We start from the raw sequence: 1,153,433 nt of genomic DNA, 5'->3' as shown, positions 1-1,153,433 counted from the left end.
GGAGGGACGATATGTGAAATAATGTGTGGAGTCTGATTAAATTACAATATTTTTAGATTGGAGGAAATGAGGAGATCAGCCCAGTTGGAATGGAAGACTTGTATGTGGCAGGTAAGTTTAGAAAGTCCTATTGAGAAGATATTATAGAAGACTTTTATTTTTATTATTTTATTTTATTTTTTGTCAGGAAGATTGGCCTTGAGCTAACACCTGTTGCCAATCTTCCTTTTTCTACTTGAGGAAGATTGTCATTGAGCTAACATCTGTTTCCAATCCTCCTCTTTTTGCTTGAGGAAAATTGTCACTGAGCTAACATCTGTGCCAATCTTCCTCTACTTTATGTGGGATGCTGTCACAGTGTGGCCTGACGAGTAGTGCTATGTCTGTGCCCAAGATCTGAACCCGAGAACCCTCGGCTGCAAAAGCAGAGCGCATGAATTTACCCACTGCGCCACCAGGCTGGCCTCTATAGAAGACTTTTAAGAAAGGCCAGGGTGAGTCTGCCCTGAGGGCCTAGTGGTTAAAGTTCCGTGCTGTCACTGCTTCCGTTACCCAGGTTCGCTGCCTGGTCACGGAAACATACCACCTGTTCATCAGTCTCCATGCTGTGGTGGTGGCTCACATAAAACAAATAGAAGGACTTATAACTAGGATGTACAACCATGCTGGGGCTTTGGGGAGAAAGAAAAAGGCCAAGGTAAGGAATTAGGAATGGAAATGATATCATTCATCCGTTTATTCAGTTAGCCACCTGATCAATCAACTGCCCAACCAATGAGTGTTATTCAGCTGCTGCATGCCATGTACTGTGTTGGGAGCTAAGTATAAAATGATGAATAATACAGTATCTCATCCTATAAGTTATTTAGTGCAAGAGCCAAGTAAACAATTGGGATTATACCACAGTATGTCCTATCATAAAAGCTGCAATTTTTTGAGTAATAATTGTTTCCCAGGTACTAGGCAGGTAATTTATATGTTATACATTTTATTTTAAAAGTAAAAATATGTTTTAGAGATGAGAAAACTGAGGCTCAGAAAGATGAAGATTTTTTCTGCATCTCTTCTCAACACCTAATTAAAAACGGATTCTATTCTTTAGGATATATGCTTGATTATACAAATTGTGCAAATTCACAATCATAAAATAATGAAAAATCCTGGAGAATGATTTTGCAACTTCTTTAAAATAACCAAGAAACTTGTTGTATCTTAGTATTATGAAAAATACACTGAGTGATGAAGTTTTAATCAGTTAATATACCTCAACGCTACAAATTCTCTGGGACAGAGTTTGGCTAAAGTTATTTTGAAAACTTCGCTGAGGCATGGCAAACAAATAATGTAACTTGTTCTCTGTAGTAAGTTATTAACATGTATCACCAGTTGTATTAAATTACAGCCACGCAATAATAGATGGAGAGACCGATTTACCCTCAGTTTAGTGAAAGCTGTGGTGTGGATCCCAGATCCCTTCCAGTACCATTTGAGGCAGAAACGTTCCTTCCCCAGCTGCTGGTGGCACAAGAACTGACAGCTCTCAGCTGGTCTCAGCTCTCTCTGGGGTGGTCCTCCTATGACATGAGCTGCCTCACCTGAGATTATATCCCCTTCCCACGGGCAGGCCACATCCAATGACTAGTCCATGAGGGCTATGAAGGCCTATCACCCTTGTTCCAATTTAGGACAGCTCTGAAGGGTCATCTTCTCTGTAGGATAACTGAATTCATTTCAACGTCTCCATGGTAGGCAGAAGAATGCCTCTTTACCTTTCCAAAAGATATCCATGTCCTAATCCCCTGAACCTGTGAATATCCTAGGTTAACAAGAAAAGAGGAATTAAGATTGTGCGTGGAATTTAGGTTGCTAATCAGCTGATTTCAAGATAGGGAGATTATCCTGGGTTATCTGAGTGAATTCAATGTAATCCCAAGCGTCCTTGAATGTGGAAGAGGGAAACAAAACAGGAGATTAGAGTGATGCAATGTGAGAAAGACTCAAGCTTTCATTGCTGGATTTGAAAACGGAGGAAGGAGGCAGGAAACAAAGAATATAGGCGGTTTCTAGAAGCTGGAAAAGGCAAGGAAATGGATTTCCCCTAGAGCTTCCAGAGGGAAACATCCTGGAAGACATCTTGGTTTCAGCCCAGTGAGACCTATGTCAGACTTCTGTGGAACTGTAAGATGATACATTTGTGTTGTTTTAATCCACAAAGTTTGTGGCAATTTGTTAACGGCAGCAAATGAATACATTTCTCTGTCTGATCAATTCTGCTTCCTTCCCTCCCTCAGGGGTGTTACTCTGAAAGCGTTTCCCAGTCAACTTCCTGCAGCAAATCTCTGTCTCGAAGTCTGCTTCCCATGGGCGTGACCTATGACACTAACAAGTATTTGACACTTTCATATTTTTTCTACTTGAAATACAAATCTCATGTTCCCCTAATCACTGGTGGCATTGCTGAGACTATTATCTCAGCTCAGAGGCATGAAACAGCACAGTTTTATTTGCAAATTGGTAGCTTGGATAGACGAGGTCAGCCTGTGAGGGCCCGCGGTCAAGAATGTGACCGGACAGGAGGCGGCTGGCATATACTGAATAAGGTGGATCAAAGGCCTAGTTCAACTGTCAGGGAGGCACAGGCAAGCAATATAGTCTGTGTCAGCTGGGGTCACACTGTGGAAAATATCTAAATCAGGCTTTTGGAACCCAGTCCAGAAGACCGGTAGTCAGAAAATTAAGAACCAAAGGGGCTGGTCATCAGATTTCCTGTGTGAAGATACTGAGGTTGGCATGCAAAAGGCAATTAATAAATGCAAGCTCCCTATTCCTGTTCCCACGTGGATATCTCAGAAACTCCCCAATGCTTGGGAATCTTCTCCAGAGCACAATTTCCTCAAAGCAGCAGGAAAAAGTACTTTCTGTTTGTGGGTACTTTAGAGCAAATAAAGCTATTACAGAGGATAAAAGGAAAAAAAAAAATAAAACTACTGTCTCCTTTGTAATTTAAAAACAAAAGCAGAATAACAAGGCCCAGATGTATGTTTAAATGTAACTGAAGGGAACACAAAATGTGCTCAGCATTATCACCTGTCAACGCAATGTATGGTGTACAATGGAAGAGGGGATAAAAGCCACCATTAGTGTCACTGAGAGTGCACTGGGGACCTGTGAGACATAGGAAATGCATTAGGCACAAAATGTGTTCATTTGAGCACTTTTCTTAAGATGTCATGAGCTTTTTCACGTTAGTCAGTGTTGAGACTCACAGCTTTCTAAGCTACCTTGAACAGAATCCCCCGATACCAAATGGACTATGGTGAAGACCTAACTAACTTCATTCATGTTGTGAATTCATCTCAAGGTTCAAATTATCACAGCCCCGGGGATCCAGAGAAAGCTGTCTGATGCATCTTGGGCTTTCTCTATCCATGCTGTCTAATACAGCACTTCTCACTCTCTGTTGTGTATCATGCTTGTGGTGTATATGGGCATTATCCAACAGACTGAAAACACCTTAACATGAAGGTCTGAGTTTGATGATTTTATTTTTTTAATTAAATTTTCTATGCCATCTTTCATGGCAGATGCCTATTGAGTGAAACATAACCAGCTAAGAGGAACAGCAGATTGGGTAGAAAATGGTCCACATAATTGCTAAAAGGAATGGTTGGCCCAACGGTGGTCTATACACGAGACAAGGTGGATTCGATGAGCCCGAGACAACATGCCCCATCTTGGTTCCATGGGAACTTCCTACTAGGCCATTATCACCTCCTACCCCATGGGCAAGCCTTTGCCTTGTGGTCCTGAGAGTGAACCTGGCAGCCTTTAATCAAGGAAGGAGGGGAAGGTAGCTGCTGGCCCCAGTTCCCTTCTTTCTAGCCCAGAGAAGTTTCAGGATCTCTGACCTTCAAGTTCAGCAACAGAGATTTTCAGTTATCTGTTCCATCATGGGGGAGAATGGTCTAAACCTGGCTCCTTGCAACTGTTGGTGTTCCCTGGTGCCTGCACAATTCAGGCTACAATGATTTTGGATGACTTTTTTATGAGTTTGTCCTATATTATTCAAAAATGTACACATTCCCACTTGAATAGAAGTCTTAGCAAAAAGCGTCGGAACTATGGTGTACTATAGAATTTTCAATTTAGTTGCTAATATCTGTATTAGTTAGCTTGGGTTGCCATATCAAAACATCATAGACTGAGTGGTTTAAACAACAGAAAATTATTTTCTCACGTCTGGAGGCTGGAAAATCCAAGATCAAAGTTTCGGCAGGGCTGGTTTCTGGCAAGGCTGCTCTTCCTGGCTTGTAGACAAGTGCCTTCTCTCTGTGTCCTCACATGCTGGAGGGGTCCTGAGAGAGAGAGAGAAGAAAGAGAGCTCTCTAGTGTCTCTTCTTATAAGGACAATAATCCTATTGAATCAGTGCCACACTCTTATGACTTCCTTTAACCTTAATTACTTCTTTAGAGACCCCATCTCCAAATGTAGCCACACTAGGCTTTCGGGCTTCTACCTATGAATTTTAGCGAGGCACAAACGTTCATTCCATAACAATATCTATCAGACTGATTTGGAAATATTGATTTGTTGATAATTAAAAAGAATGCAGGATTCTGAATATTTTATAATGCACAGAATTTCAAAACAATTAATAGCTATGACTCTTTGGCTGTTGTTACAGATAGCCAAAAAAATATTATTTCACATTTTTATTGTGCTTTTCAGTTTCCAAAACACTTCCTTATATATTAATGATCACAACCATCCAATAAGTATTTTAAATTTTACTTCATGGATCAAATAGTTTAAGACAAAGAAAGAGTGACATGAAGAAAAATTAGCCCCAGACGATAGGTAACACATAATTTTATATAAACTGATAATCACAGTAAAAGTTACAGCAAAATGGTACATCCTTATGTTTTACCAAAAAAAATGTTGTCAAGCTTATCTTCATCATTTCCTTCTGTTTATGTTAGGTATAATTTACTTCTTTTTTTCTCTAGCTTCTTAACGTGGATTATTGAATTGAGATATTACTGGCCCCATTGTGTAATGGTTAACACTCTGGACTCTGATTTGAGATACTTCTTTTATTCCAACATAGGCATTTAATGCTATTGATTTCCTTCAAGCACTGCTTTACCTACTTTTCACAAATTTAGGTATATTATGTTTTCATTTTCATTAATTTAAAAACATTTCCTTATTTTTCTTTTAATTTCTTTGACTCATGGATTATTTAGAAAGATATTATTTAATTTCCAATTATTTGGAAGTTTTCAGATATCCTTCTGTTGCTAATTTCTAGTTTATTTCTGTTTTGTTCAGAAAACATATTTTGTATGATTTCTGTCTTCTGAGACTTCTTCAAATGTCCAGAATAGAATCTCTAATTGAATATTCCATAAGCACTTGAAAAGAATTAGCCTGGGTTCATTTTGTTGACCATTTATCCTTTCTGATTTCCTCTTGACTTGTTCTATTAATTATGAAGAGAGCGGCGTTGAAATTTCCAAGTAGAGTTGTAGATTGCTCTACTTTGGTTTTGTTTTATTTCACATATTTTGAAGCTTTATTATTGTCTGCATACGTATTTAGGATTGTGATGTGCTCTTGATGAATTTACTCATTTCTTATTATAAAACATCTTATTTTTTATCTAATAATATTCCTTGTTCTGAAACCAACTTTGATATTAATATAGACACTGCTGCTTTTCTATGGTTAGTGTTTGCCTGGTATATATGTTCCCAGACCCCCTTTTTTTTTTTAATTATCTATGTCTTTACTGGGTTTCTTGAAAAAAAAGTATATGTTTAAGCATTGCTTTTTATCCAATATGACAGATCTCTGTCATATCTCAATTCTCTTTTCTACGTCATATATCCAGTCTCTTCACTGGAGTGTTTAAACCATTTCTGTTGGTGTAATTATTGATATGGTGGGTTTTAAATCTACCATCTTGTGATTTGTTTTCATGGCTTTTGTTGTTTTTGTTCTTTTTTCCCTCTGTTTCTGTCATCTCATCATTTAATTGAATCTTTTTATGATCCTCTTTACCTCCACTGTTGGCCTATTAGGCATACCTCTTTATTTTATTTTTTTATTTTTTTAAAGATTGGCACCTGTGCTAACAACTGTTGCCAATCTTCTTTTTTTTTTTGCTCTTTTTTTCTCCCCAAATCCCCCCACTATAAAATTGTATATTTTTTAGTTGTGAGTCCTTTTAGCTGTGGCATATGGGACGCCGCCTCAGCGTGGCCTGACGAGCGGTGCCATGTCCGCGCCCAGGATCCGAACCGACGAAATCCTGGCCCATCTAAGCAGAGCATGCGAACTTAACCACTCGGCCATGGGGCCGGCCCCTCTTTATTTTGTTTTTAGTGATTGTTCTAAGATTTAAAAAACATATTTTTAACTTATCAAAGCCTACCTTCGAAAACATTATACAACTTTAAGCTGCTTCACAGCCTACTTCCATTTACCTTTCTCGAGCTTTGTGCTACTGTTTTCAATGATCTTACTTCTACATTTCATTTCATTAACAAACTCTACAAAACTTGGTTATTATATTTTGCTTTAACTGGTCTTATCTTTTAAAGAAATTGAAAAGTAAGAAGTATAAGATAAAATATATCTTTCATATTTATCCAAATATTTTCCATCCAAATATTTCCCTACTTCTTTGTAAGTCAGGCCACTTTTAATTGAACTCTGCACAGTGTGAACTTTACACTGTTGCATGCTAGATTTTCTTGTGCCTTTAAAGAGTGTCAGACTTTGTTCTTACAGACAGTTATTTGCAGGCAGTTATTTGTCATCAGCTTGATCCTTTGAAGGCCTACTTTTAGGCTTTGTTAGGGAGATCCAGAACTGTCTTTAGTCTAGGGCTAATTTAGCCCCACTATTAACGTAATTCTCTTCTGAGAACTCTGTCAAATATCTCGATATTTTGAAATCTTTGCACTCTTGCTGGTAGGAAAAGAACTATTTGCAGTCCTGTGGGAGGCCTGTGAATTGTCGAGACTACTGCTTTCTGTTGGTTCTTTGCTCAGCCTCACATCTGAACCAAAATCTCTCTCCCTGTCTATCTGTCTGTCTCTCTCTGTATCTCTCTCTCATTCTCTCTGTAGCTCCCTCTTTTCTCGTACTTGGCCCTGAAAATCCTATTTTCCTTGGGCTCTCTCAGTTCTAATCTCTGTCTCTTAATTCACTGAGGATGCTGGTCTGTGTCTGGGTTCCACTGCTCTGCTCTCTAGCTTGGGAACTGCCTTTAGATATGTTTTGGGGAAATCCTAGTGCTTATCATTTCTTTCACTTATCTCAGGAATCACAGTCCCACACTACTACTTCATAACCATAATTTAATATTCAGTCAGGTATTATAGTTATCTCCAGCTATCAACACTTTGACATCTTAATACTTTCAGAAACGATGGGAGAACACAAAGTCCCTCTTGATACGTCCTCCTGGCCAATACTTGTTGAAAGGGCATTGATGTTAGAATCACAGTAACATGGTGTTGAATCCTATCTCTATCACTAATTAGATCTTTGACCTTGAACAAGTTGCATGACCTCTTTGAACTTAAATGTCCTTTTCCTTAAAATGAGAATCATACTATTTGCCTCATTTATGCTTAAATAAGATCATATAGGTCAAATGCTTAGCACTGTGCCAGCAATGGGACCTCAATCAATTAGTTACATGTTCCTTAAGGAATTAAAAAGAAAATTAGTACTAAAGTCTGTTTACATGGTACATAGGTGGAAAAATAAGACTCTGGCCAATTAGATTGGCTTTGATACATAATGGGCCAAGGTATACAAACATATTTCACATAGACAAGTTCCTGGGCTAAAAGGTTTGATTGAAGATATTTATCTAAAGAAAGAGTGGGTCATTCAGAAAAGGGTATTGGTCAGCCACAAAGCAGAGATAAAGAAGAGTCTCTGTGGCATGCTTGAGCAGTGCTCACACAAGTTTTGTTCTGGATAGAAGGTGGCTGAGTCCAAGTCCACACTGAGGAGATGTGGGCATCTGACTTTATTGTCCTGATGCTACTAAATAGATAAATTATAAAACTAATCCCCCTGTTCTATTCCACAGTACGAGACAATGTTTGGGTAATAATTTGACTCTCCTTGTAGCTTGTTGATAGGGGGAGAATGTGTTGCTTGGAGCATGCAAGTGTTTGGCCCTTGTGATCAATAATATTTCTATTTTTAGTTTAAATAAATTGGATTTCTGAGTAATACATCAATGTTGTATGAGCTAGTCAGCATGGAGCAGTAGATCAGTGTCTCTTGTTCCAGTTGCTCTGGGGCACACACAAAATCAAAATTCTGAGACTCTAAGAGAAAGAGATTAGAACAAGCAAATTCAATGCTAGCTAACCTCTCCAGAGGATGCCAAGTCTTGGGAATATAGCTCGTTCTACTCAACGGAGGAAAATATATATTTACCTGTAAATCAAGTTCCATACAATGAAGTAGACTTTAGTAATACTCTACAAGTGTTTAATACTACTGAGAGGAAGTGAGGAGCAGAGAAAGGAGAGAATTTGACACAGTGGATATTAAAATTTCAATTCCCATTTTGAAGTAACTTTATCAGTCAGTTATCCTTATCAGCTGATAAAACGCTAAGTCAATGTGTTCTGCATTTCAGACTGTGAAAATTAGGATATTCCCATTCCATGAAGGATGAACCTATAAGTGTTGTTTAGCAGGGATGATGAAAGATAGGAGAAAGGTTTCAGCTGAGTAGTTCATGGCTCTGAATATGATGGCATTGATATTAATAATATTTACTAAAATGTCCTGGAGATATTAAAAACAGTTAAGTCCTCGTCATATTGAATTTCTATCAATCTACTCCATGTGAAGCATACTTTTGTTGGTTCAGATCACAAGCCTTGTTTACAAACTGATAGATAGTGAAGATAAACCTTGCATGAAACATCTTGATGTCATTCGTGCTCCCTTACAACAGCAATATAATGGAAGGCAACTGGACACTTGTTGGTTACCTGTGAAATTTCCTTTTCTTTGTCCCTCTTTTTAAAGGCTCCCAATTTTCTTTTGGGGATTCATGAGTTTCTGGAGAAGCTGTACCCACTCACCATTCTGCAGGCATGGAACAAATGATGTAGGATTAGCCAAGCAGTGTATCTCATTATTCTGGCTACAGTGATTGATGCAAAGGTGAACGTGTGATTCAATTCAGTTGAACTGGAGTGAATCTCAAACTATCGCTTAAGAATTGTGGGACGACACAGGCACATTACTCTCATCCAAATGATATAGGGTATAGATATGAGGCCTGGGACTGTAGCAGCCATTTTTGGTAACATCAACAGAAAGAAACAAGAGACTTAGAAAGACACAGAAACAAAGCCTCAATGACACCATAATCCTAAAGATCAAGCCATGTCTAACGATGGATCTACATCTGCACATCTCAGTTATATAAGCTAATACATTCTTATCTATTTTGTAGGTCAAGTGAGTTATTTTTTTGTTTGTGTGCAACATAACGTATCCATGCTAATACAGAAACACACTGTATACTTTTGTGGGGACCTGAAATTGGCCACCCCAAGATACGTCTCTTTGGCATCAGGATTATTTGAGGCTGATTGCTTTTGATAAACTGGGACAGGGAAGGAGGCTCTGAGGAATGGAACTTGCCCTTTGTTAGGACACATTTACATTTGTAAGGTAAATCTCTATCTGTAAAAGGTGCCTCCCTCTCTGTACCAGGAAGAAGAAAGGGGATGACCTTCTCTCTAGAAACTCTTAATCAATACCAAAGGCAAGGACTTAAAATCTGCATTTTATTGTGCTAGTCTGGTAACCTCCTGTAACTGACTTCCCTCCCCCTCCCAACTTTGGCATTTCTTTAAGGATTAAGCATCTTTCCTTAGGCTAGGAACTGATTGCTGAGCTCACCTGTGACCACCCAGCTCCAGACAATCGACTTGCCTCCGGCTATGCCCTCTGAGACAGCAGACCATTACCTGCTGTGTCCATCAAACACTGTGCTGACAGGGCAATCTTGTGACTATTGTGGGAGGGACATTTCAATCACATGTGAAACACCCTGTTTGGGGGTATATAACCACTATGTGCACCCCACTTCTTCGGTGCCCTTTCTTCCTTCGGGAAGAAAGGCCCCGGGCCATGGTTCCTCATAAAGCTTTAATTTTCTCTTGCTATTCTGTCTCATGTGAATTTAATTCGTTCTCCGGCCAGACGAACCCACATTTGGGGAGAGAAAATGTCCTCCTCCACTACACTGTACTTAATAGTACTTTATTATGAACAATTTATTTTCTCAAATTCTTTAATAAAAACACTGAGAGGTGAACAGAAATGTCTAAGCCCATATCAATTTTTAGTGTTATAATTTCACTGTAAACAATGTTTCTGGGAAAGATGCACAGTCTTAGAACAGTTTTTTAATACCACAAGTGCTTACGTATCTATAGCATCGGATCAATACAATCTTGGCACTAAAATTTCGGTTTATACAGTTTAATGTTAAATCACTGTGAAGAGCACCTGAAGGAAATAACAGAATGTTCTTGGGCATAAATAGAATTCTTAAAAGCACAAAGTTGCCAGATAAGCTCTCAAGAAAGAAAAAGAAAAACCAAAACTCAACTCATCAGAGAAAGTAGGATGAGAGGAAGCCTAATTGCATTTGGTGTTATGCAAATTTAGTCGAGCCCCTTCTGCATTTCCCATATGGATTGAACATTGTAGATCTTTGAGAATGAAGGCAGCACTCTAAAACGTTTCATGTAAAGGTGAAAGTGTCAATGAAAACGTAATTGTATCCTGAAGGGGTTCAGAAGAGGCCTCCCCAAAATATGTCACTTTGGCATGTGGAATATTTTGAGCTGAAGGCAGTCAAGACCCTGCGAGCTCAAGAGAAACTTTTACCCCTCCCTTAAAGATTTTAAATTGGGGGCTGTGGGGACCTGGAAATGGCCACCCCAAGATATGTCTCTTTGGCATGAGGATTATTTGAGGCTGGTTTCTTTGCATACAGGAAAGCCACTGAAAAGTAGAATTTACTTACCCTTTGTAAGAGACATTTACGTTGTAAAAGAACTCTCCATCTGTAAAGATATCTCTAGAAATTCTTAATCAATGGGGAAGGCAAGGACTTAAATCTGCATTTTATTGTGCTTGTCTGGTAACCTCCTGTAACTGACTTCCCTCCCCCTCCCAACTTTGGCATTTCTTTAAGGATTAAGCATCTTTCCTTAGGCTAGGAACTGATTGCTGCACTCACCTGTGACCACCCAGCTCAAGACAATAGACTTGCCTCCTGCTGTGGCCACTGAGATAGCAGACCCACAACCTGCTGTGTCCATCAAGCGCTGTGCTGACAGGGCAATCTTGTGACTATTGTGGGAGGGACATTTCAATCATATGTGAAACACCCTGTTTGGGGGTATATAACCACTCTGTGCACCCCACTTCTTCGGTGCCCTTTCTTCCTTTGGGAAGAAAGGCCCCGGGCCATGGTTCCTCATAAAGCTTTGTTTAATTTTCTCTTGCTATTCTGTCTCATGCGAATTTAATTCGTTCTCCGGCCAGACAAACCCACTTTGGATAGAGGAAATGTCTTCCTCCCCTACAGGGGCCTTGTCCATACTAAGAGTTATTACCAGAAATAACATTTTATGGCCTATCTGTATGGCAAGGCAAACCTCTAATTAGTGAACATCTGCTTTTCTTATCTTCCTGTGAATTGCCCTCCTCCCCTCTGGAGCCTCAGGTGCCCATCCCATTCCTTAGCTCAAGAGGCATATACACCTCATTTTACCTTATCTCTGGATCTCTCATGTATGTGGGGTCTCTGACTCTCTCATGTATATGAGGTTCCTGTACATATGAAATTAAATTTGATTTTCTCCTGTTAATCTCTCTGATGCCAATTTAATTCTTAGACCAGCCAGAAGAACCTAGAAGGGTAGAGGAAAATTTCTTCTTCCTCTACAATCTTAAGATGCTACGTGAACTTTTTTACTCTGTAACACCAGTCATACCACACTTTCATTATTCACAAACTTATTTATGAAAGTTCAACTTTTGAAGACTGGGTCAAATCCATACCCCCTAGGATTTTGGTTATCTCTTTTCTATAGGATTTAGAATTGTGGTATCAGCATCATTTAGGGGTTTTTTTCACAAACAGCAGAAATTAGTTCTAACTTAAGGAACAAGGATTTGTTTGTGAGAAAGGATATTAGGGTGTATGTGTGTGTGATCCCATGTGTGGGGTCTCAGAATTGATATGAAGTTAACAGGGTTGGAAACAGGAAGTAGTGACGGGAGAATCAAAGGGACACACACATGCTTACAACAGGAAACAGGCAGCACAATCTCCCTCTCTAAACAGTAACAGCCTGGACAGGAATCCCGGCCCCCTACAAGAGGGATGAAACACATCCACCGTTTCCTCTCACCACCTCGCTTGGTCAAGATGCAAACTTCCAGGAGATATGGATCATATGGTCAAATGGAGGCAACATGCAGGGGAAGAAAGGATCTATTCTCTTCAGCTTGTGCTTCTGCGATGAGAAGCGCAAGAGTAACTCTCCCCCAAAGAAATTGGGGTACTATTAGGAAGGGGCATGGACTCTATCTAGACAAAATGGCACACTGGCATCTGCAGCACTTCTTAGCTCTTCGGATAGCCAGGCTACAAAAGGAGTAAACAGTATGATTACTATGATTTTGTTTTGTTATTTTAAACTGGTCAGAGAATTAAAATGTTTCTAGAAATATACATCTCAAAGGTAAAATGCCACTACCCTGGTACGACAATTTGGGGGAAGGAATTACTTAGAGACAATATTTGTGATCATGCTACATGACTCTTTGAAATGTCATAGAAGGGAAAAGCTAAAGATTGCAAGTCTGCAAGCTATGTTCTGCCACTTGAAGAGACTGGGCCCCCTAAGTCCCCTGCAGATAATAAAGAGCAGTCTTCCTAAGAGACAAGGGCTGACTTCGTGATGATTTCACCTTTAAGGAGGAAATAGCAGATGAAGTCAGTTAATTCATGAGAAATACTTTTATTGGCAATATTACACTGAGCAAGAAAATAAGGTAGTGGATTTATGTCAAGTCTTTGTCCTCTGAGTTTCTAGTAAGCAGTGTGGTTTCTTCTTCTCTTCTATAGAATCTGGCACAATGAACCTGATTTCCAAATGCCTGTCCTTTGCTATATTAGATTATTTGAAGCTGGTTGAAGAAGAGAAAGTTCATCCCTAGACTAAAAGCCGGTGGATAAAAGTCTTTGAGTTTGCTTCATCGTAGCTAAGCAACACAAAAGAGATGGTAGGACGAGGAAAAGGAAAATGCATCATTGTTCTTTAACTAGCAGCCCAGTTCCTTAACACTCAGAAGAACAGCCGTAGAAGAGCAATCACACTTTCCTATAATGCAGCCTTTTGTAAATGTAATTCACTAGTGCAATATCTAAATACTTGGTGGCTTCTGACAGTTCCATCCATCACAATACAGCCTGCACTATGTCATTGCCTCAGAGGAATGGATTCAAAATGACAGTCATTCAACTAGCCAACTAGAAAAAGCCAGGGGAAAATAGAATGTGAAGTCATTTAGACCTTTTGCTATAGCTTTGCAATATGTATCTTTTCCCTCATCTTTTGTTATGTGTACACGTACAAGCCAGCATGATTACACACTTTGCGCAAATTTATACAACAAAACTAATTTCCCTAAAATAGAAAAAAATATAAATTTAGAAAAGGCTATAGCTACATTAAAATTGATTCAGATTCTGCTGTGACCTAAGCAGGATTAAAGATTCAGATTAAAAGATTAGTGTCACCTCTTCACTCTGTCTTTTTTATATTGGTTTTGAGGAGCACAGTCTAAAATTTGTAGGCGAGTAGAGTATAAAAATAAAACTCAATTATGGCATTTATTTTAATTTTTTTCTTTTATGCAATAGTTTTACAAAAATATTGGCTACATTTATATGTACATTAAAGGAAAGTATTTATAGATTCACCGTGAGACGAGTTTTAATAATATGGATATATCTATACCTATAATTAAATATAAAAAAATAAATTGAAAGTGCCTCCTCTCCCTTTCTTTTCCTATGTTTATTTTTAAATAAATTGCACTGTGTATGTCAGTATGTAGTAAGATCAAGTGTCGACTTCATAATACATCTAACTTTTGATCCAGATCTCTTATTGCAGAATATCACACAAATGTATGGAATCTCAAATAAACACATTTTTATTTACCATATCACTGAGGAAGATGGTTTGAATGGCATAATAGAAATCACACCAGTTATAGAGTAAGAAGACAGCTCTGGTCTCAAATTCTTCTCTTATAGCTCACAAGGCTAGTTAACAACTAGGTTTCAAAATATAATTTCTATATTCCATTGCAAATTTAAATATGGATTTTTAAAAATAATATTAAAATTTACACTATCAAAAATCTTTATGGATATCATTTCATTCATTCAACAAATATTTACTCAGGCTAGTTCACTCTTAGGCACTTGGAAAACACCAATGAACAAGACAAAGACCACGACCTCTGGAGCTTCAGTTCTAATGGGGAAGGCAAAAGGCAACAGGAAACAAGTGATATTATTTGTGATAGAAAAATAAAGCAAGCTAAGGGGAGAGCGAATGCCATTATGAGCGCATAGCCAGGGGAGGCTTCTCTGAGGAGAGGGAGTTTGTTTGTTTTTTTTGTTTTGGTTTTTTTTTTTGAGGAAGATTAGCCCTGAGCTAACTGCTGCCAATCCTCCTCTTTTTGCTGAGGAAGACTGGCCCTAAGCTAACATCCATGCCTATCTTCCTCTACTCTATATGTGGGGCGCCTATCACAGCATGGCTTTGCCATGCGGTGCCATGTCCACACCCGGGATCCGAACCGGTGAACCCCGGGCTGCTACAGTGGAACGTGGGAACTTAACTGCTGCCCCACTGGGCTGGCCCCAGGAGAGGGAGTTTGAAAGAGAAAGAGTTAGATGATTTCAGGTAGAATGGGGAAAGTTCTGGAAGACACTTCTATCTTGGAACAATACAATAATTTAACAAGACTCAGAAGTGTCTGTGAACTTCATAAAGAGATGCCACTGGGCCCAAACTAAGTGAATCCCCAACTCAACTTCCCCGTAGGCCAGCATCTCCTCTCACATCACCTTACACAAAGGGAAAGGTGACAGAGCGGAAGTACGAACGCAGGAGAATTCTAAACCGATTATGGTTTAAAACATCTGCCTTATACCACTTGTATGGAAACATGTGGGCCCTCCCAATACCTTGAAAGGGGCTTGTATGGTGCAGGGCCCTCAGCTTAAGCTTCATTAGTTTTATGGTAAATCCTCGTTTAGTCAAAGGTCACAGTTTGTTATTTTCATCTTTTTCTTAGATGAGGAATAAATCAATACTTAAATATATGGTAAGTACAAAGGGTCTTTAGTCCTAATGCAGGGAATTCTGACCAAAGGTCTCCTGGGACTTAAGGAGGAGCCAGTGTTAAAAATGACATATTCTGTTTTGGACATGTTAAGTTCCATGTGTCATATTAGATAACCAAGTGGAGATGCCACAACTCTAGAAATCGTTAAAGATGTTTGTTTGAGAGTCATCAACCTATGCACAGTCTTCGAAACCAAACAACAGGGTGAAATCACTTTAAGGCTTGAGGGTAGTAGGAGAAGAGAAGGGGTCCACGACTGAACTTTGTTTATTTGCCCATGAGAGGAGTAACTGTATTGTTTTTGTATACTAATACAAACACACTAAAGAGAAAAATAATGAGGACACAGGGAGATGGGTCATGACTGTAGGAGCAGTGGGCCTGAACTAGGTGACAGGGAACAAGATCCACAGAAAAGTAGGGGAGCTGACCTTGGACCAGGACTGGGGCCGTTTACCCATTCTAACAGGTGGGAAAGAGGGGTGTGCAAGCCAGACACAGGATTATAGTGAAGTGAAGGGAAGTGTTGAAACATCAGAAAACCCCTGCTGCTTCCGCCTGTTCCAGTTCCCACTAGGCCACGTGCATGTTGCTCCATAAGACTAATAAGATTCTCATCGCTCTTTCTCTAGCTATTGATCGATCATCTTCTGTTTTCCATAGTTGAATACAGAAGTTCTTTGAAGGCAAGAGTTATCCATTAACAAACATTCCTCCAAACACACATACACACAATATCTGTGAGTGTGCTTTGCACATAGTAGGTGCCCAATGAATTTAGCATAAATGCAGGAACAAGTTAGTTCCTTAATTAATAAAAATAAACCATGTTTGGCTACAATCGAAGGTATGCTCTATGAGGGCAGGGACTTCGACTCTTTTGTGGACTCCTCTATTCCCAACATGAAGAAGAGAGCCCAGCTCATTACATATTAGTTGTGTGCAAATATTGTGATTGAGTCTAAAGACTGGATATATAGACTTTGAGGACCATTGTGTACCAGGTCCCCCCGAAGGGTAGGAGGAAAAGATGACTCCTGTGAGGGAGAGGATAAAGCTAAAGGATTTTAAAGGGAAAGAAAATTAGAAAATTAGAAACATGAACTCAGTTTAACTACCTTAGGAATGGTTGATATGTCTAAAAGAAATACTGATTTCACAGAAATCAGTCAGTCCTAGCTAGGGTGGGGAGGTGTGGGTGTGGGCTTGATAAGAACCTTGTGGGAAAGTCTGAAAGCCAGGGTGCATTTGCCCACCTCCCTTTGTGCATTTTGCAGTGAGGGCCAGGGCTACAATTTGTACAAACCACAGACAGCAAACATGGCAGCCCAGTGTGTCTGGGTAGGAAGGGGGGTGGTTAGTGCTCCTCAGCCATCTGGGATTTTCTGTAGCACAGAAGTAACCAGAAATTACGGTTTCCTGTGGGGTAAGGGATGGTTACAAGAGCTGGGGAGCCTCAGAGGGGCTTATTTTGGCACCGGCCAAGTGACCCTGGATCCAAGGGCTGAGGCGCAGGATTGTCAGGACTCACACAGTGACTTTGGCAGGTGAATTGTACTAGTCAGAGCTGGACAGGAATGTGCTCAGCAGCACGGGGTGCTGGGGGCTCCCCAGGAGCATGGCCTGGCTGAGCACACACACTGGGAGGTACACCAGCCAGGGCTTGAGCAGAAACCCAGGCAGGACTCCGTAGCTAAGACTGGATCCACCCTGTCTCAGCAGAGACCAGCCAGAGGACAGCCAGGACCAACGAGTTGGTGCAGGGGGACCAGTGCAAGACCTCACATGAGGCCAGGGACCCTTCCCCCATCCTGACATCAGGAGGATGGGAAGCTTCCCCTACAGCCAGCAACCATCTGGGGAAGCAGCAGAGGAGGGAGGGGAGGAACAGGTCTGTTAGGAGTGGAACTACATCGATGGACTATTTACCCAGTAGAGACGACACAGAGACTGCGGGACTGCTGAGTTTACATCTCCCCATCCTTTGTCCCAGTCTATGGAAGTGGAGGCTGGTGAGGAGGAGTAAGTGAGCTGGAGGTAGTAAAAAGTTGCCACTTGATTTGTTTTTATGACCCCAATGTATTAAATTGCAATCTGTCAACTGGGACGTCCAGGGACTGTGAGAAGAGCAGCTTCAGCCGGAAGCCAAGTTCAGAGAGAAAAGGGCATCACCATCTTCAATGGTCATAATCACTCAAGGAGAGTGGAGCCTGACTGGGAAGGGGTGGAGAGAGAAACAGCGGAAGCTCCAGCTCACAGCATGAGCTTGCTGACCCAGGGAGGAAAGCTAAGTGACCTGGAAGAGTGTGGTTCTGCAACCCCTTTGAACTGTGGATGTTTATCTCACCTAATTTGCTTCTACTGAGTATTTTGAAATCCCTAAAACGGTGGTGGGATTACACTGTGCACTCGACACCAAGCTGTGCTGTACTGTTCGCAGTGGGTTTTCAATTGGAGGATGGGAGGGGAAAGGCCAACAAAAGGAAAATCTCTCGATGCCCAGAAGGTTACTATGAAAAAGTTTCCCAAGAAGGCAGTGACCGTGTGGACTCCGGGCTGCTGTTGAGAAGCCCTCGTTACTCCCGCAGCATCACTTTACCGGGACTGAGGAATGTGGATCTGAAGGGTGTGAGAGAAGGCTTAAGGAAAGGAGCTCTCCAGCGTTTGCTGAAGGCTCTGCCACTTTTCATTCCCTCATAAAATCCCCATATCCAGAACTGTGTTGAAGTCTAACCCTTTAGTCTGTAAATGCCCTTGATAACTTTCCTTTGTGAGTTAATGTTTCATTAATCATCTTTTGCCCTTTAGTTTTCGTTTGGAAGATCTGATGTGCATGTGATCCTCCTTGAGCAGCCTTGTTTTCTCACTGGAAAGTCCAAGTTTAAGGCTACACTATGATCTTAGTTCTAGTTCGGCATCTTGATGGAATGAATGAAAAGCAATAAGAAAAGTTAACATATATTGAAGTATATGAGGAAGAGATTTGGCTTAAAACTAATTCAGCCTGACCTTGTTTTTCCAGAATGGCCTGACGTGGCCTGTCCAGCGTGCATTGGACACCTGCTTTAAACATTTACAATATCCCAGAGCGAAGATGCTGCCTTTAAACATAGGGATGCATGCCTTCCCCACAGCAGCATTTCTTTAAAGATGAGCAGTTCTTCCCAGAAACTAGGGTCAAATTGACCTGCTGGGTACATCTTGTGACCACTGACGTCCTACACATAGCAGAACATCTTGTGACTGTTGTAAAGAGAAGAAAGGTATTCCTGTCAAATTTGATGTATGTTCCTTGCTCCAAAATGGTAAACGACCATGCTGTGCACCTCCCTCTCTGCAGCGCTTTCTTTTCTGGTGGAGGTTGCTCCTCCCGAGCTATAGTCCTCAGACTGGTTCATATAATAAATGCACCCCAATTTTGATTTGTAGATTGGATATTGGTTATTCGTGTCAACAATCTCTACAAATATGGCCAAATCACTGGTCTTCATTTTCTTTAGAAAGATTTTTTTAAAAAGTGAATTTTCATTTTTAAACGTGCCCTTCAGGTGTGGATACCTCCTCACTATTTATAGACTTAATTATAGATTATAAAACTAATTATAATCTCTGTGGTGTTGCCCTCTGAAATTGCTCTAGATATTCCAAATTAATCTTCACTACCTCTTTGTGAGATGTGGCCATAAGATCAATTATTTCCTTTAACAGAAAGAAGAGAGGAGTGGTTTGCCCAAGGTTACTCAGCAAATTAGTGCTGGGACCGTGCATAAAGCCCAGGACCCATGATTCCTGCTCCTGTGCTCAGTCCAGGAAACTTGTTGCCCCTAAACCATGACACCATTTCAGGAGTGGCTCCAGTTCAGCTAAGCAGGCAGACCTCCCCCTGAGGCGTTGGGCTAGCCAGAGAGGATGCAGCCCACGGCACAGCCAGGTCTAGTCTTACCCTTAGACCAGAAAGCAGCATAGACTAAAGAGATTACAGGGCGACAAAGAAGCAACCTCCCACCTCCACCCAGAGCAGCAGACCATGCTTGAGCCCCTCAGTCTCATAAGCCCTTTGTCGTCACAACAACAGCAATAGCCCAGGTACAATGTACCTATCAGTTACATTAATCTACTAAATAATTGAGAGTTGAATACATGCAAGACCCTAAGGTATTTCTCATGTATCATCCCATTTAATACTTACAAAACATTGTGAGGTACGTATGATCACCCAAACACATAGCCGGTAAGTGCCAGAGCCAGGATCTGAACTCAGGTCTAACTTCAACCTCTTTGTTAGAGCTGAGGCAGCATGAAAGTGAGTCCTTACACAGTGAGTCCTAACAAAGTGGGTCATTGCTGCTCATGGGGACGGGAGAGATAAACCTGAATAAATCACTCTTGGAAGTCAGCTCAGTAGGCACGAGGAGATGGAGTTAAATGAGTGTCCTTCATGTTACCTCTTGGCTGTGGTACTAATTTAACTTTGTGAGCTTGGCATGGTCAAGCTTAGTGTCAAAGTGATTGCACAGAGATATGAATGATATTTAAATAAAACAGATGCAGGAGGAATGAAATAATGATAAATATCCTTATGGAGGAAGGACACATGGATGCCTGTCTCTCCAGTAAGCTAGGCCTCTTAAGTTTTAGCTGTGTTTCAGGGCATCACTGCTCTTTTTTCAAGACATTGAACCATCACTGCTCTCCAGATATGCTCGAGCATAAATGCTCAGTATATTCTGACATTTAAAAATATGCCCATCCACACTGGGACAGGTTGGAATAAAAGTGTGGCCAATAGGGATAAGGAAGCAAAATGAATGGGTAATATGTCATTTTCTGAAGTGTAGAAGGAATGGTTCACCAGCCAATCATTGCATGGTGAGTGTATCAGCTGTTTCTGTGCAGCAAGGTACCCCCAAACAACCATTTAATTAGCTTATGATCTGTGAGTCAGCAAACGGGTCTGGGCTCAGCTGACTGATTCTTCCGTTAGTCTCATCTGGGCTCTCTGATCCATGTATCTTCAGTAGCTGCCTGTCAGCTAGGTGGCTCAGTTTCTAGGAATTCATGGGGCTGGCTGTTCAGCTGTGGGGAAGGTAATGGGACCATACGTTTCTTTTCATTTATTTATTTATTCATTATTTATTGCAGTAACATTGGTTTATAAACATATAAATTTCAGGTGTACACTGTAATATATTTCGAATTCTGTGTAGATGCCATCATGTTCGCCACCCAAAGACTAATTACAATCCATACCACACACATGTGCCTAATCAACCCTTTCACCCTCTTCCCTCCACTCTTCGCCTCTAGTAACCAGGAATCCAATCTCTGTCTCTATGTGATTGTTCGTCATTGTTTTTATTTTCTACTTATGAGTTGAGATAGTATGGTACTTGACTTTCTCCCTCTGACTTATTTCACTTAGCGTAATACCCTGTGGTCCATCCCTGTTGTCACAAATGGCTGGATTTCATCATTTCTTATGGCTGAATAGTATTCCATTGTGTATATTTACCACATCTTCTTTATCCATTTGTCCCTTGAGGACCGTATGTTTCTGATTATCCAGTTGGCTAGCTCAGACTTCTTCACATAGTCCCAAAAGCAGCAAGAGAGGAATCCCCAATGCACTCGTACTTTTCAATCTTCTGCTTGCATCATCTTTACTTCAAGTAGCCAAAGCAAATCACAAGGCCAATCTAGACTCATAGAAGTGGAGGAACATTCTAACTTTGATGGGAGGAGCTACAGAGCAGTGTGCATATTTTTGCAATTTACCTCTGCCTCCTGGCCACAGTAACTTACATTATTCCTCACACGCAAAATATGTCCCTCATCTCAGATCCCTCAAAAGTCTTAAATGATTAGGCTGTCATATTTGAAGTCCAGGATGTCAGCATTTCCTTGGACATGAGTCTTCTATAACCAGAGACCAGTGAACTAAGACGAGATATATGCCCTCCATCACACTTACTCCTACATCCATGCCATAGAGACACACCATACCATACCATGGTGTGCCATGCCATATAGATAAACATCCCATAGTAAACATTCCCAATCAAAAAAGACATTCACTGGTTTATAAGAATTCTGAAACCCTGCAGGACAAGTATGTCAGATCTCTCGCTTTATAAGCAGAGGACACTCCTTGATTAGACCTTGGCTATTCTCTCTGGGAGTGGCTCCTAGCCCATTTCCTTTACTGTACCCTGGGAATGATTTTCTGACCCATTGCTCTCCAGAACTGTTCGCTCTATCTTTTGGGCTTTTTTTCCTTCTCTGAAATGTCCTTTCTTTCTCATGAAAAAAATGGCCATTTTGCATGTGAACAGCTGTCTCAACATGCTCTCTGCTAGTGGAATTTTGGGAGTTCAGAGGCCTTCCTGCAATCTGAACAATCTCAGTTCCTTTAAGTTGAAGCTGGCAGCTCTTTTGCTGGGATAAAACCTTTAAAACATGTGTTTAAGTTTCTTGGGAGCCCTTTTATCTGGTTAAAAGGAGTTTCTAGGCACTGCCCTAAATCTTCTATAGATTTTAACAATTGATTTTACAGCCACACTCTTGATTTGATCTTTACCATTAACAATTTTTTTACTGTATGGAGAGGTGGAATGTGAGAAAGTTACTGGATCCTGAGCTTTCTAAATTCCTTCGAAACTGTGCTTTAAAACTAAATAATTCTTTCTTTAACTTACCTCCCTTTTCCCGTGCCTAATCACTAAAGAAATGAAAGGATACTTAAGATGCTGTCTGGTGATCTCCTTAGCAAATTCGAAAGTTCATTAGGTACTTCCTCTTTTCCAAGTGGTCTCAGGTATTAGTTTGGTCACTGGTTGTCCTCCTATATACAACTCAGATCATTTTTCTAAATTCGCAAACCCCTTCTTCACTGTTTCCCCAGCTTCTGCCTGCTGCCTATTTTCAAAGCCAACGCCACAGTTTTTCTTCTGGCAGAACTCCATATCTAGCTTTTAATTTTGTAATCAGTTATCTCTTACATCATGAAAACTACCCCAAAACTCAGTTGCTTAAAACAATCCCCATTCATTGACTTATAATTTTGTGGATCAGCAATTTGGGCTGGGCTCTGCCAAATGGTGTTTTGATTTTGCTCATCTCAGTTGCATTCCCTTATGGGTCTGAATGGCATTCAGCTGGGGACCTCTGCTTCTGGGGTTAACTGGCTGGGCCTGTTAACTGGGTGCATGACTGGGCCATGTGTTTTCCATCAGCCAGCAGGCAAGCTCGGACTTTTCCACACAGTGGGGATGGCAGGGGTCCCAGGAGTGGTAACTAAGAAGCTGTAATACACAACTTCTTTTAAGCCTCTGCTTTTGTCACTTTTGCTACTGTTTCATTATCCTAAGACGGTCCCAGGCTAGTCCAGAGTCAAGGGGGGTGGAGAAAGCTTTTCTGTATTATTTGCTATCTTCTGCTTCCTGTAGTCCATGAGTTACTCTTTTTCTTTTCCATTTTCACTCTGCTTTTTTTTTTTAGCCGCAGCCTTTTAAGAAATGGTGGGGTTTTTTTTGAGAACTTTCTTGTTTGAAAACGTCCTTATTTTGCTCTGGCTTGAGTCACAGTTTGGCTTGGTAAATAATCTAAGGAAGAAATATTTTTCCTGCCAAACTTTGAAGACATCCCTTCACTGTCGTCTGTCTTTCACTGTGACTGTTGAGAAATCTGACAAGATTCTAAATTTTGACCCTTTGTATTTGATCTGTCTCTCTTAAGTTATGAAACTGTGACTTGGTTTCTTTCTGTCAAAATAGGTACAATAAGCCTACCTTTCTCAACATGCTATGTGCAATCACGTAAGAGGGTACTGTGTGTAAAGTTGGTGGCAGAGGCCTGGCATATAGGAGTCGCCTCCTGGAATGTAAGCGATTCTTCACACGCTACCTCCTCCACTAACATAATTATAAATGAGGAACAAGGGCTTGGCATGTACCAGGCCTCTCCTCATTACCCCATCTTACCAACCTCTTCAAAACATCCGCAGAAAGATTTTGCAGATAGACTGAAAAAGAAAAAAGATGGCTCTGGAGCTTTATTTTTGGCTTGTTATTTTTGGATAAGAAGTTATCCTTTATCAGTCTTTGGCAATACCGTGGTTCAGCATCTGCCCTGGCAGTGCTTTAGAATAAGCTGCAGGATCAAAAGTGAGAGGAGAGCTTTTGGATCACATGCCAACCAAGCTAATGCTGACTTCTGTTAAGAGAAAGTTCTGATGATTATTCTTATCATCGAAGGCCCAAACTTCTACTACAGAGGTGATCTCATTAAAAAAAAAATAAAAAGGATGAGATGACATTATTGAGCTGCCACGAAAATCTGAAAATTGTCATAAAATATTCATTCCAGACCTTCCATGAGGAAGATGGTTGTCTGCCACTGCTAATTAGGGCCAAATATTGGAGGATTAGGGAAGCTGATCCCATATGAGATTGAAAATTCCTTACTCTTTTTTATCCCTTAGCTCTTTTCCTTCAGCAATTGAGATGATAAAGAGGTGTTTAAAAATGACATAGCATCTCTTTATCACGCAAATATGAATATAAAATGTGAATAAAAATTAAACCACAAGTTATAAATTAAAGAAAAATAAAAAACATTAAAGTCATTCTGAAAAGCCCACTTTTCCCAGAGGAAATTAACCTTGCAAATGTGTTCCCTTTTCTTTTCAGAAAAGAATTTATTTTTTGCAGGTGCAGATGAGAAATCAGAAAATATGTTCAAATAAATTTTGATTTTAAACATATACATCTTATTGTTTAGCATAGATATTCTGTGAGTTTGAAGAAGAGTGAAGTCTCAGTTAATATCCTGCAAAAATATAAAGCAGAAAGAGACACGGCAAAGGAGAATTCTTCATTTAAAGAAAACGTTGTTTCAGTCGATCATCATTGTTACTTATGCTCACACCAAGTTTTTGTTATCTAAACACATAATTATTAAATCAGTAAAAATATAAGACCAGGAGTGATATTGTGTGTCCTCTTGACGAGAGCCAAGAAATAAAATGCCAACAAAGCTGTCAGGTGTCAGATCACACTTCCAATAGCTAATGTGGGGCTCAATAGCTACCCGCCGTATGCCAATATTTAAGGAAATCTCTTTCTGTTTTATTGCTTTGTGGCCTTATAAGTGAATTAAGGCCCACTCAGTCATGCCTCAACTTTGAACAACTTACTGTATTTTACGAAAGAGTGACAGAAAAACAGAAAGACGCAAATGCCCACAGCTAATTGTAATAAAAGGTTGGCTATTATCAGTGCTGTAACAGAAGTGTAAACACTGTAGTTATAGGGCCATTCAATGCTTCTGCTTTAACCTAGGCTCAGACATTTGATGAGATTATGAAATTATGAACCTGGTAATAAGATGTAGAATGATGCAAAAGAGGACAAAGACGAATTAGAATGTCATTCCTCTATAGGCCAGAGGTGAAGAGCACCTGAATCTGGGAATATAACTGGAGTAAGAAAGGATTGGGTATGAGGAATGTTGTGAGAGAAAGCTGAGGTTTGAGTAGCAGATTTGTTACCATTCTAAGGAAAACAATTGAGATGAAGGAAAGAATCATAAAATGAATCTAAAAATTTTTACTTCTGTGGTCTTAAGGGTAATCAGATTTTGGAAATTTGACCAAAATATAACCTTGTTCAGCCTTAAGAAGGACACCATCTTCTGTGAAAACTCCAAATTGAGTGACTCCTGTAGGCTGCTCCTTGCTCAGGAGATCGGGCATCTCCAGTGAACCCACATTTAATAGAAGTCCACTCTGTACCGGTTACAGGCTTAGGTACTCAGGAGAAACACAAATTCAAAGCAAAACTATTTGCTATCATGGAGTTCCTGCAATGTCAAAACTGATGGGGGCTATGCTCTGGTGGCGCTGTGGAGCCCAGTGAGAGGCAGCATCCCTGCCCCAGGGGGTCCGGAGCAGCAGGCTCAAAGGTGCCAAGCAGGCTGCATTTGAAATCCTCACCGAGGCCACATGCTCTCTGTAATCAAATCCATGGACACTTCTCTTCCTCTGGAGCAGTTAGGAGTGACAGAAATGGCGGAATGACAGAAAAACGACTCTAACTGACTTAAACAAAGAGAAGATATTTATTGGCTCCCAAAATGTAACAGTCTCAGGCTTCCAGCTCTTCAGCAGTTGTTCCAGTGAAGTTCCTGGCATGGACTCCCATTGACCTGGTTGACTCACAGGCCATCCCTGTGCTCAGGGAGGTCACACACTGATTGTTCGTGCCTGGAAACCACTGTGTGGGGTTCCCTCAACCAAAACCAAATGAGGCAAGAGTAGGAGAGGCATGGTTCCCACGGGAAAACTGAAGTCATTACCAGAAGCACAGGGAGTCCGTATACATCTGCTTCAGGGTTTACTGTATACGACTTGACAGAAACATTATACACGCTCTTCCCTTCCCATCTTTGACATCATTCTGCTTTCTTCCACTTCTCCAACTTCCCAGCTTCCTCACAGGAGGTTCCAGACCCACTTTCATTTCTCACTTTCAAGAATTTGTTCTGTATTTTCAAAATTCTTTCAACCTTCCAACTTCTTGCCTTGATTGCTAGCTAAGTGAGACTAGAAATCGAGTCTTTCCCAGTGAGACTCACATCATTTCATCATTTACAAAACGCCATTCCCTTCCATGAGGGCCACATCTCTTGACAGCACCATCTGTCTCAGGCTCTCCTGAGGGTTGGGCTTTGGCAAAGCCCACATTGTGCACATTGTGGAGAAAGTATTAGAAATTCTAGTACTGAGACTTGAGCAAAACAGACCCACAGAGGCTTTTGCTTCCTAAATGGCTGCCTGAAGGGCTGGTTGACACAAGCAAGAAATGTAGGAAAGTTAATGTACTGGGAGGCTGAGTGATTAATGAGAGGCAGGACATGAGAAGGAGCTAGAAGATAAACTGCATGCCCTTTCCCTGCCTGAGAGCCTATTTCAAAGGCAGTGTTTACACGGGGTGTCTGGAGATTGCATGACTGAACACCAGGCTGCGTTTTCTTGTGAGGCTGTGACCAGTAAGATAATGCACGACCGTGTTTTTGTGTTCCTGCCTGTCCTACTTCACTCCTAGTTTTCTCTTATTCTTTCTGCCCCGCTATGGTGCCCCCACAGCTCTCCAGTGAAGTGTTAGCATGGAGCCTCGCTTTGGCTTTGCTTCTTAGGGAACCTGGGCTAAGACACAGGACCATCCTTCTCAGGGCTCCTCCTAGGTCATTTCCCTTCTCCGAATACACGTTCTTCTGGGGAGACATCACCCACACCCAAGGTTTTTGTAAAATATATATATTTAAAACATATATCTAATTATACAAATAATACATATTATATGAGTAATATATATATTACTATATACAAATTACAATCTGTAATCTGATGACTCCCAGATCCTCACCTCTATCCGGGCCCCTCTCCCGAGCTCCAGCTCCATGGCTCCAGCTCTTACTGGGCATCTCTCCTTGGAAGGCTCTTGGAGATTTCCAACTCAACAAGCCCCAAACTCATCCACCTGCCAGCCGCAAACTGCTCTTCCCTTGACATTTCCTCTTAGTGAATGACACCATCGTGTACCCAGTTGCCTAAATCAGAAACCTGGAATCACCTTCATCCCCGACTCTCTCTTGCTCCTCATCATTCACATCCCATCTCTCACCAGGCCTTAGCAATTCTATCTTCTAAATACACTTTAGCCTCATCGTTAATCTGTCTCCACTGCTATTACCTCTCCAAGCCATCCTCCTACCTCTCTTGCATTCTGCCAGCACATTCTTTAGAGAGTGATCCTTGTAAAACATGTACCTCAAAGGCTTTTTTGTTGACCTTACGTCAATATTCCTTACGTTATGAAGTCTGCATTTTATGCCCTATCATCTACCTATATTTTCAGGTTCATTTTTTGCCTCTCAACAATCTAGAGGGTTTAGGTTCCAGCCCTATTAAACTTCTATTTCTTTGGGGACCCATGATCTTTCTCTGTCTTCACATAAGCTATTTCCTCTGCTTTTTTCCCTCTCCTCTTCACCTTGCTAAATTCTACTGACCCTTCGGGTCTCAGTCTAGATGTCACTTCCTCCAGGAAGCCCTCCTGGATCCCCATGTCTTCCCCAGTTCAGGTCAGGGTTTCTGTTATGGTTCCCACTGCACCTGTACATGTGCTCTCATTGCGCTAGAGCACTTAATCAGAGGGAGTGTTTAGTTGCCCTTCTCCTTTCTGTAGAGAGGCGGGGACTCGGACCTTCTTTATAACTGCCTTCCCCAAAATTGGCACTGTGATTGACTTAAAAATATGTCTAATGTATGAACCCATTTGTCAGTGGTTTTCTCCTCTCACATTTTGTCAAGTCCAGAGCATCTAGTTTTCTTCCCCAAGAATTTCAGAAAACTGGTGTGTGCTATCTCGCCTTTGCAGATTCCTTTAAAAACCTTCTTTAAGGAATTATGTGAGATAGTATTCTAACAACTTTTATGGCACTAAGCTTTTAGCTAGATTATATCATCAGCTACTAAGAAACATTACCACAAAAATTGTGAATGAAATCATTACTTGTCAAAGTTTGTTCGCTTTCTCTTTTACATTCTGGCTTTGCTGAAATACAGAGCTTAAAAACTAGCTTTTAAGAAATGATTTCACTGCAACTGAGTAAATGAAACACTCATCCTTATTGCCTGTCACTTGTGCACAGAGAGCCTGGGACAGAAGTCACATTTTTATATATTTATTTTACAATTTTATGCATGTTTGTCTTTCTTGGACTTTTTATTTTGTGATCGCCCTAACCATTAGGTTAGGATATTAATTTACCCTTACTTAATTTAAGGGTATTAATATACCCTTAAAAGCTTTGTTTATGTAATTTTTTTTAGCAAGATAATTATTTTCTGCAGTGGTTTGAACCTGTTGTTTAAAAGTGGTCAAAAGACATTTAAAAATGTTTCTAAACATACTTTCTCACTTAAAATAAGCAAGTCATCAGACTTTTAAAAAACATTCATGACACTATTACCAGATATATTTAAAAAATTTCAACACATAAATGTTCACTGTCATATAACACACTGCTTAGCACTAAGATTAATTTCCTTTTAATAATATATTGTTAATATAGATTATTAATTTGTAGAGTCCTGAAAAGTTATTTAATATGAATAGGTAAGGGAATTAAAAGAGAGCATAATTCAGCTTTAAAACTGGTTTTAGATTTGATTTCCCTAAGCAGAAGTTGTAAAATTTCTTATACCAATCTGTGCTAAAATTTCCATTTCAACTTTGATATATAAACGTAACTCAATTTTTTAATCAATAGAGGCTACATTTGGCCAAAACTAAACTACAGCTTGTCTCCCAGATTCCCCAAGCCTATTTCTAAAAGTCTCCTAGAAAGAAGTAGAGAAACAAGGCAAATGAGTTTTGTTTTTTGAAAGAAAAGGGAGGCAGGAGGAAAGAATCAAAAAACTTTAATTTTAAACTTCATTTTTTTAATGATCATATATCTAAAATCAGTTTAAAATGTTAGTTTTCAAAGTAGGGCAGCATCCTGAAGGCTAGCAGGCATTACTCTTAAGATTGACTTTCAGTCTCATAGGGAAACTAAGGTCATCGTTAGAAAGTTATCAGCAAGTTATACAAATTCTATTGTCACTAACAGCAGCCAGATTGCCCTCATGAAGGCAGGATTAAGAGTAGATAGAAATGGAAGTTATTAATGAAGGAAATAAAAGGCCTGTAAACAGAGAAATTTAAATTGTCAAAGAAAGTAGTTTAATGAACCAAAAACTTAAATGAAGAAGAATAGGCAGCCATGAAAAAATCTAGTCAATCAAATGGAGAATTCTTCCACTTAAAATAGTGCCTAAATTTGGTATGAATAAAACTTGGTAGGCTCAAGGAAATGCACAAACAATTATGAAATAGCCACTTAGGAAATGTAATGCAGAAGTCTAATTATCATATTGTAAAAATATTAAATATTGATCACTGATTTATTAACATTATGAGTTACAAAGTCTTCTCTGGGTATTTGATAGTAAATAATCAAACTCTGGGCCAAAACCTATTTTTGAATCTGTGCACTTTCCACTAGAACATATAAGTCTGTTGTTATTAGAGGACATAGGCCAGCAAAAGCCTTTTGAGTCCACACCAAAATCATTTATCCAAGTGAGAAAAGTCTTCTGTTTCTAAAAGATGGTGGATGAAACAGCATCATCAGAAAGTCTGGTTTTATATGCTCCATCAGTTTTAGAAAAGTTTTTCTTTATTGGGTCATATAGGACAGTCAACTGATTCTTGAAAGCGATGAAATTTTTAGTTGATAATATGAATTGGCAGGACAAAATTCTACATATTATAAAAGAGGATTTTTCTATGTTGGGGAAATATAATTAACAGCAAAATCTTTTCCCAAACCAAAAAATCCTCTCCACAAATGGAGTAGAGACAGAAAACAGTTTTATAACTTAATAAGCATTAAAGCAGAATGTGATGCTCATCACAGGCCATCTGCTAAAGGACTGCAAAGAGAGAAAGAAATCTCACCCTTCTGTGAAGCCAAGCAGATAAAATCCACAACATACGTGTTCTCAAGATAAACCATAACTAGTTCTCAAATCAGAGGACTTTTAATTACACATAATTTGTCCTAAATTCAGCTGATAATTGCAGTGACCATCCATCTGTGTTTGTTAATTGGTTTTATAATGAGGAAAATAAATGTGACTGGGGGCAAGGCACCCACTGAAGTTAGGCTCTTACCCTCCCAGAGAAACCAGAAGATAGGGGTGCAAACTCCCTTGATGGTTGCATTTCAAAGAGATGGCTCCCAGGTCCTTGAGAAAGACATTCCTGGGCCCTAATGCTGGCAAAAGGCTTATTTAGCTTCTGAAAAGATTGTATACATTTCAAAAACTTAAAGAAAGTACTACAAGTTTTCTAAAGAAAATGCTCTAATAAAAGGGAGGGCGGAGAAATCTCTCCCCTTATTTTCAACAGGGAGAATTAAGCTTTTTAATTTTCATCTTTGTTTGACTTACAGCTACCTCCACTTAAATTTTTTGGTAACAACTGTGGACATTTTTAGATGAAACCCATTTACATATTCATTCAATGAACTAATATGTACTTAATACTTAAAGAAACCTTCCTACCCCAATATGGAATTACGAAATTTCAAGAAATACAGATTTTCCTGAGGGCCCTAATGCTAGTCTCTCTGGTGTTAGTGTCAACCTACTGACTAACAGTGTGAGGGAAAAGGAAAAGCTAAAGAATTTTGCTGAAATAAATATTCTCTTGACCCTTTCAATGAAATTGTCTTTAGTGCTTTTTGCATTTAGTATAGTCATGCATCTCTTAGCAGGGGTACATTCTGAGAAATGCATCGCTAGGTGATTTGGCATTGTGGGAACATCATAGAGTGTAGTTACACAAACCTAGTTGTTATAGCGTACTACACACCAAGGCTATATCGTAGTAATCTTAAGGGAGCACCGTTGTATATGCCGTCAGTAGTTGCCCGAACCATCATTACGCAGTGTATGACTATAGTGTGATCTTAGACTACACTGATTTAAAACATGCCTTATCTAAATCTTTGAAAACTACCTTACTTACTGGTCAGTAATCCTCAATGTGGTCCAAGGATTATTTGCATCAGAATTGCCTAGGGCAGTGGTTCTCAAACTTTTTAACGTGAATAAGCCTGACTTGCAAAGTTGGCTAAAATCCTGGTTGCTGAACCCATCCCTAGAGCTCCCATCCAGTAGGTCTGGCACCACCGAGCTCAGCAATTTGCATTTCCAACAAGTTCCCATGTGCTACTGCTGCTGCTGATTGGAATGACACTGACAACTACTGACTAGGGTATCTGGCAAGCACACATACTCCTGGGCCCCATGCTGGCACCAGACTTTCTGGAACTGAAGTCTCAAGATCCTCATTCGAATGAGCATCCAGGTAACAGTTTGAAAATCACAATCTGAGAAGCACTTTGACAATTCGCCAGGTTAACTATCATTGATCAGTGAATCAGATGCCACATGTCATCCACAAGGATGGAAGAGTTGGGTCCCAGTTCAGGCCACCCCAAAATATCCCACAATGGCATAGTGATTATTTTGAATGAAATTTACTTGAGAAACAAAAGTATTTTCTTCTCTCTGTTCCCTCTGAAAGCAGGAAATAAATCTACTATGTGAAAGGTGCTCTCCCTACAGCCTTATCAACAGAGATGGGGGATCCAGGGCAGAGAAGCCTATATAAAAAACTTTGTTAATTTATTACCTCAAGCCTAAACTCCATTTAAATTCCTCACTATTTATGTACCTCAGACCTACGTTGATTTGTCCTGTCATTCCTCACAAATTTATTGTTTCTTAGGGTAAAAGATACATATACTGCCTGCTTTGTTCACTCTCCAAGCATCATTTTTCTATGATTTCCAATACATACATATTAAATTAGTATTTTCACCATTAATCTGGTCTTATGTCAATTTTAGTAGTCCAGCCATAAGAACACAGAAGGGTAGAAGGGGAAATTTCCCCCCCCCACAGAAATAATGCTAAACGACTAACCCCAAGCCTGGCATGGCGAAAAAAATGCAGAAGGCTTCAAATGTGAATAGAATAACAATAAAAACTTATATTTATTGACCACCTACTCTGGACCAGGTAGTGTTCTAAGAGCCATATATATGAGCCCATTTGATCCTAGTACACATCCTGTGAGGTGGGTGGAATTATTATCTTTAATTTACAGAAGAGACAATGGGGGCACAGAGAGTCCAAGCAAATTACACCAGGCTGTTGATCACACGTTAAATTCTTGTGTGTAAATTTTAAGATTTCTTAGATGTCTACCAGAAACTATGTGCACTTACAGTATAAAAATGTACAAATAAATTGGTATCCACATTAATGTAAAGAGTTGTTCACAAAATCGATCTGAGTTCCTTAAGTTTTGGTAGATGTTACTGTCATGAAAAGAATAAATTTAATAGATAAGTATTGGTGAGTGTTTTTATGACATAGAGAGCATAGAGAGAATACTCTATGATCAGTCACTAAAATGAACATCTTTTCTCAAATATGCCACCCAAAGTGGTCACAATTTTGAGAAGTTTGGGCAAATAAACAAAAATCTTTCAGTTCTTTAAAATTAGCAACAAGATAAACATATAAGGGATTTTTCATTTTTAACTTTAAAGATAATCTTATACATTTGTTATCATGTACTTGGATACTCTTGCTAAATCCAATGAGAATTGAAATTTTAATTTTTTTCCAAAAAATTTAAACAGAAGATCACAAAAATTAGAATGAAATGTTTGTGAATGTACTTTGGAAGACCATCTTAAATGAATATCCAAGTTTATTATTATCCACTGGCAAAACTGATCACTCAAAGATAGTAAAAATTAGCAAATTCAGTTTATTATTCATAAATTATTTAGTCTTTTATTTACTTATTTTTAATTTTTTTTTTTTTTTGCCTGAGAAAGATTGGCCCTGAGCTAACATCTTTGCCCATCTTCCTCTATTTTTGTGTGTGACACTACACAGCATGGCTTGATGAGTGGTGCATAGGTCCATGCCCAAGATCTGAACCTGTGAACCCTGGGCCACCAAAGCAGAGCATGTGAACTTAACCACTACACCACTGGATCGGCTCTATCTAATCTCTTAATTTCTGACTTTTTAAAGTTTTTTAAAGCACTCAATATTTCCTAATGTTTTCAATTAATTTTTATCAAAATCCTGCATTCAAGCTATTTTGTCAGTATAACTAATGGCTACATTAGATACTAAAAAAGGATTTTAAAATTGCTTTATACTAGTTATGAAAGACACAAATAAGTTCTCACCTCTCAACATGATGAGAATGAAAAGAACCATAATTATGTAGTTGGAAAGAGTTCTAATTAATCAATTATAAATGCCATTTAGGAATTTCTGAGAGTGACAATAAGAGGCACTGATGTAAGAAAAGCATTAAAATCACACTAACGTAAGAAATAGCATTAAATTTACTACTTATTACTCGTAGCTGATGATGGGTAAGTTTGGGTCAAAACATTTGAAAAGGTATGCTTACGGAATGCTATTAATATTTGAGTAAATAGCAGAGAATGGACCTCACGATGTGTTAAGCATATTTAGAAAAGGGGCACAAGGACTAAGTAAACATCATTCGTTCTAGTAAAAGAATAACCACTAATTAGAGCCAAGCGTATAACATAGTCCAGGCCCAAGAAGATTTCAACATGTGATTTTATTGGCGCATTTTATGATAAGTGGCATTCTTATTCTACCTTTTTCTGGAAGAAATACTGCTAATTATAAATAATCACAGTGAAATTTTTATTAGACAGAAATAGAGTGTATAGGGGTGAGTTTGGTTCATTTACGTCACACTGCAATTCAAAGATACATCTTGAGTTTAAACACATGCTGACCACTGATATTTCTTTCTAGAATTTTCATTAAGGCAAATCTGTTTAGCATCATGCACATTTTACTTAACATGGGGCAGTGTAGTTTTAGTAAGTTTAACTGCTTTCTCAGTGACTGCCACAGACAGCTGGTTAGAGAGAGGCAACAAAATCTCTCATCTTGACCACTGTTTTAAAATACAGTGTTTTGTGTATATATATGTGTGTGTGTGTGTGTGTGTACACATACAAATATCCCATATCAGAAACACATTGTAACATACTTCATTGCTTCTGCTAACGCTTCAGTTTACAGCCATTCCTACAAAAGATTTCTAATACGGGGTTTTTGCTTAGAAAGACTTGCTCACTGGGACCCAGTGCCCTCTTAAAAGACACTGAGGTCCTTTTCAGCGTAGTATTAGACACTCTACCTTTGTTTTTTCATGAGTTTCTTTCAAGAGTTTCTTAAGTTTGCTTTTGGATCTTTATTTTTGTTTGCTTATTTCTTTTGGGAGATTCTCAGGTGAGGGAGGTTGATACCTATGTGAATTACCACATGGCTGAAGGTGATCAGTGAGATATTCTAACTCGTACATAGCTGTAGCATTTGTGTAGTGAAAAACTGCAAAATCAGAACAGCACCAGGACCCCCACAGGAGGATCATAGTTACATTTCTAGTACCAAAGGGTTCTGGGTAGAGAACCTTGGATTAAATGGTATTTTTGCAAAAAAGGGATACAAGTTTCTTTTTCAGGGGATCTCTGGAATCCCCTGCTTCTACATTTAGGATTCCCAGGCATCTCCCCAGCGCTAAGTCTTCAGCAGTGGAAACAGGAGATGTTCATTTTAACCACATCAACAAATCTCAAGGCTTCTTTGCACATCCTTCTCCTCTGCTCATGCAGCCCTGCTTTACCTAGTGTTTAAATCTTCTCCCAGAGTAAATGGGTTCTTCAGGGTCATAGTTTACAAGCAGCCATCTCAAATTGTCCGGTATGATTTCAATATCATCCTCTACTCTCATAAACCAAACAGTATGTTCTAGATAACGATCATGAATATACTGAAAGGACCTTAACTGTTTTCCAGGACAGATGGTCTCTGCCTTCTTTGGTGTTTACTCTCACAGCAGGGAAGTCTTTATTTTCTTCCGAGCTTATAAACAACACTTTATTACAATGCTGGGTCCGTGCAGCTCTGACGTATATGTCAATACGTCAGAGCTGCATGGGTTCTGTCATAACCCAGCAAAGAATTTTCACCTTCTGATGGAGGTTTTCCGTGACATCTGTGTTCTCATGTTTATTTACTAGCATCTGCATTCAACTTCAACACCCCTTCTACATGATTCTGTCCAGTATCATCTGAATGTATTGAATGAAGATAATTATTCAGAATATTAGGCTTGATATCACCTTGTTTCTTCAGCAAAATACTAAATAGATGAGAACATTAGAGAAAAAAAATGTCTGATTGCTGATCCAGAGATGAAGGTTAAACAATGTAGTCAAGAATTCGAGGCCATGTCCTAAGCGTATTTCTGACATCCATGGCTGTTTTCTTCCACTCCTGCGAGGTTGGGAGGAACAAGATGGTTGGACCCACCTGAGCAGTGGTCCTGGCAGTGGCAGCAGTGGAAACCGCCCAGTCGCTCTTTCCCATGAGCTCCACCCTCAGGTATTATTTTTAATGATCAGTTTGGGTGTGCGCGCATGTATGTGGGATTCTGTGTTACTTTATATGAGCATAGACATCATTTTCGTTACATTTGTTGCTCTCTAACAACTGTGAAAACTGTCAAGTTTATCATCTGTTGAATCAAAGTTGCTGATGGCAATTTTTAGGGTTATTTAAGTGTAATAATATGGGCTCAGATCATAAATGAGAATTTGAAAAATGGAATGGATTTCCAAAAATCAACTTAAAAAATACAGATAAGTCTGTTAAGAATGGATATTCCAATGACTTTTAATAAATATCAGAAATATGTAAATTAACTTTTCTTCACAGTTTTATGTTCAGAAAAAGCTATTATAGGCTTAATGAGGACATTTTTATGTTGAAGCATATTATCTTCTAAACATTTTTTTTGGATTACATCTCTGAAAATGATTTCTAAGTCTTCAGTTATTTAAATGTGTGAATTGAGTTGATTATGGGGTGAGAGAAGGGTGATAAAAGTTAAAGACCTTTCCTATAAGTAGGATTTGCCACATCATCCCTCTCCGGGTGTTATTTTAATCTACCTAGTGAGACAATGCAAGAAAGGTCATATTTTTCAGAGGTAGTAAAGGTAAGAATGGCCTGCCTGCATACACAGCTATAGAACTGACTGTGGAGATTGCGTAACTAATTAATTCTGCAAACAAATTAATCAGCCAGCAGTTATTAATCATCTATTCTGCACCTAGCAGTGTGCTAGGTAGTGTGAATGGTGCACATAATGGCCTTCCAAATACACATTAATTTCTCAGGAATGTTTGGGGAGAAGAAATAACGAAAGCTATTCGGAATAAAAGGCAATCTTGAACTCAATGTTCAGCCATTATCTAGTTTTCTTTATTTCAAAAACAACTGCTCTATGGTTGTGACGTTGTGAGGTGAACCCTTGATTCACTGAACTTTATAAACAGCCCTAAAATCAGGAATGTGACTCTCTAGTAACCTTGGGCTGATTGAATGAAATTCCGATAGACAGAAAGACAGATAAACAGTGGTCTGTCCTTCTGGCTGTCTAAGAATGCTATTTGGAAGGAGTTGGCTGTCTTATATACTTCTTTAAAAATAAAACGAACAATACAATGCAACAACAAACTAGCTATACTCCTTAATGAGAATGTTGTGCTCTAAGTTCCTTTTTAAACATTAGGATATCAAAGTTTGGAATTTGGATCAGTGGGGATCCCAAGAGGAAAGAGATGGCAGGTTCAAATTAGGACATTTCGCGGCTTTTATTTACCAAGGATAAACAGGACCACAGGGGACAGAGCAGGAATCCAGCAGCCGTTGAGGTGTCACCCCTCCCAGCTCTCAAAGGTGGAATCGCAGATGCTAACAGAGAGCAAGGAAGTTACGCAAGCACAATTTGGAGAAGAGACACCAAGCAGAATGCACTTGTGACTATCATCTCTCCTTCTTCCTAGGATGCTTTAAACATTTGAAGGTTGTTTTTCTTAGTCTTTTCCCAGTAGATGAACTGGTGTTTGAAGAGTTGACAAAGAGGATAAAGAAATAATTAACGTAACCTTGACTTCTTCCAGCATTGCACCACTGCAACTGTTCTTTCCAAGGCCCCCAGTAATCCTGACACTAGACCAATCCACTGGACACCTTTTCCGCTTTGTAGTTATCAGGAATCTCTCAGGTACAAGTGATAGAAATCAAGCTAAACTTAGGAAAAAGTGAGCATTTGGATCATATAATTGAAAAATTGGGTTTATAGCTTTTTCCTAATTTTTCCTGCAAAAGTTATGAAATGACCTGGATAGGTGATATGTCATCCTTGTGACCATGGAGATGAATTTCTGATGATATGTGTCTGGGTCACATTCTAATTCTGGGGCCATTAGGTGGACTTAACTCAATCCGGTGCAAATGAGCCGAGAGTAGAGGAAGCACGGGTCCCCACAGGAAAGTTAACGTGTCTTTGCCAGAAGAGACAATCCATTAAAATCCACTACAGTTCTTATCCTATTTGACTTGTCAGAAATATTTGGCATAGATGACCGCTTTATGAAACACTTTTCCTCTCCTTCTTTGGCATTATTTAACTTTCATCCACCTTGGGCCATTTCTATCAGGCTTCCTTACAGGAGATACCCTTCACCGTTCACACACTCGTGCCCAGATTTGCTCAGGCTCACCTCTCTCCTCAGTCTTGGCAGCTTATCCTGAGCTGAGGCTAGATAAACCAGTGGTGGCTTGCATCATTCCAGCAGTTGTCAAGTCCTGGCTGCCTCTACCATTGCTTTACCTCTTGTCACATACTCTTGTCTCTGCCTCCAGTGGAGACGAGGGCCTGACTTAAGCATAGCCTGTATGGTGTCTCCCTTGGGGGAGCTGTAGCAGCTCCAGCACCCACATTTAAGGTAGAACCTCTAGGGTCTCAGGCTTTCCCAGCAGCTGCTTGAGAGGACAGGGTAATGGAACCCGGAAATGCAGGGGCAAACGTTGATTAATAAGAGGCAGGAAATGAGAATAACCTAGCAGATAAATTGCTTGCCCTTTCTTACAGTGAAAAAAATTGTTTCACAGGCTTCATATGGCTTTTCTGGAGGTGGCCTGTGTGAATAAGCACTTCGTGTGTTATCCTGTGAGGCTGTGGCTAGTCTGGCAATGCATCGCTTTCTATTTGCTTTCCTTTCTTGTTTTATTCACTTGTGTTTTCATCCTCATTGAACTTGCCCAGGCAAGGCACTCCAAAGGAAGTGTCAGCACTCAGCTTTGTCTCAAGCTTTCCTTCCTAAGGAACTTGGCATAAGATACAGACTGTCTTTCTTTGCCCATCACTCAAATTTGGTATCCCTGGGGCACTTCCCAGGTCCTCTTCTTTTCTCCCAACCGGCATTCGTATGAGAGACCTCATCCACTCTCATGATTTGAGTTATTGAGGACTCCCAGGTCTCCATCCTGAGCTCAAGAACCACGGATCCAGATCTTAGCGGACATCACTACTTGGATGCTCCATAGATATTCAAACTCAACATGTTCAAAATTTAAGCAATAGTAATCTCCCCCTTGCCACATCAAATTGTTTGTGCTTCCACATTTCCTATCTTGTGACTGGCATCATTGTGCAGTCAGTTTGCCGAAATCAGAGATCTGAGAGCCATCCTGCCTCTTTGTTCTCTTTTACTTCCCACTCTGCACGTTCAGTCTCTCCCCAGGCCTGGCAGTTCCATCTCCTGAGTGGGCCTCAGTCTCATCCAACTTCATTCCATCTCCACTGTCACAGCCTATGCAAGCCATTCTCATCTCTCTCCTGCATTCCTCCAGCCCATTCTTTAGAGAGTGATCCTTGTAAAACACACGTCTTAAAGGCTTTCTTTCGTTCTTAAATATTCCTTAATGTTATATAATCTGGATCTATTCCTTTACTCTTACATATCTTTCCAGCTATATTTCCCATCGTCATGAAATCTAGGCTCCAACCTTATTGAATTTTTCCCTCTTAGCTCCATAGTCTTTCTCACCTCTAAGTCTTCAAATAAGGCGTTTTCTTTGCTTGAAACAGTGTTCCCTCTCCTTTTCCCTTTGTTGACTTCTACTCATCCTTCAGGTCTCAGCCTAGATATCACTTCCTCCAGGAAGCACTCCTGGCTCTCCCTCTTTCCCAGTTGAGGAGAGGGGTTCTTGCTATGGTCCTCATTGCCACCTATACATCTGCTCTCGTTGCACTAGAGCACTTAGTCAGAGGGTTTGTTTAGTTGTCCTCCTTTCTGTCTAGGGGTGAGGCCTCTGTCTACCTTTGCTTTCCTCCAAACCTGGCATAGTGACTGACACATAGTAATTGCTTAGATATGTGTTAGAAAACAAAAGCAAAGCCAACACCAAAACCTTACTTAAAGTCCTTTTTCTGATAGCAGGTCCCCAGAATTTCAGAAAACTATTGTGGATAGTCTTGCCTTTTTAGATTGTTTTAGCAGTTCTCTTTAAAGAACTACAGGAGATGGCATTTTAATGACTTTGAAGACAATGCGCTCTAAGGTAGAACATATTATCACTGATGCTAAGAAATAACACCACTGAGATGTGAAAGCAATTACTATTACATATTTCAAAGTACTGGATTTGACAAAATAGAGAGTTTAAAACTCATCATTTTAAAGAAGTTTTCAAGAATGGGTTTCACAGCAAGTGAGGGATTGAAGTGCTATTGTCCTTTTGAAAAGTTTTTGAGTGTCATTCTTTTTGTTGATTTTGTTTTTATGCTTCTTTGTTACTTTATGTGGGCACAGGCATTGTTTCCATTTTATATGGTACTGTATTTACAATTTATCCTACTTTGAATAGAAATTAATGATGGCAATTTGTATATGGTTATAAAATGAACAGTAGGTTCATAAAAATGAGAATTTAAAAATGTAATAAATTTCCAAAGAAATCAAAATAATAAAATCTAAATATGTTGAAAATGATACAGTATTGTATAGTCATTGTACTATAACTTTAAACTATAAATGTTAGAAATCTATGAATTCGCCTTCAGCGTGGTGCACAGTAGGGGCTGGAGGTGGCCCAGGGAGTGGTCTGCCTAGACATGGACTTTGACTTTTCAGTTCTAAGCAGGCTCTATATACCCAGCAAGGACTCTCAAATATCTAAGCATATTATCTCTTAGAATTGGTTTCTCTTTAGTATTTAAATGGCCCAAGTGGCAATTTTGGAACTGAATGGGAAAAAAAGAGGCCAAGGCACCATAAGACAGATACAACACCCAATCCTGTGCACCGTTTTGCAGTTTTAAATGTAAATAGTTGTCTCATATATTATGAAGAAAGTCGGTTTAAGTCTCCGGAAATTATCTTCTAAGCTGTATTTTATTTGTGCCTCTAAATTAAGTTGGGTTAGAGGTTAAACTGTCTAGGAGACATATGAACAAAAGAGTCCTGTCACCCAATTTCTACGTTACTTTCCGTACAGGATGAGAAGATAGCTGTGGATTTTAGGCCACTGCAGCTATATATAGCTCTGTTGATAGAGCTCTCTTTGAAGAATAATTCAGATTAGTGTCGTCTTCAATCTCAAGATTAACTCTCCTTTGATATACAGCTCAATTCTTGTGCCTCCTATGAGCCTGCGCCATGTCACCTCCCTAGGCAGATGCAGCTCCACAGAGCTGCTCCTATGGCTCTTGGAAACCATGTCATAGCCTCTTACAGCATCCCCACACCTATCTCCCGCATCTGGACTCGCAGTACTGCCAGGGTCGGAGACCCTATTTTGCTCCTCTTTGTAGCCCCAAGTTGAGCACAGTGCCATGCACTTTACAGATAATCAATAAATATATGCTGAGTGGTAGATGACAATCAAAAAGGCCTTTCCTAGAGACTGTTTACTAGGAAACCAAAGACTGAGATGACTAGGATGCTATATTAACGTATATTTTAAAGTGTAAACTACCATCAAGCCAAGGCTTCATTATTTTATCCATGTTGTGGTTAGTTTTGATTTTTTGAAATATGTCTAACAGGTAAGATGATCTTTTACTTCCTTCCAAAGTAATAATTTTCAAGAATTAATTATAAAACAAGGAAAAGCTTTAGAGAACAATAACATGTCGGGAAAGTATACTCTTAGGAAAATAATGTTAATTTCTTGTGTATGTATAAATGGATTTTAGTTTAGATGGGAAATGTGAATTTGAAAATTGTTTTGGTGCAGAACCTTCATATTTAAAATTTGAGTTAAAGGTTATTTGCATCACAAAATTGGTCTTAAGGCCCCAAAATGGAAGTACAGAGTGGAATTTCCAACAGATCCCTAATTGTCTAAACTAAAGCAAGATGCAGCAGCAGTAATGCACTTTACATTAGACTCCAGAGCATATCCACTTAAGAAAAGGAGATCTTTGAGCTTCTAGAGAATTGAGCTCTTAGTATCACTTTCATGTTTAGCAAACACTCAAAATCAGTATTTTTTTTACATTCAATCTGGCAAGGTATTTGAAAAATTGAGATCTAAAAGTATTCCGTGTGTGCATGTGTGTGCATTCAAGTATGTGTATGGGTGTAGACAATATCTTTACCTTGTCATTACTTTAAGTATCCTCTTTCATATTTAAATAAGATCCCATTCAGAAAAAACAAGTTTTCTTTTTACTGTTACTGTCTTCTATTTAAAAATCAACATGATTTCATTATATTTATCAAATGTAGATGAATAAACGGTGTCATTCATATATTATTTGATAGAATTTAGCTTGATTTCCCTCTCCCTGAAATGATGCAAGAAAAGATGTGATAGTTTTTTTTTTTTCCTGAGGAAGATTAGCCCTGAGCTAACATCTGTGCCAATCTTCCTCCACTTTATATATGGGTCACTGCCACAGCATGGCTGGCGAGTGGTATAGGTCTGCACCCAGAATCCAAACCCATGAACCCAGGCCACTGAAATGAAGTGGACCAAACTTAACCACTATGCCACAGGGCTGGCCCCAGTAATAGTTTTCAGTAAATGCAAGGATCTAGGTTGAGATCTTACTAAGCACACAGCATACAAAATCCTTAAAAAATTGCCTCTTTTCCCTAGAATTATCCTTGATCCTTTGATTCCTAACCTTGTGATTAAAATGATTAGAGGGTGACATGATATTGGTAGTGGTTACCCCAGTTCTATTCTTATATTGATCAGCTTCCACCTGTCAACTGCTCCTCATCAGCATTGGGAGCAAGCAAGATTCCGCTATGATTTGACTTAGTGAATATATCATAATCAAACAAAGTCATGCGGACCCTTTCTATGAGTAGTATTTGCGACATAATCCCTCTCTGGATGTTATTTTAATCTATTTAGTGAGAAATTTTTAAAAATCAGATTTTTAAAGATATTAAAGCTATGAATGGCAGGCTGCACATACAACTACACAATTGTATACAAACAATTGTGTATCATTATGGCAACAAATCAATTGCCTTCTCCCTAACATTATGCTAGGTGCTTTGGACAGTGCAGAGCAAAGACCTTTAAAATTTATATTGATTTCTGGGAAACTATTTTAAAGAAACATCATAAAATCATTCAGATAAAAGGCAAGATCAATATTTAAAATCGATACGTAGCCATCATTTAGCTTTTAGTAATGACGGACATTGCTCCTTTATAGTTGCTCTTTCCAATGCCCTGACTATCAGGGGAATGTCTAATTCACTTACTCTTTCAAAGACTCTGAAGGCCATAGACTTGAATGTCTAGGAACTGGGATAGAGTCTGAGAGACAGAGAGATGCCTGTCTAGGAACGTCATTTTGAAGGATTTAGTTGTTGAATGGCCTACTTTCCAAACAAGGAAATAAACACAAAACATTTTTATGTCCTACCTGAAGACTGATAGGCCTCAGTATTCCCTGATAGAGATAATGATATAAAACCTTGACATTTGTATCCATCAGGGTCCCACGAGGAAATAGATGGCTCTCTGAAATGAGGACATGATGGAGAAGTTTCATTGACAAAGGAAATAATAACAAAGGTAGGGAGAGGGTGTCGGGACCATGCAGGTTAGTCCAAAAGACGAAATAGTAGCGAAAATGTTACCATTGTTAGGTATGAAAGAGGGAGAGATTATTGACATGCAGGAGGGAGTCCTTCAGTAAAGGTCAGATCAAGAAAAGCAGTGATCTTTGGGAGACACTCAGCCAGCCGGAGGTGAACTCACAGGAGCTAGGCATGAGAATAAATCCTCTGTCCTCACTCTCCTTCTCTTTGTTCTATTGCCAGCACCCTATTGGCCAAATCTCACCTGAAGCCTGAGAACAAGTGAGACCTTCTGTGTCCTTAAAATTTGGGGTGGACATGTATGGGTGGAGAAGCATGGAGAGGGGGCCCGGAAGGGAAAATGGAGGCTATCCAGCACAATGTCAAAACAAATTGCTCTTTTACGTCATTGTGATTATTCCACCAGAATGAGAAGAGATCTAGTGACTTCATACCTTCTATGGCAGGAATAGTTCTTTCTCAATAGATGGGAGGCTACGGTATACATGTTTGAAGTATTGACTGGGAAGTTTCCTATAGGTGAGTGTCAAGCTCTAAGGGCCAGTGACCTAACAAGGTAGACAATGGGCATTATAAATGGAGCAGGCTTGCAGGACCCTCTCTCCACTGCTTTCTGGACAGCATATGGGGATCTAACAAGGCCAAACATCAGACTCAAGGAGGGAACCCCAGCCTTTGGACAATAGGGCTCTTAAGATCTATGACTGGGGCAGCACCAATCTGTCCACTGACACCATCAGGAACTGGGTCCAAGCTTTGGTGCTTCAGCTCATACGATTTGTTCCTGTGGTGTAACATGCCATCTCAACATCCTACAAGGCTTAATTACAATGAAGGTTCGGATATAGACAGCTTCCTGGGAGACCAGCCAAGAGAACTGGCCTTACCTCTGTGGGTAAGGTTTTCTGTGGTAACTTCCCAGCTGGTCAGTACATTCTATTTCTATGAAATCAAGAGTTCTTTAAGCAACGTTGGAGTTCTCTGGAGGTTGTGAGTTCTAGGAGTCAAACACACTAAGTCATAGGTTCTAGTCTCAGGACTGACTCTAATTAGATGAGCTTGGTCAAGTTGTTTCCTCTTTCTGGCTTTTTTTCTCAAACAAAGTAAAAGTTGGGGAGGGAGGTGGGAGCTGGATTAGGTTATCTCAAGTGATTCTTTCTGTTCTAATATCCTGTGGTTGTACCCTTATAATTGATATGACTGTCTACTCTTTATCTCTAGAACATAGAAGAATTCTCTTCAAATTATGACTTGAAAAAACTTCTGAAGATGATCTCTTTGTCTTTAATGCTTTGTAAAGGGTAGATAGTACTGGGAGAATTTTGAATGAATTACATAATATGACAGAAAATTTATGCCTCCTTTTGTGTTTGCTAACAAACTTTTGTGCTTAGAACTGGTTTCTCTATGAACTACTTAAGAAAAATGGTAATAGCAGGACTTATAAAACAGCTCCAAATATCAGAAAAGGTAGATGGGGGATATGCATGTTTAGAGAATGTTCAGTTCTGGTTGATCTGAACTCTACATGATTTTGATGAAATAATTTGCCTATTTCCTCTGTACTTAAAGAGAGTAAGACAGAAAGAAGCTAAAAGATGAAATAGAATAACAAAATTGGATGTTTTTTAAGTTGTAAACCTTGTAGTGAATATATTTTGATTCTTTCAAATAATACTGATAACTAGTTTCCATATCAATATATTAAATATGTTTGTCTCTGAGGAATTCTATTTTTGCATGATCATTCTTCATAATTGTCTGAATTTCTGAATTTTTAATAGCGAATTTGAATTACTTTTATTTCAAAAAGTTACCATTTTCTTCACAGTACAGAGTGGTTGCACGCTTATGGTGACAGAGTGCCCCCTACACATCCTTACACATAAACACTGAGCCTCTTCTGGCCACGAGCAGTAAGGACCTGCCCTGCGGCTGCCAAACATTTCCACATATGGAACTAAAAACATAGAGGAGATTGCTTGACATCAAGCTTAGAATAACATGTCGTAACATTAAGTGGAAAATAGTTTTTTAGAGAACAGTCTCTGAAGAAGTTTGTGAGATTTGTGGCATAGAGGAAGGCTATATCTGAAAATTTCTAGTTATTAGTCCTCAAGTATTTTCATGGACATGATTCTGTGAGTTCCATATTTAAAAGGGATCGCTTCTTGGATTTGCACCTTACTCCATCCTAGAAACATTTCCCTGTGCTTTGGAACTTAGTAGCAAGATTAGCCTTTAAATGACATTGAGGCAGTTTTCCTGAATGCCCGCTGTCCTTGGACTGGGTGGTTCATGGCCAATCTCTTAGCTACAAAGATCCATCCACGTGAGTGAGTGCAGCTTCTTTTACCCAAGGTTCAGCAGGCCTGACAATTACTTTAATAACCTTCCATTTTCGTAGATCAGTATTTACCTAGCAGAAATGCAGCAGTACTGTATGAACATTAGTCAAAAAAAATCATTAAATATTTCAAGTATTTTCTAAAATCGTTAGCGTAATTGCATGATCTCATTTGGAAACCTTTTTTCATCTAGAAAGTAAAGCTCTTCTTTTCAATTCCTAGAGCAAAGCCTATGGCTTTTTTTTAATCATATTGTTGAGAGTTAGAAAAGAATTTGAAACGCTGTGATATAACATTCAAAGGAAGTAAACTAGAAACACATAACGACCAGGATGCTTCCTCATGCTCCAGACCAGGTCTGATGAGCAGAAAACATATCTAACTTGGACCTGCCTCAGGGATCTTCAGAAGGGACCCGTTGGATTCCTTTGGTGACACAGGTGTTCATGGCATTATCAAAGCCCACCATCTGAGTATGTGCACAGAGAGGTGACAACCAATTCATACAAACATCTACATTAATAAGATACAGAGAACAAGGAAGAACTGTTAGAAACATTTCCTGAAGTGTTTCATTCGGTTTATTCAATCTTAAATCCCATAAATGTTTATGAGCGCAATGTTTACGGGCTGGGACCCTGTAGTGTGCTCTGGAAAAGAGATTAAGAACTGTCGTCATCCTGCCTTTGAAGAACTTGTAATCAATTTGGTAAGACATGATTTTCACACAGGAAATGGTTAATAGTATTATATAGAAGATGACAAAGATCAAATTAGAGAAAAAGGCTACTTTTTTATTCCAAATTTCAGATTGACACAAAGTGTAACCAAACAATACTATTACTATTCCCTAGCAAGTTATTTTATAACTTCTTTTCTCTGTTAAAACTCTCCAAACACCTCTCTCACTCTCAGGTGTTGACATCATTGCATTCATTGTTGAGAATACGAAAGCAACCGGAAGAAAATCGCTGCATCTCCCCATCAGCAGGTCTAATTCCCTATGCCCCCTGCACCCATGGTTTCTTCCTTCCCTCTTTTTAAACATCTCTGTGCCTAAGTCAAATCCCTCAACTCTAGTTTCTCAAGACCTCTCTCTGCAATTATCCCCTCTTTCTTGGAAAAACAACTTTTCTGCCAATTAGATCATTTCCATTGACATACAGATATGCTTTAATACTTTCTATATTTCAATGAACAAAAACAAAAATCCAATGCATCCTTGAATCTTTATCCTCCCTCGATCACTACTTCATTTTTCCATTTACTTTGGTAACACAACTGGGAACATTTGTCATCATGGTCTCCAAGTCCCCCTTTCCATTCTTCCTTCCATACAGTGTTAGGGAGCTTCCCACCTCCCCATGACAGTGTGAACATTAATAAAAGGAAACCTCATTTAAAACGGAGTCAGGAGGCCAGAAAGGGGAGCTCCCACCAGTACCGTTAGAGGTCAATTACAGGGAAGATAGTCAGCTACAGACCCCAACAGAAAGTTGTGAAAGGAAGATAGTCAATTACAGCTACAGACCCCAACGGAAATAGTCAACAGGAAAGTATAGTTAATTACAGAAACAGAAATTGACTACCTCAGCAACTCAGCCAGTAGGAAACCATCACCACCTTGCTTTTACCCAATAGACTTTCATTGAAAACAATCTCTCCTAATTTCTTCCTTTTTCTCTATAAAATAACATTCCTCTCTCCTGTTTGTTAGATTTGCCTATGGTCTGCCATAGCATGCATATCCCAAATTGTAATTTTTTGGCTATTCCTAAATAAACTTGTTTTGCTGGTAAAATAACTGTTTTATTTTTAAGGTTGACAACAGGATTCTTATTGAAGACAGCAGAGATTTCTGTTCTGTCAAAACCCATGACCAAGTTTCCCTCTATATCTTCTTAGAATTCTCAGTAGAATTTGGCCTCGTTCACCAAGGCCTCTCCTTCTGGAATCATTTTCTTCCCTTTCGCGACATCACCCTCCTGGTTTTTCTCATGCTTCCCTGTTGCAAACTCTTTTTCAGATCCTTTGGTGGCTTCCCTCTCTCTGATCGGCCTTCACATGTTAGAATTCCCAGGCCCAGCCTCGATCTTTTTCTCTTTTCTCTCTATCCTCAAGCCCCAGTGATCTCATCCTGTCCCTTGGCTTTAAATACCATCTTAAATAGGATTGTGCGGAAATCTGACTGAGAATTGTTTTGTGCCTCTGGAGGTGACAGAATAATGCAGAAATTTCGGCTGAGAAAGCACGCTGATACAATGTTGTTAACTTCTCCAGGGAAATTTCTAACCAAGCCCAGTTGTGGTGTGAGATTTTTCCATGCTACAGGACCAAGAGAGTTGGAGCCACTTACGCATCAGGAGATTTGGAAGGAGAAGTAAGAATGAGGGAGAAAGAAGCTGACTGTGAGGGGAATGTGGGGATAAGGGGACCCCCAAGCTCCTTCATATGAATTTATGGGAATCTGAACCACTGGCCACTGATTTTCTCTGTCTGAAAAGTGGTTCTGTTTTAGGTAAAACAGCCAGATAGCATTTGATGGTGGAGTGAGGGTAGAATCAGCAGCATTTGACAAGCAGCCTGCTGTGGAACCATTAAAATTGGGCTGTTTTTTGTTATAATTATTTACTTGGGGCTGGCTTGAGAAAAAGAAACAGTAGCAGAAACATTAATAGGTATTGCTGTTTGTGGCAATCAGAGCCTGGCCCCCCACACACTACAGCTCTGCTCTGCCTATTAAATCTACTGCTCTGGGGTTTAGCCTGGCGCTCTTACCTGTGAATCAGAGGATCCTGTCAGGCAACTTAAAGGGTGACCAATCTGCACTGCAGAAGCTTTTAGGTGGGACGTAATTGACATTTTGATGACAAATCTCACAGCCTATCTCAGACTCTGTCTGACTCGATGTGTCTCTCACTTTTAGTTACCACCCCTTACCTCCAGCCTCTGGAAGGCAGGTATGGAAGACCTGAGTATATAATCACGGACTCATTGGGAGAATGGAGGAGAAAAGTGCTCTTTAAAATTATAAATGTGTGAAAATATTTCAATAGATTTTGTTTTCTTTGTTTTAGTAAAATCCTTCCCTCCGCCACTCATCATTATTTTGTAAAACTCAGTGTGAACTTTTTCTTTCCTAGGATTTTAGCTCCTTTTAGGATGGGTCAATCGCCCAACGTTTTTCTAGGTTCCTTGACAAATACTAAAGTCAAGCACTATGATTCTATGCTTATCTGAAGGAAAATATATTTCTGAGATTTTACATAATTTTGAAAATGTAGAACTTATTACTCTTCTATGTGGTGTCTTAGCATTTTAAAAATATTATAGTATCACCAGTAGTTAGTGAAATGTACTGGCAATTCCCTTTGGACTGAGTAAAAGTTGCCCTAAGTACATTTCTGTGGTTCAAGGATGGCTTTTATAATGTGTCACATGCTGAGGGGTCAACATAATAAGATTGGTCATTTTTCAACTTGACCCTTAGATTCCACTGTTAATTCTAGTTCCTTGCTCCCCCGTTTTGGTTTTCATCGTCGTCCCCAAGACAGAAAGACCTCAATCCCAGGCCCCAGTGTGACTCCCTCAAACCTTGGGGTTCAGCCTCTAGGAGGCTTCCTTGTGTCCTATTATTTGCACTTTCATTATGCATCTTGACCCCCTAGAATGAGTTCACCAGGGACTCTCAGCAATTATAGGATTCTCCCTTTGTAGCAATAGGAAGACCTGGAAGTCCACTTAGGCTCAAATATCGAGCATTCAAGGGACAAGAAGGGTGGACATGGAGGATTCCTTTTGATGGACCACTAAATGTGGCTGTGAAGACCACCTCTGGTGGGGTCTGCTACTTGATTGATCTCGTTATTTCCTTTCTATGCAGGAAACTCCAGACTTCATTTCCATTGCTCAGCAGTGATCTTATTAGTGTCTTCCTACTGGGGCAGGATGTGGGCAGAAATCACCTGGTCTAGCTGGGTTGGCTGAGATGGGAAGTTCATTTTCATGCACATCCTACTGCAAAAGATGCCAGGCATCTCTCATCTCTCTAAAGCTTGCTTGTCACATATAGCAAAGCGGTGGCAATTGCTAGGAACCTTGAACAGCCTCAAAGTTTCAAAGACTCTTGCTTGTGAAAGAGGAAAATATTTTATGTCTGGTTTTGTTTGCTATTAATTTCTGTCTTTAAAATATTTGTCACTAGAATAATAGACTTTATACATTTTCCCAATAAAATACTGAAATTTATTTAATTTTAAAAAGGAAGTTGCTTTCTATTGCTATGTACATGAAATAAGAAATTCTAAATTTTTTATGAAACAAAAGAAAGAATATACTTCATTACAAATAAATCAAATATTTTTAAAATTGAGATAATATTGTTTTAATTTTCAGCTGCTCTAATGCAGCAATGAGATTTGCTAACAGTTGTGCAATTTACCAACAATAATTACTATCATTCTACTGTATGAATTTAAGATTAATTGAATATACTTAATTCTCCCATACAGTCCTTTGTAGCAGAATTTGTGCCATGACATAGTTTCCTCTTATTTAGAAAATCAATGCACTGAAAAATGTATAATTAACATATTTCTTTGGCACTTGTCAACCATACTTTTATAAGGGCAATCTAACGTATGAGAAAGGTCCTGGAGGAGATAAAAGATTCAATCAGTGTCAATGGGTTTACTGAAGGACACCAACCAAAATGCTGTCACATGGGTAGCTATAATTTACATACATTCAAATGAGCTTTAAATTTACGAATACTCAATTTATATATAATATTTACATATATTCAATTCAGTTACTTTTAAATTTAGTCGTAAAAAGAGCCTATATTTACCCTGAGACTTTTTTCTTAGAATTCTTAAGGACATGACTTCAAAATTTCTGAGAGATTTGTATTTTAAAAGCTGGTGTTTACTACTGCATGTTTCATCTTTTGAGGGCAGAAAGATATTCACTCTGGTTCTACTTGGCAGAGAAGGAGAGTGTCATAATGGGTAAGGTAAATGTGCGGTTGTAGGTGTGTGTTGGTGTATGTGCATGTGTATTCTTGTGTCACTTTCAATGATAAATTACTTGAGTCTGGAATCCTTGAAATATGTAAGTCTTGTATTTCTATTTCTTGAGATTATCTCAAGAAATCTTCGTGATGACAGACTCATATAAAATATTTGGGGGATAGTTAAGTCACAGATTGAGAAATGGGCACTAGAGATAAGTTAATTATTGAAAGAATTGAAAACTTGGCATTCCCAATCACAACTCCTCAGACCCAAACTATTTTTTTTGTTTGTTTTTTGCTAAGGAGGAAAACAATTAGTGATGCTTTTATTATTACTTTTATTTCCTATCTCTTTCCATTGTAGTTACCCTTTCCAATCTGAGAAAAACTTCTCATTCTTCAGTCATCCCATTCACTCATTTATGTAGCTACTATTTATTGACCGCCTACCAGATGTCATGCATTGTGCTCAGGCTGTATGGATAGAGATGAAAACAACAGAATTCCTATTCCCAAGGCACTCACAGCTGATTTAAATTGTCCAAGGGCAGAGGGCAAATGGAAAATAGCAAAGCTAGACATGATGCGAGGGTCCACTTAGTTTTTATTGATGACGAGAAATTCAAGCATTGCTACTTGGCCCGTTGCAAGAAATATGGGACTTCAGAGAAAAGTCAGGGCTATGGATTTGATTTGATTTTTTTATGCTTGGAACCCCCATCCAAAAATGTGAAGTTTCCAACATAGAAGGTCTAAAGTTGATTAGGGAGTTCATTTCCCCGAAATGGTGAGAAGTGAAACTGGTAGTAGAAACGGATGAAATAATCAAAGAGATAATTACATGGAGAATAAGAGGAGTAGGAATGTACATCCTCAAAAAAGATTTGCCCATTTCTAAAATGTTGTAGAATAAGAACAACAAAGATTTACTGTGTAATAAATTTTATCCTTCCGCTAATACCTACAACAATCCTGTCAGGTTTGAACTAGTTTTTACAGAAGCAGAAACTGAAGCTCAGCGAAGTTAGGTAACTGCTCAGTCACCCAGCTATTAGGCGACAGAATGAGGATTTGAAGCAGGGGTAGCAGGCTCCAGAGCCCGCTCTTAGCCTACGCTTTGCAGCCTTCATGCATATCATCTGAGAACCCTGTGGGAGCTGTCCTGCTCTGGCACTGTAGCTGAGGGCCATTCTGTCTGAGGTCCTTGGCCTCCCACTGCAGAATGAGATAGAGAAGGAACATTTTCCCCCAGGATGCAAAACCGACAGGGATGTGTTTTAATTAAATTTGAGTAAAATTTCCATTCCAATAAGGACATGAATGTATTCTCTCTTTCGTAATCCTTCAGGGCCATTTAAGTTCTATCTCCTAATGAAAGATTTTGTGCCAAAATTGTATTAGCAGATGCTTCCCTCTTCAAATTCTATTTCAACTAACAGAATATATTTTCAAACCTACAGAACTGAAAATAGTAAAACACTTTAAAATTCAAGTTGATATACTCAAAAGGAAGCTTGGTGTTTTCATTTTAAACCCTGGCTCAGCATTTCACTATGTATTTTGGGGGGACATTAGTGTTTCCTAAGAGTTCGTTGGTAATAGGAATTTCATTAGAAAAAAAAATGTTAAAAATATACTAAAATGTATAGACATACATGTGTATAAACATATGTATATATAAAAGGCAAAGACTACTAAACAAATTTACATTTAAAAAATTTAGATGATGGCTTGTGCTTAAGAAAAGGGGTATTGTGCCTCAGAAAAGGAGCATCATCTGAAAGATCCTCTGATGAAGAAGTCTCAATGCCCTGGGCGAGAAGTCTAAGTAGTCTTTCCAGTATGTTCTAAGAGTGACACTCTGCTTGTGTTTTCAGTGTTCTGTGCTTCCATATCCATGATTATGAAACTGTGTTATACATTTGATGGATAATTTTAAGATGTGATTGTGATTTTTGATTTCTTCTCTGTGTCAATCCCTTGATATGTCCCAGGATTGTAAAGACAAATAGGACATTGAGTCTGCCTGCAGAGGCCTAGCAGCTGCTCAGAGACGGCAAGCCAACCCGCACTGGAGCACAGCATCATCAGTGCTGACACACAGGTAAGCACAGGAAAAGTGCCTGAGTGGGATTTGGAAGGTTAAGAAATTAGGCTCGGAAGAGGCTATCTCTATCTACTATATCTAAATAAGGCTATCTCTAAATAAGCCATCATCTCCTCTCTGAAATTCCTTCTTTTTCGCATTATGGCTACTCTAAATTTTTAAGGAAAGAATAAACAACAAAAGTATATCATTTAACCAATTAGTCTCCAAAGCCAGGTTTGTGTAAAGACTTTTAGAATACTTTTCTATTTGTAATAATTTGGAATATATTTATTGCTTTTAGGGTCTAAAAAGGTTTAAGGGAATGGAAATCCAGTTTTGTTAGCTGTCATTGTAGATGCTTGGTATTATATTATTAAGTTTATTTGGAAAAATTGAATGAAGTTGCCAACTGCCATTCCAAAATGATCCTAAGTTTTTGCCTAATATAACATGAATATGCCAGTAACATACAATCTGGGATCTGTTATCATAAGCTCTACAAGGGACAATAAAAATGGCAGCTGAGACCATTTAGAACTGAATTTGTCAGTCTTCAAAGTAGTGTTTTAAAAGTAGACCAAAAATCCCCAGTCCATTCATCTGCATCTTGAATTTTTGTTTTGTCTGTCCACTTACCTGTGTGTGTAATTCTTCTCGTACAGTGCCATGTCAACTCTGACGATTCAGTTTAAACAAATAATTGTGTCTTTTTGCAATAGCAAAAAAACCAATCTTGAGTAGAGTCAGGATAATGGTGGAATAATAATTTCTATTCACAAACTACTTCAATGTTTGACTTCTACCACCAAATCTACCGTTTTACACTTAACTCTTGAAAATTGAGATCACAGATAAATAGTAACTTATTAAATAGTCTTCATTCTTTTCCCTTTTGAGAAAATATTTAGATGAAAAGAATGATTGAAACAAATCCTCAGAGTTGACATTAAACTGTAAGACAGAAGAAGCTATAAATGTTACTCTTCAGATATATTTTATTGCTAAACAAAAAGGACATGTTGCCTTGTTTCTCATGTGGAAAACAAAACTTCAACTTGTATTTTAAATGATGACTATTGGCATATGTACTTTCAGTGTAGGAATTACAATAATTGCCCTGGTTTACAAGGTTTAAACTTTCTAGGAAATATTGAAATATAACAAATTAATATAAACACTGAGAATAAATTTAGAAATATGTACCAAGTTTATTTTTTCTAAAGCACAGAGAGATGATCAAACACAGATTGCACCCTCATTGCATTTGAATTACAGAAACTTTCTCCCACAAATGTTCTTTGACAGCCATCCTTCTGGGAAGTAAACTGGTGCAGCCACTATGGAAAACGATATGGAGATTCTTCAAAACATTAAGAATAGAACCATATCATCCAGCTATTCCACTTCTGAGTATTTGTCCAAAGAGCATGAACGTGTAGATATTTGCACACCTACGTTCCTTGCAGTATTATTCACAATAGCCAAGACGTGGAAACAACCTAAGTGCCCATCAGTAGATGAATGGATAAAGAAGATGTGGTGTGTATATATATATATTTACATATATATATACAATGGAAGCCATAAAAAAAGATGAAATCTTGCCATTTGTGAGAACATGGATCTACCTTGAGGGTATTATGTTAAGCAAAATGTCAGACAGAGAAAGTCAAATACCATATGATTACACTCATAAGTGGAAGATAAAAACAACAGCAACAAGCAAACACATAGATACAGAGATTAGATTGGCAGTTACCAGGGGAAGGGAGGAGTGGGGAGAGCACAAGGAGTAATAGGCACGTGTGTACGGTGATGGATGGTAATTAGTCTCAGGCAGTGAACATGATGTAACCTTCACAGAAATTGAAATATAATCATGTACACCTAAATTTTTTTTTTTTAAAAGAAACCTATTTCCAAATAAGGTCATATTCTAAAGTACTGAGGGGTCAGGACTTCAACATATCTTTTAGAGAACACAATGCAACTCATAATATCCATTGATCATTTTCTTCTTAAAAAATTATTTTTTATATTAAAATAGTTTTAGATATATAAAGTTTCAAAGGTTGCACAGAGGATTCTCATACCCTTCATCCAGCTTCTACTAATGTTAACAACTTTTGTAACCACGGCACATGCCTTAAAACTAAAAAATTAACAGTGGTAAAATTCTATTAACTAAGTTAGAGAGTTTATTTGTATTTCACTAACACCTATGTGTAATCTTTTTTTTTCTGTTCCAAAGGTCCAACCTAGGATACCAAGCTTCATTTAGTCAACTTAGTTGCATCTCCAACCTGTAACAGTTTTTTAGTCTTCACTTGATTTTTATGAACTTGGTATAGAGACTTTTGAAGAATACTGGATAAATATTTTCTAGAATGTCTTTCATTTGGGTTTTTCTGATGTTTCCTCATAATTAGACTAGGATTATGAATTTTGGGGAAGGATATCACAGAGACGCAGTGCCCTACTCATCATGTCATATCAGGGGGTACATTATACCAACATGGCTTATTCTTGGTGATACTAATCTTGATTATTTGGGTAAGGTGCCATCAGACAGGTTTCTCCACAGTAAAGTTAGCATTTTTCCCTTTCCATGCTCTATTCTTTGGAAGAAAGCCACACTGAAGGGAAGGAAAATTAAGTCTCACTTCCTGGAGGGGAGGAGACTATCAAAGAATTTGTGGACATAGGTTAAAACCAACACAGTAATTAGTAAATATTTGGAGGACTTTGAGATTATGAAGATAACCTGTTTCTGCTTAAAGTTTTGCTCATTAATTTTATCATTCATCAGTAGATCTTGCCTGCAGCAATTATTATTGTGGTATCCAAAGGTAATTTTCTACTTTGCTCATACCATATTCTTTTGAAAAGCAACTTGTTAGTGCTGTGGAGTTGATGCTGACTCCTAGTGACCCACCGGACAGGAGAGTGGAACCCTGCCGGGTCGCTTTGTGCCATCCTCTCACCTTCCAGTGCTTTATCAGACAATGCTTCTCCGCTATTCATAGAGCTTTCATGGCTCTTTTTTTCAGAAGTGGGTAGCCAGGTCCTTCTTCCTAGTCTGTCTTGTCTGGAAGCTCTTCTGAAACCTGTCCACCAAGGGTGACCCTACTGGTATTTGAAATACCAGTGGCATAGCTTTCAGCATCACAGCAACACGCAGCCACCAGAGCAAAGCAACTGAAAAATAAGAACGCTGGTGCAGGCTTAAAGTAATTATATCTATCATGATGGCTTAGGACTAAATAAAAAGTATTCACAGCGTTTTCTTTGAAATAACATCAGTTCTAGGGAATAAAAGCCCATCACCATGCTTTCTCACGGACAAGTGCTCATTTGCATACACACATTTAGTCCCAGCAGGAGATGTGCATTCAGGGGTCTCCCAGGGCAGAAATACAGACATTCTCAGGTAAAAGCAGTTCTTTGCTAAACTTTATAACCTCATTCCAAACTCCAGGTGTCAATTAACTGCTTTCTAGATTGACGTCGTAAATCAAGAAAATGTCACACGTGTACAGTAACTGGCCTAATCTTTTCTGTAAATTGCTGCCTGTGGTTTTCAAAAACATAGTAAATTGCTGGCAATTGACAATGTGTCTCCCTGCATGACTAACTTCACTTCTGCACACTTAACAAATCAGTGTTAAATTATTCATCAGATCACCCAATGTCTAGGCTTTGATTGACAGCCATGGATTTTAGGGATCTGTAATTCTATCTTTTATACTGAGGCAAAATTTTCCACCTGATTGTTTCCATTCTCTTCAAATGTAAAATTAAAACTGTAAGCAGGAAAAATAACTACGTACACCTGCTGTCTCAGTATCTCAGTTAATAGTGAGCACAATTCATTACTCAGTTAGGGCTTCTGCTGTCCTATGTTGCGCTGAAGTAGGACAGGCTGTTTTCTCAGACTAATAGACTTAATGCCCCCTAATATTTCAAATACAGAGGAGGTTTTCTCCATTAATTTTATAATTATAGGACAACAGTAGAATGTTAATTATATGTACAAACTAAAGCATCAGATGGCCCGTTAAGAAATGGTACTATTACATCATTGCGCACTGTTCTGCCAACAGGGCTGGATCATCTCAAACAACTTAAACAAATAGAATTTTGCTTCTAAAATAAGTGTAGGAATATAGTACTTTGTTATGAAGAGATTTCTTAACACCATTTTTTTTTCCCAGCAGCATATTCTCTTAAGGGGATTTTTCTAGAAGCATATTTATACTTCCTTGAAACACTTTTTGAATCAGAACTAGCTCTAAGCTAATAACACACTTGGGCCATGAAGGAGTCTTGAACTAGAGAAGCATGTTTGTCTATATCTGCTCAGGAAAATTAATTTCAGGCTACTTTAAAAGAAAGCCCAGAGAGAAGGCTTGTGATGGTTGCCCTGGCTATCACAGGTAGCTCAGCAGTTTTGTGTACAGTGTGTCTCTATAAGACTACCTTCCAAGGGCAGTGATCCCCATTCTCCATGATGGTGTGAAATCGCAAATATGAACTACAGGAAAAAGAAGAGTCTGGAAAAAGAGTGTGGGATGGAGACGAACAGATCAACACAAATCCATCACACGGATAGAAAAACAAACTGCTTTTCTCACATGTGATCGGTCATGAACATTGTCCTCAGGTGTGGACATCAGCATTAAATATTAAGTATTAAGGCTGTATTCTCCTGGTTCTTAAACACAGTAATGCATAAACCCATCATGTTTTCCTCAGGGAGACCTTCGCTCATCCTGCTTGTATTTAACACTTCTGCTTATGTACTCAGAATTCTAAGAAAAGTCCCTTATTATAACAGTTTCCCATTCTATTATTATTATTTATCAAATTGTCTGTGTTTCTCATTATATAGAAAATCTGATGAGAACAGAAGCTGACTATCTGGTATATTCCTATGCTCTCATTGCCATGCTCTTAAGTTCTTCATTAAAATATGTGTGTATTGCTTTGTGTTAGGTTGGGTTGTATACTACAGAAAAGCTCCAAAATGATGGCTTAAAAGATATTCTCTCATATAAAAGAAGTCCAAAAGTAGGCAGTCCAGAGATGACATAACAGCTCCACAAAGAAACACGTGCGAGGCTCTCCTATCTTTCTGTTCTATTACTCCGATCAATGACTTGTCTGCTGAAGGTTATCTTATGGTTCAAGCTGACTATCCAGGCTCCAGCCAATCCTTTTCCCCATCTTTCCCTACATAATTGGTTTGATTTCCTCATCACTCTGCTTAACCTGTATTGTCAGCCTTACTGTTTTGAGTGAGGGATCTGGGACACTTGCAGGTATCCTGTGACTGCCATACGAGTCAAATCACAAATTAAATGTACAGGTACTCTGGTGCCTCTCATATTCAAGGCCACTCCAAAGCCTTTACCCACAATTTCTCATGTATCAACAACAAGCTTTCTCTGTGCAAAGAGAAATTTTTAGAGACGCCCATAAGATAAGCGTGATTCTTGTCAAATGAGTTACAGAGGTAAACTTGTACAATGATTCTGTGATCCTTTCTTTTTCCCTTACAAAACCTCAAAAGGCAGAGTTGCATAATCATATCGTAAGCTTTCTTCCTGCAGGGCCGTTCAGCTAAATGTTCCTCAGTTATCATTTAATTTTGTGGTAGTATTCTTTATTATTGTATAAAACTACTCGAAGGCATAAATTGCTATTGCTGAAGAAAAATAAGCAACATGCAAATAAACATGTTTATCAAGATTTCTTTTATAATCTCATGAACCATTGCAAATGTTACCTAAAATAGTTCATTTGGATTTTCCTCTTAATTGAAGTTTCTCAACTGTGAGATTGTATCCATTAAAAACACGAATTAACATCACAGCAAGAGAATCCACAATCTTAATGGCATTTGCCGGTGTTCTCTCTGTTCTGCACATTGTTATTATAGAATGACCTTAGGTTCAATTTGCTCCATCAAGAATTCCACCTGTATGTTTGAATTTCCTTTAAAAAATCACAGCAACACATTGCACTAGATGCTATTAAAGTTGTTTTCTCTGGAAGACAAGACTGCTTTCATTGAAGTTTAGCAGCCATAGCCTACTCTCAATGGTTTAATTTTTGCAAATGGTGCCCTAACTCCTATACATTGAAATAATTATAGGTTTATTAAGAAAGAAATGTTGCTTCTATTGAGGCATGTGAGTGAAGTGGATAAATTTGGAGACCATCACATCAGCAGGGCCCCAGGGACATTAGAGAAGCTGAGTGGGAGCAGGATCACCTCACAGCCTCCTTCCAGCTTTAGTCTGGCTGGTAAGATAAGCGCCACACTCCATCCTGTGCCTGCCCAGGTGGCAGAGTCTGGGAGAGCAAGTGTAGGGAGGGGAGGAAACCCTCAAGCCACAAGCCATGAGTGTGGTTTGCTTGACCAGGGGAGGAGACATATGAGCAAGTTTTAACAACCAAGTTTTAACAGCTAAAGTTGGTACAGAATCTATGCACGATGTGTTAAGGAATTGGAAATGGGGCTTTGACACAGAAGACGTATGGAGGAAGTTATTGGAGAAAATAAAGTCATTTCATACTTATACTCCCAAATTGAAATTATGAAACAAACTAATTACACAGATAAAAAATTTACTTTTACTTAAAAAATTGTTCATTCTCATATGTTAACAGAGGGAGACTATAATATAAAATAAAAACTGCAGAGACAATGCATTTTAGTGTAGTTGTTCAATTCTATTTGCACAGACCTGTTCAAAACAGTGACTCTAACACAGAGCAACAAATGCAGCTACTGTTGATAGAAAATTAACCCAATTGCTTTTTTTTTCTTGCTGAGGAAGATTCACTCTGAACCAACATCCATTGTCAATCCTTCTCTTCTTTTGCTTGAGAAAGATTAGCCCTGAGCTAACATCCATGCTAATCTTCCTCTATTTTGTATGTTGGTTGCTGCCACAGCATAACCGATGAGTGGTGTAGGTCTGTGCCCAGGATCTGAACCTGCAAACCTGTGTTGTCAAAGCAGAGTGTATGAACTCAACCACTAGGCCATGGGGCCAGTCCCCCAGTTACTTTAAAAAAAAAAAAAAATAAAACCTACTTGCAACCACTAAAGAGATACATATCAATGTTACATAAATTTCTGATTAATAGCAATTAATACGACCCAACCCACAGTGGTTGCTTAAAAGTTTAGATAGTTTCAGTTTGTCAGTAGACTATGTAACCTAGCAGTAAATTAAATTTCTTAGTTCTCTCCTGAGAAAAGATTCCCCAAATTTTTGTATTTGCATTAAACATCAGGATAAAATACAATACAGACTTCAACTTGCATATAACTTTCCTTCATTGCGGAAAAGTTACAGAGGGAAAAATTAGCTCACCATATCAATGAAGGAATATTAGAACTTTATTCTTCAGAAATTATGGTCACTTATAACTTTAAGGTCTTTTTGAAATAAGAAACATAACTATATGTAAGCTGACTTGCCCTGTTTTCTCAAATGTAATTGAATCTCCTGGAAAAGTATTGTGAAGCAATAAAAATAAAAATCAAGATCTATGGGTCTATAGGCTTCCTTAGAATTAAAGTCCAGAGGCAGTTTTAACTACAAAGATTCTAAAAACCTGGACAGACATCTATCCCCATCATCGCTCTCTGTCACTCCCCTCTCCCATTAATGTTTGAGAATAAAAATGGAAAAGCATGATATATATAATAGTATATATCACACTGACATAAAAAAAATCCTGGGGGCCGGCCCCAGTGCTGACTGGTTAAAGTTCAGTGCGCTCTGCTTTGGCTGCCCGGGTTTGCAGGTTAGGATCTCGGGTGTGGACCTACTCCACTCATCAGCCATATGTGGCAGAGTCCCACACATGAGAAAATAGAGGAAGATTGCAATAGATGTTAGCTCAGGGCAATCTTCCTGACGCACACACACACACAAAATTCTGATGATCTAACAGTGTTTATGCATTTAAAAAAATCACTGCTTGACACAAATATTAGAATATTAAGGAAGATATGACTGTTGTAGCTTCCAAAGAAGGTGTAGCCTTTGCTGGGTTTCTAGAATTCTTGTTCTATAAAGGCTTCTAGATCATTTCCTTGAGATACTATTCTTGAACATAGGTATTAACAGTCTCTTGACTTCCATAAATATCATTTTTCAAGGTTTATTTTGATAGTTGCCCAGGTAGGAAGAAATCATGCATAGAAAAAGCTAAAAGTAAGTTTAAAATCTATTACTAGATTAAATAAATTATATCTATTTAAATTATAAAGTTAAATATACAAAGCAGAATTGCCTAAGTTTAGTAGTCTGAAAATAAAAAAGAACCCATGGGGCAAAAAAATATTTAGAAAGTTTATTAAATACAAAATAAATCAATCATAGCCACTTGGAGGAAACTGGGATTTTGGTTTCCTATGTTTAGACTCCTGTTTGGCTCTCTCAAATATTTCCAATTCAGAACACCACGTCCAACAGAAAAAGGAAGCAACCTTGAAAGTTAAAAAGAAATTGAATCTTGAGAAAGGCAAAATGCTTTCCCAGCAATGCTCAGAGGAATAATGTAAGTTAGGTGATAAGAATGACTTGAAAAATAAGAATCATATCATTGACCCTGCCTAGCTTCTCAGGTGAAATACACAAGTGAAGTCTTTCACGGGAGAAGAGAGGGTCTCATGGGCAATGGTGTCAAGTCAAAATAGGAAAGTCAGATCCTATGATTGCTACTTTGAAAGATTGTTTAAGTTTTTTAAACAATCAAAATATTAGTGAATCAGGCCACTATAGAGAAAGGTCACAAACATTGTGCATAACAAAAATAAAACAAGTACACACTCAACAACCTGTATTTGCCAAAACGTATCATTTGTGGACTAAATATGTGTGGATGGTCATGGTATTAGGCACAAATCTTCTGGTCCTCAAGACCTAGAGCTAAAGCCACCTTCCCATTTCCTACATGTGTCTTCTTGTTGTTTTTAGAAGGCTTCTGATCAAATTTCATGATTAACATAAATCTATAGAATTTCTTTTGACCTGTCTTATTTCTATGTCTAAATGTGTTTATGTATAATTATATATACTTTGAGAACTTGACACATTGAAAACTCTCTTGGATCACTTAGGGAAAGTTCCACATTTCTCAAGAAAACAAATAATAGGAAAATTAGCCTATAAGTTTAGTCATCATCAAGATGGAGCTACAATGTCAGGCTAATTCCTTCAGAAAATAAAAGTATGATTTAAATTTTCAATATAGTTCTTGGTATCTTAAACACGCCAGACAAAACAAGATTTCATATTTACATGCTATATGAATGGGAAGAAAAATGATTCCAAGTCACGTAATTTCCAAGGAAGTAGCAATTACTTAATTGCGCCCCATTGATGTTGAAGTGTGGCATGAAAAACAGCCCTGGAGACTTCCAAAGATGCCCAAAGTACTCCTAGGGGGAGCAGAATAGACACCAGGAGAATCTGGCCACAAATGTATTTCAAAAATGCTATTTACATGTTAAGGGACAGGATTTAATTAATACTGTTACAGCTGTGAAGTTAATGTGCAGATCTGAGATCCTATCACAAGGGACCATTATGTATAATTAACGTGCCACTATTCCTACAATTTCCCCTTTTATAGTAAGGCATGGTAATGAATACACATTCCAAAGTATTGGATGAGTGTTGTGATGGCTGTTAATAATAACAGTAAAAATGAACATGATGGTAGCTGCCATTTATTGAATGCTCAAAATATGCTGAATCCTTTCTTTACTAAGCACTTTCTATGCATCTCATTTAACTCTCTCAACAACCCAATTAAATTGATGCTATCATTATCTCTATCTTGAAGAAAAGGAAACTAAGCCTTGAGTAGATTGAGCAAATTGCTATGGAGGGTACTTTTGGTTAAATAACCCATTGTCACTCCTTACTGTGGCCCATAAACTTATTCCTTGCCAAAGAACATCAGTTTTTTTTCAAGCATGAAAATGTCTGGAGAGGTTGGGTCCTTCTCCAGCTCCGGGGACTAGAAATTGAGCTGTCTCATTCTAGCACAGTCTTTCCATCCCCCTTGGGATTGATTGAGAAGTGACCTTGGACATATATCTCCAAAAGAACTGTAAGGGTTATTTTTGCTGCATGACTTGTGGAAAATTTTATCACATTTTAAAAGAAGCAACAAAAGCAATGTTCTATCTTCTGGACTTTGGATGTTGTGAGAATGTAAGACCTAGATGCGCCTTCAGCATCTTGACACTACAAGACGAATGAATCTGAAGACAAAGCCCATAAGCCATCCCCACTCGCCCCCGCCCCCCACTACCAATTCCTCTTACCCTGCTTTATTTTTTCCCATAGAACTCATCACTTTTTAGCATACTATGTGATTTCCTTTTATTGTATCCTTGCTTACATGTGTTACTAGGTATTGTTATGTTCCTTGTTTATACAGATTGTCATATATTATTATTATACTCATTGTTTCGAGGCTCCTCAGCCTGGCAACAGTGCAAGTTCCATGAGAGCAGGGGCTTTATATTTGTTTGTTTCACTAATGTATCCTGAGCACCTAGAACAGTGCCTGCCACAGGGAGGGCTCTGCTAAAGACGGAAGAGTAGGAACAGTAGAAAGAACCTGGACCACTGAGCTGCTGAATTAACCAACCATCTTACCACTAGACTTCTTGTTTGGTGAATACGTTCCCTTGAAATGAGAGTTATTTAGAGTTGGACGCTGTTTGCTCAGAGTCAAAAAACAGCAAAAGTAATACACATCAAGTTGCTCTCCTGGAAAATATCAGATATAAGATTGCATGTATGCCTGGCGCTCGAGACCACATTCCTCAACCAGCATGCTATACTGCACAATGGACTGGGAGATGCTATGAGATCACCTTGAAGTTGGAGGAGAAGGTAGTGATGAAGTAATCATTCCACAAACTGTTGACTACTACGTGTTAGGCACTGGGATCGACACTAGGAACGCAAGGGAACGTGGAACCTGCTTTTCATCCTAAGAATCCAATTAAATTCCAATTAAAAATCCTAATTAAATTCATCTGCTCAAACAATATGGAATTTATCATGTCATATAATAAGCAATTGGGGGAGTTGGTGGTTTGGAATTTGTTTAATTCAGAGATACGATAAATGTTATTAAGGACACAGATTCTATCTTCCTGCTCTATCACCCTTAACTGGCTGTTTTCCCCATTGTCTAAGTAGCTCCAGCCATCACATCTTCCCTCATATCAATGTCAAGTAGCAGGAAAAAAATAATGAGCTTTCCTTTCTATTTTTTCAGGTTTACTGAGGTAAAATTGACAGATGAAATTGTAAGATATTTAAATTATACAACATGATGATTTGATATACATATAAATTGTGAAAGAATTCCATCACCACACACATTTACCTTTTGTGTTTTGGTGGGAACATTTAAGTTCTACTTTTTTAGCAAATTTTAGTTATACAATATGTACTATGATCTATAGTCACCACGTTATACATTAGATCCTCAGAACTTATTCATCTTGTAATCGAGAGTTTATACCTTTTACCAACCTCTCCCTATTTCCTCCACCCCTAGCCGTTGGCAACCACCTTTCTACTCTGTTTGGATGACTTTGACTTTCTTCTTGCTTTCTTTTTTTACTCCCTCTCTATTTCTTTAAGATTCAAGATATAAGTGATAACACACAGTATTTGTCTTTCTCTGTCTGGCTTATTTCACTTAGCATAATGCCTTCCAGTTTCGTCCATGTTGTCAGAAATGACAAGATTTTCTTCTTCTTTAAGGCTGAATAATATGCCATTGTGTGCGTGTATATATATATATATATATATATATACATATTTTTTTTTTCCTTTAGCCATTCATCTGTCAACTGACAGGTTGTTTCCAAACCTTGGCAATTGTGAATAATGATGCAGTGAACGTGAGAGTACAGATATCTCTTTGAGATAATGATTTTGTTTCCTTTGAATTTATGCCCAGAAGTAGGATTGCTGGATTATGTGGTAAAACTATTTGTAATTTTTTGAGGAACTTCCATATTATTTTTCACAGTGGTCATACCAGTTTACATCCCTACCAACAGCGTACACGAATCTTCTTTTTTCCACATCCTCACCAGCATTTGTTATCCTATCTTTTGGATAATAGCCATCCTAACATGTGTGAGGTGATATCTCATTGTGGTTTTGATTTGCATTTCCCTGATGATTAGTGATGTTGAGCATCTTTTCATGCACCTGTTGGCCATCTGTATGTCTTCTTTGGGAAAACGTCTATTCAGATCCTCTGCCCATTTTTTAATCAAATTGTTTGTTTTCTTTGCTATTGCAAAGTTTTCTTTTAGGAATTTTATGGTTTCAGGTCTTGTGTTCAAGTCTTTGATCCATTTTGCATTGATTTTTGGGTATAGTGCTATATAGGGGTGCAGTTTCACTCTTTTGCATGTGGCTGCCCCATTTTCCTGCCTCATTGAATATTCTTGGCTCCTCTGTCATAGATTAATTGACCATATATGTGTGGGTTTATTTCTTAGGCTTTATTCCATTCCATTGATCTATGTGTCTGTGTTGATGCCAATACCATACTGTTTTAATTACTACAGCTTTGTAATATAGTTTGAAATCAGGAATGTGATGCCTCCAGATTTGATCTTCTTTCTCAAGATTGCTTTGTCTACTCAAGGTCTTTTGTGATTCCATACAAATTTTAGGATTTTTTGTTCTATTTCTGTGAAAAATGCCATTGGAATTTTGATAGCAATTTCCTTAAATTTGTAGGAAATTTCCTTTGGGTAGTATGGATATTTTAACAACATTAGTTCTTCTAATCTATGAGCACAGAGTATCCTTCAATTAATTTGTGTCTTTTTCAAATTCTTTTATCAATGTCATCTTTTTCAGGGTACAAACCTTTCATCTCCTTGATTAAATTTGTTCCTAGGTATTTTATTCTTTTTGATTTTTGTATACTGATTTTCATACATTGATTTTGTATCTTGCAACTTTACTGAATTTATTTATTAGTTCTAACAGTTTTTTTGGTGGAGTCTTCAGGGTTTTCTACATATAATATCAGGCCATCTGCAAATAGAGATAGTTTTACCTTTTCCTTTCCAATTTGGATGCCTTTTGTTTCTTTGTCTTGCCTAATTGCTTTGACTAGGACTTCCAATATTATGTTAAATAAAAGTAGCAAGAGTGAGCATCCTTGTTTTATTCCTGAGTTTAGAGGAAAAGCTTTCAGCATTTTACCAGTGAGTATGATGTTAGCTGTGGGCTTGTCATATATGGCCTTTATTATGTTGAAGTACGTTTCCTAAATACCTCGTTTGTTGAGAGTTTTTATCATAAAAAGATATTGAATTTTGTCACATGCTTTTTCTGCATCTATTGAGATGATCCTATGATTTTTTATCCTTCATTTTCTTAATGTGATGTATCACATTTATTCATTTGAATATGTTGAACCATCCTGGCATTCCTGGAATAAATCCACTTGATCATGGTGTATGATTCTTTCGATGTATTGTTATGTAAGTGATTTACCCACCACCACTACAACATTAGAACATTCTGAATTTATATATTTACCTATACCAGTGAGTCTTATAATTTCATGTGTTTTCCTGTTACTAATTAGAATCCTTTCATTTCAGCTTGAAAAACTCCCTTTAACATTTATTGTAAGGCTAGTCTAGTGGTGATGAACTCCTTCAGCTTTTGCTTGTCTGGAAATTATTTATCATTCCTTCAATTCTGAAGGATAACTTTGCTGGGTAGAGTTTTCTCGTTTGGCAGTTTTTTCTTTCAGCACTTCAAATATATAATCCAACTGCCTTCTGGCCTGCAAAATTTCTATTAAAAAATCTGTTGATAGTCAAGTGGGGGGTTCCTTGTGTGTAACAATTTGCTTTTCTCCTGATTCTTTTAAGATTCCTTGTATTTAACTCCTAATAATTTAATTATAAAATGTTTCATTGTAAGTCTCTTTGGATTTTTCATTTTGGAATTTTTTGAGCTTTCTAGATCTGGATGTCTGTTTCTTTCTCCAGGCTGAAGTTTTCAGCCATTATTTCCTTGAATAAATTTTCTGCCCTTTTCTCTCTCTTCTCCTGTAATGAAGACATTGGTTCACTAGATGGTGACCCATAAGTCTTTTAAGCTACCTTCACTCTTTTTCATTCTGTTTTCTTTTTGCTCCTCTGATTGGATGAAGTCCACCACACTGTCTTCAAGTTCACGGATCCTTTTTTCCATTTGATTTAGTCTGTGGTTTAACTCTTTTATTGAAATATCAGTTCAGGTATTGCATTTTTCAGCTCTGAGATTTCTGTTTGGTACTGTTTTATATTTTCTGTTTTATTTTTGAAAGTCTCACTTTTCCCATGCATTGCTCTCCTGACCTAAGTGTGCATCTTTATGCCTGTTATTATGAGTTTCCATCAGATCAATCACTTTTCTCTGTTTCATTTATCTGTTTCTCCAATTTTTTTTCTTTTGTTTGGAATAGGTTCCTCTGTTTCTTCATTTTCCTTGACTCTCTGTGTTGGTTTCTGCACATTAGATAAAAGAGACACCTTTCCTAGTCTTGACAGACTGGTCTTGTGTAGGCAATGAACCTCATCAATCAGCCAAGCCTGAGCTCCTAGCTGTTCCTTAAACTTTTGTGATTGCCCAAGCCTTCTTCTTTGTTCTTAGTGGCTCCCAGTAGTTGAGACCCACCAGTGTCCCAAAGGGGAAGATCACAGTCAGCACCTCGATGCAGGCTTATTAGAAGCTGGACTCTTAGGCAGCAGCTGGGAAAGTATATTGTTAATCTCCTTTCAGGGGGAAATTGGGAGACGGGAATTTTTGCCTGCTTCCTCTGCACTGAGCCCTGGGGGGAGAGCCTGCCAACAACAGCTTCTTCATTTGCTACAGTCTTGTGGGACTCATGAATGGAAGTCTTGTTGGTTATCAGAGCCAGCTGGTCTGGGGACCCATGCCACAGGCAGCAGCTATAAAAGCCAAGGCACAGACTTGTGTATAAGCTCCTTCCAGGGAGATACAGATGACTTGGAGTGGGCTGCTTTGATGTGGGTATTTTCTCTTTTGCCTATGTGTGGCATTTGCTCAGCTAGTTTCTAGATCTCTTTCAGAGAGAATTACTTCATCTGTAGCTGTACATTTGATGTGTCCATGGGAGGAGGGGAACTCAGGAGCCTCCTTTGTTACTCTCTGGGCCAATCACCCTTCTTTTTGTTTATATGAGCTAAGAAAACTCTGTAAAAGCTTCTCTAGGCAAACTTAACACTGTATCTGATTGGCTAGATTTGGATATACGTCCATTCCTAAACCAGGCAAAGGGAATATAATGACCATGATTAACTTGAACAAAGACCAATTCATACCCCAATCTGCAGAGGTTTACCAGGGGTGTGCACTTTATGTAGAACAAGGTCACACAGCAGAGGGTGAGAGCTGAAAAAAATCTGAGTACCCTTAGTAAGGAAGAAAAGGAGAATGGCTATTGAGTGGACGTCAACAGTGTTTGTGACTTTGGTTTAGTTCTCAAGTCATATAATTTTCCATGGGCATTTGACAAAGTTGTTCAAATCATTTTTGTGAAGTTCTGTGAAACAATTTTCTGTCAATAATTTCCTAATTAGCGTAAAAATTAAATACAATGAACACCAAACAATATCAATAGGATATTGTTTTGGGTATTATGACTATATAAAAAACCACCCAAAACTTAGTTGTTTAAAATAATAGCAACATTTAGTTCCTTCTAAACCTGCAATCTGGGCAAGGCTCAATGTGAATAACTTGTCTCTGGTCCACTGGGTGCCGGCTAGAAAGGTTTGAAAGCTGGGGGCTGGGATCACTTGTGACTTACGTATGTTGCAGTTGTGCTTGGAAGACTCAAACAACTGATGCTCTTTGAGCTTCTCCCTCCTTCTCTACAGAGTCTCTCCATGTGATCTCTCAAGCTGTGGGCTCAGGGATTCCAAGTTGTGTCTGCTGAGAGAGAGCGAAGGAGAGAGAGAGAGAGAAAGATAGCTAATAAGAAGATTTATCGGCTTTAAACTTGGTCTCAAAGTTTACATAGCATTGCTTCTACCATAGTCACAGCACCTCCCAACACCCCCTGTCCCCCACACAAGAGAAGGGAACATAGAATTCAGCTCTCTATGGAGGAGTGTCAACATCATATGAAAAGAACACGTGGAATGGGACATACTGGAGCACAGATATTATATGTACTTTTAGAATATTATTGACAATATTATTCTAAAGTTTATGTGGAAAAGCAAATAGGAAACATTATTATAGAAAGTTCAGCAGAATAGATATATAGACAGATAAAATCTGTGAAATATTAAAGGACTTACAAAATTAAAATGATACTGGTGGCATAATAGATGCAAATATCAATGAAATCAAATAGATATATTATAAAAAGGCCTTAAAAGGACTTAGTATATCATTTAGAAAGTATGATAAATCAGTGGAAAGACTGCTAAGTAAATATTGTTCATACAATTGTTTAACTGTTAGCAGAGAGTATCTACAGTCATGCCCCACATAAGGACATTTCGGTCAATGACGGACAGCATGTACAACAGTGATCCCACAAGACCTTCCAGTGGGACAAGATGTGGAGGTGAAAGACAGCAATATTGATGATCCTGAATCTGTGTAGGCCTAGGCTAATGTGTGTGTTTGTGTCTTAGTTTTTAACAAAAATGTTTAAAAGGAAAAAAAAAAGAAAAAAGCTTATAGAATGAGGATATAAAGAAAGTCTTTTTGTACAGCTGTACAATGTATTTGTGTTTTAAGCTAAGTGTTATTACAAAAAAGCCCAAAAGTTAAAAAGTTTATAAAGTAAAAAAGTTATAGTAAGCCAAGGTTAATTTATTATTGAAGAAAGAAATTTGATAAATTTAGTGTCGGCTAAGTATACAGTGTGTATAAAGTCCATGGCGGTGTCTAGTAATATCCTGGGCCTTCACATTCACTCACCACTCACTCACGGACTCACCCAGAGAAAATTCCAGTCCTGCAGCCTCCATTCATGGTGAGCGCCTTATACAGGTGTAGCATTTTTTATCTTTTATAGCGTATTTTTACTGTACCTTTTCAATGTTTAGATATGCAAACACTTACCATTGTGTTACAGTCACCTACAGTATACAGCAACATGCTATACAGGTTTATAGCCCAGGGGCAATGGGCCGTACCAAACAGTCTAGGTGTGTAGTAGGCTATGCCATCTAGGTTTGCGTAAGTACACTATGATGCTCGTACAACAATGAAATTGCCTAATGATGCATTTCTCAGAACGGATCCCCATCATTAAGTGACACATGACTGTATTTGGTTCTTTATCTTACAAAATTTTGCAAAATTAAACTCCAGAGGAATAAAGCAAAAACACACAAAATATTATATTACCTAAATGTAAAATGGTAAAAATACATAAACAATTAGCAAATATTAAAAAATGAACTGTTCACTTAGTATGTAAGAAGATATTGAATTGTATGCATAACCAAAGAAATCCCCAGCTCTGCAAAAAAACAAAAACGTTTTTTTCACTCCCAAAGTAGCAAAGGTAAGAAATGACATTAGATAATGTTAATGATAGTGTAGCTATATACATTCTTGTGATGTCATTTATATTAATTATCGATTATTATCCTAGCAAATTATGCCTAAAGTTAGTGGCTTAAAACAGCTATTAGCATTATGTCAACATTTTCTGTGGGTCAGGACATTAGGGGAAGATCAGCTAGTTAAAGATCTCTCATGAGATTCTAGTCAGGATATTGGTTACGGATGCTTAAAAGCTTTTTAGGGTTGGGGAATTTATTTCCAAGATGGCGCATTCCTATGACTGCCTTAGTTTCTCATGGTGTGGACTTCTTTACAGGGTGGCTTGAGGGTACTCACAACATGGTGTCTGGCTTTCCCCAGGGTGAGTAATCTAAAGTGGAAGCAGTAAGGCCTTTTATGAATTAAACTTGGAAGTCACACTCGGTCATTTTCATAATATGCTATTCATTAAAAGCAAGTCAGTAAGTCCAGCCAATATTCAAAGGAGAGTATCAAACACTTTGTAAACATATTTTTAAACTATCAAACTATATTTTTGAGGATTTAGAAAAGTATATGAGGAACCTTTTAAATACACAGTCTATTTAAGTTCATAATTTTAGTTCTGGAATTCTAATAGATAAAATGAATTTAAACAAGGAAAACTAATGATTTTCGCTATATTATTAATTATAATAGTAATTTTTGAAACAATATAATTGTTGAAAAATAGTGAAATAGTTAAGAAAATTATGTGTCTTCTTGATTAGTATTAAGTAATGATTAAAATATTTTGAGTTTATAAAAATGAGAAATGTTTGCATTGTGTAAAATGAAAAAAAACAGTATATAAATTTTCCCTATAATTTAATCACGGTAATATAAAAACTTAAAGGTGCGCATTTCTGGCCATGACATGTTAACTGGTACTGGAATTGTCCTTTTCATAAAAATAACAGTAAACCTGGAAAAAAAGTACTAAGTAACTATTTTCAGGCACTGAACGTCAGGCAGCTCAGGAATGTGATTCTTGAAAGAAGCAAAATACACAATGCGATAGTCAAAAATAGATCACCCTGCTTTTTGGAGTGGAGATACTTTCCTGCTATGGACCAGTGTTCTTAGTGAATGGAGGAAGAAGATTGGTATTTTGTGTTGAAATGTTGGAAATTTCTGTGGCTGTACCTGAGAAAAGGGAAGGGAGATATATGGTGGAAGGGAGGACAGAAGTTCTCGTGGGGATCCACTGCAGGTCAGTGGCTAAGAGTTACAAGGCACATGTGCAAGATGATTCACCCTGACATCTGGTGAAGATCATCTGCTTTGGGGCTGAGAGGTCAAGTGGGACTGGAAGATTTAAGGCTCTGATTTCACCAGGATTGAGAGACTTAACTATCTGGGACATTCATTTGAAATTCTAGAAAAGGTGTGTCTTAGAAATAGGAAGCAAGCCCTAGAAGAAGGGCCGAGTCCCAGGACTAATTTGAAGACTGAAATAGCTCTGCTCTAGCCAATAATTAAACCAAGCTTTACAGAAACAGAAGGATAAAAGGATTCTCTAGCAACTGCCTGCCCAAACAAAACTCAACTCCATATAAAGGAAGGTAGCATAATCTAAACTCCCTGCAATGTATCATCGAGACTGTCCTACACACAATAAAAGGCTTCCATGACCAAGTGGAAAAATATGACCCATATCAAGAAAAAAAAGAACTCGAGATAACCCTGATGTTAAAATTAGCAGACCAGGACTTTAAAAGTCTATTATAAACATGAAATCAGGTACATCTTGAGACATGCTGAAGGAGGGCAACTAAAATGGTCATGAATGTGATCCTTCAAGGAAAAAAATGGCCGATGATAAATTTCCTGTGAAGAGATGGTCAAGGATTATTGATGTCCAATGTTGAAGATGAGTTCTTACTCATAATGTGCTATTCTGTCATCTGTTTGTTATCACAAGTCTTCAATAAGTGTGTGCTATGCACAACAGTCCTGTGTTTTGGTTTTTGAGGGAACAGAGGAAGCAAGTGGAAGAGGGACAACATCTAAAGTGACAAGGAGAAACTTAATCACAGCAGAAAAACAGGCTACATGTTGCCAGTTCCACAAGACATACTTTCTCTAATCCAATCGACAGTCTATCTCAAGTCAGTTTAAAAAGAAGTAAGTAAAGCAAATTCAAATTACAAGATGCAAAATGGGTGGAATTAAAGCATAAGACTTAATGTACATAATTTCTTATTCATAAAATCTGAATTATTTTATAATCTGCATATGATAGAAGACAATTATTGAAATAATAACACTTTATTAAAGAGAAATATTAATTTACAGATACTGAATTTAGTGTAGGAAATACACTCTATGGTTTATTAACACATTCATTGACATGAGAAATGGTGACACGTTCTAACAACACAGTGATTATAATGTCGAACAAATAGAAATCACCTTCAGGGGTTTCAAAGGAAATCCTATGGGGATGTCTTACTGCTTGACCAAATCAAGGCCCTTTGTTACCAAATGGGCCTCAGTGGAGTCTGTTAGATGAAGAGTGTGTGCTGATCAAGGCAGCTTTCTAAGATCTAAACCACAAGGACAAGCAGAGCCCCTTCATGGTACTCAGAATGCTTCGAAAGTGACTTGAAAAAACACCAGACATTTGAAGACTATAGTTGGAAATGAGAAGTTTAAAAAAATAGAAGTGGCTTTTGATTTAATCATACTATTTAGTTTCTGCTTTATAATGACAAATTATGCTGTATACAAGAGAATATTTAAATCACTTAATTAAAAATTGAGCATAAGCTGCCCTTTTATTTGGATGGCAATCAAATACTGCTTCTGCCAGGAATTGTGAAAGTCCTGTGCTCTGCTGACATTTGTGCTAGACAGACTGACATCACAGTTGTATAAGGGTGCATCTGGGCAACTCTCTAATATCTGATTCAGAATTAGAAATCTGAATCACCACAATGCAACGTTCAGTTGTTTGTAAATAAATGTTCTGCTTAGACAAGCAGAGACACCATCCTTCGTAATATATATACTTTTCAGAATTTACTCAAACTGTGATACCAGTTTGCTATGCATATTGTTGCATTAACATTCTTAGTCAATCCTTTTTCCAGCTTTAATAACAGGAATGTTTAAAAGAATAATTCACATACTCATTTGGAGGTGAGTTCATGCCAATATTATTCATTTAAAAATGTACACAAAGATACATTGGAAGCCAAGTTCCACTTCAGCAAGAAAAACTAAAACATAAGGCTACTGTTTTGAAGTTTTATTATATTTACATATTTCCAGAGTCATTATTTACTATTTAAATCAACATTTCATTTATAATATTATCTCGATTGTTACATTAATAACATGTCATAATTTGTAAGTGTACTTTTTTCATACCAATAGTATGATAACAGTAAGATAAACAGCATGATAAACTTACCATAGTTGATAAGAATAGATAATAAACACATTCCGAGTGACTCAAAGGGCAGTTCACACTGTACACAAGACAAAAAGAAAATAGAAGGAGAGAGAAGAAAAATGTGGAGATGAAAGGCATATGTATAAAATAAGTCAATAATAAAAATGTCAATAGGTTTAAACCTTCTGGGAAGAAAGACAAGGAGCACTCGGAAAAGTGTGCTCCATATAAGGTCCACTAAGATCTTTCAAACTCAAAGTCCAATAGTTTCTACCACTTTCAGTATCTGTCAGTAAAATTAGATTTATTTTCAATGTGTTTTGCTGGCCTGAAAATACAACTTCATCCTGAATGCTGACTTGATTACTGTTTTCTGAGTATTCTCATTTTGTAACAAAAAACATTATGCAAATTTACTGTGAGGCGACCCATAATATCAAAATAAATTATACTAATAAACTGTCAGGACTAGACATAGTAAATGACAACGTTTTCATTGTCCTGATACAAAGCTAGTCCTAAAAACAGATATTTGGACTTAAGTAAGTGGAGCTTATTTTCCTGGCCCTGGATTATCTGAAAAAACATTAACTAAAAAAGGCTGTGGAACTTTAATGAATAGAATTAGGATAAATAAGTTAACAGCACATTTCCATAATGGAAGATAACCTTCCAGTCAAACCCAGCAACCTGTAAATCTGTTGACCTCAAAGATTAATAGGTTTATATTAATGACTCTTTTTGTATTAGAAAATATCTTAATTACTAGAAAGCGTTGATTATCTCTAACTTAACTGGTTAGCCCTAAATGGAGATCTTAGAGCTCATCCGCCACTGTTAGACTCAGATAAAGAAACTCTGCCCCAAAGAACTTAATTTCTAGAGCAGCTTGGATGACTGAGAATGGTAATTTCCTTGGAAAAAAGTCACCACATTAAATACAATAGTTTTCCCATTCATACTTTATCAAAAAAGTCCATGAATTCTTGCTTTCCTTAATTTTCATTATATAGGCACACTAGTTATGTTACTGTTTTCTGTCAGTTATGATAATAAATGATTTTAAGTGATGTAAAATTATAAGGAATGTTATATTTGTTTTACTCCGCTCATTCTTTTATTTTATACTCTACCGTTATTAGAATTATGCATTGTGGGTATGCCTATGAATCGTTACAGTCATTCTTAGAAGCGGTATCAGAGGCTCAGCCATTGTCACAAGAGTTAATTCACATTCCCTGGGCTTTTTGTCATTTATGATTTTTATTTATTTATTTATTTTATTTTATTATTATTATTTTTTTTGAGGAAGATTAGCCCTGAGCTAACATCTGCTGCTAATCCTCCTCTTTTTGCTGAGGAAGCCTGGCCCTAAGCAAACATCTGTGCCCATCTTCCTCTACTTTATATGTGGGATGCCTGCCACAGCATGGCTTGATGAGCAGTGCCATGTCCATACTCAGGATCTGAACTAGAGAACCCCAGGCCGCCGAAGCGGAACGTGGGACCATGAACTGGTAGGAACACTTACATGGTGATTTCGATGAAGTGTTGGGGGCTGAGTGTGGGCCAGCATGACAGTGAGAAACTCCATATGGCCACAGTTTTAGGGAGCTCCCATACTTCCACAGACTTTTCTTCCAGAAAATCCACCAGGTTCTCATGTGAACATCTGAGAATGGTCCCCTTACGGCTTTGTAGGGGGGTGGGGAGTGGGGAAGAGGAACCCCTGTGAAATATGCCCAGAGCCTTCTCCATAAAACCTACTCTAGGGGAAAGGACTTTGTTAAATGTCAGAAGTTCTCCAGGCAGAAGGAAAATGGTATAGATTAGAAACATGGATTTGCAGAAAGGAAGGAAAGTTTATATATAGAGAAAGAATAAATGAAGGTAAAAAGAAAAACTTTTATTTTTTAATTCTTAAATGATCTATAAGATAACTATTTAAAGGTGTAATAGTAACAAAATAATTAGTATATGGATAAGTGAATGAACATCAGCAATGTCACAAGGGACAGGAAGGGGAAATTGGGAATACTCTCTTTTATAGTACTGTACTGCATGTGAAGCTGTATAGTGTATTTGAAGGTGGACTTAGATTAATTAAAAATGTATGTTTTAGACTAGGTAAAGCCACTAAAATATTTTTAAAATAACTGTGATATGCTAAGTGAAGATAAATTGAAATCATAAAAAATGCTCAATTAAATCCATGAAAGGCAGAAAATGAGGAGTAAAAAGAAACAAAAAAACCAACTGCAATAAATAGAAAGCAGTTACAAACATGGTAGATATTAATTCACCTGTATCTATAATTACTTTAAATACGATTGGTTTAAATATACGAATTAAAAGACAGAGTTTGTCAGAGTGGATAATAAGACCCAATTATGTTTTCTAAAAGAAACTCATTTTAAACACAAAAACACAGATAGGTTCCGTGTGAAGGGACAGAGAAGTATGTACCACGGTAACACCAATGGAAAGAGAGCTGGTGTAGCTATGTTTATTTCAGGCAAAGCTGTCTTCAGAACAAGGAAGATTATCAGGAATAAAGAGGAGCACTACATGACAGCAAAGGGGTCAATGCTTCAGGAACACATAGCAAAAGTAAATGTGTGTGCAACCAAGAAAAGAGCATCAAAATTCATGAGGCAAAACCTGATGGAACTGAAAGGAGCAGTGGATGAATACGCTTTTATAGTTGGAGTTTTCAACACCTCTTTGTCAGTAATAGGTAAATCAAGAAGGCTGAAAATATCTAAGGATGTAGATAGCTTGAACAATATTATCAAATCAACTTGATCTAATTAACATTTCCAGAATACTCCAACAATAGAATAAACATTTTCCCCAAGCTTGCACAGAACATTCACCAAAACAGTCTACATTCTGGACAACAAAACACACTTAATTTTAAATAAACAGAAGTCAACATAATGTGCTTTTCTTTCCAATTAGTTTTTTTATTCAGTCCATAATAGTTCACATCAACGTGAGATTTCAGTTGTACATTATTTCTTGACTGTCACCACATAAGTGCTCCCCTTCACCCCCTTTTCCTACCCCCACCCCCCTTCCCCTGGTAACCACTGAACTGTTTTCTTTATCCCAGTGCTTGTTTATATTCCACATATGAGTGAAATCGTCTGGTGTTTGTCTTTCTCAGACTGGCTTATTTCGCTTAGCATAATTCCCTCTAAGTTCTTCCATGTTATTGCAAATGGGATGAATTTGTCTTTTCCTCTGGCTGAGTAGTATCCCATTGTATATGTATACCACATCTTCTTTATCTAATCATCGGTTTGATGGGCACTTGGGTTGCTTCCATGTCTTGGCTATTGTGAATAGTGCTGCAATGAACATAGGGGTGCATATGTTACTTTGGATTGTTTATTTCAAATTGTTTGAGTAGATACCCATTAGAGGGATAGCTGGGTCATATGGTGGTTCTATTTTTAGTTTTTTGAGGAATCTCCATACTGTTTTCCATAGTGGCTGCACAAGTTTGCATTCCCACCAGCGATGTATGATGGTTTCCTTCTCTCCACACCCTCTCCAACATTTTTTATTTTTAGTCTTAGTGATTATAGCCATTTTAACAGGCTCTAGGTGGTATCATAGTGTAGTTTTGATTTGCATCTCCCTGATGATTAGTGACGTTGAACATCTTTTCATGTGTTTATAGGCCATCTGTATATCTTCTTTGGAAAAATGTCTGTGCATCTCTGCCCACTTTTTGATTGGGATGTAGGCTTTCTTGTTCTTCAGTTGTGTGAGTTCCTTATATATTATGGAGATTAACCCCTTGTCAGATATATGATTTGCAAATGTTTTCTCCCAATTGGTGGGTTGTCTCTTTGTTTTGATCCTAGTTTCTTTTCCATTGTAGAAGCTCTTTAGTCTGATGAATTCCCACTTGTTTTTCTTCTGTTTCCCTTGTTTGAGAGGACATAGTATTTGAAAAGATCCTTTTTAGTTTGATGTCAGAGTGTACTACCGATATTATCTTCCAGGAATTTTATAGTTTCAGGATGTATCTTCAAGTCTTTGATCCATTTTGAGTTTATTTTTGTGTATGGCATGAGATAGTGGTCTGCCTTCATTCTTTTGCATGTGGCTGTCCAGTTTTCCCAACACCATTTATTGAAGAGACTATCTTTTCTCCATTGTATGTTCTTGGCACCTTTGTCAAAGATTAGTTGTCCATGGATGTGTGGTTTTATTTCTGGGCTTTCAGTTCTATTCCATTGTGTACCTGTTTTTGTACCAGTACCATGCTGTTTTGATCACGATGGCTTTGTAGTACATTTTGAAGTGAGGGATTGTGATATCTCCAGCTTTGTTCCTTTTTCTCAGGATTGCCTTAGCATTTTGGGGTCTTTGATTGCCCTGTATGAATTTTAGGATTCTTTGCTCAATTTCTCTGAAGAATGTCATTGGGATTCTGATACAGATTGCATTGAATCCGTAGATTGCTTTGTGTAGTATTGACATTTTAACTATGTTTATTCTTCCAATCCACGAGCAAGGAATCTCTTTCCATCTCTTTAATTCATTAGCAATTTCTTTCAGTAATGTCTTATAGTTTTCATTGTATAAGTCCTTCACCTCCTTGGTTAAATTTATTCCTAGATACTTTATTCTTTTAGTTGCGATTGCAAATGGAATTGTATTCTTGAGTTCTCTTTCTGTAAGTTCGTTATTGGAGGATAGAAGAGCAACTGATTTTTGTAAGTTGATTCTGTACTCTGCAACTTTACTGTAGTTGTTAATTATTTCTATTCGTTTTCTGATGGAGTTTTTGGGGGTTTCTATACATAAGATCATGTTGTCTGAAAACAGCGAGAGTTTTACTTCTTCACTCCCTATTTGGATTCCTTTTATCTCTTTCTCTTGCCTAATTGCTTTGTCCAAAACCTCCAGTACTATGTTGAATAAGAGTGGTGAGAGTGGGCACCCTTGTCTTGTTCCTGTTCTCAAGGGGATGGTGCTCAGTTTTTCCCCATTGAGAATGATGTTGGCTGTGAGTTTGTCATATATGGCCTTTATCATGTTGAGGTAATTTCCTTCTATCCCCATTTTGTTCAGAGTTTTTATCATAAATGGCTTTTGGATCTTGTCACACACTTTCTCTGCATCTATTGAGATGATCATGTGCTTTTTATTCCTCAATTTGTTGATGTGGTGTATCGTGTTGATTGATTTGTGGATGTTGAACCATCCCTGTGTCCCTGGTATGAATCCCACTTGATCATGATGTATCATCCTTTTGATGTATTGCTGAATTCGGGTTGCCAAAATTTTGTTGAGAATTTTTGCATCTATGTTCATGAGCGATATTGGCCTGTAGTTCTCCTTTTTTGTGCTGTCCTTGTCAGGCTTTGGTATCAGAGTGATGTTGGCCTCGTAGAATGTGTTAGGAAGTGCTCCATCTTCCCTAATGTTTTGCAATAGCTTGAAAAGGGTAGGTATTAAATCCTCTCTGAAAGTTTGGTAAAATTCCCCAGGAAAGCCATCTGGTCCTGGGGTTTTATTCTTTGGGGTGCTTTTGATTGCTGTTTCAATCTCTTTCCTTGTGATTGGTCTATTCAGATTGTCTGTTTCTTCTTGACTCAGCTTTGGGAGGTTGTAAGAGTCTAAGAATTTGTCCATTTCCTCTAGGTTCTCCATTTTGTTGGCATATTGTTTTTTGTAGTCTCTTATAATCCATTGTATTTCTGAGGAGTCTGTTGCTATTTCTCCTCTTTCATTTCTGATTTTGTTTATTTGAGCTTTCTCTCTTTTTTTTCTTTGTAAGTCTGGCTAGGGGTTTGTCAATTTTATTTATCTTCTCAAAGAACCAGCTCTTTGTTTCATTGATCCTTTCTACTGCCTTTTTTGTTTAAATAGCATTTATTTCTACGCTGATTTCTATTATTCCTCTCCTTCTGCTGACTTTGGGTTTTGTTGGTTCTTCTTTTTCTAATTCAGTTAGGTGTAATTTGAGATTGGTTATTTGGGATTTTTCTTGTTTGTTAAGGTGAGCCTGTATTGTGATGAATTTCCTTCTTAATACAGCTTTTGCTGCATCCCATATGAACTGGTATGATATGTTATCATTTTCATTTGTCTCCAGATATTTTTTGATTTCTCCTTTAATTTCTTCAATGATCCATTGTTTGTTCAATAGCATGTTGTTTAGTCTCCACATCCCTTTCTCAACTTTTTTCTTGTAATTAATTTCTAGCTTTATAGCATTATGATTGGAAAAGATGCTTGTCATTATTTCATTTTTTAAAAATTTAGAAGCTTGTCTTGTTTCCCAACATATAGTCTATCCTTGAGAATGTTCCATGTGCACTTGAGAAGAATGTGTATTCTGCTGCTTTTGGATGGAGTGTTCTATATATGTCTATTAAGTCCAACTAGTTTAGCTTTTCATTTATTTCCACTGTTTCCTTGTTGATTTTGCATCTGGATGATCTATTCATTGATGTGGGGGGGGGGGGTGTTGAGGTCCCCTACTATTATTGTGTTATTTTTAATATCTTCTTTTAAGTTTTTTTAATAGTTGCTTTATGAACTTTGGTGCTCTTGTGTTGGGTGCATAGATATTTATAAGTATTTCTTCTTCTTGATGGAATGTCTCTTTGATCATTATATACTGCCCCGCTTTGTCTCTTTACTTGCCTTATCTTGAAGTCTACTTTGTCTGATATAACTATTGCCACACCTGCTTTCTTTTGTTTGCCGTTAGCTTGGAGTATTGTCTTCCAACCCTTCACTCTGAGCCTGTGTTTTTCATTGGAGCTGAGATGTGTTTCCTGGAGGAAGCAAATTGTTGGATTTTGTTCTTTAATTCATCTTGTCACTCTGTGTCTTTTTATTGGAGAGTTCAATCTGTTTACATTGAGGGTGATTATTGATGTATGAGGGCTTAATGCTGTCATTATATCACTCATTTTCCGGTTTTTCTGCATTTCCTTTGATTCTCGTCTTGTGTGTTTTGGTCTACCCATTGAATTATGTAGTTTTTTATGACGTGTTTCTTTGTTTTTTCCTTGTTTATTTTTTTATGTCTCTGTTCTGCTTTTTAGTTTAGTGGCTACCCTGAAGTTTGTATTCAGAATTTCGTATATAACATAGTCCATTTTCTGATGGTCTCTTATTTCCTTAGTCTAAACTGATTCACTCCCTTTCCTCCTCCCCTCCTAAGTTGTTTTTCTCATATCTTATTCCAACTTGTATTGTGAGTTTGTGGTTAAAGTGACAAGATTGTCTTTGTTTTTGGTGTTTTTCTTCCCTTTAACCTAATGCTACAGTTGAATATTTCCTATCCTATTCTGATTCTGTCTAAGTATTTAGCTCCTTACTCTGTGTTTTGTGACCCCTTTCTCCCTTATTTTCATTTTTCAGGTACGAGGGCCTTCTAATGAGGATGTCTTGTAGGGGGCATCTCGTGGCTACAAAGTCCCTTAGCTTTTGTTTATCAGGGAAAGATTTAACTTCTCCATAACATCTGAAGGATATTTTTTGCTGGATAGAGTATTCTTGGCTGAAGATTCTTGTCTTTTAAAGTTTTGAATATGTCGTTCCATTCTCTCCTAGTTTGTAAGGTTTCTGCAGAGAAATCTCGCAAGGGGTTCCCTTGTAGGTTATTTTCTTCTGCCTTGCCGCCCTGACTATTTTTTCTTTCTCACTCATTTTTGCCAGTTTTACTACTATATGCCTTGCAGTAGGTCTTTTTACATTGACAAATCTAGGAGATCTGGAAGTTTCCTCCACACATATTTCCCTCTCTTTCCCTAGATTTGGGAAGTTCTCTGCTATCATTTCTTTGAACACGCTTTATGTTCCATTCTCCTTCTCTTCACCTTCTTGAATACCTATAATCCTTATGTTGCATTTCCTCATTGAGTCAGATATTTCTCAGAGACTTTCTTCATTTCTTTTTAGTCTTAGTTCTCTTTCCTCCTCTGTCTGGAGCATTTCAGCATGTCTGTCTTCGATTATGCTGATTTGCTCCTCTATGATGTCCACATGAACATCCAGGGAATCCATATTTTGTTTTATCTCTTCCATTGTGTCTTTCATCTCTAATATTTCTGATTGATTCTTCTTTGTAGTTTCAATCTCTTTTGTGAAGTAGCTCCTGAACTTGTTGAATTGTTTCTCTATATTCTCTTTTACCTCATTGAGTTTTTTGATGATAGCTATTTTGAATTCATTGTCATTTAGCTTACATATTTTTGTGTCCTCAGGACTGAGTTCTGGGTGCTTGTCGTTTTTTCTCTGGTCAGGAGATTTGATGTAGTGTCTGATGTTGGAAGTTTCAGGTCTTTCTCATTCTGATATTAGGTTGCAGTTACAGCCTATCACCACTGGGTGGGCGTCGAGAGCCCGTGTATTCTGAGCCCTCCACCTTTGGCTGAGATAGTGCACGTGGATTGGGGGAGGAGAGCCTTCTCCTGCATTCAGTCTGGGATTTCTCTATCAGCTCTCACTATCTGGTCTCCTGGGGTCTTGGCTAGATGAGGTCACCCTGTGGCAAAAGCTTTTGCCCCTTAGAGGGCTTCCCTCTAGGCTGCAAGGGTCCTAGGGAGTGCTGGGTGATCCTGAAGATGCACAACCCCTCCCCAACTCCTTCCCTCACAGATCCTCCTGTGGCATTGACTGCAGCCTTTTGGGGAGGGAGCGAAGTCCTGTCTTACCCTGTTCCAGCTCCTCCAAGGGGGGCTCCAGCCTCTCCACCCTCCTTTGTGTGGCTGCGTGTCTCTGAGATTTTTGCATTCTTAGGATATCTTCTGTTGGAGTATGGTTGCCCCTTTTTGTTGTATGTTGGAGGGGAGAGAGTCCTGGGCAAGTTCACTGCCATGATGCTGACGTCGCTCCCAACATAATGTGTTTTTAAACTACAATGGAATTAAACCAGAAAGTAATAATAGAAAGGTAGCTGAAAAATCTTCCAATATTTGGAAATTAAAGAACTGTTAAAAAATAAACTGAACCACAGTAAAATTTTCAAGAGTTTATCTGAGCATACATTGATTCCAATCAGCAGCAACAAACCAAAAACTGTCAAGAGAACCTCACCAACAGGAGCTAGGAAAGAGACTTTTATAGAGATGAGGAAGCAAAGCACGGAAATTATTTGATTGGCTATAGCTTGAGCAATTACCTTATTTGAGAAAGCCTAGCTGGCTGTTTGTGATTGGTTGTTCTTAAGTTTCGCTTTCTGAGGTTCCAGTACATTGACTCTGGCTTAGGTTTCAGTTTTTTTGTGTAGGCTTCCAAGGTGTTAGAGCCACCTCGATCTAATGACCTCCTTGTTTAATTACTTTAGCACACTTCTAGATAGCACCATAGTCAAGCATAAGTCTCAAGAAAAACTTAAAATGTTTTGAACTAATTAAAAATAAAAATAAAACATCAAAATTTGTGGGATACAGCAAAAGCAATCCTTAAAAGGAAATTTATAGCATTAAATGTATGTATTGGAAAAGAAGAAAGATCTAAATCCAGTAACCTAATTTCCCTCCTAGGAAACTAGAGAAATAAGAGCAAATAAAAGTTAAAGCAAGCAGAAGAAAGGAAACAATAATTTAAAAAATACACTGTGAATCAATGATATTGGAAAAAAAGGCAATAATATAGAACAATCAATGAAGCCAAAAGCTGGTTCTTTGAAAAGATGAATACAATTAGTCAATCTTTTGTCAGGCTTACAGAGCAAAAAGAAAGAGGACACAAATTATCTGCTGTTACCTCCTCATCCTTGTTAGGCCTTGAAATCCCAGCACAACTGTCACTAGCTCTTCCTCCAGGAGAGCTCTTCACCCAGCTCCTGCCTCCCTAATTTGGATAACTAACTACAATGTAGAGAGTAGGGTCTCTATATTTCATATTCCTTTCTATTTCTCCAGAACCAGCACTGTATAGTAGGTCCTCAATTGAATGAATGAAAACTACCAGCTATTGACATCATACTTCTTGCTATGTGGTAGAATCAAGCCTGTAAATTCTTCCTTCCCAGATCCTTCTTGCCAAGGTTGAATTCTCCCATGGGCATTCTCCCATCCTTTTTGCACAATGTGCTGCTTTGTGACACATGTCATGGTTGCGATTTAATATTTATGGGAGGGATTATTCGGTGGAAGTATGTCACCCGCCACTAGTTTATAGGCCTAATGGAAGATTGGTTTTTTTACTCGTGAGCATATTCAAGAGTCTAGTACAGTGCCTAGCACATAGCAAGACCAAAATACATATTTCTAGAATGAGTAAATAAAAGAAGGAAGGAAGAGATAGAGGAAGAGAGGAAGGTGGGGGAAGGAGGAGGAAAGAGGGAGAAAGAAGAATGAAGAATGGTGTGAGAAGAATTTGGTCATGTAGGTGGGCCAGGAAAGAGTATTGTGGGCTATATTTTTACTTCATCCTGCTAACAATAAGGGGCCAACAGGGAATTTCAGGCAAAAGAATAACGTGGTTTAGGAAATAATGCAAAAGATGAATTGTTGGGGAGAAAGAGCTGAGAACAAACAGCAAATCACAGTCTAGGAAAGAAATGATAGGAGCAAAAATCAAGGCAGTAGTTGTATGAAAATTGTGAAGGGCCGGTATCTAGAGGGTAAAAGCAACAGGACTGAAAACAGTACTATCATGTAGGTTCTCTATCTGTTGGAAGCAATTGGTTTCAGCGCCATCTGGCATTTGGTGACTGAACAGAAGCCCAGCAGTGTAAAATAAAACGTCATTGATAAGTAAAAGTGCTTTATGTTCCCAGAACAAACTACAAAAGTCAGAATTCAATAATAGTTTGACATTCTGAAAGGCATCATCATGCCACCCACTCCAATAGCATGGCACACATTTTTAGCAGATTATGCAGAAGATTGCAAAGAATAGCTTTTGCAGAATTAAAAATAAGGCAGAACTTGCTTAACCCAGGAAACCAGCCAGCTCATATCAAAGTCCTCAGTGTGCCCCACGGCAGGCATTTTGAGCACAGAGACTATTCTGTGGTCCCAGTTATTTTCACCTCTGTGATGTGATAGGAAATAAAGTCTCTTTTGAGTTTCAGAGAAGGAAGTTGCTGCTTTGGGGGAATTATTTGTAGTTTTGTTTTTTAGACAGATAGGGATAAATTTAAGTCAGCCGTGAACACTGGCATGTTTTGGGGAGAAAAAAATGTTCTACAAGACCATGGTATGGCTGAGGAAAACACTCAGTAATTCTATAACCAAGCTGAGTTCTATATGTTTAAATAGTTTCATTGAGAATTTTCTTTATATTTACCTACAGAACTTGCTATTTTGCACATTTTTTTTGCACAAGTAATCTTAAATATTATCTTCATAGAAAGTGAAATTAAATACAATAACTTTTTAGATTGTGGCTCATAGTATACGGCCTTTATCTTGGCCTAGAGTAGAGTATGTATCAATCACGTTTGGGAGAGTTAGAATATGGAGTTTTTGTCTTTTCTTTTTTCCCCCAAAATTAACTTAGTGATTTGGAGAAATATTCAATAATATATAAGATGAAATTTATTATAGATGTGTCAAAAATAAATTTTGTATATGTGTTTGTAATTTACTAAATTCATCATAATTACATTGTTATTTTCAGTATTCAAACAGGAATGATTTTAAATTAGTTTTCAGGGTTTTTACATTTATAATTTACATTCTGATAAACACCATGTTCATTTCTTTTTGCATGGCCAAAATCTGTCCTCTGATTCTGGTCAGACTCCATTTTAAATTCGATGGGGAAACCCTCAATTCAGATATGTTGTGAGACAAACCACTTTATGTTCGGTGTCCTGTTATTTTGTTCTCATTGTAAAATATTTAATATGTGCAAGCCATTGTTATCCTCCTGGCAGACAATCTTTTCTTAATAAAATTTAATATTTGAGCTTTAGAACAATAATTCCATAATACCATGTCCAAGTGAATAACACATTATTTCATTCATCCTCTTGTAACAATTTGGTAGTGTTATTATGAAAAGCCATGATAAAAATAAGACACTTCCAACTACTATGTGTTAAGAACTATACTGACTGGTTCTGAAAAAACCCACACAGCAACTATGATATGCAGAAAATTACTGATAATAGCAGCCCAGTGGAAGTCAAGGAAATCAAAGATATGCCTCTTAAAGAGGCTGAAAGTTTCAAATAAAAAAACAGCACGACAATCTAGTAGTGTTTAATTTATGAACACTCATACTATTTTGATATTTTTTTCATGGTTAATGTAGCAGATTACAGTCTCCAAAAATGACCACAGAGCATTTCTTCTCCCACATGCTCTTCTAGAAACTTGCCACTCTTTCTTCGAGAGGTAGAGTCAATTTCCCCTTCCCATGAAGCCATGGCTGCCTTGACAAGGAGAACGTGACACAGTGGTGCTTCGAGTACTCCGCGGCTAGGTCATTGCAGGTACATTAACTTCCACGTGGCTCCTCCCAGTCTTTGAATGTCCACCCTTGAACCCAGCCGCAATGTTGTGAAGAAGTCAAGGCTACACAGTGAGACCTATTATAGGAGTTCTGATTGATAGCACCAGCTAAGGTCTCGGCTAACAGCCTGCATCAGCTGTCAGACGTGTGCATGAGCGAGCCTTCAGATGGCCTGTTTCCAGCCTTTGAGTCTTCCAGCTGAGACCCCAGACATCATGGAGCAGAGGCAAGCCATCTCGAAGGGGCCCTGATTAAATGTCTTACAACCAAATTTGTGAGCATAATAAATGGTTGCTTAAGCCCCTAAATTTCACAATCATAATAACCAGAACAGCTAGCGAGGTCTGCATATTTGGTTTCAGATTATGGCATCATAATAATAGATATTTTTCACCAATTTCATAAACTATTTGATGCAACTTCTCTCAGAATGTGCCAAGAATCTTGTGAGGATTATGATTTCAAGAATAAAATAGATGTTGAAGCTATCTGGAGAAATAAGTACTTAAGTTATTGTCCACATTAGTAAAATCTGAGAAGATATGATTTAAATTTCCTACTATGCTTGATAAAATGATTGGCTTCTCATACTTTCTGAACACTAACTTCAGGCATACAATAACAGAGCTAATGCTCTGTGGAGGAAATTATTTCACTATTGTCTATGTGCAAACACGCAGTCTTTGCTTTTCTTTTATTCTCAGAAGAATGGCAATTTTGATGAGAACTAACCGTTATTAAAAACAAAGCTTCTCTATGACTTACTGTGTCCTCTAGCCTTCGTGTAAACTGTAGGAAAGCCATCCCTTTGAAGCACATTTTGTGGAGACTTAACCCTCACAAGAAAATTTCTCTTAAATTAATTAAAACTCTTTTGGAAGAGTCAAATGAAAATGACAGAGCCATGAGAGTTTTCGAGCATGTCAGTGCTAGTTCATTTTCATTATATATCTGCCATTGTTAAGCAATTGTGAAATGTACTAAAATATGCATTTATGTAATTTATGATGATGCAATTGAATTTCATCAAGTTCAATGACTATCAAGATCATTATCAGGTATAAATGAATTTTATATTCTGTATCTATAATTTTTACAATCCCCTCTGCTGTATTGGGATACTATCTGGCATATCTGAGGCATTTTTCCCCCCGAGATTTACACTGATGAAATAATAATTCCAACAAAATGAACCAATGATTAGTTATACTGATAGTACTAGGAGCAAGAGGTTAGAAGTGAAAATGGCACCTGAATTATATTATTAGACATGCATGACAGGTGTTTGGATTGAAGAGTTTTCATCTTCTTTGACAAAAGAAATGTCCTGCATCCAGTAAGCTGAAGCACATTGGTTCAGATTCCCCCTCAGTCAGGTGTGGAGGAGAAGAGATAAGAGCAAGCGCCTGAAGACAAGCACACCAGAACCGCAGTCGTGTCCTGAGTATCTCCTAATTATTAAGTGACTTGTCACCATCTCCTGCATCCACATATTGAAAGATGTATAGAAAGGACCAAAAAGCAAAACAGTCAGAGTAACGTAAATAAAAGGACAGCCTTCCAATTCCCTGTTTGTCTCTGCTGGGGACACTAACTCCGGGAACAATCCACTAAAAACACAGCTATTTGTTTCTCAATCCGTGTGTGGCATGAAGGTACAAACATAAGTGCTGCTCTCAGGAAAAAACATCCCCAAAGAGTAGCTTCAGGAAATACTTCTGAAAAAGCAATACTATTTTAAAGCTGTCATGTAGGACAAAACACTCAAGGTAAAACTTTCAAACAGATTAAAACACCATTTCCTATCAGAAAATGCATGGATAACATTCCACTTGATGATATTAGACAAAAAGTACCTAATGAAAGGGACTCTAAATAATGACATCTATTAGGAAATCTGTATTTTTTACTGAGGAAGACTATCTTTCTATTTTTCTATCTTTCAATCTATTCCATGAATACCTCAAAAATACGTTTGAGGTGGCATGAAATAAGAACACAAATATAAGGTTACCTTAGATAATTCATGTGTAATAAGAGACAAAACAATAGGAAATGAAAGGAGTAAATCATATCAAGAAGCAGCCTAGCTGAAGAAAACCTTTAATAATGGATGCTATAAAATCTGTCAAAAGCATATTTGGGTACCATACCTTAAGAAGCACGCTACCAACAGCAAAAAAACTGAAATCTTTTGGGCTATTTAGTCAAGTAGTTTTCCAGCAAGTTTTCTATACTTCAAAACCTGTCTAAAGACACCATTTTATTATGCTGGATTAAAAAAAAATATTCCTCTTGCATTGTCGGCTTGGAAGGAGTTTGAAATATATGTTGGAAATATTTTTGTTAAATAGGTATAATAAAAAGTGGAGTTAATGAGTAAGCTTAACTCACTGTCAAAATGAACTTGTTTATCAACTGATTACATATTATCAATGAATAAATACAGATTTCTTATTCTATAAATTCCCTAGCAACAAATAAACATTTAACATAAACATGTATTTTCAAACTCTGACACAATATCACCAGAAAAGTACAGAATATAAGAAGAGGATATGAACTGAAATAAAATTTTGCAAGTTTAAGCCCACATCGTGGGTGTTTTTTAATATACTAGCTAAGTATATAGATGTATATATTTATACATATGTATACATCTATGTATACATATTTATATACACATATCTACATTTATCTATATATTTATAAGTCTTATAATCATCATTGAAAGGAAGAAGAATTTCTAAACCTTCGAAATGGAGGGGCCTGAGGTACAAATGTTCCTCCAACTTTGAAATAGACAATATTTCCTGGGTCTTGAATTTTCTTGTGTGAGAAACTAAGGCAATAGTTGAAACTCAGAGGAAAAAAACAAAGTTTGAAAAAGGAATTGAAGGTTAGTTACAAATTTTGTACTGACAAACGCTAGAATAAAATTAAAACATTCATGCAATTTACAGAGAAACCCATTTCCCAGAGTCATGAGTATTTTATGTTACACATAGATAGCAAAACCACTTTTCCTGAAATCCGGCTTAGCACAACTTGGAAGCCAACACAGACACACCAAGGCTGTTATAAGCATATTGCTACTTATTCAGGAAAAAAATAATCCCCAGATTCCACAACATAAATTAAAGACTAGTAATCAGTAACTTCCAGACGTTTTATCTCTTGAGTCTTTGAGTTGCAATTCTATTCGGATCCACAGGAGAGAAGTAAAAATTGGAGTTTAGCATTTATGACATGCTCATTCTGTATCTCCATCTCTGCAGTATATTCATTCAAGATTGTAGATTACAGAACAGTTCAGAATGAGTTTGATAGAGTCTTATGGTTTTGAAATGATCTTAAAAGGGGTGATACTTTTGGAGGACAAAACAGATTTTGTAATTTATAAGCTATTAATAAGATACCATTATTTTACCCATTATATTGGGTTCCAAAAGATATCCAAAGATATCTCATAAATTAGAAGGTATGGAAGCAGGCATTAATACACAAATCATACCAGAATGAACCTCGAAGAACATTCTTCATCTCAAAAATACAAATAAGAGTTTCCAGGTCAATATTCAAATTGAGAACAGGTATTTGTAACCTATCCTTCCATGGTACTCTCCAAAACTTTGTGTAGAAATTGAAAAGGTATACATTGATCACAATGAAGAGAATAATAGAGGTGCTCATTTGTGGCTGAAAAATTTCACCACATAACTGGAAAATAAAAAGCAGATAGAAGTTGGCTAACAGATGATAAGAACTGACCAAAGGAATCCTGAAGAGTCCCAGACTCAAAACAGCGAGTACCACACTGAGGCTGGTCATGAAAAGCCCGCCTGAAGATAGGAGAAATTAACAGTTTGTAAATAAAAAGTCTCCCAGTATCTCACCCTGCATGCAGAATCCAGCAGCCAGACCACCTTTACCTACCTTCCCTGTTTATTTCTCTGTCTCTGTCTGTCTTTCTGTCTATTTTCTTTTCTCTCTCTCTCTCTTTCACACACACACACACACACACACACACACGAGTACTATTCTCTGAAGAAACTGAATGAACTATATGATGAGAGCTGTAGTGGCTAGTATGGATGGTGGCATCCTAGGAGAAAATTCCCCATGTTTAAACATTTGAGTCCCCCACAGTAATGACCAGATCCTTGCACGCTCAGCTCCAAGCCATGTGCCAGGGGACAAAGTCTGCCCACATGAACTGAGTTCCCAGTCTGTTTCCCGCTTGTCCCATTATGTAGTGATAAGCAAATAGTCAAGGCTTACTTGTCAACAGAGGAAAGCTAGGGGCACAGAAGAGTAAGACCAAGTACATGGAGAGAAAAATAAATCTGGAGAAAGCAGAGAATTCATGAAAAGTCACTTTTTACAGGATGTCTATATGTTCAGAGAGTTCTAGAAAGATATTTCAGCCACGTAAGAATAATAAGGTGGTACAAAAAAAGAGTTGGAGAATATAAAGGACTCTTGGGCACCAGAAATGTGATGAAATAAACAATTTAAATATTTCGGAGTTATTATTGTGTGAATTATTCTGAACCCAGATAAAGATTAAAATTTTGAGATAGCTGATGGAACAATATAAAACAACAAAGGATTCGATTTTTTTCTAATAGAAGCTCCAAAAGATAAAAGAAAAAAATAAAGGAGAGCAAATTATCAAATAATTAAAATAAGAGATTTTCTAGAATTTTCATTCTAGGAATGGAAAGGATACTAGTCTTTAAATTTAAATGTCCTACTGAATGGAGAGTAGTCTGAATAAAAATGATGCCCATGTAGACACATCATTGTGTTATTACAGAACTCCTACAGTAAAACGAAGATTATAAAAATTTCCAAGAGGAAAAAAACCCCAGGTTACTCATAAAGATCTCAATTTAGACCAACGTTACTCTTCTCTTCAACAACATGAGTGTCAGAATAAAATGGAGTGATGCCATCAGAGTTCTGGGAAAAAATTATATTGAATATTCAATGTTATATTCAGTTAGGATTCAACACTTAGCTAACCTACCAATCAAATAATGAACAAAAAATGAAGATATTTCAGACAAGTAAGGAATCAAAAAAACACTAATACTCTTTTATTGATTAATTACCTGATGATACAGAAAACTGAGGGAGTAAATCAGGAAAGATGAAAATATGAGCTCTAAAAATAGTGGGTCTGACCCAGGACAGCAGTAAAAGTCAGTCACTGGCTAATAGTAATTAAATGTAGTAGGAAGCAACAAGTCTAGTTTAGAGCAGTAGAATCAAGGGATCTTAGGGGCAGACGCTAGATTCCACACAAATAAGAGAACGAACTATTGGCTAAACCTGTCTCATCAACTGTTTTTGTAAATAATGTTTAATTGAAGCAAGCCACACTCATTCATTTACGTATTGTTGATGGCACCTTTTGTGCTACAGTGGCAGAACTGAGTCACTGCAACAGAGACAGAATGGAGTGCAAAGGCTAAAATTATTTACTATCTGCCCTCTTCACAGGAAAAGTTTGCTTTCCTCTGATGCATACAATTGAATAACTCGAGGATACAATGAAGTTACAGAATTCAGTAAAAAAAGAATGGCAATTACACACTCCAGGAAATCAGAAAGCTGAATATGAAGCAATCAGTCAACCAGTCTGAATGGGAAGCAGGACCCTGAGGAACAGTAGAATAATCTCTATGTGATATGCAAAATGCACAGCAGCCAGAAGTTATTAAGGATATGGTAAAGAAGATGTATGTCTTATTTTCCCAAGATAAAAATATGAAAGGAAATCAGATATTACCAAAAAAGAAAGAAAGGAAGGAAAGGCTAAATAAAGGAAACAAAACCAACTGTTACTTGAAAGATATGGTTCACAGAAAGAGAATACTAAAATGGCGATAATTTTTAGTGTAAGAATGCAAAGTACATGAACGAATGAGTTGTGATGTTGAAACTGAAGAGGAGAAATATGATCTCAGCTTATTATTTGGTTTCATATTAAATATATTTATATGTTATTATAAAATAAATGTCATTTATTGGTTTATAAATTTAGAATCAACCTATAGATAAAGCATGAAAAACTTCATTACAGTTCTAGACTAGAATGTAAGCGTAAGCATATTCAACAATGTTTAAGTATATTAAACAAAAGGCGTGAGGTGCTGGGAGTTCTGACATGTATCATGCACGTTATGGCAAAGGGAAGGTGTTTTTAACCTCTTTTTACAATGTCAGGCATTTCTTCACCTGGCATGAAAGCGAAAATCACTCTCCTCACTGGACATCGATATATTTGCCATCACGTCAATCACTAAACTTCTCCCTTCTCCCTTCTCTCGTACCTCCAGAGATGGACCTACTTTGCCATGTTATGCCCAAGTCATACACACACACAAGAACTCCTAAAAGTAGTCATTTTATTGATCTCTGCATTGCCTAAAATGCCTAATATGATACCTGTGCATAATAAGCATTATGTCTATATTTACTAAATTCAGTTTTTCCTTACATAGATACTTACAAAAACTTTAGATAACAGAGCATGTTCCTGGACATTTACCTATGCTGAAGCTATAGAATGAGATTTTCCCAAATTAAAATTGGATAAGAATGCTGTTTCTTAAGAACTGAGCACCCTACCCTGGGAAACTCAGCATCACCATAAGTAAAGTGAGCTGCCTTTTATTCCTATTTTTCCTGATAACTAGAGGCAGAAAGAATAAAATGATTGTAACCCAGGGATCAGTACAGGCCCTCTCACAGCTGTGTAGACGGTCGTGAATCAAACTGTGAAGTTTAAGCACATTGTGTAAAATGACACTCTCTTCTAAACAACCTCTATTTAATAGTTTAGGAATTCATGTCCAAAATTGTTTTATAATCACTGCTATATGAAGTATATACTCTTTAAAATGAGAATTTAAAAGCTCTAATTAGAATTCAGATGAAACTGATAATTTCCCAGAAAATTTCAAATAACAGTCTTGAGTTACTAAGGTAGCATATCTTTATTCCTGGTAAGTCTTTGTAGCCCACAAATCCATCACCACCACCACTGCTCACTCTGTCTTTTTGTGCTCTAACATTTCCACAAAGCCACCCACTCCACAAAAGACTTTTCACGTTTGGAGCTGATGATTCCTGGCTTCTATGCATAGTCAAGTTCTAGAACAATTTATAATCTTATATTTCAAGACATCCTCTCTGAATATTGCTTGTGGCTCTGAGAAGTTAGTAGATACAATGGCTCTTCTATCACAGACTTACTTCATAGAGATTTGCTGCTAATAGTCCTAATGCCTTGGAGATTATTTATTTGGAGATGCTGAAGTAAGTCCAAATCTGGAGAACATTCTATGCAAAGTGTCTACATAGATTTCTTTGGGTATCCAGGTGCTCTGTTTGGGCTTCTTAGAATTTTTTCATACAATAAAAGTAGTGATGGTGTTAAGGACCTGGCAGATTCTATGATTTTATATTCCTTTGCTTTGACTTAATTGCAAAAGTTATGTCACTGAAATAGGAACCAAACATCAGATGAAATCAAGTAAAGTAGATAAAGGGCAAAATAATTTAATGTTTTCCTTCTTTTTTCTTGTTATTTGACTTTAAGTATGAACTTCAGTGGCCTGAATGACCATTAGTACTTATGCAGAGCTTAAGAGTGAGGTGGAACTATAAATACATGAAGGAGGTAACTTTTTAAAATGTCAAATATAGTCACATAAATTGTTATTCAAAATAGCATTACTAAATGAAGTAGCTATCTTAGAATATTTGAGAAGGGTTCTTGTAAGTTCTCTCTACAAATTGAATCCATATACCTTAAGGAAGTTGAATTTACTCAACGGCTTATAACAGATGTGTGAACTGCATGATCCTGGTAACAATTTTGGAAACTGGAGAAAAGTTGCATGACGTATTGCAAATTTTGTCTCTTTGGAAATAGGAATTTGGAATAATATAGTAAAGCAGTTTTCCGTTGAAAGCACATACTTCATTGTGAATGGACAAATTTGTGGAGGTTGAATAGCTGAAAGAGTGCACATGAATGGCATCTACATACTACAAATGCACTCGGGATAGATCTTAAGAGCATCCTGTGCACTGACTCAGCAATCAACCGGCAGAGTGATAATGAAATCATAGGAAACAGGTGACAGCTATTTCACTGATTTCTCAATATGTCAGGAAGTAGGCCAAAGTATTAAAGAAATGCCTAAAAAGCTGAAAGAATAGCAATACTATGGATAAAAACTTACTTAACACTTTAATTTTTTCACATCTGTTAATGTCATATGATGCTTATAAAAGTAGGGAATATGTTATTATTTCTATTGGATATATGAGAATCAAGAACCATCAGATAATTAGCAGCAGAGCTAAGAATATAAATTTCCTCTCTTGATCCTATTTTATTTCTATCATACAACCCCACCCTGAAATCAGGCAGCAAAAAACTCTTTAAGAGAGTGAATTCCAAAATAAACTTTATCACCGAAGTTAGAAATAACACAGGAGGTATGATGGAAATTGTCCTTATTCGATCCTGTCTACTTCCCCATTTTAACCCTTAGTGCCTAAGAGGGGCAATGCAAATCTTGCTATCCTTCAGAAGAGTAAAATGGCATTTTTTAGCAACTTATTACCTGTGTAAGCTTGGTCAAGTAACAACCTCTGAGCTTCAGTTCCTTTGTCAAATGTATATAACAGTAATCCTTGCCCTGCAGGTGGTTACTGGCAATTGAATGCCTGTAAAACGCTTAGATAACTGTCAATAAGTGAAAGATGTTATCTACTGCCTGCTCAACCTAGAGATCCCTCTTGGATGGTACTGATGGAGACATGCATATGACCACAATCTAGAGGCCAAAACTCAGAAAACACCTTTCCCTGAGCAGGCCCATATTAGCCCTTGTAAAATCTGTATCCTCCCTACTCTTCTCTCAACTTCAAAAATCTGTGTCTGAGTTGACATTGTTACCTGTCCCAGTTGCAATTGTCACCAATCCAGTATCGAGGAGACTAGCACTTCACGGAATCTACCTACACCTAAGCCATTCTTGTTTAAAGGAATCATTGTTTGTTAAAAATTTCATTGATATAGCACTTTTCTGCAAAATTGGTAATATACTAATATCAACATTTGACATAAATATAGACCTGACTTCACAAAATATAAAGCTCTAACAACAGGACTTAAATGAAAGGAAAGACAAGTGTTTCCAGCTCACCACGTCTTCTAGTAATACACTTTTTAAAATGTCAATATTGTGAATAAGTCCTTACACTTTGCTGAGAGAAAATTGCTTTCATGCCAGTAATGAAGAGAATCACTTGCGTTATGCTGAGTGATTTTTAATGATCAATAACAATACTTAGCACTTATGTAGTAGTTTTCATCTTCAAACCACTTTACTGGCATTAAACAAATTCAACATGCTGTCATTTTATCACAAGAAAATTCATGGGATGAAAAGTTCTCATTCCAGTTTCCAGGATGTGAATGGTATAGGCATGTATTCCACAGAAATCATGCGGTGATGGCTCATTTTAGGCAGTTAATGACAATTATGTCAATTGTAAACTTTATTATTTGTAAAAGTAATAGATGTTTTTATTGTCAAAAATGTGAGAAGACAAAGAAGTGACAAGAAGAAAATAAAAATCACATAAATCGCTCCCCATCCCATTACACATAAATAGACACTATTAATACATTAGTGCAGTTTCTTCCGATTTACATGCATATGTATCACATGTATATAGCATGTAAGTTTATTTTTGTAAAATGCGTATTCTTTGTAAATGTGACCATAATGATTATCTAGTTTGTTGCCCTGGTTTCTCACTAATAAACTTGAACATTTGAAAAAAAACACAAACTTTTCAAAAATGATTCTTAATGCCCATATGCATTCAGGTTATATGAATGTACAAAATTTCTTTTGCCATTTTCACTCAGACCTATAATTAGTTTTCCTTTCTTTTTTGTTACTATATATAATAGTTAGGGTTATTTTCCTGCCTTATTTACTAATGATTTATGAATACCAATGTATCTGTTACAATGTCTTCTCTCCCTATTCCCCCAACTGCCCTCCCCATCTCGATTTGTGTTCGGTGTTAGGAACTGCCAGATTATGAATTGCAGTTTGAAAAACATAGGTACTGGCACATGATTCTGGAAAAATGTTTTGGTGGCTGACTCTGGAGAGTACTGTGGGCTTTAGTAGAGAGTTTTGGAGGTATAGTCCCAGGGAAGAAACTGCTAAAGGTCTTTAAATAAGGAGGTGTCAAGATCAGAATCACGCTTTAGAAAAAATCACTCTTACAGCCATATGAAAGGGTTTCATTTTTAGGGAGGAGGGTTTGCACTTGAAATAGGGAAATGCTGGCAACTATTGTAATCATACAGGAGAGAAGATGAGAGCAGGGCTGTACAGAGTATCGAACACGGAAACCAGTGATGGACATTCTCTATCCTTTGTTTAAGGATGAATGAAGCCTCACGTGGACGGTCCACTTGTGGACACTTGATAGTGTCCAGAGCTGGTAGCTTTGTGCTTCCTCATTCTGCTCAGTACAAGTCCTGCTCCTCCCCTGCTTTCAATGTGTGCAGAGAGAGATTGAGTGCATTTCAATCTTTTTCTCAGTCAGACATAAATAGAAAGATTTAAATAAATATTCACAAGTGGACATGAAAGATCATACCAGGAAATTTAAAGTGCAGATTTGGGATTTAGGATTTTGGATTATTCACAGTTTGAGATTATTTTAACCAGTACTCCTCTAATATTACAGCTTCCTTAATTCAATATACAGAGGTTCAAACTGGTAATTTAAATTATAGGAAATCAGTTTCCCTAAGTAAGTAAACTCTTAAAATCATTTACTTTGGCAATATTCTTACTTTAAGTCATATTATACAAGAAAAAAGTCCTGAATTTTAGCAATAGCTACTTTGTAAGTGGAAAGGTTTAGTGCTAGTTTTCTAAATAATTTAAGGTGGAATTAAAATTGTTGCTATAGACATGAAACTCATCAAGCCATGATTGAATAAGGGGTGAATATTGGCGTTTCTTCATACCTAACAAGGGATTAATATTCTTGGCAAGAGTCTCACAGGAAATGTTCCAAAGGAAAATTTGTTATTTGCTTGAAGACGTCTTTTAACACACTGATGAATAATAAGATACTCCTATTATTTGTTTCTGTAGTTTTATGATTAATACAGTAATCTAAGCCTCATACGTATGTAAGATACTTTCGCATATATTCCCAAATTCGATGTCACATTTACACTGAAGGAAACCATTCGTCCTTTGTCTTTACTCAATCATCACCATTGCTATGTTACTCGGAATCCATCCCTCCATAGCAATGCCCATGGGCCTAGTAGTGCAGTTGCAATTGTGTGTCAGATTTTATCTAACTCTTCTACTGTCAACCAGGAATCCATTTTTTTTGCTTTGCTTTCAAAGTCACATTTCAAAGGCTGTGTTGCTGTCTTCTGGAGAACACCACATAGAGGGCAGAGGTGGGATTTTGAAGGAAAAATACCATCATCGCAGAGGCAATCTTAGGGCCAGAACTATTGCATCTGTTTTGTTTTTGTTTCTGGTAAGAGTCGAGATCTAGCTAGCAACTAAAAGTGCTGATACTGTAAACAGCAATAACCGAGACCCCAGCATAGTAAGTAATATGTAATAGAAGCAGGAGAAGCATTAGGATTAGTGAGGATACAATGTAATGAGAATAGACTTACCACTTAGTCATTGAATGGGAAGTACAAATAACAACAAAAATGGGTGTAAATTTCATATTGAGAGTAGACTTTCTTCCAAATCTATAGCTCTACTAAGAGGAATTCCAAAAAGTAAGATGAGTTTAGAGGCTGCACAGTATGGAAGATTTCCAGAACACAAAGTTTTAAACTGTTCAGAAAAAATATTATTATATCTGTGTTGTTAACAGCTGAAAATATGACTAGTTCTTTTACAATGAAAATCTAGATACACGTGTACTATAATAATTATTTTTAATTGAGATAAATTTCCATAACTTCAAATTCATCACTTTAGCCATTTTAAAGTGTGCAATTTAGTGGGTTTCAGTATATTCACGATGTTGTGCAACTATCACCACAATCTAATTCCAGAACGTTTTCATCACTCCTAAAAAGAAACCCTGTACCAATTAGTATTCACTTCCAATTACCTCTTCTCCACAGGCTCTGGAAACCACTATTTTCTGTTTCTATGGATTTATCCATTTGGGAAACTTCATATAAATGGAATTTTACAATATGTGGCTTTTTGTGTATGGATTCTTTCATTTAACAAGTTTTCCAGGTTCATCCATGTTATAAAAGGTATCAGTACTTCATTCTTTTTTATGGTTGAATGATATTCCATTGTATGGATATACCATATTTTGTTTACTCATCAATCAGTCGATTGACAATTTGGGTTGTTTCCATGTTTTGGTGATTACAAACAATGCTGCTAGGAACACTCCTGTACAAGTTTTTGTATATACATATGATTTTACCTCTCTTGGTTACATGTGTAGGAGTGGAATTGCTGGGCCATGTGGTAACTCTGTCTTTAACTGTTTTAAGAACTGCAAAATGGTTTTTCACAGACACTGAACCAACTGTTAATCTGATTGTGAGCATCTTTTACATGTGATGAGTTGCTTCTCTTTTGCTGCTTTCAAGATTATTTGTTCTTGGCTTTTGATTGTTTGATAATGATGTGTCTTGGTGTAGATCACTTTGAGTTTATTCTACTTGGATTTACTGAATTTTTTTGACATATGCATTAACGTTTTCATCAAATTTGATGAGTTTTCAGCCATTATTTCTTCAAATAGTCTTTTATTTCTTTCTCTGTCTTCTTCTTCTGGGATTCCCATTATGCTTATGTTGGTATAGTTGATGGTGTCCCACAGGTCCCTTAGGCTTTGTTTATTTTTCCTCATTCTTTTTTCTTTCTGTTCCTCAGATAGGATAATGTCAACTGACCTATTTTCAAGTTTGCTAATTCCTTTTTCTGCCACTTCAAATCTGTTATTGAGCCCTTCTAGTGAATTTCTCATTTCAGTCATTGTACTTTTCAACTCCAGAATTTCTATTTGCTTAGCTTTTATAACTTCTACCTCTTTGTTAATATTCTATTCTATTTGCTGAAACATTGTTCATTGCTTTACTTTAGTTCCTGAAACCAAAATCATTTGCTTTAGCTCTTTAAATGTGTTTGCAAAGAGCCGATTTGGAGTCTTTGTTGACTAAGTCCAATATTTGGGATTCCTCAGAAACAGTTTCTATTGTTTGTGATTTTTCCAGTACATGGGCCATACTTTTCTTGTTTCTTTGCCTGCTTGTAATTTTTTGTTGAAAACTGGAAATTTTTTATATTATGATATGGCAACTCTGGAAATAGAAATCCCTTCTCTCTCTGCTCCTCAGGGTTTGTTGTTGCTTGTTATAGTAGTTATTGTTTGTTTGTTTAGTAATTTTTGAACTGATTCTATAAAATCTGCTTTCTTTGCCATGTGTGGCCGCTGATGTTTCTGTTTCATTACCTTAGTGGTCAGCTAATGATAAAGATTTTCAAGAGATTTCTTTAAACCAAAAAAAAATCTATTTTTTCAGATGGCTTCTATTTTTGTTGGGGTGTGACATTAACATTCAAGCAAGCAGTTTACGACTTTGCCTTTGCCTTCACATCCTGCTTGACCAGTGCTCCAAGGTCGGTTAGAGGTGAGAATTTAGGGTCTTCTTAGGTCTTTCCTGATCCTATGCACAACCTGGGGTATGCATGTGGCTTCTAGATTCCTGGAAATATATCAGGACTTTTCAAAGCACTTATTCCCAAGGTATCTCACATCTTAGTCTTTCCACTCAAGATTTTGTTAAGTCTATTGTTTGACCAACAGTTATCCATTGTCTCAGAAAGCAGCAACTAAAGCATTTTCCTGTAAATGTTTTCAGCAAATGCGCCTGGGTAGCGGCTTAGCAAAGAAAAGTTACAGTCAAGTGAGATAAAGACACACCTTTTGACTGGGTCTTCCAGGAAACCGCTAGACGGATAAACTAACAGGAACTTGAAGATGAGATCTGTTCTACTATGACAAAGGCAGTTTGTTAATTTCAAGCCTTCCGCTGAAGTGGGCAGTGGGAGTTTACAGTAAGTTAAAACATTGAAAGCTCACTATTCTTGCAAAAGTTTTGTTGAGAATCCCCCATTACATTTCTGCAAGCTTGTCCTTATTCTCCAGAGCTGTAAAAAAGTTAATTCTGGTAGGTTTTTTTTTTTTGCCAGTTTTTTCTTGGTTTTTATGGAGCAAAGGGTTTAGAAATTCCTTACTCCACCATTTTTGCTGATGCATTCTTGTACTATTAATTTGGAGAATGACTAAGATAATTAAAATAAATATTCATGTAAATAAATAAGAAATAGGAAGTAGAAAATATGAACATTACAAGTGTTCTTGATTTGTAAATGCTGCCCAAACTAATATCACCTTATATTAACAAGGTCCTTGCTTTGTGTTTGCCGAACAATTATATATGTCTTGCAGTTCAATATTTATAATGTGTGTATGATAAAATTGCATCATAAGTGAATATATTTTATCCTGAATCAAGGCATAAGGAACAAGTGGAAAGAAAATAATGTCCTCAACCATGTTGATATTACAAACATTACTTATTGGCACATATAAAGGGTTTTCAGAATATGCACCTCTAGGTAAATTTGACATAAAAAGGCATTTTTTTCCTACCCTAATTAAAGTAAAGGAATAATAAGTATTTCCAGAAAGAGATTCATCAAACTCAATAAGCAAAACAATAAAAATGTACTTGGCCAGATATATCTCTGATAGCAAGATTCTTTGCTAAGCTTCAGGGAATAATCTTTTTTTTGGTCTGACTTTAGAACCTAAAATATTTTCCTGAAACTACTTGTAAAGTGACTAGTAGTGTCAGTTGTTTTTGTAATGATGTAACCGTGTTTCCTGTGAATCAAGTTATAAACACATATCACAGAGGTCAAAAAAACCACTCTTCAAAGGCAATAGCTTTCAGTCCTCTCTGACACGTGTGGACAGGATCAAAATTTTACTAGTAACAGTTTATCCTATTCCAGTAACAAATTTTCAAAGAACAATTTTACTGATGTTTTAAATGTTTAAGATGCATTTTTATTTTTCCTTTTTATTATAATTACTAAGGCATAGATCATTATGATGTACAAAACTCTTTATTGTGTTTCAATTGCATTGGATATTTCAAGCTAAACATTTTTAAACCTGCGGGGCTATCACCAATATTTTCACCTTTTTATAAACCTTCTCACCTTACTTCAAACATATTGCTACAGATCTAATTCAGTTCCTTAATGCCCTGTTGTTTAGCATCCTCAGACATTTGAGATATATACATATATTCTTTCTGATATATTAATTGAATATATCTCAGATTAGGTAGATTAGTTGGTTAAAAAAACGTAACTGTAAAACTCTGGTACAAAATAGATCTAAGAAATGTGGTGTAAATTAAACTCATTGAACTGAACTGAGGTGAGGTTAGAAACCCTGGAGTTCTCCATATTTGCTGTTTCTTCTTCACTGCCTCCCCTCCGCCCCCACTGCCCAGCGCATCCATGTTCCCTAGAGAGCCGTGAAGCACCTCAATTAGTAACACCTGAGGTAGATTAAATACACTTCTTCCTTCCATAACTTTATTCATTTTTGTATCTTTTATATAAACAATTCATTATTCATTACCTCTACTTTATTGGGGCCAGAGTTTACCTAGAACTCACCGTCAAGCTGAGGATATGGATAAATCAAGCATCCTTAACAACTTTGTGCTGCAGAGAAAAGCTGAGGGCTACAGACGCCTTCCTGGAAGGTGACCAACAGTTCTAATGATCGTCTAGGTCGTTAGAAACAGTATAGCCCATCCTCATTATTTTAAGATTCTGTATTTGTGAATTTTTCTACTTGTTAAATTTTATTTGTAACTCCAAATAATACTCAGCAGTGATTTTGTGGTCATACATGGACATGTGCAGAGTGGCAAAAAATTTGAGTCACCCAACATGCATGTACAGTAAATGTGTTCTTTTGGTGGTCTATTTGGCGAGACATTTTTCACAAATTGTCATTTTTGTTGATGATTTTTCTGTTTAAAATGGCCCCCAAGAGTGCTATCTAGAGTTTGTAAGTTTAAGAAAGTTGTGATGTGCCTTACGGAGAGCTTATTATATAAGCTCTGTTCAGGCAAAGCTATAATGCTATTGGTCCTGAGTTCAACGATAAATAGTCAACAATAGATATTAAATCAAATGTCTTTAAACGGAAGCAATCATAAAACAAGGTTATGTATTGCTCAGTTGACGAGAATGTGACCAGAGTCTGGCAGGTACCTAAGCCTATATTTCCATTAGGAACAATGGTTCAATATTCACTAATTTAGTGTTTGTGGTGACTTTACAGAATGTAACTACTAAGAATAATGAGAATTGACCACATTTAATGATATATAAGAAATTTACATTATTTTCTTTGTGCCTATCAAAAATTTTTTTAACCTGTTCCTCATGCATATATTTTTTTCCCTTCCCCATCTTCTCTACAAAGCAGAGCTTGCTCTAAGATTCTCTAAAATATCTTAGAGTGTACACACATCTAAATTTGTAGAAGCTGATCCAATGCATGGTCTTTTTATTTGTACAAATATACACTATTCTTTTCTTGCTTCCAAAGTTTTAGTAAATATGACCTTTTTCTTAAGACAGTTAATGTAATGAAAATAATTTTTACTCTCTGTTAAAATTAAATTTACTTTAAAATATTTTTTTTTAAAGATTGGCACCTCAGCTAACAACTGTTGCAAATCTTCTTTATTTTTTCTTCTCCCCAAAGCCCCCCAGTATGTAGTTGTGTATTCTAGTTGTGAGTGCCTCTGGTTGTGCAAATTTAAATATTTTAAAGTCTCATCTCACTGTAACTAGAGATAATTCCAGATTCAATAATGTCCTAAGGACTAATCTAGTCACTGCCAGAGATTTAAAAACTGAGAAACATCATCATTGTTCTAATGGGGCTTAGAAATCTAATGGTGGTGAAGAGTTAAGTTCTTCCACAGTTAATACAAATTAGAAAAACAAATGACATTAGAATAGTGTAAATCAAATGATTCCATGGACAAAGAAGAAGACGGAGTTAAAATTTCTCAATATTTTTAATATTTTTCAAATGAAAAGGGGAACTGAGAGGAAAATATAAGGAGATCTCCTTTCAGCAAAACAGAGGAAAGAGAAATACTGGCAAGGGACAAGGGGGTGAAGACATTAGCAAAGGGCAATCAACATGGACATCGAATACTATTGTAAGAGTTTTCAAATATTTACTGCATTCATTCATGATTTCGCTTATTTATTCAGTAAATATTTTTTAGAACCTATTTAGTGTCCAGTGTTATTCAAGTTCTTAGGGGTACAGGGATGAGCAAATAGAGACTTGCCCTTTGTTCTCATGAAATGTGTATCTCTCAAATTAACAGAAAATTGTACAACATACATGTGCAAATGTATATATTTTATATGTATATATATATATATAATTTCTCAAATATTTGAATAAACATTAATTCTAGCATATTTGCTTATAAGTACAGATTATATAGGATAGGTGAGAGAGAGAAAGATATTAGGAGATAAACCTCCCAGAATCTGAGAAGAGAATCTAAAATCTCAGAGAAAGAGTTGGTCCTCTGCCATCACAGTGTTTATAGTCAAACTATTTCAATAAATACCCATGGTATCAAGTCCTCAAGAACTTGCTAAATGAAATTTTAAAACATAAATAATTTCTATTGTTTCAAACAATATATTCTTAATGAATGTTCTCAAATATTTAAATTTCAGCAAAATATAAAATATTCTGTAAACATTAAAATATTGAGTATAATCTTCAGATTACACATTAAAACTCAATTTAAACTTTATCTGTTTCCTTTGTGAACTCTTGAGTAGCAAAATGATAGGGCAGGAAAACCTCTTAGGCACATTTTGGTCTGTATAGAAATTGAGTTTCTGTCCGCTTGGTATGGTTCTAGAACTTTACCTCTCTGCTAAGGAGCCAGAAAGTTTCAGGAAGTGGACTATTTCTACCGAAATGGATATTGCAAGGCATGACAAAATAACATAGGTTTTTCTCATATACTTAAACAAATTAAATCTTTAAAAATATATCTTTTAAAAGTAAATTGTTTTAAACATATACTGCTTATATTGAGTTCTGCCAACCATTTCTATGTAGAAACCGTTGAATTGCTATGTAATATTGCTATGTAATAGCAATTCAGTAAAAAATGTATGACTGATGAGTTGATTTCCTTATATTTAAGACCAATCGTGAATGTATAAGAGAGAATTATACACTTAATTTTCCATTCTCATTTTCTAAGTCAAACTACACCAATCCTTACCAGATGATTAACTAATCAATTCCTACCAACCCATCTATGGAAATTCTATTTTTTCAATGTTTACAATACTTTTTAATATCTGAAAGTCCAAATATTTCTCTTTTTTTATTGCAGTAACATTGGTTTATAACATTATATAAATTTCAGGTGTACATCAATATATTTTAATTCCTGTGTAGATTACACAATGTTCACCACCCAAAGACTGATTACAGTCCATCACCATATACATGGGCCTAATTACCCTTTTCTCCCTCCTCCTTCTCCCCTTCCCCCGTAACTACCAATCCAATCTCTGTCTCTATGCAATTGTTTGTTGTTGTTTTTCTCTTCTACTTACGAATGAGATCATACGGTATTTGACTTTCTCCCTCTGACTTATTTCACTCAGCATACTACCCTCAAGGTCCATCCTTGTTGTCACAAATGGCCAGATTTCATCATTTCTTATGGCTGAGTAGTATTCCATTGTGTATATAGACCACATCTTCTTTATCTGTTCGTCCCTTGATGAGCACCTTTGTTGCTTCCACGTCTTGGCTATTGTGAATAATGCTGCAATGAACATCCTGGATCTTTTCCTGTATCTCTACGTATGCATGTTTTCATGTTGTTTGATAAATACACAGCAGTAGAATAGCTGGATTGTATGGTAGTTCTATTCTTAATTTTTTGAGGAAACTCCATACTATTTTCCATAGTGGTTGCGCTCCCACCAGCAGTGTATGAGAGTTCCCTTCTCTACACATCCTCTCCAACACTTGTTTCCTGTCTTGTTAATTATAGCCATTCTGACTGGAGTGAGGTGATATCTCATTGTAGTTTTGATTTGCATTTCCCTGATAGTTAATGATGTTGAACATCTTTTCAAGTGCCTGCTGACCATCTGTATACCATCTTTGGAGAAATGTTTGTTCAGATCTTTTGCCCATTTTTTTAATTCAGTTTTTAATTTTTTTGTTATTGTGATGTATGAGTTCTTTGTATATTTTGGATATTAACCCCTTATCAGATATATGGCTTGCAAACATCTTCTCCCAATCCTTAGGTTGTCTTTTTAGTTTTGTTGATGGTTTCCTTTGCTGTTCAGAAGCTTTAAATTCTTTTTTTATTGGACTTCTTAATATTTAAGGTATGTGCTTGTTTGTTCACCAAGTCCTCTTGATTCCATTTCTCAAGTTCCTCTTGAATCCATTCGCTTCTCTCCATCTCTACAGCCGCCATCTTGAAAGCATCACTAGCATTTCACATCTGGACTGTTGCAAAGCCTTCAAACTGATTTTCTCCCACTTCTACTTCACTTTGCTTACATTTTCCACAAAGAAAGTTGAGAAATATCTTTTGTTTTGGGGTTTTTTTGGTGAGGAAGATTGGCCTTGAGCTAACATCAGTTGCCAATCTTCCTCCTTTTTTTTTTTGCTTGAGGAAGATTGTTCCCGAGCTAACGTTTGTGCTAATCTTCCTCAATTTTGCATATGGGATGCTGCCACAGCATGGTTTGACAAGCAGTGTGCAGGTCCACGCCCAGGATCTGAACCCCCTAACCTGGGCTGCCGAAGTGGAGCGCATGAACTCAACCACTAGGCCACCGGGTCAGCCCAAGGAAATATCTTTAATATATTATCTCATGACATCACTCCTCTGTTTAAAAGTCTTTAATGCCTACTCACTTATTTTAGTATAAAGTTTAACAGGACTTAGAGGCTACATTGAACTCTCAGTAGTATTGTCTCTCTCACTGCTGGGTATTCACCCATACTGGTTCCTCCTCTTTGAAAGCTTTTCTTCCTTCTGTCCCATAGTTACAGTATTTTCTAGTCTCAAATCAAAAGTAACATTTATGATATGACTTCCTGATTCTTTCTTTAAAACTAAGTTTTAAAGAAAGGTACACTTTAAAACTTTGTTTTTTGCACCTTCTGTTTAGAGTCACAGTAGAATATCACTTCTACCCTAACAACCAGGAAACAACAGGATAATTTACAAAACCACAAATTTTCTTGAGTGCATCAGAGAGCTGAGGTTGCAATGTTGTCAGTGAAATGAATTCCAAATAGTTACAATCCCTCCAAGGAGAGACAGAACATATGAACTGTTTCCCCTTGGTGAACATAGCAAAAAGCGATAGCTACCAAAAAATGGATAATAAGAATTCAGTTAAAATTTCAATGAATTCTGAAAGACTAAGCATAGGCTAGCATGACAGTTTAGAACAACTGGAGCCACAGACACAAGGGAAATCTGTATTGACTTAAAACCTCTCTTCCATAGGTCTCCACTGAGTCCTTGTATGAAATACTGAGGGCTGGGCAAAAGACCAGAGTGCTCTCTTCAGTGGGTTAGGCGTGCAAGTCGTGATTGGTTATCTCTGGGATTACCCACTTCCTGTACACTTGTCTAATAAGAAGCAAAAGACATGAAGCACTGGAGGAGGGAACCAGAGACCAGGAAAGGATGCTAGGAGGAACAGAAGCAAAAGTTTTCCTCCTCTGAGAGAGAGATGGGGAATCTTCTTAGATCCAGTTACTGCATAGCTACAAAGCAGATGTCTGATACTACTGAAGGAGGGGCAAGAAACTCTCAAGATCTATCATAGAGTTAGCTATGGTGAAGGAGGTTTAGTTTAGATTCAAATATGTGCTCCACGTAAAATCTGGTTTATAGTTATCATAAATTTAGCTTCAAAAATGTATATAAAGGCAAAAGATAACTGTTTCAATTTATTTTAAAGAATGACATGGGGGTAAAAATAAAGAAAAAAATAACTAAAACAACAGGCATTACAGAATTATGAGATTATAACAAAGTTATAGAATACATACTACCTGATACTTTAAACTAGATTATCACATTTCTTTTCTCTAATTCCAGGTTTATAGCATCCAGAAACTATAATGACTTTTCTGAGACAATGGTACAATTACCTCTACGTCTGCAAGACCTGCTTTGGATAGACATACACACAAAACCTGCATGGCAGCCACACCAAAAGTCCAGGCTGACATATCTATCCTACTTTTCCACTAGCAAATTTGTCTTTAAAACCAAAGAAGTAGTTCTCAGCTTAAAAGGTTCCAGGGGCGATCTCTCAGTAATTGGCAAAGCACAGAAAGGCATTATTCCTCTGGACCACTGATTCCAAATAGCTTTGGAATTGTGGGTTGTAACCCAGCAACAAAAGCATCACCTGGGAGCTTGTTAGAACTGTAGAAGTTTGGACTCTCCCTCAGAGCTAATAAATGAGAATCTGCCTTTTAACAGGATCCCAAGTGATTTGTATACATATTAAAATTTTAAATGTACCATCTTGGAAGACTCCTTCATTTCCATTCTGGGCCACATTGTCCGGCAATTAATGAAGCAACTCATGACTCACTCTGCAGTCTGAAGCCCAACAGAGCTGAGGCCATCATAGGATTTTGATTGCTGGTAATCTGAGTACCATATTTATTCCATTTTAGACCATCATTGAGCTAGTGCTTGGGGGGCATTTTAAGTAATACTAATGGAAATTCTTCAAATATTTTAAAATGGAATCAAACACTAGAATGTTCCTAGTCAGTAAGGTCAAGGAATATAGACTTGTATTTCTCCTTGTGATCAGAGCACCAGGCTCTGACTCCATCTTGGCCACGTATAGGCTACGTGCTTGACCAGGAATGAGTGAGCAAGCAAGGCAAGAAGGCTCTGCCTATCCACTGAAGCCTCCAGAAGTTGAAACTTTACTTTCATTAAATGTGAATGATATTCTTCTTTGAACAAATATTCTTTTAATTAAATTGAAATTACAATTTTGCTGTTGAGAAACTCATGAAGGAGAATCATCTGTGTGTGTATACATATATATACATATTTACATATACACACATATGAACACATATATTTTGTATATTATGTATTATATGCTATAAAGATGTGGACAGCATAATCCTTTAATAACTGATCAGAAGGTAGAAATGAAGCTCTTATAATGGAGACCACCCCAGGGACAGGAATGAAAACACCATGCTACTAATGCTACTAATCCAGGCATCCAGGCAGCCCACATAAAATGCAGATCATTACGGACACTAGCAAGTCATTCAAAATGCAGTTGATTGTAGCAATTTCTGGTGCCATTTTTGGGCACAGCTGCAACTCATTAACAACCTCATCCTTGTCTGCCTTCTTCAAGCGAGTCCCTCAATCCATCTTTATGCTTTAGACACCTTAGACAGACGGGTAGTCTGTGACATAGGCTCAGCTGCATCAGGCCTCTACAAAGCTGCTTCCTCCCTGGCATCACATCAGATAATAGAATATTCATTGTTCACATAAAACCGTATGCTGCATTGGCACACATCCCATCATTCAATATTTATAGCTATACTGGCTCCTGCGATACTCCCCTGTCAGAATTCTGGGGTTGGAATGCTAAGCGTACACCAAGTCTTAAATATCTGAAATGGTATTTTCTTCTCTTACTGTTTCCCAACATGCTTAAAATTTACACTTAAATGGAAGGAAAATGACACCTATTTTACTTGAATAAACAACTCGAAGAATTCTGGTCTCCAATGGCAACTGGCGTGAAATTATGTAACTAGATGAAAAACACAATTGGTGGCCTACATGGGCTCCTTGCTCAGAGACAAACCAAGCATGAATGTTTGAAGGTGGTTTCTAAAAATCCCACCCAAACACTGCTCAGTCGCTGCTCCTAAGTTCAGACACGAGTTCAACGACAGAACTGACTTTGACTTTTGGAGGCAGCCAACATTCTGTGTTAGCCTTTTCCAGCCCATCTCTGTTCAGATTACAATGGCCAGAAAAACCTGGGATTGACAATGGACTCGGAGAAAGCTCTTGAATTTTTATTTGTGAGTTATAAGGTCTCACAACTAATTTATTAACGGCAGAGGTATGGCCAAGACAGTTCTGGAAGCAATGCATTTTGGGGAATGTATTTTTCGTGTACTATTCACCCCTTCAGACAACCAGGCAGTGGGTTTTTATTAGGGGTCAGGAAAATATGGCTCACAGGCCAAATCCATATGGGCATATGGCCATATATAAACATTCGTTTATATATCATCTATAGTTGCTTTGAGCTATAATGCAGAATTGAGTACTTGCAACAGAGACTGATGTGTATGCAAATGAAACACTATGAAACAGCTTCTAGTTAATGATAGTGATTGAGCACACTGGTTTATCTAAATTCCTGATTGAAAACCCACTAAAATAAAAATATTTTAGGGGTTAATAAAGGCATAAATCCCCCAACACAGAGAAAATACAAGTGAAGATGATAGCAACCAAATTTTGTAAGCTGGAAAACAGGACAAGCAGCAACTGATATAATGGATCCAAGAAAACTGGAATCGAAGCGGTGAGTGGAGAAAGACAAGAAGTAACCTGACTTGGACTGCAGAATCTCAGGTGTCTCTGGAGGACGTGGGGCGTGGTGGAGCACCAAGAGGGAGGCAAAAAATATTGGAAAAATTTCTGACAACACCAAGCATTGTCAAGGTCTTGACACAAAGGGGCAAAGGAATATTTATACACTGTTAATGGCAGGGTACATTGATGCAACTACTTTGGAAAACAATTGGGTGATATCTAGTAAAGGTGAAGATGCATATACTTCATGATCTAGAAATTCTATTCCTAAGTATATAACCCAGACGAACTGTAAAATGTACACACCTGAAGACATGAATAGAAATATTTACCATAGTGCCGTTTGTAAATAAATAAGTAAATGCAACTGTCTATCGAGAGCAAAATGGATAAAAACATGGGATGTTATACAAAAGGATAATATGAACGCTTAGAGCTATACGTATAGATTATTCTCAAAAAATAATGTTGATTAAAGAGTCCCATGTTTAAACAAGAAGGAGACATTTTATGTGGCTTGGGTATACACACACAGTAAAAGTATGAAGTGGAAACATGAATTTGCCAGTTTTGAGGTAAAAATGGTTAATTATTAGAAATTCTATAAATTGTTTCTTCTGGAGAGCAGGAATTAGGAGTAGATGTGATCCAAGGACTGCTATTTGTCATAAGTATTGCTAAAGTGATTAATTGTGGGGATACATAAATGTATTTCTTTGATAAAAAGTTTAGAAATCAATTAAATACTATAAACTCCTCAAGAGTATATTACTACTCCTCACAAGGTAAAGCTGACTCAATATTCACAAACAGAAAATGTGGCACTTCATAGATCTTTGATTGTCTTTATTTTGAATGTGATTGACTGACTGAACTAGACATACTGGAATGTCTCCTCCTGAGAGAAGTGGGAAGACAGACAGTGTGTGCAGACAACGTCAGTGATTCAGTCAGAAATCACTTTTTCAGTTTTTTATCATCTGTGCAGCACGTGGCTCAGGTTTTCGTGATTTTTAGTGACAGTCTATGACAGATGGCCAATTTCATATTGCAGAGGACCTGAAATAAATCACCACCCTTGTTTCTGCCAGTTTACAGTTTTACCTTTCAGATAGTTAAGGTGTATCTATTTCGATGCTAAAATTTTAACTTCATGTTTTTGATTCTAAACCAAATATTTAATATTTATATTTTATAGTTCCTGTAAATTTCCCCATGATGATTCAATTATTCAAACAGGTAATTAATCCTCATACTGTCATTTGTAATGTGGTCTTGCTAATTTTCCTTCCTACATGAAAGGAATTGGTGATCAGTCAGGATAGTTCAAAAACCATTGTGAGAATGACGCACATATTTAATGTCAAAGATAGTGGAATTAGTGTGTAGAGTGTATCAGATTTAAAAACCAAGAGAACTAGATGCCACACCAATCTTGCTCATTCCTTCAACAAATATCTATTACATGCCTCCTCTGTTTCTGGCACTGCTTTAGATGCTAGAGGAGAATGATAAAAACCCCCATTTTGATGGAGGTTATACTAAGTGTGTAGTATGTCAGGTGGAATAAAGTATAACGTGGGGGAAAGTAATGCTATCTTATATTTCAATGACCCCTTAAATGCATTTTAATATGTTCCTTTTTCCCCTCTTCCTTCTTCTCCTTTTTCTTTTCCTTTTTATTCTTGGTTCAAATTCTAAAAACTGGTAAACGTAGAATTTCACCAGACAACAAGGTATTATAAAGAGTTTGTATGGAAGAATATGAATGACAAAGGATAGAGAAATCATCATTAACTTTAACTGAATGCCCAGGGTTGAAATCATATTCAGTGCTATAAATTAATTGAAATTAGTCAGTAGTAGAGAAATCTTATAATGCCACAATGCAGAAACCCAATGAGAATCACTACCGTGGCTGAAATTCATGTGAATTTTATGGCAATAACATTCGTTCTGAAACTGCTTCTTTCCTGAACATCTATTCGCAATCTATTTTGGGGAAAACAAAATAAGAAAGGAAAGAGAAAAATATACAACCTATCTTGCGGCAAGGACAATTATTGCAAAGTATGTGTTTACAGGTCAAGTCAGAACTATTGTTTTCTGAAGCTCCTCAGGGCTGATTTCACTCCCTTCTCCCTGTACTCAGACATCTGCTTTCTGTCAGGGGAAACAGCTCCTGGCAGAGATGCTGATCTCTGGGGAGGCTGGGCTGTAATCACAGTTGCCATCGCTACGAGGCGCGGCATGAAGACCATAACTGATCTGGACAAAATCCTCGGGCTCAGTCTGCCTCCTTTTATTCATAATAGTGACAGCAAAGAGTGGCTTGGAGGAATCTTTTATACCCTGATGCTCTCCATCAATATCCCCAGCTGTCTCACATGGAGGAAAATAAACATCTATAAACATAATTTATATTATTTCATACATTTAATATTATTTATATTCTGTATAAATATATATTTATAATCATATTCTATAAAGTATAGAAAAAGTATCTTTAGAAAACTTTGCTGGTATACCCTAAGTAAAGGCAATACATTTATTTCAGAAGTCACTCAACATCGCCTTCCAAACACATTGTTCTTTCCAAGCCTCACCCATATAGAAATTCTGGAGCGACCCTGGCTTAAATGGCAGCTAATTTACAAAGGTAGTTCTTCCTAACTCCTAGTATTTTGCCATGATTGGAAATGTGCCCTTACCCAGAGTTCATTCCAAAGAAAAGTCAAAAGTAAAAGACTTAATTTTCTCTTTTCTGAGGTACTGTTCTACGTACCATAAAAATTTAACGCTAAACAATGCAGTGCCATGTCCGTCAGTAATTTTATGCCTGTCTGTTGGTTCCCTCCCTCTGAATGTAACATGAGGACAACAGAGGTTCTTGGTGATGCTGAACAGAAGGAACAGTTCATGCTCATCTTGGTATGAGATTCTGGTAGGCATCAGAAGTTAGGCGAGAGGATTTTGTTTGCATTTTAGGTAACAAGGGCTCCTGAACCGAGGTCTAATGCCATCACAGCCAACATCAATATAAAGAGAAGCTGGGCAAGTTGCTGGACTGAAATGTAACTGCCTCCTTTGCCAAATGAATACAATCCAGATGACAAAAAGAAATGGGAAATATTTCAGAAGAGATGACACATTGTTCTGGAGAGATCTTTACGGCTATAGAAGCTTTTTCTGGATAAATGTTTTTCCAGCTCTCCCTAGGATTGTGTCCAGAGCGCCTTAGAAGCCAGAACACTAGCGAGAAAATTGAGGGAAAATAGACCTTACTGGTTTACTATTCCCTTATCCAATTTTTACAAAAAATACAGCCAAAGCAAATATCATCCTGTAAGTTCTCTTTACTAGGTTCTATCACTTGCAATATGGAGATAGCTGTTTGAGAGAAGGGACTTCATATAACCAGCAATTTTAAGTCAGTGCATAGCAGGTATCTTGTACACACTATTTAATAAATGTTGTTGGATGTTTATGCCATTGACATATTTTTCCAAAACCAAGAGAGAAGCAGTGGGGGTATGCTACACCTCTCTACTTGGGCTAACGGCCTCTCATCATGACAGCTTGTCAGGCCTAATCTTTGAAGGTAATAAAACCAAAATTCTAATTTTAAATGAGTCTTTATAAATTACTGCAAAATTACTTAAGGTCAGTTTTTTTTAACGCTAAAAAATAGTTTCCATCAACTTTAATCTTTGCACTAGGAAACGTAAATGTCAAAAAACAAAAAGTAGAGACATCATATACACTTCAGAGTTTGTGGATTCCACTCAGTCCTTATCTGTCAGTTCTACTAATTCTGGATGCGACAGAGAAATCATTTAGTGACTGAATGGTGAGAATGATTCCATGAAGGGGCCCTACTCACCATTTTATAAATAACATTGCTCATATGCAAAGTGTGCACACAAATGAAATTGAAATCCAACATGTATACATATGCAGTGGGTAGAGTTGTTTTTCCTACATAGTTTCACAAGTAGCTGTTTATTAATTCTTCTTTTGGAACTAACTGTGTTACTTTTAGATAATTAAAAAATCCGTGAAGAGAGATAAACAAATGGGATGTTATTAAAAGTCCTCCATAAAGAAAAATGCCCTTTTCCAGACAGGAAGTGGCAGAGCCCTCCTTCTGAAACCTTACACCCATGGAAAAGAGGGATAAGCTCTTAGATATTAGTTCCAAAGAAAGGAAGCTACAATTTACAGTTCACATGAGGGGTTTATCCCACTTTGGTAAGCGGGTGAATAATCTCATATTTAATTGTAATCAAAATTACAGCAAATGGAAAGGGATGGATGGTCATCCTCTCATCATTCTGGCACAGCTAGACAGAATGGAGGAGGAACATTAAAAACTGCAGAAAGACTCTCCTGTCTCTTAGCATCCATCATGTGGTATTTCCTTCTGATATTTCTAGACTGTGTTTTAAAGAAATCGACTTAATCATGCCCACATTGTGCCCGGTGTTTAGTGCAGACTCAAAGGTCTGGTCTTTGCTCTTATTGGTGCTGGATTGACACTGATCTACTCTTTGAGCCAGCTCTTATTTCATGACCATAACCAGCAACACAGAGAAGTAGGGAAAACTCTCCATATTTAAGGATGGCTCCAGATTTGTGGAGAAACCTTCTCAAATACCAGTAGCCTGCTGAAGCTCAACTCATCTTTCCCATTTTCATGAAGCTGCTGTGGCAATGATGGATCAGAAATGAGGGACAATCACCGCTCAGGGACTTCCAGGGCCCTCTTGCACCATCCATGGCCTTGCAGGATCCTACATTCTCCAGTGTGCTCCAATCCTCAACCTGCTGCCTTTCTTTCCTATCCAACAGCTTGCAAGTCTAGATGATATTGCATAGTAACCATTAGCACCACCCTGTTTTCCATAATTCCATAGTGGAGGAGTTCTACTTACTCAGAGTCCAGAGAGAAAGACTTAAATGAATTCAGATATAATTTACATTCCTATGAAGAAAATATGAACCTCTGGTTTATTCTCAGTAACTTTCCGTCTTTATCTAGCTAAAGAATTCTAGGAAACTGAGAGTAGTTTTAGATATTAGAATTACACAGCTACAGGGGCTGGCCCAGTGACACAGCAATTGAATTCACGTGCTCCACTTTGGCAGCCTGGGTTCACCAGTTCGGATCCCAGGCACAGACCTATGCACCGCTTATCAAGCCATGGTGTGGCAGGCATCTCACATACAAAATAGGGGAAGGTGGGCATGGATGTTAGCTCAGGGCCAGTATTCCTCAGCAAAAAGAGGAGGATTGGAGGTGGATGTTAGCTCAGGGCTAATTTTCATTGGAAAAAAAGAAAAGGATTACACAGCTACACCATCCACAAAGGAAAAAAAAAAAAATCAGTGGAGTTAAGGGGAGAAATTTTAGTGAGATCCCAAGTGAGAGTAATTCTTCCTTTAACCTCTAGTATATGGTTCCTAAGGAGAATCCCCCCATTCAAGCATCATGAAAGTTTGTTTGCAGAGGTAGGAGGATGGGGGCTAAGCTTGTCGTAGATCAAACCATGAAACAGTTTAAGTTTCACAGTTACACTTATCATCTCTAATTGTGTGAGTCTAATCAAGTCTTCCATCCTATTCTATGTCACTTTGCTCTCCAAGAAGATGTTAAAAGCTAAAAACTATTCATGCTTTATTAGAATGTGTTTAAATTCCTTTTTTAGTGAAGATAACTGCATTTTATCAGGACAATCTTTCAATTGTCACAATCTCATTGGAACCTTCCCTGACAAACAATTTGCAATGAAGCGTGGCACTCCAAGCTCCCTCTCTTCAATATGACTCTTCCCTCCTATTTTTGATAGTACTGTGTAAAACCTTTGTATTTTATGCATTTACTTGATTTGTTGTCTGCCTGCCCCTCAAAGAATGTAGGCTCCGAGAAAGTAGTGATTTTTTTCTCTTTTGTAAACTGCTGTATCGCAGGGATTTGAAATGTGCCTGTCAAGTTGAGGCATTTATATATATAAATGGGTGAGTTTGTCTTACTTAGTCCCCCAAACCAACCACCTCATTCAACTAGTAAATATCATCTGGAATGGGGAGAAGGACAGAGACATCGATGGGGAATATTCCATGGGTTGACTCTACTTTATGAAAATTACATAGAGTGGAATCACATGGCAGAGCTTGGCCACAAAACAACAGCTTTATTTTTATTTTGCTTTAATATGGGTATCAAGAGGGTAATCAAAGTATAGTACACTGTTAAGCTTTATATTGCCAAAATGCTGATACAAAGAAATACCCTGCAAAACTGTGTATCATCACAAAAACAAATGCAAAATGCAGAGCCTCTGTACCAGGGACACAAATTTTTAAAAGATGAAGTTCTATGGAAACATGGATAATTATAGCATCACATTCACTAAGCTTTAGCTAATGGTAAAGGACATATTCATTATGATGCTGTTTTCCCCTTGGGTCTTGAGTACAAATATAGATGTTGTCTTTTGAGCTGAATCACGAATTAAAAAGCCTTATCCCAGGTGAGACAGTGGGAGAAGCTGAGTGATACCGGATCACAGCCTTGGCAATGACGAAGGACTCTGCCTTCCCAGGCCAGGCCCTCAAGTTTTCACTTGTTTCAGCTGGTACCATAAGGCCATCTTTCTTCTTCAAGCAACCAGCCATGATCAGTGTGGCCACATAGTACATCTTAATTGATTATCTTATTTAACACAGATGCTCTTGATAAATACTAACTTACCAGAGTGTCAAGCCATTCCTAACCCAAGAGTGTAGATGACAAGATCAGTCCTACAGAACATGTCTGTTGGGGCTCAAAAGATAGCTCTTAGTGACAATGTAATTTCCTAGACATGTCAAGCTTTAGTATAATAATCCCAAGCTTCTTTACTGTCATCTGAGGGAACTAGGCAGTTATGGTGACATTCTGCAGGAAGCTGTGTGCATAGAGTTTTTGCACCTGAGGGGTAGAATTCATACTAAGGTGGTAGGCGGTGGTGCTGCACAACCATATGGAAGATCTGGTTATTTTACCTAAACTTAATTCTTCATCTCCAAGTGGACATCAGAACTAGGCTGATCATTGCAGCATTCTGGGAGAACCAACCATCAGATTATCGTCACTCAGTCATCTACTTCAGACCATCTCTGAGTCCTTTACATTGTAAAGTACATTATAAATAGAATCATCACTTTCTTTTTTGTTCAACACACAGTATCACCCATCAATAGGATAAATACTGTACTGAAGATACAAATAAAAGAGACATCCTGATCTTTATCCTCAGTAGGTCACAGTCTAGTTGAGAGAAAAGATGTATAAACAGCATCCTTACACTGAAAGGCAAGGGGTGTTGTAAATGTGAGCAAAACACATCATCTGGGGTAATAAAAAGGGGAAAATTAAAGATATTTCAGTCTCGAGGAAGAAATTAAGTAAAATTTTAAAATAGAATTGATGTAAACTATTTACAAGGATAAATAATATCTTTATACAAAGATTAGAGGAGGAATACATTTTGGTCTGTAAGGCACACACAAAAGCACAGTAAAATGGAAGCACGGCATGTCTGGGAGCATCAGCTGAGGATGAGGAAGATGGGAGGAATTGAAGTGGGAAAGTTATAATCATGACCAAACACACACAAAATATATAATTTCATTCAGCAAAAATTTAGTGAGCACATACTCTATGCCAGGTAGGGAATTTATGTTTGTTCAGTGCCCCTACTATGTTTAGCACCCCTCTGTGGAAGGCCAACGTTATACATCAGCTTTCATTTAAAATGAAAGGACTGGAAGAAAACAAGGGCACTTACCACCATTTAACAAAATTTTGAAAGTTTTGGCCAGTACCACAGGGAAAGAAAAATAAGTAAATAATAGAGTAAAAGAAATATTAATCTGAACTATATTATTATAAGTTAATTTGATAACTATCATTCTCAGGGCAACCACAAAGAAAATAACTCAAAAATATATAGTAAAAGAAATGACATAGGAATTAAATTGACGCACTAGAAAACATCTATTTAAAACAAAAGAAAAGAGTAATGGAGGAATTGAAAGGGAAAAAAAGGTATGACGTATAGAAAATATACAGCAAAAAGGCAGAAGTAATTCTTTCTTATCAGTAATTAGACTAAATGTAAATCTATGAAACTGTCTATTTAAAAGTCAGAGATTGGCAGAATGGATTTCAAAACAATATCCAACTATATGCTATCTACAACTGTCTCACTTTACATTCAAAGACACAAAGAGTTTAAAGTAAAAGGATGGAAAAAGGAATTCCATGCAAACAGTAACCAAATGAGAGCCGGAGTGACTATGCTAATATCAGACAAAATAGACTTTAAGACAAAAATTGTTATAAAAGACAAAGAAGGACATTGCATAATGAAAAGAGTCAACACTTCAAGAAAACATCACAAGTATAAATATACATGCACTTAACATCAGAGTCCCAAAATATATGAAGCATAGCTGACACCATTGAAAGAAAGGACAATTCAGCAACACTAGTTGGAAACTTTAATATCCCATTTCCATTAATATATAGAAAATCAACAAGAAAATAGCAAACTGAACAACATTATACAGCAAGACCTAACACACATCTACAGATCACTTCAGACAATAATAGCAGAATACACATTCTTATAAAGTGTGCATGAAACATTCTCCAAGATAAACCACACATTAGGTCACAAAATAGTTTTGATAAATTTAAAATGATTGAAATAATTCACAGTACGTTTTCTAATCACAAGGGGAGGAAATTAGAAATCAACAACAGAATAAAATTTGGAAAATTAACAAATGCTAAATAACCAATGGGATGAAGAAGAAATCAGAAGGGAAATTAGGAAATATTCTGAGATGAATGAAAATAACAATATACCAAAACTTATGGAACACAGAAAAAGCAATGCTCAACTAGAAATTAATAGCTGTTAAAGCCTACATTAAAACAATTTCAAGCAATAACCTAAACTTTCACCTTAAGAAACTAGAAAAAGAACAACTAAGCCCAAGCAAGCAGATGGAAGGAAATAATAGAGACTAGAGCATAAATAAACAGAATAAGAACAGAAAATCAATAGAACCAACAAAACCAAAAGTAGTTCTTTGAAAAAGAAGGGATCCCCAAAATGATAGGAGTAATTCTTTCTCATTCCTGACTTTAGTAATTTGAGTCTTCTCTCTTTTTTTTTTCTTTTCTAGTCTGGTAAATGGTTTGTCAATTTTGTTTTCACATTGAGATATAGATCTTTGGCATTTTAGGAAATCATTACATTCCTCCCAAATAAAACCTGACCTATGAGGTCTGGTGAAGCTGATTAGAACAATGCTCTCAAACAATCTATGGTGAAGGATTAATTAAAAAATGTTTTTTTCCTAATATGTTGTGGATCAGTACTTCTGTAAAATACAATAAAAACAAATTACTGGAAAAATGAAATAAAAAGCATTGAAATACTACCTAATTTTTTATTATTCTATTCCACAGACATAGAATTACTCTTTGAAATTTCTATAAAAGTTCTTAAACACTTACTCTCAATTTCTTATCTCATTGTGGACCAGAACACAACACAGTCCACAGGCCAGCACTTTGGGATGCACTGGTCTAGTAGCATTCTCATTTTTCCCCACAGATCCATACCTTTTGAGTGATCCAGTCAGAGAATAGATAGCATCACCTTTCACACTAATGCTGAACACCAGCTTTAAGAGAACTATCCTATTCTCCCTTATCTGGAGCAAGCGAGGAGTTGAAGGTTTTAATTCCAAAGCTGAATATAGAGTAGTAGTAAGTAGAAAAAAGAACTGCATTAAAAATAAACAGAGTTGGTGGCAGTCAGTCTAATGAAAATAAGGTTTCAGTTGTTTTACTCTGAGCATATAATTAAAAATTTACTGCCAATAATATTTTCTAATCATGTCACACTACAGTTGATTTAAAGTCTTTTCTATAAATCCAATGCCTGGACTTCCTCAAGGATGGTTTCTGTCAATTTCTTTCTTTCCTGTGAATTGGCCATACTTTCTTGTTTCTTTGTATGCCTTGTAATTTTTTGTTGAAAAGTGAACATCTGAATATTGTAATGTGGTAACTCTGTAAATCAGATTCTCCCCCCATCAAAGGTTTGCTCTTGTTGATTGTTAAGGGATGGAGTTATCCATTTGTTTAGTACTTTTCCAAACAATTATTGCAAAGACTGTGTTCCTAGTCATGTGTGGTCACAGAAGTCTCTGTTCTGTTATCTCAGTGGTCAGCCAGTAACTTGACAGCTGACAGAGATTTCCTTAATGCCTGGAGTCAAGAGAAAACAAAAACAAAGACAAACTGATCTTCCTCAACACACACACACACACACACACACACACACACACACACACACACACACACCCCTCCCCCTATCTTTGCAGATTGGTTCTGAGCTGGAGCACTCCTTCAACACTAAGCCAGGCTGCATATAACTCTGCCTTTTGCTTTACTTCTTACTTGCATGAAGCCCACAGATTAGCCAGAGGTGCAAGCCTGTGGCCCTCTCAGTTGTTTTCTGAACATAGAGCATACATCTGGCCCTGGCCCTTTGTGCCAGTCCCTCACAGAACTGCCAGTTAGGTCAAAATTCACAAGCATGGTTTTTTGAGAACCAAGTCTGTATTGCCTCCTTGGCATCAGCAATTCTCACTGGTAACGTGAGCCTCTGTCCAGACAGCCACCACTAAGCTGGAGAATGAAGGATGGTAGGCAGGTGAGCAAAAATGCTACAAAGCTTTCTTATTGAAATTTATAGTCTTTTTCTTCATTAAGCACTCACTTGGTTGCTGTAAGCTTTTTTAGATTTCAGAGTTCTAAAATAGTTGATTCTATCAGTTTTTACCAGCTTAATGATTGGTTCAGTTGAGGCACTAATTACTTGAGCTTTCAACTTCTTCATTTTCCATGACATCTTAGTGCAATTTAATGGAAGAATAGATTTTTCAATAAATGGTGCTGAGAAACTGGTTGTCCACATGCAAAAGAACAAAGGTGGATCCTTATCTCACATCACGTACAGCTCGGAATTGAAAGAAAACCTAATGTAATAACTAAAGCTATGAAATCTGGGAAGAAAATATGGGAGTAAATCTTTGTGACCCTGGATTTGGCAATGTATTCTTACCATGACATGAAAAGCACAAGCAACAACAACAAAAAATAGATGAATGTGGCTTCATAAAAATGGAACACTTTTGTGTTTCAATGGATACTATCACAAAAGAAAAGATAACCCACAGAATGGGAGAAGATATTTACAAATCATATATCTGATGAGGGATTTGTCTGTAGAATATGTAAGGAATTCTTACAACTTAGTAATTAAAAAGACAAATAATACAATTATAAAACAGATCAGGAACCTGAACAGACAGTTCTCCAAAGAAAATATACAAATGGCCTACAAGCACATAAAAGATGCTCAACATTATTAGTCATTAGGGAAATGCAAATCAAAACCAGAATGAGATACCATGCCATACCAACTAAAATGATTATAATCAAACTAGGAATAGCAACTGCTAGCAAGAATGTGGAGAAATTGGAACCCTCATACATTGCTGGTGCAGTGCAAAATGGTAGAGCCACTTTGGAAAATGATCTGGCAGTTCCTCAAAAAGTTAAACATACACCTATCATTAGACTCATCAATTCTACTCCTAGGTATATACTCAAGAGAACTGAAAACATATGTCCACAAAAAAATTTGTGTACAAGTGTCTTTAGTGGCCTTATTCATGGTAGCCAAAAGGTGAAAATAATCTAAATTTCCATCAGCGATGAGTGGATAAACAAAATATGGTATTCTACACAACAGAATATTTTTGACTATAAACAAGAATAATATATTGATATATACTATAACATAGACGAATCTTTAAAACATTACACTAAGTGAAGTAAGCCAGCCACAAAAATACTACATATTATATTGTCCCACTTATACAAAATGTCTAGAATAGGCAAATGTGTAGAGATGGAAAGTAGATCAGTGGTTGCCAAGCCTGAATAAGATGAAGAGTTTTAGAGATAATAACTAAAGTGTACAGGTCTTTCCTCATTTTCTGGTGAGGAAAGTATTCAAAAATTAATTGTGGTTATGGCTTCACAATTCTGTGACTATACTAAAAGTCATTAAATTCTGTACTTTAAGTGCGTAGATTATATGCCAAATGAATGATATTTCAATAAAGTTAGTAAAAAAATAGATTATAAACCCTTGAATAAATTAGGGAACCATGAGTCCATACTGATGTACGTGAAAGAATGGATAAATTGACACTTTGATGCGCAATAGGGCACTTTTAAATTTCAAAGTACCTCCATAGAATCAATCTAGAAAACTCATCCTCAAGATTCTCTTCTGCCTAAACCATTCCCAGTACCAAAATCTTTATGAGTCAGATAAGTCAGGGTTCTACAGAGAGACAGAACCAAAAGGATTATAAATAGATGAAAAATATAAATTTTACATACAATTAATTAATTATTAATATGTTCTACAAAGATACTAAGATTTATTTCAAGGGATTGGCTCATGTGATTGAGGGGCTGGCAAGTCCAAAATACATAGGACAGCCCAGCTGGCTGGAAAATCAGGTAGGAGATGATGCTGCTGTCTTGAGGCAGATGTTTTTCTTCTTCAGCTGTTGCTCTTAAGGCCTTTCTACTGATTGAATGGGTCCCACCTTCGTTATCTAGGGTAATCTCCTTTAATTAAAATCAAATAATTTTAGAGGTTAAATAATCTACAAAATATCTTTACAGCAACACCTAGATTAGTATTTGATTAAATAAATGAGTATTATAGTCCAGCCAAATTGACACATAAAACTATCTCCTTACAAAAGGCTTATAAACTATAAAGGGATTAACTTACAGTGGACCCTGCCAGGCACGACCTCAATGAAGTAATTGAGGTGAACATCGTCGGTAATGGTACGCACAAAAAATGTGTGCCACCTGATAGAATAGAATGGGAAAATTACTTCACAATATTTCTGCAATATCCCTATTGAAGATGAACAAACTGAAAATAGTCAGGAAAAACGTAGTAAAACTCCAGTTGAGGGAGATTCCACAAGATAAATGGCCTTTGTCTTTCTAGAGTCAAAGTCATGAAAGTGAAGTGCTATGTGTCTGACTCCCCAGTGTGATTTGGCAAGTCTATGTCTATAGAACTGATCAATAGAAGAAATATCATTGCGATCAGTTAAGTAGATTGTAGGGAATCTTATTCTTTCAGGACGACAGTTCAGATTTCTATTTGGGAAGGAGACATAGATGATTGGCAGTCACAGTTTGACTCTTAAAAAGGTAGAGAATTACTTCAACCAAAAGTCATCATGTAGAGAGCGCTCTGGGTCACCAGCAATGCCCTTAGAAGTTAAGGTTTTCCACTCCCATGTAGCACAAATGCTACTTATTGATGGCTCCATAATTTTTAACCTCATATCCTGTTCTATTAATCATGACATACTCATTGGCCATAAGATGTATTTTATTTCTAATACTAGTTAAATTTTAAATTGTGAAAGCTTGAAATTCTAGTACAGCAAATTCAAGAATGAATCTATGATGAAATTACTATTTGCCACTTGTGTTTCCAGGTACCCTTTTGAGATACAAAGGAAATGGTGTGGCGTTACAGTTGACATGCCAGGGGTTGATTTCAGCTCTGGGCACCCAAAAGTAGAAACGTGTTGCATTTAAAAATCATCTTCCATGGATATTGCCACAGAGAAAATGTTGGGAACTATCTAACTTAGAAAAAATCCATTTACCTAAAGGATCTTAAAACTGACTACTTATTCAGGTTAAACTGAATGACAAACAAGACTAAATTATTAACAGAGAATATATGGGCTGAACAAATAAATAAGACAAAAAGGTTTTGGAATGACTTATATGCCAAATAGCTATCAGAACACTATCAAATTTTAAAGTTTCTAATGCAAATAACTCAGACTAATTCCAGAACATTTTGCGCTCTTAAGGGAAGCAAGAGAGGAGAAAGAGATGCTTGCCCGTGGAATGCCTTCACAGGTTACCAGGAGCAAGGACTCCTTCTGACGTTGTCCTTCCCTCTAGTTATACAACTGCCTCTTCTACTGTGTTCTCTTCTACCTCCTCCTACTCCCCAATTATTTTGTAATTTCAATTTTTTGAACAGTTACAATTCGCCATTAAGTATGGTTCCCTGAGTAAGCATTTGAAAAAAATGTAAACAGTTCAGGTTAGGAGGTTTTGTGGAAGGACTCTTGGTACACAACTTCCCATTAAAGCTAATCTGAGTATAGTTGATGGCTCACAGCGAGCATAATAAAGTTGTTGCTGATTTTTAAAAGAATGTATATGAGTTTATTTACCCTTTATCAGTTGATCCCCTTGCCAACCTCCCAAGAGGTGCTTCTGCAAAGGGTAAGGTGAAAGAGCAATAAATGATCATGTACGAGCTCTTTTTGATAGAGCGTCAGAGTTCATCCTCATGTGCAATTAATACATCTTTAACATGACCCTATATATCACTAGATGAGAACAGCTGTTAAACCCGAGTAAATTTTACTTTCTCTTTAGGCTTGTATTCATTCTCAAAATGTCAAGATGTACTCAGTTGTGAACACAGAGTAACTAAGCTTCGAGTGAATTGGAAGAGTGCTCTTAAGAATAGAGAGTCTAGATGTAGAAGAGTTTAAATATCACAGTTGTCCTGATTAAAATCTTTGCAAAGAAAAGAAGACAAACTTGAAAAGTTCTGGATAACTATATAAGTATATAAATGTTATCAGTTAAGAATGCCATTAAAAATTATTAACATCAGTGGGATAAAGTTAATGGTGAATTGAAGGCAAATAGTAAGTGAAATTTGCTTTCATTTTCATTTTCTGATCCTCAATACAGAATTAGTTACCATGGACAATTTCTCTTCATGAATATTCAGTTTGTCAAATTCATTTCTAAATAAATCCAATCATTAATTCATAATTAGACCAAACGGCAGCATAAATCTTCATAATAGAAAATCTTGGAGATGACACTGGGGATATTTACAGATCAGGATTACGGTATGTTTGTCTTTCTTAAACAAACATATCATATCCCTAATAGACTATCAAATCTTAATTGCCCTTAAATCATTCAGTAGTGAAAGTAAATTGACTAGAATTTTATTTGGATGAATGCAGTCTGGTAAATTTAAGTGTTTTGCAATTCCTTTTTTTTTCATCTGTACAAAGGTACTGTTAAAGATTAGTAGGTTTTTCAACATTGCTAATATAAAATGTCTTGTCTTAATCTGGGTATGTTATACCAAGTTTACAAAAAAAGTCCATGAACTTAAAAGATTAAAATAGACCTTTAAGACTCTATCATCACTCTTAGTTATTAAAGCTACGCAGGAGAAATTCCTTGAAGTTACCGTAATGTCTCATGCACCAGAAAGTAAGCCAGCCAAATTTCTACTTCCACTTCCAGTCTGAAGGGTTTGATACAGTCTCAGCCTTTAGGTCAGTGCTGTTGGTATTGAACTCAAAATCCCTGCATCTGGTTTTGTTCCACGCCATCCATGTGAATATAATTAAACCTACACAAAAGGTCAAACATGCAAAGCCGTTGTTGGAACTTCATCCCTTCCCCTCTTCCAACGTTTAGAAGGCTGATGTCCTTGGGACTACAAGGTGTCGTGGCACTCTGCAGAATCAGGATGTGTCCTCATCAAAACTGAGCATGTCACACACACACACAAACACGCACACCAGGAGTATATGAAAAGGTTTCTCTCTTACCTAATGAGGGTTTCTGAGAAGAGCAAGGCAGGCTGCTTAAGGTGGTGTTAGATTGGCTTGAGAGAGCAGGGGTTTTTATTTGGTTAGTGGGTGGGGCTGGTGCGAGGATTCCTGCACGTGTGTGAGCAGGGACTCGTGTAGTTTGACTCTCCCATGGGTGCTTAGGGAGGGAGCACCTGAGCTTTCTTATCAACTTTCACAGATGTGGTGCATGATATGAAAGAAGAGGGGTGAGGCTTAAGTTAGCTGTTAAAGATAAAAATAAGGAGTCAGACCCTTTATGACCTATAGAGACTGCAGCATCTCCTCCGTGGTGTCCTGGGGCACTCCTGTGGTGTGGACATTTCTATTCCTTTTCTCTGCACAAGCAAACTTTTCCCCATGCAGATCTCTGCTGGATAACAGTGGACAGTAGTGGGATATTTAACTATTCTGTATTAGGGAGTTGGCTAGCTGTTCCTTTCCCACCCACTCACTTTACCATGTTTTATGGATTTAGTTAAATCATTAAGAACTATTGTGAATGATAAGACATTGAGGCACTGCGTCAGGTGAGCAAAAAGCAATTTTGGTTCAAGCAGTAGCAGTTGCCCTATCCTCTACCAATATTTAAATACTTGTTACATTTAATGCATATGATGAGGCATAATGCTACTTATCTTAACTCTTTGTGACCAAGATAGCTTTCCAAATTATTTCTTCTAGTCAGTTTCACCTCCACCAAGTGGAACGGTTTCAGTTTAGACTACGAGCTTGAGTGCTATTGCTATCATTGCTTTCTAATGTCTGACTGGTTCAAGGAGCCCATGTCTAACCTAAACTAATACAGCGAGGTCTTCTTGTTCCGTATTTCATGCATTTTAAATCAATCAGCTTTTTAGAATTGACATTTCTTTAGCATTATAAATAGAGTGAATTAGGAAAAACATCTATAATCATATTCTGTAATAAAAATGTACATTATATCAATTTTGGAATCACTCTTTCTAGAATTCATCTCCCATAAGTACTTTGCATTAATCCATCTCCTGAGACAAATTTAAAATGAGGGAGTAAAGACCCAAATGCTGCAACCCAGGTGCTGATTTAAGATGCTCTTTTTCTGTCCACAATTCAGGCACGCTATAGATATTTGCAACCATTTGCAAATAATCATCATTTGTGAGGTCCATGGGCTCACCCTCTGCATTTAATTGAACATGGATGTATCCTTAGCCTTAGGAGTTCTCTACAGGCTGTTTAAATGTATGCTTGTGTGCTCCTCAAAGATAGACGTAGAATTTAATGCCTATTAAATATGATCACAGTTGTTTCCACAGGAGACAATTTTCCTACCAGGCAGTTTTCCCACTTCTATAGTGAAGATCTTACTCATTTATCAGCAAATTTCCAAGGCAACAAAGAGAGAAAGAAAAGAATCAAGAAATTCTATAGCATTAGACATGTAATCACACAGATCAATAGTTCTTCCAAGAACAACATTTAAAAACAGCTGGCATGTGGCCTCTCCACCCCTGGGTTATCTGAGAATCATAGAATCAGAGCAGGAGGAAACCTTGAGAGAACATTGATGCATCCCTCGGTCCTTCAGGAAGCCTGAACTAAATCATCCCAATATTGTATTTTTGTGCCCTACCCTGTAGTGTCAACCCAGGTCCCCTGTATATTCCAAGGAGAGGGACTTCTGCATGTTACTTTATTTTTTACTCTTTTTGTCTCCTTAGGAATCTCCTAGAGTGTGTTTTTCATGGCACCAGACACATGTCAGGTGAATCCCTCTGTGATTGCATGCATGAATAATGGATATGTTCTCATAGATTCTAATCTGCAGAGAAAATAAAATGTGAAGTGCCAGGCAGCTCCTCGTTGGGGTGAAGATTTTGTTTTGTCTTGTTTTTAATGGCAGCATTATTTTAAGGATCAGGAAACTGCATCTGACCCTATTGAAAGGACACTGCACCAGAGGAATAAAACAGGAGGTATAAAATTTCTGCTCTAGTTCTGTTGATGAATCCTCCTGAGAACTTCAGCAAGTCAACTGACCTCTTGTCTCTTCCTAGACATTTTGTGATACTAGAGCTTTTTGACTTTATCTGTTTGTAATGTAAGTCTGTAAAGGCTTTAACCTCATAGGTATGAAAGACTCTTCAGGGGCATAAATTTTGTCTTCTACTTGAAAAAAGGTTTCGTTTGCATGCAAAAATCATAGTTTGTACGACCTATTCTGGAACAACGAACAGTCTCTTTGAAATATTATGATTTACTCTAGAAGGAAAATTTTTCACCTCACTCTTTGAGATAGTCATTAAATATGAGAATTGGAGGCTGTAAAGAATCCTAGAGCTGACCTAGTTATGTCTCAGCAGAGCTGTGGTCCAGCCTTATTAGGCCATTTCCAAATCCCAAACTAATGAGCATCAGGAACTAAGGCAGGAAGCCCAGAAGCCCGGTTCTGACTGCTTAAAAGTTTGAAAGTAATTTTGAAAATTGGTCTGGTTATAAAAATATTAGCAACTAGTGCTGCTAAAAACTACTTAAGTGTTAATTTGTGGATTAGAGCTGAGAACGGACCCATAATCAGAAGCGAACACAGGATATGAGATTTAGCATTAGCTAAGATTATGTAGGCTGACTTTCATGGAAAAAGCAAATACGGAGCTAAAACTTTTTAAAGTTTAATTTTCTCTTTCTGCTTTTAATTGTGAACTTCATATAGTGGCATTTAAAAAAATTGAGGTAAAATGCACATATAGTAAAATGCACAGATTTCAAGTGTGTGGCGATGTTTTGATGAATTTATACACCAGAGTAACCACCTCCCCTGTGAAGCTATAGAACATTTCAATCACCCCAAAATGTTTCTTTATGCTGTCTTCCCCAAAATCTCCATTCCCCGAGGGTAGCAACTGTTTTAATTTCAATCATCGTCAGTTAATTAATTTTTCCTGTTCTTGAGTTTCACATAAATGAAATCATACACTGTGAATTCTACGTCTGGATTTTTCATGCAATGTAATGTTTTGGGAGTTTATCCTTATTTGTGTGTATCATATATTTCATTATTCATTGTTGAATAGACACCAAAGTGAATACACCACAATCTGTCTACCCATTCTCAGGATAATAGACATTTGGTTACTATTGTCTATGATCTATATCAAATTAAAAAAATTACTTTGATATAATTTCACTGTTTATAGAAAATTGGAAAATAGCATGAGGAACACCAGTGTACTTTCTAATCAAATTCAGGAATTATTTTACTTCTTGCTTCAATTCTTATTTTTCCTTTCGTAATTTATGAGAAATTTGTGAAGAAATGATTTGATATTAAGCAAATATATTGGTCCTCATCAAACTTTTACCTATAATTTTAGTACTTATCAATGATTTTCTAACTCCATCATCCATTCTAAATTTATTAGTTGGAATTCTATAAGGAAGAATTTTCTCTTCTATGCATTTATGTATTTATAACAATATGGATTCATTTTGAAAATCTGATAGTTTGTAATTTATTACTACCATTACTTATTTTGATACTCAACTTACCCTAAATTTGAATAGTGGAGGATTTTCAAGGTAAATCTCACCCAATGGGGTTCTCTTCTTTCAAAGTTAGAGTCCTCTAGAGTTTCTGCCTACTTTTACTGGTTCTTCCATGGTTTCGAAGACTTGTTTTATATTTTTTCCAGAGTCTGAAATTGGCATATCTGGTGGGTTAGTTGATATGAACTACTTTGTTATTACTGGAATAGAGCTTCAATATTGTGTGTTATTTTATATATCAGCTTTATTAGAGTCTCATTTACATACAATAACATTCTCCATTTTTAAGTTACAATTTGATGCATTTTGGGAAATGTATTTCCACACACCACCACAATCATGATACACAATGGTTTTATCATGGTAAAAGTTCGTATGATGCACTTTCTAGTCAATTCCCAGATCCCTACCATCAGTCCTTGAAACCACTTATTTCATTATCTCTATAGTTTTGCATCTCCTAGAATTTCTTTTTTTCAGGTGCATATCATTATATTTTGATTCCTGTGTAGATTACATGAGGTTCACCACCCAAAGACTAATTACAATCCATCACCACACACATGTGCCAAATCAACCCTTTCACCCTCCTCCCGACCCCCTCCCCCTCTGGTAACTACCAATCCAATCTCTGTTTCTCTGTGTTTATTTGTTGTTGTTTTTATCTTCTACTTATGAGTGAGATCATATGGTATTTGACTTTCTCCCTCTGACTTATTTCTCTTAGCATAATACCCTCAAGATCCAACCATATTGTCACAAATGGCCAGGTTTCATTGTTTCTCATGGCTGAGTAGTATTCTATTGTGTACATAGACCACATCTTCTTTATCTGTTCATCCTTTGATTGGCACCTAGATTGCTTCCAAGCCTTGGCTTTGGTGAATAATATTGCAATGAACACAGGGGTGCCTGAATCTTTATGCATTTGTGTTTTCATGTTCTTTGGCTAAATACCAAGCTGGTGAATACCTGGATTGTACAGTAGTTCTATTCTTAATTTTTGAGGAATCTCCATACTGTTTTCCATAGTGGTTGTACCAGTTTGCACTCCCACCAGCAGTGTATGAGGGTTCCCTTCTCTCCACATCCTCTCCAATATTTGTTGTTTCCCGTCTTGTTAATTATAGCCGTTCTGACAGGCGTGAGGTGATAACTCATTGTAGCTTTTTTTTTTAAAGATTGGCACCTGGGCTAACAACTGTTGTCAATCTTCCTTTTTTCTTTTTTTTTTCAAAGATTGGCACCTGGGCTAACAACTGTTGCCAATCTTTTTTTTTTTTTCTCTGCTTTTATCTCCCCCAACCCCCCCTGTACACAGTTGTATATCCTACTTGCATGTCCTTCTAGTTGTGGGATGTGGGATGCCGCCTCAACGCGGCCTGATAAGCAGTGCCATGTCTGCACCCAGGATCCGAACCCTGGGCCGCCGCAGCTGAGCGCGCGAACTTAACCACTCCGCCACAGAGCCAGCCCCTCATTGTAGTTTTGATTTGCATTTCCCTGATAGTTAAGGGTGTTGAACATCTTTTCATGTGCCTCGTGGCCATCCTTATATCTTCTTTGGAGAAATGATTGTTCAGGTCTTTTGCCCATTTTTGAATTGGGTTGTTAGTTTTTTTTGTTGTTGAGATGTATAGTTCTTTGTATATTTTGGATATTAATCCCTTATCAGGTGCATGGTTTGCAAATATTTTCTCCAAATTCTTAGGTTGTCTTTTCATTTTGTTGATGATTTCCTTTGCTGTGCAGAAGACTTTTAGTGTGATGATGTCCCACTTGTTTATTTTTTCTATTGTTTCCCTTGCCCGGTCAGAAATGATACCAAAAATGTGCTGCTAAGACTGATGTCAAAGAGCATACTGCCTATGTTTTCTTCTAGAAGTTTCATGGCTTCAAGTCTTACATTCAAGTCTTTAATCCATTTTGAGTTAATTTTCATGTATGGTGTAAGGTAATTGTCTACTGTCGTTCTTTTGCATGTGGCTGTCCCGTTTTCCCAACACCATTTATTAAAGAGACTTTCCTTTCTCCACTGTATGTTCTTGTCACCCTTGTCAAAAATTAGCTGTCCATAAATGTGTGGGTTTATTTCTGGGCTCCTGATTCTGTTCCGTTGATCTGTGTGTCTGTTTTTGTGCCAGTACCATGCTATTTTGGTTACTATAGCTTTATAGCATATTTTAAATCAGGGAGTGTGATACCTTGAGCTTTGTTCTTTTCTCTCAGGATTTCTTTGGTTATTCAGGATCTTTTGTTGTTCTAAAGAAATTTAGGATTCTTTGCTCTATTTCTGTGAAAAATGTCATTGGGACTTTCATATGGACTGCATTGAATCTTTAGATTGCTTTAGGAAGTATGGACGTTTTAACTATTCTTCTAATCCAAGAGTATGGAATATCTTTCCATTTCTTTGTGTCTTCTTCAATTTCTTTAAAAAATGTTTTATAGTTTTCAGTGTACAGATCTTTAGTCTCTTTGGTTAAATTTACTCCTAAGTATTTTATTATTTTTGTAGCAATTGTGAATGGGATTATTTTCTTAATTTCTCTTTCTTCTACTTAGTTGTTAGTGTATGGAAATGCAACTGATTTTTTATGTTGATTTTGTATCCTGCCACTTTACTGTATTCATTATTTCTGATAGTTTTTCGGTGGATTCTTTAGGATATTCTGTATATAAAATCATGTTATCTTCGAAGGGTGACGGTTTCATATCTTCATTTGCAATTTGGATCCTTTTTATTTATTTTTCTTGCCTGATTGCTCTGGCTAGGTCTTCCAATACTATGTTGAATAAGAGTGGTGGAAGTTGGCATCCTTGTCTGGTCCCTGTTCTTAGAGGGGTAGCTTTCAGTTTTTCTCCATTGAGAATGATGTTAGCTGTGGGTGTGTCATAGAAGGCCTTTTTTATGTTAAGGTACTTTCCTTCTATACCCATTTCATTCAGAGTTTTTATCAGAAATGGATTCTGTGTCTTGTTGAATTATTTCTCTGCATCTATTGCGATGACCGTGTGATTTTTATCCTTCATTTTGTTAATGTGGTTTATCACATTGATTGATTTGTGGATGGTCAACCATTCCTGCATTCCTTGAATAAATTGCACTTGACCATGGTGTATGATCTATTTAATGTATTGTTGTATTTGATTTGCTAGTATTTTGTTGAGGATTTTTGCATTGATGTTCATCAGTGATATTGGCCTGTAATTTTCATTTTTTGTGTTGTCCTTGTTTGGTTTTTGTATCAGGATAATTTTGGCTTTCTAGAATGAGTTAGGAAACCTCCCCTCCTCTTCAATTTTTTGAAAGAGTTTGGCGAAGGATAGGTATTAAGTCTTTGAATGTTTGCTAAAATTCACCAGGGACGATGCTGTCTGGTCCTGGACTTTTATTTTTGGGAGGTTTTTGATTACTGTTTTGAACTTCTTACTGATGATTGGTCTATTCAAATTCTCTATTTATTGTTGATTCAGTTTTGGAAGGTTGTATGATGCTAAGAATTTATCCATTTCTTCTAGATTATCGAATTTGTTGGCGTATAGGTTTTCATAGTATTCTCTTATTATCTTTTGTATTTCTGAGGTGTCCACTGTACTTTCTCCTCTTTCATTTCTGATTTTATTTATTTGACTCTTCTCTCTTTTTTTCTTGGTGAGTGTAGCTAAGGTTTGTCAATTTTGCTTATCTTTCAAAGAACCAGCTCTGGGTTTCATTGATTTTATCTATTGATTTTTAAGCCACTATTTCATTTATTTCTGCTCTGATTTTTTTTTTATTTCCTTCCTTCTACTGATTTTGGGCTTCGTTTGTTCTTTTTTCCAGTTCCTGTAGATGCACTGGTAGAGATTGCTTATTTGAGATTTTGCTCATTTGTTGAGGTAGGCCTGAATTGCTATAAATTTCCCTCTTAGAATCACTTTTTCTGTATCCCACAGATTTTGGCATGTAGTATTTTGATTTGTCTCCAGGTATTTTTTGATTTCTTCATTGACCCAATCGTTGTTCAGTAGCATTTAGTTTACTCTCCACCTATTTGTGGCTTTTTTTATGTTTTTCCTGTATTTGATGTCTAGGTTCATACTTTTGTAGTCAGAAGATATGCTTGATATTATTTCAGTCTTATTAAACTTATTGAGACTTGTTTTGTAGCCTAATATGTGATCAGTCCTGGAGAATGTTCCATATGCATTTGAAAAGAATGGATATTCTGTGGTTTTGGGATGGAATGTTCTGTATATATCTACCAAGTCCATCTGGTCTAATGAGTCATTTAAGGCCAATGTTTCCTTATTGATCTTCTGTTTGGATGATCTATCCATTGGTGTAAGTGCAGTGTTAAAGTCCCCTACTATTATCGTGTTACTATTTCTCTTTTTGTGTCTGTTAATATATACTTTATATATTTAGGTGCTCCTATGTTGGGTACATAGATATTTACAAGTGTTGTATCCTCTTGTTTAATTATTCTCTTTATGATTGTGTAGGGCCCTTCTTTGTATTTGGTTACAGTTTTTGTTTTAAAGTCTATTTTCCCTGATATATGTATTGTTACCTGAGCTTTGTTTTCATTGCCATTTGAATGGAGTATCTTTTACCATCCCTTCACTTTCAGTTTGTGAGTGTCTTTAGGTCTGAAGTGTGGTTCTTGTACACAGCATATGTATGGGTCTTGGTTTTTATTCATTTGGCCACTCTATTGGAGCATTTATTGATTGGAGCATCTAGTCCATTGACATTTGAAGTAGCTATTGGTAAGTATGTACTTATTGCCATTTTGTTACGTTTATTCTGGGTGTTTTAGTAGTTCTTCTCTGTTCCTTTTTTCTTCTCTTGCTCTCTTTCTTTGTGATTTGATGGCTTTCTTAAGTGTTACATTTGAGTTCCTTTGGGTGGGCCTCTTACTTTTTTGTGTATTTATTATAGGTTTCTGGTTTGTGATTACCATGAGGTTCATATATAATAACTTACATATATGGCAATCTATATTATGTTACTGGTCTCTTTAGTTTGACCTCTTTCTAAAATCTCTGCTCTTTTACTCCTCTCCTCCCACATTTTATGTTTTTGATATCATATCTAACCTCCTTTTTGTGTGTGTTATCCATTACCCTCTTATCACTGAAATAGGTAATTTTAGTACTTTGGTCTTTTGACCTTCATACTATCTTCATAGATGGTTGACCTGCTACCTTACTATATTTTGGCCTTTACCAGTGATTTTATTGCATTTTGGGGAGGAGGGTAATTTCCTTATTCCTATTTGTAGTCCTCATCTTTCCCACTTAAATAAGTCCCTTTAGCGTTTCTTGTGAAACCAGATTCTTGGGGATAAACGCCTTTAATTTTTGTTGATCTGAGAAACTCTATCTCTCCCTTGTTCTGAATAACCTTGCTGGGTAGAGTATTCTTGGTTGTAGGTGTTTTTCCTTTTGGCACTTTAAATATAACATGCCCCTCCCTCCTAACCTGTAAGGTTTCTGTTGAGAAATCAGCTGACAACCTTATGGAGTTTCCTTTGTATGTTACCGATTGCCTTTCTCTTGTGGCTTTTAGGATTCTCTCTTCATCTTTAATTTTGACATTTTAATTATAATGTGTCTTGGTATGGGCCTCTTAGGGTTTATCTTATTTTGTTCTCTCTGTGTTTACTGTACCTGGATGTCTGTTTCCTTCCTTACGTTAGGAAAGTTTTCAGCTATTCTTTCTTTTTTGTTTTTTTCTGCTTTATCTCCCCAAACCCCCCCTGTTCACAGCTGCATATCTTAGTTGCAGGTCCTTCTAGTTGTGGGATGTGGGACACCGCCTCAATGTGGCCTGATGAGTGGTGCCATGTCTGCGCCCAGGATCTGAACCCTGGGCCGCCACAGCAGAGCAAGTGAACTTAACCACTCAGCCATGGAGCCGGCCCCCTATTATTTCTTCAAATAGAGTCTCTGCCCATTTCTCTCTCTTGTCTCCTTCTGGGACATCTATAATACAAATGTTAGTGTGCTTGATGTTGTCCCAGAGGTCTGTTAGACTTTTCTCACTTTTTAATTCTTTTTTATTTTGTCTGTTCAACTTGGGTCATTTCCTCTAGTTTTTAATCCAGTTTGCTGATCTGTATCATCTACTCTGTTATTGAGTACCTCTAGTGAATTTTTCACTTCCAGTATTTTATTCTTCATTTCTGATTGGTTCTGCCCCATGTGTGTGTCGTAGCCCCCTGAAGCAGACCCAGTTGCCCCACTGCAGAGGCCCCACACACTCCACCTGCTTCTCCAACATGCCCTGCCCTTCAGAGGCAGATCCACTTGCCCAGACTGCTGAGGATCCAGGCATCTAACCTATCCAGGCCCATAAGTTGCCTGAGGGCTTACTGTTGGTTGAGGCCAGACCCTAGGGCAGGCTACCTGCTCTGGCTCGGCTGGATTAAATCAGTGCTCTAGTGCGTGGGGCAGATGCTGAGCTAGCAAGCCTGGGGAAGAACTCCAATGACGTCTGCCAGTGTCTTTGTCAGCACACCTGTACTAGGTTGCAATAATGGCTGCCACCAAGGTCTCAGTCCCTGGAGAAGTCTCACCTCTCACTGAGATGCACTCAGACCCTATCAGGTGAGTCTCTTTTCACCAAAAGACTGTTCACCTTTCTTTCTGGTGATTTTAGGTTGCTTTCTGACAGGGGGTGAATTTTGGGGTGGGCCCTTTAAGAGCCAGCTGTTTTTTTCTTCCCTTATGTCCAATAGCTTTTCTGGGGGTATTCCCCATTGCTGTTAGTAGCCAGCAAAGCTTGATATTATGAGACTTGTTTCAGTTGTACCAAGTCCAAAGGATGCTTATAGCAGAAATGCTCCCCTTCTTAGGTCCCCACTGTTCCAGGGAAGGCTGCATAACTTAGGATTGCTCCCAGCTGGCCATGTAGCACCGTGACTTGCAAAGGTGGCTTTTCCCCTCTGCAGAAAGTAATTTCTGTCTCTTCCACCTCAGTCAGGACCATCCCTTGTTGCAGGGGTTCTTTTTATCCAGTTTTCAGTTCTCTCTCAGGGGTAGTTCTTCCCAGAGTAGTTGTAAATTGGTTGTGTCCATGGGAGGAAGTGAATTCAGAATCTGCCTAAGCTGCCATCTTGACACCTGTCTAGAAATTCTTAGAAATGAAATAAACTGTATGTAATGTTTTATATTTGGCATCTTTCTCAAAGAATAATGCTTTTGAGATACATTCATGTTGTTTGTGTCAGTAATGTTATTTTTAAATTGAAAGGTTGTATTCTATTTCATGGAAATACCACAGTCTGTTCACTAGATTGATGGAAATTTGAGTTCCCTGTTATGAATAAAGTTTCAATGAACATTAGCATGGTACTTTTTGTGTAGACACATGTTTTTATTTCTTTTGCATAAATCTGTAGAAATGAGATTGCTGGGTTATAATATATGATTAATTTGTATAAAAGTGCCAAACTCTTTTCCAATGTGTCGAACCATTTTGTACCAAATGTTACACATACTATCCAGCAATTAGTATTGTTAGTTTTTAAAAATTTTATCTATTCTAGTTAGTATGTAGGTACATCTCCCTGTAGTTTTACTTTGCATTTTCCTAATGACTAAACATGCTAAACAACCTTTTTATTCACTTATTTGACATTCCTGCATTCTCTTTGGTGAAGTGTCTGTTCAAATCTTTTACTTATTTTTTAAATTGTGTGTTTTGCCTTCTGTTATTCAATTGTGAGAGTTACACATTCCTTGTTTATTGTAGATACAATCTGTTATCACCTATATTTTTTGCAAATGTTTTTTCCCAGTTTATATCTTTTCTTTTCTTTGTATTAGCAGTGACTTTTAAAGAGCAATAGCTTAAAATTACAAAATACAATTTATCATGTTTTTTGTGGTTAATACTTTTTGTGTTTTATCTAAGAGATCTTTGGCTAACCCAGGGTCACAAGGATTTTTATAAGTTTTGTAGTTTTAGCTTTACATTTAATTCCATGATTTTTTCAAATTACTTTCTGTGTATGTTGTGAGGTATGGATCAGATTTTTATATTTTTTTCAATGGGGATACAATTTTTCAGGTGGATATACAATTATTCCAATACTCTTTCTTGAAAAGATCCTCCTATCTCTATTGAATGAACTTAGCACTTTTGTCAAAAATTATTTGACCGTATACATGTGAGACAATTTCTGTACTATTTATCCTGTTCCATGGATCTATATATTTATCTGAAGTATTATGGTATATTTATAGTGACACTTGACATTAAGTAGTGTATACTTTCCAAAATTGTCATTATTTTTTTTAATAATTTTGGTTCTTCGAGGTCTAAAGTGGTTCCATATAAATTTTTCTCAAGTTCATCACCAAAAAAAGGCCTTCTCAGATTTTTATCAGAATTGCATTTATAAATGAATTTGAGAGCAATAGTACATTTGTTCATTTATTTAGGTCATCTTTAATTTCCATCAGCAATGTTTTGTTAAATTGATTCTAAGGTATTTTATATTACATATCCTATTAAAAGTGGCATTTTTAACATCAACTTCCAATTTGTTATTAATTGTCTGCCCCTTCAGTTCCCCAATGCCCCAATACAGGCTAATTGGAAGCCCAATCTTCAGGTAGCAGCTGGGAAATTCAAGACATTAGACATGCAATCTAGACCCTATCAGGGACAAAACCACAACTGGGAATTTTTGTCTACTCACTCTGTGCCGAGCCAGAGGATATAGTTGCTGGGAATGCTTTTGCACCCAAATAGAACTGCCCCTTTGTTTTGTGTGGTCCTGGGTGACACATGAATGCCGAGCTCCATCAACACCCAAAGCTAGACGATTTAGGTGCCAGTCACTCAGATGGCAACTGTAACAGTTTGGGTGCTAGATGTGTGGACAATCTCCTTCTATGGAGAAGCTGGAGATTTGATCTTATTGCTGTAACAAACACAAGGGAGAGGGCGGAGGAAGTGCCCACTGTCCCTCTTGAGCTCCAGGCAGGATCCCAGTTAGGTCTAAAATGCAGGCTGATTATAAGCTGGAACCTCAGACAGCAGCTAGGAAAATTTGAAGTTATCAGCTTTATTGAAATGTGATTCACATATCATACAAATCACCCATTTAAAGTATACATTTCAATGGTTTTCAGTATATTCAGGCTTGTGCAACCATCACCAGAGTCAATTTTACATTTTCGTCACCTCAAAAAGAAACCTTGTACCCTTTAGCTTTTATCCTCCTATCCTTCCATCATCCCTTATTTAAGCAACTATTAATCTACTTTTTTGTCTCTATAGATTTGCCTATTCTGAATAGTTTGCATAAGTTAATCATAAAATTGTCATGTTTTGTGACTGGCTTCTTTCACTAGGCATACTGCTTTCAGGGTCCTTCCATATAAGCAAACAACGTTCCACTGTATGAATGCACCACATCTTGTTTACCCATTAAGAAGCTGATGAACATTTGGATTGTGGTCACCTTTTGGCTAACACAAATAATGCTGCTATAAATATTTATGCACAAGTTTTTGTGTGGGCATATGTTTTCATTGCCCCTGGGTATGTTCCTACGAGTGGAATTGCTGGGTCATATTTAATTCTACGTTTGCAATTTGAAAATCTGCCAGATTCTTTTTCAAAGTGACTGCACCATTTCACATTCTGACCAACAATGTATGACAGTTCTGACTTCTCCACTTTCTCATCAAAATTTGTAATTATCTCTCTTTGATTATAGCCATTCTAGTGGTGGTGATGTCATAGCTTATTGTAATTTTGATTTGCATTTGCATTTGTAAGAGTTCTTTATATATTCAAGATACAAATCCCTCATCAGATGTGTGATTTGCAAGTATTTTCTCCTATATTGTTGGTTAGCTTTTCACTTTCTTAGTAATGTCTTTTGAAGCACAAAAGCTTTAAACTTTGATGAAGTCTAATTTATCTATTTTTTTCTTTTGTCATCCATGCTTTAGTGTCATATCTAAGAATCTATTGCTAAATCTGAGTTCATGTGGATTTAATCCTGTGCTTTCTTCTAAGAGTTTTATAGTTTTATCTGTTACATTTAGGTATTTAATCCATTTTAAGTTTTTTTTTTTGGTGTATGTTGTGAGATAAGGGTCCAACTTCATTATTTTTCATATGGATATCCATTTGTCCCAGCATTATTTTGTTAAAAGTCAAGAATTATTATCGTGTATAATAATAAATAGATATGATTTGCTAACATGGTTATGGTTGGTTATGGAGTTTTGCATCTATGTTCTTGAAAGATGCTATCTATAGTTTTATTTTCTTGTAATGGCTCAGTGCTCTGATATCAAGATAAAGCTGTCCTCTTAAAATGAATTAGAAAGAGTTTTTCTATTTGTTTTGAAAGATTTTGTGTATAATTGGTATTATTTCTTCTTTCTTGGAAAAATTCACTAAGAAATCTCTCTGGTCCTGAAATTTTCTGTATAGGAATGTTTATAATTATGAATTCATTAAGTAATAAATATTTGCCTATTCATATTTTTCTATTTCATCATCCATGGGCTTGAAAATTTGCAACTTTCTAAAATTTATTTATTTCATTTAAGGTGTTGAATTTAATGGAATAAAATTTAGTTTATAATGTTTCTTTATAACTCTTTTAATGTTTAGGATCTATGGCAATGTCTTCTCTTTTATTCCTGATATTAATAATTCTTATCTTCTTTCTAGGTGACCTAAGTTTTAAGACCTATATGAGGAGCATTGACTTTATGCCTAATGTATGTTTAAAGGATTTTTGTTCTATTTTATTTTATTTTCTGTACCACATGGAGATTTGGGGACTAGATTAGGGTAAGCAGCTAGGCAATCATTTACCTATGCTCCTACTTAGGTCCAAGATTGAAATCTCTCTTTCCTGAAGGAACTTTAACAAGAGTACAATCCCAGAGATCTCCTTTACGTGGCTGGTTTTGTACATGACGGTCTCTGAGCTCTGAGAAGCACTTCCACCAGCACAATGCTTCCCACGTTCACATTTATCTCTGAAATTACACATGTTAGCATCTGTTAAACCATAAAAATCTGAGGAGGCAAGATCTGCAATGAATTAGACCACTGGCCACATACACCTGTACTAGGACTGAATTCATTAGATCCTTTCCTGAGAGCAGGTTCGTGCAGAGGAATAATGGGGCAGAGAGACAGGGGCTGAGCAAAAGTCCTAGTTGGGGCAGGAACAAACCCTGGGTAAAGAAAAGAAAACGATCTTAGACGAGAGCAGAGAAACCTCATCTACAGCACAATTTTCCTAGGACTGTTCCTGCCAGAAGAACTTAGGCTATTTTCACTTAGGGTAAAACATGAATATATTATCTGTGATGGGTAAAATAATAGCTGCTTGAAGACATGCAAGTGCTAATCTCCGCAACCTGTGACTACGTTATGTTACATGACAAAGGGGAATTAAGGTTTGCCAATCAGCTGACCTTAGGATGGGGACACTATCTTTGCTTACACTGTTAGACCCAATGTAATCACAAGAGTCCTTTGAAGTGGAAGAGGGACGCACAAGAAGAGGCCTGAGTAATGTGATATGACAAAGACTCAACTACTGTTGTTGGCGGTGGGCCATAAGCCAAGGAATGTGGGCATCCTCTAGAAGTTGGAAAAAGCAAGAAAACAGATTATCTTAAATCCTCCAGAAGGAACACACCCCTATTGACTCCTTGATTTTAGTGCAGTGAAGATTCACTTTGGACATCTGATGGCCTAAACTGTTAATAAATTTGTGTGTTTTAAGCCACTAATTTTGTGATAATTCGTTACAGTAACAATAGGAAATAAATACACTACTCAAAGTAGTTTAAAGAACAGCTGGACTATTATTTCTCTACAGTTAAATAGTTGGTTATTATCGAAATGACTGCAAACTCATATTTGTCCTTATTTTGATAATGAACTATCTAAAAACACAGGAAGAAGAATAATCTATTACTGAAACTATTTTAACCCAGTAAGTTGTTGAATTTCACTTTTCTTTCTAAGATACGCTATTGAATGCCTGCATTGTGTGTGCATGATTTAAAATAGAATTATGTTAATCAAGTACTTAATATTTTTATTTTAATTATCATATTTATTTTACCCCAGTCATGCATTTCCATATCAAGGCATCTCTCACGTGAAATATGGAATGTACTGCCCAGTTAAAGTGATGATTATATTCAGGTTACTGCAGTAGGAAAAATATTCATTAATGCAGAATGTCTCAAAGAAGAAGGAGAAAACTTGGGGTCTTATGGAACCAGTTAAACAAGACGATCATGATCATGAAGAAGGATGAGCAATAAGTCTTACAGGAGTCACGAGGTGGGGCAGAGGTGGGGCTTATCTCTGAATAAAGGAGGGCAGGCTGGTTCTTTCTGACTAGTTGTTTCCCAAACATGAAGGGGTTGAGAGATTTCTTAACCATTTCTGCTTTCTAATAGCACCAGGCCCAGACAGGGTTCAATATTTCACACACAAGATAGGATAGCTCAAGGAACAGGAGTTGGTAGCACTGTCAACAAGTAATTAGCAAAGAGTAGTAAACAATGCAATTAATTAATAGAGTAAGAGAAGTACAAATGATAATCACTAATGCTACCAGACCTCCTATTTCACCTTAATTTACTCCATAAAAATATTTATGCATAATTAAAAATCAATCACTCAAGTTATTGTTCATGATGGGTTAAAATTTACCAGTGAATCAATACGAAGCATTTTAATTAATTAAAAATTTATTAAATCCCCATTTGATGCCTAGGTATATAGGATACAAAGATATTTGCCCTCCTAGAGCTCAGATTTTAATGGATATACTATGCACAACAATTTAATTTGCTAATACAGATGGATCTATAAGACAGAATGAATATAAGTGTTAGCCTAATTGAGTAGACCTGGCTCTACTCATCCTCACTATACAAGTAAATGATCTGAGAAATCGCGGGAGGAAACTTAGTGAAAATTTAGCTATATTCTAATAAAGGAAATGCAATATCTTAAAAATAGAAAAGATAAATTCAGATGGATGTACACCAAGTCTTCTAGTCACAAGTGCACTAACGATAATTCACTTTAAATGTAAATGTTCTCATTTCCTCCTTCTTGTAAGTTTGATGCTATGTGAGCTGATGTGATAGAATGTGGTTTTGTAGACGTGTAAAAGAAATCTGCTTTATGATTGATGGCAATAAATTACTTAGTTATTTCTCTTAGGGAGAAATGAGGCATCTATTTATCATAATGCATTATAAGTATTTATAGAAGGCTACACAACAGCGCTTTGCTCATGTGTACCAAAGCTTTGACAAGAAAAGATTATTTTCTCCCAATAATTGTTTTGGAAAGGAGATATGATATCCAAATCAGTTTCATTTAACATTTTTTATTTTTCCGTAATGACATTCGTAATGTCAATAGGAACCAATGGTGTGATAAAGCCATTTTCACAATGATATTTTATACACCTTGCTGCCATAACTTTTTAAAAAGTTACTTATTTCTAAATAATTGCCGGTAGTGTACTGTGTGTTCGGAGAAAGTGACAATGAAGATGATGATAAATAGAAGTTTTCCTGATGAGTAAAAGAAAGTCAGGATAAGGTTACAACCAAGAATTAACCTAAACTTAAACGTGTGATTACACAAATAGACTCCACGGGAGAGAGCTACGTTTATAATTGAAACAACAGCTCAAATACAAAAATTATGACTGAATGCACAGGCTCTTTACTGCAAAATAAAGACGATTTTCCTGTAGAAACAACTCTGGCACACTCTTGCAGTTTAGGATCTAAGTCAATATTATTGCTTGGAATTGCCTTCTTCCCTATGGTTTCTAGACACAAAAACTAAATAAGCATAATAGTGCAATTTCAAAATAATGGATGAGATTGAGAAGATTAAAAGGCAAAATTAAGTAATAGCCTTGTTTCAATTATCTGTTGTTGTATGACCACTACATAATATAGTGACTTTTAAAACAGCATCAAGAGGCTGGCCAGGTGATGCAGCGGTTAAGTGCGCACATTCTGCTTCTCGGCAGCCTGGGGTTCGCCAGTTCGGATTCCGGGTGCAGACAAGGCACCGCTTGGCACGCCGTGCTGTGGTGGGCATCCCACATATATATTATAGAAGAAGAGGGGCATGGATGTTAGCTCAGGGCCAGGCTTTCTCAGCAAAAAGAGGAGGACTGGCAGTAGTTAGCTCAGGGTTAATCTTCCTCAAAACAAAACAAAACAAAACAAACAAACAGAACCAATAAAACATCAAGTTATAATTTCTCAGGATTTTACGGTTGCATGGACTCAGCTGTATAGTTCTTCAGGTTTCATAGAGTAACGTCATTCTGCCTGCAGAAGGGAAATCATCTAAGGCTAGAAAATGCAATATGGTGTCTTAGTCTCACATCCTCCATGTGGTGGCCAATGACTAGTTCACATAAACTCTATGACAATCCCACAAGGAAAATGTTTCTAGAGCTCCCAATCCAGGGATAGGGACTGTTGCTTGTTAGGGCTAAGTTCTGGTCCCTGGCTTCAGAATTCCACAATTCTTGAATCCTCCCTCTGGGCTGTTGGGTCCACTCTTAGACTCATCATTCCTTTCCATTGAAAAAAGTGTAGTATTTTCAGATAAACAATAATATCAGTGTGTTTCCAACTCTTAGAAACGTCAGGGTTCATAAGCCTCCTTTTATTTTGAACTTCCCATCTTCCTTTTAGTCCAATTTGATAAATTTCCATTAAAATTGTTTTGGCAGCTGTGGATCAAATTTTTTTAATTACAAAAGTCTTGCGCCTTATATAAAAATTAATACAAAATACATCATAGACTTAAATGTAAAATAACTAGAAATATTTTAGAAAAGAACATAGGAGAAATTATTTGAGATATAGTACTAGGCAAAAAGTTCTTAGGAGAGTGACACCAGCATCATGGCAGAGTGAGTAGTACCCTTTGTCTCACCTCTCTAAGTTACAACCAAATGAACATGCATTGACCAAAAGAGGATTGCCTACACAGCACAACAGGATGCCTGAGAAATCCATGCAACTATACATCTGAAGGTGGGTGGACTGGACCCCTGGGAAGCAGTGGAACTAGGGGAGTATCCTGTTCTGCCTGCCCTGGTGGCAGCAATCCAGGGTGCAGATTCTCATGCACGCTTGCATGCTTGCATGCTTGCATGACTGTGAGTGGAGGCAAGGGTGGCTTGGTCTGCATGCTACTTCCTGTGGAGCAGCAGTGGCAGCAACCCAAACTGTGGAACTGTCTGCAGAGCAGCAGTAGCCCAACCCACACAACTGTGAGCAATGATGAGGGGACAGAAAAAGCAGCCCCCAGGCCCTCATCCAGAGGCAGAGGGTGAAACCTGCAACCAGAGGCATCAGGAACCATGCCAGAAGTGGTGACCCAGCCTCTTAGTGGTAGAACTCCCAGCACCAGCTCTACCAACAGTGGAGGCTGCATACAAGTCCCAAGGTACCCTGGTCGCAGGCAGAGAAAGCAATACCTGTGAACACAGAACCTCTGGCAGGAGTGCAGTCAGCACCCCCAGACAACACAGAAGAGCAATGCAAGTGGTGCATGGGGCAGCAGCATCTGAGCTCATGGAGAGCCAGTGGAGGAACATAAGACCCTGGTGACCCTGGAAGCAGCAGAAGTGCTCACAGCCTGGTGATCCCAGTGGCATCCCTGAGACTGAAGTAACATCATAAGCAGCAAGACTCCAGCAATCCCAGAGGAACAAGTGGGATTGTTGTTCCTCTGGGACTGATGGCACTGATGATGCCTCCGGCAGTGGCAGTGGAGTCTGGAAAGTTCAGGCTCTCAAATACAATCAGAAGTAGCTCAGAACCAAAGCAACCAAAGCTGTATCCAAATAAGAAAAGGCAGTTACTACTACAAATGCACTGGCAGAGGATCAATTCATCAAACACCAAACACCAATTCATCAATCATTCAAACACCATGAAGAACTACAGTAACATGGCAGAAGAGAAGGAAAATGACAACTTGAGAAACTAAACCTGAAGTCACAGAAGATTATAATCTAACTAACAGAGAATTCAAAATAGCTGTCATAAAGAAACTCAACAAGTTACAAGAAAACTCAAGAAGACAGTTCAATGAGCTCAAGAATGAAATTAATAAACAGAAGGAATGCCTCACCACAGAGATAGAAGCTCTAAAAATAAACACAGAAATTCTGGAGATGAAGAACACAATGAATGAAATTAAAAAATAATGTAGAAAGCATTAAAAATAGAGCAGAACTTAGAGTGGAGAGAATCAGTGAGCTCAAAGATAGAAGCGTAGATATGATTCAGGTGGCGGAGGAGAGAGAACTAAGGTTTTAAAAAATGAAGAAATTCTTTGAGAAATATCCAACTCAATTAGGAAATGTAACACAAGGATTATAGATATCCCAAAGAGAAAAGGAAGGGAGAAAGGAGCAGAGAGATTTTTCAAAGAAATAATAGCTGAGAACTTCCCAAACCTGGAGAAAGAACTGGAAATACAAGTACTTGAAGTTAATAGAACTCCTAATTACATCAATGCAAAGAGGCCTTCTCCAAGGAATATAATATTAATACTGTCAAAAGTCAATGACAAAGAAAAACTATGAAGGGAAATAAGAGAGAAGAAAATAACCTACAAAGGAACCCTCATCACATTTTCAGCAGATTTCTCAGCAGAAACCCTACAGGCTAGGAGAGAGTGGAATGACATATTCAAAATACTGAAAGACAACAACAATCAGCCAAGAATATTCTATCCAGGGAAATTATCCTTCAGATATGATGGAGAAATAAAATCTTTCCCAGACAAATGAAAGCCAAGGGAGTTCATTGCCACTAGACCTAAAAACCCAGAAAATTGCAGTTCTATATCAGAATGGGTGAGCAAACACTTAATTATAACATAAACTATAAAAGGAAGTAAAGAATCAAAAATAACTATAACTATTTCAATTTGTTCAGAAACTCATAACACAAAAAAAGAGTAATTTGTGACAACAAAAACATAGAGAGGGATGAGAAAAGGGATGGAACTTGCATAAGCTAATGGAGATGAAAGGTTATCAGAAAAAGGACTATCTCATCTATGAAATCTTGTATACAAACCTCATGGTAACTACAAAACAAAACATCAGAGCAGAATCGCAAATCATAAATAAAGAGAAAACTGAGAAAAACACCACAGAAAACCACCAAGTTGAAAAGGCAGACAGAATATACAAGGAAAAAGAAACAATGGAAATATAGAACAACCAGAAAACAATAGACAAAATGGCAGTATTAAACCCTCATATATCAATAATCACTCTAAATGTGAGTGGATTCAATTCACCAACCAAAAGACACAGAATGTCTGGATGGATTAAAAAACAAGAGTCAACAGTATGCTGCCTCCAGAAAACATATCTCAGCTCTAAAGATAAATATAGGCTCAAAGTAAAAGGATGGAAGATGATACTCCAAGCAAATGGCAAGCAAAAGAAAGTGGATATAGCCTTATTTATATCAGACAAAGCACACTTCAAGATTAAAAAGATAATAAAAGACAAAAATGAGCATTATATAATGATAAAAGGAGATTCCACTGAGAAGATATAATACATTAATATATATGGACCTAACACAGGAGCAACGAAGTATATAAAGCAACTATTAACAAACCTAAAGGGTGAAATTGACAACAACGTAATAATAGTAGGGGACCTTAACACTCTGCTTATGTCAATGGATAGATGATCTGGACAGAGAATCAGAATCAATAAGAAGACAGTGGCCTTAAATGACACACTATAGCAGACGGACTTAATATATATATATATAGAATATTCCATTCAAAGAGAGCAGAATACACATTCTTCTCAAGTACACATGGAAAATTCTCAAAGACAGACCATATGTTGAGAAACAAAGCAAGTCTCAATAAATTTAAGATTAAAATCATATCAATGAACTTTTCTGACCAAAGTGCTATGAAACTAGAAATGAACTACAAGAAAAAAGCTGGAAAAGTGACAAATATGTGGAGACTAAACAATATGATAAAAAACAGCTACTGCATCAATGGAGAAATAAAAAAATACCTGAAGACAAATGAAAATGAAAACACAACATACCAAAACCTATGGGATGCAGCAAAAGTGGTACTAAGAGGGAAAGTTTTTAGCAATATAGGCCTAACTCAAGGAAAAAGAAACATCTCAAATAAACAAGCTTACACTATACCTAAAAGAACTAGAAAAAGAACAAAGAAAGCCCAGAGTCAGTAGAAGAAATTATAAAAATCAAAGCAGGTATAAATTAAATAGAGACTAAAAAAAAAAAAATAGAAAGGATCAATGAAACTAAGAGATAGTTCTTTGAGAAGGTAAACCAAACTGGCAAACCCTTAGCCAGACTCACTAAGAAAAAAGAGAGAGACTCAAATAAATAAAATTAGAAATTAAAGCAGAGAAGTTACAATGGTTGTGACAGAAATACAAAGGATTATAAAAGAATACTATGCAAATCTATTTACCAACAAACTTGATAACCTAGAAGAAATGGATAAATTCTTAGAATCGTACTACCTCCAGAACTGCATAGAGAAGAAATAGAGAATCTGAATAGACTAGTCACAAGCAAAGAGAATGAAACAGTAATCAAAAATCTGCCTCAAAACAGAAGTTCAGGACCAGAGGACTTCTCTGGTGAATGCAACCAAACATTCAAAGAAGACTTAATTCCTATCCTTCTCAAACTATTCCAAAAAGTTGAAGAGGATGGGATGCTTCCTAACTTATTTTTGGGGGGCCATTGTTACCCTGATACTGAAGCCAGACAAGGACATCAAAAAGGAAAATCAGAGGCAAATATTGCTGAGGAACATAGATGGAAAAATCCTCAACAAAATATTAGTAAAACAAGTACAACAACATACTAAAAGGATCATACAGCATGATCAAGTGGGATTTATTCCAGGGATTTAAGGATGGCTCAGCATCTATAAATCAATGTGATTTACCACATTAACTAAACAAAGAATAAAAAACACATGATCATATCAATGGTTGCAGAGAAAGCACTTGACAAGATCCAACATCTACTTACGATAAAAACTCTAAAAAACGGGTACATAAGGAAAGCACCTCAATGTAATGAAGACCATATATGACAAACTCACAGCCAACATCATACTCAACAGTGAAGAACTGAAAGCCACTCTTCTGAGAAGAGGAACAAGACAAGAGTGCCCACTCTTGCCATGCTTATTCAACACAGTACTGGAAGTTTCGGCCAGAGCAATTAGTCAAGAAAAAGAAATAAAAGGGATCCAAACTGGAAAGGAAGAAGTAAACTCTCACTATTTGTGGATGACATGATAGTACATATAGAAAACCCTAAAGAATCCATAAAAAAAACTATTAGAAATAATCTACAAATACAGTAAAGTTGCAGAGTACAAATACAATATACAAAAATCAGTTGCACTTCTATACACTAATAATGAACTAGCAGAAAGAGAAGTCCAGAATACAATCCCATTTACAATCACAACGAAAAGAATAAAATATCTAGGAACAAATTTAAACAATGAGGTGAAAGATTATTCACTGAAAACTATAAGATATTATTGAAAGAAATCAAAGAAGACATAAAGAAATGGAAAGATAATCCTTGCTCATGGATTGGAAGAATTAACATAGTTAAAATGTCTGTATTACCTAAAGCAGTCTACAGATTTAATACAATACCAATCAGAATCCCAATGGCATTCTTCATGGAAATAGAAGAAAGAATCTTAAAATTTATATGGAACAAAAAGACCCTGAATAGCCAAAACAATTCTGAGAAAAAAAGAATAAAGTTGGAGGTATCACACTCCCTGAATTCAAATTGTACTACAAAGCTATATAATCAAAACAGCATGGTACTGGCAGAAAAACAGGCACACAGATCAATGGAACAGAATTGAGAGCCTGGAAATAAAACGACACATTTATGGACAGCTAATCTTTGACAAAGGAACCAATAATATACAGCTGAGGAAGTAAAGTCTCTTAAATAAATGGTGCTGGGAAAACTGGATAGCCACATGAAAAAGAATGAAAGTAGACCATTATCTTGCACTATACACAGAAATTAACTCAAAATGGATTAAAAACTTGAATGTAAGACCTGAAGCCACAAAACTCTTAGAAGAAAATACAAGCAGAACACTCTTTGACATCGGTCTTGGCAATATCTTTTTGAGTACCATGTCTAATAAGTCAAGGGAAACAAAAGAAGAAATAAATAGGACTACATCAGAATAAATTTCTTCTGCAAAGCAAAGGAAACCATGAACAAAATGAAAAGACAACCCATCAACCAGGAGAAAATATTTGCAAACTGTATATCTGACAGGGTGTTAATTTCCAAAATATATAAAGAACAGACACAATTCAACAAGAGAAAAATGAACAACCTGATCATAAAATAGGAAGAAGGTATGAACAGACATTTTTCCAAAGAAGATATATACATGGGCAACAGCACATGAAAAGATGTTCAACGTCACTAATTATTAGGGAAAAGCAAAGCAAAACTACAATGAGATATCACCTCACACCTGTCAGAATAGACGTTTTTCCAAAGAAGATATATACATGGCCAACAGCACATGAAAAGATGTCCAACATCACTAATTATTAGAGAAAAGCAAAGCAAAACTACAATGAGATATCACCTCACACCTGTCAGAATAGCTACAATTAACAAGACATGAAACAACAAGTGTTGGGGAACCGTCATACACTGCTGGTGGAAGTGCAAACTAGTGCAGCCACTATGGAAAACATATGGAGATTTCTCAAAAAATTAAACATAGAAATACCATATGATCCAGCTATTCCACTACTGGATATTTATCCAAAGAACATGAAATCAACAATTCAAAAAGATTTATGCACCCCTGTGTTCATCACAGCTTTATTCGCAATAGCCAACATGTGGAAGCAGACCAAGCACCCCTCAATGGATGAATGGATAAAGAAGATGTGGCATATATACACAATGGAATACTACTCAGCTGTAAAAAGACAAAATCATGCCATTTACAACAGCATGGATGATCCTTGAGGATATTGTGCTAAGTGAAATGTCAGACAGAGAAGGGCAAATGCCATATGATTTCACTAACGTGGAAGATAAACACATACATAAGGAGAACAGATTAGTGGTTACCAGAGAAGAAAGGGGTTGGGGATGGCAAAGGGGCAAATATATATGATTATGGATTAAAACTAGACTTTTGGTGGTGAACATTATGCAGTCTATACAGAAACTGAAATATAACAACATACACCTGAAATTTACACAATTTAATAAGCCAATATGACCTCAATAAAAAATAATTAAGTTCTTAGACCTAATATGAAAACCACAGTTTTAAAAAAATTGATAAACTAGACAGTTGAAATTAAAACAAATACATTTCTCTGTGAAAGACGTAGCAGAGAGGAAGGAAAGACGAGATGCAGACTGAGAGAAAGTATTTGAAAACTACATCTCTGTCACAGGACTATTATCCTGAGTATATGAAGACTTCTCAAAACTCAACAGCAAAAATAACCATGAAATCCAATTAGAAAATGGGCAAAAGACATGAACAGATATTTTATCAAAGAGGATATAAAGATGGCAAATAAGTACATAAAAAGAATTTCAACATGGCCCAGCCTGGTGGCATAGTGGTTAAATTTGCATGCTCCACTTTGGTGCCCAGGGTTTGCGGGTTTGGATCCCAGGTGCGGACACACACATTGCTCACCAAGCCATGCTGTGGTGGAGTCTAACATATAAAATAGAGGAAGATTGGTACAGATGTTAGCTCAGGGACAATCTACCTCACACACACAAAAAAGAATTTCAACATAATTAGCCATTAGGGAAATGCAAATTAAACGGACAATGAGGTATCACTACACATCCATCAGAATGGCTAAAATAAAAAATAGTGATAATGCCAAATGCTGTCAAGGATGCAAAGGAACTAGATCAGTCATGCTTTGCTCTTGTGAATATAAAATGGTACAGCCACTCTGCAAAGGAGTTTGACACTTTCTTACAAAGCTAAGCGTAAACTACCGTATAACCCAGAAAATTCACACGAAGACCTCTACGCAAGTATTCATAGCAACTTAGTCCCAAAGTGGAAACAACCCATATGTGCTTCAATGGGTAAATTGTTAACCAAATGTGGTATGTCCATTCTGTGGAGTATTACTTGGCCATAAAAAGGAACAAACCATTGAGAGACGAAACAACTTGGATGAATCTTTAGAGAGCTAGGCTTAGTGAAAAAATTCAACACCTGAAGTTTCCATGTTGTATAATTTCATTTATGTAACATGAAATGATAAAATTTTAGAATCAGATCCTAGATTAGTGTTTGACAGGGGTTATAGAAGCAGTTGTGTGGGTAGGAGAACAGAGGTGAATGTGGTTACAAAAGGACAAGCTGAGGAATCCTGTGTTGATGGAACTGTTCTGTGTCTTGACTGCAACATCAGTATACTGATTGTGATATTCTACTACAGTTTTGCAAGATATCATTATCATTGGGGAAACTGGGTAAAGGGAATGCAGGATCTCTCCCTATTATTTCTTACAACTTCATGTGAACTACAATTATCTCAAAATAAAAAGAAAAACATTTTTCAAAGAAAAAGTGTCTTTAAGGCAGGTCCTTCTCTGTTGTGGACTAAGCTGGAGTGCTGTAGGAGGATGCTCTAGCATTCTTATATCTCTAAAAGCAGGAGTGCAAGTTTAAATGTTTAACAAGCAGTTCTCTGTGAGGGGAGCATGGGGACTGATTTAAAGTTTTACCCATTTCTGTGGTATAAATAGTCCCACCACGTCTGGTTTAAAGGTACTAACATGAAGTCATGGAATGCTAGTTGGGAAGCGATGCACATAGTCAGCTCTCATGAGCTAATATGAGCCAGCATCAGCACACCACTGGCTGAGAGGGTCTATGAGGCACCATCTTATAATATTTTGGCATCTTAACAAAAGACCTCACAGCATTGCCTTGATCTGATCTTGACCCAGAGGCAACATTTTGGATTTGATCTTTACCCTGAGGACACTTCTTTTTTCTTCTCGTTCTTCCTCCTCTTCTTCTTCTTCTTTTTGTGAGGAAGATTGTTGCTGAGCTAACATCTGTGCCGATCTTCCTCTGTGTGTGGGACATGTCCACAGCATGGCTTGATGAGTGATGTGTAGGTCCACACCCAGGATCTGAACCCATGAACTCCAGGCTGCTGAAGCAGAGGGCACAAATTTAACCACTATACCACAGGGCTGGCCTCTACCCTGAGGACATTTCTTAATTGGAGAATCTTTCGCTGGCAGGAGAGGTTGGTAATGAAAACAACTTTAATTTCCAAACCAAGAAATTCCGTGTTAAAAATATATTTTGTAAATTCTGCTTGAAAACTGCCTATTTATTTATTATTTTTCTCATTTCTCTGTTACAGTACTTCATAGTATGTAAGAAGCCAATTGACACTTTGAATATTCTGCTGAGAAATTTCTTTAGCCAGATCCACAAAGTCGTTTTCTATCTTTCGTTTTACTGTAGGTGGAAGGCTAGTTAATTGCTCCACCAATGCAAGAATGAATCCCCCTTTCTCTAGCCTACAGCAGCAATTTTCAAAACACTCTTCAACTCTTCCCATTGTTTTCGTCATTGCCAATGTTCCAAAGCCATCGCCACATGTTTTTAGTTTTTGTTACAGTAACTTCTTATTCCCAGATATCAACCTGGACTCAATTGGGAAGCACATCAACTATGTATTATGAGGGATAAGGTTTTCACTATAGGAATTAAATCTTACGTAATGGTGGAAAGAGAGATCTGAAATGCAGAGTTGGAGGATCAGAGTGGTCACCAACCAGTCAAAGTGACCATTCACTCATGACCAGCTGATGAAGAAGTAGAAGGATGCTGGTCTAAATTCCAGGAGAAGCTGTTGCTCCTGTGGGTCTGTAGCCAAATGTTTGGTGAATGGCCTGGAAGTGCAGAGACAGCATTTGGGAGGAATTGCTGGACACAAAATGAAGGAGAATGAGAAGAAGCTGAAACCTACTGACATCAGGGAGTGATGGCTACTGCTTAACTTCTGCCTCCCAAATTTTACACTAATTTCTCAGTGGCAAATGCAAACTTGGAGACATATAAACAGGAGGAACCCAGGGAATACGGTTCTGGTTTAACCAAGACGACACAGTGCAAACTAAGTCAAACTAGATAAGAGAAGAGGAAAAAAGAAACCAAATCGCTTAAAATCTGAAGAAAATTATTCTTTAATTCAATGATTCACCATTAACTTTTATAACTTTCATGTGTAAGTATTGTGTAAAGTCCTGAATTTCACTGAATAAAATAGAAACTCCAACCATTTATTGATTAATTTTATTTATAAATTTTCAAAACAAATATTATGTTTATCAACACGTAATAGATGCCACTAGCTGTGGGAGACACTGTGAATACAAAGATGGGCAAATGTAGATATGATGCTACTTTTATGGTATACTGCTAAAGAGGAAAAGATATTAATCAAATGATCACACAAACAAGTGGACCATCTCAAAGACAAGCACACTGGAAGAATGGGACCAGTCTCTGTGAAAACGTATAACTGAAATGTTAAGGAATGCTCTTAGCAAGTGATCCCTGAGCTGTGATCATATGGCTGAGGGGTGATCATATAGATGAGTTTATTTGGTGAAGGTGGAGAAAGGAATGAGCATTTGTAAAGACCCCATGTCAGCAGGAAAAAATTTTGGGAAAATGAAAGAAAGTCCATGGGATTGTGAAACAAGGATCAAGAGGGAGCAGATGTGAGATGAGTTTGGAGAGGGAAGCCCAGGCCTGGCCCTATCAGGCTCCTTGGTCTTTATCCTAAGAATAACAGGAAAGCTGAAAGATTTTAAGTAAGTGGTCATCTAATCCATTACAGCATCAAGAAAAGTTTGTAGGATGGCCAAAATTGATGCAAAGAGATTATTAAAAGGTTATTGCAGTGATTTTCATGGGAGATAAAGGAAAGATAGAGAGAGATCACAGTAGATTTGAAAAGACGTTGTCTCTAAAAGAATGACTGGAGTGAGAAAATAAGAGTATCAGATAGCAGAGAGGAAAAGAATCAACACTAGAAAATGGAAGAGCATCCTGACAGGAGGGGCACTTGAACCACAGCCTGAACGAGAATGAATTTACTAGACAAAGAAGGGGAAGGGAATCATATCCAGGTAGAGAGGGAATAGCATGAGTGAAGGCCAGAGGTGTGAAATGGATTGGAGGGACTCCAAAAGCAGAAATGAGTATCAAGGTAGAAGAAGTTTGAGGTTTGTGCTAGAGACTTAGGAGCAATAGAGCAGTAAACCTATATAAGACAGCATATGACTTTCATTTGGAAAAGTGAGAAGGGGCAAGGACTTGGGTCAGAACCAGGAACGTTGACATTTTTGTGAAGAGCAGGAAAAGAGCACCAGCAAAATATGTTAAGAAGGAACACCTAAAGAGGAAGGAGGAAAAAGAGGTGACACAAGTAGCTTAATGAAGAAGAGCGCAAAGAGAGAGCTTAAGAAGGAAGGTGAGTCAATGGGGTCAAATGTCACAAAGAGGTGAGGTATGTGCAGGGCTGAAACGTGTCCATTGGATTGAACAATGCAGATCGGTCCCAAAATACTTCTCCTAAGTTTTCACCCAAGGTATCTCTGAAAACATTGGAAACCCAAAGGAAGTGTAGCCAGACACTGTCAGTTGCCTATCAGATTACCTACCCAATGCCATGGCCTCTTTTATTTTCCTGATTCTGCTTTTTCTTGGGGAAACAACAATGCTTCAGAGAAGGAATCAGAACGGCGCTTGTCATTTCCATTCCTCCTTCCCTGGGGTCTAGACCTGAATTCACAGTTCAGTTCAAAGAGATGAAATACAAGGGGGAAGCTCAAGGATAAGTGACAATGTGGTAAGGATGTAAGAGCGGAAGGATGGAAATGGCCTAGATCCTCCACGACAGGCCTGAGCCAAGGAACTCATCCTGAGCCATTCTATCTTCAGGCTTCCTGTAAATATACTATAAATGTTTTTATGTTTAAGCCACTGTTTAGGTGAGTTTCCTGTTAATTATAACTAAAAGTATTCCTAACTCATAATCTATTTACTGTTCCCTCTACAAAGTCCATTGTAGGTCCATCTTTCCCTTTATGCACACTCTGTCTGCCCAGAGTGTTCTTCCCCTTAAACTTCACATATCCCAAATCAAAGCAATATTAAAAGGCTTATTTTAAATGTCAATCCCATTGTAAAGTTTTCCCTTCTCCATCCAGTCCAAAAGAATTTATTCCTCTTTTGAACATCCATCCCTCTTCTGTGTAAATCTTTAAAAAAAAGACATTTATGTAAACATCCTGATTTCTATTGTTAGACAGTAGGACAAATGAAAGCAGAATCTGCGTATAAATTATGTCCCTATTTCCAGTGTCTAATACAATGTTTTGCCTGTAGCAGTTTCTCCATAAATACTGGTTTAGAGAATAACTAAAATGCCCAAGATGATATGTCTTGAAATGTCCCTATATGAGCAAGGCTAGTAATAGAATAAAAATAGATAATATAATCCTTAGTAAAACTGCAACAAGCAAGAAATTACTATAAAAATAACCAAAGTCAGAAGAACCAGGTAAATCTACCTAACATATTTTTGCAATTGTGGGCTCAGGTCTCCTGGTGACCTGGTGATTACATTATGCTTCTGTTGCTTGGATGCTGGAAGTGCTTAGATATGAAACTGCAACCAATGCTGCATTTTACTAAGAGTCCATTAGTCAAAAATACCAAACACAAGACTATTTCTGTGCAAAGAGGGACCTACAATATAGACCAGAAAGAAAGGTAGCATATGGAACACAGCACTAGTGAAAGTGACAGGTGAAGAAAGTGAGGAATAAGGACCACAATCTCGATGAATGGAAGCCTTCCCCTGGACAGATGGTGTCATGTGTCCTCAAGTTTATCTCAGTGAGGTGAAGCAGAACTTGAGGCATAAGAGACAAAGGGAAAAGTACAATAAAAAGAGAGATGTCTCAATGAATGTCTTTCTCCTAATTTCAATGTTGTGGCAACATCATTCCTCCCTCAGGTTAAATAGGAGTCCTACAACACCAGGAGAGCCCCGAAGCACCAAAAAGGGGATCGTCAGAGCCTTGCTAACAATAAACATCAGGGAAAACACTCCACTCTCCCAGTCAGTGGGAAATATGGGGATGGAGCCGGCAGCAGTAGCAAGAGGATTTTACTTCAACAAATCCTCAGACCAGGGAGGCTTCTCAGTACCTGTGGGCCAGACTTGAGACCTGAGACTCCTTCCCCCACAGAGAGATACTGGGCTCCCTGGCCTAGGGGAACCCCTTCCATCCCCTCAGTCAGCACCAGCAAGGGAGCCTCAGCGACACCAGATAATCCAAGTAGACTGCGATAGCACCACAAAGTTTCTGAAAATTAAATTGCCATTGGAACTATAATCCACAAAAAGAGTTCTAAACCCAAATATGAAGTCTAACAGGGTGACTTCTTGCTAAAATAAAAGATTTAAATAGAACTCAGAATCTTCTAACATAACAGGCAAAATATCCAAGATACAAGAGAAAATCACTCATCATAATAAGAATCTATAAAATTAAATTTATATGAGAAAAGAATCTACTGATGCCAACACCGAGATGAATCATATATTGGAATTACCTGACAAGAATTTTAAAGCAAACCATCATCAAAATTGTCGAGCAATCAATTACAAATTTTCTTAAAACAAATGAAAAGGAGAAAATCTCAAAAAAGAAATAAAAGTTATAAAAAAGAGCTGAATAGAAAGTATAAAACTAAAAAGTACAATACCTGAAATTAAAACAAAAAACAAACTTACTGGATGGGTTCCATAGTAAAGTGGAGATGACACAGAATAGAATGAGAGAACTTGAAGTCAATTTAATAGAATTTAGCCAATCTGAACAACAGGAAAAAAAAGAAACCCAGCCCTCTCTCCCTCAAAATTAACAGGGTCTCAGGGCTCTGTAGGACAATAACAGAAGATCTCACATCATTATCACAATCCCAGAAAAGAGGAAAAATAAAGTGAGTCAGGCTGAAAGAATGTTCAAAGAAATAATCACCAAAAACATCCAAACTTGGCAAAAGACACAAACCTACAGATTCAAGAAACTGAGTGATCCCCCAAAAGCATAAATCCAAAGAAATTTATGTCAAGACACATCATAATTAAACTTTTAAAAACCAGGACAAAGAAACAATCTTGAATGCAGCCATAGAGAAATGGCACATTACCGGTGGGGGACACCAATTCAAACGATAGTGGATTTCTCTTATGAAACCATGCAGGCCAGAGGGAAGTGACATATTTTCAAGTACTGAGAAAAGAACTGTCAACAGTGAATTCTATATATGAAAAAACTATCGTTAAGAAATGAAAGGGAAAAAAAGACTTTGTCAGACTGAGAAAAACTAAAAAGATTTATTTTTACTAAAAAAAATATATTTACTTGTACTTTTACTATCAAGTTACCAGCAGACTTATCTTCAAACTGCCCACAGGAACTTCTTCAAACAGAAAGAATCTTCAAAAGGAAAGAATTTTGAAGCTTAAGGAAGGTGGAAGAAACAATGGAAAGAGCAGAACTGAGTACACACAGTAGACTATCCTTTTGTTCAGGAGTTTTATAAATCAATTTGACAACTGAAACAAAAATTCTAACACCATCTTATATTCAAGATAATAATATTTAAATGTGGGGATGGTAAAGAGAACTAAATGGAAGTAAGATTTGCACATTTCACTATGAGTGGTAAAATATTGATACTAGTACAAAGTGATGTCACGTATTATATTGCATTATCCAGTGTAACCAATATAAAAACTATACAGAGACACACTCAAAACATTAAAAGTAAATGAAGATGGAATCCTAAAAAAATATTCAAGTAATCCACAGACAAGAAAAAAGAAACAGAAGAAGAACCAGAGGAAAATAACAGAAAACATATAACGAAATGGCAGACTTAAGTTCAAACATATCAATAATTATCTTAAATATGTCTATATATATAATATGTATATAAATATGATGTATATACACCTATAAAAAGACAGAGATTGACAGAATGGATAAAAAACATGGCATTGACTATACACTGTTTACAAGAAGTTCATTTCAAATTCAACAGCATAGGCAAGTTGAAAGTGAAAGAATGAAAAAAGATGGATGGTGATGAGAGTTTCTGTGGTGAGCATGATGTAGGCTACAAAGAAACTGAAATCTAATGATGTACACTTGAAATTTATGTTACAAACCAAGGTTACCTCATTAAAAAAATGTCCTGGTTTTCCCCTTTTATCTTTATTTTACTTGCTTTATTGATACCCACCCTGATATCAGTTTCCCCACATTAAACCCAGCATATACGGGGTTAAAACCAAAACATTCATTCCCTGCTTACTCTCTGGCTTCCTGGCTCCAGAATCCACTATCCTCCATGGAGACAGACACCGTCAAGGACAAGCACCTGGACTATCTCCTCCCGCAAAGAGATACGGGCTGGTGGGAAAGCTGCAGACCAGCAAGGTCACAGGCTCCCTCCTCTCCTCCTCTCTGCAAGTGTCTCAAAGCCAAAGACAGGCTGGTGGGAAAGCTCTGACCAGCAAGGCCATATGCCCTCCCTCCCCTACCTAAAACCCCAAATAAAATCCTTTCCTTTTAGCTTCTCGGAGAGTTTGGGATTTCAGCATTGGCTGCCCTCTCTTCTTGCTCAGCGCTGTGCAAAAATAAAATTCCTACTTTCTTCCACCACACGCGGTGTCAGAGATTGGGTTGCTGAGCAACGGGTGAGCGAACTCACTTCAGGTTCGATATCATTATTGTATTGTTATTTCTACTTCCAATGGGCTCAGCTTGTGGTGAAGAAAGACTCCCATATGCCTATCAACAATATAAGAAAGAAAGGAAAAAATAAAACACTTGAGATACAAGCAACATGTTACATGAACCCTGAGGAAGAAGTGTTTGAGTCCAACTGGAATTTATTAGGGGAAAAGAGACCTTGTGAAGGGAGAAAAAGTATTGAGTGGACTTCATTGAACTTCTCTAGAGGGCAGTTAGTCATCTAACCTAGCTAGAGCAGAGAGTTCATAAAGGGTAGTAGGAGGATATGAAACTGAAAAGACAACTAGGAATCAGACTGAGAAGGACTGTGACTGCTAGATTGAAAAGTGTGGTCATTATACTTCAGCTGATTAGGAGCCACTGGAGCAACTTGAGGGAAAATGTAAAGGCATTGTAGCTGTTCCTTAGGAAAATACCTTAAATGGCAGTATGAAGGGTGATTTGGAGGAATAGGAGACTGAAAGCAGAATAAGCAATTGGAAAATTTTGCAGTAATCTAAGTTGTAGATAATAAGGGCCAATATAGAGAAAGATAGTATGGATTCAAGGAAAAATGAAAAAAAAATAGAATTGACTTGACCACTGATGGGATGTGAAGATGGATAATGAGAAGAAATTGCTGTAGGATTGTAACAATGCTAATAAAGGATATAGTTTTCCAATAAGAGAAAGAGATATTGAAGAGAAGATATTAACACAGAATATCTTCTAGGTATTAAGTGCCACCATATTTCAGATAGTGTGTTAGATATTTAATCCTCACTGTAACTCTGTAAAATTGAGTGCTCTTCCCCAAAATTACAGCAGTATATACCATTTAAGTGTTCTTTCCATAGGCACACAGAGAATAAATGACCAATGCAAACTTTTAAGTCAGGTTTGTCCAAGGCCGTGTTCTGTGCACTATTCTTCATTGTCCATTTTCATTTCGAACAAGTAGAATTTAGGGAGAAGTGAAATATGACTGTCCAGCAAATGGCTGCAAATGTTGGAGTGGTGTCTAAGAGAAGAGCCAGGCTGGAAATACAGAATGGGTATCATCTGAAAGGAGGTGAAGGTTGAAACTAAGTGGTGGCTGAAATCACTAGGGAGAGCATGTGAGAGAAGACTGAGGACGTAACCTTGAGAAAGCTACACCTAAAAGGCAGGTGGAGGAAAAGAGGTCATAAAGGAGGCTATTAAGTAGTAGAATGAGAATAAGGAGATTAAAAAGAAGCAATATGTCAAGAAGGAATGACTGATCAGCAACACCAAATACAGCTGAAAGTTACATGAGGGTGAGATCCAGCAAGAGGCACCTGGATCTTACAAGTAGGGATTCATTAAAGGCTCTGAAAGAGCAGCGTCATTCAGGGATCAGAAATTGTTCCACTCAAAAACCAGCCTTCAGAGTACTCAAAGGTGAAGATGCAGTAAAGAACTGAAGCCTTTTTATTTGTAACTTTTGGCAGTCATCAAAAAATAGAGATAGAAAAGAGGCTGGAAGTAAGGCACAACATGAAGAGGTTTTCATTGTAGTTCATTGTTTTGGTTTTTGTTTTCTTTTTTATTAACTATAATGAAGACTTCTTGAAGTGCGAGAAGGCAGTGGTGAGGATGATATCAAAAAGAGGAGAAAGAGAGAGAGAGAAAGTGAGGGATGATGTATTACTCTGTGCTCTAACTACATGGCCTTGGACATGGTGGGATGCAGACCAGAGCTGTGTGGCAGCTGATCAACAAACTCAGCAAATTGGAACAACATTAACCCTCTTTGACTTAAACATCATGCATAATTAAGTTTTCTGGCATATGAAATGCATCCACTCTGAAAAATGATGTATCTCAAACATGACTCACCTTTTAGCATATTTATATTATGAAGAAATTAAATTAAAGATGTTTCCTCAAGCAGATGACAGTATTATGCACACGTATAATAGAGCTTCTTTGGATATCAAAGAGTAGAAACAGGTAGTTTATGTTTGCCCCAGAAATCTCCATATTTCACTTTTTAAATAAGTGATCATTAACAAATATCTCAGGATCCAAAAAGAATCAAGGACCTACAAGAAGACTATCTGTAGGGGTCATGGGTTTTTGGTCTAGTTGATGGCAAGTGGCACACACAATAGCAGTAATGCACATTTTGCATAATGCTTAGACATACAGAGAGAGAAGAATTTCCCCTTTTGAAAGAAGAGCTATGACAACTGAGTAATCAGCAACTTTGAAATCATGAGAAATGAGGAGAACAGGAAAAGACATGAGTAAATAGAAAGGCTAGTAATTTGGGGGGAAATTGAAAAGCAATTAAAAGATAGCAAAACAAACATGGCATCCCCAAAGAGAAGCCCCAAAGGAATAAAACCATTATTGCATCCTAGATGAAAGATAGCAAAGGATTCCTAGGAAAGGCTTGCTGTCTCTTATGGTATGTGTTTCACTTCCTAAGAGACTGCAAACTGTTTCCTAAAGTGATTGAAGCCTTTTGTATTCCCACCAGCAATGTAGGAGAGCTCCATTCATTCTGCGATGACCCTCGCCAGACCTCACCAGCCTTGGGATATTCAGGATTTTTAAAATTTAGCCACTCTGCTATGTAAGTGTATTCAATATTTTTAATATTTTACTTATAATTCTGGGTGATTTGGAGATAATGAAAGATAAAACAGAAAGGATTTATTCTTCACAATTTCACAATTATAATCTAGTTTGAAATAAAAGAAAACTCGTGGCATTTGTTTATTGGTATTAATTAGCAGCGTAAAAGAACAACTCATATTTTTATTTAGAAGGTTACTACTGAGTTCATGGTTAATTTTTCTCATAATTAACTGCAGTGTTTACCTTCCCGTTACCTTATCATTAGTTTAGATATAGCAAACCATAATTCCTCCCTTGTGATGGTATACAAGTCACATCCAGGACGCTCATTCTGCTCCAGTCATATTCTCTGAACTCATTTCTGTTTATAACTGCAATTCCAAGTACTAGGAGGTAATAGACGACAACAAATGCAGGCTGGGCACATGAAAAAGCATGCATTGTCTCATCACTTAGGTAGATTGAGTTATTGGACCACATTCTTCACCCCTCCCTGGATCCATCTTTTGCAGTTCTGCCTAAAAATATCAGAGTATACCTTTCCATCTCTTCAACTTTGGCTTGGCCATGTCACTTACTTTGGGCAATGTGTTATTTGTATTTGTGACAAAAGTAGAGGCTTGAAATGAATTTGCACAGTGGTGCTTGCTCCCTTGTACTTTTGCCATTTTTACGAGAAAAATATGCCAGCTAGCCTGATGCTCCCAGGACCAGGATGAGAAACTGTGGAAATGACCTGCTCCAGCGATTATTGACTGAAGTTCAGTCACTCCTGCCAATTCACTACTTTAGGAAGGAAAAACCAATGCTTATCATTGTGTCCTACTGAAGTTTTGAGATTATTTGTTATGTAGCAGTAACTGACAGATGCCGTACTCATACAGGATAAAGTTGACTGTGAAAACTGATGAGACATTTAGAAGGAATATAATGAAGTCTGAGAGCTTTGATTCTGTGTGTGTGTGTGTGTGTGTGTGTGTGTGTATGGTGTGTGTTGGAAAATTCAGAATAGGGCAAAAGCAGAGTAATTGAGAATACTCTGTTGAAAAGTTTGTATTTCAATGTGGGACTCTGTGGAGAAAAAGAATGAAATAATAGAAATATTGGTTTAAAATGGAGTTGAGTAAGATGACGTCAGAAACTAGAGGCTGCAGAAATAAAATATTTTTCAAAGAATACTTCAGCGCTCAAGAAAAAGGATTGTAATTCACTATATTTCTTTAGCAAAGCCCAGAGGTCCTGGATTATGGCATGTATTCCATGTATTATTCTAAAAATGACCCTGGCTAAAAGTTATTCTCATTCAATTACTCCGAAAGCCTAAAGACTGTCCAACATCCCCTAATAGTTGTGATAGCTACAATCATCATCAGTACAGATCTATTAAATAGCACACTGAGTGTCTGGCACCATTGTGAAAACTAAGTAAAAGTAACCAAGCAACAACGGAGAATTTGAGTTGACTGTGCCAAATATAAGGCATGAGCCATTTAGCATGTTAATCATGCAACTGCTTCAAGCAGTATGCCCCAAAGGAGTTATCAAGGGGCATAATAAGCCCAAGCTGGCTGAGAACCTAGACAGATCAGAAGTCCAAAGATGTCAGAATAAAGTCCTGAGTCCACTGTAGGAGCCAGCTAGACTTAGCTCAAACTCAAATTCAACTCTCCGAGTATCTTGATAGGAATGATTTTGCCTGGAATAGATATTTAGGATCCTCTACAAATTGTAACAGGTGTCTTAGAATAGGAAGACAATTCCTGGAGATAAAACTCTCATTGAAAACAGATCTGGAACTACACAGAGTCTTGGAGGTAGGAAGTGAATTTAGTGAATTAGCAGACGAGATTTTTCCCATAGTGGGAATCTATTCTAATCAGGCTGCTTGAAGGACTGGATTCAGACCTCTGCAATCTCTGTGAGGTGCTTGAGAAGAAAACTCAGAGTGTACTTGTGGTACCTGCCAAGTAGCATGCATTCCACTGAGCATCATTTTGAAGGGGTTGCTTCAATTCTCTCTATTTCTCAAACAGAAAATAAATATAATGAGCTTTTTTATGATTATTAATATTCTAGCCTACATTGAAAATAGAATTCCTATGTGTATTGGTTCATTCTTTAAAAATTGTGACGTTTTTCTTCCTCAAATTATATTTTATTAATAATTAAAAGATGAATCCATACACTGGTATGTATCTATGTCCACTATAATATATACTATTTATCATAGTGGATATAGATATATCTTATTATTGATATAATTCAATATGTGAAATGGCTATTTGACAACCATTACACAAACTGCTATATATGTTTATATATGTCTAGATATAGATTTAACTTCCTAGATCTGTGTCATATATATTATACTGTCCTATATTTAGTATTTTATATAGATGTATACACACACATGCATACACACATATATAGTAATTTTCTGTGAAGGTGGTCAAACAGCATTTCACATTTTGAATTATCTCAAGGTCAGGAAGAAATAGGAATAAATTAATGTCTTTGAACTTTAAATTAGAAGAAACGTGAAATTAGAAAATCCTACATGGATTACTAACTCAGATGGCTGGGCTAGGATTAGGAAAACGTCTCTTCTCTATAAGATCTTGAATTTCAATGCCATCTTAATTGTGAAACTCTGTGTTCAGGAATGACATTATTTTATAAAGCTCATGCCCATTAAGCAAGACACAGCCACCGCATTGCAGTTATTAAGATACCTGGAAACACTGTCCTGGAAAAGAGGCTGGTAAATGAGGAACTATTAAACAAAAATAAAACATTTCAGACCAGGAAACCAATTATATAAAACAATGTAGAAAAATGAAGCTTCTACCTCTAGAAAGAGGAGGAGTTAAAGTTAGTCTAATCTGCTCTAATTATGTTACTCAACACATTCTAACTCTGCCTCTTTGAAAGGGGGTCTCTAGCAGTCTTTCAGAACTCTTCCCATATTTCCTGCCACAATCGCAACCTACCAATGATATGGGCTCAACCATGATGACAAATTGAATGCATAAATGAATGAATTAATGAATAGTCCTAGCTTAGAATGTGGAAGGCTAGAGAGGCTTCCTGCCAAGCTCATTGCCAGCATTTTAAGTATTAACCAGAATCACAGGGTAGGAAGACAGTGAACGGCACTCTTTCCCTCACAGATCTGGCTCTTTCTGCAGGAGCCTTTTCAGTCTCTCGTGAGCTCATAACGACTCTCTGGCCGGTTCCTTGATACTCTGTGCTCTCAACATCCTTTAGATAGAAACAGGAACTGGTATCATTGGAGTTATTAAGCATGATTTCCCCTGGCCTCCTCCCAATCTGTTTATGCTACATTATGAATGTTGGCTGTTTTTCATTCTGATTAGACTTCAAAGTCGTCTAGCTTAACATAGTTTATTTCATCAGGTACTGTTTCATGATTTTCTGCCTTTCCATTTATGTTTACATTTGTAAACAGTAAGCATATTATTATAAGCTGTTAAATTAATCGGGCATGATGATCTTAATAAAAGCATATAATCATACCTTACAACCTGCACATAAAGGCCACCTAAATGTCTCCATCCAATTCCTAGGCTCCAGATTCCCAACTTAGGGGGTTTGAGAGGCCCAGGCACCAGCTGCCAGGGCTGTGGAGTGAGCCCTAGTCTGAGAGTCGACAGAGCTGGGCCCTAGCACTGATGAGAATCACAGCCCTTTGACATTGGATAAATTACTTAACCTTAGTGAATTTCTGTTACCTTATCCATTAACTGGAACTCTTATTTCATAGAATTGTTAAGAGCATTAAATAAGATAATGTGTGTAAATGACTTAAGACAACACAAAATAAGTGATTAATAGATGCTATTAAAATAGTATGGATGAGTTGACCCGCTCTGTATTTCAATATTTTCATTTATAAAATAAACAAGTTAGACTGAAAAATAAGTTTAGGTCCTTCTAATCCTCCAAGTCTATAAATTTGATATACTTCCTACGAGAATGTACACCAAGAGTAGAGACATCTCTACTTTTGTCTTTTTATCAGGGATAGCGTTGACTGAATGAATTTTTTAACAAACAAAAAATGTTTTTAATTGTTCACTGTCAAGAATATGTGCCTGAGTGATTGTTGTCACTCTCAGAGACAAATCTTATGAATTCCAAGACAGTGGTATTTTTAATATGCAGCTCATGTTCTGCTGTCCTTCAGCTATATATTTCCTTTTCTTTTGTGGGGATCATGTCCATGTTGTTGTTTATAGGAGCTGCTCTTTCATGCTCATATCATAGTAATTACCTATTCCTCCAGAATAATATATTCTTGATTATTAATTCAAGAAACATTTAATAAGATCCCCATATCTTAGATGGAAGTGGGCACAGGGGAGTGAAAAAGCAAAATTCCATGGCAGCATCAAGCAGACAATTTTAGCTACAGCTGCTTTAGCTAGAGGGGATTCTGTATAAAGAGAAACACAAACTAAGATAGAGTAAGAGATTTCTGAGTAATGGAGAAAAGATGTTTTTCTCTTCCCTCCAAAACTGCTACCAAAAAAAGTCAATAAAAGTATTCTCTGGCACCAAAATACAACTACAAAAGGCATAATTTCAAATTGGTAGAACCTTGTATTTAGGATGTTTTCACAGATTCATAAAATAACAAATTAGAATACTTGAAAATCTAGAACAATGTAATTATAATTGATGTGTATTTATTTATTTAGCCATGTGATCGAGTTTGGCTGGCACCATTGTTGCAGAGATGACTGGTCCAGCTGAGCCCTGATAAAAGTGCCATTCTACAGAATCACATTGTCTTGTGAGAGCTGGAACTAATCATCTTGGTACCATAGGAAGGGGCGGCTAAAAATGATGAGTCTACACCCTGTGAATGTAGAGATAAAAAGGGAAGATTCTGGATCCTTAGTGACATCATTGAGTCACTGGATTTACCAAACCTGAATACTGACATTTGGGTGAATTGGCTCCAATTGTTTTCTTCTGTATTGGCATTATTTTAGTCATATTTCAAAATCACAGGAGACAGAGTCCACTAGGTTTGCTTTAGGGCACATGTTCACACCTGGGCTCACGGAATGTAGGCCATCTCAATGGACACTACCACCAGGTGGCATTACTTCTTTTGTCTTTAAAATAAGTAATTCCTCAAAAAGAACATGGCAGTGAAGATGCTTTAGCACAAGACAGGAGTATGGAAGCTTTGTAGTTAGAAAACCAAGTGTTTACTATATGAACAGGAAAGTCTAATTTTTCCTCAAATATATAGCTTTATACAACTAGGCATTCTGCATTAGCCTTCATAAATTTAAATTTTAACTTAAATTAAAATTATGTTTTTAGGCAAAGATTTTAAATATGCAACATGGTATATCCAGAAAATTACTTATGTTCTATCTAGATTGTTTCTTAAACATACATGATTATCTTCATACAAATCTTAATTTGAAAATATGAGTGTATTTTTCACCAGTTATATAACTTGAGTAAAACTCTACTATCCAAGTTCAAGGATGATGTTTTTGAATGGCATTCCTAATATTATCATAAATACATTCCAATTAAAGTAAGTCCACAAGGGACTCTGCTAAGAACATATAAAATCAAAGTTTTCAGATTTAAAGTGGCTAGTTTGAGACAAAAAGGGAGATGTGGCTCTTTTTCTTCCATTATTTCCAATACACACAACTAATATTAGATAGTAACTGAAAAGTGGTGAAAAATACAAGCAATAGTAATGAGGAAGTCTACATGGTCAGGGATGAGGGCAATAGATTTATAATACATTATTCTACCAGTTTGAGGAACTTAATCTGAAATACTATTCCTCGGACATTGAACATGTATTTGTGGCAAAATAGGCAGGGAACATATGATTGATGATAACAGAAAATGATGAGCTCTGCTAAAGAAGCTTGGTGATCTGTGCAGTTTCTGGGTAAGAAGTACAATCAATGAGGAAAAAGGTAGTGCACTGAGATTTCCCAGTTCCAAGGGATTAACAAGCAGCTATATTCAGAGACTGCTTACTATAGGTTAAGCACTATACGTGACTACGTGCATTATCTCCTTTGATTCTCATAGCCTTCCATAAGATAAATATTATTATCCTCAATTTACTTAAAAAGATGTTGAGGCTCAGCAAGGACATAGGGCCAATGATAATTCACCAAAGCAGGATTCCTACCCACGCCTGCCTGGCTTCAAGCTCTTGCTCTTTCCACAACAAAATGCTGCCTCTATCAAGACACCAGCACTGTGACTTGATTGGCAGACTGACCCTCCCTTCAGCTTCTAGGAGCACCTCTTAAACATTACAAACATCTCTTATTTAGTGATTAAGCCCAGCACCACATAACTGAACTGCTGACTGTTGCTTATTTTTATTATCTTCCCTTGCAGTCCTTCTCACGGTAACTTTTCAGGGAGATTTCTATTAGCTATTCATAACATATATCTCATCCTGCTTTTACCTGGGTTTTCCATCATTGCTTTCTCTACATAGAAGATAAATGTGCAAAATTTAATAGTATTTTTATTATTATTTTTAATCTTTAACACAACTCTGAGGTCATCGGAAGAATGTTGATTATGCCCAATTTACAGGAGAAGACATGACAATCTGGTGGCATAGATATCCAGGGTCACCGAGTTAGACAACGATGACGTTGGTATTTGATCCACATCTGCTTTTGCTGCCACCTCCTGATGGAGATCACGGCATTAATTATTCACTCACGGCACTGGGTAGTATTCACAAAGCAGAGATGCTGAAGCTTCCATTTGCAGTGTGTCTCAGACCATACTTTTGAGCCCATTTGAAATTTAGTGAATTATGCCTTTGGTTTAGTGACTGCTTTTTTAATTTCTTTTGTGAAAAAGACATAATTAAAATATCCTACCACCTTGCAACACTTTAAAGAAGACTAAGTGCTTCCTTATTATTTTTCCGACTTGCTGTTCCTTACAATCTATCTGTAGTTAGATTTGGATTCTTTATCTCTATTTTCCGGTTAACAAAAATAGGGCAAAGTGTGCCCAGTCACAAAAACCATTATAGACCATTAGAGTTTTGGTTTAGCCCATTGCTCCTGCTCATATCTCTCTCAATGTAATATCTGAGATGGCGTTGATATATTACTACAACTCCAAGGTTTTCGTTATTTAGAATACTTCAGAATATATTTTTAATTTCATGGTCCTGTATACACACATTAATTTAAGCCTTGGACATGCATATTTATCTTGAAAACTCAAAAGATCAAAAATTGGTTGGAAGGTAAAATCATACATAAAAATAATAATGACAATAGCGACAGTTTAGCACATGCATGTCCTAGGCACTTTGACAAGCACTTCATATGATATTTATCTTATTAGTCACCCCCTGCTATGGTCTGAATGTTTGTGTCCCCCCCAAATTCACATGTTAGAATACTACCGTGCAACCTGATGGTGTTAGAAGGAGGGGACTTTGGGAAGTGCTCGAGTCGTAAGGGTGGAGTCCTCCTGAATGGGATTAGTTCTCTTATTAAAGAGGCTCTCACAGAGCTCCCTAGCCCTTTCTGCCATGTGAGAAGACAGCAGGAAGTCTGCAACCCGAGAGACAGCTCTCACCTGACCATGGTGCATTCTGATCTCAGACACCCAGCCTCCAGAACTGTGAGAAATAAATTTCTCTTGTTTGTAGGCCATTAAATCTGTGGTATTTATCCCAAAAGGTCTAAGATGATCCTAAAACTTTAGGTGGTTGGTTTTATAGAAGAAGAAACTGAGACTTAGAGAGGTTAAAATTTAGCTTTGCTGGTCAGTGGCAAAGCCACAGTTTAAACAAAGGATTTCATTGACTTCATGGTCAACGTTCTTAGCCTCACCGGCCATGCTACCTCTCTGATCAATGCTGCCTTACATATACTTCTTAAACACTCAAGTTCTACAGAGATCCTATCCTGCTCACGGTAGCCTACTGTTCTTCAGTGCCACTAGCAGAAGTCCTTTCAACTATTCTTGTATCTTTTTACCTATTCAATTTCTTCCGTTGTTAATAGTCTAAGAATTTCTCCCCAAAGCTCTCCATGAAATTTCAAAGAGAACAGAACACCTAGTAAATATCGTTATTAAGTCACTAACTCACATATCAATTCACTTCTAACAATCATTATTGACTTAATGTGCTAAACTCAGGTAAGCACTGGGGATACGAAGATGAATAAGAAGGAATCTCTACTCTCAAAGAACTTGATGTCTGCAGATTGTGTACTGGGGAGTAGACAATTACGTAAAATGATAAACAAGTTTTATAATAAAGGCACACACACATGCTGGGAGATTGGAGGCAGGTGTTAGAGAATAATAATGCTTGAGGGAATAGAAAGACTCCTTTCTTCTCTGGATAGGTGTTATCTGAGCTTATCCTTTTAGGATGGAGTAGAATTGGGCTGAATAATGATGGAGTAACTTCAAAGCACGTGAAAGACTATGCATTCTGAACAGTAGACGCTCTCTGTATATGAAGGGAAGAAAGACAACAGTATGTGGTGAGGTTTTTAGATGACTTAGAGGTGATGTCTTTGGACTCTGGAGAGCTTGGGCTTACACATGGATGGGTTATTGCCAGATTATGACATCACTGTATTCTATTCCAGCCAAAATGCTTTAAATTTTATAAAGTTCCAATTTAAAGGTGCAATGGTTAGTCATAAAAGTAAAAATGAAAATTATCATAAAACATTTCTAAGAATGAAATGGAGCAACGAATCCCTCAGTAATCCAGTTGCTTCCTAGAAATCTAATAAGCTACAAAAGTGAAGTTGTCACATTTATTAACATTACCAAGACCCTCAAGAGATTTACTGTTTTTTTTGTTGTTATTCTCCTAGCTTACTCCTCACCTCTCTTCTCATGGGTAGTCTGTGGCTGGTGATCAAGAACTATGTAGGGGTTAAGTGCAGCTTTCATAGATAGCGATGTGCTACACATATCAAGGGAATGTCATTGGTTTACAAGATGTATGGTAATAACAGGTTTGAGAATGGTACACACATTAATAGCTTTAGATTAAGCCACATCTCCCTAGCTCTTTGTAAATTAGTAAGTTATAAACGTATTTTTTTGTCATCACATTTGAAAATGCAGATTTCCCATCTTCCTGAGAAAAAGTCAACTTTAATGAGGGTAGCAGCAAAACATTAAAGTAACAATGTAGCCATTAAGCCACATGTTAATTTTGCCATGATTCCCCATATTTCTGATATTATTTTGAATTACAACAGAAAATGCTGTTGCATACTCTAAAAGTATATAACATCTTAAAAGTTTTTTTTTTTTTTCTGAGGAAGATTGTTCCTAACATCTGTTGCCAATCTTACTCCTTTTGCTCAAGGAAGATTGTTGCTGAGCTAACGTCTGTGCCAATCTTCCTCTATTTTATGTGGCATGCTGCCACAGTGTGGCTTGACGAGGGGTGCTAAGTCTGTGCCTGGGATCCGAATCTGCTGAAGCAGAACACACGAACTTAATCACTATGCCACTGGACCAGCCCCATCTCAAAAGTTTTTAAAAAGATAAATATACTTTGTAGAAATGTCCCTTAAAGAAAAGAATGAAACCATTGTACATCGGATATGCTGTTTCAGCGTGTACCACCTCATCAAGTCTTTTCCCCTCTTGTTATCCCTAAGTGGCCCTTTATCCCCTGAGCTGACCCTCATAGTTCTGCATTTGTGCTGGTTAAGAAAAGGGTAGACCTTTTCAATTCCTTAGCACATTCTGTGTCACCTTGGCGACTAAATTTGTTTATCAGAAATCCCACTCTCCAGCCTCAAGCTCATCAAATGCTAAGCCCTGCCCCAATTGTAGCACCCATCGCCAAGTGCTTGTCTGAAATGCAGGTGAGTTTTCAGTGTAATGAGGATAATTATTATCTTTTAAGGTATTTTAAACAGATAGGCTCTTATTATAACTAATTACAGAGAATTCTCTTATGTGGCAGGGCCAGGGAATGCGGTATTCTGGTTAACGATTCAATTGAAAGAGAGAGAATGTAAAAGATGTTGATGTTCCTGAGATTCACTCTGGGTCTATGAGGTGAGTGGATTTTGCCAGAGTGCTCTCCCTCATTCAGAAGACCATCACATTGCAACGTCGGATATCTAAACAGCAGCAAAAGAATTTTCAGAATTATAATCAACCCTGGTTTAAACGATACTCCACATTCATTCCCTTTTTTAATTTATAGCCTTTCCTCGGAGAAAGGATGTGGGAATGAGGTTCTTGCCAGTCACCATTTACTGAGCCTTGAGACAACGTGAAGCAGTCATAGGAATAGCAGAGTGTCTAGCCCGGGAAGATTAATAATGTCTTTCTCACTTTTTCATTCATGAGGTCTAGGAAGTTTTCTCTTTGTGTATTTGTCAAACTGTCATAAAGAATATTGCTTTTTCTCGTTGGCTTAAGTCAAGGATTCCACGTCAAAAATTAAATGAAAGTGATCAAGATGCCCCATTCTGGTTAGTAGCGCAAGAGATAAAGCTTGCTCCCAAGTTTAATTTGAACAATATTTCAACTTCCCCTGGTCCCCTGTTCCAAATATCTATATATTGTTTGAGCAGCATTTTTTTTAAGATTAACGCATCTGCAAAGAGCCTTTAAAAACGTAGTTTAAGAAACACTTCCGCCCTGAGCTAAGAAAGCAATGAATTGCCTTCCTTACATGAGAGTGTCATGGAGCAAGGTACCAACCTAGCGAAGCCCATTTTCCTCTTGATCCTGTTGACCACCTCCATTTCTTGAAACCTCTCCCATCGCCTCCACTGTACCACCCTCACATACTTGTCCACCTGTCTCACCTTCTCAATTTCCTTTGCTTGCTCATTTTCTTCATCTTGCCTCCTAAATATTGTTGTCCCTAGGACTTTGTCCTCTGCTCTTTCCTGTTTCCATTCTGCTCTTGACTTGTATGACATACTCCTTCCATATAGCTTCAATTATAGACCAAAAAATTCTCAAATCGAATATGATCTCTATGCCTCATCTCTCTCTTTAGCAAGAGTCCCAAATGTAATCACATACTTTAGCAAAACAGCATAGAAAATGAGGTTATTGCTACCCTCCATGTTGCCCCTTCTCTTATATTTCATCTATCTGCTTACATTTCATTATAATCACCTGGTCATTTGAATTAGAAACGTCTCCATACACTTCAAAACTGATTTGTTATTAAGTCTTGTCAGATCATCCTCCAAAATGTATTTGGAACCCATTCCTTCTCTTGCTTTCTGATGATTGTTACTCTGGCTTAGGTTTTGGTTTCTACATCCCGAGTTTATGCTAAAAGCTGAAGCATAAACTGAGCTTGCTGACTCCTATCTGTTCTCTGTCCTGCCCATTCTAAGTGCTCGTTCCAGGAACATCTTTATGACACAAGATGTTATGTCTGTCCCCTGAGATATTGGTTTCGCAGCTTCAGGGAATAAAGTCCAAAATTTTTGGTGCAATATGAAAAATCATTTAAAACCTGAGCCTAAAATATGCGCCCAATCTCCACCTATCCTATGGTAAAAACAAATTACAGGAACTTAACCCATTTGACAGCCTATCTATAGACTCCATTCAGCTTCCCAATGTCTCCTAAAAGATAAACTTTAAAAGACTGGTTTAGAGTTAATTGAGTCCTCACTACCACCATTAGCAATATCTCTCTCTAGGGTTTTTATTATCACTCCAATCTCTGACAAGACAACAAGCAAGATGGAGGTACCTGGGTTGCACACACACCACAGACACGGGATTCAACCTGGAAGCAGTCAGGGATTTGCCCACTCCTTGGAATTTATATCCAGTAAAAGTATCCTTCAAAGTTGGTGATGAAATAAAGAAATTTGCGGAGAGAAAAACTGAGATAATTGATAGCCCACAGATCTGCCATGCAAGAAAGACTACAAGAATATCCTTAGGCTGAAGAGAGATGATATCTTGTGTCTACGGGGAGGAATGAGGAATAGCAAAAAAGGAAAAATAGTTCTATAAACATAAAAGGCCTATTTTTAATGCCGTAGGTTTTTTCATTTTTTATAATTTATTTAAAAGATTCTTGGGGAGTGATGTCAGCATGGTGGCAGAACGGGAGGTCCTGGCCCTAATCCCCATCTTGCCTTCAACCACCCCTCCCAACCCCCCCAGAATCACCAATTTAACAACCATCCCTGGATGAAAACAGCTTTATGAGAGCTCCAGATCCCAAGTGAGAGATTACAGCACCCCTGTGGAGCACAGAAAGGAGAAAAGATGACTTGAAAAGATTAAGAACAATTTCACTTTACACATGCCACCCCTCTCTAACCAGCACAGCACAGCACTGAGACAGATCCTCTTGGCCAGAAAGTTCTCCCATGCCTTACACACAGGGAAGAGAGCTCATTATTTTTTCGCAGAGTAGGATTCCATGGTTTGAATGCATCACTGTCTGTTTAAACACTCACCCTTTGAAGGACATCAGGGCTCTTTCCAGTTTGGAGCTGTTATGAATAAAGCTGGTATAACCATTTGTACACAGGTTTTTTGCATGAACATACCTTTTAATTTCTGTGAAATAAATGCTTAAGAGTGCATTTTCTAGGTCATATGGTAATTACATGTTAATTTTACTTTAATTAATTAATTAATTAATTTTATTTATTTTTTTTTGCTGAGGAAGATTCACCCTGAGCTAACATCTGTGCCAGTCTTCCTCTATTTTGTATGTGGGTAGCTGCCGCAGCATGGCTGCCGCTGAGTAACATAGATCCATGCCCAGGAATCAAGCCCAGGCTGCTGAAGTGGAGCACACCAATCTTAATCACTAGGTCATGGGCCCAGCCCCCTTCATGTTAATTTTAAAAGAAAAGGCCAAGTCATTTTCCATGTAGCGGTACTGTTTTGCATTCATACCAGCAATGTACGACTGATCTAGTTTCTCTGCATCCTTGCAAGCAATTGGTGCTGGTGTTGGCACTACTTTTTCTTTTAGCCATTATGACAGGTGTATAGTGATATTTCATTGTGGTTTTAATTTGCTTTTCCCTCTTCACTAATTATGTTAAACATCTTTTCATGTGCTTAGTCTCTATGTGTATGTCCTCTTCAGTGAAATGTATCTTCATGTCATTTGCCCATTTCATAATTGAAGTGTATGGAGTTTTTCACAAAGTTTTTGTTTGTTTTTGAGGAAGATTAGCCCTGAGCTAACATCGGTGCTAATCTTTCTCTTTTCGCTGAGGAAGATTGGCCCTGAGCTAACATCTGTACCCATCTTCCTCTACTTTATATGTGAGATGCCTGCCTCAGCATGGCTTGATAAGCAGTGTGTAGGTCCATGCCCAGGATCCAAACCAGTGAACCCCAGGCTGCTGAAGCAGAGTGTGTGAACTTAACCAATATGCCACTGGGCCAGCCCCATTTTTGAAAGTTTCTTATATATACTAGATACTAATCTTTTATCAGATATGTGGTTTCCAAATATTTTCTCTCACTCTGTGGCTTTTCTTTTCATCCTCTTCATAGGATATTTTGCAAAGCAAAATATTTTAATTTTAATGAAGCCCAAGTTATTATTTTTCCTTTTAGGATCATGCTTTTTGTGTCAAATCAAAGAACTCCTTGCTTCACCCTAGAGCACTAAGATTTTCCACTATTTTTTTTTAAAAAGTTGTGTAGTTTTATATTTTACATTTAAATCTATGATCTATTTCAAGTTATTTTTGTATAAGGTGTGAAGTTTAGGTTGAAGTTCATTTTTTTTTTACAACAGATTGTCCAATTGCTCCAGCTTTTGCACTTTATCATGAACCATGTGGCTCAATTTCTGGGTTCTTTATTGAGCATTATCTCAGCATCTTTATTGAGCTCTTCCTTTATTGAGCAATATGTCTATACTTCCACCAATACACATTGTCTTAAGTACTGTAATTACCTATTAAAACTTAATATCAAATAGAGTGATGCCTCTGATTTTTTTCTTCCTTGTCAAGATTGTTTCAGCTGTTCTAAGGCCTATGAATTTTCATATAAATTTTAGAATAAGTTTGTCCGAGTCTATTAAAAACTTGCTGGAATTCAATAGGAATTGCATTAAACCCATGAATCAGTTTTGGGAGGATTAACATCCTTGCTATGTCTTCCAATCCATGAACACAATATACATCTCCGTTTATTTACGTCTTCTTTGATTTCTTTCATCAGCTTTTCTTAACTGTCAGCATACAGATCCTGTACACATTTTGTTAGATTTATATCCAAATATTTCATATTGGAGGTAGCAATCATAAATGGTGATGTGTTTTTAATTTCACTTTCCATATGTTTATTTTGAATATATAAAAATGTGTTTGATTTGGTACATTGCTCTTGTGTCTTGTGACCTGGTAAAATGACTTTTAGTTCTTTGACTGCTTTATTGTTGTTTTTGTTTTAAGAATTTTCAAGATATTCCACATAGAAATAGTGTCATCTGAAAAGAGCGGAACTTTTATTTCTGTCTTTCTAATCTGCATGCCTTTTGTTTCCTTTTCTTGCCTCATTGCAATGGCTTGAACTTCCGGCAGTATGTGGAATAAGAGTGATGAGAGTGGAGATCCTTGCCTTGTTCCACTGTGAACTGCATTATGTCCCTGCAAATTCGTATGTTGAAGCCCTAACTCCCAATGTGACTGTTTCTGGAGATAAGGTCTTTAGGAGGTAATTAAGGTTAAATGAGGCTATCCAAACTTAAGGTGTTAAGATATTAACATTATCTTCTCTTTTCAATTAAGTAATTAGCTTATTTATTTACTTATTTATAATTTTATTGAGATATAATTCACATACCATAGGATTTACCCATTTAAAGTGTACAAGTCAATGATGTTTCGTATATTCACAGACATATGAAACCATCATGGCAATCAATTTTAGAACATTTTCATCACCTCAGAAAGAAGTCCCATATTCTTAAGCCATCACCCCTTCACCTCCCACTCCTTCCCTCAGCCGTAAGCAAACACTATCTACTTTCTGTCTCCATATATTCTCTTACTCTGGACTTTGATATGCATGAAATCATATAGTATGTGGTCTTTTGTGACTGAGTTTTTTCACTTAGTGTAATGTTTTCAAGGTTTGCCTGTGTTCTAGCATGTATCATGACTTCATTCTTTTTTATGACCAAATACTATTTCATTGTATGGACATACCACAAGTTTTTATCCATTTGTCTATTGATGGACATTTGGGTTATTTCCATCTTTTGACTATAATGCATAATGGTGCTAGAAATATTTGTATACAAGGTTTTGTGTGGGCATATGTTTTCATCTTTCTTGGGTATATACCTAAGGGGGGAATTGTTGCACGAAATGGTAACTCTATGTTTAACACTTTGAGAAATGACCAAATTGTTTTCTTAAATGATTCCACCTTTTTATATTTCCACCAGCACGTACAAGGGTCCCAATTTCTCTACATCCTTGTCAAAACTTGCTATCATCTGACTATTTGAGTCTAGCCATTCTAATGGGTAAAGTAGTGTCTCCTTGTGGTTTTTATTTCTATTTCCCTGAAAATTCATGATATTGACAACCTTTTCATGTGCTCATTGGTCACTTTTATATCTTCCTTGAAGAAATGTCTATTCTGACATTTTTTTCGTTGATACAATTTATTACCCTGGTCTTAGTCCGCCCTTTCAGTTACTACATCTAATGTGATCTCATTTTTGCCTAGTTTTTTCCTCAAAAGACACATAACATGTACACATATTTTGTGAGCTATTCCTTCCCCAATCTTCTTTCCTGTACAGCAATTTCTCTTGCCAGCCCCAAGAGAATCTCAGATATAATAAGATGTTACATCCCAAAAGCCAGATAATTCTTCATCTCTTGTCATATTATATCACACATAAACTAAAATGAAACATAGACTCTCCTTTTACCATTTCTTCTTGTCAGTGTGCATATTCCTCTGTAAGTGCAGCACATAATGGTGGTATTTTATAGTTTTCCTCTTTAGAACTTTCTGTTAAAATAAAAAATGATCACGTTTTTCTTTTATTCCTCATAAATGCTAGTTCATTTCCCTAGATTGGATTCATGTTAGGCAAACAAAAGCAATAGCTTTTTTCTGGTCATTCCTCAACTTCTGGTCATTGCTCCTTCCCCTGATCCCACATGCCATTTCTCTTATTTTCCAATTTTTGGACTACCCTTAAGTTGTTTTATAATTTTCCCCCTTTGTATATATTAATCAGATGTCACAAATATTCTTCATGCTTCTCCACCGAGTTCCTGAATTCCGTTTACTCATCTCCAATTCCCCAATTCCTTCTGGTTCTCTGTGGTGCTTCCTGAAACCTGAAAGAAACACCCCAAGATGCTCTTCTGAAGCTCTCACTGTTGCATAGGAGGCCTACATCCTTGTCTGCATGTAAGGCTGCTTCTAAAACCCAAAATGCTAGAGTGTTGGGAGTGTGAAAATGATAGCCTTAAAATACCATCCTCACGGAAACTTTCCTCAGCTTATGGCCAGCAAGTGAGCCACAGTGCCCTTGGAGAACAAAGAAATCAGTCCAAGTGCCGGTGGCAGGACCCGGTCTGAGGTTCTTCACCTTCAGAAGCCCACAGGAAAGTCATAGCACATGATGAGACAGGGCAAAATGAAGTGCTCGGGGCAAACCATCAGAGCCTAATTTATGGGAACCGTGAAAATAACAGCCTGCGCTGCTCTTTCCCTCAGCAGTGGCCCACACAGACAGCCCATGGCTCTCCATTCATCCCATTTACCAGATTAACATTTCTCACTGCCAGGGGAGCACGGATGTGCCGGGATGCTGTCCTTGTCAGAGGACCCTGAAAATGTGTGTGCGTTTGTGTGCATGCATGTGTGCACGAGTGGGCCTGGGTGAGTGTGTAGATCTTTGCCCATCCTTGGCCTTGTGCCAGCCCTGGCAAGGACCTGTACTCTTACCTGGCTCAGCTGCTGCGTATTTCCCCACTTGACTGATGCTCTGACATTTTAACCAGCTGTTTCTTCCCCACCTCTCTGCAGGAACATTTCTCCCACTGAGTTTTCCCTCTGCCCAGGAGATCTGTAAGTTTTCTCTGCTCTTGGACTTTTCCTATGCTCCACCTCAATCGAAGCTGTCTCTGCATTTTGCAGTCGAACCACAGATGTTTCCATCCTAAAGCACTAAGGCAAGTATTCCCTTGCCTTTCATTTTCTCCTTTATAGCTGTATCAATTTAGTTTAAAAGTCCCCATGATCCCTTTAGAATGATAGAGAAAAGTTGTATATTATTTATGAAAGAGGTGAAAGGAGTTGAGGACAAAGAGAGGACAGTAACATATAAATTACCAAAAAGAAAATATGGGGAAAGTGTATGGAGACAAGTATTTCATGTAGTTTTAGAACTACTGGAGAAACATACAACTACTGTACAAATGTGAACACTCATAGCAATACTTAAACCACCAAAATACACAAGTCATTCGTTTCTTCCACCACATAAGTCTTCCAATGTGCGGACTTCTCTCTTCTAAATCCCATGTGAAAGAAAAAGTAAGTCACTTTCTTTGATACTTCCTGTGCTTTCATAAATCAATTTCACAGTGGCCCAATATTCTAATGAAATAAATATCGTTCTACTGGTTCTAAAATTTAAACCTTCTTATTGATCCTGAAATGGAGCAGCAAAATGCTTTAAGTTGGAGCTAATGTGAGTCTAACTGGCAAATTCATAACTGTAATCTACAGTGATAATAATAACAAATGTTTATGGAGTGCTTACCATGTGCCAGGCACATTTCTAAGCATATTACTTATTTTGCTTCATTTAAGTCTCATTTCAGCCTCGTAAGTATGTAAGGTGACAACTGAGTAAATCGAGGCACAGAAGTTTGAGTAATTTGTCCAAGTTCCTCAGTAAGACATAGGGCAGAACCATGACTTGCCTGCAAGAAGCCAAGCCACAGAGCTATTACTCTTACCCACACCTTTATGCAACTCTTTAATAAGCTACACTATCTACTGATACTCTTTAGGATGCATTTTCTATTTAAATCAACCTGAGTTTACTCAGGGCAGACATGTTGTACAACACTAGGGGGTGCCACACACATAAATACAATGTGAATTGTGTGCCTTGGAGATGGGTGGCAATAGGGTCTTCAGTGAACCATGAAATTTCTGTGGGATTGTTCTCATCATCATAATACTTCCGAACTTCCGAAGTCTAATAAACAGGTAAAAGGAAAGGAAATTTTGGTTAGAAGAGAAGGGTTGATGTAGTTCTTCGATTCTGGTGAAACATGCAGATTTCTGGGCTCAGCTCCATGTTCAGTGTCAGTGGGAAGGTTAACAAGGATTTACAGTACTGCTGACACAGGCAGTACCCTGAATGTATAAGAAATGCTGCGGTTTGTGGGGAGAGGACAGGAGAGGAGAGTGGTAAGCAGCGGTAGTATTGTCACCTCTAGTATTATTTCCCTCTTCTTTGTCGACTCCATCATTATGAAGCTTAAAAATGTGTTCTGTAGTCCATCCTTGATCAGCCCTAGTCACTGGCTCCTGCAATACGGGCAGAAAGTAAATCAACAATTTCATCCCCATCAACTTAGCTGCCAACCAGCCTCCGTGTTTGTATGCTTAGGTGGGCTCCACAGTTGATTGTTTCCTTGATGTTTTGGGTTGGTCCATGTCACAGGACTGGGCTGAGGTGTTGATCCCCTCTTAGCCAGCATTCTTTTAGATTATTCTCCCCCCACGACTTTGGGGCCATGACCTCAATTCTATGTGGTACCCTGACCAGCTGTGCTGATGTGGCTGAGCTTCTTGTTTCCTGCCACCCTCCTCCCTATCTATCACAGGAGACCTCCCAGACCAAGCGAGTTCCTGCTGATTCTCTTGCTTTATGCTTTGCCTGAACTATCAGGCTCACCATCCCTTCTGGTCACCAGCTCTCCCTCTGATCACTGTGCCTGGATCTGGTTTCTCTAGAAGGTGGCCAGACTCTGGAGCTAGTATCTCTGACACCCAGTGTGCCCAGAAGAGACTTAAATAACACAGAGAATAAAATAAGATTTTATCTTAGATTGCAATTTGTCATATTTTTTTGACAGACTATTGAGTTGGACTACCCATGGATAGATACAGAACCCAAGGAAATATTAAAGGACTTGGGGAAAAATTTTTTAAAGACAGTGCCTTGTAGAAAATGTCTTCTGGGGGCTAGCCCTGTGGCCGAGTGGTTGAGTTCACGTGCTCTACTTCGGCAGCCCAGGGTTTTGCCAGTTCAGATCCTGGGCGTGGACACGGCATCACTCATCAGGCCATGCTAAGGTGGTGTCCCACATAGCACAACCGGAAGGACCTACACTAGAATATACAACTATGTCCTGGGAGGCTTTGTGAAGAAGAAAGAAAGGAAAAGAAGATTGGCAACAGATGTTAGCTCAGGTGCCAATCTTTAAAAAAAAAGAAAATATCTTCTAACTCTAGAGGGAAAGATGGCTTCTAGAACAATAAGATTGTTTTCTCACTCACCTATGAAAAATAAAACAGTATACTCCAAAGAGAAGATGTGATGTCTATTCTCAATAAGCTGATAAGGCTGCCTGAGGATATGGGCAGCCTTATCAATTTTCAACCAAACTTGCTTGAAAATAAGAGGTGAGAAGTGACAAGCACAGATGCTAAGCATCACAGGATTTCAAAGGATTTGAAAAAGAAAAAAACAATGGTAAGTCCAGAAAGGATTCAGAAAGGAGATAAAAATTGCATTGAGTTGCAAAGGATGAAAATAATTTTGGGGAAAAAAATCCCAAGATATCCTATTTAATTGTGATGTAATTATATAGGAAAGTAGGAAGAAAAATGATGAGAGAAATCTATCTGCCAAGTTAAAAAAACTGTTGAGGTTCTTAAACGCCAGCATAAATATAAAAATAATGAACTTTATTTTACTGTCAAAGGGCAATAAAAGACTTTTTCAGTAAATTCTTCAAAGCTGACCCTTTTGAAGGTATCAGTAAGAATAAGAATAAATTTTATGCTATAGATCTTCCTTAGAGAAGTCCTATCAGATTTTATAGAGGCGTTTGCTTCAGTAAGATCCAATTTTTCTTTTCCTTTTATGCAGCTAAAAGAGTGACGATGCCACCATAAGGAGTATGAAACATAAAGTTTTCTATTATCTATTAGATAACTTAAAATCTAAAGGGTACAGAAATTGTAAATGCTAAGCAAAAGACGTTTAAGCAAGTCTCTGTATTTCTTCAGTATGCAATTACAAATCCTCCTTTCAGTCTTCTCAGATATTCAGACTAATTAACTGCTTTGCCAGGGGGAAGATGTGGCAACAAGATTCACAGTTTCTGAATGGCTGCAAGGTATTTAATTTGAACAATGGGAGAGTTGAAGGGCAGCCGTTAGCAAGCGTATCAGCAGATCGAGTATACTGTCTAAATAGTTCTTATTCAATTTCAAAATTGAATTGCCTGAAGATTTATATTGAATTTTTTTTTTTCACATTAAGAAGGCCTCACACTGCAAATACCAGCAAGGGAAGCCATTACTCTGTAATTCTGCATTGGAAAAGCTAATGTACTGTTTCTAGTCTGTAGTGACAGGTGAGTGGGGATGGGTGGTTTATGGCTTCAGGATCTCAACAGCCAAGCTTCTGCTAAGCCTATGTAACTGAAGCAAATCATAACACAGGCCCACCTGCAAACAAGTACCTTTAAAAATTGAGGACTATGTTCAGGATCTAAGTACCCCTGCCACTACTTATCAACTCTGCGCTCCATCCTCACCCCCTGATCTCAGAATAAGCAACTCATTTTGAGTTTTTCTTGAATCTCTTCTGAGTTAGAGTTCCCCAGAGAAAATGAACCAACAAAGAGATATATATCTATATATGTACATCCATCTATATATATATATATATATGGAGAGAGAGCCAGAGACAGACAGAGACAGAGAGAGACAGAAACAGAGACATACAAAGAGAGATAGAGATGTGGAGAGAGAGAGAGAGATTTGTTTTAAGGAATTGGCTTATGCAATTGTAGAAGCCAGCAATTCCAAAATGCAATGTAAGTGGTAGGCTGGAGACCCAGGGAAGAGTTGATATTGCAACTCAAGTCTGAAGGCCATCTGGAGGCAGAATTCCCTCTTCTTCCAGGGAGGTCAAACTTTTTTTATTCAGGTCTTCAACTGATTGGATAAGGCCCACCTACATTATGAAGGGTGGTCTGCTTTACTCAAAGTCCACTGATTTAAATGTTAATCTCATCTAAAAAGTACCTTTACAGAAACATCTAGATTAATGTTTGACAAAATATCTGGATTCGGTGGCCTAGACAAGTTAACACAGAAAATTAACAATCATACCTTCTGAGAGCGAGCTTCAGAGAAAGACTCAGCACTGGCCCATTCCTTCCCCACCTCATTTCCAATTTTATTGTCTTTATAATTGAGGAGGAACCCAACTTCCATTGTGATGCCAAGATCTTTACAAGTTATTTCATTGAATCCACATGATATATTTTGAACGAAGAAACTGAGTCCCAGAATATTTCAAACCTGGTTCATCCAACTCCAAGCCAATTGCATCAGGGTCTCACCTCATGACACAGCCTCCTCGAACTGCTGTGTGCTTTTTGGTAGATCTGTTCTGATTTTCTTTGTATCTTATCCCTGGCTTGTTTTTGATTTCCTGTAGAGTTAAAGACATCGATAGCTTCCTTCTTACCTGAGTGGAGTGCAGCCTATAACCTAGTCCAGCTAATCCTGGAAATGAGATGAATTGTTGTTGGCAGGACCTGTGGGTCTCAGTTCTCTGATCATGGGGATTCCTGTGTGCTGCTTCAGTCCCAATTCCAGCTACCAGAGAATCGAAGTAGAAAGTGCTTGCATTAGTTTGCTGTGGCTGCTGTAACAATCTACCACAAAATGGGTGACTTAAAACAGTAGAAACAATCTCTCACAATTCTAGAGGCTAGAATCCCAATATCAAGGCACGGACAGGGCCATGCTCCCTCCATAGGCACTAGAGAAGAATCTTTCCTTGACTCTTCCTACCTTCTGGTGGTTGCTAGCCATCCTTGGTCTTCCTTGACTTGTGGCTGCATCCCTCCAATTTCTGCCTCTGTCTTCATGCAGCCATCTTCCCTCTGTGTATGTGTATCCTTTTCTTTTATAAGGACAGCAGATATTGGATTTAGGATCCATCCTAATCCAGTATGACCTCATCTTAATTTAACTAATTACATCTGTAAGGATCCTATTTCCGAATAAAGTCACATTCTGGGGTTCTAAGTAGACATAAATTTGGGGCGGACACTTTTCAACCCAAACAACACTGTTTAGTTTCTTAACTTTGTGAACTCTACTGATACAGGTCATTTTTCCCATGGCTGTGTTTTTCTTAAAAACTTATATCTAACTTCTTTCAATGAGACAATTAGATATATGCATGTAATGAATCCTTTCATCTGTGACTCTAATGCACTTAGAAGATATTTGGATTTTCTTGTTCTGAAGAGCATTCTAAACCTGTTCATGGAATTTAAGATTGCTTTGTAAATTATGAGAGTTTTCAAGAAAAGTATGGGAAACAATAAAACAGACACCTATATAACTATCACCAAGACTGAACAGACAACACTCTTACTTGTTTGTTTTTAAGTAGTTTTAAAGAAGAAAAGGTAAAGCTACAGTAAAGCCTTACTCTGTCCCTTTCCACTCCCTCGCTAGCCAGAGGTGACACCAGCCTGAAGCGAGAATGAATCATGCCTATGCACATTTTGCCCCTCTTCAATAAAAAACGTATCCCTAAAAAATTAGTATTATAAAAATTTAGGCCAATTGTATCCTACCGTGCCCATTCTTTCCTAATTTTTTCTTTTTCTTTTTCTTGGTGTCTGCTCTAGTGAAACTAGTTGTGCATAATATCTGTACAGGAATTTTTACCACAGTGGAAAAAATTGTAAACAAGCTAATCATCCCACGATAGGGTTAAAATAAATAAAAATGTTTTGTCAATTATAGCAAATGAAATACTGTCTAGCAGTCAAAATAAATGGATAAGATCTACAGAACTTAAGATTCTTTTTTTAAAAAATACTTAAACCAAAATAGCAATGTATGTAAAATTATTTATTAAAATTCTCTATTTTTTAAAGATCACTTCTTTGATAATATAAAATGGTGAATAACCTCACTCAAAAAAACTCCTGGTGCTATTACCATTTTCTCTATATGAATATATGCAAATCCGTCAGTACATGTGTTAAATCTTCTATTAGTCAGCTGAAGGATGCAGGATCTCGATATTTCAAGTCAACATGTTAACAAAATCTTATTCAGCCCTGTCATTGACTCTACCAAGAAAAGTAAAGATAAAAGAAGAACTTTTCTTTTTAATTTCCAAGAATGGTTTCCATATGCTATAGCTGTGAACAGTAATCAGATCAGTGATGCTGTTTAGAAGCTTGGTCTCTCTCAGCATCAGATTGATCCATATATCAACTTAGTTCTGCAAAGGCTTCAGATAACTCATTGTGTGCATTTCCAAATCGGCAGCTCTAACGATTACAGCATCCAAACTGCCATACATAGGCAACAGTACATTACTCTCACTATTACCTCCAGACTATTAAAGCTATAGTGGTGTGAGAATAATGCATGCGTGCATCTTGCTACTGTCAGTAGGTACGCAATCAATAAAACAGTATTGCTCAGTATTTCAACACAGCAGAGATCTGAAAAGTTAATGGTAGCTTGAAATATGTTAATGAGTAAATATTCAATAAAACCTTACAGGGGGAAGCAAATACCTGCGTAAGTGAGAGAGTAAGTAGCGTGCCCTCCAATTCAGGGATGAGGCATGGCAGCCATTCCCAGCCCTGTCGGCACAGGCCAGGTTGGCCTCACTGTATGCTATGCTCTTCCTTGATGGAGCTCACCATGGCAGCAGTTACCTAATTTGTATAATTACTGGATTAAGGTTTTTCTCACCTACTAGAAACTCAGCTGGATGAGGTCAGGGACCATGTTCAGCATTTCCAAGATGTCAGAAAAGAGAGGCGAGGGGAATACATTTGCTAAAATAATTCAAACCAAGGGTGTCAACAAATATGCATAACATCAGATAAATTTTCATTATTTGCAGAGTTTGTCTCTGTACAGTGAGAAATTACGCAAAAAGAGTGAAGACGCTTAGAAGAGTCATTGAGAACCATAATCTTGTACAGCAATGACCAATACATGGCACTTGGGCTACTTCTCAGTGCCGTGACTTTGGCCAACCTCGCTGAGTGATCTGGGCATTCTAACTTGGTGAGCCCATAGATGGCCTCAAGGACATCCTCATCACAGTGCAGAGGTTTCAACCAATCAGATTTGACACACAAGAGAGGACCGACTTGCCATCCCTGGTCTAAATCAACCACTCTGTTTTTAAATGAGAAAAGCAAGCCCTCAACAAGCAAAAGCTGTTTCCTCCTAAAATCATGGAGCCAGTTTGCTCACCTCCTCCAATTAGTATATTTCCCTTCTCTCATTTATGGTCTTCCTTTCCATTTCTGTGTTTATTCAATTAACTTAATTGCTAGAAGCTATCTCAAGTACAGGTAAGAAAAATGTCAGTGTCTAACAATGTATAAAGATAATTTTCCTGAAGTCTCATTACTGGTTGTTAGCAAGTGAAGACTCTCATCAAACACAAAGTAGCTGTACTTGTGATTTTGAATAAATTACCCATATAAACAAATGTGAACAGGAAACTGTTGGGTTAGTTTCGTTTTTAAAAATGCTTCTCAACGGGAAAAACACAACACTTGAGCATCTTCACTATCTTTCATTGATGCCAAGAAAACCACTGCAAATGAAGACCAAATTCCAGCTACCATCAGCAGCTTTCTAGAGAGATCTGGACATTCCAGATCATTTTTGCCAAACTCTTATAAATTTGAAGCAATAAAAATAATAGTTGGTTAATGTTAAATACTGATTTTAACTTCCTGATTGAATTTGGTTTAGATTTATTACAGAGAAAATTGTATTTTTATACCAGGTACTTAATTTATATATTGATTCAACAAGCAGTTGCAATTTTGTAGTATTTCAACATACATTAAAATGCTGATAGGTGTTTATAGTGGATATGTCTTTGCTTTTATAACATTTTTAGTCATGACTGTGATTTATTTGCTAAGAAATTCTTGATCATAACTGCTTCAATTATTTTCCAATGGAAAAAATGTGATCTGTTTGTGATATCATTTCTAGATATATATGGAAGTTGTGCAAGGAACGTGCTGCCTCAGTCTCTGATCTGTGTGGGGCTTGGGAATGGGGAAGCAAGAGCCAGCCCTCCAGGCAGAGGGAAGAAAGCAAGGACAAAGTCCCCAAGGCAAGAAGGAGTTTGGCATCTTTTGGAATAAACAAGTTTGCCCTGGCTGTAGCCATGGACACAGGAAAGGTGGTGCGGTCAGAGAGCTAGAGCAGCCCAATCATGGAAGGTTGTCCAGGCCGAGGCTAGGAATTTAGATTTCAATATAAATTCATTGGGAAGACACAGTTGAGTTTTAAGCAGTGAACTGACACGATCTGATTTATCTTTTAAAAGGATCATATCCTTTTTAACTTTGAATTATCATTATTTTGATAAATAACTTCCTTGTAGACTAGCTGGTAAGCATCTCAAGGTCAGGAACAGCTTTTGATTAATCTCTGACTCTTCCATTCATAACTACTTGTGGTGGTTAATTTTATGTGTCAACTTGACTGGGCCATGGGGTTGCCCAGATATCTCTGGGAGTGTCTGTGAGGATATATCTGGATAAGACTAATATTTGAATCGGTGGACTGAGTAAAGCAGATTCCCTTCCCCACTGTGGGTGGTCCTCATCCAATCCTTTGAAAGTCTGAATAGACTAAAAGGCTGGGTAAGAAAGAATTCTTCCTCTCTGCCTGTCTTGTAGCTGGGACATTGGTTTTCTACTGCTTTTGGACTCGGTTTAGGGCTGGAACTTACATCATCGGCTCTCCTGGTTCTCAGGCCTTCAGACTTGGACTGGAGCCATTGGATCTCTTGGGTGTGGACTTCTTAGCCTCCATAATCACAAGAGCCAATTCCTTTATATATATATATATATATATATTTATAAAGCAGTGACTCACACTGGGCCTGAAGCCTGCACTGATTCTGGTCCTATTATATATATATATATGATTGATTCTGTTTCTCTGGAAAAACCCTCACTAGTACACTACTCATAACAGAATTATGACCAGGAGCAAACATTCATCAAATGTATGAAAGAATGAAGAATGAATGGATTACTAAATAAATAACTGAATATGAAAACGGAAGTATTAATATGGGCAAGATTAAAACTGCATATTGGACCAATTCTGGCCACATCTAAAATCTGAATCGAAAGGAACAGTTCTTTACATTAGCATGCATTTATGATTTATTGTTGGAGATGTAATTAGTCCCTAAAATTATCCTTCTCCAGATGTTTGTTTGGTCTCTATTTCTTGTGTTAATTTTCTTGTTATCCTTAAGTAATCTCTTGCTGATTAGCAGGCATTTAAATAGCCAGGATAATTGGTTAAATTACATCTTTATAGAGAGGTTAAATTATTATAATTATACTTTTGTAACATACAATTATAAAATAAATATGATGATATTATATGAATAACAGTACATAGGATAGTGGCAATTTAAGAAGATATAAAATTGGAGTATTAAGTACTATCGATTTAAAATCAAATATTCTCAAAAATAAAAGCTACAGAATAATAACTCTCATTTAACTCTTTGAATATGCTCTATTTTATCTGTTTAGATGTTTTCCAAATGAGTACAATGCAATTTAAAAGATTAAAAAAGAAGCCAAAAATTTCCTTTAAATGATAAAGTCAGTATATTAAAATATTCTCATAGCATTTCCAAATGTGAATGATAGCCTCAGACATGTTTGCAAATTTTGATTCTCACTCTTCAATAGTGTTGTGATAGATAATTCACAAATATATCTCTGTTACCATGTGGCAATAATTAATTTGTGGTTTTAGGCATGTAAACTGCGGTCAAATGCATTTTTTCAAAAGTGGCTTCACCCCACATGCTCTCCTGCAGTGTGGCCTGGCCACTCCCTATCAAGAGGTGGAATCTGTTCCTCCTTCCCCTTGAACCTGGGCAGGCCTGTGACGGTGTGGACCAACAGAATATGGAGGACATGGTGTTATGCATCAGAAAATGGCATTGACTTCTTCTTACCTGGTAACTTCTGCTTCCTACTTTTTGCAATACTCACCCTTGGAATCTATTCTCTTACTTGGAGTTATTTTCTCCATAGTGCTTGTGTTTGCCTTACAGATTACATATTTAATCAATTATATATTTATTTAATGTTTGGCTCCCTCCAAAAGAATGCAGTCTGTTTTTCACTGCCAACACCCTGAAACACAGTAAGTACTCAATAAATATTTGCTGAATCAATAAAATAATCCTTGGAAGGGAAAAATCTCACCTGGCCTGAAATCATGGCCTGTCTGAAGGACCAGCATCTGTTCAGCCTTCAGGCCCAGTCTGAGCCACTGGTTTCCTGCAGCAGAGATCTCTAATCTTAGATGACACTGAGACTCTCAAAGACCAGCTAACTTTCAAAGGATGGAGTCAGTTAGGACTCAACTTCCTTCCCTTTCCATTCAATAGAGAGAAGGAGCTGAGGCCCAGACCGAGGGATTTTTTTTTTCTCTGCAGTTGAATATGCATGAAATCCTGACAGATTCAAACAACATAACATTAATTAGAAGTAGGAGTTGGTTAGTTTCTACAAAAATGCAAACTTAGCTACGTTGCCAACTTAATAAGTTCATGAACATTAAGGTAACAAGCTCTACCTTTGAACAAGGGACATGACATAAAAATATTTTCTAAATACAACAGAAAATCAAACTTCCATTTTGGCCATGATGGAATAAGTGGGACAAGACTTACCTTCCTACTATAAACAACTATTAAACTCTACTAAATATATGAAGCAACGGTTTTCAACTTTGGACAGCTGGCAGCACAGGACTGTGATTCATGAGAGAAGGGAAACCCATGGGGTGAAAGCTACATCTGCCTTGGCTTTCTGCCTGGGAGTGCTGTATAGATCCCAGTGTAGGGAGATGGAAACTGGAGAAACATGGTCCCACGGGGCTGATGACCCAGAGATTCAAGTCTAGCGGTGCCCAGGAGGCTTCAATGTAGGTACTAGGTCTGAGGGAGCGAGTTGTATCCTATTTATGAGCTAGACTGGGAGTCATGAGTGTCATTTCTGGCACAGTCAGAGGCCCACCCGATCCTAAGGAAGGGAACCTAGCACCCATCTCTTGGTGAAAGAAATGCTAATGGCACATTGTAGGAAGAGCTTGTGAAATGGGGGAATTTGTTGCAGCCTTAAAATTTGCCATAATATTAGTAATTATTTTCCATGGAAATGGACTAAACATTTTGTCTCATGTCTGGTTCCCCAGGAAATTTTACATAAAAATCAAGGAACACTTAATAAACATTTGTCTTGTTTGAGACATTGATTTCATCCCTACAGTTCAAAGAGTTCACTGAGAGAGGCAGAAAGTAAGAGAAGGAATGGAACTTTTTCTCCTCCATGGTCCAGTGTTCCCTTGTGAGGGGCCCCAATAGTCCACACTCAACATGTGGGAGAGCCCATGGGTCTTCATCTAAATTGACAAGTGCTGCACTTTGATCTCCTCGTCTTCCAGAAGCTTCATAAATTAGACTCCTGTGTTTCAAGATGAAACTGTGAGTAGCCAGTGTTGCTGCTAACCTCAGTACCACCTCAGCTGACAGTTCCTTATTTTATAATTATTCATTACTATGATATTCTTTTTTTGTGTGTCATGAAGTTGGCTTTACCTTATCCGGTAGGATTAAATTTTCTTCTTTATATCTTTTTGCCTTTGGACACAAATATTACCTAAAAGCAAGATTGTTTACTTGCATTAGGCTTGTCATTTGTTCTCTTTAATCATTATACTTAACCTTTAATGACAGTTCCCTTTAATAATTATACTTAATTTTCAGAGAGTTGCATTTTTCATGTCCTTGGAGTAAAAATGTGTGAAAAGGAAAGAGCCTGCATTATTTAAGTCACAAAAGGCCTTTGTTCACTTATTTGTTCATATCTTCCGATATAATTGGCATTTTCCTGGATATTTAACTAGAAAGGCCAGAAAGTATAGATATTGTAAATATCATATAACTGTTAGTTTAATATTTAAATCGTAGCATTTGATATACAAAGAAGACAAGAGCAGAGGAGTAATATTCGGATTTTAGCTTGGCACCTAGTAGCCATGACACTCTGGGCTGGTCACACCATCTCCCTGAGCCCCTAACTGCTTATATGTAATATGCATGTGTCAGACCAAATCATTTCTAATGTCTGCATTTCTAATGACAAGCTGTAGACTACCATAATTCTTTAGTAATATTAGGCTGAATTTTATATAACTTCAAAGCCTTCTAAAAAATATATATACACAAGGCTTTTTTCAGTTTGCAACTAGATTCTTCAGTCTATATGATTTTTCATAGGTGTCCATAAAAATAGATCTTTTGTTCTGCTAGGCCCAAATTTGATTTAACTGCACTTTATAGAGAATGTTTTAAAATATAAAGTGATGCTTTATGGGCCAAATCCAGCCAGCTTCCTGTTTTTGTCAATAAATCTTTATTGGAACACAGCCACACCCATTGTTTATATACTGTCTATGGCGGCTATTGTGCTACAGTAGCAGAGGTGAGTGGTTGAGACAGAAACTATAATGCTACAAGGCCTAAAATAGTTACTTTCCGGCCCTTTACAGAAAAAATTTGCAGTTCCCTGCTTTAGGACAAAAAAAGTCAAACTCAAAAATGAAAGTCAAAATCTTCAGAAATTCTCTTTTGTTTGAAATACCTCTAGTTGAATCTAGGTACCTCAAGAGACTTCCCAAATCCTTAAGCAGTTTTCAAAAAAAGTATTTTAATCTACATTGGTATATATTTTTAAGGTATGTCATAGTAATGTGAATGAGTATGGAGCCCTCGGATGCACATTTAGTTTGTCCCTAACTTTAAATGGCACTTTCTGGTGATTTATTGGGGTTATCCAGACAGTTTGTCTTTATCGCATCATTTTTCTTATGCTCCTGCTAATCCACACATTACTCTTGCATAAGTGGTAAAAACTAGCGAGGGCCTTCAATGCCCACCAACATCTTCAATGGCTCAAATTAATCACAGTAACAACAAAAAAAGAACTTTCTTCAAATTGAGGGCAGTAACACTATATTACATAACTTCCCTAGTTACTTTGATTCATTAAGAAAGTGACTTTATAGATTAAATGAATTTTTTTAGATTGCAAATTACTACATTATCCTAATATCATTCCATAGCTTTAGTTTTTGATTTGAAAAACCATGACATTCTTTAGGAGTTACCAAATTCTGTTGGAGGAGAGGAAGGGTGAGACGTAACTAGAAGTGAAGGACTGGAAAATATAGATACCAAAAGCAGGATATAATTGCTACATGAAACATCACATAGACACAAAAACTCACCAGAAATCTAAATGCAAAGAACATTAAAATTACATGATTTTTATCTCCAAAAGAGCCTGTTTTAAAAGACTTTTATCCCCACTCATTTCCTTTTTCAGATGCCATCAGCCAGTCATGTGAATGCAAGATTGACATGTAGCAGTTTCGGCATGGAAGGACCACACGGACAGTGATGATAACTTTACTTGTGGTCCACGCAGAAAATGAATAATCTTAATGTAGCTCATTAGAAGTTTGAATAAACACAAGTTTAGTGCATTCTGAAAACACAGCAAGACACACTATCAGCAAGAATTAAATGGGCTTGGAAGTGGGGGGTAATGTGAAGGTAATTTTCTCCCTTAAACGACAAATATATTTTCTAGGTATTTTTACTACTTAAAAAATTTCTCCTGTGGAGAACATAATCTGCCACTCTAAATCATTTGCACATGACCTGAAGGATAGACAATAAAGGGAACTTTAGTAGGTATCAAAGTTTATTGTTACTTTTATGATACAACTAAATGAATATAAGAAAGCAGCAGTGTAGCTATAGCTAACACAAATGGGCACTTCTGACCTAAAAGCCATAGCACAGGGCTGTGTGTGCGAAATAGATCATCCTGATTGTCCTAAGTGCTCCATGGGTTTTAAATATTTTATACCTTCCCTATTTGTTAACGTTTCCAGGTAAACAGATAAATTGGAATAAAGCAGGTTGACTGGAGCAGTGCTTTAGGGAATCAGGCAAGTATTTAATGGACTATGGATAAAGTAAGCTTAGTTTCTAAATTTGGTTTTCACCCACCTATTTTTCAAACACGTATCTTTTTAAATTTTAATACCTTTATTGTTTTGGCCAAAATGAATCTATCCTCATTATGGAAATTCAAACATGACGGAAAAATGTAAAATACATAAAGCAAAAAGTGTAACTGTAAAAGTCCCTTCGATTGCCCACCTCTGTCTCCCAATAAGAAAATCAATTGTTAACAATTTGGTATTTAGTGTTACAGATTTTTTATATCTATATACTGAATAAATATAAACAGAAACAAATTAATATGTATCCTTATGTAAGTCACTGTGTGTGTATATATATACACATACACATGTGCACTTTTTAAAATAATAGACTTTGCTTTTAAAAAATTTTTTAGTGAGGAAGATTGTCCCTGAGCTAACATCTGTACCAGTCTTCCACGATTTTGTATGTGGGTTGCTGCCATGGCATGGCTCGATGAATGGTGTAGGTCCATGTCTGGGCTCTGAACCTGTGAACCCCAGGACACCAAAGCAGAGCATGTGAACTTAACTACTACGCCACCTAGCCCCTAGACTTTAATTTTTAGAGCAGCCTTAAGTTCACAGCAAAACTGAGGGGAAGATACAGAGACTTCCCATATACAGCCTGTCCCAAGATGTGCATGCTGTGTCTCCCATAGTCAACATCCTTCAGCAGAGAAGTACATTTGTTACAGTTGATGAACTTGCACTGACACATCATTTTCACCCAGAGTCCCTGCTTTACATCAGGGTTCATTCTTGGTATTGTAGATTCTATGAATTTGGACAAATGTATGATGACATTTATCTACCAAAGTAGTATCATGTAGAATAATTTCACTGTCCTAAAAATCCTGTGTCCTGCCTATCTCTCCCTCCCTCCTTTCTAGCCTCTGACAACCACTGATTTTTTTTACTCTCTCCATAGATTTGCCTCTTCCAGAATGTCATATAGTTAGAATCATACAGTATGTAGCCTTTTCAGATTGGCTTCTTTTTTTTCATTTTATTCAGTATAATTTTTTTTTATTGTAGTAACAGTGGATTATAACATTATATAGCTTTCAGATGTACATCGTAATATATTTTGAATTCAGTGTAGATTACATCATGTTCACCACCTAAAAACTAATTATAGTGCATCAACACACATGTGAGCCTAATCACCCCTGTTGCCCTCTCCCCTCACCCCTTCCCCTATGGTAATCACCAATCCAATCTCTGTTGCTATGTACTTGTTTGTTGTTGTTTTTATCTTCTACTTATGAGTGAGATCATATGGTACTTGACTTTCTCCCTCTGACTTATTTCACTTAGCATAATACCCTCAAGGTCCATCCAAGTTGTCACAAATGGCCATATTTCATGACTTCTTATGGCTGAATAGTATTCCATTGTGTATATACACCACATTTTCTTTATCCATTCGTCCCTTGATGGGCACCTAGGTTGCTTCCAACTCTTGGCTACTGTGAATAATGTTGCAATGAATACAGGGGTGCATGTATCTTTATGCATTTGTGTTTTCAAGTTCTTTGGATAAATACTCAGCAGTGGAATAGCTGGATCATATGGTAGATCTATCCTTAATTTTCTGAGGTTACTCCACACTGCTTTCCATAGTGGCTGCACCAGTTTGCACTTCCACCAGCAGTGTATGAGGGTTCCTTCTCTCCACGTCCTCTCCAACACTTGTTGTTTCCTGTCCTGTTAATTATAGCCATTCTGACTAGAATGAGATGATATCTCATTGTAGTTTTGATTTTCGTTTCCCTGATAGCTAATGACGTTGAACATTTTTTCCTATGTCTGTTGGCCATCCATACATCTTCTTTGGAGAAATCTCTGTTCAGATCTTTTCCCCATTTTTTAATTGGGTTGGGTTTTTTTGTTGAGCTATATTAGTTCTTTGTATATTTTGGATATTAACCCCTTATCTGATATAGGGTTTGCCAACAACTTCTCCCAGTTGTTAGATTGTCTTTTCGTTTTGTTGATGGTTTCTTCTGCTGTGCAGAAGTTTTAAGTTTGATGTAGTCCCATTTGTTCATTTTTTCTTTTGTTTCCCTTGCCCAGTCAGACATGGCACTTGAAAATATGCTGCTAAGACCAATGTCAAAGAGCGTACTGCCTATGTTTTCTTCTAGAAGTTTCATGGTTTCAGGTCTTACATTCAAGTCTTCAATCCATTTTGACTTGGTTTTTGTGCATGGTGTAAGATAATGGTTTACTTTCATTCTTCTGCATGTGGCTGTCCAGTTTTCCCAACACCATTTATCAAAGAGACTCTCCTTTCTCCATTGTATGCTCTTGGCTCACTTGCTGAATATTAGCTGCCCATAAATGTGTGGGTTTATCTCTGGGTTCTTGATTCTTTTCCATTGATCTGTGTGTCTGTTTTCATGCCAGTACCATGCTGCTCTGGTTACTATGACTTTGTAGTATATTTTGAACTCAGGGATTGCGATACCTCCAGCTTTGTTCTTTTTTTTGTTTCCTCACAGCTGTGCCATGTTGGACATGTTGTCATACCTTACAATTTTTGCTAGTCAGATAGGTGAGACTAGTATCTCCATGTTGTTTTAACTTACATCTTTTTCAAAGTGCATTTGAAAACTTTGTTCATATGTTTAAGGCCACTTTTAACGATTTTTCATTTCCTATTTATATCTAGTTTTAGGACCATTTTTATACCATTCATTGTAAATTTTGTTTCTCATTTTCCTGTAGGGTTATTGATTCTATATACTTTAATTTTTAAGAGGTTGTACTAACATACATTAAGAATATCAGTCTCCTCTCTTGCGTATATTGAAAGTAATTTTTCCCAGGTTGTCAGCTATTCTTTGATTATGTTAAAAAATATTTATGTACCCAAATCTATCGATCTTTTATTTAATTAATTCTAGATAATCAGTCTTGATAGAAAGGTTTTCTCTACTCAAGGTTAAAGAAGAATTCAGATATTATCTTCTATTACTTAATAGGTTCATTTTACCATGGTAGAGTTATCAAAATTAAATATGTATGTATATTGGTTCAATAGTATTAACTAAAGTACAGATTTTATATTCAGATTTCACCAGTTTTTCCACTCATATCTTTTTTCCATTCCAAGATATAATGTGGATATTGCATTGCATTTAATCATCCTGTCTTCTTAGTCTACTCCTGACTGACAATTTCTCCATCTTTTCTTTTTTTTTCTAGACTTTCCTGAACTGTTTTGAAGAGTATTGGCCAGGTATTTTGTGGAATATTCTTCCATTTACATTTATCTGATGATTTCTCATGCTAGATTGGGGCTACGGGTTTTGGGGAATAATGCCAAAAGGTGAAGTACCCTTTTTGTTTCATTATAGTGCCAGGTATATGATATCAACATGACATATCACTAGTGGTGTTAACCTTGATTACTTGGTTAAGGTGGTGTCTGCCAGGATTCTCCAGGACAAATTCTATATTTTTCCTTTTGAATACTCTAATTTTTGGAACTGAGTGATTAAGTAAAATCCACACTTAAAGTTAGGAGAATTAAGTTCCATTTTCTGGAAGGAAGGAGAGCATCTACATATATTGCTACAAAATATTCTGTAAGAAAGATTAGTCCCTTCTTTGTGGTATAATCCCATACTACTATCATCATTTACTTTGTTGCTCAAAGCATTCCAGCTTTGCCCATGGGGACTCTTTCAGGTTACATCTATAACCTATGTCTTTTTGACCAGTCCCTGTCTTTTTTTTTTTAACAATTCCTTACTTTTTGGTACTGAAAGTTTTTTTTAGAGAATGGTATTTAGAAATTAATGTCCGGGTGTTGGTGTGCTCATTGTTACTGGCTGTCACTGCCTTGGCTCGCTCAGCAGGCAGAGCTAGGAAATGCATGTATCTGTACTAATCTATGTATACACACATAGTTATAATTAGTTATATATATATATATACACATCTGTATATACTAAGCTAAACATACATTCATACTGATATCTCTAACTCTAATCTAGCAACACAGGGTTTGTTTTAGCCTCCTCTCTTGCTTACCTTTCTCTGATAGTCAGAAAACTTCCTTTCACTATCTACAATTTATTGATTTATTTTGTCAATTTTAACGTATATGTAAACTAGCTTTAGAACTGCTAACCTCTATCTCTATGAGAAAAAAACTCATCAACTAAATTACAGTAAATTTGCATAGTTCTTTTGTCTTTAGGCTTACAACAACCAGTAAAAACACCACATTCCACAGTAATTTATGTCAGCCCTTTTTTCTCCACTCCCTTCATTGAGCTTGTGTCACACATTTGTAATACAGTTAGATTCATTTATCACAGTTTGCACTCCATTCTAGGATCCTGATACCTTGGTTGATTTATTTTAAATTTATTTACAGTAATATTCACATTGTGTGAAACTCATACAAATTCATAGAGTCATGTAGCCACTGGCCCAGTATCATACAGGATAGTTTCCATTATCCTAAAAACTCCTCTGTGTAGCCCCTTTTTAGTCAACTACTTCCTCTCCACAGCCCTGGCAACCACCCATATGTTTTCTATACCTGTAGTTAAGCTTTTCCTAGAATACCATAAATAGACTCATATAATATATAGCTTTTGGGGTCTGGCTTCTTTCACTTAGCAAAATGTATTTAAGATTAATCCATATTGTTGCATGAATCAACAGTCTACTTCTTTTTATTGCTGAATAATATTTCATTGAGTGGATATGCCACTATTTGTTTATCCATTCATCTGTTGAAGGACACAGGACTGTTTCCATTTTTTTTCTGGCTAAAGCTGCTAAATAAATATAGGCCTATAGGCTTTTGCGTGAACTGAAATTTTCAATTCACTTGGGTAAATACCTAGGAGCAGGATTGCTAGATTATATGGTAAGTAGATGTTTGATTTTTTCAAAAAATACCAAAGCATCTTCCAGAGTGTTCAGGAACTATTCCAGGAATACTTTGTTTTCCCACCAGCAATGAGTGAGAGTTCGTGTTGCCCTACATTGTCCCCAGTAGATGGCATTATTATTTTTTTATTATTACTTTTATCAATTCTAATAGGCATGTGGTGATATTTCTTTGTAGTTTTAATTTTCATTTCTCTAATGACAAATGATGTTGAGCATTTTTTCATAAATTTATCTTTATATATTATGAAGTGTCTGTTCAGATAGCTTGCACATTTTTTATTTGGTTGTTCATTTAATATTGTTGGGTTTTTAAGAGTTCTTTATATATCCTGGGTGCAGATCCTTCATCACAGACATGTGATGTACAAGTATTTTCTCCTAGTCTGTGGCTTGTTTTAAATCTCTTAACAATATCTTTCAAAAAGCAAAAGCTCTTACTTTTGATGATGTACAATTTAGCAATTTTTTCTTTTATGGATAGAGCTTTTATTGTACCTAAAATCTCACTGCCAAACTCAAAGTCATGAGCATATTTTTCCTACGCTTTCTTCTAGAAGTATCATAGTTTTGCTTGGCATTTAGGTCTATGGTCTGTTTTGAGTGAGTTTTTGTATAAGATGTGAGATATGTGTCAAGGTGTACATTTTTTGCATGTGGACATCCAATGGTTCCAGCATCATTTTTTGAAAAGACAATAATTTCTTCATTGAATTGTCTTTGCACCCTTGTCAATAAGAAGTTGACAATATTTGCGTGGGTCTGTTTTTGAGCTCTGTGTTCTGTTTCATTGATCTATGTGTCTATTCTTTTGCCAATATGACACCATCTTGATTACTGCAGATTTATGGTAAGTTTTGAAATTGGATAATGTAAGTCCTCTAGCTGTATTCTTCCTTTTCAGATTTATTTCAATTATTCTAGTTTATTTGCCTTTCCACATAGTTTTGGAATCACAATATCTCCAAAACTCTTTTAGGGATTTTGATAGATTGTGGTAAGTCTATAGATCAAACCATGAAAAACTGACATCGTAACAATATTGAATCTTCCAATCCATGAACATGGAATAGCTCTTCATTTATTTAGATCTTTGAATTCTTTCATCAGTGTTTTATAGTTTTGAGCATATAGATATGCACGTATTTTGTCATAATTATACACAGTTACTTCATTATCTTTTGGTACTAGTTTAAAGGATTTTTTTAAAGACAATTCCATTTATTTATAGTTTGTATGTAGAAAGAAAATTGACTTTCATTTGTTTGTTTTTTGACATTCCGAAAGCTGAGCATATTTAATGTATGAAACTTGGAGTTTGGAGGTAAGTGTACACCTGTTAAACCATCATCAAAATCAAAGTTTATGGATAAACCTCCGTAAATTCCAAACTTTCTTTCTGCCCCTTTTATCGATTTTTTAAACATTTCTTTTTCTTTTACGCTAGAAGCACTGAACATAAGATCTATCCTCATAGCTGTAAAGATGGACAAAATTGACAAACACTTAGATACACTAAGCAAGAAAAAAAGAGAATACCCAAATAAATAAAATCAGAAATGAAAGAGTAGGCATTACAACCCATGCCACAGAAATAAAAAGGACCATAAGGAACTATTATGAACAATTATATGCCAACAAGTTGAACAACCTAGAAGGAATGGAGAAATTCCTAGAAACATACAACTTACTGAGACTAAATCAAGAAGAAATAGCCTGAACAGACTGGAACACTTCCAAACTCATTCTATAAGACCAGCATCATCCTAATACCAAAGCCCGACAAAGACAACACATGTGAAGAAAACTATAGGTCTATATCCCTGATGAGCACAAATTTAAAAAATCCTTCAACAAAATAGTAGCAAACCGAGGGGACAGCCAGGTGGTGTAGCAGTTAAGTTTGCACGTTCCACTTTGGCAGCCTAAGGTTCACCAATTTGGATCCCTGGCGCAGACCTACACACCAGTTACTAAGCCATGCTGTTGCAGGTGTCCTACATATAAAAAAAAATAGAAGAAGATGGCCACAGATATTAGCTCAAGGCCAATCTTCCTCAGCAAAAGGAGGAAGAATGGTGGTGGATGTTAGCTCAGGGCTAATCTTCCTAAAAAGAAAAAGAAAAAAAAATAGTAGCAAAACAAATTTGTATGTAGATTCCACACACACACACACAAAACCTGTTAGAACTAATAAACAAATTTAGTAAAGTTGCACAATACAGAATAAATATACAAAAATCAGTTGCGTTTATATACACTAACAATGACGTACCCAAAAAGGTAATTAAGAAAACAGTCCCATTTACAATAACATCAAAGAGAATAAAATATTTGAGAATAAACAATTGAATTTTGTATCTTAACTCTGTAATCTATGACCTTAATAAACTCACTTATTTATTCTAGAATTTTGTATTGGTTTGTTTTCTTTTTTGTAGATTCTATGAGTTTTCATCTCAGGCCATATCATCTGAAGATAAAGGCAGTTTTATTGGTTCCTTTATAATCTGTCTTTCTCTTCCTTCTTTCCTCCCTTACTTCTTTCCTCTCTCCTTCTCTTTTTTCCTCTTCTCTTCTCTTTTTCACCTATTCTTTCCTCTCCTTTCCTCTTCCCTTATTTCCTCTTCCATTTTATTTTCTTCTATTTTGCTTTATTTCATTGGCTAGGACTCCTTGTAGTACGTTGAGTAGGAATGACGAGAGAGAACATCCTTGCCTTGTTCCTGATCTTTGGGGTATAATATTCACCATTAGGTATGAAATCTATTTACTTTTAACATTATCGATATTGTTTAATATACCTCTACCATTTTACTATTTGTTTTCTCTATATCTCATATTTTTCTTGTTCTTCTGTTCCTCCTTTCTTTTGTGTTAGTTATTTTCTGGTGTACCATTTCAAATTTTTGTTGTTTTATTCACATATTTTTGAGTTATTTTCTTTATGTTCAAAAGAGTCTAATATACACTTTAATTTAGCATAATCTATTTCAGATTAATAACAACAATTCCATAAAAATATGGAAATTGGCTCAACATAACTCTATTTCTTCCCCCACTTTTGTGCTATTAGTGGCATATTATTACTTCTTCATATGTTGTAAGTGCATCAAGACAATCTTATAAATATTGCTTTATGTAATTCTCTTTTAAATAAATTAAGAAAATAAAAAGCAAAATATATACTGTATACTTATGTAATTACCTTTACTGTGTATTTTATTTCTGTGTGTGGATTTAAGTTATCATCCAGTGTCAATTCCTTTCAGCCTGAAAGATATCTTTTAACATTTCTTGTAAGGCAGGTCTATTAGCAATGCATTCCCTCTCTTTGTTCATCTGGGAATGTCTTTATTTCATCTTCCTCTTTGAAATGAAGTGTTGTTGAATACAAAAATTTTGACAGACTTTTTTTTTCTTTTAGCACGTTTAATATGTCACTCTATTAGCTTCTGACCTTCAGTGTTTCTGATGAGAAGTCAGCTAACAGTCTTATTGTGGTTCCCTTGCACGTGTTCACTTGCTTTTTCCTTGTTTCTTCCAAGGTTTTTCCCTTGACCTTGTCTTTCAAAAGTTTGACTATGACTATTCTTTTACTTAGAGTTTCTTGTACTTCTTGGATGTGTAGATTAAGGCTTTTCTTTAAATTTAGGAAATTTTCTGTTGTTTCCTTAGAGAGTTTTTCCGCCCTTTTCTCTCTCTCTCTTCTCTTCTTAGGACACCCATTATATATGCACTGGTATGCTTAATGGTTTCCAACGTCTCCAAAACTCTGTTCGTTTTTCTTCATTAATTTTTTCCTTTCTGTTTTTCAAAGTGGATAGTCTCTATTAGTCTATCTTCAAGTTTAGTGGGGTTTTTTTCCTCCTGCTTGTTCATATCTGCTGTTGAGCTGCTCTAACATATTTTTCATTTTAGGTGTTTTGCTGAATGTCCATTTGATTTCTATGTGTGCATGTGTGGTGTATACATATATGTATATTTATATGTATATGTAATTTCTATCTTTTCATTGATCCTCTCTATTTGATGAGTCATTGTCATTACATTTTCCTTTAATTTTTAAAAATATACTTTGCTTTAGTTCTTTGAAAATATTAATAATAGATGTTTTGAAGTCTTTGTCTACTAAATCTAACATCTGAGATCCTTCAAAAATAATTTCTACTTACACTGCTTTTCTTTTTCCTCTCTATGGACCATACTTCCTTATTTCTTTGCATGTCTCATAATTTTTTGATGAAAATCAGACATGACATTTTAGATAGTGTATTGCAGCAATACAAGGTTCTGATCCCCACCCCCTAAGTTTATTTTTGTTGCTATTTTTGTTTGTTTGTTTCTTTCTTATTTAAAAACTTGCCTGGACTAATTCTCTAGAGTCTGTCTCCCTAGTCAGCCATATCTCTACCAACTTATTTTTTCTGTTTTAAAACTTAGATTTCTAGACATTACCCTTGGGTTAGTATAGCTTAGTGGGTAGCCAATGATCAATCAGAATTTGCACTTAAACACTTTGAGCCAGTAAGAATTGCACCTTTTGCTTATTGCTTTGTGTGTGGATGGGGAACATGTTGAAAGTTCAAGCAGTTACAAGTCTGCCCCAGCTTTTACCTCCTGCTTATGCAAGGCCTCATGTTGAGCCCGGGGTGAGTAGATAGCTGGGTCCCTCTCTGGTCTCTCCTGAGCACGCACACTGTCTTGGGCAAACACATAGCATTCCAAACCACCAGGAGTATCTTGACGCTTATCAAGTCTCACTATGGATGTCTTGTCCCGCAATTCTTCCTATTTCATTTCTGACTGCTATTTTCTTTGCCTTAACCAATATTGAGGCCTCAGGCAGCTGCAATGTTGAACTTCCTCATTTTTTTGCCATGAAAATTGTTATTGTTTTTGGCAACATGCCTAGATATGTGGTTTTCCCTCACTCCTCTTCAAATCAAGCTGGGCTTCTCAGCAGCAGAACTGCTTCTTCTCACAGTTTGTTCTAGCTTGGTAGAGCTACTAGCCCACAGAGCTCAGAAGGAGGATGGGAACTGCCCAGGGCAAATCACCACAGATCCTGTTATACTGATAAAAGTCTGGTAGTTTTTCTTGAATAAACACCTCTTAAATTGGTATATTTCTTTGGCATTTTTCAGAGCCCCAGAATGGTTGATTTTGACTTTTTAAAATAATTTTTCAATTGTTTTTGGGGAGAGAATTTTCAATGCTCCTCATTCTGACATTCCAGAGGCCTTACTTCATGGGTTTTAAAAAAATTTCTCATTAGCTTTCGTTTTCAACAATTTACTCTGATTTGTCAAGGCGTGATTTCCATTATATTTATTCCACTTGGGTTTTGCTGAGCATTTTTGGTATGCATGTTAATGCCAATCATCTATGTTGGTCATTTTCAGAAAATTCTCCTTCCCTCTTTTCTAGATAATTTATCTCCAAGTTTACTGATTTCCTTTTTTTTTTTTTTTTTTTTTTTGCAGTGTAAAATCTGTTGTTAAGTCTCTTGGACAAATTCTTTATTTCAGATATTGTCTTTTTCAATACTATAATTTTTCTGCTGAAATTCCTTTTAATTTCATGCTATTGGTATAATATTTTTCTTAAGTTTTAAAATATAATTTAAAGTAATTATTGTAACGTTCTTTCCTGTTAAAAGTAATACTTGGTTCTACTCCTCATAACAATCTTTTCCTTTATTTTTGCTCATAGTTTTCTGATTTTCGTGTTTTTTTTTAAATTTTTGCATGTCATATAATGTCTTATTGAATCTTCTGTATAAAAAAATAGGCAGGAAATCATGACACTTTGATTTCTGAACAGAAAATGCCACTTCCCTTATGAGGTCTGATCTAAGCTTTATTGAACTGGATCTGCTACAGGTTGGAATTTTTGTTCTTTTGAGTTCACTTTTGGCTTCAAATGTTTTGGGGGTAAGATCAGAACTCTGCATTTCAGAAGGACTTGAGATCTAAGGACTGTGAGGTTCACAGGATTTTTTTGTGCTTTACAGGCAGCTTTTGGGGCCGCTGGTGAGTTCTCCAACCACACCCTGTTCAACATTATGCACCTCAGGAGATGATGCACTGATTTCCTGTTTTGGCCCCAGCATTTAGCATGTTTCCATACATTTGGAGCCCTTACAGGAAAGAGTTTGTGGATGGTTGAAGAAGTCTTTGCTTCTGGGGCTTTTGGGAATCTAATCCATCTTGCCATCTCTCATTTTACATTAGAAATTTAGAAATTTAGGTGGTTTCCTCTTAAACATCCCTTGCTTATAGAAGGTTTTATCCTCTGTTCACTCTGCCTCCAGGCATAAAAGTAACCAGCAATTTCTTTTTTTCTAGGAAGTATTCATTTCTTTCTAGAGTTTACTTCATTTAAAATTCTTTCTATCCTCAGATTTCTAATGGCTTGAAAAAATTCTATGACTATTTTTTAACATCCAAAGTTTTTTTGTTATTATAGTGAGAGTTATGGCCTTTTGTGACCCTTTAAATACTAACACAAAGTAGAAGTTAGTTGACTCCAGTTCTCTTGATGGGAAAAATAAAAGAAAAAGATAATTCCTCACTTGGTGAGGAATTGGGGGGCATCAAGGGGGGAAATTATATATATATATACTTAATCTGATAATCTGAGAAGTAAATATTTATATCAGATTAAATGCAAAAAAAAAAAAAAAGCCACTGTTGGAATAAAAGTATTTTTAGTGCTGTAAAGGAAAACTTCTTCCTCAATGCAGGTATATTCCCAGATCTCAAAAACAAACACAAATTGTTTCTCTGTTGATTGCACCTCATTTCCAGTGGCAATGATTGTCCTATGCAAATTTACTGAGGAAATGGTGGCAAGAAAATGTCTGATAACTTCTGTCTGAAAATAAGCATTTGATATTTGAATTGATGTGGGTTAGAAGAAGTGTCAAGATTTCTGAGTCAATGAAAGAGTGTGGAGACTGCCCAGTCCGGCACAGCCTGTATAATATGCGGGAGATACAATCTGTGTGCAGAACATTTTTCCCCTCAGGACGAATGCTACGTGCAAACCTTTGAGGGAAATGTTCTTCAGCCATGCAGTGGTGCTTGTATTTTCACTTGGACTCTTTATTTTATGCTCAAACATTGCTAAGTTTGGTCTTTCTATGAAATGAAGGGGAAGGCTGAACGGAGTCAAAAATACTATTCACAAAGAAGATGGAGTTGCACGGTAATCGTCCTGATAGTCTTGCAAAATGCACCTCCTCTGTCATTGCCGGGTTTATGAATAGTACATTGCATATAAGTGAGCTTTCCTTGTGGAAAGAAAATACATTTTAGAAAACAGTGAGGCTTGGATAAAAATTTGTATATCCTTTGCCAGTCAGGTGACTTTAACCATATGCACATTAACATATATCACTTTTTTTTTTTAAAGTTAAAGCCTTTCCGGAATTTCATAATAAGAATCCTTAACATGTTCTCCAAGATTGTACCTCCCGCTCCAGTCTAAGTTGGGCTATACAACAGGTATTGGTCTTCTTTCAATTCCCCAAATCTCAGTACTTCTCTAGCTTCTAAGGATAGGAAATCTTGGAAACATCAGGTAGCAATACTCAGAGAACAGATTTTGGCATCCTGCAATGGTCATAGTCATCTTTGGCAGTGGAAGGATTCCTGACACTGGTTTTGTAGCAAACTGAGTTAGTGTGAGACATGGAGCAGAGGGAAAACATAGTAGGTGTCTTCAGGTGATTCTGACTGACACATCATTCTAGGAGCTCAGGGAATTTCAAATAACTTATGTGCTTATGCACGTGAAAGGAATGAGAGGGGTGCTCATAGAACTATAATTTGACATAAGTATTAATGTTACTCTTCCTGAGATGACAGGTGATAGTCAATAAACACCTAGATTCCAAGTATAAAAAATTGTTAAAAGTTAATGTAAAATAGATTATTGGTTTCTATTCTTACATGTAAAGATCTTGGAAGTCATCACTTGTATCTTTAAATGAGAAAAAGCTGAACAAGGACAGCCTGGTGGTGTAGTGGTTAAGTTCCCTCACTCTGCTTCTGTGGCCCTGGTTTTGTGGGTTCGGATCCTGGCCATGGACATGGCACCACTCATCAAGCCATGCTGTGGTGGCGTCCCACATACAAAATAGAGGAGGATTAGCATGGATGTTAGCTCAGGGCCAATCTTCCTCACCAAAAAAAAAAAAAAAAAAAAAAAAGGCTGAACAAACTGAAGATCAATGACTTTTCTTAGAGCCATCAGAAGACTGAGGTTTCAGGCAGTTCATCACCCTCAAATCTGAGAGAGCTGAATATAGAGAGTCACAACTGAGATCTGCCTGCCTGGAGCAGAAGCCGCTGGAACCGTAAACCAGTAGGTACCTTTAAATGGCAACTTTGATGAATTGACGGTGGCTCAGTGAGAACTAGCTTGAGAGTGAGAAACTTCTGGTGTCCCCATTCTTAGAGACATCCCCGCAATTTTGTGGGTTTTAGCTTCAGGAAACCAACAAGTTCTCAGGGTGAAGTGCCAAGAAAGACTTCCTCTTGACTCTGGCAGCAAGAGGGAAAGAGTAAGCATTGTAAAATACGACCACAACATTCTCACAAAGAGCAACTCTTCAGGGTAAAAATCTTTACCAGATCATTATCCCGCCTGAGAGAAAGGCATTTCTCTGATTCCAGTGCCTTCTAGCTTTCTTCTCTTGCTAAAAAGGAGTGCGAAAGCTAAGAAACAGTTGTGAAGGTCACATCCCAGGGACACAGTTGCACTAAGAGACTGACATTTATTCATAAGACTATAGAATGCTTCCTTTCCCAGAGCTTACCACCACATCGACTGGGCTTCAGTATAATAACGGTGGATAACAGCTGAAAGAGCTGCAAGATGCAAACGCCATCTAAAAGGAGCTCATAGGCAGGCCCAAAGGCAACAAGGATACAAAAACTAAAGGAAGGGAAGCCTCTGGCAGCACATGCTACAGGTAGTTTAATGTTGCCTGCCTCTGCAGATTTCTGGAGCTTTCCTCTGCATAGCTCCCTCCTCTCCAACACTCTGTGTTTAAAATTTCGGCTCCTAGGGCCTCATCAAAATGCAACCTCTGTCTCCTCAATTCAGCGAAATCTCCACGGTCAGCTCTATACTCTGATTCTGAAAGTGCCTCCATGAAAAACCTCAGGGCGACTTCTAAGCTTCTTGGTTTATTTTCATTTTCTCCGGGATCACAGTCCATGGTGTCTGCAGTCCCATGTGTAAAATCAGCCATTATGTGTACAGCGTCAAGTTGTTTTCCTAGTTGTGTATACCAGGAGGCAAAATTTGACACTGGTTACTCCAACATGGCTTACTGTGATTTTGCAGCTTTTCTGGCTTATTCTCATTGTTACAATCAGAAGAACGGTCTCCTGAGTCTTTTTGCCTTCTAGCTAGATGTAGAAATCAGGACTACAATATTTGCTAAACGTTTGCAAATATAAAAGATTCTATGAAATTATAAATTAAGTATTATTCCACTTTGTATTTACCACTCTGCTGTACCAGTGGTCAGTGGTTTCTCGTGTGTCTCCGAGTGAGAGGGATTCAATTCCCCAGTTCAACATGTACCATGTCACCCATTGAGACGTAGGGCAGAGAGTAGTGCTTAATACTGAGCCCTGATCAAATATGAAAGCACTGTGGAGATAAGAGTGCAGAGGAAGTCTAAAAGCCTTGCAGTCTTCCAGATGGCAATGTTAAGGGACACACTGTTCCTTATTTCTTAGGTTCATTGCTGCATTTTCATGTTGAGACAATCTAATCTTTGGTGATGATACAAAATCGATATTCAAAACACATGGTCTGGGTCAAGCAGGTAATTTTAAGTGAGGCTATTCTCCATGAAAAGATTAGAGACATCATGGCAAAACATAAGGCATAAAAGAGCATGCTAATGTACCGTGTCTTTCCCAGGTTACTCTGAAGCATATGCCCCTAATTCACATCAGTGTCACAGAGAGAATTTTGAGTGACAACTCTTTCATCTTACATAGTAGTTTGCTAAAATAATTCTATAGTAATGGATATTATTTTTGAAAAACTACTCCCAAATTTCTTGTTTAAAGACCTCAAAATGATTGACGAGGACTTAGGCTGAGTTTTTTTCTCTACCAGGAAGGTAAGACCGAGCTGAGAAATTAAATGAAATGTCTAGAGGGATACTTATCCAGTAGTTTGTGATGATTTCTGACTTGAAAATCACTATCATAATGATCCTGTTTTCCCTGAGCATCTTTGCAAGGTCAGAGGCCTCTGTGCGCGTTCCTGTGGTTTATTTGGGGCCTCTTGAGTATCTTCTGAGCAGGAATAATTTAAGGGGAAAATAAAGAGAATTTATCAAACTAGAGGATATACCTTTTAAGGAAAACAGGCAAGGTACCTGTTGGGTTTTAAAATGTTTTTTAGTGCTCATTTCTTCCTCTTGCATAAATTATATATCGAACAACCTATGGTGAATTAACAATATTTTCTTTGTACTTTAATTGGTGGGTATAGTCCTTAGAACAAGATAATTAACTTTCCTTTTGACAAGCCTCTCTTTCAGTTGACCCTCTCAGAGGACCTCAAGAAGATAATTAAACACTCTCTAAGGTATTTTCACAGTCTTTATTATCTTTGATTGCTAATACGACAGCAGAAAGTAATTTACTTTTTTTTCAGGTTAATAGAATATTTTTTGAAAAGTCTTTGTTAATTTTGAGTATGATGAACTCAATTACTACAGCAATAATGCTTTTCAGACGCAACTTGGAGTCAGGGCAAGCACAAAGATGCCATTTGTTTCCTGTGGTCATATTTGAATCTGTCAATAGGTTTACGTACATGACATTAAGAGTGTTTCTTCACCATTCACTATTCAGAACTCACAAGTTCAGATACATACTAGTTACTATAAGTTTTATGTCTCAATAAATAAAGCACAAATCAATTCAGTCTGAGCTCCAGGCATGTAAAAGAATATGATTGCCACAGAACAAAAGTGTTCTTAATATTTTTATTTTGAATTATGCACAAGCTACATTTAACTGCAGGAATGCACTATTTGATGCATTTATATTGATTCATGCTCTTGTATCTAATGAGCATTCAAGCTGATTGAATAAAAATGTCAGCATATTTAGAGGAAATTTTTATAATCAGGAACCACAAAAACATTTAGAGAAAGTAGAACATGCCCCTTTAGCTGTCTCGAAACCAAGTCAATCTTCATTTTTTTTCTTATTTAACCTGGCAATCGCTATACTTGAATGCAAGCAATCATTCATTCATTTAACAGACACTTGTCTAGAGTAATCTAGCCCTTCCTGGGAAAATTTGATAAAGAAAGTGACACACGTCAGGGGAAGCCTCTGCTCCAGCCTTTAAAATCTATATGTCGGAAGCAGAAAGTATGCTTTCCAATCTGAAGAAGAGACGTGAAGCAAACAGCTAGAGAAGTACTCCGCACAAAGTCAAGGTCCTGACACACGCCATATGGTGGGTGCGCCACACTGCTTCACACCATCATGCTTCTGCCCGACTGCTCCTCCACTTGGAAGGCCCTTGTCGGTCTCTCTGCACTATGTCACATCAGCCTGGCAAGCACAGTCACTGTTCAAAACTGAGTTCAAGCTCACCTCATTCATCAAGTCCTCCCTGGACATCCCCTAATCTCAGTCCAACTGACCTTTCTTTCTTTCTTTTTTTTTTTTTTTTTTTTTGATATGCATAGTAAAAGCACGGCATGTGTCTTTGACTAGTCAAATAAATTCTGCTATTTTCATTTATATAAATATATACATCAGGCAGAAATGTAAATTCTCGCTCATCACCACTCTTTTCTGCAGCCACGTTACTTAGTGGTGAAGAGTGCACCTTCTGGGTTGGACCAGCTTCCTTTGAATTTCAGTTTCATCACTTTCTAGTTGCAGAATGTACAAGTTATAAATTATTTAACCCCCTGGTGCCTCAGTTTTCCCATTTAGAAATTGGGGATAGTGGTAGCTATTTTGGAACTGGGGATGATGGTAGCCAAGTTATAAGGTAATTATAAACATTAAGTTGTGTAAATATAAATCACATTGTAAGCATTTGATATGCTTTAGCTGTTAAGTAGAGAAATTCTACAGATCTGTATCCACAAGCCAATTCAGAGAAAGGAAAATGCACCCACGGAGAGAAAGTCCTTTGGGAGCTCTGTTAGTTGCTGCAGAAAATTAAACTCTGCCTCGAAGCAGACGGAGCAATGTTACCCACACAGGCTGCTTTTCAAAGAGCGAAGCCATGGGGCTTCAGATTCTTTTCTGGCACCAAGGCAGCAAAACACATTTAAAGTTCAATTAAGTAATTGGTGTTTCGGAGGGAACAAGGAAACAGGGCCCTTCATAACACTAATAAGAGTATAAATTGGTACAAACATTTCAGATGATAGCTTGACAATACGTATATCCTTGAAGATTTGCATACATTTTACCAGGAAATTGTCCTCTTAGAAATATATGCTGATAAAATGATCAGTCATACATACAAATATATATGTGAAAGAATACTAGAGTTTTATAAAGTAAAACCATACAATGTTCAACAGTAAGGTCAATGTGTAAGTTTTCCAACAATAGGCTTATTTTCTTTCTGTAAAACAGAATATTACATAATCAATAAAATTATATTGTAGAACAATATATAATAACGTAAAGGATGTTCATAAAGTATTATGGTATAGTAATATTTTACATTTATTTCATATACATAAGGTAGAAAAGAACTAAAGATTTATTTATCCACCTAGATCATAAATTTATACACACACGCACCTCAAAGGGGTCTGAACAGATCTGTACCAAAACCCAGTATTGACAATGGTTATCAGCAGGTAGGCTCATTATGCTTATCAATATTCTCTAAATTTTCTACAGTGAATTTCTATGAGCTTCATGAGGAAAACAATTGAGTAATACTTGAAATATGCTTCTTTTCTTTTCAGTAATGCTGTTTAAGTCAGGCTCCTAATACTTTTCAAGAGGTTCACACCATTTATTCCTCAAGCCTCATTAAGGGGTGACCCTGGCTGTATCAGGGAGAGAATTTAATCTTTCAGTGGAATTTCCTGTGTGTAAGTCCTTTGTGGAGTAGGAATCAAGGATCCTGAGGGAGTTAGTCTTACAAGAATAGTCACCTCTCCTCTTGCAAATACTGACCTGGGGTAGGTGGCTGCCAGGAGAGTTTCCATAGGCACAAACAAATTGACAGTGGCCTGCCTGGTACCAGGGAGCTGGGAGAAAAGGTCCAGTTTGGGGGACAGATAATTCTTGGCCACCTGGCTGCTTTGGGTTACGACCTCTACCTCTCTGTGGTCAATTTGCTAGCAATAGAGGCTGGGAGGATGCCTGAACAAGCAAAGTGGATCATTCGCCACCATGTTTTAGGCTTGGGCCTACAGTCAAAAGCGAATTGTTTAAAAAAGTATTTAACTCTGAGTATAAACCAAAGAGAATATCAGCATTTTCTAACACATGAACAAAGGGAAAACTTTCTACTCTAAAAAGTCTCACATCTATAAAACTCTAGAGGTAAATAAAACCCAACATATCCATCTGATGAAGTAGTAAAATTTGCCCTTTGATTTTATACTTCTGTAGAACAAAAAAGGTCACTGCACAAAATAACATCATAGCAGATTTTTATTAAAGACTTCAGTGTAAATTGTATCAATTAGAAAGTAAAAATATAAATGATTAATATAGTATTAACTATCACTTATTGATTATCTACTTGTTTCAGATGCTTTATATGATATTCATTCCTACAGGGATATATTGAACATCTGCTGAGACAATGCCATTAATAATACAGAAATGACCCCTGCTTTCATAAGCAGACTAATGAGGGAGAGAGACATTAAATAATAATCACAATTAATTAATTTCCATTGTGGGCAAATGATAAAGAATATGTTCAAGTGATAGGGGAAGACTTTATTCAAGAAGTGATATTAAAACTGTGAACTACCAGATTCCAGTTGAAGTGGTAACGAAGGACAGAGACAGTCCAGGTAAAGAATATGGCGTATGGTACATTGCACATACCTTTGCATTCCTTCCTCACCGTTGTGCCAGGAAAGTCTTGTATCTCAACATATTTAAAGATAGACCAACCCTCAGTCCAAGTTTTAGTCATAAATTCATGTAAACTTTCAAGTGCACTCACTAATACATTGAATCCAAAATTTCTAGTAAGTGCACTCATATCAGTAATTTTGCTCTGATCCACACTAATATTGTGTTGTCCTTTGTCTGATACCCTGGAATCAGTTCCCAAGCATATTTTCTTGTGTTTTTGCAATGCCTTTGTTATGTTATTTATTTCCTTCTGATTTAGACTCTTTACTTGTTCTTCTGGGGCATGTTGACACAGACACCAGCATCAGCCCAACACGATCCTTTCTTTAGTTGTTAGGGTTCCCAAATATAGATCTCCATCTCCAAGCTCAGAAACACCAGAACCTGCCAAACGGAGTCAACTCCCTTCCAGAGGTTTCAGCTTGGTGGGGCTCATTTCTCAAGCTTCTAAGTTTTAATGATTTCAACTTTCCCCTTGATTTACTTTTCTCTATGACAGTAGATACTTCCTATATATTGGTGTAGATATATAATGTATCTAATAGAGGATATATTGCCATGATATCTAAATGAGCTTTTTTTTGCATTTTGTTACCTATTCAATAATTCTGTATATTGAGTTAACAAGTCTTCAAATTAAATTCTCTGTTAAAAATATCTGCTGCAATTTCTGTCTCCCGAGTAGACACTGACTGATATAGAAGTTTTTATCAGGAGTGGTCCAAAGAAATGGTCCCTCAATGATGGGATTTGGAAGTTGCCTTGCTTCTGTATCAGAGCATGAGTACAGTACTAGACTCCTTGCCACTGGGAAATGGGATGCTAGTTAGTCAAAGGATGCTGCAGAATTTTGAGTAATCACCTATGGTTGATTTTGATGAAGTGCTTTCTCAAGCAAGTGTCTTGGGAACTACAGGTTTCTGCACCTAACCTTACCGTAATTTTAACTACAAAAATAGCGACATGGAATTAGCGTGGGGCTGGTGAATATTTAGCAAGTAATTCTCAAAAACATCTTATTTTCAGTCATGGCCAATTTTCTTGGTGTAAATATTCCCACCATGGCCAATAGCAAACTATGAATGTGGTGTCACTGAACATGGACTTGAGAAGAGACACACGCATCATCTTCTGCTAGGTGCTATGAGCCAGCTCCAACACATGGCTGCACGGGATTGATTCTTTGGACCGCACTGGAGTGCTTATAAAAACAATGACAAACTCAAGTCTGTAAACTCTCAGACAAAGTCATGATCAGAGAACCAAAGAGCTTCCAAAGTAGTCCTAGAAGAATCTTTCATTTAGGAAGCCACAGGGATAATTTTTCTGAAAAACAAACATAAGAATTTACGTGTTAAGGTTGCAGAGCTACAACATAAGATGGATTCACAATCTCGTCAAACTCTTCATGTAAAAGTGAGGATTACATTTGGGAAAGTGTGAGACCCTGAGACTCAGAACAGGGACATCCAGGTAGACTAGATAAAACTGAGAGCCCCTAGTCACTCTAAGACTCCTTTCCAGTGAGAACAATCTACACTTCAGTTTCTGAGAAAATTAGCATGTACTTGTTTGAATATCTTGTCTTGAGTAAAAAATCATCATTTTTGTGTCTTTGGAGTTTTTTGCCTTTCACCAACATACTTCTTGGAACATGATAGTAGTGTGACTTGAAGTAGCTGATTTTTCTCTTTAGGAGACAGAATGCTTTACACATTGGTTCTCAAAGTATGTTTCTAGCAACAGCAGCATCTGAATCACCAGAAAACTTGTTAGAAATTCAAATTATTGGGTCTTACCCTGGGCCTATTGAATCAGAAACTCTGGGGATGGCTCAATAATTTGTTTAACAACCTCTCCAGGAGATTCTGATTCATGCGAAAGTTTGGAAATCACTGCTTAAATTCTGCCTTGAGCAACGTACAATTTTATTTCCATAGATTAGGGAAAAAAATCTTTAGCATCAATCAACTGTTACGTTTTTTAAAAAGTTACATAGAGCTCTTCTTCTTAAGAACTCGCTGACACAGTTAATACATTACAGGCAAATGCAAATTTTAGTGAGGACTATCAGTCTCCCTTTTATGGTATAAAAATATACATAATGAAGTTATTTACATATTTGCCATATCAGCCAACAAATGCTTATTGAATACCTTGTATGTACCCACTCAAGTGCTAGGCACTAAGGGACAGAGTAAGGGTAAATATATCTTCCCTAAGAAAAGGCATCAGAATAACATTTCATTTATCATTTGCGGTGATAAATCTTCTTTAGCTATCCTCTAGCAAGCTCCATTGATTGACGCTCTCACGCTCTTACTGAGGCAATGAGGCTTATAAAGTAGAAACAATTAGTAATTAGTACAAAATAATTTCCAGTCAAGTGACATCTTGGATTGTATAAATTATTAATGCTTCATTTGTTAGAGTAGAGGAATTACTGTGAGTTAGAGTAGGAAGGCATTATTGGAAACACTTGAAATGAGCCTTAAACATGAACAAAATTGTATTAGGTAGAGAGGAGAGGATGGAGGGGTTAGCTGGGGAAGAGCATTTAATGGCATGAAGATGGAGATGATCATATGGGCAAGACAACAAGACGGATATTTAGAGTAGTTGAAAAATAGTTAATCTAAATAAGAGCTTAATTATATTAAACATTAATATAATCTAGGCATACTCATATTAGCACTTAACCCATATTAACATTGTAGAGCCCATGAATCATGGAGGATTTGCAAATGTGACCTGAAATGAATGGACATATGCTAATTGACCTGAGGCTGGTGAAGGGCTGTGGAGTCTAACCACGAAAATGGAGTGAGACAAGAGAAAGTATTGGGGTCATTGTGGACAAATGTACCATCTGTTTCTTGATTTGACCAACAAGATATAAATCTAAAGCATGAGAATAGCTTTAGGAAAGAAGAAAACAGTGTGGCAAAATCACATACTGCTGGGACAAGACAAAATATATCCCTGTATTATCATTCCATACATTTTTTCCATTTGTCCATCAGTAAGGAAGCTGGCCTTCCCTGCTCAGATTTTTTTTCCCCTTACCTACCATATTCACCTTTTTGAATTTTATGTTGCAGATTGAAAGCCAGAAGGGGAGAGTAGAAAAAAAAAGAGGTGAGTAGTATTGGAGAGGGGAAGATGTTTGGGGGGTGGTAGATATAAGCCATGAGGTATAAGGGATTTATGTGAAAAAGAAAGGGAAGAAAGCTGAGTATTGCCGTGGACTGCATATACTGTTCACTGCAGGTGAAAAATACAAAGAATACTTGAGTTATTTTCTGGTTGCTAGTAGTCGTCAGTCTGTGTGTTCTTTGCTGAGACTGGAGCACAAGATTCATGATGTCAGTTTAGTTATAGTGAGCATCAAGTTTATACTGTGATAGCCACTACAAGAAAAATATTGCATCTCTTAAGTTCATCCTGAGTTAAAAGACGAATCAATGTCACTCTTCAGCTTGTTCATACCTCTAATCTCCGAAAAGGATCAACATTCTCCACAACTTCCAAAGCTTCACCCACTGTTTTCTCAATTACTCTACCCTCAAAATGTCTCTGTATTGAGAAGGGAGAAGAAACTAAGATAGGGCAGAAATGTCTCTGAACCATTGGAGAAAAATCTAGAACAGCTTCTGGATAAAACCCCCTATTATGACTCATCTCATCCTGACAGGGACCCTGAATAAATCACAGTAACTTCAATTACCTCTTATGTTACCATTTTGTAGGAAATACAGATATGTTCTCTGAAGGATAAAAACATTTTTCTTTATGGAATACCCCGCAAATCACCAATAGTTTCCTCTGAGTAGATAATTATATCAATAATAACAATTAATGTTTATTGAGTGCTTACTATGTGCCAAGAACTGTTCTAAGGGCTTTGCAGGTTTTACATGTAAAACAGTCCTCACGAGAAAGGTTCTACTATTATCATCACTAACCCCAGCTAGTGAATGGCATAGGCAGGATTACCATCAGGACATCTGCAGCAGATTTCTTACTCTAAATATTAAAATAAATGTTCATTGATGAATGTTAGATCTGAAAAGATTCTGACAAAAACACCTGCAAACAATTCATGCAGAAAAGATGGTTCAAATCTTACTTGAAAGTTTTAAGAATATAATGTAATATTACTTCCTTTGATAATATTAATTAATTAATATTTTCAACATTATTACAAATGAAACATCATTTTCTATATCTAATCCAATGGTTCTCAACCAGGGAAGATTTTATCCCCTGGGGACATTTGGCAACGTCTGGAGACATTGCCGGTTGTCAAAATTAAGGGGTACTACTGGTATCTAGTGGGTTGGGGCCAGGATGCTGCTAAACATTCTACAGAGCACTGGACAGTCTCCCACAACAAACAATTATTTAGATCAAAATGTCACTAGGGCTGAGGTTGAGAAACCATGATGTAATCCAGGACTGTTCTCTTTGCATTATTCTTGAAATAAGAGAATTAATTTCAATAAGTATTTACTGATTTCTCTTTCTTTGACCTTCTGCATTTACATTGTCATATGGCTTCAGGACTCTATTTCTCAAATTAAATCCAGAATCCTGTCAATTATCACTCTAAACCTAGGTCGAGCAGTCATCATTTCTGCTTCCATTTTTGTTCCTTCTACATTTCATTAGTAGCAGTGCAATTTTTCTAAGGCCTATAGGAACATGGCCCTCCTCTGCTCCATATCCCCCAGTGGCTTCTTTTATGATTTAAAATCAAATCCAAACTGCAACTATGACTTGCAATACGCCATGCGATTTGGCTGCTGCCTAAGCTCAGTTCTTATTCCCCATGATGCTTATTTTTCACTATTTTTCAGGGACTGGTCTTTTCATTGTCCCACGAGTATGCCAAGCTCATCCCCATCTCAGGGCTCTGCACTTACATTTCCTCTGACTAGCATGTTCTTTCTCCTGAGTTTGGCATGGCTTTTTTTTTTTTTTCATTTTTTAGGACTCAGCTCAAATGAAACTTTCTCCAAGAGGCCTTATCCTTGACCCAGGATTGATTTTCCTCATAGTACTTATCACTTTTTGAAATGATAACGTGTCTTTATGTCTTAGTTGTCTATATTAATTACAATAATGTAAGCCCCAGGGGGAAAGGACTTTGTCTTCCACTGCTGTTGCATCCCTCATGTCTAGAGCAATGCCCGACATCTGATAGATAGCAATAAATATTTATTGAATAATTAGTGAATGATTGAAAGAATGAATGAAATCTAAAGGCTGGAATTTGCTTAATGCTATGGAGTCACAAGGTAAACACAATACCTATCCTCCAGTCTTAGGATATGGTTACTTTCTTCTCAGGGAAGTAAAGTGTTAAATGATACTCAGAACAGGAATGAGTTATCCAGATGGAGAGGCAGAAAAGAGCTTTCAGTATAAAAGGACTATGAAACACTGAGACTCAGAGGTAAGAGGGAGCTGAGCCTTCTTAAGGCACTGAAAGAGGAGAAGATGGATGTTCTGTAGACAGGAGGGACCAGAGCCGTGGCTGGAGGTTAGAAAGCAGATCACAAGAGCCATATAGACTTTGTTAAGAGTGTGGCCTTTATCATGAAAGACTGGATAGTTCTAGAAGGGTTTTAAATCAGTAGGTAATGCTATCATATTACATCGTGATCAAAATATAGAACCTGAATTAATGAAGGCTGAAAGTAAGCCATATTTGCGTAAACAGTGAGAGCGTAATTTGGGTGAGTAGAAGAGTTAGGGAAGAATGGACGGTTCCTGCTAATGTTTATAACCCAACATTCAGGACTCACACTGGATGAATGACAAAATGGCTCAGTGCCAGTCAAATCCTGGATCAAATGACACTCTTTCTTCCGCAGTATATTAAACATTTCACAAATTGCAGAAGACGTTTTTTGACTAGCGAGATTACTTCAGTTGTGAGCTCTTCCAGAATTTTCAATTTTAAAAAGATTGATTTAATTTTTCCTCTTCTATTCATGTGCAGATCTGCTAAATTATGTTTCACAAAAAGTAAAGTGGTCAGATTCAATCACAGCATTCATTCATACCAGCCAGGGCTCTCTGTAATTACTTTTCATCTCAGACAATTTTCATTTGCCTTCCATTTACATAATGAAATCATTTTGTATCACTCTACCAGGATCTCAGGAGGAGTATTTCTAATTATCAATATTCAGTATTCATTAATTGTTTATTTCATTTGTTGAGTAATATTTATGTATATTCTACTATGTGCCAGGTGCTGGTGCTGTAAGCACATCAGCAGAAAGATCGTGATTATTTGTAAGACACAAAGTTAAACAGTGATTTGGATGTCTATGAGAAAATAACCCAGATAATTCAGGGTCCAATGGGAATTTTAGGGGGAATGTGTAAGCAGGTTTGACCACCTTCACAAAAATATTAATAAATCATTTGTTTTAATTCGTAGACTAAAGTTAATGAAAAGTATTTGCACATGTATGGTTTAGAAAATGGTTTAAACTTCATCCATGAGTTCCTGTAGCTGTAATTGTTTTGTAATCAGAAACTGAATCTTACTTATGTTTATATTCTTTGTATCTAGTGCAATGCTGGGCACAGAGTAGAGATGCAAAATATACACTTGTTAAGTGGAACAGAGTGAGAATAATTTGTCTTTTCTTCCTGCAAATTATTTGGTTGTTAAATTTGATAATTGGACGATTTATTTAAACGTCTATGAAATCTCATATTGAAAACTGATTCCACATTAATTATGTCCTCACTCCAGTTACCAACATTTGGCACTTATAAAATCAGGCTTGCTGTCCTTTTTCCCCTTGCATATGTACCCTTTTCCATCATTTTTGTCACATGGACACTTTTGATTTCTCAAAGATTAGCTTTTGTAAAAACTCAAATGCTTTGTTTGTACACGTATAATTTATATTCACATCTTATTCTATCTATCAGTTTTACTGACATTGAAATATAGACATTTTAGAGCATATCATTATTGATATTAATGTTCAAGTAAGATAGAAGTTTGTTTTGCATTAATGAAGTCCTTATGCAAACTATTTTTCCATTATCAAATTAGTAATGCAGAAATGTAAATATCATTCTCCAAGGATTTATGAACTTGAATACATGGTAAGACCAGCATTTTAATAGCTGATAAAACAAAAACTTCTGCTGGAAATATATACAATCGTGCATTGCTTAATGACAAGGATACGTTCTGAGAAATGCATAGTTAGGCTATTTCATCTTTGTGCGAACATCATACAGTGTACTGTGGGGGAACAAAATTTGCCACCCCAAAATGTGTCTCTTTAACATGAGGACTATTTCAGACTGATTATTTTTAAGAAACAAAAGACCAAAATATTTCTTGTTACCTCCTCCTTAACTGCCTAAAAGAATTCAGATTAAAAAAAAACCTCTCTCAGGAAGCCAGCTATCACTTTAGCATAACGTGAACTGGTGGTAGACAGGGAGGAACCTAGAAAAGCCTGTTTGTTGGACTCCCGTCTGTTCTTGTGTTTCTGGGGGCCAAACAATCACTTGTTTTCCAAACGTTTGCTGCTTTTCACCTACCTGTGAATTGCCTTCCTTCCTTTTGAAGTACCTCATTCTCCCCACCCTCAACGTCATTTTTTGTCTTTAGCTGAGGATGGTATTTAAGGTGAGGGCTTTGGGTATTTTGGTGAGTTGCTCAGCTTTCCTGGGTTTCTCCCATGTTTACGCGTTGTTGAACTTTTGTTTGTTTTTTCCTCTTAATCTCTCTCATGTCAATTTAATTCTTAGACCAGCCAGAAGAACCTAGAAGGGTATAAGAAAACTTCTCTTTCTCCCCACGGTTCTTACACAAACCTAGATGGTATAGCCTACTACACACCTAAGCTATATGGTAGAAACTTATGCAACCACTGTGGTATATGAGGTCCATGGTTGACCAAAATGTCATTATGTGGTACAAGACTGTCTTTACCAAATTTTTAAACACTGAGGTAATATTTATATTTTAGGCTAAGCAGATGTGAGAAATAAATCAGTCAGATTGAAAGAGAACAAAATAAAATGAAACTTCCAAAATTCCAAACTCAATAAAATGCTTATGTATTGTCTTCATTTATTTCTCTAAATAATTGAATAAGAAATAACTTATTTGAAGCTGTATCTAAAGAACTATACCATGAGGATATTAACAAGACAACAGCCATGATAGCTATTTAAAATTTATTGGATTTATTATACTATATCATATATAAGATAATATATAATATAATAAACTATTTATTATTTAGGATTGATATTGAATTTCATAAAGAAATTTACAAAAATAATGAACTTTCAAGTCTGATTTTTCTCAGCACCCAAAATACGTGTGCAAAATAATTCATATATACAAAAAGGCACATAAGGTAGTGATACATCTCATGATTGTGTTAAACTAACAAAATTTTAGGTACTCTTTCAAATTTGGTGGCAAAATGTTAGAGCCATGAGAATTTTTTTGTTGTATTTTTTAAACTTTAATTTATAAACAGAAGAGTGCCAAAATGACATATGTAATTGAAGCAAACATCAAAATATGTGCTGATAGTTTGAAATGAATCTTTTTCTTTGTTAATCATCCACACTCTTCTTAATATTTAACTTATTGATTTTCCAATTTGAATTGGCCCCTTGTCTCTCTTTTATATTCTCCATTTCTTTGACCCCCCCTATATATTTAAAACTTTTTTACTGGCTCTTAGTACTTTCCACTTTGAGTTCTCCTTGAAATCTGGGTGATTTCATTGTTGATGGAATGACTCATTCTGTGCTGTACCTCCATCTTCCAGCTCTGGACTAACCACCCAATTTCCTTCTCCACACCTGGGGAAAGCCAACACAACTGTAGATCAATGCCTCTATGTTCCCAGTCCTCATGTAGAATGCAGATATTTCTTGGCAATTCTATTATACTTCCCAGTTTACTCTCCTCCTAAATTCCTATCATAATTATATATATATTCAGCATAAGATATTTTTTATATGCACTACCAGAACCTCCTGTTGGCTCCACTTCTAAAAAATTTCTGTAATTTATCCACTTTCTATCTCAATCCACAGCTAAGCCATTGTTGTGTCTTGTCTTATATGGCAATGACCTCTAAACTGGCCTTTCTGGTTTCATTCTTGCCCCATTCTTCACAAAATAGAGCAACTCTTTAATAGATTAGATTAGATCACATTTCTCCTCTGGTCAACCCATTCCAATAGTTTTCTTATTTTATTTAGAATAAAATATAAACCCTGGCCTTGACTGCCTTTCTTTATTTCCTCTTTATTCAGGACACTCTGGTCACACAGGCCTTCATTATTTTCTCTTTTTTTTCAGCTTTATCAAGGTATATTTGAGAAATAGCAATTGTATATACTTAAGGTATATAACTTGGATGATTTGATATATGCATAGATTGTGAAATGATCACCACAATCAAGCTAATTAATATATCCATCTCTTCACATTTACCATTTCTTTTCTTTTTCTTCCTTTATTTCTCTCTTTCTTATTTTCTTTCTTTCTTGCCTGCTTTATTCCTTTCTTTTGTGATGAGAGCATTTAAGATCTACCCCTTTTATGTTCTTCTAACTCATGAGGCTCATTTAGTTGTGGGTGTCCCTTGCTTGGCAGGTAACTTCTTCAAATAAGCACATGGTGTCCCAGCAGTAATTAGAACACTTGCGTAAATACTATATTTTAATTTAAAAACCAAAGATAAATTGAAGAATCTGAATTAAGAAAAGAAAATTATGAAATTTCTGGATTTAGAAAAATCTAGGTTTGAATTCATGCTCAGCCACTTTTCAGATTGAAACTACCCTTAACACTTCTGAATTTCAGTTTCCTCATCTGTAAAATTTGGATAATAATTTCTGCTTTAAAGGCAACACATATTAAGTACATACTACTGAAGGCTTAACATATATAGTAGCACTTAATGAGTAGCAGCTATTAATATAATAAAAAGGAACAAAGGGACAAGTGTGATTTTATGTATATATATACATATATATAAATATACACACATACATATAAAGGTGAAATGATTATTTACATTCAGATATATGCTGTTGGAGTTTTCATTGACAACAGGTACTCCTTTGAGAGGTTTTAACCTTGGGGGAGGTTCTCTTTATGAATTGTAATCCATAGTGTTCTCTTTCAATGTAAGCATTCCTTAGCTCAATATACACTATTAATTCTCTGTCCTCTAACAATTTTAGTCTGTCATTTTTGCATATTAGACAGAATAGAGGCAGCAGGAAGGTTAGCTTATATTTTCACTAAATCTATCCTTCTCTTTATTTAAATTAAATCTGCAAAATCTTTTTACTGCACATTATTTGCGTAATTGTATAGGCCAATTAACATAGCATTCCATGTTCAACTGACAATATTTGTATTCTAAATATATAGAGTGCAGCCAAATTAGATTCAGGGTAACTTCACTCAAATGTAAGCCCCCCAGCCTTTGGCTTCCTCAGGCTCTTCATTCAGGGCCCACAGTGAGAGGATTCTGAAGGCAGAACTCAGCAAATCAGCACAGAAGTTCAGGTATGACAGGTATGGCTACCTGAGCAACCAACGGATGGTACCCAGAGGGAGCATCTTGACACCTTTGACATCCTCATAATCAGATCTCGTATGACTCTTAAAATGATGAAAGAAAATCTAACAACGGCCCATAGAGGTACTTTTATTTCCAAAGAGCATCAGTAACATTTTCAGGAAAAGCATAAAGATAGCAAGAGTGCCATTCCACAAGAAAACTAACCAAATGTATGCAAGGTGGTAATATTTTGAAATTTAACTGATTTTTTTTTTACTGCTGTTTTGAGTAGTTTTTCTCCCCTTGTGGCCTTGCCATAGTTAAAATTAGATCTTAAAGCCTTATGATCTCAGAGGAGCTGAAAATACAAAATAAAACATGAAAATTTGGTTCTTTACCTATAAAATAGATCTTAAAAACCATATCAGATAAAATGTAAAGCATCGATTTTACTAGCTTAATAATTAAGCTTTTCTTTCGGAGAAACATTTTTGAAACCCCAAAATGCTAAAGGCATGAAGAAATGCAAACATACGTTTGAGAAGAATGCATGATGATATAAGAATGAATATTTCTGCAGAGGAGATGAAGCTCCAGGGAAGAGAAATTGAGCTCAGGAGAGCAAGAGTTAGTGCTTCATTCCCCCTCCTCTGGGCAAAGCCCTAGTGGGTGGATATGAGAATAAAAGGGCCCTTAGATGTATTTTAGAGGTGGAGGGAAGTTTAAAAGCGAACGGGACCTGGATCCCATTTCCTTAGTGACGACTAAAATTGCACTGGAAGAGGGAAGTAGCAGACAAACGAAGGGTGGCCAGACAAGGTCAGGCAGAAGGGGCATGTGCCAGTCTCCTCAATCCCCTGGGTGCACAGAAAATAAAGAAAGGGCCTAGGAAAGTCTCTCATGACTGCAGGGATTTAAGTGTGACATCGACCTAGTGAATTGTCTTCAGCAGTAGGTTCAACAGAGAAAAGGTCAGCACGTGCTAAGAATGTCTTAGTGCAGTGGTCTTCAAAATGTGGTCCCTACACATGCAGAATTGCATGAGCTGGTGCCTTGTGAGGAAGGGAGATTCTCAGATCCCGCTCCAGACCTACTGAATCAGAAACTCTGGGAGCAGAGGTGGCCGTGTGTATTCTAACAAGCCCTCCAGGGGACTTTGATGCAGATTCAAGTGTGAGGACCACTGCAAGTGGATGCCTGCAGAGGAGAGAGGGTTGCCGGGAACTGGGGACCAGGAACCAGGGACACTCTGAGAGATAAGTCGGCAGGTGGGCTGGCTGGGCAAAACTTTACATTGGTTGGGTTTAAAACTGAATTGACTGAGAAATTACTGAATCTGAGAAAGTCAATCTATGATTGATTAGATTAAGTTTTCTGCATCAGAAAAAAAGGAGACTTCGGGGCCGGCCGGGTGGCGCAGCAGTTAAGTTCGCACGTTCGGCTTCGGCGGCCTGGGGTTCACTGGTTCGGATCCCAAGTGCGGACATGGCACTGCTTGGCAAGCCATGCTGTGGTAGGCATCCCACATATAAAGTAGAGGAAGATGGGCATGGACGTTAGCTCAGGGCCAGTCTTCCTCAGCAAAAAGAGGAGGATTGGCAGCAGGTGTTAGCTCAGGGCTAATCTTCCTCAAAAAAAAAAAAAAAAAAGAAAAGAAAAAAGAAAGAAGGAGACTTTGATCTCTTTAACAAAAAGATTTAAAATTTTGCATTTCTTGCATATCCTAAGGGTGACTTTGGAAATCCATACATACCACACATACGATGTATTTATCTCAAGCCTTTGGATTCTTTATTAGTGTTCATATGAAATATATACATGTATAATGTATATAGATATTATGTGAGATAAATTATGTACAATATATACATATTATATATGGATTCTATGCACATAAATGCACATATTTGAATTTTTACCACTATCTATATAACATTTGTATATTGATAATATCTATATCTATATTGTTTATATACGTGTAATATCTATGTAATATCTATTTACATGTTTACATGCCTTCCTTCCTTCCTTTCATTCATTTGAGCTTCCCAAGTTTCTAAACACTTTTAAAAGTTATATGAATCTGTTCTGAAAATTATAAATAATTACTGACTCTTCTGGTTCATTCTTCTGAGTGTGTGTCTGGTTCTGTGTGTGTGTATGTGAATATGTTCATGTGCGTACTTTCTTGAATACACAAAGGCCTTAATACTTAGCTGTTTGTCTACTCACTGTGAGATACTTTAGTTAGTCAGAGCACAGCCACTGGTCATTTATGACCTCTGTAATCACTAATTTTGTATAGATTTTTTTTACGAACTTTCATGATACATACAAAAATTGGAAATCATAAACTCCGTAACTATTATTAAAATAGTAAAATCACATTAGGAAAGAAATTTTTTCCTAGCCAAAAATAAACACAGAAAGACAGATGTGAGAGATGGAGAGAAGGAGAGAGAGAAAGGAGGGAGGAAGGAAAAGAAGGAAAGCAGGAAGAAGACTCCTAACTCAAATAGCTCACAATAAGGTAAATAATTGGCCTTAAATTCCACCTGTGGAATATTAAATTATATTTCAGACATTTTGGTTCCTCAGGAAACAGTGAGAGTGCATTCCTGGGATGTCTCTGATTGGCTAATACCATTTATCACACAAGCACAGCCTCTATGAAACAACACATAGGATTCTGCACTTTAAAGGTTTCTTTCCATCCTTCTTGTTCGCTTACCTTCCTGCTGATCCACCAACACCCCTGCACTGGCTGTCAGGATGAAGATGGGTGTAACTTGTATTCTCTGTGGCTGCAGTCCAGAGCCCACAGTGCTGAATATGAATCAACTCTCATAACTTCAGTTCCTAGAATTTATTAGCAGTATTGTTGAAGAAGGTGGTTACAAAATTTTAATTTCATTCTAATCAGCATCATTTAAAGAATGCAACCACAGGTGAATTACAATGGATGAAATGGAAAGGCAGTTGCAAAAAACATGCTACTTCTCCATTCATCCTGACAGACAGATACAGAACTTGACAGTTAATCTCCTTAGGTTTTTTTTGTTTGTTTCCCACTCCTCTATCTACCCTAGTCCTGGCTGTCCAATTAATTTTCATAGCACACTGGACTCTCATTTAATGGTTCAATAAATATAACACATTTGTGGTTTTCACTGCATAATTGAAGTGATCCAGTAAGTAAAATAACTTTTGAAGTTCATACATGCAGAGGCTCCCAAAATGATACAAACATTTCACATTTCCTTTAATATTATTATTAAAATTGCATTCTAAATTCTCTACGTAAACTTGTAGTCTAGCTGCAAAAATGAGCTTTAATGCACTAAATGAATTTCCTTGATAATGTATGCACTTTAAAAAAGGTATAAAATTTCAGTTACAAGATGAATAAGGTCTGAGGATCTAATATACAACACGTGACTTTAGTTGATAACACTGTCTTGTACAATTGATATTTGCTAATAGTGTAGAACTTAAATGTTCTCACCTGAAAAAAGGGGGACAAATATTTGAGGTGATGGATGTGTTAATTAACTCAGTGGGGGGAATCCTTTCACAGTATATACGTGTATCAATTCATCATATTGTGCACTCTAAATATCCTACAATTTTATTTGTCAATTATACCTCAGTAAAGCGATTTAATTTTTTTTAAAGATTATACAATTGGCAATGCTCACAATGAGGAATAAATCTATTTCTCTGTTTAAATTACGTATTTATTTCATTTAAAATTTAACTCAGATTAAAGATATCCAGTAAAAACAACATTATTAAAACTATAGATGTTCTACAAAGCTTCTCAAGGCCTTAGTGCTTTAAAATATTGAGATATTATGTCAGGTTCCTATTCTAAAACAATAATTTACTTTCTCCAAAATAATTTGTAGAGTTTCAGTTATTAAATCTTTCTCAGTTTGTCTATTAAGTGCTTTATTTAAATACAAAGAAAAGGTTATAAATTAGTGATTTAAACATGTATTATAGCAGTTGGCCAGAATAAGCTAGGTAACAATTTTACTATAATAGAAAGTTTATTGAAAACATATTTGGAACAAATCTTTTTGTCACTGTATACATTTCCCAATTGAATCTAGCATTTTTTAAAATTCTATTGGTAAGTTTTTAGAAATAATAAATCACTTTCTGAGGCTGTTATGATAATTAGAAATGCTACATGACATACACCTCCCACAGCGTTCACTAAATATCTGCCATTTTTATTAGAGTACTCCAAACTTTTCCACGCACTTTCTTTTCACATTCCTTTCCAAAGAAGAGAACTATCAAATTAAGGATTGAGACAATTGTGTCTCCATCATAAAAATGAAGGGAAGGTCAAAGGTCATGGCGACAGAAGTAAAAGTGTTTTAAACTGCCAGGTTTGCCTAGGCAGATCAGCAAAGACATTTCCAAGACTTGGGGATGACGTTATTGCTGCCACCACAGAGTGATGAACCAGAGAAGACATCAGCCGGATCAGCTGGTGGTGCAGGTAGGGCAAGGCTGCAGTGGGCTTTTAGCTTTTGCTTCAGAAACTCTTTCTGTCGGTGCCTCAGAGATGATCAAGCTAAAGTAGGAGGATTCACAGTGAACCAAAGCACAAGACACCAATGTATGAATCAGGCTACCAAGTTATTTAAGTTTACAATTAGAATTAAAATGATCAAAGAGTTCAGAGCATTTCCATCTCTTGCTACCTGTTCTTACCTGTAGGGTAAACTATAAGGAATTTGAAATATGAAAATAGTAGGGAAGACCTCTAATTGGCTTGTGTTATTAATGTCAAGCTTTTAAATTGTTTGTACAGATGGCGAATTTATCCGTTTTCTTTTGACTTTTCCTACTTCCATTCTCAAAATTAGGAAAACGCCTTACTGTTTTTCTTAAATACTGATTATCATCAGTAACACAGGAACTCCAAGGACTGGTTTACCCCCAGGAAACATAGAAAGTGACTTCTAGTCAGTATATGTGTATGTATGTGCTTGTGTGTGTATGCATGCATGTGTGAAACCAGTTTGAGTAGCAAATAAAATGTCCTAGCCAACACATGGGCTCATATTCACAGTGTCATTTAACTCTGGAGTTAGAGGGTATGTCATATTTTATATTTTCCATGCTAAAGTGGGGAACTATAACCCAAAGTTGACATGTTTTCTCTTTTTAAAAAATTATTTTTCCACATCTGTTTAGAAATACTATTTTCACGTGTTTTCTTTCTTATCCATAGGGTTTCATAGCTTTTCCTTTTATTCCTTTTTTAATGTTTTTTCTTCTTCCCTTATTATATTCAAATAAATTGTCTTCACATTTAAATTCCTTCTTCCTATGCTTATTTCTTTGTTCTCATTTTCTCCTGTTCTCCTATTTCAGGTAACCCCTTAATATTACCCCATCTCTGGGACTCTTACTTGTTTCACAGCTTGGATTATATCCTTATTTCCATCACCAAGTTGGTGATTTCATTGAGCTCCTTTCCTAAGGACTGTGTAAATGAGCCATCCTTCTGTCCACTGATATCTTCAGCCAATACACCTTAAACACTCAGAGGGGACAGAACATCCAAATTGGCCTCCGCAGAACAGCCCAAGAAAGTTATCAGAAAGCCAGGGCTCTAGGTGGCACTCCTAGAGGTGGTGGCAATGATTCTCCCCGTCTGTCCTCAAAAGTGAAAAGGCATATGGAACTGGGCAGTTAACTATTGCCCTCAGAATGCTCATCCCTACTGGAGCTATAAAGGCAAAGACTCTTCTCAGACTAAACTCAATGTCCATTTTACTCAGAGAAAAAGTGTTTGAAAATAAATATTAAGTTTCTAAGATAGAAATTACTACATTTTTTTAAATGATCCCCAAGGGGTCTGAAAACTTGATTGTATTCCCTGCAATTATGAAATTGTGTCAGGAAGCAACTGAATAAACAAGATATTCTTCTCTTCGGAAGCACAAAGATATTGCATAACTTTCCTTTGTTACTCATATCAGGCAAGCCTATATCTATTCAAGGAACGCGGATATAAAAAGTACTTATCATCTCCCTCTTTTTCAGAAAACAGGTCAGCCATGCCACAGCTTCTCCACTTACATCTAAGTGGGTAAATTCAGTTCAGATGTATCTTGGGAGGCCAACTGGAGCCTTTTTCCTGGCTTTATCAGACAGCCCTGTACTTCGTGGACTTGGGGAACTTCTCTGGCCCATTAATAAAACTGAGAAGCTGGCTTCACACTTGGCCACAGAGTTCTTTGCTAACAAGTGACTGGACCACTTTAAGTCCAACACGGTCATATGGCAGATAAAATAAGGCACATACTTTAGGTACAGAGAGAGCTGGGTCGAAGCCCAATTCAGAGACTACCTAACCGAAAAATTGAGAAATTTATTTAATCCACTGAACCCTGGTTTCTTAATTTTGTTAGGATAACTTAACTACAATAATGATTTGAAAATTATAGGTAATAATTGTAGAGAGCCTAGAATAACACCTTGTGAGCAATACATACATACAGGGTTTGATAAAAGCAATTGATTAGGTGTGAATAAAAATTAGTCTTCTTATTTGTGTTGGTCTTTTTGTGATCACTTAGCATATTCATTACTGCTTGAATAGTCAGGGAAGAAGCATTATAAAGAAAAATTTACTTGGAAAAAGAGTCTAAAATTTCCAAATCATGGAATATATCCTGGCTTCAAATGAAATCTTCAACTACCTAAAGATGGAGACAGTCTAAATGTCTAAAAAGAATTGCAGCTTTTATGTATCAAAGATAAAAATTATTATTCTGTAAATGCACTTTCAATTTTCCTAAGTGACTCATAGGAAAAAACTTCAGCATTTTCATTTTTCATTTGGAAACATTATTGAAGTTTAGTAAAGATGTTACATTTTTTTTCTAGTACCAAACCTGTGCAAAAAAGTCTATAGCTCTTAGAAAATATGTAGGGAAAACTAATTAACATTTCAGAATTCTGTGCTCACAGGTAGTAATTTCCTCGATTAAATAATAGGGTATGTGAGCTAAATATACCATGATGAACAGTGTGGTCTTGGGAGGATTTCTGAAAAGTGATTTTCATTTCTATAAAAGAGAAAAAATTTTGTCACCAGCTATTTACCTAGGCAACAGAAACCTTAAAAATTGAGCAATTTGCTTTTTCCTCACACAAAACGCTTTTGGTTTTTTGTGAAAGCACCCCCCACTGACTCAGGCTCACCTCAAATGCCAGGCATCTTAGGGATCCCAGCAGGTGCACTTCCTGGGGAGCCCCAGCCTCCAGCCTGCCTCCTCAGTCTTTGTAGGATGATGTCAGCAGCCCCCACAAGCCCACCCAAGGTGCTAAGCTCTTGGCTAAGCTCTTTTCATGTGGTTGGAGGAGGTCATCGAGAGGACGTGACTTCTGGTTGACCCACGAGGAACAGGAGGTTCTTCACTCCCCACGCTGTCCATGAAATCTAAGTTCCATTCCTGCACCAGGAGCCATTTCAAGGATGCAGTCTTGAGAGAGCAATGCGTTGTTGAGACCATCTTGATGGTATACATGGCTGAACCCTGTTAAGGTCTCTATATAGCTTTTAAGATTCTGGCAAGTGGGTATGGAGCGCCTCTCATCTTGTATGTAAGTTCCCTTGCTGATTAAACCTGCCACCTACCAGTCTGGGGTGGTCTGCCTCTGTCTTTGGTGTCTCCTTGCCCTTGGGCCAGCTTTGAATTTCATCTGGGGAACTCCTGAGGTTGCAAACCAACACATTTTATTGTATTTAATCCTCATGTACATTTTAGGATATTGAGTATATCTTTGCCCCATTTCATAGCCAAGAGACTTGGAGCTTAGCGAGGTTAAATCACCTGCCCAAGGCTGTAGGGTTGAAGCGGCAGGGCCAGGGTGCAGACCCAGATCAGTCTGTCCCTAGAGCCACCATTTGTGGCCACCTGGACAAGTGCTGTCTCCATTACTGAGGACCTTGGAAAACTTGGACACTGCCTTTCACTCCAACAGAATGATCGACCTCAACTTCTTGATCAAAAGATTGCACAGTAGGTTTGCATGAGGATATTTAAAGTGGAAGCTTAGATCATTGATTTGATATCTTCATTTTTTCTGATATAAATTTTGTGATGTTTTCCCCATAAGTGCTTATTTAGTTGCATCCCACAAATTTTGAAATGTTGTTTTCATTTTCAATTAAAAATGCTTTGTAATTTCCTTCTCTGAATGCACATCTCATTGCTCAAGAAGCCTGTTTCGAAAATCCTTTCCTTTCTTCATTGCATTGTTTTGGTGTTGTAGAAATTGTAGAAAATTGTTAGTGAGCTGTATAAGGGTGGACGTATTTCTGGGAACTCTATTATGTTGTATTGATCTATTCTTTATCTTTATGCTGGTACCACACTTTCTTGTTCATTTTATCTTTATAGTAGTTCTCAAAATCTGTTAATGTAGATCCTTTACTATTTTTCTTCCTAAATAAAAATTTTATTTAGAATATTCTAGGTTATTTGCATTTTCTTATGAATTTTAACCTCAGTTTACCAATTTTTTTTTTTGAGGAAGATTAGCCCTGAGCTAACACCTGCTGCCAATCCTCCTCTTTCTCCTGAGGAAGACTGGCCCTGAGCTAAAATTCATGCCCCATCTTCCTCTACTTTATATGTGGGATGCCTACCACAGCATGGCTTGCCAAGCGGTGCCATGCCTGCACCCAGGATCCGAACTGGTGAACCCTGGGCCGCAGAAGCAGAACGTGCGCACTTAACCGCTGCACCACCAGGCTGGCCACTAAACTCAGTTTATCAATTCTTAATAGAAGAAGAAGGAACTAGAGGAGGAGGAGGGGGAGGGGGAGGAGAAAGTGAAAACAAAGAAGCCAAAAGCTTTCTGGGGTTTTATTGAATTTATAAACCAATTTGGAGAAAATTGACGTAATGATACTGAGTCTTTCAATCCATAAACAGGGGATCTCCCCATTTATTTAGGTCTTCTTTAATTCACCTCAGCAAAATTTTGTACTTTTCATTATATAGACTTACATGATTTCTGCTAAATATATAATTATTTCATGCTGTCGATGGGATTATAAATCACTTTTCTTAAATTTCATTTTCTAAAGCTTTGCTACTGATAAAGAGTCTCCCCTTGACCAAACTCTACTCAGCGTACCCTGAATTTTTCAACTAGGTCTTGACTTTTGGATTTCTGTGTTCATTTCTGTGTTGTCCAATTTTGGCAAGAATCCTGCTAGATTAGGTTAGCTAGAATCCCTCATCCTCCGTATCTGATCACCCTTGATATTTCGTCAGGTTCCTCATCCTCAACCATCCCCCAGATGATGTCTGGTCTCCCTGGCATGCCTTCAGCAAGAATCCTGTTGGGTCAGTTTAGCCAAAATCCCCCTTCCCACTGATGTTTCCTCTTAGTAATTTTGGATCCAATGACTGCCACACTAATCCTTGGCTATAAATTTTCACTCGTCCGTACTGTATTCAGAGTTGAGGTCAATCTCTCTTTCCTACTGCAAGACCCCGTTGCAGTGGTCCCTATGCCTTATCACCATTGGCCTCCCTTGAATAAACTCTTTCTTACAGTGCTTTAACAATTGTCACTGAATAACTTTTTCTTTAATAGTTGGCATGAATATTTTTTTCTTTAAGACTGCTAGTCCACAGAAAATAGAATTGAGTTTTATGTATTGACCTAATAACCTCTGATCTTGCTAAATTCACTTAGTTCTTGTCACTCTGCTATGCATTCTTTTAGATTTTCAATATTTAAAAGAATATTGCAAAATGTGCCATGGATAGAATTTAATTTTTCACTTTTGATCTTTAAGCATTTTAATTTTCTTCCCTTGTCTCACCGACTAGGATCTTTTGTACAATAATAGAAATGATGAGTTTGGACATCATTGCCCTGTCCTAATTTCAGGAGGAAAAACTTTGGTATTTCAACATAAAATATGACGTGAGCTATAGGTTTTTCATAGATGCACTTTGTCAAATTTTGGAAATGTCTATTCCTAGTTTTACGAGAGATTTTATCATGAATGGGTATTGAATTTTGACAAATGATTCTGCTGAATCTATTGAAATGATAAACCATAAAGAAAGAAAAAATAATACTTCTTCACTTTTATTTTGTAGGTAGGGTTTATATTGTTTATCTGTTGAACCAATCTTCCTCCTTGGCATAATCATATTTAGTTTTATGGCATTATCCTTTTCATATATTTCTAGAGTTTATTTGCTAATTTCTGTTAAAGATACATGTGCCTCTGTTCATGAGGAATATTCGTCTGTAATTTTCTTATTTTGTAACCTTCTTCTTAGGTTTGGTTATTAGGGATAAGCTGGCCTCATAAGATGATTAGGAAAGTGTTCACTCTTTTTCTATTTCTAGAAGAATTTCTATATGGTTTGCATCATTTCTTCTTTAAATATTTGAAGAATTTACTGGCAAAAACATCTGAGCTTGGGGTTTTTCTTCTGAGTATGGTTTGATCCTGATTCCAATTTATCATGTGTGAATATGTTCATATTATTTTCATTTCATCTAGTGTCATATTTGGTTTGATTTTAAATGAATTTGTCCCTTTCATCTAAGTTACTATATTTGTTGTCATAAAAGTTATAATATATACAGCATTTTATGGTCTATAGTTTGTCTATGCTGTTTTGTGGAGGGCTAGCCTAATAGGAGCAAGTTCTGGAAGCCATTATTGATTTGATTTGATGATAGCAATCGTACATGTCATACGTCTAGAAGAATTGAAAATGTAAATAATAACTGTCAAGAATGCTAAAAATGTGTCTTTTTTGATTTACTAATCTCTGAGAAGAAAATATATTCTCTTCAGAATAATTCTAAATCCTTTAAAGACTACTTATTTGATGAAATACAGATGACACAATGTTTTCTCTCTCATAATTAGCTATGTAAAATCTTAAATATCCTGTTGTGTACTGCAAGTATAGTCATTTTCAAGATTCTATTTCTTTCTCATTTTCAAGTGACAAAATTATATTCATATGACAAAAGTTTAATTTTAGTTATTTTGCTTCCCTTTGTAAACATTTGCATGTTTTAATGTTATCTTTCTAATCCCATGTTTCCTATCTTTGTTGCTGTGCTTATGCTGGTCCTTATATCTAGAATTTCATGTCCTCATGTTTACCTTTCTCTGCATGTCTGAATCATGCTCGTCTTTGAGGTCCTAATCAAAGATGCTTCCTCCATGCAGATTACTCTGATATCCCTCCGTCACAGATATTTCTCACTGTACATCTGCAGACTTATTTATTACCCACATTGTGGCCAAATACTTCGAATCTTGCATTTAAATTATTCCTGTATATGCCTCAGTTCTCCACATTAGGAAGACTGGTATTCTATTCAGTTCTGTGGCTTTCATTTATATTCCAGCCCAGTAAATTTTGAAGTTAGTGTATAAGAGTTGAAAGAAATGACTGCTTTTATTTTGTTAGACACATTTGGATTTGGGATTGAGATATTTTGATGGTTGTTTTGTGTTTATCCATCACACTTGCATTTTAGAGGCCTGTGTTCATTAGTTGTTTGTTAATTCAATAATTTATTAAATAAAAAACGTTACATTCCATGGTCCTACATGAGGAAAATTATTTATTGGCAAAAGGCAACATTTGAAATAATAATGTTTTCTTCTTATAAAAGATAATTCACACTTCATATATTGACTAGTTCTGTTTTTCTCTCTCTGTCACTCTTCTAACACACACACCAACACACACACAGTCTTATTTTTAATATTCCGTATTTCACAAGATTCGCTTCGCTTATGATTCTCTACTACAGTAAAGCATTTTAGCGAATTCCAGATATAATGAATGCCACTCATTTTGATTCTACTATTCTTTCTTCCTATAACCAATTATAGTATCAAGAATGTTTTCTATTACCTAAAAAACTAAACTAAACTAATTACGAATAATTTACCAGGAAATATCCCTTGATCCTCTTTTTATTTTCTTTCTAAGGAAGTAGTAAGTAGATTATAGCAGTAGAAAGAGGAAAGATGTAGTAAATTGCTGAAAATCACTAGGAGAAAATCATAAACATTACAAAATAATGCAATTTTTATGTTACTTCTGAAGATTTTTTTAGGGACTAGAATGAATACTAAAACTCCTTTCCAAATTGAATTTTTAATAATGTTCCATCACACTGTTCCCTTGGAACAATAAAAGAGAACTAGTAAATGCAAACAACTCTCTTTTGTGTGATAAAGGGGAAATAAAAAAATACGTAAAATTATATGATATTTTTTATTAAAGACATTCTTTTCTTCTAAATTTGTGTCACAAAATATGTTCAAAATACCTGTATAACTTAGGGTTATTTTTAATTCTAATATATGGGAAATAAGTCCCATGTTTGCCTGAGTAGAAGATTATTTCAACTCACTTCACATTTTTCTAGTGCAACCAGTTGTATACCCAGATATACCAATTTTCTCTCAAAGCTAAGCATCACATGGCAAAGATTTGGTAAAAAAGAATGTTTACAATTTTAGTAAAGCTAGAGAACCTCTTTGCGGAATTGTCAGTTGAGACATTGTTTCTCATATTTTATTCCTTCATATACTCTCTTGTTGATTTTAGCCAGAGGCCCATGTCACACCAGGGGCACACCTGTGATTCACGCTGTCTCTATCGATGAATCAACACAACACTGCTTCCTTTAGTCATCCTCTAAGCAATAGCATCAGTAAAATTGTGTATTCGTTACTAGTTACAAATATATGAGGCATAAAAGTAAATAAATTTTAAGCGCCTCTGTCTGATATCTATAATTGGCTGATGTGCCCACAGTGGTTTGTTTACCTCCTTTGAGGAAACACTGACCACAGTGACAGTGTGGCCACTTCCTCCCTACCTTCCAGATCCTGACCAGACCGCATCCTGAATGAAACTGGCCATTAGTGCCAAGTCTTCTCACAATTACAGGTTCAGTGCAGGCCTGACATCTCTCTCTGGTCCAGAGTATTTCTGCCTGCACGCCTTACCCAGTCAATCACTGAAATTGCTACTGAAGTCACACATCTCGTTTTTTTTAACTTTTAAAAAATATCATTTCCTTTTTTCTCTCTCCCTTCCACGGTGAAGTTTCTGATTCTTATTTCCTACACTTTTTGCAAGAGACTGCCCATCATCTGACTTTCTCTTTCTGTAACAGACACTTCTCTGACATTTGGAAACATAGTGCCTCCTTTATCCTCTTCTAACCTTTTAGTGGTTTGTTTGGTGATGACTTTGCCCTCCAATTACTAATATTCTTTCATTCATTATACCAACACTCCAAAAAACTCTCCTGCCTCTATAAAGCCTCAGATTGTTCAGAAAAGACCAGGTGGCTATTCCTGCTTGATACTATCTGGAAAAATCTGATTTCCTCACTGACTGCTTGAATCAATCCTGCTTTGAATGAATACATTTAACAGTTTTGTGTACATAATGCCAAAATTTTCCTCTATTAAGCATTGAATTACAGATTTTACTCTGTAACTCCACAATTTCAGATTAAAATTATATATATTTTTAAATTGTTATATAAGAGCTTTATTAAGATATAATTCTCATAGCCTAAAATTCACACATTTAAAGTGTACAATTCAATGGTTTTGAGTATATTCACACAGTAGTACAACTATCAACATAATCAATTTTAGAACATTTCCATCACCCCATTAATGTTACCCATTAACAGTCACTGCCTCTTCTCCTCTAACTACCTGCTCGAGGCAACAGTGAATCTACTTTCCATCTCTATAGATTTGCCTTTTCTGGACATTTCATATAAATGGAATCATATAATATATTGTCTTTGTGATTTGCTTCTTTTACTTAGCATAATGTTCTAGAAAGTCGTTTATATTTATCATGTATCAATATTTTATTTCTTTAATTGCTGAATAACATTCCATTGTTGGATATACCACATTTTATTTATCCGTACATCAGTTGATAGACATTTGGGTTACTTCCACATTTTATCATTATGAATAATACTTCTATGAATATTTTTGCATAAGGTTTCGTGTGGACATACATTTTCATTTCTCTTGGATATGTGTCTACAAGTGGAATTACTGGGTCATATAGTAAGTCTGTTTCTAATATTTTAAGGAACTTCCAGACTATTTTCCTGCATGACCTCACTGTTGTACGTTCCCACCAGCTGTCTATGAGGGTTTTCATTTCTCCACATCCTCGCCAACACTTGCTATTATCTGTCTCTTTTATTATAGCCAACCTAGTGGGTCTTAGTGGGTGATATAATATCTCTTTGAGGATTTGATTTGCATTTTCCTCATGGCTAATGATGTTGAGCATCTTTTCGTGTGCTGATTGGCTTTTCGTATATCTTCTTTGGACAGATGTCTATTCCAATTCTTTGCCTATTTTTAATTGGTTTATTTGGTTTATTATGGATTGGCTAAGATCTCTTTATATGTTTTATACAAGTGTCTTATCAAATACATGATTTATACATATTTTTTCCCGTTCTGTTGGTTGTCTTTTCCATTTCTTGATGGTATCCTTTAAAACACAAAAGTTAGTAATTTCTATGAAGTCCTATTTTTCAAGCTTCTCTTTTTCTACTTCTGCTTTGATGTCATATCTAAGAAGTCATTGCCTAGTTCAATGTCATGAAAATTTACTCTTGTTTTATAGTTTTAGCTTTTACATTTAGGTGTATGATGCACTTTCCATTAATTTTTGTGTATGATGTAAAGTAGGGGTCCAAATTCATTCTTTTGCCTGTAGATATCCAGTTGTCAGCACTATTTGTTAAAAAGACTATTTTTTCCTCATTGAATTTTTTGGCCCCTTTGTCTAAAACCTTAGAGTTTATTTCTGGATTCTTAATTCTATTTCATTGATCTGTATTGTATTTCATTGATCACATTGTCTTGACTACTGTAGCTCTGTAGTAAGCATTAAAACCAAGAGGTATGAGTTGAACTTCTTGAAATGCGTTTAACTCAGTACAACTTTGTTCTTCTTTTTCAAAAATTTTTGATTAATCTGGGTCTCTTGAATTTTCTTATAAATTTTAGGGACAGAGTGTTGATTTCTTCAAAGAATCAACTGTGTTTTTGATAGGAATTGTATTGAATCTCTAGATCAATTTGAGGAATATTGCCATCTTAAGAATATCCATGAACATGAGATATGTTCTAATTTACATAATTCTTAAATTTTTTCCACAATATGTTGTACCTTTCAGGGTGTAAATTTCAGAATACTTTTCTTAAATTTTTAAGTATTTTATTCTTTTTGATGCTATTGTAAATGGAACTATTTTTTAAATTTTATTTTCCAATTGTTTATTGCAGGTGGGTAAAAACACAACGGATTTTTGTATGTTGATGTTATTTCTTACAACATTGCTCAATTTATATATTAGTTCAAATTCTTTTTAGTGAATTCCTCAGGACTTTATATATGTAAGGTCATGTCATCTGCAAAGAGAGATGGTTTTACTTCTCCCTGTCCAATCTGAATGCCTTTTATCTTATTTTCTTGTCTGTGTCCTTTGGCTAGGAAATCCAATATAACGTTGGATAGAAGTAGTACGAGTGGACACACTGTCTTGTTTCTCATGTTAGGAGAAGGATTTAAGTCTTTCACCACTAAGTGTGATGTTAGGTACGGGATTTCGGTAGATGCCCTTTATGAGGTTGAGAAGTTTCCTTCTATTCCTAGTTCCTAGAGGGTTTTTATCAGGAAGAGGTGTTATTTTGTTGAATACTTTTTCTGTGTCCATTGAGATGATGATGTGTTTTTGTCCTTTATTCTATTGATATGGTGTATTACATTTTTTATTTTCAGGTCTTAAAACTAACCCTACGTTTCCAAGACAAATCTCACTTTGTCATAGTGTGTAATCCCTTTTATATGTTGCTAGATTTGGTTTGCTAGTATTTTTTGAGGATGTTTGCATTTATATTCGTAAGAGATATTGGTCTGTTGTTTTCTTTTCTTTTGATTTCTTTGTTTGGTTTTAGTATCAAGCTGATATAATATTGATCTGAAAAATGACTTGGAATGTGTTCATTTCTATTTTTGGAAAAGTTTGCAAAAGATTGGTGTTAATTTTTCTTTAAAAATTTGGTAGAATTCTAAATGAAGCCATCTGGGACTGGATTTTTCTTGCTGGAAAGTTTTTTTTATTATTAATTTAATCTCTTGTTACAAGTCTATTCAAATTTTCTACTTCTTCTTAGGTCAGTTTTGACAGCTTGTGTCTTTGTATGAATTTGTCCATTTCACCTAAATTATCCTTAGAATCTTTTTTATTTTTTGTAAGCTCAGCAGTAATGTGTCCTCTTTCATTCCTAATTTTAGTAATTTGCATCTTCTGCCTTTTGTCCTGATCAGTGTAGCTAAAGATTTGCCAATTTGATCTTTCAAAGAATCAACTGTCTGTTTTATTGATTTTTCCCATGTTTTTATTGTCTAGTTCATTAATTTGCACTCTAATTTTCATTATTTTCTTTCTTCTGATTACTTCAGATTTAGTTTCCTCTCCTTTTTTCAGTATGTTAAGGTGGAAATTTAGGTCATTAATTTGAGATATTTCTTCTTTTTTAATAGAGTTATTTAGAGGTATAAATTTCCTTCTGAGCAAGCTTTTGCTGCATTCCATGAGTTTCATCATCTTGTGTTTTCATTTTAATTCATCTCATAGTATTTTCTAATTTACTTTGTGATCTCTTTTTTGTCCATTGATTATTTAGAAGTGTGTTGTTTCATTTCCACATTTGTAAATTTCCCAAATTAATTGCTGTTATTGATTTATAATTTTACCTCATTGTTTTGGAGAACATACATTTTATGATTTCAATTCTTTTAAATTTATTGAGGCTTTTTTATTGCCTATTAAATGTTCTATCCTGGAGACAGTTCCATGTACAACTGAAAGAATGTGTATTCGGTCTTATTGACTCTTTTATTATTATGAAATGTCCCTACTTATTTCTAGCAACTTTTTTTTGTTTGTTTTCTAATCTATTTCTGTCTGGAATTAGTATAACTGTATTTTTCATATTTTCCATATGTAAGTATATCTTTTTATATTCTTTTACTTTAAAACTGTTTGTACCTTTGACTCTAAAATGTGTCTTCTGTAGACACCATATAAAGGAATCTATTTTTTTAATTTAATATGATTTTTTTAACCATTTGTTAAATCCATTCATTTTTAATTTTATTATTGATATAGGTAGATTTACATCTGCCTTTTTACAGTTTGTTTTCTATATGTCTCATGTCCTTTTTTATTCCTCTGTACCTTCTTTACTCTTTTCTTTTGCATTAAATGAATATTTTGCATTCAGTTAATTTTAAATTTTTAAAAATTAAGTTTAAATTTTTAATTTTATTTATTTATTTGTTTGGTGAGGAATATTGGCCCTGAGCTAATATCTGTTGCATCTTCCTCTTTTTGGTTGAGGAAGATTGTCCCTGAGCTAACATCTGTGCCAATCCTCCTCTATTTTGTGTGTGGGACACTGCCACAGCACGGCTCAATGAGCGGTGCTAGGTCCACACCTGGCATCTGAACCCCTGATCCCTGGGCCACTGAAGCAGGGTGTGCAAACTTAACCACTACACTACCAGGCCAGCCTCCACATTTGAATTTTTAAAATAATTCTCACCGGAATTGTAGTTGGGTCCACAGTGCTTGCTCTGGTGCTTGTCATATATCCCTTAACTTATCAGAATCACTTCCAGTTTATACCAGTTTCCCATTATTAGTGATCTCATTTCCAGTAAGATATAGGAATGTTGCTCTCATGTAGCTCTGTTGCCCTTCCTGCATGCTGTGCTGTTACTGTTACGCATCTTTATATATATTAAAAACCTTACAATACATTGTTATAATTGTTACTTTATATAATATTGTCTTTTAAAGAAGCTGAGAAAAGAAAGGAGGGCAAGTATCTATTTATAAAGTTTGTTATATTAACTTTCTTATTTAATATTCTTGGTTCTCTTCATTTCTTCCTGTGAATTAGAGTTACCATCTCCTGTCATTTCCTTATTCCAATACAGATTTTTCTCCCACCTACCTTCATTGTGCTGTTACTGTCAGATATATTACATTGCTATGTGTTATAGGTCCAACAATAAAATTATGTACATTATTTTTATAATTTTGCTTTTGAAAATCAGTTAAGAGAAGAATTATGCAATTACACTCTGTTTTATAATTGCATAACTACATTTTTGGTGGTTATCTTTTTTCTGTGTGGATTGTATTATTGTCTAGAGTTACTTGCTTTCAGCTGGAAAAACTTTCTTTAACATTTCCTGTAAGGTTGGTCAGCCAGCAATAAATTCTCTCAGTTTTTGTCTATCTTTGAATATTTTAAATTTGCCTTGATTTTTGGAAGATACTGCTTATGGATATACAATTCTTGTTTAACAGTTGTTTTTTCTTCCTGGACTTTTAATACATCATTCCAATGCCTTCTCTTCTCTATTGGTCTTAATGAAAAGTCCTCTGTTAGTCTTTTTGGCTTTTTTTTTCTTTACACATGACCAATTGTTTTTCTCCTGAATCTTTCAAATTTTGTCTTTGTCTTTTAATATCTTTCCTATTATGTGGCTGATTGTGAATCTTTTGACATTAATTCTGTTTGGAAATTGAGGTATTTTGAGAAGTTATTTTGAGCTTCCTGGATGTGTAGATTAAGGCTTTTCATTAATTTTTGGAAGTTTTTAGTCATTATTAATTTGATTATATTTTATGCCCCTTTCTCTCTCCTCATGCTGCTACTCCCATTGCACATCTTTGGGTGTTCCTAATTAATCTTGATCCACATTTCTCTGAGGCTCTATTCATTTTTCTTTGTTCTTTTTTCTCTTTTCTTTTTGCATTGAATAATCTGAGTTAATCTATTTTCAAGCTTGCTAATTCTCTCTCCTGACTCTTCACATCTACTATTGAGCCTCTATAGTGAATTTTTCATTTCAGATATTGAAATTTTTGACTACAGAATTTCCATTTGCTTCCTTTAAAAATAAGTTCTCTCTCTTCAGTGATATTCTCAAGTTGAGGAGAAACTGTCACCATGTATTCCCTTATTTCTTTAACAGTGGTTTCCTTTAGTGGTTTTGTTTTGTTTTGTTTTTTGCTGAGGAAGATTCTCCCTGAGCTAACATCTGTTGCCAGTCTTCCTCTGTTTTGTATGTGGGTTGCCACCACAGCATGGCTGCCAACAAGTGATGTAGCTCTGTGCCCAGGAACTGAACCCAGGCTGCCAAAGTGGAACGTGCTGAACTTGACCATTAGGCCATGGGGCTAGGCCCTCCTTTAGTGTTTTGAACATATTTTTCAGGTTGCTTTGAAGTTTGCCCATGAACTTTAATATCTGGGTCCTCTCAAATGTAGCTTTTGTTGCCTGCCTTTTTCCCCCTGTGTATAAGTCCACTTTCCTGTTTCTCTGCATATCTCTTATTTTTTTATAATCGGATATTCTAGATAGTACCTTGTAGCAACTCTGATTCATCTCCCTGCTTCCTGGGCCTGTTGTTGTTTGCTTATTTATTTCTTTAGTGACTTGGCTGGACTATTTTAGTGGTCTATTTCCCTTACAGTGTGAAGTTTCTGATGTTGCTCCTCAGAGGGTGCAGCCTTAGGATTTCACAGAGTCATCTTTGGATGAGAGTGGTTTCAGCAGGTCTCTCTCTCTGACTCTCTCTTTCCCTCACTTATGTTACACTGTCTTCTTCTGTTGGTATTATACGCAGCTCTTAGGCTGCACTAATTGCTCGATGATTTCACTATTGTTTTAGACAGTGCCCATGGAGCATAAATCGCCTCACAGTCTGAACCTATTAAGTTTGGGTCCCTTTGCAGAAATAGTTTGTTTTGTTCTGACTTCAAGTGGGCTCTTCATATCTTTCTATGTCTCTGGTCATCTCTGGTAAACTAGCTGTCTTTCAATTTAGCCTTTTGTTCCAGTGGAGCTACCAGCCTCCTGTTAAGTGTTTACCACCATAATATCAATCATTTTTTAGAAGGACTTTAGATTTAAAATTCTGCATACTCTATTCTAAATAAAGTCAGTTCTTTTGACAAGAGCTTCAGAGCTCTCTGTTCCTAAGGCTTTCTTCTCCCCCTAAGCCATATCTCCGAGTCAGTGCTCCTTAGCTGGGGGTGGGGACAGTTTCCCTCTTGGCTTGGAATAAATCCCCTGCTTCATGCTCAGGGAGCTGAGTGAAGGCAGCATCTGGTCTTCACATCTTTCCTCTTCCATAGTGGAACCTCCGTCCTATGAACGAGCTTAAGTGAAGGTAATTGAGGCCTCACTCTTCTTGGCTTGCTACACCTGGAATATAGGCTTGGTCTTGTGAATGAGGGATCGTTAGAGGAAGGGAGCCCTAACTTCTCAGTCACACCCACCTGGAATTAAGTCTATGCCACCTGGAGCTGGGGGAGAGTGAGAAATGCTGGCAGCTGCTCCTCCTGCAGAGCTACCCTATCTCTTGCCTGGGAGCTGGGAGAGAAGGAGCCCTGTCTTATTGACAACACTATCTGTAGTGGAGCTTCCATCACACTGAGCTGGGAGATGGGAGGCAGGAGGATCTGGGTCATGGTTTAAGTGCCACAGACTGTTCTTACTGAAATTAAGTAGAATTTCTTGAATAAATATTTCCTCATCTACTATATGTCCTTAGGACAACTTGCAGATATTTTAAATGATTTTTTAATAATGATTTTCACCTGTTATTTTTCTTTCCCTGGGAAGTGAGTTCATAAAGCTCCTCGTGCTACCATTCCTGAAGTCAAAGCACAAATGTTTATTTTACAATTTCTCTCTGCAAGGCACTATATGACCTTCTGGATGTACTGTATACTGGATAAAAAAAAATTGTCCTCAATAACTTAATAGAAGAGGCAGAAACATCCACAATTAGCTATTAGGTACAGCACATGTGGTAAGAACTAGAGCAAAAGTGTGAGAAGCTGTCAGAGCTCAGGGCAAAAGCTCCATTGTATTTGAAGAGCCTAAAATGGTTTCTTAGAAAAGTAGGAGTGGAGATGACTTTGAGAGACAAAGGTGGAGGAAAATGCAAGAGGCAGGGAAGGTCAAGATGCAAAAAAACAGCGGTGAAGAATCCAATGTGTTGGCAGTAGAGGGTGCAAGCCTCAGACACTGGGAGATAAATCTGCAAATTAGGCCAAGGACACTTTGTAGAGATTATTTTATTTCATACTAGGACTGATTTATACCATTTGAACCTAAAAAAATATTTTTTCAGTAAAAAGTAGCTAGATAATATTAAATATCAGAGTAGTACTTGGGACTCTGAAGAAGAGTGAAACACTCAGGAAGTAACCATCCTAGTGGTGAACTACATAACTACTGGTAAAGCTGAGCCTTATCCGGATGAAAAAGAGTGCAAAGAGAAGATAAACAGAAACTCTCAGTTTAATGATATTTCTTCATAGATCAGCATATATTTATTGAGCATATATGCATAGAAAGTATTGGACTGGTTTCAGACAAAGGTGAGTTAGATCTTGTCTTTTTATAGTTTACTGTTTATGAGTAAATTAAGCCATGCAGACAAATAAATATAATTCACAGTTGAAAGTATTAAGTGGCGTAAAAGAAATATAGTAAAAATATTATGAGAATGCCAAAGATGACAAAACTCCTTCTGGACAAGGGAAGTATGGAAGACATCATGGAAAAGAGTGACATTTCATCCAAGACTTGAATTTAGGAGAACTTTGGTTATGCTCAGTGAAGGAAAGTGAATTTCAGCTGTGGCAGGAGTAACATAAGCAAATGCAAAGATTTTGGAAAGCTTGGGGTGTGTTTGGAGAAAAGCAGATAATTCAGATTGAAAATACTATCAGTTCCATAAAGGACCCTCACTGCAAGGGCACATTGACAAGTTGGACACTTTGCTTATTCAAATAATTGTTAATGAGTAAATGATTCTTTTTTTTAAGCTCTGATCATCCTTTTATTCATATTTCACTTACAGCAATTTTACAAGTGAGATAGACAATGGAGGTGAAAGGACTAGAGAATCAAAACTTAACTGTATTATAGTTGAATTTAGGGACACACACACACACACACACACACACACACAGAGTCCTCACAATCTCTTCCTTATGTTTCCAACCTTGGTCAGAGTTGATGGTTATGCTGAGATTGGAAAACTTGAGCTATAGTTGCAAGGTCTAATTGAAAAGGTGCTGCTCTTGGCCATTCCTTGGCTTTCAGTCTATCTAAGTCAGCTCTGAATGGAAGTCCACCTCCAGCCACCTGCTCTAGCAGCTCTGTCAGTCTATAAGTATAACTATGTGTGGTGTCAGGCAGTGGATGTTTAGTACTTTTTTTGTATTTCTCAGGAAGTTCCTATAAAGAAGGAGCATTTGCTTCTTCTCCTGTTTCTACCAATACCTGCTCTCTTTAATAGATGTAGAATTAGTAGTAGAATTTAATGAGGGTAATAAAGCTCTTAGAATCAATGTTTATGCAATTCCCAATTACAAATCATACTTATGGTAGCATGTCATTTGGAAGATGGGATAAAATAAATTTCTGGCTTCTAAACGATACTTTCTATGTACTAATTATCAAGAATAAGAAGAAAATACACACCACTCTTTTGGGATTCAGCACTCTAAGGTCTGCATTGAGGGTGTGATGTCAGCAAGATAACTCAGTTAAACATCTCTTGCTCACATTCCCCCCTCAACAATGATAATTTGGTATCCAGCCATGAACAAAAGTGCCTTTGTGGGAGCTGCAGGATTCAAGGTGGGAGATTGTGAAACTTTCATACAGTCCCAAAATAAGAACTACTGTAAGAAAACAAGACCGCACCCAGGCAGTTAGCTCACCCACTATGGTCCTGGCTATAGACCCAAAAACAGCTCCATACCCATGAGGACTCAACTACAGCCCCATTTGGCTTTGGTTCTGTACCAACACCATATGCCAAGGGACCCAGGAGAAGTCATGCCCACCTATGCAATTGGGTAATAGGTATACAGACCTTGGTCCTGGCTGTGGACCTTAAATGGCCTATGATCTGGCTCCAGCTCCTCTTAGCCATGGTCCAGGATCCCCTGGAGAAAACTGATTTAGATAATCACTCACAGATGAGATAGCCTTTGTGGAAGTCCAGGTGTCCAGCAGAGAAGTTGCAGCATACTATTAGAGCAAAAAAATCCAATTGGGTGCTTTGAAGAATGCGAAAAGAACAGTTTGATTTACGTGCATCAGCCCTCCCCCGAGGCAGCACAGCTCAGTGCCAAGAGAGCCCTTCTCACTTTGTGATTTCTCCTGCAGGGGAAAAATGAGAGCATGTGAGTGTGTGCTTGGCTTCCCTATCTGTGCAGGATGCTGCCAAACATGCCTATTTCTTTCTTGCCTCTTATAGAGTACTGAGTCATGAGCTGCACATCTCAGGGGCAGTGAGCAGCTGGGAGAAAGAGCCAAGGCTCAGAATGGAAGATATTAAAGGGATGCAGATCCTGCTAACTGAGTTATGGACTCCATTGGGAGGCCTGCTCATGAGCTTCTTGGGATGCCTTGTCTGTGAATTCCCCCAGTTGGCCCACAGAAACCCCTAGTGCTCTGCATGCTTCACCTACATAACCTCTAACCGCATGACTAACTCCCTATGCTTGCTATCAATGACTGTGAAAGTGAGCTTTTGCAGATGGCTAGTGGCCAACACCACCCTAGGTAAAGCAGAAGCTGTCAACACCTGGCCTGGTTTTGCAGGATCAAGTGAAGGCATACAAGCTGAAGAATTCTGCTACAAGAGGGAGCAGGAAGTGTGGAGCAAGCATATCCATGGAAGACCTGAGAAAGTTTCAGAATCCCTAGTAGAGCTGATGGAAGATATTTCTCTCCTGAAGTCACTCAGTAAAGACTGGAAGACAGCAACACAAGACTCCAAGGAACATGAACAATCAAGAAACCATGACACCACCAAACGAGCACAATAATTTATTGCTTATTTTTAATAAACAATAAAATACTGCTATATGTCAATTATGTCTCAATAAACCTGGTGGGGGGGTGGGCAATGAAATAGGAATAAATTTAACCAAGGAGGTTAAGGTAAGATCACTACATTGGAAATTATAAAACTTTGATGAAACAAACTGAAGAAGACACAAATAAATGGAAAGATATCCCATGTTCATGGATTGGAAGAATTAATATTGTTAGAAAGTCCATGCTACACAAAGTTATGTACAGATTCAATACAATCCAGGTCAAAATTCTAGTGGCATTTTCTGCAGAAATAGAAAAACTATCCTAAAATTTGCACCGAACCACAAAAGACCCCAAATAGCCAAAGTAATCCTGAGAAAGAAGAACGAAACTAGAGGCATCACACTTTTTGATTTCAAACTATATTCCAAACGTATAGTAAACAAAACAGTATGGTACTGGCATAAAGACAGACACAAAGACAAATGGAACAGAATTGAATGTTCAGAAATAAGCCCTCACATATACAGTCAACTAATACTTGACAAGGGAGCCAAGAATGCACAATGGGGAAAGGCTAGCCTCTTCAATAAATGGCGTCAAGAAAACTGGATATAATCACAAACAAAAGAATGGAATTGGACCCCTGTCTTACACCTGTTACAAAAATTAATTCAAAATAGATTAAAGACTTAACCATAAGACCTGAAACCATAAAGCTCCTAGAAGTAAATACAAGGGAAAACCTCCTTGACATTGGTTTGGCAATGACTTTTTGGATTTGACACCAAAATCACAAGAAAGCAAAGCAAAAATCAACAAGTGGGACTATATCAAACTAAAATCTTCTGCATAGCAAAAAGAAACAATCAACAAAATGAAAAGATAACCTGAGGAATGGGAGACAATATTTGTAAACCTTCTATCTGATAAGGGATCAATAGCAAAAATACATAAGAAACTTATGCAATTCAATAGCAAAAAGAAAAACAATCTGGTTTAAAAATGGGCAGAGGATCTGAATAGACATTTTCCCAAAGAAGACATATAAATGGCCAAGAGGTACATCAAAAAATGCTCAAAACCACTAATCATCAGGGAAATGCAAATCAAATGCAATATATACATAGAATAGACTAGAATTCAGCCATGACAAAAAGGAACATTTGCAACAACGTGGATGGACCTTGATAGTATTATGCTAAGTGAAATAAGCCAGACAGAGAAAGACAAGTATTGTGTGATCTCCTTTATACATGGAATCTAAAAAAGCCACATTCATAGAAACAGAGTACGATGGTGGTTGCCAGGAGCTAGCGGGTGGGGGAATGGGGAGATGTTATTCAGAGTGTACAAATTTCTAGTTATAAGATGAATAAGTTCTTTGGATCCGAGATACAGAAAAAAAAGAAGAAAATGTATATTAATGTGAACGTAACCTTGTAAGTAAGCCTAGTGTCTCTAGAACAACAATTTTTGAAGCGTTTTCCATAAGATGTTAACAGGTATTCGTTCTAAAAATAATTCTACAACAATAGAAGTGCTGAGGCAAATGAAATTCAGTAGGTTTCTTCACTGCAGAACTTTTCAGTGCTCATCCTAAGCTAATATGCCTTGTGAAGCTTCAAAAGCGGATGATAGTATTCATTGTTGCCAAGACATGTTTGAGTATAGACCCTTCTCCTCTCAAAAGAATTGACCAGGCTTCCATTCACAGACAGACTTTGGGAAGCAGTGCCAGATATTATGAAGGAAATGACCAGGGTTCAGATGAAAGGTTCCACCTTTCCCTGCTCAGTATATTTTCTGGACCCTGCTTTCCTATTGGGAAAATGAAAGTAATCACAGCCATCCAATAGCTTGTGTGGAGGCCTGTTGGGCCAGTCAGGTTCACATAGCACGTGGGAACATTATACACAAAATAAAAATATATTATCTGATAAATATCTTACATATTATGAATTATTTTCACTCCTCATAATTTTATAAAATTAAAAATAAAAGACCAAGTTTTCAAAGTGGTGCTTTTCATTTGAGTACTTAAAAATTTTGGTAATAGTAACCATAGATTTCTACTAAGTCCAGTGAGAACAATTGTGTGTGTCCAATAAAATGGAAGAATACTTTAAAATGCACTCAAAATATCTAGTCTCTAGAAATCTTTTAAAAATGATCTTATACATGTCTACATCCCTAGTGATTGGAGAAGAGTCCTCAGAAAGCTATTTAAACACTTACCTGCAGACCCAAGAAAAGAATCTCAGATATTGTTACAGGAATCAGACTTTGAAGCCCCACACATGTCAAGATCTAAAAGCAGAAAGTAACCCATTTTCAACTGAATATCCCACTTATAGTTTGCTCAGTGGACTCTGCCAATGTGTAGAGAAGATGTTGATAGAGGATTTAAACAATTTCAAGTTCATAAATATAAGAGAACATAAGCACGTGTAAATGTTAGCAAGCAGCAAATTTAAGATCACTAATTAACAAACACTGCCATTTACGTGCTATAAAAAACACATTTATTGGCAATTGTTTTGGAATCAAAGTTTTTTTAGAAGTAAAAGAAGCGTATTTTTTTTTTAAAGTTCAAGTTATTAAGACGGTGGAGAATGATGTCTACTGACCATCTACCAAAGCAAATAGCTTGTTTTTTAAAACTTTAGAGCTTGTTAATCTAAAATATCAATTTGTGTTCCCCACAGAAGACTTACATCGTGGGGGCTGGTCATCCTCATGCTACAAGTTTCCTGGTCTTCGTGTTACTCTGATAGCTGTTCTTTGAGTCATATGAGACACTGATATTCAGTAATATAAATATGTTAGTAAATACAAATATAATGATAGAAATGCCATGTATTATTTTCCACATTGATTATAGATGGCTTAAGCAATAATTATTTTCCACATTGAAAAATAATGTAGATCTTTAATATTTATAACCTAAAAAGGTTTTATGTATGATAAAGAGCTGTATAAAAAATATATTATAAACCGTAAGTAAATCTATCCTACTTTTCTGATGTTAATAATCCCTTCTGAATTAATCATTGGGAATTTAGGTTTAGTAATTCTTTTTCATAAAAAGCAAATATATTTGAATTTCATTAAAAATAATCTTCTAGCGTCAAAAAATCTTTTTCTTCCCCAGGAGTAAAAGAATAATAAAAAAGGCCTAAGAACTCTTTAACCAGGCTTGCCATTTCTCTTTATATTGTAACATTTTCTCATAAAAAATCATTTAATTTCTTTAGAATCCAGGTTGGTGCTTATTTTTCAAGCAAGCAGCCCACGATTGTTTACAGATCAGATATGGATTATAAGTAGAGCAGAACATTTTGAATAATTCCCGCTCAAGGTACATGAAAATGATATTTAAGTAACTCCTGATATTTCTCCAGAGATTTAGTTTAAAAGTTTAAAAATAATCAGATATGTTGCAGTTCTAAAGCTGTTAAAAACACGGAAGTTTTTATTGTGCGCGTTTTGCGTCCAGACATTTCCCTCTTTAAGAAATCTTAACTACGCTTCATTTGGCTGTTACCATCATCAACAATATTTGGCAACTAAATGCCAGGAAGAAGTTTCCAAACCGTGTCTCCTCTGGATTGTAATTTTAGCTCATTTCTTAGTGACTTCCTCAGCCATGTTTGCACATATTTGAGGGTTTTTTTTTTTAAGTCTGGTCTATTTAAACTACTTTAAATTAAACGAATTGGAGAAGAAAAGATGAAGTGAATCTGCAGATGAGTTGTTAGAGTCCACATCATTTGACCTACTCTTTGTCGAATATTCCAATTCATGGTAGAGGTTCAGCAGTTTTGCTGAGCTAAGAACTGTGAATACCAACACAGCTCTGGAGAGTAATCGCCAAACAGCTATGATCCTTTGCTGGTGAAGAAGGACCTCTTTACGTGATCCCCAAGGAGACAGCAGCAGACCCTCCTGACCAAGAACCAGAGCACTGAATGCATCGAGCATAGCTGCTTTCAGTAAGCCGACAGTTCTCAAAGGTTAATCGGTAAATTCTAGGTCCAAAAAAGGGCATTTCATCATCAAATGTTGGCAATGCTGAAGTTGAGTAAAAGCAGTGAAAGTGAAACAAGGGCTGAAATAGTTACCTGAGAAACAGCACAAGGAAGAAGTTGTACAAAAAGTTGGAAATGTTCAAGTCGGTCATGCTAAATAACATCAAATTTAGGTCCATGCCACACTGGGTACATTAGCATCGACAACTGGAGATCGAACAGTAATCCATGTTATGAGTTTGTGCCCTGGGTGGGGAAATTCCTTCTGGATAATGGCAGTATTTGTGAGATTCTCAGTGCACGCGTGTGTAGTGATGTGATTGAGAGAACAGAGTCTAGCCCTGTTTGAAATTCTCTGCATTCTTCTTGCTCCAGTCTCTTTGCTGTTGGCTCACCAATTTGGAGACTGAGTGATCCACGTTCACTTTCTCTGTGGAAGCTGGATGAGGAGTGCTTCTGTTGCCACTAGAAATGGTACCATGATCTTGTCTAACTGACGAAACAAAGAATGGGAAAAGTGCCCAGGCTGCTGGGCAACTGGACAGAACATACCACCATTTCCATTACGTTAAATATCACATGACGTTATGCAGCCTGTTGATACTTCTCAAAGTAGTTTCTGGGAAGCAACTTATAGTAAAGTGAGTGGTTTTCGTTTTGTTTTACAGGCCCTAAAGTTCTGAGCTTAAACCTCAGTACTGTCTCTTTGATTTATTTGGGATCCAGATAATATTATAATAAATGGGATTGAGAAACATTTTGATAAAGAGAGACTGGATAATGTTTTAACAAAAAGGGATGTGCTGACTAAAAACCATCTTAGATAGACTAATATAGTGGATAAAGTCCTGTGGAGCTAGACCGAACTGGATCAGAATCCTGGCTCTGCCACTTTCTGCGAGAATGTACTTGTGCAACCCAACTTAACTTGGCTTCAAATTATCCCTAAAAATAGGGATAATGATATTTAATGGGCTTGTTTTGAGAACAGAAGAGGATGGTGAACTTAAAACTCACTATAATGCTTTAAAATGCCTTAAAAGTCACTATAATGACATGTAGTCTTTACCCAATGGTAGTTGTTGCTGTCATTACTCCTTTATGGAACAGAAAAATCCAGAAAGGTTTGGGATGTTTTTCAATTTCCTAGGGTTAATCACAAAGCTTGTATGTGGCCTTAGCACAGAGCAGAGGCCAGTCTAGAGTAGGTCCGTGATCACAAAACCAAGTCCCACATAGAGATACCCAGGCAAGAAAGAGGTATTGTCATAAAACGAGTTATTAGTAATTATGAGGCCTGAGAAGGAGGTATTTTAGAAAAAGTTCCAGACAGACTGAGAAAATCATTTCAACAAAGCTAGAGATCAATGTTTTAACTGATGCATTTGGTTTCCTGAATTATAAATAATTTGAACTCTATATGGTTATTATAATAGCCATTTTTGAGTAATTTGTGTATATTTCTCTCCCAAATCCTGTAACAACATTTTAAGACAAATATTATTAACCTCTTTTCAAACATTAAGACACCAAGGACTAGGGCTGCCCCCAGGGCGTAGTGGTTAAGTTTGGCACTCTGTTTCAGCAGCCCAGGTTTTGAACTCACTCAGCAGCCAAAAAAAAAAAGATACTGAGGATCAAAATGATTAGGGAACATACTCAAGATCAGAAGCCAGAAATGGCGGAGCCCAGACTAGAACTCAGATCTGTCTAACTCTAGAACCTTGCCTTTTCACTCTCCCTCAGCCATGGATTCCCAGCAAATATTAAAACCATACTTGATGGGAGCCCCAGTGTTTGTGGCAGGCACTCTCAGGACTCTTGGCTGCAGTTTCGCTGGCGCATTTATTTGCAGTCCTAATTCTCTAAGATCAGTTCAGAAACGCTGTCTTGGTGACCACAGATTGCAACAGCACTTGCTCTGGCTCAGCTTTGGGACTGTGGAAAAGGAAAGTGTGCTAGGACTACCCTACCTAATAAGTACCTGAAACTGGTTGGCTTAGAGCAACAGAAGCCTGACATCAAGTTGTCAGCAGGATCACACTTTCTCTGAAACCTATAGGGGAATCCTTCCTTGCCTCTTCCTAGCTCCTAATGGTTCGCTGGCATCTTTGGCGCTCCTTGGCTTGCGGCTGCATCACTGTCATCTCCACCTTCCTCATCACATGGTGTTCTCCCTGCATGTCTCTGTCTTCACCTGGTCATCTTCTACAAAAACATCAGTCACATTGGATTAGGGGCACATCTTTCTCCAGTGTGACTCCATCTTAACTAATTAATTACATCTACAATGATGCTATTTCCAAATAAAGCTACATTCTGAGGTATGGAGGGTTAGGATGTCAACATACGTTTTTTGAGAGGACACAATTCAACTCATTACAGAGAGAAACTTGCTTCTTTCATTTTCCTGTTCCTTCTTCCTAAAACTTGGCTTAATCTGTAGTCGTGGTCTTGGTTTAGAACTTGACCAGAAATATTTTCTTTATAGAATACAACAGAATTTCAGAGCCAGAAAAAATATCATGTTCATATTTAAGCCATCCTTATGGAATATCCCTATTGGCTTCTTCCTAAGAATCATTGCTTATGCTGGAAATAGGATGAGAAGTTAATAAAAATTGTGTGCCTGAGGTACTTAGATATAGTGGAAATTAAGCCACACCTCTTCCATGTCTTTTCTTTGTCGTTGGAATGGAGTGTGGTGTTTTTATAGTTAGGTCATTGCTGCATTAATTTTTTCCAGGAAAGTTTCTCAGCCTTTATCACTCCTCAGCAGAGCAATAGTCAGTCTTTGAGACCACATGACAACGTTAGAAATTGAATCAGAACCTGCATTGCAATCTCGTTTATGATCAAACATTTGGGAGAGAGCCCATAGCCAATGCGGATGACCAGAGAAGAGCAGATGGAATGAATGAGTGGCTACAGCAGCCACCTGCAAAGTTGTGCTGCCACAGGCATAGCAACTCACTGTGCAGCCATAGACATTGCCATCATGAAATGCATCAAGCAGGAATCAACCTCAGCTGCAGCTGCCATGAGGGCGGTTGACTGGGGTGACTCTGAGACTTGGACCTCAAACAGAAAAGGATTCTTCCCACTAAAAAGAGCTCAAAAGGCTTGTTAATTCCACATCATCTAGAAAATTAGTGGGAGCAGAAAGATACTATCCAGAAAAATTTTTTAAAAGGTCAAAGAGCCTTCTGATTGTAAAGATGGCATCAGAACCAAGCAAACAGAGGAGGTCATTCATAGGATGGTAAATTAATACAACAATAAAAATCAATGGTAAGGATTTCCCTTGATGCCATCTCTGAGCACTTGCAGATGGAAAGGCTAAGAATGAAGTCTGCACATTGTAGGAAAGGCCCTAATGGGGCCGAGAGAAGAGGTAAGCTTTGTGTCCAAAGTAATGCTGCATAATGTTAGTCCAACTATTATAACTAACTTTTTGCCTCCAAGAGTCCTACATTAAAATATTTCTACATATGGGTATTATCTGAACTCCTTTCCTGAAAATGTAGGGGTGCTGGGCACTGTGTATCCCAGGAATTTGGTCAGGTTCAATGTGAAATGGGTGTATGTGAAGGGGGTGAGTTCTCGATGGGCGACACTATGTGCAACCCAAGGGGTCATCCAAGGAGGAGGTTCATGGGGAAGAATTTCAAATGAAAATCAGGCAGACCATCCAACCGATCTATTTGTCAGAGAGAGCTAGATAGAGAGGGAGGATCCAGGAATGAGGTAGAAAATTAGGCAAATGAACGATAACAAGTGTGAGCAGTGGAAGTTCAGAGAACTTGGAGGAATGTGCTAAACCTGAGAAAGGAGCTTATTATAGAGGAATCTTGGGCCTCAGGCAGTGGGGCAGGAGAAGACGTGGAGTAAACTTGGACCACAAGCTTATTTCTTTATGCATCAACTATTACCTAGACAGTTCCAATTCTTCCTTCTTTGGCTTGTCTGACCCATGTTTAGCCCTTCAAGCATGGCATCATGAAACAAAATAGAGGAAACAGAGCCAGCTGCACTCCTTTTTGAGTGGTAACAACTGACCAGATACCATCTTCTCAACTATGAACCACCAGGTCTTGTAACAGTAAAATCTCATAGTGTTACAAATAGCGTGTCTTTGTGAAGGTAAAAAGAGCTTAGGAAATATATGCCAGTGGCACCAAGGAAACATATATGGATTTTTTTTTCCAACATTAAAACTCTGATTACGATAATTTAAATAGCTTTCTATTTCCACAGCACTGAATTCTGAAAAACTTAAAGTTTTCTGGGCTTCTTTAATGAATCCTTGTAATATTTTCCTGAGGCAGCTGGAGAACAAACACCTTCCTTATGGGTGCTCAGACAATCCATTGTACTGAATTATATTGAGAAGCACCGTGTACATTTCTTGATCTACATGTGCACTCACGTACCCTGCTCTGATGGTGCTCAGATGATCCATTGTACTGAATTATATTGAGGAGCACTGTGTACATTTCTTGATCTGCACGTGCACTCACGTACCCTGCTCTGATGTCGGGATGGTCCTACGTGGGTGCCCATGTCCTATGAAACAGTGACTGAATTTTCCACGGCCTTTCAGAACATCTGCCAGTGCCACCCAAACAAATCCTGGTGTAATTAGGCAGTTCTAATGTAAATGTTTAATAGAGGCAGGGGATTCTCATCCGATTAGTTTGCTGCTACAGAGAAATAGGACCTAATTTAACATTAAGCCTGTAATTAGCAGATAGAGCTCTTTTGCTAGGGCTAACTCAATCCCTTGCATTTTGACAATAACTTGCACTCAAAATTTAAATTTAAGTAACCTAGATAGTCATAGCCCTAATTTGAACACACTAACCCCGTCAATCTCATTTAAGTTGCTCTCAAAAGGTAAAGTCAAATCACTATTTTTTAAGTAGATTTTACTAGGAGCTGTCTTTGTTTGTCTGTTTGTTTTGGCAACATGGGAATCTTCTCTTTCCATCACCCTTCTGTTTCTTTTCTTTTGATTCAGTACTTGCAGAGTGCATGTCTGTGTATTAGAAAGTTTATGGATTTTATAGTTCATGTTAAAAAGCACAAATGTAAGTGGTACAAATAGTCTTCATACACATCTTTGGTTACCTCTATTAAGAGCAAAAGATGCCCCGTCACTCCAACTTTTATGTTTCAATAGGAGACGTAGTTTGGTCCAGTCTGAATTCTCAATGTCTTAAGGTGATCAGCCCTGGCTGTTGTTGAACAAGTTTCTGTTGGTGACAAGGGCAGCTGATTGCCCTTATACTTAGTGACACAGATTGGGATCTGAATAGAGGCTGCCATTTTGTTCTATAGTTATTGGTTATGATAAGATCCTGGGTATGGCCATAAAAGTGAGTGTCTTAGAAAATTAGGTGGATAAGATCATTGCGGAGAGGAAATCAAGCAATGGAGAGGCCAGAATGTGAGAAGGATTAGCTACATGTATACTGAAATTGCCAAGAATTAAAGCAGGAGAAAGCCTCCAGTTTCATAAAAAGGAATGATAGGAGCTAGGATCTAGGGTCAATAGAAATGAATGAAAATAAGAAGGCTGAAAAAAAGAGTTATAAAAAGAATTATCTGATATATGAGATTGAAAGTTCGAGGGCTCTATTTATTTTTTTTTTGAGGAAGATTAGCCCTGGGCTAACATCTGCTGCCAATCCTCCGCTTTTTGCTGAGTAAGACTGGCCCTGAGCTAACATCCGTGCCCATCTTTCTCTACTTTATGTGGGACACCTACCACAGCATGGCTTGCCAAGCAGTGCCATGTCCACACCCAGGATCTCAATGGCGAAACCCCCGCCGCCCAAGCGGAACATGCACACTTAACCGCTGAGTCACCGGGCTGGCCCCTTGAGGGGTCTTTAGAAGGAAGGGAAGAAGAATAGTTTGAAAATAGCAAGGAGGAGCAAGTCAACCACCTGCCCAACCTTCCACCAGCACAACTTACAAGGCAGAAGAAACATAGACACCATTTGAGAGGCTTAAGAGGAAGCAAGGTTCTTAGGAGAGAGCCAGGTTATGTTACACCAAGAATGCAAAAGGTTGGGGCTGGCCTGGTGGTGTAGTGGTTAGGTTTGCATGCTCCACTTTGACGCCTAGGGTTTGCAGGTTTGGATCCCAGGCATGGACCTACACACTGCTCATCAAGCCATGCTATGGCAGCGTGCCACATACAAAATAGAGGAAGATTGGCACAGATGTTAGCTCAGCGGCGACAGTCTTCCTCAAACAAAAAGAGAAAGATCAGGGTCAATCTTCCTCATCAAAAAAAAAAGAAAGGAATGCAAACGGAATGTTTAGATAAGAGGCTAAGAATCCAGGAGGTTTTCCTGATGATAGAAGGTGAGTCCAAGAGGCACAGTGGAAGAGTTTCAGAAGTTAGAGAGAGATGTAAAAAGGGGACAGAAAAGGGAAAGGATGGAGCCTTTTGGGGATAAATGACTGGAGGGTGACTGATGTCCTATGTCTGGGGCTCCTTGTGGTGACTGAAGACAGAAGAATCAAGCTTAACAAAGTTAGTTCCTATTGCTGAAAGCAGGTAGTGCTAGAAAGACTGAGATAGTTGAGGAGTAGAGAAGAGTCGCTCCTTGGGGCTCTCTCCACCTCCAGTAAGGGTGTAGACGCTCTGGAGGCATCACTATTGTTAGTCCCAGCATGCTGGTCAACTTGTGATCCCTGCTGTGAAGGAGGAAGTGCCCCTGGAGACTGAGCGCTTTGGTTGTACCCTCACCGATGAAATGACTTTTGAATAAACCTGGTGTTACACCAAACGAGCAGGCTCAATTTTTACTCCAGGTGATGAGAGTGTAGGTAGGCATAACCTCAGTCCCAGTGCCCTGGTCCACTCCAGACACTGTGACACTATTCAGTCCTGCCTTAATTCTCCAGAATATCGGGAATTCCTCAAATTCTTCAATGGTCTGTACCTCAAATACATTATTGAGAAATGAGGGACCTGAGAGATATTCAAGTTCAACCCAAATCATTTTACACATGGGAAAATTGAGACAGAAAAGGATCAAGTCTCGGATAATGCCTTGCTGAAAGTTAATGGACAAGCCAGAATTATAACTCAGATATTTCAATTCCTAATCTTTCACTTTTAGGTTTCAAGTGCCCTCTGTTGGCTTCTAAATTCTTATGGCTTTAATCCACTTAAAAAATAGCTTTATGCCAGAAAATATGCAGATTATTTAATTCATGAACTAAAGCTTTTAAAGTGGTAGTGTTTTGATAGCAGGAATATAGAATTTATCCATATTTCAAGCATTTTTCACAAAATAGTTAATACTATTGCCTAAACAATACTAACATGTGGTCAAGGTGATGTTTTGGGGTAACTCAAGGCTGAATAAGGAGTGTAAAATTGGGGTTACCATAGGAACTGTGCTTGAAGAAAGTCTCCTGAACTCTCTCCTCCAACCTTCCTGGCAGTAAGGACCACACTGGGGAGCCAGCCCTCCTGCACTGGAAATTGCATTTCTTTAGACAGCAGGTTTTGAACTTCTTTTATGAAGGATTTTTCTCAGGGTGACATTGGACACTAGTCCATATATTTAAAATGACACACATAAACCCTTTGACTGGCATGAGATTATACCCCTGAGGCATCAAGGTGATTGCATTGTTAAAGTCCACTATTTGTTGTTGTTTCCTTGTGGCAGAAATTCCATCTTTTCATTGATAGGATATATTTTGTAACATATTACATTTTTTGTTGGTCTTTCTGGGGTTTTTTGGTGGCAGAATTCATATATAGAAGGTAAACAGTATAATTTGGAAACAGATAAAAGAGCTATGAATTAAGTAGAATAATTTATATTATTACATTAGTGACGTGTGATTTTTAGTTTTTCTATAATGAAAAACAAAAGATACTATTTAGATTGAATTTTGTCCTCAAATACACAACTTTCAAGCTAGAGTAGTGAGCAAATTCAATCCAACTCAGCTTTATAAATGATTAAAAGCATGAATATACCATTTCTAATATTACTCTGTCCCCTGGATCTCCTTGGTGATTTAAGCAGTTAAAGGTCAAGATACCAATAAAAAATAAATAAAAGGTATCTGATTCATCAGATAATTATTTTGTAAGTCTTCAGTATTAAAATATAATTTTTCTGTGTTGTTAATTTTCTGTAAAGAATTTCAGTTTCTAGAAAAAGCAGCTTTTAGAAACTGTCATGCTATTCTGAATCAGTTGCTTGATAACTTCATATTAATATATAGCTAATGTTGAGGAATGATAGAAAGTCCCCTTTTCTGTGTTCTGTTCTTCTGCCTTTATATTTCCTATTCTCTATAAGTTTAAGTAGGGGAAAAACAGATAAATTCAATATAAACAACTTATGTATTGACTGACAATATTTTCTTCCCATTCTGAACACTTCTTTTCATCTACAGAGATATCCTTGTGAATATTTCAAATACCAATGGAATTAATGTTTCATTGGGATCTGTCATTCAAATTCTTTTATCTTTGTTTCAAAAGATTGTGTATTGCGACGTATCAAACATTGTGTTATTTACAGCCCAGAAAAACACTGCTTGTCCCATGGAAATCACTGCCATTCAGATATTAAGATTCTTGGCCCAAAAGCTCAACATATTTTTAGTGGCATCATAGTAATTACAGAAAAGAAGTCACCAGGAACTCTCTGACCCTTAATTCATGCTTAAAATATGCGAGTAACACAGGGTCATCACATTGACGATTAAAACTACATAACTGAATCAGAACTTCCTGGAGGTATGTGATTCTGCTCTGAGCAGAAGGAAAATATTAGTAATTAAACCATTCCAAATCCCAGGGAAATGAAATTGCAGTGTCACTATTCAAATTTTTCTCACCAGTTCCTTACAACAATATCTGCTATTTCATTTTCTTGCAGATACATTGGTCAGGTCTTTCTGAATGATTAGATAATCAGCTTATGTGGGGCTTTCTTCACATGACTTATGTTAAAATCGTTTAACTATAACACAGGCTGTATTTTCTTTCTGAATTGTAGCCAGTTTGTGTATGGAAATGTAAATTATCTCGTAGCAAAGGGTATAAAAGCAAAAGTTTAGAGAAAAGCTTAAACTTACTATATTTGCCTGAAGCTTAAACTTACTATATTTGCCTGAAATTTCACAGGAAATCAAGAATGAGAAATGTCAAATTGAAATTAAGAAATGACTCTCTACGTAACTCTAATTTCCTTGAATGTTTCTTTTGATAATCATCTCACTTCATATTGCTCATATTTTACAAACAAAATTGAGAAAAATAAGTCTCCTATTCTTCCCCTTTTCTCAAAATTCTATAATTTTTTCACTGCAACGTAATACACAGAAAGTTTTGTTTTGAGTTAAGGCAGAATAAGTCATTCAGATAACACGACATCTAAGAACCAGAGAAGATGTACAAAATTTTTTAAAAATACTTTGAATGATATCAAAGAGCTATAATGCCTCTTGGAGAATCAAGGGACCAGAAACTAAGAAGACAAAAATACCCAAGAGGTGATTCTGGCTTTTGGGAGGAACCAATTTTCTTTTAGATCCTGATAGTCTAAAAGGTTGGGACATACTCACAATCATAGTAGAAGTTAAGTATTTATGAAAATTTGTTACACCTTGGGCAACTTTTCAAAGGACTCATAAACAATTTATTATTTGATCACAAAGAGTTAATCAGAAAATTGCCATTATTTGGATATTAAGCAACATATCCCTAACTCTTGAATTAAAGAGGAATCATAATGTAAATTAAAAATGTAAATGAACTAAATGTAAACTAAATGTAAACTAAACTAAACTAATTCTTCATTATGAGATTTGTAGAATGTAGTTAAATTCATGCTCTGCAAGATATTTACAGCTGTAAATAAATATTTTACAAATAGTAGAAAGGCCTAAATATATGAGCTGAGTATTCTCAAGAAAACAGGAAGTTTTTTACAGAAGGATTAAAAACAGCAGGGTTAAACCAAAGAAATAAGAAGGAAGGGAATAAAATAAAGAGCAGAAATTGGTGGTATGGAAAACAAACATAGATTAGAGAAGACCAAAATAGCCAAAAACTGTTCATATGAAAATATTAATAGAATGTTTCTATGAAAATACTAATAAAATAAAAGCTTTTCTAAGCTTATCAAGAACAAAAAGAAAGAAGACACAAATAACCAATTCTGGAGTGAAAGGAGATATTATTGTGTACCTCAAAGAAAACAAAAACATGATACAACAACATCAGGGATAACTTCATGCCAGTTAAGTAACAGTAAACAGAAAGTATAACTTCCTATGACAATACTATTTACCAAACCTGATTTAAGACAATATAGAAAAATCTGAATAGTTCTATAACTATTCTTTCCACAAGGAAAGTTCTACAGCCAGAATACATCAATGAAAAAAATCTACCAAATATTACGCTAGAAATAATGCTTTTATTATACAAGCTCTTCCTGGAATAGAAAAGCAAGAACATGTCAAAATTAATTTTATAAGTTCAAATTCTTTGAAACTAAAATATGTCAAGGGCAATAGTAAAGTGGAAATTATAAGTCTATACATCTTGTGATTTAAATGTAAATATTCTTTAAAAAGTCTAGAAAGGCACATCCAGTGATATTTATAAAAGTTAATACATCTTAAACAAGTTGGACTTATTTCAGGAATTTAAATTTATGTAACATTAGAAAATCAAGTAATATCATGCATTTCTTTTATAGAATATAAGGAGAATAATTATATGAGCAATGCAGTACATGTAGGAAAACATTTTTGATAAAATTCATCACTTATTTGTAATTTTAAAAAGCCTTTATCCACCTAGAAAGAGAAAGAAACTGCTTTAATCTGATATAAATAATTATCTGAAAGTAATCTAATAATTAAGTGATCTAATAACTGCATAATGTTTTTAGATGTCAGTAAAGAGCACACTTATTAATGGACTATTGAATGCTCTACCTCTAAGATTAGGAGTAGCATAAGAATGTCCACTATAACCATTTCTATTCTAGAGAATAAAAGGTCTTAGCCAATGCATTAGGGCAAGAAAAATATATAAAATGCACAAATATTGGAAACAAACAAACAAAATTGGTGTTATTCAAAGATAATTTAATTTTATATTAAGATAATTTATATATATTTACAGATAACTGATTAGAATTAATTAATAAGTTTAGCAATGTTGCTGGATAAAAACTCAGAAATTATACAAAAATCATTTGCATTTCAACCTGTCATCAATAAATCATAAAAAATGAAATAAAATTATCCTTTATAATTGCAAAAGCATCAAATATCCTATCTAAAAATCCATGTGGAAAACCATGGATCCATATATCACCCCATTTATGGAAAAAAATTCTGAGTGGGTGTAAACATGAAATATAAAACAAACAAACAAAAAACTTTTTGTGAGATAATAAAGATGGAGAAGAACAGGAACTTTCATTCATTGCTAGTGGGAAAACAACATGGTGCAGCCACTTTGGAAGACCGTTTGGCAGTCTTATGCCAAGTTTACACATTCTTACCATGTGATTGAGCAAACATGCTTTTTACTATTTACCCAATTGACCTGAAAACCCAAGTCCACACAAAAACCTGCACATAGCAGCTTTGAGGGTAATCTCCAAAGACTGGAAGCAACCAAGATGTCCATTAATAACTGAATGGATGAACTGTGGTTCATCCATACATTGGAATATTACTCAGCAATGTAAAGAAATGAGCTACAAAGCCACAAAAAACAGATAGACAAATCTCAAATGCCTATTGCTAAGTGGAAAAAGAAAACCAGTTATATGACATTCTGGAAAAGGTAAAACTATAAAGGCAGTTAAAATATTAGTAGTCACCAAGGATATGAGGGAATAAGAGAGTGAGATAAATAGATCAAGCACAGGGAAATTTTAGGGGAATAAAGTTATTCTTTATGCTATTGTAATTGTGAATATAAGACATTAGGCATTTGTCAAAACTCATAGAACTGTAGAGCACAAAAGGCAAACCTTAATGGATGCAAATAAAAAAAAATATCATTTAGGGGATTGGAGTATCAAGGAAGAAATACAGGCTGTGACAAGGAAGTCTATATTACAAATTCATAAAGGAATCTCACTGAAGGGGTTGGGGAAAGTACTAAGTATTGTTGGAAATGAGTGGCATCTGTAGGACTAAAGATATAAGGAGCTGCCCATCAGCACTGTACTCTCATTGATAAAGTTGTTCCCACAGTGTTACAGGTTAACAAATCTGACACTGCTATACATCTATCCTGGAACGGAATAGCTAAGTTAGTGGATGATGGATAGTGGAAACTAGATTTCTCACTGTTGGACTGGGAATTTACAAATAAGGGGAAGGGGCTAGAAACATTCATGTGGCAATAGATTAGTGGGACACATCACATGAATTCATGTTTTGCTTAATATAGATATAGATGTTGCATATAGAAATATTTATACATATATTTAATACATAGGTTAGTCAAACATATATATTTTTTGCTTTTCAGCTGAAAAGGCCTAAAAGAAATGACATTGCTGTAGCAACATGCACATCTAGCATCCAGATTTTGGTTTCTAACACCATTCTCCAATAAAAGGAACCAGTGCTCCTCGGTGAAAGGCTGATTCTAGGCCTGGGTCAGAAAATACAGAGGATGAGTTCAGAGCATCTGTAGAGTCAGAAAACAAGAAAGTTCCAAAAACAAAAAAAACCCAACAAACCCACACATCGATAAGAGTATGTCAAATGAACATAGAGGCCAACTGAAAGAGCTCCCAATGGCCAAAGTTGGAACACTTTGAGCATGAAAATAAATCAGTAGTATTGGACTATTATCAAAAATATAAAATAAATATCATGTATTTATAGATACATACATAAAATATTTAATAAATTAATACATGCACAAGAAGAGAGAAATCTCTCACACAGAAGATTTCAAATAATTTACACTGATACTCCCTACTCAAGGAGAAGGAGCATAAATCCCATTCATTAGCTGTGTGTTGCACATAGTGACTTCCTTCCAAACCATATAGTAATGGGGGGGTATAATTTTACAATGGAGAAGCCTGGCAGACACAACCTCAGCCAGGTGATTAAAGTCAGTGTCAACAAGTCATAAACCACACTGATAGTATGTATGCTTGATACAATGTGATGATACTGGCCCTTTACCTCTGTGACCTTCTTCCCAATACTCATAATCCCAATCTAATCATGAGAAAAACATCAGACAAATTCCAACAGAAGGGCATTCTACAAAATACCTGACAAGTACTCATCAAAACTGCCAAGGTCACTAAAAACACAGAAAGTCAGAGAAACGGTCATAGCTAAGAGGAGCCTAGAAAGACGTGACACCTAAATTTAATGTGGTATCCTGGATTGGAGCCTGAAACAGAAAAAGGACATTAGGTAAAACCTAAGGAAATTTAAATAAACTGTATTCTTTAGTTAATAGTAATATATCTCTATCAGTTCATTAATTTTAACAAATGTATCATAATAATGTAAGACCTTAATAGTAGGAGAAACTGGGGACCTGGCCCAGTGATGTAATGGTTGGGTTCCTACGCTCCACTTTGGCAGCCCATGGTTTACCAGTTCAGATCCTGGGCACAGACCTACACACCACTCATCAAGCCGTGCTGTGGCAGCATCCCACATACAAAATAGAGGAAGACTGGCACAGGTGTTAGCTCAGCAACAATCTTCCTCACCAAATAAATAAATATAGGAGAAACTTGATGTGGAGTACATAGAAATTCCGTACTAGCCTCTCAATTTTTCTATAAATCTAAAGCTGTTATAAAATAAATTCTATTAAAATTAATATTAACTAAAAATAAATTAACTAAATTAGTCAACGAACATGTTAATAGCAGATTAGATACAACTGAAGAGAGAATCAATGAGGGTCAGAAAATCAAGATAGATCAGAAGAAATCATTCAGAATAAAGGATAAGGACACAAAAAGATGTAAAATAGAGAACAGGTTAAGAAGCTAACAAAAGAGAGTGACGAGATCTAAACATGAGTTCCTGAAGCAGAGAAAAGAGTGAATGGGATAGAAGCAATATTTCAAAAGGTAATGGCTTATAGCGTTCCAGAACTGATGAAAGATCTCAATCCTCACATTCAAAATCCCAGTGAACCCCAAGCAAGTTAAATAAAAGGAAACACGTACCAAGAACCATCATAGAGAAACTGCAGAAAATCAAAGAAAAAAAAATCAAAGTAGCAGCTTTTAGACTGCCAAGTGACTTCTCTAGAGCATAAATGACGGCCAGAAGACAGAAGAATATCTCAGATGTGCTAAAAGAAAATGACTGGTAACCTTGAATTTAATGTCTAGAGAAATTTCCTCTCAAGAATCAAGCCAAAATGAACACTATTTTCAGATAACAAAACCCGAAAATGCCTCCTCTTTTAGGCCTGTTCACTTTTGCATCAGTTAAATTGCACAATTAAATGGAGATGTGAGAGATATTACCACCCCTAAATCTTGTAAACTGTGGTGCGTACCCTTCTCCCTCCTCTTTCCACTAAGAGGATTCCTTGCTGAGATTATGACGCGCCGCATGGTAGGAGAGGGCTCCGGAGACTCACTTGGCCCCATCATCTCAGCTGATGAGGGAGGCAGCAGTGTGGGGATGCTGCCTGCTTCCACAGATGTCCATTCGAACTATGCACTCAGGAACTGCTAAAAAGACCATCAAATGGGATTGAAGTCCTTTATGTTTCCAGGACGCTAATGTGGAAACTCCACTGTCTTCCTGTTGCCCACAAACCCCGAATAAGCCTGGGGGTATGCAGCAGTGTTTTGAGTTCCCAGGAATTAGCTCTAAGAGAGTGCCTGATAGTCCTTGAAAGGTTTGGTATTTCTGTTGCTTTAAAGAATTACCCTGGTAAGTAGCTTTAGTACCCTTTGATTATGGTTAGGAAAATTTTCCCGGAGTATACTTAATGGATACATTGCAAGCTTCACTTTGAAGTCCACCTTGCCTTTCTTCATTCAAGGAGCTCTGTCTGTGAACTGTGTCAAGACTGGGTATTAAGAAAAGACCAAACCTATGTATTAAGGTGGCTCACGACAGACTTTTGTACCCCAGATCTGAACTTCTATTTTTATTTGCTTCCAGGAAATTCATGTTCAGTTGACCATGGCAATATCGTGAGTCAAGTGTGTTTATTGTGCCAGTCCTGCTGCTTCTTTTGATGACCACGTTTGCCTCAGAGAGTGGTGCGGCTTGGCATTTGTCACCCTGGGGTCTGGAATATCTCTTATTCGCCATGGCAGAAGCAGCACAATCTCCCAAAGTCTTGCCATAAATAGGAATTTGATTTTGGATGAGCACAGGTGGTAATTTAATTAAATAATCCAGCCATTTCATTCCATGGAGCGCTATACAGTAGTCCCCCATTATCCATGGGGGACACATTCCAAGACCCCCAGTAGCTGCCTGAAACCCTAGATAGCACCAAACCCTATAATATATACTATGCTTTTTTCTATACATGCATACTTATGATGAAGTTTAATTTATAAATTAGGTACCGTAAGAGACTAGCAACCATAAGTAATAGTAAAATAGAACAATTATAACAATACCCTGTAATAAAAGCTACTGTAGAGTTTAGCAACTTCAGCATATGCTTTTTTCTTTCCTTATTAAGTAGAGAATTTTCACCTTTTCACTTAAAGGGAGCACTTGATGGCTTCTCTTCGGCATATTTGAATTGCTAACATAAATACTCTTGCACTTCGGGGCCATTATAAGTAAAATAAAGGTTACTTGAACACAAGCACTGCAATACAGCGACAGTTTATCTGGTAACCCAAAGAGCTACTAAGTGACTAACGAGTGGGTAGTATATACCGTGTGGATACACTGCACAAAGGGATGATTCACATCCCAGGTAGGATGAAGTGGGATGGCTCAAGATTCCATCACACTACTCAGAATGGCATGCAATTTAAAACTTATGAGTTGTTTACTTCTGGAATTTTCCATTTAACATTTATCAGACTGTGGTTGACCATAGGTAACTGAAACCAAGGAAAGCAAAACCGTGGATAAGGTGGGACTACTGTATTCCTCTCTGGGTTTATGGATGAGAACTGTTACTGCCGGCTGCCTTATTTTGCCTGGAACTACTTCCAGCTTTTGCTTGTTAACTGTAATGTTGCTAACCTGGGTTAATCAGGGCTTTTGCAAGCAACAGAAACCAATATTAAACAATTAGGGAGATTTATCTGAATACTATTGGAGGAGCTCATAAAATGGTTAGGTTGCTGGCCGCATATTTGGAAAGCAGACAGGAATCAAGGAACTCCTGAGAAGTGAGTAAAAGGGTTGCAGTTAAGCGGATTCGGGGACAGGGGGATCTGAGTCACCATAGTTTACAATGTGAGAGTTAGTATTCAGCCAAAAATTATCTTTATCATGTATGTTTCTTCTTTAATCTTTGCAAACTTAACACAGTAAAAGTTCAAATATATATACATGCATCATTTGCAATTGCACCATCCAAAATTTTGCTGTTTTATTGTGTTTATTTTGACATCTCTAAAAGCACTTTTTTACTATATTATTTAAACATTATTATTGATATTTCTATCAATACACTAAGAGACAAGAGAACAAACGGTTAAGACAATGAGAATTGTGTCATTTTAAGGCCAATAATAATTAGGCTACCTCTAAGCGTGACCTTGTTTAATCATCTTATAAACATTTCTAACATAAGGAATTGAGTGGTAATTGGAATATTAGCTACTCAGACTTCTGTTGAAAAATCAACTTGGGAGGTTACATATTGTCAAAAGTATCTTAGAATGCCTTGGGGACAATTTCCTGGTTTAGGAAGCAAATATGTTTATTAGTTTGGTAATAGGAAGCACAGTTGAATTATCCAAGATCTAAAGGTAAGCAATCACCATTGGGAAAACTTTTATAAACTGACTGAGTCTAGGACAAAAGGAAGTGTAAAAATTCATAAGTGAGAAAATTAAATAATGTCAATTTGGGGTATTATAACAAGTTTAGTATGTCAGGGCGAAGGAGATCAGAAGAGCTGGATGTTTCAGATCTTCAGAAAAATAAGCAAACAATTCACAATTCTCCTCTTCTTTATCTGCCAAGAACATAACACCAGAAGTTGCGGATAAGAATTAACCCCTGCCTGGTAACTTCATTTGGTGAGGCACCTCGTTCAAAGCTTCAGAGGGCTTCTGCTATAAGAAGAGACTTCCCCTATCAGAGAAATGAGGGAAAAACTTGAACCGGTTGAATCATAGGAGCTATATTTAGAAATTGTCTTGAAAACAGCTGGATAATTACTAAGATTGCCTCAGTTCATAAAAGTCAGACAACTCTAAACTCGGTCTGGATAAATACAGAACAAATTCTTTGGCCCTTTCTGCTGTGCCCGTTGCACGGCTTGAACTTGCCTCCCAACCTCAGAGCAGACAAGGAGTGCACCCGTGTCCCAGACACAGTAGGGCTGAGGGAGGGGTGAAGACAGGGATTAAACGCCAAGGAGAGTCTTCCCACGGTTGTGAAATAGATTCACGGCCAGGGGAGTGGGTGCCAAGACTGAAATGCAGCTCCATAAACTGATCCAGACTAACTCTGTGATCCTAAAAACAGTAAGGCGCAGGTTTCCCTTCTATCAAATGAAGGTGTTAATCTCCGAGCTCCTTCTGGGTTGATGCTTCTGTGCTAGGCATTTACTCACTAAAGATAAATTATTTTATAATAAAAAAATTATTGTTGTGTATTTCTTTTTAAACTTTCTTTTTTGGTCTAATGCTGTCAGACTCCACACTTATTTGCTGTTAACACTAGGGGTCAGGCTAAGAATAGTCCTGTTTTCTATACCATTATGAGCCCCTTAGATATTTAGATTTTTTTTGTTATGTCTTCTGATTTTCCATTTTATATTGTTAGGTTACTCATTCACACTTTCTCAACAACAAAGATAATAAACTAAATAAGAGCTTTTCCCTATAAACTAAAAAATTGAGGAAATAACTACACTTTTAATGTTTCCAATGCCAATATTACAAATGCAAGTCTAATGATATTTTGAAAGTAAATCTTAAAACCAAATGCATAATACTTAGCAATCTACACTATCTTTACCTAAATATACCATTGCTATGTACATTTTCCTAAACTTCCCTGTTTCTTTCTTCTCCCCTGTGGAATTACAAGTACTACGACAAAAGGAACAATTTGTCACAAACAAAATAACCTTGAAAATCAAACAAGTGCAATCATTAAGGTGGGAAATTAATAGCATCCACTTCAAGGTTATTTTCTCATGGATTTTAACATCTTAAAGTCTCCAGGTATTTATGTTTGTTAATTTACTAAGAGTACAGGTGCATCTTATACACAACCAGTCACACACAAGAGCACACAGAAATAGACGCAATACGATTTTACATAGAATTAGTGAATTATGTCACCTCACATTGACAATTCAAAGTACAGCAGGAAAGGCTGTGAAGATGTAGTTAAAACTCAAAAGAGAAGGTCAGAAAACATTAAGCTAGGGCTTCCTGGGCCTTAAAAGGAGAGCTAGTCTCTAAGAAAATATAAACAGGTAAATTGCTTTCCATGAATAGAACCTCTAGCCTACAGAAAAATAAAAAGCATCGTGGGTGTGTATTGGATCCATTCATTTAGTTCACACGTGCCTAGATAGTAGCAACTGTCTTTTTATTTTAGTCAGTATAAGATCGTGCCTGTGGATCTTTAAGACATTTGTACCCCCAAAAGAGGAGGTTCTTCAAGAAATTCTTCTCTTTTGAAAGAACCAATGTGGTCAACCATCCCCATGTGACAGTTTTTACCTGAAGAATGATTTGATAAAAATCAAAGTCAAGACACTATGTAGAGGACAGGGAAGATTTTCCTAAGTGAGGTCTTGCGGTTGAGACAAATATTCTGAGCTCAAGGAAGAAGAACCCTTCCTTTTCCCTGTCAGTCATTTCAAGCGCGCCCTGACCCAGGGTGCTTTGTAACCGCCTCTACGCTCTGCCAGTGCGGGTGAGTCAGCAAGCTTCTGGCTGTAGACTGTTTGGGTCAATTGATCTTTTATGTTTTTTATTGTTTCCGCTGACCTTTCAATTCCCCAGCAGTGTTTCGTTTTCTCCAGACATCTTTTCAGACCTGGATAGGTAAGTTGCCTCTTCATGTACACAAATGAAGACTGCTCACAGGATGGAGCTTGGAGATGAAGGGCTAAGAACAGAGCAGACAGTCCCTCCCTCTTTCTGACACTGCTGATAGAACAGGGAAAACGCCTCCATTCCCTTGAATTTTTTTGCTGAAGGCCTCCGCTTACTCGCCTAATGGCAAGGTTACAATAGTACCAGAATTAAAAAAAAAAAGTCAAGAGTACGTGTCTCAGAACCACTTTCACCTTTATTCAGCAACCACAGAATAACCAGGTGAGGCACTTTTCTGTTATTCTTGTCCTCTCGATCCTGAGCGGCTCCTCCACCAGGCTTTCTAAACGATGGGATGGTTATGGTCTTCTTTCTAGATCTGAACAGCCTGGTCCATCGAGCCCTGAGGAAGGAGAACCTCATCCTGCCCTGATATTCAGTCACCTGGAGGGAGAAGCAGACCCTAGCACGACAGACAGGCTTTTTTTCTCTGTATTGCACATGCACAACAGGATTAGGTTTGAGATACTTTGGAAAATACCAAGTCAGCTTGTCGTTGACATTAATATTTTTTAGTGTTATACAAATACAAGGAAAGGAAGAAGGCAAGTTAAATATCTCCTTTGCCTGTTCTCCAGCTGATTATAATCTAGAATTACAGTGTATACACTGATACAGATAAATAAAAGTTCAACTGCTTTACATTATTAAGAATGACTGACATTATATAAATGTGATATGTATGTTCTTCATGTATATAAATCTTAATTGCTTGGTTCTCTTTTTATTTATATGCGTTCATTAAAAGTCTTTTGGGAATTACTTAGTAAGAAAAAGTAAGTGTACTACAGTGACTTACGACTTACGATGTTGCTATGCATCCATTTAGTGAAGTGATTAATCCTTACTAAATTATTTATTCAATTTATTTGCATCAGTATGTGGGTTTTGATACATTTGTATAACATGAATTACACATATACATGGAGTATTTTGTGTTAATAAGAAAGATGAGTTTTAAAAAAGGTAGTTTATTGGGGCTGGCCTGGTGGCACAGCAGTTAAGTTTGCACATTCTGCTTCTGCAGCCCAGGGTTTGCTGGTTTGGATCCCGGGTGCAGACCTATGCACCGCTGATCAAGCCATGCTGTGGCAGGCATCCCACATATAAAGTAGAGGAAGATCAGCATGGATGTTAGCTCAGGGCCACTCTTCCTCAGCAAAAAGAGGAGGATTTGCAGCAGATGTTAGCTCAGGATTAATCTTCCTCAAAGAAAAAAAAAAGGTAGTTTATTGACTGCTGTCATATACCAGGCACTAGGTCAAGCATATCATCTCATTCACTTTTCACAACAAAGCAAAAAGAAGGTTCTCGTATGATCCTCACTTCATAGGTAGTGGAACTGAAGTTAGAAAGGTTAAATTATTCACTCACTTCACATACTGAGTACTAGGCAGAGCTGGGACTCAGAAACTACGTCCACTTGACCCTAGAAGCCCATGCTTGAAACCATGGCTCTTCCTCTCCTTTGAAGAGAAGCCTTTTCAAAATGATAATGGCAGTAGTTGCTATGTGGAGAAAGACCTCAGCCCCTCACCTTCCCTGAGACCCTAGGAGCACATATTTAACCCAAGGATGATAAAACAAGGTAAACTGCTTATTGGCAACATAAAAGGACACCCAGGGTATTTTTGAAATTTTCTTTTCCAATTAGTAAAGCAGAACATGTGAATTTATGATAATTTGGGTAAGGGGAAGGGTGAAAAGTCACCAAAAATATTGCTGTCAACAGTTTTATTTTTAAGTCTTTATTTCAAAACTAGTTGACTTCTTTTCTGCATAGATACAGTCATGGTTTTAAAATTGCGTTCTTCCACGTTCATGTATAGGAAGGCTTGACGCTGTCAAGATGTAAATTTTTCCCAAATTGATCTATATATTCAATGAAATCCCAATCAAAATTCCAGCAAATTATGTTGTGGATACCAACAAACTGATTCTAAAGTTTATATGGAGACTATATAATAGTCCAGAATAGCCAATTCAATATTTAAGAAGAACGAAGTTGGAGGAGTGACACTACTCAACTTCAAGATTTACTCTAAGGCCATGGTAATCAAGACAGTGTGGTATTGGTGAAAGAATAGGCATGACATTGATGGAACAGAGCAGAGAGCCCAGAAATAGACTCACACAAATGTAGTCGACTTGTCCTTGACAAAGAGGCAAAGGCAATACTATGGAGCAAAGATAATCTTCTCAACAAACGGTATTGAATTTCCCCATGCAAAAAAAAAAAAAAAGAATCTTGACACAGACCTTACTGCTTTCACAAAAATTAACTCAAAATGGGTCACAAACCTAAATGTGAATTCAAAACTGTAAACTTCCTAGAAGATAACATAGGGGAAAACCTCGATGACCTTGAGCATGGTGATAACTTTTTAGATTCACCAAAGACATGATCCATGAAAGAAATAATTGATAAGCTGAATTTCATTAAAATTAAAAACTTCTGGTTTACAAAAGACAACGCCAAGAGAATGAGAAGGCAAGCCACAGAATGGGAGAAAATATTTGCAAAAGACGTATCTGATAAAGGGCTGGTTTCCAAAATATACAAATACTTAAAACTCAACAATAAGAAAGCAAACAACCCATTTAAAAAGTAAACTAAAGATCTTAACAGCCAACTCACTCAAGAAGATACACAGATGACAAATAAGCATATGAAAAGATATTCAACATCTCAAGTCATCAGGAAAACTGAAATTAAAACAACAATGAGATGACGTGACATACTAATTAGAATGGCCAAAATTTGGAACACTGACAACAACAAATGCTGGCAAGGATGTGAAGCAGCTGGAACTCTCATTCATTGCTGAAGGGAATAGAAAATGGTACAGCTGCTTTGGAAGACATTTTGGCAGTTTCTTATGAAACTAAACATCCTCTCACCTTATGATTCAGCAGTCGTTCTCCTTGGTGTATACCCAAATGAAGTGAAAATTTGTGTTTACACAAAAACCTGCACACAGATGTTTATAGCAGCTTTTCTCATAATTGCCAAAACTTGGAAGCAACCATAATCTTCTTCAGTATGCAAATGGATGAATAAACTGTGGTACATACAGAAAATGGAATATTATTCCATGTTAAAAAGAAATGAGCTATCAAGCCAAGAAAAGACATGGAGGAATATTAAGTGCATATTATCAAGTGAAAGAAGCCAATGTGAAAAAGCTACATACTAAATAATTCCAACTATATGACATTCTGGAAAAGGCAAAACTATGGAGACAGTAAAAAATCAGTGGTTGCCATAGGTTGGGGAGGGGAGGGAAATAATGAATAGCAGAGGGATTTTAGGGCAAGGAGAATACTCTGTGATCCCATGGATATGTGTCATTATACATATGTCCAAACCTGTAAGATGTAACACCCCAAGAGTGAATCGTAGTGTAAACTATGGGCTTTGGGTGATTATGATGTGTCAATATAGGTTCATCAGTTGCAACAAATATACTGTTCTTGTGGGGTGCTGATAATGGGGACTATGTCTTCCTCATCCCATCAGCTTCAGTCACTCCCTCTAGGCTGCCATGGATGGCTCCCTGTCCTGCCCCACCAAAGAGCTTTTGATGATTCAATTTAAAAGGAAGGAGAAGGGAGGAGGTAGATGAAGAGGAAGAAGAAAAGGAAGAGGAAGTAGAAAAGTTATTTCATTTCTTTTCATTCTTTACTTTTTATTGCTGTTATGGTTTCAGTCTCCTAATTTTCTTCTGGTTACTGGTTTGAATATATATAGGATGTAGTGTGTTATCATTATTTTAAGATATATTTTCAGTTTGTATTATCTTTAATCAAGAAGATTATTTCGAGTTGTTTAATAGAAGATTTTTAAGTTTTTTTATTTCCTGTAGTTTCTGCTGTATAAAGATAGTAGTATATCATTTATTTGGTGTACACATTCATAACTGTTACATCTTTATTAAGAATTGTGGCTTTTATCATTAGAAGTGTCCTCTTCTGTCACACTTAACATTTTTTGGGGTTTTTTTGGCTTGACTTGGCTTTGCCTATCAGGATCATAAATCCTACTTTCTTGTTGTTTACATTTGACCAATATGTCTCTGAACTTTCTTTTATTTTAGCCTTTTGAATCAGCTTATTTTAGGTATATTATTGTAGACAGAATCATAGCTTGGCAGTGCTTTATGAGTAAAATTTAAAGCCATCTTTTAATAGCTGAGTTAAGCCCATCCACATTTATTGATATGATTGATGTGATAGCTCATATTTTATAGCTTTTATAAATTTATATAAGCATAATTTCATAATTATTGTATGGACTTTGTCATATTTGGTTTGTTTCTTTCTGCATTGGTTTTCGTTTTTAAATTGTATTAATATTTAGAATAGTTTATATTTTCTTCTAGTGATTAACTTTTTACTTAAACTTTTCTAATTCTCTCAGTATCTTGATTTCTTATATAAACATTTATTATTTAGTTTATTGACTTATTGCCTGTACAAAACCAGTGAGCTTATTTTGTTTCCCTTTTGCTCTTCTTTCTTCCGTTATTTTAGTTGCATTATTTTTACTTTGTCAGAACACATAACGTTTATTCACCATTCTTCCGCCTTCCTCCACACCATAACCTCGATCTTAGTCCTACACTTCAATAGACTAAATGCTTATCATGATTCCTTTTGCTGAAGATTCCTCCAGTTATCTCTTGGTTGGTCCATCCTCTAGAAGATTCTTCGAGGACAACTTGAGAGTGCGGTATAACCTGGGTTCTTGAATGTTTAAAACCATTTTTCTATAGACTTGATAGTTAAAAGACATTTTTCTGAATAAAAAACCTTTGATTCACATTTTTTCATTGAAAATGCCACTTTGTTGTTGTCTTGCTTTTTATGTTGCTTTTAAGAAATCTAATGTCAGTCTCATTCTCTTGTCCTTTTAAATTATTAATCTTTTTGCCTGTAAGTCAAAAGGACTTGCCTGTAAGTCCTAAAGATTTTTTTAATCATTAAAGTTTTATAGATTTATTAACATACATCTTGGAGCTGACCATTGTTAAGGTGCAACGGAGCCAGCTCTAGCTGTTAAATATATCAAATTTCAAAACACACCTCACCGCTTTGAGTGAATATAAGTAATTCAAACAGTCATTACTCACTCAGCCAAGGGCAACGTGAGGGGAGTCCCTGGCTGGGACCCTTTTATCTCCAGGCCTAGGGAGAGAGACCAGAGGTCTTGGTTATATGTACATGACTGGAACCCACCAATGATTTTTAAAACATCTTGCAGTGGACAGATTTCTAGCATAGTCGTAGTGTGGGAGAAGGTGAATAAAGTGGAGCCATAGTGAGCCGTGCTGAGGTGTCTGATATGCACCCCAGTAGGTTAACAATTTAGCCAAGTGTTATTTTGTTGTGAGTAGCTTATTTCTTCCAACTTTATTTTTCTACAGTCATTTCAAGAAAAGGAGTCAGGTACCTGGTGGGTGTCTTCCATATTTAGAAGGAGTTCTTATTTTATTTCTAAGCATTTTTATATTAAATAATTAAATACTCGTTTTGTTTTATTTGTTTTTCATTGTCAGAGACGCCATATTATATGGTTTTTTTAATATTTGCCTATTTTCTGTTTTAACCATTTTCCTTCTCACCCTTTTTACTTCTTATTTTAATTCATTTTCATTCTCTTGGTTGTCTTCCTACCTTTCTCCAAAGTTTCCTATTAAATGTCAGCCTATTTCCCCTGGGGTACCTTGGAATTTAGTCATCACTGCTGTTAGAATTTTCCCTTCTTCCTCTTCTATTTCTTCTTCTCTGAGTTCAGTCAATTTTCACTTGATTTCTTTCTGAATACACACATTTCTTCTTCTGGCTATATGTTCGTAAATGCTTGTCTGAAGATATTTAATTTAGTTTGGAACACTCTGTTAGAGTTTTCTTCTGCTTTGTGGTTGGTTTTCTGAGAGAGAATTTTCTTTGGTAAAATGTTTGCTGCTCACCTTGTTTTCCTCCTGTGGTAGTGGTGTAGACGTAGTGTGTAGATGAAGACAGCTTACATCCATGCAGTTTGCAGACAGGATGCCAGTGGGATGGGTCACCCGTTTCCTTGTGCGTTTCAAGAATAGGAAATTCTTAGTGTTTGGATTGTTTACTTGGTTAATGAAAAGAGAGAGTATGTTTTTGTTTTGTTTTTATTCTCTTTTTTTCTAGCAGGGTCACAGTTTTTCTCCTCTTGCTCCTTTTATCCCTTCAGCTTCTAGTCTCCAAAGAACGCCACTCTCTTTCTTGTATCCTCATCCTTCAGAAACAGTACCTCTCAATCTTGTCACTGTGAGCCCCGCCACACTATTATGTTCCTTCTCTGCTGTCAGTGCTTTGATTTATCCGTAATGTTTTTCAGTATTTTTACACTTACCGTGGACTTTCTCTTTCTAGGGAGATTTTAAATCACTCGTGGTCCTTTCCTCTCCTGTTCCCTCTTCCTCAGCAGTTTTTACAAGCCATCCTCCCCCAGCCCTCCTGCATCTGTCTGCAAAACTTGAGAGATGGCTCTGCTGAAAATTAGCATGTACTTTTGTACTTACAGGTAATTTGAAGTTTGTTGTGTTCTCTGAATTCTAGTTACGTCATTTTGCTGGTTTTATTTGTTATATTGAGCAAGAGATACTATGAAGGGGTGGCCAGTGGGGAGAATGTAGTGTCACGAAGCCAAAGGATAAAAATTTCTCAAGAACAATGGAGTGATCAATGTGACAAGCGCTGCTGGGAGGTTGAGTAGGATGAAGACTGAAAACTAACCATTGGTTTAGAGTCATTAATGGCCTTGAAAAAGAGTCCTGCTGTTGAGCAGTGGGTATAAAAGACCAATGGAAATGAGTTCTACAAAGAAAACAGTGAGAAGTGGATACAGTAAATGCAGCAAGTATAGAACTCATTTCAGAAGGCTTATTATAAGAGATCATTACATGTGTGGTAGTTGAGAGCACATGAGATCAAGTTTTTTTTTAACTTTTAAGCATATGCTTACAAAATGTGCACATGTAAATATAGCTCTTGATGAATTTTCAGAAACTCAACAGCCTGCAGATCAAAGAACAGAATATTACCACTTTCCTAGAATGCCCCAGTGCTCCAGGCAGTCACTAATTATACCCCAAAGGGCAACACCTATACTAATGTCTGACATACAGTGCTGGCTACTCTTTTGTAACCGACTTCTTTTGCTGTGCATTACGCTTGTGAGAATTATTCACTTGGTTACAGGTAGTTGGTTATAGGGAGGGCTTTCATTCTCATTTCTGTTTAATTTTCTATTATCTGAATACACTACAATTTATTTATTTATTACAGTGTTGAAGGGAATTTGAGAAGTTTATAGTTTGGAACTTTTATGAATAGTGCTGCTATGTAGTAGTCATAATTTTCTGATTTCTGGTCACGTATTTTTGAGTACATGAGTTTTGGTGAACATATGTATGAATTTACCTAAGAATGAATTGATAGATCATAGAAAACACACATATTAAGTAATTATAGCCAAACAATTCTACACAACGCTTTTTCTTAAAACACTGTATAAGAGTACCAGTTGCTGAATAATTTTGCTAATGCTAACTTGCTTTTTTACAATTTCATCTTATCAATTGTAATATAGTTTTAATTTGCATTTCACTGAAGACCAGTGAATCATATTTACTGGCCATTTGGACACCGCCTTTGAGAAGTGTCAGCTCAAGTATTTTGCCCATTTTTCTCTTTGGTTAGCTCCATTTTCCTCATTGATTTCTAGATATTGTTTTTATATTCTGGATATGAGTAATATCCTGGTTGAAGGCTATCGTAAGATATGGGGAATATTAAAGTACATTTGTATACTGGTAGGGATAATTTAGTGATTCAAGATGCAGAACAAAAATTACAAGAGAGAAACCTTGAGTGAGCAGTAGGGGTGGGACCATCTAGAAGGAGGAGTTGGCAATTGTGGCTATGGGGTACTCAAACTTTTGTTTATAGTTAAATGTTTCTGATATTTTATTGTTATAAAGTGATGAATATTTTATTTAAATAAAATTGTTCCATACATTGGCTCATTTTCACTTTCTGAAAAGAGAAAATCTTAATTTAAAAAAAGAGACAATTAAGCCTTTTGCACATTTATAAAGGAAAGCTTTTGTCCTGCACTCACTGGCTTTCTGTTTTGAGGACATATGCCACTGCACCACGATATTAAATCTTAGACTAGTATTACTGCATCACTCAACTTTTTCTTTTTGCTCTATTTGCTTTAACCCAGTCTTTCAAATAATATTCCTTTTGCATTATTTTACCTGATTATATTCTTTCCTTTTAAACTTTTACCACTTTTAATATATGTTCTAACATATATTTTTAACTACTCACTTGAAATTGTCTTAGTTTTTTTTTAAGTTTTATTCCTTGTGTTTATTTTAGCAAATGTTGAATTTTTTTGAATTTTTTAAATTTTTTTACCTTATTTTCTTTATTGTCTTTAATTTCTTTCATATTTTTATTTTTGCTAAATTTATGTTTAGCTTTTCTTAATTTGACTAGTAGAAAATATATCAGGAACAGGTACATAAATAATTCATGCCCTGGTTAGAACATTTTTATTGCTTCATTTGACCTTCAGGGGAGTTTTGGCCTCTCACAACCCTTTTTGTAGCAAAATACATAATCTAAAATATATGGTTTTTCTTGCGCAATCACGACTCATAAAGCAAATCATGCAATATGTAGCTGTTTAACAGAGCAGAGAGGTTGGCTGGTAATTCTACTCCAGGAAGGTGCCTCCCTCTTGGATTAATTTAATCAAACGATAAGTGTGCATGAGATTTTAAGGATTTCTTTTATGCTGCTACATGCTAAGAAGAGGTTGGCTAGGGCCAAGATTCTTCGCTATATAATTTTGGAATGAAGACAATTTCTCCTTTGTGGGATCACCTAAGAAACGAAAAACAATCCCCCCAAAAAGGAACATGACCTTGTCTGATATTTCAGGATGAAAAGAATCCTGGCCTCAACTCTTCCTTTAACCCTCAGTGGTCCTAAAAGAAGGGAGACTTCTTAACAGTTATGCTTGTGACTTTAGAGACAACAATATTTTTTCAAGACCTCTGTCTTTGCAAAGTTAGCAGAAAGCTTGAGGGAGTTAGTCCCAGCAACCTATCATTGATAACTGAACATATTATCATCTCATTCCAGGCCCTGCTTTAAGGGAAATATCTCTCCCTCAGTTAGTTATGCCCAGCTTCCTCCCTCATTACAGGAAGATATTTTCCACTCTGCCTCACAATATAATTGCCCCTCCAAATCCCCTCTCTCCTGCAGGATTATAGACCCTTAGTTATCTGCATTGTTCATTATCAGTCAGCCAAATGTGAGAGCTGTAAATGATAATTCTCCTCAGCTGACTGGCTTCTCAGTTCGCCGTGCATCTCCACATAAAACCTAGTGTAGAAGCTGAGGGACTTTTCCACCAAAAAGAATTAGTTAAACATGAGATATCTTAACCTTCTTTAAGCCTGCCATATCCAGTGAGTAGAGATGTCTATCAAGCCACAGTTACATATTTTCACTTTCCAAACATCTCTAAAGCAAAGCATAGATGACTTTTATACTAGAAAGCCTCCCAGACTTTACTTCTCGATGACTAACATTATAAATGTAGTAATTCAGATCTGTTACCTTTCCTCTTTGATTCTAATTTTTTCTCCCTCACATGCCTAGATTTTAAAAAATAAATCTCCTTTCTTTAGACTTTTGGCTCTTTCTTCTCTGGCTTTACAGGAAAAAAATATAATAGAGATAAGAGACCTGGCCATCTAAATCCTCATTAACGGCTGGTGGGGGGGGCAGATTATCACTGACCTCACAGGCTCGGGTAAACATTTTATATTTTTTCCACTTTGATTGTGACACTCCATTGGGAGAGAGAGCACGCCTCATCATTTATAGGCCTTCTGCCAAAATTGTCTAGTATCTTGCTTTTATAAGGAAAGCTTCTGTCCATGGTATCATCTATATCCTGACAAACTGGCATAATTATTTCCCAAGATCAGAGCAGCAGACTTGGTAATGGCATTATTAAAGACTTATGGTCGGTCAGTCTAGACTTGTAAGGTTGTTTCTGATAGACTGCTCATTTCCTTATAGCTTGTGACTCCAGGGGAAACACATCTGACCAAATAGACCAATTGGGTTTAATCAATAATGTCAGAGAAAGAAGTTATTACTCAAAATCTAAATCTGAAAGGTGCAGTGGTTGCTTATGAGACAAAGAAAAATTGTGCTTGCAGGATGCAATCTCTCTGAATAAAGCAATTGCCGATCTTATACAGGGTTTGGAGAAGCAGGGAGATTGGGATTGGTGAGGTACAGAAGTAACATCTTTTAGTGATGAATTGATCTTTAGCTGTGGAGGGTTGGTTGTGTGGAGGTTGGAATGTAGCTGTTGCTGATGCTTTCAGAAATATGGATCTGTCACAAAATGCCTGGCATCCAGAAATATGATTACTGATTCAAAGTTGTCATTGATCAATTGGGATTAATACCAGATCTGGGAGTTACTTGTTACTATGGACAAAGAACAATCAGTCTTTTTCTAGGAAAGTTAAAATGGTTTTGTTCTCATGGAACTTTTTTTCCTTGGTGAGGAAGATTGTCCCTGAGCTAACGTCTGTACCAATCTTCCTCTATTTTGTATGTGGGACACCACCACAGCATGGCTTGATGAGTGGTGTATAAGTCTGTGCTCAGGATCAGAACTGGCAAATCCTGGGCTCCCGAAGTGGAGCACGCTAACTTAACTACTATGCCACTGGGCCAGCCCCTCATGGAATATTTGTACATACTACTTTGTATTAGAATTATACATGCCCGTGTTTCATTTACTTGACTATATTTAAGCTCCTCGAGGGGCCCTCTCTTACAAAATTATATGCCCATTCCCCATAGCACCCTGCATAGTGCCTTACAATAGCAAGTCCTCCGTGGATTGAGAGAAGCAATGTGAACAACCTCTTCAGAAGCTGAGCAATAGTGCTACCAGAGAAAAGAGGCAGAGAATCCCTTTAATGAGTTCAAAGAAACATGAATGGAGATATAAACAAAAAATTCAGACAGAAGTGGCTATAGTTACATCAGACATCAAATTCCTTATTACATAGTAAGGAAAGGAAAAGCTGGGATATAAGCCAAAAGTAGAACCAAAAGGCACACTATTTTACCAGCACATTTTTGATTCTCTGGCTCCTCAAACCCTCCTTCATCTAAGATCTCACCTGCAAGTCCAAGTCTGGCCCAGGTCTCTGCCAATATTGACCCTCCTCATTTTTCCCTGCCCCACGTTCCCCAAGGGCAGCAGAGCTTCAACATAGTTAAGATCTAAAACCTAGTTGAGATGGGATCTTTTCCAGAACACGGGGCTCTCTTTTCCTCTCCATGAGTCACATAGGGTTCAGCACTATGAACTCATAGCCCTTGAGTCCAGTACCCCTTTTCTGCCCATTGATGCTAGTTTGAAAGATTAGGTTCTCTGCCAGGGCTCCAGGCCTCCCTCTCAGTCCAGAGACTCATCTTAAGATTCTCTACTCTAGTCTCCAAAGGCTCATCTTGAGCTCCAGAAATAGGGCTGAGATTGTTGAGGCCCCTTGAATATCTGAGAATGCCCAGTTGTTGGCTCTGAGACAAGCCTCTAAGACCAAATCAGCTCTCCTCAGATCTTCAACTCCAGGAAGAGGATCTCCATGGGTCCTGGGTTTGCTTTCATCATGCTGACTCTGCATTTTTGAGCATTCTTCTAATCTCCAACTCAAGCACTCACAAGGTATAAGTAACAAGATATAATTTAATATTAAAATGGTTGACTGATGAGAAAAGGATGCAAAAGCAGTTTTGGGTGTTAGGAGGCTTGCTATGGTGACACAATTTATAGTGCCATGTAACCATGTGATCATTGCTATTCGGAACATCTGTTATAAATTGAATAATGAATAAGGTAACTTTGGCAAATTAACACAATTGCTGGTTAATGTCAAAGTGAAAACAAGTGGGAAGAAGACTTGATAGATATTGTCAAATATTTATAATCCATATGAAATATATAAAGATGGTATTAATAGTGCGGTTTTAGACTAGAGCGTAAGAAGGGGATGTACATTTTCCTTTGGGCTCACTCACACTTTGTGGCAGATGAAGACTAATGAAAAGCAAAACCTAAAGTCAATTAGAGCAATAAAGCACTGCCAGTTACACACTAATGACCCTGGAAAACCCACAGGAATTCCAAGCTGTAGGAGCACACCAGAAACGCAGCAACCTTCCAGGACTCCCCAGAGTGAATAGCTATTTCTTGGATGAACAAAAGAATGAACAAATGGAAGATCTTCTAAGACATGTTTCTTTTTGATAGTAAAAGAAGACGAATATGGCAAACTGTGGGCATGATGCAGAAGAGGCTCGTATCAGGGAAATTTGCAAGTAGAAAAGAAATTAGTAAGGAAAGGTTACTTTGAATAGATGTATTTAATGAAGATGAGAAGATCAGTAAAAAGAAGAGAGAGATGGAGTCACTGCAGGTCTAAAATTCTGAGAGTTTATAAACCAAATACAGTTGCTTAGGAAAGATGGATGAGAGTCTTTGGGCTAAGGGTAGGGACCTTTAATGGAGTAAAGGGAGATGTGGTCAAAACAATGAATTGTGCATATAAGCGCATTCCTAGGACACAAAATTTTTAGTTTACTTTTACCAGTATCTCAGGTTACGTACTGGGTGCTTATTAACCCATAGTTTATACTGGGACTAAGCCCAAAGTAAGGCTGTAATGTTTGAGATGGAAAACAAACATGGAAGTTATAAGGACTTGGCTATAGGGTTGAACAGCAAGAAAATGAATGTGGGTAAGGGAAACTATAGTGGTAAGGTCAGGAAAGTATAGTGAGACAGGCTCTCACATCCATTAATGGTGGGAGAGGAAATTGTTAAAAATTTTCTGCAAAATTAACTTATGGAATAAACTAAGTGTTAATTTGACCTAGTGATTCCATTTGTAAGTATCAATTCTAAAAAGATAAACTGAGATGAGAATTTAAATAGAAACAATAGGACACATGGTGTGAAAATACTTATCTTTGCTAATACAAAGTTGAAAACTAGAGGTAAATTAAATAATGATGTTAAATACATAGAATGGACTATTATACTCCTACTGAGTTATGTTTTTGAAGTAATTTTAGTAATATTGCTCAATGACTAATATATGAAGCTAAAAGAAAATATAAATATACTATACTGTTGATGTATATAAACATATTCATAGAAACTTATATATCTAGAAAATAAAACCAAGGAGACACACCAAAGTGTTATATTGCTTATTTCTGTAGGGATAAACTTTATCTTCTTCCTTTTACTTATTATTTTCTGAAATGTCTACAATAAGCTTAATCTATGTATTATAATTTAAGGAAATGTAGCAGTAGGATTGAATGGCAGCCTGAGGGAAGAAGAGAAATAGACAGAGATATGTCCATGATCCGGCCCTCCAAAAGTAGACTGACTATATTTTTCTTTCTGATAATGAAACAGAGCTTCTAGGCTCAGATATGACTGTTGATATTTACATATTATAATCAGAAGTCCAAAATTTCAGTATATCCCACAAGTTGCTAAGCAAACATTTTAATATCCCTAGAGACAGCATAACTAACCCAGACTGGAAGAAAAATAATATTATCACCGAAAATAATAGAAAAAATGAATACGTGGAAGCATTAGGTGATGGAAATACTTTGTAAATATGGTTCATGTAGGGAAGGCAGGAGGAAAGGAGCTGAGATTCACGTAGTCTCTGATCCAGGCCAACCAGTGTACCAGGTACTTTATCTGAATCATAGAATGTTTATTCACTGGTAACAGGCAAAGGGTTTCTTAACTGAACCAGAACTGAGACTCTGAAAGTCAGTATATATGACAGGCAACAGTGTCCACAAGAGAGAAAAAGGAGTCTTACCTACCACTGGGGTTGAGATACGTAATGACAATGTACAGATATGTCTGGCAGACCTGATGGTGAGGAGGGTACCTGGATGGGAAAGAAGATTAGCATCAAGAGTCATATTGTGGTGTAAGCCTCCAAAGGTTTGTAGAAACTTTCATCTGTTGAATATTGGCTGGACCTATGGGAGTGGGCACAAACTGCGAAAATATATGTGTCACACATTAGTACTTATCTGAGAGTATCCTCTGTAGAAGAGGCACTAAATATTCCAGTTGAATTAGATGACTCATCTGGTAGATGTCAGGCAGCCTATGTAAACAGCCACCCAGTATCTGAACAATGGGCTCCAGAATGGAGTAGCCATTTTGGCAGAAGATGGAGGTGATAACTGTGGTAACAGCATGACGTCCCTCTCACCAGAGCAGATCTAGCTGCTATACAGCTGCTATAGCTAAAACACAACCTACTAGAGTATAGTAGTCAGTCTATGGATCTAACATCATTTATTTAGTTTACCTCAATTTTTGATCAATTATGATAAATATTTTTGAACAGTGTATCCTATTATTTATACTGAAATTAAGATCTAAATTTATCTTTAGAATTGATCTGAGAAATGGAATTACTAGGTCAAATGGCATTGATACTTGGTTTATTCTACAAATCAATTTTTCAGAAAATTTATAACAATGTTCTTTTCCACCATTAGTGGATAGGAGAGCCTGTCTCACCATACCTTCTCCTGATCTTATCACCATAACGTCTCTTACCCACATTCACTTTCTTGCTCTTCAACTCTGTAGCCAAATCCTTATAACTTCCATGCTTATTTTCCATCTCAAGCATTACAGCCTTTGTTTGAGAAACCACTGCTGAGCAGAAGTATAACTCGTAAATGAATCAAGTCAACAACTTGATAGCAAGTTGGTTATAACTGACATCCTCCACATTTTAACAGGCAGTTTTTCATTCTGCTAAGATTGATACCAATTCTGGGACTGGTTTTGCTTTTCTTGTCTGCAGTACCTCAGCCAGAACCACTATCCAAGGATTCATAAAATATCTGATTGCTAACATGGCTTCCTACACATCACCATGGATCACCACAGGGACCCATTTTACAGCAAAGAAAATACAGTAACGGGTGCATGATTATGGTAGCCTCTGGTTCCACATATACTGCACAACAGAAAAACTGTTTAACGTACTATAACACTCTTGAAGTTGCAACCGAGGTGCCAGCTTGGAAATGGTATGCCATTTGTCAGTGTGTTTTACACATCTTGAATCAATGGTCAGTATACGGCACGTTATCCACTTGTGGAATACACTGGCTAGAAAATCAAAATGGAGTAGTTAGGGTGGCCTAATCACTGTCACTTGCAGTGATCTACTTGGTGAATTTTTGCCACAATTTTAAATTCTGCGTATCTGGAAATACTGGTTTCCAGAGGAGGGTGTATAGTGAGGGTCCCACTCAACAATAAAAGGTATGAATGCTGCTAATCACTTTGTATTTCAATAAATCTCTTCATCCAGGCTCTGCTTCTGGGAACTCTGATGTCAGAAAGGATGAACCTTACATTCATCAGGGTGGGTCTTTCAGTTGGGGCAGAAAGACAGCAGTCCTGACACAGGACTCACTGCCTGCACAAGAGGTATGACTATCAGAAGCCCCAGCAAGTAAAAACTTTCAATGTTTTTAGAGTGACAATGACATGGAAGAAATTCCCAGGGACAATAGTTGTAGGAACCCAATAATGTGGAGAAGGGTGTTGGAAATTGTTGATCATATGGATTCAGGGACATTCTCAAATGTCCTATAGGCAAGCCAGGCTCAAAAGCCCCAAAACTAGCATTAATTATTTTATGAATTAGTTTAAGAAATACTACATCATCCACACTGTTGATGACAAAGAATGGTATCATGTAGAAAAGAATGCAGAAATAGAAAACTGTGAGTAACAACATTATTCAGTAGAGCTGCACACTGAATGTGAAGAAGTTTTAGGGCTCTTTAACAAATTCACTCCACTTATTTTTTTAAATGCATTCACAAATGGAGTCTATGATAAAAATCTGTCTTTTCAGATGGAAAAGTATTATTTTAAGAAGGATAAAATAAAAATTATGTGATAAACACTTTGTTATGTGCAAATCTCAGCTTATTTTCTTGCTCAGTGGTATATTAAATAATGATATAACCTACAATCAATTGCATCACATATTTAATGAAATAAAATAATAACTACATCAGTTAGAATTTCATTCCCCCACAAGTATCAGAAAACCTGTCCAACAGTGGCTTAAATAAGGATGTTTATTATGTCCTTAGCAAGAAGTCTCATGACTGATTTAGAAACTCAACAAAGTCTCCAATGATGCAAATCTTCCTTCCTTTCTCTCTGTCATCCTCGGTGTATTGACTTTTCACGTTGCAAGATGGCTGCTGCAGCTTCAGGCACCACATCTATATTCAAGGTAGAAAGAAGGGAAAAGAGCAGCTTAAGAAATCTCTTCTTGAAGGAAACAAATTATCTTTCCTAACTTGAAGAGCCCTAGTGGTCTAGTGATTAAGATTTGGGGCTCTCACTGCCACAGTCTGGGTTCATTTCTCAGCCGGGGAACCACACCACCCAGCTGTTGGTTGTCATACTGTGGCTGCTGTCATGCATGAAAGCCATGCCACTGGTATTTCAAATACCAGCAGGGTCACCCATGGTGGACAGGTTTCAGCAGGGCTTCCAGACTAAGACAGACTAGAAAGAAAGACTCGGCCATCCACTTCAACAAAAAATTGGACATGAAAATTCTATAAATAGCAGCAGGGCATTGTCTGATATAGCACCAGAAGGTGAGACGATGGCGCAAAAAGATGGGGCAGGGTTCTGCTCTGCTGTATGAAGCATTGCTAGGAGTCAGAATCAATGCAACGGCACTAACAACAAACTAATTTGAGGAGATTTTGTATGTGTTCTTGGCAAAAACTGTTTAATACGGCCAACCACAGCTGCTAGAGAGGCTGAGAAAGTGAGTATTGAGGAGTCACTCTTGTTAAAAAAAAAGTAAAACTTTTTATTTTTAAGTTTGTATATTATTGAACAGCCTGAATAACCATACACAGCTGGAGCTGGGAAAGGTGAGGAGGCAGGTGGATGAGTCCTTTGGGGGAACTGAGTGATACAGGACACAATCAATTTCTAGAAGGAGGATTGGACAGAAACAAGAGAGGAGGGGTGAGGGCAACTGGAGCATTGTCTCTGGAGTTTAACCAGCAGCATACATCATAATGTTTTGGACAACTTCTATCCAACTTATTGGCCAATATCCTACCATTCCAATGGGGATTTTATTGGAACTTTGGGCAGTGACATTTTCGTGGGGTTGCTGACACCTCACCTACTGTTACTGGTTTTAGTCTCAGATGGGCCTCTAATTTTCTTAGTTGGAGTAATTTGATTCTCACTTGCCCTTCCTCTCAAATGTACACTCTAGTATCTTCCGGGTTCTAAAAGCTTTGTGAAGTAGCTAGGTTTCAGGATATAACCAATTTTGCTGCAACTTGCACAGAGACCTTGGTAAGATGTTTTCCAGTAACTGGATTCTTGCTTTATTCCTTTGTCTTTGTCCAGTATTCTAGTATATTCAGGAATTGGTTTCTTGCTTCTTAAACTTAGGGAGCCTCTTAACTATGTTCCAAAATCCTATAGTCAGTCAAACCTATCAAAATACTAGCAATCATTATTTTCTTTTCTGCATTAGTTATTTCAGTTTTTGTCTGCTCCTTTCTACCCTATTATGAGTCTCTGGAGCAAAAGAACAGTGTATACTTATTTGTATCCCTAACAGAGCCTTGCACTGAACTTGCATAGTCAGGTAATACACTAAATATTGCTGAATGAATAGATATAATGAATTAAGTAAAAATTTTTAGCAGGTGTCAGAAAACCTCTGAGAGAAGTCTGACTCTTAGGAAAAAGGTCAGTAATTCTTTAGGATCTGAATTTCTGAAGACCACCTAATCCATTCCTCAAATTTGTCCAGGACCATGGCCACTGCAAATTTCTTACAAAGATAGATACACATAAATTTTAATGTACCAATATTCGTTACTCATATGGTCCACCAAAGATCTAACAGTCCTCAGCTATTTGCTTATGTGGATTATGAATCTATAATAGTTCCTGGTTGCCTTGCGGTCATTGTGGCCTCTCACTAAAGGTCAATTGTTATTCTCAATTCCCAAAGCTTCTATCTTTGATGCAGTCACTGCTTCCACTGATGTAAATATATGCATTCCACTCAGATTTCTAAGTTCTTCCTAACTCAGTTTCTTAGGGGGCTGTGCCAATTATCTCCTACAGCAAAACTAATTACTTCAGAATATAATGGTTTGAAACAAAAAGGGTTTCTTTATATCTCATGGTTTTGTGGATCAGAAATTTGGAAGTCTTGGCTGGGTGGTTCTTCCCTATTTGACATTGAATGGCATCTCTCAGTGATATTCAGCTGGAATGTTTGGAAGGTCCATGTAGCTTCATTCATATACCTGGCACTTGGAAGAGGATGTCTGGAAAGCTGATCTCAGCTGGGCTCCTCACCTTCTCTGTGTAGTCTTAGGTCTTCTCCATGTGGTATCTCTACCTGGGAAATCAGATTTTTAAATGGTGGCTCAGAACTTTAAGAGATCAAGGCAGAAGTCTTAAAGTCTAGGCTTGGTGCTGGCAGAGCATCATTCCATCCCACCACATCATAATGTTCAAAAGAATCTCAGTCCAATGTAGATTCAATAGGAAGGGAAATAGATCTGACCCCTCAAAGCGAGAAACATCAAAGAATTTGCAGATATTGTTACTCTGCTACCATCTTTCCCACTGCCACAAGTTATTTACAGTTCTCTCACATGCAAATGCATACACTCCTCACTCCCTGCAAGATGACCAAAGTCTTATCCCATTATGGCATCTTCTCAAAGTCCAGAATCTTGTTATCTATGTCAGGACCAGGCTTGGATTAGGCTCCTTAAGAGTGGTTCTTTGAGTATGGTATCTTTTAATTTGAAGACCTGTGAACTAAAGAGGCAAGTAATCTGCACACCCCACACTCAATATACAATATGAAACAGAGTTAGGGCAACCACAATAGACACTCACCTTCAAAACATGGGGAAATAATCTGACACCAATTCATAGAGACTCTGCAACTGGCCAGGTACATGTTGCCAGTTCCTTGATTAGGGTTCTGTCCTGATTTTGGGAAATATTCTCAGTGGCATTTGGATCCACCCTTCGTGAATTTGAGTCATCCTTCATTTTGCATAAGAAATGTACCACATTTGCAGCTGTGTAGTCTTCTCGGCCTACTTCCTGTCCATAACAGTTAGGAGACCAAATACCAAAGTTTTCTTTATTTCATTTTGTACTGTGTCTATTTTAATGCACAGTCTTTCAGCTAGTACAAATCTCCTAAAATTCCGTAGATGTCTAATATATCAGATTATATTCCACCTCATGAGGCAAAAGCCATGCTCATATTACTTCCCAAGACAGCCACTTACCTGCCTTGGGAAACCTGTGAGACTGTTGGTGAAAAAAAAATTATTAAAATTCTAAAAAATACTATTGCCTAACAAAAAGGGATCTGTGAGACATACCTTTATATCTTTCTGAAGAATTAAACAAGGGGTGTTACACTCTTATCCTGAATTCAACCTTTCCCAGAGACTTAGTCATACTGCCTTGGGTTTGAATTTTGCCCTAATACCATTTCTTACTTTAGGAAACTTTTGCTGGCTGGAAAGACTGTCCTGGACACTCTATATGTTCTTTAAATTCTACTGAAGCCCTGAATAATTTCCACTTTTCTTTTTATATTTCGTAATAGAATAGACTATTTTATCATAGCTAGAATAATCAACATTTCAGCATTCTACCTGGAAAACCCCTCAGCTAGATGAACAAATTCATTAGTTATGTACATTTCATATCTTGTACATCACTGAAGATCATCAGTGTTGCCCAACTTTCTGGCACTACATTCCATTTTCTTCAGTTCCAATAATGCTCTCCTCATTGTCTTTCAAATGTTCATGAACAACTTCCCCAAGGCTCTGCCAGCTTTCACTAACAGTCTCCTTGAAGCCAATCTAGCTTCTTTTTGCCTGGTCTCAATGCCACTGGTTTTAGACTTTTGTATTGCAACACTTCACTCCTTGCAAGAAATACTGTTCTAGTTATCTGTTGCTCAATGCCCAAAAGGCTTACATCCCAAGGTCCTGGCAGCCTCAGTTTTAGAAGATTTCACATCCAGTATATAAGCATTTTTGTAGAGAACAAATTTCGTACCATCTCATGCTTTTCTATCCTCCATAATCAGTCTATCTTTTTCTCATATGTAACCCATGTTTTTCTTTTCCTCTTCCCACTTTACCCTGGCTAATTTAAGAAAATCTACTCAACTGTCTCTCCTTCTTTTCTTCTTTTTCTTCTTTTCTCTTTTGTCTACATGCTAAGAAAATATTCTGCTTAATACTCTTCAAAGTGTCCTCATTGCTTTTTTGTCTGCACTTCAGCCCCATCTCATGCAACTTTCCCGTTTGCTCTCAGAATTCTTGCCACACCTTTTTGCACTTCACAGTCCCCTCCTGCCTAAAATACGTGTGCACGTTTGAAACAATCTTCTGTTCTGATTATCTTGTCACTACGTCTCTTCTAGTGGCTTATAAAATGCGTGAATAAAAGGGTTTATCTTTTTGATCACTATTATATGCCAGCAGCCAGCACAGTGCCTGGATATCTTTTTGTTCAATAAACAAACGGGAATATGAACACCATCAAAGTTAAGTGAAAAATTAGCAATAATGATATGCTATACACTGGGGGAAAAAAGTCAAAAGTGTTAATGAAATTACAAATGGTACTCAGTGTCACACCAAGTAACAAAGCCTATGAAAATGCCCAGAAATTTTTTGCGATATTTCTACGTAAATGTCCTTCTACCTCCTTCAATTCCAATATTCAAGATGAAGAAATGGAACACAAGGCATCAATTTCCAATTCATTTATTTTTTTATTGTTAAGATTAAAGCAGCATTGCTTTTATTCACTGGGCTAAATCACCTTTTAGAGGCTAAGCAGGCAAATAAATCAATGTTGTTCATTTCCCGAAGCCCAAAATTCGGAGAAACAACTACACTCAATGGAGAACTACCTAAATAATCTATGAGTATGCAAAATAAACAGGTTATATGCCATTTAAAAATAGCATGGTACAATCCTGCAGAGCCATTTATATCTTCAGTTTCTTTTATACTGTGAATGCAGGGGCAGCATTTTGGAAGGTTTCTAACCCCTCTCCTGTTTACTGAATGTAGACAGTAAATGAAAGTATTTTTGGAAGAATTTCTCCATTCTCGTTGCATGAGTTTTAAGTGATGCATTAAAAATTTAGGTTTTCTCCCTAAGATTGTAGCACTACTGCCACATTTGCAATCCGTAAAACTTGCCAAATATCTTCAATAGCAGTATTAACCGTATTGGTTAAGTATACTACAAATGCTTATCGTTGCCTCTAGAATATTTTGTGTTTGCTTTCCTCACATACTGATAAGATATAATTTTTCTCAACACAGATCATTGATTTTAAAGGATGAATCACAGAATGTCAGCCCTATAAAGGACTTCAGGAAGTCATCTATTCCATATCCTTGCCTTCGTATGGGTCCACCCTAGCCCATACTGGGTAATGTTCATTGATTCCACTTTTAAAGTCCTTTGCAAGAAGAGGGTCCTTCAATTTTCTTCTATAGCACATTTCAGTGTTTAATAACCCATAGGGCTCTCAGGAAATTCTTCCTTATATCCATCCTAAATTACCAATGGCACACGGATTTAGAGTTCAATCCTAAGTAACTGGAATAAATTACCTGTGCTATGGAAACAGACATCCACTCTGAATTTGAAAAAGTGTTGTCTGTGTGAAATAAACTGAAAATATTACTTCTCAGGGATGGGGTAAGTGCTTTTCAATCAAGTGCCCCCGACTCCACAAAGTGCTTGTGCTGCAGTTAGCTGGATGATTGTCATCAAACTGTCTTCGCAAAGCCCTCCAGGACAGTTTTGAGCAATATAAACACCAGGGCCAAAACTGAAAGCTAACGATGAACCATGACAAGGAGTCAGACAAATTGAGGACAAGCCTATGGGTGATAAGTTATGTACACAGACAGGCATTCCAAGCTGATCTCAGCAAACACACTATGTCTGAGCAGATGAAGCCAAGCTGAGCCAAGGTTCCTGGGCATCTTTGCGTCTTGTGAGCAAAAGGGGACTCCACCAACAGATACTCTTTCCAGGAGGTTTTATTTTTTCCTCTCATAATACCATTGTAATATCTGTGATTATACAACTTAAGTATTCCCAGGTGAAGGTATTCTTTTTTGCTTGCCCTCTAAATTCTTTTCTTTTAATGTTTCTCCTTCACATTTCTGATAAGTTCTGATGATGGAAGGTCAAGAGTTTATGTGAACGGGCGGCATTCTTTATGGACTGAAGAAGATGCTTGTTAAAAAATAAGCTACTGGAGTTGGCTAGTCATGGATCAGAGTCCTTACTAGTTGAGAAAATTTGAGTAAATCATTTAACCATTTTAAAGCTAAATTTCTTCAACAGTAAAACAGAGATAACCAGACTCACATGACAAGTTTGCATGAGGATTAAGTGACATAATTCATGAGAAATGTTTAGCACTCTTAGCTGCTATCTCTGGCAGTTAATGTATGCAGGAGTGAACATGCTAACATTAAAGTGATTTTATTTATTTTTAATTCAGTAAGCATTTGTTTATCACCTACATAAGTATAAGATCCTGGTTCAGACCCTTTGCAGGAATCAAGAATGAATTAGAGAAAGTTCCCAATTTCAATCATTTGAAGAAGATATGTGAGGCCTACATCTAGCACAATATAGGTACCCAATACATATTTGTCGATCAACATTGAGCTCAGAAAATGAAAAAACTCATTATGATGCAATTATAGAGAACTTGGTTCTAAGAAAAGTGGAGATAAAGGGTCGTACAGTTTGGGAGGAAAAGGAGGAAGTAGACAATTTCCAGATGTGTAGATCAGGAAAGTATGATGAAAGGGAACTTTGAAATGGAACATTTATGTGGTTTTTGGACTAGCACAGACGTCATTTGTCCCATTTGCCTTCTGAACAACCCACATTATTAGCACGTCTCAATATTTTATTTTGCTGGTTCAGCTGTCCACCTAAAATGTTATTGACACCAAGCCTTACTATGTTTATACATCTGTACAGATAAATAATAGAATTATCAATCTCCATTGAGGAGGTTTTCTCTCTTCTATTCAAGGATACTTTCATCCATGCTCAACTTGTGTTCCCTTCCATCTGATAATCCGTCAGATTCTTCCTCTTCTCTATTTGCAACCTCTCCCCTCTGTTGATTCTTTCTATGCAGCTTGAGTCTCTACCACTGAATGAATAAAATCCCTTGATCATTCATCTTTATTACATTCTTTCACACCTAAACTATGCTGCTTAAAAAAGTAGTTTGTGATTTTTATGGATTCTGGTTCAGTATGTAAGTAGCTTAAAAGTCACCACTTCATCTTAAACAAAAAAGAAAGAAAAAGCTGAACAACTCTTAGACCCAGAAACGAAGTGAGGTCACAGGTCAAATTGATATCCTAGATGAAGTGGACCAATTCCTTGAAAGACAGAATCTGCCAAAAGTCACACCAGAAGAAACAGACAATCTGAATAGGCCTATATTTAGTAAAGAAATTGAATCGATAATCAGTAACCTTCCAAAACAGGAAGCACCAGTCCCAGATGAGTTCACTGGTGAATTCTACCAAACATTTCAGGTGGAAATTATTACAATTCCCGTCTCAAAGTGGAGAAAGTGGGAGGAATAAAGCAGTTGCTATTCCCAAGCAATTTTGAGATCAACTTTTGAGATAGGAACTTCCATAAGTTTCCAGGCCTGAGAAAAGCCCTCTGTGGCTGCTGGCTCCCTCTACTTGGCTCATGGATTCACCCTCCAGGACTGAGGTTCAGCTCTCTTGGTGCCTATTTGTGCCCTCTGAGTCATTATTCCTTTTTAACGAAGAATAACATATATTTGTAGTTGAGAAGATTTTTCATTCTGTTTCCTGTCTATAGAATCCAATAGCCTTCTTTAATTTCCTCCTCTCTGTCCCTTTCAGTCCAAACTAGCAGTGCTTCTCCTGATACAACACTTGCAAAAACCTTGTGGGTTTCCCACATATGTTTTAGGTGTTCACTACACTAGACAAAGGCTCATTCAAAGGTCTTTTCTGGATAATCTCATATCTATTCCTGTTTTTGCTGATATGGCTGACAGAATCCATGCCTCTTATGCCTAATCTCTTATAGAGTCCTCTGTGTAACTGAATACTTTGATCTTTTGATTCCTCCCAGGAATAACAAAAAGTTGTCCAGATACACCCTTGGCTTTATCTCCAGAGCATTCTTTCCTGACAGTGAATCTCCTAATTTTAGCATCTTTTGCAATCCTGGTAGGCTGAGAATTCCCCAACTCGTCAAATCCTGGTTCCTTTTTGCTTAATAGTACTTCCCTCAATTTATCTCTTTTCTCTTAAATTTGACCATAATCAACATGAAGAGACCAGGCCATACCTTCAAAACTTTGGAAGGCAAATATCCAAGTTCACTCCTTACATGTTCTGCTTCCCATGTAACTCTATGGAACAATTCAGCTAACATTTCTGCTGTGATATAACAAGGATTTTCTTTTCTCCAATTTCCAATAACACGTTCCATATTTCCTCTGAGTTCCCACCAGCAGCAGCTTTAATGTTCATATTTTTACCAAATTCTGCTTATGATGCTTTATGTGTTTGTTATAGTACACCCCACTTCTGGTACTAAAATGTGTATTAGCTTCCTATTGCTGCTGTAACAAATTACCACAAACTTAATGGCTTCAAACAACACATATTTATTCTCTTACGTTTGTGGAGGTCAGAGGATAAAAATCAGTTTTACTGGGCTAATGTCAAGGAATCATCAGAGCTAGTTCCTTCTGGAGGCTCTCTGGGAGAGTCCATTCCTTGCTTCTTCCTGCTTCTAGAGGCTGTGGGATTCTTTGGCTCCTGGCTGATTTACTCTAGTTTCTGCTGCCATCATCACATTGCCTTATAGTTACTAAATCAGCCAAATGTTAGCATATATGCTTTGATTTTGATGTCTCTTTGCTAGGGAACCTGAGCAAAAGCAATCATTGTTACTTGAAAAGCTTCTGGAGAAATCAGAAAAGAAAAAAGAAAACCTTGAATTATTCTTCCTTGTACGCTTCATTGTTATTCTTTTCTCAAAGTTCAGGTAGTTAAAGAAGTGGTGTTAAGAAGGTCAAACTTCCTTATACAAAGTCAAGTTAGAAAGGGTGATAAACTTTTCTACTGAGTTTGTGTGTTATCCTAAAATGCAGTTAGTTACCTAAAGTTTTGGCTTAAAATGTAGATACAGGAAAAACCTCTGTAGGGAAAATCCTGTAAACTTAACCCTTTTTAATATATGAAAAATTAAAGCATCAGAAGCTTTGCTCCATGAAGTTAGATGGTTCTTAACTTGCCATTTAAATCTTGTGGCCTTAATGATATTTCTGAGGAATGGTATGTTAGGAATAGGCATTAGAAAATAGAAGAGAAAATTGAAGACAGTCAGCAAGCTATGACATAGGCTAAGAAACATGACTAAACTTGTGGGTGGTAGAGAAATGGGGGGAAGAAGTGACATTGACTTGTTGGAGTGTTCTTCAGAGTTTAATGAAGATTAGAATAGGATGTATACTAGTCGCAATATTAGATGTGTGAGGAACAGAAGAAGAAGAAGATGCCTGAAGAAGAGAAGAAATCAAAGTCTAAAGAGATGATGACAATAGAATGGAGACATTTTTTGTGCGGTGAGCTATTTCAGTATTATCAGGATGAAGCGGGAGAATATAGGCACGGGAAGTGGAGAGTTGGAAGAGCGAAAAACAATGACAGGTTACATAGGTTTTTGTACTAACAGATATGCCTTACAGATGCATTCTAGAAGGAGGCAGAGGAGGATAGGACAACGAGAAGGAAAAGGAAAAAGGGAAAGAGAGGAGAAGGACAGCAGCAGCAGCAATGGCAATGACAACAAGAAAGAGCTGATAAGCTGAGCTGCTTTGATTGCATGGCTTTGGAGAAATTGAATAGATAGAAGACTCTAAGGCATCCGACTGGCTAGCACAGCAGAAACTGAGAAGTAGCTGGTGGTAAGGGCTTCCCCTGGAGGCAGGTGGCCTTCCAGTAATGCTCCACACTTGAAGAAACCTTAATCTCTGCTAGGCACTGTACTAGGGGTTATACATGCATTAAATCATTTAATAGCTATAACAATATTATGAGATGGGAACAATTGTTATCCTTAATTTACCAGTGAAGAAACTGAAGAACAAAGAGATTTAAGTAACATGCTCAAGCTAGAAGTGCCAGAGCTGGGATTTAAATCAAGGCCATCACATTCCAGAATCCATGATCTTAACTACCATGTTGTATTGTCTCTCATACATACTGTCTCTCTCAAATTAGAACAGGGAGCTTTTTTTTTTTTCTTTTGAGGAAGATTAGCCCTAAGCTAACTACTGCCAATCTTCCTCTTCTTGCTGAGGAAGACTGGCCCTGAGCTAGAATCCATGCCTATCTTCCTCTATTTTATGTGGGACACCTGCCACAGCATAGCTTGACAAGCAGCGTGTAGGTCCGCACCCAGGATCTGAACCAGCAAATCTTGGGCTGCCGAAGCAGAATGTACAGCAAACTTAACCACTGTGCCACTGGGCCAACCCCAGCACAGGGAATATTTTTTTAATGGAAGTCCTAATTAGTGTCCACTCAAGTCACTGACCTCTGGCCAAGTGAGCAGGGTGGGGACAGATCAATGCAGCTCATTTATAGGCACAGCCGTCAGGGCTGATCAAATTCAGCGGGAAAAAAATAACAGCAAGAATCTTAAAGAGTCATTTTCAATCTGATAAAAAACAAATGGTAATGTCTTATATTTGTTTAGCAATATATACCACCTCATTTAATTTTCACCAACATCCTAACACTGAGTAGGAATTATTACACTCGTTTTACAGATGAAAAATAAAAACTAAGTTTCAGTGAGGTTGGAAGTTGCTCAGGGATATTATTTCTAAAAAGTAAAGGAGAAGTTCTCAACAACAGGTTTCTCATCAAATCACTTTCTCTTTCAATTTCTACCATGTTGGAAATTAACATCTTCTGAAAAAAACTTTCAAGGAGCACATACGGAATTTCCTACATCAGAGATAAATATAATAAATTGAACTGCAAAAGCCACTGATTAGAGACCACGGAGGAGGCTCTTTGCCAGGGGCGTTCTTCCCTTCTCGCCCTCTTGGAGACCGGTTGTCCTTCTTGTAGCAGCAGAGACTTGGGGCCACAGATAATTTCACTGGCTTTTCGCTTACTTAAACCTGTGATCTAGAAACATTTAAAACAAAAGGAAGTGGGACTCCTTAGTTCTCCCAACCCCTCTTCATTGTCAAAATCCTCTGGCTCTACTGAAGAAATTCACTGTTCTGTGATTTCAGGAGTGATATTCAAAATTTTGAACAGGTGGTATGGCTCAGGCACCCACCGCAACACAGAAGTGGGCAGGGGAGCAGGGAGTCACTCCTTCAATTGTTGGGTCATGGTGAGTGCAGGGAAGGGACCATGGATCCAGGGGACGGATGCATTGGAGGGGAGAATCCTTGAATGGCTTTGGACAATGGCCACTTAATTACTAGAAAAAATATTTCAATATTTTAACACCAGTATGGGACTATCAGTATGAACCACCTAAATATTTACACCTGTTGGGTTCCTTGGAAGCAGAAACTATGTTGCATTTTTCGTGAAACACCACAGGTCTACAAGCCTTTATCTAAAATTCTGAAATCTAAAAATCTGTAAGAAATAAAAACTGTCCTTTAACTCATTTGTCTGCAAAACCTTTGTCTATCTTGATGTGAAACCATTTATAAACTACATTATTCCTAAGTGAATAGTTACGATTTTCACTGCTGACCCTTTAGTGTGTTTGATTGTAGGACACTGCTCAGGATTCCCCTGGGAGTATTTTGAAATAGAAGATGCATTCACTGGTTTACTTTCCTCAAATTTGGAAAATTCTGCATTCAGAAACACATCTGGTCCCAAGGGTTTGAATAAAGGGCTGTATACAGACACTATCTAGCATGGTGTATGTTCTGGGACAAAGTGACTTTCAACAACAAATTCTACATTGTTGAATGAATGTAGCTGTGTGGCTTTCAAAATTTTGCTTTGAAGAGGAAAAATGGTAAAGGAAATAGAAAAACCACTTTCTTCCCAGACTTAGTTTTGAACACCTACTTTATCTAAAGTCAGGATCAATAATATCAATGTAATTTATATCACCCCATTGGTTTTTCTAAAAAGAGCAGGACCAATTATTCACATATGGACCATTTCCAAACATAGATCTTAAACAGCAGACCCATGTGACTAAGTCTGCATTTATACAATTTCTTTGGGTCATATGTAGAACTTCACATATAGAAGATATTCACAACCCTTTACATTAGTGATAATGTTAAGAGGAAGATCAATGTCAATTTAGGGAACAATGCACTTCACTTTGCCCAGAAATGTTTCCAGTGTTCAAAAATACTTTGACAACACATTGTGAATAGTGAAAGTGTCTTTTATATGCTTAAAGCGATTAAAAATATATAAAATGTTAGCCTTTAAAAGGACCAGAAATTGGGGCTGGCCCCGTGGCCGAGTGGTTAAGTTCGCGCGCTCCGCAGCCGGCGGCCCAGTGTTTCGTTAGTTCGAGTCCTGGGCGCGGACATGGCACTGCTCGTCAGACCACGCTGAGGCGGCGTCCCACATGCCACAACTAGAAGAACCCACAACGAAGAATACACAACTATGTACCGGGGGGCTTTGGGGAGAAAAAGAAAAAATAAAATCTTAAAAAAAAAAAAAAAAAAAAAAAAAAGGACCAGAAATTGTCTCATGGAAATAATGTGAAAGAAATATCATGAAAGATCAAAGAAAGAGAGATGAGAAATCTCAGTATTTTAAAAACAGATTCACATGAATATTTCTCCAAGATGAATTAGCTTGAACCCAATGGAAACTCATCAAGTTTTATCAATGAAGGGTTCTCATCAAATCACAATCACATAACTTGGATGGGAAGTGGCACAAAGCCCAGAATAATAGGATGATGGGAAAGACAAAGGAGGCCAAACTCAGATGGCCTTGAAATCTAAAGAGACTGAAAGCAGAATGGTGGGCAAAGGATATTCCCCATGGTTGGGAGGGTGGGTGAGAGTGTGGCAGAGAGGGTCAAGAATCCAAAAAGCTTGGAAACCCTGGGCAATGAGAGAGCAGAGTGTAAATCTGAATCACTATCTGGAATACATAAAGAATGGATTCAGAAGCAAGACATAAGAAGCAGGCAAATCAGATGGAAGACCATTGCAGCAAGTCAGCTTAGGCGTGATGAGAAACTGAACCAGGGCAGTGATAGTGAGCGTGGAAGAATGTAAGATGAAAATATAGAATATATTCAATTTCTTCTGTTGCCCTTCTATTTAGATCTTAGAATCACGCTAATGGGTGAATAACTCTGGGCTGAGGGCCTAGAGGCTGATACACCTTGCCTCTTTTAGCATATTTCTACGTTTTTATAGAGAAGCAAAACTGAAGATTAATGAGTATATGCACAGCAATGGTTAGAAACGTTTTGTGAATGTTTCATGAGGAACTGAAGACATATAGCAGTCCTTGCACAATTGTCATAATCTGATGTACTTTACCATTGCTCTCTGTCATGTTTATGGGGAAAAGAGTAAAAGAAAGATGTGCTGGCCTGCCCTTGGCGAGGTCTGACTACAGCAGTGGTGATGTTCCTTTTTTAATCAAAGCATCATTATTCTTCATGATAAACCCGGAGAGTAATGGAAACTACACTGAGGAAGGGAGACAACAATTACACCAGGTCCCTTTTTGCCATCCTGAAAACAAGTAAAAGGTAACATTTCATAGAAATCACTTGCACTATACCGTAATCTATCAGGCTATGAAACATTTCTTTGAGGATAAAATTCTAATGTTATTAATCTATATAAAACCAAGTCCTTCAGCCTTGAGGAAAGCTTGGGAAATTTCCCAAGGGAATTTCTACTCTTCTCTAAGCCTGAAGAAAAGGACCAATTTAGATTTTTATCAATAAACTTTTAAATAAGATAATGTGTATTCTTTTTTAAATGAACACCTCTCCAATTAGTTTATTTATTCTATCTCTGCTGGGAAGCGCTTATTAGAGCTTTTGTGATTTGAATAATTTAATGAAACATCAAGAACTGAATAAATACCTGTCTACCTGTCCACTTAAAATTTCCCTTGTTATCTGCTATAATGTATTGATATTGAGAAGTATTCCTCTGTTACATTTATTGTGAGTTTTGTAAATACCTTAATATAGCTATGTTTTTTACTCTTATTGATAACATAAAAATAAAAGGCATTGTTTCTTGATGTGTATCTTGTGAAAAATGAGTTTGCGTATTTGATTATTGAGTGAATTTATTGCTCAGAGTAGTATGGGAGCTAGCTTGATGTGTGACTTTGGGCTCTTGTCTTTATATCTAGGCCTCAGTTTTTATATCAGTAAAATTAAGAACAAATCAAAGTGACCTCTGACCTCCAGGTATACAATATACATTCTAGGAAAATTAATTCTTTCCACCATAATTAAAATATCAGTACTAAAACCTATTGTTAGGAATACTAATGCAGCCATTTATGATATATTGCAGACAATTAGTAAATATGTTCTAAAGAGTATTCTTTTATGAATTTTTCTGAGGCTTACTCCCAATAAACTGGCTATGCACTATTACTTAAATCCTCCTGGACAAAGACAATGAATAAAATCTAATCACAAAGCATCAAGACGGTGATATCTTTTACAACTGAAAACCCCAGCATCACAGATACGTGTATTTTCTAATAGGCTAAGAAGTGATTCTGGAAATGAAGGCAAATTTTCAGTTAGGTTTCTTTTAGAGTCTCTATTAACAATTCCGCTGAGCCTCATGATTCAATGATAAAAATGTGAACTCAAGATTTCACTGTCCACACTGAATCATGAAGTTTTGACCACTGGGAAACACAGCTGGGGAAGCTTATCCAAGGAAGAAATAGTTCAGCAATGTACTTTGGAAGATCGTCTTTACACATATTCTAAATGGAATTTAAACCAGTCATTGAAATGTCTCCTTCATATCTACTGTTAATCTTTTGAGATGAAAGAAACTTATGAAGTATGTATGTGTGAGCAGATCTACTGTATTATACTTGTTTTAATTTCAAGTTAGAGAAATCACAGATTTTCTGACTCTTCTCTGATAAGTCTTTTCTTAACTCTAATCTTCATCACCACTGGGATTTCTTTGAAAAATAAAGAATAGTAACTCCAGTCTGCCTATGCCTTCTTAGGCCTTCAGTATTTGTTGAGCTATATATATATATATTGTCTTATCATATCCACTCCCCTTATTTAAAAAACATTTATTTGCCCCTACATATTTTCGGATCACACTTCATGCTTCCTGAAGCATATTGGATTTTTCAGAACTTAAACACCTTTTGGGGATCTCCGCATCTTACAACTTTTTAGCTTTTTCAAGCAATAATATTCTACTTTGGATATAGGACCACCTTTATGGGTTAGTATCAATTCAATTCAACATTTATTTAGTGAGGATCTTGTCTAAATCCAGTATTGTGTTAGGCTCTGTATGAGACCAAAAAAAGAAGAAAAAGTCTGGGTCTCCTCACAAGTATGAGACCAGGATGTATTCCCTTGTCAGTTTCCTTTCACTCACCTGATGTCAAAGATGTCCTCTGTCTGCATCTTCTCTCCTCCCCAAGTCGCAAGCCAGATTTCACATTTGCAGCAAGAGTATCAATAACCACTCAGGGAACCCAATCCTACTATTAAACCATGTTTCTCCAACATCAGATTCAAAGGTCTGATCACATTGGCTTGGTTCCCATACACTGCACAAAATATGTCATCATTAATCAGAGGCAAGAATGAAGCAGAAGTGACACCATGTACTTTCGTGGTCTTTGAATCAAAACACCATCTCCTTCCCAGGCTGACTAATTACACTGAAGTAATTAGGCTTAGTGTGCCTGGTAATCTAAGTAAATAAATTGTCTAGTATAATGATCCCCCTTGCCTTTACCCCTGTGTACTACAACTTCTGCTAGGTAAGTTCTCATTATCAGTCTTCCTTTCAGTTTAGATAGTTTTTCCATTTTCCAAACCCAATGCAAGAAACATTCGCCTGATTCCAACCACCTATCTGTGACCTATTATGTTGATTTGAGTCACAGAAATTACTTTCTTTATCTTCTTCCTGGGATTGGAACTTCTTTTCCCAATGATCCCTGGAATCACACTCTTTAAATTCTGCACGTTGAGTTATCTGCTGGTTCTCAATGGAGATTAATAACTTTAGAGTTTTGTTTAACACAGGGAGAAAAAATTATTTTTCAAAGCTGAAATCAAACCCACGAACCAGCGCTAATTCCTGAGGCAGTGTTGTGAGGGTGTGAGTTCCTTATTTTCAAACACCATTTTCCTTTACAAATCAGTCTGTCCTCCCAACAAATGTCATCTTTTAATAACATCATCATTCTTCCAGGCACCCAGACTTCGAACTTTAAAGTCATCTTTGGCTCATCTTATTCTTTCCTGTCCTATATCCACTTATTTTCCAAGATCTAATTTTCTATGCTTGTCATTCCCACTGCATAATTATTATGTAGCTTCCCTCACCTTATATGTCATGTGTCATTCTTTTAATTGCTCATTTGAACTCCATGTTTCCTGCTTCAATCCATCTTGCATACACCACAGCCAATCTTTATCAAGGATTACTTTAAGAATATCAATTTTCTGTTCAAAAGTTTCCAATGGCTTTATATTTCTCCACAGAATTAAGATTAACCTAGTTTTAGATATTGTGACCTTGATGATCAGGCCTCAATCTATGTATTCTACCTTATTTCTCACTTATTCAAATTATACCGTCTTATTCCAGTCCAGCTGACCTCCTCATCATCCCATTAACACACTAGATTCACCCTCACTTATGAGTCTCCAGCCATCATGTTAGTTAGGGTCCCTGCATGAAATGGATGGCAAATTCAAAATGGATAATTTGAAATATTTTAATAAAGGAATACTTATAGAAGTGTGGACAGAAGTGAGGAAACTACCAATGATAGTGTAATTTCCTAGGGCTAGAATCAGTGGGAATTGTTGCCATCTGTAGATTAAAAGAGGTCAGAAGATATAAATTCTGAATAAATTTGAATAAATTTCATCCAAACAACATTCTGTGATCATTAAATTAGAAGTTAATTTTTAGGGAGGGTACAAAGTCCCTACAACCAGAATTTTAAAACTTCCTTCTAAACATCTCTTGCGTCAAAGGGACAAAACAAATCAAAATTGAAGGATTTATTTTAGAATGATTAAAACCATACAAAAGAGAATCTACAGGATACAGTTAAAACAATGTTCAGAGGATGTTCATGGCTCTTAATACAAATAATAAAAATGGGAGAGGGGATCCACTCATTGAGTAAGGAAAAGAATAAAATAAATATGAAGAAAGCAGAAAGAGTAAAATGCTAAAGATAAAAGCAGAAATTAACAAATTACAACATAGGAAAATATAACTGATATATAAATAAACAAGCTGGTGTTTTGAAGTAATCAACTGAACAGACAAACCACTAGCTAAGATAATCAAGTAAAAAGGAAGGAAACACAAATACACAAAATAAAAAACGACAGGGAAAAGAACTTTTGAAATTATAAAAATTTAAATAAATTCCTAACAGAAGACTTTACACAATTCTTTCTAAACTAGTTTGAATACTTAGATGAAAAAGATAAATTTCTAGGAAAATCAAATTTGCCAAAACCAACCCCAAGAAGAAGAGAAACTTCGAATTTGAATGTCCTTAGAAGAAATTTAAAAAACTGTATCAACGTGCTACACCTTCAAAAAGGACTTCACTTATAAGTTTTCACAGGGACTTCTATCAAAACTTCAAAGAACAAATAATGCTATTGCTATTTTAAATGAATCTGAGGCTTACAAAATAAGGAAAACTTCTGAATTAATTTCGTGAAGGGAATGTAACAGTAATCCCCAAACCTGAAAATGATTGCAACACACACAAACAACCAAATTGCAAACTAATCTCACCTACAGATAGTGATGAAAAGTTATAAATAAATCATTAGCAAATAGAATCCAACAATACAATATAAAAGATTCATCTTGAGTAAGTGGGGTTTATTTCAGGAAAATGAAGACAAATTGACTTCAGCATCTTAATCAATAAGGAAACATCTTTCCATTCTCACTAAATTCATGAACAAGGCCAGAATTACTGTTATATCCACTACTACTTATTATTATATTGGAGAAATTAGCCAATCCTTCAAAGAAAATCAACAACTTGGGGCATAACAATTAAAAGGAAGGAAGAAAAATTATTTTCATTTTTAGATTATACAATAGTATACTTTGAAAACTAAAGACAATCAGTGAAAAAATTAATATAAACAACAAGAGAATCAGTAATTTAGCAGGTTATAAAAGTTAAAATACGAAAATCAATGACCCTTTTATAGACCAAAAATAACAATGTGTAAAATATGTTAGAAGAGAAAAACACCACTTATTATAGCAAGAACAATAGCAACAAATATCCAGAAATATATATATATATATATAGTCGGGGGGAGGTGAGGAAGATTGGCCCTGAGCCAACATCTTGCTAATCTTCTTCTTTTTTGCTTGAGGAAGGTTGTCGCTGAGCTAACATCTGTGCCACTCTTCCTCTATTTTGTATGTAGGATGCCACCACTGCACGGCTTGATGAGCAGTGTATAGGTCCATGCCCAGGATCTGAACCTGCAAACCCCAGGCTGCCAAAGCAGAGCGTACAAACTTAACCTCTATGCCACTGGGCTGGCTTCCAGAAATATTTTTGATAAGACGCATGCAAAGTCTACATGAGGAAAAATCTAAAATACCCCTGAAAAGCAGAGAAAGTAGGCTTGGTCAAATGGACAGAACTTCTATGATTTTTGAATAGAACAGCTCAATCAAAAGATGTCAGTACTTCCCAAGGTAATGTATAAATTTAATGTGGTAACACAATCCAACAAGTTTAATTTTATTTTGTTGTCTGAAGCTACACGAGCTAATTCTAATATTAATAAACTTAAAAAATAAACAAGAACTGTCTAGAAAACCTTGAAAAATTAGAATAATTGAGTTCCAGGATGCTAACTGCTTAAAAACATAATATAAACCCTCTATAATTAAAAGAGTATAAGCTAATAAATAGATTGGTATACCAATAAAACAGAATGGAATCTGAAAACAACTAAAATATATGTGGAAAATTTTAAATGACAAAGGTGCAATTTTAAGTTCTTAAGAAAGATGGAATTTTTAATAATTAATCTGGAAGACCTAAATAGCAATTTAGAACAAGGTAATTTAGAAACTATATCCCATACAACCCACTCTGATAAACTAAAAATGACTGCAGATCTAAATGTAAATATTAAATCATACAAGTACTAGGGGAAAAAGAGTGAATGATTTTATGACATGGGAGTGGAGAATGCTTTTTCAACGAAGATTCAAAATCTAAAGTAATGAGAAAATAATTAAGTAATCTACATACAATTTCATTTTAAAATTTCATGCCAAAATAATGCACCACATGTGGTGCAAAAATACGAATAACGAACGGGAGGAAAATACTTGCAACTAATATCGCAGACAGAGATGTCAATTCTGTAATGTGTTAACGGGTCTAAAAAATCAAGAAAAGAGATGACTTCCAGAATGGCAGTGTGAGGACCTCCACAGACCTGTTCCCGAGCAATACAACCATAACTGACCAATATTAATTAAAAAAAAAATTAAAGTCTCTGGAAAGTGTGCTAAGTGTTTACAGGAAATGAAGAAATATTTCCTGAAAAAAATCTACTAAATCTTGGTGAGAAAAGAGTCTGTGCCACTTGACCATGACCTGCTCCTTCTCTGCCCAGCCCACTCTGCGTGATGGCAGCTCCACTCCCCAGGGGGATGTGGTTAGGAAATAGGGATCCTTGTCCACACAGCTCCTAGTCAAGGCATATGATATCTTTCTAGGACAAACAGGCAGCCAGAATTTCTCATCATCTCCCAGCTCCTTCTTGCAGAGGCTAAATTTCAAGTAAGCTAAGATGTTAGGGCTCTTTTCTCAGCCCCTACTTAAGGCAGAGTCTCTACTCTAGGTCGTAATCACCTTCTCCCTAGGTCACTCACACCATATGTGGAGGTTCAAAACTGAGAAAGCCAAGCTGAGAAGATCTGAGTCTGCTGCCTGCACCCAGCATCCTGCTCCTAAATCGGGAGGGTCACTCTGAAAGAAGGGGGCCACTGCCCCACCCCCAGCTAAAGAGCAGTGGCTCAGAGATTTTGCTCAGAGAGAGAAGCAGGTCAGAACTTCGATCTTTCCCCAAAGAAACTGACTTTATTTGGAACTGAGTGTGGATATGTGCAAGCCTAAGGTGGCTTTCAGAAACAATGGAGATTTTTGTGGAAAACTATTAAGAGGAGGTTGGTAGCTCCATGAGAACAGCAAGCTAAACTGAAAGCTAGCTACTTTACCAGAGACAACCAGAGAAAAAGAAAAGAAAACGTCTTCTCAGGGTCAGAACAAAACTCAACTTCTGACCTCAAAAAATATCCCTGCCAAGGATGTTAGACCTTGGAGAAATTTATGCCCCAGGGCATTATTGAAAACAAGAGAGTGATTATTAGTCAGCTATTAGCGCAGCCTAAAAGCTACAGACGATGCAATCAGAGGTAGACAGCTTAACAGAGAGATGAGAGAAAGAGACAAAGAGAACCCCGCTAATCCAACTGGCATCCCCAGATGACCATGTGCATGCCCTAGGGTGCCCTCTCTGAGGAGTGAAGACAGGGCTTTTAAACTCTAGCTGAGCAGTGTTTCCTGGTATAAGGTGACACTCATGAGGAACAGACCAAGAGGATCTGCAGACACTGGCCCTGGCACCACAGCACCGCTGGAGCAAAGCCAGCAGGCACCTGCAAGCAGACTTCTTGACACGTGAGAAAAATAACCTCATGCAACTTGCTGCCGTCCAAACACGGAGATTAATACAAAGTGCAGGGTTTTTTCTCCAAACATCCTAAGACTCAGTTGGTAAGTCATGTGCTGGTGGAGGGGGAGGTGGGAGTGGAGCTTGTTTAAAAGTATAGAGACCAGGAGTCCACTCTAGGACATTCTGATTCAGTGGTCCTGGATGAGGTCCAGAAACCGGTATTTTTAATAAGCATTCCAGAGATTTTCCAGAAAATGGCACTTCACTGTCAGTGTTTAGTTTCAAACATTATAAGAACTACTTTATATTAGTCTAATTCTCTTCTTCTAAACTCTTTAGTTTTCACTGGATTCATCTTTGTTGAGAAAACTTTTAGTTTTTCAGGGATATAGCTATGCCCAGAATCTCAGGATTATGTCTATGTGAAAAGATAATTTAAAATAGTTTAATTAATGGATTCATTTTAACCATATTTCAAAGGAAATTTTGCAATATATAAAAAATGAATTCCTTTTACTCACATTCTGCAATGAGCACTCTAAATGAAAGCTATTCAACTCAGTAGCATAATAAAAAAAATGCTGCCTCAATTTTGGATTACTTGTGGGCACGCAATAAGATGTCAATTCCACTCCCTGTTCCTACCTGTCAATCCACTCCTTTTAAGCTGAAGCTCCTCTTCTGTCTATTCGAAATAAGTAAGGATTAGTAAATACTCTTTTACTGTCTTCACAAATGGTTTCTGAGTTCTCTTTAACCTCCATGGCCTTTCGAGTGCAACAAAAACATCCTTCACTCTCAAGAGCTTGAAGCCAAAGCCGCCCATTCAAAGAACTCATTGACGTCATTTGCTTCTGGAACAGGCAAGAAAATAGCACGTAGAAAAAGATAACTTCTTGGATGACACACAAGTCCGGTTTGCATTCTTCAGACTTGAACAAACAAAGGAGATATTCCTGAATTCGGGAACTACTGAATTTCAACTTTTTATTTTTGACTGCTATATTACTAAATAAGTCTCTTTCAATCTATTTTCCTTTGTTTAGAAAAATGAGGGCAATATCACATGTTTCAAAGGCATGGCTATGGAATATAGAAGATTTCAGTAAATAATTTGGGACTGGAAACTGCTAAGTGCTAAGTATTATTTTAACTGCTGTGCCGCAGAGAGCATCCGTCAGCATCGCACTCGGGGTCTGGGAGTTCTGTGAAGGCTAGTCATCCCATTTAGCTTCTTCATGACTCATTGATCTAAGCTTTTAGACACTGCTTGAACTTCATGTTTCTTAGAAAGTAGTTAGAGCTAGTAGCAGACTGCTCACTGGGGACAACTTGGAGTGCCCCAAAGCAATATTAATGATAGCTTGAACTGGGTAGTAAGGGAATCTGAAAGGTGAAAAATTATAGGCCTATAAGGGATGTTCCCTTCGATGCTTCCAATTTTGCTCTGGGGGTGGATTTTCTCTAAAAATAAGTTATCTGAGTGACTGGAAAATTCCAGGAGCAATAACTCGTCAGGCTGTGACTGTGGGTTTTCAGCATCTCTGCCAATTTTTATCAAGAAGATTCTGCAAAGCACTAGAAATCTGAAATCTGGCATATACCCCAGACTCAAATTGCTCTTGGACTCTAAATAATAAATATTCCTTATCCAATGTTCAGTCCAGCTACCCGTCTGGCTGGAGTGAGTGCATTTTCCATAAAGCAGAAAACATGAAGATTTTGTGTGCTTTAGTTTGGTTTCCTCTGAAAGGAGAGCTTGAAAAGGGGTTTCAGGGCAGGTAATTTGTCTGAGAGATGATCTTAGAAAACAGAAGTGAGAAAGGGAGGGAGACAGAAAGACACAGAAGGAGGGAAAGCCAATATATATAAGTAGGCATTATTGTTTCCACTGCCGTAGACAATTGGGCAATTCATCCAGAACCTCTGAGAAATGAACAGAATACTTCCCAGAAGTGTCTTCATGAAACACAGGACGCTGAAGCTTTTATCTACTGACACTTATCTCCCATTGGTTAAAAGTCACTGCCAAGTGTATTAGCTTCAGGCTGTGCCCACAAGCAGGCCAAGCAAGTTCTGTTGGCATCTCAGAAAGCCCTGGAGCACGATGCATTGAGTCAGGCTATGCTTGTCTGAGGTACAGCAAGGTGAGTCATGGTCCATATGCCACTGTCCACTGTAGGTGAGGATACAAATGAGATGAGCCAAGTGGCCTCTGCTATAGTCCAGCCTATCGTACTCTTCAGACTGTGTTATGTCCCTCACTAAATCCATCCTGTCACTACATTTTCAAGATGGGGACTGACTGCAGTTTCCATCAAAAAGCTTTACGCAGGCAGGTTTAGGAGAACAAGCTATAGTCCTGCCAGCTGCAACTGGTATCAGGACCACAGTTGGAATTTATCATCTCCCTCTGTAACCACACCTTCTAGAATTCCCTCACCCTCATCCAGCACTGCCACAGAACTAAATTGCTTACCTGGTAGAGTGACACAGACCTTCATCTCAGAGGCCCTGTGTTCTTGATTGCCTTGCCCTTTTTGTGCAATGCTTGTTACAATTGTCTGTTCTGTGATCATCAGGCATAGGAGCACCAAAGCACCCCAGGGGATCCCCAAGTTGCAGCCATACTCCTCTCTTAGTTCCTGATGGTTATCAGAATCTACACTCAAAAATGCAATAACTCCTTTTTATGCCGAAATATGGAGTCCAAAACAACTAATCAGAGCTCCAGCTTCAGGGGAAACTGTCCCTTGGTGCAATGTTTTGTTTTTTTTTGGTATTCTTTTCCCCTGGACCTCTGACCCAGTGGGGCCTGAGGTCTCTATAGCACACATTCTGCAGGGGTGTTGCCGGAAGTGATGGGGAGTGAGGCAATTCTACTCATACACTTGTTTGATGCAGATGTCTAACAGTCCCCATCCCAGGCCTCCAGGTGCATTACTTCCTATGAGTGCCCTGCTTTAGCAGAGGATACATCTCAAGATTACACATTCAGTCTCCACCGAGTGCCCATCCTTATAATTTAATCCAGGCTGCATTTTTAGCACATTTTGCCCTATGGCAGCAGGAGATATTTAAGCATTGCCGTGAGTCCTTCTGGATGTCACAGCATGACCTGGGTAGATAGTTGACTAACCTGAGCCTATATTCTCTTTTTTGTTCAAGGCTTCTTAGGCAGTTAGGAAAAGTCAGCCAACTCCACAACCTCCCTATTTACCATTGCCCCACACGGTTCAAGTGCTGGAGCTGTGGCATCACCCAGTACTCACCCTGCTCTTCTGTCCACCCCAATCACCTCTCACATGATTTAGTAATTGTGATGCTAGGGACTCCAGAGACTATTGCCCCCTCTAATAATCAGAAATGGAGTGATGATCTGTGATAGACCAGTTCCAGAATCCCATCCTGAGTACTTTCTAGAACCACTTCGTGTACCAAATGTCTTAGTTTAAGTTCCCCTAGTAGGAAAGCCTGTGACAAGGGTGAGAGTGCAGCTATTTTTTGAGAGATGACCACAGGAGAAGGAGGAAGCAGAGAAATTGAGGTAGGGAAAGACGAAAAGCCATTATAAGGGCACGTTTTCTAGGATGCTTCTATAATCAACAGCAGCTCAATTCTACTGTGTCTGCTAAGCGGCAGAGAGAATGCCCCCAGAATTATCAAATGGCTCCCTTCCCCTGATGAAGCTGCTAAATTTTCTGCACTTTTAGGCTGCATATGAGCATAGGCTGAAATGGGATCCCACTAAGTTGGATAAGATCTTTCAAGAGAATAACAAAAGATGCAAAGTGCTTGATTAGTTGGGATGCTGGTAGCACAAAAGCAGGCTGAGCTTCATTGGAACTGTCTACCATGGTTAAAACTAAAATAAAAAGTGGTCCAAGTTGTTGTGAAAAGAGCACGTGATATGTCTGCTACGATGTGGCATTAGGGGGACGGAGGAATCTCTTCGCCTGACCTAACCCTCCCCCTCTCCATGTGGAACCTTGTCCTGCTAGCCCCAATGTCCAGATACGACTCCATCAATGAGGTATCTGTGTTAGTGCTTGGAGAGCAGGCAGAGACTCACAGCACATTCTCCTGCATTCTCATGGATGACCTTGCAGATGACACTGGTTACACGTAAAAGAGGACTGCAGGTCTTTTTGCAAACTGTGACCTCGCATTGTACAGAGAGGACCCTTGTCTCCCACCACTGCTCACGGTGCATATTGAAGTCTAGCTAAACTGAACTTGAAATCCTTCCCCAAAGACAGGAGGCAGGGGTTGTGGTTAGCACAGGGCTGGAAGGTGATAGACTTGGGTTTAGATCCTGGCTCTTAACCAACGGTGTATCCTTTGTCAAGTTAAACAAACTGCCCATGCTTTGGCTTCCTCATCCTTAACAAGGGGAAAGCATCTCTTTCCCGAGCGTATCTGAAGGATGACATTTTGGTTTTATGTGTTGATATACATATCGCATGCAATGTGTCTTATACACTGTCTGGTGCATAGTGAATGTTCTGAAAGTTTCCCAGGGGATGGCAGCTTGTAGTCCACTGGGTCTTTGCCCAGCCTTCTCCATCTTCCCTGATGCCCCCTCCCATGCATCCTTCACAGACACTCTCTGAAGTGTCCTTTGGTGGGCTCAGTCACAGTTAGTCACAGTGCTCACTAACATTCACAGACCAAATGTAGTCATATGTGAGACATTGCCAGATGCCATGGGAAAATCAAATTATGTTCTGTATTTTTCCCCATGTGTCACTCCAGGAACCCTGTTGAAAAAGAAAATCATTTAAATCCTCCATGACTTACAGTTAGAAAATCCATGCTATGCTTTTGTAACTCTAAACAAGCATTTGGATAAATCACTCTCATCCCTTCCATAGGTACAATCTGTAGCTTGTAGGATCAAAGACTGGTGGCCCTCTCCGTTTTGTAGATACAAGCTCAGGCTAGTTCAAGTCCTCAAAGAAGCAGTCACCAGGAAAGGTTAGACACACAGGCAATTTATTGGGGAAAATGCCACAAAGGATAAAGACAGAGGGAGCAAGAGTAGGAGAAAAGAGCCTTTAGACTGTCGTGGTTGTGGCACCTGTGAGAGGAGAAGGGAATTGAAGAATTGAGTAGGAAGGGCAATTCTGAGATAGTCTCACCAAGCTGATAGGAAGTCCCCAAACAAAGACAGCCTCTTAGAGGAGTCCCAGATCAGCCATATGTGCCTGAACTCAGTCATTGATGGGAGCAGCAGGGGGAAGCACGGCCTCAGCATGCGAAACAGAGCACTCAGAAGTGCAGCAGCTGGAGGCTGCTGGTCCTCTGCAGGAGGTTCTCTTGATGGGAGATATCAGCTGGAGCATCTCCATGGTTGCCACAAACCTCTCTCTTTTCAAAGCAGCACTATCTCCTTTTGAATATTTGAGCATATATGACTTCTGGCCAAATTCTCTCAATAGCTTGGAGTAAAATTTGTCAAGACCAGCAGACTCGGACTCATTTAGAGCTAAGTGTATAAGCCTACACATCCTGATCCCATGCAAAGTCCCAAATGCTCTGAACAAGGCTTAATCTGCAAGGAAGTTTTGAGCCAAGCAGGAAGAAATGGTTGTCCTGCTATTCAGCACTCATCGATCCCATGAATGGCATTTAGCTCAGCCCCTTCCGTCTTGCTCTGCCCCATGTGTCTAGGATTGTAAATGAATAGTTAGCTAAATTTTAATGCTAGTGGTAAATGTTGATTTAACACGAGCAACCCAGTGCTAAATGTTGATCTCTTCTGAGCCGCTGATTGCAGATGTTTTTGCTGCATCATTGGGCTTTGGCATATAACCAACTCCAGGCATTTCAGGCAATGCCTTTGACTGATCTGGAGCTTTCTGTCTCATTCAGTGAATCATTCCTTCATTTTTCCACCCCCTGCACATTTCTTGTTAAGAGATGTTCGTGTTCGCTGCAGTTGGCAGGTTGAGTGGAGAGCCTCAGACTGCTCTTTTAACAGAGAGTTTCGTTTCTGTCCTGTGGTTTATCAAACAGCTTCACTGGTGCTATAATCAGTTTGCCAAGCTCATCTTTTGTCTCTACTGATGGGCATTTGGCTGCAATTTTTTTTTTTCCAGGAGGGAGTCTTCCTCTGTCTACAGATCAATTTGGACTTGACGTTTAAAGCTAAGACTTCCTTCTATTTCTGAGCAGTTTTGTTGATATCACTTTCTACACTCTGTCAGTTCCAATGCTATTTAGTATCTTTTCTAATTTAGTATTAAGAGTGTTGCAGAAAATATAAACAACCTGGCACTTTTGAGACTTCCGACACTCTGGGGTTAGTTGCAATTTGTCTCTTTTTTTCTTTTTGATAACCAAGGAGCCAGACAGGTTTTATCTTTTCAACATCCTATGCCAGGGCAGACTGAATGCCATGAGTTTTCTCTTCCAGGTGGAGTGACAGAGTTAACTCATTTTTAATTTTTGGTATGAGGATGCACAAACGACTCTTGATTTTATCTCCCAAGAGAAAGCTGAGAGTGGCAGCTTCGATCTCATAGGGAAATCAAGTACTCAGTGTCTGAGGGTTGCTGTGGACAACTCTTCGCTGCTTCCCAAGAGATGAGGTGCAGGTATTAGAATATCATGCCGGCCCAGGCAACGGGAGACGTCCAGAGATGATGTCACTGGATAAAACCGGTCCAGCTCTGAAAAGAATACTTCTTCCTTTGACCATCATCTGCCTTCCGATTACAATCATTATTTAAGGATATAAGTGCTTTACAAACAGCAGTTCATTGTTTCTCAAATCAATTTGTGAGGTAGAAAAGGAAATGGAAGCTTAAAGGCATAATCTCTACAAGGTCTGAGGTGGTGATTTAAAGCAATCGTTGGTGCCCCTCAACTTCCTTCAGAGAAATTTGATCATTTCGCTTAATGTTTGTTTTCACCTTTCTTTTTACACAGTCTTATTTTTAATTAGGTACCAGTAGCCTGGCATACGGAATCAAAGAGAAGTGTATCACTGCAAAAATACAGGGATAATGAATCACACAGTACAGAAGGCCTTCCATTGTGTGCACACTTTTCTTCTGCTGGCGATTTTATTCTGTTTATTTATAACAAGGGGAAAGTGCTTTTTCCATTTCCTTTGGATACATTATATATTTGTTCTCCTATTTTTTTTTCAGGTAAAATTGGTTTATAAAATTATATAAATTTCAGGTTACATCATTATATTTCGACTTCTGTATAGACAACATTGTATTCACCACCAGAAGTCTAGTTGCCATCTGTCACTATACACATGTGCCCATTACTCCTTTTGCTCTCCCCCCCATTTAGCCTCTGATTTGAAAAGATATCTGTACCCCTATGTTCGCTGCAGCATTATTCACAAGAGTCAAGACTCGGACACAACCAAAGTGTCCATTAACGGAAGAATGAATAAAGAAGATGCGGTATATATGATATATTTGTTCCATTGCATGTTCTGCCTGCTTTTCCTGGGGACGATGTTTGCTGTTTATGTCTTTGTTTCTTGCCTTCCTTCAGTGTGGCCACTTAGCACACTGCCACATTTCAGGACAGGAGGAAACAAAAAGGCAGTCTTTCTCTTCTCCTTGACCTTGAGGTTTGATAATTAAGGGAGCTTCTTGTGCTGTGTCCCCACATGGCAACAAGAGCGCTATGAATACCTAGAACCACTTTCAGTTCAATTCCATTAAGTAAAAATTTATGGAAAGTAGTTCCATGGAGTTATAGGGACATGCTTTTTTATGATTATTATTATTGATTGTAATAGGTTTCAGTAGCATTCTAAACCTGGTATCTACAGTCCATTGTGAGGATGGAGAAGATACCTGCAACCTTGAACATAGCTATTAGTTTTCCTATCATTTGTCCTTGAAGTATGAGCCTTGGGAAGTCTCTTCTAACTATTTTATGTGCACTGAAGTAGATTTTAATTTTTCACGGTGGTTTTACCTCCTAAAAGCTATAGTTTAATTTTTTAGGATTATATCTTCTTTAGGTTATATTCTCAATGCCCTAGAGATTAAAGTGGGAACAGGTTTGAATAGCATACACCAAATTCTGACAACATAGGTCAGACAAAGAGCTGCAGGAAAAGAATTTTCAGGCTGGAGGTTTTTATAAAAACATTCCATAAGAAGAGAGGAAATAATCAGAATTTATCTATGAGCATTTATTCTTTACTCTCCCAGTTTAATATAGAATACCTTTTTTAGATCAAAACCAAATTAATATAGAATACTTTTTGTAGATCAAAAATGGCAATAATGCTTTTGGGAAGACAAACATTCTTTGATGTAATCCCTTGCAATAGACTAAACTACTGAATTAGAACAATCAGGAAATAATAACTGATGTCCCACAATATCCCCAAAGAGGAAAATTAGTGTAACTGGGTTCTCTTAACTGACACATTACACTAATGAGAATACCTATTTGCCAGGGGCCACTCAGGATCTGTCAGCAGTGGTTTCAGAGAGCACAAGGGAGAACAGTAGCTGCAGCAGCAAGGTAGAAAATGAGTGTGGAGCCGAAGTGCCAGACCACGAAACGGAGTCTTCCAGGTCTGCACCTGCTTCAGGGGCTGTTGACAGAGCCCCTGATGGATGTGTGGAGGAGTAGGTTCTGCCACTGGGTGACCTGTGTCAGAGTGGGAAGTCCTAGGAGGTGGAAAAGAGCATCATGCCTGGGCTGGTGAGGCTCACGAAGAGGCAAAAATGGAGAAATCACCTCTACTGGCTCCATTCTCCATACTGCTGGCGGTCTGGGACCTTAAGCCCCGCTGTGATTCCAGGATGAAGTCAGCCTAATTCACAGGGTTCCGTATGTTACTTCTTTTGCAGGTGTAACTGGAAGAAAGGAAGTGTGAAATCAACAAGACGAAGAGAGAGTTTCACACTTCAATCCTCAAATCCTCGGCCTCTATACCACATAATGCCTCTGGGTCAAATCTCAGCAAACTGATAAATTGCCTTCCTTACTTCCATGACTGGGCACCACTCTGTCCCTGCTCTTCTCATTCAACTACATACCACCTAATAAGGAGATGGGGAATAAGCAAGGGGCCACCAGGAGGGTTCATAGTAGGAGAGGAAAGGAGAATTAGACAGTGGTGCAGAGAAGTGGCTGTGACCCTGAAGGTAATGACAGACCACTATTTTCCCTGATTCCTACCTTGCACGAACCTTTCCATGAGGATGTGTGTATTGTTTATATATATTTTTAATTTTCTGTATATCATAATGTTTCTGCATTTTAAAACCTTTCTGGCTAGGGAGAGACTGCCCCTTCTGTAGCTAAAGGACCGAGCCCAAAGCATGCCTTTGATTTGCAAATTAACCAATCTGAATTTGGATTTGGAACCAATCAAATTAACCAATATCAGCCCCGTGCACTCCAGGAGGCAATATGCCTTTGCCTTAATCATCCCAGGGCCAGGTACCAGGCAACTAGGGACCACCCATACAGCTGGGAGCCCACTGAAATCATTCAAACTAGTCAGTCCTAAACTCTTTACCCTGCCACGCCTTGCCTTTCCCTTGGAACCCCCAATAAAGGGTCTAGCCTCAGCTTTCCCATCACTCTGCTCCTGCTTTCTGCCTCCTCACTACCCTGAGTCTTCCCCAGGTGGCTCCGTATTGTGTGCCAGGGACCTGTGAGTATAATAAACTTTGTTTTCCCAAATCTCTCCTGTGTCTCCTCTTGTGGCCACACCTGACTGACCATCACATAAAAGAACACAGAACAGCATGAAATGTTTTAAGTGTGCTCTGGACTATTCAGAAATATCCAGAGAATCAATGACAAGGGACACAAAAGTGGATTTTCTTTTAATATGGGGATTTTTCAGCTGTCCTTTTCATTTTATTGAACTCACATACCTGTCCAAGCACTGTCCTTGGCCCTTGGGGATACAGGAATGGAGAAGTCATGGCTCTATCCTTTAAGGAGCACACAGTCAACTGGATAAGATACTTAGAAACAAATAAACACCCTTTGGGCATCTGGTGCTGTATGAGAGGTGGAGAATGTTGGGGGCCCAAGAAGGGAGAGGTCATGTCCCCTTGAGCATCAGAGAAGGTTGTGTGAAAGAAAGCATTCTTGTTTAGTCACCAAGTACTTTACCTTTTAAACCATTTGTATTGACGAATGTCAAAGATAAGAGGCTATATGTATGAATTTCCAGGAAAAGTCAAGCATTTTGAAGAAGTTTCCTGAAGAAACGTTTTCTCAAGCTAAAGGATTTCAGAACTGATATGCTCAGGTAGTAAACCTGGGTGCTGAATAAAAGGCTTTAAAACCCCTATATTCTCAATGGACATAAAACTTAAGAAATTTCAGATCTCTTATTATAGATCATATTTTTAAGTTTTACTCTACTCCTGCAAAAAATATTCAACCTAATGAAGAAAAAATTATTATCCTTATCTGTACACAATAATTTCATTCACTTTATAATATAAATTCTGATTTATGTTTGTATAGTTTAAAAAAAGAGGGAGAGGGGCCAGCCCCGTGGCCAAGTGGTTAAAGCTCCACATTCTGCTTGGGAGGCCTGGGGTTTGCGGGTTTGAATCCCAGGCACAGACCTACTCCACTCATCAGCCATGCTGTGGAGGCATCCCACATACGAAATAGAGGAAGACTGGCACAGATGTTAGCTCAGCAACAACCTTCCTCAAGGAAAAAAATAAAAAAGAAGAGGATTGGCAATGGTTGTTAGCTCAGGGCAATCTTCCTCACCAAAAGAAAAACAGAAAGAAAGAAAGAAAAGAAAAGAGGGAGGATGAGAGAATCAGGAATTGCCAACCATATTAGAAGAAAAAGGATTAGCAAATATACTCTTGATCAGTGAGTCCCTGGTAGCATCAAAGACATCTATTATTGATCTTGTAATTTTAAAACATGTAACATGCACAGAATATGAGACTGTTTTTTATTACGTGATTCATGAAAATTAAGCTCATTGTTTTATGATTCCTACAAATAAAAAGTCAGGTAATGAATCTTTTCTAACTCCATCTCCTAGGAAAGTGCTTGTGGGCAGCATAGACTGGGAGAGGTGGGCATTGCTGCTTAGCCAAACTCATCTTGCAAAGAACACAGCATGTGTGTGCCATCTGTACCAAGAGATGGTGCACAGCCTGGCTAAACAACTCCTTCATTTAATTCTCTTTCCTTTTCATCCATCTGTAAGACAATAAAGGAAATTAAAATCAGTGATGGATTGTGTTTGAGTGCATTATCATCAAGACTGAATATACAAACAATGCACCAAATGAGAAGCTATTTAATCACATTCTTTTTTTCTGTGTATCTCACTCGGTATATCATGGGCCAACTGACTGACATTTATTTTATTCAAAATAGGAAAAGAAATTCATTTACCCCATTTGAGTGTTTCTCCTATGTTAAAAGAACATTCTATTTTCTTTGAAAATTTATATTTAGGAAAATATAAGAAAATCTTTATTTAGTAAATGGAAAGCATTATCATATAACCCCTTTGATAACACCACTACTTCAGTTTTTTTCCTTTAACTGTTTATTATTAGTTTATTGATTTTAGTTCATAGAAATCTTGGGTGTAAATTCTGACATTTCAAAAATGGCAGGAAATTAATTTTCTGCATTAGAAAGGGCATAAAGGTGCTATTTCTTTTATTGAATCAGATTATCTTAGTGCCTTAGATTTTATTTGGGAATTAGTTTGGTACTCCTAAAATAGAAAAAAAAAGTGATCCAAAGTCTTTTAACGATCGAATTTCATTCCAAGGATAAGCTTATGCCCTGGGATAATTGGTTCATCTATTGCCTTTTATTTGGGTAGTTACTCATGTGATCATAAAAATATTTGCTATTTCTAAAAGGGTTATAGTACCCACAGTGAATAAAAGGAGCTGATCTTATACAGCAGGTGGGTGTACAAATTGCAAGATGAATCTGCAGGAAAATTTGAGATTGTTTTATAAAAATGGTCTTCTCTGCCTCCTTTGAGTATTTGTGACTTGATACTGAAATGCTATTGATTTATTCAGTTAATAGGAATTTACAGATTGATTGATTTCAGGGAAGGGAGAACTCCAACTTCTCAGCGTATGCAGTTTCTCTAAGGTGGGTTATGGTTACTCATGAAAGACAGTGATATACTGATGCAACAGCATTTCCCGGAATCCATAGCACTGTCACTTTTCTAACCATCTACCTAACAGCTTTGTGTGAGAAGAGAGTGCTGTGACAGGGCTAGAGCTGTGGATTTTGGTCAGTACTCAAGTATGTTACACTATCCCAAGTCAGAGAAGAGTGAAAAGTAGGATTTAAACACTGCCACTGCCTTACACTCAGAATGCTACCCTGGGCAAGTTATTTAGCCTGCCTGGGCTCCAGTTTTCCAATCTATGGAATAAGAATAATATGCCTTCAGCCTTTACACAACTTCAGCCCTGTAGTCATATGTTACGGGAAATACTGCTCCAATGCTGGTGGAGTGCCTTCTACTCAGGGCTGACAATCCCACCCTGATAGTTTAAATTGATGGGTGAGGGTGACATATTTGATCAAAATGCCAAATGAGGCATCCTTATTGTCCAAGAATTTACACACTCCGAGAAAGTTAAGCAGAGCCACCTGGATGCACAGCAACACAGGGTGTAACACCTTGATTTATGGATTCATAGATATTTTAGTATCATGTTACTTTACTGAGCAGACTGTCCACAGGTGGACTCTAACAAATTTATATCCTGTGAGAGTCTCGCTGGAGGAGAGAGACATACAGTTTTCCAAAAGTGGGTGTGGCTTGAGTCAAAAAGTTGGAGTGATTTCATTAGGTAAATTACTGTGGCAATGCATTTCCTTCAGGGCAAAATTGATATTAAGTAGGAGGACCTGAACAGGCCTGGTGCTATGTTCTGAATGTTTGTGTCCCCTCCAAATTCATATGTTGAAATCCTAAAGCCCAATGTCACGGTATTAGGAGATGGGGCCTTTCGGAGGTGCTCAGGTCATGAGGGTGGAGCTCTCAGGAATGGGATTAGGGATTACTCTTCTTATAAAAGAAGCTCCAGAGAGATCTCTTGCCTCTTCCACCATGTGAGGACTCAGCGAGAAGACGGCAGTCTATGAACAAGGAAGTGGGTTGGGCCTTCAACCAGCCACACACCCGGATCTGCCCGCACTGTGATCCTGGACTTTCAGCCTCCAGATCTGTGAGAAATAAGTTTCTGTTGCTTATAAGCTACACAGTCTGAGTATTTTGTTACAGCAGCCCAAACAGACCATGGCAGTTGAAAAACTTGTATCTGCCTTCTTTGGACTCTTCTAGGATGAAGAATGGGTGCCAATAAAGGATACGAAGGACAATAAGAAGCAACACCAAGAGCCTCTAAGTTCAGTACTTTCCTGACTACTGGTGTGTTTGGCATGTGCATACGTTTCTGGGAGGCAAAGCCTGGGTCTGTGTATGAAAAATATTTAAGCCTCTAAGACCAAAATAAATAAAAGGGTTTTTTTTAAGAAGAAAAATCTACGTGTTAGTTTCCATATATTGCAAATTAAAATAATACGCACTGATATTAGGATAAGCAAATATAAGATAATATAAAAAGATAACATAAAAATGAAAAAAGCTCCTGCGTTAAATTTGTTAAAATCATTCTTCCCATCTTCTAATTTTTCTTTATTAAAACACTCAAAGTAAATATTTAGCATTTTTGCTTCAGATCCTTCATTTATAAGAAATAAATCTTACAAATATAATTGAACTCCTATTCCCATCCCATTTCCCAAATATCCCAATGTTTGTGTGTGTCCAGGTATGTGTGTAGCTGTAAACAATCTGTTACTACATGTGCTTTTTTTTTTTAAGATTTAATTTTTTTCCTTTTTCTCCCCAAAGCCCCCTGGTACATAGTTGTATATTCTTTGTTGTGGGTCCTTCTAGTTGTGGCATGTGGGACGCTGCCTTAGCGTGGTTTGATGAGCAGTGCCATGTCCGCGCCCAGGATTCGAACCAAGGAAACACTGGGCCGCCTGCAGCGGAGCGCGGGAACTTAACCACTTGGCCACGGGGCCAGCCCCACTACATGTGCTTTTACATTTCTTATAAATTATATCATTTTTTAGATTTTTTTTGACATTTGCTGTTGTCACTCAACATTGTTTTTCCAGATTCAACATTGTTTTTCCAGATTCATCCATGTTGATTCATATATATTCAGATAATTAATTTTAACTAATATATAGTTTTACATTCTATGCACATATCACAATTTACTTTTCCATTTTCCTAGTAATAGGCTTTTAAATTATTTCTGATTTTTAGCTATTACCAATAATGATCCAACCAACCTCCTTGGACATACCTTTTTTTTTGTACATGGGTGTGGATTTCTCTAGGAAGATTTACCTGGTGGACTTTCTGGTTGCTATTATACATATTATATATATGTATACATATATTTTGTATTTTTATATACATATACATATATTTTATGTTTTTTTAACCTTATCATTTACTGCCAAATTACTCTCCAAAGTGGCAGATTTAAATTCCTCTTAGCAGTACATGAGTTCCTGCCATAGTTTTGTATTTTCACACTGGCAAAGGTCACAGTTTTATAGTTGTTAAATTGCACCTTGCTATTTTAAACTGTATTTCCATAATAATTCACCATTCATTTCTATCATCTTTTGTGAATATTGTGTCAGAGTCTTTAACCAATTTTTTCTATTGAATTATCTCATTGATTTGTAGGGATCTTTGGTATAAAACGGATACTAAATTTTGCAGTTTCATATTTTGTAAAGATTGCATTCAGTTTTCTGGCTGTATTTAACCTTTACTTAGGATGTCTATAATTTTTAATTTCCATGTAGTCTAATTTATCAGTCTTTTCTTTTGGTCTTCATATTTTCTTGTGTTTGTTTAATAAATCCTTCCTTACACCAAAGTTATTAGTTTCCTATCTGCACTTTTAAATGTTTTAAAGATTTATTTTTCATATTTAAGTCTTTAACCAAAATGGATTTGTGTGATACGATATAAAATACAGATTTTATTTATATATGGATAGTCAGTCATCCCAGCATTGTTTACTAAACAGCACGATTTTTCCACTTATTTGTCATATTTCATCTCTCATTACAAGCCCAAAATATTCAGCATATCCATGGATCTATTTCTTGATGCTCCATTTTTTTCCCCATTGATTTATTAGTGTATCATTAAGTCAAAGCAAGCAATTTTAATTATAAAAGTTTTAATATCTGATAGGGTATTATATTTCAAAATAAACTTGGCTCTTCCTTTCCACTGATTTTTCAATATGCCTTTTAAGGTCAAGTTCTAAGAAAAATGCTAGTGGAGTATTTATTGGAATAACCGTAAATTTATAAATTGCTATCTTTATGATTCTATGCCTTTCTATCCATGAACAGGGTATCTTCATGTTTTATTTTTAATTTAGGTATATATAGGTATTTATGCCAGTAAATAAAATTAAGTGAAAGATCGTATACGTGTTTTCTGGATTAATTTTTAGGTACATTAATGTTTTATGCTGTTATAAATGTTATACCTCTAAAATAATATTTTCTAATTGGTTGCTGCTGTTTTATTACAATATTATGATTTTTTTTTACTTTGACTTTATATCTAAAAATTTTATTGATTTGAACAGTGTTGACTACAGATTTTCTATGGGTAATTTTAACATCTTCAAACAATGGCAATTTGTGTTTTTTTCCTGTTTCTAATTTTATGACATTTCTTTGTCCTGTCTTACTGCACTGGCCGAGATCTCTAGGACAATGATAAACATAAGCAGTGTCAGCAGACGTCTCTTTCCTTTTCCTAGCTTTGATAGAAAATATTGATTAGGTTTCAACATTAAATATGATAGTGTTGATGGTTTTGTTATAAATAAACATATCAAATTAAGAAAGTTGTCTTCTAGTCCTAGTTTGGTATAAAGTTTTAATATAAATGGATATTGGATTTTAGCATGTTTTTTCTTGCATCTTCTGAAATAATCCTACTTTCCCTCCTTCAGTCGTTAACGTGGTAAATGACATTAAAAGACTTTCTATTGTTAAAGCATTCCTGCATCACTAGATAAAACCAATGCCATTATTCTGCATTACTGATGATTTTTTTTTAATATATGGGTTAACTTAGTTTTCTGATATTTTCAGAATTTTGCATCTATACTCTTAAGGAAATTGGCATATCATTTCTGTCATCTGCCTATGGGAGGAACTGGCTGAAAATCACACAGCTAGAGGAGAGAAGTGACTCTCTTCCTGCTTCCAGAATCTGAAGCTATCTCCGGTGGTAGCTGCAGTGATAATAAAGCTGCAATGGCAACAGTTCTGGAAGTAGTAAAAATATTGATTTCAGCAGCAGCAGCAGCATTGAGGAATCCCCATAATGGAGGCTACAGGGGTAGCACTGGGAATAATTCAGGAAGTAATGACAATATTCACTACAGCTGTAGCAGCTGAAGTGCGAGTCCTCATGGTGGCAGCTTCAAAGACAGCAGTAATGACTCAGCCCCAGAAATGCAACTTCCTAGGCTCCTGCTTAAGAAGCTGAACTTGGCATCTGAAGCCTTGAGGCACCAGCCACTGACCTCTGAGCAACATTTTCACCTTACCAACTTAGAAGAAGCAGAGATTTCTTGCAATTACTAATTTTTGCAAACCTGATCTTCAATCGTTTGAGCCACAGACGCTTGTAACTGATTTCTCTATGAAATATGATAATTATAACTTGTTTTGTTAGCCCACGGAGAGTCTTAATTTTTTCATTAATTGCAATTGTGGGAAAATTGGGAGAGATCACATAAAAATCCAATTTTCAGCCTTCTCTTGACAATCTTTAGGGCTGGCAATGCTGATTCAGCTCCTTGCAAGGCAACAATTGGCCAATGCTGAGTAATTGCTGCTCCCTTTAAACAAGACTGTCCTCCCAGTTCACCACATTCCCCATCCAATCTGCTTCCATTATCATACCTCCTGCCAGCCTTGCACACATTTACATTTGCCACATCTACTATAAATGGTCAAAACATAACAAAATTTCAGAAATATTTATTTTCTTCACTTACCAAAGCAAGATGTATTTTATAAGTTACATAAAGATAATTGACTTAAACTTGAGTAGTAATATTTAGAGTCAACTGTATCTATTAAATGACAAATAAATAGACATCAAATAAACATAGTTTTCAAATTAATTGTTTGGAAATAGCAAGATTTTGTTTTGTTTTTGTTTTAAGCTTCAAGAAAAAAATGGCATTATTTGTGCCAGATTCTCAACCCTTTGTAGTTTTGGATTTTTTTTTTCCTTCATGGATATGAATCCTTTGAAGTCAACCAGGGCTGACTGCAGAGGACTCTTTGTGCAATCCAATCAGGCTAATTTCAATTTTAAGTGCAGGAGACAGGCCTGCTTTTCATCGCCTCCTTTGTGAAGCCTTGATGGATTGGCTCGTGTTGAGTTAGTAAGATTTCCAGGAAAGGACAGTACAAATGCTGCCCTAAGCAGCCTGTTAATAAATAGACCTCAAGTCTTAAAATCTTCCACTTGCTATTTTATTTTAAGAGTGGAGTAAAGCTCCACTAAAGCGCAGAATACATTTCACTTAGCAGTTTCATCTGAAAAGCTGCCAGTATTTACATTCCCACATGATTCTAATAAGAAGTGCAAGTAAGGAATCCCTGTCTAAAATAATACACAGACTTGTAAAAGCAAGAACTGGTGAGAAAAAAGAAGTAGAGTTTTGTGCTAATTTAAACATACTGTCTAAATATATTCTTATTTTGCTTTACCCATCTAAAAAAACTTTATAGAAATCTTTTTCGAGGATTATGGATAGAATATGATGAGATAAGCTCTTAAATAACTACTTAAAATTACTTTCAAATAATTATTAAATATACGTTTGTGTGTGTGTTCTTAGGTGTAAAAAAAATAAATCATAATTTGAAAAGAAGCATGGGCTATATTAACCTTAGAGAAAATTAATGTGTTTCTTAATAATTTCCTTTTTACTGCTTGAATTCTCCCAAAAGAAAGAGAAAAACAAACGTATAAAATAGTGAACAAAAACCAAAAGAAAAAAATCAATTATGTAAATTCAACATTAATTTTCAATTAAAATCAAGAGAATTTAAAAAATCGGTACTAATCAAAATAATACCTGCCTCTTACTGCACACTCTATTGGTCTGGGGAAGTTCCGAAGGCTTTATATTAATGTACTCATCTAATTTTCATAACACTTCTGGGTTAAATACCTTTTCATGATCCTCATTTTACAGAGAAGGAAATGGAAGCAATGAAAGCTTCTCAATGCCTTGGAGCTAATCCCCTGGAGAACAGGATTCAGGCCGACATAATCAGGGTCTAGAGGTTTTACCACATGTTGCTGGCTGTCGTTGGCCAGATATATGTGTTTCATGTAGATTTACAATGAAACTTTGCCAGTGTCTTCTCCATTACACATGGACAGTAGACATGTCTTTAGGAGTCTCAGGGCACATCAATTCTATCTAATTTCATCCAATTCTGCCCCTCCAGGTCACCTTCAGTTTGACTGAAGTGCTCTGGGAACTTTTTGGCCTGAAGGAGGAGTTAGTTTGGTGAAGCTTGGGGAGGGAAAGAGCAGTTTGATACGACTTTATAGAGCAGTGGACATTTCAGTTGATGCTTGAATTTGATTATGAATTCCTCAGGTGAAGGTGGATAGGACGTGAGCATCATGCTCATCTGGAGCCCAATTGTGGAGGGGGGAATGTTGTTGGACATTTAGTTATGCCAGGGAGAAAGACTACAAGATGAAGATGGATGATAAAGAGCTCTGTAAACCATCTTAAGACCTCAGCCCACACCTGGACCACAGTTCAGCAAACTGTGCTGGAACAACACCTTTCCACATGCTATGAGATACTCAGTGTGCCACAAAGAGGAAAGTCTTGTACACACCAGTTGCTGATAACACCTGAGACTTGAAGCCAATTCTAGCTTTAAGATAATGTTAATATCAAATTTAGGAACCTCTCCTGGCTGGTGAATTCTTTCCATTCTTCTTATCTTGAGCCCAAACCAAAAGTCAGGCCTCTCTGTCCACTTCTTGTGGTTCTACTCTTCTACCCTTTGACTCATTCTCAAGCACTGTTTCCTATTTATTCTGTACCCTTTAGACTGTGCCCAGCGGAATCCAACAGTATTGTAAGTAAGTTCTTCTAGATTTTAACCATCTTCATAGTACTCTCCTACCACATCCTTGCACTCCCAAGAGAATAAAGTTTTCCTGGAAGGTGAGAGCTGCTCCCTCCCCCATATAATTGCCGATTTCTGAACCTAGAGCAATCACTCAAACAATTACTGTTCCATTCTTAAATAAAAATGTACTGAAGCTCATGGCATCAGGTTATAATACCACCATTCTGCCCACTTCCATATGATCTTCAGCTTCTGGGTCACTCTTCTGCATTTAGGAAGAACTTTAGTGCTTGATTCATGGACTTTTTTTCCAATCCCAGTTTCTGCCATTTTCAGGGAGGTAGAATTCTTTGACCAATTGATTTCTAACTATTTTCACTTCCCATCAGTTTTAGCCACTTCCTCTCATGGTAGTGACCTAGACCTTTATATTAGCCAGAATTCCTTCATCTTTGAAATCACAAACTCCTACAGTCTACTCTCTGAATCTAGTACTTGATAAAAATAGTTCTTGATAAGGATGCTCTCTAACCTTCCTCAGACTGAAATATTGGCCTTTCTGTCTCATTTTATGCTACCACCATGTCCCTCCTTTCCGAAAGACTCCTTCTGTGGTCTCTCTGACTCCACTGGTCAAGGATGGTAGTCTTGTTTCCTATAAAGACCCCAGAAGACAGTGAAGGGTTTCATGATGCAATCACTAATAGAAATTGCACACCAGAAGATAAATACCTGGCAAATCTGCCAATAGGAAAATAGGTTAGGATGGTGACTTCATCAAGCACGTATTATGGAAGTAACAACTGGTGAAATTCCAGGGCCCTGCTCTGGTTAGACTATATTAAAATTTTTACCCAATGATATGTTTATTTTGGCTTAATAATCAATTGAACATAAAAAACATCATTGAATTGTCTATATAAACTCATCATAATCTGTCCTTGTGTGCCCAGCTGAAAAAAAATTTTCCTGATAAAACAAGGTTTTGTTTTACATATATTTCTCTTTAAAGACACTTCATTTAGTATATACTGCTGGTTCATTAACCTTGAACTCACAGTCAAAAGCCCTATAATTCAGGCTGGACCAAAGCTTATCTAACACATATCTTCTCCGTAAGGTACATCACAGCCTTCTTGCTCTTAGGAACACTAGATAGTCCTTTAGCACTATGCTTGGGGTCCGTTTAAAACAGAAAACTCCCCAAGAAAAAACACAAAAATGCAAAAAATATGGCCCTAAATGAATTGTGAAAAGGACACGTTTACAGTAGGGGAACTGAAACTAGAAGGCGAAGCATGACCTTGTTCGACTGCAGCAAGGAACCTGTGCGTCAGGCACACAGATATTTCCCCCTGCTCTGCACTTGTCTGCAAACGACTGCAAAAGTGCTATGAGCATTGACTTGGAAGCTGCAAATAAATTGAAGCTAGTAGGTGAATTTGTAAATACAGATTCTGTGAATAATGGGGATTGATTTTGTGGGGTGGGTATATATATTCATTGGTGTATTCTCAATTTTTTTTTTTACTGATAATGGTGCCTAATAAAACAAGTTTAGATAGAACTGACCTACAGAATAAAGCTCAAGCTACTCAGGCAGGCCTTCTAGAACTTTAATAACCTAGTCTCTAATTGTCTCTTACTAGTATACTACTACTGCTGCTGCTGCTACATTACGTACATGTTATGAGGTTTGCAATGATGTCTTTGTAATCTCATTTCTCCTTCCAGACAGCAAACTCTTTAATGGTGGGACAAGGTTTTATTTCCCAATGCCTATTACAGCACTTGGTTCATTGTAGAGTCTTAATAAATATTTGACCTACTATTGTTGTCATTACATTCTTTTTAAGAAAACTGCATTGGATCATACAAGAAAAGAATACTCAGACAGATGGGAGAAGAAAAGACCAGCGAAGAAGGTTAACAGTAGATTCAGAAGAAAGAAGGACTAAGGAAAAGCAATAGGATTTGAAGATGGTCATAGCTATTATTCAGGGGGCCCCCTCCCAACGAGTCTGTGAAGAGGGCAGTCAGACTCAGCCGGGTCTGTTTGCAAAGCTCCTGTTCTCTGCCCTCAGGTCATATGTCTCCATCTCAGAAAGAGGCAATGGAAGGAGAGGAAGCCAGATTTACAGTAGCTTTTGGAGGTCATATTAGGAAAGAGCGGTAGTTAAGTTTGGATAAGCGGCCCGAACGAGCCTGTGAAAGGCCTTGGATCCCAAAGGAGGTCCAGAAGACAATGTTGTTTCTAATTTCCTGTAGGGAAGGCAAAATACCACCAGCCTGCTCTGGTGAAACTTGCATCCCTGGGCTGAGGACGAGCTGACATCTTTGGCCTAGGGAGAAGAACGCAGGCCCTCTTTAGCCAAACGCTTTAGAAACAGACTGTCTCCTGGGCAGAGCTGCTGGACACCATTAGCCAAGCTTTTGCTCCAGGCATTAAAAGATAAGGAACAGTAAGATTCAGGCCAAACTTGTAGTTAGAACCTGGCTTGGAGTGCCCAGAGCTTTCCTTTCTCATTCAAGATCAAAATTAGTATCATCGTGTGCTTTTTTAATATGACTAAGCCATCTGCATTTACTTTTTTGATTGTCTAACGATGTTTATGCTTAAAATGATTGTGCTGTGCTATAGAATTTGTTGTATTTACTTTACCCTCATCCTATGACTTAGACTCAAGAGTAATGAGAGGAAGTTTTGCCTGAATTCCTGTGCCTTAGACCAAGCATTAATGAGAGAAAAAAATTGCCTGTCTTCTTTTGGTTAAGCTCAGAGGATCCACTCCTATTTTTTGTAGAATAAGTTAAATTTACACAGATTACTAGCAGGTTCCTATGTTGGTTATGATAAGAAGACTGCTTTCTTCTGCACCATCCTTTTGCAAAGCATTTAGATAAAACTCTTCCTATCAGTTTGCTTACAAATACTTCACCCCTTAGTCATTTTACATAAAACTGCTTCAATTTCAATGAAGAATGTTATTTCCTAGCATGAGATATAAACATAAATGAATTTAAAGTTACATTATTTTTATATCAATATTTTAAAGGATATATTTAAAATAGGATTTTCTAAAAATACTGATGATACTACAAAATACTTAATGACGTCCACACAAAATATAACCTCAGACAAAAATCTTCTGAAGCTCCTGTATCAGAGTCAGCCAGCACCTGAGGAAGGGACAGGCTGATCTAGAAGACTTATCTGCATGGGCATCTCAAGAAGCCCCAGGCAATGAATGGGAGCCTGAGACCCTCCTTGGATATGGATAAAGGGAAAAAGTTTCTGGCATGTGTTTCTTTAACCACATGCACAGCTTTTTGGATTAGCATCCTCAATGATTCTCATTTGTACTCAGCAGAAATCTTCCCTCCCCTCCACTGTCCATTTGCCCATCCATTCACTCAACAAACATTTATAAAATTAGGAACTATGCTAGGAGCAGGGCAAGCACAAAGAATGAGCCAGGACTGCTGCCTCTGACAAATTCTAAAGGAGTCCTGGAGTATTCTGACATAAAATGCTTGTCCTTTGGGATTATAACTCTATTTGAAATGAAGGTTACTGTCAACTATTTAAAGAAAAAGTCTTCTATCTCCCTACTTAATGTGATTCATGGATGTGACAAATTTCTCAATGTTCTTATGACTATCTCGTCTTCCTTTTATACCATGATGGGAAGAAACAAGCTATAGTATTTATAGAGTTAAATATAATTCTTCTCATTACACCTTCCCTACTCTGCCAAAGAAATAGTAAAAGTCAAATACTTTTGTCACTTACTGAACCATAGCATCTAAGAAGCGCTATCATGGAGTTGACTTCTTTCGTGCCTATTGCATATCCTCAAATCATGAACAGAGAACACATATCACTGGAGAAATATTATGTGGTGACATTAGTAGACCTAAAAAAGAGGCTTTAAAAAATCACTTAAGCATGTTAAAAAAGAGCCAACAATAGCATCCTATAAGCCAGGCATGTAGGGAAAAATACCTTATCGTACATGAAATAGGAATTATGCTATTCACAGTTAGCCACATCTCTTATTACTAGAATTTATGCAGAACATACTTATTTTACCTTTAAAACCTATTACCTAAGGATTAGAGAGAATAAACTGATCACATAAAATTTGGTAATCTGGCCCATTTTAATACAGTGGAAAACAATGAATTCAGGTTGAAAGAAAAAAAATACACCAACCTACATGAGACTATGAGTAGGCTCAGACAGCGCTCCTGCCCACATTGAGGTTGGAAGTGAGCAGTCTTCACTTCTAGCTTCTTCTGCCTCCCAGATCCCCCACTGCAGCTGGGCTCCTGTTCAGCTGCCACCTGGAAACTTCTGGGATCCTGTCTGAAGTCATGTTTCCTGGTGTGGGATTGGGGAAATGGCTGACAACAAAAATAAAGTCTTTACAGATGACCTGTCCCACAGGCTTCAATATTAGGTTTTTCTTTTATCGAGTAGGAGACTAGTGTGTACAACAGTTTGCAAATGTGGCTGGCAAGCATCCAAAATCACCCTGGGGTTTCTAAGCCCCATCCTGACCAATTATAAAAGAATCAGGTGTGAGAGTTTATAAGCTTTTGCTTCAGCAAGACTCTGTAACAAGCATTGCTAAAAAGCTCAGTGGCTTACACACACTTATTTCTTCCTCACAGGCATGCAAGTTGGTTGTGGCTCAGCTGGGCCGGGCTGGGCTTGGGTTCAGGTCTGCTCCACATGTGTGTCATTCTAGAGCATAGACTGAGGGAATAGCAGCCATCTGGGTCCTGCTCTTTGCATGGCAGTTGGCAGGAGCATAAGATGAATGAAAACACGTGATGGCCCTTAAAGCCTGTGTTTGGAACTGACCCACCCTCACTTCTGCCCACCTTCTACTGGTCAAAGCAAGACACATGACCAAGCCCAAGGTCAGTGAGGTTGGGAAGTATACTCTACCCTAAGGAGGAAGGGAGGAGGAATGATCACTTGGGGGTTGGTGCTAGGGACAAGGTTTAATAAACTCTACAGCTGATTCTTATGAAGTCAGCCATGCACCCCTTAGAAGATTGCTATTTTGGTGCCACTAGAGAATATAAAAGGAAAGGTGGGCTCCATTCTTTCAGTAGCTCAAAAAATATGTATTGTTACCATTATGCACTGTCTAAAGACAGAAAATGTTAATAAAGCTCATATAATTCAATAATAGAGGATAATTAAGAGTGAAAGTACATAAGAAAAGGGGTACCTTATACAATTTGAGGATGGGGATGAATGAGTACATCAGGGAAGGCTTCTCAGAGGAGGCAACATCTGAGCTCAGCTACTATGATGGGTGAACCTTTTCTAGAAAAGGGAAGTACATGAAAGGAAGGGAGTATTCTAGGTAGAGGAGATTACAGGACAAAATGGAGAGTTTAGAAACAGCATACTGTATTTCGCAGAGAGTCCCATGGGTTTTCCAAATCCTGCTTCTCTTTCTTCTTGGTCCCAGAGCTAGATTACCTTTTCCAGCCTCCCTTGCACTTGGGTGTGGCCATGTGGCTGAGTGTTGGCCAGAGAATAAGCCCAGAAATGATGCATTCCTTTCCAGGTCTAGCCCTTTAAAACCTCCCACATGCAAATCTGCATTCTCTCACCCTTTCCCCTTCAATCAGCTGAATGGGAGGAGGATGAAGCCACAAGACTGAAGGAGCTGTGTCACTGGATGATCACATGGAAGATCTTCCCCAGCAACTAGGGACATTTGTGTGAGGGACAGAGAATGTTTTATTGTGTAAAGTCACTAAGATTTAGGATTTGTTCGTTACAGCAGGTAATAATACTTGTTTTAACTAATACAGTTTACATGCATTTTGCTGATGGTAAGCAAAGGCTATGAGGCGGAAAAAGATATAGCAGCCACTGAGTAGCTGTGTTTGTCACTTATTCTAGATACCTCTGTCGTTATTTTGAGAACCAAGTGAATTAAAAGATATAATAGCACGTTAGAACTATAAATCTGGGCAAAGCATTAATGTTGACATGTACTCATGCCCAGTGTAAGGGGTGGCTCCTCCTGCAGAGACTGTCTGCCAAGTGCAATCATTTATAGTATGCATTTATGGCAGAAAAACCCTGACAGCATTGTTCTTTTGGCAGCTTTTCTATTTCTAATGTGCTTTGATGTGTGTCCCCATAGATTCAAGTTTATCTCTAGCTGAGATGGACCTCTCTCTCCATCTTTCAACCTTGGAAGTGTCTGTTATCCAATGAGACTTAAGGGAGAAAACCCAGCCCCATTAATCAGTGTGTCATCACATGACTGGAATTAAAAAGTAAAGCCGTAAAGCCTGAATCGAAACGACAGCAAGTATCACAGGTGTATGTGTCCGCTTCCATTTCAAAGTAAGACACCATCTGGAAGTTGTTCTTTCTGCCAAAAGGGGTAGAGACATAAAAGCTCCCCTTTCCTTTTCAAAATGAGGACTCAGCGAACTGAGCTCTGCTTCATAGGGAAATAAGCCCTCCCTGGAGATACAGGGAGATACAAGGGACTCATCAGAGAGACAAGCAGGAAAAAACCCTTGTCAGAAGCAACTTTTTTTCTGAACATAAGAAATGATAACTTGTGTTATTTTTAAGTATTTATTTAAAAAGAAATCATGTTTCCCACTTGTACTTAAGCACTATCTTTTCCACAGCTGAATATTTGCGAGATTTGTGTTGGGCCTTCTGTTGCAAAACAATAAAAACGGGACACAGAAAAGAAAGAGATGATAGCTTTGTATTGAAAATAGGTTTTGAGGTACACACAAGCAGAGACTGAGAATATGTGGTGTATAATTAGACTAAGAGTCTTGACACAAAGAAGGGCAAGATGACTTCATTGGAGATCATCACGATACAGAAAATCTACAAGTAGGCTTGGCAGAACCGATCAATGCTGGAAGAAAAATACATACCAAAACAGAGAGTTGATTTTTCTAGTCACCTCTTGCTAAGTGTTCCTAATCCTTAGTGAGGAGGAAACAGGAAATTCATGTCAGCACGCCCATGGTGTAAAATTTCCAATATGTATGCAGTATATCGTGATGTTTGGGTTAGCGATCAGGAATTGTGTACGGTTCTGATCCTACGTTGTGGGTTAAGTCCTTTTCTGCTAATCTTTTTCTTACCTTTATAAAATCTGGATTTAAAGAATCCTTCAAGTTGTTTTCATGTACAAATAAATGGGATTGAATCCTACAGATTCTTTATTCAAGATGCTGGTGCCAAGAATGGAAGACCAGGTGAGTGTGGCATGTCTTTGGGATTTTAGAGAAGCAGACTCTTAGACAAGAATTCACATGCAAGCCATTTGTTTGGGAGATTAGCCCAGGAAAACACTGAAGAGGATTATCTGAAACCAAGAAGGGGAAGGACCAATGAAAGGTGGATTATGAAACAAATTACCCCCGTGGGCCACCGAAGCTGGGGAACTCTGGAAACGATACAGAATATGCACCTCTGAGTCATGCTGAGGTATTTATACACCAACTCCCATCACTTGGGGCTCCAGGGTTGCTCCTCGGAGGTGGTAATTCTTCACACCTGCAGCCTCTCCTGCAGGTGAAATACAGGTGCTGCCAGGAGGAAGTTGGCCCCAAGAGCACTAAAATGGTGAGGGCAAAGACTGGATATGCCTCTTGGGAAAATTACTCTTGTGCATTTCCCCTTCTGTCCCAGCACCAGTGATTTGGCTCCACACCTGAAGACCTGTTTGCAAGTACTCAGGGTTGTTTGTAACCAAAAATTGAATTTCGTGACTTTTACTTTTTTATTGTAATCAATTTGTTTATACATGACTTACATTAAAAACTGAGCTATATTTACAAACTGTATTTGAAATCTGTCCATTCCTTACACTGTGGAAAACATGTTAGGCAAACCTAAGATGCGAAGACACTGTGTAATAAAATGTGCTCTCTGTGGTGAGTTGCATCTGCTTCAGGTGAGACCATAGCCTTACCAAGGGTATGTCTGGGATCTAGTAAATGCCAAAGGAATCTATGCCATTTGGCCTTGATGCCACTTCTACTTTTCAAGACTGCTTCAGAATATCGCAGTGATTTTACTAATGATTACTCGTTTTCTCTCACTACCAATTTTATCTTATTTTCCCATTCAAAATATAAAGGGAAATTATGTGATTGTACTATCCTTAATTTGTTTTTTTAAATTCTCCAACATTCTGGAATAAAAATGCATGGGAAAAAATAATTTTCGGGAGTTTTATATGCATGTTAAAATACCATGGACAAATAAAAGATCCATCATTCATATATTACTGAAAAATAGTTCCCTCTGTATTAGCCTGAGCTAATGAACTTTACGTTAGGTTTTGTGTTTCTGATGGGCAGTCTGTTCAGTATTGCATACTCCTGCTGTGTAAGTGTAACACATTTTATGACTGTTTCTTATTTTTAACTATTTATTTTGAAATAATCTTAGACTTACAAAAAAAGGTGCCAGAGTAAATCACAAAGATCCCATGTCCCTTCCTCCATGTTAAAATCTCACAGAAGCATCATCCTATACTAGAGGACTGGTCCTTGAACCAGGTGGATGTGAGGAAGTCTGCTGCAGAGGTTCATCACCTTACAGAAATATTCTCTCATAGATGGTACTGGAAAGGATAAAAATATTTTTTTAATTTCCTTGGTTTAAAAATGAGGGGAAAAAAAGAAAAAAGTCTTCTCATTGGAACACTTAATGTAATCCAATAAGTACATGGGTAAATAAATACATGTGTGCATACATACAAAACACATGTTGGGTGGTATCAGGACTCACTAAGACTTTGTATTAATGTTTTCTTTTTACTTTTAGTTATGCTACCTTCTCTCTTCCTTTGTTACTGCCAATTGTTAGGGGGTCTAGATAAACCACTATGCTGAGGAGTCTGATCTGATCTTCTGGAACTTTGAGAAAAGCAGACAGCAGGGGAGAAAATTTTAATGGTAGTAAGGAAGTGTTCGAGTCTCCGATATGAGGACTCTGACACAGGAGGTAAGCAGTAACGTTTGTTGCATAGAAATCCCTAACGGTTGCCAATACTCGGCGATAAATTACCTGGAGAGAAATGCTTGAACTTGTTGGTGTCAGTCGGGGCTGCTCAGTGAATGACATTAGAAAAACTCTAAATGTACATCATTGCAATACTAATTATGATAATAGCAACAACAAGATCAGTGTTGTCAGACCACTGAAGAGTATGATATGTAAATATTAATTGAGGCTTATTTTTCATCCCAAACAGAAACCAGAAAGGTGGTGCTTGGCTACCCCTTTCAAATTATAAAACTGGTTATTACTAACATTTCTTGAAGCAAAATACACCAAAGGAATCTCCTTATTCTTTCTCTCTTCGTAGTTCTCACAAACCTCCAGGCTTTCCAGTGTCCTCAAAAACACTCCCACACCACATATCCATCTCCTACTTCTTTCTCACCTCACCTCCCAAAAAAAAACAGCCCTATGACATAAAGTGCTTATAATAAATAGCTAGAAGTATCTCTCTTCTTAGGGAGTAAGAAAATATTGAAATTATAACTGCCATGTCTTCCCCTGCCTCCAACATTCTGGGACCTTCATTGCTATGCATAACAAGTGGATCAATTCTAACTAGACGGATGGTCTCAACAGGCATTGGGCAGCACATTAATGTACCACAGCCTTCCAGCCATGCTTCAAATTCTCCACATGTGTGTCTCCCAATTTTGCTCCAGTGGAAACCTTTTCTTTGCTCCAACTGAGGAGCCATGCTGTTATTACAATGTGTGACAGATAATCCTGAAGTCAAGCCAGTTGTAGGAGGAGGCGTAGAGGATTATAATTTGCTTGCTCCAAGAAGGGGCCAAGGAGGGGCCCAACATCAAGCAGGCACCAGAGAAAAGGCACATATGTAGTGGCACATTTAGGTACTTTTCTCGAAGGGGATAGAAGAATGCTTGATCAGACGGTACACTATTTCACTCAAACAATAATGCTGAACTGGAAGGCTTCAAAAAAGAAAAGAACAGTGAAATAATTAAAGAGAAACTATAATTCCTTCAAGCTGGTGTCTCAAATCCTGGTATTTGAAAGTTCTGTGAAATAGAAACCTGCTTTTCCAGGTCTGGTCTCTAGGTGTGCTCTCTTCCACCCAGTTATCTTATTCTTGGTGTAGACAATTGGCTTCTCTCAACTTTAGGGAGACAGAATTGGAGTTTCTCAAAAGGAATCTTACAAAAAAAGCTGAGAAATAAAAAATATAGAAGAAAGAAAAAATATAGACTTAAATGTCAATAGAGTACGGGTGCATTTGTATAAATATATGCTTACTACTTACATTTACTACATGTATACTACATACACGTAATACTGCATAGATGTGTGTATACGTACATATGCAACATTATGTGTGAAGCATTATGCTAAAAACGTGCACACATTATCTTTTTTCATTCAACAAATATTGAGTCTAACTATTGTTAAAAGCACTGGAGAAAGCATTGTTTTTGATGGAGGAGACAGAAAATTACAAAGTAAACAAATGAATGTTTTGAATGAAAATACAGTAGAGTGACTGGGGTGTGATTTCAGAGGGCATGGTCAGTGAAGGCCTTTATGAGAAGTGACATGAGGCTGAGACCTGCATGAGGCAAGGCTGTAAGAGCCATGCAGATGGGGGATAAAGAACAAATGTCAGGCTTAGTCCTATGGGACAAGTCATGTCATCATACCCACTTTGCATAGCAAAAAACTTGGACTCACAGGGAAGAAAAGTGACTTGTCCAAGATTCTGCAGCTAGGAAGAGGCATAACCACTCATACATTGGATTGGCTGTTCTGCTTAGAGTATTATTTCCTCCTCAATCGATTTTTCCAAACTCCTCTCTAGGTTGCACCCTTCCCATTGCTCTGTCATTTTCTACTCTTTTCTCCTCTCCTCTCCCCAAGAGACAGGTAAGGCCTCTTTTAAACCTTCCCTCACCCTCACAAGAAGAAAACTCAGTGACAGCACTTGGTGCCAACCTCCTTCTGAGTGGCTTCTGCTTCACTAACACATCTCTCTCTTTCCATTCCAAGCCCTTGAGGGGAGGGCAGGCAGTACTATCATTGACCTTTGCAAACCTGGCAACTAGCATAGCCCTTGACATATTAAGCTATTAAGAAATGAAGCAAGTAAGAAATATTTGAGGGCATGATGGAGGAAGGAAGGAAACAAAGAAGGAAGGGAGGAAGGTTTTTAGCTCAGGATGCAGGTCAATTTAGAAAATGACAATAACAGACTTCAGAGACAAATAAAAGTAGCTTCTCACAATTTCTAGACTTGTTACTAGCATTGTGTTATCTTTGCTTCTCTCTTCCTCTCTTTGAAAGTCAAATGCGTTTTCAATTGTCTTAAATTATACAAGGAAGAAATTCCAATCTGGGTGGATCAGCAGAGAGGGCAGTGGGAAAGGGAAAGGTACAGGAGGACACCCCTGGACCCCTGAAATCATACCACATGGGTGGCACTGACTCTGGAGGCCAGATCGATGCAAATTACTATGGCTACTTCCCAGCAAGCACTTAGCTCCAGTGTAGGCGTTACCTGTGTCCTAAATTTCAGAGGCAGCATGGTGAATGTATAATCAAGGAGCTCTTGAGGCAGATTACCCAGCTTTGCATTCCTCTTCATCCGTTTAGTAGCCATGGGACTTGCTGTTCCCATTTCCACATCTTTTCAGTGGGGATGCTCATGGTACCCATCTTATAGGCTGTTGTGAGGAATAAATAAGTAAATATACATAAAGCTGTTAGACTGGTGCCTGGCAAGGACCCAATGCATGTTAGCTGCAAATTTGGTACTTACTAAATAAATAAATAAATAAAGTGATGAAAAAAGGATATTGGGGTAAACATGTAATTTGGAGGGAAGGAAGGGTCATTATGTTTTTCATCATCATTCATCACAATCTCTGGAGATAAAAAAGCTACAATAATTCCTCAAAATTGCAGAAAGACTTGTTCATGTCTTCTTTCTCTTCAGCTGCCTCCTACAGCTTTTGGAAGGGTCGATGGCCTGAAATTTTCTGCATTGTCCTTTTCTATATACTAAATTATTTGTCGGGGTCCATTTTTTTCCTCTTGTTTTCATTCATCATGAATGGTGATAGTTATGCTTATTTTTCGAAAAAGAAGCATACCTTCATAATCCTTGATCATTGATGTCTTACAGGATGGGTTAAAAAAAAGCTTCTGATTCCATTTTTTCCCTTCTCTAAGACAATGGACAGAGGTGGAGCAGAAACAATAAATGTTCTGGAGCCTTTTATTGACCCAAATCCTGAGGTTATTCGTGTGACCCTACTAGGATTTCAAAAACATCAGGCAAGGATTTTCCTGGGAACTATAACTGTTTCAAGTTATAAACTTAGGTCCTGAAGAAATGGCTCAGAATGAGCCAGTTAGTTGCAAAACAAATTAAAAAAAAGAATTCCCTTTAATCCCTGAAGAAACGGCTAGAGCAGAGTTTCCACGTATGGAGAGAATGTTTTAAAAAAGCAAAAATTTCTCTCCTGCCTTTTCTTTTTTACTAACCTACCATAAGGACCCAGGAGGGCAGCAGTGGGTGAGAAACGGGGTTTCTGTGCCAAGTTCTGAAGAAAGCCTCTTCGGAGACAATTGGCTGGTAGCCTTGTCCCTGCTCTTGTAGGCAGCTCGAGCTACTCGCGCACGTAGTTCCACTAGGTACAACAAATGTGCCCATGAAAACTGACATCGAGCGCTGATGAAATTTAACCCTCGGCAGATCTCCTCCACTATTCTACTAGGTGAGAGGGAGCAAGAGAGTGTCCTTGGGATTCACGGAGAGTTAGCCGGGATTTAACTAGCCGGGACAAGGTATTTCCAAGTCCTGCTCAAACAATTTAAGTCTCTCTGGGAAGAAATCTTATTTATCCTCATCCCGGAAACATTCCCCATTCCTAGAAAAAGCCACACATCCTCTTCTTTCTCGCCTTCTCTTCTTTCGCGTCTGGTGACAATTTCAAAGAGCCTTGAGGTCGAGAAACCTAAGCCAGGTCTCCTTGAGGCGTCCCGGTTTATCTCCGCGCTCCGAGCCGGCGCATCATTTCAGCGCCGCCGCATCGCCCCGCGCCAAACCAACTCGGTCTAACTTTCCCTCCCAGACTCCAGCAGGGGCGCCCTCTGGGCCACCGACTGCGGCAGGCTGGAGCGACCCCGGTCCCGAGACCCCAGAGCTGCGCGCTCAGCGCCGGGGGGAGCGGACTCGCCGCGCGGCGCCACCGACTCCTCTCCCGCCCCCCACGCTCGCAGCCCCGCGCTCTCGGAGCTCGGCCTGGCGCTCCGCCGCGCCCGCCCGCCCGCGGCTTCTCGCCTCCACACCCTTCGTCCCCGGACACCAAGCCCTCTCAACTCCCATCCTCTCCACCTCGGGGGCCGCTCAGCAAAACCCTGTTCCCTCCTTTGCACACGCCTCCAAACACCCTCCCAACACCCAGCACAGCCCCCAGAGAAAGGCCAGCCCGGATCTCTCCAGTTAAACTGGCCGCCGAGGATCTCCATCACCACCAGCCGCCCTAATTCACGTTCATTCATATTCATTCTTATTCTCATTCTCATTCTCTCTCCCTCTTCCTATTTCTCCAAAGACTCTTAACAAGCCAGGCCGATCCTCCTCAGCGGCACTCCTTTTCATTCATCCCCTCCCACCACACACACACACTCCAACCCAGACAGCCCACTCCACTTTTCAGACGCCCACCTCCTACATACTCCCCTCCCCTAAACAGACTTCCACCCACTCACCATCTGTAGCCTCCCTTCCGCCCCCAGCCCCGCCCGCCCGGCTCCCCCTCCCCAAGAAGCAGACCTGCACAGTGGGAGGCAGGGACCCCCGCCAGACGCTCGGGTCGTGCGCGCCGTTCTGACCTCTGCCCGCCCGGGAAACTAACAAAGGCGCTGCGCGAGCCCGGACCCCGAGAGGGCCGAGCGGCGGGCGGCGGCCGCGGGGCGGGCGAGCTCGGGCCGGGCCGGGCAAGCGCCGGGCGGGGGCTGCTCCGGAGTCGGGAGGCAGCGGCGCCGGAGGACGCGGATCTCTCGCCGCGCGCGCCGCTCGGACGCCGCCGGCACCATGGGCTGCTGCACCGGGCGCTGCTCGCTCATCTGCCTCTGCGCACTGCAGCTGGTGAGTGCCCCGCGCGCCCCGGCCCGGGACCGGCCCCTGCCCTGGGACTGGCCTCCCCGGGTCCCTCCGCAGATCCGCAGCTCCTGGCGGGGGGCGGGCGCTCCCGCCGGCCCCCACCCTCCCCGCCTCCCCGACTTGCGCTGCCCTCCCTCGCGGACAATCACTAGGTCGCCCCTGCCCTGCGGGAGGGCGCGGTCTCCCTCTTGCCTCCCCCCGCTGGGGTTCCCTGGACCCTTGCCGGGTGTCGCTACAAGGTCCAGGGGTGGCAGGCGAGGCGCCGGGGGAGTGAGAGATTTCCCCGCCCCTCGGTCGGACAGCTGGCTTTAGCACCCTCCGCATCCCTGCTGAAGTTTCACAGGAGCTTGTGGGCTCTTTCTTCTTGCGATGATTTCCAGTGAGGTGGTTTAGTTACAAGAATGGGAATGGCCAGGTTCTGAGGAGACAGAGCAGCTTAAACTCTCAGTTAAGAGTGAGGTGGTTCTTACCTTCAGCAGGTTGCAAGGTGGTTGTTGAGGAGTCTTGGAGCTCCAGCAAGGAGGTCTGGCTGTGTTTTTAAACAGTATTCCAACCCCTACCCTTCCAGTTTCTCTTTAAATTTTGTTGAAATGCTCCACGTTTAGATAGCGACAGACTGACGGCTTTCATCGGGGAGAGAACGTTCTGAAAGGCTCCGTTGGCGCGGTAGCTTGCCGAGGGAGTGCCTGTAATGGGAAGTTCAGAGTGGAATGGGAAGAGATCAGAGTGGACAGTAAAAGGGCTTTCGGTGTGGAGCGAATGCTTCTCTTACCATATGTCCTATTGGGACCTAGACTGGCCCTGTGGTCTAATCCATAGTCACTTGAGGTCAAGGCCGTAGACCTTTTGTGTCAGACTTTTGTGTGTGAGAGATTAATAAACTCCCTTTTATTACACTTAAGACAGATTCTGTAGATGCTTTGCCAAGCTTTTTTCTGTGTTGTTTGTTTTCTAAAGTCACGAACATTAACTAGCGTATTTTAACTAGCAAGAGGAAAAGGCTTTTCAGTGAGCTTTACTGGGTGTCAACCCTTGCAAGACTCCTTAACTGAGGGATGAAATAATGCTCTTTCTTTGGTAGTTAGTCCTTGTTCCCATGAATGTTTTAAAAGGTTTCACTTTTCACTTGCCACAGTGTTCCCTTCTCCCATAAAAACCTCACTTTAGATGTGCTCTTCATTCTTAACGTGTCCATAATTTATGTATTTATAGATTTTAAATCAGTGGCTACTTTTCTTTAGATCTATGGGACAGTCCCTTCTGTCCTTTTAAATAGGACATATTTTATAGAGTTGTCTTGAAAAATAATTTAAAAATTCACTTGAGCATGAATGTTTTCTTTCACTAAGGAAAGAAAGCCAAAGGATAATCTACAATTTTGCTTATTAGAAATGGCTTATAAATTGGAAAAACTAAATATTTAGTCAACCCTCGAATATGCAAGATTGTAGATAGGCACACCGGATTGTATAAACTATAATGGCATAATTCTTTCTGTTTTACATGGAAATAATGTGTAGGGGTTTTTGATGCAGCAGCTAGTTGGTATTATAATATTTGTGATGATAATGTGTTTGGTGTTTCATCTGTCCACTTTTCACATACACCTTCTCAATTGATACGAATGTAACTTACTTTCCAAAGCTTAACCCCAAATTCCATCTTTACGGAGTCTTCCCTGATGCTCCAAGTAAAATCACGTGCTTCTTTTCCTTTAATTTCATAGCACTTTCCTTTTTCCTGTTATAACACATTTCGTGTTCTTAGATCATTTTAAGTTATTTACACTTACCTTTATCACTGGACTGAAAGCTACCTGAGGATCAGGATCAAACATTGTTCATCTTTCCAAACCCTGCACGTCCTTAGGAGAGCTCATATTAGGAGCTGAAACATATTTGCTGAATTTATGAACATTAACTTTTGAAATCCCTACAGGGTTTTTGCATAAAGATTATTTTAATTTACCCCTAAAATTATCCTCTGAGGAAGGCACCCATTTCACTAGTTTGCAGATGAGGAAGGCAATACTTGTAAACAATTTTTTGAGTCAATAGTTTCTGGATGGTAGAAAAGTGGGGTGGCGGTAAACACTTAATAATTGGATCTCAGACAAAACATATCTTATGAAGCGGCTCCCACTGTGGGAACGGTGGGCGGAAATTACATGTCAAGGACAGGGGAGGGGGTGACATGCCTCCAGTTGTCCTGCTCCAGCTTGAGGGTCAGCTGGGTCACAACCTCTCAATGACCTCCTCCAACCCATGGCAGATTCTTTGCTGAAATGGGTAACAGTTTTCAAATACTGGAAAATTACTTCCTCAGTTTTTTCATGCTGTTGCCAATGTAATGGCATGACACATGACAATGTAATGACGTGTATAAGTCTACTCTAGCATACCACTGGATTGGACTCCCAGATCTAGTGTTTTTTCCACGGAAGCCAACTGTCTTCTTTTCTCTTTCATGTTTTTTCTGCTCCCACCAACTGTTGGAAGATGGAGGTTATGAAGCAGTAAATAAGGGTGGCTGTTGAGAGGGGAATGGTATCTGGAGGACACGTTTGCTGAAGAGATTCTGTGTGCTGAGGCCTAGAAGCAACTGCGTAGGTCATTAAAAGATGGCACATTGATTCCTTCTAAAAGTTAAAGAAATAAATGAAGGGTTTTTATTATCTCATTCGCATTTCCTATAAACCACTCTCCAGAGTAGAACATCAGATTGGGAAGGTAACGGGAGAGAATTTATCAATTTTAGGCTAGTGTATTTGGATGAGCTTTGGTTTGCAAAATTTCAGTCTTCTTTCTGCTCTCTTCATTCCCCTGCTCTGGCCATCTCCCATGGTTGCTTTCTCTCTAGTTTCTACTCTAGTACAAGCAAATTTGTTTGTTTGCCCCAGATTTTGCATTCGTGTTCTTAATTCTGCTAGATGAATTTAATGAGAAAATGAAAAGCATGAATACATGCCCAGAGAAAACTGTGCAAAGTGAATCTTTTCTGAAAAAGCAATTCATCCCTGTGTAACAGATTCATCAAGTTGTCCAAAAACTTTTAACTATGTTTTTGTAAGGAGGCCTTTGGTTTAGCTTGTGTTAAAATAATGTGTATTCTATTATCATATATGTGTAATCTTGAAATAAATGAAAACACCTGATCATATGCTTTTAGTAAATTATTTTTAGTTGCCACATTTAAATGTGTCTTAATTGCATGTCTTTAAAGTCTAGAATTTACTCCACATGTCATTTCAGAGCCTTCTTCTTATACTGGTCTCAGAGAAGTGTTGAACTTAGGTTGGCAGGAACCGTTCCCACAGAGCATTAGATGTTTTCTTGACTTCACAGAGGTCAGACTCTAAGACGTGTTCAACAAAAGTTTGTCCCTGGATGTTATTACCAGGGAAGATTTATTGCACCTTGTATCATTTTATGGAAAGGTGACAGCTGGATTCCTATTGGGCCTAATAATCAGTGGAACAAAATTCAAAACTCTCGCTTTACATATCTACAGTAACAGAAACTTTTAGAAGATTTATAGAAAACAGGCAGTTTTTAACACCTCTATGGGATGTATGTTTTTATTTTAGAGAACATCCTCTCAAATTAAAGACAACTAACAGTTCTTTTTCTCACGGTGAAAACCAAGTTAACTTTCCCTCACACATTCAAACCGTCTTGTGACCACCTGGGACGCTATAATGCTGAGATAAAATGTGTTGAGAGGTGTCTGAATGACGGTGCTGTAGTTGAGGTGATGTGTTTTTAAACTAAGTTTTATGAAATGCAGCATTCACCTGTCATAGATATTTGGCAATGGATGCAGAAATACGTTTATGTTATTATGTAGATATATTGATACTTTTGCTTTAACGTGTTTTAAATTTTAATAGCTCTTTCTCTTCTCCTATGAAATATAATTCTTAATCATTTAGTTTTCATTCTTTTTCTATATTAAATACGCTGGTTCATCTCATGAAACTCAGAAAAGCTAAGTGAAATTAAAATTGTGGCTAGTAAGAGATGTTAGGTATAATGTAATTGGTATTGAAATCATTACAATATTCTGCTTTAGCCAATTTTCTACAAATTTGGATCCATTTACAGATCTCTTCTCTTGTTGTTATGTGTACATTCAGGGTATTGAATTTACTCGGGAAATATTGTATTATGGTCTTGTTATGGGTTGTATGATGCCCCTGCCAAATTCTTATGTTAAAGTCCTAACCCCCAGTAACTCACAATCTGCTCTTATTTGGAAAAAAAGGGTCATTGCAGATGTAATTAGTTAGGTTAAGATGGGACCCACCCTACTCCAATATGATTGGTGTCCTTATGTTAAGGGGAAATTTGGACACAGGCACGCACACAGGAAGAATACCATGTGAAGATGAAGGCAGAGATCATGATGATCCTTCTATAAGCCAAGGAATGCCAAAGATTGCCAGCAAACCACCAGAAACTAGGTGAGAAGCATGGAACAGATTCTCTTTCACAGCCCTCAGAAGGAAACAACCCTGCCGACGCCTTGATATTAGACTTCTAGCCTCTAGAATTGTGAGACAATAAATTTCTGAGGTTTAAGCCACTCTGTATGTGGTACTTTGTTACGGCAGCCCTAGAAAACTAATATAAGTCTTTATTTTTTATTTTCATAGGACAATAATCACATATTTCTTTGTATTTGTTTCTTTGTGTACATGTTATTTCTTTTACTGGATTTTAAGTCTACGTGGGACAAAGACTTTGATTTACTCACAGAGGCTTCCAGTACACCCTGCAAAGGGTAAGGACTCAGTAAATATTTGGAGAATACATTAATGTATAAATAAATGAGTAGCCACACTTTATTGGGCATTTTTATGTGCCAGGCATTGTTCTAGGTACTTTATATCTATGAAATCATGTAGTTCTCACAACCACTCCTTTTAGAGATTCAGAAATTGAGGCAAAAAGAGTTTAAGTAACATGCCCGAGATCATATAGCTGGTAAATGAGAGAACCAGGGTTCGGATGTGAGTCTGCACTCTCTTTATTCTGTTCTGTGCTTCCTGTCCTTTAAATAATCAAGAACATTCAACAAATATGCATAAAGTCCCTAAGCACTGGATGTACAAGTGTAAACTATTCAGATGTAGACCTGTTCTTAAGGGGTTTTTTCTATCTGAGGGCAGAAGGGCTATCAATAAATATATAAACAAAGATTACCTAATTACAATTCTGTTCAGTGCCATAAAGGAGATGATAAATGTTATATACACGGAGAAGGAGGGTGAGATCTTCTTAGATGATGTGGTCAGGAAGACTTCCCAGAAATTGAAAGCTGAGTATGAAAGAATGACCAGGAGTCAGTCATGCAAACAGGGGGGAACCATTCTAAGCAGAGGAAACCAAATGTGCAAAGCCTCCAGTTTTGAAAGAGCATGGTGAGCTCCTAGATATGAGAGGAGTCTGGTGTGGCTGGGTGCGTATGGGAGAAAGTACACGTAGGGAGATGGCATTAGACACATGCTGTGGCGCCAGATTTCATTGAAAGAGAAATGTGAATCCACTGAAGCATTTTAAACAGCGTCATGGTATCATCTGACTTGTGTTTCAAAATACTTTCATTGCTGAGTAGAGAATAATTAGAGGGAAACAGAGGAAGTGGGAGACAGGATGCTCTTCTGTTATTCTGAGCAAGAGACAATGCGAGTCAGACACATGTAATAACAGAGCAGATAAGGGAAAGGATGGACTTGAGATGATTTTGGAGTAGAAAGCCTAGGAGTTGCTGAGGGGTTGACCTACACATCTTGTGTAACAGAATGTAATTGTGCTGCTTTTTACTAAAAGTGGAAACTTTGGCTGTTGTAGGTGTGGAGGTGGAGCAGGAGTGTTTGTTTGGAGATATGAGGGTCATGTTTTAGACACTTTAACATTCTGATACCTAAGGCCAAGGAGGTGTCAGGTATAGGAGCTTGGAACTCAGAGGACACGATTGGACTGAATATTCAGAATCGGGAATCAGGAGCAACATTGGGATTTCAGGCCCTGGATTGACATCACCTCAAGACAGAGACTGTAAAGATAGATGAGAAGAGAACCAAAAGCAAGACTCGAAGTTGTAAAACTAAGAAAACAGAAATGAACAAAGTTCACTGAAATGGAAATATTTACATATGCTTGTGTTATTTTGTTCTTCATAATATATCAAGTGCTATTGAGTTTTGAAAATCGTCCCCAATTCTAATCAAATCACTTTTATTCTGATCATTTCCATGTGGATTTTTGTTTTGTCTAGTTTCCCCCCTCCCCCACCACGAAGATAATCCTTATCATAAGATTTTGTGAAATAAATTACTTTCTATCGCCAGAATGTCGATAGTACCTTCTATTTGAAAAAAATGAGCTGCTTTATCCATGTTCTTTCACCTTTCTCTCACAAATTTTACAATATACATTTTAGGTCTCCAGGAAAGATTTGAACAATTATCCAGATTATATAAGGGAAAAATTTCAAATAACTTAAACGTAAGAAATTTTGAGTCAGTGTTAAGTTTTGGCAGCAACAAAATGCACATTAACATAAACTTGGCATATTTTCTTTGCAAGAGTTTGGATGAGTGAGCAGAAAAAAGAACAGATCTATACAGATATATTTTTACTATTTTCATAAGCATTTGTTTTCATCAGGTCAAGTGTGTCTTGCTTAAAAAAGCAGGATTTCAAGTGCTTAATAAAAATTACTCATTGAAGATAAAAATGAAAATCAGAATGGAAAACAAAATTTGAGGGCTTTCAGAACAAAATGACAAACAGTGGAAGCATCTACCTTCCCTTCTTCCTAAGGTCCCCGTCTTAATAGGAGGTTGGGTGCCGTCTCCACTGCCCTGAGGTGTTCTGTGTTGGGCTAGAATCCAGCACTTGTTCTTGCCACAAGGGGCGCCCTGGCAGGGAGCTGGAGGATTGGCTGCCTCTTAGTTTTGCATTTTGAGAGTTAGCTGCCTAATAGCATTGTGAAGGTGACATGGAATAGGACTATAAATATAGTCATCATTTTGAAAGTAAAGCTGATTAATATGTAAGTTAAGATATATAGTAGTTTAGGTAACAACAAGAAAATTAAGAAGAAAAGCACAAATTATTTTTTAACTGCTTGTTTTCATTTTCTTGTAATGCTTTTTATGTTGTAATTTAAAGTAATTTTAACATTCACTTGGGGGAGAGAATGGGAAGATGGCGCCGTGAGTAGTCCTCTTTGTCTCTCGCCCTTCGAGTCTACAATTATTTGGACACTTATCGCTTGACAAAGGATATCCAGACAGCATCTCAGGACGTCTGAGACACCCACGCGACTATACATTGGAAGGCGGATGGACTTTCCTCCGGGAGGATGTGGAAATAGGTGAAAACTCTCCGACCCCGACGGGCAGCCTAGTACCCGCAAGCGGCTTTCTTCCAACGGACGCCCCCAGAGGATCCACACACATCTAGGGCAGGAGTGAGAACACAACAGAGGAGCGACGGTGGAAACAGGTGACCAGAACCCTAGCTAAACCCCCTGCAATTACTCCTAAACGCAGAGGGAAACTTTGGAGTTGCACACCTGAGCCCGCGGGGAGAGTCTCTCCCCGCCATTGGCGGGGAGACCCAGCCTGGTGCTCGGGGCGCCCGCAGGGTCCCAGAGAGAGACACGGAGGGCACGGAGGTCTCCCAGCTGCCGTTGCCCGCCCCGTGGGACTAGGGATTGCCGGAGATCTCGGAGAGGACCGGGGCTGGGGGAACTTTCAAAGGCCAGTTCGGCGACCCGGAGGGGAAGCGCCGGAGCTCCGCCCGGGCAGCAGACAAAACTCTCTGTCTGCCGTTAGCAGAGGGGCCACGCTGAGCATTCAGGGCTCCCAGCAGAGGCCCGGAGAGAATCCCAGAGGGCGGGGCGACCCCCAGCTGCCGTTGCCCGCCCGTGGGGCTAGGGATTGCCAGAGATCTCGGAGAGGATCGGAGAGGACCGGGGCGGGGGAACTTTCAAAGGCCGGTTCGGCGACCCGGAGGGGAAGCGCTGGAGCTCCGCCAGGGCAGCAGACAAAACTCTCTGTCTGCCGTTAGCAGAGGGGCCACGCTGAGCACTCACGGCTCCGGGAGAGGCCCGGAGAGAATCCCAGAGGGCGGGGCGACCCCCAGCTGCCGTTGCCCGCCCCGTGGTGCTAGGGATTGCCAGAGATCTCAGAGAGGACCGGGGCAGGGGAACTTTCAAAGGCCGGTTCGGCGACCCGGAGGGGAAGCACCGGAGCTCCGCCAGGCAGCAGACAAAACTCTCTGTCTGCCATTAGCAGAGGGGCCACGCCCAGCCTTCAGGGCTCCCGGCAGAGGCCCGGAGAGAAGCCCAGAGGGCAGGGCGACCCCCAGCTGCCGTTGCCCGCCCCGTGGGGCTAGGGATTGCCGGAGATCTCGGAGAGGATCGGAGAGGACCGGGGCGGGGGAACTTTCAAAGGCTGGTTCGGCGACCCGGAGGGGAAGCGCCGGAGCTCCGCCAGGCAGCAGACAAAACTCTCTGTCTGCCATTAGCAGAGGGGCCACGCCCAGCATTCAGGGCTCCCAGCAGAGGCCCGGAGAGAATCCCAGAGGGCGGGGCGACCCCCAGCTGCCGTTGCCCGCCCCGTGGGACTAGGGATTGCCGGAGATCTCGGAGAGGACTGGGGCTGGAGAGAGTTCCAGAGACCCAGCTTAGTAGCCTAGGGGGAAACCCTACAGGCTCACAGCAGCCTTAGGGAAAGCCTCTGCACAGCACCAGTAGAAGGCACCCAGCCGCCAGCCACAAGGCTGGAAGACCCCAGGGCAAAAGCAGCATAGCTAGGTGTACTAACCACAGACTGTAGAAGATGCCAATAGCTCTCCTGCGACACATAGAAGACAAGTGAGATTTGGTGGGTGCCGACAGCAACAGAGCGACAAATATAAGTGATCCCACCCCTGGCCGCTGGAAAAGCCCATAACACCGTTGCAGACCCCAAGGAGAGAGCGCATCTAGGTGGGCAACAACAGTAGGCACCTGCAGCCTGAAGCCCCCCTGTGACGGCCCCCACGGCAGAGGAGGGAATCCAAAGGGCCACTGTGGCTACGAAGAGGGGCCCAGGCCCAGTTAGCAACTACGGACAGGGTTCCTGGTTGGTGAAGTATAAACAGCTGCTCCCCCCACTGCAGCAGCTGAAACAAGTGAAAGAAGCAACTAAACTCTATCTCCATGCGGAGGCACAAATCAACATCATGAAGCAATATGAAAAAATACATTAAATCTCCAGAACAGAAAGAAAGTAACAAATACACAGAAAACAATCCCAAAGAAAATGAGATATATAACCTAAATGATGATGACTTCAAAACAGCCATCATTAGGATTCTCAATGAGTTAAGAGAGAATTCTGACCGACAACTCAACGAGTTCAGGAGCTATGTCACAAAAGAGTTTGATACAATAAAGAAGAACCAAACAGAAATATTGGAAATGAAGAACACAATAGAGGAGATTAAGAAAAATCTAGATGCTCTGAACAGTAGGGCCGATAATATGGAGGAAAGAATTAGCAATTTGGAAGATGGCAATATAGAATTGTTGCAGGCAGAGGAGGAGAGAGAAGCAAGACTTAAAAGAAATGAAGAAACTCTCCGAGAATTATCAGACACAATTAGGAGATGCAACGTAAGGATTATAGGTATACCAGAGGGAGAAGAGAAGGAGAAAGGGGCAGAAAACCTATTCAAAGAAATAATGGCTGAGAACTTCCCAAATCTGGTGAGGGAGATGGATCTTCAGGTGACAGAAGCCAATAGATCTCCAAACTTTATCAATGCAAGAAGACCAACTCCACGGCATATAGTAGTGAAGCTAGCAAAAGTCAACGACAAGGAGAAAATATTAAGGACAGCCAGGCAAAAGAAACTAACCTACAAAGGAACCCCCATCAGGCTATCAGCAGATTTCTCAGCAGAAACTTTACAGGCTAGAAGAGAGTGGAATGATATATTCAAAAATCTGAAGGACAAAAATCTACAGCCGAGAATTCTCTACCCAGCGAAAATATCCTTCAAATACGATGGAGAAATAAAAACTTTCCCAGATAAACAAAAATTAAGGGAGTTCATTGCCACAAAACCTCCTCTTCAGGAAATCCTCAGGAAAACCCTCATTCCTGAAAAATCCAAAAAAGGAAAGGGGCTACAAAACCAAGAGCAGAGGAGATAAGTAGAAGGACAACAACAGAGAGTAGCAGCTCTACATCAGAACAGATTAAACCATGGGACGAGAAACAAAGGAAACTGAAGAAAACCGGAAAACAAGACACAAAATGGTAGTGGTAGGCCCCCACATCTCAATAATCACTCTAAATGTAAATGGATTGAACTCCCCAATCAAAAGACACAGAGTGGCAGGATGGATCAAAGAACAAGATCCAACAATATGCTGCCTCCAGGAAACACACCTCAGCCCCAAAGACAAACACAGACTCAGAGTGAAGGGATGGAGAACAATGCTCCAAGCTAATAATGAACAAAAGAAAGCAGGTGTCGCTATACTAATATCAGACAAGGTAGATTTCAAAACAAAACAGATAAAGAAAGATAAAGAGGGACAGTATATAATGATAAAAGGGACTCTCCACCAAGAAGACATAACACTTATAAATATATACGCACCCAACACAGGAGCACCAAAATTTGTAAAGCAACTCTTAATAGAACTAAAAGAAGACATCAACAACAATACAATAATAGTAGGGGACCTCAACACACCATTAACACCAATGGACAGAACATCCAGACAGAAAATCAACAAGGAAATAATAGAATTAAATGAAAAATTAGACCAGATGGACTTAATAGATATATATAGAACACTTCATCCAAAAACAGCAGGTTACACATTCTTCTCAAGTGCACATGGAACATTCTCAAGGATTGACCATATTTTGGGAACCAAAGCAAACATCAATAAATACAAGAGAGTTGAAATAATATCAAGCATCTTTTCTGATCATAACGCTATTAAACTAGAAATCAACTACAAGAAAAAAGCAGAGAAAGGTGCAAAAATGTGGAGACTAAACAACACGCTTCTCAACAAACAATGGATCATTGAAGAAATTAAAGAAGAAATCAAATATTATCTGGAGACAAATGAAAATGAGAACACGACATACCAAATCATTTGGGATGCAGCAAAAGCAGTCCTAAGAGGGAAATTCATCGCAATACAGGCTCACCTCACTAAACAAGAAAAAGTTCACGTAAGCACCCTCAAACGGCACCTAACAGAACTAGAAAAAGAAGAACAAACAAAGCCCAGAGTCAGTAGAAGGAGGGAAATAATAAAAATAAGAGCAGAAATAAACGATATTGAAACAAAAAAGACAATAGAAAGGATCAACGAAACAAAGAGTTGGTTCTTCGAAAGAATTAACAAAATTGACAAACCCCTAGCCAGACTCACCAAGAAAAGAAGAGAGAAATCGCAAATTAATAAAATCAGGAATGACAGAGGAGAAATCACAACAGATACCAATGAAATACAAGAGATCATAAGAGAATACTATGAAAAACTATATGCCAACAAATTGAACAACCTGGAAGAAATGGACAAATTCCTAGACTCCTACAATCTCCCCAAACTGAATCAGGAAGAAATGGAGAATCTGAATAGACCAATCACAAGTAAGGAAATAGAAACGGTAATCAAAAACCTCCCCAAAAACAAGAGTCCAGGACCAGACGGCTTCTCTGGAGAATTCTACCAAACATTCAAAGAAGACTTAATACCTATTCTCCTCAAACTGTTCCAGAAAATTGAGAAAGATGGAGAACTCCCTAACACATTCTATGAAGCCAACATCACTCTGATCCCCAAACCTGACAAGGACAACACAAAGAAGGAGAACTACAGGCCGATATCACTGATGAACATAGATGCAAAAATCCTCAACAAAATTTTGGCAAACCGATTACAGCAATACATCAAAAAGATTATACACCATGATCAAGTGGGATTTATACCAGGGACACAGGGATGGTTCAACATCCGCAAGTCAATCAACGTGATACACTACATCAACAAAATGAAAAACAAAAACCACATGATCATCTCAGTAGATGCAGAGAAAGCATTCGACAAGATCCAACACCCATTTATGATAAAAACCCTCAGTAAAATGGGTATAGAAGGAAAGTACCTCAACATAATAAAGGCCATATATGATAGACCCACAGCCAACATCATACTCAATGGACAAAAGCTGAAAGCCATCCCTCTGAGGACAGGAACAAGACAAGGGTGCCCACTTTCACCACTCCTATTCAACATAGTACTGGAGGTGCTGGCCAGAGCAATTCGGCAGGAAAAAGAAATAAAAGGAATCCAAATAGGTAACGAAGAAGTAAAACTCTTGTTGTTTGCAGACGACATGATCTTATACATAGAAAACCCCAAAGAATCCACAGAAAAACTATTAGAAATAATCAACAACTACAGCAAAGTAGCAGGGTATAAAATTAACGTGCATAAATCAGTAGCATTTCTATACACTAACAATAAACTAACAGAAAAAGAACTCAAGAACTCTATCCCATTCACAATCGCAACGAAAAGAATAAAATACCTTGGGATAAACTTAACCAAGGAAGTGAAGGATCTATACAATGAAAACTACAAGACTTTCTTGAAAGAAATAGGCGATGACATAAAGAGATGGAAAAACATTCCTTGTACATGGATTGGAAGAATAAACATAGTTAAAATGTCCATACTACCTAAAGCAATATACAGATTCAATGCTATCCCAATCAGAATCCCAAGAACATTCTTCACAGAAATTGAACAAACAATCCTAAAATTCCTATGGGGGAACAAAAGACCGCGAATTGCTAAAGCAATCCTTAGCAAGAAAAACAAAGCCGGCGGAATCACAATCCCCGATTCAAAACATACTACAAAGCTACAGTGATCAAAACAGCATGGTACTGGTACAAAAACAGGTCCACAGATCAATGGAACAGAATTGAAAGCCCAGAGATAAAACCACACATCTATGGACAGCTAATCTTCGACAAAGGAGCAGAGGGCCTACAATGGAGAAAAGAAAGTCTCTTCAACAAATGGTGCTGGGAAAACTGGACAGCCACATGCAAAAGATTGAAAATTGACCATTCTTTTTCACCACACACCAAAATAAACTCAAAATGGATCAAAGACCTAAAGATTAGGCCTGAGACAATAAGTCTTTTGGAAGAGAATATAGGCAGTACACTCTTTGACATCAGTTTCAAAAGAATCTTTTCGGACACTATAACTCCTCAGCTGAGGGAAACAATAGAAAGAATAAACAAATGGGACTTCATCAGACTAAAGAGCTTCTTCAAGGCAAGGGAAAACAGAATTGAAACAAAAAAACAGCTCACTAATTGGGAAAAAATATTTACAAGCCACTTATCCGACAAAGGGTTAATCTCCATAATATACAAAGAACTCACACTGCTTAACAACAAAAAAACAAACAACCCGATCAAAAAATGGGCAGAGGACATGAACAGACATTTCTCAAAAGAAGATATGAATATGGCCAATAGACACATGAAAAGATGTTCATCATCGCTAATCATCAGGGAAATGCAAGTCAAAACTACACTAAGATATCACCTTACCCCCGTTAGATTGGCAAAAACATCCAAAACCAAGAACGACAAATGTTGGAGAGGTTGTGGAGAAAGAGGAACCCTCATACACTGTTGGTGGGAATGCAAACTGGTACAGCCACTATGGAAAACAGTATGGAGATTTCTCAAAAAGTTAAAAATAGAAATACCCTATGACCCAGCCATCCCATTACTGGGTATCTATCCTAAGAACCTGATAACAGATATCTCAAGAGTCCGTTGCACCCCTATGTTCATCGCAGAATTATTTACAATAGCAAAGACGTGGAAACAGCCTACATGCCCAGAAACTGATGACTGGATAAAGAAGATGTGGTATATATACACAATGGAATACTACTCAGCCATAAAAAAAGACGAAATTGGCCCATTCACAACAACGTGGATGGACCTCGAGGGCATTATGTTAAGCGAAATAAGTCAGTCAGAGAAAGACGATCTCTATATGACTCCACTCATAGGTGGAAATTAGTATATTGAGAAGGAGATCTGATCGGTGGTTACCAGGGAAAAGGGGGGGTGGGGGGAGGGTACGAAGGGGGAAGTGGTGTACCCACAACATGACTAACAAAAATGTACAACTGAAATCTCACAAGCTTGTAATCTATCATAACATTAATAAAAAAAAAAAAAAAAAAACACACTTGGAAAAAAAGGAGAGATTTTTCAAACCATTTTGAAGACATTTCAAATGTCAATTTTAGAAAGACTATTTGCCAAATACTTGATAAGGTTAAAGTGGGCCTTCTTTCTTAGGTGCATCAAAATCCGTGCTGTTAATCCCCATTAACGCTAATTGGTGTTATTGTGTGTAAATCTTCATACATTTACAACAGAATATGACATTAGACTAAAAGATAACACTTCATCAATGGTTAGTATTCAAAATGCCAGTTAAATGGTAGTGCAAGCAAATGACCCATAGCACAAACTATGTAATTTACATTTTTAATTTGATATATTTTGCAAAGATATTAAAATAAAATAGGAGATAGGCCCTAAATGCCTTAATGCAACATTCTTATTTTAGGTCCAGGTGGAGTACTGTAGAACAGATTTTTTTTTTTTTTAAAGATTTTAGTTTTTTCCTTTTTCTCCCCAAAGCCCCCCGGTACATAGTTGTATATTCTTCGTTGTGGGTCCTTCTAGTTGTGGCATGTGGGACGCTGCCTCAGCGTGGCTTGATGTGCCGTGCCATGTCCGCGCCCAGGATTTGAACCAACGAAACACTGGGCCGCCTGCAGTGGAGTGCGCGGACTTAACCACTCGGCCACAGGGCCAGCCCCTGTAGAACAGATATTTTAAGATGGGCATACTGAAAAAAAATCTAGTAAAAGCATTCAATCTTACTCAGTGACATAAGTTACGGAAGGTGAAACCCTTGGACTAGCTGATTATATTCTCTTTGATGTTGGTGAGAGAATTCCTACTTCCTTTGATTTGGAGGAGAAGCATCTGTCTATTGGGAAAAGGAGATTGGGGGTGAAGGTCAGTGGGCAACAGGGGTGGGGGTTATGACAAGGGCTTTAATTGCAAGAATTAGATAGTCCCTTGTTAAGGGAAGCAGGGGCAAGATGATGGTGGTGTTAATGAACTTGTTCTTTTTTTCAGTTTCTTTTTTTCACTTCTGCATAGAGGACCACACTGTAGAATGGTTTTCCTGACGAATTGTATTCCTGAATTATTGAGTAGAATTAAATGTTTGAGTTTCTTCTCTCCACTCCCTCCACAGGTACTTGCATTACGAATGGTTTCATACAGATGCCCAGTTCCTTTATTAACAAGAGGTAGTGGAATGGGATTTTAGCTATCAGATTCTCATAAGAGATATGAGCTCAATGGATGTGATGATAAGTCGTAAATATATTTCTGATGGTTTCTCTCTATTCCAGTATTTAGAGACATGGTTATACTTTGGTATTGATTAATACAGAGTATAATAAGTGCTTGCAAGTGGGAAGTTCCAGGCTATAGATGTTGATTGGTTAAATCGGTTAATTAAGGTATAAAGAGGAATGCTCTACACGCAAGTTATGTTTCCTCTACTGATAACTAGCTGTAACTGATCATAATTAAGATAATGGAAAATATAAAATTCTCATTAATGGCAATTCTTTATCAATTTGTACTTAAAATATAAATTTTTGATGAGGGAGCTCTTTCAAATTATACTTTGTGAAAGGTAACATATCTTAGATTTGAGGAGTCCTCAGGAAATTGTCTAGAGCTGTCTTTAGCACCATGATAGGACCGTGCATGATTGTTTAATACTGAAGACTCTCCTGTTGATTCTTAAATAGCTCCGAGAATGGAAATCTCTACTGTTAGCAAAGTTCTCCTTATATTTAAATTGAACTTCTCATTCTTCAATTTCTATCCTATCTTCTACACATGTGCCTTTCATCTGGATTATGAGTAGCGGATGGAGGCAGTGACGTACTGGAGACGGCTCATACCAAATGGGGAGAGTTTACTGTTACATTTCCAGAAATTCTGCAAGCCAGTTGTTAAACACAGATGTTATTAAAAATTAATTATATAATTTTAAATGATATTAAAAACAAAGGTAATAAATATCCAAAATTCAACCCTTCCTAATTATTTTACTGAATTGTACTGTTATCTATGCTCCAGGGGTGATTTTACATCTATTGTGTCTGTATGGTAGAAATTCTATATAACAGTATGCTATTGAGCATCTCTTTCCGACTCTGCATCTAGTGACATCATATTGGTAGCTAAAAATCTATTATGGTGGAAGTATTCATATCATGAAAATACACAAATCCCACAAATCAAGTCCTCTTCCCACCTCTCCGAGCCAGTTATTAAACATTTACTAGCATGCTGCTGGGTAGGGAGTTTCATCAGAAGAAAGATTATTTTCTTCCTTGTACAAGTAGAAACTGATTTATAAGCCCTTAATGTAACAATTATGAATAAACAGTGCATTTCCTAACCTAAAGATTTTATGTATTGTTTTGGGTATATCTGTAAAATTGTTTAAACATAATGGAGAAGTTTTGATTTTCAAAAGTACCAGCATTAACTCCTTTTATACAATAGCTTTCGGATCTCCCTAAACATTGCAGTTGATAACTGATTTGTGACAGAATGATCCAGAATTGATCCTGGTTCATAGGTTTTGTTTCTAGTGACTGACTAGACTCTAGAGTCCCTCACTATGAAGGAAAGTCATTTCTACCTAACGGCTGTTGATTGATTCCCGTGAGTGAAGGCGAACTTAATCCAACTCCTCCATCTGTCCATGTTATTGGTTGTAATTAACTCCTTCTACATGGATGTCAAGTAATCAATAGCAAAAAGATCAAAATACCTTCTTACACCACACCTGGTACTTCCAGGCTTAGAATGAGCTTGAATTTTCCATCGTCCCCACACTGAAATACTAAATATACAATCTTGAAGGAGGCTATGAGAAGGTGATTTATTTGAGAACACCCTAAAAGATATTTGGCTCATAAAATTTATTTTCTGAATTTTAAAACGTAATCATTGTTACAATATGGAACAAAATTCTATTGTACCTCAGTTCCCTTGTTTCATTCTGATAACACCTCTATAAGGCAGATATTAATATATTCCTATTTACAGATGAGAAAACTGAAGAGTAGAGAAATTGAGCAGAATATTGAAATCGTATGTTATGGCTTAAGCCATCAGAAATGTGGAAATATGGATAGCAAAATTTTGTGTGTGTTACCCTGTGACTGGATTAAAAGAAAAAGTTGTTTCTCTGGGCTCAGGCCAAACCTGTTGGAAAGAGTATTTAAGCAAGCAATTTATTTACATAAAATGTGATTTTTAAGATGAGATCCAGGTGACTTGAGTAATTAGAAGAAACATTGTAACTCTTTGAAAGGGCAATTTTTTTCTTCCATTTCTGTCAGTAGAAGGTAGTTTTCCTCAAGATTGGTATCCATGTTTAGAGTCCCTCAGGAGGCACCCCAATTTATCCTGAAACAGGTGAATGAAATGCAAGCTTTCTGCAGACCAAATATTTTTGCAGTTTTTGCATGCTCTATTTTCTTCAACAGATGAACCACTTCTGACAATGCTTTCACTGTCCACATGTGATCTTCTAATACCATCCAGACCTCTGCTCACAAGTATCCTCTCTCTCCATAAGAGTTTAAGCCACAGATTATTTGTGCTCTCTGATGGGAAGCTCTTTCTTGGCCTTGGAGTGTATGATTGTTAAAGATCTGAATGTTGCAGCCACATCATTGACTGAGCATCTTAAATGTGGGGCCAATTAGAGGAAAGCATTAGATGAAGCCACTGACCCATTGGGAAGCCTGCAAAGAGCCCCTAACAGTCTTTTCATCTAAAAGAGAGCTGTGGTTGGAAATACGCAGATGGAGCTGTCCTCAGGGATCTGTCCTTCACGCACGTGGTTCTGTTGAAGCATTTCGCAAGTAGCAGACTTAACGTTTTGTAGCATTTCACAGACAACATCAGACAGGGGAGCATTGGTCATCTATTATTAATGTGTTTGTTTGACTAGTCCAAAAGTGTCTTTATACATACTTTTTAACTCCTTCAATACCAATGATACTTTTATTGGAGGGCAGAGGTTTGGGGGAGTTTAAAATATAAGTAACAGCTTGATTTTCTTTCAAGACAGCATAAAGTAGAGAATGTTGATTTTCTTAGTATATTTTAACTTATTGATGACAAACTGGTTTGGTAGTTAAAAAAATTCTTCATGGATTCTAATTCAAGTTTCTCTACTTTTCCCGCATTATATTGAAGAAATAATATTATTTTCGTATTTAGAGGACCATACCAAAGCTGAAGAGCTTGTTATATTTAAACATATTTTCAGACATTTAAACTTTATAGTTACTATATTTTTAGTTATTGTAACATTTAATTTGATTTTGAAGTGTTGATTAATGGCCGTTCTACCAATGGAAGGTTTAAAATGCTCTTAGGAGAATGGTAGTTAAAGCTCTTTTTATAAATAGAAATACAATTCTTTAGTCAATATGTATTTTGCATTATATTTAATTAAGAGGTAGTCTAAAATTTAGATTTGGGTCGTGTCACTTGCAATGGCCACCTGCTTTCCATGACCCAAAATGAAGGAAAAGCAATGGTGAATTATCATCCCACAGGCAATAGAATTAGTGGATGGTTAGCTACTGTGTACCACGATTTTCTCCAAGATGCTCAAGGAGTACTGGAGGCTGACCTCATAGGGGGAATCACAGCTAGATGGCATGATTAGCAGTATAAGGACAACATTTCACATCGTATAACTTAACCAAAGATAGCAGTAGAAAATCAGGTGACATTAGAAGTAGGTTGTCCTGTGTGAACTAAATGTGAGTGAAAAGAGAATGCAGTAAATCATGGCAAATTTTATATACTTCATCTGTAATCCTAAGGAATAAAATCATTGAACAGTTTTGGGAGTTCCTGACATTTGGACTTATTTTTTTCTGTTACATTTAAGTATAAGAGAAATGGTGTTTTGGGCAGGATTAAATTACATATTCATGTATAAACCCCATTATGTACAATGATAACAATTGCAAGAAAGTCCTGGAGGTAAAGGTGTGAACAGTAATAAACTACAGGCAAAAGATAATCAGCAGTGTAATATTCTTTAAGCAGCAAATATTGGAATGCATGAATATAAGCATGATATGTAGCAATCCACTCATCAGTGTTGATCAGATACATTTAAACAAAGGAACATGATAGTTTCCTATTCTCATAGTGACGTATTTTGTGAAATATGCAGTCAAACTTAAAGAGAATACTAATTTGGAAATAATTCAGAAGGAAAAATGAAGAAATTCAGATTATTTAACCTAATGGTGGATTATTAGTTTCACAAGGTGCTGTCTCAGAATGTTGAAAGGAAAATATCCTCCCTCCTTCCCCGGCCTGGACCCTGCTTCGGTCCCTGTTTTCTTCATCCCAGGAATCATTGTCCCACTCTTCATGTTCTGACCCACTCCAGTTACTGATCCAATATTGACAGAGTCAGGAGAGCACGTATATCATTATCTTCAGTTCTCCAATTGATTGCCATTAAGACCTTAAATCATATGCTGAAAGCTTTATTTCTCAGAGGTGGAAAGAATGAAAGACAGCAGCACATCAAGGTGGCTGACTAGAGACACTTGGACATCTTACAAAAGTGATCGCTTGTGACTCCTTACCTACTTGGTTCCAAGCTTTCTTGGTGGTTCCCAAGGTCTGACAACTGCTAACTTGTGCTTCTACCCTACGTTATTGGAGTAAGGTGTAGATGTACATGTTACTGTACTGTCTCATACAGTGAGATGCAGTTGATGTCAACTTAGCACTATATTTAGCTACATCTGTTTCTTGGGGTTCCTGCATCAGTCTTTTACTACTGAGAGAGATGCAGACACTGAGGTTTATATTATATCCCGATTTTCATTATAGGGCACCCTTACCCTACAAACCCCAGCTGCAGGTTGATCTGCTCAGCGGTCCATTGCAATGGTAGAATTACAACATAAGTGTGCTTGTGCCGCTGCTCCTGTGACCACCGCCTGCCTGTCACGCCAGGAATTCTCTCCTCAGTTGTATTTCTGTGAGTGTGACACTCTTCTGGAGACTCTCAGAGGCCACCTGGAGCAGTGTTTTATGATATTGGCTTTTCCACCCAGATGGCTGAGAAGGAGCCATGTGACATTTCCAGTATGGCTAATTCCTTCCAATAGGAGAAAAGTGATATCAGAAACCTGCAGCTTCTGGCAGCAAACGGTGGATAAAACAGGTGCATAAAAGGTGCCATTACAGAAAGTGAGTTTGACGTTAATTTAGGTGTGTAAGTGATCAGTTCTTAACTGTCTACTTCCCAAATCATTGTTTAAAGTTACTCCCTGCGCTTGAGAGCACATGCGTGTTTCTTTCTACTACTCCTTTTGCTCTTCTGTCCATAGGAAAGCCACGGCAGTGACTGCTCTATATTCTCCTCCACAAAATGGTAGGCATGATCAAATTCTGTAAAAACTTTTATCTGAACAAGATGTATTGTGAAGGTTATGAAGAAGATTTTGGAAAATATTTCTGTGAAGATTTGAAGAATAGAATAGACTGGGGCTACTTTTGTTCAAAAGGATAGATACAGTCTGTGTTAGTGTTCTCCAGAGAAACAGAACCAATATGATACAAATGAATATCCTATCATATGTATATATGAGGAGATTTATTATAGGAATTGGTTTACATGATAACAGAGGCCGAGAAGTCCCATTATTAGCCATCTGCAGGCTAGAGACCCAGGGAAGCTGGTGGTGTAATTGAGCCTGAGTCTGAAGGTCTAAGAACCAGGAGGGCTGATGTCCAAGGGCAGGAGAAGATGGATGTCCCAGCTCTAACAGAGAGAGCAAATTCTTCCTTCTTCTGCCTTTTTGTTCTATTCCAGCCCTCAAAGGATTCCATGATGCCCACAAGCATTCCTCAGGACCATCTTTTCTACTCAGTCTACTGATTCAAATGCTAATGTCTTCCCAGAGACCCCTCACAGACACATCTAGAAATATTGTTTTATCAACGATCTGGGCAGCCCTTAGCCCAGTCAAGTTGATGCTTGAAATTAACCATCACACAGCCATTATTTGAGGCAGAGAAATAAACCACGCAGATTTCAGTAAATGTTTACAGACATACAATAAGTACATGCCACTTGCAAAGCAAACATTTTTTTAAATTGTAAATTTGAATGTAATTTCATTTAAATATGATATACAGCGTATTTTATATTTTAATCATGTCTTTGTGCCAATTCCCTTCTCTTTTTATTTTCACTTAAATTTTTAACACTCTAAATTAGAGTCTCTGAGAAGCTCTACATTCGTGAAACTTCTTTGGTTTTCTTTTATCCATACACATTTTCATTTATGTATATAGCATCAAAACTGTAATCAGGTGACTTCAGATTTGGAGACACAAGGGAATTTAAAACAATTCCAAACTTTTAGTATCTCAGGATACCTTCCCAATCAGTTTGGTTTGAGATTTTAAGTATCTGAAAGTCAGTGGATTCAAATATGCAATGTAATTCCTACATTTACCATATATGACCACAGTGAAAATATATAACACCCAGAGACATCTTTCTCAGGCTGTTCCATGCCCCATAAAACTGATTTAAATTAAGTTCTCCTTTAATTCAAGGGAGTTCCTCCTTTCTTTCCCTCCCACCTCCCCTCTCTCTCCTTTCTTAATTCACTCTTTTCTCTCTCTCTCTTTCCTCCTGCCTTTCCTGTGTTATGTTACCTTCTATTAACTTGTAGAGAAAAGTGAGTTTGAAAGATTAATAATATATTGTACAATAGCACATATATTTCCTGAGTGCTAAGTCATTTTTGAACATTATTTTTCCTGTTTGAGATACTTGCATCACTTAAAATTAATTCATTTCCACCAACATGATTGTTTGTGAGGCTGTTTAGCACCTCATCTATGGAATCACAACAAGGAATTGTGATTAGATAGATCTGAACTAAATTTCGGAAGCCATTGTATTCATTCATTCATTTATTCATGAATTCATTCAGGGATACTTACTGAGGGCTAACCATGTGTCCTGCACAATACTAGACACTGGCTGGCCAGGGCACACCTAGCCCTCCCCTCATGGAGTGTGGTGTGTATGATAACAAAACGTGGTTTAGTTACAGTAAATGTCGGAAGCACAGAGGATTATACCATGAGTAACTATTATATCATATTGTAGGAGTTTTTTGGCTAATTCTTGTAGTAGGATTGTGGTTAATATTGACATTAGCTAACAAAATGTTTGAAATAATTTTTCTTTACTGCTTTCCATACTTCATTTATGACTATCTATGAGATGAAGTAAAAATCATCCTTGTCCTGAGGAGTTTATAGTCTTGCGACTAGAGACAATTAAGTAAATGGATAATGTCAATGTAATGTGCTATGATGGAGAACTAAGCCTGGGGAACCCTGGGGTCCTAAGTGGGCGCCTGACCCTGCCTGAGAGAAGGGGATTCTCAAGGCTCCCAGGAAGAGGTCATGGCGAACAAAGTGCGAAGGTGATGGCCCAGTGTCAGCCAACTTGGATAAGATGAACTGATCAATATAATTGTGGGTAAATAATTTATGCACAGTACAATTGTGAACAAAGTAGAAGGTCAAACCACATAGAACATTAGCAATATCTAAAATAATGAGAAATATCAATGAGAAATGGCATTTCCGTGTGACAAAACAATCTACCTTACCTCTTTCAGGAAAGGGAGTAAGAGGTGTGAGCTTTAAGAAATATGCCCTCGCACCAGTGTGCTCCTTCACACATATAGTAAAATGTCATACGGGGTCCTAGAATCCCAGAAAGTGCCTCTTGGCTGCTCAGAGGGGAGCAAGGAGGGAGTCCCCAGCAAGGGGCCCCACACTCCACTCCTCGTCTTATTGTGGACGCCATTCCTGATCTTATACGTAGGAAATTGAAGGCTCAGAGCATTTTAAGCAGAGCAGTTAAGATTCTCTGTTTTATAAAATACTGAAGTCTAAATAAGACTTCATTTGGGAAAGGGGTTCTACTGCTGAAACGAATCTTAAAATCATGAGTTTAGTAAGTGTGAAGTGGTTCTAGATTTATTAAAATCTAGATTATTTATTTCTGTTTATTATAATTTTAAAATTTTGTTTATTAAAATTCTTGCTAGGAATTTTCCATATTTAAAAAATTAAGATTTCTCTCTTCACGTGCATACCTTCTTGTTAAATGATGTCAAATCTCTTTAGAAATATACACATATATGAAATAAAAATGGGTATTTTAAATAGATATTAGCAAAACTTCAGACATGTTCAAAGGAGAACAGAGCACGAAAGAGTTAACCTTACCTAGTGTGTCCTTTAAGGAGCCTTTTGAGAATTGTAACACATATTCCATTGAAGAGCTGAAGTGGGCTGCACCCATCATTGCCATTGTACAATAATTATATGTAAGGCAAACGTATATTCACTGTATTGTATTATTTTCAAAAGTATAATAGCTCTGGTTTCTGAACTATAACAAATAATACATAGACCTTTCTCATTGTAATCGTAGCAATATAGCAAGTCATTCAATTCCCAGTTTCCTGCGTAGTATTTTTCCTGACATGGAAAACTTATCCGTTTGTTTCCTTTTTAATAGATTGCTAACTCAGTGAAGCCTGGTGAAATTTCAATGAAATTTTAGTGTTTTGAGGTCAAATATTGGCAGTTTCTTATGTTTTTCCCTATTTACCTGTCATGATTCTATCAGCAGATAATAAGCAACATTCACCTGAATATGTTTTCTGTTTGAAGATGCTTATCTTTGAATTATTACTCTGTGCCAATGTCCCATATAGTTAGCATTTTGAGTTTATCTTGTTATTATTAGTATATGTTTCCTCTCTGTTGTAAGGATGGAAAGTTCCTGCCCTGCTGGTTTTTGTATTCCCCAGGGTGCCTGTACCTGACTTACAAGAAGAGTGGCTCAGTAGATATATATTGAATTCTGGGTAAATGAGTTATGATGTTTGCTGTATCATCAGGATGCTTTTGGTTGCAAGAAGCAAAGCGTGCAGGTAAAAGTTGGTTCAACCAGTGCTACTCAAAGTATGACCCATAGACCGGTGTCAGCACACAAACTCTATTTCTGATCTGCAAGGAGCTAAGGAAGGAAGGAAACATTTAGAAACATTTACAGCAATTTGAATTCATCATGGCATTCAAGTGTCTGACCATTATCCTAGGAATTTGTTCTTATTGTATTTTACAAAAGTTTTTATCCTCAACTGATTGAAAATTTAAAAAAACGCAGTTCCATTATTACAGTGTTTGAGAAGCACAGGTTCAGACACTGTGTCTATTAATAAATGGATTACCAGTTCAGCAATGGTAGGGCTCTGGGTTGGTGTTTCTGGGATTCTCTTGGTCTTCTACCCTGGTTATAATATGCCTTCAACAGTTCCAGGCGTCCTGTTTTCAAATGAAAATATTCAACTCAGGAAGGAAAAGAGCGGATAGAAAAGAGACTTTCCTCTCTCATAGCTCTCTTTTCATCCGGAAAGAAAATCTTTTTCTGGATTTCTCCCTCTATTTGTTGGTCACGTGCCCTCCCTGGACCAATCCTGTAAAACTGTCAAGGCCTAGCCCAGCATGACTCATCCTCTGGGGACGCCTCACTGCATGAGCAGAGCCAGGCTTCTCTCAGTAAGAAGGACTAGAGAACGGCTGTTCTGCACGTTTCTCTAAAGACCTAAACTTATCAGAAATTGACATAACCATTGACAATGTTTCAGTAAGCAGGGAGGTATAGTAGTAGCTCAACTTTATAACTTTCATCTAGATATTTTATGTAATTCTTCATATTTTGTATAGCTCCCCTACACTTAGCCAATGTTATCCCTCTTTTACAGATAGGAAAAATGAGACAGAGAGAGGTTAAGTATCTTGGCCAAGGTCACATCACTGGGAGGTAAAGCAGAGCTGGGATTGGACTTAATATGTAGACAGATGTATTCTCTGTCAAAGAAGACCATTGCTCAATAAAACACCTGTGCATGGTGGATAAGTATAGCCTGAAACTTTACTAATATGGCAGTACTATGTCTCAGCAGCACTGTGGCTTACCTAGGTTTTCGAAAAACAGTGTTAGCCCAAAAGAGTGCCACACAACCAACTTTCAAACATTTCTTTGCAACAAGGCTCTTTGGTAAACTGAAAATTGCCCAGTTTATGGAATTCTCTCTCGACCTTATAGTTTCTTGTATTCCAATTCCCTAGAAAATTGCTTTTGAGAAAGGTTAGACAATATATCTCTGGAGCAGTCCATTATTTTTTCATTCTACTGCCGAGATGGGCATACAATCCTAATTATCTTTGACCGTGTTCCTTTCTGCAGGTGATCTTCTGTTCTAGTTAATCATGCAGCATAGAAAAGTTAAGAGGGCTGTGAAAATAAGTGCCCAAATATGTGGGTTATTTTATTATCACATTTTTGAAGATTTTAGCACTTCTCAAGCTATGTGGGTCCATCTGAAGATATGTTTCCTGTCACAGCCATATATTGTCAGTTACACTCAGTTGTAAGTTACTTCAGGTCAGCAACTTTGACTTGTGTGGCATTTGGTAATACTCATTAATGTTGCTGACACTGCCTTTGGGTGGAAAACTGGGCATGTGCATAATGCATAATTAAACATTTTCAGCAGATTCACCATTTCGTAAGTCATAAAGACAATACTTGGGCAAAATAAGTCCATCTGTCTTCTAAAAATTTCCATGTACTCTAGGTTAAGTAAAATAAAAGTAATAATTTATGTCAAAGTATGAATAATGCAAAACAGTTTAATTATTTTAGGTCATGTAGAGGTCTTCATGCTTTTTTCTATTGTTTGGTAACCCAAATATTGAATTTTTATTTTGAGAACATATTACAGTATTGGTATTGCAATATCAAAAGGGTGGCTACATTGAAGCGTAGGGTGTCTTGTGAAATAGTTTACTCTTTTATTGTTCTTTTGAAAATTTGTGAAAGGATTAAAAGTGGTGTTAAAATATAACTAATATTTTTAGGTGTCCCTCATAAGAACATACGTATTCCCTCTATTTTCTTGGCATCGATCATGTAACACGTTCAGAGTGTTCTCTCTGAAAATTTTTTCAAAGTATTTACAGGCTGCTTAGTTTTAGTTAGAAACAGTACAGAGGGTCGAAGACTTAAATTATAAATCTGAGTGGATCTGTTTCTGTCAGAATTGGAATGCAGCATGAATAAGATTTACTGTGACCCAGACTTCCAACAAAATAGTTCATGACTGCAAGAAAGGGCCACAAGTGAGGGTTTTTATTGCAATCCACTCTTTGATTTGTCTTTTCTTACTATTGTCTTTCAGCCCAGCATTCCTGACAGGTCTCAAAATTGGGGATTTTAGAAAGAAAGCTTTACATGGGACCGACTCAGGGAGAGAATTGAGACTAGCTTGGTTTGGTTGTCTGTGATAAAGTGTCAGGGTGTGACTCAGAGCTGAGGTATTTAAATAAACCCCAACTCTGGACTGGTAGTATTACCTGAGAATTTCAATTATACTTTATCAAGCCAATAATGTAATGCTTTCTTAATGCTATATTTTCCATATAGTAAAGAGTACGAAGAGTTATATTTTAATTTTTTCAGGATATTAAGGGTTCCATTGGTGTGACAGCCCTGGAAAACACTTAGGATCTTTTCCTTTTTTTTAATTTATGCTTTAGAGATCATCTATCACAATCCCCTTCTTCTGAGAAGAGAGAATTAATTTCAGCTCTCACGTTTCTTCAAAGGGTGTGCTACCATGCTGAAATTCTGTGGTTCTTTAGCTTTGTTCTCCGCAATACTTAGGGAAAGTCTTCAAGGATCTATGGAGAGCCAGAGGCAGCCTGCCTACCCGCTGTGGTTAGAGGCAGGGCTGCTGGATGGAAGTGTTGCTCACTGGCGTAGCTCAGCTGACCAATTCATAAAAAGATGTGGCTAATAACAGAGGCAGTAACGGGTGGTTAAACTATAGGGAAAAAGTCTGCCCTCCAGCCAGTCTCAAATGAAACGGTAGGATCATAGTGTCTTGTATGTAAGAGGTGCTCCATAAATGTTTGTTATACACGTGAATAAATGAGGGACTTTTGGGGTAGAAGTGAATCCTAGATTCAGGTCATTCAGTAATTTTCCTTTGGAATTCCAAAAACATATTATTTCATCTTCATTCTTAACCCAAGGCAGTATTGCACCCTCCCCTCACCTAGGACATTTGCACCTGTGTGAGAACATTTTGGTTATCACAATGATGGGAGTGGTGGGGTTTATAAGGTGCTACTGCACTTAGGTTCTCAAAGGGCAGAGATGGTAATGCCCTTCAATGAGCAGGCAGTCCTGCCCAATGAGAACTTCTTGCCTAAAATAATAAATAGCGTCTCAGTGAGAAACATGGAGTCTCCATCTGAGCTCTCTGATAGGAAGGTTAGAGACACAAAAGTCATCATTTTCTCAAGTAACCTTGTTGGACATATAACATTCAGAAAAAGATTTCCTTATGTTGAGCCAAAATCTTGAAAATTGTACCCATTGACATCAGTTCTGTTTTCCAAAGTAATAGAGACCTGCCAGCTTCCTTTAATATTACTCTTACGACTCCTTTACTGACCTTACCCATCCTGGTTACTTTCCTCAGGGTGTTGTTTAGGTTTTCTTTGTCCCTGTTAAGGTGAGGGAGGCATTTGGAACTTGACCCAGTACTCCAGCTATTGCTTGACTTTGCAGCACAAAGAGCACCGATAGCTTTGTTAATTATGACTAACTTACTACTTAGTTATAGTTGTAAGTACTGTTATTTCTATTAATGCAACCTAATATTGCATTAATCTTTTTTTGTTTTTTATCAACTTACTGTCAATGAAATTCAAATCTTCTTTACATAAGCTGTTACCAATCTAAGTTTACATCATTCTCTACCAGGGGTTAGCGAACTTTTTTGGTAAAGAGCCAGATAATAAATACTTTAGGCTTTGCAGGCCCTTTGGTCTCTGTTGCAGCTACTCAGCTCTGCCATTGTAGCATGAAAGCAGCTATAGACGAGACATAAATGGATGAGCGTGGTTGTGTTTCAATTAAATTTTATTCTCGAAAACAGATGGATAGATTTGGTTTGTGGGCCACAGTTTGCCAGCCCCTGTTCTAGAATTATTAGATTAAAATTATTAATAAGAATTATTAGATTAAAATCCAAAGGCAGTATGTTTTTGTTATATCTATTCATATTATTGTATTGATTTCAGTCAATCATCCCATCTAGCTGAGAACTTTTTGAATTCTAATTATTCCAATCCTGTTATCCAATAAAAAATGACTCTTTTTCACTTTGTGTCACCTAATACGTGACTTCTATGCTCTTATCTAGTTATTCTCCATAACGAAATAGAAACACCTTGAACAGAATAAAGCGTAAAAAAGACCCCACACTACTAAAGTAGTTTTTTAGTTTAAGATGTTTAGTGGTTTGAGTGATAAACAAATTTAGCTCCTATAGTTTAACCATTAATTAATTCATGAAACTACACCAAACTTCTATTATGCAGCACAATTACTCCTTTTCTTTACTAGAATCATGAGGGGATTGTCTGTATTTTCTTTCTGAAATCAAGATGTGTGTCTATGACAAGTTCCTGTCTTGCCACTCTGTTAATGCCAGCAAAATTCATATTGCTCATGTAAAACTGACTTCTAGTAAGTCGTCTGGTTAGTCATATATTCTTGCAATTTGCTGAGAAGAGATGTAAATCTTATCAACCTGGCCCCCGCACTTGCCCCTTTTGAAATATTTGCCCACCTGGGGTTTTGATGCCATGGTTCACGCTGTGGTTCTGAGATCATAGCTATGGATCCATTAGTGTCCTATGTGAGAAGGAAAGGGTTAGCAGTGGTCTTAGTTCCCTCCTGCCCCTCTCAAGCACATCTTGGGCCGTGCTGATGTCCATCAGACATCCTGTAAACATTCTAAGGAGATTTAGTAACAGAAAGTTCATAAGAACTTCATATCTGAGAATGTTTTTAACAGGGAATTCTTTTTTTTGGTGAGAAAGATTGGTCCTGAGCTAACACCTGTTGCCAATCTTCCACTTTTCGCTTGAGGAAGATTGTCCCTGAGGTAAAATCTGCGTCAGTCTTCCTCTATTTTATATGTGGGATCCTGCCACAGCATGGCTTGATGACTGACATGTAGGTCTGTTCCTGGGATCCAATGCCACTAACCCCAGGCCACTGAAACACTGAAGAGTGAGCAAAATTAACCACTACACCCGTGGGCCAGCCTGACAGGAATTCTTGTTCTATCTCGATTAACTATTATAAATAAACCTGGAATTTTTGTGATTCAGGTGGCTGGAGACCAACAGTTAGTCATAAGAGCTCTATATCTGACAAATGAATTATAAAAACTAAGAAGCCCTAAACTTTTTTTTCTGATATAACTTGCAAACATACACATGGTTAGCACTCGTCCGTTACTCTGAAACCGAATTGCGTCTCATTTTAAAAAAGGAATTTTTTGGAAATTGTGATGGATCAGAGCTCTTCATTATTGCAAGTGTGCCTATGGTTACTGTACTGTCAAAGATAGACAAAGTCCAACAGTAGTTTAAGTGATGAGAGCAGATTTTAATTGGTAATAACTATTCCAATAGAGAAAAGACTCCAGTGTACACTGAACTCCACTTCAATTTGTACCGAGGTGATGGGGCATTTTAAAGGGAGAATGAGGGAATAGGGAGGGGAGTCAGGGGGGCTCTGTAGAGTCAGGGAAATGAACTATTACAAAAATTGGAAACAGTTTGTTGGTCTGTGTGAAACCCGTCCAGGTTTGCTAACTGGCACTTATGGAAATTCAGCTCCAGTCCTCCCACAGAGACTGGGAGACACCCATCTTCAGGTGTTGGCTATACCAGACAGTAAACTCTTGGCAGCCTTGAGTTTTCTCAGGCAGGTACTTTAAGGGGGCTAGGGTCATCCTAGGGATGCAGCTTTGAGCTGTTAGAAACTGTTAGTGTTTGTTCAAGGCTTTACAGGCCACAGCTGATGGGCCTATTCAAGAAGCAGGCTCTTAGGATGCTGGCTAGAGTTTTCAGAGAGAGATGCTTTGTCAGTATCCTTTGCTAATCGTTAGTGAAGTTGGGTGCTATCTACCATCCATGATTTCTGTAAGTCTGCTGTGATCCTATAACTTTTTGGGATTGGGCATTATGATAAAATTCACTTGGGCCTGAGACTTTCTTTAAGTTTTCTCTGCCATTTTCCCTAAGTTTTAAGTCTGTTACTTCTATTGTCACATACTTAGTTCAAATTCTTTTTTTTAACCATAGAAATCCCGCCTTTTCCAGATTAGAGACCAGTTTTGATGAAGAACTACGAGAGGAAATCTAAGTGCTGTGAAGCATGGTCAAATATTATTTATATTAAAGGAATAAGAGAACTTTTTGCAATTTATATTTAAAATATTAATTAGTATAATTTAGTGAATCAGAATATACTTTTTTTGTAATATATAATTTTTCTAATATAATTCTATTATTAGAAAATTATTTCTAGGAATATTACCATAATGTGAGCCTTATAATTGTTTTAATATTGAAGTGGATATAATAATCGAATGATATTCACTCTTCTGAATTTGAAGCTTACCATTCATTTTCTTCTTGGAATTTCCCACGACTTTTTAGATGCTGAAGAAAGATGAACTATCTGAGGCTATACGTTAGCTGTGTAGAAACTCAGAGTACCTTTTTCTTGGGTTTAAATAAGACCTGATATGTTGGGAATGTAGGAAAAAAATTCAGATTTGAGAGCACAGTAGTTTACTAGTACAGGCCTATTATGTCAGTTCTAATTTTTATTTTTTAAATTAGTAATTGAAGAGAAGTATTTTAGAGTGGTGACAAGGTTCTGCATTGCTAGGCAACTGGACTTAAGAAGAGAAAACTAGAAATAAGGCACTTATAGTACTTCTAATGACCTCAAGCTCTGTTCTAATGATCAGTTATAAAAATGAGAGATGATGTGCTATAAAGTATGCATATGCTTCATATTAATTTTGAATTTACCTACATATTCAGTTTTATCTATTAAAATCACTTTTCTTTATTAGGTTGGCAAATTTCATAATTTATTAGTTCATTTATTCCTTTCAGGCAATATTCAGTAGAGTGCTAAGAAAGGTTAAAATTAAAAGGCCAAGAATGTGTAATTACTAGTAATCATGCTTAAATTAATGAGAATGGTAATTTTCAATGCTTTTTTCAGTAGGAATAGTTTCAATTTGTTCAAGTCAATCATCACAATAAAATAATTATTTTGACTTCTTTTAGAATTCAACTTATATTTCTATGCTTTATTTTCAATGATGGATAAAATGCGTATTCTCATTTTCTGAATTTTATTTTTCTTTATACTCCATACTTTTACTATATAAGATTCTATTCTTTTCACTTTTGACTTGTATAATGTTTTCTTTTGATTTGTATAATTTAATTATTTTTTAATAATAGTTAAATTTTATTGATCACTGAATTTCACTGTTAGTAATGATGTATAGAATGCCCTTTTCAGAAAATGTCTGAAAACTAACTACTTTTGAAAGTCAAAGATAAGTTATATTGAATATGTTTGTTATTGAAAAACAAGTGTATTTCAGCTAAGTTTTTAATGAACCTGTCAAAAGAGTTATTGGATATAAAATTATATAAACAATATGCCTTTTTGTTAGGATATTTTCTGAATCTATGTAATTAATACTTTGTAATTGGACAGAAAGTTTGTATTTTTGAGTGCCTGGTTTTCTCCACAATTAAACTTAGACTGGGGCAGGTTTGTGAGGATGTGCGGGGGTTTATTGATGACTCCTAGGTCATTCGCTTACGCTCCTGACCCCTCTGGGCTGCCCAGTGTTGCAAACTGTCTTGTGGGCTCTGGGCCATGGGTGGTAAATGATCTCTCATTGGGAGAGAAGATGAGTCATTATCCTTTATGTGACATAGCTTATGTGGTGTTAAAATTTATCATCTTCTCTGAAACTGTCTAATGTATAGTCATCTTTAAAGTTAAGAAGAAATTTATTAATATAAAGCTATTTTCCCAATTAGAAATTCAAAACAAGGGGATTTAAATTTTTTTATTTTATGAAAAAGATTAGGGTAAGTTAACATGGATTTAGGCTATGTCCTTGAATAAAATTCACTTTATTTTTAAAATCCGCCTTTAATTATCTATAGACTTCTACTTCCAACACATGAAGTAAGTAGTATTGAATTTACTCTTTTGACATAGACAACTATAAAACTGGACAAAATAGGTGAGGCAATGGTTTTTAGTCACTGGCCAACAGGCAGTGCCATGCTATACCTTGAGAGAGGGGAGACAGTACAGGGTACTTTCTGAACATGAATCAGGGATTGGAACCTACACAGAGAGCGGTGGTCACCCTGCCATGAAGAGGCACGTGTTGGAGGTTAAGACTGAAATTTGCAGTGGGTAACACAGAGAGGATGTTGTACAGCAGGGAATAAAGAGTCTGTGTGGTTATGTCTCAAGACATTGGCTGTGGGCTGGGTCACACATGCTCAAAGCGAGACTCTGTGAAGCCCAGCATAGAATGACTGCTGCAGGACTCAGAGATGAACATAGAGACAGAGGTTGTGCAGTCCTGGGAGCCACTGGATTTCCAGTGGAGCAGAGTGAAGAGGCCTTTCTGAACACCCCTCAGGCAATTGATATTACAAAAAGCTATGCTCAGGAGTAAGAGGCATTACACCCTAGAGTAAGGGTCCCAAGCTAGAATTAAGGAATAAAACAAAACAGATCTTCTATATAAAGCATAAAACCATGCTTGGCAGCATACAGAGATCTTGCCATTAGTGTGACTGGCTGCTGGAACAAATACTAATGCCCTTTAAAGGAGGGCAACATAATTCAGACTACACATGACTCCACTCCATGATGTCCAGAGTAAAATAAAAAAGATTATTAGATATTCAAAGAACCAACACAGAAACAAAAAAAATGTTCCATAATTTGGAGGAAATGTAGTCAATAGAAGCAGATTTCAAGATGATCAAAATATTGGAATGAACAGTCAAGGACTTTAAAAACACTGTTATAAATATGTTCAGGGATTTAAAAGGAAACATGTAAGTGATGCATGAATAGAGAGGGGAACTCAGCAGAGAAATTGAAAGTGAAAAAACAATGAAAAAGAAATTCCAAAACTTAAAAGTACTATATCAGAAATGAAAAATTTCTTTAATGCACTTACCAGCAGAATGAGCACTGAAGAGAAAAGAGCCAATGAACTTAAAGACAAATCAATAAAAAAAAATGTAAAACCTTAAGAAAAGAGAGAAAATGTTGAAAAAACATTGAACAGAATCTTAGTGATCTGTTGAGCAATATGAAATGGATAGAGGGAAGAGAATGGGAAAGAAATAATATTTGAAGAAACAATGGCAGAAAATTTCCCAATGTCATGAAGAAAAATCAACTTACAAATTCAAGAAATCAGTAAACCCAAAGTAGGATAAGTACAAAGAAAACAACATCCTGTAATCAAACTGCTCATTGCCTAAGATAAAGTCTTCAAAGGAGTCAAAAAATAGTAGACGCATTACAGATAGGGAAACAGCAATATGAATTATGGCAAACATTTCATCAGTGACAATGGAGGCCAGAAGGACAATGGATGTCATCTTTAAATTTTTGGATGGAAAAAGAAGAAACATGTAATTTAACATGCTATACCAAGTTAAAAATGTCTTTGAAAGGTCATGATAAAAGAAGCACAATTTTCAGATTAACAAAATCTAAAGGACTCTGTTGTTAGCAGAACTGTACTACAAGAAATGTTAAAGGAAACCTTTCATGCTAGAGAAAAGCAACAACAGAAAATAAGATCCACAAATAGCAAAGAATAGAATCAGAAGTTATAAATATTTGGATAAATACTTTATTTCTTTAAGAGACAACATAACTATAATAACATTGTATTATGGGTGTAATATCACACATAGATGTAAAATATGAAAAAGAGATGGGATGAATAAATGGAGTTATATTGCTGTAAGATTCTTATATTTTACATTAAGTAGTGCAATATTAATTTCTAAGTAAACTGTGATAATTAAAGGATGCATATTGTATTCCTCACAGAAAACAAAAGATAATTCAGAGGTGTAACTTTGAAGCCAGCAGAGAAAATAAAACAAAATAATGATAATGACCCTAAAGAAAGCAAGAGGGGAGGAACAATGATGTAAAAATCATAATTGAGAAATTAACAAATGTACCATGATGCTATGGAAAATCACAAACAAATCAATAATTGCATCAAATATAAATTGATTAAACACTCCAAGTAAAAGATGTGTATTGTCAGAATGGATTAAAAAATCAAAACCTTGATATATGCTGTTAAAGATCAAAGATGGAGATACTACACCAACCACAAACATCAAAAGGCTAGTGTACTTTATGAATATTAGACAAAATGAAAATCAGAAAAGGGTATTGGCAGGTACAAAGGGGAAAATTGTTTATTGTGATCAATTCAAAAAAATCCTAATGTGCATCCAACTATTAACAGAGTTTCAAAATATATTAAGCAAACTGACACAAGTAGGGAGAAAAATAGATAAATTCACAATCAGCAATTTTAACAACTTGATAATTAATCAGAAAATCAGACAAAAAGAAAATCAGTATGGATGTAAAAGATTTAAACCACACTTTGAACCAAATTGACACGACTGATATTTATAAAACAGTACATTCAAACTATGCAGACTATAGATTCAACACGATCTCAACCAAAAATCTTAAAATTTTTTCTTTATGTATTGACAAGTTAATTCTGAAATGTATGGAATGTAAAGAACCCAGAATATCCAAAGTGATCTTGGTAAAGAAGAGCAAAGTTGGAGGACTCATACTACCTAATTTCAAGATTTACTGTAAACTGACAGTAATTAAGGCAGTGTGGCTTGGGATAAAGATAGACACACAGAATAAAGGAGTATAAAGAGTGCACCAATAGACTCACAAATAGTGGCCTAATAATTTTTAACAAAGTCACCAAGGAAATTCAAGGGACTAAAGAAACTCTTTTCAGCTGATAGACATATGAAAAAATATGCATTTTGACTCCTCTTGCATTCACTTCACAAAAAGTAATTTGAGGTGGAGCATAGACATAAAAACTAGACTCATAACTTTCTGGAAGAAAATATAGAATGTCTTCGTGACCTTGGAACAGGAAAAGACAGGATATGAAAGCATAAACCATGAAAGAAACAAATGAGAACACTTCATCAAAAAAACTTCTGTTCATCAAAATACAAACTTTGCAAATGAAAAGACAAACACACAGTGCAGAAAATATTTGCATTATACCTTCCTGACAAGGGATTTCTGATTACAATATTTTAAAAACTAATATAAACCAATAATTAAAAGACAAATAGCCCAATTAATAAATAGACAAAGGACTTGAAGAGGTACTCACACAAGAACATATACAAATGAGAGCATATGAAAAATATTCTCACTGTTATTGTTCATCAGGAAAATGCAAGTTAAAATTGGAATGAAATACTATTTCTTACCCTTTAGAATAGCTAACATTAAAGGACTGACAACACAAATGGTGGTGAGGACGTGGAGCACCTGGAACACTCAGACATTCTCAGTAGAATGTAAAATGGCACAAACACTGAACAGCTGTTTCGCAATTTCTCAGAAATTTAAACATCTACTTACTGTGTCACCTAGAATTCCACTCCTAGCTATTGACACAAAAAATGAAAATATATGTCAAAACCAAAACTTGTACACAATTCTTATAGTAGCTTTATTCATAATATCCCCAAACTGGAAACAACCCAAATGTTGATCAATGGAAGAATGGATAAACAAACTGTGGTACTGCTCACCAAAGAGAGAGAATGAACTAGTATAAACAATAACATGAGTGAGTTTCAAAAATATTATATTGAGAGAAAGAAGCCAGATGTAATCTTCTAGAAGAAAACATGGAAGTTCTTACTGTATGAAATTACCTATTTCCATGATAAGAAGGTAATACACACACACAGACAAAAAAGAGGTTAGATATGGTATTAAAAATATAAAATGTTGGAGGAGGGGAGTAAAAGAGTAGAGCTTTTAGAAAGAAGTCAAAATAAAGAGACCATCAACTTAATATAGATTGCTGTGTATGTAGCTTATTGTGTATGAACCTCATGGTAATCACAAACCAGAAACCTAGAATAAATACACAAAAGATTAAGAGAAAGGAACCCAAACATAACGCTAAAGACAACCATCAAACCACAAGGGAAGAGAGCAAGAGAAGAAGAAAGGAACAGAGAACAAGTACTAAAACACCCGGAAAAAGTAACAAAATGGCATTAAGTACACACTTATCAATAGCTGCTTTAAATGTCAATGGACTAAATGCTCCAATCAAAAGGCGTAGGGTAGCCGATTGGATAAAAAAAAGACCCATATATATACTGCATACAAGAGATACACTTCAGACCTAAAGACACTCACAAACTGAAAATGAAGGGATGGAAAAAGATATTCCATGCAAATGACAATGAAAAGAAAGCTGGGGTAGCAATGCTTGTATCAGACAAAATAGACTTTAAAACAAAAACTGTAACAAGAGACAAAGAAGGGCACTACAGATGATAAAGGGAAAAATCCAACAAAAGGATATAACACTTGTAAATATCTATGCACCCAACATAGGAACACCTAAATATATAAAGTGATTATTAACAGACATAAAAGGAGAAATAGACAGTAACACAATAATAGTAGGGGACTTTGATACTGCACTTACATCAATGGACAGATCATCCAAACAAAAGATCAATAAGGAAACATTGGCCTTAAATGGCATGTTAGATCAGATGGATTTAGTAGATATATACAGAACATTCCATCCAAAAACCACAGAATACACATTCTTTCTAATGCATATGGAACATTCTCCAGGATTGATCACATATTAGGCCACAAAACAAGTCTCTCTTAATTTAAGAAGATTGAAATAATATGAAGCATCTTTTCTGACCACAATGGTATGAAACTAGAAATCAACTACAGGAAGAAAATCAGAAAAGCCACAAATACGTGGAGATTAAACAAAATGCTACTGAACAACGATTGGGTCAATGAAGTTCAAGAACTTCTATTGTGATAGAAATCAGAATGGTTGTTCCTTATGGGTGGGGAGGGGAGGAAGAAGAATTGACTGGCAGGTGGCAAGTGGGAACTTTCTGGAATGGTGGGAGTGTTCTGCATTTCCATTAGGTGGTTGGCTAAAGAGATGTATACATCTGTCAAAGTTCATTGAATTGGATAAATAAGATCTTTGCATTTTACTATGTGTAACTATTTCCTCAGTCAAAGATATTTTTAAGTATTCAGTTGTAGATTCCCTTTCAATACTCTAAAGGTTTGAAGTTTTTTGATGTTTCACATTTAATAAAAATTCTTTTTACATGTTGCAGAGTTACCTGCTAATTGGCTTTCCTTGTGCCTCATTTTGATGGCTACAGACATTACGCTGCCAGTAATCTTAAGTCAGATCTGCATTTTGTCCTTTCATTAAAAGACGTGTTAGTGCAGAGACTGCTTCTTCCATCTTCTTCACCATTATGTCCATTCGCTGTAATGACCAATTGACTGTTAATAAATTTCTCACGGACTTGTGGAAAACAGGTAATTAGACTATTTTCCCGTTCACGGTCTGATTTTCCTTTTCTTTTGATCTGAGGATCCTGTTCTGAGGATTACTGGCTATGGGGAACACACACACATAGCCCTTGTTAGAGTTTCAGATACTTTGTTTATTAGGCAAATTGTTTGACAGAATAGCCATGGACACAGACCTGCTTTAGGAAGATGCCTGGGGTGCCTTAATGGCTCTGTAGGTTGCGAGAATTGGAGGAGAACTGATGGAGGCACACCAACTAGAGCTGCTGAAATCATACCAAATAGAAGACACACTCATTACATACCTTCCTAAAACCCATAATCTGGAATGCTTTTGTTTACTAAATTTGCAAATAAACTGACAATATTTATGTTTAACGCTCCCAAGCTTGGTAATAGATCGGAAAGTACTTAATTTTAAGCTGTGACTTATAATAATCTACAGATTCAGTACATATTTACTCCCTGTATGCAAGGTATTTGCTAGATACTTTTGGGAACACCAAAATGAGGGTGACATGGTCTCCATAACCATAGGAGAGTTTACAATTTAGTGAGGGACATAACTGTGTGAAGACGAATCAAGACGGTGGCAAGTGCTATGAGGTTAGTAAGAGGAAGAAATTCATTCATACTAGGATTGAAGGAGGCTTTCTGGGAAAAACTGCATTTGAGCAAAAGTCTTTCTTTTTTAGGAACAGCCTTTTTTCCCCCTGATTATAAAGGTAACTCAAACTGGTGGAAAATTGGAAAAATAAAGGCAAGTATAAAGACATATATAAAAACAATTGCAATCTTATCCAGAGTGGTTACCTAGTTAATATTTTAGATTATGTCTTTTTGATCATTATATTATATTTGTTTTTTAGGTATGTTAGGTGTGTGCGTTTATACATATATATATAAGTGTGTGTGTGTGTGTGTATGTGTGTGTGTAATCCAGGTATATCACCTTGTAAGTTCACACTTCCTTTTAATATTGAACACATATCCAAATTGAATGCAGAAAGTACAGGTATTTTTTGAGTTCCCATGACAAAGATCAGAGGAAAGGGCAAGAAAAATGTGTGCATGTTTCATGCACTTCTCTTGTTCTGTCACTGCCACCTCACTTAACTCCTCTGTTCTCCTGCATGTTATCTCTTGCTGACTCGAGACCGTCTTCCCTTAGCTAACTATTTTGTGGGATCCCCTGAAGACATTTGCCTGAATGGCAAGCACAAGACCCGTTCTTCATTTCCCTGAAGTGGTCATAGAGACTGGGTTGTTCCATGGAATAAAATGTTGGTCAAGGGTCACAGATAACAAGGAAATTGCACAGAAAAAATTTCAACTGAATCCTTGGTTTAGTCCACAGACTCAAGTCTTTACACAGGATCCCTTATTGGGCAGCTCTGTAGTCTCTGGCTTGGCCCAAGGTGGCTGTTTTAAATTATATGTAAACCATTATATTTTTTACCTGATTATTGAAGGTATATAGGATGTCATCAGGTTTTTAAGTTTCTTGTATATGTCATCTTTGATTGAATAGTGTTTCAGGAGATTTTCTTACTTTTTAAAATAGTATCAGCTGCAAATCTTGACCACTGTTCTTCCGTCCTCTTCTTTGTACAGTGTGGCACAGCATTTCTGTGTTTTCCAGAGCGTAGTTCTCAGGTTCTTTTAGGTGATACATGGACAAACAGTTTATTTTAACAATTTTGTATTTTATGTACTTCAGAAATAAAAGCCTATGAAACTCTTTGATTCCTTTGGGGATACTTTACTTTTAATAATGTGATTTAAAATGAAATCATACAATAGGACAGCACAAAATGAGCAAGAATTATGAAAGTGATATGTGAAAATTAAAGTTTGTAAATGCTATTCTTATACGTAAAAACCTGAAATGTCTCCCTGCCTGCTTCTACTTTTCCTTTCTTCAATCTTGAGTCTCCCCAGTCCAGAACACGACTTACCTCCTCTACTTCTAGGTGTGTTCTACACAGGAAAGGGTATCTCTGAAAGGATGAAGGAAGAAAGTCTCTGCTGGGGTGGGGTGGGCCAACACCGCAACTGTACTGGCTGGCTCAGAAAATTCTATTTGTGGACCTCTAGGAAGTTGTCTATTTACTGGTCATTGTAACCCCTGTGACTACCTCTTAGAGGAAGACAATGGTGGCCATTCCAGCTTTTTCTACTTTCTTTGGTGCCATCCTTGCAGTTCTGATTAAGATGGTAGGCTGCGTGTTGCTCAGTTTCAGAGCATGTGGCTCATTCAAGATCCAGCCATAATGAAGCACAATGGGTAGAATTTCAACAGAGAAAAGGGGTAAAACATGAACATGGTATAAATGATATGCAAAAATAAACTCTGAAACTGGACCATCTGACATATGTAATTACCTAAATATAAGCCAATAAGAATTACTGAATAAGTGTGGTACAGATGGCTTCGGAGACATCACAGTTTGGGGGTTTAGACATGCATCTGTGAGCAAACTGGCCGAAAAACTGACTTTTTACTTTTCAGATTCTTTTTGTGAAAAGTGGTAAAGTAGTATTTTAAAGTCTTGGTCAAGGAGTGCAGTAGAATGACTTTATACTTTCAAGTGTATTACTGTTTCTGGAAAGGGTCCTAGGACCCTTCAATACTCATCATAAGACCTCTGCTTTAATCTTTCCCGTGATATATCCCAGGCTTCACAAATGCTAAAACCCTCAAAATATAGGTCTTCACTGGAGAAGAAAAAATGACTGTAAAATCAAGAATGTACGCCTTCTAAGCCATCGATCTGGAGTTGCCAGCTATAAGATCTTGGCAAAATAATGTGCTGCTGAGTTGTGTATTTTATAATGGAGAAAAGTTGAGAGAATACACAAATGTATATTGTGCTCACCTACAAAGATAGCATTTGCTTCTTTTTGGAAATTCTGGCTTTGGTGTATCTCATTGTCAGGAGGTATGATGTTCTTTTAAGGTGTCCCTGGAATGAGAATTACAGTTTAAGAGGCTCAACCTAAAACTAGCGGAGACAGGAGCGGATTATGTGGAGGCATTCATCAGAGATTCCCTGAGTGCTGTCCTGGGCTTTGCCATGGGTTCGGGTCTCTCCTCTCCTGTCCCTGGCCAGACTCGGCATTAGGATTTCCCGTTCCTCTCAGAGTGGCTTTCAAAGCTCTCTGCTTGGGCACAACTACTATTGCCCCCACTGCCCATTCTTGATGCCACCTCCTGAATTTTGGATAAAACTTGATGCCCAGCGCCTTCATATTCCATCCCTGTCCAGTCCCTTTTTCCCCATGAGTTGATAGACCAGTGTAACACTCATTCCTACAGAAATATTTGGAACAGGAAGCTTGAAGGCAATTGCAGCTTCTTCACTTAGGATTTTGCATGATTTATCTATTCAATTTTCTATACTTGTATATTGAAAAAACCCAAAAGGCTAAATTAGTCACAACTTTTCTCCTAGAAAATTGAATCTATGTATTATGCATGTGGGCGTGTTTATTTATGATGTACATTCTTTCATTTACTGGACTTGTGGTAGCTTACATTCTTTTTGAAGTGCAAGATAAGATACGTATTTATATCTCCATCCCAAATGTCTAGCCAAGTGCTTAGTATATTGTAGATACTCAGTAAATGTTTGTCAAGTCAAACTGAATTTAAAATAGAGCAAAGATGGTTTCAAGGAAGGAAGTGATCATACTGACATCTGAATGCAACAGAATATTATCATTGGGCCATTCCATTGACTCTGAGCTTCCTACATTCAGCACACTATTCCCTTTGTCATAAATTGTTCAGGATTTAGTTTCTGACAAAACAGAATATAAACTTTACCTTGGAAGTAAAACATGTAAAATTTATCTTAGCAGGCCTCACATAAAGAAGTAGTGAAATATAGTGGTCGGTACTCTTGACTTTTTTTTATTTGTATAAAAGAAGGTGAAGAAATATTTTTTAAATGAACAGTTCTTATATCCCCGCTCTCAAAGGTAGGAGGCACAATACTATGCCATATTTCAATGATGAGATTCTCTGTGGACCAGAGATAAGGCTGTCTAGGAATCCTCTGTTTGTATTTCAATTTAATATAATACGACTTGTATAATTTAAATGAATAGATTCCTATTAAACAATCACTTTCAAATATTAGTGTTCCTGGCAAGTTCCCAGTACGAATAAATTCATAATTCTCTAACAAGGGCCTGTAGTCCAGCTAGCTAGTCATGGTGTTTGATTAAAGAAACAATCTCGATGTGAAGAGACAACGTTGTGTTCACTGGTGGGTGGGTTAGGAGCCTGACTTGTGCTCTTACTTGGACAGAAGCCAGTTCGTTCAGTCCAAGATTGAGACTCAGGGAGCTTTTGTGAGGAAGCTAGTGGAAACACGTCAATGGCATTTGTCTGCTCTTGGAATATAGATGCATGGAAATATGTTTTCCATTATTGTTTGCTTTTCTTCTAGAAAATTTATTGTAGAGTATTTCTAAATTCCTCATGGACCTCTTTTCAGAAAATATCTTATATGAAAGAAAGAGAAGGCAGGCTCAATGTTTTTCAAGTGGAATACAGAAATTGCTGGATTATTCCCTCATGACAGACTATTAAAAATCTTTTGGCAGCTCTCCAGAGCCTAAAGAACAAGTCCAAATGCCTAGCACAGTCCTTCTCCAGTCTGATTCTAACCTTGCCATCTCTGTCTCCCTTTACCCACCCTCCCTTCAACTATCTCCATCCCTACTTCCTCTCTTGGAGCACATACACCTCATGCCTGCTGTTTTTGTTCCGGCCACCTAGGCTTGCTCAGCCTTGGCATAACCTGTACTTTCTAGGCTCCATGCATTTTCTTACCTAATGTCTTCTTTTCTTCCCATCCTCACCTGTCAGTAGCCTATCAAGACGTCCAGTCCCAGTTTACATAGCTCCTCCACCATGAAACCTTCTCTAATCTGCCTAGTAAAATAAATCTTTCTGCTTGCTTTGTGCTTCCACTGTGCCTCTGGTAGTATCATATTCTCTCTGGAGGTGTATATTATTGTCCTACACACAAACTGTAAACTCCATGAGAACAATATTTTAATCAGCTTTCATCATATATAATCCAGTTCCTTGCCCATATTAGACATTTGGAAAATATTTATTGAGGTGAATTTATTTGAAGGGCTTTGATAGAAATGATCTTTCCTTCATATTCAGCATTTCTAACTGAATTACACAAAATATAGTATAATAAAAATTTTATGAACATTTAGCTCAGTTCATTTACAGATATGTCTTTTCTGTTCTAAAGTTCTCCTACAGAAATTGAGTCAAAATAATCTATTAAATGCATAGTTTAGATTCTAGAGAGGACCCAAGCTTCTAACTCCCCAAAACATACAACACACACCTCTTTGGGTGTTTTTTTTCCTTTTAGGTTTTGTTTCAATGTTTGTGTCGTGTTGTCAAGAGTGAACTTTTAAATGGATCCTTGCATCACTTTGCTCTTCTGGAAATCCATGCAGTGCTTCCCTCATCACTTTAGGAAGAATGAGACTAGGAGCAAGACTAGGGTTGGTTTGAAGGGAAAGGAGGCAAAGACTTAAGTAGAATGGTTTCTTCCTTGACTTCGTATTTGGTGTGCCTCATCTCTCAGTATCAAAGTGGCAGACCAAATCAGGACATAGATATGGAAGAACGCCCCCTCTTCTGGGATGCAGGGGTTATAATAGATCTCTTGTTCATATGAGGTCATGTAAATGTAAGAGTAAGATTAGTTTGTGACCCTTATTTGTATAAGGTTTGAGCTCTACTGTAAAGCATAAATGTGTTAGCAAAGCTCATAGGTGTGTCAGGCAATCATCCTAATGATTGTAGACTCAATGTCATTTCATGGCAATAATATGTGCTTTGGAGTTAGAGGGACCTGGGTTGGAATCCTGGTTCACTGACTAACTGTGTGACCTAGGACAACATAATTACTTCTGAGCTTCAGTTTTGTGATTTATAAAAGCAAGAATATTGACACACATTTTGATGACTATTCATAAACATATAGAACATATGTTTCTAATTCACAGCTTCTTTAGACATTTTTGAATGCTTCTTCCAATAAAATTTAAGATCACTTTATGCCCCCCCCCCAAAAAAAATCCTGGTTGCTGGATTCTAATAAAAATTGGATTAAATTTATGTATTAGACTTAGAAGATTTAATGTATGTGTGTGATATTAAATCTTCCTGTCCAAGAAAAAGTTATATCTTTCTATTGGTTCCCAGCAATAATATTTTCATTTTTTCATAGAAGTCCTATGTCTTTCGTATTAAATATATTCCTTAACATTTTGTAGTGTTTTTCTATTTTTAACAGTTGAGAATGGAGTATATTCTGATTTAAATTTCTAAGTGTATATTGTTGAAATAGAGAAAAACTATTGATTTTGGTACATTTATTTTGTATTCCACCACCTTACCCAAATTGCATACTAATTCTGTCAGTTACTTCATCCTAGAATATCTTATATTTTATAATCCTATCAGCAAAAGATGTAGTTTCATATTTTCTTTTTTTTGCATTTATATAGGTTACTTCACTTTCATCTTTTACTATGTTCCCTAGAACCTAAGGCAGTGTAAACTAACAATGGAATAGTGATCGTGGCTCTCAAATCTCTGATTTCAAATGAGATAAAGAATAATATTGAGTTAAAATTGAGGATAATATATTCTGTTGGTTTTTGCTAATTTTCTTCTCTTCCTATTTTACTTAGTGGTTTCATTAGGATTAAATGCTAATTTGATCTTTTCAAATGCCTTTTAGCATTTGAAAAACATGATATGACATGAGTTTCCCTTCTTGAATTTGTAGACAGAATGGATTTTAGTGGCAGACTTTTTGGTTGCTTACCCAACAGCCATTTCTGCTACCTTTTGCTCTTACTAACTTAACTCTAACTTATACCTTGATCTGGAGAAATGTGGCCTCTCCCATTCCCACAGATGGTGAGTATTACCCCTGGGTAGTTGGCATAATAGGCATCCCATTCCTTTTGTCAGTGTTTAGTCTAAATCCAGACATCTGACTTAGTCTAGTCAATGAGACCTAAGAAGGATCCTTTTCTGGATTAAGAAAAGACAGATCCTCAGGAAAAGAAAGCTTTCATATTTCCACCTTCGTTCCTACTTGGGGCTCTTGTGTGAGAACATGATTCCAGGACCTGCCACAATCGGGTTCCAAATATGAGGCAACAAGCTTGAGAAGGAAGAGTCTTTGCCCTAAGAATGGTAGAAAAGAGGAGTAGGAAACGGCTTGATGGAGATTCTGGGCAACTGAACCAATGTAGCTGCCTACCATATGACTCCTTGTTCTGTAAGAAAATGTTCTATTTGTTCAAAATCCAAAATCCTGCATCATTTGGTCCCTGGCTTCTCTCCCATCTTATTGCCTTTCCCCATTGTCACTCTGCTCCAGCCACACTGGGCTTCTTGCTGTCCCTAAAGTGCAGCAAGAATAGTCCCAATTCAGAATGTTTACTCTCATGTTTCCTTCTGCCTTGTTGCCCTTTCCAAGATATGTCTGGCTTGCTCCCTCACTCTGTTTAGGTCTCTGCTCTATTGCTGCTTCGACAGAGTATTTAAAATAGTGTCTGCTATCATGTTCTATTTCCTTATTGAGTTTTATTTTTCTTCTACATTTATTACTATATGAAAATACATTATGTATATATCTTATTTATCACCTTTCCTCAATATAGTAAAAGCTCCATGATGGCAAAAACCTTTATGGCTTCATTTATTGTTCTATCTTGGAGTACTGGGAAAAGTACCTTGCACACAGTAGGCATCCAGTACATATTTGTTGAATAAATGAAAATATGTTTGTTATAAAATTATCTTTCCTTCCACCTGCTCTCTTCATGAGATCATTTGAATTCCTTTTACTTTTCCATTTTTTTCTACTTCTGTGTACACTAGCATTCCTACCCTCAACAATTCCAAGGTGTACTGAAATGGGTTAAGACTTTTAATTCTAGTCTATGTTAGACTTTCCCTTGCAGCGTATCTCCTCAATTTCAAGGTTCCTTATTAAGCCTTTTTATTACCAATTTACCAGTCAGCTTATCTTTATCATTTTTCTATAGGACTAAGTTCATTGCTCACCGCTGTTTCCTCTCCTCTTTATCATCAATATCAGTGTCCTTCAGCTGAAGACCACTATGAGTATACCTGTAGTTGAGCAAGTTGAATTTATTGCTTGTTACAAGGAGGCAGAACACAAACCTGAGAAACCATGGAACACCTTACTTAGTAAGAGAGTGCGAGAAAGAGCTTGCAGAATTTGGGCTTATGTCCAATGATCGGGAGGACGGTTTAAGCCTGTGGGTTGGCTGCTGCAAGGAGTGGGTGTAATTCTATGACTGAACATCTTAATAAATCTTATCTACAGGAAGGGCAGACTAGAGTGAAGCTGTAGCTATAATTGGTAAAGGAGCACCAGGCATTTATTTTGACTGAGAGAGGTAGATAACTTTTTTTTGTGGTTCGGACACTGTATTTTTGTCTGACTTCGGACATGGTTACAGAGTGGTCTTGTTTTCGTCTTGATCATCAGAGTAGCCTTGTCTGATGTTGATGTGCCGTGAAATTTTTATGTTCAGTAGGAGAGCACCAAGGCCTGGCTCTGAGTGCCAGGCCACCTACCAGATGCCGGGGGCTGCTTTTCTCTTTCTATTCTCCCATCTCTACACCTCTGTCCTGTTTCATTTGTTGGTCATTTGAATTGATTTATATATTTTTCTCCCGTAAAGAACATAGATGGTGTGCTATGTCAATTTTGCATATTTTCAAATATCTTCCTTTCACTCTGACCGATAAATGGTATGGGATTTCGATTTTCATTCCCTCCTCTCAGTAGATAGTAAATGGTATTCCGCTGACTTCTGGACTCTATAGTCAAAAAACACAGTTGGATAAGACTGATGCTTTCTCCTTTGTAGGTAACTTGTTCTTTCTGCCTGGAACATTGTAAAATTTTCCCAATTTTTGAAGTTTAAAAATTTTTCTACCAGAATTTCCTCTATCTCTATTCTCTTGCTTACTTTTCTTTTTCAGATTAAGAAATTGAATTTCAATTATTTGTTTCATTATTGTAGTTCTTCCAACTGTTTCTTTTTTTCCTTCTGAAACTATATTTTTCCATCTTAGATCTTTTGTATCTATTCTCTAGTCTCTTATCCTTTCATATATATGTGCATGTAATATATATATAGAGAGAGAGAGAGAAATGTGTTTAAGTAGCGTGTCTTTAGCTTTTTTTAAGTGCTGTGTATTTTTTGCAGTTGATCTGTGGGTCGCTAATATCAGCCTCAAAAGTAACAATACTCTCCTTATGTTCATCTGCTAGATGTCTAGTTAGAAAATCATCTCTGTTAGCTCAGGGACATCCTTGTGGTGCTAAATTTGAATCTTTTTAGTGCTCTTTCAGTTTTAGATTCAGGTTGTCTGTCTTCTCCAGCGATGCTAATTTACTGTGCATGTGTTCCTATTTTGGCCACTGGACCCCCTTACATGGGTTATTTTTGTGTGTTTGTGCTCATTGTCCACATATCCCAGGTATTGGTTTCCTGTAAGTGAAGACAGAGAAAATGCAGAAACAGATCATCTGTTCTCTCCTTCTTGGAATGAAAGTTCCTGTTCCTCATCTCCCCGGTCTCCTTGAAATCTTATTGCTTCAGGGGTCAAGGGCACGCAGCTGACTGGTCCAGCTACTTCCTGCTCTTTGGAATGCCGGGGAGATCTGATCCTCTTGTGTGGAGCTGATGTCGCTCTTCCCTAGGGATCTACAGGTTTCCGTGGGCCAAACTCATGCTTCTAGATGTTACTCTTTGCCTGAGAACGGGAAAAAAGATTTGCGTTGGTCATTTCCACAGACCTTGGAACAGACTAAGGCTTCTCTTTCTCCCAGCTGCCCACAGACCTAGAGACCATGTGACTCTGGAGGAGCTGCCATATTGGAGTTGGGAGTGGAGGGTAAGAGAGCTGCACTTAATTTCCATGTTCCCAGAATTCTCTGTGTAAGGTTCTTCAGAGCAAATCCCATCTTTTTAGCTACCCTTTTTGGTTAGGAATTCTACTATATAAAGTAAAATTTCTCACATGTAGTTTTTATGCTTGTTTGCCAGGATTTATTCAATTAATTATATTTATTTGTTTATGTATTGAACAATATTTATTGAGTAGCAACTTTGGGACATCAAACTTCTGTGTGCTGGGGATACAGCAATGAACAAGACGGGCAAGTCAACGCTTTCATGGAATTACATTTCTAGTAATGTCACACCCAAATGTAAATGTTCTGTTTTAGCCAAGACCAGCTTGCACTTTGGAGGGTTAAGCTGGGACATATTTTTGGTTGATCTGCAAGACTATATCAGATCATTTCAAAATCAGATCATTTGACTGGAGCAAATTCACTCTGTCTTAGTGTTTCCTATGATTTGTGTAATTCCATTTGGGGCTAAAATATTTTCGTGTCTGGAGAAAAGAAGACTTTCTATGGAGATACAAGGATATATGAAGGCTCTTTCATGGAGGAATTGAAGAAGATACTGAAAAGCTTGCTGTTATTTCCTGCTGGGATACAATTAAAGGTGGAAAAAGGTGAAAAATAAGAAGAGTCTGAATAACTTACATGAGGAGGCCGTGTGAACGTGAGTGCTGGAAAAGAGCTGGACTAACTAAACTAAATGTATGAGAGTGGCCTATCTGCAACTGTTCCATCATGACCTGCCTCTAATTTGTAAGGGGGGTGACTGTGATAGGAACTTTGAAAGTGCCATCCAAATAAGCATCTAGAAGACATTCCATGTGCCCGTGCTTCCAAATCTTTGAGTTCTTTATCTCATATTCAAAGATGGATGTAGCATATTTACTGGAGTAAAAAAATAAGAGGTATTCTAAAGTTACTGCAATTAACATCATCAAAAGAGAAAGAAAGGACAAGATTTATTTCAAGTGATGGACAACTTGAATTTTCATAGGTTAGTGTTAGAGAAACTGTGTTAGACTTGTAAATTGCAGTCTGCGGAGAGAGGAGAGAAAATAAATGTGTTCCTTTGGCGTCCAATTGCTGTTCAAGGGGTATGTATCAATTACGTGAACTAGATTGTATTTGAATATGTGTGATTTGTTATAATAACATCATATGTTTAAAAACACAAAGGCTTTAGTATACCTTTTTGTCTTTCTAGATTGAATTTGTACTTCAGTGACATCAAGACTCCTTGTCAACATTCTGAAGTAAAATGACGGTAGTGGATTTACTCCTGTTCAGTCACAAGACTTCTCCCACCTTTCTATTATAATAAAAGTGTTAACCTTCCCACGCACTAATCTGTCTCATATCTCAAACAGTATTTGATGTAACAAAATTAAATACTATTTACCACTATAAAATAGTGGAACAAAATAGCTACAAAATCCTTTAAAGTTTATTAAAATGCTTTTTGAAGATATTCCTGAATTAAAAAAATAAGCTAATAATCATCATCTTACATTTTCAACATTGTCCATCTTTTATTTTCATAGAGAAAAACCCAACCAGAGTGTATTATATTTAAGTATGATAATTAGGAAAAAATATTTTTTTCAGCATTGTGAGTACCCCTTACCTAGATAGACTCTGAAAAATGCTTAATCTCTTCTCTTTTTTATTGAAAATGTGAAATTGCTTAGAATGTAACACAAGGGCCTAGTTAATAATGACTTTTTGTTCACTTTTCTAACTCCTCGAATCTTAGGAAATAGTAATCTTTATAGAATTTCCTCAACTTGAAAAATATGTTCTAAAAACCGTACGTGTCCTGAGAACGCATTCTTCTGGAAGATGCCTGATGTTGCCTGTCAGGCTTCAGCACTTTTATAGATCTATTTTTCAAATACTGGGGAGGGCGGGGCTATTATTCTATTAGACCCAGTGAGTTTTATCTTTTTTCTTGTACAAGTGTTTTTTGTTTTTTTGTATTTGTTTTTTAAGGAGATGGGAATAAATCACAATTGGAAGATAAGAAATATTAAATTAAGTTTTTAAGTTTTTATTTACTTATTACCACTTTAGTCAAAATTCATCAATGGATATCTTTTCCTTTATGTGAGTGTAAACTGATACTGATACTAAAGATTTATTAAGAAAATTGAAGATAGTTTTAAGGGTCATATTTGGCTCAAAATATATTTAGAGAGTTATTTAAGGCAAGTTTTCCCCTTCTTTTCTTTTAATTAAATCTAGCTCTATGTAAAATAGAATAGAGCACTATGAAATTAACCCAGAGAGCTAGTATGCATAGGCCAGGAGAGCAGACCTTGGTTTAATTGTGGAGCACAAGATAATCTCGCTGGCCAACCTAGATCATGCATCAAGTATAAAGTAGATCTCAGGAGTATGTCTAGTGAGTTTTTCAGGTAGCTTTTCTAAGACTGTTAATTCACCTGTGCTCAGTGGATACAGGAAAAACAAAATCTAACTCAGTCCTTTGCATTCAGTTTTTAAATTAGTTCTACAAGGAAGGTACTGCTATGTGCCGCATCTTACAGAGGGGACAACGAGGGCTCCTGGGGAATCTGTAGCTTGTCCAAGCCAAGGAGAGGCTGTTTGACTCCCAAGTCCTAGCTCTCCACTGAGCACTGTCCTGGCTTCCATGCCCTGAACCACTGCTCTGCGCTCTTCATTTCCATTTAGTTATGTGGATATAGAGGCCTGGGAAGGAAGAAGACCCACGTTAACCACGTGTGTCCAGATGTGCAGAAACATGCAGACTGCAGACTTCTTGAGCTCAGGACCTGGAATTCTTTGTCTTTGAATCCTCAGAGCCTGGTGCCCTGTGAGGCTCATCATAAGCTCTCAGAAAACCTGAGCATTGCACAGATTTCATCGTCGCCACCTTCTTCTCTTTTGTCTACTGGAAACTTGTTTTTTGAACTTTCCTGTTTAGCTACTAGTTTACTGATTTTCTGTAATATTCACTTAAAATTCTCATATTGTTCAAGTGGGACCCTTTAAGTTCCTAAGAGATACTGAGTTTATAAATAAAGGCGATTGCCTGGGTATTCTGAAAGTCGTTAGTATCTTCTATCATTTTTCTTTGCTAGCAGGAGTTCTTGTCAGACTGAGTTGAGGCCCAAGCACATTTACGAATTCTAGAATTTTAAAAGTATGTACGAGAAGCTGTCTAATCCAGTCCTCTCATTTTAGAGATTAGGAACGTGAAGATCAAAGAAGTTATCCAAGATCAGACAGCCAGTTAATATCACAGACCAAATCTAGGGCTTTATTCTTTATCTTAGTGCAGCCTTACTTAATCAGTGACTGTATCTAAATATATTTATCTTTCACTAAATTCTGTATTTGTCCATCAATGATTCATTGAACACTTGATACGCTTCAGGTACTTTGCTGGCCGGGCTGTGTTCGTAAGTGTGTGACTTGTGTGGCTGCACAAGGCACTGTGCTTTGAAGGGCCTTGCACTTACTTCAATGCTCTACAATTATCATTTTGAAATTTTTAACAGTTTTTTTAACAAGGGGCCCACATTTTTATTCAGCACTGGGTCCTGAAAATTATGTAGCTGGTCCTGTCTCCTGGGCATTTGTGAAACAGGTGACCAGACACCATCTTCTTTGAGGAACTCACTGTCTAATGGGGAGCTGGACACATCAAAGTGCTAAGACTGCCAATGAGGGAATAAATTAACTTTGCTTAGAAGGAGAAAGGGAATTCTTGGAGGAAACAAAGAGTAAACTAAAGGGCATAGAACCAAGCCAGTGCCACACTGAGCAGTTCTAATGGGTGTGGCTAGTAAAGTAGCGGATCTAGGAAAGATGTCAAGAACAGAGAGCCTGGAGGCCAGAAAACTGAAAGTTACTGCAGTTGTCTATTCCAGCGATGATGAGGGCCTGAACAAGGTCAATGACCATGGGTCTGGAGAGTCTGGAGTTTGAAAGTGTAGGGTTGATGAGCAGTTGAAAGTACATGCAGAAGGAGAGCAAAGGATGAGCCCAAGCATTCATGCCCGATGCCTGGATGAGGGATAAATGCTGTTAATTTACAGAGGAAACCAAGTATACAAGTGCTGCTATAAATTTCTTATCACCAATTTCACCACAATATTCAATCTTTCCATGAATTCCTAAACTGCCATGACTTCCACATGTTGTCCACATTCTTCAAACCTTCTAGTCTTTTATATTTCATCCTTCTGCCCCACCTCCCATCCTCACACATCCCCTACTCTTACTGAGTGAGTAAACAGATGTCATTAAGTAGGCCCACTCTTATCTCCCCACCATAATCGCTGTATTTTCTCCTTCCCACCTATTAGCTCACCTTTCTAAGCCTGGCTCATCTACTCTTGATCTCATAGCTTCTGGTTTCTTAGGTGGGCATGTTTTCTCTCCCTTGAATTTTCTCCCTTTTTACTGCATCATTCCTCTTAATGCACAAATATACCTTTTATCTCCCATCTAAAAAAAAAGCACACTGTACTATGTTCTACCTTATAAGAATATTTTTAGGATAGTCTTATAAACAACTTATCTCTATGTATATTTTACACCTTATCTTCACTTTCCTCCACTTAACCCTTCAGCCCACATCCATATGGTTTCTGCTCCTGATACTCTATTGAAATGGCTCTTGCTTGTGGCTTTTTTATAGCTTAACCTAATATCCACCTTTCATTCTTAACTTCCTTCATCTTTCAGCAGCATTTCCTACACTCGACCACTTTCCTTGAACACCCTGTTTTATTAACTTCTGTAATGCTATTTTATACTCCTTCTCCTTACAAGATCTCTACATGCAGTGTCCATGTGTTATCACATGGCAAGGAACTCGGCCAGGAGACAGCCTTCTCTTTTTCTCTGTCTCTTGCTCAGGGCAGTTTCACCCACTCTCCCCTCTTCAAATGCCATCTACACACCAGTAGATCCTCAATTCATATCTCCAGCCCAGACTTCCTTCTGTGCTCCTGAAGAAGTTGCTTTCTTCCTCACTGGCCTTCCTAATGTAAGAATTCCAAAGTGTAACACTTGATCCTCTCCCTCTCACCCATTGCAGTATCTTGAGCCGTTTTGCCACCTATGGCAGCTGTTTCTATCCAGTGCTTCATCATAGAAACCTGAGAATCTCACACTCTTCCTCATCTCTCCTACCTGATCCATCACCAAGTCTGTTAGGTTCTATCCCCAAATAGCTCTTGAATGTATTTGCTTTTTGCCATTGCCGCTACTGCTAGCCTGCAGGAAGCCACCACCTCATGCTAGATCACTGCAATCACCTGTTGAATAGACTAATAGACTGCTCTACCTCCTCTCATTTTCCACTTGGTGGCCATGGTGATCTTTCAAAGAATATCTCAGATCAGACTCTGACGTGCTCCAGTATCAATTCTGCCAGCAACCTCTTACCTGCATTACGATGCTGAGTCCCAGTGGGCAACCCAGACTGTCTGACCTCTGCCTTCCTCTCTAGCCTGACTTCCTGCTGGCCTCACCTCCCTTTGTCTACTTTGCTGCAGCTACACTGGCCTTTTTGTGTCCTCCAAAGTCCCTTGCTCTTTCTACCCAGAGCCTTCCTACATGCTCCTCCTCCCAAGTAAACTATGAGGGTCTCCCTACCCTTTTCTTTTAGGGATCAATGTAATGTCACCTTTGCTAAAGAAGCCTTCTCTTACTGTCCAACCTAAATCTGTCCCTCCAATTCTCACCCTTATTTTTGTCCTTCATGGCATTTATCATAACTTGTAGCCACATATTTATTTAGTGTGTTGTATGTACCTCCAAGACCATGAGGAACCCATGTGCACAGGGGACCATCTCTGCTTTCTTGCTGCAATGTTGCTGTCACTCACAGAGTCCCTGAGAGATGGTAGGTGCTCAGTAAGTGTTTGTCGAATGAATGAGTAAATAAGGGAAGTTTGGAGTTGAGAAGATAATGTTTTCCCTGTATTTCTAAGACATCGCTTCTCTGAGTTGAGGAACCCATGCTGTCTCATCTAGCTAAGCAGCCAGTGTTTGTGTACCCACGTTAAGTTCCTAACAAGGTTGAATATGTGTTTTGGTTAGGTCGTTTCTCTCTTGCTAATAAAACGTTTTTATATTGTCAAAGATATTTTGCTGTTCTATCATTTTTCATCTTTTTATGCACTAGTGTTTTTTGTTGTTGTGTTTTGTGTTTGGAATTGGTGCCGAGCACTCTATGTAAGGAGAAAAACCTCTCTTCTCTCCCACAGTCACTCTCATTGCCTCCGTGTTTCTGTGGAGCAGTGGCTTTAGTGTGATGGGTGCTCAGATGAGCGCACTGTCATGGGCCTGTTTTACAGTAAACAGAGCCATGATGCATTGGTTTGGTGGCCTGTGTCAGAAAGATAGGCCCTGACGACGAGCTTGGAAACCTTTCCAACACTCACACAGGCCTGCCTCCCAGGGAGACTGAGTGTCCTGTCATCTTGTGAGAATAAAGGCTCCTCAAACGGAGAACTCAGGATTGAAAGTGCAGTTCCTTTAAGGTTCTCCGCCCCTCCCGCCCCCACAGAAAGGTGTACCTTAAATGAATTGTACTTTATCACTACACTTTTTCGTGCATAGAGAAGATCTATATTCAAGATAGTTTGAGAGAAGGAAACATTAGGTTGTGAATTTGGGAGTAGATAATAATCGAGAGAAGGGACATCTCTGTGTATTACCCTGAGTCCTCTTGCTTTCTTTATTTAACAGACTTTATGGCAATGTTCATATGTGGGATATTAAAAGAAGTTTTTTTTAGTTACTCTTAGAACTATTATATCAATTGAACAACGTGTGGATGTAGAAAGGCTTTATTTATATTGCTTTTGCCACATTTTCCTCATTTAAAAAGAAACATTGTATTTTGTTATCAATTTTTTGGTGTGTTCCTTGGAACTTTAGTGTTAATCAGGAAATTTTAAATTAGAAATTGGAGGAATGGTCATGTTTAAAATCATAATCAGAAAAAGAATCATTTCCCTTTCATTGGGAGGCTCTGAGGGGCTCAAATATTTTCACATCTTGTAGCAGCTGTAACATGTTGATGCTGTTGACTGGGAGCGACATTTGGATCATCCAGGTGGATCCTAGTCTGTATGTGTGGTGGTGGTGGTGGTGTCTATGTGTATGTGAGTCTATGGGGGTGGAGAAGGCTCTCCTGAGAGGTGGCCATGGGGTAAAAATGAAAAAAAAAGTTATAATAACCTGAAACATAATTGTATTATTGTTATTCAAAATAGACAAGAAGAACCCTTTTGGAACAGATGTAGAAACAAAATTAAATTAAAAGAGAAGCAACAAATGAAATTATAGCCATACTGATATGTCACTTATCTTTATCTGGGGAACATAATTAGATAAAGGTAGGTATGGATTGTAATGAGATTATCCACTCAAATGGAAAAGCAGAGAGAGACTCTAGTAAAAACTTCAATTTCTAACTATAAAAAATAAAAATTAGGGCCCAATTTTACCCTATTATTACCCTATATATTATAAATATATAGTTTTAGTAATTAAAAATAAATTAAAGTCATGAAATGAAAATATTACATGTGGGATAAATGGACAGTTTAAAAGGTATCCTATTCAGTTAAAATAATTCTCTTTATTATAATCTCTAGAGTTTATCTTAAATTTTAATGCTTGACATCAAATGGGAAAAATGACAAAATGCATTTTTTATATAAATAGTTTAAAAAGTTTAGAGAAGTCACAGTCAGCTAGCAAGAAACATTTTTGGTAGAGTAGGGAAAATGCAACGGGAGCAGAAAGTATTCTGAGCATTTTTGGTCATTGAATCACTTATATGTTCCTTAAATGTATACTTTCTTTTCTCTTCAGCCAGATTTTACAGTTTCTTTAGTATAGGAACCATTATGAAGTATAAATTATAATGAAAAAGAGAGTGTATTATAAGAAAATAAAATCTATATTATAATAGTAGTAAAATTAGCAGAAATTGTGTAGGCCTACAAACAGAAGACTACCAAACCTCCTAAGAAATAAAGATTTTAGTACTCAAAGAGACTGGTCATTGCTCTATTTTGCAAATATTCAATGTATAAAAGTATGAATTCTCTGCAATCTAATTCATTTGTTTAGTGAAATTAAATCAAAATCTAAAGAAGAAATTCTGTAAATTCAAAGAAAATATTCTAAAGTTCACTTGAAGTAAACAGTAATAAAAAAATTAAAAATTTAAAATGATATTTAAGAGGGACAGCTCTACAGCTAGTATAGACCTATTAAAAAGCTAATTAATTTTAAAATGGATTTTTCTGACTTGAGCACAAAAATAGACCTCAAACGGAACAGATTTCCTAGAAATATTTCCTTTTATTTTGGAATTTAAGAAGTATTGAAGGAAGCATTACAAAACAATGAAGATAGAGGAGGATTCCTTAGTAAGTAGTACTGTAATGCTGATTAGAAGTTTAGGAAAGATGAGTATAAAACCTCAGTTTAGCTATCAGTTTCTGCAGGAGGATAATTCTCTATTTTTTAAGTTGGGAAATCACAAAACAAATGGTCTATGTTTACATGAAGAGTAAAATTGTGTGGCAGAAATGAAAAAGGCAAACAAAAGACGAAGGAATCATTTGCAACAAATAATAAAGGTATTTTTATAATGAATTCATAAAATTAATAAGCAAATTATTAAAACCCAATAAATTAATGCCAAAAGCAGTTCAGCATGACATTCCTTAAAAAATGCAAGTAAGGCAGCTATCCAACAATTAGGGGATATTCAAATGAATTATAGAATATCTTCTTGATAGAAAAATAGGTAGCATTTTAGAATAATGGTAAAGAAAACTAGGTAGCCACAAAGGGAAATGTTTCATGCACAGTGATGAATGAGAAGGCAAGACACAAATTGTATGCACTCTTATTATAATGAGGTAAAAAGATATCTAGAAACACAAGAAAGGAATATATACACATTATAAAAGTTGAATAAGGACAACAGGATGTTGTATTTTTACTCTATGTGAAAAACTTTCTTTGTCTTCATCTTATATTTTCTCAAATTAACAATAAGCTTAGAAAGTTTAAAAATTAGAATTTGAAAAAGTTTGTGTAAGCAAAAGTCATAGGCAAATAATAAAATTTTTATAGTTATTCTAAAAGGTTTTATTGTACACATAAATATATTATTTCCCATCTGAATATCATGTTAAATATCAATTTGGAATAAATTTTTTTGTTATGCAAGAAAATGCTATTGATGTCTTAAGGAATGGATGATGTTAGTTAAATATATTTTTATCACGAAGAGGATAATTATTTTGTTTTTCATTTGAACTAATATTCTATGGTTTTTTATAGATGGATTATTTTATTTAGGATTTTCTTAGAGAGTGCCATTGGTGTAAAATCTGGTACTGTATGTGTCCCTATTTGGCCTTCTTTTTGCATCCGTAGCATGCTCCTCTCCAACCCAGCTTCCAGTGTGGACCCTTCTAATTATGCTCCTGTGAGAGGACCAATCCCACAATCTGCTTTTTGCTTTCTTGTGCACTGTCCTGTATCTTCAGTGTTCAGCTTATCTGAACAGAAGAGAATCTTAGAAATGAAATCTGGCTCCACCTATTCTCCCTCTTTCCTCCTCTTCATGTTTTCCACATGTCATGGGATCCCTGTGGGTGCTGGGTAACAGGTGCTGGATGGTGTTTCTAGGGCCAAGGAGTTGGGCTGAGCTTTTTGGAATTCAAATCACTCCACAAACTAAGTAAGGGAGCCTGAATTCCAGAGTGGCAAGTCAGGGGGAGGCTAAATCCAGCAGGGAGTTTGAGAGGTAGAGAGGAAGACAGAATTCAGATTAGAGAGCTGGGACAAAAGATTATGTAAAAACAGATACTAATCCAACGGGAGGAGCACAGGGATAGGGGCTCTGAAGGCAAAATAAACAATGAATTCATGGTTTGATTCATTTCACAAGTATTTACTGATTGTCTACTTGGGGCACACCCAAGACCCTACTGGAGATAGGGTGGTGATCCCAGAGTGATAGAGAGAGAGCCTGAAAAGGGTTTGTGCTTTGAGTGGACAAGTGGTTAAATGACCTGCTTTAGATGGGTTCTGTGCTTATGGTCAATGGGCTTGGTCATGTGTGTGTTGTGATTGGCTCTCCCTTTCAAGAAGGATTAAGAGTTAAGACAGCACTAAAAATATATATCGTGATTCGAGAATGGGGAAGAAGATTTCTTACCATAAATAAGAATCTGGATCTTGTTTTGCTTTGGGAGATATATGTTAGGAATCTACATAAGTTAATGATATAATAATTGCCATTATTTTCTGATAGTGTTCAATGTACTGGAATGTACGCATTTGTATATACATTATTTCAAATGGACCTTTTCAATTGCCAACTTTCAAGGAATTTTTTCCCTTTCTTTTATTTTGGTGAGGAAAATTGGCCCTGAGCTAACATCTGTTGCCAGTCTTCCTTTTTGCTTGAGGAAGATTGTCACTGAGCTAACATCTGTGCCGATCTTCCTCTATTTTATGTGGGATGCGGCCACAGCACGGCAAGTGGTGCTAGGTCTGCGCCTGAGATCCTTACCTATGAACCCCGAGCCACTGAGGCGGAGCACACAAATTTAACCACTACGCCACGAGGCCGGCCTCCCTTATCTTTGAATAGACATTTCCTAAGAAAGAAGTGATATGTGTCAAAAGTACTTTCCTGTAGCATATTTTGTAATGAGATATGCCAATCAAATAGGGAAGAGAGTGGTGATTCATGATTCTTGGCATTGATTACATCTATGTCCAATGACAGATTGACCAAAACAATACAGATTGAAAGGGAAAATTTGAAATCACAAGCTCACACTGAAATACCAGTTTAAAGAGATGAACTGGCTATTGAGTTGGATAAAAGCTTTGATGTTCCATATCAGTTAGACTTTTGAGTCTTAAGGGGTATGAAATTAGGCTACTACTGTTCTTCATTCTTGGTGACTCAGCCATTTAAAATACTCACTGGTGCACTTGGGGAATAATTAAGAATTATAGCTTCTTAAAGTCCTGCCATTTTGATACTGTTCTCCTTGTCCCACTGCCTGTCCTAGTGAGTTAGTGTGAGCCCTGTCTCTATCTGACTATGGTCAAGATTTATGGTTTTTCTTTTAAATGCATTAGCTATAACTCCAGGCTCTGCCTAGCACTGATGACAATGATAATGGTGACAACAATAACTACAGTCACATTTCTGGACGACTTATTTCTCCAGTAGGGGCATTTCAGCTTTACCTTCCTGTCACTTTTCCACTGAGAGTAGAAGCGGATGGATGGCCTGAGGCTTGCACTTTAGGAACAGTGTGTAAATTGTGGAAGAAATAAGTTTTATTGCTTGATATGTATGGTAAGTTAGAACTTACTGAGAGATCCCTACGGGGAACAAGCATCAGGGCCATCAGGGCTGACTGCCCTGGTCCTCATCACAGTTCTTCTCATCGGAAACCCTGGGAGGTTTGAGTTCTTATTTTATGAAGGAGGCCAAAGATAGCCCTCTCCAGGGACTAACTCTACTTGTGTTGGTTATCTTGGCTCTTAACCACATCCTGAAGTTGCTGGGAACTGCCTAATCTCTGAAGTTTTATACGTACTCTGTTTGCTCAACCTCAACTCCCAATACTCTTCCTTCTCATCCTCATTGAGATATCCATGTCAAATTCCTCATCACCTTCTTTTTCTTCCAATTTATTTACTCATCTTGGAACGTCTTCCTTTTCTACATTTCCTGTGAATTCATAATTCAATTATTCTTTTGTCAGTCATTTCAATTCCCTTTATCAGTCTGCTACAGCTACTCTACAAATTATTAACCCTGAATCAGTCTAGCCTTCCACCTGCATTTGAGTTTTTGCACGATGTGAAGAAAATAGTGCTGTTGTATAGTTTGCTCCTGATACACATTTGAGGTCTACAATTTAGCTTGACCCATAAAACTTTCGGGGGAATTATTTTCTTGTTCCGAAGAGTATGCATTCCCATTCCTCAGGGTGATTATCCCAAATTTTAATGAATCGCTTTAAGTCCTTATGTCACTAACAGCTTCTCACATACTGAATAAAAGACAGACCTGAAATACCTTAACTGCTTACTCTCAAACCTCCAGATGCATCTATATTCATAGTCCTTCTCACCTCCTCGCTGGTAGGGCTGTAGTGATGCCTCATTGTTATTTTAATGTGCCTTTCCCTAATTATTAGTGTGGTAAAGCACCTTCTCATATACCTGTTGGCCATTTGAATTTTCCCTTGTATGATGCCTGTTCAAACTCTTTACCAATTTTTCTATTGTTTTAAGTTAATTATCAGAGATTCTTTATTGATTCTGGATACAAACCTATTGGCATTTATATAGGCTACAAGTATTTATCCCCATGTGTGGCTTACATTTTTACTCCTTAAGTTTCTCTCTCATATTTTCAACCTCTTACTTTTGCCACTGGCTCCTTCACCTGATTCCTTCCAGCTTTTAAGCTATGTTTTCTTAAAATCTGTCTCCCCTTGCCATCTCTTCTTCCTCCACTCTAATTTACTTCTCAAATAAATGCAGTCTTCTTTCACCCCTTCCTTCTTCTACCTGGCTTAATAAAGGCTTCCTTACTGACAAATGCTATAGATACTTTTTCCTTTTTTCTTTTGGTTTGATTTGAACTTCCTGGAGCATTTTACACTGCTGATCTCCCAGTCATACTTGACCTCTTTTGTGTCATTGACTTTGGTCTTCTGACTCATCTCATATTTACTCAACATTTATTGAATAGCTGTTTTGATCCAGGTGCATGGAACTTAACCCCATGGAGTCTTTGGTCAAGTGGTAAAGATTGACCCTAGAGAAGTGGAATATGGTTCAGGATGCAAAGGAGAAATATCAAGGCTTTGTGGGAGTAAGGGGACCCAGCCTGGTTTGGAGGGTTGTAGGGGATGAGGAAGTCTTCTTCAAGGAAGTGATGTTTATACTGAGACCTGAAGGGAGGATGGTATGGCCATAATCAATCTACCATACTTTGTAAGACTACAGAGTTATAAATTGTAAATCTGTTTCCTGTGTAGTAATGGGGGCTCATTGAAGATAGTGTGGCTTATTCTTTATTGCACTGCTCATCCCTGGTGCTATGACTCACGAAGTGGGTAAGAGTAATAAATCAGTAAATAAGCAAACTAGTACATAAATGATGCGTATTTTGAATCATACTAGATATATATACTGCTCGTCTCTTTAATCCTGAGCCATATGAAATTTTGTATGACCTTAGTATCTGCAAAGTACTTTTGAAGGAGCACAGGCAAAGAAGGCTGCAAAGATAAACACCACCCTCTAATTCTTGTAGTGATGTCCACTGCAATTTTTTCTACACAGCACATGGCTTTAATCTTCCCCATGTAAAAGTGATTTAGTGGGTTACTACCCTTTGGCTTTAGAGCCTGGTCCTTTGGTTTAGGTCAGTAAAAGTCCTCGTGCCGCTGGACCATGGAGACTCAGACATAAAGCATGTTTCCCCAGACATATTTCTTCCCCATTGTCCTCAAGCATCTTATAAGCAATAACCTTTACACATTATGTGCCTTCTATGTGCCAGACACTGTACAAGGTGTTTTGTTAATGTTATCTATTCTAAGACCTCAAGTAATTCTATAAGATAGTCATTTTATAGATTAGTAAAATGAGACACAGAGAAGTTAAGTAAATAGTACCATATCACATAGCTAGTGGTGGTGGGAAATTTGAGCTGGTGTGTCCCTGATGTCATAGCCTTATACGTGCCTTTTCAAACTCTGCACTGCTCTTTTCTCTGCAGTGAGCTTACCTGCTCTCTAAGGTTTCATTTGCTCTTTGGGTAACTGAAGTGTTCAAGAGGAGCTAAATTTGATTTCATCTTTGTTCATTCATTCCACAAAATGTTTTGTGTGTCATGTGTAGCTATGTGTGCCATCTGTCATGCCGTCTATTGAGGTTATACAAAGATGAATATCATACAGTCCCCATCTTCAGTGGACTCCCAGGTGATAGGGAAGAAGAGCCAATAAACAAGTTGTTGGATTCAAGGAGAGAAGGACTATCACAGAGACATATACAGGGTGGAGTGGAGCACCAGCAGTGAGCAGGAATTATTTTGGGTTAGTAGGCATTTAGTAGTTCCTCATAGTTACTATAGTTACTATAATTAGCAGTCCAGGGACCTCTAATTATGATCCCCACATGCTGGAATATACCGCTAGACTTGTCAAACAGAAAGGCAACTGGCTTTAGCGCCAAGGTGGTATAGCTCAGCCCTCAGGGATTATAACTCTTAGAGCCTCACCATATGGATTTATGATTCTGGCTTCCCACACTGGTAGGATGAACAGAGAGGCCAACTTTTGGCTGGAAAGGACTCTTCTAGCATGCTGTGAAGTGCACACTGCTGCTGGTCCTCTCTTTTCTCTATCCTTTTCCTAGTGTTTGGGCACATGTCCACCAACCAGAGCCAAGCTGGGAGTGGCATGAATGCTGCCCTCGTGAACACACCCACATCATTTGATAGCTGTCTGATTGCCTTTCCCAGGAGATCTAGGGCTTCCTGCAATTTACCACCTTTCAATAAGTTCCTGGGGGAAAGAGCAGAATCAGGATTTAGTCACCTCGTTAGACCTTACATGCCTCAGCTGCACTTGAAGTAGAATTGAAGCTGTTCAACTTGGGCAGGGAAATGAGAACATACCCAGATTTTTCTATTTCAGACCAATTCCACTTCACTCTCTCTCTTCTTTCTTTCTCTCTCTCTCTCTCTCTCTGTCCCTCTCTCCCTCCCCCCCATCTCACACACACACACACACACACACACACACACACACACAAACACACAAGCTTTGTGTTTGCTATTGGCCTTAATATGGCCAAAACAGAAACGGAAGTCCAAAATTAGTCCTTCCAATTTGATTCGATCTTTTAGGGTAGCGTATAAAAGAACAACAGAAATAAGTATGACTGTTTCTTTGCTCATAACCCAAGTTGACATCAAACCAGGGAGGTCAATAGGGGCTTAAACTCTAGATTTCATCTTGACAAGCGCTACTGAGTGCTATCTTATCTCCTGTATCTTTTGGAAAATTCTTTGTTTTCAGCAGCTGTCCCCACAGTCTATCCTAAAAATAGTCTGAATGCCACTCCTTACTCAATCTGAGTGTTCTCACTTGCCTAATTACCCTACAAGGCTTCCAAGATGAATAAAAATATGTTCTTCTAGAACTGCCCCCTTGACATGCTCAGAATTCTCAAGTGAAGCTATTCATTGAGGCATGACTTGGCAGTGTTTTCTATTTCAGATTTGCCAAATGGGTAAACCAAGGGCATTCATGTGGGTTACCTATTCATTAGGAAGAAAGCACTTCTCTATTCTTGCTCATTAGTCTTTTCTACTTCCCTAAACCACATGAATAAAAGGCATCCTTTCTTCTTACCTCAGCTGGGTTCCCAACTTCTTTTGCAGTCCGTTTTATCAAAGCGAAACCTGCAGGTCAGTGTTTCAAAGAGTAGGCATTATTTCTAGGTGCTGTACAGAAAAGTAATTAAAATTTATTACACAAAAGCTGTGTTTCCCTTTAGCTTCTCTGTAGAAGCTGTATCAATAACAAGGAAAATTAACATTAATTTAGAAATATAATTTTAATTAACCTTATGCTTTATTGTAGTGACAGACCAGCCCAAGTTAGTGACCACAGGGGATGTCAATATGTCCATTGGAGGTTGGATGACAATTTCTGGCTTTTGTCATAGCGCCAGGCAAAAGAAGATACTCAGTGCATATTCACTGCATAAATATGTAAATCCTATCTTCTACTTTGTTTCGGAGGTGAGGAAAGCTAACAGTAAATCTCCAGAGAGCATGTTATGGAGTTTATTTTCTTCTTAGTAAACAAACATGTAAGTGAAAAATAATGATGGTAGGGTTTAATCTGATGATAATAAAATATTATTTGGGGCATCTCTGTTAAAAGATTTGTGTTTTGTGTTTGCTCACCTCCCCAGAGGTCTCTTTTAAAAGGGAGGTTTGAGCTGTTAACTCCTTCCGCTTGTGCCTCTTAAGAACACAGTGGTATCATGACAAATTCATGTTGCAAATAACTTGAGCTGAGTGCCTGAACTCTAATGGGTGGAGTGAGGGTAGAATGAATAAGTTTTGTTCCCTGGTCATGGTTTTGGACTCCTTGGGACTACTAAAAACGAGGCATAGAATTCAAACAGAGCAGGGACAATTGGGAAAAGATGTTCTCCAGGGGTTGATTTACCGTTTCTTTTGAAAACGGCTGTTCTCTTTGGTCACTAATTCTGTGACAATTAAAATGAAGTGCGTGAAACTGTTGAATGATCCCTGGGTGAGCCTAATAACCCTGGAAGTGCTCCACTGTGTGAGCCAAAGCTCCCTGTTCTAATTTGCAGAAGTTAACACAGGACTCTTGAAAAACAGCCAGTGACTGAGGATCCACTTTCTAGGCCATTCATTTCCTACCTCATGCATTTTTTATCAGATATTCCCCCAAAAAGGTGTTTGCTAACACCTATCTATACTTCAAGGTACCCAAGTGAGCCGTATGCGGACCAAACAATGCTAATTGCAGAATAGATTGCCTTAAAATGAGGACGTTTTTGGAAATTGTAGCTTAATGTGGTGAAGGGATTTGCATACATGATTTGGAAGCTGTGAGAGAATATAGTTGACTTATCAGAGAACAGCACTGACAGGCACTCTACTTTATTGCTTTCTCTCAAATTGAATATAATACATTGTAGGTAGGAATCAATTTATTTTTTGGAAGTTTTAACTTAAAAAATAAGATAATTTCAATTCCGAGTTGTTGGAATTATAGAATCTTTATAAATACATATTGAAAATATTGCCTGATTAATAAAATAAATACAGCACTTAAAACTCAAAACCTAATGTCTTAATTTTAGTATTATAGGGCTATAAATGCATAGAATAAAAATAACAATATACATTGCAAAAGTTGTTACAGTACTATAGGTTGAATTTCCAAGGGAGTATTTATTAGTCTTCTATTTCTAATTTCATTTTTTTTAAATAAAATGTGATTAGAGTTATCTTTTTAAGAAGTTGCCAGGAGCAGGGAAATAGAAAATAGAGCAGACTTCATCTTGTCCCTAACCAGCCACAGGATCGTAGGCAATATTTTTCATATTTAAATTGGAATAGGACAAGCATAGTCATCTACAGAAATACCTCCTAGGAGATGGTGTGAAAGGCATTGCTGAGGAGCTGTGTACCTGTCCAAATCCGTCTGCTTAAGCATGTTGTCCTGCAGAAAGGGAACTGATGTAAGAAGTTATCAGCCCTCTGCCAGACCCAATCAAGGGACAGAGGAAGGTAGTGTGGCTTGATGGAAGTGTTCCTTGTGGAGGTCCAATTTACTCTGCTCTAATACCATGCCTAAGAAGCTGTTTTCTAGTGCATAATTCAATCCTCAAAGATGATTTACCTAACACGGGTAGACATTTAACTCATATTTGCTGAAATGTAAATATGCAAATAGAATGAAGAAAGACCAAGCAATTAAGAGCCAGCAGATATAAGAGACTAGTCTCAGTCTGTTGTTTACTGACCTGTGTCCCGGACTGGTTACTTAAACACTCCAGGACTAATATTCTATAATTTAATTGTTTCACGTATCAGGAGTTTAAGTACCACTGGATGCCATAGGAAAGCATCTGCCTCTGTTCTATCTTGACTAGAGTGACAGCATCCTGCTGTGATTGTGTCCTTGGCACATGGATGTCCAGGGTAAAAGTTCATAGGTCAGCAGAAGTGACTCCAAAATCACAGGAAAATCCATTTTTGGATGGATCAAACCTTGCTTTGGACACAGTTATAGAGAAAAGAGCAAGAGATATTGGAGGAAAATGTGATCAAATCTCAGTAGTAAACCTGCCTCGTTAGCTATATGACCTTGGGTTAGTAAGTTACCTTAGGGAGAATAATTATGAGTTGTTTCAAGGACCAGAAGGAGTAAAGGAAATAGCATGTCGCCTGGCACAGAACAGCTTCTCCCAAAACAGTGATTGTTCTTAACGTTATATTTACCATAACAAATTGCTTACTCTTGATTATACAAAACTTAAGTATTTTCTCATCTTTCAATCCTCAGAGTTACACATACACTTTTACTGCTATATAAATTATTAATAACTGTTTTGAAAACAGATATTTTCATTAAGTATGACCTTAAAGCTGTAGTGGTTACAGATCATTCAGCAGAAATTGGGTTTTAAGAGAAAATAGAATTTGAGTTAGAAAATTCCATAATGTACAGAAATATGATTCTGACAAGAGGATATTGGGAAAACTGCAACAACCTTAAAAACTTATCTTAATGCAGAATTTTGTCATTAGTTTGCATAAATATGTACCAGTAAACTTCACAAAAAGTGCCCTCTGACTGTTGTTTCTCCTTGACAGATGCTCTCCTAGAGGCCACCATTTTTTAAGGGGCAAGTTTTGACTTCCTTTCTAGAGACAATGGAAGCCAGTCCTTTCCCTCCATGTCCCTTAAAAATGCCCATCCAGCATCCTGTAAATTTCCCCCGGGTCTAAGCATGATTAGTTGCCAGGCCCTCCTTTTCCATCCATGGGCACTAATGTATGGTGATGGATGAAAAGGAATGAAAGGCTAGTCTCTCCTCGTCATCTTTATCTGGGTTTTGAGAATTTATGGTCCTTGGATTTGTTTGTAGTTTTGAGGAACTTGATTCATGCTTGACCGTCGAGTTGGCAAATGGGAAATTTGGCATCTGAGCTGTCAGCTGTCTGTACTCTGCTGTCTAATGTCCCAGACATTTCTCTGAGTTCTAGTGAAGTGGGTTGGATGGCGCTCAGAGTAACACATAAGAACATAACGGAGGATGGTGATGCTTCCTAACCGAGCATGTTCAATGTATTCATCTTTCTCTAACTATTAATATCTCTTTTGGAATTTTAATCTATAATCAAATATTTTGATTGAACGTCCTTATCATTTATTAGTTTTAAACTGTTTCTACCTACCGTTAATTAAGTTCTGCCTATATTTGTATTTGTTGAATTTATTACTATTTTAAGTGCTAGTAATTATTTTCTTACTATTTGTATTACTGAATTTTAGTATTTGGGGAGAGAACTAAATTTTATAATTTTTTTGTCATGGATTTCTTTTTTGATTGAGGTATAATTGATATATAACATTATGTTAGTTTCAGGTATACAACATAATGATTTGATATATGTATATATTGTGAAATGATCACTACAATGTCTAGTTAACATGCATCACCACACATAGTTACATTTTTTTTTCTTGTGATGAGAACTTGTAAGATCTGCTCTCTTAGCAACTTTCAAGTATACAATACAGTATTGTTAACTAGTCATCATGCTGTTCATTACATCCCAGGACTTATTTGTTTTATAACTGGAAGATTGTACCTTTCGACCACCTTCAAAGTTCTTAAGGAGTTCTTGAAAGGAGGACTTTTTTGCCTTATACTGTATATGACAGGTGGGTAATATTAGATATCTCTCAAAATTTAGAATTAAGAATAATAAAAGAGCTCAGGAAGTTAAACTATTAAAGCAGAATGAAATAAGTAAGAGCAGAGCTGTAAAACCTTAATGTCTCCCAGCCAGAGAAACACTGACTAAATATATTCATGAGATAGAGAAAGGATGTGTCAATCATTAGAAGACAGTGTGTATGTGTGGGAAGGGGGAGGGAGTGGAAGTACGTATTGACTGGCAATAGAACATAGAAAAGGAAGAGTTAGAATGTCAAATTTTGACATTGATCATTCAACAAATGATAATTTTAGTGGAGAGAGAGAGGTTTGGCCAAAGAACCAGGTAATAGAATTCCCTGTTCAGGATGAATGGCCACTGAGCAGATAGACACCACAAACCATCCTAGCCTAATGCTATTACCCTTTCAAATCATGTAACAAACTTGCCTGGTTCTGATCCCAACGCTCACCAAGAAATATTAACCTTAATATTTGACACTCCATGCAGGTGTGACCACAGGGAGAATGTGCGCTGGTCATGACCTCATTAGTTCTGCAACAGTTTTATTTCTCCATATACATTAGAAGAGTCAGGTTGCATTCTAATTCTACCACTTCGATTTTTGTGAGCTTGGTAATTTGAATAGCCTCCTGAGAGATGATTCACTGCTGTAGCTTGCTCACATTTCTGAGCCTGTGGAGCTGAGGGGCCTGTCCTTGTCAATCTGCTGCTACCCCATGGGATTTTGGTAGCCAAGCAGCTGGCTTCTGGTGACACACTGACCACCCCACATGTGATTCCATTTTAAATGCCATCTTACCTAACCATTTTAAAAGAAACAAACAACTCTTTTTTCCTTATGGTTTAATTCACTCACTTCTATTAAAAATGCTGCAGAATTGCTTTGTTGTTCTGAAATTCAGTGGAGACCAACAAGCCAAATTTTATGGATAAACATTCTCTCTCTCCTCTTTCTCTTTTCCTCTTTTTCTTCCTTTCTTTCCCTTCCTTCCTTCCTTTCCCTCTCTCTCCCTCTTTATTTTTTCTTTCTTTATTTCTCTCTCTCTCTCATTCTTTCCTTATTTATTTTTCTTCTTTCCTTCCTTCCACATGCATTTTTTGAGCACCACCGTGTGCCAGACCGTACTAAGTACTAGGGATACAAAAAACCTTATAATCTTGTAGGAAATGTGGGAAATCTTATGTGTACGATGTGGATTGTACAATTTGTTATTGTAGGCAAGAAGAGAGCACTTCTAGCTGAAGTATTCTGGGGGGAGGTGAGTGGTATTAGGTTGTGCAATAGGAGTGTATGAACTGAATTTAATTCCAATGGAGAGTTAAATCAGGGGACGGGGTTGAGGTAGGGTTGTGGGGAAGACAGAGTAAGGCAAACAGAGCTGGTCAGAGCTAATTGAGGTGCTGAGACGTAGTGATAACGTTCCCTCAAGCATAGAACAGTACACATGTAACAGGTCAGGAGAACAAAGCATTGAACCGGGAACTGTGATCTAGGATGAGAAGACGGGGCAGGCTTGGCTGGATAGCCAGGAAGAAACCAGAGCCAAAGGTAGTTTCCTCAGATAGCTGTGGGAAAAGTTATTCTGAGGGGCTGGCCCCGTGGCCGAGCGGTTAAGTTCGCGCGCTCCGCTGCAGGCGGCCCAGTGCTTCGTTGGTTCGAATCCTGGGCGCGGACATGGCACTGCTCATCAGACCACGCTGAGGCAGCGCCCCACATGCCACAACTAGAAGGACCCACAACGAAGAATACACAACTATGTACCGGGGGGCTTTGGGGAGAAAAAGGAAATAATAAAAATCTTTAAAAAAAAAAGTTATTCTGAAAGTCATTTAAAGAAAATTATGCCTTTTTAATTTTAATGTTGTTTTGTTTTTTCCTGGAGATAGCCTTGAGTGGTCTAGTAAGCTATACCTCAGGATCTTGTTCACCTGACAGCGTTCTCAGCCGTCCAGCTATTCTCACTCTCCATGTCTGAGGAGAATATGGTAATTTCAGGACTTGACGTTTGTGAGGAATGATAAGTACTTCATTCAAGCTAGTGCATAGGGTAAGTGTAGTTGCTAAGATAGCTGAGTCAGGGACGAATGAGAGCTTTAATTCAAGTTAAAGAATTGAGAGTGAATTTGTATGGCAATGTGAAGAGTTTGAAGTTTGTCAGGGTAAGCCATGATCAAGAGCTGTATTTTGGTTATTCTGCCAAAAGCAAATCTGGGTACAGGAGGACGTTTCTGGATCAATTGCAACATCTTTGGAAGAGACCAACTAGAATAATTTTACTCTGCATGAATGGTCATCCTCGTGGGTCATGGTGGAAATAAAATCAACAGAACTTGGCAGTCAATTGAATGTGGGTAACATATGAAAAGCAAGAGTCAGCTAATTCACTGAGCTTGAGTCTAGGGGATAAGCCAATTTCTGTGAAAAGAAAGGTACTGTTAGCAGAAATGGGGACATAAGCAAGTACATGAGGATATTTGGAAACAGAGCTTTAAGATCCACTGAGAAATCTTGCATTTCACAACTGAAAGTCTACCTGTACAGCCCATTGACAAATGGGAGGAGGTACTTTGTTTACCTTCAAAATAAAGTATACATTATTTTGCCTCACTCTTGGAAAGTCCATCATCTACTCAACCATGTATTGGAATTTGAAAGAGCATTTTTTATTTGCACCAAGTTATCTTGAAAGTTAGTGAGATTCAGACTGGATAGAAAACATCCTGTGTCTTATCTAAAGAAAAAATTGCATAATTTTATTTTATTTATTTATTTATTTTTCCTTAAAGATTGGCACCTGAGCTAACAACTGTGGCCAATCTCCTTTTTTTTTTTTTTTTCTGCTTGATCTCCCTAAATCCCCCCAGTACATAGCTGTACACCTTAGTTGCAGGTCCTCCTAGTTGTGGCATGTGGGATGCCACCTCAATGTGGCCTGATGAGCGGCGCCATGTCCGCGCCCAGGATCTGAACCAGTGAATCCCTGGGCCACCGCAGTGGAGCACACGAACTTAACCACTGGGCCACGGGGCCAGCCCCTGCATAACGTTAAAACTCAAAATTTCCATTTATTAAGAACCTGTGGTCAATCTATATACCTAAAGTTGCTTTGTTTTATGAAAATAGTTTTCATTTTAGTTTGGAGTTTGAATTTTAAAAATAGTAGGATTTGCATATGTGTTATATGTCCAAATTAAAACAAATTTAGTTAATCATGATTCAAGAAGTTGCAAACGCAACATTTAAAAAAGATTAAAATTGCTGAAAAAAATTTCATTTGAGTTTTTAAATCATGTATGCCTATAAGAAGCACCTTTTGTTTATTGAAAAGGCAACCTGCCCTGAGTACTTCCTATTTTGGTAATGTACGTACAAAGAACATTCAGAAGGGTTTGAAAAGCAAGGAGCTGCAAATCTACTAAATTCTAATCCAACTAATGGCAGAAGATAAAACCATCACTCACCTTGGTCAGGGCATGTTTCATGAATTTGGTAGTTAACAGGTCCTAAGTTACATTTCAAGAGAAAAATACCATACTTGTTTGCAATATGAATGCTGTTCCTGGACCAGTTTTTCCCAAATCCTTGAGTCTATTACCTTCAGAGAACTCAATAATGGGACTCCAGACCCTTCTAGGCATGTATTTGTATGATTTTCAGTTGAATGTAGATAAGTATGATCATTGAGATTTTTCGAATTGTCTGAAATAGGAAATATGTTCGGCATCATAATGTAGAAGGAAGGCAAGAAGGACTCTTAGTTCTTTGAAGCATCCTCAGTTGTTTGTAGTGAAACTTTTGACATATCAGTAGATCTCCAAAAGTCTCAAGCAGTGCTTAAGCTACACACCCTAAAATAGACAGGGTGAAATATCCCTGAAATTTGTCTATCACACAATTCTTCATGGAACTATGTATCCTGCATTAAATCTCAATTATAAGTTATTTCATAAACCTTGATACATGAAGAAAAATTTTAAAGGTGATATTCTGTAAAATAGAAAATAATTAATGATACAGTGTCAGCCTAATGACCTAGTAGTGTAACTTGTTTGTTGCATTCATAAAATAAAATAGGATATACTTCTTTTCAAATTATCTTCTTTGTACTGAGTCTTGTAAAATGCCTTTCTGTGAGAGACTAAAAGAGAAGGGAAACTTTAAGTGAGAGTTGAACTAAAATAAAATTGTACTTAAAGGCTTAACAAAGACAGTAGATGGGGTTGGATTCATTACCATATAAGTGGAAAGCAAGTTTCTGCTATTTTTGAAAGTATGGAAACTCAGCATGATCTTTCAAAACCATTCGGTTAGGAAGAGAGCAAAAGGACAGGGAAAACACCAATGTTTAAAACATTACAAAGCGAATTGTAGCTGTTAATTCTAAAATGGTGGACAAGAACAATTTTATATGGGGTTTAGTATGTTTAGAAACTATTTAGAAAGTATTTCCACAGAATAAATATTCCCACATTATGGAAGGTGCTAGAGTACATGGGACTTTCTCCTTTTTTTAAAAAAAAAAATTATTTATTAGCTTGTAAGTGATTAGTCTATATGATTCTGAGGGTCGAATGAAGTAAAAGTGGGTATTGCCATGATTTGGAGTATCTGATCAAGCACTGAATAAGCAGAGGAACTACTTTCGTTTGCCCATCCTTGGGAGTTGTGTAATCAGATCTACACAGACCTAGAGTCTGCTGTCTTCTGAGATGGAACTAAGCTGTATGTATGAGACCCAACATCAACCCGGGAAGTGATCCCTCTACTGCAGACTTTGCCAAGAAGCTAGGAGGGGGTGTGGGCAATGGTGGTGACTCTAGGATCATGCTGAGGATTGAGACCATTCCCCTCCGGGCCTGGAGGACTTCAGCAGTCACTCCAGAGTCATAATCAAGGCCACCTAACATGCAGATTGCTTTAGGAACCACCAATACTGTACAATTCCTGCGCTGTAGGGAGGCTTTCTCTTCCTTCCACTCCATCTCCCCACTGAGTTCTACCTGAAATCTCAGCCCTTGAAGAATCATGCTTAGCTGCAGGCTGTAATAACTGGTTTTAAAAACCTACCCAAACCAAATCAAACAAAACACAACAAAAAAAACAATGTAAACATGTGGAAAATGCAACATTTACATTGTTTTCTGCCATTTTATATTTTAGCTTTAAGGTAGATTTGGTTAAAATATGTATATTTTGGTAAGGAGATGGGAGATGAGCAGAGAGGGATGGTGGATAACCTGTGGGGAAGGATAGAAAGGGGCAACAGAAACAAATGTGTTGTGTGTGCTGTGCTAGGTACTTCAAAACGCAAGGCCTCATTTAATCCTCACAAAAGGCAGATGTATTAGCCCCATTTCTAAGGTGAGGAAACTGGGGCCTGGAGATGTAAGTAGTTTGGCCAAGTTCATTCTGATAATAGGTGGCAGATTATGATTTCAACTCTTGTCTGTCTGACTGCCAACTGCGCGATCATTTCAGTACCTGAGACTGCATTCAAGTGGGAGGTCAGGCAGTGGGCTAGGAGCCCATGACTTCATGAGGCCATCTTGATGACTTATGGACTAATGGGGCAAGAGGGCATAAATGTGGGAGCCAGGCCTAAGAAGTTACACTCATCTAGCCACCTTTCTATGCAGAGCATTTTCCAGACTGGCTCAAGTCCATGTGAGATTCTTGATGCCAATGAACTTTTAGCTTAGTGGTTTTTAGACTAGAATGTGCATGCCACTCAGGGCACATGAAGACTGCCCAACATGTCCCTGTGCATGGAGACTTTTGGGAGGGTCAGTTTCAAGATCCTTGACTTTCATGTACTCTTCTGTAATATTGATCTGCATGAAATATGCCTGTGGTTGAAAAGGTCTCCCTTACCCATGCCCCCCATTCTCAAATTACATTTCCCCACTCTGCAAAATGAAGGCTTATCTCTCTCCCACATGTAATTTTACTGTGGTCAGTGATTTCAAGGAGTAAAACCAGGAGAACACCAAAGAAAGGAGCTTTTAAAGTACTGATGTTAGTTTTGAGAGAGAAATGACACATAGCGACAAAAGATAAAAATCTTAATTATTGACAGATTTTTACAAAGTAGGATAGTTTGAACAAAAGTTTTCAGAAAAAAATATTTATACATGAGAATGAAGTTCTTTGGGGGATGTGAAACGTGAATATGAGTTCAAGGAGAGAAAGAAGCTACGTAAAATTTCTGATGCTTAAGGACGAGATTTTTCATGTTTTTTGAAATAGATGTTTCATTTTAAAATGTATTTAGTTATAGTACAATGGAATTACATCTTTTGGAACTACTTAATCTTTTTGGATGACAGATACATAAAAATGTATGAGGGTTTGAGGGAAAAACATTAGGGGTATATAAACAAAAAATGTTGGTGAGTACTGTAGATTCTGGGTGTCTGGATTGAATAAACCATTTCACCGGAATCTTCTTTATCACCAAGCTAGATAGGATCAACTTTAGGAAGGAGAGAGGAGGCAAATATACAAGGACCCCCCCCCCCACCCACTTCCCCAACATTGCTTTTACGTATGCACTTTAAAAGGCCCAGGGGGTTGTGGGGGGTTGGGGAGTGGGTGATGTTCTGGGTTTATAATCTCAAGGACTATGATCCCCAAGGAACTGCTAAAAGAAATCTGAGGATTCGAAGCTGAATATTCAAGTGTTTTTCCTAATGAACTGTCATACATGTGTCTGCCTCCAATTTTCAGAAGGAGAGAATAGTTGATAGCATAAGGAGGGACGTATGAAAATATGTCTCAGGTGAGTTGTAAGCTTACATGGGACCCGATTGAGTTTAAATTAGTGATTACTATCCCCCCACCCCATTACCAACTATTGTTTCCGGCAAACAAAAAAGAACCACTTACTTTTTGTCTCTATTACAAGCTAATTATGGATGTGTGGATTTAATTCATGAAATTGTTGGAAAACACTAGTATGTGTAAACTCTCTCAAGTTTTCCATATTATTAAATAGATAATTGAGACTTCTTCAGGAAATCAGTTCTGCAGATTGAATGAAGTTACCTTATTGCTCTAAGTCATTTAAGCAATGAAAGTTATGTTTTGGAAATACCAATACATTTATTTTTTTTTTGCAGAATTTTATTTAGCATTCTGATTTTTTTCCCCTTTATTCTAAAAGCTGGAGAAAAATGATAGGACAGGTATTGATACACAGCTGGCATATAAACTTCCCTGTGATGTAAGTCAAAGTGTTTCTTTGGAAGAACACGTGCTCAGGACATAAATGTAAACAATTTTGAGAAAGCTGGTATTAATTATAAGTAACTGAAGGTAAAATAGTAGATATTTGTGATGAGAATAATGGACACAAAGAGCTGAATGCATAAAAAGTTTTGGTTCTATTTGGGGGAGTTTCTACATATTTCACTTACAGGTTCAGAAAAGCATGAAAGTCTATCCTTTCAGAAACTGTGTTATAAGAATTCTTGCACCTTTTGTAAAAGGATATAAACATTAGCACAACTGTTCACCATGCACTAAGCCTACAGTCAGACCGAAGGTCAAGCTACTTATGGTTCTCAATTTTCCCACTCTCTCATTCATTTATTTATTCATTCAAAAAACATTTATTGGGGATACTATGTACAAAGCACTGGAAATGTTGCTGTCAATAAGATAAACCCCGTTCGTGGCGGAGAGTAGGGACACAACAGTGTTTACAGTTAAGAGAACTGCAATAAAATATATGCATGCATTTTTATCAGAGTTGCTTCTGTTAATTATCTCTTTATGTTAGACTAATTTTAAATATCCTTTAGTGGGTAAATTTATCTTCTAAAAAACTATCTCTCTCTCAAGTTTCTACTCAAGTTATGGCACTCAGAATAAGGCCATAAGTTAAGGCAAGATTTAAAATATTTTGCATAATGTTGAATTAAGTGTATAAAGCATAACTGGATGAAGATTTTAAAATTTCTAAATTACTAGGCAAATTGTAGGTCTTTCAGTATTCAATAGCATCCCAGGAAATGCTCTCGCTGTATTAAACTGTCATTCTGCTGACATGATCCAGAGTGACAGTCTGGCTGTGGTGGCAGTCAGTGTAACTTCGATGTGCCGCTATCCAAGCCTTCAATTGGGTCTTACTGTTCCCATCATACTGAGCAAGGCCTCCGTCTTGCTATAATGAGAGCCCCAAGACTGGTGAAGAGAGCAGACTCCTGTCCTTGACTTTGGATTACTGGTTCCCCAGGAGGTAGCCCTATCTCTGTTGATAGGAAGCTGATCTTTCCTTGTGAAGGGAATTCTCTTTTCAGTGATCTTTACCTAGCTTCAGTAGCAATGCTAGCCTATACCACATACTTCTTCCTCCTCGGCAGCAGTGGAATCTAAGCGTTAGCCCCCCCTCACTTGTGTTACATTAGGATTTAAAACTTTCTTTGATAGGCAATCTTTAGTTAAGTTTAGTTTAGGCAATCCTGTCCATTCAAGATGCCCCTATGATGCCTATGCCGATAATCAAGACCCTGCTCCTCTGCGGCAGATATTTTTAATATGCATTTTATACTGTATTTAATGCTCGAAACCTCTTATGTGACAAGGATCTATAATCATGAACACTGAACTCTAAATTCTCTTGCGAAGAAAACATCTTTTTTTTACGAGGTTGAATCTTGAGAGCTCTCACTCTTGTGAGTTGCAGGTGAGATGATTCGCCTAGCTTGCTTGTTTTCACTAGCTGTGCTCGCTGGTAGGACTTTACTCCGGATAGAACAGCCTGGTGTTTGGTGTAAATAGATCACAACGGAAGACTTAATAGATTTTTAAGACACAGTCATCAGATAAGACACAATTCCTTTTTCTGAGGAGGACAGCAAATCTGTTTTAGCATGTTGTCTAGGCAACAACTACTGCTTAACTGTACTTACAGTTGTTTAAAAAAGAAACTAGAAAGGAAAATACCATTGAAAGTGAAATTCATAGAAAGCTCTTACATAGTCAATTTCCAGAGATCAACTGCAAACACACATTGTAATGTAAACATAATGCCCTGAGTAGTACAATTTCATAGGTTTCTGTTACCCTCATTCAGAGAACTTTCAGCTCAGGACCCATCTATTAAATGTCTTGAGCTCAATTTCCAGGGTAGCCTCAGGGATTCTTCAGGATTCGTTGCAAATGCTAAGGATGGGTGATCTTTAATTCTGTTAGCCAGTTGTCCATAACACTTCACTGGGGTTGATTTAGCGCGGGAAATATTTTTCAGAGTCAATCTTCAACAGTTGGAAGGAGAGGGTGGCCCTGCTTCCAATATCTAAAATGTAAATGTACCTGAAAGAAGCAGGCATAATTAGCTGGCGGAGGGGCAGCAGTCCGCGATGTGGCCATCTTGGTCTAGTGCAGCAATGAAGTGGTATAAATCTTTTTACACTGGTGGCTGGGGTCCAGTTAGAAAAAGATGAGTTTTCTTATTCAAAATGCAAGTATCTCTGAAACAAGCTGCAGTCTTGAAAGCAGATTGATATATTTTCATCAAGTTTCTCTCTGTTACAACAAACTCAATTTTTAGAGGGTGAATGTAAATATATGAGCATTTCTTCTCAATGATTACTGCAGAATATTTGAAAATGTGCTTGCACAAAATAATTTTTTTCATGCAAACCCATATTATAGTGGGAAAGCACTTTAAATAGGCATCTTCAAACCCTTGCTAAAGAAATACTATATAAGGCACCTATTCGAGGTTTTGAAGATCATATAAAGGTGAATGAGAAAATTAGTTAAGCTATTAAAAATGGATCATACCATAGATGGGGAGAAAATGTTTGCAAAAGCTATATCTGATGAAGGATTGGTATCCAAAACATAAAAATAACTCTTAAAACTCAACAATAAGAAAACAACCCAATTAAAAATTGGGCAAAAGATCTGAACAGACATCTCACCAAAGATGTTATACAGATGGCCAATAAGCATATGAAAAGATGCTCAGCATCATACCTCATTAGGGAATTGCAAATTAAAACTACATGCCTGTTAGAATGGCTAATATCCAAAACACTGACAAAAGGAAATGCTGGTGAGGATGTGGAACAGCAAGAACTCTCATTCACTGCTGGTGGGAATGCAAAATGGTACGGCCACTTTGGAAGACAGTTTGGCGGTTTCTTACAAAACGAAACATAGCTCTTATTGTATGACTTGGCAGTTACGCTCTTTGGTATTTAACCAAGTGACTTAAAAACTTATGTCCACACAAAAACCTGCACAAGAATGTTTGTAGCAGCTTTATTCATAATGGACAAAACTTAAAGTAACAAAGGTGTCCTTCAGTAGGTGAATGGATAAACAAACTTGGCACATCCAGACAGTGGAATATTACTCAGCAACAAAAATAAGTGAGCTATCAAGCCACTACAAGACATGGAGGAACCTTAAATACATATCGCTGAGTGAAAGAAGCCAATTTGAAACAGCTACAAACTATGTGATTCCAACCATATGGCATTCTGGACAAGGCAGAACTAGAGACACGGTGAAAAGATCAGTGGTTTCCAGAGTTTGGGGCATGAGGAAGGAGGGAGGGCAGTGAAACTATTTTGTATGATACTATAATGTCTTAATACACTTGTCAAAACTCACAGAATGTGCATCAAGCGTGAACTCTAATGTAAACTATGGACTTTAGTTAACAATAAAGTATCAATATAGACCATCAATTGTAACAAGCATACCGCACTAATGCAAGATGTTAATAATAACTTAGGGGGGGATATATGAGAACTCTGTAATTTTTGCTTCCATTTCTGTAAACCTAAAATACTCCAAAAAATAAAGTCTATTAAAAAAGAGAGACCATAAACCTTTATTAAACAGGTTCAGCTGGGTGTCTAAATAGCAACTTATACATTCTAAACTTATATAATCTAAAAAATATACTTGTGAATAAGAAAATTACATTTAAAATGTCTTATTCGAAAATCCCCTTCTTTTAGTAATTCAAACTGACCTTTCTACCAGAAATTCAAACCTGAGATTGATTTGATAATAATGTGTTGAATTAGTAACATGTATATTGGAGATAGCTGTTTTATCAATTGTTACGTAATGCATATTTTTTCAGAAAACATTCATTACAAAAGAGAGCCAAAACTTTAAGTACCAGTCTCCTTTAAATGGCCTTAAGTAAAAAAAAAAAAATCTGAGGAAAAGCAGAAAGAAAGCACTAAATTCCTAACAAGTCAACAGAACAAGAAGGCACATTTAAACCATTTTGACTGCTGCTAGTAAAGGAATGGGATCTTTGAAGATTAACAGTTTGATAAGTGGCAGCATCCCACCCATGAAAATGAAATGTAGCTTTCTATTTTGCTGATAGTCCAAAGGAGTAAATTGGTTATTCTCGCTCTTGGCTGCAAGCTTGGACATCTTGGACCTTTACGTCCTATACTGATCTAGAAAAAAAAGATACAGTATAAAAAGAAATGTCATCTTATAGTGTTTCTTCCCACCTCCAATTCTCTAGTTACTAAATATATAGAATATAATGGGTATTTTCAATTTTCCCATGAACATGAATTCAGGTGGAGTTGGTTCAAAGATACTAAATGTATGTATTTTAATATCTTGAAAAAGATTGCTACCACATAACTCATTCTGTATAATGTAGCCTCTAAATAATTTGCCCTTCATTACACATCTATTTTCTGAATACAAAATGTAGTTTATTAAATATAACATCACAGTGTTATCTATGCACTTACCTCTGTAGGACAGCTTGTGGGAATTTCAGTCTTCACCTTATGATAACTACAAGTTGGGTAAAAACTAATGTAAACTTTCTGAGAACCAGCACATTGCAGGTGTTGAATAAATGCTTGTAATTTTAGATGTACAGAAAAGTTGCAAAAATAGTACAGAGAGTTCCCTGTGTATCCTTTAATCAGATTCCCCTAATGTTATCATTTCACATAATAATGGTGTATTTGTCAAAACTAAGAAATTAACATTGGTACAATAATATTAACTAAACTATGGACTTCACTCTTTTTTTATGGTTGAATAATATTCCATTACATTTATATACCACATTTTATTTATCCATTCATCCATTGATGAACACTTAGGTTGTTTCCATATCTTGGCTATTGTACATAATACTGCAATGAACATAAGGGTGCATATATCTTTTTAAGTTAGTGTTTTCGCTTTCTTTAGATAAATACCCAGAAGTGGAATAGCTGGATCATATGGTAGTTATATTTTTAATTTATTAAGCATTATTTTTTATGTTAATTAAAATTTTTATTTTGAGATGATTGTAGATTCACATGCAGTTGTAAGAAATAATAGAGAGAGATCCCTCGTAGTTTTCCTAGTTTCCTCGCATGGTAACATCTTCCAAAACTATAATACAATATCACAACCTGGATATTGACCTTGATGAGAGTCAAGATGCAGACACTTCTATCACCATACAGATCACTCCTGTTGCCTTTGTTTCTTTATTTATAGCTATTTTTTCCAATTTTTTAATGTGATAAAATACACATAAAATGAAATTTTCTTTCTTCCTAATTTTTAGGTTTATAGTTCAGTGGTATTATATACATTTATCTTGTTGTGCAACCGTCACCACAATCCATCCCCATAATTCTATCCATTTTAGAAAATTGAAACTCTATACCCACTAAACAATGTCTCCACTTTCCCCACCCCACCCCCGAGCCCTTGGAAACTACCATTCTGCTTTTTGTCTCTATGATTTTGACTACTCTAGGTACCTTTGTAAGTGGAATAATGCAGTATTTGTTTTTTTTATGACTGGCTTATTTCGCTTAGCGTAATGTCGTCAAGTTTCATCCATGTAGTAGCATATGTCAGAATTTCCTTTCTTTTTAAGGCTGGTTAATATTCTGTTGTATGTATATACCACATTTTGCTTATTTATTCATCTGTTGGTGAACACTAGAGTTGCTTTCACGTTTTAGCTGTTGTGAATAATGCTGCTCTGAACATATCTGTACAAATATTTTTTGAGACCTGGCTTTCCATTGTTTGGGGTAAATACCCCGAGGTGGAATTGCTGGATCATATGGTAAATCTATTTTAATTTTTTGAGGAGCTGTCATGCTGTTTACCACGTGGCTATACCATTTATGTTCCCACCAAGAGTCCACAGGGTTCCAATTTTTCCACATCTTGGCCAACACCTGTTATTTTCTGGGGGGTTTTTTGATGGTAGCCATCCTAATGGGTGTGAAGTGATATCTCTTTGTGGTTTTGATTTACGTTTCCCTAATGATGAGTGAAGTTGAGTATCTTTTCATGTGCTTATTGGCCTTTGTATATCCTTTTTTGAGAAGGGTCTGTTCGAATTCTTTGCTCATTTTGAATTGGGTTGTTTGGTTTTTGTTGTTGGCTTTTAGGAGTTCTCTACAATTCTAGATATTAATCTCTTATCAGATATTTGGTTTGCAAATATTGTCTCCCATTTTATGGGTTACTTTTTCACTCTGTTGACAGTGTCTTTTGAGGCACAAATGTTTTGAATTTTCATGAAGCCCGATTTGTCTGCTTTTTTTTCAGTTGCCTATGTCTTTGGTGTTGTATCTAAGAAATCACTGCCAAATCCAGTGTCATGAAGCTTTTCCCCTTTGTCTTCTTCTAAGAGTTTTATAGTTTTAGCACTGTTTACATTTAGGTGTTTGATCCATTTTGAGTTAATTTTTGTATGTAGTTTTAGGTAAGGGTCCTACTTCATTCTTTTGCATGTGGAGATCCAGTTTTGCCAGCACCATTTGTAGAAAAGACTGCCTTTTCCTCCACTGAATGGGCATCGCACCCTTACTGAAAATAATTTGACCATACATGTGAGGGTTTATTTCTGGACTGTCCATTCCATCTATTGGTCTATATGTCTGTCTTTATGCCAGTACCACACTGTTTTGATTCCTGTCGCTTTGTAGTAATTTTTGAATTCAGGAATTGTGAGTTTTCCAACTTCATTCTATTTCAAGGTTGTTTTGGCTATTCAAGGTCCGCTGAGATTCCAAATAAATTTTACTATAGATTTTTCTCTTTCTGCAAAAAATGTCATTGGGATTTTGATAGGGATTGCACTGAATCTGTAGATCACTTTGGGTAGTATTGACATTTTAACAATTTTAAGTCTTCTTTTCCATGAACATGGAATGTCTTTTCATTTATTTATGTTTTCTTTAATTTCTTTCAACAATGTTTTGTAGTTTTCCTTGTCCAGCTTTCTTTTTTAAATGTTGTTATTTTAAAGCAATTACCTTAATAATGATTTTTTTCTTATTGGTTCAGTTCTTAGCACATTACCATTATATTACAATGTTGCATCATGTATTGACCTATTTATTATGCCAGCTTATTTTATTTATAGACAGATAGAGAAATGCTTATTAATTGTACATATGGGCTAAAGATTTGTTAGAACAGTGAGATGACATTTAATACAGTATAGTTAGAAGATAGTGTCAATAGACAAGACTGTTATTATAATTTAGCTTTTGAATTACACCTCACTAAGCCCAGCATTATATTCTACAGAATTCATAAGTCCAATGAATGGTAAAATAGTTTAATATCCTTTGCATTGTGTATGGTACTCATTTTCTTGCTTAATGGACCTGCTATTTCAGACATTGTTTTTCTTTACCTTTTAATCAACTTAAATGTATCAAAATACCTATAATGAGACAAGTCCTGTTACAAGTAAAACATGAGAATCAATGGGTAGCAATATTTTCATTTTCTTTTCAAGATGTAGAGAGATGATGTGGATATTATCTCACAGAGCTTTCCTGCCGGCTCAGCCTTCAGATGCCATAAAACCAATTCTAATTGTATCAGATGTTTATGCAAAAGAAAACTGATATCCTAGAGATTATGGTATTCTCTTTTTTAGAAGAAAAATATATTAAAAAGATAAAAAGTCCATCTTTTACACCTCTGCATTCTCCAGTAATTAGCCCTAAACTTTGCATAAACTTATTTACCTTTACTCATTTGTTATTCATTCTCGGCTATCTGTTAGTACCTCTTACGAGCTAACTGCACTGCTATGAGGTGAAGACTGTGAGATCCAGCCTCCAAGATCGCCCCCAGTGGTTCCTGCCTCCAGCTCCTCACACCTTTGTGTAGTCCCCTCCCACATTATACCAGGGTTGGTCTGTGTGACCAATAGAACATTGCAGAAATTATGGCATGTCACTTCTGAGATTAAGTAGTAAAAGTCTGTGGCTTCCATCTTGGGCTTTTTATCTCTTGGATCCCTGCCTCCAGGGAAACCAGGTCATCAGCAGCTCCATGGAGTGGTCCATGTGGGGAGGAACCGTCGCCTCCTGCCAAAAGCCATATACCTGAGCTGTGAAGTGGACCCTCTCAACCCAGGCAAGTTTCAACCTGGCTGACACCTTGGTTGCAGCCTCATGACCGGCCCTGTGCCAGACCCACCTAGAAAATCTGCTCTAGAATTCCTAACTCTGAGAAACTGTGAGATCATAAATATTTTTCTTTTACTCTAATACATATTGGAGAACTTTTTACAAAGCAATAGATAAACTAATACAGAGGCACATGGATGAACAAGACATTGTCTCTGCCTTCAAGAAGTTTCCAGTTCAGAAAAATCGGCAACATGCTGATTTACTGCTAAGCCAAAGGTAGGTACAGTGAGAGCCCAGAGAAGCAGCGCCTCTCTGTCTTGGAGGCCAGGAACAGCTGAAGAAATGATGCCTAAGGTGAGGCTCAAAGGATGAGGATGAGGATGTAGCCAGAGGAAAGCTTGGAGCAGGAGAGGCACAGTGTTCCAGATAGAAGAAGGAGGGTGAGCAAGGGCCCAGGGCAGGGAGAAGCAGTACAGTAGTTCCCAGGGATAGGGTTCATGTGAGCAGCGGGAAGTGATGAAAAAATGAGCGTGAAAAGGGAACAGTACTGAAGGAACACGGATGCTATAGGGAGGAGTTTGATTTTTGTCCTGAAGTTCTAGGACAGGCACTGAAGATCTTTAGGCAGGAACATGGCTACAGTTCAGAGTACAAGGCAGGGTAAGTCCAGAGACCAGGAGGTGTTGGCCCAGTAATGGGAAACTGTGGTGGGAGCTTGATAGAGGGGAGTGCAGGGGACAAGAGGAGGTTGGATTTGAGGCATGTTAAGAGGTTAGAATTGGCAGAATTTGACGCTGACATTTATAATCAGACATGTTCCTCTTTCACTTTCTATGCGAAGAGAACCCAGGAAACCTAATTCACACCTGTTCCTCCTGTAGTACAGCTGTCTCAGTGATTCACATCTCTGATGACTCAGTTGCTCAAGATGGAAATCTGGAAATCGTTGGAAACAGCTCCCTTTTCTTTGCAAGTGCATTCTATTAGTAACTAGATTTTCTTTCTTTCTAATGTCTGAAATATGCCTTTTTACTTTGTCCCTTCCCTTCTTTCCCACTAAAGTGGTGTTAACTAAATGCTTATACCTCTTTCCCTGGTTATTGTCATGGCTTCCTAATGGTTCTAGTCCTAACCACATACCTTCTTTAATTTTCTTTACCCCTTCCAGGGCCATTAAAAACAACAACACACTAATGTGAGCACTCCTCACCCTGCTCAGACAAGCTCCACTGGGTCCCTAGATCACTGAGGTCGCAGTCCAGTCTCTCGTTAGACACAAATCCCTTTGCTCCTTCTCTAGCCTCCTCTTGTCGCCCTCTCTGCCCCCTTCCAAAGCCTTATGAACGGCCACATTAAACTACTGGGATCCTTTATGCCCCTTCAGACCTGCTCTCCTCTCTGACTGGATCCTCTTCCCTCCTGGATCCAGCTAACTCTTCATATTTATGAAGACCCAGCTTATGTGTCACCTCTGCTTGGACACGTAAACTGCTATCTCTGATTCCCATCTATGCTAGCTCTCATCCCACTGTAAAATAATTTGTGATTCACATGACAATCTCTCCTACTGGGTGGTGATCTGTTTGAAGGCAGGAACCATCCCTCATGTGCCTGTTACCATCAACACAGTAACTGGCATGAAATAGACAGTAAATGCTGTGAGATGGCTGAATGGCTAGAAGGAGCATTGTGTTCATACATTCCACTTCTTTTTCTGAAGAATACAATCCAAAGAAGAAAGAAGTGAGCATAAGCCTTTGTTCTTCTTTAAGAGCTGGGGAAGCTTGAATAATTCTGTCTTAGCAGCTGTAGGAAGGAGTTTGATTTTTATCCTGGGTGAACTGGAAAGTGAATTAATGGGCATTAGAGACAAACATCTCCCAACTGAACATTTTTTTTTTTTTTTCTTTTTAAAGATTTTATTTTTTTCCGTTTTCTTCCCAAAGCCCCCCAGTACATAGTTGTATATTCTTTTTTTGTTGTGGGTCCTTCTAGTTGTGGCATGTGGGACGCTGCCTCAGCGTGGTCTGATGAGCAGTGCCATGTCCGCGCCCAGGATTCGAACCAACAAAACACTGGGTCGCCTGCAGTGGAGCGCGCGAACTTAACCACTCGGCCACGGGGCCAGCCCCCCAACTGAACATTTTTTAAATTTTTTTTTGGTGAGGAAGATTGCCATGAGCTAACATCTGTTGCCTATCTTCCTCTTTTTGCTTGTGGAAGATTGGCCCTGAGCTAACATCTGTGCCAATCTTCCTCTATTTTGTATGTGGGATGCTGCCATAGCATGGCTTGATGAGCGATGTGTGGGTCTGCGCCCGGGATCCAGACCTGTGAACCCCAGGCTGCTGAAGCAGAGCATGTGAACCTAACCATTGTGACACTGGGCCAGCCCCTCTCAACTGAACTTTGAACAACTAACTTATAGTTCCAGGACCAGTGGGTTATTGTGTATCTTTGTCTTTGTTTGTGAAAGACCAGTTAAACAGTGCTTTGGAAAAGGACTTTTAGAATGATAAAAAAAAATTCCTTTTTTTTTAATGTTTAACTCTGTCTTCAAATATGATTCAGCCGATGTCTTCTCTGAGCAGGGATTTCTTTGAAGTCAGGGGGAACTCCCCAGCTGGATGACCTGGGCAGAAATGTGCTCTGACTGATCATGATGTGAATTTGAAGGGAACAATTAAGGAGCTATTTCCATTTTGATTCTAATAGCAAGCCTTTTTACTTGTATGCCCTTCAACCTGTCTACATTCCAGCTGGAACTTCAGTGGAGTGTTATGTCAGAGCTGTTAAAAGGACTTTGAAAAGGGAACGTGTGAAATCATAAATGCTTCAGAAATAAGAAAATGTTTCTCGGTCCGTTACATTCTTAACTCCTTGTTTCTGCTTAGCAGAGTTTGTTAAAGGTCAGTGAGAGTGTTTTAACAGCATATGCTTTAGACTTCCAGGAGAACGTATTGTTTCTATTCTAAATATCCACTGTTAATAAGTGACTGGTTTGGTATATTCTGAGTTTATATTTTGAGTAAAATAAAAACTCATCATCAGAAAAAATTAAGCAGAGACCAAACTGAAACCTAAATTTCAAATTCTCAAGTTAGAATGTACATGAAAATTTGTAGTTTGGGGTGACTTTCCCAGTTAGACTAATGAATAATATAACACCTGCCTAATGCTTTGCAGTTTAGAATGAAACTTTCTGTACATTTTTCTCACTTTTCATTATGATGATTCAGTGTCATAGGTAATAATATGATTTCACTCTCTATGTAAGGAGGCTGAAGTCTGAGAAGATTGAGTGACTTATGTTACCCTGTTAAGCTATGAATGAGCTGCTGTGTGAACCTAGGTCCACAGTCGCAAACCTCTGCTCCTTCTATTCAGTACGATACAGTATTTCTGGTTTTGTTTTTATTAGTTTCTTTATAAAAAGTTTTCTAGCACAGTTTACAAGATGGCTTTGAAAATGTGGAAGCTAATACTCAAGCAAATATTTTCAGGTTTCCCATTATGCTAGTAAAGAAATGTGTTATTTACTATCAACTTTTCCCCTAAGAAATTAATTTTTTTAATGTGTGGAAAAGCTAGAGTTACCTATCTCTAAAGGATATCTGCTTCAAGTACTCACTGGCATTTTCGAAGTTGTGCCTCATTTCACCTTTTTATGACTCCAAAATTAAATGCTTCTTGGCTGTACATCAAAAGATTATCATGTAGTTACTATTTATTTTTATAGCTCAGATGAATCTGGTACTAGCTCATTATAGTGCATGTCCCTTTGGCCAAATGAATACAATCTGGAAACATGACATGCATTTTTAATAATAGTAAGGCGGTAATTCTGAATTCTGCATGGTGTACTAGGAGCTACTTAAGTGAGGTTTAATATCAATTAAGATTTATTGCAATTGCCTTACTGTGAAATCCTGTGATGGTCACATTTATCTGGTCTTTTCCTGAAGCCTAGTGTATAGAACCACTTTGGAAGAGGATTTACTAAGCATTAACTTGATGTATCATTTTTCTTAACTATGCATATTATCAAATATTAAAAATAAGCTGCAAGAACTTTTCTCCTGCTTTTAGAGTGATAGGCATTCTGAAGTATTGATAGAGACACAAATGTCCATCATGAAATGTTTTACCTGTGGCTTTGGGCCTGAGTATCATTATCTGGAAGTATTTAGAACGAGTAACTAAGAGCCACAGAAAATTTCCAAATTGCATTTTAGAGAATAATTATAGTTTTCCATCACCAAACTGCTGGCAAGTGATCGCATTGCCTCATTGGATTTCATCCCTTTTTATGGCTCAGGGCCCCTCCTCAGGTGTAAGGTCTATAGGCCATTAAGTGGCTTTGAAGGGCCAGGAATACTCCAGCCCTGTGACTTCAAGAATCAGCACAAAAAAAGAGCATTGGCACAATATGGAGAACAGCCTAAATGTTTGGAATGTATATGTGCCAGGCCAGGTAAAGATTATTACCCAGTATTGATAATATTCCAAAAGATGTGTTGTATGTTATCAGTAGTGTTCCTAATAGACATACACATTCTACTCTATGCCACCTGCTGTAGGAGACTACATTAGAAACCAGGGCTGCAGCAGCAAAGTACCATAAACCAGATGTCTTAAAATAACAGAAACTTGTTCTCTCACAGTTCTGGAGACTAAAAGTCCAAAATCAAGATGTTGGTAGGGCCATGCTCTCCCTGAAGGCTCTACAGAGGATCCTTCTTTGCTTCTCGTGGCTGCCAGCAATCCTTTGCATCCCCTGGCTTACGATGCATCACTCCACTGTCTGCCTCCACCTTCACACAGCCTTCTTCCCTGTGTGTCTGTGTCCAAATTTCCCTCTTTCTTCTTAGTAGGGCACCAGTCATTGGATTAGAGCCCACCCTAATCCAGTATGACTTCACCTAAATTTGATTGTATCTGCAAAGACCCTATTTCAGAATAAAGTCAGATTCACGAGTTCTGGGAGTTAGCACTTCAACAGGTCTTTTTGGGAGACACAGTTGAACTCATAACAGAGACCATGCATTTCCAAACTCAATGACTTTGGAGATTAGGTATATTGAAAATACAATTGTGTACTTTTAGTACCAGTAGGAAGTGTATGTTTATTATCTGTTGCTGTATAACAAATTACCCCAAAACTTAATGCCTTCAAGCTACAACCATTTCATTTTATCTTAGGATTTTGTAAGTCAAAACTTGGGCATGGTCTGACTGGACAATTCTTCTCCATGTTGTATGCACAGCAGTATCCAGTTAGTGGCTTTATTGGAGAGTCAGAGATGGCTTCATTCTTAGCTAAAGGCTGTGGATTCATGACCTTTCCACATGCTCTCCTGAGCAGACCAGTTAGAGGGCTTATTTGACAGTTTAGGGTTCCAAGAGTAAGTAACCCAAGAGACAGGAACTAGAAACTTTCACTCTCTTAAGCACCAAGCCCGAGAATTGGCCCGGTAAATCTTCCACCATATTCTATTGGTCAGTATAGTCATGGAGCACCCTTAGGTTTAAGGAGAAAGGGATGACTCTCTATGGAAGGACTGTTGGTCACCTTCTGGCCACAGAATACTTACATTCCTGAAATTAAAAAATTTCACGTCCTTGCAACATTGCCTTGAATTTCAAAAGCTGCTGATTAAATCAAAGTCATGTATGGATGAAGGTCCTTCGGTATGATTCCTCTTAATCTGAAGCACTGTGAACTATTGGGAGAGTTTATCTGCTCTCCTCCCAGTATATAATGGTCAGACAGGGACAGGGTAACCACAGATCCTCCTCTTCAAAAGGGCAAAAATGAGAGGTACATAGCAGTTGCTGTTGCACACTAATTCTGATCCAACCAAATACAGGTCACCACATCCTTGATAACGGTCTGGTCCTCTTCCCTAGAAATGACTGCTATGGCTCTTAGTTCTGCTTTCTGTGTCATCCCTCCTTTTCCATATAAACTTTATAGAATACCTGTGTATCAAATCATCATCCAGTCCACCAAATAAAAGACGTGTACATATTTGTTTCTGACTTAGTTGTTTTTCTCCTTTGAGCTGAAATTTAGGGTATTCTGGGAAATGTATACAAAAAAGCTTTCTAGTCTAGTTGAAAGAGTTTTCCAAGTGTATCTTAAGATTCATAGAGGCCCTCTTTTCTGGCAGAGAGGGTCTGAGATGTACAGCCCTTAATGTTCTTAGAAGCCCTCTTAGGCTTTCCCTCTAATCTTTTTGAGGTCTCAGTAGAGGAGCTTGAAACCTGGACACTGTTTACCCCATGGCCCACTTTACAAGTAGTAGCCCAGATTTAACCTTTGTCTTGAGGACATTTCTGACTTTGTGAGTCTATTGGTGGGAGAGACTGTGGTGAGAAACAGTTTTATTTTCATATCCAGCCTGCCCTGGCTCCTTCATAGTTCCTCTAAATCCTGCTGACAAACTCACCAGTTCCTTCTTTAGTTCATCTCTCTTCTCATATTTTACCCTTGGCAGCTAGAAGCCAGTTGGCACTTTCTCTGTTCTGCCTGTTAATCTTCTCTGCAAAATCCACAAATTCATTAGGTTCTTTTCCATTTTGTTCATTATCACATGCAACACTAATACTAAACTTTCTGCCAGTACAGAGAGAGTATCCCATATTCTCTAGCTTCCAATAGCATATTTTCACTTTCTTTCAAGGCTACACCAACAGTCTTTTCAAGGCTCTTGCAGCTTTTATTAACAATATCTTGAAAGTCCTCCTTGCCACTAACAGTCTCCAAGAGGCCCTTCCAGCTTCTGTCCACTGTCTAATTCCAAAGCCATTGATACATGTCACAATTTTTATACAACACCCACCCCACACTTCCAGGTGACGAATTACCTTCCACTTTTCTGCTGTTGCATAAAAATGTATCCTAAAACAAATGGCTTAGAACAACAACCATTTTATTATAGTTCATGATTTTTGTGGGATAGAAATATAGGTAGAGTGGTTGTATTCTAATAAAATTTTATTTACAAAATCAGGTGGCTGCCTGTGGGCCATAATTTACCAGCAGTTGGTCTATAAGCCCCAAGAAGGTTTCACACAAATAGCTTTTACTTTCATGAAGATGGCTAGAAGGGTGGGCTCAGCAGGGCATCTCTCCCCCTCTAGGTAGTTACAGGGCCCCTCTCCTTGGTTCTTCCAGCAAGGTAGTCCAACTTCTCACTTGGAAGCTCAGGCTGCAAGAGTGAGTGAGTGTTTCAGGAGACAGGAAGTGGAAGCTGCCAGCCTCATAAGTTTTAGGTCAGGAAACACACACCACACGTCATCATTTCTGCCATTTTCATTGGTCAATAGAATCATAGACTTCCCCTCCCAGATTGAAAGGGAAAAGGCATGACCCTTAATGGAGATTCTTAATGGAAAGAGTGTCAGATAACTTGCGGCCATCTTTAATCCAACATAATGCATGGCCTTAATTCAATTCACTGATGAATAAGACATCTTCCTACTCTCAAGGAGCTTACGTTATAGTTGGAAACATATATGAAAACAATTCTAAAATACAAGGCAGAATGAAACGTATGAAGGACAGGAATAAATCAACTGTGTGAGTACTGTAGAGGAGGAAAATTTTCTTTGACCCTCTCAGAGTCCCTGGCTGGGTGTGCAAATTAAATTGACAAAGACAGATTAACAGGAGAAAGGCTTACAAATTTATTTAAGTTTTACGTGACACAGGAGCCTTCATAACGAAATGAAGAACTGAAGAAGCACTTAGACCTGAGTGTTTTATGTTAGGTTTAGTGAAGAGTAGGCATTCACGTAGAAATATGAGAGGTCAGAGAGTATGAAGATTGTATAGTAGGCTGGGAAATTCAGTAAGTCCTGTTTGTTAGGATAAGGGCACTCCTTTCCCCTGGGTGTAGGGAGGGCACCTCTCACAATAAGGACCTGTTTCAGGAGAGAAGAGTAGAGGGAAGGTCGGAATGACCTTTCTGCTTCTGCTATTTTTGCAAACTCCTTCAGCTTAATATGCCAAGGTGCCATATTTTGGGGTAGCTTGTACTGAACTCCATTAACGTCCTTATAGGAGGATAACAAATCTGGATATATGCATGTGTTTTACAAGTAGTCATCTGCTCTAGTTTCTGTCTCTTGCTGACAAGTATAGGGGTTTTCAACTGCAACCTATGATTTACATTATGATCCAGAATAAGGATACACAACACACACACACACACACACACATGCACACACACACATTCAAACACATAACTAAAGCATTTCTTCAAATTGCATTTACCCTAAATCTGGTCAATATTCTTTGATATTTTCCATTCTTTTCTATTTTTTCTATTGTATTTAATTTTTAGAAATTCTGGTCATTGTCCACTGAATTGATTTCACAACTGTAGTTTGATTTCATAAACTGCAGTTTGAAAAATAATTGTCTAGAAAAGGCAGAGGACAAATAGTCTTGTGGGTTATGGTTGCCTAATAACTTATTGTTAAAACTTATTCTTTTCAGGAAGATCTGGGAAGTGACCTAATAGGGGAGTATGAAAGAACTTTTCACACCAATTCTTTGCCCTGTGGCTTCTCTGACAAAACATGTGCCCAATATCTTTTGGTTCTGTTATTTGATTATTTGGCAATGATATATGTGCTAAGTTTGAGCTGCTCTAATAAGACGTTAGTTTGAAGGAGCCATACAACTTTGTTAACGTGGATAGGTTGTGAAAATACCATTATGTCCTTATAGAAATCATCACATTTTATGATAAGAAAAGTTTATAATTTTTCTAGTTTATGTAGAAACACTAGATTGATGCTGAGGATTTTAAGTAGGAAAAGGCATGGGAAAATGACTATGAAATAAATCTGATTATAGTGTTACTATGCAGCGATAAAATTTAGAGTCACCCTTTAGTTATCTGCGAAACAAGGGTTTACCTTGTGCTTGAAATACAGCAGTAAACAGGACAACACAAATCTGCCATCACGGAACTTACATTTTGCAATGACGCATAGAAGAAAAGAAGTCAACGAAACAGTTACGAGTTCTGATGAATGCTGGGAAAGGACAAAACATGAGCTGAAATAGAAAATATTGGGATCAGCTCTTGACAGAGTGGTCAGGGAGGGCCTGTCTGAGCAGGTGGCAATTAAGAAGAGACTAAAGAAGAGCTGCCTGTGATTAGACCAGAAGAAAGAACATTCCAGAGAGTTGGTACAGGTTCCAGGGTCAGGATATGGTTGCTGTGTTTGGGGAACTGAAACCCCAGAGTGAGGGAAGTCTAGTGAGTTAGGCTAGGGAGTTGTATGAGATGAGAAGGTGGACAGGAGTCCATCTATCATGGCTTTACAGGCCACAGTAAGGAGTGTGGATTTTTTTTCCTTAACCCAAAAGGAAGCTTTCAGGAGTTTGGGCAGGAGATGGCAAGGTCAAATTTATGTTTTAAGAAGCTCAGTTTAACTGCTGTGTGGAGATTCAGCTGGAGTGGAGCAGAATTGGAAGTGAGAACACTAACGTTATTTCTTTGAACTGTGGGGGAGTAAAAATAATTTCCCTTTTACTTTTTTAGGTTCTTGGCTGAGACGCCACCTGTAATAAAAGACAGATTAACAGGAGGAAAACAAACAAGTTTAATAACGTATATACTTCCTGTGTACATGGGAGATACCAGGGAAAACTGAGAAACTCTCTGAAATGGCCCAAGCCATCACCTTAAATAGTGTCTTCAGCTAAAGACAAAAGAAAGATGTTCAGAGTGGGGAGAGCCAGTTATGGGAGGTTTTCAGGCAAAGTACAGTAAGAGAGGCTGTGGTTGTTATGCAGAATTAAGGCCCTGCCTGGCCTGTTAATAAGCATTTCTAAAGATTTTATCATTCTCTTATTCCTGGTACAGAGAGGGAAACACCCCTACAAATGGAGATTTTCCTTATAAATATAACTGTCTTGTAAAAGTGTAACTTCTACTTGATTTTCAGAGCTTCTCCGGTGTCTACTGTTTCTTAAAAATAATTAACCTAAAATAATCCTTATGCCAAAGAGGCATATTTTGGGGTGACAAATTCTGCTCCCTTTCAATCTCACCTTTAAAACTTGGGAGAGGTTTAACAGCTCAGAAGCTGAGTTGCTCCATCTCGCTGAAGCAGTATCTCAGTCCTGAGAATAGGTCAGTTCAGTCAAACAGCTATATCTCATTTCAGGAGGTAGTGATGCAGGTGGGCTCCCAAAGTTAAGCCTATATGTTGCAAACAATAACGTTTTCAATAAGAAGCATTTCTATTGAAATAAAAAAATCCCCACAAAGGTTAATGGTTTAGAGCAGATTATAAAGCCTGTCTGAGTCCTCAGGTCAGCCAGATAAAGATATCTAGATTTCTAGATCTCGAGGTCAAAGCAAATTTTGCAATTTGAATGTCTCTGATGATGTTATTGGGTGTTTAGGTAAACTTTCTAAATAGCCCACAAAGTAACAAGCATGAAGATTGTCTACACATAAGCTATTGTTGTGGCGATTTTTCTGAAGTTTATATCAAGTCATTCACATTCAGTTTGCAGGGTTCCAGGGGGAAAAGGAAAGTTTTTGTTCATAGTGATTCCAAGTACAAAGAGTGGGAGAAAATTGGAAATGTTAGTTTGGAGAGTTTTAGCCAGATTATTTGAGGAAACTAGAATTCAGGATCAAGTCCAGTTACAGGTAAATAACAAAACATCAAAGACAATGAACAGGACTAGAATCAGTCCACAAAGGTATATTATAGTTTCTACTAAAACTGAAATTTCTCTCTGTAATAACCCCTATTTCTACCAAAGATAATTACAATAAGACTAATTGTTTGCAAACTAAATCTAACATCAATAAATTTGACCTGATTATTTACATAAGTTCAGCAAGAATAGTGATTGATCATGTAGCCTCTTATAAAACTGCTTTTCTGGAACTTCTCCTAAGGAATCTCAGATTAGAATTTTACAAGCCTTGAGGCTAGGAAGCAAAGCAAAGCACTTGCCATCATACTTCACCTGCAATACCAATAGATTTGGGTAAATTTTTCTCTTCTCTAGGTCCCCAAAATATTCTGAACTTCCTGAGCCAGGAAGTGACCTTCCTTACTTACCTGGTTAGGCTGCCAGGAACTCTGTAAGCAAGATACAAGGCTGTTTTTCTAACGGGCTTTATTGGCTCCAAAGAATCAACCCTAGTTCCTTAAAGCTGTCTTGACACATTTGAGCCTATGCTTATCATTCTCAAATATGACATTCCTGTAAGCCTTTGTAACAGAACCAATGTTTCCAACTGTTATAAGAAAAATAGATTCTTTTTGAACTTATGCAACTATATTGCCATGATAATAAGAATACTTAATAGTGTTTCCAAATTCTGGGGGATCATTTAGGGGAAATAATTGTTTCATCTTTGTTTGTAAAGATATACTTTACTAAATTCCTGTAAGTCATAGATAGCTCAAGAGAAAGGATTTCCGTAAATCTGGAAAAACAAAACATTAAAGAACCAGCAATGTTTCAAACACAAAGTCATAAACATTATGATCATCCTCATTAGTTCATTTAGTGCCATGTAATTAATTCTTGATCTTGATCTTGTTAGCAATTTTATGAATCTAGTTTTTCTTTAGAGTTCTGTAAAGTCCTACCCAGTTTAATGCTATGATCTTAAAGTTATCAGAAACCTATGCATGTCAGAGTCCTTTCCATGAATCTTTCTGAAGATGAAACACATTTGCAAAAGATCAGGGTAAAAAAATAACTTCTGTAGTTGACAAAATGACTTAGAAATGGCCATGATTGAAAGTCTGATGAGAGTTCATTATAATGCCATTGACAAGGAAATTTGGTTATTTCTGTAATACGCAACATTTTAAGATAATAACTATAATCACAAGTGATAATATTGTACCAGGACATATCAGATTTCTAGGAATCTTATACAATTTCTGAAACACATATTAACATCTATGTGTACAATGCAACATAAAGATGGCTTAGTATTAGTTCTTATTTGATACTACTTCCCAATGTAATTTAACATATCAAAGAAGCCTAATTAGTTTAGTACCTGTCTTTTATAAGGAGAGAGAAAAAATCTTTTAAGAAGTTCTGGGGGACCTCTGGAAAATCCTAGAGTTACTTCCAGATCAAAATGACTTCACTTGGGCCTGGCCCCATGGCTGAGTGGTTAAAGTTCCATGTGTTCTGCTTTGTTGGCCAGGGTTTGTGGGTTGGGATTCCAGGAACAGACCTACTCTACTCACCAGCCACACTGTGCAGGTGTCCCCCATACAAAAAAATAGAGGAGCATTGGCACAGATGTTAGCTCAGGGCTCATCTTCCTCAAGCAAAAAAGAGGAGGATATGGACCAGGCCTGGTGGCATAGTGGTTAAGTTCGCGCACACCAGTTTGGCAGCCTGGGGTTTGCAGGTTTGGATCTGAGTTCAGATCTAGCACCACTTGTCAAGCCACTCTGTGGCAGCATCCCGCATAAAAAATAGAGGAAGACTGGCAGAAATGTTAGCTAAGGACAGTCTCCCTCAAGCAAAAAGAGGAAGACTGACAACAGATGTTAGCTCAAGGCTAATCTTCCTCACACACACACACAAAGAGGAGGATAGGTAGCAGATGTTAGCTCAGGGTGAGTCTTCTCCAGCAAAAAAAAAGAAAAAGCTTCACTTAAAATATGATTTTGGGAAATTTGTAAAAAGTATAAAATATTTTGGACACATAAATAAGATCACAGATCATTATGAAACAATATTTAATTATCTATTTAAATAAAGTGCAAAAGATTTTAAGAGCAATTGCAGAAGGTTTTATGTGTGAGCAAAGCTTAGCTCTTATAATATTGAGAAGACTCAGGGTTTTTTTTTAAGTAATCGAAGAATTGATAAAACGACGTGAAATGTGGAAAATTATTTTGATAAAACAGAAAATCTTTTCTTTCTAGGAAGATTACTTAAAAGATAAAAAACAATCTTTGACACTCTCTTATCAGGATTAGACCAATAGTCCAATAAAAGTAAAACTTTGTCCTTTTAATAAATGAAAGAAAATTAAGCTCTAGTTTTCTGTAAGTGCACTATTGATATTAAAGCTTATTTTTAAAACCTTTATATAACAACCCAATTTTAGCCAGCTTGATTACACAAGGTAAAATTCTCTCTCTCTTCCCAACTTTCTCTACCATTTTCTCCTTTCCCATTCGGAAATAACCAATTTTACTTTAGGACACAATTACTGTCTTTTCCCTTAACAAAAATGCATCTCCATACTTTATACATTTTCTTAGTCAAAAACAAACCCTACTTTCCTTGCATACAGTATTAGTTCCCTTATTATTTCTAGTAGCTTTAATTAAATATATTAATTGGAATTCTTAACCCTTGGAAACCTTAATTTCTAGTGAAAAACCAAGAAACAAGCAAGTGTGAACTGTCTATCATACCAGTATTTAGATAGGCAAATTTATGAATACATTTCATAATTTCTAGAAGCATACACCTCCTCATAGTATACAATCATGTACCACATAATGGCATTTTGGTCAACAAAGGACATATACAATGGTGGTCCCATAAACCTAGTACCATGTAGCCTGGGTGTATGGTAGGGTATACCATCTAGGTTTGTGGAAGAATATTCTATGATGTTCACACAATGACAAAATCACCTAACAGTGCATTTTTTAGAGTGTATCCCTGTCATTGAGTGATGCGTAACTATAGTTTTTCAATATGGCAGAAGATGTGCTTACCAACAGACCCAAATGTCTTAAGTTCCTCTGTAGTAGGAAGCCAAAAGTAGATAAAACTACATTCAATAGTGTTCAATATTTCGTCTTATTTGGAAATTATCTAGATATTCAATGAATTTCCCATCCTTTAACTTAGCAAAACTCAACAGTTTCAGGTTACCAAGGAGATTTGGGAAAGCTATTTTTAAGTAAGCATATCATAAAACATAATTATTGCTGAAAAGTTCACCTAAAAACTCTTATCCTTCTCACGTCTATCTAAATTACTTGCTCTCAACCATTGTGTTTAGAATACTCATGAAAACATCATGAGATATTAGACAAAATCAGCCATCATGCCAAGCTGTTTTTCTTGCTGACAAATTTTGTAACAGAGATAACGTGAACTTATGACTTATAAAACCAGGTGGAATAAAAGTTGTATATCTGCATTCTATTTTATTCTGAACACACACCTATTTTAATTAAACCAACCAACAAACTAGCTTTTACCTACCAAAGATAATCTCAGATCACATTAACTTGAAAAGCATGTGGGTTAATATCTATATATCTGAGAGCTTGAGGATACCCAATCTGTGTCCTTCCAATGAACCAAATAGAGCTCTTTTAAAAATTAATTTTTGCCATACCATCTGGAGGTAGAAAAATATCACAAATCTACAATACACACATAATAAACACATGTAAACATATAGACAGACACAGTGATCTTATAGCATTCGTTCTAAAATTTTAGCCAAGAGTCAGGTACAATAATACAAAACTCACAGTTTATAAAAGAACAGTTGGATCCAAATTGTGTTTCTGGCAGTTGGAAAAAGTTAAGTTTACCTGCTCAGATGGCTAAAGCTTTTTTACTAATATTTGTGGAGAAGATTGAAGATTTTTCCATTTGCCTAGTTTCAAAATGCTTCATTTTTTTCATTCTGATGAAAATCATTTCCTTTTTTAAAAAATTATTTTATTGAGGTCATAATAGTTTATAACATTGTGAAGTTTCAGGTGTACATTATTCTTTGTCAGTCACCACATATATGTGCCCTTTTACCCCTTATACCACACCCAACTGTCTTTCCCTATGGGAACCACTAATCTGTTCTCTTTGTCCATGTGTTTGTTTAACATCCACATGTGAGTGAAATCATACGATGTTTGTCTTTCTCTCTCTGGCTTATTTTGCTTAATGTAATACCATTAAGGTCCATCCATGTCATTGCAAATGGGATGATTTTGTCTTTTTTTATGGCTGAGTCGTATTTAATTGTACATATAGATACCACATCTTCTTTATCCATTCATCAGTTGATGGGCAAATGGGTTGCTTCCTCATCTTGGCTATTGTGAATAATGCTGCAATGAACATAGGGGTGCATAAGTCCCTTGGAATTGTTGATTTCAAGTTCTTTACATAAATACCAAGTAGTGGGATAGCTGGGTCATGTGGTATTTCTATTTTGAATTTTTTGGGAAATCTCCATAGAGTTTTCCATAGTGGCCACAGTAGTTTGCATTCCCATAAGCAGTATATGAGGGTTCCCTCTTTACCACATCCTCTCCAACATTTGTTATTTTTTGTCTAGCTATATTTATAGCTATTCTAACAGGTGTAAGGTGATATCTCATTGTACTTTTGATTTGCATTTCCCTAGTGATTAGTGATGTTGAACATCTTTTCATGTGCCTATTGGCCATCAGTATATCTTCTTTGGAAAAATGTCTGTGTATCCTTTGCCTGTTTTTTTAATCATGTAGTTTGTTTTGTTGTTGGTGAGTTGTATGAGTTTTTTAATGTATTTTGGAGGATAACCCCTTGTTGCATATGTGATTTCCAAATAGTTTCTCCCAGTTGGTGGGTTCTCTTTTCATTTTATTCCTTGTTTCCTTCGGCTTGCAGAAGCTCTCTAGTCTGATGTAGTCCCATTTGTTAATTTTTTCTTTTGTTTCCCATGTATAAGTAGATATGGTATTTGAAAAGATTCTGCTGAGACTGATGTCAAAGAGGATATGGCCTATACTTTTTTCTAGGAGTTTTATGGTTTCAGGTCTTACCTTCAAGTCTTTGATCCGTTTTGAGTTAATTTTTTGTATGGTATAAGATAATGGTCTACTTTCATTCTTTTGCATGTGGCTCTCCAGTTTCTTTATGGCTCACTTGCCAGATTATAAATAAACTATATTCTGCAATGCTTTCCAATACCAAGCTCACAATAGCAGCTCAAGTGAATATATCAAGTGAATGAATAAACCTAACTTCTGGTTTTTGGAGGCACAATCTCAATTGAGAACTTAGAAAACCTGAAAAAACAGAAAGCCACTGCACCTCCATCAAAGTGCCTCTTATATTGCTAAGGGGAGTGTGAATTTGTGCAGTCACTTTGGAAAAAATTTTGTATTCCCATTGAAGCTAGATATGTTTGTGCCTAGTGGTTCCACTCCTGAGTTTGTAGCCAGGAGAGATGAATGCATATGTCCACCAAAGACCTGTACTATTATGTTCTTAGCAGCTTTTAATAGCCAAAAACTGAAAGTGGTCCAAATGTCCATCAAGAGTAGAATAGAGAAATAAATGTGTTTTGTTCATACAATGGAAGTCCCACAGCAGAAAGAAAGAAGGAACTGCTGATACATTCAAGGACATGGTTGAATTTCATGGACATGATGTTGACTGAAGGAGGGCAAACCCAACAGAGTGCATACCATATGATTCCATTTCTATGGAGTTCTGAGAAAGGCAGGACTGATCTGTGGTGATGAAGTTGGAATAGTGAGGATGGGTAATGACGAGGGGAGGTTGTCACTGGAGGTGGGAATTATGTGGTGTTGGAAAACCACGTAATTTCTTCTAAACCACAAACCTTTATTCTATATGAAGAAAATTGGAGTTGCAGCGTTTTTCAAATTTATCTTTTCCCAGCTCATTCATTTTGGAGTTGACATGAGTCTTAAAAGATGCATTTCTTAAGAAAACTAAGTGTGGAGAGGATAAGCAATCTTTTGCTTGTGTAATTAAAATAATTGAGACACTGTGCAAAACTAGGAGGAAAAGAACCTTGGTCAAAGACCTAATTTCCTCCCTTAAATTAGCTTGTGGTGCCATTTGATGCTGTTGGAAGGAACCAAACAAAACTCTCAGTTTCCTAATAATGACTCTAAAGAAATCATTAGTCCTATTAGAAGAAATGATGTGAATGAAGCCCACTCTTACTGCAGGGCCACCTTGAAGGAGGGTGGCAGAAATACGTTGAGAAGTTAACTAAAATCTGCAATTTGCAGGAAAACTTTTTCTTTTAAACATCAAGCTCCCGTTTTCTTTTCTGTGTTTATTTCTTAGTTGTGCATTCATTAGCCATGTGTTCCTTTATGCTGGTTTGTCTACTCCTAAAGAGCAAGGCTTTATTGTAAGTTATGGGAAAGAGACAAGAGTTCTGCAAGGAAGACCAGGAGAGGGGAATGGTCAACTGTAGGTGGCAGAGGGTGTCCTGCCTGCTCCAGGACTGGAGGGAAACTGGCCAAGAGCCCCTGTCTACTGTCCGGAGGACTCTGACCACAGGGACAGAGGATTAAGGGGCCCAAACAGCAAGGCTGCTCCTCACTGTGCCCCCTGCAGAGGCAGGGCTGCTTGGAGTGGACCTGGGGACAGACTCACCCCCTAAAGACACCTTGCTGGAAGTGGTGCTGACCCTCAGCTGGAAGGAAGGTGTCTCTTCCTGAGAGTGCCCCTGGGGATGTGACTTGAGGAAGGGGCAATAGTGCCTTCAAACCCAGGGTTCTTGCTAGTGCTGGGTCCTGTGGTCACCATGGGGGTGCTCTGGGGAACGGGACCCCAGGTGTTCGGACCCGAACTGCCGCCATAGTGTTGTGTTGTGCTCAGGGCCCTGCTTGTCTGTGTTGTAATGCTAAGTACTCCAAAGAAACAGATCAGATCTGAGACGGTCTTTCTCCTCCCAAAGCTGTTAGGTACAACCAAGTCCTGCAAGCTGAAGGGTGCTCGGCATTTGCTGCCAAATGTTGTCTGTTGCTGCCTAATGCTGGGTCCAGCATCGGTTACAGTGCTCTTTGTGTTCATGGCAGCTACAAAGCCAGAGGCGTGGATGTGCCAGAGGGGAATACAGCTGGGGTGGCAGTAAAGGCTGGCCTGCTGCTGGTATGAGTGCCCAAGATGGAAGGTGTGGGTAATGAACTCCAAAAAGCTACCTGTGTGGTGGGCCCAAACCTGGCCAGCCTGGAACAGAGATTGGGGCCAAGGCTGGGAGTGGATCTGCCAGGGATCCATCCTGGAGTGAGCTGTGTAAGGTGGTGGCTCCATGCTTCTGCCCATGAGGGGCTCCAGATAAGGGCTTGGCAGTGACTCCAGGGTTATCGGGAAGTTTAGGAGTCTGAGTGAGGCTACAGAACCTCATTGCAGACAGGCTGGCAGTGACTGAGGCCATGCTGTCAGTGGGGGACAACTGAAGGGCCTGGGCAGATAGGAAGATGCTTCCACTGGAGCCAGGGGGAGACTCAAAGAGGAGAGGCTGGGGAGGTGGCATGGTGTCCCATGGGGGTGACCTCGGGGTCAGAAGCTGGCTGGGGAGCCAGGCCTGCAGATGTGCTAGTTGAGGGGCTGGAACTGGCAGCAGAAGTGATTGGCAGGCTGGTGGAGGGAGGGGCACTAGGATCAGTGATGGGAGGGGGCTTGGTGAGTGGAGACAGGAGAGTCTATGCATATGGGTGAGGGGACTTCCTTCTGGAGGTGCTGGGAGCTGCAGGGAGAGCAGAACTGGCATCTGCTGCAGCTGACACTGTGGCTGTGGATTTCAAATGTCCTTCTCCCCCACCATTCAGAGGGCCCCCCCAGGTAGACGTCAACATGAAGTGGGGAGGGGATGCTGCAGCAGCTGCAGGGGCAGGCCAGTCAGATGGTGGACTTCTGATTGCTGGCTCAGTGCCTGGTGCAGGACGGGAGCAGGGAGGGAGGGGTTTGGGGTGTAGGGGACAGGTCAGCCCTGTCTGATCCTGGGGAGGAAGTAGGGGTCAGCAAGGTGAGCAGGGCTGAGGGCAGTGATTGTGAAGACGAGCCTGGAAGGGGCTCTGACAGGGAGTAGAGGGGACCTGGTGAATGTGCTTCCTCCGAGAAAAGGATGCCCAGAGGTGGCCACTCCAGCAGTTTCCAGTATGGCCACTGGGCCCAGGGTGACCTGGATCTTCCTGATTCTCCAGCTGTGGAGTCCTGCTGGGGGCTGGAGGGTCAGCTGGTGGAGGAGCAGTCCCTGCAGCAGGCAGGGGACAGAACAGGAAGGCCGTGTGGCACCACGGTCCCAGATGGCCTCAGTCTCGCCCCGCAGGGCACTGTTGATGGTCCGCAGTGCTGCTTCCTTCTCTGAGTCTAGGTCTTCCACGGTGACTCGAAAACCCACCTTGGGGGGGTGGTGGCAGCCTCAGAGGGGCCCTTGACCTGTGTGGCAGCAGAGGAATCCTATGTTGTCCAGACCAGCACCTGTCGGGTGTGGGTGAGCAGTGCCTTCGGGTTTGTGTCTGCCCTGCTGTTTCCTCTGCATCCTTCCCATGCTAGGTGTTCCTCTGGGAAAGCCCTGAGGCTGCAGAGGGAGACCCACGGCCCTCCTCACTCACTTTCTTGGAGGACCTCTAGGGCATCCGGGTATTGGACGCTCCTCTGCACTGCCGGGAACCCTCGGGTGGAGCTATATGAGCTCGTGACGGCGTTTCGTTTGGGGCGGGAGCACATATCTGAGGTCTGGGATTTCTGGATGGATCTGTCTTCTGTGCTTGTTGTGTGGAGGTTTCTCTGCAGAGACCCAGGCCTGGGCATGAAGGAACAGAAGCCTCCCTGGACCCCCAGGGGCCTAAATGCAGACTATGCCTCCCCAGGGTTGTCAGGGCCCCTTCCCTGATTGTCCTGTCTCTCTGTGACTGGGGGGCGTCCTCCTCTTCCTTGGCCATCTCTTCCCTGCTCTCTCCCAGGGTCCTCAACACCATTTTCTCTGTGTTGGGGTCTTGGAGATACCTGGTTGTTGTGGGTGGCATTGGGATGACTTTTCCCACTGCAGATGCTGAGCTGCAGGACTTCTCGGAGGTGAGAGCAGATAGCATGGCCTTGCTCTGATGGCCAGGCCTGCACATGGAGGTGAAGACCCTCAGAAAGGAGCACAGGGACTTCAGGACCATGGCACATCGCCTGGGAGTTGCTATGAGAAATCATGGGTGTAGACCCTGGATTCTTGTAGGATGTACTGCGAGTGGATGCCGGGCCTTGGACAGCTGGGTGACCCCATCTGGCTAAGGGAAGTCAGTGGGCATGGTGTGGGGGCTGGAGGCAGCCAAGCCCTCTTGGCAGGTTCTGGCCCCACAGTGCTTGGGGCGAGGGTGCAGGCCACAGCCTGCCCGGGGTACTTCCCACAGCGCACATGGGTGAGGTCTGTCCCTCAATAGAGACCTAAGCACTGAGTTTTCTCCTTCCGGTGACAACTAGGCCAAAGCTGAAGTGGGCACTGTTTGGCCTGTTGCTAGGATGCAGCTTTGGAAGGTGTGAGGGAAGAATGGATGTGCACGTAGATTCTGGAGGGAAGGGCACTTGTACAGAGGATCGTTGAGAACCTGGGACAGGACGTACTTAACATATTACCCAAAAAAGCCACTCCTAGGCAGTTACCCAAGAGAAATCAACTTATTTTCTCACAGAAACCTGTGTGTGGTAAATGTTTTCGCTGCCTTATTCAAATTTCCTCATATAGGACTATTGAGGTTTTTCCAATTTTCTTGAGTAAGTTTGTGATGATTTTTAGTTGTCCTGGGAATAACACTATGTGTACAAATTGTTTCACAGTCTAATTGGACATAACATTTTACCAGTGAAATAAAATGTAGCAGACTTACAGCCCAATGCATTCTCTACCTTCCACTGTGTCATAGTTGTCATATGGGTCACCTTTATAAGACTTGAATACCACCCTCTGAGACTGTGGGGCCCTTTTTTCATTCAAGGTCATACATACATTAAAAAATTTAAGAGGAGAAAAATAGGCCACCACATATTTCCAGAGACAACCATTTATGTTGCTCTCCTTTGTTCTTGAAGTTCCCAGCTTCTCTCTTGGGTCATTTCTCCTCAGCCTGAGGAAGTTCCTCTCACAGAGTATTTTACAGCCAGTTGTCTGGTGATGAATTCTCTTGGTTTTCTCTTGTTTCCATCAGCCTTAGTTTTGGTTTTGATTTGTTTGGCTTCCGATCCTTAAGGACGTCTTGCTCCCTATCATGTCCTGGGTTCATGTTTTCTTTCAGCACTTTAAAGACGTGGTTCCATCTCTTCTGCCTCTATGTTTTTTAAGGAGTGATCACAGCCCTTCAAACGTGTACTCTTCTATATGACCTGTCATTTTCCCTGACTGCTTTCAAGATTTTCCTTCGTCTTTGCCTTTTTTTTTAATTGAGGTCATAATAGTTTATAGCATTATAAAGTTTCAGTTGTACATAATTATTTGTCAGTCACCATATAAATGCACCCCTTCACCCCTTGTGCCCAACCCCCAAACCCCTTCCCCCTGGTAACCATTAAACAGGTCTCTTTGTCCATGTGTTTGTTTATCTTCCACATATGAGTGAAATCATATAGTGTTTGTCTTTCTCTGTCTGGCTTATTTTGCTTAACATAGTACCCTCAGGGTCCATCTGTGTTGTTGCTAATGGGATGGTTTTGTCGTTTTTTATGGCTGAATAGTATTGCGTTCTATATATATATCAGATCTTCCTTATCCACTCGTCAGTTGATGGGCACTTGGGTTGCTTCTGCATCTTGGCTATGGTGTATAATGGTGAAATGAACGTAGGGGTGCATAAATCTATTGGAATTGTTGATTTTAAGTTCTTTGGATAAATGCCCAGCAGTAGGGTAACTAGGTCATATGGTATTTCTATTTTTAATTTTATGAGAAATCTCCATACTGTTTTCCACAGTGGCTGCACCAATTTGTATTTTCACTATCTGTGTATGAGGGTTCCCTTTTCTCCACAACCTCCAATGTTTGTTATTTTTTGTTAGTGATTCCAGCCATTCCAATGGGTGTAAGGTGATATCTTAGTGTAGTCTTGATTTGCATTTCCCTGTTGATTCATGGTGTTGAACATCTTTTCATCTGCCTATTGGTCATCTGTATATCTTCTTTGGAAAATGTCTGTTCGTATCCTCTGCCCATTTTTTGATTGGGTTGTTTGAGTTTTTGTTGTTAAGTTGTGTGAGTTCTTTATATATTATGGAGATTAACCTGTTATTGGATATATGATTTGCAAATGTTTTATCCCAGTTGGTGGATTGTATTTTTGTTTTGATCCTGCTTTCCTTTGCCTTGCAGAAGCTCTTTAGTCTGATAAAGTCCCACTTATTTATTTTTTCTTTTGTTTCGCTTGTCCAAGTAGACATGGTATTCGAAAAGATCCTTCTAGGACCGTTGTCAAAGAGTGTACTGCCTGTATTTTCTTCTAGGAGTTTTATGGTTTCAGGTCTTACCTTCAAGCCTTTCGTCCATTTTGAGTTAATTTTTGTGTAGGGCAAAAGATAATGTTCTACTTTCATTCTTTTGCATGTGGCTGTGCAGTTTTCCCAACCCCGTTTATTGAAGAGTTTTCCTTTTTCCATTTTATGTTCTTTTCTCTTTTGTTCAACATTAGCTCTCTGTAGATGTGTGATTTTATTTCTGGGCTTTCAGTTCTGTTCCATTGATCTATGTGTCTCTTTTTGTATCAGTACCATGCTGTTTTGATTACCATAGCTTTGTAGTATATTTTGAAGTCAGAAATTGTGATGCCTCCAGCTTTCTGCTTTATTCTCAGGATTGCTGTAGCTATTCGGGGTCTTTTGTTGTCCCATGTGAATTTCAGGATTCTTTGTTCTATTTCCATGAAGAATGTCATTGGGATTCTGATTGGGATTGCATTGAATCTGTAGATTGCTTTAGGTAGTATGGACATTTTTACTATGTTTATTCTCCTAATCCATGTGCCTGGAATATATTTCCATTTCTTTATGTCATCATTGATTTCTTTCAGTAATGTCTTATACTTTTCATTGTATACTTCTTTCACTTCCTTAGCTAAATTTATTCCAAGATATTTTATTCTTTTTGTTGTGATTGTAACTGGGATTATAGTTTTCAATTCTCTATCTGTTAGTTTGTTATTTAGGTATAGAAATGCAACTGATTTTTGTAAGTTGATTTTGTACCCTGCAACTTTGCTATAGTTATTGATTATTTTTAATATTTTTCCAATGGATTCTTAGGTGTTTTCTATATATAAAATCATGTCATCTGCAAACAGCATGAATTTCTCTTCTTCATTGCCTATTTGGATTCCTTTTATTTATTTAATTTTTTTTTTTAAGATTGGCCCTGAGCTAACATCTGTTGCCAATCTTCCTCTTTTTTTTCCCTTCTTCTCCCCAAAGGCCCAGTATACTGTTGTGTATCCTAGTTGGAGGTCATTCTAGTTCCTCTATGTGAGATGCCACCACAGCATGTCTTGATGATCAGTGCATAGGTCTGTGCCCAGGATCTGAACTGGTTTATAATTCAACCTTAGACCAGTTCGCCTTAGGGGGAAAACCTTTGCTGTTGCTTCTTTCAGCCCCTAAATATTGGCCTTCAGCTGATTCATTTCCTGATCATTTTTAAGAGGGTCTGGGAGAAATTCTGGTCATCTGCTTCCTTTGTGAGGGAGGTTTTCCCCACGAGCTGTATGGCTTGTCTGATAACTGCAGTATAATCATGTGTGGGAAGAACACTCCTTAGCAGCCAGTTGAGGTCCTGTAAGCAGGGATTGAATGGCCACTGATCTTTCTCCCTCTTCTCTAAATTTGGTAGGGTCTCCTGAAAGTGGAGGGAAAAAAAGGCTTTGTAATTTCATCTTGTTAAGGGAGTCCTTAAAGGTAACCACCATACTCCTTTGTGCCCACTTTTCAGTTTGATCTTTCCATGAGTATCAATAAGGCAATTGGTTAGCATGAGAGCTCTCTAAATTTGTTTTCTCAATGTAGAAGTGGTTCCAATTCAAAGGATCCATCATCTGGCCATTGATGTGTAGGATCTTCATTTCAATAGTAACTCAAACCACTAACCTTTTTATGGCTTAACTGTGGGTGCAAAAGGCATCCCAAAAGAGGGTACGGAAGAAGCAGACCTCACAAGATCCAGAAAGTTTACTTCCAAGGTTAGCCTAAGAAAGCATAGACCTTCATTGTCACAGGGTGTAAGTATGGTGTAGTGAAAACAGTGTCTCCAGTTTCCCTCAAGAAAATGAGATGCCTCTAATCACTGCTAATCTGACACCACCAGCCACTACTGGAAGGAGACCTTTCCAGCACTAACAGGCAACAGAGATTGAAATGACAAAGGCCCCTTATGGACCAGGATCCCTTGTGACAGACTCCCCTGAGAGCTGGCATGGTTGAATAAAGAGAATGCTACTTCTTGGATCCACCGCCTATTCCGCTGTCTGCTAGATGCATGCTGATACAGGCATCCTGCAGCTGGCAGAGACCAGAGAGAATATTCTCACTGGTCACAAAGCCAACTTCTCAACACATGGATAAAGGAAACCCTCATCAGATCTATAGTTCTCCTCCTTATGACAAATAACACAAGAGACAGAGACAAAGGACAATGACTATCTCTGAGAGGAACAGGATCCATAGAAACAAGCGTACACATAGCAGAGATCTGTACCAATATCTTTAGACCCAAGAAACTTGTTACACAAATACTTTCTCCTCCTAATCTAAATTTAGAAAGGAAGGGACAAAGTGAAATTTTACCATCCTCTCATGACTGGACACTATAGAGAGAGATCCAGGAGAGGTGACTTTGGTAAGAATTCTTACCCTTCACTGGCTTCTTCCAGTTTTCCAGAATCCCTTCTGTAGGCTCTAGAGTGAGTATGGTATCTCAGAAAGGCCCATCAGAGGTCAGCAAACTGGGGAGTTAAAAATAATTTTCCCTCTGCCCTTCTAGCTTCTTCACTGGGACACCTCCTGTAATAAAAGCCAGATTAACAGAAGAAAAACAAACAGAAGTTCAGTATGTATGCCTCTCATATATGTGGAAGATATGCAGGAAAACTGAGCAAATCCTCAAAATGACCCAAGCCATCACCTTAAATACTATCTTCAACTAAAGACAAAAGAAAGAAGTTGGGAGTAGAGAAAGCCAGTTATGGGAGATTTTCAGGCAAACATAGTAAACAAGGTTATGGTTGTTATGCAAATTTAAGTCCCTGGCTTCTCCATTGATAAGAGTTTCTAAAGACTTAGTCATTCTTCTCTTCCTGGTACAGACAGAGACACCCATACAAATGGTGATTTCTCTTATAAATGTAAATGTCTCTTATAAAAGGGTAACTTCTATTTGGTTTTCAGAGCTTCTCCTGTGTCTGCTGTTTCTTAAAAATAATCAGCTTAAAATAATCCTATGCCACAGAGGCATATTTTGGGTGACAAATTATGGTTCCTTTCAGAACGTTGAGGGATAAATGTTTAGTTTCTGCGTTGACTATTTTCTATATAATTTTTTGCTCTTAGAAGTTAAATCATATATGTAAATATGGAAACATTTTAAATTTAAATTAAAAAGAACAAGTTTTTGGGGGCCCGCCTGGTGGCGCAGTGGTTAAGTTTGCACACTCCACTTCTGCCACCTGGGGTTTGCTGGTTTGGATCCTGGGGCACAGACCTATGCACCACTCATTAAGCCATTCTGTGGCAGGTGTCCCACATATAAAGTAGAGGAAGAAGGGCACAAATGTTAGCTCAGGGCTAACCTTCCTTGGGGAAAAGAAAACAAATTTTTGTTTTATTTTGCCTAAGCTATCCTATAAATAGTAGTCAATTTGCAAAATAATATTTATATCTTTTATTTTTATTTAAAAACATCTAGCTTCCTTTGAATTTAAATACAATTTCTTCTATACAAATGATAATACTTCCTAAGAGGTGTCAGAGAGCTACATGTGTTTGTTGCTCCTATCCAAGTGAAAAAAAACATATATTTTCCTTAAGAAAGGATTTTAAAAATTTAGAACTGAGATCATATGCATTCATTCTTTAAAACAGTCTTGAGATATAGGTGCTCCAATAATACGATAGATTGATGGTTATATTTTGTGTGCCGCTGTAGGGGAGGAAAAATAATTTCCCCTCTATCCTTCTCGGTTCTTGGCTGGTACTCCCCTGTAATAAAAGACACATTACCAGGAGAAAAGCAAACAGAAGTTTAATAACTAATATACCTCCTATATACAGGGAAGATACCCAGGAAAATTGAGTAACTCTCTGAAATGGCCTCCAGCCACCACCTTAAATAACATCTCCAGCTAAAGACAAAAGATGTTGTAGGAAAGCGAGGCCAGTTATGGGAGGTTACCAGGAAAAGCACAGCAGACACGAGTAAGGTTAGTATGCCATTTTAAGTGGTTGCCTTCTCCATTGTTAAGACTTTATAGAAATTTAGAATCATCCTTCTCCTAGTCCAGGGAGGGAAACATCCTTACAGAGAGATTTGCCTTACTAATGTAAATGTCTCTTACAAAAGGGTAACTTGTACTCAGTTTTCAGAGCTTCTTCTGTGTCTACTGCTTCTTAAAAACAACCGGCTTAAAATAATCAGTATGCCAAAGAGGCGTATTTTGGGGGGTCATATTCTGCTCCCCTTCATGACCCATTATAGTAGTTACATTTTTATTTATCTAGAAATTACAGCCTGAACTTTGGTGCTATTTGATTACCCTTGGAACTGCTATGGGCTACAGCAAGATTTCTGTGTTTACTTTAGAATTCACAGGACATACAAATAACTCACTTGGTAGCCGTTAATCTGAGCCTTTTAAAGACAAGGTATAAAAATGGCATTGGGGACTTTGAAATATTTGTTTTCACTTATTAATTCAACAGGCATTGTTTTTCAGCTACTCCGGTAGACCTGTCTCTTACTTAAAGTATATAACTTGGTTTCAGTACATGTTTAATGTTAATTTTATGACAAAAAGGAGGTGATGGGAATCCCTAATCTGTGGGCATCTGAGCTTGGCTGATGTGTTAACAATAATAGAAAGTCTAAATGAAATTAATCTTAGAAATAATCGACCTTGTGAGTTAGAAGGACCCTTGGAGTTCATCTAATTAAAATCCCTATTTTACCGACTAAGAGGCAAGAGAGCTCACAGAGCTACATGGTGACTCCTTCCATCAAAGTAGAGCATCAAAAGCAATTTACTGGAACTACAGTGGATTAATTCTCCAAAGAAATTACCCTTACTCAAATATAATTCAATAAAATACCTTTAACCTTTATCCAGAGCTTTCGCATTTTCTAAAGAATCTAACTTGATGCCTTTTTTATACAAAGATCCACAAGAAAACATCCTTTCTAGAATTTAGAGCCAGGAAATAAAACAAAACAAAGTAAAACAAAACTATGTTTTTAATCAAAAATTGATGGACTTGCCTTTAGTGATAGTGACACCCATGAAGTTCATCATGTTTCCCTTTTTTACTTTGTGTCCAGGACACTCAGTTAGATCAAATGAGTTAAGCAAATTTTCTCCCTTTTTCCTCTATGTTGTTTCTGATTTCCCCTTTCCCTCTCTTATATCCTTTTGTATGCAAGTTTTTATTGCAAGTCACTCCACAAATCCCTTTTGAAAGCTATTGAACTATAAATTATTCAGAAGTAAATGCTTAGGGACAAAGTCAAGACTACAAGTCAGGTCCTCCAACTCTCAATCCAAATTCCCGTCCATTCTGTTATTATTGGAAAGTACTCATATCTCTGTTTTTTCCCAAAAGAGAAAAATACTTGTTTCAATATTTGTGTAAAAGGAGGATATGAAGCAAAAGATGTGTCAGCCTCCTTCTGGAGCTTTGGCTTGAATTTCAAATCTTAATAATCACACCTCTCAACCCTCGAGCACAAAAAAGAAAAGGAAATGTTTCCCTCTGTTTGTTTGTTTTATTTTGTTTGCTTTGTGTTTGGAAATATTAATAAATAAAATTGGCACTGAGAACTGTTCACAGTCTTATATAAATGACTATATATTCACGATGAAGTTAGGGACAGATTTGGATTTTCTTTTGAACACAGACCATATCCACAAAGGCCAATGCATAGAAATGTTTTAAATCAAGCTTTTCCTCTGCAACAAAACTGTTTGGTTTCTGACTTCCTGAAAGCATGAATGCATTTTGAACATCACCTGCTCACATACTGCTGGGCATCAGGTTGCCTGCCCAATGGAGTAGCCTGAGACTTCTGCACAAAGGGACTCTCAGAACTCCTGATGTTGCTCATCTGTGGACACTGAGCTACAGGGCTGCTCTTTCATTGATGTGCTGAGTGGAAGAAGGGTTATCACAGCAGCCACAGCCAGCGTGGCACAGCTGCCCTCACTCTTTATAATGTTCTCTGAAAAGAATGTATTCATGTCAAAATTTGGGTTAAGCCATCAGTCACAGGAAGAGCTGCCCTTGAGAGGTTAAGATTTGCTTTCTTAGAATTCAGTAGGAGTCATTGTAGATGTTAGAAAAATGGAGCAAAGCATACTTTAATATAACTGTTAATGTTGCAATAATAGGTATTTGGAGGAGAAACTGAGAATCCATTTATAGGAAGCACATCTGATGAGAGGAACTCAGAGTAGAAAATACAAGCACGGAATGCTATTTTCGATTTCTAGCTATCATATTTTCTTTCTTATCATTATTATTGCAGAGTACAAACAGATAACATTGGTTATTATCATTAATCTTTTAGAAAGTCATTTTGTGCAGCCTGCATAAGGGTCCATAGTCCAGAGTCCTACCAACTGCATCAGCATCCTGGTTTTGTGTCGTAACTTCTGGGCTACTCTGGGCAGTTTACATAACCTCGCTTTGCCTCATCGCTTCATCTGCAAAATGAGGATAATAGTGGTACCTACTGTACAGGATTGTTGTGAGGATTAATGGAGCTAGTGTTTGTAAATTACATAGAACACTGCCTGGCGTAGTCAGCATTATTTGAGTAGTTATTATTTTTACATAAATTCTCCTATTTACTTAGATGACAATTCTTTCATTAATATACATAAAACTACTGTCACAAAACTTCTCTTTTTCCTCCTGGTGCCCAAGTCCTTCCAGCTCCCTCTTCTGCCCTGAGAGCCATCCAGGGCCACCCAGGAACAGGCTGCATCAGTAATGGCTGGTCAGAAGTCCAGACACGTGGGTCCTAGCACTTCCCAGCTTATCCTCTCACTTTTCTCTTTGAGCAAAACCCCTTCCCCTAGGCTCAGAAGGTAGGAGCCTCTCCAGCTATCTGCTCCCTTCCACATCATCTAACCCAGAGTTTCTGGACCTTTTTCGTCCAAGTACTACTTTGGCAATGTGTTGAAGCCAATGAATTTCTTCTCAGAATAGTATTTTTAAATGCATAAAGTGAAACAATGGATTACAAAGGAAATCAAAGATATTGAAATGCAATTATCAAAGTGTTTTTAAAATGTGGTATAGGAATATATGTGCTGCTTTATTATAAACAGCAAGATCTGTCAGAGGGTCTACCAACTTCCATTATTTTCAAAGTAATGATGGGCATGAATGATGTTTGAGATATCTGCAATAACTACACTATGAAGTAGAATTAAAATATCTGTGACTTTTATTGTTTTGTATGTTTGTTTGTTTTTTGTTTTTATTTTGAGGAACATTAGCCCTGAGCTAACTACTGCCAATCCTCCTCTTTTTGTTGAGGAAGCCTGGCCCTGAGCTAACATCCATGCCCATCTTCCTCTACTTTGTATGTGGAATGCCCACCATAGCATGGCTTGACATGGCACCCTGGATCTGAACTGGCGAACCCGGGGCTGCCTAAGTGGAACATGAGCACTTAACCACTGTGCCACCGGGCCAGCCCCATGTGACTTTTATTGTTAACAAAGTCACAGGTACTGCTCATACTACTATAGTTTATTGCCTACATTTAATAATTGGGATAATGATAAATTTCAATGTTGGTGAAAATAAAAATATATTATTTTCCCATCTAATTCCCAGATTCCCAGTCCCAAGACTCTTCGGTGGACCCCAAGTTAAGACCCCTGTTCTAATACCAGATTGAACTAATACTCATCCCCTTCTGGTGTTGGAGAAGGAAGGAAAGAAGAGCTTCCTAAATCTGCACCTTGAGCAAGCCTGCCCCGTACCTGTATCGACATAGGGTCCTTGAGCCTCGTCACCCCAGGATCCTACCCCTACTTTTTCACTGTAGGCTATTTTCTAGAACCTTCGCTTCCTACCTCCCAGCAGTTTTATTCTTTCTTTCTTTTTTTATTAAGATATAAAAAACTGTGTTTAAGGTATAAAATATGTTGACTTGATATACTTACATATTACAATATGATTACCATTATAACATTACCTAACACCTCTCTCACATCACATCACATATTATCATTTCTTTATTGTGATGAGAACATTTGAGATCTAGTCTCTTAGCAACTTGAAAGTATATATACAGTATGGGTAACTATAATCACAATGCTGTGCCTTTGATCCTCAGAACGTATTCATCTTCTAACTGTAAGTTTGTAACCTTCAACCAACATCTCTCCATTTCCCCTACCTCCTAGCCCCTGGTAACCACCATTCTACTCTCTGTTTCTACGAGTTCATTTTTTTAGATTTCACATATAAGTGATATCATACACTGTTTGGCTTTCTCTGTCTGACTTATCTTGCTTAGCATAATGCCCTTAAGGTCCATCTATGTTGTTGCAAATGGCAGTATTTCCTTCTTTCTCATGGCTGAATAATAGTCTATTGTAGGAATATACACCAATTGTCTTTAATCCATTCATCCATTGTCAGACGTTTAGGTTATTTCCATATCTTAGCTATTGTGAAGAATGCTGTAGTAAATATGGGAGTGCAGGTATCTTCTTGATATCTCGTTTTCGTTTTCTTTGGATATATACCCAGAAGTTGGATCGCTTTATCATATACTAGTTCTATTTTTAACTTTTTGAGGAATTTGCATACTGTTTTCCATAGTGGCTGCACCAGTTTACATTCCCACAAAAGAGATTCTTGAATCCTATTTCAATGTGTGTGTATGGAGGCTTCCTCACACCGACAAGCAGTTCTCAGACACCAACAGGGTGTGTGAGAATTCAGCTCAATTTTGACACAAGCTACCCAGAGATGAAATCAGATTCCATAGGTAAAGGCTCAGTCCCACAAGATCGCCCTCCACTTCGGACACCAGCCGCAAGCCCAGGTTGTTACCTGTGCTTCTCACCGACCAGCTGTAAATCAAACGTTCCCACACCCCCTCCTTGGGTTTGATTAATTTGTTTGACAAGCTCACAGAATTTAGGGAAACACTTACTTACATTTACCACTTTATTAAAGGGTATGATAAAGGATATAGATGAACTTCCAGATGGGAGAGGTGCATAGGGCAAGCTGTGAGGGAAGGGGCGTGGAGCTTCCATGCCCTCCGCAGGCGCACCACTCTCCCAGTTCCTCCATGTGTTCACCAACCCTGAAGCTCTTGGAAAGAGAAAGGGCCAAGGAGCAGTCCTCTTGGGTTTTTGTGGGGGCCTCATTACGTAGGTATGATCAGCTAAGTCACTGGCCATTGACAATTTAGTCAACCTCAAGCCTCCCTCCCCTCCCCAGAAATCAAGGGGTGGGGCTGAAAGTTCCAGTCCTCTGATCACACGGCTGGTTCTCCTGGCAACCAGCCCCCACCCTTGGGTGGCTTCAAAAGTCACCTTCATTAACATAACAAATAATTCCTTAGGAGCTGTGAGCCAGGAACTGTGGGCAAAGACCACATATATATTTCTTATAAATCACAATATCACAGGTCCCTTTTCTCTACATCCTCACCAACCTATTCTAACAGGTGTGAGGTGATATCTCATTGTGCTTTTGATTTGCAATTGTGGTGATTAGTGGCGTTAAACATCTTTTCATGTACCTGTTGGCCACTTGGATATCTTCTTTGGAAAAATGTCCAGTTCCTCTGCTCATTTTTTAATCAAGTTTTTTGTTATCTTTATTGAGTTATATGAGTTTTTTGTATATTTTGGATATTAATCTGCTATCAGATATATGGTTTGCAAATATTTTGTCCTATTCTATAGCCAATACCAGACTGTTTTGATTACTATAGCTTTGTCATGTAGTTTAAAATCAAGAAGTGTATGCCTCCAGCTTTCTTCTTCTTTCTCAGGATTGCTTTGGCTACTCAGGAGGTTTTGTGCTTCAGTGTACCGATCTTTTCACCTCCTTAGTTAAATTTATTCCTGAGCATTTTATTGTTTTTTCCCCCAGTTTTATTGAGAAATAATTGACATATAAATGTATTTTATTGTTTATGATACTATTGCAAATGGGATTGTTCTCTTTATTTCTTTGGATTTTCGTCTTCATTTCTTTTTTACATGTTTTGTTGTTAGTGTATGGAAACACAGCTGACTTCTGTATGTTGGTTTTGTATCCTGCAACTTTACTGAATTCATTTACTAATTCTAACGGTTTTTGGGTGATCTTTAGGATTTTCTATATGTCATATTATATAACATGCAAACAGAGGCAATTTTACTTTTTCCTTTCCAATTTGGATGCCCTTTATTACTTTTTCTTGCCTAATTGCTCTAGTCAGGACATCCGGTACTATGTTGAATAGGAATGGTGAGAGTAGGCATCCTTGTCTTGTTCCTAATCCTAGAGGAAAAGCTTTCAACCTTTCACTGTTAAATATGATGTTAGCTATGGGCTTGTCATATATGTTCTTTATTATACTGAGGTACATTCCTTCTATAGGCAACTTGTTAAGAGTTTTTATCATAAAAGGATATTTAATTTTGTCAAAAGCTTTCTCTGCCTCTACTAAGATGATAATTTAATATTTATCTTTCATTTTATTAATGTGGTGTATCACATTGATTGATATGTGTATGTTGGATCATCCTGTGGCTCAGGGATAAATCCCACTTGATCATGGTGTATGCTCCTCTTAATGTACTGTAGAATTTGATTTGCTAGTATTTTGTTGAGAATTTTTGCGTCTATATTCATCAGGGGTATTGGCCTGTAGTTATCTTTTCTTATAATGTCTTTGGTATCAGGGTAATGCTGGCATCATAAAATGAGTTTGGAAATGTTCCCTCCTTTTCAATTTTTTGGAAGATTTTGAGAAAGATTGGAGTTAATTCTTCTTTAAATATTTGATCAACTTCATCTGTGAAACCACGTGGACCTTGGCTCTTTTTGGTTGGGAGGTTTTTGATTACTGCTTCATCATCTTCTTACTCATTATTGGTCTGGTTGGATTTTCTATTTCTTCATGATTCAGTCTTGGTAAGTTGTATGTTTCTAGGAATTTCTCTATTTCTTCTAGGTTGTTCAATTTGTTGGCATATAACTGTTCATAGTAATCTCTTTTGATCCTTTGCATTTCTGTGGTATCACTTGTAAAGTTTCCTGTTTTGTTTTTGATTTTATTTCAGTCTTCTCTTTTTTTTCTTAGCTAGTCTAGCTAAAAGTTTGTAAATTTTGCTTATCTTTTCAAATAACCAGCTCTTAGTTTTGTTGATTTTTTTCTATTGTTTTCTGGTCTTTATTTCATTTGTTTCCACTCTAATCTGTTATTTCCTTCCTTCTTCTAAATTTAGACATAGTTTGTTCTTTTCTGTCTAGTTCCTTGAGGTCTAAAGTTAGGTGGTTTATTTGAGATCTTACTTTTTTTCTTAACATATGCATTTATTGCTATAAACTTCCCTCTAAGAACTGCTTTTGCAGCATCCCATAGCTTTTTGTATGTTGTATTTCCATTTTCATTTGTTAGGAAAAAAATTTTTTTTCACTTTGGTCCTGGAATTGATTTTTTTTTATTGAGGTAACAGTGGTTTATAACATTATATAAATTTCAGGTGTACATCATTATATTTCAATTTCTGTGTAGACTACGTCATGTTCACCACCCAAAGACTGATGACCATCCATCACCCATGTGCCCAGTCACCCCTTTCACCCTCCTCCCTCCCCACTTTCCCTCTGGTAACCACCAATCTAATCTCTGTATCTATGTGTTTGTTTGTTGCTGTTATTGTTTTCTACTTATGAGTGAGATCATATAGTATTTGACTTTCTCCATCTGACTTATTTCACTTAGCATAATACCCTCAAGTTTCATCCATGTTGAAGCAAGTGGCAAGATTCATTTATTTTTATAGCTGAGTAGTATTCCATTGTGTATATATACTGCATCTTCTTTATGCATTCATCACTTGATGGGCATTTAAGTTATTTCCAAGTCTTGGCTACTGGGAATAATGCTGCAAAGAAGATAGGAGTGCATGTATATTTACGTGTTTGTGTTTTCTTGTTCTTTGTCTAAATACCCAGCCGTGGAACAGCTGGATCATATGGTAGTTCTATTCTTAAGTTTTTGAGGAATCTCCATACTGTTTTCCATAGTGACTGCAACGTACAGTTTACATTCACACCAGAGCATATGAGAGTTCCTTTTTCTCCACATTCTCTCCAACACTTGTTATTTCTTGCCTTGTTAATTATAACCTTTATGATGGGTCTGAGGTGATATCTCATTTTAGTTTTGATTTACATTTCCCAAATAGTTAGTGATGTTGAACATCTTTTCATGTGACTGATGGCCATCTGTAGGTCTTCTTTGGAAAAATGTCTGTTCAGATGATTTGACGATTTTTTAATTGGGTTGTCTCTTTGTTGTTGAGTTATATGAGTTCTTTATGTATTTTGGGTATTAACCCCCATCAGATATTTGGTTTGCAAATATCTTCTCTCTGTTGTTTTGTTGTCTTTTCATTTTGTTGATGATTTCCTTGTTTTACTGTGCAGAAGCTTTTTAGTGTGATATAGTCCCATTCATTTATTTTTTCTCTTGGTTCCCTTGCATGGACAGACATGGTATTTGAAAAGATGCTGCTAGGACCAATGTTGAAGAGCATACTGCCTATGTTTTCTTCTATAAGTTTTATGTACCCCTAGCCCCCGCACAAGCGTAGCCTCACTCATTATCAACATCACTCATCATAATGGTACATTTTTTACCAAGGATAAAACTACATTGATGCGTCATAATCACCCAAAGTCTGTAGTTTACCTTAGGGCTTACTCTTGGTGTTGTTCATTCTATGGGCTTGGACAAATGTATAATAACATGTCTCCACCATTATAATATCGTACAGAGTAGTTATGCCCTAAAATTCCTGTGTACTCTGCCTATTCATCTCTCTCCCCTCTGGCAACCACTGATCTTTTTATTGTCTGCCTAATTTTGCCTTTTCCAGAATGTCATATGGTTGAATCATACAGTATGTAGCCTTCTCAGATTGGCTTTTTTCACTTAGCAATATGCATTTAAGTTTCCTCCATGTCTTCTCATGGCTTGATAGTGCATTTCTTTTTAGAATATCATTTATATTAGAATCATCATAAAATATCAAAATATATTGCCTCAGAGGGTAATGAGCTTTTCATCACTGACAGTGATCAAGTAGAGGCAGGATATATAGAGATAGAGAGATAGAGATAAAGACAGATGTAGAAACAGAGATAGAGATTTTTTGAGAAGTATCTTATAGCTAGAGGGACTGGAGGTGGAATCCTGGCTCAGTCACTTACCAGCTGTGTGACTTTGGGTAAGCTATACCATTTTTCTCCTCAGATATCTGATTTATAAAATATAGTTCCAAGTTGAAGAGCTGTTAGAACAACCAAATAATATGATAAATATGCCGTTTCCCAGAATAGTTTCTGTGGTTTACCAAATGCCCATTAATTGTTCATTTCTATTAGCCTTAACATACTGAAAAGTATCCTTCAACCCATCAGAATTTATGATTCTAAGAGGAAGTAGCATCACCAAAAAGTAATAATATTTTCATTATGAGATACTGTCCAGGTAATCCGGACAACCATGGAAGAAGCAGAGTTGCAAAAGTCATATTCCAGCATGGAGACAGAGATGTTCCTCCTGGGCTGAGTCAGTACAAGTTATGGATGAATAAATAGGGATGAAGTTGGTGAATTGGTAAAAGACCAGGCGTGAAGGCTGGCAACACTTATCAGACAAAAGAATCAGCTAAGAATTTGAGAGAGGACATGCTAGGAAGAGAGAATTATGCTACTGGAACAAGTCAGACTTCTCATCAGAGGAGGGATGTTTAAGGAAGTCAGGTAAGGGTGGGCTGTAGGTGCTATGATACCTCTGTTTCATACCTTAAATTGCTGAGCTTCGGCTCATGTTTCTCCTCTCCTTGCCTTCACAGTGAGCACTCTTCTGCTCTGATCAAGATCTTCTCTAAGGTCTTTCCAACAACCCTTGGTAGAAATGACAACTCCCTTCTGCATCCTACAGACATTTCTCTCATAACACAGGGGCCATTTTATTCACTTATACTGATTCCAACCTATTTATTAAAAATTAAGTGCTTTGTAGGGAGAGGCAATGTCTTCTCTGCCTCCTCAGGAGTTATGGAGGAAATGAATTAAATAACAAACATGAGCAGATAGGGAGGCTGAAAATGGACGATCCAGTCAGGTGTTCTGGAGGATTCTTTGAGGGAAAAGAATTAAGCTGAGCATCATCTTCTTAAATGGCCCCACTCCTTCCAACATTAAGGATAACTGACATTTCCTCTAGATCTTGAAGAATCAGATAGAAAACAGTTACTTCTTCTCTCTTGGCATGACTTAATCTCATACTGTCTGACCCTTATCTGAACTCCCAACCACCATGAGGAAATGTCACATCACCTTCCAGTTCCTGGTGAGCATACCTTTCTCCATTCTGCACTATAGGTTCCTCAGGTCTGTGAAGAGATGTTCATCCTCTCCGCATTCCTGTTACTTTCCTTGCTAGACAGTGGCTCCCATGTTATAGGCACCGCATTAGTAATTGTAAAGTGAATGAATTAATGATGAAAATCTCAAGGATTTAGTCCCTTAGAAACAACTACTGCATTATAATAACTCTATTGTAACTTCAGGAAACTAAACTTTCCATTCTCAGTACACTCAGGCAGATTAATGACTTGGGAGTCTACCAATAAGAGGAACAAGAGTTCATCTGCCCTCTTATTATTTGATCAGCAGTCAAATCAAATCTACAGCCTAATTCCCGGATGTAGTGTAGTCCATGTCTTTAAGATCAAAACCTACAAAGCTTCAGTGTGCAGCCCAGCCCCAGGTGAGCTTGTGGCATCAGGATAAGAGATCTGTGACAAGGCTTAGTTGTACCTTGTTGTAGATCCTCAGGTGACCCTTTGCTTTTTTACACAAGGAAAAAAATAGTCAACCCTAAGACAGGGGTAGTTTAAGTGTAGTTGAATAGTTTCTATGTGCATTCTAAGTAAGAAGTATTAGCCTAGGGATTTTAATGCAATTAGAATTTAAACTCTACTTTCTGCAAAGAAATGAGTTTTCATTAGCACTACTGATCTGAAATGGTTTCAGAAATCCCCAGGCTGCCATGGCATATTTTTGATGCATAGCCTGGATTCTCTTCAGTTTGCATAGTTATATTTATTCATTCAATATTCATGTATTCATTCATTCAGCTATTATTCAAAAATTTTTGTTAAGTACAAATGGTATATTATCTGTTTTCTAAGAAAATTCAGGCTATAAGATATATCACTAGATTATAGACTCCTCTATTTTATTGGACATTTTAGGAAGGCAGTATTCATGTTTTATTAATTTTTATATCAAAGCATCTGTTATAGTTCTGGCACATAGTAGGAACTCAATAAATATTTATTAATGAGTAGATAAATTTCCTACTCTTATAAGGAAATTTTTGTCAAATATGAGAGAGTACTTTTTCTTTTCAAAGGTGGAGAGTAAAATTTACTGTGGCTAACATTGTTGGAATTGAAACAGCAACAAAGGCAAAATTTAGGTATAAAATAGACCAGCTGGTTTCGGAGGTATGATGTGAAGAGACATTTTCAGGTGCTCGGAGAACCTTCAAAACTAAAGCTGTAATTGAATGACTTCTTACAGGAAATGAGTGTGCCTGAGGGATTGGAGAGGAGATTGATTACAGCTCAATCCAGGACGTTTAAGAGCTGAAGTTTTAACTGAGTAGAGCAGGTCGTGTTTTGAAAAGTAAATGGAAAGCATTCAGGGTTTTGTTGTTTTTTGGTTTTTGGGTTTTTTTTTTTCAGGAAAGAGGGAACATGTTAAACACAAAGTGTTAGATATGTGGAATTCTTTTGGAAAAACAACTTGAAGCTTTAAGAATTATTAAACAATAAAAATGTAAACACCATATTTGCCACGTTTATTTATATTCCTAATATAAATTATATATACTCAACGAGCTGGAAAGAGAACTAGGTTTATCTAGCCCAAGCTTTTTTTATTCTACACAAGTAAAGATGGAATGGAGAGAATTTCAAGAAGTCTGAAGGGTCTGAGATTTCACCGTACTTGCAAACTAGCAAGTGAGCTTGTCACAGTTTCATGGATGCTGGTAGAAGACCCAAGACTCCTGGGTCAGAGGTGAAAGGCAGTTTATTATACACAGGAATAGCAGTAGCCAGCATATCAGCATGTGTGCACCCATCCTTCAGCCCCAGTTCCCACAGGAGGCCTTGGAGAAGGCCATCTGATGTGCACATGCAGTGGGTTGCTCTATAGGAGAAGAAGTCTGACCTTAGGGACTATGAATCTTTTCAAGTGGGCAGAAAGCATTTCTGCCCTTGCTTCTGCAAGGAGATTTATCGTTATTATACTGGGGAGTAAATATGCCTCCCTTTTCTCTGGAGAGAGATATTGTGTCCATCTTCCAAGGCCATTTGCTATCCAAACACCTTTGAAAACGTTGTCTAGAATAAAGGGCAGTCAATGCCTCACTGTCAAGATGTGCAGAAATGTGAGAGATCCATGGAGATTTGTTTCCGAAAAGAGACGAGTCACTTGTAGAAGATGACACAGTTGTCTTCGAGCCTAGGGCTCTTCTCACGGCACCATACTATTTCCCTGGAAACACCCAAGTCATAGCACATACAGCTTTTCATTTTTTAGAAGCCTTGTTCCTCCCAATGTCAGAAGCAAAGTTTGAAGTCTTCATAAGGTCTGGACAGTCAGTACCATACATATCATCCCTAATTCGACCTTACTGCCTCCCTTGCTTCCAAGGTCAGCATTGGCTTCCCAGTTTCGGCTGATCAGGTGTCTCTTTGAGTCAGTCGAAACAGTGTTGGAAGGGAAGAATGGGACAGGATCCAAATGTCAGATAAGCCTGAATGGAAGGCAGTGCAGCTTAAAGGATGATTCTCCCATTTTCAATAAGAAGAACTAAGATTTTTAGCCAGTCTAAATGTATAACTCTTAGAGATGCAGGTGAGAGTCTACAGCTTATTTATAATACTTAATTTATAATTTTCATTACTCATAGATACTTCAAATCAGACATACTTCAAATATATGCAACTACATGGTATATTAGTAAAACTGCTTTTTCTCTCATTTCCTGTAACAATGTCCTTCACATTCTTCTCAAGTATCTTCCACAGTGAGAGCCATTTAGTGATCATCTAATGCCCTTTTTTAGGACCATCAATCCTACATTCATATAATTCCTTTAAAGTGTGATGTTTTTTGTTTCTGTGTATGCTGTTGCCGCTACAAATTTTGTCTTAAACTGTAAATCTTTAAGGAAAATTCTTTTTACATCTATGTTGTAGGTGTATCATGATCTGTGAAATGTAACAATGTAGTCGATGGCTTTTCAAAGCAATATTTTAACACTTTGAGTTCTGTAACTTCCAGCAGTGGCAGGTATGAGGACGTAACCCTAAGAATTAATCCTAAATCCAGGTTATATTTCTTGCCCCCAACTTTCTATCAATTTATTCAGCTGAGCTCCAAAAGCATCTCAGCTAGAATAGGTTGAAAACATTTCAGGCTAACACAGTTTCTTCAAAAGACAGTCAGGGGGCTGGCCCTTTGGCATAGTGGCTAAGTTCGGTACGCTCCACTTCGGTGGCCCAGGTTTGTAGGTTTGGATCCCAGGTGCAGATCTATAGCACTCATCAGCTGTGCTATGGTGGTGACCCACACATAAAGTGAAGGAAGATTGCCTCAGATGTTAGCTGAGGGCTAATCTTCTTCAGGAAAAAGAAAAAACGGCAGTCACTTATACAGTGCTCTGAACTATGAGAGATTTTCTGAAAACTTGAATATAGGAAAATATTTACTTTACTGAGGGATGATTTTTTTTTTTTTGAGGAAGATTAGCCCTGAGCTAACTGCTGCCAATCCTCCTCTTTTTACTGAGGAAGACTGACTGTGAGCTAACATCCATGCCCATCTTCCTCTACTTTATATGTGGGACACCTACCAAGCAGTGCCATGTCCGCACCTGGGATCCAAACTGGCGAACCCCGGGCTGCCAAGTAGCAGAACATGCGAACTTAACCACTGCATCACCAGGCCGGCCCCTACTGAGAGATGATTTAAGAGGTGGAGGGGAATCCTCACCTTATTATACTTGGGATATTAGCTTACTTTAGTTGAGTAATTTAAAATTCTGATCAAGTTTTTCTCATCATTAAATAAGAAAAACTATGTATACCACTTATGTCTTAGAGTTGTGATGAGTGTTGGATAAAATAACGAGTGTGAAAGAACTTTGTAAACCATAATTTACAAGTGTTTGTGTATTTGCTTATGAGGTCCCTTCTCATTATTCTCTATCTTGATTATTGGCACCCATATTCAACCAGTCACCTAAACTTCAAATTTGGGAGGCATCTTTAATCTACTTCTTTATCAAACTAGTTGCCAAGTTCTACCAAATTTTTCTCTTAGATGTATCCTAGTCTTTATGCTTCTGTTTGCCTAAATACTGCTTCCTGCATTCTGACCTTAATCATCTTGTCTTGGCAGAATCCACTCTAACCTTGCAGCCTCTTTTCACACAGCCATTGGAGTAATCTTTCTTAAATGCAAATCAAACCGTGTCGTGTCACTCCTAAGATTAAAATCTATAAATGTCTCCCATTTGTCTAAACATATCTAAGTGCATTTGTGAAACTAAGTTCTATAAAATAATATTCTCTTAAAAAAGCATTTGATGGTAAAAGGAAAATTAGAAATTCTGTAGAGTATATTCAAAATTCCTGTTGCTGAAAAATGTTTATTTGCATATTAAAGGCTCTTAGAAGTCCTGGAATGAAGTCATCTCTTTGTCTTCCCAAATTATGTTACATTCCCAAATTATTTGATAATAAAATTCGTTTAGCACAACATCTGTTACTGCTTTAAGAAAGGCACATAGGACAATGCAAGCCTGTAAAATAAAGCCCAAACTCCGAAACATGGTCTAGGGCCTGATGCTCTCTCCATCCTTACCTGTCACCTGTCCTGTTTCCCTTGACCCTCAAACTCTAGGAACTGTCAGCAGAGCTTACAAGAAAGAGAGGGATTTGATTTCCTCTGAAATTGGGGTATTGTCTACACTCTTAAAATGCTATTAATTGTATTATTTGTTAGTTCTACTATATTTTTAAAATTGTTCTTAGATGATAAAGTATCACACAGTCTTTTTCTTTGATGTATATAGACACATCAGGTTATTTGTTCTTTGGAGGTAGCACATATATTTTAAAGGATTAACTAAATACCAGGTTTCTTATTGTGGTTGATATTTTAAGAGTAAACATAATTAGAACACATTACAGACTCATACTATGGAGATAACGAGTGGAAAAGCAGCATAAGGTATATCTAATACATGAAGCCCAGGTGTTGTTAATATCTCAGGCACATGCATGGAGGAAAGGGTGGAATTATGTCACTGAGAGTTCCCCAAGAAGTACGTAAGTTCATCATTTTGAGAGTTGAAGCTAATTAATGTTCTTTGACCTTTTTTTTTTTTTTAATACTCAAAGGACCTGAAGTTAGTAGTTTGATAATTAGGCTGTTCTTCATTTTCAGACAGAAATTAGACATGATTAGGAATGCTGAAGTACTGGGCAGGTCAATTGTGCATCATTATTAGAGTCTTTTAATGCATTTTAATGGTGGTTGATAAGGTACAAAATGCTATGTAAGCCAAAAGAAGAAGTTTTATTCCATTATATGTTAAGTGTAGATATAAATGAGCTCACATTTGCATTTTTCATGCTTTGGTTCAAAAAATTAAACATTTTCTCTTAGATGTGAGTAGTAGAATATGTAATTTGTGAGAGATGAGCACTGCTGAGGCCAGCACCTCTTCACAAAGTACACCTCAGCATCCTCAGATAAAAATCGTCCTTTAACAGACTTAAGAAGAAGATGTCTTCGGCATTTGCATTGCTGAAGAATCAAGCTTTCAGTTATAACTCAATTGCTTGTGTATATAGCTTATTCCACTTATTTTCTCATGTTTATCAATAAATGTAAAATAATAACTTACACGTTACTGTCTTATTTACATCAAGCTTACAGATTTCACTGATTTATGAAGATAAAAAGAACAAACAAACAAGCACAAACCATAGTGTGAAGATAATTCCTCGGGGAGAGTCCATTTTCTTAGCCATGTTTCTAAAATCTTGTACTAATTCCTACAGTCTTTAGATAAGATCCTTACGTTTTAAAATTATTTTTCTTAATGAACTAAGTGTTGGGATTGGGGGAGATTAATAAATATCATTCTTTCTATCCTTTCTATTTATCTGGTTTGGAAACAGTTGAGACATAGGCACAGACAGATGGAGCTCATAATAGCACTTTTTGGTTTTTAGCTGATAAAGAGCTAGTGGAGCTTGTAGCTTATATCTGTTGGCAAGTGACATGGACGTACTAACACTTCCTGATCTCCAGGCTGGACTGTGGACCACTGCATCAGGGGAGGATGTGTGTCTGCAGAGCAGAGACACTTACCCAGGATTGCTACCTCTCTTTGGTCTAGGGGAGGAGGACAGATAGAGACCAGATTCTCCATGCTCCACTCAATGGAGAGGACCAATGGCTGTCATCCACCACCTGGCTGCTCCACAACTCCACAACTGTGGCGAGCAGTAAGGATGAGGCAGGCACAAGTCTTCTCTTAGGGTCAGTCTTCTCTTAGAAACCAGAGGAGTGCAACAAGCATCTTTCCAGCTTAAGAAGTCTCAGTAATACTCCTCATGTGGGTAACGCATGTGTTTGTGGGAGGAGAACATGCACTGCAGACTCTTCTCTGAAGCTGCCACTGCCCTGCATTGTCTTAAGGGAAGCAATGGGAAATCCAACTATGCCTTCATTCTGTTTCCTTGTGTAAATGGTAAATGCAGCTTTGTGGTAACATTCCTGGTTGAAGGGACAGAGGTTTATTCCAAAGTTATTATGACACAAATGGCAAAGGGGGAACACCCCAATGTCAAGCTCCTCAACATCCAGTAACATTGGCTGTGACATCTGTCTATAACCTGCACTCCTACTCAAGGCTGCCCACATCAGAAAACTCACCTGAGCATAATCAGTCTCACTGCAAATGAGCTTGCCCTGGAGCCCTTTCCAGGTTCCACACTATGTAGCAACCCAGGGGAGAGGCTGCAGGAAGGAAGGGAGGCAGTGTCTGTCCAGATTCTGGGTTGCAAGGTAACTATCACACTGAACAGCTGTGGTTGGTCGTGTGGGTGAATGTGTGTCTATGCGTCAAATCTCCACATGGACAGGTCGATGACTGGTGTAGGTTCCCAAGCAGCTTGTGCTTAACCCCCTGATTTCTTAATATCAAAGAAAATGGCTGTCAGGACATAACCAGGCAAGGTGGTTCAAAAGAAAACCAGCTTTTTACCATTTGGAGCAGTTAATATCTCTTTCATGGTAACTTTTGAGGGCATAGGAAGGGCAGAGGAACCTCACAGTGGTTCTGAACAGCAAGGGCCTAATTCTCTTAATGAATTATGGTGCAGGGAGCTAACATGTTTAGAACAGGCCAGGCACTGTTCTAAAAGCTTAACATGTTCTGAGAGCTCATTTAATGTGAATTAACTCATATTAAGCCTCAAAACAACCCAACAAGTTTGTACTAACATTATTATAATTTTTATCTTTGTGTTATAAAAAAAGGAATGAGATTTTTATAAGGTTAAATAACCTGCTGAAATTCATCCAGGTAGACAAAATAGCAGAAGGAGGATTGAGTCTGTCTCTACAGCCAGACCACATCTTCCCTAAAGATGCCGCTTCTCACCAATGTGCCATAATCGTTTGTTATCCTTAATAAACTGAGTTCAATTCTAGAAAGTGAATCTGCGACTTGTGGTCATTTAGTAAGTTGTAAAGGAAATATAACTAATGCCATTTATTAGAAAGAATTTTTAGTGTTTAGTTTGATTTCAACAGCATTTTTAGTAAAGGAATGTTTTTATGTGACTTGGTCTTCTGTTTATGGATCATTTGCTCTGCTTTGCCTGTAATGTTTATATTTGTAGTGCTACATGATTATTTAGTTGTTTACTTGTTTTAGTGTTGGCCTTTCCTTCCCTCCATGAGCACAGTGAAGGTCATGAGAGAAGCGCTCAGCAATAGTAGGAACTCATTAAACATTTGTACAATGAATGAATGAATGAATGAATGAAGTTAAAAAGTTATCTATATAGCCTATAGTGGCCCGTTTTCTTTCTCACTCTAGTTTTAAACAGAGAATAACAACTCAAAATTGTTAGGGAGTTGAGACAGATGAATTATTGAAAATTTTTGCAGGTCCATGATTTTATTCAGTGTTGTACTTAATGACTCATATTCCTAATACAAGTATGTGCTTAATGATTCATATTCTTAACATAAGTATGCACTTATTTATTTTTAATTGATGTAAAATGAAATGAGCAGTGAAGAGTTAAGTGTTTGAAAATAAAATTTCCTCTGCCGTTCCCGGCAGCTGCAGTAATGAGCCATCTTGTGCATGTTTCTTTTTGCCTCTAGACTGTGTCCCTGTGGTTTCCTCTACCTATAATGCTCACTTCCTCCCCTTTCACCTTGTTAACTCATGTTTCTTCCTCCAGGAAGCATTTTTAGGTCCTACTACATGGACCAAATATGAGTTCTGTACTACCTGCTTTGGCCCCTTTCATAGTGCCCTGGAACTTACTAGTCTTTCCCCAAATTAGACCATACAGTTTTTGAGGCTTGAGATTCTCTCTACAATCCAGTGCAGTGTCTGATACAGCAGTGTATTTCAATAACTATTGAATGAGTGAATGAATGAATGAGTGAAGACCAAGGGCTGAGCAGGTGGTCATGCTAGAAGAATTACTGTCAAGTAGCTAGATGTGAATTTGGAAAGCAGACTAGGAGCAGAAGGCAGGAAACAGAGGGACAAACTCAGACTGTTCAGCATAACTCAGGTGGCCATAGTGGTTTGTGGATTTCGAAGAGCTGGGCATGTATCTGTCACTCATGCCAGGTAATTCCCACACTTTGATGTAAATTCCACAAGCGAGGAGAATGGAAAATGGCACCAGGAAAAGTAAGCACAGACAACAGCTGGTGAGGAAACAGCAGCTGCGGACAGAGCAGTGTGTGTCAAAAGCGGGGACAATTTCCCAGTTGGGTGGAGAACCCCAAGAGGCATTGGAAACTCCTGCACAGCAGGCATGATAAACCGCAGAACAGAACAGAAACCAAACAACACCAGAACAACAACAAAAAAAGTGAAGGACATCCTGAGGTAGAGTCAGATAAAGGAATCATGTAGGAGGGCAGGAAAGAAAAAGTGTGGATAAAAATATGCAGAGGGCAGTAGAACTCTGAAAGAAACAGTTATAACTGAGCTCTGTTCTAAAGAGAGCTGGATGAGTGCCCTGCAGCACGTGCTTGGTGATGCTGTACCCCTTCATCTCTCAGGACAGCCTCTGTGCACACCTAAGGCATCTTCTGGACTTTTGATTCTCTTGATGATGAATCAGCATGATGAAGGCCAGTCTTATCACTGGAGATCACTTTCTGGAATGCATCTTCCTCTAGCTTTGTCATCCACAGTTTGGATTTCATTTTGCCTGAGCCCATATGGTGGGAACAGTGGACGGCTACCTAACCATCTGGAACCAGGAACATTCAGCCCGTCTCCTCCACACATGGGAGCTTGATGTTGTCCTTGTAGCTGTCCATGAAGAGTTGGATGAAGCTGCAGTACTTCCCCGTCAAACGAACATATCATCAGCTATGTGACGATATATTCTACAGTGCTACCCAAATGTTAATGATTATTATTGGGGTAGATAAAATAGATTATTCAAAAATTATAATACAGAACTATAGGTTATAACTGCCTTAAATTGTCACAGAAAAGAAAATGATTTCTGCCTGGAGTGATCAAACAAAAATGCCGGGGATTAGAGGAAAATATTTTGTGTCTGCCCCATAGGCTAACCCCTGGGCAGGCCAACATTTATCATAAATACTATTGGTGAATTTACTATCTCAAAAACTAGTTCAATTTGAAAGAAATCAAAAGTTTCTTTTTTCAAGCAGAAGAAATGAATTTCTAGTGTGATGTTAGAAAGATGTTTAATCAGTTCTCATTTTCTTTCTCTTTTTTAGTATAGATTAGAAATAATAAAATAAAACCTATGTAGAATGATGCAGTGTACCATAATAATGGGGACTAGTTTCCTAGAGGATATTTCTCATTTGATTTTCCTTCTCTGTCTAGAGATTTATGTGTTTAAAATTTTTCAGGTAGCGTTTTCTTTAAAACCTTCTGGAGTATGGGGAAAAGTGAATGTTTATTAGGCATGTTAATGAGTGAATGAATAGTTTTCTATATGTACTCTGTTCTAGTTCCATTAAATGGAAGCACTAAAACAAATTAGGGCATTACTTAATGTGTATATTAATAGATTCAAGTCTATTAACATACAAAAAAGTCAATTAGCAAATCAAGACTTATAGCAATGCCTTAAAGGTGATTGTAAAACTTTTGTTAAAGTTTTTTTTCCACCCAAATCATTTAACTTCTCTAACATAGAAAGCTTATGAAATTATGGAATGTGATCATGAAGAATTTACTATACTTGCTAGCCCTGCGTGTAGCCTCTTGTAATTTCAGGCAGTGAATGGCATCCAGAGTTTGGATTTTATTTATTTATTTATTTATTTATTTATTTTTTTTTTTAAAGATTTTATTTTTTCCTTTTTCTCCCCAAAGCCCCCCGGTACATAGTTGTATATTCTTCGTTGTGGGTCCTTCTAGTTGTGGCATGTGGGACGCTGCCTCAGCGTGGTTTGATGAGCAGTGCCATGTCCACGCCCAGGATTATTCGAACCAACGAAACACTGGGCCGCCTGCAGCGGAGCGCGCGAACTTAACCGCTCGGCCACGGGGCCAGCCCCGGATTTTATTTATTTTTAAGGGTAGCAGCTTACGTGATAGACTCCAACATTTTTACCTAGTGGTTCCTCTCCTCCATGGAGTTTAAAATTATTACAAGACATTCTATTTTATTCTTCCCATTCTAACCGGTTTTATTATCTGTGGGACCTATCAATTCCGTAGTTCATTGAAGTTTTTCTTGCTTCAATCGATTAAAATATACATGTGTTAAAAACCTTTATTTGCAGAACTGTTATCCAAGCTGACCTTCAAGATCAATCAGTAGAGCTTAAAGGTGATTTGTTAAAAGATCAGATCTAACAGGGAACTGGTTGTAACTCTCTAAAGATATCAGAGGGTGAAAAATCAAAATAGATAGCATCTAAAGAGCAGTCAAAATCTAGAAACTTTGTTTTTCAAACCAATTTAAAGATTTTTTAGTGTGTTATTATTTTGATACATTTTGAGCATATAGAAAATTATGGAGAAAAAACACAAACGTGTGTATCTCTTGCTGATCCCGTCCTCTCCCATCCTCCACATGGCAGCATTTGGTGTTTATTTTTCCCAATAATCTTTTTATATTTATGGACCTATAAAAATATGATATTGTTTTGCGTATTTGTTTTATTTTAAATATTAGTACATAGAATTTAAATATATGCAGCATAACACCATATTGCTTTTTCTCCTAAACCTAATGTTTTTGAGATTTATCCATATTGACACATGAAACTCTGGTTCACTTTCTATACAGTATTCTGTACAGTAGCGTGGACATTGATATTGTTTCCATTTTTGTTCTTACAAACTGTCACAATGAGCCATTTTATGTATATATGTCCTTGTATACATGCTACAAGAATGTTTCTAAGCTTATAGGAGTGAAATGGATAAATCATAGCATAAATAAATATCTTCAACTTTACCAAATCCTAATGTCACAATGTGCACTCCCCACTGCAGGATACCGGAGTACGTATTGCTGTACCATCACTGAGTACTTTCTGACTATAAATTTTTGCTTATCTTTCAAATGTGAAGTGGTATCTCATTGTTGATTTAATTTGCATTTATCTGAGTAGTGCAAGCTTGAGCATCTGCATATTTGCTTTACATATTTTTCAAAAATGTTCGATTAAAGTGTACTCATTAAAAAATTGGAAAAAGAAAACTCAGGAAGAAAGAGATTGCCCATAGCTTTATTACTTATGGATAACTACTATTAGCATTTGGCATTTTAATGCATTTCCTTACTGTCTTGTTTTTCTTTGAATATTGTTATTCATGGTATGACTGTACATTGTATATTGATTTTAAACAGAATTTTAGTCTTCATTTTAAAAGAAAAGGACAAATGCCATTTAATAGGCTTCAGATTTGAAAAATAAATATTCCTTAAGTACTGTGACAATGTTGATTATTGTAACAACTTGGCTTTTATGAAAGGAAAAAAGAGCCTTTTGGATTAGTAATTCTCCTATCATCATGTTCAATATTGTTAGTTAAGGAGTATTACCAAGGTTGGAACATCCAGCACGTTCTATTGTATCAAATAATCATTAAAATTGCAAAATATTCTCTTTGAATCATGAGCAAAAATGTGGTTTAAGGAACTCATTTCCTTTGACTGGTTGTAGAACAGACCCAGGAAAGAAACTGTAGGAATTCTGCAGAGTCCAGCTGCCGTAGGCTGCACAAAACACCATGGAATTATTTCCTTTGAGATTTAAAGAAGAGACAGTAATGGTAGACCCTCCAGTCCAGTCTTATCTGAGCCCTGAGTTGTAAATTTGTTTCCTTTCCATATTGACTGTAGGAAACCTTAAAGAACATTTATAATCAAGAGCACAGGAATGTGATATGTCCTGAGCACATCGTGGTTTACCCTTCTGTTGAATACTCCAATAACAATGGGGCTGACGTCTCACCATGCCGTCTTACCATGCCATCTTATCCACAAAGCCCTGTCCACATTGTGTTTCTGTCCTCCTGAATTGAATGCCCCAGAAAAGCCATATCCAGACAACATATTTTGTTGTTGTTATTGTTGTTGTTTTTATATTGAAGGCAGCTGTTTTCTTAATTCTCTCTCTCTCTTTTCCTCTCTCTCTCTCTCTCCTTCCATCCCTCCTCTGTGTCTTTCATTTATTTTACTTCCTTTGTCCTTTCAAGATCCATCTACATACAGGTCACTTTCTGCTGTTTTTCAACTGGAATGAAATTAGTGATTTTATGCATAGTACATTTTTTAAAATCTTGAATAAATTTTTAATTCCATTTTCTTTTATTATGCTTTCTACTTCAGTTATTGCTTCTTTGTCAGGAACAACTACAACCCATAGGTTAGATCACTGTTTTCTGCCCTCCATACTTATCATGGTTTTCTTGTTTTAATATCTTTGGCTTTTCTTCTGAAATCTGGGAGAGTCTTCCATGAGCTGCAAGTCCTTAGTTTTATTTTCTGCAGTGTAAATTCTGCACTGTCAATTTCTGCTCTCCGATGTGGATTTTAATTCTGCTTTTGTATTTGGTGGCAATTTATTACACTTGAATTCATTTCTATTTCACACATCTCCATTTTATTGCATGCTGTTGTTACTTTCAGCCTATTCTGCTTTCTGTGCACTAGTGAGAATGCTAAAGAAGTTTCTAACATTTCCTCCTGATTCGTGTGGTAAATTATTTTCAGTGATTTACCCCTCCTTCATTCCTTGCAGACTAGGCTCCCCTTTGGTTTTTTGACAAGGGATTATCAAAATGTTATTCCTTTTCTGTTTTACTTTCTTCTTATTTTCTCATATTTGATGATAGAAACATGTATCGGAGATATAACTTAGTCCTGGTTTAACCAATTAACATTAAATGGCTTTAGTTCTAATTAGATTTTCTGGAATTGACAAATGCCATATTGATTAGCTGTGGGACTCGGGGTTATAACAAGGAATTTATGAAGACTGTAGATTTGTCTGGGAATCTTTTGCCTCTATGTATATGACTGCTTAAAAAATAAAAAAGTAAAAAATGTTTAGGTTACTCACACATATATACTTTAGATAATATTTAGCTATATACACAAGACACATGATTAATTTCTATTATTTCCCTAAGAAAACATAAAATATCATAAATGGATGTATCTTGCTTTAATGGTGTTCTTTTTAAATGGGTAGAGGCTTAGTTCACTGTTTTCTCTTAACTTTGAAACTAATATATTTCCCTTTCATGTTTCTAACAAAATATATGATTTTCTGCTTAAAGGAGGAGAAAGCTGTCCCCTGAATGAATATCTTTAGATATTGGTCTGGTTGTGGATGTTCACGTCACACTTTTTGTGTCAAAATTAAGTACCCGGAGCAATAGATGTTGTTTACCTGGGGATAGACTTTCTTATGGTTTTGAGAGATATAATTTGAGTTTTATATGCTTGTTGGGATGCTGGCCTCATCCTAAAGTGGTATTGCTTTCAATTTATTTTTATTTAATGTTTCCAGGTTGTTTTACAAAGATGGCAACCAATTACAATCTCATAAAATCACAATTTTATGCAGTATTTACAAAAGAGCAGATCACACATAAAGGCAGACATAGGTCACTTTTTGTAACACTCTCTCTAATGTGAGCTATAGTTAATATTTTATTAAATTCAATTTGCAAGAAGACATTTATTTTTCAAAAAATACCTGGCACTTACTTTCATCATAGCTCTATGACAAAATTTTCAATAGTAAGGAGAAACTGACAGGGACTCTTACCCATCTCCTCTCTGTGAAAGAAACAAGCTGCATGTGTTTGCCTAGATGTAAGGGAAAAATCAAACATCTTTCCATTTACCTATGCCTGATTTTTTAATGATGTAATAATAGGTTCAGATAGGCTCTTTATTGGGAACATGTGCACGTATTTGAAGAAAAATAGGCTTTGACTGTGAAATTGATGGCAACCTTTGAAAGAAGTGATGCTACCTTTAAGTTCACAGTGACAAGAGAATGAAATAAAAGCCACAGTCAGAAGACTAAAAGAAATTCAGAATATAGATAAGAATAATCTCAAGACCAGAGGCTCTAGAAGGGAACAAAGCTTAAGAATGATTCAAAGATCTAAAAATGGAAATTTTGACTATATAACCTTAACTTTTTTTAATGAAGAAAAAATGAAGTATATAAAGTTGTGGTTTTATAGCCCAAATATCTTTCAATTTTGGAATGGATAAATCAATGGTGGTATGTCCATACAATGGAATACTATTTAGCCATATAAAGGAATGAACTACTGATATGCACAATATGGACGAATCTCAAATATACTATGCTAAGTAAAGAAGCTTGACTCAAAAGGCTACATACTATATTTATATGATATTCTGGAAAAGGCAAAACTATAGGAAAAGTGGTTGCCAGGGGACAGGAGGGAGGGGTTATTACAAAGGAGTAAAAGAGAATTTTGTGGGGTAATGGAAGTGTTCTATATCTTGATTGTGTGGAGATTAACTGATTCTATGCATTTATCACAAGTTGCAGAACTGTCCACTAAAATGAGTAAATTTTACCGTTATGATAATTAGGCCTTAAATTTTAAAAAGGGAAAGTATGTGGCTTCAACATAGAAGTCAAATTAACAAAAAGGCCGATACAAAAATAAAAGAGTATGTCGATTTGTTGTATCTGTAGTCTTGGTATAAAAATAAATATTGAATTAAGAGCATCTGTGTGTTTGTGTGAGTGTGTGTGTAATCATTTTAAAACTTGTTGCTAATAAATCAGATTGAATCGCATTGAGTATATCCTGGAACTTAAATTTCCTTCCACTTTCAGTCCATCTAAACCCTAGCAGGACAGAGCTATAGAATCTAATCAATGACTGTCAGGAAGAGATGATCTAGTATTAGAAACTAGGAGTAGACTTTGCTGGCATGAGGCTTCAGTGGAGGATGGTTGACTGGGCATTGACTGGATCTGGTTTGACATGACCCAGTCAGGAAATTCTCGTGGCAGTTCTGATAAGCGAAAATGAAGATGCTAAATCTCAGAAACTGCTCAAGTTGCATTCTCAGCTGTGCTGCATTGCCCCTGACATCTGTCACCAAGGCCTTTTGTTTTTCTAACGTGGTAAAGTTGCAGTTTGAGTACAAATAAATTTTCTTAGACTATCAAAACAATTTTTACTAATGGAGTTAAAATATAGAAAACTCACGGTCCTATGTGGTATGATGTTGCTGTTTCCTTACTCCTGATGGACTGTTCGTACCTACTAGACCTAAGACCTGACTGCTGCTGTCCTGAGCACCTGGAAAGGCAATGCTGCTTCTAAACTTGCCCAAAGTAGGCAAAGGGAGAATTTCACGATATGTATTGTGTTCTTTCCTTTTCCCTCTATATTTTGCATGTAATTTCTTTTCTCACAAATCTTTCAATAAGCAGGCATAACTCAATTACTTGAAAGGTGTTTTCATGTAACTTGCAACTGACTTTTGGGTTTCTGAGTAAGTACCTAAATATTTTAGTGGTGTGTGACCTAAAAGTTCTGTTGGATATGAGTCTGTTGAGGAATCCTGGAGAATGGCTGGCATGTGGTAGAGCATTTCATTGAATTTTTATCTTTATTTAGATGACTTACCATCACTTTCTTTACGATTAAAAGGAAGACAAAATAGATAAAATTCTGAAGCAGAAGGATAAAATGGTAACTATGACCTCTTGTTTCATTTCTACCCTTGTTGTCTTTCACCTTATGATCTTAAAAATCAATCTTTCAACAGTTCCCTTTCCCACTTTTTGAAGAGACTTTTGAGAATTATATTTCCTATTGTTGGTTTTTGTTTAGGAAAATAAGCATTCTTATACCTATTGTTAGGACAAGCAAATTCTGGAAAGCAATTTAGCAAAACATTTTTTAAAAATTGTAGAATTTGTTCGTTTCCTTTGACTCAGAAATTCTGTGTCTAGAAAATTAAGAAAATAACCCTGGGTTGTTCTAAAATATCACTAGATAGAGAGTTGGTATGGAGCTACTTATGATACTTAGATGCCAGCATCTGTGTGAGGTGCTATGTTTCATCCCAAACATTATCTCTTTTTGGTCCAGATAAGTAGAAGTTACTCTAAAGGACTGTCAAATTTTAGATGAATTTTGAAAAAAGCGTTTTATGTTGAGTGTTCTATCATTAAATAAATAAAATATGGGTCAGAAAATTTTCCTGGCCAGATTTAAGATTCCCACATTGAGATTCTAACTTGGTTTTAAAAGTCAATATAATTTTATAAAAGCTAAAGAGTTCTTAGAGTAAATATCAGAAATCGTTCCTACCTACCCATATTTTTGGGTCCCCTTCTTCTCCCCAAGAGAGGAGAGATTATACTAATCTCTTTTACTCCCATGTCTTGTATTCTGCCAGTTTGGAAACTTAGAACCCTTCTAAACCAAGACTTTGGGGATGTTACTTCAGAGTTAGAATTTAGTTCCCTTGAAGTACCTTTACAAATGATATGATGGATCATTTGATGTAAGGTTGCAAAGCAAGCAGAGCAAATCAAAAACTTACATGAAGATTTGCTACATCTTATTGCACTGAGGAAACAAGTTGTCATTAACTGCAGCAGTCTATCTCCAAAGGCACTTTCTTGTCGCAAAGGTGTTCATTGTCACTTCAGTGAGTTATAGACTTGACTCCCAATGCCCTCTGTAGAAATTATACTTCTTGACCTCAGAAAGCCACCCTTAACATACTCTTAAACAAGAATACTATTAGTGGCCGTCTTTGGAATAAAATCACTTTTGGCTAGTCCTACCCACTAAAAATTCCATTTAAAATATTTTCCATTACTAGAACACAGACATTTCACAGCGTCCGAGTGTAATTCACTAGTGGTGGCAATTGCAGCCCAACTCTAGTTAGCCTAAATTGTCAGAACAAGTAAAAATGACTCTTTGGTTTCTCCAGAGTGATGCGATACCTCAGGTGCCTGAGGATTCAGGAGTCCACGCTGAGAAGGATTGCTTGGCAGGTTTAAGGACAATAAGTGTTTTCTCCCCTAGGAAGGTTGCTGCTGGTTTTCAGCTGTGAGTTTGAACCATGAAATGAGGGCTTCTTAGTGGCAAATTGCACACTGATGCAGTCCATTTTCATGGTTTTACTTTGTAGCTTCACAGTTTCAGCGAGTAAAGGAAATCTTGGCAAATTAAGCAATCCTAGGGGGTGGGGAGTAGGATTGGAGAGTTGAAAGGAATCTGGCAAAGCCCAAGGCAGTGGAACTTCATGTAAATATGTGTTAAAACGAGAAGTTTGCACCTGACTTTGGTCGGCAGTGTTACAGCATTTTTATCTGCCTATTGAATTTACTTGGAATGAAGTGGATCATTTGAATACAAAACATTGAACTTCAGGAAAATTAATCTCAACTAAAATTCACATGCACGTGAAGAGAGGGGCATAGTTTTTTGGCATCATTTGTGCAATTTTTGCTTCCTTTTTTTGTGGGTTTGTCAATCCTGTGCATATTCCATTTTCATTGTTTCTTATGTGTAAATGCTCTGTGCCTCCCACCCCAAATAAAGCAATCTGTGCTTTTTTAATCAAGATGCATTATTTGAAATAAAGTGATGATTGTCAATGTTGAATTCAAAGTCGATCTTACACGTTTTGAATTAACCAGACTGACTTTTTCGTCAACCAGTTGCTTGATCCTAAGCAAGTCATTTCAGCTCAGAAATTCAAATCTGTCACCTATAAAATGGGAGCAATGTGATCAGGCCTGTGTTTCTTACATGGTGTGAAGATCAATTCTTTCAGGTCTATGAACACTGTGAAGTACAGTACAAATGCTATGTGTTAATATTGATAAGCGCTCCGGGTTTCCCCTTTGAAAACGTGTGAAACCCATAGCTGGCACACCCTGGAAATAAATCTATGGGAACCACACACCATGACAGTGATTCCAGGTGGCGTGCTGTGGAAAGAACTCAGACTTGGGAGTCAGAGCGATTCTGACATTGTCTAGGCTACTTGGTAGCTATGAGCCCACAAGTCATTTATTTAGCCATTCTGAGCTCCAGTTGCTTTTTGATTCATACGAGTAGATAGTAGTGCTATATATAGGACTGTCAAATGTCAATCCTACTAGCTCATTTACCAATTAGAGAGACCAAGAATGAAATTGCATAAGCAAAGTAGATAAAGAACATATCCTACTGCCTGGACAGGCTTCTTGGGATAAAGGCCAACCAGTTCCAGACAGAGTCTTTAATAATGTTAAAATGCTTAACTCACATGCACTCTTAAAACTCTAATTGAAAAAGAAGGATATTTAACAGTAATAAATTCTCAGGATTTGTTTTCTGTCAAAACTTCAGTCCATGTACCTTGTTGCTGTTGTTCTGGGCCATTTGTCTGCAGTATTTGCCCTGTCCTTTCTTTGACATCATGTTTGCCTGAGTCCACGCACAGAGTCTGCTTCCGCTTGGGCACTATGTTAGGTGCTGGAGCACAACAAAGAGCATAACAGACACAGTCCTGCCCTGACAGTGCTTACATTCAGCCACTAATGAAAACCGCTCAAATAAAATGCAAAATGTGGAACTGTGATTGTGTTGAGAGCTATGAGGGAGCAGTGCCCTAGGCTATGAGAACTTTCCTATCCAAGGAAAGTCACCCCAGAAGGAGGAAACTTCTTTCACTCTTCCTCACTCCTGAATCTCTTCCTCACTCCTGAATCTAAGTGTTCCACATTCACAGACACTCAATGCGTGTGAAGTGCTGTGAAGTATGAATGGGACTTCAACAACAAACATCTAATATGAAATTTAAAATTCGTTCATCTCTGCAGAAAGGCCTTCCCTGACCACCAACTCTTTAGCCTCCTTTCTTGCCTTACCCCTGAACTTGTCCTTTTCATGGTGGCTCCCAAAGGGCCCAGGCCCAAGCTGCACATCTCCATCTGCTCCGTTCCTGGCTTGTCACCGCTTAGTGATATCTCCAGTCCACTAGTGTTCCCAGCCTCTGTAACTCAACCCTGGAAAGTCAGTTTTCCTGCGATAGAGACTCCCAAGTGATACCTTTCTAATCTGCAGGTGCCTGCCATTGTCTGAGACCACCCCACATCTTGGCCCATCTCTTGTGCTTCCTCTGGCATTTTCCCTGTGGAGTGATCTAGATGCAGACTCTTGATTCCAAATATAAAGCTATGAAAACTGCCTCTAAGTCCTACTTCTATACTCCGACGTCCAGCCTAGGATCCACCTTGATGGACTTCCTAGAAGGGCCCACATTCCCTGCACTGTCATGTTGCACTGCTAATCCAAGCCTGGTTGTGACAAAACTTACTTCCTGAATAGTTGGTACAGCAGTGGATATTAAGAGGTTCAGATGGCCAGGTTTATGAGGGAGGTGATATTGGCGTTCATCCTTAAAAACAGATTGAAATGAAATGGGCAGAGACAAAGGAAAAAGGCCTTTTCTGGTTGATAAAATCTTGTTGAGGGAAAAATGCACAAGCTGTGCTGGAGAATAGCGAATAAACCTGTGTGACCTGTCTGGTTCCAGACACATTTGCCGAGTACTAAGCACGTACAAGCTCCTGCTCACTGTTGGGAGTAGAAAGATGACAACAACTCTCGGTTCTTCAGAAGCTGACAGAGAAGTCAGGAGTTCTTTCTGGAAGGATAAGAGGGATCATATTATGGCACTTTCAAATGCTAATATGTTTAGACTTTATTCTTTAAGTAGAAGGGCATTTTTGATGTGGTTCTAGGATAATTTAAATAGAAAATATGCAACTTTTTTTCTCTAGAGCTACTGGTAAATTCATATCTAGTCTTATTCTCTTATATAAAATGGTGTTGTGGAAGATACTAACAAGTCACAGCCACTTTTTTCTTAATTATTTTATGAATATTTTGTTTTTTTCTCTATAGAGCGTGAGATAATAACCCTCTAGGAAGATGTGCATTTTATGCAGATAAAGTAGTCTAAACTTGTTTTATGAAGTTCCATCATTAGAAAGCTCCAGTATATAAACATAAGTTTTGATGAGAAGGTTAATGTAATGGAAAATTAACAGTAGAATAAAAACACATTTTACTACCAAATTAGCATTTAATTAGGACTGAATTTTCATTTCTACTATGAAAAAATGTTAATTGGTGAAAACATGTACATTCTTCTTCATTTTTCTTTTCCTGAGGAAGAGTCGCCCTGAGCTAACATCCGTTGCCAATCCTACTCTTTTTTTTTTTCTGCTTGAGCTAACATCCATGCCAGTCCTCCCCTATTTTTTCGTATGTGGGATATCTCTACAGCATGGCTGGTGAGTGGAGTAGGTCTGCGCCCAGCATCCAAACCCATGAAACTGGGCCGCTGAAGCAGAGCACATGGAATTTTAACCACTTTGCCACGGGGCTGGGCCCTCTTCTTCTTTTTAAAAAATTCCTCCCTATCTCTTTATCTCTTTCTCTGTCTCTCATACTCACACACACAAACACAAATGTATATTTTCATACATATAAACCCAACTTTCTTCTCTATTCTTTATTCTTCCTTCCAAATAAACCTCCCAGATTCCCTTATTTAGGCTTCTAAAAATTATTGAAGACTTATGTTTTTTAAATGCTTCATTTCTCAGAATCCTTTTCAGTGTAACAGCTGTTTCTTTTAAAAATTTTGTTCAATTATTAAGCACATTGCAGTTTGAATGTTTAGTGGGCTGTGTACATACATATCCAGTATAAGGGATCAGGAAAGAGAAGGCTGAAAATGGTGGCCTTTTTCAAGTACACAAAGGGTGTTAATGAGCTATTGTCTATTCTTGCCTTTATGGAGTAGAAAGTATAAAATGATGGACTTTGACTGTAGCACGGGTAGAGGTAGCCTGGATTTCTTTTGGTACAGATTCTCCACCAGCAATTCTTATGTAGCTTATCTCCTCAAGCTGGCATTCCCATGTTACGAATGAGGATAACGAGACTCAGGCTGGGCTCATCAGTTGGCAGAGCTAGGACTTGAGTCTGTATAGATCTCCTTGGCATTATATCTCACTGTCTGAGGCAATTAACTGTGTTTAGGGAAAATTGTCTTGGCACCTAAAGTTGTTAAATAGTAAAATGGATTAGTAAAGGAGTTTGGTAACTAGTATGTTCACATGGTTTATTTTTTTATTTTATTTACTTTTTTGAGGAAGATTAGCCCTGAGCTAACATCTGCCACCAATCCTCTTTTTGCTGAGGAAGACTGGCCCTGAGCCAACGTCCGTGCCCATCTTTCTCTGCTTTATGTGGGATGCCTACCACAGCATGGCTTGCCAAGCGGTGCCATGTCTGCATCCGGCATCTGAACCAGTGAACCCCGGGCCGCCGAAGCGGAACGTGGGAGCTTAGCCGCTGCGCCACTGGGCCGGCCCATGTTCACATGGTTTAAAAACATGATAAAATACTTTTGTTTGAAATGGCTTAGGTAGACTCTGCCTGAAGAATGAAAAATAGACAACTTAGCCTTTAATACAAGCTAGGATATCATGAGAAGATTTTTTAAATTAATAAAAACTTTGAACTTTCAGAAGACAAATGAACTCACTCTCCTGCTTCAGTAGGATGACCAAGATGACCCCTCGGACCTCTAGACTTTCACTGGTGTCATAAGTGTAGTTGTTCCTCTTGGTAACTACTTTCATGTAATGAGCTTTTCCTTCTCTTTCTGCTATCAGATGACAGTGGGAATATGGGCCAGAGCCTTCCAGGGATAGCAATGCTTTTGGGCTTATTGGACAAAATCCAGCAGGTGGATGCCCCACCTGCCAGCACTAGTCATAAGCACCCAAGGCCCTAACAACTCCAGCTGCTGAGCACGTGCCTGTGTTGTGCCTTTGACAAAGGTGACAGTGAACAGGGCTGCGTTGCTCCTGTGCTGGTCTGGGAAAGCCTTGTCACAAGAAGTAGGGAAAGTAGTCTACAGTCTGTGGGAATAGCGAGCTTCCATTAGCAACTCCCAAGTTCTCGATCTTGAGTAATTTCTGTTTAACATTCAAGTGAGATAAAGTGAGAGCAAAACAAAGGAAAAGCTCCCTCAATTATTTTAAAACATTATAAAAGCCTTGGTTTTGGCAATCTACAGCTGCTACTGAAAAGGTGGGCACTTAAAGCAGAGCACAACAGGTGAGCTCAATCAAACGTTCATGTGTGAAATATAAGCTCAGTTGTGAGCCATTCTGGAGAACTATTATGCCAATAAAGAGCAAATGGTAATGGATTTTTTTTTTTCCTGTGCAGCACAAATGGAGACTTTGTAATTTACTTCTTATGGGGCCTATTGAAAAACCCATAGTGATCTACCTTTGAGTATCCTTGTTTTTTAAAATATCAATTACTTGGTTTTGCAATTAAAAACATAAATTAACTATGCTTTATTCCATATTACATTTTCTAGCATCATAAATGTGAGTAAAGTACTATTTCGATACTTTCCAAGACCGTTTATCATTTCTAGATATTTGGAACTTTAATTAGTTTGCTTTTTCTCCCCTTTGGCATTGACGGTTATTTCCATAGTTAAGATTTTTACCTGCTTTTTCTTTGTATGGGGACCTTTAAGAATACTGAGAATTAGTTTTCTTCCCCATTCACCAAGACATTTTTATCTTGCCAATCACATTCAAGCGAAAATTTTACTCTTTGCCTAAAGCTTCAAGCATGCATGAAACAACTTTATACAAGGATGCCCTTTTACTGTTTCCTTCACTACCCCCAGGAGTCAAACTTCTAATCCTTTAGGTTTAGAAAGTACTGTTTGGCAAGGATAGTGCTTTATCTAAATTAAGGAAAAAATTTGTAAGTGAAATAGAACAAGGAAATGAGGTGTTGCTTGGCAATATAAAGGTGCATCCTTTCTCCACGCCTGCCCTATTGTAGGTAAAATGGTCACTTATATAAATAGTTGAATTAATTGGACTCAGTCCAGTCTAGGTCTCTGATAGATGTAATGGAGAGATTTTGATCTGCAGTCAGGACTAGAGCCCAGTTCTCCTTACTCCCAGCTTAGTGCTCTTTCTAATATATGATAGTTGGTTAATATCAATAAATATATACATATTCATGAGCTCTCCCTCAGACATGAATATTTTCATAAAATTCTTACCAATCTGCGTCTGCAGGTTGATCTTTCCCTCTTCTAACTTCTAGTTAAACTCTATCAGCTCTAAGCTAAGAAAATCCCCTCCTTGCCCTCACCAGTGAAGGATCGCCCTCTCTCTCGGGACTATTCCGCATTCAGGTGTGTGCTAGCACATTGTTTAGTGTTTTGAGCATTAACTATCCAAAGATTCAATGACTTTAGATAATTTACTTGATTCTAAGAATTTGATGAAGGCAAGGAAACCAAAATAATATAAATAGCTTTTGCTGCAAAGTCATAATCATAGTTGCAAAGACTCCATAATTCCACAAATCTTTAGGGTTCAGAGCCCACAGATCGCAAAGTATGACCCCAGAGGTAACAAGTAGGTTTACAGGGGGTCCTCCTAAATCAAGGATAAGTCAAAGATCTATAAGATATCCTTGTAGTTTGTTGTTAGAGATCTTTTAGAAATTATAAATGTAATAGCTACATAGAACACTTATGTGACAGTATTTTGTGTATAGTAGATGCCTAATATATATCTGCTGAATTTATTCATCTTGGAAGCCTCCATTTGTTGAAACTCTCATTAGCCATGGGGTGCAGGGTCTTTTAGGAGGGCATATGACACAATGTATCTTCAGAATCAGAACTCTGAGAATACTACCAGTTTTGTAGAGGCATAAATTATCCCCAAATAGTGTTCCTCTAATGATGAAAATGATCATCATCATCATTGCCCTTTATTGAGTACTTACCTTGTGCCAGGCCCTCGACAGACATTATCTCATTCAACTCTCAGCCATAACTTTGTACAGTATTACTTGCCTCATTTCACAGATGAAGCATGTAAGCCTAAGATGGGTATTATTGTTTTCATTTATATATTATAAACTGACACTCAGAGACATTATATTTACTTAAATCACTCAGATAGTAAAGTGGAGATCCAGAATGTAAATAATCCAGGACCTTCTAATTTCAACTTCACCAGCTCAGCATGATTCCTCAGTTAACATAGAGGAAGAGAGAGTATTTTTTAAATTTTGTTTTAGTTTACATGAAATATAATTCACTCCTTTTGGTTACAGTTCTATGAATTTTGACAAATGCATAGTGTCATATAGCCACAACCCTGATTAATATATAGAATAGTTCCATTACCCGCCAAATTCCCTTGTGTTGTCCCTTTGTAAGTCAAACTCTCTCCTATGCCTAACTTCTGGCAACTACCGACATGTTTTCTGTCTCTATACTTTTGCCTTCTCCAGAATGGCATTTAAATGAAATTTATAGTGTGCATCCTTTTTTGGTCTGGCTTCTTTCACTTAGCATAATACATTTGAGATTCATACAGGCTGCTGTGTTTGTCACCATGGATGAAATGGATTTGTACAACTCCCATAGTTTGTTTATTCATTTAATATTCCAGGGTGGCCTCGTCCTAGGACTAGTGGTCACCAGGCTATCAGCCAGTGAGCATCAGTTCTCCACATGACTCTCCAATAGTAGCTTGAGCTCACTCACATAGAGTTCTCAGTGTTCCAAATTCAGTGGATGGAATAGTGCTTGTGCCCTGGGTCTTCTTTCTCTTGCTTGCATAAGCATTTCTCCATCCTCTGCTGGCATCTAACTTGCTACAATTCTATGGACCAAAGAAGGTCACTTGACCAAGCTCCAGAGTTATGATGTGGAGGAATAGACTCCCCGTTTTGAAAGGACATGTGACAAAATCACATTGCAAGTTGTGTAAAATCAGATGACTTGCTTATTACTTGCTCCAAATCTCAATTTACTCATTTATAAAGTAGTTAGAATAATATCCACCTGATAGGATTGTTTGAAAATTAAAAAATTTTTAAAAATGGGAAGCTACTAATAAGGCAATGTCACTGATAGCTGTGATTATCCCTGGCGTATCTGGAAAGGTACTGTTAGGCAAAACACAGTAGGATGTAAAGGACATGATCTCTCCCACAAGGAGTGCTTGTTTCTGATACAGCTACCGTCTCAATGCATGATTTTAAGTTAATTATTTGATTTATGTCTAATTTTTAAATAAATGATAAATATGAATAATAAAAATAATAAACAAATGAATGAATTTATGTATGATAACTCTTGCTTTCTGACCTAACGTGCTTACTGGGGGACAAGTTGAGAGTTTTGTTACGTGTACAGTCTTGTTAGAATGACTGACACGGTAAGGCGGCTTGATATAGTTGAATGCCTGTTGATCCGAGAAGACCAGGATTTGAGCAGCAGCTCTGCTATTTACTCAGTGGCCTTGGGCAAGTTCCTTAAGCTTCCTAAGTCTCAGTTCTCCCATCTGTAAAATCTGACTTATGAAACTCATGTAACGCACCTCACATGTTGTGGTGAGGACCAAGTGAAATAGTGTGCTTGGAAACTCCAAATCAATACCTGAGAAGGAGAGGAAGAGAGGCAAGAAATCACGCAGCCCATGGACATGATAACAGATTATCCTTCTCTAAGATTTGTGATGTACCTGAAAGGTCATCCCACTTACAGGAAAGTATTAATTTATAATTTATATGATTGTCTTCATAGATGGTCACAAGTACTCACCAGGCCAGGCTGGCAGGTAACATAATTGAATTAAGCGTCACACAACAGAAAATGGGGGATTCTGTAGTAAATGGAGGAGTTCTTCTCTCATCAAGAGCAGACAATCATCAACCACTACTTAGTTCTAGATGAATGTTGCCACATAGGACCGTGGGTCACATGGTATAAGGGCCCATGTGATTTTTCAAAAAGCCAGAATACTAGTTTTTTTGTGTGTGTGTGAGAGAGATTTGTGTCCCAAACATAGAGCTGATCAAATAAAAGTATGCTTACGGTAGATTCAACATGAAGGCTGCCATTTTTATTTATTTATTTTGGGGTGAGGAAGATTGGCCCTGAGCTAACGTCTGTTTCCAATCTTCCTCTTTTTGCTTGAGGAAGATTGTCACTGAGCTAACGTCTGTGCCAGTCTTTCTCTGTTCTATGTGGGATGCCACTGCAGCATGGCTTGATGAGCTGTGCTAGGTCCTCTCCCAGGGTCTGGGCCTGTGAACCCTGGGCTGCAAAGTGGAGCAGCCCAACTTAACCACTATGCCACCTGGCTGGCCCCTGGGCTGCCATTTTTGACTGCTGATTGAGTAAGCTGCTGTTGGCTTATTTCTGCAGTGTTTATTAAAGCTATCATATGAAGCAAGTGCAACACTTCATCTTACCTTCAACATTGGTACTTACATTCAGAAACGACTCATTATTCCATGGAGGACACATATGAACAAATAGATCACATTTGCTCATCATCGCCTCTGTTCCTCTTAGCATGATCCTACTCCCAATTTGGAGGAGAAAAATGCAAAAGCTTGTCTGTTGTGATAATATTCCTCCAGTTTGGCATATGTTTTACTGCTGCTGTGGCACTGTGGGAAAGTCACTTAACCACTTCCTTATCTATAAAATGAAGGCATTGGACTAGATTACATCTACAGTGACTTTCACCTCTAACGTTCCTTGTGTCTATAGGAAGAGTGGTAATAATTATAATTTTAAGCATACTATTCAATGTGCGTTTCTGTTTTATCTTAAGAAAGGAGAAGCAACAACTCTGCTTTTGGCTTACTTGTTGCCTAGATAAATATTGATAACAAAAAATTTCTCTTTTATGTGAATAAAACAATTATTTTCCAAAAGTCTTCCCATAGGCCATGGTGATTTTAGCTTGGGTATGTTTAACTCGTATGCCTTACTATTTAATGACGTTGTAGGGTATCTGAGTAAATTATTACCTATTACCATAAAATACTGACTTTTTACAATATTGAATAATTTCCCAAAATGTTTCTTTTTAAATAGTTACCGATCTTAATTTACTAATTTGGCACTGAAACAATGTGTAATATAAGCTTCTTGTGAATCAACATTTATGTTATAAACGTTATTGTGATGGTTTTATATGTTGGATGAAATGCCTTGGTTTTTATAAATTTTATTTTGGGACCCCAAAAGTATTTTTTCCCCAGATTAATAACTTATATTGTTTATTCCTAACATATAAAACCTGTTAGAGTGCCTGATCTTTGTTCATTTATAAATACAGTCACCTCAAATTTAATAGTTGAACATAATATGTGGGGCATGGATTTATTTCATGATTTTGAGAAAAACTCTAAGAAAAAATTTATTTGTAATACAAAAGTAATATATGGTAACAAAAAAACCCTCAAGTGTTTGGGAAAATCTTTAAATGTAAGTGGATGAATTATAGTTCATGCCTAGTTAGCTACTTTTATCAAACCTAGGCTATAGCATCACACACCAAATTCTACTTCAGGCACTTTGCAATCATTATCTAAATTAATTTTTAAAGCAACCATCAAAGTTGCATTATACTAATTTTAAAATAAAGAAACCAGAGCTCAGTGAAGTTGTACAACTTTCCCAATTACGTCATCTCCAAGTTGGGATTTAAGCCAGATCTGACTGCTGTCAGGTCTCTGGGCTTCCATTATGCTGTTGGGCATAAGGCGTGTCATCCCTTTTCAAGTCCTTGTCCTTCCAGTGGTAACCTAATCTTTAGTTAACCAAAAACTCTGTAGTCAAGCAAAGAATTGGATTATCAGCTTTCTTAATAGGCCAGCATAGCAGTGCCTAATACCCTGAAGACACAGACTTCTTTGGTAAAACTGGACAGAAAACTAGAGCAGGCCCTCCAGGTACAGCAGATATTGGCCTCACCTGCTTAGCTGCAGGTAGAGAAACTGTGAAGGGCAGACACCCTGCCTGAAAGGATATTCTAGCCAGTGGGAGGGAGGGTTGCTACGTGGAAACTGGAGACATGATGCCCCAACTGGAGCACAGTTTCACCCACAGAAGAATAACATCCACTATATCATAACACGCACGAGTCCTGCCCTTTAACACCTTACCTCCACCCATTAGAGCAATATGGCCCAAGGAATGTAGGCTCCCACCTGACATTTGATTCCTTTTCCTGTGGAGAAGAGAAACAGTGAGAAATGAAGGTAGAGACACCCTCCCAGCACTTCACTGAGGAAAAGAGGTGCTGGTAGAAATGACTTGCACATCAAGGCAAAGGAGGGAAGTGAGAAGCCTAGCAATAGCAACTGTCTCTCGCCATCGCAGGACAGCTTCTGCCATGCCAAGCTGAGGGAATTCTCTGGGTTCCTCTCTTTTCAGGGTACAGCAAGGCTTTACTATCACTGAATATGTATCTCATTCCTCTTCTTGACATCTTATAATTAACACATTTGCAGAAAAGAGAAACTCTGAGTAAATTTGTGTAGCATATCTGGTTATAGGAATATGTACAGAGAGGTATCAAGGAGAGATGAAGCAAAGAAGGCAGAGTAACTGTTCATTATGTAGCTTCCTGATACATACAGTTTAGTATTCGAGGGGAATGCAATTAAGTTTTTAGGCCACTTGCGTGTCATTTATTGGGCAGTAGTAGTACCGACTTATCTTAGATAATGTTACTTTGCCTAGCTTATTTTGTTTGTTTGAAAACAATGGAATTCAGTTGAATCAAAGGAGAGCCTGATTTGCCTTCATGGCCTCTTTGGGAGTAAACAGTCCTGGAATCAGCAGTCGCCTGTACACAGCGTACGCAGTCTTCTGTTGGTCCCTGAGAGCTTTCCTCGACTGTTCTGTGGAGGCCACAGCTCTGTCACAGCCTCAGCAGTCAAAGAGGTGGCTTTATTTAAAACAGCCCTTTAGAAGGGACTTCAATGAAATGGCAGTCATTTGGTTGATGGAAATAAAGATCAATTTCAGGCTGTGAAATAATGTCAAAACCACGAGACAACATTAAATAGGAAGGATTAGCATTAAGATTGTACCTGGAGCGAGAGAACAGATGAAGGAGGAGAGCTAAAGAAATCGGAAGGTGGCCTTTAAACATGCAGAAAAATAATTTGGACACAGTGAAGGAAAAAGAGAAAAAGTACACTGAGATGGCATAAAATGGGAAAGTTAGGGATCCTATGGGTAAAAAGCAAAATGCATATAAAGTATGACTTTCAAGTAGATTTTAGTGAAAATACAGGAACATGAAAATAAATGAAAATAAGAGCAAGTGCCAATCTTTTAGACATAATTTGCAGATTACAATGTGGAATATGAAATATTAGGCAAAATTTTAAAACCTCGTATTGTTTAATGCAGTCTGAAGATGAGTGTGTGTGTGTAAAATATTAAATGCATTTGTGAAAATTATGTAATGTCAAAAATGTCATGAACATTTTCTCATATTTCACAGACTGAAATTATTTCCGTGCTCATTCTGTCCCAACTGAGATAATTTCTTTTTGACCCTTAATCTCTGACCCTCTCTTGGTAACAACAACAACAACAATAAAAAGTTCACTAGACAACTTGACAGAATTCTACTTAAAGCCCTAAAAAACTAGTTAGTAGAAAAAAATTAAGATTGATAAAATGTCAGAGCTGCCAAATATTTCAACATTCTAATAGAATAAGCCTATGAAAAACTTTGTAGGACGTGTCTATACGTTTGAGAATTGTTATTACTGAATATTTTTACTCTGAACAGTAAAGTTTATTGGCAATTACCTGATTTCAGAGTAATTCAAAACTAAATAAGCATGTAACAGAGAAATAAGTTTATTATTGCAGCATCATAAAGAGCATTTTGCTAACTATAACTTTTTAAAAATGTGTATAGTTTGAAGAATGTTTTTATAATAAAGTGAAGCTCACTTTTAGAGCTAGTTTGCAAGGTTAAGGATAGAATTTAGATGTTGGACTATTAATTGTGATGGGAATTGTTTTGGGAACCTCTAGCTGTATAAACTTCAAAAAGTTATCTTGCTTACTTCCCCACTTCATTATGCAAAGAAAAGCACAAATGTATTATATTCATTGAACCATTAAATGGGAGTCCAATGAGCCATTAAAATTAATAGGTCGTCCAGGAACAGGATAGATATAGCACAAAAAAAATAAAACTTATGTTGATTCACTCTCAAAGTGTTGCTTTGAGAAGCAACAATTTTGGGTAATTCTGTTTCCATTTTCATCATCCTAATTTATATGTGTTGTCACCTTTAAAAGCTGTAGATTAGTTTTAAATAAAAATATTCTAACTACTCTCTTCAAAAGTGCTAGAAAAAAAAATATGACTTGGAGATAAGTAACTTGATTTCATATTCAGCCCTATCAGTCTCCTGAGCTGTAACAGCAACACTAATCTTCGTGTTGACACCGTGTTTGTTTATTGGCATAAAAGGTTAAGTAAAAAGATAAGAAAGGTTTTCAGAGTGCAGGACTCCATACTCTGTTTTAGTAGAATCTGTATTCATAGTTCATAGAAAACATAAATTAAGCTTTATTAGCTAAGAAGTGACACTAGAGTAATGCACACTCGCTATTTTCTTGAAGGAACCAAAATGTTTTCATCTGTAATATCACTTAATATTCCATCATTCGTGTTTGAGGAAATTCTTTGCCTCATCTGGAATTCTTTCAAAATGGTATAATTTCGTGTTATAAATAGTTTTGGGTAAGAAAACGTTCTTTTAAATTAGATATTACTGTTTTTGGTAATTTTCTTTCCATTTTTTACTAATGCTAAGGAATTCAAAGATTCAAACTTTACTAGTATCATAGAGGCTTGTAAAAAAAGATATTATAAAAGTTACTAATTATGGAAAGTCATTAAAAACATTAACAATGCCTCACTGATGATATATGCCACAGTCACTAGACCAGCACAGTAGTGTAAACACACACACATATGCACACGCAGCCTAACAACAGAATGGGGCAGAATAGTCTTTAATTTCTTACAATTTTTATAATATAATGTAAAACTATTAAAAGTATATAGCAGTTAAGGACTATTACTCCAGAAGACTGGAAAAATACTGATAAAATATATTGGTAATATTCTACTAAAGCTGCCAAACTTTATTCCTTCTTTAATGTGGATGAAAAGATGTTATATTCCAGATCTTATAAAAATTATAGATGAATACCTAATCTAGGAGCAGTAAAGAATTCATAAACTGGAGATAAAGACAATATATATGTAGTAGTCACAGATTCAAGTGGCCAAGGATGCACCATTATTTTTTTAAAATGTTAAACTTCAGAATTCAAGTCGCTATTCCCTTTGATGCAGACAATTTGATTTATTTATCAGAAGTTTAATTACTTCTGAGTAAGACTGGCAAGTTCAGCAATTTTCCATCAATTCTAGGTTTAAACTCAACCAGTTCTGAGTTCTTATCCCCTGCTACCACCCTCCCCCCACCCCACACACATAAATACTTCTTCCTCCAATGGCGTCTGAATTCCAATGCGGAGTTAAGAGACTTGAAACTGGATCATGGCCTTTGGGAAGAGGGACATCTGGTCTGTGGTCATTCTCCATCCTCTTCTGACATTCAGAATGGTATTTTGGAGCTGCTTATCTTTGCTAATCTATGTCTATCTTTATTGCATCCGCTGCTGGAGACAGCTCATGGAATCCAGACACATCTACACACCTGTTGGAGTCATGGACACTTCCCTACATTCTCTGAGACTACGGAAAGTTTGGAAGATTGTTTTAGGTCCTCTCTGCCTGGACATGTCTGGCCATTTCTTCTGTTATACTGGTGCTTCACTATTCTGCTTTTGGAGTCTTTCCTAGGAAGCTTGCTGTTTTAGTCTTCACCCAGAAATCAAACATAGGTCTCATCACCCATCAGACACTTCTTCTGCAAAAGGAAAATCTATGTAGGGCTCCTTTAAATGCCTACCATACACTGGGACATTTCCCAGAGGAGTGATAAGAGGTCCCTCCTCAAAAGTCTCCGCCATTAACTAAATCTCCTGCCTGCCTATACTCAGCTGCCTGCTTGTATCAGTTATCTGTTTCTGTGTAACAAACCATCCCAAAGTAGTGGCTCAAAACAACCACCATTTATTTGCCTATAATTAAGCCATCTGGGCTTGTTTTCTGCTGGCCTTACCTGAGGTTATTTAAGTGACTCTGGTTATCTGTAGCCTCAAGCAGGCTGGCTGACCCAAGATGACTTTACTAACGCATCTGGTGCCTCAGTTGGGGTGTCTGGAACAGCTCAGGCTGGGCTATATCTCTCTCTCACACACTCCCCAGCAGTGTAGCTCAGCTGCTTTTCATGGCCACTCGGGGATCCAAAAGAGTGAAAACTGAAGCTTCTAGGCCATTTACAAAGCACTGTGTAGCAATCTACAAGCAAGCCATAAAATGAGCTCAGATTCAGGAGAGGGGAAATGGCATCCGCCTCTTGATGTGAGGAGGGGAATGAACTTACAGGGAGGAGAAAAACTGATACAGACTACCCCGCTGCTGGCAGAGCTTTATCTCCTTCTGAGCAAGAAAAGAGGTTCTTATGTCAACATGCATTCTCAACCACCCTAAGACCTTCATGTTCTTAATATTTTGGAGATTCAAAATATTGAATTTTATTTCTGGGTCTTGAGACTTACTTTACATCAAAAGTTAAAATTTGCTTGCATTTGCATTCTCTGAGGAACTACTCCTTATTATCACGGTCTAATTTGAATAGTAAAAGGGCCTTGGGAATAAGAGGGGGCAAATTTTATAAACAAAGTTAAATAAATTTTCTGTTAATATTTTAAAATACTACTCCACTTACCTATTTTGGGTTAATTTCTTTATGATGTGGTACATTTACCATCTTCCTGTTCTTAATAAAATGCTTACTTTAGAAAAAAGATGCATTAATTGAAAGATTGCTAGAATTTCACTTGTCACTGCAAGAGCCATCTTTGAAACTTTAGATTATAAGAGAAGTCAAAATGTGTAATGATGTCCCTGTTAGAGAAGATTCCTCTGTGATTCCAGCAGCAGATCTCTGGTTACCAGAAAGCCCACTCACATTTGCTCAGCCCCACATTGACTGCGGCTCCTGCTATGGGTTTCATTTTGGATGAAGAGCCTGAAGAAGCTTGAGGCAGCAGGTGGTGTATCTGAAGGAAATCACAGAGACTCTAATTTCATTGCACTCTCCATACTTAGAGTGTAAGCATTTTGAATTGAGCAACTGACACATGCAAGCTACACACATAATCTGAAATAATATCACTACAGATTAAGCTAATTTACCTGCTCTCTCCTTTCTTTCTAATGGAGGAGAATGATTGGAATTAAATCTGTATGTAATAGAGAACTAATAGTGTGATGTGTGGTAGGGAGAGGAAATACGCTTATACTGAAAAAGGTAAAATTCCATGGAATAAGACTGTGCTGTCCAATGTAGTTGCCACTAGCTGCACGTGGCTATGAGCCCTTGAAATGTAACTAGTGAGACAGAGGGACTGAATTTTTAATTTTGCCTGATCTTAATTATCTTAATTTAAATTTAAAAACAACCAGTATAAAATATTTTTCCATTAAGCATAATTTTAGTGTTTTGGTTGGACTATATCTCGCTTTAATAAGTGAAAATTTAGTACCCAAATTGAGATAAAATGCATACCAGAATTTAAAGACTTGATGTGAAAAAAAGAATGGAAACTAACCCATTAGTAATTTTTATGCTGATTACATATTGAAATGGTAAGATTTTGGAAATACTGAGTTAAATAAAGTATATTATTAAAATTTTCACCTGTTTCTTTTTACTGTTTAATGTTCCTTTGAGGAAATTTAAAATGACATATGTGGCTCACCTTGTATTTCTGTCGAACAGCACTAGTTAAAACTCCAACGACATTTATTTGTCCTGGATATAAATTATGCTTTAAAAATAGAAATCTCACTTTTTGTTTTATTATCTTAGGGTATAAATTATATTTTGATTTGATATTAGGAACAACTTATTGAGAACCTACTTAATATCAAGTCCTCTGGGAAGTGTTGGAAATGTGTTACCTCTGTCAGATAAATTTTATCATTCCAATTTTACAGATGAGGAAAGTGTTGGTCATACACATCAAGAAAGATTTCATTGCAATAAAAGGGAGAGCACAGATTCAAACCAAGGTTTGTCTGACTCCAGAATTTGCCAGACTTGCTTTTCTTGGTTACAATTCTTCAATTAATCCATAGTGTGTACATTTAGCACAGTATTCATTCAACGCTGTGCTGGATGCTCTTGGTAAAACCATGTGCAGATTTGAAGGACTGGTATTCCAGGCAGAGGTAACAGATAATGCAAAGGTGCTGAAGCTCCCATGGGTGAACTGGGTTGAAGGAAGAGGAAGACGGCCAGTGGCTCAAGAATTTTGAGCAAAGGGAAGTGAAGTTGGCAGGGACTTGATTATGTAAGGCCAAGGCTGTATTTAATTCTAAATGACCCATGTCCTTGAGGGGTGTTGACCAGAGGAATGACATAACGGATCTTCATTTTTAAATGACTGCTCTGGTTTGTTTATAAAGAATCAGTATAAAGAATCAATATGGGAGTCAGAAAGCCCAGTTAGGAGGTGTTTTTGACATTGTCAGGTGTGAGCTTGAGGACGAAATAGTAGCTTAAGAATGCGTTTTGGAAGTAAAATAAACAGAATCTGCTAATGATAATTATTAAACAATTTTATATTGTTTTTTTTAAAGTGTCTTTCTGAAAATTTAATTCCTGGTCTTATTGGATTGGGCATTTCAATGTCTATTTCTAAAGGCTACATGATGTGTATAGTATATAGAATTAAGGACACATGAGAGATACAGGAATATGTCAGATGCTTTGGCAAGAAATCTCAACAAAATAAAAAAACTATTAGGAATCTGGGCTGGATCTGGGATGAAGATATGGAGTCCAAAGATGTACCATCAATCATTCACCAATTATTATTTTGGATATACCATGCCAGACGCTGAGCCAGGAATGCAAATGCAATGGTGAATAAGAAAACAAAGAGAGTTCCTTCTGTCATGGAATATTTAGTCTGCAGTTTGGGGTGACTTCAGGGAATTCTGTGTCTGGTGCACATAGGGCTCTCTTGGATTTTGTATTTTCTTATCTACTTGTTGAGATGGGGCAGCGGCTGATGGTGGGTAGGAATCCTCCAGTTTCATAATGCAGGCCAGTGTTCTCTCCTGGTTTAGATGTTTCTGAATTAGTCCTCTGCTTGCTTAGTAGAATAGCAGGAAAGGAAGTGTTGGTGGTGACTCTTACCACTTCCTACAGTGAGACGGGGCCAGTGTAACATCAACAGTTAACCCAGTGAAATCTTGCATTTACTCAGTCAATAGATGAATTAGTGTTAGTTTTTGCACGTAGTGATTCCTTGGTTAATTTTTTGTTATAATTTTGCTTGCACATGTTTTAATAAAAGGATAGTTTAACAAATAGATATTTTAACATCCACCTTCAAACTGTGTATTTATTTCCTCTTTTCATATTACTCACTTGAGTTGTAGAATTATCAAATTTTTTTATATCTTTCCTGAAGTATAACTGATGATAATCTTCTATTGTAAGTGTACAGTTCAATTTCTTTGGGATATCTATACAGTTGTGCAACCATCCTGGCGATCAAGATTTGGAACTCTTCCATTACACCAAAAAGTTTCCTTCTGACTCTTTCCAGTTAATACCCACACATACCTCAGGCCTCAGCAACCACTGATCTGCTTGTTTTCTCTATAGCTCAGCATTTTCTAGACATTCCTACAAATAAGTCATTATAGGATATAGTCTTTTACGTGCAGCTTATTTCCTTTAGCATGATATTTTGGAGATTCATTCATGTTGTAGGTACAGTAAGTCATTATTTTTGAGTAATGAGTGTTATTCCGCTGTATGGATATACCATTTTGTTTCTCTGTTCACCCCATGATGGACATTTGGGCTGTTTCCTGTTTGGAGCTGTTATGAATGATGCTACTGTATTTATTCACATTTAAGTCTTTATGTGATCATTCATTTTCATATCTCATCAATAGACACCTAAGGAGTGGAATTTCTCAGTTATATGGTAAGTGAATGGTTAACTTTTTTTAAAAAAACTGCTAAACTGCGTTACCAATTGGCTGTACCAACCAGCAGGTATGTGAGGTTTCCACATCATCTCATGTAATTTCCCTAATGCAAATGATGTTGAGTATTTTTCATGTTTGTTTTGAATCCATGTATCTTCATTTGTGAAGTGTTCAAATATTTTGTGCATTTTTTAAATTGATTTGTTTGTCTTATTATTAGTTTTAAGAGTTTTTTTTGTATTCTGGATATAAGCCCTTTGTCAAATGTATGTTTTGCAAATATTTTCTCCCAATATTTGGCTTGCCTTTTCATTTTATTAATGGAGTAATTTGATGACCAAAATATTTTAGTGTAATTTTAATAAAGTCTAATTTTCAGGGTTTATATTTTATGGTTGGTGCTTTTTATTTCTCATATTTTAAAAATTGACTAACTAGAGGTTATTAAGGTTTTCTCCTAACTTTTCTTCTAAACTTTTTTCAGTTTTCACTCTTATAGTTGGGTTGATAATCAATTTTGTATTGCTTTTTGTGCATAGTATGAGCAAAGGGTCAAATTTCGTTTTTTTTAAGGAGATATCCAGGGATTTAATACCACTTATTAAACAGACAATCTTTACACTATTGAATTTCCTTGGCATCTTTGTTGGAAATCAGCTTACAATATAATAATTGTGGGTATATATCCGAATTCACAATTATTTTCCATTGTTCTGTGTGTCTGTTTTTGTACCAGTCCCATACTTTCTTCATTAATGTGTTTTTATTATAAATCTTCAATATCAGCTAATTTGACTTTTTGTTTTTTTAATTTATTTTAAAAATTATTGGGGCTACTCTAGGTCCCTTGCCTTTTAATTCAAATACTGGAATTAGCTTGTCAAATTCTTTTGTAAAGACTGCTAGGATTTTTATCCTGACTGCGTTGAATTTATAGTTTAATTTTAGAAGAATTGATCTCTTAACAACAGTGAATTTTCATGAAAATGGTATATATCTCCATTTAGATATATCTTCTTTAATTTCTTTCAGCTATGTTTTGTACTTTTCACTTCACAGGCATTGCACAACTTGGTTAAATTAATTCCTAAGAATTTTACTTTTTATGGAGTTTGGTGTCATGAATCAAACTTTTATTTCATTTTCAGGTTGTTCATTGCTAGTGTAAAAAAATAAAGTTGATTTTTGCATTTTGATCTTGTATCCTGAGACTTTATCAAACTCGTTAGTTTTAGTAGCTTTTTAAATGGATTACTTAGGATAGTCTACATGCATTCTACATACACACCATGGCATATGCAAATGAATACATTGTAGTTTCTTCTATTGTAACCAGTCTATCTTTCGTTTGTTTATTTTTTCCTTTGCTATACTGGCTAGAAGTGGAGAAGGGGGACATCATTGTCTTTTTCCCAATTTCAGGAGAAAGCTTTCTGGTTTTCACTGTTGAATATGATGTCAGCTCCGTGTGTATCGTAGATATCCTTTATCAGGTTGAAGAAGTTTCCTTCTGTCCCTAATTTGCTGAGAATTATTCTTATCGTGAATGGTGTTGAATCTTGTGAAATGCTTTTTCTTCTATTAAAATGATCATACAGTTTTCCCCTTTGTTATATTTAGATGATGTAGTATATTAATCAACCTTTGGATTTAAACCAACTTTGTGTCCCAGGGAAAAATTTACACTTGTCTTTGGTGAGTTATCATTTATATATGTGTCTGTTTGTGTATATATACATATATTTGGACTTATAAATATATATATGTTTATATATATTATATATATATTTGGACTTAAATGTGGTGAATTCTAGAACATCATGTTTAATTATAATACAGATATTCATCCAAAATTCTGGATACACATACTTTTGATAGAACACTATGCATAAATTAGTGCTTACCGAAAAACCTTAATAATCTTTCAGTGTACTATTATTATTTCTCTTTTAGAAGCTGAGAAAACTGAGCTTAGAGAAGTGCCAACTGCCCAGTTCTTATATGACTAAGCCATAACCTGGTCCCTAGACCTGTTCTCTCCTTATATGGATCAATGTTGTTCAAGACAATTCAATGAAAAGCTTGAGTTTTCCTTAAAAAGACAATTTGCATTGGAATATGAATGAATTTAAAGGAATTAATTCTCAGACATCCCTCTGCTTAAAGGACAGGGTATTTCCTGGGCACCTCTTAGTTTAAGATATTAACGTGTTTATTATACAATTTCCAATTCACTTATTTGCTTAAGCAGTGGTGGCTCCCACTTTATATCAGAATACATTTGATATGTATCAGATTTCTACTATCTAATCTTCTATTTTAGCCCTGCTTACTCTATTCTGCAAGAAACTAAGCCAAATTAGTTTACACTTTACTGCCAGAGCCAGTCCTTGATTCATTTTGTCCCTGTGACTTTTCTTGTGTTGATTATCATTAAGAAAATATCTATCTACCACTTCAGAGAACCTTCTTAACGTGACCTTGTTTCCTGGGCACCAGGTTAGAGTGATTTTCTTTGGCATTTTTTATGCTGAGTGATGGTGATGTTTAAACAGCTTTAACCTTGGTTTATCATTCAGACAGAGAGGATGGAGCCCTTGAAAAGGCAGTGATATATATACGTATGTATGTGCACACAGTTTTTAGCTATCAGATGGTGTGCACGACAGATGTCCACTAAATATTATTTGGGGCATTGAAATTTTTGGCGTATTCTTTGGGGTATTCTAGAGGAATCATCATCTTAAAACTCCCAGCTCAGAAATGACATTTCTATTACCAGTGATTTCCTTCCCAATCTTTAAAGATTTTAGAGTTTCATAGGGACGCCATTGGCCTTGCTGCTCTAAAGATACTGATCTTTGCTACCATCCTCATGTTTAATTAGAGTAGAAAATAAAATTTATCATCCCATCTGTACCTTTAATTGCCTATTTTCTTTAAAAAAGAGCTTCTAAAATTCACATTTTGTTGTTTTTCAGAGCAAAGATATGATAGTATTGGAGTTATTTTGTTTAAGTTAAAGCATTTCTATCTTGAAGTATGTGCTGCTTGTTTCCTCAGGAGCATAAACCACTCTGCAGGCAATAACTCATTTAGATCTTCAAATTCTGCAGAGGGTTGTAGGTGATAAGTAGTATATCCAATTTACAGGGAGGACAATTGAAATAGAGCGATGTGGCGAATTGCTCTGAGTCACAGAGCGCAGCTATAATGGGACTCAGAATGGAATCCAGGTCTCTTGACTCCCAATTAGTTCTCTGTCCACTGCATCACTCTACCTGCCCCTTCAGTCCTTGGAAAATAGATGATAAATTTTATATAAAGCTAACTCTCAGTTACCTACAGTTTATAGTAGACATCTACAGATCCTGGTTTACATTCATATCGTTGCTCTCTAGTTGGTTATGAGGTGTCTACCAGCATCCTTTGGGTCAGCTGTCTCATTGCTGCTATGGCAAAGGCAGAAAAAAAGGCACAAAGGAGTGATGGGAGTAAAAAGATCTTACATGTGGGAAACACATAACCTAAACAGTTTTGGGAAACAATGATATGTGGAGTTGGATGGTGAGGATTACACTGCCCTCTATTTGTGCAGATGGATGCAAATTGAAATGGCATTCCATACTTACATATCGTTTTCCGCATATGACCCTGGAAATTAAGTAAACATAAGGTCAAATCTAAACCCCAGAATAAGCAAGAGATGTTTGCAGCTGGAGCTTTCACAGCTCTGCAGGGTTACTGCCCTTCCAAATGAACAGGCAGATTTCATGTGAACTTTTGAATCTCTAATATCAAGGTTATGACAAAACTGAGGGTATATGATAGTAAATTAAAGATTTCCAGAAAAGAATGGTGACAATTAAAACAAATATATCAAAACGTTCAATAGGGAGATTATTTCAAATGCTTAAATTTCACATAAGTAGTAATTTGGTCATGGTGCCTTGGAAAAATAAACTGAAGTGTGTTCACGATTAGCAGAATGAGCTGTTGCTATTCTGTCTTTATTATTATCTTTATTTTGATTTCTTAGTGATTTCTAATGTATCTTCTTGAATATCAGAGTTGATTGTGCTGTTTAAGAAATTATAGTCACAACTTATATGGGATAAAGCTACTAAATTTTATTTTTATTAATTTATATGGGGGGGGGAAGATTAGCCCTGAGCTAACATCTGCCGCCAATCCTCTGCTTTTTGTTGAGGAAGATTGGCCCTCAGCTAACATCTGTGCCCATCTTCCTCTACTTTATGTGTGGGACGCCTGCCACAGCATGGCTTAACAAGCTGTGCATAGGTCTGTGCCTGGGATCCAACCGGTAAACCCCAGACCACCAAAGTGGAGCGAGCCAACTTAACTGCTACACCACCAGGCCGGCCCCTAAGCTTTATTTTTTTGTTACTATTACTGGAGATATTTCAATTATTTTTTTCAAAAATTAAGATAAACTTATGATATGAAATATATTCATTTCTGAGATTTATTTAGACAAGTGATAATTGTATGCAAAGGACAAAATAGAGAGTATGGTAAGTCTTGAAGAAAATGTAAATAACTTATGTCATCTCTGACATGGCCTTCTCCTAAGATTCTTGATGCTTGGGAATGTGCGAGTCTCATTAACTGCTGTTCCCCAGCATCTCGTACAGCGTCTTGTGCATAGTCAGCTCTCAGTCAATATCTGCTGACTGTCCAAATGAATGACATAGAAAATCTGGATTTCAGTAGCTTGAAGAATGCAAGGGAGGTGAAGAAATGGAAGGACTAGGCATAGAAGATGCTTCAAATACAGAGGAAATCAGAACTGTCTCATAGATGAAAGAATTTTTTATAGCATGATTAAAAGCTGCGAGAAAGTGGAGCCAGGGATGAAACAAGAGACAGAAGAATGATAAATAAGACAAGGCTGCTGAACAGATAAGAGGGGATGGGGCACAAAGCAGAAGCAGTGAGTTAGTCTCGCTGAGAGAAGGAACTCCTGTTCATTCAGGAGTGAAGGGAAAAGGGGAGATCGTAATTAAGGCTGGTCAGTTGAGAGAGTTCCTGTATGGCGGCTGCTGTATCTTCTACAAATTGCTCTTCTGCAGAGAGTGACTGGAAGTCAGAAGGCCCAGGAGTGGAGAAGATCGAGGAGTGGGTCCAGAGATGGCTCACGGAACCACCACATCAAGGGGGTCATTCCACAGTCACTGAAATCGCCAAGGTGATGGCAAGACTTGAGTGGAGAGGGAGGCTAGAGACTGGTAGTAGAGTTGTCAGTAAATGTGGAAAATGACAGGGCGTGTATACAACAGAGATGAGGAGAGTGGTATAGCCATGTGGCATAATTATATGCAAACTCAAACACATTAAATAGTTGATAAGATCAGATCATAAACCAACAAAAACACAAACTAAACTAACAACTGTAATAAACCTGGCTTTACATTTTCTTAATTGTAAATATTTGTCTTTTTAGTCTACTTCTTCTTATATAAGGGTAAGTATGCGAGAAAAATATACCACAGGAATATTTCTAAATGTGCAATAGTTTGCTCTCAAATTAGAAAGGGCATATAAGCTATAGTTATTTGCACAAATCTGAAATAAAGATTTTTAAAAGTATAGATTTGTTAATGTAAGCACCAACTATATTTCTGTTTATGTGGCATTTATACTAAATAAACTATTTTACGCATGTACCTTGAATGTTGTACCAGAATTCACATTTCATTGTTTATCTAAAGCCCTTTATGAAATGCAATAACACATCTTAATATTGAAAGCCATTTTGGTACTCTTTTTAATAACTGTGATATTATCTTGGTAAATATAGATTCAAGTTGATTATTTCTCTTTCAACTATTTAGGGAAATAAATGAAGAAAAAATCATAGACATTTTCTGTATTTTCAAGTGTGATGTAATTAATTCTCAGAGCTACTAAACTAGAAATAGAAGAAATTACTTCAAAGTTTACAAATCTGCTAGGTCAGTAGAGTCAACAAAAGTTTTACAGGAATCCCAGAAATACCTACATTCCACTGAACTCAAGTTCTTGAATCCTTAGAGAACCATATTTGCATTTTTGCATTGCTAATTTTGATAATGTGAAAATATTTTGCATTGATAAGGACTTTTATTAATGCAAAACAGACTTCTGCCCTAGTTTGAGGTGGCTTTAATATTAATAACAATATGCCTGAGATTATGCCACATTTCAGTGTCAGTAAAATTGGTGGGTGGAACAAAATGTGAATAAATTATTCACATACAAACAAGAACATCCTTGTTTTTCAAAAGCTGGTCATTGGGGAATCACAGCTATAGGTGAGATAAAAGACTGAACAAGATACAGCTGCAAAAGGAAAAGGACATCAATGTTAATTTTGCCAGTATTGCACATTGCTAACTTGTATGTGGGCATCATTAATATGGAATCAGTTTGCAAAGTTAAATTTCATAGACTTGTAAATAAATGAATTACAAGTAGTAAAGCCTAACATCCAAATGTCAATTTCATCCCCCTCTATTCTATTGAGTAAATGTTCAGCCATTTCCTACTACATGCAGGTGCTGTGCAAAGTGCTGATGGTATAAAGGAGTGCAGGACCCTGCTGATGGCTACAGGGGAAAGAGCTTATGGCTGACTTCTACTCCCTAAGATACAGTCTCATTACCTTTCAGCAAACTTGGTTTACAAAACTGACTATGAAGAAAAGAATCCAATTATTTGATCAGTATCCTTGTAAAGATGGGCAAAAATGGTTACAAATACATTCCAAAAATTTAAGTTGTCTGAATCAATTGTTTACAGATTCTCAAATCTTAGTTTTGATTTTATTTTGAAATAATCATGCTCTCACTGCTTGATATGCCTATGACCACAGCACCTTTCACCTAGTAGGATTTCTGTGAATATTTTTGAATCAGGAAAAAAAGTGAAGAATGGAGTGACATTATATATTTATATTCCAAAATGTTCAGCTCAGAGAAATACATGTTGTATTGGAAAAGAATACAAAGTAAAAATATGAAAAAATAAAAATATGCAAGAATAAAAGATAAGTCCTGAAAATCCTGCTAGAAGGACTGAATGGTCTGAAAGAGTCATGCCAGGGTTCTTTTCTGAAATACAATTTAGCACGTCTGAATTACATTCCCCCTGAATAAAAGGGTAAAAATAATACTGAATACTTTCCATAGAGGCAAAATATAAAAATTAGGACTAATTCATAATTGAAATAGTCTTATCAGCAAAAAAAAATGTATTTCTAAGCTTTATGAAAAGAAATGAAAGAAAAAACACATATAAGGAAAGATTTCCATTTAATTTGCCACTCACTTCTCTCACAGCATTGAGTCACTATATCATTCATTCAGGGGAGTGATATACTGTGAGTCTTGAACATACACTTCTGTACATTCACAGGAACCCCCCACTCATCACTAACCCTTTCTACCCCTAACCCATAGCATCATTCATGAGGTTACATTTTCAATGTTCATTAAAATGTAGTTGAATTGCAACTGGGTGAATTCAAGTTCCAAGCTTTTGTCGCTACTATAATACCACTTCCCTATTTAAAACCTGTCTAGTGCTCTCTGTTCCCTCAAGATATACTTCTAACAAGGGTTATATGGCCCTGGGTGATGTGCCCTCCAGCATCGAATCTGATTTCTCTGTGTCTAGCCCCAAAACAGCCAGGCTGCTGCCCCTCTTTCAATGCCTCCAACAGGCTCAGCTCCCTCTTACTTCTGGGCCTTGATGTTTCATAGTCCATCTTCATAGACAACATTCCCCCACTCTCCATCCAGCTGATTCCATCTGCTCTTCTTGTTTCAGTTTACACTTTACTTTCTTAGGGAGAAAATAAGAAGATCCTGAGATGTGAGGGCAGGTATGATATCTTTCTTATTTACTTTGGAATCCCCAGCAGTCACATTCTTACTAGCCAATATTAGTTATTCATTCATTCATGCATTCACTTATTCATTCAACAAATGTATATGGAGCATCTCCTAAAAGTTAGACATTGCTGTAGGCATGGGGAACACAGTAGTAATTTACATAAAGTCCCTTCTTCATGGATGTAGGAAGGAAGGTAAACAGTCAAGACATAAGATAATGTCAGAAAGTGATAAATGTTGTCAAGAAAATAAATCAAGAAGGCGATAAGATGCTCACAGGCTTTAATTTGAGTTGATATTGAAATATGTAAAGAAGATAGCCATGTGATGCTCTGAAGACAGAGCATTCTGGTAAGAGGTAATAACATGTGTAAAGGGCCTGAGACAGATAGCTAAGCATAGTCAAAGGACAAAAGCAAGGCTAGAATCAGAGTGACTGAAGTGTGGAATGACAGGTCATGAGGACTGTGAGTGGGCAGGAGTCAGTTCAAGTGGGATGTTGTAGGTCATGGTACAGTGTTTTGATTTCATATGTATTGCTTTCATAAACCCATGGAGAATTTTGAGCATGATCTGCTTTATGCTTTAATAAAATCACTCTTGTATTACTTAGAGAATGAAAAATAGGGAGATAAAAGTGGAAGCAGAGAAGCTGGGAAGAAGGCTCCTATAGGCAAGAGACAATGAGAGTATTGGAGTAGGGTTTAGTAACAAGAAATGACTGCATTCAGGATCTCTCTGGGGAGAGAAAGTTGGAAAGACTTTCTAACAGACTGAAGGGGAAGGGTGATAGAAAAAAGGATTCTATAAATACTTGTTTAATTGGATTTTGTTTTTTGAATTGAAGAGTCATGCAAAAAGAAAAACTTCTGTTTTAGAACTTTGCAAAGATATTTCACTGGCAATAGTTATATTTGCAATAATTATAAGAGAGATGTTAATGCTTGAAACTTTCAAGCACACATGATATAAATGTCTCCTAAAACCTACTAGTATACAGCTCTGCCTGTGGGAATCTCTCCAGAATTATCATCAATCAATAAGTATTTATTAGTATTTATTAAGAATAAAGACTCTGAAATTAAACTGCCTAGGTTTGTAACCTGGCTTTGCCCCTTAATAGTTTTGTAAAGTTAGGCAAATTATATAACATCTCTTTGCCTCTTCCCTCATCTCTAAAATGGAGATAATAGTAGAAACTTTTTCCATACATTACTGTAAAAATCAAATGAGTTCATATGTGTAAATCACTTAGAACCCTGGCGTATAATTAGTGTCAAAATGTTAGTTATTTTATTATTGTCTACCCTGGGCAGAACACTGGTGACTTGTAGTGAGCTTATGAAAAAATAAATCTTTTCTACCTTCAAGTCAATGTCTCTACTGCTTATCAAATGTTGGTACCATAAGAGCAGGTGACATTGCCAGACTTTTACATCAAGATCTGTGTCACAGGTAGGAGATCTTCTCCCAGCAGCTGCTCTAGTCCTGTCTCCTAATTCTTCGGCAGCTGTCCTAAATATCTTCATTCCCCTTACTCTTCAACATGGAGATAGCCCTAGAATGGAGTGGATAGAGAAAGCAACTTTAGAATGGCTCCAAAAATGTGCCCTTGAGAAAATGGAAACTCTGTGAAACTCCTTGAAGTGTAGGGTCATAAAGAAACCAAACAGAGGCATTAATTAGTCATAACTTTACTTTAAGCAAATACCACCGTGAAAATGAGAGGATGTATTCTTTTACTCTATTGACGTCATAAGCCATGTGGTCTCATGTCAGAGAAGTGCCCTTGATGAAAATTATGTAGCCCAACCACCAAAAGCAAATGACAAAATAGCAAATATTTGGGTTTTTTAAGAAAATGTTTCCTTTTTGTTCTCATTTAAGTTGTTTTCACCTCACACTTCATATCTCTCCCCTTAATTACCTCTTCAGAATAAACTTCTTCCCCAGTCTGTTTTTGTATGCTTCTTGTTCTTTATTCCCTTACTCTTTCTTCTTGATTCTGAACACAAACTTCAAGAGAATAATTCCAGTAGTGGTTGAACTTTTCTTAGAAGTTGTGAAAGGAGAAGAAACTAAAGTCATGTTCCTTTTTCGTGGACAAGAAGAGAGAAAGGCAAGGAAAAGTAATATGTAAATTTATTATTTATTTGTTGCTTCTGTAACCACTATTACCCCAAAACTTAGTGGCTTAAAACAACACACATTTATGATCTCAAATGGTGGGTCAGGAATCTTTCATTGTCTTTCACTAGGCTGCAAACATGATGTCACCCAGGGCTAAGGTCTCATCTGAAGGCTTACAAGAGGCAGATCTATTTCCAAACTCATGTGGCTGTTGGCAGAGTTTCAGTTTCTCAAGGGCTGTTGGACTCTGGGACTCAGTTCCTAATTGACTCTTGGCTCGAGGCCACCGTCAGATCCTTGCCATGTGGGCCTTCCCAACATAGCAGCTTTCTTCATCAATACTATCAAGGGAGAATCTTCTAGGAAGACAGAAGTCTCAGTCTTCTGTATCCTAATCGCAGAAGTGATAACCCATCACTTTTGCCTTATTCTTTTGGTTAGAAGCAAGTTGCTAGGCTAGCCCACAGTCAAGGAGAGAGGATTATGCAAATCTATGAATCCCAGGAGGCTGGGATCTTTGGGGGCCATCTTAGAGTCTGAATGCCACAATGAATAATTTTTGTTTGGTCACAGAAGTATAAGAATTCTCCAATTTCTTTTTTCTTTCCTAAAAGTACTCTCAAACCTTAGATTTGGCTTTCTTTCTTTATTACATGTGGTATATATGTCTGCTATGGCCTCAGTTATTTCTCTGTTTCATTTCTGGCCGGGTTGTCTGCTGATTTTTTCTATCCCCATGTTAATTAGCTCATGGCTGCTCCCAGGCTACATTTGCATATTCCCTCATGCCTCTAAAGTACTAATATAAATCAGATTACTAATAGGCATTTGGCTAAAAGATGCTAATAAAATGATATATTTTAATCTTTTAAAACTCTTTCACCTGTTATTCTGAATTGCAGAGCACCCAACTTTACCTTCCACATATCCAGGCCGCTCCCATCTCTCTGCCATTTCTCTTGTGCTTGTCCCCAGCTGTATCTTCCGCTCTTTCCTCCCTGCCTTAATCTTGCTTATGTTTTAAGTCTAAATTCAAGTGTTCTTGATGAGTCTTTGTACTTTAATAAGCTCACTTATTTCTCCCTTCTTTTAACTAAGTATTAATAATTTATACCATACAAATTATCACTTGACTATAAATTATTTTGAACCAGTATCCCATTGTTTGAAATTTATGCGTCTCCTTTCTCCAATAAGTTCTTTAATCGATATTGCTCACTACAGCATACCCAAGGATGATTTATCTTAGTCACCACTAATGTTTAATGAAATATTCTTCCAAAGTCATTCTTAGGGAAGTCATGCCTCATACTTAATCTCTATCCTCAATGCCTACCCCTTGGCTGAGTACATTGAAGTATGCAATGAATGCTTTTTGACCTGATATGGGCAACTATTAAATATTTAAAGACATGTAAATAACTTCATTGAAAATATTTTCAACATCTTAAAATGGAGAAAGCTGCACCTCAGTAGAATTAATGTCTGCTGTAATATGTGAACCATGTGTGAGCTCTTAAGAGGAACCCTACATAAATTTAAGAAATACATGAAATTTATATGATGCTTAGGATTTGTTTTCCAAACACAGAAAAACAAGGTATAAGGTATAAAGCTAAAGCTTTCTCTCCCATAAAAAGAAAAGTAGGATACTTTAGTCACTCTTACTTTAAAATAATATCAATTTACATTCTTAGGCTATTGTTCCCTAATTTCTGGGCTCTAAACTTTGCTGAAACGCTGGCCTTATGATAGAACCTGTAGTTATGATGTTAAAGCATTATATTAAAAATATCATATTTACACACATTGAGATGCCATTTGTAGCATTTTTATTTAGATTTAAGAAAATATTTTAGTGAATTTCCACTGATTTAGACAAAGATCTCTAAGCACATAAGTATTTAAAAATTTTCTTCTTCCTACTATTTATTTCTGTCTCTGCTTCTACGTCTGAAAAGGAGAATTGTATTCTTCTCAAATTTATATGTAATCATGCAAATAATATAGACTATTTTATTGTTCCATATGTATTTTTCTGGGAAAACCTTAATGAAAAATATTCATTTAGAATAAATTCTGAGTGATATTCCAATAATTTTTAGTTGTGAATAAGATTCATTTTCCTTTATCATACTTCAGTGAATCACATTGCTGATGCTGTAATCACTGACTGTCTTAGTCCATTCAGGCTACTATAGCAAAAATACCACAAACTAGGTAGCTTATAAACCACAGAAATTTATTTCTCAAAGTTCTAGAGGCTGGAAGTCCAAGATCAAGCTGCTGGCAGATTGCGTGTCTGGTGAGAGCCCACTTCCTGTTTCATAGACTGCACTTTTTCTCTGTGCCCTCATATGGTGGAAGAGGGTAGCAAACTCAGTGGGGTCTCTTTTATAAGAGCACTAACCCTATGCATGAGGGCCTCCACCCTCATAATTTAAGTACCTCACAAGGGCCTCACCTCCTAATGCCATCACTTTGGGGGTTAGGATTTCAACCATATGAATTTTGGGGGCACAAATTCAGACCGTAGCATTGACTAAGTTAGAATATTTATAATAAACCAGACATTTGACGATGAATAATTTGCAACAATTTTTCTGTGCAGGATACCATTGGAAAGAAGATTTTTAAATATTTATTTTTACTGATTTTCCAAATAGTACATGAATATTGTAGAAACTAGGAAATAATAGGAGACATTAATAGAGAAGAAATAAAAAGCACCAATAGTATCCCCACTCAGAGATAAATATATTAATATTTTTGTATATTACTCCCTTTTTCTATACACAAATACAAGTGTGCCTTTTCTACTTTCAGATAACTTGGGATCACAGTATATACAAAATTTTTTTTTATTAACTTAGCATCACCTTGAATTTATTATCTAACAATAGATAGTTTTCAAAAATATAATGTGTAGTGGGTACATTATAGTCTGTCATATTTATGTACCATAGGCTATCATCTTTTAAAAATATTTTGATTGTTTCCCATTTTTTTATATAATGAAACTTTGAACACAAGATTTTGAAGATAATTGTAGGTATACGTCATATTGAATTGACACTTCAAATATTTTCTTAGCTATTCTTACTTATTTCTTCTCCTAGATTTGTTTGGTCAGATTTTTTAACAGCCAATTTACTTTTGAGTGGGATTGTATTAAAATGTTAAGCTAACTTTGGAAGAGTTGGTTGATTTGTACTGTTCCACCTTTTTGTTTACAAGCATGGGGTCTATACTGTATTCGAATCTTCTTTAATGTCTTAGTAAAGTCTTGTAGCTTTTTAAATGTAAATCAAGCATTTTTCTTTCACAGTAATTTTTAATATTTTACATTTTTATTACTATTGGAATGAAATCTTTCTTCCAATGTAGCTGTAGCAGGAAACGCTATAGGTTATTATGCATCCGTCTTTCACATGACACTTTACTGAACTGTCATGTTCATTGAAATAGTTTCTCAATCAATTGTCTTGATTACACATTCTGTCTTTCCCTTTAAAGAAACTAGATCTCTTAATTCTGCTACATGCCTTAAAACATTGGCCAGAACTCCCAAAAAAGTGATAAATAGTTACGGCAATACCCATCCTACAAACTTTGCCCTTAGTTTTGATGGGAATCTCTTAATATTTCACAGATTTCTGTGTGCCATCCTCAGAGTTCTGAGTCAGTAGATCTGGTGGGTATAAAAGGTGGTGAAAAGGAACTAAATAATGTAGAAATGAAAAACCTATTGGCTTGATCAGTCACTCTAATTAACTAAGTAGTGTTTATAAATCTAAAAATAAAATTTTTTTATCACTTTTGGAGCAAAAGTTTCCGTCCTCCCCTCAACAAAAGTATAAAACTGGAAAGTCTTTAGCATGGCATTTTGACAATGCAAAGACAAGAAGAATGAGAAGTTTTGCTAAGCTGTATTAAAATTAAAGATGTATTTAACATTTGGAATTAGAATTTACAGGGTGGCTATGTTTCAGTTTATGGAAGTTGATGAGCAGGTAGTTTTATTCAAAGGACATTGTACATTTCAGATACACAGTGTATCTCTATATATCTTCAAAACCAGGAAAATATGGTATGGAAAAAGAATTTTCTGTGTTTAAATATGTATATTTTATAATAAACTTGATTCGAATGATCTTTTTATTCACACTCTGAAAAATTATTCATACAAAGATTTAAACTATAAAAAATTAAAATGCTCATGACTCTCTTTCCTGGTTATACTGAGTTAAATAAGCTCTAAAGTGTTGCTATCATTCCACTAGTAGTGAGGATCCAGCTATCGCTCAGTCTTAAATGTGTGAGTGTTTTTCATATCAAGAGAGTATCCATAGATCAATGAATTCCACAGCATCGTTTTAAAACTTTGTTCCTTCAATTAAATTTTAGTCAACAAGAGCTAAATAAATTGAAACTAATGCTGAAACTTGATTTTTCTAATCCCTAAACACATTGAAGGAGAAATCTAAAGTATAAAGTTTAAATCAAGACTGTTCAAAGAGTTTTGGCTATGCTTATTTTCTTAATGAAATAAAATATGCAGTTATCTCAGAGTAAATGTGCATTTTATTAAGTGGAAATATGCCATACTAGAGCAATCGCTTCCTATTACTTTGGCATACTTACTTTAAACACTAAAATAGGAGATGGTGTAATAACCTATGAATTATTAATGTTGTAACTTCTTATTCTAATAAACTTAGAAATCGTTTGTTTTAAGTATATAGAGAAAAGCTTATTTTCTGTCACTGAGTAAATCAGCAATGACCAAAATCTGAAATAAATATTGATAAAACTTGGGAGTATCTTTTTGTACTTGAATTTGCTTATAGATGTCTCTCGTTTGGGACTTCTTATAAAATTAAGCGAACTGAATCCTGTTTAGGATGAATAAAGACACTCTTCATTTCCCAGGCCTCCCTCCCCAACGATTCCTGACTTCACGGCAGACCATGTTTGGAATATATTGCTTTATTTTGAACTACAGCAAGATTTTCTTTTTAAATATATTACTTCTGTTTCAGTGGACTTTTGTGCATTTTGTGTGAATAGAATCAGTTGCATTGTTAATGAAGCAAATATAGTATGTCGTTTTTAAGACACTTTAAATGAAGCTTTGATTTAGTTTTCTGATAGTTTGTCATTTAAATTGACGAACGCGGAGGGTGGAGAAAAATTATTCGGTGATAGTATTCTTATGATGCTTTGTTCCAGGGTATAATCGCTTCTTAACAAAATGTGTGGTATGACTATTAGCAGCAATTCTGCTAAGAATTCATGCTAAGAGTTCATGAAAGGAACTCTTAAGATTTGATAAGAGTAGTTAAAGAAACATGAACAATGATTCAATTCTTCTAGTTATTTTCAGCAAACTAGATTCAATTAAGCACAATAAATACTTCTTCAACTGGTCTTACAAAAGTCTTCGCATGATGTGGACATAGCTAAAAAGAACTGTATTTCATGAAATCTCTGATCCTTTCTTTTGGCTGAGGTCCTTAGCCAGCAGTCAGTATTCAGCCATGACGTATGAAATGTTATCTGCTTTCAGTTAGAGGTAACGTGAAAAAAGCAGAGAATGTTAGGAAACAAGTTATAGATGAGTAATATTTTAGCATTAATGACTTGTATATGTTATCAGAGTGGAAATTTGAAGACTCACGAGGAGTTTACCCAGAACACTTTGAAGCCAACCATGGCAGTGAGCAGTGTTTGTATATAGTGTAGTTGTTAGGATCAGCTGTTTTGGATCTCGCAGATTGTCAACTGAAACTCACACAAATATCTGACCTCTCTAGAGCCCAGTTTACTGATCTGTGAATTAGGAATTATTTAGAAATACCTATTTCTGCCTCTTAGCCTTGTGAAGCTTGAGATGATGGATAGATGTGTGTGTGTGTGTGTGTGTGTTTATGGGAGAGAGAGAGAGATCAGAAGAGTCTGGACCATTAATAGCACTAAACAAATGGCATTTCTTCATGGTTATCATCACCATCAACATGGTTAACTTTATACAGTTAAAAAGGAGTTGAACATCTTCGCCAGGCTTGTTTTTATTTTGTAACGTAGTGATTAATGATACATAAAGCGCTAATACAATATTCTAATATTAACTCTATCCAGAGTCTACTCTTCCAACACCTTTCATTTTTTATTGTAGGTTATATCACAGATGATTCAAACCTCAGTTTTGCAGTGAGGCATTTGTTGACGTTTATGTATATTCTTCAAAGACATTTCGATTATAATCTCTAAAATATGGAATCTCCCTTCCTTTTACTGGTACAAATGTCTCCGTATAATAATTTTATTAAGAATTATTCTTTTTTGTACCCTTGAGGAGGTGAGTCCCCTTTCCTCCATCCCCTTGTTGCTGCATCTCAGACCTTGATCTTCTGATGGAGCTGCTTTCTAGGAGCAGTCTGGAGCTCATATAGCCTTCTGCTTGACTCTTCACCCTCCAGAAAGCCACAATTCATGCCCACCAGGGATTCGCTAGCTGTGTTGAGACCGTGTTCCTTGGTCTCTATAAACTCACGATTGCTTCTCTCTCATTTTGTGAGGGTGAGGGGGCCTTAGATGCTTTCTCTTGCATCACTGTCTTCTTCCATTTCTTAGGCTTTCCCTTTCTTTTATCCTCCAAAGGTATTTTTTCTCTTTTTTCTCTAGGTGGTCCTCCAATGTGCCTCCCTTTGGACATTTTCCTTTTATAAGAATTGTCAGCCTTTTCTTCCCAGAAAGCAGAGCTTGACAAAAAGGGCTGATGGCTAATATTTTATTAGAGGAAACAATTCAGAAAGAATGAATGAAGAAGAGGGGGAGGGAAGGAGAGAAGGAGAGAGAGCCAGTAGGGATCTGATTTTGTGTTTACTTAAAATTATATTTTGTTCATCAGTGATTTTTTTCATTAATTCGGAGTTTTGTTTAAAAATTGCCTTGACATATTCTTTATATTTGGTACCGAGATTTTGAGGTCCCCTCAAATTTTTTATCCAAAGCAAGTTACTCACCCACCTCACCCCAGTTCCAGCCCCGTGTGTGAGCTGCATTATCAAGCTGGCTGCCAACAATTGAAACTGTCTGATCTGGGAACTATCTTCCTCAAGATGTACAGACTGAATTTTTGGACCATCCACCACTGAGGAGTAAGGAGGAAGAACGTATCAATCATCTTCCATTTCCATTTGTTTATATTTTATTCCATGGATTATTATCTCCTCTGCACTTCAAGGTTGTACATGTTTGAGCATGGGAGGTGAGAGACACATACCTGGGAAGAAGATGAGGCATGGTCTAGTTATGCCTACATGAAGACGATCAGAAGTCATACAAGCTGGAACAAGGGGCAGGTGAGGCAGAGAAGATGTGAAATGGTGATGAAGACGTATCTGATGCAATCTCTCCTTGGCACCATTCAGCCTCTTAAGTCCCCTTCATTGTATCTGTTCTCATAATGTAATGAGAAAAAGTAAATGGCCCTCGGTTCTCTCCCAAAAGAGAAGGAATAAGTCCAATCAGTCAAAGAATTTTCTTTAAGCTAGTACCAAATGCACCATCGGAAAAGTTTAATGTAAGTGGGCTAGTGAAATTAGCTATAGTCTCTGTTTCCATAGCTGATCATGACGCTGTAATTGACATTTATTATCTTCCTTCTCCACCACACTTTGGAGATTTCCCTCACTCTTAAACATCACTTTGGCTGGTCCAGGCAACTTGCTTGGTGGGACGATCTAAATCTTCATCTCAGAGTTGTCAAATGTCCCTTCTTCTTTCTGCTGCTTCCGTTTCTTTGGTATTTGGAGGTCATAGTTACTACATTCTCTAATTTACTCTCAAACCTAGACATGGAAGTTTCAAGAGATGTCCTATTGAGTCTCTTGAGTATCAGACTTACTCCTCCCTGCTCCCCTTGTACCCTGACTCTTTCCGATAATTGTGAATGTTTACCTCCACCAGTGCAGCTACTCCTTTATTTGCTGCAGATCCACTGGCACCAAGAGCACTGTGTGAACCAGGGGAGGTTGCAGCTTTGAGTTCAATGGTACCTTTAATATGTTCCCTTGCAGAAACATTTGCCTACTGGGATTTACAATCTCTAACCCTGCATAGCCTAAGGCTGCAAGGATGGGGAGTATGTGGTCTATAAGTGGGTTACTGGGAGTGACGGTAAAAGCGCCAATCCTACTCAGTCTCTTGGCTTCAGGACCCAGGTTTAGCTAATGGGGACATACAAGTATATAATAACCATTGATTCAGTAAATGTACTGCATCCTGGAGGTCAGCGCATTGACCCCACAAGGTATTGGTTTTAAGCTTGTACTATAGTTGAGACTTTGTCCGGCCATTCCACCAGTCTCTTAAGCTAACTGCTTCTAGGTAACTGGGTACATGAATCCCATGTGCATGCCATGATTGGTACACTTCCTTCTTTTTAAAATGGGTCCCATCAAACGAGGCAATGCTTTGTGCAATACCACATTGACAGTTCATGTACATATTTGGAAAGTTCTGCTACCAGAGGCTGTACACCCAGGAAGGACTGGAAGAGTTGTTACAAATCACCACTCTCCAGGGTGGAAGAGGTCTGATATAACTGATCTGCCAATAAATGGTCATGTGGTATTCCCAACTAATGGTGTTAAAGAGAGGCCTTAGTGTAAGTTCTGGCTGCTAATAGATTGGGCATTTAGCAGTGGCAGTCTAGATCAGTCTTGTAGGGAGAGAGTCTGTGCTATTATGTTTATTTATACCCATGATTGATAGGCATCTGCATTAAGTTTTTAGAGATATTGCTAATTTCCTAGTCAAAGAATATGATGAAGTCATCATTCTAGTCTTATGCAGATAATAAAGAACTACAGAAAACTAAGATATGTGAAGTACTTTTGTTTTGGGGCGAAATGTTATATGGTAAGCCTGTATATTCTGTTTACTTTAATGTTGAATGAAATACATCATTAAATATTTAAGGAAATAAGATTTTTAAAAATGTCCTTTTATGGTAAGAATTCTTTCTCAACTCTGTGCTGTCTTTCCTAGCAAAACAATGTGGTTTAAATGAACAACACTTTAATTAATTTTTAAGATCATGAGTCTTTCCCTTGGTATGACTATGAAACATCATAACAAATTTGGAATGTAAAAAGTATTCTGAATGCAAGGTCAAGTAAATGAAGTCCCAAGTAACTCTGAGAAGAGTTTAAGAACATAATATTAGCTATCCAGATTTAGTTGACATTTTGGCAAAGTCGTACTGTTTTTTTGTTTTGTTTTATTTTGTTTCAGTGAGGAAGATTGGCCCTGGGCTAACATCTGTTGCCAATCTTCCTCTTTTTGCTGAGGAAGATTGTTGCTAAGCTAACATCTGTGCCAATCTTCCTCTACTTTGTATGTGGGATGCCACCACAGCATGGCTTGACCAACCATGTTAAGGTACGTGCCCAGGATCCAAACCTGTGAACCCTGAGCCACCAAAGCGGAGCATGCAAAATTAACCAGTACACCACCAGGCCAGCCCCACCAAAGTCTTACTTCATTTTGAGTATCCTATTTTAATAACCTAGAAAATCACAAAGGGCAAACACGTGGCACATGGCCCATCATTCCCATTTTGCACTCATGTGAGACATCACTAATCAATCACACACTCTTTCTCATTGAAACTGAATGTTATCTCAGAACTGTTTTCAACACAAGGCTTGAGGCAACACTTAAAGTTAACTGTAGTTAGTAGAGGTATTAAATTATTTTACATCTCTGACATAGGCAATTCACTACCAACTCTATCATGGGTAGATATATGCTTAAAAATGAAATATTTATTAACTTTGTTTTATATATTGTGCTAGACGATGAAAATAGAGCAACTAAAAAATTGAGATTGTTTTTCGTTCAGAATAGGTAAACTGCCGTTAGAAACAATCCCTGAATCTCAATGACTTCAGCAAATAAAAATTTGTCACTTCTGCAAAGCCCATTGCAGATATTACTGATTGGTTGGCTGAGTGACCCAAGAACACTGTCTCCTTCAGACTTGTGGCTCTTCCATCTCCAGGCTTGCTGAGATGAGAATAAGAGAGCACGTAGGATATTTAACCGTGTCACCCTGGAAGTGACACAAATCACTTACATTTATATCTGTTAGCTAGAAAAAGTCACATGACCCCAGCTAAATGCAAAGAGGCTAGAAAATGTAGTCATTGACTGGACTTCCTCTTCCCAAAGGACATTGAAGGACAGCCTGAATGTTTTAAGATTGTCAACTCTGTGAAAAATAGGCATGGTCCTTTATTTATAGGATTTACCTTTACTGTAAGTTTTATTTCCCATCTGCACTCAGTTTCAAATTCTTCATCTCCAGCAGCATATGTGTCCTTTTAAAAATCTTAGGTCATCTATAAATATATTTATGTAACATTCACATTATAGATATAGATATGCATACATATATGTATATATATACACCCAAATATACACACACACACTTCTCTATATGTAGTATCTAAATTTGAAGCTATTCATCTTTCTCAAATAAACACGAACTTTTTTGCGTCTCTATTCTATCATTGATATTCTTATTCTTCATAGCTTTACCACCATAGAGTTATCTTCCTCTTCCTCATACTCTCCCTACTTAACCAGGTCTAGCCATCCTAGGAATAAATGTTGAGATTATTTTTCAGCAGTGATTTTTTTTAATGCTTTATTTTAATTCCTCCAACTCTCTGTCAATTTGACATGAGCATGTCTTCTCTCAAGAGAACTTCCCATTTCCAGCCAATTCACGTATTTTTCACAACTAGCAAATTTAGCTCTCCATGACTTTATCTAACATACATTTTTATATTAAAAATTCCATTTTTATACTAAAAATTTTCCTTACTCATTCAATAAATACCCACACCGTCTCCGCTTGTGAAGACATGCAGTAGCATGGTGCATTCTATGTCATTGTGCCTATGTGAACACTGGCTTTGTGGGAGCAGTTCTCCAGCTTTTGTTTCTTGTCTTCTGTTCTTTTGAATAGAATCCACACCCTCCACATCCTACACATGAGTTTTCAGGGCTACAGCAGAGGATTCCCTTCTCAAAGTTCAAGTTCTGTAACAAAACCTCTCAGGAAGAGAAACATTACTCTAGACCTGCTCTGTTTAATATGATAAATGTGAGCCACATGTGGCTATTGAACACTTTAAATGTGGAAAGTCTGAATTAAGTTGAGCTGTAATTATCAAATTCAGACCAGATTTCAAAGACTTGGCGCAAAAAAAGAATGTAAAATGTCTCATACCTCCTTAAAATTTTTATATTTCTTTTTAGTGTTGAAATGATAATATTTTGGATACATTGGGTTAAGTAAAGTATATTATTAAAGTTGAGTTCATTTTTTAAATACAGCTAATAGAAAATGTAAAAATTACATATGCAACTTATATTATATTGGATTACGTCACATTTTAGACAGAATCTTTTGAAAATATGAATGAATGTGTTTAATTCTATGGGCTTTGTGGTTAAATAAGAGTCGAGCTGTATGTAGTTAAATAAGACATGTTATAAGTCTGTTATTGATTTGGTTTGGAGTCAACAAAAGGGATATATTCTATTTTCTCGATTTTTTGTTGTTGTTCCTGATGAGTTTAATAATGAAAACAAACCTGTAAATATTCTGTGTGTAGTTAATTTGGTCTGAAAAAGAATGATGAATTAATGTACTAGGTGTCTTACAAGGTATGCTGGCTTTCTTTAAAATACAAGTCTTGGTATTCAATGGGATCTTTAGTGTCAAGCACTTGCTTCCTTGAGTAGCTTGCTTTGCTCTGGTATCTTCTGCCTCAATGTTACATGTCTGTTTTACTTACACAATATTATCTGAAAATCTACTGTTATATTCCACAATTTCATAGACTTGGGTACTCAGATATCTTAATTTTATGAGAAATTAGGATAGGTTTCAGAATAGAAAATAGCATTTAACATCCGATCTACTTTAATGGGTTGATTGATTGACCCTAACAGCTTTGTCAAAAGGTTTTCACATTCTCCAAAAATTTACTTATATCATTATGAGAAATCACCAAGTGCATTTAATCAGATTGGAAATGTCAGGTAAATATCTGTTCAAGTCTTTGGGGTCTAAAATAAAAGACTTGTCCATCTAGAAAGGATAATGACAAGAACAGGGAATCCACCATTGGTGATACACAGTGAGTTAATTACCCTAGTTTCTGATTTCATGAGGATAAAATGTATACATGGAAAATTTGATCATGGACATTTGTTAATAAATCTTTGTTAACTTCTCTAAGTGAACCTTACTAAAAAAACTCCACTAATATATGAGCAGACATTTTTCCGAAGAAGGTATACACATGACCAATAGGCACATGAATAGGTGCTCACCATCACTGATCATCAGTGAAAGGCAAATCAAAACTACACTAAGATAGCACCTTACACCTGTTAGAATGGCCATAATCACCAAGACAGAAAACAACAAATGTTGGAGAGGTTGTGGAGAAAAGGGAGCCCTCATACACTTCTGATGGGAATGCAAACTGGTACAGCCACTATGGGAAACAGTATGGAAAGTCCTCAAAAAACTAAAAATAGAAATACCATATGACCCAGCTATCCCACTACTGGCTATCTACCCAAAGAACTTGAAATCAAGAATTCAGAGAGACTTATGCACCCTTATGTTCATTGCAGCATTATTCACAATAGCCAAAACATGGAAGCAACCTAAGAGCCCATTGACTGATAACTGGATAAAGAAGATATGGTATATATATACAGTGGAGTACTACTTAGCCATAAAACATGACAAAATCGTCCCGTTAGCAACAACATAGATGGACCTTGAGTGTATTATGTGAAGTGAAATAAGCCAGAGAAAGAAAAACAGTGTATGATTTCACTCATATGTGGGAGATAAACAAACACATGGACAAAGAGAACTATTTAGTGGGTACCAGGGGGAAGGAGAGAGGTGGGTGTGCACAAGGAGTGAAGTGGTGCACCTATATGGTGACTGACAAATAGCAATGTACAACTGAAATTTCACAATGTTATAAACTATCATAACTTCAATAAAAAAGCCTCCACTAATGTATGAGGTAAAGTATAATTTTTAAAAAGCTAATTATTTCACAATATGAATTTAGAATGAGAATCTACTTCTTTGATGGTCAAGCAACATAATTTTAAACTGATGGGGTATTTATGAAAATTCAGTAGTGGCTAGTAACCATTGCCAAGGAGATAAAAACATCTAACTGTAAGGTGGCCTTTTGCAGATGAGAATATTAACTTTTAAAAGCACATTTCCTGTGCAATACAGCACTTCTGATTGGCCATTTGCTATTGAGAGAGTTTGTGTACCTGCAGTACTTTCCCAGACTTGCTGCATTTTCTCCTTGATTCTTTGTATATGGTTGAGTGGTGTGTATTTTATTAGTTAAGAGCTTTAGTAAAACAGCCTCAAGTGAATATTTCATAGAGATGTTCCATAGAAGCAATGCTGAAGAAGTTTCTGACTTTAGTTGTCCTTGGTTTGCTTTCCAGTTTATTTGGTTTTTTATTCTGTTCTTTATTAAATGGATCCATGTTGATATGTTATCTCAGAAGCTGCTGACTTAGGTAAGAAAAAAATATGTTCTGCTCATGTCAGTTAGCTTGGCCACTATGTAGATAAGGTGGAAGCATGGGTAATAAATACCATACTGGATCCTCATAAAACACCTGTATATCTTAAGGATGCTCCTGAGCTTGAGACTTTTGTATAAGATGCTCGGTATAGAGAGGACATCACCCTTGTGTTTGATGCGGTCTACTGGCAGTATTGCTGTCAATCAATGAAGGGGGGTCAAGATAGCCAAATAGCCCAATTATTAATCTAGGGAAGCTGTAAATAGAGGCTTTTGATACTATCTGCAAATGAGGTTGTTTTCATGTCAAAATTATTAGTATATTAAATGTAAGTTTAACTATATCACAACTTTTGGAAATCTGTTTTGTTGACATTAAACAAAATATTCTTAGATCCTCAAAAACTAGAAATGTCCTAGACCTCTCCAGATTTCTACAAGGCACTGCTGTCAACCAGTGGAAGAGTCACTGAAAGACACTAAGGCTTTCAGGCAAAAGCTTCTGAGGCTGTAATGTGGACTCAGATCCTCGCTCTACTCATTGCTGGCTGGGGCAAATCCCTTGTCATCTGTCACTTTCAGTTTTCTCATCTGAAGTGTAGATAATAATACTTTAAAGAATTTTCTGAAGAAGAATTGAGGTAATGTGTATCACGATACTGATAATTACTAGATACAAAATAATCATTAGCTAATAATGTCATTAATAACAGAGATGATTTATCAGTAACTATTTCTATGCACAGAAAATGTCTGTGTACAGAGCTTGCTGCTTTTGGTTCTCCCTCTAAGAGTCATATAGCCATGTCTTTTCTAAGAAGAACCCTTTCATCGTTGAAAATGTACCTTTGGCCACCTTTGTTAAGACACCACTGCAGAGTGAAGGCCTTGATGTTTCATGTTGGCATGGCATTTGCTCCAGTCTGTGTGCTGTGGCTACACTGGGAACTGATCCATTCTTTACATGTCCTTAAAAGAAGTCAAGATAGAAACTTTGCATTTGAGAGTGGGTATTTTCTGAAGTAAGAGGGGAGATTAATGAAATTGTATTATATTAGAAATAGGAGAATAGGGCCATAAATGGGTTATTATGAAAATCAACTTGAAACAGCAAATGCACATGCGGTAGAGTTATGAGTAAATTCCCCCTGTTGTAGTACAAGAAGTAAGTATGTACGAAGATGGCAGCCTCTGAGTAGGGGGCACCTCTGTATGAAAATGGGCAGCCGGAAAGAACCATGGAAGGGATAGAAGCACATGTGGATAGTGAATAATTGGTAGGGTTTTTGTTGATCCTGAAGTGGCAAGTAAGCACCACAGGCATAGGGCATAAAATGAGTACAGATGGCATGAACCTGGTTTACTGAGAAATGATACAATGATATGATATAGGAGAAAGGTTGTGTTAGAAACATAGGGGGATAGAGCACTCAACATTTTACAAATATTTTTACAACTTTGCATTTTATATTAATGTCACTTAGAAACCATTCTTCCTTCCATTAGGTACGTTTTCTTGTGTCACACCCAAAGACAATCTGAATCAGAGAGTGATTCCTAGTTGGGTTACCTTAATTCTAGCCATTAATTAGGCTGTATCCTTTGAAAGTGGGTGTTCTGAAAACATGAAAACGAATTCTCTAAATGTATTTAACAAAGAGCATAAAGAACTAAGATGCATCTGATGCTTTTTTCACTTTTAGGTTAAATATAGCTTACATTCAAAATAAACATATTAATAGCATTTCCTTTCTGTCAACTATATCTTTTATTTGCCCTGAGCTCTGGCTGGACTGATTTGTGTTAAATTGACTAAGATATATGACCAAGAATAAACTAATATTGTATTTGAAATTGCAAGTTCAGAAAAGTGAATAGTGGGGAAACAATCATAATTTCAGGTAAAGGCTTCTTTTAACAAATGGATTAAACTATCACAAAATGAAACAAATAACATCTTTGTGTTTGTTCTTGCCAAGGCTTGTAGGTGAAAAGCATTATTGGTGTAGCAATTGATTTTCTTGTATTCTAAAATAACAAAGGATTTTTTTTAATGTTTTCAGGTAACCAAAAAAAAAGGTGGTTTATTTTCTGCTAAGACTTGTTAGCAATCGATGATAACAAGGACTGTAAAAGTGCCTTAGAGAATGCTTAATTATCTGCTTGAGATGCTCTAAGAACAGCCAAAAGAAAGGCGTATAATAAAGGAAAAAGTTAATTAATTTACTCTAAGAACTTTATCCACCCAATTAAACTTATAACTGACATGTAGTTATACATATCATAGCCTTTTAGATATTTAAGTAGACGAGTGAGAATCATCTTAGCAAAGGAAATAAAATAAGTAATAGGAAAGAAATGGAGAACCAAACAGTTGACTATGTGGGTTGATCCTCAAAAGCTTCTAATTGGATCATTCCTCTTTTAGTCCTCTCAATTTTCTTGTTCCTAAAAGATAGCCAAATCACTCAAAATAACCCATAGAAATGTACAAAGAATGTCTCTGATGTTGTAAAAATACTAAGGAAAAATGGGATCATTATGATGGTTCTTACTAAGTCTGAAATCATGAGAAACTAGAAATCCCCGCAGAAGTGGTTTTATTTAATTTCCCAGCTGAGTACTGCCTTTCCAGTCAAGGGAAAACTTAGCCTAAGAGCTCTTTTATCACTTGGAGGAACTTCAAGAAATAGGGCAATTATTTCTTTAGAACTAGACGGTTATTTTAATGAACTACTTCTATGGTAGAAGAGAGGACTGTAGAATAGTTTAGATTTGTGACCTAGAAAATCCTCTATGATATTGATGTGACTTAAGGGCTTATGCATCAAATTAGTCTGTGACAGAAACTGTACATTCGCATGATATTTGATGTCTGTCATCATATCACACACTGTCTTTTTTCAGGCTGTCTTTGATCTTTCTTGAGGGCTGTGTCAAGGGAAATAGCCTATCCAAAGTATAATGCGTTATTGAAGAGAGAATGCCTCCCAGATTAAACCCCTTAGCCTGGACCATGTGAATTGAGTTTTGAATATAGATTTCATATTTACTTCAAACATTTGCTTATCTCTCAACCTGAGCATGCAGTAATGAGTGTAAGAACACAAGACTGTTTTGTCCCTTAGAATCTGACTTGTTTAGAAGATCACCATGCATTTCACACCACCTCAGTCTTATTGACCTCAGGGCAGTGCTTTCGTGTTTGATCAGTGCTCAACAGTATCCGTTACACCGGAGCTCCAATGTCTCCTCCAGTGACTTGGTATATTCTAAACTAGGGAAATGACTCTGTCTCATTCTAAAGCATGGGACAGCCCACTAACCACTCAGTAATTTGTTTCCTTCTCAATACTCAATGAATAATCCTTAATTAATTACTTTGACAGAGCATTTTCTGTTTTTGCAAGTTAAAATGTTGTGGCTCTTTTAAAGTAATTTAACTATTTTGGCACTTCTTTTCCTTTTTTTTTTTTTTTTTCCTGAGGAAGATTCGCCCTGAGCTAATATCCCTGCTGATCTTCTTCTATGTTTCAGCATATGGGCCATCAGTGCAGCATAGCTGCTAACAGAGCACTGTAGGTCTGCGCCCGGGAACCAAACTCAGGCTGCCGAAGCGGAGTGTGCTAAACTTAACCACTAGGCCACTGGGGCTGGACCAGCTCTTCTTTATTCAAATAAAATTTTAATTATTTCAGTTCATACAACTGAAAATGTAGTATCATTAAGGGCATTTCCTGCTAAGTTTCAAATTGTAAGTTTGTGGGCCATCTCTACGCAGAAGTATCAATTCCTACTAAATATTCAATTTATTAGCTCAGGTTATTGACAGTGTCTTGGTACGAGGTGGGGAACAGGAATGATCAGCTCATAGAATTTGGTTAAGAAAGGGAAAAAAGGAATAGGTTTATTGATAATAGACGTACTATTCTGGTAGGAAATGCTGATATGGGGGTGGCTATGCATGTGTGAGGGCAAGGAATATATGGGAAATCTCTGTACATTCCTCTCAATTTTGCTGGTCTAAAAAATTAAAGACTTAAAAATGCAAAGGACAAAGTAGTTACGGATATTAGTAAAATAAAAATACAATCTCAAGTATCCATCTTTTAAATTACTAGGAAAAAATACAGGTAAATATACAGCAAATACAGTCTTCACAGATTTAAGTAACTTTATTTCCATTTTATAGTGATTTCTTCAAGCCCTATGTCCAATGAAACCATTTTAAAAAGCTCTATAGAAATGGAAATTTAGATATGTATTACACTTTTTCTTTAAATGTTGACAGGGATTTTTCTCTAAGTCAGTCCCAATTTTAGGAGTTATTACTTTAAATTTCACTTGACATTAAATTTAATTAATTAAATTAACTAGATTAAGAGAAGTTAAAAATTTCCTTGGCAGAAATATCGATAGCTTCTGCTTTTTGTAGCTTTTGAAACTAAGTTTTTAATGAATCTGAAATCCAAGTAAGGGCTTGAGTCAATCAGTCCATTCATATTTTGTCAGCCTTTTGTGCTTTTGATTTTCAGCCTTCAATCCATTCATCCGCTTCATCTGTTTTGAGTACTTACTAAGTGAGAGAGTCAATGCTGAGTCCTGGGAATGCAGATATGAGCAAGGCAGGTACACTGTTTGTCCTCATGGAGCTTAGAGTCTGTGCGAGCTTGATACTGAGCATACAAAGGTGAATAGAACAAGATCGAGTGAAAGAACTGCACATAAAATGCATACTTACAGCCTGGGGTAAGTACGCTGAGATTGTATTGACTTTATAGGAGAAGAGCTCTACTCTTCTTAAGAAAGTCAGAGAAGTTGTCCTTCAGAAGGTAACACTTGAACTGAGTCTCAAAGTTGAGCAGGATTTAGACCCTGTTGCTATCATTGAGTCATGAATGTCTCAACTTCATTTCTTCTCATTTTTTATTCACTCAACAAAACTTAAGGGGAATCCAAGATGTGAGAGACATTTTGCAGGATGCTGAGGGTGCTACTGAGGTAAGTCAGTCAGGGTCCTTGCTCTCAAACTTCACAAGGTGAGAGAGAGAATGATGAAACAAGGAAGAAAGTGATGGGCAACATGTGGGATGAAAAGGCAAAAGGTGGAAGTTTACTTGTGTTTGGGGCGATCAGGGAATAATTCCTGGGTGCAATGACGTTGGAGGTAGCTAGAAATGTGGCAGCAAGCTTTTCAGCCCCGAGTAGGTCCTGTTGGGTAGTAAGAGTTCTGCTTTATCAGAACAAACGTTTATCTTAAGATAGAGACCCAATAATGTATAATTGAGGAAAATTTTAGGAAAGCACAACTTCTCCCCCAAGTCTCTGCCCCTATACCTGATACAGGTAATGAAAGAAATTATGATCAAGTCATTCCTTTCCATAAAGGCTTTGAAATCAACCTAAAAGAAAATACCACTGGATTTAGGCTAAGGTTTTCAAAATTGTCTCTTGAAAAGCATGAGTCCTAGATAGTAAAAGGGTTGTGTGATTAAAAGGGTTTCATGATGGGGCTGGCTGGTGGTGTGGTGATTGGGTTCGTGCACTCCACTTCAGCGGCCCAGGCATCATGGTTCAGATCCCCAGTGAGGACCTAGCTCTACTCCTCTAGCCACACTGTGGTGGCATCCCACATAAAATAGAGGAAGATTGGCACAGTATTAGCTCAGGGCCAATCTTCCTCACACACACAGAAAGTGTTTTGCGATAATTAAATTTGGGAAGTATTTTAATCTATAAACCTCTCTTGAAAATTAACTATACATATATGTATTCAGCCTAGAACTCCTGTGGTTAAAAAATAAATGAGCTGACCATTGAACATCCCTCTCTTCCCTAGTTTTTCACAGAACATCTATTGACCTGGAAGCAGCTTTAGATGCATTGATCATTCCTACACCAAAATCAGCTCCCTTTCACAATAGCAAACATCAGCCAGGAGAGCACTTGAAGACACTGAGCTCTGAGCAGTAGATGGAAGGATGGAGGATCGGGACAGGGAGGAGGCGGGGAGAGGAAAAGGGGATGAAAGTAAAGTGGAGATTTCTGATAAACTGACGATTTTCCGGTTATCCCTAACACATCTAGCTGCTGAGGTAAGACAGTGCAGGCTCTGAAACGCTGCCCTTGGGTTTGCTGTCTTTTGTGGTCACCTTCATCTCCTGGAAGTGTGAGGACTTTATTGGCCTCAGGGCTGGGCTCTCTGATGGTTAACGACAATTCTTCCTGGGGACCTAATAACCAGTTTCTGATCCACAGCAACATCAGATGCTGGCAACTAAAGATTGTAGAGACAATAAAATCTCTCCGGTACAAACTTTCTTTATTTTTACTCTTCCCCAAAATTACACACTGACAGAGTTAAAATGTGAGGGGCATGGGGATTGGATTCCTGGGCAAATGGATCACACAAAAAATAAAAATAGTCAACTTAAGTAGACATATGAAGTCAAAAAATAATTTTAATCCCTTAAAAACTCCATTGAAAGGGAGTTTTGCTAAAAATAACTGCTAATTACTAATTAGTTGTGTCCGTGTATATAAGTACATACAAGTGGCCCAAAGATAAAGCTCACCTATTTTAAGCCACGTAAAATGCTTAGAAATTAATATGGATTGTTGTCAAAGACTGCAAAGTAATATATGTTCATTAGAAATTTATAAAAAATAAAAAATATTTGGAATATAAAAATCATCTCTCTGGTCATAAATAGTGTATTTTACTGTATATCATTTTAGGAATTTTTTCTAAGATATACATCTAAGCAAGTTTAAGGTTTTTTTAAACTTCACATTATACTACAAAAACTGTAACGATGGTCATTTCCCTAGTCATGAAGTGCTCTATATAGTATGCCTTTATAGGAACATGCTATAATTCTCTAACATGTAGTTGCCCCCTATATTATAAAGAAACACTGAGATAAATGTTCTGACATGTAAATCCTTTTGCTTACCCTTGATTTTTCTTCAAGGTAAATTCCTAAAGGCAATTGCTGGGTCGGAGTATATGAACATTTTCAAACTATAATGTAACAGATTGTCGAATTGCCCTTCAGATATGCATCTCACAGGTCGGCCAGAGGGTCTGTGGAAGAGCCAGCATCTGCCCGTCCGCACTAGTGAATCGACATTTTCAAGTGCCAAAAAGAGTTCTTTAAAAGTCCTCTTTCACCCATATCTCACCTCACATCTTACTTGCTGTATTCTGATTAAGGCAATTAGGTAACATTTTTCTTGCTGCTCTGTTGAGTTGAATTCAGGGCTAAGAATTTTACATAAATGTATTTTCTGAAAAGAGTCTATACAGACATCTTAGTATTTAATATGGAGATTTTGAATGAGGCCGAATAAAGCCATTACATTCTTTCTTGTCAGATTAAATGGTTGTAAAACAGCTGTGAGCACCAGCTTCATGAATATAGACATTTTACTTAACTATCGATAGATTCCAGTCTTCAGCTTTTTTGTTATTAATTGTTAAATACACAACAAAGCAATTTTATTGACACACAGAAATTGGAGACAGTCTCCTTTTTCTCAGAAATCTTAGTTTTGTTCACTTAGTTAGAAGTTCTTACATGTTGACCAGTTTCCTTGAATAACAATGATATAAATTTCAAATAGCTTTTCATATAAATACTGCAGAATTAGAAATCCACCTTGTTGCACAATGAATGGTGATATCACAGGCTACTGAACAGATGCCATTTGACTTGGCAGTTAGCATTTTTCACGTTTCTCAAAAGTACAAGACTTTGAACAAACAGAATTAAGGATTTAAGGTCCTTGCAAAGTGAAAAATATGTATATAATTTTGATGTGTTGGACACACCAAAAGGAGGGCTGCATATTACAATGAATTAATAATTATATTTAAATCTAAATAAAATGTACCAAAGTGAATTAAAAATTGTTTTAGATTCTTCAATATATTGTTTTCCTAATCACTTTGTCATTTCATGAGGTTAAAATAGAGGCAAATGAGTTAGAAAGGAGAGATGTATGATTACAAATTGCTATTGTTGGATGTGAGATTTTCAAGATTATTAGTATGGACAGAAGTAGAATAGCCTTCTTTTGACAGAGAGAGACTAAAAGCACATGAAAAAACGTGAGACCATTAATGACCTATAATATCACCCAAAACAACCACTGAAACAAGGAAATAGGTATGACTAACTTATCTGAACTTCCCTCAAGGAATCATCATAAAATTTCTCCGGAGTGGAAACAAAGCTTTAACACTCTTAGTTAAAGAAAGACAAGTTAAATTTGCTTTGCGAAATAAACTCCCCCAGGCTTACAGATAAACACAGATAGCGGAATATTGTGAGGTTTTATTTATACACAGTCTCCATTTTATATGTGAATGTGGGCAGCCTGAAGTGTTGACTGATGATGACTGGGCAGTGCTTTTCTGTCACTTCTGGAAATCATTTAAAATGACTTATAGGTGTTTCAAGGGAAGTTCTTCTGACTTCCTGTGCAAGGAAGGATCTGTAAGATTCTAAGTTATGGGGCCACTGAGAGCAGTAAAGACAACATTTTGGAAGTCCTCAGGTAATGCTTAGAACTTGTGAACTTCCAAATGTATGATGGCAAAAATAATTGCCACAGTGGGTATTTATATATGTAAAAAACCGGAAGGTACTTTAACAGCCAAGTAGGGAACTTGAGTAAATATATGATGAGCCATCTTTCCGATGGAATCAGTACAGTTATTGAAATCGAAGTTTAGGAAGAATTTATGATAGCTTGGGAAACTGCTGTAAAAGAAATTATCAACTATGTAAAAAACTAAAAATAATTCTAAAAACTGCATATGTCAAAAAAGCCTGGAAGAAAATGCAGCAGAGGTTTCATGTTATTTGGTTTACTGTGCATGGGCTTTGGGTCATTCTTTTTTATCTTCCTATGTTTCTAATCTTCCAAATTTTCTCTAATAAACATGTATTAAATATTTTTATAATATAATGCTCCCTTATTTGAAAATATATTGTGGATCCCATGAGCAGGTGCGTGGTGGAGGGAATTCAGTGATCCTTACAGGAGAAGTAGCTGCTCTGGGCTCCATGCCACTCCTTTCTGCTCCTCTGTAGTCCCTGCCCCCCTCTCCTCTCATCTTTCCAGCCCCCTTCTCTGTGCTGCTTTTGGCAAGTCTCACATTTTTCTTGTATATCTTTCCACAGGTAATGGTCCTGTCTTTATTTGGAGGAAAGAATAAAATCAATTTTCGTTCTCCCTTTCTTTAGCTACCCTTTGTTTGGGGAATCAGTGTGCTAAAATCAAATACAAACTGTGTTCATCAATTGAGGAACATTTACATGAGGGCCCGATTACAATTGCTATGAGTTCCCCTCCCCCCTTCTTGCTTTCTGTGGTTTATGAGTGCAACAGTGAGTCTCTTAGCTCACCGATTAGTCTGTCACCCGGAATCACCTCAGATTATCTACCAGATGATCTCTCTCCTTGGTTCACAACTTATCAAAGATGCCCTTGAGACCAGTGTCAGGAGCAGCCAGTATGAAAATGCCAGTGTCTGTCCTCAAGACTGCCGATATCCCCAAAGCTGTTGATGCTCCGTGCCAGAGCAGTGCTGGTGCTGGGGAATGAAGAAGCATAGACAGCAAGCAGGGGCATGGGACAAGTTTAGACTGGAGAGATAGGCAAGGACAGTCACGCAGCACCTTCTAGGCCAAGTTACTTAAGGATGTTAGGCTTTATCCAAGGGTCACTAGGTAGCTCTTGAAAGATTTTAAACAGGAGAGAGTGATGTCACCTGAGGTGAAAAGTAAATGATGATTCTGGCTATGGTCCACATTTGTAGAGCTGGAGATGCCCCAGGGCGAGAGCCCGGCTCCTCTGGATTGTGAAATATGGACCCTTTCCATGACTGCAAAGAAGGCTCTGATAAGTACAACTTGCAGTTCACCAACTGTAAGGGAGGGGCCTATTTTAAGAGACTGTTAGGACAATTACCATGCAGCTCCAGCTTCTCTGTTAGTATAATTTTGATCCCAACAAGCCCATACTTTTCAGTTCTTAAAAAGATCAAACTTAGCAGGTGTTTGAGCCTGGAAGCAAGAAAGCAAATTAAAAATACCACCATGATTTGGCTAACAAATAGATTTCCTTCAAGTGTCTCTGCACTTCAGCGTTCATCCTGAGTAAAAAAAATATATCCAGCACGCAGATTGTTCCCCCTCGCGTTACTCTTGGTGTCAGATTTGGCAGTCTCAATACTCCATCCAATCTAACGCGGAATCATTAACATTTGTACTTAGCCACATGGATTCAAATGCTGAGTGTTCTGAACATTTGCAGGCAGATGTTATCAAAGATGTTCTTTTTTCACAGTTTCCTCAGTTCATTTGCATAGAACAGCCATTGCCACCGAACATGAGGTTCAGTCAACAGAGAAACTGATTTTACTTATTTGTCTACCGTTAAGTTATGAGCACGAGTTTGTGTTGGGGAGCATTTTACTTCACTGCGTCAAAGTGACTCTTGTCCCAACAATGGTTTATTGTTGTTGTTTTACTTATGTTTTTGGGAAACTGATAGTAATCGGAAGAGAACTGCTTTTTTGTTTGCATTTGGATGTCGATTTTAATGGAAAGACATTCAGGACCCACTGTTAGATTGAATTTTGTCTTCTTCTTTGTACCCAAGATTGGATGCTCTGCCTTTACTAAAATGTGCATTTTATTTACTCTTTTATGTAATTCCAAGGTCAGGGCAGTTCTTGAATTAGGAAAACATCATTATCTCTAATATTGATTTGTCAGTCTTCTTATTTACCTTCCTTCAGAACACTGAAAGGACCCAGAAGATAAATACTGGAACAAAATCCAACTCAAACTAAAGATGCCCTTCATGTGTGAATTTTATGACTTCTTTGGTCTTGTTCAGAAATTAATGTCAAAGGATCCTTGTCCAACCTTCAGTGGGGATGAAAAACTGGTCAAGATTCAGACAAAATTTGCAGCTGACAAGACAGCATTTTTGTTGTAGGTATAGGAGGACTCAGTTTAGCCAAGATATTGACAAGTGCGTCACTTTCATTCAGTCGTAGAAAATGAGGTTCACTCCTCCAGTGCTCGGCCGTGTCTCTACTGCTCTTCATCCATTCTGTTACCATCTCCTTTCATTGTCATGTCTCCTTCATCTGCAAATGTTTTCTACTGGCTAGTTTCCCTGCAACCTACATACATATTCATGCTGAAGTTTTTGTTAAGTTATGTATGTATAATCTCTCCTGCTCTTCAATAATTCTCTAATGACTATACTCTCTCTGCCTTTCTTGGTTATGTTAAGAGAGAGAGAAGGACTGTGAAATAAAGATGACAATGAAAGATCTTTACCCTCAGCCATTTTTATTTTCCTGACATGCGGTGTTCCAGAAAGATTAATCTGGCGACAGGGTCCCAGGCGCAACAGATCATTATTTTTGGCTATTTCAAGAGTTTATTAAGTGTACGACAATGAATGTTTGCACAAAACTTCTGTTCCAAATATCCTGACTTGGCAAAATTCGCTTTTAAAATCAACCTCAATGCTGAGCCTGTCTCACGCTGTCATATATCCTCTTTCATTTCTAAGGCTTCATCTGGTGGTAATTAGTCAACACACTCAGCTTGGTTTGTTTTATATTCTATTTTCTTTTTACCTCCTGCTTGTCATTACATCTACAGTTTTGTAGATGTAGATTTTCATCTAAGTTTACATCTCATTGGTTCAAGCAAAGGGCTAAGCTTTTTATTCTTTCTTAGGAAGTAGCAGATAATGTTACTGATTTTAAGAGACAATTAGCTTCCATTATATTTTTACTACTATAGCAGTGGTATTTTGTTTTATTTTATTTTGTTTCTTCAGTATGTCTTCATATCTGATGATGAATCATTTCCCCCAAGTCTTTGTTATAAATGTGTTTGAGAAAAAGTGGCATCTTTACAATGTCAAGTCACCTGTCAGTGAGCAGAGTGTAACCCTCCATTTAATCATGTCTTTTATATCTGTTAGTAGAGTTAAGGTTTTAAAATCTAAAATTTTCTCTATAATGTCCTTATGCGTTCTTTATACAACTATTGCAATAATTCCTAGATATTTATTGTCTCTTTTTTTAGTTTGAATAATATTTTATTTTCTGTTTGGTTATTCCTGGTGTAGAAGAAGTTTTGAAAGTTAATCTTGTATTGGGACATTTTCCAGAACTATCTTATTATTTCCAAGAATTTGCCTATTAACTCTCCTGGGTTTTCCTTATAGAGGAACATATACTGGTAAATAGTGACTGTTTATTTTTTCCTTTTCTAATTCTTATACCTCTTTTTATTTTATTTTTTCTTATTGCATTTTACGAGATCTTCAATACCATATAGAAATAATAAAATAAAGTAAAAAGCATTGATAAGGAACATCTTCGTCTCATTTTCTCTTTTAAGATATATGCACCAAAGTCACCCCATTATGTTTGTGTGGGGTTTTTTTTGTATATTGATTTTATCAATTAAGGAATTTCCTTTTATTTTTCTCAAAATGTTTACTATGATGTTGAATTTCATCACTCTTTTTCATCTAAGACAATTCTATCTTTTTACCATTAATTCATTATTTGATGAATTATATTGATAGATATTCTGATATTAAAATATTCTTGTACAGCCAGCTCTGATGGCCTAGTGGCTAAAGTTTGGCACACTCTGCTTCAGCAGCCCGGGTTTGGTTCCCAGACGTGGAACCACGCCACTCATCTGTCAGTAGCCATGCTATGGCAGTGGCTCACTTAGAAGAACTAGAAGGACTTACAACTAGAATATACAACTATGTACTAGGGCTTTAGGGAGGAAAAGAAAGAGAGAGAGGAAGATTGGCAACAGACGTTAACTCAGGGTGAAACTTTCCCAACAACAACAACAAAAAATTAGTGAGAAACCTGTCACTTGAGGCATTTAAAAAAACAAAACAAACAAAAACCATTTCTGTATTCCTAAATTAAATCCTATTTGGATGTAGTGTGTTATTTTTGTTAAATTGTTGTTAAAGGAGCTAGTTTAATTAATTTAGATTTTCTTTTCCCACCTGAGAAATGTCCGTACAATTTTTTTTTTCATTTTTCAATTTGGATTATACGTCCTTGAAAGTTTGATAGAATTTTTTGTAAAACAGTCTGGACTTTGGGTACTTTTTTGGTGGAAAAGGTAATGTTTGATTCATGGTTTAATTTGTAATGGTCATTCATTAAACCTCTATTGCCAATTTTGACATTTTATATTTTTCTAGAAATGGATCATTTTTTTAGATTTCCAAACTTATTGGTATATGGATACACAAAGTATTATTTTAAGCTCTCATATCTGGAGATATTTCTCTTCTTACCTTCTATAATTTGTTTATTTAGATCTTTTCACCTCCCACCCACACTTTTTTAAAAAAGTAAGCATTAACAGCAGTTTGTCTAACTTTTAGTATTTTCAGATAATCAGTTTTGGTTTGTTCATCTTTTTGAATTGTTAGTGTTTCTTTTTTATTTCACTCGTTGCTTCCTTTAATTTTGTTTCCACTTTATTTTTTATTTTTTGGCTTAGTATCTATTCCCTTTTTTGTTTCTTATCTAGATTGTTTTTAATCACTCTTGTTTTATGATAAATCCATTTAAAGCTATAATTTTTGTATAGGTCTCCTGTTAGCTATGTCCTACAATTGTTGATATGTAGTTTTTTGAATTGTCCTTTAGCTCTAAACTGTTCTTAATTTCCCGTGCTATTACCATTTTATTTAGAAGTCTTTTAGTTTACAGATATATACAATTTTTTAGTTATCTTTTTTGTTGATTACAAATTATTTTGCATATGGTCAGTGAATATAATATTTATGATATCAGTTCCTTGAAGTCAATTGAGGTTTCCTTTGAGAGTTAATTCATCATTGACTTTCATGTTCCATGTATACTTAAAATGTCTATTCTGGTTTGTGGTGTAAAAGTATGTCTATATCTGCTAATTTAAGCTTGTAAATCATCTTATTCAAAAGTTCTAGATGTTTTCTTATTTTTTTATCTTTATCAGTTTCTGAAAGTGTTGTTTTATAAGTCTCAATCACAATCTTAATCTATGTTTAATCTATTTTTCCTATAAATGTGAAAATTAATGCATTTTTTATTTCAGGAATAGATCAATGCATTCATATTTATGATTATTATGACTGTTTCACCTATTATTGCTTTTACTAATACATGTCTTCATTGTTGCTTTTCATTTACTTTTTGTCTTAAATTCTATTTGTCTGGTATTTTAATTTCCATCACAATTGTCAACTAGTTTACTTTATTATTTTATAATTTTCCTTCTCTCCTCACTTAATTTGTAATTTTTTCTATATCTTTTTGTGACGAATGTATCTCTCTCATAAGTAATATAATATTGTTGAATCAATTTTTAAACATCCTATTTGAGTCACTAATTATTAGTTTTATCTATTTATATTTATTATAATTAGAGTTATGTTAATTTATTTGTGCCATCTTATATCAGATTTTTTATTTCATACAAAATTGTTTTTCTTGGGACTGCCATGGTGGTGCAGCGGTTAAGTTTGCACATTCTGCTTCGGCAGCCTGGGGTTCAGCGGTTCAGATCCTGGGTGCAGACTTATGCACCACTTGTTGAGCCATGCCATGGCAGGTATCCCACAAGTGAATTAGAGGAAGATGGGCGTGGATGTTAGCTCAGGGCCAGTCTTCCTCAGAATAAAAGAGGAAGATTGGCAGTAGTTAGCCCAGGGCTAATCTTCCTCAAAAAACAAAACAAAACAAAAACAAGAAAAGATAGAAGCTTTTTTATAGTAGAAATTATATATTTGATTTTTGCCTTTGTTTATTAGCCTTAATATAATGTATTAATGGTTCTTTTTTCATATCAGTGTCTTGAGTATATCAATATCTCCATCTTCCCCCTGAATAAGATATGTACCCTGAGATACTCTCCCTAGCTCAGTTCACCCGGCTTTCCCAGTTCTCACCGTGAATCACCATGTTGCATATCATTTACAATAGCACCATTGAACAGAACTTTCTGTGATGATGGAAACATTCGATAACCGTGCTGCCCAATACTGTAGCCACTATCTACATGTCTATTGAGCACTTGAACTATGGCTCCTGTGATTTACTGAGGAACTGATGTTTTTTATTTAATTTAAATTAATTTAAATTTTAATTTTAATATCCAGATGTGGACATTCGCTAATGTATTGAATAAGAAAGACTAAAGAAGTTATTGTGGGGTATTTATAGATATAATTTTTTTCTTCGTACTAGGGCAAATTTTTATTTAGACAACAATAAACTTTACTTATTCATTCATCCTTCCTTTTCATAGCTTCTAGTACCTTTTCCAGTTTATTGCTCTTCTTGTTGGTTTACCTTCTTCAAGATTGTTTTCAAAGAGCTTGTTGTGGGAGAAATTCTCAGATTTGGTACACTTGAGAATGTACCCCTTGAGAATTTGTCTCCCCTCCATTCATTTTTTCTCTTATTTTCAGACTGTTTTCTACAGTCTGGACGTAGGTATTTTCTCCTCCACGGCCCTTTTTTTTCCCTTCTCTGACTCCCGATGCTGTCTTTACAATTCAATCACCTGAGCATTTTCAGCTGTGTTCACTTGACCATCAAACCCATCAAATTAGGTCTTTGCTTTGACTATTACGTTTTCATCCCTGGTATCTCCAGTTAGTTCTTCTTTTAAATTGTTTATTCCTGACTCATGTTTTCATTATCCTTCTATATATCTTTGAGGATATTTCTTGTGATTATTAAAAATTATTTCCTCTCATCTCTGTTATTTCTGCTTCCTCCAGTTAAGGTTGTTTTCTTTCTTATTGGTGTTTGCAGTTCACAGAGATACTTTTTCATCAGATACTATTTGATAAGCATTGGGCTAATTATTTTAATGCACACAAAAATCTTACAAGATAAATATTCAAAGTATTTCTGTCCTGCCTATTAGGAAATTCTGCAACGAGAGTAAGTAGCTTGCCCAAATTCATGCAGCTAAATAAGTTGTGGAATTTGGATTAGAACGCAAGCGTTCTGACTCTGCGAACGCTCTCAAATGCTATTCTATTAACCACTGTAACACATTTCGAGGGATTAAGCAGATGTATTCCTCTCAATGGCCATGTACAGGTAAATATAATATTAATGGGAATAGTAAAGAGTGACTAATGAAGGCTTATACCTAATTACTGAATTATTTGGAATAGTTTCCAGAGAAACTGGAGTTTGAGTTGTTATTTTTCATGAATACAGGGTATGGGATGACCACGTGGTAGAAGAAATCATGTTCATAAATATAGTTAATAATACTTGATTTCTTCCAATACACCTAAGCATGTTACATATACCCTCTGAAGTAGGTGCTGTTATATCCACCTCTTTTATAAGGAAATTAAGCCCCAGAGAGGTTAAAGAAATTAGTAGTAAGTCACATAGTAAGTGTTATGGCTGAGATTTGAACTGGAGTCTGGTTCCCAAGCGCACACTCCGGACTGTGTTTGCCTTATCCAGTTATACAGAGCTCAGAAGATGCAATATAAGCTGGGGAGGCACCAAGAAATCAAGGAATGAAATAGAGGAGGCGATTTAGGAACAGAGGCTAGAGATGGCATAGTCTGTTTGATCTTGGCCCTCCCCGTCTTTGGCCCATGCTCTTCTCTCCTCTATTCTTCCATATGGTTTTCTCTCACCCCAGTAAAAATCTGCTCTCAAAATGGGATCTGAAACATCCATTCACACTGAAGCGTGGGGCCTGGTGAGTTAGTTCTTTCTACTGGGCCTAATGGTAAGAGACCATAGTAGAAGAAGATTATAGATTTGAGGATATTTCAGGCATATGGATGTGCTTGATAATCAAGAAACTGAAAATCATAGGTTACAAATGGTGCATTTAAAGAGATGCGTAAAGGAAATGTGGCAGCAACTCAGTGACAAGATATTGCAATAGCAAGGGGTGACGTATTATAGATACGAACAACTAAATAACCTGAAAACATTTTCTGTTCTGGCTTCGGTTAAAATGCCCATTTATTCACTATGATTGCCGGTGTCAGGATTCAACTCTAAGTGAAAGAAGTTTAAGTGAAACTAAGAAATGCGTTTAATAGTTGCTGAATCAGCTGGTGAAGTTAAAGTGGTTGTAAAGTCTCCCTCAATAACAGCATAAAGAAGAGATCTTAGGCATGTGATCATAGACATGATTATGACACTTGAGACAGAGCTCCAATTGTCAAAATTCCTTGTGCGCCAGTAAGACACATGGTTAACTTTTACTTATTTTCAATGAGAACATCTGTAATAAATTATTAAAACGTCAAAATTAATAAAACTTGTTTTGTGAGTATTTTTAATACATGCTTCTTTTTTATTACGGTAAAATGTACATGATATAAAATTTACCATTTTAACTGTTTTTAAATGTACCTGCCAGTGGCATTAAATACATTCGCATTATTGTTCAACCATCATGATTATCCCACTCTAGAACTTTTTCATTGTCCCAAACTGGAACTCTGTACCCTTTAAACAATACTCCCTATTCCTCTCCCCACCAGCCGCTGGGAACCTCTGCTCCACTCTACTCCACTTTCTATCTCTGTGAACCTACTACTTTAGATACCTCATATGTGTCCTATTGTATCTGTTTTTTTTCACTTAGCATTTTTTCATTATTAAGGATTAAGGTTCATCCATGTTGTAGCATGTGTCAGAATTTTCTTCCTCTTTAAGGCTGAATAGTATTCCATTGTGTGTATATACTGCATTTGTTTATTGACGGACATTTGGATTTTTTCTACCTTTTGGCTATCGTTAATAATGCTACTATGAACATTGGTGTACATGCCTTCATTTTTTTAGGCATATGATTTGGGTATCTAAAAAATATATATTTTAGGCATTAATGCAAATTGGCAAGCCATGAGAAATCTAATGCTTGGTGTTACTGACGTGTCATTCCTGGTGAAATTTTTGAAGTATTTTGTGAATATTTGTAGTTAAAATGATGATATAATGTATCATCCAAATGAGGACACTTTTGACAATAAAAAGTAGTATGATTAATATTTACCCAGAGAAAATAGGCATAAATCAGGACCGTCTCAAGTAAACCAGACCATGTGGACCCTTTATCCTTTAAAGGGTATTGAATGAAAACAATCTGTAGTTTATCGTAACTGAAAACTGTGAAATGGAAATATTTTACTTAATCTCATTGGAAAGTGGGGTCTGTTTCTCAATTTAGGAAGTATATTAGTAAATTTAAACCATTAGGATCTTTTCTTTAGTTGTGGTAGCATTGATTTATAACATTATGTAAATTTCAGGTTTATGTCATATTTCAGTTCCTGTGTAGATTACATCATGTTCACCCTACAAAGACTAATTATAGTCCATCACCACGCACTTGTGCCTAATCACCCCTTTTGCTCTCCTCCCTCTCCCCTTCTTCCCTGGGAACCACCAATACAATCTCTTTCTCTATGTGATTGTTGGTGGCGGTTTTTATCTTCTACTATGAGTAAGATCATATGGTATTTGACTTTCTGCCTCTGACGTATTTCACTTAACATAATACCCTGAAGGTCCATCCATGTTGTCACAAATGACCAGATTTCATCATTTCTTATGACTGACCAGTATGCCTTTGTGTATATATACCACATCTTCTTTATCCATTCATTCCTTGATGGACACCTAGATTGCTTCCAAGTCTTGGCTATTGTGAATAATACTGTGATGAACATAGGGATGCATGTATCCTTACTCATTCATGTTTTCATGTTCTTTGGATAAAAACCCAGCAGTGGAATAGCTGGATCATATGGTAGTTCTATTCTTAATTTTTTGAGGAATCTACATACTGTTTTCCATAGTGGCTGCACCAGTTTGTACTCCCACCAGTAGTGTATGAGAGTTCCTTCTCTTCCCATCCTCTCAAATACTTTTTGTTTCCTGTCTGTTAATTATAGCCTTTCTGATAGGCATGAGGTGATATCTCATTGTAGTTTTGATTTGCATTTCCCCGATACTTGATGATGTTGAACATCCTTTCATGTGCCTGTTGGCCATCTGTATATCATCTTTAGAGAAATGTCTGTTCAGATCTTTTGTCCATTTTTCAATTGGGTTGTTAGTATTTTTGTTGTTGAGAGTATGAGTTCTTTATATATTTTAGATCTTAACCCCTTATCAGATATATAATTTCCAAATATCTTCTCCCAATTGTTAGGTTGTCTTTTCGTTTTGTTGATGGTTTCCTTTGCTGTGCAGAAGATTTTTAGTTTAATATAGTCCCATTTGTTTATTTTTTCTATTGTTTCCCTTGCCCAGTCAGACATGATACTTGAAAATATGCTGCGGATATTACAGATGTCGAAGAGCATACTGCCTATGTTTTCTTCTAGAAGTTTCATGGTTTTAGGTCTTACATTCACGTCTTTAATCCATTTTGAGTTAGTTTTTGTGTATGGTATAAGAAAATGATCTACTTTCATTCTTTTACATGTGTCTGTCCAGTCCTCCCAACACCATTTATTGAAGAGACTTTCCTTTTTCCATTGTATGTTCTTTGCTCCTTTGTCGAAAATTAGGTGTCTGTAGATGTGTGGGTTTATTTCTGGGCTCTCAATTCAGTTCCATTGATCTTTGTGTCTGTTTTTGTGCCAGTACCATGCTGTTTTGGTTAATATAGCTTTGTAGTCTATTTTGAAATCAGAGAGTATGATAACTCCTGCTTTGTTCTTTTTTCTCAGGGTTCCTTTAACTATTCGGAGTCTTTTGTTGTTCCATATAAATTTTAGGATTCTTTGTTCTATTTCTGTGAAAAATGTTGTTGGAACTTTGATAGGGATTGCATTGAATCTGTAAATTGCCTTAGGAAGTATGGATATTTTAACCATGGTAATTCTTCTAGTCCATGAGCATGGAATATCTTTCCATTTCTTTGTGTCTTCTTCAATTTCTTTAAATGACGTTTTATAGTTTTCAGTGTACAAATCTTTCACCTCTTTGGTTAAGTTTATTACTAGATATTTTATTCTTTTTGTTGGAGTTGTAAACAGGGTTGTATTCTTAATTTCTCTTTCTGCTACTTTGCTGTTAGTGTAGAGAAACACAACTGATTTTTTGTATGTTGATTTTGTATCCTGCAACATTTATTATTTTTAAAAGTTTTTTAGTGGATTCTTTAGGGCTTTCTATATAAAAAACTATGTCATCTGCTAAACCATTAGGATTCTATGTAGTGAAATGTATTCAAGTCCATCTATTTCTCCTGAGTTAACCACTTAACATAGTCCTTTGATGTTATTTGAGGACATGGTGATTATTAATAGAGTTGACACCAAACAGATTTGTCTAGATGGGCCTATTATTGTCCATTGCTAACACTTTTGTCAGTAGTCAACCCAATACTCCATGAAATAATTGATCACAATAAAAAGGAATTCTGTACTTTTGGTTCTTCTCATTCTCTGACATGAAAACAACCAACCAATGCGTATAGTAAAGGTATACTAATCACTTCTAAAATTAATGAATTATGTCTGGCTCTCATAGCTCTCACCAGTCATCAGAAACAGAAATTCAGACATTCCTGTGACCCATCGATTCTTCTAGCTATTTTTGCCCCTTTTTGGATATCTAAAATACAGGGGTGCAACAACTATATGTGATAAATTTTCCAAAGTCAAATGGAAATATAAAAATCAAGTCCAACCATTTTAATTTCGTGGTGGATGGTGAAGATAGATGGGAAAGTGTCTCATAGGGGTGGAATATTATTTGAAATGTAAAGTCTTTATTTGTACTCTGGATTATGACTTGTTTGTTTGTTGAGGGCACAGAGAATATTAGGTGTCATTATTCCTAAGTAACAGAAATAATCTTGATAAGTTAACATAAGGGAGAAAGTCAGCCTGGATTTCTAAAAATTCTAAATTTCAGAATCTAATCAAGACATGAAATTCTATAAATTGTATTCTATATAGAAACCATTATTGGGTAAAGAGAGGAGAAAGTTGTGAATTACTTCTTTGAAACTATTAGTAATTGGGTATAATTTATAATTAACAAGTTGTTATTATATATATGAGTTTACTGTCTTCGAGATATGCCACATTTTTGTCTAAGATGAGTTTTTTCATAAAACTATTCCTTCAGAAAAGCAAGGGACCCCATATAGTTGAGTTTTGCTGTCTGTCATATTACAAGATGAATTGCTACTAACATTATTTTTAACACACTAGTGTAAGCAGCTTTCCTACTATTAATCAAGTAAACATTTGTGTATTATGGTCACTTTATATTGGGACATACACAATATTTTTAACTTTCTTAGAAAATTTTACTTTATAGGTAGTTCAAGCCGTTGTTTGACCTCCTCCCCCAAATTATCCCTTTTTAAATAAATTGTCCCGTGAATTCAGGAGGCTCTACTGATAAAGGAAGAAAATGTGCATACGTAAATGCTTTCCTCACTTTTTTCTTCACTTAAAACTTTCTAGGAAATTAGGTAGTGAACTCACTCTGAGTATCTTTGTCTCTCTCTCTTTAGATACAGATATGTTACGTATATTACATATAACATGTTTATAATGTATATATCAAACCATTTCTCAATATCTAAATCATACTTGAAGGGGAAAAAACAACATTTGTATATATATATTGATAAGAATTTGACTCCTGAAAAAGACAAGTGAAGGAAATAGAACAGTTTAAAAAATTCACTTGTAAATAAATGACTGAGGTCTACAAGGATCCAGCTACACATGCAGACACATAAAATGAGATTGTTTTTCCCAAAACTGGTGATGTCTTTCAAGTTCAACTTAATAAATATAATATTATTAAAGACTAACCAGCCCTAAAAGTATGATGTGTAAAATAAAACAAGTTGTCATCTAAAAGTAAAATTTCATGTAGCTTACTTTCCATGAGTTACCAGACACTATGTTGGAAAATCAAAACTAGAGGGAACCATATATTCATTGACTGCCTATGTTAGATTTTTGTGAAGATGCGTATAATTATTTCCACTTTCGAGATGAAGCATGGCTCAGAGAGGTCAAGTAACTTCCTCAAGGTTGGGATCTCCTAAGAGGAGGAGGCAGAAATTGATCATTGTCAGTTTGACCTCAGAATCCACAGTATTTACTCTACCTTGTACTGCCTGCTTCGAGGGATGGAAAAAGTTTAAAAACCGAACGACTTTTCTTTTAAAAGCTTTTGTCCAAGGTCTTGATGCAGGATGGTATACTGGAAACACACACACACATTATTATTATTGGAATCAGAAGAGCTGGTCTAATTTGAAGTTTGTCTGTTATCAGCAGGATAGATGACTTTACCTCTCTGAGCATTAGGACTTAGCAGTAGTAGTGCTTGTCCAGCCTCCATAGGTTAATCTCATATAAGTAAGCATCAGATAAGATAATGTCCAATTATAACATTTTCAAAATTATAAGCACTTTCAAAGGTAAGGAGTTAGTGGATCTTATTGCCAATAGAACTTATTACAACATTAACAAAAGAATGGTTGTTGGTTCTTCCTTGCTATGATCTATTTAATCATGGAATAAAATGTCTGCTAGGTCAGATCTGAACTTTCAATCGTACTGGATCATGATCATCTCATATATAGTGTTTACACCTCGTGGAAGATCATATTCAGATTTTTCACTTTATTAGAGATGCACAGTTCCTCATCCAAAATTCTTAGGGCCAGATGTATTTCAGAATTCAGAACTTTTCAGGTTTTAGAAATGCAATATGAAACATACCTGTAAATTCTGTAAAAACCCCAGTGGAGTCTGGGACAGAATTCTATAATCAAACTCTTTAGTATTTCTGTAGGGGAATAGATCAGAATTGTCACAAGGAGAATAAAGGCTATAAATAATTTCTTGCTTATGTCAGGTCAGATTGTGCTGCCAAATGATGGAGGACTAAAATTAGGAAAAACTCAGTTTTCAGAGATTTTGGATTTTAGGTATGTGGATAAAAGATTAAAGGCCTGTAATAATGTTTACTTTTAGAATTATAAAAGTAATGCCAAAACATTTAGAAGTTTTAGAAAATGCAGAAAAATGCTGAGAAGACAAGAAAAGCCACACACATTTGGGAGAATGTCTTCTATATCCTTTTATACAACTGAGATTGTATAGTACATACAATCTTATAGTTTGCTTTATTCTGTTAATATCATGGATATTCTCAAGAGTATTTTTGAACCAAACACATTAGAAAAACTGAAGAAAAAAGACAGCAGAACTAGAAGAGGCAGCTCTGCACATCATGACAGAAAATATAGAAGGCAATTGTAAGAATCTCAGTTTTTTGTAAAGAACCATTGAACTTGAGTCTAGATCAATTTTTAAGGTTATAAAGGATATGATGTAGTATGGAATTTTAAAATGCACCGAAAATTCTCAAACTCCATTTTAATCAGTCTTTCCAGCTTTCTTTCTTCTTTGCTGCTATTGCCCATGGGAACTCAGTTTCTTGTTCTAGCTTACGTTGTCTTATCCAGTGTCCGTTGAGGGAGCAGGTGTTATCTTAGGATTTCCAAGCTATGTTGCTTGTCTGTCTTCCTTTATACGGTTTATACTTGCTAACTCAATGGTTTGCCACATGAAGATGTGTGTAATGCGATCTTTGAAAGAAACTGAATATTTAAAGCTCACCAGAAATCTCAAAATGCTTTTCTTATCTGGGGTTAGACAGCTTCATTTAAGTGAAAAACAACTGGCCTTTAGAAGCAGTACTTAAAAAGTTATGGGATCCACTATTCTGCATACTTTGCCAGCAGTACAAACCTAAGTTTAGAAGCTAGGCTTACTCTGTCTATAGTTTCTTAAATCTGTGTCTGACTTCTGGACCATCAACCTGCTGTATTCCACTTTATATCTGTATTTGACTGGAAGCATTAACAAATGGAGAAAACATAAAATATTTAGAACACGTGAAGCACTCAGGACTGTCAAAATGATCTATTTCACATGCATGGCCCTATGCTGGGGCTTTTAGGACAGATTTGTCCATTTATGTCAAATATGGCTACCGTTGCTGCTCTTTATTTCATTGCATTCTATCATAAAACTAACAATAAGCTTTGAAAAGCACTTGACATTCCATGTCTTTTTTCTTTCTTTTCCAGCTTTTGGGTCATGTATACATGATTGAAAGAGGTAGGATATGTCTTCAGAATGAGTGGGTTTTAAGTATTAAAATATGGTATGTTTATGGTATGGTATGTATGAAATGTATGTTTATGGTTTAGAAAGAGAACAACCCCTGAGTGTTGCCCACTTCCTCACTTTACTTCTTGGTAAATTTATGCCTTATTGAGTTGTCAGGAAAACTTGTCTTTATTTAAACCACGTTAAAACATCACGTAGCATAGACCACAAGGAAAGCTGCCACATGTGGTCCTTCCTCACTGGGTTTTCTATCTGTCAATAGCAGATATAAATGACTTTTTTTTTTTAATTGCAGTAGCATTGGGTAATAAGAGTATATAGCTTTCAGATGTACATTGTAATATATTTCGAATTCTGTGTAGATTACATCATGTTCACCACCCCAAAACTAATTTTAGTCCATCCCCTCACATGTGAGCCTAATCACCCCTTTTGCCCTCCCCTCCTTCCCCTATGGTAACCACCAATCCAACCTCCATTGCTATGTGTTTTTTCTCATTGTTTTTATCTTCTACGTATGAGTGAGATCATACGGTATTTAACTTTCTCCGTCTGACTTATTTCACTCAGCATAATACCCTCAAGGACCATCCATGTTGTCACAAATGGCCAGATTTCATCATTTCTTATGGCTAAGTAGTATTCCATTGTGTGTATATACCACATCTTTTTTATCCATTTGTCCCTTAATGGGCACCTCAGTTGCTTCCAAGTCTTGGCTATTGTGTATAATGATATACAGATGGCCAACAGGCATATGAAAAGATGCTCAACATCATTAGCTATCAGGGAAATGCAAATCAAAACTACAATGAGGTGTCACCTCACTCCTGTCAGAATGGCTGTAATTAACAAGACAGGAAGCAACAAGTGTCGGAGAGGATGTGGCGAGAAGGGAACCCTTGTACACTGCTGGTAGGAGTGCAAACTGGTGCAGTCACTATGGAAAGCAGTATGGAGTATCCTCAGAAAATTAGGAATAGATCTACCATATGATCCAGCTATTCCACTGCTGGGTATTTATCCAAAGAACTTGAAAACACAAAGGCATAAAGATACATGCACCCCTATGTTCATTGCAGTAAATGGCTTTGACTGAAGTGAATCCTAGGGAGAAGATAAATGTGCATTCACAAAACCTAAGACCAGGGCCTCAAGAAGAAGCAAAATAATATACTTTTGATTTCAGTATTCTTTATATTCGGGTTACTATGTTTTAATGCTTATTTTTTTGTTCCCTGTACCTTTGCTGGGGAGGATAATTGTAGTGTGCTTTTGGTGACTGCTTTGTTGTTTTCAGTCTTTATTTCAGTCATTTCCTGCCCTCTACCTTGCCATCCTTTGTTAATTCATGAAGAATGTTGTAACTTTACAAATCAAAAACCAGGGCTAAAACTTACTCTAATGTATCAAATTTTACTTTAAAAACTCATCTAAATCTGTAAAGTCACTGTCTCCATAAATCAGATGACCAAGGTATAAGTTCTTATTGCAGTCTTTAGCTTGACCAAAGATCTTTTTACTGCTCTTATGATTGAGTGAGCTAATGAGGGATCTAGCTTGCCTTCACTATTTGCTAGAACCTTATTTAAAGACTGGCAAGAACCCAAGAAAAAAGAAATTCATCTAGATTTATTAAAATCATCTGAATGAGGGCCAGTCCCAGTGGCCTAGTGGTTAAATTCAGCACACTCCGCTTCGACAGCCAGAGTTTGGTTCCTGAGTGCAGACCTACACTGCTCTGTTTAGTGGCCATACTGTGCTGGTGGACCACATACTGAAAAATAGAGGAAGATTGGCATGGATGTTAGCTCAGAGCGAATCTTCCTCAGGAAAAAAAATCATCTGAATGGCATTTGAGGGGTATGATGTTTGAATTAACCTGGATCTTAATCTCCAACATTCAAAGCAGGTGGCTACTTATTTTTCATATGGTCTTAACATCTACATTATTTCAAAAGCACTCATTAATGAGAACTGAGGATGATATTTGGTGTCAGGGTACAGGCAAGGTAGGAAGGGCCAAAAGTATGGCTTCTCCAGATTCATAAAGATTAGAGGGCCAAGTGCTGGAATCCTGCCTCCAGTGACACCTCAAACCTGTTAAATCTTCTACAACAGGCCAATAGTGGCTGTAGGCGTGCTTCTCCAAAGCAAATGACACTTAATCAATACAGTGATAATAATTATTATCTATATAGGGGCTTGCTATATGTCAGGCACTGCATTAAGCACTTTCAATAATGACTCGTTTCACCCTTAAAACAACCAAAGGGGGAAATGGTGTTATTATCCACACTTTACAGGTGAAAAACTGAGGCTCAGAAAGGTTGAGTAGCCTGTCCAAGTCCCATAGTAGGTTGACTGCAGAGCCAGGAGATGGAGCCCAGGCAGTGTGGCTCCAAAGTCTTGGCTACTAATCTCTGCCACGCTGTCTTCTCGTCTATCTATGACATATTCCTAGATTAGAAACTAGAACCGCTAATCCCTGCAGAAGAAATTTTGATCCACTTCCTAAATAATTAAAGCTATTTGGAAGAATGTTTTATATTACTTTGGCATGATAAACTTTGAAAGCTCATCACTACAATTTTGTATAGGAATGAGGTAGAGCTGATTAATTGACTTTGTAGGTAAGGAAATACGTTCAGTGAACAGTGAGACATATAGTGATTTTTTTTCCCCTAAGGTCATATAGATGGTATTTATGTAATGTAGAGTGGCTAAGTTATGTTTTAACATCAATTTTGAAAATATTAACTAGAACTATGACTATCTTTTCCTTTAAATTAGTTTTGACTACATTTGTTTGGAGAAGAGGCAGCTGTCATTCATGACTATGGTTATAGTAATTTTCAAGCAGCATATACTTACCATAAAATAAATTAACTAAAAATCAAGAGCTCACCAGTGAATCACCTTTTCTTCTCCCTTGAAAACAGTCCTAGGTGCTGAAAAGTCTGTTTAGCTTAAAAGTCCAGTGGCCATTCTAACATGGATATCAAAGAAAGCAAGTGATGAGCTTCAAAGGATTGCCCAAATCAATGTGTAACTATTTACATGATTATTCAAAGTATGCATAATGTATGGATATAGATTTATAGATTAGATAGATAACTTACATAGAAATTAGGCAGGAATTCTCAGAAGTATGTGCTTTCTTAAGAAATTTATAGAAGACAAGCAAACCAAAATTTGCAACACATTTTCTAAATAATATCTATATTGATACTGAGGAAAATAAATATTTCTAAATAGTATTTGAAAAAGACATAGAGTTCAGTGTATTTCTCTCACCAATCTCATCCTGAGCACATTATACACTCTTTCTCTCTCTCTCTTCTCTCTCTCTCTCTGTCTCATATACACTTCCAGAACCAGAATGACATTTGCAATTCCCTCTTTCTCCAAAGTGGTAGGTATTCCAACTGACCTCTGGCCAGCTAGTTCACTACCTATGTCTGATAATTTACAAAGAAAGGTAAAATCACATGAGGCTAGGCAAGAAGTTAAGCAGAAGTTACTGAATTTGCAAAACAAAAATTGAGTTCAAACAAATGTCAAAGTGATGCATGATAAAACCCCAACATCCATGTCATCTGCCGTTTGTCTGCATTGATTATTACTCTCAGAACATTTCAAGCAGCAGTTAACGTAGCTAGCTGGACAACAGCTCATCCAGAAAGTGCAAAGTGGTAATAAGCGCCATGTGAGCAATCTGTTTCTAGACTCAGCTATTTGGTGGAAATTTGATGAGAAGATCTCTTCTAAAATCTGCCATAAAAGCATTTTGTAGAATGACAAGAACTGAATGTTTCAAACAGTGGGAATAGATTACTTAACATCATTCACAGTCAAGTATTCTTGAGACCTTTAAAAATTTGTAATTTTTATATTTTGGTTAGTCTCCTAATTACCAAAGGGTTTCTTTTCCATACCTTGTGGAGATGGTGATAGGAGCTTAATCTAAACTTAAACCATATTCAGATTAATAGGACATTAAAGCTTGAAGAAACTTAGAGAGCTTCAGAAATGACCTCTCATTTGCTATTCAAAATGTAAAGGTCAGAAAAGTTAAAGGGGCACAAAGATGACAAAGCTGCTTAGTAGAACACTACCTATTATGCACACTACTTCTTGCCTACTTTATTCATTTTCCAGAATGCCTCAATTAGTAGTTAAGAATGTTTGAACACCACAACATGGTCCGTTCAGTAGAATAATGGAACTTATTCACCATGCTCAGGAAAATACAGCAAAAACACACAAAAGATGACATCTGTCTAGCAGGATGAAGTTGGAGGAAATTCTGGGAGATGTCTCTAGGGAATATGATTATACATTCAGTACTCTTTATATTCCTTTAAAATTGCTATCTTGTTAGCAGCAAATAATTTAATTTGAGGTTTTCATTTTGGCTGTTCTTTATTATTTTTAACATATGGAGAGTCTTAAGAAAGGGAAGTGCAGGGGCCGGCGCCATGGCACAGCAGTTAAGTTTGCACATTCCCCTTTGGTGGCCTGGGGTTCACCGGTTCAGATCCCGGGTATGGACCTACCCACTGCTTGGCAAGCCATGCTGTGGTAGGCATCCCACATATAAATTAGAGGAAGATGGGCATGGATGTTAGCTCAGAGCCAGTCTTCCTCAGCAAAAAGAGGAGAATAATCTTCGTCAAAAAAAAAAAAAAAAAAAAGAGTGCAGCAGGCCTTTCTCTAACTACATGGGGACCCTTTTCCTGATATGCACACTGGTCATCTGAATTAGCCACTAACTAATTGAACTAGGGGGCTTCCTTTGGAATTTTCCCTCAGGACATTTTGCACTCTCACCTGGGGCAGCAGGTATAGTTACAGGCATGAGCTATGTACCAAACTGATCTGCATACCAAATTTCTGGTTTACCTCAGCCTTCGCATGAGTATTTTCCACTCTGCGATGTGACTTCTGAGTTATCACAATCTTGGTCAAATTCAAAGAGTCATGGGTTGGATCAAGGAAATCAATCACCCTAATGTACCTCGCCTTCATTAAAACAATTCCTAGAGTTTTACGTAGGGATCTAGGTTATTCTTTTTAAGAATTGAAGAGTGCTCATCACCTTCCCCTTGGTGCTCATTATATTTTTAATTATCTTGCTTAAGGCCTTTGCCTTTCTTAGTAGACTTAAAGCTCCGTGAGTGCAGGTGCTGTGTCATTCTATCCATCAGCACGTCCCCAGTGCCTGGCGTGTAGCGGGTGCTCAGTTAATATGTATTAAATGAATAAAGATGGGAACTAAAATGATAAAAGTTGGAGAAATCATGCACATGGGAAGTGGCTGAATTGAGACTGTTTATGGAAACAGGACTACATTAGGGAGAGATATGAAAGTCATCTTCAAATATTTGGAAGGTCCTTGGATGGAACAGGTATTGTTTATTTTGCATACCTCCAGGGGGCGATAGGGAGATCTGGTGCTGAGTTAAAGCTACCGATAATTGTTTTGGTTGAGGAGGACTTATTAAATTAGAATGTTTCCACCTGAGCAGAGGGGGACTCTTCTCTGTCTTGACAGAACTCTGTCAAGTTCTCTGCCACTAGTAGTGTTCAGAACAAGATAATCCACTTTCAGTGATGGGTGATAAAGCAGATTCTTTCCATCTGTTCCAGGGTGGCATGTGGACTTTGACATCCTCTCCAACTCTGACTGTGTGACTTTTTTGGGATGGTTGGTCTGACCCTTTTTTTTAATTTCAGCTTTATTGAGGTATTGGGTTGTGTCTTTAATGTAATTGAGTGCACAATGATTTCCACTTGTGGTTTGTAACTCTTTTCAAGACACTTCCTAACTTCATTTGAAAATCTATTTTCTCATTTTTGTAAGTGTGCGTTCTTTTTTCTAGGTAGATAATGATTGATAAAAAATATTGAGTAAAGCATGATTTAAGCACAGTTTACCATCGATTTAAATTTACATCAATGGTTCTTAGTATATTAAATTAGGCATCTGTGGATATAATCAGAGACAATCTTGGTCTGTCATTTACTGCATTTTGTTTTTCTTATCATGGCCATTAGCACCTGCTTATACTCAATTTTTATTCAGGGTGGATTTATTCAAGTTTTTTTCAGGTGGATAAAATAGGCATGTGGACAAAATTACCTAAACCACTACACTGTAATAGGCCCACTATTGATTACCTATAGATTTTCTGTCTCTTTTGTTTGGATCGTATGGGTAGGGAGGTCCCTGGGGGGAATGGTTAGTGTATTAGTCCAGTTTTATCTGGTCTTCAGTGCTCTAGTTTTACATGAAACAGAAATAACAGCACTACAACGGACACCTCAAAGCATTTCATCCTCCTCCTGTCTGAGCATCTGTGAGTCTGGCTCTGTCAAGATTAATCTTTGTGTGTTCTTCAGCTGCTTCGTTGAGGCTGCTGCTTCTGAAAGCCCTTAACTTCGGCCCTTTGACTTGATTGCTTACTCCTAGTGCTATCTCTGCAAAAACTTATTTGCCAAACCTAAGGAGTAAGAAAAATTATAGAGAGGGAGTGCGTGTAAATGATCGTGTTAGGTGGATGAATGTTTATAAAAAAGGACTAGGCCTTTTAAAAATACAAACGTGTCAAAACACATCTGCTCATAGCAACCAGACTGGAGCGTGAGGTTTGGGTAGACTTGGAGGTCATCAACCCAGCCGTTCTAGGATGTGAATACTGGCTGTTGGTAATTTAGCTCTGGACCCTGAATCAGCTATCACTGTGAAGGACAGAAAGAAAGCATGACCTGCTAGTCATCTGGATTTGGAAAAGTAGCTGAGGCAGATGGTTTTCCAAGTCTTTACCTTTGTAAAACAATATTCATTTGTCAGATGGAAGGTCTTTCTGATGCTTCTAAAACATTGTCCATCCATTTGAAAACTAGCCTCTTCATGCTCCACATATGCGCTTCATAGGCTGGCTTTGCAAACCTTGCTTCACACCATTTTCTTTTCATAGAATGACCTTCTCTCATATTACTGAGTGCTCAAAACATTCCAGTCATCCCCATAGTCTAAAGGCTGCTTCTCCCAGCCACGTGTGTTCTCAAAGATTTGTGGGTTCAAATCTTACAGCACTTTTCAGATTCAGCCTTTTATTAAGTCTTGTTTATTCTGCCTTCTGTCTCTCTTTTTATATTTTGAGCTCCTTAAAGGGAGGGCTGACATTTTTATTCGTCTTGGTAATTCTACTCAGAGCTAATACGTGTTTCTCTATAAGCGGGAACAACAAAATTTGCAATGAAAGTAAGTTTAGTCCATTAAAATTCAGTTTAATAGAATCCAGAAAATTTTGAATATATTTTAGGCACAGTACAAGGCTCAGTAGCAATTAACATTGATGTTACCTTAGAAAATGTTGGAAATCAATGTAATTCATCTTGCAATGCGTAGCCACTTTGCAGAAGCACCAAATTCCTGTTATGTTCTGCATTACAATATTGTTAACTCAGTGCTTTTTAAGTCCAGTTATAGAAACTAGAAGATGTATCCTAAAATGTGCCAAGGGTCTGTTGAATGTAAATTTGTTATTAAAACTTATGCCCTTGGACTTGATTTTGTGGTATCTAAAAACTACGTCATGGGACCAGCCCGGTGGTGTAGTGCTTCAGTTTGGGTGCTCTGCTTCAGTGGCCTGGGGTTCCCAAGATTGGCTCCTGGGTGCAGACCTACACATTGCTCATCAAGCTGTGCTGTGGTGGCCACCCACATGCAAAATAGAGGAAGATTGGCACAGATCTTAGCTCAGGGACAATCTTCCTCAAGCATAAAGGGGAAGATTGGCAACAGATGTTAGCTCAGGGCCAATCCTCCTCACTAAAATAAATTTAAAAAAAAAAACCATGTCACAACATGGAAGACCGTATTAACTCGTGGCGAATTATTCATTCTCCTTGCCCCTAAGACTTAATTTTTGTCCTTAAATGCTTTCATTTTATATGTAATCTTTCCCTTGCTTTGTGTGTATTTGTACATCTATATCCCTCTATGTCTACATTTAATTATCTATCTGTCTTCTATCTAATCTTCGTATCCCAGGACAAAAAATAAGATGTTGACAATGGCGGAAACTGGGTGAGGGGTATACAAGAACTCTCTGAGCTATCTTTGCAACCTTTCTGTAAGTCTTCAATTATTCCAAAATAAAGTGTTTTTCAAAAATAAATAAATGGAAGGTGCAGTGTTTAGAAGGTATTCTTAAATTAAAACTCAGAAACCTGGTGGCTCGTGGTTTCCCTTAGACCATGAAGTGGGTAGAATTACTCTTGATAACAGCATATTTTATCAAAAAATTATTAATGTATAATCTCTCCAGGCATAAATATACATTTATGTCTGTATGTGGATTCACATCGAAGGAAGTTGAAAAGGAAGTAATTAAAATTATTTGCTTCATCAAAGAACGTTTAAAAAACAATCAGTCAATATGTAGACTTTCCTTTTTTCTTGTTTTTCTTCAGTGACATTTTGATGCTTGTTTGAAGGGTAATACTAAAGAGTATATTTTAAATGCTAGTCAGAATGTCCTACTCGAAGATGCTCACAGATAGATCCTAACGATATTCTAAATCTTCTAATATAAGAAGAGTCCTCCTAATGGGTCAGGAGGAGCTTCAGGTTTAACTATTTTTGGAAACCAAAATAGTTGTTTATTGTCCAGTAAACTTTCCAGTTATTCAGTGCAGATCTGAAAAGTGTCAGTCTTTCTTCATATTAATGACATTTCCCATGCCTAAATATATAATTTAGTTATTTGCACCTTGAAACCGAGATCTACCTGTGAATTATTTATCGTGCAACTATTTAATAATGCAACTTACAATTTGTTTGCAAAAGTGCCTGAGACTATAATTCATATGTGAAGATGGAATGGGTATTTCAACATACTGGGTTTAGCATATAGAAGGAATTTCTGTTTTCTAATCCAGTTTCCTAAATGGCTGTCTGCCTATTTGGAAAACATTTTAAAGATGGAGATAGTATAGCACTTTCAATTATTAAATGGGAAGGTATCTATTTACATTTTTGTTTGGAATATTCAAATTCAAACATTTTTATAGACTAAATGGATTGCTTAAGTCAATAGCATCTAGAAATGTAAGTTTACAACATCTTTCTTATATTACCATTATCATATGCGTTGCAAGTAATATATCATCATGAGATTTATACTCTAATTGCAGGTTGAAAATGTATAATTACTAGAATTTAACCTTCCCAAATTGATGTAGTTCACACCTAATTATCCTGGCTACCTAAATGCATGCTAATAAGCAAGAAAATACTTAAATAAAACAAGAATGTTAATACAACAACAAAGATAGAATACACAAACTTTTGAAAAGGAAAAAAGTCAGGCACTAATTACATCTCCAACAATAAATCATAAATGCATACTATTTTAAAGTCTTTTTCCTGTCCACTCAGACTTAAATGTGGCCCAAATTGTATGTGTTTTGAACTCTATCTGCATTAACAGTTCTTTTCTTATATTCATTTCTTCATTCAGTAAGTCATTCATCTCTTATTCATTTAGTAAACATTAATTCTGGGCCTGTTGTGAATTGGACAATGTGGAGGTGTCAGAGATGAATCAGAAACAGTCCTTGTCCTGAGTCTAGTTAAGATTCTTAGGTAAATAACACTAATTAAAAGAGAAAAGACGTCATCATTTTAAAAGGTTAATCAAATCATGCATTTACCTGCTTACGTCCCTCAAATTACTTCTCATGGGGCTTAAATTCGAATCCAATTCCTATAGCCTACAAGACCATACATGACTTGGTTCTGAGCTCTCCCCTCGATTATTTCCCTGCTCTCCAGGTCTACTGTGCAGCACCCACAGGAAGTGCATTTTTATTCCTAAAAGGTGCCTAATCCATTCCTGCCTCAGGGCCTTTGCTCTTGCCCCCTCACCCCCAGCCCCACACAAGTCAGAGATTCTAAGCAGTGCTTTCTTCATGTTATGTGCTTGTATTTCTTAGAGTATCAAAACAAATAGATCATATACTTCTTAAGAAAAGAAAGAATTAGAAATGGCGGACCAAGGATTTTACAGCAAAGAAATCACAGCCATGATCAGTAATCTTATGAAAACAAAGGTGCAAACACTCTAACCTCCTGTAAGCACTTTAAATTATCCCCAATTGGTGCTGCTTCTTGATCTGTGTATGTAATAAATACCTCATACAAAAATATAGTTGTCTCTGTCATAACTTTACCTGAAGTCAATAAGGAGGCTATAATAAAACGTTACCCGTTTCATTAACTATTATTTTTACTGTTTAGAATTTACAAGACTTTGAGGGAAGATAATTGGCGTAGTCCAGATGGATCTCTCTCAAAAGCTGTTCAAGTAGGCTGTGTTCAGGTCTTCTTTTTCTCTTCAGGACTTTCTTTCATCAAGGAGAGTCATTTTGATGCTCAAATATTATGTGTCTTCCTTTGAAAAGACTTTTTATTTTTGACTTTACTCAACATTTTTCCCATTGGCCTTTTCTTACATGGTCAGTGGATTCAGCCATAAGTACTTAGCATGAACTCAGTCATGTGACTTCAAGAAAGACCGTTTAATTAATTAATTTATTTAGTATCTGATGTTTTGTCTAAAAGCGTTTGGTGTAACAATAATGTTAATTGACTAGAAATAGTGATAGAAATGAGGATCATGGAAAGAGGAGGGGAAATATACTAACCAGGAGAGGCGCAGTAGCTGGCTCTGAGATTTTAAGAGGAAGGTGGTTTTGCCTCATTAGCCCTCAGCTTTCTCATTTAAATACTAAGGGATTAATCTAGCTCAGGGAAGGCAAGTAGGTCCTCTCTTTTGTGCCAAACCAGTTTGGTTAGAAGAGGCTACGACACTGTATTAAAAAGTGTCTGGCCCCAGCTGGCCCCGTGGCAGAGTGGTTAAGTTCGCGCGCTCTGCTGCAGGCGGCCCAGTGTTTCGTTGGTTTGAATCCTGGGCGCGGACATGGCACTGCTTATCAGACCACGCTGAGGCAGCGTCCCACATGCCACAACTAGAAGGACCCACAGCGAAGAATATACAACTATGTACTGGGGGGCTTTGGGGAGAAAAAGGAAAAAAATAAAATCTTTAAAAAAAAAAAGTGTCTTGAGGCCATATACGGGCTCGCCAGGGAAGAATGCAGGATTATCCCTTGAGGTCACCCAAGGACACGGAATTCGAAAATGGCAGCAGATATGCCAGGTAATGGCAATTTCCGGACAAGATTTCTGTTGTCAGTGATTAGTTTTAAGTTTCTTCAATGTTTTTGCACAATTCCTATGTGGTGAAAACTGTTTGCCAAAAGTGAAAAATAATCTAAATCCACTGTTTATCCACATTCATTTCTATTTTGTTGTGATTTAATTTCAGTAAAAGTATAACAAATGTATGGCCATCATTCCCCTTTTCTGATGTCCTTAAAAGTTTAGTTCTGCTTTGTGTCATATTTATGTCATTGGATAAGCCTTCCTACAGGAATTGGCACTACCAGAAGGAATTGGTCAGCTCCTGACTTGTTTCCTCTCTCTGTGCCAGCTTCTTAAGTTGGTTTCAACTAATTCTGAGTAAGGTAACCCTACTCCCAACACCTGCTGGAGATCCGTTGGATTTCTGCATTCTTCCCAATAATCAAACTTACGCTCATCTAACCCAGTGTCCTGTTGCTTGTCCTCAACCCCTGATTGCTTACACCTTTGTCACCCTCCCCCAGCCCATAACCCGTCTGTTAGCCTGGACCATGAATCTGGGTTGTTCTCTGAAATATCTTAGTGGTTCCATCTGAGACTTCACATCCCTCGGGCTGGAAGCCCATCCTAAATGAGTACCTGTGGCTGGAGCTTGTGTCATGCCCTCTTATTACTTATCAACCCTCATCCCCTGGGAATAGATTCTAATCTATTAGAATAATAATGGTAATAATAGAAATCATGTTTTGAGCAAGTACTATATGTTTAGCAATACCTGGATTATCTCATCCATAAAAACAATGTATGAAACCATTATGTGTTTTACAGATGGGAAAGTGGAGGCTTAGGAAAATTAAGTAACTTGCTCAAAGTCACACAGCAGGTCAATAATGCAGTTGAATATGAACCAGGTGGTCTGAATCCCGACCTGGGCTCTGAACTCCACTCTGTTTCTTCCCTGGAATTACTGACTTACTGCTCCTGCCATGTTGGTCACGGATGAGGCGGAGACACAGAGAAGACCTGCCTTTCAGGACTGGTGCCCGATAGGACCTCTCCATTGGGAATCTCCCCCTCATCCCTTTAACTACTTTTATGACTCTGTTATTAAATGTGTTGAAGGAGCTTTGCTTGACAGTGGGGACATGTAACAGAGAGGACAGGCACAGTCCCTTCCATCCAGCTTAGCATCTGGCAGAAGAAAGAAAATCACATAATTTTACAAAGAATAGCATGCTTAATATTGTGAAAAATTCACTAAGGAAGATTGCAATGCATAATAGAAGCATACAATGGGACAGCCTGACATATTCTAACAGGTCAGAGAATTGCTGCTTTGTCTCACCAACTCAACTGGATGACTCCATATTTGCTGTCTGACTCACACATCACTTCCTTTCCTAGTTCAACCACAACAAAGTTTCTTCAGCAGAATTCCAGCTCTGAGCTACACAGGTCCCAGCATGCTTTACAACTCTCCCAGTTCACAGCAGCCTCGTCTTCACTAATAGAAGTTTACTAAATATATTTATTAACATATTTCAAGCCACCATTACCTTATCAGACCTCTGCTTTGCTGAAATATGGAGCAATATTGTTTTATTGATTGGGTACCTACTGACGGTAGCAATATGCACACATGCATTATTCTCAGACTGCTATAGCTTTAATAGTCTGGAGGTAATACTGAAAGTAATTTACTGTCTTCTATATATGGCAGTTCGAATGCTGTGGTAGTTAGAGCTGCCAATTTGGAAATTCTGGTCTGCATACAAATGAGTTATCTAAAGTCTTTTCAGAACTAACTTGATAAGACCAGATAGCAAGAAAGACCAAGCCTCTGAAAGCATCACTGATCTGATAGCCATACAGAAATATAGTAAATGGGAAGAATTTCTTAAGAATGAGAGATATATCTTCCTTTATCCTTAGTTTTTTAGTGGAGTCAATGACAGGAACAGAATGAGAGTTTGCCAACATGTTGACTTAATTTAGTGTCAAATCCTGCATCTTTCCACTATCTGCGGTGCAGGATTCAACACACGAGCTGAAGATAAAGCAGAGGTTTAGATCCAGAAAATACTGAAACACTGTTTTTCTTTCTCCCCAGTATAACCCTAAGAATTTTTATGTACTAAATCATTCAATATTTAATGTTATCAAGGGATCAGTCTTCAAAAGAAGCAAACAGAAACCTACTATTGTAAAATCTTACTTTGTATTCATTGCTTTCCTTGGCCTAAATCTATTTTAAAGAAAAAGAACTTAAGTTCTATAAATATGGGTAGATCTTGTTGATCCATTTTAACTGCTGGATAGCACTGATAGCATTCCATTCCATAAATGACATTTATGTAAACATTACACAAGAGAGGAACAATTAGATTGTTTTCATTTTTTGTTTTACTAGCCTACAGTGATTCAATGAAAATCCTTGTACGTATCTTTTTGAGCTCATCTAGTTTCTCTAGGATAGACACCCATAAAAAGTGAAAGGAAGACAAGTTGTGAAAAGGTATGTGGCGTTGGATTCCAATTATATAAATCTTTAAAACTCAAAAACATATTCTGTATGGATGAATTTATTCATATTGTGGAAGTTCTAAAACATGCATGGAAATGATCCACACCAACTTCAGGAGAATGGACACTTCTAGAGAGAAAAGGGCAAGGGATGGAAGGAGCATTTTTGCAATATTTATAACATTCTGTTTCTTTAAAAAAAATGACCTAAATTGCAACACGTTAACATCTGTTCAGTCTAGGTGATAATTATGTAGATGTTGTATTTTTCTCGTACTTTTAAATAAATTTGGAATGTTTCATGAGTTCTGTTAAAATTAAGTTCTATGAAGAGTTGCAGGATATTATTTAGAAGAGGAAAAGCTTGTGTGTACCATAAACGCATTAGAGTTATTGGTAAAAAAATCTTACTTGCATACAGTTAGCCGCCTCCTGTGGGAGGAGGTACATATGAGTTGCAACAGTAGCTGTGAAAAATGATCAAATCTCCACATAGCAGAAGGATTCACAGGGCTATGAACCTAAATAGCACTTTCTACTTTAACTCACAGGAGCTAAGGGCTGGAACTAGAGGAAATGCCTAGAAATCTTGGGCGTTCAGAGAGCTGAATCTCATGTGTCCTGATAAGGACAACTCAGCTTCACTCCTGGGATGAGCGGACTCAGTTACAGATAGGACTCAGCCTTGGGTGGGAAGAAAATTATAGGGACCTTTAATTCCACGTGAAATGAGAATTGAATCATAGATAAGCTACAAAGAAAACTGGAGCTGAAGAATAAGGCAAAGTCTGTGTAGTGAGACTGTGTGGTGAGATGGGAGCCAAGGCGGTTGGAGTCAGCCCACCTGGCTTTGAGTGATGGGCAAGATAGTAAAGCTTTCTGAGACTTAGTTTCTTGATCTTGAAAATAGGAGTAACCCTACCCTGGAGATATTCTTATAAGAATTAAAAGAAATTACACCAAGAGAAAGCTCTTGGCACCTCAAAAAAAGTTTTTTTCCTCTCCACTCATTAAGGTAAGTGTAATTGGGCGTGAAATAGGGAGGAGAGAGAGAGAAGCAGCCAGAAGACTTCAGCTGAAGTTATCTAAAGTGCTGTCTCAGAAGGGATCTAAGAAAAAAAGCCCATCTCTGCCACTTCTCAAACCTGGGAGCAGGATTAGGGTGAAGGATTAGATCGTGTTGTGGCTGAAAACAGCTGGAAATCAGGGGTTGGCTGGTGGCGTAGCAGTTAAGTTTGCACTCTCCGATTAGGTGGACTGGGTTTCGTTGGTTCAGATCCCGGCTGTGGACCTATACACTGCTTATCATGCCATGCTATGACAGGCGTCCCACATATGAAATAGAGGAAGATGGGCACAGATATTAGCAGGGCCAATCTTCCTCAGCAAAACGATGAGGATTGGCAGCAGATGTTAGCTCAGGGCTAATCTTCCTCAAAAAAAAATAAAAACAGCTAGAAATCAATGTCAAGGGTACCTATTAGATTATGTATATATTCCTCAAATTAGGATACAGCAGTCACTTGATCCAGCTATGCATGTTAGCTTCGCTGTTTTGACCACGGTGTTCTGACCATGATGCCAAGCACTGAGCATCCTGGTTCATGTTCTGACCACTAGTCAGAAGAGCAGGAGAGGTTCTCAAGGAGGCATCTTAGTCTCTGCCGGGAGAGCTGCACCAACAAAACTCGGAGTCACGCTCTGTCACTGCTATCTGCTATCTCATGCTTTAGACCGTTGGTCCCAATATAAATTTCCAGTGGACAATTTTGAAATCAAATAAGAATCTTTAATGTAGGCATTCTCTATCTGCTACCACTCTTGCTCACTGCTGCTTTTTAATTCTCCTTTTATTCAAACTAAATACCTTGCAGTCATTCAGAAACTGTGCCTTATGTTGCCACATCTTCCCACTGTCAGAGCAGTTAATTAGCTCTTGGCAGGTCTGAGATTCTGAAGCGCTTGAAAGAATGATTTGTCATTGTGCACTGCAGTACAGCAAGTTTCTTCTAATAAACATGGTTAAAAGTCTATTGTTTGGCATTTGTCGATTTCTACATGATGTAGATTTTCATTTGTTTGGCAGAAATAGAAAATCTTATTTATTTCACATTTCTGAAGGTAGAGCCATCATCATTCCTTATACCTGAACAAAGGAAGACTGTAAAAACCTAAGGAAAAACATAAAAAGGAAAATGGGATCTTATTGTAGCAAAAAGCCCTATAAAATCTGGAAAGTGCTTTGCTATGGATGACCTATACCATAAAATTGATTCTTATTGCTACTTTTACCTTTAAAGAGGTCAAAAATGAAAGACTTACAGAGAATCTTTCTTATTCATCTTTGCCAGCAAAATAGAGTCCGTTCTTCTTAGATTGGCATTCAGAATCCTCAGGGGTTTTGAACTTAACACATTTCTCTGATCATTTCTCTCACTACTTATCTGTAGACACATTATGTGGGAATTTTTGAACATCTCAGTCCTTCCTTAACAGGCGGAGTCCACCTTTACTTGCTTCCAAAACCTTTTTCCCTGCCAGTGGTCCCTCTCTCCTAGGCAAAAATTTAGGAAAAATACAGGATGTCCAGTTAAATCTGAATTTTACATAAACAAGGAATATTTTTCAATATAATTACATCTGATGCAATATTTTGGATATACTTTTACTAAAAATTTATTCCTCGTATATCTGGAATTCAGGTTTAACTGGATGTCCTGTATTGTATCTGGCAACCCTACTTTCTCCTCTGAACTCTTGGGAGATTGATTGTCTTTATCATTCACTTATCACTTGGCATATCCAACCTAGTTCTGTTGTATGTGTTCAGAAAGGAGTTCCAATTCCAGTTTGGATACAGAAGAATGTGCAAGATCTTTGTTCATGCAATAAAAATCAGAAATCACCAAGCAAACATGCAAATGAAAACGATCATAATTTCTCTTAAAGACATTGAAGAATTGTGGGCACAAAGAAATTTTAAAGAAATAACACCAGAGGGAGAAGCTGATGGAAGTGAGACCAGTTTCTGAGGCTGTGGTCAGGGAACACGGAGGAGGCCACAAGCCAGAGAAGGACTGCCTTTGCTATGACCAGCAGAAACCATCAAACGCTGGGCAAATCTATGGGCAGGATGTTATATTTGAATCTCATGGCACCCGAACACAAAGGTAATCCTCTCTGCCTAGTAATTTCCTCTGGTAGGAATTCTGCTGAGTAAGCAGAGGCTGGGCGCTGAGATGGAAAGTGGAAGAAGACCCCATGATCTTGCAGCCAGAAAAAAAAGACCAATACCTACAAGGGAATAATAATAAATATGACATTATAAGAAACAGTGGAGGCAAAAATAGAACAAAACTTTTGAGGTGCTAAAACACGAAAACTAAACCATACCTGTCAACCTAGAATTCTATAGACTGTAAAAATATATTTCAAAAATTATGGTTAAATAAAAGTATTTTCAGATAAACAAAAGATGAGAGAAATGGTTGCCAGCAGATTCACACTAAATAATGCTAAGGAGAGTTTTTTTAGGCTGAAGGGAGATGGCACCGGATGGAAATTCAGACCTACAATACGGAAAAAAGAACCTTGATAAGAGTAAATATAAAATGTTATTTTTCTCTTAAATTTTTTAAAAGTCAATTAAAATGTCTTACATTATATGTGAAAACATAAAATATTACTTCAAAGTTGATCATGGTAAATTAAGAATGCATATTGTAATTCCTAGAGCAATTGTAAAAATAATTTTAAAAAGCATAGCTAAAAAGCCAGTAAAGAAGATACTAAAACATACTTATTTACACCATCCCCCTTCAGGAAAAAAGAAAAAAAGGAAGAAGGAACAAAGGATAGAAAGGACCAAAAAGAAGATGGAGACAATGTAGTCCCTCTGTAAATATCTAGCTTTGTCATAAACTACTTTAATTTGGTGAAGTGAATGAGCAAATCCCAACACTTCCAGCACGGAGAAATGATCCATTAAACCCTAATCATTGTGGGGCCTCTATGGATGTATTGTCAGAGGGACTTGCCTGGAAGCCTGTGCCCTCTATAGTCATTTCTGCTCATGATTTTTTTCCCAACAGCTTTATTGAGATACAATTTATATAACATACAGTTCACCCATTTAAAGGATACACTTCAATGTTTTTAAATATATTTACAGAGTTTTGCAACCATCACCATAACCTAATTTAAAAATATTTCATCATCCCCAAAGAAACCTTGTACCCATCAGTGCTTTTCTTCTAGCCACTCTGTTAAAACTTTGGAATCCTGGGATCTACCCTAAACTCACTGAAACCAAATGCCTGCTGGGAGACTGGAACATGTGTGTGTGTGTGTGTGTGTGTGTGTGTGTGTGTGTGTGTGCAACAAGCTCCCACAGGTGATTTTAGAGAACACTAAAGCTTGACAGCCATATCATAATCCTGCCCTCTTCTCACCAAATCCATTTCACCTGCCTCTCCCTTAAATCTTGGCAGTTCAAAGAGATCTCATTATTCAATGGTGAAAAGAATCTCATTGAAATGAATGGTACACCTGAGTTCCTGGCATTGCCCAACTCTATAGGCAGACCTTACACTGCGTTGTTTGTGATGGGCTTCCTGATTTGACACAATCTGAGGGCCCTGTGAAAACTCATGTAGATTTAAAATGAAAAATTCTTGCTGAAGAATATGAAGAAACATTTGAACTAGTTAATATAAAGCATAGTAGAGAGTAGTGGTTAAGAGCAAGAGCATGAAGTGTGTTGAAGTCACATCATGGGTTTCTATCTTTGTGAACTTGAGCAAGTTACTCAAACTCATGGAACCTCACGTCCCCTCTCTGTAATAACACAGTCTTCTTGAAGTTGTGAGGAGAATAAAATGAAACAAAAGATGTCAATTATCTGGAAAAATACCTGGTACAGGGTAAGTGCTCAGCAGATGTTAATTATTGAATCATTATAGTTTATGGCTAAGAATCAGGTTAGGGTTATACTAGGACTAATTTGAAGCATTTTGCTACTCCATTCCACAATCAAGTAAGAGGTTTAGAATTTTATAACCACAGCTCTTATTTCATAGGCATGTTGTCACTGAGAAATAGATATATGAAACCCAGAGGGAGGTGTCAGGGCTGTAAATTTTTCATCTTATTCAGATGGAATTTAGAAAAGTTGAGTCTGCACAGTTTTGAAACTCTTATTGTGGAAGCATAGAATACAACCAGGTATTGTTTGCTGTTAAAGGGTTGTTATGTGGATGTTGTATAGTTAGTATCTGTTTGTTTCTTCAGTAATTCAAAAGCCATTGTACCCTCCCCCACATACAACTTTTTGGCGTAATCTTTTTTTCACTTCTATCTGTTCCCTTTCTCTTGTTTTATAAATAATATACTGCTTGTCTCTGACACTCTAAAGTGTTACAAGAATTTTAAAATGGATTGCTACATCAAGACAAGGGGAAATGAGAGAAGAGGGAATATGCTGTGACTTTAGCATGGAAAGCTATGTGGCTTGACTGCAGATGCGGAGGTGGCTTTGATTGGGGAAAACATAGGAAAGGTACAGCAGCAATCAGAGGAAACTCTTACAGATCTCCTGCGCAGAGGACAAGTCAGGGCAGGAAATGTTCATGCGGGGAGGAAACAGCTGGTTAAAAACGTTAGAGTATCAGTCATGTGAGGAAATATCCATGGAGCTGAGCTGCAGGAGAGTGCAGGCTCCTTGCCAGGTCTGGAATGAGGGCAAGGATGGGCTTAGATTTACAGACTTATCCACACACAGACACGCACATGCACCCACACGCGCATGCACTCACACGCCAGCATCTTTTGGAACCTTTTGCCAAGGACAGTGACAACAGCATGTCCTTTTTCCAGTGGCAGTGAGAAACGGGTACCCTGTGGTGGGATGAATGGAGAGCCATGGGCTGACTCCGTGCTGGCCACTGCAGAGGCAACTGGAGGAAGCAGCACAGGCTGTTATTTTCATGGATTTCATGGCTCTCCGAGGGCCCTGCTGCTCTCACCTAGCCACAGAGCCCAGGAAACAATTCTTTCACCAGGATGCTTTCCTATGGCTATCCCTTTTATGCTTGCATATATTCAGCTTCCTTGGGTAAGAGAAATAATATTTCTAGGAGATAAGATGCTTAATTGTGTGAAGGGGGCAGCTGGGAGGTGTATATTTTAGGACCGGGAAAGTCCCACAGAGAAAGGAAATGGAAAAGAGGGATTCAGCAGGAAAACAGAAACAATCGTGGTGATTCCCACTGAAATATAATCAACAAGGCAAGAAAGCGTGTGTGTGCAGGCCAGACGTGGAGAAAAAGAGAAATGACTTTCTAAGAACCAGGGCAGAAAAATAGGCCCACCCATAAAATACAGGAGATTAAAGATATCAGAAAAAAATTTATTAACTAGTTTCCAGAACCAGCTTTGTACCTAGAAACAAACTGACTTCTCATGAGCTAAAATTTCTACATAAATAACAGATTATTTTTAAATAGAGGCATGTAAAACAGAAAACACTTAAAAAAACTCAACGTCATACTTTTTGTTGCCCTGACAAAATCTGAAAATTGATAAGCAGAAAAGGTAAATGAACAAATGTCCTGTGTTTTATTGTACTTTGTAGGTATAATAATAAGGAAAGGATGGGAAATAACCAGGTTTTGTGGTCCTCTTATCTTATACCTAAGATGCTCCTGAGACCTGAAACAAAAATAGTTCCATAGGAAAATGATGGGCAAATAGATAGCTCCTAAAATGAATCTATATGTGCTTTGGGGGAAGCAAAAAAAAATGCCTGTGTAAAAAGTAAAGCACAAGAGAGACAGAAGGTCAAAGTGTAGAAACATCAGAATAAGAAGCACCCACAAAGAAAGAAAATGCCTCTTCAAATAAAAGACAAAAAACTCCTGAGATGTTTGAAAAGAGAGTTGCAGATTTCAGCCTATAAATAAATCAATTAAAGGTGCAAACACGTCTAAGCCAGATATTTAAAGTCTTAGAGAGTCTCTCATACAGGAAAATATAACCACTGAAGAAGAAAATGTGAATCAGACATCAAGATTATAGAAACATTGGGTTTTTGAGTGTGTAATTGTACTATCTTTAGCACTGTATAATATCAAATTAAATGGAATAAAATCTGCTTAGAGTGCTTGATATTGGCCTGGGGGAGAGTGATTTTTTTCTCATGATAAGCAGCCAGTTTTATGGCCTATAAAGAGTAATTCAGAAATGAAAGCAGGATATAAAAACTAGGAAAATGGTTAAGTTGCACAAGATGTCTGGTCAGGATGGACCCTATCTTAATCAATGATGCCTTCACACTAAAGAAAAGCTGCATTTGAAGTTGTGAAGCAAAACGTCGGTCGGCATATCCACTGACCCTAAATGAACTGTCGTTACTGTGAAAATTATGAAATCTAGAGGGGTGACCTAATTCTCCAGAGAATTATGAGCTCTAAAAGCTCTCATGTATGGAAGGGTAAATGAAAAGCGCATTGGATTAATTAGAAGGACAAGTCAAAAATGGGAAATTAGTTTGTACCTAACGCTTCTAAAAACTGGGGGAGTTTTTTCAGGAAAAGGAGGAAGCCGAGGCCATATTTTTGCCTCTGTTATCTCTGTCCTCGGGTTGCTCGCCTGTCCAAGGGTATCTGTTTTTAACACTAGCTTCATCCTCACCATTATGGTTAGAAAGTCATTATATGCTTGTCAGTTTTTCACGTTATGGATTTTTCACAATGTTTTTACTCTTAAGAGAAAGAAAAATCATACATAGTCCTATTATCCTAACACTTTTCGAGAATGTGTTTTTACTTTTTTCCTTCTATTCTTTGTTCATAAGCTTACATATCCTGACACAATAATAATGATAGCATAGCTTTTTAACAAAATGTATCCTTCCTACAACCTGAGGCCCTGAGTCTCGAGACTAAAGCTGTAGTCTGGAGTCCTTGTACTCATCCCTGCAGCATCCTCTCTCTTGCCCGGCAAGCCCCGGTTTCCATTAGCTGCCACTTCAACTCTCCAGATGTTTCAAATTTTAAGGAAACTTACAGCTGTCCTTTTCTCTCTGGCTTTATGATTGGAATCTTTTATGTACAATCCCCCTGAACGGTATCTTACCTCCTAAATGTTCTTGAAGGGGATGTTATTGCCATTTTGGGGCAGTTCTCTGAGTAGAACATGAAATGACCTTTTCACTCACTACATATGAGTAGGGCTCCCCTCTTCCTTGTGACAAATAAAATGCCCCCACACATTCCAAAATTCTCTTTAGATGGTAGTACCACCTCCAGTGAGAATTACTAACACATGTGATTCACTGTGTGTGCTAAAGATTCAGAACTGAATTGCCACAAACATAGCATGTTCCTAGAACTATGTTAAAGAACTAACCATGTGAAAGTGTCTCCCCTGGCAGGCTTCCACGATTCCTGAAATTCCCACCATTAGTCATTGCCTCAATTAGGTATATAGTAATAATAAACAATACTTATATAGCTCTTACCATAGGCCAGACACTGTTCTAAGCACTGTACATGTATAGTAATTTCATCCTCTACAAAGAACTCTGTAAGTTACTATTTTATTATTATTATTATTTTGTATTATATTTCACTGATGAGGAAACTGAGGAACAGAGAGGTTAAGCAAATGGTAACCAGTAGAGCTAGGTATTCAGTTGGTTAGTGGTTGGGCCAGTATTTGAACCAGGGCTATCCAGGTCCAGAGTCCATGCATGACCACCACCCTGTGATGCCTTTATACAAGGCCAAGATGACAGGCTCCAGTGACCACGGCTGAAATGACTGAACATTACCTTGGAAGAAAGTAAAGTCATGCAGTGTGCTAATTTTCAGCAATATGTGGATGGCCGATCAAATATAAAATAAAACAAGACACATGGTTCTGATTAAAAGTACAAGGGTTGAAGTCATTCAGACATAGCTTTCTATCCTGAATCCACCATCGACAAATTGTGTAACCATGCACTTGGCATAGAAAGCAGCGTGAAGTAAACTTTCAATATATATTAGTGTTAGTGTTATCCTCATTATTATTAATCATCTTGTTATTAATATAAGTAAAGAAGCACTTTTCCAGTGCTTCTCAACCTAATAGTCCTTTAAAATCAACTGAAAAGATTTTTTTAAATATTTATTTTTCTGGGCCATACACCATGCCAGAATACCAAGGGTGGAGGGGTTAGGGGCAGGGGGCTGCTTATCAAGATTTTGGTAAAGGTCCCCAAATAATTCTAAAGTGCAGCCAGTATTAAGAATACAGTTGGCCAACTAATATCATATGAGCTGCAAGCCAGCATGCTGGGTGTGGTAGCATGCTGGGTGTGGTAGTATGCTGGGTGTGGCAGCGTGCTGGGCACCTTGCTAGGCACTGAAGAGGTTTTCACGAAACTGATCCCCCTGCCATGTAGAGCACAGAGCATAGAGACTTACTGCATGGACCCCAGAATCAAGAAGGTCTGGCCTCAGACAAGGTCTCCACCACTTCGTCTTCTAACCCACTGTGTCTCTTTTCTTACTGTGCATGTAATGTGGCTACAGGTGCTAGTCTCTGGGGTCATAAGAGACAATAAGATTCAGTGTTGATATGTAACTTAGGTTGATCATTCACCGAGCTTGAGGAACCTAATAATTAATTCCTGCATGTGAATTTTCACAAGAATTGACTTAAATATTTATGAGTTAATTTTGTTACTATTATCAGCATTATTAAAACTACAATTTATTAAGAGTCTGTTCCATCCCAGGTTCTACATATATTGTCTCATTAATCCATAAAACAACCATGCAAGATAGGTGCTATTATCCAAATTCTACAGGTGAAGAAAGTGATGCAGAGAGAAGTCAAGTTGCCCAGGCTCATATAAGTGGTAAGTCAGAATCTGAACCCAGATCCTACCTCCAGAGCCCCCGCTTTCTCCACTATGTTCCTATTGTCTTGACTAAGGCTGCCTGAGTCACTGTTAAGATCGTAAGCAGCATCTTGTTGGATCTGGACTCATCCCAAACTGTCCTTCATCTTGAGAATAATAGATTAATTTTGGTTCCTGAGGGGAACCAAGTAGGGACGAAGACGATTCTGGAAACACTGGATGCATCCAACAGGAACCTTATTCAAAGATGAGGGAGGAGACGAAAGGTGTCTGTTGTCTCTCTGATCTGAGGAGTTACGACTCTTTAGAGAAGAGAGAAAATAAGGATTATTCCAACCCGCAGGGGCCAGGAGTAAACTTCCAGAAGTAAATCAACCTTAGAAATGTTATTTAACAAGCTTCATTTGGTACAATGTTGGTCAGCATATTTCTGTCCCCCTGCCTGCAGTGGAATTCTAAACAAGAAGGAAACAAGGAAAAGGTAAAGGAATGGAATGAAGAAAGACAATAAGAAAGACCCTGGCATCTTCCTAGAATATTCCAGAATTTAGGTTGATTTTATTTTGAATCAGAGTTTTACAAAAAAGCAACACTTGGTTTTTATGTAATATCTCTCTTCACAGGAATTTAAATGAGAATTCAATCACTCATAGTTTGCCATGTTATAGTATTTGTTTTCAAGGATAAAGTTGGGGAAGAAGTAATTAAATTATCATTCCTGTTTGGACATAGAACTTAGAGGGCAGAGAGTTGAGATTTCCCAAAGTCCCCAAAAGAGAGAAAGTCAGCCCGAGACACTTTCAAATCAGTCCTAGAGGAAGGATGCCTCAGGGCTTGCTGAGAAAAGCCTTGGGTTTCTATTTAAAGGACAGCCCTGAACTGTGCCCAGAAAAAAGCCTTTCTTGAATGACTTTGGGGCTTTCTTTGAAGCGAGACACCAAAGTCATGGACTTATGGAGTCCGCAGAATAGTCATGAGCAATAGGCTCCCGAGGGGGAAGAAACGAGGGCAGGGGGTGCAGCTTCTCAGTGTCCACAGAGTGCAGAATTTACAGAGACAAAACTGAGAAATGATCAGGATGGATTCATTCTCCAGGGATCTGAAAAGAGGCAGGAGAGAGGATCCTGACAGAAAATTCACTAATCCCAAAAAGAAATGAGCAGCCCCGCCTTCCTGGACTGATAGTTCCTGTAAGATCGGAATGGCTGGGCATAGTCATTTAAAAACCCGACTTATCTTGTGCTTTTCACATTTACAATCATGATATCATTGTCATTTCATATTTAGTGACTGGTTTTGTGACAGGAAATGCTAAATTCTCCCTTGATTTAGGTATTCATGTTCACTTTTAATTGCTTCTAACCTAGATGATGTTAATAATTGCTCAAAATATCCTCTGCTGCCATCCCCTTCTCTTACTTGATGCTCCAGCAACACCTAATTGCTTGTAATTCCTTGTATATACCACACTACTTCTGACTACAGGCTCTCTACCTTTTCCTCCTCCCTTTGTCTAGCCTTCTCTTACTCATCCATTAAGACACCTCTCAGGTGGCACTTTCTCTAAGAAGGCCCCAGGCTAGATGCTGTGTCCATCCCACATAGATGTAAAAATCCCTCTGTATGATTCTGTCATTTGACTTAACCCATTATATAATAACTAACTATTTCCGTCACCCTAACTAGAACTGTGAGCTGTTTGAAAGCCATGACTAGACCTTGCCCATCTTTAAATCCCCATCAACTAGCTCAGAGGCAGTTCCATGGTAGCTTTGTAAATGTCCATTGATTTAATAACTGATAGAATAAAAAAAGAATGAAAATTTATAGGAGAACTTTATTACAGATCACCTAGAAATGTATAGAAATAACCAAAGCTGAAAACCTTATGCATTGTCTCCTTATGACTTGGCAGAATACAAGACAATAGGTCTACTAACCAGAGAAATATTTGAGATAGAATTAAATGTTGAGTGTGATAAAATCCTATATTAAAGCAAGAATTCTTCACTTGTGAACAAATTAGATTCCATTCAATTGAAAATCTCATTTATTTGAACCTGAGAATGTATTTACTGAATGAATCTGTGCTGTGAATGTGGTTAGGTGCTCGCACTAGGCCACCAGCCCATAAAATCCTAGGTAATCTTTTTCTGACTCTTTCTCCCCTGAGAATACTTCTCTGCTTGTTTCTCTTCACCCCGACATATTACGAATCCCAGAGGCCTTGTCGAGATTCTCCTGTCTCCCCATTGTCACTTTCAGAATGATAATTTCCGTTCCTACACAAAACCCTTCTGTCTCCATTGCAACTATCTATCCTCTTCTTTTTCACTCCTTTTCACACATTTCTATCTTAGTGTCTTAGACAGCCCAGGCTGCTGTAACAGAATACCAGAGACTCAATGGCTTAAACAACAAACATTTGTTTCTCACAGTTCTGGAGTCTGGGAAGTCCACGATCAAGGTGCTGGCAGATTCAGTGTCTGGTGAGGGTCCCCTTCCTGATTTGCAGACTGCATCTTCTCATTATGTCCTCACGTGGCCTTTCCTTTCTACGTGCATGTGGAGAGAGTGAAAGATCTCATATGTCTTCCTCTTTTTATAAGGGCATTAATACCATCATGAGGACTCCATTCTCATGATCTAATCTAACCCAATTACCTCCCAAAGACCCCACCTCCAAATACCACCACATTGGGGGATAGGGCTTCAACATATTAACTGGGGCGGGGAGTGGGCGGGACACAAGCATTCAGTCCATAGCACTAGGTTCTGGCTTCTTAACTCTTACAGTTGTCCTCTTCTCTCCATCCCGGTAACTAATACTTGAATCAGGCAGATACGTTCTCAGAGTACTGTATACTGATTGGTCTCTGTGTTTCAATTCTTACCCACCACAATGCATCCTTCACTTGCAGACAGAGTTACTAGCACAAAGACCTGTTAATAGACACACAAAGTGAAGGAATGATAGAGGAACATATTGACACGGCTACAGCGGATGGTCAAATCCATAGGTGTTGCTTCCCTATTTACAGCCCTTTGTTGGCTACTTGTGCACTCGGGTAAAGTCTCCCTTTCTTAGAAAATGTCTACTCATTTTCCACAATTATTCAGCTTGAAGGTCTTCTCAATGTAGCTTTTCCTGACTCATTCCTCATTCACCACCAGTTGAGTTGATCCTGCCTTCTGCTGCGTGGGCTCTTTGACCTATACAGATCTCTGTGATAAATCTGTTATGATTTTTAATAGAGTCAGCATAGCACTTACTCTGAGCTGCTTCTGATTCCAAATCCCAAATTTCCACTCACAGGCTTTGCAATTCAGGACAATTTGCTTAACCCAAAACTAAGAACATTTTAGGCTATATGTATGATGAGTGGAAAAATGTACTCCAGCTTATCCCTCAGGGTAAATGGGAATCTATTCCCTTTCTTCTTGCTTTGTATGAAATTTTCTCTCCTCTCAGAATTAGACAGGGACCCAGCATGGGGAAACCTTGGTCTTCAGCCACTGCTTCCTCGTGCAACCATAGCTGCATCACAGCGGGGGCCACTATGGGGCCTCTAGTCATAGCGAGCCAGGCACAGCCTTTGGTTAGGCAGCATCAGCTATGGCCCTGGAGGGGACTCCATTCAGGTGTAGGCAGGCATTCACTGGACTGTGGACCTAGAGACAGCAGCCTTCCTATCCAGCCAGGAGAAATAAATCCTGTGAACAACTCTAATATTAAACTTGCCATATCATATATTAATTATCTATTTATTTCTGTCAACCCAACAGGAAATGAACAGTACTTGCTAGGCAGAGCCCCTGGGCCAGAGGGAGACATGGCCATGACTGCTCCAGGCCTGGGTCCTTTGTTATAGCGTGTCCACAGCCCAGGCAACTCCTGCTTGCTTGTTCTGTCCTCACAGTGTCGGAATGGGGACAAAAGCCCTAGAGAGAAGCATTGGTAACTGTGGGAGTGAGCATCCACGGGTCAACTCTGAGGTGTATTTTCTTAAAATCCCTTCCTAAGAGGCTTTGGAAAGCTACATGGGGTCTGTATATGTAATTTCAGCTCAGATGTATTCCATTATTTTTATTTGTTTTCACCACATTGAGAGGAAAATAACATTTTTATAGCACAAATATGCTAAATCCTTTTAAAAAATCATTTATTTAATTGTTCATTCAATATTCATTGTGGCTCGCTATGTTTGTTGTCTACTGAACTAGAAAGTAGGTAATAGAGATTAAGTTATAAATATTGGGGTCAACTTTTAAGGATCTTTTGCTTCTATGCCAAGAAGTTTGAGCTTTATTCTGTAAGAATGTGGAGCCAAGAACACATGGACTGCTGGGAACGTAACTCTGTGTCATATAGAGCAGCAGTACTGAGGATGGGTTAGAGGGACCAGAGTGGGGAGCTAGGGGCATCGGTTAAGAGACTGTAGCATTCATTCAGGGAGAAGAGACTAAGATCTAAACAGGGCAATGACCCTGGAAAAGAGAAGAGAGGATGGATTTGAGAGTGGTTCTGGAGGTCAACTTTAGAGATTTAATGACAGATAAGATAAGAAGCCTGAAGGGAAGTGACTTAGCTTGAGTGAGCAGGGGATTGATAATGCCTTAACTGGTTTATGAAATATGGGCTGGGGGTAGGACTGAGTGGTGACAATAAATCCATGTTAATTAGTAATAGTCTTAGGCTTTTTAGTTGAAAATACACAGTGCAAATGAGGTTGTCAGCTTAGGAATAGCATCAGGGCTGGAGATGAAAGAAAATTTGGGAAACTCTTCATATGTTAAGGCTGTGAGAGAGGATTAAATCACACAAGACACGCAAAGCAGAAAGAGAAATGCTGAGGACAGCGTCCTAGGGGCACCAACGTTTGAGGGGCAAAACAAAATAAGCCAGCAAAGACTGTGAAAGTCAGACAAGTGGAGAATCAGATGAGACTGATAGTGATGCTGTGAGAATTTCAAGAAAGAGAGGTAGACATTGAAGTCAAGAAGAAAGGGGAATTTCAAGAGAGGGAGGTAGACATTGAAGTCTAGAAGAAAGGGAACCTCGGATAAGTCGGCATCTATTTATCTCAAAGATGAAAAGTCATATAAGTAGTTAATTCATTGCATGCTTAGCTCTGAGTCATAGGGCTTTTTCTTCTTCTTTTTTTTTTTTTTTGTAAATTCTTTCATCTGAATATTTGGTGCTCAAACAGTTAACGTAGTAGATATTTGGAACATCTCCTCACGGTAATTTGAAATATTGCTCAAATTAAGCTTAGGAGCAAGTTTCATCTCTGGTACAGCTAACCACAATCTGAATGGGATGTCTTGTTCACTTGCATTTGATTTTTGATGTGGGATCTTTGACCTAAGGCAATGTGAAAAAGTAATATCCTTTATTACAGTTTCACAATCACACATAGAGAAAACTTCTGACACACACCATGGATTGGAAAGTGAGAAAGATGTTATTAATCCCCAGGGCAGTTTCCTACTAGTCTTATTACTGCTTGTGATTGTCTTAAGACTCAATAAATGGTGACTGGCAACAACTTTATTCCACATGCTTTTTCTGAGGAAAGTCTGCAAAGTGGAAGAATGAAAGGAGTAGGGAAGGGGGACCATTTAAAATAGAGTAGATAACAGTTTTGGAAGTTTCCTTGCTGCTGTTTAGATATCTGATGGTTCAACGAAATGGAGGCGAGGAGGCTGACAAAGTCCACCACCTCATGCAGACCCAGCCTGAATCTCACAAGCGATAACATCTGTCACACCTTTACCTTCTCTTTTTTCCAACTGGGCCATCAGCTGGAATACCCAATTCCCAGACCATGCCAGATCAGGGAGTTCACCGTAATCAAAATAAAGCCCTAAACATTGAAAATATCACAAAAGGAACTAATTAGCCCCACTTGCACTTCCCACGCAGCTCACACAATCATTGGTCATGGTACAATTGAGGAACTTAAGAGGCGAGCAGGTTTTCTGACATGCCAGGTGTGGTTTCCAAAATGGCACAGGTTGTGCTAAGGGACTGGAAGAATCTGTGCTTCCTTTGTAATCATCAAAAAGTCGGAACTATGGGGTCACTCAGTGGATAAAGGACAGCAATGCACTGCTCATAGATGGCAGTTTGGAAAAGCCTTGAGGAAAAACTGAGACTAAGACATAAAGTGAATGTGGACATGGACATTTTGGGGAGGACTGGTTTTTAAAATGAAAATTCACTCTTCTTTTTTTATATAAATCTCAAGGAAATGGTATAATTTTAGAGGTGAAGACAGCATTTCTTGTTGTAATTCAGGTAGTGACGTTATCGTGGAGAGACAGGATTGACTTTCCGTGTTGGCTCAATGGCTACTTTACCACTTTAATGTTTTAGTGATTCCCTCGTTTGAACATTTTTTTTCAAGAGTCTTGAATATCTGCGTTGTCAAATATGATCATAAAATACACATGACAATCCAGCAAATTATGACCAGGTAGAAGGGGATTATTCTGAAGCTATTAATAATAGTGTCATTCGATCCTGTTATCATTACACATCTTGTAAATCTCTCACATCCTCTTGGTACATGCCCATTGTCATTCTTTATAACAGCTGCATTTAGACTAGTTCCATTGCCAGCTACAAATTACATGCGGGAATAGAGTTCAGGGGAGTAAACCAGAAAAATGACAAATATCTTTAAATCTCTCCAGGGGTCTTGATATTGTCAATAAATGTGAGAATATCAGTTCTGTAGCTTATTAAATTTCTAGGAAGGCAGCTGGACCACTGGGGGATTTATTGGTCCACTGCATTGTCAGCAATGTTTTACCTTAATATCTAATTTTTATTTTTATGAGCTTAAGAATTGCATCTTTAAACTGAAATTTATAAAGTTAGATCACTTTGGCTTAATGGAATCCACTGCTGCAAAAGATCTGGCAATAACCCACCCAAGTTTTCGCCCAACCTCCTCCCATCCCAAAGATACCACCTCCTCTCCTGTTTTTGCTTGTTCACTTACAGAGACATCTCAGTGTCCTGGAAACATTTCAGACTCTACCTTCTTTTGGTGCCACTGCACATACTGTTCTTTTTACTTTGAAGACTTTCTTTCCTTCCTCCTCCTAATTCTGACCTATTCTTCAAGGATGAGCTAAGTGTCAACTTCCCTGTGATTTCATAGCACCTGTATGCCTCTTTATCATGACACTTGACTTATGGATTTCTATAACTGTCCCATTGCCCCACTCCAATAGACAACAAATTCTTTGAGAGTCAAAATTCTTTCTTTTCCATCTCTACCATTTCCTAGTTGAATGGGGAGCACATCATCTCAGTAAATATTTATTATGAATGAATGAATGAACTAATTAATAAGTGAGGTAGTGACTGATGTCTGTTGGTATTCACTGGGAGTCCTGTTCTCCTTCTCATTCCATGAAAGGCTTATGGTAAAAGGTATCAGCGTATAGGATTCTTCTTAGCCTGGAATAATGGAATCAGTAGACGTAGGTAAGGATACCTGAAGGAGCTTCTACTACAGAAGAAAAAGAAAAATAGACTACTGTGAGCAAAACAAAACCTTTGTAAAGCTTGAGATTTTGAGAAATATCTGTGTGTAAGGCTGTCTTAATCAGGAAGATAGCTACTGGGCTGAGAACTGAGGGCCTGGAGTTAGACAGACCATGGTTCAGACTGTGGCTCTGCCACTTAACAGCTGTGGATCCTCAACCTCCCTCGTAACTCTAAAGTTTGATGGAAAGATTAAAGGATATTTTACATTAAAGTATTCTAGCAAAATGGCAGGCATGCCATTCAATAAATGTTAGCTATTATTATTCTTATATTTATTATATGAAAATCATCAACTGATTTGAAATCTTAAAGGTTAAATGTATACTTGTCTGTCTTGAATTATGCACTCATAACATTAAATTAAAAATAGGGGGCCAGTGCCATGGCCGAGTGGTTAAGTTTGCGCGCTCCGCTGCGGCACCCCAGGGTTTTGCTGGTTCGGATCCTGGGTGTGGACATGGCACCACTCACCAGGCCACGCTGAGACGGCATCCCACGTGCCACAACTAGATGGACCCACAACTGAAATATGCAACTATGTACTGGGGGGATTTGGGGAGGGAAAAAAGCAGAAAGAAAAAAAAAAGATTGGCAACAGTTGTTAGCTCAGGTGCCAATCTTTAAAAGAAAATAAAAAAGATCCTGAAGTCTTTAAAATTGTAGAAACACCTTAACCTCATCAAGTCAATGTTACATGTTATATAGGAAGGTGCCCGATAGTGAATGAAAACCGAGGTCTCTGAAGGTCCTTGTAGACCTGGGCTCCCTTGAGCCTTGCTTTCAATGTCTGACAAAGGGCGATTAAAAAAATAAACCTCGGGGGCCAGCCCCGGGGCCGAGTGGTTAGGTTCGCAGGCTCTGCTTCGCTGCCCAGGGTTTCACTGGTTCGGATCCTGGGCACCGCGGACATGGCACCGCTCATCAGGCCATCTTGAGACCGTCTCCCACAAGCACAACCAGAGGCACTCACAACTAGAATATACAACTGTGTAGTGGAGGGCTTTGGGGAGAAGAAGGAAAAAAACAAAGAGAAAAAGGAAGAAGATTGGCAACAGATGTTAGCTCAGGTGCCAATCTTAAAAACAAAAAAAACTCAAATTCTACCTATAGGTAGGTTCTAAGAAATAATAAATTTGAAAAATGGTGACAAAACATTTAGCAGATTCATATGATAAATTTTAATTTTATTTAATTTAAATTTGAATGATTATTTTAGTTGAATTTTATTTTATTTGAAAATCATATTTGCATTTTATTTTAATTATGTTCTCATAATTGCTCATAACAAATATCAATGAGGCAATTAATAAACCAAGTACATGATACACTGAATTTAAAATAACTTGTAAGAGTTGTCTGAGACAGAACTTTCCTACCTTGCAAATCGAAATTCTAACATGATCCCATCATTAAAATTGTCTGGTGCCTTTGATGAATAATTAGAGCAGTGACCTACATCAGGGTGTGCTGCCAAGAGTATCCCATGACCCCAAAGGTCTGCCTTCAAGTCCTCTTCCATCATTTTCTTATGTGTGACCATAGATAAATTCGAGTTATGTGAACCCAGACTCTGGGGCCGAGTGGTTAAGTTCTCACACTCCACTTCAGCTGCCCAGGGTTTTGCCGGTTTGGATCCCGGGTGTGGACATGGCACCACTCATCAGGCCAGGCTGAGGCAGCATCCCACATAGCACAACCAGAGGCATTCACAACTAGAATATACAACTATGCACTGGGGGACTTTGGGGAAAAGAGGAAAAAGAGAAAAAAAAAAAAAAAGATTGGCAACAGATTTTAGCTCAGGGCCAATCTTAAAAAAAAAATATTCAAGTTATCTAACTCTGTTTTTTTTTTTTTTATAAATTGGGCACAATAAGCCCGAATCCAATTTTCTCAGAGATATTTTGAGGGTCAGATGTTAAATAATTTGAAAACGTAGAGTATAATAAACATTATTTATTCATATTAAAAGCAGTAATAATAGCTGTGATATTCTTTTTGATGTGTCAGTTTGGGTAGATACAGTCTCTAGTTATGGGAACACTAATCTGGGTGTTGCTGTGATGACGTTTTGTAGATGTGATTAAAGCCCATGATCGGCTGACTTTAAGTAAGGGAGATTATCCTGATTTAGTGAGTTAAAAATCCTTAAACACAGAGCTAGGCTTTCCTGCAAGGAGAAATTCCACTTGTGCCCCTGCCATGGAGTCTGACCTGCCCTTCCTGATGGCCTATGTTCAGATTTGCTTAGCTGGGCCCCACCATTGTATAAACCACTTCCTTGCATGAAATCTCTTAATATATATATCTCCTATTAGTTCTACTTCTCTGGCTGATACAATAGCAATTTCCATAACTAATCTTATTGGGAGGAAGGCCCCCTGACATTACTTTCTAATGTAAATATGGGATAATAATACTTTTCTCTCAGGGATGTTATAAGAATCAAAAGATAATGCATGAGTAGAGTCAGCATAAAATAAATAATAAATAGTAGTTAATAGCACTCCCTCGGGACTGTGGATACTCAACACTCGACTCTTTGTCATTTTCTGAACTTCTTACTAGAATCAACATTGATGGACAAGTGTCCTTAGTGGGTAATTGTTTACTGTTTAAGAGCACTCACATATTCCCTACCTATTGTACCACAAGAAAGAAGGAATACTAAATGTCCAAAGAGAAGTCATCAGATCATACTTCCTAAATTGTGCAGAAAGATTTATTATAAATCTCTCCATACTTCTCCTAAGAAATGGACCCCTTAGCATATCCACTGGCAATATACACTTTTCTCCACATCATTACCAGACAGTTGAAATTGCAGGCACATCACAGATAGATCCTACAGGCCAATGGTCAACTATTGGTCTAGGCTTTGTCCATATGATCTCCTTCATTATTATGCCTAGATCACCTTTTTATGCCTACCTATTTATAAGTTACATGTTTTGGAGGTAACTGAGTATAGGGGCTTCCCTTGCTCTCTATCAAACTAACCACTACATCTAAATTGTCTTTGAAAGACTTATTATAGACTTTTCTTTTTTTCTTTCTTTCATTTTTTTTTTGGTGAGGAAGATTGGCCCTGAGCTAACATCTGTTGCCAATATTCCTCTTTTTGCTTGAGGACGATTGTCCCTGAGCTAACGTCTGTGCTGATCTTCCTCCAGTTCGTGTGTAGGATACCTCCACAGCATAGCTTGAAAAGCGATGTGCAGGTCTGTGCCCAGGATCAGAATCCATGAACATAGGGCCACCAAAGCAGAGTACACAAACTTAACCACTACGCCACGCGGCCAGCCCCCTTTTTCTACTTCTTGATAGAGGCAAACACAAATAATGGTCTCTAGGGATTTAATGACAGACAGATATGAGCAGTTTGCTGCAGCCTAGATAAAATCTAAAAAGCATTGACAATCATATAAATAGAGGAGAAAGAGTAGGTGCCATGTGAGGGAGGGTGAGGATGGTGGAGATACTTCCACCTTGGATATTAAATCCTATTTGTGTGATTGTAGGTAATAAAAGTCTAGGCTAATGAAAATTGTCTGAGTGCTATCACCATATCCTTTATTAGTTAGGAAAAGCATCTAGAGTGGGAAGAGAGGGGGACTGAGAATAGAACCCTGGAGACACCAAATGTTAAGCTCCAGGAAAAGAAGGAGAAGCCTGTGGAGGAAGACAAAAGAAGAGATAAAAAATGTGGCTGTTTTAAAGAGGGTGTAGTCAATAATGTCAGTTATTTCCAAAAAAATTGGGGTCTGAACGCTCATTAGATTTACTTATTAAGGAGGTCACAAATGAGCTTAATGAAAACAGTTTAAGTGGAATTGTGAGTATAGAAGATGGATTGCAATAGCTTGAGTCAAGAATGTTCGGTGAGGCGAGGACATAGAAAATTGTAGAAAGCTTTCCCAAGAAGTTCAGCTAAGAAGACAAGATTGAAGAGAGGGCCATCTCGGGGCCTTGAGTAGATCTTAGTGGTGTGTGATGGTGTTCAACAAAAAATGTGATGCAGTTACTTCTCTCCAGAAGTGAAGAGTATAGTGTTTGTTTAGTAGGTATAATGTTGGGATTCGGTACCATTTGGTATTGGCACTATCCTTGCATTACTTGAGAAACTTTGTATACACAGATGCTGAAGCCCCACCTCAAATCTGTGAACCCATATTTCGGGGATGGAGATTTGGTCTTGGTTTTTCTTCTTATCTTACCAAGTGCTGTGTAGAAGGCCCATGCCCTACTGTTGGATTGTTTTCTTCTTTATAGCAGAGCTAACATACTCATTTCAAGATGTTACCCAACTCTATCTGCAATTGCTCAAATTTCAGTCTGAACACATACCTTCCAACTATTGTTCCATTATAGTAGCTAGTTCAAATATTCTGACTTGTTACTTCACAAATCTGTGAAAATGTCGGAAGTACAATTTTCTACCAATTTTGCAATTATGCTTTTTGCAGCTGCATGTGAATAACAGAAAGTGCTATCAGTAATTTAATTGGTAGCAATTTTGGAGGGAAAGAGCAATGTCTGGTCTAAGGTCTACTTGGAAATCTCTCCTTCCATCATCAGAAACCCTTTATTCTATGGTTACTTCCTATCTCTTACTATCCATTATCATATTTTGCTACAGCAGCTGTAGTTAAAACTGTTGGCTTGCTGCGCTGCAGTTTTGCTGTAACTGTTTAATGCCCAATTACATGTAAGTTATGCAAATCCTTATTAAATATTTTTGAATCAAAAATTGAGAACAGATTTGGATAAGGGATTGAAATTAATATAATACCATGGTTATATAGTCAGTAAAATAGACACTTTGCTAGCAAAAGGAAAGGAAATCTATAGCTGAGAACTAGAAATAAATAAATAAATGAGTGCAGAACATGAATTAAATGTTAAAACTCAGCACTATGTTTCAGAATTACACAGGTACATCTCTTCCGTGCTAAGCTGGCTTTTTTCAACAAATTCATTTGATCAATGATGCAAGTGTTATGGGGGATACAAAAATAAAACTGCTGTCTGTTCTTGGGGAACAATTAAACAGGGAATATATGAAAATATATTAAAAATATACTCTTACAGGACAAGGAAGGTCTTAGAATCTTTTCTTAATAAAAGAAAAATAAGAAAGAAAACAGAACAGCAGAGTTAACTGAAGCACCCAAAGTAGAGATATTTTTAACTATCAATTATTGACATCTTGTACTATGCTAAGCCGTCTACCCTCATTACCTAATCTAATATCTCAGTGGCTCTATGAACTAAGAGTCCTAACTTATGGATAAGAGAACTGAGATTCATAGGGTTAGGTAACTTGGTCAAGGTCACACAGCTAATAAGTTAACTCAAAGGCTGACTTGTAAGCCTGCCGCTTTCCACCGGAAAGCTCTTTACTAAGGGAGCCCCAGCTGTGCTGACTCCAACCCAGGGTTCACGCCACAGCATAGTTAAGTCAAAGCTTCCCAGTAAATTGGTCTAAGCAAGGAATTTTAGTCGAGTAATTGGACATTAAGTTTTGGGGCGCCTTTTATGTGTAAGTGTAATTTGTGGTTAAATGCTTTATTAAAATTATCATGCCCTATTAATTTAACAGCTTTTAATGATGTGCTTACTGTTTATAATATGTAAATATAAAAGGAAAGGCAGAAAGTTATAAACACACACAAGAATAAATAAGCTATTTTAAACTAGACTACTAATGAGGTGCCTCTTATACTGCCTCCCAGTAGGCATAAAAACCTGAGATAGCCAGCATTCTTACCGTAGCTTCACCATATGGGGAAAAAATTCTCATGTTTCAATAACTCCAATGAGTTCCTGGTCTTTACCTTAGGCCTGTCTAAATGATGTTGAGAGCGCTGGCTATCAAGTCTTGTCCAGAGTGTTCCTGCTGGATTATCAGAGATGGACAGAGGTCCTGTGAAAGGAGCAGTACTGTAGAGAAAGGAATTGCATGGAGCACCATTTTGCCCACTGATTCCAGTTGACACAAAGAACTGCCAAAATGAATTTAGTAGGAAGTCCCTCTAGCGTTGCTTGTTCAAAGCTTAGACTCTTCCATTCGTTCATTTACTCATTCATGCATTTATTCAGCACACTTAGGGATAGGAACAATCTGAAGAGTAGTTTTCAGTGGTGTCAGGGACTGTGGGAAGAGTTCTAAAAGGTACGAGAGACTCCCTTTCAAAGAAGCAGAACTACACTGGATTGTATGACATGATTAGAGTAGATTGGACTGACTTTAGCTCCTCTTTTTGGGAGCAGAAGTTTCATTTGCTCTGTATTGTTTATGCAATTAGTTTCTTAATGAGAATGCTTACATTTTGGTCTGTGGCCTCCTATTTTCCTGCCTCCATCCCGGTGCAGTGGTTCCCTAGTATCTTAGTAACTACAATGGGTATGCTCTGCTTAATGGGTATGAGCATTAGAGAATAATGTCATTTCTGAGCACTTAATGAGTTTCACAATTAAGAAGGCATTGAAGTTCAAGGTCTTAAAAAAAACCATCTTTTTCCTGATGATACAGCTGCCAACTAAAGACTTCCTAATCTGAAAAAGAAGTTGTTACTTCTGCTTTAAGGTTAAAAATAATTCTTTATTTCTTACCTTGACAAAATACAAAGTGTTTGGAATGCTTTTTGACTACGATTACAAAAAAGAAAAAACTACTAAATACATAATTCAATAGTTTTTAGTTATAAAAATCTAGAATTTGAGGGAAAGAAAGAGAATGACAAATTATAGAAAAATGAACTACTAAACATAAAATGTCTGTCTTAGCTGTAGACTTGAAAACTAAGTAATAGAGAAATAGGATATATATTCAGTTTTAGCAATAAAAGTAAATAATGATAATTGAAGCAATATTCTCTGGAATGCAAGATGCGTGGGCAGTGACTTCTAGAAATACTCTGAAATTTCTCATCCAGCTCTTGGCATAAGTGGGAAAGGTGTCTATTGCCTTGCAGGCAGTTGAATTTATAATAAACTTTTACTTTGGGGATAGAAAATGGTGTGCTAATCCTACAATTCACTTCCTACCTCCAAGTGCCTGCTGGTTCCAAACCTGTTTTCAATGGAGACGCACTGGAGACTTTCATCCTGTCTCAGAAAGGCCAATTCCAATTAGGCAAGGACCCTAAGTATGTACTAGATGCCCCTAGCGCCGCGGATAAAATGTACTGAGAACCAAATTTGAACTTGATGCTGAGGTCCAGGAGTCCTGTACTATGCAGTCGGGGCTTTGATTATGATGCCTTTGGATGTTTATCACCCTCTGGGTTCCCAGCCTTAGGGAATTCAGTTTATTAATTTCTGCAGCTTAAGTTTTTGGCATTGCCAGCTTGGGATTATTAGCTACAAAGATCTTAGGTTTGACGTCAGTAAGCCTGCTGACACCTACCACTGAAGTGACTGAGTGGTTAAGAGGACGGTGGCTAAGCTACTTTACTTAGCATTCAGGAATTCAAATCCTCTCTTGTTGCTTAGTTCCTTTTATTTGGTTTTTAGAATGTTGCCAGATGTGTGTGTGTATTTAACAAAGGTACACTGATTATGATTTTATACCACCATCAGAAGTAAGGAAGGTTGGTAATCACCAAACCTTTGGGTTGGATTGAGAATAATAGTTAGCAAGGGTTGTTATATAACACGTGAAACAGTGTCTCTGGTTGTACATAAAGATAGCAGATTACAACCCTTGTCATTGAGCAGGGCAGAATTGTTCTGAAGAATGCCTTATTTTTGTAGCATCTAGTTTCTGGTTTATCTTACTCAACTCCATTGTAAACATTCTATAGCGTAATTGCTTTTCTCCTCAGAAGACTCCCTATTGAAATGTGAACTTTTAAATTTGACTGTGAAGACTTCCCTCAACTGTTTTCTCCACACCTCATTCCTATTTCCACCTCCACTCTCAAACACATACAGCATTAACTGCTTCAAGTTTGTTACATTGCTCTGTTCAGCTGCCTCTTCAGCTCTCACACTCTGCTGTCATATGCACTCTGCTGTGTATTCCTTGTGGTGTTGGCAGAAGCACGAGGGACAAGGCAAGCACATTTCAAGCTTCTACTTGGATCACCTCTTCTATAATTTCATTGGCCAAAGCCAATCGCATGGCCCAGTCCAAAATCAATGAGTGTGTCTTAGGCTGCTTGGGCTGCCATAACAAAATACTGTAGACTTGGTACCTTAAACAACAGACATTTATTTCTCACAGTTCTGGAGGCTGGCAAGTCCAAGATCAAAGTGTGGGCAGATTCGGTTCCTGGTGACAGCCCTCTTCCTGGCTTGTAGATAGCTGCCTCCTCACTGTGAGATCACAGGGCCTTTCCTCCATGCTTGAGCCCGGAGAGATGTCTCTCTTCCTTTTCTTCAAAGGGCAGTAATCATCACGAGAGTCCCATCCTTATGTTCCAATCTAAGCCTAACTACTTCCCTAAAGTCCTGCTTCCAAATATCATCACATGGGGAGACAGGGTATCAATTTATGAATTTGGGGTGTGGGGGGGGGCACACAAACATTCAGTCTGTAACAGAGTGATAAAGAACGCTTTACCATTTTAGGGAGGAACTGAGAAGTTACATTTCAAAAGTCCTAGATACATAATGAATAATTAGGCCAATAATTCGAGCTACTAAGTGATACACGTCTTTTCCTTCCTCCAACTCATATTATCATATACTAGGAGTTGGGATTATGGCTATAAGCAAGGCAGAGTCTCAGAGTTGATGGGTCTTACAATATAGTGGGGACGACTGACATGGAGCAAGCAAAGTACAGGTGTGATAATTATTGTGATAAGACTTTCCTTGCCATACACTGTTCTTTTTTTCTGGACTGTCCCTCCCCCTTAATACCATATATTTTTATCTAATAACAGTTTCAAGACTGATTCAAATGTCACCTTCTGTAGGAAGTTGATTTCCAACTGTAATCCTTTGGATTCTATATTCTCCTATTTTTATCAATTCAGATTTTCTAGTGCCACAAAGGGGTTTCTCGTTGATACGTAGTTCTATATAGTTGTCAGATTGTGCCATGTGATTGTCCTAAACATAACTAAGGTGGAGATAATAGTGGCACCTACATAAAGGACTGCTGTGAGTATGAAAATGTGTTCCCTGGCCCATGGTGAGACCTCGGTGAAAGTTAGCTGCAAGTGTCACACGTTTTGATGATAGAAACTGTATTTTCTGTTCTTTTTGCTGCCCGTCTAGGACAGAATGCCACTGAATGATTCCCAAATCCAACCTTGCAATACTTATGGTATCTGAGATTTATTTGAGAGATGTTTCATTGAAAGTCTCCAAGCAAAATTAAATTTTATTTGTGTTAATTTAGATGAAAATTATGTTTCGTGCACCACTGTGGAAGGGAAATAAAGTGGCAAAGGATATAGCATCATGCCTCCCAAGGGGTTGAAAGTCACTGTAAACAGGTGCTTTAATCAAGCTTAGTTAATGACAAGATTAGGACTTGTATATTTCCCTTCATTAACAACTGAGGCAGTATATTTTTGAGGCTGTAAGCTGGCCATCCCACTAATAAAACCTTGAAACCTGAGATAAACAGGGACTTCAAAAGAATGCAGTAGCCAGGGGTTTTTTCTCTCTCTCTTTTTTTCTTTTTGTGTCCTTGTCACTCCAAGGATTTTCTGGTTCACCAATTAATCTTCCTTTTTATTATGTCTTGTCATGGTTGAGGCATCTTCTAAGAACTGATAACAGGAGGGGAGAACTGATGATTTATTTCAAGAGGAAGATCAGACCTAACATTTTAAGATTGACACCAACTCCAGTGAACACTCCACGTTAGTGTGTTTGGGTGGCTCTGAGTGTGTGTACCGCTTATCACTGAGCAAGGTCATATGGCATTGGGATTGCAGAAAACTAGAGAACTCTATCATCCTCAACCCCGGTATTTTGCATATCAGTAATGTGAGGCCCAGAGAAGTTAATGTCCCATTTTAAAGCACACGGGAATTGGTGTCAAACCTTGTATTTGAACCCAAATATTCTGTCTCTAATCCTGTGCTCTTTGAATCTTGTCAGCTTTCTTGGAGATTTATTTCAGCAATCTAAAGCCTTAGATAATGGCATTTATCATGTCTTCCTTAATCAAGGACAAAATGCTACATGGGTTTATGTCCCAGAAGAAAAATGTCAGACTTTATTCTAAAAGTAAGAAATGATCAGAAGACAATTAGATGTTACCTCTGCGGCACCACATGGCAGAGGGAAGGACTGAAGAGAGGGGCACAGCAGCTGGGGAGGATTGGCCAAGGACATTGCAGTTGGACCTTGAAGAAGAGGCTGTATTTGATGTGAGGGCGGAGGTTGATGGGTGGAATATTGCTGGGAGGGAAAGGGAGATCACAGGGAGAGCCAGAGAAGGCAGAAGGCCCAAAGGCCCTAGGAAGGGAATGTGGCCCCATCAGTGTTCATCCTGGGATGACTCATACTCTGTCCGTCATCAGGGAGGAAGTGGGGTGCTATGCCGATGTAATTGCTAAACAAGAGCAGAACATTTCAGTTTTTCAGAAAATTTGATAATATATCAATTATTCTTTTGTTAAGGTAAATATATGCACATAAACATATTCTTACACATGTTCCTATTTTCTAGCTATTCCATTTATGTTATTATTTTTTTACTGTTTCCAAGTAGATTGAATTGTGTATTTTGAGAAGGCAAAGATCATTTATAACATAAGTGTATTAACCCAAATATCCTGGTATTGCTATATGAAAACATATTGAATACGTGGATGCTGAGGAAGAAATCATACCGACTCTCCATGGGGAGTGACTATTGGAGGTCCCATCCCCCACCCCCATAAACATACCAAATCTTCCTGTCTTTTCTCTCTCTTTTTAAAATTGTGCCTCTAGGACAGGGTAATCTAGGATGCAACACTGATTTTGTTCCTTTTGGGCTTTCTCTTCAGGGCTAGCATGCATCTATTGCAGTCTTTCATTTCCTTCCTCATTTCCCTCCAAGTTACAAAGCTTTCTATTTACTCACGTCTTTTCCGAGTCTCCTTTCTCATATTTGTTGCTGATCCCAAAGCTTTTGTGGCTCTTGTAGCTTTCCTTTTGGAGCCAAACTCTATCCTTCGCTCTCCACCCTTTATGTCGAGCCATTATGAAAAATGTGCATTATTTACTATTGTGTATTCTGTATGACATTGGGCTAGACCTTTGCAGATAGTCTTCCTATGGTACTCCAAATATTTGTTTTATGATTGCTCACTTAAAAATCAATTTCTGTAGCAAACGTAAGCCATTGGACTTACACTTACTGCGTGTAAGCATTCAGAGCAGTGCTATTATATGCATGCAAAGTAAAATCATAAAGTTGAGTGACTATCCGTAGTATTTACTAACAATATAACTATGCTAAGTGGTGAGTCATGTCTGGGATACAGCATTTTTCTCAGTGGATGAATTTTAAATGCCAATATAACTTAGTGGGATATTATGTTTGAGTTACAGAGGGTTTAAGTGGTCCCACTTTTCTCGATGTGCCATGGCACTGCCCAGAGCTCTGTCTGCAGAACATCCTGTAGCAACACATGTGGTCACAGCAGATGGCCATCTAAGGGATGTGGCCCAGCACTAATGTAACATCACTTGCACTGCCACCAAATAGTCTATCAAGACAGTGAGGAAAATCTCTTTGTCATGTATTCATTCTCTTTCCTCTCCACTGCCTTCTTATACCCAAACAAGCCTTCCAATAGACTTTAAAATATGCATTAAAAAATACCTTATCTTAAATTCTTGGACTCCTACAATCTCCCAAAGCTCACTCAAGAAGAAGCAGACAATTTGAACAGACCAATCACAAGGAAAGAGATTGAAACAGCAATCAAAAACATCCCAAAGAATAAAACCCCAGGACCAGATGGCTTCCCTGGGGAATCTACCAAACTTTCGGAGAGGATTTAACACCTATCCTTTTCAAGCTATTCCAAAAAATTAGAGGTATAGAACACTTCCTAACACATCCTATGAGGCCAACATCACGCTGATACCAAAGCCCGACAAGGACACCATGAAAAAAGAGAACTACAGGCCAATATCACTGATGAACATAGATGCAAAAATTCTAAACAAAATTTTGGCCACCAGAATTCAGCAATTCATGAAAAGGATCATACATCATGATCAAGTGGGATTCATACCAGGGACACAGGGATGGTTCAACATCCGCAAATCAATCAACGTGATACACCACATCAACAAACTGAGGAATAAAAACCATATGATCATCTCAATAGATGCAGAGAAAGCATTTGACAAGATCCAACAGCCATTTATGATAAAAGCTCTGAACAAAACGGGCATAGAAGGGAACTACCTCAAGATAATAAAGGCCATATACGACAAACCCACAGCCAACATCATACTCAATGGGCAAAAACTGAGCGCCATCCTCCTGAAAACAGGAATGAGACAAGGATGCCCTCTATCACCACTCTTATTTAACATAGTACTGGAGGTCCTGGCCGGAGCAATCAGGCAAGAAAAAGGAATAAAAGGAATCCAAATAGGGAGGGAAGAAGTGAAACTCTCTATGTTTGCAGACAACATGATCTTATATATAGAAAACCCCAAAGAATCCATTGGAAAACTGTTAGAAGTAATCAACAACTACAGCAAAGTTGCAGGGTATAAAATCAATTTGCATAAATCAGTAGCATTTCTATATTCTAATAACAAACTAACAGAAAAAGAACTCAAGAACACAATACCATTCACAATAGCAACAAAAAGAATAAAATACCTCGGGGTAAATTTAACTAAGGAAGTGAAGGACCTATATAATGAAAATTACAAGGCCTTTCTGAGAGAATTGGATGACGACATAAAGAGATGGAAAGACATTCCGTGTACATGGATTGGAAGAGTAAACATGGTTAAAATGTCTGTTCTACCTGAAGCAATCTACAGATTCAATGCTATCCCAATCAGAATCCCAATGACATTCTTTACAGAATTAGAACAAAGAATCCTAAAATTTATATGGGGCAAAAAAAGATCCCGAATTGCTAAAGCAATTCTGAGAAAAAAGAGCAAAACGGGAGGCATCACAATCCCTGACTTCAAAACTTACTACAAAGCTACAGTACAGCATGGTACTGGTACAAAAACAAGTGCACAGATCAATGGAACACAATTGAAAGCCCAGAAATAAAACCACACATCTATGGACAGCTTATCTTCGACAAAGGAGCTGAGAGCATACGATGGAGAAAAGAAAGTCTTTTCAACAAATGGTGCTGGGAAAACTGGAAAGCCATATGTAAAAGAATGAAAATTGACCATTCTTTTTCACCATTCACCAAAATAAACTCAAAATGGATCAAAGACCTAAACATAAGACCTGAAACACTAAGGCTTCTAGAAGAAAATATAGGCAGTACACTCTTTGACATCAGTATCAAAAAGATCTTTTCGGACACCATGTCTTCTCAGAGAAGGGAAACAATAGAAAGAATAAACAAATGGGACTTCATCAGACTAAAGAGCTTCTTCAAGGCAAATGAAAACAGGATTGAAACAAAAAAACAACCCACTAACTGGGAAAAAAATATTTGCAAGTCATATATCTGACAAAGGCTTAATATCCATAATATATGAAGAACTCTCACAACTCAACAACAAAAAATCAAACAACCCGATCAAAAAAATGGGCTGGAGACATGAACAGACATTTCTCCAAGGAAGATATATGGATGGCCAATAGGCACATGAAAAGATGCTCATCATTGCTGATCATCAGGGAAATGCAAATCAAAACTACACTAAGATATCACCTTACACCCATTAGAATGACAAAAATATCTGAATCTAATAGTAACAAATGTTGGAGAGGTTGTGGAGAGAATGGAACCCTCATACACTGCTGATGGGAATGCAAACTGGTGCAGCCACTATGGAAAACAGTATGGAGATTCCTCAAAAAATTAAAAATAGAACTACCATACGATCCAGCCATTGCACTACTGGGTATCTATCCAAAGAGCTTGAAGTCAGCAATTCCAAAAGTCCTATGCACCCCAATCTTCATTGCAGCATTATTTACAATAGCCAAGACATGGAAGCAACCTAAGTGCCCATCAACAGATGAATGGATAAAGAAGTTGTGGTATATGTATACAATGGAATACTACTCAGCTGCAAAACAGAACAAAATCATCCCATTTGCAACAACATGGATGGACCTTGAGGGAATTATGTTAAGTGAAATAAGCCAGGTAGAGAAGGGTAATCTCTGTATGACTCCACTCATATGAGGAATTTAAAAATGTGGACAAAGAGAATAGATTAGTGGCTACCAGGGGAAAGGTGGGGTGGGGGTGGGCACAAAGGGTGAAGTGGTGCACCTACAACACGAATGACAAACATTAATGTACAACTGAAATCACACAAAATTGTAACCTATCATTAACTCAATAAAAAAAAATACCTTATCTTTTTTCTCCTCATCCGTACATCCTCTGTCCTGTCTCTAGTCTTCCTGTCATTGCTAAATGTTATGAAGAACAGGATGCATTTCTTCACCACTCCTTCCACCCAACCCTGCAGTCTTGCTCCTGGACTCTGCCAATATGTGATGATTGACACCGTGCTGCCCTTTCAGAGTCCCTAATGAATTTCTTATCAGAAAGTCTGGATGCTCCTTCCTAGTTCTCACCCTCATGTAATTTTTCTGTTTTATTCCAGCTGGGCATCCACTTCTTCTTGACATGCCCCCTCTTGACTTCTGTGACACTATGCTTCTTCTCATTCTATTTCTGTTTCCCTTCCAACTTCTCTTTCTCCATTTACCTTTTGAGTATAACATTCTTGGTCTTCTCTGTTCCCATGTGTCTCTCTAAAAGATCTCAGATGCCTCCCCAGCCATCATTTACCATCAGATGATTTGAAATCTGTGTGCAACAATTATGCTCCTAGGCACTGCATGCACATTTGCAACAGCTTGCTGGGCAGGGCTGTTCTGGCTTTCCAAATTCAATGTGTCCAAAATGAAATTGGACTGTGAAGAACAGCATAAAGAGCATGACCTTTGTAGTTGAACACACCAGGGTTAGATTTCTGGCTCTTAATTGCTGCAGGAGTTTAGAGAAGCTACTGAAACTTTTCATGCAGCTGTAAGATGAAGGCTATGAAACCTACTTTGTAGAACAACTATGAATATAAAATATTTGAAATAAAACCTGGCAAACGGTTGTCATTCAATACTTAGGAGATATTCTGCCTTATTACCTTGTCTTCAGTGCCTCTTTCTTCTATTGTATGCCTATTGCTTTTAATCACGATGTGGTCATCTCATAGTCATTTTCTCTTCCCTTCTATCCCAATCCTCACATCCAATCACTGGTCATGTCATGTTGATTTCACTCCTTTAGGTTCCTTTGAATTTATCTCCAGCTGTCTATGTTTTGGTCCTTATTGTTTGTTCCCTGGATTATTGAAATAATGTTCAAATTGATTTCTCTGTTTTTAGTTTCTAATTTCTCCAAACCATCCATTGTATTCTCATCAGGGTTTACTTTAGTTTTGTTTTCCTGAAACACAGCAATAAACAGGTTAGTCTCAAAGCCCTGCAGTAGCTCCTTGTTGCCTATCGTATAATGCCATGATTCCTTAGCTTAGCTCTTTGTCCTTCACAGTGTTACTCCTACTGTCCTTTCCACATTCTTCTCCCACTACTTTATGCTCTAGCAACCCTAGATTATTCACTGTCCCTCAAACAAGCTATCTGTGTTAATGACATCCCTTCATTTTGGAATGCCCTTCTTCCCTGGACAAAATGCCAGCTACTTTTAGCCACTTCTTCCTTTTGGTTTCTGTAACACTTGAATATCTGTTTAACACTTTTTCATTCTATTTTAGTTAGTATGTAAGTGGTTTATTTCCCCCTACAAGCTAAGTCCTTTGAGAGCAGACAAGACAAATGGAATAAAGCTATAAAAAATAAAAATGATAAAGGAAGAACCAAGGAAAGCAATGCCAATAAGATCAATATGGCAATAAGGACAATACTCTAGCTTTGTACATGACCTAGCTCTGAACCTTTTATCAGCCAAGATTTAGTCATTAGTTCATTTGCTTCACAAATAATTTTGGGTGAATCCCTCATGCCTAGCAGTAGGTTTTTGAAAGGCAGCTAAGAGCAAGACAGATCGACTCCTACTCAAAGAATTTACAGGAATAAGTTACATATGTGAAATGATCTTAGAGGAATATATACAACAGTTCATCATGAAGAGAAAAATTTCTCTGGGTTCTAAATGTTGATGGTAATTTCCCATTTGGAACATTACACAGGGTATATTGAGTGAAATGACCGATAAGGCCCTTAGCAATGATTTCATAATAAAAATAGAAGCATAGCTTTATATGACTGTTAATTTAGGCATAATATTGAAAAGCAATTAATATCCCCTGTGATATAGTAGAGACTTGCTAAATGGTTGTTGAAATCAAGCACTGTGTTTTATTTAAGATTTTGGTACTCAAGAAAACCTTATCTGCTAGCCCATATGTAATGATTTCTAATTGCTGCTGTAACAAATTACCACAAAATAAGTGGCTTAAAACAATCAAATTTATTATCTTGTAGTTCTGTAAGCTAGAAGTACCCTATACTTCTCACTGGGCTAAAATCCAGGCTGTGGCAGGGCTGGGTTCCTTTATGGAGGCTCCAGGACAGAATCTGTTCCATTGTCTTTTCCAGCTTCTAGAGGGCACCCACATTCCTTGGCTTGTGCCCTTATCTTTAAAGCCGGTGACATTGTTTACCTCTGGTCATTATTACCTAGTCATATCTCCCTCTGACTACAGCCAAAAACATCCTCTTCTTTTAAGGACTCTTCTGATTAGATTGGCACACCTGGATAATCCAGAATAATCCCCTCATTTTAAGGTCTTTCATTTAATCACATTTGTAAAGTCCCTTTTGTCCTGTAAGGTAAAATATCCAACAGATCCTGGGGATTAGTATGATGACATTGAAGAGGAGCCTTATTCCGCTTGCCCTACCATTTTACTGGCATGTTCTAATTTACAATGGAGATAATGACTTCCCAACTACCTGTTCAGAAGAGCAAATTTTATGATGCAGTTCTGCACCCCTTCCATAAAACAAGAAAAGTTACATTTCCTTAGCATCCATGGTTAATTGTGTAGGGTTATATGTGCATGTGTGACTTAGGTTGTATACTTTTTATTCTGCTTTTGTAAAGTTATAAATTAGAAGACACTGTCTGGGGTGACCATGTCTGAATCTGTTTCCTTTACAGGGAACATTGGAGGTCTCTCCCCTCCTCCTCCATCTCTTTCTAATGCTTTGCATTTCCCTGCTCTACACCTGATGTAGAATTGATAATGGGTTAAAAGCATCTATTACATTTCTTTGACAGAAGCAAAATGAAGCAATAAAAATATCTACCAACCCTCCTGGGAAGCTCTTGCATAATGACTGGTGTTTATTGCTAATATAAAATGTTTTTGATGGTGAACATGCTGCTTATGTGATCTTCTGAATAAAGATAATTTTGCACTGTGTGAATAATTTCCCGTTGTTCTCCAAAGTGTGTGAGTGGTTAGAAAAAAATATTTCTATTATGTGTTTGTCGGTTTCACTTTACAAAATTGAAACAATCTTGGATATTGTGGATACAACCAGATGGATGAAGATTTCTGATTTGAATCTGGAATGTGAACAAAGCATAAAATGCTGCTTGTAGATTATGAGGTACTCACAAGGATTTATCTAAGTCCAATGAAATCAGTATCTCTCCACCTATCTATTTCTACACACGGTAGACACCCAAGATATACTTATTTGAACAAGAGAATCATGTTTCACTATTTCCCCTTAGTCATTAGTTGTTTGACTGTATTCTTCCCAGTCAATCTAATTTGAATGAGGTAGAAATGATTGACATTCCTGTTGGATTAGTGCCTCATACTACAGTTGTTCACACATACCTCAAGTTGATGCCAATTCCTTACGAGGCTTTTCGCTGAATGCTATCACCTTCTCAGAAATGTTAAAATTATACTCTGCTGGTTGAGAATCACAAAGTTCTCATCATTTCTTTCTTTCTCTGTCTCTCTTTTTAAAAGTAGCATCCCAGGATGAATGGATAGAGGAGACATTATTAATGTGACTCTCTCTTCCTTTGTATTACAAACCTGCTTTCACATTCTACAGTTGGAACTGATTATTCAGCACATTACAAGCTGTTCCATGTGGGATCTATAAAAGTAACCATGCCTGTACCAGGCAGTCCAGTGCTGGGGCCCGTGATAGAAGAAGGGCTTACAGAAAGGACATGTAAAAGAGATGGGGCTGAGATTGTATAAGGGGACCTTTGGAGAGACTCTGCTAGCTCAAGCATTGGTGCCTGAAAGTGCCGTGCTCTAGCTGCACAGCATAAAAGGGGCTGGAAACCATTTTCGTGTGTTTCTTCTCAGGCTCAGCTAAAACAGACACCTGTCATAACTTAGTGACTGGGCTTCCATAGAATTCCTTTTTATGCCTCATTTCCTAGAGAGTCACTGAAAGTTGTGCTCTGGGCTTGGGAGAAAGCAGATCTGTGAAAACCTGGGGAGATTTTGATTAGAGAGCAGTGAGGCATTCCCACAAATGCAAAGAGGAAGCACAAGGAAGAGGAAAGTAATCCTTTCAGATGGTAAACTGGAATCATTCTAGGCCAAGTCTTCACAACCAAAGAAAATATTTTGCTCCCTTATAGCACATTCCTTGTTTTCAATGCTTTGCTTTAGACCCATTTATTTTTGTGAGGAAGATAAGCCCTGAGCTAAAATCTATTGCCAATCTTCCTCTTTTTGCCTGAGGAAGATTGTTGCTGAGCTAACATCTGTGCCAATCTTCCTCTATTTTACGTGGGATGCCGCCACTGTGTGGCTTGACGAGCGGTGCTGGATCTGCGCCGGGATCTGAACCTGTGAACCCAAGACCACCAAAGCCGAGCATGCAAACGTAACCACTACACCGCCAGGCTGGCCCCAAGACCTATTTTTGCCCTCCCTCCCTCCACCTGGGACATCACTTTTTGGATCTTCCATTACTTAGTAGCTCACTCAGGCCGAGTCACAACCACTGGTTTCCCTTTGCTGCACATCTCAAAGGTCCTGTCTGTTGTCACATTGTGTCACAATGTCCTGCAACTACAGTTGGAGCCACATGCCAAGCCCCTCACATGCTGGGGACCTGTTGGACAACCTACTTCATGTGTTTCAGAATGCTTGGCCAGCTCCACAGCATTTTTCAAAGATGACATAGTCAATAATCTACAACGATGATGACTTAGTCCCTCGCTATCCTCACCTCTCAGCCAGACTCTTGTATTAATGTGAATTTTATTTTGGATTTTCTTTCAGAATAGAGATATTTCAGCATGACATTTTCAATAAGTTTTTCTAAGTTAAAATTTTATTTAAGTATAACATACATACAGATTGTATACCAATTGTGGGTGTATAATGGAGTGAATTTTCACAAAGTAGATATACCCATGTAAGAAACGCTCAGAAAAAAGAAAGAGAGCATTATCATTATCAGTACTCTAATGCTCCCCTCATGCTCCTTCCTAATTCAATAGGTTTTTAAACAAGGGTCTTTTTAGAATTCAGTCACTACTTCTCTCCACAGTCATGTATGGTTCCACAGAGTATGCACCGTTCTGTACTAACTTTAGTGAGGAAGTGGCTTTCTCTATGGGGTCTAGTTTCTAGCCTTGTTGGGAGAGCAAACATACCAAGAATGAGGAAAAGAAAACTAAAGGACTGGCTGAAATGTGTGGTAGATCAGCATGAACTATAGCTGAGAGGACCAAGGGAGCAGGAGAGGGGAGTGCAGGGGGCATTTTTGTCAAGAAAGGCCTTGTTTGTCAAAGGCTGAGAAAGGCATTTAGAGACACATCCCTTCTTCTTATCCCTCACCTCACTTTATAGTTTGCACCTCAGACCCAGTTTTACTGTCTTAGAATAACTTTGGCCACCCACTGTGCCATCTGTCTGGGTGAAGTGTCCCATCCAGTGAGATTTGTGGCCCTTGTTCTTCACATCCTTTATCTGTCACTTTCACTTATGTCTGTGCTCCATATGCTCCCTTCCTTTATTGCCAATGTTGCGTGTCCCTGCTTTAACAAAGACAGCCTTGGTTTGTTATTCCTGATCTATGGGCTATTAATGAAATGCAGCAGTGGTTGCATTCTTATCACTAAGCACCACAAGCATCCAAGTGCCAGAAGTGTACTACGATCACTAAATTGCCATAAGATACAGGTCCACAATTCCAGTAGCATGTCATTTGCCATGATGTTGTGTCTGAAATTGCTATTAACTCTTTTCTCTGACTTTGGTTATTCCACTAGAAATTTTCTTTCTTATCATTACTCTCCTAAATGTTATATCGCCCACGTATTTCTAATATTAGCTTCATTTACATCAAGACTTTTTAGATATTTTATTAAGTCACTCAATTTGTTAAGTACCTTCTATGGACAAAACGTTGTATTAGGTGCTGGGAAATTAAAGTAGTTTAGCCAGGGATCTTGCCCTTAAGCAAATTAAAGTCTAGCGGTGGACATAGGACATGTGAATAGATACCTATATTTTAAGTGGTCAAAGAGATTTACAGAAAGGGAAATAGATAATTAAGGGATGGAAACAGGGGAGTAATTCTTTAGGACTAGGAGAAAGAAAACCATATGATGGAAGTGACACTTAAAAGGTCCTTGAAAGTTGGGTTGATTTAGGATATATGAAGATTGAGTAAAGAATCTCTTGGCAGAGGAATAGAATGAATAAAAGGAAGAGTGAACACAAAGACCAGTGAATAATTAGGTGTTATATCTGTTAGAAATGCTTTCAGGTGGAACAGACAACACACCCCGCTAAGCTAGCTTCAACTGAAAGGACATTAAGGATTTATTCTACAAGAAGTCTGGAGGTAGTTGGTCCCAGGATCTGTTCAGGGCCAGCTGGGTCATCAAGGACCTGGCCTTCACTTCTTTCACTCCATCATCCTTAGCATGTTGGCTCTTTTTGCTGCTTTGCCCTGGCAACTCATGTCAGTACTGAGTCTCACATCCACCTCTAGGCCAATCATGGGAAAGGCATGGATTTGCTATGATTATCTTAGACCAATTGTGATTGAGTTCCTTAAAAAAAAAAAAAAAAAAAAAAAGGTTTGTTAGCAAGAATGAGGAGGAAGAAGAAGAGGAAGAAGAAGAAAAAGGAAGGAAGAGGTGGAAGAGAATAAGAAGAAAAAGAAGAATGAGGAAGAGGAGGAGAGGAAAATGGCATAAAAGTTGAGTTTTAGTAGCATAATGAGAGACAGTTTGGATAATGTTTGGGAACCATATTATGGATAAACCCCATGTTGCTAGCGTCCATAGTTAGCTTTTAGTCTTCTCACTGACCTTTTCTAGGTGTTTGACCCTGTTGACTCACCTTCCTTCTCTGTGTTACCCTTTCTCCTGTGTTTCCTTTCTACAACACTGGCTGCTGCTTCTTAATGTATTTTCCTGGTGCCTGTTTTCTGTTTCCTACATAAATGGCAGTGTTCCAAGGTCTCTGTCCAGTTTCTCTCCTCATCTCATCCCTCCTAAAATAATCTGTATAAATTCACCAGCTTTATATTTATTGATCACAACCTCCAGGACAGACTTGACTGTTCATTCTGCCCTTGCTCTGGCTCCCCACAGCATCTCAGCCTCTTTGTCTCCCCTCATGGTTTTTGCATGCCCTGGAATACCACGTCCTCTCCTTGGTTTTATTCAACAAATAATTCCTCATTCATGACTTCATTTAAGAGGCATTTCTTTCAGGATGTTTTCCTGCAGTCTAATTCCTGTGACTCTCCTCTGGGGTCCCTGTTGCCTCATCCCACTTTTATAGTGCTTCTCTCACTGGATTTAGTCATCGATTCAGTGACCAATGACTCTCTAAGTCTCCTCAAGGCCTCTGTAACCTGCCCACTCCAGGCCACCATCAGCTCCCACCCAGATCACTGGAAAAGTCTTCTTATTAATCTCCTTGCATCTCTCTGGCTATTCTCCAAACTGTGCTTATTGCTGCAGCAAAATGATTTTTTCCAAATAAAAATGATGTGATGACTGTTCTCTGCTCAAAATCTTTCAAAGGTGTCTTGTTATTCTCAGGAGATAGACACAGGCTCTTACATTTTATACAAATCCCTACAAGGGTCCTCTGTCTTCAACCCTGGTACACATTTGTCTCCCACTTGCTCTCTCTACCAAAATCCCACAGACTTCTTTCATCTACTCAAAAATGCCATGCTGTCTTTTTCCTTCACAGGATCTTTACAAATGAGCTTTCCTTTGCTTGGAATGCTATCTTCTCCACCTTCACCAAACTAACTCCTGTTCATCAATCTAATGATGGCTCAAGAACCGCTTCCTTGGGCAAGCATTGCTTAACATTCAGGTCCACATCTTCAGAGAGCTGAGTCCCACTCATTCATTGTACTTATCTTTATTTGTGACCATGGAGTTGTTTTTATGATTATTTAACTAGTATCTCTTTCCCCATCTAAATAGTAATCTCTGTGAAAATATCAGTTGGGTCTATTTTGCTCACACTCACATTCCCAGTGTCTTGCATGGTACCTAGTATGTAGTAGATGCTCAATAAATATATTTCTCTTAGCAAAAATGAATGAGTGATTTGACTTTCTGTTTTATTTTATTTTTTTGCTGAAGAAGATTCACCTTGAACTCACATCTGTTGCCAATCTTCCTCTTTTTGTATGTGAGCCGATGCCACAGCGTGGCCTTCAACAGACATGTGGTATAGCTCCGTGCCTGGATACTGAACCAAGGCCACCCAAGCGGAATGTGCCGAACTTAACCACTAGGCCCCTGGGGCTGGCCCAACTTTCTATTTTATACCATGAAATTCTGGAGAACTGACACAATCCTGATTTAACACAATATTTCCAGGACCTTGAAGGGTTCTTATCCATGAAAGTTACTAAAATTACCAATGGATGATTGACTTAATAAAAGAATGATTGTGAATATCAAGCTAATGAATCTGTGACTACGGATGGAAGATTCTGGATTTGTAAGGAGTTTATTGCCCAACTAACACTTGTTTTCAATGCTCCTAACTCATTTCTTTTACCCCAGTCTTCTTTTTTAAAAAAATTAATGAGGATCTGGAAACATGTTCTCATTTCTGCTTCCTATCATGGCCTGATCAGAGGAAACAGGACCCCTCCAATATGTGACCATGTTTTCCCTGGTTTTAAAGGATTTGGTGTTTTAGATCCCTCTGACTTGTCTTCCAACTTTATAGTCAGTTCTGTTTCAGGTTGATATTTGTTTCATTTTTTTAATCCTCTGAACCACCTCCCTTGATCTCATATTCCACTCTTATACTTGGTCACTTTTCCATCTAGAAGCTACACTGGCGAATGGGCACTTTGCAGGACTCCCACAGACCCAAGTTCTAAAGGGCAGTGTCCACACCGCAGTTCCTGAAGCTGGGAAATCTTCATTTGCAATGAACAAACTGCAAATTGGTCAGACTGTTCGTATCTGAGCTGCTGCTACAAATAAATCCATGCCTCTCACCCAGGGAGTCTATTTATGTAACGGGCGTTTAAGTTCAGGTAAATCCTCAGTTTCAGCCTCATCTTGGCTGTCGTTTATGATCAAGATAACTTTTATTTCTCATGTTTATCATTTTCTCTGAACAGATGGTACATTACCAGCAAGCGACAAATAACTAGCTTCCCAACAAGTATTTAGAAACAAATAAAATTAACCACAAAAAAATATGGCATCAGGGTGTATGGGAAACTCACTAAGTAAATGAGTTTATCACACCGTTTGCTTTCCTACTGGCATCATAAGATCTATTTTTTAAAAACATAAAAAATGTCAAAAGAAATCGAGTTGGACAGCTCAGTTAGCATTATGTACATTTCCTTTGGAACAAAATTATTGGGAAAAATAATCTTGTCTTGTCAAAGCATTTGCTTTCCTAGAAGACAGAGATCCTATTTAGCTTTGTGTATGTAAATAATGGTAATGCATTATGATAAATAGATGTCTCATACGTTGCCAGAAAAAAAAAATACTAAGGCCATTTACTGCAATGAAGTGTAATGCATGGTTCAGACAACACATCTACAAAGCTGAATTCTGTCACATCAGCTCATGCTCAGCATCAGATTCTCCACTCAGATTTTCCAGAGTTGAGACACAAGAATAGTTATGACCAGGATAATGCAGTACACATCCATTTGTATTTCTGAATTCCAAATTTCTAAGTATTACTTTTCTAAACCAAATTTCCCTTTTGGAATATAGCTATGCTACACATAGGCTTCTCTACATTTCATCAAAAATTGTGTTTGTGTAGTGAGCATATGTGGAATCAGGTCTGCTCCATTGGGTTAAGTATAACTTAAATTATATGCCAGGTCATAGATTTAACAATAATAGCAGCTAGTGTTTTGTTTTGTTTTGTTTTTACATAGAGTATCCTTGAATTATATCCTTGAATATGAATATAGCATTGCTATATTATTTTTGTCTGGGAATATTTTCAAGAAAACAAAATTATGCTAAATTTAAAGAAAAAGAAATTATGCCAAAGGGTCATTCTGCTTCTTAACATTATTTTTCTATTCAACACTGTTTTTAAAATATATACAAGTTACTGTATGTACCTATGATGTATTTCTAAGTTCCACAGCAGAAATCTTGCACATTTTACGTCCTTTCTCCTGAATTGCCTCTATCTCTTCCATGCCATAAACAACACTATGGTGAGTGCCCTTATGTGTATTCTCTTTTGTCATGAGAAAAATGTAATATACATATATATCTCCATCCAGGAGCAGATCTGTTGTCATAGGTTACATGGATAATCAATTGCACTAAATACTGCCAGATTGCTTTCCAGAAACGCTGTATTAATTTATACTCTCACCAAAACTCCACTTGGGTTTCTGTTTCCCCACTTCTTCACCAACGCTTGATATTATTTAGCCTTTCTCATTTTTATCAATCTTATGGAAGTGAAGTCATACCTTGTTTTAATTTGCATTTATTAGATTGCTAATGAGGTTCAACAGTTCTTCATATACATGTTAGCTATTTGGATTTCACTGTGAATTGCCTATTTATATCATTTGCTTGCTTTTCTATTGGGTTTCCTATCTTCTTGATTTGTACAAATTTCTTTACATTTTTAAGATATTACCCCTCATTTGTTTTAGATATTGTAAATCTTTCACAGTCTATGATTTGTTTGTCAACTTTGGCTAAGGTGACTTCTGTTGAACAAAAAATCAAAATCTAGAGGTACTCAGGTTCTTTGATTTTTTGGACATACAGTTTGTATATTTGGAAGTCTCCCAATGTTCTCCTATATATTCTTGTATTAACCTTATTGTTCCATCTGTCACAATTCATTTCTAATCGCAGTCAGCTTTCTAATCCACCTTGATCCCCTCTCTTGGTGGTATAAGGTTAGAATTCAGAGGAATTTTTTTCTTTAATTGACAAGCAAGTTTTCTCGCAATATCTTCTGCTGCACAGTCTGCCATTTCACCATTGATTACTGGTGCCATCATGATCATATATCAAGCTAACATAGCTATGCAGTATTTTTGAAGTTCTCTACCTTGCACCAGCACCATACCTCTGTTCTTACTAGGACTTTAAAATGTGCCTTCGTTCATGATAAAGCAAGATACTGGGGCTGGCCTGGTGGCATAGTGATTAAGTTTGTGCGCTCTGCTTCAGCGGCCCAATGATCACCGGTATGGATCCTGGGCGCAAACCTACATACCACTCATCAAGCCGTGCTGTGGTGGCATCCCACATAGAAGAATTAGAAGGACTTACAACTAGGATATACAACTATATACTGAGGCACTGTGGAGGAAAAAAAAAGAGGGACATGGGCAACAGGTCTTAGCTCAGGGCCAATTTTCTCATCAAAAAAAAGCACACCTTAAAAAAACAAAGTTACTTATTTTTTGCTCTTCTTTGTCAAAATAACCTAAGCTTCACATTACTCCTAAGTAAGGTTTCGAAGGTCCTCAAAAAGCTTCTCCACAAATTTAATTGGCATGATATCAAATTTATAGATAAACGAGAAAAATGAAGATATTTAAAGTGGGAAACCATCCATCCATTAACAAAGTATTTTTCTCCTTTTATTTACATATAGTTGATGTCCTCTAACAGTTTTAAAAATATACTCTGTGCAGATCTTATGGGTTCTCGTTTCAGTTAATTCCTAGACACTAATTTTATTGCAGTTATAAATATATATCAGTAATCCAAGTCTTTCTTTTGAGAATCAGCCCTGTATCTGTATCAAACTGCCAATTCGATATTTCCATTTTGGAAATCTCTTATTGTCTAAAACTTTATGTGTACTTAACTGAGAATTTGATCTAAATGCCTCCTCCTTCAGTCTTCTACATTTTAGTAGTGGGTACCACTTTCAGCAACTTCCAGACATCTCATCATAAATCCTTTACTGATTTCCTACCTACCCCAGCCTCTTCTTCACCATCTCATTTACTCTATCACTAAGTTCTATTTTAATGCCAAAATTATTTATGTGTTTTTTCAAAATTAGTACATAAATATTGACTGAATGAATGAGTGAATTGTTGTAGTCATTTCTTTCCTGTGATTGCACAGTTTGGTAATGATGTTTAGATGTGGCAGTAATATTTTTCCTGCTTAAAGATAGAATAAAATAATGCTTTGGCACAGGGACAATTATTTTTCTAATAAGCTTGCTCTCAAAAACTGCAGTCAGTATTAATTAACAATAATCTAAGCTATACTGTAGTAGCAAATATCCCAAAATTCTGAAGGTTTATTCTTTATTAAGCAAAGTCTGCTACCGTTCTAGGCAATTCTTTAAGACAGTTGTTCTCCACACAGTTTGTAGTGATACAGGCACCTGGAGGCTTCACCATCCTGTGGCTGCATAATCTGGAACTCACAACTTTTTATTAACATTGCAGGGAAAGAGAATGCTGTATGACCTTTCGTCAGTAATTAGAAGCTTGAGTGGAAGTGATACATTTAATTTCTACTCATCGACCATTGTCTGTAACTGGAACCTAACTACAAAGAGGCAGGGAAGTTTTAATCCCCCATAAAGAGTGGGATGTGAGCAAGCAGTGGTATTTTCCACCACACAATGTGAATGACCAGGAGAGGGAAAGTAAATATTTTCATCTGTAACCTGATGGCCTCCATGTTTCCTTCAAGCATTAGCATCTTGTGAGTTACACACTTTGTTCTCTCAGGACTATGGATTTTAAGTTCCCCTGAGATACTGTGGTCAACAGTTTGTTTACAGTGGATCTATTTTTAATGTTTGCTTTTCAGAACTTCATTAGAAAGGACACCTATCCAAGAGAAATATATCTTTATCTATATCCACATCTATACCTTTATCTCTATCTATATCAGTATCTATTTCTCCAGCTTCAAATGGCACAGGAATCACAGCATGAGCTCCCCTGAGCCAAGTGAGTTGATATGAGAGCAGATGTTGAAGACTCAAGAGAAACTCGGCACCTGCAGATGCCCAATTGATTCCATCATTGAAATAGATTAATGTTTGATTTTGGGCTATTTAGGTTACCTCTCTATGTATCAGTTGCCTCATTGCAAAGCATTAATAGTGGCGCCATCATGATCATATATCAAGCTAACATAGTTATGCAGTATTTTCAGAGTTCTCTACCTTGCACCAGCACCATACCTCTGTAGATAGTGCCTATCTTCTGGGATTTTGGAGGATTAAATGAGATAATGCATATGAAGTGTTTGGGATGGTTCTTGGCACATAGTCAATGCTCTCTAAGTGATGCAGGATATAAAGGAGATATGATTTCATCATGTAGTTAACATTTAGTTTTAACTTTGGGCATCAAGAACATTAGGCATCAAAAGATTAAAAATTGTTTTTCTAAAAACACAGTAAAAATTACTTTTTTGTACCATCACTTTTTAAATTCAAAAGGAGAGACCAAAAAGTGGACTTTGAAATATTTTGTCTGTGTATTTGCATTGTTCATGAATGATCACTTACGTAATCTCAGCTGTTGAGAAGACAGCATAAGGAAGCAAATCTTTCTGTGACCTGGATTCTAGCTGCAGTTTTCTGCTAACTAGCTATAGGATTTGAAAGTGCCATTAATGCCTGGGTCCCAGCTTTGTCTGTTCTTCCATGACGGGATTTACTAGGCAATCTCTCACAGTCATTTTAGCATTCAAATTCTAACATTTAATAGCTTTAACAATGTTTGAGGTGGACATATTTTCCCCAAGGGTGAAAAAAAAGATTCTCTGCAATATTTCATGTAGACCTTTGTACCAGATCACATACACAGCAGGACTTAGGACACTCAAAAGACACAGTCCCTGCCCTCAGGGAGCTTCTAATGTCAGTGTGGTTAAATTCCGGGCATGTTAGCATATTAAAAACAAATGTAATAACAAGAAATTGGTATTTTAATATGTCAAGGAAAAGTTGGAGTGGAAAGTTGACTTGCTAAAATTCTCTCGATGATTCATTAAAAGATCTGGAAGCAGAAATGTCATGTCTTCTATTTTCATCCTCCTGGGTGCTTCTCTGTCAGAACAGGCCAGATTCACTTTCCTGACCCTTAAAACGGTGCTGTCATGAATACATGTCACATCAAAGAAAAGCTGCCGGTCATTACACGTTTTACATTCTTAGAAGATCGGAATCCGTGAGAACGTATACAATATTAATGCCTGCAATCACAGGGGCTACACACATAGTGTGTTCTTTTGCTGTCATTAAAAGACACCTGAAGGGGATTTCAAGAAGAAATAAAAAGAAGCTTTTAACTTAAGGTGATATAAGTGAACGCCGACCTGCCAAAATTAACATTCTGTGGGCATCTCTGCATGATCATCTCTCCTCCTAGACAGAGTCGGGTCTAGAAATGGGCCCCTTCTCAGCTCTAATCTATGAGGTAACACTTTAAAAAAGCATTTCCAAGTTGTAATGCTGCTAATATTATCATATTCATTGCATTCAAAATAGCTTCCTAACTTTTCAAATTGCGACGACCTCTTATCTCTCTGAATTAGACCTTTGAATACAAGTCTCAAACCACAAACTTGTGCACACACATCACACCATATGTAGCCTGGAATAGCCCTCTGCAGAGAGGCCAGTCCCAGGTCCTTCCAGACCAGCCAGACAGACTGAAGATGTTTTTTTTCCTTTTCAGCATTTTCAATTTTTTGCCAGATTCCCACTTCACATCTATCATATGCAAATTCTGAAACAAATAAAGAATCAAAAAACAAGAAAAACCTCTTAAAATTAACTTGTTTATGTGGATTAGATGTATGTCCCTGGGCCTTAGATTTGTCACTAGCTGGAGTTCTGAGACCGTGTAGACGACCTAAATCTTCTTCCCTGGGCTGCTTCTAATCACCACCTTGCGGCACAACATTTAAAATCTTGCTCTTCTGACTCTCTTCCTTTCCTCTCAACCTTTCAATCCTATGTCAGATTTATGATGCTTATGAGGGGAAATATAACAAGAGATAGCACTCTCATTAAGGAATTTTTTTCATGATTATGATTAGTTACATTAAAAATAGTAAAAAAAAAGAAGAAAAAATTAAAATTAATTTTGATAATATATTTTATTTAACCCAGTGTCTTAGTCAGCTCTAGCTGCCGTAACAAACTGCCATAGACTAGGTGACTTAAACAGCAGACATTTATTCCTCTCAGTTCTGGAGGCCAGAAGTCTGAGATCAGGGTGCTGGCTGGCATGGTTGGCTCTACCCTCAGGATCTAATTTTCTCTCAGAGGCCCCACCTCCAAATCCCATCACATTGGGGATTAGGGCTTCGACATGAATTTTTTTAGGGAAGAATGCAAACCTTCAGTGCATAGCATCCAATATACCCAACATATTATAATTTCAACGTGTAATCAACATAAAAATATTAGAGATATGTAAATTCTTTGTTTTATATTGTCTTCAAAATCCTTTTGTGGATTATACACTGTAAGACATCTCAAAGTGAGTGCTAAATTTTCATCAGCAATACTTGAACATTATTTATATGTCATAAAATTTACATTTCAAAAAAGTAGATTCATAAACCCAATTTGTTCCAAACATATTTAAAGTCTTCCAAACACTGTAGAAAATAGCAGTCTTTAGATCTAAACTTAAGTAAAACTAAATAAAATTAAAAATTGAGTTTCTCAGTCACATGAGCCACATTTCAAGTACGTATGAGTCCAGTGGCTACCATACTGGACAGCACAGAGACTTTATTTTACCCAGATCTGGTTAGACTTTACTGGAAAATCATGTTTCAGTCTAGACTTAAGAGTTAAGAAGAAATAGAGATAACTTTGAGAAACAAGTGAATGCCAAAAAAATTATTTTAATATTTTAAAAGTGTTGAGAAAATATGACCCACAAGAAAGGAGCCAACTTCTGTTTGTGTAGAAAGAGTGCGTGGTGCAGGAATTGTTAGAGATGCCCTCTCCTGCCTAAACAACAGCCAGATACAATGAATAGACTTCAGCTCTAAAGGGAGAGATTGTTTAGCTGTAAGAAAGGACCTCTATTCAGAATAGGACGTTGTGAGAGCTCTGTGCCTGGAGCTCATGAAAATGAGGGCAAATGTGCGTCTGTCTGGGATGATTTAGTTGCAGGCTTCCTGAAGGACCGAGGGATTGCGTCAATGTTCTCTCAAGGTCTCTTCCTGCTCTGATTCTGTGATTCTGGGATAACCTGTGGGTAGAGAGGCCACGTGCCAGCTGTTTGGGAATGTTGTTGCTGGAAGAAGTATTAATCTTCGTGATTACCTGACTGGATCTATAGAGTTTCTAACTTTTTTTCTTGTCTGGAAATGTGTTGATAATTGAGCTAGTGCTTAGCTATGAAGGTAGGGATGTTCTGGAATGGTGGAGGAGACCTTTCCATGGCCATAAGTGTGATCATGGTCAATGGGTAGTGAATCCCATGTGTATCTCTGAAGGGAATACATATATCCCATTTACATGATCTGCAGAATACTGCTGAGGCCAGGGACACATCCATGTTGAATTAAATGCAGACAGTCCTCCCATTGACTCCACTTTCACATAATTTTGAGCTGCTTTAATTGTTGGCAATGTAGCTGAATCATGGCCAAAATGAGCATCTTGGATCTGGACCTGGATTGCAGCATCTGATTCTCTATAAAATTAGTTCCACTTAATCTCAGATAACTCATTAACACAGAGTACTTAGAGGTTGTCAATTTAAGAAAGAACAATTCTAGAAACTGGAAAACATCCCTGGCTGATGTCATCAAAATCTTTATTCCTATATAAGATTTAGTTAAGATTTTCTAGAAATCCTTTTATTTCTTAGTATGGGGAAGTCTGAATTCTTAAACGCTGTAATTTCTTTTAATACATTTTGAATGTGAGACTGGAAGTTCTCGATGTTGTGGTTGAGATTAGACATGGGTTCTCTGGACCAATAGTTGTTAGGAAGCAGTGGTGGCAATGACATTCAAGTTGCATAGCTACCCTAGTCCTCTCATGAGGCTGAGAGTGAAGAGGAAGCAAAGATCCCCAAAAGGCAGCAGTCTAGGATTTGCTCTGATGTGAGATCTCTTCATATTCACATGTGAAACGTGTATCCATTTAAATACTGTGTTTGGTGAGAAAGGGCTGAAGAATGCTGGCCCTTGGACCATAACAACACAGTGACCAAGTTTCTCAGTATTGACCACATTCCTCCATATTCGTGAGACTTACCTAAACAGATACAAAGTGGTAAGGCAGTTCAGTGAGAAGGGAACAGCTAGATAAACTTGTGTGAGGGACTAATTAAATAGCTCCCAGGCATTCACTGTTGCATACTAGAAATCAAAATGTTTAGGACTGGGAGATATTTTCCTGGTACAGGGAAAGGAAACAGAAAGGTCCGCACTATAGGGATGCACAGCATTCCCATGAGATCTCAAAATGGAGGATCTCTGGGTCTTCTTAACAACCACAAAAGCACCAGGGTTCTGAATTTTGGAAGAAGGTAGGGAGGCAATGCATCAATAGTAAGTTTGTTTCAAACTTACCTGTATGGTCAACTGTACTTAGGCATGTGCAGTGGAGCAAGGATAAGAAGGACTAATGAATTCTGACTGTGATGCCAATACCACTATGCTGGAGGCCAGGACTTCTCCAAGCCTCACAGAGAGGAGACTGAGTTAGAAATCTAGTTGGCTTATCCAGCCTTATTATTTTATAGTCCATTGTTTTACAGAGTTTTAGCATAGTGACAAGGAATTTCTCTTGTGTGGCTTTGGACCTTGAGGATGATGATCTGACTTTAAAGTAACAATACTTGTTTTCATATAATATTCCCTGTAACCTAGAGCTGGTGACAAGACTTTTTATGTCTACAGCATTGATAAATCTACTACTCTAGAATAGTTATCATGTATATATGTGAAAAACAAGGAAAGATGCAAAAGAGAAGTGTTAAGTTCATCATAATAAGCTCATGAAAAAAAAATCTAGCTAATGTATCTTGACCGAGATATTAAGCCAAGATTCAATTGGTTTTAAGAATAACAATCATGCTGTGTCTCCAATTTGTCTAAAGATTCACATTGTCATTTCGAAAGTTTTCCACTACAAAGATTTATGCCGTCATTGGAGCTAATTCTGAATTAGTGATTGATTCATTTAGGGAATAACTCAACCAAATGGCAGTGAATTGAAAAATGAGCAGAGCTTGAGGGACACATTGGCAGTGATAAGTAATTCTGTCTGCTGATGGGAATCGCATAGGTCATTCAGAAAATAGCCCTGGACAGAACAAATTATTCACCTTCAATCCACAGTGAGTAGTTTCTCAGCCTTACACTACTGACATCAATTAACCCTCATGGCATTCTTCAATTATTTGAAATCTCCAGGCACACCCTATCCTTCTAACGTAGCTGTCCAGGACTTTTCAAATTTGTTTTGCTTTCTTTGGAAAGGTTTTAAACTGAACAGTTGTGCTATTTTCACTCTTTATTCTTAAGTGCATGCTGTCCAGGTAACATGGTGGTTACTTGTTTACTCTCACTACTGAATATGTCTTGAGATTTTATAAAATGAATGCAGGTCTTCAGAGAATTCTTGAGATACTCTGGTTTAACAGCTACATTAGTTTGGTGATGTACATGGTCATATTAAAGATGTATTAATTACACATAAAGATTGATTTTACTGAAGGATCCATAAGAAAGACCCCATACAGAATCATCTGTTGCTTTGTCACTTCATCCTTTGTAGAGGCTACTATTGGTCGGGGCGGTGTGGAGAGACCCTCAAAAGATAAATGATTCCATATAAATTTCTTCAATTGCCAGCAGCCTTATAATTCCTGCTGTGACCCATCAGCTACACTCAGATTACTTTAATGGGGAGCTGTGTATCAAGAATTCTGCCATAGAAACCCCTAATGAGAGCTGATTACATTTTTTAAATGCTTACTCAGAGATGCATACTTAAGAGTGAATTGTAACCTTTTCAAAGTTGACATTTCAAAAGAAACAAATATTGAGCAGTGGGAGGAGGAGGAGGCAGCCCAAGAGGCAATTTCATGACTAGAGGAAAGGAAGGAACTCTTGTTCCTGGTAAACCTGTGAAGGCAGCCCATGGGGTAAGCACTTCTTTCTCTTCTGTTTTGTACACCACATTCTTGCTCCTCTGTGGAATGGATAGAATTTGGTGCTAATCAGAGGAGTTTATATCAAAAGTTTCATTGGAAGAGTTCCTCCTATCTTTGACCATATAAATAATTGAAAGGTGTATTTAATCTAATTTATTTTTACAGCCCATAAAAAATTTAATTACATTTATTTTACCATTAAACTTGACCTGAGTGAATGATTTCAAGTCTCTTTAAGTAAATCCCTATATTTAAGTTAGGTCAGTTCTTAATGTTTTAGATTGTGCATGGAGGATGGTTTCCCATGGTAAACTTGCTTCTGCTATGAGTGTGACTACACTAATCATGATTAACAATCTTCTGTGTTTCTTTCTCAAATAGAAATCTAGCAATGCTGGCTTTTTCTATTTGTCAGAGCTGCAGAAGTAGACTTTGCTGAAGTACATATTGACTATACTGACTCGGGAGTCAGGAAGAATGAATGAATTTTACTCAGAGCTGAGAGGAAGAAATGAAGGATGAATAAATAAAAGAAGTAGACATGTTGCACACGGTGGAGTGGAGGAAGGTAGAGGATAACAGGAACTTGAGGCTTCTCTGTTCTCTGTGAAGTGGGGCTAAGATTGGGGGTCTAGGATTGTGGGACTAAGATTAGGTAAATCAATGAGGAAGAGATAACGGTGTTCTGAGAATGAGATGAAAGAACCGCAAGCAATCGTGGTTGTACAAGAATGGAGGAGGAATCCCACAGACAATGCAAAAGAAGAATCGATTACCTTTCATGACTAAATATGGAGGATGAAGGAGTGAAAGAGTCAAAGATGATGCTAATATTTCCTGAACTTCTTAGGGAAGTGGATTGTATCTACCTTATTTTGTATTCCTAGCATTGAGCATAGGGTACATATTAAATCTAGTCACTTAACATGCATGCTAAACAATCTATTAGTCACACTTGAAATGAGACTGAGAAAAACTTCAAATTTCTGTATTAAGTAATAATATTTTATAGGTGACATTGTGAGGAGACTGATGGAGATTATAGAGGTGGGAGCTTCCTTCCCCAACATCCTACCATTAATAATAATAATGAGTAATTACTTTCATCATGAAAAATAATCAATAAAACACTTTTGATGGGATATCAAAAAAGAGGAGGCTATTTTGTGAGAAAGATGATGGATTTTATTTTAGAGTTGGAGTCAGTTATAGGTCATTTAACTGGAAATGTCCCCAGGGTAGTTTAAAAAGCAAGACCAGAGCTTCAGATCGAGATTGTGCTCAAAGCTGGTGATAGACATATATTGACTCACTTTTTCTTTGTTTCATTCACTCATTTATTCTTACACAGCTCAAGCTTCATTCCAAAAGAGATTTGATCACACAAATACTATCACTACATGAAATGAATTCATTGGAAAGTTTGGTTGGAGAGAGGATATGAGTAGGAAAAGAAAAGAGTGCCTAGCACAAGTTTATTCTGCCGTTCTGTTTTGCACTGTTGCCAATGGCACTGTTTGCCAAGGTCACACGCTGGGTTGTGTGGTCAAAGCTCCTGTGGGCGAAGTAAAGAGGAAAATATCAACAATTATAAAATGTACAGAGTATGGAGGATAAAATAAAACCAGATGTCGAGAAGTACAGCTTTCCTACAGACCCCACAAAGGAATCTTTCCCGTAGCATCTACAAAGGAGCCGTGGTGTAATACCGTGGACAGCAATTGCAGGGGCATTTCTCCCTGTAAGAACTATGGTGGAGAATTTCACAAAACCTTTTCTTATAATGTTCCTCAGTGTATACATTTGACCAAATAGTTCCTTGGAGTTTGGACTTACCTTTTTAAATTATTATCTGTTGTCTCCTTAAACTAATTCATAGGTTTATTAGATATTCTAGGCATTTTACTTTTTGTTCCACAAGAGGAAAATTTTATCTTATCTTCATACACAACTGTATCTTTTCTTTTTGAACATAAATATAACTATTGGGAGAGCAATTTGGAAATACCTACAGAGTTGAATACATGTTATGATCTAACTTCACAAGTCTATTTTGAAGGATAGACCCTATGAACACTCTCACACATAGACCAAGGAGCTGTGTGTAAGGTTATTCATTGCAGCTTTCGTTGTAATAGTGAAAAATTGTATACAATTGATTGACCTTTCCATAAGAGGTTTGCTAATTAAACTGACTAATTATTTAGAGATTTCCCATAGCTACATCAAAATGAATGAGCTAGATGTACATATATCAACATGAATAAGACTAGAAATATAATGCTGAATAAAGAGGAAAGCTGCAAAATGATACATGCAGCATGATATCATTTGTGTAGATATTTAAAACACAAAGCAGCATTATCTATGGTTTATACATACACAAACATATGGTAAAAGTATAAAAATACACATGGGAATGACAGACGCCAACTTCACATTATGTACTTCCAGAAAGGACAAACAGGGAAGGGATTATGAAAGAGACATTAGCTGCAGGCACAATGCTTTATGTCTCAAAAAAAAAAAAAAAAGGAAATTCTGGTATAAATACAGTAGTGTCTACCTTATATGTATTTGAAATAATTCATAATTAAAATAAAAATAGAGAAAATGAGATGAGATCATCTAGATGTTAATAACTTTTCTCAAAATATTCATATTTAGATTTTTATCAGACAGTCTCATGAAGGTTAAATCAACTACATAAAGTTACTGAAGCAATTAAAATTTATATTGAGACTTCTGTAGATGTTCGAAGATTTTTGCTATTCGTCTTCCTATCTAAAGTTTGGAAAATCTGAGTTACTTATTTGATAGACCCATAGTTACATGATCTTTTCTATGAATTTAGAGATGTCCAAGGAATATGACTCTGGGCTGACACCAGGTGAGGGCATGCTGATTATCTATAATTAGTGAAATGTATGTGTCTCATATTAAACTTTTGGATAGGAAGCAAACAGCGGTTCACATTAAATAACTGAGGATTAGAGGCAGGCCCGGTGGTGTAGCAGTTAAGTTCACATGCTCTGATTCAGTGGCCTGGGATTTGCAGGTTCAGATCCCAGGTGTGGACCTACACACCAATTGTCAAGCCATGCTGTGCTGGCATCCCACATACAAAACAGAGGAAGATTGGCGCAGGTGTTAGCTCAGTGACAGTCTTCCTCAAGCAACAAAGAGGAAGATAGGCAACATATGTTAGCTCAGGACCAATCTTCCTCACCAAAAAAAGGAAAAAAAGACTGAGGATTTTAACAGGTCATAAGTTACAATGTGGCTTTTAAAAGACATAATATACCCCAGTTTTATGCTCAATTTGTAGGTTATACCCAAGTTTATGGAGCTATATCCCATCTGGAAGATTGTGTCTAGCACGTCTTATGGGAGGCATTGATCATTTAGAGTGGATCAGAGCGGGCAGCCTGTGGGGTCAAAGGCCTGGGAGCTGTGGAATGAGAGAAGGGCTGAAGGAGTAAGAACTGAGTGAACGAGGAAGGGAAGAGCTAAGGGGGGCATAAATGACAATAACATCATCCAAAGTACAGTACAGATGTAAATATGAGGAGGATGACTACACAGGGCAGAGGAGCAAAAAATGTTTGGATTCAACAGAGAAGCAGAGTTCAGCTCAAATATATATGTACCTTCTAACATAGAGGACTCCAAAAGTGGAATGAGCCCCCCTGTAGCAAATTTTCCATTATAGTAAGAAGCCAGCTGTTGCTTAATTAAGAGCATTTTGGAGCGGAATTCTGCCTTGGAGTAGAGGTTGAACTGGATTTCCTCTGCATATTATATATCTGTTCATATAGAAGGCAACATTTTGAATAATGGATTGTTTAATTTCTTGGTTATGCTTGATACACACTTCCCAGAAACCAGATCAGCTTCTACGATAGGCACATAGGAGCGTTTACCATGATAAGCAATCCCAAAACCTTACTTGATCAGGAAAACAAAACTCACATGATCCTGTGTACCTATAAAACCACAGAACATTAGATCTAAAAGGGACTTCATTTGAGAAATGAGGAGTAAAGGCTCAGAGAATTTGCAGCCCTTCCCAGGGCTTTGTGGTTAGTAATGGGTGAATCACCATCCTTAGTAACCACTCCAGGGTTCTTTCCACCCACTTGTTGAGGCTTAGCTCACAGTAATCTGTGTATTTCAACAACAATAACAGCGCTGAAAGTCCCTGAAACCACCTTCCTGCTCCCACCCTCTATCTACACTATCCCTGACAGGCCCTCCGTAAATGCAGCAGCGTTGGGATGGTTGTAACATCAGTGTGGTCACATCAGTGTCTCAAAGAGGTAAACTTCAGCCTTTCTGGTCCCCAGACTGGAATCCCATTATGGTCCTCAAAGCAGAGAGAGAGGAGCTCACGACTGGATACTGACAAACCCACCCAACCAGCCTCCCATCCTGGGCTGAGGTAGCGACCAGAATCCCCCGTCTCAGTTTCAGCCAAATGACTCAGCACTCAAATGACGGGACTCTTGACTGAAGTTAAACCAGACTTCGGCAGTCACATCCACTTTATTGAGCATTCCTGTGAGGTTTACTGTTTCTTCTATTGTTGGAAATGAAAAAGTGAGTTACCTTACTTACAGTCTAAGAGCTGACATATATTAACTCACTGTTAGCTGAAATTCCAGGCCAATCAAACCTTTTCCCTCAGTAAGAACAAACCAGGAACTATATATTTACAAAACAGTAATAGGGATAGAGCATCCCATTTGAAATAGCAAGGTAAGATTTTTGAATTTGTGACGCTTTGGAAGTTTCAAGACACAAAATCTCTATATAATTAGCAGAGCATTTACTGTCTGTTTGGGAGTTAATTCACTGTCCTCATTTTTTCCCCTATACTTCAGATGTGAAGAATATTTGCTCTTTAGTTAATGCTAAGGACAGGTTACAAACCAATGTTTTAGAAAATGTATTAGTATGCGTGCCTCTCTGATCCAGCCAGGATCCAATAATAAATACTAATCAGAAGTGTTCATGCTTTATGTATACAACTATTTCAGAAATGTCAAGAGTATAATGGATCCTCAGGATTTTTTCTAGGTCTGAGTTTTGACTTGATAATATCAATATGAAATCAGGTGCTTATGAAGGATTTAATAAAGGGATTTTTGATGTCGTTGGTGTGTGTCCGAGTTTTAGTGAGGAAAACATATCTAGTTATTTCTTGGCCATTATATCTATATATGTGATTCTATGAAAAGAAGAAAACAACTGATGAATTCTAAAGAGAAGATAAACACTATCCTTGACTCCCATACTTCCAGTCCAAGAGGTGATGGGGCTGTGTCAGAGTGGGTGGACACTGATCTGTGGTTTCTTTCTATTCTCTATTAGAGTAAACTCTTCTCTTTAAATATATATATATGAAATGTATTAATAAATATGACGTAAAATGTTTCCATAAGGACTTTAAGATGCTAGTTTGTTACTGTGGTGGACTTTATGGTTACCTCCGGGCATTTAATCTAACCTACACTCTCCCTCTATGTAGCATCCATAGTGTGTGAGTGACATTGACACTGGACATTGTTGATAAATAGTAATCTCTCTCTATCTCTCTCAGTTTCTCTCTCTCTCTCTCTGAAGCTCATACTCCTGAAAGCTGTAGATAGCCATCTTGTAATAGGAGGGCAGTTAGGCTCTGTTCAAAGCAGAGTTGAAGAGTAAAAACCACAGATTCTTGGTGATCCTCTTAACCAGTAGATCAAAGCATCCCTGAAACCTGACCTACATAATCTTTCAATTATGGGGATAATACATTCCATGTGGCTTATGCCAGTTTGAGCTGATTTTTCTGTTATTTGCAACCAAAAGCTTCCTAACTTGTATAGTGAGTATTCAGAACACTTGGGGAAGGAAGAGGAAGTAAGTCATACATCAAGTGCCCACACTTTATCATTTTATCCCACTAAATGGCAGATACCACTTTCCCAATTTTACAGATAAGAAAACCAAGGTTTGTAGAAGCTAAGTGATTTGACCGAAGTCACAGTGGCAGAAGCAGAATTATAATCAGGACTGTCTGACACCAAGGCCCATTTTCATTCTGCTAGACCAGCATTTCTCAAGCAATTTCTCCTTTATCATACATAGCAGATGAGATACACGTACTAAACACACTCCCACGGGCATACCGAGAGTTGAGTGTAATTCCTGGCCTCTCCCATAATTCAAACTTTTTCCCTGCTATCCAAAAAAAAACCAAATAGGATGTGAGTTTGACTGTCATTCTTATATGATAACCTTGAAGTTTCTTTAATTTAAAAAGGAAAAGAATTATCCAAAACCCACTAAGGCCTTCTGTAGTTTAACTTTGAATTGTTTTTGACAAATCTTACTGACACCTTGCTCTTTCTGCCTCCCACTAGGCTAACTAAGTAGACGTGTCCTCTTGCACTTTCCATGCATGCTGGAGGGCTGACGAGTTGTGACCCATGTTCAGAGTGAATGCTAGACATCAGATATGTCAACTGAGCTCTGGTTTTTGGTTGTTTGTTTTGTTTTGGGCTCACTGAAATCCTGAGACCTGAAAGCTGAGCTTTGATATCTTAATGTGAAGTGAAAAAACCCCACAATATCTTTGGTCGAGGGCCTAGAGGCTTCCTCTGCTAGTTCTATCACCAGCCAGTCCAGATATCCCTCAGTGTGGCTGTCTGCACTGCTCCATTGACATTGCCCTGACTAGTTTGCTTTTATTACATTTACTCACCACATTCAAATAGATTTGAGACAGCTTACAATAAAGTCATAGAAATTGTCATGGAAAACCAATGGAACAACAGTAGAAAGTTAAGAATTGAGCTGTGAAATGAGGCGAGGGGATCTTAGGTACCTTGAAGAGAATCACTTAACTCCAGGACAGGAAGTGACTCTAAATGTGACTTAAACACTAGACCCACTTTCTGTTTCCACCTCATAGTCCCAAACTCTTTAGCGAGTTGCTGTAGTAAATCTATTTCATATACAGCCTCCATTCCATAGGCTGGAGAACCTAAGCTCAATCACAACCCATACTCAAGCAACATTTGCAACTTAGGTCTTTATCCTATGACGTTAAGAGCTATCTTGGCAGTTGTTTGCAGACCTGTGTGAATTCAGACCAGAACATGATGCTATTCATGGATTCTGCTGCTGTTAGTTCTTGGATTAAAAGCACTTATTATTGAAACAACTTAGAAAATCATTTGCCTCTGCAAATAAATTCTCTTCAGATGTCAGAAAATGCTAACAATATTGCATTCTGCTTTTTCCTCAACTGGCATTTTCTTCCGGTTTTGAGTTTTTGCTAAAATTCAATCTATCACCACCTAGGCCAGTCCATTCACTTTAATAAGGAACCGCACTTCAAGAATCTTGATTTGCTTCTCGTTCACGTGTTCTGTCTCTCTGCCACATTGGCCTTCCTCACTGATGGTGTGGGTATGAGGACCAGAGTCAGGGGGCCAGAGACAAAAAGTTCCTGAGCCTGAAACGCGTGTGTTTCTCTTTGGGGGACACAGTAGCAAAACCTCCTGGCCACATCCACAGCTCACCAGAGACCTGATGGTGCGGCATGACTTTTTAGTAAGTCATGAATATCAGGTGATTATGAACATTAGGATCCTCTTGTTCGTTCTATGCCTTTCTATCTGTATTCAGCACACCATGCTCTACTAAATCTTTGCCTCATATGTCTCATAGGTTGGTAACTTACTTATCTATCCTTAAGTATCATGTGCATTCTGCCTGTGTTTCACAGGCCATTTCCTTCTATACTTATAAAGTATTAGTTGCTGCCTCCTGTACTCTCAGCCCACTGGGACTCTTTTTTTAATCACAGTGACAGCACTCTCAGCGTGCATTGCAAGGATCTAATCATATGTCAGTTTTCCCTACTAGAATGTGCTTTTCAAGGACAGGATCACGATCTCTTTTGTATTCCCAGCCCACTGTCTGATGCCTAGTAGGTGGCTTATACTTTTTTTCTGAGTAAAGGAATAAAGGAATAAATCGATGTAGTTTAAGATGCATCGATGTAGGTGGTCGAATGCATCTTATGTATGGTCTGAAGTAAATAACCGGCTGCTGTTTTTTTCCTCCCAACACCCTGCTCACATGGTACCTGGTCTGATTGGAGATGAACAGACAGATTGAAGGGGAAAGAACCAGACTCTCTATACTGCTGAGCATCTGTACTACTGCCTACCTTCCTGGTGTGAATGCTGGTCTCAGCTGCACACAATCACACTCCCTCCGGGGGAAAGAGAATTCTGAGTCATCTCCATGTGCTAAGCTGCCTGCCAAGTGTTATCATGACTGCCCAGTTCCCCCAGATGACACTAATGAATCAGGGACTTAATTCACCTCACCTCAGCACGTCTAGGGAAACACATTGTCATTTAGACTATCATTGTGAGTCCAAACAAACGTTCTTTTGACTAACTTTAGCATCTGTTCTTTGGTTAAAGCTCCCAGTCTGATGCTTTCTTTCTTGAACACAGCTCAGTTTGGCCAGGGGCTCTATTGAACTGTTTGTTGTTTGTCAGTGGTGTCCGTGAGAAGTGAGATGATCATCTAACATGGACCATGTCATCGCACTGATCATGACTGATAGCTTAAGGTTAAGGCCAGCCTCACGGTGCCAGGAGATGTCATCAAGGCCGGGAAGACAGAGAAAGCCACTCACCAAGGCTGTGATCTGGTTCCACTGAGCATACCCTGCTCAAGCCCCCACGCTGAGGCTTCACGCCTTCATGATCCAGTCCAAACTATAACATCTATATTTGTACCGAAGCCCCAAGGCGGGGGGAACTGCCTTATAATGAATGTGTGCCTTGCTAGCTACAGCATAATAAACATGATGCTGTAATTACCCATGTTTTCATAGAGCTAGGAAGCTAATCTCTTTAAGAATTAGTGTCCCTGGCAGACAGGCTCAGCATTTTGCATTTGTTTTGTGATGATACATAGCTTTGTAGTGTGTTTGTGTCAGCATTTCAGCAATATCTGGATGAATACCATAATGGAAATACTTTTGTATGTGAGTCTGATTAGAAGTCAGTATGGTAGTAATTGCTTTGTGATCCAGCACTGCCTTTCAATTTCATTCTATGAGAAAGTTTATTAATGTAGGCTGAGACCGGGGCAGCTCTCCCACGCAGTTTCTGGAGTCTCCTCCTTATTCTAGGTAGAGTGTACAAATTGATTGAGGTAGTGAGATTTGAAGGACTATGTATGAAAAGTTCTACTTCACATCCCGTATCGTTGTTGGCCTTGATGCTTTTCCTTCCACTATTGGTGAGTCAACATTTTGGATCTAGAAGATATTGTCTCCTAAAATATTCTTTTATTCATTTGTTGGACAAATCTTTCAGTGTCTCCTCTATGTCACTCACTTTCTGGGCACTGTGGATACAACTGTTGGCCAAGCAAAATCTCTGACATACTAGTTGGGGGAGAGAGAAAACAAATCAAATAAATACCTAAAATATATAATTTTGGAATGGTGATATGTGCCATAGAGGGAAAAGAAAACAGGAAATAAATAGGGAGTTTGGGAAGGCAGCTGTGATTTATAGTTTGATCAGGAAAGACTCTGCTGAAAATATGACTTTAAGAATGTACTCTGTTAAAGTGTGATTGTCTCAAGGGAAAAAATGTAAAAAGGTGGAATTTTAACTAATAATAACTAAAACTGTTAACAGTTGGTACCTTCTGGGAGATTATCTTAAGCATGACCTGGCTGTAATGGGACAAGTTGGAGAAATTAGATTGTGACTCCATATGGTGACACCGAAAAAGAATTCTTCTATTTTATAATTTGGCTTGAAGCCACCTTAGCCCCATGGCTGGGGGGCCCTGATGTGGTCATCTTCCGATCCTATCTCCCAAACCAGCATTTCAGGATGCTTGAGAGGGAGAAACATTCTTTGAGGAACATGAAATACATTTGGGAGACAGTTCATTTCACTTTGAAACCCCAGTAAAGGTCTCCTCCTTACCCCTGCTGCTTCTTTCCTTTGTAGATGGTTTTTAGAAGCATCTTAAGCTTTTAAAATTGTGCTCCCTTTTCCTTGAGTCCTTGATCCTTAATTGTATAGAGAAGTAATGCCCATATGTATAAATTGGTAGTTCATATTATATTCATAGGAATGGTCATTATGCCTGGATTTTTTAAGTCTTTTTTCTCCAGACTCTGAGTAAATAGAACTCCTCCACTATGGATTTATGGAAAATGAAGTTGTGATCATAGTTATTCTGCAATGTCATTCAAACTTGCACGCTGTTACACATGAAAGAAAGGCAGCAGATTGAAATTGAGAACTGGAGCACACTGGAGAATGTGGGGCTCCCAGAGGGCCGTGCAGGTCTCTGAGCAGTGATTGTCCCTGACTTCAGATGCATCCTCATCACCACAGCAACTTCATGAAAGTGAGAAGGGTGGGCTGAGCTTTGCCCAGCTACTCAGTTTTCTGAGGCTGTCTCTAATTCTCTGATGATTTTCTTGCCTTGCATCTGCCATTCTTTATTAAGCAGCATGGTCATGAAATGAAAGCTCTTCCCCTGAGTAGGCTGGTTCCAATATGTGGGTTCCAGTGAGTGTGCACAGGAAGGCTGACTCTGAGATAAACAGCAACCATATGTGAGAAGAGTGGAGTTACTTCCTTGGAATGCTAGTGAGAACCAGGCTAGGTGGGATGGAACACCGAGACCTGTCTGAAGAAAATACCAGCCAGCAGGGGCGCTGATAAGTAAAACAGCACCCCTCTGGGCTGACTCTGTAGTACAAATTCTCTTCTGCATTGCAGATATTGCTGAATTATGAAATTATACCCCCGTACATGTCATTCGGTAGCTGAAAATTATGTACATTTGATCATAATTAAATGTATTTTTCACCCCCAAAATCCAGCATCGTATGAGTCTCACACGGTAACTGTAAAAGTCACCAGCTGTTTCTTGTCATTGATAGCTAAACACAGTGGTTTTCACACTTTAGCATGCATCAGAATTACCTGGAGGGCTTTCTAAAACAGTGTGCTGGGTCCCACCCCTAGACTTCTCTTTTATAAATCTGGAACGGGGCCCAGGCATTTCTATTTCTAATATAATTTGAAGAATTTGCCTTTGTTGGTGCTGCTGCTCCTAGACCACACTTTGAGAACCTAGTCTAACAGATATCTCTACTTTTCCACATGACTGTCTCTCCCTGTCAGGGAAATGCTTCTTTCTTCATGGCAGAAATGTAATACCATTCCATTTACTGTTTTTTTCTTTATATATTTTCTGATTTTCTGAAAGTACCACAAAATGGTCCCAAAGGAAGTGTTCATAAGCAGCTTCTTGTGAAACACAGCTAGACAAATAACACTCTACCCACTGCAGAATATATTGGAATTCAAATTGATTTGTGTGCATGCTTTGTTTATGAGTAGCATTATGTATAAAACTTGGAATTTGACTGTCTTTATGGAGTCATTACCCCCATTCAGTTCAACAGTCAGTGATTTCTTTTTGCATCCAGAATTGAGAGAGCTAACAGATGAGCACTGAGTTGAATCCATATACTGTTCATTTTATTCAAGCACTAGCAGCATATGTCACAGTACATGTCCTGCTTCAGTCATATACATGTCATATGATATATTTCATATAATATGCATATATAGCTATATATAAACAGACATATATATATGAATCTTTGATATTATATATATATATACATACACATATATATACACATAACTCTTTAAGTTCCCTTGGTCATGCATTAAAAACTTCAGGGAAATGACCCTAAGTATTTTTGGAGCATTACTATAAGTGGAGCCCTTTGAGACATGAATAAAGAATGTTTATAAAATTTTTAAGAGTATAATTCATTTAAGAATAAATTTATCTGGGCTGGCCCCGTGACCGAGTGGTTAAGTTGGCACGCTCCACTGCAGGCGGTCCAGTGTTTCGTTGGTTCAAATCCTGGGTGCAGACATGGCACTGCTTATCAAACCATGCTGAGGCGGCATCCCACGTGCCACAACTAGAAGGACCCACAACAAAGAATGTACAACTATGTACCGGGGGGCTTTGGGGAGAAAAAGGAAAAAAATAAAATCTTTTAAAAAAAAAGAATAAATTTATCATAATAATGCCTTCAGAAAGCAAGGCCACAAAAACTTCCATGATTCAGACCTCTAGCTGAAGAAGAGAAGGACAGCATGACCCAGTTGCTTTCTCTAATAGATCTGGAAAAAAGTATTTTTAAGGCATAAACATAAGAACAGTTACTAAACACTTACTCTGTGCATGTCAGGCGTTAATTTAACAACGATGTTAATATATGTCCTTTTTCTGCAAGGGAGATAGAACCTAATCACTTGGATATACTGAGTTGCATTTGCTTTTAGTATATTCTCTGTAGAAACTGGCTAAGTAAACCAGTAGAACAGCAGTGGGTGTTTCCCGGATGTTCCTTTAGGTGGATCCATGGACACATCTAGGAAGGCCTAGAGAAACGTGACAGGAACAGTTCTGTGCCCATGAAACTGTCTCTGGAAGAACCTATAAACCCTCTTGGAACAGTTGCTACTTTTTCTTCTCTCCTGAATTGAATGCTTTTGACAAAGAAAGCAGTTAGAGCTGAGAAAGTTTACTTGCTCAGATTCCCTTAAGTTATACTGGCTACTGGCAATAAACTTCCATTCATTTCTTCTAAACTGGAATACATTTTATATACAGACCAAACCATCTTCAGCCTACATTCCAACAATATTCCCAACATGCGTGGAGGGAGAATTGTGATTTTTCAACCTAGTGCAGTATCACTGAACTCTGCCTTCCCAGCAGGAGAGAAAAGATCCAAAAGACAGCAGTAATCATCAGAACTAAGGTCCATCTCATTAGGGAGCAAGGACATGCATACATGGCAACACATATTCCAATGCTAGTTTTTGCAATAAGCACTATAGCATTTCAGGAAAGAGACAGAAAAGATGACTAGTTACCCTATGCCTTTACTTTGGAATAAATTCTAGGTAGGGCACATTTCGAATGAGAACAAAATGCTAATAGATCTGGCAATCAGACTTAGAAAGAATGCATTATGTAGTTGATTGTTGTTTCTCCAAGAAGGGGCTACTCCAGAATTTCTAAATATAGTTGGGGCGCAGGAACAAAAATCTAGTTTGAAGGAGTTGCTAAGGGGCTTGTTTTGAAGCTGGCATTTGCCAAGTAAATGGACTGATTTTACTTGGGAAGTACCAGCAAAGTTTTTTAAAAGACGCCTTTGTTTATATTTTATATATGTTTCTTCTTATGTAGTTCTCTGTTTATGGTGGCTGAGAGAGAAAACCAATAGAAGTTCTTGGAGTTCTAAAGCATCTCAGCGTTGGTGCTGCAACTGTTGTAAAGTGCTCAGCATCTTTTTAAGGTGCCACAAGTGATAAAATGGCTTCAATTAGAAACAAATTCTCCTGTCTCTCCTCCCAGGAAGATTATCCTTCTTTTAGTTTGACTTCATTACTCCTGGCCGCTTCTCCCTGATTGTGTCGTTCTATCTAGTTACGCTCTAATTGATTTCCCTTTTTTGTCTTTCTATTTTTCATCCAACAGCTCTCAATGAGTAATTCTTTGAGCATTAATGTGTAGTTTTATAGAGATTAGTTATGATTCCTTTAGGAATCTCAGAAAATAAATCCTGTCTGAAAACATGCAACAGCCTAGTCATGTACAAAGGAGCTGGTGACTTTCCAAAGTGACTTCTGCTGTCTGGGCCACTTTGATCAGGTCGCTTTTGAAAGACACTCCTGCTCAACGCTGCATTTGCAGAAGCTTGTGCAGGATAATTTTTCACTTTTTGACACAACCTCAGAGAAGCTGAATTCAAAGATAGAGCAGTGTCTTTGTGTCATGCCTCATAGTGATGGCAACTGTAATTACAGCCCAACTTCCCTGAGACCAGCGTCTCTGCCAGGAGCTGCTTCCCCTGACAGAAAGCAGGTGTCTGAGCACAGGGAGAAGGAGCAGGAAAACAGAGCCCTGAGGAACTTCGGGAAATTGTAGCTCTGGCTTGATCTCTAAACGCGTCATTTGGAAAGGATGTTCTTATTACAAAGCAGCTTTACAGTTGTCTTTTTTTTTTCTACGAAATAAACCTGAAACAGAGTTCCAAAAGAAAAATGGTTTCAGAGAGTTTATTGCCATAAAATTGGCAGTTAGTTAACTTCAGCCACAAAACTTATTCTTGTTGGAGTTCATTGTTATAAGAGGATTTTTCTACCAGTGACAAAGTTCAGATATTCCATAGCATTGAATATACTTTCAGCTTCTGTGGTCTCAGTTGGAATTACTGTTGATTTCTGCATTCTTGTGCCATCGATATGTTTTCCTACATTATGTAGCACTTTTTCTACAAAGAGTTTTTCCTACTATTGTGAATCCTAGTGGATCTCTACTTATAGTAATTTCAAGAAGTTTAACTCATGCAAGTTCAATGAAGCAGTTAATGAAATATACAATAGCCTCTCCCTTACCACTTTCTCCCGTCACCCTCTTTCATTTTCCTCTATAGTGTCCTACAAGTTAAATATTTGTTTGTTTATCTACTCTCGCCGTCCTCCAACCACCTAGAATAGTGAGGGGCACATGGGAGGCATTCAGTGGGTGTTTGGCAAATGAATAAACAATATTGATAGGGCTCCAAGTTCTCTTCTTTTCAAGCCTTCTTTCTGAAATAAACATTCTAATGTATGTTGTATATAATCAATCACATTCAAAACAAAATCAACAAATAGTCTATGCATTTCTTCATTTTAATTATATTAATTAATTAATTAATTAATTATATTAGTTAATATTGTGTCAGCTCTCAGTCAAGGATAGCTATAAAACTCTTGGTGACTATTATGGCATTTTATTATTTTTAATTTTTACCAGTTATACATTCATATATTTAACAATCAACTAGTTCAACAATCATGAAAAATATCTGTCTCTTGCCTGCCCTTCATTCCTAATTCCTGATCTCAAAAGGAAACAGTTTACAATTCTTCTAGATGTTTCTTTTGATATTTACCTCCAAATCATTCCATAACGTGCTTAATCTGCTGCTTCCTGAATTTTTAGCTTGATACAATTAGCAATTAAATGCCCACCCTGAAAAAAGGAGATTTAGCATTTTTTATCATCTTCCACAACTCTCAATCCCACCCCCATAATTACCTCCCACCATTTACCCAGTATAAATAAATCATAATTTTCTGATAGATCAATATTCGGTGTTTATAACTGACTGTTCATAACGGAGCCATGCAGTATACTACAATTAGTTTTCCATTCTTATAATCTTATCTTTCTGTTTATTAGTTTTCTATATATTTGTCTCTAAGTAACTCCCAACCCCCCTCCATAGTGTGAATCTGTCAATGTGGTCAAACACATTGGTTATTCTATCAATTTTATCTTCTTGGAGACATCTCTCTCAGAACCCTCCAGCTTGAGTGCTCTCTGGGCCTACTCTTCAGCTGTCATCTGAAGAACCCCCTCAGCCATCATTTTGGGTGTTTAGGATGTCTTGTCTTTCTTCTATAGACTCTCCTATCGTCTAGATCTCTCTTAACGTTTTTGGTTTACTCTTTATTATGGTAGAGAATCTCCTCCAGTAGATTCCTGAGAAACAGGGTGAAAAAAGCAACTTTTTGAGACTTTACTTTATAAAAATATTTTATTCCATCCTAACATTCAGTTAAGAGTTTTAACAGATATAGAATTCTGGGTTCAAAATTATTTTCCCTTCAAATTTTGAAGGCATTCATCCCTTGCTCTTTAGCTTCCAGTGTTGGGTCAAGAAGTCCAATACCATTCTTTTTTTCCTCCAGCTTTGTTGAGGTATAGTTGACATAAAAATTATATGTATTTGGTGTACATATAGATGCTTCGATACATGCATACATTGTGAAATAATCACCACAATTAAGTTAAGTAACATATCCATCACCTCACATAGTTATCTTTTTTTTTTAATAGCGAGAACACTTAAGATCTACAATACAGAAATTAGTACAGCTATTTTGGAAAACAGTATAGAGGTTCCTCAAAAAATTAAAAATAAAATTATCTTATGAGCCAGCAATTCCACTTCTATGTATATACCCAAAGGACATCAAAATCAAACTCTTGAAGCAATATATATGCACACCCATTTTTGTAACAACGTTATTCACAATAGCCAAGATATGGAAACCAACTAAATGTCTATCAGTGGGTGAATGGACAAACATTCATATGGACAGTGGGTGAATGGACAAACATGGCATATCCTCATAGATATATATAATATACTTGTATGATAGAATACCTTTCATCCTTAAAAAGAAAGAATTGCTACCATTTGTGACAACAGGAATGAACCTATAGTCCAAAGCGATTGTGATTCTAAATCCTTTGGATGTGTATATAATGCTCCCCCCCCTCCCAAAAAAAAGAAAAAAAAAAGAATAGAATCTTCGTTTGTGTAGCCAGTGTTCTAAAATGTCATAATGATGTAGCTTGTTAGGGTAATTTCCATCCATTTTGCTCGGTCCTTGGTTGAGGAAGAGGCTATTTTATCTGGAAACTTTTGTTCTTGAACTCTGAGAAATTTTATGAAATTCTTTGTTTTTCTGATGTTTCTTTGGGAACTCCTATTATTTAGATATTGTATCTCTCATCGTTTGTCTCCTATTGTCTTATTTTTAATTCTATTTTCTGAGATATTCTCTCAAATTTATCTTACTAAATGTTTTCTATTACTGCTATATTTTAATTTCCAAGAGTTCTTTTATGTGTTCGTAGTGTTGCTTTATAGCATCCTAGTCTTGCTTTATAAATCTTCCCCTATATCTCTAAGAATATAAATGGTAGATTTTGAGTTGTTTCATATTGTGATTGTGGAATTTTCTTCTCTCTGCTCAGTCTCTTTCTTCGGAGTCGCTTTTTAAATTTTTTTGATGGCTTTTATGTTAAAGATGTGTTATGACTCTTGACTGTCTGTTCATATTTAAGGGTGAGCTAATACAAAGCTCTGTGCATGTGGGTGGGGCTTGCTGCCTGCAGGCTTTACTGTAAAGTAATCATGCCAGGTTGTTTCAGTGGGGGAAGACCCAATTGGCATCATGGCTAGATCTTTTCTCTTGCTCTGGTCAAATCCTTCACAAAGGCTCTTACCTGGAGAGTGAAAACTCAACTCCACGGAGCCTCCAGTTGGGAAAGGAGCTGATGAAGTGGTAGTTCATAGCATTACATTTGTAGATTTGCAGCCCACCTTCTGGTTTTCTTTGTAGGAGGCTTGCCCCTAATTAGACTTTGTGTTGCCCAGTCTATAGTCTCTCTGTATCACCATCTCCAGAGGATAAATATTTCATCTTCTGCCAGAATTGAGAGGTGACAGTCATTCTGCTGCATGGAGTGAGGGAGAGGATCTAAGGTCTAACTGCTTTAATTTTTAATTATTTTTGCAATATTTAAAGCACATGGAAATACACACCACAAAAAATGATATTGTATATGTCCATATACCCTCAAATTGCTATCCTGGACTTAATTCCCGTCCTGTTTTGACGTATTTTCTATTTTAGGTGTTTGGTAATGCATAACTGTTTTGGCCTACATCTCCCAGAGTTTAGAAGGTTTTCATTTATTTTTTGATTTTATTTTTTATCAATGCAAAGGTATAACTTAAGAGAAATTTTTTTTATTGAGGTAAAATTGGTTTATAATATTATATAAATTTCAGATGTACATCATTGTATTTCTATTTTTGTGTAGACTACACCATGTTCACTGCCCCAGAAATAATTGCCATCTGTCACCATACACATATGCCCTGTCACTGCTTTCACCATCTCCCTCCCCTTCCCTTCTGGTAACCACTCACCTATTCTCTATGTCTATGGTTGTCGTTGTTGTTGTTATTGTTATCTTCTACTTATGAGTTAAATCATGTGGTATTTGACTTTCTCCACGTGACTTATTTTGCTTAGCATGATACTCTTAAGGTCCGTCCATGTTGTCACAAATGGCAAGATTTCATCATTTTGTATAGCTGAGCAATATTCCATTGTGTATACACACCACATCTTCTTTATCCATTCATCCCTTCATGGGAACCTGCGTTGTGTCCAGGTCTTAGCTATTGCAGATAATGTTGCAATGAACATAGGGCTGCAAATATCTTTATGCATTCATGTTTTCATGTTCTTTGGATAAATGCCCAGAAGTGCAATAGCTGGATCATAGGGTATTACTATTCTTAATTTTTTGGGGAATCTCCATACTGTTTTCCCTAGTGGCTGTACCAGTTTACATTCCCACCAGCAGTGTATGAGGGTTCCCTTTTCTCCATATCCTCTGCAATAGGTGTTATTTCTTGTCTTATTAATCATAGCCATTCCAATGGGCATGAGGTGATATCTCATTGTAGTTTTGATTTGCATTTCCCTAATAATTAGTGATGTTGAACATCTTTTTATGTGCCTGTTGGCCATCTGTATATCTTCTTTGAAAAAATGTCAGTTCAGATCTTTTGCCCATTTTTTAACTGAGTTTGTTTCTTTGTTCTTGAGTTGTGTGAGTTCTTTATGCATTTGGGATATTAACTCCTTATCAGATATATACTTTGCAAATATCTTCTACCAATTGTTAGGTTGTCTTTTCATTTTGTTGATGATTTCCTTTGCTATGCTGAAGCTTTTTAGTTTGATGTAGTCTCATTTGTTTATTTTTTTCTTTTGTTTCTCTTGCCTGGTCAGACATGGTATTCAAAAAGATGCTGATAAGACCAATGTCAAAGACTATGCTGTCTGTATTTTCTTCTATAAGTTTTATGGTTTCAAGTCTTACATTCAAGTCTTTAATTATTTTGAGTTAATTTTTATATATGGTGTAAGATTGTGGTCTACTTTCATTCTTTTGCATGTGGCCATCCAGTTTTCTCAACATCATTTATCGAAGAGACTTTCCTTTCTCCATTGTATGTTCTTGGCTCCCTTGTCAAAAATCAGCTGTCCAGAGATGTGTGGGTTTGTTTCTGTGCTCTCCATTCTGTTCCATTTATCTCTGTGTCTGTTTTTCTGCCAGTACTATGCTGTTTTGGTTACTACAGTTTTGTAGTATATTTTGAAATCAGGGAGTGTGATACCTCCAGCTTTGTTCTTTTTTCTCAGGATTCCTTTGGCTATTTGAGGTCTTTTGTTGTTCCATATAAATTTTAGAATTCCATGTTCTTTTTCTGTGAAAAATGTCATTGGGACTTTGATAGGGATTGCATTGAATCTGTGGATTGCTTTAGGAAGTATGGAAATTTTAACTCTGTTAATTCTTTCAATCCTAGAGCACAAAATATCATTCCATTTCTTTGCATCTTCTTCAATTTATTTCACTAATGTTTTATAGTTTTCAGAGTACAGGTCTTTTACCTCTTTGATTAAATTTATGCCTAGGTATTTTATTCTTTTGCTTGTGATTTTAAATGTGATTGTATTCTTAATTTTTCTTTCTGCTATTTGATTGTTAGTGTATAGAAACACAACTGATTTTTGTATGCTTATTTTGTATCCTGAAACTTTACTGTACTAATTTATTATTTCTAATAGTTTTTCTGGTGTGTTCTTTAGGGTTCTCTATAGATAAAATCATGTCATATGCAAATAGTTACAGTTTTACTTCTTCCTTTCCAACCAGGATCCCTTTGATTTCTTTTTCTTGCCTGTTTGCTCTGGCTAGGACTTCCAATACTATGTTAAATAAGAGTGGGGAAAGTGGGCATCCATGTCTGGTTCCTGTTCTTTAAAGGATAACTTTCAGTTTTCCACCATTCAGTATGATATTGGCTGTGGGTATGTCATACATTGCCTTTATTATGTTGAGGTACTTTTCTTCTATACCCATTTATTCAGAGTCTTTATCATAAATGGATGCTGTATCTTGTCAAATACTTGCTCTACATCTATTGAGATGATCATGTGATTTTTATTCTTCATTTTGTTAACGTGGTGTATCACATTGATTGATTTCTGGGTGTTGAACCATCCCTGCATCCTTGGAATTAAGGTCACTTGATCATGGCATATGACCTTTTCAATGTATTCTTGTATTTGATTTGCTAGTATTTTGTTGATGATTTTTGTGTCGATGTTCATCAGTGATATTGGCCTGTAATTTTCTTTTTTTATGTTGTTCTTTTCTGGTTTTGGTATCAGGGTAATGTTGGCCTCATAGAATGAGTTAGGAAGCTTCCCTCCCGTTCAGTTTTTTGAAAGCATTTGAAAAGGATATGTATTAAGTTTTCTTTGAATGTTTGGTAGAATTCACTGGGGAAACCATCTGGTCCTGGACTTTTGTTTTTAGGGAGGTTTTTGATTACTGTTTCGATCTCCTTACTGGTGATTGGTCTATTCAAATTCTCTATTTCTTCTTGATTCAGTTTTGGTAGGTTGTATGATTCTAAGAGTTTATCCATTTTTTTGGAGATTATATAATTTGTTGGTGTAGAGTTTTTCATAGTATTCTCTTGTAATTTTTTGTATGTCTGAGGTATCTGTTGTGATTTCTCCTCTTTCATTTCTGATTTTATTTATTTGAGCCTTCTTCCTTTTTCTTGGTGAGTCTAGTTAAAGGTTTACCAATTTTGTTTATCTTTTCAAAGAACTAGCTCTTAGTTTCATTGATTTTTTCTATTGTTTTTAGTCGCTATTTCATTTATTTCTGCTCTGATTTTTATTATTTCCTTCCATCTACTGATTTAGGGCTTTGTTTGTTCTTCTTTTTCTAGTTCCTTTAGGTGTAGTGTTAAATTGTTTATTTGATATTTTTCTGGTTTGTTGAGGTAGATCTTTATTGCTATAAAATTCCCTCTTAGTACCACTTTTGCTGTATCCCATAAATTTGGGATTTCTTATTTTCATTTTCATTTGTCCCCAGGTATTTTTTTATTTCTCCTTTGACTTTTTCATTCACCAAATCTTTGTTCAGTAGCATTTTATTTAATCTCCACATTTTTGTGGTTTTTCCAGTTTTCTTCTCATAGTTGATTTCTAGTTTCATGCTGTTGTAGTCAGAAAAGATGCTTGGTCTTATTTCAATCTTCTTAAATTTATTGAGACTTGTTTTATTGCCTAATATGTAATCTATCCTGGAGAATGTTCCTTGTGCATTTGAAAAGACTGTGTATTCTACAGTTTAGGAATGGAATGTTCTGTATATATCTATGAAGTCCATCTGGTCTAATGTGTCATTTAAGGGCAATGTTTCCTTATTGATCTTCTGTTTGGATGATCTATCCATTGGTGTAAGTGAAGCATTAAAGTTCCCTACTATTATTGTGTTACTGTCTATTTCTCCTTTTATGTCTATTAACAATTGCTTTATATATTTACATGCTCCTATGTTGGGTGCATAGCTATTTAAAAATATTATGTCATCTTATTGGATTGTTCCCTTATTTATTCTGCAGTTCTCTCCTTTGTCTCTTGTTACAGTTTTGTTTTAAAGTCTATTTTGCCTGATATAAGTTTTGTTACCCCAGCCTTCTTTTCATTGCAATTTGCACAGAGTATCTTTTTCCATCCCTTCACTTTCAGCCTGTGAGTGTCTTTAGGTCTGATGTGTGTCTCTTGTATGCAGCATATATGTGGGTCTTGCTTTTATAATCTATTCAGCCACCTCTGTCTTTTGATTGGAGCTTTTAGTCCATTGACATCTAAATTAGCTATTGATAAGTATGCACTCACTGCCATTTTGTTACTTGTATTCTGGGTGTTTTAGTAGTTCTTAGTAGTTCTTCCCTGTTCCTTTCTTCTTCTCTTGCTCTTGTCCCTTTTGACTTGATGGTTTTCTTTAGTATTTTGTTTGGGCTCCTTCCTCTTAATTTTTTCTGTGTTTATTATAGATTTCTGGTGTGAGATTACCATAAGTTTCATATATAATAACCTATGTAAATAGAAATCTATATTAAGATTGATGTTCTCTTAAGTTTGACCTTCTACTAAAAGCCCTACACTTTTACTCCCCTCCAGCCAAAGTTTATGTTTTTGATACCGTATTTAACCTCTTTTTTGTGTGTGTATATCCCTTAATATCTTATCGTGGAGATAGATATTTTTAGTACTTTTGTCTTTTTACCTTCATATTAGCTTTGTAGATGTTTAATCTGCTACCTTTACTGTATATTTGCCTTTACCAGTGATTTATTTTTATTGATAATTTTCTTATTCCTATTTGTTGTCTTTTCTTCTCCACTTAAATAGGTCCCTTTAACGTTTCTTGTAAAGCCAATTTAGTAGCGATGAGTTCCTTTAGTTTTTGCTTGTTTAGAAAACTGTGTATCTCTCCTTCCTTTCTGAGTGATAACCTTGCTGAGTGGAGAATTCTTGGCTATAGGTTTTTTCCTTTCAGCACTTTGAAAATATCATGCCATTCCCTTCTAGCCTGTAAGGTTTCTGCTGAGATGTCTGTTGATAGCATTGTGGGGTTTCCTTTTATGTAACTTTTCGCCTTTCTCTTGCAGCTTTTCAGATTCTCTCTTTATCTTTAATTATAATGTACCTTGGTTTGGGCCTCTTTGAGTTCATCTTGTTTGGTGCTCTCTATGCTTCCTGTACCTGGATGTCTGTTTCTTTCCTTAGAATAGGAAATTTTTCAGCCTTTATTTCTTCAAATAAATTCTCTGCCCCTTTGTGTCTCTCTTTTCTTTCTGGGACACCTATAGTATGGATGTTAGTATGCTTCAGGTTGTCCTAGAGGTCCATTCTGTCCTCATTCTTTTTAATACTTTTTTTTCTTTTTTCTGTTCAGCTTGGGTGATTTCCTCTAGTCTTTCATCCAGCTCACTGATCCATTCTTCTGTGTTAAGTACTCTGCTGTTGATTCCCTCTACTGAATTTTTCATTTCCATGATTGTATTCTTCAATTCTGATTGGTTCTTTTTATATTTTCAAGTCTTTGTTGAACTTCTTGCTGTGTTCACCTGTTCTTCTCCCAAGATCAGTAAGTATCCTTTTGAATATTAGTATGTACTCTTTATCAAGTAGATTATTTATCTCTGTTTCATTTAGTTCTTTTTCTGAGAATTTGTCCTGTTCCCTTATTTGGAACATAGTCCTTTGTATCCTCATTTTGACTACTTCTCTGTGCTTATGTCTATGTATTGGGTAGATTAGCTACATCTCTCGATCATAGAAGTATGGCCTTATGTAAGAGATGCCTTACAGCACCCAGCAATGTGCTTCTCTCTTGTTACCAGTTTCAAATGTTCAAGGATTGTCCACTGTGTAGGCTATGCATCCCCTTCTGTTTTGCCAGATTTTCTCTTGCTGTGGGCACACAGGTAGGCTAGGCTGTGCCCCGAGCTGTCTGGTTGTAAGGCTCAGCTGTGTGTGGCTACTAAGGTCACATTAGTCACTTTATTGGGTGGGGCAAGCCCCAGCATGTCTGGCTGCAAGGTCTAATAGCACATACGTGTTGTTGCTTTGCTCTTTAAATGAGTAGGCCCCCAGTGTGGCATGTTGCTAGGTCAGCAGGTCACAATTGCTCTAGGTTTGGGGCCTGTAAGGCTGTTGTTAGCTCTCTTAGGAGCACAGCTGGGTGGGGCTGGCCCCAGGCATTGCAGCACACAGTTGTTTCATGTGATGGAAGGTGGGGCAAATATCCTGGGTGGATATGTGAAATGGCCAGTGTCACAATTCAGCTGCAGCTGACATGCCTCACTGCCCTGCCTGCGGGCCCACACACCCCACCAACACATTCCTGTCCTGTGCACATACCCCACCCTGCCAATGTAGACCCACTTTCCCTGCTACAGAGGTCCGACACATCCTGCCTAAGAGGGCCCAGAAGTTCCATGTGGGCTTACTGGGGGCAAGGCTAGTTCCAAGGATGGGCTGCTTGCCTTGCCTGAGCTCCACTAAATCATTGATCTAGTCGAGGGGCAGACCTCGGTGCTAGCAGGCAGAGGAAGAAATCCAATGGCATCTGCCAGCATCTGTGTCAGCACACCTGTACTAGGTCACAATAATGGCTGTCACCACTGTCTCAGTCCCTGGAGAGGTGGGCCCAGCCACCTGCTGCCTCTCTGAGATGTGGTCAGAGCTTATCAAGCAAGTCTCTTTTACAAAAGAACTATCCACTTTTCTTTCTGGTGATTTTGTGTCAGTTTCCAGAATGGGTGAATCTGTGCATGGGCCCTTTAAAAGAAGACTTTTATTTCTCTTATGTTGAATAGCTTTTCTGGGAGCTGTTCCTCATTGGTTTTAACAGCCAGCAAAGCCAGGTATTATGGCACTTATGTCAGTTGGGCTGAATTAAAAGGCTGCTTATTGTGACATAGCTCTCCTACTCAGATCCCCAACTCCTCCAGGAAAAGCTTCATACCTTAAAATTGCTCCCAGCCATGAAGCATCATGGCTAGAACATGGGTATTTTTCCTCAGCAGAGTGATATTTCTGCCTCTTCCACCTCTGTCAGTGTTGTCCTTTGTTGTGGGCCTTCTTTTTATCCAGTTTCCAGTTCTCTCTCAGAGGTAATTTTTCCACAGGTAGTTGTAGATTTGTTGTGTCCATGGGAGGAGGTGAGTTCAGAGTCTGCCATGTTCCTGGTAATCTAGAAAAGTTTTTAAATGCAGTGAAATAGAAGAAACACCAAAAAAATTATCCACCGTGTCATTAACCAAGGGGAATTGCTGTTAGTATTTCTGTCCTTTTTTGAATTATTTTTTCTTTACTATGATGGTAAAAACAAAATTGACATGCTAAATTTAAAAGATAATTATTATTATTTTTGTAATTACTATGATAATATGTGTTCCTATAGAGAATTAGGAAAATACAGAAATATATAAGAAATTTAAACCCAGAATCTGATTATTAAGATCTGAACATTTTAAACTTTGTACTTATATATTTCTTTAAGGCCTAGTTTTTTTAAAGTTTTTAGTCTCAAAAGTAATAAATGTTCATTTAGAAAATATAAATAATACAGAGTTATAGAGCATAAATAAGATTTTCTTTTAAGATCTATTCCCTAAAATTCTTCAAAATTTAGCTTCTTTAAACTTTGTTGTCTATTTTCCTAGACCTCTATCTATGCATTTACAGTATTTACAATGATGATAAAACATATATTTCCTAAGGTCTAAAGATACCTTGTATATTATACACACTAACACATTCCAACACACAAAATCTTGTGTTTTTTTAGGAAGATTAGCCCTGAGCTAACATCCTCAGCCAATCCTCCTCTTTTTTGCTGAGGAAAAGTGGCCCCAAGCTAACATCTGTACCCATCTTCCTCTATTTTATATGTGTGATGCCTGCCACAGCATGGCTTGATAAGTGGTGTATAGGTCTGTGCCCAGGATTGGAATCTGCGAGCTGCTGGCCACTGAAGTGGAGCACACAAACTTAACCGCTATACCAACAGGTCAGCCCTGTGCACACCAACTTTTAATCTTCCTTACATAAATAAAATTTTAACACACATACTATTCTATAACTGGCTTTTTAAATTTGGTGATTTACAATGAACACATCTTCTATATCAGTGCATAAAAACCTAACTAATTCTTTCTAATGACTACATGAAATTATTATGAAATAATTTATGCAGAAATTCCCCTATTGATAGACACAACATTGTTTCCAGCTTTTTACTATTACACATAACATTGCTGTGTGTATCTTTGAACACGAACCGTTTTACATATGTCTGCAAAATGTCTTTTTAGTCAGATAGATTTCTAGAATTAGAATTATTCAATCAAGGGATATGTGAATATTTAATATTAATGGAAGGTCCAATTATTTTCCATAAGGGCTAGGTACACCAAAAATATATGAATCTTTCTTCACACTTCACCAGTAGAGAATGTTGTCCATCTTTTAATGTTTTGCCAATCTGAGCAGGACGAAAATACCAATTTTCATTTTAATATATATTTCCTGGAGGTTGAGTCTTCATTTAAACCTGATGTTTTGCAAGAAGACAGGTGGTGTTCTGCTAGCTGTCTGATACTCTGTGTAGAAAAACTACATTTCCCAGCATGCACTGCTCCCAGAGCTTGTCCTGTTCCTACTTCTGTCTATAGTAGGCTAATGCGTTACTTGCATGCCCACATCCATCTCAGAAATAGAGGATAAGATTCAAGAGACCTTCATCAGACCACTCATATTGCAATCCCAGTCATTTTCGGGGCATCGTAGTTGGAATGGATATAGGAAAAAGCACTTATAGGGGCAAAGCTGATACTTTACATTGGCTACCTAAAAAAGCAAAAACTGGTTTCAGAGTTGTGGTGACTCTTGCATTTCTGGTCTAAGGAGCACATAATGGGATAGATACTGAAGTGATGGGGAGGGGTGGCATCTAGGCATCTATATTCATAATTGCAGGCTTGCTTGGTTTCCATATAATGAAGAACAAATGGCTACTGGTTGTGCTTTTTGGCCCAATTATATCAGTGATTATTTCTCCCCGATTCTGCAGTTGGCCCTTTGTGTTCCACCTCTCTGAATTTTCACTATTTTGGTGTCTTTATCATTATCACTGTGTGAATTTGGAAAGGCCATGTCATGAGTATGAATCAGACACTATTTTAAATCAGAAGCCTTTAGATAGCCTCTGGATGAAGTATTTTATGTAATTTCATTCTATTTAAAGATAAACTTATAAAATGTTGGAAAATGTAACAAAAGAAAATAGAGTAGTAGATGCTTAAGTCTTGCCATTACACTGGCATGCTGTCCCTAGGGTTCTGACAGAAGCTGTCAAGGGACCCACCACAGCTTTAAATATTGAATGATGGGATTCATGCCAATGTAGCATATGGTCTTATGTGAACAATGAATATTCTATTATATGATGTGTGATGCCAGGGAAGAAAGTGGATTTGTGAAGACCTAGAACAGCTGAGCCTACATCAGAGGCAACTCTTTTCATCATTGTTGTCTAGTCTAAAGATGGATTGAGGGACTCACTTGAAGAAGTCAGACAAGGATGAGGTTGTTATTGAGTTACCATTGTGCCCACATATAGCCCCAGCAGTTGCTACAATCAAATACGTTTTGAATGACTTGATAGTGTCCCTAGTGATCTGCACTTGATCCAAGCTGCCTGAATTTTCTTATGTTAGTAGCATGGTGATTTCATCCTTGTCCTTAAAGAAGTCTCCATTGGTACATCTCCCTCTTTTAGCTCCTGACCAGTTATAAATGCAGTACCATATCTCCTCCTCTCCAGCCCTCAGAGGTTCAATTTTCTCCTGTATGGGTTTGCCAAAAGAGAAGGTAACTAATAGAACATTGTGTAAGGAGGAATGTCATTAATAAGTAGTAAAAATAAGGTCCTGGCTTATGATGGGTTCAGTTGACTCTCAGGGGCTTTTTCCTATTTATTCATTTCAGATCAAAAGGGAAAACTCAGAGGCCAGTAGGCTGATGGTGAGGAGAAAGAGAAGTCTATATTTCCATGACTTTAGTGATTACATTCGCATTGATGAATCTACTTTAAAATGCTTGTAGAATTTCAAGGCCACTCCTTAAAATGGCACCTGGCCATTAGCTCAGTGATGGTCTAAACGTGTGATAAAATTGTTCCTCCGATGGCCGGCAAGCAAAGACCGTACGATGGGTCAACAATTACTGACCTTCAGGCTGAGAGGAGAGTCCTGGGGTGACTGTTCCCATTGGATTGCCTCATGGATTGGCACACACCATGGCTTGCAGTGGTGATGAAGGTGTCCTCTAAGGCACTACTTCTCAAATTTGTATATGCATACAAGTCTTCTGAGGATCGTGTTAAAATGCAGGTTCTGATCCTGTAGTTCTCAGTGGGGCCTAGGATTTTGTATTTCTTACAAGCTCCCAGGTGCCGCTGATGCTGCAGATCTGCAATCCACACTTTGAGTATAAGAAGTCTTATGCTCTAAATCTTTTCATTATAGCTAAGGATATAAACACAACCTCTGTTGGTTTGTGATCCCTTGAGCTGTTCATCTTGTGGGACCTATCTACTCCCATGCCCTTACCTGGACATAAGTGAACAGAAATTCAATTTCTGCAATCACAAATAAGTGATTAATGTATTTTTTCTGATAATCCCTTCATTCCTTATGATGTCACAAAGTAAACTACCTAAACTTACATTTGAGCTTTAATAAATGAACTGAAAATATATTCAGTATTTTACTGTTTTAAACATATTTTACATTTTGTTGAACTATAAATACAGCAGTTGGGAACATTTGTTAAGAATGATAATGTTGAAGAAACGGTGTTTGACAGTTTCAAATCTGTTGCTTTCTTGTCAGGACTCAGTTCCGCCCTTCCCTCCAGCCTGGGATTATTGCCCTCATAGCACTATGGCGCCCCTCGGGGTGGGATCTCACACTGCTCCAAGGATCACCCCCACATCCTGTTTGTCCTTGTGTCCACATAGAGGATCTGGTACCTGCAAGCGCTCAATGAATGTTAGTGAAAAAAATCTTAATTGGCATAAATATGGCATGTCAATCTGGTGGAATAGAATGTACCTCAGGAAATGATAATTGTGACAACTCTAACAACGTGAAAATTTTATAATATTAAGTGAAGAAAAGCTGGAGGTAGCTGTGTGTTTTTTGTGTGTTTGCAATTTTTAATAGATATAAATGATGAATAAATAGCAAAAAGAAATGTGGGAAATTGAAAACAGTAGGCTAGTCAAAGTATAGATTATGGATGATTTGACTCTTCTTAAAAGTGTGTATTCCTTTATAATCTTACAGTTTACAATAAATTATATATAAAAAGAAACCACAATTAATAATATTTTACCATCATTAGACATCATTCTTGCTTCCCTCCACATACTTAATTGCAAAAGCCCACTCTACCTAAGACTCCCTTTAGAGAAATTAAAGACAGATTTTGTAAACATTTAATTACCTCTAAGAATGAATGGATTTTTATACATTATGTTAATGCTTTTGTTTTACTTGTAAATTCTATAGTATCCCTTAAAATTTAATGAATCTCACAGGGCCCTTAAGGAAGAGCTCTTGTCCTCTTCCTTTTATTTTGTTCTCATCAGGACACTCAGTAAAATGTAATAGGCTGTTAGGAATTCATCTTATCCAATGGAGCGTATAAAAACTCCCACATCTTTAAATCTGATTGGATTTATTTTCCCCACTGCACTTCTTTTCTTTTGGCCTCTGCACTACTTGAGTTATTTATTTCTAATTTAAAATCATATCTTTCTTGTCATCCTTTGTAAAATCGAGCCTCAGTTACAGGTATGTTTCTTCATCTTTCAAATTTGAAAATGTATTATCAGGTAAAACCAGCTAGCAGCTGATAAGGTCACTTTAACTTTTTGCATTTTTGCTGAGAAGTGAAAATTCTGTTTAGAAATTTGACAACACAAGTCCTTGTTGAAATAGTCTGACAATAGTGGAAGACAAATTCTCTTTTTCTTATTCTAGCCTATTGATTCCTTTCCCTTCTCCAGGTGGACACTCTTCTTGTCTCTCGCCCAGTCTTCCCCCTATCAGCTTCTCTCTCTTTCTTTATCTCTGATTCCATTTTCTCCCTTAAACGATCTGCACTTCTGGATAAATGTTTTGGAATTAAGTTTTATTCAAATATTTGAGAGGTTATATTCACCTGTGTAGATGTATGAATACACTCACACGTGCATGTGTCTGGTGTGGCATCCTCTCATGTTTTCAGAGGTGCAAGACTCATGAGACAAAAAAGGAAGATGAGTCTCCCTTTGCTCACCTTGTACCTCTAAAGCCTAACAGATCACTTGATATAAATTTATTGAAAGAGTAAATATGTGAATTAAAGAATGAATGAATCCTGTTACTAGTGAGGTCAGAACTAGTGTTGAAGACCACAAAGTTATTAGAAACTCTTACAATTATAGTTTGCATATCCACCCTGACTGCCCCTTTGCTAGTATCGTGAATCATGTCACTTTTGTGGGTAAATATTTCTTGTTCTCCTTTGCTTCACTACTTTCTGTCAAAATAGTCAAAAAAAGTGTTCATCTTTTTATTTTCATACCAACTCCCCATTTTCCTTTGAAATATATGGGCAACACCCAAGAAACTGTAATTCCATCTCCTCCTTTGAACTAGGACAGCGTTTGGTTTACCTCTTTCTTATGTCATTTATCTCTTTCTACTTTGTCATATGGGAGCCTCACTTATACTCCTACTAGATTATAACCCCTTTGAGGAAAATAATGATTTATCTCCATTTTTCTTTTTAAATCTCTGGTATTGCCTACATTGATTCCTAGCACATCATTGACATTGGCTTAATTGAACCTAGAATCTGAGACATTCTCTACAAATAATGAGACACAGTTACTTTAAACAATGTTTACCTAGAGATGGAGAATAGAAATGATTTTAAAAGAGTAAGGTTCTCAAGGAAAAAGTTATATTTATTAAACTTCTCTGAGGCAAAAAATGAGCATTGCATTTTATACAAGTAAAACGACTTTGGTGCATTTAATGCGTTCCTATAAAATTAGATATGCTATACATTGTAAGGGATTTTTACAGATTCTTAGAATGGGATCTCCTTTGTATAGGAGATGGGGAGGGGAGTGAGTATATACAAGAAGAACAGGGCAAATATATCTTTGGCTGGTGAAGGAGAACAATGTACATTCCTTATTTTATTATAAATCCTGACTCTGGTGTCCCAGAAGCACTTTGGAGCTACTGATTATCTGCTGGGAGGTCCTGATGTCATCTCTGCCACTCTCTTACTCCTCCCCTTCACTGTTCTGCAATGTTTATGTGACTTATTTATTTGCCTATCTCCTCAACTTGACTGTGGGCTTTGGGTAGACTCTGGCCCCATACTTAATCCTTGACACAGAGTAGAGGACAAAACATTTTTATATTAGATTGTTTATGCAAAGTCCTACAGTGAATAATGATTTGAAGAAGAGAAAATGTTTATCAGCTGCTATTCTGGAATGTGTCAATATAATTTCATCATCTACTTTAGTATTTTTCAAATGATGCTCCTTCCTAGTAGATAGGGGGGGAATGGGGCAGAGTGGTAGAAGGAAAGGGCAGAAATTGAGTCTCTAGGCTCCTTATCTTTGCTTCTGTTCAGTATCTTTTTTGATAAGACTTCTGTAAATTTAACAGAGAGTTATATGGCCATGGAATTTTTGTGTTGTTGTTGTTTAACTATGGACTAGTTTAGTTTGAAATATCAGTGCAATTGAACAACAACAAAGAGGGAAATCGAAGAAGCTGCAGGAATGATGCCTATCTGTGCCTTAGTAATTATTACAAAAGAGAAAAATAAGGAAGAATCTTAAAAATTGAGAGAAATTAGTATTGCATTGTTTGAGTGTTTGGTGCTTGTATAATAGGGCTTGCTCCTGACTTACATACTTTTAACTCAGCCTACAAAGGTCAGAGAGGACGAAAAGCTATTATGTTTGAACAGGTGTTTTGAGACCTTTGGAAATGAGTTTGTAATTTCAGCTGCATTCAGAGACAATGGGGGTGCATCATTGGAAAAACCAACCACTTTGCTAATAGTTTCAGCAAGAAGACTTGTGGATGCATAAGTCAGATGGGAAATGTGCAAAACATGCTTATTCTCCAAATATTGGTAGATAAACCTTGATAGCAGAGATATTGCTGGCCGTGTACATTTTATTTGGTCCTGCGACTTTAGCTTGAGTAACCTCTTTTTGGAAACATTTGCTGCACCTTTACTCTTTGGTGGAAAAACTATCTTTTTGATCACATTTCTTTGCACGTGTTTTCAATTAAGTCTTACTATGTGCAAAATAACAAAGTATTTGAGGATGTGTCTTTTCATTGAGTTCCTTATGCCTTGATCTGGGACATAATTCATTTACTCAACATACAACTGTTGAATTAAACATCTTCTAAATATTGTAGTCCAACAGATATATAATTATTGGGGAAATACAGAGTGAGGACCTTGTTAAACACTGTTTGAGCTACATTTATATATTATAATTGGTTTTAATATTTCCTGTGTTTTACTTTCTAAAGCTATAGCTTTGGCTGAGGAGTTATTTATTTGGCCTTTCATTTGTAAATAAAACTGTATTCCTTTCCCTTCAAGGAGTATTTAGGCCAGTTATTAATTAAAGAATACTGACGTTTGGCTTTCTTTTCTCATTTATTTGAAGATTTATTCTGATTATCTTAGTAGATATTAGAATAAAAATAGTCTGCTGACTCCAGGTATCCACTGGAAAAATACCAGTTCATAATTTTGCCAAGCTGTTCACAACATGAATCATACAATCCCTTGATGGAGAGTTTAATTTCTTTGCATTGGCAATCTGTCGTAATTCAAAGCCTGCAAGCTCTTCTTAGTTGAACCATAAAGATGAAAGAATGTCCAATATCAATAATCAGTTCGTTCACATTTTCTCTTGTTATGGATGTCACTATTCAGTGACTGAAGAAGCATCCAGTTCTCATTAAACTGTATCCTGAATGGCACTATGTGGAACTAATGAAAAAGAAACGTGCTATTTCTGAACTTGATGCCAATTCTCCTGCTTCTCTTTTGTCTGGTTTGATATGTTGAAATCTCAGTTAATGCTGCTGACAAGTATGTATACTTTCGGTTGTCAGCCAGATCTTAACTTTCACAAAAGAACTGCTGGAGAAGTTCTGGCTCTGAGATGGCTGCTGGGATAAAAGCCACCTTTCACTAAAAGACACCACCTCTGCCCTATGTGTGGTCTGCCCTAAAATGCAGCAACACAGCCACTGGAAGGTGACTCTGAAAGCAAAGGTAGAAAGAGAAAATTGCTGTATTCATGGTTGTCAGTACAAGGTTACATAAAGTTGGCCATACAATTGCAATCATGCTGGTAAATCAATATGTGTTGCCATGGAGAGATGGCTATAAGAGGAAAAACAGATGGTGGTAGTTGTGGTGAAGACAAAGAAATAAAAGCCCCAAATCTCCTTCCACGTACAAGTTATGCAGGATTCCACAATTCAGGGAAGGATGTTATATGTATACGTGCAAGGCTTATATTGCCATTTTTTATCACATTGGTGCAGAAATCTACTTTTAAAATCATCACATTATTCATCTACTTATTTCCAAGGTCAGGAGTTACCTCTCCCACTTCTCTTGCCAAACCATTCTCCTTATTTCATCTAACTTATGTAAATACTCATTTTATTTACTAGATCTATCATGATTTAAAGCAAGATCGTCCACCAAATATCTTCATTGCAAGTTATCTCAACAACAGTTATCGTCTCTTTCTCTGAAGAAAAGAGAATGTTGCTTGAGTCTATGTATTATACAGCCACAATAGGCAAAGCACTGCTTTATTCCCTGTGTGTATGTGATCTGATAAAAATATAATTTGACCCGAGCCATGGATTATTTAAATCTTATATCTCATGCCACAGTTTTGCTCTCTAATGTTTACATGATGAGAATGAGCATTCAGTAGTTTTTCTACTTAACATAATCTGATCCATGAGTTTCCAAAAATGCACAATTTAATAATTAAAAATCAGATTTGAATCACTACTATAAAAGAAGATGCCTACTTTTATTTGTTTCATGTTTAGCATTAAATAATAATATCACTTGATGGAGAACTAGATGAGCCCAATTTCTCAATTTGTCTCAAAATATAGAGATGACCTATGTCAGTAGTTTCCTAATAAAACACATTAGTGAATTTTTGTTTTCTTGAAATGAGACATTTTTCTTTGTAATTCTGTAAGAGGAACATGTAATAAAGGCAATATTTATTTAGTTAGTTTTATTTTATTTATTTTATTTATTTATTGAGGAAGATTAGCCCTGAGCTAACAAGCTGCCAATCCTCCTCTTTTTGCTAGGGAAGACTGGCCCTGAGCTAACATCCAGGCCCATCTTCCTCTACTTTATACGCAGGACACCTGCCACAGCATGGCTTGCTAAGTGGTGCCATGTCTGCACGTGGGATCCCAACCAGTGAAGCCTGGGCCGCTAAAGTAGAACATGCACACTTAACTGCTGCACCATTGTGCCGGACCCTAGAGGCAATATATTACTTGAGATCAGAAATATCTTTGGAAGATGTATTTCTGGCCGTGTGGTAGAATAATTTCCCTAAACAACACTGTTGTTAAAAACAATTGTAAGTGTCAGATTTAAAAAACTTTTTAATTGCATCAATGAGCTAATAAGAGACTACATTCTTCTGAACTTGAGCTTCAGTTTCTAAGATTCAAAGAATGGGGAAGAAAAGACAAACCCCAAAGGAACACCCAAGCTAGGAGTCTACTAGAAGAATCTTTACATAAAGCTGGAACCCCAAACATCTCCAGCCTCAAAGTGAAGGTGAGAACTAGACCCAAACCCATCCCCACAAAACAAGTAAAATTGTGCACCTCCAACCTTGGTACTAGATGCAGAAAAATAAAAATTTCTCCTGAATATTCATAAAAGTAGATTGGTCCCCACATGGATTTGTAAACTAAATTCACACCACCTGTGTGATCCAGAAAATCTATAAGCGAAGAATTTAATTTAAAGTGGTAGTAGGCTACTAGCATCTTAAGGCTCTTGGCAAATACAAATGGAAATTCAAAGCAAATAAAAATTCTATTGGAGGTTATCTCTTTCGAAACAAATCATAAAATTTCCCAAAGATGAAATTTCAAGGAACTAGACTCGCAATCAACAATTCAGAATATACAAGAAACCAAGGTACCAAACCTCTAAAGCAATAGAAAAAATAAACAGCTGATTAAAACCACAAAGATGTCAGACACAGAGTTTGAGATAAGTATAAATTAATATGCTCAAAGAAATAAAAGAGAGATTTGAGATAATGAAAGAGCAAAATGACCAAGCAAATTTGAACAAGAACCATATAGAATTCAGAAATAAAGATATATAATATCAATTTTTAAAAACTCAATGGATGGGTTTAGCAGATTCAGAAAAACGGGGAAAATAATGAATGAGAAAATATTCCCTGAGGATATTATACAGAATGCCGTACAGAAAACCAAGAGTTAGAAAGCATAGAAGATTAAGAGACAGGAAGATGGAATAAGAAATTCTATTCCATTCCTGAATGGAGTTCTAACAGGAAAAGACAGAATAGGAAAGGTGTAAGTATTCAAAGAGAATTTTAGCTGAGAATTTTCCAGAACTGATGAAAAGCACCATGAGATACTGGAAGGCCAAAAATTACCAAGAAAGATAGATTAAAAGACATCCACACAAAGGTACATTATAGCCAATCTTCAAAATATCAAGAACATAGATTTTAAAATCTATTGGAGGGAATGGAAAGGAGACTTTCCTTCAGAGGAAACATAATTAAACAATAGATCATCTCTTATTAATATCATTCTGATCCAGCACATTTTTTTAATGTGAAGAAAGTAAAATATAGTTAATGGAAAATGTTTTTAAGTTTTTGAATGAAATAAAGATATGTTCCAATGAAGAAAAATGGAAAGAGTTTGCTACCAAGAGACCCTCACTTAGCAAGTTTGAAAGTATATTCTTCAGGAAGAAAGAAGTTTTCCCAAAGAGAAAGTCTGAAAGACAGGAAGAAATAGTGAGCAACAAAGTGGTATATATGTTCCTAAATCAGATACAAACATTGACTGAATAAAACAACAACAATAATAATGTCAAGATAGAAATTATACAAAAAATATACCTATTTGGGAAATTATAGTGTCCAAAGGCCATTGTCTTGTTTGGGAAGAAGGGAAAGATAATGACTAACTTCAGCATTGATAACTTATGTACGTATGCTAGCAAGTCTAGAGTAGTTATTTAAATAAAAGAAATAAAGACTATATACTTGAAACTCATAAGGGTAGCAAATGGAAAGAGGAAAACACTGATCATTTCAAAAGAAGGAAAAAGAGTAGAAGCAGGCCTAGAAACTGCAAGAAGAAGAAAGACAAAACTAGGATAATAGAAACAAATCCAAACATATCATTTATCATCATAAATCCATTTGGACAAAATGCTTGACTTAAAAGACAAAGATTCTCAGGCTGAATCGAAAAAATAAGTCTAGTCACATGCTTATATCATGTATTTGAAGTGGATTTCTTATAGATAGCACACAAATGGATCATGGTTTTTACTACTCTGCCTATTTCTGTCTTTTAATTGGTATATTTAGACCATTTACATTTAATGTGATCTTGACATATTAAGAATTAAAATTCTAACATTTTATTTTGTATTTTCTGTTTGGTCTTTTTTCATATCTCTATTTTCTTTTCCTGCCTTCCTGTGGGGTACTTGGACATTTTTAAGAATTCCTTTTTGATTTATCTATAGTGTTTTTGAGTATATCTCTATCTATAGCTTTTTTAGTGGTTTCTCTTTTGGTCACGTATCTTATCAGAGTCTATTGGTGTCCTCTGTGCCCTCTTTTCTATTGTTGAGCCCATCCACTGAGCTTTTAATTTCAGTTATTGTATTTTGAGTCCTAAAATTTCCATTTGGTTCTTCTTTATATCTCCTATTTCTTTGCTGAAAATTCTTATTGTAGTTGTTGAGGTTTTCTAATTTCTTATTTGTTTCAAGTATGCTTGTAGTTGCTTGTTGAATCATTTTTATCATGCCTGCTTTAAAAGCTTTGTCAGATAATTTTAGCATCTCTCTCCTGTTGGTGCTGACATCTTTTGCTTGTCTTTTTTCATTTAGTTTGAGATCTTCCTGGTTCTTGGTATGACGAGTGATTTTGATTGAAGCTTGGACATATTTGCATTTTGTTAGGAGACTCTGGATCTTATCTAAACCTTCTGTGTTAACTGTGTTTTTTCTGACACTGCCCCAGCAAGAGAAGAGAGTGAGGCACCTTGTTATTGCTAGGTGGAGGTAGAAGTACAGATTTCTCATTCAGACTGCACTGATACCTAAGGCAGGGAGCTCATCGGTACTGCTGGGTGTGAAGTGGAGTTTCATCTCCCCAGATGGTCTCCACTGACACCAAGGTGGGTATAGCTTCACAGCCTCTGGGTGATGGTGGAAGTTCTAACTCTCCATTAGTCTTCATCTAACACCACCCCAGTGGTGAAAGGGAGGGATGCCTCATTACCGCCAGGTAAGAGTGGAAGTTCTGGCTTCCCACATGGTCTCCACTGTTGCCATGGGGGGGGAGGGGGACTCATTATTGGCTGGCAGGGATCAAAGTCTCAGCTCCCTATTTGGACTTCTCTGACACCATTCTTGCCTTGTTACATCCTAATTAGGTTAGTTCTAAGCTCCCCACTCCGCCTTTCTTGGCATCAGTAAGGGAGTGTGCTACAGGTTTTTTCTATGTGTGGTATTTGACTAGAGTGGAGTGGTTATTGCTTAAAAGTTTTCTCTCTTTCTAGGCTGCCCTTTTCCTGGTCATTTGGCTAGAGAGAGTAGATTTGGGGGAACTTTTTTTTGTCTGTACCCATTGGCATTTCTGAGTTACCAGTTTCATCAGTTCAAAGTCTGGAGTATATGCCGCAAAAAGAAAACCTGGGGAAATCACCACCTCCTCATTTCTCAGGCTGATAGCTGCTCTGCTTCCTTCTCTATCCATTTCAGAGTCTTCTTGTGTTTGTTTTACACATGATGTCTGAGGTTGTTAGATGTATTTAGCAAGAGGAACACAGAAAAGTATGTCTGATCTATCTTCCTGAAGGTGAAAGTCTTCTCTATGTTTTGTTGAATTTATTCCCTAAATGACTAAATTTATTTCTGTAAACTTGCTACCACAGAGCAGAAAATAAATCCATGAACGAGTCACAAATAAAGATGTCTGTGAAAGCACTTTATAAGCTGTACATATATTTTAATAAACTATTTAGGCAATGTAGGAATTAATTTAAACCTTCAGGGAAAGGCAATACTGTAGTGTAAAAAATATGGACTCTGGAGCCTGACTGATGTAAGTTCTCATGCTGATTCTAATACTAGTTGTGTTTCTTGAGTATGTTAGATACCTCTTAATTCTCTTTAAAATGAGGGTAAAACATCTCTTCATAGGGTTTCTTATTAGGATTTCACGAGAAACCATACATAATGCAGTCCACGCAGTACGTGATGGGCAAATACAAAACTAGGATATGTGCCTTATCCGCAGGGGATGTGTTCTAAGACCCCTAGTGGATGCCTGAAATCAGGGACAGTAGTGAACCCTCTGTAGTCTATGTTTTTTCCTATACTTACATACCTATGATAAAGTTTAATTTATAAATTGGGCACCATAAGAGATTAACAACAATAACTTCTCTTTGGCATATCCCAATTGCCAGCATCACTACTCTTGCACTTTGGGGATATTATTAAGTAAAATAAGGGTTACTTGAACACTAGCACTGTGATATCAAGACATTTGATCGGATAACCAAGATGGCTGCTAAGTGACTAACAGGCTGGAAACATATACGGTGTGAAAACATTGGAGGAAGGGATGATTCATATCCCGGGTGGGACGGAGAGGGATCGTGTGAGATTCTGTCATGATACTCAGAAAGAAAATCGGAACCATGGATAAGGGAGGACTACTGTATTAGCTCCCTCTTTTTCCCTAACTTTATCAGAAAAGGAAACAGATTTGTAAAAATATTAGTTCTTTTACTTTAAAATAGAGGCTCTCTGAAATACAGGTGCCATATTGTGATTTACAATAAGAAGATGTATTTGGTCTTCATTCCTGTTTCTGACACAGAGCTCCTAAAACCCTTGGAATTTTCTAATTGAAGAGAGCGATAAATGTCTTTTGTTATGTTAATGAGGTAACTTTTGGATCATACCTAAGAATGAGGGCTGGTTGCCAGGGGATCCAACCATGTAATTAGAGGGTTGGAGCTTTCACTCCTTCATTCCCTGACCTCTAGGAAGGGGAGAGGGGCTGGAGGTTGAGTTCAATCACGAATAGCCAATGGTTTAATCAATTGTGCCTTTGTCATGAAGCCTCCATTAAAACCCAAAATGTTGCCCTGTGCATCTCTTCCATCTGGCTGTTCCTGAGTTATGTCCTTTTAGAATAAAGCAGTAATCTAGTAAGCAAAATGATTCTCTGAGTTCTGTGAGACACTGTAGTAAATTAATCAAACCTGAGCGGGGGCGGGTCTTGGGAACCTCTGAATTATAGCCAGTCAGTCAGAAGGACGGGTAGCAACTTGGACTTGAGACTGGCATCTGAAGTTGGGCAGGGGGCAGTCTTATAGGACTGAACCTTTAATCTGTGGAATCTCCCGCTATCTCCGGGTAGATAGTGTCAGAAGTGAGTTGAATTGTGGAACACTCAGCTGGTGTCCTGAGAATAGCTTGTTGGTGTGGGGAAGACACCCCACACACACATTGGAACTGGTACAAGAACCTATTTAATAGGTCAAAATATCATAAATATGTTCTTCTGTAACATTAACATCACTTTAGGCTGCAGTATGGAACAGTAATTATACTCATCGCATATAAAATTACAGGAAAAAAGCATTATCCCTAGAAAGAAATGTATAAATATGGATCTTCACTACAAGCGAAGGAATGAGCGTGGCTGAGATAAAAACTCAGGATGTTGGCAGTGTATCTCTGTATGATCAGCGTTGCTGCAACAGAGCTCATAAAATTAACACTTAGTCAACCTCTGTGACTAGAAAAAGACCCAGAAGACAGATTGTATGATATGTTCTCTTTTCTTTACTCTGTTTGTATACTGATAATCTAAAAAGCTGGTAACTAAGAAGCTGGTCAAACTTCACTGCACCTTTGGGAAACAGTTTAATGTCCAAAAAGTCTGAACATGATTAAAAAGTGATTAATTCAGTTTGTCCCCTGAGACTGAAGATTAAAGCCATTCAAATCAAGTTGATGAAGACCATTTCACCAAATTAGGTCAAATTAGTGACAACTTTGAAGAAGAAAATAAAATGCAAGTTGCACCAGAAACACCTCAGTCATCATCTAAGGTTTTCACTAGTTCTGCAATCAGAGACGTGTTCCATTGTAGTGTTTTGCTGCATTACCTACAATCTTCTCAGGATATGGACAGCAACAGGACACTCAAGCAGCTGCTACATAGTGAACTTAGGTGGCAAGTGAGAGGCAAAAAGAACCATCAAAAGAAACATCAACAGTCGATGGTGTTAACCTACTTGAATACCATCAACTGTTTATTACTTGTTTATTGTGCATTCTAATATTCAAGTAAGAATGGCTTCTCTATAGCATAAATACTTTGACATGTTCAAGTTTATTTCTACATTATTTTCTATAAAAGAAACATTTAATTTCATTCCCAAATGAAAAAAATCTAGTTCTTGCTGAAAATGTGTCCTTTAAAGGGATTCTTTAAAGAAGGAATTCTTGCAGGTGGTCTCTACTACAAATGAAAATGCGAAAAGGCCCTTAAAGAAACTTTTGGCCCATAACCCTCTCTTCTGTCTTCCCATGCTGGGTTGCCATTTAAGTAAAACCTCCATGGGCGTCTTAAATGCCACAGCAGGCATGTGCCTGCCGGCTGTTTGTGAGATTGTATAGGTCATGCAGCCTAGGGGTTCAACGTTAGTGTTCTTGGATCCATTAAGGCTCCACTGGAGGGTTGAAATTCAATCTTCAATCACTGTTCTGTAACAAATTGGCACTTTGGGCTTTTGCTAAAAGAGTTGCTTTATTCCTGGTTTGAGCTATTCGTGGACTGGAGCTGAAGTTTTTAAGGTCAGCTTCTGCTTGGCAAAGTTGGAGGAGTTAGGCTGTGGGATTGTTTCTGGCAGGGGAAGAATACTTAGAAGCTGAATCAAATGATGTTGAGAGATCAAGGCACGTCCTCAAACAAACAATAACGGATTATTCCCTTCTGCCTAATTTTTGTGAAATTCTTACCCAGAGTATTATTCACTTAGTGTAAAAGAAGGAATGAGAGTATTCCTCCCCGACTCGTTCCTTTATGGCCTGGTTTGTCTTATGTCTGTATCAGTATCTGCGCTGCTAGAAAACAAGTACGAACACCCCTCTCTTGATAAGAACCTACTGGTAAAGTGTAAGAATCTTCAAAAACTGTGTGCTGCCACAGGAAATATTTTAAACGTTTAGTTACTCAGAAGAATCTCATTCCTACAATTAACCCCGCAGCTTGAAATTTTGTATATTTAGTTAAGCTAACTGGGTTGATATAAGAGTAGTGATTAAAATAATGCCTAACAGTGAGTAACCCAAAAGTTATTTTTAGTGGGGTTTAGGTTTCCTTAAAAGATGTTTGTTGCCTAGTCTTTACCTATTATTTCCATTATTCTAATTATATTTGGTTTAACCTAAATTGGAAAGCGCTTGACTGTTTGTGCACATATTGACAGATGGAGAGGAGAGGCCTTCTGTACCTGGAATGAGCCCAGCGGGGAAGTTCACAGCTCCTTGCTCTGAGGCATTATCAAAGTGCACAATCAACAGGTAGACCATCCACATTAGACTGTACTTTGCCTTAAAAAAAAAAAAAGGATAGGGAAAGCCCACAATTGGAATATGTAATCTGATACTATGTAAGATCTTCTCCAAGGGTTTTAAACACACTAGCTTCAAGCCTGTAATTTTCCTCCTCACTTTCAATGATTGCAACAGTATCCACCCAGTGAGTCAGAGTGAACAGGTGAGCCGAATGGACCTGCCTTATCCTTCACCTCTCACATATCTTGGCCATTAGATTCTAATTCTTGAATGTTTCAACACCACCTCGGTTCTCATTTTCCCTGGCCACTGTCTTAGGTCAGGCTCCATCTGCTCTCATGCGATGATTGCAATAGTTTGCACACGTGCCCTACCTTCAGTCCGAGTCCTATCCTTACCCGCGTTACCTCTCTACTCCCATTACATTCAAGATCAGAAGACTTGTAAACCTCCAATAGAGGAGTTTTCTAAAGCATGATACTGTTTATGAAACTCCTTTAATGGCTTCCTAACACCTGCAAGGTAAATCTCAAACTCTAACCAGCCACACCTTGCTCTTCATCTTCCCCTTACAAAGCATCTTCCCTGGCATATTCTCCATACCCATGTTTTGCAAACTACAGTTCTTGACCCTCTGTTAGGTTGGAAATCAACTTAGTTGGTCTTGGCTCACGCTGTTAGTGAAATACAATAGAACAGACCAGATGATCACACACATAGTAAGATTGTGTCAGAATGTATGTTGTAGAAGATGTAAAATGTATTTCCTACTGTGGATTGAGGTAAAACACACACATACACAGAGGGAGAAAGTACAAATCTTTTGCTTAACATAAGTAACCCATGTTTGTTAACTAAAATTTTTAGAAAAATTAGAATAGCAATAATTTTTAAACAACTAAAATTCCACTATTCACATACAATGTAGATAGATAAATTTAGTGTTGTATGTTTCTACACACACAAATATTCCTGATTTATATGCATAACTACGCAAGTACTTCATACACCTAGAAATGTCTCAAAATATTTGTTGATTGAATGAATAGATATAAATTTCTTGTTATCAATGGAATTCCATTATGCATATACATAATTTTGTCCTACATAATATATTTTGATCATTTTTTTATATCAATACATATTGATCTATATTATTTTGTATGGGTATGTAGTATTTCATTTTATGGATATATCAACAAACAGCTTTAATAGGTACATGTTTAGTTTAGTTTCCAATTGCTTCTCATTATGAACATCATTTTTGTGAACATCCTTATGTAAGAGCAAACATGCATATGTATGTGTGTATATATGTTATATATATATATATGTATATATATGTGCATGTGTGTGTCAGGTGCAGATTTAAGTGCCTTATATTAACTCATTTAGCCTGCAAAACAACACAGTAGAATAGGTTCTGTCATTTTACAGATGAGGAGCCAAGGCAGAGAGAATTTAAGGCTGTTGCCCAGGGTCATGTGTTAGCAAGTGGCAGAGCCAGGATTTGAAACCAGCCAGTTTGGCCCAACAATCTATGTGCCTAACATTACTCAGTGTTGCCTCTGCAGTTGTCCAACTAGGATAAAGTCCTGAAAGTGGGCTTAAATTCAGTGGAACTAAAATTGAATATATTTAAAGCATTTGTCCCAGACGCACATGAGGCATTTCCTCACACTTTGAAGGGCTCTGCTCTGCCTTTTGCTTTAATAGTTCTGCCCTAACCCTTCTTTGCTTGAAAACCTTTGACCCTTCTTTGAGAACCTCGTTCAATAGCCACATCTTTTGTAAAGGTTTTTAAACATGCTAGTCATGCCAGGCAGAGGTTAAGACACTTTCCTCTGTGCTGCTATAGCTCTTCGAACACTCCTGTACCACAGTATATGTAATATTTTATTATAATTATTTGATCTATGTCTTTCTTCCCCACTAGAGTATGGACTAGTTCCTTCAGACCAAGAATTCTACCATTTATCTTAGTGCCCCCAGAGCCTACCTCATAGCAATTGTTAAATGGTACACGTTGAAAAAATGAATAAATTAAGAAAAGAGAAAAAATAAAAGGTTTTAGGTTCATAAAACTGAAACTGAAAAGAAATCACTAATGACATTCTAATGATTGAATTAAAAGCACTTTAAAACTATTTTATGCTTGCCTCTCTAGTCTTTCCACATTACATTCATTAATCATTACTTTATGCACACATACACATGCATACATACTTACATACATACATACATACATACATACACACAGTATTTTACTTCCTAAAGTGATCTGGTATCATGTGATTTTGTGATGCCTGCCACTCAAAGCATATTCTGGACTCTGGAGAGGCCAACAACTACAAATTCTCTTTCAATGAGTTCTTCTTGGAAAAGTCAGAGTATCTTGAATTTAGTTAATATCAGTAGAGTGACATGAAAATAAAAATTGCTGCGTAAGTGCTGAGTATTGCTATTGATGATTAAGTTTCACTAGACATAGCCCAAGTGATTTTCCTCATTATTGACATGAAAGTGATTTTATTTAAGCAAAGAAATAAGGACTTATTCACAATATTTTCACTTCAAATAGGGTATTACTAGGATATGTGATAAATACCCTAGTATATATACTGGAAATATTTATCTTTTCCTTTCCATTCTGCCTTGTTGACAGAGCTTTATAGGTACTTTTGTAGAGTTAAAGCTATATTTATTTACATCGAAATCCCAATACCCATATCACAAACTTTGAGTTATAATACTACTTCCATGAATTTTTCTGGAAAGAAACCTTCCTATGGGTGCAGGAAGGTTTGAGAGAAGTCCTGGTCACCTCAGTAATGGGGTTGGTCACAGCAGGAGCTGAAATAAATATTGACACTATCTCAGATATTTTTCTGCAGCTGAGATAGGGTTACAGATGGCTGTGGGCTCTTTCTGGACTGGTCAGGGCCTGGCTGAGACATGTACAAATCTCCACCACAGGACAGGGTACCATCCCTGAGAGAGCTCTAAATCAAGAGGGCAGGAAATGACAACTTGTGGTAGGAAGAATATTAGCCCCCAAAGATTTCCACATAATCACTGGAACCTGTCAATACACTTCCTGGCATGGCAGAGGGAAATTTAGGTCATAGATGGAATTAAGTATGGAGCTAATGTTAGAATGGAGAGATCTTCCTGGATTATCCAGGAAAACCCAATGTAATCACAAAGGTCTTTATAAATGGAAGAAGGAGGTAAATGAGAGGGAACTAGAGTGATAGGAGCATGAAGATTCAAGCTACTGTTGCTGGCTATGAAGTTGAAGGAGGGCAGAGGGATGTGGGCAGCTTCTAGGAAAAGTCAAGGAAAGATTCCTCTAGAGACCCAAAAGGAATGCAGCCCTGCAGCCCTTGATTTTAGCACAGCAAGACCCATTTTGGACTTCTGAACTACAGAAAATAGTATACTTCTGTAAGTTTGTAGCAATTTGTTAGAGCATTAGAAGAGCAATAGGACACTAATACACAACTGTTGGCACTTATTGATTGCCATCTAAGTGCTTGACACACACATCCTAATATTTATCTGTGAGATGACTATATCTACGTTTGATGAAGAAACTGAACTTTGACTAAGGTAACACAACTGGTAAGTTTCTGAAAGGTGCAACTTGCTGCTTCTGAAGGACAGAGGGAGGGATTGCCCCACGTAGAGATGGGTGGAGAGGAGGAAAGAGGACTAAATCATGAAACACTCCACTATGCTTCCTATGTTATTTCTATCTCTTGTGATAAAGCGTATTTCAGAATTTAACCTCATTAAACAGGTACATTTTATTGCATGATTTCAGAGTAATATGAAAGAAAGAATATAGGGTCAGGACATAAAGATGCCAGTCTCATCTCTGATGCTAATTAGCTGATTGTTCTGACTTTCTTCATATATCCATTGGGGATAATAACATTTATCCTATTTTGTTAGCATCAGATTAGATTAAAACAGAAAAATTACAGTGATATATATTGTCATATTCATAGTATTACTGTTCTTTCAGGCTTTAGAGCACTTTTTAAATACATTTTCTTATTCTCTGACATATTGAGAACTTGGTGAAATAGTTGTCACTCTACTAGCTGATGTGCTGAGTCAATGTAGAAAATATACTACAGAACTTTCCTGAGTGAATTTGTGGTACATAAATGCCCTTCACATGCACTTTTTCAGCTCCTCAGCCTCCATAAATCTGTCAATTTGCAGTGTAATATCTGTTCCTTTTTTTAGCAGGAAACGTTCCTTGATATGTTACTCACAGTTCGTTATTTTTCAAAAAGTAGATTTACAGCACAACATGTAGCTGTTTTCTGATTTCCAATCTTATTTGCTTGACCAAGTAGTTGACATCTTCATTATTGGATTGTAAGAGTAGGACATGCCCATTTCACTTCCTTGAAATATAGGGACTCACAGTGTATGGACAGAATTAAGGAAGCCTTTTCAGATATTCTGAAGACCAATGTCTCCTACAGCTAATTCAAGGAACAACTTAGACAATCACACTTGGCATTAAGAAAAAGCCTCCTCCTTTAACATTCTTGTTCCACCTCACCTAGCTGCATGTGCACTAGTGTCACTCAGGCCACTGGAGGTGGTAGTGAAAATCAAGCAACAGGAAAAGAAGGTCATATATTAAACTTGATTTGATTTGGTTCATTTCACTAAATGATTGGCTTCTGGTTTCATTGGAATAGCCTTTCCCACTTAACGTCTGCCAAAAATAATACAAAGCCATTCAGAAACTGTGAAACCCTCCATGCAATTTCTGTCTGTATTGGATGAACCAAATAATGAATAGCCCATATCTAGAATTCCCAGATCCATTGAAGTCTGTGTACACCCTAAGACTTGGTTACTTGTCTACAGACACATAGAAACTTCTCCAAAATAGCACCTGCTTTAACATGGTGATAAATCTCCAGGTTATTAGGACTCTTTGTGGCATGCCTCTATGAAGTAGGATCATGATGCAAATGCTATTATCCATTTCTTTTTTTTCAGAGCAATGAAAAAATATTTACAAATTATAGCTTGAAATATAAGGTCATAATCTGGCCTCAGCCAGGTCTGTGAACACAGAAGTTGGACATCATCAATGTCAAGCATGAAAAGTCTGTTAGGAGTTGAGTTGCTATGAGATTTTACAGCAAAGAAAGCAAGGATGATGGTTGTGGAGCTGAGGGCTCCATGGACTTTCCAGACATAAAGAAACCTGCTCTAGTAATCCAAAACTTATTTGAAATGGCCTGGGATATATCATTTTAGCTAATGGGAATGTTAATTAGAGCTTTTAAATTCCCACTTCAAGGAAAGATTTGATCCTTCATGGTTGTGAAATACTTACCTCATGAATTCCTAGACTACAGGTTATACAGAAGAATAAGTCATACAATATGCTCTAACTTCACAGTCCTTTATGAAATGATGGTTTGATCAAATGCTTTCTTATGATTCTGCCAAGATGAGGAGCCCTGTTTTGATCCTTTTTATTGTGTCTGCCTCTAGTGAGCAGGGGAAAGTCCAAGGGGAATGGGAGTAAAAGGCAGCTCACGTTTCTTACTGTGAAGTTGAATCTCCCAGGGTACTCCCTCCTTAAGAATGAACATTCTTATGCAGGTTTTGTTTGGGTAGAAGCTTACTGTGTGGATCCAGCCTAGGTAAATGCCTGGGAAAATGTGTGGTTACATGGAGTTTTTATTGCTCTTTAATTAAGTGTAAATTAATTTTTACAATTAGTAGTAATTATGAGCAATTATGTAAACTACCATATGAAGCATTAAACATAGTAAGTGGACCAACAGAAAAGTTGGCCAATCATTTAGTGAAATCAATCAAATCAAATCAAGTTTAATATATGACCTCCTTTTCCTGTTGCTTGGTTTTCACTACCACCTCCAGTGGCCTGAGTGACACTAGTGCACATGCAGCTAGGTGAAGTGGAACCATGAATGCTCAGAGGAGGAGGATTTTTCTTAATGCCAAGTGTGTCCTGTATTTTTCTTTTTTTTTTTTTGAGAAAGATTAGCCCTGAGCTAACTACTGCCAATCCTCCTCTTTTTGCTGAGGAAGACTGGCCCTGAGCTAACATCTGTGCCCATCTTCCTCCACTTTATATGTGGGACGCCTGCCTCAGCATGGCTGGACAAGTGGTGCCATGTCCGCACCCGGGATCTGAACTGGCGAATCCCAGGCCGCCAAAGAAGAATGTGTGCACTTAACCACCGCGCCACCGGGCCAGCCCCTGTCCTGTATTTTAAAGGTGTTCCTATTTGTCTCTATATATATTGCTTGGACATAAAATAAAGAAATAGGGACACTTCTTGAGCTATGGGAGTATGTGTGGTTAATGTGGGGTGTGGTTAATGGTTCATAGATTTATAGGAAATGTTTTCATCTTGGAGCCTGATAAAGGAAATGCCTGACCTTGCAGGAAGAATTTTCAAACACATCTTCTTCCCCTTCCCACACACACAGAGTTTTGACAGAATATTCCACCTCTCCCAACCTCTGTTACATGTACTTTATATGGTCAGATTACACTTACATTTTGTTCCATAACCATAATGAGGACTTTGATGCTTTCTGTAATTTGATTCTGAAAGTTACAATCCAATAAGCAACATTTACATTATGAGTGTGCAATATTTTTCATGCAGCCCCAAGTATGATCTAGGGTTACATTTCTCTCCTGTAGTTCCAATGTTGCCATCCCTGTGACACTCAAGGACACTGTTTCAATGCCTTCTCCATATTTACTTTCAAAATCACACCTGATTTTAGTTGTCTTGGTATTTTCGAACCATGCTTTCCTCACGTTGCTGATTTGGTGCCCTTTGTTTCTTCCTTCCTTCCTTCCTCCCTTCCTTCCTCCCTTCCTTCCTTTCTTCCTTCTTTTCCTTCCTTCTCTCCTTTTTATTGAGATTCTGATTACCTTTATTTTTCAACTTGTTTCAAAAAGAAACATATTCTTTTTCGTCTTATAGCTACTGGAGTTTTATCTACTTTACTTTCATTTAGAAAGGATTCCATTGTTGTTTAGGTCACTGCTTTCTGTTCTATTTTAAACTGATGGTTTCACTTTCTCTGGAGTGTCTTGTAGATTTTCCTGAATCCTACCTTTATTTAAAGCTCAAGGCCTGGGGCCGGCTCCGTGGCCAAGTGGTTAAGTTCGCGCGCTCTGCTGCGGCGGCACAGGGTTCGGATCCTGGGCACGGACATGGCACCACTCGTCAGGCCATGTTGAGGCAGTGTCCCACATTCCACAACTAGAGGGATGTGCAACTACGATATACAACTGTGTACAGGGGGGGTTCGGGGAGATAAAGCAGAAAAAGAAAAAAGAGATTGGCAACAGTTGTTAGCCCAGGAGCCAATCTTTAAAAAAAAAAAAAAAAAGCTCAAGGCCTTCAGATGTCTCAATCCTTCTCTTCTTTGCTGTGGCATCTCTGCAGATGTCCTCTGAGCCCTCCATCCCTGCTCTCATTTGGACTGGCTGCTATTGAGGCTACATTGCCCATTTGATCACTTCCTTTCAGAGCTCTCCTGAATTCTGAATACAGCTATTTTCTAGGTGCCATATTCAGCGGTGTGCAGGTTAATGTTTAGCAATAGGCTCTCCTAACAAATAAACAAAACACTGATTTGTAGCATTTTCTGATGTCTGTGTTATAAATATAATGACCAATGTCAAGTTTTGAACTTGAGATCACAGACCATGGAGTTAGAAAGAGATGCACCCAATCCGCGCTCCCAGGTCTCTGCCAGCAGCTTCAGCACACCATTGATGAGAACCATTCTGACAGAGATATTTCTAAAAAATATTCATACTTTTTCTGAGTTAACAAAGCAACCTGGGCATCATTTAATTTTATTGAGTGGCTCTGGGTCATTATTATTAATGTCAAGCTCTAAGGCAAAAAGTGGTGTCTCTACAGATTATAACATTTAGAGAGAAGATATTTGCCTGTAAACTAAATGACTAAATAGTTTAACATGGAAATTAGATGAGCTAATTAAGTAAAAAATTCAGCGGTATTTTGTTTATTTTTGAGGGGCTCGTTGTTATCGTTAGTTAACTTTTTAAATGACAGTACTAGAATCTAGTTTTCATGGTTTGTGTAGTTGTTATCTCTGACTGTCACCTGATCCTTGATATGATCTCGTTCCTGTCTTTTTTTAAGGCCTTTTATTTATGCTCTTATTTCAAACCACTGTAAATGCATTTATTAGTAAGTTATCAGAGAATAAATATTAGTAAATAGTGTCTTCAATAACGCATGCAGATTTTCCAATAAGTGATGTTAGTTTGCTTCTCTTTCATTAAGTGTGTTTTCTTTAACATCATAAAAGAGAATGCTATCCATGCATCTTCTGGCAGAAAAGAAAAATAGGTTTTCCTCTGTTTGAAAAGTTCACTTTAAAGGTTTTTGTGATGCGCGACAGCTTTAAAATAGGGTTGCTTTTTAGAATGAATTGCCTGCAGCTGCTCTTAGAGTTTCTTTTTTTTCTGAGCACATCCATCCTACTTGGACATAAAAAAGCCTGCATATTTAAACATCACTGATGGGCCAATAAATAAAATGCTGCATTTTTAGGGGAAGGTTCCTGAGAACTAATGAGTCGCAAGCAGAGAGGGAGGATGGAAGCGTGGTTCTACTGCATGCCTTGCTCCAATTACTTTGTGTTTTAGCCATCTCTGTGCATCTCCCCACTTGTGAAGGCAGGGGATGGTGACAAATCACTTGATGATCGGAAATACCCATGAAATGAATGTGGTTCTGGTGTGGTTGTCTTTAAGCATTTGCTCCTTTCTCTTCTCCTCCACAGCTTGCTGAAGGTGAATCTTAACCAAGGTAAATTTGGATGGAGGACATTTCTTTATGTCTAAGGAAATTAAAGCTATTCAGGCATACACCTGCCACATAACTAGAAAAATATCTAGGGTACCATTTTCATTTCAAATCTGCAGTTTCTAGTGCCATCAGTATGGCTAATCACTGGATTGTTTTATTAGAATTACTATTTTATCAAAGTAAATCTAGAAAAATGCTTGAAATGTGTAAGATTAGTGTCCAAATACAGAAGGTGGAATTATAAAATTTATAGATATAAAATACAATAAATATCATTTGTGCATGATAATGGCATTCTTGGCATTCACTGGACTATATGAAATTCATCTGTTTCATCATAAATGGTTTAACTGTATATTTTAATACATTTTAGAATTGCTTAAAAATGTTGTATGTAATGCAGATATAATAAACCGTGACATGTCTAAAATTGTCATGGCCACATAATTTTTATTTGAGTATTCAGAAAGGATTTTACCTAATCTAAGATGAATTTTCATGTAGGTATATGATCTCAATAAAATATGATTCAAAAGGACTATTAAACTCTAGCTTTACACTGGGGACTTGAGCCCAGAGTAAGTAAATAAGTAAGTTTCATTTTGAAAAAGTGGTTAGTCATTATCATCAATGAAAGTCGAAAGAAAAAAAACACAAAGATTTGATAATTTATATTTCACACAGGCAGGTAGGGATGGGTAGGAGGATCTTTTTCCCAAAATGATACTAGTTCTAGCATTGCAAGCCTGGAGTTATTGTTTCAAGAATATTATACTAAGCCAATCATTTTATTAAAACTAATGATAAATTAATATCATAAAATATGATATAAAATACCTGCCTGGAATTGTTAACATAGAAAATGACTTAAGGAGTATATCTCTAGCTCTCCAGACAGATTTAAAATGTACTTATACTTGAAGTCATAATACTGAAAGTTATCTTAGTGTATTTTCTGAGAGCAGTTGCGTAAAACAGTACACGAAATAGGTATCACTATTCTAGTGATGTGATGTCCATAGGTGTGATTGAAGTTGAATACGCAGACTTCTCTAGCTGTGAAATGAAGATTAAAATGGTGTGATTCTGCTTGGATTGGAGCTAATGGACTCTCCTTGCTTTGTTATAGCTCTCAGCGTTAGAGAGGCAGATCTTTGACTTCCTTGGCTTCCAGTGGGCGCCTATTCTTGGAAACTTTCTACATATAATAGTCGTCATATTGGGTTTGTTTGGAACCATTCAGTACAGACCTCGATATATCGTGGTGGTAAGTCTTATTTTGACCATGTCTCTTCGTATAAACACTACAAAATTGCTATGAGAAGATGAATAAAATGATTTAAGAGTTCCTTCTGATATATTGTGGTATTGCTGTTCTAGCCTTCATGCACTGAATTCTAAGACATGATTATCTGTGGAAAAGAAGGCTCAATGGATGTCAACAATGAGAGAAAAGCAATGTGACTGTTAAGTGTGACATGCATAGTGTCACTCAGTGCAACTGAATTCAAGTTTCACAAGGAAATTTAAAATGAGGTTTGGATAGAGTAGGGGGACTGATTGTGGTCTTGATGTTATGATGAGATGTAAATATGCATTAACTGCCATTTCAATGACATATGTCACTAACCCTAAAAAGCAAAGCTACCTAGCCATAAATGTTTACCTAACTGATAACAATACTATAATTTAATATTAATTGATTTAAGACATTACAAATGCATGTGCTGAAGGTTGTTTAGTACTCATCCTTAATGTATTTCATACTGTATATCATTGAACATTTCTCCATTTTGTTAAAATAAATTTGAAACATCAATCCATACATTGACTGTGCCAACCATGATCAGCAGACCCTCCACTGTAGGATAATTTAATGAGGTATATGCTGTACTCCACAATCCAATGGAAGTTGCTCACAGTAATTAGTAATTACTTAGTTCACAGTAATTAGTAATTAGTTCACAGTAATTAGTTTTCTTTTCTATAAAAAGAAGGCAATATTTTAGGCTACATGTACTATAAGAAGGTTGTGAGAAATAACAGGGATATATAAGTAATTGGAAATAGGAGTAACATACTCTAAAATGCTCATTGAGCCTGAATAAATATACACTGTTCAGTAGGATTAGTGAACATTTTCTTGCAATGCAATGACTGCCTCACTAGAAGAAAACCGTAGACTTGAAAATGTCATCTTTCCATTTTGATTTAATCCAATCACACCTATGAAAAAGAATCAATGTAGGATTTTTTTTCTGGAAATGCCTCAATTCTCTATTTTGAATCTCAAAATTGGCTTTTTGGTGTCTTTCACCATATCGCAGTGGTGAGGGGAACTGGCCCACGGCACAGACTGCACTGAAAATGGCTGCAGGAGCATTTGCTGTCGCTCAGTAAACAATCCCTGGGTTGGCTTTTCTTCTCTGTTAGACAGCCTCTGCTAAGCCACTGTATAATCTACTAGAAAGGGACTTCATGGAGTTGAACTTGCAGCGTAAGATGCTTTAATATGCGTAATATCAAACTATTGCTGGATTCTGTGCTCAATTTGTTGCTATGAACACAGAGCACCTTTACTCACTGTGGAATTTTGATATTACGATGTTGGTGTTCTACTGAAGCACCAAATGCCAGATAGCTATGAAACCAATGGCTTCTGTGGGATGAGGCTGTTGGTGTACGTTAGTGACATTCTCTAATACTATTGCTTTTACCCTCTAAATATTAGCTCTACATGCTCTTCACAAAACGACTGCCTTGGTTGAAGTTTCTGCTGTCAATTTCCCATATATGAACAGTTTGCTTGCTTTCGGCCTTCCTCCCTTCCAGTGTGCCCTTTGTGCTTTTCCTAAATCGCTGGCTGAAAACCCTTCACTAACTCTTAGCAGGATAAAATCTAATATTTTTGGCTGACCCCCCTGACCAAACTCAGTTCTCACAATCCTTCCTTGCTTCCTATCTTCTGCGCTCCCTTTCTTCCTTCTTCCTTTCTTTCTTTCTTAACTTCCTTCCTTCCAGTTTTCATTTGCTTATTCATTCAAACCCTATGTATTGGGTTTATACTATGTATCTGGCATTGTGTTAGGCGTGGGGCACATTGGGAAGCAAACACAGACGCAAATTCTCTGCCCTCCTGGGTACTTACCTTACAGTTAAGTGAGGGGAAATGTGCCTTTATCAAATAATCATCCAGATAAACGTGAAGTTGCGACTGTGACAAGTGTGACAAAGGAGCACATTGTGCCATGAAGTATATAATGGGGACATTCATCTGACCCTGCAGGAGTGGTTGCAGAGCTGAGATCTGTGGAGTGAGTGTGAGTTCACTAGGGAAGAAGGGACCGAATGAGGTTCTGGACAGGAAGCCCTGTGGTGCACACAGGAAGGATGTTAATAGCACGAGTTCCCATTCACTTATTAAGCATTTACTGAGGACCTACTATACTGTGCTAGGTCTGGGGAAATGGAAAAGAATGTATATTCTGCATTCCTGCTCTCCAGGAACTCATTATATAAGGAGGGAGGAGGACTTTCTGCAGGTGATGAATGACAGTGAAAGGGGAATGGGAAGAGCACTGGGGAGGAGTCTGGGGACAGCAGGAACCAGCTTTAGAGAAAGGAAAGAGCAGAGTTTGTGCATTTCAGTGTCATGTACCCTCTACTCTCACCTGCTTCTGCAGCCTCTCGCTCTTGTAGCCCTGCTGGTGTTTGTGCCCTAGTTCCAGCATCATTTTCTCAGTCCCTCATGCACACCTCCTTCCATGCACTTTAACAGTTAACCACTCCCTGCTCCTTTGCCTCTGTGTCTTGAGCATGTTTTATAACTTGTTCACATTTATATCTTCCCTACTAGGCAAAGAGTTCTTTGAGAGCATGGAATGTAATGGGTGCTCAATAAATACTTATTCACTGTTTTTTATCTAGTTTCATACCAGTTCAGAGTCCACTCATGATAGGACTGGTGTCACTTCTTTCTCTGTATCATCTTTTCCTTCACTTCCTTCTCTCCCTTCTCCCTCCTGTGTGTAGAAGGAGGCAGATTTAGGTCTTTCAGAGCCTTCGAAGAAAAACATCTACAAGACAAACAATCCGTGTTTTCACATGTCTTAATTTTGTCTTTTAATGCATATACCAACCAAAACTCTATTGTTTTATTTGCTATCTTTTTCAAGACCTTCTTTCAGGAAGGGGAAAAGGAAAAAAAAAAAAATGAATTGTCAGGAAAGCTCTCCATGCCAAACATGTCATTTGGTTTAATCTTCACAAATATCCTATGGGTATGTATTAGCATCCTTAACTTGGCAGACAAGGAAAGGTTTAGGGAAAGGTTAAATGACTTTCCCAAGGACCCCAGATAGGAAGAGGCAGGACTGGATGTGTATCCACCTCACCTTTGTTATTGTTAGGTTTATGAAGTTGCTTTATCATGATCTGTGCTTTGCTTCCACCACCATGTTCCAGATGACATGGTGCCATTGTCAGTATAAGTTTTCGTATTGGAAATGATCCTTCGCTACCTCCTCAGTTGGTCATAGAATATCAGTATCTGTGTAGAATTCCAGATTACCTCTTCTTCTAACATGGGTATAAATTGTCTGTTTGGGAGAAACGCCTAAAGAAGACTGAGAATGAATATGACATAGGTCGCATTGATCAAAGTCTGCCTCAAAGGCATCAACTTTTCAATGGCAGTGAGAGAAGACCTGGATGGGAAATCCATATGGACTTTTCTCTGATCAGGGAAAGAGCTCTTTGACTGCAGATTTTCTCTCATACTCGCCAGTGGTGTTCTTAGTATTGGCCTCCTTTATTGGCTGAAACAGTCACCAGTAAGGCCAATTAAATTTAACCCATTTCAAAGTAACAGACTTTTTGGAGCACCAAAGCACAAATTGTAATCCAGTCCCATTTCTGACAGTAAACAGGGTTCATCACAGTTGAATTTAAAGAATTAATCACCTTAATGAAAATGGTTAAGGTAAAGGACCATGCAGGACAAGCTCTCCAATGCCTATAGGCAAACTTGGAACTCCTTAGGGTGGAAGTCAAAGCTTATGAAAACTGCTTCTTACTTAGCTGTCCTGTAGTCTTGCCTTTCCTGCTCTCCTCTAGCCTGTCAGCCATGCTGAATGATTTGTGTTTCCTAAAGGCCACGTGCTGTCACATCCTGCCTCCTCAGTTTTCACACATTCCCCTATTTGCCTTACCCACTTGGAAAACTCTTAATAATCCTTCAACAGAATGGTCCCCTTTGAGAGCCTTCCCTGACCTCCCCACTCCAGGATAAGTGCCTCTCTCTCTCTGCTCCCGTAGATGCCGCTGACTCTTCTCTTCTACCTCTCTACACGGTTGCCCTCCTTGCTTCCAGGCCCATCTCACCTCATTCAACAGTGTTCTCCTAGTAGGCAGACCATGCCTATCTGTTGCTGTATTCTAGGTTTATCCCAGTATGCATGGGCCTTTAAAGAAGCTTAATACTTGATTGAACAAGTAATAAATGAATTAAAGGTTATTGGATGAAGGGATTTTACTTTACCGGATGGACTAGGCAGTGATTTCTTATCTCAGAACATGTCAACAATAGTTCAGCAAGAGAAACTGGCCTTCCTGCCTTGCTTATCTCAATCTGAACTCGGGGATTTACATGATAAAATAGTGTGTGCTGCTCTGCCTGCACCTACCGCTAGCCGACTTCCTCCTCAACTTAATTTTTTCTAAGAAATATAATGTCTTGGGCTCCTTCCACTGTAATTGAGGAGGTATCGCTGCAAAGACTATTAGAAAAGTTCACCCAAATCACAAAAAGAAAGAGCACTAATTCCCCTTGGGATGCCATCACTCCTGATAAAGTACCATTTACTATTTCTATATGGTTAGAACGCAAAAGCAACATTATCATATGGGACTCTTTTACTGATTAAAATTTATTTTAGCTAAAGTACAAGATGGGATATGTACATTAGGGCATACGTAGTTTAGTCATAGAGTTTGAATAAACCTTTTGTGTTTCTTTGCCTGTAGACAAAATGAAGCAGAGTGTGGGCAGTGAAATCATATTTAGCAGTCATAAAGTACTGTTCTAGAATCAGTACTTTCTCTTGTCTGTTTACTCCTGCATCAAATATTTAAAAATCTTACTTGTGAATTCCAAAATGAGATTCTGCCCTAGAATTATTTAAATCTTTATTATCTTATGGCTAATAAATTAATTTAATCAAGCAGTTTTAAATCGATTTAATGCAGAAGTATTAGCTAATTTAGCATTTTTTGAATAGAGATTAATTTTGGAATTAAAATTAACTCAAAAGCACCTGTAAAAATTTTTTTAAAAGCCAAGTAAATTTTCTAGGTCTACAATTTTATTATTTGGACTTTTATGCAAATACTCATGTGCAAAGAACCACAACTTGCTTTCCTTTGAATTGTCATACACGAAAATTTCCCTACTATGTCGTCATAAATCTCCTTCCTGAGCCACTTCTCAACGTGACAGTTAAGAGTGTCAGGGTTCCAGTTAGCTGGTCCCAGATTTAAATCCCCCTCCACCAAATATTGGCTGTGAAGACTTGGGACGTTTATTTACTTTCTTCGTACCACAGTGACTTCATTTGTAAAAACCTGACTCATAGATTGCTTTTAAGAATTATATTATCTAATGTATGTGACTGACTTAGCATAACTTAACACAGAATAACTGCTTGATAAATGATGGAGCTGTTTAATGGCTTTTTTTTTCACTTTCACTCTGCTTTCCTTGCTATTAAAACAAAGGGATGGTACATTGCTCTTAAAGTTACTCTGGACATGAATACTAACCTGCAGAAAATATTGGAACAAGGAGTGGGCAAGGAACCTAAGTATTTTTATAAATCTAACATATCGTGCATAATATTGTATCCAATTGATACACATGTGAATGAATGAATAAGTAAGTGGCCTTTCTGGTAATTGGAAAACAAGCTCAGAAAGTAAAAATAATTCATGTTATAGACTAATTGCTCTATGAGAAAGAAATAGACTGGAAGACTTCTAAAGTTCATTTCAATTAAAAAATGCTAAAATATCCTCATAAAACTAGGAAGCATTCAGGAAGCCACATAGAACACATGAATTTTTTTTTCATCTTTATAGGCATTGTCTATGTAAATTAAGATTTAAAATATGTGTACTGGATATAAGCAAAGTAGGATAAATAAATAGGTAGATAGATAGACAGATAATTATACAACGTGATTTTTTTACATTAGGAAGTGAAGTCTTTTATGTTGCAGATATATCTATGTGACTACATGAATGTGTAGGTATGCTCCATAATAATCAAAGGGAGGTTGTTAAAAATGGAGTGAATCTCTTTGTTTATTCTAATTTAAACTGAATTATAATTAAAATAACCCAAGTCAAAAAGAAGACAAGGAGGATAGCCAGTCTCTTATACCATATGTTGTTCTAACACTTCCTGCCTAGGTAAATTCCTATGGATGTATTGTGTGTATTGCTAGAAAATCCTTTTTTTTCATCTCTCTATGCAGACTTGTGTCTCAGGTGCATATTAAGGCATATAGTTTACATCTCATAACAATCCAAAATTCAATCATACAAATATTCTTTGTTCTCAACAAACCAGTGTATTAAAGAAACTTATGATATTGCTTAAAAAAAGAAAAACCCAATGTTTATATAATGCATGACACATCAATTGCAAACACAAAAGAAACCAGCATTCCAAAAACATTGCCAGTTATAGAATATATGTGAATGAAATAAGCTTTTGGTAAACTGATAATTTGGTGAATTGGTCATTTGGTGAATTGTAAAATTTGGGGAAGTGTTGACTCACGAATTAATCTGTCGGTCCTTTTTCTAAGGTCTTTGAAGATAAAGCCTATCGTGTAACACTGAAGCACACCAGCTCTGCAGTCACGCTGTCAGAGTTCTCATCCTAACTCTCACACTAACTAACTAGGTGATCCAGTGATTATCTCCCTGCCTTGGTTTTTGTGTGATGACTGAATGCCTTAAAACCATGTAAAATGCTTAGGACAGTACCAGGAACATAGAAAGCAGCAGACTAATAACTCATGTTTTTGTTGAGAATTTAGGAGCTGACATTTGAAGTCTACTCAGCCTGGTAATTTTATCTTTGAAAGTTCAGAAGTGGCATCAGTGGTACAACTTGTGAGAGATCCTAATATACTTCAGTCACTAAGTTTGTGCTATGATTTTGAAATAGATTTGTTTTATTTTGCATTCGTTATAGCTATGAGTTGATTGATTCTTCTAACAGAATACTTATGGGTTTAGGTTTGCAGGCCTAATAATTAAGAATCATGGTTTTGCAATTAGTTCAGTTCATGTCCTTACTTTAGTCTTGCTTTATTTTATGTGCTTTCCTTAACCTTCATCCGTGGCTTATTTCTCATGACTTAGTGCTCTGCACTGCTCTCTCATTCTAATATACTCATCATTAGATTAAGAATGAAAAATATCAGATACCAGATGCCATCTTTATTAGCAACAGCTTTAAAATTTGTTGTAGTTGTTGTGACTTCATCAGCTGGCAAAAAGTTTGCATTGAGGATGTGGGTTAGCTATTTTCAATATTCATGGGAATATTTTGTGGTTCAGAAAAGTGTGTTTCAGTGCATTTGACACATTTTTAAAAACAGTCTAGTCCACCCATACCAGAAGACCTGACTAACAGGAGATAGCAGCAACATAAACACTATCAGCAAATACAAAAGCTTCAATCTATATTTTAACTTTTGTTAACGTTTTAACATATTTGCCACCTTCTCTAAATTTCCAGTGACTGTGGAGCCTTCCTCATTATTAAAATTGTATTATTTTTAAAAAACAAAAAGGAAGGGGCTGGCCCCATGGCTGAGTGGTTAAGTTCGCGTGCTCCGCTGCAGGCGGCCCAGTGTTTCGTCAGTTCTAATCCTGGGCGCGGACATGGCACTGCTCATCAAACCACGCTGAGGCAGCGTCCCACATGCCACAACTAGAAGGACCCACAACTAAGAATATGCAACTATGTACCTGGGGGCTTTGGGGAGAAAAAGGAAAAAAAATAAAATCTTAAAAAAGAAAACAAAAAGGAAAACCTCTTCTCCAAAAAGAAAAGATATATGATGTGACATTACATGTAACCAATTATAGGACTACACAACTACATGAGATATTTTGAAAGCCTTTAAAAAATCATAAGTGACAGAAAGATACAAAATGTAAATTAAATTTTGCAAATAGTTAAAAGCTTCTGATAAGGTTTCTAATAGGAACATGGCTATTTTACACAATGTTTCAAATTCATAATTCCATGATTTGATGAGCATAGAATAAGCTAATAAAATGATTTTAATATTTATTTTAATTTATCAATAACATGTAACAATTATAATCACTGATAGCAATAATTTAATTAGTATGCCTATGTGAGAAACTAAGAATTCATAGATTTTTGTGGTTAAGTAAAATGACTGAGCAAGCCATTGTATTTCATTTGTTAATTGTGTTCCTATTGTAAGTATCATCCTTGGTCATCCAAGCTGTTCTATATATTGATTTTCTGGGCCTCAGTTTCTTCATCTACGTGAGAAAATGACTGGATGAGTTGAGTCCTAAGACCCTCTCCACTGATGAGTCTTGATCTGAGGCTATTTTAATTCAGGCTGATTAATTCTCTCTAGGAAAGCATTTCCTAATACATAATACACTAATAAAACCAATTAATCAGTAAGGCTAGCTTATTTAGAGTTTATTGGATGTGATTGAAAGGTATTTTCCCAGTATGGAACTCTGTTGTTCATTTGCTTATTCTTAATCCTATTTATTAAATTTCATGCTTTTAAAAAAATATTCTTGTATGGTTGTCTTAGGGGCACACTCTCCACTCTTTACTCTTTATAGAATAGTCCAACAGATGAAAGTTTGTTAATTTTACTGTAAATATCCATTTTCAAATGTGGTCCTCACACAGGGATATGGAAGTGCTGGGTTTTGACTAACATTCCTAAACATTTGACAATTTAAATTATAATTAAAGATAGATAGCCCACAGAAAATTTTCATAATTGCATTCCCTGGAAAAGCTAATGCTCAGAAAACAGAAATCAAGTCGTCACTTGGATTTGACTTTGACTTGTATCTGCAAGCCAGCACAGCACTTTAAAAATAACTCTAGCTTTATTGGCTTCTACTGAAAACAGTCGAAACTATTGGATTTTTAATTTCTGGAGATCTTAGGGGACCTCATAAGGAACACTCTTTCCTGGCGCTCCCCGTTTCTTCCCAGAAGACTTAGACTTATTGACATTTTTATTATTGATTTATTTAGTATACATGCCTTCATCTCCATGTTTTTTTTTCTCTTTCTTTCCCCTCTCCCCCCTTTCTCTTTAGTACACAGTATGGACTGCCCTCTGGGTCACCTGGAATGTGTTCATTATCTGCTTTTATTTGGAAGTAGGTGGGCTTTCTAAGGTAAGTTTATCATGCTTTTAAAGTGCACTTTAAAAAGTACTTCTGTATATATGTAATCTAAGTAACATTACAAATGGAATACTAATCAAAAATTAGTTTGGATACTATTCAGGAAAGAATGATCTTGGGAGTATGTTAATACAATGGAGTTCCAAAACAAAAGCCTTATGGTTTAGTTTGTTAAGCTGTAGTGGAACTCAGCTTCCAGTGTATCCTCATGTCCAGTTTAAAAAGGCGTACAGTGACCACAGCCCCAAATGTTAAGTGAAAAATGGTTTTGAACATTCTTGTGTTTAAAGTGGGAACAGGAATTAATTAAGATGTTACTGTAACAAAGTTGAATAGCAAGTTGCTATTTTTGCTTGAATATTAATACTGAAAAAACTGACGAATGAAATCCTTATACATGTAAGTGGAGCATACGTTTACTAACGACTAAGTACATCAGAGTGGTGATTCTTATCTTGAAATTCTGATCACACAGAAGAGAGTTGTCTTAATGCAACATGATACAAATGTTATTTCTGTCTGTTGAACTAATGTCAGCAAGGCACGTGATTTTCATTATGACTCCTGTAGAACCGTCTTTTGATTGCCACCAAAATGTAAGAGCATCTTGGATTAAGTTTCTAGTTGTGTTTTGTAAACATTGTTCTCATTAACCAGTGCAATTTTCACTTGAAGAAATCGTAGAGAAGAAGCTTAACAGTATAATTACAGAAAGAATAAGAAAGCAGTAATTATATTTTTAGATTTCTCATTATCAACTATATTTGTGCTAACTTACTCTATTGTTGCACGATAATCTCAGATTTTCTAAGTAACGTAATGGTATTCTACATTTGTGGTTTGTATTTAAGAAAATTTGCCTTGACCAGCACAGAGACTTTTAGAATTGTTAGGCTCCACTGAGATCCATAAGGTAACAAAGAATGTTTGATTCAGCCAAGCAGCAAAAATCCCTGAAGGATTTTCTCCAGAACCTCCAGAGGTGGTTACTCTTTGTTCTACACTATAATAAACTTTATAATTAGAACTTGTCATCATTTTCTCACATTGGAAAATGTATTCAGGAACCAGAAATGCCACTTCTAATACTGAGTTCCACACAAATGCGGTAACGCCTACCTTTAATATTTGTGCTATTAATCACATTCACCACTGATTTCTGAGACAGAACAAAGTACTTAAATCAGCGCCCAGTTATCTTCTGTAACATGCAGATTATAAAGTAATTTTCAGATGCAAATTTTATGAATAAAATAATTGTGAATATTAAGCGTAGCATTTTTCACCCCATAGTGTTCTGTATCTTGTGATTTGAATGGTCATTTTAAATCATATTTTCATTTCACTGGGTGGAAGTTATCTTTTATTCTCTTCCATAAAAATTGAATTTGAAATAAATTAGACCAGAGGAAATCTGTACTGTGGAATCAACATCATATTGTGTTGAAGGAAGGATGAATTTCAAATCATAAGTCTCATTCAAATCTTGTCTTTAGCACTTATTAACTATGGGCCCTTAGGCTAATCATTTAACCTGAATGTGTCTCTGTGAAATATAAAAACATGGCGAGCTTTGACAATAATAGTAGTAATCAGTGCTTGTTTGGCATCTATCATTGTTTTAAGCATATCATGTATGGTAATTTAGGTAAGCTTCAAAATAGCCCTGTGAAGTAATAAAAAAAAATAGTAATAGCAGTCATTTGTTCCACACAAGCCCAATTTCCCTCTACTGCCCAAGGTTACTTTTGTAACTGCTTTTTGTAACTGCTTTTCTAATATCAATATGCATGTCAAGGTTTGGGGTTTTTTTTCTAATTTCTTTGGGTGCAAGTTTAAAAAAATGGATATCGTAGTCCCAGTTACTCATTTTATTACCCATTCAAATACCATTAAGCAGTCAACCAAGTATTCTAGATCATTAAAAGGATAGATGACACCGAAAGGAGCATCCTAAAGATTTTCTGTTGGTCTCCTATTTACTGCCTCCAAGGCTGCTAACATCTCCCTGATTAGTCATAGTTTAGCCTCATTTCCAATCTGTAGGAAATCTATTCTGAAAACTAGAGAGAGTTAAGGCTCCTGGAGAAACCCGAGCACCTCTGACACCCTTCCAGGTTAGACTGCATTTCAGAAGAAATTCCTTGTCCATATGTGCTGGTTTATGTACAGAACTCTCCATCTCCTTTAGTTCCTGAAGGTATTTCTAGGAATTACCCACTTCGATAGATTAATACAAGCCTCCTATACCTTGATTTTTTGCCCCCAAAAATACAAAAATTCTAAAATAGTGAATCTTTCTCTAAAAACTGAATTCAAGTGAATTTCCATAACATCTCGCTGGATTTGGGTGCTATTCTAGCAATAGGCACCTACCTAACCATTCTTATTGACTAGTAGTGTACATCCTCACGGGCGTGAACTATCATACATCTGGCCTATTATGGGGATTCTTGATCACAGCCTCCAGATTTCCTTTGGCTGTTATCTCATCTGCCAAGCAGCTCTGCATCATACACATATCACTGTGGTCTTGAGGGTTCTGATTCTCCCCAGGCCTTGCAGAACTTTAAGGAAATGGATATACTGTTTTAAGGAATGAGTACATGTATGTTGAGGTTCGAGATGACTGTGGGTAAGTAACCGGAAGTGTCTGCACTTATATAATCTACTGGAGCCTCAGTTTCCTTTTCTGCAAAATGAAGAAAACCACAAGAGTAACTTTATTGTTAGGTGAAAGAATTAAATGAGATAATGCATATAAAGGACTTAGAAAGGATCTTGGCATATTATGAGGATTCAGTAAATAGTGGTTCTTATAATTGTCATTAACATCATCATCTTTATTATATTACTGAAGAAATTAACAGACATCGTGATCCTCATCCTGAAAACCTTTTGGTGGTTTATTTATTACTATGCAAGAACTGTAAAAGGGAAGAAATATAGGACTGAGTGACTTATTTAAAAAATATGTAACAATCCCTTGTGATAGGACCTCAGATCTGCATATTAACTTCACAGCTATAACACTATTAATTAAATTCTTTCTTTCAACAAGTAAATAGCTTTTGTGAAATACTTCTGCTGCTGGATTCTCCTGGTGTCCCTACTTCTCCCAGTGGGAGAACTTTATGCATCTTTAAAAGTCTCTAAGACTGTTTTTCATGCTGCACTTAAGAACACCAAGGGCACAATTAATAAGTTATTGCTGCTTCTTTGGAAGTTACAAGGCTTGAAATCATTTTTTCCTCCCTAGGAATACATTCAGAATGTAAATATGAAAACCCAACTCATTTGCTACATTTAAAGCTACTGAAAAATAAGTTATGTTGAGAACTCATGTTGTACTTTTTAAAACTTCCATAGAAATTAAGCTGATGTCTTATGGCATCTTTTTGATTACTCCAAATTGTAGAAACTGTAGGCTAATATTTCTTCTGATTGACTTTTCTTGAAAGATATGTGGAACTTATGCGTTAGTGATACAAGAGAATTTTCAGTGTGGCACATATTCATAGAATTCAGAATGTGCATGATTCTGCATGAGCGTAATTTAGACATAAAAAATAACGGTAAGGAAATTCTGTGAAGATTTATCTTGTATTAAATTATGAGCTTTGATCATGGGCCTTCTAAAAATTTATAGGCAGGGCCGGAGGAGGGAGATAGACTAACCCTTAGCAATTCCTACTTTGCACAGGTGTTTTACATTGCCTTCACACAGAAGGAAAACCTACCTTTATTTTTTCTCTATATCATGTTTTAATGACTGCACTTTTTCCATTTGTGGGTATCTTGATTCCTAAAGAAAGTTAAGTCATTTCTCCCAATGGCACCAATATCACTTTCTTGTCCTCTTTTGACTTATCCTATCATCGTTCAGTCATGAAAGCCCTCTCCTCTTGTGAGATTCTTCAGTTGAGTATTTCACCTAAGTAGCCAGACAGGGTCAATGAGATAATTGTTCTTTTTTCAGGGCTCCTTCTTATTATCTAGCCTGAATTTTTCCTCTGTACTTACTGGAAAATTTCTCTTTCTTAATCAAGATTCATTTTCCTTCAAGTTTGGATTCATCCACTAACTTTGGCTTAGGGCAGGCACTTAAAACTTTTAGACAGTCAATCAAAGTTCTGTGTAGGAGCAACTGCATAGGAAACAGAAGTTCCATTCAGGTGCTTACAATCCACCCATTATTTTTAATAAATATTCTAAATATTTTTGTGTCTCAAAGAATTCTTTTTCTGATGTCAGTTTCAAACTAAATCAATGATGTATAGTATAATTCTATTTATTTAAATAAATACAACTTACTCAATCTAGTGTGAGTATTAAACTTACATTTATCTTCTCCTTTTGATGATTTCTGCCTACCTGGACATTTTTCAAAAGGAATCTTGAAATGTGATGTTTACAGAGGGCTGAAGCTAGGGTACAAAATATCTTTATTCAAGAATAATGTATCAATAGATGATACAGAAATAGCATTCTAGAAATCCAGGAAAACTATGCATGGTTTTGGAACTAGAAGAATGATACTCTGTTTATTATATCATGAAATAGATGACATGTCTATATTAATGAGACACTTTGGAAAAATGCATAAACAATTTCAGTTCACTAGAATAACAAAACATTTCAGGTTCTCAACTAACATATTTGTGCATACGTATCCTGCTGTCCTGAAGGAATTTTTTTTTCTTTCTTTCTTTTGCTTTTTTTTTTTTGGTGAGAAAGACTGGCCCTGAGCTAACATCTGTTGCCAATCTTCCTCTTTTTGCTTGAGGAAGATTGTCCCTGAACTAACATCTATACCAATCTTTCTCCATTTTGTATGTGAGATCCCACCACAGCATGGTTTAATGAGCAGTATGTGGGTTTGCCCTCAGGATCTGAACCCACAAACCCTGGGCGGTTGAAGTGGAGTATGTGAATTTAACCACTATGCCGCCAGGCCAGCACTTGAAAGAATGTTTTTGTCTATAATATTGACTGTGGGGGATGGAAGTGGTGGTGGATATCTGTCCAGCTATTAAGGATTTATAAAGGAAGAAGCGTCACAATCTGCTTCCAGGAATTAAATCAAAAGGAAACCCAAAGACTTGAAAGTGTTTATCATTATATTCATTTCCTACACAATCCTTTTCCAAAATGATGCAATTATGTTCTTTAAAAAAAATAGCAATGCAGTGTAGATATAGTCATGCATTTCTTATTTCAAAGGCCTGAAACTATACCTTTTCCTTTGACATGGGTCTAAGTAGACATAACTTCCAAAAATAGCATCTTCAGTGTGTTTCTTTGTAAGATAATTGTTTCCCACTGTAGTTTCTTTCCCACAATAAAGAACACTATAAACAAGCTTAAACTTAGTATTATATTTTTCGTAAATTTCATCAAGTATAAATATTTTGAAAACCTTTGGTCTAAAAATCCAATTTGCCGCTACATTATAGTCCAATGACAAATAGAAACCACAATAAACCACTAAGTAATTGCTGCCACTGGGATTGTGTTAGGAGTTTGTAATCAGAAATTTGTATGATAATCTTATGGCCTTCTGTAGAAGTTCAAACAGTTTTTTCAAAAGAGCTGATGGATATATTATTCTATCAATAGTAGCTCTATTTATTGCTGTATAATTAGAGTCACTGTGTTGAACAAGGCCCATGTAAATGTAACTGAATAACTACACAGAAATGTGCTGTATCTGCTATTTGTATTTTATAGTTCATTCTTCTTCTACCGAAAATATGTCTGAGATCAATTTTTAAAGAAAGGTAAACATTTTACCTGTGTATCCAGTTTGTTGTCTCAACTCGTTGGATTACAAGTATGAAAAGATTTTATTTCATTGAATAATTCATCTCCCATCTATTTTGTCTCATTGTCTTTCTTTACTACATTATGTACAGATTCTGTAACAACTTTGGTCATTAAAACTTAGTCTTGGGGCCAGCCCGGTGGCACAGTGGTAAAATTCGCACGTTTCACTTCGGCAGCCCAGGGCTTGCCAGTTCGGATCCCGGGTGTGGACCTACGCACCACTTGTCAAGCCATGCTGTGGCAGGCGTCCCACATATAAAGTAGAGGAAGATGGGCACAGATGTTAGCTCAGGGACAGTCTTCCTCAGCAAAAAGAGGAGGATTGGTGGCAGATGTTAGCTCACGGCTAATCATCCATAAAAAAAAAAATAGTCTTATGTCAAATTTAACTCTATTCTCCTCTCACCAAAGCTGACCATGCTTAAGGCCTTAACACATCTCTCTCTCCTCCCTTCTCTTGACTCCGCTCTGGGAGAGGAGACAGGACGTGATTAGCTTCTTATATATCCATCCTTAAGCTGATGGTGGATGTTGCAGGAATCCTGACCTCACGCTGGCCTTAGTCTTCAGCTGCTGCTAGTGGCCTCTACTGATGTGACAGTCTCCAGATATGGCTCATTCTTCCACTAAATTCCACAAAACATATATTTTTAATAAATTTACAATTATTCCAATAGGTGTAAGTTTGTTAAGCCACTGGTTATATAATGTTAAGCCATTTTGTGTGGAACAGAGCTGCTGAATTTCCATGTAAGCATCATTTTCAAGAAAGTTTTGGTACTGCAGAGAAACAATGGTTTATAGCTTATTTTCAAATGCTTTGCTGTATTTTTAAAGACAATTTAAAGATCCTACTGCAGAATTTTTGATGCAGGCGGTTGAACATAAGAGCATTTTAGAAGAGCAAAGTGTAGAACGAATAGAACGTGAGTAAATGCCATTAAGATTTTGGATTTTCTAGTTGTGATGTTAATTAGTTTGTTCTGAAGACACAGTCCCTTTGTTGCGAAACATCAGTTAAAAGTACAATCCTGGTGATGAAGAATTTCAAGTGACATTTGCAATGCTTCCGAACATTATAAAAAAGAGCCTGATAAACATGTTTAGTTGCATTTACGTACTTTTAAAACTAGAATGGCAGCATATATCACTGAGTAGTCTTATAAAATAGCACCACACAATCAAATTATAACTGATGAACATTAAGCTGAAGGGCTCTGCAGGAACAGAGGAGCCTGCAATAGCAATTACTCAACACTACTCTCAGAGGCAAGCACAAGTCATTTCAGTGCTTTGTATCAAATTTTCCTGTGGGGAGCGGAAATCACCGATAACAGTAATCATATTGAAAAAGTTCACTGTGTACAGAGAAAGTTTCTCTCTGAGCCACTGTGCTGTGATGGCATAAGGAATTATGGGCCTGAAGCTTCAGACTGATTTGGGTTAGAGTCTTGAACGTAGATGGCCCTCAAAGTGTCTGTGCCTCTGATTTGTGGTTTGGAAGGTTATGGCTACCAATGGAAGCCCAATGCTGTGCCTCCAGCTGCCTTAGCACAAGAGTTCTGGGTCTCTGACTCGGAAAGGATAAGTTTGAGAATGCAAGGCAAGCAGAAGGATGAGGAAGTCAAACCAGATTTATAGGGGGAGATGTGAAAAATGAAAACCATTGGCCAGAAGTTTAGTGTCAGAGATGAGAAGTGGGAAGGGAGATATGTTTTGCTTTCTCTTGACTCAGGAAAATGCTAACAGAAAGACAAGTCAGAAATCCTTGTAATGAGATGTCCTTTGGTATGAAGCTCTTTTCAAGTCATGTCTGCCCACCAGCAGGGCTGACTGTGTTGCTGGCTCCAGCGTGGACCTGCCTAGGGAAGAGAGTCAGGAAACATGAGTGATTTCAGCCATCCATGCCCTATCTGAGGACTGAGGACCGACAGAGAGGAAAACGGAGAAAAAGTACCAGAGCAAAGGTTGCCCAGAAGATAAGGCAAAACTGTCTGGCTTCAGCCCAGACTATTGAACAGAGGTACAGGGTGATAGAATTAGAAGGGAGAGGATGCAGGAAACATCCATGGTCCAGGATTCAGGGATGAGCTTGTATCTCCTCTGCCCTTCGGAAGCCCTCAACATCGATCCTGTTTTTGACTCAGGAGTAGCAGGAGAAGTACAGCAACAACACAACGTTCAGTTGTGTTTACAGGAATTGTCAATGTGTTTGTCTGTTAAAATCAGCACACTAAAGCATCCAGTGGTCTAGACTCCCTGAAAGGTTGGCTTTTTCCCGAGAACTTTCAGCCCGCTACAGAAAACAGATGAAATGTCTCACGATCAAGTAATAACTGAAGCCTGAAAAACAAATGAAGGCATTAAAAATGTAATTCTACTTTATTCTTGTAGAAGCTGGTTTGACTCAAGGTCTCTGAAAACTTCTTTCTGGAATCTGAATATCAATAGTTCTTAGTGATCTAAAAGTATAGAAACTTTAAAAACATACATTTCTAAGATTAAAATTAGATGGGGAGAGGACAAAATGAATGAAATTTAGCTAATTTAAAAGAAAAAGGAAGGATATCCATTTGTTACATTCATTTACAAGTGGGAAATATAACTGTCTATGAAAGTCATAGCACTTTCCTAATCTTCTAGGTGTTCAACTACATCCATTTAATCATTCTTTCATTAAGCAAATGGTGGCAGAAGTTTCTAGTTATCTTTCATTATCTATTCCCCCTTCTTCTGGTCAAGAGTCATGGAAAACTCTGCTTTGCCTCTATATGAGGAGTAGGGATTGTCTAAGTTATGGACATTGAGATATAAGCAGAAGAATTGTGAAGGACTTCCAAAAAGGCTACTTAAGAGCTAACTCAGTTTAGAAGCAGACCCACACATGGTGACTTACAGAAAACAACTCTTACACTTAAAAGAAGACAAATCTTACACTCCTTCTGTAGGTCAGAAATCCTACATGAGTCTCAATGGCTAAAATCAAGATGTCAGATTGCCACTATGGAAAACAGGATGGAGGGTCCTCAAAAAACTAAAAATAGAACTACTGTATGATCTAGCGATTCTACTTGTGAGTATTTAGCTGAAGGAAATGAAGTCACCATCTTGAACAGAGAGCTGCACCCCGGGTTTGTTGCTGCATGTTTATAATCGCCAAGACATGGAGAGGACCCAAGTGTCTCTCAGTGGGTGAATGGATAAAGAAGATGTGGTAATCCACACATAATGGGATATAATTCATCCATGAGAAAGAAGGAAATGCTGTCATTTGTGACAACATGGGTGGGCCTTGAGAGCATTATGCTAAGTGAAGTAAGTCAGACAGAAAAAGAGCAGTACTGTATGATATCACTTACATGTGGAATGTAAAAAAACCAAACTCATAGATACAGAGAACAGATTGGTTCTTGCCATAGGTGGGGGGTAAAGGGGGTCAAAACGTACAAAGTTACACTTATAAGATGAATAAGTCATGGGGACGTTAATGTACAACATGGTGACTATAGTTAACAATACTGTATTGTATATCTGAAAGTTGCTTAGAGAGTAGATCTTAAAAGTTCTCATTACAAAAAAAAATTGTAACTATGTGAGGAGATGAGTGTTAACCAAACTTATTGTGGTGATCATTTTGTGATATATACATATATCAAATCATTATGTTGTATACTTTAAACTTATATAGTGTTATATGTCATTTCTCTCTCAATAAAACTGGAAAAAACATAAAATAAAATCGAAGTGTCAGCAGGACTGTATTCCTTTCTGGAGGTGCTGGGGGGAGAATCTGGGTGTTTTCCCCCCTTTTCTAGATTTTAGAGGCGGCCTGCATTCCTTCCTTGTCTTCAAAGCCAGCAATGGCAGCACAAATCCTTATGCTGCCATCTCTCTGATTTTCTGCAGCCAGGAAGGCTTCTCTGCTTTTGAGGACTCATGTGATTAGATTAGGCCCACCTGAATAATATAGCCTAATCTCAGCAGGTCAAGGTCCTTCACTGGCCTGACATCTGCAAAGCCCCTTTACCACGGGGCACCATCTTCACAGGTTCTGAGCATTAGGACGTGAACATCTTTGGGGGCCATTATTGTGCTACCACAGTGGTGGCAGCCATCTTGGGCCATGAGGTGACCTTGAGGATGCCAACCATGCATGAGAATAAAAGAGTAAAAAGAAAAAACGAGCCTGGGACCTAATAACTCTGTGGAGCTTTCACATCAGCCTTGACCTTCCCACAACAGATTTCTTTTATGTTAGAAAATGTGTTTAACCAGTGTTTTGGGGCTTGAAATATGCAGCTGAAAATAATACCTAACTAATCATGTATAATTCTACAGACAATTTTACTTAGCTTTTACTTGTTTTGAAGCACTGTTCTGGGCTATGTCCAGTTCCTCAGAAAATGTTCTGTATCATAGGAAAGACAGACATTAAATGAGTAATAAGAAGAAAATGTAACCAGTGTTGTAATAATGAAGGATAAAGAACTCTGATACCGTAAAGCAGGGAGCATAGTCTTCACAGGGGTCAGGGGAGCCTCCCTAGGGAAGATGGGATTGTACGCACTGAGTAAAGGACAGCATTATAAGTACCACGCTGACCTTCAGAAACACAGGTGCTGTTATTGACCTACCAGCTGTGAAAAAAGTGCTGTGAGTTGCTACTTTTTTTTTAATCCCCTATAATGAATTTTTGTTGATCTGCCCGCCTCCATCCCACACTCTTCCCATACTGTCTTCTGGCCAGCATACACTGGAGAGAGAACTCCAGGTGGTTACATGCATCAGAGCCAAGGTCACTACCCTTGGGCAGTGGTCATGTAGGGACATGCTCTAAACAAGGGAGCTTTCGAGTTACAGCCCATGACTACCAGTGGCCTGGAAATATCTGCTCAGGCACGGTTAGGAGAAAATGTCAGAATGCTGGGGGTCCTTTGGAGATGATCTGGAGTTAATTTCCCTGAGCATAACTAGACTAATGAGCTCCTCAAATATAAGACTATTTCACTGCACAGCTGCACTGTTTAGCCAGTACTGATTCAAAAAGTATTTCAAGGAAAGGTAAATATGCTTTCTGCAAAATCCGCTGTATGCTGCTGAAAGAAAAATGGTGTTGAGTTGAGAAGTCCTTTCGGAACAAGCGCTGTATCCCCACACTTATTTTAGCAACAAAATTCAATTTGGTTGAGCTGTCTGGGGAGTTGATTTGACCCTGTTTCCAGAACAATATGCAATGGTTTGATGGCATCATTTCCAAATGGGCCGTCTGATGTTTCAGTTTGTACATACAATTCATCATTTTATTCTTGTCCTTAATTATAGAATTAATAGAGAAAACACTTCCTCTGTGTATTTGAAGTATCGGGGGCATTAAGGCTATTTTAAGTATTAGTCTGAGAAAGTATTCTGTCCTCCTTTAGGGCAGCATAGGAGAGAAGGAGCACTAATTGTGCAGTGAGTTGTGCTCACCATTAACTGAGATACTGAGACAAAAAGTGTAGTTATTATTTCCTACCTATGATTAATTTTACATGCCGAGGGCATGGTATGAATTTTGCTTCAGTGTAAAAGGCAGACAGGCTACTGGTCCCTGAAATCAATGACAGTCAGAAGAGCCTAGACACTGGGTGATCTGATGAATAATTTAACACTGATTTGTTAACTGTGCAGAAGTGAAGTTAGCCACGCAGGGAGACACATTGTCAATTGCCAGCAATTTACTATGTTTTTGAAAACCACAGGCAGCAATTTACAGAAAAGATTAGGCCAGTTACTGTACACGTGTGACATTCTCTTGATTTAAGATGTCATCCTGAAAGCTGTTAACTGACAACTGGAGTTTGGAATGAGGTTATAAAGTTTAGCGAGGAGCTGCTTTTACCTGAGAATGTCTTTATTTCTGCCCTCAGAGACCCTGAACGCACACCTCCTGCTGGGACTCAACGTGTGTATGCAAATGAGCACTGTCAGAGAAGGGGGATGCACCTTCTCTGGGAACCATTAAACACCTTCGTAGTACTCAGTGCTCTGATACACTGGTCCATGGGAAAGCATGGTGATGGGCTTTATTTCTTGGAGAAGAAATCACTAACCATGTATTTCTTTAGTCCCGTGCCGTCTGGGGGGTATAATCACTTTCATCCTGCACCAGGAGTTTACTTTTCAGTTCCTCATAAGAAGCTGATTAAAGAAAAATCCCTTTTTTATTAGTGTAATTTCTTTCCACTTCTTTTCCCTATTGGAATTAAGTCAGTAACAGTAATGTCTTCATATTTGAATTTGTAAAAAAGTGAAGTGAGGGTAGTCTTAGCCCCTAGTGGAATTTGAAACCCTAGGTCGTCCTGAAGGGTGACTTTCATAGGAAGAATAGACAGGAAACACAGCAGCTCATAATTTAAACACGACAAAGTCTAACCTATGATTGACCATTTCTGGAGCTCTACCAAAAAATGGACTTTTGGTATACTTTGAAGTTTATTCTCAATGTTTACATTAATTTACCCACTTCTCCAAAGATTCCCAGTAAGTTTAAATCTTGCAAATCAGCGTTGTAATGGTAATTCTTATTCTGAAATCATAGATGCCAGTGGTAACTTTTTTTAAATGACTTTGGCTTTCCATATGAGAAACAAGTTAAGACTTCCTATGTGTGCCATCGTTAGCAAGAAAATGATTCTGAAAACTAAGACAAATGCCTTCTCTCCACCCTTTCTCTATTTGCCCATCTTCCTGGGTCTATAAACTGCTTTACAAATTGATGCCAGCTCTTGTGTTTTGCTTTAATTGTTTTTTCCCGTATGTTTTTTTTTTTCTTGAAAGGAGAAAAAAATGATTATTAGATAAACTAGTTTTTTATTTTCTATGTTAAGTATTAAAGACAAAATATAAAATTCTAGAAATGTGTCATAAGCAAAAGTTGAACTCTTTAATAGAGATTAGTATTAGACCATAACTCTAGCTTTACCAGAGAAGTTTTTTTTTTTAATATAAAAATAATCAGAGGCCCATCCAGTGGTGTAGTGGTTAAGTTTGCATGCTCTGCTTCAGTGGCCCGGGGTTCACAGGTTCAGATCCTGGGTGCGGACTTATGCACCACTCATCAGGCCATGCTGTGGTGGTGTTCCACATACAAAATAGAGGAAGATTGGCATAAATGTTAGCTCAACAACAATCTTCCTCAAGCAAAAAGAGGAAGATTGGCAACAGATGTTAGCTCAGAGCCAATCTTCCTCACACACACACACAAAATCAATAAATGAAGGTCCTCATGAATGGATTACTTTTAAACCATCACATTGAAGACACACAGCTCTGACGTGGCTCAGCCGACTTACTGTTTTGCCACCTCAGACAGTAGGGAAACATTCTTGCAAATGTTTTCTTTTATCTTAGAAGCATAGTTTTCCAGGAATAGATTTGAAATGGCAATAGACAACCGCATTTAACTCTTTCAAAATACTTTGCTTTATGTAACATAAACATTTATAATTAAGGCATGTACACTTAGAATCTAATTTCCTTCAAACTTCTTATCATAAAAGCAACAAATGTATTCATAATTATTACAGAAAGAAAGTTTTCAATTACTTATACATTTTTGGCTTTTGGTGGGTTTAACCAATTAAATCATATAGTTTTACTATTCATTCTTTGTCTATAGTATTTTTTTATTTATTTTTTTTAATTGCAGTGACATTGGATTATAACATTATATAGCTTTTGGATGTACATCATAAAATATTTCGAATTCTGTGTGGATTACATCATGTTCACCACCCAAAAACTAATTATAGTCCATCCCCTCACATGTGAGCCTAATCACCCCTTTTGCCCTTTCCCCCTTCCCCCTTGGTAACTACCAATCCATTCTCCATTGCTATGTGTTTGTTTGTCATTGTTCTTATCTTCTACTTATGAGTGAGATCATACAGTATTTGACTTTCTCCCTCTGACTTATTTCACCAGCATAATACTCTCAAGGTCCATCCATGTTGTCACAAATGGCCGGATTTCATCATTTCTTATGGCTGAGTAGTATTCCATCGTATATAAATGCCACATCTTCTTTATCCATTTGTCCCTTTTTGGGCACCTAGGTTGCTTCCAAGTCTTGGCTATTGTGTATAATGCTGCAGTGAACATAGGGGTGCAGGTACCTTTGCGCCTTTGCATTTTCAAGTTCTTTGGATAAATAACCAGCAGTGGAATAGCTGGATCATATGGTAGGTCTATTCTTAATTTTCTGAGGATACTCCATACTGCTTTCCATAGTGGCTGCACTAGTTTACACTCCCACCAGCAGTGTACAAGGGTTTCGATCTCTCCACATCCTCTCCAACATTTGTTGTTTCCTGTCTTGTTAATTATAGCCATTCTGACCAGAGTGAGGTGACACCTCATTGTAGTTTTGATTTGCATTTCCCTGATAGCTAATGATGTTGAGCATCTTTTCATATGCCTGTTGGCCATCTATATATCTTTTTTGGAGAAATCTCTGTTCAGATCCTTTGCCCATTTTTTAATTGGGTTGTTGGGGATTTTTGTTGTTGAGCTGTATGAATTATTTGTATGTTTTTGATATTAACCCCTTATCTGATATATGGTTTGCAAATATCTTCTCCCAATTGTTAGATTGTCCTTTCATTTTGTTGATGGTTTCCTTTGCTGCACAGAAGCTTTTTAGTTTGATGTAGTCCCATTTGTTCATTTTTTCTTTTGTTTCCCTTGCCCAGTCAGACAATGTACTTGAAAATATGCTGCTAAGACCAATGTCAAAGAGCGTACTGCCTATGTTTTCTTCTGGAAGTTTCATGGTTTCGGGTCTTACATCCAAGTCTTTAATCCATTTTGAGTTTATTTTTGTGCGTGGTGTAAGGGAAAGGTCTACTTTCATTCTTTTGCATGTGGCTGTCCAGTTTCCCAACACCATTTATTGAAGAGACTCTCCTTTCTCCATCGTATGCTCTTGGCTCCCTTGTCGAATATTAGCTGTCCATAAATGTGTGGGTTTATTTCTGGGCTCTCAATTTTGTTCCATTGATCTGTGTGTCTGCTTTTGTGTCAGTACCATGCTGTTTTGGTTACTATGGCTTTGTAGTATATTTTGAAATCAGGGAGTGTGATCCCTGCAGCTTTGTTCTTTTTTCTCAGGAATCCTTTGGCTATTCTGGGTCTTTTGTTTTTCCACATAAATTTCAGGATTCTTTGTTCTATTTCTGTGAAAAATGTCATTGGAACTTTGATAGGGATTGCATTGAATCTATAGTTTGCTTTAGGAAGTATGGACATTTTAACGATGTTAATTCTTCCAATGCAAGAGCACAGAATATCTTTCCATTTCTTTGTGTCTTCTTGGATTTCTTTCAACAATGTTTTACAGGTTTTGGTGTACAGATCTTTCACCTCTTTGGTTAAGTTTATTCCTAGGTATTTTATTCTTTTTGTTGCAATTGTAAACGGGATTTTATTCTTAAGTATTTTTAATGTTAAAAAATAGATACTTCTGGAAGGGAAAAAATGTTGGCCTATTTAGAGATAGCTATACTGTAGACAATAAAATCAGGTGTTCATCTGTTTGACTACCGATTAGATTGGGGTACAAGAATAGTGGCAGCCTACCCGGAGGCCTTGAATGTAGGAGGTTTGCACTATTGTTGAAAACATCTGGAAGTGAATTTCTAAGGTTTAAATAGTGATAGATGTGTACACTAAGGCCGCTTGCTGCTTGGATCAGACTATAATGATTTTGACTTGATCTATTTCTTTACCTTTAGAAACTCTCTACTTTATTTTTTGCTAAATCAATGAAAGCCTCATGCACTTTAACATGAGTGCCAAACAGAGAGGTGCTTTGTTATTAGTTTGCATTTATATTGTATTTTCCTTCAAATATTGTATTTTCCTCAAGGGGCTTTACAAAACATGACAGCAGTTATCAAAACACTTTGTCAGGTATGTAAGGCAAAAAATAATGCTTGTATAAATGTTCCAAAGGCATAATGCTTATTGGAAAATGTTGATTTTCTTAAGTTTTTAGAAGTAATCTTTTTAGAGATTTTCTTTAAAATAAGGTCCAACTTTCTTAAACATTTTCTTTTCTCAGCTTTGGACTCTGACACTTTAATTCAACAAATTCATTGAGCATCTACTCTATCCCAAGTATTTTTGTAGGGGCTGAGAATGCTACTCAGGGATGAAAGGAATTTGCTCCCATAGAGCTTTCATTCTAGTAGAAGAGACATGATATATAAACAGATAAATATATGACATAATATCATGTTGTATTAAGTGCTATCAAGAAAAAAAAAGGCAGGGGCTGGCCCCGTGGCCGAGTGGTTAAGTTCGCGCGCTCCGCTGCAGGCGGCCCAGTGTTTCGTTGGTTCGAATCCTGGGCGCGGACATGGCACTGCTCGTCAGACCACGCTGAGGCAGCGTCCCACATGCCACAACTAGAGGAACCCACAACGAAGAATACACAACTATGTACCGGGGGGCTTTGGGGAGAAAAAGGAAAAAATAAAAAATCTTTAAAAAAAAAAAAGGCAGGATAAGGAGCTAGAGAGTGATTTCATGGGAATGGATGGAGTTAGGAGACCCAAGTGGTAGAAGGGAGCAAGCCATATAAAGATATGAAGGAATGCCAGGTCCCCAAGATAGGAGCATGCTTGGCAGGCAGGAGAAACAGCAAGAATGCTGTGTGGTGTTGCTCACATGCCAAGAACAGGGTGAGGAGGGCAGGCCATGACTTTGGATAGCTAGGCAGTGGCAAAATCCTGTAGGAACCTATTGGCCATGGTAAGGATTTGGATTGAGTCTAAATGTAATGGGAACCCAATGGAAGGTTGAGCATAGAGGAATGACAGGATCAAAAATCAGTGTGACTGCTGTGTAGGGGACAAGAGTGGAAGCAAGCAGACCCATAGAGCTGACTGTGGTGGTCCAGGTAAGAAATAAAGGTGGCTTGGACTAGGTTGGTGGCAGTGGCAGAGAGGAGGGTAATCATATTTGAAATGCAGTTGGGAAACAGAGCTGCCAGAATATGCTAGTGTATCAGAGGCTGTGTATGAGAGAGCTTTAAATTCTGTCTCCGCCACACATGCTTTTGCCTCAGAGCTATGGTGTTCTCACCTGTGAGAGAAACAACAGAAACAACTTGTACATCAGAGTGGCTGAGAGGACTGAGGCCTCCAGTAAACACAGAGTGGGCTTTCGACACGTTGAAACTGTCCCCTCCCTCCTGCTTCTCAACTAGCCCTTGTCTTTCTTACTTTCTATCCTCTTTAACTTCACGTTCACTTTTCTTCCCGTTTTGGTTCTTGCTCCTCTGGTGTATATGGTCCTTGCCCTCCGAATGCCTTATTTGAGGATGCCCAGATGTTGCCAGCTGGTCCATCTTTGAACACATAAGGGGTCTGCCCAAGTGAGGAGTCTTCAGCCCAACTTTCTTAGCTTCCTGACAAATCCACTCTGCATTTTTAGACTCTTATCAAAATCTTTGACTTAACAGTTGATGTACTTCTAATAGATACATCCAAAACTGTAGTGGAAAAAAAACAAAAAAGATGTGGAGTATTTGCTTCCTCTCTTAACCGGAGACAGCCGTTAGCATTGAGAGTAAAAAAAGGAAACTGAGAGTCAATTAGAAAGTACTTTTTTCTACCAAGTTATATATATTTACCGTGAAATTCTTCTAATTACAGTGGATCAGTTATATTTAAACCCACATTTTGGTCCTTTGGGAAATTCTAATTGTGTGCTTTTTTTTCTGACACCAATCAATTCTCTAATTCTTCACCATCAACTGGGAGTCCAACTATTCAATTCAAATCTAACGCTGACTGCCCAGAGTCAGCACAGACTCCACAGGTGAAGAGCTCAGTCCCACAAGACTGCCCCACTTCACAGACCAGCTGCAAAGGGGATCCCCAGGCTACTCACACTTCTGCCCAGACGATTACAAATTCAGGGGTTCCCACAATCCCCCCTAGCATTCATGAAAGCATTTTACTTGTGATTATTGGTTTATTATGAAGAATACAACTCAGCAACAACCAAATGGAAGAGATGCATAGGGCAAGGTATGGGGATGGAGGATGGGATGTGCAGCTTCCATGCCCTCTCCAGGTGTGCCACCCTCCTAGCACCTCGATGTGCTGATGTGTTCACCAACCCAGAAGCTCCCCAAGCCAGATTGTTCAAGAATTTTTAAGGAGGTTTCATTAAGTGGGCATGATTGATTAAATCATTGGCCATTAGTAACTGACTCAATGTTCAGCACCCTCCCCGTCCCGAGGGAGTGGGGCTGGAAGTCCAACCCTGTAATCATGTGGTTGGTTCCTTTGGCAACCATCTCCCATCCTGAAGCTATCTAGGGGCCCCACCCCCTAAAAGTCATCTCATTAGCATAAACTCATACAAGGTCCAAAGGGGCTCCTTATGAATAGGAAAACATACTCATATCACTCAGGAAATCCCAAGGGTTTTAGATGCTCTGTGCCAGAAACCAACAAACACCAAATATATATTTTTTATTTTACTACCCTAATCATGGCCTCTTTGATTGCTATCCTAGTGAGAAAAGAACGTTTGGAAGGACCCTGACACTAGGTGCTGAGGTTTAACCAGAATGAAAAAGACACTGTCTCTGAGTGCAAAGGGCTTAAAGCAGGTAGAAAGGAGCACAGAGGTGAGTGCTTGACGGTCTCCTGCATCCAAGGCAAGTTCACAGAAGGAGCTCATTTCACCTGACATCAATCTCCCAAAGAAAGTGGCCTTTCCCCTTACATAGATGAGAAAATGGAAGTTTTACGGAAGGTAAATAATTTATCCCTGGTAAGCCAACTGATATCTGGCAAATGTAATTTTTAATCCTGGACTGCTCTCTCCAAGACTAAGATCATATCTCTTATTGACAGTTGCCTCTAGTATGTAAGAGAAACACAAAATGGAAGAAAAAAGAAAAAACAGGGCAAACATATTTGGTATTCTTACCTTCTTCTTCCTCCTCCTCCCCCACCACTGAGGAGCGTTCTGTCTTATCTAAGCAGCCTGAAAGCTTGAGACATGGGTGATCTATGAATAAACAAAAATGTGTCCAAGTAGCTGACACCACAGCCACCTAACGCAAAACGATAAGAAGACAGCATAGTAATCTTATGAATTCAAAGACTGTAAATCAACTTTTGTATTTTCAGATTGCAGAAAGGCATTGGCCCTGAATTATCTAAAAGATTATGTTCTCACAGCCCTGTAATTAGAATCTGAAATTAGGATCTGCCTCACCTGCTGCCTTTACTGGTGATCTTCATCGTAACATCTGCAATGCAAGGTAGCCATTTACAGCAGCTCTACCCTCGTTGCCCCATTCAGTCCTGCCCTACATCGTCCGTCATCCCATTCTGCACATGAGGAAATCATGTCTCCAAGAAGTCAAAATCTCTAGTCAACACACACAAAACAAGTGGCTAAAGGGAGAGTCAAACTTAGAATATTAGACCCAAGTCCATAATGTTTTTAGGGATATGATTCAGGTTTGAGGTTGGAAGCATCTAACTGACTCATCAGGATCCAGTGTCTACCTCTGCAGTCAACCCAGCCAAGAGCGAGGAAAGGAGGGTGTATCTTAAAGCTGAGTTGGTTCAAAGCTCCTGTCCCATGCAACTGTGTCTGAAAACAGCTGTAGTTTGTTCTGATTGCCTCTCGTGCAATGGACAATTAGTTGTAGTGGCTTTCCTTGTTTATTTTTTTCCATTTATTTATATTGCTTCCCCTTCATAAAAAAAGAAAGAAATAAAATAGATATCCTACACTTTTTTCTGCAGTGGTGCTGTTGAGTTAATAAGCATTCCAGTTTGGTTCTAATGTTTGTTAGACCTCAGGTCTCAACTTGGAGAGATCCTGTACTAAGTCAAGCAGTAAAATGTAACCAGTGATTTCATGTGAAGATGACGCCTAGTAGACAGATGTACAGACTCATCCTTACCCCTTCATTACAGTGAATTCATATGAGGCAAGTATTTATTTACCTTAGTGGAAGTCAACTTGTCAATTTCCATACTGGGTCACATATATTTTCAAGGGAATGGAAGCATTCAAACTTGAAGCAGCCAATATTATCTTGGTAAAATCTACTGAAAGAACATGCCAGTGGTTTTAAGGACCTTCCTAACCATTGACAAGTTAGTAAATGCTTGTTAAGATGTAGAAAAAAAACACAGTCAACAACATCTTTGAGGAAAAAAAAAAAGAATCAATCAAGAGCTAACACTGAATGGAAGAGCTACAAGGATATGTTATATACAAATGTGTATTAGCAATGTCCTTTCTGGACAATTTAAGGGATGCCAGGGGTAATTGGGAATATATTATACTTGAGTTTTACCTTATGTGCTGACTTTAGACCCTTATCTCCCTATAAGAGGCAACTGCATTTTGCCTAAAAGTGTCAATTCTTAGAATCCTGCTAGCCACCATTTATGCTACACCTAATGCAAGAAGAAAAGTAGAGAGGAAAGACCTCTAATTTTCTTGTAGAGATGAAATTGAAGTTATATTCATCCCCCTCCCCTTTAGCCTCTTGCTACTTTCTTTACCTATCAGGTGTGTTTCTCAGCAAAAGAAGATGTTAATGATCATATTAACATATTAAACAATGGCATAGGGAAGGCTGACATTTCCCAAAGCTTTTGGTCCATGATTAAAGTAATGAAAGTTGCTGGTTATTCAGACCAAGCCTATAAAGGCCTTAAATTCACTCACTACCTGAAAGGTCAGGTAAATTAAAGGAAAATATAGGGCTGGCCATGAACAGTCTGCATGTGGTGATCCTGAGTGCTCTTAAAAGTGGCTGAAACTAAAAGGCTTGGCATTAATTCTAGCCAGCTTCCTGGTATTGATTAAGAAGCAATCGCAAGTGCTCATTTGTGGGCAAATTAAGAGATAAGTCCTTTTCAGAAGGTCATTTACATGTCTTCTTTTTAATTAATATCACTGACTTGAAGATTTGCAGTTAAATTAGCCCATTAATTATAAAAGTCATCTGTTTGGAGAGTAGGAAAGGATAATTTATTTAATATCAGATCCAGGTTTTCAATAAATTGCCATTTCTTCTGATATCCTACTAGAAAGGCCTGAAGTTTTGAAGTATGAGTTGAATGGATGGTCATGGCCTGAGCTGTTTTGTTTTATTGTTGCTTATTATAAATGTAATATATAAAACTTTAAAAACCCTGAAAAATATATTGAATTATAATGAAGAAAAAAAGATCTATCTCCTCCCCCTTCTATGACTCATTGTACTTTAATATTACCATTTGTTAAGCTCAGCATGTGTATAGATGTTGTGAATGTGTGTATGCACACACATATATATATAGTATATACATAGCTCAGCATGTGTATAGATATATGCACTCTAAATTTGCCATTACTTAAAATATAGTTTCATATTTTGCTTTTTCACGTATTATAATAAAAGCATTTTCCTATGTAACAAATATCTTATTTTTTTGCTGAGGAAGATTAGCCCTGAGCTAACATCTGTGCCAATCTTCCTCCACTTTATATGTGGGTTGCCACCACAGCATGGCTGACAAGTGGTATAGGTCCAGGATCTGAACCTACAAACTCAGGATGCCAAAGCGGAGCACGCCAAACTTTAACCACTATGCCACAGTGCCAGCCCCCAAATATCTTTTGAAAACTATGTTTTAATTAAACTTTTATTTGAGACAATTATAGATTCACATTCGGTTGTAAAAAATAATGCAGAGACAGCCTTTATCCCCTTTGCCCAACTGGCCCCAAGGGTAGCATCTTGTAAAACTGTAGTACAATATCACAACCAGGATATTCACATTAATACACTCAAGATATAGAACATTTCCATCACCACAGGATCCCTCATGTTACCCTTTTATAGACACACATAATTACCTCTTGTCCTTAACCCCTGGAAATCACCAAACTGTTCTCCATTTCTATAATTTTGTCATTTAAAGGACGTTATATAAATGGAATCATATAGTATATAGCTTTTAGGGATTAGCTCTTTTCACTCAGCATAATTCTCTGGGGATTCATCCAAGTTGTTACATGTATCAATAGTTCATTCCTTCTTATGGCTGAGCAGTATTTATTCCATGATATGGATGTGTTACAGTTTAACCATTCACTCATTGAAAGAAATCTGGGTTGTTTCCAACTTTTGGCTCTTATGAAGGAAGCTACCAGGAACATTTGTTTTACTGCACAAAATTGGAGTTCACTTGCCTAATGCACATAAATGGCCAATTAATTACAGCAGCACCCTCTGGGAAAAGAGGTCAGCTTTATTGTGCAAGACTGACCTGCAGTGAGACGGGGTGTGTGCCCTTAGATCTGTCTCCCCAATTCAGGATTTGGGGTGAAATTTAAGAGGTTAGGGAGAACAGGCAGGCATGTGGAAACACTGGTGGGACCGGTTTTCTTTGGGGGTCTTCAAGCATTTATGGTTTTAAACATTTATGATGAGGTTCTAAACTTTTATTATAGTGTTCTAAACATTTTTGATGAGGTGGGGAAGGATTTTAATGCCGGATCTTCCTGATTGAAGGACCCCTCGCTTCTATTAAGAGTCCAGCTTTCAAGTTCCAGTCATGTCCTGGTCCTTGGATTCCATGGGAAGAAGGATCTTTGGTTCTGCGGTCATTTCAGGTCATGATTTTTTCTTTTGCACTTCACCTGGCTACGTGACTCTGCGGTTTTTCTGAAAGACAATCCTTAACCACTTTGTTGATAAGAGATAGGGTCTGTTTGAACTGGCTTTAAATGGGCCCGAGGTTACATTTGTGTACAGGTTTTGTGTGAATGTAAGTTTTCATTTCTCTGAGATACATGCCCAAGTGTGTAATTGCTGGATCATTTGGTGGTTGCATTCTAGTTTCATGGAAAACTGCCAAAGTATTTTCTAGAGTGACTCTACCATTTTATATCCTAACTTTCAGTGCATGAATCTAGTTTCTCTGCATCCTCGCCAGCATTTGGTGATGTCACTGTTACTTATTTTAGACATTCTGATAGGTGTATAGTGATATCTCATTATGGCTTTAATTTGCATTTTCTTAATGGCTAATGATTTTGAATATCTTTTCGTTTGCTTATTTCCAGTAGTCAAATGTCTCTTCATGTCTTTTGCCCATTTTGTAATTCGATATATTGGGTTTATTAATGTCGAGTTTTGAGACTTCTTTATATATTCTAGATACTAATCCTTGATCAGATATGTGGTTGCAAATATTTTCTCCCAGTCTGTAGATTGTCTTTTTATCCTCTTAACAGACTCTGTAACAGAGCAAATATTTTTAAATTTGTTGAGATCCAATTTGTTGATTTTTCTTTTTATGGATAATATTTTTGATGTCAAGTCTAAGAACTCTTTGTCTAGCTCTAGATCCTGAAGATTTTCCTATTTTTAAAATGTTTTATAGTTTTATGTTTTGTATTTAAGTCTGTGATCTATTTTGAGTTAATTAATTTAGCTGTAATTTTATTCCTTATATAGGATTGAATTAATATGTTCACAGTGGGAGAACTTTTTCTTTTTTTGAGCATTAAACCAAGAAATTCACTGATGAAGTGAAGCTAGGATAAAAGAGGCATAATTGGATATTAATTGAAGATAAACTGCAGTCCGTTTGAACCAGCTTAAGACACGGGATTTCAAACTGACGCCCCTTCCTGGCAGTCTGCTTTTTCCAGGTCTCCAAAGGTCTAGTCCAAAATGCACGTTGATCACTCCGCTCCTCCCCTCTCATCCCTACTGGGGAGCTATTGAAGTCTTTGATCCACCAAACCCACTTGTCTTCCTCTTCTTTGTTTTCACTTGTTATTTCTCTTTCTCGTTATAAAGAATATCAACATAGTGCTAACATTGGCAACTGCATTAAAATATTATCAAACAATCTAAAATCAGGAAACTCTTCCTTAGAAGTTAAATTTGCATATTTCATTGCAAAATTGCATAGGAATTGCAATTTTGCATAGGAAATATAAAATAATCTTAAATAAAACAATATACATATATTTGTTTATAATCCAGATAGATGTAATACAAATGTCTAGATTAGGAGGCAGATAATAATCCCTAAGAATGCCATTTAGGTTGGCAAGCTATGAACCAGGATCAAAGGCTCAAGAGATGACAGAAAGATGTCAGACAGAGCACATCCTGGAGAAGAGAAATGAGGAAAATTCATGGATCTAGGTTCACAGGATTTATAAGCATACTTGTTTTAACTCTCTCTCCATATTGATGTTATAGCTGGAATTATCAATGTATTTTGGGGCCAATGGAAATGTCTCAGAGTCAATATTTATTTTTTTAAACAGAACATATAAAGTACAATGATGAAAATAGAGGAAACGTTCTTGTTGGCTGTGAGTTATGCAAAGGGCCTAAAGGCTCCAGGGGAGAGGGAAAAATAAAGAAGAAAAAAAAAATCTGTCTCTCTGAAGATAGAGAGATAGAAGGAAGACAAATTCAGTACCTGAGACCGTTGGCATATTTCTATCTGGACAGTAGCAATGGAATGCTTCTCAAAACCATCAGCAAAAAGGGAACCTTCTGGGCAGAAGCCAGGTCATGAGGTGCCCCTTTTGTCTCAGGCCTGGCAGATGACTCAGGATGTTCTTGTGCTCCTGTGAGATCAATGATGCCAGAAAAAACTTTTCACACCACTTTAAATTTATATGGATAATCAACTTATGCCAAATGACAGGGTACTTACTTGAAGAACAATAGTCGTAATAAAAATGTTATGGAGTATAAATGGTTGATGGTAGATTTTTCAGTAACATAATGAATAGGTGCTTTTAGATAATGTAATGTGAGTGCAAATGGATATTATGATTAGGAAAAAAAATCATGCACTTGTACAGACATTGTTTAAGTACCTAGAAATGTTAATCAATTGATATAGCCATTTATAAAGTTTATAGCTATGTTTAACTTTTATATTTGTATGATTTCTCCTACCATCATTACTTTATGCGTAAAATGTCCAGTAGAGAATATATTTATATTAAAATAACAACACTAACCATGGTCTGAACAACTGATACATAACATTTCTTTGACGTGATATTTCAGGGCATAATATTCTCAGCCCAACTTAATCCTTCATGTCTCATTCATCTAATTCATTCATTCATTCATTCATCAGTACCCATGACACACTGAACATTGTGCTGGAGATATAAAGCTGTGAGCAAGGTCTAGAAGTGGTATATAATTCTAAGAAAAACTTCAATTAATTAAGTTCCTCTTGGTTCTCTGCAAGTGCTGTCTCATTTAATTCTTACAAGGGTCCCTAGAGATAGACACCATTGTCCACATTTAACAGATAAAGAATCTAGACTTTGCCCAAGGTCATATGGCTAATAAATACTGAAACCTGGACTCCCACTCAGATTTTTCTGACTCAAAAGCTAATTAAGCGCTGCGCTACACTGAGTTATGTAAAGCTGCTGATGCTATTTCGGCTCCACTTGAGTCCTTTCTCCACTTCAGAACCACTTACCAACTCTGTGACTCAGGCAAATTGCTTAACATCGAAGCCCAGTTTCCTCATCTGAAAATGGGGACCGTAATAGTTCCTGCCCCATCAGGTTCTGATAAATGTGTCAATTGCTTTGAGAAATAAACAAAGCATGTGAATTGCAGGAGAAGGAGCACTTCAGTTTGCCTAAGGAATTGAGAAGGGCTCCTAAGAAAAGGTGACGTATGACAAGGGAGTTGAAGGGTGAGAAGAAATTGGAAATTGCCATATCCTCCCTAAGTCATCTTTTATGGGTCTCTTTTGAGTCGTAATCACTATTTCTCCCTCTTCCTATTACCCATTCAGAAGAGTCACGAGCAAAGAGAAATCACAATTATTGAAAACTCACTACATTAATGTCAAACATTGTTACAAACTTCACATATGTTAATACAACATAATCCAAATAGCAACCCTATGTAAGGAAACTAAGGTGCCAAGAGTTTAAATAATTTGCACAAGAAAACAGCTTGTGAGTCCTATACTTGTGGTATGCTTAATTTTTGAGAAGGGTAATTTTTTAGCTCTCTAGCCCTTGAGATATTTCTGTGTTCATTAGTTCCCAATCCCACCCTCCCTACTAGGGTATAGGCACCTCCTGGAGTTTCTTCCCTTCCACTAGAATAAGTAGGAGGGGCACCCAATGATTCTACTATGAGCAAGTCGCAGGCAGGTCCTTCAGAACCACTCAACTTTCATTGATTTCTGTGGAGAAAAGCCTTATTCAGATGGGAATGCAGAGATAGATTTATTTGTTTCTGATATAAAGTCATGTTTCATGCTGGGCTCAATCATTCCAACGAGTGAGGAGGTTGAATTCAGATCAATGACGATTCCAGAGATTGTTCTTACTGAGAAAATACATTAAGTGGCCTGTTGGGCACAGATACTGAAAAAGCATCAGAAGCACAAGGTCCTGATTGTCTTCAGACTATGTGAACATAGCTGCCAGGACACCCATTCAGCACTAAGCTCAGCAGCATTCCCCAGGGTGAAGGAGGGAGATGCACAGAAGGCACTGGGGCATCAGGTCTAAATACAGGGCTCTGGGGACACAGTCTGGGCGTTTGCATCTCAGCTACACCTGCTACCTCTCAGGGAAGTTACCTAACTGTCCCGTGGTGTTGTCATCTATAAAATGCACATGGCAATTGCAAATTCATCATAATATGTATGGTTGTCATGCACATTAAATAAGATAGTGTAAGCAAAGCACCCAAAATAGTACCCATCACACATTAAATGAAACAATGAAAAAATAATGCACTGCTGCTCAAAGCATCTTGCCACAAGGCTTAAGTACCAATTTCAGAGAGTAAGTCATCCACTCTTGCCTCTAAGTTGCCAAATGTAACAATTAACTCTGTTCAACATGTCATTGAAATACAGGAGAATATTTAGCAAGTTTTTGAAGCTGGTTGCCAAAGTGCTATCTGCATGATTTGTACATGCCGTGCCTCAAAGGAAGGATATGCTGGTGGCCAGAACTAAGAAAAAGCCAAGGAAGAAGATTATCCTCCTCAAAAAAACCCAATGCCTGTGAGCAACTGTGAGAGAGAATGGACAGAATGTGCATCGTGAATGAGAAGTTCTGCATTCAAGCTGTGACTCTGCCACTTAGCAGCAGAATGACTCTCTGCCAATTACTCTCTCTAAAATTTAGTTTCCCTATTTGAGAAATATGAATAACAGGACCTCACGAAACTAAATATGCTTTCAATATCTTTGTCAGCAATCGTGCCCTGTGTAAATGCTAGCTATTATTACCACATTGCTTCAGTGGCTAAAATGCCTATGTCCTTGGAGGGTTGGGCTGGTCTAACAGTTATTCGTAGGCTCTTGTGAATTACTTCAAGATGCAGTCAGGCTGCTTTCCACTTATATGTGGCTAGGACCAAGGATGCCGGATGTTGGGAGCTTTCTCTGTGCTGTGGAAAGAGTGATGTGAAAAGTAATATTCCTTAGAACATGGAGTACTCAGGAGCAGGGATGGGAAGGGATCCAGAGAGAAAGATGGTAGAATTCTGCTAATTTCACATGCTTTGAAGTGAGACTGATGCAGGCCCTAATATAAGATGACGATCATCAAGATGATGATATGATAACGATTGCAGTAATTACAACTTGCCTTTTCATAACCCATTTCAAGTTTAAAAAGCTCCTTATCTCCTGAAAAAGTCACAATTCTCTGGCAAAATAGACAACTGGAAAGAGTGCATCTTTCGTCATCTTTAGCTTGCTGATTTCATGGAAGTTTGAAGGAAAGGCCAATTTCTTGGGAGGTAGCAGGACCTGGAGGACAGGAAGCAGATTCTGGAGGCAGAAAGGTCTTTCCTGGTTCTACCCCTCACGAGACATATACACATAGACAAGCTCTTGAATCCCATGAAGACACAGTTTCCTCATCCCTAAGAACAATAACACCTACTTCACAGGCCATGATAGGAATAAATAAGATCCTGCAAACAACATGCCTTCTACAGGTCACTCAATAAACAGGGCCCATTATTATTATAGCTGCACGCATCTGTAAGAGCATCTTGCACTCTGAAACACTGTGGGAGATCTATAAGTGCTAGTCATTGTTTCCTTCATTCTGAGTTAGATCATTACCCTGCTTCACAGATGGGGATGCTGAAGCCCACAAAGGTCGAAGACCTTCATCGAGACTATAAGGTTCTCTTGCACATCAGCTTTGGGAAACATCTCACAAGCCATGGGGCCTGGAGGGGAGACTGGGACTATATCCAAGCTTATGTCAGTGAGATACAAAAATGTTATTATCTCAACGTGGAATTAAGTGCTTGTATATGTTGCCGCACAACAAAATACATTATTGATGCGCTAATGTTTTCCCTGCTGGGTTTATACGTGGTTTGCATAGCAAATTTTGCACATTCTGTCATCACCTGTATTTGAAAGTAGGATGTTTCGTGACAAATTATCCCATTATCTAACCAATTTTATCATTACCAGTTTTTTCATTTCCAATCTAAATGTTTCATTTTTGGATTGCATAATGTTATTTCTTATTATGCAATGCTAAATCATTTTAAGTAATTCTAGCCTGTTCTGTTATTCTCTTCCAAATATTACTAAGTAGTTACCCTTTCTTCTCAGGATTATTTATCTCTAATCTATGCATAAGCTATGTTCTTAATGTTTTCGCGTAGGTCATATTCTTAATCACTGTTAGCACTTTAGGGTGTGTTCTAGTTCATCAAGAAGTTTTTATAGATTTTGTATCCATAAGTCATGTTTTTAGACAACCTCCGATTCCACACTATAAAAACAGACATGTATTGGTGTCTCTCTCTGTCCCCAGGTGGCAACTTCTATGAGGGCAGGGACTGTCTTTTTCTTAACTTTTTTTTCCCAAAAACTCAGCAGAGTACCTGGAATGTAGTAGTCCTTGATACATATTTGTTGGGTGAATATTGAATATATGGCTTAAATTTATTTTATTTTTAACAAAATAAATAATTCATTAAGCTCTCAAAAATATCTATTTGAAAACATTTTCTCCCTTCAACATATTTGTGTGCTACCTAATTTATGCAAGACACTGGCCCAGGGGTAGAGAAATGAATAAGCCCTCGCCTGATCATGAAGGCAAGACACAAACGTAAACAGATAATGTTGGCAAATCCCCTGGACGGTGTTACTATGTGCCAGGCCCTGTTCTAACATCTCACCTATGAATGTATTTCATCCTCACCACTACTCTTTTTCAAGTCCTTTTCTTATAGTTGCTCATATAGTTTGTACCACAACCTTAGGGAGTAAGGCAAGTTATTTAACATCTCTGTGGCTCAATTTTCTCATTGGTCAAATGAAGTTTTATTGATGGAATAAATACATTTTGCACTGCTAGTGTGTGCCAGACACTGTTGTAGGCAGTAGGGAAATAGCAGCAAACACAATGGGAAAATATCCTCGCCTTTGTAATCTTGCATTGATAATAGTACCTACCTCATCAGATTGCTAGGAGTATTAAATGAAATGATACTAGTAAAATCACCTAGAACAATGCTGGCACATAGTAGGCACTCAGTAAATGTTAGACATTATTATTATGCAACAACATACGTAGACTAAGTAGATAAATATATGTTTCCCATTGATTAGGAGGGAATTGCAAGAGAACAAATAGTTCAATATAAATTCATCACCAGTCAGTAAGAGAAATTCTAAGTGTTGGATGGCGATAGATTCAGGAATGTGGGGGCAACGTTTACTCTAAGCAAAGTATTTCAAATTCACTCCTTTTCATGAGACATGAGTTTATGAAGTTTATATATGGATCTATACTCAAGAGTTTAATTCATTTTGGATTTTTAAGAGGTGCATGCTAATAATTTTAATGTAATTACATTAGAAAGTTGTTTAAGCAAAAGGCAGAGTCTGAACTGTAAAAACATACTGTAGAATGGAACCTTCCTTCCAAATGAATATAAATGATGTTCTGCAGTGAAAGAAGTGTAAGCCATAATGCAGACAGTTATAATGAAATTTGACCTAATTAGTCTTAGAGAGCTGAGACTCTTCATTAAAAGCAGCACTTCAAAATCATGTAATAATGAAGCTTTGGTTCTTAAAGGCTGATGGGAGCTATGACCCTAAAAAAACAAGTTTTCTAGATTTTCCAAGTATATTCAGCAAGTCACCAAAACTGTAGCAAAACTGTGATGAGGTACATGTAGAATATTGTACATCCTCCGTCTCAGTGCTTCCACCTCCGTTACCTTGCTCAAGTCTCTGACCCGACCCTCATCACCACCTAGCTCTGCAGGCAGTGTTGCTTGTTATTTCAAAGTGGAAGTAGAGGCAAGCATTTGTAACTTCCCACAGCTTGCCTTCTGTCTTTCTCTAAGCTCTTCTTCTCTCTGACTCGGAGAAAGAGATGCACTTCCACCCAACACCTCCTACTTCCTCCTGAAATCTCATCTTTCTTTCGTGTGTTTTTATTCTTCCCCCACTGATGGATCTTTCCTTTTTCATATAAACAAGCCTTCAGCCTCCCCTCCAACACTAGGAGACGGGCAACTTTCCTCCACATCCCGCCCTGTACCTCCCTGTTCACAGCCAAGTCTCTAGAAAGACAAATCTGTTCTCACAGTCTCCACTTCCAAACCTCCCAATACTCCCCAGAAGGAGGGGCCCTTGCCATTCCTGTGGAACTGCTCTCTCTCAGAGGTCACTAATGACCTCTCCCTGCCAATTCAAGACAGCACTGTTTGGGTCTCTTTTTACTAGAATTTTCTGTAGCATTAGAAACTTTTGACCACACTCTCTTCAAAATCCATGTCTCCACAGGGACGTCTTTCCTGACCTCCACACAGGTATCTCTGCCTGTTCCTGGACATTTCCTCCTCAACGGCAGCTCTGTGATGTCTCACCTTGCGTTCCCCTCCCCCCATCCTGCTCCTTCTCTGATATTCCTTAAGTTTGTGAGGGATGCCAACCTTCACCCAAAACCTAATCCAGGGTCATGAAAAATTCTTCTATACCTTCCGCATACTCCCATGCCTATAACGTCCTGAAGCCAGAATAATTTTCCTAAAATCAAAACCTGATCATGTCACTCCTGTATTTGTAAGCTTTCAGTGGTTTTTCACAGCTTTCAGAAGAAAAGCCAAAACATTAAACGAGATGCTCTGAGTCCCTCATGAACTGACCTTGGCTGAATTTTGCACCTACTCTCTTGATCTTCCCTCACAGGTATTTTTCATTCCATCTGTTCCAAACTAATTTTACTTCCCAGAGACTTCTCTGTACTCTCACATCTCTGGAACACTCCTACTCCCTCTGATGCCTAGCTAACCCCTTATCCTCAAGATCCAGTTTCAGCACCACCTCCCCTGAGGTCCTGTCTACAGAAGATTTCTCTCTTCCTGTGACCTCCCAGGGCCAGTCTCCCTTCTGCCGTCTTCACATTTGTGCATTAAATGTGCATGGTTGACTTGAAAGTCTCTCTGAGTAGGTTTCAAGTCACATAAGGGTGGGTACAATGTCTTACTGATGGTCTTAATCATGGTACCTATCTCAATGTCTGGCACAGATTAGGTATCGAATATTACCACATGTTGAAATTGTAACACAATGTCAATGGCCACGTGGACACTGAAAAGACAAGCCCAGCGCCACTTGTAGTTGCTGAAATGCTGCTGATGCGTCACACCTGGGGAAGCCTAGTGCTCACCTGTGTGGGGCGGTCTCTTGGTGGCCTGCCGCCGCCTTTTCTCAGCTGTGACACTCTCTTTCTTATATGTAGATGACCCCATAATTAAGGGCAACCATTTGCATTGGTTTAGTAGTTTTTCACATCAATCTATTTTTTAATATAACACATATGTTTTTAATATGATCTGCTAACATGAATTTATTTTTAATTGAAATACCTATAACCCTATAACCCTTCAGGAATATAACTGAGAAATGCTAAACCAGGGTATAAAATGAAAATACCAGGCACCTTTGATAAATATTAACATAAACTTTCAATTATTCTCTCCTTTCAATTCTGAGTAGGAAACTGAGTTTCTGTGGGGTTGAAGTAGAAAAGGTGTTTGAATAGTCAGTTTCTGTAACAGCTGATTTACAAATATCTCTAAGTAGGAGTTAGGTTTAAATGGCCCTGAAGGGTTGTATATTTCATAGAACGCAAGAATAAATTCACATCCTGATTACTCCAAGGAAATTTAATAAAAATGTCCCTCTAACGGATTTATCCTACCAAGGGGCAATGCAATGCTTCGTCTCTATCTTCTTCTGCAGTGGTTGCCCCAGGAAGGGAGTCAGGATGGCAGGCAGAATGGCCCTGGGCTGCAGGGGTAGAGCGGGGCGGCTCTGTGGTTCTATTTGGGATGTGTGGAGGCTGCAAAGTGTAAGATAAGAGAAGGGCCTGGGAACTTACTACTCTTGCCCCCAAATCCTCACTCAGCCTCCTGATAGCTGGGTGACTGAGCAAGTTACCTAACCTCTCTGAGCTCCGTTTCTGCATCTTGTAAAACTGGGTAAAACTAATTCAAATCCCACAGGCTATTTTGAGCATTTTTATTTCAGAATATTTTGAAAGCATGAAGTATTTATGGGGACGCATCTTCTTCCTCTCTTTATTTTCCATATGACTATTACTTTTGTGTCACGTTGATAACTCCATCCCCCGCCACAGCAGGGTCCTGAACTTCCCAATCATTACAACACCTACTATCTCAGTAGTCTTGTGACCATGGGTGGGGCTTTCATGTCTATATCTGTAATCCTGAATTCTATCTCTCATCCTGTGTTTCTTGCAATGGGAAAGACCCACTGGGTAAAAAAACACAATAATAACAACAGAGGTCATTAAGTGAATGTCAGGCCTTTGCATATGTTATTTCTAATCTGTACAACAGCCCCACAGGGTAGGTGTCAGTGGCCCACAGTAGAGAGAGGCACTGCAGATAATAAAGAGGGATGGTGTGCCAGAGGGAAGTCCATAAAATGCCTGATGTGGTCAAGTCCGCTGCTCCTTGTGAACAAAAAGGCCAAAAGTACAGCTTGTCTTTATGTACAGCTGCCACACTTTCTGCCACATAACCCTCCAATTTCAGCCATATGACTGGAGGCAGATGTGCTTGGCCCAGAAGGGCAACCAACCAGGGGAGCACTGGCAGGAACCTTGCCTGGTGGAAACCAGATAAAACCTGCACTTAGCTAATCTGAATGAGAGAGGATATGCAGAGGGCATGCACGTTACCTCCCTCCTCTGTCCCTCAGCATCTCGGAGAGTGCAAATAATGCAGGCAGTAAGGATCAGGAGTCCTGAGTATTTACTTACTGAGTTGGAACTCTTCCTCCTCTCTCCTCTCTCCTCTCAAAGAAGAAGAAAATAAACATAGGGTGGACGTAGGAGTGTATGCTCAACTTAATTGAAGCCATGAAATTAGAAGCGTAATTACATAGAGAAGTGCTCTTCTTTCCTACAAGTAATGTCCAAAGAAAATAGTGGCTGTATCTCTCAGAGATGGGAAGAGGTGGTCCCTGGTCGGGATACTCCAGGGACAGTTGGGAGGGAAGGGACAGAGCTATAAAGGAACAAGGATATGTCAGCAAAGACTCAGCGTAAAAGTTCCTAAAAGTGCCTTTAAAGAAAGGAGAAAAAAGGGAGAGGGAGCGAATGGAGGTGCTTGTTTGGGCTAAACCAAACAAGAATGGAAGTGCTGCTGTAACTGGCCTGGGGACAGTGTGATGGACATGTAGGGAGGAAAGAGAGGAGGAAGAGGTGGAGGGAAGGAGGAAAAAGGGAAGAGTAGAAAGAAGGAAGAAAGAAGAAACCCAAGTTGCTGGTTTAGGTAGGAGTCTCAGCTCAGAGAAGCAAAAGACAAAAAGTTGAGAATTGAGATGGGACAGGAGAGAATCTGGGGATTCTCTTACCTGGTGGGTCAAGTGGCACTGTCTCCACCACAGGAATCTGGGGGTAAGGAAGGAAAACCCAAAGAGATGTAACACCTTCTCCAGAGACCTTAGGCATTGAAGGCATCATGAGACAGTTTAGATTGTATCTAAAAGATTAAATTAATTAATTAATTAAAGATAAAATCAAACAATAAAGCGAAAGGAGAAAACATCTGAAAATATTTTTAAATGCTTTTAATATGCACCCACTTATATGAGATTGTGTCCCATTATGATTCCCCTTTCAATCATATATTTTTTATTCTGAGCTTCCCACAAATTAACGTATGAAACATTCATGCATGTGAAGAGATCCTGAAAATATGGTTATAAAAAAATTGATTTGTAAAGTTTGAGATGAAAACCCCAAAGTTAGGGCTGGTGGTTCTTGAAGGAGGGTCTCCTCTTCCCCGAGATGGTGGCCACAGGAACTTCCCTCTGGGCGGCACATGTGGAGAGATTTATATTTGGGGACTGTCTAAGAAAGTTGCGTCATATTCTCACCTTATAATCTTTTAGTGATAACAATCAGTGATAGAATGTTAGCAGAAACCATACTGTAACTTGGGAAAATGCAAGAGAAAATATCGAGAGATGACTGTCCCATCTACACAGAATAGGCCAGCACCCAAACCATCTACAGACTCAAGGGGTCTGCACCAAGATATGAATCCAGATTTGTTATACGGAACTAAAGTCAAAGTGGTGCAAGTTGAAGACAATTCTAGGTGGCAATAAGGAAAAAACGAAACACACTTATGACTGATTTTATTCCTTCTGACAGCTTCAGAAATAGATTGAAGTTGAGAATTGTGGTTTGGGAAGGCCAGATTTCCAGTCCAATTTGTAATTAACTTATTTACAATATTTATTTCCTAATCTGTGATGCAATCCTCAAAATATTCTATATCAGTGTCTCGTGGTGAATGATTCAAGAAAGAGAAATTTTCATTTTTTACAGCTTCCAAAAATTATAGAAATGGTTTAGCCTTATGAAGAGATACATACACACACACACACACACACTTACATACACACACATACACATATATATGATATATCATATATAGCAATAGCTCCTGTCAGAATTTTTCTTGTGCACTTTATTCATAGTAGTTTGAAATGGACACTAAAGTAAGTGTCCCTTTGTACCTCTAAAAGATGAAATTTACCATAGTAAATAGCGTTTTTTAAAATACAAATCTCTAAACAATCTTGAGCTTGAAAATTCATGTCCATGGCAATTCCAAGGAAAAAATTCTCAATCTGAACATGAAGTTCTCACTTTGAGACTACTCGTTAGTTTGTGAATTGCAGCTCTATCTAGGATAGCATTTTAGAGGGCGTAATTTCATTGATGAAAACTTTATCTCTATTTAGGACTTTCCTCATAATTAGAGAACTGAATTAATTATACTGATAGCCTAAACAAAAGGAAATCATGTCACTGGTATAAATTTTACTACAAAGGACCTCATTAGAGAACTCAGAAATCCCCATTAATCTTATGTTCATACTCCATAATGATGGTAATTAGTGATGATAAATTGATATTTGAAAATATATGATAGTTAGCAATTTTCATTTCATCATGACGAATTCTAAACAACACTCTCCTACTTATGCTGTTTAAAAGTTGGATTTTTTGTTTCTTTGGAGCGAATTAACTTCCTTATTTTACATAAAAGCAAAATTTTTCATTTTGCAAATGTTTCAACAGCTATCAGCTTTCTCTAAAAAATGTGAATTTAGTATGTTTGGGAAAAGTATGATTTTTAAGTTTATGACTGTAGTACAAAAATTTTTTAAATAACAAAAGTTAATACCGGACAAAACCAGGCATGAAACAAATGTTTTCTTCTAATTATTAAAGTTCAGTATTTAACTGAAAGTCCTTTTCTTCCTTTTCCTTGCCTGGAGTCTTTGAAGAGCACCGCTGAGGCTGCTCAGAGAGTTCACAGCAATATTCCTTTGTTACAAGGACCAAGCGAGCTGTGGAAGAAACACAGCACCTGCGCAGTAGCACGCGCATGCAAATAAGCTTCCTTTACTGCGGATCCTACTGGACCAGGTGATTTCTACTCTTATCCTGCCCCACAGGAAAACTCCACTAGAAAGACACTCATCAGATTACTGCTGAGAAATGAGAAGCACTCCCAGCCTGGAGTTTCCTGCACAGAAATAAAATAATGAAACTAAGCAAGTAGCAGGCTTCTCGAGGAAATGTTCTTCTTATCTGCAGTTAGTGTCCCATCTCAAGGAATCCTCAGTGCTTTGGAACCACTATTAGATGAGCCTAAATGGACTTCCAGGCCAACTTTATGCCTCAAGGGAAGTACTGTAAGTCCTGGGCATTTGTTGTTGGTTCATTCTAGAGAATCAGATGCATAATGCCAGCACAAATAGTATAGCAGAAAGAGGCCCCCAAGCAGTTGGCTGCACACCTCCAGTGTCAGGGGAGTCTGGGGGCGAGGTCCTTCTGTCTTGCACTTGCCAGAGAGTGAGGGCCAGCAAAGGGAGATGAGGAACAAGAACACACAGGAAAATGTAAGGGTCAGGTTTCTATGAGGTGAAATATGCCACTCATTTTATGTTGACATTGTAAACGCCATCCAGGAAAGACACATAACTATAATTATGGCAGTTCTTTATTCAGTTCGAAAGAAATAGCCAGTAGATTTGCTTCCTTTAGGGGTTTCAATTAATATTCTAAAGCTGGGACAGTCACTCACCATACGCTAATAACATGTTCTAACATATGGAAATATGTAAAGATCTTGGAAATATGACTTTATCAAAATATGAGTGTTTCTAGAGTGTTTGACTCCTAGTCAAAGACCTTACAAAATAGTGAATGGTCCACCCATCCTAGGAAGACCTGCAACCTCCTTAGAAAAATTTTTTAAAACAGTGATGGTAAGAGGAAGACAGATTTTGAATAAAAACTCATCTCCACTATTTTCCTCACAATTATCATTTAAAAAAAAAAAACACTTTTCTCCACTCTTCCTGTTAATCCTTTTCCATGGACCAGATATTCCATATCTGAAAGTTACATGCTACAAATCAGAGGCTGGTGGTAGGAAGACTTATTGGAAATGAGAGACACAGAGAGGCAAGCAAAACCAGAGACAGAATATGATACTTGTCATCAACATATGACATATCCACCTTTCAATGTCTTCTGTAGCCATGTTGGCCATCCCCTAAGTTGCCAAGATGACCTGATGACCTGAAGGTCTATTGCCCTGGGAAGAGTAGATTTAAGGAGCAGACTAACTATTACACAGGTGCACAACAACAGATTGTATTTGGGTTTCCTCCTCCCCAAATGCCAAAAAAGGCAACACGTATTAATATGGCTGATACTGTTTCTTTTTCTAAAGACTTAATTTAATAGTCTTGCCCCAATTTAATGCTCAGAACAAAAGCCAGCTCATTCCTGATTTTTGATTCAACCCTAATCTCACAACCATATACTATCTTTTCCTTCCGTGAACCCCAATACAGCTTCGTATACCTCAACTACCAGCATTCTATAAGTGCAGGGGTGGATGGTTCATACAATTCCAAAGATACAAGATACAGACACAAATGAAGGAGGCTGGGTGTTCCACAAACTTTGGGCTCCTCCCGAAGGGAACTTCTGCCTCATTCTTTCTTCTTACCAGGTAGCTTTTAATGCTAAACTTTACTAAATCAGTTTAGACTCTCTTGTCTCTAGGTTTCTTTAGAAGATGGCCCTGGTGAAGGGGGTAGCTTTGTTCTCTACAATGTGCTCTATTAACACCTCAGAATTACAAGAAAAAAATCTCAAAACAGAACACTATGCTCTTTAAATCGACTTAAAGTCATGGAACTGAGTGAAATCCTTGTAGTTTGACAGTAGATACAGAAGAAAACGTGACCAAGGTTTGAGCCTGGGAATTCCAAAATTTAGAGGTTGCATGAGGAAGAAGCTTCCAGTGAGACATAAGGGAAACTAATACAGTGTTAATACGGAGGCCAAAAGAAGAATGTGCCTCCAGAAGAAGAGAGATGGTCAACCATGTCAAACGCTCCTAGGAGTTCCAGTGAGATAAGGACAGGAAATAGGCCACCAGATTTGGCAAAATAAAACCCATGTTGATAGGCAGAGAAGAAATGAAGCTCACTTACAGGATTTGAAAGGGAGGAACCCCACTCACAATGTGTGGATGAGGAAAAAGTGTAGAACTCACTTTGAAAAGTTGTACTGAAGGTGAGGAGAAAAATGAGGTAGTGACCAGAAGACAGAATATCAACGGAATTTTTGTTTTTGTTTTTAGTCTAGGCAATATTAAGGCATATGCGAAAGTCAATGGTAATGATTCTAGTTAAGAGGAAGAAATTGATCTTGCACAAGAGAGGGGAAATCGCTAAACAAGATCCTTGATTGGAGTAGAGGTGATAAAACTAGGGAGCTTGGGCATAGGCAGGAAGAGGAACATGCAAAAAGAGGAAAGGGGGAGAATATGGGTACAGGGTGTATACATTTGAGTTGATTTGGTGATGGGGAGGTGAAGTGGTTCTTTTCTGAGAACTTCCCTTTTTATCAAAAAAAGAATGAGGGAGGACACAACTGAGAATAAGGAAGAAGGCTTTGGACATGAGGACAGAAAACTACGTCAGTAATCCTGGAGAATGAGAACACAGCTGTACTAGGGGATTACAGTAGGATTCCTAGGCTTCAGCAAGTATCCACTGGAAATTTGTAGTCATAAATTTAGCCCTTATCTCTAATTTGGCATTTAGCATACACTGCATCATGTTATTAGTAACCATTTTGCATGTGAAAGTCATATTTTCCCAAATTGTTTGCAAGTTTCTCAAAAGTGGAATCCCAAGGTTGTATTACTTGGTATCTTTTATGGTGTATACATTAGTGTCCTGGCAAGTAGGTACTTCATAAACATTTGTGGAATTTAAGATTGAATAAGCTGAATGAAACACTTCAGGGAATGTTTATAGCACCCTTCCCTTTGCCCTGTACCTTATTAACATAGAGGTATATATAAATCATTACTATCTCTCCTCTGTGCACAGCCTGGCAAACCAGGGTCTGGCTTAGCCCTCATAGTGCTAAGGGATCCAATGGAACCCTCCCTGAGCAACCCAGAGTGGGTCCAAGTTCCACAGCCATTTAGACATGTCCTCTGCTTATCAGCCTTGTCTAGAACCAGAGGAAGTCCCAGTGTGAGACATCTGTTTCTAGTGTCTCTCTTTGCAGCTGGAAACTGGGGCCAGTTCCTTTTAGGCACCTTCTGGTGCTCAAATTCTTTAACCTCAGCATTACAGTACCAGAAGTCACAGACTGTGTCCTGGAAATAGAAGAGAAATGCCTAATTCACTTTTCTAGACCCTTGCTTCTCCAAATGTGCCCCTTGCACCAGCATGTTAGCATTACCAGAGAGCTTATTAGAAATTCAGGGTCTCGGGCTCACCCCAGACCTGTGGAATCAGAATCTGCACTTTAACGAGGTGCTCAGGTGATTTACAAGCCACCAAAATTCCATAAGCATGCTAATGCACGATAAGAGAACCTCCCAAATAAGGTTATATAATTGTGCTAAAAGAAAGCTTTGAAAAATATATGAAAATTTAAATAATTGCTTTAATTTTTTCATAAATAAAGGCACACTGTATTGCTATATTTCTGGTGGGTAAATACAAACCTAAGGAACAGAAAGGTTATTTGGTAATTGTCAGGAACTATGTTTAATAGTTCATGTAAATTGCAGCTAAGAAATTGGACATGAAATACCCAATCACGATAACAAAAAATGTTCTCAAGAATCTACTAATGCTTTGTAGCATATTCGCTCTTTGTAGGCTTTTCGTAAGTAGTGGGGAGGACAACTGACATACAGAGAAACTGCATCAGTGTTATTCAAAAACCTAATCCTGATCAGGCCCTAATTTCCTAAAGCCAGGGAAATTTTTCTTGGGCAGTAAAATACTACTTAGCAGGTTAAATACTTCATTGATAAAGCAAGATGCAAGTCCAGGAAGGGGTTAGCCTGCTTTTGAATATGTAAATCAGCAGACTATTTTTGTGAAAACCTGTATGAGGATGAATAATTGTAAAATTTAGGTACAGCTTTCTTCTATGCTACAAATCTGATAAGTCCTTTCAAAGTCTTCTTTCTGTGGAGTTATTTCTGCTTAATGCTATGATGCCTTTGGCTAAAATAATTTCAGAAATTCTATTTGTATTTTTAATCTCAAGTGGAACTGAATAGCAGCGATAGAGGAGGCCCTTAGTGAATGTCCAGAAGAATGGCGGGTCACCAGGTCATGTGTCCTGATGATGTTAGGATAAACTGTGCCAGGAGAGATGGATAAACAAACAACCCCATTGTCCTCTGGGGAGAAATGATGCCTTTGTTATAATAAAGCTAATAGGTGTTGATTTTTGAAAGTTTAGAAATTGTGAAAATCATAAAGAAAATTATTCATATAACCATCTACCCTGAGATAACCACTTTAAACATAATTATTGAAATAGAAACCAGTTTGTCACTAGTAAACTTGATGTTCCAACATGTGGTCCATATTACATGATGGAGCAGAACTGTCATTGAAACCTCAGTGAGAATTCTGTTTCTCAACCAAACGTATCCCTGTAGGATGCTAGTGGGTCCAGTCCATTAGACAAGGACAATATCATTTTCAATATTATCATAACAATTCTCACACTTCTAGAGTAGTTATTTTAGAAAATATTGCTTTTGACGCTTCCATTTTTATTTCAAGTTGGATAATGTTGGTGCTGAACTCAGACTTCTGGGTTCTCAAAGGACAGCCTCAGCTTTATAATTTGATTTCCTCTTTCTTGTTTTATGGTATAATGCTAAACAATATAATGCACAATGTAAATAAAGTAGATAGTGAATTTACACCCCTTGGCTTTTTTTCTGAAGCAAATATATCCCACTGAATTCACACCTTAATAATTATCTTAAAAAAATGTTAATCTCTTATCTTTAATAGCTTTCCCCTTAGTCCCTTTTCCTGCAAAGAAAGTAGGCAGTTTAGTTTGTCAAAATTTATGTTAAATATAAATCAAATAGTGATGAGCTTTCTGTGGATACATGCCTCCCTCCTTGTCTATATTCTCCCTACATGAGGCTGATTTGGAAGCTCCATATCACCGTTTTCCTCAATTGGTTCATAGGCTAACATATTATAAACACAAAGATTTGTTGTGAATACAAAAAGAGGCATGCATTTTCTATAATAAAAGGATAGATTAAGATAAAAAATTCTTGCCGCTATCTGAAATTTATATGTTTTTAAGCACAAAATGGTCACCTTCAGAAGTTATGTTCAGGTCAGAGTTTTAAGAACATTCTTCTATGTTCCACAGATAAATGGAAATGACCAAAGAGTGTTGGTGCTGAAAGAATCCTTTGAGATCATCTTATTCAGCTCCTCGTCTTTGTTTAAGGTAGCTTAGCACCAGAAAAATGAAATAACTTAACCGCGTTCATTCACTTAGAGTCAGTACAAGATTTCTAAAATCCTAGTATATCCAATATGATTATACAAAGCTAAAATACCACTTTAAAGCTTTGATGTGGAAAGAATAGAAATCATATATGATCAGCTAGGAAGTTAACACACAAAAACATTACCTACATAGGTGAGGGTTAACTCATCCAAGACTGATTTCCTGGAGGCTGGTCTCCCAGAGGAGGAGTTGCATCCTGCAAGGTTCTAAGGAAACTGGCTACAGCTGAGTGTCCAAGGCAATCAATCCTTGCAGAATTCGGACCTGGGGAAGTGGGCCAAAGGACCACTGTATCATAGGAGCTGCAAGAGTCAAGCTTAGACCCTGCCACTGGCTATGCTAGGAAAGGAGCTGTTGGCTTCCCAACTGTGCATCTTTATAACCCAAAACCCAAGGCCAGGGTCACCTCCCCATATCTGGTGGCACTGTGGATCTCTAGTGCATTGGACAAAAGGAGACCTGCACAGCTGCTCCCCAAATCAACAGGGCTTCGGAAGACCCATTGTGTGTGCCATGGGGTTATTTGCCTTTGTTGCTCAACAACCCCCTATGGAATTTTTTTCATCACGTTCCAAACATTGCTAAACATATCTTTGTATCTATCTGGAAAGACGTTTTCCTGTCTTTATGCATAAGTTGTTAGATCTCTTATTATTCTAATGGTGATGCAAAATTTCTTTCAATGTAATGCCAGATATCTTCCATTTGACCTTCTAGTCACATGGTACACCCTTCTCCTTCCCATAAATGCCAGGACTACATGTGTATTTTAGTAAGAGATTTTAGTGCTCTCTGGGTTCCAGTTGGTTTTGGCAAATGAAGAGAGTCAGTAGGTAATGGAAGGGAGAAGGAGAGTGAAGTCAGGGATTTTCATCGTCTGGCCTCCTCCCTGTGAGACCATCTCAGGCTGGCTATGTCCCTTCACTTCACGCTGTTATTCTACATGGCTCTTTCCCTCTGGCCAGCCTCTAACCCCTCTATTCTCTTCAGGTGTGGGAGGGGCAACACCTCCATTGGTCTTTCTGGGGCTGGGTTCCTGCACTGTCTTCTGTTGTTCCTTGTCACTGTCTTTGTAATTATTTCTTTGCAAATAAAGACCTCCTAAAAATATCCTGATTTAAGTGTGCCCACTCTTTCGTTTGGGGAGCCTGATTGATACAAATGTCAAACTTTTATATCCTTATCTCTAGCAACATACTGTTTAAGGAGTATACCTACATTTTTTTATTGAAAGAAGTCTAGGAGACAGAAAAATCCTTCAAAATGACATTTTTAGACAACCAGAAGAATAAGTTCCAATTTAATCTGTTTATCCTTATATATGTTTATATACCTATATCCCAAATTTCCTACAGATTCAGAATTATGACTTTTGGGAAGCTTTTTAAAATTAAGTGAATCCAATCTTCACATAATGAAGTTGTAGAAAGGACAACTATAATTCAGTTATTTTGGGTTATGACTGAAAGCTAAGTAATGGCTACATATTGATTTTGGCATTTTCTTTCTGAATATTTTTGGTTGTTAAATGGTTTTTCAGAGAATTAATATGCATTTAGAAGGTCTTTATCATTCATAGCACCGAGCGCAAACAGATGAGTAATAACTGATTGCTGATTAATTTGTTTACATAGGTAATTGTTTATGCAGTTATCTACATTCAGCTCTGTAGTTTTGTGTGCAGGCAGACCATCCATAGCTATGCCATTTCTGGAAGACATGAATTTTGTTGCATTTTCTCATTAGGTAGGTCAGAGGAACAGCCAGAGGGAGATGATGTAACAAACGTTACTTGTAGGAGGGTCCTTAACTTTGCTTGATTAGGTTATCGTTCACCTAAGTTGAATCACGGTAGTCTCTTGATGGCTGTTTCCAGTGTTAATTACGAGCCATGGGCAGTGGCAACCACGGGTATAAGAATGGAGCTTGGCTGAGTACTTAAAAGTGAGCCACTGCTCAGTGGTTTCAGGTCACAGGGTTGGCTGGCACAAAAATAAGGACAATTCTGGGATGAAACTGGATCTACAGTTCTTTGAAAATATTTCATGTTCATACTTTTGATAATTTAACTCAAAACTTTCCATTTACCTCACATTTGACTCTGTGTTTTCTGTTTATAAGGCGAGAAAAGTCCTGCCAGATAATATATGAATGATGGTGTTTACTTATCACCTTATGATAAATGTCACGAAGTCATACTGCTTTTGGAAAGGGGTAAGAGTAGGGAGGGTACTTGGTTTTTCTGAGGTTTTATTTAAATATGAATCAGCATAAATATTCTTAAAATAATCAAGATGCAAAGAGATTGTCTACACAACCACAAATACAACTTTTTAAATCTTCCTCTCCCCCTTTTTAATCAAATATCACACTGGATTGAAGATAAAAGAATTAACCAAATTTATATGAAGAAATGGATTCTCTGAAAGCTCAAAGTCCAGTATTTCTAAAGGAGAAATTTGGGGGGTGTTATGTATGGGGCATCATTACTGCTGAGCACCAGCTTTTCTTTAGACAAAGATATTCTAGGGTTTCCATTTTCAACTAGTGCTCTTGTCATTAGTTCAATTTCGTGATGCAAATCATGTAAGGCTCAAGTTCTCGACTGTTTAGCCCTCAAAACAATTTTCAAAAGCATTTCCTAGTTAATCTGAGCACCCATTTACGAAATTAATATTCTACTTTCCAAAAATATTACTGTTCTCAAAAGCTATTTTCTGTTTTATAATTGAATCTTGAAACTTATTACTTTGAAATGCATACCAAAAACTTTTGAGATAAAGCATCTGAGAGAGATGGATACATATCTCAGTTACAGTGCCTTAAAAATCAAAGGTAGGGGCCGGGCCCTGTGGTAGAGTGGTTAAGTTGGCGCACTCCGCTTCGGCGGCCCAGGGTTTCACCGATTCCGATCCTGGGCGCGGACATGGCACCGCTCATCAGGCCATGCTGAGGCAGTGTCCCACATGCCACAGCTAGAAGGACCACAACTAAAATATGCAACTATGTACTGGGGGGACTTGGGGAGAAGAAGGAAAAATAAAAAATAAAATCTTTCAAAAAGCAAAGATATTTTTCTCATTCCGTTAGGAAAGGAGACGCAGACATGTTGAATGGCTAGATATGGTTGATCACATGTCTACTAGACAGCTTTATTCTCCCAACGCCTATCCTGAACTCAATTCACAGGTTTAAATAAAACCAGGCTTAGCAGGTGGATTTTTAGAGACCTAATCCACTCTGACTAATAATGTATGAAGCGTGATCCAGTTATGAACGAGACTGCACAACAGAGCAGTGTTACATTTTGAATCTGTGCTTGTGTAGCCTTTTCATTCATTCGCCCAACTCTAAATAAGTTATTTAAGATGGTAAAGAAAACTAGTGCAGAAAATAATATGCTTAGACCAAAAAATGTCCTTACTGAGCCTGTAATACCTGGTTCTGAACATAAAACTCCAAAGTGGAGGTTAATGTATGTGTTCCTAATGTTTATCATAAGCCATTGTATCTACCCATTTTGAACAGGCTTAGCTTTTACATAAAGTTGATTTCTTTGGAAATCTATTCCATTTAAAAAGTCCCACTTATGAGCCCATATTACATTTTATAACCCTAAAAATTGCCATCAGCAACTTTTATTCAACAAATGGTAAACTGCAAACAGAGCAAAAAGTATAATGGAAACAATGCACATGATGATAAACAGTAGCAGAGAATAAAAGAAAAACACACGAGTAAAAATTATGATAATCAAAAAATATTTTTAAAGGTACCATAAGTTAGGCCAGTCACAAAATAAGAGCTCCAAGGTAGAAAGACATGGGAGAAAAACAGCAATGAATCTCGGCTCAAAGATGCATAAATGAATAAAAAGGTCACTTATAACCCAGCTCCCTGCACATGGTCGCTGGCAAGCAATGCTGATGAGTACTTAACTTATTCACTTGCTATGAAATCAGTTATTAAAGACTGGGTTTTTTAACTCTGTAAGACAGAAAGGAGACAAACTGAAATATATAATAACAACTGCATTCACATCTATGTGGCATTCTTTCTTTCTTTTTTTCTTTCTTATTTTTTTTTTGAGGAAGATTAGCCCTGAGCTAACTGCTGCCAATCCTCCTCTTTTTGCTGAGGAAGACTGGCCCTGAGCAAACATCCATGCCCATCTTCCTCTACTTTGTATGTGGGACACCCACCACAGCATGGCTTTTGCCAAGCTGTGCTATGTCCGCAGTGGAGATCTGAACCATCGAAATCCAGGCTGCTGAGTAGCAGAACGTGTGAACTTAACCAGCTGCACCACCAAGCCAGCCCCGGCATTATTTCTTAGAACTAGTCAATGATATATATTCTACCTTAGAGCGCGTGGGTTGAAAGTCTCTCTAATACCATAACTTGTGATTCTGTACTAAAAGCTGTTTAAAAAAGTCTGTAAAGGCAAGACTGCATACAACAGTTGTCTAAAATTCTGGGGAGAAAATGCTTGCTGTTCTGGGTCTTGATGCAAAACAAAAATCGAGGTGGAAAACTACTTATGAAGGTATTTATACATTAGGAGTATTTTTAAACCAGTCGCTGTGCCAGGTTGTGAGGAAAGCAATTGGGAGTGAGGTAGACAGAAGACCTGCCCCTGTGTAGAAAGGAGAAGGATTAAATGGAATGTCTGACTCAGCACTGTGAGTGCTGTGGGAGCTTCAGCAGTAGGCGCTGACCTGGACTGGGGAAGAGGGTGGAGATGACGAAGGGCTTCCTGGAGGAAGCAGTATCTAGGCTGAGATCTGAAGGATGAGTAAACGTTAGCTAGATTAAGAGGGGAGGGAAGACTGTTTTAAGTAGAGAAGATAACTTATGTGAGGACTCAGAGGTGAGAGAGAACATGGAGCCATGAGAAAATAAAACTGTCATCGGGCTGAAGCCTAAATCTCCTAGATTGCTGAGAGGTGAGAAATGAACTCAGAGGAAAAGGTAGAGTGTAGGGCGTAAAGGTCAGAGTAAGCCTCGTTAAGGAAGTTCTACCTGAAATAGCAGAAAGCCTTTGAGATTGATATTTTAAAGGATCTCAAAGACAGCTCATAGTCATTTTATAACTGGAAGTTTGTATTGTTTGACCATGTTCCCATTTCTCCCACTCTCTAGACCTTGGTAGTCTTTGTAATATACGTGTATCAAATCAACACACTGTACACCTTAGACTCACACAATGTTATATGTCATTTATATCTCAATAAAGCTGGAAAAAATAAAAGTAAACATCAATAAAGGGACTACTCTATAGACAATGGACTGGAGGAATGCAGGCAAGGTAGGAAGATGACTTGGAGAGGTTATGGCGGTGGAGATGGAATGAAATTGATGTGGCTGAGGTGTATTTAGAAGATAGAGTTGTCAAGGCCTGGTTAGAGATTGGGTGTGAATAGTGAGTTGTAAAAAGAGTGAAGCATCAAGGATTCCAGGTTTCTGATTTAGGCAACTGGATGTGTCGTCGTGTCATTCACTAAGAGGAATTGTCAAGGGAAGAGCAGTTTCGGGTTGGCAGGTGCATGAGTTTGGGGCTTGTTGAGTTGGCGATCCCTGTGAGCCTTCTAAGGAGAGATGTCCAGTAAGAGTTGAATCTGTGGAGCTGGAGCTCAGGAGAGGAGCCTGGATGGAGGTGGAGATCTGGGTGTTATCTGATTACAGTTGGTGATTGAAATCCTGGGAGTGGGTGATGCCTCGCTGAAGAATGTGTGCTATGAGAAGTGAAGTGACCGAGGAAGAACCCTAATGAGCACCATAAATGTGCATTCATCAGAGAAAGATGGTATTATGTCTTAGCCCAGGTTTCCTCAGAAGCAAAGCCTGAAATAAAGCTACATGCTAATTCTTCATTGTGGGAGAGGGTGCCATGGTAGTGCATTAAGAATAAGAGAAAAATAGGAGTGAGGTAGACAAGGAGGGAAAGCAAACACATGATAGTACATTACCTAGTCACCTTCACAGGAAACAGCCTGGTGCTTAATCACAGAAGATATCTCCAGAGACACCCGATGGAACTACTCCCCTTGCCATACATCTGTGAAGCTGAGAAAGAGCATGCAGTCTCTCTTCCAGCCCTTTTGATTTCTTGCCTATCATTGATCAAAATTTGCCTCTTACAGTGTTGCTTCCCCCAGCCCTTCTCAGCAGCCCTGGGGAAGCCAGAGCCTCCATGGGTTTAGCCCAGTGAAGCCTCAGTGCTGGAGCATCTAGCGCTCTCCCAGGAATGGAGGTGATGGAGGCTTGGCCACAGCTCAATCAGTACCCCTGGGAGAGGCTGACACAAGGAGTTGTATTAGGAGATGAGGCAATGGCATTAGCAGCTAGAATTTTATAAATGACAGAGAGGTGTGATTCTCAATGGATTCACTTTAGCTAGGAATCAGAGCAAGCAGCTGATGGCCTGAATGATTTGGGATAGTGCATAAACTGGGTCAGGTGTATCCTGCAAAGAAGCCTGAGAAGGAGTAGCAAAGTGCGAGAAAACAAATAATGTCAAAGATAGCAGCAAAAGGCGATATTTCAAGAATCGGTCATCAGATAAAATAAATGCTGAAGTGGAAATGTATGGATTCCCTGTGCTTCTGGAAATTACTTTAGTTTCCCTGTAGGAACCATGCCTTCCCTACTCTTGGTTCATTTGGTTTGGATGGAGTGAACGCACCCAGTTGTTCCCAGGTGCAAACAATCAGTGTGTGACCTCCTTGAGCACAGGGATGGCCTGAGAGTCAACCAGGACTCCATGCCAGGGACTCACTGGAACAACTGGGGAAGAGCTGGAAGCCTAGGACTTTTACATTTTGTGAGCAATAAATATTTTGTCTTTTTTTATTAAGTCAATTTGAGTTGCCTTTCTGTCATTTGTAACCAAAAGACACTTGATTACTACAGAAGCAGAACAGTATCCATTAGATTTAGTGACAAAGATTGTTGGCACCTTCAGTGAGAATGGTTTCAGTGGAGCGGTACAGGCAGAAGTCGGGGACATTCTTACTGCCTCTTCATCTTTTTTCCTGTACCCTTAGAATGCAGTTTCACCTACGTGTGAAAGGACTGAGAAAGTCAAACCACATGTTTAGAGACCACATGGGAAACTGCAGAAATGACACCTGCAAACAGTCTTGGCATCTTGGAGCCACGTTGCTCTGGACTTCTAGGGAACAGGCGTGCTGCATCACGCCAGGCAACTCAGTGTTGCCAGAGCCCAGGCAGACCTCTGCATTTTAAACTGTTGTAAAGACTCCATGATAATAGATAGATTTTATCTTAATTTCTATTTTCCCCAAGTACTTAACCTTGAGCCAGGTACAAAGTGGACTGTCATTAAATATAGTTCCATTTAAGATGCCAGATTTACCTGAGCAAGAAGCAACCCACAGGAGTCACTCAATCTGGAGTTTTACAGAAGACAACATCCTTCTGTCCTTCCGATGGCTGAGTAAAATTACATTTTGATTCTGAGGTCTGGTCATTCTAGTGACTGAGGAAGTAGAAATATTTATATCAATTCTATGTAATTCTTTACTGTACCACAACACTTATCTTTCCATGAACTTGTAAAAAGTCTGTCACGAAGGGTCAATTTTCTTTCACAATCTTTCTCATACCCACTCTTCTTTCCTATTAAAAATATATTACAAAATTCAGATACTCACTACCTCTGGCTTAGAATAGAATAACACCCTCATTGATCTTTGTGCTTCCTGCCAACGTTTGCTCCAATACCTCATCACATACCCTACTACCAGGTGAATAATCCCAAAGTTAATTAAATAAGTCGTGCAGTGAAAGACCACATTCCTAATAGCTACAGGGAATTTCTTTCTTTCTTTTTTTTTAGGGCACACAGTCTGCTTTTATCACTGTTAGTTGAATATGTTTCTGTCTTTTTATCTCCTATTCTCCCTGACTTGATTATGAATTCTCTGAGGTTGGGATGTCTTTTAGTGGGTCTCATCTCATGAGTAAGGCAAATTAAATGAAGAGATATTTCCTGTAACTAATTACACACCAATGTACACATGTGCATATTGAGTTCTGTGTTTCCAATTATCACCAGTTAAGGACCAGAGTATGTTATGTGGACACTGACCATCGGCCACGGTCACATGCTGCCATTGCTTTCCTTATTCTTCTCATTATCTCCTGGAAATCAAGGTCAGTCCTGGTGCCACAGGTTTTTAACATATTTTTAGACATATAGAAAATGTAAGATTTTTTATGAGCACCACTGAGGATGTTATAAAAAAATAATACTTAGTGATTTTATACTGGCTGAAACAATATTTTCCTTATATGAAAAATCTTCATTGGCTTTCCATCGCAACAAGATTTTCTAACAGACATGCTGTTTGTTAACATCTTTAATATAGGTTTTTTAAAATTGAGGTATAATTGGTGTATAACATTATATTAGTTTCAGGTGTACAAAATAATGTTTTGATATTTGTATGCACAGCCAAACGATTACCACAATAAGTCTAGTTACCATCTATCACCATATATAGTTAAAAAATTTTTTTCTTGTAGTGAGAACTTTTAAAATTTACTCTGTTAGTAACTTTCAAATATATAATACAATACTGTTAACTATAGTCACCATGATATACATTACATCCCCATGACTTATTTATTTTATAACTGTGTCTATAAAACCTTTTGACTCCCTTCACCCATTTTGCCCACCCTCACCTGCTGTCTCCTTTGGCAACCACCACTCTGTTCTCTGTACCTACATACTTGGCTTGTTTGTTTTATTTTATTTTGTTTTGTTTTGATTTGATTTTTGTTTTTTTATATTTCACATATAGTTGAAATTATATGGCATTTGTCATTATCTGACTTATTTCGCTTAGCTTAATGCTCTCAAGGTTCATCCACGTTGTCACAAATGGCAAGATTCCATCCTTTTTATGACTAAATAGTGTTCCATTGAATATACATACCACATTTTCTTTATCCCTTTATCTATTCATGGACACAGGTTGTTTCCATATTTTGGCTATTGTAAATAATTCTGCAGTGAACATGGGGGTGAGTATATCTTTCTGAATTAGTGTTTTCATTTTCTTCAGCTAAATACCCAGTAGTGGAATTGCTGGATCATATGATAGTTCTATCTTTAGTTTTGTGAGGACCTCTACCGTTTTCAATAGTAGCTGCACCGATTACATTCCCACCAACATTGTATAAAGGTTCTCTTTTCTCCGCATCCTCCCCAACACTTATTTCTTGTCTTTTTGATAATAGCCATTCTAACAGGTATGAGGTGATATCTCATTATGGTTGTGATTTGCATTTCCCTGGTGATTAGTGATGCTGAGCACTTTTTCATGTATCTGTTGGCCATCTATTTGTCTTCTTTGGAAAAATGTCTGTTCAGGTCCTTTGCCCATTATTTAATCAGATTGTTTGTTCTGCTATTGAGTTGTATGAGTTCTTTATGTATTTTGGATGTTAAACTCCTCATCAGATTTATGGTTTGCAAATATTTTCTCCCATTCTGTAGGTTCTCTTTTCATTTTTGTTGATGATTTCCTTTCCTGTGCAGAAGCTTTTTAGTTTAATGTAGTCCCACTTGATTATTTTTGCTTTTGTTGCCTTTGCTTTTAAAGTCAGATCTAAAAAATCATTGCCAAGACCAATGTCAAGGAACTTACCATCGATGTTTTCTTCTAGGAGTTTTATGGTTTCAGGTCTTACATTAAAGTCTTTAGTCCATTTTGAGTTAATTCTTGTGTATGGTGTAAGATAGTAGTCTAGTGTCATTCTTTGGCATTTGGCTGTCCAGTTTTTCCAACACCGTTTACTGAAGAGACTGTCCTTTTTCCATTGTATATTCTCACCTCATTTGTCATAGATTAATTGACCATATCTGCATGGGTTTCTTTCTGGGCTGTCTGTTCTGTTCCATTGATCTATGTGTCTGTTTTATGCCAATACCATACTGTTTTCATTCCAATAACTTTTTAATATGGCTTGAAATGACGGAGCATGAAGCTTCCAGCTTTTTTCTTCTTTTTCAAGATTGCTTTGGCTATTTGGAATTTTTTGTGGTTCCATACAAATTTTACGATTGTTCTGTTTCTGTGAAAAATGCCTCTGGAATTTTGATAAGATCACATTGAATCTGTAGATTGTTTTTAGTAGTATAGACATTTTAGCAATATTAATTCTCCCAATCCATTAGCATAGAATATCTTTCTATTTATTTGTGTCTTCCATTTCTTTCAGCAATGTCTTATATCTTTCAGGATACTGATGTTTCAGTGCCTTGGTTGAATTTATTCCTAGGTTTTTTTTTTTTTTGATGCAATTGTTAATGGGATTGTCTTCTTAATTTTTCTTTCTGATAGTTCATTATTAGTGTATAGAAATGCAACAGATTTTTGTATATTGATTTTATATCCTGCAACTTTGTTGAATTCATTTGTTAGTTCTAACAGTTTTTTGGTGGAGTCTAGGGTTTTCTGTATATAAAGTCATGTCATCCACAAATAGTGACAGTTTCATTTCTCTCTTTTTAATTTGGATTCCTTTTCTTTCTTTTCCTTGCCATTTTGCTCTGACTAGGACTTCCAATACTATGTTGAATAAAAGTGGCAAGAGTGGACATCTTGTCTTGTTTCCTGATTTTGGAGGAAAAGCAGAAAGCTTTTCACTGTTGGGTATGATGTTAGCTATGGGCTTGTCATATATGGCTTTCATTATGTTCAGGTACATTCCCTCTATACCCACTTTGTTGATAGTTTTTATCATAAGTGAATGTTGAATTTTGTTAAATGCTTTTTCTGTATCTACTGAGATGATCATATAATTTTTATCTTTCATTTTGTTAATGTGGTATATCAGGTTGATTATTTGAAGATGTTGAGCCATCTCTGCATCCCTGAAATAAAGCTCACTTGATCATTGTGTGTGATCCTTTTAATGTATTATTGAATTTAGTTTGCTAACATTTTGTCAAGGATTTTTGCATTCATGTTCACCAGGGATATCGGGCCGTAATTCTCTTTTCTTGTGGTCTCCTTGTCTGGTTTTGATATCAGGGTAATGCTGGCTATGTAAAATGAGTTTGGAAGCATTCCCTCTTCTTAAAATTTTGGAAGAGTTCGAAGAGGATTGATAACAATTCTTTGAATGTGTTGTAGAAGTCACCAGGGAAGCTGTCTGGTCCTCACAGGAATGCTTTTGTTTTCTCTTTTGAAGGATCTTAATTAAACTTTTCCAAGTGTTTTAAAAATTCAGAGAATGCCTAAAAGATGTGTATTTTTAATGAGTCTTCATTTAAATATAATTTTGATTTTCCACTAGTACCTACAAAAAGAAAAACATCTTTTTTGAAAGGAAAAAATAATGCAGGATGATTCCCCTTGAGAAAAGTAGATTTTCTTTTTTCAGAATAACACTGATACATTTTCTTTTTCTTCAACTTATAATTTATAATTTTACTTTTATTCACATTTTATATTCATAGTTGCATGATAAGAAAAGGTACCACATCTTTTTTTAAGTACCTCTTTATGGTTTGAATTGCTAGAGAGAGACATCCAAAGAATCAAAGAGGAATAACAATTTTCAAGTCTCATGTTGGAGCAATTTGCATAACTCTCTAATATTCACCTCATTAAATCTCATTGGCAAATGATTGTCTCCCTTGTGGAAGGTTTGGGGGGAATATTACTTGGCAATTTTCACGGCAGCTCAATAACGTCATTCAATACTTTATATGGCATTATCTCCATCTAGAACTTTTGGCCTTTAATCTTAAAGAAATCATTCAAATTGTCTCCTAAGAGAAGTTAGAATTTGTGTTATCAAACCAGGTTCATTTTTGCCGGCTGCCCAGAAAGCCAAACCCCGAGACGATGAGATTGCAGCAGAAAGAGAGTTTACTCACAAGGCAGCCATGCACAGAGGCGAGAGCATGATTCTCCAGTTCACTTCCCTGAAAACAGGGGCTCAGGGATATTAATGGGGTAGGAGGATCAGGTGGTCTGAAATGTGAAGATAGATGACTGGAGGTGAGGAGAAGTGAAGTAATTAATGATCTGCGAAAGTGTAGTGAGACTTTATGCTTCTTCATAGGACACATTCACAAAATGGCGGCATTAGCATGATCTAAGGGTGGAGTTTTAGGCTCTTGATGTCAAAAGGTCGCCTATCAGTAATCTGCGTGGGCCCAGTTGATGAGCTGGTGGTCTCAACCACCCTGAAGTGGACAAGGAATTCCAATTCCTGAAAAACAGCTCACATACCCATTACCATGGTGACCCGGGTTCCAGGAAGATGTTATCTATAGGAGCCTAGTGGGAGTCAGATAGCATATTGCCTAAATAGTGCAGCTAACAGTGGGTGGGTTCAACAGTTAAAAGCTATAATCAGTAATTGCAAAAAGGAAAAAAACTTTAGTTCCTAGCTACTTAGTCTTCAACAGCTAACTCTCTGCCAGTTTCATTTGGACCAGTTAACATACTACCCAAAGGCTCTCCTCGCATTAGCCATCCTACAGGCTAGCTGAAGTACTGTCAGACAAGTGGAACAAATCATTTACTCTCGGAAGAAAGATAACATTTTTTAGAAGAGTAAGCAAAGTTTCTCATTCTCAAAATGTTAGGACAAAAACAAAGTGTGAAAAATATCTAGCCTCTTTTTCAGTCAGACAATTAGCAAAAATGTTTCTGAAGAGGTTTTAAAAAGGCAGATTATTTGGGGTAAATCAGGAATAGTCTGACACATTCCAATTCACTGGTCATTGGTTAGAATTCCCGTGGTGTAATGGTGTGAGCAGTTCAGTGTTACAAATACTATTTTTTGAGAAAATAATTTTTGCCAGAACTCTTCTAAGCACTGAACCTTTAATTCTCCAAACAACTCTTTGAGGTAGATACACTCATTGCTCCCCTTTTACAGAGAAGGAAACAACCACAAATAAATTAAGAATTTGCTCCTGGTCCTACCACTAGTAAGTGTCAGAGTCAGGTCAAAATTCAGGAATGATACTGAAACCAGGCTCTGAACTACTATGCATTTATAAAGAATGCTAAAAGGAACAGAACCTAGGAAAGCAGGAATATGATATTCTTCTTTTTGGCACATTGAACCAAATTTCCTTTTGCCATTAGGAATTTGTTTCCAGGGTAGTAGCCACCATCTTGATTTATTCAGGATTGTTATGGGATTCATTTCTGTGTTAGGTACTATATTAGTCAGCTCTGGCTGCCATAACAAAATGCCGTATTCTGGGTGAGTTAAACAACAGAAATGTATTTTCTCACAGTTCTGGAGGCTGGAAGTCTGAGATCAGGGTTCCTACATGGTCCAGTTCTGATGAGGGCCTCTTTCTGGCTTACAGACAGCCTTCTTGCTCTGCCCTCAACATGACAGAGAAAGAGAGAGACAGCAAGCTCGCTGGTATCTATTCTTATAAGGGCACTAATGCCATCATGAGGCCCCCATGTTTTGACCCCATCTAAACCTGATTATCTCCCAAAGGCCCCATCTCCAAATACTATTACATTGAGGGCTTAGGGCTTTAATGTATGAATTTGGGGGGGGGACATAATTCAGTCCATAGCAAGTACTAATCCAAGTATGGGAGTTTAAAAGTTGAAAAAGATATAGCTCTTTACTTGAAGGAAATAAAAATCTAAGGGGATACATAAGCAAGTTATTGCAACCTGATAGGTTCTAAAGTAAAGTAAGATACAAAGTGTCCTGAAAGCCTCAAAGAGGAGGCAATTAATTTTGTCCAGGTCTACGGGGCAGGATGACATCAAAGCAGGTTTTATAGAGGAGGGGACTTTGTATCGACTCTGGAAGTGTGTCTGGTTGGCTAGAGCACAGAGGGCTCCACCAGCCCTGCTGCTCCATTGGAGTAGGATGGGGTCTGATTCATTGCCTATATGATCAAAATGTACACTGAGTTCAGTGTTCTTTTATGGGAAAAGAAACCTGATGATCTTCCAGGCTGAGAACACATTTAAACCAAATCACTCAACAGAGAAGCTCAAAATTGACAAGCCCTTCCTATGGACTCAATGGTTCTAATTATTCTTTTAATCTCTCACTCTTAATCATGAACAGATATCCAAGGGTTACAATACCTAAAGAAAGCCTGTAAAATGAAGGATAGTGACCAAAACAAAGCAGAAATAAAACAAACAGAGAAATATAGACTGTGCCAAAAAAATAAAAACTAGAGAAAAGGGAGAAAACACTCTATCATTTAAATATACCAAGAGAAATAAGAAAAGATTTTTACAACGCCAAAACAAGAACAAGTTTAAAATATTGCAGAAAACAAAACTGAATTCTTGGAAATTAAAAATATTATAGCAGAAATAAAGAACCCGATAAGAGTTGATAAAATTTCTTTCCCATAAAGAATGGAAGGTGAAGGAAAAGAAAATAGAAAAGTTAAGAAAGTTAGAAGACTAGTTAAGAAAGTCCATCTCCAACAGCCAACTAATAGGGGTTCTAGAAAAAGGGGAGTGGAAAATCAATGAAACAATTCAAGAAAGTTTCCTAGGAGAGTAGGACGTGAGTTGTAGGACTGAAAAGCTCCAGTGGCCTAAATAAATCCACAATAAGGCACATCACTGTGAAATTTCAGAGCGATTTGGACAATTAAAAGATGCTACAGGATTTAGGGGAAAAAAAAGCTCAGGTGAAATACAAAAGATCAAAAATTAGAAAGTCTGTATTTCTTCACGCACAGTGAAGCTAGAGGACAATGGAGAAAAAAGCTCCTGAAATTGAAAATTAGAGGGAAAATTATTTCCTATTTACAATATAGACCAACCCAAACTATCAATCAAGTGAGGATATAATAAGGACATTTTAAGACAAATAAGGTATGCAAAAATTTATCTCACACACACACTCACTCACTCACTTTTCCTCATGAAACACTGGAGGCCTTGTTCCACCAAACAAGAGAACAAACAAAAAACAGACAAACAAAACCAAAAAAAAAGCACTCGAAAGAAACAGGAAGTCTCAACCAGGAGAGAGGTAATGGTAATCCCATGAGTTATGAAGGGAGATCCCAGGATTTTTGCTGCTCATAGGCATAGTCCAGATTGAAGCAAGAACAAAAGCGAATGACCAGGGACAGCTATGTTCTGTACTATAGTCATAGTCACTCTTTTCTTCGAAGTTCAGATACGGCACAAATAAACTTGGAGATGCAGGTGTTGGCGGTAGGGAGAGAGGATAAGAATCAGTATGAGGAGGTAAACAGAGAGATGTAAGGCTATGATGACATATCAACTGTTTTCAAACTCTGTGAGGAGGGTGGGGAGGAAGTGGGGTTCAGTCTAAGACATAAAGGGTCCAGGGATCACCTCCTCTGCTTCTACCAGAACAAGTCCACTTACACCTCTTGGATATACTTTAAATAGAGAAGAATGAACTTTTGCTGGCAAAAATATTGAAAATCCATTACTCTATATCATAGGTTCTCACTGAAGTATTTTAGGTAGAAGTGTGACCTAATCAGATTTGAATTTTAGAACTATAACTTTGGCTTCGGGGTGAGGAATAGATTAGAGGGAAATAAGACTAGAAGAAAAGACACCATTTAGGAGGAGACCATTTAGACAACTGTGCTGGTGGTAATCTGTCTGCCGAAGTACAAAGAAAATGCAGGAGAAAGAGCAGATTGGTAGAGGAAGAGGAAGATGTCCATTTTGGCCACGAAGCATCCAGGTGAAGTTGTCCAGTAGACTGTAGGATATATGGATGTGGAACCGAGGAGGGAGATGGGATGGATATTTTGGCATCCTAAACAATAGGCGATTGTAAACATGGGAACAGAAGAGATCCCCAATGAAGAATATATAAAGTGAGAAGAACAAAGGGAAATGAAGTTATGGTGGATCACAAGCAAATATTGGGCATGGACGTTAGGAACACTGAAATAATTGCTGTGTTGGAAATAAAATAAGCCCCTTTTCCTTTGACTCTGCAAATAAAATTAAACAAAAGTCATCTGCTCTGGCCAAACCTCATAGCTTTGACTCCCAGAGAGACCAGAGAGATGGCTCTAGGAGGGGAACCTCAGGGAGAAGGTGGCAGCTGAGAGAAGAACTGACTGAGGCTGCCTTCCTTGAGCAGTGGCCTCGCCGTCATGAAAAGCAGCAGTACCTGTCTGGAGCTGATTTCGCTGTTGTTCTGAACCATGGCTACAATTGATTCCCCATTACACTCCCTGTGTTCCAGTTTAGAAAATCTGATCCAGCAACCTGTTCTGATGTCAGCCTTGAAAAATCAGGACATAGATTTTTAAGTTTGAGACTATTTTTGTGGCTTGCAGAATTTCAGCCGCTATTATTTCATGCATCGGGAAACATTTAGCAAACTAAAGAAACAAAATGAGCGAGGTGCATAGAATTATAGAATCCTATGTTTGGGGTTCTTCTGTGGCTTAGGGCAACCAGCCTCATAAATTAGAACCTTACTTTGTAAACTGTATTTATATTGAAAAATTGTTCTTCCCCACAGTGTGTTACCTTAGGCTTTGAATTTGTGAAGTGGAATAAGTGTTTTTCATGGTTACTCCAAAATGTCTAGTCCCAACCACTCCTCTAATCCCCAAACTAAATAGAGTTCTCATTCTTCCTATCAGCAATTTTGTAAGCACGGCCAGCACCAATTTTTTTCTTATTTTCAGGAGAAGCCTGTAACAGTGTTCTGTATTTCTGAGGTTGCCTCCAGCCAAGACTGTTCAGGGCGGATAAAGAAACCTACAAACAAGGAAAGGCAGTAGAAGTGACGAGTAAATTAACATTACCAAATAACTGAAGATTTTATTAAAAATTTCTTTGTGTAAATGAATCCTTTTTAAATAAACGGATATTCTTTATATTTTATAAACTCAAGCATTAGAAAGATCAATTTCTAGTTTATGAAGCTGTATTGTAGTTTATTCTGTTTATAAATTTCATTATTTTGTTCAGGTTAGAAACATTTCAACTTTCATACTGTTTAGAAAATCTGCCTATCCATGAAATTCTGTCTTTCCCAATAGCGTTCTAAGCACGTCTGAAATTTGCTATTATTTGTCAGCTGCCCAGAACGGTTTTGTAAATATTTCCTAGATGAACAATAAAACCTCCTGAGATAGAATCCATTTTAGAAATTGAAATAATGTAATATCACATATATTCAATAATATTCACTTTAATAGACTGGTTGGTCAGTATCCTACATTCCATTATATTCATTTGGATCCATTTTACATATGCCGTATATAAGAAGAAAGCATGTCCTGTTTTGTGTCCACAGACAAGTCTCAGTAACAGGAAACTAGGACTCTCACAAATAGGCAAGTAATCCTTTTTCTTATCATCTTTTGGGTTCAAAGTCAATCACCTAATTGTTAATTTCTCTTATGGCTGAGAGCTGAAAGAAGAAAAAGAATAAACCTTCATGATGGGCATGTTGTGTTATCAGTCCCTTGGTATCATGGCGGCAGGATCTTTCTGTTGTTCGTCAGTCTATCTGCGGCACCTAAAACCCTGCAGGCAGTGAGCGCTCGGTAGGTACTTGTTGAATGAGCGAGTGGTGCCAACTATTGGTGCATTCAGTAAAATATGCCAAGGAGGTGGGAGAGTAGAAAAAGCCCTGCGTGAGGAAACAGAAGCGCTGAAATCTGTTTTTTTTCCTGCCCCTTCTGGGGTGACCTTGGCCAAGTCTGCATCTCAGGGTGTGAGGTTCCTCATTTGAGGAATGGGGATAAAACTTTCTATCCTGTCCCTCAGCAGGCATTACGTGGTACAAATGGAGGAAGCTCTGTAAACACCCGAAGAACCAAAAGGACAAAAGAAAACAGAATGACTGACGCGAAGGCTGATCTCTTGGTTTATCTCAGCAGTCCATGTGCCCCTCTATTTACAGTCAGCTTTTAATTATTTGCACTAATGAAGGGCAGCCAAGGCATAAATAATCCAAGCACTTATGTTTGGCTTTGGAATTAAATTTGAATGTGCTCTGGGTAGCATTCTGAGAGTGTGTTCTCACAAAATCATGAGATCCCACCGCAAAGATCCAGTTCCATGGCACTGGCTTGGGGGTAAACGTGATGCTCTATCTTCCTGTGCATTCACGGGTGCTTATTGGATGCCCAGCCCTGTGACAGCTGTGAGGTTAGCATCGTAAACGTGACACACCATCCTTTGTCAAAAATTTAATCTGATAGTGAGGTTGCAGTGCAAGAGTCTTCAGTAAACTTTGGAAACAGTCATTTCTGGGAAATTAGTTGACTTTATCATTGGGGAACTGAGGCACTGTATATTGCGAGTTCTAATTTATCACTGCTTGGCATATTATATGTAAATGAGGCTTACCCATTCACATAATTTGATGGTGCACTTTTGAATAAATGAATGTATCACCCTGAAGATACTGAGTCATATATTGAGTCTTTAAAATAAGTACAGTATTCGTAGCTTCCCTTCCACTCAGTGATTTATCATCGATGAAACATGGGTTTTTGAAATACTGTTGAAATAATTTATTTGTTTTCTAGTCTATGTGTTTGTTGATTTGGTTAGTAATTTTATCCTCCCTATGCGGTGATTGGCTGGTAAACTATTCCTTGTAACTTCAGGAGGTGAAGAATTACCTACTCATTTCTCTCCCTTCTGCCTGCAGGCTAGACTGTAATTCTAACCTGTCCTACTTTGCTATGGACATATTTTTAAGTGTCAGAATGTTCTGCATATTTACACTGGACTGTATATCTGGAAAGCAGGAGTTATTTGAGATGCTTAAAATGGAGCAGTGATGAGGAGAAAAGAGTGATAAAAAGTGAGAGGTCCAGCCCACTCGAGAGGCATGTCCCTGTAACCCCTTGTCCACGTGGAATTCATCATTTTCCCGTTTCCAAGTGTCCATTCAGTCAGAAATCATTCCTATCTCCATGGAATCACTTTGACATTGGGCTTGACTATGCCAAGGTCACAAAGTTAAATTAGTACCACAGCCAAGAGATGACATGAGGGACTCTCACTCTACTTTCTGTCTCCTCGTTCCTACTGAGCCGGCTTCTGAGATGATTTACTCGTCTTTGTCTCTCCTGTCCTCATGAGTAGCAATGACACTCTGTAAGGACTCGCCTTCATGCTGCCTCCTGCTCTAACAGGGAGGCTGAAGTTAGACCTGAGTTCAGATCCTGGCTCTGGCACTTACCAACTATGTGTTTGGGTAATTATACATACCTCACAATGTTTTGCGAAGATTAAATGGGATGATACATGAGAAATACCTTAGGCCCTTGCGTGTAATAAAGTCTCAATTTTTTAGTAGATTAATGTGACTGACGGGTACATTGCACCTCTGCTATTGCTGACAAAGGGTTTATGAGACTGAGGGGCTCCAGCATGGTCTGTTGCACTGGGTGGAGATGGGAGGCTGCTTCTTTGTTGCCCTCTATTCTCTTTAGTCTATGCTGCTTTCTGGTCTAAGGGTAAGACTAGACCTGGCTGTGCCGTGGGCTGCATCCTCTCTGGCTAGCCCAACGCCTCAGGGGGAGGTCTGCCTGCTTAGCTGAACTGGAGCCACTCCTGAAACGATGTCATGGTTTGGGGCAACAAGGTTTCCTGGACTGAGTACAGGAGCAGGAGTCATGGGACCTGGGCTTTATGAGGGGTCCCAGCACTAATTTGCTGAGTAACCTTGGGCAAACCACTTCCCTTCTCTTCTTTCTGTTAAAAGGAAATCATTGATCTTATGGCCACATCTCACAAAGAGGTAGTGAAGATTAATGTAGACTATCTGGAGTGGATTCAGGAGGAAACACCACAAAACACATAATTAGTTTTACAATCTATAATTAAGTATATAGATAGTGAAGAGGTAGCCACATGTAAATTATACATTTAAAAAATAGACCTTGCTTTTTTTTTTTTTTTTCCTTTCCAAGAAAAGTAAAGATCCTAATTATCTTGGTCTTACATTAGTAGAGATGATGACCTGGATGGCATTATGGAAACTTTAATGTATCAGGTTAGTATGTAGTCAAACGACTAGTGACATGATTAAAAGTAGATCAGATAGTCCAGGGCTAAAGGCACAGTGTGATCAGCTGCTCTTGATTCACAAAGAAAAGGAATCTATCAAAGGTAGTTAGAGAGTAAGAGCTCAGGGTCTCAACCCAGTTCTGGATGTGGGCATGTTATGGGCAGTAGTGAAGAGTCATTCAAACACCACAGAACCAATCTCTTGAAGTTTTTCTCCATGTCCTCCATGCCCCCATCCCTCAGCCAAAGAAGGAAAGAGATGACTGCTGGAGTGAGAGCAACTGCCTAGTCCAGTTGGCTCTGGCCCCTCTGGACATCAGGAGAATTTCCTCTCCCTGCTTCTGGCGATGGAACACCCTTATTGAACACTTCAGAACGGCATGGGTTGACGTACACAAAGTGTTTCTACCATCATCCTAGTGCATCTCCAGATACTCAGCACAGGCAGTTTAGGAGAGTTAGAGCTCCATAACAGAATTCTCACAGAAACACACATGATTCAGTTAGTTGCAAGCAGATTTGAAGCACGGATACCATTCTTCCAGGTCACTTAGCTTTCCTCCCTGGGTCAGCAAGCTCAAGCTGTGAGCTGGATCTTCCACTGTTTCTCTCTCCATCCCTTCCCAGTCAAGCTTGGCTCTCCTTGAGCCATTATGACCCTTTCTGTCTGAGCGGCAGGCCACCACTTGGTTTCCAGCTGAAGCTGCTCTTTCCCACAGCCCCTGGACCTCCAAGTTGCCAGATTGCAGTTGAACACACTGGGGTCATGAAAACAAATTAAATGGCACTTTTTCTTTTTCTCTAGCTGACCTACTCCTCCTCACCAGTCCCTGCTTCCTTGGGCTGGGACAAAGGATGGGGAGATGTAAATTTAGCAGTCCCGCAGTCTCTGTGTCGTCTCTACTGGGTAAATAGTCCCTTGATGTAGTTCCACTCCTAACAGACCTGTTCCTCCCCTCCCTCCTCTGCTGCTTCCCCAGTTGGTTGCTGGCTGTAGGGGAAGCTTCCTGTCCTCCTAATGTCAAGATGGAGGAAGGGGTCCTTGCCTTAAGCTGGCCTTAAGCTGGTCTCCCTGCACTGACTTGTTGGTCCTGGCTGTCCTCTAGCTGGTCTCTGCTGAGAGGAGGTGGATCCAGTCTTAACTATGGAGTCCTGCCTGGGTTTCTGCTCAAGCCCAGGCTGATGTACGTCCCAGTGTGTTTGCACAGCCAGGCCATGCTCCTGGGGAGCCCAGCACCCCCTGCTGCTGAGCAGGTCCCTGTCCAGCTCTGAGTGGTACAGTTCACCTGCCAAAGTCATTGTGTTAGTCCTGATAAGCCTGTGCATCAGCCCTTGGATTCAGGGTCACTTAGCCTGTGCCAAAATGAGCCCCTCCAAGCCTCCCCAGCTTTCCTGACTATCCCTGACCCCAAGAGAAACAGTAATTTCTGGTCCCTTCTGTGCTATACAAGAGCCTAGGCTGGCCGAGGAGCACTAACCCAGCCCCCTTCCTGCCCAGATGCACTGAGCTGGCATATTTACTTGCTGTGGTTTCTGCAGTTTGCAGCCTTGCTCAGGCTCTCCAGGCAGGCCAAAATAGGGGTGAACACAGGCATCTCAACTTAGATTTTCTGTCAACATGCTCATCGTGCCTGTAACCCCCTCCCAGCCAGGGATGGTGTCCACAGCATCTTTCTCAGCTTCTTTTGAAAGTGTATTTCTCCTGGACATACCAATCATTGCTAATCCAGCTGTGAATGACTCCACAGTTCTGGGGGTGTTTTTCCCCCTTTCGTTTGGAAGTTATTTTCGTTTTATTACTTTTCTCACTGGAGTTATTTTTTTCCCCTTAACCATCACATAGGCCTATATACATTGATCCTTAGAACCTTTTAATCATTGATACAACAAATTTTTATTGAATCAAGATTTGTTATTTGTGCTGTGAATAAAGCAGTTAATAAAATGGTCTGATCTTGTTGCACTTACAATCTGGCGAATGGCCCAAAGTTGTTTTTATTTCACTTTCTCTGAAATACTTAAGAAATTAGTTGGTTGATGCGTTCCTGAAAAAATTTTTGGACACCTACTGTGTAGAAAGCACTTTGAGGGACACTGTGTGAATGTGCTTGGGGGACCATTCAGTGATGAATAAATACTGTCCCCCTCTGCAAGGAGTTGATAGTCAAATATGGGAAATAAACATGGGAAAGCATGTAGCTACCACAGAGGATGTAAGTCAGTACTGTAATGCTGTGCAAGCTAACTTCTGTGGAGATGGAGACAAAGGAGCAAGTCATTGTGACTTGAAATATCCCAGAAGGCTTTGCCAAGAATATAGAATTTTTGATGAATCCCTGAAACAGTTTGAAAGGCCAAGATAAGGGTATATTACATTTCAGATTTGGAAAACAGAATAGGAGAAGTGAAGAAGGCATGAAAGTGCATGAGGAGGCAGAAGAAAGAGCACGAGGGGTAGGTAGCTCTGGGTGGCTCCAGCAGAGGGTGAGTCGACGGACGGAAGAAGGAATGAAGACAAAGATGTCAGATTTGGAGGCTCCAAATGTCCCATTGAATTCAGGCTTTCTGTAAATGGCAATTTTTGAGAAGGAAAGTGGTGGATCTGACCTGTGATTTAGGAAACGGAGTAAGGAATGGTTTGAAGCAGCAGAGACCAACTGGTTGGCTATCACAGAAATTCACGCAGTCAGTTCTAAGGGGCTGAGACGCAGAGGAAGGTGTAGAAATGAAAATGAAGGGTTAGGCACAAGAGACCTTGATCAGTCTTGCCAGTATAGGATAGGATAGTTTGGTAGGTAGCTGAATGAAGGGTCGAGGGTATCCAAGAGTTTCCTAACCAGAGTGTCTGGGAGTTAGATGGTGCTGGGGCACGAAGAGATTATGAGATATACGACTACCTCCAAATATCCAATTTACGTAATATCATATACTCCTGACAATTCCAGGGTTTCCCAACAATACAGGGAAGGGTTTAGTACAGTTCCACGATACCAGAACTTGGGCTCCCACATCTTAATCCTAACCAGTCCTTTCTATGTGATGTTATCTGCCCACTCTTTTCCAATAAACTCACAAAACAGCCCCCATGAGTGTGGTGAGACATCAATAGCAGAGGAAAAAAGGTTCCATGGACAAATCCAGTCAACCCTGTGAAACAACAACGTTTGACACTCAGACTGCTGGTCCTCCATGAGTGTTTGCTGAGTGAATGAATTGAAACAATACGAAAGAATTTTTGTAGCTGTATGAAGCTGCAGACATGGCCCTAAAAAGTATTGTAGAGGGTGGAAAAATTATATCTTTGTGAGGATATCTGTCCTTTGCTGATAATTTCTCTAATTCTCTTCATATATCCAGCCCTACACCTGAGCCTATATAGTCCCCTCTTGTTTCATGTTCCATGCGCTTCTATAAAGCCAACTCTTTGCCTCCTCATAGCTCCTATCCCCTTTATTCCAGCAGAAGCTTTTACCCCTAAGATTGTCACTTCTCACTTCAAAATCTTCCATTTTTCCTCTCACTGGATCATTTTGGTTAGCATACAAAAAAAGCTGCAATAGCTCTCATCTTTTAACAAAAAATTTTCCCAACCTCTTCCCTTTTGGGGCAAGCTAGAGCTCATTTTTCCACTCTTTACAAAAAACGTGTTTATGCTCACCATCTAAACTTCCTCACTTGACATTCTCTCCTGAACCCACTCGAATCAAACCTTCTATCTCTCGTTCTCTGAAATGGCTCTTGTCAAGGTCAACACAGCCTGTCTTGTGGGAAGAGAGAATAGTAATCAATAACCAGCCCTCATTTTATTTGATCTCTTAACAACTTTTATACGTAGCTCCCCTTAGCCACAGGAAATATGTTCCAAGGTCCCCACTGGATGCCTGAAACTGCAGGTAGTCCAGAACCCTATATATGTGCTATGTTTTTTCCTATACATACATGCCTATGATGAAGTTTAATTTGTAAATTAGGCACAGGAGATTAGCAATAATAGCTAATAATAAAATAGAACACATAACAATATACCGTAATAAAAGTTATGTGAATGTGATTTCTCTCTCTCTCAAAATATTGCACAAATTTAATGCCTTTTCCATCTTAACTAAGCACTTATGCACTGTGGCTGTAATTTTTGCAGTTTGAGGTACAACAGTAAAACTAGCACAAATTTCTCTTTCCTTCTTCAAAATTTCACAGATAGAATATTAGTTCTTACAATAGATCTTAGCAACCTTGGCATATGATATTTTCTTTCCTTATTATGTCAAGAACTTTCACCTTTTCACTTAAAGGAAGCATTCTACAGCTTCTCTTCGGCATATCTGAATTGCCAGCATCAATAATCCTGCACTTTGGGGCCATTATTAAGTAAAATAAGGGTTATTTGAACACAAGCACGGCAGTGCCACGACAGTCGATCGGATAACCAAGACAGCTACTAATTGACTAACAGGCAGGTAGCATTTACAGTGTGGATCCCCTGGACAAAGGGGTGATTAACGCCTCAGCAAGATGGAGCAGGATGGTGCGAGATTTCATCACACTACTCAGAACAGTGTGCAATTTATAACTTATGGATTTTTTATTTCTGTAATTTTCCCTTTAATATTTTTGGACCATGGTTGACCGCAGGTATCTGAGACTACAGAAAACAAAACCTCAGATAAGGAGGGACTACTGTATAGTTGATCACTTTCTTATTCTTGATACATTTTTCTTACTGAATTTCCAGGAAGCCCTAGGCTCCTGATATTACTCTAACCTCCCAGCCAGTCATTCTCAGTCTACCATGATGAATCATTTCTCTTTTGCTGTATTTTGCTATATTTTAAATCAGCCTTTCTCAACCAGAGCTCCCCAGAGTGCAAAGCCCTAAGATCCAAAGGCATCCATTGATGTCACTTCCCCCTTATACGTCTAGACTGGATTAGGTAAGTGCCATCCTTGGATGGAGAAAATCATCATGCAAATCATTTTCTGAGATCTGTGGTTTAGATGAAGAGCTCCAGTTGAGAAAGCCTGCTCTAACTGTCAGTGTGTCCTTTTCTCATCTTTGACTACCCTTAATGCTTAGATGATTCCATGCTGATGACACTCAAAATCTCCGTGTCTAAGCCCAAACTCTGGAGCTTAATTCTGGAGACTTGAAATCACCACGCAAATTACTACTACAAAGATCTCATGACTCAAAATATTATCTTAATACTGGCACTGGGAATACTCAGGAACTTAGAAATGCACTCAGGCTCTGTCCCAGTACTAGTCAGTCAAAATCTGCATGTTAACGAGACACCCAGGATCCACAGGTGCAACATTTAAAGCCTAACATGCCCTAAAAACAGGTCATTTATTTTCCCCTTGCTCCTCTTCAAATGTGCTCAGAGATTCTTGAACAAATTTCCCTTCTATGAGTCTGAAGCTCTTTTACAGCTTACCACTTATTTAGTTATTATTTTCTCTCTCACCAAGTTAAAAAAAAAAAAAAAAGATACACCAAATTGTGACTCTTAACTAAAAGAAAAGTTAAGAAATAAAGCTGAGGTTTCAGGGCCCCTCACTGCACAGGCCCCATCCCAGGTGCTGAGAGAGGGCCCGGGTATGCGTTCACACAATCATGTTTTAGTAAAATTTGCCAAGGTAGTTCATTCAAACTGTTTAAGAGTACTGTCTTTTTTCACTTCCAGTTTTGTCACATTCCTGGGTGACAGGATGGCGATAGAGTACACATGGACATTTTGGACATTTGACTACAGGGAAATTGAGAATACATTCAGTTTTAGTTTAATAGGGTATATTTATGCGTTTCATGGATCATTCTTTGTGTAGCCTTCTCAGTGTGGGAATGGCTTTCAAGAATATGCAGATGGCTCCCTGTCGTCTCCCCCAGGATCCTGACACAAAGGGGCAGGGCCAGCACTGTATCCTGGTGCAAAGGTGTCTATGTGCCTGGCACTAAATTTCCATGAGTAGAGGAAAAGGAATAACGCTTGAAGCGTACAGAACCAGGAGTTAGTCTTTCAAAAGTATTTCAATCATTAAACCATAGTGGTTTTTTTTTTTTACAAAAATGATGCAAAATAGATTTAATCAGAATTCTGTGTTCGTAGGGCATAATTCTCCAAACAGTGAATACATCTGTGTGAGAAGACACGTTACGCATCCCAACTATAAATTTTTTTAAAAAGTTTCATCAACCATGCCAGCATGTAAACCGAATTATGTTTATGTATTCTCCATTCAAAAATTACCTAATTTTTGTTTTGTGTTAAAGCAATCAAAGTCTATGCAACCAGGAAAAAGTAAGGACAAATTGATACAGAAGGGTGTCAGATGATTAATTTACCAAAAAAAAAAACAAAGGATATTTGTGTGTATTATGTGATGTTTGTGGTTTTATCAGCTTTAAATAGTTATCATTTTATGATTTTTTTCTCATACTAAATAATTTCTCATTCTAATTTTTATATTTGTAATTATTTGTTCCTTACCTTGAAGAAGGGCTCCTTAGTTCTTTAAGCTTCAGGTCACAAAGAAGCTGGTTCTGTCTCTGTCTAGGCTATTATTCTGAAGGAAGTCCTGCCACTCTCTCTATCTGCCTTTCTCAGACAGGCAACTTTTACATTATGGTACCAAATGGAACTCGTAAAGCTGCCAAGTTCCTGTGAGAAACTATCTAAAAATTGTGCTAGCTTGTGTTTTCATATTATACCAAAGAACGGAAACGGGCTTACTCATACGAAACCCACAGAATGAGGTGTGGGATTTGATTGGGTGTCATCACTGCCAACCATTTCTATCCTAAGAGGGGTTAAAGGGAGCATCAGAAAGCCCCTTCTCTGATGAAGATGCCCAATTATGGTCTAAATCTCCTCTGTCTACCTCCCCAAAAGAGGATCCAGTCATATATAAAAAAGTTTAATTCAGATCAAAAGTCAATTGCTGTATTGTTAGTGAGTAGAGAATAAAGTAGTGAGAGAAAAATAAAGGACAGCATACCCCTTTGCATATCTTGAAATTACCACTCATTGCTTATGTTAATAGAATCAAAAATTAAGCCTAATCTACAGAAGGCAATTGCCCCTGATTTTTGGCAAATGCCTGACACCAGATTTGAGCTGCACACTTTACATAGTAGCTCAGATTGGGAGTCGTTCTTGATCCCTCTCTTATCCTCGCACTGTACATGTAATCCATCAGCAATTCAAGACAACTCTACCTTCAAAATGTTTGGTGAAACAAACCAGTTACCACCCTCACTGTCTAAGCCATCTCATCTCTCAACTGGGCTATTTCATTAGCTTCCAGCTTCCATTCTTGCCATCCTACGGGTGTTTTCCCCATAGCAGCCAGAGTGGTCTTTCCAAAAGATATGTCAGATCAGGTCATTATGCTGAAAACATCTGGGACTTCCCTTCAGGCTTAGAATGAACCTCAAACTCCTTGCCTTGTCTTTACTATCCTTCAAGATCTGCCCTCCCTTTTCTACCCCACCTCTCCAACCAGCCTCTTTCACAATGATCCATCCACACTTACCTTCAAGGGGTTCCTCCAAGAAGCTCAGCTCATTCCTGCCCCGGAGTTTTACCCTTGCTGTTCCTTCTGCTCCCACATCTTCTGTGTCTTTCCCTACACGTAATCTAGATCTCTATTCCAACATCTTCTCCATTAGAAGAAGATGACCTTGACCACCCTATCTAAAATCTAAGCCTCCACCCCCTCACATACACCTACACAATCATACTGGCAGTTTCACTTATTTCTATCACAAATTGTATTTGTGTTTTCTTGATGATTATTTGTCTCCCCGACTAGAACATAAACCACAAGAGGGCATGACCCTTGCTTTGTATCCCTGATGCCTAGGAGTGTGCTTAGCCTGGGTTCTGCCCTCAGTAAATACTTGGTGAATGAATGGAGGGATATTCTTAAAGACTTTCAAAACCTTTTGGTATTGTCTACTATAATACTGATAAAATAAAATCCACAATGGAATTTTTAATAGAAAGTAAATTATGTTTTAATTTACTTAGAAACTTAGAATTTAGATATTAATTGTAAAAGGAGAAAATTCAAGACCAGAGCTGAAGTCTTCTCACATCTTGCCAATGTTATTTCCCTTACAATATGCATGCTGTCTTCCCAGATGATGTGTTAAGTGAAAATATGTTTATTCAAGATTTCACACATTAGTTTAATAATCTATAGTAAGACTTATGGTACAAAAATTACTAAGTCATATAATACTGACTATTGATATACTTAAGCAATTTTCTTAATAATAAACCTGTAAAGGGGCCGGCCCCATGGCCGAGTGGTTAAGTTCACACGCTCCTCTTCGGTGGCCCAGGGTTTTGCCGGTTCGAATCCTGGGTGTGGACATGGCACAGCTCATCAAGCCACGCTGAGGTGGTGTCCCACATGCCACAACTAGAAGGACCCACAACTAAAATATACAACTATGTACAGGGGAGATTTGGGGAAAAAAAAGGAAAAAATAAAATCTGTAAAAGAAATAATAAACCTGTAAAAAGGAAAGGTGAGGAAAGGAAAGACTGTCAATTTATACTTTTAAATTTTTTATATATCTGTATTCCTTGATTCTTTGAAATGTTTGCTATGGGCTGAATGTCTGTGTCCCCCACAAATTCATATGTTGAAGCCTAAAACGCCAATGTGATGGTATTTGGAGGTGGTGCCTTTGGGAGGTAATTAGGTGATGAGAGTGGAGCCCTCATGGGTGAGATTAGTGTTCTTATAAGAAACAATGAGCCCTCTCTGCTCTTGGCCATGTGAGGATACAAGGAGAAGACGACCCTCTGCAAACCAGGAAGAGTGTCCTCACCAGACACAGGATCTGCTGGCATCTTGATCTTGGACTTCCCAGCCTCCAGGACTGTGAGAAGTAAATGTTTGTTGTTTAAGGTGCCCAGTCTGTAGTATTCTGTTACAGCAACCCAAACTAAGGCAATGTTTTTGTAATTTTTAATTGGTTTACAATAAATCCATAAATGCTTCCTTTGATAGAATAGTTGTTATAATTAATTATTTTCACTCTCCCTGCCTTCACTAGAAATTGAGGACTGTGTCCTTGATAGTAGTCATAAAATTGACCAAGTCGATAGGTGATACTTACTCTTTAACTTCAATCACTGGAACTAAACCTGTATCTATTTCTAGAATAACCGTTTCCTATTCTATGGCAGCCAGGAAGGTCTCCTTTCAAGAAAGCACTCGCTGTTTATCTGCAAGGAGCACTATAAGCTGACAGTCTCCTGCAAGATTTGTTTCATCTTTAGAGCCAGGGTCTTATTCACCCCAGACAGGCCCCAGCCGATGATGAGCATGATGGGGATACTAGCATTGGCCATCTCTGCCTAATGCAAAACTCCAGTGGGAAGTTCTTCCTTTAGAGCTCCCCATTCAGTTGGCCCAGACTGTATGAGATCTACATTTCAGTCTGAAGCCTTTCCCTGCTCAATCCTGCTTCCTCCCTCTTTTATCTTCACAGACCTTACCTCCTAATAAACCTCTTACACTCCTAACTTTATCTCAGGGTCTGCCTCTAAGAGAACCAAAGTGATACATTTTCAAAACTCCTTTTTTCTTCCACCTTAGGGAAATGTCTTTCACCAGATGAAATTGCACATAGTATATAATCATGCTGGCACGTACAATCATGGCTACACAACAAAAGAAAAAGGAGAGCAAAGGGCATGCTTTGCAAAGTTATGTCAAAGGACCTAAGTGGCTTTATAATCTGGTCGCCTTTCCTTCCCTTTGGCTCGTTAGAATGACTGTGCTGTGGTGACGTGGTGAGAGTTGTATTGTGATGGATGGGACTGTCAGAAACTCACAGAGTAGACATTGCATTAATGTGTTACATTTGCAAATAGCTGCGCTAAAGGAAAGAGTGATTGCCTCTTCTGTATGTTCTTCTGCATGTTAGGGAAGTCAGCTACTGGGGAGTCACTTGGTACAAAGCAATGATATGTTTGCCTTTCCTCTTCTTAGGGTCAGTTTGATGCTACTCCACTATAATGGAAGCAAACTCCCGAAGCTTTTGTCTGCAAAAGTTTTAGTCTACAAATAAAATCTGTGTTTTTCAGCTAGCCTGGATTCAAACTAGCAAAAGCAGCACAATTAGAATCAGGTTCTACACTATACACTAAAGGAAAAAACCACCTTTGCTGAGGAGACACATAGAGACTGAGGACTTGCAGAAACACTCTACCCCATTTCTTGCTCAAGGATTAGAGAAGGCCACCCCTGTCTCTTAGGAGAGCCATTCTTTATTGTGTGTGTGTGATTTTAGGGGCTCACTCTCTTTAAACGGCAGAACAACAGGACCGGCATGCACAGGCATTCTCCTCCATCTACAATGTAAACAATATCTCACCATAGACTTTTCCTCGAAGGAATGCTTCTGTTCAATCTGTGTGCCTTGAAGAGTGTTGTTATTTTATCCTAGAGATACGGTTCTCTAGACCCAATGCCTTAGACCCGTGACACAAAGCAGAAAGCAGTTACCATGCTGTTACCTCCTTTGGCATTCTGGGTCTATCTGAGGGAAGGAACTTGTCTCCGGATCCCTGGATCTGTAGATGCTGTAATGAAAATGTGTGTTGCTTTGGTTGGCCAGGAGTTAACCCTTCCTAATAGTGCCCCAGTTCTATTTTGGAAATGGACCTTTCCACCATTGTGTGTGGTCCTGTTGGGAGGGCAGTTCCAGGTGATCGCTACACACTAGACAAGCTAAAGAGACCAGATCTTTCCTTTCCTGGCCAAGCATGTGGCCAAAAGGAATTCTCTTCTGAGACTTTAAAACAAGCAAGTTAAGTCTTGATGAGAGGAATGGTGGCAGATTTTTTAATCCCAGTGGTGTAAGCTTGGACAGGTTAAAATAAGGGAACTGTTCTTGTTCCCTAGTCTTTGTCCCTCTGTAGCTTCCTTGGCTTCCACCTATTTCTAAAACTGGTCCTCAGATCCCCACCATTTCTGTGAGGCCCCACATTTGCTTGTGCACATACGTGTACTAATATCCTTCCAAATAAATCTTATTTACTCAAGTATGTAGAGTTGCTTTCTCTTGCTTATAACCAATAATCTTAATTATATTGATGCCATGATTCTGAAGCTTACATTCAAAAAAAGCAGATAAGCAAAACCCCAGTGAAGTGTGTATTTGTCCCAGTCCTCAAAAGTTGAACATTTACAATTACTTGTGTGAAGGAAGAGTGGCATGATAGATGTTGTCATGTAAAAAAGGAGCTATATCTAGTGGCTTTCAATAAATTCATGTTGTTTTTTCCTAGACTCTTATCTTTTTTTGAATGTTTTAGTATGCTGTCTTCATTCTCACACACTTGAAACTTTTAAGTTTATGTGGGAGACAGATCACCCAGGATGAGACCAGATGAGAACGCATCCTACTTCTCTTGATGAGTTGAGATTTTTGAGAGCCTGCCTGACAAATTTTTACTTTAAGAAATCTATTCTTACCCAAGAACATTCTGTTATATCCTTCAGGTTCTCTTGACAATAGTTTAAGATTTAGCTGCTTAAACGTGAAAATTTAGTGCCAAGATTTTATTGACTTGAGAATACAGATAAGTAAGCACCATAAACAACTCTTCCTAATGACATCAGAAAGTTAAGTGTAGTAGAGTCATTTTGAAAGAATGTAACTGTGAATTTTTCTGTGAAATATTAATAGTAGGAAGCTATTTGGCTTATAATTTTATGTGTTCTTTTTAGGATTTCATTTTTTAAATTGAGAAAATAAAAATTATTTATGCTGATGCTCTAGTTTACTTTTCTATGTTATGGTCCTAAGTAACATAAAATTCAACTCAACTGTCCTAAATAAGAAGAAAGAATTCATTGGCTTATATAACTGAGATGTCACACACAAGTCAGGCTTCAGGCACAGTTTGATTCTTGGGACTATGATATTGCTGGGGTTCTGGCTCTGCTTCTTTAAATTTTCTTAGTTTTTTCCTTCCTACCAAGGAAATTTCTTTGGGCCAGTTTCCCTCATGGTTGGAACAGAATGGCTGCAGCAGTCCCTGGCCTGAAAGCCATACCCCATATCACGTAAAGGAAAGTAACATATATTTGTCTTGCAGTTCCAAGGAGAAGACCCAGGATTCAGTTTGACTCAACTGGATTAGAGCACATGCCCATGGCAACTCAATCACTGTAGCTGGAGTCATGGAATGTTCTGATTGGTCTGTCTAGGTCATGTGTTACATCCCAGAGCAATGGTGGGCTCAGCCTCTCTGAAACCACATAAATCCCCAAAAGAGGCCACTGGGAAGGGGGAAATGGAGAAAAGACACAGCACAAGCAACCAACAAGTGTCCAGTTATCCTTCCTTGTATTGCCATTATAAACTAAGAATAAGAACTTCATATAGAGGTACGATGTAAGATTATTCACACCATCCATCACTTTGTACCAAGGCTTTGGGGTGTGAAGCAATACAAAAGTGCTTCATAATGGGATGGACTGCACACTGTGGCATGGACCTGAACATCTCAGAATGTTGGACTTGTGAGTGTCCTAGAGGTTTTGGATAAGGAAACACTAATCCACACTAATAGAACTCATAAGATTCCAAACTCAAAAAGCCAGTTTATCCAATAAAATGAAAAAATCATTTTTTCAAAGTGACTAGATACTTGCCTATAAGCAAGCAATAGGAAAAGTCAAATTATTATCAGAAGGATGTCAAATATATATGGAACCAGACGAGGCATGATTAGTTTTGTAATTCAGGTGTTTAGTGGCATCAGGCCGTGCCTGCACCTCCTGCAAAAAATCTGGGTTTTGATCCCATATCCATGTAAATGACATTCTTTACTACTCTTTTATAGAATTTATTAATTTAATATTGTAGATGAAAATAATACTTGTTGAGTGTCTACTATATGCTGGTCATTTCATATGCCCTAGGTTATCTTATTTATACATTGTAATAGCCATGTGATACAGGTGCCATAAGTCTAATTTTATAGAAAAGACACTAAACTTCAAAGAGATCTAGCAATATTCTCAAGGTCAACCAATCAGTAAATGATGAAGTAGAATTCAACTCTATATTTGTCTGACTCCAACATCAATGGCTTTTACACATGTAACTGCTAATGGGAGAATATTAAGATAGACTTTGTATTTCCCCCATTCGTTATTAACTTCACTATAAAACTGTTAGAAAAGCAAAATTCTTTATATCTAGAGACAATGAAAATTCTTAATTCATTATTTCAAATTGTATTGAAAATTATTAATATATCTATAAACTATTAATTTATTTTATTTACTCTGTGCCTGTAGAGCAGAATGTGTAGTAATGTATAGCGATGACCAAGACACCATCTTTATTTGCAATTAGGCCAGTTATGCATGAGTATTAATAACAATGTGATCTGACAGCATGTTAGATGATGGTTATAGAGAAGATATTAGAAAGTTATAAATGTGTGTTAAGAGGAGACTATGAAATCTGGAAGGAGATTTGGCAGTCAAGGAAGGCTTCATAGAAGAGGTGTCATATGAGCCAAACTTGGAAGAAACATGGGAGAGATTTTTGTAAACACAGACTAGAAAAATGTCTTCTAGTAGGAAGAAAAAAAAAATGAGCAAAGAAAAAAAGTAAAGAGGATGTTAAGGAATACAAAACAGTACCATTGCACTGAGGTGAAGATTCCTGATGTCAGACTGAGAAGTTTACAAAATTCAATTAACAATCGGGAGCCACTGAAAGTTTCTGAGTGGAGCAACGATATGCTCAAATGTACAGTTTAAGAAGATTAGTGTGTATGTATGATACATTTGACTTGGCTGCAGAGAAACTAGAAGTATAGGGACTCACCAGCTAGGTGCACTGAAATATATCAAGTAAAATATAATGAAGTGCTAAACTAGGACACAATAATGAAAACAGAGAATAGAGAAGAGGTTCAGGAAAGCTACAGGCACAATCTCTGTGACGTGCCAAGTATGAAAAATGGAAGGACCAAAGAAATGGAAGAGCCAAATTAATTCTCCCTGGAATATCTACATAGGGTCTTGCTCCCCTCAGATAACCTTCATGGTGGCAGTGGGGGGACCAGTTATCTGAGTGTGTCATTCTCTTTCTTAAAACTTAAAATCACCTGTGAATCACCTCTAGCACTATAAATACTAGTTAATTCCAAGGCTTCAGTGGCAGGATTTAGTCAATCTCTTGTGTATGGGAGGGGAGGTGTGGAGAGGTGGCTTTGTTATTTATTAAAAGCTCTCCATGTGATTCTCTTGTGAAGTCGTGCTGGTCACTGGTCTACAGAATAACTTCCACCCTACTTAGTAAACACGTTCCTATGATCTGATCCCTTACTGTCTCTCTGGCTTCATCCAGACCTCTGGAAGAATCCAAAACTCCCCAAACGTGCCAGGCTCTTTCAGGCCTGTGCCTCGGCTCAGGCTCTCTCTTCACCCAGAATTCCCTCTGCTGCCTGACTGTCTAGTGAACATAGATGCAGGAACCAGCTCAGGCTTCCCTCCTTTGGGAAGTCATGGCTTATTTCATCAGAAGCAGATGTAACTATTACCTTCTTTATAGGCTCACTACCCTTTTTGTAGCCATCTACCTTTTGGTTCTTATTCGTCCACATATCAACCTCCCTCTATTAATGAAACTCCTTGTGCCTAGGACTGCCCCAATTAGCATTAATTAAATTAATATCTCCAAATGTTTGGGCTTGTGGGCAATACAATGGTATCACTGTCACCAGAAACACATAAGGTAACAGACAACAAGGAAGCAAAGAATTAACTATTTTAATTGCAATTAGTCTGATGCCTTGCTATTAAGTTGCTTAACATATAGAAGGGTAGATTTTGATGGGGATGATAACTAATTTCATTTGGACATGATCAGTTTTAAGCAGCAGCCAGACATCCAGGTGGAGATGCTCAGCAGGCAACTATTAATGGGAAATGTCTTCAGCTGTGGAAGCTATCCCGATGAGAGACTATGTGACGGGAAGAGGCAATAGGATTGTTAGCATCCTTTAGCATTGTTACCTCAGAGTAGAACAAATGTTCTTGCTGTGCCTTTCATGAGAGCATGGCCAATTACAAACCTCCAGATAAGGACAATTGAAAGTAGGGGGAACAGATCTGGCATCTGGTTCTCCCCTCGGTATTCTCCTTCCCAAATGTTAGTCTAGGCAGGTTCCACACAGCTTCTGTACGGGCTTCCTGGAAGTGCCAAGGAGAAGTGTAGTCTTTGCCCAGCTTTTGTCTGGGAGTGAAGAAGTTAATTTTATTTCCTGTTAACGTTTCTGAGTTTTACTTGTTGATCTGCAAAATGAGGTTAAGAATACGTAACCTACCTATCTTAAACAATTATCATGAACATTAATATATGCATAAAAGCTTTGTAACCTGCATGGTGCTGTAAAAGTGAGAAGTGATTTTTTTTTCTATCTGTAGCAAGATCTTATCTTGTCTCTAGTCTATTAAACTTCTCAGTCTATTAAACATGCCCTGTATGTTGCCAAGTATCACTGAATTTAGCTCTCTTTTTCATGATCAATATACTCATATTTCCAAATCACCTTGATAGATATTCACAAAAATAATTGATTTATTACAAATCAAAGTTAATATTTTTTCTTACAGCCTTTTTATTTTGGAAGAGTATATGGATTTTTCTTCTGACTAAGGCCTGAGAAATCCATCCAAAATTCATGGTGATCACATTTATTCAGGGAATAGAAATATCAGGGGCTGGGTTGGCTTTCCTTCCCTGAAGAGCAGCCAGGTTTAAACCACCCTCACCAGTGGTGTGCCAGACACCCCTGGAAGTTCTGTGTGGACTTTGAGGGTCAGGGATTCTAAGATCTCAATATGAGCTAGAAGAAAGGATACCCGGCCAGCAGCTATTGTCCTCTCCTTCACTCATCAAAAGCTGCCAGGGTCACCTCAGGGCTACCAGGCAAAAGCATGCTGGTGGAGCAGGAGGTGACACTGGTAAGTAGTAGACTGGCCTGGTAGGAAGTTCCCATGGAAGCAGGAGGGTATGTCAACTTGGGCTCATCAAATCCTCCTGGCATGGTACCTAGACCGTGGTTAGGCCAACCATGCCTTCTAGTAATAACATATGGATGCTGTTACCTTGAGTTTGTTTTTAAATTAGAAAAGACAGGATTTATTTGGCGTTGTTTTTCCTTTTACCCCGCGTATTAGCTTTCTTTATTCACAGTACCTGCCCACAAAGAGTACATTTCCTGCTATTCTATTGCAGTTATCCTCTGAAGAAGACTACAAGCAAGAGAGGGGTTTCAGTTACCCTCAGGGGAACCGGAAGAGGAGCTAACATTCATAAATTGCCTCTTCCACACCAGGCAGAGCACTAGGGTTTTTGCATGGAGGATCTTTAATTTAATCTTCATGACAATATTGTAAGGTAGCTGGGTAACATAGATCCCCACTTTCCAGAATCTCAGAGGGAGTAAGTCACTTGTTCAGGGCTGTATAGTTAATAAGTGGAACGACAGGAATTTATACCCAGGTCTGTCTGACTCCAAAGAACATGCCAGTTAGATTAGAATAGAACGGATATTTAAAAGTACACAGTCTTGTGGGTCCAATTAAATTACCAGAGGTTTTAAAAACTAGAAATGTCTCTAACTTGATGGCTGACTTGTACATGGTTTATATATCTGTAACCTAACTGTAGGACAGTTCAGTGTGAAATAGCCTTTAAATAGGGTGCACAGATGGACAAATTCTGGGGCTTTTGTATTTTAGTTTTCCTGGTTTGTTGTCTGATTTATTTTTGTATTTTTCAAAGATTCAGTAAGTAGGATTCCCCAGGAAATAGACCCTGAGATGGTCATTACCTGCTGGAGGACCATGGCGGTGTTCTCTCAGTGACAGCACCTGTAGGAAAGGGAGGGAAGCAGGATTAGCAGAGGACGTTGAGAGGCCTCGCACCATTCCAGGGTGAACTCTGAAGTGGGCATGAGCCTTAAGAAGAGCTCATCGAGGCAAGGAGCCTGGGCCTTTGTACTCCAGAGGGACCACTGGATATGAGGAGAGAGCATAAGTGTGGGTGATGCTACCTCCTTCCAGAGAGAGCAATTCCTGGAAAAGGACTGAGAGCCATCTGGTCCAGCAAAGACAACCAGAGTGCCCTGCTCATTAAGGGGAGACCTGGGCAGCACACTGCAGCATGCAGTATAGTCCCCTTCTGTGTCCTTAGGGTCCATTGGTTCATATAAATTTACCCAATACGAGGCCAGCTTCTCCAGGATTCTGAATAGTCTCATTTCCTGGGATAGTTTATAAAAGAAAGATTAGTGAGGCAAATTGCAGCCCCCGTGGCTGTGCTGGTCTCGAGGCCACAGATACTAATTATTCTCCATTCTAAATTACTCTCAGCCTCAGCGAGCACTTCTGCTCCTCTAGGTGGCTTACCATTAATGTGCCCAGATGTGCATCTCTGAGGACTCAGACTCCTTCTCAAGCCATGGAACTATACTTGGAGATGTACCACTAACACTGGACACAACCACAAGACAATAAATCTTCCCAGGCTTCACCTGGGCTTAAATTCTCAGAGATTTGTTTTCCTCCCTCCACCCACTGCCAAGGTTGAAACATGCAAGATGCTCTTCTCTTTCTTTCTGTGTGGTGGATTTTTTTCTGGATTATATCTACACTGAGGGTACAATCCTTGTCTGCATTTTATGTTGGGGGTTCTTCTAGTAGACTGCCCAGGAATCCATGGCAATCAATGGATTCATAGATTCCATGAGATATTCCCCCCTCTATTAGGCTGAATGATATTCTCATAGATACCAGGTTCTATTCCCTGGAAACTTTAAGTGTTTCCTTACATGGTAAAGTCTTTGTATATGTGATTGAGTTAAGGACTTTGAGATGGGACATTATCCTGGATTATCCAGGCATGCCTTAAATGCCATGACAAGCGTCATTAAAAAAGACAGGCAGGGGCTGGCCCCATGGCACAGTGGTTAAGTTCAGCATGCTCTGCTTTGGTGGCCTAGATTCTTGAGTTTGGATCCCTGGCATGGACCTACACCACTCATCAGCCATGGTGTGGTGGTGACCCACATATGAGGTAGAGGAAGATTGGCATAGATCTAAGCTCAGGGCTAATCTTCCTCAAGCAAAAAAAAAAAAAAGACAGGCAGGGGAAATTAGACACATAGAGAGCAGAAGGCAATGTAAAAACAGAGCTCAGAAAAATTTGAAGATTGGAGTGAAGTGGCCATAAGCCACGGAATGTTAGAAGCCACCAGAAGCTGGAAGAAGCAAGGAATGGGTCATCCCCTAGGGCCTCTGGAGGGAAATAACTTGCTGACACCTTGGTTTCAGACATCTGCCTTCTGGAACTGTGAGAGAATAAATTCCTGTTGTTTTAAGCCCCCTAAATTGTGGTTACTTGTTATAGCAACCGTAAGAAACAAATGCACCCACAGTGCTACTCCCAAGACTCGGTTCTCCATTGACTCCATTTCCTTTGACATTTTCATATGAAACTTCTGGAGCTGGAGGCCATATAGTAAAAGTAGAGGTCTGACACCAGCTCTGGAATCAGACAGCCTGGGTTTAAATATTGGCTCGATCAATTTCTAGCTATGTGACCTCAGACACATGACTTAACCTTTTTAAACCTCAATTTCCTGATCTGCAAAATGGGAGTCATAATCACATCACGTAGGCATACTATGAGGATTAAATTAGATGAGCACATAAAGTGTTAAAGCGTCAGGTACAATGTGGTGCACATTAGTATTAGCTATTACTATTATCATATCTTTTTTTTTTTTTTTTTAAGGATTGGCATCTGGGCTAACAACTGTTGCCAATCTTGTTTTTTTTTTTTTTTTCTGCTTTATCTCCCCAAACCCCACCCCGGTACATAGTTGTATATCTTAGTTGCAGGTCCTTCCGGATCCTCGGCGCGGACATGGCACTGCTCATCAGACCACGTTGAGACATGGGATGTGGGACGCCATCTCAACGTGGTCTGATGAGCAGTGCCATGTCGGCGCCGAGGATCCGAACCCTGGGCCACCGCAGCTGAGTGCGTGATCTTAACCACTTGGCCACGGAGCCGGCCCCATCATATCTTTTAATCAAATTATATATGCCAAAAATATATAGTTTGATTAAAATAATTTGATTAAAATATGTGCTAATAGTATATACCAATAAATACAAATAATTATGTTCTCTATATGTTTATTAAGGACTTACTAGGTCTCAGGCAACTCTCTGTGCCTCAGTTTCTCTATCTAAAACATAAGGAAAATAATAGTACTGACTTTAAGGAGATATTATGAGGATTAAGTGGGGACAGTTCACAATAAGCACTTAGCACACTGCAGGGCATATAAGAAGCATGAGCTGTTGTAAGTACATCTATGCAGTATCTCACTTAATCCTCACCACAGCTCTATGAAATTGATACCATTGTCACCCACATTTTATACACAAGAGTTGGAATAATTGTTCAAGTGCACAGAACTAGTATTGTCTGTGCCAGGATTCAAGCCCATGCCTGTAGGAGATTAGAGTCTGAGAGCTCCATCATTTCCACCTGTCAATGGAAAATAGCTTCTACCACTTTAGACTTTATTCTTTCAGCGCAGATTCTAAGTGTACTCTCTACCATATAGAAGATCTCCAAGTGATCTCTCAACCATAGAGGAATGTCTTCTTGAGAATAATAAAGGAACATGTTAGCAATTCTCGTGATAGAAGTTTTCAGGCAGTAGGAAACATTTGTAGGTAATTACCTTGCTATTCTATCTCTCAAACTTCAGTATCATCAAGAAACCTTTCAAATGTCCCTGTTTCATAAGAATTAATTGTGGAGAATGCTATATCTTCCTACATGTCAACTGGTAAGCATTTTTGGAAAGTTAATGACTTTGTGTTTATCTAGTGTTCTCCATACAATTACCTAGGAACCTGGAAATATGAGAATACTATGCCTGCAAATACTTTGGAAGCATTTTTCTGGTTTATGGAAGTGATTATGAATCACCAAATCAAGCTATTTTTTGTATAAAGACATTAACATTATTCCCTAAATTTTCAGTTTTATTCATTCATTTGTTTATTCAACATTTGTTGGGTGAGTGCCTAGGACATAATGGACATTGTCCTGGCCGATGGGCTCTCAGTAATGAAAAAGACTTATCAAGGTCTCTCAAATAAAGCCTACTTTCTGGTGTTGAAAGATTCATTTAATCAACCAGCCAACTAGAAAATATCAAATAGTAAATGAATGTTCTGGAGAGAAATAAAACAGGGAGGGACCAGATGACAAGAATGCATTCATTAAACCATTACTGATCATTCGTTAAGTAACCATCATGAGGACATAACATGAAAAAAATTATGTACTCTTCCCCCAAGGAGTTTGAAGGCTAGGTTTAGCTGTACTGGGAGACAAGGTGAGATGTGATATAGGAAAAGTACGGAAAAAGTTAAAATGGGTCCAATGTGAACAAAAATCACTTCCAGATAGGAGGACAAGGTAAGGAGCTTTATAGGAGCTTAAAAGGTGAATCTTTAAGGATGGATGAGTTTCTGCATGTAGGAAGTGATAGGAAGAAAAACAGACCCAAAATAGAGTAAATGTGAGCAGAGCAGGAAAGCAGTAAATCACAAGTGGTCTAGCTGGGATGGAGGAGAGGGATTGTGTAGAGAACTAGAGGGAAATATAGGAGGGCCATGGGTTTAATCAGATCACAGAGCCCTTGATGGCCAGCGTAAGGATCAGACTGTATTCAGGAAAAATGAAATAGTTTTGATGCAGTGAGTGACATGTTCAGTGTTGTGCTGTGAGGAGTTTGAAGACAGTGAGGAGTTTTGGAGAGGTAAAACTCTAAAGACAAGGACACCACTTGGGAGGCTATTGCAGTAGACCAGGCATAAGGGATGGGTGTTTATCTGGGATGATGATGGTGGGAATGGAAAGAAGAGAGTGGCCAACATTTTTTCTGCTATAGATAGATAAGATTTTGTGACTCCATGTGTGCAGGATGGGAGGGGAGAGGAGATGGTGGATAAGACTAGGTAATAGAGACCAGGATGAGAAAAATGTGGATGAGAATGACCTAGTGGACAGAGGTCTAAATGATGGAGGTAAAAGCTGTAACATTAGGACCTTCACTATCTCTCTGCTTTGGTTCACATTTCTTCATTTGATAGACTGCTGGATTCACCCTCTTTCCACGTCCAAATATATCAAAATTCAAATCAAATGAGAGGCTCAATACATTCAGTAATATTTATTAAATGCCTATCCTAGGCTATATATATATATTTCTTGATTCAGAGTTTCTTGATAGTTTCTTGATAGTAGAGTCTATATATGTTTCTTGATAGTAGAGGCCTTTTGTTTCCTCTTCTCAGTTTCTTTAATGCTTCATCTGTGCCTTTGCTAGAGCATTTGTTACTTTCTACCTTGAATTCCAGGAATCGAGGTACCGGCTATCTCCTCTAATAGGCTGTCAGTGCCTTGAAGGAAGAGTCCATGTTTGTCTCATTTGTATTGCAGTGAATTGCACTCAATAGACATAAAATAAATATTTGTAATTTGAGCTTATGAAGTTACATAATACTTGAAATAGCTTAGTAAGCGTTTTGATAGTAACTACTCAATTCTACCCAATACCCACAGTTGGCTCTCAGCTGCAGAACAACCAATTGCCAAGTAGCTTATTAGATTACTACGGTATTTATACTGTTCATTTATTAAAGTGACTCAAATTACCAAGAGAAGTATTTTACAGTCCAGTCATTTCAGGTATATTAACAATATCACCTAAGTAACTACATCATAATTCAATAATTTATCAAAAATGTCTGGAAAATAGTTGATCCAGGCTGTATAAACTTTTTTCTATTAACCCAGATATACGGATTTTTGAAAAGTAATTTTGAGTTTGTTTTGTCATTTATCACATAATACATGGGTACTAGCTTAATCCATAGCTAAGAAATGTGTCATATTTCTAGCGAACAAATGCTGGAACACAAAGAGGACATTTTAGTAACATTCTATAACAAGGGATAACTCATAATAAATATTAAAAAATGAGGGGCCAGCCCGGGGGCACAGCGGTTAAGTGCACACGTTCCACTTCTGGGCGGCCCAGGGTTCGCCGGTTCGGATCCCTGGTGCGGACGTGGCACCGCTTGACAAAAAAAAAAAGCCGTGCTGTGGTAGGCATCCCACATATAAAGCAGAGGAAGATGGGCATGGATGTTAGCTCAGGGCCAGGCTTCCTCAGCAAAAAGAGGAGGACTGGCAGTAGTTAGCTCAGGGCTAATCTTCCTCAAAAAAAATGAGAACAACAGTGCCTCATGGTGAAGGATGAATAACTCGGGCCAGAACCAGAGAAGTTATGGAAAGACTTGAGACCTTCCATAAAGACGTAGTTGGAGACCCCAGGTTAGGACTGACAAGTTTGGAAGCCATGCCGACCAACAAGGATAGGGCAGAGGACAGATAAAATCAGATATTCCGACATCCAGGCAACTAGCAGAGAAGAGACCATCTGTCAGAATTGAAGGAGCAGCCTAAAGTGGCATAAGTGTGGATGTGAGGGTTTGGTAAGAGTGGGGATCTTGGAAATAGGCCATTTCTGAGAAGAATCATTGTATGCTTCCTAGACAGAAGCAAGCAAAGGCTAGGGGATATATCCCGAGTCTTCAGGGGGATATTAAAGGATGCATCTGGTAGGAGCAAGACCTAATGGGACAGAGATATGGCCAACTCTTAACAGCATAGTAAGCAGACTAGCCCCCAACGATGTCCAGGCCCTGATCCCTGGAACCTGTGAATATGTTACCTGACATGGCAAAGGAACTTTGCAGATATAATAACAGTTAAGGACATTAAAATAGGCAGATTGCCCTGGTGCTTCCTAGTTAATCACATGAGCCATTAGAAGCAGAGAACTGGCTTCAGCTGGGAGGAGAGGTCAGCGAGATGAGGCAGAAGAGGGGGTCAGAGGGATTCGAAGCATGAGAGGGACTTGACCCACATTGCCGTCTTTGAAAATGAAGGAGACCACAAGCGAGGGAATGTGGTAGCCTCTAGAAGCTGAGAACCACACCTGGCCAACAGCCAGCAAGGGAACCTGGATGTTAGTCCTACAACCACTTAAAACTGAGTTCTGTCACCAACCTGAATGAGTTTGGAATTGGATTCTTCTCAGAGCCTCCAGTAGACACGCAGCCCTGCTAATACATTGATTTCAGCCTTGAAGTCTCTCAGCAGAGTCCCCAGCTGAGCCCATCTGGTCTTCTAACCTGCAGAACTGGGAGATAATAAATTTGTGCTTTAAGATGCTCAAATTGCAGTAATTTGTTATGGCAGGCGTAGGAAACTAATACAGATATCAAAAGGCACCCTATAACTGTCAAGAGACATGAATGGCTTAGAAAGGATTTTGGCTATTACCCTTTCTTTTACTTTCCTTGACTTCCCCATTTAGACAAAAAAAAAGAGATCACATTTTCAAAATGCTGAGGAATTCAACATATTCAATACTAGAGGTGAGACAAAAGTGACTTCATTATTCATTGGGCATATTCTGTAGAACTCTGACATTTTGTGATAGGACTATCCAATCTTTTGAACTCCAAAATTCAGTAAAGTAACGTATAATGTGTGATTTGAACTAAAGCTTTTGATGACTGGATCTTTCATATGTCTTACTATCCTTTTGCAAAAATGCTTCAGCTTGTTTTTATATTAAATTATTCCAGGTAAATAATTATCCATTTAACTGTGTAGACTTTCCCCAATAATTTCCACTCAATTATAATGAATTTTGTCTCAGATTCTAGTAATTTGGACTTTAGAGAAAAGTTAGAAAGTAAGTTTTTAATTGGTTCAATAACATCATATATACTATAGAGATCTCCCAAGATGTTTTTGAAGCTGTAGCAACTGAACACGAACTTATCAAATATGAAATTAGAATTAGAATGATTTCTATAGAGGAGAAAAAACTTTTTTGGTGACTATTTAGCCCCTTGATCTTAAAACATGGCATACCACACCTGAATCATCCTACTTGGTAAGAACAACTATTCAAGACACTCAGTGAAGAACTTTCCCCATGAGCCCATTTTAAAAGTGGATAAAATGCTGATACTTTCAAAATTGCCCGTGTAACTGCAGTATTATTAAATGATGCCTCAACTGGATCAGCTGTGTTTTAGGAAGAACTTTGAAATTATTGGGTGAGAGATTCTAGCACATGGACTTTCGCATTCCCCTTCCTTTCCTAAGGAAAAAGTTTCAATTTCATGTAGTTGGTCTTTTTTTGAGGCTCATGGTCTCCTTTGGGTGTTCTAGACAAAACTGATATTCAGTTGATTTATGTTTTATTTGCACAACCATGGACTTTCAATCTTAATTTCTTCCACCTTTCTAATAGTCGTTTGTCATTAACACCATTTGGATATAGTGTGAGGAAAAACACATCATATGGACAATTATTTTTCTTTTCCACTAGAAGTGATGAGGAGAGTTGAAGGTGGGGGAGATAGGCTTTCAAAAAACAGTATTAGGACATGAATCTTTACATATTTGTTCCATAAGTTTACTCATATAAGCTACCAAAGGGAAAATCAAAGATTCTTCTATATCATTACAATATGATTTTAAATCACCTCCTGGATGACATGCTTGAATCTTGGCTATATGGCTTAATAACTGTATTATCTTGACAAGTTATTTAAATGTATTAAATGTAAAAAGATTATTAACCAACCTCATAGTTTGTTGTAATAATTAAGCGAAAGGAAATAGTGTTGATGAAGTGCTTAAGAAAAGTATCTGGAATGTAGTTAGCTCTCAAAAAATTTTATAATTTTTATTAAAAATGGCAATTAACAAGGAGGGAAAAAAAGCAAACAAAGATTAGGAATCCACAGAAGAAAATGCAGGGGTATGTGTGGGAGGTTGAGAAGAAGGAGGAAGATTTTCCACCCCCATTGGGAGTAATGGGGAACCACTAAGCAGTAGATTTGATTCCCCAAGGATACCCCGCAAGCTTGGATGGTGGTGCTTACAAATATTCTCTGAATTGCTCTGTTTGGGTGCAGTTTTTCTCAGCCACTTTTATAGGGGAACATCACTCATAGAGAGTCTTCTTAGCTTCAACTAAACGTTTAGACTCAAGGCCGTCATAGACCACAGGTGGCACCAGCACTCAGATGAATCTAGGCAGGAAGCAGATTACCTAGGGCAACGTCAGCTAATCTTCTTCTTTGAGAGTTCTTGAAACAATTCACGCAGGAGGTCAGGTCTGAGGTGAGTTTTACATCAAACAAGTGCAGGAGATGCACTAAGTTAAAAGCTTCATACATCAGAGGAGCCTGTATCTTTTGTAACATCCCCATAGGCATAGCTTTTAGAATTCCCGTTAGGGACGTGGAACTCAGAAAAGCCAAAACGTATGACTTCTCATCAGTGTTTATAATGGATAATCCCAGTCAAGATATGATTTGCCAATCATGGGTCACTTTATTATGCTCAATGTGGCTTCATAATTTAGTTGGTACATATTATATTTACCGAGTTACCAGGAGAACAGAGAGAGTTACCAAAGGTCAGATTCTCATGCAGCAGGAGAATAGGGTTTATTAGCCCTTTATCTGCAATGAGTAGCTGGTTTATTGAGAAATAATATATTGGAATATAAAATAAAACTTATTTTTCAATAACTGTACCAAATGTGCTCTGCTGAATTCTGACTTTTCTACTTGTCACTTGAGCTCTCATAACAAAATCATAGCTATAGTCATTAACTTTTCAGTTTTATTTAGTTATTAAATCAGTTACTTAAAGTTCTTAAAACTCAGTCTCATAGACATTTCATTACCCTTTCTCCATTCTGCCCTGCCCTCCAGAATATGGAGTGGAAGGGGTCTGGGTCTGGCTCTCACAAGACTGTGTTGCACATGTGTCACACACGTTGGCACAGAGAGAAGAGATGTAGCAGAGAAGGCCCTTAGTGGACTGCCTGGGGTGACATAGTTTCTTTTTGGATGGTCACACTGCTGACATGGCATGTACACAGATTTTGACAAGGATGGATGGTGTGTCACCAACTGGCCCCACTGATAAAGGTCTCAGTCCTTAGTGGCTCCCCTATGCAGGGAACATGGGAGATGTGTCCGTATCTCCTGACCAGCCCCCACTAGCAGCCTTACCTGACATGCCTCTTAAATATGGATGGTAGCCCCCAATCTCATCCATCATCCATTATCACCTGAGGCCACAGGCATGTGCAGGATTCATTTGGCCTCTCAAGAAGTGGGAACTCAAGGGTGACCAAGGGGAAAGAGGAAGAAGGTGGTCCGGGACCCATCTCTGCTGACAGAACCCAGCATGCCGTCTCTCCCCAGTACTCTCCTCCCTAGCAAGGAAAGAATTGCCAATCTCCTCTTCTTATAGGCATATCATCTTTAATGAGCTATTTCATTAGAACTTTCTTTCCTTAGATTTATGGAAGCAAAGTACTCCCTTCTCTCCCCCTCCCAAACTCTGCTTTCCTGAAAGCGACAATTCTCCTTCCATGCCATCTTAATGTGGGTGTATGGGAGAGAGAGTTGGTGATGGGAGGAGTATAAATCTAGTGGTGCTGAGCCAGCACCTCCTAGCAAAACCGGATGGGGGATAGCTGGTCCAAAAGCTAGCAGTTCTAAAAGGAAGAAGGTAGGGTGACCTGTAAACACCTTTGTTCTCAGGTGTGGGTCAGGAAGACAACATCCTGCTCTGCGCTTAACGTTGTCAGGTTCAAATATGCTAGAAAGACTGTGTGGCAAGTTCTTCTAAAGGCTCTTACCTCCACTGATGGATTTCCTTCCAGGCAGGCTTCAGTCCATCATTAGTGAGATTATAACAACAGGTGCAAAGGGTTTTTAGTATCCTTTCTGTCTGGGGAATATATAGCTTAAACTCGCCAAAGCTCAAGGGAGCAAATTGGTCTCATAAAGACTGGGGCTTAGGTGAGATCTTCTACTTAGTCTCTATTATTATGACATTTAGTTTAGAAAAAATCATATTAAAAAGTCTTCAGTCCTCATTTTTCGTCACTGACTTGTAAAGTACCCTCCTTTTTATTCAGTTTCATTAACTTTCTATTCTTCACAACTGAGGAAATTGAATTTAATAAGCTACGATTCTTTACTTCTCAAGCACCTCCTTGGTTCATTCACTTTTGAAAATTAATCAATAACAATCATTTTAAATAAATCGCTAAGACTTCCCTCATTCTTTCCTTTTAACAAAGCAAGTTCAAGAACATTAATTTCTCTTTGCTTATCCTTTGAGTCAAGTGGGGAATTTTATTTTTTCTAAGCTTCATTGCTATTTGTGGTCACAGTGGCATTCAAACACTTGCCTCAAGCGGTTTAATTGGGATGCTATTGGGCTCTATACAAAGAATAACTGCAAAACTGTCTATATGAACAGGTACAGTTCCCTGTCTAGTGAGGTGAGGGTAAGTGACTCATTCTGACAGTGTGCCCGTTAAGTCTTTAGCATAAAGTGTTCTCTGATGATTGGCTGGTCATTTAAGCCAGGCACTTCTTGTCTGTATTGTAATCTCATCTCCTTTTGTGTGTTTCCCTCTCCAAAACTCTCAAGAACCTATCCATATCCATACAATTCTAAGAGATCATTACATTTTAAACAATGAACAGTGTTCATTCTGGAAGCCATGTTGGTGTGACCCTTAGACCTGTCAAGAGAAAGTCTGCTTTAAGGAAGCCAGTTAGCTGACAGCCTCCAGCTGTCACACCTTCAGGGTCCACCATGGCTTTCTTGCCAAGGCCACCCTCTCTCCTGGCCAACCCCAGCTTATCGCTAAGCACAGTAGAGGTACTTGAGCTGGGTCTTCCTGCCTGAAGTGCTGCTTTAACAGACCATCTTTACTCTTGGCTTCCTTATCAGTCTTCGTTCAGAGCTGCACTGCGATCAAGGATGTTCTTGTCCAACGCTCCTCCTTCCCCATCTCCCTTCCAAGGTGTCAGACCTGCATTGTGGACTGGAAACTCTCCCTGCTTATTTCTGCTCCCTCTGCACTTTATCTTTCACAGGCATTTCCCGCATTAAATCTCTTGCACTCTTGGTGTCTGTTTCACAAAGGTCCCTGACTGTAACAACAAAGTCTGTTCAGCCTACAGGAGAAGCATGTTATTAGAGAAAGGAATAGAGAGATGTTATCTCCCACTTCTCCTGCTTCACCAAACCATTACCTCTTCTAAGGCTCCAAACCTAGAGAAGACAACTAACAGAAATGGATGAAGACAGTCTTTCAAAATAAACAAATTAGCCCTGTTCGTATGTGAATTCCATCACAAGATCACATATGGATTATTCAGAACACACACGTTAAACTATTCTCATTGGAGAAATGTATTTGTTTTCATTTCAACTAGCTAAAAGGAGAAGAAAAACACAGGAATGACAAGTAAGGGATTAAAAAGAAATCTTTAATCTTTGGTTTGATTAGCCTTAAAGTTTCAAAACAAACCCTCAAGCCCATTCTTCCCCTATTCTTGTTCTTGCAGAGTTCCTTCCCTTGCCCAGAGTTGTATATGAGCTTGGGGAGTCTCCTGAAGGTCCAAGGCCCTGGGTCCTGGCATGTCCCTTTCATTCTGGGGTTACCTAGTGCCCTCTCTGGCAGTTGATGCCTGGATACTCCTTCCAGATAAAGTTTTGCTGAATCCTTCTATCTCCCTGGGGTTTTACCTGAAAACAGGTATAGACTCTTGTATTCCCAAGCCCCTCAAACCCTTTTTGGGGTAATTCTACTTCCACATGGCTCTACCCAAGAAGGATGCTAAAGGGTGTCTTTCTCTCAAGCATCAAGTACCTTGCTATCATTTACTCCTCTAATTTTACACATTACTCCTCTGCACATCTAATTCTAATTCACCAGCACAGATTATCTTTTTCAAACTGATGAGGGAGCCATGATCTCTTTTTTGCTCTTTCTCTCAAATATTTTGTCTATGCCCCTGAGCTTCCAGCTTCCCCTGAAGGCTTAGGTGTCTGTAACAAAAAAGCCAAAAGATATCAGACTTTCTGCTTGTTGTGCTGTACATCCTTCTCATGGGGCAGCAAGTACAATAGCAACCATCTGCTTTAAAAGGAAAAGAAAAAGGGGAAAATACCAAGAGGGGGGAAGAACCATATTATTCTGCCACTTCAGCATATGGCTAGACAATAAATTAAACTTTTAGCATTGAGAGGAACATTAGAGGTTTCCTAATTCAACGTCCTTTCGCATCTTCTCTATTATATGTTCCTAACAGATGGTCAAGCAGACTCCATAATTCCAATGACAGGTAATTCAGTTCCTCATAAGAGAATGTGTTACAGAATTGTTAGATTTCTTAGAAAGTCCATCCTTACATTGAGTTGGCATCTGTTTCCATTATGGGCAGCAGAGGATGTCCATCATTGTCAAAGGAACAATAGCTTGGACCTAAATAGACAGAGATGGTTCAGATAGTCTCTGTAAGCTTTTGTTTCTTCATCTACAAAATGGAGCTGATAATATCTGTTTTTCAGAATCGTAGGGAAGATTAAATGATACAAATATACATAAATACTTGGGATAGGGTTTGTCACGGTAGATGTTTGCTAAATATTATTACGGTCCAAACCCGTTCATTCATTCACTCATAAAATATGGACTTAGCATTTTTCTTGTTCTAAACCCTGGAAAAGACCCTGGTAATATATCAGAGAATAAAACAAATGTATAGTATATCTTGTCTTAAGAAGATATAGTGTATCCAGAATAAACATTGAATTACAAATGTTAGAAGTGCTGTGAAAGAAAACACCAGGGTACTAAGAGAGTACATACAAAGGGAATCATAAGGAACAGTCCACTTTCTGTCTGTCTGTCTGTCTCTCACTCTCTCTCTCACACACTCCCAACACAGACACACACACACAAGCATAGTGTATTATCTTCTCCTACAAAGTCTTCTTATCTCAGGAATAAACGTTCCAATATTTTCATCCATTCTTCAGATAGCTTGGTTATGGAATGGCTTAGTTTTTCCTATTAAATTATGGAACATTGAAAGATCCTTCCTTACTGTAAGGTTAAAAATAAAGAATTTGTATTATTTTAAATTTTTTTCATGTTTTTAATTCCCCTTCAATAAGTAAAATAACAATAGTAAACATATGCATTCCTTTTCTAGTTTGCACATTCTATGTACCCACTTTTATTTGCCATTATATTTGCTTCTGTAATGTTGAGGGGGATAATAAATTTTAACAGAAACTATAATCTATTTCCTTCGGGGAACTTATTTTAAAGTTATTTATAAGATATCTAGTGACCAAAAGTGCTTGCTCGTAGAAGACGCTCTCTCTTTCTTTATGAAGTGGACCTCTTTGGAGCTCACTATACCTTTATATCAGAAGATCACATTTTAAAGAATGTTCAGATATTCATACTAACCCCACGCAGGTGCCCAGAATTCCTACGCCCCACCAGAATTTCCTCTTCTGTATCTCTGTCTCTTTGACACTGAAATTATATAAATTTGAATATAAATGTGAGATTTAATCATTAAATCAGCCCATTAAAGAGATTTACAAAGTATCAGTTGGGCCTGTGCATTCCCTGCCCGTTCCCTAAGGAAAATTACAATACATTGTCTCAATTTCCTTGGGTAGTACCAAAAGAACCTTATTGGCATCTGGCTACTTGGCCATCATACTGAAAAACAAACAAACAAACAAAAACAGAAAAGGAAAAATAGATACTACAAGTTGATGAGAAAGATGAGAGTGGAAACGTCTCCTTGGCCTTGCCGCAAGGGTGCTTGGTCTCCCTTTCTGACCCATCCACCCATCCTAAGTAGCCTCCTTTGGATGAGCTGGCCAGGCTGTGGCACCATCACAAGGCTTCCCTCTGCGGGGCTTGTGTGCCAAGTGGGCACTTCCTGACTACACACATTCACCAGCAGCTACAACAACGGGGGCAGAGTTTAACAAGGCAGGCACTTGTCCCTGAAAGAAGGAAGAAATGTCACCCTCCCTCTGTGAATAGATGTGGTTGTTCTCACTATCTCCCTTGAAAGCCTCTTTTTCTGAAGTACAAGCTATTATGCAAAGGCAGATGTACAGTCTGGGAAGGTTTCCAAGTTCATCACTGAAAAGCATGAGGTATTCAGTGTCAGCGCCTCCACGGAAGTGTCTGTCTCTGTCTCAGTCTGCCTGGCTGGCAGCGATGAAGAGTAGACAATTGTCCAGAAGCTGGGTAGGTAGGACCCCAAGCATTGTGGCAGAGGCATTCCCAGCCAGTTTCTCAGTTTTCAGAGGCGATAAGGTTTTCCCTGACAGCTGCACACATTTCACACAAGCAAAACGTTCCGCTGATGAGGCAGCAGCTTGAGTTTGTCTGAATAAGCTACACTCTGGGAAAAGTGTAACGTCACAAGCTTCATTGCACAGCGTCTATGAGAGAAGATGCAAGAACAACTGCCATTGTTACTGCTTCAGCACAGGTGGAGGATGATGCTATGTTTGTTAACTGCTTCACCAATTTCCGTTGTGTTCCCTGAGACTTGGGATGCTAACTAGAAGCCATGGAATAAATTATGAAGATAACGATTTGTTCCCCTGCTATAACGCAGGAGGGTATCAGACTCATAATCCTTGCCATCTGTAATACAGGATCAAGTTGTCCAACTCCTAGAAGCCTTTGAAAACATTCACATCTCTTAGAGTTCCACAGATTCAAGTAGATAGTTCAAAGTTTTTTATAAGAAGTGCTTGAAGCTAAGTAGCAACCTGTGTTTCTTTTTCTCACATTACCCATATCTCCTCCTTAGTGGAAGTGCTTTCAGCACCGAAGCAGGTGTTATTGTAGAAAGGCTGGCTCAGATGAACCTTGGAGGATGGTAAGTGCCTCCAGTCTGGAATGTAACCTGAGAAAGAGGGGGAGGTGCTCATTCCATTGTCTCTGATTCTAAGCACTGTTCCAAATCCATGTCTTAGATAACAAGCAGAGTGGGGGCAGTGCCACGAGGCTGAGTACAGCAGTAGGTGGGTGCTCTCACTGTGTGCTGGCCCAAATTAAAGGAAACAGGACTCTCAAACCTTTTCATGTGGATTTCCAGTTGTCTCCAGATTTCAAAACTTTTTAACTTTAAACATAATTTTAAGATTTTGTTGTTGTATTAGCTTGTTTATTTTATCCAAGGGGGAAAAAAGCAAATTTGTGATATTTGAGAATGTTAAGGGGCCAGCCTGGTCGCATAGCAGTTAAGTTTGTGTACTTCACTTCGGCATCCGGTTTGGATCCTAGGCACAGACCTACACACCACTTATCAAGCCATGTTGTGGCAGGCGTCCCACATATAAATTAGAGGAAGACAGGCACAGATGTTAGACTAGGGCCAATCTTACTCAGCAAAAATAAGAGGATTGGTAGCAGATGTTAGCTCAGGGCTAATCTTCATCAAAAAAAAAAAAAGAGAGAGAGAATGTTAAATTCTAAAATCCTCACCATAGCCCGTCAAGCACTGCATGTTCTGGGTCCTGTCTTCCTCTGTTGCCTCATCTGAGGCCACTCATCCTATGAAAGCAAAGACTACTTTGCTTTTGGTTTTGGTTTTGTTTGCCTAGCAAGATTCATCAAGGCAGGGTTCATGGAATTGATGTGATAGGAGCAAGACCACCATATTAGATAGCAATTGCTGTGTGACAATCCACATTAAAATATGGTGGCTTAAGATAATAAACAATTGTTATTGTTCATGATTCTAAAGGCCAGCTAGTAAATCTTCTGGCTCAGTTAGAAATGTTCATGCATCTGTGATCAGCTCTGAGTCAGACATGCAGCTCAATGCATCTCAGCTGAGCTCTCTTACGTGTTCTGGGACTGCTGGTAGCTGGCCTGTAATGAACTTGACTCTTCTCCAGGTGATCTGATATCTTCCAGAAGGCCATCCTGGGCTTTTTCTCAAGGCATAACAGGGTTCCAAAAGAGAAAGAAACCTCTCAAGGATGCTTGAAGCCTAGGGTTTGAACTAGCGTGTTCTTTGCTCATTCTGTTGGCCGAGCAAGTCCAGAAGCCAGCCCAGATTAAAGAACTGGAGAAATAGAAATTAAAGAGCTGGATCCTTGATGGAAAGATCTTCAAAGTCATACTGTAAGAGGCACAGGGCAATTTTTGCAGTCAAGCCACAACAAACTTCGAAGATAAGTAGGAGCCCAAATGGCAGAGATAACATGTCAGAATGCTTTCAGGTATAAGGAACAATAAGAAAAAAGCACAAAACATGTTTCATAAAGGGCAAAGAGAATTTCTATTAGACCAAAGATTTTTTGTTTGCAAACACAGAAGAACACTGGGGGTCTGTGAGAAAAACATTAGAAATGCCATTTGGGAGGGATCCCTATTCCATGCTAAGAATTAGAGCTTTGTTCTATGATCATTTGAAGATACAAAGAATTATTGCAGAGGATCGCTTGCTTGCAGTTTAACACTGATTGTCATTCCCTTATTCTTGAAACTCTCTCCTCCTGTGGATTTGGTGATAACCACTTTTTCCTGATTTAATTCTTATATATCTAATGTTTATTCTTCAGTTTTATTTACTAGCTCTCTTTCCCTGTCCTCCCTTAATTTTGGACCGCCCAAAATTCCATCCTTGCCCTTCTCTTCTCATTCAAATATTGTTCTTCAGCAATTTCATCCACTTAATTAATTTTCACTAATGCCATATTGATGACTCCCTGATGTATACCCCTCCCAGACCATCTCCTGAACTCTGGACTCTTTTATCTAACTGTATCCTGGATACTCCGCATTCATTTCCTACTCAGCTTGTCTCACAGTGAATCTTATTGTCTTCCCTTCTATGCTTCTCATTCTCTTGTGTACTCTTTCAGTTAAGGACCACTATTATCCATTCAGATGCACAAGCCAGAAGTTCAGGAAAGACCTGAACATCCTCCTTCTCTCTCTCTCACCTCTCACGTTTAGTCTTAGTCCCTGTAAATTGTATCTCCTAACGTTATCAGTACTATAATGCTCCATTTATTAGCTGTGGCTGTGGTTCCTTGGGTTCTTCAAGTTATGTAGTAAGGACAGAGATAATTTCTTCACCTAATTTTGGTTGGAAGAGGATTTTCTTGGTGTTATAATGGTATCTTGACCAAGTGATGTTTAAGTTAAAACACCTTATCTCTCTTTGAAGCATTCCATAATCTTCTCCCTACAATGTAAGAATGTGCACCTTATTACACGAGGCAGGTGCATTATCTGGAAAGACTGGAAAGAGCAAGCTTTCCACTGTGACTTTTGACCTTTATATACACTTGGCCCCAGAAATCTCATCTTCATGTGACTTACAGTCATATGGTATATATATAGTATTTCTCCATGGTCACAGCAAAAGCTCAGCCCAGCGTTTCTCTACATCTTGGCAAAAAGTTTATTGGGTTATTCCTTTATGTCAATACTAAATGAAAACCAAAATTGCATAACTCCTACCCACTATCCTCAAGCAAAAGTTGTTTAACCAGCTTTCTTCAAAGAAAATCTTGTGTGGAAGTACACACATAAAACAAAAACAGGGCTGACTTTGTTGAAGTATAGGATAGAGGTATGAGAACTTTGCCCCTTGGTCTTGTAACCATCCCACCTAAGCATCTCCTGCAAGACTCCTAAAGTACCTCTAACTAATCTTAAGGCCCTGAAGAAACCAATTTAAAAATTGTGAGCCTAAAGGAAACAGGAGACCAATATACTCTAGGAAAAGAGCACATGTCGTTTACTGTACATTGAAATACACAATGACTTGGGCTATATCTGACCAATTCTAGAAAACAAAAGAGGAAACAAGTTGCATTAATTGGAAGAGATTGGATTCAGAATCTTGACCAGACAAATGAAGAGACAGAATAGCTCCCCAATTCCAGTAAAAACTGTACATGTCATAGACTCTAGAATGGGGCCTTTGTTCTCTAACCCCTTGTCATTGCTTCCCTGACCTGGACTGCCCTAATCATCTTTTCCCTGTACGCCTGCAACAGACGCACTGGTCTCCTTGCTGCCAGTTCCTGGCCCATCCAGTAGATGAGCAGAACAATTTCCAAAGTTATCTTCTTAAAACTAAATATTACCCCATCACTTACATTATCTATGAAATATGGAATAAAGTCCAAATTACATCTCTGCCACACAAAACCCACCCAGAGAGGTCCCTGCCCAGACTCTGTTGGTAATTCTCCTGCCTTTCTTAACTCACATCTTATTCTCTAGCAATGGTGAAAGACTGGAGATCTTCAAATTCACTATATTTCATATCTACACGGCCCTGCAAAATTGTTCTCTCTGTCTGGAATTCGCATTTCCCTAGTGTCTTCCTGGTGCAAACCCACCTATCCCTCAATACACAGATTTACTATCACCTTCTCCAGTCTGAAGACTCTCTAATCCCTCTCACTTTAGGCAGCCTTGACCCTTTCCTCCTATTGCCATGGCACTTTGTAAACGCACATAATGTTTCACTAATCATACTGTATTATAATTATTTAATTACATGTCTCTCTGCCAAACTTAATTGTTTTTTCCACCAGTGAAAGGAGCAAGTCATATTTACCTTCACATCACCAGCCCCTAACACAGTACATGGCATCTGGTGATGGTCCAGTGACACTTGATGAACAAGTAATAAGAGCACAGCTTTAGGAAAATAAGTACAGGAGCAGCATGGAGAATGAATTAGAGAAGAAGCCATATGCAAGGGACCATATAGGAGGCTGTTGAGATGGTCCAGGTTGGTGATAATAATAATAAGGTGAAGCAGGAAATTGTCACTGGACACGGAGCAAAGAAGAATATTGGGCATCTTTGAAAACGGGATCCACAGTACTCGGTAAGGGCTTGAAAGGGCAGAAGGAGTAATTGACAATAAATCCAAGGTTGAATGTGGAGCTAAGAATGAATGATTTTAATAAGAAGCCTTGGGAATGCAGGAGGGAAGCTAAAGAGCTTCATTTGGATATGGTCAACATGGACTCTGTGCTGTGCACAGTGCTAGCTATGGCCGGCATGTGGCTTTTTTGTACTATCCCCAGCTTTTAAAGCAGAACTCAGGGGAAAATGGGGGCTCAGGAATTGCTGACTGCATGACCCTAAGAACACTTAGTCATGGTCAACACTATAGTTTCTGACTTTCTCTTCTATGACATTGGAGACCACATGATATTTGTAAAAATCAAGCAGCATATTTCCCAGCAGTTTAAGAAGAATAGTTCTAGATGAAAGAAATATTTTTTAAAAGATATATATATATATATATATATATCTGCATATATCCATCACTCTGATTTATATAACATCTAAAGTATAGGGAATCTATGTTAGCTATAATGAACTGTTCTGTTGAACTTCTTTTAAATTACTGTCAGGATTTTTTCCTTAAAGGTCACTCATTGTAATGGAGTAAGAATGGATCTAAATCTGGATTAAAAGCTTTTGGTGAATTCAGAGTGTTTCTCCCCCTGACTCAGAATTAATGACTTAATGTTCCCTGAAGATTTCATATCTATAGGCAACATACACCATCTTGCTGAATTAAAATCCTAGTAAGGGATTGAATTAATTCTTCATTTCTAATGAGGAGAGAATAATACCAACAATGATTCTAATTATATCTTGGACTTATAGAGCTCATTTCTTCCTAGGAGCTAAAGGAAGGCTACATCTGTTACTTAATTTATACCTGGAGATGAAGTGATCTGACAAATGTTACATGGCATGCCGCTGTAACTAGAGTCTTATGTGATCAGAAATCTGGATTTTTGATTCTACATTTGATACTGTTTATTCCAAGTTTCAGGGGTTTTTTTTTTTGTAAAAAAAAAAAAAAGAGAGAGAAAAAAGAATAATAAATTGTAATTCACAGAATGAAAAATTCTAATTTGACATAAGGAAGAAATTTCCAAAAGAGACATCTCTGAAGCTTTGGAGTGTGGATTATAAGGAGAAGTGAAATTGCTTTTACTAGAAGTGTTCTAACATAAAGCAGATTCATATATGTCTGAAATTATCTATTGGGATATATCTGATTGAGGCAAGGTGGAATAGATTATTCCTCAAGGTTTTTTCTACTCTTATAATTCAGTGATTTCTCCGTGATATGTTCTGGTACAATTTTTCCTAGTAAACTCAAAAAAAAGTGTGTAATAAATGCAAAACGACTCTGTTAAATTCCTTCCTTTTTACTTTACTGGGGAATAAATGGAAGAAACTTGACCTGAATCTCTTCATTCTTGCCCCTCTAGAGTCAATTTTCAAAACTGTAGCCAGAGTGATCTTTTTAAAACGTAAGTCAGACCATGTCGGCCCTCCACTCAATACTCTGCATGGCTCCCCACTGGACTTGGAGTAAGAGCCAAGGCCTTAGAGCAGCCTGTAGGGCCCTACATGATCTATAGCAACATTCCCTCCCAACCTCCGCATAATGTCTCTTTCCTCATCCTCTGTCCTACTACTTGCCCACTCTGCTCCAGCCACACTGGCCTCATTGTGGTCCATCTGCTGGGAACACACCTGCCTCAGGGCCTTTACATATGCTGTTTTCTTTGCCTGGTATTCTCTTCTATGAGTCATCCTCCTAGCTCTCTGCCTCCCTTTCTTCATGTCTTTTCTCGGATGTCACTTTTTCAATGACTATTCTCATCACCTCATATTTAAAATTGCAAACCTTCTCCAACTCCAATGAACTCTACTCCTCCTTTTCTTCTTTTTTTATACCATTTGTTACTTTCTAACATGCATAATAATTTGCTTATTTATTATGTTTACTTTTTGATGTTTGTCTCTCCCTCCTCCCAACCTCCAGCACCTCCGAACTGCTGGAATATATGGTCCTTAAGAGCAAGGATCTTCGTCTGTTTTTGTTCGTTGATTCATCTCAAACACCCAAAATAATGTAATAATATAATTTAATCATAAATTGGGTCTAAAATAACAAAGTAAATCAATACAAACTGGGAAACCAAAAGAAAATAGAATGGACAATGTAAAAATAGTGAAAAGAGTTCCCAAATTTTCACAGATGGAGTCAATAGAGGAGGTATTATTTTAGTGTGATGGTGCCCATTAGAGCAAAAAAAGTTTTCTTAAACCTCGCTTCTAAGTAACAGGCTTTAAAATGTTTCAAGAGAATTTTCCTGCTCCCCTCAAGTGCTTAGTCTAAGCTGCAGCAGGGTCAACACTAAACTGCTTCACAATTGATAGAATTTCAAGTTCGTCTATCGTCTGAGTCCCTTTTTCTATATCCTCTTGCAGAGCCACCTCCAGAACCGGGTGCTCCCTGCTGTGGTCCCTACAGCACAGGTCAGAGCAGGATCATCCTCTCACTTCTAGATGTTTTGCTTTTATTAATTCAGCCTAACATCACATTTGCTCTTTTTTGAGGCTATATTAACGACCCGTATGGAGTTCCTATCAAATTTAATTCCTAAAACTCTTAGGCTACATGTTCCCTACTGTATACAACCAAGTATAGGACCTTATATTTTCCCAATTAAATAGCAATTTGGTAGATTTCAGCCCATGGCTACATCATGTCAGGATAATTTTGATTCAGCATATTTCCTAATCATAAACTTTACTTCAACTGCAATTGGGGGGAGTCTGCCTTCTATTTCTCTATTTAAGAAATAAGTAATTGTAAGAATGCTGAAGCAGACAGGTGAAGAGATGGAACTCTGTAGCACTCTCCCAGAAACTTCCCTTGTGACTGACATCAATTCACTAACCAGCACCAGTGAAGGACCATGATGCAAGTAGCTAGTAAGCCACCTATCAATTGTTCAAATTTCATATTTTTCTACCTGAAGAATAAGAATATTGCCTAAGATTTTGCCAGTTTAAGAACTAGTCCTGAGCAACTATTTCTCTGCATTCGCCATCTGCTAACCTCTCATAGAAATAAATCCTGGGGCCGGCCCAGTGGTGCAGCGGTTAAGTTCCCACGTTCCACTTCTCGGAGGCCCAGGGTTAGCCAGTTCAGATACCGGGTGCGGACATGGCACCAGTTGGCAAAAGCCAAGCTGTGGTAGGCGTCCCACGTATAAAGTAGAGGAAGATGGGCATGGATGTTAGCTCAGGGCCAGTCTTCCTCAGCAAAAAGAGAAAGATTGGCAGTAGTTAGCTCAGGGCTAACCTTCCTCAAAAGAAAAAAAAAGAAAAAGAAATAAATCCTGATATGTTGTTGTCATTAGACACGTGCTGCATTCTTTGCGACTTCCTTGGGCTATTTGTACATCATGTCTTAATAATTTATCCTAAAATCTTTTTCGAGATACACAGCAATAATTTGAATAATTCTGCTACCTATCTTTTTGAAAATTAGAAAATTAATTTTATATAGTTGCACAAAAGCTGTTTAAAAAAGGTCAAACAAGTTCAAAAAAATTAGTATGATATCCTGCGTTATTATAAAGCACAATGCTAGTTTCTCTATAATTATACCTTTAATTCTGAATCAATTACATTGAGAATCTATACTAAACCATGAATGATGACCAATTAAAAACATCTTTAATTGGCAATGCCCTTCAAAATGGAATTAGTGCTAATGAAATAAACTACTTTTGATATTGTGGCAATTCTGCTTAAATGATTACTGCTGTGACTAATTAAGAACCCTTTATAGCAAATGCTTCTAAATATCTGCTTCTCTTCCACCTACTTTTCTACATTTGGAAGGGAGAGAGGGGAGAAGGAGGGGTCTGTTAGTTGAACTTAAGATCTTCAAAAGTCTAACCTTCTTTTCCCATGTTTTATTCATCCTTGTCCTGTCATTTGGTGTTGTTAAAGGGAAATCTTTAAACTTGTTTGGCTGTTATTAGCAATTCATAATTTCTGAAATTATGAATAGTTGGCCACGAACTGTGGTCTTTGTGGTAGAACACCACAGAAAGGTAAATTTATAGTATTTTATGCTATTCCAAGTTATCCAACTATGCAGAGTGCAAAAATAGGTAACCAATGAATTATTACTTAGAATCTTGATATTTTTAGAGCAGGATATTTTTAAAAGCTTGGTTATTTAATTGCTTGGAGGTGATTTTGAAATTCAGAATGACTTTCGGTAGTTTAGAAGCAGGCTACTTCTCTACTGTTCTGAAACAGCCAACTTCAAGGAGTGTGGCGGGTCAGCGGGGGGAGAAGAATCTCTGAAGCAACTTTTTTGACTTGAATTTACTTAATAATTTAGAGAAGCTGCACAGGGTGAAAGAGAGCACTAGACAAGGAGCCTGAAGGCCAAGCCGATCCCAGGTCTACAGCCTACAGGCCAGGGCTTTGGGTCAGGCTATTACAACTCTGCATTGTAGTTTCCTTAACAAAAAAATGGAGAAACAATATTTTCCAGGATTGCCTCAGGATAATTTCACTCAAATGTGGAAGTGTTTTATGAACTATGAAATGCTGTGCAGACGCCCAGAAATATAATCTCTTTTCCCATCAATCGCCTAATTCAATCAGAATGGTCAATTTGGTAGACATGTATCATTTAAACCTTGAATCACCTATTAATCATCACCTTTGGCAAAGAAAATGGAGATGCAAAAATAACAAGTTCTATATAAAAAGCTCAAATACCTTATCTGAAGCACATTTTAAAAAAAAAAACAGTTTTTTAATGGTTACCCAGTTTTTTAAAAAAGAAAAGAAATTTATCTTAGCACATTTTTTAAACAATAATCAATTAACTGTTTTGTTGTCATTTTGTGTGTTGTTGATTTGTTCTTCAACTTAGTTTGAAGATGCTAGACTTCCCCTGTTACAGGCAAAATAAATCATCATCAGACAATATTTCTCAAACTGAAAAATACTATATTTTTATACCATTGTCTTCCATCCGTTTACTTTATGGACCCTAACTGCTCCATGGTGCTCTTGGCCAGAAACAAATTATTTCTAAATATTATGTTTGCATTTTGACCCTTTATCTTAGCTGTAAAGTTATACGTAGCTTGCCTTTTATCCTAGAAACCCATCTGTGGTTGCTGAAAAGCAAATTATTTTGTTGAAGGTCAGCATTAAATCCAGCCAGATTTACCTTTTATTAATCCCCGTGTATTACTTAGGTTGTAAGCTTTTTATCACTGTACTATAACCAACTTTGGCCCCAGAATCCTTTCTCTCAGTTTGATTCATAATGCCGCTCTAATGCAATAGATGTTAAGATTCGGCCATCTGGGCATTTTAAAACATGGCAGCAGACCAATGGAGTCTCAGATCAGTGCAGCGTCTGATGTTCCCCTCTTACTACGCACAACCAGCCATTTGTCAAAAATGCACGGCCTGTATCCAACAGTTTACTGTGGCCACGTATGCTTTAGTCACGCTTTCTAACTCTCAATTAGAAAAATCTCAAATTTAGTCATTACAGGTTTTATGGGTTGTGGAAACACAAGGGGTCCTTCAAATGGACAAACAGCTGAAAAACTTGGCGGGCAGTTAAATGCGAATCAAGTGAGACTCCCCACGGATGGGTCATTCACTATCACTCCTGTGCTCAGTCTATGTTGAAATAAAAGTAAAATCTTATTTTCAGCACTGAGTAAATGGGAGACTCTAAACTTGCAGTCATGTGCAGCAAGGTTCTACATGGGAAAATGATGTGAAGGGTACAATCGTCTTGGCTATTCAAATTAACTTTCTTCAAAATGAGTCTCTGGAGCCCTGTTTCCATCTTTTAGAGATGGACCAGAGTGGGAAACAGACTACCCTTCCCAGGCTTCTCCCCTAACTGAGATGCTGCACATTCTTCCAAATCCAAATGCCACTTCTTCCTGGAAGCCTCCTTGTGGATGCCTGTTGGAGCTGATATGTCTGTTGCAGTTCCAAAGCACTAATTTACAGGGCTGAATGCAAGAGTCCCTCCGTGCCCATATGTGCACAGCATGCACTGAGCTGCGACCATCCACAGATGCATCTATCTCTTCAAATTCCACTCATGCACCCTCTGGGCTAACAGCGGCCATGTATGCTTGTGTGCGTGTTATAGAGCCCTTTCCACTCTTCTTTGTTTGATGATCTAGTTCTTTACGTGCTTGTCTTCATGTCTAGATTATGAGCATCTTCAGGTCAGTGGCCATACCTCACTCCTCTGGGTAGTCCCCACAGTGCCTTTGCACTTGCAGATCTGCAACCAAAGAATGTTGAAATTTGAGTGACTGTAGAATATCAAACGAAACTATGCAATTTTCACTTCTGCCATGGTTGCATTAGCTCATTTTAGAATTTGAATATATCAGCTGTGTAATATATTTGACATAAAAATACAACTTCTAAACCAATATTATTGGTATCATTCCACTCAGAAATCCTTCAGTTTAAGACAGGAGAGCATACAATTACGATGTTTCCGAAAAATGGGGGAATGTCAAAAGCATTGGGAAAATATTTTAATATGGAAACTGTGGACATTTTGGGAGCAAATGTTTGTTTATCACGATCTTGAAAGTTAGATTCTTATGCAGATAGTGTTTATAGAAAGATAAAATCCCTGGGAAATTTATTTTCTGATCAAACTAATAGTAATTTTATTTGTATTACCAAGAATGAACACTGATGACTGAGCCAAATATGGCTTTTGGAGTTTTCTAGATGGTTTACATTTTGCAATGTACAAGTCAGAGACTAGCACTTGATTTTAATGACTCTTGTAAATTGTCCCTGATGTTCTATTATTAGTCACAGATCCATTTTTGAAAATTCTGGATAGTTTGGTTTTCAATTTGTCTCTTAGATAGTTCTGTTGTAGAACCCACTTAGCAACATTTAAGATTTTGTTCCCAGAATTTTGTTCTGGGAAATTTTGACGGTTGTTTCATGTCGACTCCTAAGTCAAATTTAAGAAATATTAAGACCCCACAATATATCAATGTAAACTTCAATGAAGACATATAACAAAAGAAGAATTAAAAATAAAAATCACAGGGAATTATGCTGCACTGAATCAAATTGTCAGCATTAATGATTGCCTCCATTTGCACCAATATTTCATTCCTTTCATTCTGTAGCATCATGGGAATGAGAAGCATTAGGATAATATATTCCAAAGGAACTCATTATTTTCGGGGCCTGGGGAACGGGGGTATTGTTCCATGATAGAGCTACTAAATTTAATTGCTTCTACCTTGCAAGCAGTACATACATTCATTACTTTAATTTATTAAAAATATATTACCTAAAACCACAGTTAAGTAAGTCATACAATTACTTAATCTCATTATATCCACCGTTTTGGTCATCTTTCACTAGGTAGTCTCTGAAGCAAGTATTTTATTTTTAACAATATCATTTTCTAATTTGGACTTTTAAGATCAACAGACCATTTCAGCAGGAGAATCATTAAATATAGGCTTTTACACCTACTCTAGCAAATTAGCAAGGTGAATTTTATTATATTTTGTTTTATCCTACTTTATTATTTTTATTATTCAATGTTTATTTTATTATGACTGTAAAAATGGTGTTCACAGATGAGATGTGGTAAAATACAGACGTTTTTCCTTTCCTGAACAACTTTTTAAATTTCTTTGGAGTTTCTCTGGAGGATTTCTTTATTTTCTAACATTTCTAAATAAGCTTTTTGTTTATCCCTGAATATTTCAATACCCAAAAGATAATTTTTTCCTCTAAATTTTCCCTTTTTACAATATCTTAATGTTACTTCATGGTTAAAATATTCTCTCTGCCTTCTGTGGGTATGAGTGATGTTTTTTCTGGAGAAAGAAATCTGTCTTTGCCATTAGGGCGAATCTTTCTTCCAAGTGCATCATTTGTTTTTCCCTGTTTGCTGTGGTCTCTGTCCCCCATCTTAGTGGCTTTATTCAAATGTCAAATAATCCTTTGTTGTAGTCTCATATTTAGAAGGTAGAGAAGACATTGCTTAAAAACTTAACACATGCTGGGCATCTTCTTGGCTATCTCCTTCATCTTATGGGGATAGATTTGGCCTGGTTCTCCAGTTGATCAGATATCCCAGAAAAGTCTTCTAGGCTGCCACCTAGAAGGTAAAGGCTGGCTTCATCCTTGCACACCTAGCACTTTTCTTAACATTCTTACTGATATTTCAATGATGTTTGAGGAGGGGGCTGAAGTATATATTTTTGTTCAAATCACCATCTTGATCAAGAATTCTCATTTGTTTCTGTATAGTCTTAGCAGCTGGAGCATTACTTCCAAAAGTAGGGATTAATTAAATATTGTTGAGTGAAAATGAATAGATGATGAATGAGAAGAATCTAGGAAGTTTAGCTGATTATCCTTGCTGCTGGTTTTTTTTAATACTTTGTTTAGGAAAGGTTTTATTCTGAATTCAAAGTTAAAGGGTCTGAAAGTTCTAGAGAACTTGTATGGCTCATTTGTTGCTGAGAACAATGGTTTGGTCAAATGGAATGAAAGGCTTTAAGTACCATCTATTTTTTATTAGCAACACCTGGCACAGTTGGGAACCATGAAACACCTTTGTGGTAGAAGTTAATAGCCCAGAAGGGACATCATATTTTTATATGGAAGATGAATGTTCTAAAAAGTTGCATAAATATGACATTATGGGCAAATTCCCTTCTTGTTTATTTTTAACATGCTTATTAAATAATATCATACTGTCCAGGGATTTTTCTTATACTGGTGTATTATTTTACAATTAAATGATCATCCAGAGTTCCAGAGTTTAGTCTTTCATATTTCAAGGAGCTGAGAGCATTAACTCATGGTTGGCTTGAGAGATTCTGAGAGCCCTTACGGCATCATGAGACCTAGCAATGGATGAGTTCTGGGAAACGTGAGGCTCTTTACAAACAAGGCACTTCATGCTGGACATTTAACAGGCCCTCTCTTTCTGGAAGTTTATGACATATTTTTGGTAAATGTTCTTAAGTTATTTGTTGATAATTTTCTCTCTTCGATGTTCCGCATCCTCCACTTTCTAATGGGAATTTCTATCATTCAAATGTTGATTGAGTATTTTGGATTAGTCTTCTAAGTTTCTTGTCTTTTCTCTATTTTCCATTTCTTTGTCCTTTTACTCTACTTTTGGTGAGATTTACTAAATATCTTCCAATTCTTCTACTGAATTTTCACGTGCCATTATGCTTCTGATTCCAAAGGCTCTTATTTTGTTATTTGAGTCTTCTGCATTAATGGCATCTTATTTTTGCTTTGTGCATGTTACTAATACTTTGGTTTTGCTTTTGTTTTTTCCCTGCATAATCTCTTTCCTCTAAGTTACTTTACTTTTTTGTTTTTTCTGTTTGTTAAATTGGGTCTTTATCTTTGAAAGTCTTCCTCAGAATTCTCTTATCCGTGGCTTTCTGTGCATGATAATGAGTGAGGGCTTTAGAACCTGATTGGCCCTGCTGAGCGCGTCATGCGGCTTCTCAGCTCTGAGCTACACTGAATTGATTTGTGTGGACCATTTGTTGGGGGAAGTCCAAGTGTCAGCGTCTTTGTCTTTTCTGCTTTGAAGTAGATCAAATTCCCCAGAAAAGAATCTTTCAATTTCTATCTGGAGGGAAGGTATCTGAGAGCCAGCATCCTGAGAACCAATTAGGGGCAGAGGCTGGGGGTCTTTGCATCATCATTTGGTATGCATCTGATCCTTAAACCCCGCATTGTCAGAGTGGTACATACACCCTCAACTGAGCATCGCATTTGCCAGCTCAAGATCCTCTGTTTTCCTTCTCTAATGAATGCATCTCCAGACTTTTGGGGGAGAAGGGGCACACAGTAGTGAGGAGCAAAAGACATCAGAAGTCTAACTCATTCTCAGACAGATTCTATCCAAGTTGCCTGATTTCAGAATCACCCCTCTTCACCTCCTTTCCAGAAGTAACTGATGCTTTTTTGTGATTCTACAAGTGTAACTTAGGTCTGTCCCTATCTTCCCTACTGCCATCAGTTCCTGCTCATTAGTTTGCTTCCACCTTCGAAAATCGTGTGTCCTTTGCCTCCTCTCAGATTTCTCCATCCTTGTGGATTAGGTCTTTACAATATATGCCTTTACTGTAGTTTTTATAAAGTGTTTTTTAGTGCCCTATCTTAATGAGACCAAGATGGTATAGTTTCCATTTTTGACTCTCTCATAGCATTTAATAATGTCTTGCACATAGTAGACATTAAACTGCTACGTGTAGAACTGGATAGATGAATCCTTTTAATACATCCAAAACACAGTACTACAGTATTTTGACATGCTACAGATTTATGTAGTTGACAAATTAAAAACAAAAATTTTTTGATATTTCTTCTCCCTTCCAATAATGCAACATATAGATCGCTCCATAAGCAAAAAGTCTATATTGGAAAAAGTTAGCAATACTTTGAATGGGCACTTTATCTATTCTTGTATTCTTATCTATTAAACAAATATTTATTGAGGAGCCACAATGTCACTAATAATCACTGAGATTAGTGTTTGCATTTTGTTACACAGCATGTCTATTATAAATTGGACGTCACTCAGTAGGAATGTCCTCTAAATGAATTTTTGTAGGTTAATATTTGTTAGCTCCCAAATCAAGAACAGATGGAAGTAAACATTTCAATGGTTTATGTGTGTCACTAACTACAACTTTGAAATATAGAATCCCTCATTCAACTAATAAATTTAGTAATGCAAATGAAATTGTAGTTTATTGCTTCTGTGGAAAGCTTCAGCAGGTTCTGAGAGGGCTAGAACTAATTGTAATGTATTTGGAATTTGTGTAGAATCAGGTTTCTATTATTAATATTCTTTCAACCAGAATTATACTTCAACCACTAGATATTGATAGATCAAGATTTCAGTTTATCCAGATAGTATAATATTTCCTTAGGGATATGGTATTAGATATTTAATTTTTGTACTTGCATATTTGATCTATACAAGTTTATGGATCAGCAAGCAATATAATTTGCCAGACGTGTCTCCATTTGTCATTTAGAAATAGACCAATTGCTTGTGCAATAGTATGACATTTCTTATGTAACAGTTTGCACAGACTGTAATTGGTTTTCATTTATAAAAAAAGAAGTATGAAGTTTGTATTCAGACTGGTTTATTGAAGGAGTAAATCTTTACGTAAAAGATGACAGCATTATTTTTTAATGTATGTGATTTTTTTAAAGAAAAATGACATGTTAAGACAGATTTAACTCAAAATAGAAAGGACTGCTTTTTTTGGTTATAAGTTTTTGGCGTTTATTCTACCTTTACATCATATGTAGATTATTTTGATTAAAATAAAAAATTAATTGGAAAGTATATACCAAATATCTATTGAATATTTCCTGTTGCCAGATATTCTGCTAAACACTTTATATGGGTTGTTTCATTTAATCATAACAGCCCTATAAGTTTATTGTTATTCACATTTTACAGATTAGAAAAAGACCAAGGCTTAATAAAAAAATAATAATGATAATTAAAATAATAAAATAATCACTAATATTCACTAAATGTTAGTGAATGTCACCTCTACCTGGAGCACTGTTTTAAGTACTTTGTGTGCATTATGTCATCTGATCCTCACCACACATGTGAAGTAGGTGCCATTACCATTCCCATTTTAGAAATAAGAAAGGGAAGGGACACTTTCCCTCAGAGGGAAAAATCGTGAGGCCAAAACTCAAACCCAAGCAGCTGTATCCATAGTTGGTGCTAAAACATGACTCTTGCATCACTTGGGAAACTTTATTATGCTGCAAGGAACAGAAACCCTCACTCAAAGTGCCACAGACGTTAAGGCCATTTAGCATCTCACATCCCAAAGCTTAGAGGTAAAGCAGCTTTCAAGGTTGGTTGATGTGGTGACGTCATCAAGGACCCAGGTTACTACCATGTCTCTGTTTTGCCATGTCAGTCTGGCTTCCAAAATCAAACCTACTCCTTACTGGCTATCAACTAAAGCAAGTTATTTAAAGTCGTGGATCCCAAGTATATTCAAACGTCACTGAGAATGACAACCTCGCAGTGTTGATTTAGGACTGGAGGCAGGAAGGTTACAGCAGTTCCAGGCTGCATATAGTGGTCCCTGTTTCCTCACCTACAAGGTCAGAAGGATGAGAGCATCTACCTAGGGGTTGTGGCAAGGATTAAGTCAGTTAAAGTCCATAAGGTGCCAGGAACTGTGGCTGGTGCTACATGGTAAGTGCTACACATGTGTTAGCTATTGTTGTTTTTCTTGTTATGCTGTCGTCACAGTGTCCAGAAAAAGAAATTATGGCATTGTCTTAGGTATGGAAATTTTTAGTCCTTGCAGTAGATTTTCTCACATATCTGTTTTGCAGGAGTTGGGTTTCAGACCCTTTCCTGAAACAGTGACCAGATAGGATAGCAAGTTTACCCTTAGACCAACAGGCAGGACCCCCCGGAGCTGAGGGCAGAGTCATCTCCCCTGAGGCACAGGGCCACGCAGGGATGGGGCATAATGGAACAGGCCCAACAACCTTTCTCGTCTACCGTGACCCTGATCTAGAAGCTGGTCACATTGGTGCACCCAAAGAATATGACATAAGGCGTAACGGGAAAGCCCAGGAGCAAGTTAGCAGCCTGAGTTTGCCTGCCTCCTCTGCCATGGTGCTGCTGTTTGGTTGAAACACTGACGCCTCATCCAAAAATTGGGACTAGGTTTCCTACGATTGTTTTGACGGGACTGTATGTTGGTCCTCATCCTCCCTCACTGCACAGTCAGCTAATGACCTTCCCAATAAGAGGAGATCCCATCCCACAGCTCATTTTGGTCAATGATACAGAAGATGATGTGCTTCCCTGCCAGGCCTGTCGAGCAAATGAGATTAATAATACACATCCTCCTGACTTTAGAGAATAGTTTCAGGAATCAAATATGATAGTATGTGAAAATGCTCTGTAAATCTGTAAGACAGCAATAAAGGATGGGGGTTAATTTACCCCTACAGGACTTCTGATCCATCTCCTAGGGCGATAGATTAGTCCTTTCCCGAGAATGGATTAACGGCAGATGTGCAACATTAGAAGCTATGTGGCTCATTAACCCATGACACGAGACTCTTAGTTATAAAAGTGAGCAACTTTATAGAACACATATTAGCGAGAACATTAACGAAATGATCAGGATTTAATGTTTCCTAATGGGCCATTATATCCTTTCTGTTCTTGAAGTAGATTAAAAAATACATGAATCTGTGGCACAGAGATTAATATCATTCTAAAGAGCTGGCATCAGAACCCTAATAGACACTTGGGGAGCTGCTCCCTTTGGCCTGTAAGCTGGAAATCTCAGAAAAAACTTAGAGAACAGCGGCTGTTAGGAATCATCTCTCAAGAAGCCCAACCAAAATTTACCCAGAAATTAACACCTGCTACTGAAGCGGTGTCTGATATACACAATTATCACGGAGGCTACACCCACAGTTAAATTATCATAGTTTCAATGCTACCTTAAAAATTGCTATAGCAAAAGGACACTTGATCAAGAGGTAGCACTGAATTTTACTGCAAATGGCGTTGGACTACAGCTGAAAATAGTTTCATACTCAGAACGTGAAACGTGAAGAGGCCGCAATTCAGGCAGTCATCCTGTGGCTTGTATTACTAAATGGTCACACTTACGTATAGAAAGAACATTCATTTTCTAGCTAAAGTCTTTTATTATATTTTGGAAATATTTCACTAGAAGCATTGAAATATTCCCTATAATACATTAAGCTTCTCAAATTTGAAAGGTGATTTTTTTAATGTCTGCCTATGCTTTACTCTTTGCTGTGTCAATTAGTGATGATTTCTGCCTAATAAAATTGACACATAATACAAAAGTCTATTAAAAAACAACAAAGTTGTGTGTTTTATGCTTTATTGTAATTATAATTGTATCTCTACCATACCAAATAATAATCATTATGCAGCTAATTTGATCAAGTGCTAATTTTGAATTCTAAGTTGATCAGACTAATTATATGTCCAATATTTATATACACAGATTGATTCTTAGTTAAAAAGTATTTATTTTTGTTACTTTATAATAAACATGAGTTTCTTTATGGGTATAGAAAATAGGCTTTGTAAATAGAATTTCAAAACCTTTTAAATTTACTAGACAAACAATAATTTACCCCCCAAAGTCTTTGTGATGGTGAATCAGATGGCGAAATTACAGGTATAAGAATAAAGTTTATGGCTTTTCCAGAATGTGATTTTTTCTCGATTATCTCTTAGGCTCCTTAACCTACAATCGTGGATTTTCTTGGTTAGTATGGCAGACTACTTGGAAACCAATCTCAGCAGAAAAGGCTGTAGTAAATAGAAGGACCATTTCTTGCTATATACTTGTGGAGTGGTAAAACCGTCAGTATTTTACAACCAAGTAATTCCCTAGTACTTTAATTCTGGGATCACACTGAAATGACACCAAGTTAATTGACTAAACTCTGAAAAATACTGTCAAACCAATTATTCGTTGATAGGTTTTTAAAAGACATTTTAATGCATCTTGTTTATTTCATGTAGCATTTTCCTTATTTCATTAAACCGATTTATCTGTGTAAACAGTGTTATTACATGAATATCATTCCTTTTAACATGTGGTTGAAATATCTAATTATGGCAAAACCAGTTTTCAAAGTAGCTTAGCATAACACAGCTTGGATGCAGTCAACTCTTGATTCCAATGCCAATTCTCATTAGCTGTCATCTCAAGGAAATTTATCATGTCTATTCTCCACCATTTTCCTTGTTTTCTTCCTTTGGTGCTTTTGGTTATATAGTACTCTCTTACCCTAAGATAAGTTTTCATGTTTGTTTTCTCTAATTCTTTTATAGTTTATATTTTATGCTTAACTCTTTAATACATATGAAATTGACCACTTTATTTTAGAGTGCTCATGCTATTTATTTTATTTAAGAACCAGTAATTCATTCAGTGAGCATTTATTACATACCTACTACATGCCAACTCTTGAGAAACATAAAATCAGAGGAAGACAGGCTATAAAAAGATAAATTACACTACAATGTGGAAAGGGCCAAAGAGCAAGAAAATGACACAAATTTATGCCAATAGTGGTAGTTTCTCCATTGACTGGGGTTCTGCTTCTTTGTGCGGCTAGGATGCTGAGTTCATGGGGTACTCTCATGACAAAGCTGGACTCACATTAGTGGAAAAAAGTCGGTGTACTGTTGACTCTGGACTGGCTATGTCCAAGGCTGGACAAAGACCACAGACAAATGTCATCGGGTAGGCACTGCTGCTGCCGCTCCCACCTCATAAGTCCAGAAAAAGCAGAATATTATGATTGCTTTCCAGGTAAATATTAGGGTAGAGCTGGAAGCATGAGTGAGGAAGAAAGGCAGGGAGGATCTGGCATCACTTCATTGAAAGTCTAAGCACCATCAGAAGCAACTAGCCTACTAAAAATGGATCCTGTTCTTGTTGCTAAAGTTCTTTAATTCTGTTTGTTGGCAACTCTTGGCTTTGACTAGGAGCCTAGTTAGATCCTTTTGGAACTAGCCTTCAAGACTTTTGTCCACAATGAGAAACTTTGTAAAGTTCTCGGATCAGCTCGTCCTATGAATCATTGTCTTACGGGTGGCTGAGATCTTGTTCGTTTTTTAGCTCTGAGCATCTAGGTTTGTTCTCAGTTGACTCTCACAAAATGTCCACAGATACTTCATTTGTCTTGTGCTTTGCCTAACAGGTAAATTTCAACCATCACCAACACAAATGCCGTCGGTTGGTTGACATTCTCTCTAATCCTCTGCATACATTTCAATCAGATACAAGAAGTGACCTATCAAAAACTTATCACAATTCTCACACAAACACTAAACCAAAGCCCTAATATTATGTGTAATCATGACCAAATTGAGTATGAAACTAAGATGTAATTTATACGGCCCAGAATTAGAACCTTCTTTTTTCAATATTGAGAATCATTATATAAATGGTCCAGAATGCTTTTAATAACAATTCTTGGTATTTTATGCTGAGATCATGGCCCTAACACATTTATGCATTTACGTTAAATTATGGGAACATCTTTATTTCTAAACATTAGTAAATAAATATGCATTGTGTGTGGTACGTTCGATTACAAACTATCTGAATTTGAGAGTAGTATTCATAGTCATGAATAAAATAAACAACCAAAGAGTACCATAAATCATTAAATAGCTACAAAAATTCTCCATGGGATTCTCACCTTGTAATTCGAATTCTGTCTTTCATTAATTGTATGTAATGCAAGGCTCTAACCTGTGGATTCCAGATTGACTGAATGTTCCCATAAAATTTTTTTTTCTCGCAGGCCCAGGCACTCGATCTTTCTCTGACAATGGCAGCATTTATTCCCTCTCCCCTTTTCCTTCTAGCCTCTTTGTCCACAAAATATTCCCCAAAGCCAATGATGGCCGAAGCCATCAAGTTACCTCACTTCCTACTGCAAATTAGTCCCATTCGTTGGATGACCCAGAGAGAAGCTACTGTTTAGATTCTAGACAAAGGGAAGGAGTTAAGAAGCGGAAGGAAATTGTTCTTCCCCATGTTAGTTACCTAGCCCACTGGGAAAAGTAGCTGCTACCTTTTCAGCAGCATTTCACTTAGCTGCACTTCTCAGTTACATGTTGTCAGTCCATCCTTACCCAGGATGCATCTGCTCCTTCCCTTCCTGGATCTTGACTGAGGACCATGTAATAGCATGTACTGGTCTCTCATGTAATGGGAGATCATGGGGAGTGGATGATTGGGAAGATTTCCGCCCTCACAGAATTTATGTCACACATGTTCTCCAATTCCAGTGCCTTACTTCATGGCCCAGTCTGTCGTGGAGTAATGTATCCCTTACCAGAGTCACATCTAGAAGCTGGAAATTTAAATATATAACTTTCTCCAAATAGGGACAGATATACCAGATAGCATAATCCTTTGCTGAAGACTGCCTCAATTTTAAAGTTTAAGGGAACTACCTGGATTTTTAAATTGAAAGTTAAATTTTATGTAACTGGCCTAAAGTATTTTGGTGCTACTACTTGGCACATGACCTAAAATTAGAGAATGTTAAACAAGTCCATGAAAATTAAACTCCTTAAAGATATAGAGAGTGTGCAAGTGCCTGTTCTATTAGTTCAATTCTCCTTTGATTAAAGGTAAAAAAAAAAAAAAAATTCAGCCAATAGCCCACTATCCAAATTGAGAGTTTTTTCCTTAACGTTGAGACTGTGATTAGAATACCAGGCAAACTGCCTTTTCAGTCTCCCTTACCAGGTCTGTGTTGCCACTCCTGCCTTTGAGGGCTACAGCTTCTTCTTTCTCAGCCAAACGTGACCCTTGGAAACATTGCCCTTCACTGAGGAAATGGGTCTTTAAGGAATGACAGTAAAGAGAAAAAAATCTTCTCCTGTCTGATCTATTTCTGGAAAGCCACCAAATTAATTTTTAAAGTGCTAGACTTCCTCGAAAGCTGTATATCTCTTTCCCAGACTCAGAGAAAAAAGGTTGGACTGAAGATTAATGAGCTTTTCCAGCCTCAGGGACTGTGAGGGCATATTCTGGTTACTGACTGGACCATGCTTCACTTCCCAAACCTTGGCTCCTGCACCAAGTCTTTCAGTATGCACAGAGCTCCGTAGGCACAACACTTATCCTCAAATAACAAACAAGATGCCAGCAGGCCTCATCATTCCTTGACAAGATGCTCAAAGCATCAGTGATAGGAAAACTATATCAGACTGTGTGAGTCACTTTCTACGTAATGGCTCTGAATTAAAGTAGTTCTGAAAACCTTTGTTCTGCATGCACCAGTTTATTTTGATCGATATAGATTATATTTTATAGAGAGCTAATTAAGAAAATAGGAAATATTTTACTCTGTGATGAATAGAGAACAATGACTGTAAACGGCCTTTATATTAAAGAGATGAGCAAGGAAAAATTTATGCATTCATTCTCAGAGACCTTGTGACCTAAGGAGATTTTTAATTTATAATGATTTTTGTGTATAGTGAGATTATTATATTCATAAGGAGGAAACCTACACTGTTTTAAGCCTTGTTGTGTTTAGACAAAGGGGAAATAGGGCAGAGCATAGAGAGGCACCTGTGGCTTCATACTGTTGTTGCTTCAGACACTGCAAAAGATGTTGCCACAATAACCAACCCAACACCCCTTGAAGATTCCACCTGGCAAGTCTCCCCACAGAAGTAATTCTAGTTCACAGTGGGAAGGTTGTTTGGTGGCTAAAGGCAGATCTGTAAAAGGGAGGAATTTTTCTACTTTGGGTAATAGTAAGTGTATTCATCTAGGTGATTATGGAACGTATAGGTAAGTGTGCTTTTGGAAAAGTTCGATGTTTTGATTTAAGAGTAGCTGCTGCCTATAATGTGAACAGCCAGAAATTGATATGTCTTTCATGATGTCCTAATTGAGAAGAAGTCAAACATTGTTTGTAAAACTTCAAATTCAGCTTTAATTAAGGAAGAGCTAAATGTGCTCTTTGCTTCATTTAGGGAGGTTAAAATTATTAGGGACTAATCATTGATAGTAAGAATGAAATCATTCACTTTCTAATGTGAATTAATTAATGGTTTGGAAGTGTCCTGAGCTCCTAACAACACTAGAAAAGATAGTTCCATGACACCACCATAGAGTTAAAAAGAAGGAAATGACCTTCATTATCATTCCTCCCAAAATAATTCAATAGTAATCAAATAAAACAATGTTTATTATTTAAGTAATTCCTTTGTGGTCATTGGACTTTACACACTCAGGGAATATCTGACTAGTGATAATCTTGTTTAGATGAAGGACATAGAGCTAATGTTGGTATGACGCATCTCCAAATTTGGTACAATTGCTTACTGTCATATCAAGGGATCCATGGACATATGAAGAGACATAATATTCTCAAAATGAATACTGCTACAGCGGGTAGATGTGGGCTTTTATTCTCGCACTAGCTCTTCCCTCACAGCAGAGGGAATTAGCACTGCCTCCTGCAAGTAGACTTGTATGCAAGCCTAAAGACCCTAATGAAGAGTTAGGCAATAAAAATGGGCAAACACATCTCATAGCTGCGATGAAAATGCACCCAGAGGTTGCATTTGAGTCCACGTCTCTGAAACTTCCAGATCCCAATAAGTTGCCTTCTGCAAGCCATCCAAGATGGTTACTCTGTGACTTGAGATTGATAATGATAGATAAGAACCTGCCAGAGAGGTTTTAACCACATCCAACTTTGCAATTAATCAGACATCTTTCCAGCCTTCACAATTATTTTAGCTAAGGAAGCAATTAAGAAAAACAGTCTTCTTTTGCAGAGGGTTTTAAACCACACTAGCAGCCACATCCATAGGTCAAAAATACCAATATTGTTCTCTTTATCCAGCTACTCTTCAAAAAGGGAACAACTAAAAGGATTATATGGCCTTTCCTTTTTTTTTTTTCAGAATCCTATTATGTTAAAATGAACATCTATTTTTTCTCAGACAAGGAATATTTCCTACCAAAAGTGCAAAATAAGCAAGGCTATTCTTTCCAGGTGGTAAACTTAGCAAAAAACAGATTGAAAAGAAAAGTTTCTACTGTGCAAATGAAGTAAAATGTGTGCATACATGCATATGCGTGCATGAATTATGAATACACCAAACTATAAATATAACACATTAGTACTGGCATGAAGCACAAAGGTAGCACAATTTTATGGTCTCAAAATCCTAATTAGCATAAAAGGCATAAAATTGTAATCAAATAATTATTATTTAAAACAAAGACAGAGAAGCCAGATGTGTTGAATGGGCCTGGTAATTAACTAAGTAAACTATAGGTGTTTAAAATTCATAGATTACAAATGAAATGTAGACTTATTTATTTATTTTTTTTTTTGAGGAACATTAGCCCTGAGCTAACTACTGCCAATCCTCCTCTTTTTGCTGAGGAAGACTGGCCCTAAGCTAACATCCAGACCCATCTTCCTCTACTTTATACATGGGACGCCTACCACAGGATGACTTTTGCCAAGCAGTTCCATGTCCGTACCCGGGACCCAAACCAGCAAACCCTGGGCCACTGAGAAGCAGAACATGCGAACTTAACCACTGCACCACCAGGCCAGCCCCTAGACTTATTTTTTTAAAAAATCTTCTGTAGGCAAATCTTAGAGTAACCAGGTACAGCAATTACATACCATACATGTCAATATCTGTGAATGTACATTATACTTTCACAAGTAATTAATATTTGAGCTATAATTGACATGAAACAGTTTCAGTGCTCAAGTCCTTTGAAGCTTTTGCCAGGCTGTTTTCACAGGGACATCCCTGGTTCTGCCCAATGTACCTGATGCACATCAAAAGTAGACAAACCAAGAGTAATGTCAGCATCATGGCAGAGTGAGCTCTCTCCTTAGCCTCTGCTCTCTAAGATACAGTGAAAAGGACATTCATATACCAACAGAGGAAATTTACACAACATAAAAGGCATCTGAGAGACCCATGTAGCTATACATCTGAAGGTGGAGGTGTTGGACCCCCCAGAGGAAGTGGAAGAAGGTAAGGGGACTCTCCTCTCCCTTCCCCAATGGCAGTGACTCTGAGCTCTGGACCACATGGCTCTGAGAGGAGAGGGAGGTGGGGTGGCCCTCTGTGGGAACACCCTTGCTCCACAAGTTCCCTCACAGCCCAAGGGAAATGCCCACACAGAGGTGACTAAGCTATTGCAGGGGTGTTTTCATCAAGCCAGCACCCCAGAAGAGCAGATAGCAAGAGCAGAGCGAGAACACCCCAAGATAATGCAAGCAAAAGAAAGCACCCCTCCTCCCCAACATGGTGCTCCAGCTCAGCCAGTTAGACAGACTGCCATACAGATAGAAAAGCAGTCAGCAGCTTGGAACGAGTGAGTTGTGGATCACAGCAGGCTCAGAATACACAGCTATTGACCCCTACCCTATGGCAGCAGGTGGAAGCTGTGACCAGATACTATCACTATGCAGAGGCACAAATCCACATCATCAAACAGTATGACAAAATATATTAATTCTCCAGACCAGAAGAAAAATGACAAGCACTCAGAAATAATCCTGAAGGTACAGAAATGTATAATCTAAATAACAGATAAATCAAAATAGCTATCATTAAAAAGCTCAAAGAGTTATAAGAAAATACAGATAACATTTCAATAAAATCAGGAACTTCTTCACAAAAGAGATTGAAACTATAAAGAAGAACCAATCAGAAATGTTGGAGTTGAAAAACACAATGGATGAGATAAAGAAGAATCTGGGCTCCCCAAATAATAGAGCCGAAATTATATAGAAATGAATCAGCAATCTGAAGCACAGAAATACAGAAGTGCCTCAGCTAGAAGGAGGAGAGAGCACTAAGACTAAAAAAAAAAAAGAAGAAGAAATTCTGAGAAATATCAGATTCAATTAGGAAATGCAACATAAGGATTATAGATATTCCAGAGAGAGAATAGAAGGAGAATGGAGCAGAAAACTTGCTCAAAGAAATAATGGCTGGGAGCTTCCCAAACCTGGGGAAGGATCTGGAAATATAAGTGAAAGGAGCCAATAGGTATCCTTACAACATCAATGTCAAAAGACCTTCTCCAAGACATATAGTAGTAAAGCTGGCAAAAGTCAATGACCAAGAAAAAATATTAAGGGTAGCAAGGCAGAAGAAATAACATACAAATGAACCCCAGCAGGCTTTCAGCAGATTTCTCATCAGAAACTTTATAGGCTAAGAGAGTGGAATGATATATTCAAAATTCTGAAAGACAAAAACTTTCAGCCAAGAATATTCTATCCAGTGAAAACATCCTTCAGATATGATGAAGAAGTGAAAACTTTCCAAGATAAACAAAAACTAAGGGAGCTCATTGCCAGAACCCCCCTCCCAACAAGAAATGCTCAAGAAGGCCATCATACATGAAAAAAAAAAAGAAAACCAAGGGTCTAAAAAGCCTTGAGTAAGGAGATAAATAGGTATAAAAAAATCACAAAATTGCAACTCTCTATCAGAACAGGTTAGCAAACACTTAATTATAACATTAAAGATAAAGGGAAGGAAAATACCAAACATAAATATAATCTCATCATTTTAACCACAAATTCACAGCACAAGATGGAATAAGTTGTGACAATAACAACTTGGAAGGAGAAGAGAAAAGGTATGGAATTGGCTTAGTCTAAGGAAATAAGAGACTATCCGAAAATGGACTGTCTCATCTAAAAGATTTTTTATACAAACACAATGGTAATCACTAAACAATAAGAACAGAGACACAAATGAGAAATAAAGAGAAAATTAAGAAAACCATCATAGAAACCTACATAACTAAATTGGCAGTCTGAAATACATGAGACAAGAAATAAAGGAAATGCAGAAGAACTAGAATATTAAGCAATAAAATGGCAGCATTAAAAATTCATATATCAATAATCACGCTAAATGTAAATGAATTGAATTCTCCAATCAAAAGACACAGAGTGGCAAGATGGATTAAGAAACAAAACCCAATAATATGCGTCCTCCAGGAAACACATCTCAGCTCCCAAGACAAACACAGGCTCAGAGTGAAGGAATGGAACACAATAGTCCAAGCTAATGGCAAACGAAAGAAAGCAGATGTTGTGCCATGCTTATATCAGACAAAGTAGACTTCAAGATAAAACAGGTAATGAAAGATAAAGAGAGACAGGATATAATGATAAAAGGGACACTCCACCACGGAGACATAACACTTATAAATATATATACACCCAACACAGGAGCACCAAAGTACATAAAGCAACAATTTAAAAACCATAAAAGGAGATATTAACAAAAACAAATTAATCGTAGGAAACCTTAACACCCCACTTACACACATGGATAGATTATCTAGACAGAAAGTCAACCAGGAAATAGTGGACTTAAATGAAATCTAGACCAGATAGACTTTATAGATATATACAGAACACTCCATCTCAAAACAGCAGAATATACATTCTTCTCAAGTGCACCTGGAACATTATCAGGGATAGACCATATCTTGGGAAACAAGGCAAGCCTCAATAAATTTAAGAAGACTTAAATCATATCAAGCATCTTTTCTTACCATAATGCCATGGAACTAGAAATCAACTATAAGAAAAAAGCTGCGAAAGGAACAAAGAGTTGGAGACAAAACAACATGCTACTGAACAACCAATAGATCACTGAAGAAATTAAAGGAGAAATCAAAAAATATCTGGAGACAAATGAAAATGAAAATACATCCTACCAACTCATATGGGATGCAGCAAAAGTGGTCCTAAGAAGGCAACTCATAGCAATACAGACCCACCTTAACAAACAAGAAAAATCTCAAATAAGCAATCTTTAACTACACCTAACAGAATTATAAAAAGAAGAAGAAACAAAACCCAACATCAGCAGAAGGATAGAAATAATAAAAATTAGAGCAGAATTAATTGAAATTGAAACAAAAAAGACAGTAGAAAGGATCAACGAAACAAAGAGCTGGTTCTCTGAGAAGATAAACAAAATTGACAAACGCTTAGCCAAACCCACTAAGAAAAAAAGAGAGAAGTCTCAAATAAATAAAATTAGAAATTAAAGAGGAGAAATTATAACAGATACCAGAGAAATACAAAAGATTATAAGGGAATACTATGAAAAACTATGTGCCAACAAATTGGACAAACTAGAAGAAATGGATAAATTCTTAGACTCATACAACCTCCCAAAACTGAATCAAGAAGAAATAGAGAATCTGAACAGACCAATCACAAGTAAAGAGATTGAAACAGTAATCAGAAACCTCCCCAAAAATAAAAGTCCAGGACCAGATGACTTCTTTGGAGAATTCTACCAAACATTCAAAGAAGATTTAATACCTATCCTTCTCAAACTATTCCAAAAAATTGAGAAAGATGAAACACTTCCTAACACATTCTATGAGGCCAACATAACCCTGATGCCAAAGCCAGACAAGAACAACATAAAGAAGGAAAATTACAGGCCAATATCAATGAACATAGATGTAAAAATTCCCAAGAAAATATTGGCAAACCAAATGTGGCAATACATCAAAAAGATCATACATCACAATCAAGTGGAATTTATGCCAGGGACACGGGTATGGTTCAGCATCCACAAATCAATCAATGTGATACACCACATTAGCAAACCAAGAAATAAAAACCACATGATCATCTCAATAGATGCAGAGGGAGCATTTGACAAGATTCAGCATCCATTCATGATAAAAACTCTCAATAAAATGGGAATAAAAAGAAATTACCTCAACATAATAAAGGCCCTATATGACAAATCCACAGCCAACATCATACTCAATGGGGAAAAACTGAAAGCCATCCCTCTGAGTACAGGAGCAAGAGAAGGTCGCCCACTCTCACCACTCTTATTCAACATGGTCCTAGAGGATTTGGCCAGAGCAAGTAGGCAAGAAAAAGAAATAAAAGGAATCCAGATAGGCAATGAAGAAGTGAAGCTCTTGCTGAGTGCAGACAACGTCAGTTCATATATAGAAAACCCTAAAGAATCCATGGGAAAACTATTAAAAATAATTAACAACGACAGCAAAGTTGTAGGGTACAAAATCAACTTACAAAAATTGGTTGCATTTCTATACTCTAATAACAAATTAACAGAAAGAGAACTCAAGAATACAATCCCATTTACAATCTCAATGAAAAGAATAAAATTTCTAGGAATAAATTTAACCAAGGAGGTTATAAAACTATATAATAAAACTATATAATGAAAACTATAAGACATTACTGAAAGAAATTGATGGTGACATAAAGAAATCGAAAGATACTCCATGCACATGGATTGGAAGAATAAACATAGTTAAAATGTCCATACTACCTAAAGCAATCGACAGATTCAATCTCCATCAGAATCCCAATTACATTCTTCACAGAAATAGAACGAAAAATCCTAAAATTCATATGGGGCAACAAAAAACTCCAAATAGCTAAAGCAATCCTGAGAAAAAAGAACAAAGCTGGAGGCATCAAAATCCTTGACTTCAAAATATACTACAAGGCTATAGTACTCCAAACAGGATGGGACTGGCACAAAAAAAGGCACACAGATCAATAGAACAGAATTGAAAGCCCAGAAATAAAACCACACATCTACAGATCTAAGAACAAACAATGGAGAAAGGAAAGTCTCTTCAATAAATAGTGTTGGGAACACTGGACAGCCACATGCAAAAGAATGAAAGCAGACCATTATCTTTCACCATACACAAAAATTAACTCAAAATGGATCAAAGACTTGAAGGTAAGACCTGAAACCATAAAACTCCTAGAAGAAAATATAAACAGTATACTCACTGACATCAGTCTTAGAAGGATCTTTTTGAATGCCGTGTCTACTAAGACAAGGGAACCGAGAAAAAATAAAGCGGGACTTCATCAGACTAAAGAGCTTCTGCAAGGTAAGGGAAACCAGAATCAAAACGAAAAGACAACCAACCAACTGGGAGAAAATATTTGCAAATCATATATCAAACAAGAGGTTAATCTCCGTGATATATAAATAACTCACTCAACTGAACAACAAAAAATCAAACAACCTGATCAAAAAATGGGCAGAGGACATGAACAGACATTTTCCAAAGAAGATATACAGATGGCCAATAAACACATGAAAAGATGTTCAACATCATGAATCAACAGGGAAATTCAAATCAAACCTACGCTAAGATACCGCCTTACACCCATTAAATGGCTATAATCACCAAGTCAAAAAATAACAAATGTTAGAGAGGTTGTGGAGAAAAGGGGACACTCGTACACTGCTGGTGTGAACGCAAACTGGTGCAACCACTGCGGAAAACAGTATGGAGATTTCTCAAAAAATTAGAAATAGAAATACCATATGATCCATCTATCCCATTACTGGGTATTTATCCAAAGAACTTGAAATCAACAATTGAAAGAGACTTAAGTACCCCTATGTTCATTGCAGCACTATTCACAATAACCAAGACATGGAAGCAACCCAAGTGCCCATCAACTGATGATTGGATAAGGAAGATATGGTGTATATATATATAATGGAATACTACTCAGCCATAAAATATAACAAAATCTTCCCGTTCATAACAACATGGATAGACCTTGAGGGTATGATGTTAAGCAAAATAAGCCAAAGAGAGACAAACTCTGTATGATTTCACTCATATGTGGAAAATAAAGAAACACATGGACAAAGAGAACTATTTACTGGTTACCAGAGGGAAGGGGGTTGGGGGATGGGCACAAGAAGTGAAGGGATGCGTATATATGGTGACTGACAAATAATAATGTACAATTGAAATTTCACAATGTTATAAACTATTATGACCTTAATAAAAAAAAAAGGCAAAGATGAAGGAAAATCTTGAAAGCAGTCAGGGAAAATGACAGGTCATATAGAAGAGAACACGTTTGAAGGGTTATAATTACTCCTCAGAAAACATAGAGGCAGAAGAGATGGAACCACGTCTTTAAAGTGCTGAAAGAAAAGATGAACCCAGGACATGTTAGGGAGCAAGACGTCCTTAAGGATCAAAAGCCAAACAAATCAAAACCAAAACTAAGGCTGACGGAAACGAGAGAAAACCAGGAGCATTCATCACCATACAACTGGCTGTAAAATACTCTGAGAGGAACTTCCTCAGGCTGAGGTGAAATGACCCAAGAGAGAAGCTGGGAACTTCAAGAACAAAGGAGAGCAACAGAAATGGTTGTCTCTGGAAATATGTGGTGGCCTATTTTTCTCCACTTAAATTTTTTAATATATATATGACTTTGAATGAAAACAGGGCGCCACAGTCTCAGTGGGTGGCATTCAAGTCATATAAAGGTGACCTAAATGACAACTATGACACAGAGGAAGGTAGAGAATCCATTGGGCTGTAAGTCTGCTACATTTTACTTCACTGGTAAAATGCTATGTCCAGTTAGACTGTGAAACAATTTGTACACATAGTGTTATTCCCAGAATAACTAAAAACCATCACAAACTCACTCGAGAAAATTGGAAAACCCTCTATAGTCCTATATGAGGAAATTTGAAAAAGGCAGCAGAACTATTCACCACACACAGGTTTCTGTGAGAACGTAAGTTGTGATTTCTCTTGGGTAACTGCCTAGGAGTGACTTTGTTGGGCCATATGTTTAGTACATCCTGCCCCAGGACCTCACGGATCCTCAGTACAAGTGCCCTTCCCTCCAGAATCTTCGTGCACATCCGTTCTTCCCTCACATGTTCCAAAGCTGCATCCCAGCAACAGGCCAAACAGTGCCCGCTTGGTCTTTGGTGTAGTTGGCACCTGAAGGAGAAAACTCAGAGCTTAGGTCTCTACTGAGGGACAGACCTCACCCATGTGCGCTATGGGTGGTACCCTGGGCAGCCTGTGGCCCTCACCCTCACCCCAGGCACCGGGGCCAGCAGCTGCCCTGAGGGCTCAGCCACCTCCAGCACCCACAGCATGCCCACTGACTTCCCTTAGCCAGCCGGGGTCACCCAGCTGTCCAAGCCCCACCATCTGCTCGCAGGCCATCCTATAGGAATCCAGTGACTTCACACCTGCGATTTCTCATAGCAACTCCAAGGCAATGTGCCTTGATCTAGAAGACCCTGGGCTCCTTTCTGGGGGTCCTCACCTCCGTCTGCAGGCCTGGCCATTAGAGGAAGGCCATGCTATCTGCTCATACCTCTGAGATGTCCTGTAGCTCAACACCTGCTGTGGGCAGTCACTCTCTGTGTGGTCCATGAGCAGGGAGTCATCCCGATGCCACCCACAACACCTAGGTGTGCCCAAGACTCCAACACAGAGAAGATGGCATTGAGGACCACTGGAGAGAGCAGGAAGGAAATGGCCAAGCAGAAGGAAGACCCCCAAGTCAGAAAGAGAGAGGACAATCAGGGAAGGGAGCCTGAGAACCCTGGGGAGGCATAGTCTGCATTTAGGCTGCTGGGGGTCCAGGGAGGCCTCTGTTCCATCGTGGCCACGAAGCAGAAGACAGATCCATCCAGAAATCCCAGACCTCATGTTTGAGCTCCCATCCCAAACGAAACACCATCAGGAGCTCACATAGCTCCACCCGAGGGTTCCCGCTAGTGCAGAGGAGGAGCGTCCTGCCACATCCCACACTCGGCTGCCCCAGAGGTCCTCCAAGAAAGTGAGCAAGGAGGGCCATGGGTCTCCCACTGCAGCCTCGGGGCTTTCCCAGAGGAAGACCCAGCATGGGAAGAATGCAGAGGAAACAACAGGGAGACACAAACCCAGAGGAACTGCTCACCCACACCCGACAGGTGCTGGCCCCCAAAAGCAAGATTCTTCTGTGGCCACACAAGCCAGGGGATCCTCTAAGGCTGCCACCACACCCTGAGGTGGGTTTTCGAGTCACCGTGGAAGACCTAGACTCAGAGAAGGAAGCAGCACTGTGGACCATCAACAGTGCCCTGCGGGGTGAGACTGAGGCCATCTGGGACCGTGGTGCCACACGGCCTTCCTGTTCTGTCCCCTGCCTGCTGCAGGGACTGCTCCTCCACCAGCTGACCCTCCAGCCCCCAGCAGGACTCCACAGCTAGAGAATCACAGGAAGATCCAGGTCACCCTGGGCCCACTGGCCATACTGGAAACTGCTGGAGTGGCCACCTCTGGGCATCCTTTGTCTCGGAGGAAGCACATTCACCAGGTCCCCTCTACTCCCTGTCAGAGCCCCTTCCAGGCTCCTCTTCACACTCCCTGCAATCAGCCCATTCACTGTTCTGACCCCTGCTTCCTCCCCAGGATCAGACAGGGCTGACCTGTCCCCTACACCCCAAACCCCTCCCTCCCTGCTTCTGTCTGTGCACCAGGCATAGATTCTGCAATTAGAAGCCCAACATCTGACTGACCTGCCGCTGCAGCTGCTGCAGTGTCCCCTCCGCCTTCATGTTGAAGTCCACCTGGGGGCCCCCTCTGAATGGTGGGGGAGGAAGACATTTGAAACCCACAGCCACAGTATCAGCTGCAGCAGATGCCAGTTCTTCCTTCCCTGCAGCTCCCAGCACCTCCAGAACAGAATCCCCCTCACCCATATGCATAGACTCTCCTGTCTCCACTCACCAAGCCCTTCTCCCATCACTGATCCTATTGCCCCTCCCTCCACTGGCCTGCCAATCACTTCTGCTGCCAGTTCCAGCCCCTCAACCAGCACATCTGCAGGCCTGGCTCCCCAGCCAGCTTCTGACCCTGAGGTCACCCCCATGGGACACCACACCACCTCCCCAGCCTCTCCTCTTAGAGTCTCCCCCTGGCTCCAGTGGGAGCATCTTCCTATCTGCCCAGGCCCTTTAGATGTCTTCCAGTGACATCACGGCCTCAGTCACCACGAGCCTGTCTGCACTGAGGTTCTGCAGCCCCACCGCAACTCCCTAACTTCCCGATAACCCTAGAGCCATGGCCCAGCCCATATCTGGGGCCCCTTATGGGCAGCAGCGTGGAGCCACCACCGTACACAGCTCTCTTCAGGAAGCAACGCTGGCAACTCCAGCCCCAGTCTGGGCCCCAACCTCTGCTCCAGGTCGGCCAGCCTTTGGCAGCACCACACAGGCAGCTTTTTGGGGTTTGTTACCAACACCTTCCATCTTGAGCAACCATACCAGCACCTGGCCAGCCTTTGCCACCCCAACTGTATTCCCCTCTGGCACAGCCCATACCTCTGGCTTTGCAGCTGCCACCAACACACAGAGCACTGTGACCAAGGTTGGGCCCACCATTAGGCAGCAACAATCAGCATTAGGCAGCAACAATCAGCATTTGGCAGCAAAAGCCAAGCACCCTTCAGGTTGCAGATCTTCGTGGCACCTAAGGGCTTTGGAAGCAGAGAGGCTGTCTCAGATCTGATCCGTTCCTTTGGCGCACTCAGCATTACAGCACAGACAAGTCGGGCTCTGAACACCGCACACTGCTACGGGTGTAGCTTGGACCTGAACACCTGGGGCCCTCCTCCCCGCAACATGGTGACCACATGACCCAGCACTAGGAAGAACACTGGGTTTGGAGGCACTACTGTCCCTTCTTCAGGGGCCCACCCAGGACGAGATGCCTTACTTCTAGCTGAAGGCCAGCACCACTGCCAGCGAGGTGCCTTAGGGGGCATGAATGTCCCCACCTCCACTTCACGCAGCCCTGCCTCTGCAGGGGGCACAGTGAAGAGCAGCCTTGCCATTTGGGTCCCTTCATCCCCTGTCCCAGTGGTCACAGTCCTCAGGACAGTAGACAGGGTCTGGGCCAGTTTCCCTCCAGTCCTGGAGCAGACAGGACACGCCCTGCCACCTACAGCTGACTCCCTGTCTTCCTACCAGAACCCTTGTGTCTTCTCCATAATTTATAATAAAGCCTTGTTCTTGTTCCTCTGCATAAAAAAAAAGTAGACAAACCAGCGTAAAGGAAGATATGGCTAATGATTGAACAACTAAGAAATAAACCCAGATAAGAAAAGGGGAGTTTGATATTTAAAAGAAAAAGTTTTCCAGCAAATTGCAGATTTTAGTTAACTTCTCAATGTATTTCTCCCACCGTCCTTCAAGGTGGCCCTACAGTAAGAGTGGGCTTCATTCACATCATTTCTTCTAATGGGACTAATGGTTTCTCTAGAATCATTATTAGGAAACTGGGTGTTTCTGTTCAGTTCTTTCCAACAGCATCAAACAGCACAAGAAGCTAATTTAAGGGAGGAAATTAGGTCTTTGACCAAGGTTGTTTTCCTCCTCATTTTGCACAGTCTCAATTATTTTAATTACACATGAGAAAAATTATTGTTCCTCCCCACCTTTACACTTCTTAAGAAATGCATCTTTTAAGACTCATGTCAACTCCAAAATGAATGAGCTGGGAAAAGATAAATTTGAAAAACCCTGCAACCCCGGTTTTCTTCATGTAGAATAAAGGTTTGTGGTTTAGAAGAAATTACGTGGTTTTCCAACACGACATAATTCCCACCTCCAGTGACAACCTCCTCTCATCAGCACCCATCGTCACTTTCCAGCTTCATCACCACAGATCAGTCCTGCCTTTCCCAGGACCCCATAGAAATGGAATCATATGGTGTGCACTCTGTTGGATCTGATCTCATTCACTCAACATCATGTCCATGAAATTCAACCATGTCCTTGATTGTATCAGCAGTCCGTTCTTTCTCATTTCTGTGCGACTTCCATTGTATGAACAAAACATATTTATTTCTCTATTCTACTGTTGATGGACATTTGGACCACTTTCAGGTTTTGGCTATTAAAAGCTGCTAAGAACATAATTGTACAGGTCTTTGGTGGACATATGCATTCATCTCTCCTGGCTACAAAGTCAGGAGTGGAACCTCTAGGTCATAAGGCATACACATATCTAGCTTCAGTAGAAACACAAACCTTTTTCCAAAGTGGCTGCACAAATTCACACTCCCACTAGCAATATAAGAGGCACTTTGATGGATGTGGAGTGGCTTTCTGTTTCTTTAGATTTTCTCAATTGAGATTGTGCCTCAAAGACCCAGAAGTTAGGTTTATTCACTCATTTAACTACTATATATATATATAGTATATATAGTATAAAATATATATCTATATTTTATACATAAATTGAGCTGTTGTTGTGAGCTTGGCATTGGAAAGCAGTGCAGATTATAGTTGATTTATAATCCAGCAGATAAAAAGGTAATATGTCTTCCCACTCAAAGATCTAAAATTATGTGGAAGAACCGGGCACTTAGGAGCATATAGAAGGGGTTATATTGCCCAGACTTTCCTGGGGCCAGCGATGACTTTCCAGAGGAAGTGATGTCTCTGCTGAAAGCTAAAAACAAACAGGTTAGCCAGGTAATTAGGATGGGGAAGGGTTGACTGTAGACACAGAGGATGGAGATGAAGGGTGAGGGTGAACGACAATATTCTATGGAGATGGAAGAGGGTGTGTGAAGTCCAACAGGTTAGAGAGAACCGTTCATTTGGAGAATGGAAACAAGTTGAGTATGGCTAGAGCAGGGAGTGTGAAGAGAAGAGAAACAAGGAGTCTGGAGAAGTGATAGACCTTTCAAGCTATGCCAAGGAGTTATCTTTTCTCCTTGGGCAGTGGGAAACCACAAAAAGTGTTTTAAGCAACTAGTGACATCAACACATTTAAGTTTAAAAAATATTATTCTCGTTGTAATAAGAAAAATAAGAGAACAAGAGGAGATGCCAGGACTTGCATTTAGGGGTCATTGCAATTGTCTTGAAGAGAAACAACGGTTGGCCAGTCTAGGGTAGCGGCAATTGGAATGAAGAGAAATGCAAGGATTTTTTTAATTTTAATTTTTATCTTCAAGCAGTATGGAATACTTAATAAAAAGTAATGAAATAAGTCAACAAATACTTGTGTTGTCACCAATGAAATAAAATTTTTCTAACACAGTTAAACTTTTCTTGTTTACTACACCTTCATCCCTTTTATCACCCTATATTCTGCATTTAATATTTATTATAAATGATTATTTCTTTAAAGCATTACTAAATATATGCATCCCTAAAAACTACATCTTATTGTTGTGCAACTTTGTAAACTTTATATAACTATTGTCATACAATCTTTTTTCTACAATTTGATTCTTTTAGTCCACATTATGTTTGAGATATCCATCCTTTTTAATATGCATAAGATTAGTTAATTTGTTTCTACTTCACATAGCATGTGATTGCATGAATACCAATTTATTAATTTTTGACATGCATTTAGGTTTTTTCCAAGTTTTTGCTATTGCAAACAATGCTGCTATGAACACTCTTATGTATGTATACAGGTGTATATGAGCTAGGATAAATACAGAGGGGTAAAATTGCAGAATCATAAGCCATTCCCATCTTAAACTTCTAAATGTTGCCACATTATTCTAAGACTTGCCCTTGTCCTGTGTTGATTGACCATCATGCCATAACTGGACAGTGACAAGTACTATCAAGCTTGATCACTCAAGCTTGTTGTCATTAATTTTATTGTTATTATTAATTTTATTAGTTTTTTTAAAGAACCAAGTTTGTGCTTTGTTGATCATTTCTATTGGATCTTTGATTTCTTTTAAATTAATTTCTGCTTTTATGTATTTCTGATGTTCTTACCCTACTCTTTTTAAATAACACTTGTCTTCTAAGATGAAATATACTTAACTTTTTGTTATATTTATGATCTGTCTTCCCATATTAAGTTATTAGCTCCACTGGAGTAGAGATTTTTGTCTGTTTTGTTCATGAATTAATTCCACATCCCAGAACAGCATAAGCAAATAACAAATATTTGTTAATTAAATCTATATCTATTCATCTTTTCTTCTAACATCTTTAGTCTTAACTTAGTATTCTTCTAAAAATTTTTAACTGGATGCTTAGCTCATTAATTTTAAGCCTTTTTTCCTACTATAAACATTAAATGCTATAAATTTTTTCCTGAATATCATTTTATGTATACTTCTAAAGTTCTGAAATATGGTATCTTTATTATTGTTATTATGTAAATACTACTTGATACCAAAAAGAAATCTGTGTTATATACTTTGACAGTACATGAATTCATTATTTACTTAATTTTCTTCATACTAATTGCTAATCCTTAAAAGAATCAAATAATTTGATTTGAACTGGCAAAATTGTGGTTTTTCTTTAAAAACATTCTTCCCTTGCTACTATATTTATTGCCTGACATTCATCAATAGTGTAGCACTTTACCTCATCAACTTGGTTATCTTGATGCAGAATTCCTACTGGAAAGGAAAAATAAATGCTTAATTTTTTCCTTTAATTACTCATTTTTGAAGTGAGGTTGTTCTTTATAATTAATAAACTTCATTTTTTTAGAGCAATTCACAGAAAAATTGAGTAGAAAGCACAAAGAAGATGTTGTTTAAATAGCTACTTTCAATATTAATGAGTTTTTCTGTCTTTCTTTTTTGAGCATTATGAAATCACAGATTTTCATTGATTCAATGTGTTTTGGTTTGCCTCATTCATTATTCTTTTTAAGATTCAAATTATCTCAACTTTAGCCAGTGATAGATTCTTTCTACTGACTCCTACATCCTTTTAACATGACTCACGAATTTTTGAAAATTTTCTTGCTTTCTAGTATATTTTGCACTCTCCTTGTTCCTTCCTTGCACTGTACCTGGGTTTATCATTTCTCCAGGGAATAACTTTGGTTCTTTTTACTGGGAAATCATATTACACAGTGTGAATCAGAAGTGTTCATTGCTACTGGGGTAACATTGTTTCTCAGCCATTTCGGTGGACAGAGATCTCTCTCTCATACACACACACACACACACACACACACACACACACATTCTACATAATCATTTGAAATCATGAGTGCATTTTTATATTTTCAGTTTTATTTTATCATTGCAGTATATTTTTTTGGTAGCAATACAATTTTATTTGCATGTATAAGATGCCATGCATATAGTACCAAACCTTCAAAGACTGAGGGAATAGAGCTTATATTAATCCTTTAGCTAAAGCAATGAATATATACACTTACAGACTAAAACTGTACTAATTCTAAAATTCAGCTAATCCAGATATGAATATAAATGAAAGACTCAGCAACAGAGTTATTTTTTAAAGTGCTGTTTACTATAGGACTAAGATATTGAACTGAATGAATTAAAAAATCAGAACAAAATTAATGGACACAAATATTATACATTTTCATGAAAATTATATAATTAACAGTATGACTGAATGGACTAGAGCCAAAACTCAGAACATGATAATAAAAGCTGTTTAGGTAACATCAGGAAGAAATTTAAATGAACTGATTTCATCATTCTTAGAGTTAATTGATAATGGGCAATATTTTCTTATTTCTAAGGTAAAAAGAAACGCATGGTAAAATATATTACTTAAATGTATGTTACCAACGGGAAGAGCAGTAGATTCTGTTTTCCAAATCACAGTATTTATATTTCTTTTCTTTGACCTTATAACTGTCTCTTCTTCTGTTACACTGCTCCATCCTTTCTCCCTTTACAGGGTCAGGGTGCCCCCTCTCCAGCTGCTATAATTATTCTGCCGATGGCTCACAGCTGGTGGGAGCCTGCATGCTCAATCAGAAACTTGAGTCATCCTTCATTTATCTCTTCCTGTCATCTCCACATGCTGTTCTGCCTCCAAAACATCTCACCTCTCTGTTCTGCCTCTCTCTACTGCTCTACCTTTATCCCAGTCACCTTACCTACTACAATAACCACCTAACTGGCTTCCACTTTTGCCCCAGTCAAATCTATTCTCTATACAATTCTTAGAATGATCTTTTGCAAGATGGAAAGCAGTTGCCTTGTCAACTGGACTTTGAAAAATCCAGACTTTTTATCATGGCTTGTTTCTTACGTCTTCTTTCTTACACCACTCTTATCCTCACCTCAGCTTCACTCCAGCTATGTGGGCCTTTAATCAGTCCCTGGAGTATTTAGACCTCTTTGCCTTCTCATGATCTTTGCACTTGCAGGTCTGTTTGCATGCAACACCCTTTTCCCAAATCTTCACATGTCTAGTTCTTTCTTATCTAGCAGATCTTAGCCCAAATATCAACTATGAGAGAAGCCTTCCCTGACCTCATTCATCATTTTATTTATATTAGTTTTCACAGAGTATAATTATTTTTGTCTACCTACTTGTTTACTTTGTTACCTGTCTTCTCCATTAGAATATGCATTCTAATGGAGAATATACAAGGGCAAGAATAAGATCTTTTATGTTCGCTTTTGAATCCCAATGCCTAGCTTATATTAGAAACTCTATAACTATCTGTTGAATAGATGGATGAGACTCTGTTGTGTCCTGAAGTGGTCCAATCTAGGGAATTAAGCTCTGGAATGAAGACAAAAGTCTTGATTCCAGCAAATCGTAGTTGTAAAGATGGGAAACAGGAAAACAAAGTGATCAATGGCCGCTCCTCACTCTGCAGACTGCTCTTTATATTCAATCCCAATGGCGGAGGCCTAAATGAATTTGACTTCCTCATGGCTTGTGGGAAAGATTCTTCAAGAAAGCCACAGCAAATAGGAAACACTTCCCAGTGGAAGCTTAAATATCTTTTAAGCCTCTCCATAAGAGCTGCTTTTCATGCAGGAAAATAGTATATAATTGGTGACATATTTGAACTGGTGCTAAATCTTTGTATTATGGTCTCCAAACACTTAAACCTCACTACCCAGCGCTGTGTTTGTCCTTTTTTATATAAATCTACAATACTCTCTGAAGTGTTTAGTGCTTCGGTGAAAAGAAAATAATTAGAGATGTAAAAAAGTTGGTTTAACTTTTCTAAATCATATTCTGAGATGAACGAATATTTCAAAAGAAGTTTCAACTGACATGAGTTCTATTATATAAATATAAATCCAAAGCTAACTCTTTAAAATTGAGCAAAATCTATTTCCTTAAATACTTGTGGATTTCTCTCCAAGGCCACATTTTTATTTCCGGGTGGGCTGACTTATGAACAAAGAAAGTACATAGTCACATAAATATGGATTCAATGACCCTTTTAACCATAACTAAGGAGAAGGAAAAAAATGAATAGTATTTGTATTTGGGAGTCCATTTCTAGAAATAGAGAGTTAAATTAAAGTTAAATTAAATCTAAAGTTAAATTAGACACATACCAAGAAAAGCAGATGATTAAAAGAACAAAGAAGACAGAGACTAACTCCTTGATTAATGAGAAATTGTATAGTGATATACTCTAAAGAAGTGAATATTGAATTTTTTAGGATGTGAGCGATTCCAATACTGTAGCTATGCTTACCTACTATGAAGAGAATGTGGGCAGACATGTCCACATATAGTTAATCAACAGCATTTCAAAGAATTCTGGAAATTACTTTTTTTTATTCAAGTATTTGAAGAAAATGGAAACAAGTTTGAAATTCACACCAACAAAATGAAAGAACTTTTACACGTTTAATATTTACTTGAATAGATATTAGAGGGGAAGCAGATATTCTGTAATAATTTTCTTTTAAATCATAACTTGGTGAGTCTGAGCAGATACAGCTGACATCTGGTTCCCCATGTATTGACTCTTGTCCTCCTTGCCCACACTTGAAGCCACCACCCTACGTTCTTACTACCTTGACTCCCAAACTTCATGGAAAAAAACACACCAAATTCTCTCTTTTTGGTCCCCTCAATTCCTTGAAATCCAGTTTTTCACTCCCAGCACTCTCCTGGCATTGCCCTTTGTAAGATCCCCCTTGCCTCACCAATCAGCAAATTCAATGGTCTTTTTTTTACAAGATTTTGAATCAAAGGCATTGCCCACTTCCCTGAAATTCTCTCTTCTGTTGGTCGTGACATGCTCTCTTTCCAGGCTTTCCTCCCACCTCTCAAGCTCTTCTGCTTTGATTTCATGTTTCTCTTCTCCTTGCTTTCCTCTTCCTTGTTCTACAAACTGTCCTCAGTAAACACAGACACTTGCACAAATACAAATACCATTGTTTATATCTTTTAAATTCTAGAGAAAATGGTGAGGATATCAGTTGTCAATGTTCTTAACCATGGTGTGCTTAAATTATCACATAATAGCCTAATTCCAAGAAGTGAAAGAAAAAGGACATTTGAGTTACTCAAAATTATTTTTAAGACTACTTGGCGGATCTGTGATTTAGCATTAACCCACATATTTCAAAACTACAGGCTTTGGTATGGTAACAAAAAGCTTCAAAAAAATAAGTAATCTTCTGTATTTATTTATTTTTCTTTATAAAAAAATGATTGCAGTTTTCCATGTTGCATTTCCTCTGACATGCCTCATATGAGAAATTAAGTTATCATGTGTTAAGTTTTCTTTAAATGTTTGAAATCTGACTACTAAAGGAGCCAGAAATCAGACACAAACTTAGGATAAAATTTTATGCAAAATTTAAGTAAGGTGTTTGAACTTTAAGTATAATTTGATACTATTGATGTTCTCATTCAAAATTTAATACAGTAATTGCAAAGAATAGTACAGTTTATAAACATGGTACAGTGCTGTTACTAAACCAGGTTCATTTTGCCTGTCACATGGAAAGCCAATCACCTAGACAATGAGCTTGCAGCAGAGAAAGCGTTTATTTACGAGGCAGCCGCGTGAGGAGACGGGAAAACAAATCTCAAATACGCCTCCCAAGAAATGGGGATTAGGGATATTTATGAAGTAGAGGAGCAGGGTGATCTGAAGTGTGGGAATAGATGATTGGAGGTAAGAAGTGAGGTAATTGATGATCTGTGCAAGTGTAGTCAGGCTTCATGGCTTTTCATAGGACAAATGTTCACAAAATGGTGATGTTAGCATGATCTGAGGGTGATTCCGGTTCCCTGACATCAGGAGTTCACCTATTGGACATCTATGAAGGCCCAGATGGTGGGTTGGTAGTCTGGACTGGCCTGAACCAGACAGGGGTAATTGTTAGTTCCTGAAAAATAACTTTGGCATCTGTTACCATGGTGACCCAAGCATCATGGAGATGTTATCTCTAAGGAACCTAGTGGGAGTCAGATAATATACTGCCTGTCTTCATGACTTAAAAATAAGCAGCACAGCTAACAATGGGTGAGTGAACAACTAAAGACTATGATTAATAATTGCCTAAAAAACTTTAGTTACTAGCTACCTAATCATTAATGGCTTACTATCCACTGGTTTCAATGCCAACAAATTGAGAACCACACTGAGAGATTTTATGAGTGTAATGAATATATATATCATTAGTTCACAAATATACTTTTGTTTTATTTGTGTAATATAAATTTTAGTCAAAATCACATTGAAAGGAACTTGCAATCCTGCAATAGAAAAGGCCACTGGGTAAAAATGCTTAAAGAATAGAAATTGCTATGAATTTTGAGATTATGCTAGTTCATCCTGAACCGAATGAACTCTATTAAAATGGGAAATAATAGTTTTTCTGTGGTGATCAAGACAAACTGTAAGAGATCAAATCTGACGGCCAGGAAAGGGAGCAGTCAGTGTGCAGTTTGCCTGCAGGTAAATTGCCGTGTGTTAAAGTGAATTCACTAGCTAGAGCAATTATTTTTCTATAATATTTTTCCTTCTGAGGCTAACTGCAAATGATACATGTAGCAAACCAACAACCAAAAAAAAAAGATGCAAGATGTTTTATTATCAATGAAGTGCTACATCTGTGAAGGTAACTGAAAGATACATGTAACAAATCAACCACCAAGAAAAGAATACTATGTAAAATGTTTTATTATTGATATAATCTGAGGCATACTTATAATGGTACTTCAGATTTCTTTAGCTGAGGCAAATCTAAACCATAGAGTAACTTGGCCTACTCACATGAACTGGAAATGTTTCTAACCTTGTGATTGACATACATATACAGCAGAGAATAACAGGGGAGAGTTTCCCCACTGTCCTTGCTCAGGGAGCTCTCAAACTGGTTATTTTCAGTCTAAGCCACTTATAACTTCAAGGGCTTTCCATTTTATACCAGCTTCCTCTATGTTTTCACAGTTCCAAACTCAATTTCTGGCACATAGGAGTGTCCTACACCACTGAGTGGGGACTGTCCTCACCCTACTGAGGTGGAAATGAGCATCATTTGTGTTGCACAATCATGGGGCAGCCCCTGGGCCTCTGATAAAGATGGCGTTATAGTGCCCACTCCATCATGTCCCCCTGGCACTAGTAACAATAGAGTTTGCTCAGTCATGGCTGAGAAATTAACAAGAGTTGACCCTGCTTCTGTGTCCACAGCTTCCCTGAAGCTCCAGTGTCCTGGTCCACAGGCCCCTTTGCCCTCTCTCCATCCTCACATATCTTTCTTCCTTCTCCACAGGGGCAGCTATAATCTTTAGTTTGTTTGGGAGTCAAGAGCCTGGTTCCATATCTATTCTTTTCAGTCTATTGTTATGACAAAAACATTATGATCTTAGTTCTTCATGACTGACACTTCACAAATACTAAAGGGCATCTCTTGAGGATTAAACACTTGGCTGTGGTCTCTGCTAAGATCTCTGAAAGCTTGTTTTGCTATATAAATGTGGAGGATTGCCTTTTTTGTTCTTTTGCCCTGGCTAGGAGGATATTTTCTGGAAACAACTGAGGTGGAAGGACCTAGCTCCCTTCCAGAAATAAGGAATTGGAAGGGATTGGGAGTGAGAACACAGTAGGTACTGGGTTGGTAACACAGCATCATAGCTGAAAGTACAGACTGCATAGGATCAAGTTCTGGGTCTACCACTAGATAGGCAAGTTATTTAATTTATTCATTAGCTAAATTGGGCAGTTTATTTTACCTCTCTGTGACTTACTTTCCACACCTGTGTTAGTGCCTTATGGCTGGTATATAAAATTACCAGAAACCTGGTGTCTTAAACAACAAACATTTAGTCTCGCATGGTTCTGGAGGCTAGAAGTCTGAAATCAGTCACACCTGGGGGCGGTAGTCAAGGTGTTGGCAGGGCCATGCTTCCTCTGGCGCTTTAGGGGAGAATCCTTCCTGCCTCTTCCAGTTTCTCGTGACTGCCAACATTCCTTGGATGCTCATGCCCACGTCACTCCAATCTCTGTAGTCACACCACCTTCTCTTCTTCTTGTGTCTAATCTCCCTCTGTCGCCCTCTCTAAGGAGACCTGTGATTGTGTCTAGGGCCCACTCAGATAATCCAGTATAATCCTCCCATCTCATGACCCTTAATTTAATCACATCTGCAACATCTTTTATTGCCATAGAAGATGAAATTCACAGTTTCCAGGGACTAGGACGTAAAGATCTTCTGCAGGGACTATTATTCATCCTACTGTAAATTGGTTTGATAACAGTACCTATGTGAACATTAAAGGATATAATACATAAAAAGTGCTTGGAAGAAAAGTGCTTAAAATGATGTCTCCTATGCAATAAAGCACTCAATAATTGTTAGCCCATAATGGTGATGTCAATGATGGTAAAGCAACAAGAAAATGCAGACAAAAAGTTTCAAAATGAACAAAATAATTTTTTAAATGAACGTAAGTAGAGGGCCTCATCTCTGGATTTTTGATGTGTGCTAACGTTAAAATATTATTATTCAAAGGACTGTGTCTCAACACTGAACAATTATAACCCAGTACTTTAGGCATATGATATCCACAGCCATTTTTGGTTTTGCCTTTTGTTACTTTTCATTTGATATTTAAGTCGTTTCAACAACTTTATTCATCCTGATTCTTCCTAAGGTGAAAATCAAAGATGTGATGTGATACGATTGTCTCTTTTTACCCTCTTGTCTCCTCCTCACTTAGGATACAGACCTAATGACATTCAACATCTCTGTACACCGGTCATGGTGGCGGGAACACGGACCTGGCTGTGTCCGGAGAGTGCTGCCTCCATCAGCCCATGGCATGATGGACGATTACACGTACGTCTCCGTCACAGGCTGCATCGTCGACTTCCAGTACCTGGAGGTCATCCACAGCGCCGTCCAAATACTACTCTCCGTGAGTGTCACGTTTGCGTCATTGTCTGATCAGAACTCTCCTTTATTGGCATTTTATATCTAAACTTTCCATCTGCACCCCCCTGGTAGATGATGCCATTATGCTAACATTAGTTATACTTACTGGCAGGTTACATCATTATTCCTCTTGGTATCCAGACACTTTGTTTTTAGAACCAGTTAGTTGCTGTCATTTCTAACTTGAGATACAATCCACATCATTCAGTAAATAGTATCACTGTCCCCGGAAGTGATGCATTGTCCGTTCACTGCCTCAGGCTCTTCTACTATCACTTCTACTACTGCTTCTGCTTCTAATGCATTCTTCTACTACTGCTTGTCAGTTCCAGAGAAAGAGGGATGGAAATGCACCTAGTGGCTTGCTCAATCTAATAAACTTCATATTTCAAATAGTTATTCTTTCAGACAACAGATCCCTTCAAAGAGTCTTATGCATTTTAGTGCCTAAAATTTGGTGTCAGGATACAATTCCACATAGAGAAAGAGAGAGAAGAAAAGGCTTGATTGGACCACAGAAGGTTTACGTGCTGGGGATTTCTTAAAGTTAATTTCTTTCCACCAGATTGTCCCACTGACAATTTGAGCACAGTGTGGAGTGAAATTAAAATATATACCATCATTGAGAATGGTGTTCCCTGAGATCAAACAAGGAGTTGACATGTTGTCTGAGTCAATATACAATAAAGCCATTCTCAACCACACCTTTCATATAAACCAACCATCTCAGTTCTTCTGTCCAATTGCATAATTAAAGTCAGATTAAGAGATGCAGATTCAACAATAAATAAATGTATGACAGCAATATAAGAGATGTATGTCAGTGAAGAATATAACTTGGAATTATTTCTAGAAAAACTTTGAGAAATCCTTGCTGTCACTTACCATATCTGTTGTCTACTGCTGTGTAATAAATCACTCCAAAATGGAACTACTCAAAACAATATCTATTGATTGCTTAGACTTCTGTGGGTCGGGAATTTGGGTGGGGCTCAGCTGGGTAGTTCTTCTGCTCCACATAGTATTGGCTAGGGTTACTCGTGTGAACCTTTCAACCGGGAGCTCTCCAGGGGCCAGAATATCCAAGAAGACCTCACTCATACATGTGGTGCTGGCAGTTGGCCCACATTCTCCTCCACACAGCTTCTCTTTTTGCAGAAAACTTGACAGGCTTTCGGACAGCAAGGTAGCTGGGTTCCAAGTGGAGAAGGCTAAGATGTAAGCATTTATCAAGCCTCTACTTGAGTAATGCTTACCATTGTCCCATTGGCCATGGGGGGGTCATATGAGCAAGCCCAGAGTGAATGCAGGAGGGGTCTGGAGAAAGGTGAGAATACCAGGAGGCATTTGGGGCCACCAATGTGGCGGTCTTACCTCACTTACATAATCTATTAATTATTGTTCTTTAACCTGAATATGTCATGTTTTAAAATAGTTTTAGAGCACATTTGAATTGTAATTTTCTAGAAAAACTAAAGATTAAAGTAAAAGATTTAAAAGTCTTTCAACGTTCTAGTTCAATGAAAGGCAAATTCTACCCTGAATTCAAAGAAGAAGGTTTTACCTCAATACAGAGGAAATTTCTTTCAGAGATATAACAGGGAATCTGATAATTCTCGGTTTCTATATGCTGTCATTTATCAATATATGTTTATAAGTCTTTCCCTATCCTCTGGTCTTTCTTTAATCTCCCAGCAGTTACAAAAGAAACTATGGCAAAATATTTATGTTTAAATCTTTGTATCAAAAAAATATGGAGGCAAGTTTTCTCTTAAAATCTTTCAGCCTATTTTAAGGTAACAGAGTACCCTATTACCATATACCATATAGATTCTAAAGATTCTTATTTTTTTTTGTTAAGGAAGATTCACCCTGAGCTAATGTCCATTGCCAATCTTCCTCGCTTTGCTTGAGGAAGACTGTTGCTGTGTTAGCATCTGTGCCAATCTTCCCCTATCTTGCATGTGGGATGCCACCACAGCATGGCTTGATGAGCAGTGTGTAGGTCTGTGCCCAGGGTTCCAAACCTGCAAACCCCTGGCCACCAAAGCAGAGTGTGTGAACTTAACCACTACATCACCAGGCCGACCCCTTAACGTTTTTAATATTGAAAGATTTTTCTAGAATCTTTCTTCTTTTCTTTTTTTTTTCTTTTAAAGATTGGCACCTGGGCTAACAACTGTTGCCAATCTTTTTTTTTTTCTGCTTCATCTCCCCAAACCGTCCCTGTACACAGTTGTGTATCTTAGTTGCACGTCCTTCTAGTTGTGGGATGTGGGACACCACGTCAACGTGGCCTGATGAGTGATGCCATGTCCGCGCCCAGGATCCGAACCCTGGGCCACCGCAGCGGAGCGCGTGAACTTAACCACTCGGCCATGGAGTCGGCCCCTCTAGAATCTTTCATATGTGCCTATACCCCCTCCTTTTAAAAAGTCATTCATAGTAAATTGCTAAGCCATTTTGTGGTGTGATGGTGTGAAGTCCAAATTTTTATAATGCAGCAGAATGCTATGAAATCAAAAAGCCATTTCTCCATAGTAACTCAATTCAAATGAACAGCAAGGTGAAAGTATTTATTTGATAAGGAGCCGAACTGACACATAAAAACCTACACTAAAGAGAAATACTAAATGAAGTGTATGTTGCCACCTGAAAGTACGTGCCACTTATAAATGAATTCCTCGACATACTCATCTAGTGGACATTCCAAGCTGTTCACCTGCATACATAGTCCTGACCATACTGTTCAGCCTTCCAGCAATAAACGGATTAGATGCTGATCTCTGACTTTTCTTGTGTAATATGCCTGTGGGACAAGATTTCCAATATTTTATCTTTTTATATTAAAATGAAATATATCTTGAAATTGTTTTACAACTATCCAATTATGTGGTTGATTTTATATGAGTTTCTTGTATTTTACACTTATTTCTTATAAATATGTTTACATTTATTAGAATCGTGATTTTTTAATCTGATATGGGAATACTTCCTGTATCAGTTGCCTAGGATGTACTGAGATGTCAGTTTTGTTACTGAAAAACAGGAGTGATAGTTGCAAGATTAGCCTCTGCTTCATCAGCAACAGCTAAGCACACAGACAAAGGGCTTTGTGTCGGGCAAGGTCCCATAGGCCCTGCTGCACCAGGAGTTCCCCCGTACTTGCTGGAGGCACAGGAATATCTAGGACACATGGGAGAGACCGATGGAGGCGGCCAGGAGGGTGGAGGGATTCCCTCGGGGTTTCACGGCAGCAGCTCTTTGCAAGTGAGAGGGAAGCGCTTGATTGATTTCCCGTGGATACAGCTCTGCTGGTGAATACTGCCTATACAGTTGTCCTGCATTAAAGTAGAGCGTGGAACTGGAAGAAATGAAATCCCAGTCATAAGCACTTTGCAGGAACTGTGTACAAACTTGATGGAAACAAAAAAAAAAAAAAAGAGCAGAACTCAGAAAGAGGGCAATGGGCTGGGATCCCATATGGGGCTGTCACACAAGGCTCTGAGGGCATCTGGGACCCACTCAACTGGCCCCAGCACAGTAGCTCATGCATTCTCCCAGAGCCCCTGACCCTGCACAGCAGCAATCTGCTTTGGGCTTCCTTCGCAGGTGCTCAGCTTGAGGGGGAGAGGGAGAGTGGAAGGCGGGGAAGTTCCTGTTGCCCTCGTGTCACCAAGGCCTAGAGCAGGGCTCCTGCAAATGATCAGCAACACCATGTTACAGATCAGGGTGGAATCCAAGAAAGGCTCTGGACAGTATGAGAGGAGGAGCAAGATTTACTCCCCGGATGAGATGACAAGTCAAAGGCGGTAGCCAGGATGAGGCTGTAGGGTGGTCCTAGTCACTCCTCTCCATGCTCACTGCCCCTGCCTTGGTTCACATGCTCATCATTGGGCACGTGAAGGATGGCCAGCAACCTCCTAAATAGTCTTCCTGGCCCCAGGTCCACCCCACCCACCATCACGCATGCATTTGCTCCCAGGGAGATGATTACAAAGTGCAAATGTGATCGCTCACTTTCCTTTTGATCACCCTTCAAAGACTCCCATTACCTTCGAGATGAAATCTGAATTCGTGCCCTGTCATGAGAGGCCCTCATGACCTGCCGCTTGCCTGACTCCCAGTCTTATCTCCTGCCACTCCCCAAGAGAACCCATCCAGTCTCTGCAGAGCGTGACCGTTCCGAAGGCAGCCCTGCTGCCCACACGCAGCCCTCTGCTTGGAAGGGCTCTCCACCGCAAGCGCCCTCTTACCCCAATCTCAGCTCTTCATCCGCCTGGCCACAGTCCACTAGTAAACATCTTCCCCCAAGGTTTCAGGATGTGTTCATTTAATTTTTAAAGTAGATAATACATTCACTCAGTTCAAAAATGTAAAAATGTGTGCAGAGAAAATACTCCCTCCCATCCTTGTGCCCTGACTTGCCTGGTTCCGCCATCTCTGCTCCCAGACAGGCAGCCAGTTCTGTTTTGTTTGTTTTTTAGTGTTACGCATGTGATTCCAAAATGTCTTTATGCAAATACGACTCTATATCTTTATTTGCCCCCACGAAAGACAGCATATGACATGCAGTTCTGAGGCTTTTCTTTTTTTTTACCTATTATATATTTTGTAGTTATTTTTATATTAGCCCATCAGTGTTGCCTTGTTTATTTGATGGCTCCCTATTTATGGACATTTGGACTGTCAACTTCATCCAAATATAATGATTTTGGATGTACATAACATATATATACATAACAATATATGTAACATACGTATATACCTCACATAATATATAATACATAGTATAATATAACGTCAGTTATGTATTATAATTATGTGACTATTATACACAGTGTTGTGTCACTGAGAGCATTTCCTAGACCTTCCCAGCTCACTCACCCCCAGGCTGCACTAGACAACCTGCCACGTGAGCACACTGTCCCATAATTATTGAGTCTCTGCTCTATTTTATGAAAGCTCCTTGCAGGCCAGAATTGTGACCCTTTTTCACTTGTTCATTTCTGTTGTCCCACTGACTAGCAGAGTGATGGCACCTAGAATTTGTTAAATGAGTCGATGACCAACAAACAAGAGGTTCCAAAGTCTGAAGTGGGTAAATGCAAAAGGCAGATTCTATTGATCAAAAACTGGCAGCAGTGAGTGCAGACAAAATGCAGGAGCCGGAGTGAAAATTTCCTTCATCTGAGAAATGACGAGAGTGTGGGCAAAACGTTCTGCAGAGTGCTTGGCACAGAAGCACTCAATAAATATGAGCTTTGTATTGTTAGTACTGATGTTATTACTGCAGTTGCTCTTTGCCTGTCCCTCTTCTTCAAAAACCAAAGTGCTCCCTCCTGGTGCTATTCTATCTGTTGAACTCTTAGTTCTTTAATCCCACACCTGACACCCAGTACCTGCATGAAATGTGTCATTTATATGATGTTCATAGGACGCACAATCATAAATCCCTATTCTGAAGATGGAACTTTTATTTAACATGTGTCTATTTTCCACATTCTGGCTTCCTAGAATTCTTTCCTATCTCTGCCTCTCAAGAGCATTTGGCTCACTTTTCATATTTGCATGAAAAACCTCAGAATTGCTTCAGTGATACAAGGACTGAGGCAGCCAGTTAAAGGCCAGTAGTGAGCTCCTGAGGGCTGTGGCTTTGACTCCTTATTTACCCCGTATCCCTAATGCCTCAGGCTGTACCTAGCTCCAAGTGGCCACTCATTCAGTTGTTAAGTAAATTGTCACATAAATTTTCTGGATTTTAGATTTACAAAATGCAAAGTACATAATTTTTAAACATGGGATGTAATTTAATGAGGCTATGTTTTGATTTTGTTTCATTTTGTTTCATACCATTTGGTAAAGGGAACCCATGCAGAAAACATTCTTCCAAATTATTTCTGATGCGAATGCTATTTGACTGGATTGGTGAGGGTCCCCAGGTGCAGGGAAGAGGAAAGTCAATCTGCTCCAAGACCGTAACTCGACCTTTGAATTTGTCCTTCCACATCCACGTGTTCTTCATCATGAGCGTGACTTCACTAGTTTGGCCTACCTTCATTGCTTTGCTCTCATTAAGGGGAGTACCAAAACAGTTTCTGGTGAAAATTTAGAACTGTGTCCAAATTCCACACTGAACTGTACATATTTTCAAATCAGTTTCTCACTCTGCAAATGTAACACTACAGATTTAAGGAGGAAACATGTATATGACATTAAATACTACAACCCAAAATGTTACACTTTCTTTTTCTACTGGAGAATATGAATAAAATATTTCTGGTTGAAGGAATCTCTATTACCATTTAATATCACTTTACAGTGCTATATTTTACTCATTTAATTCCCAAACATCTGAATATGAAATCTTACAAAACTAAAATAAATAAGTAATGAAAATTTATATTTGTATCACATATGACTGGCAAAAGGTCATTATCAATAATATGATGAAATAATTTAAATAAATAATAATATGAAATTTTAATAATCAAATCAACGAAGAATATGAACAAAGGTAATCATATGACAGAAAATCCAAATTGTAAACAAAGGTATAAAATATGATTATCCTTCATAGTAACTTGAAATGTGCAAAGTAAATTTGAAAAATTATTTTCACTAATTTAACACCTTTAAAAAATAATAACACATAGCATTGAAAAATTGTTCCGTACTTACTTATAAAGACAATCTTTATGAACATGTCCATAACTTTTGGCCCTGTAACTCCACTTCATGGAATTTCTCCCAAGAAAATGATTCAACAGAAACAAAAGGCTACTGCATGATGTTTCTTTCACAGTTATTTATAATAGCAAACCTGTGTAGATCTAAACATATACTATGAAAGACATAGTATAACATTTTCTGTATATCAAACTGATTACTAGATAGGTAGCAATAACCATGTTAATTTTAAGGCCATATATATAACATGAAATGGTATTTATGATTTAAATAAGCAGTCAAAGAAGAGAAGAAAGAGACAAAAAAAGATATAGAATTATGTATATGCTTTCCCAAAAATGTTTTTAAATATTGTATCACATTTTCAATAATACTGATTAATCATCACATGATTTGTGTAGAAGAGTGGAAGAAATTTTATGATTGTTTTCCTTAGATTATTAAACATTCCTATATCTCGTAATATTTATTTGATCATTTGGAGACATTGTTAAATCTTAACTATAGCTAGTTATTCTATTTCAGTGGACTGCCTAGGTCTGAAGTCAAAGGTCAATAATACAAATATGCAATTTAAGGCCCTTTTTAATTTTCAATATTACTTATTTTCTGATAAACAGATCTATATGCTTATGTTAACTATTAAACAAGATATATATATTTTAAAGGAACTCATTTTTATAGCTAGTAGACAAATCCTAATCTCTAAACCTGGACGAGATCTTTAAAACTTACCTTATCTACCTCTCCTTGGAGCTAATTTCACCTATACATTGTCTTGAATCCTCACTGTCAAGATATTCTCCTCCACATCTGAGAGGTGACAAGTCTCATTCTTTAATGTCTTTGGAGGTTGTCACCATGGTCAGAGCTGGAGGTCAGAGCTCTGAGAATTGGTTTTCCATCATCCCCGTATTCCTTGCATGGCATCTATCTAGTCATGTCAGCATTCATCACTGTTCTCTGTCCTTCCTATCAGACACATTCAGCTTGAAGATAAATTAAAACTCAACAGAGAAGAGGGAAAGGTAACAGTAAACCACAAGGTATCCTGTGGATTGCTTATCCTTAAAAGGCTGTATAGATATTCGTTCCATCTGCTTACAGCAAACGACACAGTGACAGGAGTAGATAATGCTATTGCTAATTCAGTAACATATACTCACATAGTGTAAGAATGTAAGTCAAAAGGTAAGCTTTGGAAATAAGTTCCAATTGATGTCAATTATACCCCTCCAAAAATGTAAATATAGCTACAAGGTGTTTTTTGTTTTATTTCTGTGTTAACATTAGCACTTATTGAACAAACTCTTGGTATGTGCATGAAACTACTCTGAGTGCTTTGCAAATATAAACTCATTTCATCCTCAAAATTACTCAAGAAGTAGATATTATTTTACTCATTTTACGATTGTGAAAACTGAGACACACAGAGGAGTTAAGTAACTTACCAAAGGTCACACAGCTTGTGAGTGACTGAAGCTGGACCTCAAACCCGGACAGTTGGACATCAGAATCCATGTTCTTAATGCTTTGCTGAGCTTCTTTATGACATTGGAAAGAGAACCTCCAATATCCTTACAGCCCTTTGCTGAGGTCAGAGCTGTAAGGCTGTGGATCTCCTACTGTGTCGGTCGGGTTTACTTGGCAGCTCAGCTATCTGAAAGTAATGGAAATCAATTAATAATTATCTGATAGTTAAAAGATTCACGGAGCGAATAGTTCAAAATGTTTCCTTCCACCCTTGAAAACATCTCCCACCCACCTTTTTGTTGCTCAAAAATGGAGGATATCAAAACTTGTAAAATGCTAGATATATCAGACTCCTTGTTTTCTTGCTTGCTTGCTGGGGCTTTGTAGGTGATAGTAAGAGGAAAGAAACCACAGTCAACATCTCCTGCCCTGAATGCTCCCCAGAATCACCCTTCCCCAGAGAATCCATTTTTATATGAAATAGATGATTTCTGCCCGTACCAAATTTCAAGTACATTCTAAGTGCTACCTGAAGTATTAAGTATTTAGATCAGTTAATTCCTATACACTGCCTCTGGTCTCTATATTCAATTCCATCCTCAGAAAACTGAATCAACAGTTTTCATTAAATTTCCATATAAGAACCATTTATTGGACCATCAAAATACTTGAAAGAGCTTTGCGGTTGTGGTGGGAGAATTGTCATGTCAACAATACTGAAAAGATTTTAGCAGAGACATTCGTGTTTAGGAACCAGAATCTACCTGGTCGGTAAAACTGTTTGGTAAACTGATTTTAAGTCATTTCTTTGCAATATTCATGTCTATGCAGTATACTTTCTCTGTCTTTGAATTGCGCATACATTTTTTAACATATTGAGATACAATATTCACGTATCATACAATTCAACCATTTAATGTGTACAATTCGATAGTTTTCAATTCATAGATATGTGCAACCATCACCACAGTCAATTTTAGAGCATATTCATCACCTCAAAAAGAAACCTGTACATTTCTTTAAATAAGCTCTCTACCCCTTTCTCCCTCTCTTCTCCTTCTGAGACTTCAATGATGCATCCATTATTTCTTTTGATGGTATCCCATAATTCCCAAAGAATTTCTTCATTCCTTTTCATCCTTTTTCCTTTTTGCTCTTCTGACTGGATAATTTCAATTGGTCTGTCTTTCCTGTGCTTGTTCAAGTCTGATGTTAAAGGTCTCTATTGAGTTCTTCAGTTTAGTCATTGTATTCTTCAGCTCCAAAATTTCTGTTTGGTTCTTTTTTATGTTTTCTATATAAATGTATCAAATCAACACATTGTGCACCTTAAACTTACATGATGTTATATGTGAATTGTATCTAAATAAAACTGAAAAACATTAAAAGATAAAAAATAAATTTAAAAGAAAACCTGCACCCTTTTAGCTGTCATTCCCTAACCCCTCATCCTCCCCAACCCTAAACAGCTATTAATCTACTTTCTGTCCCTATAAATTTGCCTATTCTGGAGATTTCATATAAATGAAATCATATAGTAGGTGGTTTTCTGTGTCTGGCTTCTTTCACTTAGCCTGTTTTCAAGGTTTACCCATGTAGCATGTATCAGAACTTCATTCTTTTCTATGGCCAAAAAATATTCTATCATACATTTACTTTTAGTACTTTTGTCTGCTATAAATACATGTACAAGATTTAGCAAAATGTTCAGAACTACAGTTCAAATATATATTGCCGTCACCTGCTCACTGATAAAACCCTAAGTAGAATGTAGGCAATCCAACGTTTGTTTTGTCTAAATCTATATCCATGCTTTGGAAAAATCTAGGTTAAAGATAGTGATGCTCAGCTCTTATGTAGATGTTCAGTCGTACATAAATCTAATGCTAATAGCTATCACTTGTACACAGCATTGAGGGGTTTTAAGAGCTCAAAACGTGTGAAAATTTAAAGTTCGTATTCCTGACATGCCATAACATTCTCCTTAATAATATGTGTATGATTGGATCTTATTCTATATGTTAATTAGTTATCACAGACATTTATGTTTCAAACCACAAACCCATACCATTTCCAAAGGACAGAATCCCGTCTCCCAAGGCCCAGAGGCTCATGATTATCTCAGACATTTTGCAGATCTTCATAAATTATTACTGCCCTGCTTGTTTCAAATAATCTGCTAAACATTGATTATTAAATGCAGAAGTGAGTTATGACATTTGGTAGATTTAAATACAGTTTCATCAGAGAAAGGCAAAGCTTAATTCGAAATCGTATCTAGCACCAAAACCCATTAATATAGAAAATCTGAGTATGTTTAATAATTAATCAAGACAAATATTGTGACTGTAGGTTTATGGAGATATTAGAAGCAAGAAAGTTAATTTTATTGATGCTTTATTTAGTGTAATTTAGTGTAATTCAGACGTTGGCAGACATTTCATTTTAGCCCTAGGTAGGAATAATTATTAGGTTAGAAAAAAGTAGCTTTCATAATAACAAGAATTAATTCAAAAACATTTACACTCTCACTTTAAAAGACAAAATTTTGTATAAATTCCGTAAAGAAAATCTTGTTATGTCACTTTTTGTATTCTTTCCAACTGAAAACAGTCAGTTTACTATTCATTCAGAAAAACCCTCAGTAAGCCCCTACTCTCCTCAAAGCCTTGGGGATGAGAGGATGGAATAAACCAAACAAACAAGTTGAATTTGACATGGTCCTCCTCATGGAGGACCTCATCTTCCCATCTTCTGGGGGAGATGAGGCAGGCAATCAAAGTGCCATAACAGGACAGAAAATGAGAGTTCCATAATTAAGTTTCCAAGTGCCACCAGGGTTCACAGGAGGAAGTAGCATTCGGGGAAGCTGTGATATTTAACCTTAGTCTAAAGAATTCACTCTAGGAAGTAAACTTTTTTTTAAGAACCAAACTTTAATATTTCAAGGACCTCCCAGGTGAGTTACCAGTGTGGTTGCAGAAGCTTCCATTCAAGCCACCACAGTGAGAATCAAGAATTCTGAAAGTTAAAGCAATTACCTCTTGGGATATTGTTTTTATGTATGTCACAAAGTGCAAAGAAGGAAGCATTTAGAAGAGCAAAAACAAGCAGCAGGTTGATTGTCCCAACAAAAGGGCAGAGAAACTCCTTCTAGAGTTCACAGTCCCCGGATACAGAATTCCCTCAGCCAAAGAGAGTTCCAGGCATGGGTTTTGGCTGATTCTTGTTACAGCTGGCCGAGGGCGGGCTCAAGGAAAACCGAGGTTCAGATTCCTCTGGCTGCAGTTGGATCTTGCAACAAAAAGAACCCTTGGTTACATCTCACATGTTTTCCATACCGAAGAAGCAGCATAAGCAGAGAAAAAAAAAAATAAGAAATCAAGAGAATAGGGAGTAGTTCTCTTTGGCTTGAGCAAAAAGTATATGCACAGAAGTAGTGGCTTAAGTTGGAAAGAAAGGTTGATGGAAGGGCTCAAATGCCGATTTAAGGCTTTGGGCTTTTATCCTAAGCGGAATAAAGAACTATTTGTGGCTTGTAAGCAGATAAATGATATACACACAACTCGGAATTCAGGAAGCCGTTCTGATAGGCGTGTGCAGGATGGATCAGATAAGCAGGAACACATAGCAGGTTTTTCTTGTGACAAGCTGGGCCCATATGCCCCAGAGTGTCCTTGGAATACCTATCCTACAAACTGAACCTCAAGAAGGATTCCACAGTGACCTAAGTTTGACTGATGTCGTGTTATATCCACTCCTTTGAGACTCACTATGTAAATTAGCATATTCAAGCTTCTGAGAAAACCCACTAATAAAAAAAAAAAAAACTCATGGAAGTCAAGGACTGAGGGACTCATGGATTAAAGGAGACTGAGGAAACATGACAACTAAATGAAACGTGATATTGGACAAAAAAAACAGACATTTGTGCAACAGTTGTTGAAAACTGAATAGTCTGTAGATTACATAATAGGATTGTACCAAGGTTAATTTCCTGGTTTTTATAATTGTAGTGTGGGATGTGAGATGCTAACATTTGAGGAATCCTGATGAAAGATATACAGGAATTCTTTGAACTATTTTTTCAAATTTTCTGTAAATCTGAAATTATTTCAAAATGAAATTTTAAAAAATACTTTTTGATTGAAAAGAAAATACTGCATTCCTAAACAATGTTTTCAAAGGAAATACTTTGGGAAATACTGGCTTAAGGAAACATTATGAGGTATCAGTGGTAATGGAAATCAGAGGATAGATCCCAAAAACATTACTGATCCTTGGCAAGTGACTGTGAAGGCAGGTGAAGGAGACAGGAGCGCCGCTCAGCCCACGTGCCCTAGGACTGCAGAGGAGTCTACATGCAGAGAGCAGCTCGCAGAAAGAGCCGGATTGACAGAGAGAATACATGAGGTTAGATCTGGACACGTGATCCATCTTGACTCCATTCTTGCTCTTAACATTTCTTAGGTACATACATATTTTTAAAACCTAATTGCCTGTTTGTGATAAAGAACTACCCTCTCTCTCGCTCTCTCAGTCAGTATAGCCTCCTCATTGCAATGAGTGGCTGGAAAGCAGAAATTAGAGACCAGTTTATCCAAAAGAATTCACAAGAATCTAATGAATTTTTGAAAACATGGGTCTATTTTTTACCTTCGTGGTATTCAAAACTAAACAATACCACGTGTTTTTATTAAAGTTGTTGGAATTCTACACTTAAAATATGGTTCCTGGAGATTCTAAAATGCTTCCTCAATTTCTATCACTCGAGTATTACTAGTAAAGACAAGGTTACTCACATTCATTTTTCTACAGCCTGTCAAACAATGTAGATTCAAAGTGATCTTTTAAAAATTATATTCTCTGTACCAAGCAGTCAGACACATCCCCGGGCCAAATATTGGATGAAATGTGAAAATAACGGGCTTATGACTGTCTGAATTTTTAGCTTTTATATAAATGTTTATTTTTGTGGAAACTTATTAACACAATTCCTTACAAATTTAATTATGTAGAACCTTCAGGGGATGGGTTGTTCTGGAAATCTGAACATAGGGATTGGTCTGAAGTGTTGAAATTTTCTAAATGTTAACAGTGTTTAATTTAGTAAAGGTAGAGACCAAGTGAATGCTCTTCATCAAGGGAGTAACATAAGCAGAAATGTGCTTAAGGAAGTTGAATGAGGTCGCAGTTGTGGGCTTGAGTTCAGACGACTTAGAGTTGGGAGGACAGCCGTGCAGGCAGGTGAAAGATAATGAAGCCTGAGCTAGAAGAGCGTGAGGAAAATGAAACTAAAGAGACATATGCGAGAGGGATCCCATCAGGAGAACTTGGTCACTAACTAGAGAAGAAAGCAATGGAAAGGAAAATCCCAAAGGGAACACTCAGGTTTTCAGCCCAGGTGACAAGTAAAATTGTGGTAATATTCAGAGAGAGGGAAACAATGAATGGAAGATTATTAAGGGTAAACTTAAGTCATTTCATTTCATCTATCACATAATTTAAAAATTGTAAAAGTGGGGCTGGCCCCGTGGCCGAGTGGTTAAGTTCGCGCGCTCCGCTGCAGGCGGCCCAGTGTTTCGTTGGTTCGAATCCTGGGCGCGGACATGGCACTGCTCATCAAACCACGCTGAGGCAGCGTCCCACATGCCACAACTAGGACCCACAACGAAGAATATACAACTATGTACTGGGGGGCTTTGGGGAGAAAAAGGAAAAATAAAATCTTAAAAAAAAAAAAAAAAAGAGAGGTTTGATTTTAAAAAATAAAAATAAAAAAAAATAAAAATTGTAAAAGAGTTTAATTTTAATTTGAGGAGCAAAGTAACAGAATGGGTCCTGGCAATCAGAGAATTTGGCTAACGCTGAGAAGCATGAAGCCTCTGACCCTGCTGATGAGGATGAAGGGATGGTTGACTCCAAATGGATAATGTCAGATACCGCTTAGCACTTTATATCTGCTATTTCCTACTGTTGCTTACTTTCTATTTATTTTTCTTATTTCTCCTAGTAAGTTTTTCCTAGCATACAAAAACAAATTTTTTTTTGCTTTTTTTTTACCAGGAGAACTTAGCAACACGCCTTGGACATGAGAGGCTCCCAATGTAAATTGCATAATTACTGGTTTATGAGATATTTATATCTAGGTAAGCAAAACTAAGCAAGCTAATTGTAGAGACTCAAAAGTCATCTGAAGGAAATAAAACTGTGCTGTGAGGGAGTGGCTTAGGGTGTGTTATGCTCTCTATAATTTACTTTAAGATAGTATAGCACGTAAACAATGTGCTATGCATGCGTGTTAGCTTTACTATATATGCTGGGGGGGAAGGGGTTAGTGGTGGGTCTGTCGTGATGGGTTCACACTTCTAGTATCCTAATCAGGTGGTTAGTTCACATTTGAAAGACTCTTAAACAAACCTACCTGTCAGAGACAGCTGCAAAAAGCTTTCAGCATCTTTTATCTGATCACCAGAAAGTGTTTTATTGCATACTTGATATTAGAAATGTTGTTTTGTTGGTTAAATGAAGGGTTCTCGAGTTATGTGAATCGGCTAGAAGTATTCTTCAGGCACTCCTGGCTGCTTTGCATGCACAGAGCATATAAATCTGGTGAGCCCACTGGGCCCTACACACTCTGGAATGGGGCTCTAGAGTTTGGGTTCCCTCCAGCCCTTTGTTCAGAAACTTGCAGATTCTGTTGCCTAACTCCGACTCAAAGTATGGCTACATCTTGCTACTAGAATATTGTCAGAAGCAGCTTGTCAGATGCTCAAAAGGACAGAGAGCTGAGACTTCATTGAGCTTGCAAAACAAGTTTTGTGACTAGTTTTACACTGTTTGCTAAGAAATATTGATATGTATTTGGCAGAGTTTGTACTGAAACTTGCTTGATTTCTGGTAGCAAGTTTGTGGGAGAGAAGAACTTTAGCCCTTGACTTCTTCTAAATATCTACTCAAAAAAGGACTTGATTATGAATGATCAAATTGTTTTAGTCAGTACTTACCAGAGTAGCCAGAGAAGACGTCTCTTAGGAAGTGGCATTTGAGCTGATACACAAATTAAGTCATTTAGAGTCGGGCTAAGAATATTCCAGAGGAAACAGAAAGATTCAAATGGCTAGAGCTTAGGGAATAAGGGAGAGAGTGATGAAAGATGAAGTCAGAGAAGTACGTAGAGGTTAAAGAAGACATGGTACAGGATTTGAGTTAGATTATAAGACACTGGAAAGATGTTACTGTGTTTCAACCAGGAGCGTGGCCTAATCTACATTTAGGCAAGTCTGGAGCTGTTTGGAGAATGGATTGCAGGAGAATAAGTGTAGAAGAAAATAAACCACTTTATAGGCTATTCCACTAGACTTCAGGAGAGAAGATGGTGGCTCGGACTTGGGTGGTAGCAGTGGAGATTGGAAATGCCTAGACAATAGCTCTTGCAGGAGGAGAGGAAGTGGCATGTGAAGAAAAGGAAGAAATAAGGATGGAGCTTAGGGTTTCGATTTGAGCAGTGGGGTAGATGCTGCTGCTAGGTCCTGAGATGACAGAGTCCGGGGATTTACCTCCACTGGCAACTTTGATCTCTTCTCAACAAATAAAATAATAGCAATCAAACATAGATTATTAAAAACTAGTTTTAATAATTAGAGAACTATTTCCAGATATATCATGAAACTTACATAGTCAGCCTAAAAGAAGCATCATCTAGAAGTAGAAGGTATTCCTTCTCAGATTGGAAAATCCTGTCATTCTGTTGGTTCAAAATTGATAGTCATTTCATAATGGTTTAAAGCAATTAGTACAGTATTAGCTAGTCGCTTTTGACTAAAAGTAAAATTGATTGCAAGAAAGCTACAGGGAAATGGTGCACTTTATTTAAGTTGATTAATGTAAATAGCTCTTTCATTTAAAATTGACTTATATAAAATTCAAGCAAATATTTGCAATGCATAATTATTACTTAGTAGCAAAGATAATCAGGAAGTCTTGCAGATGGTGAAACATGAACAATTAAAATCCTTGGGATACACAACAGCTTTTAATTAATCAGCTAAACTAATCCCAATAAGTAGAAAACTGTGTTGTAAGGCTTGGCTGTAAATAATTTTAAAGCCAATGATAATAAAAAAAAAATCATCGCTATCATTTACTGGGTGTATACTATGTGCCTGGCATCTTTCTTTGAGGAGTTATCTTGCCTAACCTTTTCAAGAGTAATGCAACAAAGGCATTATTACCTCCAATTTACATATGAAGACACTGGGGCATAAAATAAAATCTTGTCCAAGGTCCTGTGGTCAGTGATTGAGGAGGGGGCATCAAACTGGTTCTGTGGTATCCCAAAACTACTGTGCTTATTGACGATACTTCGTTAATACATAAAATAAAAGGTAATATTGATATAAATGTATCTTCTAGTATATGGTTTGGAAAGATATTAGAGTTCTAAAGAGTCAATTTGCAAATTTTGTTCATCTGTTTCACAATTTCATGTAACTCAGAATCTTCAAATTGTGAGATTTCTGTGTCCCAGCCGTACTGGACAGAGGAAACAAATTCTATTCCAAATTATTCCCATTAATGGAGTGGATCATCACACTGAAAATACAGACTACTAGATAGCTTTTTTAGGTAGGACTTTGGAAGACCCTTCTGTGCTTACATGTGAACATGAAACTGTGCACGAAAAACAGAGGGAAATGAGAGAGTGGGGGTTCAATTTATAGACAGATTTCAGTCTTGTAACCCAGAACCCCTTCTCAACCATCAGTACTTCCTTCAGCCTCTGTAACTTTCAGATCGGTGGAAACACCCTGTCTATGCACAATTCACCTGCCTCTAATCCGGAAGTGTGCTCTCATTTGACTCTGTCTTTCCTGGAGTAAACATGGAATATTCAATTTTGATCTTCTTTCCTCACCTTTGAATCAGGATTTATTTTTATATTGGAGCTACACTGTAAGAAAGGAGGAGTTAATAAAAATTACACAACTTTCATATGACAAAATGTTATTAAATTTTCAATATGTAACTATATATATGGCCATACATATATATATATGTATATATATGTATACCTGAATGTTTCTGTCCCCTCCAAAATTCATGTTGAAATCTTAACCCAGAAAGACGGTTGTATTGGGAGGTGGGGCCTTTGGGAGATGCTTAAGCCATGAGGGTAGAGCCCTCATAAATAGGATTAGTGCCCTTATAAAAGAAACTTCACAGCGATCCCTAGTCCTTTCCACCATGTAAGGACACAGCAAGAAGGCATCGGCTATGAACCAGGAAGAGGGCCCTCACCTGACCCTGCTGGCACCTTGATCTTGTACCTTCCAGCCTCCAGAACTGTGAGAAATACAGTTCTGTAGTTTATTAGCTACTCAGTCTGTGTTATTTTGTGATAGCAGCCTGAACGAACTAAGACAACTAAGTTAGGCCAAAATATTTATTTCTGAACTGTTTCAATACTACTTTTCAAAAGACTTGAATCTTCATTGTTTGTTTTATTGCCATAGTAATTATCAACAACAAATATTAATTGAGCATTTACTTTTGGCCTAGGCCTAAACTAGGTAGATTTTCTATCTCAATAAAACAGATATAAGACACGTTGACATGGTCTTAGGCTGAGAACTGTTGGCGATTAGAATAACATAGAGGAAAAGAGAAAAGAATAATTTTCTGCTAACTATTATGTGCAGGCACCATTCTAAGCACTTTATAAACATTAACTCATTTAATCTTCCTAACAATTCTATTATTACCCCTTTTACAAATAAGGAAAGTAAGGCAAGAAAACACTATACAGCTTCCCAAGGTCACACGGCTAACATGTGGCAGAATTGAGATTTGAAACTAAATACTCTGGCTCCAAAAGACACATGGTTAAAAGCCTGTGTTCTGCTCTTCTAACAGAGATTGTCTTCGGAGTTGGCTTCCAATTAGATATACAGACATTTGAAGTCCTCTTTGAAGTCTGGAGGTGAGGGGGCTTCTAGGTTCTGCAAACCAGACTCTAAAACAAGGACTTGAATGCAAGTAGTTGATTTAGAGGTGATCCCAGGAAGCACAGTGAAAAAAGCTGGTAAGCAGAGGGTTGTTGAGCAAGTTATCACTGTGAACAGATGGCTCAAGCCCCTAGGGATCCTCCTCCTCAGTTCTGTGTGTTCCCATCCTCTCTGGTTGAGCATGTCCCTAGTAATCTTAAAACCCTGACATTCCAGCATGTCCTACCCAGGGCCTGAGCAGGCTCTATTGGGCCAGAGAAATCTCTCCAGCCATGAATCAGAAGGTCAGTGTATAGGGGAACCACAGCTTCAGGTTAACTCACAGGTAAGCCAAGGGAATAGGGAGCAGAGGATCAACAGCAAATGCCAGAGTAAGAAAGAGGGGACATTTGTTGTCTTTGTCTGTCAGCTTCCACATCCCAACTTTTGATAACAGCACCTCAGTTGCCTTTTAGAGAACTACATATCTGCTCTTTCTCTCTGCGTGGTGAAGGTGGTGGGCTCTGGTTCGGGCAGGGCTAATCCCACTGCCCTCCAGCTCCAGGGTTGGATATGGGACCTAGGAATTACCAATCCGCATATTCCTTCCTCTGGCCCCAGTGATTGGTTCAGGGATAATCATGTGAGGTAAGCTGATCCTGAGACTCAGCTCCTCGATTCTTAACTTTTAGAAAATGTAAATTCTTCTCCCCAAGGCTGCTGAATTAGGAGGGCTGGCATCTGTAAATGCAGGTGACCACCTTATGGAGAGGGCCTACCTAGAGGAAAAGAGAGCCATACAGAGACAGAGGGAGACACACAGATGGAGTCCTGGATTGAGTCATGCCTAAACCACCCCTAGTTTTTGAATTTTGAATTACATAAATCGATAAATTCTCTTTTTTGCTTGAATCATTTTGAAGAGAGTTTCTGTTACCAATACCACTTTTTCATAAATTTTTTGAGCGCCTGACCTGTCTCTTAACTTCTGAGTGTTTATTTTGTACCTATATAGGACCTCAGAATTTTTCATGGAAAAGGACCTATGAAGCCATCTGGAACTGTGCTATCCAGTGCAGAGCCACATGTCATCATAGGGCAGACAAAGTGTAGCAGGTCCAAATTGAGATGTACATGTAAAATAAAACTTTAAAAATACTGAATTTTGAAGACTTTGTACATAAAAAAGAATATAAAATATTTCATTGATAGTTTTTCTACATTGATTATATGTTGAAATAAAAATAGTTTGGATATATTAAATAGAATATATTATTTAAACTAATTTCACCTGCTTTTTATTTTTTAATGTGGCTACTAGACAATTTAACATCACATCTGCAGCTCACATTATATTTCTATTGGACAGTGCTACTGTGTGGCATCCTGACAAATGGTGAGGCAGCCTCTTCTTGATCATACAGCTCATTACCCCTCTAGGCAGCACAATCCATTATTGGACTGCTCTAAGTATTAAAAATGATTTTTTGTCTGTAAATCCAAATCCATTGCCTTGGAACTTCCATCTATTGGCACTAGTCCTGCCTCCTGAGTATCAAGAGTATCCACTCTTCATTCACATCCAGCTCTTGGTTTTGTTACTGGAAGATTACCATCCACCTCATCTCACAGTCTTATCAAATAGGACACCACAGACATTTTTGACAAGTGCTTTGCTGATAGGAACCCGTATTTGCATTAGAAACAGTTGCAGGTTTACTAGTCATGATCTTTTTTAGACCTAATGCAAAACCTGGCTCTGTCTCCTTCTTTTGGAGCTACAGGCAAGGTATAGACTTCTATGTGAGACCTAGGAAGCTCTCTCTGTCCCACAAGATGTGACCTAGAGAGAAGTAGAAGGTACGGTCATCCAGCAGATGCTTTTGCCTACCCTGACTTCTGTCATGGGAAGTGAATGTGGACTTTAGGCTGAGAAGAGGACAGTTGTAAAAGGGAATGGTATTCTGAGTCCATTTTCATCAGACAACAGAGTCTGCTCCAATCCAGGCTTCATAAGGCAGGCTGATGGTTACAATAGGTGAGATGGGCTTCTTTATCATTAGTCTTCTTAAAGAAGTACCAAGAAATTTAATTCCTTTTCTAAATTTAAAAATCAAAATATATAGGTAGAATGCCACAGATTGCTACTTAAGTATGTCATGAAAATTTCAAGTTTCAAGTTCTTGATGCCTATTTTTTGATCAAATAGAATTAAAATCTTTCAAGATAAAAAGTCATGGTTTAAAACACCATTATTGTCTGTGATTTTAACGTATTCAGAGTATTTTCCTTGCAAAGTTGTGGGCATCCATGATAAACTAATCCTTTTTAATTGGAATTCCTTGTATTTCAGGATATTAACACTGTTGAAAACAAAAGCACGTCTATCTATCTGTCCAAAATTGACTCTGTTTTCATTTCTTATTGTTGCAACTTAGATTTCATCACTAACACTTAGAATCCACATTTTAGTCTAGAGAGCAAGTCGAAATTTTTCTTGTCTAGGGAAGGCTTTTCATTGCAAATATATTTCCTAATGAAGAAGTTAAATAAAAAAAGTTCAAAATTCCTTCCAAGCACTAACTGGAACATTCAGGTTTTGTGGGCGCAATATTATGCCCTGATTATCCAGACATGTAAATTAAGAAGTAATAAATTGTGTGGTGATGAATCTATTTCAAAATATCAATAGGTACGAAGACACTTCAGTGCCCTTTCAAATCCCACATTTGTCCTGTTCAATTCCTACCGACATCCACAGATTGAAATTCTGCCTACATGATGCCCAAAATATTTAGTTAATTCAATTCATTCAACTCAGTTAATTTAATATGAAAAATATATGTATATAATATAGAGGTTCACCAACTAATTGACAAGCTAATTTTTCCAAAAGAGTTGATCAAAACAGTTCCACCCTAAGAAGGTTTTATAATCTAAAGAGCCCGGGATTCTGTCTCATCTCATTATTCCTTCAACAAGTTATTGTACTGCTTCCTTCCATTGAAAGATAATCAGTCAGCATCCTATAGTGCCTCTCTTACCCCAGTACAATGAACATTCTCTATGTCACCAAATCCAAAATTTCTAAAATCTCATTGTCACTAGCATAGCAAAAGAGTACAGCTGATTCCTCTAAACAGTGTTGAAATCCCATCATCCTCTGAAAAGCCTCCTATTTTACACCTTTCCAACTCCCACCACAGAGCAGTTAAGCACTGAGATCCCCAATGACCTTTCTTTAGTGATAGGTGGATCCTAAGGTGACCCCCAATAATTCTCTGCTTCTAGTATTTATGCTCTTGCATAATCTCCTCCCCTTGAGTGTGGGGAACACCTGGGATTTGCTTCTAAATAATAGGATATGGCAAAGATAATGAGATGACCATCCATGATACATTACATTATATGGCAAAAGTGATGAGATGTCACTCCCATGATTATTTTATGTTATATAAAACTGTGAGACTGCGCATTTACAGGAGAGAATGGAGGGGGCACAAGCTCTACAAACATCCGTAGTGGGCAAGGTGACGGCACTCATATGAAAGAAAGACCTGAGGGCACGGAAGAAAGTAAAAGCCAGGGAAGATTTGAAAATTTTCTGAAGTTTGAACGTACTTCACAACCCACACATAGATGCGTCAGCAGAGGGTAGAAGTTTTACTGGCATTAGTTGTTTAAGCAAACTCTTAATCCATCATCAACCGACCACCAGGCTATGCATACATAGTGGTGATTTCTAGGATCCAAGGATAAAAAATAAAAGAGGATTTAAAAAATAAACAAAAACTGAGCAGAGGCCTTACCAGCCACATACCAAAATTAAGCCTTGACAAGTTATTTTTAAACAAAACAACAACCCACAGGGGAAAAAAGCAGAATCCAGAGTTGCTGTGATATATTATCTAAATGTTCAGTTTTCAAAAACAAAAAAAAAAATGAGACAAGTAGAAAAACAGGAAAGTGTGATCGATACTCCTTGGGGGAAAAAGTAGTCAATTGAAATTATCTCTGAGTGACCTCAGATGTTGTATTTAGCAAAGACTTCAAATCGCTAATTATAAAAAGTTCAAAATTAAAGGAAAACGTGTAAATTATTAAAGGAAAATATAATGACAATGACTCAACAATAAGAAATCTCAATAAGGAACTAGAAATTTTAAGAAGAACCAAATGGATATTCAATCATTGAAAATTATAATAACTGAAATAAAAATTCACTAAATGGGTTCCATCACAGATTTGCAATGACAGAAGAAAGAATCATTAAACTTGAAGAAAGAGAAATAGAAATTGTCCAATCTGATGAATAGAGGGGAGGAACTTGAAGGAACAAATGGGCAGAACCTTAGAGATCTGAAGACAACATAACAATATAATGACATAGCTGTAATTGAGGTCCTAGAACAAGAGATGAGAGAAAAAGTGGCAAAAAAATTTTTGAAGAAGTAATGACCCACATCTCCTCAAATTTAATGAAAAAATTGATCTACAGAGCCAAGAAGCTGGACAAAGTCCAAGTAGGATAAACAATTAACATAAGGAGATCCATACCTAGATGCGTCATAGCCAAACTATTGAAAGTCAAAGACAAAATCTTGCAAAGAGTAAAAGAAAAATAACTCATCACATGTGAAGAAATCACAATAAAAATTACCAGCTGACTTTTCATCAGAAGGAATGGAGGCTAGAAGACAATGAAATAATGTACTTAAAGTGCTTAAAGAAAAGAAAATGTCAACGAGGAATTCTATTTCCAAAAAGCTGAGGACGAAAAATGAAATACAGACATCCCCAGAAAAACAAAGACAGAAAATGTATTACTAGCAGACCTGTCTTACAAGAAATACTAAAGAAAATTCTTCAGGCTGGAAGAAAATAATACCATATAGTAACTTAAATTAAAAGGAAGAAATGAAAAGCACCAGAAATGGTAAATTTGTGGATAAATATAAAAGACTGCCTGAATGAATTTCTTCTTCTCTTCTCCTAATTTATTTAAAAGATATAATATTATATAAAACAATAATTATAACACTGTATTGTTAGGTTTCTAATAGATGTACATGTAATATATATGAAAATACTAGCAGAAAAGAGGAAATGAAGCTATATTAGAGCAAAGTTTCTATAGTTTACCAGAATTAAGCCAATATTAACGTGAAGATTAATTAGACAGTGATAAATAAAGATGCATATAATAATCCTTAAAAGAACCACAAAAAAATTACTTTTAAAATATAGTTAAAAAGTCAACAGAGAAATTTAGATGGTACAATAAGAACAATAAACAAAATATTTGTTTAACACAAAAGAAGTTCATAAGGGGGAAAAAAGAAACAAAAAAGACATGAAACATGGAAAAGAAATGGAATACTATGAACAACTTTATGGAAACATTTCGATAACTTACATAAAATGGACAAATTACCAAAGCTGACTTGAGAAGACATATAAAATCTGAATAGAACAACCAAGAGGAGATAAGTAAAATGAATTAGTAATTAAAAATCACCCAACAAAGAAAGGCCTAAGCCCAGACCTGAGCTTCACTGGTGGATTCTATCAAATATTTTAAAAATATATAATACTAATCATTCACAAACTCTTTCAGAAAATAGAACAGGAGGGAACACTTCCTAACTCCTTTTATTAGTCTATTCCTAACACACCAAAACCATACAGAGACATCACAAAGAAAGAAAACTACAGACCAGTATCTCTTGTGAATGTAGACACATAAATCCATAATCAGAGATTGCATGCTGAATCCAGTGACATATAAAAAAAATTTGTTTTCAAATGAAAACCACAATGATATATTTACTTCACATGATTAATATGTCCAAAACAAAAAGGACAGAGAATAAAAAACATTGTTGAAGGTGTGGAGAAATATGAACCCTTATATACTTATATATAGAGATGTAAAGTGGTGCAGCTGATTTGGGAAAATAGTCCAATGATTCCTCATGAGATTAACTACAGAGATTCCATATAAACCAACAATTTCCCTTCTAGCTATATACTCAAGAAAAATGAAAACATACATCCACCCCAAAACTTACATACAAATGTACATATCAGTTTATTTATAATAGCCAAAAAGTAGAAACAACCATAATATCCATCAACTGATGAATTCTATGCAATGAAATATTATTCAGCAATAAAAAAGGAATGAAGTACTGATACATACTACAACATGGATGAACCTCAAAAACATTATGCTGAGTTAAAGAAGCCAGCCTCAAAGGACCACATATGATTCCATTTATATGAAATGTCCATTATAGACAAGTCAGTAGAGACAGGAAGTAGATTAGTGGTCACTTAATGCTGGGGAAGGGAAAAGAGGGGAAAATGGGAAGTGACTACTAATGACTATGGGGTTTCTTTTTGGAATCTTGAAAATTCTAAAATTAGATTATGGTGGTAATTACACAGCTCTGTGAATATACTAAAAGTCACTGAATTGTACACTTTAAATGGATAAATTGTATACTCTGTGAATTATGTCTCAATAGAGTAATTTTATTTTTAAAGATTGGCTCCTGAGCTAACATCTGTTGCCAATCTTCTTTTTTTTTTCCTTCTTGTCCCCAAAGCTCCCCAGTACATAGTTGTATATTCCAGCTGTAGGTCTTTCTGGTTGAGCTACGTGGCACACCGCCTCAACATGGCTTCACAAGCCGTGCCACCTCTGCACCCAGGATCCGAACCGTGAAACCACGGGCCACCGAAGTGGAGCACCTGAACTTAACCACTCCGCCACTGGGGCTGGACCCTCAATAGAGCAATTTTTTTTTAAGGTATCATATATTATGACCAATGGGGATTTATCCTAGGAATGCAAGGTTAGTTAACATCCAAAAATCCAGTCTTTACTTGCTTTTTTTTCTGCTAAAATTAGAGTTATCTTTTAGGAGAATCTTTAAGAGAATACATCACTCCCGTCTTTTCTTTCTGAATTTAAAATCAGGTAGGAAAAGAGTTCACAAAACAGAAGAATGGAAATCAGAATATGAGCTTTATTCTGCATAAATACAATTAAAGAGCCTAGCTTTAGATAGGCAACTAAATTGACTTTTTAATCCTGGCTTCCAAATTAGACACCCTCACAGCTGGACAGCCAGGCCTCCCGCTGCGGCCAGTACTGAAATCAGTGGCAGAAGGCAGACAATGCAGGTGGCCTGGCTCTGACACCCCCACCTCCACACCCCCAACAAAGAGAAAAGAGCTGAATTCAAGTGCTCTCAAACTCCCTAGAAACATGTAGTCCCTCCAAACATGTACACAAGGAATGGAGAGAGAGGCTGCAAATTCAGGTCGTTTTGCAGAGCTCCTTACACTAGACATATGAACATCATAATTAAAACTTCCTATTAGAAATAAATGTTTGTGGAATGAATAAATGATCAAGAATGATCACATTAATTTTGTTGTTGTTTTTAAAAACACATAGATACAGAGAACAGATTGGTGGTTACTAGAGGGGAGGGGGGTGGGGGGAGAGCATAAGGGGTAAAGGGGCACATATGCGTGGTGACGGATGGCAACTAGGCTTTTGTTGGTGAACATGATGTAGTCTATACAGAAGTCCAAATATAATGACATAAACCTGAAATTTATATTGTGGTATAAACAAATATAACTGCAATTTAAAAAAAAGAAGAATCACATTTAATAATAAAGTACTGAATTTTTTTTACCCCACCTGGAATAATATATTTTTTTAAAGTGTCCTCCATTTTTGTATATTGGGGAAACTTAGAGGTGATTAGGACTTCGTGGTAAAACCTTGCCTCATCTCAATACTCCTAAAAGATTGCTACCTACTTCCCAGGGTGAAGGGTGCCCAATACAATCACAGAGAGTGGCCGAGTTCTGCTTCACTATTCATCTACTCATAGAAGGATGCTTGTTGAATTACTTATTTAAAGGTACATACTCTTTGCTACTGGATCCCATGGGAACCAATTCAACCCTTACCAGTTTTTCATCAGTGTTAAAGAGAAACATACTTGGATTGGAATTCTGACTCGACCATATCCTGGTTAAACATTCAGAAGCTCCATTCCTTCATCTATAAAGACAGTAATGGTGCATTTTTTACTGGGTTATTGCAAGGCTTGGAGACAATGTAAGGAAGTAAGTACAGTGATTGGCACATAATATGCATCTAGTAAATTTTAGCTGATAATAATGATGTCACAAGCACCAGTGTGCCCATAAAGGTAAATTAGCTCAAGATTCACAAAATGTATGGAACTCCTATGAAAAAAGTGCTACATAAATGATAGGCATTATGTACAATATTATTATACATAAATCATCAAAGGTGCTGCCTCTTACTGAAAACAAAGACATACCTAATTAGCTGTAGATGACTTTAAATGAGATTTTCTATTGTAGTAAAAAAAACTCATTTTCATATCAGGAGATTAACAGAATAATGTATATCTCAATACTTCTGAGACAGCTGACCTGTTTTTCCAAGCAGACGCTTGGAAAAGTTGAAGAAAACACCTACAGAGGCTCCATCATGGGTGATCCAGGGAGCAGTAACAGAAGGGCACAAAAAGAGAATTGGTCATGTAATTGCATTCTGTCAAACAGCTAGATAAGCAGCCAGCGGTTTTGCATTAGAATGCATTTGGTTATCCCATTTACAATGGGCTGGTAATCCTATAAATATTTATTGCTGAACTGAAAAAAGCAGCATAAGCTTTTACCCTTTGAGAAAGTTCTGTAACCTGCAGGGAGCCAGTGAAGTATGAAACCCTGATGATTTGGTTACTTCTTAATATGTTAAAGACTAGACTGTGCTTGGCACATGTGAACACTCTGAATGCAGTTGTCAGAGGCACGCTCCCAGAGTGCAATTGTGAACATATGCTTCAGTGGGTGAACTATCAAACCCACAGCTGCTCTCTACTTTGACCTGAAGCAGGACAATGTGGAACCCATGGATTAGCAGATTTAACCTTGAATGGTTGGGAATAAGGATCAATCCCTTATGAATAGACTGAACACAAGAACAAAAGGAGAAAGAAGCAGGGGAAATGAAACGCTTTCCTTGGGATGATTCTGTATCTGTGTACCTTACATAATGTTAATCCTTCACCGTGGCTTGGAGGAAATAAACTGATACTTTCTTTGAAAGATATGGCATCACTTAAGCAACATATATATCCCATTTCCAATTCTATACGCTGCATGTGCCATATAAACAAAAATCAAAAATATATCACTTGTGGTTTTGCGGATCTTTTCATAGCCTGTCTACTCCCCTAAGATTTAGGCATATAGTAATAAAAGCACAAAAATAAAAAGACCAAAAACAACTATTGATAAAAGAAAGAAAATAATCAAAAATAAGAGAGGAAAGTAGAGAAAGAGATCAAAATCTGCTGGTTGAGAAAATCCACAATAACTAAACATGTTAATTATGAACTTTCTTTGCAACTAGAACAAAGAGGAAAACAATGAATAAATATTACCATCCTCTTTTTTTAAGAAGTTATACCTCTCAAAACTGCACATCAATACACCATTTGTTTCTCTGGCTGTGTTGGTGTGATGGTGAGGACCAACAGAAAGTGAGCAATGGGCTCATTGTCTGTGTGTGTGTGAATAGTATATAGACATTTTTATTAACAGTTGAAATAAAAGCTCAGAGGCTACTTGTGAATTTGAAAATTGGGGTTTTTAGTTTTTAATGCAGGTATTCTGAAAGGGAAATATTAATTCTCTCTTAAACATCTGCTATAGTCTGGTACTTTCCAAGCACTGGGGCTACCCAGAGAATAAGACATACCTGGTCTTGCTCTCACTACACTTACAGAATATTGAGAAAGACATAGTTTTGAACAACTAATTGCAACCCTGATAAATATTACCAAAGTGATGGGTACATACTCCTGTCACTAATAGCAAGGAGGTTCTACCTGCCCCTGGTTAACCCGAGCATTTCTCTCTCCCTGAGTGAGTGGTGGTGAAGAGTGCAGGTTCTGGAGTCCGAATGCCTGGGTTTGAATCCTAGGCAATGATTAACCTAGAAAAACGATGATTAGCTCTAGAACCTCAGCCAAGTCACTGAGCCTCTCCATGCTCTAGATTCTCATCCTTAAAATAAGGATAACAGTAGTACCTACCTTCTAAGTAATTATGTTATTGTGAGGATTAAATGGAGCCTCTTCGCATGGCAGTCACGTGGTTCCAAGAGCACGCTAGCAAAACTTGCAAGATCTCTTGAGTCCTAGTCTGGGAATTCCTCAAACACTACTTCTGCAACATTGCATTGGTCAAAGGGGGCCACAAAACCAACCCACATTCAAGGGCTGGGGAAATAGATTCCACCTCTTGATGAGAGGAGTTGCAGAGTACTGTGGCCATTTTTACAATCTTCCACATGGCAGGGGGATGAAAGACCACTTAGAGTGCAGGATGACTAGATCTTAATGTTTGTTTGGATGTAGGGAAGAAAAAGGAAAGAAAGGAACCAATGATGACCCCAAACTTTCTGTCCTGAGCAACTGGTTGGATACTTTTGCAAATCACTTGGTACTGGATTGAGAATCAGCCCACAATTTAAACTACAATTTTAAACTGTGTTATTATATAGGGTTTTTCAAAGGTACTAACCAACAACTCAGGTAGTTTTGAGAATCATGATCCTCAATGTTATTTAAATATTATTGAATTTGCTTTGACTCTGTACCTCAAGGATTAAAAAAAATTCTTCAGTGTGCAGACTAAGACATATCACTTGTACTAGGTCCGTTAGAATGAATTTCACATATACGCTGATTTATACCAATTATTTTGTTGTGGCTGTTTATGAGCAAAATATGAATGTCTGGCTTTCTAGGAAATAGATACAATGGAGCTATATCCAAATGAATAATTCTTGATACTCTCCATATATCCCCAGTACCCTAGCAATTGCAGTGGAAAAGTGGAAGATGTGTTGGTATCCTCCCCTAATGGAGTACTCCTGACAGTGTAATGAGCCCAATCCACAGATGTGAGAATTAGCTGATTCTAAGGAGGTTTTTTGACTTTCACTCATATCATGATTGAAAGCTTCTCTGTGAGAAAACTATTGTCCATATTCATAACACAAATTCCAGAAAGATTAATAGCATTACCTTACCAAAGTTCTTAAAAGTAAGTATCATTGAACATATCTATCTATGTATATGAAAATTTGGTGACTTACTGTGAGTACTGAATATCTCTGTCTTCCCTTCTTCATCTCCACAACCACTGCCTTAATGCAGACTCTGAACCATTACTTGGCAGATCTTCTTGCCTGTAATCTCTCCCTGTTTGGGCTATTCTCTACAGGTTTCTAAAATGTAAATCTAAGTTCCCTATTTAAAAAAAATTAGCATCTCCACTTTACCCATCAAGTCCATTCCAAACCAACATTTTCAATGGATTTCAGAATAAATTAACAGATTAACTTAAACTATTCTCAAGCTCTCAAAGTAAGGAAGGATACATTTACAGGAAATTGAGTTATTATTCCAAAGGCAAGACTATTCATTTTCTTGGCTATAATTCAAGCAGCATGTTCAACAATTATTTAAGTGGAAATATCGGGTATATATTGTGTCTGGTGCTTTAAATTTCAAAATATTTGGGTTTGTATTTCTATTTTTTCCAAGCTTATTTCATTCCACATGTAAGTGGTAGGGTATGAAAAAATGTGGTGTTACCATATGATGAATGCCTTTTGAATTTTGAATTTTTGATTTGATTTTGATTTTTGTTTGGGATCCTCTTCTAAAATTCCAGGGGTCTTAGGTTAATTAAAGCACACATCTCCCAAGGACTGACTCTTGCCAGAGATGGAAAGAAGAACATGGCCCTTGCTCTCAGGAACCTCATGGCCTTTGAGGTAGTCTTTCGGATAGACTTTCAACAGACAAGAGTAGTTTACCGTGGTATATGCTAACATAAAGTTAGAGAACTAAGTATAAAAGAAGAGTGGAATGAAGAAGGGATCTATTAAATGTGGTGAATTCAGGGAACATTTCACAGATGAGCTGGCACTTGAAGTAAGTCCTGGAAGATAAATAGGAATTTGCAGGGAGAAAAGTTAGAGAATAGTGTTTCAGTGAGAGAGAATAGCATAATGATTTTATGGAGACGTGAAACAGCGTGGTTCAGGGAAGTATAATGACTCAGCTAAGCTTAAGATTCAATAGGAAAAATGGTGGCAGTGAGGGACTAAAAGGTGCTGGGCTCCCTATTCTATGCACACCCGAGATGGTACACAGAGGGCACAACAGCAGGTTGAACCACATGAAATTGACATTTTTGTAGATCATAGAGTCAAATATTGGAATTTCAGAGATTCAAACTTCTAAAATTCATCTGTGGATGAATTCAGCTTTGGCATTTTGAAGTGAGTTTGTCTAACCTGACACATTTACCTGTGAAAAACAGTGGCCCACTTAATGTTTTTCAGGTAAAAGATAGTTTACTGAGGAAAAACAAAAATAGCTCCCCCGGGAGTCCAAGAACAGGACCTGGACTTAGCTGAACATCACGGAAAATAAATAGAAATGACCCCACTCTGCCCTTGCCGTGGCCTCTCTGTCCTTTCCATAGCTTTATTCCACTTCTCCTTCTGTATCAGTTGACTTCATTGGCTTACTCATAGTTGCCGCTCCTTCATGCTTTCAACTTACCATAAACATAGCACCCCCAGCCCTTCTCCGAATTATAACCCTTTGGCCTCAGCTTTCTCCATCAACTGAGAATGTACACACATGTTTTGAAATGCTGAGAGGATACATCTCATTGACCCAGCTCATTTTTTGATGGTAGGCTCCAGATCACAGCCCAGTTTAAAAGCTGGCTATCTCTTTGGGTCCATTACCCACCTGCAGGTCAATTATCTGTGACTATGTGAACAGCATGGCTACTTAGTGGCAGGAGGTGTGGGTGGGGCAGGCAGGCCTAGAGAGCCAGAGCAGCACTGGTGATTTACCCCAGTAAGGTCAGGGTGAGAGCCTTTGAGTCAGTTCCAAAGGTCTGAGAGGACCTAACCTAACATTTCATTTTCAGCTCTAAGAATGCATCTGTAATATCATTACGCAGAATATTCACAATCCTCATCAATCCTGACATTTCTGGGTTAAATAATTCCTATCATTGCTGGAGTCTGAGCTCGAGGGAGGGAAAAAACTCACTAATTAAGAAGCGACAACATGATGCCCTGTTTTATTAACTAAATCTTTTTGAGGATGTAAGTAATTGTTGACAGTCATTCCTTTTATACCTATCCATATTGGACGTGCTTGAATATCTGCTCTCTGGTTTTTAAAATAAAAAGCCTTTCTTACAGTGCCAGTAGCTACTAGGAAAACAAGTGAACCACAGTGCTGGCGATAGCTTTGCTGCCTTATTATCATCTCTTAGGTCTTTTTTTGCCGCCATTAGTAGCCTTTGCACATATAGCATGTTATTTCTTTACAGGAAGTAAGGTGGCTTGAATAGCAACAAATGGCCTCATAATGAGGTGATTATTTTTAACATGTGTAGATTCTAGCCTGGCTCCAATAAATATCTAATAAGGCATGAGACAAATGTCAGAGAAAATTCCTTTTTCGCTTCCTATGTGGTGTGTAAGTACAAGAAAAATCCATTCAACTGTCACTAATAAATGCTCTTAATAAATAAAATGTCATCAGGCAAAAGCGGAACTTGGTAATAGTACTTACAAAATAGTCCTCAACCCTGAAGCTGCTCTCGGGAAAATCTATAGCCCCTTCCCCCACCGAGTAGACCTAAAATACTGTTCTTACTTCTATTCCAGTGTTTCTTGAGGTGAGGAGTTGGGAAGGGAAATTGAAAGGTAGTAGTCCGGAGAACTGGAGATCTCTTCAATCTCACCCCTCCTCCCAGCCTCAGTTTCTTCCCTCTGCATCTCCCACATTTTTTATTTATTTGAGAGAGGGTTCCCAGTAATGGGAGATTTTCTGACAGTTGCCTACATCCCTAAGATACTGTATATAATTTGTCTTTCCAGCATCAAAGTAGTGTCTAACTTGGTGGAACTGCAGAGTAGGTCACCAGCACAGGGACTGTGCAGGGCAGAGACGGTGAAAGGCAGTGTGACCTTGAGAACACAGCGCGTAGCTGGGACCAGTAGTCTTGTTCTTTTTTGGCTTCTGCTTCTTCTTTTACTGTCTTTTTACCTTCTAGTTCATGCATTCAGTTATTCATTCATTCATGCGTCCGTCCATCCATCCATTCCTCTCCTTCCCCTGCACTTCAGAATACTTACTGTGTATCTACTGTGTGTCTATCATGGCACAGATGACCAGAATTTGCCTCAAGACCAGTTGTATCAAAATTTCTGGGAGAGCAAGGTCCAGAAATTTGCATATTTAACAAACTGTCAAGGTAATTCTGATTCTCAGACCTGCATGAGTATCACTTATTTAAGGGCTACAAATATGTATAACCTAGATTCCTATCACCAGGAAGTCACCCTTTTGCTTTTGCCGGTCCACCACTCAAATCTTATCCCTATTCTTTCGCTCCCTCATAAGTTCAAAAACAAAACAAAACAAGAACTAATACTTCTACGGTTTGCTGCTAACATTTATAATTGAACAAAGTGCTAAAATTCAGTTAAAGTTTAGTGAAAAGAAGGATGTAACTTTTTCTCACCATGTACATGGACCCCTGAACTCCATCCACAAACCCCTTGAGTGTCTGTGGACCTCATGCTGAAAAATCCTATAAACAGAGATTTTAAAGCAGTGTCATACAGTGGAAAAGGTGCCTACCCACTTTAGAATCAAGTGGTATTAAGTTTGGAGCTCAGTTCCAGAATTCTCTAGCTGCAGAACCTTCAGCTAGATGTTGCTCAACTTCTCTAAGTCTAAATCTTTTTCAGCTCTAAAATACAATTAAAAGGGAATTAACAACTTAGTAATGCTTCATATTTTTAAACACAGATAACAGACAGTAGCTTGGAATATTGTGAATGTTAGAAAATGTGTTCAGTGTATATTTGTCACTCTTCCCTGTGTTAATATTAGTCATCTAAAACATCCTTAGGCCCAGAAAATCAATACTATATGAACTCACTTTAACCATTTTAACAAGCCTTGTTTTTTCAAAGACCATTTCAAAAAGTGTTTTGGTTTGGGCAACAACATGACTGCCTTTATTTATGTATGTATGTATTTATTTATTTATTTATGTTTGCTGAGAAAGATTCACCCTGAGCTACAACATCTGTTGCCAATCTTCCTCTTTTTTTGCTTGAGGAAGATTAGCCCTTAACTAACATCTGTTAGTTCTGTTGCCAATCTTCCTCCACTTTGTATATGGGTCGCCACCACAGCATGGCTGACGAGTGGTGTTCATCTACACCCATGATCCAAAGCCGCAAACCTGTGCCACCAAAGCAGAGCGTGCCAAACCCAACCACTATGCCATGGGGCTGGCCCAACATGACTGCTTTTAATTCTCTACCTTTAACTGGAGGCTCACCAAGTTAGCTGTGACTGGTGATTTTTAAAGTCAGCAGTGGATGACAGGTAATGACTCCAGTGTCTGCAGAGTGGACAAAGCCACTCAATTTGACTAGATAATTACACTGCACAAAAACACACATTATGCTTCTCCAGTTGTAGGCAGCCAGTCTGAATTCCTCATGCGTAGGCCAACAATGCCTAAATCTATCCAGAGATCTGGCTTTGCAGAGAATATTTTCTCTCACCACTTAAATCTCAAAGGACCAGTTGAGCCAGGGGTCCCAGTCCCAGCCTATCTTGTCCTTTGCAGAGGAACAAGTGTGTACAGGGTATGGGACACTGTGTAATTCAGTTTAGTAGAAAGGAAGCATAATTTTTATGATGATAAAAACTAGTTCTTATTTCACACCTGCGCATGTGCGCACACACGCGTTGAACCTAACAAGAATTACTGTCATTCTGAAAGCAGCCCATAAACACTTCCAGAGTGACTTTTACCCTGACATGCTGGTCCTCCCCACAAAGGAAGAGTTTATTTCATAGGGTCGCCTGGGGTTGTTTAAAGAGAGAATGACATGCTCTCCAAGGCAATTTGTTTAGAGACTGAAAGCTCCACTGTGATGTAACAGGAGCTGGATGAAAATATCTTCTACCTATTGTTTCTTCTGTATTTTTCATTTGACTTGCCCTTTAATTTATTCTCTGGAAAAGGCAGAATGTTTTGTTTCAGAGAAGGATTCCTCCTCAGGAGGCTTAAAAGTCTTTCCCACAGTTCTTTCCTTATCAAAGCTCACTTGCATAGCTAAGCAATAGCATAGTAAATGGATTTTCCAGGCCCCAAAAGTTAAATGAATGAGCCCTCTTGTCTACCCAAAGCTCAGTAAATTACTGTCTACAAATAACAAGTGGTTGAAATCAGTATAGTAGACTCTTTGGTCACAGGTAAATTTAGTGACAGGCACCTTTGGGAAATTTGTAGACGTGTAAGTTAGACAAACAGTTATATCAAAGTCCAGCAGACCATGATCAGTTAAAACAGTCCTTGGGAAAAGCAGGGCATCCTTTCTAAACCTGTAATGAAGGATGGAAAACAAGTGCTCTTCTGTGGTTCACCTGAAAGTTCACAGATGGTGAATTTTCAATAAATATTGGCTGAATGAATAAAGAAAGGAGGGAATGGAAAAGATTAAAAATGAGCAACAATGTTTCAGTAAGTTAAAGAGACGACAGTGTTAGGTTTGAATTGTGTCCTCCAAAACTTCATGCATCAAAATCATAACCTCCAGTCCCTCAGGATGTGACCTTATTTGGAAATAGGGTCATGCAAGTATAATTAGTTAATATGAAGTCAAATTGGAGTAGCATAGGCCGCTAATACTATGTGGCTATTGTCATTATAAAAAGAGGAAATTTGGAGACAAACATGTACACAAGAAGAACATTGTGTGAAGAATGGCATTATGCTTCCACAAGCCAAGAAACTACCAGAAGGTAGGAGAGAGGCCTAGAACAGATCCTTCCCTAGTGCCTTCCAAGGGAGCCCGGCCCTGCAGGCTCCTTGATCTTGGACTTCTAGCCTCTAGACTGTGAGACAACAAATTTGTTGTTTCAGCCATTCAGTCTACGGTACTTGTTACAGCAGCCTAGAAAGCTGATACATATAGCAACTGAGAATGTGGAAATAGAAAGAGGCCCAAAAAATGTTGAAAGGAGATATCAAGAAAACATACATGCCAGAGATAATGGCTTGGCCACTAGTTGGGATGCAAGAACTAGACTCTAATGCCTTGCAAGAGATGGGCAGGACTCCTGGTCCAGAATACCAGTCAAATGACCAGATGGGGACTCCGGAGGAAGACTGAGGCAGCTGCCCAAGGAGACTGGAGATCCAGTAGCACCCAAGGACCTAGTTAGCAGAACTGCTTCAAGGTCGGAATTAGAACTGGTTAACTGTTCTTTCCTCAAGTTTAAACTGATGCAGGGACTGGGAATGGAGCAGAACTGCATCTGGGGATCTAGGGAACAGGATGTGGTAAGGAGGAGGAATGCAACAACCGGGAACCAGCGGACCCCAAAGAATGTCTGTCTATTTCGGGCATATTTCCCACTGAAAGTTAAATTGGCTATGCTGTACACATCACGAGATTATTATCTGGTATATGCCAGTCATTGATTCTGGCAATTACATATCTGCACGTAGGAGGGAGTTTGTGTGAAGTCCTCTGCTCGGCTGTTTGTAATACGAAGTAGGCTAGTAGAGTGGTTAAAATCACTGGGACTGTCCAGTAGGACCACATTTCACCCAAGAAAGCCCAAGCCTGCCACCCCACCACTTACTTACCTGTTGTGATAGAATTCCATTCTAGTATCAAATTTTATTATAAAATCTCAGATCTATTCCTAAAAGCATTCTGAGTAAACTGAACTGAAAATCATGACATAGACCAAAAGACATGCAGAGCTGGGCCTTCCAGGGATTTTCTCCACCAGTTAGTCACTATGGAGAATTTCGGGAACGCTGTCCTATCAAAAATCATCAGGGGCCGGCCGGAGGTGTAGTGGTTAAGTTTGTGTGCTCTGCTTTGGTGGCCAGGGGTTTGCAGGTTCAGATCCCCAGGACAGGCCTACACACCACTTATCAAGCCATGCTGTGGTGGTATCCCACATATAAAGTAAAGGAAGATTGGCACAGATGTTAGCTCAGTGACAATCTTCCTCACCAAAAAAATAATCATCATCATCATCTCCAGATCAATACCTTGCTTATTGCCAATTGTCTATGTAAGACCAAGCAGAAGTCACGCTGGAGGCTAATGACTGGTCTCTCAGGGAGGGAATGGTGCAGAATGGAGGATGGGTGACAAGCAAAATGGTACACTGATTACCCTAGCCAAATTCATAGCTATAACTTTCCCCAAATCATATATTATACTTTCACTATTTTAGAAATCTAGTGTTTAGTTTATTAAACTTTTTTGCAACAAAGGATAGATCTTTTTGTTAATGTGTACACATATGCCCTTGTGGACATATATAATTTATGGATTTTTTATTTTCATATATTTCAAATGAACAGAAAATAATATAACACATGCCCTTGTACACAAATTGAACAAATGTTAACATTTTGCCATTTTGGTTTCAGATATTTTTAAATAAACCTTTCTTTCTCCATCCTTCCTCAGAAGTACCTGTTATCCTGAAGGTGACGAATATCCTCCCCCTCATGTTCTTATCTAATTTTAATGGATATGGAATTACTTACAACATATAGATTATAGATTTTTAAAATTTCTCATTTTATGTCTTATATTTACCTGCTTTTTCCTTGCTTCCTATCTTCTCTTTTCCTGTTTTCTGTAAGATTGATCAATTTTCTTTACTCTTTTCATTTCCCTTCTGCTAGTTAAGGAGTTACATATCTATGTCTAGTCTTTCAGTGGTTACCCTTAAAATTTTATGTATGTCTTTGATTTTAAAAATGTAGACTTGATTTATATTTTTATCTTCCTTTTTAATACAATAAGGACATAAAATCCTTTCACTTTAATTCCCATCATCTCTCTCCCACTTTCCATATAATTTTGTCTAGTATTTTAGATCCATCTTATTTATAACGACCACAACTTAGTAAATAATATTTTTTAGCAACTGCTTATTTTGATGTTTGCACCTGCTGATCAATTTCTTTTGTCGCTCTTGCTTCTTGCATACCATTCCCATATTTGAGGTTCAATTACCCTGTTCTTCAGTATATGCTGTAGTAGTTCTTTCATAGAACTTGCATAAACTCGGTCTTCATTGGTCTGATGTCTTTATTTCATCTTCATCCTGTAGTGGTAGTTTAGTTCAATAGGTACTTTAGGTTGGCAGCTACTCTCCTCAGCACATCATCTTCTGGAGTCTACTGTAACTTTCAGATGTTATTAATCACGCTAATCGGGTAGACATTCCCAGAAACATGTATGTGCGAAGAAAATACTAGACTGGTAATTTTCGTGGGAAAGCAATTTTACAGGTAATTAAATAGGTCCACTGCTGCTACATTTAAGTCTTTTCAAAATAATTCAAATTCAGTTCTTTGAAAAATATATTAAATGCCTATTGACGGCCAGAGGCTTTCTCATCTCATTGATTCTCACAATCTTAGGAAATTTTAATAGCTCCACATTTTACAGATGAAGAAACTGAATCCTAGGGCAGCCAAATAATTTACTCTTGATCACACAGCTAAGAAATGGCATTCATGGGAGGCAAACCTAGGTCTTCTAAGTCCAAACCAGTATAGTTGCCTCCAGAAGTTTTAATATTTGTTTTCATGCCTTCACTTATTTTTGACTGTGAAAGGAAATGGAATAATACTAATTAAGACACAGAGCCCTTGGTCACTCTCATTTAATGATCCCATAATTTATGATGTTGTCTTCCTCAGGGGGTCCAAGATGGAAGTCAGCCCCCTGAGCTCAAGGCTCGGAAACCCCCAACCTGACCCTGAGGGCTGGGGAGGGGACTCTGCTTCAGAAGGCTGGAAGGCAGGAGCTCAGTTGCTTGCTTGAGTGCCCATGTTCATGAGTTTTAGATTCAGGGTAGGTTCCCTCTGCCACATGTTGAGAAATTGAAAACTGGCAAAATTGGAAAATAAATGAGCTTTGAAATACAGAAGAGTCTTTACTCTGGAGAGAAATGTAATTTAGTTTTCAGGCACATTCCACTTCTTTTATGATTTGAGGATATCACAAGTCATGCCAGCAAGTCTAACGGGATATATTCAGTGGAGTAGGTCATTTCTGGGGTAAAAGTTTATTATTTACAGCACATGAGCATGGGAATTAGGGGGACTGGGTTTCAGTCTGGATGCTGGACCCAATTTGCTTTGAGAACACCCGCAAGTCATTTAAGCTCTATGGGCTTCAGTTTTCTCGTTTATAAAATGTAAACTCTGAAGGAGAGCTCTGTCTTTTAATACACAAGTAGCCTATGCTTCTATTTATCGAACAAACTTTGATCTTTTTATTTTATCTTTTTATTTACCATAGTATGTGTGTATGCATATAAGGAGGTAGGTATTTATTTTTGCTTTCTTTTTTCTCTTTTCCTGACTTCTGTTAAATTGATGAAGTTTCAAATGTTCTTAGTCTTACTTATGTAGATAGGTAGGTAAGTATAGATTTGCATACATTTGTAAGAAATTATAAAATAGAGCCTGTATACTTTTACCTAGTGTCCCTCAACAGTAACTGTATCTTGAAAGACTATAGTACTGTGTCACAACCAGGGTATTGCTGTTGTTACAGTCAAGATACAGAACAATTCCATAGCCACAAGGATCCCTTCTGTTACTCTTTCATAAACCACACCCGCTTGCCTCTCCCCCTACTCTCTCCCCCACCTCATCCCTGATCTCAGGTAGTCACTAATCTGTTCTCCATTTCTATTATGTTGTTATTTCAAAAATGTTATATAAATGGACTCATACAGTATATAAACGTTTGCGATTGGCTTTTTTTCACTTGGCCTAACTGCCTGTAGGTTCATCCAAGTGGTTGCATATATCAATTATTCCTCTTACTAGCAGTATTTCTTGATGGGGATATGCCACAGTTCGTCTAACCATTTGCCTGTGGAAGGGCATCCAAGTTGTTTGCAGTTTGGGGCTTTTATAAATAAAATTGTATGAACACTTATATACAGGTTTTTGTGTGAATGTAAGTTTTCTTTTCTCTGAGCTGAATCCAGGAGAGTGTAATTTCTGGGTTGTGTGACAGTTGCACATATAGTTTTAAATGAAACTATCAAACTTTTCCAGAGTGGCTGTAGCATTGCGCATTCCCACCAGCAATGTCTATGTGATCTAGTTTCTCTGCATCCTTGCCAGGATTTGGTAGTGTAAACTGTTTTGTTTGGTTTGGTTTAGTTTGATGAGGAAGATTGGCCCTGTATCATTCTTCCTTTATTTTATATATGGGACACCACCATAGTGTGACTTGATGACAGGTGTCTAGGTCCATGCCCAGGCTCCAAACCTGTGAACCCTAGGCACCGAAGCAGAGCTCATGAACTTAATCACTATGGACCAGGCTAACCCCACACTATTTTTTATTTGAACCGTCCTTATAGGTAGATAGTGAAATCTCATTGTGATTTTAATTTGCATGTCCCTGATGGCTAATGCTGTTGAATAATTTTTCTTGTGTGTGTTTCCATCCATATATCTTTTGCAGTGGGATGTTTGTTCATGTCTTTTGTCCATTTTTTTCATTGGACTGTTTGCTTTTTTTACTATTGAACTTTGACAGTTCTCTATACATTCTAGGTACAGCTTCATTGTTGAAATGTGGTTTGCAAATATTTTCTCCCATTCTGTAACTTATCTTTTCATCTTCTTAACAGGGTCTTTCACAGAGCAAAGCTTTTAATGTTCATGAGGTTCAATTTATCAATTTTTCATTTTGTGGATCACGCATTTGGTGTCAAGTCTAAGAAGTCTTTGCCTCGCTGTAAACTCCAGACTTTTTTCTGTGCTTTTTTCTAAAAGTTTTTTCGTTTTACATTTTACATTGCAATCCATGATCTATGTTGAGCTAATTTTTGAATAAGGTGTGAGATTTAGGTCAAGGTTCATTTTTTTTTTTTTTTTGCCTGTGAATATCCAATGGCTCCAGCACCATTTGTACAATGGACATCTTCTTCCATTGACTTGCTTTTGCACCTTTGTGAAAAATCAGTTGGACATATTCGTGTGAGTCCATTTCTAGATTCTCTATTCTGTTCCACTGGTCCATGTGTCAGTCTCTCCATCAATACCACAGTCTTGATTACTGTAACTATATAGGAAGACGTAATAGTGGGTAGTGATTCCTCTCACTTTATTCTTTTTCAGGATTGTTAAACCTATTCTAGGGCCCGTGTATTTCTGTATAAATTTAGAACAAGCTTGTCTGTTCTACAGAATCATTGCCAGGATCTTATTAGGAGTCACATTAAATCTATGGATCAGTTCGGGGAGAAACGATATCTTTACTTTGCTGAGTCTTCCAATGGCGTGTCTGTACCAACATGCTATGGCTCTTTACTTATTTAGAGCTTCTTGGATTCCTTTCCTTACCATTTTGTAGTTTGCAGCATACAGATCCCTGTGCATGTTTTGTTAAATTTGCATCTAAGTATTTCATTTTCTTTGGGATGATTGTAAATGTATTGTGTTTTCAAATTTCGTTTTCCACATATTCATTGTTAGCGTATAGAAATGTGATTGATTTTTGTGCATGGTGCTCTGTGACCTTACTGCATCGCTCATTAGTTCTAGGAGGCGTGTTTTTGTTTTGTTTTTTGGTATATTCTTTCGGATTTTTTTATGTAGACAATTATGTCATCTGCAAATAGGGACAGTTTTATTTCTTCCTTTCCAATCTGTATGCCTTTTATTACCCTTAATTTTTAACATATATAGAGAGAACTATACAATTTTAACAGTTTAAATTAATTCGATATATCCATTCTCCTCCTTGAATGCTAAGAGTGCGTCACGCTTTAACCATGCACTGAGTCCCCCCATCTTGTTATTGTTCACTAGAGTTTTATTTTACGTATTTTAAACACACACAAAAATTTTGGTTGGTCTTTTTTTTATAATCAATAGTTCATTAAAATTATTGATATATCTTGTCAGTTTTATGTGTTGATCACCTTTCTTGCAACTTACACCTTCCCGCCAAGTTCATTTTTCTTCTTGCTGAAGACTGTCTTTAATAATAGTTCTGTTTATTAAATGAGGGTATTGGGTGGTGAATTTCCTTAGTCCTTCTTTGTTCAAAACATTTTTGTTTGTGCTCCCTCTTATATGCTAGTTTAGCTAAATATACAATTTCAGATTGACTCTACTTTTGGCTAAGTTTGAAATGTTTTAAAGGAAAGTTTTTTGTTTTTTTTTTTTTAAGATTTTATTTTTTCCTTTTTCTCCCCAAAGCCCCCTGGTACATAGTTGTGTATTCTTCGTTGTGGGTTCTTCTAGTTGTGGCATGTGGGACGCTGCCTCAGCATGGTCTGATGAGCAGTGCCATGTCCGCGCCCAGGATTCGAACTAACGAAACACTGGGCCGCCTGCAGCAGAGCATGCGAACTTAACCACTCAGCCACGGGGCCAGCCCCTAAAGGAAAGTTTTAAAGATTCTGGACTGAAAATTTTTTCTCAACAATTTTAAGCTATTATTGTAACAAGAAATCTGCTGTCAGTCTAATGACTTTGTAGGTAATTTTACATTTTTCCTCCAATAGTTTTTAAGATTCTCTCTTTATCTTCAATGTGTCTAAGTCTGAATTTATTTTTACTTACTTTGACTAATAGTTGGAGTAGAATTTTGATGTTAGAGCTCATATTTTGCTCCAATTCTGTAAATATTCCCATTATCTCTTCAAATAGCTCTTCAAAACTTCTCATCCATTCCAATCCCTTTTGCCAGAACCACTATCTGATGTATTTTGTAGCCTTTATTCTATCTTAGATGTGTCTTAACTCTCTCTTTTTCTCTCTCCAATGTAGAGACTTCTCATTTATTGATATCCATTTCAATGGCTGTATTTTGTTAATTATAAATATCTCTAATAGTTTTTCTCTTTTTTTTTTTTTGAGGAAGATTAGCCCTGAGCTAATTGCTGTCAATCCTCCTCTTTTTGCTGAGGAAGACTGGCCCTGAGCTAACATCCATGCCCATCTTCCTCTACTTTATATGTGGGACGCCTACCACAGCATGGTTTGCTGAGCAGTGCCATGTCTGCACCCAGATCCGAACTGGCAAACCCCAGGGCCGCCAAAGTGGAACCTGCGCACTTAACCGCTGCGCCGCTGGGCTGGCCCCTGTAATCATTTTTCTCATATCTAACTATTCCTGTTTTATCTCTGCATGGTTATTTTTCATAACTTTTTTCTTTTTCAGTGAATTTTTTCAATTACCTTTTGAGTATTTTAAGTATACCTGGTTTAAAGCTTTTGTTAGACTCACAGTTTTTTAAAAATCTGAAATAAACTCATGTTCCAATTTTCAATTTTGTTGTCTATCTTTCTTAGATGAAGGTTTCCATATGTTGTAGAATTTTAGCTGACGAATTCATTTTGACCAGAAAGTTTTAGTTTTCCTCTCTTTCTTCTCCTAGATTCACCCTTTCTGGGTCTAGCATTTTGTCACTTCCTCCTTGTCCCTCCCCCTGTCACTAAGTCTAGGCTTTCAGTTGGAAGTCAGGTATTAGAATGAATTTTCAGAGCTCTCCCTCTCTGATATTAAGGATATGACAGATCCAGACACTGAGCCAAAAGGCAGCTTGGCTCAGTTCTTACTAAGGAGATGAGAGTTTGTTCTCTCACCTCCCCAGGGCCCCTGGGAGCTTCCTGTGAAGCCACAACTTCAGGCAGCAAGTCCTCAGCCATATTCCACTTTAGCATGTAGGAGGAGTCCTCCCACCTCAGCCCAAGGCTTCAATGAGCCTAATCTTGGGATTTGTGAAATGCCGTTACCCACATTTGTTTCTAGAGATCAAAACCCTCACAGCCACTGCATACTTCCAAACCAGAGACTAGCAGGTCTGAGGCTCCATCTTTATTCACCGTTTCTGTTTCTTTCCTATTTCTGATTTTACACATATTTAACTCATCTCTTGAACCAATCATTGTCTTTTTTTATTCCCTCTCTTCATATTTTGTTGCTGTATATTTGAAGCAGAGGAGATGTGCTATAATTTCAACTGCACCATTGGACCAAAATGTGAACTAGAACTAATAATATTTTATCTGTGTGACTTGATAATTCAATAATTTTAAACTTGAAGATAAATCTGTTATTGAAACTAGGGTTCTATAAAATTGAATAGATCTACGCACACCCACACACATACACAAACACGAGTTCTTGTAAAAACTTGAGAAAACTGAATTTGGTCTATAATAATTAGCAGTGTTATACCAAGGTTAATCCCTTTTTTTTTTTGATATTTACAATAGTTATATACAATGTCACAGTGGGGGAAGCTGGATGAAGGGTTCCCAGGACTCGATGTACTATTTTTGCATCTTCCTCTGAGACTGTAATTATTTCAAAATAAAAAGTCAAAAACAAACTAGCACTATAAAGTCAAACAATAGCAGAATGGTTTTTATCATTTTATTTTTCATGTAAGAATTAGGCAGTTTGGGGAAGAAACAAATGATACACCCTATAAAGAATAGAAAGCCTTAACTAGATTCTACTTTATCTCCTTTCCTAATGATCATATTCCCATGCCAACTTCTCTTTCTAAATATAACCTGTCTTTTATCTTCTTTCTTCATTTAGTTATTCACTTAGCAAAAATTTATGAAGCATCAATTACGTGTCAAGCACAATATTAAGCCCTGAGAAAACAAAGATGAATAAGACAACATCCCTGTCTTCAAGTGTCTTCTAATCTATTGGGAAATAAGGACATGTAAACAATTATAAAATAACCTAATGATTCTATGTACTGATACCACACAAAATTGGGGTTCACTTGCCCAATGCACATAAATAAATCAATTAATTACAGCATCAGCCTTTGGGGAAAGAGATCAGCTTTATTCTGCAAGATCGATCTGTAGGGAGAACGGGTACATGTGCTCTTAGGTCTGTCTCCCAAATTCAGAATTTGGGGCAAAATGTAAGAGGAGGGAGAACAAACAGGCTGGCAAGCGGAAATGCTGGTGGGACAGGTTTTGATTGGTGGGCTTCAAGCATTTATGGTGAGGTTTTAAACATTTGTGACAGGGTTCTAAACCTCTATGATGAAGTTCTAAACATTTTTGATGATGTGGGGAAGGAATTTTAATACTGGGTCTTCCTGATTGAGGGACCCCTTTCTTCTGACAAGAGTCCAACTTTCAGGTCCTGGTCCTGTCCTGGTCCTTGGGTTCCATGGAAAGGAGGATCTTTGGTTCTGTGATCATTTCAGGTCACGATTTCTTCTTTTGTGCATGTCTTGGCTATGTGACTTTGCAGATTTTCTGAAAGGCAGTTCTTAATCACTCTGTTGATAAGAGAAGGGGTCAGCTGAACTGGTCCTGCAGGGCCCACAGTTACAGCACTAAGTGCTGTGGGAACACAAATGCAGGAAAATGCATCTTTGGGAATCAGTGACAGCATCCCAGAGTGAACACATGAGCTCAATCTTAAAGGTGTAAGTACAGATTTTTCAGCATGTGAAAAATTTTATGGTAAAAATGGCCTAATTTCTTTAACAAATAAATGAAATAAACATAAAGGGAGTTGGATAAATTATTATAGGTTAAAAGAAACTTAGGAAAGATATCAACCAAATGTAATATATAGTTCTCATTTGAATAAAACAATTGTAAAAAGACATTAATGGAATAATCAAAGAAATCTGAAAACAGATTGGATGAGATAGTAAGGAACTATTGTTAATAATAATATAATAATAGTGATATGGATAAAGATACAGTATTGTTAATAACAATGGTAGTTAAGGAATTATTGCTAATTTTGTTAGGTAACATAATGGTATTTTTGTTAACCTTAAAAAAATCCTTTATGTCAGAGCTACAAAGTGAAGTATTCACAAATAAAACAGGATAATGACTGGGATTTGCTTTAAAATACTCCAGAAAAACAAAATTGTGGGTGATAGATGACACGTGATTGACAAAAAATTACCAACTGTAGACATTGGTTGACGGATGAATGGGAATTCATTAACATTATTCTCCCTATGCTAATTTTATGTTTGGAAATTTCCATAATAAAAAGTAAAATATATTCCTTAATCATCAGCACTTTACATAACAGCTTCAGAACATTTAACACCTAATCTTCATTTTAATTTATTCCGAATCATAGCCAGCCCTGATTAATTTTTCAGTCACTGTGGTAATATTTTCTTCTTCTGGGTCATAGTCTTCTATATTCCAATTAGATACCATCCATGACATCAGGGAGAAAAAGAATTTATTAGAGTCATTTGTTTTTCCTCTGTGGATTAGATGAAAATGGAATTTTTTCAGAGAAATTACTGGGGAAAAGATATTTTTGTCTTTATTACGACTGGATTATGAATGGTTTTTGTCAACTCTGAAATTTTTAGCCCACACATGTGAATCTGAGAATTAGCTGATAGGATTTTAAAACTTTCTACCCCAAATTTGCATAAAATGAAAAACTTTTCAAAAATAAACATTAGTCTCAAACAAATTTTATTTTTTAAAAATAAAGTAAAATATTAAAACTTTGGGGGTAGATCTGCTAAATGAAGGAAGAAAAGGAAAGTCATTGCTGGCAGGGAAAAAAGCATTGATTAAAAACAAATTTGTGTTGGGGAAATATTGGCTGGAGCCAAAGATAGCCTGGCAATCAACGTGGGCGGGTGGGAAAATTAACCTGAAAGATTTTAACCATAAGGCTAAGGGCATTTTCTAACTAACAAATTTTTCCTGACTTACAAGTTTGTATTTATTCCTATAGGCATAAGAGAACCAATGCAGGTTTGAAATGGGGGAATAACAGAATTGTATTTGTTTTGTAAGTATCTCAGATAGTGAATGTGGAATGTTTTGACCACACGAACATCAAAAGAAGGATGCTTTTGAGGTGGTCTAGACAAGAAATGATGAGAGCCTGAACTACACCATGGCATTGGGAACGGAAGGAAATGCTTTGTCCGAGACAGACTTCATTAAGATTTGGAGTCTCACTGAAAGAAGAAGATGACTCAGTTGGTAGTAACATCATTAACTGAGGTTGAGAATACAGAATTAAAGCAGGTGGGCGAGGGAGGACATAATGAGTACACGTATTAGACATGTTCACTTTGAAGGTGTCGGGGAGGAGGACATTTCCTCTCCCCAAATGGGGGTTCGTCTGGCTGGAGAACGAATTAAATTCACATGAGACAGAATAGCAAGAGAAAATTAAACAAAGCTTTATGAGGAACCATGGCCCGGGGCCTTTCTTCCCGAAGAAAGAAAGGGCACCGAAGAAGTGGGGTGCAGACAGTGGTTATATACCCCCAAACGGGGTGTTTCACATGTGATTGAAATGTCCCTCCCACAATAGTCACAAGATTGCCCCGTCAGCACAGTGCTTGATGGACACAGCAGGTAGTGGTCTGCAGTCTCAGACGGCGTAGCCGGAGGCAAGTCGATTGTCTGGAGCTGGGCGGTCACAGGTGAGCTCAGCAATCAGTTCCTAGCCTAAAGAAAGATGCTTAATCTTTAAGGAATGCCAACGTTGGGAGGCGGAGGGAAGTCAGTTACAGGAGGTTACCAGACTAGCACAATAAAATGCAGATTTTATGTCCTTGCCTTTGGTATTGATTAAGAGTTTTTAGAGAGAAGGTCATCTCCTTTCTTCTTCCTGGTACAGAGAGGGAGGCACCTTTTACAGATAGAGATTTACCTTACAAATGTAAACGTGTCCTAACAAAGGGCAAGTTCCATTCCTCAGAGCCTCCTTCCCTGTCCCAGTTTATCAAAAGCAATCAGCCTCAAATAATCCTGATGCCAAAGAGACATATCTTGGGGTGGCCAATTCCAGGTCCCCACAAAGGTCTACAGGACATCCAGGCAGAGCTCAGGATGACAGTTTAGGACCAGAGGTTAGCTGTCCTTTGTTGAAGTAAGAGTATTACTCAGGGAGAACACGTAGAACAAGAAGACAAGGTCAAAGGCAGAAATCTGGTGAACCTGCAAACTAATGTGCGAATGAAGGAGGTGCAGGTTAAAAAGCAATGCGCGGAGATGAGTAGAACCATAGGAAAATGTTATCAATTTCAGAAAAGCTGCATGGAGCAGGTGAGATTTGAGGAAATGCTTGATTATGGCAGAATATTGTATTAGGGAGCTGTAACAATTCATGAAGAAGAAACTGTAAGTAAATAAACATAAACATGAATGTGCATATTTAGCTAAATAACTTGAAGCAATCGGAGTCTACAAAGCCTTTATTTTTGTTTAATTATCTTTGCAGTATTTGTTTCACGGTAGTTTTTGTTTTCCTGAATCCATCATAGGCATAATTATAAGCAGGAGTATTTTAATTAATGCTGATTGCATTTTACCTTGAGACACCTGCAAAATTCAAAGCCTAAATTATCTTTTGTAATAATAAGCTACAGAGTTTGAGTTTTCAGTTTCTTTTTTTTTTTTTTTCCTAAGATTGGCACCTGGGCTAACAACTGTTGCCAATCTTTCTTTTTTTTCTTTTTTTCTGCTTTATCTCCCCAAATCCCCCCTGTACATAGTTGTATATCTTAGTTACAGGTCCTTCTAGTTGTGGGATGTGGGTCGCTGCCTCAACGTGGCCTGACGAGCAGTGCCATGTCCGCGCCCAGGATCCGAACCCTGGGCCACTGCAGCGGAGCGCGCGAACTTAACCACTCGGCCACAGAGCCGGCCCCTAGTTTTCAGTTTCTGTAAAATGACAATTGAGGTAGGAATGATACTAATTATTCGCTAGTAGAATGTCTTTCCCCTCTTTTTTGATAGTAAATGTTTCTTTTTATTTTGTACCTGACAAAATCAACTCTTGAATCTCTAACTGCCAAACAGGTGATAATCTGTGCCAAAGTTTTACATTTCACAATCCATTAGGATGGAAACAGGGCAGTGGTGGATTTCATTTTCTCTTTTGTTTATTTTTTACTTCCTCTTTCACTGTATTGAGACTGAAGTCTTGTCTCCATACCAACGTTCAGCTTTAATACTCAAACACTTAAATGTCTTTCTCATCACTAGAAGTTCCATCCAGAAAGACTGTAACATTAGAAGGAGAAAGAACAGTTGATTACTGGCTGGTGCTTCCCTTCAATGTAATAGGTAATCTCATGTGGAATGAGGAGGACGTGTTGAATAAGAAACAGAATTGGAGAGATCATACTGCTTCCTATCTCATTTTGAACATGTCATTATTTTTTAAGTGGTCGTGAACTTCTAAATCGTATATTAAAGTGAAGGACACATACCTGTTTGTCGTGATCCACATCTTCAGTGCATAAACTTAGACATTAGTTGAGATTATAAAAGATAATATATTCACTTGCTAAAAGTGTCTTTCCTGAGCTCCCATATTCATTTCATTTGGAGAGCACAACATGTGGGAGATTCCTAAGAAATTCACCCCACCAGGTCCTTGCATTCGTGTGCCCATAAATGTGTCTTACTAAGTGACACAATGTCAATGAAAAGGGAAACTTAAGATAATAATAAATTTCTTATTTGCTACACATTAGAAAGGGTAAGCCACAAAAGCTATACTTTTGGATGTAATGCATCTATACCCTGGCTATTGAAAAGCCACTATACAGAGGCTGATGACCAAAGCTGCAGATTAGGGCTGGAAAAAAAATTCCCTCCAGGATGCAACAGTGAAAACCCAGTTTCTCATTACAAGTTTACGACCCTCTGTGAAGTTTAAATTGGGTTGAGCAAGGTGGCCAAATCCTTCTGTTATCAAAATGAAGCAGATTGTCAAAAGAAAAAGGCACCAACTGATCTATACTGGTTGTTCTATTGCTGATTTTATCTTCTCAATGGTAGGGCGTCATTTATTTCCTCTCACTGGAATGGGAGAGAATATTTGAAGGATTCTGAGTAAAAGGCACAAAAAGGAAAATTCTATTGATAAAAGTACAAAAATAGAAAGCAGTTGAAAGATTCTTTAGTGTGACAAGAGTGTTTCAATAAAAGCATTGATATGAGGTAAATTCTGCCCTAACCAATCTTTAAAGCATTTGACCTTAACAATCTGACTTGCATGTGTATAACATGCATGGTGGGTTTTTGTGGTTTAGTATTATAAGGAAAATATTGCAGAACATTTATATGCCTAAATTAACTGATCTAAGTGGATCCAAGGAAGACTTATGATTCTCAACCCTCCTTTTCTGCACCGACCTGGGAGGGTGCTGCTGTTATATCACATTTGCCATCCTTTGGCCAAGTGTCCAACTTATGGTATGATGTGTAGTCTGAGAAGACTCAGGGACCATATTTAGAAGACTGTCTCTTCAGCTGAAGATGTTTCCCAGTGAACATATATACAAATACATGAGAAACCATAGATCATTTCCTCCTTGACACTGTAATGCTAAATACAGGTAAACTCCGTATAACACTGAACAGAAAAACTCACAGGGATATATTTCAGGGATGTTAAGGCATTGAAGCCTGATAGCAGATTCACATGTAGCATCTATGAAAAGAATCATTACTTAAGTTTGCTTTAAAAGCTAGCATCACAATAGGCCTTTGAATTTCAGCAAAGATGAGAGTGTAGCGTTGAGAAGATAAAGTCCCCGGATTGATCAGTAAAACCTTTCATAATCTGGCACAAATCTGCCCTTTCACTTCAAGGCTGCCACTTTCTGTCATATAGCTCAATTGTAAAGCACTGGTCGACTGTGGGAGTGCCTTCTACCTTTATAATCGCTGTAGGTTTATGTATTTAGGGCAATAATTTTCTGAGAGATGAGTAAGGGCAACTCCTTCTAATTCCCCCAAAGGTGTCATTTGGGCTCCAGGCAGAGTTTTTCCAACTTTATCCTCCACAGTATCCAAAATTAAACTCCCACACCAGCTGTTTTAGATTGGATTCTGAGAGAAACAGACTCTGAGGTGGAAATTTGCATACCAGCAATTTAATGGAGTGTGCCCTTAGGAAGCACACCAGGAGGAAGTGAAGGAAATAGGATTAAACAGAGGGCAGAGTTGAACTGCAATGCAAACTCAACAAAGACATCAAGCAACCCCACAGGGAGCTCTTGAGCTGTGACAGCCCTTCTAAATTGTTCGTTTTGAGGGAGAGAGACTTAGATTTTATACTCCCGCATTGACCAGCCATTGGATATGGACCCCTCCTGCGGAGGGAAGCCAGCCTAGGATGAGACATCTTTCTTCAGCTGAGAGCAATTCCCAGAGGGTGATTGAGTAGAGAGCCATCATCTATCAACACTCCCAATAGCTAGGGGAATAAGTACTCGGTGCCTCATGGGTGACCTGAGTGACTTGCCACAACATTCACTGCACCGGCCTCCCCTCCCCAGGATTCTCATTGTTTCCCCTATCCATTGATGTAAGAGATATTTATTAGGTACTCAATCTACTGAAAACAAGATATCTGCCGGGTTTTGGCAATAGAAAGATGAATGTAAAATGATCTGTAGTCTAAAGGGAAAAAAAACCCACAAGAAAAAAAAATAATGCTAAATACTATAATAATGGTATTTGCAACAGGCTTTGGGAGTGCCAAAGAAGGAGTTTTACTCTGTGGGGAGATTCAGTCCATCTTTCATGGGGGATGGAAAGCTTGAGCTCAATGCATGTATATTTCAACTTCAATGCTTCCCACTTGGCCCAGAATGCCCCCTCCACTCTTTTTTGCCTATTTAAAGTCTCTTTTTTGTAACCCTGACCCACTTCTAACTCTACCACAAGGTCTCCCCTCATCAACCCACCCTATGATCTTAAGGACTTCTGCTCTGCATTACACCAGTTTGTTCCTGATGCTGCACGTCACTTGTCGTTTCATGGACATGTCATGTCACCCTACCTAAATCCTAAACACCAGTAGGACAGTGGCCAACACTGTACTGGTGGTTGCTTAATAGATGATTATCATCACAGCATATAGAGCCTAAAGAAACTTTAGAGATGATCTTGACCAAACATCCCAAATGGGAAAAAAAAAAAAAGCCAAGAAAGGAGATTGTGACTTTTTTGAGGTCTCTCAGCAGACAAAGCAAAGATTTAACATTAGAACTAAACCCATGGGTTCCCATCCCCTGCCTTAAACTCTCTCCTCCAAACAATGAAACAATTCGTCAGTCTCAGTCTTAGCAAATTTAAGGAAACTTTGAACACTTAGGAAGTAGATTTTTTTTCCCCAAAATAATAGGCAAACTTTATCAAGCTTTGTGATCTCACTTATAATTCCTACACATTGTTCAGTTTTACTAGACATATATTTAGGTAAAGGTCATAAGTGTCTTTTAGTATAGGTTCAACAGAGAGTTGGAGCAAATCCATAATACAGTCTATATATTGAGTTGAGCTATTATGGAGAAACTGGGAATATTTTTGTCTCTCTAATCTCTATAGTCTACCTCCAAAAGTGCCCAGGTGTTATCAGGAGATAAAATCCACTAGATTAAATGAACCACTGGTTTGATTAGTTATGACAATGTGTGTGTGTTATCTTCATACATACCTCTATTTGAACCAGTTAAAGAAACTGAGTGAAACGATGGTCAACAAAAGGCTGAAAATCGGAATTGCCCAGGGATGTTTTAAAAGGTTCTTGAGTCCCACTTTCTGGAGATCTTCATTGACGGGTATGAAATGAGGTCCAGAGAGCTATGTATGAAAAGCTCCCAAGGTAATCCTCATGTGCAGCCAGGTTTGGAAATCATACTGTTGTGAAGCGTGAGGTGATGGAGTTCAGTCACTGCGTGGCACTACTACAGAGGGTAAAGTGGTCGTACCTGCTGGCTCATGGTCCCTGACTGCTGGTCAGTTTCAGGCAGCCCCACCAGTCACAGAGAGGTCTGCAGTAAGAGAATGAAAGACACAGCAGCAGCCATGCCTCAAAAAACAAGAAAGAACACATATTTTACATGCCATATCAATAACATCCTTGAAGTTGAGTTATAACATGCTTCATCCTATATCAAAACGTGTGCCCTGGAATCTAGTCTAAAGAGTAAAATGAGCAAACTTTTATTTATTTGAACTTGCTTGAGTAAGGTTAAGTATTTATTACTTAGCAGACACAGCCATACTCAAAAATGTGATCAGCATCTCTACTGACTTCTAAATTCTATTTAATTCAGAATTATTAAGTTCTCTATGGCAGTACTTGTTAAAATTTCCTTAGCTCAAGTGTCCTTTTTCTCTAACTTTGTTAAATAAGATTTCCCATGTAGAATTCTATCCATTCCGTAGTAACAAGGTTGATTTTAAATGGATGAACCCAGAGAAATTGAGTTCCGTTCCCTCAGCACTCTATAATTGCCAAATAACAGGAACTGATTGCTCCAAGACAAAAACCTGATCTGATTAATACCTGCTGTTTTGGTAGAGAGAAGACAATTATATGTGGAGGGTACCATGCTTTTGGAAATGCTAATTAATTATACATTATTTATTGGAAATGCAATGCTCTCCTTGTACTGTAGCTAGGAAAACAGAGGAAGTAAGTGAGAACTTAAATAGCTGAGACATGCTGAATTGTAATGAACTATAGTCATTTGTTTCAAATCTAGGCTCCTTGGCTGGTTTGGATACAATTTTATATCCATAGTCTCAGTCTTTCCCTTTCATCACTGATAAGCCATCAGGGTCTAAGAGTGTGAGAGGGAAAGAACTCTCCATCTGGCAGGTTTTAGCCAAACTAAGCTGGTCTGGGTGGTTTACTTTTCCTTTTACAGAGAGAAATAATAGATAAATAAATAGCAATAAATAGTAAGTGAACTATTTCCCGACTCAAACCAAAGGGCCAGTGACAATAAAGAGGGAGAGTTTGGCACTCAACAGGTTTCCGACAAATTCCTTTGCATTGGTGTTGCAGAATGATACCCATGCTAAAGTCTTTATCCTTTGTTTTCCTACTATTGGCTGACATTAGTAACAAAAGGTTAAGAAGAAATAGGGTCTCTTCACACATCAGGCAAAGAGAATGAAGACTCAGTCCCACAAGCCTAGTAATTTGCCTTCTCTGCTGTACACATGCCCAGTGTGCCAGGATTGAACAAGGGCAGTGTCGCTGACCTCGATTTACTCTCATATGATTGTTTAAAGTATACATCACTACTTTCAAATATATGGTTACCAAATGGTGGACTGTGAGAATATATCTAGTTAGCTTAAAATCCTTACATAATTTATTTCGTCTAAATCGGCTGGTTATCAACATGATACATTGGAAAGAGGCAGAAGATCTGGGCCTCTGTCTGCCACCTGCTCCTAAGTCCAGTAGTACTCTCAATGCTCAGCTCTTAAACCAACACATGAGAGGGGTGGGCCAGAGAAGGGTCTACAAACCTTTTAAAAGTTTATATGATGTAAATTTTAAAACAACAAAGGAGTAGAAGCTACTCTCCTATAATGACGTCCCATGTATCCATCACCCAGCTTCCACCGATAGCAACACAATCTCCAAATTTTTGATCACACACCCTTATCATTGTTAATGAGAAGTCACGCACAATTTATGTGTAAATTATAAACATGCATTACTGTATCAATGTATTATGCACATTTAAAAACATACCTCACAATTATATATTTTTAAAGTATGAGTTAAAATATAATGAATGTTCATAGCAGCTTTACTTGTGGAGCTTAAAGTTGAAAACAACCCTATGTCCTTCAGCAGGTGAATAGATAAGCCAATCGGTATATTCATACAATGCCATGAACTCAGTAGTAAAAAAAGAACAAACCATTGATATGTGCGACAACATAAATGAATCTCAAAAATGTTTTGAGAAGCCAGTCTCAAAAAGTAACATACTCTGTTATTCCATTTATTTGACATTCTTGAAAAGACAGAACTATTGTCATGCAAAGTTAATCAGCATTTACCAGGGATTACGGGTGAGGTAAGGGTGTGATTATAAAGGGATAGCATAAGAGAGATTTTTGAGATGATAAAACTGTTCTGTATCCTGGTTGCAGTAGTGCCTATGCAAATCTATACATCTAGAATGAATTGTAAAATTCATAAAACTGTACACCAAAGGCAAAAGAGTACATCTTATTGGGAGATAATATATGAAAAAAGTAGTGAGAAAAACATAATGAAGTTCTAATATTTTCTCTTTGTACCCCAGTGGTTCATCATCTATGTTAATTTGGAGGCCAGTAGACTAGAGTACTTCTAAAGTCCCTTTTAGTGAACACAGTCTGAAATAATCAAGTTCCTCTGACAGATTAAAAATAGTCAAAAATTCTTTGACACAGCTCTCATTGAGAATGGGGTCTATATCCTCTCCACTTGAATCTGGGAGAGCTCTCTCACTGCTTTGACAAGCGGAATACAGAGGAAATGATGCTGTGTCAGTTTCTGGGGCCAGGTCTTAAGAGACTGGAAGCTTCTACTTACTTTTTCTTAGAACACTCACTCTTGGAACCCAGCCACCATGCTGTGAGGAAGCCCAAGCAGCAGTGTGGAGAATCCCATGTAGAAAGAAACTGAGGCTCCTGACTGACAGCCTCCTGGCTGAGCTCCCAGTCAACAGCTGCACCAACTTGCCAGCCATGTGAATGAGCCATGCTGGAAGCAGATATCCAATTCCAATCAAACCATCCCAGCTGACACTGCATGAACAGAGATAAGCCATCCCCGCCAAGTCCTGCCCAAATTGCAGATTCATGAGCAAAATAAATTACCATGATTGTTTTAAGCGACTAAGTGTTGAGGTGGTTTGTCATACAGTGATAGATAACTGAAAGAATTCCTCAGGAAAAAGTAGGTCTCAGAGTCATGAGTCATTGCCTTACGGCAGAGTTTCTTAGTGTGTCAACCTCAACAACCTTCATCGAAATGGTCTAAAGTGTGACAAAAGCAAACCCCCCACCCCTCACCAAACCTAATGAATAAAAATCTCTTGAAGTGGACATCCAGAAACTGGCCATTTTTAACAAGCTGCCCATATGATTCTTCTGCCCATATGATCCTAATGGTTGACCCCAGCATTTCAGACACATTGGAAACAGTAATTGGAAACAGCTGGACCAGGGAGGCGATGTCAAGTGTCATTACCAGAAAAGATAAAGATATTCAATGAAGAAAAATTTGCTACAAGCAAACCAGTTAGAGAGGTTCCTGAAGTAAGCTTGTTCTACAAGACAAAATAGAGCACAGGAGCATAGATTCTAAATGGACGTGAAAATAAGAGATGATTTAAACAGCCATATTGCAAAGAATGGATACACTGACATTTGTTGCAACAAATGGGTAGGAACGCATCATATTAAGAAGGCATTTAAGTCCTATGATGTTACAATTTTTGACAAATGAAGTAAGAATGACTTATTATGGAGGCAAGGCAACAAGGCTTTTTTTTTTTTTTTTGCTTTTGGGGTTTTTTGGTCATATATAAAATATTATATATTATGTATATATAATTTATATATATTTATATTTTATGCATGTATATAAAAGAAAAACCATTTAAAAACTATAACCACCTTACTTTCTTTTGTACATACTAATTTTTTGATCATTAAAGCAGTTTGTGCCTAAAACAGACTCCTGGAAGATATACTTCCAACAGTCCATCACAAAATAGAAGAGAGAGAGAGAGAAAAAAATTGCCACATTTGCTTCAAATTGACTTTGAAACAAAGTGGGAAATGAATAAATTGAAGAAATTGTCATTCTGATGCAATTACTAAAAGCAAAAGCATCTCTCAAAGGAGAAGCCAGAATTCTATTGTAGACATACATATGAACTTTAAGGTGCTCAAAGTAGGCTCCAATAGACAGGAATGGAAAGGATCTAAGATTCACAAGAGAACACAGAAAATTTCTAGATATACCTTCACAAACCAATATTTTTCTTCTTTTTGTTTTTATTTTGTATTTTTTTGCCATGGCTGTAAGTCACCTAGCACAACATTTTCAATACTCAAATGTTCTTTTGGTGACTACTCATCAGGTAGTGTCTAAGATTCATATTTAATTATTGCTGATTTCTCCCACTAAGAAATAAATCCAAATTTTTTCCCTCTGTATTCAATAAACCATAGTGTATGTACTAGAATTAAATCTGAGTTTTAATATTAAACACAAGGGTTGATGTAAACAGTAAATAACATTAACTAAGGGATTGAATAATCAGATAATAAATTTGAACACACTCGATATAGACCCCTGAACGTAACAAGGGCTCAATTAATATAATTTGCCTTTAATCCTTCTAAAGTTAAATTAATTCTTTTTGCTTCTTAGAGTCTCTATTATTGATTTTTTCTGATTTTTGAATGTACGTTCATTCTCATAGCTTGATACAACCACAGAAGTAGCTGTATATACAAGTGTAAAAGTATTGCTGAAAACATTGTGCTAGAAAATAAAGCATAAAATTCCCACTCAACCCCCACGTCTAAAATAAATATTTTAATATAACATACCCTTTGTTTTAGATTTCCAATATAATACACACTCCCCTGTAACAGCAAAATACAAGGAAGATTTAGTAAATTTATTAAATATAATCCTATCTTCCATCCATAAGTTTCAAGACTTTGAGTTGCATAATGCCAGTCTGGCCTTCTCTGACTGTCTTCGAGACTCCCTTTCAGTAAAACCAAAAGACAAAACAGCAGCTGCTCTTGTCAAGTGCCTAGAATTACATGGATTTTTCTGACAGCTGTAAGAGCAGAGAACAAAGTCCCCAGCATGGATCAAGGGCCCAGCACTCACAGACGGAGCTGATCAGGGGCCTCTCCCTGTGTCTACCTCATAATCTTTGGCTCTGATGGCTTCCAGATCTCCGTGGTGAGGTCCCTGTTGGAGAAGACTCTGTCATGAAGCAGAATCCAGAGATAATTAAGAAACAGGACTCAGGGGACGGCTTAGGAACTTAAGTAGTATTTAGTCAATTCAAGGAATTACAGCCTCAAATATCTGTATGAAGAATCAAGCTGAGAGGGAAATTTAAACCTTTTTTTGTGTGAGGAAGATTGGCCCTGAGCTAACATCTTTGTCAGTCTTCCTCTATTTTGTGTAGGATGCCACCACAGCGTGGCTTGGGCAAGCAGTGCTAGGTCTGCCCTGGATCCGAACCTGCGAACCCCGGGCAGCTGAAGCCGCGCACTCGAACTTGACCACTATGCCACCAGGCCAGCCCCTAAACCTTTTGATAAACAAAAAATAAGTTTTCCTGGAAAGTTGAAGTGTGATCAGTACATTCATCATTAAAGGGAGTAAATGCAATTTCTGTTACTATAACTCACAGAGAAGACTAAACTCACCGTCCTGTCTCCATTTGACATTCCTGCAAGATTCCACTATTTGTTTTCTCAGAAAACATTACCAAGGAGTAACCAGCTTCCCCAGTGTTAGAACCTTGTAAATGACATTGTCTATAATGAACTGGCATTTATTTTTAATGAATTCCATCTTCTTTCTGTCTTCACAAACTTGCAAAATTTATTTAAGATCCTTGAAGTGATTGATTATGTGCATCTTCATAAGATAGGGAAGGTAACATCATCTCAATTTAAGGTTAAAACATTACTTCATGATATTTTGAAGTCAGCGATGAATGATTTAATAATGATCACGACTGCTGGACTGAGCAGATTCAGTAACACTGATATTCAGTCATATAGACGTAGAGGAAAGACCTCCACAGTTGGTATCAGGCAATTTAAAGAATGCCCTCCCCATGCCTGAAAATTCCAGTAAGATTCTAAAGTTATCTTAAAGTGATTTTTAATTATTTGCTGGAAATTTTTTTATTCTGAATATGAAAACAATATGTATGGCATTATATTATAGTCCTTAAACATAGTGACATTTTTGGTGACCAGAAAACGGTATTTCTGTTTCAACACTATAGCTGAGGATTTTCCATCTGTCTACTGATTTGTAACAGAATAATTTTTGTAGTACCTAGATTTGACAAAATGTGATGTACTATCAAATAATATTCTGACTATTTTTCTAAATTCAATGTGCTTTGGGGTTAATGAGAAACAAAAGACACTCAACTAATTCACTTTGTCTCATGCCAAGAGCAATTTGAAATTACAAAAGCAATTTGCCTTAAACATGATCCACTATATCCCCCCACCAAAGGGAGTCCTGTTGTAGGGAGCTGCAGGATGCTTGGGGGTTAAGATCAAGAGAGACCTCAAACTTAGATTTTTTAAATTGGTTTGGCTGTGTAGTCTATAAATGTTTATGAAATGTCTGCTATGTGCAAAGTATATCCTAAGAGCTAATGAGAGCAGAAAAGTAAGGATAAGGCCTCACGATTCTTAAAAACTTATCAGGAAAATAAAATATATATGGAGGAAGTGGTTAAATCTTAGGGTATAGAAGTGTGTGATAGGATCACCATGTGTGGGGAGGCACTGTTCAAAGGGCACCTGTGAACCCCAGAGTAGATGGCTGGAGCATTTAGAAACAGACTCGTAGACTTGGTGGAAACTAATAAGAAATGCGAGATCCAAGAAAGCAAAATTATGTAGCAAGGATAACTCTCAAGTTGTTCCGTAGTTGCTTTATTAGATGTGTAAATGTTACTCTGCCCTCAAGTGCGATCTCCATAAGTTTTAACCAGAGAAAATCCATCCTTTAGATCTAGTGGATGAGGGTATTGGTTGGTGGGGGAGCTATTGACTACATATATGGAAGCTTTTTGCACTTATAAGATACGATTATTAGGTGTAAGAGCTAGTAACACCATCACTTATTTATTTTAATTTACACAAAATTGTCAGGGATCACTTCCAAGGGAATAAACTTCTTAGGATTTGAGACATCAGTTTCCAATCATTCGAGTCAAATGTAAATGTATATTGAAGTCCTGCAGCTAGAGCCAGACAATGGTACTTGTATTCCTGGGGTCACCAAGATAACTTGGACTCTTCTAATGGAAAGAAAATGAATGGCCTTTTATTAACAGTCTTAGGTTTGATAACTCAGGGAGAAATTTCAGTATGTGCTGGCGCTTCTCCTCACTCCTGAGTACGAGGGTTACAGGGATTGGCTCCATGCCTGAACACCACAGAACGTAGATATTTCTGACATGACTTCATCCCCCTCCTAAAACACATCCATGCCCATCTCCCTAACAGACAGAAATCCCACAGGGAAGAAGTGTCGATGTCGTATTGTTTTTGACTCCATTTCTTTCCTCCTTCCAAAGGCTTAATAACAAGAATTCTTTGTCTATCATTAACTTTAATCTCTCTTATTTATGAACATTCTCCATTTTCTCTTTTTAACCCAATCTAAAAATATTCCCAGCCTGACAGACTATCCTATTTAAAGATTTTAGGCGTTTTTGCCTAAATTGAAAAACCAGACTTTCACACACCACAGAGTGATGTATATGGTCTTGTGGCTCTATAAAATGATTTGGGTTTCCTAAAAAGTCTCTTATGAATTAATTGAAAAGACCAAAAGATATTCGTATCTGACATGGTGATGTTTTCGGTTTTTAAAATTATAAATAAAAGTAAATAAATCTTTTTTTAAAGACCTCACCTTGATGATTTGGTATCGATCAGATAAATGAAATCAGAAGTGGGTTACAAATAGAAAATCAAAGACATCCGTAAATTGTCTTCACTGCACCCAGGAATCACATGTGAGTTGCAGTATTTTCTCTCTGGATTATAAACTGGATGGAAGATGGGCTGGATTTTATTTTCACTCACAAAAATTCATACCCACATATATCTCCCCTCCTCACTTTGCTCTTAGTAGGCATTCAATAAATATTTTTGATTGAATGAATGGCTTTTGTTAAATGTGAGCCAAGCTTTACTGTTACCACAAGGGGAAAAATTTTTCTGGCATACGTCTTCCCTAACCCACGTTATCCTTCCATTGCTAGCTCCACATGAAAAAGAGAGATCTCAAAGGGTTGTTGACTTATTTAGTGATCTTGTTATATACTTAGAGGTTATAAGGCATATGCCACTGTTTAACATCATCTGCTCAGCTCCACCATAAACATATCAATCAGGATTTGCAAGAAATTAATTTTCGTTGTAAAACACGGTTTTACTTCTTTTCTAGGGCTTGCTTTATTTAAATCTGGAGGGTGAGAAAAAAAGCAATCAAAGAGAAAGAAAGATTTCTTTTTCTTCTGACTCCTGTCTTTTCACCCTACTCTCTGTATTTTTTAGCATTAAAAACTGTTTCTATAAGGAGACTTCCAGAGGGCCAGATTTCCTGAGAGGATCAAGCTGATGGTAGCTTTGCTGTCCCAATGCTGATTGACCTTCCAGGATAAAAGAAGTTGCACAAATAAATTTTGTAATTCTAAGCAAGGCGAATACTCTCAGGGTGATTTGTCCACCCATTTTAACAGTATCACATACCGTTTCAGTGCCCAGTTTCTATGTTAAAAGTTGGTAACTCAACCCACATAAAGGAAAAATTCAACTGTGACAAAGGAAGGAAAGAAAAAAATGTCTGTATGGAATATAGGTCTTAGTGAGGATATTTGAGAAAGAAGAATCACCTGAACAGGTACGAACAGCATCTCTTCATCACAGCACCTCAGGGACTGCTATGCGTATGCTTTCTTGTGGTACATTCTCACATTGTCCCAGGGACTTTCAAACTGAAGAGACAAGCTAGAGAGGCATTTGTAGTAGGTAATATGATGGCCCCACAAAGATATGCATGTCCTAATTCCTGGACCCTGTTGATATGTTACCTTAGGCGGCACAAGGGACTTTGCAGATGTAAGATTAAGGACCTTGAGATGTAGAGATTGTCCTAGATTATCCGAAGGAGCCCAACATAATCACAAGGATCTTTAAAAGTGGAAAAGGGAAGGAGAAGAGTGAGTCAGAGAGATTGAGAATTCAACCTGCCTTTGCTGACTCTGAGGATGGAAGGTGGCCCAGAGCCAAGGAATTCAGATGGCCTCCGACAGCTGGAAAAAGCAAGGAAACGAACGGATTCTCCTCTAGAGCCTGCAGAACGGAACGCAGCTCTGCTGACACCTTGAGTTGAGCCCAGCGAGACCCATCTTGGACTTTCAACTTCCAGAACTGTAAGAAAATAAATCTGTGTTGCTTTAAGTGCCTAAGTTTGTGATGATTTGCTACAGTAGCAATAGGAAATTAATGGAGTGTTTTCTTGGGATTTGTCTCTGACCTGTGTCTCCTTGGGAAACAAGCTGCTGCTAGAAGAAGGAGCCCCGGGCGCTGCGCCTCCCTCCTGCCAGGCTAGCGTTCCCGCTAACTCATGACCTTTCCTCTCTGCACCAACGAAATGCCCCGGAGAACTGCGAAAGCTTGAGGACTATCTCATTAGTTGTTAGGGGTGCCAAACTTTACGGGAAAGGTCTTAAAACCTGTAACTAAGAAATGATTTGACGCACTTTACAACTTCATGCTAAAAGGCTATTTGTACGCTAAATTAATAGTGTAGTAATAGTAACTGCCAGGGCAAGAGCTGAAATATGAGCTTTAGGGCCTCAAACAGGCAGATCATTGGCCTGGCTGATATGACAGGGCATCTTTGGCCTTAAAGATTTTTTGCCACTCAACTTATTTGCATTTCTGCCTTGAGCTTTTAAAAGAAAGTATTCCATTTTTTATAGAAGGCATAATGGGGCAGCCCTCCAGCATTACTGGACGTAAACCTGGAAAGAAAGTAAGTGTATCCACATAATAAAATAATGCCTTAGAAACTGTCTGTTCTCGTGTCCAGGAAGGATGATTTATTTCTGGGGATAATAGGGATTTCAGATTCCTTTCAGAAAACTTCAGATTAACTGCTTACATTTGGGAGAGTTACTTAAGCTTTAGATTAGCACTTAGAACAAAATGTGAAATCAAGGTAAAAGAAAATTTTGATTTTTAATCCACAAATGGAGCAGAGGACCTTTTCACTTCACACGAAGATCCTCGCTCCATTGCCCTCGCCAGAGGCTATTTTAATTCCCTCTGACTTTAATCTTATCAGGTGTTCATAGCTAGACCTTCATGGAAACACTTTGCTTTCTTGTTCTACATTAATTTTTTCAACTAAATGCTGATGTATTAGAATTTAATGTGTTCTTCTTGAAGTCCAGGTCAAAGGAAGATTGAGGCAAAAGGCAAGAACGAGAAAGAATTACTGATGAAAGGAGCTTGCTTCTTTTTGGTGACTGTCCCCATTTGGGCTCCCCATGGATATGGGTCACTGCCTGGGCTGTCAGGAGACAGCAGCATTGGGCCTGGACAGTTGATGAGTCACAGTGGCCCTGAAACTCGGTGAATTAGACCAGCCTTACCCAACAAGGAAACACTGTCTGAGAAGGTCTTATGGTGCTCTATGCCCTCCAAGGCCACTTAGCTTCCCGTTCCACATCTGAAGGGAAATGTGGATGAAAGGATGCTTATTTTACCCACCAAGTACATTGTACACAACTATAAATCATCAAAGAACAGCTCTCCAGACCTACGGCATATCTGGATATGATTAGAAATTTAAAAAGTAATATTTTGTCATGTGCTGAATTTTTTAGAGTTAATATGAAGGCAGACATCCAAAGTTAGGGACGCCATGAGTGCCTACATATTTTCAATTCTCTTTTTCCCACACTAGTTACACGTTTTATAAATCATCTTCTTCTTCGTAGTATAGATTCGTTGACCTGCTGCTTCAGTGATAAAAACAATCCTGTAGCTCGCAGAGCTGACTTCTTGCCCTGTATTTATCCCCGTCTCCCTCAGCCCTCGTCACTCCTTCCCCAAACAAGAAGTCCCACAAAAGAGATTCAGGGCTTCCATCCCACAGGACCTGACTCTGAGTCCTGTCCAGGAGAAGAACTGGACAGGGACAGGGTGAATACAGGACTCAAAATGAGCGATGAAAGAGGACCAGGTCAGGATTGAAAACTTTCTAAGTAAATGATATAACATTTGTATTTATTATCTTCACTTATCACAGCTATCCCAGAAGATGTGAAATAAAATAGAGAAAAGGACGTTTTGAGCAGACATTCATGTAATAGGCCACACACACATGTGTGCTCAACAGGCACAATATGCAGGCAGGCAGGCCTAGGAGTAAGAGGAAACTGGCATTGTTTAAGCAAGGATTGGACAGTATGTTAAAAAAAAAATAAAAAGACAAAAAAGAGTCACCCAGAGAAAAAGCTTTGTTCACTACACATCCAACATGCTACCAGATTCTATTTAATTTTACTAAACACAACATTTACCCTGTTTTCTCTACTGTATTATTTTATTTAATAAAAATGCACCTGCTTTATGATTCTTAGCTACATACAACTAACCAGGGCTCCCAGCCCTTTCTAGATAGATAGAAGATATAAAGTGATCTCAGAATGTCAGATTTCCAAGACTTGACTGTAATGCAGAAAATGGAAAAATCTCACTCAGTATGTGAGTTTTTAAAAATCCATACAAGATCACACAGCTATCAAGAATAAAGATCAAAAACGCTAAAGTGATGTGTAAAGTGTGAGGAGAGAAAGCCTGTGTGTTTTCAGTCCAGTAAATGATGAATGTGTAACAGAGAGGCATCAACTAAAAGAGCTCTGACAAGTGAATTTTCTTAGAATCAATAACTGGACCAGCAGGGCAAGATTTATCAAAAGTATAAGAAGTGTGACAAGTGGTTTGCCTTTTTTATTTTTAAAAATAAAGAGTTGATTTGATTCATATATTTAAATTCAAATATTTAAAAAATATTGGTTTTATGCTATTAATTTATGCTGTTAGTATATGCTAAATAGTATTGGTTTTTTCAGTACTGCTGGCATGATTTAATAATGTTTTAGTATGTGTTTATGAAATGATGCCAATGATGAAATGTCAAATTTATATAAGAAAGCATAATTTTCTTCCTATTTCTTTCAAAGTGAAAAAGAAGTTTCGTTCCCTTTTAAATAGCAAGATTTTCTTATTCCAGTTAACTTTTTCTATATCCTACCTTCAGATAAAATAAGACTTAATGAAAGGAGTCTGGTTATATTTAACCAAAATTAAATAAATATACAAATAAGTTTAAACTGCTTTAAAGATAATGAGCTCTTGTTTTCCCATTCCTGCTTCCTTTATAAATCATAATACAAAATTTACTAGATCTTTCCTAGTAACCCCCAATACTAAACAAGCTATTTGTGGGTCTCACTCTAGTTAGATTCACATTTACCAAGGCGGTCCTGTATCCCATGTAGCAGTAGTAGATATTGTTTCCAATGGTGCTGATTTCAGTAGCCCAGAGGATGCAGCCCAGTAAATGGAAGGGCAGAGGAGAATGACATTTTTAATAGCTTTGCTCTCTTGGTGCTTTGTCTGAAAGAATCACTGTTGCACTTGACATTTGTTGCCATTTTCCTTTTTCACTCTGAATCAGGAAGCCAGGCTCATCTGTGTGTTGAGGGGAGGAAGAGGGATGACCTCAGAAATGTCAGAATTATTATGAACGGCAGACTATGAGTTTGCATAGGTGGACGATAGTGTTTCATCAATCTGTTTAAATGCCGGCTGTGGGGTAAGGACCGGAAACAATAAGAAGTTTTGTAAATTTTGCAAGAGGCAAAATATGGGATATGAAAGATATGGCTTCTTTCCCAGCATAAACCGTGTGGTGTGGTAGAAGCAGATACCTTAAGGAATGATGAGGAACTCTGGGCAGACCTAAATGTGATCTCACCTCTGCCCTTTCCTACTTGTGACCTCAGGCAGGGTACACAGTCCCTCTGAGCTTCACTTTTCTCATCTCTAAAATGAAATCATACCACCCTTCTCATGGGGCTATTGAGAAGATTAGTGAGAGTATATGCAAAGTACCAGGCTCCGTAAGTGCCACTTTGCCTTTTCCCCCTTTCTTCTACTTTATTTTAACATTGCAAATAGTTTAGACTAACAGGCGATCAAGTACTTGGCCCAAGGCCCCTTGTGAGAACCTAGCCAAGCCCCACAGGGCTAAGAGACCTAGCAGATGGAGTCTCTAATTCACTGCCGTGGATTCATTCCTGTCTCTTCCTGCTGAACAAGTTCCTGGTCAGACCCTGGAGAGGTTTGGACAGGCACTGGGAATAGTGAGTGATGCTTGCCCACATTTGCTTGCCTGTGGATTTGAGGTCAGTAGTCTACTAGTCCACAATGCAATAGTGTCAGATGAATTTCTCTATCTGATGCAGAATGGTCTGAGCCCAACTGCTTGACCTTGGGCTGCAAGTGCTGACTAGGAGCAGTGTCCAAGATAACGTGTGTTCTTGCAAATGGTTCATAGCCAACGATTAGACAAACCTCAAAGCATACATCTAAGACATCAATCTAGACACTTTCACTCAGATGATTTGTCCTCTACAGGGACACTGGAGTGTTCCTCAAACTGGCCACCAGTTTAGCCTTATTTCAGGACAGGCAGTAGGCATTATGCCGAACGCCTACTCAAGACCTAAGATAAGCAGTGGAAATAGGTTTCATCTTACATGACAACTCATCAACTCATCTAGAGAGCTGTGTGAAGAAGAATTCTGAGGCTGATTCTGGGCTCAGTAGAAACGTGTGCCTTAGTCAGTTATGAGGTCTGCTGTGGGTACTGGACAGGGTTGTTGCAGCACACATGACAGAGCTGCAAATCTTATTCTCTGGGAATCCTCAAAGTGATACTTTAGTTCAATGTGAACATAGACTATTATTCAACAGGTGGCCATATCCACACACATGGCACTGTGTGATGACTGAGTAATCCCTTCAGCTGGGTGGCAGCACCAGGAACCCAACATCCAAAGACAACCTCAGTCTCTGGTCAATGCTGCAAGAGGTTCTGGACCCCCAAAAACTTTTGAATATCACCAAGGATATACATTTCTGGATACTACCTGACCCCCCAAAACCTTATAATTCCAGCGATTTGGGGGCTTGTCCAGCATCACTGAAAGCCAAGGCTTTGGTGCTTCCAGCATCACTTCCAGCAGCCTCTTTCATCAAGCACACATACTGGAGTACAAAAGAAAACAAAATGAACCGTTCCTAACACAGAAATCTCAGGACTTTGAAATATATTTAGACTTCTCAGGCCAAACCCTGCCTGCCTTCTACCCCTCTGCCTGAGCCCTTGATCTTCTGCCAGGTACATGTATTCATGATCAGTCAAAGATGGCATCCCGTGGAGAATTTAATGAAAGAAGTCTACGGAAGAACCCCATCCGCCCGTCTACTGTCTGTCCTCCTTGTCAAGAGGAGAAGCAAGCACGCACATCTGTGCAAGGAGCACCAGGTGTTAAATAAAATCATTATTCAAAATCAATACCTTCCCATCGACTCCTGGCTTGCTGTATTAGCACACGTGAACCACAGGTTATACCAAATAGGGATTCCTGAGAACATGTAACTGCTCCTGATCATGAACAAAGATGAAAGATCCTACTTTGAACTTATTATGGCCTTTTTTTTTAAAGACTGGCACCTGTTTTTTTCTTCTTCTTCTTCTCCCCAAAGCCCCCCGGTACATAGTTGTGTAGTCTAGTTGTAAGTGCCTCAGGTTTGTGCCGTATTGGATGCCACCTCAGCATGACCTAGATGAGCAGTGCCATGTCTGCACCCAGGATCCGAACCAGCGGAGCCCTGGGCCACAGAAGCAGAGCACTCAAACTTAACCACTCGGCCATGGGGCCAGCCCCTATTATGACCATTTTGAATACACATGAAGGCGACTCAGCCTTTTCCAATTATGGTTACATTAGGCTATTGCATAATCTGATTGTTGGGTGACTTTATTTTTCTTCCTACCACTCATCCAAACTATACAGTACCAGCCCCACTATGAGAACACCAACTCGATACCATGTCAGGAAGTATGCATTTGACTTCACTTTGGTAGAGTCCTGGCACACAGAGGGCTGTGTCCTTCAAGTGGTGCAGTATTGGAAGCATCTACAGTTCTCCACTTGGCCCATCTCTCTCTAACTCAATAATTTTCAAATAAATTTTAATCTCAGAAGTCTTGGTGCTTTTTTTCCCCTAAATGAAATTTCACCAAGAATCCTGTATTAGTGTCCTAGGGCTGCTATAACAAAATACCACAAAGTGGGGGGCTTAAAGAGCAGAGGTTTATTATCTTACAGTTCTGGAGGCTCAAATTCCAAAATCAAGGTGTAGGCAGGGTTGGTTTCTTCTGAGGGCTATGAGGGAGAATCTATTCCATGTCTCTCTCCTGGCTTTTGTTATTAGCTGACTATCTTTGGCATTTCTTGGCTTATAGAAGCATCACCCCATTTCTGCCTTCATCTTCACATTGGTGTTCAAATTGTTCCTCAATATATCAATCACACAAATTCACATTTTCAAGCAAGCATTGTAGCAGAACTGACTGTACCTACAGCCACACCTTCAACATATACCATCTATCAGAGATAATCAGCCAACTTCTTCAAGCACTCCCATGCTCTACTCCCAGAACGTACCTTGGCATATTAATCACCAGTTTTGTCCTCATCGTTTTTCAGCACCAACTGCCCTCTGCCCCTAGACCATTCTAAGGCCAGGGAGCAAACACATCTGGATTATGCAAATTGACTAACAATAAACTCTAGGAAAGTCCTTCAGATAGGAAACCAGATGTGCTTGTCCATTTAATGCCTACATTGGCCTAGCTGGCTACAAAGCTGGTAGGAGGCCAACTTCATCAAACATTTTGGGGGGTTTCAAAAATTGTCCCAAGAATACAGAATCTAGCTCTCAGATAACCTCATGGTTGATCTCAGATTTCCCGTTTCTTCTTTATTGGCACTACTTGCATATAGAATGTCCCACTCAACATTTTAATCCACAGAAACAACACAGGGAAAATAGGTTGTTTGTGGCTCTGAGAAGTAGCAGAGATTGTTCTATTATCCACTGTGACAACCCCAACCCCGCCATGGGAGGCCCAAATTTGCTCAGACACGACATAGCCACAGACATAGACACAGAAGCCTCTTGTGAGGATGACAGCATATCCCTGCTATCAGGGAACTCAATCAACTGTAACAGATGGTAGGTAGAGTTGGCTGAGTCAATCATTGGGCTGTCTCCAGAGAGAAAAAACTTACTTTCGATCTTGTTCTGAGCTACTTTCTCCCTCAAAGCTATCTGGGGTGCTTACCTTGGGCTTGAATCTTCTTGCATCTTGATTCTCCCTCCTTCCCTGGACCACAGCTAATGTCCCAGCTCTTCTTTGCTGGACCTTTGTACTCTGCTGTGGCCGCTAACGGTATCGATTGTCCCTTTCTCCTTAGCTTTGCCAGGAACCATGATACGCCCAACCGCTCTTCCCACTATCTTTGTTGACTCTGTCAAAACTCCATTTTCACAATTAATCAACTGGGATTGCAATTACCCTTGCCTCACTGTGGACTCAAATCCCTTGCCCTTCTACTCCACCTCAGACTCTATCTGCCTAGGCGAGCCAACAGTGAGATCACAGAAGAAGACATTTCCCTTGGTTGTGATGCCACAAGGAGTTTGTGGGTGTCTGGTAGCCCAGCATGAGAACAATCTCATACAAGTTTTCAGTTTGCATCATTTTCAAAACATTGTGAGAATTTATTGCGTTATTTGTAAGAAGTCAAACCAGTGACTGCCTTGTAAAAAAAAAAAAAAGTCATGAAAAATTCTTAGTTCTAAATAAAATACAGTCAAGAGTTTTTAGAAGTCACTGAAAATCATTTTGGACTTGGAGGAAATAATATTGAGTGATTTAAACGTTTTAGGAGAGATAGGATACGAGTCAATGACTTGAAGAAATGGAAAGAATAAAGACACAAGAAATAACACAGAGACTGAAAAGAATAAGAATAGTCCACGGAGAAGACAGATAATACAAATGGAGCTTTGGGGTCTCAGATCAAGAGGAAAGGTGGTAGCAGTTATTCTTTTCATAAACTCTAAAAAGATCTGAAAAGTGGCTTACTTTTCCATCGCACAATGCAGGAGGGATAAATCCCAGATTTAAGTGTCTATGTTTGTGAGTATGTGCATGTGTTTATTTGTGTGCATGTGTTTTGTGCATGTTTGTGTAGGTGTGTGTGTATCCACCTGTGTGCATGCAGGTCTATGTCTGCATACGCGTGTGTGCGTGTATGGGCATGAAGACACTGGAGAATCTAGATCCTTCAACCCTTCACATCGTATGTCCCTGAAATTAAGGCAGGGGCAAAGCAAAGAAAGTAATTACAGGGCCTCTTTTTTTTTTATTCAAGAAGAAGGCAGAATAGTCTAATGGTTAAAAACATGATCTTTGATGATACACATCTGGGTTCAAATTCTGATATCCCAATTCTATGTTATGTCCCATCGGGCAATTTAATTAGTCTTCCCATGGTTCAGTTTCTTATTTACAAAATGAGAATGGTAGTAGTTTCTTCATAAAATTATTTTAAGGATTGAGTGAGATAATGTATAAAATCCTCAACATAGTAACTTGCACAAAGTGTATGATCAATAGATGATCATCATTGTGATCATTATTTTTACAGATAAATGTAAGTCCTAAACCAAAGTAAGACACACCAGAAAGTCCAGCAAGAAAATAGGAGATAGGAGAAGAGAACTCTGAGTCGCCAGTGTCTGTTCGAGTTCAAAGGCTTACTCAAATAGGAACCTGCAGCCCCAGCTAATGTAGACCCTACAGCCCTGGCTGCTCTTTTCTGAGTAGCCTGTGACCACACAGTCAACCCGGGAAGGAAACTCTTAGAGGCCAGGAATAGTGAGTTGCCATGATAAACTTCCTACTAAAGCGTACTGCCTACTAGTAAGAAATATTAGTTGATGATGGCAAATCCAATAGCCTGGTGTTTGTTTTAGATATTTAAAGTAGCATGTTACATACTTTTAATAACCACCCTTCAACAGCGGTCTAAAAGCATAGAATAAAAAGCTTCTCTTTGAGCTATCTCCCAAAATGCAATAGGTCGCTTGGTTGTGCATGTAAGAATAGATTTACACTGAAAATATACACATATTTTCACAAATGCATGCACAGAGAAATGTAGCACATGCAGCTGTGTAAGAATAAAATGACTTTAAGGCATTTCAGCAAATCAGCACCTAAATCATTGAACTGATAAGAAACCTTGTATGCTATTCTCCTGTCATTCTGAAGAGAACAGACAGGATCTGACTAGAATGCATGAAGAGACCAGGGTGTCTGGAGTTTGAAAAACATCTTTAAAGGAAAAAGAAGAGAAGTGTGACTGTTCGAAAAGGAGGCAGATGTTCTCACTAGAATAAAAAGCCAAATTACAAACACTTGAGCTTTACAACAGTTTTAAATAAGCCTCTATGGTGTAGCATAGTAACTTTAAACTTTAATGAAAGCAAAAATCATTTTATTGTACTGATGGGAGAGTAGTTTTTCTTTTCATGTTTCCTTTTCATTCGTTCCTGGTTTGTTTTTATTTTTTTCCTCATGACCTGGTCTTTGCTTTTGTTACAAGCTAGGACTACACCAGCAAAGGGAAATGGACCAAGGAGGCATTTATCTCAATAATTCAGGCAGAAACAATTTATACCTGAAGTAGCAAGATGTTGTAGACAAAAGAGAATTTTTGCTTGGATTAACCCCAGCCCTGGTTTGGTTTCAGAAATAAAATAATATGTTGATGATGTCACAGTAACTTTGATCCATCCGATTCACTGAGTTCTACCTGTGCTTTGGGACCCTTTTGCGATAATGGCAGTGTTATCATTTTTGCGAATGCCTACTTCTGAACTCTATTATTCAATTCTCATATTCTGAAAAACTTAGTAAGGGAAAACTGCATGCATTCAACATTTGTAAACCCTGATAAGCTCAGCTTCTAAATACTTGAGTGAGTGTTGAATAGGACTGCTGTCATCGGGTGTTATGCCTTGTGATAACATCATGTGTAGCATTTCCATAACCTGCCAGTAGACTTCAAGCAATGGATCTATGGCAGGACGAAGACATCTCCCAAATTAGTATGCAGACCTTTCCCACTGCTGCTCACAGTGGAGGCAGAGGAGAAAAGTAAAATGATTGAAGCAAAAAGTAAAAAGATTAGATCTTTTCTCCTTGCCCCTGTAGTTTTCTGACAACACACTCTATCCATGGGAATAGAGTACATGAAAGAAATGGATGAGGACAAGAGAAATATCAACCTGACCACGGAGAGGGTAGAATGGGAGAGCGGTGTGCCTTTGTCTGCACATTCTCTGAAATAGCCTTGGCTAAGAATGCTGTGGAAAAGAAATGTTGTTTCTAAAGCAAAGATGTTTTTAACTTTTTATAAAAATATTTTTAAGTTCAAATATTAGAGGAAAAGAAACTCACTGGGTCTTGGTAGTGTTTTTCCAATGGGAAAATTAGTGGAGAAGGAAGATTAATGTTATCTAATCTGAGGAATAAATTAAGTAGAATCCATCTAGGCAACTGAAATCCAACAAAATTGTTTAAATTTAAAAGGGATAAAAGGAAGAGTAGAAAATTATTTTAAGATAATAATATAGGAAAATGATGTGAAAGTTAAATAGGATTTTAAAAAGAAATCAATATTCATTTAAGATTTGAAAGAATGGAAATCACTGAATGAAGCCATTTACTCTTACTGTTTAGCTTTGGAAAAGTACTTATAGAAAAAGGTTGATTTTCAAATCTGTCTTCTTTAGCACAACAGAAATCATATTGGGAAAACTGGAGACCAAGATTGGCTTTTGGACAAAATCGTGCCATTTGTGACAACATGGGTGGACTTTGAGGGTATTACGCTAAGCGAAATAAGTCAGACAGAGAAAGACAATTACCGTATGGTTTCACTCATGTGTGGAAGATAAATAAAAACATGGATAAGGAGAACAGATTAGGAGTTACCAGAGGGGAAGGGTGTAGGGGAGTGGATAAAAGGCATAAAGGGGCACATGAGTACGACAACAGATAAAAACTAGACTACTGAGGGTGAGCATGATGCAGTCTACACAGAAAACAAAATATATTAATCTACACCTGAAATTTACACAATGTTATAAGCCAATATGACCTCAATAAAATAATTTTTTTAAAAAGACTGGATTTCATTGTGAACAAGTTTTCTCAGAGGGAATTTTTCTGGTATAGCCCTCTGCTTTGGAATGATTTTATGTACTAAAGGCAACAGAAGACTCATTTTACCTACTGGCATGCTCTCTACTTTTTCTCTTTCAAGCAGTGGCCAGGTGGAGCTCAGCAAATAAACATAATGAGATGAAGAAAATACTGTTCCCCAGACTCCACAGTTAAAGGAAAGCCCAGGTCTGGGGCGGCAGCTGCTCTGCCTCAGTGGTTGGAGTCAGGACATGGGCTGTCCTTCCCAGGGCCAAGCCCCACGGAGAGTGTTTCAGGGGAAAAACTGGGCTTCTGGAAGGAAGTAGGGCAGGTGAACAGCTCGAGGTCTGGAAGGCCCAGTTGGGATTCCTCCCTGCAACCCTTCACATCTTCAGTAAAATTATCATTTTCATCAGTTTTCTTGTGGAAAACAGTAAGGAATCTGAGATCTGCACCCCATCTAGAATACCTCAGCTGTGCTCTATCCAGGAGGCAAATTAATTTAGAAGGGAAATGAAAAACATCTAACTTTAGAAAAATGTGAATAGAATCCACTTAGGGATTTGAAATAGAGCAAAATTTGTACCTGGAAACACAGGACAGAGACCCCCGAGGGTGAGATGTAAGGCAAGGAATTGCTGAGATCATGGGGAGGACTTAGGGCTTGCATTCATTTTGAGACAAGGATCCTAAACCTCCAAGAGGCAAGGAGACCCCAGTGACATCTGGGGCATAGAAGGTTCATGCACAGCAGATAAGGTCTCCTCACAGTGGTACAGCTGAAAATGCAAACATGGGAACATCCAAGCTGACACTCACGTCCGGGTCCCCTTCCCGTCCAAGCATTAGGAAGTGGACCTGACAACTACGTTGGAACATTTGTGGTACTGTGGTGTGCTTTTGTTTTTGGAATGAGTAAAAAAGGGAAAACCCTGCCAGACAGCATCATGGACAGAGGGTGTATTTCTCAGAGGGGAAGGAGTGAATACCTTGAGTCCATATGTGCTCCTTGTCAAGGGAGAGAGCTGATCTGCCAGGTGTGGCAGTGTCAACTAGACAGCGAGCCAAATTGAAAGTAACAGTCAAGCCTTTATTCACTTACTGTGATAGTGTAAGCAAGAGGCCAGAAAGAAGGTGCTGGCTCCTGCAGTGTTCCATTATTCCCCCCCAAAATGGGACCAGTGTGAGGGTGAGATATGTTAGCGGGGATGGGGAGGGGGGTCATCTCACTGTCAAAGGAGCTCCAAACCAAAGGCTCCTGATGTTTTGTAGACCTGGGGGCCAGGAGGAGGATGGAGGGAAGGACTAGGAGTGAAAAAGTGCTAAATCGGAGAAAGAAAAGTGTCTTCAAGCCCCTCCTCCCCTACAAGATGGTCTCAGCAGAAGCTCCTGAGAAAGGCCTCTGTCGAGAGCTGCCCAATAATAAGGCCTCCCAATGGAGGCACCTAGGGTAGGGGTGCGGATATGCAAAGGACCATGGTCAGTGGTGGGGGTGGCGGGGGTGTGAGACCTTGACAGCACCTCCCTTCGGAGACTGGAGTGCATTGGCTCTGTACCCAGTCTGGCGTGGGGAGGGCAGCTTTTCCCATGAGACTGCCAGGTAAGGACTTTGTAATTCCCCGTGGGTTGGGCCTGAAATAACGCACATAGGATTTTGGCCTAGAGCCAGACTCCTCACTCCCTAGTACAAATTTTTAATGCTAAAATTATGCATTGTTTCGTCCTACTGAAATCCGATATATTTATATTCACAGCACAGTAGCCTTCATTTTCCCAGTGAATAAGTCAAAGAAGCCTTATTTTTTCTGTTAAATATTGCCATCAACACTAGAAAGATACAAAGAGATCTAATAGGAGACTTTGCATTTCAGCCAAGCATCAGCTATGTGCAAATAATTTGCTTTATACCAAACTTCCAGGTTTTTTTCTGGTGCTTTAGAATACCGGAAGGATTTTTTTAGTAAGGCAATAAGTGGATTAGATGTTTGAAGAGAAGAATATATTGCTCTGTTGGTTTTACCTTTCTTCCTATAAGAGAATTCAAGCTACGAAATCCCACTGGAGATAATAACTTGGTTAATCGAATAATCCTTCTCTTATCAGTTAATATATCCCCCCTGAAAAAGCAAAGCCTAGATGTCTGATTTTGCTGCTGTGACATGCGAGTCTTGCTGGTGGCCCCTGGCAGATGCATTAACCACTGAATCACCTCCCCTTACCTGACCCTCAGGTGATACTTGTACTCTGTAGGAGAGCTTTACTTGTGCTGTTGTTCTTGTTGGTGAACAGGAGGCTTTAACGAAAGGCTCCAAATGAGCGAGCTCAGTGCCTGGCATGCCCCTGTGAACAGTCCCTTCCTGCCTGCTCGGGCCCGTGCTCCCATCTAACAGGGAGGACTGTTCCCCGGCGGGGACGCGGCTAGGTCAGCAGCCTTTCAGAGGAGAGCAGTTTAGTTTCAGGTCAAATCCATCCCCCAGAGAACTGTCACCCGATCCACACACTGAGGTCACAGAGCTCCCTAAACTCTGGAGCCTTCTTAAAGTCCTGGATCTCCAGTCCGTACGTTAACGTACGTAAGACACCACGTGCGAGACATGACCTAATCAGTTTTCTTATAATAATTCACTTAATCCGAACAGAAATCCCATTCATGGACTGGATGTTACTATTATTATTATTACCCTCATTTGGTAGAGGAAGAAACAGAGACACAGAGGGGGAAACCCTCGCCCAAGGTCACACATGTAATCAGGGGCAAGGCTGGGATCTGAACCCAAGCCATCTGGACATTTTACCACCATGCTAAACACCTCTCTCAGTGAAACAAAGGACCTGAAGTCACACGGTTCCTTCAGATCATCCACTGCCTCCAACCAGATTGTCTAAGACAACAGTGGATGGACGTCTCTTCTCAAAAGCCCCACAGTCAACTCCACAGCAAAAAGAGTGTTCAGTTAAAATCTACCATCACATCCTCCTGCCAGGGCTGGGCCCACAATTTAGCACAGAGTGAAGGGACCTGTATATTTTTATAACAAAGTTTGGAGTGAGAAGAAGAGCACAGTTAAAGATGAGAAGATTCGTTCAGTAGCTGCACACTTAGATTTAAGTAGATTGATCCTACTCCCTACTTGTCAACTGACAGAGTCCAGAATCTACGAAATGCTGGAAGTAGGGGGGGGCATGGCTAAGGGTGCAGGTGCTGGAGCTCGACTGCTAATTCGAAATTCAGTCGAAGCTTCACATTCAAAATCACTTCTGTATTTAGTTTAACATATATTTCATTCATGCACCTTGACTTTTTTTAATGGACCTTATTTTTTTTCAGTTTTATTGAGATATAATTGACATACAGCACTGCATAATTTTAAGGTGTACAGCCTAATGACTTGATTTACATATGTTGTGAAATGATTACCACAATAAGTTTAGTTAACATCCCTCATCTCATACAGACACAAAAAGAAACGTGTATTTTACTTGTGATGAGAACTTTTTAGACCTACTCTCTTAGAAACTTCCAAATATACCGTATAGCACCGTTAACTATAGTTACCATGTTGTGTATCACATCCCTGTATTTGGCTTATAACTGGAAGTTTGTACCTTTTGACCAGCTTCACCCAATTCCCCTACTCCTGACCCCTCACCTCTGGTAACCACAAATATAATCTCTTTTTCTACAACTTTGGGTTTTTTTTTTAATTAATAGCCCTTATTTTTAGAGAAGTTTCAGGTTCACAGCAAAATTGAGCAGAAGGTACAGAGATTTTTCCCATGTTCCCTGCCCCTACATATGCACAGCCTCCCCAACTATCAAAATCCCACAGCTCTCTGTTCTTTCTGCTCAATGTTGCTGTAAACCTAAAAATGCTCTAAAAAAAGGAAATTTATTAATTAAAAAAAAAACACGAGTGTGGTACATCTATATCAATCGATAAGTCTACATTGACATATCCTCGTCACATAAAGTCCATAGTATACATTAGAGTTCTCTCCTGGTGTCGTACATTCTATGGGTTCTAACAAATGTGTAATGACATGTATCCATCTTTATAGTATCACACAGAATAGTTTCACTCCCGTAAAAATCCTGTGTGCTCCACCCATTCATCCCTCCCTTCTCACTAATCTTTGGCAACCACTGATCCTTCTAACATATCCGTAGTTTTGCATTTTTCGAAATGTCATTTAGTTGGAATCATACGGTATGTAGCCTTTCAAACTGGCTTCTTTCACTTAGTAATATGTATTTAAGGTAACTTCATATCTTATCATGGTTTTCACGACCCATTTCTTTTTAGCACTGAATACTATTCCACTGTCTGGATGAAAAATGTTCCATTGTCTTATTTATCCATTCACTTACTGAAGGACATCTTGATTGCTTCCAAGTTTTGGGAATTATGAATAAAGCTGCTATCAACATCCACGTGCAGGTTTTTGTGTGGGCATAAGTTTCAGCTCTTTTAGATAAATACCAAGGAGTGTGATTGCTGGATCAAATAGTAAGAGTATGTTTAGTTTTGTAAAAAATTGCGAAACTCCTTTCCAAAGTGTACATTTTGCATTCCCACCAGCAATGAGTGAGAGTTCCTGTTGCTCCACGTCTTTGCCACTATTTGGTGGTGGCAGTGTTCTGGATTTTGGCTGTTCTAATAGATGTATAGCAGTATCTCATTGTTATTTTAATTTGAAAATCTCTAATGATATATGCTGTTGATCATCTTTTCATATGCTTATTTGCCACCTGTATATCTTCTTTTGTGAGATGTCTGTTCAAGTCTTAGGCCCATTTTTCAATCAGGTTGTTCATGTTCTTATTGTTGAGTTTTAAGAGTTCTCTGTATACTTTGGATAACAGTCCTTTATCAGACGTCTTTGGCAAATATTTTCTCCACAAGCCTGAAGAAGTCTGAAGAAGTATTTTCTTCCCAAGTCTGTGGCTTGTCTACTCTTTTTCTTGACAGTGTCTTTTACAGAGCAGATATTTTAATTTTAGTGAACTCTATCTTAATCTTTTCTCTAGTGAACTGTGCCTTTGATATTGTATCTAAAAACACATCACTATATCCAAGGTCACCTAGATTTTCTCCTACATTATCTTCTAGTAGTTGTATAGTTTTGTGTTTTAGACTTAGGTCTATGGTCTATTTTGAGTTAATCTCTGTGAAGGATGTGTTCACTTTTTTGCATGAGGGTGTCCAGTTGATCCAGCAACATTTGTTGAAAAGACTATCTTTGCTCCATTGTATTACCTTTGCTCTTTTGTCAAAGACCTGTTGACTATATTTATGTGAGTCTGTTTCTGAGCCCCCTCTTCTGTTTCACTGATCTGCTTGTCTATTCTTTCACCAACAAGCAAATTTTGAATGAGCCCTTCTCACCTTTTGTTGCGCTCATCTGAGGGATTCCAAAAAAACTATATTTAACTTTTTAGCATGAGTTTATTAGACAAATGCTATGAGCCAGCAATGGACTAGGTGCAAAGTTACAAAGAAGAATAAGATAAAGTGACTGCACAATAAAAATTTTAAATCCTGTTGAACATTGGAAGAAGTCTTTCAAAGACCACCAAGATAATGAAGTTCATGGCTGTGATAAACCTGGGATGCAAATAGTAAATCCAGTGGTTCTATCTAGGAGAGAGCCATCACTTGCTACTGATAAAATCTAACTGTTATGGAGCTCTGATATGCTCTTTTGCATAAATGTCTTTTTTAACGATTAAAAAGTACCCAAGGAAGAGAGGGAATTTGTTCTGGTTTTTGGAAACTAAGAAAACCAAGTAAGGTGGTATGTCATTTATAGACTGTGATACTGTGATTTATAATAAGATATATGAGAGCCGGCCCCATGGCCGAGTGGTTATGTTCGTGTGCTCCTCTTCGGCGGCCCAGGGTTTCGCTAGTTTGGATCCTGGGCACGGACATGGCACAGCTTGTCAGGCCAAGCTGAGGCAGCGTCCCATATGCCACAACTAGAAGGACCCATAATTAAAATATACAACTATGTACTGGGTGGGGGGGGGGGTTTGGGGAGAAAAACCAGAAAGAAGGGGAAATAAAAGAAGATTGGCAAAAGTTGTTAGCTAAGGTGCCAATCTTTAAGAAAAAAAAAAGAAATATATATTTGGTCTTCATTCCCATTTCTGGCACAGAGCTCCTAAAACTCTTGGAATTTCCTAATGATGAGAGCCAATAAAAAATGTCTTTTATTATGTTAATAAGGTGATTTGGGGATCACACCTAACAATGGGGGCTGGTTGCCAAGAGAACCAACCATGTGATTAGAGGGTTGAAATTTTCAGTCCCACTTTCCTCACCTCTGGGGAGGGGAGAGTGACTGGAGGTTGAGTTCAATCATCAGTGGCCAATAATTTAATCATTTATGCCTATGTAATGAAGCATCTATAAAACCTCGAAAGGATGGTATGATATTGTGATTTATAAGAAATATATATTCGGTTATTCAGATGACAAATATACTTCATATATTTATGACATATATATGTGAATGTCATATATATATGACAAATATATTTCTCCTATATTATGTGGTCTTCTTCCATAGTTCTTGGCTCACAGTTCCGCAAGCCTGGGAATTTCTTATTTATGTTAGTGAAGGTGACTTTTGGACCCCACCGAAGGGTCGGGGCTAGTTGCCAGGAGAACTAACCATGTGACCAGAGGATTAGAACTTTCAGGCTCACCTCCTGATTTCCAGGGAAGGGAGAGAGTCTTGAAGTTGAATCAGTTGCCCATGGCCAGTGACTTAGTCAATCACGCCTACATAATGAAGCCTCCATAAAAACCCAAAAGGGCAGCTTGTAGGGTCCTTTTTCAGAGAGATTTCAGGTTGGTGAACCAGAACGCTTCCATATGCTACAGTGCCAGGCCCCAAGCTCCACAAGGACAGAAGCTCCTTTGTTTGGGACCTCACCCCATATATCTCTTCATCTGGCTGTTGATTTGTATCTTTTAATATCCTTTGTATTAAATTGGTAAACTAGTGAGTAAACAGGTTTTCTTGAGTTCTGTGAGCCTTTCCAGCAAATTAACCAAACCCGAGAAAGGGGTCGTGGAAACTATCAGCTTGTAGCCAATCAGGTCAGAAGCACAGGTAATAACCTGGACCTGTGCTTGGTGTCTGAAGTGAAGGACGATCTTGGGGGACTGGGCCCTTTACCTATGGAATCTGACTCTATCTCCAGGTAGATAGTGTCAGAATTGAGTTGAATTCTCAGACACGCTACTGGTGTCTGAGAACTGCTTGTTGGTGTGGGGAAGTCTCCACACACATGCTAGAATTGGGTCCAGAAACCCTTTTGCAGATGGGGTATGGAGAGCTTTCGGGTTTTTGAGCACGTGGAGATTTGGGGAGAGTGGTGCATTCTGAGGGAGCATGAAAGCTCTGTGCCCCTTCCCACACACCTTGCCCTATGCATCTTGTTCATCTAGCTGTCACTGAGTTATATCCTTTTACAATAAACCAGTAATCTAGTAAGTAAAATGTTTCTCTAAGTTTTGCGAGTCACTCTAGCAAATTAATCAAACCCAACAAGGTGGTCATTGGAACCTCCAATCTATGGCCAATCGGTCAGAAGCACAGGTGACAACCTAGACTTCCAGTTGGTGTCTGAAGAGGGAGACAGTCTTGCGGGCTTGAGTCCTTCCCCTATGGAATCTGATTCTACGTCCAAGTTAATAGGTCAGAATTGAGTTGAATTGTTGGATACCCAGCTGGTATTAGAGAATTGCTTGGTGGTGTGGGGAAAAAACCCCACACATTGGAATTGGCAGCAGAATTCTTAGAGACTCAGAATAGATGTGGCCCAGGTCAAGATTAGCCACATCCTCAAATTCCCATTATTATGGACAAGTGCAAAAACTGGACAGTGGAGAAGGCTAACAGAAAAAAAATTTGATTCATTTGAAATATGGTGTTGAAGTATTGCTCTGTAGATGCCCTGGACTGCCAGAAAGGTGAACAAATGGGTCCCAGAGCAAATTCAGCTTAAACCATCACTGGAGGCAAAATGGTAAAACTGAGTCTGTCCTTCTTTGGGCACATCATGAGAAGACAGGATTCTATGGAAAAGAAAACAATGCTGGGAAGACAGAAGGAGGCAGGGAAAGAGGAAGACCAAATACGAGATGGAGTGACTCCATAAAGGAAGCCATAGGCATGAGTCTCCAGGAGCTGAGGCGGGCTGCTGAGGACAGGACACTGTGGATATCGTTCACCAGGTCACTAAGAGTCAGAGCTGACTTGACAGCGTGTAGTAACAACAAATATATGTTCACCTTCCCAATTAAAGTGTGGCATGTTGAAATGGCTGTAAGAATAATTTATTTTAAACATGTTCTTCAGTTGAATAGGTCAGCTTAGCTGACAGTTCTAGCTGTAGGAATCCACATGACCCTGAAATTAGTTGATCTGAAGCAGCATTAAAATATTTTAGGAAGCCCCCATGGAAAGATAGCAGGACAACATTTACTAAACTTTTAAAAACACTGCCCTTCAAAGGGGTTTATGGAAACATGTTTATGCTCTGACAGCAAATAGGTATATTGACCACCGAACAGACTTTTAGCAAATGATCGTTGATAATTGTGTCTTTGTTTCTAAATTTCCTTTTGTTAGATAATTTGAATAATGGTAAAAGGATATGGGATGTGGGTAGTTTCCTCATTCAAGTCCACTGCCTATTTGCAGGATGCAGGTAAAAACTTGCTATTCAGACCAGTGCTTCCTTTCAACTGATTTATGTTCCATGAGCCGTTTTCTAATTTATTGGAAGGTAATTTCTCTGCCCACAATTAGTGTTTAATTTCTCCCTCTTCCCCTTGTGCAATAGTGTAGAAGCAGCAACCAGGGATGACATGCATTCAAACATAAAGAATTATCATTCCAAACTCATTAGGTGGGTTTTCTTCTGTTCTACCTGGAGCACCCTTTAGGTGTCTATGTTCTCAGCATACACATTCTTGCACAAGCATGTACAGCCTCGCAGCGACAAGTGAGACAAGATTTAAGGTCCCCTCCCATCATGGCTGGCCTGCTTACCTAGAGTGGAAGTGGGTACCACCTTCTTTGGGCATGATGTCTGTCTTTCACACCATCTCTTTGATCACTAAATAAAGCCCTTCCCCCCTCACTAGTTAATGTGCCATTTCACAACCTTTATCCCTTTAAGGTTGTTAGATGGCTTTATCCCTTTAATATTTTATCCTTTGAAGACTGCCAGATGGCTGTGACTCTACTCTTTAATGCCAATGAGGCGTCTGAGAATATCTGAAAGGGAGCAATGTGGAAGAACACGTGACATGGGATCCCTCTGGAGGCCAAGGAACAGAGAAGAGAGTGGGGGGAGGGGACAAATTGAAATACTATTCCTATTTAACTTTTTGAGCAGAGACAAAATTGCTCATTTAGCAATTCACATGGTGACTTCGCTATTTCTAAAATTCTTTGTAAGGATGAAGCTTGTGACATCCTTGCTCTCTCTTTCTGTACCTCCCACTCTTCCTCGTCCTCCTCTTCCTTCCCTCTCCATTCCCCCTTCCATCTTCACACACAGAAATATTATTAATTGAATGAAATAAGCAGAAGAGGGATGTTAGGCAAGTCCCTGCTGAGAGTTATTTGAGAATCCGTCAGGAAGTGCATTAAGGCTTAAATTCCTTGTATTCACAGGATTAAAACTGGCAGCAACAGCAATAAGAATGGAAGAACTGAAAATGTATGAGGTAGAGGTTATAATAAATTCCATAGTTTGCTTTTATCTATTTTAGCAAGGATTAAATATATTTTAATAGTTATTTGTTACACAATCATTTAATTACTTTTCTGAGAAGAGACATCTCTAGGCATCACATAAGGTGAAACCTCTCAGAATTTAAAAAACAAAAAACAAGGAAAGGAAGCAGCAGCGTGGTACACAAGATAACATTATTTCATAGTCAGAGCCTGGCACAGAAAGGTTCACATTTCAAATGGCATCTGCAAATTCTCTTTCTAAATCTGCTTCCATACTAGTCATAGGTTAACTTCACTTCACATTAGCACCACGGGGGAGGAAGGCAGACATTTTAAAAACTAGCATCATATTAACTGATGTGGGAAAATGTTTCTTGATCTAATGAAGTGTGAATAAGATTTATCTTTACACTTTCCAGGCTGTGGTTATTAGCCCCCTAGTGAAATGCTCGAATCATATGCTTGAAAATATAGATACAAATGGACTGCCAAAGAAAATAAATAAACAAAGCCAAGTCTGTCACTCTAATTTAAGTAAAATTAAATTCAAATACAAAGAGAAAAACAATCTTAAATACAAAGGTTAGGAGGAAAAGGTGTTCTCATGTCAAAATCCCAGTCATTTAATTTGGTAAAAACTTTAGGTACTTACTTATTCAAAAGATATATATATTTACATAGTCTTCTATTAGCTTCCAGAAATAAATAAAAATTTCTGTCCCTCCAGGAGTCTGTCACTAATTTGGAAAGGTCACACATACAGGCATAAATAATAAAGAAGTGGTGATGAGTGTGTTAGGCAACGATAACTAGCTTTTTGGGTCAGTTTCCTGACCTACAAAATAAAGAGGAGGGACCCTAATACTCTATAGACTCCACTTCATCTTAAAAACGTACATTGGGATAAATAGTTGGCTTAATAAGAGGAAAGTAAATTGTGCAATTATTTCATGCAGCTGTAGACAGCCAGTTGCAGGGTTTTGTGTACAGCAGTACATAGTCCTAAATGTGACTGAAGCAACGAACCCTTTCTCCAAATGCTGATATCCACAAATGTCTGCATAGATTTTTGTGCTTGGGTCAACCCGCTCACCTGACCTCACTTCTGCTTCCATGCCCCCCTTTAAGGATCCTACATGCCCATATGATAAGGGGAAAGACTCAAATGACCCAGAGGCAAGGCAATAGAATGCGAGGAATCCAGAAAACTTGAGATTGCTCTGTTTTAAAGAGCAGCAGCTATTCAATTTGAGCTGACTGTTGAAGTGCAGGACTCCAGGTCCAGTTTTGCCTCTAATCTTTTAAGGGAATGTAGAAATTTTAAATTTTTTGTGAGATCTTCCAAAATGTCTTATTTTTGGCAACCCTCTTAACATCTCAAGGAAACAACATATTAGCCAAATGAAGTATATCTGTGGGCTGGTTATAGACAAAGAACACCAGTTTATGACATTGACTCTAGTGATTTAGTGTGGATTGGAGAAAAAGAAAGCCTGTGGTGTTTACCGGCATGGAATGAGTTACTCCCTGAATGTGTGTAGTGGGTGGGTGTGTGTGCGTGTGTACACACAAAGATATATACAACCAGGAAAGATAAAAAGGGAGGCGGTCACCCAGACACTGGAAATATCCATGATCAAAGATTGGAATAATGAGAAAGTATGGAATCTTTGAGTGAAAGAGGAGAAATTTTTCCTAGCTGTCAGGGAAAGAAGATTGACTTTGTAGTAAACAAAGCCTTGAAAGGCAAGTGGAGGTGTTTGTGTGAGCAGAAGATTCTTGAACAGTCTTAATTAACTGCATTTTGATCATACGTAAGGATTTGTGCCTCCCAGGATATTTGCCATAAAATGACACTACCAGTGAAAATCCAACACCTTATTAAACAGATTAACTAAATTGAATAAAGACCCAACAACAAAGACACATGCTTTCAAAACACATTTCTTCCTCAGCTATGTATTCACTTGTTATCAGTCATAAATATGAATTCAAAATCTTGGAGATTTGATTTTAGTGGTGAAAATGCTGGAGCTTTATTTGGATAGTGATCCTGATGTAAAATTCTGCAGAAGGCAAGACAGAAAAATCAAAGTTGAGTTGAATGTCAATTATGCATGCAAATTTCTATTCCTGTACAAATATCTGATTAAATTCATATAATGCAGCTGGGTCCACTTTCATCTTTAATGAAAAGAAAATGTCACTCAAAGGACGTGAAAATAGGGATTAAAAATTCAAAGTACATTTTTCTTGAACACTCACAAGAACTCAAGTTTCTCACATTCCTAGTGTTTATCTTTCGCTAGTTTGCTTTTATGTTTATGTTTTGTTGTTATTTGTTTATTTGTTGTTATTTGTGCTTGTTGTTGTTATCCTATTAGAATGAAAATTCCACAAAGGACAGAAGGGCATACTATAAAATTTAAATTTTCCTTCCAGCCCCCAAACTAGGGCATATCAGTTCTCCTCCCCAGAGGCAACAGCGGAGACCAGTTTTATGGATGACCTTCCAGAAATGCTATGTGCTTATAGTATCAGCTAGTAATTGAATTTAACTACATATACAAGAAAGCTCAAATGACGGTTATTTAGAAGGCAGAGATTGGTTTTTCTCCCATTTAAGAGGGACCTGGAGGCAGGCACAGCAAGCCTTTAATGGTGGCTCCATGATCATTAGAGACTCAGGCTCTTTTAATCTTTCTTCCTCATCCTTCCTGGGATGCAGTTTTCATCCTGAATGTCACCTCACGATCACAATAGGGTGGCCAGAGTGAAATCTCTCACATCAACCTTCCAGGCCAGAAGAAGGAAGAGCAAAAGAGCATGCCTCCCAGCAGTCAGCTCCCTTTAAAGAGCTTTCCTGAAAGCCCCAACCCACATCTAATTGACCAGCCCTCCCTGAGGGGGTAAGTTTTGAGATGGGCACTTTGTCACTCTCAAACATAGGGGTTCTGTTGGTAAAGAATACAGGAATAATGGCCATTGAATAGGCAACTAGCCATCTATTATGACATACAAGCCGATATGGATGTATGTTCCCTTCCTCCACATTTTTTAAACAAATTGTGGCATACTATAATGATCTTATTGCTTTTGACTATCCTCCACTGTTATTAGATTTTATTAGAACCAAAACCAGAAGACCACACTTAGTGCTGATTCCCCCAAAAGACACGTTCTGCTCCAGCCCAGCTGTTCATCATAACGATTGCTACCTGCACTCCCTGCTGCTCAAAGTGCAGTCTGCAAACCGGCAACAGCAGTATCACTGGGAGTTTGCTAGAAGTGAACAATCTCAGGCTCCACCTCAAATCTGCTGAATCAGAATTGGCGTTTTAACAAGATCCTAGGTAATGTGTAGGAGAATTTGAGTTTGAGAAGCAGTACATGCCCTCAGCCCTTCTAAGGTCCAAGCTTAGTGACAGCCAAGCCTGGTAGTATATTAGGAGTCCTCTCCAAACTAGCTGTTAAGGTTTGGAGATGATCCCACGTCCTAAGATGGGTATCTGTGAGAGCCTGGAGTAAACAAGGGCCAGTGTGAGTGTCAAGCTGTAGACTTACTAGTGTATTCCTCTTTGTGCCAACAGGCAGCAGCTCTGCTTCTTTTGCCCTGATTTCTTGGGCTGGGTTCCTTCCTCCAATCCCCACTTCTAAACTGGAAGGAAGGTGGCTTTCCACTCCACCTGCCTCTCTCTCTGGTCTCTACATCCCCTTTTCTCAAGGAGCTGTCTGTGTTTCCTGTTTCCTATTTCCTTAACTCTCCTTAAATGGGCCTCACTGGTTTTTAATCCTTAACACCAAGAGCTCTGAGAATGTATCACCACCCTGAAGCCCAGATCCTGGCTTTCTTTGCTTTCTTGAGTCTGGACAACCTTGGCCGTTGACTGTAGCCAGGATCAGAGCTGAAGCTGATACTTTTCTAAAGTTTGTTTTGGAGTGAATCCTCCCTCCCCAGATCCCAGGCAGATTTTTCCCACCCTAAGTTTGTGCCAAGCCTGGGTAGTCCCCAGTTGCTCTCTTTTGCCCAAGAGAAATCAGCACAACACCCATACACGACCATGCTGCTAATATCAAAAAGTAACTTGTTGCTAAATCCCACCATTGACCTAGAGTCTTTCAGTCCACTGTTACCACAGCAAGAATTGCTTCTAGGTGCTGGAGCCAGGCTGAATACAGAGGTAGATTAAGTGGGCCTAGCAGAGACCGAGATGTGGGAGCCTGGCCGAACCGAACACTTGCAGTCTAGTTGGAGCATAGTGTCAATACTATGTGAATTTGGATGGATAAAAAGGCCATTCGATTTGACAAAATGTAGGCTGTTAACCTTTAAAAGAACAATCTCAGCAGAAAAGTAGGGCCGGAAGCCAAATTGCAATGAATTAAGGAAGGAATGAAAAGCGGAGGAAAGGAAGCGGCTGATAACAACATTCTTTGAGACATTTGTGGGTGGAAGGAAGAAGCTGTGAGACATAACAGAATCAAGTGACATTTTTAGAAGATAAGGGAGAACTAAACATTTCTGAAAGCGGAGGGAAAAGAGTCTGTGAAAAGGCGATATTAGAGACAAACTCAAAAGAGCGGAAAAAAGATCTTTGAAAATCAAGATAAGAAAAAATCATTAGAGAGACAGGGATTATCTTTAAAGAAGAAAGGCTCCTTATTCTCAGATACATTAAGAAAGAATGAAGGAATAAATGTAGAAGCAAAATACAATAAGATGTGTCTGTGGATACAATAATTGATTCACTTAATAGTCTTACACTCAACAAAGTAATACGTAAAAATAAGGAATATGTTGTGTTGGATTTGGGACTTTCATGGAGTCAAAGATTTCTATTGTAGGAAAAGCTTATGGACACAATCTGTTAAGGTACAGTAGTCCCCCCTTATCCATGGGGGATACCTTCCAAGACCCCCAATAGATGCTTGAAACATAGATAGTACTGAGCCCTATATATACTGTTTTTCCTATACATACATACCTATGATAAAGTTTAATTTATAAATTAGTCACAGTAAAAGATACACAACAATAACTAATAATAAAATCAAACAACTATAACAACATACTTTAATAAAAGTTACCATAGATCTTAGCAACCTAAACATATGATTTTTTTTCTTTCCTTATTAAGTCAAGAAATTTCACCTGTTCTCTTAAAGGAAGTACTTGCCAGCTTATCTTTAGCATATCTGAATTGCCAGCCATCACTACTCTTGTGTTAAGTAAAATACCCTTATTTGCCTTTTATTTACTTGAACACAAGCACCGCTATACTGTTGACAATCAACCTGATAACTGAGACAGCTACTAAGTGACTGACAGGCAGGAAGCATACACAGTGTGGATATCTAGACAAAGAGATGATTCACGTTCTGGGTGGAATGGAGCAGAACAGTGCGAGCTTTCATCACATTTCTCAGAATAATGTGCAATTTAAAACTTAAGAATTATTTCTTTCCGGAATTTTTCATTTAACACTTTTGGTCCATGGTTGACTCAGGTAACTGCAGCTACTGAAAATGAAACCACGGGTCAGGAGGGGCTACTGTATTTGAAGAGATGGGAAACTGAACGAATAAGATAAACTGATCTGCCGAGATGGGTTTAAAGGAATCTAGTGGCCATCAGGTTTTGATACTATCTAGAAGAATCCCTGAAGATCATGAGCTAGAGACGAAGACAGAATTTGTCAAGTCCTGGAAATGAAGCTGAGGCCAAGGGTAAGCTTGAAAGTGAGATAAAGGTCAAAGTTGAAACTCAAGAAGTTAAGTTTAACTTGCTATTTATAGGGCCTGAGCATTATAGTTCGGCTCTACTTCATGATCCAAGAGCAGGGACAAAGCTATCAGTGGCAGGAGTGATGTAGGGTTGGGGCTTAATGAGGTCTGTCAATGAGCAAGAAGGAGTAGGAGGCTAGGGCTTACCTGAAGCACTGGCCACAGTGCCTGCCCATGGGGGATCCCTAATAGAACCAACTTCATCTTCTCAAGTCTTGCTCAGTGGATGTGGAGCAATCTGAACCTTGTTCAAGGCCTCCCAAGGACTTGTCATTGATTTCTGGTTCCCCTCCCTTCAGCTATGTAACCTGAAACAAGTTATTCTTATCCTTGATTTCCTCAACCACAAAAGAGAGATAATAATACTCACCTGACAAATACGTTGTGAAAATTAAATTACCGAGAATTTAGCACTGAATACCTATCCCCAGGTAAATACTCAAAATGTAGCTACAAATGGTTACACAGTTCTCTTTTTCTAATGAGATGTGAACATGCATCATAATATATTAAGAGATATAATCTGTCTTGAAGTATCTATCAGATTATTACCATAAAAACAGCCACATAATATATTCCCATTCAGATATTCTCTAGAACGCTCTATAATGAAGGAGGTCATTCTCTCTACTGAGCTCCCACTGTGGAGAAAACTATCAAACTTGGTAGGGAACATGTACTTTCTGTCGCTGATTCTGATGGAGATAGCCTTGGGGGACCTCAAATGCCATTTTAAGATGCCATATTTTTAAAGCTCATTGAACACCATTCTCTCCTACTAAGTTTATGTGGCACCAAAGCCTCTTCCCACACAGCTTCTGTCTTTCAGGGCAGAGCAGAGAGACCCAGCTCTAATTATCACTGAACCAACACTTATGCCTTCCTCCTGAGTTGTCCATACAGCAGAACAGTTTCAGTCTGATAACTGATAAAGCAGAACTGAAACAGGAAACCAATAGTCAGACCTATTGTCAACTATTCTTATTTGTAAACACCTGTAACAGAAGTAGAGGTGCCATTTATTTTCACTCACACTACTCAAAATATAACCTAATTTTTTATTTAGGACTTTTGTGGGTACAGTATGTCTACAAAGACTTTTTCAATTAAAGTATAAATTAGATCTTTAAAGCATCTAGAAATTTCTCTGGTTCCTGAAATAAAATATTTACCCCTTAAAACAATTAGATGAAAAAATAATTTTTAAACTACTTTCATTCAGCCTGATCTTCCTTACCCAGCCCAAATATCCTTTCTGAGGAACACTTGAACCCCCAAATCCTTTCTGGAGTTCGTTTCTCGAATTTGTTAGGTGGGAACATTCTTCACTTTGAAAAAGGTTGGCAACTGGGCCTGAGATGTCTACCTTGAAAGGGCCAAATTGAGAAAACCAACGTTGCTGAGAGTGAGGTCTGGAACCACTGTAACACAGCTGCTCCTGTAAGAACCCACAGCTGGGTCGCACTGACCCCACTGGTAGTACATGGCTCTATCTGGGATATTTAGATTTTAACACCTTGAATGTGGCTTGTACAACCCAGAGCTCATCCCCATCTTCCAGAAATCACACAACTGGCTTTCCATCAGTGTTAGAGAACCAAGATTGCTTACCAGGGTGATTCTTTAAGCTTTCCTTCTTGGAGCTGGGCAACTGTGGCATTTTTCCAAAAGACAAATCCCGCAAATTATAGAGCCTAAAACTTAACACCATCCTTCCACCATCCCAAAATGGAATAGATTATTAAACACATTATTTAAGCACTCTAAGTTACAAAGATAATAAAACCCCTGGAGGTCAGCATAGACTCTCTCAGAGTGAGTCATAGTGAATTAACCTCCCTTCATTTTTGGTCGTGATTACTAGACTGTGCTTGGCTCTAAATACGTGGTGCATCTGAATTTCAACAAAGCATTTACAATCAATTGAACTCCAACAGAAATGAATTTGCCTGGACTCAGACAGGCCCTCGTATTTGAAGGGAAATGTCATGGCCATATGGTTCTGGGATCATTCCAAAGCCATCTTAGAAAAGGAACTCTCAGTTAGGGCAATAAGAAAATGGGTATCATTAGTGAAAAACTCCTCCCTTCTATTGGTTTCAACCTATTATAAGGAATAATGATGGTTATTGCCCATTGGATTGGATTGTATCCAACAAAACCAAAGGTAAAGTCTACAAACTCCAGATTATTAGACAAGCATCTTGGAGCCATTTTATGCTTTTGACTCAAATTTTGTACTTCTCACCTTTAAAAGTTTAAACTATCATTTAGGAAATATACAGTATGTATATACAGGTGAGTAATGTGTTGAGTGGATAGATGGATGCAGTTAATTCTATGTAAAGATTACTATGAAAAATTACACCATCTTCTTGGGAATTATATTATAAAAGAGCTTGTAACTGCTTTGCTAAGTAAATGCAGCTTTGGCTTATAGAGCTACATACAGAGCTCCAGCAAGAAGAGGGATCAACATCATGGGCTAAAGAGTCAGAGCGTCACTTCCTACCTAAGTGACTGGGGACAAGTTAATTAACCTCTGTGTCCCGATTTTCTCACCCATAGAATGGAGTTAATAGTAAACTTACTCTTAGAGTTGTAAGAACTCAATGAAATAGTGGACAAACAGTGTCCAGCTACACCCTGTGCTAAGCAGTAGCTATCTGCCATCGCAGTAATCCTCACAACAATCAATGAAGTAAAATGATCATTATACCCATTTTACAGATGAGGAAACTGAAGCTCAGAGAAATTAAAAACCTTGCCTGGGGTCACTCAGATAGTAGAGGGAAAGCCAAAATTTGAACTGAGATCTCTCTTTGTACTCTTGACCACCATAACCATTAACTGTAAGGTAAGCACTGTATCCCAGGAACAAGGCTGAAACTCATCTTCTTGTATGCATCAGAGCAATGCTAGGAGCAAGAGTGGCCCCATGTTGATTCCTCAAGTGTTCAATGGAACTCTTTGAATCCCTGCTGCTAAGAATGTCATTGATCCCGAGGACCGAGGGCAAGTTTCCCAGCAGTAAGGAGAGAAGAGATAGAGGTTCAGAACCAAGGAGTATGCAGGAACACCACACAGGCAAAGTGGCAGTACTTAGCACTTATTTCACTGAGACCATCAGGGTACGTCAGATGGTCTACAACATGAGATCCTTCTTTGCTCTCCAATCAGGTGACCTGCTACAGCAATGAAGAAGTATGGGCAGATCGTAGGCTACCTATCTGGCTTCACTCAGAGGTCCACTAGTTACAAAGGCTAGTACACCTTGGTGCTGTGGCCAGTTTCTCACACAGAATCCCCCGGGGCCCTCTCAGAACTGTGCCACAGCATCATCAGTCTCGTTCTGACTCCTGTTCAAGGAGGTCAAATTAGGGGGAATTGACTCCATCTGCTAATTCAGCCAAGTGAATCATAACATCTGCCACATTTCACTAGACAGGGCTGTCAAATATGTCCCTCAAACAAATTAAGAAGCCTGTGAAAACCTCATTTAATCTCAGAGAAGCAGATTTCCATATTGCAAAATGTCTCCCCTCAAATTCCACAGACACATACAAGCAGAGGAATGCCTGTCTTTCTCTTGAGTTCTCCAGAGATCTGTAAACTGTGTATCTGTCCACATACAACTCCATCTGCAATAAGAGGCTGAACAGTCTATTGAGGTTACATGACTGTCACTGGAAGGCAGAACAGTGTGCACAAGAGATGGGGCTCAAGACATTGCCATTTGTAAATGTCCCCTCAATAGCTCCAGTAGGTTCAGTAGGTTCAGCCAGCTCTTCAGTGAGAAGCAGACAGGCAGTGGATAGATATGCGAATCTGTATGCCCACCGGGCGGTGCCTGATTGCCTAAACTTTGGGCTCAGAGCGCAGCCACCCTGACATCCTTTGCCTTCCAATGGGTACTCTTGGGATCTCAGTTCTCAACACATGAAGTTTGGAGATGGACATCCCACTGTTGGGTTTTGTGGTCCAGTGGCAAGCTGGATTTGATGGTGACCTGGCAGAAAGGTCTCTCCTGAGATACTGAGGGTGCCCCAAATGGAAGGAGCACAGAAAGAGTCAGTTGGCTGTAGTAACCCAGAGAGCAGATTCCAAATGAGTCATAAGGACAAGAGATTTAAGTTGCTAGAGAGTGAAGTCAATAGCTCAAGACAGGAACAGGGCTCAGAAGACAAACAAGCAAGCCTGAGGCCGGTTTGAGTGGACTCAGGCAGAGGGCTCCTGCCCGCGTCCAGCTTTTACTCCAGTTTCCTGGACCTGACTCCATTTAAAGGACAGGTATGGAGGAGGCAGAGCTCGACGTAACCTGGATTGTTTATATGTCCCCATAGCTACAAAGATATGTATGGGGACCCAAGACCTTACTCAGCACGTTCAGACACTATCACGAAAACGATTCTTTGTCCCCAAACTTCGTTTATGTTAATCTCACATATTTATGAATTCTGTTTTAGTTTACATTTAGGATTGTAAAATAGGTAAAAACTAGATGAGAGTTTCCTTAATAGAAACATTTTTCAGGGCCGGCCCCGTGGCCAAGTGGTTAAGTTTGCGCTCTCTGCTTTGGCGGCCCAGGGTTTCTCTGGTTCAGATCCTGGGCGCGGACAAGGCACCACTCATCAAGCCATGCTGAGGCGGCATCCCACATGCCACAACTAGAAGGACCCATAACTAAAAATACACAACTATGTACCGGGGGGCTTTGGGGAGAAAAAGGAAAAGTAAAATCTTAAAAAAAGAAACATTTTTCTTCAAATTACTTCATAACACTCAGGTATTAAATCCTACCAAACTGTTCATATGATACCATTGAAGAATTATTGAATTTGGCAATGGACATTTAGAAACATCTTGGTGAAATGATCTACTTAAATAAGCACCTTTATTTGTTTACTTATTTATTTGAATAATGTTCTTATTCCTCAATGACTTGCCACCAGAAATGCACTGAGAACAACGCTCTTTGCAAGTCAGAGTAACATTTGTGTCCTCTAAGATATTGCTGAACTGGCTTGTGCAGAGTGTCTGCATCACAAAAGCATGTCATTAAAAGGCTTATCGTCCTTGGTAGAAGCCAGCAAACCATTTGTTTTCCATTTTGACTGTCTACACAAGTGCTTCCCATACACGTAAGGGCAATAAATCCCCAAAGCCTGAATAAATGTGAGACTGTTGCTGTTGTGCATTTTTATGGTCATCGTGGAGAAAACAACTTATTTCCATATTCATGGAATCATTTGGAGCCCAGGGTGCCAGTGGGACTCTTAGGAGAGTGAACCAAATGTCTTCAAATAATTTCAGGCTTCACTTGGCAGAGGACACTTCCATAAACAGACATAATTCTAATTCTGGATTCCTGAAGGAAAAGGATGAGCAGCTTGATCAAAAACAAATAGGCTAAGAATTACTAGGATTCACACTCTTCCCAGAGTGATCCAAATAAATAAGAAGTCAGTCCCTCCTGAGACTCCTTCCCCCAGGAGCCTAAGATCCTAGACTTCTGTTCTGCGGCACGCAAGAGAAAACAGATGGGCATGGGTGACAGTTGTATAAAAAGGTCCTCCTGGGAGCTATAGAGAAAAAAATGTGTCCACAAAGTGCTGTGAGATGAGACTGTCCACCTGCTGCCTGTTTCTCAGTCTTGGAGTTTTTTGGTAATTCCCTAAAAAGGCAGGATACGCCTGCTGTCCAATCCAAAACTGGGGGTGAGCCATCCCGCAAAGCTGAACTCCCACTCATTCTAGAAGAGGGAATCAGAAGATTCCCGAATTAGTAACCATCTGCTATACATCTGGACATTCTGTTGTCTGTCATCCTACCACGACAAGAGGGCATGCTGAATTCAAACTACTATTCCTTACGAAAACCACTGAATCACTTCAATAAAGTGGCTGAAAAATTCTTATTCCATCACATTATTTTTCCTCTCCCCAACGAAGGAAGCAGTGTCTATTCAAGAATACTTGTAGGTATTTTTAGTGTACTTCAAAAGTTTGGTTTCATGGAAAATCAACCAATAGTTAACTCATAAGTGAAAATAACCTATATCCCTTTCTTTCTACATGTTTATGTTTCATCCATATAAGATGGTATAGTCATTGGCTTGTTCTTTGGTTTATTGCATCACCCAGACGGTATCAAAGCAAAGGAGCAAAAATCTATGGAACTTTTCAAATCTAGTCAGTAGCTACTGCTGCACATGAGCAGAGCTTGCTTTTACTTTGGCTGAGTGACACGGTGACCCATGTGAGAATTTTAAAGTAGCTAAGATGCTGGAATTCTGAAATCCATCCACTTTATTTCAGCCATACTGGTTTCTCTCCCCCACTTTTCCTTGAAATACAATGCTTCTCATCATTTATTCGTTCAAAATCATTTGACGAGTACCTTCTTTGTACCAGGCAAAGTGCTAAGTGTCAAAAATGCAAAGTTGAGTTGAGAAAAAGTTCTCACCTTGAAAGCCTGGTACTGGACATAGACATGCAAATAAATGGGTGTAATCATGTGAAATGTTTCTTAATCAAGGAATATGAGGCTGTGCCAAAGTAGGGGAAGGAACAGATCCTCTTCCTGAGGGAACCAGGGTGGGACTCTCAGAGGATGTGGCCTTCTATCAGCTCTCTCAGAGGGTTTCTGCCTTCAAGGACCTACTGGGAGGATAACAAAAGAACTCAGAGCTATAATACAAAGCAGTACTGGAAAGTGCCATTAGAGATGTGAGAACAAAGTGCTGAGACAGTTCAGACTAGAGGTGTATACACTGGAGAGATCAAAGAAAGTGACATTAACAACAGGGCTTAAAGGAGGAGAGGGCTTGTGCAAGCAGAGATGTGAGAACAGGTTAGGGGTCCTGGGCAAGTAAAGAATGGGGTGCGCTCAGAGAGTTGGAGCGCAGGCTCACGGTAGAGAATAGTGGAGGATAAGCCAGGTGGAGAAAGGATGATAGAGGGCTTCAAAACAGATAAAAAGTGGATGCATGCTTGGACAGACAAAATAAGCTTTGTTCACCATTACACCAAATTGTGAATCATGATTTAAGGAAGATTTCAATTCCCAGTGGAATACAAACACGTTGTAGTAATGCCTGCCTAAAAAAAACCACTAAAACAAAAAACCTCATTGATCTTACATCTTTCTTCAGCTACTATCCCTTTTTCTGTTCTCCTTTCCAGCAAAACTCCTTGAAACAGCTGTTGACATCCTATTTTCTCTCTAACCCACTCTGATCAGATTTTTGCCTCACCCTCCACCAAAGCAACTCCCATCAAGGTCACCCGTGTTCTCCACATGGTTCATTGTCATTGACCATCAGAGGCTTTGACATAGGTGATTGCCCTCACTTTCTTATGTCACTATACCTCTCTCGTCAGGCCTTTACAATCCCTTTTGCTGGTTTCTTGACTTCTCTCCATAATGTTCCAGACTTCATTCTTGGATTCCTTTTCTGACTTCACTCACTTCCTTAGTGATCTAATCCAGTCATAGCTTCAAATACCATCTCTAAATATAGTGACAACCTCCAAATTTATCATTGCTCCTTACCTGAGCAATTTCTCAGGATTGCGTTTTCAGCAAACAACCTTTAGGAAAGAGGTAACTTCGCCCCCATCCCACTTCCAACAAAGAGTAGGCTTGCTTCCCCTTGCTATAAAAGTAGCACCATGCTCTTCCTATAACACAACCCACCATGTGTGTGGGGTCCATCATTGCCCAAGGGGCATGGGGACTGCAGCAAAGAGATATGAAGTTCGTGCTGGCTGCTGTGCTATGAGTAATAAAGTCCTTTGTCTCTGACCCAGGATCCATGAAACAGTAGCAGGTTAGCCTGTCACCTTATAAGTCAAGTGAAAAATCCCAGATCCTGCACAGTTTTTGACATAAGGGAGCTATGCTTTCTTTTATAAGTAACTTAACACCTTAACCCAAATAAATTACATACAGAAGTTTTCTACTCACAAATGTTCAACTTAATCACTTTCATAGGGATAAGGCTCTCTGCAGCTAGCAGTGCGTCAGCCACTGCCTGCCTCCCACGGGCAGTTTTGGCCAAGACTTTTATAGAGTCATTTATGACTTGAGGAAAAATCAACTAACAAAGACCATTTTAGAACTTGCTGTTAAATAAAAAACTTCTGTCGCTCCTTAGGGATTCTCTTAAGCTTTAAGGCTTAAATGTTGGGAAAATTAGGAAAGCAGTTGGGGAGATATTTTTGTTCAAGAATCCTTTTGGCTTCCCTCAAATTCACCAATCCTCTCACCCTAAGGCTAGTCTTATACAAGCTCTCGTCTCTAAGTTCCTTCGATGAGCTTTTCTCGACCATCTATTTCACCTAAAAGTGATCCCTGAAGACATTCACGCTTCCAGAGATGGCTCATGTCTTTGATTCATTCTTAGTAAGATCCACAGCTAGCAGGACACACAGCCAGTGGCTGACATCCTAGTGTCTGCCTGTGTGAAACTTAATCCTGTCAATCCTTATATAGGATCTGCAGGCCAAAACAAATCTATCTTGTATACACATCCTATTTGCAAAAACCAATCAATCCCTCATACAAAAAGTGGTTGGAATCTCCTCTGCTGTCTTTGCCCTCATTTAATATATCAAAAGAGAACTTATGCAGTCAGAATTTATAATACAGAGGAGAAACTCATTTAAATGTTATAATTATAGAGATGGTTGGCTTTCATGGAAGAGAAAAAAGGTGTCTTTACAATGAATGACTCTTTCAAAACTTTATTAAACACAGAAGTAAGGCTTATTATCCTAATGGTATTTACTTTGTGTGTCATTGCTATTGGCAAGAATGCATTTTATTACATTTCTTGGAGATAAGCAGAAAGCCACAGGGACTATTTCAACTTATATTCTGGGAAACCAAGAACTACTCAACATTCAGCCATCTACAAATTGGTGATTAACAAGATGTCTAGACAGGTTCTCATGAGAATAACATTATTAATTAAACAGCAGTTTGGTTAGTGACGATAGCAAAAGTAATTTTTGGAATAAATATTTTATTAGTGTGCCCATCAATAAAGCAAAAGTAAAAGGATGTATTTTAATTAATTCGTTTGTTGTAATATAGAGATCATAGCTGGCAAATTCTGTTTGAGGGCCTGGAGAATGATCTAATATTTCTAGTATGGCATGTCTTTATCTTACTGTTTTCGGCTAATGACACTGTATATTTCAATTACCTAGTCAAAATTCCTTTCTTGTTATCTGTCAAGGTATTATTAAGGTCCATTAGTGAACAACTGGATCTGACAAATTTTCTGTTGTGAAACATTGCTCTGTTCTTTTAAAACTGGGTGTTGTCACATTTCATTATTAAAAAAACAAATTATATAATCGCTAAATAGAGAAGGATAGTGTGCTATCACTATAATTAAGAACCTAATCCTACCTTCTGTCAGTCAAAAGATACATTTGGAAAAGGATAAATAAATAGATCAACCGGTTCTCTTCAGTACGTAGACGTAGACTCTTTTCAGAAAACACAGATAACCCAATATTTTTAGCATAATAGATGGCCCTAAAACTACAGGGAAAAAACAGAAGACAAAAAAGACTTAAGTAAAAACATAATTCTGAAAAAATTATTCAAATGAGCTTGCTCTCTTTTGCCTTTATAAAGGAACATCTATGATAGTTTCCAGGTTAGTGAGCACTTCAAGACTAGGGCAGAGTGCTGTGCTTGGAGAAGGCGTGGAAGGTCTGCGCCCCTTCCCTATACCTTGCCCCATGGATCTCTTCCTTCTGGCTGTTCCTGAGTTATACTCGTTTATAGTAAACCAGTAATTTAGCAGAAAGTGACAAGATATATAAGGACCTGAAGAGCTTTCTTAGTGTTGTCAAAGTGAGGTGAAGAAAGTGGTCCTTGCAGGAAATCTACAGCAATGAGTGGGACAGTCATGAGGGGGTGAAGGCAATGGTAGGGAATAATGATCTCCTTTGGGAAGACTATAATAAGAAACTAGCCGGCCAGGCTTTGAAGACCATGGAAAATTATGTAGCCCAGTTCGGCAAGATTAAGGAAAGAATCAGTAAGTGAGGTAGAGAACTCGTGGACTATGACAGTGTCCAACACCACCTGGAAGAAGTGCAGAATGCCAAGAAGAAAGATGAAGCCAATGCCGCAAAGGTGGAGGAAGAGTTCAACAAAGCTGAGATTGTTTGAAGATCTGAACCAGGAACTACTAGAAGCACTGCCTATTGTTTATAATGGCCTTATTGACTGTATGCGACCATCTTCCAAAACATTTCCAGCTTGAGGGATGACTTCTACAGGAAGATGAGCAATCTCTATAAGGTGATGAGAAAATTGGAGAAGCAACATTCCAACAATATCTTTGTGGTGAGGGGACTACCAAGTAGCAGCAGATGCTCTTTAGTCATCTCTCTTCCAGTTTGAACATCTATGGCATCCAGCCCTCCTACTTCACTTGCCAGAGTGAGAGGGAGTCCATCTGAGTAAGTGAAGAAGAGCTGGAACCTGATCCAGCCCAGGGAAAAGACAACTCTGAGGTCAAAGGAGAGCCCTTAAAAGATAAGGAAACAGAGGAGGAAGCTGAAGCAAGCTCCTCTGAGGAGGAAGAGTATTAAAAATTTTCCTGAAGGGGGCCAGACCCGTGGCCGAGTGGTTAAGTTCACACACTCTGCTTCAGTGGCCCAGGGTTTCGCCAGTTCGAATTCTGGGCATGGACATGGCACCGCTCATCAAGCCACACTGAGGCAGCATCTCACATGCCACAACTAGAAGGACCCACAACTAAAATATACAGCTATGTACCGGGGGGCTTTGAGGAGAAAAAGGAAAACTAAAATCTTTAAAAAAAATAATTTCCTGCAGGGGCTGGCCCTGTAGGCTAGTGGTTAAGTTTAGCATGCTCAGTTTCGATGGCCCAGGTTTTGTTCCTGGGCACAGACCTGCACCACTTGCCCAAGTTCAGTTTCTGAGCGTGAACCTACACCACTGGGCTGTGGTCCTGCTGTGGCATGCGACCCACATACAAACTAGAGGAAGATTGGCAGGGATGTTAACTCAGGGCAAATCTTCCTCAGCAAGAAAAAAAAGTTTCCTGCAAAAAGTAATATTTTATTTTATATTAGAAAGATTGCTTAGATGATGTTTATATTTGTATCTTTAAATGTATAAGTATATAACAAAGCAATTAATAGTTCAGCCATTAGCAGTTAATATTTTCCTGGCCTCTTATAACAACTGGAAGGCAAACCAAAGGTGGGTGGGGTAGACTTAGTTTTTGATCAAAATTTCTCTATCAAGATGGGATTTTTTTCAACCTCACCAAATTAACTCTACATATTAATATGTGAGAACAATGTTTCAGCATTGAGTTCACAGAGTTTGCTCTCACTGGGCCCTCTCATCAATCCTCTGCCTTTCTTCCAGTAAATACCAGTGAACCGACCAGTAAATGCTGATGGACCCAGCGTGCCAAATTGAATGAGCTAATGTTAGAAGACAGCCAACTATGTTCCCTATCAAAGAGGCTAATAGTATACTTTAGACACCATTGTCATCTCCAAGATATCAATCAACACAAAATAATAATTTATCTTTTACTTTAAATCAGCATAAAGTTGTTATATTTTTTCTAAAGAAGTGTAGTCCATTAGGAAAGTAGAAAAATAATATTCATTGTAGTATTGATCCATTATGATGGCCTTAGCTTTACACTAGAAAAGTCTTATAACACTCAATCAAAACATTTTTATTTATCTCCGCTTATCTCCCACCTACATAGATGAAAAAATAATTTTCCAGATTTAAGTTACCTGAGCTTGTTGTGGAGGGAAAATTATTGGAGTACAAAAATTATCAAGCAACTATGGGATAACTGTTCAGTAATCAACTTCCAGGATAAAATACACAATATAGCATCTAAATTTCTCTCTGTAAGCAAAGTAACAAAATAAGTTCAGAAATTTTTCAGTTATTACATGATTCATCCCTTCTGCTGCTACCCATCTCCCTGCAGTGTGGCTGGAAGAGATCCAGAATATCAATCATCTTGGTCACACTGGATAGGAGGAGACTTTAGATCTGTTTGGCTGTCACTTGGTCTAGCTCTTTAAGGTTCAAAAGAAATCTGATCTATGTTTATGTCACTAGAACTCATGTCACCTGAACTCACTGAACTGGGTCATCTTTTAAGTAAGTTCTCCAAAGTAGGGCATATCCATACAAAGAGGTACATATAATAACCTGAAGTAGAACACGTGTATTGAAAGGAGTGAACCAGATAATCCATGGGAGCCTGGGGAGAAAATATTACTTCTATTTCTATTTATTTTACCTAAAAACCTAAGAAAAATTGGCCTTTAACAATATCTAACATGTGGTTTAACACTGGTAGCCTCCCTAGGACTACATGTTAGGAAGTCGCATGTGTTGCTGAGGTACTAGCATCTCTCATGAGGCAGCAGGGGCTCCTCGGTGTGATGGAATTAACGGTGGTGTGCATGTTGAGTGTATTGAGAAGAATTACAATCTTTATGTGCTGGGGTAAGTAGGTTTACAGGTTCCATTGCCTCTTTTAAAGAAAACTAATGCTCACAAAATGGTTGTGTGGTTTAGAACATTTCCTGCAAGAATCCATGGATTGAAGATAAAACATTACGGATACATGCATGGAAAAAACTTTTAAATGGCAGAGCTGACATATATCCTCCTCCTGGTGTGAGCTGTCATTTACAATACAAAATAAAAGCAATGATGATCTGATCAAATTTAAAAGAAAATACCCTCAAAATTTAAATTGTCGAGGAAACTATTCAAAATAAGTGCTTTTTAAAACAATTATGTTCTGCTTGTAGATGCATATTTATAGCAAAGGTATAAAAATATAGACTAGATGTACAAACACCAAATTGATGATATTAGTTTTCTCCCCAGTGTTGACAAATGGCATTTACTGAGAGGAATGGATTTATATGCAACTTGACTTTTCAAAGTTTCCTTTAAAGTCATTTTTTTAAAAATCGGTATGTTATGATTGTACTTTATACATTAAAATTTAAATAATATTGTTTCCTTCTCTACTGTGCCCTAAATTGTGCAGAGAGCCTACTGAGAACTTAGAATACAAGTTCACAGATGTGGTAGGGAGAATAATGGTCCCCTGAAGAGGTCCATGCCTAATCTCCAAAGGGGAATGAATTAAGGTTGCAGATGGAACTAAGGTTTCTAATCTGGTGACCTTAAATTGAGGAAGTTACCCTGGATTATCCAGATGGGTCTAATGTAATCACAATGGTCCTTAAAAGTGGAACAAGGTGGCAGAAGTAGGAGAACCAGAGTCAGGGCAGCGTGCGGACTACTGGCCTGGAAGACAGAAAAATGGGGTCACAAGCCAAGGAACGCATGCATCTTCTAGATGCTGAAAAAGGCAAGGCAACAGATTTTCCTGAAGGAGTGCAGCCTTGCTGACACCTTGATTTTAGCCCAAGGAGACCCATTTCAGACTTCTGACCTCCAGAGCTATAAAATCGTAAATTTGCATTGTTTTAATCCACTTCTTGGTAATTTGTTACAGCAACAATAGAAAATTAATACAAGAAAGTTCTTAATTTACATACACACACACACAGACCCCTAAGGGAGAGCCCTTTGGAGTGAAACTTGAAAGTAATTTGTTGGCAGATGCTTTCCAATATATAGTTTACCAAGAAAATGAATTATGAAGCCACCACAGTTATAAAGCCACCAGTTTTTTTCTTTTCTTTTTTTTTTTTTTAAAGATTTTATTTTTTCCTTTTTCTCCCCAAAGCCCCCCGGTACATAGTTGTGTATTCTTCGTTGTGGGTTCTTCTAGTTGTGGCATGTGGGACGCTGCCTCAGCGTGGTCTGATGAGCAGTGCCATGTCTGCGTCCAGGATTCGAACTAACGAAACACTGGGCCGCCTGCAGCGGGAGCGCGCGAACTTAACCACTCGGCCACGGGGCCAGCCCCACCACTGTTTTTTTTTAAAGATTTTATTTTTCCTTTTTCTCCGCAAAGTCCCCCATAGATAGTTGTATATTCTTAGTTGTGGATCCTTCTAGATGTGGCATGTGGGACGCCACCTCAGCATGGCTCAATGAGTGGGGCCATGTCTGCACCTAGGATCAGAACCAGCGAACACTGGGCCGTGGAAGCAGAGCGCACGAACCAAATCACTCAGCCACAGGGCCCGCCCCTAAAGCCACCACTGTTAATTGCTGACACAAAGAAAAAAATTGCAGCAAATATTATATGTACTCCATAAGACCTCATACAAAATAATGAAAACAACATCAAATTAACAAATGGGCAAAGGATTTCTGCAGATAATTCAGAAAAGAAAAAATATAAATGGGTGATAAAATATGAAAATGTTTCAGATGAAATAAAACTATTGTAAATTAAATAAATGAAGAGATGTCATTTTGTCTATTATACTAGTGTATACTGTTTAAATGAAAAATCCTATGCTACTAAGGTATGATAAAGCAAGCATTGTCATTCACTGCTGTAGTAAGCTAAAAGGCGATACAAACCTGTTGAAAAGCAATTTACAAAAGTGTGAAAAAGGCATAAAAATACTTATGGCACTTCTGGGAATCAGATAATCCAAAATACAAGAAAAACACGATTATTCATCATAATAGAATTTATAATATGAAAACTTTGAAGACAACTGTCAATAATAGGAGATTGCTGAAATACATTTCAGTCTAACTTATGCAAATTTTGTAGTTATTAATAATGAAGCTTATGAAAAGTATTGACTTGGATCATAAGAGTATAACTATGGTATATGGCAACTATGAGAAAAAGGACTGGAAAAAAATCCATTAGGAGGTTCTTAGTTATGGAATCATAGCCATTTCTTTCTTCTGTATGCAACTGGTTTATTGAATGAGCTGGAGTTAGTAAACACCATCAAAAGACAGTTTGACTCTTTCTCCACTGCCCCTTCAGGTACACTCTATGGCCTCAGTCTATCTCACCCTTTGGATCACATTTCAGGCAGAACTTTTAGCTCTTTTGGCCCCTCATTGATATTAAATAGCCCAGGCCAGGCCAGTGCAAACCCTCATCCACTTAAAAACTTTCTTCCTTGAGTTGGGCCTGATTTCATCTTGCAGATCTGCAATGAAGAAGGGACTCATAGCTACTTTCTCCTCTTCCCACTCCATTCCTCTCTGCTCTCACTAGCTGCTCTTTGGGGTCATTCCAGTGGTAAAGTGGAAGGAGGAATCATGGAAGAAGAAACAAGGAACAAGGTCTTATGTGGCTAGTTCAGTTGTAATCTAGCGGGAGGCACTCTGTGGTTGTAACAGATCCCAAATGGGGATCCTTCCTTTTGTGGGGTGCTTTTGTGGGTTCTTCAGAAACCCACCCCATCCCTCCTTTAGCATGCTCACCTGTCTCTCTGGATGATCAGCCTCTCTGGCTAGCCACTTAACACTCCTGCCAGCCTTCTCTATCCAAAGTACCAGCATCATTCTTCTAAGACCACCTGCCCCTGGCAGCAAGTCCTCTTGGGTGGGGTCCTACTCCAGAAGGGCACAGCCAGCTCCGTTCAGAAGGCCTCACGTCCTAGGCTAAGGGCACACACACACGTCCTTGTCCGTCCATGCCCACCTAACCATCTCTTCACACTCTGCCACCAAAAGCCCTTTTAGCCTCAGCCCCCTGCCTTTTGTCTTTTCCAAGTGTGAGGCAGGTGCCAAGCTGCTGTGTTCCCCAAATTACAAGAAACGTGTTAAGCTCCTCAAGTGGTCCTCTGAAGTACCCCCTCACGTGGTTTGAGATGAGGAGAGGCACCCCATGGGAGAAAGAAGCCTTTAGCACCCTGGTGCTCTAAGACCTTCTCACTCCCTGACCTCTCCCTCTCTCAGGGACTTCTTAGCCTTAGTCTACACAGTCTTGAGGTAGATTACGAGTTCAGAGTTTAGGCTCCCAATCGACATGGGCAGTCACAAACACCAAGTATATTGTTATCCGTGTTGGGAACTTCAGCTTTTAATGCTGGGACTATCAGAAGTTTCCTTTCCAATTGTTATTTTATAAGGGGGACAGACTTTAATAATGGAGAGACAGGCGAGAAGACAGACTATATAACAGCTTTTGAGGTATCTATTTTTCATCAAAGTGCTTATCAGAGTAATTTTAGCCTAGACTAGATTCATTGACAATTTTGTCTTCCAGGAATTGCGGTGTCTCTGGCTCCATAGAATAGAAATCATCTTCTCAGTATAATAAGCGCAGAAAACAATATGAAAAGCTAGAAAGCCTAGACTCCAACACCAGTATTTTTTTTAACTTTAATATCCAAAGTATAAATAATCTCTTCTGTTTTATTTTATGACTAATGACCTGGAAGTTTATGCATTTTCTTATGATATAATTAACAAAACAATTTAGTATTTAAATAGAATTTACATTCTCAGAGCATTTTAAATAATTAAGAAGGTGATTGGTATTTAACTTATAATTAACGTATTTTGATTCCTTTTGTGGCTATTAAACATTAAAAGAGTTGTAGTAATAATGAGTGCTGCTAAAAATTGCTCTATAAATAGTTAAAACTTAAAAAACATATGTTCTCAATAATCTGTGGTAACTTTAAAATATAAGAACTGTAAATCTCAAATCAAAATCTAAGTGAAACATCTAGAAATTGATTTTTCCCCACTCCTGTATATTTTTTTAGAAAGCTATTAAAGCTAAGTAGAAATGAAAAGCCTTGTTAAAATCAGAGCTCTTATTTAAAAGCAAGGTTTTTTCTATTACAAATTCATAGACATTACTACCATATATTCTTTATCTTTATCTATTGGATTATATAGGCTCTTTAATTATGGTCATTTAACATTGAGTCTTAAAGTACGTTTTTTTTCTTCTTTGCAGTTGGTTGGTTTTGTGTATGCCTGTTATGTGATCAGTATTTTCATGGAAGAAGAGGACACTTGTAAGTACTGTTATAGCTGCTTGAGGGTTTATTTTGCATGAGATATAGCTTCCAAAACTCATCATTACAGGGCTGTAAAATCTTTCATATTTGGAATTTAAAATGATTGAACTCAGCATAGTAAAGTTACATTAAAAACATTTACAAACTAAACTGCACACAAATAAAATGGCACTAAATATTGAAACTCTCCATCCAAGTTTCATGGGAGGATGCCCAAAGACACAGAAGCCCACCGATTGCTGGCATATCATGTCTTAACAACTCTTCATCAGAGACCTCCATATTATGCTGAGTAGAAGATTAGGGGTTGTTTTATCCATCCAATTGTAAGGATGCTGCCTACAGAATACTGAAGTCTAACTAATAGCGATAACGTCAGTACAACAATACATTATAGCAAGATTTATATGTATATAAACTATATAAAATGCTCTAAGAAAGCTAAAAATGACGTCTTTCAAGGTGAGATGCAAATAAAAAAAACAGGTTCGTATCCTGAGCGTGGATGTATGTACCACTTACCAAGCCATTCTGTGACAGGCGTCCCACATATAAAGTAGAGGAAGATGGGCACAGATGTTAGCTCAGGGCCAACCTTCCTCAGCAAAAAGGGGAGAATTGGTGGTGGATGTTAGCTCAGGGCTAATCTTCCTCAATAAAAAAACCCTAAAACAAGAGATGCTGAAAATGAATTAGTGGACTCTAAAAAGCTAAGTAGTCATGTTTTAGCAGAACACTCAAAAGAAAGACACATGTGACCTGAAGTTACGTGGGAGGAGATTTAACAACATAAGTCAACAACTGGCATTTATTGAGTGCTTGCTAATGTCTAAGGCACTTCTTGGCACAACTCTGTTATGGGCTCATGAAATAGCAAAGAAAATTTTAAATTATTAAAAGATTAAATTATTATAGATAAACAAATCACACCCAACCATCCTGGAGATTTGTTTATGTCATTGCATCTACCGTCTGAGTTGAAAATTTGACTCTTTAACAAAATACGGGTGAGTGTCTAGCTGGCCATTATAACTTCTTTCTAGAACGCAACTCCAGAGGGATCTGATGAATTCTTCCCACCAAATGATGCAGTTCATGATATATGAACTTGAATCCAGTTGACAATGAGCTCTCATCTCAATTTATTTGACCACACGGAAGAAATATTAGACCCTGAGATTCAACTCATCAGGCAGTGAAAACACGCAAACATACTGCATCATATCTTTTATGCTTGCCTGCAGGTATTTTTTTTTAATGCTAGGTGAGCCTGAAAGTTTCTGACATTTCAAAAGTGCAGTTATAATGGCAGCACTTCCCACTATGAGGTTACTTTCACAACGTATATTTTCAGGAATTTCATTAGTAGTTCCCCAATCTAACAAAATTGATGTACAGAAAATCAGCAGTGTGCTTCCCACTCACGGCTAAGACAGGCTGCACAGCCAAAAACAACTGGCTAAGCACAAACAATTTTAACTGGAACTGGAACCTAAAGGAAATTATTAGAAATGGGGCTGATTAAACACTTCAAAAAATTAGTACTTTGAATGACAAATCTCAGCTGAATCCCTTATGGTATTTTCCAGTAGGTACCAAAGCATCCTCTTTCTTTTTCTTCTCACTGAACTGGTTGGAGGCTCCATCCTACCTTATTGTGTGAGAAAAGACAGATTAATCAATAGCCTTCTTTTGTCTAATAGAATATAGAAAAGCTTTTCTTTGAGGCTTGTGATTTTAAGCAAAACTGGGAAATAGAAAACGACACGCAAAATCAAATGCTCATCTAAATCGGGTAAACGTTTTTTGACCTTCCAGCTGCCTTCTTTTAAAGAAATAACATCAGTGTATATGGACTGTATTGCTACTGGCAGATATTGTGGTTCCGTGGACCCTGGTGTCTTTAATTAACTTAAGTTTCTCTATAAAATCTCTGAATCAGCTATTTTAATGTGCATCAAATTGGGATTGAAGCAGCTGCTAACAGTCTATTCTATTAATGGTTTAATTCTAGTGTTTGTTTCTAAGGCCATACATTAAATTACCAAGAGACATCTGGATATAGTAGTTGTGTTACCACCAATTCAAATAATACTTAAAGTCAGAAAGAGTCTTGAGTCCTCAGAAAAAAAAAAAGAATATGCCCTAGACCAACCTGACATGATAATCTGCTGGAAGAGAGATGACAGTGGAAAGCAATCACAAACCTTTTAGTCTGATAGTTCTCCAATGAGAGTAATTTTACATTTTTTATTGAAAGAAGAAGGAATCAAAAGTGCATTTGTAATTAAATTGTCCCAGAGTCTTCAGAAGGCAGATGGGAGCAAAAGGAAATGTCTGAAAGTGATTGCAATGATCTCGTGGGCTAGCACAATTTGTGCCTACACTTAGCTTTTAGGTGCAATAATGAACTGCCCTTTGGACATGACATTACCAACCCACAGTCAAGAAGATGTGTCCTTTGAATTGTTTTTCCAAAATTTAAACACAAAATAAGACAACAGTACTGGTACCTTTCCAATTTGTCTAAGTATACTTCTGGAAAGCTTATTCTGAAAGGTAACTGCAAATATTTTCTGTAATGTCACAGTATTTTGGCAGACAATATATCATTTATCATTTCGATTCCTATTCTAACTAATGAAAATCTCTGCATTATTCAAAATGCAAAGCTAAGCCTTATTCTTGGACTGAAAGCTGTCAGCCAGCCTTAAAAATTAATAACGGCTACCCGCTTCTCTCCTCTGCACTGCTTAAGTGGTTCTACGGGACGAAAATTTCAGCTGATGGACGTTTCTGAAGGGTAATAAATGCTTGAGGAAACATTTATTTCCAGCCACCTGGCTTCTTAGTTACCTTTCAGACTCTTTTGCTAACTATTTCTTATAAAGACCGTGATTGCAGGTCAAAGACAATGAAATAAAAAGCTCACAAAAGGAAGAGTACCGCTAGGTGAGGTCAATACTTTCCATCATTCACTCTAATGAAAAAGCCTATTTATATCTCTTGGTTCCATTTCTTACTTCTTTTTATAATATCTATCAATCTTTATGAACACTTTTGTGAGACCAGGATATTTGGAATCTGTAATCATAAAAACCTGTCAACATCTTGTTTGTGAATCCTCTACTGCTGAAAATGAACTTGTGGGCTTGTTACTATCTTGTCAGACTTACTAAAAAGAGTGTTTTTAACTCAGGGAAGTAGGGAGGCGAGGCAAAAGATGCTGAAAAATGGTACTACCTTAGATAAATATTGCCAGACTTTTTCAGAGGATCTGTTGCTGGTTCTACTCCTTCTGCTATGAGTTTGCAAATTGTACCTGGGACATCCCTTTGGGCCCACAGAGGCTAGTCTGGGTTGTACAAGTTGAATGGTGGGAGAAATCTATACACATTGGAAGCCCTAACAGTTAGTTTTTGAAAAGGAAATGAACCCTTCAGATGTGGGTTCCATATTTTACATTGAAAAACTCATAATAGTTCTTTATGCAACAATGTGACCCTTGCCATATACTTTTGGGGAACTTTTCAGTGGAAGGAAGCATGACTACTGGAAAAACATACCGTATCTCCACTGTAGTCGTGGCTCCTGCAGGCTCATGTTCATGTATTTGCCTGTCTGCCTATGAGTTCCTTTTAGGAAGAAAAGGTGATATTACCACACTAATGATGTGAATTGGAAATAAAAATAACCTTATCTCCTCCTAAGAATTTACTAGAGAAGTTAATGGAAGAGAAACATTAGTTTGAATGTTAGTTTCCAAGTTTTCCTTCCTCCCTTTGTAATCTATGAAGAAGTCTTAAAGAAGGAGAGTGACCCAAAGGTCAGGAACTAGGGGAAGGGGTGAAAGACACAGAGGCCTGGATGATCCTCAGAATAGAAAGCTTGCCTGTTGTCTTGTGAGCCTTGCAATATATGGATATTTGAGGATACGAATATATCCAATATACGGATATTAGAGGGAAAAGGGACAGGAGACTTTTGTGAGAGTCAAAGATGGAGAAACGTGTGAGACTCAGGTAAGGATGATCCTGTAGTCACAGTCAACATTTCGAGGAATCACAGTATTTGTCCAATAAGTCATTAAGAATCTACTGGTTCTCAGAGGGTATAAATTTCTTTTGGTAAGTATCTGGTGAGTTGCATGGAACTATCCTCGCCACACCTCAGATTTAGAGCCTAAACCATTTCCTCTAATTTGCTGAGATGACTCTGCCAAATAGCTGCAAAATTACTAGCTAATCTTTCTACTAGAATAGAAGGTCTCTGAGGGGAAGAGCTTCGTCACCTGATGCAACCCTAGAGCTTAGAAAAAGGCCTTGCATATAGCATCTAATGAAGAAATGTTTGTTCAGTTTATACTGGCCCAGCAATTCATTTTTCAAAATCTATTTCAAAACCCTAAGGTTCTCAAATTTGATGAAATGATACTCTTTTATGTTTAGAATTTATTTCGATGCCTGAGGCATTTACAAATATTTATCTTTGGTAAACGGAGGTCCTGTATGTCTTTAACATAATTGGATGGATTTTTTGTAATTTTGAAGGTTGAGATATAAGGAGGTGGATTAAACCTCCACTATCCCACATCAGAGTAAGAGCTTGAGTTTGTCCAATCCTGGACATCCTCGAGGGAACAAGGACTTGGAAAGTAAATGGACTTGCAGGGTGACTTCAACTGCAAAATATGACCAAAAGGATAGACCAACATTTAATGAGTCGGGACCAGCAGTGTGGGGATCTCGGCCAGCCCACACATGGGAAGATTAGGCAGCACAGACTAGGATTCCAGCTATAGTGCTATGGTTCAGAAATAAGATTACAGCTCTTGGGTAGGTTATCAAGACAGTCTCTCTAAAAAAGAATATCATAAATACCCAATTATTCAAACAAGTGAGCCAATTGGGGACTCTCCATGGGGGCAAGAGAGAGAAGCTCTTTTACTAGAATTGGTCTCAAAATCAGTGCTAAACTCTCAGCAAAGTGGAGCCCAGGCTATTGCCTATCCCTCCAAACCAGGACTCCAGTAATTCAGCCTGCCTAGGGGCTATCCACAGCCATATTTTCTGCTCTCCTCACATCCTCATCTCTAGCCACATCTGTTTTCCCAAATCCACCAAGCTCTTTCACACCGCCTCACACCTCCTCACATCACACTCTTTCAGAGAGGACTCCTCCCTGTGATGATTCGCTAACTGTACATTCTTCAGATCTCACTTAATTATCTTTTCCCAAATCCTACCACTTTCTCTCGTCCTTCCCAGGCTAAATAAGGGCACCTGTGGTATATCCTTACATGCTTTCATTGCACAATGTACTTTTTCCTTGGAAACATTTAACACAACTGTAATTTTTAAAAGTCATAATATCCCCAGCACCCAGCCCATTTCCTGACATAACAGATACTCTATACAAAGATAATGAGTGATTATTGAATGAATAAATTTACAAATGGACTCAAAAGGATGTTTAGGATTTCCATTGGCAGAGATGGGAGACAATTTCTTCCTTTTCTCTTCTCTATCTCCATTTATACAAATGATCACCTCTCACACAAGCTAGAAACTTGGGCATATTCCTTGACTCTTCCTTCATCTCCCACATCCAATAACCAAATGTTCTTTAACGTTCTTCCCAAGGATAACCTCTCCCCCGTGCCCCAGTACCCTGAGTATGTCTCTGAACCTGTGCTCAATTTATTTTTTAATTAACTGCATTCCCCACTTGTAGAGGAGAGGAATCATATCTTACCCACTCCAGGATCCCAGGACGTGGTCCAGTACGTGGAACATCATAGGAAATCAGTGAATATTTGTTGTACAAAATATATAGTAGGGAAATTGCCCCCTTGTCTTTACATTATTTCTCATATCTCTTTCCTCACACCTTATGAAAATTTAAGTTTCCTACACTATAGAAAAAAATCTGATTAATTCACAATAAGATATAAATGTTTGTGCACTTATATCCCATGGAAATTTTCATTGGCTACTAATTGTGGCCTGTTTTGACAAAAAGTTGACACCAGCAAGCAGAGAACACCTACCCTCCAGAGGGGATTTTAATTTTCTCTGTTTCAGTTTGAACGGGATGTTAGTAATTACTTAAATGAAGGCAATCCTAGTTCTGCGAATGTCTAGCTCTTTTAGGAGATCCCAAAGGTACCCTGAGCTCTAACATTGCAGCTCTATAGATGATGCCCCCTGTCTCTGTGGGGTTATCTCAAGGTGCAATCAAGTGCATCATATTTTATTCTTCATTCATTTATGAATGGTAAATATCAACAGCTGTTTCAAAACATCTTGATTCCTCTGATCCAGATCAATAGTTGATGGAATGTGACACATCAGCCTCACACCTAAAGAAAGTCCTCTACACAAATGCCCACCTGCTGGTGGAAGGTGTAACCACCACTCCCTACATCCCTGCTCCAGACAGGTTGGAGCTCCCAGGTTCTCACCACCGTTACCAATAGCCCAAAGCCGTGTAGCATGTCCTTAAGTCGAAAAGGAAGAATAAAGGATCTGCCATCCAGATGGTCCAGAATGGAAGATGAGGGATTTGGGAACCAGATGTGATTATGAGGGAGCAGAATAACATAACAAAATTCACACCATCATGGCATCCTAAATGCACAGTGAGAAAAAAACGGGCTGTAAGGATTTTATGTGGATCTTGTGCAATGGTTTTATTCTGGGCTGTTAGTGGGAAAATTTAGGATTCCCCCCAGGGGGAAGAGCCGCTGACAGCATTCTCATTTAAATGAGAGCGTTTCCATTTTAAATCTAAATTCAATACCTTATCCCACCCCCTCCCCCCACCCTCTCAATCCTCCCACTGCGATAGTTCTGCCAGACCCACTGCAGGTACATTGATCCCTCTTTTCTCTACATCTGTTCCTAAGCTGCCCACTGACGCTGGAGAGAAGCACATGCCTGTATTCACTGGCCCTGATGCAACTTCACAATGTTGCATGTGAGCTGTCCACCTCTCCCACCAGTCCTCTCACTCATTCCTAGTCAATGCCTTCTCCAGTTCCCTTAAAACTGCATTCTTAGAGCTCCCTACCCTCGTTTTAGAGACTTTGGAGTCCCTACCCCCATTTTAAGAATGAGGAAATGAAGCCCAGAGGGGTGATGTGATTCCTGGCACCCTTCTCTACCAGTAAGACTGATGCAAAGACAATGAAGGCCAGTAGGCATGGGTTCCCACAAGTCCCCAGGGCCTCTCTCCTATTGGAAGTGTCTATATTTATCTATGATTATTTTCTTCCTGAGGTGAAAAAAGAGGTCTCGATTCTGTCCTGTGGCTTTTGTGGCTATGTGCATCCCTTCCACACATTCAGGCACTTTGCTCCGGTAATGATTCTCTCTCTCTCTGTCTCATAGGATGTCTGTCTTTCTCTCGTTCTCCCCTCTCCCTCACCAGGTTCTTCCCCTCACTGGATCTTTTTCCTCAGCATCTGAATAAAGTCACATAATTTTGAAAAAGAAGAAAACAGAGATTACCCTGACTCCCCACCTGGTATACATTTAGCTTTCCTGTCTCTCGTGCTTCTTCCCTCCACATCCAGACTTTTCTACAAAGTAGTGTTCACTTTCTCACCTCCTATTCACTCCTGGTTGCTGCTGTCAGGCTTTCTGTCCTATGTCATCACTGAGATGCTCTGCTCTCTCGAAGGCCAGCAATGACCTCCTAATTCACTTAGATCTTATCAAGCTTCATTACAATTGATGGCTTTGTCACTGTTGACTGTTCCTTCCTTGAAAAAGTTCTCTTGGCTTTCCAAGCAATCCTATCTCTTGAGTTTTGCAAGGCAATCCCATCTCGTGAGCAGCACTTCTTTTACCAATTGAAAATTATTCTAATATCCTTATGCCAATTAAGCAGATTTCTGATGCAAGCATAGGGAACAAATTTTGAAGTGCTTACCCTGACTACCTGGGGAGTGATGATTTATCGTTAAGTCCTTAAAATGTTAACTGGTCATCCCTAGGGAATAGCTTATACTCCCTTGGTTACACTGAAGCATTTTAAGTAAAATAAGGCAATAAAACAGAAGCACTTTAAAGTAAAACCAAACAATAAAACAGATGCTTATCCGAAATAAGGCAGTCAGAGAAAGACGAACTCTATATGACTCCACTCATAGGTGGAAGTTAGTATATTGATAAGGAGATCTGATCGGTGGTTACCAGGGAAAAGGGGGGGTGGGGGGAGGGCACAAAAAAAAAGAAAAAAAGAAAAAACTTGTTGAGGGTAGATCTCATGTTAAGCGTTCTTACCAATTAAAAAAAGAAGGACACGATGAAACTTTTGGGGGTGATGGATATGTCTACCACCTTGATTGTGGTGATGGTTCCATGAGTGTACTCATATGTCCAAACTCACTGAATTCTATGCACTTAAATATGTGCAGCTTTTCGTACATCAATTGTACCTCAATAAAGTAAATTTAAAAACAAAAAACGAAAGAAAACAGATGCTTATCCCTTTTAGATAGCAAAGTGACACATAATATTTTCAAGAGCTATATACATAGACCAAATATTTGATGGAAAACCGATTTTATAATTTCTTTGAAGAAATATCATACAAGTAACCAATAATAAAAGGTATATATGGAACACACATCATCATGTGCTTTATAGTAAGTACTTTATTGACTAAGAGAAAAATAATTCAGTGTTCTTTCTGGGAGCAAGATTGAAACTAGAATCTAAGTGAGATATTTGGAAGTATTCATATAATTTGGATGCCAACATGAAAATACAGTAGGGGAGAAGTAAAAGCATTTGTCTCTCCTTCTAAGTTGTATGAGGTACAAAGTAAAATAATTCTAAATTTTACCTAACTAGCCTTTCAGTATTGTCCACATTTTTTCCTCCTAGAAGGAAACAGGCGCTCTCTCCCTCTCTCTCTCTCTCTCTCTCTCTCTCTCTCTTTCTTTCTCTCTTTTGTTCGCTCTTGCTCTTACTCTGTCTCTTTGCTTGTAAGAAGAACAGAAAGTCCAAATTACAGTTAGTGGTGCATCGCAAGAACAGCTTTCTTTTCTCCATATAGTTCCATCAACTGCAAAGCGTGTAACATTTCCTAGCCCTGTTTATTAGATGCCACCTTCACAAATGTAATGTACAAGTCTGTGTCAGAGACTGGCCAGCTATTCGCTAAGCCCATTTGTTTGTTCTTCTCCCGGGCACACAATGGGACTGCATTTCCCAGCCTCCCTGCAGTTAGGAGTCCTATGAAATTGAATTCTAGATCACAGAACATGAGGAGAAGGGATATGCCCACTTCCGGGCCTGGCACCTAAATAACGTCCACATGTGGCTCTCCATGGTCTTCCCCTTTCCACCTGTTGGATACAGACAAACATTGAAGCTTTGGACTCTGCATGGTTAAAATGGTGGAGCCACAGTGTTGAAGGGAGCTGGGTCCCTGTGTGATTGCTTGGAGGAGAGTTGACCACATGACCTGAGAACAGGATGATAAGTGCCTTTGAGGCACACAGCACTAAGAAGCATCCAAGAGGGTATGGTCAGGGAAGGGTTCCCAGAGGTGGAGACCCTACAGGAGAAAGAGGCAGGAGTTCTCTACCACTGCAGGGGGAGGAGAGCATTTTAGGCATTCCACAAATATACAAGTGCCACCTGTGTGCTTGGAAAGGTCACTTGGAGGAGGTGACACTGGAGTGAGACCTAAAGGATAGAAAGGAGCCTGTGAGGTGAATGTCCAGAGGAAAGCAAATTCCTGGCAGAAGGAACAGCAAGTGCATAGGAAGTCACTTCCCGGAGGAAGCTTCCAGCCGAAGCAAAGGCTTTGACTTCAGGAGCCACTTCATGCTGGATGCTCCGGAGGGTCAGAAGGCAATCTGGACTTTCCTGGCCTGCTGACTCTCAAAATAGTAAATTAAAAGGTAGACTGTATCAGGGACTTAATTTTAACCCCTGCATTGAGGAGAAAGACTACGTGAAAATGATGAGAAGCATGCCATTTTTTCACATGTTGAGAGAAAAGACGGTGCACAGCTGGGACTTTAGTTTTGTTTTCTTTTCCTCTGTTTCTATATTTGCCTCACTTTCTATTTATTCACCTACATGTTTGCTTGGAAAAGTAAATTAAATTTGTTTCTTTTTTATTGAAGGAAAACAAAAACTCTTAGTTACTGGTCCTAAAGTTGAAGCCAAGATGTCATACTGACTGTGTTTTCCTCCTGAGACAACAAAGATGCAAGAAAACAGGTGAAGGCCCAAGTCACTGCATTTTCTGATGACCGTTAGGGAAGTTTTTCTGCTCAGAAAATTCTACTTATATCTATTCGGGGTTTAAAAATCACTATGTGGGGCCAGCCCCGTGGCCAAGTGGTTAAGTTCACACGCTCTGCTTTGGCTGCCCAGGGTTTCGCCAGTTCGGATCCTGGGTGTGGACATGGCACCACTCATCAAGCCGTGCTGAGGTGGCATCTCACATGGCACAACCAGAAGGACCTACACTAGAGTATACAACTATGTACTGGGGGGCTCTAGGGAGAAGAAGAAGAAGGAAAAAAATAGAAGAAGATTGGTAACAGACGGTAGCTCAGGTGCCAATCTTAATTAAAAAAAAAAGAAAAATCACTATGCAATTTATTAAAGTGGCAACATTTTTAAAACCTGTTTTTTCTTAAGCTCTAAATGCTACATAGAAGTTTTCATATTCCATTTACAAATCTAGTAAATTTTAATGATCTCTTTTTTGGGATTTTTTTGTTTCTTTTTATTTGTGGCAAAATACACATAATGTAAAATTAAACACTTAAACATTTTTAAGTGTACAATTAAGTGGCATTTAGTACATTCACAATGTTGTGCAACCATCACCACTGGCCATTTCCAGAACTTTTTCATCATCCCAAAGAGGATTCTGTACCCATAAACAATAGCTCCTCTCTCTCTCTCCCCCTCAGCCCCTGGTAACCTCTATTCTACTTTCTGTCTCTATGTATTTGCCTATTCTAGTTACCTCATATAAACGGAATCATACAGTATTTGTCCTTCTGCGTCTGACTTATTTCACTTATCATATTTTCAAGGTTTATCCACATTGTGGCACGTATCAGAATTTCATTTCTCTCTAAGGCTGAGTAATATTCCATTGAACTTTCAATTACTATTTGATCTACTTAAATTCAATAGTCTAAATTCCTTTAAATAATCTGTTCCATTTACAATTTAAACTAAAGTCCTTTAAACATTTAACCTGCGTTCATGAATTCATTAAGATTATCATTCTTCTAAAGTCCTTCAAATATTTGTCCTAATCAACAAAACACTCATTGATTTTTAAACTAGTCCAGCAAATCCAATAAATCTAACAAAATAAGCTTATACATATATTAAATCTTAAATTTTCTTAAGTATTACACTAATTTAATAAAATTTTCCCATGTCTGTCAACCTCAAATCACAAGTATAAAATTAATTATCCAATTTGAATTTTGAATTGGTTTTACAGCGTGAATCTGCCAGATCTAGCATAATCTGTGTGATTATGTTAAGAATCACAAAGATTTTACATACCAAGTAAAAACAGATTATCCCAATGATTACGAAATCCTAATCTGTACTTCATAAGAGTATTAAAATTGTGGAATTGGCTTACTTTGTTCTCTCTATAGTCAATTCCCTGTGTTGGAAATGCATTTCTCTAATAAACAAGCACCTCGAACAATTTGAGGTTGCTACATACTAAGGTATTTTCAGCTGGGAAGCAGAACCTAAATTCCGAGAGGACTCTAACTTTCCATTAATGGATTTACAGAACATTTTTGTTTATAGTTAGTGGAACAAGAGGAGATCTCATTCTGTTCCCTTCAACTGTGCTTAATCTAGCAGCCCACAATCTAGCAGGACTCAGATGACATTAGAGATGAGTGGACAGACTCCTATTCAGAGTCCTTTTTGACTTGATGGTTTTTATACTTGCTACTTCTTGGTGGTTTTTACACTTGCTAACTCTCTAAAACATTTTAATGTCTTCCCATGTGACTCAACAGACACTTTGTTGACATTCCATTTGCCTATTTCAAATCTATAGAATTCTGTGTTCTTTCTACATTCTAGGTAGGTTACCAATTCTTGTAGACATTTAAATATTGGACTGGATTCTGCACTTCTCTCATATCTTTTCTTGTTCTGAGGTCATTGACCTGTCCAGATCCAAAAGTATTTATAGTCCAGACCCAGAATATTATTGTTTAATTTTAGAGCTTTAAACAAGCTTAAATAACTAATCCTTTATTGATTTATTCTTTCATTCATTCAAGAAACAGTTATCGAAAGACTTCTGTGTTAGACCACAAGGATACAAAGATGAATAAGACTTGATCCCTTTCCCAGGAGACCTTACATTCTAATAAGTGAGCCAGGCCTGTAAATAATTACAGAAGAGTGAAGTGTAGATAGTGGTCTGTATAAAGTGACTCAAGTGCACAGAAAAAATAAGAAGAGGCTAATTGCGTCTCAGGGCACCAAGCACAGCTACTCAGACATGTGAATACGGTCTTATACGAAGAATATTACATCACCAGGAAAGGAACGAAGAAAATGTATTTTAAATACAGGAAAAAATATGTCAAAAAAGCTTGAGAAAACCATGGAATATTCAGGAAGGCCTGGGGAAAACCTGGATCACCTGGAAAGTGATGAGTAGTTGGGTATGTTCAGTTCACTAAGTAAACAGTGGGGTCAGTCCTTGAGGGACCTTGGATTCTGTCCTACACTAGTGATTCCCAACCTATTTCATATCTTGGCAGTTATCGAGAAAGCCAACATTTAAAGACACTCTGTGGGAAATTACTTTTCTCCCAGCAAAAAATGACTGGCCAAGAGGGCTGGCTACTCCACACGAGGGAATTGGTATCTTATCATGTCTGTTCCTACTCAAGTCACACCAGGGATGCCCTGCTGGATGATGTAGAGTCAATGAACAGATTTCATCTTGGGAAGAATATGACCAAATTCAATTTTCTTGAATAGTAATTCATAGAAAATGAAAAAGACTTATAAAAGAGATCTCAGAAGAAATGGCATTTTTGGATGGAGATTGTCCTAGAAAAGGAAGAACCAAAAATAATAAAAGGTTATAAAAAAAGTAAAATAATATTCAAAGGGGAAATGTCCAAAATTATAGAAGTAGACAATAAAAAGGAATTATAGACTTGAAAGTCAACATGTATTTGCCACTTGATTTATAGAGCAAAGGAAAATATTGGCTAGATTTAAATGAGAATGGCAAAAACATATTAGGAAAAAACTGGATAACTAAGAAAAAATATATTACATAGGGAAAAGTTACAATTGTTTAGACAAATTAGAACTGTTTTTAGCCCTTAACTTTTTGAGGATTATTTTTCCTCTCAGCCATCCCGTTCTGCTTTATTGACCCCACCGAGATTTTAGACGTTCATTATTCCATTATTTAAATATTGTCTACTCTCAGAAATTTTAAAGTGGGAAGAAACTGTCAGCACTGATTATGGGAACATTTGATTCCAGAGATCTGAACCCACAAAAGGAACAAAAGCTAGAAATGCAGCCAAATAAAAATGAAAAGGGGGCTCTAAAGATAGAAAAGGAGGTGTTTTCAGGATTTTTTTAAACCTTGTTTTCTCCAGAATAAAATGTTCCTCTGAATGAGCCCAGCAATAGTGACATAAAGGCCTTCAGCCACCAGTGATTCTGAAGAGACAGTAATTAAAAAGTTATAAAAACTTCGAAAGGGATTTCAGTAAAGCCAAACTGTAGTCATAACCAAGCAGCCATTCCATCCAATTACTGAGCTGCTGATGAAGATTAACTGAAGGGTTAAGAGGGTATCTATTAAAGGAAAATAGCACCATCTGTGTGGCTTTGAAAGAGCTGAGTAATTTTAAAGAGAATGCAAAAGGCACTATTAAAGATGAAGGCTAAAGTAAGAAAGGGGAAGAAAACCTTACTTTCCCAATATGAGAAAATCAAAGCTAAAAAGTGCATGTATGTTGAGGGGGTAGGATGGGGGCAGCAGGTATGGTGTAGGCGTCTTTATACAGGTAGTACAAGTCTTGCACTAACAGAGAAGAGAGAAGCCACCGTAGTAGATGCTTGTATCAAAGCACCCTGTTGGGACACTATAGCCATGTCCTGCCTCCCCCAACAATCCAGGACAAGATACTAAAGACGGTCCATGGGATCCTTACAGAATAACTAGAATAAGCATATCACCGCATCCAAAGGAATAACAGTGAAAACATTAGGAGAAAGTCAATTTGTGCACTTTGCACAGAGAGGATATATCATCTGCAAAGAATCCCATGGAGTGACTTGAAATACCAAGAAAAAAGAGAGAGTGAGATCTCTCCTCAGGGTTTGTGCTACTGTGGGGAAAATCAGTAGAGAATAAACACAATGCCAGTCAAAAACTAAGCAAATGATGATCGAGATTGTCAAGTGTACATCGGGCAGGTCACGTGCCCCTGACCGAGTTGTGGACTATTCAACGGCCAGCCCTGGAGACAGGGAAAGCCAGCGACCCCATGTGACACTTAACCCAACAAATTCTGCCTCCATTGGGCTTTATTTTCTTTCTTGGACCATGTCTTTATACAAAGAAGCTTACCTTTCTAGAATAAAAAATGCTCGTAGAAGATGAAACCACAGGCTTCAAAAGGTAGCCACCTAATCCATTTCCCCTCCTCCAAACTAGCTTCTCTTTCCAAATGTGAGAGAATCAAACTAGACACAAGTTCAATGCCAGTTCCCCGAGGAGAGACACTCTTCTGGGGAATAGGGGTCATAGCAAGTTGGAATTCTCACAAATCATTGTTATTCTATTCTAAACAAAGCTTCCGAAATTTCAAAAATCAATAGTTGATGGAAATCTGTCATCAGAGTAAGGTAAATGTGTAGCTATTATCAATAACAGCCTGCTGTTTGCTGCGTGCTTTCTGTGCCAGCACTCCATGGCCATTACCTCATCCAGGGCAACCACACCCAGTGGGTCATTGTCCTCATCTTATGGATGAGCACGCTGCGATTTTTCCCAACTCACACAGCCTGTAAGAAGTGGAACTAATATTTGATCCAGATATTTCAGGTACCAAAGTCCCTGTGCTTTCAAACATGCACTGGTGCCTTTCTTTCTAACAAGGATAACAACTAAATTCTTCATAAATAGGTAAAGAAAGAGACATTGGTCACTCAGTAGATTAAAACCAGAACATTCATATTTAAATACTGAATGAGAATATAAATTACTTGTACAACATGGAGAAAAATAATGGGCTAGCCCACTAAAATTTAAAGGATATGGGGAGTCATATGTAATGTAACACACCCAATGATCTTACTCCAGACCAATTGTCGTGTTTTAGCACAGAACACTCGATATGTGAAGTTTATCACTAGAGTAACAGAATCATTCAAATACTACAAAACTGTGAAAAGACAACCCCTCACCTCCCCCCCCCAAAAAAGCTGTGTTTAATTTTAATAGCTTCAACATTCTGTATGGCTATACAATGAAATTAGAAGAATTCACCATTATTAAATTCTGGCTCAATAAAATGTAAGAGAATATAAGACAAAATGTTTTTAAAAGCAAAAATGTAACTTTCCTTATTTTCACAAAACTAGGCTTAGCATTTCTTCCCCATGGTAGGCACCTCCAGGAAAACTCGGCCATTTTGGTGATTTCTCAGCCACATCAGCTGTCAGCGCAGGGATGGCTGTCCTCGTCCCAGCACTGATTCTGAGGTCAAGGTTGGTGTGGTGGCCTGGCTGTGAGGGATAGAGCTGGGCATCCATGTCTTTTCCTGCCCTTCCTACTGGCATCCACGGAGCTGTGCAGTGGTCCCACTGTGGCCTCCGTTGTCAAGCGTGTCTCACCCTGGGCTGTCAGCACTCCATGTGCAAGCTACTGTGGGGCCTGGGAGCCTAGACCAACTTCCTGAGTACAGTAACCGGTGCTTCTCTTCTGTCTTCTGTATCTCACACAAGTGTCTCTCGTAGCCAGCCCTAACTCAGCATCATCTACAGAAGAGAATTCAGGAAACATAGTTCCAGCTTAGATAAATTGACACATCACAAAATCGCTACAATGTTTACTAATAAAACTAAGGCATTACTCTTTTGAATGTATCTCATGGACTCTAAATGCCATAGCAATTTAATATCCATAATTATCCATTTTAAAATTATGTAAACAAGCTTTAATTAACAGTTGAAATTTTAACTCATTCCATTTTCTTTTCTGACTCGTAACTTCCACTTCACCCATATTCTTGGGGGTACCAGCCCTATAGTGTAGTGGTTAAGTTTGGCACACTTTGCTCCAGTGCCTGGATTCACAGGTTCAGATCCTGGGTGCAGACCTACACTACTCATCAGCCATTGTGGCAGCCACCCACATGCAAAACAGAGGAAGATCAGGACAGGTGTTAGCTCAGGGCTACTCTTCATCAAGCCAAAAAAAGGAGAGGAAGATTGGGAACAGATGTTAATTCAGGGCAAATCTTCCTCAGCAAAAAAAAGAAAAGAAGAAGAAGAAGTTTTTTCTTAGTCTATCATACATTTCCACATTGAAAAGTTGTTTATGGATTAAAATCTCATTCTCAATGTTATCTTTTAATGAATAAAAGTTCTTAATTTGTATAGTTCAGTTATCAATCATAAATTAGGAAATTTCATGGTTTGTTCCTCTTGAAGATTGTGTAGGGGAGGAAGAGAATTCCTCTACCCATTCTAGGTCCTTCTGGCTGGTCTATGAATTAAACTGACATGAGAGAGAATAACAGGAGAAAAATCAAACAAAGCTTTATAACATGTCTACATTGGAGAAACCCAGGAAAACTGGGTAACTCACTAAAACGGCCAAGCTGCCAGCTTAAATAGCATCTTCAGCTACAGACAAAGGAGAGTGTTGGGGGTAGTGGTTTGGGATTTCAAAAGGGAGGAAGGCAATTTACTTGGAAAAGAAGAAGCAAATGTTTGGTAGATAAGAGTGGGCTTAGCCAGGACCCTCACAGTCTGTTAATACCCAGTTGTCTGTGGTGATGGCCTGTCTTGGAGACAGGCCTTTTATCTTAAATTCTTACAGGCAGTTACGGGGAAGGTCAAAGTTTCTTTCAGAGTCTTTTGTTCTTAAAAATAATCAAGGCAAAGGCAAAGAGACACATTTTGGGGGGGCCAATTCTGATTCTCCACAATTGTCTCAGCTAATCTTTTCCACATACATTTTAGAATTAGCATTTTGATTAAACTCCTGAAATTTTTCTTGAGATTGCTTTAATCCATAGATTAATTGATCCACAGGTCAATGGGTATCTTTGTAATATTGAGTTTCACAATACATGGATGTGACATATGTCTTTCATTTCCTTAAAACATCTTTAATTTCTCTCATTATATTTTATTGTATTCAATGTAGAGGACGTACAAATGTCTTTAGATTTATTCCTATGAACAAAAATTTAATTTTTTCCTGTGACTAGATTTTAAGTGTTAAGGTTCTTCTTTGGATGGGGTTAAAATTATGATTATTGGCTGCTAACATGAATGAGCAAAGATAAATGTGTTACAAATATTGATGATAAGTCCTAAGCATAAAATGGAATAATTGTTGGAAGGGTAGCACTTAATGAAATGGACAAAGTGGTTTTGTTTCATTTATTTCATGTATTCACGGATGAATGTTAGTTATTGCTAGAATGCAATAGGCTACCTCAGGTACTTTCAATATTTGGTGCTAGTGTTATATTTATAGAAACTTTGTTCACAAAAAAATACAAGAATGGGAGGAAATCGATTATAGCAATGTCACTCAATTATTCTAATTCCTTCCTTATCCAAATATTCTTCAAGGCATACCTTGTCCCAGGCACTGTTTTAGGTGCTAAGGATACAGCAGTGAACAAAATTAGACGAAAATTTTTGTCTCATAAAGCTCGAATTGTAGTAGAGGAGTCAGACATCAAATAAGATTTTTTAAAATAAAATATATAATATAGCATGATAAATAGTGATAAGTACAAAAGAGAAAAAATAAAGCAAGGAAGAGGTAGGACAAGTGGGAAAGAGTAAAATTATAAATAAAGTCACTGAGATATATGTCAAAAGGTACATAGTCATCTATTATCAGAAATTATTTTTAAGATACTACAGCTGATAAATCAGTTAGTTCTCTTTCAATTACTTTGGAAGCAAAAATCAGAAACCACCCACTTTGTCATTAGTTGCTATTACTTTATCATCAGAGGAAATTAAACCTGCTCTTTTGTTTAATGTCCTGGAGGGTTCCCCCCCACGCCCAGGCGGATGCACCAAGGTAAGATTCCAGGTGGCTGAGATAAATGCCTTTCAGTAGAGTGGAAAGAAGATAATTGCAGAAGAGGATGAGGGAACCAAGAGCCAGAATGGCCACAGGTACCTTCTCAGGGCACATAAATTTTGGAATTAAGGCTGTTGGAATTGACACCTTAAACTACGCATGCCTACACACCATTTGGAAAGTCCTCACATACGCCCTGGTGCATGCATTTCCCAGCTGAAGACTAATTGTCTCTTACTGCCTCCCTTCTTAATTCCCTGCATGAGAGGAACTGGGAGTCCCAGATAGACCTAGCATTGCTGCCAGACCCTCCAGACTCTCTCACTGACAACTCTCAGTGTTTTCCAGACCAAATTGCTGTCAGGGACAATTGATCTATACTAGTTCTCCATGTCAGCCCTTGAGACTGAGAGGGCCAAGGGAGAAGTAGAAGAGTCCATTTTGCATGGCTGTTACCAGGCAGGAAGAGGTAAAAATGTTGGAAAACTCTGATCTGGACCACGCAGCCTGTAGGACTGTGGACGCTGCTCTTCTGGCTGGAGCTGACTTATTCTGAGCATCTCATTGTGCCCACGTGCTTCCTTTCCTCAGTTTCACGTGCCTCCTGAAGGGCGGAAGAGATTTTATACTTCTTCCATCATCAAGAGAACAATGATGAATAGTCATAAAGCTTGCACTTGGGTGTCATCTGCCTGCTTGAACAGCTCTTAAGGTTCATAAAATTATTTGGGGCAGGCAGCAGAACACCCCTAACCACCCACTCTGGGCATTTACAGTGTTTCAGGGCACTGTCGGTTCACTGTGCCAGACAACCCGTCACGGCACCCCTGTGGCCACTTGATGTGCTGTGAGCAGCCCAACTGTGGCGTATGTTTGGTACAGCAGGTCATGGCCTGTGAAAGCTCAGATTCTTCAGACGGGAAGGAGATGGCAGCAGATCAGTGATGCTGCAGACTAGCTCGTTCCCTAGTAACGCAGGCAGGGCTTAGCTGCCAGCCACCTCTGAAATAACCGGTCTCTCCTAAAAGCCTTCATTATCTGTGGGGTGCTGCGAAATCCTCTCCGCGGTCTTTTAAAGGCCTCTGCATGAACTCAGTTGATGTCGAGCCCCTCCCACAGCTTTTCTGTTATGAATTCATATCATAGGATGAGTAAATCACAATCTAACGGCCCCGATATTTGAGTTCTTTAAGGCCTGAGCAACACTTCCTTAAGGCATTAGTGTTGGCAACTGGTAAAATAAATGCTTATTAAGACAGTATAACAACTGCGTGGCAGAAACAATGCTGGACCAGGAGGCAAGTTCAGAATAAATATGTGTTTCGTCCCCGTCTTCCTGAGTCTTCTCACTTCTCTGGGTTAAATGCAATATTACAGGGGCTCAATGTTTCTCAATTCAGTGACACGGCAGCATGCGCCACAGCTGGATCAGAAACAAAGCGCCTTCATTCTAGTCATTTGGTGAATATATTTGACCTGGGACATAAATGATAGCTTGAGTGCTCCCTGGAAATGGCATGTGTAGCTTTAGGTGTATAAAATCAATTAGGTTTGCAATGTCTGAGTGAGGAACTGAGTCAGGAGCACTGAATTATCTATTGGAATTTTCGTTTAGGATCGAAAGTTTCCTGTAGTCAAATAGAAAAGTTGCAATTGCTTGTGTGGCTTTTACAAGCGGAAAACAAGTCTGTATTTGTACAGTTAGATGTTGCTTTAAATCTAAAGTAGCTGTGTGATTCCTTCAGGTCGGTGAGAATGCTTGTCATGAATTTGCAGTGGCTGGAGTGAGTAACGGCAAAGATATTCAGTTACAAGTAGCATGATTCCTTCCCAGAAGTTGCTTGGCTGTGCTGTTGGCACAGGAAACACATTTGAAAGAACTGCAAATAACAGGGTTTCCTGGCTGTAGGCTCTGAGGGCTCTTCTATAGTAACACCTTAGCTTCTGAGAATGGGGGAAGAGAGCCATGCTCTGCGTAACTGGCTTTTCTGGACAACTGATGCCAGCTCTTAATTGTACTGATTTCTTGCTCTGCATTTCAGGAGTTTAATAAGCAGAGCATACGGAATTCAATTTAGTTGTCCTGCAGGTACCCAGCAAGCCGTTCCCCCACCCCGCACCAAGCTTCCCTGTCTTCCCCATCTCTTCCATGGCCACTCTTCTGCCAAAGATCCTTAATGGTGTTCTCACTGTAATAACTACAGATTTTGCGAATATTTTCTTTCTAATCATCCTTTTCTAATACCTCTGAAAACCTATTCATGCCTCTTCTATGACTTCAGGTGTTCCATTGAAATTCATCCCCTTATTTCTACTGAAGAAATTCCTTAATTCAGCATCCTCTCTTCTCAAATCTTTCTCATTAAAGTGAATTTTGGAATGCATAGTTGCTTTCCTTTCTTAACAGTGGAATATAGCTACCTTTCTGCAAACTTCATCAGAAGCCGAAAGTCTTTCCTACTGAGTTATTTTCAAGTCTTTTGTTACCTTCTTAAAAATTTTCATTTTTTTAAAAGCATTTGACATCATTGAGAAAAAAGCATGATTTCAGAATCTATAAACTTGCCCTCTATTTACACTTAAATTTACCCCTTTCCTTGAACTATCTTCCCAGTCTGGTAAATGGAAAGTTGGTATATACACAGAAACTATTTTTTTATATGGAAACATCATCATCTTGTGGATTTGTAGGCTTTTGTTGCCAAAAAGCCACATTGTTGTTTTCCATCTATGAAGGATTCTTCACATTTTCAGTTTCTTAATTAACCTATTTTTCAATGATTCCTTCTTAGTAACTTTTTTTGTAGTCTTGTCTAGTTATGGAAGCTTGATAATTTAAGTTTTACCCATATGTGATATTTTATTTTTAGAGGTTTGCAAAATTTACATCACACTAGACTTCTAATATGCAGAGAAAGTGGAGTTCGTTTGTACTGCCTTCCACTGGGGTGACCTTATGTCTTGGTTTGTTGAAATGGTCTCTTTTTACACAAGTTGCCCTGGATCCTATCTGATTTAGACTTCGTCTTAAATTTTTAAATAATAATGAAATTTTATTATTAATAGTTGTATTAGGGTAATCTAAGATGGGTAAACTGATAGCACTTTAATTTCCTGTCATAGTCTTCTCAAGGTGTGTGAGATGCAAGTGCGTTGAGTAGAATTCTCCTTTTAACACGTGGTCAACTCTGTAAGAAAACCAACGCCACACCGTCTCCCCAAACCTTTAAGGACACAGTGTAACTAGCACCTTCCTTTCAAGGACGCATGCAGGTCAATCGATATTTAAAAAGCTAGGTGCTTGGACAGAGATGGTAGAGATGACTAACTCCTTCCACGTGAGGTGGAGGTGGAGCAAGTGCTGGAAGCTGTAGCTCCTGCCAGCAGCCCTGTGCACGGGTCCCCGGCTGGTGGATGGGGTCCCTGGAGAGCACCTGCAAGTGTGGGGGATAGGCTGCCTCCAGCAATGGAAGAAGAGTTTCCCAAAGAGCTAAAATACCAGTGTTGTATTAATTCATCAAAAGCTTTCAGCAAAAACCCAATTAATTTATTTTCAAATATGGTTTGATTTTTTTTAATCCAATTCATAGAATCAAAGTAAAACTTTTAGATATTCATTCTTTCCAAGATAAAACTTCTGATATTACTTAAAGTGCTGTGGTAATTCAATGAGGTAAATATTAATGGTAAAATTATTTGTTTTGTGGTAATAATACAAATTTTGGTGAAGCACAGTATTGTGGTTTAAAAAAGTGTAGTATTCTTATAGAATTAAGAAATTTGTAAAGCAGAGATGTGTTTGGAATTTAGATGCGCAGGTAGTTTATAATTGCCTCCTAATAAAGTTTCAGTGTTTTACCAGTGAACATAGAAACTCTAGTTTTCAAAATTTATACACACACACACACACACACACGTTAGGGCAAATAAACTAGAATATTTTTCTGCCTTTTCGATATTATGAATAATGCTGTTCTAAACATTTGTGTACAAGTTTTGTGTAGAGACATATGTTTTAATTTCTCTTGAGTATATACCTAGGAGTGGAGGTACTGAGTCCTATGGTGACTCTATGTGTAACCATTTTAGTACCTGCCTGACTGTTTTCCAAAGTGGCTGCACCATGTTACATTCCCACCAGCAGTGTATGAGGGTTCCAATTTCTCCACATCTTTACCTACATTTGTTAGTATCCGATTTTTTGATTCTAGGTATCTTAGTGGGTGTAAAGTAGTATCTCATCGTGGTTTTGATTTACATTTTCCTGAGAATATTTTTGTAACAAAGTTGATGCTGAAAACGAAAAGAACTTCAGGATGACAGAATACATTTTCTCTCTTTGCTTCTCCTCATCAGTCAGAGTCAGCAACATTTCGTCCTTTAAAGAGCTACTTTGTAAATCAGTCTGTTTCCTACAATGGTTGTGAGCATTTTTACAAATGAGTCTTCCACAGTTCAGTTGCATTGCATTCAAGATCACTTGAAAAATTTAAATCAAATCACTCAGCAAATGAAGTACTCCCAAAAATTACCTTTGGAGGCATTTAGTAAATGGCAATAATTGAAAGCTTATAAAAAGGAGGACATTGAAATTTATGCTCACAAAAGCAAGAGAACTGGACAAATTAAAAAATGAGAGCTCAAATGTTATACAAGATTTAATTTTCAATTTTATAATTTCCTTTTGAAATATCTCAACTTGAGAAAAGACTCTTTTGATGGAGCTCCTGTTTTTAATTGGAAAAATTTATATTCTGCGCCAGAAGGAAGAGAATTTGATTTGAGAAGATCTAAAGATTTTGCAGCACTTATATTTGGTGAAAAGAATCATGAATAGATACAATTTATGTTTTGCGTCTTATAAAATTTCTGGCAAAGAAAGATGCACTGAATGGAGGTAAAATAAAAGTGCTTGGGAAAGTATGTGGGCTAAACTGCGTTACACGTATCGTCTCTCTAGCAGCCTTGTTTGGTGTTTACTAGCACCTGTATAGAGAATATTTCCATAGTTAAAAATACTATGATTTACAGAGTTATTAAGGTACCAACAATTTCAAACTTACTAGCCATAGAAAGAAATTTTGAATAAGATTGTAAACAAATTTATGAAAATAATAAAACCATATTGAAATATATATATAAAAAGTATATTCTTCCAAGAAAACACCAGTGATATGGTGTATTTGAGACAGACAGCTAAGGAGCAAATTCACAGCAGTACATGAATTAATCCCAAAAATAATGATTCTGTTAATATCTTTAATGTTCAAATCATCAATATAAACAAGTTTTCTTTTTATTTTGCTTTAATGAAAACAGATATATGCTATCTATATTGTTATACATAATTTTATTTTGAATATAATTTTCCAATTGAATCATTTTATTCACAAATGCATATATTTATAATTTTATTTTTAACGTTTCTTTTAGCTCCCAAAAGTTCCGTGTAAATGATATGGTCATTCAACTTTCAATCAATGTGATCTTCCTTCTAAATTCATACCTATTGGTGAGCAGGGTGAGAGAGTGGATATCTGATTAAATATCTAATCTGGTAAAAACTTAGTCCAATATAACTAAATGGTCCCTTTAAGTGCTACTCATTCTCTCTGAGAAAATCTTTTCAGCATCTCAGATTGACTCCCCTCTCAATGCTTCTCGCTTAAGGTAGTGTCCAGGTAACTTATGTGACTTGGTAGGAAAAGGATGGGCTTCAGGCTCCTCTGGTCTCCAGGGGGATTACTTGGAGATGGCCCTTGCCACCTGGCTGTTGTGTACCCCACAGCATTCCAAATCTCAAGTCTACACAGTGATCTGGTGAAGCTGTGACTGACCCAGCCTGACTGGAGCGCCTCCAGTGGAGGGAAAAGGCTAGAGCAGGTCAGAGATTGACAAGAGTGGCTAGAGCTGCAGTAGGTCAAGGCTTCAATAGATCTTCTAGGCTACTTCTTCTTTCTCTAAATCACGGTTCACTGAAACGCCTGTCTTGAGCTGAGGATATGATATAATATTTGAATGCTGTGTACCTAAACACACACACACACGCACACACATACACACTCACTGAGAGTTCAGCATCCCTATTTGCCCATGTACCTGTTAATGTTAGAGTCCTATAGTATAACCAAAACTTGGTATAAAGCAATTAATATTTTAAATGGACTGAAATAACAGCAAATAAAGAACAAGAAAAAGGAACTAGGGTTAGCCATGGACATTAGGATTGAGGCTTTGATCAAAACAAAAAGAAATAGGGGCTGGCCCAGTGGTGCAGTGGTTAAGTTTGCATGTTCCACTTCCGTGGCCCAGGGTTCACCGGTTTGGATCCTGGGTGCAGACATGGCACCGCTTGGCAAGCCATGCTGTGGCAGACATCCCACATATAAAGGAGAGGAAGATGGGCACAGATGTTAGCTCAGGGCTGATCTTCTGCAGCAAAAAGAGGAAGATTGGTGGCAGATGTTAGCTCAGGGCTGATCTTCCTCAAAAACGAAGAAAAAAAAACAAAACAAAAAGAAACTAGAAAGAATATTACCAATAATAGTAAGTCTATACAGACTGTGAGACAGGTACCATACTACCGAAGAGGAGATGAAACCTTCTCTGCAGAGGCAGATGCTTCTTTGTCAGGGATGGGTTGAGGACAGAAGGCATGGACATAGATTACGTGACTTCTCAAAGATCTTTCTAATGGTGCAATAAATATTCTTAAGGAAAAAAATAGATTCTGGCAACAAGAAGAGAAGGTAAATCTTTTGAGATATGAGGGAAAGGGCATATCAGTATGCCTAAGGACAAACACATTATCTAAAACCTAATGTTATTTAATGTTACTAGTTCATTTCTCATGAAAGCCAATAACAACTATAATTTTTCAGTCCCTAAGATCCCAAGTTTTTTGTGTATTTTTAAAATTTCCCCATTTTTTGATCATTGATAATATTTTTAGCAGTCCTTTATGTTAAATACACAGTTTGCCATTACAGATATTTGTGTGAACTATTTTTACGCGTTCCTTTTTAAACACCTAGCGTTATGTGTGTTTCTGTATTCACATTTATTCACATTGGGCTCTGTTATATTTCCAGTTGATTTCATAGGTGGACTTGATGCACACTCCTACTACCAGGATCATGTTGAGTTAAAGCCTGTTAATCTGTAAGTAAAGGTGTGATGAGATGGAAAATATTAATCCTTCTAACTTGGCCCAAACTAACCAAACCTGAAACAATTTGGACTGACTACTACTAATCATTGGTTTAATTTTCCACTCATATTTAAACCACACCTTTCACATGTAACCCAACATCATCATTAATATTACTCATTCCAGAAAGGATTTGAAGTAGGTCACATGCTTTATGTTTCTAAAATAATATTCTTATTTTGTTTTTCTGATCAATAGTTGACTGCCAAATTGGAAAGAAAAATTTAAAAAGATGATTTAGTCTACAGAAGAGAGGCTAAATATGTGTCTTGGAGCCAGCATAGCAGAGGGAAAAGGGGAGAAAGATTAGAATCCAGGCTCTACCTGCATGGTCTCAGAGGTCTTCCTTGACATCTCTGAGACTTGGTTCTCTCACCCATAGGTGAAAGAGGGAGGATGGGTTCGATGGAATAGGCTTTGTATATACCTTATATATATATATATATATATATATATATACGTAAAGTTGCCTATGCTTGTGCCAGGTACTCAGATATGTGACTAACTGTCCCAAGAGGACACAGAAGGAAGTCAACAGCTACAATAAAAAACACCTCAAACTGGACAGATTTCAATTGAGAGTATGGAAGGAATTATGGTTACCTGATTGATAAAATACTAGAAAATAAATGTAGTGACTCTTTTCCTAGAAAACTGTAAGTAGCAAATAGACAACTGTGTAAAATCATAACTATCATGTGCTAAGCACCTTGCATATATTATCTCGCTTACTCTTCATGAAAATACTGTAACGTACTAATCAATAGTCCATGTTATGAATAAGGAAACTGAAGTTCATGGAGATTAGGCAACTGTCCCAAAGTCCCTCCAGGAGTAAGTGGTGGAGCTGGGGTCTTTCCTGGATGATAAACGGCCCCCGTGATGTTGTGGACTTGCTCAGATGACCTTCCGACTCTTTCAGCCCAATGCTCTGTAATTCCGTAGTGCTGGTGGAAATGATGTAAAACAGTCACTGGTATAAAAAATACATGTGAAAGGCTTCCTCTGCTGCCTCTTTGCCACAGTGGCTCCTGCCCAAATCTACAGCCCCCACCCAGCACTGGCTCCACCACCTCCCCAGGCTGAATTAATTTTATTCTGGAAGAATACTCTAAAGGAAACATAGCTCACAGGCTACACAAATCAGCACTGTGTCTGTCACATGATAGATGTTTAAATATGTGTTGGTTTCTTAAAGCAAATCCAATTTGGAAAAACATTCACCCCATATAGCACTCGGGGACCAAGCGGTCACCGTCTCCTTACTCACGCCAGTGAGAGCTTGTAAATGATGTGCTCTGAAAGTTGATACTTGTGGATTTGGGGAATTTGGCAGGGATTGTGACAATAATAAAGGTGATCAGTGCACTGGAAGTGAGAAAACAACTCAAACAATGCCTAATGGTGACTTGGAGAGTCTTATATATGTTCTGTGATAAGAGGATGATGAATGATTTCTTTCACCTCCACTGTGAAAAAATAACTCAGCAGAGAAATTGCAATATGAAAAATGTTAGTCAGAAGTAAGAAAGATCTATTAGAGGTGATTAAAAACTGCAATTGAGGGGCCGGCCCAGTGGTGTAGTGGTTAAGTTCTTGTGCTCAGCTTTGGTGCCCTGGGGTTCTTGGGCTTGGATCCTGGGTGCAGAGCTACACACTTCTCATAAAGCCATGCTGTGGCAGCATCCCACATATGAAACAGAAGAAGGTTGGCACAGGTGTTACCTCAGCAGCATCTCCCTCAAGCAGAAAAGAGGAAGATAGGCAATAGATGTTAGCTCAGGGCCAGTCTTCCTCACCAAAAAAACCCCACAAAAAACTCTCAATTGATTAATTTTGATAATGGAATCTCCTTTCTTGAATGATACACAGGTATCCATGTACTTCAAAAGGGTGTTCTGTGGCATGGCCCAGAGGCAAATGACTTCCATCTCTGTGAATCGGGAACACACAAAAAGTCCTCGCAAGATTACCTAACAGGCTTTGCTCAACTCCACTACCTCCTCAAAGGGTTTTCTCAATTGCTCAGTGCACTGCTGAGCTCTCAGAGCTTTTTAGCTGAATGTAGCATAAACTACAGGCTGCAGAAAGCAGGAAAACAAGTTCCCGCTTTGACGGATTATGTATATTATGATGTCAGATGAATATAGAAAGCCTTTCAACCATGAAGGGAGCAGAAATCTGAAAGATCAAACTAAACCTGGTTTAAAATCATTGTGCATGAAACCATGTAAAAGGTCAGTATGCGTGCTCCCCACAGGTATGCGAATATTGCAGCAGCGTTTATCCATCCGGTCAACACCAGTCAGCCTGCTCGATTTCTTTTAATCAGGCCTTTATGTTGGGCTCCATTGTACCCAGCCCTGTGAGGCCCTATCACCACCCAGCAACAGGGTGCAGGAAAAGCCAATCTTCTGTACGAAATTGTTAGAGAGGGGAGCGAATGCTGGCTTTTAACTCTCGTTAAGTCTCTAATCTCCATGGAGTACAAAGCCAGGTTTTATGAGGAAGCCACTTTATTAAGGGGATCAGGAGAATCTTTAGCACATTCCCAGGCATACGTATCAACTCTAGATGAGTAGTTACAGACAGTCTATTCACAGGCAACTCTGCAGACCGTACAGGAAACCTTCATTCTTGTGTTTGCGTCCTTGCTCATAATCGTAAAGTGTACCTTTCCAAGGGTCACAGGCAAATTGTGTGTGAATATGTGTATTGGGAGTGATGTGATGGGGGTGAGGCAGTTGACAATTAGATTTGATCTTTCCTGCTCTGTCTCTCTTTGAAGTAATAATATCAAACTACCAAGGCCCACCGATTAAATACGTTGGTTTAGTTCCATTTATAACTGTTTGTTGATTACTTACAATGTGTGTGCTAGGCCCTGTGCTGGGTGCTGGAGATACAAAGATGAGTAATACTTGAGCTTTGACCTCCAGTGGCTAATGACCTAGGAGAGGAGACCTACATAGAAATAAGTAGATACAAGTCAGTTTTTTGCAGAAGGGGGAGCAATTCCTTCTCACTTGGGGAAAGAACACTCCACTGAGAAGTAAGGGCTGAGCTGACTTTGGAAAAACAATGAGGAGTTTATCAAAAGCAGCAGAAGAAAGCCGGTGTTCCTTGCATGGAATCTAATTTGCTTGGCCATTCTGCAGAAGATAAAGTTGAAATTTGTGACTATCCAATCTGGCGTTTGCTGTAGTTCTCACATAAGATGAGCAAACCTATGAGGAAGCAGATGTTTAAGCAGAGCAGGGATCTTGGTGGCTCCTGGGGGGGATGCTCCAAGATCCTCAGCAGCCATTGCTCCACCACTTAAAAGATGTCACTCTTTATGCTTAAAGCTATAGAGATGCTTTCAGTGGTTGTTGTCTGGATCTGGTTTGGGGATATGTGACACACAGGTCAGGGGTAGCCTGGGCTGGGGTCCATTGTCTTGCCACGGCCACCAATGAGGGGGTCGTAACTCTCAACATAAGTACAACCTAGGCCTCCGTGAGGATCTCCTCCATCACTACTACTACACATTGATGCCACCTTTCACAAGGAGAAGAGCGAGGGTTGCCCTTGTCTTTAGAGCACAGAGCCACGTGGTCGGCGGTGGCTTTGAAGAAGAGACCTACACAGCGGCTTGTCTTGGAGGCAGCAGTAACCCCAAGGGGAGAAGTCTAGCTAAATCAGGTTTACCTCTCAGGCAGAAAAGTAGCTTGGCATGAAGCCATGAAAGAGATGCAGAATATCAGGCAACATCATAGGGAGCAACTAAATTACTTTAAAGTTTGTCAAAATCATCAAAATGGTCAGCAACTGGGTAGTGGGAAAATTAAGCTCTATGTGGCAGTACTTCTTTGCATAAAAATAATTAGACCAAGGCAGTTTCTCAAAGAAAGACAGCAGTGGAATTTCAGAGCTGAGTTCCACAATAGAAGCACGGAGATCTTGATGGATATTAAAAATTTCCATGAGGAAGACGCCACATGGCTGCAGTTAAGAACGATTTGATGAAAAAGCCTTCTCCCGTCACTTTTAGCTACTTTTTCCAAGATTTCCCAATGAGAACTTGACTTTTCCCTGCATCTTGACTTGTCTGATTGCCTTTGCTGGAGGCTAATTTTTCTTCACAAAAGTTGTTACGTGCTATATGGCCACTGCTGATTGAGTGTCTGCTATTGCAACTAAGTACCAGAAGACAGATGAGGCTAACTCCCGTCTAGGGCTGGCAGGGCTGTCAGCTCCCACCATGCCTCCACTGCCCGTCCTCTGCCTCTAACAGGCCAGACTCACAGGAAATCTACCTCTGATGATCAGACAATCTGCTGGATAGCTTCAGAGGTGGTCGCGTCCATCTGTTCTTTCCTAAGAACTGCTGTTTTGTATCAGTATCCCTATAAGTTAATGCCAGGCCATTTTGCATGTACAGTATCTAGATTAAAAATCAGCTAGGACAAATCAGGTGGGTGTATATGTGTGTCAGAGGTGGGGAAGTGAGAATGATGTGCTTTCAAATCCTGATTTAATAACCACTGGTGATGTATTAGTAAACTGCAGCTGGAGGGACCTGGAGTCTACAACCTCCATTTATCCCATCATTCCTATCATTTTATTAGTCTTTAAGTGCTTGGTGAAAAAATGGAGCTCTCTGTCTTTATCCTGTTTTCATTTGTCCTTGATTGCCTTTCACACTTTCATATTTGTCTCTCTCTGCTGTCTGTCACCTGTGGCATGCAGAGTAAAGTGTCTGTGATCTGCTCACAGAGATAGCTGGCTGACTTTCCCCACTACTAAGCGTGGAGTTCTGTTGCCTGAGGGCTTCCATCAGTCCCTGGAAATGGTGGGCACTTACAGAGGCGTTAACCCTCCCGGGCTATCTCAAGAGTCCAGAGTGCCACAACCGTGATGCTCTCAACACCCTCTTAGTTGTCCCAAAGGAAAGATGGCCTTCCCTGCATACCTGCCTTACTTAGCACAAAGGTGGCAGCACTTAGAGCTCATTGTTCTTCCTAGCTTTGGCACACTTTCCCTTTGTCACTGGCACTAATAATTTTTTGATCCATCATAGGAAGTAGTTATACCATTTTAGGGATTATGCAAAAACACATCCTAATATACAGCCTTTTGACTAAGTAGCAATGAAATGGCTGTGTTTAGATGGCTCATGCAGTTCAGACTCGTCACTATACTGGTCAGTTCATGCACTACTGTCCTTGCTAGGAAAGAATGATGCCACCAACAATGCAGCCAGCCACACACAAGGGGGTCTGCTGTGACCTTTGGTCAGTCATCTGCCCTGTGCCTCACTGGGGACATGGAGACCTTCTCATTTGACATGTGACCTCACACACTGCCCCCAGAACTTTGTGGATCCTGGTTCTCCTGTTTCCTCATGAAGCACATGAAGCTTTTTCCAAAATGAGAAAGCCTGTATCTGAATGGCACTCTCCAGGGGCGCTGTCAATTCCTGTCCTTCCCAGAACTCTCAGGATTCTTCTCAGTACTTGTCATAGAAGTCAATGGCAAGAAAATAGATTTATGTAGTGGTGTGGAGATATGCAGCAAAATTAACCTGCCCAAAATTGATCAATGTTAAGTAAAAAAACTTCATTTTGCCCTGTTTTCAAGAGAAAGTATCCTCTGATTTTAAAATAAAGGCAATGAACATAAACCAAATTTTATGTTAAACATATATTTTTTCATTTTGCATTTACATAAAAAAATATTTATAATCCCCATAGTGTGACAGATTCTGGGGAAAAACAAGACACAAGAAAGAATATGCCAAACACAGAGAAAAGTACAAACACACACATACACAGAAGTGATACAGAGAGACTTAAAAGCAATAGAAAAAGAGACAATGATAAGCCTATCAGGAGACACACTTTGAAATAACATCACCATCTTATCATCTGATTTCATTCTGCCTTGAGGGTGCGTACCCTCAGATAACTGCTAACATATCTACAATATCTGCCAAAAAAAGAAAAAAAGAAGGAAAAAGAAATGATCTTAAGGATCTCAAAACTCAAACTCTCCTACCCAGACTCATGGATCCAGCATAACATCATTAAGAGTGACAGCTAGACATTACGCGTCTCCAGACGCGAAGCAATAAGAAGACACAGCACCGCCTATGACGTATCTTGCCACGAAGTCAAGCCTGATCTTGAACTGCAAGTGTAGAAAATACATGAATAATAGAATAAGTTTAATCTCACCACAAGGCAGCAATCAGCTAAATCCCAGAATGTGGGATATAGTGTAGGGAAAATGAGAAAAAGGACGGGAGGGGAGATTTAAGAGACATACTAGTCAAATATGATGTGTGGACCTTGTTTGGGTTCTTGTTGACAAGCCGACTGTAATGAGATGTTTTAGGTAACTGGGGAAGTGTGAATATGGACTGGATAGTAAATGATATTAAGAAATTGTTTCCTATTTTAATAGGTATGCTAATGAATAGGTAAAAAAAGAAAAATGCATATCAGTTAAGCAGAGTTTCTCAACCTCAGCACTGTTAACACTGGACTAGATAATTCTTTGTAGTCGGGGCTACCCTGTACATTTTGGGATATTTAGCAGTGCCCTTGGCCTCCACCTACTAGATGCCAGTAGCACACACACCACCCCCGTCAAATTGTAACAACCAATCGATAAATGTCCCGGGGTTAAGAATCACTGAGTTAGAGAATCATAGAGATGTGTTGATAAATGACATGACATGGTGCCTAGGATTTACTTTTAAATACTCTAGCCAAAAAAAGTTGTGGTGGGTAAATGAAACTTGATAACATAATTTTTACTTTAGTTGAAGCTGGATTGTGAGTATGTAGGAATTCATAATACCATTTTCTCTACTTCTGTGCATATTTGATTATTAAAAACCAATCTGTCAATAAAACCTAAGGCAGGGATGCCAATAGGCTGTCCTTTCAATGCCTCCTCTCGCAGTGGCTTCACTGTCTTCTTGGAAAACTCTGTGCAGACATGTTTCCCAATGCCTGAAGTAGCTCTCCAGAATTCCTACTGGCGTCATAGGAACAGGCTTAGCCTCCTTCACTGCTTTACCAATCCTTGTTGCTAAAGCCCCAAAGCAGAAAATAGTAGCTATAAGCAGAGCTGACATTAAAGATAAATGTAGTGAATACCTAAAAGTTCCCCCAAACCCCGGCCAATACTATCACTAACAAAGAAAGAAAACACCTTCCTCTCCTACTGTATCCCCATTCTAGAAGAGAGTCACCTATTGGATGGACGAATGAACTTCAGAACCTTCTATCTCCCTTCTAACTAAAAGGGTGTATCAAACTATGAAAATTCCACCATTATAATCTCATCCCTTTATTTTCCATTTAAATCCTTGTTAAACAAGAGTGAGGTAAAAGGGGCACACATTTGGGCTATGTCTTCCAGAATGTGTAGAAATGGAAGAGTGGAGGAAATGTGATCGGAAGATAGGGAGTGAACTGGAGGACTCCAGCTCCTGAGGCGCGCAGGAGGGAACAGAATTTACAGGAGAAGGGCGGGTACCAGAAGGTGAAACTGGAAAGCTGGAGGATTTTCCAGCTATTTCAAATTATGACTAAAAAGTCCATTCCAAGCCATAGAATTACTGAACTGAGTTAATGGGAGAGGGTTGCTGGATGGAGATATAAAATAAGTGTAAAACACAGTCTCTACTGGTATGTTGCTTATAATTTAGTTGAAGGGAGAAAACTTACATACTTGAGGAAACAATCAGAGCACAGCTTATTGTGAGGCTGAGTGCCATTAGCCCCACATGGGGTTCAGCTGATAGTATATGAGTTGCTATTAGCAGGATGAGAAAGCAATATGACTAAGGTAGAATTAGAAGGCTTCATGGACTAGAATAAATTTCAACTGAACCTCAAACATGAGTAAGATTTGGATCAGCTGAGACTTTTCAAATGAGAGAAACTGTGAGAGCAAAAGTATTCAACAAATATTTCTTAAGTGACAACTACGTAGCAGACGCTGTGTTGAGATTGATATTGTGCAAAGGAAGATGCAGAAGCCAGAACCCTCACCTTCCAAAGGTTTACTGCCTAGTATAGGATCAGGAATATACAGGGTCTTTGTCAAATGTGTAGAGACAGGAGTGCTTGGAGATGGGAGTGTATATTCCAGGAAAACAGAACCAATAGATGTGTGTGTATATGTACATGTATATATATATATATATATATATATATATATATATATACAAACATCTATTCATATATCTACACAGACACAGACACACACAAACACACACACACATACATACACACACATATATATATACGAGAGATTTGAAGATATTGGCTCCTGTGATTATTGGGGCTGGCAAGTCTGAAATCTGCGGGGAAAGCTGGCAGGCTGAAGACTCAGGGAAGAGTTGTTGTTGCACTCTTGAGTTCGAAACCATCCTGGAGGCAGAATTCCTTCTTCCTCTCAGGAGACCTCGGTCTTTGCTCTTAAGGCCTTCAACTGATTGAATATGACCCACCCACATTATGGAGAGAATCTGCTTTACTCAGGGTCTATTGATTTAAATTTTAGTCTCACATAAAAAATACCTTCACAGAAACATTTATACTGGCAGTTGACCAAATACCTGGGAACTATGGTCTAGCCAAGTTGACACATGAAATTAACCCTCACAGGTTGGGATTTGTGTAAGGGACATTATTTGATGGTTAGGTGGTATGAAAGCCAGACCAGGATGATTCTTGAGCAGTCAACCAACAGAATGCTATAGGAAAATTGGGCTAGGAATGTATCTAGTAATTTGCAGGCACAATATTACCCTGTCATCTTTACCCCAAGACAACCAAAGGCAATGCCTCTAAATCTTTCATCAATTGCTATGTGGTTGGCACTTCTCTCCCAGGAAACTGGTCCTATCCTCTGATGTTTATACCTGATTGGCATGCCCTAATCTGAAAGTCAGGAAGCCCAAATTGTTGGCTTTCTTATTGCTACAATCATGTACACAGACAGTACAAGGCACACCCAAAACCTATTTTGCATTTTGAAAAACTTGGATGATTAGAAAGAAAATTTCGTTTTCAATTTTGAAGTTCTTTAAACAATTTATATTTTCTGTTTTAGGTCGAAATAAGTAAGGGCATTGACTCTGCAATGCGGCTGCTGAACTTGACTTAGGAAGCAAAGCACCACTGACAGTACCTGTCTGCATCCACACGTCTCAACTTTCTCCCGAAGGAGGGACTGCGCCTGCCGGCTTTCCCACGAATCACGGGGTTCCTCGGCCACAGCCTGTGTTTCATTAGCATTGTTCTCTAGATGAGCTGTAGGTGCCTGGGTGGGTATTTTTTAGTCATTTTCTTCTTATATGAATACTTGTAAATTGTAAAAAAAAAAAATCGTTTTTAATTTTTTAGCAATATTTAATGTGAGGCATGCAAAATGAAAAAATTCTGTGAAAACCTGCTACAGTCAATTCTAAGAGAAATACTGGTGTGTATAGTTGAGGTTTCAAGCGAGTTTTGCTGACCGCTGCAATTATCTTGGGCCTGATGGAGTCTGCAGTAGTAGACGTTACATGGAGTTACAAGACATGAAGTCAGATGCTGTGACAGCTGATAAATGGGTGCAAATAGTGGCTCTGGCTCTCAGACTGAGTATGGATCATTCTTTCAACGCCACAAGTCAGAACATGGCATCCTCCCTTGTTCTCGACTTACCAAAACCCAGAATAATATTATGGCAATCTAAATTTTCGGAATCATGCGTTATATCTTCTTCTTCCTGTGTTCTGAAAAACATATACCATGGGCAAACGGAAGAGTGAAATGATCAGTAGAACACCTTTCCCCTTTGAAGGGAATTTGGGTATTTCTGAGGTTCCTATTTTCTACTCTTTATCTTAGTCCTGTCATTGGTGTCAGACCTAAACATAGAGCTTGAGGGTTGTGGGACAGAAATCACACTCATGAATCTGCAATCAGAGATGCTGCTCTTAGGATATTCAAAAGGAGCATTAACATGGTGTAGAATTCTCCATAATTACTCCTGAAAAAGACATTTACATTTGTTCCACATCAACTTTTCTTTCTCCAAACCCCATCCCAATAACCAAGAAAATAATATGGGAAACATAATTTTCTACGGAAAAAGGGACTGTTGAAAACACATCACAGTTTTTTCCATTCACATCTTTCAATGATTATTTCCCATATCAAAATAAGTTTTGCTCACTTTGTGCAACAACCAAGGTGAGGCCTCCTGCAGGCCACAAAATTGTGTACATGCATACTCTTTAATCCAGAAGTTGTTAACTTGGCTCATACATCCCTAAGAAGTCAGCCTATGAACCATCTAAAATTGTATGTACATTTTTGTGTGCATGTAGAGGCATTTTCTTCTTCTTGTTTGGAGTCCGTATGTTTCATGAGAGTCTGTTAAGAGTCAGAACTTAGGCAACAAGGCTGGCTGGTTCCTCCCAGTTCATGACAACCACTGTGGCCTTTCTGGAAGCCTATTTGCCCCTTCACTCAGCTGACACCCATCGCTTTTTATTCTACTGAATAAATTCAAAATGAAGAGAAATTAGCAGGGAACTTGGAGATGGTCAAATCCCAGTTGGCATTGCACAGCTGAGGAAGCTGAAGCCCAGGGAATTTGGCGGACATGCCCAGATCCCGCATGTATACAGCAGGGCGAGAGCTGTGGCCGAAGGAGGGAGAACTTGGAGGGCAAAAGGTGGGTTTGGGTCCCAGGTCCACCACTGTGACCTTGGACAGTGTTGGACATCTGAGCTCTGGAGTTTTTCTCATCTGAAAAGTGGAACTATAATCCCTACCTCCCAAGGGTGAAATGAGGATTAGATGAAAATGTAAAAAATACTCTGTAAGCTGCGAAGCGCTCCACAATTGAAGGGGCAGTCATTATTGTAATGTTGAAACAATAAGTTGGGTCTTATCTGGAGCTCTTGCCACACACCCCAGCGCTGTGAAAAGTCCATGGAAACACCAAACTCTTGAAGTTTTCTAAAAAGTGGCTTGAAAAAATTGCCCATGTTTAAGTGATTAGAAATAATGCAGACTAAAAATCACACTTCTTAATTAAAAAATAACTTTTATATTCAAATTTCAAGACAAGTACATTTTATTGTTATGGAGAAAGCTAACAGAACATCAAAAATGTAGAAATCAGGGGCTGGCCCCGTGGCCGAGTGGTTAACTTCACGCGCTCTGCTCCAGGCAGCCCAGTGTTTCGTTGTTTTGAATCCTGGGCGCGGACATGGCACTGCTCGTCAGACCACGCTGAGGCGGCGTCCCACATGCCACATCTGGAAGGACCCACAACGAAGAATATACAACTGTGTACCGGGGAGGCTTTGGGGAGAAAAAGGAAAAAAATAAAATCTTTAAAAAAAAAAAGTAGAAATCAGTAACACAGAAGGATAAAATTAATATTTAAATATTTTAAACTGCCATTATCCCCTACACACGCACAAACAAAACACAATTAATATTTCAAAAAATTGTACCATGCAGCATTTTGTTGCTGTTTTATTTTCATGTGAATTTTTTACATACCTCTAAGATGCCCTGCAGAGTCTAGATATTGTCTAACTGCAGACTATGGATTTGAGGAAGAAATTCTTATATTAGTGATTTTTCTATGGATATTCAGTATAGGCAACTACTTAATACGGTATGTGTGTTAGTTTTTAATCTTTCTTCCTTTAAATAATTGTTATAACTATTTCAATCCCCAATCCCAGCAATCTGTAATGATAATTCTAAAGTTCCAGAAGATTTGCCAGTCGTCAGACCCAGGTTACATAGACCTCCCACAACCTCTCCTTCCCACTTTTCTTCTCCCTTCCTCTCCTCTTCCTGGCTACTCTTTGGAGGTTCTGCTTCCTTAGGACAAAGAGATGAAAAGAAGTGTAGACTCGTGCAGTAGCTCTCAGCAGTGACCCTTTTCATCCGGGTGATTCCGAGGCTGTGCTGCCACAGTGCTGCTCCTCAGGAGTGAGTGTTTCCAGTTCTCGCAGCTTTTGCCTCCGTTTTAGGGAATCCTCTCTGCACTGCGCACCATACAGTAGGGTTTCAACAAAGATGTGTTTCTTCTATTTATAAGCTTTCCAAATCTTGGCGTCCCCATAAGCAAGTGTGTGTCTGGTTGGAGTCAAGAAAATCAGATGCATCTGAGCCTGTGCTCAGTTGGCAGACTCTCACTATCCTAAGAGATGGTGCAGCTCCCCATTCCAAGATCTCCTTGGAAGCAGTCCTGGTAAAGCTGAAGATAGGACATCCACCGCCCATTAGCCCCTAGTGCTGGTTGGAATGTAGAAGGGGAAAGTTACAACCTACTTTGTTTTCCTGTTTGAACCTTGGCATTGTGGCTTATAAACCTTGGCCAGTGCTGCCCCAGGCCCTTGTGCCAGTGACTGATCCTTTCCAAGTGTCTTCTGCTGACATTGTGCGGAGCCCCAGGCAGCTGGGATGCTGTCCAGTTTACCTTCTACCTACTTCAGCTTCCAGTGCAGCAAAAGTTAAGCAGGGGAGGTACAAGGAGGGTTAGATAATTCTCAGGGGACAGAATACTTGTTGGGGTGTGGAGCGGTCTACATCAGAGAAATCCCAGACATCGTTTAGGAAAAGCTCTAAGCTAGTATGGCCCAGGTATCCTAGCCTTCCACCTGCCATATAATGTGATGGCATGTGTCCCTGAAACGAAAACGTGTGTCCATACCACTCCAAATCTGAGGGGCTGTGGGTTCACTTGTTTTGAAGTTTACCTGACATCTTACCCTAGCAAAATATTGCCTTCGTTCTTTTTTCCTTCAGACAAATAAGCTCTGTTATTTCCTATAGACCTAAGTAAGGGAAATAGCCAGCTTCAAAAGGCTGGATCTAACAGAATATAGCAAGGCTGCCATCTGTCGCACTTAATGAACAGGACACTCGTGATTGAGGGGCATTTGTCTTCATTAGAACCAGTAACATGTACATTACAAAGGTAAGGAAAACCATCATGACCCCACTAACTTGAGAAGCAAATTAGAAAGGAATCTTGCCAAGAATAAACAGATCTTCATTTTAGACCTAATTTAAAAATTTATAGTATCCCAAAATGTGGACTCACTATGAAGTGAATATTCTGGCTAATTATTTCTTGAAGCAAATGCTCGCTTATCATTTCTGAGTTACTTTAGTATCTAACTAGGAGAACTTTTACAGATGATTAGAATTCAAATGTTCTAACTTGACATTTCAGCCCGAGGTAGAATCTACTTTTAATGGGTAACTCAATTAAGTCAGGAAAAATATAAATATTTGATCTTTTGAAAGATAGAAAATTTGAATGTCTGTTTTTCTTGTTTCTTTCCCATTTGAGAGTAATCTACAACATTTGCTGGATAGAAGGTCTGTGGAAGTGTCTATGCACCCTGTTCAAATATTCATGATAAATAAGCCCACAACTTAAGGATGTTATATCCAAACGTAGAACCGACAAAGGAAATGACTGCTCATGTAACTGCACAGTGTGCAATGCAAAAACAGAGCAGGTGCATTTTAAATATTAGAGTGTATTTATTAATACATAATTCTCCAAAAAGTAGGATTCTCAAATAATTCATAATTTGCGAGTTGATTGTCTCTTTTTTTCCTGAAAAAGTTTAGTTTGTTAAGGGCTAAGAAAAAATGTCGTCTCTAGAAGGTGGGTAAATCTCCCTAAATATTGATACTTGTAGAAAAATTTGGTGTCAGGTGAAAAATGAATCATCTTCCTTGGATTTGCAAGCATATAAAGGGCAAGAATCATGTTGAGTGCTGAGCATTAAAAAAAGTGAAATATCTAAAGAATCCAAAATATGCCTTGGCTTGAATTTGAGAGCTAAATTAAGTAAAAAGAAGAAAAAGAAATAAAGTAGGATGGAAAGAAGAGAGGGAGGCAGAGAGGGAGAAAAGAAAAAGAAGGAAAGGGAGGAAGGAGGAGGAAGAAAGGAAGAATCCAATATTGAAAGTCTGCCTAATTTGTATTCAGACAATGTCAATCCTTAACTCATATTTGTTGTTATGGTTTCTTTGTGTGACGTTGAATCATTTTCCATTTAGGGCATGCTTTTCCTTTCCTCTTCAGAGTTAGGTTTTTTAAAACAGTTTGAAGAAACTAATGATCTATCTAGTTATTCTTATGGAACTTGCTTTGGTGGACAACCTTGTTAGTCTATATTAGTCAGGATTAGGTTTACCTACAAGTAACAAAAAAAGAAAAATGACAGCGGCTTAAATAAGATAAAGGTCTATATCTGTTCATATTTCAAAATTCTGGAGAGTCAGCAAAGAGCTAGGCTTAGGGTCCCTAAAGATAGGGACCCAGGCTCCTTCTCTCTTATTGCTTCATCATGTGTCCTGCCATTCTCAAGATCATGACATGACTCAAGATGGCTGCCACAGTTCCAGCCATTCCTTTTGTATTCCAGCCCAAAAGGAGAAAAAAGGAACAAAGAAGGGTGCTTATTTCATTTAAGGACTTGTCTCAGAGATTGCACACACTACTTCTAGCCTAAATCCCATTAGCCAAAACTCGATCCACCCCAAATTTAGCTGCAAGGAAAGCTGGGAATTATAGTCTTTATTCTTGGTGGCCTTGTGCCCATCTAAAACTTAGTGGCTTCACTTCTTAGTATAATGGGTAAATGTATGTTGAAGAATTCTTAGCAGTCTCTGCCACACAGTTCAAATAGTTGGCGTGATTTTTTAGAATAACGTTTTCATTTACTTTAATTATAATACGTTACTGAAAAAATACATATACTCTTCAATATTGTGAGGAATTAATTATTGACTCTGTGAAATGAGAATTTCTACCTCATTTTTCTGCCTTTCTTCTTAGACAGAAACAGATAAATCTGTGATGTAAGATCCTTCTATATTTCCCTGAAGTCTGCAGAGTGTATTTTAGCTTTCCTTCTCTGGAAACTGAATTTAAAATTCAAGAGCCAATCTAATGTGTTATTGTCCTCACTGTTCTGCTACAAAAATAAATTCACCCTTCTATGGTCACAACTCTTTAACTATTTTATTTTGGCAGCACCTTCCTTTCTGAATTGACTAGTAATGTCATTATTTTCTTTTTATTGAATTCAACAAGCTGGAAATGGACATGGGTGCTTAGGAAGGTGGGGCCGGACATATAAGTGAAAAGTATATGATCCTTCCTCTTCTGCTATTTTCTCTCAGTAAAAGTTGTGCATCTGTTTTTCTCCAAGAATAGAACAGCTAGAGTGGAGTGAGTATTTTAAACTACCTGATAGTCTATTTCTCTAAGAAAAAATACAATTGAGGGAAATCATAAAATTTTTTATGTAATTAGATTTTATTGTATATTCCTCCTAGGCTGGGAGTGTGTCTGCATGTGTGCATGTGTGTATGTGTGTGTGTGTGAGAGAGAGAGAGAGATTTCAATCACTGAAAAATGTTGGTTATCTTCTCCTAACCCCTTGTGCCTACAAATCTGGAAGCTGTCACTGATGACTGAGATAAGATCAGTTGACTTATTCTTGTTGAACACACATATCTACACACAAACTTCAACACTTGAGTACACCCCTTTCTAAACAATCACATTGTTAAAATGTGCCATATGACCCATTTCCCTAAACGATTAATAGTATAAGATTATTTAGAAAATGAAAGTTAGAAGAAATACGATGCCTAGAATAACGTGTTATTTCTCTGCAAGATCAAATTGTAGAGTTGGAAAGAACCTCTGTGATTCATTTGCTTAGTTTATAGATGAGGAGACTGAGGCTAGAGGCTGTAGTGACTTGTCCCATGTCCCACGGGGTCTGCTCTGCAAGCCTCCAGTCCAGCCTTCTTTCTTCTGCATTTGGTGGCCATCAGCTGTCACAAGTCCCAGCTGAACCAGGCCTTGGCTGTTGACTGCAGTCTGAAGCCCTTTCTGCCTGGACTCCAGGCCCCAGTCATCAAGGCTCAGGACAGCTGAGGAAGACATCTGCTGTTGGCTCCTTCCAGTTCACCATCCCCCTGCTTGGCTCTGAGTATCAGAAAGTCCCTTTCCAGTGGGCTTTTATCTTGCCCATTTGTCTTCTCAGGGCAAATGATAAATCGCAGACCTCAGATCACTGTTCTTTGCTTTCCAAAAGCCAGACCAGCTCACTCCTGGCTGCCTTCTTTCTTTATTTGTGGTTTAAACATAATTCCACCTGCCCTCGTCAAGGCCTTGCACGACCTCTCTCAATCAGCAGGGAGACAGTTTAGTATCTGGATGTCAGTCTCTGCTACAGACTTTTGTTCCAGAGGAAGTGATTTTGCAAATAATTGCTTAAAGTCACTTTTTAATTCTCACATAGTTTCATTTCTTTTAAACCTCTTTTTTAAAGGAAATTGCTCTCTTCCCTTTCTGGCTTCTTAAATCTATTTTAAACCTAAAATAGCGGTCATTGAATTCAGTTTTACAAAACAGTTTACTTGGGTCACCTACATCATATGAAACCAAGAGCTTAATCTTTGCAATTATTCCTATCGCATTCCATTAATGCTAATACAAATAGAGTACTGTATGTGTGAATGTTAATTAGCTTTCTGATTCCTTCAGCAGAGCTTGTGTTGCACTGTGCAGCCCTCTCTGCACTGTCCAGGGTTTTTATTATTTCAAACTGTCACATTTAACCCATTTATTCCACCAATACCTAGAAATATTTATTTAGGTTCTTCTATGGCTTTTCATTTCTGCCATGACTCTAAATAAGAAAAATAATTTCCTGTGCAAGACATTTTAGGCAATACAATGTATAGAGTATCAAGTTAAATAACTTTAGAGAAAAGAATTTTGGGCAATTCATGTGGCATACTTAACATGTTTCTATAGGCAAGCAAAGCTCATTAATTCCATTTTAATTACTATTTTAAAACCACCTGTTTAGTGTGGTGAATTTAAAAGAAGAGTCTGTTGATTGGTCTTTGGATTTTTTAACACCCCAGAGAAAGGCCATTGATTACGGAACTCAAATGTCTAAAGTTCACCCAGGAATCGAAATCGCTTGGCCCCTTGTAACCTTCTCCTTGTGCTCCTAGGCCTGCAAAGACTTTGCTCTAAAGTCCCTGAACTTGAGTCTCATTGGTCCCATTAATCTTTGTCAAGAAGGAAGTTTGAGAGGAAGGTCAAGAAAGCCAACTCCCGATCTTGTTTGATTCTTTCCTTATTTTTTTAGGGCCTTGGCCATCAACTCTCCTTGATTTTATTCTGTCTTAGCTTCACATTTCCACATCTATAAATATGAGGCCACAAGATACTTACAACCTCCTAAGAAAATGGAGTTTTCATTAAATTTTCCCTGCAAAGCTAAGATGCCCTATGATAGATGCCAGCAGCACAGAGTTTTATTAACATCGGTGATATCTGTAATAAGACCATGTCTCATTTTCTTTTAGAGACATAAATATTCCACTTTCATCCTGTATAACTCAAAGGGAATTTGGGTGTTAACACTTCAAAATACTTTTAAGTCCTAAGGGGAAAACTGAAGTGAAAAGAATTAATTTCCACATCACTTCCTAAAGCACAATGCCTGCCTCAGAATAACAGTTGTTTCTCATCCTTCGGTAGGAACCTATAGGTGAGAACTCCCACTGAGAGCTTCTGATCTGAAAGCACTAAGGAATGTCTGCCATTGTAGGTAAAAAGACAAAAAACATTGTCTTCTCAGACGTGCTTACCTTTCAGATTTTTCAGAGCTTGCTATACATGACAAGACCTTGGCTACCTGGCAACCTCGTCCATCCACAACAGAACTGAGAACCAGGAACAGACAAAAAGGTCTCTGACTGTCCCAGTGCATTTTATAAAATCCACACTCTGAAACTTCTGAGTTTTTTCCATAGAAAAGCTTTTCTGCCCTTTATTTAAATCCTATTTACTCTTAATCTATGCAGAATTCTAGCTATGTTAATGGCATAGTTTTCAATTACATAATAAATTACAAGCAGAAAATTAGAGAGATAAGTATGACATAACATAAGCAGAATACTGAACATAATTTAAAATACTCTCTCTAAAAGAATAGAGATCAAAAACTAATGTGAAAATCTATAGCCCAGTTGTCTTGGGACGCTTAAGGGGAGAACGAATATATTTAGTAGAGTCCATGGGCAACACTGTATTGCTTCAGAGAACAGCATTTTATTCATATTATGATGAATCCAGATTACCAATAAAAACATGTATTGTGAATCAGGAACAAGAATCCCTTACTCAAGATACTTTCTTTTCATTTGTCCTAAAATTATATTAATTATTGATTTTTATTTGAATAAGATGCTTTCCTGTCATTTGCTGGAAAATTCTTCAAATAACAACATAGATCTTCAAAGCCTACAATTTGAATGGGAACCCTCTATGTGTAACAACGCTCTGCCTTCCATAATCTGCACAACATTATATAGTGGCCTGTGGTCAATATGGTCTGCTTAAATAATCAGATATACAAATTTCATTTTAGAAACCTCTCTGTCCAAAATAGTTAAAATAAAAATGCTTACGTATTTAAAATGTTAAATCATCAGTAATACTAAAGACATATTCCCTGAATGTTCTAAATAGGAGCCATGTTCTAGTGTGAAGCTATCTCTGGAAAAAAAATGAATTTTCAAGACCGTGGGCCTTGCTATTAACTCTCTGGAATTTTCTCCTTTGATAAATTTTCTTCCAATTCACAGTTTACAAATTATCTCTTCTGGTATTATGCCCTGATTTTTTCAGCTGCAAAGATATCAAAGTCTTGGAGTATTTCACAGAAAAGCAAAGCCTTTGCAGAAAGCAAGAGCATGGCATGCTTTCTCCATGGGAAGTAGTTGCCCTCATTCACCAAAACACTGTGCTTCCTGGCACATTCTTGGCCTATCAGCTGTCTATAAAAGGAAATCTCTTCTCTCTTGATAGTAGCACATCTCACACTGGGATGTGTAGTTTCTTATTCATCCATGGATAAGTCCAATTTGCTCTTTGGTGTGTAAAACTGACAATTACCCAGAAGATACTATTGGTCTTGAAGCTTCTCTGCAGGTAGTTACCATACTGGCATTTGGTACACCAACTTCGTGGGTGAGACAGATTTAAATGACCTCCTTCAAGCCACACTGTGTACCAGTGTCCACTGCTAGCAAGCTATGGCTACTACTGCTTTCTATCAAAATAGCCCTGCCAAGTGCGCACTGTGTGTGAGGCACTGGGTAGGCATAGAGAGAGAAAGAGTGTGCCCACAAGGAGCTCACAGTCCAGTTGTGAAGAGGTGGGTTCACCTCACGCTCCTGAGCCAATGCTAGTGACTGCCTTGCTCAGCCAGGCCCTGAGGAGACATACCGGATTCTTCTTCCAGATTCTGAGCCCCAGCAATCCCAGGAGGAAGAAGAGCCCATTCACAACCCTCCTCTGTCTCCTTAGGAGTCAACAAACACTTTGTGCAAGAAGCTGGGGGAGTGACAAAAACAAATCAAATACACATCTTTGCCTTGAGAAGTTTATAAAGACATCCTAGTAGTTTCCAGGCAGTCAGTGAATTGCTTTCCTTGGGTTCAGCCTCTGGAAACTACACTGCTCACTTTGTGATATGAAATCTCACTGGCCCATACGCCGGCCCGTTCCTCTGGGCAGATGTGTGCACATTTGTTGTTGTGACTCTGCATGAAAGAGCAAATTGACAAAATGAGCCTCCGATGGCTCAGGATCTGAACAACAGGTGCAAGAACTGTAGTCACTCATGTCAAACAAAGAAGGTCTGAAGGCCCCCTGCATGTGCGAGAAAGATGGCCAGTCTACAGCTCCTAACAATCAAAAGGGGCCGTGGCCGCTTCATGTTTCAGGGCTGTGAACAGACATTTTCTTGTTACATCTGCGGTGATCTGAGGTGGTGCCATAGGGCCTAGCTGGATGGGTCAGTGCTTAAGTAAAACAGAGCAGATGAGTAAGGATACTCACTAAAGGAGCAAAGGCAATGCTGAAAACAGTCCCCTTGCAACTACAGCATAATTGCAGAGATTAAACACACTTAATTGTTTCTTTGATATTATTTCTAACAAACTGGATACTATTATTATCATTGAAAGCACGATAGCAGTATTTAAATGATGAGAAAGACGCAAAGTCTCTTTGTTGCTGTGACCAACAGAATGAAGGTTAGTGTGCTCTCACATTTGTAATGCCAACTCTGCCATCTTATGGAAAATATTGGAAGTACCTAAGCATTTCATTATATTTCAAAGGCAAGGATCGGCTGGTAAGAGGACAGAAAGGCAAGGATGTTGCACCTCGTGTCTATTTCTACGTGTTTTTAACCTTTAAGATTTTTACCAGCAGAAGTCGTAAAAAAACCCTTCTGTCTTGAACAATTCTTAGATTGCTTGCCAACCAAGGTGTGTCTCAATCTTGACACTGCAACTTAATGTAAAAATCCTGAAGTTATTTTGTACCAATATGAATTTCTACTGCCCCCAACACTGTGTAGTGACTTCACTGTAAATTAACTTCTTTTCTACAGATTTTTGAGCTACCAGGTGGATTAATTGAAAAAGTCGAATCCTGTTAGGAACCAGTCTACGTGATGTTGGTAGCCTGTGAAAAATGAATGTCTCTTTTTCTTATACAAATTGGTAACAAGACTTGCTTTCACAATTCCTTTTTACATTTTTTGTGCATATGATACCTGTATATTATACTCATATTCTAAAGTGACCAGAAAGTGTTATTTAATAGAAATTACATACATTTTTTATGTCTCTATGGACCCTTTGATTCTGGGTACATTTACAATAAGTTATGGTAATAGGCTATTCTTTTCAATTATGAATAAAAATGTACATTGAAGTAAAAGATGGCTACTGTTTTTAATGAGTTCTTCTCCATCATGGTGTGTATCTATGATAGTAAACTTGGAAAAGGCCTGCGTCTTGAATGTCCTCTCGTTCTTCAGATTTCAAGGGCTTACCCTTCTATCTCATACACAAAGAAAAGTTAGGTCTTAGGCTACATGACTATAGGAAACCCAGTCCCTTTCCCACGGATTTCCAAGCATCCCTGGGGAGGGTTCAGATGGTCCATGAATCTACCCAGGTGTTCCGTGTGGAGGCCCGCTGCAGACAACTGCTCTGGACTTCTCTGCCAGTGACTCTGACTTTCTCAGAACTGCTTCTTGTCCCTGCAGCTCACTCCAGGCCACCTCTTCCCAAAGCAGGAACTCAGGCTCTCTTTTTATTTCTCAAGTAAAGCTGAAAAAAACCTTTGTAACTAATAAATTTGACTAAGGTTTGATGATAAGTAAAGAGATTACATCCCAGAAAAGAAAAGCTTAAAAGTGCATCTCAGATACCAGTGGGCCAGCAGTGGTTCTGAATTCCCTCTCACAGGATGGTCTTTGTCAGCCCCTCTCTTCTTAGCCCCCTGCCTGCTATCTCCTTGCTCCTGGGGAGACCTGCACACTGTTGATTTCTGCACTGGTTCTGGGTCGTGCTGCCAAATACCCTCCACTTCACCCTCACTGGGGAGCAAAATCTCCTTAACATTAGAGTAATCGCCACAGAGGTTATTTAAGAGAATACTGTTATTTATATTTATTAACAAAATCCTTAGCATCCAGCCTGAAGCTTGTGTGCTGGGATTCTGTCCCCAGATCAGTTTCCTCTAAGAACAGTGAGTGAATTTGTGTTGAACCAATAGAGTAGCACCTCACAGAGGGTTCATCCCAGAAAAAAGTCAGGGAGGGGTGGTGGGCACGTGGAAACTTTACAATTTTTCTGTTAATTCTAAAACTAAGTTATTAAAAAACCACATGGGGAGGCTTGTTTAAGTGGTATATTCCAGATTCTACCCTTAAAGATGCAAGCACAACATAAAAATTATAAATTTTTTGTCCCTATTTCCATTTATCAAAAAGATTAAAATATAGTCTAGTCTCAGAACACCCATATGCTTACAAGAAGAATAAGGAAAAATCTAAATTGCTGATCTTATTGCCACTTCCCTCATCTAGACATTTGAATTCTTATGCCTCATTGGACAAATAGAAATCATATTAGATATTCCTATAATCTAATCGTGGCTATCAATTTAAACAAACCAGCATATATTCTCTTCTTACTCTAAGTGGATGCTGAATTTTATTTTTCTTCTACTTTGTACTTATGTCAAATTAACTTAAATATCATCGCTTAGCCCCCCCTCTCCAATCCCACTGCCACCGCCTCAGTGCTGGCTCTCACCATCTCTTAATTAAACAGCCTCTTAATGGAGCTTAGACGCTCTACTTTTCCCCCAAACTCTGTTTTTAATATATTTCTAAAATAACAAACCTGAGTTTTGTTATATCACCCTGCTTACAATCTTAAAATAGGGTAATGAATCAGATCCAAACTCCTTAGCTTGATATATAAGATCTTCCATTATCTGACCTGACCTACATTATCAGCCTCGCCTCTCACTACTTCCTTTTTCACACCCTGTTTGTCTCTTTCACACTTTTGTCCAAACATTCCCCCTGCTTTTCATGTGTCTATTATTTGGGAGCCCTTCTCTGAATGTAGAATGCTGATACCATCTGGAATGCTAGATACATTTTACTCAGTCTTCAAGATCTAAGTCAAATGTTATCCCATTAAAAATCCACTCAACTTATAATTAAGGAGCTTGCTATGTGATGATCCTGAATCACCTAGCAGAATTGGTCTCTCTACACTCAAAGAACTTTGGTCCTGCTTCCATAATTATGCATTGAACCCTAACCACACCTACGTCATTGTTAGTTTTCAGTGCTTTAGAAATATGAATCACGTTAGCTTTTTTGGCAAGCATGTTACCCTTTTCCTTCCCATTAATTCTTCCATCACCCAGAGCCATAAAGTTAGGTTTTCCCCCCATATACTACGTTAACTGAAAACTCCCCATTCTGCATCTGTGCAATTGGTTTATTGGGCTCAATTTCAGGTATTTATATTATATTGGCTACTATTAAACTTAATTTTGTTAGATTCAGCCAACCATCTCAATTTGATGATATCATTTTGAGTTCTGATTTTTTAAACCAACCTATCAGTTATTCTTCTCAGATTCATGTGACCTACAAATATTCAAACAACTTTTTAACCGGAAGTTACAAATTATTGAATAGGGCAAATTAGAAAGTGATTATCGCCAAATTATCACATTATTCCCATCAATCAGGCCCCAAATGTCACCTTGGAATCTGAGTGATACACTACTTTAAAGTACCATTCTGGAACCCAGATTCAGCATTTTCCTAATGTCTCTAAAGCAGTCTAAAATATTAATTTTATGAAAAAGAAATAGTATCTCTGACCTGAGGTGTTGATAATTCATATTGGTTCTTAAAGACCACGGTTGGTTTTTGCAAGATAGTATAAGTAATATCTGAGCATCTTAGCTGGTATTTCCACTAAATGCACCAGTTTATGATTTTTAAAATCCATTTTCTTTCACTTTTTGCAAATTTCCATTGTGATTGACCGTAAAGGTGTCTTCTGGCACCCCTCCTCCTGTGAGATCCTCCCACTCACCCAGAGGAATGGTCTTGCCTGCAGGTTTATTGAGCCAAACAGAAACATTCCTCCATTCGAGCGGTTCACATTTTGAGTCTTTGTGTCTTGAAAGGTTACAGAGTGGGGGGCCAGTTAGATCTTTTCTTCAACCGTATGAGACTTCAACTAACAATTACCAGTGTTTATCTGGTAAGTTATCCTTCTTACCAGAGAAAGTGAAGAAATGCTAACCATTAGCCATTTGCAATTATAAAATTTCCTTGGTCTCTAGCAGGCCTCAAGGAGCTAATATCTTGATGAGGAAAGGGAAATCCAAAAATCACATGGTGGGTAAACTTGGAGCAAACCGGTAAACAAATTAAAAATAAATTCAGATTGTGATAAGTTCCATGAAAACGGTGGGGGATTGGAATTGGCCACCCCAAGATATGCCTCTTTGGCATGAGGATTGTTTTGGGCTGGTTACTTTTAAAAACTGCAGACAGGAGAGAAACTCTGAAAAGTAGAAATTACCCTTTGTTATGATATATTTACATTTGTAAGAGAAATCTCCATCTGTAAAGCTGTCTCCCTCTCTGTACCAGGAAGAAGGAGGGATGACCTTGTCTCTAAAAACTCTTATGAATGTGGAAGGCAAGGACTTAAATCTGCATAATAACCTTACTCTTGCTTATTGAGCTTTTCTGGTAATCTCCCATAACTGATTCCTCCCACCCCCAACATCCTCCTTTGTCTTTCACTGAGGATGCTATTTAAGGTGAGAGCTTCCACCATTTTGGTGAGTTGCTCAGTTTTTCTGGGTCTCTCATGTATACATGTTATAAAGCTTTGTTTAATTTTCTCCTGTTATTCTGTCTCATGGGACTTTAATTCACAGTCTGGCCAGAAGGACCTAGAGTGGGTAGAGGAAATGTCTACCTTCCCTACAAAACATAAACAGAATGATGTGATGGAGAGTAAATGGATGTGACACAAGGCCCTTCCTTCAAAAGAGTGGCTGGGTAACATCTCTAATTTACTTGTAAGTACAAAGACTGTGAGATGGGAAAGAGGGGGACACAATCAAGTTACTGAAAGGAGCCCTCCGTGGTTGGAGTATAGAGAGAGCAGAAGAGAAGTACAAGAAAAGGTTGGGAAGTGGGAGGTAGGAAGTAGACAGATTCAGAACCTTGTAAGTCAATGTAAATTGAGATTTTATTCAATAGGAAACTACTGGAGAGCGTTAGGCCCTGACTGGCCATGGGTAAGTTAAGTCACCTCCAATGTTACCTCTTCGGGTAACAAATACCAGCAAATACTAGGAATTGCATGCAACTTTAAACACCAGAATTGTTGGCAAAGAACAAAGGTACTGCACTATTCCTCTTACTTAAGCAGAAATTTTATTTTATTTAATTTTATCCCTCCCTGCCTTTGCCATCTTAATCCTTTGAGAAGACACCTGTGCCAACACAGAGCGAAGCATGTGCTTGTTCAGCTCACTGTGACACGTAATAATCCCTGACATTAGTCAATATGTTGGAAATGGAAATTCAATCATAAAAGACATTTTTCTTCCAGATTATGTAGAAATGATTTCATTAAGTTTGCTTTCAAAAAGTATTTTTCCCAAAAGCTGATGTCGCCTTCAATGGTTATGTTAAAGGGGCCTAATGAAGACCTACATGGACTGAAACATCAGCACTAATGGTGCCTGATTCTGTCTTTGTCATTTTGGTGATGAGAAATAAAGGAAGACTGGATATCTTCAGTTAATGCAATCCTTTTAGAGCTCTTTAATTGAACAATTCCTTAAGGGACAAAGTGTCCTGGGGAATAAAAGCGGCAGAAGCAATTTCCTTGAGTTACAGGCATTGTTATAGAGCAAGCATCTCAGAGAAAAGAGGAGCGGGTGGTTGGAGAGGAGGCGCTACTTAGGGTCACATCACATCTCATTCTTCAGCCACTGTCTCCCTCCTTCTCTTTTCTTCTCTTTCCTCCTCTGAGTTTCCTTCCTCCCATCACGGGAGGGAGACCAGTGACATAGTTTAATACACTCAGAAGGACATTCCAGCCTGTAGAGTAAACTTCTATTCTATTTTTTATTTCAAGAGGTTTCACAAAGAGTTATCTGACCTCTTCTAGGACGTAAGGGCAAGATTTTCATTTAAAATTGGAGAAAGCTCTAGAGCAAAGTTGAATCCTATACCTATCTTCATGCCCTCTTACCCTGAAGCATATAAGTATGTGGATGTTACAGCAACCTGCCAGCAGAGATCAGTCCAAGGAGAGAACTAACATCCAGTTGATGAGGGCAGAAAACTCCGGCTTTCTTGAGTTGCTCTCCTCAAGCCGAATTCAGGGCTCCCGGCTCATCCTGTCTTCAGGCTTAACCATGGCCTAAAGCCTTGGAGTCTTTTGCCTCCAGCTGCACAGAAGGAGAAAGAAAGAGAGTACAGGTAATTTCATGGGGAAGCTTTTAGACACCAGGCCTGGAAATGGTGCACATCACTTGTGTCCACATTCCTCAGGCCAGAACATGTTCACAGGATCCCACCAAACGGCAAGGAAAGCAGAAAAATAGCATCTAGTACTGGCTCAGAAAGAAAAGGAAATAGAATATGGTACACACGTAGCAAACTCTGCCCCAACAATCTTTTACTACAATAGTTTCATTTAGTATTTTTTTCATTGTAATCAGTGTTTGTTGTATTAGAATTTCACCAATATTTAAGAAAATTAGAGGAGTAGGAACAAAAGAAATTGTCCTCAAACTTTAAGCTCCCGTAGAATAATAGTGACTGTCTTAATCTGAATCTTTGCACACATCATACAAAAGCATGTAGGTGAACAAGGAAAGTAAATGATGCCACTGTCACATTCTCTCAGGACACAACAGAGCCTCCTCTCCTGTCAGTAGAGAAATCTCTGCCCCCTTTTCTTTTCTCTCTTTTCCACCTACCATGACCCCTTGGCCTCCTCCTCTTTTGATACCCACCCACTCCTCAAGCTCAGCCTCTGGCATTAGTTCTAGTTGGGCCAGATGTTGGCTTTGGGAGGATGGAGATGGGAAAATACCAAACTTTCTATTCCCTGAGTTGCATTACCTAAGGCATCTCGTGTTACGTTCTGGCTTAGAGAGGTGGAGGGATGTGAGGCAGGTGATGGGGAAAACAACTCTCCTACCCCACGGAGATAGTTTCTGCTCTATACAAGCAAGTTGAGGGCTAGGAACAAAGCATTCTTCCAACAGATCAGAAACTAAAGAAGAGTAAGCTGTATCTCAGAAACCATATTATCTGACTTCAGGTCACTAGGTCTATTTCCTTATGTTATCCCGATTGTAAACTCTTATTAAATGCATACGTTATTTGTGTGTGGGGAGGGGTGTAAGTTGGAATATTATTAATGTAAATTTGACACTATATATTAACGTTAAAGAGGTACCTATCCTTTCACCTAGCAATTTTTAGAACATTGTCCTACAGATGTTGCATTTGTGCAAAAAATTATTTATTGTTTTTAGTGAAGCATTTTGGTAGTTAAAAAGACTAGAAACAACTCAAATGCCTATTAGTAGGAAACTGCCAAAATAAATTATGGTACAGCCATACAATGGGTCATTATGCAGCTATCAGAAAAGAATGAGGAACTTTGCGTGCTGGAGGATTTCCAAGACAGCCTAAGGGGAAGGGCCACTTGTGGAAGCGTGTGCAGTGTGCTACCATGTTTGTGAAAAGGGGAATCTTATCAGTATTTGTCTAAGTGTAGAATGTCTCTGAGAGGATATAAAGAAATCAGTTACGCTGGTCACCTCATGGAAGGAGGGCTGGGGGGCTGGGGGACACAGACCGAGGAATAGACCGTTTAGACTTTCCTTTTATAATCTGTTCAGGAAAATTCAGGTTGATAACAAATAAATAGAATGTTTTGATCTTAAACCAGCAGAGCCACAGGCTACTGAGAGAAGAGTCACAGCTCCTCAACTGAGCTAGAACATTCAAGGGTGAGAGCGTGTCCTTGAAGCCAGAGTGACTGAGGCTTTACCTGGGCAGAAGCGCAGGAGTGTGGGGTGTACATTTCCTCCAGCCCCATGTGCAGAGTCTCTTTCAGGTGCCCACTCAGGAGAATCCAGGTTTTCCTTTTTCTAAGGAAGGTGGCATTTTCTTTTATGGACAATCGGACTCTGCTTTCATACAGTTTCTTCAGCTTGGCTGAAGCTCAGGGAAGTAAACAGCAAAAACAGGTGAACCATAAAATTAAGCCTACATCATGGGGATGTTAACTAAGGCCATTAAATCTGTCATTTGGGATCTAAATATTGGAGTACGACTTTGATGATACTGTAAAATTGTACCTAAAGTAGACTAATCCAGAATAATAATACAGCAAACAGCATGATTGAAAAATTTGAAAAATTACTCAAGCTTCCCAATTGGTATTTACATTAGCACATCCCCACCCTTAATGACATAAAAAGAAATAGCGTTACAGATGCTTAATGCATCAGGCCTCAACGAATCAGGAGGAAACGCAGATGTCTTACGTAGCTCTAACAACATTTTAATATTAAACAAACAAACCGCCATTAGATAGGCGTGGCAAAGGCATATCCTGCTGCCTGCTTAATCACGGGAAGTGGAGATTTCAGATGCTCGTCCTCTGTATTCTTCAGGAGTTCATTCCAAACCTCGCGGCTGCAAGGCAAGAGCCAGGAGAATTAAATACGGTAAAAAGGCAGGCAGCAGCGAGGTGAGAATTCACCCTGTGACACGGGTGAACGCTACCACGGAGGCCGCTCAGCCTTCGCCTGAGAGGGAGAGGAAGACCTTGTTCACACTCAGCCTTTGGTTGTGCTGAGTGTGAATTAGGGTTGTTTCTGAATTAAAAACCGGGAGAAGCTACACAGAACTATATTAGAAATATTATGAGATACGTAGAAGGAAGAAGAATGGAGAAGTGGGAGAGAGAAGGAGAGAGAGGGCAAGTCGACTGAGAGCTTGGAGAGGCAGAATTGAAACGAGATTGGAGTGACTAAGGAACTTTCAGAATGAACGATGTCTAGAGAGTGTGGTAGGAAATCTTCGTGTATTTGTGACAGTGAAATCACCCCCTCCCCATAGCTTCGTAAAAAAATAAAATGAAAACTTCAACCAAAAATTCATATTACTCCTCCGTGCCTTTTGGTCAGAGTTATGCATTTTTGTGTGTGTATGGTGCAGGGCTGACAGGGGTTTGAGTTGGAAGCAAGAAAGCCTCATGTTATTTGGGTTAAATTATTAAAATTGAGACTATGAGCCCAGTGCATTTTTTCAGTATATTTGGTGCTTGAGGCCATTGACACCAGCACTTACTTACTAATTGTGGTCAGAGGCTTTAAAGACCTTTGAGTCGCCATGTTTTTGTTATTTATTTTACGGAAGAGGCCACATGGCTGCCATCTTCTATAGTGAAGTTAAATCCTATTCAGGGGATTAAGTTTTAAAGTGAGTTTAAAGCAAAAGTTAAGAGTAGTCAAAATTTCCACTAAAAACCCTGTACTCACCCCTCAAGTACCGTACTCGTTGACTGTACACTCAAGTTCAGCCTCGTCAGGAGTTTCTCAGCATTAGCACACAGCTCTTCATCAGTCATTTAACGCACACGCAGGCAGTGAAGTAAGACAAAATAAAGTCCCCACCTTCATGTGACTTACATCCTAGGCGAGGAGGCAAAGAATAAGGACATGAGGAAGTATGTAAAATTACTCAGTTTTATGTGCTGTGGAGCCAAATAAAGCAGGGAAAGTTGAGAAGCAACACCAAGATAAGAGTTATAATTTTATGCGGAGTAATCAGGGGAGGTCTCATTGGGAAGACGACATTGAAGTAGAGACTGGAAGGAAGGACAGATGCGAGGGCAGCTCTCTAGGGAAGGATATTGCAGACAAAGGAGCTGTAAGTGCAAAGGTCAGATGAGGAAGTGTGCTTGGAGGGCGGGAGACACAGGAAGGAGGCCAGTGCAGCTGGCAGCTGGCATGGAGAGAGAAGGGCAGGGTGGACAGAGATGAGGTAGGGCTAGATCCCTGAGACCTAAGAGGCCAGTGCACAAGGCCACGTTACTCTGGGTGGGTTAGGAAGCAATGGGAGAGAAAGAGAGCAGAAGAGTAACATCTTGGGACCCAAGTTTCTAAAGAATCCCTCTGGCTACTTTATTGAGAAGAAACCATTGAGGAGCAAGAGCAGAAACAGGTGACAGGTAAGAAGATGGTTGCAATACTCCAGGTGAGAGATGGGGGTGGCTTTGACCACAGCGGTGGTGGCAACAGTGGTTAGAAGTGGCTGCATTCCGTGGTTCGCCAATCAGATGAGTTAGTTGATAAAAGTCTTTACAGGAGAGGGATCAAGCTGTCACCCCTGGACCTACTGATCAATCTTCCCATCCTAAGGAATGAGAAAACCAGACATCATGTCCCTCTTGAGGTGATCCAGGATGCAGTACTCATCAAAGTACTAATACATAATATTTCTGCCCCAAAATCAAAACTGCTTCCAATCAAACATGTAGAACTAACTTCCGGTTTACAGGAAATGTAGGTGGCAGACAAAATCAGAATGTGGGACAGTCCACAGGACAACTGGCCCATTTCTCCAACAAGGTGGTGGAATTTATTTTTATTAAAAATAAAAGGATTGGGGACTGGTTCAGGAAGGTTTTTTGCCTCCAGCCCTGTGTTTGCACTTAGCATTGACAGCACCTTCTGGAAGCCACTTCCTCTGAGTTCCCCTCCCCCACCAGCACCTCCACTCTCTGAACCGTCTTTACTCCTTGCCCCTGGGTTCCTGTTCTGTTCCATGAATTTTCTATTTCTAGTTATTTTCCCGCCCTGTAACCCTGTGAAGTTATACAAGAGCTTATTTGCTCGACATTTCTGAGAATCTCAGACTTAAACCTCCATAGCCCTTTTTGAATCTCCTCCATCTGCACAGTTTTCTGTACTCACTTGCAAGTATGGACCTCGTGAAGATTTCTGTTCACTGGTTGTTCTCATACCCAATCACCCAAGTCCCTCTCGGGGTGGCTCCTCTGCCTTTAGGGACAAGTGTTTTTTTGGCGATATTTGGGTTTTACAGCTAATAGGACTTATCATGTTTGCTTTTCATTTTCTACCACTCCCATCACACAACTGTCATATTGCCGGCAGCGATTAAGACAATATGTCTGAATTCTGTGACTTTAAGGATTTTCTGTCATCCAGCTTTCTCAAAGGTGGTTTCCATGGGTATTTTTTCCATTCGCTGTACAGGTTGGTCTATTTATCAGTCAGCTCCGGCTGCCATAACAAAATACTACAGACTGGGTCATTGAAACAAAAAAACAGAAATTTATTTTCTCACAGTTCTGGAGACCAGAAGTCCAAGATCAGGGTGCCAGCATGGTCAGATTCTGGTGAGAGCTCTCTTCCTGGCTTCAGACACTGCCTCTCACTCTGTGCTCACATGGCAGAGAAAAAGAAAGCACACTCTCTGGTATCTCTTCAATAAAGGTACTAATCCCAGCATGAAAGCCCTACGGTCACGACCTCATCTGACCCTAATTACCTCCCAAGGCCCTGTCTCCAAACACCATCACATTGGGGGTTAGGCTTTAAGATCTGAATCTTGAGAAGACACAATTCGGTCCTTATCAGCCTATTTGAATTTCAGAGAGAATTTGAAAGATATTTTTTAAACTACCACTGCCTCATGATAGTATCACCTAATATCTGGCAGAAATTACTACTGGATTGTGTGTGGATATGAGAGAAAAGAAAATCAAGGGGGTTCTACAGCATAGTATTCTGAGAAACGGGAAGGATGGAGTTTCCATTTACTAAGATGGGAAAGAGATGGAAGGAAAACCAGGACTTTACTGTTGCCTGTTACATCTGAGGTGCTAGTTAGATTAGACATCCAAGTGAAGACGTAGAAAAAGCAGGTAGATATGAGTCTGGAGTTCAGGAAAGGTCCAGGCTACCCATACACATTTTAAAGTAGCCAAGCTGTATTTAGAGTCATAAGACCGGAGAACACCACGTAGGTTAATGCAGAGACAGGAGAGAGGAGGTCCATGCACTAGGCCAGGCAATCCAGTGTTTAACAGTCAGAGAGGTGAGGATAAATCAACAAGACTGAGAAGCAGCAGCTAGTGAGGTCAGAAGAGAACCAAAAGAGCATGTCTTCCTGTTGCCAAGTAAACACAGTGTTTCCCTAAGGAGAGAGGGATAGTCACACCAAATGCTGCTCATAGAGCAAGACAGATGGGGCCTAGGCACTGACCATTGGACTTAGCCACATGGAGGTCATTGGTAACCTTGACAAGAATAGTTTCCATGGAGTGTCAGGGTGAAAGTACCTAAATCCAGTGGAGTAGATTTGAGAGAGAATTACAGGGGGAAAATTAAAGACATTAAGTATAGATAACTCTTTGAACAGTTTTATTGTAAAGGGATATAGCAAAGTGAAGAGGTAAGTAGAGAGATTAAGTTGAGAAAGGATTTTTTAAAAGTAAGAAATGTAACAGCATGTAAGTGTAATGATCAGAATGATTCCAGAGAGAGGGAGATACTGATAATGTAGGAAAAAGGGAACCATTTGCTAGTGCAATGCCCTTGAGTAGGTGAAAATGGATAGGTTTTGGTGCACAAGTGGAAGAGTTAGCCTCAGACGGTCAGTTGTGATGCATATACTGGCCCAGGCCCAGTGAGGGAAGGCAGAGAGTCTGTGCTCAGAGAAAGGTGACAGTAGCTGAGGAATAAGGGCCGTAGGAGTTCTCTTCTCATCCTTTTTCATATCTCCAGGTTAACAGAAGCAAGTTCATGAGCTGACGGTGAGGAGAGAGGAAAGGTGCTGGAGATTTGAGAGGAGGGATGAGAAACAGTTAACTTGGAGAACAGAAAAGGAAGCCAACTAGGGAAGTGTATCCAGATAGTGAAGCATGACTGGGGATACGCTTGGGGTCAGGGCCAATGGCAACCTGCTTGCTCTCTCTTCAGCTGAGCACCAAATGCAACAAACAACTGGTTTGCGTGTAGAGGCTGTGTTATACACAAAATACAGTAGGGTTTTTTTCTTCATTACAGTTTTTTTGTTTCGGAGTTTTTGCTGATTGTGTATGGTTAAATTTGAGAAATTAAATTCACATATGATTGTTTCCACTGAATTGCCCTTTTCACTTTATTTGTTCACCTTTCTAAGGATCATAGTTTCATGCCCACATTCAGTGCTACTCTCAATATTATCTTGCTTTCAGCAGTCTAACTACATAGATGAGAGGAGAGCAAGTCCACAAAACGTGACCATTTGTACTTCTGTTGCATGACCCTTAAGTAGGACAGACATTCATTCAAGAAAGATGACTTGAATTTCCTAGAAGCAGGTGATATTTCTCCCGCTTGTATCACAAAATTTCACAAGTGGGAAAATCATGAAACACTTGGTCCTTCATCATTTTTATCTCTTGAAAATGACTCATCACTTCTTTCCTGTTTACAAGTTAGAATTCTTTTTTAATGCTTTAAGTTTCAAAATCCAAACCACAGCATCAGGGCGCCAAGCCCAGATCCCACAGCAGGGAGACCCCTGGGCCTCATGTGGTGGAGGATACAGCAGCTCACACCCTTCATGAGGCCTCAGGACAGCGCCAGGGCTCAGGCAGTGGTCACGGTCCCGGACAAGGAAAACTCAAGTTGAGTTCACGTATGCATTTCCTATTCCTCTTAGACTTTATACACTCAAATTTCTTCATTCAAGAACTGTCTACATTCTAATCTTTAGGTTAGACCTGGGCTACAAAGTAAATAACTTATGGTCTCTCCACCTTGGGAGCTGGCTTACGGTCCAGTGGAAAAGATAGGTAATAAATTAGTGACCTCCATGGAAAGCTAGAACAGCCTGCAGAAGTTAAGGTTTATATAGAACCAAGTGTTGGTGAGGGCAAAGGTAGATTAAGCATCTTTTCAGAAGGGGTGTGGTGAAGTGGAAGATTTGGGCTGTCCCAGCTCCAACTGTGTGGCTTTAGGCAGGTTACAATATCTGAGCATCTTTCTCCTCATTTGCAAAATGTGCTAATTAAATGAGATGCTTATCAATTGCCCGGTACAGGGACTTTGCAGGTGTTCAGGAAGTATGAATTCCCTCCCCTTATTTCTGCCCTTGGACATTTGAGCTCTTGAATCATAAATAGGAAGTAAATGTCTTCAAGTTAGATAAGAGAAAATTAAGATAACAAGAGCTCAATTACAAGTTAAAGGTTATGTCTTTAGAATTAGTTGAAGATTTAGGATTAAGAGAAAGATTCCACAAAATAACTTGCCTATATTCTTCACAAATTCAAGGTTAGGGGAGACAAAGAGTGAGGAAAAGATTAAAGGAGGCTAAGAAGACGTGACAGCTAAACAAAGCATGTGATTCCAGACTGGATGGTGGATCTGAAAAAAAGCATTTTATTTGCTATAGAGAACAATAGCAGGACAATTGGCAATATTTTAATAAAGTCTGTTGATGTTGATTATTATACAGTATTATTTAAAACAATATCCTTGTTTTGGAAACACACATTGATGTATTTAGGGGTAAAAGGCAACACACCTGCAATTTAATCTCATGTGGTTTTAAAAAAAGAATATGTGTGGGTGTGTGGGTGTGTACGCATGTACATACGTGCACAGAGCAGAGAGAGAGAGAGAATGATAATGCAAATGTATAAAATGTTAACAATTGGATAATATGGGCAAAGGATATATAGGAAATCTTTGTATAATAATTGCAACTTCTCGGTAAGACTGAAATCATTTGAAAACTAAAACTGTTTTTAAATTTTTTTTTTTTTGAGGAAGATTAGCCCTGAGCTAACTACTGCCAGTCCTCCTCTTTTTGCTGAGGAAGCCTTGCCCTGAGCTAACATCCATGCCCATCTTCTTCTACTTTATATGTGGGATGCCTACTACAGCATGGCGTGCCAAGCAGTGCCATGTCCGCACCCGGGATCCGAACCAGAGAACCCCGGGCCACCGAGAAGCGGAATGTGAGAACTTAACCACTGCGCCACTGGGCCGGCCCCTAAAAGTGTTTTTAATAGAAAGTCTTTATTATGAAAGTAAATGATTTTTATGTCATAATGATTCAGGAAGTCCACAAGAGGATTAAAAAAAAAATCAAAATTAGTAGCCAGACTTTTGGAATGGAAACACATTAAAATGGTCCAGGCCAGAGACCTGGTGAGGTTCATAGAACTCTGGAGGCCCTAATTAGAAGTGATGATACTGAACTGGTGATAGGCTGACACACATTCATTAGCTCAGCATCAGTTCTTTCTTTCAGGTACAGTCCAACAAAAGGGCACCATCTGTGTGCTTTCCACGAGGCCCTGAAGGCACTACCTAGTTTGTCAGCCCTTTCTGTTTGAAGGCAAAGGTAAAGCTTAATCGTAGTACCAGAGAGCAATAATCCACACACATCTGACCTACCTGTAAATAGCTGATTTGGGATAACGCCTTCCAGAAAATTACATGTTATGATTACTCTGTCACCTCTTGCAATGATTTTATTCACATAAAGTAGAAGTCTGTAAACCTTAACCATGTTAATTTCATTGCAACATTTCAATGTCTAAATGAGTGAACATTCTTTAACTAACATGCACGTTCAATTCTTTATTTCTGGGAAAGAATCATCAAGTAGAATATGGAAAATGCATATATGTACAAACAGAAAATGTAAATTAATAATCATAATATATTTTTTATATTTGCATAAAATATAATTACATATATTTATATAGAAATATATTATACATAATAAGGAAAATATGATAAACCCTCAGGAATCAATTAAAAAGTTACTAGAATTAATAAAAACAGGTAAAAAATTCACAAAAATCAGTGGAATGCCAGTATGCCACATCCCCACCATCCCCACCAAAAAAAAAACCTGTTAAAAATTTTATAAGACATCCTATTCTGATGAGTTCAAGAAGTGTATTTAAAAATTTCCATGTAAGAAAGTAAATTAATAAATCGTATTGAGAAATAGCAATAGACAATGAAATAACTAAGAAAAATCCTCATGAGAAATGTATATGAAACTACTTAACTGATTAAGACATATAAAAGACATGTATATTTCTATATGGAAAAAGTTAAATATAAGACGTCAGTTTTTCTCAAATTAATATATAGGCTTATTGTATTCCCAATAAAACCCATGTTGGGGTGGGGAAGAGTTTTGAGGACTCAACAAAATAATTCTTAAATTCATTTTCACTTATAAATAGGAAATGATATCAAAACAAATTCTTTAAAAGAAAACCAATAATAGAGGATTGGTTAAATATTGTAAACAGTGTTTACAATAATTTTGTATATTTTATAGACAACATTGTAAATAACTGGGGAAGGAGATGATTATTTGATAACGATGCTAGAAAATCCATTTGTAAAAATGGAACAAAAAATCAGCTGCTAACTCTACACTACACTCCAAAACAAACCTGGGGTGAGTTACAGAGTTAAAAAGCCATTCAGTAGAAAATCAGAAAAAAATTGAAAACAGAAATATAATGGTGGAAGAACTTTCTAGGCTTTATGTAAAAGATAAATGCACATTTAAAGAAAAATATCTAGGTTCAGACCAAGATGGCAACATAGGAGTCTCCTGAACTTCCCTCCTTTCATGGACACACCAAATATGCCTTACACACAAAGCAATTTCCTCTGAGAGAAATCCAGAAATTAGCTGAGTGACTCCTACACATCAGGAAACTGAGATAATACCCACATCAAAATGAGTAGGAAGGACTGAGATATACTCTCACCATAAACTTCACCTCCAGCACAGCGCTATACGGTTGGGAGGGAACCCTATACTCTCACCTTCTCCTTGAGGAATGAAAGGTTTGGATCATACATCTAGTGCCCCAACTTCCAAGGCTGCCTCTCAAAGGATGGGCCCCCAAATCACCTAGCTCTGAAAGCCAATGGGCCTTGCATTCACAAGTCCTGTAAGACTAAACAAAAAAGTAGTTGTTAACAGGCAGATGTGTACTCACCTAAGTTAACCCATGGGGCTCAGTGTAGAAGGATCAAGCAAAAATGCCCATCTTCCAGTCTTTCCCTGGAAGGAATTTAACTGCATGCTTTGTCAGCTGCTGCCTGAGAGTTCTGCTTCTAATTAGCACACAACTAGGTGCTGACTGCAATTAGTCCTGGAGCCCAAAAGAGCCAGTGGGCACATCCCAACCTTCTTCCCCTGGCTTGTTCCAACAATGAAACCAAGTCAAAAGTATCTGCCTGGAAGAAGCTTGTCCACACATCTAGTGCCCCAACATTTACAGCTGTCGACTGAGGGATGGGCCCCTAAGTCACCTACCTCTGATAACCAACAAGACTTGCATTCATCAGTTCCAAAGGACTATAGCAAACAAAGAAGCAATTTTTAAACAGGTGCAGGAGCATGCCCCATGGCTATACACTTTGGCTCAGCACAGAGGGAGCAGGCAAAAACTCCCATCTCCCACTTTCTCCCCAGAAAGGGTTTGACTGCATATTTTCCCAGCTGCTGTCTGAGAGTCCAGTTACTAATCAACCTGCATCTAGTTGCTAACTGCACATCTCCCCTTTGATACACTGACAGTCTTGGCACACCCTCAACTTCTAGGAGCCACTAAGAAAAAAGATAATGGCTTGGATGATTACAAAGTTTGAGAGTCAACAAAGAGCTTGAACTGGCCTGATTGACAAGGTTCATCTCCTTTAGGAAATCAGTCTGTAAAGACTAGAAGTGGTGACTGTTTTGGTCTAATTCACAGAAACCAACACAGAGTCAAGGAAAATGAAAAAAAAAAGGAAATATGTTCAAAACAAAAGAACAAGATAAATCTCCAGAAACCAATCTTAATGAAACAGAGATAAGAGATATATCTGATAGAGAGGTCAAAATAACAGGGGTAAAGATGATTACAAAGGTCAGGAGAGCACTGCATGAACAAAGTAAAAGTTTCAACAAAGATAGAAAATATGAAAATGTATCTAACAGAAATCATAGAGCCGAAGAATACAATACAGAACTGAAATTAAATGGGGGAGGGTTCAAGAACAGATAAGATCAAGTGGAAGAAAAGATCAGTGAACATGAACACATGGTAGTGGAATTCATTTAACCAGAGGAATAAAAAATAAAAGAGCGAAGATAGCTTAAGGGACTTACAGGAGACCAATATATGCATTATAGGGGTCCCAGAAGAAGAAAAGAGAAACAAAGGGGCAGAAAGCTTATTCAAAGAAACAATAGCTGAAAACGTCCCTAAAATGAGGAAAGCAACAGACATCTAGATCTAAGAAGTCCATATGTACCTAACAAGATGAACCCAAAGAGATCTATAACAATACACATTATAATTAAATTGTCAAAAGATAAAGACAGAGAGAATCAAAAGCAGCAAGAGAAAAGCAAATTATTACAGGAAAGAGAACCCCCAGAAAATTATCAGCAGGTTGTTCAGCAGAAACCTTGTAGATCAGAAAAGAGTGGGATGATATATTCAAAGTAATGAAAGAAGAAAACTGCCAGCCAAGAATACTCTACCTGGTAAAGTTATCCCTCAAAATTGAAGGATAGATAAAGTTTCTCAAAGAAACAAAAGCTGAAGGAATTCATCACCACCAGACGGGCCTCACAAGAAACATTAAAGGGAGTTCTTCAAGCTGAAATGGAAGGATGCTAATTAGTAACGTGAAAACATAAAAGGATAACATGAAAAACAGGGAAAGTATAAGACTCACTGGTAAAGGGAAATATATAGTTAAATTCATAATATTCTAATATTGTAATGGTGGTGGGTAAGTCACTTATAAGTCTAGTATAAAGGTTTAAAGACAAAAGTATTAAAAATAACTACAACTACAATGATTGTTAATGGATACACAGTATAAAAAGACATAAATTTTGACATCCAAAAAAATGGGGGGGGGCTATAAAAATAAGAGTTTTTGTATATGTTCGAAGTTAAGTTGTCATCAGCTTAAAATAGACTGTTATATACATAAGATGTTCTGTGTAAGCCTCTTGGTAACCACAAAGCAAAAACCTATGGTAGATACACAAAAGAGATGGAAATTAAGCATACCACTACAGAAAATCATCAAATCACAAGGAAGAGAGGAAGAAAGGAACAAGGGAACTACAAAACAGCCAGAAAACAGTTAACGAAAATGGCGATAGTAAGTTGCATATCTATCAATATTTACTTTAAATGTAAATGGATGAAAGTCTTTAATCAAAAGACATAGAATGGCTGAATGGATTAAAAAAAACAAACCAAGATCCAACTATATGCTGCCTACGGGTGACTCACTTCAGCTTTAAAGACAAACACAGACTGAAAGTGCAAGGATGGAAAAAGATAGCCCATGCAAATGGGAAGCAAAAGAAAGCAGGACTGCCTCTGCCTCTATCAGAAAAAATAGACTTTAAGCCAAAAACTGTAATGAGAGACAATCTATAAAGATAAAGGGGTCAATTCATGAAGAGAATATAACAATTGTAAATATCTATGCACCCAACATAGGATCACCTAAATGTATAAAGCAAATATTAATAGATCTGAAAAGAGAAATATACAGCAATACAGTAATAGTAGGAGACTTCAATAGTCCACTTTCAACAATGGATAGATCATCCAGACAGAATATCAGTAAGGAAAATATTGAGGGTAATCTCCTTGACATTGATCTTGGCAACAGCAACAAAAAATGGCAACAAAAGTGAAAAATAAACAAGTGAAACTACATCAAACTAAAAATCTTCTGCACAGCAAAGGAAACCATTAACAAAATGAAAAGTCAAGCTAAGGAATGGGAGAAAATACTTGCAAACCAAATATCTGAAAAGGGGTTAATATCAAAAATATACATGGAACTCATACAGCTCAAGAGCAAAAAAACAAATAATCCAGGTAAAATATGGGCAAAGAACCTGAATAGACATTTTTTCTGAAGAAAACATGCAAATGACCAACAAGTCATCACACAAGTGCTCAATATCGTCAGGTAATGCAAATCAAAACAACAATGAGATATCACCTTACACCTTTCAGAATCTCTATCATCAAAAAGACAGGAGATAAGTGTTGGTGAGAATGTGGAAAAGGGAACACTTGTGCACCAGTGGTGCACATGAAAATTGGTACACTACTATGGAAAACGATATGGATTAAAAATTAAAAATAGAACTAGTCTATGATCCTGCAATGCTACTTCTGAGTATGTACCCAAAGGAAATGAAATCATTATCTCAAAGATGTAACTGCACTCACATGTTCATTACAGGATTATTCGCAATAGCCAAAGTATGGAAACAACCTAAGTATCTGTTGATGGATGAATGGATAAAGAAGAGGTGGTATAATTACAATGGACTATTACTCAGCCTTAAAAAAAAAAGAAGGAAATCCTGCCATTTGTAACAACAAGGATGAACCTTGAGGACCTATGCTAAGTGAAATAAGTTAGACAGAGAAAGACAAATACTGCATGGCATCACTTATATGAGGAATCTAAAAAAAAAAAAAATTAAACAGAAACAGAGCGTAGAATGGTGGTTGCCAAGGGCTGGGGGCTGGGGGAAATGGGCAGAGGTTGGTAAAAGTGTTCAAATTTTCAGTTATAAGATGAATAAGTTCTGCGGATCTAATGGGTAACATAGTGACTATTGTTGATTATATGTATTGTATAATTGAAATTTTCTTAGAGAATAGAACATTGTTCTCACCAAAAAAAAAAGGTCAATATGTGAGGTGATGAATGTGTTAATTTACTTGATGGTGGGAATCCTTTCATGATGTATGTGTGTGCCAGATCACCATATTGTACAGTTCAAATATATTACAACTTTATTTGTCAAATATACCTCAATAAAGGTGGAAAGAAAAAATCTAAAACTTCACTACACAAAAAGAAAAATTTCTTTATGTCAAGCAAAAAAAGTATATAAAACAAGACTTTTCCTATAAAGAAAATTTTTATATTTTCAATAAAGATGACAAATAATGGGTTAAAAAATGTTATGTAAAGAGCTACCTACCAAATAAGAAAAATATTGAGAAACTAATAGAGAGCAAAGGGAATGAATAGTTAATTCACAATGTAGATAAAACAGATATTAAACTTATTTGATACCACTAACAAAGAAATGAAAGACATGATGTACTGTTCTTAATTTACTAAGATAGAAGGAAAGTGTTCAATAACGGTATTTAAGCCTATTGAGTTCTGGTAAAATTAGTGCAATGAGTTGCCGGATATACTGTGAAATATGTTGACTCTTGTGGAAAGCAATTTTGCAATTCAATCAAGAACCAAGTTTCCCAGTAATCCCATTTTGGAGACTCCAGCTGAGGAAATTATCTAAAAGATGAAACAAACAAAGGGCACAAAAATGGGAATGATGTATTATTTGATTTACACAGAATGATTTATTATTTTCAGAAACTGCCAATCCAGGCCAAGTTTCTGGCTTCCTGGAGCCATCTCAGGAGTCAGAGAGGGGTAAGACTGGTAACGTGTGTCACATGCTACAGTACCTTGAGAAGATGCCGATTTAAAAAGCAGGGCTGATGTCCAATCCCTGATATGTCAAAGGCATCTAGGAGGTCCCTCTGGGTGACCCTTGGCTGCCCCAGACAGTGACCAGCACCCGGGGTTTCTCTGTCATCAGAGAAAGTGAGGAAGAAGTCAGGGTAAAAACCATAGTGCCTGAGAAAGGGCATGCCCTTCCACTTCTGTCATGCAGTAACCGTGGCAGACAAGCCAGTCCTGTGGTTGATCAAACGCAGATTGCTGTAGGTCCCAACCCAATAAGCCTTTGGTCTATGAATGAGAAGTGAACAGATGGGTCTGACTCTCAAAGGCTCCAAAATTCAGGCACAAATGAAGAGCTGGGATCAGATTTTTGGTGAGTTGGCAGTGCCTGGAGACTCCAGCTTTTACCAATAATCAGAGGAGACGAGGATGTGGGAGTGTGCACACCAGAGGATAACCTCTGCCATTTTTGTGACGATGTCGCCCGAGTATCACCACCACAAGGGAAGGTAAGTAAGAAGAGAAATCTAAGTGAGAACTTCCTAGGGGCATTTGGAGATCAGAAGGTGGCACGCAGTCACCTGGCCTAGGCACAGAAGGCACAGGAAGCTGTATTTACCACATTTTCTAGCTTCTGTATTGATGCTTTGATGTCCAAGGCTTTCCCGACCACAGAGGGACTGCCCTTCTCCAGGTTACCTCATTTCTAGAGGTAGCAGCCCATACCCCACCAACTGCTTTATCAGGCTCTTATACTTCAGGACACTATTCCCCATACTAATCCCCCCAGGGCCAGCCATTACACAACTAGGGGCAGCTCCTACACCCTGAGCTCGCTGAAATTATGCAAACTAGTCAGTGCTAAAACTTCTTACCCTGCCTTGCCCATCTCTTCCCACAAAAGCCATAATAAAGGCTCTTGCCCTGTGACTGACATTGGTGCTTCCCCTTGTGGCCCTGCATGGCATGATATGCGCCCCTCCTCTTGGGAACTACAAGTAATAAACTCTTTTTTATGGCAACTGTCTTCTGATCTGTTGGCCTCATCATACCTGAATAAAAAACAAAATCTACTTTTTTGTGTGTGTGTGTGAGGAAGATTGTCACTGAGCTAAGTTGCCAATCTTACTCTATTTTGTATGTGGGATGCTCTCACAGCATGGTTTGATGAGTGGTGTTGTAGGTCTGTGCCCGGGATCTGAACCTGCAAACCCTGGGCCACTGAAGTGGAGCACATGAACTTAATCACTATGCTACTGGGCCAGATCGAAAATCTACATTTTAAAACAGTAACTGATGGGCAGATTGTCAACCTTGAGGCTGAAAAGTTTTAGCAGCTCTATTTCGATGTTTTGAAAGGGCCACAAAGTTAGATAAAGTTCACAGATGCTGAATTGAATTAACCCTCTCCCAATGTATTCCGTACCTCGTGTTCTTACTCTAGAAGGATCTGCCTCTCAGGTAGGGCACATAGGTGTTAACCCACTACCTGCTCAGACCAAAGGACTGCCCAGCAGACACACAGAATCATGAGCTAAATAAAATGGTTATTTCAAGCCACCAAAATGGGAGAGACAGGAGTCGTTACACAAAAGCGAACTTAAACACTGCCTGACATCACCGAGTCTAGCACTCCCTCAAATTGGAGGTGGTGAGTTTGACCCAGACCTGGACCCCGCTCCCTGTGGTACAGAACTGGGTGAGCATGATGGAGATCACAAACGTGTGCACACGGGCCCTCTGCCAGCCAGGTGATGCATCTGAAGGTGGCCTGAGGCAGCCTCAGGGGGGCAGTGGTGTCCAGCCCCAAGAAGCTACAGCCGCATCAGGCTGCTGCAGTGGCCTTCATCCTGAGAATGATTATAAGCAATAGCCCATTGAAAAGGGGAGCAAGGACCTTTAACTGATTCACCCTTGCAGGTATTAGGGGCTCTGGGGAAGCCTAGTGCTTCAACCTTCCTTCTCTATACACACAGGAAAGAAGTAAAATACAGCCATTGCTTTATTGCTGTCTAAAGTTGCGTTAGAGAGCATAGCTTAAACACAAGACCAAAATGAGAGCCCTTTTACCACTTCGCCGTGAATTAAACTTAGCCAGTGAACACTGTGCAGGGCCATCTTCCCCGCACGCGGGGATGTTCTGCTCCAGCACACTGACCACAAGGCAGCAGACACTCGCACCGCTGGGCTGGAGCCTGACCATATACATCACTCAGTGAATCACAAAGTCAGGCAGACCACCCCAAAGACTCACAAACACGAGGAGACTGGGAAATTTTTTTAAAAAACACTCTGAATATCAAACCCTCTCAGGTGGAAGAGACTAGAGAGAATGCAGAAGAGATGAAGCATGAAGTGCAGAGGGGCTGGTGGCCCAGAGCAATTCTAACACAGGAGGCCGCTAAGGCAGCCTGCAACCAGTGTTGGGAGAAGAGGGTTAAAGTGTGGACCTGTGCTGACTTTACAGTACCCATCCTACACGCCCAAGGTAGGCAAATATCGCCAGCTTTTACAGATGGATGTCTTGCAGTCATTGAAATAAATCAGTCTAAGTCTCGACAGCGTTTCTTGGAGACAGAGGGGCATGCCCCACCCGAACACCATAAAGTAAGCTGCCATCTCCCCCTGGAGTTTGGGCTACTTGTCTTGGACTCTCCTGGCTGGTAGGAACCTGCTCAGACTTCAAGCTTTCTTCACATTAGTCCTAATTCTAGGTTCCATTTTCTAGGTACTATATTCCTCTGGTCCTTTTTGCTCTTACGCTTTCTGCTTCCCTTGTGTACTTTGGCTTGGATCTGCCTCACTGCCCCACCAACCACATCAAGGAGAATTCCTGCCCTGTCTGAACCCTCGACCCACCTCCCACACTGGCCAATCCCAACCACCAAGGTTAGTCCTTTGCCTGGGTCATCCAGTCCTCCCAAAGGGCAAGGAGCCAGCCAGCTAGAATGGCTAGCTGCATAGCAACACAGAAACATGCTTTTGATCCAGTTAACTAAGAGCAGAACACAAACTGTATTTGCAACTACATGAAAATATACCCAGGGGAAATAGGATTTTTAATTCAATTTTTTCTATTATCATAGTTACATTATTATCGTTCTAAACTCTGTTCTTGGTTCAAATTTTGTTTTGTGTGTCTATTTTCCCTCAAAATTGGTTCAATCATTATCTTTAATTATACCAAAAGATTTGCATATATTATTTGTTAGCGCCTTTGTCCCTTGGTAGAGACTAGTAGAGAGGAACAAAGTCATTTAGATCCTTCTGATTAGGGAAGAAAAAATGTCAGTGTTCATGCTCACTTCAATTTACTTTATAAAATTGAAGAAGAAAAGATAGTTTTAACTAATGGAAAATTAAAATTGTTATTCTAACTGTGCAAGGTGAAAATTTTTATTGTCTTATTTTACTTTATAAAAACCGCAAGAAATATAAATTTTTTAGACTACTAAAGGATATTAAAGGAAAGTATCTACTCTGGATTTAAAACTTGAAGGACAATTTTAAAGTATATGAGGTACTCAGAGTATGAGTCGGAATTTTTGTGACTAAGACATTGCATGATGCGCCCAAGATGTCACAGTTAGGAAATGGCAGAGATGGACCTTAATCCTCAGCGTCCTGACTGCCCGCACTCTTTCCACTCTTATCTGGCTGGGATGCTGGATGGAAGATGTGACATATAAACCGGACAAGAAAGAATCATGATCTTTAATTTGCAGACAGTTCAATGTAATCCAGGGGTAATGTGGCCAACCTAACACAAATACTGTTTAGGCTTCATTAATGGAAATACGGAGTGTATCACTCCCCACTGTGATAATCCAAGAGCTGTTCCATTCCGAGATGCTTTAATTCTCTCCAACCCTTGCATTCTTCCTGAAAAGTTTCCAGAATAGATTGACTTGAATTCTGAACTACAGCAAAACATGTTAAAGTGGTATTGTAAGTTTCTAAAGACAATCTATATTATGAAACAAGACTGACTCTAAATTAGGCTTATGAGAAATTATAATAAATGGCAGAGAATTGGAAGCTTAAAAGCATGCTAAATTTATGCAAAAAGGAACATGTTCAATAGAAAAACTAATGATTATGGACTTTTCCTTAAATTCAAAAGGGAAACTATGACAAGATGTAGAGTATGTTATACTGAGAAACTTTATTCTTCAGGAAAAACTTGAAACCAGGTCAATGTTTGTTTCAAGTGCTTCTCCGACCTGTGTCTTACTCATCGTGGATCTTCAAGGAATCCTTCTTGATTGATTTGGTGGCCCCCCTGCAGGTGTCCCCAGAAGCATCTCTCATTATAGGAAGCTCTGGTTCTTTACCCACGCAGAAAAAAATTCCTCTAGCCTAGAAGTTACCCAGTTAGGCAGAGGGGAAAGGAGATTGGAATTTTATATACAGTCCACAAACGTATGTACATGAAAGTACCTGGCTCTTCACAGATGCTTAAAATTGTTTAATTTTTTTAAATCGTGTTCTTCAGAGCCTCCTCAGAGATCAGAGTAGAAAATATCTTGTATTAGGTATAAATCTATGTTTATGCAACCATTAGCATTTTTTTAATTGACATTTAACATTATATTAGTTTCAGGTATACAACACAGTGATTCAATAAACCCTTAGTATTTAAGTAAATATAACAATTGTACTAGTAAATGTTCTTTAGGTTTCTGGCAGTCTCCTAAAATGTACTTTTCTAAACCGTTGAATGTAAACACACTGGTGAAACATGAGGTTAGCTGGTTCTCCCCTGACATCTAGTGTTCCTGATACATTACTGCAAAACATCTCAGGTAATTTTAAACTACTATTAGAATGAAAATGTTATATGGAATAAAAATTTTCTTCATTTTAGAAAGAAATTTGTTAAGTGGAATAAAATTACAAACTAAATAACAACAAAGCTTCTGATTCTAAGGAGAAAAAGACCTTTTTCTCTTAATTCTTCCCATATTTCCTATTCTGATAGGTAGGACAGAGAGACCCTGCATGCATGCACAGCTGGTCCATTATTGCAGAGGGAAGGAGGGGAAATGAGGGAAAGGGTACTTACTAAGGGTCTACTGTGTGCCAGGCACTGGGTTTGAATACTTCAGTGTGAGTTATCACCGTGCTTTGAGAAGCTACAGGACCATTCTACCACAGAAGCAGCCTGACAAGGTATTGAGGGTTTTCCTACCCTGCAGAGTGGAAATGAAAACACAGCCAACATCTCTTCGTAAAACATTGTGTGCCAGGCTACAAGTTACGCAAACGTGTGGGCACTCAGCAATATCTGACTGAACAGAAATGAGTGACAAGACCTGTGCTTTAAGTCCAACATTCCCATTCCACTGAGATGTGCCACAGAGGTGGCAGAATGGGAGATGCTGGAGGAAAGAACTTTGCAATTGTTCTCCAAAAATCCTTAGACACCAAAATCAGCTGTAGGCTGGGGAAGCATCCACATCAGCTGTCCCTTATGTGTAGACAGCCCCACACCTGCCCAATCCTCTCTCCTTTTGCTCTTTCTTCCTATTCCTTCTCCTAATTCACACATGTTCCCCCACTCACACTTTGTCTTTCTGTCTCTGCTCCTGTCCTGCTGACAAAGAAGTCTGGATCCTTGAAACTCAAAAGTGAGGCCTACTGCCTGGCAGCCTCAGCACCAACTGGGGGCTGGTTAGAGAGGTGCAGTCTCAGGCCCCACTCCAGACCTACTGAATCAGAATCTGCATTTTAACAAGATCCCCAGGGCATTCCTACGCACATAAAAGTTTGACAAGCACTGCTCTAGACCAGAAGCAGTGGCAAATAAGTTTCAGCCGACAAACCAACCCCGTAATAGGAGCTGCTGCCTGGAGCCATGAACTGGTGCAGCGGATGAGTCCTGGGACTATAAGGGCTATCTTCTACGAGCACGGTGTAGAGTGTGGTATCCACACTTTGTCTTTAGAAAGAAACCCCCCAATAATTCTTTGTGTTTACTTCTCTAAGCAGCAGCTGTCACTGGGCCCCTACTGAGGTAGGCAGTATCACCCTTAGCCTCAGGCAAGCGGAGCCCCTGCTCAGGACCTTGCCTATCAGAGGTCCCCACACTTTGGAGTACCTTCCTCAAAGTTGTCTAAGCCTTTTTCTAGTGCCTGGGACTAGTCAGGGCCAGAGTGATATCCGGGCTAGGTACCCCACACTTGGACCTGGCCTTTTGCAGGTCCTGGTCACAGGAACACCTACCTCAACATTTCCTAAGTGCCTTCCCAGTGCTGACAAGCCAGCCATGGCCCAGCCATGTGAGCAGGGCACTCTGAGCCTAGCTAGACCTACACGGGCCCTGACTCCCATTTCTCCTTTTCAAGATGCTCTCCAATACTACTCCACTCGTGAGATCAACAAGATGCCCTGAGCAGCTCTGGGCATCACACCTACAGAATTGTCCCAGGTCCTGTGGCCAGACGCCAGTTCCAGGAGGGCCACCTGGCAAACACAGTATTTCTTCCACAGGATTGCATGACTGGGTGGCCAGAATGGTGTTGACGTGCTGATTTTAAGTGACTCTCACGTTGGGCACAGGACAAGTTCAGGGATCTGCATGACTGGAGATCTACTGCTGACCTTCCGGCTTGAGCCACACATGTGGGACCATGATTGACTCTCACTCATCCATCTTCCAACATAGTATCACCTCTGATTTACAACATGCAAAGGTGCTGGGGTGGCAACACCCATCTTTTAGCCTCCATGTCTCCAGCCAGTGGTGCCCAAGGTGGTCTCTCCACACCTTCCACAGGCGCCACCTGATGTGTCAGGCAGTCCTCCAGGACTGGCCGCCTATCTCCTCCTACACATTCCTTGCCTGAATGGGACTGCTCTTCTCACTTGTCCTCAGGGCCCTTCCATAGCCTTCCTGCAGGTGGTGGTATGTGGAAGACAGGGGTGTGGTCAACTCTGAAAGAGAGTCCATTCTTGGAATAAAGTAATCCCAGCATAAAACTTCAAAAAAAGACATGATTGGAAAAATGAAAAATGGCATGAGAAGAAAACAAATGATGGTTCACATTTTCTTGCATTTGTGGTCATCATCAATGAAGCAGTGAGAACCTCTGGGGGCAATTAGAAGCCAGTACTCATGGGCAGAAGGATGGATGATACAGCATCATGAGTAACGATACAGTCAGGATGAAGTATTATTAGGGAACTTCAGAGACAAGCAGATCTATATTTCACTACAAACGAGGTGGGAAGAGCCCTGACAGTATGAGTAATAACAGGGTTACTCCCTTTTTCTAGTTGTGAGAAACACAAAATGAACCAGGAATGGGACATTGACAATAAGACTTAACAGAGAATCTTCACTAAATCTGCCACACTTCCATTAAAATCCTCTCTAGCTGACTAAACGTGTTCGTCCCTTCCAGTTTCTATGTTCTGTTTGGCCTTATTGCCCAAAGCTTATGATTTATCTCAGTATCTTCAGATCATTGTTCTTATCTTTCTGCACATAAAATCATTCATAATCTCCTCCAACATCTTGCCCAATCACTCTGTTTCCTGTGTTTCCACTTCTCTAGCAGCAGCTCTAGAGGGCTAAGAAGAACAGATGCACAAACCCTGTCTATCAGAAAGAGTTCAAAAACTTCTCTTCTAGCCACTTGGTTGTCCTCGAGGAATTCGTAAATTTCAGAGTTTGTGAGGGTACGTGGGATGGTGGCGGGTGGAAGAAGGAAGCATAGACTGAGAAATATATTACAATGTACCCAAATAAATGGATGACAGCCTTCAAATTATTTTCCATGGGGAAAAAAAATTCATTCACAAATAGTCACAAGTACTTATGGAGGGGCTACTGTGCTGGACATTGTGGGAGATAAAAAGCTTGTGACACAGACTCTGCTTCCAGGAGATGTGCACTTGAACTGTGGAGCTAAAACAGCAGAAAGGAAAGACACACACACACATACACACAGTACATACTCCTGAGCGTCCTTGGACAGAGGGACACATCACAGTGAACTAGAGGGAGGATTTAAAAAGAGTCTTTAGCGAGGATGGGGTGGATGGGCAGGGGGTGGTGTTTATTCCTAGAACCAATCAATTAGAAAAACTAAAATATTTGTATTTTCAGTAAGTTTATTTTGTTCTAATCTTCAGAATAAACAAAGCTTTTCCACAAAACACACTATGATTATTTACCTGTCTCATTGGTTAATTACCAAATGTTATATAGTCAAATGTAACGAATGAAGATCAGAGCCAGTAACATCACAGAAAAGGAATCTCTGCGGCTTTCTGTTATCGCCATGAGAGGCAAGTTATTAGAACAGTTTAATCACGGAATTATTCAAAATTCCTCTGGTAATACATTGAAGGCTTTCAGTCAAATATATAAGCTTGCTGAAACATAGAAATATTTCCAGTATAAACTGGACGGAACTGATAAATCAGCGCTTTATCCTCTTCAACATCAGATTCAAAATGATGGTTGTTTTTCCGAGCTGCAAGAAAAAAAAGAAGCGTTCATCTGTAAAAGGAGGATAAAATTTTCAAAAGCCTACTTTGTAACATTTCTTTCTATAATCAGCATTAAGTGGGAAAATACCACCAAAAAGGAGACATGCCCTACAAAACTTCCCCCAAATCAAGCAGCGCTTGATTTAGAGAAGTTACCAGCTGACACAGCAGCTTTATCCGCCCTGCACGGATCCCATGGGTGCTCGCACCACCATTCATTCAAACACTTACTAAGTGCCTACTGCGTACAAGACTTGAGGGAGGGCCTGAGGATGGAAATGTAAACCAGACAAGGTCCTAACGCTCAAGAAGTCTAGTCTAGTCACCACACGAATCGTATGCTGTAACGTTTTTACAGTCTATCTTCATTAGATGTTTCAAGAGTAAAGAAGATGGAGAAACTGGCAAAGCTGAGGCAGATGGAGAAGTGAGGCATTTTCCACAGCTAAGGCAGAAACAAGAAAAACAAGGAGGCACAAAGAGGTTGGCATGGCTAGAGTCTGGACATGAGGGACTGAAGGCTCACACTTTACCCTACAATCAAAATAAAGTAAATACAGGCTTTTATGGTATTTATAAAGGCTATCGCAAAATAAAGACCAAATAAGTAACCTTGCCCTGTGATAATACTGCAAGGAACTTTGCTCTGCCTAGTGCTGTTCTCATTGACTCCTACACACACGACAAGAAAATGCTTCTTGGGACTCATACTGCACATGGGAGAACTTTTTTCTTTTAATTTGGGGTTTTTGTCATGAAACGACCCATTCAACTGAGCACAATTCCGAGAGAACTCAGGAGGGAGTACTTTACTCGCAAGTGTGGGCAGGAGGGTTGATAAGAATTTGGGGCAAGCTTGCAGAGAGAATGCAAACAAGGCTTGCTGAAGTTTTCAAACGGCCTCGCCTCTCAGAGTCATTACATAGCATGAAACTGTCTGTATCTTCTACATAAAAAAAGCATGCAAAGCTTATTAACTTTCTTCAATGTGCCAATGCCTACAGACAGGCGGCCTTAAAACCACACACTGGTGAGTATATACTCAATTTACATAAGAACATCTAATTCTCAGAGAATGCTATAATTAAAGCATCATTCCTAAAAAAGAAGAGCAATGGGCGAGAATCTAAAAAGAAATATTCAAGAAAGAAAGAAAAAACAAGACCAATCCTTATGTTATTTTTCAAGAATTCAGCCCACTTTAGAGTGTAAAATCCTAACTGAAATAATTTGTCCTGGGTTTATTTTAATTCCTAATATCTGAATTTCAGGGCTTTCACATGATGTAACTTTTTTTAAAAGTTAGACCTATAGAACATTTATAGAGCAAAAGAGTATACAAAAGTTCAAATAAGGGCAATTTCCTTCAAAACTACGCTAGAGTGATAAAATTATATACCCATATATTACCTTCAGCAGCAAAGAACTCTGCTAAGTAAAATGCAGCTTTCACAGCATTAGGCGAGTGAGAAATGCCTTTCTCTATCTTCCACTCATAAGGTCCCTTCTCTGGATGCCACTGGACACCATACACTGGATACTTGTATCCTGCATGAAGAACACAAACGAGGAAGTAGTAGGTACTAAAAATAGCCTACGACAGTACTTACAATTAAGTTACGTTTCATATCCTGTGTAAAACATTATTTTATAACTTAGAATGTCAGAAAAGTAAAATTGCACACATTCTCTCAGACAGAAAATAAAGAATTTTAGTTCACAGTCAATGTGAAAACTCACAAGACAGTATTTCACTGATTTTCAACCTTTTACAGTTTGTAATGATTCACCTTACTAGATAATCAGAGTAGAGGAAAATCGTTGAGCCTTTGAATGTAACCCAGTTCAATAGTCAAGTGCACATTGATTAGCGACACAAGTTTCTTCCATGATGGGTCTCTTTCGCCTCATTTCATACCACGTTTTCATCCCCCCTATAATGATTTATTCATATAAGAATGAACTGTGCTAGCACTTTTGGTGTCCTTTTATGTAACCCAGTTTGTCTCAGCCTAAATTGTGTCTCGCTCAGTCTGCAGAATGGTTCACGACTTCCTGGTGGCAATTTTTAGAATAGTTTCTAAAAGTTTAAACTTAGTATGAAAGATTTTGGGTAATATATTTTAATTGTTTTTAGAACTCTTAAATATCTTTATACATAAAAAAAATGATAGGGTCCCTAGGATTCACTTCAAAAAATAATCTAGTATGGGGAGAAGGTCAATGTGAAACAAGAATGGCCACATACGTATTGACAGCTGTTGAAGCTTAGAGCCAGGTACCTGGAGGTTCATTATACTACTCTCTTTCCTTATATATACATTTTTTAAATTCCATAATTTTTTTAAAAACAAGAATATGTATAATATGTACCTCCTGAAAAATTTATATACTCATCTCTTTTCTTCTTTACATAAGACTTTCTTCATTTTAATTAAAAAAAAAATCTTCCCTCTATTATTTTTGTTTTGAAATGATAACCCTAACTACCATGGGAAAGTACTTGGAGAAATGAAGAGAACTAGCTGAAAGCAGAGATATCTAGGGGAAAGAGCACTGTCTTCTCACATCCCACAAGGCTCTGCCACTAGAGATCATGTCACAAGAAGGAAACAAATTTTATCCTGGCCTTCTTGGGGTTCATAAGAGGGACAAACCTGACAGCAAGAAGCTCTCATCACTCTACTCCGTCCCTCCCCATCGGCCCTCTCCCGGCCTCCTTGTGACTTTGCACTTTCCTTCTCTTGTGTCTGGAACCACACGTGAAGCTACTGGCAGGAACCCCACAAGCTGGATGACTACGAAATTAACTGTTACACATAGTTAATTGAGAGCCAAATCTAATATACTTCTTTGAGATATGAAAAGTATTATTTAGGATAAAAAATGCCTTAAGTGATCAACTATAACAAGGATTTAACAGATAGATAGATAAATGAACAGACAGAGAGAGATAGACACTGACATTCAGAAACAAGCGAGATTTACTATCCCTTAGTAAACTGCACTGCTAAAAGATCAGTGCAGCTTCCTGACAATTGTAGGAAGCATGCCCTGTTTCACTAATTTAGAACAAAGGTATCAAGAGTACAAAAAAATTTGCAAATAAGAGCATCTCAAGTGTTGCCATGTAGCAGGTGTCAGAAAATTTTCAGAAGATAAAATGTTCAAAAGAGCCCAGTAAGATGATATAGCCAGGAGGACAACCAACATGGAACTGATTCCCTAACTGCCAACCCAACACTCGTTCATTTAAGCGATTAGTTATTCACTCCACATCTACTGAGGTTTACACAAAGTCCTGGAAACATAAAGAAGAGTAAGACACAGGTCCAGCTCTCAGTGAGCTCTTAATCTAGGAGGAAAGACAGAGCATGAGCAAATGACGCACACAGAGACACCCTAGGTAGCAGAGAGCAAGTATAAAGGAGGAACAGTGAGGATGTGGGAGGAAGGATAATGGGCAGGGCTGGTCCCTAGGGGATGACCACTCACCTGAGTCTTTAAAATAAAGACAGCTAAGAGTTCATCAGCAGAAGGGAGTGGGGAGGAAGGAAAGCTTTTTGGAGGAGAAGAAAGAACATTAAGAAAAAGCACAAGGGCAAGAAACACTGCTATGTGGAGGGCTGGGTGGACTAAAGACACACAGGAATGAAGGCAGAGAACGAAGGGAGAGATCATGGAGAAAATGACCTGGTAAATCCCAACTTGACCCTCCAAGTGCTGAAGAGGCACTGAGGAGCTTTCCTCAAGCAATATGATCAGTTTGGTTTCTCGGAAGACTCGTCAGTGGCTGGCTGGAAGGCGGATTTATGGAACAGTTAGGAGGATACTGAGGCACGCCAGGTGGAGGTGGTCAATGCTGAAGCAGGACGGGGGTAGGCCAGATGGAGAGGAGGTGACATATTCAAGAAGGATTTGGGAAGTAGAAAGGCAGGAATTTTTTACATGTGGAGAATGAGGGCAGGAAGTCAAGGAGAGCTCTCAGGTTCCTAACTTTGGATGAAATAGTGAACGGCGATGCTATCGACTGAAGTGAAAAATAGAGGATGGGAGACACGGTTACAGGGAAGATGATGAGCTCAGATGGTAAGTTTACATCAGTCTGGGTTGATCAGCCTTCCCCAGAATTCGCCAGATACTGTTTCTAAACCCATAGATGTCTGACCTCTCCCAACAAGTGAGCCAGTGATATGGCCAATCTTTGAATAACATGAACTATTTCCACTTCCACTTTATTCCAGTTTATTCCGCTCCAGTACCCTGGCCTCTCGAGTAGCACTAAGCAACCTCACCAACTCAAAGACTGCCTATTGTTTCTGCAAGTTCCCATTCATGGTACTTTGCTCTTTGTGCATTAGTGATTTCTTGGCTATGACTTGCTCATTTTCCTTAAAACCTCGTACTATGGAAATTCCTTGAAGTCTGAGATAAATGTAGTTTTCTCCCGAGAATATTATTTCTGTTTGATTTTACCATGCACACTGGGGCACTATCAGTCTGAGTCAACTTTAAACAAGATTTCTGACTTCAAACAAGATTTGTTGAACTTCCCAGTTAGTATAATGCAAGCCACACTAGACCAGGCTGTCACTATGAATACTCAAGGCTTATTTCCCACCCCCACACTCTTAGTGCCAAGGTTCAAGAGGGGCAATTCTCCTTGCAGTTGTGCAGGCAGGATTCTTTGAGGGTCTAGCTTTTCAGGTCTTGCTCCCTGGGGTACTCTCCATGTCGGGGGTCCTGAGCTTTGTCTCAAGTTCTTCTGATTCAATAATAAAGCTGGTTTAAATACTCCACTTAACTTCTGGAGTTTATGGCCTGAGTGTCTTTACTGCCACTGCATCAATGTATTTAGGAAGATGTTTTCCTGTATGTCAGTCACATGTTTTGTTGTTGTCTAGAGGAACATCTTGTCAAGGTACTTAATCTGAAAATATTGCTAGAAACAGAAGTTACTTTCTCCATTTATTTCTTCATCCATTCTCCCTTTACTCTATACTTTTCCTCTTTCATCACCCCATTCTAGAAAATGACCCAGGTAAACCACACTGATTTGGAACATGGACAAAACACGTCTCCTGTCTCCAAAAATATCCTAACTTCCATCTTCAGGCTCCAAAGTAATATGATTTTATTTGTAGGAAAGAGAACTATAAAATCAAAATTAATAAATATACTCAGTGAAATAAAGTGCACATGGGCTGTGATATATACCTTCCATTGTTGAAATAAACTCAGTCTTGCCATCTGTATTTGTAGATAACACGTTGAAAAACTTCTTTAACTTTTCATTCGTTGTAAAATTCTGGAGTATAAAAATAAAACAAAATTATTACTTCTCTGGTTAATCTATATGCATTAATTTCATTATGTAATTAATGTGATACCTTCATGGACAGGCTCCACTTGTGGAAATTTGCAGTCAAAGGTTCTACTGATAATGACAGCAATAGGTCAGAAGGAAAATTCCGGAACATTCTGCTTTGCAATGTACCTGAAATAATTTAAGCATAAAGGAAATAATTTAAACACAGAAAAAATAAAATCCACTGAAGTCACTGATCTATAGCCAAAGAAAGGCCATTATTAAGACACAATCAAGATGACTAAATGATAAACAAAACACATCATTTCCACAGAAGTATTCCAGTCAGGCACAAAATGAGTTTAATATTCAAATCCAAATATGCTCCATCTTTAAGTACTTTTCTTCTATATTCTAAAATTCTTCTGATAGGATAATTAGCAGGCTAGCCATAGAGTAAGCAGAGTGTTTCAACTTGAGTTCCCTAGACAGGGCTAAAAAAACAGGTAAAATTTTCCACATGTGTATATATTTGTTTTCTCAAGAGAGGATCCAGATCTTTCAACATATTTTCAAAGGTATCTGGGACTTAAAAGGTGAAAAATATCAACAATGTAGAAAAGAACATTAACCAGGCCAAGAAATTTCTACTCAGTAAATAGACTGAAAAAAGCAATATACCTCACTGAAGGCTCTGAATTCTGACACATAGATTCAAATATAGCAAAGGGATAAAAATATCCTGATGGTGTTCAAGGCCCTGACACCAGCTGTCCCTAAACAAGACCTCTCACTCAGGATGCTAATGGCTTCCATGAGAATCTCCGTGCCTTAGATAATGAAAATTCACTGAAGTACCCTACTTCAATGGATTTTATTCCTTTTTTGTATAAACTGGGTTTTACCACATACAACCAAAACAGACTGACCTAATACATTCACTTCCCACAGGGTCCTTACAATCATTAAGTGAGATAATGTAAGAAAGAGCTTTCAAAAGCATAGAACATCCTACAGGTTCTATGTATAATAACTACTACCTTCCATCCAAAATCCTTATGAGAACAGAAATAGTTCGCAGCATTCATCTTAGGATTCAGAAATCAAGTGACCTACCAGAATCATTACCTATTTAGAAAGAGTGGTATGATAAGGAATTTGTCTGGTCTTTGTTCTGGGTTCCTGACAAGGAGATTCTAAAATCCTTGAAATTTCCTGAGTGTTGGAGTGTCTGTGTAATGCTACTGAGGTGACTGAGGACCCCAGATAGCTTCAGGATGAGGCTGGTCACCAGAAAGACTAACCACATGATTGGAGTAGGTTAGGATTTTGAGCCAGCCTGACCTCCAGGGATGGGAGGGAGACTGGAAACTGAGTTCAATCACATGGCCAATGATTTAATCAATTGTGCTTTCACAACGAACTGACAATAAAACCTCTGGAAAGCAAAGCTCATTAGAGCTTCCAGGTTGGTGAACGCATTAATCTGCCAGGAGGGTGACAGGCCCTGACTCAACAACGAGACGGCATGGAAGCTCTGCATTCCCTCCCAGACCTCATCTTGTGTGTATCCTTTAGAATAAAACTGTTAAGGCAAACACAGTATCAGTTCTGTGAGTCATTTGAGTGAATCATTGAACCTGAGGGGGTCAGGGGAAATCTCCAAATTTGTGGCTCGTTGGTGAGAAGTGGAGGTGGCCCAGGGATGTGACTTGTGGCTGATATCTGAAATAAGGGTCGTCTAGTTGGGGAGACGACCTTTAACTTGTGGAGTCTGCACTAACTCCAGGTGGTTAGTGCCAGAAGTGAATAGCCGTACACCCCAGCTGTGGCTGAAACAGAGTATATGGCCAAGGGAAAAACACTGTACTGTAACAACAAGAGCTGAAATTTATGAGAGTTGTACTTAAAGTGCTTAGTACAGTACCTGGAAAACATCATCTTATTTAATCTCACAAACAACCCTAAGAGACAAACCCTTTTACAAATCAGGAAATGAAAGCTCAGAGAGGTTACATGATTCCCCAAGGCAAAAGTGACAAAGCTAGGACTCAAGACCAGGTCCAATTTTAGAGGTCTTAATCATGCAAGGTCCTAACATCACTAGAAGCAGTAAATTATCAAAACTCAAAATTCCTTAAGCCATCTTCCTAACTCAGTACAAAAGTGATCATTCACATCTTCAGCCTGTGTAAATAATTTAAAAATTAATAAATGTTATCAGTAGTTTTGAATGTTATATTTGCTACTCATTAATCCTGCCCAGTTAATATTTTTAAAAGGGTCGAAAAGAGAATTCTCACCATTAGTGAAGTTCAGCGGCAGTGCACATCCATCAGTATTTGTGGAAGTTAATAAGGACTTGTTACTAACCAGATATGAAAGCTCTTCAAATCCAAGGCATGTGCCCCACACAGGAAAGTAGTCTCCAGCATTAAAACTCTTTGCAGAGTGAAAGAGAAAACAGCTTATTCAAACTTTTCAAAACAAAACTTAGACATTTGGCTTGTCATTACAAGGCAGGCACCTGAGTTATACACAGATCTCTGAAGAATTTTCCAGGATCCATAAGTAGGCTATCACTTATTCTCTCTTCAGACCAAGCTCCCACATAATAATCCAGTTTTAATCAACAAAATTATCAGGCCTCAACTGCCCTGGGAAAGAGACGGGCATCTGCCAGTCAACTACCACACTACACAAGTAATAATTAGGGACTGTGAATATCAAAAATAAGGACAGATAGATGCCTAGCTACATATTCTACAAATCTGCTTGCTGTGGATGATTGTCTAATTCTGAAGACACTCTGAAGTTCTTCCTCCATCATCTCAGAATTTATAGTAAGAGCTACATTATACCACCTTCAGCCAACCACATGTACATTAGGTAAAACAGCCATGATCGGGAAGGAAAGAACGGTCAGCGTGGAAGCAGCTAGGCAAAAGTAAAATAACTTTGCACAGAGTAAAAGCTGTCAACTAAAAAAGTACAAATGTATTGGGTTTCTTCAAAGGGAGTCATAACAATTAGCATGACTGGGGAAAAGTATTCTAGCAACTGAATTTTCTGGTTAACTGAAGATTAAACCCATATGTGCTGATAGTTACAAAAACGAGCTGTGTAACTTCTCTAAAAGTGGCAGTTTTCCTGCATAGACTGTAAAATATAACCTAACAGTAAGTAATTTCAAAGGAGAAAATCTGGGGCTTTTTTTTTCTGTTCCTCACTGAGAAAAATATAGAGTTACATTAATTCCTATACTTTATATTTCAAAAGGATTTTAACACTTTATGCACAGGTGTGGCAAATTTTATTTTTAGACGTTAGAACCATCTATGTTAAGTTGAAGGGTCTTACTGAATGTACTTATAATAAATACAAAAGAGGGATTACTGTTCTGTTGTCATATGTACCACATTTAATTTCTCAACTAAATGTTAAGTCCCCATTTGCTGGGACCATATCTTTCTTTTTTGTGGATCCTCCACACACTCCAGCAGAGCAAAGGACACAGAGTGGAACTGAACGGCTCTTCAGGGAGGGCTCTGTGGAGTCCAGAGGCTGTAGCGAAATAAGAAATTCAAGGCTGCTAAATTTTATTCCTTTGCTTTGACATCCTTAAGGAGCTAATTACATTTAAAAAATAGATCTTTGGGTCTTCTGGGTTGGGTGGCTCCTTTTTTTTTTAATTGAGCAAGCTGGTTACATGAGTCTGTATGCAAAAGGAAGAGTAAGCACTTTATAAGGACATAGATATTTCTCAAATGCATTTTAAATCACTCACACTATAAAATTTCAATTTTTTCACTAGATTTTTTAAACAAAATATCCACTGAGCATGCACCAAGTTAAGTACATGGTAGTATATGATATGAAATGAGGAATGGCTCAAAGGGTGTCAAAACCATGAAATCTGATGAGACATGAACAGCTAACCTCAAGATAGTAGGTCCTCTGAAATACAAGACCCTTAAGGTCATGGACGCTGTCATATTACAGAAGCGGAGCTAAATAAATGTTTGAACAATTCTACAACAAAGTACTCTAAAAGTTAAGCGGGAGTCAGATGCCATTCCAGCTGAAGTAGGCAGAGAAACCTCTAGAGAAGAGGAATAGCATCTTAGTCTTGAAAGATGGCTAAGACATAAGTTGAGGAAGGAGTAGAAAGAAACAGACTAAATGGATTTACAAGTAGGAGGACACAGCATATATGCTGGGAATACCAACCTGGCTTCAGTGACTTCCATAAGGAAAGGCTGGAAAAGGGGGGCTGTGGACACACTGTATGTATTGACCCAAAGACTATTGCAAACAAGTATCTCATATGCTAAAAGGAGTTCTTTAGGGAAGTTTTTTATGGGGCAGGGAGATCCTAGGGCCAGTGAGATTAACTAGAAAATCGCCGTTCATAGTTAAGGAGAGAAATGGTAAGGATCTGAGCTATGGTACAAAGGCAGGCCCAGTGTGAGACATCACAAAGGAGTCAAGAGGCTCTGGTAGTAACTGAATGTGGAGTCTAAAGTGACTGCGAAGAAAGGCCAGATGGGACTGAGTGAGTTGGGATGAAGAGCAGCTTTCAAGAGGAGATAAGAATAAATAACATATGGACAATGTACCATACATCATCAAAACAGCTTACTAAGCCACCCTGAGGATCTGTTCACATTAATGAGCGGGAATAGAGAAGGCCAGTCAGCAGGGCTCTGACGGTTCCCGGGAGCTCAGAACTAAAGGAAGCAAACAAAATGGGGGAGAGTCGCTACTGGCTGCTGAAAGCGGGCACCTCAAAATTAAGAGGTGTTGAGGCCAGCGTAATTGTGAAGGAAGTACTACCATATGCTTAAAAAAGAATTATCCTCATGCAAATGCCAAAAGTCCATCTGGAATCATTGATATTTACCTGTATGGAAAAGTCGTAAAATATTTTGGCCACTTTAGCATAACCTGACTTCTTGAGGTCAGCACCTCCTCCAGGAAAAAGGATGCTGAAACAACATCAAACAGGGTGTATTTCAACCTCTCCCCTCACAAAAAAGAAATGATCTTTTTCTTTGAAAACAACTTTTTCCCTATTACATAAGCAGCAAGTTGTTCATTCAACAAACATATACTGCTTCTTGCGTGAGCCAGGCTCGGCACTGGCGGGGAGAGACAAAGCTGAGTACTTTCTGCTGTAAGTAAGATGGCAGTCTAGAAGAAAACGTATAGCCTCTGAGGTAGACCATCTGCCACAAAACGATGCAGGACACCCCACAACTAAGAGTGGCTTCATGAAGACTGCTTAGCATTCTCCCTTTTCACTAACTCAGTATTTAAAAAGCTGCCTCGGCTCAAATTTGATATGTTTAACCCGAAAGTCCTTTCATAAAGTAAATCTTGACTGTCCTTCCCAGTTGACAAACTCCCTTAAAGCAAGGCTCTGCCTCTGTATCTGTGTTCCTCACAGAACAGCGGAGCACAACACAGCTCAACATATATATATATATATAGTTATATATATATATAGTTATATATATATATGTTGTATATGTGTGTGCATATATGTTGTATATGTATATATATGTTGTATATGTATATTATACATTGTATATATATATTGTATATATATTTGTGTATATATGTTGTATATGTATATATATGTTGTGTGTATATATATGTTGTATATGTATGTATATGTGTTGTGTACATATATACATTGTATATGTATACACACACACATATATATAATAGGGGCTCAACAAAGGCATTTTTGAAGTTGCATTAGAGTACTGCTCATTTTCTGGTATATATTTTTGAGGTTCTACCATATATTCTAGTCTGGTCTTCAGCTTCTTTTTTTTTCCAGGAAGATTAGCCCTGAGCTAATTACTGCCAATCCTCCTCTTTTTACTGAGGAAGACTGGCCCTGAACTAGCATCTCTACCCATCTTCCTCTGCTTTATGCATGGGACACCTGCCACAGCATGGCTTGGTCTTCTTTATCTTTGCCCATGCCAAAGTACACTGCACGGAACAGGCATTGTAAATGTTTTACGAAATTGAACTGATTTTCCAGTAAGTACTTACTGACCCAAACTGAACTAAAGGCAAATGACTGTTATGAACAAAGTTTAAAAAAAAATAATAAATGAATGCAGTTTGAAAAAGTAAAAAAAGAAAACCTTTATGCTAAATAGACTTCCTCCACTCCACTCCCACTCAGAAACAAGCAGCGCTGAAGTCTGTTGTGCTGACCTGATAGATATGCAGATCTCCTCACCCTACCTTAAAAACAAAAGTCAATGGGAATAAACTAGTCACACCATTATGTGCCTCACTTTTTTCACATAACAATATCACACTGTTCAGGGGCCAGCCCGGTGGCGCAGCGGTTAAGTGCGCACGTTCCACTTCGGCAGCCTGGGGTTCGCCGGTTTGGATCCTGGGTGCGGACATGGCACTGCTTGGCAAGCCATGCTGTGGCAGGCGTCCCACATATAAAGTAGAGGAAGATGGGCACGGATGTAAGCTCAGGGCCAGTCTCCCTCAGCAAAAAGAGGAGGATTGGCAGCAGATGTTAGCTCAGGGCTAATCTTCCTCAATAAAAAATAAATAAATAAAATAAAAACAATATCACACTGTTCACATAACAAGGGTGATCCAAAGCAGCATCTACAGATATCCTCATTTTTTAACCCACGCATAATACTCTATTATACACATAGAGTCTATTTACTTAACCAATTCCCAATTGATGGACTATTGGGTGGCTTCTAAATTGGGGTTATTCCAGATAATACTACAATGCATATGTTTGGGCCCAAGTCTTCACCTTGGGGGAAGTATATTTGTAAAATAAAATTCCTTCTGAAGGATTTCTTGGGTCAAAGGTATGTACATTTTAAATTTCAACAGATACTGCAAAACTGTCCCCAAAAAGACTATTTAACTTACATTCCCATAAATAAAGTATGAGAATACATGTTCCCTCACACCTTCACCATAGAGTACAGCAAATTTTCTGATTTTTGCCAAGTTGATGGTTAAAAAATGGTTTTCAATTGCTCTAATTAGCTTTCCTTTAATTAGGAGTAACACTGAATATTTTTTCCTATGATTAAAAGTTTTTTTCTGTGAGCTAACCAATCACATCTTTTGTGGTTAAGCCAGAGGATAGAAACTTTTTTCCGAGTTCTATTCAAATTACTGCTGAAAGATAACTGATTAATATCCTCAGACTCAGGACTCATAAACCCACTAAGCAAGCAGTATACCATGCCATTCAAAGTGGCTCCAAAGCACTTAAGACAAGCATTAAAAGAACAAAGATTATGCTACATACAAAAAAAAATTACATTTGTCCACTATGGTAACATTTATTTCTTAACTTGTCTTCTCCTCTCTGCAGGACTTTTGTATCTCTCAACAAAATAATTTCTATAAAATAACTAAGAAAACTAATGTTACACCACGATAAGAAAGTTACATAGAAACACCCATAATATTTATGTGTACTTTTTTTGCAGAAGCAGACTACACAGACCTCATACACTGTATCAAACCCCTGCAGCCAACTTACCCATTAATTGAATGGAAAAGCTTTTCATATTCTTTAGATGTAAGATCAAGCCTGAAAAAATACAAAGAATTACAAAACATCCATCTCCAAAACTTAAGAAAAAAAGTAAGCTTCTAAATGTAGTCACCACATTAATTTTAAACAGCCAGACAAAAAATAATTCTTAAATCCTAGAAAATACTACCTCTCTACCTTCCTAAAGGCATTTTTTCAAACTACATGTAAGGCAAATAATTATATCCTTCTTTTGCTAATCAGACTAGTAAACACATTTTTCTGTGGTCTAAGGTAATTTAATATTGTTAAGTATGTATTAATATGCAAAACCTTAAAGACCATGAGATTTGGACACCAGTAATATCTCTGCTAGCCAAGAACTATCAAAAAAATGTAAGATATTCAGTAGTTTTATGTAAAGATTAAATAAAAAGATTAATTAACATGCCTATCTTAACTACAGTCTGCTCTGGCAGCTAAAAACCACAGTCACGCACCGCATGACAACATTTCAGTCAACGATGGACTGCATATAGTGATCCCACGAGATCAGTACCACGTAGCTTAGGTGTGTAGTAGGCTATACCATCTGGGTTTGTACAAGTACACTCTGTGATGTTCGCACAACTATAACATCACCTAATGACACATTTCCCAGAATGGACCCCCATTGCTAAGCGATGCATGAGTGTATATATAACACCAGGTCCCTGCTTCATCCCACCCCCACCAACAATGGCAGAGGTCTGGGGACTCCTGTATATTCAAAAGTCAGAAGAGTTCAGATCCAGGGAGAGACTACATGCAGATCACTGGAGACTGGCCTGATCTGCCCAGGTAATTACCCTGAAGCACTGAAGCCCCCTTCATCAAACAGCCCGTAAGGGCCTCCTAACAACCAACAAGTTATTAACCATTTTATTCCCTTCTCCAGAGAAAACCAACGAGATTAATCTATGACAAGTGGCCACATTTAATTAAGTCACAGTCTGATGGATTTGCTCTTTCTAAAGTGCAAGAAAATGCAAGAACACGGGAAGAGAGCATTTCCTAAAGAGAACTTTAGGAAATTCTTGCAAGAACTTTCCTTTTTAGCAGTCTTCTGGTTCTCTAAGAGAATAACAATGTCTAATGCCCTCCTGACCTGCCAGAGAAGAAACAGGTTTATGATCAAATGTCAGCTACAGTCCATCTCTGCCTCAGGGAAAAGTTTTAGGGTGAATTACAACACATCTCCCATTATTAAGTAGACACATTTGATGCCTAGAACTTGGTTGTGCTTTGCCAGCAAACCCCTCTTCTCTACGTCCAAATGACCTGTGCAAGTCCAGGTCTGTTCAGAAGTTCATAATAATCCTCCTTCTGGCAGAGAGCCACAAAGCAGTGGGTGATACTGAAACGGTGCTTACCGCCATCTTAAATGGAGGATTGGGAAGTGACAGGGAGACCAAATGTGAGTCCACGTTCCCAGTATTCTGCTAATTCAATCTCCCTAGATTGTGTCAACCAAAAAGGGAACGAGTCAGGACCCAGAATCTTCCCCATGGATATTTAAGCCAGGGTGGGCAACCACCACCATCAGGAACCAGAGTGGATTTAGATCACTCAGCTGCATTCCAGAGACTCCTACCAGCTAGCCTTGCAGGTTAGTTTCAGTCGTTTCCTTAGTTCTAAATAAATGGTTCCCACGTTGTCCATAACTGAATTTTTGGGCCCTGCTTATCACTATTAAGGGGTTTAAGTGTTGTGGGGGGACGAGTGCCTCAGAGGCCTGGCAGGGAAAACAGCCCAGGTCACATTCTTTGAACACAGATGTGATCTGCATGTTGTCAGACTTTCTCGAAGCAAAAGACCCTCTCAATAGGGCAGGAGAAATAGTTCACTCTCTCTTTAACTAATAGAAAACAGCTTAAGCCTGGTAATGATGCAAATGACACAGCTTCAGCAGCATCAAAAGGGGTGACAGGCATTGTTGCCAATGGAGGGCACTTGCTCCATTTAAAATAAGCTCCAGATAATTGTCTTCAAAACAAAAAAAGAAGCCAGAAATTCAGACTTTTATGGAGTAGATGTTTTTATGATTTGAAAATATTTTTGTAAATGATTTGTAAATGTCCACTTTTATGATTTGTAAATGTTTAGAAATGTTTTAAAACACTGAGCGAATGAAACACATTTTTAAGATAAAAGCAGCCCATGGGCTGCAGCATGCCCCTCTCAGGAGGGGCACCCTCTGTGGGTTCCACTAGTCCCACAGGGGGAATGTATGATGACCTGAGAGCACGAGGCACCTGAGAGAGACGGCAGCAGAAAGAAGGTTTCTTTACCCATTCCAGAATTTTGCCTAGGTCTCCCATCCTCCACCTTTTCCCCTCTAAACTGCAGAAGTTGGCCCCTAGCATCTAAAATTCAGAAATGAACCCAACATTATTGGTGTGATCACATCATTCTACATTAGGTAATCCATCCTTTGCAAGTCACCCTGGGAATTTAGCTGCCACACATTACATTGTTTTTATAGGATCCTATCATTCTAATTCCAAGCAATATTCCTTAAAATGAACTTTGAGAACTCAAGCTGGAAGTAAAGATGTATGCTGACAGTCACATTTTCAGTGTCTCTGTCATAAATACCAGGATTCTGTGAATCATCCAGTTTCAAGATTTCCCCAGTTTCAAAACTTCTGTCATTCTCGTCTAATCCTCCCGCTGCCCTTTCATTCTATTAGTCACTGAGTCTAGCTGATTTTTTTAAAGAACGTTTACCTATCAGTTCTACAACCACACAGCTCTAAGCCCAGCCCTCATCACTTCACACCTGGCCTCTTGCATCAGTCTCTGAACTGGTCCACCTGCCTCTCGCCTCTCCTTCCTCCCATCCATGTTTTTGGCACTAATATCCTTAAAGAACAGCTGGCAGGAAAAGCTTCCATAATCAAAACTTTACCATTTTTTCCTGAAGATTCTCTGGAGCCTCTTCCTCAGTTCTAAAACTCTGGTGCTATTTGGGTTCAAATAAGATTTCATTTGAAAAATTAGATCTGCTACTAAAAAAATTAAAGACTGACTTCAAAAGCAAATGCTCATCTTGGGGTAGCGACAGTTAAATGTAAAAGATCAAGCAAGAAGACAATCCTTATGAAGCTAAACATAAAACCATTTTGTGGTACAATTCTCTAAATTGTAATATTTGCATTTTGATTCTTAATGTTCTATTTGAACAGTACTTTGTTATAGTTTTTAATGCAGAATTATTTACAAAAACAGGTTGCTTGGAGCAAACAACTGTGTTTTGTGTGTGAAATCTCTTATAATGGATTAGATGGGGGTGCTGGGAGATTCGAAAACAACCTAATTTGGGGTGGCAAGGTATTATAAATACTTGTAAGGTTTTGTTTGTTAAAAAAATTCAACTCTTTCCAACTCAAAATATGACACGAATCGTTTTATTCTTACTAGGCCATTACATCACAAAAATAATGCACCTCCTTTAAAACTGCAATACTTGCAATTTATACTGCAGCAAAACTGCTGCATTAGTCATTTACAGACTTTTAAAGTAGCGTGTGAAGGTATTTTAAGCCATCTGCTAGCAATCTCCTTCATTCCCTAAGTGTTCCCGTTTCCTAATATCATGGAACGAAGCTGGGTAAGTTGTAGAACCATTACTTTCAGGATATCTGAGAAGGACCACCCACCCTGGGGTAAAGGAAACCATCAGTTCATTCTCCATCTAACACACATGGCACACCTCTAATGATGTTATAGATACACACAGCTTCATGCTTAAAACAATTTAATGAGAGACTCTAAGCATGAGATTTGTGGCAAAAATCAGGTGCAATATTACCACATTTAAAGGACACAATCATAAAAGAGAAAGCATTAATTTTAGCGCCAAAACAGCAGTTTCTATTTATTCAGTGTAAAAAATGTGGAATCATACCTTATTGGTACAACTCTTGCACCTGCAGACTCCAGATACTTTACATAGGATGCAGCAATATAATATTTCCCCAGCTTTTTCATGTCCTTATCACGGCATTTTTGCATTAATATTCCTAAATTACAAAAAGAAAAAAAAAAGCTTTAGTTTCAAGCAATTTCCTCTTTTGCTGCTCTAAAACTGAAACACATCACAGTAAAAATGTCACTACTGTATTCATTTAATTCACAGAACTAAACATGAAGCTTCTCCTGCAAGTACATCCATAGACTTTGGGAAAGGAGTAATGGAGGCTGATGTGAGTGTTAAGAAGGCTGCCCTCTCTTGCCTCATCAGGGAGGCCAGAGAAGCCCCAAAGCAGGTTTACAATAGCACCTGCCTCCTTCACGCACCGTAGAATGGACCTCAGAGCACAGACCCTTATCTCTAGAAGGAGGCCTCTCCTTCCCCACACACACGCAAAGACACATTGTTTCCTTGACAACAAAGCAAAAGAGTGGAAATATCTTCCACCCACATCTCTCCGACATCATCAATAAGACCTTAATCCAAGCAACCACCATCTTGCCTCCCCTCCCCCAAGACTATTATAACAGCCTCTTGAAATATCTCGCCACATTCTTTCTTAAACAACCCCCACCAACTCCACCAGTTCTCCACAGGCTAAGAAAGCTGATCATATTACCACTCATTCATTTCAGGATACATTACTGAATCATACTATGTACCAGACACTGACCTAGGTGCTGAGGACACACGAGTAAACAAAACCAACAAAAACCCTGCCTTGTGGGCCTTAATTCTAGCGTGTGGAAGGGAGAAGAGCGAGGACAAACAATAAGCAAGACAAAAAGGTAAAACATGTAGTGTGAAGGCTGGCGGCAAGTGCCACGAAGAAAAGGTAAAGCAGAGGAAGAAGGTGTGTATTTGGGGGGTGGGGGGGGTTCCATATCTATAGGGGGGAACAGAGTCCCTTAAATATGGTGGCCAGGTGAGTCCTCCCTGAGAGGGTAGAACATGGCATTTGAGCCAGGCCTTCAGAGAGGTGAGGGAGTAAGCTAGAAGCAGATACCTGGAGCAAGACGAAGAAGCAACAGCAGGGGCAAAGGCCCTGAGTCAAATGTGTACCTGTCACACTGCAAAGCGTCCACATCACTAGAGCCCTGTGTGAGCAAGGGAAGGACCAACAGGAAATAAGATCAGAGAGGCGAAAAATCAGCAGGGGTAGCTCCTTGCTTAAGCACCTAGACCCTGCATGTTCTGCCCCACCTACCTCTCTGGCTGCCTGTTACACTGAAACCTCAGCCGTTGCACAGTACTGGCATCCAGTATCCATCCAAAGATGTCTGTCCGGATAGTACCTGTGCTTGGATCATTCACTGCTTCACCATCGTGAAGACTTTCAATGTTCCCGTAGGCCACCTGACAGGAAGAGCTGTAGATCTCAATCACTTCTGTAGTTTCAGTTTCTTATGCTAACTGGCATTTAACAGGCTCTCAGTTAACATGCTAAATGCTGAAATTTACTCAGACTTTTTTTTTTAAAGATTGGCACCTGAGCTAACATTTGTTGCCAATCTTTTTTCTTTTCTTTTTCTTCTTCTTCTCCCCAAAGCCCCCCAGTAAACAGTTATATATTCTCAGTCAGACTGTTTTTCACCTCGCAGATAGGTAAGATCCTCTTCATCGAGGAAAATGAAATCAGGTAGGGAAAGAATTAGCGAGTGTCACAGGAAATGGAGTGGTACAGGGCGTGCAAAGGTGAGGTGCCACAAAGGAGGGCTGGGGATATGTGAGCACAAGGGACTGGAAAGGAGAAAAGTACACTAGAGGAGGGAAGTTCCACCAACTTCTCCCCTCCTCCCGCCGCACACTTATTCACTTTTCCCATCCTAGGAAAAGAGTTCAGGCTCTATTCCCCACCCCCTCAAAATGTGACAAAATTCCACGCTTATTTTAAGGCCATCTCACAACTTTGTGGCCTCCTTGTCTTCAAACCCTTTGCACTTCCTAACTCAATGCTTTGCACCTAGTAGGTGCTGAGTGAACTACTCGGTGGTAATTGATCAGGGTGATCAAAAGCATACTCACTTTTTCTATACTTGACCCTGGACTACCACCGTTTCAAGGAAACAGAAAAGAATTCTCCCTCTTCTTTCCTTTGTTCCTCCTCCCTGCACCTAGAATTCCCAACACACTACACAGAATTATACTTTGAGTTAATTCTCCTCGGAGAATCTAACCAACCATTTCAAACGGCTATAAAATAAGGCACACCAAGTTCCAAACATTGATACACAAAGCATTTGAAAACTGGGCACTACCAATATACACGAAAAAATGTTCATCTACTTTCTAATTACAGAATACACTGCTCATCTTCATGGGGGGAAAAAACAGTATGAACGGCATAATACGACAGCTAAAATGAAGCCAATCTTAATTGTCTGCACATAAATTACTTTTGGCAAATTTTATATTAGGCCTCATTTCTCCTGGGTTGCTTCCCCCCACCCCCGCCCTGTCTCAAACGTCCGTTCTGGCAATGCAAACTGATTTTACTGTCTTTTTAAAACATAAATGAGTTGAAAACGAAAAATTACATGCTTCACTTTAACAAAGAGAACTGACATTAAGATCATACTAGCCACCACTGCCCTTCAATGGTGAAGATGGCAAAGTCGAAGGAATATCACAATTTCTAGATTATTTACTCAATTAGATTTTTATAAGTATAATGCATTGTCTTGAAAGAAGGCCTCGGCCAGTGAAATTCTAGTAAATATAATGCATGTATAGAATTTGTTTAATTAGCAGAAATTCCCAGCTAGGTACAAAGAAGAAAGCAACGCGCAGGATTCTTCACGGCGCATCCTCCGCTCTTCCACCTTGATGAGCAAAATCAGTTTGAGGAAATCACCGAGGTATTAGCTTATCTCAGCACGATCTAGATGGTGTCTTGGCTTGGCTCTTGTGCTGTAAGGGAAGGCGCACTTCGCAATCGTGAACCTGGGCTTCTCCAAGGCAGGATGCGCTGGCTGCAGCCCCGGCCCCGCCCCTGCCCGCCTGCTTACCGATGATGGGCTTCTCCGAGGTGCCGGCGCGAGGAGCCGACAGCCTGAAGCTCGCCGCCCCGCACAGGAACAGGCCCAGCACGCAGAGCAGGCGGCCAAGGCTCGCCATCGCGCCGCCGCCTCCCGCTGCCTTTCAAAGACTCCGCGAGCGGCCGGGCTGCAGGTCTGCCGGGGCCTGGGGGCCGCCCGGTGGCGTCGAGCGGGGGCGGCGCTCCGCCGCGGGGGCCTCTGGGAAACGCAGTCCCGGCGCGAGGCGGCCGCGGGGAGCGGGGCGCGGCTCCTGCGGAGGCTCCGGATGCCGCTGCCCTTTCGACTGTTACAGCGGTGTGCCCCTCAGCAACCCAACACCAAGCTGGGGCGCCCACCCCAGGCTCTCGAAGGGGCACCTCTGGGTCTCGGCCTCAGCGAATCTGACGACCTGGCAGCGGGGGAGGCTGGCCAGAGATCTCCAAGTCGCCTGGCAGCCCTGCGCCACCTGTAGCTCCTGCTTAAAAGGCCGGAGCCTTATGTGGGAATGCTGACAGCCGAGTTTGACTCTTGAGCTTCGCTATAAGGAGAGCCGTGACCTCGGAGGTGATTTCCACATCCTGCTGTTTATTTGCAGAGTGGAGGCGTCTGGAGGAAAGGAAGCGCCGGGGAAGGGCGGGGTGATGGATGTGGACACGTTCGCGGGCGCACCGCCTCGTCTCGGAGCTGGGCAAGGAGGGGCCGACTCCCGGCAACTGCAAAGCGCGAAGTCCAGGCCAAGCCTGCAAATCATGCCTGCTGACTTCACTGTCAGCGCCACCGCAGACTTGTGTGTCCCACAAACAGGGGCAGAAGTGATGATTTTGGTGCCTATTCGTTAAAAGTATTTTGAGAGTTCTGTTTAAAATTTTAAGAGATTTAGAATCACTAGGTATATTTTGGTGGGAAAGTAGGTAAACGTCAGGAACCTTCTTCTGTGTGTGGAAACCTATGAGTATAGGAATGGCTTGTCCTAGGTGGAAGGTCCCACCGTAAGGGCCAAATTAAATTCAGAGCAAAATTGAAGAGTATTTGGAAATCTACTCAATCAATGCTAAGTATGGAGAATGCAGAGATGAATTGGACAATGTCTTTTACACAAGATGTTTGCGATTTAGTAAGGAAATAAGACAGGAAGAGAGCATGACTGTAGAGAGAACAAGACCATAGCTGGTATATTTCAAGAAGAGTAAGTGCAATCAGTAGTCTGGTTTGACAAGAAAATGATGCTACTGTGGAAGGGCCTGGTGAGAGAGAAGCCCCAAGGATATAGTTAAAGATATTGTGAAATGCCTTAATACTCAGCTGGTTTTGAACGTAATTGAACAGACAGGGAGCCTTTGTAAATGTGAATTTGTGGTGCTGGAGCAATTGACTATCCACGTGCAAAAAAGTTAAATTATTAGCTGGCATTATACACAGAAATAAACTCGAGGTGAGTAAATATGTAAATGTGAAAGCCAAAATACTATACTTTGATAAAAAAAAAATATAGGAGCATATATTCATGACTTTGGTGGTCAGTTTTTGTAAAATTTTTGAAAACCGCAGATAATGGAAAAACTTGATAAATTTGATGACGTTACAATTTAAAAGCTTTTGTATATCTTTAAGCAAATTGAAGGTAAGACACAAACTTGGAAAATATATTTACAAAGTATACAACTTTAAAAGTATTCGTTTCTAGAATATACAAAGAATTAAAATCAATAAGAAAGGACAACAACCAATAGAAAAATGGGAAAAGAATATGAAGAGACAGAACAAAACTTCACTAATCGTCAGGGAAATGCAAATTAAGACAAGATAATATGTCACATTCATCAGATTGACAAAAATGGAAACCTTAATAGTAAGTCAAGGGTGTGAAAAAATGAGAATTCTCTGACACTGCTGGCGGAATTATAAATTATTACAACCATTTGTGAGAGCAATTAGGCAATATCTGGTAAAGGTGAAGATGCACATATTTGGTAATCCAGCACTTTTTGGACGTAGATATATTCCCTAGAGAAATGCTTGCATGTGTGAACAATGAAATATGTACAAGTATGTTCTTTGCAGCATTTTTTTTGTAACAGTGAACTATTAAATGCAGTGTAAATGACCATCAATAAAAGAATGGATAAATTGTATGATTAATAGACTAGTAGGAAGCGTAAAAGTGAACGAATTGGAGTTTCTCATCAACAAAGATAAATCTCTATTAATAAGACGTAACAGAGATAAATTTTCTAGAGGATTAGAAGAGAAATTATCTAGAAGATAATGTCAGCTGCCAGAACTAAAATCTCTCCACACATCATCAAAAATTATATGTACAAGGAGTAAAAATAAAATTACACATGATCCATGCCTTTAGCAATACCTAGAATGATCAACTCTGAGAGTTAGCCTAGTAAAATTATTGGACATTAAGAAAAAAAATTCATAAAGGGCACGAGGCAAAATAGTCAGTTTACTTATGAGAGTAAGACTATGAGGATGATCTCACACTTTTCAAAAGCTACAAAAAAATCAAGGCTAGAATGGAGTAGCATTTAAAGTAAATTCTTAATCAAGGATTCTATATGTGGCTGAGCTATACTTCAAGTATGAGGGCTATAGAAGCACAGTTTTGAACAGTCTATTACTAAGAGAATGATGTTCTCATATGCCCTTCCTGGAAAGCTAACTAGAAGATGAACTTCATCCAAACAAAAGATGACTGGGAAAATTTATCAAGATAATTGACAGTGAGCGGTTAATATATTTAATCATAGAGCTAAGACTAAAGGGTAGGGGCATAGGTCAAAGAATACAATGTGACATCATATGTTCTGCCAAGTAGATAGAATGCAAGTAAAAAAATGGGAGGAAAAGGGAGCAGGGAAAGGAAAAATAGAATAAGATCATTGACTGTGTATAGGTAATAGGTAGGATCCAAAAGGGGCCATTTAAAAACTGGCCAACCAGACAGAAAAAGTTGAGAAAGGAGGAATAAAGAGCATGGTAGAAGTTATAAATATCTATACCTATATCTATACACATAGATATAAGATAGAGAGATATACCATAGCTCAAACAGAGATACTACTGGGGAGAAGAGAAAGCAATGGAGGTTTTCGTAGGTATGTAGAACTGGCAAAAAAAGATTGGAAAATATAAACTGCATGGTTAGATTTTTGCAGAGGACATGTGCTGAGTTCTGGGATGGTCCCAGAGACTAGGCAAGGTGAGTAGAAAAGGCAGAGTGAAACATTCGATTGTCTGGCAGAGCTTTGGAGACAAAGTCCCGTTAGAGGGAGGAAGCCTGCAACAAACACACAAAACAGAGCTCCTCTTCAAGACATTTGCCAAATTTTAAATATGCAAAGGATAATAACTAAGTTTAAAATCTGCAAAAGGCAGAACTTTCAAGGCTGAGAAGAAAGAGATATCCAGGGTATCAATCAAAAGCCCAAGTGGACCAATCCTGAAGAATGGGGATGAACAAGAGATGGACTGAGTCGTACTAAATCTGCAGCCCAGCTCAAGACCAGATTAGACTGACTAGCCTTTCACTCTATCTGACAAAAGATAGGAAGCGTCATTACTGAAGTAAGGTATTACATGAGGCCTCTACAGTTAAATACAATGTCCAACATACAAAAAAATTGCTAAAAATATGAAGAAGCAGAAATATGTGATAGTAATCTAAAAAGAAAAATAAGATGGAAGACCCAATAGATGATCCTTATATTGGAGTTAGAAGACAATGCTTTTAAACAAAGGGTGATAAATTTTAAATAAAATAGAGAAAAAGATGGGCAAAATGGATGAGAAATTTTCAGCAGAGAATTGGAATCTATAAAAAGAGAATTTAAAAAGTGTCCCTAATGTGCCTTAAGAATAAGATTTCCTTGTTTTGTATAACAGCTTTAACTGCAAGACCATCAGAGGATCCCATTTTACTGGTACTCTTGTTCCTAAGACTATAAGCACTCTAAGTTAGCTAACAAAAACAGCTAAACAAAGTCTTAGTAAGTTTAGGGATTCATCTGGTGGCATAGTGGTTAAGTTCACGTGCTCCACTTTGGCAGCCTGGGGTTCACAGGTTTGGACCCTGCACGCAGACCTTACACGCTCCTCATCAAGCCATGCTATGGAGGCATCCCACATACAAAATCAATGGGGAAGGCACCATTTTTTTTGTTTGTTTCTAGAGATAAGGTCATCCCCTTTCTTCTTCCTGGTACAGAGAGGGAGGCACCTTTACAGATAGAGATTTACCTTACAAATGTAAATGTGTCCTAACAAAGGGCAAGTTCCATTCCTCTAGGAACTCTTAATCAATGCCAAAGGCAAGGACTTAAATATGCATAATAATCTTATTCCTGTTTCTGGTAACTTCCTGTAACTGACTCCCCCCTCCCCCAACATCCTCCTTTGTCTTTAGCTGGATATGATATTTAAGGTGGGGGCTTCAGCCATTTTGGTGAGTTGCTCAGCTTGCCTGAGCCTCCCATGTATACATGTTATAAAGCTTCCTTTAATTTTCTCCTGCTATTCTGTCTCATGTGAATTTAATTCTTTCTCCAGCCAGACGAACCAGAGAGGGTAGAGGAAATGTCTTCCTCCCCTGCAAGTCCTTGAGTAGGACTGGGGAGTGGCAAAAAGCTCTCTCAATGCAGCTGCTCTAGTCTCACCCTTTAGTCAGAAGAGGGTTTTAGGAGATCTCTTCAAAGGAAGAGAGCAGTCCACTGAGTGAGGCCCCAGAAGGAACTCAACAGGCACTAAAGGAAGAAGAGGAGCAAGAGGAATGAATAACTGAATAAAGGTAGGAGCAGAGCATGGGCAACGTGACCTACATCCAGAAGTTCCATCAAGTCACTCTTTAGGCATCTATTTCCATTTAGTGAAAACCAACAGGACATACGTTTCTGGGGGTGTGCAATGGCTCATTAATCACAGACGAAAGGGCTGTTCTCTATTGTCTTCCCAGGTAGGGCTCTCATTACTAAAAACAGGACCTAAAAGCTTAAGAGAACTACCAAGCAGAATAACAACTACAGCCTTCTTCAGTTAAATCCTGTTCTAGCTAATTCTCCTTGATTCACAGGAGGGTGAGGGAAGATAGTAGGAGCAAACATCAAGGGTGTTCTCTTACGACTCTACTGGGAAGGTGAAATAAACCATCCTGGAGCTTGGTAAGATGAGAAAAGCAGAAGGGCCAGAGTCTAGCTACAGAATCTCTGCTCTGTCACTTCCTATGAATGTGTACTGGAATATCTGAAACCAAGTGTTTTCTCACTGAAGTTAGGAAGGGGCATTTCTTTGCAAGTCCTTCACTCATTGTAACATTCCCTAGGTGGTAGAAAATTAATATAGCTTGCCAAAATCTAGTGGGAATATATATAAGGGAACAAAAGGTTTAAAAGTTGTTAAAAAAATGAAAAACAAAATTCGAATTTGAAATTATATAATATTTAATACAAATTAAAATAAACAAAAAATGAAGATTAAAATGAGCTAAAACTCCCCCAAATAAAAAAAAGCATAAGACTAGAATTAAATCTCCAAAAGTAGGATAAAGAGTCATCATCAATTCATCCCACCTTATTTCCATACTCCTTAAGGAGGGTGGATCCTGGAAGAGATCTTTTGTTTTGCTAAGGGAGGAAAGTGGTTATGAATGTAGAGAAACCCCAAAGGAACGCTGAGGTGGGACATAATGAGGGAAGATGGAGAAAGAAGAGAGGAGAATAGAAGAGAAAAGGAGGAAAGGGGAAGGCAGGGGAAGGGAGGCGAGGGGAGGGGAAGGAAGGGAAAACAAATTTAGGCAAAAGAAAAAAATTTAATGATACAGGAGCTTTTGCTGGGTGATCTGAAATTTAGCCCTCTTCCATTTCTACATGAAAACTTTACTAGAAGAATACATTATTTATTAATGTTTTATTGTGTGTATGTATGTATCATGTGTGTGCAGGATGTAAAATTTGTTTCAAGACAGTGACTGGGTGAGGGCAGAATCAGGTGAAGGAGGCCCAGTTACATCTTGGTATCTATATAAAACACCCACGTAGCAAGGGGCTGAGTAAAGCTAAGGGAAAATGGTAGCTGACAATCTTCCCCAGAATTCCTCTATTGATTTCAGACAGACCACTTGGCTAACTATCAGAGAATATTTGGGAGGCTTCTATCCAAGATAAAAACTGGACAAGGAAAGAGGTTGATTGATTCTGGATGTTGCAATCTGAGAGCATCCCAGATCTGAATATTGGAGTGTCTCAGTGGGGTGGTTTTGCCTTTGACTTTTATGGAAAGGAGTGAACACATGGCAAATTAGGGATTTACAGTGAGGGTTGTTTTGCAAGCAGAAGTCTCAGTCAGATATCTGAACAGCAAATGTTTTTCTCTGTAGTTAGCACATTGCAGGAGGACAAACAGCTCTAATTTTAGCTAATAAATAATGAGACAAAGAGAGGGAAATTGGAGGATTTGTGTCTGGCCTTGTCAGCACGTGTAGGCAAAAGAGAAAGTTTGGTGTTTGTTGACCTTATCAAACAAACATAGTTTGTCTTAGAACAAACTTAGGAATTAGAGTAGTTCCTGCGGAATTTTGGTCAAGGTTCAGAGAAAGTCCCCAAAGTCAGCATTTCACGTTGGCCCTGTTCATGGAGAAATGGCTGAAGCATGTGTCGTGCCCTACAGCAGTCTGAAACTGAGATGGGTTCTGGAGACAAGGCATTTATCAGGGGGATACATATGTGGGGGACTGGTCTTGGCCACCCCAACATATCTCTCTTTGGCATGATTATTTGAGGCTGGTTTCTTCGCAGACAGGAAAGCAACTGAAAAGTAGAACTTGCTTGCCCTTTGTAAGAGACATTTACATTGTAAAGGAAATCTCTATCTGTAAAGGTGCCTCCCTCTCTCTACCAGGAAGAAGAAAGGGGATGACCTTGTCTCTAGAAACTCTTAATCAATGGGGAAGGCAAGGACTTAAATCTGCATTTGTTTATTGTGCTTGTCAGGTAACCTCCTGTAACTGACTCCCCCCACCCCCAACATCCTCCTTTGTCTTTAGGGATATGATATTTGGGGTGTTGGTTTTGGCCATTTTGGTGGGTTGCTCGGCTTGCCTGAGCAGCTCCCAGGTATACACTGACAAATAGAAATGGCAAACAATAGGATATATTGTAGTACATGAGGAAGCCTTTTGGTGTAAACCTAATTTGGCCTGACCTTGTCTTTCCAGAAGGGCCTGACTGAGGCCGTTGAGCATGCATTGTATATCTGCTTTGGATATTCCCTATGGCAAGAACAAGGGCCCTTGAGATAAGGGTGCAACTTCCCTCCCCCTCCCAACGTTGGCATTTCTTTAAGGATTAAGCATCTTTGCTTAGGCTAGGAACTGATTGCTGAACTCACCTGTGACCACCCAGCTCAAGACAATAGACTTGCCTCCTGCTACACCCTTTGAGACAGCAGACCCACTATCTGCTGTGTCCATCAAGCACTGTGCTGACAGGGCAATCTTGTGACTATTGTGGGAGGGACATTTCATTTCATATGTGAAATATCCTGTTTGGGGGTATATAACCACTCTGTGCACCCCACTTCTTTGGTGCCCTTTCTTCCTTCGGGAGGAAAGGCCCTGGGCCATGGTCCTCATAAAGCTTTGTTTAATTTTCTCTTGCTATTCTGTCTCATGTGAATTTAATTCGTTCTCTGGCCAGACAAACCCACATTAGGCAGAGGAAAAGTCTTCCTCCCCTACATTTGGCAGAATAAAAGATACTTAGAAACTGGAAGCTAGAAAATTTTTGTATGTGAAATTACCAGAGAAATAAATAAGACTTTTTCTAACAGTGGTCCAGATTGAGTTTGGATATTTGCTTAACTGACATAAAATATAGGAAGAATTTCCTAACATTGTGTGGGGAAAACAGCTAAACCAACTGTGGAGTTTTTAAGAGTGGAAAGAGGAGTTTGAGGAAAGATGGTTGAGCTAAAAGGAAAGGGTGAAAAAAAGCAATGATTTTAAGAAAGATTTTAAGATTGAGTAATCAGTTTAGCAAAAGCCATCCAAAGGTTTTAGGGATCCTAAATGTGGGTAAAATGAAGGATAAGGAAGAAGGAAATGATAGGAAGGGCAAAAAAGAAGGGGGAAGATATGATTCAAGAAAGTTTTGATACTAATGAATGATGGAAAAATAAAAGGAGGGTAACAAGAAAGATACAAAGGGAAAATAAGGAGGGGATTGAATATAGGATAGTAGGTGATCTTGTTCTGGTGTCTTGAGTGGAAGATGACCACTTCTTTATGCCATATATTTATTCTTGGAAAAGGAAGCTACCTCATGTCATTATAGGGAAGGAAAATCCTTTTTGATGTGGGATCGGTGAGCCGAGGAGTCGAAAGAAAGATTTCTTAGACTCTCAAGATCTGGCAGTAGTGCTCTTTTATTTAGAGAGTAGAATAGTGTGGAATAGCATGGGGACAGGACCCATGGGCAGTCAGAGCTTCTGCTGCTGCCACTTCTGCTGCCCCCGCTGGCATGGGGACAGAGCTCATGGGCAGGCCGAGCCGCTGCTGCTGCCCCCGCTGGCATGGGGACAGGACCCACGGGCAGTCAGAGCTCCTGCTGCTGCCCCGACTTGAGGGTTAGGACTAAATTTAAGGCATAGGTATGTGAGTCATCTCTTTACAAGACAAAGAAAGAACATGAAAAAAAGTTAAAATGGTATCAGTGCGGGTGGGGTCTGGTCATTGGGTGATCCCATGACTTTTAGACAAGAATCAAATCGGATTAAGTAAAGGTTAGAAAGGTTAGACACCACCACCCTAAACCAGTTACATGAGATTGCCAGACAGCAACCAACTTAAGTTCTTGCCTCTGGCATTGACCAAGAGCCTCTAGAGATAAGACCATCCCCCCCTCTTCCTGGCACAGAGAGGGAGGCATCTTCACAGATAGAGGTTTCCCTTAGAAATGTAAATGTTTCCCAACAAAGGGGCAAACAAATTCCACTCCTTGGAGCCTGAATCTCATCTGTAGTTTTAAAACTAACCAGCCTAAAAATCCTCATCATAAGCCATTTTAAAATTAAGCAGCCTAAAAATCCTCATCACTTTTTACTTCTACTCTGCTAGCTTCTCTGACTGGGTCCCTGTATAATTATACTGACAATAGACAGATTAACAGGAGAAAAACAAGGAATTTATTAATACCTGTGGCACACATCATATGTGTGAAACCTCAGTGAAGAGTAACTCAAAGGGCTGGTTAGAACTTGGGCTTATACAGCATCTTGGCAAAGGAACGGTAAATTTTTAGAGAAGTGATAAGCAAAGGAAAAGGACTTTGAGTTTCTAGGGACAGCAAACTGTGGGAAGGCAAATATATGGGGAAATGAGTAGAAGATAAGGGCCAGTAAAGTTTGTTATGTGGATTCCTCTGGTGCCATCTCTGGGCTGGTAAGGGTCTAATGTTCTGCCAGTGATGAACTTTTGTCCTTCCTGATGGGGGCAGAGGGAGGGGGAGACACTTTTGCAAATTTGTGTCCTACTTTTAGGTAAATAGGGGGAAGGCAGAGAGCTTTTCTTGTATCTGCTTCCTCTCAATTGCCTTCAGTTCAAAATAATCCTTATGTCAAAGTGGCATATTTTGCCACCCTATATCATCATCTGCTGCCGAGAGCTCTTGAAAGACCCTTGTTTTAAGGGTTCCTGTTGAAGTGGATATCTATTTCAAGTAAAGCTTGTGTTTTTTCAGGTGTGAAATGTGAACCCAAGATTGTATTCCTTGTAGTTTTTGGTGGTAAGGAAGGTAGGACCCCTAAGGTGTATCCATCTCTTTCATGTATAAAAAGGGGAATGGTTAATGAGTAATTGGGGACTCTAAAAGTAGGAGAAGAGGATGGAGAGGGTTTGAGATTTTGAAATACAGACATGGAAAGAGAGTTCCAATTCAGGGGTTCAGGGACAACCTCCTTAGTCATGGTATATAAGGGAGAAGCAATACCAGATAAGTTAGGGATCCAGTTCTGGCAATAGCCAACTAATCCTAGAAACCCTCAGAGTTGTCTTAGGAAGAAGGAAATTGATAATGATGTTAATTCTTTAAGGACTAAAGTCTTTCCTTCAGGGGAGACATCATGTCCTAGGCATGTGAGGGCTGCTAATTGCATTTTATGATTAGAGATGTTATGTCCTTTTTGGGCAAGAGCTTGGAGTAAATATTGGGTGTTGACAGTGATCACTGAGCAGAGAATGTCACCTACATACTGAATTCAGGTCATGTTGGGGCTCAGATATTTCCGAAGGTAGACTGAAGTTCCTCAAAGCAGGTTGGCCTGAGTCATGAGTGGTTGAGACTGAGCAGCAGGGAAGGAAGATTGAGTACAACATGGAGCTGTGCCTGACCATTCCCCATTCCAGACACCCCACATCACCCCAAATGCATGGGGCTCTGAGAAGGAGGGGTGTGGTGCACGGTAAAGCTCTGCTGTGGGAAACCTGCCAAAGAGCTCTGTTGACTGGAGAGGGAGCCCCTCCTAAGAGCCAGATTGCAACAGGGGTTTATTTATTCAGCGATGGTTAATGATTCTCCTGAACAACTCTATAGGGACCAGCCTGTATGTATGTATGTGTGTGGCATTAAAAGAAATGAAATTTAAAACCAACTGAAAAGTGAAAGCCAATTAGTTAAGATGTTTAAAACAGAAATGGATTGAAGTTTGAGAGAAAAATAAAGCTCAATAGGGTAAGACAGCTAACATTTAGGAAGAGAGAGAGGGAAAAAGAAGAGAGAGGAATTCAAGTCTGAGGGTTGGTAGGGAGGCTGTTGAGGTCAGCCCAACTTCCCAGTAAACGATATTCCATGTATCACAGGGCAGGGCTTCATCACGCCGTGTGAATGTTCCCCCGATGGCTTGTCGCCCAGCCTTGCAACAAGAAATATCCCTCGGTCATGTCTCATTCTGTGATACTGACCCTGTGCTAGCTGCTGGTTAGATACTGACTACCAAAGATGAAAAAGACAGCGTCTGCATTTAAGAACACCTTCTAGCAGGCAGACAGGCAGGTAAACAGCTCTAAATTCAGCATCATAAGGGCTATACTACACACTCACACAGAGGATCACACAAGTGGGAGCAAAGAATTCTCACTAGGGAGGGTTAGAGAAGGCTTCACAGAGGTGACAAGTGAGCAGGACTTTGCAGATGAGCAGACAGAGAAAGCAGGAAAGGGCATGGAGCAGAGGAAACAATAAGAGCAAATGTTCAGAGTATAAAATACACACACTTCTTTCTCCCACACCCCACCCCTTGCCACTGACTCTGAGATGTTCTGTGTGGAAGGGGTGATATTTTTCAAAGTGATAAAAAGGTTGGTATGCCTAGACGTAGGTGGGGTTAGGACTCCTGCGATGTGAAAATGGAAAAACAGGTTGGGCCTGGTTGTGAAGGGCCTCAGGTGCAATGAGCAATTCACCTTGCGTGCAGGGCTGCTCTCTCAAAGTTCAGGGAATGAAATCTTGCAGAAAGATATCTCTGACAGCAGAGGAAGGGTGTGTAAGGGCAGGGACAATGAGAAACTGGTAATCCCATGTGGAGACTATTACAGCAGCTCAGAGGAGAGACGAGTAGCCTTAGAAATGGGTCAGGGTCAGACATTTCCAGGTAGGATGGATAGAGTCCGAAGGGTATCAATCCCTGTGGCTGTGGAATTGAGTCCATTAGGAGCGTGGGGGTCTATTAGGAGCATGGTGGTGTTGTGGAGTGTGTCGACTTTACAGCCAGGCCAGCTGAGTTCAGTCTGATTTTGGCATTTACTAGCTCTGTGATTCTGAGCAAGGAATGGACACTTTCAGAGGTCAGTTTCCTTCTATAAAAATGAGCATAAAGCCACTTACCCCCTTTTTTTTTTCAGCTGACAAATAAAAATGGCAAGCAATAGGATATATTGGAGTATATGAGGAAACCATTTGGTATAAACCTAATTCGGCCTGACTTTGTTTTTTCCAAAAGGGCCTGACTGTGGCCATTGAGCATGCATTGTATATACATTTCCTATGGCAAGGACAAAGGCCCTTGAGATAAAGGTGCAACTTCCCTCCCCCTCCCAACTCTGGCATTTCCTTAAAGATTAAGCTTCTTTCCTTAGGCTAGGAACTGATTGCAGCGCTCACCTGTAACCACTCAGCTGGAGACAACAGACCTGCCATCCTGCTGTGTTCATCGAGACAGCAGACCTACCTGCTGTTTCATCAATCGCTGTGCCGACAGAGCAGTCTCGCGACTATTGTAAAGGGGACATTTCAATCCTATGTGAAACATCCTCTCTGGGGGTATATAACCATTCTGTGCACCCCAATTCTTTGGTGCTCTTTCTTCCTTCAGGAAGAAAGGCCCCGGGCCATGGTCCTCAGATTTCAGCTCAGAATAAACTCACCCAAATTTTCATTTATAGATTGGTTATGGATTATTTTCATTGACACAGCAAAGATTGAACATAATGTATGTGAATCTAATATAGCGGCTAGCACAAAATAAGTAATCCATACACTTGAGCGCCCTTCAGTTGGCGTTCAAGGCTTCCCATATTTTGTTTCATATGGATCTTTTTAGGCAAAAGGCCCACTCCCTCTACCCATGCCCTCCTTTCAAAAATATGTGACTATAGCTATATTACTATTTCTCAGACATGACCTATTCTTTCTCATATCTAATTCTTTGCTTGTGCTATTTCTTTTCTTGGAATTTCCTCCCTCTCCTAAGTTCTTCATTGCTCTCCAAGGAAGTCAGTTCTTCTTAAAGGCTCTGCTTCAAATATTCCCTCTTCTAAGAACACATCCTCAATTACCCCAGATGGAAATTATCTTTCCTTCTGTTGAACTCCCAAAGCACTTTATTGGAACCATTCCAACGACCTTACACTCTATTGCACTTTACCTGGTTACTTGGGATATATATTTTCTCTCTTCTAGGTATCATCTGTTAATTTTCCTATTCACTGTAGTACTTAATTCAATGTACAGTGTTATCAAAAGTAGATATTTAGTAGATTAATATGATTGACTTGGATAGAAAAGAGGAGGTAGTCCATTGAGTGCTAGGTATGGGGACAGGAGAAGGATGGTATGTGTCCTTGCTAATGTGGGGACCTGGAATTGGCCACCCCAAGATACATCTCTTTGGCATCAGGATTATTTGAGGCTGATTGCTTTTGATAAACTGGGACAGGGAAGGAGGCTCTGAGGAATGGAACTTGCCCTTTGTTAGGACACATTTACATTTGTAAGGTAAATCTCTATCTGTAAAGGTGCCTCCCTCTCCGTACCAGGAAGAAGAAAGGAGATGACCTTCTTTCTAGAAACTCTTAATCAATACCAAAAGCAAGGACTTAAATCTGCATTTTATTGTGCTAGTCTGGTAACTTCCTGTAACTGACTTCCCTCCCTCTCGCAACTTTGGCATTTCTTTAAGGACTAAGCATCCTTCTTTAGGCTAGGAACTGATTGCTGAGCTCACCTGTGACCACCCAGCTCCAGACAATCGACTTGCCACCAGCTACGCTCTCTGAGACAGCAGACCACTACCTGCTGTGTCCATCAAGCACTGTGCTGACAGGGTAATCTTGTGACTATTGTGGGAGGGACATTTCAATCACATGTGAAACACCCTGTTTGGGGGTATATAACCACTGTGTGCACCCCAATTCTTTGGTGCCCTTTCTTCCTTTGGGAAGAAAGGCCCCGGGCCATGGTTCTTCATAAAGCTTTGTTTAATTTTCTCTTGCTATTCTGTCTCATGTGAATTTAATTCGTTCTCCAGCCAGATGAACCCCCATTTGGGAAGAGGAAATGTCTTCCTCCCCTACACTAATTAGAAGACTGGTGGGGATGTACTGCTGCTGATCTTAATTTTTTTTTAATGGATATATATTTTTTTTTTCCTGAGGAAGATTAGCCCTGAGCTAACTGCTGCCAATCCTCCTCATTTTTGCTGAGGAAGACTGGCCCTGAGCTAACATCCATGCTTTTCTTCCTCTCCTTTATATGTGGGACGCCTACCACAGCCTGTTGTGCCAAGCAGTGCCATGTCCACACCAGGGATCCCAACCGGCGAACCCTGGCTGCCGAAGCGGAACATGCGAACTTAACTGCTGAGCCACCGGCCAGCCCTGCTGATCCTAATTTTATTGCCATTATTTCCAGTTCAGTCTTTGTAACTCATAGTTCCTCCACAGCATCTAAGTATGGCAAAATTCAACATATAATGCCGATAAGGAATGTTTCAGACAACACTCTCTTACTAGTTTACTGGGTTTTTGGGTTGTTTGTATGTTTAACCTGTTTTGTGAGCTTAATTTAGTGAATGCCAAACATAATATTTGCTCTAGGACTTCAGTGTTATTTCTGTAAAAAAAGTATATTGTTTGACGAATAATATCATGATCTAAGCTAACAGCAGATTGTTTCGAAATCAAATTATCTGATTAAGTGGCACATTCTGGCTTTTTTCATTTAGAAGTTTTAACTTCTTAAGAATGCCTGGCTTAGTGTTATGAAATTAGCTTGTGGTCGCTTTAAGCACAGCGGGGGTAAAAAACGTCAGGGGATGATGGTTTTGAACTAAGCAGCAGGGAACCCCAGCCTGCAATAAAAAACTCACAAAGAAAGAACTGACATTTGTGTAATGGGCAACTAGATGTGGTAAGTTTTCTTAAACTTTTCTGTACAGAAAAGCAGTGTTTGAAAAAGAATGTGTAATACATAGTCTTATCTAAAAATGAAAAAGAAACAGCTGTAATTTAGGTGAAAGATCTTTATTTTCTTTTGAGCAATATTAAAACAAATAAATTATCATGCAGTTCAGTAACACAAAGAGCACATGTTAGAGTTAATCTTTTAAAAGGCACTTTTGGTGCAATTATAGTAAAGTAATTTAGACAATTCGCTAGTTACTTATCTTGCCACCTTGTAAAATTGCCTGCTTATTTCACGTGGTTCTTTTAATGTTCTTCAGTGAATTGTTGCATTTTATAGAAGTTTCAAAGTCCCATCATGAAACGCACTTCTATTGATTACCTTATTTTAATTCTATTTACTGTCAGTAACATCACCAATGAATCACATTTGAAAAACATTTAAAAATATTATCTTCTATTCATCTGCTAAAGTAATCATTCCTTCAGAGTCATAAGAAAGTGTTTTAAGTGCCCAAATGTAAATGAAGTGGAACTTTGCGACCTAAGCCTCTTTCTAGGAATAAAAGTTGGGTAAACCAGAGCTTTTTGTTGCTGTTATTGTCTATTCTTTTTAAATGGTTTTATTCTGCTGTTATATTTAATTATACAATTTTGAATTGTATGATTTTGTGAAGAAGACTTTAACATATTTTTAGAAAATAGGCACAATCTAATTTTTTAATACAAATTATAATGTAAAGTTAGCTTCCCAATGCTAAATTAAAATCCAGCACATTCAAAGAACATTCACAAGTACTCTCAATTTTTTCATAGATATATGTACAGAGAATCATAAGTATCAGCTCATGTGATTAGAATAATTTTCTTATGAAGAAAAGCATCCTTCGCATATCCTTCCACAAAGGTACTATTGTATGATTAATGTTGAAACCCAACTAAGCTGAGTCAACTGCTTAACAATTTTTGCACTCTATGTTCTTTCAGTTTCAAGTTTAAAATAAAATTTAAAAAATTATAAAACACTATAAAAACCATCATAAATTGAAAGTTATATTGACATATCTTTTCCAATAAATGAAATAAACTACAGTACAAACGGCACATTTTAATTAATGATTTAAGTAAAAATGAACTGTAGGATTTGACTAGAATATTCTCATATGATAGGAAAACTCAAATTACTTCATGCATAATCTGAAGAGTTCCAGATGTAATTGACAGTCATTTAAAAAATGTAAACATTTTCTTTCCCTTACATAGTTGTGCTATTGTTCAATTAAAAATAGAGTCCATGTATGTGACAACTAAATATTATTTCATCTCTAAGTCTCTACATAGTTATGAAAAGAATAGCCAAAAACAGAGGTTAAATTACATCTTTGAGTTGTCTGAAAATGCAGAAGCAGTATTAAGAAGGCATCAACTATGCCCGAAATATTTTCTAAATTATTTTTGGTTATCAATTGTGTCAACATTAGTCATTTCATAGAGACCTGTAGATACTACATACAATAGCTTATGGCATGTGGACTTCAATCAAAAGTTTTTATTGTGGAAATATGCTAAAATACAATTTCCCTGATATGAACTGTCTTGCTGGCCCGCAGGAATAACTCTGTAAAACTTTATTCAGATTTTAATCTGAATTATCTAATCTGACACCCACCCAGAATGAGTGTTAACAGATTTTTATCATCAGCTGATTTGTGCTAATATTTCCTTTCAGTGGACTATTTATACATTTATTACTAAACCAATGTAGTCACAGAACTTGTTTAAAATGAAACTTTTCAGAAACATACAAAGGTGCACATGAGTAGCTACTTTAGAGATAGCATTCTTTCAAGTGCAAAAATCAGGAATCTCTTCTATGCTTTTAAGGTGTACTAACATTCAATTACTTCAAAGGTAAAGAAAATGCATATAAAAAGTAAGGAAGTTTCCCAAATACTCATGTTGCTCATGTCAAAAGATTTTTACATTTTTAAATATTAATCAGACAAGCATTAACTAGTTTAAAAGATTCCTGTTCTTTCATTCATTTAACCAATTAGGATCTCACTCACGTATTTTTAATTAGGAAGCCATTCACGATAAATAACTTCATCTCACTGAATGGTCTGGGAAATGCTGCTGAGATAATTTTCAGACTTCATTATAAAATTTGTCCACTCTTGACAAATGTCCTCTATGGAGAACTCTTCACCACCATACTCCAGAGGAAGAATGTCTGGGAAATGCTGAAGTAAGCTCTCTTTGTAATTGTTCCCATGCATATGAATCTGAAACAGCCAAAATGTTTTAGAAGGCATGCCCTCTGCCTCTCAATATATTAGATGCATTTTCAATGGAAAATCAACACCATAAAATAAGGTCCTCTAATAGCTTCCAAGACAGGAGAGCGTGTACAGACACCTACATCATTTATTCCACTGCTTATGAATCTAAGAATTTTACTTATGTTTAGATTGTGCTGTTTATGAATTTGATCATCTCTTTGTTTCCTTATATTTGCTTTCTTATAACTATACAAGATTTATAAAAAGATATTCTTTTCCTCTTTCCAAAGTAGATTTTTAAAACTCTAAATAAAATTATTTTATACATTCTATTCCCTAATGTCCAAGTGATTCTTAGCAAAATATCTAATATCCTGGGACTATTCTGTAGATCATAAAAATGCACTACCTGGTATTAGTATTATTAAATAAAATATATATAATATATTAGCATAAAAATATTATATATTAAAACATATAAAATATATTAGAAATATAATATATAGAAATTATAATAAATGTTAGAGTTTATAAATTATATATCTTATATTATAATATATATTAAATATATTATTTAACATATTATTAATATAAATATATTATATTTATATAAATATCTTTATATATAAATATAATAATATAAAATAGCATATATATAAGCACACAACTAGGTACATGGGGAACAATTTATTTGGTACTGTTGATAGATATTCTTGGTTGGTTCAAAATTAAGAGATAATTATGATGGTTAAGAACCTTAAATTTTCAAATATTTTAAACTATAAAAATTGATCATATATTGGGGCTGGCCCCGTGGCCGAGTGGTTAAGTTCGCGCGCTCCGCTGCAGGCGGCCCAGTGTTTCGTTAGTTCGAATCCTGGGCGCGGACATGGCACTGCTCATCAGACCACGCTGAGGCAGCGTCCCACATGCCACAACTAGAAGAACCCACAACGAAGAATACACAACTATGTACCGGGGGGCTTTGGGGAGAAAAAGGAAAAAATAAAATCTTTAAAAAAAAAAAATTGATCATATAATGCCCCGAAGTTAAAGACTTGGAACCTTCAATTAAAAGCACATCTCATTAAAAATAAATAAATAACCTTTCTCCATCTGTTAGGGCAAAACGTTCACCTAAACATCGGACAGTTATTCAATAAGCACCTCTTCCGTGCTAGGATATGAGGATTGAAAGATGAATGAAGCAAGTCTCTTGCACTCAGAACCTCAGAGTACCATCTTTGATTTTTTCTGATATGTTTAAATGTTTATCAGCTAATTGAAAAGAAATTTTACTGTCTCCTCAGGAAGTGGGAAATAAAATCATTCATTAGGTATTGCCAAAATATTGAATTGGAGAAAAGTGGCTAGACTGGATCCCTTCCCCTCATTTTGGCAATAACTATCGCTGAAATGCTTTATCTAACTTCTCAATTTTTTACTTTTATTTCTTTTTTGCTCAGATTCTCCTATTTATCAGGTTCAGTTTATTGTTATTTGTCTCAAATATAACCCAAAATAGAAATACTTATTTTTAGATCTGTCAGAGTTAAAGAGAAAATGGCCAGCTATTATCAAGCTACGATGAGGAGAGAAAAAAGGGAACAAGCAAATAAATTGACTTTTATAAAAATATTAGAATGAAAAATGGCCATCTTCATAGGGGTGGTTCTTCTTGTAAACAGAACTACCCACTGGATAATCTCAAAGAAGCTCTAGGGTCATAATTTTCTGACCAGATGCAAGATGTTACATTTTCTCAATATGAAAGAGTATACTTTCTAAAACTCCGAATATGCTATTATTACTCACACTATCACTGTTTATCTTTAAATAATTTTTGAGATTTAAATTGTCAAAGCTTTTAAAAACTGTTCTGTGTTCATGCGTTAGATGTTGCCAATGTTTGTCTACATAAATGCTCTAAAAATTATCCTCTACAGATTCATATAGAAGAGTGGTTGCTATTCTTGGGAACTCAGATTCTATTTTCAATACTTGAGAAATCCTAAGAGATATTAGATATTCACCTGAGAGAAGGCTTCACAGGATGGGTACAGAACATCAAATCTCCTGCTTTGACTAATGTGACATTAAGCCACATACATTAGGTACTGTGGTTTTCAGTTACATGTCTCATTTAAATATATTTATTTACTTTTTGCCTAGACAATATATTCACATGGCTAGAAATCAAAACAAGATAAAAGATCCACAGTGAAATGTCTTGCTCCCAACCCGAATCTCATCCATACCATCTACACCTCAACTCTGTTCCACTTAGGTAACCAATTAGGCTGTTTCCTTGTATAACCTTTTAATGTGATTTTTATGCAAATATACCTATAGATTCTGATTTCTCCCCTTTTTATACAAAAGCTAGCATACCATAAATACCAGTCTGCATTTTCCTATTTCACTTTACAATGCATCCTGCGAATCTTATTGTATTCCATTGTGTAGATGCATCATAGTTTATTTAACCAGTTTCCTGGTGATGAGCACTTGGTGGTTTCCCATCTTTTGCTGCGATCAATCTCCTTGTGTATGCAATTTTGTCTCTACGCAGGTGTATCTGTAGGATAAAATCCCAGCAGTGCGCAGGCTGTCATTTTGGTAAGTGTTACCACACTGCCCCCTACAGGGAATATACCATCTTGCACTCCCACCAGCAAGGTACGAGAGACCCAGTTTCCCCACAGCCTCACTAACTTGATTTTTCTAAAGTAAAAACTTTTAATTTATTAAGTAGTTGGCTTATTAGATGAATACTCAAAACAATGGGCTAATGGTATGTGGGGGTTGGAGAAATAATAAAACAATTCTCATATAAAAAAGAATTGAAATGTTAGGTACAGAGGAATAGTGACTTGAATGTTTTACTCACACGTTGCTTAATTTTCTCAGTCAGGAATGGTTTAATCATGGAAAAGACAGCATCGAAAATTAATGGCTCATTTATCAAATGGATACCACGAACTTTTAATGGAAAAGAATCCTTTTGAAAATAAAAGAATAATCTTACTAATAACAAAGCATAAATCAATATACATTCCTATTGACACGTCCCTTCTTTGAACACTTATAAACTTACAGCAGTACCTAAAATGTGATTTTATTTTCAAAATTATTTATTCCATCAACACAGTAGCCTGCTTTATAGTTCACTGCAACTAGATTAAGACCTCTGAAAAGGTTTCACTTTGTAGCTTAGGCAAAGTATTTTAAAAAGTACCTGCATCTTTCATAAATAAGACAGGAAATATCTTCCCCAATCACATATAAGTGTTCTTTTAAGAGACCCATGAGTCTTTTGGATATTTATATTTAACTTTTCCCCCAATTTTTTTACTTTGAGGAAAAAAATCAAACTTTCATAAACGTTGAAAGAGTACAACAAACACATAATTTTCAACTTTTGACACAAGTAGAAGTCTTTCACAACAAAGTAATATAGGCTTATTTAAAAGGTTTAAAGAGTTAAGAACTGAAAGAAAAACCTCATCAATAGTTTCCCTACCCAAAGATGTGTTATTAATATGGAGACTTTTCCTGCCAAGTTTCTTTCATGCAAAATTCTTTTTTTATTCTATGCATTGCTTTTAGAGATGTGTTGTCAGTCTGGGGATTTTTCTTTCCAGGTTCTTTCTATGAATAATTTTATTTTAAACATAATTGCTGATATGCTGTCTGAAAAATTTGCGCCATTTTGTTTCATTGATATAGTACAATTTTTGTAAACGTTATGAATTTTAATATTATTGCAATAATCCATCACATGGATGTACTATAATTTAAATAACCATTTCCTATTTCTGGAAAAATAATCTATTTCTAATTTTCTTTTATAAAAACTGATGCTATAGTAACTGTCTTTATCTGTAGAAGGCAATGGTGGCTATAAGCGCAATTTTTACATTCAGACGACCTGGACTGAAATCCCTGCTTCACTGATGACAAAATGTGTGTGCTTGGGCATTGCTGTATCATCTCTGTGACACAGTGATTAATTCATAAAATGGGAAAAATAATAGTCATATGTCATAGGCTTCTGTGGCCATTTAGGGGTAATGTACTTGAAACGTTTAGCAAAGTACCTGGCACATAGTAAGCTATTATTATTACATACAAAGTCTTTACTATACTTAAGATTATTCTTTGGCTAGGTTCCCAAAAGTAGAATTATTGGGCAAAGATGATGGCCATTTTAAAAACCTTTTGATTTCTGAAACAACTGTATCAATTTATACCTACCAAGACTTATGTAAATTGTACTGTGCCACTGCTATAAATCTTGTTTTTTGAGTCAATGTTTTAATTTAGGAAGAAAATTTTAATAACAGATAGATAAAGTCACCACATTATTGTTTAAATGGATAAATTCTGTGGTTATTAATTTTGAACATATTTTCAGTTTCTTGCAACATCCTTTCTTTCATAAATCAATAATACTTTACTTCATCTTAGCATTATTGAACTCTATATATCATTTCTAAAATTTTATTTACCTTTTCAATAAATGTACCCTCCCTTCTCTTTGTCTAACATATAACTAAATTTAAATTTATTATTTGGAATTAACATCCCGGGGAGTTAAAGTATACACTTACTGTAAGAACAGCAGCAATCTTCTTGGCTACATATGGGGTCATTTGAAATGCATGAGAAAACTGCCAGCCTTCTAGATCAAAGATGGCCTTGATGCCATTCCGTTGCGTTTCTACTTCCTGGACAATAAGCTCTGATGTGATTAGACTTACACGAAATACATCGTAAGCTGTGAAAACTTTTGGGTCCCAGTGTGCTAAAAAAAAATTAAAAATAGCATATCTCAGCATTGTGTAAAGAATCAGAGAGACTTACAAAGGCAAACCAACTCTTTTTAGACTTAAAAGATCAGTAGAAATAAAAACAAGTACAAAAATCATGAACTGAATAATAGATCAAATTGATGGTCCAAGAACACAGGCCTGCTTCTCCCTCCCTCCTCAGATCCCTAGCAAAGATCAGATTTTTAAGAACATAAGGGAAAAAAAGGAATGAATGCAGGCTGGATTTGATTGCCAGATGAAACTACAGCCCCAAAAATGCAAAAGAGGGCTGTAGTTAAGGATGGGAATGCCTCTGGGTATGCTCCAAACTGAGAGGTATTGGAAATGGGAAAAGCAAGGGCCTGGATTATGAAGAGTATCTAGGACCCTATAGCAACCAAAGAGGTTGCTAAGGGAAATGCATGAAGAGCAGACAGGCAGGCTCATCTCTCTGACATCCCTCAATGACAAGCAACATGTAGCAGCCATGTCTGTGTAGGCTAGAAAGGTAAGCATAGGCTTTAGAAAGCAGAGTCAAGGAAGCACTCAGGTAGCCATCCACACCCAGGACAAACAGGGAGTACCTGTTCTAAGAAGAGGAGTTACTGATATTGTTTACTCCCCTCCTCCTGCCATCCCTGAGGCAGGCCATGACATGCAGAAATGACAGTAATGGACAGGCAAGCAGGTAATCTTTAAAAAAGATACGCATCCACTAAGAATTATAATACTTTTAAAAACACACACAAAGAAGAGAGGAACCAAACTCAATAGACAAAGGCACTAAACCCAAAGAAACAGTTAATAAAGCAAGAGACATGAAAAGAAGAAAAATAGTTTCAGTGGGGAAAAAAAAGCTACTGAGGCTGTTATTATAAGAACATGCTCTTGATAAAAAGAATCAGTTGGAATCTTGGATAATCCAAGCAAATCTCAGTTGATGGGGCAAATGATAGAAAAGACACAGCCAATGAGTGAATATTGGTTTGGAACATCAAGCTCAGCAATTCTCTCAAACTCAGCACACAAGAGCCAAGAGTTGACAGGTATAAATAAAAAGTTGACACATATAGCTAGATCCAGAAGTTTCAACATCCAACTAATTAGAGTTCTGGAAGGCAATAATACAGAGAACAGGGAACAGAAGAGAGAGGAATAGTAACAGTAGAGAAAAATCTTCCAAAGCCAAAATAGATGCAAGTTTTCAGGTTGAAGGGTCCATGGAGTGCCTAAAAAGACAAAAGTAAAAGGGTAAAAAAAGTTCATGACTAAGTAATGGTAAAATTTCAATAAACCAAAGTTTCTGGCTTGGACAACTGGGTAGAGTGGCGGTACCATTTATTGACATAGGAAACACTGGAAGAGAAACGTTTTGTGAAGAAAAGATCATAAGTAGTTTTGGACGTGTTAAAATTGGTGACTGTGAGACATCCAGTTGGATAAAGCTGGAATGGAGGGCTGGTTGTATGGATCTTTGGAGACAGGGAGGTGATGGGGTACAGACACAAATCTGAGAGTTGTTTAAGTTTATATGACAGCCTGCGACAGCAATTATCTTAGATCCGTGTTTATCTTTGTTATAGGAGAGAGATAAAGTAGCATAAGAAGAGGAAGGTGAGGCCAATGTCCTAAGGAATTTCAGAATTTAAAGGGTGAGTAGAATAGGTGGTGCTAGCAAAGGAGACTAATGAGAAGGGGCAGCCAGTTAAGCGGGAGGAAAACCCTAGGAGAATGTGGGATCAGAGAAGCCAAGTGGAGAGGATGTCTCAAGAAAGAGGAAGTGGTTTGCTGTGTGGAGAGGTCAAGTAAAAGAGGACTAAATGTATCCATTAGTTTTGGTGAAAAGAAGGTCACTGATGATTTTTAAGGTCATTTTAGCAGAGAGGTAGGGGTGAAACCAGATCAGGGTGGATTGAGAGGAACTGTGAAAAAATATGGATGGTGAACATTACTAATTTAAGAAATGTGGCTGAGAATGAGAGGAGTAGGGAGACAGCTGGAGGGTCTTGTGGAGATGAGGAGGAGCTTTTGTTTGGTTTTGGATGGCTGACCCTTAACAGATGTAAATGTTAACGGGTAGCGTCCAAAGCAAGGAAAAATGTGAAGATATAGAAAGAGAAGAGATAATCAGAAGTATTAGGGAAGGTGCAAGGGGATTGCCCCTTGTTTTTTAAAAGTCTCAGATTCCTGGTAAGAATTTGAGTAACCAATTCATAGATAACCCAGCTCAAATATACTGTAGTACTTCAGACATTGGCTGAAAGCTACAATGATGAAAAATGTGAGTGGAACGACTGAAAGTCTGCAGTTCAGAAAATAGTTACTCACCTAAATTTCTGAGCCCACCAACATGGTCTAGACTGGTGCTATCCAATACTGTAGCCATTAGCCACAAGTGGCTACTTAAATGTAAACGAATTGACATTAAATAAAATTAAGAATTCAGTAGCTTGGTTGCGATAGCCACATCTCAAGTGCTCAACAGCCACTTGTGGCTAGTGGCTACTGTAGAACAATTTCATTATCATAGAAAGTTCTACTGGATAGTGCGGGTCTACACTCTAAGCTCCTTTAACACAAAAGAAAAACATGGCTTAAATTTTCAGTTCCTTTTCCGGCATATATCTAACATTTATTGAGTGCATATTATATACCAGGTAATGTTCTAATTATGTATTTTATATGTGTTACAAGATTTAATGCTCACAGCAACCCTATGAAATAGGTTTTTACTATGCCCATTTGACAGAAGGGAAAATGGAGTTACAGCTACACAGCTTTCCATGTAGCTAGAACACAGCAGAGCTGAAATTCCAGCCCAGGCAACGTGCCCTAGAACTTGCATTCTTAAGAACTAAGCCATGGTCAAAACTTAATACTCACTGTTAAATGTTACTTTTGCTGTTGTAGTACAGCAGTCAGTCTCAAAAGGCATAAAATTACATCCTCTGGCTTGTAGGCTAATAATGGCAAAAACTTAGTTTTGCCTTGGGTCGCCCTGCTGGACAAGAGAAAAAGGCTCTGTGCATTTTCTCACCGCTTCTCCTGCATAGAGATGGTACCCAGGGAAGGTGGTTATGCTAATGTTCTACCAAAAAGCTCTACCATAGACATCCTTTTTTAGTTCCTCCCATTAATTGAGTTTAAATTTAGAAAATTTGTAAATCTTTATCCCATCTTTTTGTTTTACTCATAAAACTCTTCTGAGTTTCTCCTTTTCACCCTAGAATAACATGCGTTATTCACCCTAAAATAACAGGAGATTTGCTGCATACCCTCCGGTTCTGACCATCACCAAACCTACATGCTTTTTTTATTTTAAAATCTCTTTGAGTTAAACAGTACACTTATAAATTAATATATGACAAGAGACCTTAGCTAGACAATAAAAAATTATCAATTCAGTGGTAAGTAGCCATTTGCTTTTTCACCGTCAAAGTATCATTTTTACTTTTCAACTTGCTCCAGTTAGTTTATAAACAAACTCAAAAAAACTCCAGCCAGACAATGCAGAGCCTGGACACCTGCAGAAAGAATCATCCGTAGGTTTCAGTTTTATGTTCCTGGGACCCCTGAGTAGGGTTGCCAGATATTATATAAGATGCCCAGTTAAAGTTGAATTTCAGCTAACAGGATGCATATTTTTGGTATAAGTAGGCCCCAATTATTTATTGTTTATCTGAAATTCAAAAGTAACTGGACACTCTATTTTTATAAAATATAGGTTTACTTGCTACATAAAACACACTTTGCTAAATCTGGCAACCCTACCCCAAGGAACTTAGGGAATGTCATTCAACATCCTATAACACTGGTGGGGCAATGAGAGGACAGGAAAGACATTCTGATGTCTGTTTTATAGGCAATGGCTTCATGATTAATCCAGTTTGCATTTGACACATAAGCTGGAGCAGAAAACTAGCATCATTCTACTCAGACTTCTGATCCCTTTCAAGAATTAAATGCAGTGTCTTCTTGCAAGAAAGCAAACAGTTGAGTTATAGGCAGATATCTTATCTCTAAGTGGGCAGGAAAGGCAACTCTACAAAAATTTCAAAGTTCTCTAGAATATTTACAGATGTAGAAGTTTCTGTAAGACTATAATTCATAGGATTCTGCTCATGAAATGTTGGTTATCTTTGTCCTTTCAACTGGGTCATGAGAGGATGCTGGGAGCAGTACAAGTCCTTCTCAGTTACACACCATTTTTAGTCACACACATGTCTAAGGAAGGGGCAGAAGTTATAGGTTATAGATCACCAACTTACAAGAAACACTAGGAAGGCCTAATGGTGGAAAAGAGAAGCACTGAAAACAAAGAGGGGCATGTGGAATTCAGTGTTGTCAACACTTCCCAGGGGAGCTGCTTTCCCACTGCGTCTTCCTCTGTCCAGGCAATGAGCTTCTTGCTCCTCAACCTGGGGCATCATTCAACTATTCATTCACTCACTCGCTTCAAAAATATTTAATAATACCTACCATGTGCCAGGCCCTGGTTTCGGTGCTTGGGATACATCGAGCACCAGAACAGAACAGACAAAATCCATGCTTTTATGGAGGTTCTATTATTATAGTTCAGGATCCTTATTTGGATTTCCTACTAAGTGTTTTCAAAACTCTTTACCTTAGTCTTTTTCACCTTTTCCCCCTATTTCTCTTCCCTGTTTTCTTTGTCTCTTATTTTATACAGTTGACTGTGTGGAAGAATGGAAGTAGGATTTTCATTGGTTTTTGTTAATTTTCTCACAACTGCCAGTTTTACGATATTTGGAGGGGAATTAAAATCTAACTTAAACCTAAGTTAAAAACCTAAAAGCCTAACTACTTAAATATGGACTCATTGAAGCTGTCTATATGGCAGTCAAGAAAAATAAAAAAGAAGTGCTGTGTATGACTTACCAATTCTGTAAATAAGAACTTTGCTGCCGGTGGGATCTCTGGCTTTCAGGACGCCAACGTAGCCAGCTTTCAGAAGGCCAAGAATACTTCTAGGGTGTAGGTCTGCACTTATTTCTGGACATTCTGCTCTCCACTTATAATAATTTTTTAGTAACTGAAAAATAAAATTAAAATTGTCTGCAGACGGCATACACGGTAAGCATTTTGTGAAAATGGGAAGAAAGCCTTGGCTTTATGTATGGCCCCTGCCATCTATTATGTCAGAATATTCACTTGGCCATTTTTTTAGCTGTAAAAACTAAAAGTTTCCTCATCAAGCATCTCAGGTGACAGACGTTAATCACAAATTCAAAGTTTGGTAATTTCCCTTTGTCTCCTGAGGGAAATGGTCTCCAAAGATGACTGCCAACCACTCCTCCCCTGCTGGTGTACACAGGCCATCCCTCCCACCCAGAAGTGGAATCCACCTGATTTCTTCTTCATGAACTGGGCTGGCCTTACGACTTGCTTTGACTCCTAGAATGTGGCAGAAGTGACACTGTGCTAGGTTTTAAGAAGTCTAGGACCTTCTGTTCTGGCTTTTTGGGATCCAGACAACAGGTAAGATACTAAATGGTGAGTCCATGCACAGAGAGACCCTGGAGGGTGAGAGGCCGTCCTAGATGGTCTGACCTCAGCGGCGTTCCCATCCGATGCGATGTGGAGCAGCGATGGGCCGTCCCCATCAAGCCCTGCCCGAACTGGAGAATCACAAACAAATTGTTGTGGTTTAAACCACTAAATTGTGGGCTGATTCTTTTACTCAGCGACAGGTAACTGAAACATCCATCTTTAGTCTTTCTTTGAAATAAGGAGGAATGCAAATTAATCAAATGAATTAACTCTACAAATACTGTTTGAGTATCTACAATGTCCCACACACTGTTTTAGGCCCTTGAGTGACAGCAGTGAACAGAATAAATCTCTGTTATCCTGGGAGCTGGCCTGTTGGTGACAACTGGACTCTACAGGCTGTGCCGTGTCTTCTTCAGAAAAACCTTGGCTCCTCCTTATATCATCTGTGTGACCTCAGGTAAGTGTTTCACTCCTCCAAGTCTCGTTTCCTCAATATCCGCCTTGTAGGGTCATGTATAAAGCATGCATGGGTGTAAGGAGTCGTAGTTAATACTGCTATTCTTATAAAAGGAAATGTTATTGGGATTAATCATCCAAGTATTTAGTGCAGGTTTATATTAAAAATAACTAGAATCTTTTGGTATTTATTATCTTTCCTATGAAAAAGAGCCAATCAAAGATACAAAGGGACATCTCTATACCACTTCTATACTTTTTACTAATAGAAAAACAACAAAAATCAGCTTTGTTAATAGTGGAGCGCACTCAGAGCACCTGTGGAACACTATGCCTGGGTATTAGGACTTAGCAAAATATGGTTTGAAGGAATCCTGTTTCCTTTTCTTCCCAAAAGAACCACAAATAATGGTTACTCTCCATATACAAAGAATACAAATATTGCCAGTGTATTGTGAAGAATACTAAAATCAAATTATACATTTAAAACTTATTATATTTTAATTTTCCTCTATGATTTTCAGCATTCTCAATTTTTCAAAAATGACAATATATTTGTTTTGAGTTTAAAGAGATCTATTAGCAATGTGGAACCGAAGTTCAGATGAACGAAAAGGACAAATGTTATATCTGAGAGTCACTGAAATAAACATGGTCACTGTAACCACAAAGCAGTATCAATCAGAAGAGAAACTACAAGTACAAATTTGACAAAAACAAGTAGAGGTTGAAATTCGGAGCCCTGGGAAAGGTCAATGTCTGGGAACGGCTGGAGGAAGAGAGAAGCTGGTTGGAGTATAGGAGAAATGGCACTACGGTGTACAGAAGGGAGGAAAAAGGTGTTTGTGTTGCTCTGATCCTCTCTCCTTCTCTCTCTCTGATATTGTCTCCCTCTCTTTCTCTCTCTTTTTCATTTGTGCATCTAACAAATTTACCTTAACTGTTTAAAAAAAGAGAATGCAGCTAAGAGTTAAATGCAACCGAGAGGTAAGAAAGGAAGGAAGTTGGTAAATTTGCCAACAAAGAAATAATTGGTGACCTAAATAGCAGATTCCAAAGGCAGTAAGAACAAAAGGCACATTGTAGATTCTGATATATTCCTTCTACTCTATAAGATGAATTTCTCTTCTTCTTCCTCCTGTCTTAGGGGGCATCAAAACAAGTGTTAATAGCATTTGACAATGCTTATTACTTTTTTGATAGTTCCCTCACACATAAAAATAGTTCTTTTAATTCTGATTCAAGCAAATGCTGGAAGCGGCTTATTAACTCCTACACAGAAATTACAATTTTATTTTCCCATGCAATGATAAAGTCATGGCTTCATTAAAAGGCTTCTTTTACAGGTGCTGGCCCAGTGGCGCAGCCGTTAAGTATGCATGTTCTGCTTTGGTGGCCCGGGGTTCACTGGTTCAGATCCCGGGTGTGGACATGGCACTGCTTGGCATGCCATGCTGTGGTAGGCGCCCCACATATAAAGTAGAGGAAGATGGGCACGGATGTTAGCTCAGGGCCAGTCTTCCTCAGCAAAAAGAGGAGGACTGGCAGTAGTTAGCTCAGGGCTAATCATCCTAAAAAAAGGGTTCTTTTAGGTAATAGAGACAGGTACATGTGTTGAATGAAAGACTAAATTAATGCATGAGTAAAACAGCTGGATCCACATACTTGAAAAAATTATTTTTGTAAAGATGCACAAATCACTCTCATGCCTCTGACATTTAACTCTTGCAAGTTGAAAGATCTAAGCCTGGATCTTTCATTATTACTTTTCCACTTATAAATAAATTCAAAGGTCCAGTTGACATAAACGAATTATGCAAACAATGTAAACTGCTACTGAGCAATTCTCGAACAAACCACTGAAAGTCCACAACAACAACAAAATCGGCTGCAAGGGAGTATTCATTATTGGAAGGCACTTGTTTTGTACCACAGGTAGGAATAAATAAATATTAAAAGTTATGGTTTATTTTAACTGTGCTTGTAATAGAGCAGGTTTCTTCTTACACTTTTCACATACTTTCAAACAAAATAACCATATTTGGGCTATTTTAATAGGGTTTAACGGCATTATTTCAATTCCTCACAACCACGCTGAGAGGTAACTATTGTTACCCCACTTTATGGATAAGAAAACTAAAGTTCAGAGAAGTTACACACTTGTTTAAGGGCAATAACGCTCAGAGCAGAGTGCAGACTGAAACTGACATGTGATATGACACATTTTACACGAGGGAAATTTTACGTTTAGAGGGTAATTAGCAGGGAGTCAGTGGAGCTTTGAAAGCTTTGAAGTCTTTGGGAAAACCATAAAAATGCTTAAAGGATAAAAAACTTAGCATATGGAGCAAAAATATAAGGAATGGACACGTCACTTGTGAAAGACAGGAATTCACAAACATATGTAGAACAGACAGATGTTAACAGTTGTTTGTTTTCATGTTCACTGTTTTAAACAGAAGGGCCGGAGTAGTTGGTGTACGTGCGAGCACAGGCTCGCCTGGGGTCAACCCAAGTTCAAATCGCTGCTCACCACTTGACTGTGATTTCGGACTATTTACTCTCAACATCTCAGTTTCTTCTAAAATGAGGAAATACTGAGATAATCCACACAAACACTAATAACCAAAGTACCTGGCACTGCATAAGCTATCAGAATTATAAAAACCTCTTTACTTTGTTATAACTTCAAATACAAAAGCTAGAACAATGAGAAATTTCATTATAACTGAGGGACTTATCAAGCTTTCTTCATACACTAAAACTATAGAGCTTTTCTATTGTAAAGAAGGGAGTCTGAGTTGAATTAACTGCCTTTGTGGAGGAAAATGACAAAATAGTTTTACATTCTAACCTTTTCCTTTCCTTTTTATGTTGGCAGAAAAGTCAGGCAATGAGTTCACAGACAGAAACTTGATCCCTATCCAGTGGCTTTAGACACAGTCCTATTAGCCAATTCCTCAAGGACATGGAGCAGTGAAAACAATTCAGGAAAATAAAGTATACAGAAAAAAAAAAAACAACAGAGGCTGCAGGTAAATTTTATTTCTTCTGTTTAGACATTACTTTTAAAAAGCAGCTAAAATGAAATCTATAAATCATACGCTTTTTAATGTTAGTTGCCTCTACACATATATATGTTTAATGCCTCATTTAAACTGCACTTTCATAGGACCTGAGATGGTGTCTTCATATTTAGTAGCTGCTGAGTAAATATTAGCTTATTACTCATGAGGCTGGGACACCTGGGTAGTCAGCTGACCAAACAAAAATAAATAAAGGCAGATTCCTACCTCATTCCTAACATCAAAGTAAATCCCAGTAGATCAACAATTCCAATAGTAAAAAGAAAAGTCGTAAATTATTAGAGAAAATTCTGGAGAGGAGAAGAGCTTAAAAACCCAGAAGCAGGTCAGTCCTAGTGGCCTAGGGGTGAAGTTGGCATGCTCCACTTCCGTCCGCAGTCAGATTCAGTTTCTGGCACGGACTTATACCACTCGTCTGTTAGGTGGCCATACTGTGGCCAGGGCTCACATAAACAAAGGAGAGAAAGAGGAAGACTGGCAACAGTTGTTAGCTCAGTGCCAATCTTTCTCAGCAAAAAAAAAAAAAAAAAAAAAACCCAGAAGCAATTGGAGGGCAATCTAATCAATATATTTGATTACATAAAAATTTTAAAATTCTGCATACAAAGAAAATAGTAAAATGTCAAAGACAACGGGACAAAGGCTTATTTTCTTTAATACATAAAGATACTTTATGAATAAAGATATTTTATATTTTATGTATATTTTATGTAAACAAAACTGAACCAAATGAACAAATGGCAAAAACAGGCAATTAACTAGGAAACAATTTTAAAATTTTAAATATATGAAAGGTGATTAACCTCACTTGTAATTAAATGCATATTATAATAATGAGAATCAATTCCTCACCCCCCAGGCTGACAGATAGATCACAATGTTTCATAATACAATGTGGGTGATAATATGGAGAAAAAGATACATCATTGGGTAATATAGAAGTGATAAAGTTAGTGCAGACACTTTGGAGGATAGTCGTTATATTCGTCCACACTGAAAACGCACCTCTCACTTCATCCTGGAAGTTTGCAGGTTGAACTTAACCTATAAGGACACATTCCTATTTTTTCACAAAGACAAATGTACAAAGACATATTAGAATACTCTCGTCTAGTTTACTGCATTTGGTGTATTGCCAAGCAAATTGTAGGAGTTCAGGAATAATCACTGAGTGAAGGAATGAACAACATGCATGGCAGCACTGCCACTGGCTGAGGCCAACTCCTATGTCCAATAACGAGGACTGGTAAATAAATTTTAATATAATAAATTCATGCAATGGAATAGTATACAGCCCACAAAAGAATACGATATACGCACACATGCTGAAATAGGATGATCTCTATGATAAATTAGGTAAAAAAGGCAAAATGCAAAACATGTACATACGCTTGTGTGCACGTAGACTATATCTGGAAAGATAAAGAAGAAACAGGGAAGAGTACTGCCTCTGGTGAGGGGGCTGGCCAACTAAGGTTTAGGGTGGGGAAATTTTTTCCTTTAGAAAGTTGCTTTTAGACATTTATTTACACTCTTTACTATCTATGGATCTTTTTTTTTTACCACCCCCCACTCCTTACTTTTTCAATTAAAAATCAGTTATCAACAATTAAAAAACCTCATCTGAGACACGTTTGGATTCTGCCTCCCAACTCCAGGAGCAAGGCGCTTGGAGACAGGGCTAGCTCGGGGTCAGTCGCTGGGTGCCTACTGTGTGCCTGGCTCTGTGCTGCGTAGGTCTTGTTCTGTTAAATTGGTTAATGTTCAATCCTGGAAACGAGTCAACGAGGTAGGCGTTCTCACCATTACTTAATAGATAAGGATGCTGAGGGCGAAGGGACAGAACTCAAGGTCGCATCGCTCTTTCTGATGCCTCTCTTCCCAACACCCCTTCTCCCAACTAGCTGTCCTGTACCTGGAAACACAAAAGAACAGCCTCACCCCCACCTTTCCACTCAAAATATACTGGACTGCTTTCCTGTCTCGACACTTAAGCATTACTATTAATAATACTATTTTGCCAGAATTTGGCTTTAGACCTTCAGTTTTACTGGCATTTTCATTTTCCGCGCCACATCTACTAAAATGTGATCAATTTAGCCTTTCTACTTCTCAGGTGTTACTTTGTTTTATATCAACGGCTTCCTGCCAGAGAGAGGAAAGGCGTTTCCCCAAAACTTCACAGGTTCGGCGGACTCCTCTAGGGCAGAGTTTAAGTGTTTGGGGTCAAATGGGCCATCACCCCAGAGGGCTCCAGCTTTTTCTAGGTTTCCCATTTCCATGACCCAGAGAAACTGGAAGGACCGGTGCGGGATTTCTCAGAACACCTGTAGCCACAGAGCCCGCGCCCAGTGCGTTAGGGGCGTGTTCCCACCGAGGTCCGGCTTGCAACTTGGGCTTTCGCGGCAGTCTGGCAGCGCCACACGGACTCAGCCCGGGGCACAGGGTGGAGCGAGCAGGGAGGCCCCCTTACCCGCCAGGTCAGGTCCAGGTCGAAGTCCCGGGCGCGCAGGAAGCGCAGCAAGAAGGAGTCGGTGAGCGGCAGCGGCGTCTCGGGCACGCCGGCCGCGCGGGCCCGCCGCCGGAGCTCCGCCAGGCTCGGCTGCAGCAGCGGCGAGTGGTCGGGCAGCGCGCTCAGCTGCAGCCCCGCCGCCGGGCCCGGCCGCATCGCTGCCATGCCCGCCGGTGCCCGGCGGCCGGCAATAACCGCGGGCTCCGCGCCACCCTCGGCCCCTCCTCCGGTGGCCGCTGCCCAGCGCAGACCCACCGTCCCGCCCCGCGGCGGGCCTCGCACAAGGCCGAGGGCTGGGGCGGCGCTGCCACCCGAGAGGAAACCACGTGGTGTGCCCACGGTGCTGACCGTTCTGAAAGCTCTGTAGAACAATCTGAAACTTCCCCCAGGCAGGGAAGTTGCTGGTGTTCAGCGCCAAGGGGACGATGTCAAAAAGTTTGCCAACTTTAACTGTGATTAGTTCGGATGTTTTAAAAATAATCTGCTGGAGACTTTTTCTTCCTTCCTTCCTTCCCTCCCCTCCCTCTCTTCTTCCCTCCCCTCCCTCTCTTCTTCCCTCCCTTCACTCTCTTCTTCCCTCCCTTCTTTTCTTCTTTCCTTCCTTCTTTCTCTGTCTCTTCATTTCTTCCTTTCCTTTCCTTCCTTCCTTCCTCTTCTTTCTCTCTTCATTGTTTGTCTCGGATCTGGAAGGAACCTTCGAATAAACATTTATTGGCACCGTGGCAGACTCCTTTATGAGCCCTGCTCCGTACTCCTTCCATTAAGCCTCCAAACTGACTCCCCAACTCAAAGTGTGTAAAAAGAGTGGTTTCTAAATACACATTTCATAATGCCGCCTTAACTGACAGTACTCTTCTCCTTCCTCCCAAGCCCCGCAAAATCTTCTTAGTTCTTGGCACCTTTCCTTGTTAGTGACGTATACAAATAAATGACTAGCAAGTGCCAAAAAATCTTTTTAAACACCTCATACTTCCTCTGTTACACTCCACCACCATATCTAGTCTCTCAATATACAGTCCGAAGTCCTTATATAACTTCATCTATGTGATCCCGAGTAATGACGATGAAGCCAGGAAATGATGTGGAAACCAGAAAGGTTGGTAAATTTGACATCAAACCTGAAGTGAGTTCACTCACCCCTTGCTCAGCAAGCCAATCTCTGACACGGGGTGTAGTGGAAGAAACTAAGAATTTTATTGCGAAGTGCTGAGCAGGGAGAATGGACAGCTAACACTGTAATCCCAAACTCCCTGAAAAGCTACAAGCAGGTGCTTTTTGGGGGGGCTTTTAGGTAGGGGAGTGGGCATGTAGCCTTGTTGGCCAGCATTTCCCCCCACCAGCCTGCCTTTGGCCTGGAGAGGCTGCTTGCAGAAAGGGGGAGATAAGGAATTCCATGGGTGGCTTTTCTTAGTGGATAGTGGATTCTGGTGCCAGGAAACTGGGAAGCTTCAATTTCTTGATATTCTCGGGACATCAGTTTCCCTGTAATAGACTTCAAGGACCTGTGATTAGTGAAGACTTTAGTGTGAACCCAGCTGAAGCCACCTGGGCGTTAAGAATTTGTAACTTCTATTTGGTTGTAAAGCTCAGGGAGTCAAGGTTTAAAGAAATACATATTTACATATGAGTGCTTTCGGTTTCAGCCCCATACATGCTGGGTTTGATGTTGGGGAACTGATAGCAGGGCTGATATCAAATTGGACTTTTCTTCATCTCACCCCATTGTAACTATCCTAGAATTGGCCTGTTTCCCCAAGGGGGAGGCCATGAGACTAGTTCTTACTGAATATGTACAATGTGACAGGGAAATGCTAGAACTGCACAAACAAATAAAACCAATCTTTGCCTTCAAGAAGCTCAGAGGATGGTAAGAGAAACTGCCAAAAGAATAGTTACTGAATGACTGCTGTGTCCAGACTTTGTTCTAGGTGCTGCGGTACACCTGTGAGCAACACAGACAAAAACCTTTGTCATCAGGGAGTTTTCATTCTTGTGGAGGGAGACAGGCTGTTAACAAGATAAATAAGTAACAAAATATGTATGAGAGATGGTGGTAAGTACAATGGGGAAACATAAAGCAAGGAAGGGGGACAGCACCTACAGAGATGTTTGAATAAACACTGGAAAGAGGTGAGGAAGCAGGCGCAGGGATATCCAGGATATCAGGGCCGCAGGCTTTGACTTCTCTTCTGAGGGAGCTGGGAAGCCAGTAGAGTAAATAATCAGAATCCAGTGAGAAAGCCATTGTATTGAGGGGTGGAGATTCCACGCTTTGATTTTTACTTAGAGTGAGATGGAAAGCTATTGGAGTACAGGTTTAAAATTCAACACGAAGACTGTGATGAAAGAGGTAAGAGAAAGGGCTGTGGGAGTACAGAAAGGCTCCTTGACTTAGCTTAGGAGATCTGGGAAGGCTTCACAGAGAGGCCACGTTTGCTTGGCCTTAGTGGATGCATCAGGAAAGTGTGCCTGGTGAAGGAGACAGGAGGAGATCCAGAAGAAAGTACTAGTTACAAGGAGCGGAATGTGCAAAGCCTTACTTGGAGCTCTGAATAATTAAAACTACAAGGGAAGCCAGTCCTCTCTAGTAGTTTAAAGGATTTAAAAGTAAGTTAATGAGAGAGTATATATAGCATATTTTTTCTCTTTCAAATTTTTTTCATCACATTCTTCTACTTGTTCTTAGTAATTAGCATTTGCTTTTTTGGAATTAGGCAGAACGTTCAGTAAGGGATCACAGACATGGCTATAGTATCAAAGCTGTAGTATCCCTTTCCGGAAGTGAGCTATGTGTTGATATGGAGCTCAAAGTTATTTCTGCGTTTGTAAAACTTTCATAAACACAAAAGAATATTTACTGATTGATTGATTGCCATTAAACTCAGTGACTATGGAAGCAACATGGAGCCCAGATGGCTATGAGAGATGCTCCTAAATACCCAGGAGCTAGTGTGGTAGCAGTGGATATCTGTAACTAAAACATCAAGCAATTCCAATGTCTACAGTTAGACTCATTGAAGAAAGGAGTGCATCGTTAAGAAAAGAGAAAGAAGAAAAGTTGGAGAAGTGGTAGAGTAGACTTGTAAGTGAGATTCCTACACTGAAACTTGATTACATTTTGTTGAATACCACAGACCATGCTTGTGTCTTTCAAGAATGTATCTTGGATCTATATACAAAGTCTAGAATTCTTGGCCTAAATTTTCAGATGTTACTCAATTTTTGTTTTGAAGTGTTTTCTGTTTTGCTGTACTCATATTTTACTCTGATGAGTTTTCATGCTTACAGCAAATGCACCCAGGCATCTGGCACAAAGATTCCAAAGGAGTTTCTGGAACTAATGGCATGAAGAAATAAAAACAAAATTGGAAGGAAAAGTTAGTTAATATTTGTGTGAGTACCTTACAATTTATTCTGAAATTGTTTAACAATTATTCATTAACACTTAATGATTCATAAGTATACTAATCAGTTTATTTTACTTTCGGCTTCACAAGACATGAATACTGTATATCACTGTTAAGAGATAACTTTCAAAAAAGGGTAAAATTATGACTCTCATGCAGATATAGAAATGAACACGTGTTAAAGATTTTATTTAACTTGTAATCAGGGAAAGTGACAGATGTTATAAGAGGTTCAAAGGAGAAGTTAGAACAGGGCACATTGATAGGAAGTAAAGGATGTTGAAATGAATGTGGAAATGGAGACAAAACTAACTTCTTCCCCAGTGAATGGGGGAGGTCAACTGAAACTGTACCAGGTAGGACAGAATTTGCATGCTGTTAGACCAGAGCTATTCGCCATTGTTATCACTTATCTATAATTTAAAGAGTTGTGAAACAGCCTAGATAGAAACAGAATAGATAATCAACAGGGCGTCATCTAGAGTCTGTACGATGCAGTTTTCCCCTGAAGCACTGGTTTTATCTTACATCACACGGGAAGCCATATTTTAAAATTTTTGAAGTAATATTTATCATGGAAAATTTCAAACATGCAGACAGAGAATAGTAATGAATACTCATATACAGTCTGCTTCAGCAATCAATGATATTTTGCCAGTCTTGTTTTATCTTCCTCTCTCACTTTTTTAATAAGCCGAAATATTTTAAAGAATACCTACATATATCATTTTCCTGGTGAATATTTTAATGTACATTTTTTAATATTACCACAATACCATTTTTCAAAAAAATTAACAATTTCTCCCTATCATCTAATACGCAGTTTATATTCAAATTTTCCTAATTGTCCCAAAAAATGTTTCTTTTAAGTTATTCAAATTAGGATCTACATAACTCCATAGATTGCATTTGGTTGGTAAGCCTAAGTGATAAGAATAGCCGCCCTCCTTTTTTTTTAAAATACCCTTAATTTGTTGGAATAACTAGGTCAGTTTTCCTTAGGACTTACCACATTCTAGATTTGACTCATTGCTTCTTTGTGGTATCATTAAATTGTTCCTCTTTCCCCTGCATTTCCTATGAACGATAGTTAGATCGAGAGGTTTGATTACATTTAGGTTCAGTCTTACTTTGACAAGAATGTTTCATGAGGTGACTTTTCTTTGCATCACATGAGGACGTACATAATATCTGTGTTGTCCCCCTTTTAGTATACTAGCACTGATTAGTTGCTTTAGCTGCTGTCACCCTGAACCATCCATTTGAGAGTATCCGTTTCCCTTTTACCTAACGGTTTTAGCATTTGCTGGTGACAGTCTTTGCTTAGGCCCATTACTTTATCAGGGATTGGAAAATGGTCATTTTCTAATATCGTTTTCTCCTCATTTATTAGAAGGAATTTTTCTATGAATAGGAGGTTTTCCTTATCAAATATTTTGTTAACTTGAAATTCAGCTTTTATAAGAAAAGTAAGAAAAATGCTTGATTGTTTTCATTAACTGGTTGGCAGTGTTTACTGAAGCTGAAAATATTCATGCCTTATGCCCAGTGGTTTCATTCCTACATGTATGTACATATGTTCATATGTGTAACACATGTACAACAAAATATATATATGTGTGTATAACACCTATATTCAACAAAATGTACCATGGGTTCAACAAAAGACATATAAAAAAATGTTCATAGGAGCTTTATTTGTTACATCCCAAATCGGAAACAATGAAACTGTCCATCGACAGTAGGAGGGATAAATAAATTGTGGTATATTCATACAGTCAAGAACTGTATGTGATGAGAATGAACAAGCTAAAACTGTGCACAATGACATGGATGCATCTCACAAACATAAGATTGAGTTGAAGAAGACAGGCACAAAAGAGTGTGCACAGTATTATTCCATCAATAACAAGCTTAAAACCTGGCGGAACTACTGTATGTTAGAAATCTGGATAGCGAGTACCCATGGGAGCAGGGGACAAAGATACTCCCATTTTTGCTCATTTCTACTGGATTGTCATAGTTTCTAGATGTTTCTAGTGGAGAGAACCAGAAAATGCATTTTTTAAACAGAAAATACTTCATGAATTCGTACTGATTTTTCCCAAATTTAAGGTTGCCATGTTGTTACTAATCTTCTTTGATTTTATATTTATATCCCTGTTTTCTTACACTGAAAATCTTACCACCTAGTGATATTAGCATAATTACTTATTTGCTTTAATCATATAATTTACAAGTGAAAATTTAAGATTGGCAGTATCAATACTACTAAAAATAAGATTATTGAATGCTGTGGAAGATTTCTTTGTTCTTAAGATATGTGTGGGGGGAAATAAAACTTGCCTGGGTTGCTCAGTGTTCCTATAAAAAAGCCCTAGAGTCAGAGAAACATCTTCACATACCGTGAGAATGCGATACACAGCTTTGTGTCTTTAATCACTCTGACCTGAAAGGATAGTAAAGCTTCTCTTATCTGTTGGAGAAAGTCAAATGACTCACTTCCTAGGTTAAGTCCCTGTGGTGCCATGAAGACTGGAATGGCTGTCCTCCTAGGAATTTACATTTCAAGGAGGAGAGGCCTGGGAACTAGGAGACGTCTCTAAATAGTAAAAGCTGAGAGTCAGTGGGAGGGAGACTAGTCGACCTCTTTGGCTCTTCGGGAGATTTTATATATGTACCAAAGGTATGGAGGTAGGAAGGAGGAGACTCTTTTAGGGGATGAGGGGGGCAGCTGCCTTTTTCCCCTTTATAAGCAGAGAAAAATAATTTTTCCTCAACATTTTCCAACGGGGGTGTTTGGCCAGTCCTGTAGAAAAATTTAGTTCACATTGAGTCGCCCTGGGGTTAAGGATTAGGACAAGGGGAACTATCCCACTTATTATTCACTGTAAAGTATCCAATAAGAGCTCTGTCTCTGACCCAAACACCTCATGTGCACATTCAGGATAAAATTATTAAAGATAAATATTAAAAACCCAATAACATCTTATTACGGATATATAGTCAAAATACTGTTTTGAATTCCCTTGAAGAAATCTCAGCTGGTAATCAGTCCAGTTAAGACTGTTCAGGATTAAGTGTCCATATACTTCATCACCATGCTATGTTGCCTCAAATGTGCAATTATTTTTTGTATAATTTTAAATTGTGGAAACTAGCTTGCTTCAACATAGAATTGACTGATTGGGTCACTGTAGCTGTCATGAGTAAAAATAAAACCACTGAGTAAATATTAATTATTGCTAATACCTAGCATTTTGCCAGATAATGTGCTAGATATGTTACACACATTATCTGTAATTTCACAATAGTGATGTAATCCTTAGTTAGAGATGAAGAAATTGTGTCTCAAGAGTTGATTGCTCTGAAACCTAATGCCACTCAGCTCTTCAGTGATGGACAAGATGACTAAACTCAGTTCTTGATGTTAATATCTGCCTACCTGAGCCGCTAGCATGTTTGGAGCATTGTGAGCATTTAGAGCACTCTTTCTGGAACATGGTAGTCAACCCTGATTACATTTAAAATCCAGCGGCCAAGAATGAATCCTAGAATACCCCTACGTACTCAAGTGCACATCTTTGGCTCATCTGGACCCATAGAACCAAATCACACACTGGTTCTCATATCCAATATAACAGATGATACCGTCTTTCTTATGGCAAAGCCAAAAGGCTCTGGGCTTTGTGGTCAGACCAGAGTTAGAATCTCTGGAATGTTGCTCACCAGTTGTGTGATTCTAAGGAAGTGCCCAGCTGTGGAGGCTCAGTTTCCTCCTCTCTCAGTGGGGTTCCTTCTATGACCTCACGGAAATGTTGCAAGGGTCAAATCAAATGAGAGAACAGATGTGAAAGTATGTTGTAAGTAAACACAAATTTAGGATAACAAATAAGCATTCTTCTGTTTGTTCAAGATCTGTTCATTGTCAGGTGGATTCATAATATATATTTTGCTTCAACACGCCATGATGCTCACACACATTGTTTGTTTTGTGACTCTGGCGTTAAGCTCTAATTTAGATGACTGCTAACCTAAATCAGATATTTTCTATCTGCTATTGTGCTACCCACGTCCCCAGGTGAATTTATCTCAGGATCACATTAGTCTCTTGTGATTACTGTCCTTGTCTGACTTTAAACAGTGACACTTCACTCTACCCCGAGTCTCTGAACCTGGTTTCATTGCTTCTAAGGTACACTTGTTATATCTCTGATATTGGGATGTATCTAAATGGCTTTCTACAATTGCTGTCAATCAGGCCACACTTGTGACATAGTAGACACCGCCTGCACACATCAAAAGGGCCAGGGTGAAGAGTGGCAGAAGGAGTGTGAGTGGCACGGAAGCAAATTAGAAGATAAAAGAATGGTGTGGTCGATGTAATCTAGAGATAAAATAGTGGTACGAACTTTTTTTGTGTGGCTAAATATACATAAGAAAATATAAGTTTAATCATTCATGAGTGTGCAACTAAGAGGCATTAAATACATTCACAAGGTATTCACCGCTATCTATACCTAAAACTATTTTATTGTCCTCAATCAAAATGCTGTACCCATTAACCAGTAAATCCCCTCCCTCCAGCCCCTGGTAACCTCTGTTCTACTTTCTGTGTCTATCAACTTGCCTATTCTAGTACCTCATATGAATGGAATAACACAATATTTCACCTTCCGTGTCTGACTTATTTTACTTAACAATGTTTTCAAGGTCCATTCTTGTTGTAACATATATCAAAATTACATTCCTTTTTATGGCCTAATATTATTCCATTGTTTGTATATGCCACATTTACTTTATCTGTTCTTCTGTCCATGGACACTTGGGTTGCTTCCATCTTTTGGCTATTGTGAATAATGTTGCTGTGAGTATTGGTGTACAAGTATCTGTTTGAGTCCCTGCTTTCGGGTCCTCTGGGTATATGCCTCAGAGTGGACTTTCTGGGTCATATGGTAGTTCTATGTTTAACCTTTGGAGAAATAACAAAGTTGTTTTCCACAGTGGCTGCAATTGATGCAATTTTTTTTTTTTTTTTTTGAGGAAGATTAGCCCTGAGCTAACATCTGCCACCAATCCTCTTCTTTTTTGTTGAGGAAGACTGGTCTTGAGCTAACATCCGTACCCGTCTTCCTCTACTTTATATATGGGACACCTGCCACAGCATGGCTTGCCAAGCGGTGCATAGGTCCACACCCGGGATCCGAACAAGCAAACCCCGGGCCACCAAAGCAGAACATCCAAACTTAACCGCTGCACTACTGGGCTGAGCCCATCTATTGGTGAAATTTTTTTCTCCTGTTAACCAAAAGATTGAGGGTAAAACCTGAAAGGTCATGGACAATAGATGGAGACATTAGTGAATCAGATGTCATTATCAATATTCCCAAAGTCAAAGTACAGTAGTTCTACTTAATTGTAAACCTGGCTTTGAGTCCAGAACCAATGGGACTTAGTTCTTTCATGGACTCTTTGAATGAATGCTGCATTTTTTTTTAAAGATTGGCACCTGAGCTAACAACTGTTGCCAATCTTCTTTTTTTTTTTCCTCCTTTTCCTCCCCAAATCCCCCCAGTATATAGTTGAATATTTTAGTTGTGGGTCCTTCTAGTTGTGGCATGTGGGACGCCATCCCAAAATGGCCTGACAAGTGGTGCCATGTCCGTGACCAGGATCTGAACCAGCAAAACCCTGGGCCACTGAAGCAGAGCGCGCAAACTTAACCATTTGGCCCCGGAGCCGACCCCTAAATGCTGCATTTTGACACCGCAGGGGATAATAATTTGTGTGGAAAGCCATAGTCATTCATGTCTATAATACAGAAGAGGTGGTCCTCAGGTGTGAAGAAGTTGTAGTAATGCATTAACTAAAATATTTTGTTAATACCATCTTTCATCGACTCTAAGGTGTCATATGTTGTAAGACAATATTTTTTGTTTTAAGGTTTTTTAAAATTTTTTTTCCTTTTTCTCCCCAAAGCCCCCTGGTACATAGTTTTATATTCTTTGTTGTGGGTCCTTCTAGTTGTGGCATATGGGATGCTGCCTCAGCGTGGTTTGATGAGCAGTGCCATGTCCACGCCCAAGATTCGAACCAACGAAACACTGGGCTGCCTGAAGCGGAGCGCACGAACTTAACCACTCGGCCACTGGGCCAGTCCTGTAAGACAATATTTTTTTATATATGTTGTAAAAGTAAAGATGCATTCAATTAGGATGCATTGCTTTGGTACCATTGATTATAATATACCTCCTGATTTCAGTAATCTGAAAATGTGAAAAAAAAGTCTTAGACTCACTTAAATGTAGTATTTCCCTTTTTTTATGTATTCAGAAGTTGTTGAGTTGTATATGATATAAATCTTTAATTAAATCTAAAAGAGCTCTTTCTATAAAGTATTTGGATGATAAGAAAATATTGTGTCATAATGTTTTTCTTTCTCAGTAATACCTAAAATAATGGTGCCATTTACAATTAATGGTGTGTTAGATCTGATAACATAACATCTCAGCTATACCTGTACCTTTGATTCTGTTCACTTCCTAGTCTGGACTTAAATTATGACTCTAACTCCTGCTTACCAGTATCCATCCTTCTTTTGACCTTTTATTTAAGAGGTACAACATCAAGTCCTGACAGTTTGGACCAACTAAATCTTTCTCTTAAGATGTTAGTGATTGGGGGTGGCTGTGGAAGTTGTATACTTTTGTTGCTGAGTTTTAGTCATGAACTAAGTTTGGCAAGCCCTGATGATTTTTGACCCACATAGGAGGTTTTGCATAGCTTTTCTACTTAACAAATGGTAATCAAGACAGTATTTCCCAAACTGGACCAAAGATTAGAATAATTTACCTGGGGATCTGATGGAGACAGAGATTTCCAGCCCCATTTGGACCTATTAATCAGAATCTTCAGAGAAGAAGTCTAGAAACCTGGATTTGTAACAGATGCTCCAGGGGATTCTTAGGATAAAGCAAGTTTGAGAACCACTCACTGAAGATAGTATATTTTATCTCCCACACTCACAGATTTTGAAACTATAACGCTGGCATGATATCTGCCCTGCACCTTGATGGGCAGTCGTGTTGATGGAGACACTGTGGAGCTGTCTGAACTATTCAAAAGAGATTTGCTCAATGGTCTCATCTTTAAAAAACATAAATTTAACTTTTCTAAGTTCCACTTAGCTTAAATCCAGGAAGTACACCCTAGTGAAGGAACAGGTGATTATAACAATAGCTGGGGTTCACGTCTGGTAACATAATATCCTGTGACCTGAGTTTTGTTCATTTAAGCACTTAGACCTGCTTTGTAAGGCTTTTGATCTATTATTGGAGTTCTTTGGCTGTTGAGGTTACCCTAAAGCTCATTTCGTCAAAGAGACATACACGAAAATACTTGCAAACCACAGTGGGTTGAAAGAACTATCAAATCTCTTAGAAGCACTGGCTCCTAATCTTAGCCCACATGACTCCGTTTCTTGGCAAAGTCACCAATGGACGCCATGTAGCTTAGAACCCACTGAATGTTGAACTGAGGAACAGGATTTTATATTACATACATACATGCTAACTGCTTGCCAGGGATCATACTAAGCACTTCGTATGTTACGTCTGTTACACTTTGGCAGTCTATTTCGAGAGAAATCATTCTAACACCTTCCAGCAGGATAGTTCATTTTACAAATGCTTGTAAAGTGCCTTCTGCGTGCTAGGCACTGTGCAAGATCATATGACACTTTCTTTTGGAGTCACTAAGCTAAAACAGCTTATTTCAAAACTTAAGTGACAGAGAATCTTTCAATCTTTCTAGCTTATCTAATAAGGGAAAGAACTGGACTAGATACTTTCTTAGGTATAAACTTTATAGGTCTAAGAATTTCTGAGCCAGTCAACCTAAAATTTTCTCTTTTCTCTAATATCTTAAATGACAGCATTTATATGGCTAACATATCGATTAGAAAATGTAATGATCTCTGTGTGAAAGTGCTTCTCTAGGGGGGAAAAGTAAAATGAACATAAGTAGCTAGGTCTACATAGCACATGTCTTGTATAATTAACACTAAGAAAAGCTCCCTCTCCAACCGACTTCCCATCCCCCACAAGCAGGATGACAGCAGCTGAGCAACAATTGAGAAAGGAGTTTTCTTAGGGAAGCCATTTCCTGTGCTACAGTTATTATTTAACATCAGATTAAGAATATGACCAATGACAATTTCTCTTGTTTCATAGACAATGTTAATGCATAATTCTCCTGTTTTGTGAGAATCATTTACATAAATTGTCTTATTCTGAGAATGGGAATAAATGCCTGTCTGTGAAGTTTTAGAAGGAATGAGGCAATCAGGCATCTGGAGTCTGTTTATTCAATGATGACCTTTAGTACACTGTCACAGTTGTAAATATCAAAAACAAGCTCTGGCATGTGTTTACTTAGCCTTGCCCTTTGAATTAGTTCTGAAAATCAGTTACATGAATTAACCCAGTTCAAAGTTTGTACTACATAAAATTAGAATTTTCCTAATTTAAATGTTTCCCAAATGCATTTCTATAAAACCTGATATTCATGTACGATAAAGATGCTTGCCTAACCCATAATCAGAGAAATAAAACAATGAAATACTGTTTCTAATATGTCAGATTGGAATTGATTAAAGGGAAAGAGCTAAATGATTGCTGATAAAGGCATTGGAAATTAATATAAATTTCCTGGTGGAAGTGTGAATTGGCACACCCTTTCCAGATTGTTTGTCAATCCACATTTAAATGCCCTGAAAAGAAAAGTGCATGCAATTCCACCTGGAGATTTATCCTGAGGAAATAATTGGTTTAGAATACAAAGATCTACATATAGGAGTGTTCTTTGCAGGAGTGGTGAACTCAAAGATTTCTCACCAAATAATTAAAAGTTAAGGCACAAAGTCTCTGCTGCGGGATCCCCTAACTGAATCTAAGAAGTGGGAGAGGAGGCATCCTCCTGAATCTAGCTCCGGGAGAGCTGGATAAGCTTTGTGGTCCAAGAGAGGGCTAGGACTGTGGCAATGGAGAATGTGCAGAGTACAACATCTCTGTGAGGACAAGATGCTCAGGCAGAGTAATTGAAGCCACAGTGACTGTCTGGCTTGAACCAACAGAAGAGGGCAGCCTCCCCAGATCTGTGAGTGTGTAATACCCACCTTGAGCCTCTACGAAATACTCAGGGGGAGGGGGAGGACTTTTCGACAGATGGGAAGATTCAGGTGTTAATATAATATGACCTAATTTGTATTTACAAACAGGGCAGATCTGGAAATATGGGAGTTGTGTGCTTTAGCATTTTAAGTGTACAACTGTCAATCAAAGATTTAATGTTTTTGGATTCAACTATCTCCTTCAATCAGTAAATACATTGAGTACCTACTGTGGGCCAGAAGCTCTTCTAGACTCTAGGGTCACAAATGTTTTGGGTCTATCATTTTATTTTTGGAAACTAACTCTTAATTAATAGCATATTGAATTGTTTTTTGTTATATATAGATCACATTACCTAGATGTGGAATTCAAAAAAAAATTTAAGCTAATAGAAATAGTAATAATTTGAAAATTCCAGATCCTGCTATTGACCAATATTATTCTTGAAAAAACATATGTAAATATAACATCATTTATTCAAGTTTTGAAGAGAGATTTTATTTTCCTTATAGACACTTGTAGTACATGCCTTGAACATCAGAAAATAATCTAAGAATTCAAATTGATTGTCTAAGCAATTGATACTTTTTTAAAGTAAATATACTTATGATCAGAACTGAGGAAGAGAAATTTATGAACACAGTATCATAGTTTCAAATTATGATTTTCTGTATTATTCTAGTTTACTATATGATGATAAATGTGATAAATGATTCTCATGTTTCATTTCAAGACAAATTTTTTAGGCTGTCAAATACACTTTAAAAGCTGCAATTCAATATGTTTCTTTATATGCCTTCATTTCCAGGAAACTTAAAGCTACACTCAATGTCCAATTTCAAAATCAGCTCATTTCAAGTCTTTGGCTATATATACCTAGATTTTCTTTAGACGATTGTACCTCGTTGGGTTCTTTTTTGTTTCCTAATTGTCTAGTTTTGCATTTGATTAACTTACTATGTGCCTCATTAGGCAATGTGGAAAAGAGTACCGGTACCACCCTTATCTCTATTCTCCTCTCTAGACACGGGCACAGCTAGACCACATTTCTCAGGGCACCGCCTCTTGCAGTTGGTGAGACATGACTAAATCTGGCCAACAGAACTTAAGCAGATGTGATGCGTGATGTCAGGGACCAGTCAAGAAAACAGACATTACTCTGGGCATTTCAAATATAGCCAATTTAATACAGATTATTCACTGCACAAGTGTTAGAGGGATTGAGAAAGTAGAAAAACAATATAGTGATGCAACAAAATAAACAAGAGGGACTATATCAAACTAAAAAGGTTCTGCACAGCAAAAGAAATGATCAACAAAATGAAAAGAAAGGCTACGAAATGGGAGAAAATACTTGCAGATCATATATCTGATAAAGGGTTAATATCCAAAATATACAAAGAGCTCGTGCAACTCAATAGCAAAAAAAACAATACTCCAAATAAACAATGGGCAAAGGAGCTGTAGTTGTCAGTTCATTCCCCTCTTTCTGACAGGATCTGAATGGACGTTTTTCTAACACAGATATACCAATGGCCAATAGATACATGAAAATGTACTCAACATCACTAATCATTAGCGAAATGCAAATCAAAACCACCATGAGATGTGACCACAAGCCTGTTAGAATGGCCATGATCAAAAAGACAAAAGGTAATAAATGCTGGTGAGACTGTGAGAAAAGGGAACCGTTGTGCACTGTTGATGGGACTGCAAATTGGTACAGACACTATGGAAAACAGCATGGAAGGTCCTCAAAATTTTAAAGCTAGAACTACCATATGATCCAGCAATCCCACTTCTGGGAATATATCTGAAGGAAAAGAAAACACTATGTTGAAGAGATATCTGCACTCCCATGTTGACAGCAGCATTAGTTACAATAACCAAGACATGGACACAACCTAAGTGTCTGTCAATGGATGAACAGATAGAGAAGTTGTGATAAGTATATATATATACACACACACATATATAAATGGAATATTATTCAGCCATAAAAAAGAAGGAAATCTTGCCATTTGCAACAACATGGATGGACCTGGAGAGTATTATGCTAAGTGAAATAAGTCAGACAAAGAAAGACAATACTGCGTGATCTCATTTATATGTGAATCTTAAAAAAAAGAGAGAAAGAAAAAACTAAACTCATAGAAAAAGAGATTAGATTATTTGTGGTTACCAGAGGAGGGGTAGGCGATATTGGGGCAAATTGGGTGAACTTCCAGTTATAAGATAAATAAGTACTAGGGATGTAATGTACAACATGATAACTACAGTTAACACTGCTATATGGTATATTTGAAAGTTGCTAAGAGATTAGATCCTAGGAGTTCTCATCACAAGGAAAAAACATTTTTCTCTTCCTTTTTTTTTGTATCTGTATGAGATGATGGATATTAACTAAACTTATTGTGGTAATCATTTCAAAATATATGTAAGTCAAGTCATTATGCTGTAAATCTTACACTTATACGGTGCTTTATGTCAATTATATCTCAATAAAACTAGAAAAAAATTTAAAAAGAAATTCAGAGATTAGTGACTGTAAGAAGCACCTACCACCCCTAGGACTGGAAGAATAAAGGGAATAGGTGGGGTCACCACAGACCAGAACTGTGGAGCAGTGTCACCTGGGCTGGTTCTGGGACCACAGAGGAGTCCTTTCACTGGTACTGGATCCACTGAAGGACTGAGGGGGGCGCCACATGGCTCTGCTGGAATCCGAGGGAAGGGGCCCTTAGCAGGTGTCAGGACCATGGAATGGTGTCTGAGGGCTGATGCTGGGACTGAGGAAGAGGCTGTGCCCGGTGGGTAATGGTGCAACTAAAAGACACTCTTTCATAGCTGACTGCAGCTGCAGAAGGGTTACTGACACAATGAAGAGCAAGTGAGTCCCTTTTCCTCTCCTCCCATCTTCCAATCTCCCATTAGTATTTCATTGGTAGAAGCTACCAGAAGTCAGCTACCAAGGGAATCTGGGAATAAAGTTTGCAAGGTCTCCATCACAAGAGTACATATCAGAGCATAGAAGGGACAAATGGGCATAGGGACTGGGAGCAAAGGGGCAGATGACATGCAGAGGGCCAGGCTGATGAGAGTGCAAAGAGTTTGGAGTTTGTTTTGGAGGCAATCAGAAGCTCCCCGAGAAAGGAGAAATAGGTTAAATTTTCGGGAAGTCTAAGTATGCATGAGTTTTAAAAATATTTAAATTATAAGAGGAAGAGAATGCGAATATGACTAAACTTTGAGCACTTTATTTTCATATAACATTTTCTATTAAAAATTAATACATGCTCATAGTAGAAAATTTGAGGAAAACAAAATTATTAGAAAGAAAATAGTTATGCTATCTAGAGATTATCACAAATAATACTTAAGTATATTTCCTTCTAGTCTTTTGTCTAGAAATATATATATTTTAATATTAAAATCATAGAGTAAAAACACACTTTATAGTCTTTTCTTCAATCACCATTATGTTGTGAGCATTTCTTCAAAGGGCAATTTTTTAATGGTTGCATAATATTTTACCGAATGAAATACACTATAAATTATTTAACCATTCATGACATTATTAATCATGGAACAGAACGATAAAATTGAAGTTCACCGGATCCTGAGGTATTTAGATATCATATACCAGATGAGTTGTAAGACAAAGTACTCTGTAGGAATAGCAAAGTAGTTGCTTGAAAATTGGCTCATAACTTTTGAATGCTTTATTCTCATCTACTATATAAAAGGGTCAAAAGTGTAGATGAGGCAAAGATTTATAAAGAGGAGTTCTCTGGATAGATTCACGCTGAGTTCCCTGGGAGAGATGAGAGTAGATGTTTGTCCCTTTTTCCTCAAGTCAAGGGAGTTTGTCTTCAGCGTGGTCCTCCAAGTGCTAATATGATTGATTCTCCTGTAGTTAGGCAGACCTGGTATCTGATTCTTGGCTAGAAAACATACAGGGCAGAGACCTGTGGGCTAGCTACTCCAACAGCAAGAAGAGAGAAGAACATTGGGCATCCCCATTCTCAGAACTTGTCAGGGTAAAAGATGCTGAGTGCTTCTTGTGGACAACATCTGGGCCATGCTTGAGCAAGAGCTAGCCTGGAGCTGCTTTAAATTCTGTCCAAGAGGGGCTCCCTGGGGATGCTGGTCCCAAAAGAAGTCTGTATGGTGCAGACCCTATCATGGGCTGAATTGTGTCTAACACAGGTCATAAGAACAAAAACAAGCTAAGAGGGCAAGGTTCAGCCAGAGGAAAAGACATACACTATAATAGTGGTTTCTCAACCAAGGATAAATTTGCACCCCTGGGGACATTTGGCAATGTCTGAAGGTTTTTTTGGTTGTCACAACTGGGGATGGGTGGCGTGCTACTGGTATTGCACGTAAAGGCCATGTATGCTGCTAAACATCCTGGGATGCACAGGACAGCAAATGATTTTCTGGCTCAAATGTCAAGAGTCCTAAAAGGTTGAAAGACCCTGGTTTATATCACAGAAAAGAAGGAAAGAGTCAGTGTTAAACATCTGCCAAAAAATTGATTGTGGGATGGTTGCACAACTCTGTGAATATACTAAAATACTAAAAACTATTGTATACTTAAATGGGTGAATTATATTATAAGTAAATTATATCTCAGTAAAGCTGTTATAAAACAGTGGGCATTACAAAATTATAGAAATAAAATTATAATAGAAAACAATTTAGTATATGTAAACAATGCATTGAATAAGCAGGGCTCAAGGAAGTTAATCAGAAGGAAACTTTATTTTTGTATCCCATTGTGACTTTACAATATGTCCATTGAAAGAAATTCTTCCTCTACTCTTGGAAGACTTTTTAAATTATTCTCAGAGTGAAAAATTCCTGTTATTGCTTATTTCACCAAAACAGTATCAATTTAGAAATTAGAATGTTTAGTCCTATGTAATAACCAGAACTAAGAATTTGACTTACATTTTCACCTGATTCCTAGCTGGGTCTTTCCACAGGGAGAAAGGTGAATGAACTGACAATTTCACCCGATCAACACTAACTTATTAGCCCCGAGTTTAAAGGCACCAGGAAGAGACAAGGGTTGAAGGATGAGAGAGAAGGAGGGCAGAAAAATTCTCCCTTAACTGTATAGATGTAGTGTTATGTTTACATTCTATGGGAATGCTATTTTTAACTTTTTGAGGAACTACCTGGATGTCTCCCATAATGGGTACAACATTTTATATTCTTTCCAGTAGGGTATGAGGATTTCAATTTCTCTACATCCTTACCAACATTTGTTATTATATGATTTTCTGATTATAACCATCTTGGTGTGAAATGGTATCTCATTATGGTTTAAATTTCATTTCTCTGATGACTAATGACCTTGAGTATATTTTCATGTGCTTATTAGCCATTGTTACGCTTCCTTGGGGAAATGTCTATTCAGATCCTTTGCCCTTTTCTAAATTTTGTCGTTTTATTATTGAATTGTAAGGGTTCTTTATACATTCCAGATTTAAGTCCCTCATCAGATATATGATTTACAAATATTTTCTCCCATTCTCTGGGTTGTCTTTTCACTTTCTTGATAGTGTCATTTGAAGCACAAAAGTTTTTAATGCATTTTGATGAAATCCAATTTACTTTTTATTTTGTCACTTGTGCTTTTGGTGTCATATTTAAGAAGACTTTACCTAATCCAAGGTCATGAAGATTTGTACCTATATTTTCTTCTGGGACTTTTATAGTTTTAGCTCTTGTATTTAGGCCTATGATTCATTTTGAGTTAATTTTACATATGGAATGAGGAAGGGGTCAGATTTCATTCTTTTGCATGTGGATATCCAGTTGCCCCAGAACCATTTGTTGAAAAGATTATTCTTTTCCGCATTGAACTGTCTTGGCACCCTTGTTGAAACTCAATTGACCATAAATGAAAAGGTTTATTTCTAGACTCTCAATTCTATCCCATTGATCTATATGTCTATCTTTATGTCAATACCATACTGTTTTAAGTACTGTAGCTTTGTAGTACATTTTAAAATTTGGAAGCACGAGTCCTCCATTTTGCTCTTCTTTTTCCAGATTGTTTTGGCTATTCTGGGTCCCTTGCATTTCCTTATGAATTTTAGGATCAGCTTACAATTTTTACAAAAAATGCCTCTGAGATTTCCATAGGGATTGCATTGAATCTATAGACCAATTTGGGGGATATTACCATCTTAACAATATTAAGTCTTTGGATTCATAATCGTAGAATGTCGTTCCATTTACTTAGGTCTTTTTTAGTTTCTTTCAAAGTTATTCTTGTTTTTAATTGGCTTTATTGAGTAAATCCTAAGATATTTAAATCCTAAGATATTTAAAGTGTCCATCCTAATGATTTGATATGCATATGCATTGTGAAAGGATTCCTCCTATCCAGGTAATTGACACATCTATCACTTTTTTTTTTGGTGAAAACATTTAAGTTCTACTCTCTTAGCAAATTTCAATTATACAATACAGTAGTCATCATATACATCAGACCCTCAGACCTTATTCATCTTATAGCTGAAAGCTTGTATCCTTTTACCAACTCTCACTGTTTCCCATACTTTCCTCTTTTGTAATTTTCAATGTACATGTCTTACACTTCTTTTGTTAAATTTTTTCCTATTTTATTCTTTTTGATGCTATTGTAAATGAAATTTGTGATGAAAATATGTTTTCAATTTTTTAATTTCATTTTTGGATTGCTCACTGCTAGTATGTAAATATACAATTTTCATATGTTGATCTTGTATCTTGCAAACTTGCTGAACTTGATTGTTAGCTCTGCCAGTTTTTGTGAATTCATTAGGATTTTCTATATGCAAGATCATGTCATCTGCAATGAGAAATGGTTTTGTTTCTTACTTTCCATCTGGATGACTTTTATTTCATTTCCTTCTTCAATTTTCCTAGCTAAAACCTCCAATACAATGTTGACTAGAAGTGGTGAGAGTGGATGTCTTTGTCTTGTTCCTGGTCTTAGACAAAAGCATTCAGTTTTTCATGAAGTATGGTGGTGTCTGTGGATTTTCCCTAGGTGCCCTTTAACAGGTTAAGGAGGTTTCAACTTCCAGGTTGCTGAATGTTTTCATCATGAAAGGATGTTGGATTTTATCAAATGCTTTTTCTGTACCTAGTAAGATGATCCTGTGTTTTTTGTTCTTTACTCTATCAATATGGTATATTATATTAATTGATTTTCTAATGTTAAACCAAGCTTACATTCCTTGGATAAATTCCACTTAGATATGGGATATAATCCTTTTATATTTGGTAGATTTGATTTGCTAGTATTTTGCTGAGGATTTTTGTGTCTGTATTCATAATGGGATATTCGTCTGCAGTCTTCTCGTCATGTTTTGTCTGGTTTTCGTGTCAGGGTAATACTGGCCTTATATAATGAGTTGGGAAGTGTTCCCTCCAAATCTATTCTTTAGTAGAGTTTGGGAAGAGTTGACATTAATTCTTTAAAAGTTCAATATAATTACTAATAAAGCCATCTGGGCCTGAGCTTTCCTTTCTTTTTCTTGTATTGATATATAGTTGACATAACATTATAATAGTTTCAGATGTACAGCATAATGATTCCATATTTGTATATATTTCAAAAGGATCACTACGATAAGTCTAGTTAACATCCATCATCATACATAGCTACAAAATTTTTTCCTTGTGATGAGAACTTTTAAGATTTACTCTCTTAGCAACTTTCAAATATGCAATACAGTATTGTTAACTATAGTCACCATGCTGTACATTACATCCTCATGGCTTGTTTATTGTATAACTGAAAATTTATTCCTTTTGGCTTCCTTCACCCATTTCACCCACCCCTGACGCCTCACCCCCATCTCTGGCAACCACCGATCTGATCTCTGTATCTCTGAGATCCGTTTTGGATTTGACCCCAAAGCAAAGGTAACAACAGCAAAACTAAACAAGTGGGACTACAAATATTGAATCATTATGTTGTACATCTGAAACTATTATAATGTTATGTCACTTATATATCAATCTGATCTCTGTATCTATGAGCACAGTCGTTTTTTTTACATTCCATATATAAGTGAAGTCACAGGGCATTTGTCTTTCTCTGTCTGACTTATTTCACTTAGCATAATGCCCTTAAGTTTCATTCATGTTGTCACAAATGGCAAGATCTCATTCTTTTTTATGGCTGAATAATATTGCAGCATCATGTTTTCTTTACACATTTACCCATTGATGGACACTTAAGTTGTTTTCTTATTTTGGCTATTGTAAATAATGCTGCAATGAATGTAGGGATAAGTATATCTGTTCAAGTTAATGTTTTCATTTTCTTTGGATAAATAGCCAGAACTAGAATTGCGTGGTCACATGGTAGTTCTAGTTGTAAATTTTTGAGGAGCCTCCATACTCTTTCCCATAGTGATTGCACCAATTTACATTCCTATCAACAGTACACAAGGGTTTCCATTTCTCCACGTCCTTGACAATACTTGTTATTTCTTGTCTTTGATAATAGCCATTCTGATAGTGATGTTGAGCATCTTTTCATATATCTGTGGGTCATCTGTATGTCTTCTTTGGAAAAATGTCTATTCTGATCCTCTGCCCATAGTTTATGGGTTGTTTGGTTTTTTTGCTACTGAATTGCATGAGTTCTTTATATATTTTGGATATTAACTCATCAGATATATGATTTGCAAATATTTTCTCCCATTTGGTAAGCTTCTTTCTCACTTTGTTGATGGTTTCCTTTGCTATGCAGACGTTTTTTAGTTTGATGTAGTCCCACTTGTTTATTTTTACTTCTGTTGCCTTTTCTTTGGGGTCAAATGCAAAAAATCATTGCCAAGTTCAATGTCAAGAAACTTACCTCCTATGTTTTGTTTTAGGAGTTTAATGGTTTCAGGTCTTATGTTCAAACCTTTAATCGAGTTTGAATTGATTTTTTTTTGGGGTGGGGGGCGGTGAGGAAGATTGTCCTTGAGGTAACAACCATACCAATATTCCTCTATTTTTGTACATGGCTGCCACAGCATGGCTTGATGAGCAGTGTATAGGTCTGCACCTGGGATGCGAACCCTCAAACCCAGTCCACCAAAGCAGAGCACTTGAACTTAACCATTGTGCCACCAGGCTGGCCTCTGAATTGACTTTTTTGTGTGGTGTAAGATAGTCGTCTAGTTTCATTCTTTTGCATGTGGCTGTCCAGTTTTCCCAACACCATTTATTTAAGAGACTGTCATTTCCCCATTGTATATTCTCGGCTCCTTTGTCAGAAATTAATTGACTGTATATGAATGGGTTTATTTCTGGGCTCTCTGATCTGTTCCATTGATCTATGTGTCTGTTTTTGTGCCAATACCATACTGTTTTAATTCCTATAGCTTTGTAACATAGTTTGAAAACAGGGAGAACGATGCTTCCAGTTTTGTTTTCTTTCTGAAGATTTCTTTGGCTGTTCTAGGACTTTCATGGTTCCATACAAATTTCAGGATTGGTTATTTTATTTTAGTGAAAAGTTCCATTGAAATCTTGATAGGGATTACATTGAATATGTGGATTGTTTTAGGTAGTATGGACATTTTAACAATATTAATTCTTCCAATCCATGAGCATGGTATATCTTTCCATTCATGTGTGTCTTATATTTCTTTCATTAATGTCTTATAGTTTTCAGTGTACAGAGCTTTCACCTCCTTGGTTAAAGTTATTCCTAGGTATTTTATTCTTTTTGATGTAATTGTAATGGGATTGTTTTTTAAAACTTTCTCTCTCTGATAGTTCATTATTAGTGTATAGAAATGCAACAGATTTTTGTATATTGATTTTTGTATCCTTTAACTTTACTGAATTCAATTATCAGTTCTAACACTTTTTGGTGGAGTCTTCAGGGTTTTCTATGTATAATATTGTGTCCTCCACAACTAGTGACAGTTGTACTTCTTCCTTTCCAGTTTGGATGGCTTTTAATTCTTTTTCTTGCCTAATTGCTCTGGCTAGAACTTCCTAAACTGTGTTGGATAAAAGTGGTGAGAGTGAGCATTGTTCTCTTATTCCTGATCATAGAGGAAAGGCTTTTCAACTTTTCAATGATGTTAGCTATGGGCTTATCATATATGGCCTTTATTATATGAGGTACATTCCCTCTATACTCACTTTGTTGAGAGTTTTTATCATAAATAAATGTTGAATTTTTTCACATGCTTTTTCTGCATCTATTGAGATGATCATATGATTTTTACCCTTTATTTTGTTAATATGGCTTGTCACATTGATTTACAGATGTTGAACCACCCTTGTAACACTGGAATAAATCCCACTTAACCATGGTGTATGATCCTTTTAATGTATTGTTTAACTTAATTTGCTAATATTTTCTTGAGGATTTTTGCATCTATTTTCATCAGGGATATAGGCCTGGAATTTTCTGTTCTTGTGATGTCCTTGTCTGGTTTTGGTATCAGGGTAATGCTGGCCTCGTAAAATGAGTTCGGACGTGTTCCCTCCTCCTGTTTTTTGAACGAGTTTGAGAGGATTTGTATTAATTCTTCCTTGAATGCTTGGTAGAATTCACCAGTGAAGCTATCTGGTCCTGGACTTTTGTTTTTTGGGAGGTTTTTAATTACCGATTCTATCTCCTTACTAGTAAATAGTCTGTTCAGTTTTTCTATTTCTTCATGATTCAGTCTTGGTAGGTTGTTGTTTCTAGGAATTTATCCATTTCTTCTAGGTTATCCAATTTGTTGGCATATAATTGTTCGTAGTAGTCTCTTATGATCCTTTGTATTTCTGTGGTATCAGTTGTAACATCTCCTGTCCATTTCTGATTTTATTTGTCTTCTCTCTCTTTTTCTTGGTGAGTCTAGCTAACAGTTTGTCAATTTTTTTTTTAATCTTTTCAAAGAACCAGCTCTTAGTTTCATTCATCTTTTTTCTTGTCTTTTTAGTCTCATTTATTTCTGCTCTGATATTTTTCATTTCCTTCCTCCTACTTACTTTGGGATTAGTTTGTTCTTTTTTGTCTAGTTCCTTGAGGTGTAAAGTTAGGTAGTTTATTTGAGATTTTTCTTGTTTCTTGAGGCAGGCATTTATCACTATGAACATTCCTCTTAGAACTACTTTTGCTACTACTTAGAAATACTTTTGCTGTATCCCATAAGTTTTGGTATGTTGTATTTCTATTTTCATTTGTCTCAAGTGAATTTTGATTTCTTCTTTGACCCGTTGGCTGCTCAGTAGCATGTTGTTTAATCTCCACATATTTGAAAGTTTTCCAGTTTACTTCTTGTAATGGATTTCTAGTGTCACACCATTGTGGTCAGAAAAGATGCTTGATATGATTTCAATCTTCTTAAATTCATTGAGACTTGTTTTGTTGCCTAACATATGATCTATCCTGGAGAATGCTCCATGTGCACTTGAGAAGAATGTGTATTCTGTTGCTTTTGGATGGGATTCTGAGCTTTTCTTTGTGGGACTTTTTTGATTACTAATTCAATGTTTTTACTTGCTCTGGGTCAGTTCAGATTTTCTATTTCTTCTTGATTCAGTTTTGATAGTTTGTGTCTTTCTAGGAATTTTTCCATTTCATTTAGGTTATCCGATTTGTTAGCATACAATTGTTCACAGTATTTGCTTATAATTCATTTTATCTCTGAAAGGTCTTTAGTAATGTTTTCTTTTTCATTCCTAGTTTTAGTAATGTGAGTCTTCTCTCTTTTTTTCGTAGTCAGTCTAGCTAAACTTTTGTCAATAATTTCGAAGAATCAACTTTTAATTTCATTGATTCTTTCTACTGTTTTTCTATTTTCTATTTTATTTATCTTCACTCCAATCTTTATGGTTTGTTTCCCTCTCCTACCTTTGAGTTTAGTTTCCTATTTTCTTCCCTAGAACAGCAGTTCCTTAGAACAACAGTTCCTGGTAGTGGAAGGTTAAGTTATTGATTTGAGATCTTTCTTCTTTTTTTGATGTAAGCCTTTACAGCTAAAAATTTCCCTCTGACCATTATTTCCAATGCATTCCATATTCTGGTATGTTGTGTTTTAATTTTCATGCATCTCAAAGTATTTTCTAATTGCTTTTGTGATTTCTTCTTTGACTCATTGCTTGTTTAAGAGTGTGGTGTTTAATTTCCACATATTTGTGAATTTTCTGATTTTCCTTCTGTTATTGATTTCTACTTTCATTCCATTGTGATCAGAGAAGATACTTTGTACGATTTCGGTCTTATTACTTTGCTGATACTTCTTTTGTGGACAAACTTGTGGTCTATCAAGGAGAATGCTCCATGTGCACTTGAGAACAATGTGTGTTCTGCTGTTGTTGGGTGGAGTATTTTATACATATCCATTTGGTCTGGTTGAGTTAGAACATGTTCAAGGCTTCTATTTCTTGCTGATCTTCTGCCACACAGTTTTATTCATTATTGGAAGCAGGATATTTATTTTGTTTTCTCTCTTGTTCTTCTATTTTATTAGTATATTTTCTAATCTTTATTATTTCCTTGCAAAGCCCATTCTTGTATCTAGGTCTTTCTATGTATTTATGGTTATATCTTTAGATATCTAGCATTGCTGGCTCAAATGGTATGAACATTTTAAAATATTTGATACATGTTGTAAACCTTCTGCAAGAAAAATCGAACTACTTAATAAATCCCCCAAAAGTAGTACATATTTTTCCAATGGATTACAATTTTTGTATTACAATAATGTAGGCAAGTAAGGATTCCAAAGTAGCAATGCTACATTAATAGGAATAGGTAACTAAGCAAAAAATCAAGTATGTAACTATGTTTGTTTCTTAGTGCCACTGTAACAAATCGCTACAAACTTGGTGGCTTAAAACAACACAGATTTATTCTTTTACAATTCAGAGGCCAGAAGTCCAAAATCAGTTTTACTGAGCTCAAGTCGAGGTGCTTGCAGGCCTCCTTTGTTCTAGAAGCTCTTAAAAGAGAATTCACTTCCTTGTATTTCTCAGCTCCTAGACTGCATTCTTTGGCTGTAGCCCCTTTCTTCATCTTCAAGGCATATCTCTCCAATTTCTGCTTGTATTGTCTTCTCCTCTGACTTTGCCTCCTCCCATATCCCCTTTATAAGGACTGTTGTAATTACATCAGGCCCATGCAGATAATCCAGGGTAACCTCCCCCTCACTACATCCTTAATTTAATCACATCTGCAAAGTCCCTTTTGCCATATAAGGTAATATTCACAGGTTCCGGGCATTGTTACTTGAATGTTTGGAGGTCATTATACAGCCCACCACGTCGACCTTTTATAGACACTGCATAAATTTATTCACAAGTAATAAACTCTCACATATTTTTCATTGTTAGATCTGATGGCACAGTATTACAACTAGTGGCATTAAAGTTCCCTTGCATTTATTGACAATGTTATCGGAAAAAAGCTGAAGAGCATATATTAACATGAGATAATTTTGTGATGTATGAAGCCATGAGCAAGTGAGATCATTGGGGGAAAAACATCCAGTGAAGGAGAAATTTCTTGACTCTCATTGATAAAAGGCCTCTGGGCCAGAACAGGTAGGACTTTTGCACAGACTGCACTAAATACCATACATAATTACATGCATGTAATCATCAGTGTTCCATAACTTTGGATTACTGTAGATGAATATCTGAAACTTGAGAACTACTGGTAACTGGAAAATTACTGATCCAAATTTCTTAAAGTACTATATCGTAAAGTACTGTATTGTAGTGGTTCACAAAGTATGGTCTAGATGCCTCCAGTTATCTCCAAGGACCTCATGGTTACCAAAGGTGGATATATGTCTTTTAATATTTACAATAGACGATTGCTTATATTATCATTTAGCATAAATCAATTCATTTTTCTATCATATTTAATGTGTCACCTCCTTAATATTGCGTTAAATCAGCACTGGAATTGCAATGGGATATGTTTTTGTTAATTGGTTGTGACGTGATGAAGAGATTGATTAAGGGGAAGTGAATGACACCTTGAACTTCAAAACAGAATCAAAAGTTTGAGAATCAGTGGAGTAAAAAGAAAACACACACACACACACACACACACACACACAAACCAACAATTAATTTCACTGTAGCACCACCTAGTGGAACTTTAGAAGAAATCAACCGGTTTTTCTGTCAGCCTTGGAAACAAGGAAAAATTAAAATGAATCAGAGTTCACTTGAAAGTAAGCTTAATATAAATTTGCATTTCCTAAAGTGAGGAGGGAGACTGGTATGCTCTATTTAAAAATAAGAAGCAACTTAATATTTGTAAAAAACAGTCCTATTTTTCTAGTTATAAATTGAGATATATTCATTTTATGTATTTTACAAAATAAAGAAAAGCATACCAGGATAAAAGTCATTCATAATTCCACAATTGAAGAATATATATCATTTCAAACATTTTTTTCTATATACATGTATATACATTCATATTTTAAAATGGAGTTTATGTTGTAGTACTCTTTTCATTTAACACTTCTTTGGTTACATTAAGCTATTAAGTTTTTATCTATAACAATGTTCATGAATGAATCTAATAAACATAAATTAGACATATTCTTTAGCAAATTAGCGAGAGCAAAAAATTTGAAAAAGCCTCAAGTTTGAGTCGGAACAGTTATATGAATTCTTGTTCAACCTCAGGCTAGTACTAAAATTTACTGAAGGTCAGGGTTTTATTTTTCAGTAAAACAGAAATAAAGTTGACTTCATAAGGTTGATAGGAATAAATGACACATAATACAAATAAAATAACTAGTACACAGAGAGACGATCAATAAATAATAACTATAAGTTTGTTGATGCAAACTAGATATAAAAATCATATAGTTATGCTGGAAATTCATTTTATAGATATTAGAATTAACCTGGCCATCACAGCTAAGCCTTAAAACTCCTTTGTTACAAACAACATTAATAGAATTTGTTTAAAAATTCTATATTGACTCAATAAAGTATTAAATTTTTACATGTATTTTGTTAGAATCTGTCTAAAATTAAAGAAAGATCTGTCAAATATATATAATGTTATGGAGTTGTAAGAATGATGTGGCTACAACGTTCACCTCTATGTAGGGAATTACTGTATCCGCATCTAAGGTCATGACCTGTCATGAGAAATTTCAGTTATCCTCATCTATTACCATATTTAGGGCATGTAAAAAATGAGATTAAACTATTCATGTTGTTATTAAAATTTAACTATTGTATATATGGTGAATATGTATATGGTTTCCACTATTACCTTATTATAAACTGTTATAATCACTATCTTTATTTATACATCTTTGCATGCAAGTCAAATTATTACTTTAGGGTAGACTTTCTAGAAATGAAATTGTAGAAATAATGAGAAGTTTAGAGTAGAAATAACACCAAGTTTCACAGGGCTGTTTTTTTTTAAAGATTGGTGCCTGAGCTACCCACTGTTTCCAATCTTCTTTTTTTTTTCTATTGCTTTTTCTCCCCAAATCCCCCCAGTACATAGTTTATATTTAGTTGTGGGTCCTTCTAGTAGTGGCATGCAGGATGCCGCCTCAACATGGCCTGGTGAGCGGAGCCATGTCCGTGCCCAGGATCTGAACTGGCGAAACCCTCGCCAATGAAGCGGAGTGCGTGAACTTAACCACTCGGCCACAGGGCTAGCCCCAACAGGGCTGTTCTTTATAGCATCACTCCACAAAAGCAGATATAAGACCCCTCCAGGCAAATTAAACTAAGCAATTCTAGGGTGCCCAATATTAAGTTAACAGGAAAGCCACCTCTCTTATCATCTAGCTAGAGCCAGGGGTTGAGCTGACAATATGTGAAAGAATATTCTGAGTATGTCCTAGATCAGGTTCTTCTCTCAGCTAAGACATCGATAACATCTCAGTAAACAATGAGTAAACGTATAATACTTGACCATTACCTGAACTCCAGATTTTCTGTGTTGTCATTTAAATATAGACTCATGTATATTATCAAACAATTCAGAAGTCTGATGTCCTCTGTGAAAACTGAGAAGCCTAACAAAAAACTGCTTTTGAATGAAGGCTCCCCTCCACTCTACATAGCACAGCACGGTAATGTGGCTTCAAAACTTTCAGCCTGCAAAGTGAAGAGGCATTCCTAGGATTCTAAGCTTTAATCGGTTAGAATAAGCAGAAAGTCACTAAAGACATAAATAATCAGCAGTATATAAGGAAGGACAAAGACGTACAAATAATCAGCAGTATATACAGAAGGAGACTAGAAAATTGACTGCACTACTATTATGAAGATTAAGACTTGCCAGGAAATATACCACAAAGAGTCATGAAGCCTGTGAAATGAAGTTTCATCCTCATTTTTGTTCCTTAATTTCTTCCGTGGATTCCAAATGGAGTTGGGGAAATTCTGCTGTTTCTCCTGATGTCTTTTATTTAACAGGATGTATCATTCTGTTCTGCATTCCTAGAGCATCCTCCAGGATTTTCAAATGAAATTCCATTTCTTGGATATTAGAGTGTACATGACAAACGATATTTTCTACTGATTTTCCTAAGATTCTGCACCTTGGTGCTTTTCAGTACTTATCCAGTGCTTTCTCAACTTCTCCAGATATGTTGGGATTCTTATGTTAAAAAATTCTTTTTGCTTTTGCTATTAATAATATTTTTGGTGAGTAAGTGAATATTCATAATCATTTTTTAAAATCATGGATTATCACTTTTTATTTTTTGAGGAAGGTTAGCCCTGAGCTAACATCTGTGCCCTTCTTCCTCTATTTTTCTTATATGTGGGATGCCTGCCACAGCATGGCTTGACAGGTGGTGCGTAGGTCCACCCCCGGGATCCGAACCAGCAAACCTGGGCCATGGAAGTGGAGCAGAGGAACTTAACCACTCAGCCCCAGCACCAGCCCCTGGATTATCACGTTTTGATACAGCAATCCAAAAGTTGAGTTACAAGTTCAGCTTATTTTGATACTTGTTTATTAAAAAAAGATATCTCACAAAGATATATAGATTCAATACTCATTTTTCAATTCCATCCATTTATCCAAAAGTTTTTATTGAAAATCAATTAGTAAATTTCCACCTTTCCTAATGTCAATGAACTGTTCTTGACAAGTAATTAGAAGATGCTGTACTTTTGAATTTTAAAAAAGTGAATCCCACTGAAGTGCTTCATTTTAATGTGGAAGACTTTAAAATAAGTCAGAAAAATCTGTTTCCAAGTTTTCTAAGTGTGGGGAGATATGAGCATTTTTAAGGGTGATACATTTATATCGACTTCAAAAATAAAATTAAATGATTATTTCAAACATTTTTTTCAAAATGCTTTTGTTTCTTTTTTGAAAAAAACTGCTTTTGTATTTATTGTTAAAATGTCATTACATTCACGTGTCACGTAATGACATTTCATTCAATGAGAGACTGCATATACGATGGTAATCCCAGAAGATTATAATGGAGCTGAAAAATTCCTATTGCCTAGTGACATTGTAGTCATCATAACATCATAGTGCAATGTATTACTGGTGGGTTTGTCGTGATACTGGTGTAAACAAACCTACTGCACTGCCAGTCGTATAAAAGTGTAACACACACAATTGTGTACAGTACATATTACTTGATACTAATAGTAAATGACTATGTTACTAGTTTATGCATTTACTATACTATAATTTTTTAGCTATTTTAAAGTGTACTCTTTCTACTTATAAAAAAGTTTACTGTAAAACAGTATGCTGTTACGTCAACAGCCACCTCATACATCTCACGTTTATCATATCTTTTGATTGCATCATTTTCTCTTGTGCTTGATTTAATCTTGTGTTGTTTTGTTCATCACAGCCCGTAAGCATATAAAATCCACTGCTACTGTTGCCAGTAAGAGGCCACGTCAAGTGATTGACCTAGAAACAAAGTTAAATGTGGTGAAGGACTACGAAGGTGGAAAATCAGTGATGGTTATTACTCACAAGTCAGGCAAGTCCCTTTCCACTATAGCTACCATCTTGAACAACAAGAACAAAGTGACAGAAGCTGTTAAACGATCTGCTTCATTGAAGGCAACAAGACCAATAAAAATTCAAGAAGGGCTTCTATCAGATGTGGAGAAACTTCTGATGACCTGGATTCAAGACCAGACACAGAAGTGTTCCCCTCTCAGCACCGTGATGATCACGGCCAAAGCAAAAAGTTCGTTTGCGATACTGAAAGAAAAGGCTGTACCCACCCATAAGGTTAAATGTACTGCTAGCTTTGAGTGGTTTAAGAGATTCAAGAATTGTTATTCATTACATAATGTGAAAGTGAGTGGCGAGTCTGCACATGCTGATGTGAAGGCAGCTGAAGAGTTTTTGGAAACTCTAGATAAGCTGATTGCGGAGGAAAATTACTTGCCAGAGCAAATACTCAGTATGGATGTACCTCCCTGTTCTGGAAATGAATTCCCCAAAGAGCTTTCATCCATACAGAGGCCAAGTTAATGCCAGTTTTTAAGGCTTTTAAGGACAGGATAACAATCTTACTTGGGGGCAATGTTGCAGGCACTAAATTGAAACCCTTTATGATCTGGCACAGTGAGAACCTCAGGGCCTTCAAGCATATCAGAGAGCACACACTGCCAATGTACTACAGGAGCAATAAGAAGTCATGAGTGACCCAGCTCCTCTTCCAAGATGCCCCCCTGAATTGCTCTGCCAGAGAAATGGAGAAGTACTCTTTGGACAATAACATACCTTGGAAGATTTTGCTTATTGTTGATAATGCTCCCAGGCATCCTTCTTTTATTGGTGATCTTCATCCAAATATCAAAATTCTGTTTCTCCCTTAAAATACCACCTCTTTGATCCAACCAATTAATCAAGGAGTTATAGAAGCTTTTAAGGCCTACTACTGAGGAGGACTTTTGCCCAGGCTGTTGCTGCAACTGAGGGAGACACTGATGTAATTCTGGAAGGATTACTACATCTCTGATTGCATCAGGCACCTTGCTTGGGGTTGGGGTGATGTAGCATCTGACAGACTCTCAAGAGGTTCATTCATGACTTCAAAGGATTTTCCAAGGATGAGGAGGTTGCAAAAATCGACAAGTCTGTGGCTGAATGGCAAACAACTTTAACCTGGATGTGGATAGGGATGTCACTGAGAAGCTGCTAGAGGTAGTTTCTGAGGAATTGACTAATGAGGATTTGTTGGAACTGGAACAGGAAAGCATAGCTGAAGAAGGGGCAAGAGAAAGTGAAACTTCAGGAGAAGAAAAAGAAGAAGAACCTCCAAGATGATTCACAGTGAAAGGTTTACCAGAAGCTTTTGCAGACCTCAATAAGCTCCTTAAAAAGTTCGAGAACGTGAACCCCAACATCAAAAGGTTTTCATTAACAGAAAGGATGTTTTCATGGTGCATTATCTTCTTACAAGCAAATCTATGACAAAAAAAGAAACAAACTAAGCAAACCACCATGGACATATTTCTGAAAAGAGTGACACCTGCTCAAGAAGATCCTCAGGCAGGTCCTTCAGGGGATGTTCCAGAAGGCGTTATTATTGTAGGAAATGATCACTCCATGCATGTTATTGCCCCTGAATACCTTCTAGTAGGACAAGATGTGCAGGTGGAAGACAGCTATATTGATGATCCTGACCCTGTGTAGGCCTAAGCTAATGTGTGTGCTTGTGTCTTAGTTTTTAACAAAAAAGGTTTAAAAAATTTTAAGATAGAAAAAGGCTAAGGGTCGGCCACATGGCTGAGTGGTTAAGTTTGCGTGCTCTGCTTCAGTGGCCCAGGGTTTCGCCGGTTCACATCCTGGGCGCAGACATGGCACCGCTCATCAGGCCATGCTGAGGTGGCGTCTCATGTAGCAGAACTAGAAGGACCCACAACTAGAATATGCAACTATGCACTGAGGGGCTTTGGGAGAAGAAGAAGAAGGCAAAAAAAAAAAGATTGGCAACAGATGCTAGCTCAGGTGCCAATCTTAAAAAAGAAAAAGGTTTCTAGAACCAGGATGTAAAGAAAGAAAATGTTTTTGTACAGCTGTACAATGTGTTTGTGTTTTAAGTGAAGTGTTATTAAAAAGGTCAAAAAGTTAATAAAATAGAAGTTTATAAAGTAAAAAGTTTGCAGTAAGGTAAGGTTAATTTATTATGGAAGAAAGAAAATTTTTTGTTTTATAAATTTAGTGCCTAAATGTGCAGTAGTGTGCAGCGATATTCTAGACCTTTGCATTCACTCACCAGTCACTCACGGACTCACCCAGAGCAACTTCCAGTCCTGCAGGCTCCATTCATGGTAAGTGCCCTGTACAGGTGTATCATTTTTTATCTTTTATACCATATTTTTACTGTACCTTTGCTATGTTTAGTTATATTTAGATACAGAAATACTTACCATTATGTTGCAATTGCCTACAGTTTTCAGTACACGTTTATAGCCTAGGAGCAATAGGCTATACCCTACAGCCTAGGTGTGTAGTAGGCTAAACCATCTAGGTTTGTATAGGTCCACTCGATGATGTCCACACAATGATGAAATCACCTAACCATGCATTTCTCAGAAGGTATCCCTATCGTTAAGTGACACAGGACTGTATAAGAACTGATACATTAAATGTGTGAGTGTTTTTAAGAATCCACTAGGAGAAGTAATATTCATAGTCACTTATCAAAATAAAGGTCAGCATAGTTAGAATTTTGTTTTTTAACTTATTATTGAAGGTGAATATATATGCACTATGCATAAATAAACTCCAAAAGGATGATAGACCTAAATATTAGAGCTAAAACTATAAAAATTTTAGAAGGAAACATAGAAGACGATCTTTGTGACCTTGGTTTAGGTAAAGATTTCTTAGGACACCATAAGTATGAACCACAAAAGTTAAAATGAATAAATTAGACAATAAAAATGAAAAACTCTGGTTCTGAAAGACTCTGCTATGAAAGGGAAAAGAAAAGCCACAGACTGGGAGAAAATATTTCCAAACCACAATAATAAGGAGACAAACAGTCTAATAAAAAGATTTGGACACATCACCAAAGAAGAAATATGGATGGTAAATAAGCATATTAAAAGAGGCTCACCATCATTAATTGCTAGGGAAAAGCAAATTAAAACTACAATGAGATACCTCTACACAGCTCCTAGAATGTCTAAAATTAAATGGCTGATAATAACAAGTGCTGACAAGAATATAGACCAAGCAGAACTCTCATAAATTGCCAATGGGAATGCAAAATGGTACTGCCATTTTAGAAAAACAGTTCAGCAGTTTCTTTTTTTCTTTTTTTTTTTTGAGTAAGATTAGCCCTGAGTTAACTGCTGCCAATCCTCCTCTTTTTGCTGAGGAAGACTGGCCCTGAGCTAACATGCATGCCCATCTTCCTCTACTTTATATGTGGGACGCCTCCCACAGCATGGCATGCCAAATGGTGCCATGTCTGCACCCAGGATCCGAACTGGTGAACCCCCAGCTGATGAAGCAGAACGTGTGAACTTAACAGCTGCACCACCGGGCCAGTCCCAGCAGTTTCTTGTAAACTTAAACATGTGCTTTCTGTACAACCCAACAATCTCATTCCTACATATTTACTTAAGAGAAATGAAAACACCACAAAGATCTATAAGCAAATGTTTATTCATAATAGCCAAAATCTGGAAAGAAACTAAATGTTCATCAATTGGTAAATGGATAAACAAATTGGTAGTTTTTATAGCTGAGTAGTGTTTCCACTATATAGAAGTATATATATAGATGTATATAAATACATCTATATATAGAGAGAGATGGAAACACTACTATATATATAGGATACATATATATAATGGAACATATATATAATATAAACACTATCTACATAATGGAAACACTACTCAGCAATAAAGAGGAATGAAAAACCAATATGTGCAATAACATGGATGAATCACAAAAGTATTACAAATGATGCTACAATGAAAAACCTACACTATATGTGTCAGTTTGCAAGTGTTCAAATATACATACAAATATAATAAATTATAATAAGAGGAGTTACTGGGTCAAAATCATGTGTGTAATTTTGATAAATCTTTCAAATTGCCTCTGTAGGGGCTGCACCAATTTACATTCGTGCCCTCGGTGGAAAGTTCATGTATTTCTTTATAACCTTATCAAAAGTGCGTATAGAATTTTTGGATTTTTGCTTGCCTGGTACTCCAATTGATTGTCTGGCACATGCCCTGAGGCCTCACACATTACTTACTATGGTACCTCCAAACTGCCACATACCTTTCCCCTCTGTGCCCTTGCACAGACTGTTCCCTGTTCCTGGAGTGCCCTCACCTCCGCCATTGGCCTGCTGGACACCTGCTCATCCTGTAAAACTCTCACCAGCTTTGTGGAGCTTTCCTTGATTCTCGGAGATTGAGATAATCATGCTTTCCTCTGAACTACTATTGTACTTTGTGTCTACAATCCTAGATTTCATGGTGAATTAGACTTATTTGTCTTCTCAATTCACCATGAGCTCCTGGGCGTATTAGAAGGTCTATCTCACTTCCATAAGACCAGGGCTCATTCATTCAGCTCTCTATCCTCAGGAGCTGGTAGGGTGTCTGGCACAAAATACAACAACAAATGTGTGCCAAACTGAAAGGCATGGCCTCTGAAGAAGCAAACATGTTTCTGTAAATACATATGCATGAATGAATGCACATCTATAAAGAAATTTTGTGATAAATAAATCTAACAACATAATTCTGTATCTAATAATGAGTTTTCTCAAACTTTCCTCCCTGAGAACTCACATTTTAAAGACTAAAATTTATGTTGTTTGACTAGTAGTCCAATATGGTCCAGAAACAGCTGGTAGAATGAGAGAGCCAAGCGTCCTCATTTTATGTTGGGCTTCACTCGTCCATAAGGACATAATGGACAAGATAATCTGAAATGCTGGCATGGACGAAATTCATTGTCTTCTATGACAAGTAAAGGTAGGGAAAATCCTTCTGGTGGCACAGTAAAACAAGATCTGAGGTAGGAGAGAGTATGCAGGTGATATTCCAAATTGAGTGCAGATATCTGGAATGTGTATCAGGCAGAGGACTAGTGTCTGCATTTAGTAGTTTGGGCAGCTCTGCCTGTATTATGAAAGTCTTACAGAAGGCCTTACATTGTGAGTCCCTCATCTATGCTGATCACTAATCTTTGCACTGGTCCAAGCCTACAGGTTCAGGAAAATTCCTTGTCATCTGTTCATCAAAGAGTATTACGCCTGGAAATAAACAACTTTCTATACCGAAACCTCACGAACTCATTGGGGATGATGCATATGTTAACCTCTTCCATGATCAGCACAGAACTTTGCAAAATTACTGGATAATAAGTTAACAAAGACAAGAAGTGTATCCTTAAGACTCATAGCCACTCCTAAAGAATCAGTACAAAGGAAAGCAGAAAAGAGTTACTGTATGCTATTTGACAAATATTTATTAAATAAGCACGTTAGGCAATCAGGACAAAAGAGTAAACAAAATACAGTGTCTGCCATAAAGGAGCTTATAATCTAGTTCTGAGGATGAAACAACAGTAACATCATATATTTGTACAATGCTTTTCAGTTTACAAAGTACTGTCGCATATTACAAAGTCTCTTCTCTGTCCCCTTTCCACACTGCCAGAATACAGAGGCCATCGACAACATACACACTGCGATGGAGGTTCAAAGGGAAAAGATTCCTTGTGTCGGGTAGTAGGAGTGGGGTGGAAAGCGAAGACTTTATGGAGAAAGAAGCATTGCACGTGAGCTTTGAAAGGTAGACAAATTTCAATAGCAAACCATCGGTGGCATTCATTATAATAAATAACTTGGGCATAGACATAAAGTCAAGAGAATATTAGGGACAAATTTAGAGGGAGCACGAGGAGCATAATTTGGCTGCAATAGAGAAGTAGAAGAAAACAAGCTGGAAATAAAGGGTTAGAAATGCGTGCTTAATTCACTCAGATTTGGAGCTAGCAAATTAAATGAGTGAATTGTATTTTAATCTGAGGTAGGAAGATCAGTTTAGCTACTTCAAAAGAATTCTTCATTTATTTCAAGCCATCGTTCCTAGATCCCCATCAAATTCATTTGATCTTCTGTGTCTCCCTCCAAGAATCTTGTCAAGATTATGCTTTTCCTAATCAGTCACTAATCAGTTCACATACATCTCTCCTCTCCTCCCATTCTCTGCCACATAGCAGTTGTCTGTAGGATGGTGAAAGTTTGACCATTCTTTCATTTATTTCCTTGTTTGTGGTTTTTGGTTTTCTGTAAAGAGCAGGAAGTGTCCTCAATAATACAAAACTGTTTTTGTAGTACAGTGTTTATTAATACCTTAAATTATATTCTCCAAGATTCTTTTAAATAAAATGTGTGTTACTTTTGTACAATCTGATATGATGCACACTGTTTTGCAACTTACCTATTATTGCACATCTAGGTTATACGAATTTTTGAAATGACAAATACTGCAGAGAAGTTCAAATGAGATAAAAATAAATTAATACAAAAAATACAATCCTGCCCCTGGGGGAAACAAAAAGCAAAACGGGCAACAATTCTCGAAGATACATAAACATTACAAAACCACCCCATGACCAAAATGACATGTTGTCCTGCCTGCTTTCCACCAAACGACCTTTGGCTGAATTATTTTCAGCGGAATAGTAACGTTACGCTATGTGCTGAGTCCTATGCTAGGCAATGATGACATAAAGATGAAATCCCTGATCCTTCTCCTCAAGGAGCTTCATGATTAGTAAGGGACGCAGGTAACGCAAAGGATACCCAGGTTGCTATGGGAACACAGAGAAAGGTATCTGACCCTGTCTGAGAGGATCTGGGAAGGTATCCTTCAAGATAGTAATGTAAGTGAGCCCTGAAGGGTGAATACGAGTTAGTCAAAGAAAGGGTTGGGCGAATGGGAGTATAAAAGGATTTCCATCCAGAAGCAACAACCTGTGCAAGGATACAAAGTCAAGAGTGAATGTGGTATATTGAGAGAATTCTAAGTGATATATTGTGGCTAGAAGGTAGGAGCATATATGTACGTGAGTTGGTGGGAGTTGGAGGGAAGAACATGAGAAGATAGAGGTCTATGAGGTGAATGTGCTCAATATGGTACTCTAGAGTGTAGGAAAAATTAACATTTTTATTTACGTTTAGTTTAGTTTATATTTTAAACTTTTCTTCCTATAATGTAATTTATATTAGACCTAGTATTCATACAATAATACAAATAAAGTATAAAAAATTAATTTGGCAGTATTGGGGATGAATGCTCCAAATTATTTTCCTAGTTAAGGGTGTGAGTTCATTGAAATTTAGAGCTAGCTGCTCTGGGTGAAGAGAAACCATGAAGGGTTTTAAGGAGGGAACTATGGCAACAAGATTTGAATCTGGCAGCAGAGTGGATGATGGTTGATGGGAGAGAGCGTGCAGGCAGTTCAGAGGCATTAGTTAAAGTGAGAAAGGATGAGAGCTGAACTAGGGAGTATCATGGGAATGGAGAGAAAGGGACAATTAGAAGGTAAAAGAGATAAGGCTTGGTAAACTGACACTTTGTGCGATACAGAGGACAAAAGAATAGAAATAACAGAAACAAAAAGAAGAGGACGGATGCCTCGTAAAGCAACAACATGTGGGCCAAATCAAAATTCAGATGCAGAATAAATTAATTCAGCACTATTACAGGATTCGTGTCTTGCATAAGCCATTGTTTATAATATTAGTTTAATATTAGAGTGCATTTTAAGTTCTAAATTTCCAGCTCACAGAGATATACGACAACAAATGTGTTGTTGAAGACTGCCACTCCAGAAGTAAAACAAATTATTGTTTTCTGATATGAAAAGAACATTTGCAGTGTAATGAGTTCCAATGAGTTAAAAGTTCTGAATTCATTCATAACTACTTGTAAACACCATAGAATGTTGTGAAAGATAGTGACATAGCTACAAGAGCACATAGTCTCTAAAACCTTAAGAGAACACCCATCTGGACACAATATGAAGCTACAGATAATGTCTAGAAATAGGCACAGGGTGTAGGAGTGAAAACATTTTGACTCTAAAACTATCGGTTATGACAAGTTAATTTGGAACATTGTGAATAAATGAGATTTTAAATAATGGCTAGACTTTCCCCCCCGTTTGAGACCTAAATATGTTACATTACCTTATTTTCCAGCCTATTTGCCCAGCAAAGGAATAATATAATAAAAATCTAAGAACTTTTTCAAGCCCTAGGCACTAACTCTTCCCTTTGCTCTCTATGCTCTAGCCATCCCGCATGCCACTCTCTCAATTCTGAAACATGCTCTTCCCTCTGTTCTCTCTACCACTCTTCTTCTTACGGTTCACCTTGGGTGTGTTCTGTCTTATTTTTCATGTTTCAGCTTAAACATAATTTCCTCAAGGAGGCATTTATCATACCATTATAGATTTTAAATATTTTTGCTATATGATCCCATATACTTCTGTCTTGGTAACATTTATTTGACTTGCAATTATTTTTTAGTACCCACCAACCCAAATGGACAGTAGACGTCAAGTGGGCAAGAACACACTGCCTGGCACGTGATGGGCACTAAATAATTATTAATTGGTTTAAATTGTGCTTTATAGGCTAAACCTATAAATCACGTATATGAGGCCAGAATCTCCACCTACAACTCATATGTGCAAGAAATATAATTTAATTTCTATGATTCAAATTAATTTCTATTTCAAGTCATCATTTTAACAGGCTGGCAGAAATTTTGTCTTGGTCAATTCAGTATCTTCTCCTCTTTTTCTCTAATATTTTCATAAAGCTAAGCTACTGAGATGAAAGCTCGTTTATCCTCAATATCATCTGGCCATTTTGAATTAGTCCATGTAGGTTTCTCTGGAGACTTTGTTTTTCCTGTTCCACGACTCCTTTAAGCCAGGATTCATTCTGCTGCCTTGGTACTGCAAGGGGCACTCCATGCAGCTGCCTCCGTGGAGTCCGCCCCAGAGGTCAGGCCCGGAGCTCCTGGGCCCTGGGACATCACATACTCATCAAGGATGGTGCCGCCTCTGTCACTCAGCAAGGACAGAGCTTTTCTCTAGGACCCTCCCACGTGCCTCTCATCCCCAACTCTCCACCTCTCCCAACTCTTCTCAACCTTGGGGATTCTTGTTTGCAGAGAGTGTGGAGAGAGTGCAGAAGAGGGAGGGGAATCTGTATGCTTACTAGTGAGCTGTCTCCAATCTTTTGTCTATTCATTAGTTTCTTCTTTTTTATCTTAAGGCCTCTGCTTTTAAAACTCAAAGGCCAGGAAGAAATCCTTTTTTTTTTCCTGTAGCCACATTCCTTCCCTGAGTACAAACAGCAGAGCCTAGCTGCTGTTTAATTATGGAGAAAGGACCAAGAGGACAAAAGGAAATGCTGAGAAAGAGGAGAGAGGGTTTGGATGAATACTGATAAATATTGCAAAATTAGTGTTCTGCTTTATATTCATAAGTAAAATCTTGACTCCTGAATGAAATATTCGTGATGAGTTATTAAACGGGAATTTAGCATTATTGGCATACTTTTAATCTGAGAATGTGGTAAAATACAATCACCATGCTATTGTATAGAACATCCCTGGCATGTTCTCAGAGAGAACTGCCATTGGCTGAGGCCCTGGTTGGCCCCAGGTGCCGGTCAAATGCTTCTCAACAACTCTGTGACACAGGCATGATGATTCCGTTTTTAAAATGAAGAAACTGAGCCAGCGTTAAATAACTTAAGTTCACACAGCTATTAGGTGGCTCAGCAAGAATTTGAAGCTATATATATATGACTGAAAAATTCATGTGTTCTCACTATTTCTAACTGCCTCTCATAGAATTCTGAACTCACGAGTAGTCTTGGTCTAAGATAGTTTTTTTTATTATTTTTCACTTTATTTTATGATTTTTTTAATTCTCCAAATGATTCTCTTATTTTTTAAAAAAGTTAAGATCGTCTGACATCCTTAAAATAGATTCATAAGGTATCAGATTGGTTTCCCAGGGCTACTGTATCAAAGTACCACAATCTGTATGGTTTAAAAGAACAGAAATTTCTTGTCTCACAGTTCTGGAGGCTAGAAGTCTAAAAACAAGGTGTCAGTGGGGCCGAGCTCCCTCTGAAACCCCTAAGGATGAATCCCTCGTTACTTCTTCCTGGCTTCTGGTGGTTTGCTGGCAATCCTTGCCATTCTTGGCTTGCAGCTGCAACACTTCAATCTCTGCCTCCTTCATCACATTGTGTTCTCCCCTTGTGTGTCCGTGTTTCTGTCTATCTTAAAAGGCACCAAGCATATTGAATTAAGGGCCCACTCTACTCCTACCTCATCTTAACTGTAAGGTCACATTCGCAGGTACTGGAAGTTAGGAATTCAACATAGCTTTTTGAAGGACACAATCCAACCCATAATAAGCATGTTACGTTCTAAGTGCTTTAAGATTGAATTGTCACAGTTTAAACAGCATAATCACTATTTTATATACAGTGAACTAACACTCGGTCATTAACATCTCATAAAGTGAGAAGAAAAAAGATATTAGTAAATATCTCAAATTTTTTCATCATCAGCTACCACTTCGGGATTTAGTAGTTTTTTTTTAAACCTAAGTATGCAGTGTATAAAATGCGCAAAATATTTAAAGACTAGTTCGTTATAAATATTACTGAGACAACATATTTGCAAAGCACTTAGAAGTTTCACAAAGTGTTTTTTGGATGTGATTTCTCACTTAAAACAATCCTCATATATTTTTGTCCATTTTAAAAATTAAGAAATTGGAATTGAGAGTGTTAAATACTTGTTCAAGACATGGCTTCTAAAGAGGCAGACTTGGGACACGAACCCAGATTTTTTTAGCAAAATTCTGGAGCTCTTGCCGCACATCCTTGTACATTTTAATATTTCATGATGATGATGAAGGTGATGATGATGACGGTAACTGCTAATGTTTATTGAATGTTTATTAATTGATAAGGACAGAGCCAAGCACTGCACATACTTCTCTCTCATTGAATCTTTCCAAGAACCCTAAGAGGCAAGTACAACACCAAAGCATGGAGATGGTGAAGGATTAGCCCAAGGCCACGTAACTAGTAAATGCAAAAGCCAAGATGCACACTCAGGTCGTCCTACTCCAGAGCTTGCCTTTTTAGTTATCTACGGCCTAGCTGACCTTGCGAAGCCTTACTGGACAGTCTATTCCAGAGTCCTCGTCACCTGAGTTCTTGTTACACCATTACTAACCAACATGAGAGTGTTTATCGGCACATTACGAACCAATGTCTGACTATCCACATGACTTTAAGCAAGTTACTATCTCCAGTGCCAGCTGACTCGTGTAAAAAGGAGATACACTGCAGTGAGGACTGAATTAAATAACATATGTAAATGACCTAGTACACATCAGCCATATAATAGGCACTCAATTAATTGTATTTACGAATCAGACTGATATGAGAATTTATTGTTTAAAAAGTACTCTGGGGTTTGGAGGAGGAGGCAATTCATTTTGACTGGGGAGATCAGAGGTGTTACAGGAAAGGTAACAGCTGGACCTTGAAGAACAAAAAAATGTTAACAGGTGAGGAAGGGCATGCTATGGTCTGAATATTTACGTACCCCCAAAATTCATATGTTGAAGTCCTAATGTCTGTTGTGATGGTTTTAGGAAGTGCAGGGCCTTTAAGAAGTGGTTAGGTCATGAGGCAGAGCAAAGGGATCCCTAGCTCCTACTGCCACATGAGGACACAGGGAGATGTCCCGGAAAGAGAGAGGGTCCTCATGAGAATGTGACCATGTTGGCACCTTGCTCTTGGATTTACAGCCTCCGTAACTGTGAGAAATAAATTTCTTTTGTGTTTAAGCTACCAGTCTGTGGTATTTTGTTATAGCAGCCGGAACAAACTAAGACAGGACATTCTAGGCAGAGAAACCTACATAAACAAAATAGCAATATCTCAAGCTGCCCCTGCCTAGAAGAACAGGAGTCAGAAGATTGAGACTCCCCTATAGGATTGTGGGAACTGCGACTCCCAAATCCGTGATTTCCACCAGTGTTGCTGAGTAGTTAAAAAAAAGCCCATTCCTTCTGCAGCTATCAGCAGTTCGTAATTCTCTATTCACACGTGGGGACCACTGCCAGTTACTCATGCGTCACTTTTACTTTTTACCAATGGCGAGTCACTCTTGTATTGGCAGGAATAGCTGCAGTCACTGCATTGGCTCCTCTGAGCCTGAGGTACTTGATCCTTTTCTTCTCTGGGGACTGTCATGCCTTTAGCCTGAAACAGTAGGCCACCACATCTACAAGGGAGACGTGTATGCCCTTGGGTTTGCAGTTGTGGGGCAGGGCAGTTACTTAATTTCCACATCCACTCTGCTGGGCTGAAGTCAGTGGTAACTCATCTCTCGTTGGCCATGATCCAGTGACCCTGGGACAGCACTCTCTGGTCTAGTCTCCTTGCAATCTTTGGGGTAGGGTAGGGGAGAGAGTAAGAGTCAGGAGAGTTCTCTGCCCAAGTGATCCTAAGATGGCCTCTTCACAAGTCAGCAATTCCAGGATTCTTGCCCCCCTCCCCCATCACCTCTTAGTACCACTGCTAAGTTTCTGTTTCCATGCTCCTGTTCACAATGCTCCCATTATCTAGACTTTTCCTCTTCACTGCCCATGTAAATGCCATCCACTCTTCAAGGTCCACTTCCTAACCTCTGTTGATCTCATAAAACTCCTATGGTACTTGGCATCTGAATTTTATTATTTCAGAAAAAGCAGAGGCCTTTCCAAAAAAATGCCTAAAACTTGATCAGAAAACTGGCCTAAGCATCTGAAAATCTATGTTCTAATTCCAGTTCTATCATTTTATCACTGATTATTACAATCTCAGTCTTCATCTTTTATGAATGGGTTAAATACTAGGTATCCTGCCTCAGAGGACTGAAATGAGGCTCATATAAAAATGTATGCAAAAACATTCCTGAAAACTGTAAACCACTATTCAACTGAGGTATTAATGTGGGTAGGTTTTATCTTCCTAACTAGAAAAGTTCTTTAGAGGATAAAGATCACGTCTGTTTTGTATAACCTCCAAAACTCTTCAGAATGTGCTAGAGTCACAGAAGGCATTCAGTATTTTTTGACTAACGAGACACAATATTTTTACTAAAAAAGAGGTCTTTTGGTCAGTTTCAAGAGCTTTACACTCTTAATTTTATTAAATAAGATTTTAATTAAAGTATTCATTCAGTGTTTTAAAGATCCAGTGATTTTTCTGATTTTTGAATGACATTTACAAGCATTGTCTTTTTGTACTCTTCTGCCATCTAAATCTAATTTCATTGTTTTTGCTAGATTTATCTGAAACATCAGCATTTTCCTTTTGAAGTTTCCAATTTCAAAACACTGATTTTTGAAAAACAAAACTGGAATTCTTCAAAATTTTCACCTTAAAATGAATAGTTTTCCTTTTAAAATATTTTATTTGATGCAAATGTGAAACTCAGGGAAGCACAAATCTCATTTAATGACATGTAGTCAGTCTTTCAATTTATGGTGGGTTTAATATTGACAAAAATGCTATAATTTTAAAACTTTAAGTTAAATCTGATTTTTTCAGAGGCTTGGAGGTTATGTCAACTTTCTATGACCAAACCACCAGTTAAATGACATATTTTTTAAATCTACATATTGTTCTCTAATATATTTAACTCACTCATATAACTCACTTATATGAGAACCACAGCACTCATATAAAATTTTCTTTACTAAATCAGCATTAGTCTGTACCTATAAAAAGGGAAATGAACACTTAATTATCACTCACAGGGGCAAGCCTGGTGGCATAGTCATTAAGTTCACGCACTCTGCTTTGGCAGCCTGGGGCTCACCCGTTCAGATCCTGGGGACAGACCTATGCACTGCTTATCAAGCCATGCTGTGGGAGGCATCCCATATACAAAATAGAGGAAGATGGGCACAGATGTTAGCTCAGGGCCAGTCTTCCTCAGCAAAAAGAGGAGAATTGGCTTCGGATGTTAGTTCAGGGCTAATTTTCCTCAAAAAAAACATAGCACTTACATTGTGCCAATCACTATGCTTATCACTTTAATTACAGTTAATCTTTATTATTCCTGCCTTCTGTATTTGCAAATATGCCTACTTCTTAAAGTTTATTTGTAACCCCCAAATCAAACCTGGAGTGGTTTTGTGAAGTAGACATACACACACGCGAAGTGGGGAACATTTGAGTTGCTCAAGGATGCACACGTTCCCGGCTGAGGTCTAAGAAGACCACACTCTGCCTTCCTGTTTCAGGTCTCATGCTGTAAACACATGTCTTTTTTGTGGTCTGCTTAGTTCCATGATTTTCATGTTTTTGTGCTTTTTGTTGCTGAGTTCGCTGTTTAAAATGGCCCCTAAGTGTAGTGCTGAAATGCTGTCCAGTGTTCCTAAGCGCGAGAAGGCCGTGAAGTGCTCCACGGAGAAAACACGTGTTAGATAAGCTTCCTTCAGGCCTGAGTTGTAGTGCTGGCCTTGTATAGTCCTGGCCAATAGTGTTGGCCCTGATTTCACTGTTAATGAATCAACAATATACATGAAATAAGGTGTCCTTAAACAGAAACGTAAATAAAACAAGGTTACGTTTTGATTGGTTGACAAAAATGCTGTGATTAGAGGCTCACGGGAACCTCGCCTTTATTTTCCCTGGGAACAACAGTTCAGTAGATGCCAGGTCAGTGTTCCCAGAGACTTTGTAGAACCTAATGACTGAGAAGAATGAGGATCCACTGTACATTTGTTTGTTTTTAATCAACAAAAAAATTAATGAGCTAATTCTTCTCTTAAAACATTAGGGAAAATTTCAAATATGCACATAGACAGAATAGCATAACGAATCCCCAGGTGCCTATGACCCAGTCTCAGCAATTAACAACTCATAGCCAGTCTTGTTTCCTCTTTCTCCTCTCCATAGCCGGGTTGTTTTCAGACAAATCCCAGACATTATATCACTTCATCCATAGCTATTTTATGGGTACATTCTTGTTAACTTTTTTTAAATTATAAGAGTAGAAAATCTGGAAAACAGAAAGTAACAAAGAAGAAAATAACAATATAAATCGATACTGAATTAACATTTTGATTTATTTCTTCTCTTTTTATGCATAGAGTAGATTAAAAGACTGGAACCATACTCATTGGATGCTCCCTTTTTATTTAACATTAACATAGGTTTCCATGTCATTGAATATTGTTCAAAAAGATAATAAAATATAACTCGATACCTTTAATAAGAGGCATGTCACATCTTTATAATGTCTGTTTTATCTTTTTGAGAGATGTGACTGGTTGTTTAAAATTAGGCTTTTTACTTTGAGACAATTGTACATTCACATACACTGTAAGAAATAATACAGAAGATACAGTATACTCTTTACCCAGTTTCCCCCCAGTGGAAACATCTTGGCAAACTATACAGTAATATCACAACCAGGATAACGACAGCCATACAGGAAAGACACAGAACTTTCCATCACAGGAGGATCCCTCCTGTTGCCTGTTTATAGCCAAACCCACTTCTTTCTCGCCCTCAACTCTTCCTTAACTCCTGGCAACCACTAATCTGTTCTCTGTTTCTATAATTTTGTCATTTCAAGAATCTTATATAAGTGGAATCACTCAGTATGCAAACTTTTGGGGCTGGCCTTGTTCGTTTAGCATAAGATTTATTCAAGTTGTTGCATACATCAATAGTTTTTTCCTTTTATTACTGACTAGTCTGCCAGGTGTGGGTGTAGCACAGTTTGTTTAACCATTCATCCTCTGAAGGACTAGGTTGTTTTCAGTTTTTGGCTATTATGAGTAAAGCTGCTATAAAAATTTGTGTACAGGTTTTGGTGTGAACATAAACATGCATTAGTTTCCTCTTGCTGCTCTAACAAATGACCACAAACTTAACTTAAAAATCTCAAATTTATTATCTTACGGTTATGGAGGTCAGAAGTCCAAGTTTCTTCTGCAAGCTCTAGGGGAGAATCTGATCCTTGCCTTTTCTTTCTAGAGTTGGCTGGCATTCCTTGGTTCCTGGCTGCATTAATCCAACCTCTGCTTTCAATATCACAGGATTCTCTGACTCTGGCCCTCCAGCCTCCCTCTTATAAGGTCCCTTATGATTACATTGGGCCCACTTGGATCATCCTAAATAATCTCTCCATCTCAAGATCATTAACTTAATCAGAACTGCAAAGACCCTTCTGTCATGTAAGGTAACACATTTACAAATTCCGGGAGTTAGCATGTGGACATTCTTGTGGGGCTATTATTTAGCCAACAACAAGTTTTCATTTCTCTGGGATAAGTGCCCAAGAGCTCAGTTTTATAGGAAATTGTCAAGCTGTTCTCCATAGTGGCTGTACTAGTCTACAATCCCACCAGCAATATTTGAGCAATGCAGTTTCTCTACAACCTAGCCAGCATTTGGTCACTTTATTTTAGCAACTCTATAGGTGTGTAGTGGTATCTCATTGTGGTTTTAATTTGCATTTCTCTAATGGCTAAAGATGTTGAACATCTTTTTATGTGCTTATTTGCCATCTGTATATCCTCTTTGGTGGAATATCTGTCCACATCTTATGTGCTTTATTTTTAATGCAAATAACCAGAAGCTCTTCAAAAACTTTTTCACCAGGGCTAATCACAGAATTTACGACTTCTTTGGGTGGATTTTTGGCCTAGATCTTTGAGGAAACTTAAGTGCAGTGGTTCTAAAACTTAGTGTGCCTCAGAATCACCTGTTGGACTTGATGAAACACAGCTTATCAGGACCCACCCCAGAGTTTCTGATTTTATAACTATGGGGTGGGGCCTAGAGAATTTGCATTTCTAACAAACTCCCACCTAGCACTGATGCTCTTATCCCAGGACCACACTAGGATATGCTTTAGGGAAACATTAGGCTTACTTGATGTTTTCTGCTACCTTTTCTCTGTCATTGTAAATTTCCCTGTATTAAACATGAGAATGAATGAATGAATGAAAAAATTGTTGTGCTCCAAAGTGAAGTGCTGAAAAAAAAAGGATGGGGCCATGTCAAAAGGACACAAAAATTAACCTGATCTCCTAGTGGCCAGAGCTTGGAACAATTTGAGCAACAAAATAAATAATGATAATACTGGATTACATGAATTCCAAATAAGACATGTAGATACTCCAAGAGATGGAGCTTTAATTCTCTTCTCCTTGAGTGTGGATTTGAGGGCTGGATTTCATGACTCACCTCCCAAGAGTGGAGTATGAAAGGTGGAAAACAGTAACTTTGCTGCGGATGCCACCTTAATCAAATGACCAAGATTAACATCACTAGCGATAAGTCATATTGATGTCATGCGCCCCTTGATGTGATACAATGAGAAAGGCACCTCACTTGTGGTATTGTCCTCCACAACCCCTCATCCCAGTCTCGTCGTGAGAAAACATCAGACGAACTCAATTTGAGGTTCATTCTAAAAAATATCTGCCTAGTACTCTTCAAAATTGTCAAGGTCATGAAAGACAAGGAAAGACCAAGAAACTGTCGCAGAATGAAGGAGACAGAAAAAGGACATTCATGACAACACTGTGGAAATTCAAATAGTCTGTAGTTAACAGTATTGCATCAGTGTCAATCCCCTAGTTTTGATAAATTCACTGTGGTCACGAAAGATGTGAACATTAGGGGAAGCTCAGTGAAAAACACAGAACTCTCTGTACTATCTTTGCAACAGTCCTGTTCATCTATAATTATTTCAAAATAAAGAAGTTTCCTCCTCTCTACCATACACGGAGTTTGGTCCCAACCCTAGACATTCTGATTTGGTTAATACAGTGGGTCCCCAAAATTTGCATTTGTATTAAGTTCCCCAGAGATGATGCTGTCAGAACCCCGGGAAACACTTTGGAAAACATTGGTTTAGGGAAACCTTTAGGCTACTTCATGTTTTCTGCTTTGTCTTCTCATTGTAAATTTCTCTGCAGTAAACACAACAAAGAAAAAAAAGTTGTTGACTTTTCTGTTTCAAAGCAGGTTTAATTTTTTTTTGTTTAGGCTTTATTCAGTGTCCTCAGCTTTTAGTTTTACCTTAAGCATGATACTTAAGGATACCTTACTTTTAAAAAGGCAACAATCACTCTTCAAACTGAATTTTCCAGGCTTGTTTCACTATGTTACTTAAAGATAACAAAAAGCCTTAAAAGTTTGGTTTAAATACTGGCAAAATTCACAGGTAAGTTTAAATGCTGTTAGGAAAAGAAGCGACTCTGGGTAATTGCTATGCTTACACAGTTTATTACTATTTATCTCTCACTATCTATTGTCCCCTTCTTCCTTAGAAGTAAACTTTCTGATTTTTAGCTGAGCACATGGCCACCCAGAATATATCAGAATATATAAGTTTCCTTCAACCAGGTATTTCATAAGATTGTGTTCTAGTTAGTTAGAGGTAGGTGGAAGTGGGAAATGCAATTTCTACAAAATGTCCTTAAAGGGAAGAGATGTGCCTTTCTTCACCTTGCTTTCTGCTGGTAGGAATGTGATTATGATCGCTGGAAGTTGAGCAGCCATCCCGGACCACGGTGGAAGTGTTACTATGAGGATGGTGGGGCTAGAAGGAGCTGGATACCCGACACCCTGACAGCAGCCCAAGCCTTGGACTGACTACCTTCAGACTTCTTCTGTATGAGAGAAAAACAAACCTCTATCTAAGTTCCCGTTATTTTGGACTTGATATCACCTGCAGCTGAACTTAATTTGAACTGATACAGTAAGTTCAATCAGTTCGATACAATCAGGAGTCACGCATAAGTGCAAGGCCAGTGATTATAGTTGTGCAGAGAGGAAGTTCACTGGATAAAGGCACCAAGGTGGCTGAAATCCAGCCTGCCCTCTCCTTTCCAAGCTCTGAACAGTGCTGTTCAGGAGGCTGATATACCAGTGGCCCTGTAGAACAAGGAAATTTTGTCTACAATCTAGAGAGAGCAGCATTTTCCAAAATAGCATCTGCATACTTCTGGAGGCAGTGGAGATGATTTTAGATAGTTCCCAGATATACTTCAAAAAATATATAATATTAAATTAAATAGGTTTGTATATATCAGGGCAGTTAAGCACTCCATCCGGCAAGTTCAGACCTCAATGCTAAAAAGGACAATAAGCAAGGAAGGAGTTTGCTGAGGGACAGGAATGAAAGAGAACAGAAACTCACCAGAACATCATGGCATCAAGCAGTATTATATGTGGCGACAGTACAAGCTTTGGAGTCAAACTGCCTATGTTCAAATCCTGGCTCTCACAATGACTGTTATTTTGGGCACGTTTCTTAACCTCACTGTGTGTCAGATTTTATGATAGCACTTAACACACAAGGATGTTGTAAAGATTTAAATGATTATTACAGTCTCTGACATATAATGAACACTCAATAAATGTAAGCTATTGCCACCATTCTGAAAATTTAGCAAAGGAACCAGGAACTAGCCCTGTATATCAACTGTCTGTTGACAGCTTACTCTGTGCCAGGAATGGTACATATCTGACCTAATTTTATTCATGAGGAAACAAACTAAGGCTTAGAAAGGCTCAGTGGCTTGAGGTTATACAACTAATTCTAGCCCAGCCAGAATTCAAGATTGGTTGGAGTCCAAAGCTACGCTTTTTAACTAAGATAATTAAGGATCAGATATAAGGCCTGCAAGCGTTCACAGGATTCCTCTTGTGTACTCTCAATTTCCCCACTCAAGCACTTTCAAACTAGAAAGGTCTGTGCCTGAGTGGAGGATGGGCAGACCGGCGAGACGAACAGCGACAACTGGAAAAGTGGGAGGAGTCTTGGGAAATAGCCAGAGGGCTCAGCCTGAGCTGAAAACCAGGCTGAGTCCCTGGGAGGTGTGGCAAAACGGAAGAGCAGGGGAGCTGAACAGACTTGACAAGTGCTTCTCGGCCTTTTACAAAAACGGTACTCTCAAGATAAGTTTCAGTTCTACTACTCAGTGCTTCTAAAATCTTGTTACATTGTAAAACCCAAAATTAATCCTATAATTCATCAATTTTATACTTTCTAAATTATCACTTATTTTATGGCTTTAAAATAAAGGATTTGGTTATTTAAATTATTTCTTTATATGGAGACCGCATCACACCTGTTAGGCAAGGAATCTTTGCCTTTACTGCAAAGAAGTTACTTTAACAAACAGTTCAAAACGTTGCAAATTGGCTCTTTTGGTTTTGCCAATTTGCAGAAAAGTAACTGTCAGTTTCTATTGAAACTTCAAACGTTTCTCCTTTTAGGAGTAAAAACGCAACTATGCTTTTCTTTCCTAAGGTAACTTTATTCATTCCTCAAAATCAACAACGTCAGGGTAGGGGAACACAAGTCCATGAACTGGGTGGCAACGTTAGACTCCCGGGGTGACGGGTGAACCTGACTAATTCTCATCCAGTTCCTGGGGCTCCGAGAGAACGAACACTTGTGGGCGCACCTCTTATTTGCTTCCGCTTGGCGGTGCCCAGAGCTCCAAGGAAACCGCGTTCGCTGCACGTGACGGCTCGCGCGGACGGCCCAGCAACCCTATCCTGAGGGCGCCTGGCTGACTCAACCACCCACGTGGCTCTGGATGGCCTCGGGAGACTCCCGCGGAGGCCGGGCCACCACGGCTGGCCCACCTGGGGCTGGCGCGGCTGCGGCTGCGGCATTCCAACCGGCCAAGGGCCAGTCCAACGCCAGGAAGGCGCCGCCAACCCTGCGCCTTCGGCCCCGCTCTACAATCCCTGGCAGCCGCCACCTCCCGCCCAGGCCCACTTCCTGCCCAGAATGCGACCGAATCTGGGTCGGGTCCGGCTTCCCGCGGCCACCGAGCGGGATAGAAGGAACGCACCGCCGCGACCCTGGCAGTCGGCGCTCGCAGACACGCAGACGCTCTACCTCCTCGGCGCACGCGCCGTGGCCGGCCGCGCGATGCCGTCTCCAGTGACGTGGCGAGGCGGGGGCGGAGCCAAGGTCGGTGGCGGGAGGGTGGGGGAGGAAGAGCGAGGTGAGCACGGACGTCAGAGTAGAGAGCGGAAGGTCAGGGAGGCTCGGAGCGGAAGTGAGACTAAGGCGTCTGTCCGCCATTGTGGACCCGAGAAGCGGAGAGAGAGAGGGGGAAGAGGAGCGTGCAAGCGGAAAAGACGGGCCTCTTCCACCGACTCCTGAGCGCGAGGCCCTCTTCTGGCTTCTCAGCAAGCGGCGGCGGCGGCGGCGGCTGGAACAGTCCCTCGGCCGAGGGCGGCAGCCAACTGCTGTGAGTGCACGGGGAGAGGCCCAGGCGGCGGCGGCGGCGGCGGCAGCAGCAGCTCCTCTCGGGTTGCGGTGAAGAATGTCAGCCACTAGCGTGGATCAGGTGAGGGAGCAGAGGCCTCAGCCTCAGCGAAGGCCTGAGCCCCGGAGCTCCACCCTCGCGCGGGGCTCCGGCTCCTCCCCGCCGCCGCCGCCGCCGGCCCCATAACGGTGCCCCGGGCGCAGGTTGCGGCGCTCCAGCCGTCCGGGCCGGGGCGTGCGCTCTGGCCCCGGAGCCTGCGGCCGAGGCGGGCGCCGCGGGCCGCGCCGGGTGGGGGAAGGACCGCTCGCGGGGCCCCGGGGCGCATCCCGAGGGCGGCGGACGTAGGGCCGAGAGCGGGCGCGCCGGGAGCCGGATCCCGAGCGGCGGGGAGGAGGTTTAAAGCCCGGGGTGGGTGGGAAATCGGTGGCCCTGGAGGAGGCGGTGGGTTTTCCTCCTACGCGGATTGTTTAAAATAACTTGTTATTGATAACGTCTTTGATTAACACACGTTCCCTGTCTTCTGTTTCTTTTCCCTTTTCGTTACCACGCCTTTCGTCTTGCTACACAGAGACCTAAAGGGCAAGGAAATAAAGGTGAGTTTGGGTATTTTTCTCTGATTTCCCAATGTTGGTTTGCTGTTACTTTTAAAATATGTGAGGGGCTTTTCTTTGTTTTTGCTCCCGTTTCTTTTTAAATGTTTCTTTGAAATGTAAGGTTAGAGAAACATTCATCACGGTTAAGGCTGCCAAATGCTATCCAAAGGTTCGGTGGTTCCTTCCTTTGAAGCCACTTTATAGAAACCAAAGTGGTACAAGAAACAGTTTTCTTAGTTGTATTTCAGTTAAGGAGGTGTTGTGATGGAGGTAGTGCCGTTTCTTTAATTCTACAGTTTTATCTGTATTACGTAACTACTTGTGCCACAAACATTTCTACTAATGTATGTAAGTAAGTGGACATCTTGTTTGGCATGTCCGGATTATATTGGCACATGCAGCCCACATGGAATACCATGTCACATTAGTGAAAATTGTGCTGTTGATCACTGATTGTATTGAAGTAGGCTGCAGTGAGGCACTAACACGTGAGAGATCAAAACCGAACAGGCATGTCATCTTGCTGTGTAGTCCTGATGGCAAGGTGTGACTCAATCTGGTATTTTAGAAAGGACTGAGAAGGAAATAATTTGTGAGGTTTCTGCCAGGATTATGTGATTTACTCCTGAGTTAAAAAAATATATCTATTACTGAAAGTAAAGCATTTTAAAAAATAAGTGTAATTTGTATTTATTAGTATGGTATGATACAGTCTACTGATTGAAACATTATGACATTAATCATGTGACCTTAGTAAGTATAGAACAATACGTGCTTTCTTGGGACAGAGCCAATTAAATAACATTGCAGCAAATTATATATTTATAACATTTGTAATAGGGCTTGAAATTAGACTAAGTAGAATTATGCTTCCTGTTTTTTATTTTAGTAGCAAAGTATTACCTAGAAAATAAGATCTACAGTAGCCTTTTAGATGTAAGTTCAGTGTTTATTGGTGCTCTTTATATTCTTAGGTTTTTTTAATTTGCTATTGCAAATTTGAAAGGAATGGGTTCTGTACCACAGCTTAATTAATTTTCTTTGAGTGGTAGTACAATTTATTTGGGAATTTGTACATACCCAGGATATGGCACTGTATTAGGTAACATAAATTTATTGCTTTGTTTTGATGAAAGATATATTTTCTTGGAGTATATAAACATTTAGAAAATTTAATTTTTACAATTTAATTTTTAACTTTTAGTTAAGGTTTTAATTTTAGAATTATGCTCTGTGTTGTAAGCATAAACCTCAGAATTTGATATTGTTGACTTATTTTAAATAAGTTTTAAAAAATTTATCTGTATATTTAAAAAGAATGATCCGTTAATTTCTTTTTGCTAGTCTACCCATTAGGAAGTTTATAGACTTGGAGATATGTGGAATGTGTGGTCGTTATTGCCTAGCATAAATTATTTTATCCTAGATCTGTGGGGAGGTGGCACTTTGCAAGGCTATTTGAAATGCTAAGTGTTTTGTGTTATCTGCTTTAAGGTAAGTATGCAAGTTCTATGAAGTACTTAACTTGTTTGACAAAACAAAATAGAGCATCTACAGCATTGTAAGCCATTAACTATATTACTTTGTTTGACTTATGACATAGTCATTTCACTTAGGTATGTCCTAGTAACATCTTTGATGATAGTAAATAAAAGTTATCTATAAACAATATTGCCTATTGATTATAAATAAATATTTTTTGGTTATCTAAATTTTTTTAATCTATCAGTGTCACCTCTGTTAGATGTATTTAGACACACATGCGAAGTATTTATTTGGATAGTTCTTTATTCCAGGAAATTTTCTTTCTTTCCCCCTTATTGTTCAGTTAATAATATCATCCATGGATAGAACGTGGACTGGGATCCTAGGAGACCTGTGTTCTAATACTGCCTGTGGCTACTGACATGCCAAGTGAGCTTGGACACGTTGCACATTTTGGTCAGAATTTCCCCTCTATCTATAAAAGTATTAATGCTAGCCATAAATCCTTTTGTATGCCTTGAGGATTGTTGTAATTACAATTACAGTAATCCGCTGGTAGCCATTATATTTGCTGGATTTCTTTTCACCGTCCTCACCTCATCTATTTTTAAGGTGCAGGAAGACTGTTGACTCAGACCTGGCAGGAGGGAAAAACTCTACTGCCTAAAAGTATTGGTAATCATTTAAGATGCTTTAAAATGGTAGATACTACAAGTGCACAAATACACATAGACATTACTTGTGTTTTTATGCCTCTGTAAGGCAAATTACGAGGAGGAGGCAGCACCTCCAGTGAACTGATATAAGGAGCTGTGTGTGTATTTAAGAAAAACTACTCTGCCTTAGCTGACTTGGTTTTCAAGCTAGTAAAATTGTTTTATAATTCTTGTTTACTCTTATGAAGCAGAAAGCAAAGTTATTTTTCTTGAGCTATGGCCTCACTATTCTAAGAATATGAGTATTAAACTTGAATTCAGAACTTATCAAACTTATGAAAAATACGTATTTCTGAAGAGTTAAAGTTTTGAAAGGATAATCCTTTTCAGTTGACTTAATGTAATTTCAGAGGTGGTATATTCCTTTCCTGAATTATCTTCAGTTAACAGTGTTAGCCTAACACCTGGCTTTAGTGTCTGATTTTCTGCTGAGTGTTTTTCTGTATATCCTTAATGACATAAATCCATTAAAGCAGCTGAAATTTGAAAGGAGTTCTGTATCAGTCTCTTTGTAGGGCAAAAATGCTTTTGTAGTATAAATAATAGTTCTAGGTTTACTTGTTTATAAATGTGAATTCTTTTTAATTAACAAATTGTCCCTATGTTCAATATTATAATTATCCTTGACCAGGATGGTACTCAAGGGTAGTAGAACTTTAAGGATAATTAATTGCTTATTGGTCCATAATGCAAAATTGACTTCATTATCACTTTTATTGGTTAGCAAGTGGAATTTTTGCTTCCTGGAATAAAAGTGTACTGTTGCTCTTCCTTCCGGTAGCACACATAGAAGTGTCAGATCCCTTTACCTAGTAGCCTCAGGCCTTGCTGCCTGCTTCCTCCTATCCCTTAAGTTTATAAATAGGCAAATATATGGAAGGGAATTTATCTTTTCCTTCCTCTCCTCCCCATTCTCTTCTGGCGGAAGGACCCATTCATTGTTTGGTACAACTGCAATTTAAAAGACTAAGGTTGAATTTGGCTCTCTTACAGTGTTTCAGAGAAGTGGCGGAAAATGCCTTGTATTTTGGCAATATTCTTTTGTATCCTCTCCCCACCTCCCCTCTGGAAATGATTGCAAAGCACTTTACTGTCATTTTAGGCTTCATTTTAATACTAATCCTCAAAACATTCCTATAAGGAGATAGAGGGTACATGGTATTGTCACTGTTTTTGTAGGTGGGAAAACATGATGCACAGATCTGTTGACTTTCCTAACTTGATGTAGTCAGGACCAGAGCAAAGAATCACCTGGCTCCTAAGGCCCATGTTCTATCTTGATTTGACTCTGCTTCATAGAGCAGAGGAAACAGGCGAAGAATCATGTAAGTCATCTGTTCTTTTTTCCCTGAAGAACTTGTACAGACTATGGAACTGGCTTGGATTTCATTACTATTTACTGGCTTTCAATCTCCAAGACGTTAGATTGTCATTAAGTAATGTTCGAAAACTAAAGTCTTTAAGATAGTTAAATTTCTTAAAGGAAGGTATGCTTCTGAAACTCAAGGGCTAGCTTCTATTCTCATTTCTAATTTAATGCAAATTGCTTGTCAGTATGAGTGAAATACTTTTGGTAAACATTTTTTTGCTTAGAGTGCCATACTCTTTGAATAATCTTTTAGGAGTTTTTAGATGTATTTATGCATCATTTATAAATGACCGTAGACAGTATTTACTTAGTGTATGAGAATATTTTGTTCTTAGTCTCAGCCTCTCAGAATTAGAAAAGAGAAAGGATAGAACAGGAAATGAGTAAGAATAGCAGTATAATATCTATTTAGATGAATTTTAAGTAGGCACTTTTTTTTTTTTTTTTTTGCTGTATTAGCAGTATGGACTAACTTCCTGAGAATCTTAATGAATGTGAGAAATAGTTGTAATTTTGAAATGGGTACCTGTTTCAGATGCTGACTAATATATACTAGTGTAATAGTACAATAGTGTGAAGAATTTTTTTTCAAGAGGTAATAAACTGTGCGTAACTACCTTTGATAAAGGAGGGGTAAAGGAGAACAGGTATGTCAGAATCTCTTGGACTGAAATGATTATTAGCCCACCAGAAATAACCTAAAGACGCCCTCCTCTTTATTTTCCTCTCTAGTGGCTGTTACGTATTTAAATTCTAGGGAGCGCATTTAGCTCAGGCCTGATTCTGATGCAGTCCTTCTACAGTTAACCACCTCAGGGGAGCCAGGATCAAGGTGACATTGAGGTTGCTCTTGTAGTCTTTGAGGGGCAGTGTAGTATCATAAGAGGTCTACTTTGACGGCTTCACAGAGTAGCATCGTTTCTTTGATCATTGCTGCTCAGCGGGTGGATTTCACCTGTCTTTGCTTCCATGCCACTGTCAACTCATAGTATTTTAGGTGATGTTGGGAAAATTAGGGAAAATAAAAATGTTGTGATATTATAGAAGAACACACAACTTAAATCCATTGCCCCAAACCTAATTTATACTTTGTCACGCTGTATTTTTAAGCAATAAATCTTGCAGATTTTGAGGGATTTTTTTGTTTCTAAGAGATTAGTCAACATGCATCAGAAACTTTGTTTTTTCATCTCACATATTTCAGAAGTAGTATAAACAGTGTGTTTACGTAGTGCTAGCACATCAAGTTTTAGTCTTGTAAAATTTCTGTTTATGTGGTCTAGAGTAATTTTTGGTCCTGTTTGGATCTTGTAATATTTTATGTAGTACTGTCATTGAATACTCAGATGAGCTGAGGTAGGTACTATTAATAACCTCCTTGAGCAGAGAAGTGGAGTTAGAGAGACTTAGTCGCTAACTAGAGATCACCCAGCTTCTCACTGTTGGACTTGGGATTCAAACCCAGGACATTCTTACCTTAAGTCTCTGTTCAGAAGCACTCTGAGACATTGTCCAGAGAAGAGCAACTTTATAGAGCATTTATAAAAATCATCTCTGAACAAATAGGGTGTTTATAAATTCTGTTTTTCTCGTGTGTCGCAAGAGTAATCATGGTTATTTTTAGTATTTGTACTTTCATGTGAAAGTTCATAGTTTTTTGCTTTAGAATTAGGCCCTTTTTATTTAGATCTTTCATAATTATTTGTAGTGATATTTCTTCAAGTGAATTTTAGTCACTTTCTTTAACCAGAGGCGTTTATTTACTGTAACTTTAGTTACCAAAGAAAGTTATTTTCTTCTTTATTTACCTTTATTGAACTAATTAATATAGACATTTAACAAAGGTAGAGAACATTCAGAAGTCTCTATTGTCTGCAATAATGTTTGAAGTGATTATTTTAGATTTAAATACAGCACTAATGAACCTTCCACCGTTTTAATTTAACTATTTGCTTACTAGAGTGTTGAAATTGGGCTATTTATGTTATGTTATTGGTAATTGGAAGGGTATATATAGTTAGTGTTTATGTAGTCTTGGCCTGATAATATACAAGATTTGTAAGTTTTGGGTGGCACATAAGTATTAATATTCCAAATTAAGTTAATCCTTAAGAGAATTTTTAAATGAAGAGAGCAAAGAACTTAGGATTTAACTTTCTCTGAGTTGGTTTGAAAAATACTGAAAATGTTACATTGTTCTGTGAGTTTCATAAAGATAATTACAACACATCTAATGCAAACGTATTTTTTAGTTTCAGTACAAAACGGTTCGATTCATCAAAAAGATGCTGTAAATGATGATGATTTTGAGCCATACTTAAGTAGCCAGACAAATCAGGTAAGTCTGACAGTCCAATATTTAGGAAATCAGACTTTTATTAGCAATAATTGACTTTCCAAATAGGTATTTTAATTGAATGAGTCTAACCATAACATGGATTAATCTAGCCTGTCTGCATAATAGTGAATAGCAGTTGCAGGTTTATGGCACTGGAGAGTTCTTTAAAAATTATAGATGCCTGAAACTAGATTATGAAATATACAGATTTGGAGATGAACATTATTTGTATATGTTATGGTTCTTTCTTTTGAATGTTGAAAGAATTTAACCTTTTAAGGTCACTGCCACATCTTCATAGCCAAAGCAAATTACAAGGTTTAGTTAGCTAGAAATTTGTGGGGAGGACTAGTTTGTGCCTAAAATTTTTGATTAAATGTCTTTTCTTCTTTATTTGGCATTCCAATTTGAATTTCAGTGATAATTAAAGTTTTAATATGGCCTGGTAACATAGAGAATAGAATTAAAGACTTTATAAGCACGCTTGTATATTGCAAGCATGGAGAGTTTCATCACATCAAATACTGGTGGCTTTTGAGGTTCTTTTGTGTTTAGATTTTTCGCAAATAATTTTGTGAATTTGTATACAGGAGTAATTTAGATTTAAACATTGAAAAAGAAAAAACAGTGCAACCCTTTGGTCTCTATACATTTCTGCATCCATTTCTGTTAATAAAAATGGCACTACTAGAAATAAATTTTAAAAACTTTCCTTAACCCGTTTCTTTAGAGAGAATGTCATGGAATGAAACTGCTTTTATTGTTTTGCTTAAAAAAAGATATATGAAAAATGTACCTTGAAATCTTAACCTCTAGATTTTTTTAAACTATAAAAAAATAAAGAACCAAATGATACTACAGAACTTGACAGTTGTAGAGAAAATTTGAATAAAAAGTAGTTTCCAATTTGTGGAAGGTAGGATTATTTTTAGGACTGTGGAGACCCCTGGTTATTACCTTCAACTTTATCTACCTCTTGGTCATTTCTCTGTAACCACCCCCTCTCTCTGTTGATCTACATCCCCAGCTTATGTTGGGAGGGAATAAATAAATGAGAAAGAATAAAAACAAGTGATCTAATCTATAAAAGTTTGGCTACTCTTAAAAAAGAATGAAAAACTTAATTTCATGCTGATAGAACCTAACGTTTTGATCTCAATAACAAATTAACTTTCCACCTAAAGGTTGTGAAAACATATATCACTGGAAAGTAGGGGAAGATCATTTGTTGTGAAATGTGTTGAAAGTTTTAAAAGAAATAGTCAGTGTTCTATTTGGGCCCATATGGTAATCTCAGTTAATATTCCTTGTGGCAGTTTCCCAACTTTTTTCAGAAATTCTGTTATTTTGAGGTATAGTAGATATTTCCCCAAAAAGGTCTCCATGATCAGATAGGTTTGGGAAATTTATTTGCTCTAAATAATTGATTTGATTTTTGCTACTTGATTTCATACTTTATAATGTAAAATGAACTTGTAAGATGGGGGTATAGGATGAAGATCCTTTCACTTATGTTTTCAAGGAATTGTAGTGTCATGTAAATGTTTGAGCGTTAACTACCTGTATGAGAATTCATTTGTCACAGAGGCTTCCAAGATTGTTGTTTTGGCATTCCACAGAGGTGCCCATATCTGCCTAGGAGAGGCTAGAGCAGGGTACCCTGGATCCCACCCAGGTGGCCACCAGCGTTGCTCTGCTTTTTATCTGTTTTGTATATTGGACTTCTGCATAAGATTTCACTTGTAAAAAAACTTTAAAGGTATTGGAAAAACATTACTTTTCAAGAATATAGAGGCATTTACCTCAGTGAACTCAGTTTTTAAATTGTATCATAAAAGTTATGTTGGGGCAAAAACATCTATAAAAGATTTTTTTTTATGTGATGTTTTAAGTGGAAGATCTTATGCTTTTCTTAATTAAATCATTATTTTAATTTGTGATATTCGAATCAATATATTCCTGTGCTACTTAAGGAGAAATTTTAAAATTTGATATGGTAAGGCTGTATCTTACCATTACCATGCCAGTGCTAATGAATAGTTTTTCAGCAATTATCTATCTATACTACTAAAAATAATCATCTGTAATGAGGACACATATTTACCTTTTAAAGAGTACTACTAACACTATAGACTATGGAAAACTCGGTTTATTTGAGAGAAAAATTGAAAGTTATCTGAAATCTTAAAAGTAAGTTGTATAAGAATTTGTTACTCATAATTGCCTAGCTAAAATAGAAAATTAAAAAAAAATTGACCTTTTAATGTAGATGAGTGAAAACTGGACTTAATTGGTGAAATATCTCAAGTAATTATTTGCAGATTTAAAGTTATGCAAGTATTTATAGTTCCTTGGACTTGCCTAATTGAAATAATTCTTTAATTAAAAAATTTTCAACTAAATACACAATGTTTTTAAAATTAAACCTGTTCATCTGATTTTCAAATTATAAAAAACAAAAATCAGTCTTTTGTTTGGAGAGATGTTTGATGTTTTTGGCTGTTGATCTAAATTGTTTTGTATACTTAGATTTAATTTAGATCAAACCGAAGGATACTTTAAAACAGGTTGTTGGCCTTTGCTTCTGTGGCAGCATGTTTCTTTTATAGTGTTCAATTTCTGGGGGAATAATTTTTATAGCGATTTTAAAAGTAAATATCTGTCTTTCAGGTCTTAAAATCCTCTATAGTTCCTCAGAATAATCTGATGATTAAGTTGATTGGAAAATTCAGATTTAATTGACACTGTTAAAGATGCCATGTGGTTTGCGCATATAAATTTGAAAGAATGAATTGGAAGAATGGTTTGTTTATCTGCTTGTACATGTGGGGAGATAAATTCATAGCCATGTTTAAGAGAAGAAGTATAGAGAACTAAGAAAGTAAAGTAGTATTTTGAGTTTCGTTATTTTCTGTCCCTGCCATCACTGCCTTTAGTTAAGTTTTTCATTCTCTCTCCCTTATGGAATGATATCCTAACCGGTAATTCTGTATTGCCAGTTAGCAGTCTTAAAGTCCAAGTCTGATTATACTGTTGTCATGTTAAAGAACTGCCACAGCTTCACAACAGTGGATACCCTTATTATATTGAATACCCTTAAAATGGCTCCACTTCCCTCCCTGCGTCATCTTTGATCAAATTTTTCCCTCGTACTTGCTCAGGGAAATAGAACTTATTATTTTCTGAAAATATAAATATTTTCTGAGTATTTTCTTTTATGTCTTCCCCACTAGACCTGTGAAGTGAAATGCTGCAGGTCAGAGACCATGTTCATCTTCTTGTCTCCAGTGACTGACACCATGTCTGGCACATAGTAGTTATTAATTATGTATTTGATGAATGAATGAATTAGATTATCTGCTAGAATTAGGGAATGAAGAAGTATGGTTGATGAAATATTCAAGTTGAGTATGATGTATAACATGTTTTTCTTATGACATCCTTATGGTTAGATATGCATGGATTATATTTTTTGAAAAGTACAATAATATTTTAAAAACTTAGAAGAAAATACATAGAAGCATTAAAAGTATACTAAACCTCACTTCATTTTTTTATGTTAATTCAGAAGTCAGTTCGAGTTTGAAGTACCTCTCAGGTTTTTAATGGAAAGCAGTTTTTCATTTTTCTCTGTGCAGAAGTGCTGTTAATGGTGAATAATGCCTTAAACTTTTTTTAATTGAACTTCTAAGACATTGTACAATGTTCTTTCTTGGAAGTTTGGATACTTACAAAGTAAAAATGGATATTAAGTTACTATAAATAAAAGACTGTCAGTTATAATGGGTTGTATTAAAATGTCCTCAGGTCAGAATGAAGTTTTTCTACTGTTGTTCAAGTTTTCTTTGAGATGATAGAAAAATAATTGACCTACATAAAAAGGCTAAGGAATAATGATTATAAATGATTTTGAAATTCTAAGGAAGAACTTTTAGTCTGTCCTATATTTTAGTTTCCAAATTAGAAAAAAAAAAAAACTAAAGGCTTAACTCCTATGCTTTACTTCCATAAGCATTTTTCAATTAACAAAGTAGATTTAAAAAAATTTTTTAAACTGATTAGAGCAGCAAGTATTATCCCCATTTTACCAACGAAGAAACAGAGTTAGAGATAGTAAGTGATCTGATGAGATGCCTGACATACAAAGTGGAAGAGTAAAGAATTGAGCCCATATTTTTGACTACTACATCACTCTCTGACTTTATACTCTTAAGATCTGGACTAAGGTTGTAATTATACCTTGTGCTTTATGATTAATTTACGTTTTAAAGAGGCAGGTTAAGTTGTATTAATAAATATGACTTGTTGATTGAATAATGTGTCCTAGGCACTGTATCCGTATTTCCTTTTAACAGATGAGGAAACTGTAGAGTTTAAGTAACCTTGATACTTTCACATAACTGATAGTACCTGGGCTGGGATTACAATTTAGATACTTCTTGGCGTCACTTCAACCTTGTATTAAATGGCCTCTCCAGGTTGTGTTTCTAAGTTTATGCTTTGGGTAAAGGGTCTGTGGATCTGTTCTTACATATTTAATTATATCCGTTAATTATATCACTTTATATTTACATACTCTTGTTATTTTTCCCTTTCCAGTTAGTTCTTGAGAGAAATATCAAACATTTCACATCACTTTGTTTAAAGGTTGTACATCTTTGAAGAACATAGTAAAATTTCATTATTACTGACTAACTTCCCGATTATGAATCATTCGGACATAAATTGTTAAGTTGATTATGTCTCATTATAACCAGGTTTAAAGTAAAAGGTGAAAGTAACTTTTGAGTTATTATTTTCCATCATCAGTAAGTGGAAATTTTTTTCCTCTTCACTACCTAAGTACATTCCTCTAATTGATATTTCATTTACTTAGCAATTAAAGATTTATCTTAAATTTAGCAAAGCATATTTTATAGTATTTCCAGTTACAGTCGAAGCTCTACTGTTGACCATATCTTACTTTTAAACTTTGAAGAGTTTCCTGCAACTTTGTTCTTACTAGAACCCAAACTGAAGTCTGCCGTTTGAAAGGAGACTGCTTAAGTTACTTTCATAGAGCTAAGGAAGAAACATCTTGAAATTCAGCTGAAACTGCTGAAAGAATTGGGAAATAAATGGTTAGCATTGTTTGACCAGCTGGAGAAAGCAGGCCACTTATCCAGTATGCTCAGGGTGGTAGTGACACCGTGGCAGCTTTAGTAAGTGCGTCTCTGCTTATTAGCTAGAGCTGTCTGTTGGATAGGCAGTTGTGACTAATGGAACACCTTTTAAGGTAAACTTCTTATTTTGACAAAATCACCAATTTAGGGGTGAAGTAGTAAAAATCATAATTTAAAAAAATAATTGAAAAGATGTATAATAAAAGTCTCCACATCCAAAACAGTTTGGGCCTATTGCAGCCCCAGAGGTGACAGAATCGGCAAAAATTTGTTCCCCACTAATTTAATAGTATAGGTTGGGGGCTTTCTTTTTTTTAAAATTAGTATGGCATAGATAATCAGTTAAAACAGTGTTGACAAACTGTAGGCCAGGGACTAAATCTAGTCGATGCCCTGTTTTCTTTGAGAAAACCCTTGAGCCTTCAGCATTTATTTTTTTTTTTTTAAGATTGGCACCTGAGTCAACAACTGTTGCCAGTGTTCTTCTTTTTTTGTTTCTTGCTTTATTTTCCCAAACCTCCCATACATGTCTTAGTTGCAGATCTTTCTAGTTGTGGGATGTGGGACGCTGCCTCAACGTGGCCTGACAAGCGGTGCCATGTCTGCGCCCAGGATCCAAACCCTGGGCCGCCGCAGCGGAGTGCGCGAACTTAACCACTCAGCCATGGAGCCAGCCCTTAGCCTTCAGCATTTTAAAGGGTTGTTTAAAAAAAAAAAAAAAAGATGAATATGTGACAGGGACCAATGACTGTATTTGGCTTGGAAAACTTAAAGTATTTACCTTTTGGGTCTTTAGTTTGCTGACCCTTGAACTGTATTATGGGTATAGCCAAGTTAGAAACTTGATGTGTAACTGTTGTATAAAGCATTTGTGATGGTGAAATAAGAATATTCACCATAACTTATAAGTGTAATTTTACAAACACTTTATTACAAAGAATGAACTTAAAACTTTCTACTTGGTCTGCTTTTACACTCCCACATCCAGGTAAGGACTTACTGAGTCTGGATTTCAGTGCCAGCATTCTAAATTAAAACTTTGCAACTTCTTATCTCCATGTTTAGCTCAGCTTTTCTACTCTTTCCCCATGTAGAATTGTTTACTTTCTATGTTAATGTGTCTTTTTAACTGTAGATTTTCTTTTAGAATGAGTATCTTATCAGATTTGTTTTTTGTTTTTTTGTTTTTTTTTTTTTACAGTGTAGGCATTCTGTCAGTCTTTGGTTAAAATAAGTAATAAAGTATTAAAAAATACCTTTAGTAACTATTTAAACTAAAAAAGGACAGTCTTTAAAGTCTTTTTAATCAATTATATGTGTTCATTTATACTGGCTGAACTTCTGTTCACTTTCTTTAAGTTTTTTAGAGTCTTGCAGTGACTTCCTTGTCAGTATGAAACACTAGGAGTACTTCTGTTTTTCACTAATGATTTAGTGGCTGAATTATGTGTGTGTGTGTGTGTGAAAGAGAGAGAGATCTTCATGGATAGTAAAGTTTACTCATTAATTTCTTCCAAGAATTTTTTCTTTGAAAACCATTGTTTGTGATTTGAGCTTCCCTCAGGCTTCTCTTGTATTTGTATTTAAATACAGCACTGAGTATTTCTAATGTCAGTTTCTGTAATGATGCCACTACTGTGGTCGTTCAAAAGATGCTCTTCATTTCCTTCATACTAATCTTGTGAGCATCCTTTGAATATATTTTCAAATACAGTTAATAATTATCCATTGTAGTAAAGAAAGTGTTCAACTAAATTAGTAAATAGTAACACAGTTACTATTTCATTCCAGTTTTGAATATGGTAAAATATATTTAATATGAAGTGTATTTAAAAAGTCATTTTTTTCATTAAATAGTACTGAGAAGACAATTGTTTTTTGTTTTTAAGTTCAAGCTTTACTGGAAATACTCAGTAAATCTGTGTCATAATTATTAATTTAAATGCAACCTCTTTGTTTTTCTTATTTTCATTTTAGTTATATCAGAATCATTTCAAAAGACAAAATATTAAACTAACTTTCTCACAGACAGTGGACAGTTGTAACAGTTGTGAGATGTGTCACGAGTAACTTAACAGTAACAATAAAGCATCTCAGTTTTCTTTCTTTCATTTTTTTCCTGAGGAAGATTAGCCCTGAGCTAACAGCTGCTGCCAGTCCTCCTCTTTTTGCTGAGGAAGACTGGCCCTGAGCTAACATCCATGTGCATCTTCCTCTACTTTATATGTGGAACGCCTGCCACAGCATGGCTTGCCAAGCAGTGCCATGTCTGCACCCGGGATCCGAACCAGTGAACCCCGGGCTGCCGAAGCAGAACATGGGCACTTAACCGCTGCACCACCGGGCTGGCCCCAAAGCATCTCAGTTTTCAATGATAGGCATTTAAAAAATAATTTAAAATGAGTTAAGGTAGTATCTATGATGTTAGTCACAGATTTGTAGTGATATACTTTCTTGAGTGGGAAAGCAGTGGCAGAAAAGTTCCAAGAGATTAACAGCAAAAAAAATGGGTTAAACACTGTTTCAGAGAACTTAGACTAATGATGTCTATATAAATTGTGAATAATCAGCCTTCAAAATAGTATTGACCCTTGCAAAGGGAATACTAGTTGTTCTGATTAGATACTAGCTTAATTTTTTCACCTTGCTTAATTCTACAACTTCTAAAGCTCTCCCTGAGGCTTTAAAAATCACACCTAAATCAAAGAGTAAAAATTTATTATCAGGCCTGTTTTTGGCATATGAAATCCATTTTCAAAAGAAATCCTTAAAATATTTTTAGCATTGGCTAGTAACAAATTTGACTGTTTTTTTTTCTTTAATTTTTTTTGTCCTGATTTTCTGCAGATCACTGAATGATTAGTTAATATTATTAAAAGTAAAATTTGATTTAATTGCAGTAATTTTGGAAAAAAATTACCAGAACTCACTATTTCTAAGTTAAAATTCTGATCAGGAAAGTGTTAAGTTTATTGCATAAAATTTAGAAGTAGAGCACAAAGAAAATAGACATCTGTTATCCTACTGCTAACAAACCATAGTAAGGTTTGCTTTTTCAAAATGAGCAAGGCAAAGCAAAAGAAGAAACAAATTTGAATCATGCTATAGGTGTAATCTTGAATCTTTTCTTTTTCTTCTTAGAGTGTGAACATTTCTCTATTTTATTTTTTCTTTATGAAAGTACAAAATTTAATTGCTGAACTGGATTTCATCATATAAGATAGACTATAATTTAATTCCTCTATTATTTGGTATAGCTTCCAGCTTGTTTAATCTTTGCATATAAATTTTTGGATACATCACTTGCTTAAAATAAAGCTGGCTGTAAATGATCATTTTGTGTCTGCAAAGCTTATAAATGAGACTTTTATAGAAATTACAGTATTTTTAAATTGTGCCAGAGGATCTGGCTGTTGAAAGAAAGAATCCGCATTCCCCTTCCCCCAAAAAAACCTGCAATTTTATAAAAACTATTTTAAAATAAAAATAATCATCAGCAAATTTTTCTGGTGATAAAACTGGATTTGACATTTTAATTGTGTTTATCTGGAACAGGTGCATATGTTTTCCATTTATGTAAAACTATTTGATTTTAATCTTTCAGATGTCTTCTTTTCCTCTACTCTTCAAAGGACATTTCACTCCTGATTACCATCTTTTGTTTTCCAGAGTAACAGCTATCCACCAATGTCAGATCCATACATGCCTAGTTACTATGCTCCATCCATTGGATTTCCATATTCTCTTGGGGAAGCAGCATGGTCCACGGCTGGAGACCAACCTATGCCATATCTGACAACTTATGGACAAATGAGTAATGGAGAACATCATTATATACCAGATGGTGTGTTTAGTCAACCTGGGGCATTAGGAAATACCCCTCCATTTCTTGGTCAACATGGATTTAACTTTTTTCCTGGTAATGCTGATTTCTCTACATGGGGGACAAGTGGATCTCAGGGACAATCAACACAAAGTTCTGCTTATAGTAGCAGTTATGGCTATCCACCTAGTTCTCTTGGGAGAGCTATTACTGATGGACAGGCTGGATTTGGCAATGATACTTTAAGTAAGGTGCCTGGCATAAGCAGTATTGAGCAAGGCATGACTGGACTGAAAATTGGTGGTGACCTGACAGCTGCAGTGACAAAAACTGTAGGTACAGCCTTGAGCAGCAGTGGGATGACTAGCATTGCAACCAATAGTGTGCCCCCAGTTAGCAGTGCAGCGCCTAAACCAACCTCCTGGGCTGCCATTGCCAGAAAGCCTGCCAAACCTCAGCCGAAACTTAAACCCAAGGGCAATGTGGGAATTGGGGGTTCTGCTGTGCCACCACCTCCTATAAAACACAATATGAATATTGGAACTTGGGATGAAAAGGGGTCAGTGGTAAAGGCTCCACCAACCCAACCAGTTCTGCCTCCTCAGACTATAATCCAGCAGCCTCAGCCATTAATTCAACCACCACCATTGGTGCAAAGCCAACTGCCTCAACAGCAGCCTCAGCCACCACAACCACAGCAGCAACAAGGACCTCAGCCACAGGCTCAGCCTCACCAAGTGCAGCCCCAACAGCAACAGCTGCAGAATCGCTGGGTCGCTCCTCGGAATAGGGGAGCTGGCTTCAACCAGAACAATGGAGCGGGCGGTGAAAACTTTGGTTTAGGTGTTGTTCCTGTCAGCGCTTCACCTTCTAGTGTAGAAGTGCATCCAGTGCTTGAAAAGCTAAAGGCCATAAACAACTATAATCCCAAAGACTTTGACTGGAACCTGAAGAATGGACGTGTGTTTATAATTAAAAGCTATTCTGAGGATGACATACACCGTTCCATTAAGTACTCTATCTGGTGTAGTACTGAGCATGGTAATAAGCGTTTGGATGCAGCTTACCGTTCCCTGAATGGGAAAGGCCCACTCTATTTACTCTTCAGTGTGAATGGTAGTGGACATTTTTGTGGAGTGGCTGAAATGAAGTCTGTTGTGGACTATAACGCATACGCTGGTGTCTGGTCTCAGGATAAGTGGAAGGGCAAATTTGAAGTTAAATGGATCTTTGTCAAAGATGTTCCCAATAACCAATTGCGGCATATTCGCTTAGAAAATAATGACAACAAACCAGTTACCAATTCAAGGGACACTCAAGAGGTACCCCTAGAAAAAGCTAAGCAAGTGCTTAAAATAATTGCTACTTTCAAGCATACCACCTCAATCTTTGATGACTTTGCACATTATGAAAAGCGTCAAGAAGAGGAGGAAGCCATGCGTAGGGTAAGAGTACAGTAATTTTTGTGTGTAGGGTTTTTTTATTGGGGTGGTATGCATGGATGGGTATTCCTTAATGCCTTTGAATATTGCGTTATGAGTTTAAGAACTTTACTCTGAAGGAAAGCAATCATTTCACTTAAGAAAGAGAAGTCTACAAATACCCTTAAAGGCCTCTGATGCCGTCTTCGAATCTTTACTCTTTCTTTCCCAAGGGTGAGTAACCCTTACTCTGAGTTTGCTTCCTGCCTATTGTTCATACTCCTCAGGTGATAAAGGTCATTGATTCATGTTCATCAGAGTTCAGTAAGTTTTGTGTTTATAATTAAGCAGACTTAGGAACTGGCAGGGACTCTAATCACTAATCATAAACATTAATTTTATGGGAAAATGTGTTTGGAGTTTGAAACCAATAGCTTTTAAATAAATATTTGAATATTATCCATTTTGTATTTATCAGAAGTAAAATAGATTTTTTTCTTTCAAACTCCTGGAGCATTTTTATAATTTGTGCACTTAATGCATTTGTATACAATATAGTAAGGATTTGACCTGAGGGCAGCCGCTCAGAGTTGGGAAGGCACGGATGTTTGGTTTAGTTTCAGCAGCATTTGATCACTAATCCTGTTACTTACCCTCTCTGAGACTCTCAGGGAGATTTCCCCTGAAGTTACACACTGTGCTTGCAGCATACTGGCCAGAATTCGATCACAGGGCACATAGAGCAGTACAGGCTGGGGAATGTTTTCCTTTCTAAACTACAAAAGAAAATTAGGGTCTTGGTTTTAGGAGGACAAGAGAGAACGGATGGTAGGCAACTAGCAGAGTTTTCCATGGAGAGTACATTTAAATTTCTTTTCAGGTGAAGCAGGAATAAAGTTAGAACCTTCTACAATAAGTTGTGTTGTTTGCAATGGAAAACTCTTATGTAGAAGTTAAGATAAAGTAGGAACTTAACTCTATTTAAAGCGTCAGTGATTGTTTCTGTGAGTGAAGTTAGATATCTTGTGGCTTCTTGGTCTGAGCAGAAGAGGGAACTTTTGAACTAACATTCCTCACTGGTGAATAATGTTGAAGTAATGATCCTAGAGCAGTAGTTTCCAAACCTTAGGGCACATAAATATCAATTGAAGTATTTCTTAATGCAGATTCTCGAGACCCACCCCAGAAAAATCTGATATATTTGATAAGGGACCTGGTGGCATACATTTTAACAAGCACCTCAGGTGATTCAGGTGCTAGTGATTGCTGTACTGAATTGTTAGACTTTGCTTTGGAATAATACAGATGACTATTTAAGGCTCTGCTCAACCTTGTGAATGAATTGCTGAGTATAATTGAGCTTTCTCCCATTTAAATGTGAGAAGTAAGGGAAAAAGGAGGATCAAAAGTAGCTTCTGAATTTTTGAGCTCCGCAGTTGAGTAAGTAGGTATATGGTAACTGACATTACAAATAGAGGGTCAGGAGAAATGATTTGGGGTATGAAAAGTAGGATGCAGGTGAAAATTTCATTTTTAGGATGTGCCGATTTTAAGATGCCTTTGGGAAAGACAGTGAAATCTTTTGGATGAGGCAGGATGTAGGAGTTAAAGGTTAGGGAGCTTTTTGTTCTAAATAGTTGATTCCATGGAAGTGGGATGAGATTACTCAGGGAGAAAAGATGAGTGGCAAGGAAATATATGTCAGCTTTTCTTTGTCCCACTCACGTTTGTTTGTCTTCCCATATTTCTTCCCTATGCACTCTGAAAATTTAGTCCCGGTTTTATTTCTTTTATTGTATAATTGTCTCGAGTTATTTACAACAGTTACATATTGTTTTGTAATCATATTTATACAGTGATTTAAACTTCGTAATTTTTGAATTTTACATTTAAATTGCTTTATGGTTTACTACCAGTCTTTTTATAATGTCTAACTCATCTTTGACATGTTTACTTTGAATCTTATTTAACTTATTTTGTTATTTTTTTAGGAAGAGTAATTTGGTAATGTGTCTGTTAAGCCCTTATCCAAGAAATGCTTTTCTTTGGCCATGATGTGTGAATAGCAGTTCGCCTAGAGGATTCCTGGTCACAGTCTTTTCATTTAGGGCTCTGCTTTATAGTTTTATCTTTATTTTATATTATTTATAGTTCTATGTTATGGAGAAGTCTGAGACCAGCCTAAATTTTCTTCTTTGCAAATAGCTATTTCTGTCTCTGCACAAAAGATTTTTCTTTATTCCTGCAGTATGAACATGTATGGAATGTGTACAGTATGGGTCTCTAGTATAATTTTCCTTAACCCTTTGTCTATAGGCCAAGTTTTCTTTTTTTTTTCCTAGTAATGTCTAAAAATATGTTGAATCTTTGTCCCTGAGTGCCATTGGTTCTTATCTTTATTATTTTTTTCTGCATTTGGAGAACTTTTCAAATTTGAATTCTCTGTTATTGATTGGATTTGGCTTGTGTTGATTCTGTGATTTGTGAGGTTTTGAATTCTTCAGGGACAGTATTAGTTTGCTTACATTATCACATCTAGCTCCCCTTTCCATCTGTTGATTGTTTTCTTACCTAAATCCCTTGACCCAGTCCATGTTGATTTTGAGTACAAAGATGACTGTTTAAAGCCTATTTTTGCTTCCTGTAATTATCATTTTTAGAAACTACTTCATCTTCCATATCCTTCTTAATGTGTTTTTCTTCTCTTAATTTACATACAGTAAATTTGTAAATTCCCTTTTGCTGTCTCTGTAGTTCAAGTGCCCCGCTCTGTCTTCCCCTAATTCAGTGATCTGTTCTCTGTCTCTGTGAGGCATTTTTCATAATGTTACATAAATGAAATTACACAGTATTTAATCTTTTTAAGACTTCTTTTCTCAGCATGATATGTTTGCAATTTATCTGTGTTGTTTTGTGTATCACTTCTTTATTCCTTTTAATTACTAAGTACCTTTCTCTTCTTTGGATATGCCAGCGTTTGTTTATCCATTCATCCATTGAAGGACGTCTGGGTTGTTTCCACTTTTTGGAGTGTGTAAATAAGCTCCTATAAATATTCTGTACATATGCTTTTTAAAAGTTAAAAAAAAAAGTCATACAGTAAATTCACTTTTTTGGATGTACAGTTCTGTGAATTTTAATACATTTGTAGACTTGTGTAACCAGCATGACAGTCAGGATACAGACTAGTTCCATCATCCCCTGAAAACTATCTTGGAGTATCTGTTTATATTTACATCCTTCCGCCGAGTCTAACCTCTGGCAGCTATGATCTGGACTCATTATAATTGTGTTAGTGTCCTTTTTTGTGAAAAAATAGTTTGACTCATTTTGGCTTTTTTTCCCTGTCATCACTGAACTAGGAAGAGGATCATCTACATCAGGTGTTTCCTCCAAAATAGTTTTTTTTTTTTTTTTAAGGCTTTCCTTTAATGCTTAGTGTTAGTTGCGTATTCTCTTCCCATTGCAAATGTGGAGATGGAAGAGTCATAATGTAAGTTGATTTTACCAGTTAAATGATTGATCACCATGTGAAGAGTAAGAAGAGAGAATCAGTACAATGGATATGCTAGTAAGTGAAATCTGACTTTTCTTTTAGTTTGAAACCTCCATGTCACTGAACAGTTTTCCATGCTTATTAACTGTTTGGCAATTGGGGTATCACATGTCCTTGCCCAGTTTTCTTCCTGGTGCTCTTATCCCTTGTCCAGGCAGAATTTGTGGATTTTCATTTGTGTATTTTCTCTTAGATATGCTTGTGCTTGCACTTTGGCTTTCCAGCATAACTGCTTTCAAATACTCTTGGCATCCCAGTGATGAAGGATGTACTCCCTGTCTGTTCTAGGTCGTCTTTAGCTCCACCAAAAAGGACAAATTAGTGTTGTTTTGCTAGAATTCATTCCTTTACTTGTTAGACATTTTTTGTTTCTTCTTTAAATAAAGATTTGCACGTCATTACTTAGTGTTTCTCTTTTAACATGACCCCATCTGTCTTGTATTTAGCTGAAATTCCTCAGAGCTTCTGGTATGTGGAGGTCACATTTTCCCAAATGCATATCCTTCAGACCTTGAATAAAGTGGGATTTCTTAAAAAGAGACAAAACAGCACTATTATAAAAGAAAAGATTGGTAAAATTTGACTAGATTAAAATCTGTTCATCGAAAGATGCTTTAAAGAGAATTAAAAGACATGTTAGGAACTGGGAGAAATTTGGACATAACTTACCGAAGATTAGAATCAAGAATATATAAGGAATGCCTATGAATCAGTTTAAGGAAAAGATAGATAACCCAATAGAAAAATGGCCAAAAGATATGGATAGTCATTTTATGAGATAGGAAGGCAGATGGCTAACAAGTATATAAAAAGGTCTTCAGTCTTAATAATTAGGGAAATGCAAATAAAGAGTATAATCAGAAAATCTTTTCTGTCCGTTTGTCTGGCAAAATTAAAAGATTTCGTAATAGCAAGTATTGGAGAGACTATACATCAAAGTCTCTTACACAATTGCAGATGGAATATTAAATTGATATAGCCTCTTGGGGAAGCACTTTTGCATGTTTTTATAAAGCTGAACATTTCATATACATTGTAATTCAGTAGTTTTCCTTCGAGATATATACTTAACAGAAACTTCCAAATACCCCAGAAGACATGCAAGCATGTTCTTAGGAGCACAATCGATAATAGTAAAAAACTGGAAATAATCCAAATCTCTATAAGCAGGAAAATAACCAAAATGCATTGTTGCTATAGTAATATAGTAGAATGATTGAACTATAGTTACATGCAACGTATGAGTGAATCTTTTTTCCTTCATCTTTTTATTTGGAAACGATTTTTAATGTATTTGGAAAAATACGAATAGTATGTAGGACACTCATATGCCTTTTACCCAGATTCACCTATTAGCAGTCTTCCCTGTTTGCATTATGTTTTGTTGAACAATTTGAGAGTAAGTTTCATATATCATAGCTCTTTACCTCAAAAAAGTATAGTGTATTTCCTAAGAATAAGGATATTCTCTTATATAACTGTCGTAGTCTGTTATTTGAGCCACAGTGTCCTTTGAAGCCTTTTTTTCTTTTTTATAATACAAGGTCTAGGCTAAGATCAGGTAAAGGACCTAGAATAGCCCGAACAGTTTTGGATAAGAACAATTTTGGAAGGCCTATACTGGCCTGACTTTAATTCTCTGCCTTCCCCAAGTTTGGGAAGATTGTTTCCTTTGCATTTTAATAGAAGTTTTATAGTTTTAAATTTTACGTTTAGGTCTGCAGTTGCTGTAGTTTTCTTTCATTTCTCATCTTACTGTGTTCATGGTTTTCTTAAAATTCGTGAGCCTACTTGTGATAGCAGACAAGGACTTTAAAAAGCTATTTCCATTTTGTCATTGCTGGGTCTTTTTTATTGACTAATTTTTTTCCTTCTTGTTATTTTTTTCAGTGGAGGAATTCCCCAGTTTGCCTTGCCAGCAAAGCACCCTATGGAGGAGCCAACCAGACATATCTTGTCTGGTTATGTAAAACTTAGTCAGGCCCTCTATTTTAGAGTGATGGGTATTGATGAAACTTAAAACTTGAGGAGAAATCTATGTTATTGTATTTGTCCAGTTCTTCATTCTTAGATTTGACCGCATAATTTTGATACATTTGATTACAATCAAGCTTTATGAAAGAAAACCCAAGACAGACCTACCAAAAGAAATAGATAATTCAGGGAGCAGAAGATAATTTAAAATATAAAACAGAATTTGGCTTGTTGTTAGGATTCATATGTAAAAAGAAAACTAGAAAATGTTCTTGGAAATGAGAAATGCAATTGTCAAAAAAAAAAAATCAGTGATCAAGCAGATTAATAAAATGTTCATATTTTTGATCCGGTTATGATCTAGAATTTTAAATCAAAGAAATTTCCAAATGTGGAGCAATAGAGATGAAAAATATAAAGGGGGAAAGATGTGATGGAAAGAGAGGAGATCCACTTCTTTCTAAACGAGTGTTATTAAGAGTACAGGGAAAAAATAAACGGAAGAATGATTAAAGAAAAATTTCTAGAGCCAAAAGGTACACATTTTCAGAAAGAATGGGCTTACTGCGTGACCAGCATAATTATTTAAAATTAAAAAGAAAAGGGGGAAAAAAAGACAGGGTAAAGAGAAAATCTTAAAAGCTTCCTGAGCAAAAGACAAATTACCTGCAAAGGAAGGAGAATCAGACTATCATACTTCTCTCATCTATACCTCCAGATACTCATATGTAAAATTAATTTCAGAGTGGGGGGGAGGTAGTATTAGAATTATGTTCTTAAAGATGAGTATTGAATTAGATTAGTGGGGAGTGCAAAATAAAGATTTCAAGTGTACAAGAGCTTAGTCGCATGTCCTTCATGAGAAAGTTACTTGGAGTATTTCAGCAAAATGAAAAAGAAAGTCAAGAGATAATAACAGTTGGTAGCTGGTTATACTAGAACAGATTTTTCACAACAGGGACTTTGCGTTTTGAGTTAGACAAGTCTTCATTGTATGCAGTCTATCTCAGGACTACAAGCAGCTCTCTCCTCTGTCTGTTAAATGGCACTGTGGTCTTTGAAGCCAGACAAACGAAATGAGCCCTCACTTGGAAACCACTGACCTTGAGAAGTGAAAGAAGCTAAAAAGAAAACATAAAATTCCTAGCCAATCTTTGTTCTCTTTGGAACATAAGCTCTTAGAAAGTAAGACTTGCTTTATTCTCTGCTGATTCCTCGCACTTAATGCTTGGCGCAAAGTAGGTGTTTAGTAAACATTGTTAGATGAGTAAATGCTTTGAAGAATCTCTTTCCTTTTGGAACATTTGAATGTCATAGAATGTTTTTTCTTTATTGGTTTAATCACTGCACTTTATTTAGGAACTATGTACTTGATCATTCAAGTTATATAATAAATGCTGCCTGTTGGTTTTTGCATTTGTAGAAATGGACAATAGTATATAGAAGATTTAATTAGTTAGAACAAAATGTTATGAGGTGGAGTGGGAAGAACAGGTTTGAGGAAGGGTAAATAAATGTACTATTTTTCTCATCTTTCTGAAAGTGAACAGATAATTGTTTAAAGATGATATGTCAAGCAGTTGTGCCTTACGCATATTATTTAATGTCATAAGGACAGTCACTAGAACTGAAAATAGTGTGGTGTCTAGTGTAGGGATGGGGAAGTGAAGGAGAATATAATATATTCACTGTGATAAGTTACTCATCATATACAGTGGGAATTGATAATGTCTAAATGACAAATCAAGAAATTTGTGTATTAATATGCTACTTAAAGTTAGAATGGCAACCCATCAGAGGACCTTAATTTAGAGAGGGCTAGAGGAGGAAAGGGGAGCTTTACTTTAACTTGGTTTTTGTATGTATTACTTTCAGTGATAAAGCTACTGTAGTTGGAAAATAAAAGAAAGAAAACAAAGAACTAATAATGTACTGAGTTTATTTCTGCAGTATAAATTCAAGTAATCTGCATAGCAGTAGCATTTACTCTATTCTACTATTTAATCTTTTTATTGAAATTTTACCTTTGTTGAATGTGAGTCATTTAGATCCTACTATATTCTTTCACTCTTGTAAATCTTTATTGATCAGGAAACATAATCTGAGGTGAGATTTTTAGTTCACTGGCTCTTTTAATTCCATATAGGAATAATTAGAGGTTTCAATTGCCCGTAACTTTGAGATGAACTTCCAAAATATGGCATTTACTTATTCCCTTAGAAAGAGGTGAAGACCTGCAGCGTAAGCAGAAACAAGCGAGACATAATTATAATAAAATCCCTATGAAATAGTTTTCATTTCTAGAATCTTCTATGCGTTTTAGTCATTTATGCTGTTTTATATTGTTGGGTATTTCCAAAGAGTAAATTTTAATACCTGATATAATTTTTTTCACAATTGGAATAATTGATTCTGAGATGAGATGATGTTAGGTCTGTCACATCGTAACCAAGTTTGTGTTAATATACAAGAAGTTACTTCACTAGTAGTTAGACCTCTGACAGCAGTAAGCATTTCCCTGACAGTTCTATACTACTTTTTCTCAAGTAGAACATTTAGTTTAATGCTTTCCCGTTAATCAAATTACAGTCTTAGGATCAAGAATGGGTTGAGGTTTCTGATCAGCTACTTTTTTGGTCGACTTTTCTGATTGTAGTTCTCTGTTTCTGAGTGAGTTAATTATGATTAACAGAAACAAATTCATTTTGGCCCAGGAGATATCACACTTGATACCAAAAACTTTTATATTAGATATTTAAATAATTCTCTGATAAAACATTGTGTTATAGTTTGAATAGTCAAGATGATTCAGTTTTTATTACAGTAGTAATCTATTCTGAACTTGGTAAGTATTCTTTTCAAGTCAGGGGGAGAAAGGAGGTACTTCAGTTAACATTTTATAATATTGGTTTGTTTTAATTTTTCCTCAGATTAATTTTGTTTCCCCCAGGAGAGTTAATGGTGACTCTGTTGTGTTCCAGTACTGATAAATAATTTTATGAGTTTTTAGTAAACGAACTACCTATAGTTTGTTGGGTTAATTATAGATCTTTGGGAGATAGTTCTTCTGTACCTGTTATGGTATGAACAGTCATCAGTAAATTGAATGGTATTTCAATTATTTCATTTAGTTTTCTTCAGCAAATACATGATTACTTCAGGAACATATATATTTAATTTTAAGTGAATGTGAAATATCTTAAGTTTCTGAAAGTAACAATTACTGAATAATCTTTCCTCTTAATAGTTTATTTTAAAAATTTGACATGCAGTTTCTTCATTTAGGAATTTACTAACTATTGCACTCTAATTTCTGAGTGAAACTGACTTTACTGTCTCTTGGCAGAAAACTGAGTTTATTGAATGGTGTTTCTTTTTTTTAAAATTTTTTTCCTGCTTTTTTTCCTCCCTAAATACCCCCAGTACATAGTTGTATATTTTTTAGTTGTGAGTCCTTCTAGTTGTGGCATGTGGGACGCTGCCTCAACATGGCCTAATCAGTGGTGCCATGTCCGCACTCAGGATCCAAACCTGGGCTGCTGAAGCGGAGCGCGCGAACTTAACCACTCGGCCACGGGGCCGGCCCCTTGAATGATGTTTCAGCTCTAGTATCTGTCACAGTTGACATTCCGTATTGATGTACCCTCGTTTCCATTTGAAATAACATAAGGGAATAGAAACAGATCATAGCATATATAGTAAAAGAACTGGGATGTAAAACTAATAGTGGACTATTCCACTTGTAAATGACAGTCTGGAATATAATTATTATTTTCACTTTATTGTAAAGAGTTCAAAATCTGACTGTGAAATAGAGTTGCATGTGAATTCCTTTGCTTGGCTTTACGAGCTTCTGTTACCAGGTCCCCAATCAGTCTGGTTCTTTTTTTGAGGAAGATTAGCCCTGAGCTAACATCTGCTGTCAATCCTCCTCTTTTTGCTCAGGAAGACTGGCCCTGAGCTAACATCCGTGCCCATCTTCCTCTATATGTGGGACGCCTGCCACCGCATGGCTTGCCAAGCGGTACCATGTCCGCACCTGGGATCCGAACCGGCGAACCCCAGGCTGCCGAAGCAGAACGTGCACACTTAACTGCTGAGCCACTGGGCTGGCCCCCAGATCAGTCTTTTTTTTTTTTTTTTTTTTTTTGAGAATTCTCCTAGCACACATCTCGTATTCTAGTCAACGTGTATCACCATGTATTTACATCCTGTATGTTTTTTCCTTAAGTTCTCTTATTCATACAACAGATAAATAGTAAAGGTTGTCAGTGAGCCACTAAGGATAAATAGCCATTTCTTTCTAGAACTCAGTCTGCTTGGAGAGATAAACATAATTTCTCTCAGGAGAGTTTTGTAGTTGTCAGCATTGAGGGCCTGCATGTCTCTTGCTGAATTTATTGCTAAGTATTTTGTATTTTTAATGTCATTGTAAATGTAGTTGTATTTTCAGTTTTACTTCCCAGTTGTTTGCTGCTGGTTTATAGAAATGTCCTGTATCCTATGACTTTCATAATTTGCTTATTAGTTCTAGTAGTTCTAATAGAACATCCTTGGGATTTTCTGCCTAACAATCATGTTGTCCTCAAGTGGAGATGTTTTTCTTTATGATCTTTGTCTTTGTCTCTTTTTTCTTTTCTTTTTTTTTTGGTGAGGAAGACTGGCCCTGAGCTAACATCTATGCCAGTCTTCCTCTATTTTGTACATTGGACACCACGTCAGCATGGCTTGATGAGTGGTGTGTAGGTCCACACCCAGGATCTGAACCTCTGAACCCGTCTGTTGCCAACCTTCCTCTTTTTGCTTGAGGAATATTGCTGCTGAGTTAACATCTATGCCAGTCTTCCTCTATTTTGTATGTGGGATACTGTCTCAGCATGGCTTGATGGGCAGTGCCATGTCTGCGCCCAGGATCTGAACCTGCAAACCTGGGGCCACTGAAGCGGAGTGCATGAACTTGACCACCCTGCCACTGGGCTGGCCTCTGTACTTTTTCCTTTATTCTTGCAATTATATTTTTAATATAGTATTACTTAAATATGAAATTAAGCGAAAACTGTAAAACCAAAATAAGATGATACATAAACAAAATACTTAATTTATTGTGATGAGTGATGTTATTTTGCTGAAACTAAATCACAGTTTAAAACATCAATTAGTCCTAAGTCTTAGAACCATGTTCTTACTCTCATTTGGACCACCTAAACATATGTTATGAGTGTTCTTCACCATTTTTCACTATTTGAACTTCTTCCTGACTCTTCCATTTCATCGTACACTTTAAAGTTATTTAGTCTTTGGTTGGTACAGATTAACAGTTTTTATGTTACTAGACTGCATCTATTCTTTTCTGAAAACTGAAATACTACTTTATTTTATAAATGCAAACTTGGGCACTGGAATCTCTTTTTTTCTTTGGCTGAGGAAGATTCACCCTGAGCTAACATCCCTGTGCCAATCTTCCTCTATTTTTTAGCATGTGTGCTGCCAGCACAGCCTGGCTGCTAACAGTGGTGTAGGTCTGTGCCTGGGAACTGAACCCAAGCCACCTGGGCTGGCCCTGGAATCTTTTAAAGCACTTTTTTATTATAGAGTGGACATGCAGAGGATCAAGAATATTAGAGTCTCGCTTAAATGGAAATGTAAGTTTAAAAAATTTCAAGAGTTGGGTCAGCCCTGGTGGCCTAGTCCTTAAATTGGGCACCTTCTGCTTTGGCAGCCCAGGTTTGGTTCCAAGGCATGGACCTACACCTTGTCTGTCAGTGGCTATGCTGTACTGGTGGCTCACGTAGAAAAAATAGAGAAAGATTGGCAGCAGATGTTTGCTCAGGGTAAATTTTCCTCAGCAAAAAAGAAAAGAAAGGAAAAGAAAAAGAAATTTGAAGAGTTGACTTCCAAAAACAGAACCTCCAAAGCATAATCATTGTTCTTTCCCTTGATTTTTTGTTTTGAATTTATTTTACAGTGCTGAGTTGGTCTATTTTCTTAGCATTCTTTGTTTGTGGTCTTGTAATGCAAAAAAGGATCCTTGTTGTTGGGACAATGCATGTCAGAAGCTTATCTCAGTACTACAGTACTTTAAGGGCTCTGGACAAATGTACAGTCTTTTGAACAGCCGGGAGTTTTATTCATCAGTTACGGTCCTTCTTTTACTCATTAGCATGGATTTTTCCAGTCCTCTCAGCCAGCCTATGCAGATTTCATTCTGGGTAAATCATTAATTTTCCTGAAGAATTGAATTTATTGTATATTTTAACTTCAGTCATTGTTCATCTATAAACTGGCCTTTCTTGGACCATGCACACTCTTTTAAATTTAAAAATATAGTCTGTTATTTCACTGATTTTAACTTTCGGACAGAATTTAAGTAACACTTTTATCCTTGTAAACGAGGAGGAGAAAAGCAGGGCAGCCATTAAGATAGCAATACCCTGTAGAACATAGATGTATTTCATATTTCTGCAGCAATGTATTTGGGAGTTGTGTTTTTCTAACTTTTTATTATGATTTTTAAAAACTTTATTTTGAAATAATTTTAAAGTTATGGAAATATTGCAAAGGTAATACAGAGAATTTCTCTATATCATTGTTTTCTTTATTATTAACATGTTACATATTCATGGTACATTTATCAGAACTAAGAAATTAAATCGATCTGATGCTGTTAACCAAACTATAGATTTTTTTCAGAATTTCCGCAGTTTTCCCTCTAGTGTCTTTTTCTGTTCAAGACCTGGAACACCACCTTTGAAGACTGCTGGTCAGGTGTTTTGTAAGGTGTCCCTCAGTGTCTCTTTGCCTAATCCTTTCTCATGATCAGACTGAGGTTATGTGGTTTGGGGAAGAATACCACATAAATGAAGTGTTTTCTCATCCAATCATATGTAACTTAGTACTGCTGATATTAACTTTGATTACTTGGTTAAGGTTGTGCCTGCTGGGTTTCTCCAATGTAAATGTTCTTTTTTCCCCTTTGTGTACTTCTCTTCTTAGAAGCAAGTTAGTATGTCCAGCCTACTCTCAAGAGGAGGAAGATCAAGCCCCAGTTCATGCAGGGAGGAGTATCAAAGAACTTGTGAAATTTTTTTATTTAGTTAGTTCTTCCATTAGTTCTTTTTCCTGCTTCTAGATTGTTCATTTTTCTTGGGTTTATCCTCCAATTCTGTTATTTTTTCCTTTGTGATTTTTACCTCTTTTTTTCTGCTTTGTAATTTGAGGTATTTCTTGGACTTAATGTTCTGCTTCCCAAATGAAGCAGTGACCATTTTTCCCTTTAATTCAGTTACTAAAAATTTCAATTTGAAAATGAGATTTCTAAGCTAGAAAAAGGGTTTTTGTTTTTGTTGCATTTGGGTCTCAAGTGCCTGCTTCCTTGCTTTTTTCTTTTTCATTTTTTTCTTTGGCTGAGGAGGCTTCACCTTGAGTGTTAGAACATCTGTTGTCAATCTCCCTCTTTTTGTTTGAGGAAGATTCGCCCTGAGCTAACATCTGTGCCATTCTTCCTCTATTTTGTATGTGGGTTTGCCGCCACAGCATGGCCCCTGATGAGTGGTGTATCTCCATGCCTGGGAACCAAACCTGGGCTGCCAGAGTGGAGCACGCTGAACTTAACCACTAGGCCATGGGGCTGGCCCCTCTTTTTTTCTTTTTTAAGTGTTCACTGCCTCCTTCAGCAGTTCTGTTTTGTTGTACTTGTGTTCTGAGTGCTTATCGTTATTTTCTTTCTGGGTAGTATGGCTTCTTAGATCCGCAGTTACTTTTTCTCCTCATTTGGGCTCAGGCCTGGTTACTGACATATTGCTAATGGTGATAAACCTACAGATGATTAAAAGGAACTAAGTCATTTATGTGTAATGTTAAGGGCAAGTTGTTAGTCCCTCTGAGGACACTGAAGAGAATTTCATTTTCCAGCTCTTCCCTAGCCTTAAGAATAGGGAAATCTTAGCTCATCTGTTAAGCTCTGTCAAAAAGATACTGTTGGCAAGTAAGTTTCTTGCTGGAGTTCATCTCCATAGGCCAAGTTCTCGGTCTTGACCTTAGGAACATGTATATATGTTGGTCTCTGGTACCTTTGCTCAGCTCAATGTGGTGAAGAAGCCTTACATCAGAGACTCAAAAGCCCTCAAATATCAGAATCTGCCTGGTGATGCGCAGCTCTCCATTAATGGAAAAGTGAGGGAGGAGGGATCCCTTTCCAAATTGTTTTCTGAATTCTCAATCACAGAAGTAAAAATTGAGTTCTGTGAATCACTTTGGGAAGTGTTTATCCTAAAGAGTGTACATGTCTAAAATGCAGTCTTCTGAACTATCACTAGAGGCTTGGCCCTTCTCCGGGTTTACTGATCATGGCTCCTTTATTGTAATTCTGAAGGAATTGTTACTTCCCCACAACACACCAGGACTTGTAACTGTGATGTCAGCCATGTAATATGTACCTTGTTTTGTAGCAACACCAGAAGTTAGTGATGTTACCGATAGCTCATCATTTCTTGGTCTCATATTTCTAGTGGTTTGTAGATGATAGCATGCCCATAGATATCTCATTATATTCAAATATTTAATACTAACAGTGTGAGGTGCAGTTCTAGATCTTGTTAATATAAATGCGTTTTTTTGTTTTTTGTCTGAAAGCAGAGATATTGATCATAAACTTCAGAAGGACTTGAGTTTTATTGATGAATGTTTACCTTGCTGAAGGTTCCCAAATTTGCATACCCATCCTGGACCTTTCCTCTTATCTCCAGATTCATGTATCCAGTTGCCTCTTCCATATCTTCACCTGGTTGTCTAATAAGCATCTTAAATTCAGTGTAACTCCTGTTACTCCTGGGGCATTGCCTGCCTCAAACCACCTCCGAGTTTGTAGAGGGCACCACTCTTCTTCCAGTTGTTTAGGCCAATAGTGCTAGAGTCATTCCTGATGCCTCTCTTTCTCACCCAATGTCTGATCAGTATCAGTAAGTCTTGCTGGCTCTGCTTTCAAAAGGTATCCTGAATCCAAGCACTTTTCACTAGCTCTCCATCTTTCATCCCTGTCTAAGAGCTCTTATTATTATCCTACTGGTTTATGATTTGTGATAGCCTTCTTACTGGCCTTGCTATTCCCACCTTGCTCCTCCACACTCTGTTACCAGCAAAAACAGCCCTTAAGAGATCTTTTTGTGACAAGTGAGACTGGATTGTTAGTTTTCTCATGCTTTTCTTGACAATGTTAGTATCAAAGTATTGCTAACCTCAGAATGCGTCAGGAAATATTCCCTCTTTTTTAGTCTTTGGAGCAGTTGGTGTAAGTTTAGAATTATCAGTTCTGGGACACTTAATCAAATACACCTATAAAACCATATGAGCCCAGTGGTTTTTTTATTTGGGGTAGATTTTTAGTTGTTGATTAAACTTCTTTAGTATGGCTCTTCAGGAAGTTGTCTGCTTTGTCCTAAGCTTTTGCATCTTGGCATTAATGGTATTTTATTTTTTAGCTCTATCAGTCTTTGTGATATTTTTTATGCTTCAATTCTTTTTTTTATAAGTCTTTCCAGAGATTTTTTTTTGGTTATGTTGTCCCCCCACCCCCCAAAAACACTACCTTTTAATTTTGGTCTCTTTATTTTGTTTTCTGTTTCATTATTTTCTCCTGCTATCTTATTTCATTCCTTCTACTTTTGGGGGCTTACTGTTACTCATCTCCTATTATTGAGTTGGATGATGAGCTCATTACTTTTCAGGTTTTTAAAAAAATTCTACACATGTAAATTTCCAGGTGTTTTTTGGGAACTTAGACTTAGCATTTTTGTTATTGTACTGATGTAAAAATTTTTGAATTTCCATTATGATTTTTGGGGAGACTTTTAGAAGAGTGTTTTAGAATTTCCAAAAGTGGATGGGGGTTTTTTGTTGTTGTTTTCTGCTTGTTTTGCTTCTAAAATTGATGTCAGAAAATGTGATCTGTATGATACTCTTTGGTATTTATGTTTGCTTTCTGGTCTGGCATATAGTCTCCTTTTGTGTTTGTTCATTGTGTACCCTGTAATTATTTGACTCAGTTTTCTGTATTCTGTGTATTCAGTCTATATTTTTACTAACTTTTCTGCTTTACTAATTATTAAGAGAAATGTGTTCAATTCTCCTGCTGTAATGAGGAACTTGTCAGGTTTTCTTTGTAATTTTGACAACTTTTAACATTTGTAAAGTTGTATTTTTAGTTTAATATTGTCATAGCTTTTAAAAAAGTGTTTCTTATTCAGTATGTAGCGATCATTTTATCTCCAGCAGTGGTTTTTCCCTTAAAATCCATTTTCTCTGATATTAGTGTAGTTGGATCAGTCTTCATTTGGTTTGTTTTCATTACTTTTAACTTTTCTGGTCCTTATGTTTTAGTTAATAACATGTTATTTCTTGTAAATCATATTTTAAAAAAAATTTAAAAATTTGAGCTATTTTGTTTTCATTGATGAACCTACAATCTTTCGATTGTTTACTGTAAATGTATAAATAATATAACTATTTCTGCCATCTTATTTTTGTGCTTTCTGATTAATCTAGATCTTTCAGGCTATCTCTCCCTCTTTTTTTGTCCTATTGGATTGATGGAGTTTTTTGTAATTTTCTTCTTGTCCACTGAGTTGGAAGTTACGCATTAAATACGTAGATGTATTATAATATATATGTAATCTGTATATTTTATTGATTCATTTAAAGTGCATAGTTGATGACAGTTCAAACGGAAACAGCGTCTCTAACTTCTATTTAAGTAACACATAATCCTCATTGATCTAACTAATCATCTTCCTTGAATTAAACTCCTCTTTGTCTAACTTATCCTTAAGGAGTGTCCCCTTTTTTCCTATAGTTTTGGGGCTTTTCATGAAGTTGATGAATTTCTCTAGTTTGATCAGTCATTTTATGGAGAAGAATGAGCAATGTGCTTTCACTTCTTGCTTCATCTATAACACCTTGTTTTATATCTAGCTAATTAAAGCTGGCTTCAGAATTTCGCATACAAATCTTTTTGTTTCCTTCATCTGAGAACTAAACTTTCTGTATGTTTAGGCTGCTTTTTAAAAGCTTTAGGGCCTTTGTAAGTTAGACTGCAGCTTCCTAGTACCAGATTTTTTGTCTTTTTTTTCCCCTTTGTGGTGTTAGATTTTGTTTATTCTTTTGAAACATGATTAATTAGCTAGCTCTGTGCTTTCATTTTTGTTTTATTCTTTAATTTCCAAATATCCCACTGATAACTTATGAGTCTATGAAATAATTTTATTTGTGGTTATGAGGGCATTTATTTTATTAGCTTTCTGTATTAAATACTGTTATTCAAGTTTCTAGGAATATATTAAAATAAAAAAGAACTGACTTTATAACAAAGAACTTAAAGTTCTCTTTGGGATTTAAAGTACAGTTTTCTGATGGTGTCACAGAAGATGGGAAGCTAATCTGACCATGTGCAAAATACATTCAGATTTATTATGGAACATGTATTACCCAGAAAAAAAATGAGAGTAGTGAAAACAGAAAGAGAGTCTTATAAAATGTTAAACACAAGTGGTTTTCAGAATGCAGTCCTTGGACCAGCAGTACTAGGATCACCTATGAACTTGTTAAAAATGTGAACTCAAACATACAGCTTCAGACCTTTGGGGCCCAGTAGTGTTTCCACAAGCCATCCAGGTGATTCTGATGCTTCTGAAAGAACGGCTGAGTTACACATTGAAGCAAGATGGCACAAACTACGTGATGTATTCAATTGATAGGCATGCACAATGCTGGTCATCCTTTTTTCAAAGTATTATGGGCAAATGTTTGGTTAATACACATGAAAACATCACTCAGGCTTTTTATTCAAGGGGTTTCTGGTTTTGTAGAAGAAATTAATAAGGATTAATAATATTTCTTGATGTGGAATATGAGAATATGATATGGAGGAAGCTTGTGCTTCAAAGTATTTTTTTTATTAGCACTGAGATCTTAATTTAATGCAACTTTAATGCAATTTACCTCAACCCTTTTCCTTTCCTCCTAACCCTACATCAGCCAGTAGTTTTCAAATTGCTGCAAAGGCCTTTTAGGTCTATTTGATAGCTCACCATCAAAAACTCATTGAAAGGGCTAGAAAGACATTATTATGATATTCTCACCTTAAACAAAATCCTTGTGGGAAAATAGGGCTGTAGAGAGGGTCTGTACTCTCCTGAAATAAGTCTTTGTGTTTGGAATGTCTTTATTTTAAAATATTTCGTGATAATCAATCCACTATGGTGGATATAGGTAATAGTAAATCATTTTTAAGTAATTACTTGAATTAATTATTTGAAGAACTTTTATGGAGATGTTTGCATTCTATGTGCATATAATTTAAATCTTTAAATAATGATGGTATTTTGTTAAAATTCTTTGTGTTTTTCTTTCAGGAGAGAAATAGAAACAAACAATAACCATATGAAGATGTCCTGTTAGATTACAACACTAATGATGTAGACTCTGAAAATGCCTAATAAGTCAAAGAAGACGTTATTAAAGCTTTTTTTCTGCTTAAAGGTGACATCTTTGAACTCTTTAACACAGAGTTGACTCTTCTTGTAATGGTTTTCATCAGCGCATCTGCCCTTATACTCTCACCAAACACACTTGAGAACTGTAACTTCGTCAAGCACTTTCTGTCCTGAAGCTTTTACCAGTATCTGCTGTCTTTTGTAATTATGCATCCTAGCTAAGGCACAGAAGACTGAATGAATGCAAGGATTCATTAACTCTTTGAATTTGTTAAATACTAACAGTTAACCATTAGAAGTGGTTCAATGATGTAAGAGTCACACTGCTTCAACTTTTTCTTTGTTGTAGTTTTTAAATTGTCAATTTTTAGCTATTTGACAGATTAAACGCAAAATAATCATGCCATATTTAGTCCTGGAGTTCAAGTCTAAATGTTTATGTGAAAAATTATTGTAGTTAACTTTTAAAATGGCAAAGCAACCTTACTCTCTATTTTAGCCAAATGAAACATAATCTGAAATTATATTAGAACATTTCCCTTGTCTTCAAACTGTTTGGTGTAACAGAATATTGATATGCAGCTTGGTGGATTTCACCAGTTAATGCACATTCTTCTCCCCGCCTTCCCCCAATAATATGTATACTGAAAAATGTGCATTTGTCTGAGGAATTATTTTGTTTGCTACCACTTAATGAATCTCAAAATTTTGAGTAAATGTACCTCAGTCTAATCAGACTTTTTATGACCTTTATAACTACATTTAAAACCCTTAATTCCTATTTCTGGGTGTTTGCGAGCCTGATTGCTATCATGAAGTAAAAATTTATTACTCTAGGTATTCACTAGCTAAATAAACATAGTTCTTGTTTAGCAAGCATATACTGTTCCTCAACTCTTTTCTCCAGCTTTTGCAGTGTCCTGGCATCCTTAAAATACTTTGAAAATATGGCCTTGATCCATGGATTAAATCAGTATCTAAGTGAATGTGTTGATGTTTTATTGATCAGATCTATATAAATGGGAATACAGCATATATCTGGGTATTCTTATAGTTATCTTTTTAACATCTTATTTTTTTCATTAATTACATATCAACATTAATTTTATATCTTGAAACAAATTGATTTTGTATAATTAAATGTATCATGCATCTGTATTAACTGATTTGATGGCATAAAGTTATGAAGATAATGTACTGCCCCTTATATTACTGTTCCAAAAGGAGAAAGCTACGTAGAAAGATACATTAAGGGTGAAATAGCAATACAGTAGATTTGAATACCTTGATGTTTTGCATTACTTTATTTATGTTTACATCATGTTTAGAGATGTTTTCATTTAGTATGGTCTTTGGTCACTTCAGTTCAAAAATTTCGTGACGTATTTCTTTGAGGCTTTCATTTATATAATTTTTTTTGTACAATGTTTTCTTAAAATGCACAAATACTGTATTCAAGTGAAAAAGATACAGTATTTGCAGATAATCATAGCTCCTTCACGGTTCTTTGGTAGTCCCAGTGTAGTTATATCAGTGTCTACTGAAGGGAACATCACAATATTAATGGTATATTACAGAATAAAGACTTTCTTAAAGGAAAATTGCACCTATTTTACCTTTTTAAAGAGTAAGCCATGAAATCTTGTTACACATCTCTTAACTATTTATAATGAAAATTGGCATTTGGGTAGTCACCATAGCAATGTTCTACATCCCTAAGGTTATATGATAGGACATGTTCAAAGTGACTGTTGTCACTCTGGAGGTCCTATTAGAGAAAACTGTAAAGGGGTGACCTTGTAGAAAGGATATGAGTCCTCTCTCTGAGGTTCTCTTTTTCTTGGTGCTTTATTAGCAACTCTGAATATTTTTATAAAACTAGTTACATTATAAATGGATTCAAACTTGTTTAATTTACTTAAGTTTCTATGTAAGAAGTGTCAGGGAAACATTCAGCAAGCAGGCTGATTGCAGTAGCCGACTCAGAAGTGTCCAATGTAATTGAGTAGTCTGTTCATGGTGAGGAGTACATCCCAGTGCCTTTAACCTGGATTTCTAATATTAAGTGAAATGGGTGCAGCATTCCTTTTGGAAAAAAAAAAAACAACAAACACTTTATCTTTTCAATTGGTAATTTTTTTCCTCATTTTTCTTCAGAGCACCTACTTTCTCTCCCTCCTTGGTCTGTCAGTGTATTGCAAAATGTTTTTCCTCTAAGCGAAATTATCACAGGTTGTCTCAATAGCACAGCTAACTGAGTGTTTCCTAACTGTAGAGACCAAAAGGGAGAGAATGTAATCAAATGTTCGAATAGTCACAAATTAGGATATTATTGGCCCAGTGAATTTCTTGCTTAATGTTTTTCCAAGATCTGGTTTGAATGTTTCTTATTAAAGTTATCTTATGTGGGTATTTTATTTTGAAAGGTATTATAGTTTGTATATTTAACAGTAAGGGGGAAAATGTAACCAAAATTAGTATTCTTTCTCTATACATATTGGTACTTGAAGATTCCTTGCAAAAGAAACCCCAGCCTTTTCCTAATTTCAATACTTGATTCCTTATTTTAACTTAAGTGATCTTTCTAATTCAAAAGCTGTGTTCTTTTTGAATACCATGCATGGGGGTTAAGCTGATGTTAAAACAGTTTGCAATAAAAAAGAATCAGCTTAAGTCATTTAATCATTTCAAGTGCATTCTGTGTCCTATAAATTGTTTGAGAAATTTAAGAGAATTGTGTTTTCATTGAGTTTTGCATATCTTTTGTTATGCCATGTAAATTCCCTTCTTTTTCGTATGATTAAAGAAAGGTTATGATAAAATGATTAGTTCATTTGCATTCACTTGTAGCAATTACATGAGAATTTGAATTTTGTCGTGTTTGGGTTTGTTCATTCCTGTGAATGATGGTACAGTTAGGTGAGATTTTCTGTTATGGTACCCAAACTCACCATTTGGTCCTCTTTAATCTTTGAGGGTTTCAATAAAAATTGTTCACTCATATCTGTGTTCTTTCCATTTTATCTTTATAAATATGTATTGCCTGCCAGAAAACATAACATTTTTGTCAACTTTATTGTGGATTTCCTGATGGACATATCTTTCAAGTACAAATAGATTATATCACTCATTTTAGTTGGCTATTTAAATTAAGTGGGGGAATTAAAGAGAGGGAAGATAACAGTTTATCCTAATTTTTATCCACTCCAGTGAGCTTATTGAATTGTGTGCTCTTAATACTAAAAGAGAAAGAGGCCTATTTATTTTCAGGTAATAAGAAGTAGTGGCACCAGCTGTCTAATAACCCTAATCCCCCATTCTTGGTACCAAAGAATGCTTTTCTGACAGTCTGTACATTATTCTTTGGGATAGATAGAGCTTATGTAGATAGGATCATGGTGACTCTGGATGGCACATTGATCATTGCTGGGCTCTCTATCTAAGGTACTTGCTCAGATGCGGGGAAACCAAAAAGTTTCGTTTTGTGCTCTTGAAACCCACCATATGCATACAACAGAGTTTGCCTGTGACCAGGGCACAGTTTTACAGAATCACTTTAGGTGTCCCACACTGGAGCATCACCAGAACCTTTTGACTGGTCTTCTAAAGCGAGGGTTTGCATCTCATTAGCATACTTACATTTGAGACTACTCATTTGAAGTTGAGACCCTAATTGGCTTGGCTTTGTCTTGCTTAGTGATACTAGATTTAGTAATTCTAGTCTAGAAACTAAAATATTCTTGGAGTCAGAAGTTAACTGGCCAGTTCAAGGTCTTTTTCTTTGCTTTCTAATCACAGTATTTGCCATGGCATGATCTTGCTGTGTAGTCTTTGCTCGTTTGTCTTGGTGCAGTAATGAGAAGTAGATCTCTTCTATATTCGTGCATAGTAGTGGCAGTTTAAATACAGTTTGTTTATAAAGAGTGCAGTAAATTCAGAATTTGTAATTTGAGTTAGCTATACAACATTGGGAGTAAATGTAAATGAGAAATTGTTTTCATAAAACTTAGTATGCAAGGAAAGATATGAGTGCAGAGTTCATAACACTGGTGGGTTCCTCATCCCTTCCTGCCACCCCCCTTGCTCCTCCAAAGAATACTCTACTTAGAACACACTTAGAGATTTAGATAATTGAATGTCATTTAAAAATATTATTGGATATTTCTGACACATATGTAACCAGAATGGAATTAGTGTATAGGGGAAGATCTTAGAATTGGGAGTTGAAAGACCGGACTTCCAGTTACTTCTAACAGATAGATTGACAGCAAATCATTCCCTTTGTTTTTAGTTCACTTATTGGTAAAATCAGAGCTTGGCTCTGCATCTAAGATTCCTGGTAGAATGCATCTATGATTCTTAGCCATTCTGAAATTTTGTAATTTATGATTTAAATAGCTTTGAAGGCTATGGCTTATTCTAGCAATGGTGAATGTTCGTTTTGAAAATAAGTTTGGGACGAGTGTAATTTTTTTATTTGATGAGGAAGATGGTCCCTGAGCTAACATCTGTGGCAGTCTTCCTCTATTTTGTATGTGAGGCACTGCCACAGCATGGCTTGATGAGAGGTGTGTAGGTCTGCGCCCAGGATCTGAACCTGCAAAGCCTGGGCTGCCAAAGCGGCGTGTGCCAACCCAACCACTATGCCACTGGCAGGCACACAACCAGTATAATTTTTAATAGTCATCCTTTGGTTATTTTCAGAATATAGGTAATGAATACCTCAAATTATATTTTATTCATTGAATCTGATAAAATATGACCACTATTTCCCTTCAGTGAATTTCAAAATCTAAAGGTACAAAGTCCCCATCTTTTCCACAGTGTTGGTAAACAGCAAGAGAATGTATGTCACAAAGAAATCCAAGTTTCTTTTATTCTACTGCTATTTTACATTATCTTTTTTTTTTTTTAAGTAGACCTTATTTTTTAGGACAGTTTTACAGAAAAATTAGGCAGCCAGTAGAGAGAGAGCCCATATACCTTGCACCCAGCTTCCCCTATTAACATCTTAAGTTAGTATGGTACATTTTTTATGATTAATGGACCAACATTGGTACATTATCATCACACTTTTTTCAGGTTTTTAAAGTTTTTTCCTGATGTCCTTTTTCTCGTCCAGGGTGCCATCCAAGGATATCACATTACTTTTAGTTGTCATGACTCCTTAGGTTCCTCTTGGCTGTGATGGCTTCTCAGGCTTGTTTTTGATGATATAGAGGAGGATGACAAATCCTCTACCCTCTGGGTCCTTCTAGCTGGCCTACAAATTAAATTGACGTGAGACAGAATAACAGGAGAAAATCAAACAACGCTTTGTAACGTGTATACATAAGAGAGACCCAAAAAACCTGAGTAACTTGCCAGAATGGCCAAGCTGCCAGCTTAAGTAGCATCTTCAGCCAAAGACAAAGAAGAGTGTTGGGAGTAGTGGTTTGGGGCTTCAAAGGGGAGGAAGGCAAATCACGTGGAAATGGAGAAGCAAATGTTTGGTAGATAAGAATGGGCTTAGCCAGGACTCTCACAGTCTGTTGATAGCCAGAGTTGTCTATGATGATGGCCTGTCATGGGGGCAGCCTTTTTATCTTAAATTCTAAAATCCTAAAAGGCAGTTAGGCTGAAGGTCAAAGTTTCTTTCAGAGTGTTTTGTTCTTACTTATTTTGAGGGGCCAATTCTGATTCCCCCACAATGACCTTGACAGTATGAGGAGTATTGGTCAGATAGTTTGTAGAATGCTCCTCCTCTGGAATTTATCTTGTGTTTTTATGATTAGATTGAGGTTATAAGTTTTGGGGAGGAAGACCACATGGGTAAAGTGCCATTTCTGTCACATTATATCAAGGATGCATACTACCAACATATTCCTGTTGATTTTGACCTTCGTTACCTGGCTCAGGTAGTGTTAGGCTTCTCCATTGTAAAGTTACTCTTTTTTTTTCCTTCTCTTTTCCATACTCTAGTCTTTGGAAGGAAGTCTCAGTCCACACTCGATTGGGCAATTTTATTCCCCCTTATCCTTGTAGTTTTAAAGGGGAGTATGGGAATCTGTTTTATTACTACTTAGCCTCATCCCAGGAGGCTTGTGTGTCAATACAAATATATTTGTTTTGCTTTTCTCTTTTTAGAACAACTCCCCTGCCGTCCCCGCCACCTCTTTTCCCTTCCTCGTTTTTCAACAGAACAGTTGTATTTTGGAGAGATTCTAAAGAAGACTCATACCTATTCCCTGAATTAATTCTAATTGTGTGTATTTTTACACAATTTTTTAAAAAATGGTTTTTAAAAAGGGATTGAAGATCTATCAATAGAGAAGATTTAAATGATGGCACAGTATTTTGATCTTATGTGTAGAGGTAAGAATGGATAGTCGTTCAGATTTGGCTGGGTTGAAAAACCTGAGGTAGGAGTTAAACAGGATATTATGGTTAGAATGGTGCATTCCTTTAAAAGGAAAAGGTGATTTAAATAGCTTGGCATCTGTTTTCTGATGGAATTCTTTTGAAACACTTACGAGGCTGCTGCATAATATTCTGGCCAAAAGCATGGACTTTGGAGGCCAATAGACCTGTCCCAGAATCCTGGGGCCACTGAACTAGCTCCAAGCCTGTATTTCTTCATTGATTAAAAAAAATAAAAGAAGGCTAATAGCCTCTGTTTCAGAAGGATTAAATGCAATAATATTCATAAAGTGCTTAGCACAGCCCCTGGGCCTGTGGCAAGGCCTCAAATGTTAACTATTACTATCGTCTTGTTTCTTAGGGAGAATTTAGAATTTATTGATTATCATTGAAGATTTCTTAGAGTAATCTTTACTGCTTACATGCAGTTTAGAAGTTGTAGAAAGTTGACTAGTTTCATATGGTTCATATTGATATCGAATTCAATTCAGTTCACACTGAGATTCTGAGAACTGTCACTGCCTGAATGAAGCCTAGTTAAATTATTTATCTTTGTTTTTGCAACTTTTGGCTTCCAGGGTTTTCAATGATATCACTCTTGCTTTTTCTAAGTAAAATATAACAGCATAGAGTTGGTTTATCCTTCTATAGAGCAGAGCAGATGGCAGAACCAAAGGCAAATTAGACTAAAAGGAAAGCAAATATGGACAATAACATAAGAAAACCTATAAACAATAGAAGAAAATTAAAGAAGCCAAAGATGAAAACTAGTTCAAGAAGAATTTTTTTGCTTTGTTATTATTGATGTCATGTAAGTGTATTAGTGTCAAAACTGAAACAATTTAGTTAAGAGTTTGATGTCCTTTATTCAAGGGAAAGAGTTCACGGTTTGAGGAAGTACAGTGCCTCACGAGCAGCGGAGCGCTCTTCCCGAGGGAGTTTGGGCAAGAGTGCATTTTATAGAAGGTTGGAAGAGGTTACACTGAAACAGCATGGTTGGCTGTGAGAGATTTCCTGCTAAGGCTAGCAGGTCCTATTGCTGAGCTAGCTAAAGCCAAATTGGAGCATTGTGGCTGGTGAATGTTAGGTTTCCTTAACAGGTTTTTCCCATAAGTGCAGGCTGACCCAGGTTTAGATTTGTGACATGTGCCTGGCCACTGGGGTGGCCTCCATTCTCTGGGTCCTCATCACGAATTAGCTTTATCATTAATAAATTCTAAGAGCTTCATTATGAATATTTAGTAACAATTCAAAATAGACACACTAATATGGATGTTACTTGCATATTTCATCAGTGACCTTGTGCAGTTTAGAAGGAACAGATATTTGACATACATAAAATAAGATGGCACTTCTAACTATTCTAGTATATATTGAAAAGGAAGATACTATTTTGAGGTAAAACGTTTACAAATAATGCTTCAACATAATATTGTTGCATGCTAATGTTCAAGCAATTATCTCCAACACATATATTACGTGATTTCTGCTTGGGCTTGCTGTATTAACTGACTTTTGGTTTCCTTGCTAAAGCACCCAGTGCTTAGAGCACAATTACTACTTGTATCCCGGAGCTGTTTTCTAGTTTGCCTGTGTTTACATGCTTACTAAGAGTCATCTGTGCTTCTATCTTGTTTATTCCAGTTGTACTTGTTTCTTTTATGATGAGATTTAAATATGTAACCTGGTAAAATGTGACTAAAAGAGAGTTGTTTCTATGCAGGCTAAATTGACTGCTTTGGAAAAATACCTGATAAAAGTGAGTTGTCTAATTTATATAGATTGGAGGTATAGATCAGAAAACTGTAAAAACTTGGCAGGAAAACCATAAAATTTTGCATGTAATTTGCAAGTGTATTTTCAGTTCTCACTTCGGTGGGGAATCTTACATGACGCATTAGAGGTGACGTGTGGTTTACAGAAGAAAGACATCAGAGAACTCGAATCAACAGATTCCTACTCAAAGGAAAAGCCTTGGGCCTATATCAGAAAATTGGTGAATAAAAGTATATGTCTGTTTTCAATTAAAGTGTTTAAGGTTTGTTTGTATCACTTTTTATGAGTCTACTCCTTAACTAACATCTGCTTCATTATTTAACACCGTTCATTTTTAAGATTTTAACCTAAATTATTCTTTTTAAAGTCCCAAAGCTTTTTTTCTCTCGACATTAAACAGGTTAACCATTATCTGCATGTGGCCCATGTGTACATGTGTATTGATAAGCTGTTATGACATCTTTACAAATAAATGTGAGAAAGAAGTATTCATACCATTTAGAAAATTATAATGTGCTAGCACCTACATATTTATTTCAAATATCTAAACTGTGAGAAACATTTTCTGTATGAAATGTTGGAGAGAAGAAATGCACCCAGTAACAATTCCTGGTATCTATATTTAAAGCCGCTGAGACCGTGTCAAGTCTTGGGAATTGCCTTGAGTAAACTATTCCTCCTTTGCAAAGGCACATGTTTCATTTCTCAGAACTTACATAAATGGATGTTTTTTTCCTATTACTCCCTTTTAATAAGGGGAAAAAAATGCCCAAGGAAAAGGAAGTTAGCCATAAAGACCTATCTAGGAGTTATGTAGCTTTTGCTTTCTAGATAAGCTTGTTTTTACATTTTGTCTTTGTTTTTGTTTTAAATTTCTGTTGCTTTCCAGACAATATTTGAAAAGTCACACATTAAAAGCAAACAAAAAACCAATGGAATGCATATTAATAGCATATATATGTAGAAATAAACTAATTATTTGCATCAGTATTTATTTGTATAGGCAATCGTATTAAAAAAAGATTTCACAGAAGACATTTTGAACAGCTTTCCAACAGGTCCAAATTTTACAAAGACATTAGTACCAAGTTTTATTCATATAAAGACATACAACCTCTCCTTCCCCCTTAGTTCACGTGTATAGTTTGGTGAAGAGACTATTCCAGTTCACAATGAAGTTGCAGGTTTCACTGTTTGCAGGGAAAGCCTCAGACGTTTAATCATTCCATACCTTTTTTACACCATCCACGGTGTGCACAGGCCCCCCACTGGCACAGATTATCTACTGCTTAGAGTGGTTGCTGAATGGTTTTGATCCTTGAATTTACTGTCTCAAGGATCTGGTCTTCATTTATTTCTTAATTTATTAAACTTATCACCAGTAAATGTTGTATTTGTAATATTTACATAATACTTATAGTATATGATAATATCAAATTTATTAACAGGTTGGGCAGCAGTTCTTGCACTTTTTAGTCTCAGGACCCTATTACTCAGAAATTATTGAAGAACCCAAAGGCCTTTTGTTCGTGTGGGTTATATCTATTAATATTTACCGCATTGGAAACTAAAACTGAAAAATTTTAAAGTGCTTATTGTTTCATTTAATAGCAGCTGGATTTTCATCTTTCGTGTGTTCAGTCTGTTGCAATATCTCTTGCCACGTGATCCTCTGGAAAACTGGATTGTACACTCATCAGAGAATGCAGCGAAAAGGTCAGTACGACAGTGAATCTAAATTTGGCATTGCAGACTCCCTGTGGGAACCACTCCTCTGGGACACACTTTGTTGATGGACTATTTGGTGTTCATATTCATTAAAAAAATCTGTGGAATCACTTCTTCACCAGTCCTGTCTTGGCAACTCTCCACTCTACACATGCACAGGGCCCCCTCACCTTCCCACAGATGCATACCATTCTTTTCTTGATCTATTAACATAAAGTCAAATACATATCTCAGTTAACATTTATAACAAAGGATCTATTGATTCACAGCTTTTAGTTATCATTGAACTTTTTTTCTTTAACTTTATATAATTTCCTCACCTTATCTGGTGCTTCATTGCCTGTAAAAATAAGAATGTGAGTGGTTTAACACTCAAAGTTAATTTTGATTTGTGCCACAAAATAAGTTTTGCTTTGTGTTTTTAGAGGAATTTTTATAAGGATACTTTGTATCTGAAAAGATACGATTTTATCTTATCTTATCCTTTATTTTATCCTTGGTGTTCTTGTCTTGTCTATCCTAAGCCCCACTCTCCCCATAGTGTTCTCTCGCTTCCCTTTCCCTCTGCTCTTCTTTCAGTACCACTGATTTAACTTACCAAGCTCCAAGCAGAGGGCATGGTAACAAAAGCAGGGGCATATGGTCAGGTAATCAGTAATGCGCTTCTCCACTTTCCTCTGCTGTCTTTCTCTCTCATGTCAAGTCAGTGCTCTTTATGCCCATTGTTAGCCAGCCCAGATTCGGTGCAGGTCTCAGCTCACACCACCTTCTTTCTGCTTTGTTGCTGTGCTCCAGCCACAGTGGCTTTCTTTCCTTTCCACAAACTTCAGATTCGTTCCCACCACTGGGTTTTTCTGTCCTCTCTGCCTGTATCAGATATTTTCTCTCTTCACCTACAGGGCTCTGCTACAATAACTTTCTCAGAGAGTGTGTCTCTGATCACGATATCTAAAATTGTTATTCTGTCTCTCTATTCTCTTGCTTTCTACTTTCTTCCTAGAACAAAACTAAAAGTATTTGTGCGTGCCCTTGTCTTTGTTCTGTAAGCTGTGAGATTCACGAGGGAAGGAACTCCGTCTTCTTTATTGCCCTAAACACTGCCTGGCACATAAAGCGCTCAGTAGCTACTGGTTGAATGAGTCATTGATTCCTCCAAGCCTCTTCTTAGGTTGTGATGAATGGAGCCATTACTATTGATGCTGCAATGGTGGCCTTCATTGCTTAGGAACCGGAAGTCAGTCCATGAAATGGTGATGCATAGAGTAGGAAAAAGTTGGTGCTGCTAATTATTGCTTCAAAAAGCCATGTGACTTTCATTTTCCTTATCAAGGAGCAAGTTGACTGCCAGCTAATATCTCCATTTCACCTTAGTATTCTATTTGGCTGCTCTTTGAAGTCTGCCTCCCTCTCTCCCTCCCTCCCTTCCTTCTTTTTTTCCTTTTTCCCCAAATTGTGTTTGATTCTCATTTACATTGGATTTTCTCTGGGTCAGATAAGGGGGAGGAATGCAGTGTGATTTACGCTGAGATTGTTTAAAGTGCTAGAAAGACCTGGGAAGTCATTTAATGACACCTTCCAGTTATAGATGAAGAAACAGGGTGGGAGTCTATGACTTTTCCAAGGTCCCAGTTAGTGACAGAACTAAGACTTCGACTCCAGATTTTCTATTTCTCACTTCAAAGTCAAACGCTTCTAAATCTGTGCCCAAACCTACTACTTAGTAGTTGACTCACCAAGCAATTGAGTGCCTCTGTTTCTTATTTGTAAAATGAAAAATATCCTCACTCAGATTTGTTTGGAGAATTAAATGGAAATGCACACTGCATGGCTCTTGAAGGCTTCGATGCGTGCAGCGTTTGCTCTTCCTCCCTCGTCTGGCAGTCCTGGCCATCCTCATGTAGAAAAGCTTGTTCTTTCCCTAATTTGGCTAGTGTTCGTTTCCTCCTCTGCAGTCAACCATAGATCCTCTAACTCCTTGTCAAAGCCGGCGGCTTTCAGCTTTCACATGCCCAAAATTGTCTAGACAGGTGAAACTTTAAAAGTTTTATTTTTAAAAATTAGTCTGATTTTTAGAGATTGGTGTTTCCTTGTTATTGAAGCATATATATCACTTTTCTCTTGAGAGATGCCATCACTTCTTTAAATTACACTAACACCTCTACCATATAGAAAAATGACCATAAGATGGTCATTATTCATGATACAAGAGTGATGCTTCCAATTCTAGATACAGTGTTAAAGATCTTATCAACTGACTTTTATACTCCCCAGCTTAATGTGGTTCTTAGTTGAATAATTACAAAATAAAACAAAGATAAATAAAACAAATAAAAACTTTGAAAAATTACACAAAGTGACAGCAGAGGGAGCTATTGAGGTTTGAGTACATTTTCCCTTGCCCTGGCTGAGGGTTTTTTTTTCTTTAAACTATATAATATTTTGACTTCGACTTTCTCATCTCAAGTATCAATATGCAGGAAAAGTTTTATCATATTGGAGGATGTATATACCGTTTAGGGGAGTGAAAATTGAGGCTTTTTTTCTATCAGCTCCCTTCAATTCCCTCGTCATCCCCAACACTCCTATAAAGGTAGTGGGTATAAGAAAAGTAATGACAGTTTTACAGTGGTAATTCTAGAAATGAGTCTGCTCCATTAGTGGCAATCTGGGTCATCAGGATCAGTGCTCCACAGCCCATTGTCCCAAACTGTGTTTTTGCCTGGCTTCCTGGAGACCACTGTTGGGCTTCAGAAGTCTTAGGGCCTGCTTAAATGATCGCCAATGCTCTGCCCTGCTTCAGTTATATGTAGTGGAATATGAGACCTGAAAGGGCTAAAATTCACAGCGTTTCGTGAAAAACTCTCATTAGAAGGGAGGACGGTTGTACCAGGACTAGATGTGGTGCATGCATGCCTGTGTAGTACGTGGGTGGAAGGTGGTGGAAAAAGTTGGTTTCAGGCCTTTCTCCTCAATCTTCTTTAGGTCACATTCATGTGTATGATCTACTTCTGCTCTTGGTATTTTTGTCTCTCCCTACCCTACCTGCTGGTCCTGTGTCTCCTAACTGGATCCTCAGCCTGAGTTCTCCCGACTTGAGCCTCTCCTCCACACTTCAGCCATAGTCTTTATTTTTTTCAACACTACTCTGAATTTCTTTTCTAGAGATTTTTCCTTTTGTGCACAAGTGCAAAGTGGGTGGGTGTGTAGGGATACTCCTTGCAGGATTATTTGTAATAGCAAATTAAAAAATGGGAATGAATCTGTTCATCTAAAAAATAAATTTGAAATTCCTTACAATGAAACACTATTTAGCCATTAATGCTGATGTGGGACAATGTTGACGTATTTTCTTAAATTAAAAAACTCATGGCACATATGATCTGTATGATCTGTACCGTGAGTTTTAAAATTTAACGTATAATTGAAATATATGATTTACATATAATTTTAATACATAATGTAAACTTAAAGCAAGTTTTAAAAGATTTTATAGGTAAAGTTTCTGGAAATATACACAAGACATTCATAACAATGGCTGCTTCTGAAGTGGGTCCTAGACTTGCTGGGTATGCGGGAGGAAAGAGGAGAGATTTTGCTTTTTGTCTTGTATCTTTCTTTGATTTCAGCTGTCTACTGAGAGCTTATAATTAACAAACTAATTTAAATTTAAATGAATAAATCTATTGATCTTCCAAGATTGAAGCCCAGGTGTCAGTGTCCCCCTGATGCCTTTCCTGACCCCCTTGCTCTGATTTAGATGATGTTCCTTTGTGGTCACTGAATTGAAATCCTCTTCTCTACTTGAGACAGCTTCATGTGGTAGAACCGGTAGGGGTTTTGATCTCAGGCCTAACTGGGGTAAAATCATAACTCAGCCTTTATCTGCCTTGTGGTATTGGGCTCTTGAGACATCTAACCTCCTTTAGCCTGAGTTTCTTCACCATAAGAGTGGGAGTATTGATGCCATTCTTGCAAGATTGTTGTGAAAGGCAGAGTGAATTTATGCAGAGGCTCATAGTATGATGACAGGCGGATATGCTCGGTAAGAGGTATTAGGTGTTTTTTTGAGGATGGAGGTTGTTTTCTCCATTCTAATAGCCTTGACAGTTAAATAAATGCAGTAATGGTTTTTCTACAGGGTTTTTCTTCTGTGGCATAACAACGTTTCTAGACTATCAAATTGTACCTGTACTATGTCTCATTCACTTCAAGCTGTGCACTCAGCCAGCTGTTTGGATGAACAATCTTGATGAAGTCTTAATACCAAAGCCTGACATGTTTCCAATGGTCCTCTACTGACTTACCTAAAAGGGGAATCTAATGGTGGCATCCAGGCACCATTTTAGGACGAGCACGATTGTAGAAAATTCAGCATGAAGATTTGGCATTCTCAAATCAACTATATAGGTAGTTTCTACTGCTGATGGTGTGAGTTTTATCTGGCCAGCATGGAGCAGAGAAGAGCAGTCAAGTTGGTGCTGCCCCCAGGGCATCACTAGCTTGCATCAGAGACAGTGGGTGGTCTTAGAATTTTAACAGTGTCGCCCCCCTCTTATGAACTACCTCTTTTTAAAGGCACTTCTCTCAGACTGCTTTTTATTATGCTTTCTTTTGAAATTGTAAGCAGCATTGTCCGTAGCAGTCTTGTCAACACAAATTTTTAAATGAATGAATTAACCCATGATTTTTGCCCAAGTCTGATAATATTCCCAAGCATCTAATTTTATGTCATTTTGTTTAATGAAGTATAATCAAACATTTTCTTCTGCTTCTTGAGAAGCATTTAGATAGCAAGAACCACTGATCAGCTTGATTGTTCCATAAAGATGTAAACGCTACTGGCAGAGTTCACTTGTTTAGAAGATGCTTCTGGAACTTGGTACTGCATTAATGTGATAAGATGGTGAATCCAGGTGAGTGAAATACATATCAGAAATAGATCCCATAAAAATTCAGTGTTGCTCATCTCCTTTAGTTCCTTTCAGCAACAAACCAGAAGTGTGCTTGGTTTTAGCTTTCTGCTTCTTTTGACACTTTGCTTTTTATCAGCAACAAGAGATGTATTGTTTTAGCTTCTGTTTTAATCTCTGTTTTAAACCTTGCTCCCCCACCGCCCACATGCCAAAAACAAATTAAAGGTCTATTTTTCTTGATAGCTAAGATTGTTATCCCAGGAAATGATTCAGTGAAAATGTGTCTGCATAAAATAGCAGTAGCAAAATCTGTTCTTAATGAAATGCATTGTTCTAGCAAGAGCCCAGAGCTCAGCAAAGAGGTCAGATGATTCCCCCAGATCACCATAGCCAAAACTTTGTCAGTCAAGTCAATATGCCAAGTTATATACCTGGGAGGAGATAATTCCTAAAGTGTATCTCCAATAAGCCTACTTAGGGTGATGAAAAATGGCCACAGTTCCTTTGTCATTCCCCTAGTTGAGAGGTAGAGTTTATCTTCCCCTGGAATCTGGCTTGCTCTGTGATTGCTTAAACAATGGGAGGCAGAGCAATGACACTTGCCTAAATGATCTAAGCCTTAACAAGGTCTGGAAGTTTCTGGTTTACATTTTTGGGAGTCCAGAGTGGCCATATAAAATGTCTGGCTACCCTGTTGGAGGGACCGCAGGATAATACGTGGAGAGAAAGACCGATCCACCCAGGTGTCATTGGGAAGCCTCTAAATGACTTCAGTCTCATCCCCCTCCTGATCACAGCCTCGTGAGAGACCTGTCACAAGAACCTATAACATAGGAATTTGGCTTTGGGATGGGTAGAAACTGGAAGTGATTCAAGGAGATTGTTAGTGAGGCCTGGAAGGACAGAGAGGAAATTGTCATTGGAGGTTGGAGAAAAGGTGACCTGTGTTACCCATGACCAAAAGCTTGGCAGAAAGTTGATAGTATGGAAAATAGAGAATATACCCAATGAACTTGTGGCTAGAGCTCTCTGCATACATTGCATACATTCACTGTACTCCTCTCAACAGCCCTGTAAGGATGGCATCAGTATTCCTATTCCCAAGGTGAGGAAATTCAAACTAATGAAGGTTAAATACTTTGCCCAATATCACACAGCTGCTAAGTGTCAGAGTCAAACTTTTAACACAGTTTGGCTAAGGGGCTTGTCAGGCAGAATGAAAAGTACTAATGGATTTCTTTTATATGAAAAGGTATCAATAAAGAGAGATGAACTAGAGAAGAAACTGTTGCGTTTTTGAGCAGAACCTAGAGGACACATTTCCAAGCAGGGAACTCTGGGAGACTTGGCAGGTGCATCTATCTGACGAGAAAATGGGAAAGGTTCTGTTGTTGGAGGGTGACTGGCAGCAGCTAGGCTGTCTTACATATGGCCCAATGACTCAAGCCATTATGCAAACTCTTCAGCTGGGATGGAATCATGCACAGAAAGGCTTTGGATATCTGTTTCAATGAGTACTTCATGGCCAACTCATGGAGACTTTCTTAAGGCTGATAAATTCCCAGGAAATGTGGTGGAATAAACTATTCAAAGCAGGAGAGCTTTAGCTTCTCCATGCTATCTGTACAATGAACCGAATGGCAACTCTAGTGATGAACCCCGTACCCAGAGAATGATGGGTGAGTTCTTAAAATCTGCCCTTCAATGTGGGGAACTCCACAAATTTTGTTGTTAGTACCTGGAGTCCCTGTGCAGGAGGCTATGATGATTTACCAGGCTAAAGATAGACCTTGCCACCCCCAAATGAAGCAATCTCTCTGCAATCTGAGACAAAATTCCCCTTCAAAGGAACCTAGCAATAGGCTATATGGATATGGATTAATAGGGATTCCCAAAGAAAAGATTGATGGGGTAAGCACTGGAGAAATTTGGCCCATATATCAGCTGGGAGAAGTGGGATCCAGGTGGCAGTTGCCCACCCAATTGAAACAGAAAGTGTCTTTTTAGAACTATATTCCCCTGTGGTGATCAACCTGAAGCTATGGGAGGGAATAAGTTGGGGAGCTGCCTGACTGTATACTCTTGTGTCCTGATTTGACAGCTTATAAGGAAAAAGACTAAGGGTGGGACCAAGAAGGAACTGGCCCCAGAAGGAACCGGCCCTAGAAGGAACTGGCCCTAGAAGGAACTGACACTGGAAGGAACTCTCTGACCCTAGAAGAAACTGAAGAGCTTATACTCCGTTGAGGGTACAATGGGATAGGGTAGAAGGGTTAGGGGTACAAATTTTTATGGTTCTTTTGGATACCAGTGTTCACGTGATTATCTTAACAGGTTCTTTTGAGCAGTGGGGGCCACACATTCAATTCGCTGGATTTGAAAAAGGAGTGAAACGTGGAGGGGAGGTAACTGTAATCATCTGGATTGGGCTGTTCAATCCACTGTTGGGCACTGCTGTTGCTCTCATTGCTGAATGCATAGTTTCTATTGATGTTTTACATGCTTGTATTATAAATGCTTATAAATTGCAAGAAGGTTTCCCCAATTGAGAACAATTACTTATGAGAAGATGATAGTGGGATGAAGTCACTAACAGGGCTTCTAGTTCCATCCATGTTGTACAATGAAAACAATAGAATTACAATATAGAAATAGTGGAATTCAAAACCATGATTAAGGCCTTAAAGGCAGCAGGAGTATTGAGAGATGCAATTCTTTACAACAGGTCAGTGGCCATTGAAAGTACTAAAGGAAGCTGGATACTTATGGGAGATTACTGCCACTGAATTCAGTTATTACAGTCCTGGCTTTTCCAGGCATTGTATATCAAAATGGGTAGTACCTTGAATGTCATCTTGAACGTTGCTAATGCCTTCTTTTCAATCTCTTTGGCACAGGGAGATCAAGATCAGTTGCCTTTACCTAGCTGGGGCTTCAATACACACTTATGGTATTGCAACAGAAGTATGTGCATTCTTATGTTATCTGCCATCAATGGGTGGGCTGAGACATGACGTAAATCTCTCTCTCTTTAAAGGGCGTACTTTCACTGGATTGATAACATCACTTAAACAGGCCCTACCTTAATTATCTGTTTCTGGGTAACAAGTGGCTACCAACTTAATAGTTTAAAATAACGCAAATTTTTTTATTTATAGTTTCATTGTATCAGGAATCTGGCATGACTTAGCTGGGTCCTCTGCTTCAGAGTCTGTCATAAGGCTGCAATCAAGGTGTTGCCTAAGGCTGGGCTGTCATCTAGGGGGTCTACTAGAAAAGAATCTGCTTCCAGGCTCACATAATTGTTGAGTGAATTTAGTTCTTCAAGGATTGTTGGACTGAGGGCTTCAGTTCCTTGCTGGTTGTTTGCTGGAGGCCACCTCAGTTCCTTGCCATGTGGGCCTTTCCAAAGAGTAGCTTGCTTCTTGAAGACAGCAAGGAAGGGGGTCTGTTAGCAAGATGGAAATTACGTAAGATTATGTAGTCTAATTATGAAGTGACACCCCCTCAGTGCTCAGGTATTCTGTTGGTTGGAAGCAAGTTATTTAAGGGCTGGATCATACGAGGCTGTGAATGCCGGGAGGTGGGGTTATTGGAGAACACCTTAGAGTTTGCCCACCATAGACCCCATAAAGAACAGGTGACAATGATTTGAGAGTGTATACTAACTCACATGAGAGCCCAGGGGAGGCTTGTTAATTGTGATAAAATACAAGAAACAGCCACATTCTTGGGAGCAATGTATTATGAGGCTCAAAGTTTGACCCCTGAGACAGTAAAGGAAAAGTTATTTACCTTATGGCCTGCCCACTACCAAAATGGGAGCCCAGTTCTTTATTTGATTATTTGGGTATTGGAGACAATATTGATTCATTGAGGCATTTGGTTGAGCCCAATATATAAGTCAATCAGAAAATATGCCAAATTTAGCTGGAGATCTGAGCAGCAAGCAGAGATAGAGTCAGTGTAACAAGCTGTTTCAGAGCCCTACTCTTGGGGCCTGTGAACTCCAGGGTCTCCTTGAACTACAGGTTCTCTTGTTATCTATCACTATCTATATCTATCTATTACTCACAACAATGTTGATTGGAGCCTCTGGCAAAGAGCAACTGGTTTCTTGATGGCTGAGCTAAATGTAAAGCTAATGGTGTCTACTGGATGACAGCAGCTGGCTAGATCAAAGACAGCTTTGGAAGATTGACTGTGATAAGGTCAGGTGAGCACAATGGCCTAAATTGAAAGCCACACTGTTTCTCTAGACTATACTCCTAAATGCAAGATATGTTTTGTTTTTACTGAGCCTTGAGCTGTGACTAACAGTGTAACTATCTGGTTGGGCACCTGGATGACGACTGAATGGTATATTAAAGACACATTTCTGTGAGACCATGGGCTCTGGAAAGCCATTGCTGAAGCTAGATGGGACATTTCTGTAATGCATATAAATACTTTTGGGAAGAATCCATGCTGAGATAAGACTACATGAAATGATGGATTGATTGGGCCTACACGGCCTAGGCAGGCAGCATCAATACTTGATTTTATCCTTTTTTACTAATTTCATTATCACTGACAGTTTTAGGGTCTGTTTTTATTGACTGATTTTTGTCTTGGTTATGGGTTACATTTTTCTGCTCCTTGGCATATCTGGTAATTTTTAATTTATTATTATTATTTTTATTGTGGTCATAATAGCTTATAACATAGTGAGATTTCAGTTGTACATTATTGTTTGTCATACACCATATAATTATGCCCCTTCACCCCTTGTGCCCACCCTCCACCCCCTTTCCCCTAGTAACCACTAATTTATTCTCTTTGTCCATAAGTTTATCTTCCATATATAAGTGAAATCATATGGTGTTTGTCTTTCTCTTTCTGGCTTATTTCACTTAACATGATGCCCTCAAGCTTCATCCATGTGGTTACAAATGGGATGATTTTGTCTTTTTTATGGCTGAGTAGTATTCCATTGTATATTTATACCACATCTTCTTTATCCAATCATCCGTCGATGGGCACTTGGGTTGCTTCCACTTCTTGGCTGTTGTGAATAATGCTGCAGTGAACATAGCGGGGCATAAGTCTCTTTGAATTGTTGATTTCCAGTTCTTTGGGTAAATACCCAGTAGTGGGATATCTGGGTCATATGGTAGTTCTATTTTTAATTTTTTGAGAAATCTCCATACTGTTTTCTACAGTGGCTGCACCAGTTTGCATTCCCACCAGCAGTGGATGAGGGTTCCCTTTTCTCCACACCCTCTCCAACATTTGTTGTTTTTTGTCTTGGTGACTATAGCCATTCTAATGAGTGTAAAATGGTATCTAAGTGTAGTTTTGATTTGCATTTCCCTGATGATTAGTGATGCTGAGCATCTTTTCATGTGCCTATTGCCCATCTGTATGTCTTCTTTGGAAAAATGTCTGTTCATATCTTCTGCCCACTTGTTGATTGAGTTGTTGTTTTTTTTGTCATTCATTTGTGTGAGCTTTTTATATATTATGGAGATTAACCCCTTATTGGATATATGATTTTCAACTATTTTCTCCCAGTTGGTGGGTTGTTTTTTCATTTTGATCTTGGTTTCCTTTGCCTTCCAGAAGCCCTTTAGTCTGATGAAGTCCCAGTTGTTTATTTTTCTTTTTTTACCCTTGTCTGAGTAGACAAGATATTCAAAAATATCCTTTTAAGTCTGATATCAAAGAGTGTACTACCCATATTCTCTTCCAGAAATTTTATGGTTTCAGGTCTTACCTTCAAGTCTGTGGTCCATTTTGAGTCTATTTTTGTGCATGGGGAAAGATAATGGTCTACTTTCATTCTTTTGTGTGTGGCTGTCCAGTTTTCCCAGCACCATTTATTAAAGAGGCTTTCCTTACTCCAGTGTATGTTCTTGGCTCCTTTGTCAAAGATTGGTTGTCCATAGATGTGTGGTTTTATTTCTGTGCTTTCAGTTTGGTTCCATTGATCTGTGTGCCTGTTCTTGTACCAGTACCAAGCTGTTTTGATTACTATACCTTTGTAGTATATTTTGAAGTCAGGGATTTCCCTGCCACCAGCTTTGTTCTTGTTTTTCAGTCTTGCTTTGGCTATTTGGGGTCTTTTGTTGCCCCAGATGAATTTTATGATTCTTTGTTCTATTTCTGTGAAGAATGTCATTGGAATTCTGATTGGGATTGCATTGAATCTGTAGATTGCTTTAGGTAGTATGGACATTTGAACTATGTTTATTCTTCCAATCCATGTGCATGGAATATCTTTCAATTTCTTTATGTCATTATCGATTTCTTCCAGTAATGTCTTATAGTTTTCTTTGTATAGGTCTTTCACCTCCTTAGTTAAATTTATTCCTAGATATTTTATTATTTTTGCTGCAATTGTAAATGAAATTGTATTCTTGAGTTCTTGTTCTGTTAGTTCATTATTTGAGTATGGAAATGCTACTGATTTTTGTAAGTTGACTTTATACCCTGCAATTTTGCTGTAGTTGTTGATTATTTCTAATAGTTTTCCGATGGATTCTTTAGGGTTTTCTATATATAAAATCATGTCATCTGCAAACAACGAGAGTTTCACTTCTTCAGTGCCTATTTGGATTTCTTTTATTTCTTTTTCTTGCCTAATTGCTCTGGCCAAAACCTCTAGTACTATGTTGAATAAGAGTGGTGAGAGTAGGCACCCTTGTCTTGTTCCTGTTCTCAGAGTGATGGCTTTCAGTTTTTCCCCATTGAGTATGATTTTGGCTGTGGGCTTGTCATATATGGCCTTTATTATATTGAGGTACTTTCCGTCTACATGCATTTTATTGAGAGTTTTTATCATGCATGGATGTTGGATCTTGTCAAATGCTTTGTCTGCATCTATGGAGCTTATCATGTGGTTTTTGTTCCTCATTTTGTTACTGTGGTGAATCGCATTGATGGATTTGCAGATGTTGAACCATCCTTGTGTCCCTGGTATGAATCCCACTTGATCATGGTGTATGATCTTTTTAATGTATTGCTGTATTCAGTTTGCCAATATTTTGTTCAGGATTTTTGCATCTATATTCATCAGTGATATTGGCCTGTAATTTTCTTTCTTTATGTTGTCCTTATCTGGCTTTGGTATCAGGGTGATGTTGGCCTTGTAGAATGTGTTAAGAATATTTCCATCTTCCTCTATTTTTTGGAATAGTTTGAGAAGAATGGGTAATAAATCTTCTTGAAATGTTTGGTAGAATTCTCCTGAGAAGCCATCTGGTCATGGACTTTTATTTTGGGGGAGGTTTTTGATAACTGCTTTAATCTCTTTACTTGTGATTGGTCTGTTCAGATACTCTATTTTTTCTTCATTCAGTCTTGGGAGGGTGTAAGAGTCTAAGAATTTATCCATCTCTTCTAGATTGTCCAGTTTGTTGGTGCATAGTTTTTCATAATGTTCTCTTATAATCTTTTGTATTTCAGTAGTACCCATTGTAATTTCTTCCCTTTCATTTCTAATTTTATTTTTTTGAGTCTTCTCTCTTTTTTTCTTAGTGAGCATGGCTAAGGGTTTGTCAATTTTGTTTATCTTCTCAAAGAACCAGCTTCTTGTTTCATTGATACTTTCTACAGTCTTTTTTGTTTCAATTTCATTTATTTCTGCTCTAATTTTTATTATTTACTTCTTTCTACTGAGTCTGGGCTTTGTTTGTTCTTCTTTTTCTAATTCTGTTAGGTGTAGTTTAAGATTGTTTATTTGAGCTTTTTCTTGTATATTAACATAGGCCTGTATTGCTATAAATTGCCCTCTTAGGACTACTTTTGCTGCGTCCTATATGAGTAGGTATGGTGTTTTCATTCTCGTTTGTCTCCAAATAATTTTTTATTTCTCCTTTTATTTCTTTGACAACCCATTGGTTGTTTAGTAGCATGTTGTTTAGTCTCCACATTTTTGTTCCTTTCTCTGCTATTTTCTTGTAGTTGATTTCTAGTATCATAGCATTATGCTTAGAGGAGATAGTAGATATGATTTCAATCTTCTTAAATTTATTGAGGTTTTCCTTGTTTCCCAATATATGTTCTATCCTTGAGAATGTTCCATGTGCACTTGAGAAGAATGTATACTCTGCTGTTTTTGGATGGAATACTCTATCCAAAGTCTTTATTCTAGAGCTAGTTTAATCTTTATT

The 1,153,433-nt window shown here is 38.0% G+C and overlaps 5 protein-coding genes, 5 long non-coding RNA genes and 1 pseudogene across 19 annotated transcripts; 3 read left to right on the top strand and 8 right to left on the bottom strand.

Annotated features, from left to right (window-relative positions):
- Positions 1–34,424: 34,424 nt before the first annotated feature.
- LOC100065801 (glycoprotein-N-acetylgalactosamine 3-beta-galactosyltransferase 1 pseudogene) lies at positions 34,425–35,496 on the bottom strand (annotated as a pseudogene).
- A 277,266-nt stretch (positions 35,497–312,762) lies between these two features.
- On the bottom strand, positions 312,763–342,016 carry LOC106780980 (uncharacterized). Its single transcript, XR_002810289.2, has 3 exons — positions 341,697–342,016; positions 338,614–338,779; positions 312,763–316,638 (listed from the first exon to the last, which is right to left on the bottom strand). It is a non-coding gene; the product is annotated as an uncharacterized lncRNA (long non-coding RNA).
- Positions 340,990–954,665, top strand: NKAIN3 (sodium/potassium transporting ATPase interacting 3). Of its 3 annotated transcripts, XM_023648539.2 has the most exons (7): positions 340,990–341,211; positions 661,854–661,991; positions 671,129–671,209; positions 810,040–810,237; positions 915,136–915,196; positions 940,636–940,705; positions 949,869–954,665. In XM_023648539.2, the coding sequence occupies exons 1-7, from the start codon at positions 341,158–341,160 to the stop codon at positions 949,876–949,878; spliced, it is 612 nt and encodes a 203-aa protein (XP_023504307.1). In that variant the 5' UTR covers positions 340,990–341,157; the 3' UTR covers positions 949,879–954,665. The 3 variants fall into 3 exon arrangements, with proteins under 3 accessions (XP_023504307.1, XP_023504308.1, XP_070077599.1); XM_023648540.2 differs by lacking the exon at positions 940,636–940,705 and having other exon boundaries at positions 341,011–341,211; XM_070221498.1 differs by lacking the exons at positions 915,136–915,196; positions 940,636–940,705; positions 949,869–954,665 and adding an exon at positions 824,484–825,873 and having other exon boundaries at positions 341,011–341,211.
- Positions 705,037–721,491, bottom strand: LOC138915383 (uncharacterized). Its single transcript, XR_011421255.1, has 3 exons — positions 721,301–721,491; positions 719,967–720,089; positions 705,037–705,073 (listed from the first exon to the last, which is right to left on the bottom strand). It is a non-coding gene; the product is annotated as an uncharacterized lncRNA (long non-coding RNA).
- On the bottom strand, positions 761,164–764,664 carry LOC111774939 (uncharacterized). 2 transcript variants are annotated; one of them, XR_011421253.1, is made up of 3 exons: positions 763,789–764,664; positions 763,179–763,247; positions 761,164–762,182 (listed from the first exon to the last, which is right to left on the bottom strand). It is a non-coding gene; the product is annotated as an uncharacterized lncRNA (long non-coding RNA). The 2 variants fall into 2 exon arrangements; XR_011421254.1 differs by having other exon boundaries at positions 763,848–764,654.
- An 11,383-nt stretch (positions 954,666–966,048) lies between the features above and the next one.
- Positions 966,049–968,627, bottom strand: LOC102148616 (uncharacterized). Its single transcript, XR_002810288.2, has 2 exons — positions 968,333–968,627; positions 966,049–966,713 (listed from the first exon to the last, which is right to left on the bottom strand). It is a non-coding gene; the product is annotated as an uncharacterized lncRNA (long non-coding RNA).
- Positions 968,628–968,844: 217 nt separating this feature from the next.
- Positions 968,845–977,872, bottom strand: LOC138915382 (uncharacterized). Its single transcript, XR_011421252.1, has 4 exons — positions 977,671–977,872; positions 977,175–977,308; positions 969,831–969,983; positions 968,845–968,982 (listed from the first exon to the last, which is right to left on the bottom strand). It is a non-coding gene; the product is annotated as an uncharacterized lncRNA (long non-coding RNA).
- Positions 977,873–989,978: 12,106 nt separating this feature from the next.
- On the bottom strand, positions 989,979–1,010,989 carry GGH (gamma-glutamyl hydrolase). 4 transcript variants are annotated; one of them, XM_070221496.1, is made up of 11 exons: positions 1,009,281–1,010,179; positions 1,008,463–1,008,611; positions 1,008,262–1,008,352; positions 1,007,190–1,007,304; positions 1,003,247–1,003,297; positions 1,000,589–1,000,673; positions 997,989–998,127; positions 995,768–995,874; positions 995,595–995,685; positions 991,788–991,925; positions 989,979–990,361 (listed from the first exon to the last, which is right to left on the bottom strand). In XM_070221496.1, exons 4-11 carry the CDS (start codon positions 1,007,294–1,007,296, stop codon positions 990,240–990,242), a joined length of 840 nt encoding a protein of 279 aa, XP_070077597.1. In that variant the 5' UTR covers positions 1,007,297–1,007,304; positions 1,008,262–1,008,352; positions 1,008,463–1,008,611; positions 1,009,281–1,010,179; the 3' UTR covers positions 989,979–990,239. The 4 variants fall into 4 exon arrangements, with proteins under 4 accessions (XP_070077597.1, XP_005613149.1, XP_001495890.1 ...); XM_005613092.4 differs by lacking the exon at positions 1,008,262–1,008,352 and having other exon boundaries at positions 1,009,281–1,010,192; XM_001495840.6 differs by lacking the exons at positions 1,008,262–1,008,352; positions 1,008,463–1,008,611; positions 1,009,281–1,010,179 and adding an exon at positions 1,010,264–1,010,989.
- Positions 1,010,990–1,025,050: 14,061 nt separating this feature from the next.
- Positions 1,025,051–1,043,986, bottom strand: TTPA (alpha tocopherol transfer protein). Of its 3 annotated transcripts, XM_023648538.2 has the most exons (5): positions 1,043,572–1,043,986; positions 1,036,942–1,037,095; positions 1,031,842–1,032,035; positions 1,030,119–1,030,229; positions 1,025,051–1,027,231 (listed from the first exon to the last, which is right to left on the bottom strand). In XM_023648538.2, the coding sequence occupies exons 1-5, from the start codon at positions 1,043,773–1,043,775 to the stop codon at positions 1,027,058–1,027,060; spliced, it is 837 nt and encodes a 278-aa protein (XP_023504306.1). In that variant the 5' UTR covers positions 1,043,776–1,043,986; the 3' UTR covers positions 1,025,051–1,027,057. The 3 variants fall into 3 exon arrangements, with proteins under 3 accessions (XP_023504306.1, XP_070077595.1, XP_070077596.1); XM_070221494.1 differs by lacking the exon at positions 1,030,119–1,030,229 and having other exon boundaries at positions 1,043,572–1,043,920; XM_070221495.1 differs by lacking the exons at positions 1,030,119–1,030,229; positions 1,031,842–1,032,035 and having other exon boundaries at positions 1,043,572–1,043,920.
- A 13,784-nt stretch (positions 1,043,987–1,057,770) lies between these two features.
- Positions 1,057,771–1,074,662, top strand: LOC138915663 (tigger transposable element-derived protein 1-like). Its single transcript, XM_070222698.1, has 2 exons — positions 1,057,771–1,057,840; positions 1,074,025–1,074,662. Exons 1-2 carry the CDS (start codon positions 1,057,771–1,057,773, stop codon positions 1,074,660–1,074,662), a joined length of 708 nt encoding a protein of 235 aa, XP_070078799.1.
- Positions 1,074,663–1,095,247: 20,585 nt separating this feature from the next.
- YTHDF3 (YTH N6-methyladenosine RNA binding protein F3) lies at positions 1,095,248–1,133,465 on the top strand. Of its 2 annotated transcripts, XM_023648535.2 has the most exons (6): positions 1,095,248–1,095,623; positions 1,096,111–1,096,135; positions 1,099,516–1,099,661; positions 1,101,958–1,102,043; positions 1,110,875–1,112,473; positions 1,130,384–1,133,465. In XM_023648535.2, the coding sequence occupies exons 3-6, from the start codon at positions 1,099,604–1,099,606 to the stop codon at positions 1,130,405–1,130,407; spliced, it is 1,767 nt and encodes a 588-aa protein (XP_023504303.1). In that variant the 5' UTR covers positions 1,095,248–1,095,623; positions 1,096,111–1,096,135; positions 1,099,516–1,099,603; the 3' UTR covers positions 1,130,408–1,133,465. The 2 variants fall into 2 exon arrangements, with proteins under 2 accessions (XP_023504303.1, XP_023504304.1); XM_023648536.2 differs by lacking the exon at positions 1,099,516–1,099,661 and having other exon boundaries at positions 1,095,332–1,095,623.
- The last annotated feature ends 19,968 nt before the right edge of the window (positions 1,133,466–1,153,433 follow it).

This window comes from Equus caballus, chromosome 9 (genome assembly GCF_041296265.1).
Source record: "Equus caballus isolate H_3958 breed thoroughbred chromosome 9, TB-T2T, whole genome shotgun sequence".
Taxonomy (NCBI): Eukaryota; Metazoa; Chordata; class Mammalia; order Perissodactyla; family Equidae; genus Equus; species Equus caballus.
Note: the sequence above shows the minus strand (reverse complement) of the source record. Positions and strands in the feature narration are given on the sequence as shown.

Bases quoted from the DNA above. Each gene is read 5' to 3' on its own strand.
- NKAIN3 (XM_023648539.2), top strand. From the start codon at position 341,158: ATGGGCTGCTGCACCGGGCGCTGCTCGCTCATCTGCCTCTGCGCACTG. The intron at 810,238-915,135 runs GTGAGTGTCACG...TCTTCTTTGCAG, and splicing joins CCGTCCAAATACTACTCTCC to TTGGTTGGTTTTGTGTATGC. The intron at 915,197-940,635 runs GTAAGTACTGTT...TTATATTTCCAG, and splicing joins CATGGAAGAAGAGGACACTT to TTGATTTCATAGGTGGACTT.
- GGH (XM_001495840.6), bottom strand. From the start codon at position 1,010,372: ATGGCGAGCCTTGGCCGCCTGCTCTGCGTGCTGGGCCTGTTCCTGTGC. The intron at 998,128-1,000,588 runs GTAAATATCAAT...CACTCTGCAAAG, and splicing joins TTTACGACTTTTCCATACAG to AGTTTTAATGCTGGAGACTA. The intron at 995,686-995,767 runs GTATCACATTAA...TTTATACTCCAG, and splicing joins AGTGGAGCCTGTCCATGAAG to AATTTTACAACGAATGAAAA.
- TTPA (XM_023648538.2), bottom strand. From the start codon at position 1,043,775: ATGGCAGCGATGCGGCCGGGCCCGGCGGCGGGGCTGCAGCTGAGCGCG. The intron at 1,030,230-1,031,841 runs GTAAGTGTATAC...TATTTTCAAAAG, and splicing joins AGATTGCTGCTGTTCTTACA to GATTCTTTTCCATTAAAAGT. The intron at 1,027,232-1,030,118 runs GTGAGTAAAACA...TGGCTGTTTCAG, and splicing joins CTGAGAAAATTAAGCAACGT to ATTCATATGCATGGGAACAA.
- LOC138915663 (XM_070222698.1), top strand. From the start codon at position 1,057,771: ATGCAAATCAAAACCACCATGAGATGTGACCACAAGCCTGTTAGAATG. The intron at 1,057,841-1,074,024 runs GTAATAAATGCT...TGTTCATCACAG, and splicing joins CATGATCAAAAAGACAAAAG to CCCGTAAGCATATAAAATCC.
- YTHDF3 (XM_023648535.2), top strand. From the start codon at position 1,099,604: ATGTTCTATCTTGATTTGACTCTGCTTCATAGAGCAGAGGAAACAGGC. The intron at 1,102,044-1,110,874 runs GTAAGTCTGACA...TTTGTTTTCCAG, and splicing joins TAAGTAGCCAGACAAATCAG to AGTAACAGCTATCCACCAAT. The intron at 1,112,474-1,130,383 runs GTAAGAGTACAG...TTTTTCTTTCAG, and splicing joins AGGAGGAAGCCATGCGTAGG to GAGAGAAATAGAAACAAACA.